Here is a 1,153,433-nt window from a genome sequence, read left to right on the forward strand (position 1 = left end):
GAGCTGCCTTCTTGAACTTTTGCAGTCCAGCTAGTTGAATAGTCAGCCATCATCCACTGTCTAGACTCACACAGGAAGAATGACCACGTGGACAACCAAAGAACTGTACCTCATGGATAGTGCCAACATGCCAACTCCATGCCAACATTCAGCAAGACCTGGACAACATCCAGGATTAGGCTGGTAAGTGGCAAGTAACATTCATGCCAGGCAATGACCAGCTCTGACATGAGAGAGCAGAGACAAATAAAAAAGTAAAAGATGATCCAGATGACTGGCTTTGTATCGTTAAACTGAAAATTAGGTGAGAAAAAAAAACTAACCCGTATGCTGGTCTTAGCCTTTCCGTTTAATTGACCATGCAGGGGTGGTGCCAGAGGACTGGAGAATTGCAAATGTTACACCCTTGTTCAAAAAAGGATGTAAGGATAAACACAGCAACTACAGGCCAGTCAGCTTAACCTTGGTGGTGGAAAAGCTTTTCGAAACGATAATCCGGGATAAAATTTAGTCACTCGGATTAATTAAGGAAAGCCAGCATAAGTTTGTTAAGGGCAAATTGTGTTTAACTAATTTGATTAAGTTTTTTTGATGAGGTTACAGAGATGGTGATGTGGGTAACGGTGATGGGGATAATGTGGTTGCTGTGGTGTACATGAGCTTCCAAAAGTCGTTTGATATAAAGTGCCACATAACAGGCTTGTCAGCAAAATTGAAAAACATGGAATAAAAGGGACAGTGGCAGCATAGATACGAAGTTAGCTGAGTGACAGGAAGCAGAGAGTAGTGGTGAACAGGTATTTTTTGGACTAGAGGAAGGTATATAGTGCGGTTCCCTGGGGTTGGTATCAGAACCGCTGCTTTTCTTGATCTGTATTAATGACCTTGACTTGGGTGTACAGGGCACAATTTCAACATTTGTGGATGGCACAAAATGTTGAAATATTGTGAACTGTGATGAGGATAGTGATAGACTTCAAGAGGACATAGACAGACTGGTGGAATGGGGGAACATGTGGCAGGTGAAATTTAATGTAGAAAAGTGTGAAGTAACACATTTTGGTTGGAAGAACAAGATAATATAAAATAAAGGATGCAATTCTAAAAGGGAGCAGGAGCAGCGTGACCTGTGGGTATATGTACAAAAATCACTGAAGGTGGCAGGGCAGATTGGCAAAGTTAATAATATGGGATCCTGGGCTTTATTGATTGAGGCATAGAGCACAAAAGCAAGGAAATTATGGTGAACCTTTCTTTATAAAACACTGGTTCAGTCTCAACTGGAGTATTGAGTTCAATTCTGGGCACCACACTTTAGGAAGGATTTAAAGGTCTATGAGAGGGGGCAGAAAAGATTTACGAGAATGGTTCCAGGGATGAGGGACTTCAGTGGATAGAGTGAAGAAACTGGGGCTGTTTTCCTTAGAGAAGTTTGAAAGGAGATTTGATGGACGTGGTCAAAATCATGAGGGGTCAGGACAAAATAGATAGGGAGAAACTGCTCCCATTGGGAGAAGGGTCGAGAACCAGAGGACACTGATTTAAGGTGAATGGCAAAAGAACCAGAGGCAACATGAGGAAAAACTTTTTTATGCAGTGAGTGGTTAGGATCTGGAATGCACTGCCTGAGAGTGTGGTGGAGGCAGGTTCAATCTTGACTTTCAAACGGGAATTGGATAATTATCAGAAGAGAAAGGAACGGCAGGGCTACAGGGAAAAGGCAGGGGAGTGGAACTAGTTGAGTTGTTCTTGCAGTGAGCTGGCAAGGACACGACAGGCTGAAAGGCCTACTTCTGTGCTGTAACCATTCCATGATTCTATGACCCAGTTCAGACCCAGAAGGCTTAGGGAGTTCATGGTGGATGTCCTCTGGCAACCCAATGGAGCATTAAGAATGCAGACAATGCCTTCTGAATACCTGAGTCAGGGCTAAGGATACAGATGTTACACTGGATGATCACTCAATACTAGAGTTAGGGGTACAAATGTCATGGTGGATCACTATCAGCAGCCAGGTTATGCAACATTTCCAAATACTGGATGATAAATAATGCAAATCCATTATTGGAATAATCAAAGCAACAAAACCATTGATTCAGCAACAACTGCAAAGCTCTTACATTACAGAGTGTGTACTTATGTGGTCCTACTTGTTCTTGGATGACTGTGCGAGTTGTGTAAAAAAGGTCATGAGTCATTATTTTGTAGCTTATTCTTGATCCGTTGAAAAATAAGTCTTCCAGTTAGTTAACCTAGCCAAGGGTTGAGTCATGTAGTAACCATGTGAATTTTGCTGTCAAGGGGAGCTTCAGGTTATCGGCATTGTACATGACCTGCACATTGAGGGAGCGGAAGCCTTTACTGCTGAGTTACACCATCAGATTGCTTTCATTACCTCCAGGCTCAACTATTCCAATGCTCTCCTGACTGGCTGTTCATCGACCAACCTCCATAAACTTCAGAGCTCCTCCAAAACTCTGCTGCCTTGTATTCTAACTCTCACCAAGTCCCATTCACTCATTACCCCTATGCTCACTGACCTACTCTTTCTGTTCCAACAGCACGATTTTAAAAATCTCATGCTGGTGTTCAAATCCCTGCATGACATACCCCTCCCTATCTCTGTAACCTCCTCCAGCCCTACACCCCTTCCTATCTCTGTAACCTCCACCAGCCCTACACCCCTCCCTATCTCTGTAACCTCCTCCAGCCCTACACCCCTCCCTATCTCTGTAACCTCCTCCAGCCCTACACCCCTCCCTATCTCTGTAACCTCCACCAGCCCTACACCCCTCCCTATCTCTGTAACCTCCTCCAGCCCCACACCCCTCCCTATCTCTGTAACCTCCTCCAGCCCTACACTCCTCCCTATCTCTGTAACCTCCTCCAGCCCTACACCCCTCCCTATCTCTGTAACCTCCTCCAGCCCTACACCCCTTCCTATCTCTGTAACCTCCTCCAGCCCTACACCCCTCCCTATCTCTGTAACCTCCTCCAGCCCTACACCCCTCCCTATCTCTGTAACCTCCTCCAGCCCTACACCCCTCCCTATCTCTGTAACCTCCTCCAGCCCTACACCCCTCCCTATCTCTGTAACCTCCTCCAGCCCTACACCCCTTCCTATCTCTGTAACCTCCTCCAGCCCTACACCCCTCCCTATCTCTGTAACCTCCTCCAGCCCTACACCCCTTCCTATCTCTGTAACCTCCTCCAGCCCTACACCCCTCCCTATCTCTGTAACCTCCACCAGCCCTACACCCCTCCCGATCTCTGTAACCTCCACCAGCCCTACACCCCTCCCTATCTCTGTAACCTCCTCCAGCCCTACACCCCTCCCTATCTCTGTAACCTCCTCCAGCCCTACACCCCTCCCTATCTCTGTAACCTCCTCCAGCCCTACACCCCTCCCTATCTCTGTAACCTCCTCCAGCCCTACACCCCTCCCTATCTCTGTAACCTCCTCCAGCCCTACACCCCTCCCTATCTCTGTAACCTCCACCAGCCCTACACCCCTCCCTATCTCTGTAACCTCCACCAGCCCTACACCCCTCCCTATCTCTGTAACCTCCACCAGCTCTATACCCCTCCCTATCTCTGTAACCTCCTCCAGCCCTACACCCCTCCCTATCTCTGTAACCTCCTCCAGCCCTACACCCCTCCCTATCTCTGTAACCTCCTCCAGCCCTACACCCCTCCCTATCTCTGTAACCTCCTCCAGCCCTACACCCCTCCCTATCTCTGTAACCTCCACCAGCCCTACACCCCTCCCTATCTCTGTAACCTCCTCCAGCCCTACACCCCTCCCTATCTCTGTAACTTCCTCCAGCCCTACACTCCTCCCTCTCTCTGAAACCTCCTCTAGCCCTGCACCCCTCGCTATCTCTGTAACCTCCTCCAGCCCTTCACCTCTCCCTATCTCTGTAACCTCCTCCAGCTCTATAACCTTCCCTAGCTCTATTGCCTCCTCAACCCCAAACCCCTCCCTATCTCTGTAACCTCCTCCAGCTCTATACCCCTCCCTATCTCTGAAACCTCCTCCAGCCCTACAATCCTCCCTATCTCTGTAACCTCGTCCAGCCCTACAATCCTCCCTATCTCTGTAACCTCCTCCAGCCTTACAACCATCCCTATCTCTAACCTCCTCCAGCCGTACAATCCTCCCTATCTCTGTAACCTCCTCCAGCTCTATACCCCTCCCTATCTCTGTAACCTCCTCCAGCCCTACAATCCTCCCTATCTTTGTAACCTCCTACAGCCCTACAACCATCCCTATCTCTGTAACCTCCTCCAGCCCTACACCCCTCCCTATCTCTGTAACCTCCTCCAGCCCTACACCCCTCCCTATCTCTGTAACCTCCTCCAGCCCTACACCCCTCCCTATCTCTGTAACCTCCTCCAGCCCTACACCCCTCCCTATCTCTGTAACCTCCACCAGCCCTACACCCCTCCCTATCTCTGTAACCTCCTCCAGCCCTACACCCCTCCCTATCTCTGTAACCTCCTCCAGCCCTACACCCCTCCCTATCTCTGTAACCTCCTCCAGCCCTACACCCCTCCCTATCTCTGTAACCTCCACCAGCCCTACACCCCTCCCTATCTCTGTAACCTCCACCAGCCCTACACCCCTCCCTATCTCTGTAACCTCCACCAGCTCTATACCCCTCCCTATCTCTGTAACCTCCTCCAGCCCTACACCCCTCCCTATCTCTGTAACCTCCTCCAGCCCTACACCCCTCCCTATCTCTGTAACCTCCACCAGCCCTACACCCCTCCCTATCTCTGTAACCTCCACCAGCTCTATACCCCTCCCTATCTCTGTAACCTCCTCCAGCCCTACACCCCTCCCTATCTCTGTAACCTCCTCCAGCCCTACACCCCTCCCTATCTCTGTAACCTCCTCCAGCCCTACACCCCTCCCTATCTCTGTAACCTCCTCCAGCCCTACACCCCTCCCTATCTCTGTAACCTCCACCAGCCCTACACCCCTCCCTATCTCTGCAACCTCCTCTAGCCCTACACCCCTCCCTATCTCTGTAACTTCCTCCAGCCCTACACTCCTCCCTCTCTCTGAAACCTCCTCTAGCCCTGCACCCCTCGCTATCTCTGTAACCTCCTCCAGCCCTTCACCTCTCCCTATCTCTGTAACCTCCTCCAGCTCTATAACCTTCCCTAGCTCTATTGCCTCCTCAACCCCAAACCCCTCCCTATCTCTGTAACCTCCTCCAGCTCTATACCCCTCCCTATCTCTGAAACCTCCTCCAGCCCTACAATCCTCCCTATCTCTGTAACCTCGTCCAGCCCTACAATCCTCCCTATCTCTGTAACCTCCTCCAGCCTTACAACCATCCCTATCTCTGTAACCTCCTCCAGCCGTACAATCCTCCCTATCTCTGTAACCTCCTCCAGCTCTATACCCCTCCCTATCTCTGTAACCTCCTCCAGCCCTACAATCCTCCCTATCTTTGTAACCTCCTACAGCCCTACAACCATCCCTATCTCTGTAACCTCCTCCAGCCCTACACCCCTCCCTATCTCTGTAACCTCCTCCAGCTCTACACCCCTCCCTATCTCTGTAACCTCCTCCAGCCCTACACCCCTCCCTATCTCTGTAACCTCCTCCAGCCCTACACCCCTCCCTATCTCTGTAACCTCCTCCAGCCCTACAATCCTCCCTATCTCTGTAACCTCCTCCAGCCTTACAACCATCCCTATCTCTGTAACCTCCTCCAGCCCTACAATCCTCCCTATCTGTAACCTCCTCCAGCCTTACAACCATCCCTATCTCTGTAACCTCCTCCAGCCATACAATCCTCCCTATCTCTGTAACCTCCTCCAGCCCTACAATCCTCCCTATCTCTGTAACCTCCTCCAGCTCTATACCCCTCCCTATCTCTGTAACCTCCTCCAGCTCTATAACCTTCCATAGCTCTATAGCCTCCTCCAGACCTACACCCCTCCCTATCTCTGTAACCTCCTACAGCCCTACAATCCTCCCTTTCTCTGTAACCTCCTACAGCCCTACAATCCTCCCTATCTCTGTAACCTCCTACAGCCCGAAAATCCTCCCTATCTCTGTAACCTCCTCCAGCCCTACAATCCTCCCTATCTCTGTAACCTCCTAAAGCCCTGCAATCCTCCCTATCTCTGTAACCTCCTCCAGCCCTACACCCCTCCCTATCTCTGTAACCTCCTACAGCCCTGCAATCCTCCCTATCTCTGTAACCTCCTACAGCCCTACAATCCTCCCTTTCTCTGTAACCTCCTACAGCCCTACAATCCTCCCTATCTCTGTAACCTCCTCCAGCCCGAAAATCCTCCCTATCTCTGTAATCTCCTCCAGCCGTACAATCCTCCCTATCTCTGTAACCTCCTCCAGCTCTATACCCCTCCCTATCTCTGTAACCTCCTCCAGCCCGACAATCCTCCCTATCTCTGTAACCTCCTCCAGCCCGACAATCCTCCCTATCTCTGTAACCTCCTCCAGCTCTATACCCCTCCCTATCTCTGTAACCTCCTCCAGCTCTATACCCCTCCCTATCTCTGTAACCTCCTCCAGCCCTACAATCCTCCCTATCTATGTAACCTCCTCCAGCCCTACAATCATCCCTATCTCTGTAACCTCCTCCAGCCTTACAAACATCCCTATCTCTGTAACCTCCTCCAGCCGTACAATCCTCCCTATCTCTGTAACCTCCTCCAGCTCTATACCCCTCCCTATCTCTGTAACCTCCTCCAGCCCGACAATCCTCCCTATCTCTGTAGCCGCCTCCAGCCCTACAATCCTCCCTATCTCTGTAACCTCCTCCAGCTCTATACCCCTCCCTATCTCTGTAACCTCCTCCAGCTCTATACCCCTCCCTATCTCTGTAACCTCCTCCAGCTCTATACCCCTCCCTATCTCTGTAACCTCCTCCAGCTCTACACCCCTCCCTATCTTTGTAACCTCTTCCAGCCCTACACCCCTCCCTATCTCTGTAACCTCCTCCAGCTCTATACCCCTCCCTATCTCTGAAACCTCCTCCAGCCCTACAATCCTCCCTATCTCTGTAACCTCCTCCAGCCCTACAATCCTCCCTATCTCTGTAACCTCCTCCAGCCTTACAACCATCCCTATCTCTGTAACCTCCTCCAGCTCTATACCCCTCCCTATCTCTGAAACCTCCTCCAGCCCTCCAATCCTCCCTATCTCTGTATCCTCCTCCAGCCTTACAACCATCCCTATCTCTGTAACCTCCTCCAGCCCTACATTCCTCCCTTTCTCTGTAACCTCCTACAGCCCTACAATCCTCCCTATCTCTGTAACCTCCTCCAGCCTTACAACCATCCCTATCTCTGTAACCTCCTCCAGCCCTACAATCCTCCCTTTCTCTGTAACCTCCTCCAGCCCTCCAATCCTCCCTATCTCTGTAACCTCCTCCAGCCCTCCAATCCTCCCTATCTCTGTAACCTCCTCCAGCATAACAACCATCCCTATCTCTATAACCTCCTCCAGCCCTACACCCCTCCCTATCTCTGTAACCTCCTACAGCCCTGCAATCCTCCCTATCTTTGTAACCTCCTCCAGCCCTACAACCGTCCCTATCTCTGTAACCTCCTCCAGCCCGACAACCCTCCAGGACCTCTGCACTTCCCCAATTCTGTTCTCTTTTGCATCACCCACTAGCCATCTGGCTCATAAGCTCTGGAATGCCCTCCCTAAAACTCTTCACCCCTCACTCCTCCATCAAGAGGCTCCTGAAAACCTACTATTTAAACTAAGCTTTGGCCACCTGTCCAAATGGCACCTTCTTTGACTTGCTATCAAATCTCTATCTGATTAGGTTCTTGTGAAATGTCTTGCGAGGTTTTACTATGTTAAAGACACTATGTAAATGCAAGTTGTAACATTTTTATTACCTCTGGAGTTGACTATTCCAATGCACCCCTGGTCGGATCCTCATCTTCCACCCTCCATAAACTCATTCAGAACTCTGCTGCAGGTATCCTAACTCACACAGGTTGTGTTCACCCATGTACTGTGCCGGTCTATCTTTGCACAGGTAAGTGCTTAGAGAGTCACCATGGAAGCCTATCAATAGGATTGTTGTTTTCAAGCAATGCTACAGTAGTCTCACTCAGTATCCTGAAAAAAGCCCCAGATTGACAAAAGTTAACGAAAGCTAATGATAGGTGAACTGATTCACAATTGCTTGTAAGGCAGTGGGAATCATTGAGTTACTCTGGAAATCTGCCACCGGAATATCTGAATGATTGTGAGGATTTTAACGCCAAGAAACAGGTGGGTTTGGGTCTGGTCAGAGGTAAATGTTGGGGTCATTTATCTGCCGGGTCAGCACCAGCCTGTGTACACTACTCCTCAGATAACAGCAGATAATTCAACCTTGAACCATGACCTAAATAAGGTATGTACTACTCCGCCTGAACTGAGTCATAAGGTGCCCATATCAAAATGTTCCCTTCCATTACATTCCTTTAAATGGTTGACACACGGCACATCCATTCACAATAATTCCACATTAAACATCAGCATTTCTTCCCTACAAGCAAGATGCACATTTCCACAGATTGGAATTTACTCAGGTCACTTTCAAAGCTGCAGGAAAATACTGCCAAGATGTGTAACACATTTATTTTTAATGCCTTAATTTCTTGGAAATCTCCGAACATTGCCCACAAAGCTTTACTTTAGGAAGGCCATTTGCAGAAACGTGCTTCACAGCTCATTAACTTCATTCACACACAATGTGTTGCAATGCCTGTCGTCTCTCCTCTCTATTAGGCTCTTATCACCATCCAATGGTTAGAGTCGGAACCCCAACATTAACTCTTCTCCAAACGGAGTTGGACTAGCTGCTCAATGTCACTATTTTCTGCTGATGGTTTTGAAGTCTACACAACTGTATCTATGCAGCTGACTTGTTACTCAAACATATTAAAGAAACACAGCACCAAGTTGGCCATCAGCTACTTCTGTTGACAGGTGGCTCAGTTCCAAATTGCAAATGTCCAGGTATTGCAATTGTTATGAGAGTGCTTCTATTTCTTTAAAAAAAAAATTTAAGGACTCATATTTAAATTGTGGAAATGGATTCATTTGGAAGTTTGAAGAAATGCTGGACTTTGTTTTTTTCACTGAGGTCATTGAAAGGACACTTGACTGTGAAAACAATTACTGGAAGAATCAAGAAATGCTAAAAACAACCTTTACTGGAGATCACCTGCCTTCAGATAAATAAACAACAGGAACCTTGGACTAAGGGGAGATGTTTGCGGAGATGCCACATGTCAAGGTTTATGGAAGTCAGGAGGTTGACTTTCTATTTGGGGTTTGGATGTTACATTCAGTTCAGTTGGGGTGTGAACTGTTTTGAAGACAGTTGAAGATCAGCCCGGAAAAAAGACCCAACTCATCTCTTTCCTCCTGTCGCTGAAAAACCCTACATATTCAGTGTGAAAATCGAAACCCTTGATGCCACATTTCTCCTGAGAAGCTGGATAAAGCCTGCCAAATTAATTTTCGACACCACATGAAAAGAACCACTCTAGAAAAGATCCCAGTGACCTGTCTATGTGTACTCGGATACCAGACCAAAAGGGACAACCGACATCTTTCCGTATCTTTTTTTTTCTTTTCACGAATTAGCAAGTATTTGGCCAAAGTATTCTTTTTTTGTCTTTTTTTTCCTAACAGAGCTCTGCAGAGAGAATTCTTTTCAGTGTGTGTATCTGAGTTTGTGTGTGGGGGATTCAATGTGTGTTAATGCTTTGCTTTGTTACTGGATAATTCTTGTTTTTATAATAAACTGATAGTTTTGATGTTTATTAAAGAAACCTGGTTGGTATATTTTATTCTGGGATAAAGAATAGAGAATATGATTGACCATATCAGTAACGAGGTAAACATTTTAAAATATATGTTGTGACCTTTGGAAAAATGGGACTAGAAAAGACAGTGCACTCCTCCAACCTCGGTCCTAATACAATCTCGTACTTATTTTCCAACAATGACTGAATAATTACCGTATTTAAACCGTGCTTTATCACACTGCAACATCTCATGGCAAGTCACACAACAAAATTACAACAGTACACATAAACTCTGTAGATCAAAGACACAACAAAATCCTACGTAACTCATTTTATTTTTTGGATGCTAGTCTTTTCATAGTTTAAAAAATTTTCCAAACAAAAAATATGATTGAAGAATGAAAACTGATACAAATTAACAGCAACAATCTGGAGATTAAGAAGTGAAATTTCTCATGAAGGGTAAAATTACCCATTTTTCTCTGCAATTTATGACCTGCTAGCAAAATAGTACTCAGAAATTGCAAATTTCAAAGTCACACGCTTTCACAATATTGTCAGTAGGTCTTCATATCAGGAGAATAAAAGGAAATTACACAAGGCAGTCACAAACAGTAAAATGTGTGTCTTCATTTTTAATATATTTTTTCAGCAAAGATATGTGTATTCCCAGTATCTTCTGATTTTTAAAAAGAATTGAAAATGTGATCTTTTCATTAAAAAAAGAATTTCATCCCCTTCTCTAGCCCTGCTGTTCCAACAAGGCAACCATGGCAGAGTGAGCAATCAGTGTGATCTCCATCCTGTGTTTGAGGTAATGACAACTGCTGTGCCTGCCTGTCTGCAAAAGACAACAAACCTTACTGCAATGACCTATAATCGTCCTTGTCCGGGGCATGTCACGTTGCTGTCCTCACAATGCAGTGTCTGCGAGGCTGTGATACTGCAGTATTCTTCAGGCAGGCTTTGAGGAATTGCAAGAGATTTCAGACTGAATTTGTTTCTGCCGAGGTGGAACAGAAAATTTTAGTAAATTGCTGCAGTCACCATTGAGAGGAGGAAGGAGGGTGTAAGGGTCAAAGAAGCTGAGAGTTTGACGTGCTTAACGTTATAGTCATGGAATCAAAAAGTCACAAGAGGTTTGGCTCTGAACCTGTAATATTAAGCTGTCATTTCCTGGTGGACTGTTTATTTTTGCATTTTCTGCTTTTAAATGGAGGGGCTTGGAAGTTTGCCAGTGATCTTTGAACTCATAGTTCTAATCACTTGTCTTTTTAAAATCAAGATTTATTCCTCGTTCATCATAATATTCACAGCATGTTGATTACGCCTTGCAGTATAGGTCATACTTCAGTTTTTCTCCTAGTTTTGTGCCCGCTAGACATGCCTCAAACTTTGCATCCATCTCTTTACTCTGTTCTTCAGTGAACAGGTTTTTCCAGTCTCCAACCACACCTATATAAAAAAATGCAAAGTCAGTAAAACGGATCTATTTTGGCCAATTATGTAGAATCCTCTAAGTAATTCCCTCAAAACAAAGCAAAGAAGATATGAGGTGGTCTTGGAGAGGGAGCATGGGGCATCCCACCCATATGCTTGAGGTCTTCCATGGCTGGTGGGCACTGCAGGACACTGGGAATAACTTTATGATTGTTTTGAACTGGATCCGACTATGTTTGGATCATCTGAAAGTCTTTGCCACAGTTATTTTTCCAGGCATATTATTCCAATTTATATCCTCCCCTGCATGAAGAGGTTCCTTCTGAAATATGTTCTAAATGATTTGAACACTTCACTGTGTATTTTCACTCACTTTTCTATCACCTTGAGAAACAGGAGACATGTCACTAATGGCAGTCAATATAGACCAGCCTTGAGTTCAGTATACAGTTCTTCAGGGTGAAATGAGTCTGTGGCCCTATTGCAAAATGGAGGATAGTGAATCAGCAGCCAGAGGAACAGAGTAAGTTCCTGGAGCTGAAAGGCCTGTCATTCAATTAGATCAGGGCTGATCCGTATCTTAACTCCTTAACCCTCAATACCCTTGCCAGCAAAAATCTAGCAATCTCAGTTTTCAGAGTTTCAATCAACCCTCAGCCCTAACAGTTTTTTTGGGGAGTGGGTTCAAGATTTCTACTATCCTTTGTGTGAAGAAGTGCTTCCTGATATCACCTCTAAATGGCCTACCTCTAATTTTAAGGTTATGGCCCCTTGTTCTGGACTGTCCAACCAGAGGAAATAGTTTTTCTTTATCTACCCTGTCAACTCCTTCAAACATCCCGAAACACCTCAGTCAACATCCATTTTACACCCTATCTGATTTGTTTCCCCCATTGATATAAAGGGATATGGGGATAGCGTGGGAAAAAGGCATTGAAGTGGATGATCAGCCATGATCGTATTGAATGGCAGAACAGGCTTGATGGGCTGAATGGCCTACTCCTGTTCCTATGTCCCGGTGAATGGAAAAAGATGAGGATGCATGTAAAATGGGTTGCCAACTCATTATTGTTAATTTTATGTGACCTTCAATGACCAATTTCAGCCCCCATCAGTTTATATTACTGTGAAAGGCATAGAGGGCTGAAAGTGTGAGGAATGATGATGCCAATCTAGTAGACTTGATGCAACTACATTAAATAATCTTGTGCCTCTTTCTCCCCATCTCATCTTCTGTAGTCACCACTAATCCATTGCCTGCAGTTCCCTCTGGATAAATTACAGGAGAAAAGGGGATTAATTGTCCATCTGCGCTGATGGTTGTTCTCAGCCAGAGCAGGCTAGGGAATGCTACACAATGAGAATGGAATCAGGCTCAGCTTGAAAGTTGTAATGTCCTTGATGGTTTGGCCAACACTTGCTGTCAAGGATCACATGCAGATCATGCAATAAAATGGCTCGTGTTTGGGGAAGCGGGGGAGGGGCATTTTACAAATTTGCTGGTGCGAAAACGTGGCTAGGTAGGTATGCCAACATGTGGCTGATGTTGATATGTTGCCATTTTTATTGCTCATCACTAAAATGGCAGTGGGCAATTGCAGAGGGAGAATATAGCAGATTTTGCCAACTTTCCACCTTTCTATCTGCACAGGAAATCTCATGTTCTTCCATGCACTCTGTAATGTTAGCACATCAAAGCGCTGACCATATCAACTCATAAATAGTGCCATGTGTAATTCCAGCACAAGGTTCCTAATGCTCCACTCACCCAGGATAATCAAGTGTCCTCAACATTTGGGTGGCACACTTTACTGCTTGTATTTATAAATGCTTACAGGAGAAGACTGCATGTAACCAAGGATATCATGCAGCCAGGATTCAGTGTAATCAACCTGCAAACAGCAGTTTATGCCTGTAGAGGTAAATGATACAGAGTGGACAAGGTTGAGGTCACAGGCTTCCTCCAAGCCCATGGCGGGTATCATTTTTTGCATGTCATGCTTTCTCTCATTCATTCACTTATTCCATAACATGGGCATGCATTGCAGCTGAATGCCAAACATACTGCAAAGTCAAGCAGTGCAGAGCTCTGATACAGAATAAGCTCACTGTTCATGTTGTGACATATCTCCTTTCCCTCTACATCTAGTGAACATCATCGCCAGTAAAAAGTATCATCAAATCAAGTGATGAAAAAAGCTTTGACAAACACATGTGGTGAAACAATCCATGTCAAAAAAAAAAGTCAAGACACGGCACAAGATTTGCTTAGAACTTTATAAATGGCTGGTTAGGCCTCAGTTGGAGTATGGTGAACAATTCTGGCCACCCTACTTCAGGAAAGATGTAAAGGCCTTAGGAAGGACACAGAGGAGGTTTACCAGGATGTTACCAGAAATGAGAGGCTTCAGTTATGAGAAAAGATTGGAAAAGTTAGAATGGTTGGAACAAAGGAGGTGACCGAATGGAGGTTTGATAGGGTAGATAGAGAAAAAATATTCCCTCTGGTGAGTGGGATCAATAACTAGAGGTCATAGATTCAAAACCATTGGGGAAAAAATCTAGAGAGAGGAGATAAAGAGAATTTTTTTCACTCGGTTGTTGGGATCTGGAACGCTCTACCTGAAAAAGCGGTAGAAGCCGGTGCCATAATTAATTTTCTCGAGTATTGGACAGGTACTTCAGGATGAGGAACTTACAGGGTGATGGACAAAAAGCTGGGATATGGGACAAAGCATGACTGCTCTTTCAAAGAGCCAGCACAGATGCGATGGACTGAATGGCTATGAACAGCAAGAACAAATCCCATTTCCTGCCTCAAAAATGATCATTTCAAACTCTCGCAAGAGTTTATTTTCACTTACCCTTCCGGAAGATGACTTTGCCGAATGAGGAGTGAGTTTCCTGGGAATTGTCACTCATGGCCTGGAAGGTACCTCTGCCAGTAATCTTCTGAATTTGTTCATCACTCAAACATAAGCCAAAGAACTCTGCTATCTTCTGAACCCCCTTTGGCAAGTTCTATTGGGGGGGGAGAAACAAAACCAAAATATCTTAATAAATCTATGAAAAGGAAAGGCAATAGAAGAAAATAGATGGGTAAATTCAGGTCATCCCGTGCTCCCAGCAACCACCGACACTCAAGGGAGGTGCAGATCACACAGTTCGGGCCACGATATGTTAGGTATCTGTCTGACCTATGCTCACTTCAAGGATAGTGCAAAGCTGGGAGAGCAGGAGAGCTAAATTTACACAAGAATTTTAAAGTAATATAGTCCACATCAATCTTCAGTTTATTTCTCTCCTGTCCTTTTAGTCCCTACACCTTACAACATGCCCTCCTAGAAAGAGAAAGAGCATGTGGCAGGTGCACAAATGTCACCAGGGAATAACTAATTATTTCCTACACTGGTCCACTTGATGCTGTCTCTTGACCCACCAGTAATGGAGGAGGACGATTTCCTCCTGTGCACTAGATGGAGCAAAATAAAATGAATTGCTTTGATTTTTCACACAGAATCTTTCCCAAAGGTATAAAGTCACACTCCACCACCCTGACACAGAACAGCATACTAACTTAAAGCAAGCAAAAGAAAGAAAATAGATTACAGTTCAATTGATTAAAGTAGATCCTCAGTGTAGGCACCCTTCCATCTAAGAAAGATGATGGACACGCAGCAAACAATCCATTTAGGTGGGGTGTCTTCTCTTGGTGCACCTATGCTGATGGCTGTGAAGACCAATCCTTGAGAGGCAAGTTCTGACACTTTGTGTGAAGCTGCCAAGTGAATTTGTCCTGCCAGGATATACCCATGATGTGCCTCAGAAACAAAGATGGAAATTATTGAGCTTCTTTTCCTGGTAGCTGTAAGTTGCCCATATTTCACAGCCATAGAGCAAAATGGTGAGAACACAGGCCTTATAAACCATCAGCTCGGTCCTAAGAGCCAGCTTGGTACGATCACTTCTGCATTTCGCAAGTCGGACAAAAGCAGTAGCTGCTTTCCCTGTGCGTGTATCGAGCTCTGCATCAAGGGACAGATTGTCTGTCACCCGGGACCCAGGGGAGCAGAAAGTACATCCTCAAACATTCCAGACATTAAGAAATATTTTAAGTTCAGCAAATGTTGGACACAAAGCTGATTTCACACCATTTATGCTGTAAATGTGTTTCTTCCCCAACATTTTACTGCTTTTCTCCCCTAAAAAAGGTACAGATTCCTGCAGGGGAAACAGTTTCACAGGCGCTGGCAACACTGCCCCCCTCCACTGCCCTGCCCCCACCCCCCAAGTACCTTATCCAAGTGGCCATTCTGAATGCGTGTGCCTGGACAGCTAGAGTCAGGATGGTATTCATCTGATACAGACTTTCCAACAGGAGTTAAACAGGAATGTGAACTATGGCCAGTTTTCTCTTGCTTAATCCAGGGTCGAAAATGGCATTGACATTACCCAGCCCAAGATGAGCACAGACAGCACAAATCAGGAATGGGACCTGGGTACCTTCCTGGTCCCTGCTGCTCAATTTCACTAGTTACTAGCTGTGATATTGCAGCAGTTCCTTCCCCTGGTTTCAAATAAAGAAAAAATTGTGGCAAATGTTGGACAGCTAAACTGACTCAACATCCGTTATGTTATTGCCACACTGTGGAACAGATTTGATGCGAATCACAAACTATACTCTTTTGATGTCACAATAAAAGTTCCAGTCTTTCCCAACTTCCAAATATTATTGCACAGCGCCTGAAGCATGTTTAATAAAGACTGTCTAAAGTGGTCGTGCAATGCTGAGCTTTAAACTAGACAACGGCAGGGAGTGCACAGGCTCTTGATGCTCCAATGTACTGTGCAAATGAGTGGATGAAATGCAAGTTCATGTTTAATCCCTTTCCTTGCCCGCATACAAAAATCTCCATCACCACCACACCATCAGAGGAGAAATCAAGCAGAAACCTAAGACTTTCTCCCAGAAAGGGGATGGGTGGTGCAGTGGAAAAATAAGAGCACATCATTCTGGGGTCACTGTCCAGGACTACAGATCATAATTCAATTCAGCACTGAATGGAGTGCTGAATGGTCAGAGGTACGGTCCTTCGCATGAAACATTAAACTTACTTAGGCCCCACTGCACACAAAGGTGGGCACTAAAGAGCCCATATTAGTATTTGGAGATCAGCAAAGATTTCTGTAGACCACCACTAACAGCCATTGATCTCACTGTTGTTTGGAGGTACACAAAATGGAAGCTGTGCTTATCCACTTTACAGCCACTGCGTTTCAGAGTAATTGATTAGGCATTCATTGGAGAGGTTTGAGAAACATGGTAAAATGTCATAAATGCAAACCCTTCTTTCATTAGTTTATTTATTTATTTTTAATTATCAGCTATGCTTAATACCTTTTTTGCCATCGGTTTTTTAAAAGGATTAAATTAAATGATTGTGCACTGACATTTGCGTTAACTTGCACCCCAATGAAAAAAATGCTTAGAACAGCTGGCAAATTGACCTTGGTCGCCTGTCACACAGATAGCTACAAATCAAACTATTTACGTATTGATAGGGTTGATATTATTTCGCCTTAGGCTCTTGCAGCAAGAAGAGGTTCATAGAGAACCAGGGGTGGGGATGGAAGTGGTTACAAAAGGAAGGAAATCTCCACTGCACCACTAAACAGCAAAGCAATCACTTCGTATTTTGTGCTGAATATTCAGCAAATGCCAACTTCAGTGTACAATTATTTACAGAGTGTTACTTCAGTCCATCTGCATTCTGGGTGACTTAATGGGCACAATCCCAACAGTATTAAATTGGGAACTAAGTGACTTGGAAGCTGGTGAAAATAAACCAAATAGGAAGGAGGGGAAACTTAATTTATAGTGTATTTAGCATCATTAAAAATGGTGGAGATGCTTATGTTAATAGTCAAGTAATCCTATAAACGAGAAATTTGTAAAGAAATATAGAGGTTGAAGGAGAAGTAGCCGTTCAGCACAATCCTTTCACAGATTTTGTACTATTCACTATCACAGGCCAGGATTTTACAGGCCGGTAGTGGCCCTGTTCACCGGCCAGAAAGTTGGTGGCAGCCCCACCTCGGCCAGTTCTGGGAGCGCTGACCAGAGTTTCTGTGCATCAGGCAATTAACTGTCCAGCGTCATGGCTCCCGTCCCTTTAAGGGATGACATCTCGCCTCCAACAGCTGCTGGCCAATCAGAGGGCCAGCAGCTCTTTGGGCCCAGCAGTGCCACTGGGAGCATGGTGGCCATTGCTGGGACTGCAACCAGGCTGGAGCAGCATCATGGATGCCACCCCAGAAGTCAGGTAAGTGGGGTAAGGGTCACCGAGGCCAGTCAGGCAGGCCCCGGCAAGGGGGGTGGTGGTTGGTGAGGATAGAAGCAGGGTGTTTCCACGGAGGGAGGCCCGATCAGGAGGGTCCGCCCACCCAAGCCATAAGGAAGCTGCCCGGATTTACCTGGCAGTCTCACCACATGGTTGAGGGCTCAGCAGTGGTAGAAAGTGGCAAATGGCCCTTAATTGGCCACATAAGGGCCTCAATAGGCCTCTGGGCAGAAAGGCCGCCGCCGGCTTCCCCAGGGAAGAGGATGGGCAGGTCACCCTCTGCCCTCCCACTCGATTTTTCTCTGCCCGTTCCCCAAGGCCCCATAAAATCCCAGCCAATCCTTTTCATCTCGTGAGGAGAGGATGTAGGATTTTTCTATTCCTGAAGGATAACTTTATTTTATTTTACATTGTTTATTCGAACACAAGAAATTTGGTTGTGGTGGGAGAATGAAATCATCAATACTACAAGCTTCTACACTCAAAGTGAGCTGACTGTGATGCACCAGATGAGGACAACTCATTTGTATCAATTTCTGGCACTCCAGCTGTGTTGCACAATGACTTGTGGCGAGTGCCAGGCCTGCACAATGATTCGGAAAGAATGGGAAAGAAGGCCTTGCATTTATATAGCACCTTTCACAACCTCAAGAGCATCACAAAGTGCTCTGCAGTCAATGAAGAAATCTTCGAAGCATAGTCACTGTTGTAATTTGCAAAACACAGCTGTCAATTTGCACACAGCAAGCTCCCACAAACAACAACATGCTACAGATCAAATAAGCTGTTTTAGTGGTATTGGTTGAGGGATAAATATTGGCTTGGACACGAGGGACACCAACAGTGTAGTACCCCCTCAATACTGCATCAATCCTATATTATGTACTTGTGACCTACTGCCTCATGGCATAACCACATAATTCTAGTTAGTTTCCAGCAGTTTCTAGTTGGGGAGGAACACCAGGCTAGAGTGTCAGGTATATCAGGAGGACAGGAGCCATGGATTTAATCCCCCACTTTACAAATGCAGTTACCCACTCTGTTACTGATTGTTGTGCCTCCTTTCCTACAGTCAACTGCAGCTACCTGCCTTTTCTCTACTGAAACATGACTATTTACATCTGGCACCCATTTATTTTGTTTGCTTCATCAGCCTACCCCGATAATATATTGCGCAATATTATTACCCTTTGGGTTCCACCTGACACCCTTCTTAATCCAATCTTCCTAACTTTTTCATCTTGTGCCTTGCTATTTAAACAGCATGAATTATTAGATCAATTTGTCAATTGTTTTTAATCTTGCAAACTTCTATTCACTTGGAGATGACTCTTTTCCAAGAAAAGCAAACCAAAATTCCCTAGTCTTTCTTTATAATTTCAATTCCCGATACGCACGATCAATGGATAATTTTATGCCAGACACCAGGGACTGTACTTTTAGCCCTATGTGGGCCGGACACGGAGGTGGGTGGACGCAGAATTTCACCCTGCCGGCTGGCATGCCAGTTCCCCAGCTCCACCCCACCCCTGGGCCATTTTTCTGGAAGCAGGAAGCAGGGGCAGCAGGGCTATCTACCCACAAGTTATGGGAGGCCAATTCAGCTAGTTCAGGGCCTACTGAGATCTAATGTCGGAGGCTGAATTTTCCAGTCAGCCTCCAGTTCCCCGGAGGAACAATGGAGCTGCCTGGAGGCTGCCTCCCAGTGGCAGACACCACCCTGAACCACCCCCGCTGCTGCCCCCGCAGCTTCAGCTGCAGCAGCCGGCTTCCCTGTGGAGGGGCATCCCCTTCAGAATGGTGGCCTAACTGCTGAGGCCAATTTTTAATTTAAAGTTCAAAAAAAGTTGGAGAGAGGGCATCTCCATCTTGGGCTGTCCTCTCTCTTTCTCACTTACCTGAAAGGGCAGCCTGCTCCTTCCTCTGAGCTGGAGTTCCTCCTACTGGCCCTGCAGCTTCAAGGGCCCTCTTGCCGTCCTTAATTAAATGGTGAGCCCGCTTTCTGGCCATTATTTGGCCAATTTGGGGAAAATCACAACTGTTCCCCAGACAATGTGGGCTTCTGACAGCCACTTGACCATAATGGCAGAGTTCTGAAGCTCACGGGGAACATCCTGCCCCAGCAGTATTGTGACAATGGGCTAAGAATTCCCATACTCTCTACTTGTGTAGTGATGTAACTCCACTGGTGCATATTAATAACTGTAAAATGCTGAATTTTACTAGAAATACTGTAGAGGAAATTCTCATATGCATTTACCAAGTTGCTACACAACAGGCTGAAGGGTTTCCTCCTAATAAGAGGAAAAAGAAGGTTGGTCATTCCGCCAACTGCCTCAAGTACTCTAGTTAGCAATCTTTAGTCCTAGCAGTAATTCTCTACCAGTAAGGGCAAGCAATTGAGAACATGAAGGGGCGCTGTCGCTGAGCACCCGTGCTATTTCATGCGGGGGCTCATTTAAATGGAAGAGGCGGAGCAGCCGCCCCCTTTACATCATCAGGGCAACGGCATCCGGCGCCAATTTTAAGGGGCTTCAAGTCCTTCAATTGAATTTACATTTTTAAAGAGAAATTGATTTCATATTGATTTTAATATATTAAAAAAAGCTGGACTCGCCTCTACCACTCCCCCCTCCCCCAATGACCACACATTTTAATTTTGGGCCTCTCCCACCAGTAAAAAATGTATTCCCAACTCGACCTTTCCCCCCTGAACTTGGTCACCTTTGCCCTTCAACCCCTTCCCACCATCCCCACAGCCAATAAAAAGGCTTTCCATGCTCCTCCCCCCTCCCGCCCTCATAATTTCAGTCCTCCTCCCTCCCCACCAGTGTCTCGCCTCGGAACTCTGTACGGAGTTCCGAAAGCCTGCGAATTGCGGCCGCAGCCTGTAATATAGGAGTGGGACGGCTGCTGGGACCAGGAAGGTTCATCTGCATTTTTAAAAATTAATTTTAATATTCAAATGAAGGCACCACCGGCCGCACCGAGGCCTTGCTGCTGCCGGTAATATGCGGCTGGACTTCTCGGCGTAGGGGGTCGCAAGTATTTTACTGGCCCCCCCGCAACGAACCCCAACGTCGAGGGGCTAGTAAAATTCAGCCCATGGCGTCAATGATTTCATGTCTCAGTAAGTGTCCATTATAATCCTGCGTGCTAACCTGTACAGTATTGGATTTGCACTGATATAAAGAATCGTTACTTACCTCTTTCAGCTCTTCGTATGTGATGATCATCACATTCTCATCATCAATGTGTTTCTCCCAGATGAGTGCATGATCAAAGTAGGAGCCCCAGCCAACTGGTTTAAAAAAATTAGCAAAATTTAGTGTCAAGAGAAAAATATTAATCAATCAAAAGCACACTTTTGATTTTCAGGCCACACTGGATATTTCTCTCATTCTCATTTCTGCAAGCGAGTTCCTCACTGTCCACAAACAGAAGGGTAACCTCACATACACAATACCTGGTGAGGTAGCATCGGCCACTTTGAACACAACACCCTTGTTAATGTAATTTGCTCCTTGCAAATGGTCCCATTGTGTCTTACTGGAGCAGTTAATTTATCAGATGATGTGCCTTAGATTAAAACCTTTGAATCAGATTTATTAAAGTAACAACCAAACAATAGTAAAATGTAAAAGTGTAATTTTGCCTAGAATTAGTGACTCAAAAAAAAGTGAAGTCCCATATCACTGCATATGGAGAGCCAAGACAACAAGTAGTCAGCAGGTGAAGTAAGTCGGGAGGCTGAGGGATATGAGACTGGGGCATGTAGACATAATGCATTTTAAAGTCATACATTCAGTCCTTACTTTGTATTTTTCCCAATTTAAATCAAAATGGAAACTGCCCATGTAAACATGTCACACTGTAATTGCACCCGGTCAGCAGTGGAGGCGCTGCACACATTTACATATCCATTTTCCATTATAAATGTGGACAGGAATTTAATCACCACTCCAATGGGAGATCAGCAGGATTTCCTGGGAAATTACATATATTTATTTACAGAACAGAAAGAAGCCACTAGGAACCAACAGGTTCATGAACGACACAAACCTCCTCCCACCTTACTTCATCTTACCCTATCAGCAAATCCTTCTATTCCTTTCACCCTCATGGTCATATCTAGCTTCCCTTACAATACACCTATGTTATTCGCCTCAACTACTCTTTGTGGTAGTGAGTTCCATATTCTAACCACTCTCTAGACAAAGATGTTTCTTCTGAATTCCCTATTAGATTTTAGTGTAAATGGTGTAAACAGTTGAAAATGCTCACTTGCACCAATCCCCAGGGGTTTGGGGGGGGGGGGGGGGGGGGCGGGGGGGTTGACAGAGTTACAGTGGGAGACTGGGAGAACACCTGCAGAATTTCAGGGTCAATTTTTTAATTTATTAACAAGGTTAGTACTGAAGTCAGAAACAGCAAAACAAGGGCCTGAAGCCAGGTGGAAGAGATCAGAGAGAATCAAAAGTAAAAATCAAATAAGGAGGGAAAAGGTAATGGTGTCTTTTTGATTGTATTTTTCTTGGTTTGCTCCATTTGATGAAACTGAACCAGCTGCTTCCTCTGCTGAAGGAAGTGAGTTTGCTGGTGGAACACAAATGGCTGCAACAAAGCAGAGGTGAAACAGCAGGACTTGCAATCACACAATGCTACTAATTACAAGAAATGCGGGCATATACACATCAGGAAAAGATGAGCAGGCTGGGTCTCTTTTCTCTTGGAAGAAGGCGGCTGAGGGGTTACCTGATAGAGGTCTTAAAAATTATGAAAGGTTTTGATGGATTGGATACAGGGAGAATGTTTCAACTTGTGGGAAAGAGCATAACCAGAGGCCATCAATATAAAACAGTCACCAAGAAATCCAATAGGAAATTCAGAAGAAACTTCTTTACCCAAAGAGTGGTGAGAATGTGGAACTCGCTACCACAGGGAGTGGTTGAAGTGAACAGTATTGATGCATTTAAAGGGAAGCTAGATAAGCATATGATGGAGAAGGAAATAGAGGGTTACGCTGATAGATTTAGAAGAGGAAAGATGGGAGGAGGCTCGAGTGGAGCATAAACGCCAGCATGGATTGGTTGGGCCGAATGGCCTGTTTCTGTGCTGTATATCCTATGTAAGCTATTGAGAGCATTTCCACAGCTGTCCAGAAACTGTTGGCATATTTTCCCCTCTTCAACTTACCAGACCTAGTCCTGAAGTATGCAATCCCTATCCAAGGGAATCCCACCCTCCATCTTTTAGACTGAATGAAGGTTGCAGAAAATCCTGTGACCCTTCTATTATATCCCTTTAAATTACTGGGGGTGGGGATTGATTTTGTTGGGGTCTGTGGTGGGGTGGATGAGGTCTGAAACAGGAGGCACACCCGGAAATCTGAAACCTCGCATGGCCTGGCCAATTTTAACATGCGGGTTTTATTATACGAATGAAGTCAAGGCAGGCGGGTGGGAACGGGAATTGGGGTGGGAGACAGCTGATGCTGGGGGCCCAAGGAAAGGTTCCCGGCATTAACTAAGTACTTGGGGAGGGTTGGATTTCTAGGAGGGCAGGGGAGGTCCAGGGATTCCTTCTGGGACCTGAGGCTTTGGTGCCTCATTCTCAGCTTTGCATAGCCTGTACACTATAGCTGGGACCCGAGGGTCAGTCTCCCCTTCTACACTCTGCATTAAACTAGGGCAGGTCTCTAGACTTGAGCAATCGAAGACAGAGGGATGTGCTGGGCCACGAGATTGTGGATCTGCCGACAGCCCATCTGGATGATGACCGTGGGTTCTAGTCAAATCGACATAAAACCAACTGAACCCTTACAGACTTCAACAAAAAAATGTAACCAACATGTTCACTGTAGATTCCACAATCCTGGAAAGTGTTCAAAATGAAAATGTCCTGCTGGGGGCAGCTGGAGTGCTCCGGATTCCTTGTTCCTTCTCCTAAATAGTAACGACATAGTAAATGGGCAGGATTTTGAGCCCCTGCTGGGGACATGAATGGAGGTGGGTGGGAGCTAAAAATAGCCTCGCCAGCCGGTGTGCTGGTTTCCCAACTCCATCCTGCCTCTGGGCCATATTCACAGCGGCATGGTGGAGGAGGCAGCGGGATTACCTGCCTGCACGCGGTACAGAGCCAACATGGCTCATTAAGGGCCACTTAAGGCCAATTAAAGGAAGCCAACTGGGATTTTTCCCTCAGTCTCCAGGTTCCTGCAGGCAGTGGGGGGGGGGGGGGGCGCAGGAGGGAGGGGGGGGGGGGTATGCAGTTTTGGTGCCTGGAGGTGGCCTCCTGGTGGCAGACATAGGGAGCAGGGGGCGGAGGGTGGTCTGTGCTCCAGGCAGGCCTCGAGGTCCTCCCTGGATACTGCTGCAGCCAAAGGCTGTCCTGTAGAGGGGCTTCCCCACTACCCCACCTCTTGTTCCCAACAGTGGTGGCCCGGCTGCAAAAGTAATTTTTTAATTTAAATTTTGAAAAGATGGAGAGAGGTCACCACCATCTTGAAGTACCCTCTCCCGGACAGACCTGCCATGGCATCCTGCTGCTGCTTTTAAGCCAGAATGTATCTGATTGGCCCTCCAGCTTCGAGTGCATCTCCACTGTCCTTAATTGGATGACGAACCCATCCTCTGGCCATTTTTTTTCATTCATCCATGGGATGTGGGTGTCGCTGGCTAGACCAGCATTTAGTGCCCATCCCTGATTGCCCTTCAGTAGGTGGTGGTGAGCTGCCTTCTTGAACCACTGCAGTCCATGGGGTGTAGGTACACCAACTGTACTGTTAGGAAGGGAATTGGTTGCTCTGGGGAAAAACACAAAGATTGACTATTTCCCACAAAGTGGGGGTTTCTGACCCACATTTCAGGCTGGTGGCGGGGTTCAGAAGCCCACAGGGAAAATCCTGCCACATGTGTCTTCAAGATTTGTATTCCTCTTCAGACGTCTCTGGGCTTATGTCTTCCTCCCTCCCATGCAAGTGATGTACCACAGCTCAACTTCTGAAGCTCAAATAAATTTGTGCCTTCAGATGACATTACGCTGAAAATCAGGGTAGTTTTTAGTTTCAGCTTTTTTGAAATAGACCGGATCAGCTTTTTGAAGCTGTTGGTTAGCAATGGCTAGTTTAAAAGGTTGGCAATTTATCAATGCAAGCGATGGACCATCAATCAGACAAGCTTTTCCTAGTGTCTGTCTAGATTGCGAGGGAGGCATTTGAAACTCCCCATATACAAGAATAACACTCCGGTCTTGGAGAGACTTGACTGAATGTATATATAGCATTTAAGATTTATTGAGAGGAAAGCAAAATATTTCACATAAGAAGCCCAGGGAACTTGGAAGCAGCTTCAAAAGGAGGTAGAGAGTTCAAGTTGAGGTTACAGAAGACAGCAAGGACAAGAACATTATGAGAGCTAAGGGGGGTTAACACTGTTGCTTTTGGCGGGGTTGCCACAGCTCTTCCACTGAGCTTGCATCAGACCAATAGGAGGACCTAAAGATGGAGCATGTGATTAAAAATATTGGAGTCTCTGCCTTTGATTTTGTGCCAATTAACTATTTATGGGTCAATTTTAGCTTGGGATGGGGGTGGGGGGGGTGCGGTGGGGAGATGCTGACGCAGGTGATGACTCATTCAGCCCCCAGGAGCATAAGGCCCGGGAGATTTTAACCCCCGGTCCTGGATTACGTGCCTGGACACAGACTCATGCCCAAAGCTGGCGGACATTATGACATTGCCAGCAGGCAGGACCCAGATTGATGGGGGTGGGGGTAGGGCAGGTTACAGTCTCCAGAAAGGCTAGTAAGGATGGGGAGGGTTTGGCAGGATCAGGGAGGGGGGAGGGGGAGATCCAGGGTTTCCTTGTAGAGCCAGGAGGTGCACTCTTGCAGTTAGAATGGTGTCATCAGGACACAACACAGCCATTTAAAATTCACAGAAAAAAACTTTAGAAGCACGATGTGTGTACCTTGACATTATTGTCTGCCTTTTCCTTTTCTCAATGAGTTAGCCCATCAGCGTTCTCCTTTCAAAGTCCTTATCCGAAGTCCTCTATAGCAGAACTTGTCTGCGACCTCACCCTCTGGTGAGCTGGCACATGAACCATCCTTTACCCCTGGCCTGGCTGCAGCCCACATGTGCACAGTGACTCTGAGCCTCATAAGGAGATACTGGAGCTTCATTTTAATAGATTTGAAATTGCTCCGCCATTGGAATCTGTACCTTTGGTTGCCTAGGCCCTAATTTCTAGAATTCCTTCCTTAAAGCTCTTTGCCTTTCTACCTCTCGTTCCTCCTTTAAAATGCTCCTTAAAATCTACCTGATTGACCAAGCTTTTGGTCATCTGCCCTAATATCATAATATTGCGGTAGTTCCGCAATGTGTGGCCCGCGCGGGTGGGCCGCCATTGTTTTCGCCCATGGTGGGCGAATAAATGTCAGCCCACTGTGTTTCTAATCCTCAGTGTTTTTTTGAGGATCTCCCTATAGTAGAGAGGGTTTTCATTGCTTTGATAGTCAACTGCATATACTTCTACATCTTGAAGTCAACTTTCCAAAGAGCAGGTTTTCTGCTGATACTGCACAGCCAGCTTGTGATTACAATTCTAAAGGAACTATGCAGTTTGAAAGGTTAACCATGACAGTAATGGTAGCCAAGACGTGTACCTTCTCCAATCATGTACTTTTTGAAGAACTCATCCCAAGATGCAAAGCTGGGCAGTACAGGGTTATTCTGATGGAAGTGATAATAGGACACTGCATTGTCCTTGGGATTGCGAAACACAACCAGCACCTGTGGAGAGGTGACAAGAGAAATTTGAATTTAATCTGTTTCTGCAACAATACTGGGGGGACCAAAGGAATATCATCACAATCTATTCTGCTTTCACCCTGGTAACAGGAATCCCTCCAGTGTAGTTTGCAGACCTGATTCCAATCAGCACTCAACTTAATAAAAGATGAAATAAAAACAAGAAATGCTGGAACCACTCAGCAGGTCTGGCAGCATCTGTGGAAAGAGAAGCAGAGTTAACGTTTCGGGTCAGTGACCCTTCTTCGGAACTAGCAAATATTAGCTGGATAATATTTAACTTTAATAAAAGATGATACTGTTTGCATTACCAAAAGACAATCACGCTGTTTCATTCTACTCCCTAACTACACCTTTTTTAAAATAAATGTTTTTCCCTCCCCAGGTTCAGGCTTTCCTGGCTGAATGGAGTGGTGGGGGGGGGGGGGGGGGCGGGGGGGGGGGGGTGCAGTGGTCATGCCAGCAGCTTGCTCATGACTGTTAATTCCACTCTTGATCTAGTCATTGGGTTCAGCAGTAATTTAGTATGACTCACCCTCCCTCTCAGTGCTTGACCTGTACTCTGCTCCCTCCTGCTGACAGTCAAGTTTGTGAACTCATTTGTTTATGGAAACCCGACTTCAGTTAGCACTTTACCAGCTGAAAAGCTTCACACGCTGAGCACTGACTCCGCCTACTACACACAACATCATGCTTGAGATAACAAATCACTGTTACTTCTTTTCCTCCCTTCTTTCCTTTTTGTCCATTTTCTTTCCTCAATTCCTCAGGTCCAGGTGGCTCTCCAGTACCTCATCCAATTGGCTATCATGGGAGCCCAGAGAGAGAGAGAGAGAGAGCTAGAAAACTACTTGACCCAGTGGTTGGGGAAAGACTGGTTTAATCACAACCATTCCAATCAGTTTCCACTTGGCTTCATGCACACATTTCCAGCACAGATCAATTATTAAACCACTTTTATCCAAAGCAATTCTGTAATTATAAATAGAGTTTAACTTCGCTTGTAGTGACTCATCTCAGTTCTGTCCGGTTTGTATGTGGAAGTCATAACCTCACTGCTTTCTCCTTTTTGTTCTAAATCTCTTGAATTTCATCTTGTATCAATGGCCTCTTCTTCTTGATCACTTAACTTTGGAAACAGTCTGCTTCTACCTACCCTGTCTCATCATTTTACAATTTTAAACACTATCATGCAGCCCCATAACTTATATTGCTCCAAAGAAAGACTCATTTTCCAAGTCTTTCTTTGTATTTATATTTCCTCATACCAGGTAGTATCATGGTGAATTTGTACTGTACCCTCTCTGAAGCCTCAATATCCTTTCTATAATTTGGGGACCCCAATATTGCATCCAGAAAATGACAAGAGAATATTAAAGTTTATATAGGCTAGATTTTATACTCCGTACCTTTATCAACCAGAGATGCTGCCTTTAATGTCTTGAGAAACTGTACCCCAAAATCCCTTTGCTCCCTTTGAACAGCACTGAGCCTAATACCATTCAGAGTACCATTACTGCCGTTATTTATGTGACTCAGAATTGAGCTTATGGGATGCCTCTACAAAACTGCCCTTAACTCCTACTCTATTTTCTGTCCTCCCCCTAATTTCATACCCCTTAATCCTCTGAAATAACCTCCCATATGGTACATTGTCAAAGGCTTTTCTAAAGTCCATGTAATGGATGCAGTGTACATTTCCCTATCTACCACATCTGTTTCCTCCACTAATAGCCTGAGGTTTGTCAAGCATGACTGTACCTTTTGAAATCTGTGCTGCCTACTTCCAACTATTGCCTCTTCATTGAGATAGATGCCATTTTCATCCTCACTGAATGACAAATTTTCCTACAGATATTTGGCTACCTGATCTGTAATTATCCAAATAAGGATTGTCATTCTTTTCAAAAATGAAGTGTTACATTGACCAATCTCTACTCCTCAGGCACTCATCCACACTCAAGAGCCCTAACGTATAAAGGTACCCTGCAATCTCAGGATCCTCGGGTTCTGCAGTGCCCACAATGGGCACTGTGATGTCGCCACAATTTTCTTGGTCTGGCTAGTTTCACCTGAAGATGGCGGGTAATTGCACCTTAATGAAGTGTGAACAGCTTCTTGAACTAACTGAAGCATGTTTAATGCAGTTTAAGCAGCATAATTCACATCCATGATAAGAGCAAATGGTAGTGGCACTTATCCAATACAGGCATCTGTCCAGGGTAGGTGGGACAGTGTAAGTGGTGGAGATTGCATTCCATTTAGTACTGGTGCTTTGACGTCATTTGGCTTAACAAATATCTAAAAATGTTCCTTTCGTCCATTGTAATATCCCTCACCTCATTCTCAACCACTTCACTCCTTCATCCCTTTCACACTTTTGCTTTTTGTACAAAACTTAAAATCTGTAATAGCAACAGCTAAAACCAGTTGTCTGAATCCCTGCAACTTGGCGTCCAGTTTTTTCCGTCCTATTTGTGTTTCTGTGGTCTTAGTTTTCAGATGTTAGCCACGCAGGATCATGACCAGATCGATTAAATCTTAAAAACGAAACAGTTAGGGTGACTAAAATCTTTGTTCAGTCTCACAGTACTGTGCATTGTCATTTAATGTGTAACCTTACCTTTGTTTTCTTCTCAAATACAGATGGCGGTATATTTTCGTAATGATTATGCGTTCCATAAACCCGGGGAGATGGGTCATTTTTCATCATCTTAAATGAATACCAAATATATATGTGTAAGAAATAAGCAGACTGGGAATGGTAATTGCTCACAAATGAAGACAGAAATTAGCCCACATTTACAAAACAATTTTCTACTGACAACATCTCACCTGCTAACACCAACTACGTTCTGACAAAAGATCACCGACCCAAAACGTTAACTCATTTTCTCTCTCAACAGATGCTGTCTGATTTGTTGAGTGTTTCAGGCATTTTCTGTTTTTATAGCAAATACATTGGATAAAGAAATATTCCAGTTGAGGGGGGACCTGATTGAGGTGTACAAAATCATGAGAGGTATAGACAGGGTGGATAGCAAGAAGCTTTTTCCCCAGAGTGGGGGGTTCAATTACTAGGGGTCACGAGTTCAAAGTGAGAGGGGAAAAGTTTAGGGGGGATATGCGTGGAAAGTTCTTTACGCAGAGGGTGGTGGGTGCCTGGAACGCGTTGCCAGCGGAGGTGGTAGACGCGGGCATGATAGCGTCTTTTAAGATGTATCTAGACAGATACATGAATGGGCAGGAAGCAAAGAGATACAGACCCTTAGAAAATAGGTGACATGTTTAGGTAGAGGATCTGGATCGGCGCAGGCTTGGAGGGCCGAAGGGCCTGTTCCTGTGCTGTAATTTTCTTTGTTCTTTGAACACTAATAGGGGCATTAGTACTTGATACTTTGGCCATATCAGGTATAGTACAGCCAATACAGCCAAGCTCCCTCTGCAGTGCCATAACAACATGCTTTAAATGGAATTTTAGGGGTAACAACCAACATTCACACTTCACCAGTGTGGATCTTTTTATTTCCCAAAGAAGATCATTCTTTCGACTTTTGGGGTCCAGCATCAGAACTGAGCCCTCCCAATTCAAGCTGTTGGCACAGGAGGGAAGGATTAAGGCCCAGGTTGCACTGTTTAGATGATGGGCACAGGGATTGTGAAAAAGATGTCATGTAGAAAATATATATAAAGCATTGGTACAGTAGGCAAGATGATGCTCTTGAGATTGACATTAGAGTACATTATTGGGACAGGATGCAAGGAATTTAGGTAAAGAAAGTACAAGACTGGAAAAAAACACTGCAGTCCATCTGGGACGCCCAAAACTAACACTACTTCATCGTTCACTACCTCAAATATCTATCCAATTATCCCTTAAATGTTTCCACACTACCCTCGTTCCTGGGAAGTCCATTACACATGTTCACCCTGTCCCCTCTCCGTGTGAAGAAAATAAACCTAAACAACTCACGCACCTTTCCTTTAAGAAGGCAAAGTAATATCTCCAGAGATAAAAACAAGAAATGCTGGAAATACTCAGCAGGTCTGGCAGCATCTGTGGAGCGAGAAGCAGAGTTAACGTTTCAGGGCAGTGACCCTTCTTCAGAACAATTTCTCCAGAGGCTGTGCTAAAGTCTTTACAATGGGCACTCTTCAGATCACATTTGGCAGTACCATGTTTAATTCTAATCATCACACATAAGCATGAATTGGGGAGTGTGACAAAGACAACTGGCTATCCCTGGTATAATATAGAGGAGTATGAGAAAAGCTAATAGGAACTCCAGTTCTACAGTCTACAAAGAGAAAAACCTCGTCAAGGTACATAACATATTAAATTGTACACAGATAGTGTACATCCGATAGATTACTTCACATTTAGCCAGGGTAGCAGGACCAAAGGGCATAATTGCATATGGAAGTAAATTTAAGAGATATTAAGGCAAAATTCTTTAACTCAAAAGATCTTCTAGGCAGGGTACCTAGAGAAGAAAACATACACGACATTCAAATCCAGCTGGATGTAACAGTTAGGTTCATGTACGGGAAGGGATTGCTTCCATGAGCTAAATGGCCTTCACTCAAGTCCTCATGTAAAACATGGAAACTTAAAAAGGTCTGTAGAAATTTCTAAATGTCATTGACTTTTCCTCATAGTGCTCAGAATTTATTATATGCCAAAAGGTCTTTCACAAAATGTGAACCATTATTTATTCATAAGATATAAATATTCTAGTTACTGCATATTTATACCTCATCTGTACACAAACTAAATGAGATTTTAAAAACAATGAAGTCTAATTCAAGTACACTTAAATATTCTAAATAAAGTTACTGCTGCTGTCAGGCAAACCCCCACCTGCCAAGACTGAGGCACACATTATTTCGACACATGAACATTAAAACTGAAAATTGCAAGCCCTGACCAGAATTACATGGTAACAGATAATGTTGAAACAATGGAGACTCTGCAGTTACTCTCCAATACACAGAAGTGGTCAGACTAGTTTTAGTCACCTGGCTAGCTGGCTGGGGCAGAGAAATTTGAGCCTCCAACAAGGGATGTGAAGAGACTGTTCCATATAAGGAATTAGTTATATGACTAACGTGTTGAGCAACCCGGGAGCTTTTTGAATTTGAACTCCCAAACAGAGGAATTGCCAGGCAGAATACAGTGTGCTCCGGAAACTGAAGCAGGAACACCTCCTGCCTGCCTGCCTGCTCATCTCTCAGGGAACAGAAACCATTGGAGACATGTGAAACTCAAAGAGAGAAAGGTTTGACACGTGAACAAAGTTTTAAGAAGATTACTGGGCCCCAACGAAACGCAAGAATATAACTTCAATCAAGGACTCCAGCAACCCCAAGAAACAGTAACAAGATATTGCCTCAAACTGTTCACTCATCTCTTCTACTCTTTTCTGTCCCTATCTTGCATGTTTATATCGCATGTGCATGCTAGCGTAAGCATGTCATATATCCACAGGCGTGAATCTTATTAGAGTTATGTTTAAGGTTTAATAAATTTCATATTTCTGCTTTAAACCAAAGAAAGCCTGTTTGTGCTCAGTTATTTGCCTGACAATTGGAAACTGTGAACATGGATTCACAAAAAGGGGAGCTCAGAACACATTGTGTTTAAAATTAAACCCTGTTACAATAAGATCAGGAGAAGACATCAAGAGACCCCCTGAGACACATTGTTCACCTGGTCGTAACACTGCATAAATTATGAGACAGTGGAACAGTCCAAGGAACTATTTCACCTTAACATTGAGAACACTGAAATAACTTGTCAATCAGTAATTTGGCTTGCAAGATAGAGGGTTTCGTAATCATAATTCAAGTCTGAATTATGAACTTGTTATTTGGGTAGATGCCTGTTTTTTGAGATAACAGGCTCAAACATTAACTTTTTTTTTTAAAAACATGTAAACTGATAACATATCTCTTTCTTAAAGAAAAGCTGCAATGGCCACTGGATTACAGCCTAATAGAGCACACTTTGCATTAATATTACTAGTTGCTGTTTGATCGTCCCTCCTCAGTACATAGTTCATATTTCAGTGCAGCACATATCAATGCCAAATGCCAAAGTAACAAAAGTAAGACTTGTATTTATATAACACCTTTCACAACTTCTGGACTGCACAAAGCACTTTACAGCCAATGAAGTACTTTTGCAATCCAATCACTGTTGTAATGTAGGAAGGTACTCACGATAAGTAGGTAATTCTATTTAAGTAAATACAATTTGGTGCCCGTGGTAATCCTTAGAAGCTGGTTATTTAGAGTCAACATGCTATGCAGCAAAATTAAATCTCAAGAGTGCTCTGAAACAGCACAATTTGAGGGAAGCATGTTATGAAAATAACGTCAACAACTCTCTCCTATAATCTACAAGATCATTTTTACAAATCAGTATTCCTGAGACAGAGCTTTGAGTTGAGAGCTCTTATCAGCAACTGGGTCACAGAGGCCAGCAGGATGGGAGCACTCGTTGTGAATTCTGATGAAACAGTACTTGGGCTTGTTAACTGGTGACGAGCAGGTTGTGCAAAAGAAGCAAAATAGATGTCACCTTCCTGGTCTTAGAAACAGGTAATACGTTCATTCACATCCACAAGACAATGTGTAAACTTGAATGATATTCTTGGACAAAAATATGTACAAGTGAGATATTTTATAGATTAAGAAAACTGAATGGCTTTCAGAAAGTATTTGGGATACAGTACGTGGGTAAATTGAGACATGACATGTGGTTAGTGCATCTAAGCACCCTCCACCACCTTACCCCTGGGCATTCCTTATATTTGAGGCAAAACAATGAGGGAGGTGGGCAAGATAAATCACAGCCAAACCTACATCACATGGACTGCAGCGGTTCAAGAAAGTTGCTCATCACCACCTTCTCAAGGACAACTAGGGATGGGCAATAAATGTAGGCCTTACCAGAAACGCTCATATCCGATGAAAGAACTGAAAAAATCCAACCTCTACAGATATCCACACACAGATGTAAAATGTATTATCATCATCAACATTGACTTTGACCATTATTTAGAAGTTGGTCTTTGTAATTTATGCTAATTAGTCATTCTTGTAATTAGCATCAATAACACACGTGTATGGTAGCATAGTGGTTATGTTTTTCTGCTACTAATTCAGATGCCTAGACTAATAATGTGGTGACGTGGGTTCAAATCCACCAGGGCAGCTGGGGAACTTAAATTCAGTTTTTTGTTATTCGTTCATGGAATGCGAGCGTCACTGGCCAGGCCAGCATTTATTGCACATCCCTAATTGCCCTTGGGAAGGTGGTGATGATAAATAAATTTGGAATAAAAAGCTAGGTGACCATGAAACTACTGAATTGTCATAAAAACTCAACTGGTTCACAAATGTACTTTAGGAAAGGAAATCGTAGGTTTACAAGAATGCTACCTGGACTACTGGAGTTAAGTTACGAGGAGAGATTACACAAATTAGGCCTGTTTTCGCTGGAATTTAGAAGGTTAAAGGGTGATCTGATCAAAGTCTTCAAAATATTAACAGGAAAAGACAAGCTAGATAAAGATAAACTATTTCCACTGATTAGAGATTCTAAAACTAGTCTAAAAATTAGGGCCAGACCATTCAGGAGAGATGTTAGGAAGCACTTCTTCACACAAAGGGTGGTAGAGGTTTGGAACTCTCCCACAAACAGCAGTTGAAGCTAAAACAGTTGTTGATTTTAAATCTGAGATAGATAGATTTTTGTTAAGCAAAGATGTTAAGGGATATGGGCCAAAGGCAGGTATATGGAATTAGGCCACGGATCAGCCATGAACTCACTGAATGGCAGGACAGACTCAAGGGGCTGAATGGCCTACTCCTGTTCCTATCTTCCTATGTTCCTATCTGCTCTCCATACCCAGACTGGCCTACATGTGACTCCAGACACTCAGCAATGTGGTTGACTTTGAGAAGGTCTAGCAAGTCTCCCAGTTGTCAGCTTCTCGAAGGCAATTAGGGATGTGCAATAAATGCTGGCCTTGTTGGTGACAGCCACATCCCATGAATGAATAAAGGAGGGTTGTCCAATCTTTTTGTGTCGGGGGTGGGGGGGGGGATGGGGGGGGGTCACATTACAATGTTTGTCTTACCTAGGGGGCCAGTGAGACAATTTTGGAAAGAAAAAGGCGTTAAAAATTTATGTTACCATCAAAATAAGAATAAATGTGCATTTTTGTGAAGAAGCTTTAAATGAGAAGATTAATTTATTGGCTTAATTTCTCATCACTATGTTAGACACTGATTTAATGAGATACCTGGCATTTCTTTTGCTTGCACCAGTAGTCAATATCTGCCTGCACACCTGTTGTAGCGATGCAGTGTATTCCGGATTGATGTCCATCTGTCTAGAGTGAGCTTGATCACGCTCTCTCCCTCTTTCCCTCTTTCTCTGACAGTTGCAGAGAGCAGGAACGCTCAGCAGATGGTTGGTCAGTTTTTTAAAAAACTCGCAAGTCAGTTTCACAGCTGACAGCTGCTGACATCGGGAACAGCAATTTCCCAACTTCGGACAGTCCCACTGGGTTTTGAAAAAAAGCCGGAAACACTTGCGATTTCTTTTAAAAGCCAGTCTTCAAGAAGAAGACAATGGAAAATTTCCCATCTCCAGTCACCGACCCCTGGCGAGGATGAGGAACGGTCTGGGTACAGTTTACATCCACGGGCCAGATGGAAACTTTTGGCGGGCTGGATCCTGGCCCGCAGGCCGTATGTTGGACAAGCCTGGAATAAAGAATCAGCTTCATTCCTAAGCTTATGGTGATCAAATCTATAATCTATAATGTTGTGGATGTAACATCTAAAAATAGCAGTTGCTAGGTGACAGTTATATCCCTGAGTTTCCAGGTAACTCTTCACTACCATCATTGCCAGCTGTAACTGCTCCCAGATGTTGTTTGCAGGGATACTGTTGGGCCTGTATAACAAGATTTAATGATCAGTAGCTCCCGAAGTGAGTGGTGGGATGGCATTCAGCTGATGAAAACGGCACCACCATCACCACCTTCAGTACTTGTCTTCCCGCTACTGCAAGTTCGACAAAAATTCACTGTGGGGTGTTTGCCACTGGCTGCATATCTGGAGCCCGTGATTCAAGCATTAAATTAAAAATAAAACATAGAAGCAGATAAACCTTTACCTCTATGGCCCCTGGCCCTGAGCCCATGGAATACTTAGTGTGCTCATTTGAAATTTCTTGCCCATTATTTTAGACGGGGTGCTTCCCCAATTCAAATAGGCTATCATACCTGCTAAATTAGTGGCACGAGGAATTTCAAACAAACATATAAACATCAATATACTCGTATGCCATAGAATGATCCCAGGGCCCCAGTAACTATCCCAGCCCTGCCCCTGCCCCACCTTCCTCTCCCACTCCCACCCACGCCTTGCCACTTGTCAGTATGAAGGATGGCAAAGCCGGTGATGAACTTGTTTCCTTTTTCTCCTACAATCTTTATTGGGTTAAAAGACTCAAACATCATTTCTCATCCACATACCTCACATCGCTCAGGCCCTTCAAATTCCAGTAACTTGATTTTAAGTGCAGGCCTCCCATCTTTAGATTCATTTCGATTGACAGTAGCAATATCCCAAAGTAACTGATTCACCCAATTAAATCCTGTAGTACACAGTAAAAAAGTTAACATAACTGGTTATATGTCATCTGTGTAAGCGGATACTTGCTGCATTAACAGGACCTGTCCTAGGGCAGGACACCAATTTAAGGCATGCACACAATTCCTGAGTCACTTACCAGGGAATATAAGCATATGCCGAACACCCCTCTAAGGCAGCCACTCCAGACACCTGACTAACCTCACGGTTTTACCTTCAGGATTACCTTCTCCTAGGTGTGCTGAAACCAAGGCTTAAGTGCCCCACCTAACATTTATGATTTATGATCAGACACAAGTACTCTCGCCAGTTGTCAATTAAGTATTCAGAGCCGGCACTCTGGTCTCCTGCTTGCCAAGGCTCTCTGACGTGGGGCTCAAACGCAACCCTTCCATCTCCAATACTTGAAACCAGTGTTCACTCCATCGAAGCAAACACACCACTGAATGTCAACATAGTATTTAAAGCATTCAGGATAATCCTACCACTAAGCCAAAGGACTGTTCCTGCAAGAAAGAATAAATATATTTTTTTAAGTGCTGTTAACCTTTAAAGTGCTAGCAGACACTGCATTTGTTCTGCTGTCCTTATGCAGCACGTTGTTCATTGAGTGCCCTGAACATTACAATTGATTAAACCATGTTTACATTATAGATTTCCAGTTACACCAGTAACATTCGATGCAAGAAAAATCAGGTGCTATATGTCTTCCAAAGAGTTTGGCATTAATTTTGGACAGATGATCTCTCTGTCAATGTTATACTTTTAGTTTCACAGATTACCAGATAGGTCAACTTTTCTTTCAGTACAGCACACTACTCAGAAGAAAGCGAATTCCAGGATCCCTCCTTTCCTGATTCTGTTGTGGAGGTACTACAGGAGCAAGTGAGGGACCAGGAGGGAGGTCCTCTTTCCATCTAATGACGGATGGGTGCCAAGGCAAACAAGGTCAGCTGGCTCAGAGAGAGAAGGAGAGACAGAGAGAGAGATTGCAGAGCTTGTCAATGCCTATAGCGTTACAACCAGGTTCTGGCTTCAATGTAGAACGAGGTTCAATTACTTGGCCATGGCAGTGAAGGCATCAACTTTAATCTTCCTGTTTTTATACTTATTGAAGGCTTTCAACACCACACTCTCCTCAAAGCACACCTAATCCTTCCCTCCCCTACCCCCACTACACATGCTTTTCCTCCAAACGCAACCCTGCACGATAGCTACTTTCCTTATAATCGCACAGCAACATCTGTTTCTTGTCTCAGAACTGGCACAAACATTCTACTGGTATCCAGTTACAACTTGGACTGCATTTCACTGTTCTGACAACAGCTTTCACACTTTACACTGGAGATACTTTCTTGCACACAACCACTGCCCCTTCATGTTGCTTTCACACTCTACAAATCTGAACAATCCCTTCATGGTCCACACATCAACTCACTCCCTCTCTTCCTGCAGAAGATGGCGAGCAATATAAGGGAGAGAAACAGAACTGATTGTTATTGCATGGGGGATTATTTCAGCTAAAGCACTCATCAGTTTGCTACTGTCCACTGCTCTGGGTGCAGGCTGAGGCTGATACCCCCTTCCCCCATCTCCATATTATCATCGGAGCCTCCCTCTCATCAGGTGGAAGATCTTCACCCTGTCCTGCCTCCATTTGTTCTCCACATTGAAGAACAAAACTGTTCAGAATGCAACAGGCCACCACGATCAGAGACACTCTTCTCTGTCTGTACTGGAGAAGTCCCCAGACCAGTCCAGGCCTTCGATAGCACCTTACAAAGTCACAACCTCTACCACCTAGAAAGACAAGGGCAGCAGTTGCATGGGAACACCACCACTTGCAAGTTCCCCTCCAAGCTACACACCATCCTGACTTAGAACTATAATCGCCATTCCTGCAGTGCTGCTGGGTCAAAATCCTGGAACGCTACCCCTAGCAGAACTGTAGGTGTACCTTCTGCAGTGGTTCAAGAAGGCAGCTCACCACCACCTTCTCAAGGGCAATTAGGGATGGGCAATAAATGCTGGCCCTGCCAACGACACCCACATGCCATGAATTAATTTTTTAAAAAGCAGCAGAAGCTTGAGCATGCTGGCTCTGGTGTACCCATGGCCCAGGTTGATCGCTGTTCAGACAGTGAGCATGGGCTTCCGAGTGGTGTCATGAACATAGCTCTTGGCCCTAAGCAGCCAGAACAGACTGTACTAGATTAATAAAGGGCAGAGAGGGGACAGGAAATGGGAGAGGAATGTTGCCCAGCAGCTGCACCACACAAGAGACAAGAGAATTACTCCAGACTGCCCGCATTAATCTTAAAGGAAAAGAATGTCAAAAATTTAGCAGCACTTAACTTGCAGTGTAAGGTTACAGCCACTAAGTTAAAGTACAACAAACAGCTACAAAACATTTACGTAACAACTATAAAAATTGTAACAATTAAGCTACAAGATTGCAACAGAATTAAGAAAAATGCTGCAGAGGTAAAAACAAAACTAACAGTGAGACAAACAGGTAATTCCATCAGCATTCTAAAAATTTAAAATAAAATCAATACTAGGAGAGACACCCCGTTCAGGAAGGACTAACATTTAAAACTGATAGTTCCCTTTGCACGTAAGAACTCAAACCTCTTAATATTTAATTTTAATTTTTTTAAAAAACACATCAGAGCTGAGCATCTCACCGCATTTGGGATAAGAGGCGATTAACATGTCTTCGGGACGCGCCTCGAACCTGAGCAGAGCCTGCAGGCTCTCTACTGAGCTCAGGACTGTCGGGTACAGCAACCCTTGGTAGCGGAACATCATCTCCTCCGGCTGCAGCTTCTTCGCTCTCTCCAAGATCTGCTCGAGTCGGTCCTGGAAGGTGTTGGGAGTCCCGACCGCTCCAGCCTGTGCCACCTCGCTCTCCTGACTCGCCATGTCCAGCCCTGAACACGCTCCTACTTCTAACAGAAACAGCAGCGTTGCCGAAAACTTCCTCTTTTTATAGCGAAGCCGGGGTGTGAATTGTTACTATTCAGAGGGCGCGGCTTGGATGAGTTCGCACGCTAGATTTCATGCCATGATTCCAATGCCAATAAAAACAAGCTACTTCCTCTAAATGGTATTGTGCTGATTTGACCTCACACAGCAAGGCTTTGTGCTTCGGTTCGATTGGAACTGTTAAGCATCAAATCTACCAAGTTCTTTCTGATATGCTGCAAAATTAAGTTAGGAAGCATCACAAAGTATATTAAGCCCAGAGAAAGGCTACTCTACTCCATAGATCCATGTCGGTGTTTATGCCCCAAACAATTTCCCTCCGCCCTTTCTTCATCTAACCTTATCAACATATCCTTTCATTTGCTTTCTCCCTCAGGTCCACTAGAACACTATCAGGGCGAGGCTGGATATATCGCACACTAGTTGGTGTTTATCAAGCTTCTTTTTAAATGCAATGGGTGCTATTGGTCTCAGTTATGGCATGTAGTAGCAAGTTCCACATTCTAACCATTCTCAGGGTAAGCTAATGAAGCTACTCCTGAATCCACCATTACATTTATTAGTGACTATCTTATATTTATGGTTTCTAGTTCTGGACTCTCCCATAAGTGGAAACTTTTTAAAAATTTGTTCATGACTGGTGAGCAGTGGTGACTAGGACAGCATTTATTGCCCAACCCTAATTGCCCTTGAGAAGCTGCCGGTGAGCCGCCTCCTTGAACCGCTGCAGTCCATGTCGGGTAGGTACATCAATAGTGCTGCTGTTAGGAAGGGAGTTCCAGGATTTTGACCCAGCGATAGGGAAGGAACGGCGATATAGTTCCAGGTCAGGATGGTGTGTGACTTGGAAGAGAACTTGCAGGTGGTGGTGTCCCCAAGGGTCTGCTGCTCTTGTCCTTCTAGGTGGTAGAGGTCGTGGGTTTGGAAGGTGCTGTCGAAGGAGCGTTGGTGAATTGCTGCAGTGCATCTTGTAGATGGTACACATCGCGACATCTACCCAATCGAACCCTTTCATAACATTAAAGACCTCTATCAGGTTACCTCTCAGGCACTGAACCTTTTTGAACACCACTTACCAACTTCTGCCAGTCTGACTAATTACCTAAAGCCCCTACTCTCTGTGTTCTGTTTTAAAGTCAGCCTGCTATTCATTCTGCTACTTATCCCCTACTCCACATGTTCTGACCTTAGTCATATGGTACCTTATATGGTGCAGAGAGCCAGCACAGGCATGATGGGCTGAATGGCCTCCTTCTATTCTGTAACCATTCTATGATTCTACCCACTGAACACTTCCAGCAATTCCTGCTTTTATCTCCAACACCCAGTGGCATCCTGCTTCGAGCCTTTCCCTGGCTTGTCTGTTACCAGGTATTCTGATGGTCACAAAACCGATATTAGGTTTTAATTCCTGATGTGCAGTAACAAGAATCCTTTCAATGGTTCAGATCAGTCAACTTCAGCGATAACATCAGAGTAAGTGTTCCAGCATCTTAAAGAAGGGAAAGGTGCCTTGACTACCGCTGGTCAGTTGGCAATTGGCCCTTCATTCTCCTCTGATTCCATTTTCCAAAGCATATCTAAAGATTCACAAAGCTGGAGACTGGGTTTTCTGTTTTGGTTCCTTTTGATTTTTCCTGCTCCCAACTGGGAATATTTTCCAAATCCTCATCGCAATCCTCCGCCTTGCATCATGTCCAGGGATGAGGAAATTCCGTAATGTGGAGAAACTATACAGGCCGGGGTTGTTCTTTTTGGAGCAAAGAAGGCTAAGCGGAGATTTAATGGAAGTGTTCAAAATTATAGGGGAGAGCAGGGCAGCTTGATAGAGCAAATAGGGAAAAACTATTTCCACTGACAAAAGGGTCAGTAACCAGAGGACATGCATTTAAGATAATTAGTTAAAAAGAAGCCAGGGAGGGGAGGTGGGCTGAGCAGATTTGGTTTTTACTCCGTGAGTTCTTGCGATCTGCTGGAAAGGGCGGGGAAAGCAGATTCAATAACTTTCAAAAAGGAAGTGTAAAAGAAAAACATTGCAGAGCAATGGGGAAAGAGATGAAAAGTGGGATTATTGGATAGCACTTTCAAAGAGCGAGCACTTTGGGCCGAATTGCCTCCTTCTGTGCTGTGTGATTCTACAATTCTTATCAAAGACATTTTGGAAATCTAAATATATTTACTGTATTATCCTTATTTACCCTTTCTGTTACTTCTTCAAAGAATTCATTCAGGTTGGTAAAGCATGACCTCCAATTTTGGAATCTGTGCTGATGACTCATTATATTTTCAGATTCCAGCTTTTTTTTTATTAACCCCTTTGTATGAAACCTCCCTCTTGATTTGGGCGGATGCTACACCTGCAGCCAAAAACAGTGGTGTTAAAGTCTCCCTGGAGTGATCCACTCCTTTTTAACCCCACTCACATGGTTTCTGCTGGGCTGGGGATGTTAAACCATCACCCTCCCCCTGTCCCCCAAATATCAGACTTAGTATCTCTTCTGTTGTGAACGATCTCCATCTCTCTTTCTCTCTCAACTTCTATCACCCTCTACCATGCTTGAAATTGTATCCCTCCCATGTCTGAACATGTGTCCCTCTCTCTCCATTCTGTACTTGTCTCTCTTGCTCTCCCATGTCTGACCCTGTCTCTCTCTCTCTCTCTCTCTCTTGCTGTGTCTTCTTTTACTGTGTCTACACCTATTTCACCTTCTCTACCTTGTGTCCGATCTTGTTTCTCCTTATCCCGTGTTTCTGAACATTAAAAAATGCAGAAGATAATTATTTGTTAAACACTAATGAATCTCTCCTGATTTTACTCACAGCAAGTCATTGGATACACTATGGGACAGAATTTGCTGGAAAGATAATGTCAGGTTAAAGGCACATACCTTTATTATTGTACAATTAGTTTACAGTTTGACTCCTTTTGTAGCAGACAAGTTAACAGCTTTGATTGCAAATCTATTGAATACATTAAAAGTCTAATTGGTTCAGTCTATTAGTGGAATGCTTATTAATTCTTTGCTTTCACAATAATACCAGTAATTTATATTGCCTCATCCTTCTGCCGCAACGTTGTAGAGTTGGTTGCCTTTCTTTCTTCAGAGCTGACGCAACTAGCTTCCTGTGATGTCAGAATGTTGATTCCCAATCTGTAAATGAAATACTCATTTCCTTCTGGATCCTGAATTCCTGAGTAGATCTGTTTTGGACTCATCTGCTTAAATTTCACTTCCCTTATTCTCATACATCTAAGTGTCAGATTCATCTCCACCTGTATCTAGCTTGTGTAGCCTATAAGTCTCTAAACTTGCACATCTGCTATCCTTTCAGAACAGAGAACTGCTTTTAACCAGGGATACTCTTTCTTGTTTTTTTTATTCTTTCTTGGGATGTGAGCATTATTAGCAATGCACTGATGAGTGTAGTGTGTGAATCCAGTGAAAGTATAGTGTGTGAATCCAGTGAATGTGCAGTGTGTCAATTCAGTGAAAATAGTGTGTGAATCCAGTGAAAGTACAGTGTGTGAATCCAGTGAAAGTACTGTGTGTGAATCTAGTGAAAATAGTGTGTGAATCTAGTGAAAGTACAGTGTGTGAATCCAGTGAAAGTAGTGTGTGAATCCAGTGAAAGTACCATGTGTGAATCCAGTGAAAGCACAGTGTGTGAATCCAGTGAATGTGTAGTGTGTAAATCCAGTGAAAGTAGTGTGTGAATCTAGTGAAAGTACCATGTGTGAATCCAGTGAATGTGCAGTGTGTCAATTCAGTGAAAATAGTGTGTGAATCCAGTGAAAGTACAGTGTGTGAATCCAGTGAAAGTACTGTGTGTGAATCTAGTGAAAATAGTGTGTGAATCTAGTGAAAGTACAGTGTGTGAATCCAGTGAAAGTAGTGTGTGAATCCAGTGAAAGTACCATGTGTGAATCCAGTGAAAGCACAGTGTGTGAATCCAGTGAAAGCACAGTGTGTGAATCCAGTGAATGTGTAGTGTGTAAATCCAGTGAAAGTAGTGTGTGAATCTAGTGAAAGTACCATGTGTGAATCCAGTGAAAGCACAGTGTGTGAATCCAGTGAATGTGTAGTGTGTAAATCCAGTGAAAGTAGTGTGTGAATCCAGTGAAAGTACCATGTGTGAATCCAGTGAAAGCACAGTGTGTGAATCCAGTGAATGTGTAGTGTGTGAATCCAGTGAATGTGTAGTGTGTGAATCCAGTGAAAGTACCATGTGTGAATCCAGTGAAAGCACAGTGTGTGAATCCAGTGAATGTGTAGTGTGTAAATCCAGTGAAAGTAGTGTGTGAATCCAGTGAATGTGTAGTGTGTAAATCCAGTGAAAGTACAGTGTGTGAATCCAGTGAAAGTACTGTGTGTGAATCCAGTGAAAGTGCCGTGTGTGAATCCAGTGAAAACGCAGTGTGTGAATCCAGTGAATGTGTAGTGTGTAAATCCAGTGAAAGCACAGTGTGTGAATCCAGTGAAAGTAGTGTGTAAATCCAGTGATGGTAGCGTGTGAATCTAGTGAAAGTACAGTGTGAATCCAGTTAATGTGTAGTGTGTGATTCCAGTTAATGGGTAGTGTGTGAATCTAGTGAAAGCACAGTGTGTGAATCCAGTGAAAGTACAATGTGTGAATCCAGTTAATGTGTAGTGTGTGAATCCAGTGAAAGTAGCGTGTGAATCCAGTGAAATTACTGTGTGTGAATCCAGTGAAATAATGTACTAACTCACCATGACATCCAGTTCACCAGCAGCAAAAGTTGTGTTTCAAATTATGCACTTAAAAAAAAGAGTAAGCATGATGACAGAAGGTCGTGATTTCAAGCACAAAATAGTATCTTAATTGATTAAAATTTCTTTAAAAAAAATAAGAAAATTGCTGAAATTTATAATATTTTCAATTAGACTATGAAAAGTTAGCCAAAAATAATAAAACTGGTCCCAAAATATTGCAAGACTTTGGCTGTGAACTTCCAATTTCCATAAAGGGAGAAACCCTGACATTACCCAGTGATTCTCTCAGTCTCTTGACATAACTGTGGCAGGAGGCTGGTGGCACCCCTTCAAATAACAGCGGAAATCTGTCATAACCCAGGCATGTTGTGCTTCCGTCAGTCTCACACTAATATATGGCAGAAGACCGAGTGAATCCCTATAGAATTTCAAGGTTCAAGTACCATGAATTCAATATTGAATTCAAAGTTGAGGTTATATTTCATGTAAGCTAAAGTACACAAATTTCTGGCTGCAAAGGTAATCAACTTCCTCCAAAACCCACAGAAAGCGCATGCTGTTTGTTTGATTTACTATGATCAGAAACGGTAGTGAAGTAACACAGGTCCTCATAGGAAAGGAATGATACAATAAAATCTCCCTTGTTCCCCAAAGTGACTGATAAGCTTTTGACAGCAATGACCTCTTGCTCTAAAAAAAAAATCTTAAATTGTGTGTGACTCATACATAAGTAGAGCACAACTGAGGGAGAGGTGAAATCTCAGAGCTGCTGTTAAATTGAAGCGCTGCCTGCATGTTCCAAAGGTCCAGGACACATTAAAGATCTGAAGAACAACAGAGGTTCTCTTCAAGTCCTGATCAAAGCTCATTGCTTAAACAATTCCACCAAAAAGAGAGTAAATATTCATACATTTCATGTCTCTTTGTCGGGTCTCACAGCTGTGTTTAACAAGTAACTGTTAATAGTCGGTGCAGATACGATGGGCTGAATGGCCTCTTTCTGTGCTGTAACCTTTCTATGGTTACATGGTTCTATATTTCAAACTAATTCATCACACACAAAGTCCTTTCTGCTGCTTCTGAGAGGCGTGATAAATTGCTATATAAATGCAGGTTTTTTTTTTACCTGTATTGATTGACAGGTGACTGATCACCTTGGTCACTGCTGAGTTCAGCAAAGTTCAGTTTGGCTCCTTGCTCCAATGTAAAAGGGGTTTCTATTGCTCACTGGCTGTGTAAGGGGCAAGCACAGGACCTGTTGACTAGGCCACACAAGTGAAGAGGACTCAGCGCAACTGTGAGCAGAGGTTGCTGTCTCTCCGCCAACGGCTATCATGGGAGAGGTCAAAGTATATTTGCATGTGGTTAGGTATGGTGGAGCAATGTGACTCAGACATGCTTAGGGAGGCTCCAATGAGGAATCAGTATGTGGTGGCAGCCCTGTCTTAAAGGGGGGATAGATTGCAATGTGGAGCGAATCCTGATGAGGTCCCATTTTGCTGGCAAGGCTTTGAACACAACTGAGAATGTTCTCCTTGAGCTTCAACCTTACCTAACAGTAAAAACACATGGAATTGAAGGCCAATTCCATATTTATTAACGGCTTAGATAATGGAATAGGAAGTCACATATCCATGTTTGCCGATGATACAAAGATAGACAATATTGTCGGCAGTATAAATGGAAGCATAAAATTACAAAGAGATGTTAATAGGTTAAATGAATGGGCCAAACTGTGGCAAATGAATTTCAAGCCAAACATGAGGTCATCCACTTTGGACCTAAAAAGGATAGAACAGAGTACTTTCTAAATGGTGAAAAGCTTGAAACAGTGGTGGCCCGAAGTGGGCGGTGGGGGGAGGGGGAGTGTCCAGCTGCAGAAACCATTAAACTTCAAGCACAGATACTGAAAATAATCAAAAAGGCTAATTTTTTTTTTATTTCTTCATGGGATGTGGGCGTCACTGGCTAGGCCAGCATTTATTGGCCCATCCCTAATTGCTCTTGAGAAGGTGGTGCTGAGCTGCCTTCTTGAACAACTGCAGTCCTTGGGGGTGCAGGTACCCACAGTGCTACACTTTGTAGGGGTTTAATACAACTGTTGCTTGCTAGGCCATTTCAGAGGACATTTAAGAGTCAACCACATTGTTGTGGCTCTGGAGTCACATGTAGGCCAGACCAGGTAAGGACAGCAGATTTCCTTCCCTCAAAGGCATTATTGAACCAGATGGGCTTTTACAACAATCAACAATGGTTTCATGGTCACCATTAGACTAACTTTTTAATTCCTGATTTTTATTAATTGAATTCAAATTTCAACATCTGCCATGGTGGGATTCGAACTCAAGTCCCCAGCGCATTAGCCTAGGCATGTGGATTACTAATCCAATGAATGGAATGCTGGCCTTTATATCCAGAGGACTAGAATGCAAGGAGGTAGAAGTTATACTACAGCTATACAAAGCCCTAGTTAGACCACACCTGGAGTACTGTGAGCCGTTCTGGGCACAATGCCTTAGGAAGGATATATTGGTCTTGAAGGAAGAATGCTACCTGGACTCCAAGGGTTAAATTATGAGGAGTTATTACAGCAACCAAGGTTGTATTCCATGGAATTTAGGTTAAGGGGTGATTTGATCACAGTTTTCAAGATATTAAGGAGATTTGATAGGGTAGATATTTCCATTAGTTGAGGGGACGAGGATTAGAGGGCATAGTCTAAAAATTTGAGGCAAATTTTTCAGGTGTGAAATTAGGAAACATCTACACACAAAGGGTGATAGAAGTTTGGAACACTCTTCCGCAAATGGCAATCGATGCTAGATCAATTGTTAATTTTAAATCTGAGACTAATAGATTTTTGTTAACCAAAGATATTAAGGGATAAGGAGCAAAGGTGGGTAAATGGAGTCAGGTCGCAGATCAGCCCTGATCTCACTGAATAGTGGAACAGGCTCAAGGGGCTGAATGGCCTACTCCTGTTCCTATGCTCCTACATTCCTTAGGGCAGAGAAGGTTGAGGGATGAGTAAACAGTATTTTATTTTGTTTCATGGAGTCATTTACAGCACAGAAGGAGGCCATTCAGCCCATCGTGCCCATGTTTTCAAAATTATGAGCCTTGATAGAATAAACAGGAAGAAGATGTTTCCACTGGCAGGAGGAGACATATTTAATGTACTCTGCAAAAGAACCAGAAGGGAGATGAGGAAAAATGTTTTCATGTGGTGAGTTATTGTGATGGTGACTGCACTGTACGAAAGGGCAGTGGAAGCAGATTCTATAGTAACTTTCAAAAGGGAATTGGATAAATACTTGAAAAGGAAAAATTTGCAGGGCTTTGGGGAAAGAGCAGGAGAGTTGGACGTATTGGATAGCTCTTTCAAAAAAGTCAGCACAGACACAACCAGCTAAATGATCTCCATCTGTGCTGTATGAATCTATGATCCTACGTCTCATAGTTGGGGCTTTTTTTTTCCTTCATGGGATATGAGCATCACTGGCCAGGCCAGCATTTATTGCCTATCCCGAAATGCCCTTGAGTAGATGGTGATGAGCTGCCTTTTGAACTGCTGCAGTCCATGTGGTGTAGGTAGCGGGAGTTCCAGGATTTTGACCCAGCAACAGTGAAGGAACAGTGATATAGTTCCAAGTCAGGATGGTGTGTGGCTTGGAGGGGCTTGTAGGTGGTGGTGTTCTCATGCACCTGCTGCCCTTGGCCTTTCAGGTGGAAGAGATTGTGGGTTTGGAAGGTGCTGTCGAAGGAGTCTTGGTGAGTTGCTGCAGTGTATCTTGTAGATGGTACACACTGTGCGTTGGTGGTGGGGAGAGTGAATGTTTAAGGTAGTGGGTGGTGTGCCAATCAAGCAGGTGGCTTTGTCCTGGATAGTGTTGAGCTTTTTGAGTGTTGTTGGAGCTGCACTCATCCAGGCAAGTGTAGGCAAGTATTCCATCGCACCCCTGGCAGCAAAATAAAGCATTGTGGCTGCTTCCAAGGTAACTTGCATTATTCTGTGGCTGTCATCCAACACCATGTTTACATAGATGAAATGGAAGTCTTCTCCTTTATATTTGACTTGGAGCTGTTGCTATGGGTCTTGCACGCAGCCATTGTATATTGGGTAATCCATTGAAATCAGTTGTCAATGCAAAAGACAAAACTGAAGCATTTGCAACCATCTTTAGCCAGAAGTGAAAGATCCACCTTTGCCTCCTCCTGAGGTCCCCAGCATTAAAGATGCCAGTCTTCAACCAATTCGATTCACCCACATGATATCAAGAAACAGCTGAAGGCACTGGATACAGCAAAGGCTATGGGCCCTGACAACTTCCCAGCTGTAGTACTGAAGACGTGTGCTGCAGAACTAGCCGGGCCCCTAGCCAAGCTGTTTCAGTACAGCCTCAACACTGGCATCTACCTGACAATGTGGAAAATTGCCCTGGTACGTCCTGTACATAAAAAGCAGGACAAATTCAATCCAGCCAATTACCACCCTATCCGCCTACTCTCAATCATCAGCAAAGTGATGGAAGGCATCATTGACAGTGCCGTCAAGCAGTATTTACACAGCAATAACCTGCTTACCAATGCTCACTTTGGGTTTTGCCAGGGCCACTCAGCTCCAGATCTCATTACAGCCTTGGTCTAAACATGGACAAAAGAGCTGAATTCCAGAGGTGAGGTGAGAGTGACTGCCTTTGACACCAAGTCAGCATTTGATCGAGTGTGGCATCAAGGAGCCCTAGCAAAACTGAAGTCAATGGGAATCGGGGGAAAAGTCTTCACTGTTTGGAGTCATACCTGGCACAAAGGAAGATGGTTGTAAAAAACCACACCACATGGACTGCAGCGGTGCAAAAGACGGCTCACCATCACCTTCTCAAGGGCAATTTGGGATGGGGAACAAATGCTTGCCTTACCAGTGACATTCATATCCTGTATATGAATAGAAAATCTGTGGTGCCACCACTATTTGGAAGAATAGGCAGATAGGATAGCTGACTGCTGGAGGACCAAGGCTACCCACTTGGGCCACGGTAACGGCAGTATTGAGAAACCACCAAATAAAGTCTGAATCCAGATACAATGAAGCCTATTACTTACCTGAATTCTGGTGAGACAGACATTTGGCATACTAAAGCACAGGTTTCAAAAATCACCAGTGTCTTGTGTATATTGCCTAATTTTTCTATCCTGAGAGGGGAAAACATTGAGTGTGAGGACCAGGACTAGTCTGACCCCTTGGTGGAAAAGCAGGTATAAGAAAAGGAAGAAGAAATGGCAAAAGAAAAGAAGCATGCAATGACTTGTGCATCACTACTGTGTTTATTACCATTCCTGCCTATAATGTTCTAACAGACATTAATGTCTGATAGAATCATACAGCACAGAGAAAGGCCGTTTGGTTCATTGCGACTGTGCTTGCTCTTTGAAAGAGCTAGTGAAGTAGTCCCACTCCCGTGCGCCTTCTTCCATGCAAATCTTTCCTTTTCAAATTCCCATTGTTGGAGTGATTGAGAACAAGAGGGCACAGATTTAAGGTAATGGGCAAAAAAAACAATAGCGACATGAGGGAAAACTTTTTCGTGCAGCGTTGAATTGTTATCTGAAGAGGAAGAATGTGAAAGGCTATGGGGAGAAGGAGGGGGAATGGCACTAGGCAAATTGCTCGTTCGGAGAGTTGGTGCAGACACGACAGGCCGAATGGCCTCCTTCTGTGCTGTAACGATTCTGTGAAGTATATACATTATCCAATTCTCTTTTGAAATTTGCTACTGAATCTGCTTCTACCATTCATTTTCAGGCAGTGAATTCCAGATCATAACAGCTCACTGTGTAAAAAAAAATTGTCCCCATCTCGCAGAATCACAGACAGAATCACAGAATTGTTGCAGTGCAGAAGGAGGCCATTCGGCCCATTGTGTCTGCACCAGCTCTCCGAAAGAGCACTTCACTCAGTTCCATTCCCCTGCCTTCTCCCCACAACCCTGCACATTATTCCTTTTCATATAACAGTCTAATTCCCTTTTGAATGCTTCAGTTGAACCTGCCTCCACCACACTCCCATCTGTTTCTTTTGCCTTAATAGATTCCATCTGAAAGTAAATCTCCACACTACCTCCTAAGGAAGCCAGTTTATCTCCCTGTTACAGTCCTGTGTATACACTTGTACTGTCCACACCCCAGTGCTTAACCTTAAGTTGTGAGGCTTTTCCTACATAATCTTGTGATCCCATTGGAGGAGTAAATGGGCTGGTAGTCTGCTGATCCTCAGTGTCATGAGATGATCCTGGTATTACTGCCAGAATATCACCCCACACAGTGGTAGACTGCACCTGCCTGCTCCTTCAGCCCTCTGGGGGGTAGCCAGCTGGGTTGGACAGATGTGGCATCATTCTTGTTACCACGTGATAAGCAGTGTGGGCTCTTTCCACTGTTCAACTCCCACCTGACTGCAGCAAGTGTTTTTTGTTATTAGAATTTAACACCTTTGCGTTTTATTTGTCAAATAAAAAGACAGCGACAGGTTTTCTTGTAGGTTTAAAACAGAAGATTCATTATTTATTGAGCAATATGCCTTATCCTGAAATTGTCGCAACTGCACCCACTCTCATTCACACACACACACACACACACACACACACACACACACACACACACGAGAGGAGACAGACTGAGAGAAAAGGGGCAAGTGGTTTTCAAGTGTGGTTGGGTTTCAGGGTTCATGGTAAACCTGTTAAATTCTCTCTGAAGTCAAGTTCTTGTTGGTTGCAGGCCTGAGGTGTTTGCAGGTTTCTCTCTTGGTGAAAAGTTCAGTTTGAAGACAGAGGATCAATTGCAATTCATAGGTTGAAAATGTAGAATTTAGAGTGGGGCACCTTCCCTTCTGGCTTGCTGGATTTTTTCCTAGCTTTTAGCTGGACAAGCTTCTTGGTGTTGCTTCTTTCTGGGTGTCTCTCTCTCTCTGAGGACTGCCTCATTAAGGTAAAAGATGTCAGAAATGCTCCATCCATCAATATCAGCGACCACGCTCTGGAAGTGGTTCAAGAGTTCACCCACCTAGGCTCAACTATCACCAGTAACCTGTCTCTTGATGCAGAAATCAACAAGCGCATGGGAAAGGCTTCCACTGCTATGTCCAGACTGGCCAAGAGAGTGTGGGAAAATGGCGCACTGACACGGAACACAAAAGTCCGAGTGTATCAAGCCTGTGTCCTCAATACCTTGCTCTATGGCAGCGAGGCCTGGACAACGTATGTCAGCCAAGAGCGACGTCTCAATTTATTCCATCTTCGCTGCCTCCGGAGAATACTTGGCATCAGGTGGCAGGACAGTATCTCCAACACAGAAGTCCTCGAGGCGGCCAACATCCCCAGCTTATACACACTACTGAGTCAGCGGCGCTTGAGATGGCTTGGCCATGTGAGCCGCATGGAAGATGGCAGAATCCCCAAGGACACATTGTACAGCGAGCTCGCCACTGGTATCAACCTACCGGCCGTCCATCTCTCCGCTTTAAAGATGTCTGCAAACGCGACATGAAGTCCTGTAACATTGATCACAAGTCGTGGGAGTCAGTTGCCAACGATCGCCAGAGCTGGCGGGCAGCCATAAAGGTGGGGCTAAAGTATGGCGAGTCGAAGAGACTTAGCAGTTGGCAGGAAAAAAGACAGAAGCGCAAGGGGAGAGCCAACTGTGTAACAGCCCCGACAACCAATTTTTTCTGCAGCACCTGTGGAAGAGTCTGTCACTCTAGTATTGGCCTTTATAGCCACTCCAGGCGCTGTTCCACAAACCACTGACCACCTCCAGGCGCTTACCCATTGTCTCCCGAGACAAGGAGGCCAAAGAAGAAGAAGAATATTTGTAGAAGCTTTTACTGCCTATTTTTATATTTCTTTCTAGTTTTCGCTCATACTCTAATTTATCCCTTTCTTTTAGTCATCCTCTGCTAGTTTCCAAAATTTTCTGGCCTACCACTAATCTTCACAGCATTGTACACCTTTTCTTTCAGTTTGATACCATCCTTAACTTCCTTAGTTAGCCACAGATGGTGCATCCTTCTCATAGAGCCTTTCTTTCTCAATAGCATATATCTCTATTGAGAGTTATGAAATATCTCATTAAATGTCTGCCATTGCTTCTCTACTGTCTTATCTTTTTACTTATTTTCCAGTCCACTTTAGCCAAATCTGAGTTCATACACTTGTAATTGCCTTTATTTAAGTTTAAGACACTAGCTTTAGACCCAAACTTCTCACCTCAAACTGAATGCGAAATTCTATCACGTTATGATCACTCTTACCTGGGGGATTCTTTCCTATGAGGTCATTTATTAATCCTGTCTCATTATACATTACCAGGTCTAAAATAGCCTGCTCCCGGGTTGGTTCCTAATACACTCTATGCACTCATCCTGCAGGCTACCTTTGTCAATTTGATTAGTCCAATCAATATGAAGATCAATATCGCCCACAATTATTGCAGTACCTTTCCTAAAGCCCCCATTATTTTTTAATTTATATTCTGTCCTAAAGTGTAGCTACTGTTAGGGGGCCAGTTAACTACTCCTGCCAGTGACTTCTTTCCTTTGCTATTTCTTACCTCCATCCAAACTGATTCTACATCTTGATCTTCCGAGCCAAGATCACTACTGAACTGATCTCATCCTTCATTAACGGAGATAGCTCACCTGCTTTCCTTTCTTCTTATCCTTCTGAAATGTCAAATACCCTTGAATATTTAGTTCTCAGCCTTGGTCACCTACTGGCTTGGGCTCCATGCTTCATTAGGTGATCCATCCTGACTCTCTGATTTTTCCCCATCACGCTTACAAGAAGTGCAGTGATGATAATGCAGAATCAAACTGAAGAGTTCAAAAGTTAAAAGTTAAAAAAAGAGTTTAAAAAATTGACTTTTTCTTTAAAAAATGAAGAATGTGCTGCAAAATGGCCACCGATGGTCAGCTGACTTGGCTTGTATATTCAAACTGTCTCACGGTCTGTTAAGGATAAAAGGATACATTCCAGACCAAGAGGTGCCAATTACACCCATCCTGAAACCATCAAGAGACATTCGTGAATTGAATGAGTTCTTCTGAAACAAAGAATGTATGAAGTCGCCACACCTTGGTCTATTGTGTGGTCACAACGAGGGAGGGGGCCATGTGTCTCCTAACATAGGCTAATGTAAGAGATTTTTACTTTAATAGGTAGCTCTCTGGAGAGAGAGGAGAGAGATCACAGAACATCACAGTAAAACAGTGCAGGCTAGTGCGCTTGTAGAAAAAGCAATAAGAAATTAAAGAGACCATTTGTTTGGTTGGGCTGTCACCAAGCTCTTCCTGGCCCAAACCCTCTATTGCTTCTATTCTCATGATATAAAGGCTGCTTCCTCATGGTGTTTCAATGTTTAGAGTTTGGTAGGCTGTCTGGAGCTCCTATTTTTCTCACTGATTTTGTGCATCCTTCGCCTTTTAAAGCACCGTGCTCAACATTTGGAAATGACTTGGAGTCTGATGATGCAATCAGGACCCGATCTGCAATTTTAGTTGGAGGCTTAAGCAGGGGGAGCAGTGACAGCTTCGCCATTGGACCAGCCCAGTCGGAAGCTGGGTCGTCGGCCAGAACAGGCCCAGTAGGTAACTATTACCAATTTCATCTTAAGTTTCCTTGTTGGCCATGAAGAACAGGAGCAGGAGGTCTCTCGCCTGCAAATCAAAAGGTTCAAGTCCCACTCCTGAAACCGGAGCACAAAATTCAGGCAGTAGTGCATTGTAGACAGTGTCATCTTTTGGATGAGATGTTAAACTGAGACCTTCAGGTGGACATCAAAGATCCCCATGACAACATGATAAAGGAGAACACCTCTCTTGAGTGCAGCTTGTTGCCTATTTTGTTCTACCATCTTTCCTTACCATAGATTTATTTAAAAAAACATTTGTTTTTATCCCTAATAGAGCTTGGCAAAGGGACTGCAAAAGATGGCAGAGTTCTATGACTTCTCTATGAGTGAGGAATAGATTTTAAAAGTTGCTGGTTAAGGTATCTTCTTGGCCATGGGTGACAATTCCCAGGGAAGTCACTCCACGTTTGGTAAAATTATCTTTCGAAAGGGTTGGTGAAAATAAAGTCTTGCAAGAGCCCTAAATGGTCATTTTGAGGCAGGAAGTGGGATATGCTATTGCAATTCTAGGAAATCCTGTGCTATGATGTGACTTCTTTTTTGATATGGATTATTTTACCACATATGTTTGGCAAACCTTTTTCTTACTTGATTTGCTAACATGTTTTACTGGTGATGACGCTCACCAGATGTTTTTTTTTTGTAGAGGAAAAGAGAAGAGACAGAAAGAACATAAAGGAAGGTAATGATTCTACTATTCCCATTTAGCTCTCCTCTAGACCCAGCTTTTGTTCCTTTACTAGCCTGATTACCATCTCCTTTTGCCTTGCACCATCATCCTCTGCTGCCTTCTGCCCTTTCACATACCTTCCCTTTTGTTCTTCCCACCTTTCTGTCTTTCCCTGTGTCTGTACTTGCTTTAGACTTGATACATCTGTAACTTTTTCCAGTTCTGATGAAAGTTCATCAACCTGAATTGTCAGCTCTGTTTCTCTCTCCACCAACTACTGACTGTTTTAAGCATTTTCTGCTTTAATATCACACCTCCAATCCCTTTATGTTTTCTGCTAGGATTTCAGGGAAATTCCAGAATACTCAGATCTAGATGCAGCCAGAAGGTAATACTGGGGGAATTGCACAACTGATTTATTTTAATTCTGCGTCCAAGACAATCAGTTCAGCTGATACAAAGCAAGCCACACAGAAGGATCATGTTCTCTCCTCCAGGAGCAGGAGAACCTCATTGTATCTGTAAGAATATATGTTGCTTAAGGATTTCCATGTTATGTTCTAGAAAAACTGATTTTTTTAAGTAAACCTTGTTATCCTGTCTCAAAGGAGGGATGTTGTGAGAACAAACAGACACTAGAGGGGGAACTAGGCATCTTCCATCAGACCATGTGGTGATTATGGATCAGCTGTAGCAACCAAAGACCATGCCTGCAAAAAAGTAATCTGTGTTTACAAAGAGAAATGCAACACTACCCAGGAAGGACTCAATAGAGAATGAAAGAAGGGGAACAGCAAGTAGTTTGGAGGATAGTGCAGTAGGATTGAGAGATGGTGAGCTGTTGATGAGAGGAGACAAGAAGGAAAGGAGGGAGGACTCTGATGCTGAAAGCAGTGAAGTAGATTTATGTCACAGGTAGCAGTCAAATGGCTTAAGCATGATATAGTTCTTTGAAGTTTGTGAATAGTCCAGGCCCAATTGGCAATCCTGGGTGGTCTTAGAAGGAAGAACAACTGGAGCCTGGCAATGGTTGAAGAAAGACTGGGTGGTCCATTTAGAGAAAGTCTATGGCCTGACAACCATTGCCATTTTTACCAATAATTCTACCTTACAGCTTGGTCTTGGCCTTCACACACAAACAACTATAAACATTGGATATTTATAGCCGAGGAATTGCTCAGCTTTACTAAGTATTATCAGAATTCATGTTTTAGGTTTTAGGCACATTGCTGTGATGTGATGTAGTTATGGATGTTACAAAGGTTAAACAACATCATATTTACTCTGTCCTATGCTGCACCCTGGCCAATATTTATCCCTCAACTGACACCTAATAATATTGTCTGGTTATCATCACGTTGCTGGTTGTGGGATCTTGCTGTGCACAAGTTGGCTGCCATGTTTCCCAGTGACTACAAGTCATTAACAGTGACTACAAAGCAGGAGTGAATACATTTTAAAGCACTTCATTGGCTATAAAGTACTGTTGAGGTCACGAAAGGTACTGTATAAATGCAAGTTTTTTTCTGAGATCTCTGTGGCTTTTCCACCAAAGTTATGGTTGATGAGCGGAAGATCCCTGCGGACATTCACCTCCGCCCCCACCCTCATGTCTTTTACCAGACTGAGCAGCAATAAGGTCCTGAAACACACCTACCTGGCAGCACAGGTCAGCTTTCTAGTTAATCAGTTCACCTCATGGTAAACAGAAAGCAGCAACCCTCCTTGCAGCTGTAGGATGAAGATATTTTAGTCCTCGCTCTCTCTCTCTCATCCACTAAAAAATACTTTGTAGGGCAGCACATGTACCACCAAACCCAGAATGTGACTCTTAATAGGATCATTGATGCCATGGGCCCTCGGAATAAATATCATTCTCTTCTTTTTCATGTGAACTTTACCGTATGTGTTCTGGTCCCAACAATAAGGTGACAGGAACTCAGAGCAATGAGCTTAGTGCTGGGCAAAATGGGCTGCCATGGCAGTTTTCTTTATATGTGTGTGTGTGAGTGAGTGAGTTAGTGACTGAGTGAGTGAGTGAATGGAAGTGAACAAGTGAGTCTGAGTGTATGTGAATGAGTGAAGGTTGACGTGACCAACTCCGTCTGTGTTTTCAGGTGCTCGAAACATGCTGCTTTCCCATGGGGAAAGTGGTGAAATTGTTTGGTGAACAAAGAAAGAGCCTTTAACACAGTTCACCACACCATCCTCTTCCAACGTCTCACCGCCATTGTCCAGCTGGTTGGGACTGCACTGGCCTGATTCCATTCTTATTTATTCAGTTGTGGCCAGAGATTCACCTGTAATCGCTTCTCTTCCTGCTCCCATACCATTAACTCTGGTGTTTCCCAAGGACCTTGGCCTCCTCATATTTCTATCTACATGCTGCCCCTCGACGACATTGTCCAAAAACATAGTGTCAGGTTCCACATGAACCAACAGATGAATGCATATTACTGATGTCTCCTGTTCCACCTTGAAGCCAATGGAATGGAAAAGGATGTAAAGCAGGCTGCTGATACGCTATCAGCCATTTTGCAATACTGAGGAAGACTAATTTTGCCCCTCATGTATTTGATTTTAAGAGTAGTGCACCTAGCACACAGAACAGTGCACCCAGTCTCTCCACCTTATTTATATACAAGATTTACACTAGTCATTTCATCAATATTATTTTTACTTTACTCTCTGTTGTATGATTGCTTTTAAGAGTGATATCCCTTTAAGATCTTAGTATGCTAATGAGCTAAGTACCAGGACGTAGTCATGTGACTACAAGCCTGAGTCGCTCTGTAACTGTAACACCTAGACGCAGGTTCTGTAAATAGTTAGCTCTGTACTGCACATAATAGTTAGCTGTTAATAAACCTTTTTGGGATCTTCAACTACACTAGAGGCCTGCTTTAGGTTGGGAAAAAGAACCCGACACGAACCCGACTGAACCACAGCGGACCCGAGCCTGACCCGGCCCGAGTCCCTCCGATTTTGCCCCAAGCCCGACCCGACCCGACCCGACCCGAACCCGCCACTACTTGACTTAACCCGACCTGAGCCTGATCTGACTATCACTTTACTTACCTTCCCACTGGGAAGCTCCGCGGAGCTGCAACGCATGCGCGATGACATCATTGTGCAGACTCAGTTTCGTCCCGGATTCCCAGCTCAGGTAAGTTTTTTTAATTTCAATACTTACTGGCAGAGCACTTACCCTGTGTGTCCGGCCCGACCCAGACCCGACTTGACCTGGACTCGGCCCGACTCGACCTGGACTCGGCCCGACCCGACCCAGACTCGAAAGCTGGCCCCGGAAGATGGGCCAGACCAGACCCAAACCCGACGAGCAGGCCTCTACTCCACACATCTCATTTATGTTGCATCAGACAACATAAAAAGAACTCATTACACTCTCTTTTCACAATACCTTTGGGCCGAGTCCACTTTGAATCCACCACTAGATGGTGCATTGAGAATGGACAAACCCTGTCCAAAGTCCCTTTCCCTTCTGAGAAGAATTGTTAAAAGCCTTACAATTCGCTCCTGCTTCACCTCAACATCAAAGCATTGAAGAACTTTCTACAGGGTGAAGCTTCCTTCTGCAAACATAAACTCTATTGTGACAGTAGGTTTTGTGCTAATTTATGTTTACTCAAATAGTAAATGCATTTTTGTATTTATTTTGAATATCTTAATACAGTTTGCAGCCACAATGTACAGCTTACCTATATGTTGCATTGGTCTTAGTAAAAAAAGATTTTTAGCTTTACTGTTTACTTTCTTACACCTCTGTCAGAAATGTCTCAATTCCCTCTACAAGTCAACAGCACATCATGCAAAAAGGTAGTGCACAATAAGGACTGAATGGCAGGGGCCCTGACGACAGACCCGAAAGCTGGGTCCAACCCCGTCTGAGCTGTGTCCAGCACCCCAGCCCCAGTTTGTGTCAATCCGGCAACTAATTAGTTGCCGGCGGGGCTCCTGTCCCTTTAAGGGATGAAAGCACCCCTCCAAGAGCTGCCAGCCAATTAGAGGGCTGGCAGCCCTTCAGTCTCAGCAGCACCACTAGGAGCAGTAGCCAGTGCTGGGACTGCGGCCAGTTGAGAGGACACAGCGATGGATGCCACCCTCGCAACAAGGTGAGTGGGGTTGGGGGTCGCCGGGGCCTGTCAGGCAGGCTCCAACGAGGAGGGGGGTTGTTTGGGGGGGGGGGGTTGTTTTTGGTGAGGGCGAGGGGGATGTTGCCATGGGGGCAGCCATTGTCGCTGGGGGGACCCTCCGAGGGCCACAGAGTACCCGATTAGGAGGACCCCCTCCCCCCACCGAGCCCACAAGGAGGGCATGAGGGTGCCAGGGTTTACCAGTTGGTCTCCCCACACAGTGGACGGCCCACCTGCCACTGGTAAAATGCCAACGACAGTGGGAAGAGGCCCTTAATTGGGCACTTAAGTGGCACAATTGGCCCCTGAGTGGGAGGGCTGTCCTCCACCCGCCCCACCACTGTTAACATGCCATGACAGTGGGAAGGCAATGGGCACTCCACCATCCCCCACCCAGTCTTCCCTTGCTATTTTACGGTCCCCTGCCACCTCCCAGCCAGTCCCTAGAGGGCTGGTAAAATCCAGCCCTAAACATGCAAAATGATATCACCATTAAAAAGGTCTAATTTTATATTGGAACAATTAACATGATGGCCAGAATTTTGTTGGAAGGCCCAAGGTGCCGCCACGGGACTGAAAGCAGATCTCGAGCTATGCTGGCGGATGGTGGGACCCCAATTAAGAGGGTGTCACTGGAACAGCCATCAAATTAAGGACAGTGGCCCACCTGTCAGATCTGCCAGTCCAATAAGAGAGCCAACAGCTTGGCAGTGCTACCAATAGAGGTGGTCACTGCTGAGGCTGCACCTCCATATTGAGGTGCCCTCAAAGGACAGGTAAGCATTTTTGATCAATGTGCCACAGCTAGGCAGGCAGCTCCCGTGATTGGAGGGGTGAACCCTTCTGCGGCCATGTTGGAGCCACCAGGTGGCCGTTGCCACTGCGGGGGCCCTCCATGGGCCATGGAATGCCCATCAAGGAAGACCCCCCACTCCCCCCAGAACCTGCTGGGAGGCTGCCTCGATATACCTGGCAGTCTCCCCACTTGGCACAGGCACGTCCTGATGACGGTAAAATGCTAGCAAGGGCGTAAAGTAGCCACTAATTGGCCAATTAATTGGCTGCCCACCTCTGCTGAGTGGGCGGCCACACCACAGCCATTCCCACTTCTGGGAAAATGCCGTGGCAGTGTGAAGATGTCGGGCTTCCCTTCCGATTCTTTCCGCCACCATTTTACTAGCTCTTTCACCTTTCAGCCCAATGTCTTCTCTTGCATTCCTTTGTAAAACCATTTGTACCTTCTACTCGTGTATCTGAGGGCATGACATTGGTCACTTTATATCAGTGACATTGTAAACGTGGCAGGAGGATTTCCTTGAATTGTAGTTTCCAGTAAAACTGTGGATCTATTGGTTTTGAAAGGTAAGAAGGGCATTTTGCTATGAATAGCAAATTGAGGACAGACAGTCTTTCCACCCATTGAGCCTATTATAAAGGATCACAGGCACAGCACAAAGAGGAAACTCAGGTGGACTCTGCTGTGTGGGTATAATTCTCTCCACCTGATGTTCCTCTCGGTACTGCACAAAGGCAGTCCTTTATACCAAAGCAACATGGGGATAGTCTGCCCTGAAACCTCCTCACAATGTTTACACTGCAATGAGCGACAGTGACCAGAGGATATCTCCCCACTATGTTTGCACCACAACCCGTGATTGTGACCAGAGGACATCTAACCGTTATGTTTAGTCTGTACTTCATTGGCTGTAAAGTGCTTTGAGACATCCAGTAGTCATGAAAAGTGCTATATAAATGCAAGTCTTTTTCTTTTCTATAATTAACAGTAGCTTATACAGCAAATCTTCCTGCTGTGCTTACAGTGTAACTAGTGTTTTCTATCTCTGGTAAGTGACCAAAAGGTGCCTGCCACATTCCAGAACTAGCTTCAGCACTGAGCTGTACAATGTCAGTGTAACTTACTCTGATTAGTAATCCAATGAACTCCAATATCTGATATACCTTATTGATAACTGCTTCACGCTGATTAGATGATTTTAGGGTATTATAAATGACCACTACCCAATCCTTTTCTTTTGCTCATGTTACACATGCTATATTCAAGTTATCTGCTTCTATTGGCCTTACTCGATATCTTTCCTCAATGAAATCCACCTGCCATAACTCGGCTCATCTAAATAATTGGTCCAAGTCTCCCCGAAAAGAATCATTCTCCTTCCTACTTGTTACCTGTGCAGGTTCGTGAGGACAGAACGTTGGGCAAGTATCTTTAGCACGGGACAAGATATCAGCAGCTGCACTTTGGATCGGTAGGAGGTAATGGAATGTGACAGCAAGGACAGCACCAGAATAATCAAGTCTGGAGGTCACCAAAGTTTTCAGTAACCACCCCCCCCAAAAAAAAGCCCAGATTCAAATCATAATAAAGCCCCTCACATAAATATCAATTTATATCCTAAAAACAAATCAGCTCAGTACAGTGATCTCACGGCAGTCATCTTATTCTGGATTTAGAAGCCAATATAAACTGCAGGAGCTTTACAGATCTGCTTTATGATGATAGCTACACCTCATGATTAGATTATAATCGAGTAGTTATTCCTGGGTATCTTTTATTTTCCCTGTAATTTATTCCTGTTAATACATTATTTTCAAATGGAAAATCTAATGTACCAGATAACTGAGTATTCCACCTTAACTCCAATGATTAGGGTAGAAACTAGTATTTTCACTGTCTCCAGCACTTGGTGCTCTGGCAGCACTTTGTGTTACATGCGGATAAAGGTAGTCATTCCCAGGATTTATCCAATAGTCCAATTCTAGCCTCTTGTACATCCCCAATTTCTATCTCTCCACCATTGGCAGCCATGCCTTCAGCTGCCTAGATCCTACGATCTGGAATTCCCTCCCTAAATCTCTCCACCTCCCTCTCTTTGAGATACTCCTTAAAACCTATCTCTTTGGCCAAGCTTTTAGTCACCTGTCCTAAAAGCTCCTTATGTGGCTCAGTGTCAAATTTTCTTTGCTAATGCTTCTTTTAAATGTTTTACTGCATTAAAGGCACTATATAAATGCAAGTTTTTGTTGTTAATTTGTTAGAAGTTACCTTGCCTGGTAAATCAGTAGCTATAGTGCCCTTCAGGGTTAAATAAGTCTCGCAACAATTTTTCTTTTGATCTCTTATATTTGAATGCTCATTCCCAATTAAGCAATAGAGAGGAGATGATCAAACACAGTTGATACTGGCACTCTTGAACCCAACAGCGACCAACTAATATGACCAATTGCTCAGTGATAAAAGTTTTGATCTCTTTCTACTGTTTATAGGATTCAACCATAATACCACATATTCCTGTCAATACAGAAGCAGCAGTACAGGCCAGCAATTACAGCTCTTTTTAAATATCTCTATAGGTTTCATGCGGTGGGTTACGGGAACTGGAGTACACTTGAGACCTATTTTATATGCAGTGATCAATATTAACCAGGTATAACTTTTGCATTTATCCATTTGGTTATAAACACTGTAAAGAATGGGGATTAAACCTGCTTTTCGTTCTACATTGGGAATATTTGATTTTTGCTCCTATAGTGGTATTCAGGTTTTTCGAATCTATGGTTATGAAATTTTCTCCAGTGCCCACTCAAGTCGTACTGATTATGTTGAGATTGATTACACTTATATCTACAACACATAATAGTCACTACAGCGAGATTGTGTTGGAAACTATTGTCTTGGAGCATGACACTTAGGTCTGTTTACTGAATTGAGCCAAATTAGTGAAGTACAAACTCACTGGGGAATTTTACCTTGGGGCACTAGTATATAACTAATGACATCGAATTAGTCACACATTAGAGACCCCACTGTTGACTACAATGGAAAAGAAAATCAGGCGGGGTATATAATGGGCAACTAACTCAATATTGCCAGATTTAGTTGAGTGGAATAGCATAAGGGGAAGCTAGGTAAGCACGAGGGAGAAAGGAATAGAAGGAAATGTCGTTAGGGTAATATGAATTAGGGTGGGAGGAGGCCCATGTGGAGCAAAAACACCAGCATAAACCAGTTGAGCCAAACGGCCTGTTTTTATGCTGTAATTCCTATGTCATTCTACGCAATACATCAGCACCCAAAGATAAAATGAATCCCACTGACTGGATAGCTGAGGTTAAACTCACTTAAGGGGTGACTGTACCCAGCAGCATCTTTAATGAATGCATTTTTCTGCTTGTATGAATTGCCTCTGTGCATTATCTTAATATATTTGTCATGCAGACCCCCACCTGCCAAGAATAAGGCACATTAATTTTGTCATATGAACATTGATTTTAAACTGTTGCTGGAGTGAAGAAAGGACTTGTTAAAAAAAATCACCAGACACTTGGCTGGAAAAACATTTGCATACTAACAGACAGTGCTTGGAGAGACGAAGGACTATTCCCTGGTCCACTTAACCCAAAATGGACTTTGATCACCAGACATTGAAGGTGAGGTAGCTCACATTCCAGGATGACTGCTAAGATGGCAGAATCCACAAACAGAAGTGATTAAACCAGCTAGTCACATGACTAACCTGGGGTGTTTGAATTGTGCCACAGAGAAAGGCAGAAGGCAGTTTGAAACTGGAACCTGGAACAAGGAAGCCTCCCTCTCTGTCTCTCACTTTCTCCCAAACCACCGGACCCATGAAAGACACTAAACCTCAAGAGAGAAAAGACTCTGCCCTTGAAACAAGTTGAAGCGTGAACCGGGCCCCAACGAATTGCAAGACTTACCGGCAACCAAGACTCCACATTGAACTTAAGGGACTGTAATTACCAGATATTGCCTCAAACTTTTCCCCTTTATTCTTTCTCTATCTCCATGTTTGTTTATTGTGTATGCATGCTAGCATGGTCACGTCACACATTCATAGTCGGTAACCGGATAAGAGTCTAAGATTAATAAACTTCTACCTTTCTTGTTTAAAATCTAAGAAAACCTGTCCGAATTGATTTATTTGCCTGACAATCAGAAAGCAGTGAACAAGGATTCACTAAGGGGGAGCTAAAACACGGTGTTTTTAAAAAAATTAAACCCTGTTACGGTTAAACCAGGCAAAGGTTGGTCGTAACATACTGGTGAACAGATTTACTGTGAACAGGGTAATCAATACAATTAAAGAAATCACAGAGAAGAATTTCAAGTAAGCACTAAGCCCATCGGTTACAAATATCAAGTGTCAGTAACTTGATCTCAAAACTCACCAACTCTCTGCAGCAAAGTACAGACTGACTGGCTGATTAACTGAGATCTAATTCCTTTACTCACTAGCTGTCTGAGCAGCTCATGGATCCATTAGACTAACATGAAAGCAGGTTGACATTTGAGAATAATTAAATCGGCAGTATCATTTACATGACTGCATTGTGAGGAGACACCATTCTTCATCACAGTGCATGCTGTATATCTTTATAGTTCATCCTGTTTTTTTTAAATTAAACAATCGAAATGCTGTATGCCAACGCTGATTTGTAAGTCCAGGCTGCTTTCTTATTTTTACTATATTCGAGTAAAAGCTGCTTAAAAAAAAGGAAACACTCAAATGTGGCGATTCTGAAATTGAAACAGAAAGTGCCGTAAAAAAAGCACAGCAGGTTGGTCAGTGTCTGACAGAGAAGGAGACGTTAATATTTCTGGTAAGGCCGTTTATCACAACACTCTGATCCTGATTGATGTACTGTGCATTTCTAAAAATTTCTAATTCCAGGTAAATTAATTAAAAGGGGAAAAGACTGCAGAGTTATGGGGAAAGAGCGAGGAATTGGGACTAACTGGATTGCTCTTTGAAAAAGCTGTTGCGAACTGGATGGACTGAATGACCCCCTCCTTCTGTGCTGTATTATTCTATGGTTCTATTCTATGAAAAGCTATCACTTCAGGCATATTCTGTGTATGTCTCAGTATCCGTTCCTGTGGTTTTGCACTATAATTTTCGTGTAAATTGTGTGCCCACTACAGCGCAGGAGTAAAACAGTTCATTAAGACAGCAAAAGGTTGTCAGACAATGCTTCAAACAGCAGTAAGAGCAAGGATGAAAATGAAAGAAATAAACTGGAATGATATGATCTGCTCCACATACTTGTCATATATATTAATGACTTGGATGTGAATGTAAGGGGCATGATTAGTAAGTTTGCAGATGACACCAAAATTGGTGGTATAGTGGACAGTGAAGGAGGTTGTCTAAGGTTACAACAGGATATAGATAAACTGGGAAAGTGGGCAAGGGATTGGCAAATGGAATTTAATGCAGACAAGTGTGAAGTGATGCATTTTGGGAAGTTAAACCAGGGCAGGACATATACAGTGCATGGCAGGGCCCTGGGGAGTGTTCTTGAGCAGTGAGACCTTGGGGTGCAAGTACATAGTTCCCTGAAAGTGGCAACATAGGTAGACAGGCTGGTGAAGAAGGCGTACGGCATGCTTGCCTTCATTGGCCGAGGCATTGAGTACAAGAGTTGGGAGGTCATGTTACAGTTGTACATAACGTTGGTTAGGCCGCATTTGGAGTACTGTGTGCAGTTCTGGTTGCCGCACTACAGGAAAGATGTGACTAAGCTAGAGAGGGTGCAGAAAAGATTCACAAGGATGTTGCCTGGTTTGGAGGGCTTGAGTTATAAAGAGAGATTGGATAGGCTGGGTCTGTTTTCCCTGAAGCGAAGGAGGCTGAGAGGAGACATGATCGAGGTATATAAAATTATGAGAGGCATAGATAGGGCAGTTAGCCAGAGTCTGTTTCCCATGGTAGGGGTGACTAAAACTAGAGGGCATAGATTTAAGGTGAGAGGGAAGAGGTTTAAAGGGGATCAAAGGGGTAAATTTTTCACACAAAGAATAGTGGGTATCTGGAATGAGCTGCCTGAGGAGGTGGTGGAGGCAGGAACAGTAGCGACATTTAAGAGGCATCTGGACAGGTACTTGAATGAGCAAGGCATAGAGGGATATGGAATTAATGCAGGCAGGTGGGATTAGTATAGATAGGCATTATGGTCGGCATGGACGCGGTGGGCCGAAGGGCCTGTTTCTATGCTATACGACTCTGTGACTCTATATTTGAACATTGCCATGTCTGCCACCCAAACCCATTGTTTTACTAGCAACAGCTGCATTGGTGTTGGAGGGATCACTATTGATTTGGCTCCTGCAGCTCAGTTCGAGGCTATACTTGTAGAAGTGAATTAGTTTTCCTATACAATTGGGCTTATAATTCCTGAAGGAGATGCTTGTGACAAGCTTGAGGTGCATCTTTGACACATATACTAATGCCTACTTTGACATGGTGCGAACTAAAGCCAGGCTAGATGTAATCTGATTTGCAAACATTGAAGAATTAGGGAAGGAAGGATGGAGAGAAGGAAAGAAGGAAAACTAAGATGGTAGCCAATTTGTGCACAGCAAGGTCCATTAAACAGCAATATGATAATGATAAATTAATCTTTTTCTTAGTGATGTAGGTTGAGTGGCAAACAGTGGCCAGGACACCAAGGAGGAGTTTCTGCACTCATGCTTCTGATGCCGAACTTTGCCTGCTGAGCGCACTTTTATAGGAAATCACAGGCTCTTGCCTGATGATGTCCCAACATGGGTTCCTGGTGGGCTCAGCTTCACGCTAGGACATGCAATGGGGTCATTGGAACTTAAGCAGTTTCAGCTTTGCATCAACATAGACCATATGGTGTAATTCTCTCATGAGGACTTAGCCAAGGGCCTGAGACCACCCGAAGACTTAGCCTCACATGGTATTGGCTTCACATTGCTGCAGTATAATGGTACTGGTATCGGTCAGCAAAGTTGTTCATGTGCAGGAGTCCGCTTTCCCTGGCCATAGAGCAGTGAGCAGCATTCCTCAGATCTGGTTACTCTGTATCACTCTCAGCAGCCACTGATCTCAGGCCAATACAGAGGATAACGCAGCACTGAAGGAGGCCATTAGGTCACTGGTGCCTATCCTGGTTCTTTGAAACTGGTCTCCTATTCATCCCACTCCTGTTCTTTCCCCAGAGCCCTACAAATCTTTCCTTTTCAAGTATATATCCATTTTTGAAAGTTCATATTGAATCTTCTTCCGCCACCTTTTCAAGCAGTGCATTCCAAATTGTAACAACTTGCTACATTAAAACAATTCTCCTCATTTCCTCTCTGGTCCTTTTGCCAATTTTCTTAACTATGTCCTCTAGTTATCGATCCACCACCAGTAGAAAATTTCTCTTTATTTACTCTATCAAAATCTCTCACTATTTTGATCACCGCCATTAAATCTCCCCTTTATCATCTCTGTTTTAAGCTTTCTTGTCTTTTCACTTAACAGAAGGCCCATTTACAATATTTCTACAACTGAAGAAAAGTCTTCAAAGAATATGAAAAAAAGTAATCTTTGAAAATGATTTTCCTCCCAGTTTGCTCACACCAGTATCCAGGAGATTAAGCTTCAATTCCTGAAAACACCAGGGCAATACTGCAGGGTTGGCTATAGTGTTTGATTGTTCTGCGTTTGATTGTATTATTCTGTCCACTTATCAGTGTTCACTGTGTTTGATTGCTTATGCCTATGGGTGGAGCTTAAGAATTTGAAACCGAAACGAAAAAGAGACAATTGGAATGTTCTCTACTGAAACAGAGACTGTTCTGGGAAGACATTGTACTGAGATTTTGGCAAGCTGAGATATTTTAAAGTACTGTAAATAAACCAGTTGATGATTTAATACAAGTGTGATATCTGCATTGCTCTGAGATAAATCAGATATATGTAATATTTGCAGCAACCCAGTGAAAACATAACAAAAATGTGGCAACAAGGATGGGATTCAACAGTGGCAACACAACTCACTAAATTAGAAATTTGTAACTTTTGCCCCATTTTCTTGCTGGAAAGCAGAGGGGGGGGGCAAAATGCACCAATTTTGGGAGTCCTGCGCCTCAAGGCCACCTGAAATACATTGGATCCCATAGTGTGTCAGGTGATGTTTCAGGCATCTCTGGTGGCCACCTAAAACAGGTGCCTTGAGTTTGTTACAGTGGGGCCAGAGTGGGAAATTGAACTGCTCTACTCAGGTTTACCTGCTGCACATGTGGCCTCACAAGTGGCTACCACTAAAATGGTAGGTAAAAATCTTTTTTATAGCTTGACTGGGAGCCAGGAGGAACAGGAATAGTTGACTGAACACCTGAATGCTGCTACCATCCGACCCAATGGATGTTTCATTTTAGTTTTGGGTTTTTAGGGATCATCATTTCATTGCAGTGACAAAGTATTTATGTTACATAACTTAATGTTGTAATTATATTTTTATATTCCACCCCAGCATCTTCCCCCTGCCCCCACATCCCTGGATTTAACTCGAGGACCCCTGCCAATGAGGCAGGTGGCCCAAAATTGATCCCTTGGAATTGAGCAAGTTGGCACTGAGGGCATGAAACATTCCGCCAGCTCGCCCAAAGTATTCAAATGAGGCCTGAGGACCAATTCAAGGTGAGAGTTGGGCTTTTTGGGTCGGGCACACACAAGGCTGAATTTAATGGGGCCCTCCCCCCAGTGCTAGGAGGAGGGGGGGGGGCCCATGGAATTGCGACGGGAGGTGGGGGCGGAGGGCCCGCCAACCTCCCATCGCAACACGATTAAGTCAGGGGTGGGAAAGGCCGAAGACAGCTTTCCCGCCTAGTGGCTAATTGAGGCCCTTCGAAGGCCTATTATTGGCCACTAAGGCACTATTCCTACTGCCACTGGAATTCAGCCAGCCAGTGGAGGGGGGAAGTCTCCCCCAAATGAGAAGGTTGCCCAGTGAAACAAGGCGACCTCCCTGTGGGCTTGTGGGGGGGGGTGGGAGGGGCTCTCCTCCATGGGCAATCTGTGGCCCACAAAGAGTCCTGGCAGCAAACAACCCACCTCCCCTACCACTTCTCCCCCCACACTCATCACCTACCCTCCTCACCCCCAGCAGTCCTGGCAGACTGACCCAAGACCCCGCCTCACTTACCTGCTGTCTGGGGCTCCAACACTGGGCCTGCGCTCAGCTCTAGTGCAGTACCAGCAATGGCCACCACTCTCGTTGGTGCTGCCGATACTACTGAGCTGCCGGCCCTCTGATTGGCCAGCAGCTCTTGGAGGCAGGGTCCCTGTCCTTAAACGGACAGGGACCCCGGCATTGGGCATTTATGTGCCTGAACGTCATAGAATCGTGGTGGGGAGGACTCTGAAAGGCCGAGGCTGGGTTCCCACTGCCTTTTCAGCCCGGCACCAAGAGCCCGCCGGCACGACTAAATTCAGCCCCGTGTCTGCATGCCATTATGCGCTCGACAACTGTGAGGACATTATCTTACTTGAGGACCAGTTTCAGGAATCTTCCAATAAGCTGCATCAAAGGAGATCTTATCCTGTGAGCTACTGATTTCAATCATGTTGCAGTGTCAGGCTGCTTACTGAGATTTTCACTTGGGCAATGGGCGATGCAATAATACTGTCTACTAATAGCGTATTGTTTGCTCTTACTGAAGCGCAGGAGAGGAGAGGAAGCAATAATATATACTGACTCTGACACAGAGCTTCAGTTGGCTCCATTTGGGTTGAAATGGTGCTGTGTAACATTAGTAACACAGGCTTTAATCCACTTAAAACAAATGCCCCAGTTATAACAACGGACAAAGGAATCCCGTACCAGTATGATAAGCTTTTGCTAACGTTCAGTGAGATCTCAACCCATTTAATTTTGACTGTTACATAACACATGTAGCTTTGTAGCTGCTTCTGTTGGTTACATTATAGAGCAGTGACCCCCACCCCCCACCCCCCAACCTCCCTTGTGACCTCTTTTGAGTTACCTAATCTACTATAGATTCAAGGGTGGAGTTGATACTTGGCCAATGTTAGACTATTGAAAGACTGCTTGTTTTATTAATACTTTGGTTATTTTTAAATTGGATCAGATAAGATGCTTAACCCAAATCTAAAGTGTAAACTTCCAGTACTTCTGATCATGTCAAATCTCTCTCCACACCCGCTGCATCTCAAAACCATGGTACTGCTTCATCCAGATTAAGATGGTTTGTGTTAATATGTTTTAAGTTTCAAGCATTCTGGAAAGGTATTTATTTCTAAATTTCGGGCATATTTGGAATTCCAGTCTCTCTCAAACACCGCTTTTAGCTCCTCGAGAACTGTCGCCTTGCTCTTCCCACTCCTGCTCTGATTGTGCTCAATGATCAGGCTCACACCTGTGTTTTCCACAAAGTCGTCCCCAACCCAGTCAGAGGTACCTGAAAAGTAGCAAAAGAGAAACCTCAATTAATAACCACGTTCGCCAATCCAGTGTTCTCAGCCAAGCCTAAGACTGCGCAGACGGTGGGGCAGTGGGTGCAATCTGGGCTTCATTCTTGCTGAGTTTTTGCAATACTGAAATGTTACTATTTACAATTTGAGCTACTTTTACACTGATCAGAAAAGAAAGCAGTTGCATTTGTATGGCGCCTTTCACTACCTTAGGACGTCCCAAAGTATTCACAGCCAATGAAATACTTTTGAAGCATAGTCACTGTTGTAAACTTATTAGCAAACTCTTCAATGACAAAGGGTTCGACCAGAGAAAGCAGCACTGCAGCTGCCAAACTGAAAGAACTTCCATCTACAATATTTAATTGATGTGAGGACTTATTTAAACCACTTCTCCACAAGGAGTAATTGGGAAATGTTCTCAAAGTGATAAATCAAGTTAGCAAACAAACATCCCACCTGTACTTAGGAGGTACAGTAAATTGTCTGGATGGGGACAGGAAGTTACAAGGAAGCTAGACAACTTAAATATGTGATTTTCCGAAATTCCCTAGGTTCTGGAACAGTCCCAGTGGATTGGAAGTTAGATAAGTAACACCACTATTCAAAAATGGAGGGAGAGAGAAAACTGGGAACTACAAGCCAGTTTGCCAGACATCAGTCTTTGGGAAAATGCTGGAATCCATTATTAAGAAAGTGGTAACAGGGAACTTAGGAAATCATAATATGATTAAGCAGAGTCAACATGGTTTTGTGAAGGGAAATTATGTTTGACAAATCTGTTCTGAGTTTTTCGAAGATATAACCAAAAGGATAGATAAAGGAGAACCAGTGGATGTTGTATTTTCAAAAAGCATTCAAATAGGTGTCACAAGAAAGGTTGTTTCACAATATAAGGGTTCATGCAGTTGGAAGTAATATATTAGCATAGATAGAGGATTGGTTAAAGGACAGAAAACAGAGAGTAGGAATAAACAGGCCATTTTCAGGCTATTACTAGTGAGGTACCACAAGGATCAGTGATAGCACCTCAGCTATTTACAATGACCTAGGTGAAGCGACTGAGTGTAAAGTATGCAAGTGAGGATACTAAGAGCCTGCGTAGGGATATAGATAGGTTAGGTGCGTGGGCAAGAAGTTGGCAGGTGGAGTATAATGTGGGGAAATGTGAGGTTATTCACTTTGGTAGTAAGAATAAAATAACAAGATTTTTTTAAATGGTGAGGAACTATGAAATGTTGGTGTTCAGAGGGATTTGAGTGTTCTTATACACAAATCACAATAGTTAGCATGCAGGTACAGCAAGCAATTAGGAAGGCAAATGGTATGTTGGCCTCCATTGCAAGGCTCTGGTGAAAGGTCACAGACCTGAAATGTTAACTCTGTTTCTCTCTCCACAGATGCTGCTAAGCCTGCTGAATATTTCCATCACTTTCTGTTTATATTTCAGATTTCCAGCATCCAAAGTATTTTGCTTTTTTATTGCAAGGGGGTTGGAGTACAAGAATAAGGAAGTCTTGCTGGTGACACCACACGTGGAGTACTATGTACAGGTTTGGCCTCTGAACCTAAGGAAGGATATACTTGCCTTAGAGAGCAATGAAGGTTCACTCGATTGATTCCTGGGATGAAAGAGTTGTCCTATGAGTAGTGCCCTACCAAATTCACAGCTGTGAAAAATGCATCACGGACCGTGAAATCTCAGGTCCTCCGTGAAATTGGCTATTTTGCGAACTTCACGCATTTTACTGATTAACACAAGGCTGAATTTGCTGATTGGTAGACGAGGGAAGGCTTCCGGTGCAGTTTTGAGAGAAACAGTCTCCAGTAATACTGTTTTGTACAAGCTGAAATGTTTCATTGGATCACACACGCTAGGCAACGGTTCAGCGCCACTGAGCATCCAAAAGCCATTGCAGCGGAAAGACAGCATCCGCCACTGCACTGTTGGAAAACGAACAGGTAAAAAAAAAGCAGCTCAGAGGTTTCAACAACCTACTGCCGCATTCAAGAAAGCTGTGTGTATCTTTGACCCGGCACAAATGCACCTGTTGATGGTGGATTTAAACTCATTTGATGTGATTCCTGGCTTTGACAAGAAATGTAGGCTGGAGATTCCTGCTGATAAAAGAATTGCAAAAGAAGCAGTTTTGAAACTCTGTGGAATGCAGCATCCCCCACCTTGCAAGGCTAGCACGGTGTGGTCTGACAATTCCAAAAAACTCTGTGGACATGGAGAGAGCTGTGTCTAAACACAGACAAGTGTTCACAGTGCAGAGACAGGGAATGAAGAAAGAGACAGCTGCAGGTTGCTCCATGCTCACACTCAACTTCAGTGAATAAAGAATCTGACCTGTTTATAGTCAGCTTTTTACAATAGTTTTTGAGTGTACAATAAATGCCATTTGAAACCAGAAACCTCCTTTGTCCTTTTTTTGTTTTAAATAGATAATTTTTATAGTTTGTTGCATCACTGTGAAACTTATGATTTAAATATGTGAAATTCATGACTCTTAAAATGCCGTGACCATGAAATTTATAAAAGGGCTCTACCTATGAGAAGAGATTGAGTAGATTGGCCTATACACTAAGGAGTTTAGAAGAGAGATGATCTCATTGAAACATTTAAGATTATGAGAGGGCTTGACAAGTTAGATGCTGAGAGATTGTTTCCCCTCGCTGGAGAGCCTAGAACTAGGAAGCATAGTCTCAGGATAAGGGTTGGCCATTTAGAACTGAGATGAGGAGAAACTTTTTCACTCAGAGGGTTGTGAATCTTTGGAATTTTCTACCTCAGACGGCTGTGGATGCTCGGTCATTGAGTATATTCAAGGCTGAGATTGATAGATTTTTGGACTTTAAGGGAATTGAGGGATATGGCGATCGAGTGGGAAAGTGGAGTTGAGGTTAGGGAACGGTCATGATCTTATTAAATGACAGAGCAGGCTCGAGGGGCAGTATGGCCTACCGCTGCTCCTAGTTCTTATGTTCTTATTGGTCTACTTATCAGACTTTGACAGATGGGCTCCAAGTGTCATAAATCTTCAGTGACAGATAACTGACTGAAGGTAGTGCACTGAGAATCTAAGTTTAGTCTGTGTTTCATAGAAAACTAATTATCAGCTGAACCCGACACTACATCAGTAAACTAACTTCACTGCAGAGAAAACAGAACAATCCTTAGAGAGGAGCAGTTTGCTATTTGCTTTGAGTGCTTTCAACCAATTGTGAGGCTGTAGGAGCAATTTTCTCCAAAATAAAGATCAAGATCACAATATTTTTAATGAATGTCCTTGGTACAATTGAATCTTCATGAAGGCCTGGCTTTTAGCTGCAAATTTGCATCACGAATTCTGTCAACTCCACATCCAAATAGGAAATTTCACACAGTTATACCAAAACTCACTTAATTCTTCCTTCACCAACTGCATCTAAACAAAAACTGATCCCACCTAAATGAGATTAGGCCAGTGTTCTGTATTAAATTTGCATCAAGGTCTAGGAGTCCTGTAGCAAGAGGAGAGGTAAAAGTCCCAGCACTGGCGTCATCCAGTCATACAGGGAGAGGCCCAGGGTCACATTGATCAGCAGCTACTCTCCAGAGGCAGAGATACACTCAGTTCATATTAATACCACTGTTTGCTTAAACAACAGCAATACTGTTTACCGACATAACTAAACTCCAAAAGTAAATCAATGTGAAAATCAGGTTGACACATTTCAGAGGCGAGGTTAGGTACAGTACGAGTCCAAATCTTTCTTTCTTTGGACTGGATTAATGTGTTGAAGACACCAGTTGAAACTCAGCTCTGTTTAATACAGGGAACATTGTAAGACTAGGGTTCCAAATTCCATGAACACTCTCAGCCTGGGTTGACCAGGAGACGGGCATAAGGGTAGCAAACTCAGGCAGCACTTGAAAACGACAGGTCCCCACGCTGATGTCTTACTGCTGGCAGATTCTGATGGTGGTGGACAGAACTTCCATCTGCTCCTTTATTGTCCATGGCATGGAAGAAGGTGGAGCTGGAGGGAAAGGTTTTTCACACCAGAATTCCCTGGCTTTTCTTCACGGAAGAACAGGACACTGTACTGGTCAATGTGGGGTCCACCAGGATCTCCAGGCCAAGATCATGAGCTGAAAGAGTCTGGAAATGCTGTAAGGACATGTTTTAGTTGGTGTTTCTATAATGTGGGCCAATTATCTGGGGCCTACATATGTGGGTGAGGATGAACCAGCACACCCGCCCCCCCCACCCTGAGCAGTCATCCAGTACCAAATTTCCTGCCCCCAAAGCAGGCACCCAAGACGTGCCCATTACAGGCACGAGCAATTGTTGAAGCTATAACTAATGAGCTGAGCCCTTCCCTGATCCCAGTACACTGGCAAGGGCAGGAGTGGATTTTCTGGCTCAGGATCATTTTATGCTTTGAATAGGAGCATGTTTACACAGACTGGATTAGGAATTCTGTATATTGGAAGCAAATATGATGCAGTTTGGTTCACTGTAATTCTGCACAATGGGAGTGTGGTTAGGGCTATAGATGAGAGTGAGTGGGAATTGGTTCAGATTGCTGGAATTCTGCAGAATGGAAAGTTTTGTATTTGGAAATGTGAATAATGGCGATGAAAGGGAAACTGTTTAATTCATAGAATTATTGGATCAGAACCACAGTAGGATCAAGAATGCGCCAACATCTTTATAAGTTAACATAGTGCTTATGTTATTGGACTAATTATCCAGAGGCCTGGAGTAATGATCCGGAGATCTGAGTTCAAATCCCAGCACACTCGGTAGGGAATTCAAATTCAATTAATGAATTTTGTTTAAAAAGCTAGCATCAGTAATGGTGACCATGAAACAATTGGACTGTGTAAAAACCCATCTGGTTCACTAATGTCCTTTAGGGAAGGAAATCTGCCATCCTTATCTGGTCTGGCCTATATGTGACTCCAGATCTACAGCAATGTGGCTGTCCCTTATCCGCCCTATGAAATGGCCTAGCAAGCCTCTCAGTTGTACAGGGGTGTGCAATAAATGCCAGATTTGTCAGCGATGCCCACAACCTATGAATGAATAATAAAAAATATATATTTTGGGTTCTGACTCTACTGTGCAAAATATACTGAGAATTATTCTTGCAAGTGCTGGTTGAAGCCAAAAGTGCTTCCAACACATAGAAGGTCACACCTCGAACTCTCTCCATTTAAAAAAATAATTTCACCACCTTTTATAAAATGCTACTTCAAAACCAGTAGAAAAACAATAAGTTAAGGAAGTGTAAAATTTGGAAAAGGGAGTAGGAGGCATTATCAAAAATTTATTCATAACAAAGTTAAAGCTGACCCAAAAGGGGATTTCAGAAAGTTTCCCTTCCTAAATGACCTTGGTGAAATCAGGACAGCAAATGGCTAGGGAGAGGAAAGTAAGTCTCTTGGTGAAGATTAGAAATGCAAAAGAGTATCTGAAATATTAGATATCATCCTGTATTTAATGATCATTGAGGGCTCCATACTCTTTGCTACTGAGACATTTTATCACTTGGTTATTCAAGCATTTGCAATTTCTTGGAGGCGAAAATGCACTTTGCATGTTTCAATGTAGCTAACTCAAATGAGTAATATGAAATGGGTAGCAATATCCATCTATCACTTAAATTATCCTCTGTCAGAACAGTTCTGCAATGCCTTTCAAGAAATAGAATTTTTAACTTGGCAAAATTGAAATATATAATCAACATTTTTGCACTGGCCTTAGTCCAACATATCCACGTGCTGTGGAAAAGTGTCTGATGCTGCTCCATTGCAAAACACTGGCTGCCTTTTAATGAACGTAAAATTTGAGCCAATCAGAAAAGATTGAGCTAGCATAAGTACACACTGTGCACTTCACTATCTCAAAATAAAATCCGATTCAGAAAAACACCTCCTCAAAAATGTGTCAGAAAGCCTTTAGGTGCCATAACCAGTTTTTAATTTCCTCTCATTACACAAGCACTCCAGGTATAAAAATTCTAGTCCCTACCTGCTCCTAATCACTTCAAGGACCTGCCTTTCTCTTACCACTCTCAGCTCAGCATTCTATTTGTTTTTTTGAAGCTGTTATTGCTGGGCTCGAAGGCAGCAGAAAGCACGTGCTTCCTTCCTACAGGGTATCCAATCACACTGGCCAAATGGAATAGGGAGGATGGTGTTTGGCGATTATGGGTTGAATTTTACCACTGGCTTCGGGACCCTGATGTCGAGAGCAAACTGGGACCCTTTTTGGGCCGTGGAGCCTGCCCAGGCTGGTAATGGAAATGCAAGTTTTTAAAATAATTAATTAAAATTTAATTCAATTTCAGGGTCAGTGATTGAGGAAGAAACTATGTCAACATTCAAAATCAGAGTAGATAGATGGATAAAGGGAATAAAGGTTGAAGGGACAATGGAAACAGGGTGAGAAAATGTGATTAGAACTACTTACTCGTGTGGAGGGTAAAAGCCAGCTGAAGGGCCGAGTGGCCTGTTTCCGTGTTGTATGTATTTCTATATATGTATAGGAACCCTTTGCAATCCTCTTTCTAGTCTACAGTTGTGTAATCTAAGAAGATTGCAATTTTGTGACTATTGTCACTTCCTCCTAGTATATTTGACTTATCAATGAACAGAGTAATTGAACAGCAGAAGCAAGATATCAAGTTAAACTGTAAAAAAGAAACAACTTGAGTAAAAGTTAGAAGAACTCGTAATGGATTGTACACTACATTTCATTAATAATTACCTCATTGACAGCTGATTACAAACTAGGCAGAGTAGTGAGGTCATGGGTTGTTATTCCACTTATTACATGTAATGCATTTTGATTCTTGGTTGCACAGGAATTTTACACTGTGATTGTGGAGGGGGTAAGGACTATATTCAGCAGCTTTGGAGGACCCAGCACCACACATTCCTACTGCGCCAGTGCACTTGACTCTGTGCGATAACACCAGTGCCATTGATGAGGTACTGCTGCAGTATAGAGGGACCCGGGTGTCCTTATACATGAATCACACAAGTCAACATGCAGGTACCGTGAGTAATTAGGAATGTAAATGGAATGTTGGCCTTTATTGTAAGGGGGATGGAGTATAAAAGTAGGGAAGTCTTGCTACAACTGTAGAGGGCTTTGGTGAGCCTGCACCTAGAGTACTGTGTGCAGTTTTAGTCCCTTACTTAAGGAGGGTCATACTTGCATTGGAAGCAATTCAGAGGAGGTTCACTAGGCTGATTCCTGGGATGAGGGATTTGCCCAACGATGAAAGGATGAATAAGTTGGGCCTATTCTCATTGAATTTTAGAAGAATGAGAGGTGATCTTATTGAAACATACAGGATTCAGAGGGGCTTTGACAGGGTAGATGCTGAGAGGCTGTTTCCTCTTGTGGGGGAATCTAGAACTAGGGGGCTTGGTTTCAAATTAAGGGGGTCCCCCTTTTAAGATGGAGATGAGGAGCAATTTCTTCTCTCAGAGGGTCATTAGTGTTTGGAAGTAGCCTCACTGGGGAAGGAGTCATTGAATATATCCAAGGCTGAGTTAGACAGATTTTTGATTGACAAGGGAATCGAGGGTTATGGGGGCAGGCAGGAAAATGGAGTTAAGGCCAGAATCAGATCGGCAATGATCTTATTGAATGTGTTGGAGCAGGCTCGAAGGGCTGAATGGTCTACTCCTGCTCCAATTTCTTTTGTTCTTATGTAAGTAGCCAGCAACTATGGAACTGTATCCCAGCAGCGATCAATGCCACAGCCGGAGAAACTGGAGGGAGGGAATGGATACTTTGGCCGGGGTTTTCCCTCGGCGGATGGGAGCTGTCCACCGACTGAAAAGCTGGTGGCGAACCCGCCTCCGCCTGGCCTGGGGGTTCCGGACCACATTTTACAGTCCACAGGCCTTTAATTGGTCTGAGGCAGACTTCCACCTCATTGAGGCAGGGAGTCCTGCCTAATGGAGCTGCCGGCCAGTCAGCTGTTAGTCCCAGGAGCGCCACTGCTGGGACTGCAACCCAACCTTCGGAAAGGAAATGTCAGGGAGCCCCGGAATGAAGGCGAGTTTTTGGTACCTCGCCAGGGTTGATCGGTTGTGGAGGGGGGGGGGGCATGTTGGGTGTTGGAGGTAGTTGGGGCAGCGGGGGCAGCCCTCTGTTGGGCACAGGGTGCCTGACCATATGGCGCCCCCCCCCCCAGGCCGTCAGAAAGCCACCTGCTTTTGTCTGACCAGCCATGGGTAAAATCCCTGTGGCGGCAGGCGGAGGCCCTTAGGTGGCCACTTAAAGGCCTTGATTGGCCTGGGGCGGGTAGGCCATTTTTCACCACCGCCGCCCTGCGTAAAGTGGCAGTGGAGGCCCCGCCACCTTCCTGCTCTTTGGGGGTGCGTAAAATTCTGGCCTTTGTGTCAGGACATACAGGACTGCCTTGTTATAGACTCAATCAAAATAACTTGGTTTTAAAGTGCTTCCAAATAAGAAAATGAGAAACAATCATTTGCTCCCGTATAGCACCAATACCAGTGCGGCACTCCCTCAGTATTGCACTGAAATATCAGCCTAGATTAGATCTTCAAATATCTGATGTCAGCCTTGAACCCACCACCTTCTGAGAGTGTTACCAAAGAGCCAAAGCTAATATTAGTTACCTTTGGCTGGCTGCTTCCCTGGGCCTGCTTCCAGGAGCCCTAAAATTACTGCTTAGATACCCTCGTAACCTTCAATCCCATTCCTAGGGCTGGATTTTGTGGTGGAGGCGGGGCTCCCAGTGGCAGGCCAAAAAGGCAGGGGGAAAGTCACCTCTGACTTTTCGTGCCCCTGCAACCCCCTCCCCACCCTCCCCGAGCAATCCTCTGGTCTTTTTGATGCAAAGTTTTAGGAGGTGGGATCCCCGTCCCTTTAAAGACTTTAAAGGGATGGGGATCCCGCCTCCAAAAGCTGCTGGCCAATCAGAGGACCAGCAGCTCAGCAGTATCGGCAGCACCACCATGAGTGGTGGCCACTACCAGTACTGCAGAGGCCTCGGACCCAGGCCCAGTTCTGGTATCCCGCACCAGAGATAGGTGAGGCAGGGGTAGCCGGAGCCAGTCTGGAAGGCCCAGAGAGGGATGGGGGTGGTTGTTCAGTCCTGGGGGAGGGACATTAGAATTAGAACTTTTTTTTTTAAGAACATCCCGGGGGAGGGGGGTAAAATTGTTCCCCTGTGGACCACGGAAGAGGGACCTCACCCCCAAGCCTACGGGGAGGGCGCCTTGTTTTACAAGGCATTCCCCCCCCCCACTGCTGGTAAGACCCCAGCAGCTGTGGGACCAGGCCCTTAATTGGCCATTAATAGGCTACTTAAGGGTCTCAACTGGCCTCTGGGTGGGAAGGCTGTCGTCGGCCTATCCAATCCCCGGGAAGATCGCTGGACAACGGGCCCTCCGCCCCGCCACACCCTACTATCCATCACGATACTCCGTGACATCACCCCCCCCCCCCCCACCCACCCCCACAACCTCCAATCCCAATTCAGGGGGGCCTGTAAAATCCCAGCCCGACTCTGCCATTTATCCAGCTCATCTTTAGTTCAGTTTAAGAGCATCAACAACCTGACACAGTTGTCAAGGGTTAACTTTACAAAAGTGGAAAACATAAGCAGCATGGAAATAAAATTTATTGTTTTAGCTTTTGTAGCTGAAGTGTTTGTATGATGCAGACAGAATTCAGATGTAATTATCAAGTATATAGAGTGACCTACACCCAACAGTCCTTAAACAACAAGTAACGTTTTTCAAAAATGTGTTTTGAGGGATAGGGAAGAATATTAATGCTCCAACTGGTCCCACAAATATCTGGCCTTCCACTGCAGGTCCCTCTAATCTCCCTCTACGAAATGCTAGCATTCCGCCACCACCCCCCCAAACAAACCCCCAATGTCTACCACCTTCCTTGCTTGACTCTATAGAGGAACTGCTAGAACTGCCCCCTCACCCCTGCCTGCCTCCCCTGCTGTAGCAATTAGTGAACTGCCATCAACGTTGGTTCACCACTGGAAGCTCACTGAGATTATTCAAATAAAGTCCGACTACAAAAATGGTTCCGGCCTCACACGGATTCCACTGGATTTGCAATGTTGGACTTCTGCCTAATGGAAGTGGACACGTGAAAATTCACTCCATAGGAAGTGGACACCTCACCCACTCACCACCTCCCGTCCCCCTGACTAGAACACTGGCTGTTTATTAAATTTAAGTTGCCCTTTGTTGTCTGCTTTTTGCAGGTACTGGGCCCCAATGTACAGGGCCTCAGTATACCTGGTCACTATCTCACAGACAGCAAAGAGCATGGATAAAAGGCTCACTGCCGGATATTCTCTCCAGCTCATCAGAGTACCATCAATAAACCGAAGAGGCGTATTACTTTATAGATACCATTAAAAACTAACCCCAAGTTATCAAGTATTGAACAGGTTCCCCTCTGCAACAGAAGGAAAGAGAAGAAAGAATGGCCATCGGCTGTTAGTTGATGGAGTGATTGAACCACAAGTCCTTAGGCTATTCCCATTGACTTGGTTATGCTTGCATAATGTTATAATAAGGACTTATCCATTTCAAAAGAACGGTTCTCTGGATGCATTTGTTATGTTTTCAACACCAGATCTATGCAGTGGATGTTGGCTGATGGAAGCTGCTGAGGAAGATCAATTAAACAGTATTTTAGCTGTTGGAATTCACCCCCATTAATACATTATGGTGTCAGTTGAATGCTTTAATGGACAAACGATATTTGAAACCCTTCAATGAGACATTGGGAGGTCTTCCTTGGTAAACAGGACTTATTTTATTCAGATGGCATCACAGTTTATGCCAGGAAGCTTTGCTGTGTAATTACAAAGGCTCCAGGAGCCATCTGGCAGTTTGCTTGAAGCAACTGATACTCTATTTATATTGCAGATCCGGTTACAAATGAACATCAAACAAGGTATTGTATCAACATTCAATCACCTCCTTGAATATTTGAGCAGAATACATGATCCGCCCCAAGGAGTATTGAAGATAGAAGACAGATCACTGGGAATTTTAAGAATCTATGATTTTGGCAAACAGAATAATATAGTAAAGATAAAAATGCTGTCAGGCAGATTTTCATCTTCACCATCTGGGTGATGATCTGGCATGGATAGCTCGAATTAAAATCAGGCGGGTTATTCAAGAGGCTCCATCCGAATACAGCCCAGGTGGTGAAGATGAAGACCTATCTCTGTGTCATGCCACAGAGGTCCAGCACAGGCTACAAACACGGCAGAAAGAGCTGTAGGGAAAGAGTAGCCATGAAAAGAATAACAACTCTTCAAATCTGAATGGGATTCATTTGTATTTGCAGAGACGCATCTCTGATAACAGAGTTTCAATTAGAAGCTTTCCATTCAGCTTTGCCAATTTGATGGAGACAGGCTACCCACTGCACAAGGAAGATAAAAATTAAGTGGATACTGTACACTGACTGTAAAGAGAGAGAACTTGCATAGAACTTTCACAGACCTGAAACGTTAACTTTGCTTCTCTCTCCACAGATGCTGCCAGACCTGCTGAGTATTTCCAGCACTTTTTGGTTTTGTTTCAGATTTCCAGCATCTGCAGTATTTTGCTTTTATTTATTCACAAAATTCTTGACTGAAATCCTTGGCTCAAGCAACACCAATATAAAAGTAGCTGCAGTCATACTGTTTTTGACAGATATTGGCTTGATCTACCCAAAGTTAATAAGCATGGGGTGAGTGGGGGGGTAACTGTACCTATAACAGGTAAAGTAAATGGGTGGTGCAGTGGCTAGCGCCGCAGCCTCACAGCTCCAGCGACCCGGGTTTGGTTCTGGGTACTGCCTGTGCGGAGTTCTCCCTGTGACCGCATGGGTTTCCTCCGGGTGCTCTGGTTTCCTCCCACATGCCAAAGACTTGCGGGTTGACAGGTAAATTGGCCATTGTAAATTGCTCCTAGTGTAGGTAGTAGGAGAATTGTGGGGATGAGAGAGGGAATATGGGATTAATGTAGGATTAGTATAAATGGGTGGTTGATGGTTGGCACAGACTCGGTGGGCCGAAGGGCCTGTTTCAGAGCTATATCTCTCCATGACTCTAAAAACCAGGAGAGATGGAAAGTTGGCTACTGATTTGCTATCACCTGGTTTATGCTATTACACGGTCAAAATTGCCTCCAGCCTCTCTGCAATTTGTCTACCCACTGTCCAGAGATCCTGATGACTTTTAATATAAGGACAACATTCAGGATTTTAAAACATTTTCTATTCCCAGTGGTTCCAATCCATAAAGTGGGCTCTAGTGGAAACCCACTCACACTGCAGGAATTTTTTAAGTCTCCTGCAGCTGTTTCAAGAGCCGCAGCAGCTATTTTTAGAGCTTCCAATTAAAATAAACAGAAGAGGGACGGTAGAGGGTTTGGTTGATTGAATCAAATGTTACTGATAGGTAGAATTGGACACTGTTAAATCTGGGATCCTTTCCCTCGCTGGAAGCCTTGCAGATTAAGTTTTCATGGGTCTAAGAGTCTGCTGCTGGAGTAAGAAAGCCGGATTTAGCAGCATCAATTCCAGTAGCTGGCTCACATTTGCTAGTCTTTCGGAATCCAATTAAATGGGTGCCAGTATAAAATTGGTTCACAGTTGCTCCCACCTGTTTCTGAAGAGGAGTTTGGAAACATCGGGTTAATGCTAAACTCAGACAATTCACCAGTTTGGCCACAGTTAGAATATGAGTTGAGATTTTTCTGGGTCTGCACCCAGGTACACCTGGCAGTGGTGATTATTGGAAAATTTGGCAGGTTGGAGCACACGTCTGTAAAGAAAAGCATCCCATTTTCCTCCATTCCTTTAAATAGAAGGAACAATGGTGCTGTTTTCTTTAGTAGTGTGTCCTCCCATCCAATATTTCAATATCCCAGCCTATCCTGTGTGACTGGGTGGAGGCCAAGGAAAATCTCCCCTTATCTATCAGTTTTGGACATCTCCTTTATGGAGAGGGTACAGAAAAGATTTACAAAGATGATCCCAGTCTCTTGGCTTGGTAATCACATATAGACTCCACTGCACCAAAACAAAACGTGGCAGAGAACACTGAAAAAGCTAGTCAGGAGATGGTACTCCTCAAGAATTGGATGCACCTTTTATCATTTGCAACTTCAGTGTTTTGCAAATCTTATGCTCACCCAGTGATCGAATGTTGCAGATATTTTTGACAGCTCATCTCTTACTCTTGGATTAAAGTCCAATCCCATCCCAATTGTACATAATGAGGATGGTCTTCCAGTACCAGATCCCACCCTCTGCAGTTTGACAGAGTTGAGATGAGGCAGGACTGTTAGTCTAGTATCAGAACATGACTAAAATCACAGAAGTGTTCTCAGTGCTTAAGACAACCCTTCTTGTCTGTACCAGAAGCAGAAGAGTTGCTATAGCAGTGCTTCCATGATCTACATCAACCCAGAAATAATGCTAACTGGAAACGTACACAAAAACTTCTCTTTTCTGTGAATACTCAGCAGGTCAGGCAACATCTGGTTGAAACGTTGACTCTGCTTTTCTCTCCACAGATGCTGCCTGACCTGCTGAGTGTTGCCAGCATTTTCTGTTTTTATTTCAGATTTCCAGCATCTGCAGTATTTTACTTTTATTCCCTTTTCTGTGGACTTCTCTCTCCCAGTCAGTCTCTCAAACTCCATCTTTTATGTACAGACATTTAAATGCGTCTTTTATTGATCCTGGGTTGTTGAACTACATATTGTCCATTGGTAGATAATATAATTTTCAGGGCCCCACCAGGGTCAAACCGATACTATTTTAGCCTTGCAATGCTTGGCTCCAGCTGCATTCCCTCATTATGGCACTTAGCACATAAATCTCTTGATTGTGTTTCATCATGTCTTATAGTAGAATAGTAGAAATGTGTTATTGAAAGCACAGTGAGTCTGTTACTATTTCAGCAAAGTTCAACTTTAATCATCTAATCAGTGTTAGTCAGATTCAGTTCACTTTTTTGCCTTACAAAGTCTCTCCTTCCCGTCAGTCTATATTCTGGGTTGTGCATAATTCTGTGGGAACGGTGTACTACAGGAGATCCTGCTGACATTTAATATAAAGACCAAATTCAGGATTTAAATGTTCTCTATTCCCAGTGGGTTCTTATCCATAAAATGAGCAGTGATTGGCAACATATGCACACTGAGCAAGAATTCTTCAGTGTTGCTGCAGTTCTTTCAAGAGTTGCAGCAGCTATTTTAAAGCTTCCAATTAAGTCAACAGAAGAGAATAGGATGATATGGTTGATCGGATCAAAGGCTGCAAAGAGATCAAGGAGGAAAAATGCCCTACACTCTCAGTCATAGAAAAAGACATTTGTGTTCTTGATTAAGTCTGTTTTGGTATCATGGCAGGGGCAAAAACCTGACAGGAGTGATTCATGCAGGAGAGATGGACACGCACTTGGTAAGTAATAACACATTCAAGTACTTTGAAGAAGAAAGGGAATTTAGGACTAAGTATCAACCTTCTTTCTTAGCTAGGAGGATATGAAGCAATTTTATGGGATGAAACAGTAGTTGCAATGACTGAGGGGAGAAGTGTTTTTTTTTTTGAGGAGGGTGTGATGGCAGTGGTTTTAAAAGGGTGTCAGTCATCTGTTGATAAATTTGTGGGCTGCAAATTATCTGTTATTGCAGATGTTAGCCTAGAAGAGGACAATGGGGACCAGACCTTTACGGCTGCTGGTACTCTCATACCTGAGATGGAAGTTGTCTGCAGATCTCCTTGTGTTGCATAAAGCATTGCTAAACCTGAGCCTATAGAGGTAGCTCTTCTCTGTCGTTGCCAGGTAGCTGTGCTTGGTTGTGTGGACACGATTTGCTTTTTAAGCCTAATGTGACCTGTCTCCAGACTCACAGAAAAGATACTGATTGGTTACTTACTGATATATGCTGCCTTGTCTGTCACCATGTATTTGTTGCGATTAACGCTGGAAAACATGACTGTCTCATCCCCTTCAGAAGCAGGAATTACAAAATATTTCTGTAAGGGATAAGCATAGAACAAAACCTTGAGAGGACCATCAACACAACTTTGAATATAAAATTGTTTCCTAACTGCTCAATGAAGAAAGAAAAAGATGTTCAGTCTACCTGAATACAAGTAAAGGACCATCACCAACAAATTGTTTATCAGGTCACTGTTCATGACCTCTTTGAAAAGTTCTTTCATAACATTATTTAAAAAATGCCGTATTACTGCAAGTGACACTGAAGAACAGCTAATAGTTCACGCAAATGTTTATTATTCACTTGAGTGAACTACACCTCAGCCATGCAGTTTATTCTCACAGTCTCAATTAGAACATTTAAATGTTGTTGTACAATGTCCATGTATATGGAAAATTGATTCCACTTTAGAAGGAAAGTCAAGGTCAAAAAAAGCCATTTGATCCATTAAACTTAATTGCTCTAGTACCCTAACTTTCTCATCGCTATCTCTAATGATCCAATTTTCTCTCCTTTGCAAATGACCTGGCAGTCCATTCCTCTGGCTAGAACCTCCACAGGGATTTTCCTGATCATCTGCTGTATCGCCACTGGAGATCATTCCTGAAGAATTGGCGTAAATGGGGAAAAACCTTCCTGCAGGATTCTGCCAAAGTTACAACAGGAGATCAGGATAATCCTGTGGAAATTCTCCCCCTGTTATTTGTCACACTCAAAAGGAACCTTGTTCTCCTGATATTTGCTTCTCACTCATCTCAATTATCAGTTTCTCATGAGCACCTAAGCATTCAATGTGGCAGGCAGGGACCCCGCACTCATTACATGCTGCTATGTTGGTGAAGGCATCCCACATCCATGCCTGAAACAGGCATTAAGTCTCTTCCATTTGCAATTGGGGACTGGGGGAGCTGACACTTGTTGGTGACCCCCTGTGCAAAATTGAGCTGTCCTGAACACAACCGACAGCTGATTTTCTATCCATAATCAATAGCTGATCACCAGGAAATAAAAAGTAGCAGATACTGTAGTTAAATTTGCAAAATGTTATTTCTTAGGCGGGTCCCAGGGTCGATCGCTGGCTTGTTAGCTGATTATTGACAGACAAAGAAGGAGAGCGAAAAGGAAAGACCAACCAACCCTAAAAGTTTAGAGCAAATATATTATACAAATGAAAAAGAAAGTACTCTAGAGCAGACGTCAAGACTGTAATCTCATCTCAGGTTTTAGATGACTTCAATGAAGAAAGAATTCACATTTAGCAGCCTTACATGACCTCAGGATGACCCCCACCAAGCACTTTACAGCCAATGAATACTATTGAAGTGCAGTCATTGCAGTAATGTAAGGAAATGCAACAGCCAATTTGCACAAAGCAAGGTCCCACAAACTGCAATGAGATATTGACTAAATAATCTGTTTTACTTTTTGGTTGAGGGATATGTATTGACCAGGACTTCCCTGCTTTTCTTTGAAAAATGCCATGGATCTTTTACATTCACTTGAGAGGGCAGATGGGATCCCAATTTAACATCTCATGAAAGACAGCATTGCTGACAGTGCAGCACTCCCTTAGTACAGCAATGAAGCTTCAGCCTAGATTTTGTGCTGAAGTCTGGGACTCTAACCTGTAACCTCTGACTCAAAGGCAAGAGTATGTCAAGGCTGACACATTGAGGCTTTCCAAGAGGGTTTATGAGATCATCCAAATCCCTCAATTGCAGCCCTGCAATCACTACGCTGGAGCAATTCAGTTAAAAAAATACATGATGCCATCAATTGTGAGAGTTTATAATAATCAGCTAACCCCTCAACTGAATCATTGCCTTACATTCAATTTCCAGGTGCCTGTTCTACTGGACCTGTAGCAAGGAGCTCAGTGATTTACAGTCCTGACAAAATGTCATTTTTAAACATTCAGTTTGAGCTTTTCAGTTTATTTTGTCATTTCGAATAGCCCACAATATGTACTTAACTTTATCAAAGTTACCAAGTAATAATTGTTTGAAACAAAACACACTGTAATTAAAATGCAGCTTATTATGCCAAATATTAGGGACTGCAGACCACTTGAATTTACCAACTGGGTCAATGGTGAGCAGCCTATAAGCAGCGCCCACGCGTTAAAACTACAGCTGCTTCACGCGTCTGGTTTGAATCGAGACAAAGCGCATTCCAGGGGTTACGTGACTGCAGTGGAACCATAACTAATTGGTCTATGCACATACACAATTGCGTCATGACATTGTCAACAGATGACATCATGGCATGCAAAAATGCCCCAGGCTTTCATGGTGGTGCCACATTAGGAAACTTTCAATATAAACTCACTTCACTCCTAAAATTAGTTTTGCTGTAGGTCTGATGTTGAACATTAAAGCAGGTACGTGCAGTATTAGTGTGTACAGCTCCCATACAAATGGTAAACCCAGAATCCCCTAATAGTAGCAGACACAAGCATAGGGTGGCGTTAATTTTTCTGGCTGCGAAAACTAATCTGGGGAAATATTATTTCAGCAGTCAACCGATGGAACAGGTACTGTAGGGAGATGATGGAAACAGATGGTGTTAATTCATTCAAATGTAAGTTAGATAGATTTCTTTCAGAAAATATTTTGGGGTATGAGTAATTTGACAAATGGCATATTGTAAGAGTAGCATCCTTGGTGTTGTATATTGTTGCTAGCATTTCAGATGCTAGGTTGAGCTTGGTTTATAGAGATCTCAGAGTCGTCGTAAATCTAAACAGTAACTCATTTATTATGTTTACATGGTCTATATACACTTTCCATAAGCCTGTCTAGCTTCTGCAAGACCCTTCTTGCTTCTCCCAAGCCTATTACACATTTGATCTCTTACATCATCCTCACAGTGGGAGGTGTTACTCTCACTATCCCAAACATTAACCCATTCAGACCCTTATACTACACTTGGAAGGAGCAGGTAACTATGGATCCCAAAGTTTTCCACCACTGTGGGTTTCTGCACCTCATATCTGGGTTTACTGAAGACTAATTGATAGAGGTTGAGTGCTATGATTAGTCAACAACTCCATTATTATTGCATCATTCAACTGCTAGGATGGTGGAAGGTGAACTAGATGGACCTTGGGTCTTTTTCCATCTAGAAATTCCAATGTTGCTATGTACATCTCTGCATGACTGAACATCTTAAAACCTCCATGACTGTATAACAGCTCACAATGCATGGAACAGTGCAGCTCCTTCCACGGTCACACTCAGTTTGCACTAGGTCTTCGACACATGCACTTAATCTCCTTCCCACTCATTTAGTGGAGGATTCCCATTATACCTGGTCCCTTGGTGAGCACTTCCCTGATTTGCCACCTCCTTCCCACTCAGAGCCTGTTTAGCCTTCTATCTTTAAGCCCATTCAGGACAATGGTCACTTGGTCCTGCATCCACATTACATGCCATGCTGTAAAGAAATGGGATCTCCTGATCTTTTTAGGCCTCAGTGTGTTATTCATTTCCCCTCTGTTTTACATGTAAATTGCAAGAGGTACAAAACAGGTGGCCAATTCACTATCACCCATTTTCATCAGCTGATGGAAGTTAAAATAGAAACACAGTCAATTACGGCATAGAAGCAGGTCATTTGGCCCATTGAGTCCATGTCAGCTTTCCGAGGAGCTATCCTGTCAGTCCCACTCCCCCACTCGATCCCTGTAGCCCTGCAAGTTTATTCCTTCAAGTGCTCATCCAATTTCCTTTTGAAATCATTGATTGTCTCCGCTTCTACCACCCTCGTGTTCAGCGAGTTTCAGGTCATTACCACACACTGGGTAAAGAAGTTCTTCCTCACATTCCCCTGCATCTCTTGCCCAAAACCTTAAACCTGTGACCGCCCCCCCCCCCAGTCCTTGTACCATCAGTTAATGGGAACAGTTTTTCCTTGTCTAACTTATCTAAGCCTGTCATAATCTTATACTCCTCTATTAAATCTCCCCTCAATCTTCTTTGCTCCAGGGAGAATAACCCCAGCTTTTCCCACCTAACCTTAGAACTAAAATCCCCCATCCCTGGGATCATTCTGGTAAATCTCATAAATGATTACCCCATTGGGGTAGATTTTCATCTGTACCACCTGGGCGTAAAACCTTGCCCGAGTGGTGTGCAGAATGGAAAATCCAGCTGGAGGTGATCATGTACACATAATGAATCCTGCCCGGTTACAACTTGCATTTATATAGCTCATTTAACATTTTTAAAAATGCCCTAAACAAAATTTGGCATCAAGCCACATAAGGAGATATTAAGACGAGTGACCAAAAGCTTGGGCAAAGAGGTAAGCTTTAAAAATCGTCTTAAAGGAGGAGAGAGAGAAGTGGAGAGGTTGAGAGGTTTAGGGAGGGAATTCCAGAGCTTTGGGTCTAGGCAGCTAGAGGTACAGCCGCCAATGGTGGAGCAACAAAAATCAGAGATGCGCAAGAAGCCATGAACTGGCAACCCCGCAACTGCACTCACCACGTCAAAGCTGCAGTTGATGGGCTCACTGCAGAACATTTTGAGGGACCACAGGAAGTTGAACATCGGAGCGTAGGTTCCCTTCCAGCAGCTGACCAACAGACGCACCTTCACGTTCCTCAGAAAGAGAGCTTCCCGCAGCCTGTTATCTATCAGAGGCCAGTACCTGAAACACAACACAATTATTGTTTGCCTTGAGTGGGACAAATGGAAAAAAACAGTCTGTCTATTAACTCTGGTGATCTCTGTCCCCGGCCTCAGTCGGCATCGTGTTTTGTAGACTCTAGGGGAAGAGATAGAAGAGAACCATCTGAAGGTATGCGGTCAACAGGTAAGGGATTGATTTTAATGGGACTCTGAACTGCCATCAGCTCTGCTATTTAAACACTATTTTCTTTGAAACTGGGAAACTAATTCTAATAACAAGTTCTGAACGGCAACAGAGATCAAAATATTCCTTTTTCCAGCTGAAATGGATTCATTCCTTTTCTACTTAACTAGACTCCACCGCACATCAGGATTCAACCAGCACTCAAGGAATCCTCACTAACAAAGTACATTCACTGTACTCACATACAAAGGGGCAACAAATAGGTCAGGTATGCTTACTATGAAGAGTCATGTCCCTTAAAGATGAATTTAAGGATTAGGGAGCACAAGGATGATTGTCCATATTGTTAGTGGTTGTGTTCAGCAATATAGAGGCAGCACAAGCAGCTGTAAAGAACAAACTTGCATTTCTGTCGGGTCTTTCACAAGCTCAGGATGTCCCATAGTGTTTTACAACCAATGAAGTATGTTTTGAAGTGTCGGTGCAGCACCAATTTCACCATGGCTTTCTCACCAAGAATGCTGGCAAATCAAGTTGGTTATTTTTTGACAGCCAGTCTGCAAGACTAACCAAAGAAAAAGGCAACATGCTGCTCTACGCAAGTATGTTCACTTGTTGGTGTATTTTTAATAGTCTAGGAATTGCTGTTTGTGTATTAGTGGATAAACTTAGAATCATAGGAAAATAGCGCAGAGAAGGAGGCCATTCAGCCCACCTTTGAAAGAGCTATTCAATTAGTCCCACGCCCCCAGCTATAGAAACATCTAATAAGTTCATGTGACCTTGCACTATCAACTATTTTAATATAGATAAAGACTCATTTATTTTAACAGGGTTGATGTCTCTGTTAAAATAGCAAAGTAATATTATATGGCAACATCTTTAAGCTCCAATAATTCTCCACTTTACATCTATGCTGAACAGTGAATTGTGATTTTCCTGATCTCAGTGGTAAGACACTCCATTGTTATTGGGCACCATCACCTACTGCCCCAAGTCTCTCGGATGAGATGTTAAACCAAGACCCTGGCTGGAATTTTACCTTAGGCGGACGGGAATTCACCACCAACGTAAAAATTGGTGGTGAACCCGCTTCCACCTAGCCTGGGGATCCGTCCCTCATTTTAAGGGTCCCCAGGCTTTAATTATCCCGGGGCAGGACTTCCACCTGCTTGAGGGAGGAGGTCCCGCCTCAGTGAGCTGCCAGCCAATCATTGGGCCGGCAGCTCTTAGTCCCAGCAGCGCCACCAGGAGCGGTGGCCACTGCTGGGACTGCAGCCCAGCTGACCGAGAAGGACGCCATGGAGGTAGGTTTTGGATGCCTCACCAGAGTGATCAGTCATGCCCCAGTGAGGCAAGGGTGTTAGTTTGGGGGGAGGGGAGGGGGCGTCTTGGGTCCCGGGGGTGGGTTGGGAGGTGGGGGCAGCCCTCAATCGGCACAGTGGCGCAGTGGTTAGCACCGCAGCCTCACAGCTCCAGCGACCCGGGTTCAATTCTGGGTACCGCACTGTGTGGAGTTTGCAAGTTCTCCCTGTGTCTGCGTGGGTTTCCTCCGGGTGCTCCGGTTTCCTCCCACAGCCAAAATACTTGCAGGTTGATAGGTGAATTGGCCATATAAAATTGCCACTAGTATAGGTAGGTGGTAGGGGAATATAGGGACAGGTGGGAATGTGGTAGGAATATGGAATTAGTGTAGGATTAGTATAAATGGGTGGTTAATGGTCGGCACAGACTCGGTGGGCCGAAGGGCCTGTTTCAGTGCTGTATCTCTAAATCTAAATATCAATCGGGCACCCTGTGCCCAATTGTCACTTGCTAGAACTAGAACATTACAGTGCAGTACAGGCCCTTCGGCCCTCGATGTTGCACCGACCTGTGAAACCATCTGACCTACACTATTCCATTTTCATCCATATGTCTATCCAATGACCACTTAAATGCCCTTAAAGTTGGCGAGTCTACTACTGTTGCAGGCAGGGCGTTCCATGCCCCGACTACTCTCTGAGTAAAGAAACTACCTCCAACATCTGTCCTATATCTATCACCCCTCAACTTAAAGCTATGTCCCCTCGTGTTTGCCATCACCATCCGAGGAAAAAGACTCTCACTATCCACCCTATCTAACCCTCTGATTATCTTATATGTCTCTATTAAGTCACCTCTCCTCCTCCTTCTCTCCAACGAAAACAACCTCAAGTCCCTCAGCCTTTCCTCGTAAGACCTTCCCTCCATACCAGGCAACATCCTAGTAAATCTCCTCTGCACCCTTTCCAAAGCTTCCACATCCTTCCTATAATGCGGTGACCAGAACTGCACGCAATACTCCAGGTGCGGTCTCACCAGAGTTTTGTACAGCTGCAGCATGACCTTGTGGCTCCGAAACTCGATTCCCCTACTAATAAAAGCTAACACACCATATGCCTTCTTAACAGCCCTATTAACCTGGGTGGCAACTTTCAGGGATTTATGTACCTGGACACCAAGATCTCTCTGCTCATCTACACTACCAAGAATCTTCCCATCAGCCCAGTACTCTGCATTCCTGTTACTCCTTCCAAAGTGAATCACCTCACACTTTTCCGCATTAAACTCCATTTGCCATCTCTCAGCCCAGCTCTGCAGCCTATCTATGTCCCTCTGTAAAATACAACATCCTTCGGCACTATCCACAACTCCACCGACCTTCGTGTCATCCGCAAATTTACTAACTCACCCTTCTACACCCTCTTCCAGGTCATTTATAAAAATGACAAACAGCAGTGGCCCCAAAACAGATCCTTGCGGTACACCACTAGTAACTAAACTCCAGGATGAACATTTGCCATCAACCACCACCCTCTGCCTTCTTTCAGCTAGCCAATTTCTGATCCAAAGCACTAAATCACCTTCAATCCCATACTTCCGTATTTTCTGCAATAGTCTACCGTGGGGAACCTTATCAAACGCCTTACTGAAATCCATATACACCACATCCACGGCTTTACCCTCATCCACCTGTTTGGTCACCTTCTTGAAAAACTCAATAAGGTTTGTGAGGCATGACCTACCCTTCACAAAACCGTGCTGACTATCTCTAATGAACTTATTCTTTTCAAGATGATTATAAATCCTATCTCTTATAACCTTTTCCAACATTTTACCCACAACCGAAGTAAGGCTCACAGGTCTATAATTACCAGGGCTGTCTCTACTCCCCTTCTTGAACAAGGGGACAACATTTGCTATCCTCCAGTCTTCCGGCATTATTCCTGTCGACAATGACGACATAAAGATCAAGGTCAAAGGCTCTGCAATCTCCTCCCTGGCTTCCCAGAGAATCCTAGGATAAATCCCATCTGGCCCAGGGGACTTATCTATTTTCACACTTTCCAAAATTGCTAACACCTCCTCCTTGTGAACCTCAATCCCATCTAGCCTTAAGGGCCTTGATTGGCCTGGGGCAGGTGGACCATTTCTCCCCACCCACCCCCTTACCCCCCGACTTCCATAAAGTTGGCCGGAGGCGGGAGCGGGTCAGGAAGGCCTCTCTGAGCCTCCTGCTCAATTTTACGCCACCATCCGGCTCGCTGGGCTAAAATACCAGCCCCTGTCCCACAGGTGGGCATAAAAGATTCCATGGCACTATTTCACAGAGGACGACGGAATCCTCTCCTCGTCAATATTTATCCATCAATCAACATCAGAGACTATCTGGCCATGATCACATTGTGCAAATTGACGGCTGTGTTTCCTACATTACAACAGTGACTACACTTCAACAGTAATCAATTGGCTGTAAAGTGCTTTGATGTCCTGAAGTTGTGAAAGCCACTATATAAATGTCAATTCATTCTTTGCAGAACAGACAGGCCATCATTTTACTTGTCCTATTCTCCCGGCACCTTTAGTATCCAGCGTTTAATTCTTCAGCTGTTTAATTTCTTGCACATTTTTCACCCCCAGTGTGTCGTCCTGTCTATGGGCCTTGTTTGCTCACCTAGGTCTCAAACATTCACCAACACATCAGAAGGACTGCCGGATGTCTCTCGGGCCCAGATTTTGATTTGGGGGGGAGGGGGGAAGGTGGGGTTGATGACGAACTGTCAGCAATCACCATCATTACCCCTCTGAAACTGACCGCAACTTCGGGATGTTGGCCACGCGCAGAATAGCGTGGAATCCTGAAGTTGCGTTATGTCACTCCGTGCTCCACCATTGGCTGGGCTGTGGACCGTCCCCAGAGTTGGCAATCATTGAAATCAGTGAGAATTTCCCCCTTTCTGTTCTCACATTGCTGTTAGAAACCCAATAAAAAGATACACCTTGTTCAAGCAGGTTTAACTGGGGTTTTAAGGACGATGCAAGTAATAGCTATTGCTGAACAACAGACGTGACCCTGAAAAAATAATTTTAGATTTGTTAACTCACTCAATCATGATTAATTGTAGATTTTTAAAGCTAATTTCTTTTTAATAATTTTTTAAAGAAGGTTTTTCAGAATAATTTAGCTTCTACCTTCACCCCATGTGTACGTCCCAATCTTTAATTTGCTCTGCGTAAAGGTTTTTCGAACTGATTTTATTATAGTGCTCTTCCTTTCCTGTTTGGATGTCTGTGAAAATCCTTTAACATGATTGGCTGCTTGGACAGCTTGATGACATCACTGTAACTTCACACTGGGATTCCCAGTAAAGAATGTTACAATCAGTTGCAACACCAATGCAGGGTGATCGAGTTAGATTTCTTGCCACAGAGATCACTAGATCTCTCAGCGAGGCTTAGTTCGAGGACAGCGACAAATAGCCTTGCGTTACCACTGACCGCAAACTTCGGGCCAATGTTCTTAATTGGAATTTTAGCCCCAAGAGTGCCCACCACATAAAAACCCAATCAACATTATATACAATCTCATTACACACTAGTCCCTTTCCATATTTTTCTTGATGTGTATTCAAGGTTCCAATATAGGCTTTCATTTTTTTTAATCTAAGGGGGAGGTTGGGGATCAATGGACTGAAATTGTGTTGGATTTTTACCCTTGTGCTATAACTGGCATTTAGAGTGACTGGTTGAACTGCTCAAAAAATGAAGGTGAATCAAGTAATTGCCTGGATTAACCAAACCTTCACTCCAAGCACTTGTGTGGGCTGAAAGGTCATCTGTTATGGCCAATTTATCAAACTGAATTGCCACATTAAACAGTTTGAGCCCTTCCTCACCCACTCCATGGGATTTAAAAATAAATGACCATAACGAAGGTAAAATAGAATAAAATGCAAAAACAAAATAGCAATAAAATGTTCCAGAGATGAAGAATTAAAAGAAAATGTCATCCATTTTATATATATATATGCATACACATACACACACTGTTTAGTCTAAGGGCTGCAACACAGTGCATTTATTAACCAATATTAATTTCTAAATAAATCAAGAAGGAAGACTTGCATTTCCAAAGCGCCGTTCATGATCTCCGGATATCCCATTGCACTTTTCAGTCAATGAGTTCTTTGAAGTGTATTCACTGTTGTAATGTAGGGGCTGTGGCAACCTCTTTGTGCACAGCAAGCTCCCACAAATAGCAATGTGATAAAAATTGATTATCTGTCCACTGTGTTGGTTGAGGAATAAATATTGTCCAGGACAACTTTCCCTGCTCTTCTTCTGATCATTATCACATTGCTGTTTGTGGGAGCTTGCTATTGGGATATTGGCTGCCACGTTTCCTACATTCCAACAGTGACTACACTTCAAAAAGTACGTGACTGGCTGTAGAACACTTTGGGGTTGTTTAAAGATAAAAATGCCAATGGAATCAATGGAGGGTAATATCGGGCAGAGTGTTAAACCAGTGTTCCACCCAATCTGGTGGATTCCCGCTGGGCGGCAACGGTTTAAAGTAATGTCTTCACCGTGGCTTTGGAAGGAGGAACCGGAGGTGATGTGGATGGAAAAGCCATTGGATTTTTCAGCCTGAATCATTTTGAGCACTCGTTTGATTCTGAACAGCTATTCACAGCGACCTAGTGAAGGGCACCTTCTACCCTCTTGGTTATAGAGCAATGAGTGATGGAGGATGGAGCGGAGGAGCCAAATGGAGGGTAAGATAATACTGTGTGACAGTGTAGATACGACAGGAACATTTGCAAACGGGGAGACTTCTGGAATACAACATCTGCAAAGTCAAATCTCATAGTTTGGATGAAAACAAACAGATACTGTTTGCATACACCAAGATTAGGGAATAACAAATATCTTGACCATCGAAGCCTGACTTAATTCTTCTCCATTATTTATTTGCGAACATGGACATTTATATCCCAGAAAGCTACACTTATAACACATTGGGCTGCATTTAGTGTGACATATCTTCCTGTCACACCTAAAAAGCATCTTGTATTTATACCACACCAAAGACAGAAGAGGAGAGCGCACACTCGTCTTTGTATCCATTTACTAAACAAATTGAGCCAAATATCGGAAGAGCCATGGCAGAATGTGTTGACCAATCATGCTGGTCAGAAATGAAAGCGATTCAGAAAAGTGGATTGAATGAAAGTTGAGGGGTGGTTGATTTCAACCTTGATCCTGGCAGATAATGGGCAGTTAAAACTAAGCAGGTTACTGAACAATTCAGAACCCAATCCTTCCCGATTGTTTCTGATATTAAACTGCCGAGTTCAGTGAGCGGATGAGATGACTGCCTATAACAGGCATGAGCCCCATGAGTTTAAGCAAATCGATGTCCTATTAGGTTTTTGGCCCATTTCCAGTCGGGAAGAGGGTGCAGAGCAACTGCTGACAGGGGAAGTGGGATTGCCCATCAGCTTCAGGGTTAGTGAGGGTGTTTTGGGAAGGTCTTCAGGGGCTGGAGAGGAGGATTCAGGGTAGGCTGCAATCTTCCTTCTTGGGGCTCAGGAGCACCCCTGCCTTTTCAGGTGGATGTAAAAGATGCCATGTATTATTTTGAAGAAGAGCAAGGGCGTTCTCCCTGCTGTCCGAGCCAATATTTATTCTTCAACTGCCAGCCTGTCAGGAAAGCCACTCCAGTCCTGGATAAAATTCCACTGAAGTCCAGGAGGTGATCCCACAGGTTTTAAATGAGGCCTGATGGTTAATCGGTCTCCTGCTGCCCCAGATTCTGTCAATACTGAACATCTCTCTGGGATCCAGTATAGAATCATAAAGCACAGAAGGAGGCCATTCAGCCCTTCACCCCTGTGCCAGATCTTTGAAAGAGCTATCCATTTCATTCCACTGCCCTGCTCTTTTCCAATAGCCCTTCGAATTGTTTTTCTTTGGGGAGTTGGTCTACTCTCTTTAAGATCTTCAATACTTCAATGAGATCACATCTAAGCCATTGTTTCTTTCCAATGTAAATATTCCTGTAATTTATCTTCATAGTGCAGGTACCCAAACCTACTTTTCAATTCAATTGCCCTTCTTTGTGTTCCCTCCAGGCTTTAATGTTCCTACCAGTAAGTGGGATGATGTTTACAGTTGTATGCAATACAGGAGGAGAACTGGATCAGTGCTTTGTACAAACTATATAACTTCCTGTGATGTGTAACAATTAGTTTTTTACCATGTCACTGTTAAATGTAAACAAACCTTTATAGATAAACTTACACAAAGAAATAAAATTTGAAAAGGAGCAACCTTTATTGACAGGGGCATTTCCTCAGACCTCAACTGACTCCCAATGGGTAGAAACTGGTCTTGTTTAACAAGTGGAATAACTTCATTCTATCAACTTTCTTATTGACCTTGCTTATGTTTTTTTGACCTCTTAGGCAGATCTTTGTGACTTGATTTAATTGGCATATGCAAATTAAGTTTACTTACCATAATTCATCAATTATAAAGCCTTGCTTATGACAAAAGAACTATACAATATGTGTGCTATGTAGATATAGGATTTCCTTTTTTAAAAAAATTGAACACGGAATGTGTTTTCTAGTTAATCTATTTTGTCTCTACAGGTAAAAATAAGCTTAAGAACACAAGAATGGAATGTAAAAAGGACATTTGGTCCATCAAACCTGTTATTTTCTCTCTAATACCATCAATGTTTTGGTAGAGATTTGTCATAGAAAACAGGAGTAGGCCATTCGGCCCTTCGAGCCTGCTTAAGAACTGGAAGGGAAATCATTCTCAAGACTAAGGGGAAAGAATAGAGCAATGGGCTTCATTTGAAAGCTCTACCAAACAGCCAGCACAGGCACAATGGGCCAGGTGGCCTCCTTCAGTGCTGTATCATTCTATGATTCTGAGAAAAATGGGACAAGATTTACAGCAATGTTAATCAATTTCCCCTCCCTATATGTTCTGGCGACATACAGGCAAATTATAAGTGATAATCAACCTTTATTATGAACGAGAACCAAACCATTCAACAAAGCAATGAAGATGATAGTCTGTGAAATTTGATGAACAACAATTGCTTTCCAACATGAGAGAAGCCTGATTAGAATCAGGTTTTTATGACAGCTGGCTGATTACAGCACCGTGACCTGTGACCATGTGCCAGAAGATACTATATTATCACTGGCACAGCTACGCTGCTACTGGGTCTTAGCATTCACTCAGTGGAGAAATATAAAAACAGACTTTAAAAAAGACTAATATAATAACTAAATACATTAGGGATGTGGACCAGAGATTCCAACCAGAATGTCACAGAAACCTCCACAAGTTAGATAATATCTCTGCAAGTTACTTTCTAAATAAAGTAGTTCTTTTATTCAGCTCTTGGTTTCCTGTGTACTGCCTTCGTAATGAGAATTCATTTGTTTACACTATCCTACAACACCCGCAAGTAACAAAGTCATTTCAGACCTGCAGTGAACAGTAAATTGCATTGATCTGTTGAACCTGTGCTACAAAGTGGATCCAGGATCATGTTGCCAGTTGTTGCATATTAACAAAAAGGGACACTCCAATCTGGACAGTACATTAATATTAGATTCATTGTAGCTAGTTTTGTAAAGTAAATTATATTTATTTCTCGTTCCCCCCCCCCCCCACCCCACTCCATTCCCATCTCCTCACCCCATCCTCTGCTGAATGACTGGTCTGATGCTGGGGTATGGTTACAGGATGTTGGTTGCCCCTTGGATCACCCATCCTTTTATATGTGAGCAGCGACAGGCTATTTAAGTATTGCAATCAAGTCTAACCCCATGTCCAAACAGTTGCACTTTTGAATGAGAGAGATCAGGAGCAGGGAGTCTGGTTGCCTTTTGCTTCCCCTATTCCAGATTGGCAATTGCAGTATTCAATAGTCACCCTTGGCAGCTAATTCAGCACCAACTGGGAATCAAAATTGGAACCTTATGCTTCGTGCTAGCGCAGACAATATATTTACCAACAGTGGCATTTGGAAAGGCAATGTAATCCCATAGAGGACGTGAGATCTCCAAATATAAACTGCACATTTCTAATGGTAAAACATCGCAGATAGCGAGCAATTCCCACTGACCTCTGAACATTAGTGCGGTTGACAAGAGGCAGAAAATCCATGACAGCTACGTATATAAACCTCTGAGCATTGGCAATGACCCCGAGGACAGCATCAGTATCTTTGGTGCGGCCACTGGGGCATAACAGTGGAGGAGAAGTCTATTGAGAAAGAAAATGTGAATTAGCAGGGGTAAAGCAAGGTTACATCAGAATGCCAATCTCCTGTAGCCATTTGCTTCAGGTTCCATTCACTTTCCGCAACACTGGCCAAAGCTAGTTTTGGTAGGCTGACCACATACTAAGTGCACTCCCTAGGCAAAGCAGAGGCTTATCTCTGAATGCTGTCACTTCTAGAGTTCTAATGCACACCTGTGACTCGTGTCCTTTACCTTGAGCTGCAATGTAACATGTACAAAGATGAATGTCGCTAGTGGACTGTGTTCACTATGGCAACATTTACCTTCTCATACACATTCAACATTCCTCCTCATAGGCTATGCTCGCCGACAATTCCTCAAACCCAAGACAGCTACACCCTTTAGGTAGCCAACAGCCATATGGGTAATTATAGTTGTGTGTTATTGCACTGAGCTATACATGAGCAAGAAGGAAGGTCCCAGGTTCAATCACCGGCCTGTGCTGAGTTAGGAGGAGCAGCTGTAAACAGTGCTACAATAGGCCTCATCTTCCCCAAGTTACAGTGAGGAGCAAAGAAGTCAAACCATTATTCCTGACCCTGCCTGTGATCAGTGATCTCTGTTTGAAAGCACACGTGTGTGAACATCTGGTGAGCACAGGAATAAGGTGATGTTACCCAAAGTCACATAGGAACAGGAGTAGGCCATTCAGCCCATTGAGCCTGCCCCGCCATTCAATACGATCATGGCTGATCATCCACTTCAATGCCTTTTTCCCCACACTATCCTCATATCCCTTTAAGTCATTTGTATTTAGAAATCTGTCAATCTCTGCTTGAAACATGCTCAATGACTGAGTTTCCACAGCCCTCTTGGGTAGAGAATTCCAAAGATTCACAATGCTCTGAGTAAAGAAATTTCTCCTCATCTCTGTCCTAAGTGGCTTCACCTTTATTTTGAAATTGTGTCCTCTAGACTCCTCAAGCAAGGGAACATCTTAGCTACATCTACCCCCTCTTATCTCTAAGTATTTTGTAGGTTTCAATGAGCACCTCTCATTCTTCGAAACTCTAGAGAATACAGGCCCAGTTTCCCTAATCTCTCTTCATAGGACAATCCCGCCATCCCGGGAACAAGTCTGGTGAACCTTCGTTGTAATTCCTCTATGGCAATAATAACCTTCCTAAGGTAAGGGGACCAAAACTGCACACAGTACTCCAGGTGTGGTCTAACCAAGGTTCTATACAATTGAAACAAGACTTCACTACTCCTGCACTCAAATCCTCTTGCGATGAAGGCTAACATACCATTAGCCTTCTTAATTGCTTGCTGCACCTGTATGTTAGCTTTCAGTGACTTATTAACAAGGACACCCAGGTCCCTTTGTACATCTACACTTTCTAATCGCTTACCATTTAAGAAATAAACTGCAGATCAATTCCTCCTACCAAAGACACAGCCTGCTGATTCTCATGAGGGAATTTTAACCCCCAAACATGCGGAGGGTTGCATTGGGTGAGGGGTTAAAGTGTTAAAAATCCAAATCCTGACTCCAAACCACCCACATCCAGTTTTAATGGAGGCGAGGCAGGGGACGAGCAGCCAATCCGCTCTCAGGAGATGGCTTGACAATTTAAATACTATAATGAAGTTGCATGCCTCATGCTTATGTACAATTTTAATTTTACTTTGGGAAACCTGACAGCTATAACGAGGAGAGGACTGGTGGATACAGGATCCTGCCTTTCCCCAGGATCGGATTCAACCCGTCCCCTCCCTCCCCACCTCACTGGTCGGGGCTCGGTCCTACCTGCGGTCTCTCCTCCAACGTTCCCCGCACAAGCCTGTCAATCAGGCTGACTTCCAGGTGGGGAACCTGTCAGTTAAAACTCCACAATGTGCAGGGAAATCCTGACTTCTGGATTTTTCTGCCTGCTACCAGCAACCCACACCACCCCCCCCACCCCACCCACCCACCCCACTGCTCCTGAGTAGTCAAAAAGTTAAAACTCCCCCCTCACCATCTGGATTCTCCCATTAATAAGGAAAGGTTGGCAGAGCCTTGGGAACTGGACCTCAGCACCTTGAAAGAGAGAAGGGGAGAAAACTGCACCCAAAAATCCCAGGTGGTTATGACCCAGCATAAATACTAGGGTACACCTGCCCACTGCTAACACCTCTGACCATGCCAAGGTTTGGGAAATCAGGGGAAACTGATGTGGAAAATAACCATTTTCCTTTTCGGGGCACATCTGAAGTTCTGCGACCAGAAGTGGGTGCAGAGTACAGTATAAATGGCTAGCCAGAGGTGGGAGTGCCAGGCCTCCCCGCCCCAAACAGGATCAGTCATCCTTTGTACCCTGTTACTTTTAAAAAACCCTCATATGTGTGGATCTAAATCCCAAGTCCCAGCCTTAAGCTCCTACCTGCAGTAACATGTGATGAGTGCCTAGAGTGCCATCTCTGGTTGCAGGTATTCTGGAGGTTTCATTGCATGGCCTCTCGAACTACCTGCCCCAGTCATGCGGCCTTTTTCTCACTCTCTAATATTTTTATAACTAATGACTGAAAGAGTTCGAAGAATTTTTTTTTTTAAATGTCCCGAAGATCATTAATTCCTGAAGACTCCAGAACAATCGTGGGGAGTTGGCAACCGTACAGTAAGCAGAATGCAGGGGATTATGTTACCCCACCCACCCCCACCCCCCATCTTGCTGAGAGCCAACAATCTTTCTGATCTCCCCCATCATCATTATCATTGCTGATGCTATCAGGAGCCTTTAATCAGCAGCCCTGCAACTGTCTCTCACTCAGAACAGCATCATAGAGTTTCCTTAATGTGCCCTTATAAAATACCCAGACTGTACTTTCCAATGTTAAGAAGCAGAAAAGCCTGTTTAAAAAAAGGTCTTCATGTTGAGAGTAAAGTCAAATTTTACTCATCTCCCTGCACAGGGATTTGCTGATCCAGCTCTCGCGGGTGCATGGACGACACCTAGAAAAAATGAATGGGAGCAGTTGGGATATTTCTCCGATAGCTAGTCCATGTCAGTCCCCAATTGCAATTCCGGACACAGCAGGGATCAAACTTGCGGACTTCATTTGTCTGTACAGTTCAGCACTACGCTACGTGGTGAATATACAGGAGATGATGCCAGCTTGTAGGTACCAACAGGAAAGTCTGAGTACCATCACTAAGCCAGGTGCACTCAGTGCTTAATACTTGCTTCCGGGTTTAATGAGTTGTTTCACAAAGTGTAAATCTGCTCCGTTCTCTGACAAAGTTGCCAATACAAAGAGCATCAAAACGAAACGTTACTCACAGCCAGATAGACTTCAGCCTCAATCCCGTTCAGCTGCAACTTGAGAGGTGAATGCACATTGGAGATACCGAACAGTTTCTTCGACCAGATTTCAGGTGTGGAGTCTCGGTACTCCAGCTGCCAATACACAGAGAAGACTTTGTGCAGGTCCAGGCCAAGGCAGCTGCAGTTATACATGATGATACCCAGCTCTTTCATCTGTGGGAATGAAGTGAATTCTGTTCAAGGCAAAGCAGCAAATGGGAATCGTCAACCTTGTTCTCTCCTACACGTACTACAGCAACTTAAAAAAAAGGCGAGTCTATGCACTTCTACAGATGAATATCTTAAGTGAAATGGAAATATGGTTCTGAGATGGGAGAGCCTCCAGCCTGGACAATGGTGGACCTGGCAGTGCTTCAAAAAAAAGACTTGCATTTATATAGCACCATTTATGACCTCAGGATGTCCCAAAGCATTTTACAGCCAATTAAGTGCTTTTGAAGTGTAGTCACTGCTGTAAAATGGGAAATGCAGCAGCCAATTTTTGCACAGCAAGCTCCCACAAACAGCAATGTGATGATGACCAGATAGTCTGTTTTTGCGATGTTGATTGAGGAATAAATATTGGCCAGGACACTGGAATAATGCGCCTGCTCTTCTTCAAAATAGTGTCACCTTAGAAAGCCACCTTACGCCCCATCTTACTGAGCAGACGGGGCCTCATTTTAACATCTCATCTGAAAGATGGCACCTTTGATAGTTGTGGACTCCCTCAGTACTGCACTGGAGTGTCAACCTAGGTTTTTATGCTCAAGTCTCTGAAGTGGGTCTTGAAACAACCACCTCCTGGCTCAGAGGCAAGAGGGCGACGAACTGAGCCACAGCTGACGCAAGAAAGCACAAGAATACATACCTCCCAAAAATATACTTAAGAAAAAGTGAAATATTTTGCTGGATGACTGGCTTTTTAAAATATATAACACAAGAATATAATGATTAGAAACATGGTATCAGCGCACTTAGAAAATCATAATACGATCAAGAGGAGTTGAAACAAATTTGTGAAAGGGAAACAACGATGTTTGACAAATCTGTTTGAGTTTTTGAAGATGTAACTAGTCGGATGGATAAGGGGGAACCAGCAGATGTAGTGTGTTTGGATTTTCAAAAAGCATTCAATAAGGTGCCACACAAGGCTATTACACAAAATTAGGACTCAAGGGATTGGGGGTAATATATTAGCATGGATTGAGGATTGGTTAATGGACAGAAAACAGAGAATGAATAAATGGGACATTTCTGGGTTGGCAGGTTGTAACCATCGGATACCGCAAGGAGCAGTACTTGGGCCTCAGCTATTTACAATCTATATTAATGACTTAGGTGAGGGGACAGAGTGTAACATACCCAAGTTTTCTGGTGATACAAAGTGAGGTGAGAAAGTAAGCTAAGAGGAGGATGCAAAGAGGCTGCAGCAGAATATAGACAGGTTGGGTGAGTGAGCAAGAACGTGGCAGATGGAATATAATGTGGTGAAGTGTGGTTATCCACTTTGCTAGGAAAAATAAATAAAACAGAATATTTTTTGAATGGCAAGAGACTGGGAAATGTTTGCATTCAGAGGGACCTGGGTGTTCTGGTGCTGAATGGCCTGTGTCTGTGACTTATATCCTATGTAATGTGTTGCAATTCTATGTGATGAATCACAATGTTAACATGCAGGTACATCAAACAATTAGGAAGAGCTGAAATGTTAATTCTGTTTCTCACTCCACAGATGCTGCCAGGCCTGCTGTGTATTTCCAGCACTTGCTGTTTTTATTTTATATAAATGGATTAGAGCCTGAGAGTAAAGAAGTTTTACTATAATTATACAGGGCAGTGGCGAGGCGACACCTGGAGTACCACGTGCAGTTTTGGTCTCCTTACCAAAGGAACAACATACTTGGTTTTGAGGGGACTGCAACGAAGCTTCATTAGACTGGGTCCTAGGATGAGGCGATTGTCCTTTGAGGAGGTATTGAGTAGACTAGGCCAACATTCCCTGGAGTTTAGAAAAATGAGGGGTGATATAATTGAAACATATAAAATGCTTAAGGGGCTTGACAGGGTAGATACTGACAAAATGTTTTCCCTGGTTGGGGAATCTAGAACATCGGGGTCACAGTCTCAGGATAAAGTGTCAGCCATTTAGTACTAAGAAGAGAAGAAATTTCTTCACTCAAGTGGTTGTGAATCTTTGCTGAATCCAAAGAGTTGTGGATACTCGGTTGAGTATATTCAAGACAGAGGTTGATAGATTTTTGGGTACCAAAGGAATTAAGGAATATAGAGATAGGGCAGGAAAGTGGAGGTGAGGTAGATCATTAGCCATGATCTTGTTGAATGGTGGGGCCGGCTCAAGGAGCCAAATGGCCTACTCCTGCACCTATTTCTTAAGTTCTAAGAAAACACAAAGCCATAAATGACAGCACATATTCATGGTAAACATGAACACGTAATTTATCATTTTAATATTGGAACGCAATTGGATACAGGAAAGAAATTCTCTTAAGGCATCAGTGGCTTAAATAAAAATGAAGGATTAAACTTCAATTTCATTTAATTACATTCCCTTTGAATTGTTTCAAATTACTTACAAAAAAAATAAGCTCCTTTCATGTTAATAGGTTAGTCTGAAGTATTGCATTGACTGAAAGGCTGATCTTGCTTAAGGTGCCTGTGACAAATGTAGAATTTTAATTTCAGTAGGCTCAGATATCTAAATATATCTTAAAAGCAATAGTCAAGCATTTTCATAATGAAAGATTAGAGACAATTGGACTACACAGAAAAGCAAATTCTTTCTAATGATAAATTCATTAGATAATGGTGCTGGGATTAGATTGTACATTGTAAGGGTTATAGCAGTAGGGTTGCCAACCCTCCAGGAATGTTCTGGAATCAGCAGCAGTTGAAGATTAATCTCCAGAACAATGCAGGGAGCAACACTGGAGAAAAATTACAGGAGCATTAAAACAAAAATTGTATATAGCTTTAATTTTCTTTGAACACTTAATATTAGAGATGGGATGAAAGGCTGTTTGACTGACTCACCAATCATCCAACTGTGTAATGAAGAGTCTTTCGCATTCCAATCGGCATTGGAAGGCAGCAAGGATGAGCATGTTGGGTTACTGATGGCAGGAGCATCAGGATGGGGCAGTTGCAGGTTGGAGGTCATGTGATGAAACCTCCAGGAATATGTTAAACCAGAGTAACCAACCCCGTAAGGCAGGTGTTGAGACTTTGGATCCAGTCAACGTATGGCAGCCCAGTGGTTATGGTGCTGAACTAGCAACTCAAGGGTAATGGGACTGATCTTCCACTTCCATCATGTTCAAGGATAGTCAGCGAGGCAGCTGCAATGCTCACCCAAAGCATGCATTGCGAAGCCTGAAGGGCTAAACGATTTTCCGTTCAGGCCTCGCTTAAAGGGTGCCTGCAAGTTTTGGACGCCAAGCAAGCACCTGCACAGCACACCAGTTGTAGGAAGGGTGGGAAAATGGCGAAGGGAGGAGCTGATCTGGAGGGAGGGCCTCAACATGGGTCAGCAGTAGGCTGAAGGTTTGCCAAATGTGCCCAGAAGCAGTGAACCTTAAAGGCACCACTTAAGGCTGCTCAACGCCTCGTGCAAATGAGTAGAGTGTACGCAGCACATGCTCCACCCATTTCTACCTGATAATTGCAATATTGGTCCTACAATCAGTGTGGGGATTCAATGTACAAATTTAAGCAGACTCCCACTGGAAACAGGTGGTCAGGCTACTATTCTGTCCGCAGCTCAATCATTTAAGCCTTGGGCATCAATCGGACAGCCATTTCCTCCCCTAATTTTCAACTGTTTGCCACCCAATTTTCAGGAGGCGGTAAGCAGTTAAAAAATCACCTTTTCCCACCCTCATTGTGAGTTTATAATGCCACTGTAGCCTGCTTTGAAATCAAACTAAAAAAAATCTGGTAAATTGTGGCTGACACTAGAAAATATCCATGAAAGCTGCTATTTTGTCATAAAAATCCAAATGGTTTACTAATATCTTGCAGGGGAGGTAATGTGCTACCTCTGGTCTGACTTATGTGCGTCTATGGGATTGTGTCTTAATATCAGGGCAACTAGAGTCATAAACATTGCCCTGCCAGTGTCAATTATATCCCAAGAATAAATATTCTAAATAATTGTAAGGTAATTTTCCCATTCTAGTACTGCATTATTTAATAATTTGGTTATATTCTATTTGCTTCTGAGAATCATTCCTAATTGTAAATAAATCCACTTAGTGGCTAGTCTGGTTTAGAATTGCAATATCTTTTGTTATTTGGATTGATGGGAGATAAACTACATATCCTACACATTCTCTGGTAGGAAATGCACAGTGGCAGCAGTGTGTACCATCTACAAGATGCAATACAGCAACTCACCAAGACTCTGTTGATAGCACCTTCCAAACCTGTGACTTCTACCATTTAGAAGGACAAGGGCAGCAGACGCATGGGAACACCATCGCCTGCAATTCCCCTCCAAGCCACACACCATCCTGATTTAGAAGTATACCGCTGCTTCTTCACTGTTGCTGGATCAAAATCCTGGAACTCGCTCCCTAACAGCACTCTGGATGTACCCAGACCAGATGGATTACAGAAGTTCAAGGTGGCAGCTTTTTCAAGGGCAATTACGGAAAGCTGGCCTTGCCAGCAACGCCCACATCCCACAAAATGAAGAAAGAAAAAACCTCACTGGGGTTCATTGTTAGACCCAAGCTAGTGGTAGAGAATAAAAAACATAGGCTTCAGTTCTTAACAGTCGTGGTCTGCTCACAGACAACTCTGTCAAGCTATTTCCAATTGGAAAAGGTGTTAGACAAAGCCCAAGATGTAACACATTCAACATACTCTTACTTGGCAAAACTTGTCAAATGTGTTTTCTTCCCTTCTAGGTCTCCACACACGATATAAAAAGTGAGAACAAGATGATTTCTCCTTCCATATAGAGGATTAGGAGAACTTCTATATAATAGAACAGTTCAAGTTTCAAAGTCACTTGTTAAGAGGAACTTGCAGTGCAATCTATCCATCAAACCATTCCTGCTACAACAAGGAGGAACTTCCAAAATGCCCAGTGAGCTTACACAGTGATTACTCAGCAGATCAGACATAAACAAGGTTTGATTCCCAGACAGTCAGTTCTGAGTTTACTGATCTCCGTCATGACAGTGTGATATACGGAGGGGAAAAAAGAAAATCAGCTGAGGTTCCCTCTCCTGACTGAATCCGATAACAGCTGCTCAAAGTGCACCTGCGTGGACAGGAACAGACTCAGCTTTGCTGCCCCATCCCCTCATGATGGAATAAATTAGGCTCCCACTTGCATAATGAGTCACTGGAACAGGAGACTGGAGAGCAACCAGCACCTTTGGAATTGTCTCTGTCAAGTGGCCATTGCCTTCGGAGGGAGTGGAACTGGAAGGGGAGAAAATTGGTGAAAAGACGACAAACTCTCTCCAAGAGCAGCTGCTTTTCTTGGCGTGGCATTGTTGAGAAGTCCAGCCACCGCACTGTACCACCTGGATTTCAGAGCTGCAACTCTGAACGTGAAATTATTGCCCGATCGATTCTCCCGAGAGTGCTAGATGTCAGCCTTGGTTCAGTAGAAACACTCTTGTCTCTTAGTCAGAAGGTTGTGGGTTTGAACCCCAATCTAGAGATTTGAGCACACAATCTAGGCTGACAGTTTTGAGAAAACTGCTACACTGTCAGACAGGCTGACAGTGAGATGAGAGCCTGTCTGCTCTCTCAGGTGGGCGTAAAAGATCTCACAGCATTATTCAACGAGCAGGGGAGTTCTCCCCAGTGTCCTGGCCAAATTTATCCCTTAACCAACATCTAAAACAGATGATCTGGTCATTTAATTCATTGCTGCATGTGGTACCTTGCTGTGTGTAAATTGGTTGCCACATTTCCTACCGTACAACAGTGGATATGTTTCAAAAAGTACTTCATTGGCTGTAAAGCAGTTTGGGACATCCTGATGTCATGAAAGGCACGATTGTTACGACCTCAGTAAAGGCCGTTAACTTTAAAACAAGAGATATGAAATCCCCTGACCAATTAAAGTATTGTACAAGATTTCATGTTTTAAGACTTTTACTATAAACTAAAAATCAACATTAACTAAACAGTACATAGTAGGTAGCAAATACACTAAATTACAGAGAAAAGTATTTCCTATTAACTTATTAACCCACTCAAAAACCTCACACCACATTTATACGTTACAGTTTCTGATCAAATCGGTATCTTTGCAGTTAAAAGTCCCAAATTGCTTCCAGTTGCAATGCGTTGGATCCTTCTCTTGGATCAGTGTCCTTCTCAAAACCAATGTCCTCTTCGCTTACTTCTCCCGAGCATATTTGACTGGTCTTCTGTTAATAAAGCCATCAGCCCGTTGGTATTTTCACCCCGCAAACCTCAACTTTTGAATCGGGTTCAAGTCTTAGCAGCCTTTTTTCCAATATCAGTAATCGGAGTGCAGCTCTTTCTCTCTCTCTCTCTTTTGAGGCTGCAGCTGCTGGTATTCATGTCTTCCTTTCAGCCCGCCAAACCTAGGCAAGCCTGTTGAATTTATTCAGAACAAAAGTCAATAGACATTTGCTTTTTACAATTCCCAGAGTCCATAATTCTGACCATAGCAAAACCACCTGGGCCTTCCTGTGTTTCCAAGTGTTAACGATTGCAACTCAAATTTGCACTTTTAGAGCCCCTGGCTCCTTGTTTACGATCTGAGTGTCTGGGAGATCAAAATCCATTGTCCTTTCAAGTGTTATAATCTTGCACCCTGCTTTCAAAAGGGTCTTTGATCTGGGTTCCTTGTTTCTATGGTAACCATAGAACCATGTCTCTGGGAAGAATTGGTGCAAGGTCACATGTCTCCTCCGAATCTATTTTATACTGCATTAAAGATCACAGTTTTTACAACATAATCATACTACAATGTCCAGTGCTTATAACACAATATAAATGTGAGTTCTTTATTTTGCTTTTATGACAGGGTTCTTTCAATTTGTGGCCACTGCCAATGTCTGATGGTATATCTGGTTTTATGGCATTATCTGCCATCCAATCAAACACTGTGATATGAGTTACAGCAGCAATAATTAATCACAGGCTTGATTAATGTGTTCACGTTGTAAAACATGCCTGATACCAATAAAAAACCTTGAAAATGACTGGCTGCCTATGAGCATAATAAGTTTTGATTGATAACATATTTTGTTATTGATCCAATACTGAAGGTGTTCGCAATTCTCTTACCGTGTAGTTTTGCCAGAGATCAGGCTTTTTTGGCTGATCTAAATTGGCTGGGCCTATTTCCAACACTATTTGAAATGTGATCATTGCAGAGTTTTAACCAGTTATCAATGCATGGGTCCAATTTGCATTTGACTTTTACAATCACTTGCATAGAATTCAGACAGTATCAGACCAGATTTTAAAAGAAAATCCAGTCTGTAAAACAGAGGGGCTTGTAAAACACATTCACCATTAAAAGTAGTTTAATGACTTTTACCGATTATGAATAATGAAAGCATTAAACCAATGAATCATGAGGGCACGCTAAAATTTCACAATTTAAATCTCATCAACAATTATATCACAGCGCCACAAAAATGATAATCTTTGGAATAGCTACTTCTGAAAATTAATGGGTATCACAAAGACAGACAGACAGAGACAGATAGTCAGTCAGTCAGGAGTGTGGAGGAATACTCTCCACTTGTCTGTATGAATGTCACTCTAATGTCCCATCCAAGACAAAGCAGCCCCCTTGATTGGCACCCCATTTACCACCTTAAACATTCACTGTCTCCACCTTTGCCACACCATAGATGCACTGCAGCAACTTGTCAAAGTTCCTTCCGACAGCACCTTCCAAACCCACGACAGCTACTGTCAAGAAGGAAATGGCAGCAAGTGCATGGAAACACCACCATCACCAAGTTCCCCTCCAAGTCACACACCATCCTGACTTGGAACCGCATCGCCATTCCTTCATCGTCACTGGGCCAAAATCCTGGTACTCCTTCCCTAACTGCACTGTGTGTGTACCTATACCACACAGACTGCAGTGGTTCAAGAGGCAGCTAAGCACCACCGTCTCAAGGGCAATTAAGGATGGGCAATAAATGCTGTCCTTGCCAACACCCACATCCATGACTGAATATATATGTATTTGCAAAGTGGTAAAATTCCATGAATTAATATCTAAATTAAAACAGAGCCCAAAGTTTAGAGGAGGATCATTCAAGGCAGATGATTCAACGTCACATCAATGCAATTACCGTTCAACTTCTTCCATTACAAATAAATACTGTGGTAAACTAGAGGATCCCAAATACATTGTTAAGTGCAAAAATGTCATAATGTAAACTTTGCCCTTGTAATTACAGCACATGCATTCCTACAAATGAACATCTTTGCCAAATGCACTTCTCAAAGATTTATGGGTATAACCACACTTTATAATTCTATGAAATGAAACGATCTCAATCACATAGTATATGAATATCTAACGGATACACACTACAAAAAAAAACAGACACCCAAGGCATGGGATTCCTGCAGCAGTTCAACAGACATGGGTCCATGGCCAAGTCAGGACTGATATTCAACTATTACATGAAATGGAACTTTGAAAACACATCTGTAATATCAGCTATAAATCCTCTTGTGGATCTTTTTAAGTGCTTCTGAAGTGCTATTGTAAAAATAACAGTGGAACATCAACATTTGTAACTGTGGAACTTAATATTAAGTTCACCATGACTAACAGGGTACAACACAAGTTCCTTTATACAATTAACTCAGAAGTGTCCAAAAGCCAACCTACACTCTCTCCACACTGTGCCACTCCTGGGTACCTACACATGCCTCCCTGTCTTCTATTTTACTGCTTCTCCTCGGGGCAATCTGTGGGCCAGTATTACAAGAGATGGTGGGATGCTCCTATTGGGCTAAAGGCTCAATAAACGGAGGTTAACCTCCCAACAACCTCATGGTAGAGACAGTCTCTGCTTGCTGCCTCTCTAGGGTTCGTCCCTGGGCAGCCTAGTGTTGCTTTCAATGCTTTACATTTGTGGTGCTCTGAAAGGAAAGTCCAGAGGTCTGGCTGGTGCTCCTACGCTGAGAAACAGCAGCAATGTGCAGGTCTCTTCCAGTTATTGCCACCGGGCACTGAATCTGCATTCCTGCTGATCGATGGTCTGGCTGATCCATCTCTGAAAGGACCGAGAGAACAACTATTTACAACTTGATCCCCAGGGTCTGTAAGTTACTACAAAGGGTACCATCTAATCTACCCCCTACTGCCCCTAGAGCTGCAGCCTGTGTTTTCATGGAGAGCATGCCTCTGACTGCTTGTGCAGGTTGTTTGCTGCTTCCAGTGAAGCTGCTACATGCTCTGTTGATCCATGCATCGATATTCCTGCAAATGCAGGTTGCAGAGTCAGAGTTATCATTTGTTTCGCATCCTCAGAGACTGACTTCAGAGCCTGCATGTAACCATGATATTCCTCCAACATCCTTCTTTCCAGGTGAATGATTATGAGATTTAGATCCCACAGTGCCAAAAGCAACAGACTCCTCAGCCTCCACTGCCACATTCTCACCCACTTCTCCAGCTTCCTTCTGGCACTGTGAACAACCTGGTGCTACGTCCTTACTAACTCCATGGAAATTGCCTTGAGTGACCATATATCTGAGCTAATGTGTGGGAGTGAATAGGTATGTGATGCAAAAGGCTGGTTGTTAATTGTATATTACTTGTTTAATTGTATGCATGTGGTGGGCATTAACTGGGGATTCACTTGTGCTCCTATAAATAGGAACAGACTGAAACTGTGGTGGTTACATTAGGAGATACATGTTTCTAATGTGTATCTCTGTAAATAAATGCTTTTAAAGTGTAAAGATTGGCTCCAGTTCTATCCTTCACCACCTGACTTTTTGGAATATAACACTTGTAGCAGAGGATTCTGCGACAGAATCTTGTTCCTGGGACTTCAATGTGACCCTGTCTTCAACATCCTCTTCCTCCACATCATTATAGTTCATGAGGAAGGATTTTCTTCTCTCTTGCTCCTCCTCAACATCATTATCTTCCTCCTCTTCATCATCCTCTGTTTCCACCCCTTCCCATTGTTCTGATAGATAAACGGGAAAGGAGGGTATAAGCCAAGAAAGGTTGGAAATAACACTTTGGAAACAAGGATATGGAGCTTTGGCTGTGGACTGCTTCACAAGCATTCCATGGCTCCTCTGAAGATGTGCACACATTTACCTGCTGCCTGCACGTGTCTCACTAATCTCACCATCTCCCATGGCTACAGCAGAGTGCCTCCCAACAGATGTTTTAAATGCCCTAAAATCCTGTACATCCATTCTTTACATCAGAAAAATACATACTGCTGCAAAAATTGGATTGCACAGTGTGTTTCTAAACCCAAATTGCAGCCTTCCTTCTTGACCCTCTGCAAACCTGAGCTCCTTCAAAATTCTGCTGTCTGCATCCTAACTCACACCAAGTCCTGTTCACCCATTAACCTTGTGCTCGCTCATCTACATTGGCTCCCAGTCTCAATTTTTAAGATTCTCATCCTTGGTTTCAAATTCCTTCAAGGCCTGCAATACCCCCTACCACCACCTCGCCCCCATCCCCCCACTCCCATCTCTGTAACCTCCTTCAGCCCTACATCCCTCCATGATCTTTGCGCTCCACCAATTCTGACCTCTTGCACATCCTCAATTTCCTCAATTTTCATGGCTTCAACATTGGCAGCTGTGCCTTCAATTGTCTAGGCTCCAAGTTCTGGAATTCCATCTCTCCACCTCTCTCCTACTTTAAAATGACCCGTAAAACCTACCTCTTAATACCTCTATTTAATTCGATGTCAAATTTTGTCTGATAACGCTTTTGGGAAGCACCTTGGGACATTGTAACTACATTAAAGGTGCTATATAAATGCAAGTTGTTTTGTTGTTATGATTTACTCCCATTCTAAATGGAAGTAAACAGTGAACTTTTCCTTTCAACCTACTGAGCAAAACTACATGATTCTTAAACCCTTAAATTGGGCAAAATAGATCAAAGCAGCAGGCTTCTCACTCTTCTTACTGGCAGAAGTAGTTATAAATTAAACAGATCAGAACCCTGCCAACTGGCTATTTGAAATATAATATGGCAGTTACCAGAGGAACTATATGATTACTAATTTTGTAGCTGATTGGATTTTACTACTAATGAGATCCTAATACCATCTAAAGAGCATAACCGAGTGCATTGTATTACAGCAACAAAGTCAGCTGAAAACAATAGTTATCCTGGGTACTAATTTCAATGATTTGTGACCAGCAACCTACATCAGACTCTAGTCTTCAGTCAGCCTGTAGAATTGTCAGACTTGATTTCCCCTAGTGCAAGAAAAACTCTGTCCAAGGTTCAATTCAGAGAGTGGCACCCTCACCAAATAGGAGTCTGCGTCCAATTTATGGTACACAAAGCAAAAGATGGTGATCTGGTTTTAATGCTGCAACCTAATTCACATCGTATTGATAATGGCAGCCGTAATGTGGGGAAAATTACATTTTCATTTCCCATGTAATATATTTCAATTGTGTTCATCTCACAAACAGTTCTGGTTGTGTGTAATAGAAAAATACTTCCTCGAATGCATAATCCTTGTAAGGGATAATTCTGTGCTCTGTAATAGTGAACTGCACCATTTCTGCACATCTCTCCATCTTGGTCTTGCCCGTCATTATATTACGTATCGATCCAGTAAATTTCTATGACTCTGATCGATCACAACGCTGTGGCCGTACTGAACCTGACTTAGCAGGAATGGGACTTTTCAAACACAAATGTAATTCATGCCAACATACTTTGTACCTGCTTCTTCAGCTGCAGGAACCAAAGGCCTTATTTCTCCAAAATAATTCAGGTGACTTGAAGCCAGGGGTGATAACACATATTTTCCTTTTCGCCAACGCTTGTCCATTCCTCATTGCTTCAACTTGCATTGTTCATCAAGCACATGTGGGCTTTGTCCAAAGGTTCTCATTTAATACTGACTACACACGCCAGCTTGTGCGTTATTATTTCACAATGGGACATCGAACACGTTCAAAAGACATACAAGTATCAAGCTTTAAACAATTGGCAATTATCTTTATCAGCGTCTATTAGGTATAAATTACCTGAGTCAGAGAGCGCCAGTCCATGTGGGCACTGCCAATGTAAATGTGCTTCTTGTCCACCACCCAAAAAGAAGAATGAAGCTCGCCACCAATAATGGGAGTCATGTTGATGTATTTCACCAGTGCACCTGGGTGTTAAACAGCCAATAACTAGCCATTAGCTGCTACTTATCAATATCTTCACGCTATACAGTGAAACATAGGACACAATATGAAGATCTCTTGCCATGGAGTCAAAAGGTTGTGGGCTTGATGATAAAGTTATCAGTATTATCGCATAAACATTCTTTAAAAATTGTTCATGCATAGAAGTAAAAATTACATCATAAGGGGTTGTGCTCAAATAAAATCTCACATCAGCCCTGTAGGTTTATAGTTAATTATAAACTAGCTCTTTATTGGATGACACATTGTTTGATACAGTCAGGAGCATGATCTAACTAACACACAATTTATTATTTTGCTGTTAAGATGGAGTGTATTTAAGTGGGCCCGTCCCTGTAAGGTCATTAAGTCTAATTGCTGCAATTGAACAAAGCCTGAGGCCAGTCAGAGTTTAACTGTAGTTTACCGAAGGAAGTTTGCAAATTGGAAGATGCTTGTAAAGTTCTGACTCCAAGTTCAGAAAAGAAAGTATGAAATTGTATATATTCTTGACGCTAAACATCACAGCTGAAAAGGTGACATCTGAAGTGTGATGATACTCTCTAAGCTTTTGCATAGACTAACGCAAAATCTGTCACATTATTTAAAGCAGGTGAATGCTATAATGTCAGACACAATGTAGTATCTGGAATTTGTGTCCTTTCAAGGCCACAAATTTCCCAATCACCCCCATCGCTTCTGGTAATTCCCACTGGAGGTGACAGGGGATGCACAATATGGCCGCTCATATATGGGCAGATGCGTGAAATATTATGCAAGTGATCATCCAAAATATTTTCCATTATTTGTGCCATAGCAACACCAGGTGCAAGGGATGCTTTATTCATCCTGTATTGCTATGGGCAGTAAAGGACGCCTTTTAGAATTTAAGTGGAACAATAAAGTCTATGCAAACCAGTGCAGAGTAAATGAGGCATTATTTGGATAAGAAATGTTAAAAGTCATTGGCTGAAATGATTGCTCAAGGGTTAACACCATCTGAGCAAATACAATTCCTAACTGAAACTCAGTACAGAACTATAAATGTAAGCAGAGTGAGTGAATTATGAGCCAGCTGCAGACTTTGGAGACAAAAGGAGAGTGCTATCACTCCTTACCATAATTGGTGATGGTGCTGTAAATGTGTATATCATGTATGGCAGGCAATCGAAAGAAAATGCAGGAAGTCAGAGAATTCTTGTCAATGAGTAAACAGACTGCCCAACTATTTCAGGTGTATGGCTGCTCGAATATGAAAAAAACGAACCAACTTGAATTTATGTAGCACCTATCACGGCCTCAGGATGTTCCAAAGCACTTTACAACCAGAGAAGTACTTTTGCAGTATAGTTACTGTTCTAATGTAGGAAACATGGCAGCCAATTTACAACCAGCAAGGTCCCACAAGCAGCATTGGAATTAATGACCAGGTAATTGTTTTTAAGTCATGTTGTTTGAAGACAAGGGTCTATACCAGTTGTAGGAGCTGGTTTAAAGGACGTGCAATGCATGCTCAGCCTATTTGTACACAGGCACTGAACAGCCTAAGCAACAGTTCATAAGAATGGATTGCAAGTGCTCCGAATAAGAAAGTAACATTACGGCTATTGGCTGTATCATACAGAGTAGGCAGAGTAGGTAGAGGGGAACATCAGGCAGGGAGGATTGCATGTAGGTAGCAAAGGCCGACTAGTTCTCCTTCCATTTAAGTTAATGGAAGGAAATTCTGTCGTGTTCTGTAAGAGGGTGCGATTCACTCTGCTAAGTGGCATGGATGAGAATCTAGCCCCCTACCCCCACCAGTGTCTACATACTGAAGGGCATTGAGTGCTGGTGGAACTGTACCCAAACAAGGTGCCAATACCTCATGGCAGAAGAGGAGTGAAACGTGGATGGAAAGAGGAGGAAGGAATGAAAAAAAGACTGAAAAGATGCTGGCACTAATCCCTATGTACATCTCTAACAGGAAACAAGAGAGACTGACAGCTGACCGTTTAATCAGATTTATCGTAAAGCTTTAACAAAATATATTAAAATAGGAAGCTGACGGTTAATTAACTGACTATGAAATACATGGTGCTTGACTTTATCATACAGTGCGTAAGGTAGGAAATATCAGGAAGAATTTCCAAAAAAAAAAATTGACAGCGGACATCATTGCTCTGTGACAGCATCAGAAAACCAAAGGCAAAATAATTGCAACAATGCAGAATGCAATTACCTACCAATCTAGAGTAATCATAACCTTTAGTTTCAGAACAACATGATTAATTATTTGCCTAGTCAGCATTTGATGACATTATCATTAATGCAACAAAGAAACTGGCTGTCTGCAGGGAAATTACATCTCAGTTATTTCACATTATAGGAATAAATGAGAGCTTGTGTAGGACATAGTCTACTTGCATTTGTCCTTTAGTTCTGACAACAAAAGAACAAATCTATGTGAGGATGAGATGAAAGGGGATTTAATTATGCCTATGAAGGTTCACAATTAAAATGAGTTCTGGTCAGTCTGTTCCCTTGCTCAGTTAGGCTTATGTCAGCTGTGGTTCAGTGGTAACATTATCACCTCTCAATCAGAAGGTTGAGGGTCACCCCCATTGCAGAGACTTGAGCACTAAATCTAGGCTGACACTTCAGAGTAGGACTGAGGGAATGCTGCCCTATCAGAGGTGCTGTCTTTCGAATGAGATATTAAACGTAGGCTCTGTCAACCTGCTCAGGTAGCTGTAAAAACATCCCATGGCACTCTCACAAAGATTATGGCAATGTTCGCTGGTATCCAGTCAATATTTATCCCTCATCTAGCAACACTAAAGCAGATTATCTGGACATTGCCTCATGGTTTTTTGTGGGACCTTGTTGTATGCAAATAAGCTGCATTGTTTCCTATATTAGAACAATAGCCATTATATTCCAGAAAGCTTGTTGTTGAAGGATGATGCTGGAGCCAAATTTTACATTAATTTACAGAGTAAAAGCATTACAAACATGTAGCTCCTCACTCAAAACCTCCATTAGTCTCAGTAAGTGTCTACTTAAATGTGCTCAAGTAAGACCCCAATTAACAGCCTCTACCTGCACATAATTAAATAATTGATACACAATTATCAATGACAACACTTCACAAAGTACTTCATTCAATGTAAAGTGCTTTGGGACATGGTGAGGTCAGAAAGGTGCACTATAAGTGCAAGTTCTTTCTTTCTCTAATAGATTAGAGAATTTACATTCTTCGAGAACTTAATTTAGGAAAATGGATATTGGTTGTAATTGGGCAATATTTTCCACCCACTGACTACATTAACCAATGTTACAAGTTATCAGCTCCAACAGTTTCTGAAACACTTTTTCACTTTGGTAATTATTATTGATAGTCAAAAAATAAGCATTCAAAATATTTTTTTTAAAAAGTTGTGTCAGTTCCATGGAGAATCTATACATAAACTTAACTCTCCATCACTAGTGTCCTTTATACCCACCCTATTCCTATTTGTTCACATGGGGGTGGCAATGGTCCATTCCAGAGACATCTCCTCAGATACGATCAATTCTACTCCTCAGTTAACAATCTATCCCTCCTACCCGCCCTTCCCATCATCCTGCTTTCGACATCACTCATAGCATAAGTTACCGTATTGGGGAAAATTGAAAACAAAATTAGAATTCGACCTCAGACCTCATGGTGGGAAATTTAAGTGTCTTACATGAAAACAACCTGTCAACTAAATTGGAAGCATGAACATTTTCTTGAGACGAGCATTTGAAGATGTTTCTGATTTAGGAGGTCAGTAGGTTTCAACCCTGGAAATTATTTTTGCCGAGTGATGGCCTAGTGGGAAGTTACTGGAGACCAATGACGGTTAATGAGCAGTGACAATTACCAGCTGATGGACCACTTGATTTGCCACAATCTTAAGGTGAAATTTCTACTTACCAATGGCTTTCAGATGTGTCATATCTTGGGACCCAAATTGGAATTTATTAACTGGTACTCTTAGCCCAATGTTGCGAGTTTGCAGCTCCTGCAGCTTCTCAAATACCTTTTCACCCTGGTAAAGGTTATTTATAGACAAAAAAAAGATTTTCCAAACCTTAAGAAACATTTCATTCTCATTTGTCATAGTGCAATTTTCCAGTATTCACCATATTTTCCTCCTTTTGAGCTTGGCCTCTTCCTACTTGTGAGCAGCAGATGGTCTTGAAACTGTCCAGATACATCTGAGTTCCCTCCAATTAGATTGGTGCCTTACGCAGCAGAAGCAGCGCACTGTCTGCACAATGCACATTCTCACAACTGCACAACCGGTTAACAAGCTGCTTATCTGCCAATATCTGCAAACAGGCTAGAAATATCAAAAATAAAAGCAAAATACCGCAGATGCTGGAAATCTGAAATAAAAACAAGAAATGCTGGAAATACTCAGTAGGTCTGGCAGCATCTGTGCAGAGAGAAGCAGAGTTAACGTTTCAGGTCAAAGACCCTTCTTCAGAACTGACAAATAGTAGAAATGCAAAAAGTTTAAAGCAAGTAACGTGGGGGTGGGGCAAGAGATAACAAAGGTGAAGGTGTTGATAGGACAAGGTTACAGAGAATAACTGACCAGAAGGTCATGGAACAAAGGCGAACGGTATGTTAATGGTGTGCTGAAAGACAAAGCATTAGTAAAGAGAGGATGTGAATGACTGTAAAGCACAGAGCACTCCAAGCACATACATAAAAAAAAAATTTTAAATCCAAAACAGTGGGTAAGCACAGTGGAAACAAACTAAACAAACTGAAAAACCTAAAATAAAATAACCAAATAAAAAATGAAAAATAACAAAATAAAAAACGAAGCATAAAAAGGGGGACCCATCATGCTCTGAAATTATTGAACTCAATGTTCAGTCCGGCAGGCTGCAGTGTGCCTATTCGGTAAATGAGGTGCTGTTCCTCGAGCTTGCGTTGATGTTTGTTGGAACACTGCAGCAATCCCAGGACAGAGATGTGAGCACGAGAGCAGGGGATGTGTTGAAATGGCCAGCAACCGGAAGATCGGGGTCATGCTTACGGACTGAGCGGAGGTGTTCCGCAAAGCGGTCACCCAATCTGTGTTTGGCCTCCCCAATGTAGAGCAGACCACATTCTGAGCAGCGAATACAGTATACTAAATTGAAAGAAGTACAAGTAAATCGGTGCTTCACCTGAAAGAAGTGTTTGGGGTCTTGGATAGTGAGGAGAGAGGTAGTAAATGGGCAGGTATTACACCTCCTGCGAATGCAGAGGAAGGCGCCGTGGGAAGGGGACGAGGTGGTGGGGGTAATGGATGAGTGGACGAGGGTGTCCCTCATTTACCGATTAGGCACACTACAGCCTGCCGGACTGAACACTGAGTTCAATAATTTCAGAGCATGACGGGTCCCCCTCTTTATACTTAGTTATTTTTTTTATTTTTCTATTTTTCCTTTTTTATTTGGTTATTTTATTTTAGGTTTTTCCAGTTTGTTTAGTTTGTTTCCACTGTGCTTACCCACTGTTTTGGATTTAAAAATGTTTTTTTATGTATGTGCTTGGAGTGCTCTGTGCTTTACAGTCATTCACACCCTATCTGTACTAATGCTTTGTCTTTCAGCACATCATTAACATACCATTCGCCTTTGTTCCATGACCTTCTGGTCAGTTATTCTCTGTGACCTTGTCCTATCAACACCTTCACCTTTGTTATCTCTTGCCCAACCCCCCGCTTTACTTGCTTAAAACCTTTTACATTTCTACTATTTGTCAGTTCTGAAGAAGGGTCTTTGACCTGAAACGTTAACTCTGCTTCTCTCTGCACAGATGCTGCCAGACCTGCTGAATATTTCCAGCATTTCTTGTTTTTATTACAGGCTAGAAATATCGTCCTTCTTGATAGTGTCTGTGAAAAATATGATGGGTTTTTTGACCGGAAGCAAGCTCACTAGCCATATTTAGATTAAGACTTCATCGAGCTTATTCACACTGCCTCAAAAACCCAACCCATGGAAGGCTTTGGTAAAAGGACCATGACTTGAAGATAGCCATCAAGGTACTGCAGAAATGAAACTACAAATGCTTTTCTACATCATTCTGACAGTTTAAAGGATTGCAAATATTGTCATTGGAACCTACATTAAGTAATGCCACAGATGTAATTCTATAAACCTATCACAGGATCATAGGAAATGTGAGCAGGAGTAGGCCATTCGGCCCATCGAGCCTGCTCCGCCATTCAAACAGATCACGGCTGATCATCTACCTCTACGCCATTTTCCCCCACTATCCCCATATCCCTCTATGTCATTAGTATCCAGAAATCTATCGATTTCTGTCTTGAACATGTTCAATGATTGAGCTTCCACAGCCCTCGACGGTAGAGAATTCCACAGATTCACCACCCTTTGAGTAAAGAAATTCCTCCACATCTCAGACTTAAATATCCTGCCCTTTATTCTGAGACTGTGTCCCCTTGTTCTAGACTCACCAGCCAGAGGAAACATCCTATCCACATCTACCCTGTCACGCCCTGTAAGAATTTTGTAAGTTTCAATTAGATCACTGCCCTTTCTTCGAAACTCTGGAGAATACAGGCTGAGTTTATGCAATCGCTGCTCATAAAACAATTCCCCCATCCCAGGGATTAGTCTGGTGAACCTCCATGGCACTCCCTCTATGGCAAGTATATCCTTCCTTGGATAAGGAGACCAAAACTTTACACAATACTCCAGGTGCGGTCTCACCAAGGTTTTATACAATTGAAGCAATACATCTTTATTCCTGTACTCAAATCCCCTTGCAATGAAGGCCATTTGCCTCCTTAATTGCTTGCTGCACCTGCATACTAACTTTTAGTGAGTCATGAACAAGGACACCCAGGTCTCTTTGGACATCAACACTTCCCAACCTCTCACTATTTAAGAAATACTCTGCCTTTCTGTTTTTTCTACCAAAGTGGATCACTTCATATTTATTCACATTATATTCTATCTGCCATGTTCTTGCCCATTCACTTAGCCTGTCCAAATCCCCTTGAAGCCTCCTTGCATCCTCCTCACAACTTACATTCCCTCCTAGTTCTGTGTCATCCGCAAATTTGGAAATATTACAATTGGTCCCCATATCCAAATCATTTATATAGATTGTAAACAGCTGTGGCCCAAGCACTGATCCTTGCAGTACCCCACTAGTAACAGCCTGCCATCCTGAGAATGACCCATTTATTCCTACTCTCTGCTTTCTGTCTGTTAACCAATTCTCAATCCATTGCAGTATATTACCCCCAATCCCATGTGCTCTAATTTTGCTTATTAACCTCCTTTGTGGGACCTTATAAAAGCCTTCTGAAAATCCAGATACATCACATCCACTGGTCCTCCATTATCTATACTACAAGCAACATCCTCAAAAAACTCTCACAGGTTTGTCAAACATGATTTCCCTTTCATAAATCCTTGTCGACTCTGCCCAATATCACAATGAAGGTTTTTTTTCCAAAAAATATGTATAACAACATCTCCACTTTACACCTTCCAAACCCACGACCTCTACTGCCTGAAAGAACAAGGGCAGTAGGTGCAAGTAGCCCTTCAAGTCAAACACTGTCCTGACATGGAAATAAAATCACCATTCATTCACTATCATTGAGTCAAAATCCTGGAACTCCCTTCCTGACAACACCGTGGGTGTATTTTTGGCACACAGACTGCAGTAGTTCAAGAAGACAGTTCACCACCACCTTCTCGACGACAATTAGGGATGGGCAATAAACCTTGCTCTTGCCAGCGATGCCCACATCCCATGAATTATTTTTTTTTAAATGCCAGAAACTTTTAAAAAACTGCTTGATTTGGCAAATTAGATTTTTTTTTAAACCTTTCTGATCTCTGCATGTAGTGTTTTCTATCTAGGACCATGAGGTAGCCATTTAGCCCCTCCATCCTGGTCTGCCATTCAGCGATCAGCAATCTAAGTCCATATACTCTATCCAAAGTGAGTGTGGAGTAGTCCTGTCCTGTAATCCTGCAGCAATACTGCAGTGGGATGATTGTTCATTCTTCAGTCAATTCTCTCTACAGGGTAGGAAGTGAAAAGATGCATATTTCAGATTTGGAGGGATATGCTTCACTTCTGGAACCTGTCATCAGGGTGTTCAGCTACAAAACAGAGTAAAGGATTGTAACTGCACACTAAGTGGGTAGAGGACAGCTGATGTGGTATTTAATGTGTCATGGTTAATTGACCTTGCCAATAATGCTTCACAGCAAAAAAGGCAGTGTTCAGCAACTGTGCCTGTAGTGATACCACTGGTGGGTGGGGGGGTGGAACAATATAATGAAATCCATTTGGAATAAACATGTTGGCCTACATTAGACAGAAACAACCTGCTGCTGCAGAGCTCCAAGGAGATACACACCAACTTGTACCTTCTTACAAGTAGCTGATTCACTGAGCAGTTAACATGAACAAGTCAATGCTCTTGCACAGAGAACATCAGTTTTCCACATCATTACTTTCGAAGTATTGCCCTAATACACAAGCAAGCCTCTGCGTCAGAAGTCATGGGTTCAATCCTCACTCTAGAGGCTTGAGCACATAATCTAGGCTGACAGTTCAATGCAGTACTAGAGAGGTTCTGCACTGTCAGATGAGACAAGACCTCATCTGGCCCTTGTTTAGAATCTGCTGTATTCAATTTCAAGCTCATAGTGTTAAAATATGAGCTGATAGTCAAGATACCATTTTTTGAAAGGAAAATTAGATCCCAGAAGTAGATTTTTATGTCCCCAGTAGGCCGTATCTGTGAAGGTCACAGCTTGTCAGTTTTGATGCTAAGACTCATCTGTTCTAATATAATGAGAATTTTATTTGCAGGTGCACAGCCTCTCTTAAAAACATCATGTTTTTATATTGTAGCAACCTCAGAGAATTTAGGCTTTGCTGATCGCTATTACATTTTATGGAAATACAATTTGTGCAGGGCTGTTTTTTTTTTAAGCTGCAATTTTCTGCCTCTAACTGCTGGCTGACTTGTGTCACTTACCCAGAGGGATAATGAATGGTTTTGGTCCTGGTTACCGTTTCTTAGAGCCCAATTGGGAGAGACAATATCAACACTGTGTAATGCTGCATCCAGCAAGTCCGTCCAGCCCTGGAACAAGGAGATGTGCTTCATAGCGTTTTCATCATTGTCCAGCCCATCTGGAATGTTTTCAACAAGGTGGACCCTGAAGAGAAATGCAGAATTGCTTCAGGATCTACTTAAAAACCTCAAGGAATGATTTTTAAAAAATATTTACCTTTCACTTGAACTGGAAAAAATACAATTCAACACATTCCCAAGTTCATTTTCAATTAGATATAATCAGAATAGGGTACATCAACCTTTAATTTTAATCAGCCTACCCTGAGTCTCCAACCCATATGCATCTGAAAATATATACACTCATAAATTATTGAGCAAATATTGGGTAAAAAAAAGCCATGTATTGTGCAGAACTGTTCTCGTGAAAAGATGAAGGCTAGGGCTAGAATCATAAATGAGGAAGAAATACAGACAAGAAAAATGCTTGAAGTTACAAAAGTGCCTGTCAACCTTTCTGTTTTAAAGAATAAATGGTGTTGCCATTGGAACAAGAGAAGGAGGGGACGATTGTAACCAGTGGAAAGTCAGCAGGAGGACTTAGAATCGCTCAAGTTACTTACCACAGTGCAGCAGACAGGTTCCTATTTAACCCATTCTTCTGAGCTGGCAGCATGGACACCCGCTCAAAGTTAGTAGGGTCCTTAATAACATATGTGCATCAGGTTCTGATGACGCCATCGGGACCCGGCTGCAATTTTTACAAGGTGTTCTGAGTGGGAAGCAGCAACGAATTCCCCACTCTGATCAACTCAGCAAGGAAGTGGACAGGGGAAAGAAGAGTAAGTTTTACATTTATTTTTAGAAATTCTTGTGCGGCCAGGACGAGCAGGAATTCTCCAATTTCACTCTTTCAAAGAAGAGCCGGTGTCCTGGCCAATATTTTATCCTCAAACAATATCGCTAAAGAACAGACTGGTTATTATCACACTGCTGTTGGTGGGAGCTTGCTGTGCATGAATTGGCTGCCACGTTTTGAACATTACAACAGTGACTACACTTCAAAAGTGCTTCATTGGCTGTAAAGCACCTTGTGAAAGGCGCTACAGAAAGGCAAGCCTGTTTTTAGATCTCCCCAGCTGTAATCTCACCTCTTTGACAGCCCCACCCCCCGCCTTGTGGGGCAGCATGACAGCCGAAGCCAGCACTTACCAACCCGGGGTGGTGGGGGAGGGGGCACGGGGGATGCGGGGGTGGGGGCTGGTGGTGGAAGTAGCCAGCAGATTTAAAATGAGCTTCAGGAGTTAAAATAGCTCAGGTCTCATTTCTGGAGCAGCAGATGAGATTATAATTCAAACAGCTGCTCACCCGGCCACAACGGTCTCTGGGATAAAATTGGGGTCAAGACCTTTGCTTAAACTTTTAAAACAATGGGAAATGATATTGTACTTCTTGTTCTTTAATGGTATGCAAGGATTGCAAGTGATGGGGGAGCTCATAGCCTTGCCTTAGCAAATGACTTTGCAGGTTACACTTAATGTCTGCTTGGATAATTGCATTATACATGTGAATTGCCAGATCAGATTCATTTGTACTGTTTACTCAGCAGCAAGATTCACTTAATAAGGAATAGTTCTGGAACATGAAGACAAGTCTTTTGCAGCCATCAGTCTGCGAATATGAACCTTGATTTTCTAATCCGAGATAATGGATGGTAGAGGATGGCGGGATGGGGGAGAGCAGGCGGGACTTCAACTGATGGACTCACCACTGTCCCCAGTAACCTTTCGGCAATCAGCTCCTTTGGAGTATTTTAGGCAGACCCACAGCAGTGCTGTTGTCTGCAGTTGGGAGTTGGTGAGCCACTAGGGAGCAGAGAAATGGAGGAGAAGCTGCTTAAAGGGCCAGGCATCTCCAGAAGCAACCTTGTTGCATCACAGGTGAAAGCTTGCACAGAATGGCAGGAAGGGTCGTTTGAGCACACAGATCCTTTAAACCTTTGGAACCTCAAATAATGGTTATGCCGGCCCAAATCAGGATGACAATTGAGGCTTTTTGTTTTGGATATTTTGGACGCGGAGTAGGTCAACCAATGGAACAGTCCAGCCCCTACAGAGAGAGAGTCAGAGAGAGAGAGACATACACACAGACAGAGACTGAGACAGAGAGACAGAGATACAGAGGAGAGAGAGAGACATAGAGATAGATAGAGAGAGAGAGAGAGAGAGAGAGAGAGCGGGGGAGACACAGAGAGAGAGAGAGAGAGAGAGAGAGACATACACACAGACAGAGACTGAGACAGAGAGACAGAGATACAGAGGAGAGAGAGAGACATAGAGATAGATAGAGAGAGAGACAGACAGACAGACAGACAGAGAGAGAGAGAGAGACAGACAGAGAGGGAGATAGAGACAGACAGAGAGAGAGAGACACACACACAGAGAGAGAGAGACACAGAGAGAGAGAGAGAGACACAGAGAGAGAGAGAGAGACACAGAGAGAGAGAGAGAGAGAGACAGAGAGACAGCGAGACACAGACACAGAGACAGAGAGAGAGACACACACACACAGGGAGAGAGAGAGACAGGGATCGAGAGAGAGAGAGACACAGAGAGACAGGGAGGGAGAGAGAGAGAGAGAGAGAGAGAGAGAGAGGGGGAGGGCGAGGGCGAGGGCGAAAGAGAAAGAGAGAGGGAGAGAGAGAAAGACAGACAGGGACAGAGAGAGAAAGACAGACAAGGAGAGAGAGAGGGAGGGAGAGGGAGGGAGAGGGAGGGGGAGGGAGGAAGTGGGAGGGGGAGTGGGAGGGGGAGTGGGAGGGGGAGTGGGAGGGGGAGTGGGAGGGGGAGTGGGAGGGGGAGTGGGAGGGGGAGTGGGAGGGGGAGTGGGAGGGGGAGTGGGAGGGGGAGTGGGAGGGGGAGTGGGAGGGGGAATGGGAGGGGGAATGGGAGGGGGAATGGGAGGGGGAATGGGAGGGGGAATGGGAGGGGGAATGGGAGGGGGAATGGGAGGGGGATAGAGAGGGAGGGGGATAGAGAGGGAGGGGGATAGAGAGGGGGGGGGATAGAGAGAGGGGGGGGGATAGAGAGAGGGGGGGGGATAGAGAGAGGGGGGGGGATAGAGAGAGGGGGGGGGATAGAGAGAGGGGGGGGGATAGAGAGAGGGGGGGGGATAGAGAGAGGGGGGGGGATAGAGAGAGGGGGGGGGATAGAGAGAGGGGGGGGGATAGAGAGAGGGGGGGGGATAGAGAGAGGGGGGGGGATAGAGAGAGGGGGGGGATAGAGAGAGGGGGGGGATAGAGAGAGGGGGGGGATAGAGAGAGGGGGGGGATAGAGAGAGGGGGGGGATAGAGAGAGGGGGGGGATAGAGAGAGGGGGGGGATAGAGAGAGGGGGGGGATAGAGAGAGGGGGGGGGGATAGAGAGAGGGGGGGGGATAGAGAGAGGGGGGGGGATAGAGAGAGGGGGGGGGATAGAGAGAGGGGGGGGGATAGAGAGAGGGGGGGGGATAGAGAGAGGGGGGGGGATAGAGAGAGGGGGGGGGATAGAGAGAGGGGGGGGGATAGAGAGAGGGGGGGGATAGAGAGAGGGGGGGGATAGAGAGAGGGGGGGGGATAGAGAGAGGGGGGGGGATAGAGAGAGGGGGGGGGATAGAGAGAGGGGGGGGGATAGAGAGAGGGGGGGGGATAGAGAGAGGGGGGGGGATAGAGAGAGGGGGGGGGATAGAGAGAGGGGGGGGGATAGAGAGAGGGGGGGGGATAGAGAGAGGGGGGGGGATAGAGAGAGGGGGGGGGATAGAGAGAGGGGGGGGGATAGAGAGAGGGGGGGGGATAGAGAGAGGGGGGGGGATAGAGAGAGGGGGGGGGATAGAGAGAGGGGGGGGGATAGAGAGAGGGGGGGGGATAGAGAGAGGGGGGGGGATAGAGAGAGGGGGGGGGATAGAGAGAGGGGGGGGGATAGAGAGAGGGGGGGGGATAGAGAGAGGGGGGGGGATAGAGAGAGGGGGGGGGATAGAGAGAGGGGGGGGGATAGAGAGAGGGGGGGGGATAGAGAGAGGGGGGGGGATAGAGAGAGGGGGGGGGATAGAGAGAGGGGGGGGGATAGAGAGAGGGGGGGGGATAGAGAGAGGGGGGGGGATAGAGAGAGGGGGGGGGATAGAGAGAGGGGGGGGGATAGAGAGAGGGGGGGGGATAGAGAGAGGGGGGGGGATAGAGAGAGGGGGGGGGATAGAGAGAGGGGGGGGGATAGAGAGAGGGGGGGGGATAGAGAGAGGGGGGGGGATAGAGAGAGGGGGGGGGATAGAGAGAGGGGGGGGGATAGAGAGAGGGGGGGGGATAGAGAGAGGGGGGGGGATAGAGAGAGGGGGGGGGATAGAGAGAGGGGGGGGGATAGAGAGAGGGGGGGGGATAGAGAGAGGGGGGGGGATAGAGAGAGGGGGGGGGATAGAGAGAGGGGGGGGGATAGAGAGAGGGGGGGGATAGAGAGAGGGGGGGGGATAGAGAGAGGGGGGGGGATAGAGAGAGGGGGGGGATAGAGAGAGGGGGGGGATAGAGAGAGGGGGGGGGATAGAGAGAGGGGGGGGGATAGAGAGAGGGGGGGGGATAGAGAGAGGGGGGGGGATAGAGAGAGGGGGGGGGATAGAGAGAGGGGGGGGGATAGAGAGAGGGGGGGGATAGAGAGAGGGGGGGGATAGAGAGAGGGGGGGGGATAGAGAGAGGGGGGGGGATAGAGAGAGGGGGGGGGATAGAGAGAGGGGGGGGGATAGAGAGAGGGGGGGGGATAGAGAGAGGGGGGGGGATAGAGAGAGGGGGGGGGATAGAGAGAGGGGGGGGGATAGAGAGAGGGGGGGGGATAGAGAGAGGGGGGGGGATAGAGAGAGGGGGGGGGATAGAGAGAGGGGGGGGATAGAGAGAGGGGGGGGGATAGAGAGAGGGGGGGGGATAGAGAGAGGGGGGGGGATAGAGAGAGGGGGGGGGATAGAGAGAGGGGGGGGGATAGAGAGAGGGGGGGGATAGAGAGAGGGGGGGGGATAGAGAGAGGGGGGGGGATAGAGAGAGGGGGGGGGATAGAGAGAGGGGGGGGGATAGAGAGAGGGGGGGGATAGAGAGAGGGGGGGGGATAGAGAGAGGGGGGGGGATAGAGAGAGGGGGGGGGATAGAGAGAGGGGGGGGGATAGAGAGAGGGGGGGGGATAGAGAGAGGGGGGGGGATAGAGAGAGGGGGGGGATAGAGAGAGGGGGGGGATAGAGAGAGGGGGGGGGATAGAGAGAGGGGGGGGATAGAGAGAGGGGGGGGATAGAGAGAGGGGGGGGGATAGAGAGAGGGGGGGGATAGAGAGAGGGGGGGGATAGAGAGAGGGGGGGGATAGAGAGAGGGGGGGGATAGAGAGAGGGGGGGGATAGAGAGAGGGGGGGGATAGAGAGAGGGGGGGGATAGAGAGAGGGGGGGGATAGAGAGAGGGGGGGGATAGAGAGAGGGGGGGGATAGAGAGAGGGGGGGGATAGAGAGAGGGGGGGGATAGAGAGAGGGGGGGGGATAGAGAGAGGGGGGGGATAGAGAGAGGGGGGGGATAGAGAGAGGGGGGGGATAGAGAGAGGGGGGGGATAGAGAGAGGGGGGGGATAGAGAGAGGGGGGGGATAGAGAGAGGGGGGGGATAGAGAGAGGGGGGGGATAGAGAGAGGGGGGGGGATAGAGAGAGGGGGGGATAGAGAGAGGGGGGGGATAGAGAGAGGGGGGGATAGAGAGAGGGGGGGGATAGAGAGAGGGGGGGGATAGAGAGAGGGGGGGGATAGAGAGAGGGGGGGATAGAGAGAGGGGGGGGATAGAGAGAGGGGGGGATAGAGAGAGGGGGGGGATAGAGAGAGGGGGGGGATAGAGAGAGGGGGGGGATAGAGAGAGGGGGGGGATAGAGAGAGGGGGGGGATAGAGAGAGGGGGGGGATAGAGAGAGGGGGGGGATAGAGAGAGGGGGGGATAGAGAGAGGGGGGGGATAGAGAGAGGGGGGGGATAGAGAGAGGGGGGGGATAGAGAGAGGGGGGGGATAGAGAGAGGGGGGGGATAGAGAGGGGGGGGATAGAGAGAGGGGGGGATAGAGAGAGGGGGGGGATAGAGAGGGGGGGGATAGAGAGGGGGGGGGGATAGAGAGGGGGGGGATAGAGAGGGGGGGGAGGATAGAGAGGGGGGGGATAGAGAGGGGGGGGATAGAGAGGGGGGGATAGAGAGGGGGGGGGATAGAGAGGGGGGGGATAGAGAGGGGGGGATAGAGAGGGGGGGGATAGAGAGGGGGGGGATAGAGAGGGGGGGGGATAGAGAGGGGGGGGGATAGAGAGGGGGGGGGATAGAGAGGGGGGGGATAGAGAGAGGGGGGGGATAGAGAGCGGGGGGATAGAGAGAGGGGGGATAGAGAGAGGGGGGGGATAGAGAGAGGGGGGGGGATAGAGAGAGGGGGGGGGGATAGAGAGAGGGGGGGGATAGAGAGGGGGGGGGATAGAGAGAGGGGGGGGGGGGATAGAGAGAGGGGGGGGGATAGAGAGAGGGGGGGGATAGAGAGGGCGGATAGAGAGAGGATAGAGAATGGCACACCTGAAGGAAACTGCCAACAGTATATTTTACCAGGTACATGCTCCAAGTGAGTATAATACAAAGTATTGGGCGTCAGTATGTCAGCATGTTAAGCCTTTTAAACAACCTCACAACTCTTCCATTGCAATCTATGTATATACATACTCCAGCATGGCACATATTCAGGCTGCAACTTAACATTGAAAATCTTTGCACATGCAGGGTTCTTTCTTTTTTCTTTCTTTCTTTTGGGCCTCCTTATCTCGAGAGACAATGGGTAAGAGCCTGGAGGTGGTCAGTGGTTTGTGAAGCAGCGCCTGGAGTGGCTCTCAAGGCCAATTCTAGAGTGACAGGCTCTTCCACAGGTGCTGCAGAGAAATTTGTTTGTCGGGGCTGTTGCACAGTGGCAAAATTGCCTGGGGCATGGCTACTTGTGTAGCACCTGAGACTAAAATCTTCTGGAGGGAAATTTCTCCCCTTTGTCTAGCAGGCAGACAAATATTTGCTGAACAGTCTTCAACCATGGACAGGATTCATACTGATCTAGTAAAAACTGTTCATGGTGATGGGGAAAGGAACAACAATTGTTTGTCCTTTTAGGAGAGAGATGCGGAGAATATGTTTTCTCTCAGAGGGTTGTGAGACTTTGGAATTCTCTGCTCAGAAGGTGGTGGAGGTGGGATCATTGAATGATTTTAAGGCAGGGGTAGAACGGTTCTTGTTAGGCAAGGGAATCAAAGGTTATCAGGGTAGATGGGTGTGTGGAATTCGAGATACAAACAAATCAGCCATGATCTCATTGAATGGCGGAGCAGGCTAGAGGGGCCGAATGGCCTACTTCTGCTCCTAATTCGTATATTTGTATGTACATATTGCCAAGAAGCACCCATTGGGCCTGGAACTACCCAAGGCTGGTTTGAGGCAAAGATATCCTTGATATTTTAAGTGTGGTTGTAATATCTATCTACACGGAGGCCATTTTTCCAGTTTCTTGGAAACAACAGAGAATTTCATTCATATCAATGGCAGTTCTTGGGTTGTTCCTCCTTTAAGACACTCCTTAAAACCTACCTCTTTGACTAAGCTTTTGGCCATCTGCCCTAAAGTTGCCTTATGTGACTGGGTTTCAAATTTTGCTTTATAACGCTCCTATTAAGCATCTTGGGACAATTTATTATATTAGAGGTGCTATATAAATACAAGTTTTTCATGTTGTGGAAATACACGAGATGGTCTATAGACCTGCAGCATACTCAGAAAGGAACAGACAAGTTCCAGTATCGGGCTTCCATGAGCCTTGAACTCCTCAGCAACTGATAACCAATCTCTCTTTAATGCCTTGGCTATACACTGAGCCCACATCTTTAAGCTGAAAGCATTCTTAAGTAAAAGGTGGTCTTTTTGAAATGATTTATGTTGTAAAGTTCCAGTGACATCTGCCTCTAACTGATGTGAAAGTTATCGAATGGAAGAGTTACAAAATGGATAGTTAAATTTGAAGGTAATTTGACTGTGCAATCGTGAGATAATGAATCAACAACCATTTTACATCTCTCCTTACATTTATTTTCATTGACTTCAATGGAATGGAAAATTGGGAGAGATGTTTAGTGGGTGGCTAAGCTGATATCTCAGGTTTTAGTCTAAAGTCAAAATGACCTCCAAATGTTTGGTGATCTCTTAATGTGTTGTAAGAGCTAGTTTCTGTCACCATCACCCCCACATATACATGTAAATCTTTAACACTTGCTGCTTTGACATTGACTATGTGACATCCACATAGATGTCACTTTGCATTGTTATTCTATTATTAATCCACCAACAGTAGCATCAGACATATGTATGAGATTTTATAAAACAAATGGCAGTCAACAGAAACCTTATAACCATGCTGTTATCGTACTGACAGTTACTTCACAAATGTTACTAAGACACAAAGATAACATATCACATGGGGATTAAATGAGAGAAGTGGGGGGAATAACATAAAATATGAAATGGAAAAAAAAGCAATTCAGCCTATTGAGATCCTTCCTTCCTCAGGCCATGTAAAATGTAACCTGTCATCAATCCTACCCCTGCACAAACCCCCCAAAGCCCCCTTCTCCCCCACCCACCACCTTACAAACCTAATTAATTCTTTGAGGGGAAGATTAGCAGGATCTTTCTTCAAACAGTCTATCTATTCTCAAACTTTGATTCTGTTACAGACCTTTTTTCTTTACGGAATATTTCCAAAATAATCCTGCAGAGGCCTATTAAAATTAAAAAGTCCCTTTAAATTAATGATTACAACTGATTTTGAGGCAGTCCAATGATACGTTCCGTAAAGTGCTACACTCCAAATGCTAACCTGGACAGCATTCACAGTACTCCCCAGATCTTGCCAATAATACTGCTCAGCTCTTGCCAAATATAAAAGGTTAAGGGGTGACTTGATTGAGGTTTTTAGGATTTTTGATGGAGAGAAACTTTTTCTGCTGGTGGGGTGTCTAGGACAAGGGGACATAACCTTGAAATTAGAGGCAGACCATTCAGGACAGAAGTCAGGAAACACATTTTTACACAATGGGTAGCAGAAGTGTGGAACTCTCGCCCACAGAAGTAGTGCACGCTAGCTCCATTAATAATTTTAAATCAGAGATCAACAGATTTTTGCTAGACGAGGACATGAAAGGATATGGAGCCAAAGCAAGTGGATTGAGTTGTAATGCCGATCAGCCATGTTCTCATTGAATGGCGGAACAGGCTTGATGGGCTGAATGGCCTACTCTTGTTCCCATGTCCTAAGTTACAGTTGGATTAGTAATTGGAACCTTGTGTTACACAACAGTGGGAGGGAAGGGGTTAAAAACTGGTAGGATCAGCTCCAGCCCATGAAGACGGAGTGTATCATCTACACAATACACATGAATGGCCTCCTTCTGTGCTATACCTATCCTATTATTTAATCCAATCTTGAATGTTGACAAAGTTTCTACCTCAAACACTAATCCTGGAAGTGAATTCCACAGCCTCACAACTCATTGTGTCTAGAAGTGTGTCCTACTCTCTGTTCAAATCCTTTTACATCTAATTTGTATCTGTGGACCCTTGTTCTTCACCCCTCATCTACTGGAAACAGTAGACTTCCATCTACATGTCCCATTCTTTCATAATTTTAAGTATCTCTAATACTCTATTTGCACCACTGAACCAAGTGTTTCTGGAAGGTCTGGTTTGTATTGATAGGTCGTACTTAAGCAAGTGGTTGCATGTCTTGTGTAAATGTCAACAATAACCAAGTTTAAAAATCAATAGAATCCAAAAAAAATAAGCACGCACAAGGAAACATTTCATCACTAAAATGTCACATCCCAGCTGATCAAATAGGACATGACCTGTTGACAATGGCATAATACAATCCTAACCTGCACCAATAGAAGAGGAGAAAAGCTGGAGCACGCAGTTCCACTGCTGGCTCCGTGGCTGCACGTTTCTACCCAGTGTGGTACTGAGCCATTTGGCTGGGTTTGAACTCCAGCCCATTATCAAATTTTGGTTGCGGCTGCATTAGTGGGGTGACAATCGGTCTCACCATGCATGAGAAATAAACAATGTCCTGTTCCTGATCACTGACCACCATCCTCCCCCCGCCACCAATCCTGAGCTATAGGGGTTAGGGCCAGGCTCCACTGTGATACTTCCGATGAATGAAAGTGAACTCTGCACTTTCAAGGAGAGGTGGGGCGATAAAAGGAGGAAAATTAGGGGCAATATATCAATGCATACGCCTCAAGTAAACTCATCTTACCGGCAATTCCTATTGCAGTTGTCCTCAGTAATGTCTTCTGTGTCACTGCTGCCGCCTGGAATGTCCACAGCTGAAAATATTAGTGCAACAGAGATGGCGAAACAGCACACCAGGGCAAAGCCTACAATGCACTTCTGCTGTGACTAAAGTGGAGAAAACAGAACAGAGGAGTATGGTTCAGTCAGAGAAAAGTGAAGAACAACTTAAGGTTCTTTTTTACTATTATCTTCATTCAGCAGATCACAAGAAAGCAAGGAATGAGAGGCAGCCACTCGGCCCATCAATCCTGCTCCTTATACAAGTCAGGTATAATTTACCCCAGCTATTTAATCTCCCAAGGGAAAGCACTGCATAAATAACCAAAAGTGAATCAAGAATATGATTCTCATATTGCTACTTTTCGGCCCTGGTTGGTTGCTCCCCACAGATCACTTTACCATAATCCCAAAAGCAACAACTTGCTTTTATAAAAACACCTTTAACAAAGGAAAATGGACCAAGACACTTCTTGACGGTCTGTCTTCATTTCTATACTATTGGAGGTTGGAAGAGGCAGTGGGTATTTTATTGAGGTGATTCATGTTCAATAGGAACTTAAAAACCAATTAAATATCAACAAAGATGCCTCTTTCTTTTCTGATGGGGGTTTGCGCTGATTTTGTGAAGAGCCACTTATGGAAGGCTCAGGTCCATGAACCAGGAACTCAACCTCCCACGGCTATTTCAGCCATAAATAGGAGGCTTTTTGCTGCTGCAAAATAGCTGTGTCTGCTACAGAACAAATCTTTGAAGCACAGTCTCTACTTTCCTTCCGTAATAACAAAGCACAATAGTTCAGGGGGTAAATGCCAGACATGGTATTGAAGCACACAGATCATACAGGAAGTCCCAGGTGTAATTGCCAATCCACACTGATGTCAGCCCATGCAGCAGTAGTGACGGTACAACATGCCTTAATGTCTCTAGGGTATGGATGTGGACGGGGGTGGAGGGAAAATCAACCAGAGTTCCTACTCTTTATTAAATATCCTGGAACAACTGCAGACGGTCTAAAGCATCAGGTAACAGGAGAATTAGGCTACGCTGTAATGCTTTCTCCTGTCCCATTCAAATAGCCGGTCATTAATTATCATCTAGGTTCAAGTTTGAGTCTACACTTCCAGTGGGAGGCTAGTGCTCGCAGGTGGAAAACGGCAGGAAATCACAAGCACATAGCTGCTTAATAAAGTTAAAATTTCCCAGCATGGAAGCACCAGTCTACATTGTAGAGTGAGAGTTCTACATTAGGAATGATCACTACGTGAGGTAACAAATGACTGTCAGAATCTATGTCATTGTCTTCAAAAGAGAAGGGTGAAAAGTTTTGGAAAAAAACACCAATCACTTTAAGGGTCCATTCTAATTTCTACATAACAACGTTAAGAACTAAAGTAGGTCATTCAGCTCCTTGGCCAGCTCCACCATTCAATTAGTTCATGGTTGATATGCAATTCAACGCTTTTGCTTACCTTTGCTCCATATTTCTTGATACCCTTACCTAACAAAAATCTAACCCACCTCAATTCTGATAGCTCTAATCGTCATAGACTCTTTGGGTGGGGGGAACGGGTAGGAAAAAAAAAAGTTCAAAATTTCTACTACCCTTAGTGTGGTAGCGATTTTGCTTCTGAATAGCCGAGCTCTAACTTTAAGATCATTGCCCCTGTGGTATTCTAGAACCAATGGGTGTAATTTTAATCTAATTTACTGGGCAAGAAACCCACAGGAATGGGGGAATACCAGTTCTACATCCTGCCTAATGTTGCTGTCCCTTAATTTCAATGGCGAGCAGGGTGTAAAACAAATATTGCACCTGATGCCATTTGTTTCCTGTCAGGGGCAGGTTAGGTTAAAATCACTCCCTATGCATTTGAGGTGTTCATTTGTATCTTCAACTTCCATCTTCATCGATGCTTTCCTGCAAGAACGGGAAAGAGTAACCTGCCCATTGTCACGGGACCTCTAAGAGGATATCCTCACTGACCCACCATAACATCTTTTTATTCCAGACTTTGAACTTTTAAGCATCTGAATTCCGAGCAGATCAATCCAAATTCTTGCCCTTCTGATACAGGCGTTGTGCACCGGAAGCAGGTGAGTAGCACCAGGGGTATGACAAGGCTGCTTTTATTCACCACCTCATATAACTGCAGAACAAGTCAAAGATTCAATAAGCAGGTGAAAGATGTCACATCACAGTCCTTATTTATTGTTTTGTTGCCTGCCTTTGAGCCTCTGCGTTCACCACATTGCTTTAGTCTGAGAACAGCAACTGCAGCAGCCTATCTACCTTCAGCTTTTGGCATGAAAACAAGGAATGTAGTTAGAATGGAAAAACAAACAGAGATCAAGCTGTCCCCTCCCATCAAAATGCATTAAAAGCCATGACAGCACTAATAAAACAGCCATTTAAATGTAGGCTGGTACAATCTTGCACCACTATACCCACAATACACAACAAAATAAAATGGAAAGAACCAACATTAATATTATATGAAACCAGACAAATTCTAAGGTTTCTTAACAGAAAGAACTTGCATTCATACAGCACTTTTCGTGACTTCAGGATGTCATAAAGCTCCTCATGGCCAATGAATTACTGTGTAAACACAGTTTCTATATAAGCAAAATCAATTATATCAACTATATGTCTATGGCATCTAAAAAGTATCAACTCTAGGAATCAGCCAATTAGTCTGTCTGATGAGAAATGATATTCATTAGAAAGCAAAGAGCTAATCCTGACTGAATATGAAGTGAGCAAAACTGATTCATTCATTGCTCTGTAATCACTGACTCACGTACTGTCTTGTGACATACTCTCCTGACAGCTCATCATCTGTCACTGAGCACCACCGTTGATTGCTTTTGGTTTTTTTAAAACCAACCCACACGCAATGCCAGCTAAGAACTTAAAATATTTTTTAAAACTAAAAATGTATAAAAATACTTTGCAGCTCCTAATGATCTTATTTTAAACCCATGTACATATTTGAAGCACTCACATTTCATAATGCTTCTACACACAATAATCAGTATTTTACCATTAAGAACTGAATTTTACTATCGCGTCGATATTTCGCGCGTTGGCTCATTAACATGGAGGGGGTGGAACAACCGCCCCTGATGACGTAGAGGGGGCGGATGCTCCATCCCTGGCAACAGTGTCTGGCACCACCACACAGGCGCCATTTTTAAAAGGCTTCAGGTCCTTTGGACTCATTAGAATTTTTAAAGTGACAGAATGCTGAAAAATATAGACATTTATTCACATTCTCAATTCCCTCTCCCACACCCCCAATGAGTAATAAATATGTAAATTGCCCTCTCTTCCCCCCCCCCACAAAAAAACTTTTTCAGGCCTCGAACTTTCCCCCCTGGACTTCATTACCTTTGACCCGCAATCCCTTCCCAACATCCCGCAACCAACAGGAAGAGTTTTCCCCACTCCCGACCCCCCCCACCCCCCTGAAAACCTCACTCCTTCCTCCTCCCCAGCAGTGTTCCGCCTTGGATCTCCGAATGGAGATCTGAAGGCACGGGACTTCCAACAACCGGCCGGAATATCGGCATGGGACAGCCGTAATTATTCAGTGATTAACATAGATTTTAATTTTGAAATTAAGGTTCCGTCGCCGAGCGGCCGGGTGTGGGGGGAGGGAAGGGGTGGGGGGACCCCAAGGCCTCACTGCCGCCAGTAAAATGGGGCAGGGCCTTCCCGGCGTTGAGGCCTGTGGTGGGCCTCTCCCAGAGGTATCTTCTGGGCCCCCCAGCCACAACCCCCGACTTCGGGGGGCTGGTAAAATTCAGCCCTAAGTCTTTATCAGTGACACATTTAGTTTCCACTTCTTTGAATTCTAATCTTTCTTTCTCGTGCACTCATGAACAAGATTCAGCAGATACTGATCAATGCCCTTATGATTCTCCAAGATTCAGATGTCAACTGCTTAGTCAGAATTTCATCTTCATTTGCAATCCATTAAACTTGTTCCCGTCTAGCAGCTCTGATTTTTGCTGTTATTAAACACTGAAGTGTTTTTGGTCACTTCTGACAACGAGAGTAGAGAAAGATCAAGATAAAAAAAACTCTAGTTTTTTTGTCCCCCAATCAATCGTGTAACCTGCAGTTTACAATATATTCTGATGCCTGTCTTGAACAATGAGTGAGGTCTGTTCAGGGAGTCTTAAGAACAACTTCTCATGAGTAATGGAGTTCAGTGATATCCTTCAATCCACTTTAAATAAAATGTCGCACACTTTGCAACCTTTCAGGTTGGAGTTAAATCCAACCAAAGATTGATATTCTTCCATTGGCAAACAACAAGTCTAAATGGGCGGTTTATGCAACCCCAGAAACTACCTTGTGCCCATTAACTGGAACAAAATGTACAGATATGAAGAGTGCCCTCCTTCCAGGCAAAATAATCCTCAAAACACTGCACGTTACAGGAATCCAGGGGAGTGACCTTCTTGTAAGTGGGGGCGGGGGAAATCAATGTCTTCTTGTCATTTATCACCCACTCCAATCGTTCTTTTAAATCAGGTATACTTCCATCTGCCAAGAACTATCATTAGGTCTTTCTAATAATAGAGCTGGACATTTCAAAATTGTTTCAGATAGCTACATAGAAAACCAATCTGAAAAACAGAAACCATACAGAGAGAAAATTGGCACAGTGTTTTGAGAACTATCATTCAGTGTAACTCCCACAGTACAGAGTGAGGGAAGAGCTCTCTTGTCCACTATTTACAGTTTATAATAATAACTCATTTATCTGTCTGTCCAGATTGTTTTGATTGGTCAGTTTAAGGAGCAGGTCTATTGGTGGGTGGTGCCTGGCTCACACAGAGGTATATGGGGCACATGGTGGACTGCAGCATGTGATGCACAAGCGGCTACCAACGGTTGGTGGGGGCAGCGCCAAGGTGGAGAGACTGTTTCTGTGAGGAATGGGATGGATTTATGGGAGGGATGGAATTAGCACGGGAGGGGTGGATGAGATGATGGAATTGGTTAAGTGTGGCAAAATGGCGGGGACAATTATTTGATACAAATTATTCAAAAGCTATTCTTGAATGAAAAAGTTTTAGAAAAGCTTGTCAAGTGAATTAAAAGAATACATCGGCATTGATTCTATATATGAGAAAATGATAACAGTCTGTACCTTCCAGAGTTTCTACACAGTCTAACACCAATGAGCATGTCACCGGACAAATTCAGACTCAAGGAAGAAGCAGTTATAATGTTGCTATGAAACTTGAATCCTAAACAGGGACTTTGTCATGGATCATGATAGGTAGTTCTCCAATTCCTGCCTTTTCAACCCAGAAGAAAACAGTTCCCAATTAGACTTTTATGTTCTATAACTATAAACAAGTCACAAGGCCAGGCGCTTGACAAAATTTGTATTTATATTCCTATGATTGTTTTTATGCATGGGGGTCAGCTTTTTGTAGCTTTTCCAGAGTGAGAAATGTTGATTCTGTTAAAGTCTTTGGTGAAAGAATAACTAGAAATCTTGTATTTAAAGAAGTACTGTTGCAATAAAGATACTAATTTGACTGCAAATGTTTTGTGGATTTCTGCTAGTAATGAATTATACATGTGCATAACAAATGCATTTATGATTTCCCTATAAATATTAGACAGTGAAAATCTTCCCTTTTAGGAGTTATGTTTCTCCCTGTGATGGGATATTAGCACATTGGTTAATGCACGATTTTACCGCAGTCATGTACCTGCTTATTTTAAATGTGATGTCCCCCTCTGTTAAAATAGCTTGGATAAGAATTTAATGTATGGACCAATGTGCTAAAAATAGCACATAGAGTAAATTAAGCTCAATAAAATAATTTTGCATTGCTCCATGCCGCCACATGGTTTGGCATAGTCATGTACCAAACTTGAAAGTCCCCAGCCTGTGCTCGAGTTTGCTGATTTCACCTGAGGCAGTAATGAAAGTTCAACCATTGATCTTGCAGTTCCTGCACAGTTTTTAAAAAAAAAATCCTTTCTGGGATGTGGGTGTCGCAGGCAAGGCTGCTGTTTATTGCCCATTCCTCTAAGTTGATCAAGCTTTTGGTCATCTCTCCTGATTTCTCCTTCTATCGCTCAGGATCAAAAAATGTCAAGAATGTTTTTTTATTGATAGCGCTCTTGTTATGCGCTTTGAAATGCTTTACTATGTTAAATGCACTATATAGATGTAAGAGGTTATTGTTTTCCCTCATGTTGGTTCTCTCACCACCTGCCACAAGTCCAGTCTGGAAATTATGTCCTTTAGGACTCGGCCAGCTCGGTCAGTAGTGGTGCTACTGATCCACTCTTGGTGATGGACATTGAAGTCTCCCCACCCACCCTGAGTACATTCTGTCCCCTTGCTACTCTCAGAAAAACCCAGGTTGCCAAGAGGTTAGTCATGTGACTAACTGGTCTGACCACGTCATGGATTGTATCACCTTAGCAGTCTCTGGAATGCTCCTCTTACACACAATATCTGGTGATCGAGGTCCAAGGTGGGTTGAATGTGTCAGGAATGGTCCTTTGTCCTTCCAATCACCGTCTGTTAATATGCAAATGTCTTTTCCAGCCATGGCTGATCTGTTTAACAAGTCCTTTCTTCACACCAGTAACAGTTTAAAATCAATATTCATAACAAAATTAACATGCCTCATTCTTGGTAAGTGGGGGCCTAGCATGACACCAGGTAAGGTCAAAACATTAAAATAAAAGCAAAATACTGCGGATTCTGGAAATCTGAAATAAAAACAAGAAATGCTGGAACCGCTCAGCAGGTCTGGCAGCATCTGTGGAAAGAGAAGCAGAGTTAAAGTTTCGGGTCAGTGACCCTTCATCGGAACACACAAAGACCAAAACATTTCCTATCCTAAAAGGACATTATTGAACTTGATGGGTTTTTTTTAAAAAGAAGACTCCGGTAGTTTCAACATTAGTAGCTTTTTATTCCAGATTTTATTTAATTGACCAAATCTAATTTCTCCAGCTGTTATGGCAGGATTTGAACTCCTGTCTGGATCGCTAGCCTCTGGATTACTGGTCCTATAACTTAACCAGTATGCTACTGTACCCACAGTTATCTGAGCATGATCTCATTGTTGTTTGAGAGATATTGTATGCCAATTTGGCTGCACTGCTGCTTCAACTGGTCTGCTCCCAACTCCCAAAAATAAGTGTTCAAGTCAAATATAGTACATAGCAAACACTGGGCAACAAAGGCCAGGGATTTCATCTCAAACTGAGAATGGATGAGGTGCTCCCAGAATATAATCACATTAATGCATCTCATTAAAAATGCCTGTTTAAGTTCAGTTTGGAGTCTCTGACAGTCAAGTAATCTCTTTATTCACGTATATTTGTCAGCTTTTTGTGCCCTGAAACTGCCAGTATATGAAGCTTGTAGATTGGAGCTTCAGGTAGAAATACCAGCTTTTTCTTTGTGTGTTTAAATTTAATTTATCCACTACCAACCACCTCCACTATCCTGTCCACCCTCACATCTAACAACATCTGGAATGAGTTCATGGATTTCTACTTCAGCAAAATAGAGATCATCAATTTATACTTTCACCCTTTCCCTTTACCCACTAATATAACTCTCCCCCCTGCCCCTTAACATTAGGTCTCAACCCCCATCTTTTTCTAGTTTCTCTCTCATCTATGAAACCTACAACCTGTTCTCTCAAATCCATTCCCGCTGAGCTCCTGATCACCCAGCTTCCCTTCTTGGCCCCCATGTGAGCTGTCCCTGTAAATGGTTCTCTCCCCGCAGGTACTGTCCTCCTCCATTTCAAACTGCTATCAGTACCTCACTGCTTAAAAACAAACCCCCTTTGCAAACATCTCCAACTTCTTTATCCTCTCAAAAGCCTTTGAACACGTCACCACCCAAATGCATGCCCATCTCTCCTGAAACATCCCATGTGAATCCCTCTAATCAGTTTCCATCCTTGCAATAGCACAAAACTGTCCTAACTAAAGTTACAAACAACATTTTCTGTGATTATTACCATGTTGTATTATCCCTTCTCAATCCCTTTCCAACCTTTGACATGGTTAACAATGCCTCTCTTCTGTTGTCTAGTGCAGTGGGGCTACCCCTGCTTGGTTACACTCTTACCTTCCTGATTGTAGCCTAAGAGTTTCCAGCATTTACATCTTTACCCTCACCTCAAGACCCTCAATGATCTATTCTTGGTCCCTTCTCTTCCTCATTTACATGCTCTCCTTTAGTGACATCATCTGCAAACATGAGGTCAACTTTTACAGTCATACTGATCCCACCCAGATCGGCTTCCCCAGCACCTCTCAACCACCTCTGTGCTGTTACACTCTTGATCCAACGCTCAGTCTTGGAGGAGCAGCAAGTTTCTCCAGCTAAACAAGAGGAAAACTGAAACCATTACTTCCAGCCCCTGCCATAAACTCCAAACCTTGTCAATGACTCTACCAGTAACTTAGGAGGAACGAGACTGTTCCCAATCCGAGTGCCTCATTCAACCCCAAGCTGAGGTTCCAACCTCATATCCTCTCGGTAACAAAGACCATTTTTATCCACTTGCATAACATTATCCACCTCCTCTTCTACCTCAGCCCATCTGCCTCCAAAACCCTCATCCTTGACATTGGCACCTACAGACTTAACTATTCCAATAGTCTCAGTCGGCACCTCATCCTTCACTTCAATAAACCCAATTCATCCAAAACTCTGCTGCCACCATTTTATTTCATATCAAGTCCCACTCACCCATCAATGCAGTTCTCCCTGACCTCCACTGGCTCCTGGTCTTCCAACGCCTCAAATTTATAATCTCATATTTAAACCTCTCTAAGGCCTTGCCTCACCCTATTTCTGTAACCTCCTCCATCCCTACAACTCCTCCAAACTCTCTATTCCTCTGGACTCTTGCACATCCATCTTCCCTTCGCCCCACCATTTGTGACTGTGCCTTCAACAACCTAGGCACCATACTCGAAACCCCTCCATCCCAAACTCCTCCTTAAAACTTATCTCTTGACCAAGCTTTTGGTCACCTCTCCCAATCTCTCCTTTAGCTCAGTATCCATTCCCCCTATGCCTCTGTAAAGTGCCTTAGAATGCTTTTTTTCCCTTTAAAAAGGAATGAATTATTAACCCATGTTGTCATTTTATTTGCTTCCTCTCTGTAGGTCTCCTCAGACAGACAACCTTCACCAGCACCCAGGGGACACAAGTGACCGAGGGTGACTCAGTCTCTGACTTTCACCCCTCCCTGTAGAAAACATCTGTGCAGAGACTTCCCTTAAATAGGAAGGACAAAAGTGGGAACTGTGTGCATGGGGAAATCACAGGCACAAATCCATGGTCTATCAATGCCTTAATAGGATCCATCCTGTTGAACTGGGGACATTTACAGCTGATGTGCCAAATACAGCAGGATATTCATTCAGTGCAATTGGGCAAAGTACGGAGCTGCTACCTGCCTTGAATTTCATTGAGCCGTAGCCCAGTGAATTCCCCGCCTCGAGTGCAAAATCTTGCTTTTGTATATATATAGGGAAGCCAAGCCTGGAGCTCTCGAGACAAGGAGGCCAAAGAAGAAGAAGCTAGTATCTATCACTTACTAATGTAATTAGTGGACACTTACATTCAGATAAATCACCTAATATGTTACTGGTCAATATTTGTCACCTCACGGATAAATTTGCATGCCACTCACTCCAACTCAGGATGAGCTGACATTTACAAAGTGAAACTTTCAGCTTCAGTTCGTCATCTAAATCACCCCCACTTTACCCCCCCCCCCCCTCCTCACCCAAAATGTCATCAACTACTACACCTTTTTTCCACTTATCCTCGGAATTTGCAGGGATTACACTGGTTGAGGATTGCTGCTCCACATTCAAGCGAGCCTCTGCACCGATTGTACCCAGGGAATTCTTTTTCACTTGACTTACGTGTACTGACTGCTACATTCTCTAAACACATTTTCAGACGCCCAACAGCAACCAGAAATCTACTTCCGCCTTGCTGCAGTTGGAGGCAACTGTTAAAAGTTACATTTCAGAGTTCAGGAGCTTTGTACTATCCTGAATATATTTAGGAGAAAAAAAAGAGAATCTGCAACTTTGTAGCCAATGGAATATGTATTTTGTTACTACAGTAATCTACTGTACATCCATAGCATGCACAATAGCATATCAATTATTTATCAATTGTTTCATGTTTCAAACCCACAGATGCCCGCCCCTATATATTAGCTCTGAAACCCTCCCCATTGCTTTTAAATTTAAAAAAAAACCCCATAAGAAATGGCTTACATGCTCGCTTTTCCCCCTATTATTGAGATACACCGAGACAGCATAATCCTTCTTCTTGGCAGCGCTGTACAAGTTAGCACCCCCTCGAGTAGGGTTCGGAGACGCCTCCTTCGGTCCCGTTTTCACTTTCAGCTGATCACAGGGCTCCTCTGGCAGGCGGTCGTGCTTAACTTCCATGTTTTTTTTTTTAAAACCCCAATCAGTAATTTCCGAGCGTCCACATCTGGGAAAGGGGTTATAGAGAGAGAGAGCGAGGGGGGCAGTGGAAGTGGTTCAGCTGATACCTCAGGTGCTGCTACCACTGCAGCTCATTCTTGTTGAGCAGATGCTGCAACGATCGAACAGCCCAGTGGGAGGGGCACACATTTTCTCTGCGTGTGGTGCAGAGATGCAGAAGGAAGGGGGAAAAAAACACATCACTCAAACAGGCTGTGTTTTAAGGCACAATGTGTTGAAATTAAGGTGTCAAATGAGCAGCTCTCATCATCATGTCATTGGGTACAGCTACCTAACCAGACAAATAACCAGAATGTGTTTATTCATAAGGTGGAACTCAGTTGAAAGCAAAATCCTTACAGTTACTGGGTTATCAATTATTAAGAAAAAGTAAGGACAGATTGGCTGGAATGCAAGGGCATAAAAGTAGGCTCCCGAAATGTTAATAAAGATGTGAGTTGAGGCTAAATGATGATTAAGTTCATGCTCTTTTATTTCCTCGGGATAATATGTCACTGAAGTGCCATGCAGAACATCTTGTAGGAGAGACTGTGCAGTGACCCAACATTGGAGAAACACGGGATTTGACCAGTGACACTAGGGGGGCAGATGAGCAGTCATCAACTCACACATTCATGACATTGTTCAAAGCATTTTTATTTGGGTTTCTTAGGGGTGTTTGGATAAGTTTTTAAATACTTTTTTAAATCCCCCATTTGCATGTTTGGGTGAGAGTGTGGGCAAACTGTCAATGCCACAAATATATTTAACCATAGTCGCAAATGACAAAAACAGAAAATGCTGGAAATACTTAGCAGGTCAGGCAGCATCTGTGGAGAGAGAAACGGAGTCAAAGGGTCTTCATTTCCAACATTTGCTGTATTTATTTCAGATTGCCAGCAGCTACAGTATTTTGCTTTTGTATTAGTCACAAATGACATCCTCTCCAACTGCATTATCCCTCCCTATCCTCCTCAACCTCTCTCAGCCTTTGGCACGGTTGATCACGTCATTCTCCTCCAACATCTCCGCTCTGTTATTCAGCTCAGTGGCCCTGCCCTTATTTAGGTCTACTCATACCTATCTGAGCATCTCCAGCAATAGTTTCTCTTCCTGCTTGCTCGCCATTACCTCTGGGGTTCCACAAGCACCCAATGGCTTCGTCCTCTTCTCATCTACATGCAGGTCTTTGCCATCATCATTTTTACACATGGGGTCAGCTTGCACGTGTACACTGATGACACCCAGTTCTAATCCTCCACTACTTCTCACAATCCATCCACTCAACCTGTGGTGTGAAACTGCTTCTTTGGCATCCAGTCTTCAGTGAGTCACAATTTCAAACTTTGTCACAGACACCTCCGGTCCCTACTTTCAAATTCTATTCCTCTTTGTTGTGAAGCTAATAAAATAATAAGAATTGTATCACTTGAGTGGACACTATATTCTTTTACACATATGCCATCTCAAAGCCTAGATCAGAGTCAAAATTCCTAAACCTCCTCACCCACCTAATCAATTAACATCGGGAAAAATGAATTGCAATGTAATGCAAAACCTCATTTCTGTATTGGATGTAAAAGAAAGAATTGCATTTATATAGCACCTTTCATGACCTCAGGATGTCTCAAAGCACTTTGCAGCCAATTAAGTAACTTTTATAATTTAGGAAATGCAGCAGCCAATTGCACACAGCAAGACCCCACAAACAGCAACAAGATAATGACCAGGTAATCTGACTTTTAGTGATGTTGATTAAGAGGTAAATATTGGTCACAACAAAGGGAGAACTCCCCTGCTCTTCTATGAAACAGTGCCACGGGATCTTTACATCCACCTGAGAGGGCAAACATGCTTCAGTTTAATGTCTCATCTGAAGGACAGCAGCTTCAACAGTGCAGCAAGCCCTCAGTACTGCACTGATTTTGTGCTCAAAATGTTCCTCACAATCTTCTGAGTGATAGGTCAGAGTGCTACTCACTGAGCCATAGCTGACACTATATATTCAATATATGTCATTTCTTTGCTATGTTTGTCCAGCAGTTCAGTATTCATTGTAGAACTGCATTTGCAGGTTTTCTGATTTCTTCAAATTTTCCCTTTTTTATTCAATCATGGGGCATGGTCATTACTGGCAAGGCCAGCATTAATTGGCCATCCCTATTTGCCCTTGAGAAGAGGGGGTGAGCCGACTTCTTGAACCATTTCAGTCTGTGTGGTGAAGGTAATCCTGTTAGGGAGGAAATCCCAGGATTTTTACCCAGTGACGATGAAGGATGACTGTTTCTAGTCAGGACAGTGTGTGACTTGGAGGGCCACTTGCAGGTGGTGTTCCCTTGCACCTTCAGCCCTTGTTCTTCTCGGCGGTAGAGGTTGTGGGCTAGGAAGGTGCTGTCGAAGAAGTTTTGGTGGGTTGCTGCAGTGCATCTTGTAGATGGTGCACACTGCAGCCAGGGTGCACTGAAGGCAGCAATGAATGGTGAAGGGGGTGGATGGGGTGCTAGTCAAGCGGGCTGCTTTGTCCCATATGGTGTTGAGCTTCTTGAGTGTTGTTGGAGCTGTACTTATCCAGGCAAGTGGAGAGTATTCCATTTTGTGCCTTGTAGATGGTGGTAAAGATTTGGGAGTCAGGAGGTGACCAAGGGCTAGATTTTCCATTTGGGGTCAGGACCCAGAAGACCCATTTCCTGGTCCCGACTCCACTCTGAGGGGGAAGCAGTAACTGATCCCGATTTTCCCCGAGGTCAGCCCTAATTGGCTGAAGGGTGGGTAATGTGGCCAACTAACTGCAGCAGGCGCGGGAAGGAGGTGGGGGTTTGAAAGTGCAGGCCTAATTTAAAAGCATGACGGCAGCCATTACTGTGGCCGCCATCTTCCAACTCAATGACAGGCAAAGGTCAGCAGGAGGAGAGGCAGAGGCCAGGCACCCTTGGCAGGGTTGGCCCACAGTTTACCGATGCCGCCCTTGAGGTCATGTTGGAGGCTGTGCATGAATGTCGAGGGGTCTTGTCCCCGGAGGGTGACAGGAGAAGGCCACCCAGCCAAACTAAGCAAGTGGCTGGAGGTGGAGAACATGTCAGCAGCTGCAGTGTCGCCTGGAGGAACTGGGTGCAGTGCCACAAGAGGTTTAATGGCTTCTTCATTCTGGCAAGGTGAAAGCAGCATAAAACCCGGGTGACAGGCCTACAGCTCTGCAGCCGCCGGCAGACACACCAGCTGAGAATCCTGAGGGCCAATTCTGCTTCTAAAAATGGAAACAATGTGTGGCCAGGGTAATCACTGACCCATCAGCAAGGCTCAAAGCCCTAGTGCTATTAATAGATGGCAGCACTGACAAATGCAGCATCGTATGTAAAGGAGCTGCTGGAATTGGTGAGAAAGGCCAATACTGCCTTATCTCACTTTTTTTGTTCTTCCAGAAAAAGAGGATGCAAACTGCAAGGGAGAGGGAATGCAAAGGGGGTTCAGTGAACAGCTCGCCGCCCTGGCTGTAATGGAAGAGGCGACACCTGATGCCTCATGAGGCAGTGGGTGCTGGAGAGATGGAAATACCTGTCAGAGAGAGTGAAAAGGTGTTGAATTCTGGAGATGAAGGAGACGGAGTGCACTCCTTCCTGTCCGACTGCATGTCAAAACTGATGCCTCAGCTCTGTAGAGGCATCTTCTATCCGAGGCGAGTTCTCCTGATTTCCTTCTTCTGCCACCGATAGGGCTAGTTGTAGATGGGACCATCATTATCATTGGCCTCCTGGCATGAAGGCACCCACACCCACACGCCTCCATTCCCTTTCCCATTTGACCACCAAAATCTTGCCCCAAGTCTCTGACCTGCTCTTGTAGCCACAGTATTTGTGTGGCTGGTCCAGTTAGATTTCTGGTCAATGGTAACCCCCCAGGATATTGATGGTGGGGGATTCAGTGATGATAATGCCGTTAAATTTCAAGGGGAGGTGGTTAGATTCTCCCTTATTGGAGATGGTCATTGCCTGGCACTTGTTTGGTGCAAATGTTCCCACTGTGATGGCAATCACACCTGTCAAATGGAAACATATTAATTTTGTCATATGGGACACTACTTGAAACTTTTTTACTGGACATTGCAAAGAACCTGCTTAAAAAAAAGAACAGAGCAGCTGAAAACATGGTTGCACATTTGCATTCTGAGAGACATGAATGGAGAGACAATGAGGGTGCTCCTTGATTCAATTAACAAGATTGGTCTGGACAATAGTGATTATCAAAAAACATTGACAGCTGTTGACTTGGTAAGAGACAAAACTCTATCCTCCACCGAATATGTCTGGGAGGCTCTGAAATCCAACCACCCTCCAAGAAGTGGCTGTTTCAAACAAAGAGATGGTCACATGACCTACCAGCTGCCCAGACTGGGACCTTTTTGGATTGTGCCTCACAGAAAGGGACAGACTGCAATTTAAACACCAAGGAGCAGACTTCTCTCTCTCTCTCTCTTTCCAGTGAAGTGCCAGGAAAACCATAGTGGCAGATTCTACACTTCAAGACTACAGACAAAGCCTCTCTTCGTCCTTCTGGTACCAGAGAAGCAAGCTTGAAATTGTGCACTGAGGCCCAGTGAGGTCTCCAAGACCTTAACTTCAATTGAGGACATTATATCAAGGACATTACCACCCAGTAACTGAATTCCATTTATTACGAACTCTACTTCAACCCCACCCAATCTTACCTCCCCTCTGTATCTATATGTGAGTGTGTTTCTCTCGAATGCATGCAAGCGTGGTTGTGTCACATATTTTAATAATTTTAACTGGGTTAGAGTGATAAAGCTAATAAACTTACATCTTTCTTGTTTAAACCTAAGAAAACCTGTCTGATTAGTTCATTTGCAATTACAATTAGAATGCAGTGAGCAAAGGCTCACTGAGGGGGTAAGCTAAAATCACTGTTTTTAAAAAGATAAACCCTGTTACGGCCAAACCAGGAACAGGGCAAGAGGGGAGCCGGAGACCCCTTCCTCACCCGGTCGTAACACCACATATCAGTTCAAAGGTGAAAGTTCTTGCTGCATGAGGGCATGGGCTGCTTCAGTAATGAGGAATGGCAAATTGAACTGAACGCTGTGCAATCATCAGCGAACATCCCCAATTCTGACCTTATGATTGAAGGAAGGTCATTGATGAAGCAGCTGAAGATGGTTGGGCCTAGGACACTACCCTGAGGAACTACTGCAGTAATGCTCTGGGTCCGAGATTCTAGCTATGACTCCAACCAGTGAAGAGTTTTCTCCTTGATTCCCATTGGCTTCAATTTTACCAGGAATCTTTGGTGCCACACTCGGTCAAATGCTGCCTTGATATCAAGGGCAATCAGTCTCCCCTGAACTCTGGAATTCAGCTCTTTTGTCCGTGTTTGGACCAAGGCTGTAATGAGGGCTGGAGTTGAGTGATTCTGGCTGAACCCAAACTGAGCATCGGTGAGGAGGTGTTGCTGAGTAAGTGCAACTTGACAGCACTGTCAATGACACCTTCCATCATTTTGCTGATGACTGAGAGGAGACTGATTCGGGGATGGGGGTGGAGGTGAGTGAGAGTAATTAGCTGAACTGTGGACAAGACAGACCTGGACAATTTTCCACATTATCGGGTTGATGCTGGTGTGGTAGTTGTCCTGGAACAGTTTGGCTAGAGGTATAGATATTTCTGGAACACAAGTCATCTGTACTACAACAGGAATGTTGTCAGGGCTCATAGCCTTTGCTATGTCCAATGCGCTCAGTCATTTCTTGGTATCATGTGGAGTGAGTCGAATTGGCTAAAGACTGGCTTTTGTTATGAGGGGTCCTCAGGAGGAGGCCGAGATGGATCATCCACTTGACACTTGTGACCGAAGACAGTTGCAAACGCTTTTACATTCATGTGCTGGGCTCTGCCATCATTGAGGATGGGGATGTTCGTGAACCCTTTTCCTTCAGTTAGTTGTTTAGTTTTCTACCACCACGCATGACTGAATCTGGCAGGACTGCAGAGGTTTGGTCTGATCCGTTGGTTGTGGGATCGCTTAGCTCTCTGTATAGCACGCTACTTCCACTGTTTAGCATGCAGGCAGTCAGTGTTGTAGCTTTATCAGGTTGGCACTTTATTTTTAGGCACACCTGATGTTGCTGCTGGCATGCTCTTCTACACTCCTCATTGGACCATGGTTAGTCCTGTGGCATGATTGTAAAGTGAGGGATGTTCTAGGCCATGAGGTTACAGGTTGTGATGTAATACAATTTTCTCACCTTTTTATTTTGGTCGTTCTGTCATTGACATCTCTATTCATACATTCTTTATCTTTTAAATGTCACTTTGCTGTGGCACTGAGGTGATCTTTTCTATAATTGCAACATGCCAGCTATTAGCTGGAACTGAATAGATATCCAAACCTTTCTGTTAATTATCCTTCTTGGGTAGAAACAGGGAAGTTCCCAGATTTATCCAAATTTAAGCCATGTAAATTTACATTTTTAATGTAAATAAATGTACCAGAGGTAGATAAGTGCCCTGTAACATTAATCAGGCCAGGGTGATCTTCTGGACTAATTTTGATCTTCTAAGGGGCTCAGAGAGGAATTCTCCAATCCACCTCCACCCCTTAATTCACCTGGGTTGTTATCTGGTTTCTCATCGGCCCCAGGAGATTGCATGACCCTGCATGGGTAAGGAGTTTCTGTATTGTGATACGTAAGGCATCACAGTGTGTATGAGACAGGCCAATAGGTTTTTTCCTGTTATCGTTTTCCTATGTTCATTTTCATTTGCTTTTTAAATCAGATTGCAGGACATTCACCCATTCTGACCCCTCTGTGACTGAACATTGGAGTAACTGTCAGGGTTGCAGATTATGCTGTTTCAGTTTCATAGTTTCCTACTGTAAGTAGATGACAAAGTACCACATGAATGATTACACTTTAAACTAAAATCCATGGGAATCCAGGGGGAAATGGGATTGGATAGAATTTTGGGTAGAAAATAAAAACGCAAAGCACTATTGAGAAGCACAGTATCAGAACGAAGCAGTATCATTAGGGTCATTGTTCAGACTCTTGTTGATTCTCTACATGTTCCTCAACCAAAATTACTGAAACAGGTTACCTGCTCATTTATCTATTCGGGAGACCTTTCTGTGTTTAAATTGACTTCTACATTTCCTACATTGCAACAGTGACTACACCTCAGGTTCTAAAACATGTTGGGGTGGCCTGAGATTGCAAAAGCTACCATACAAATGCAAGCTCTTTCTTTTCTTTTTTACATAAATGATCTGAATGTAGAAATCATTTGTAACTTGGTAACTTTGCAGATAACACTGAAATGGAAAGTACTAATGGGACAGAGAATGCAGTTAAGGTTTTTGCAGAAAGGTTCAGATCTAATATACAACTGGGCAGACATACTAAATTAAATAGTGAAATACAAAGTATTACACTTCTTCACTTTGCTAATATTCTACCTGGTGTGGAAACCTACGCAAAGTGCAAAACTCAAAGCTACACTGAGGTGCTTGATAATGTCCTCTGATGATTTTCCATGTGGCAGGGAATGAATGCACTTTCCAGCAACTTTGGGTTTAGTGTTTTTAATTTATCCAACAACAAATAACAGGAGTAATGGCAACAGGGATTTCCACCTGGAGTCTTAAGCCTAGTGCTTTTTTGTCTAAGCAACTGCCTCTCCACGTCCAAATTTCTTTTACATTGAAGTCAAATGGAGCAGGTTTGCTGGGTTTAAAGCGAAGGTAAGCAAGCCTTTGGTTATGGGTGCGTGTGTTAAAAAGATTCTCACTTTAAACCTTAATGTTTAAGATTTCATTCATTCAGTTCTTTGTTCCGTCAAAAGGTATTGATAGTAATATGTAAAAAATTAACGATATCGCATCCATTTTATGGGCCTAAAAATAACAATTTAGCAGACCAGGATTGACATGTCAGTACAGTTGTGTGTGGAATATATGTATCTATATATATAATCTGAGAGTGAGTGAGTGTAGTACCAAACAGGAGATTGGAGAAAATACTATAGATCACATCAGACATTATCTCCAGATTCACAGATTTTGAGAAACCACAGGTTGCCAATATTGATTTTCCGATGCAAAGTTGAAAGCATAAATACGTTAGTCCTCATGAGCTCCTTTCATCGTTGCATCCTGTTTTCTTTCTTTTGGGCCTCCTTATCTCGAGAGACAATGGATACGCGCCTGGAGGTGGTCAGTGGTTTGTGAAGCAGCGCCTGGAGTGGCTATAAAGGCCAATTCTGGAGTGACAGGCTCTTCCACAGGTGCTGCAGAGAAATTTGTTTGTTGGGGCTGTTGCACAGTTGGCTCTCCCCTTGCGCCTCTGTCTTTTTTCCTGCCAACTACTAAGTCTCTTCGACTCGCCACAATTTAGCCCTGTCTTTATGGCTGCCCGCCAGCTCTGGCGAATGCTGGCAACTGACTCCCACGACTTGTGATCAATGTCACACGATTTCATGTCGCGTTTGCAGACGTCTTTATAACGGAGACATGGACGGCCGGTGGGTCTGATACCAGTGGCGAGCTCGCTGTACAATGTGTCTTTGGGGATCCTGCCATCTTCCATGCGGCTCACATGGCCAAGCCATCTCAAGCGCCGCTGACTCAGTAGTGTGTATAAGCTGGGGATGTTGGCCGCTTCAAGGACTTCTGTGTTGGAGATATAGTCCTGCCACCTGATGCCAAGTATTCTCCGAAGGCAGCGAAGATGGAATGAATTGAGACGTCGCTCTTGGCTGGCATACGTTGTCCAGGCCTCGCTGCCGTAGAGCAAGGTACTGAGGACACAGGCCTGATACACTCGGACTTTTGTGTTCCGTGTCAGTGCGCCATTTTCCCACACTCTCTTGGCCAGTCTGAACATAGCAGTGGAAGCCTTACCCATGCGCTTGTTGATTTCTGCATCTAGAGACAGGTTACTGGTGATAGTTGAGCCTAGGTAGGTGAACTCTTGAACCACTTCCAGAGCGTGGTCGCCAATATTGATGGATGGAGCATTTCTGACATCCTGCCCCATGATGTTCGTTTTCTTGAGGCTGATGGTTAGGCCAAATTCATTGCAGGCAGACGCAAACCTGTCGATGAGACTCTGCAGGCATTCTTCAGTGTGAGATGTTAAAGCAGCATCGTCAGCAAAGAGGAGTTCTCTGATGAGGACTTTCCGTACTTTGGACTTCGCTCTTAGACGGGCAAGGTTGAACAACCTGCCCCCTGATCTTGTGTGGAGGAAAATTCCTTCTTCAGAGGATTTGAACGCATGTGAAAGCAGCAGGGAGAAGAAAATCCCAAAAAGTGTGGGTGCGAGAACACAGCCCTGTTTCACACCACTCAGGATAGGAAAGGGCTCTGATGAGGAGCCACCATGTTGAATTGTGCCTTCCATATTGTCATGGAATGAGGTGATGATACTTAGTAGCTTTGGTGGACATCCGATCTTTTCTAGTAGTCTGAAGAGACCACGTCTGCTGACGAGGTCAAAGGCTTTGGTGAGATCAATGAAAGCAATGTAGAGGGGCATCTGTTGTTCACGGCATTTCTCCTGTATCTGACGAAGGGAGAACAGCATGTCAATAGTCGATCTCTCTGCACGAAAGCCACACTGTGCCTCAGGGTAGACGCGCTCGGCCAGCTTCTGGAGCCTGTTCAGAGCGACTCGAGCAAAGACTTTCCCCACTATGCTGAGCAGGGAGATTCCACGGTAGTTGTTGCAGTCACCGCGGTCACCTTTGTTTTTATAGAGGGTGATGATGTTGGCATCGCGCATGTCCTGGGGTACTGCTCCCTCGTCCCAGCACAGGCATAGCAGTTCATGTAGTGCTGAGAGTATAGCAGGCTTGGCACTCTTGATTATTTCAGGGGTAATGCTGTCCTTCCCAGGGGCTTTTCCGCTGGCTAGGGAATCAATGGCATCACTGAGTTCCGATTTGGTTGGCTGTATGTCCAGCTCATCCATGACTGGTAGAGGCTGGGCTGTATTGAGGGCAGTCTCAGTGACAGCATTCTCCCTGGAGTACAGTTCTAGGTAGTGCTCAACCCAGCGGTCCATCTGTTTGCGTTGGTCAGTGATTATGTCCCCCGATTTAGATTTGAGGGGGGTGATCTTCTTGATGGTTGGCCCAAGAGCTCTCTTCATGCCATCATACATTCCTCTGATGTTTCCGGTGTCTGAGGCCAGCTGAATATGGCTGCATAGGTGTTGCCAGTAGTCGTTTGCGCAACGCCTAGCTGTTCTTTGTGCAGTACTTCTGGCTGCTTTAAGTGCTGCGGATGTTAAATCGCTGGGGGCTTTCTTGTAGTTCAAAAGTGCAATGCGCTTAGCGGCTATGACAGGTTCCAGCTCTTCATTATGAGATTGAAACCAGTCTGCATTTCTCTTCGCACTTTTGCCGTAGGTGGTCAAAGCTGACTCATAGATGGCGTCTCTGATGTGGGCCCACTTGGTCTCAGCATCCCCTGTGGGAGTGTTTTGAAGGTCTGTTACAAGTGAATTTAGAAATTTTTGTAACAGCTGTGGGTGAGAAATTCTGCTCGTGTTGATGCGCGGGTGGCCCTTCTGCTTGGAATGATGCAACTTCTTTGGTCTGAGTCTAACCTTGCTGCACACCAGGGAGTGGTCGGTGTCGCAGTCCGCACTGTGGAAACTGCGTGTGATTTGAACACTGTTTAAGGCGGCTCGCCTTGTGACAATGAGGTCTAGCTGGTGCCAACGACGTGATCTTGGGTGCCTCCATGAAACCTGGTGACAGGGTTTAGTGTGAAAGAACGAGTTGGTGATGCAGAGGTTATGATAGGTACACAACTCAAGCAGTCTCTGCCCGTTCTCATTCATCCTTCCAACGCCATAGCGCCCAAGGCAGGAGGGCCATGAGTCATGGTCGGCCCCAACCCTGGCATTAAAGTCCCCCAGCAGGAATAGGTGTTCGGTGTTGGGGATGCTGCTAATGATGTTATGGAGTTGTTCATAGAACTGGTCTTTAGCTTCAGGTGCGGAACAGAGTGTTGGAGCATAGATGCTGAGTAGGTGTACTGGACCAGAGGTGGTGAGCAGTCGGATGGACAGTATGCGTTCCGAGCCATTTGAGGGAGGCTCTATCATGCTGAGCAAGGAGTTTCTGATGGCGAAGCCCACTCCATGCTGTCTTGATTCTTCAGGATCCCTGCCCTGCCAGAAGAAGGTGTAGTCTTGCTCTGCTAGAGAGCCACTCGCGGGGAGGCGAGTCTCCTGAAGTGCTGCAATGTCCACATTGAGTCTACTGAGCTCGTTGTTAATGATGGCGGTCTTCCGAGAATCGTTGATTTGTGTAAGGTCTTCCGACAGGCCAGGACACATAGTTCTGACGTTCCAGCTTGCAAAGCGAAGGGCTGGTACCTTCTTTCCTTTTTTCATGTTGTTTGGTGCGGTGTATCAGTCCACCTTTCGGGCAATGACCCTGAGCTCCAAGCACCCATTGAAGCAGGCAGACTGTGGCGGGACAGAACCTTATTGACCGGGGGCTGCCCGGTTTGAGGCGGGCGGTAGCTGTCCAGTGAGGTGCAATGACCTCTCCCACCGACAAAGGCAACCCGTGGCGCCCAGTTTCTACGCCAATTTATCTGGACTTATAACCCGTAACTGCTGCCTTCCGTGTTGTTTCAGTCGCTGTGAGGCAACTATGGAGTGACCTCTCCATGGCGCATGCCTGGGCAAATTTATGGAGGTTGAGAGTTGCCCAGTCGTCAAAACCCCCCTCTCGGCCTTTCTGGTGGGGTCCAAAGGAGTGCAGGACACGACGTTTGGCACCAGTATGGCTGCAGGAACTGCCGGAAACATGCCAAAGGTGACACATGACCGCCTACGGGGTTCCGCTCCGGATTTTCTGTTAGGGTTTACTCCCTTAGCCTTGGTCTCTCCCGAGACGCCCACAAGGCAGTGGGGTTGTTGGGGCCCCTACACAGGTGTAGGATGGTGCCGGTGGGAGGAGGGGATGCAAGGGGGAGGGGTAGAGGGAGGGGGTGGGGTATCCTGTTTTAACCTTTTGAATATTGTAACAGCTTCTCTAAGAATAGAATTCCAGTCAAAATACAGGAGCGTGTGTCTAAGCGTTTGTACTTACTGTAATTGGGTTGTGATATTCAGTACTTTTCTTAATTGATTAAGAAGACTAAGGAGAGGCCAAGAACCATAATGTAGGTCATCACACTGGACTTCAATAACTTGGTGACAGTCAGGGTCAGGGCACAATTTTAACAGTCGATTGCATTTTACAAAACTCTACATCACATAGATTGAGAAAACTAGAGGTGGAAATGAGGTAATTAAATAGTGATTAGATGACACCAAGGTTTTAAAAGCTGCAGATTAAAGGGGAAAAGAAGAGATAATGACATTGGGAATGCCGTACTTTTGACGTTCTAGGATGTCGAATTAATTGTACATCATTGCTTCGGAAGCAACAATCCACTGCGTTAAAATAAAATAGGCCAATTGGTCAGATTATCTGAAAAATGAGCACACAATATTATACTAGACACACATTATTATTGAAGGACTATTCGTCCTTCCTCAGGTTTTACCATCTGTTGTACCCAGCATACAAGGTTTTACACAATTGAAAGAAGATCTTGTTATATAAAGTCAGTGGTATGAGGGGCAAAAAAGGGACAGGAAGTGTATAAAATTAATACGATGCCTTTGTAGAAAATATATTTCCTTAAATACAACAGTGACTGCACCTCATTGGCTGCAAAAAACTTTTGGACATCCTGAGGTTTTGAAAAACACTATGCAATTGCAAGCCTTCTTTTCATATAAAAACCACAGTAAGTATAGTTAGCAATAGTAGATTATTGACAGTCGTTATAAACAGATTGCTGAAAGACACTGCATTTGATCCATATGTTTGTTTAAGCTGATGGGATCCTTTTAGATTGACCATAATACTGTTGTTCTGCCATCCATTATTAATATGAGGAATGTCTCTGTATGTATCTTACAACAATATAACATCATTACTCATGTCTGATGCAATTATGTAGAAATGGGATGTATAAACAGATTATCTTTGTGTGGAGAAGTAAATCGGATTAAACAGTAATAACGAAGTAGCCTTGTGATCATAGTAAAAACAATTCATAATTATTCTCATGATTATGGTTAGAGCCAGTATAGGTCATAATGTAGTCAGTACATTGGGTATAAATACAGGTAATGTAGCTGTTGTCTATTAGAACAGACCCATGAAGACGGGAGCTCTGAAGCCATGGTCATTCTATTTAATGGATTGGGTAACTATACTTTGTCTGTATCTCTAAAATTATTAAATTAACTTGATGTTCTGCTCTGGATCATCTAGTCATAGAGCCATATAGCACAGAAACAGGCCCTTCGACCCATTGTATCCGTGCTGGCCATCAAGCACCTATCTATTCTATCTGGTGTCCAAAACCCTAAGAAGCACCGTTAGAGTCATCGAAATGTGGGAACATAGAAGCAGGAGTATTTCAAACCAACCCCTCGAGACTGTTCTACCATTCAATTAGATCAAGGCTGATCTGTACCTCAATTCCATTTACTAGCCTTTGCTCCATTTGGTCTTGATACTCTTACCTAGCCAAAACCCAGCTGTTTCCATCTTGAAAGCTCCAATTCACCTCCACCACCCACAACCATTATGCTGAACGGTCACTGAACTGAAACGTTAACTCTCTCCATGCTGCCAGACTTGCTGAGTATTTCCAGCACTTTGTTTTTATTTCCGATTTCCAGCATCTGCAGTAATTTGCTTTTATACTCACAACCATTGGTGTAGGAGAATTCCAAGTTTCCACGACCCTTTGAAAAACACCATTTACCAACCTTTGCGAAAACATGCTTTCTGATTTCGCTTCTGATTGGCCTAACTCTAAAAGCCAAAGGGAGTGGTAATGGGACAAGTAAAGAAACAAAGATGTGTCTGGGTGAGGTGTAAATGGCAGGATAGCAGCCATCTGAAAACAAAGTCAAGGGATTAAGGAAGAAATGGTGGTGGGGGGGGGGGCGTGGGGGTGGGGGGGGGGGGGGGGAAATGTTTATGAGATGGGTTTCTGGAGCAGTATGTTGAAGAACCAACGAGGGGTCGGGCTATTTTAGATTTAGTATTACTCAATGAGTAAGGGCTAATTAATAACCTTGCTGTAAAGGAGCAATTAGGAAATAGTAACCACAATATGATAGAATTCTACTTTAAGTTTGAAAGAGATATAGTTCATTCTGAACAAAGGAAACTATTAAGGTATGAGGGGCAAGTTGGCCATGGTGAATTGGGAAAATGCATGAAAAGATTTGACAGGAGACAGGCAACGGCTAGTATTTAAAGAAGTATTACATGGTTTACAACAAACGTACATTCCTCTAAGACACAAAAACCCAACAGGAAAGGTGACTCAACCATGGCTAAACAAAAGAAATTAAGGATTGTATTAGGTCAAAAGAAGTGGCTTATAAGGTCGCCAGAAAAAGTGGTAAGCCTGAGGATTTAGAGCAAGTTAGAGTCCAACAAAGGAGGACCAAGAAACTGATAAAGAAAGGGAAAAGGATTATGAATGTGAGCTAGCTAGAAACATAAAAGCGGACTGTAAAAGCTTCTTTAGGTATGTGAAAAGGAAATGATTAGCAAGGATGAATGTAGGTCCATTGCAGGTGGAAACAGGAGAGTTTGTGGTGGAGAATGAGGAAATGGCAGAGAGACTAAACAATTACTTAGTGTCTATCTTCACGGAGGAAGACACAGAAAATATCCCAGAAATACTAGGGAAACAAGGGACTTGTAAAAATGAGGAACTGAAAGTAATTAGTATCAATAAAGAGGTAGTACTCAAAAAATTAATTGGATTGAAAGCTGATAAATCCCCTGGACCAGATGAGCTACATCCCAGAGTATTGAAGGAGGTGGCTATAGAGATAGTGGATGCATTGGTGGTTATCTTTCAAAATTCTATAGATTCTGGAAGAGTTCCTGCAGACTAGAAAGTAACAAATGTAACCCCACTATTTAAGAAGGGAATGAGAGAGAAAACAGGGAACTACAGACCTGTTAGTTTAATGTCGGTAATAGGGAAAATATTAGAATCTATTATAAAGGATGAGATAACTGGACACTTGGAAAATAATGATATGATTGGGCAGAGTCAACATGGATTTTTGAAAGGGAAATCATGTTTGACAAACCTGTTGGAGTTTTTTGAGGATGTTATATATAGCATGGATACAAAGGATAAAGGAGAACCAGTGGATATGGTGTATTTGGATTTTCAGAAGGCTTTTGATAAGGTCCCACACAGGAAGTTAGTAAACAAAATTAGAGTACATGGGAGTGGGGGTAATATACTGCAATGGATTGAGAATTGGTTAACAGACAGAAAGCAGAGAGTAGGAATAAATGGGTCATTCTCAGGATGGCAGGCTGTAACTAGTGGGGTACCGCAAGGATCAGTGCTTGGGCCACAGCTGTTTACAATCTATATAAATGATTTGGATATGGGGACCAATTGTAATATTTCCAAATTTGCGGATGACACAGAACTAGGAGGGAATGTAAGTTGTGAGGAGGTTGCAAGGAAGCTTCAAGGGGATTTGGACAGGCTAAGTGAATGGGCAAGAACATGGCAGATGAAATATAATGTGAATAAGTGTGAAGTGATCCACTTTGGTAGAAAAAAACAGAAAGGAAGAGTATTTCTTAAATAGTGAGAGGTTGGGAAGTGTTGATGTCCAAAGAGACCTGGGTGTCCTTGTTCATGAGTCACTAAAAGCTAGTATGCAGGTGCAGCAAGCAATTAAGAAGGATAATGGTATGTTGGCCTTCATTGCAAGGGGATTTGAGTACAGGAGTAAAGATGTATTGCTTCAATTGTATAAAGCCTTGGTGAGACCGCACCTGGAATATTGTGTACAGTTTTGGTCTCCTTACCCAAGGAAGGATATACTTTCCATAGAGGGAGTGCAATGGAGGTTCACCAGGCTAATCCCTGGGATGGCGGGATTGTCTTATGAGGAGAGGTTTCAAAAACTGGGCCAGTATTCTCTAGGGTTTCAAAAAATGAGGGGTGATCCCATTGAAACTTACAAATTCTTACAGGGTGTGACAGGGTAGATATGGATAGGATATTTCCTCTTGCTGGTGAGTCTAGAACAAGGGGTCACAATCTCAGAATAAAGGGCAGGCCATTTAAGACTGAGATGAGGAGGAATTTCTTCACTCAGAGAGTGGTGAATCTGTGGAATTCTCTACTTCAGAGGGCTGTGGAAGCTTAATCATTGAGCATGTTCAAGACAGAAATTGATAGATTTCTGATTAATAATGACATCAAGGGATATGGGGATAGTGGGGGAAAATGGTGTAGAGGTAGATGATCAGCCATGATCTGTTTGAATGGCGGAGCAGTCTCGATGTGCCGAATGGCCTACTCCTGCTCATATTTCCTATGAATCTATTATCCTATAAAGACCAGCATTCCATTAGCCTTTTTGATTACTTTTGTACCAATGCACTAGTTTTTCGTGATTTGTCTACGGTGACACCTAAATTGCTTTGCTCCTCTATAGTTTCTAATCTTTCCCCTTTAAGAAAATATTATGACTTGTCTTTCTGAGATCCAGAATGGATGACCTCACTCTTCCCCACATTGAAATCCATCTAGCATCATTTTGGCTATTCACTTAATCTGCCTATGTCCCTTTGCAACTTTCTGCTTCTGTCTGCATAACTTACTATGCCTGGAACTTAGTGTCAGCTATAGACTTGGATATCTAACTCTCTTCTTTCATATACGTCATTTATATATATATGGTGCAAAGCTGAGCTGACAGTTCAGATCCCTGGAAAATAGCACTTGTCACTTCCTGTCAATCAGAAAATCCTCCCTTTATCCCCACTCTCTGATTCAAAATGCTAATCTATTCCCGATCCATGTCACAAGGTTACCTCCAGTTCCCTGCACTTTTGCTTTTGCTAAGTCTATTCATCATAAATCCATGCTCTCTGTCATCGGTTCATACTTGTCCAAGTGCTGAGTCTCTGATGATAGATTCTTTTATCCTGGTACTTTATACGAATTGCATCACATACCCATTTCATTACAAAGGAGAGAAGGCAACTCCCCACAGGATTGAGAGTGGACCGAGCTCGCCATGTTTTGTAACCTGGCAAAACACTGGCAAACTCCACTGTATGAGCTACAGCTGATAAACCTCACTGAGCTCATGGGTCAAAATAATTCATTGTCAGCAGCACATGCCAGGGAGAGTTGAACTCTTATCTCAGTTTGAAAGGGAAGGTACAGATTCAAATTAACATTTTTTTTTTTTATTTCCAAAATATACTTTATTCATAAAAATCTGTAAAAATTACATTGCCAAACATTTTCCAAACAGCACCAAAAAATACAAACATTGCAAGGGAGATCAGTTTCCTTCAATACTGTCATGAGTTCCTTCCCAACCCTTCCTTTTCACAATTGTCATGTCAATTACAGTTTTACATTTACAGCAATTGAGAATATTAACGATACAGTTCGAGGGGTTTCCCATGGATCCAGCCCCTCAGTCCAGCTTGGTGGGGGAACCTTACACTGTGGTCTTTCCCCATTGAGCCTTTGCTGCGGCTGCCCCAAGCTTCAGAGCTTCCCTCAGCACGTAGTCCTGGATCTTGGAATGTGCCAGTCTGCAACATTCGGTGGTGGACAACTCTTTGCGCTGGAAGACCAGCAAGTTTCGGGCAGACCAAAGGGCGTCTTTCACCGAATTGATAGTCCTCCAGCAGCAGTTGATGTTTGTCTCGGTGTGCGTCCCTGGGAACAGCCCGTAGAGCACAGACTCCTGTGTTACAGAGCTGCTTGGGATGAACCTTGACAAAAACCACTGCATCTCTTCCCACACCTGCTTTGCAAAGGCACATTCCAGGAGGAGGTGGGCGACCGTCTCTTCCCCACCACAGCCAACGCGGGGGCACTGTGCGGAGGGGGCGAGACTTCGGGTGTGCATGAAGGATCTGACGGGGAGGGCCCTTCTCACCACCAGCCAAGCTACGTCTTGGTGCTTGTTTGAAAGTTCTGGTGATGAGGCATTCCGCCAAATGACTTTGACGGTCTGCTCGGGGAACCATCCGACAGGATCCACCGTTTCCTTTTCCCGTAGGGCCTTGAGGACATTCCGTGCAGACCACTGCCTGATGGACCGGTGGTCAAAGGTGTTTTCCCGCAGAAACTGCTCCACGAAGGATAAGTGGTACGGCACGTCCCAACTGCACGGAGCATTCCACGGCAATGTGACCAGGCCCATCCTTCGCAACACCGGGGACAGATAGAACCTCAGCACGTAGTGACACTTGGAGTTTGCGTACTGGGGGTCTACACACAGCTTGATGCAGCCACACACGAAGGTGGTCATCAGGATGAGGGCCACGTTGGGTACATTTTTCCCGCCCTTGTCCAGAGATTTGTACATCGTGTCCCTCCGGACCCGGTCCATTTTAGATCCCCAGACGAAGCGGAAAATGGCTCGGGTGACTGCCACGGCGCAGGAGTGGGGTATGGGCCAGACCTGCGCCACGTAGAGCAACAACGTGAGCGCCTCGCACCTGATGACCAGGTTCTTACCCACAATGGAGAGAGATCGCTGCCCCCACATGCCCAACTTTTGTCGTACCTTGGCTACTCGCTCCTCCCATGTTTTGGTGCACGCCCCGGCCCTTCCGAACCATATCCCCAGCACCTTCAGGTAATCTGACCTGACGGTGAAGGGGACAAAGGATCGGTCCGCCCAGTTGCCAAAGAACATGGCCTCGCTCTTGCCGTGGTTAACTTTGGCTCCCGAGGCCAGTTCAAACTTTTCGCAGATGCTCATCAGTCTGCGCACGGACAGCGGATCCGAGCAGAAAACGGCGACGTCATCCATGTACAGGGAGGTTTTGACCTGAGTGCCTCCGCTGCCTGGGATTGTCACCCCTCTTATGCTCGCATCCTTCCTAATAGACTCAGCAAAGGGTTCAATACAGCAAACAAACAAGACCGGGGAGAGAGGACAGCCCTGTCTGACTCCAGATTTGATCGGGAAACTTTCCGATTCCCACCCGTTGATTGAGACTGCGCTACTGATGTTTGTGTAGAGCAGTTGGATCCAATTGCAGATTCCCTCCCCAAACCCCATTTTGGAAAGCACGTCCATCATGTAGGTGTGCGATATCCTGTCAAAAGCCTTCTCCTGGTCCAGGCTGATGAGGCAGGTGTCCACCCTCCTGTCCCGTACGTAGGCGATCGTATCCCTGAGTAGCGCGAGACTATCAGAGATCTTCCTGCCAGGTACAGTACAGGTCTGATCGGGGTGAATCACCAACTCCAGAACAGATTCAAATTAACATATGAATACACAAAGCCAACCACTGATAACCAGCTCTTAGCTCTACACTTGTGAAGACGACTTGTAAATGGAGCAGGGATCATCTTAGTGAGTCTGAATAGAAAAAAGACTGGATTAAGCGGAATGTGAAATTTAGATTACAGTGTCAAGATTATTAGAATATGACCCCAAAAGTTACGGGGAGTAGATTGGGAGGTGGGGCACACGGTTATAGCAGCCAGGAAACCGGAAATGTGGATAATACGATGATCCTGCCGAATTTAATGCCGAACTCATTTGAATTTTGAGGCTGACTGGCTGTCAGGTGAGAAGGCCTGCACGGGAAGGCAGCAGTTAGAAAGCGGAGAGGAGGGATGGAGAGCTCCGGGGGTTGAAACATTGTGGCTGTGGCAGGGAATACAGGGGGAGATCACAGGTGAAGTGGTTGAGGTGATCCTAGAGATTTGAAAACCCTGCGGGGTGGGGGGGGGGGGGGGGACAGAGGGGAAGATTGTGAATTGAGGGAAAATCATGGATTGGGGAGATGGGGGATAATGGGACATCCCGGATTAGGGGAGATCACCGATTGGGGGATCACAAATTGGGTGATTGTGGATTGGGAATCTCAGATTGGGGGACAGATAGTGGATTAGGGGAGATCATGGATTGGGGGGATCGTGGATTGGGGAAAGATAGGGGATAAGGGGAAATCGCAGATTAGTGGAGATTGTAGATTGTGGGTGAGATACGTAATAAGATCACGTATTGGGGGTCACTGATTTAGGGAGATTGCGGACTGGGGATTGTGGAGATTGCAGATTGATGGGATCCCAGACTGGGGCGATCATGGATCAAGCATTTAAAAGAATGGAGGCTGATTGCGGAAGGGAAGCAGGTTAGTTTGGGAGTAGGAAGGTGGACTAGGGGTTGGTGTCATGTGGAAGGACTCCTGGCCCCCTGAAGTGCTGGAAAAGCACTTACCTGCTGGAGCTGGCAGTTCTCGTCTCCTTTATGCTGCCGGGTTTTCCAAGTCCTGGGACATCTGATCTGGCCCTCAGCTGTTAAAACCACATGGCTGTTAAAATCCGAGGCACACAGCCTCATTAACATATTTAAATAACTGTCCTGCCTCTCTAGAGGAAGTTAGTCACCTGTCCCCCTAACCTCCTCCATTAAAACTGGAGGTGGGTGTGTTTGAGTGGGTTGGAGTTGTGTTTCAGACTTTTAAAATTTTAAACCCTCCACCCCTCACCCGTCCTTACCCACCCTTGGGGATGGGGATGGGGCCGGGTTTAATATTAGGCTCTATATTTTAGGTTACTTCCTCAGATTTGCCTGCTCTACCTTGGACTGTCAAAGTAATAAATCTCCATGCCTGTGTAGAGCCTCAGTGTGTTTAATGTGGTGAGGGTGCAGAGGGATGGAGATGACGGGCTGAATTTTATGAACGTGTCGCAAATTACGGCAGCGCGCTCTGACGTCGCCGTTCTTCCTGCGTGAACGCGCTGTCGCTGAGCCCCGAAGATATTTTGCAGGGGTCTCATTTAAATGGATGGGGCGAACGCCCCTGATGACGTAGCGGGGGTGGCCACTTCCTCCCCAGCAACGGCATCCAACGCCATCGCGCAGACGCATTTTTAAAGGACTTCAAGTCCTTAGAACAAATTTTTATTTTCAAAGTTATATAATGTTGCATCATTTTTAAAAATGTAAATAAATGCTGGAGGCCCTTTCCCCGCCACCACCTCCCCAGCAATGTTTGCTTTTGGGCCGATATCACCAAAACGAACTTTATTCCCAACCCAAACTTTCCCTGCCAACCTTGTAACATTTGTACTTCAACCCCTTCCCCCCATCCCCACAGCCAATACAAAGTGTTTTCCCCACTCACCCATCTCACTGCTCCCCCTCCCACCAGCGTCATGCCTCAGAACTCCAAACAGAGTTCTAAAGGCGTAGGAGTTCTGGCCGGTGGCCAGAATATCGGTGTGGGATGGCTGCCGGGACAAGGTAAGTTAATTTGCATCTTTTTAACTAAATTTTAATATTAAAATGAAGGCCCCATCCGCACCGAGGCCACGCTGCCGTGAATAAAATGTGGCGAGGCCTTCTCAGTGTTGGGGTCATGGCGGGCCTCTTCCGGAAGAATTTTCCGGGCCCCCCTCATGCCACAACCCCCAGCGGCGGATGGCTCATAAAATTCAGCCAGATGAGTCAGGAATAGATTCAGCTGCTGGGACAGTAGGTCACAAGGTGGATGATAGAAAACATCAGTATGAACACAGCATGTGAAGCACATATTTTGTAGAAAAGACCTGGAGCACTGGAATGTTGCACTGGTAATTAGATTTTTAATGTCTAGGTCATTTGTCATTTTGCCAACTAGGCATCACATAGTATACTCCCCTTTTAAAAAATCAATCCTCACTCTCTTGAAGATATGGACTCCTACTCAGGTACAGTTGCACAGGTGCAAGCTTCCCCTCTGATAGCTTGTCCATGTGACATTCTCCCTGTTTGAGCCTAGAATGTCAATCTTGGCAGACTCTTCAACCATGAGAGGCATCACATCAATGCCCAACATTGTCTTCACCTAAGCATTTCCCAGCAGGAGCAGGAACCTTGCCTGGCTTTTTCACCTCTTTGTCCAAAGAGCACCGAAGGCAATTGTCCTCACGATCACCTTGGCTGAGGTCTGATAATTTAACAGAGACTGAGGATTCACGCTCGCATCTTCCTGCAGGGCACAGTACAGGACAGAACATCCTTCTATTGAGCTATCTGCAGAGTTCCCACACATTACTCCTCGGTGTGTTATAGTTACATTACAGTACTATGAAACTGTTACAAACCAGATTTTACCAGGGATGCTCCATACTTTGACTGCAGGGACAAGCCATCCCCAGGGGATTAGCATTTGCATCTCAGAAGTTAATATACCCCTCCAAAAACTATTCTTTAGCTGAAGCCAAGTCATGTATTTGCCTGTACATTGCCCAAAATGCCTGGTATTGCATGCTTTGAAAATGTAAAGAGAAGGCATTTTTAGTGCAGAATCATAAAAAACAAACAATACAGTAGGAGACCATTTGGCCCATCATGCCCATAGTGACTCTCTGAAAGAACTGTCCAATTAGTCCCATTCCCCTGCAGTTTCCCCATAGCGCTGCAATTTTCTCCCCAAAAGTGTATATATATTTTTAACATTGTAAACAATGTTCCCTCTAAGCTGCGTGGCAATAGCGCAACCCAAAAGTCCCCGTGCAGGCCGTGCACAACTTGACACCTTTAAATTTGCACGGCCATGCAAAAATATTTAAAGGGGTAGCTCACCTAAATTGCCCACGCACTCCACAAAAAAATTAGAGAACGTTGACTGTAACGGCAAATTACTTATGCCCCCACCAAAGTCCTGAGACACAGCAGAATTCTTGCAACCAACTGATTAATGAATGTTAGAATAGGTTTACAAAGCCTGACTTTAAAATTAGAGTGCACTAATCCTTCAGGTTGTTTCAGTAAATTGGATTTTCCGATTGTAAATGTTTGTTGTCCAATTACAAAGCTGGATGACTGAGTAATTCTTCTTTGTATTAATTATTACTCAACTGCTTGTGTTTTCTGAGATCCCTGACTATTCTGCAATTGTTCAACATTTTGCTCCAGGTCAGATTTATCTTGGACAGAAATCAACTACAAAACAAGTGCAACATGCATGCCCAGAGACAGCTCTGTCCCAGATTTAGGCTGATCTCAGAAAGAACTGTACCATTATTGTGTACAAATATGCCATGAATATGCAGTGTATTGTAACTATATATTAAATGGTACATGCACCATCCCTTACAGTATTGAGAAATTCAGACCTGTAAGGTTTGATTTTCAATTCTCGCTGAGTTAGTTAAAAATACTTTGGGACTACAATGAGTTAGTTGGGTCAAAATCCTGGAACACCCTACCTATGGGAGTACCTTTACCGCACAGTCTGCAGTGGTTCAAGGTGGTTCACCACCACCTTTTTGCAGGCAACTGGGGATGGGCAATAAATGTTAGCCTCACCTGTGACGCCCACATCCCGAGAATGAATAAATATTTTTTGAAATTGTCCTCAGCATCCTATGATATGGAGGGGGAAATCAGTCATACTTCCTGCCCCTGATGCCTATACAATCACCCTTGGGATTATAAACAAAAGCAAAATAATGCGGATACTGGAAATCTGAAATAAAAATAAAAGAAAATGCTGGAAATATTCAGCAGGTCTGGCAGCATCTGTGGAGACAGAAACAGTTACTGCTTCAGGTCTGTCACCCTTCATTAGAACCTTTGGGATTAGACTTGATTTCAGTTGTATAATCTGCCAGCACTTCCGAGTCTAGGCACAGTTGGCGATTAGGATGGGATAGTAGAGATGAGAGAAAAAAAAATCAAATACCTGAACAATGATTTCAAGATAGTTGATGTGATTATCCCTCTAAGAAAAAAAAATCATTTCCAAACACAGAAGTTGAACTTTGACCATAGTGCAAGCAAGGCAATTGCCAATCGGCAGTGCATTTTACACTCGTCCCATGTTTGTTTTTCATTGAAGTTTGTGGGTAAATGCACCATCTTGAGCAGTATTGAGAAACTCAAACCTATAGGATTTACAGCTCCTGCTGAATTAGCTGAAAATATCTGAGGGCTGCCAATGCACTGCGGCCAAAGTCAAATTTCACCCCCAGAATTTCTTTAGATTAAAAAAAAAGTGAACCTCTAATTAAATTTAGACAACTGTGGGTTTCTATAACTGGAGCACGAATTGGCATTTGAAAGCAATTACCTTTTAGCACTGCAGTTATATGCGTCATATAATTCCCTTTTGAAAGGAAGTGAAGGGATATAAAGAGTGAATTCTCCAGAGAGCTGGAACTCAACTGCAAAATGGGACTAATTGGATGTCCAATTCAAGATACCCTGAAGGCACATGGAGAAGGATGGACTATCACCCACTGGAGAAAATTGTCACACTGATACATAAAAGCCATGTGTCAATAGAGTGGTCAAGAAGGCATACGGCATGCTTTCCTTCATCGGACGGGGTATTGAGTACAAGAGTTGGCAGGTCATGTTACAGTTGTATAGGACTTTGGTTCGGCCACATTTGGAATACTGCGTGCAGTTCTGGTCGCCACATTACCAAAAGGATGTAGATGCTTTGGAGAGGGTGCAGAGGAGGTTCACCAGGATGTTGCCTGGTATGGAGGGCGCTAGCTATGAAGAGAGGTTGAGTAGATTAGGATTATTTTCATTAGAAAGACGGAGGTTGAGGGGGGACCTGATTGAGGTGTACAAAATCATGAGAGGTATAGACAGGCTTTTTCCCAGAATGGGGGATTCAATTACTAGGGGTCACGAGTTCAAAGTGAAAGGGGAAAAGTTTAGGGGGGATATGCGTGGTGGGTGGTGGGTGCCTGGAACGCGTTGCCAGCGGAGGTGGTAGATGCGGGCACGATAGCGTCTTTAAAGATGTATCTAGACAGATACATGAATGGGCAGGAAGTAAAGAGATACAGACCCTTAGAAAATAGGCGACAGGTTTAGATAGAGGATCTGGATCGGCGCAGGCTTGGAGGGCCGAAGGGCCTGTTCCTGTGCTGTAATTTTCTTTTCTTTGTTCTTTGTTCTTATGCCTGGTATATTGGATTTCATGTGCTATAACTCCAGTGGAGCTTTCTACTTTCTCTTTATTGGTAATCAGCTTCCTCACGTCCTGAAATTACTAATGCATGGCACTTGGATCTAATTTAAGCTGGTTACTTCCATAGATGAAATTTATTGAATTTCTATGAGAAACAGTCAAGTTCATATTGCAGCGGTCCTGCTTTGAAAGAAAATACAAACTTGCATTTATATAGCAACTTTCATGCCCTCAGCATGTCCCAAAGCACTGTACAGCCAATCTGTACTTTTGAAGTGTAGGCACTGTTGTAATACTTAGAAACATCACAGCCATTTTGTGCACAGTAAGATCCCACAAACAGAACAAAGAACAAAGAACAGTACAGCACAGGAACAGACCATTCGGCCCTCCAAGCCTGCGCCGATCTTGATGCCTGCCGAAACTATCACCTTCTGCACTTCCGGGGCCCATATCCCTCTATTCCCTTCCTATTCATATATTTGTCAAGATGTCTCTTAAATGTCGCTATCGTATCTGCTTCCACCACCTCCCCTGGCAGCAAGTTCCGGGCACTCACCACCCTCTGTGTAAATAACTTGCTTCGCACATCCCCTCTAAACTTTGCCCCTCGCACCTTAAACCTATGTCCCCTAGTAACTGACTCTTCCACCCTGGGAAAAAGCTTCTGACTATCCACTCTGTCCATGCCGCTCATAACTTTGTAAACCTCTATCATGTCGCCCCTCCACCTCCGTCGTTCCAGTGAAAACAATCTGAGTTTTTCCAACCTCTCCTCATAGCTAATGCCCTCCAGACCAGGCAACATCCTGGTAAACCTCCTCTGTACCCTCTCCAAAGCCTCCACGTCCTTCTGGTAGTGTGGCGACCAGAATTGCACGCAATATTCTAAGTGTGGCCTAACTAAGGGTCTGTACAGCTGCAACATGACTTGCCAATTTTTATACTCTACGCCCCGACCGATGAAGGCAAGCATGCCGTATGCCTTCTTGACTACCTTATCCACCTGCGTTGCCACTTTCAGTGACCTGTGGACCTGTACGCCCAGATCTCTCTGCCTGTCAATACTCCTAAGGGTTCTGTCATTTACTGTATACCTCCCACCTGCATTAGACCTTCCAAAATGCATTACCTCATATTTGTCCGGATTAAACTCCATCTGCCATTTCTCCGCCCAAGTCTCCAACCGATCTATATCCTGCTGTATCCTCTGACAATCCTTTTCATTATCCGCAACTCCACCAACCTTTGTGTCGTCCGCAAACTTACTAATCAGACCAGCTACATTTTCCTCCAAATCATTTATATATACTATAAAGAGCAAAGGTCCCAGCACTGATCCCTGCGGAACACCACTAGTCACATCCCTCCATTCAGAAAAACACCCTTCCACTGCTACCCTCTGTCTTCTGTGACAGAGCCAGTTCTGCATCCATCTTGCCAGCTCACCTCTGATCCCGTGTGACTTCACCTTTTGCATCAGTCTGCCATGCGGGATCTTGTCAAAGGCTTTACTAAAGTCCATATAGACAACATCCACCACCCTTCCCTCATCAATCATCTTCGTCACTTCCTCAAAAAACTCAATCAAATTAGTAAGACACGACCTCCCCTTCACAAAACCATGCTGTCTCTCGCTAATAAGTTCGTTTGTTTCCAAATGGGAGTAAATCCTGTCCCGAAGAATCCTCTCTAATAATTTCCCGACCACTGACGTAAGGCTCACCGGCCTATAATTTCCTGGATTATCCTTACCACCTTTCTTAAACAAAGGAACAACATTGGCTATTCTCCAGTCCTCTGGGACCTCACCTGTTGCCAATGAGGATGCAAAGATTTCTGTCAAGGCCCCAGCAATTTCTTCCCTTGCCTCCCTCAGTATTCTAGGGTAGATCCCATCAGGCCCTGGGGACTTATCTACCTTAATGCTTTGCAAGACACCCAACACCTCCTCCTTTTTGATAATGAGATGACTGAGACTATCTGCACTCCCTTCCCTAGGCTCATCATCCACCAAGTCCTTCTCCTTGGTGAATACTGATGCAAAGTACTCATTTAGCACCTCACCCATTTCCTCTGGCTCCACGCATAGATTACCATCTCTGTCCTTGAGTGGGCCAACCCTGTCCCTGGTTACCCTCTTGCTCTTTATATATGTATAAAAAGCCTTGGGATTTTCCTTAATCTTGTTTGCCAATGACCTTTCATGACCGCTTTTAGCCCTCCTGACTCCTTGCTTAAGTTCCTTCCTCTTGTCTTTATATTCCTCAAGTGCTTCATCTGTTCCTAGCCTTCCAGCCCTTACAAATGCTTCCTTTTTCTTTTTGACTAGGCTCACAATATCCCGTGTTATCCAAGCTTCCCGAAACTTGCCAAACTTGTCTTTCTTCCTCACAGGAACATGCTGGTCCTGGATTCTAATCAGCTGACGTTTGAAAGACTCCCACGTCAGATGTTGATTTACCCTCAAACAGCCGCCCCCAATCTAAATTCTTCAGTTCCTGCCTAATATTGTTATAATTAGCCTTCCCCCAATTTAGCACCTTCACCCGAGGACTACTCTTATCCTTATCCACAAGTACCTTAGAACTTATGGAATTATGGTCACTGCTCCCGAAATGCTCCCCCACTGAAACTTCAACCACCTGGCTGGGCTCATTCCCCAATACCAGGTCCAGAATGGCCCCATCCCTAGTTGGACTATCTACATGCTGTTTCAAGAAGCCCTCCTGGATGCTCCTCACAAATTCTGCCCCATCCAAGCCCTTAGCACTAAGTAAGTCCCAGTCAATATTGGGGAAGTTAAAATCACCCACCACTACAACCCTGTTACCTATACATCTTTCCAAAATCTGTCTACATATCGGCTCCTCTACCTCCTGCTGGCTGTTGGGAGGCCTGTAGTAAACCCCCAACATCGTGACTGCACCCTTCCTATTCCTGAGCTCCACCCATATTGCCTCGCTGCATGACCTCTCTGAGGTGTCCTCCCGCAGTACAGCTGTGATATTCTCCTTAACCAGTAATGCAACTCCCCCACCCCTTTCACATCCCCCTCTATCCCGCCTGAAGCTTCTAAAGCCTGGAACATTTAGCTGCCAATCCTGCCCTTCCCTCAACCAAGTCTCTGTAATAGCAACATCATCATATTTCCAAGTACTAATCCAAGCTCTAAGTTCATCTGCCTTACCTGTTTTACTTCTCGCATTGAAACAAATGCACTTCAGACCACCAGTCCTGCTGTGCTCAGCAACATCTCCCTGCCTGCTCTTCCTCTTAGTCCTACTGGCCTTATTTACTATGTCCTCCTCATTTACTTCACTAGCTGTCCTACTGCTCTGGTTCCCACCCCCCTGCCACACTAGTTTAAACCCTCCCGAGTGACACTAGCAAACCTTGCAGCCAGGATATTAGTGCCCTTCCAGTTTAGATGCAAACCGTCCTTCTTGTATAGGTCCCATCTGTCCCTGAAGAGAGCCCAATGGTCCAGATATCTGAAACCCTCCCTTCTACACCAGCTGCTCAGCCACGTGTTTAGCTGCACTATCTTCCTATTTCTACTCTCACTGGCACGTGGCACAGGGAGTAATCCAGAGATTACAACCCTAGAGGTCCTGTTTTTTTTAAACTTACTACCGAACTCCCTAAACTCCCCCTGCAGGACCTCATCACTCTTCCTGCCTATGTCATTGGTACCGATGTGCACCACAACCTCTGGCTGTTCACCCTCCCCCTTCAGAATGCCCTCTGTCCGTTCAGAGACATCCTTGACTCTGGCACCAGGGAGGCAACATACCTTTCTGGAGTCTCTTTCACGTCCACAGAAGCGCCTATCTGTGTCCCTGACTATAGAGTCCCCTATAACTATTGCTCTTCTGCGCTTTGTCCCTCCCTGCTGAACAACAGTGCCAGCCGTGGTGCCACTGCTCTGGCTGCTGCTGCTTTTTTCCCCTGATAGGCCATCCCCCCCAACAGTATCCAAAATGGTATACTTGTTAGAGAGGGGGATTCCTGCACTGACTGCCTGCCCCTTCTAGCGGTCACCCATCTATCTGCCTGCACCTTGGGTGTAACCACTTCTCTAAAACTCCTGTCTATGACGCTTTCCGCCACCTGCATGCTCCTAAGTGCATCCAGTTGCCGCTCCAACCGATCCATGCGGTCTGTGAGGAGCTGCAACTGGGTACACTTCCTGCAGATGTAGTCGCCCGGAACGCTGGAAACGTCACGGACTTCCCACATCTCTCAGGTGAAGCACTTCACCCCTCTGACTGACATTTCTAGCACTAATTAGTTAATTGATATCAAATACTTGTTAGAGAGGGGGATTCCTGGAGGCCTGGACAACGTATGCCAGCCAAGAGCGACGTCTCAATTCATTCCATCTTCGCTGCCTTCGGAGAATACTTGGCATCAGGTGGCAGGACTATATCTCCAACACAGAAGTCCTTGAAGCGGCCAACACCCCCAGCTTATACACACTACTGAGTCAGCGGCGCTTGAGATGGCTTGGCCATGTGAGCCGCATGGAAGATGGCAGGATCCCCAAAGACACATTGTACAGCGAGCTCGCCACTGGTATCAGACCCACCGGCCGTCCATGTCTCCGTTATAAAGACGTCTGCAAACGCGACATGAAATCGTGTGACATTGATCACAAGTCGTGGGAGTCAGTTGCCAGCATTCGCCAGAGCTGGCGGGCAGCCATAAAGACAGGGCTAAATTGTGGCGAGTCGAAGAGACTTAGTAGTTGGCAGGAAAAAAGACAGAGGCGCAAGGGGAGAGCCAACTGTGCAACAGCCCCAACAAACAAATTTCTCTGCAGCACCTGTGGAAGAGCCTGTCACTCCAGAATTGGCCTTTATAGCCACTCCAGGCGCTGCTTCACAAACCACTGACCACCTCCAGGCGCATATCCATTGTCTCTCGAGATAAGGAGGCCCAAAAGAAAGAAGATATCAAATAAATAAATACTTATTAAATCCTTACCAAATTATGATACACTTCACTATGTGGTCCCTAGTGCTAGATTTCTACAATAAGGCGGCACAGTGGTGCAGTGGTTAGCACTGCAGCCTCACAGCTCCAGCGACCCGGGTTCAATTCTGGGTACTGCCTGTGTGGAGTTTGCAAGTTCTCCCTGTGTCTGCGTGGGTTTCCTCTGGGTGCTCCGGTTTCCTCCCACATGCCAAAGACTTGCAGGTTGATAGGTTAATTGGCCATTATAAATTGCCCCTAGTATAGGTAGGGAAATATAGGGACAGGTGGGGATGTGGTAGGAATATGGGATTAGTGTAGGATTAGTATAAATGGGTGGTTGATGGTCGGCACAGACTCGGTGGGCCGAAGGGCCTGTTTCAGTGCTGTATCTCTAAAAACTAAATATTAAATGCTGTCTAAATACAGTAATCTCCTCCCTCTGGTTTAGTTACTCTACTTATTAATTAGTGTTTTAATCAATCTTTATGAGTTTTATTTTCAAATTCGGTAGATTCCCTACCAGCCAATCAGGTCACAGCTTTCCTGTGATGTCACTTTTTCAGTTTTTTTTCCCCACCCGAGCGAACTTACTCTGTCACTCACCGCTCTGGAACTCCGCCCTCCGAATCTGCTCGAAATGTGATAATGACTAGTTAATCTGTTTTTAGTGATGTTGATTGAAGGATATATATTGGCCAGGACACCAGGAATAGCTCCCTTACAAAATACTGCTGTAGGATCTTTTACGTCCACTTGAGAGAACATTCACGGCCTCAGTTTAACATCTTATCCAAAAGACAGCATCACTGACAGTGCAGCACTCCCTCAATACTACTGTCAGCCTAGATTTTTGTGCTCAAGTCTCTAACTTGGGACTTGATCCCACCGCTTTCTGACTGAGGCAAGAGTACGGTTTTGGGAGCTTGCTATGTGCAAATTGGCTATTGCGTTTCCTACATTACAACAGTGACTTCACTTCAAAAGTACTTTGTTGGCTGTAAAGCCCTTTGAGATGTCCAGTGGTTGTTAAGGTGCTATATAAATGCAAGTCTTTACGTATACAAATGATTTCAACTCAGAAATTGAAGGGGTTGTATTGAAATTTGTAGATCATATCCAATTGAGGGTTTGGTTGAATGATGAAGCAATGGTCCTTTAGGTTATAGGTATGATTTTAAAAAAAGAACCATTATATTGACCATTTATGATCATCATTCCATTTATTTGATGTCAGCTTTAGAGTGATGACATTGTGATTTAGTGATGACATTGCAGTGCCCAATATTCAATTCCATTGCAGTCAATGTAATTAAGTATCAAGCAATGCTTGGAACGGGCAGCTGATCCAACACCACCACCACATAAGATAAACTTCTAGTCCACAGATTCTTGAACTAGTAAGTGATGCACTTAACTGCAAAACAGAAAAAAACATTAAAATGGATATTAAAGGAGTTAATTGCCCAATTTGAAATATTGAATTTTAATTGCTTTTTCCATTCCCATTCAGTTGAGTTCAATCCTACTAAAATCCTGTACATCAATTCAACTTTCTAATTATGTTATTTTAGATTATGGGATAAGAATCACTCCAAATTATTCTCTAATTAGTGTCATATTTCAGGATTTTTAACTTTTTAACCCAGGACGAACTTTGGTTGATTTTTAATATCAAGATACTAACAAGTTAAATTCAGCTCAGCAGAGGCTAAATCCACAATATACAGCTTTTAGAAATGCGGATTACAATTCACACAGATGGGATTGACCCAGACAAACCAGTTGCACAAATGGGGTTTGTTGCATACCACATCAGCTTGAAACAGAAGACATTTGTCAAAATTGTTCCAATATACATTCACATTCATGTTAGAATGGTCTCTTCACACCCAGCACAAGAGGCCTTTCTGAACTGGTCACGTAAATTCCACAGGAGGGGAGATTTTCTGATCCAAGTTAGTCAAGTTGATTGGCAGTTCACCTGGCCAATAGCTGGATGTGTAGAGATGGGAGACAGTGGGGGGAGCGGGGGGTGGGGAGTTTTTAGCTTCCTGCCCAGCTAAGAAATTAAGTTGGAAATAGACAATTTCAAGAGATCTAGCACTGATGCCTATCAAAGAAAGTGAGGGCTTCCTGCTTAACTCTAGTGCCATCCAGTTTCAGAGAAATTACTGATCAGAAAAATGTTTTTAGTGCACTAACTGGGTTAGCATGCTTTGTTATCCTTCATGTTAAAGAGCACATTATGAAATAAACTTGCATAGCCATCAACACATTCATAAACGTATTCATTGTCGGTACTGTCACCCCAGAATACGAAGGACACACTACTAAAGTGGAGTGGGGGAAAAAGGACCTGCATTTTATCACCAGGTCACACACTACAGTGTGCAAATCCATCACATACCAGTCAGTGATGGCCTTTTAAGTTTTTTTTAACAAACATTCGCTGTGGCAAAGGTCTGGGAAAAGAACTTTATTTGAAACACATTAGAAATGTAAAAATACAAAAAAACATACATAACCAAATAAAAATAAATAGAGCCAATAGTGTTCGTACAAAATCAGGAGAAAACCATATAACTGCAAAACAAAGACAATATTGCAAATTACAACACAAATGTGTAAACACACGAATTAACACAAGAAAGTGAAGTGCTTAGCTAGCATGTTTAGAAGTTGGAGAATTCACTTCATTGCTATTTACTACAGAAGCTTTGTAGCATACCGTCTCATTACTTTTCCATCTATGGGGTAAAACTGTGCTTTTGCTTTTGTCATAACTTCTAGCCAGAGAGAGAGAGGGAGAAAAAGTACAGGTAACATTTGGTTATCCCTTTCTCAATGTTTGAACAAAAAGCAAGTACTTTTTTCAATCCACACACTATTCAAAAGGCATTTTTCCAACAGTGTGTAAAGTTAGATTGAGAGCGATCCTATATTGCCAGCCTAATGCCTGATTCTAGTTATGAAGGGCTGACATTGGCTTAGTATTGCACAGTGTTTTGCATCACTGAATTCACACCATTAATTGATACGTGGTAAGCTCCTACCTAGCTTGCATCAGCTGGAATTAGAGTCAATTTGCTGATCAAAATTGTGGCATATAGTAATTAAACTTGAGAAATATACATATTCACACCAGCAGAGGCAACCATAATACAACAATGTTGTAAGTGAACAGAAATTTGTGAGAAAAATGATGTGTCAATGCAAACATTCTTCATAAATGTACACCTTGATTATTGCTTAGTTGTTCAACTATGTTTTGAGTAACAGCTTCAGTGTTTGAATTAGTGGATTGGGATAATCTGGACCAATGCTGAGTCTAGTTGAAGCTACAATAACCATGAATTGGAAGGTTTTTCAGAAGTATCATCTTGCTTGTATGTAAGGCTATTGGCAATCAACTTGGAAAAGACTTCTACATTTTGTGAACAACAAAACAGTGGGGGTTATACTTTTTAGTATTAGAATCAGATTAATATAAAAAATGAAATTAGGACTGTAGTTACTACTTTTTAAACACATCTTTGGATTATCCACACTTAGAAAGTTAATACTGTGTGAAACCCAAATGGAATGGGGTTGGTGTTGCTCTCTCTCTTTAACATCCCTTCCTTCTACAGTGTCTCCTGTATCACTGCACAACTGATGCTGGGTCATGCAGCACTTCTTTTTCTCCGAAGCTACATCATAAAGGCAGTTTTTGTAGAAAAGGCAGACAGCTTTAAGACCCTTCAGTAACAAAGCAAGGCAGTATCACCAGTGACATAGGTACATAAAAAGGTCCATTCTTCAAAATATCTCAGGGAGGCTACTCTGTACCATGAAAGAGTGATTTACACCAGAGACCACTCATAACTGCATTATTACCACTACGCAAAACAAGAACCTAGCACCAAAATTGATTTATACAGCATTCAGTCTATAAGTGTAATTTAGAATACAACAATTTAACAGCAAACTTGCTGGGCATACTATGGTTGCAGTGCACTCGGTGCCAAGAATGCATGGCTCGGAGAGGTGTGATGCAGATCTGATTTTCTGCCACTGCCAGGTTCAAATGCAACTAGACTATTAGAGGGGCCAAAAAGTAAGAAGGGAGAAAATGTTAGACTACACTCATACGCTCAAAGGCCTGAAGTGTATTACGCGCCTTTTGAGCACAGTGTATGATTCAGGGAAGCAGCAAGGAACAGGATGGAAGTAGAGAGATTGGTTCTACGAAAACACACATTAATTTAATCTACTCAAGCCAAAACTAAACAGTTGTAAGCTGTTCTGTTATTAAACCTTAAATGGGTGAAAATTACAGTTTCCCTTAAGATAAAATGTGGAGCTTTATTTTGATTTGTGTGATCAATATTAACACTAGTTCTGGAAAATGTAACACACCTTTGGTACTCAGTTTTGACCTCAAATTTTCTCAGGAAATATATTGTACAGATCTCTTTACCATCTCCCAACCATGCACCCTAAACCCAACCTCAAATACACATCCTATTTGCATCATTCTAGTTTCCATTTCCCACAGCAGCCATTTATGCAGCTTATCTGAGTGACATTACAAGTAAAGTTGAGTAACAAATCGTTCTGTATTGTGATTTTGCAATCATTGAGAAATGGATTGATATTGACAAAGCTAATTTTACTTAGGGAGCAGGATGAGAAATTCTTCCTACTGCTTTTTTGGATTGAGGGGAAGGAATGGGGTTACGAAGGAATTTTTTTCTCTTCCAGTTTCAATAATAATTAAGATAAGGGATATCACGATTGGAGAATGGAATACTTTTGTCAGCATCAGCCATTTATAGAGTAAACTTATCTCAAGTATATTGCTGGGTAGCGTAATCAATCTCAGTATGACTTTTTTTTTTTCCTATCCATGCTATATTCTTCTGAGTGGATTCCCCATTATGAGCAGGTTTATCTTGTTGACACACATCCAAAAACGAACTGCATTGGGAATGCCCTACATACATTTCACATCGATGAGGCTCACTCACGAGAGGAGAGACTCCTTCCATCAGTTTACATTTGATGTAAAATGCCAGGGAAGTGAAACAGTGCACTGCCTCACTGTGCCCACTTAATCCATCAACAGTTTGCTTTTAACACTTAATTCACACTGATGCTGTACAACCAGAGTTGAATGACTGAGATTTTGGTCGGAGTGAATCACTTATGGGCCACTGATTTGCGAGTGGCCCTGTCAGGTTGATCAGCTCATTGTAGCACGATGGAAAGCATCCCAATTATTCTTCTGAAGACCTGACAAATCGTGTGTAATTCTTTAGCAAAATTCTATAAATCCAATGCAATTATGTTAATTTTTGCAGATTATTTTAGTGATTGTTTAAATCTGATGGATAAAGAGATTAAAACAAAACTCAATTACCAATGTAATGCTCCCACCCTTTAGCTCACATGTTGCTAATAGTGCAATAATGTATAATGCTAAAAATGTTGCAATCAACTGGACTTTTCAGCATTACAAGTTATCAACCTACTTCTGACCACAGCATAAAGCAAAGATGTTTCCCCCAATATTACAATAATTGCTGAATATGTTTTCTACTTTGTACAGTTAAGCAATATCCTATGCAGAGTCTGTGGTTTACATACGAAACACAGATAAATAACTAACAGCAGTTCTTTGATTCAACAGAACGTTGTTCAACTGACCAATATACTGAGCAGTTTGGCACCGATGTTTTTGTTTTTCGATATTCTTAACTTGTGTAATCTATACATTAGTCCATTTTACACAGTGCTGAAACACAATATTTCAATTCCAGTTTCAATAATAATGCCAATTTGCTTCTTCATTTTGAAGATGACTTATGAAGGCTAGGACAGCTGTCGATGTGGTTCACATTTCACTGCAAGCATCAGAGAATGTGACTTTTCTTCCCTCTAATGTTTCACTATTGGATGGATGCAAAGTTTACAACTGTAGCAAAAGTTACGTGGTGAGGAAAGCACCACAGAAAGCAGGAAAATACCTCAAAGCTAGTTAAATGGCAAGCAAACTTGTTCTCAGTATCACAGCCCAGATCAAAAATGTTGTGCCTGTTGATATGTGCTCTGCCACTTTAAGGAAACTACAAAAAATAGTGTTATTCATGCAAAGAATTATCTTTGTCCTCTCCATTGTGTTTGTACGAGCTGAAATGGTTGCTGTAGTCAGAGTCAGAGGCCGTGATCTGAGGACTTTGGGTTGAACTGGACTTGTGCTTGGCCTGTCCAGGCAAACTGGGACTTGACAATTTCAGGCCGCATGCTGAATCCAATGCACCATCTGGATCAATCATCACGTTGATGGCTAAAAGGAAAAAATGCAGTAACTTAAGTGTGATTTCAATGGATCACAAGTAACAATGATAAATCTGTTTTTTTCTTCGCATTTTTCGTGCAATTTGTATTTCTTGTAAAATTAATGCTTCTCTCATGACTGGGGAGCATTTATTTTCTACAAGCACATTCCAGCGTCATAACATTATTGTTGTAGCGGATCCACTGAAATGCTAGTCTCACTGAAATGTTCAGATAGGCATTTAAGATATTTCTTAGGTCAGGAACATTTGATAGAAACAAGAGGTTATTTCAAAGTCATATGACACAGTAATAACTCAACTACGTCAATCTTTGGAATTAAAGTGCTTGCTATGAGTGGGGAGAGAAAACATTTTGATCTGGCCTGGAACTGGTTTGCAAGCATGTTATAGGCCGAGGAAAATGGGTATATTTTAAATTGGTAAAATGTACAGTTATAATAAAGCACATTAGACATCAAGTACAAGTTCAAATTATATAGAAAGAGATAAAGAAACAGGGAGAATAGAGGTGGTGTGTTTATTCTTTAAATTTTTAAATGCACAGCATATAGTTAACACTACAATAATAAAACTACACCTGAGTAGCCTTATTTCTGTAATATTAGGGTTTGTTCCAGGAATAGCGTATGGCCTGAAAGCCTTAAAAATGACCTGGAAAATTGGAATACCTAGACCAGTCAGCATTTTAACACTTTACTTAGTTATGTATACCATGAGGATTATTTAGCTTGCTATATTGGACCAAGATGACTACAAGAAATATGAAACACAGTCAATAACAGTGATAGCATAATTCTACCATTTCTAAATTGCATTGAAGCAGAATCTGACCATAACTAGTACTATGTAGAATGCCAAAGAAACATCAGATGGCAAGAATTGAAAACTATGTAATGCCACTTACCTTGGAGCTGTTTTTCTACCTTTTTCAACTCCTGCAGGATTGATGAAATCTCCTTAAAAAAAATAAGGAGTGTAATTCATGTATTCCAAACAGTTGAGACTTCAGAAGCAAACTTAATATATTAACCATTTTAATTCTGACCACAATACAGACACTAATTGATCAGTTACAGACTGAACATAGCATTCTTCTGGAAACGACTGCAAAGAGAAAGCCTTAACACAACCGTAAATAAGCAAGGAATGAAATAATAATTTAAAGTATACAGCTTGGGTTTTCAGAAAAGGTCTGAATAAAACTTCAGTGCCAAAATGACTCGGGATTCAGCTGAAGGAATCATTTTCAGATTTTCTAAGTATGGTACTGCTAAGCTCATCTCACCTTAAGCGCTGGGCTGGGCATTACTGTGAAAAGGGCAGGAATGTAACTCTTTAGACTGCATAGTTGTTAAAACAATAAGGTCCAATTCAATACAATACTAGATACATTTTTTCGTTCATGGGATGTGAGTGTAGATGGCAATGCCAGCATTTGTTACCCATCCCTAATTGCAATGGGAAGATGATGAAGAGCCGCCTTCTTCAATCGTTGCAGTCCATGTGGTGTGGGTACACCCAAAGTGCTGTTAGGAAGGAAGTTCCATGTTTTTGACCCAGCGACAGTGAAGGAACAGCGATATAGTTCTAAGTCAGGATGGTGTGTAGCTTGGAGGGGAATTTGCAAGTGGCGATGTTCCCATGCATCTGCTGCCCTTGTCCTTCTAGGTGATAGAGGTTGCGAGTTTGGAAGGGGTTGTCAAAGGAGCTCTAATGCATCTTGTAGAGTGTACACACTACTGTCACTGTGCGTCAGTGGTGGAGGGAGTGAATGTTTAAGGTTGTGGATGGGGTGACAATCAATCAGGATGCTTTGTCCGGATGGTCTCAAGTTGGAGCGACACTCATCCAGGCAAGTGGGGAGTATTTCATCACACTCCTGATTTGTGCCTTGTCGAAGGTGGACAGACTTTGGGGAGTCAGGAAGTGAGTTACTCGCTGCAGAATTCCCAGCCTCTGACCTGTTCTTGCAGCCACAGTATTTATGTAATACAACACATAACTGCCAACTGTATTTATGTGCAAGTGAATGCACTTTATCTTACATTAAAATAATGATTTTATTCCTGCCGTATTGAAAATAATTAAACTTAGATGTTAACCAGAGGCGAAGTGAAGAGAAAAAGAAGACTGGCAAAGAGAAAATGTGAGAGTAGAATGGCAGTTAACTTAAAAGGGAATCCAAAAATCTTCTACCAGCTTGTAAATAGTAAGTGGATGGTAAGAGGCATGTTGGATCCCATTAGGGACAAAGAGGTGCAGGACAAGGCTAGAATACTTTGTATCAGTGTTTACTAAAGAAGAGGATGCTGACAAAATATCAGTAGAAGTGGAGATGGTAGAGGTAACAGAAAAAAAAAAATCAACAGGTACTTGGAGAGGCCTGAGTGAATTAAGAGCCAGCACGGATTTGTAAAAGACAGATCACGCTTGACTAATCTAATTGACTTTGATAAAGAATCTAAGAAGGCTGATGAAGGGAAGCAATGGATGTTGCCCATATAGATTTTAAGAAAGCTTTATAAAAGTACCACATAAAAGGCTGGTTAACAAAATTGAGGCCCATGGAATAGGAGGGTTGGATAAAAAATTAGCTTAACGGCAGAAAACAGCAAGTCGTGGTAAATGGTTGTTCTTCAGACTGGAGGATGGCAGACAGTGGTGTTCCTCATGAGTCAGTGCTTGGACTGTATGATTTGGATATTGGGGTAGAGAATAGAATTGCAAAATTTGCTGATATACCAAACTTTAAGGTATGGCAGACAGTGAGGATGATACCAATCGACTGCAACAGGGCATGGATAGGCTAGCAGAATGGGCAGACGTTAGGCAGATGGGATTTAATATAAGTGTGAGGTAATGCATTCTGGCAGAGGAAATGTAGACTTAATGGCACAGTTCTAAAGTCTGTGCAGGGGCAGAGGTACCTGGGGGTTCACAGAGTCAGAGTTTTACAGCACAGAAACAGGCCCTTCGGCCCAACGCGCCTGAACTGACCATCAAGCACCCGTCCTAACTAATCCCATTTCCCCACACTTGGCCCGTAGCCTTGTATGTTATGGCCTTTCAATTGCTCATCTAAATACTTCTTGAATGTCGTGAGTGTTCCTGCCTCTACCACCTCTTCAGGCAGTGTGTTCCAGATTCCAACCACCCTCTGGGTGAAAAGATTCTTCCTCAACTCCCCTCTAAACCTCCTGCCCCATACCTTAAATCTATGCCCCCTAGTTATTGACCTCTCCGCTGAGGGAAAACGTTTCTTCCTATCTATCCTATCAATGCCCCTCACAATTTTGTATACCTGAATCAGGTCCCCCCTCAGACTTCTCTGCTCCAAGGAAAACAACCCTGGCCTATCCAGTCTGTCTTCATAACTGAAATGCTCCAGCCCAGGCAACATCCTGGTGAATCTCCTCTGCACCCGCTCCACTGCAATCACATCCTTCCTGTAGTGTGGTGACCAGAACTGTACACAGTACTCCAGCTGTGGCCTAACCAGTGTTTTATACAGCTCCATCATAAACTCCCTGCTCTTATATTCTATGCCTGGCTAATAAAGGTAAGTATCCCGTATGCCTTCCTAACCACCTGTGCTGCTGCCTTCAGTGATCTATGGACAAGCATCCCAAGGTCCCTCTCACCCTCTGTACTCCCTAGGGTCCGACCATCCATTGTATATTTCATTGCCTTTTTGACCTCTCAATGTGCATCACCTCATACGTGCATAGATCTCTGAAGGTGGCAGGACCTGTTGAGAGAGTAGTTAGCAAAGCATATGGGAAGCTTGGCCTTCTTAAACAAGTACAAAAGCAGGGAAGTTCTGCTGAATCTTTATAAAGCTCTGTTGTGGCCACAACTAGAGTATTTCATCCAATTCTGGGCACCACACTTTAGGAAGGATGTGAGGATCCGTGAGGGGTTGCTGAACAGATTTACCAGAATGGTTCTGGGGATGAAGGATTTTAGCTACAAGGTTAGATTGGAGAAGCTGGGGTTGTTCTCCTTGGAGCAAAGGAAATTGAGGGGAAATTTGAAAGAGGTGTACGAGATTATCACAGATTTAGATAAGGTACACAAGGCAAATTTGTTTCCATTTACTGATGGTACAAGGACTAGGGACACAGATTTAAGGTTTTGGGCAAGAGATGCAGAGGGACATGAGGAAGAGCTTTTTTTATGCAGCGAGGTAATGACCAGGAACACTCTGCCTACAAAGGTGTTAGAAGCGAATACAAAGAATGACTTCAAAAGGAAATTGGATAGGCTCTCGAGGGAAAGAATCTTCCAGGGTGCTTCTATGACACTGGGCCAATTAACAGCCTGGAACCAGGATCCTCGTCCCTTTAAAGACAGGAATCCTGCCTCCAAGAGCAGCCGGCCAATCACAGGGCCGGTATAGCAGTATCGGCAGCGCCACTGGGAGTGGTGGCCACTGTCAGAACTGCAAGAGGTCTTGGACCCAGGCCCGGCACTGCAGCCCAGATCCAAGGTAAACGAGGCCGGCTCATCGGGGTCAGACTGGCAGGCCCCGGCGAGGGGGAAGCGGGGGTATTTAGTATCGGGGAGGGGGAGGGTGGTTCACAGGTGCCGGATTTCCTGGTGGGAGCACTCTGCAGACCACAGATTGCCCACAGAGGAGGGCCCTCCCTCCCCTAGCTCGCAGGGCGGTTGCCTTGCTTTTCTGGGTGACCTTCCCACGTGGCGGAACCCCCATCCGTTAAAAGGCCACTTAAGGCATCAGGGCAGGAAGGCTGTCTTTGGCCTATCCTGTTCTTGACAAGACTGCGTTGCGACAGGCCCTCCGCTCCTGCCTCCTGTCACAATTCTATGGGCCCCCCCACCCTGTCTCAGAGTGGCCCATAATACTCAGCCCGAAGTCTACATTTGAGTGCAAAGAAATTACACTTTGCTAACACGTAGACCTTTCAGATTTACTGTTACAGAAGCATCCCTCAATCTCAACATGGTCAAAATGATGCAAGTCATTGTATATATAAATTTGAGGAGTTGCAGCCCTCATGTTGGCGAGATGGATAACTGAAATTGTGTAACCAACTGTAGTTTCAACTTCTGAAAAGTATTAGCGCAACTAGCAGATTACTGGGAAAAATGCTTTGGGTATCAGACTATTCATGATACATACAAATATTCATATGGTCACCATAGTAGAGGTTGGGCAGAAAAATTCACTTGAATTCAGATTTTGATCAGTCATCAAGTGCATTAAGACAGTCCTCAGGGCATAAACTTCATGTAAAAAGATGGTTTGATAGACATACAATATCACTCATCACTACCAATGCATTTCTTGTTAAATTATCATTCTAAACATAGTCATTTATGGCATAGGGGATGGTGGCATAATTGCAATGTCACTGGACTAGTGATCCAGAGGTCCAGGCTAATGCCCTGGGGACATGGGTTCCAATCCCACCATGGCAGCTAGTGAAATTTAAATTCAATTAATTAATTTAAAAAATCTGGAATTGAAAGCTAGTCGCAGTAACAGTGCAATGAAACTATCAACTGTTGTAAAAAACCCCATCTAGTTCACTAATGTCCTTTAGGGAAGGAAATCTTCTGTCCTTACCTGGTCTGGTCTACATGTGACTCCAGACCCGCAGCAATGTGGTTGACTCTTAACTGTCCTCTGAAATGGTATGGCAAGCTATTCAGTTCAATGGCAATTAGGGATGGGCAATAAATGCTAACCTTGCCAGTGACGTCCATATCCCATGAAAGAATAAAAAATAGGCCATTTGGCCTATCAAGTCCATGCCTGCTCTCTGCAGAGCAATCCAGTCAGTTCCATTCCCCTGCTCGATTCCCATAGCCCTGCAATTTTATTCCCTTCAAGTGCCCATCCAGTTTCCTTTTGAAAATTATTCATTGTCTCCGCTTTCACCACCCTTGTGGGCAGTGAGTTCCAGATCATTACCACCCGCTGCGTAAAAATGTTCTTCCTCACATTCCCCCTGCATCTCGTGCTGAAAACCTTCAATCTATGTCCCCTAGTCCTTGTACCATTAGTTAATGAGAACAGTTTTTCCTTGTCTAACTTGCCTGTCATAATCCTGTATGCCTATATCAAATCTCCCCTCAATCTCTTTTGCACCAGGGAGAACAGCTTTTCCAAACTAACTTTGTAACTAAAATTCCCCATCCCTGGAACCATTCTGGTAAATCTCCTTGACACGCTCTCAAGGACCCTCATATCCTTCCTAAAGTGTGGTGACCAGAACTGAACGCAATACTCTAGTTGTGGCCTAATCTGAGCTTTATAAAGAGTTCAGAAGAACTTTCCTGCTTTTATACTTAATACTTCTATTTATGAAGCTCAAGATCCTATTATGCTTTGCCAAACACTCTCAATATGTCCTGCCACCTTCAAAAATTGATGCACATGCATCCCCAGGTCCCTCTGTTCCTGCACTATAGAACTCTAGAACTATACTGCTTCACTCTATCCCTTCTGCCAAAATCACCTCACACAGGGCGGCACAGTGGCGCAGTGGTTAGCACCGCAGCCTCACAGCTCCAGCGACCTGGGTTCAATTCTGGGTACTGCCTGTGTGGAGTTTGCAAGTTCTCCCTGTGTCTGCGTGGGTTTCCTCCGGGTGCTCCGGTTTCCTCCCACATGCCAAAGACTTGCGGGTTGATAGGTAAATTGGCCATTATAAATTGTCCCTAGTATAGGTAGGTGGTAGGGAAATATAGGGACAGGTGGGGATGTGGTAGGAATATGGAATTAGTGTAGGATTAGTATATAAATGGGTGGTTGATGGTCGGCACAGACTCGGTGGGCCAAAGGGCCTGTTTCAGTGCTATATCTCTGAAAAAAAACTTCTCTGTCTTAAATTTCATCTGCCACTTGTCTGCCCATTCTGCTCGCCTATCTATGTGTTGTTGCAGGCAGTTCATATTATCCTCACTGTTTGCTACTCCTCAAAGTTTGGTATCAGCAAATTTTGAAATTCTACTCTGTATTCCAAGATCCAATTCATGTATACCAAAAAAAAATCAGTGGTCCTAGCACTGACCCTTGTGGAATACCAGTGTCCACCATCCTCCAGTCTGGAAAACAACCATTTACCATGACTCACTGTTTTCTGTCCTTAAGCCAATTTTAAAAAATCCAATTGGACACTGACCATTCTTTTCCATGAGCCTCAATTTTGTTAACCAGCCTTTTATGTGGTACATCAAATGCTTTCTTAAAATCCCTATAGACTCCACTGCATTCCCTTCATCAACCTTCTCTATTATTTCATCAAAAAATTCAATTAGATTAGTCAAGCATGATCTGCCTTTTATGAATCAGTGCTGGCTATCCTTAATTAACTCAAACCTTTCCAAGTGCCTGTTAATTTTTTCCCTGATTATTTCTAAAACCTTACCCACTGCTGATGCTACATTAACTGGCCTGTAGTTGCTAGGACCATCCTCACATCCTTTCTTGAATAAGGGTGTCACATTTGCCACTCTCCAATCCTCTGGCACCTCTCCAAATCTAGGAGGAATTGGAAGATTATGGCAAGCTTTTTGATATCGCCACCCCCACTTCCTTTAGCAACCTAGGATGCAAGCCATCCGAACCAGGTGACTTACCTAACCTTAGCCTAGCCAGCCTTTTCAGTACCTCCTTCCTCTCAATTTTTACCCTATTAATTGCCTCTACTCTCTCAGCTTCTACCGATATTTTGTCAGCATCCTCTTCCTTTGTAAACACCGATACAAAGTACTCTAAGTATTCCAGCTTTGCTCTGTGCCTTTAAGCATATATCACCCTCTTTGTCCCTAATAGACCCCACTCCACCTCTTACTACAAGCTTACTATTTATATGCAGGTAGAAATTTTTTGGGTTCCCTTTTATGTTAACTGCCATCCTATTCTCTTATTCTCTCTTTGCTAGTGATATTTTCCTCTTCACTTCCCCTCTCAACTTATTGTATTTGACCTTACTTGAAGAATTCACCTGACGTGCATCATATACCTTTTTTTTTAAGTTTCATCATAATCTCCAAGTCCCTCTTCATCCAAGAGCCCTATTTTTGGTTCCCTTACCTTTCGCAATTGTTGGAATGTACCGAGCATTTTTGGTTCCCCTATCTTTCATCCATGGTACTATATCTATTCCAAATGGCCCCAATCAAAACACCTAGAACAGTCTTTATTAAATTGGATAAACAGGCCATCAGATTCCTTTGGACGGCCAAGGAAATTTCAACTACAAGGCACAGAGATAGTTTTTCATGAGATCCCCATATTGTACACTTTATAGTCTTCCAGATGACCATAAGTTTAACATTCCTTTAACCATTCCCATCAGTACAACAAAATTCCCTCAAACATGTATCATTCAACCATATTGTTGTACTGTGGATATCTCAATAGTTTCTCAGTCTGTGTAGTTCTACCTGTGCATTTAATAAAAAATTGCATCATTATTCATTTTCCAGCTGTCCACGATAGAGCTACACTTTTATCTGTTGCTCGCTGCTCCACTGCACAAAATTATTTAACAGAATTTTAGGACAGGTAACCCTGTTAACCAAAATCTAATTTCTTGCCAGTAATTTGTATTCAGATTTGTAGAAGTGGATCGTCTGCTAATAACTTTTATGTTCTACATTGTGGGAAAATAGGGCGGCACAGTGGCGCAGTGGTTAGCACCGCAGCCTCACAGCTCCAGCGACCCGGGTTCAATTTTGTGTGCTGCCTGTGTGGAGTTTGCAAGTTCTCCCTGTGTCTGCGTGGGTTTTCTCCGGGTGCTCCGGTTTCCTCCCACAAGCCAAAAGACTTGCAGGTTGGTAGGTAAATTGGCCATTATAAATTGCCCCTAGTATAGGTAGGTGGTAGGGAAATAGAGGGACAGGTGGGGATGTGGTAGGAATATGGGATTAGTGTAGGATTAGTATAATGGGTGGTTGATGGTCGGCACAGACTCGGTGGGCCGAAGGTCCTGTTTTAGTGCTGTATCTCTAAATCATCAAAATCAAGTCCTTTCTTTTCTTTGCTTGGCACTGTCATTTCCAAAGATATGATTGAGATTGTGAACAAGTCAAGTGGGGAATCAATCATGAACACAAATGCAATGTCTTATCACACTGTTACAAATTTCTGCCCTGAAAGGTGAACAATTGAATGGTGAGCGGTGCATGGCTAGAATTCGGAATCAAGACAGCAAGACAAAGATGTTCATCAATTTTAGAAACGGATATGGTTTACCATCACAACCACTCGACAAAAGTTAATTGATCATACCAATATTTATATAATATATATATTCCCACAATGCAGAACATAAACGTTATTAGCAGACGATCCACTTCTACAAGCCTGAATACAAATTACTGACAAGAAATTAGGTTTTGGTTAACAGGGCTACCTGTCCTAAAATTCTGCTAAATAATTTTGTGCAGTGGAGCAGCAAGCAACAGATAAAAGTGTTGTAGCTCTATAGTGGACAGGTGAAAAATGAGTAATGATGCCTTTTTGAAGTGTCTAATGGCCAGTTTCAAATATAGGAAATTCAATTTGTGGTCACAATTATCCTAGACTACTAAACAACATTCCAGCCCTTGCTTTTGCTGCATTTAATTTCCTTACAAGCTGCCTCTTAGCAAGTGTTCAATCTGTCTTGTCCATTGTGACAATTGACTAATTACCACTGATCCATAATTTATTAAAGTAATTCCAAACACTAAAAGCATACTTTAAAAATCCTGATAAATGTTTAATTCACCTTGTCCAAAAATTTTGTAACGTTAATTATCTTCCTTAAATCTCATTACAAAATTGTGTTCCAGCGTTAAGAATTATGACTGGCACAATTGGCATTAAAGAAAAACTCTGGGATCCTTTTTAGTTTTATTTCTTAACTTGAGTTACTACTTTTTAAGATTGTTTACTTTTCATTTTCATTGCTTTAATGTTTAAAAACTAAACTTTAAATGACCCACACAACAGCATAAATTACTGTCTGTTTTACATCTATGGCTGTTGCAAGTTTACCGATATTACAAGGCTTCAGTCTGACACAACACAGCTGGCTTACTGACCATGAGTTTAACAGCAGTGATTACTCAATGGAATCTATAGCTAAAGCCATTTTGAGAAACTGTACCTCCTCATTAACTACGCTTAAAATATTTAAAATACTAAAATATTTATTCTAGATTACCTCTTTTGTCTAGGATTGTTGCTCTGCACAGGACTTCTAAATTGAAGGAATAGAATGCCGCAAATCCCCAAGATGTGTAGAGAATATGCATGAATATCCACGCATTTTTCCACTTCTAATAGTCTAAAGGAACACTTATATATGCACGGTACAACATTTATAGTACAAGATAAATATTCATTTGGACCTTACCTCAGGAATATGAGGCATACTAAAATGTAATATGACTACACAAAAATAGGATGAAAAAGACTACCAGGCCCATCACGCCCACCTAATGCAGATACAGCATAATCACCCATAGCATCGACTTCATCCCTCCTCAATCTCTTAAAAGAGCAAGCAAACAAGAGGGGAAAATCCAAAAATTGTTAATTATTCAGAACAATTACAGCAGATCTTTAATAATTTAGTTGCTAACATAAAAGTTCTCTATTAGTAAGGATTTTCTTGCAGATTCAGTTTCAAAATTTTGTATAATCTATTTGAGCTCTGTCCTTATTCATCCCATCACATCCCTCCACATTGGAATTTACTTCCTCATGTCACCTCATTTCCTCTAACCCCACCTTCAAAACCTCCTCAAAACTGACCTTCATATGTATGCCTTTGGTCACCCTTGCCTAATCTTTATCCCTTATTTCACTGGTTCAATGTCCTCCCCCCTGCAAAGCACCTATGAATGTTATGTTACATGAAACACGCTGCTCCTAGTCCTTTTTACCTTAGATTTTTCAACTGCTAATATCATACTGTTTACAAAAACTATAGAGCATTTTTAATACAGAACAGTTTAATTTGAAATATATATATTCTTTGATGATTTGCATTCATGTTTTACAGACAAAATTTCTTCTATTGCATCTTGGGAGATTCTTCGGTGCAGCAAGTTGTTACAATCTGGAATGCTCTGCACTAAAAGGTAGGGGAAGCAGACTCAATTAATAACTTTTAAAAGTAAATTGGATATATACTTGAAAAGGAAACATTTGCAGGGCTATGGGGAAAGAGCGGGAGAGTGGGATAGGTCTTTCAAAGAGCCGGCACAGACACGATGGTTGTGTGCCTCCTGTGCTGTAAGATTCCATAATTCTATGAATTCCTCAATTATAACAATTCTAGTTCAATAGCCTTGACTATCCCACCTGCTGTCTAACTTCATTCAAGCGCCTGGTTGTCTTAATGGGGCACAAGTACAGTACTGTGAATAGTTTCTTCATATTAAAGAATAGGAACAGATATACTAGAAACAGTCATAAGAAATCTGACTGACTTGTCATGCATATGGCATTTGTCAATTGTGTTCTAATGTGAAGTGGACAAAGTACAATTGATTTTATAGAGTTTTAAAGTAAAAAAAAAATTCAGCATATTATAATCCATGAGGGCCACTGCAATTGACATATCTTATAAATAATGATATGTTTTCAGTTTACATAATAAAGCAAGTACCTTTAGGTATAGCATTACATTTTAATTGTACTAATTATACAGGCATTTCATTTAAAATTTCATATTTTTAATACAATATTTTATACTACTTTGATGTGATTATATATTGTATCCTGGTAAATTATCATATTTACTAACTGACTTTGAATATTGTGATCAATATGGTTTTACTATATTCCTATTACGCTGTGTTAAAGTAACTGAAGCAAGTCCCTATCCATTTCTGCACAATGTCTCCCTGCACATTTGCTGCTCTCACTGCTTGTTGATCCTAGTTTATGTTAAACCATGAGTATCCCAAGACACAACTGTCAGGAAAATCAATAGAAAAGACAGCAAGAGCAAACTTTGCCTGGAAGGGGGTTGGGGGGGGGGGGGGGCGGGTGGCGGTGTTGGTTGGGGAAAGAGGGGAAGAAATATGATGATTGAGAGAGAAAAATAAAATGAAAGGAAGAGATGGAAAGAAGAGAAGACAAATTAGAGTGGGACAGTGACAGAGAAAAGCAGAGAGCCAAAACACAAAAAGCCTGGGCCATTTTCTTTTCTCATTAATCATTTGCTTTTAAAACCTTGAAACATGTAATTATACTTTTCCGAAAAAATCTTTTATCTGCCTGTTCTCCGGCGAGACCAAAATATCAATTTATTTTTATGTAGGGAATATTCTCAAGAGTAGTTGCCAGGATTTTATTAATCTAAAGAGCACAAGGATCATATGGAATAGTCAGCAAGAATTTAAAAGCAAATCAAATATATTCTTAGATATAATGGAGATCTATCCAATCATTTTTGGGTGGGAAAATGAAAAAACAGGAGTAACTTTCCAGAATGTTTCCTCAGTAGACTAAAGTCTACTTTAGTGGACTTGGATGGAGTCCATTAGGAAAAGGCCTCATAGGGGTGAATAAGTGCTCTTATGTTAACATCACAATGTCATAGAGATATACAGCACAGAAACAGGTTCTTCGGCCCATCGTGTCTGTGCCGGCCATCAAACACCTACCTGTTCTAATCTCATTTTCCAGCACTTGGCCTGTAGCCTTGTATGCTGTGGTGTTTCAAGTGCTCATCTAATTACTTCTTAAATGTTGTGAGGGTTCCTGCCTCTAACAACTCTTCAGGCAGTGCGTTCCAGATTCCAACAACCCTTTGAGTGAAAATTTCTTTCCTCAAATTCCCTCTAAACCTCCTGCCCCTTACCTTAAATCCATGCCCCCTGGTTATTGACCCCTCCGCTAAGGGAAAAAGTTTCTTCCTATCTAACCTATCAATGCCCCTCATGTCATTCCAAGATCAATGACACTCTGCTCCAACTCATCTGGAGTAAATATAAGCTATCAAAACCATGCACCTTCAGTAATCAAAGCAAAAAAGTGCAGATGCCACAAATCTGAAATAAAAACATATTAACGTAATAACAACATATTAACCGATCAGACACTTTAGCCTTATGGACTCAATATTGAGTTCAACAATTTTAGTACATGACTGGCCATTTTTAAATATTTTTATTTTTTAAAAAAATGTATTTAATTTTTTAACCATGTGCCTGTTTATCATGTTGTGCTTTTGGACAGAGCTGCTCATTATTCTGCCATTAATACTCTCTCTGAACTAATGCTTTGTCTTTCACCACAAGCATTAACATATTCTTTGCCTTTGTCCCATGGTATTTGTGTTATTTAATCTCTCCTGCCCTCTGCCCTATCACACACTTTCCGTATTGTTCTCTTCCCCACCATCTGCACACCCCCCTTCATTTGCTTAAAACCTAATACTTTTCTAAACTTTGCCAGGTCTGATAAAAGGTCACAGACCTGAAACGTTGGACTGACGTTTTAAAAAAATGGAGCGGCGCGAGATGTTTGCCAAGGAGCCGATGTGATATTTAGTGCAGTGGCTCATTTAAATGGACAGGGTGTATCGCCGCATCCCCTCCCACCGATGACGTGGAGGGGGTGGGTGCTCGCCCTCGGCAATGGTGCCACCGCGCAGGCGCCATTTTTAAAGGACTTAAAGCCCTTACTAACAGTTTCAATTATTAAAGGGAACTGTGCATATGAACTTGAAAATAATTGCAGAAATATTCCCAGCCCCTCTCCCATACCCCCAAATAGCATTATATATCATTCTTGCCCTCTTCCCCCTCGTCACCCCCAAAATACGTACCTTGAGTATATGACCTTTCCCCCTCCCCAAAGTTTAGAACCTTTTACCATTAACCCTTCCCATCACCTTCTCAAAAAATCAGATCCCATCCTGAAAACTTAACTGCTCCAGCCTCCCAACCAGTGTTCCGCAGGTGCAGGAAGTCCGGCAACCAGCCGGAATATCGCAGCGGGAAGGTCGTCGCGATGACAAGTATTAATTAATTTATTTACATAAATTAAAATATTTTAAAGAGGCTCCTGTCGCCGAGCAGCAAGGGAGCTGCCACGAGGCCTTGCAGCCGCTGGTTAATTGGGACGGGGCCTTCCTGGCGTCAAGGCCACGCCTGCAACGTCGGGGGGCTGGTAAAAGAGGCTGGGCGGCACAGTGGTGCAGTGGTTAGCACCGCAGCCTCACAGCTCCAGCGACCCGGGTTCAGTTCTGGGTACTGTATGTGCGGAGTTTGCAAGTTCTTCCTGTGACTGCGTGGGTTTCCGCCAGGTGCTCCGGTTTCCTCCCACAGCCAAAGACTTGCAGGTTGATAGGTAAATTGGCCATTGTAAATTGCCTCTAGTGTAGGTAGGTAGTAGGAGAATGGCGGGGATGTGGTATGGAATATGGGATTAATGTAGGATTAGGGTGGTTGTTGGTCGGCACAGACTCGGTGGGCCGAAGGGCCTTTTTCAGTGTTGTATCTCTAAATAAATAAATAAAATAAATAAAATCCAGCCCGTTATCTCTGCTTCTCTCTCCACAGATGCTGCCTGACCTGAGTATTTACAGCACTTTGTTTTTATTTCACCTTCTGTAATCTCAATTCTCAAGTGCTGTTCAAGGCATGATACTGGGTTGCTTTAAGGCAGAGTTTAGCAAGAGGTATTTATTAAGAAAGCAGAGAGTTGTTGGCATAGTGGAATGCAGAGCACAGCCATAAACTACTCCAGCTTTGCTCTTATACATCTACTTGTTTGAATTCCGATAATTACTTAACTCATCATTACTCATAGCTAATCACTGAAAATCATAGTTATACCACATGCTTGGAGAAACAGCAGTGGAAACAAAAAATATATTTCTACAAAAACAGAAATACAGTTTCAACTGATTATTCCTTTTTTAAGTTAACTCATTAAAATTCATTTTCCAGTTCAAAACATGCAAGTGTAAGCAGAGCACAGGTGCATGCATTCTTTGATACCTTTATTATGATTAACTTAGGGTAGAAACTGTGGACAATAGCTTTCAAGACCTTGTTAGATGAGTGTAAACTAAAAGGAGTTTTTGTTAGTGTGAGGTTAATGTGTATATTTTATGATCCATGTTAAACAAAGGACATGAAAGAACCCACATAACTATCTTACTATTTAATATGGTTAAAAGAGAAAATATGCCACGACAAGTCACCATATGACAAACACCTCCAAAACTCTGTACAATAATACTGTATCTCAAGATTTTTAAAAAATATAACTCTAAAATCTATTCACCCTTCATGTGCTACCATTTATTTTCCTTCTGCTGGGGATTAGAATGGTCTGTCTTCAGACCACTCCATGACTACTGAGTGGTGTTCTCTGATTCAAGCCTGAACTCGAACATCCTCTTCTCCACATACCAAATAATGGAAACTGTGCTGCAGCTGACAAACTCAACTGACCAAGGCTAAGAAATTAACAGATAGTCATGATTGTCAAAGCCATGATCTTTTAGTTGAGTCAACACAGCCATTACTGAAAAGTTATTTGCTTTCCACCAAGGACTATAATGTGCATTGTACACTTTTCTTTGGCTGCAGCACCTTATTACTGAACTGAAAAATTAAGTTGCACTTGTACAAGAAACCACCTACAGTCAATCATACTGAAAGCTGAAAAAAAGAGAAATAAATGGTTTTGTCTTCTGCAAAGCTGCAAACGTAATGGCCTATTAGTTTGTAAATAAACTTAGAGGCCCAAGGATTGTTGAATGTCAGTTTTCAGGCCTCATAACATACTCAGCACGAGATGCTGGAGCTGGTTGCACCTCCACAAACAGCTTTCTGCAGTGAACACATCAATGCAGGGCCACATGCCTCACTGGCAGTGGCCCTCAGGCAAGTTCTGGGAGAAGGGGGGTGGGGGAGCGAAAGAGACTCCTGCTGCAAAAGAAGCTTAAGTGGGGTATGCATGACCTATACCCAGGTTATCACTAACTAATTTCTCAATGTCAACCTTCAACAGGCATTAAGCCCCTAACTAACATATTTAAGTTTAGCAGCAGGACCAACACTTGCACAAATTGGGCACAAACTGTTTCACTAATAAATTGGAGTACTTCATGCCTGAAAATCCGACATAACACATTTCAATTTCTACCCCAATTGCTAGTATTAAACTTCTTTCACCAACAATAAAGTGCATTCACACACACTATAATAGGTCAACAGGGTGAAAACTAAATCCTCAACCAGAATTTGCTTACAGCAAACATTCAGCAAGCAAGGCGCTGGATACACTTCTCTTTGGCTGCAGCACCTTATTACTGAACTGAAAAATTAAGTTGCACTTGTACAAGAAACCACCTACAGTCAATCATACTGAAAGCTGAAAAAAAGGGAAATAAATGGTTTTGTCTTCTGCAAAGCTGCAAACGTAATGGCCTAGAAATTAGTTTGTAAATAAATTTAGAGGCCCAAGGATCGTTGAAAGTCAGTTTTCAGGCCTCATAACATACTCAGCACAGGAACACCACTCACAGTAGTCATGGAGTGGTCTGAAGTTCTTTACACAGAGGGTGGTGGGTGCCTGGAACGCGTTGCCAGCGGAGGTGGTAGACGCGGGCACGATAGCGTCTTTTAAGATGTATCTAGACAGATACATGAATGGGCAGGAAGTAAAGAGATACAGACCCTTAGAAAATAGGCGACAGTTTTAGATAGAGGATCTGGATCGGCGTAGGCTTGGAGGGCCGAAGGGCCTGTTCCTGTGCTGTAATTTTCTTTGTTCTTTGTTCATTCTAATCCCCAGCAGAATGAAAATAAATGGTAGCACATGAAGCACATTTCAACTGAAGCCCAGCCAGAAAGAAAGCACTATAAAGCACAGATGTACAAATTAACAAAGAAGCAATTATCATGTACACTGAAGTGATGTATCTGCTTTCCCACCTTATTTGATGTTTTCAAAATAGGAACTTCACTCTCAGATCGCATCTTGTTTTCAATTTCTTCCCAGTTTCTGTCTTCATTTTTGAACAAAATCCTACAAACAGAAAGTGTAAAATTTCAGTAGTCACTGCAAGTACAAAGAGTGGAAGAAAAAATTAATATTTCCCTCGTATTCTCATTTACTTACATGATTATAAAAACATTTTTTTTCCCTCTGACCTACCACTTTGTATTTGTAGATCCGCATCAAGTGCCTCATAAATAGTCCTCCTTAACAACACAAAACAACCTCATCTCAAACAGCACTGTTAGCTCAAAATTGTTTAATGGCTTAAACTGTATAAAATAATTTTTGTTTCTCCACCCCTTGCATTTCACCAGTTACGGAGTTATTTTCTGCCTTCTCATGTGACGAGGGTTTTCACAGAACACATCCTATAATAGCTCCAGAGGGTGAAAACTGACCCCGCCACCACCCCCCCCCCCACACCATCCCGCCAACGATTTCCTCACAGCAATTAGAAATATTCAGCAAGGCCCTGGTGACATTTCCAAGCGAAGCCCAGCCAGACAAAAAAATCCTGCAGATATTTTCAACATTAAATGATTAATGTGATGAGAGCATTTAGTAATTTTTTTCTACAATTGCTAACTTAATATGTTGGTTATGTTAAAAATGTTGCTGTCATTTTTATGCACAATTTTGAATGGAGGAGGAAAATACTGGCTGAAATTAGTAACTTGATCGAGTGGTTTAGTGGTGCTTGCTCACTGTTGATTAGAAGTTTTTTTTATCTGTTTCGAATGGAACTGTGTATCTAAGCCATTAACGATTTTTTGTCCTATTCGTGATGCTTCTGAGGCCACATGTTTAGATGTGATATCTTTGAGAGGTATAACACTACAGAACTGTTAATTATATAGATGCTGAGGAGTAAATTGTTCAAAGGGTTTTCATATTGGATATTTTGCTGTAATTGCTTTGCCATGGAGATCATTGTGCAACTTGAGCACCAAATACATGAACAGACTTAAGCACATCCCCTACTGTGGAAATTCCTTTTGGATCTTTCAGTTACACAACATTGATTTTCCAAGGGTCAAATGAAAGATAAGTTCTATTGCAATATATTAGCAACTGCTGAAACTCCTTATCTACCTTGGTCAGTGCAATAGAAATAAATGGAACACCGCTATTTGGCACTCCAGAGACTTTGATGCAAGAGCATTTCACAATACTATGAACAATGGGAGGGTTGACCAGTGAACAGTTGCACATTAGGCCAGGCTGAATGTTCTGTTAAGCTGTAGACTATTCTTGCTCTTGTAATATATTGGTTCAACAGATGTCTTAAGCAGTTATACTATTGCAACATTATAAAATTAATTTCTTGAATATCAAATACAGATATCCAGTTACTTCATTAAATATTCTATACTGAAAGTTACAATGCAAGGTTCAACGGTGACATCTCCGGGGTGCATAATCTTCAAAATATTTGTACAATATCGGTTTATAATTAGAACCATAGATGTTGACAGCATAGAAAGAAACCATACTGCCCATCCCGTCAGTACCAGTTCCTTGCTAGAGCAATCCAAAACTAATCCTGATATGTTAGATCAAAAATTAATTATAGACTAAGGTTTTAAAATGATCAATATTTTTCCATATTGCTCCTGTGAAGGGTCATGGGATGTTTTACTACACTAAAGGCACTATATAAATGCAAGCTATTGTTGTTGTTTGTGAAATGATGCACCTGGTATGCAGCCTCAATTAATAGGAGTGCCATCATCAGCACCATAGCACTTAATCACCAGAAATTTGGAAGCACCATAAATTGTGTGATCTGTTTGATTCGTCAATCAGTGTTCCAGTTGCTTCACAATGCAAAATTTCTTACTTGGTTTTGCCCAAGGCATTGGCTATTGAGAGTCAGATGATATGCCATTTAATAGTTTCTAAAAAAGTAAAAACCACTGATTTACAGTGGATCGAAGTTGCAGGTTCAAGATCAGATCTAAACTACTAAGGAAAACAAAGAGCATGGTAAGATGAGGTCTAAAATAAGGTGGCTAGAAAGAATAAAGGGCAGATTGGGTAGGCAGACTGAGGCCTGAAATCTGGCTGTCCCAAATGGGTGAGGCAGGCAGGAGAGAGGCTTACAACTATAATTACAATATAGCATATCCTAACAATAAAATAAAATTAGTACAGAAAAAAACAATGTTTCTACATTAGAGGTGCTTCTCAGAAAAATCTGGAAAATGTAAACAAGCTACAAACTAAAAGCAAAATACTGCGGATGCTGGAAATCTGAAACAAAAACAAGAAATGCTGGAATCACTCAGCAGGTCTGGCAGCATCTGTGGAAAGAGAAGCAGAGTTAACGTTTCGGGTCAGTGACCCTTCTTCGGAACTGACAAATATTAGAAAAGTCACAGATTATAAGCAAGTGAGGTGGGGGTGGGGCAAGAGATAACAAAGGAGAAGGTGCAGATTGGACCAGGCCACATAGCTGACCAAAAGGTCATGGAGCAAAGGCAAATAATATGTTAATGGTGTGTTGAAAGACAAAGCATTAGTACAGATTAGGTGTGAATACACTGAATATTGAACAGCAGCAAGTGCAAACCTGAAAAAAAAACAGTGGGTAAGCAAACTGAACAAACTAAGATGAAATGAAATAAATGCAAAAAAAGATAGTAAAAAATGTAAAAAAGAATGTAAAAAAAAAAAGGAAGAAAAAATGACTAAAAATGAAAGTAAAATGGGGGGCTGTCATGCTCTTAAATTATTGAACTCAATGTTCAGTCCGGCAGGCTGTAGTGTGCCTAATCGGTAGATGAGATGCTGTTCTTCGAGCTTGCGTTGATGTTCACTGGAACACTGCAGCAATCCCAGGACAGAGATGTGAGCATGAGAGCAGGGGGGAGTGTTGAAATGGCAAGCAACCGGAAGCTCAGGGTCCTGCTTGCGGACTGAGCGGAGATGTTCCACAAAGCGGTCACCCAGTCTGCGCTTGGTCTCCCCAATGTAGAGGAGACCACACTGTGAGCAGCGAATACAGTATACTACATTGAAAGAAGTACAAGTAAATCGCTGCTTCACCTGAAAGGAGTGTTTGGGGCCTGGGATAGTGAGGAGAGGGGAGGTAAATGGGCAGGTATTACACCTCCTGCGATTGCAGGGGAAGGTGCCCTGGGACGGGGACGAGGTGGTGGGGGTAATGGAGGAGTGGACCAGGGTGTCGCGGAGGGAAAGATCCCTTCGGACAGGGGAAGGGAGGGGAAGATGCGACTGGTAGTGGCATCACGCTGGAGGTGGCGAAAATGGCGGAGGATGATCCTTTGGATATGGAGGCTGGTGGGATGAAAAGTGAGGACAAGGGGAACCCTGTCACGGTTCTGAGAGGTGAAGGGAATGGGTCGGACACGGTTGAGGGCCCTGTCAACCACAGTGGGGGGAAATCCTCGGTTGAGAAAAAAGGAGGTCATATCAGAAGCACCGTCACGGTTGCTTGCCATTTCAACACTCCCCCCTGCTCTCATGCTCACATCTCTGTCCTGGGATTGCTGCAGTGTTCCAGTGAACATCAACGCAAGCTTGAAGAACAGCATCTCATCTACCGATTAGGCACACTACAGCCTGCCGGACTGAACATTGAGTTCAATAATTTCAGAGTATGACAGCCCCCCATTTTACTTTCATTTTTAGTTATTTTTTCTTCCTTTTTTTAAACATTCTTTTTTACATTTTTTACTATCTTTTTTTTGCATTTATTTCATTTCATCTTAGTTTGTTCAGTTTGCTTACCCACTGTTTTTTTCAGGTTTGCATTTGCTGCTGTTCAATATTCAGTGCATTCACACCTAATCTGTACTAATGCTTTGTCTTTCAACACACTATTAACATATTGTTTGCCTTTGCTCCGTGACCTTTTGGTCAGCTATGTCCAATCTGCACCTTCTCCTTTGTTATCTCTTGCCCCACCCCCACCTCACTTGCTTATAATCTGTGACTTTTCTAATATTTGTCAGTTCCGAAGAAGGGTCACTGACCCAAAACGTTAACTCTGCTTCTCTTTCCACAGATGCTGCCAGACCTGCTGAGTGATTCCAGCATTTCTTGTTTTTGTTACAAGCTACAAACCGTTGTCTGTAGAAAAATGTTGCTTTGTTCTAACAGATTCTTCTCCCAATGTAGTTGCATTTTACACATACTGGCAAAAGCACTTTGCTGGTTCATATTTCCTTAGTAGATTTACGATTCTGTGCAACTCAAGAAGGTGCAGATCTGCTGGAATTGATGTGGAAATCAATCATACTAATCTGAGCTGCAGCAGCCCTTCAAATCAATAGTGTAAATAAATGGAACATGGCAAACATTTTCTTTCCCTGAAACCCACTTACATTTTAAAAACCAATACATATACGGCATCTACAACATTCACACTGGCCGACAAAATATTACTTGCAGCACTGTGCAAGTTATGCTCTCAGGCTTAATGATCGGAAGGTGGTCGATGGGCAGTAAGTGGCTGGAATAGATTTATTCTGTATATTGTGGTTAGATCACACATTGGCAGTCTTGTTGGGTAGATGTCAGTGTAATACCTGTATCAAAATAGCTTGTCTATAGAGAGCACAGATCTTCAACACCACAGCTGGAATTTTATCACAGCTCATAGCATTTCCAATGTCCAGTGAATTCAACTAAATTTTAATATCATGGAGTGAACCAGATTGGTCAGACGCTTGTATCTATGGTAATGGAAATAAGAGGATGCCAATTAGGATTACCAACTTGGCACTTTTAGCTGAAGGCACTCGGAGACTTCAGCCTTGTCTCTTTTGTTTTATTTGTCTGTGGGATGTGGACATCGCTGGCTAGGCCAGCGTTTATTACCCATCCCTGATTGCACTTGAACTGAACTAGGCCATTTCAGAGGGAATTTAAGAGTCAACCACATTGCTGTGGGTCTGGAGTCACATGTAGGCCAGACTAGTTATGGACAGAAGATTTTCTTCCCTAAAAGGACATTAGTGAGCCAGATGGGTTTTAAAAACAAATCGACAATGGTTTCACGGTCACCATTAGACTCGCTTTTAATTCCATATTTGTTAATTGAATTCAAATTTCACCATCTGCCGTGGTGCGATTCAAACTATGTCCCCAGAGCATTAACCTGGGCTCTGGATTACTAGTCCAGTGAGATTACCACTATGCCACCACCACCTCTCTTGCATTCATGTGGCCGGCTCTGCCACAGTTGAATATGGAGTAGTTCCTGGAGCTTCCTGCTCCTCTTAGTTGCCCATTTGTCCTCCACCATTCTAGATTGAATATGACAGGGTTACAGATCTTTGCTGATTCAGTGATTGTGGGATCACTTAGCTCAGTCTATAGCCTTCTGATTTTCTGTTCAGCATAAAGGTAAGCCTGTGTAATAGCTTTACTAAGTGAAGCTATTTATTAGTTCAGCTCTCCACACGGCCTTCTACACTGTAAACTGCACCAGGGTTGGTCTGTGGGTTTGATAATGATCAAAGAATGAATATTGTCCTAGGGCAGTAGCTTGCAGCTGGTGATGATATCCAATTCTGCTGCTTCTGGTGGTACACAACGCCTCATCAATTGCTTGTTTTGCACTGTTAGATCTGTCCTATTTTGCACAGTACCACCTTACACAATGGAATGTCCTCACTGTGGCGAGAAGACTGCTATTATGAACAGATATGTATGCAACAGATAGGCTGGTGAGGACAAGATCAAGAAGGTTACTTTCTCATGGTGGTTCTTACCCTCTGACACAGGCCTATCTGGGAGCTATGTACTTCAGGTCACGATCAGCTTAGTCAGTGATGGACTTTGATATTCACTATTCATTCTATGCCCTTGCCTCCCTCAGAGCTTCCTCCAAGTGATATTCAACATGGAACCACACTGTTTTGTCAGTTGAGGGTGGCCTTATTTGAACTGAAATCAAGAGACTTCATAGGGTCCAGGGTCAATGTTGAGGACTTGCCATGCCAATCTGAATGGACGCTAGGTGACAGTACCCTCCCTTCTAGTGGATCTATCAGGTCAGTGGGCCAGGAAGTGCCCAGAGATGCAGATGGAGGAGTCTGGAAGTTTGGCTGACAGAGTGATTCTGTGAGGACCACTATTTCATGATATTGCTTGGCAAGTCTATAGGTACAATTGGACTAAGACTGCCTAAGCCTTGCCCTGATGCAATGCTCAAGTCATTGCCAATAGGTCAGTTTATTTTAAACAAATATTTATTTGAAGTTGGCAGTAATGTTTACTAAGCCACTCCAGAGTGTGGGACTGGATGCAGGCCATACCATGTAAGGATGGCAGCTTCCCTTTTCTGAAGAATATTTGTGAACCAATCTGGCCAGCCAACAAATTACCAGATTTGTTGAATTCATACTCCCTATAAATTAGTTCCTCTTTAATATAATGGGGGGAATTTTCCCAGGCCGGTGAAGGCGGGGAGCTGGAAAAATTGCCAAGTAATGCCATCAGGCTGGTATCAGAATGTGCTCCTGCCTCCTTCCATTTTTCCAAGGGACGGGTAGGGAGGGAAGACAGGAACCTCCACATCTGAAATGGGAAGACAATTAAAGTTATTAAGCAAGCAATTATGAGGGATAAGTTCTCTCTTTTCCAACAGGGGAGTCAGTCCCACATTGTGGGCCAAATATTATTTTTGAGACGCTGGTCCCACCGTCAGGATCAGAACTGGGTGCAAGGCACATCGGGGGCAGGAGCGGCCGAGGTGACACCTCGACAGGTGCTGCTATCATCTTTAAAGGGCTGCCAGCCCTGCACTGAGCTCTGCACTATGAAGGCCTGGGAGAGGAGGAGGTGATTGCTGAAACTGAAGAGATGACTGAGAGGAAACTCTGGTTGACCCCACTCTTCCCTGATGCTCCCTCCAGATACTTTTGCAGGATGCAAGAAACAGGAGGGACATACTGTTCAAGAGGGACAGGAGGAGGAGATCTGGGAGCCAAACCAAGCAGGCCTGGCTCCAGATCGCAGAGAAGATCAGCAGCCATGGGGTCACGCCGCGCACATGGATTCAGTGCTGCAAGCGACTTAATGACCTCCTCCAGGCTGCGAAAGAGAGTACTTTTTAATGCATTCATCCTCTTGGACTTTGCAAAGCAGGATGATGCGTTGGGAGGAGAGGGAGCAACCCGTCAGACATGGACAAAGGGTCAGGGGATGCAAGCTGACTGACAGTGGCATAGCGAGGTGGCCCTGAAAGAAGGCCCCCTGTCAAAGCGCAATCTTGCAAGGTCCCTGGAAAGGGGATACATGCAGGAGGTGTCTGTGTTCATGGTAGGTTAATTATATTGTTCAGATACACAGGTGAAGGGCATTGTTTAATTAAGGATTTATAGGGGATATAAAGAGCGCCTGCTGGGACACAGATGGTTGAACAGGAGGGCAGAGATATGTAATGCCGCATTCTGTGAATAGACCGACTATCAAGAAAAGGATCTGTCTATATCTTCATTCTTCACTATTTGGCTTGGATCCTTATAATAATCTGTGTGCCCCCATTAGTGGCAGCTGGACTGACAGCAGCCTATGTACTGGGATTGATGTGGCTTGGGCAATCAACAGCTCCCTTCCCTCTGTCTGCAGGAGAAGATGGCATACAATTGGAGAGTGGGCCAAGACTGGCAGTGGGCTGCCCAATCAGCATGTCTTAATACCGATGGAAGAGGCACCCATGGAGCTGGCTGGACTACAAGATGGCCAGAACATAGCGGACGGAGAGGCAGGAGCACCTTCCCAAGATGGTAAGGTGACCATGGGGCACAAGGCTACATTTGCAGCAATAGAGCCATGCTGCTTATATGGCATCGGATGCTCACAGGGGTCTACATCACAGGGGCGTGTGCTATGGCGGGAGGGGAGGACCTTACCCTTACATGTCTGCTCTCTTATGTAGGTCAAGCGGTGCCAAATCAGACACTCCAAGTCCACGGAGCACCCTGCCACCTCAGGGGGAGGAAGGAGTCTCAGAGGGTCAGTCGGCACCTCATACTCCCGCAGCCTCCACCAGCGCAGATACTTGCACTTTGGTGGGTTTGTGCTCGAGTTTATATCTGGACATAGCACACAACCTAGTGAGCATAGCATACACATGGCCGAGCAGCTGACAAAGGCTATGACAGTCCAGGCCTCTGATAGTCCGAGCTGTGGGAGGCCAGATCCATGCTGAGCCCTAGGCTCATGACGTGCCTCTGATGTCGACAGCATGACAGGAAACGCTGCAGCGAAAGGTCTAGCAACATCTAGCAGATGTTGCCCAAGCGCAGACGATGGAGAATCCATCCAGGCCTTGAACTTGGCATCGTCTCTGACTGGCGCACAAGTGGTGTTCTCCATTGAGAGATTGGCGGCTGTATTGGAGAGCCACATCCAGCAGAGCACTCAGTGCCTGCAGGACATTTGTGCAACCTGCACACCCTCGTCTTGATCATAGGCGCAAGGCAGCAGTGGCAAGGCGAGTGGGGGACAGGGTACCTGGAGTCACCTCCAGGTCCTCTGTACTCTCAGGCCAGCATGGAGGCAGACATCTGCCTGGCTAGGGAAGAAGAGTGGCTGCCTCCCACAGCTGGGGGCTCCTCTCAGGGTGCTCTTGGTTTGGCCAGATGCTCCTTCATCCCTGTTGACAGAGGGTGGTACGGGCTCTATGCAGTAAGCCCTCAATATGCTGGGGCCCTCCAGGCAGTCCAAAGGCATCTAGAGGACGACCGCCAAGGTCATCTTTAGCTAAGGGCAGCAAGGTCAGCTGCCAGCCTCCACCTCAGTTGACTGCGCAGGGGCAGCATTGCGTAGGGGTTCACATAAAAGAATAAAGTGCAGAGAGGATCATGGGGTTATCACAGGTGAGTGTGACTTTCACATACAAAGGGCAGGCTCTATTGTGAATGTTAATAAATTGTTTCTGTTAAGCATAGACTCCCTCCCTTTCACTTCCGTCAAGACTTTGGCCTTTCGCTGCAACCCAGCCTCTATGAAGAGGCTGGAGGCGATGGAACATGCTGAGAGTGGTCAATTCTGGAGCCTCAACAGCTCTGCGCGAATATTCAGTAAATCACTGCATTAAGGAAGGTGACAACATGGCTACATAAAGGTAGGTGTTCAGTTGTTAATCTACAACTGGAAGTGAGGATCAAAGGAAATTAGAATATATAAGGGAATCGTGAGCCTCCCTTGCACATAACTCATCTCATGGCTACTCCCCAGTTTGCCCTTGGGGTCTTTCATTTGGCCTGGCATGCCCATCTTCACCCTTCGCATCCTCATTGTCTGAGGAGGCAGCTTGCTCCTCACTTTCCTTGTTGCTCATTGGCTCCCCCCTCTGCAGAACCAGGTTGTGCAGTGCACAGCAGACCGCAATGATGTGCAAGAGCCTCGCAGGGCATACTGAAGGGCTCCATCGGACTGACCAAGGCACCTAAATCTCATCCTGAACAAAGCAATGGCCTGCTCAATGGTAGCTCGCATTGTCCCATGGCAGGCATTGTACCTAGCCTCTGCATCTGTGTGTGAGCTCCTCACAGGTGTAAGTAGCCATGTCCTCAGTGGGTAGCACTTGTCTCCAAGGATTCATCCCTGAAGGCAGCAGGGAGGCCGGAAAAGTTCTGGCACCCAGGACTGCCTTAAAATGTAGGCATTGTGACAACTTTCTGGGCAGTACGCAGAGACATGCAGAATCCATTTCTGGTGACTGCAATCAAGTTGTACATTGAGGGAGTGGAAGCCCTTCCTGTTGATGAAGGCCGCTGGTGGTGTTCTGGAGCCTTGATGGCCATTTGCGTGCAGTCGATGACACCCTGCACCTGGGGGAAATACAGCAATGGGCCTCTCCACTTGAAAGTTGGGATCTGTGCAGGTGCACAGGTTCAAATGAAGGCCTACCTTTATGTAGCCACGTTGTCACCTTCCTTCATTAAAAATGCAGTGATTTATTGAATATTCTCTGGTCCTGCTGAGAAGGGCACTGGTGACTTTCTAGATGCACTGATGTGCTGGTAACAGAGATGGATCTGTGGACAAATCCAGTGGCATAGTAGTTCAGCGTCACGGTGATCTTCAGGGCCACTGGCATTGGATTCCCAAATTCTCTGGGGCACAGCTCATCCTGCATCATGACGCACAGATCTGTAACGGCATCGCTGGAGAGGCAGAGTCTTCATTTGAACTGCCCCTCAGACATCTACAGGTAGTTGAGTGTCGACCTGTAGACCCTCTCTGGAGAGTACTACCTTCTGTGCAGGGGAGCTTGCTCACGCTCTCTTCTGCATCCTTCTCCATTATCCAGAGGCCGCTGCTGACCCTCCTGTGGCCTCACAGTTCGTTGTGGTACCACTGCAGGTGCCTGGCGCACCACCACCTACCCTGCTACTTCAGCTTCAATGGGGTACCCAAAGCCTGGATGAATGAAGCCCATGATAGCCTCTCCCTGAAAGCAAGGCCTTCCCTACCAGCAGACCTGCTTATGAGCTTTGCTGAAGTGGCATTCGCTCACTGCCCCCCGCTCAAACAACCTTCCCCTCACTCCTCACACAATGTGCATAGCCTTCCCTTTGACATCCTGCCAGGCACTCAATGGTTGTCCTCCCGATGGCCTCACCTACCAGGTAGCCACATTATCCTGCCTCCACCTCTGAAGCCCTGCGAGACAGTGGTCCATTTGAAAAATCCATCCAGACCATAAAACAGCTTTCAACTGGCCTCTTAACTATCTTAATTACCTGCCTGCCACGTTGACCCCCTACATCTGCATTCCCATTCACTTCATTTCCTTACAATTCAGCCATGTGTCTCCCACACAGCAGGTTGAAGGCACTTGAGCACAGCTGGAGGGACTTCCTCAGTGTAACTGAAGAGCTTTGGAGGCGTTTATCAGTTACACTGAAGAGCTGCAGACATTGCCAATTGACATACTGCTTTGCAAACAACGTCTTCCGTCAGAGATTGCTATCACTGTGTGACAAGTGATTTCCAACTCCTTGGGAGGCAAATGACAAGCACCTCACCCACCTTCAGCTGCACAACCCTGCTGCCAGCCTTCAGACTGGCATGGGAGCAACTTATGCAGCTTCACCGTCCACCTATGTTGAGGGTCTAAGGCAGGGGACCTACCACAGCTAAATGCTCCAGCTGCAGCAGGAGCAACACCAGCAGAAGCAAAAGCTGGCTTCTCCTCAGCCACATGCACCTCTACAGGGAAGAATGGATGGCCACAGAGATGCACCTGGAAGGAGGGCGGGAAACCCCAACGAAGGATTTACAGGCAGAGGACCGGCTATTCCAACATGTGTAAGCATGTTCTCAGCACTGTCTGCAGTGCAAAATGAAAATTCCAAGTGGTGCAGGACTTTCTCTTTATGGTGCTATGATACTACTTGCCGAGATTCAATCTGGCCAATCTATACCCCGCCCAAGTCCTAATGCAGTTCGTGTTGATGTGAAGCTAAAACCAGTGTACAGTTTAATTGTCTGTAATTGTCACCCGCTTCACTCTTTCTCCCTCCCATCAACAAAAAAACTAATGTAAAGTTCTCTCATTACCTGATCTTCAGAGCAGTTTTCTCCATTGCATGCCTTATCTTTTGTGACAGCTGGGATACAGAAGTCAGCATCAAACTGTCTAAAACGGCCTAAAATATAAAACATATCAATGAGGGAATATGGTTGTGAAATTATCATAGAAAACCAAAATTATAAATACAACTGGAGCTCTACTGCTTCATTACATTAGATCAAACATTACATTTTTTTATTTGAATAATCACACTTGCCCTGTTGGTGTTCAAAGATGCAAGTAGAAGATCAAGAGGCTACTGCCAAAAAGAGTTGAGATAGATAGGCATTTTCATTTTCTCACTACAATTGTTCAGATCTCCTTTATGGGTTAATAAAAATCAATTGCTTGGATTTTGCAGTCAGCAGTGAAACAATGGCACTTGCTGCTGACCTCAAAGAAAGCTGCCCACAAAGACCCAGCAATCTCTCTGGTGTGGATATCATCTTTCATGACATCAATTTGAATGTGGCACAAGTCAAGGGGATCACCAGGCATCCAGCAAGTGATGTCATCAAGCAGGGATTAAAGAATTTTCACAGACAACAAGTAAGGAAGTTAAAACCACTGATTTATCCTTCATTTTTTAATATAATTTTACTGAGTCAAATAAAGGCTGGGACTTCCATTTGGGATTAAGGTAGAATCTGAAATATCAAACAACTTTAAAAAATGTTTAAAATATGTGGAATTTATCATAATAGGTTTCTGCAGTGAGACCAAGAGTAAATGTGAAAGTTCTCATCAGGTCAATGATTTTTAATTGATTCCCATCTGTATGGACTTCAACAGTGCATCCTATAGAGAAGCGCAGGATCACTAACAGCAACTTCTGGATTTCCAAGTTTAACTGCGCATGTGTGGACTTCAGAAGTTGCTGTCAATCTAACAGGAGTAACAATGATGAATGCTAACAGTTTTGCCGTCATTACTACCAAAAAATCTAGGCCAACGCATAATATTTACCCATAAAACATCAATTTGCATTTATATAGCACCTCAGATTCAAGCTGCTTCATGGAGTGCTAAAATGAAATTCAACTAAAAATGAATACCAAGTTAGAGGAGGAACTGCTAGATGGGGTGCCCTAAAGCTTTAATCAAAGTGGTAGGTTTTAAGTGGGACATTAAAGGATGAGGGGGATCGAGAGGGGGAGCGGTTTAGGGAAGAAATTCCAGAACGTGGTGCCTGGTTACCTTAAGGCACAACTGCCAGTGGTGGGACAAAGGTGGTGGAAAAGACCAGCCAGAAGAATGGCGAGTTTAGGGGCTATAGAGGAGTGTGGTCATGAAGAAATTTAAATGAGGTTGAGAATTTTAAACTAGAGGAGTTGGGATACGGAGGACCAATGTAGGTTAGCAAGAAAAGGGGCGACAGGTGAACGGGACCTGGTGCGGGATAGGGTATGGGCAATAAGAGTTTTGGATGAGCTTAAGTTTCCAGAAGGTGGAGGTTGACTAGAAGAGCATTAGTTGTTGAGTCAGGCGCCAACAAAGGAACATACAAGGTTTTCTGCCATAATTGGGCTGGGAAGGAGCATAGGCAGGTGATGGTATGGGGTGAAAGTTAGCCGTCTTTGTGAAGGAATGTACATGGAGCTGAGCAATAACTTCTTAGTCTATTTCATGTTTAGAAGAATTAGGAAGCATTTTTTTTCCAAACATAGGGTAGAGGAAATTTGGAACTCTCTGCCAAATGCTTGTGGATGCTTTGCCAATTGAAATCTTCAAGACTGAGATCAACAGATTTTTGTTGGGATATTGAAAAAAGGTGGGTAAAAGGAGCTGAGGTACAGTCCAGCTGTGAACTAATACAATGGCAGAACATACTCAAGCACTGAATGGCCTACTCCTGTTTCTATCTCCCTTTGATCCAAACATCATTTTCCTTAATTAAGATCAATTGCTGCAATTCTTACTTCATCCCTACTCCATGTCTTCCTCTTTGTAGCAGCCTGATCAGCAACTTCTAAAATCCGAGATCTGGTATCACTTGGTCTGCCATTTCCAGCTGGTGGTTTTATACATGGCACTGGAGGGATTTTTCTAAAGTTCAAACTTTCATCAAAAACACGATCAACCAACTGATCAGAAAGAAATGGATAAAGGTTATTGCACCTCCTTCTATGTGAAAAAGGTAAAAATTATTTTAGTTTCAAAACACTTTGTACATTTATAATGGGCTTATATTTTGCACTAGAAAAGTCTGAAGGATTTCATACTCACTTTCCCCACTCCTCCAGGGATTAGCTGCTCTGCATTTAGCTAGCAACAATGTCTCACTCTAGGGATAAAGGTGTTACAACACTCCTTGTTCAAGAAGTCCAAATTCTTTTTTTTTTAAAACAATACTTACACCAATTTCTGCTTGTTTTAAGAGGACAGCAGGATTTATGATCCTTCAAACTTTTCCAGTTCACCTTGACAGTGAAACCTGGACTGAGAGTTCATTTAAGGGCTACTGCTAGTTGCATTCAGAATTTTGTTTGCGTCAAAAATGTAATGAAATTAAACCTTCATATTCAAATAGTTCAGCAAACTGAATTGGCATAAATTCAACTAACTACTCATGGAAAACGGTGAATTGACAGTTACGGAAAGATATTTTATTTTGACTAGCTCATCCAATAACTACTCAGCATAAGTTTCACTAATTTAGACAGTCAAATGCACAATTATAGCAACAAACTGAAGGAGGATTGATTTTTGTTACATATGGCTGTACACAATTGCAGTGCTATATGACAGGTTTACAGGGGAAAAAACATTGCTTTAAAAAGCCAATATTTAAAAGTAGTTCTCATTTTCTCCAAATTCCCTTCTGTGGAAAACATTGTTAAAAAAAAATCCCAAAATATATGCAATCTTAATGGTATGTTTTTAAAAAAAACATACATCAAGGAATTTATCCAGCTTATAATCATATTGTTTAGCAGAATTAGTAACCAGACTAGACAGTAGCTTGTGTGAATACCACAATTATTGGTCACAACACTTGTATAAATAAATTTAGCACTTGAGGAATTAAGTCTCTAACAGCCAACCAAGATTATACCTGGAAAACAAATTTTGCTTCGATCAAGTGACCATAAGTACAAACACACCAAGGCACATGCTCCTGTATTTGATTCTGAAATTCTATTCTCAGAAATCCAATTACAATCCACAGAAGGTTAAAGTACTTGGAGGTGCAAAGCATGATTTATAATCAATAATAGTTCAGACCTGAACAAGTTTCGCAATTTTTGTGGTTTTGTATAGAAGTTTTATTTATAGAATAGTTATGTGGAAGACATTCTTCCACATAACTATTCTATAAATAAAACTTCTATAATAAATAAGACATTCTTCCACATAGCCATAAAAAAACCTTTCATTTAGCACTTCACATTAGGTCAAATAACCTAAGACCCCAAATAGGTGCCATCAGGATTGGGAATGTGCAGCATGTAGACAAAAATTCACAGCATGTAAAGCAATTTTTAATTTAAAGTATTAGATTTACAATTTTTTTTTTAAATAGGGAATTTGGCTGCTGTAATTCTGCAATCTGTAGATTAGTGTTTTGTGAAATTTCCAATGTGAAAAGGCACTATATTTTAGCACTATTATAAAAACCAATTTACTGAAATATTACCGAACAGTCACTAACATTTCAACAACTTGATGAGGTCCTATAAGGAGCCAACACTCTTATAAATGGTAAGATGAATAGCTAAGCTAATTAGTGAGGGATAAGACAAAACAGATGTATCTAATGTTCAAATGTTAATGCAAAATACAATAAACACTTTAATTTTGCCATCAATTTTCTAACTTTTCACTTGAGCAGCTATTGAAGTTAGGTTTTAAAAATTTCACGAATAGCAATCACTCAAGAAATTAACATAATTGTAAATCAACGTGTCCATCAAATAATTGAACCAAATAGCCAAGAAAAGCCAAGGAAAATAAAATGTGTTTATAGTACCTAGGATGGAAAGCTAGAACAAAAAGGAAATTAAAAAAAGCAAGAACCTTAGGCATTCCTCCATGAAGGTCTCCTACCTCTTCCCTTGTGTCAATGGTTGAACCAGGGGTGGTGGCAGCAGTGCTTACTGTGGTACTAGGGGCAGTGCCTGATGAACTCACAGAATCAATCTCACCTGCCACGTCATGGATTTCACGTGCAAGGATGGCCAAATCCTTGGCCAGATCTTGACTGATCCTGATCATGAGAAAAGAAGTGCACACCAAATCCTGAAGAATTACCCATTATAAAGATTACCAGCATTAACATTGTAGTAGTTTATTTTTTAAAATCACAAAACAGTTTGATTTTCTAACAGGGAAGCATCAGTTATACTGTTAATTGCCACTTGCTATCCCAACCTTGGATGTCATCATTCTTGCTGCAGATACAAAATAACAGGTTGAATCGATGGTCCTATACCAAGGCTTTGGACAAATGCATAAAATCAGTGTAAACTTTCAGAGAAAAGATTTTCTTTATTGCTAATAACAAATGATTGCTGTAATCTCAGCTGCTTTAATCTGGCACATTCAAGGACCATGCTGTCAACAGAAGTTCAGGATGTTGTGGTGCCACACTACATTATTTCAGGATCAGCAGATATTCCCTTTACAGATTCTTGGTGGGCCACTTAGTGGTGCAGCAACCAGTGTTCCTGGCTAGTGACAGGTGATTAGAAAAGCCAAGCCTGTCTCCTTCCAAATTAGGTGCAAGTCTTTTGTTCTATGAAGGGAAGAACAGGGTTCTCTGTTGCCAGAGTATTGATATACCATAGAGAGCCATAGCTGTAACATTCTAGAATTCAGAGAAAGTCTACAGGAGTCTCTGGTTGTAGAATGGGTAGCCCTAGCTATTAATAGTGGAATTGATGGCGCAAATGGAAACTTCATTGATACAGTTACATTTTTCTCCTAATGCTATTATTGCAACCTCATTTTATTTCCCTGAAAAGTTCTGGACTTCAAGTTCAGACTGCACCAGTATTATGTCTGCAGTGCATTGACCTAATGGATGAAAGAAATGCCAATTGGTCTACACCTTCAGGCACAGTTTAATGCTTGGTCCCTCAAGTAGTCCTTAGTTATCTCAGCTCAAATTTGCTCATTTTCCATAATTATATGGAGGACCCCACACTTCCTATACTCAGTACACTTAATACCCTGAAAGGGAGATGGTCATCAAGGCTACTGGAGTAAAACGCATGTTTTTGCATGATGTCAATTTTGCAGCAAAGGCCAACCAATAAATTAATTTCATATTTTTTTCTTTAGTCTTGCCTTCTGATGATCTTCACAATTAATTTGGGGTAAAATATAACTGGAATGGTTTTCACAGATTGAGAGGGCATAGTAGTGTTACTGGACTTGTAAACGAGAAGCTGAATAATAATCCAGAGTGACTTCAATTCCACCATGGCATTTTGAGAATTTGAATTTAGTTTTTAAAAAAATCTGGAAATAAAAAACCAGCATCAGTAAAAATGACCATGAAGCTGTTGGATTGTTGTAAAAACCCAAATAGGTCCCTAATATCCTTTAGGAAAGGAAACCTGCTGCCCTTATTCGGTCTGGCCTGTATGTGATTCCAGTCCCGCACCAACCTGACTGACTCTTAGAAAACCAACCAGTATCCAAATCGCTGTCATTGGTTCAAGGCGGTGAACCAGTGCCCTCTCAGGGCATCTAGGGTTGGGCAATAAAATGCTCACCTCTTCAGCAACACTCACATTCTCACAACGAATAATAAAACAAAACTGCAATAAACAGGCACGCTTCATTTGAATTTTTTTAAGATACTGGAGGGATTCAGTGATGCAGTAAGATAGAAAATTTACTTTTATTTAATTCATACCAGACTGACGGAATAAAAATCTGAACCTGGTTCTTAGTGGGTGTTGGTTCACAACCGAAAACATGTCACAACTTGGCAGTTCAGATAGGCTATAAAGATGCCTTGTGAAAATAGAAAAATTCAAACAGATATGGGAGGGGCTTTAATGTTCTGAAGTTTAGGTTAAAGCATGCTGAAGGAGAAAAATAAAATCAGTAATGCACACTACTCTAATACAGGCAGTTATAGCACATATTTCAATAACCCATAACTGCTTTATTTTTCTTCCTTGCTTTAAATGACAGTCACCAACATTCCTTAAGAGCCATTAGTGGAACTTTTAAAGTACAAATTTCACAACTGAAAATGTTGCATTATGTCTATATAACCTGGAAAAAATAGCGAGTGATATTCAAATAAATGGGTTAATGTCTCTTTAAATAGTGGAGAGAAGAATTCAATGAGAACACATTGAGCATTCGTATGATAGCATCTTTTGAATTAACCAGACTTAATCACAACAGTCGAACATTTTATGGAAAACTTTGGCAGCTAAATCAAAGGGGCAGAAATTTCTAGGGTAGAATGGCCATATGGGTAATATATTTTCCTATCTTTTTTTTCTTTTACTTTACAAAAGCTAAATTAGAATCCTACTAGAAAATGGACTTCAATTTCACACAACATAGAATCCTGTAGTTTTAAAAGTATGCTTTTATCTAAATATTATGTTACAAAATTTGCAACATAGATCATTTTAGCCTCCAGTTATCTCAATTGCTAACCATCATTCTAAACCGTGCATGCAGCAAAAACATCTCCAAATTTAATCAATGATCTGTGCTCAGTTATCTGATCTCAATCGGCATGGCTGTGGAAATGCTATAACTGGTTTCCGAAAAAAAAAATGCAGCACAGATCAGGGTATTTTTTTTGCAATGGTTGCTATCCAGTGTTCCCTGTTGGAAAAATATGCCTGTAAATGCCAGATAAAGACAAGGTCTGGCTCAGCTGTGACAGTACCCACCATCAATTAGCTCAACTAGAGTAACTGTTCATGCCAACATGTATAAAATAGCTAAGCAGCTAAGGTATCAGTAGGACATCACAATCAAGGAAATCAAACCTAACTTGTAGCTGGAGTTGCTGGAAAATCAGAAAAAAATCGTAATTAAGCCTATTAATTAATGGCTGATAGTTTAAGTAATAAAAATGGAAAAAATAGCAGTTCAAATTAGGAACATTCCAATTTATAATTACATCACAAAAGTTATTAACAAAATTAGAACACAGAACACCTACTTTGATATTGAAAGATACCTGGCAATTTCCTCACTGTGAGCAGTCCAGTCTCTTATGTAGTCATCTTGCTCCTTCATCTTGTTTTTCAGGAGTATGTTGGTTGATGCTACACTACTGCTCTGTAGTTTAGTGCTCCTCAGTGTTGCACCGGTTCGTAAGCGAGTATGTTTTGGTGAACTACGATTCGACCCAAATTCATCTTCAGAAGTCGAAGCGTAATCTGTAGGGAAGCGCCTCCATCTTGGACCTTGCAAAACAACTAAATGTATAAGCAGCAAGGTCAATTTTGGTATACGAGTGTACAAAGAGAAATGAATATTCAAAGAAAATGCAGTTACAAATATCTCTCTACACAGTTTAAACATGGAAACATAAGATTACAAAATATCTCCAAAAATGAATCCAAAATTTAGATAGTATAGCATACAACATAAAATGCAAATTATGTAAAGAAAATTCTCCATGTTACAGTGAAAATACTTAATTAGTAATTCATACAAAATAAAAGTTCTCTACCACTAATTTAAAAAAAAGCAACACTTTTCTGTTTAGAGGAGATAAAAATATAATTTTTGTAATAAGTAGCAAAGACACTTTAGAGACAGTTAACTTACTTTAATATAACACTATGTACAGATTGTTTTTCCTTCATTTGACAAATTACCAAAAGTTCTTATAAGAATTGCACGGAGCTTACCTGATGGAGAACTGTGTCCTGCTATTGCTTTGGTTTTAGAAGAATCAGGCATTCTTGAAATGCTATTAGCACGAAGTCTGGGAGAAATTTTGCTATCCATTGTCGATGTGCCACGCAAGTTACTCCGAACAGATGAGTCTCCACCTCGACTAACATTGCTCCTAGTTATTGTTGCTTCAGAGTCACTGCGAGCAGATATGGAACCCAACCGGTTGCGACGTGGTTGAGCAAGTAGATCTAATCTAGAGGGTGTTTTTCTGCCAGAGGGTGGTTTTGATGTAGTTGAACTGGTTGTCGATACTTCAGATACTACTGAAACTTTATCTACATCTGCCAGTTCATTATCTGATACATCCCCAAGGCGTGCCCTACGCAAAATGGATGCTCTGGTTGGCCGAGGCTTGGGTAAGGTGGTCGATTTGCTAGCTGAGCCAATAGTAGTAGTTTTTACCTTGGATAATTTATTTCCCTCCAGTTTAGAATGTAACAGTTCATCTGTGGATGTAAACGATGTCCGCCCTTGTGATCGGCTGGAATAGGTCTCTTGATCTGAAGATAGAAAATCAGAGATAGTGGACTGAGGAAAACTTGATGTTTGGTCATCATCTGTCAAGTCAAAAGAGGCCTGTCTTGCTCTACCAGTGGCTTGTACAGGTCTGCGAGGTTCTGACCTAATACTAAGGTCAGAAGCACGACCTTTGGTTTTTCTGTCGGCAAGTTTGTCTCTAGCATTGGTTGCAATAGTCTTAGACGAATCTTTAGGAGATTTTGTGAAGCTCTTCTCCTTGTGAAGGTTGCTCAGAGTTCTTCGCTTTTGAAGAGACTTCTTTTCTGCATCTCCACTAACTAAGCTAATTGTACTAGCAGTGTCAACGTCTGATTCAGGGGAAATGGAATCATCCCTGTGGTAACTTGGTGTTTCATCTCCACCATCTAGCTTGCTTTCATCCTTCAGCTTTGCCTCAAGAAAAGCCATCACCGACTCTGTATCCTTCAACAAAATAGTAGTGTCAGTGGTGGAATCTGTCCCATTAGAATTACTTCTTTCTCTGCTCAGTGTAGTTATAGATGCATCGCCAGGTGACCCAGACTGCCTACTAATACGAGGTATAAGCTCTAAAGGTACATTACTACTTGGTTTTTCTATGGTGAAGCTTCCCTGTCTGACCAAAGGCCTGGGAGAATCCTTTTTTTCTGTGTTCCCACCTTTGGAAGTGTGTCTTCTGACAGACTCTTCTGACTTCTTCTGTTTTGCTTCAATTAGAACCTCTGCTTTGTCTAAAATGTCTGTGGCAGTGGCTTGCCTGGATTCCTGTACATCATTAGCTATCTGCAAGGCCACTTGTCCTGGCAACACTTCTCTGCTTTTGTCAGTCTGGTTAGCAATGTTAACTCGGGGCTTACTGGCAGATGTTGTTTTAAAAGAGCTCCGCTGGTATAAACTCTCTTTATGGCCCTGCTGTTGAGTTGTAGGTGAAGACTGCCTTGCTGCTGATATTACCTTCACTCTCTCTGTTTTTGCTTTAGTGGACTGAGTGCTGTTTATTGTTTCATTGCAAATTTCTCCAGCATGGTCAGCTTTGATAGTGGAGCCATCTGCTGACTGGCCTGCCTTCAAAATGCTGCTAGTGTGCTTTTGTTTGTCTTTCTGGTGAGGTGGAGTTGTAGTTTCTTTCTCGGGAAGCTCAGTGTCTTGTTTTTCATCTATTTCACGTCTTGGTTTTGTTAGGTTTAAAGTAAGGGAACCTTTTGATCTTGGGCCCTCAGCTGTTTTATCCTCTGTTGGAAGCTGTGGAAGTGTTCTTCTCTTTCTTTCACCTACATTGGCTGATGTAGTTTCTGATGTGGTTGATGCGCTTTTGGCTGAGATACCAGATTCACTAACGTCTGCATCTAACAAAAAAAAACTCATTTTATACTGCAATGAAATTAACATTTTTCCGAAACCAAGCTAGTCGAAGAAAGGATAACCTTCAATAGACCTTAACTTCCCACCCCACTGACACTAATTTATTGTCTCCCTTCTCAGTAGGATGATGTCGGCAAGTGCATTCTGGAAATCTACAAATTAGCATGTGGTCTAATCCTGGTTACTAATCAGGAGGCATATGAGTCAAGAAAGTTTGTGGTTGTTCAATAAAAAAAAACAGTAGCAGAATTCATTCCCAAATTAACCGGTGGAATAATCAATGTAAAGGACAGAACATTATTTGAATCACTTGTAAAATAAAACTTTTTGCACCTTCATGATTAGTATCTACATTGTGACTGTCAATTTTCTTCTCTCTCATTGGTAGTGCCTTTTCTCTTCCATTGTTTAGTATTATTTATTTTGATTGGCAAGTAGAAAATCATATATCACAAAATCTCTAACCCCAAACTCAATCTACCAATGAAATTCTATACAATCACATTTCAGTAAAAAAATAGAACCCAAATTATATTTACAACACAAAAAACAAAAACATTCCCCCCTAAAATAATTCCCAAATGAATCCACAAACTGCACTAATAAATTCCTCTTCAGAAATAGCAAGGTGCACCCTTCTTAGCCTCTGGTTGTGCCAAACTATATGAGTACTGCTGTTTGGTCAACTGACACTTCATATTTGGAAATGCCCCAAAGCCAACCACCAGATCTGATGCACACTTTGCTGCAAAGTGTGTTCTTTCGCCACCTACTCCAAGACTTCAGTTCCCAGTGTTCATCACAAAATCAAACTGTGTGTCAGATAAAGGTATCAAGGGCCATGGATCAAAGGCAGTCAAATGGAATTGAGGTGTGGATCAGTCACTAAATAATTAAATGGGGGAACAGGTTCAAGGGGCTGTATAGCATAGCATGTTAAAAAAGTATGCAAAAGAACAGGCTTCTTTCTTCATATATAAACTGAAGTGCAATGGTTAATCAGAAATTTCTTAATGGTTAGCTTCATTTCCTGAATGCATCAGTTTTTGAGCTACTTTTGAAATATGCATTTAAAATATTAGAATGGTACATTGAATGAAATTGCATTATATGTATCTCAACTTCAGGAATGTTCACTGAAGCAGCTTGGCTCCATTGTTACGACTGAGGTGGGAGGAGTGCACTGTTTTTCTCTAGTTCCACTTCTCCACAGGTCACAACATATATTTAAATGTTTACCCAGTTACCAATATGGTCAATCATATACTCTACTCTTTACACAGAATAAAATACACCAACCAGGTTTCTTTAATAAACAAAGTTATCAGTTTATTATAAAACAAGACATGGCCAGTAAAGGTGCAAAGCATTAACACACAGTTTGAAATATGACTGTAAATACATATTCCCTTCTAGATACCCAACACACACTGGTTAGATTAAAAAAATTTTTTCTTTGCAGAGATTCACTCTACAAAAAAAAACACTGGCCAAATACTTGTTAATTCTTGAAGGAGAAAATATGGAATGATATCTGTTGTCCCTTTAATCTGGCACCCCAAATATGTGTTGACTGCTGCCACTGGAAACTTTCTGGAGCAGTTCTTTTCAGGCGCGTCGAGAATTAATCTGGCAGACTTGCCAGGAGAAATGCGGTATTAGGGGTTTCAACTATCACTGGATTCGCAGAGCTATTTTCAAGGAGGTGGAGAAAGAGGAGTTGGGTGTTTCAGCAGACTACAAACCCAACTGCCTTCAAAACAGTCCACACCCCAACAGCAAGTCAAAACCTCCTGATCACCATAAATCTCGAAAAGTCACTTCTCTGTAAACAACTCCCCTGTTGTTTATTAAGCGTAAGGCATGTGACATCCAGTAAAGGTTGTTTTTAAATACAAAACTCTTCCCAGTGACCCTTTGAAAAAAAAAACACATCCATGGAATCTTTCCGGTTTTCCAAATGAACCAATGTCTATAATTCTAAAATACGAGTCCTCAAAAATAAAAACAGAAGCATTTTCACAACATCTCCATCCTTGGAGGAATGAAATGCCATTTTTAAATGCATCTCATTACAAAGTGTGGGAAAAAACAAGCTGAAAAATATTAAAACACATTTACACATTCAATTACTCTTTATCTGTAACTAACACAGTTCTGCTTTGTACCATCTTTGTACTTAGATAATTCAAAGCAAAGTTAAATTCTAGACAAAGCAACAGCAATTACATTATTTTTCCCCGCAATGTGGATAATCTTTAAGTGATAGGGTTGCAATAGTAAACTCCATCGAAATAGTCTGGCATTATTGTTTTTGAAATTTTCCACAAAGGCTAGGGGGTTCTTCTTTGGCCTCCTTATCTCGCGAGACAATGGATAAGCGCCTGGAGGTGGTCAGTGGTTTGTGAAGCAGCGCCTGGAGTGGCTATAAAGGCCAATTCTAGAGTGACAGGCTCTTCCACAGGTGCTGCAGAGAAATTTGTTTGTCGGGGCTGTTACACAGTTGGCTCTCCCCTTGCGCCTCTGTCTTTTTTCCTGCCAACTGCTAAGTCTCTTTGACTCGCCACACTTTAGCCCCGCCTTTATGGCTGCCCGCCAGCTCTGGCGGATGCTGGCAACTGACTCCCACGACTTGTGATCAATGTCACAGGATTTCATGTCACGTTTGCAGACGTCTTTAAAGCGGAGACATGGACGGCCGGTGGGTCTGATACCAGTGGCGAGCTCGCTGTACAATGTGTCTTTGGGGATCCTGCCATCTTCCATGCGGCTCACATGGCCAAGCCATCTCAAGCGCTGCTGACTCAGCAGTGTGTATAAGCTGGGGATGTTGGCCGCCTCGAGGACTTCTGTGTTGGAGATACGGTCCTGCCACCTGATGCCAAGTATTCTCCGGAGGCAGCGAAGATGGAATGAATTGAGACGTCGCTCTTGGCTGACATACGTTGTCTAGGCCTCGCTGCCATAGAGCAAGGTACTGAGGACACAGGCCTGATACTTGGACTTTTGCGTTCTGTGTCAGTGCGCCATTTTCCCACACTCTCTTGGCCAGTCTGGACATAGCAGTGGAAGCCTTTCCCATGCGCTTGTTGATTTCTGCATCTAGAGACAGGTTACTGGTGATAGTTGAGCCTAGGTAGGTGGACTCTTGAACCACTTCCAGAGCGTGGTCGCCAATATTGATGGATGGAGCATTTCTGACGTCCTGCCCCATGATGTTCGTTTTGTTGAGGCTGATGGTTAGGCCAAATTCATTGCAGGCAGCCGCAAACCTGTCCCTGAGACTCTGCAGGCACTCTTCAGTGTGAGATGTTAAAGCAGCATTGTCAGCAAAGAGGAGTTCCCTGATGAGGACTTTCCGTACTTTGGACTTCGCTCTTAGACGGGCAAGGTTGAACAACCTGCCCCCTGATCTTGTGTGGAGGAAAATTCCTTCTTCAGAGGACTTGAACGCATGTGAAAGCAGCAGGGAGAAGAAAATCCCGAAAAGTGTGGGTGCGAGAACACAGCCCTGTTTCACGCCACTCAGGATAGGAAAGGGCTCTGATGAGGAGCCACCATGTTGAATTGTGCCTTTCATATTGTCATGGAATGAGGTGATGATACTTAGTAGCGTTGGTGGGCATCCAATCTTTTCTAGTAGTCTGAAGAGACCACGTCTGCTGACGAGGTCAAAGGCTTTGGTGAGATGAATGAAAGCAATGTAGAGGGGCATCTGTTGTTCACGGCATTTCTCCTGTATCTGACGAAGGGAGAACAGCATGTCAACGGTCGATCTCTCTGCACGAAAGCCACACTGTGCCTCAGGGCAGACGCGCTCGGCCAGCTTCTGGAGCCTGTTTAGAGCGACTCGAGCAAAGACTTTCCCCACTATGCTGAGCAGGGAGATTCCATGGTAGTTGTTGCAGTGACCGCGGTCACCTTTGTGTTTATAGAGGGTGATGATATTGGCATCGCGCATGTCCTGGGGTACTGCTCCCTCGTCCCAGCACAGGCATAGCAGTTCATGTAGTGCTGAGAGTATAGCAGGCTTGGCACTCTTGATTATTTCAGGGGTAATGCTGTCCTTCCCAGGGGCTTTTCCGCTGGCTAGAGAATCAATGGCATCACTGAGTTCCGATTTGGTTGGCTGTATGTCCAGCTCATCCATGACTGGTAGAGGCTGGGCTGCATTGAGGGCCGTTTCAGTGATAACATTCTCCCTGGAGTACAGTTCTAGGTAGTGCTCAACCCAGCGGTCCATTTGTTTGCGTTGGTCAGTGATTATGTCCCGATTTAGATTTGAGGGGGGGCGATCTTCTTGATGGTTGGCCCAAGAGCTCTCTTAATGCCATCATACATTCCTTTGATGTTTCCGGGGTCGGAGGCCAGCTGAATATGACTGCATAGGTGTTGCCAGTAGTCGTTTGTGCAGCGCCTGGCTGTTCTTTGTGCAGTGCATCTGGCTGCTTTAAGTGCTGTGGATGTTAAATCGCTGGGGGCTTTCTTGTAGTTCAACAGTACAATGCGCTTAGCGGCTATGACAGGTTCCAGCTCTTCATTATGAGATTGAAACCAGTCTGCATTTCTCTTCGCACTTTTGCCGTAGGTGGTCAAAGCTGACTCATAGATGGCGTCTCTGATGTGGGCCCACTTGGTCTCAGCATTCCCTGTGGGAGTGTTTTGAAGGGCTGTTACAAGTGAATTTAGAAATTTTTGTAACAGCTGTGGGTGAGAAATTCTGCTCGTGTTGATGCGCGGGTGGCCCTTCTGCTTGGAATGATGCAACTTCTTTGGTCTGAGTCTAACCTTGCTGCACACCATGGAGTGGTTGGTGTCGCAGTCCGCACTGTGGAAGCTGCGTGTGATTTGAACACTGTTTAAGGCGGCTCGCCTTGTGACAATGAGGTCTAGCTGGTGCCAACGAACCGATCTTGGGTGTCTCCATGTAACATGATGACAGGGTTTAGTGTGAAAGAACGAGTTGGTGATGCAGAGGTTATGATAGGTACACAACTCAAGCAGTCTCTGCCCGTTCTCATTCATCCTTCCAACGCCATAGCGCCCAAGGCAGGAGGGCCATGAGTCACGGTCGGCCCCAAACCTGGCATTAAAGTCCCCCAGCAGGAATAGGTGTTCGGTGTTGGGGATGCTGCTAATGATGTTATGGAGTACCTCGTAGAACTGATCTTTAGCTTCAGGTGGGGAGCAGAGTGTTGGAGCATAGATGCTGAGTAGGTGTACTGGACCAGAGGTGGTGAGCAATCGGATGGACAGTATGCGTTCTGAGCCATTTGAGGGAGGCTCTATCATGCTGAGCAAGGAGTTTCTGATGGTGAAGCCCACTCCATGCTGTCTTGGTTCTTCAGGATCCCTGCCCTGCCAGAAGAAGGTGTAGTCTTGCTCTGCTAGAGATCCACCCGCGGGGAGGAGAGTCTCCTGAAGTGCTGCAATGTCTACATTGAGTCTACTGAGCTCGTTGTTAATGGTGGCGGTCTTCCGAGAATCGTTGATTTGTGTAAGGTCTTCCGACAGGCCAGGACACACAGTTCTGACATTCCAGCTTGCAAAGCGAAGGGCTGGTACCTTCTTTCCTGTTGTTTGGTGCGGTGTATCAGTCCACCTTTCGGGCAATGACCCTGAGCTCCAAGCACCCATTGAAGCAGGTAGACTGTGGCGGGACAGAACCTTATTGACCGGGGGCTGCCCGGTTTGAGGCGGGCGGTAGCCGTCCAGTGAGGTGCAATGACCTCTCCCACCGACAAAGGCAACCCATGGCGCCCAGTTCCTATGCCAATTTATCTGGACTTATAACTCGTAACTGCTGCCTTCCGTGTTGTTTCAGTCGCTGTGAGGCAACTATGGAGTGACCTCTCCATGGCGCATGCCTGGGCGAATTTATGGAGGTTGAGAGTTGCCCAGTCGTCAAAACCCCCCTCTCGGCCTTTCTGGTGGGGTCCAAAGGAGTGCAGAGGAGGGGATGCGAGGGGGAGGGGTGGAGGGAGGGGGTGCGAGGGGGAGCTGGGGTAAGATGGTGAGAGGGGGGCGCTGGGACGGGATTGTGAGGGGGTGAGCTGAGAGGGTGGAGCAGGGAAGGGGACGGGGGTGGGGGGGGGGGGAAAGGGCGGGGGGGAAAGCGGGTGCAGGTACCAGTGTCTCTCTGTAGTCGTGGCAGATATATACTTCAAAATGCTTAAGAGCTAGTAATAAGCCCAAGGTTTCTTTTTCCACTGTTGACTATCTCTTTTAGTGTCAATGTAGATTTTTTGGAAAATCATCCTACTGGCCTATCTATGCCCGATTCATCGTCTTGTAACAGAACTGCCCCAACCCCTAGGTCACGAGCATCAATTGCTACCTTGAAGTGCTTAGTGAAATTTGGGGCAGCCAACATTGGTTCATTGATAAAAATGGCTTTCAGCCTCTCAAAAAATGCTTGTAACTCTTCTGATCACCCTACCTTAGTTTTTTTTTGGCAGCAAATCTGTCAGTGGAGCAGCTATAGTGCTGAAATTTGGTATAAACTTGCGATAGAAACCACACTTCCCCAAAAACCTCATGATTTCCCGTTTAGTTTTAGGGGCAAGGAACTCCATCAATGCTTGTACTTTTGCTGTTCTTGGCAACATTTGTGCTTGCCCTACTCTATGCCCTAGGTAGGTTATCTGCACTTTTGCGAATTCATTTTTGGCAAGGTTTATCACCAAATCAGCCAACTATAATTTTCTAAACAGAGCTTTTAGTTCTTCCAAGTGGTCCTTTTAAGTGTCACTGTATACCTGGACATCATCTAAGTAAACAACACAGTTAGGAACATTGGCTACCACTTGATTCATTAGCCTCGGGAAAGTTGCTGGGGCATTCGGCATTGGAAAAGATGTCTGGTGTGACAAAGACCGAAATTTCTTTAGCTTGGGGTGTTAAAGGAACTTATCAATATCCCTTTAACAACCCTATTTTGACATTGCCAACTCTGTCAATAGTTTTCCAAGTGAGGAATTGGGTAGGAGTCTGCCTTTGTTACTGCATTAACTTTTCTGTAATCTATATAAAATCTAGTTGAACCGTCGGGTTTAGACTCTAACACCACTGGGGAATGCCAGCTGCTATGACTGGGTCCAATTAGGTGGTTTTCCAACATGTATTGGATTTCTGCTTTACCTGGGCCTGCTTCCCTGGATTTAAGCGATAAGGATGCTGTTTTATAGGAAAGGACTCTCCTACATCCATATCACGTATGGCTAAGGTTGTACAGCCTGTTAAATCCCTACAGATTTCTTTAAATGCTGTGAGTAGCCTTGATAGGTCTTCACATTGTTCTACATCTAAATATGAAAGCACAGTATCTAATCTCCCTAATAATTCTGTGCTGGCTAACCAGATAGTTGGAGGTTCAATTTGAGAATTGTCTCGGCTTCCTTCTGCCCCATCCTCACTATCCCTTTCATCTTTCACTGTCCCTACTACCCAACATACCTGTGTCTGCTTATCCACCTCCCGGCGCTGATATTGTTTCAACATATTGATATGACGCAGCCAATTCTTTTTCTGGCGATCTAGGGTGTCAAATAGTTTATTTTACCAATCCTTTTGACTACTCTATATGGTCCACTGAACCGTGCTTTCAGCAGTTCACACTGTAAAGGCAACAATACTAACTTCATTCTCTGGTTGAAATGTTTGGGTCTTGGCATGCTTGTCTGACCATTTCTTCATGGATGTTTGGGAAGCTGTCAGGTGTTCCAGAGCCACTTTGCAGGCTCTCATGAGCCGCTCCTGGAACACAGATACATAATCGAACATGGATTCGTCCCTCTGTTCTGAAAAGTTTTCTTTGATTACCTTTGGAGGACCACTTATCTCATGTCCATAAACTAATTCAAAAGGACGAAAACCGGTAGACTGGGTACGTGAACCCCGAGTGGCAAACAAAAGAAATTCCAACTCTTTATTGCAATTGTGGGGATATTCATGACAGTATGCCCTGATCATTGTTTTGAGGGTCTGATGGTACCGTTCTAAAGCCCCTTGTGTCTGTGGGTAGTAGGCTGAAGACTTTAACTGTGTTATACCCAGGTTACTCATTACTTCCTGGAAATTTTTAGACATAAAATTGGAACCTTGATCTGACTGAATCTCAATTGGTAATCCATATTTAGTGAAGAACTGGGTTAACTTTTCTACCACTACCTTAGCAGAAATTGTTCTCAAGGGAATGGCCTCTGGGAACCAAGAAGCCATATCCCTGATAGTGAGTATATATTGGTGTCCCACTTTTGTTTTTAGTAAACGTCCAACACAGTCTACCAACACTATACTAAACGGTTCCCCAAAAATTGGTATGGGAATTAGAGGTGCTGGTTTTATGGCAGGTTGCCGTTTTCTCACAATCTGGCACATACGGCACATTTTACAAAACTGCACCATGTCACTAGAAAGACCTGGCCAGGAAAAATGTCGACTTATACGTGATTGCGTTTTCCGGATCCCCATATGTCCGGCCATAGGAATTTCATGGGCTATCCTTAGTATTTCCCAGCAACACTTGGGCGGTACCATGTTCTGGCGAACTACCATCCATTCTTCGTCTGCAGGTCTGTGAGGTAGTCTCCACGTCCTCATCCGAATCCCATTTTTAATATAGTAGCCTTCCGGAACTCCCTTTGCTTCAGCTTCTGTTAGAGCCGATGGTGCCACTTTACTTAACTCTATCAGCTTGCTAAGCCTTCATCAGAGAAGACTTGAACATTTCTTTCGGATTATCCAAATTCCCAAAGGAAATTTCAGATGTTCTGTCTGTGGTGCCAATTTGACCACAGACAATGGAACTTGTTTAGCTGTTGCTCGGGTCTCTGCACATGAAGGCAAAATTCCTGGAACCTTTTCCTGCAATTGTTCTGTCGCTTTGACTTCACTTGATCTTTCCATGACTACTGCAGAAGTTACTACCTTTGCTCCGGCCAAATCATTCCCTAGGAGTAGGTCAACTCTGTCTACAGGCAAACTATGGACAACTCCTAGAGTTACCATTCCAGACATTAGGACACACTCCAGGTGCACCCGATACAAAGGTACAGGTATATAGTCCCTGCCGTTATCATTCACTAAAACTAATTTCCAATTTTGTGTCTAAAATTCAGTGCGCTCTCTGGTGGAAAAGTTATGTCTTTCCCCAGCAAAAGAGTTTGGGTGGCTCCTGTATCCTCAAGTATAACTATAGGTTTACCTGTCTCACTTACAGGAAAAAGGAGTTACCTTCCCTTTCAACAAGAATTCCCTATAATTCTCAGGTATTTGTTCACGTCCCCCTCACTCACAGCGATTTTTGTACTTGGCCTTACAGATGTAGTCAGAGCTAAAGCCCGATCTGTCGTACTCTTGGTCAGGGCCCCCTTTCTCTGCATTGGCCTTGTGCACCCCAACAAGTCCCATGGGTTTACCCCGTAACTTCTAGTTCTCTACATGGGTTCTTACTAACGGAGAAAGTGAAATTTTACATTCTTCCAGGAGAATTATTTCCTTAAGCATCTCATACGTGGCATCTACCTTTAGTGTTCGCATCCAACGATCAAAGTTAATTTGCTTTACCTTCTCAAATTCTGTATAAGCCTGCCCAGGCTGTTTCCAGAGGTTCCGAAACTTATGTCGGTAAGCTTCAGGGACTAACTCATACGCAGCGAGAATAGCCTTTTTTGCCATTTCAATCTGCAGAAGCCTCCTCAGAAAACATGGCATAAACTTCATGAGCTCTGCCCATAAACCTGCTTTGCATGAGCAGTGTCCAGCTTTCCTTCGGCCACTTCATACATCTAGCTATCTTTTCAAAAGAAATCAAAAATGCCTCTATGTCCCTTTCCTCAAACTTTGGGAGGGCTTGCACAAATTTAAACAGCTCTCCATTGGGTCCTGGGATGGAGTCAGATCTTTCCTCACCAGAAGTTTCCTTGGAGTCAAGGCCACCCTTTTGTCTCAATTCCAGCTTTTAAAATTTGAATTCTCTTCCTTCTCTTTCTCTTCCCTGCTGCTCCACTTGTTCCCTTTTATCCTTTCCTCTCTTTCTTCCTTTGTCCTTTCTTTTACTTGCTCCCTTTCTCTGTCCTCAAACTCTAGCTCTAACCTCTTCATGTCTAACTGAATCTGTGCCATTGTTACCGCGTCCCCTTCCGATTCCACTCGTCCTTCTGGCTCTTTCATTTCAATCTTCAGCTGTCTGGGCACTAGTCCCTGAATTTTAGGTCTCATAACTTTTGATCTAATATGTATGTTCAAGTGCTCTACCATGCTTAACAGCTCGCCAATGGACAATGTCTGTAATGAACTATAATCTATTCTAGGCTGCTGCACATACGCACTTGCATCAAAGTAGCTATTCCGGTAGTGTAATCTTTACTCTAATGCACAAGAAAGCTGTTGTTTTCCTTTTCCCCTTTTCAATTACTATTACCCCACTTACAACTGCAGATCGTCAGCTTTGGGTTATCCTGGACAAGCCCCCAGTTATAAGTTCTGACCCAGGTAGGTGGAGTGCAGTCTTTCTCCAGTTCAATTTCTGCACAGGTCACAACATATATTTAAATGTTTACCCAGTTACCAATACGGTCAATCATATATTCTACTCTTTATCCCAGAATAAAATACACCAACCCGGTTTCTTTATTAAACAACAAAATTATCAGATTATAAAACTAGACTTATCCAGTAAAGATGCAAAGCATTAACACAGTTTGAAATATGAATGTAAATAGATATTCCCTTCTAAATACCCAACACACACACACACACACAGTTTAGATATTAAAAAAATTCTCTGCAGTGATTCACTTTATAAAAAGACAAAAAAATAACTTTGGCCAAATACTTGTTAATTCTTGAAAGAGTAGATATGGAATGATATCAGTTGTCCCTTTATTCTGGCACCCCAAATATCGTTTACTGCAGTCACTGGGATCTTTCTGGAGCAGTCCTTTTCAGGCGACGACTAGAATTAATCTGGCAGGCTTTCCAGGAGAAATGTGGTATTAGGCATTTCAACTACCACTCTGGATTCGCAGAGCTTTTTTTCCCAAGCAGGTGGAGAAAGATGAGCTGGGTGTTTCTTTCATCAGGCTACAAACCCAACTGCCTTCAAAACAGTCCACACCCCAACAGCAAGTCAAAACCTCCTGACCACCATAAATCTCGACATACCATTTCTCTGTAAACAACTCTTTTGGCCGCCATGGTTCCTATTGTTTATTTACCTTAAGGCATGTGACATCCAGTAATGGTTGTTTTTAAGCACACAGGTCAACTGTCTTCCCAGTGACCCTTATATAAAAAAAACACATCTATGGAATCTTTTCAGTTTTCCAAATGAATCAATGTCCATAATTGTAAAATGAGTCCTCAAAAAATGTTTTTAAAAAAAAGCACTTTTCTAACACCATGGAGCAGCCCTAATGCTGCTAGGTTTTTTCAATCTTCTGCATGAACAAACACAAATGTCAGCTAGTTGTATTACTTTAAATTGTTGACACACCTATACTAATGATTTCCTGTTGTGTTGTGCTAACATCCACAATGTGCATATAACAGATTAATCTTTTAAGGTCATAGAGTGATACAGCACTGAAACAGGCCCTTCGGCTCACCAAGTCTGTGCCGACCATCAGCCACCCCTTTATACTAATCCTACATGAATCCCATATTCCCTACCACATCCCCACAATTCTCCTACCACCTACCTACACTAGGGGCAATTTGCAATGGCCAATTTACCTATCAACCTGCAAGTCTTTGGCTGTGGGAGGAAACAGGAGCACCCGGCGAAAACCCACGCAGTCACAGGGAGAACTTGCAAACTCCACACAGGCAGTACCCAGAACCGAACCTGGGTCACTGGAGCTGTGAGGCTGCGGTGCTAACCACTGCGCCAGTGTTTGAGGTCATCCAAAATTCTGCCGCCCGTGTCTTAACTCGCACCAAGTCTGTTCACATATCGCCCCTGTACTCACTGACCTACAATGATTCCCAGTTAAGCAACATCTTGATTTTAAAATTCACATCCTTGTTTTTCAAATCCTTCCAATGGCCTCGCCCCTCCCTATCACTGTAATCTCCTTCAGCCGCACAACTCTCCAAGATATCTGTACTCCTCTAATTCTGGCCTGGAGCATCCCTGATTTTAATTGCTCCACCATTGGTGGTCGTGCCTTCAGTTGCCTAGACCCCAAGCTCTGGAATTCCCTCCCTTCGCCTCTCCAACTTGTTTTCCTCCTTTAAGACACTGGTTAAAAAAACTACCTATTTGAACAAGCTTTCGGTCATCTCCCCTAATATCTCATGTGGCTTGGTGTCATTTTACTTTATAATGCTCCTGTAAAGTGCTTTGGGATGTTTTATTCTGTTAAAGGTGCTATATAATTAAGTAGTTGTTGTTGTGCCCTTTTGGCTGAATTGTTTCAAAATTATTTGAATGCATTTTCAACTTGAAGTGTGAACAAATGGTTGAACAATTAGTTGTGCAATTGATGTTGGAGGCGAATGAAGATAAACAGCTGAAATGTTTGAGTCATCATAAAGATGGTTAGTTTTTGCAGCAAGTGGAGATGAGGTGTAGCAAATCATTTACAGTATGGGAAGTGGGAGCAGAGAGGGGAAAAAAAGTCATCAATCACTATTTCTGGAGGGTGAGGAATGCAAGGGAAAAGAAAGAATTTGAGTTACTGCTAGGAAGTAGCTGGTCCATGTCATAAAACAGCATTTGGCGCATAACCATGAGCAGTAACGCCATACGAAATCTAATTATTTTAAATGCGGATACAGTGGTCAAGACTTTCATGTAAATGCTTTATTTGCTATTTTGCTCCTCATTGTCACAAGTAAAATGTAAGGTTCGATAAAACAAATGCTATTATGAAAAGCATTTTTAGATTAAAAGTTAGTGTTTAAATAATGCTTTGTAAACCATTTGAAACACAGATTCAATAATCACAGTACTTAATTCCCTTCCTCCTCTTCTATTTCATCCGTTTTTAAATGAGTGTTTTCTTTGCTGTTTATATTAACAGTCTTGCGCATTTCCCTACAGAACAGGGAAGAAACCGACTATATGCTTGAACCAGTGTTGCTCTTCAGCTCGTAAGATGCACAAATAGATTAAACAGGAGCAATATAAATAATTTGTCCATGGAGTTTCTCTCCCCATTAGTTTGGGGGAGGGAAGATGGAAAACACCTAATCTCTTCAGTGTACACCTTGATGGTACTGTTGAGATTGGGAACTTGCTAAATCGAAATTTGTTGGGCAAACCTATCACACTGAAACTATGTTGCACCAACAATGTACTGCAGAACTGCAAACTGTAACTTTTATTCTGTTATTAAAGTTCATTATACCTAACTTCTAGACTATTAATAAATGGACAGATAGCAAAGGAATTGTCAGGCAAGTAGTTACCTTGGTCATGAGTACCAAAGGTTGTTGGCGTCAGGTCACTGGCAGCTAAATTTGCCCACTGGGACACCCACCTGGGGGTGCTGGATGTAAAGGAGCCTTCAGGATGAGTCTGAAAATTAAATTAAATCAATAAAGTTAACCTTTCTAAGACCATTTTATACTGCACAGCATCCACAGAAATAATTTCTGCAAATTTCTAATTCATTAAACAATTACATTACAAATTGAAAGTTCATTTCACATGTTCACAATACTTCAAAATTCTGGATAAGCCTTTCTGAAATAATGGTTCTTCAATACTTATTAGTTGGTAATGACACAAGGCCAGTTTTCAGTAGAAAAGCTTCACTGAGAATCTCTAAAGATAAAAATTAAGTGGTTTTTCAGAACTCTGTACCTACCTAAACATCACAGTCCACAAATTAGGTTATTAAGTTTTCTCCCCTCTCCTAAATGTATGGACTCCTTTTGCAGCATCTGGTTCCACAGATACCGGTAACATCCTGCTAACCAACTAGTTGTCATTATTTAAGCGTGAGCCTTGACAAAGAATACTCACAGGATATTTGACCATAGAGGGGGTTGGCTGGGCAAGGAAAATAAAAGCACTGCTGAGCCCACCTTTTCCTCACCTGGCATCTGCACATGAAGCAGGCATCACTGGACAGCACTGGAATACCCAGAAAATTTACAACAGCATCCAAAAGAGTAGATAAGAAGGGGTAACCATTTAGCTCCTTGAAGTACTACATAGTGGGCGTGATCAATTTACCATTTCAAAAAATGGTTTGTTCATAATGACAGTCTTTAGACGCCAAGATCTTGAGAAGCAGAACAACTGGCCCTTGAATGCAGTTTTCAGTCAATGGCCAATTTCTTTTCCATCTGGGAGCCAAAGGAAATTAGATAAATGACATCCTGAACTATAAGACTGGCCAATCACAAGTAATTAAGAGCCAAACAAAAACTCTTATGAGAACCATGAATCGAAAGATCAGAACACATTTCAACAAGGGGGATATCACATTTACAGGAATTTGGCCCAATTCAGCTATAAATAGGATCTGCCCTGACTGGGTTGCTTTCTATAATCATTAGACCAAATCAAAGACAATTCTTCTCAACACCAAAGGACTGGGATACCACAACATGCTGCATATGAGGAAGTTACTAAGAAAGCCAAATTAGCAGTTTACGGCGGTTTGTATTTATATAGCACCTTTAATGTAATAAAACATCCCAACACGGTCCACAGGAGTGTTATAAAACAAAATTCAAGGTTGAACCATGTAAGGAGATATTGGGTCAGGTGACCAACAGCTTGGTCAAAAGAGGTAGGTTTTAATAAGCATCTTAGGTAGAGAGATGGAGTGGTTTAGGGAGGGAATTCCAGAGCTTACAGCCTTGGCAGCTAAAGACACTGCCACAAATCGTGAAGCAATTAAAATCAGGGATGCTCAAGAGGCCAGAATTAGAGGTGTGCAGATAGTTTAGAGCTTTGTGGACTGAAGGAGATCACAGAGCGAGGGAGGGGTAAGGCCATAGAGGGATTTGAAAATAAGGATAAAAAATTTTAAATCGAGGCATTGCTTAACCAAGAGTTAATGCAGGTCAGTGAGCACAGCGACATGGATGAATGGGACTTGGTGCGAATAAGGACACAGGCAGAGTTTTGGATGACTTCAAGTTTACATAGGATAGAATGTGGGAGACTGGCCAAGAGTGCATGGGAATAGTCATGTCCAGAGGTGGTAAAGACATGGATGAGGGTTTCAGCAGCCAATGAGGTGAGACAGGGGCGTAGTCGAGTGATGTTACCGAGGTGGAAATCGGCAGTCTTAATGATGGCTTGGATATTTGGTTGGAAGCTCATCTTGGAGTCAAATATGGCACCAAGATTGCGGACAGTCCAATTCAGCCTCAGACAACAGCCAGGGAGAGGGATGGGGTCGGTGGCTAGGGAAGGGAATTTATAGCAGGGAACAATATTTGGTCTTCCCAATATTTAGTCCAGTCTAAAGAAATTTCAACCAGCAGAAACTTCACACAGTGGTGGGTTAGCAGAGATTCTAATACCTGCATAATGGTCTCAATCTCAAGAATAGCCAGAAACATCAAACCTAAGAACATGTTAAAAAGTTGTAGACTCTTCTTTCTTGGTGACAACTAATTTTCTCATTAATCATATACTTTGATATTTTGATCATTGTTAGTTTTTAAAAAATTTAGTCTTGGGTTATAGGCAAAGCTGGCAAAACCACATTTATTGACCATCTTTAGTTGCCCAAAGAATATGATTGGCCTTTCCCTATGGTAGTGATTGTATCTACAACTGTATGTCTTGCTAGGCCACTTCAGAGGACATTAGGAGTTAGCCACACAATGTGGCTGAGAGTTTATATGTTGGCAGACGAGGAGGATGACATCTGTTCTTCTCTGATCAGTAGACCAGTTGCGCTTTTAGAATAATCTGGAAGCTTTAATGGTCAGTTGTTATATTGTTTGTATATTTTATGCATTTTGTTTTATAATGCTCCTGTGAAGCACCTTTGGATGTTTTATTATGCTAAAAGGTACTATATAAATGTAAGTTTCTGTTTTTCCTTTAGGTTTCTACAATAGGACACAGCTTTCTTTTATGGAACATATCAATTTACATAGTAGTCCAGAGCATTGTGAAAAAAAGAAAGCATTGTTAAAGCATTGTTTCTGTTCGTTGTTTCAATCAGCAATTTATTCTGATGTAGACTATGCTTCACAGAGATTTCAATCAAAATGTTTGCGTATTCTCAACTACTAAAATTTTTTAGGAGCAAAACAAATGATCCATTTTTGCAAAATGATCACAGTCTCCACACCCACATTGCCTGCTGGCATTTGTTTTCAGACTTCTTTAAGCAAATATGTCATCTGTCAGGTTATAAAATGAAATAGCAATTAGACCAGTCATGTTGAAATGAATTAAGAATTCCTAATGGGATCTAAAAATTAATGCCAATTTGTAATGGAGATAGCTGTTCTTTAATGGGAACTGACTTAGTTTGCCTTTGTAATGGTCCCCTCCACTCATCAAAAGCACAATTCTTTACCTAAACTAATTGCAGAGCCATAAACTGGGACATGATGATGTATCAAAGTTTTTTGTTTTTATTGGTTACTATCATGAAAATTGACACAAAGTTCTTGTTTGGCTTTTTTAGACTCCTGGAGTGAACAATTCAAGTTGACACCAATAGTGCTTATAAGTGAAACCTGTGCACCGATTTTCAAATTATACTTGTTTTTACCCTTTGACAATATTTCAGGTACCCACTGTAACTAGAATTATGCCTTATTGTATTAAACTAATAAAAAATAGCTATACAGGTAGTAAGTCATTCTTACAAAATTTTGAGGATTGATTGGACAGATAAATACATTGTTTATTTTGAGCCCCCTTTAATCGTTTACGAGTAATAGGGATGCTCCCTGGCCTAACCATCTTCAGCTGCTACATCAATGCCCTTTCCTTGAACATAAGGTCAGCAGTCACTGACTCCACATTATTTAGCTTCATTCACAACTCCTCCAATAATGAAACACCCTATGCCAGCCTGTTCAATATTTGGAGCATCATTCAGGCTTTGACTGACAGTGGCAGGTAACATTTGCATTAAATAAGTGCCAGCAAGAAAAGTCCAGCCATCTAACCCTAACTTTCAACAGCATCACCAATGCCATATTCAGCACCAAGAACATCTTTGGGAGAAGATAGATGGCAGATGGGGAAAGCTGGCAAAGGGATCAGACATCAAAATGAAAATTAGTTTGAGTCAGAGTCATTCAGCACAGAAACAGGCCCTTCGGCCCATCGTGTCTGTGCTGGCCATCAAGCACCTACCTATTCTAATCCCATTTTCCAGCACTTGGCCCGTAGCCTTTTATGCTCTGGTGTTTCAAGTGCTCATTTAAATACTTCTTAAATGTTGTGATGGTTCCTGCCTCAACCATCTCTTCAGGCAGTGCGTTCCAGATTCCAACCACCCTCTGTGTGAAAATTTTTTTTCCCTCAAATCGCCTCTCAAGTTCCTGCCCCTTCACCTTAAATCTATGCCCCCTGGTTATTGAACCCACCGCTAAGGGAAAAAGTTTCTTCCTATCTAAATGCCCCTCATAATTTTGTCTACCTCAATCATGTCCCCCCTCAGCCTTCTCTGCTCCAAGGAAAACAACCCTAGCCTTTTCAGTCTCTCTTCACAGCTGAAACACTCCAGCCCAGGCAACATCCTGGTGAATCTCCTCTGCACCCTATCCAGTGCAATCACATCCTTCCTATAGTGTGGTGCCCAGAACTGTACACAGTACTCCAGCTGTGGCCTAGTGTTTTATACAGCTCCATCATAACCTCCCTGCTCTTATATTCTATGCTTCGGCTAATAAAGGCAAGTAGCCCATAAGCCTTCCTAACCACCTTATCTACCTGTGCTGTTGCCTTCAGTGATCTATGGACAAGTACACCAAGGTCCCTCTGACCTTCTGTACTCCCTAGGGACCTATCATCCATTGTATATTCCCTTGCCTTGTTAGTCCTCTCAAAATGCATCACCTCACACTTCTACATAAATTATTAAAAATGAATTAGCATATTAGTATTATTGCTCACTGTTTCATGCCTGTCTACTGGGAAAAATCATTTGTTGAACTTGCACTAGATTTTCAAGCATTACACTTAACATAAAGGCAAAAATTATTGATCACTAAAAAGTAAAATACTGTAAAACTGAAGTCTTTATGAAGTTGGCAGTGAAGTACATCCGGAAGTCAAGAGGCTGCCTTTTCTTTTTAAAAAACCAATCACTCATTCTTCCATATCTGCTACACAAATGTATGTAATGTGCTTTAACCAATTCCCATGACATATAACAGAATACTTAAAGTATCCATTAAGAGATCCATTACCTACCATTCCATTTATCAGAGAGAGAAAAAAAATCAAACTCATCTACTTAAATCAGAATTGTATACTTTCAAGTCTGCATGTATATTTTAATTGCATGCAAAAAATAGTTAGCAAAGTAAATGAAGAGGTTGCTTTAGGTGCAAGATACTTTCTGGCAAAACTTTTCTAATAAACAATTAGGAGTACAAATTTTGATCTTCAGATAGTAATAACCTGGTACAAGAATTTGGTCATTGCCTCTGCTCAAAGATAACCTTTTCCTTCAGTGATGTGCATGGGAAATAATTCCTCTTAGCTCCAGGCAACAGTATTTACAGTACGTCATTAGCATGAATTTCAATTTCCAATATTCATACTTTATGAAAAATAATTTTTACTCTACAAAGGTCACAATAGTAGCTGTAGTCAAATAAGTATCACATTTATTAAAATATCTTCTGACTGAATGATGGTGCATGGTGAAACAGATTCCTAGCAAGCAACAGCCACATTTAAATTCCTGCAGCACCATCTTCTCCATAGTGATCCAAAAAGATCATGAATTCAGTAGCAACTGCAAGAAATGGGGAATATTTCATAAAATTGCAGACATCTGAGTTTTATTTACTTTAATTATATTGATCAGTGATAATTGTGCACAATAGGATATAATATTCATCTCCCTATCAAGAGTCAGATTTGGTCTCAGATGCAAAATAATTCTTGTATTTAAAAGAAAATGAAAGTGATGCACTTCAACCTAGAACCTGAAACTCTCTGTAGTTTATTTCCTTCTAATTAATCTGAGGAATTCACAAGCATCTACAATTATCTAACATTCTGACAGACTGCAAGTGTAACCTCAAAGGACAGACCAGGTTAACAGTTAAAGGTTACAATCATGCTCCAGCAACCAGGCAACCATTCAATGACGCCACAGGAGATACACAAAATTCTTCCATCCACCACACATTACAATCACATCCCAGCTACTAGGTAAATATTTACAGGTTATTGACTTAAATTGCTAATTCACAAGCAGCAAATCACAAGTGAAGAGGTAGGGAACAAAAAGATCAATTATGTGGGAAATGGGTCGAAAAGCTACAAATAAAACTAATAGCACCATACGAAAGCAACAAATGAAAATTAAGCTGTCAGCAAAGTTACAAGAACCTATGACAGAGACCTGGCTCAAAGAAGGGCAGGACTGGGTATTAAATATTTCTGATATAAGGTGTTCAGGAAAGGGAGAGGCGTGGCAGTATTGATTAAGGAGAATATTGCAATGCTGGAGAGAGAGGATGTCCCAAGAGGGTTAAGGACGGAATCTATTTGGCTAGAATTAAGGAACAAAAAAATGAGCAATTATATTGCTTGGTGTAGTCTATAGGCAACCAACTGGTGGGAAAGATTTCGAGGAAAAAATTTGCAAGGAAGTTATAGAGAGATGCAAGAATTAGAGTAGTTATAATGGGGGACTTTAATTATCCGAATATAGACTGGGATAGTAGCAGTGTAATGGGCAGAGAGGGGCAAAAGTTCTTAGAGTGTGTTCAGGAACATTTTCTACAGCAGTATGTTTCAAGTCCAATGAGAAATGAGGCACTACTAGACCTGGTTCTTGGGAATGAGGTGGGCCAAGTGTCAGTAGGGGAACATTTAGGGGAAAGTGATCATTGTATCATTTTTAGATTTAGATTGGCTATGGAAAAGGACAAGGAACAATTGACAGTAAGAATAATTAACTGGGGGAAACCCAACTTCAATGGATTAAGACTAGATCTGACCCAGATAAATTGGAATCAAAAGTTGGCAGGCAAAACTGTAATTGAACAATGGGCTGCCTCTAAAGAAGAGAGAGGCCAGGCACAGTCAAGGTATATTCCCATTAAGGGGGAAAGGTAGGGCAAACAAATCCAGAGCTCCCAATGATGAAAGAGATAGAGATTAAGATGAAGAAGAAAAAGTGTGCTTATGACAGATGTCAGGTAGATAATATAACTGAGAACCAGGCTGAATATAGAAGGTTTAGAGAGGAAGTGAAAAAGAAAATAAGAGAAGCAAAGAGAGAGTATGAAGAGAGACTGGCAGATAACAGAAAAGTTAACCCAAAAGTCTTCTATAGGCATATAAATAGTAAAAGGGTGGTAAAAGAGTGAATGGGACCGATTAGGGACCAAAAACGGGATTTATGTATGGAGACAGGGGGCATGGTTAAAGGGTGGCGCAGTGGTTAGCATCGCAGCCTCACAGCTCCAGTGACCCGGGTTCGGTTCTGGGTACTGCCTGTGCGGAGTTTGCAAGTTCTCCCTGTGACCGCGTGGGTTTCCGCCGGGTGCTCCGGTGTCCTCCCCAGCTAAAGACTTGCAGGTTGATAGGTAAATTGGCCATTGTAAATTGCCCCTAGTGTAGGTAGGTGGTAGGAGAATGGTAGGGAATATGAGATTAATGTAGGGTTAGTATAAATGGGTGGTTGTTGGTCGGCACAGACTCGGTGGGCCGAAGGGCCTGTTTCAGTGCTGTATCTCTAAACTAAACTAAACTAAACCTGATTAAGTATACTTTAGGCTGAAAATTGGTTGGTTGGTAATATTTGTGCCATATAAGTGCCAGGTAATGACCATCCTGAAAAAGAGAAAGTCCAGCCATCTCCCCATGTCCTTCAACAGCACCTCCATTACCAAATTCCCATTATCAAAATCTGAAGGACCACTGCTGACCAGAAGCTTGATCCATATCAACATTATGGCTACAAATGCAGGGCACAGGCTGGGTACTCTGCAACAGATGGCTTGTTTTCTGACCCTGCCACATCCACCCCCCTCCCCGCCCACCCCCCACAAAGCATCTTCATCTATCTGGCTCAATTCATGAAAGTGATGGAACACTCACTCAGATAGATACATCAGCAACAACATTCAAGAAAAAAGAACAGTGCAGGCTGCACTTCCAGAAAGCTCGACTCCATTCGGGACAGGTTACTTAATTTGACTGTTGGACCTTGGACTCGATAACCATCACTTCATCACACATGTATTGACTAAAGTATGGATGACAGGATGCACTAACAATTCATCAAATTTACTATGACATCACCTCCTTCTCTTAGAACCTCAACAGGCAAAAGTATCAATGTCATTGGTCATCACCTCCAATTCAGATATTATTCTGACTTAGGTAGAAATATCAGCATTTCTTCATTACTGGGTCAAGATACTGGAATTCCCTACCTAACACCACTGAAGAGTTAGTCCCCTGATAACCAAGTCTGCTCTACCCTTCTTGCCATCTTTACTAGTAAGTAACCGCAAACACAATGTTAAAGGCACTACTCCAGAGTGAGCGTACGTAGTGATCATGAATTGCTGGTGGTCATCAGGTGAAGACAACTGAAGAGCTTTTGAGATAATGAAGTGTATAATAAAAGAGAACTATGAAAACAAACATCTGGCATATATCCTCTGCATGAATAGAACGCATCTACAGCTCCACTAAGGAAATCAGTCTTTCATTTTCAAAAGTTCTATCCAGTTGCCAATTGATAAAAGGTTAATTCATCAATGCTTTACCTTTCTCATTAGTTAGCAACTGAAATTGAAAATGTGCTTCACTTCCATATAATAGATTTATAGGAGTCAACCATGTAGATCAATAGAATCATTGAAGAATGTATTGATCTCAGCTTATTTTAAAGAACAAAGATAATTACAGCACAGGAACAGGCCCTTCGGCCCTCCAAGCCTGCGCCGATCCAGATCCAGATTTTGAGATCTAATTTTCAGGATGTGCATTATAGCATTGTTTCTTTTGTTGCTACAAGCAATATTTGGCATCAGTGAAAAAGTTTATATTTGAAGAAAAACATGAAAAGTGTACACTTTTGTTTTTCGTCAAACAAAAATATATTTCTAATCAACAAAAAAAATGGACATTGACCACACATGCACAGTAGATTCCTGATAATCCTGCAAGATCTGTCCAGAAACGTGTTTATTCAAATCTCTCGTAGTTCCTAAAGCTCACAGTGCCCCCTGTTGGGAAGTACCATACAATGCAAACAACATTAAAAATCAAAGCAGAGAAAACATCTCTAAGTAGCTTTTACATCACTATTCCACAGTGGTATGGTGAGAATGTACTTAGATTAATAAATGCTATTAATGGTTATCTAATAGTTTATATATCAGCTGCTAAAGAACCCATACCAAAAAACAATATAAAATTATATTAATGTAAGTTAACTCTTCTCTCCCAAGTTATAATGCAGTATGTTAGAAAGTTTATAGTTCTTTTATTCTTAGATTGCCAAAGTAGTACTAGGAGATTAATATGGCAATCAAAATCAAATTAGGTTTGAGCAATGTATAAAAGGATCTTGCAGAATGACTTAGAACATAATTAATCATAAACTTGAATTGAATCACAATCAGGTTTTTGGTGTTTTAGAATAAATTTCTATTTGACTAAGAACAAAATAAGTGTGGATTTGAAGGAATAACTCAAGTGTTCATGTGAAAAGCAATCAAAATTACAGAGTGATCATTTACTCCAGCAGCCTGTTTCAAACCTGAAGTACAATTTTAATCCAATGCAAATTGTTCACACCTAGCTTTGCATTAGGAGCACCATTAACAAAAGCAGACTTATTTCCATGTCCCTAGTGGTGTTTTCTTGAACTGAGGGGTGAAGGATCTTTCTACCTCAATGGGACTCTTAAATGTCTCCAGTATGAGTTACTATTCATTTTAACAACTAGCTGAACCATTTTTCAAGATAAGTTTTTAAGGTTCCGGAGGAGTCCGTTAAAACTTCCAGGATTTTCTCAATTCCCACCACCACCCTGGAACTTCTTTGTTTAAAATGATCTCAAGAAGCTCAGCTGTAGGCCAACAAGAAAACACAAAATTCTTAGCTGGCTTGTCTGTACAGCTAAAATACAAAACAAGAAACAGGCCATGCAGCCCATTAAGTCCAAGCTGGCATTTATACTCCACTCAAGCCTCTTCCTATTGTTTCTCATCTACATATCAGTGTCGCCTCCTATTCCCTTCTCCCTCATATGCTTAGCTAGCTTCCCCCAGGTGCATCTGTACCATTTGCCTCAGGTACTCTGGTGGAGAGTTCCACATTTTCACCACTCTCTGGGTAAAGAAGTTTCTTCTGAATTCCCTATTTGATTTCTTGGTGACTATCTTATATTGATGGCCTCTAGTTTTGCTCTTCCCCACAAGTGGAACACATTGTTAAATCTATCAAAACCTTTCATAATTTTAAAGACCTTTAATAGATCACTCCTTCGCCTTCTCTTTTCAAGAGGAGACCCAGCCTTTTCATCCTTTCCTGATAGGTATAACCTATGTCATATTTGCTGTCCTAAACAAGTTTATTGCTCGGACCAAAGAATGTATGCATCTGATTATTACATTTACAAACTGACTGCTTGGGAGATTTTCTGGAACTATCAACCGAAAATACACAAGGAAGATATAAATATTAAAAATAATGTGACTTTTCAGCTTCTGCACAAATTTTGAGTGTGGGTTGGGGGGATGGGGTGGTGACAACTTCCAGTTCAACAATTAGATTAGTCTTAAAAATACAATACAATTTATAATATGATGTTCTGTTTGTGCCCAATTCTAATCCAATTCAGATTGGCCAGACCTGAGCTTTGCATCAGAAGTACCAACAGCAAAAGTAGACTTATTTCCATGTTCCTAGAGCTGTCTCCTTGAACTGAGGGGTGAAGGATCTTTCTACCTCGATGGGATTCCTAATTGTCTCTAGTATGAGTTACTATTGACATTAACAACTAGCTAAACCGTTTTTCAAGATAGATTTTAGTGTTCCGTCTGTTGAAACTTCCAGGGTTTTCACAATTCCCACCATCACCCTGAAATTTCTTTGTTTAAAATGGATCTCAAGCTGCGCAGCTGTAGGCCAACAAGAAAACACAAAGTTCTTAGCTGGTTTGCCTGCAGGGCATAAATACCATGGGTAACAAAACGTTAGTGTGTAATGTTTTACAGGTGATTCTCTCTCTTCTCTGTAAATCTTGTGCTTTTTTAAACTTTAACTGTGAAATGGACTGAGGATTCACTTGTGGAAGATTTAAAAAAAATCAACACCTTCTAGGATTACAACATGGCATGCTTGAAAGTTTGGCGGGGGGGTGCTAAAAAATACTCAGTGACAAGATGTAAAAGATTTCAAACCAGTGGAAGTAGTGCAGTATACCAGTGTCAATAGCACACAATGGTCATGTGGAGATTTGGTATTCTCTGCTAAGTCTCAGACCGTAAGCAAGCTACAGGTGCAAGTGGAATAAAAACAAGAAATGCTGGAACCACTCAGCAGGTCTGGCAGCATCTGTGGAAAGAGAAGCAGAGTTAACGTTTCGGGTCAGTGACCCTTCTTCGGAACTGACAAATATTAGAAAAGTCACAGGTTATAAACAAGTGAGGTGGGGGTGGGGCAAGAGATAACAAAGGAGAAGGTGCAGATTGGACCAGGCCACATAGCTGACCAAAAGGTCACGGAGCAAAGGCAAACAATATGTTAATGGTGTGTTGAAAGACAAAGCATTAGTACAGATTAGGTGTGAATACACTGAATATTGAACAGCAGCAAGTGCAAACCTGAAAAAAAAACAGTGGGTAAGCAAACTGAACAGACTAAGATGAAATGAAATAAATGCAAAAAAAAAGATAGTAAAAAATGTAAAAAAGAATGTAAAAAAAAAAGAAAAAATGACTAAAAATGAAAGTAAAATGGGGGGCTGTCATGCTCTGAAATTATTGAACTCAATGTTCAGTCCGGCAGGCTGTAGTGTGCCTAATCGGTAAATGAGATGCTGTTCCTCGAGCTTGCGTTGATGTTCACTGGAACACTGCAGCAATCCCAGGACAGAGATGTGAGCATGAGAGCAGGGGGGAGTGTTGAAATGGCAAGCAACCGGAAGCTCAGGGTCCTGCTTGCGGACTGGGCGGAGATGTTCCGCAAAGCGGTCACCCAGTCTGCGCTTGGTCTCCCAAATGTAGAGGAGACCACACTGTGAGCAGCGAATACAGTATACTACATTGAAAGAAGTACAAGTAAATCGTTGCTTCACCTGAAAGGAGTGTTTGGGGCCTGGGATAGGGAGGAGAGAGAAGGTAAATGGGCAGGTATTACACCTCCTGCGATTGCAGGGGAAGGTGCCATGGGACGGGGACGAGGTGGTGGGGGTAATGGAGGAGTGGACCAGGGTGTCGCGGAGGGAACGATCCCTTCGGAATGCTGACAGGGGAAGGGAGGGGAAGATGCTGGTATCACGCTGGAGGTGGCGGAAATGGCGGAGGATGATCCTTTGGATATGGAGGCTGATGGGGTGAAAAGCGAGGACAAGGGGAACCCTGTCACGGTTCTGGGAGGGAGGGGAAGGGGTGAGGGTAGAGGTGCGGGGAATGGGCTGGACACGGTTGAGGGCCCTGTCAACCACAGTGGGGGGAAATCCTCGGTTGAGGAAAAAGGAGGTCATATCAGAAGCACCGTCATGGAAGGTAGCATCATCAGAGCAGATGCGTCGGAGACGGAGAAACTGGGAGAATGGAATGGAGTCCTTACAGGAGGTAGGGTGTGAAGAAGTGTAGTCGAGGTAGCTGTGGGAGTCGGTGGGCTTATAATGGATATTAGTAGACAACCTATCCCCAGAGATGGAGACAGAGAAGTCGAGGAAGGGAAGGGAAGTGTCAGAGATGGACCATGTAAAGGTGAGAGAAGGGTGGAAATTGGAAGCAAAGTTGATAAAGTTTTCCAGTTCGGGGCGGGAGCAGGAAATGGCACCGATACAGTCATCAATGTACCGGAAAAAGAGTTGGGGAAGGGGGCCTGAGTAGGACTGGAACAAAGAATGCTCGACATATCCCACAAAAAGACAGACATAACTAGGACCCATGCGGGTACCCATAGCGGCACCTTTTAGGTGCAAGTGGAAACCTGAAACAATGAGTCTTCTCAGCAAAGAAAATTAATTCATTGATTTAGATTAGCTCTTTTGTGTAATATAGAGAAGTGGAGCATTGGAGGAGGAAGGTGAAGTATGCAGTTTGTGTGGTAAATATTTAAAATATCCAGATATGCTTTAATCTTTTTGGGTTTTATTTTTCATTTGACACATTACAGTTTAATAATTTATTTTTTGCTTTTGAATCTTTGACTAAACAGATGAAAGTTCACCAGAGAGCACCTGCACAGCATGTACTATTAAAGAATTGCACTGCAGCATTGTTTTATATAAAAACAGAAAATGTTGATAACAGTCAAGGTGGTCAAGTGGCATCTGTGGAGAGAAGAAGCTAGGATTAAGTCTCAGGTTGATTTTTTTAAAATATCAGTACCCACTACTTTGCATGCCTATGAATATGCAGCAAAATAGACTTAACAGATTAAAAATAGCCTTGCTGAATATGATTAAATATCCAACAATGTATAGTAGCAAACTGTTGATTGCTGTAAAAAAGGGATTAAGTTGTAGTGTGCCAAAATAGAATTATAGCGGAATCTGAAATGGAGGAGACCCTCTTGGCAGAAAATGGAAATTAGCAGATAATCAAGAGTCACCAAACTTTGGTTTTACACTCATCAACATCCTAGGTACACGAATGAAGTCAAGTATAAGTAAATTCAGTGAAATAAATATGTAATTTAGAAAGTATGAATGACAAAAAGAAATATTAGAAGGCTGTGCAATCAGCTGACATTTCACACAAGGCTATGCAAACTCTGACACATGGTCAGGTAAGCAGGTAATAGAAGGGTGAATAAAGAGACCAGTGTGTCTATATGGAATGCTGCCTACAATTGGAAAAAATAAATTAACCACGATCAGCAAAAATACTAGTGGCGAAGGGCTGCTATTTAATCCATATGGTATATGGACTGCAGCTTACAACTGTGTTGCACCACACATGAAAATGGAATTTCATAGATTTTTAATAACATGGGCCGGAATTTTATGCCACCCCAACTTGCCGGATGGTGGCGGTGGGGAGTGGGGGGGCGGAAATGGTGTAAAATAAAGCGGGAGGCTTTTCCAACCCGGGGGGAGGGTGGGGGGGCAAAATCGACCTGCCCACCCCAGGCCAATCAAGGCCCTTAAGTGGCCACTTAACGGCCATCACCCACCTTCATGCGAATTTTACGCGTGGCAATCAGACATCCTGGAGTCGGGAAAAGCCGCCTGGGGAAAAGCAGGCGGTTTCCAATCGTCTTGTGGGGGGGTTGGAAGGCTGGCCCCACTACCCCCAAGACCCAACACGCTACTCCCCCCCACCACCCCCTTGCATCGCCGGGCACCAACCAATTATCCTCGGCGAAGCAACTAAAACTTACCTGCCTTTCTGGCTTCCAGGCATCTTCTGCGCATGCTGGGCTGCAGTCCCAGCAGTGGCCACCGCTCCTGGTGGCGCTGCTGGGACTAAGAGCCACAAGCCAGCTGATTGGCCGGCAGCTCAATGAGGCAGGACTTTCTCCCTCAAGCGGGAGAAAGTCCTGCCTCAGAACAATTAAAGCCTGGGGACCCGTAAAATACAGAACGGATCCCCAGTCGAGGAGGGGATCGCCACTGACTTTTACGTCGGAGGCCGGCTCCCGTTCACCCACCGTAAAATTCCAGCCATGGTTGCAGACTGCATTATGCACCTTTACATCATAAATGGGTAAACAAAATCCTCTAAAGTAATCTTTGGAAGTTGCAAGGTTAAAAAAGAACTTGTTGGGAAACATTCCTCACTAAGCAATTTTTATGGATTCTATTTGCTCTGTACAACATCTCAAAGTTAGAATGCTTTATGATGGTTAAAGGCAAAGAAATGTGAATGCACCTCTTCGAAGCATTTGTGACATTCTTCAGCCTTGGATAAAAATTATTTCAAATTCCACTTATAAGTAGTGCAAATTTGTAAGGATGTCATGAACAAAAGAGGTTAGTGAATGTGCCAGCAGCTAACAGGAGTCACAGTAAAGCTTACAGCCATACCAAAATAACAAACATCAAACGGATGGAATTTAAAAAAAAATAGTTTGAGTTGCCTCATGGCTCAATTGATTAAGCAAGTACTTCAACCACACAGGCAAGGATGCCCCAGGTTTAAACCCTGGTCTATACCAGTCTCAGTCTGGACAGCTTAAGGACACCAGAACCTTCAAATTTGGACCTCAGTACCATTGCGTTAGGGAAGAAAAAAAAGTCATAGTTCCTGTCTCTAATTGCCAAAGATATCTTCTTCAGTTTATGGATAGGATTGGGCTTAACTGCGATGCTTCCTAAGCTTGGACAGCCTGCTGACATGATGTCTTTGCAAATAAAGCGCAGGCACAAGCTCCTAGAGGAACCTGGAAAGAAATCAACAGCTTCAGGAAAAGAGTATTTGGGAAAAACAGAAATATGGAAAGGGTAGGGACAAAAGTAGGATCCACAAGATTATTGCTAATTGTTCAATGTGAAATGTACTGGTTTAGTGAACCTGAGCTAATTTACAACCCTTGGAATTCTAATAGAGTCAATAAGAAACTATTTCCACTGGTAGGATGGTCGATAACCAGAGGACAAAGATTCAAGATAATTGATGCAAGAACCAGAGGAAATGGGAGAATTTTTTTTTTTATAAACACTGAGTTATGATCAGGAATGCACTGCCTGAAAGGGTGACGGCAGTGAATTCAGTAGTAACTTATTTCAAAACATAATTAGGTATATACTTAAAATCAACTAGAGAAGATTAGAGAGATAGAGGTGGGTGAACATCTTCTAGGGAGAAAGACCACGACTCAGAGGCAGTTAAGGAAAGTAATGCAGTCTGAAACTTCCCAGTAAGAATACAGTTCTGAATACATATTACACAGTTAAGAACAGCAGCTCTGGTGAGAGTAATTATGAAGAAAACCACAGCACTGTGGGCATACTGACTCGGGGGGGAGAGAAGAAAGAGAGTGAGAGAGAGGGAGGGGGGAAGAGAAAGAGAAACGTAGGCCCAGAATGATGGGAGGTTGAACAGCAAGAGTAGGCAGTCATTTCTGTAACCATAAAGAGGAGTGCCAAATGGCATGTTACTTCCTAGGTGCCAGGATAAGAAAGACCAAAGTGAGTCCAAAAACTCTTGAAAAGAAAGGAGAATCAGCTGGAAGTTGTCAAGTCTAAACCAATGACTTAGGGAAGAACAGATTTTAAGTCCAGAGGGGAAATTTCCTGGGGTTAGGTGGTGTATTAAGTAGGACATAAAAAGTAGTAATTCCTGGACTACTAGTGCTACATGCTAGACAGTATGGGAACAGCCAGATTAGGAAGATAAGTAAATGCGTGGCTTGCAGAGTAGCATAGGAAGGAGGAGTTCTGATTCCTGGAGCACTGAGCCCAGTTGTACCATAGGATAACAAACAGATGAATAGAACCTGGACCAAGAAACTTGCAAGGAGATAAACTTGAGCTGTGGGTCAGGACAAAAGAGCAGTCAGTAGCTTGAAAGGAAAAGTAAACTCTAAATATACAGGTAATAAGTAGAGAGGTTAAACAAAGGAAGTTAAGCATGACAAGACAGTAAATAAAAAGGAAAAATTGCCAAACCAGAGGTATCCAGGCTAAATTGCAAGTCCATCAATGCACAGAATACAACAAACAAAATTGGGTAACTAACGTGATTAATGAAAATTGAAAAAACATAATAACAAATATGACTGCAGTTTGCTCAGGGTTAAAATCAAATGCAGTGTATAATACTTTCAGAAAAGAGAGGGAAGAAAGGGATAAAGGGGTTATACCTGTAGAACTTTGCATGCGTGACACAAATTTTGCACGCGTGACAGGCATTTCTTCAACTTCTGGGCATGTGTTAGATGCAAGATTTTCATCTAGTCTAACATCACTAGCTCTACTGCTGACATATTACAGCTTGAGTACTGCACGATTATTTGTTTCAGTGTCAGTCCCGTTTTTGAAGAGAATGCCATTACTTGAGTTGAGTTAACAATAAAACAGTTTCATAAAATGAGTTAATAGCCTATTTAAAATGTTAATTAAGCTATAATTGTTGACAGTTATCTTTATTAATCTGATGTAACAAGTAATTTAAATGCTCAAAATTTATGAAATGTAACTTGAAACCTGAGACAAACAGGAGTATTATACAACCACTTCCTCCTATATTACAGTCCAACTTTTACACAGGAACTAAGATAAATGTAGCAAAGTAAGAGTCCTTCGATACCAATGTACTACAGTTAAAAGGGGAGCATCAAACCCATCATGTCTGTGCTAAGTCTTTGAAAGAACTATCCAATTTGTCCCACTCTGCTGCTCTTTCCTCATAGACTGGCTATGGGGAAATGTATGTAGGAAGCAGTCTGGCCTTAGTCAATGAGTTGAAAATAATCCAGTCAAAATCCACACCATCATGCAAGCATCATCTTTTTGAGGTTGCATCATTAAGTCTTTTTAAAATAACAGCACACCAGTGCATCTCAACACTTGGAACAATGTCAACAGACTGTTAAAAGCGTTGGCACCAGCATTATAGCTGACTCAGTTTGAGGACCCAGCCAACAATTAAGTCCCTCCCAGCAAACACTGTGATGCTGTCCAGCCTGTAGAAAACATGAGCGGTTACAGCTGAACTTTAAAATGTAAGTTTCTGACTAGTTTTTAAAACACCATGCTGATATATTAGGATACAAAAGTCACACTAATTTTTCAGGACCATCTTTTACAATGGTTTGTGTAGGTTGCTAATATCTGCTCCTACATGCTCAAAAGATCCCTCCTAAAAGATGAAGCTGGACATTCCTAATTTTTTTCTTAAAAACCTGTCAATTGCCAGTTGTGTGACTGATTTCTCACTGCATGTCCATGGGTTTGTTAGTGGTGGTGGAGGGAGTGAACGTTTAAAGTGGTGGATGGAGTGCCAATCAAGTGGGCTGCTTTGTCCTGGATGGTGTTGAGCTTGAGTGTTGTTGGAGTCACACTCATCCAGGCAAGTGGAGAGTATTCCATCACACTCCTGACTTGTGCCTTGTAGGCAGTGGACAGGCTTTAGGGAGTCAGGAGGTGGGTTACTCGCAACAGAATTCCCAGCCTCTGACCAGCTCTTGTAGCCACAGTATTTATGTGGCTGCTCCAGTTCAGTTTCTGGTCAATGGTAAACCCCAGGATGTTGATAGTGGGGGATTCAGCGATGGTTATGCCATTGAAGGTCAAGCGGAGTTGGTTAGAGTCTCTCTTATTGGAGATCGTCACTGCCTGGCACTTGTGTGGCATGAATGCTACTTGCCACTTATCAGCCCAATCCTGAAAGTTGTCCAGCTCTTGCTGCATAAGGACAAGGACTGCTTCAGTATCTGAGAAGTTGCAAATGGTACAGAACATCACATCATCAGTGAACATTCCCACTTCTGACCATATGAAGGAGGAAAGGTCATTGATGAAGCAGCTGAAGATGGTTGGGCCGAGGATACCTCATCCTCACCAATCTATCTGCCGTAGATGCATCTATCCATGGTAGGAGTGACCATTGCATATTCCTTGTGGAGATAAAGTCCTGTCTTCACACAGAGGACATCCTCCAATGTATGTGTGGCACTAACACTGTGCTAAATGGGAAAGATTCAGAACAGACCTAGCAGCTTAAAATTGGGCAACCATGAGGCACTATGGGCCATCAACAGCAGCAGAATCGTATTCAACTACTATTTGTAACCTCAAGGCCTGGCATATCCTTCACTGTACCATTACCATCAAGGCAGAGGATCACCCTGATTCAATGTCAAGTGTAGGAGAGCATGCCCGAAGCAGTAATAGGGATACCTAAAAGAAGGTGCCAACCTGATGAAGCTACAACACAGGACTACAAGCACGCTTTGTTTTTTATTCATTCATGGGATGTGGGAATTGCTGGCCAGGCCAGCATTTATTGCCCATCCCTAATTGCCCTTGAGAAGGTGGTGGTGAGCTGCCTTCTTGAACCGCTGCAGTCCATGTGGGGTAGGTACACCCACAGTGCTGTTAGGAAGGGAGTTCCAGGATTTTGACCCAGCGACAGTGAAGGAACGGCGATATAGTCCCAAGTCAGGATGGTGTGACTTGGAGGGGAAGTTGCAGGTGGTGGTGTTCCCATGCATTTGCTGCCCTTGTCCTTCTAGTTGGTAGAGGTCGCGGGTTTGGAAGGTGCTGTCTAAGGAGCCTTGGTGCGTTGCTGCAGTGCAACTTGCAGATGGTACACACTGCTGCCACTGTGCGGTGGTGGTGGAGGGAGTGAATGTTTGTAGATGGGGTGCCAATCAAGCGGGTTGCTTTGTCCTGGATGGTGTCAAGCTTCTTGAGTTTTGTAGGAGCTACACCCATCCAGGCAAGTGGAGAGTATTCCATCACACTCCTGACTTGTGCCTTGTAGATGGTGGACAGACTTTGGGGAGTCAGGAGGTGAGTTACTCGCCGCAAGACGAGGACAGGGCGATGGACGTTGTCTACGTGGACTTTAGCAAGGCCTTTGACAAGGTCCCGCATGGTAGGCTGGTCCAGAAGGTTCGAACATATGGGATCCAGGGTGAGCTAGCAAATTGGATACAAAATTAGCTTGGTGATAGGAGGCAGAAGGTGGTAGTGGAGGGTTGTTTTTCAGGTTGGAGGCCGGTGATCAGCGGTGTGCCGCAGGGATCAGTGCTGGGCCCTCTGTTGTTTGTCATATATATTAATGACTTGGATGTGAATGTAAGGGGCATGATTAGTAAGTTTGCAGATGACACCAAAATTGGTGGTACAGTGGACAGTGAAGAAGGTTGTCTAAGGTTACAACAGGATATAGATCAACTGGGAAAGTGGGTAAGGGATTGGCAAATGGAATTTAACACAGCCAAGTGTGAAGTGATGCATTTTGGGAAGTTAAACCAGGGCAGGACATATACAGTGAATGGCAGGGCCCTGGGGAGTGCTGTTGAGCAGAGAGACCTTGGGGTGCAAGTACATGGTTCCCTGACAGTGGCAACACAGGTAGACAGGGTGGTGAAGGCAGCGTATGGCGTGCTTGCCTTCATTGGCCGAGGCATTGAGTACAAGAGTTGTGCCGTCATGTTACGGTTGTACATGACGTTGGTTAGGCCACATTTGGAGTACTGTGTGCAGTTCTGGTCACCGCACTACAGGAAAGATGTGATTAAGCTAGAGAGGGTGCAGAAAAGATTCACAAGGATGTTGCCTGGTTTGGAGGGCTTGAGGTATAAAGAGAGATTGGATAGGCTGGGTCTGTTTTCCCTGCAGCGAAGGAGACTGAGAGGGGACTTGATAGAAGTATATAAAATTATGAGGCGCATTGATAGGGTAGATAGCCAGAGTCTGTTTCCCATGGTAGGGGTGACTAAAACTAGACGGCATAGATTTAAGGTGAGAGGGAGGAAGTTTAAAGGGGATTAAAGGGGTAAATTTTTCACACAAAGAATAGTGGGTATGTGGAATGAGCTGCCTGAGGTGGTGGTGAAGGCAGGAACAGTAGCGACATTTAAGAAGCATCTGGACAGGTACTTGAATGAGCAAGGCACAGAGGGATACGGAATTAATGCAGACAGATGGGATTAGTATAGATAGGCATTATGGTCGGCATGGACGCGGTGGACCGAAGGGCCTGTTTCTATGCTGTATGACTATGAATCTATCAGGATTCCTAGCCTCTGATCTTCTCTTGTAGCCACAGTATTTATATGGCTACTCCAGTTCAGTTTCTGGTCAATGGTAGACCCGAGGATGTTGGGAGAGGAGGAATTCAGCGATGGTAATACCATTGAATGTCAAGGGGAGATGGTTAGATTCTCTTGTTGGAGATGGTCATTGCCTGGCGCAAATGAAGAGCAGAAGCAGCATGCTATAGACAGAACTAAGAACTACCATAATCAATGGATCAGATCAAAGCTCTGCATTCCTGTCATATCCAGTCATGAATTGTGGTGGACAATTAAACTAACAAGAGGAGGCGGCTCCAAAAACAACCCATCCTTAATGTTGGCAGAGCATAGTACATCAGTGTAAAAGACAAGAACACAAGAAACATGGCCCATCGAGCCTGCTCCACCATTCAATACAATCATGGCTGATCTTGGGCTTCAATTCCACTTTCCTGCCCGCTCCCTATATTCCTTGATTCCCTGCGAGACCAAAAATCTGTCTACCTCAGCCTTAAATGTATTCAATGATTGAGTATCCACAACCCTCTGGAGTAGATAATTCCAAAGATTCACAACCCTCTGAGTGAAGTAATTTCTCCTCATCTCAGTCCTGAATGATTGACCCCTTATCCTGAGACCGTGTCCCTGTGTTCTGGATTCCCTGACCAGTGGGAAAAATCTCTCAGCTTCTACCCTATCAATTCCTTTCAAAATCTTGTATGCTTCTCATTCTTCTAAACTCCAGAGAATACAGGCCCAATTTACTCAGCCTCTCATCATAGGACAACCCCCTCAACCCAGGGAACAACTTAGTGAATCTTTGCTGCACTGCCTCTAGTGCAAGCATATCCTTTTTTCAATGTGGAGACCAAAACTGCACACAGTATTCCAGGTGCGGTTTCACCAAAGCTCTGTACAATTTTAGTAAGACTTCTTTATTCCTGTACTCCAATCCCCCCTTGCAATAAAGGCCAATATGCCATTTGCCTTCCTAATAGTCTGCTGCACCTGCATGTTAACTTTGTGCATTCCTTGTACGAGTACCCAAGCGTCTGTGATCAACAATTACCAGTTTCACACCTTTTAAAAAATATTCTGCTTTTCTATTGTTACGACCAAAGTGAACAACTTCACTCTTCCCTAAATTATGCTCCATGTGCCAACTCGTTGCCCACTCACTTAACCTGTCTATATCTCTTTGCAGCCTCTCTACATCCTCCCTGCAGCTTACCTTTCCACCGAGCTTTGTATCATCAGCAAACTTAGATACATTATTAATGACTTGGATGAAGAAACAGAGTAGAGTGTAAATAGCTGAGGCGCCAGCACTGATCCTTGCAGCACCCCACTATTCACTGCCTTCTAACTTGAAAATACCCCATTTATGCTCATTCTCTGCTTCCTGTCTGTTAACCAATTCTCTATCCACGCTAATATTAGCCCCAACACCATGAACCCTTATCTTGTCTATTAATCTTTTATGTGGCACCTTATCGAACGCCTTTTGAAAATCCAGGTATACTACATCTACTGGTTCCCCTTTATCTACCCTACTAGTTAAATCTTCAAAAAACTCAAATAAATTTGTCAAACAGGCTCTCCCTTTAGTAAAACTATGCTGATTTGTTCTAATCATACTATGCTTTTCCAAGTGCCATGTTAAGACTTCCTTCATAGTTTCCAGCTTCTTCCCAATGACTGATGTTCGGCCAACTGGCCTGTAGTTGCCGGTTTTCTCACTACCTCCTTTCTTGAAAAGCAGTCTAACATTTGCCAACTTCCAATCTGATGGGACCATTCCTGATTCTAAAGGAATTCTGGAAAATCAGCCAGTGCATCCACTATCTCTGCAGCTCTCTCTTTTAGAACCCTAGGATGTAGGCCAGATTTTAGTCCCTCAAGTTTCTCCAATACTTTTTCTCGACTGATATCAATATCTTGAATTTCCTCACTCATTTTAGCCCCTAGGTTACTGCCTATTTCTGGTATGGAACTTGTGTCTTCTACTGTGACGACAGACAAAATATTTGTTCAATGCCTCTGCCATTTCCTCATTCCCCATGATTTCTCCTGTCTCTGCCTCTAAGGGACCAACATCTACTTTAGCTACTTTCTTCCTTTTTATGTACTTATAAAAGCTCTTACAATCAAGGTTGAAGCAACCATCTTCAGCACAACATGCCAAGTGGATTACCCATCTCAGCCTCCTCCTGAGGCCCCCAGCATTACAGATGCCAGGCTTCAACCAATTCAATTCACTCCATGTGATATTAAGAAACAGTTGAAGGCGCAGGATACAGCAAAGGCTACAGGCCCTGACAACATCCCGGCTGTAGTACTGAAGACTTGTGCTCCAGAACTAGCCGCATTCCTAGCCAAGCTGTTCCAGTACAGCTACAAAAATGTGGAAAATTGCCCAGGTATGTCCTTGCCACAAAAAGCAGGACAAATCCAATTTGGCCAATTACCACCTTGCCAGTCTACTCTCCATCATCAGCAAAGTGATGGAAGGTGTCATCAAGTGCTATCAAGTAGATCCAGGGAAATGCAGCAAGGTGGATATAAAATTGGCTCAGTGGCAGGAAACAAAGGGTAGTTGATGACGGCTGTTTTAGCGACTGGAGGGCTGTTTCCAGTGGCATTTCGCAGGGTTCAGTACCGGGTCCCCTGCTTTATGTAGCGTATATTAACGATTTGGACGTAAATGTAGGGAGCGTGCTCAAGAAGTTTGCAGACTACACAAAAGTTGGCCATGTGGTAGATAGTGAGGAGGATAGCTGTAGGCTGCAGGAAGATATTGATGGTCTGGTCAGATGGGCAGAAAAGTGGCAAATGGAATTCAACTTGGAGAAGTGAGAGGTAATGCATTCGGGGAGGTCAAACAAGGCAAAGGAATACAGGATTAATGGGAAAATACTGAGAGGTGTAGAGGAAGTGAAGGACCTTGGAGTGAATGTCCACAGATCCATGAAGGTAGCAAGATCGATAAGGTGGTTAAGGCTGCATATGGAATCCTTTCCTTTATTAGCCAAGGTATAGATTATAAGAGCAGGGAGGTTAGGCTGGAACTGTATAACTCATTGGTTAAGCCACAACTGGAGTCGCGTGTGCAGTTCTGATCACCTCATTACAGAAAGAATGTAATTGCACTAGAGTGAGTACAAAGTTTAGTTTAGTTTAGAGATACAGCACTGAAACAGGCCCTTCGGCCCACCGAGTCTGTGCCGACCATCAACCACCCATTTATACTAATCCTACACTAATCCCATATTCCTATCACATCCCCACCTGTCCCTATATATTTCCCTACCACCTACCTATACTAGGGGCAATTTATAATGGCCAATTAACCTATCAACCTACAAGTCTTTGGCATGTGGGAGGAAACCGGAGCACCCGGAGGAAACCCACGCAGACACAGGGAGAACTTGCAAACTCCGAACAGGCAGTACCCAGAATCGAACCCGGGTCCCTGGAGCTGTGAGGCTGCGGTGCTAACCACTGTGCCGCCCCTCAGGATGTTGCCAGGACTGGAAAAATGCAGTTATGAGGAAAGATTGGATAGGCTGGGGTTGTTCTCCTTGGAACAGAGAAGGCTCAGGGGAAATCTGATTGGAATGTATGAAATTTTGAGGGGCCTGGATAGAGTGGAGGTGAAGGGTCTATTCACCTTAGCAGAGAGGTCAGTAATGAGGGGGCATAGATTTAAAGTGATTGGTAGAAAAATTAGAGGGGAGATGAGGAAAAGCTTTTTCACCCAGAGGGTGGTGGGGGTGTGGAACCCACTGCCTGAAAGGGTAGTTGAGGCAGAAACCCTCGACTCATTCAAGAGGAGTCTGGATATGCACCTCAAGCGCTCGAATATGCAGGGCTACGGACTGAATGCTGGAAGGTGGGATTCGAATAGGTGGATTGTTTATTGGCCAGCATAGACACGATGGGCCAAGTGGCCTCTTTCTGTGCCTTAAACTTTCTGTGATTCTATAAGTGGCACAGAGTCAGCAACAACCTGCTCACCGATGTTCAGTTTGGATTCTTTCAGGGCCACTTAGCTCCAGACATCAGCACAGCCTCAGTGCAAACGTGGACAGAAGAGCTGAATTCCAGAGGTGATGTGAGAATGACTGCCTTTGATATCAAGGCTGTATTTGACCAACTGTGGTATTTAGGAGCCCTAGTAAAATTGAAATCAATGGGAATCAGGGGGAAACTCTCCACTGATTGGAGTTATACCTAGCACAAAGGAAGGAAGCTGTGATTGTTGGAAGCCAATCATTTCAACCCCAGGGCATCCCTGCAAGAGTTCCTTAGGGCAGTGTCCTCAGCCCTACCATCTTCAGCTGCTTCATCATAAGTCCCTTCTTCATAAGGTCAGAACTGGGGATGTTCATTGATGATTGCACAGTGTCCAATAAAATTTGCAACTCCTCAGATACTGAAGCAGTCTGTGCCCACGTGCAAGACTGAGACAACATTCAGGTTTGGGCTGACAAGTGACAAGTAACATTTGTGCCACACAAGTCCCAGGCAATGACCATCTCCAACAAAAGGGAATCTAACCATATCTCCATGACACTCAATGGCATTGCTGTCACTGAATCTCCCATCAACATCTTGGGAGGATGTTACCACTGACCAAAAACTTAACTAAACCAGCCACATAAATACCGTGCCTACTAGAGCAGGTCAGAGGCTGGGAATTCTGCAGTGAGTAACTCACCACCTGACTCCCGAAAACTTGTCCACCATCTACAAGGCACAAGTCAGGAGTGTGATGAAATACTCTCCACTTTCCTGGATGAGTGCAGCTCCAACATCACTCAAGAAGCTCGACACCCAGGACAAAGCAGCCCGCTTGATCGGCACCCCATCCATCACCTTAAACACTCATTCCCTCCACCACCAGCACACCATAGCTGCAGTGTGCACCATCTACAAGATGTACTGCAGCCACTTGCTAAAGCTCCTTCAACAGCACCTTCCAACCCGCGACCTTGGGAACACCCCCAACTGATGTCCCCTTCCAAGTCACACACCATCTTGACTTGGAACTTGCTGTTCTTTCACTGTGGCTGGGTCAAAATGCTGGAACTCCCACCCTAACAGCATCATGGATATACCTACACCACATGGACTGCAGCAGTTCAAGAAGGCAGCTCACAACCACCTTCACAAGGGCAACTAGGAATGGGCAATAAATGCTGGAATAAAAACAAGAAATGCTGGAACCACTCAGCAGGTCTGGCAGCATCTGTGGAAAGAGAAGCAGAGTTAACGTTTCGGGTCAGTGACCCTTCTTCGGAACCAGAATAAATGCTGGCCTTGCCTGTGACACAATCATCCCATGAATGAATAAAAAAGAAAAAAAAAGGAAGAGATTTGGATGAGTTCACATTTATGGAGAGTGGCAATGGAAGTCCAGTCAGGAAAGCATTGGAATACGCAAGTCGAGATAACAAAGGTTGTTTAAGAGGGTGTTAGCAGTAGATGAGCTGAGGCAGGGGCGGGGTTGAGTGATTTTAGAGATGGAAGTAGGTTGGCTTGGTGATTGAGCTGATGTGTGGTCGGAAGCTCATGTTTGGGTCAAATATGACACCAAGGTTGTGAATCAAGGTTTGGTTTAGCGTCGGACAGCTGCCAGGGAGAGCGGTGAGTCAGTGACTAGAGAATGAAGTTGATGACATGGACTGAAGAGGAGATTTTTTGCTCATCCAATACGGGATGTTGTATAAGCAGCATGACAGATCAGACAGTGGAGGGGCCAAGAGTGGTGGTGTTGAAACAGAGCTTGGTGGTACAGTTGAGTGTAATTCAGTCCTCAATGTCTATAGATGCACACTTCTAGCATGGGTCACTGAATAGCTATCAGGAGAAGGGCAATTTTCTTCTCTTACAATGGATCTTTACTTTTAAAAACATGCCTCATTGATAACAGCTAACTTAACACACTTCAGAAATAAAACCTGGGACCATCCTGGACTATATAGCTTAGCTGCTTATTGAATAAATTCTCAGCATTCAGGAAAACAGAAAGACTTGCTTTTAACTGGCATAGAACATACTAATGGAAAGTATCTTGTATTTAAAAACTCTCCTGGTGTTTGAAAATTGAGAGACAAATGTATTCTTGCAAATGCCATAAATTTTGTCAATGTTTCTCCAGATGACTCACCTCTGAGTTATTCAAAAGTTCTTTACTAAGTTCTCCATTTCTTGCATCAGTTGCTTGTTCAGTAGAATTTGGTTTCCATTTGATCTTTTGTTCAGCAATGACTGGCCTTGTTATACCACAACCAGAGTAATTGGGGGAATCTACTACTCCAAAAACCTATTGTAAGAATAAGTAAAATTTATTAGAAACAAACTACACAAACAAAACTGATCAACAAATAAGGGCGGACAAGTTGTTCCTTGTCCAAGTGGTTTATAATACAAAATAAATTAAATTAAACTTAGCACAGTACTATATGCTACTAAAATCTTACTTATGCAAAATTAAACAGGATACAGATAATGTTTGTATGCATTTTCGCATACAATTCAACAGAATATAAATAGGAAGAATGGAAAATTCCATGGAATTGTAAAGCTTCCTGCCATTACAAAATTTAAAGTGCCACACAAAACTCCAACAATGATTTAATTTCTCTTCACCATATTTTCCTAATAATGACAGGACAGGATTGGATATAATCAATCAGTCTTTTGGAAAATTTCCAACAGGAATCTAATCCTCACACTGCTCTCAACTTCAATCAATTAGGGATCAATCTGATGGGTGCAGCTGCCTGCCTGAACCTGTATCAGGTGTTAAGGCAACCAACACAATAAAATAACCTTTTCCTCACCAACCTCTGTCGCAGAACCATCTGATCACAATAGCTTTGGTATGAAGGAATGATCAGCTCCATCCAGAGGATGCCTAACCACACTCCTGATCTTCAACAGAACCCTCACTACGAAGTCCTCCAAGTGGAGTTCACCACTGACCAGAAGTTTAACTAGGCCAACCATATCAACATGGCTACGGGAGTAGAAGAGGCCAGGTACTCTATTTTAAGTGGATACCTTTCTCATGCTTTAATGGCTCCATCAGCCACAAAGCTCATATGCAAAATTCAGCTGTCAAGGTAACCTGCTGTAAATGCCATGTTGTGAAGGTATACGAGTACAATATCAATGTAAAATCACTGATTTTTCTCTTCAAAAAAATGTGCAGAGAGCTAGATAGTTAAGCATAAAGGGAGAAGAATTTTGTTGCATAGCGGTGCTTCAAGCAGCACTGCACAGACTGCATTGATTCCCTGTGAGCTGCTACCTTAGTAGCCCACGCCGGTTTCCTCAATGATATCAATGATGAAACCGGGACGCATAGGTAGTGGCTTGCGACACTACGCAGTCTGCACCCAGGAAATCAACGCTCAAGTCTGCTTAGCGTCTCTTGAAGTGGCACATGAACAAACTCCACCCCGCCCCCCTACAAAATTTGACAATTTTCTCATCTCAATGTGTCAACTTACAAAGTTACAACATATTTACAGCACAGAAACACGTCCTTCAGTCCGACAGATCCATGTTGGTGTTTATGCACCACAGGAGCCTCCTCCAACTGTTCCTCATCCAACCCCATCAACATTTTCCTTCTGTTCCTTTCTCCTTCATGTGCTTATCGAGGTTCCTCTTAAATGCACATTTGCTATCCCCCTCAACTACTCCTTGGGTAGCAAGTTCCACATTCTAATCATTTTCTGGATAAAGAGGTTTCAGCCATGATCTTACTGGCCTTCTACTGCTCCTATTTCTTATGTTCTTATTGGATTTATTAGTGACTATTTATGGCCTCTGGTCTTAATAGGAGGTGGAAACATATTCTCTATGTTGAACCCTTCCACAGTCTTAAGACCTCTATCAGGTCACCCTTCAATCTTCCCTTCTCTAGAGAAAAAGAGCCCCAGCATGTTCAATCTTTTTTGATGGTTATAACTCCTCAGTGTCTACCCTGAGGCACAATGTGGCTTTCGTGCAGAGAGATCGACCGTTGACATGCTTTCTCCCTTCGTCAGATACAGGAGAAATGCCGCTAACAACAGATGCCCCTCTACATTGCTTTCGTTGACCTCACCAAAGCCTTTGACCTCGTCAGCAGACGTGGTCTCTTCAGACTACTAGAAAAGATTGGATGCCCACCAAAGCTACTAAGTATCATCACCTCATTCCATGACAATATGAAAGGCACAATTCAACATGGTGGCTCCTCATCAGAGCCCTTTCCTATCCTGAGTGGTGTGAAACAGGGCTGTGTTCTCGCACCCACACTTTTTGGGATTTTCTTCTCCCTGCTGCTTTCACATGCGTTCAAATCCTCTGAAGAAGGAATTTTCCTCCACACAAGATCAGGGGGCAGGTTGTTCAACCTTGCCTGTCTAAGAGCGAAGTCCAAAGTACGGAAAGTCCTCATCAGGGAACTCCTCTTTGCTGACAATGCTGCTTTAACATCTCACACTGAAGAGTGCCTGCAGAGTCTCAGGGACAGGTTTGCGGCTGCCTGCAATGAATTTGGCCTAACCATCAGCCTCAACAAAACGAACATCATGGGGCAGGACGTCAGAAATGCTCCATCCATCAATATTGGCGACCACGCTCTGGAAGTGGTTCAAGAGTTCACCTACCGAGGCTCAACTCTCACCAGTAACCTGTCTCTAGATGCAGAAATCAACAAGCGCATGGGAAAGGCTTCCACTGCTATGTCCAGACTGACATAGAGAGTGTGGGAAAATGGCGCACTGACACGGAACACTAAAGTCCGAGTGTATCAGGCCTGTGTCCTCAGTACCTTACTCTATGGCAGCGAGGCCTGGACAACGTATGTCAGCCAAGAGCGACGTCTCAATTCATTCCATCTTCGCTGCCTCCGGAGAATACTTGGCATCAGGTGGCAGGACCGTATCTCCAACACAGAAGTCCTCGAGGCTTATACACACTACTGAGTCAGCGGCGCTTGAGATGGCTTGGCCATGTGAGCCGCATGGAAGATGGCAGGATCCCCAAAGACACATTGTACAGCGAGCTCGTCACTGGTATCAGACCCACCGGCCGTCCATGTCTCCGCTTTAAAGACGTCTGCAAACGCGACATGAAATCCTGTGACATTGATCACAAGTCGTGGGAGTCAGTTGCCAGCATCCGCCAAAGCTGGCGGGCAGCCATAAAGGCGGGACTAAAGTGTGGCGAGTCGAAGAGACTTAGTAGTTGGCAGGAAAAAAAGACAGAGGCGCAAGGGGAGAGCCAACTGTGTAACAGCCCCGACAAACAAATTTCTCTGCAGCACCTGTGGAAGAGCCTGTCACTCTAGAATTGGCCTTTATAGCCACTCCAGGCGCTGCTTCACAAACCACTGACCACCTCCAGGCGCTTATCCATTGTCTCTCGAGATAAGGAGGCCAAAGAAAGAGAACCCCTCAGTTCCATTAACATTCCAAAAAATCTTTTTTTGCAGCTTCTCCAGTGCCTCCATGTTTCTTCTATAATTTCATAAAATTCTTTCATGGGATGTGGGCATCGTTGGCAAGGCCAGCATTTCTTACCCATCCCCAGTGGAGTGGTGAGCTGCCTTCTTGAACTGCTACAGTCCATCTGGTGTGGATACACCCACAGTGCTGTTAGGGAGGGAGTTCCAAGACTTTGGTCCAGCGACAGTGAAGGAACGGCAATATATTTCCAAGTTAGGATAGTGTGTGGCTTGCAGTGGAACTTGAAGATGGTGGTGTTCCCACGAATCTGCTGCCCTTGCCCTTCTTGGTGAAAGAGGTCAAGGATTTGGAAGGTGCTGTTGAACATGGAGACCAGAACTGTTCACAGTACTGTGTGTGGTCTAACCAAGGCTCTATGCAAGTTTAACATAACTTCTCTGCTTTTCAATTCTCTCTAGAAATGAATCCCAGTATTTTGTCTGCTTTTTAAGGCTTTATTAATCTGTTAATTTGTAATGCTTAATTTCTTGGAGAAAAAAATTCATCGTCATTTCTGCATCAGGAGAAAAAACATGACTATTACAAAACAGAGGCAGACAGGTAATGTAGCAAATTACAACATGTCAAGCCAAAGAATGGTAGGCTAAAGAGAGAGAGATTTCACCAACTCAACACAGTAGGTTTCTGATTGAAATCTGAATTGGCAAGAGCCCAACAGGAAAAATTAGTTAAAGTGATTGCTTGCAAAATTGTAGAAAAAGTCCTTTGAATATAGGATGTAAGCGTTTGTGAAAATTGATATATGTGTTATTGTTTGGTGGATGAAAGAAAAAGGGAAGAAGGGCAATGGGAGCAAGGCGATAAATTTGATCAGGACCATACGCTTACATGGACCGGGTGGAGTGTTGCCATGTTGTAACTTCTATGCATGTATTTCTGCTCTCCAACATAACAAGAAATGCAAAAAAACTACCGGCATTTATTTCAGTGATCAAAATTAATTTAATTAAAGTAAATGAAATAACCAGGACCACAGATGAGCATGCAGGAAAATGGGGTGCTCTGAAATCTAAAAACTTAAATTAAGAATTGTATTTGCAAAAAGTCAAAGAAATTTCAAATGGGACGTTAGTTAAATCTATCAATATTGGACAAGTCAAAAAGAAAATTAAGAGCCAGTCTAAAAAAAGGGAATCCAAATCAAAATACAATTTCAGCTTTGCCAAATATATCAAGGCCACTGATTTTCAACTTTCACAAAAGAAATTCATGGAATTTCAGGATATGATCCGAAAGCATCCGTAAAAATCTTGGCAGCAAGACCACTGTTTTTTTTTGTTTTTGTGGAAACTAGGAATCCCGAAATCCAATGCAATAAAAATGGAATTAAACTTACTAGGTGTAAATCAGTGACCCCGATTATTAACTATTGAACATTATGAAGAAAAAAAATGTCACGATAAATATGGGTTTTACACTACAGAAACTTTTCCATTCATTTGCACCTGATAAACACAATTTATAATAACTGGTACAAAATCCTTTAAGTAAATTCCAACTTCCAGAGAGATAGGCTGTCACCTGAATTGAGGCGGGGGGTGCTGGTGAAGAGCAAGGGTGGTGATTGGGGGAGACAAGACACAGTATCTTAAAGATTTGTTCACCATACAGAAGCAGTTTTAAACAAATGGTCCAACCCTACTGTACAGAACTCTCAACCTTGCTCTGGAAGCATATTTAATTCTTTTGAAGGAAATGCCAAAGAGAAACTGAGTTGAGTCTATGCAGTGGCCAAAGGCAACAAACAAGCAGCTTCAAATGCAACCAGTCAGAAAACCAAGGGTAGATAGGAAGTTAACATGTACCATTGAAAAATGAGGAAGCCAATATCAGAGGTAATCTAACATTTAGCCTCCACTTAGAAGTGAATGGCAAGATAAAGGATTGATGAGGGTAGTGCAGTGATCTACATGGATTTTAGTAAGGCATTTGACAAGATCCCGCATGGCAGACTGGTCAGTAAAATGAAAGCCCATGGAATACAGGGGAATGGGGCAGGTTGGATCCAGAATTGGCTCAGGGACAAGAAACAAAGGGTAATAGTCGATGGATGTTTTTGTGAATAGAAAGCTGTTTCTAGTGGCATTCCACAGGGCTCAGTGTTGGGCTCCTTGCTGTTTGTGGTATCTATTAATGATTTGGACTTAAATGTGGGAGGCGTGACTGGGAAATTTTCTGATGACACAAATACTGGCCGTGTAGTTGATAGTGAAGAGGATAGCCGTAGACTCCAGAATGATATCCATGGTTTGTTTGAGTGGGCGGGAAAGTGGTAAATGGAATTCAGTCCAGAAAAGTATGAGGTAAAGCATTTGGGGAGGGCAAACAAAGCAAGGGAATACACAATAAACGGGAGGATATTGAGAGGGGTAGAAGAAGTGAGAGACCTTTGAGTGCACATCCACAGGTCCCTGAAAGTGGCAGGACAGGTAGATAGAGTGAAGAAGGCATATGGATTGCTTTCGTTTATTGGTTGAGATATAGAATATAAAAGCAGGGGTGTGATGCTGGAACTGTATAAAACGTTGGTTAGGCCACAGCTGGAGTATTGCGTACAGTTCTGGTCACCACATTACAGAAAGGACATAATTGCTCTGGAGAGAGTACAGAAGAGATTTACAAGAATGTTGCCAGGCTTGAAAGTTGCAGCTATGAGGAAAGATTGGATAGACTAGGGTTGTTTTCCCTGGAATGGAGGAGGCTGAGGGGAGACTTAATTGAGGTGTACATAATTATGAGGGGCCTAGATAGAAAGGACCTGTTTTCCCTGGCAGGGAGGTCAGTTACCAGGGGACACAGATTTAAGGTGACTGGTAGAAGGATTAGAGGGGACATGAGGAATAACTTTTTCACTCAGAGGGTGGTGGGTGTCTGGAATTTGCTGCCAGGATTGGTGGTGGAGGCAGAAACCCCCAATTCTTTTAAAAGGTACCTGAACATTTAGCTGAAGTGCTGTAACCTGCAAGGCTATGGACCAGGTGCTGGAAGGTGGAATTAGATCAGGCGGCTAGTTTTTTCAGCTGGCACAGACACGATGTGCTGAATGGCCTCCTTCTGTGCCGTAATTGTTCTATGGTTCTATGTAGTCGGGGTAATATATTCGCATGGATAGATGATTGGTTAACAGACAGGAAGCAACGAGTGGGCATAAATGGGGCAATTTCAAGTTGGCAGGCAGTAAATAGTGGAGTGCCGCAAGGATCAGTGCTGGGGCCTCAGCTACTTACACTCTATATTAATGACTTAGACGAGGAGACAGAGAGTAATGTATCTAAGTTTGCTGATGATACAAAGCTTGGGGGAAAGGTAAGCTGTGGGGAGGGCAGAGAGGCTGTGAAGAGATATAGACAGGTTAAATGAATAGGCAACAGGATGGCAGATGGAGTATAATGTAGGAAAGTAAAGTTATGCACTTTGGTCATAAGAATAGAAAAGCAGAATATTTTTTAAAAGCTGTGAAACTTGTAAGTATCGATGTTCAAAGAGACTTGGGCACACTTGTACAAAGAAAGCAGAAAATTAGCATGCAAGCAATTTGGAAAGCAAATAGCATGTTGGCCTTTATTGCAAGGAGATTGGAATACATGAATAAGGAAGTATTGCAACTATTGTACAGGACTTTGGCGAGATCACATCTGGAATACTGTGTGCAGTGTTGGTCTCCACATTTAATAAAGGATGTACTTGCATTGAAGGCAGTGCAGTGAAGGTTCACTAGATTGGTCCCTAGGATGAGGGGGTTGGGCTCTGATGAGAAACTAAGTAAATTGGGCCTCTAGTCTCTGGAGTTTAGAAGAATGAGAGGCGATCTCATTGAAACATATAAGATTCTAAAGGGGCTGGTTAGGGTAGACACCGAGAGATTATTTCCACTGGTTGGGGAATCTAAAACACAGAGACAGAGTCTCAGGATAAGGGGCCAATCATTTAGGACTGAGATGAGGAGAAATTACTTCACTTAAAGGGTTGAGAATCTTTGGAATTCTCTACCCCAGAGGGTTGTGGATGTTCCAGTGTTGAATACATTTAAGGCTGGGATAGACATATTTTTTGTCTCTCAGGGAATCGAGGGGTATGGCGAGTAGGCAGGAAGGTAGAGTTGAATCTGAAGATCAGCCAGGATAATTTTGAATGGCGGAGCAGGCTCAATGGGCCATATGGTCTACTCCTGCTCCTATTTCTTGTGTTGTGCTCTTGTGAATAATGTCCAATTATTAGAGGAAGGCCATCTTGTGCACTGCAGTACCATTAGAATTGACAAACCAAGACAAAGATGCTTTTCAGATGCATGAAAATTGCACCATGCAGCAGTTTTGTATCAAAGTAACTTTTGTTCAGAGAATATGCATGGAGTAGCAGGTAAAATTTCAGCAATGCTCTTCCAAGACAAATGAAGTTGTGATCTAAACTGCAAATGAAAATATTAAGAAAAACACATTACAATACCATAAGCTGGCAACAATAATTATCTACCAGTTGAAAAAAAATCAACTAAAAAACTTTTGAAGTTTTTTTTTTACATACCATGCAAAAGGTTTTGAAAAACAGGCAACACTAAAACAGAAGTCAGCAAAAAGACTAAGCTGAATTATAAAGAAGCAGCCTTTTCTGAATTCCTTGCAACAGGACAATTTTGTGCTGATAACAAGAGTGAAGGAACTTGGGTACACTCTCAGAATGATGCCCTATTAACACAAGTAGAGAAAGAACATTTGATTTGCATAACTACAATTTTGTGTCCAACAAGTGACCACTGTACCTGTGGTAAACCAGAGAGCAGGGACATGTAGAAGTTAAATTAATAAGGAAGATTCAGCAATAACACTGTTGGGCATTGCACAGCAATCTATTGCAGTATTTATTAAGTGGTCCCCAGGTTTAGAGGATGGTGAAGCAGTACACATGCTAATCCCATTTTATTCATGCCATACATGACTGTATGATCTGGGATAAGGCTGTAACTATAATTGCTCATTATCTACAAAAGGAAGCAAGGTTTCAAAATGTAACTTCCAATGGTATCAAAGGAACATTGGAAGCCTCTTCCTCCACTCAATGAAATCATGGCTGACCTGCGATCTAAGTCCATGTACCTGCCTTTGCCCCATATCCCCAATACCTTTGGATAGCAAAAATCTATCAATCTCAGATTTAAAATTAACAATTGATCTAGCATCAACTGCAGTTTGCAGAAGACAGTTCCACACTTCTACCACTCTTTACATGCAGAAGTGTTTCCAAATTTCAGTCCTGAAAGGTCTGGCTCTAATTTTTTGACTATGCCCTCTAGTCCTAGACTCCCCATCCAGCGGAAATAATTTCTCTCTATCTATCCTATCTATTACTTAATATCTTGAAAACTTCAAACAAATCACTCCTCAACCTTCTAAATTCCAAGTAATACAACCCTAGTTTGTGTAATCTCTCCTGATAATTTGACCTTTGGAGGCCAGGTTATCATTCTGGTAACTCTACACTGCACTCCCTCCAAGGCCAGTATATCCTTCCTAAGGTGAGGTGCCAAAACTACTCACATTACTGTATGTGTGGTCTAACCAGGGATTTGTATAACTGAAGCATCACTTTTACCCCCTTGTATTCTAGTCCTCTAGATATGAAGGTTAGCATTCCATTAGCCTTTTTGATTATTTTCTGTACCTGCTCAAAACATTTTAATGATCTACGTACATAGATCCCAAAGTCTCTTTGGCCCTCTAATGTTTCTTGCTTTTCACCATTTAGAAAGTACCCTCTTCTATCTTTTTTAGGTCCAAAGTAGATGATCTCACCTTTGCCTATATTAAAATCCATTTGTCACATTTTCCCATTCACTTAACCTATCAAAATACTACTGTTTAAATCTTATTACTGGGATGTGCTAGAATAATTGCATAGTCTGCAAAGAATAAACTCAAGTTTTCTTCATGCTCATATCGCATGAATGAATTAAAAAAACAGAAAAATGTGTCACTCAGAAAATCATTCACAGGACGCAATATGCTTTCTTTAATCTTACCGTGTCAATCATTCTACGAGCTTCCTCTTCTTCTGTATTGGAATTTTCAAGTTCAATAGTGTATGTTCCTTTATCACTTTGATCATCATCATTTTCCTTTGCGGCAGACGGTGAAATTGTTTGTTGTTCCAGCTGTTGACTTTGGTTCTGTCTGTGTCCAGTGCTACCAGAACTTCTCAGCTGTGCTGTTTGGGCAGATACTAAAGGAACTGCTGGTTCAGCAGCTTTTTGTTTTTGTAAATGTTTAGTTTGATAAAGTTCATGTACATTATGTGATGATTTAGTATGAGGAGGACTTGGCTGATGTGTTAAAGACGTTGCCTTTGACTCTGCTGTGTTACTTTTTGACCTGTCTGGCTTTGCGGGTGGACATGGATGAGGACCTTCTTGAGGCATAGCTGCTGCAATTTGTGTGAAAGAATAGGATCGTCGCTTGCGTGGATTATCTTCATCAAAGAACTCAATCATAAAGGCAGTCCTACTCATTGAAGGAACCTCATGGGCCTTTTCTGAAGTTGCAGTCTTCTGATGAAGCCTCTGCTGTTCTGCACGATACATTCTCAATTGATCTTCAAGTGCAGCATGTTTGTGAGCACGCCTTTGTCCATTTCCATTTTCTGTATCACTTTGCGTTCCATCGTCATGCTTACTTCCTAAACAAGAAACCAAGCATAGAGAATATAATTTCTGAAAGCCCATAGAAATATCTGCTTGGGTTTATACATTAGGTGAAAGATGACTATGGCAAGTCAACATTTAGCAATTACTCACAAATATGCAATGTCAGACCCTGTGCACTGCAGTGATGGTCACAAACAATACGTAATACAGTCCAAACAATAAATCTTTAAGTAAGTGAACAATGACTCAGGCAGAACTGAGTTGCTATTATTCTCCAAACTCTCGCTTTTGTTCAAGTAACAAACTGAGTTGCCATTACAGCAATAGATGAGCTATGAAGTACAGCTGTGCCATTCTTGCTTTGTTTACGTGCTCACCAAGACAAAGCTAATTTATTACTTTCTTTTGGGGGTGGGGTGGGGTGGGGGGGGTGGGGGCGGGATGGAGGTGAAAGGAGAAAGAGTGGCATAGAACCATAGAAAGATTATGGTGCAGAAGGAGGCGATTCTGTCCATCATGTCCATGCCGGCCGAAAAAACTAGCCGCCCAATCTAATCCCATCTTTCAGCACCTGGTCCAGAGCCTTGCGGGTTACAGCATTCAGACAATTTCAACACAAATGAAAACAAAGTCTACCAAATGCTTTTTTTGCCCATGATGACCATACTCCTTTAAAAAAAACACTAATTACTTAAAATGCTCCCCTCTGTCCATCACAGTCATATTTTCTTGACTCTCCCTAAAAATGCCACCATCCAACACATCTTCCCTTCTCCTCCCACGTCAGCATTCCGAAGGGACTGTTCCCTCCGCAACACTCTGGTCCATCCTTCAATTCAGTATACTGTATTCACTGCTCACAATGCAGTCGCCTCTACATTATGGAGACCAAATGCAGACTGGGTGACCGCTTTGCAGAACACCTCCACTCATCCCAAAAGCAGGACTCCGAGCTCCAGTTGCTTGCCATTTCAACATACACTCCTGCTCTCATGCCCACATTTCTGTCCTTGACCTGTTGCAGTGTTCCAGCGAACATCAACGCAAACTCGAGGAGCAGCACCTGATCTTTCAATTAGGCACTCTACAGCCTTGCAGACTCAACCTTGAGTTCAACAATTTCAGAGCATGACTGGCCTTTCTTATATTTTTCTATATTATTTTATTTTATTTTATTTTTTTAACCATGTGCCCATTTTTTCATGTGGACAGAGCTATTCATTATTCTGCCATTAACGCTCTCTGAACCAATGCTTTGACTTTCACACAAGCATTAAAACACTCTTTGCCTTTGTCTCATGACTGTTATTTAATCTCTCCTGCCCTCTGCCCTATCACATAACTTCCATATTGTTCTCTTCCCCACCAACCGCAACACCCCCTCCCCCACTCCCACCACTTGTTTAAAACCCAATTCTTTTCTAACCTTTGCCAGTTCTGATGAAAGATCACTGACCTGAAACGTTAACTCTGCTTCTCTCTCCACAGATGTTGCCTGACCTGGGTATTTCCAGCACTTTCTGTTAAGTCTAACTGTTCAGTAAAAGACTAAATTCTCAAAGAATGGTCAGATTTTAGCAATTCAAAAATAAAGTCTTCCAGATTTTAATAGAAGATATTTGGAGTTGCTATTAATTAATAAATAAATAATGCAATTTATCATGCATTAAAGAACTCCGACATCTTAAACTTACCATTCAACTTACCAGCACTGTGACTGCAGCTTTGGAAAGGAAAGGAAGATCGAGACAACTAAATGGATGGTGTCAATATTAGTGAAAAAGAAGTTCACAAGCTTTATATTTGTGGTTTGAGGTGAGCGAGGAGGGGACAGGAAAAAGTGGTTTAATGCAACAGTTGATGGTGGAGAGCGAAGTCGGGATTAAATTTGCTCTCCATGATGATCGGTAGTCGGCAGTTTTAGAAGAGGGTAGTAAGGCCTGATAGCACTTGATGTGGCCCAGCCAGATATGGTGATGGGTGGCTAAAACAGGGATCAAAACTGACTTGCAGCCTTTTGAAAAGCTTATGCAACAGATTTTTGATAACTACCAAGAATTTTACCTTTTAACCGTCTCATCTGAACGGTAATGTCACTCTTTATGCTTTTGCAATCATCATTCATTGATTCCCGTCTCATTCTAGGTGGATCATTTTGTGCCAACCAGTCAGCCACTTTGCTTTCTGCTGCTATCATTGCAGCCTGGAGTCCAGACAGTTCTTTGGGGGCTGGAGGAGATTTTTTCTGCTTGTGGCGCAGGTCGGGAGTGCATTTGTTGACGTGATCTTTGATTGTCACTTTGCCTGGAGTATGGTCATCAAATTCAATAGTAAACGAAGCATGCCCTTGAACAACTGCACGAGAGGCTTCCGTATCCTTTGTGGGGATTTCGTGAATTGGACTTTCCACTGATAGAGCAGACTGATGAAATTCTTTAGTAGGGATTTCAAAATAGCTTGGTTCTCTACAGAACGGGTAAATTACTTCCTCTCGTAAGGCTTTGCTGTCATCTTCCTTGGCATCTCCTGAAAAAAGATTAGGACAGGTGAAATTCACTACTAAAGGGCTAAAGTCAAAAAATTCAGAAGATTTAAATCTTGCCTAGAATAGCTGTCAAAAGCATTTCTTTAAAAGCTGGATCTGAATCAGAAGTGACATTAATACTGTTCAAGGTTTCATTGAAGCATGACTGCTGATGTACAATTTGCAAACAAAAGTCTAAAGCTTTTCTACTTTTCAGTGGAATCGTGCCCATGCAACTTTCTCCAGATTTTATTGAAGAAAGTGCTTGAAAATTGTTTAAATACAAAACCATGAATTAAAGACATTTATTTTAAAATCAATTCTCTTGCATGAATTAGAAGCTAGCGCAATAACGTAGCAAACTAATCTGGTGACACGATGTATTACATGTTGACACTAGTAATTCCCCACATTAGTCCCTTACCTCAAATGGAAGGGGTGCCAATAGAAACCCAGCACTTGTGGGAGAGAAACAAAACAAATACCGAGCTGGCCGAGTCCTAAAGGACATAGCTGCTAGACTGGGTCTGTGGCAGATGGTCAGAGAGCCAAGACAAAAAAAAACTTGACCTCGTCCTCACCAATCTATCTGTTGCAGATGTATCTTTCCATGACAGTATTGATAGGAGTCACCACCTCACAGTCTTTGTGGAGACAAAGTGCTGTCTTCACACTGAGGATACCCTCAATTGCGTTGCGTGGCAGTACCACCGTGCTAAATGGGATAGATTTCGAACAGACCTGGTAGCTCAAAACTGTGCATCCATGAGATGCTGTGGGCCATCAGCAACAAAAGAAGTATACTCAACCACAATCTGTAACCTCACGGCCCAGCATATCCCCCACTCTACCATTACCATCAAGCCCGGGATCAAAATTGGTTCAATGAAGAGTGCAGGAGGGCATGTCAGGTGCAGCACCAGGGATACCTAAAAATAAGGTGTCAACCTGTTGAAGCTGCAATACAGGACTACATGCATACCGATCAGCGGAAGGAGCATGCAATAGACAGAACTAAGCAATCCCACAACCAACGGATCAGATCTAAGCTCTGCAGTCCTGCCACATCCAGTTGTAAATGGCGGTGGACAATTAAACAGGAGGAGGAGGCTCCACAAATATCCCCATACTCAATGATGGGGGAGTCCAGCACATCAGTGCAAAAGACAACGCTGAAGCATTTGCAACCATCTTCAGCCAGAAGTGCCAAGTGGATGATCCATCTTGGCCTCCTCCTGAGGTGCCTAGCATCACAGATGCCAGTCTTCAGCCAATTCAATTTACTCCACCTGATATCAAGAAATAGCTGAAGGCACTGAATACTGCAAAGGCTATGGGCCCTGATAAAAATTCCGGCAATAGTACTGAAGACTTGTGCTCAAGAACTGGCAGCGCCCCAGCCACACTGTTCCAGTACAGCTACAACACTGGCATCTATCTACCTGAAAATATGGAAAATTGCCCAGCTATGTCCTGCAAGCAAAAAGCAGAACAAATCTAGCCCGATCAATTACCGCCCCATCACTCTACTCTTGATCATCAGCAAAGTGCTGGAAGGCGTCATCGACAGTGCTATCAAGCGGCACTTACTCAGCAATAACCAGCTCACTGACACGCAGTTTGGGTTCTGCCAGGACCACTTGACCCCTGACCTCATTATAGCCTTGGTCCAAACATGGACAAAAGAGCTGATCTCCAGAGGTGAGGTGAGAGTGACTGCCCTTGACATCAAGGCTGCATTTGATCGAGTGTGGCACCAAGGAGCCCCAGCAAAACTGCAGTCAATGGGAATCGGGGAAAACTCTCCACTGGTTGGAGTCTTACCTCGCATAAAGGGAGATGTTGTGGTTGCTGGAGATCAATCATCTCAGTCAAGTGAACTGGCAAATTAGGTTAAGGGAGAGTTCAATAGAGATGCAGTGGGAGACATTTAAGGGGATATTTCAGAATACACAGAATAGATATATTCCAACAAGAAAGAACACTTCCAAGGGGAGGACCCACCATCTGTGGTTAATTAAAAACATTAAAGATAGTATCAAACTTAAAAGAAAAAGCATAGAATTGCACAAAGATGGGTGGCAGGTCAGAAGATTGACTAATTAAAGAATGATTAAGAGATTAATAAGGAGGGAAAAATTAGAGTACAAGAGAAAGCCAGTTAGAAATATAAAAACAGATAGTAAGATTTTCTATTGAAATTTTAAATAAAGCGTCAACAAAGTGACCAATGGTCCTATAGAAAGTGAGTCTACAGAATTAATAATGGAAATAAGGAGATGACAGATGAATTGAACAGCTATTTTGCATCGGTCTTCACTATAGAGGGTACAAGCAATACCCCAGAAATAGCTGTAAATCAGGAAATGGAAGGTCGAAGGAACCCAAGAAAAATACAAACACCAGGGAAATGGTTGGCATCCTTTTATCGACAAAAGATGACGGACACGCAGCAAGCAATCCATTTAAATGGGGTGTCTTCTCATGGTGCACATTTGTTGATGGCTGTGAAGGCCAATCCTTCAGACAGGTTCTGCCACAAGTGCTGCGCATGAAGCTGCCAAGTGACAGTGAGCTGCTTTTGAGGTTGGCACCTGTTGCCAAGCTGCTGTAGCTGGTCATCATGGTAGTGCACACCAGTCCACAGGATGTGGCACCATTTCCCTCTTTCACCAGCTAGTGACTCCTAAGTGCGATAATTGACATTTAGGGCCTTCATGTCACGCTTGCAGGCATCCTTGACATGGAGCTTTGGCGCCCCACTGGTCATCTGGCCCTGGCTACCTCACCATACAGAAGGTCCTTGGGTGCACGACCGTCTTCCATCCTGTGGACGTGTCCGATCCACCGAAGCAACCTCTGTCTGACTAGTGTCAACACACTTGGGAGCTCGGCCTTTGAGCGGACTGCTACATTTGTGATTTTGACCTGCCAGGATATACCTATAATGCGGCACAGACAGCGAAGATGGAAATTATTGAGCTTCTTTTCCTGGTAGCTCTAAGTCACCCATGTTTCACAGCCATACAGCAATACAATGAGAACCCAGGCCTTATAAACCATGAGCTCGTTCCTAAGGGTCAGTTTGGTGTTAGTCCACGTGCATTTCGCACGTCAGCCAAAGGTGGTAGCTGCTTTCCCTATGTGTGTATCGAGCTCTGCATCGAGGGCCAGATTGCCCGTCAACGTGGACCCAAGATAGCTGAATTTGCTAAACACTTCCAGTGGGGTGTTATTTACTGTGATCAGGGGAGGAGATGCAACACCTTGTCCCATGACCACAGTTTTCTTGATACTTCTCTTCAAGGAGTAGTAGTTACAGGCATGGGAGAGACAGTCCATGAGTCTTTGTAGTTGAGTTTCCGTGCTACTGGCGCAGCATCATCAGTGTAGAGGAGTTCTCTAATCAGGACATGATGTGTTTTTGTCTTTGATTTCAGCCTTGATAGATTGTAGAGCTTGCCATCTGACCTAGTGTGCAAGCAGACTCCTTCCATATCTACAGGGAAGGCGAGGGTCAAGAGCATGGAGATGATAATGCCAGAGTGGGGAGCGAGGACACAACCTGTTTCACTCCATTCTTCATTCCGAAACTGTTGGAAGTGGACTCATCAAATTGTATAATGCAGTGCATGTTATCATGGAATGATTGGATGAGACTGAGGAGCTTTGGTGGACAGCCAATTTTTCCCAAAATCTTGTAGCACCCTGCTCTGCTGACAGTGTCGAATGCCTTCGTGAGATCTACAAAAGTAAAATAAAGGAGTTTGCTCTGTTCTCTATACTTCTCTTGTAGCTGGCATATGGAGAAGATCATATCCACAGTAGATCTGCAGGCATAGAAACCGCACTGCGTTTCCAGGTACACTCAGTCTACAAGTAAATGGAGTCTTTTAAGTAGGACCTTAGGCTTTCCCTATGACGCTTAGGAGTAAAATGCTCCTATATTTGTTGCAGTCTCCTCTGTTGCCTTTGTTTTTGTATAGTGAGATGATTTTTGGCATCACGCATCTAAACATAGAAACATAGAAAATAGGAGTAGGCCATTCGGCCCTTCGAGCCTGCTCCACCATTCATTATGTTCATGGGTGATCATCCAACTCAGTAGCCTGTTCCGGCTTTCGCCCCATACCCTTTGATCCCTTTAGACCCAAGAGCTATATCTAACTCCTTTTTGAAAACATACAATATTTTGGCCTCAACTGCTTTCTGTGGTAGTGAATTCCACAGGTTCACCACGCTCTGGGTGAGGAAACTTCTCAACTCAGTCCTGAAAGGTTTACCCTGTATCCTTAGACTAAGACCCCTGGTTCTGGACTCCCCCACCATCGGGAACATCCATCCTGCATCTACCTTGTCAAGCCCTGTTAGAATTTTATAGGTTTCTAGGAGATCCCCCCTCACTCTTCTGAACTCCAGCGAATATAATCCTAACCGACTCAATCTCTCCTCATACGTCAGTCCCGCCATCCCAGGAATCAGTCTGGTAAACCTTCACTGCACTCCCTCTATAGCAAGAACATCCTTCCTCAGGTAAGGAGACCAAAACTGCACACAATATTCCAGGTGTGGCCTCACCAAGGCCCTGTATAATTGCAGCAAAACATCCCTGCTTCTGTACTCGAATCCTCTCGCTAAGGCGGCCAACATACCATTTGCCTTTTTTCACTGCCTGCTTACCTTCAGCCACTGTTTTACGAGAACACCCAGGTCTTGCTGCATATTCCCCTCTCAGTTTATAGCCCTTCAGATAATGTGCTTTCCAGTTTTTGCTACCAAAGTGGATAACCTCACATTTATCCACATTATACTGCATCTGCCATGCATTAGCCCACTCACTCAACTTGCCCAAATCACCCTGAAGCCTCTCTGCATCCTCCTCACAACTCACCCTCCCACCCAGTTTTGTGTTGTCTGCAAATTTGGAAATATTACATTTAGTTCCCTCATCTAAATCATTAATGTATATTGTGAATAGCTGGGGTCCTGGCACCAATCGCTGCGGTACCCCACTAGTCACTGCCTGCCATTCGGAAAAAGACCCATTATTCCCTACTCTTTGTTTCCTGTCCGCCAACCAATTTTCTATCCATCGCAATACACTACCCCCAATCCCATGCGCTTTAATTTTACATGCTAATCTCTTATGTGGGACTTTGTCGAAAGCCTTCAGAAAGTCCAAATAAACCACATCCACTGGCTCCCCCTCATCAACTCTACTAGTTACATCCTCGAAGAATTCTAGTAGATTTGTCAAGCATGATTTCCCCTTCATAAATCCATGCTGACTCTGCCCGATTCTACCACTGTTCTCTGAGTGCTCTGCTATAAAATCTTTGATAATGAACTCTAGAATTTTCCCCACTACAGACATCAAGCTGACTGGTCTATAATTCCCTGCTTTCTCTCTACCTCCCTTTTTAAATAGTGGGGTTACATTAGCTACCCTCCAATCTGCAGGAACTGTTCCAGAGTCTATAGAATCTTGGAAGATGACCACCAATGCATCCACTATTTCTAGGGCCACTGCCTTAAGTACTCTGGGATGCATACCATTAGGCCCTGGGGATTTATTGGCCTTCAATCCCATCAATTTCCCCAACACCATTTCTCTACTAATATTGATTTCTTTCAGTTCCTCCCTCTCACTAAACCCTGGGTTCCCCAACATTTCTGGTCTGATATTTGTGTCCTCCCTTGTGAAGACAGAACCAAAGTATGCATTTAGTTGGTCAGCCATTTCTTTATTCCCCATAATAAATTCCCCTGTTTCTGACTGTAAGGGACCTACATTTGTCTCCACCAATCTTTTTCTCTTCACATACCTATAGTAACTTTTACAGTCAGTTTTTATATTCCCCGCAAGCTTGCTCTTGTATTCTACTTTCCCCTTCTTAATCCCTTGGTCCTCTTTTGCTGAATTCTAAACTGCTTTCAATCCTCAGGTCTGTTATTTTTCCTGACAAATTTATATGCCTCTTCCTTGGATCTAATGCTATCTCTAATTTCCCTTGTAAGCCAATGGTTTGGCTACCTTTCCCGTTTTACTTTTGCGCCAGACAGGGATAAACAATTGTTGCAGTTCATCCATGCGCTCTTTAAATGTTTGTCATTGCCTATCCACCGTCATCCCTTTAAGTAACGTTTCCCAATCAGTCATGGCCAACTCGCGTCTCATACCTTCGTAGCTTCCTTTACTAAGATTCAGGACCCTTGTATCAGAATCAACGACACTCTCCATCTTGATGAAGAATTTTATCATATTATGGTCCCTCCTCCCTAAGGGGTCCCGCACCACTAGATTGTCAATTATTCTTCTCTCGTTACACAATATCCAATCTAGGATGGCCTGTTCTCTAGTTGGTTCCTCAAAGTATTGGTCCAGAAAACCATCCCGTATATACTCCAAGAATTCCTCCTCTACGGTATTGTGAATAATTTGATTTGCCCAATCTATATGCAGATTAAAGTAACCCATAATTACAGATGTTCCTTTATCGCATGCGGCTCTAATTTTCTGTTTAATGCCATTCCCAACATCACCACTACAGTTTGGGGGTCTATATACAACCCCCACTAATGTTTTTTGCCCCTTAGTGTTCCTCAGCTCTACCCATACCGATTCCACATCGTCAGAGCTAATATCTTTCCTCACTATTGTGTTAATTTCCTCTTTAACCAGCAATGCAACTCCAACACCTTTTGCTTTTTGTCTGTCCTTCCGAAATACTGAATACCCCTGGATGTTCATTTCCCATCCCTGGTCACCGTGCAGCCATGTCTCCGTAATCCCGACTATATCGTACCCGTTTACATCTCTTTACACAATTAATTTATCCACTTTATTGTGAATGCTCCACGCATTAAGGTACAAAGCTTTAAGACTTGTCTTTTTAACATTACTTGTCCTCTTCCCACTATTTTTCACTGTGGCCATGTTTGATTCTGGCCCTTGATTTCTCTGCTTTCACTTTTCTTATTCCCCTTACTGTCTTTTGTTCTCGTCTTTGATCCCCCCCTCCTTGAACTCCTTGCAAAAGTTCCCATCCCCCTGCCATTTTACTTTAAACTCTCCCCCCAACCACTCTAACAAATACTACCCCCAGGTCATCAGTCCTGGTCTTGCCCAGGTGTAACCCGTCCAGTTCGTACTGGTCCCACTTCCCCAGAACCGGTCCCAATGCCCCAGGAATCTAAAATCCTCCCCCTCACACCATCTCTTCAGCCACGTATTCATTTGATATATTCTGCTATTTCTACTCTGACCAGCACGTGGCACAAGTAGTAATCCTGAGATCACTACCTTTGAGGTCCTACTTTTCAACTTACTTCCTAGCTCCCTACATTCTGCTTTTCGGACCTCATCCTTACACCTATCTATTCCCCTTACATTTGAATCCCCTATAACTATTGCATTCCCACACTTTTTACTCCTCCTCTGTGCAGCAGAGCCAACCATGGTGCAACGAATCTCCTGTGGAACAAAGCCTACTTTCCAGCAGAGGAGAAGGTCATAAAGGTGTGGCAATAGATGGGACTTTCCATGCTTGAGCAGTTCAGCTGGGAATCCATACTTGCCCGGTGCCCTTCTGTTCGCTTGGCGTCTATGGCCTTTTTGAGCTCCTGTGATGAGGGTTCTTCATCTAACTCATCCATGATAGGAAGTTGCGGGACAGCATCGAGTGCAGACTGGGAGATGTCTGATTCACAGGTGTACAGCTCACAGTGGTGTTCAGCCTAGCGGGACATCGGTTTACTTTTGTTGGTGAGTACTTCACATCTGCTGACTTCAGGGGAGCAACTTTGGTGATGGTAGGGCCAAGAACCCTCTTGATTCCTTCATACACAGTTTGTAGGTTTCCTTTGTCACATGGGGCGGCACAGTGGCGCAGTGGTTAGCACCGCAGCCTCACAGCTCCAGCAACCCGGATTCAGTTCTGGGTACTGCCTGCGCGGAGTTCTCCGTGACCGCGTGGGTTTCCGCCGGGTGTTCCCACAGCCAAAGACTTACAGGTTGATAGGTAAATTGCCCTAGTGTAGGTAGGTGGTAGGAGAATTGAGGGAAGGTGGGGATGTAAGGGATATGGGATTAATGTAGGATTAGTATAAATGGTGGTTGCTGGTCAGCACAGACTCAGTGGGCCGATGGGCCTGTTTCAGTGCTGTATCTCTCTATGACTATGACCTGCAGTTTGGATTTCTTGACATAAGCTGATCCAGTGTTTGTGGTACTGAGCAAACTGTTGGAGCTGTGGGCTGACAAGTCCCCGGGTCCTGATGGATTTCATCCTAGGGTCTTAAAAGTAGCTAATGAGATAGTCGATGCATTGGTTTTAGTTTTCCAAAATTTCCTTGATTCGGGTAAGGTTCCATTAGATTGGAAAATAACGAATGTAACTCCTTTATTCAAAAAGGGAGGGAGACAGAAAACAGGAAACTACAGGCCAGTTAGCTTAACATCTGTCATAGGGAAAATGTTATAGCAGGGCACTTAGAAAAATTCAAGGTAATCAGGGAGAGTCAACATTGTTTTGTGAAAGGGCTATCATGTTTAACCAATTTATTGGAGTTCTTTGAAGTAACATACCGTGGATAAAGGGAAACCGGTGGATGTACTGTACTTAGATTTCCAGAAGGCATTTGATAAGGTGCCACATCAAAGGTTATTGCGGAAAATAAAAACTCATTTTGGCACGGACAGAAGATTGGCTAGCTAACAGGAAACAGAGTAGGTTGAAATGGGTCTTTTTCTGGTTGGCAAGATGTGCTGTGCCACAGGGATCAGTGCTGGGGCCTCAACTTTTTACAATTTATAGAAATGACTTGGATAAAGAGACCAAAGGTATGTTTGCCAAATTTGCTGATGACACAAAGATAGGTAGGAAAGTAACTTGTGAAGAGGACGCAAGGGGGCTACAAAGGTTAAGTGAATGGGCAAAGATCTAGCAAATGGAGTATAATGTGGAAAAATATGAAATTGTCCATTTTGGCAGGAAGAATGAAAAAGCACATTATCTAAATGGTGAGAGATTACAGAGCTCTGAGATGCAGAGGAATCTGGGTGTCCTAGTGAATAAATTGCAAAAGGTTAGTATGCAGGTACAGCAAGTAATTAGGAAAGCTAATAGAATGCTATCGTTTATTGCAAGGGGAATTGAATAGAAAAGTAGGGAGATTATGCTACAGTTATACATGGCATTGGTGGGGCCACATCTGGAGTACTGTGTACAATATTGGTCTTATTTAAGGAAGGATGTAAATGCGTTGGAAACAGCTCAGAGAAGGTTTACTAGAGAAATACCTGGAATGGGCGCTTTGTCTTATGAGTAACGGTTGGACAGGCTAGGCTTGTATCTGCTGGAGTTTAGAAGAGTAAGAGGCGACTTGACTGAAGCATAAATCCTGAGGGGTCTGACAGGGTGGATGCGGAAAGGATATTTCCTCTTGTGGGAGAATCTAGAACTAGGGGTCACCTATTTAAGACAGAGATGAGGAGAAATTTTTTCTCAGAGAGGGTCGTGAGTCTTTGGAACACTCTTCCTCAAAAGGTGACAGAAGCAGAGTCTTTGAATATTTTTAAGGCAGAGGTAGATAGATTCTTGATGAGCAAGGGTGTGAAAGGTTATCAGGGGTAGGTGGGAATGTGGAGTTGAGGTTATAATCAGATCAGCCATGATGTTGTTGAATGGCGGAGCAGGCTCAAGGGGCTGAGTGGCCTACTCCTGTTCCTAATGTGTATGTTTGTATGTCCCAGGTCATCACTACAGGAGTTTCTCAGGATAGTGTCCTAGGCCCAACCATCTTCAGCTGCTTCAATGACCTTCTCTCAAACCAGAAGTGGGGATGTTCGCTGATGATTGTACAATGCGGGGGGAGACGGTGCGTAGTGGTAGTGTCACTGAACTAGTAATCCAGAGGTTCATACCAATACCTTCGGGACATGGGTTCAAATCCCACCAGGGCAGCTGGTGGAATTTAAATTCAATTAATTGCTAGATGCAGGGAGGCTGTTCCCGATGGCTGGGGACTCCAGAACCAGGGGTCACAGTCTCAGAATATGGGGTATGCCATTTAGAACCGAGATGAGGGAGAAATTTCTTCATAGAGTCACAGAGTTGTACAGCATAGAAAAAGGCCCTTCGGCCCACCGTGCCCATGCCAACCATAATGCCTATCTATACTAATCCCACCTGCCTGTATTAATTCCATATCCCCCTATGCCTTGCTCATTCAAGTACCTGTCCAGATGCCTATTAAGTGTCGCTACTGTTCCTGCCTCAACCACCTCCTCAGGCAGCTCATTCCAGATACCCACGACTGTGTGTTAAAAATTTACCCCTTTGATCCCCTGTAAACCTCCTCCCTCTCACCTTAAATCTTTGCCCTCTAGTTTTAGTCACCCCTACCATGGGAAACAGACTCTGGCCATCTACCCTATCTATGCCTCTCATAATTTTATATACCTCTATCATGTCCCCTCTCAGCCTCCTTCGCTCCAGGGAAAACAGACCCAGCCTATCCAATCTCTCTTTATAACTCAAGCCCTCCAAACCAGGCAACATCCTTGTGAATCTTTTCTGCACCCTCTCTAGCGTAGTCACATCTTTCCTGTAGTGCGGCGACCAGAACTGCACACAGTACTCCAAATGCAGTCTAACCAACGTTATGTACAACTGTAACATGACGTCCCAACTCAATGCCTTGGCCGATGAAGGCAAGCACGCCAAACGCCTTCTTCACCACCCTGTCTACCTCTGTTGCCACTTTCAGGGAACCATGTACTTGCACCCCAAGGTTTCTCTGCTCAAGACCACTCCCCAGGGCCCTGCCATTCACGGTATATGTCCTGCCCTGGTTTAACTTCCCAAAATGCATCACTGCACACTTGTCTGTGTTAAATTCCATTTGCCAATCCCTTGCCCACTTTCCCAGTTGATCTATATCCTGTTGTAACCTTAGACAACCTTCTTCACTGTCCACTATACCACCAATTTTGCTGTCATCTACAAACTTACTAATCATGCCCCTTACATTTACATCCAAGTCATTAATATATATGACAAACAACAGAGGGCCCAGCACTGGTCACCGGCCTCCAATCTGAAAAACAACCCTCCACTACCACCCTCTGCTGCCCATCACCAAGCCAATTTTGTATCCAATTTGCTAGCTCACCCTGGATCCCATATGTTCAAACCTTCTGGACCAGCCTACCATGCGGGACCTTGTCAAAGGCCTTGCTAAAGTCCATGTGGACAACGTCCATCGCCCTGCCCTCGTCAATCCTCTTGGTCACCTCCTCGAAAAACTCAATCAAATTTGTGAGGCGTGATTTCCCACGCACAAAGCCATGCTGACTATCCCTAATCAGCCCTGCCTTTCCAAATGCATATAAATCCTGTCTCTCAGAATCCCTTCCAATAACTTTCCCACCACTGATGTAAGGCTCACCGGCCTGTACTTCCCTGGCTTATCCCTGATGCCCTTCTTAAATAAAGGCACAACATTAGCTATCCTCCTGTCTTCCGGTGCCTCACTCGTGGCTAACGATGATACAAAAATCTCTGCCAGGGCCCCAGCAATCTCCTCCCTTGCTTCCCATAGCATCCTAGGATACACCTGGTCAGGCCCTGGGGATTTATCCACCTTAATGAGCTTCAAAACCTCCAACACCTCTTTGCAATGTTGATATGTTCCAGAATATTGCTGTTCCCTCCCTTGAACTCATTAGCTTCCATGACCTTCTTCCCGGTAAATATGGACGGGAAATATTCATTTAAGACCTCGCCCATTTCCCGTGGCTCCACACATAGATTACCACACTGATCCTTAAGGGGACCTACTCTCTCCCTAGCTACCCTTTTACTCTTTCACTCAGAGGGTGGCAAACCTGTGGAATTCTTTACCACAGAAGGCAGTGGAGGCCAAGTCATTAAATATATTCAAGAAGGAGATAGATATATTTCTTAATGCCAAAGGGATTAAGGGATATGGGGAGAAAGTGGGAACAGGGTACTGAATTAGACGATCAGCCATGATCTTTTTTGAATGGCGGAGCAGACCCGAAGGGCCTACTCCTGCTCCTATTTTCTATGTTTCAGCAATATTCGCGACTCCTCAGATACTGAAGCAGTCAGTTTCCATATGCAGCAAGACCTGCACAACATTCAGGCTTGGGCTGACAAGTGGCAAGTAACATTCACGCCACACAAATGCCAGGCAACGACCATCTCCAACAAGAGAGAATCCAACCATCTCCACTTGACATTGTTACATTACCATCACTGAATTCCCCCACTATCAACATCCTGGAGGTTAGCTTTGAACAGAAACTGAACTGGACCAGCCATATAAGTACCGTGGCTACAAGAGCAGGTCAGAGACTGGGAATTCTGCAGCAAGTAACTCACCATCTGACTCCGCAAAGCCTGTCCACCAACTACAAGGCACAAGTCAGGAGTGTGATGGAATACTCTCCACTTGCCTGGATGAGTGTAGCTCCTGCAACACTCAAGAAGCTCAACACCATCCAGGGCAAAGCAGCCCGCTTGATTGGCACCCCATCCACTACCTTCAACATTCACACCCTCCACCACCGACACACAGTGTGTACCATCTACAAGATGCACTGCAGCGTCTCACCAAGGCTCCTTCAACATCAGCTTCCAAACCCGTGACTTCTACCACCTAGAAGGACAAGGGCAATAGATGCATGGGAACACCACCACTTGCAAATTCCCCATCAAGCCACACCATCCTGACTTAGAACTATATCGCTGTTTCTTCACTGGTTCCAAATCCTGGAACTCCCTTCCTAACAGCACTGTGGGTGTACCTACCGCATACAGACTGCAGCGGTTCAAGAAGGCAGCTCACCACCACCTTCTCTAGAGCAATTAGGGACGGGTAATAAATGCTGGCCTAGCTAGCGACGCTCACATCCCATGAATGAATTTTTCTTAAAAAGCACTGCGCGTGTAACTACACCACATGGACTACAGCTTTCAAGGCGGCAGCTCATCATCACCTTCTCAAGAGCAATTAGGGAATGGGCAATAAATGCTGGTGGTGTAGCCAGCGGCACCTCCACCCATGAAAGAATAATAAAAAAAAACCTGTTTCATTTTTTTGTCTCGATGGTACAAGTCTGAGGGAAAAATACATATAGTAGTGGAGAAGAAACCAATAGCACAACAGTAGTTGAGTATTCTCACACAAAATTTCTTTCCTTGAACTGTTGTTGGCTGATGAACAACATCTGTGACTTCATTACAATTCCTGAACATCCTTTAGAAAGTCTATAGATAATGGTTCAGGTGCCAACCATTTTACCAGCAGCATATCTCTCGTTAAAAAGTAACTGAATCTAAGTTCCATCACTGTTACTCTGTAAATAGCTGCTAACAAGTTAATACTGCAAAGACTCACTACTTTGGTTCCTACCTCCTGTAGCACTGCTTTCCATCTTCACACTCACAGGCTTGGGATCTTGCTTGCTTGAATTTTCATCATCTGCATCATCTTCACCCCACCAAGCAGGCTGCCCATACAGAGGGGTACCACGGGCTATAGGCAGAGAAGAAATATCTACTGGATGGTAAGGAACAAAAGAACCCATGGAGTATTAGTCGTCATGAACCATTTCTGCCAGTAAAAAAAAAAAAGAGTTGTGTGAATCCAAATCTAACAATTTAATGAATTTTCAGAGAAACAATTTAAGAACTTAATTGCAGGAACACTGTTCAGTTTGAACCACAAAAAGCACACTTCCCTTTCGTGAAGACACTCTTTGTAAATAAGTTCACCAAAATCTTATAACTATACTTATTAAATTTGTATTCCCTTGCTGATCACTTGGGCCTGTCTTATACTTACTACAGAGATACAGTAATCTTCTAAGACCCATAAAAACACAATATCCTATCACAAAGGCAAATATTTGAGCTTTTCCTTGATATATTTAGAACAGTTTAACACTGACTAAAGGTTTGCTCACACATGCATTGGCTTCCTTGTGCAAATTGAGAATCATTACATCATGCAGCATGCTGCTTACAGCCAATTAGCTGAAAAAGCATTAGGCAGCTGACCCATTATGAAACCCTAGCTCACATCTGCTGCAGCAGTTTTAGACTACCAAGTGTGTCATTATTATTGTAAACATTCTGCTCGTTAAAATTTGGACCTTTTGCTGAATATACAATTAAGCACTGTTTGAATGAGTAAAGGATAAAATAGACGAAAAGCTTAAATGCTGAAAAAAAGGAAAAGAAAAGTAAGAAAAAATTAGGTAGATGCTCATTAAAAGAATAGAAAATTTAAAAAGAATTGATGAAAAACAGAATTTAAAAAGTAATTGCAGTGCATCTCAATTCTAAAAAAATACCATACTACAGAACGTAAAGGTACCAGCTGCAAATTATTACATAAAATATGCTGGAGAAGCTGGAATTGTTGTCCTTAGAACATAGAACGCAGAGAGATGATTTGATAGGGGTGTGTAAGATCTGAAGAGTTTGCATAGAGTAAATAAAGGGAAACTCTTTCCAATGGCAGAAGGGTTGATAACCAGAGGCCACGGATTTGAGGTGATTGGTAAAACAACCAGAGGCGACATGGGGAAAAACCTCTTCACTCAATGAGTAGTCAGGCTTTGGACAGCACTGTCTAAAACTGTGCTGGATACGGATTCAACAGTATCCTTCAAAAGACAATTGGATAAATACACGAAGGAAAACAAATTGTAAGGATATGGGGAAAGAGTAGAGCAGTGAGACCAACTGGATTGCTCTTCGAAAGATCTGGAACAGACTTGATAATCTGAATGGCTTCCCTTCTGTGCTGTACTATACTATGATTTGATGAAAATCGTAATTCTCAGTTCTACTGTGTGAATGTTACGATGCAGAGTTTGTGCACCGGTGGCACGGGTGCAGAGAATAATCAGCAGCAGCTGCTTGAAAATGCACTAGATAAAATAGATACACTTTTGCGACTGCATTTTAATGTTTCATTTTTTTTTAAATCTCAGGAAGTGATTTCAAAGAAATAATCCAGTCTCAGGATTCAGGTAATGTTTTAAGCCACTCCAGATCCGCTCGTGCTATTCTCAACTAGATTGCTATGTTGGAATGTGTATGAGACAATCCAGTTGACATTTCTCTATGGTGCTGAAACCGAGAAAACATAGAAGAGGTGGCATATTTTTGGTATGTGCTCTGCATGGTTGAAGTTGATTTGAGATATATAACTGTATTCTATATTGTGTTTTACATCACCCAATATTTTATATTGCGTAATGTACTCATTTTATATTTTCAGAATATATTAGTTAAAACTACTTGTGAAATACAAAATTCTATGAACCTGGCAACCCTAGTAACGAGTAACAAAACTAGCAACCTTAAATGAAACAAAAGCTTTTAGCTATGGTCTTCAATCCCCCACCCACCCCTCCGCTCTCCACAAATAAATTTCATACCCTCCCATCATTTCCATTCCCCTCTCTGACCAGTACCTAAAGCTAAACGTACTGTTCACAACCTCAATCTCACTTCTGATTAAACCAATGCTTATTGTGAAATTCTCTGTTTATGAACTAGTGAAACATAAGAAATAGGAGAAGTAGGTCTTTTGACCCTCAAGCCTGCTCCACCATTCAGTAAAATCACAGCTGATCTGATTGTGGCCTTAACTCCAGTTTTCCTGCCTTCCCTCCATAACCCTTTACTCCCTTGTAGATCAAAAATCTGTCTAATTCAGCCTTGAATATATTCAATGACTCAGCCTCCACTGCTTGCTGGGGAAGAGAATTCCAAACACTAATAACCCCGAGAGAAGAAATTTCTCCTCATCTCCATCTTAAATGGGAGACTCCTTAATTTGAAACTGTGCCCCCTAGATCTAGATTCCCCACGACGGAAACAACCTCTCAGCATCTAACCTGTCAAGCCCCCTCAGAAAATTTTATGTTTTAATAAGATCACCAAGAACTCCAATGAGTAAAAGCCCAACCTACTCATCCTTTCCTCATAATACATAATAACTAGCTTTTACATAGAGCCTTTAAAATAGTAAAAATATCCCAAGCCACTTCACAGCAGTATGAGAAAACAAAATTTGACACCTTCTGCTTACTCATGTGACATCACATGCACAAGTATCAAAAAAGTTTGAACAACTTTACAGGTACGAGGATATCAATGATTTTTATATACCATTTTCGCCAAGCTCTGAGAGTTCAATACATAGAACAGAATACTTTTGTTATTGAATAAGAAATAAAATCTTTAGTGTTGCAGTAGACACTGTAATTTTAAAAAAAAATTAACTTCATACACCAGAAATTCCAACACTTGGACAATACAGCATCTGAGCATACTGAATTCTGTAATCTTAATTTGGCTGAAGTTACATTCAGCTACATGTATCTGGTTTATTCAGAACCTTTATTAACCTATTTAGTTATAGAACCTGCTAGAGCACTTTGTAATGGATGGTTGAGGTAATTATAAAGAAATACACAGCCCTAAGTTGGAATGAGTTCAAAACTAGCACTGAATTAAACTTACTCCCTTAATATTCAGTACTTTGATATGCTATTTACAAAGTACTTTCTTATTCTGCTGTTCCTGGTTCCTGAAAAATGGGTGGTAATGCAGCAGAGTGAACTGACTGCGTAAGCAGAGTCCTTCAATAACGAACAGACGCAACACATCAGGCAGCTAACTGAAAGTTACGAGACCAAAGACACATTTTAATACAGCAATGTTGAGGCATCCAAGGATATGTAGTTAAAATTATAAAAATAAAACTCATTCAGTATTAAAAAAGAAACATTTAGCAAATTACCTGAAGCTTTATGCATCTCTACTACATGAGTAATCACTTCAGCTTTGCCCTCTACAGAGTTCTCTAGTGCTTCCTTTGATCTTTCAGCCTCTGGAGGTTTCTGTGGTAACTGCAACTGGCTTGTAAACTTTTCATGCTAAAAAGAAGATTCAATAATTTCTGAAAATTCTGCTTTGAGTGCACAGACATTGTGATTTCTAAGAAATACATATCATCCCAAGACCAAACAATGGATGCAAAATATATTATACCATGTGACTCAGGCAGTTTTTCGGCAACCTTTGCTAACCTTACCTTAAGTGCTTCCTCTGGGACTCGCAGTTCCCCTCTCGCCACAGTAAACAAATTGGTATGTAAGGCATGTTAAGGATAGGTAGGGGAAAAAAAAAAAATCAGCATTGCAAACTAAAATACTTTTAACTGCTGAAACGCAACTGTCAAATTTTCCGATTGTTGCTGGAGAAGTTGTGGCAGGGAAATCAGCTGATAGTATTAAAGTTCGTTGCTTGACATTCAGTATATGTGCCTAGTATTCTAAATGATTTGCAGACATCCTCCAATCGTCTGCCAGGTACAACGTATTCTTTTAATAAGTGGACTGATTGAATAACACACAATGATGACGCACAAGGCAACAGTGAGGGTCTTAAAGGTGAGAGGGTGCTTAGAAAAGGGAGAAAGAAATCAAGTCAGATTTCTATTGCTGTTCATTATCAAATGATCCTTGCTAGTAAGTATGTACATGAGGGCAGGATCAGACTCAGCTGTGATGGCTTCCATCGTCAAACAGCCTCTTCAAACATGAAGAATAGCAACATCTAGTATTAACAGTGGCACCCAATGAATCACAATGCAGCAAGATTCACCACCTTCAAGAGAGGAGGGGAGAAAATTGGAAGCAAAAATAAAATCAAAGCAGTAATTCTTGCATACATTTCAAACATATATTCACAAATTTACAAGTAGTAATTGATGCCAATAGCATTTAAGGGAAGCTAGATAAACACATCAGGAAGAAAAGGTTAGGAAGATGTGCCGATAGGGTTTGGCGTATGAGGCGTGTTTTGTGGAGCATAAATGCCAGCATAGACGTTGGACCAAATGACCTATTTCTGTGCTGTTGACCCTAGAAACTGTATTTGCAACATTTTGTTTACTAACGAGACAGCTATTTTTGGAAAGGATATCATATCCAAATCGAAGTTTATCATCAATCTTCAGAGTGATGTAGGTTTGCTCTGGTATTCGGGCTTCATTAACAAATGTCTGAAAACACAGGCACCCTGGTTAGGAATCAGTGACAGGTTCCGATTTCATCAACCTGAAAATTTATCTATGTTTCTGTGTACATAAATATTATTTAGTATGGTTCTCTGAATCTATTAAAGAGTAAGCATTAGAAATTACGGTATTTTCCAAGTGTTACATATGCGCATCTGGATAGTGTTAAAACATGTAATAATTAAAAAGGTTCAAAACTAAGCACAAACCAGAATTTTTTCAAAGTCACTGACCAATAAGCAATGACTTGTCACATACCCCATTTAGACTGCCAAGGTCCTTTACTTTATGCTCATCTTCAGCAGAGTTATAGTTGATAACAGCATGTTGCTTGTCAACGCTGCGGGACTGTAAAAGAAAAATATTTCTCCACTTTTATTTTACTCAGAGGGCAAATAAAAAACACAACTGAAAAAACACATTAAAAATTCATCCAACTGCCACCGACCACGTGGAATCTCCTTTTTCTCATTTAATGTGTATTTGAAGATTGCTCAACACAGGATTGACTCCAAGTTACAGAATCTTTTATTACATTTATTTTACAGCTCCTGATTTAGATTATCTTCATTTGAAATACGATTAGTTTGGTATGGGGATTACACTAATAATTATTAATGATTCATCAACTGCATTTATATCCACCTTGCCTCCTCCCTGGATTATTTTAAAAAGACATTTTCAAAACCCTCCTCTTCGATTGTACCACTCTCTTCACTTTACTTTTCCTTTCCAGCTTGGCATCTTATTTGAGATGTCTTCTTGCACATGATGAGCATTACAGAGGAGCATCTGCATACACCAGGCCACTCATCTGGTCTGTAGGCTAGGATCTTGACCAATATTGTATAGTCAATATTGAGAAGGAATAAGAGTTTCTATGACGTACATACAGTGCAACCCTGCCGGTATATTAAAGTAATTGGGACGACCTCTAAGGTATCTGGGAAGATCCTTGCCTCCTGCACATATTGTAAAATTCAGCAACTATTTCCAGCCTTGATGCTTCTAGAGATTGGAAGTTTTTTTACAGCCTGCAAATTAAAACTGGGGCATCAAAGGCCTGTGCAATTAGTGTTTCAGAGTTGGAAGACAAGGTTGGATAGGTATTGTGAAGCTTTTCATTGCAAAGTCTTGAGGGACAAAGCCAAGCAGCTATTTAACCTAGCGGACAACTGTAATAGCCGGCCCCGATACTACTCCAGATTTTTCTTGGAGGCTTGCTCAGTGCAAACTGCTCCTTTCCCTCAACCACAACAATACACCCACAGACTGTGAAGGACAACTCCATACAACTTGACCACGAGTAAGCAGGGACTTTTCACTCCATTCCCGTTCTGCCCCAAAACTAATTAATTCACAAAACCAAGGCCATTTTCAACGTCCTGAACACAAGCAAATCATGCCAGTAATAATGTAAAAAAAGGATTTCTACACTACTGCTGTTAGACAAGTGATCTACAGTTTCCCAGGTAACACGTTACTCTAACTTTTACTTAACATATCAATGTAATCCCAGGCAGCGCTCAGTTATAGTGGTGGCTGATTGGCTGGGCTCACAGACCTAAGTTAAGAAAGGTAGAGTGCAGAGCACCATGGAAGAGGCCAAAGGAGATTTAAACAAAGGTGCAGCAGAATCAGCAGAGCATCAGAGAGAAAGGTTAAAAAAAATGAAAGTGACTTCATCCAAACCTAGAGTCCTCTGGATGTTAAGGAAATACAAGGCAAAAAAGGGAAGCTTATGCCTCGGACCCTACCAAATTCAGAGTCAAATTTTACATTCATGGCATTTTAAGAATCGTGAATTTCACGTATTTAAATCGTAAACATACGAACACACGAATTAGGAGCAGGAGTAGGCCACTCGGCGCCTCAAGTCTGCTCCGCCATTCAACATCATCATGGCTGATCTGATTGAAACCTCAACTCCACATTTCCGTCTACCCCCGATAACCTTTCACTCCCTTGCTTATCAAGAATCTATCTACCTCTGCCTTAAAAATATTCAAAGACTCTGCTTCTGTCACCTTTTGAGGAAGAGAATTCCAAAGACTCTCGACCCTCGGAGAAAAGATTTCTCGTCATCTGTCTTAAATGGGTGACCCCTTATTTTTAAATAGAGACCATTAGTTCTAGATTCTCCCACAAGAGGAAATATCCTTTCCACATCCACCCTGTCAAGACCCCTCAGGATCTTATGTTTCAATCAAGTCGTCTCTTACTCTTCTAAACTCCAGCAGATTCAAGCCTAGCCTGTCCAACCTTTCCTCATAAGACAACGTGCCCATTCCAGGTACTCGTCCAGTAAACTTTCTCTGAACTGCTTCCATTGCATTTACATCCTTCCTTAAATAAGGAGACCAATATTGTACACAATACTCCAGATGTGGCCTCACCAATGCCCTGTATAACTGAAGTATAACCTCCCTACCTTTCTATTCAATTCCCCCGCAATAAACAATAACATTCTGTTAGCTTTCCTAATTACATGCTGTACCTGCATACCAACCTTTTGCAATTTATGCACTAGGACACCCAGATCCCTCTGCATTTCAGAGCTCGGTAATCTCTCACCATCTAGATAATATGCTTCTTTTTTATTCTTCCTGCCAAAGTGGACAATTTCACATTTTCCCACATTTTACTCCATTTGCTAGATCTTTGCCTTTTCATTTAACCTATCTATATTCCTTTGTAGCTTCATGTCCTCTTCATAACTTACTTTCCTACCTATCTTTGTCATCAGCAAATTTAGCAACCATAAACTTTGATCCCTTCATTCAAGTCATTTATATAAACTGTAAAAAGTTGAGTTCCCAACACATCTTTCCAACCAGAAAATGACCTATTTATGCCTACTTTCTGTTAGCTAGCCAATTTTCTTTCAATGCCAATGTTACCCGCTGCACAATGAGCTTTTATTTTGCACAATAACCTTTGACATGGCACCTTATCAAATACCTTCTGGAAATCTAAGTACAGTACATTCACCAGTTTCCCTTTATCCACAACACGTTACTTCTTCAAAGAACTCCAATACATGGGTTAAACATGATTTGCCTTTCACAAAACCATGTCGACTCTGCCTGATTACCTTGATTTTTTCTAAGTGCCCTGCTATAACGTCTTTAGTAATAGCTTCTAAAATTTTCCCTATGACAGATGTTAAGCTAACTGGCCTGTAGTTTTCTGCTTTGTTTCCCTCCATTTTTGAATAAGGGAGTTACACTCATGGTGTCGCAACAAACCATGCAAATTATCTATTTGAAATGAAAAAAAGGTATGGGTGGTTTCTGGTTTCAAATGGTATTGATTATATATTCAAAAACTAATTATAAAAAGCTGAGTATAAACAGCTCATATTCTTTATTCTCTGTAGTCAGTGGTTGCATGTGAGCATGGAGACTCACATGCCTTAGATAATCTGAGACTTCATCTCCTCGCAATGTCTAGCAAAAACCTCCTGTCGTAGATTATTTGCACCAGGCAAGCAACCACAATTTTGTACATTACTTTGAATGTATATCCACAGCTTTGGGTGATCAAGTTTTTCCAATGGTATGTTGCCCCTTGCAAAAGTATTCACTTTTCCATTGTAACCAACTGATGATTTTCTGTCGACTTCTTAAAAGATGAAATCATTGCTTTTTTTTTTTGCGTGTTCGTTTTCCAGTGCAGCGCTGGATGCTCCCTTTCTGCTGTGATGGCTTTGGGACTAAGTGGTGTTGAACTGTTGCCTGCTGTGTGTGATCCAGTGAAACATGGCAGCTTGTACAAAACGGTATTCCACCATCAGCATGCAGAATCTAGCTTCCAAATTCTTTCACTCAATGTGCTGCAGTAATGGTTGCGGCCATTTTTGATTTGCTCTTTCTGGCATTCTCACTTGTCTGCTAATACTCGAGACTGCTTCTCTCAAAACTCCTCTGGAAGCTCTGCCTCATCTACCAATGAGTTGAGCATTGTGTCAATCACTAAAACGCACAATGTTCACAACAAGACCAGCAATCAGCGAGATGAGCCTTGTATCAATGAATAAAATGCACAAAGTTTGCAAAATAGCTTATTTCACAGAGGACCCGAAATTTCACGGTCCATGATGCATTTTTCACAGCCATGAATTTGGTAGGGCCCTATTTATGTCATATATGGAGAACTAAAGAGTGTTGAAAGCCGAGAGGAATATATAAAGTGTAGGGGTGAAGTTAAAAAGGGGGTCACAATATTAGTTAAAGAAATAATTACAGCTGTGAAGAGAGAGATGGTATACTAGAATGATTATTATATGAGACCAACATCAACTCCTTCTCTCTCCACAGCTGCTGCCAGACCTAAAGGTTCACAAAGGAAATCCGACCGAGCCTGAATGCTGGGCCTTGAAGTGCGACCCGACACGGCCCATGTCATCGGGTCCCGTTGGAGTCAGGTCAGGTAGCAGGCCTTTACATCAGTACATGGGTAAAGGCCTGCTACCCAACCTGGGCGGGACCCGACGACGTGTTGGGTTCGGGTCGGGAATTTCCCATATAAGGCTATCCAACAGGGCACTGCAGTGCTTTAGCCATACCTGCTGAATATTTCCATTATTTCTGTTTTTAGATCAAATGAGGCTATATAGTTTGAACTGAAGAACAATACAAAAATGTTTTATAAATAAACAGCAAGAGGAAAACCAAAGAAATATTGAAGACCAAATAGGAAAAGAGTGTGTGGAAGAGGATGTGAACCTTGTTCTTAATACTTTGTATCTGTTTTCACAACAGAGAAGGGTGATGCAGACCTTGTCGTTAAGGAAGTGGGATGTGAAATATTGGATGGGATAAAGTGAGAAGGGAAATATTTAGGGGTTTAGCATCTTTACAAGTAGATAAGTCACCAAGCCCAGATACATGTATCCCAGGTTGTTTAAAGAAAGGGAGGAAATAGCGAGGCTCTGACCATCATTTTCCAACCCTCTTTGGCTACAAGCAAGATGCCAGAGGATTGAAACACTGCTAACGTTGCACAGTTGTCAAAAAAGGGAGAAAGTGATAGACCAAGTAGTTACAGGCCAGTCAGCCTAACCTCAGTGGTGGGCGAATTATTGCAAAAAATTCTGAGGGACAGTATTAATCATCATTTAGAAAGACACGGATTAGTCAAGGACAGTCGGCATGGATATAGGGGAAGGCCATGTTTGACCAACTTGATTGAATTTTTGAGGAGGTAACAAGAGAGTCAATGAGGGCAGTGTATTTAATGTAGTCTACATGGATCTTAGCAAGGCTTTTTGACAAGGTCCCACATGGTAGACTGGCCAGAAAAACAAAACTCCATTGGACCCAAGGGAAAATGGCAAGTTGGATCCAAAACTGACTTCAGTGGCTGGAAGCAAAGGGTAGTGGTCGAAAGGTGTTTTTGTGACAGGAAGCCTGTTTTCAGTTGGGTTCTGCAGGGATCAGTACTAGATCCCTTGCTTTTTGTGGTATATGTCACTAATTTAGACTTAAATGTTGGGGGCATGATCAAGAAGTTTGCAGATGATACAAAACTAGGTTGTGTGGTCAAGAGTGAGGAAGAAAGCTGTAAACTGCAGGAAAACATATTAGGTGGACAGAAAAGTGGCAAATGGAATTCAGTCCCAAGAAGTGTGAAGGAATGCTTTTTGGGGAGGAAAGCAAGGCAAGAGAATACACAATAAATGGTACGGCACTGGGAAATGTACAGAAACAGAGGGATCTTGAAGTGCATGTCCACAGATCCCTAAAGGTAGCAGAGCAGGTAGATAAGGTTGCTAAGATACTTTCCCTTATTAGCCAAGGCATAGAATACAACAGCAGAAAGGTTATGCTAGAACTGTATAAACTACATAAAGTACTACTTAGGTTGCAGCTAGATTACTGTGAACGGTTAGGGTCAACGCATTACAGGAAGAATGTGATCGCACGAGAGAGAGAGTACAGAGGAGATTTACAAGGATTTTGTCAGGACTGGAGAATTTTAGCTATGGGGAAAAATTGGATAGGCTGAGGTTATTCTCTTTAGAACAGAGGAGGCTGAGGGGAGTTAATTGAGATATATAAAATTTTGAGGGGCTTAGATAGAGTGGATAGGATAGACCTATTTCTCAGAGCAGAGAGATCAATAACCAGGGGCATAGATTTAAAGTAATAGGTAGAAGAATTAGAGAGGAAGTGAGGAGATTTTATTTTCCACCCAGGGGTAGTGGGTGTCTGGAATTAAATGCCTAAAAGGGTGGTAAAGGCAGAAACCCACATTGCATTTAAAAAGTACTTGGATATGCATTTGAAGTGCCACAACCTACACAGCTATAGTCCAAGAGCTGGAAAGCAAGATTATGCTGAATAGCTCTTTTTCGGCCAGCACAGACACAATGGGCCAAATGGCCTCCTTCTGCGCCGTAAATTTCTACGAGGATGGGTACTGTTAATCAGATTTATCAATTCACCGAAATATTTGTTTGAATATTAACTATCTGTCCCATTTTTATTTCTGCTAGTTTTACATTATGCCCAGGTGGCTTTCACTATTGTTTCTGCGAATCAGTAGTGTAAGCAGAACGGTTTTCCTGAAATTGTGATTTTGTGTCAGGAGCCAAAGAATGTATTCACACAGAGATCCTCACAAGATCACGCCCTCCCATGTTTCCTGACCCTCACATAATGCATGGAGATTCGAGAAATACTTATTCAATACATCACATGGTTTTGGGTGGGATGAGACGTGTATATATTGTAATACACAAAGTAGCGCAATGGTGCGGGACAGGCTGGATGAACCAGAACGCCTTTCCCCGTTCATCACCTTCATATGTTTATACATCCCCAACAACTTAGTATGAACTGCAGCTCACTGTTCCACCCATTCCTCCAGTATTTCTACTATTTTTTAATATTAATCATTGTCCAAAGTTCCATAAAGTATTCAGTAGTTTGGCATCTAATTCTGGTAAAACAAAATTGGACATGGTTCAAAAAGATTTGTTGCTCAATTAAAATAAGTTATAACATGACTATAAAAGGAGTCAGGATTTACAGAAAAAGTGTACATTTTACACTAAAAATATACTATAAAAGACTACTGATTAACGATAGTGAAGGAAAAAGCATTTTTAAAAGAAATATTAAGTGATTAAAAGCTCATGTGGAGCATGATCCTGTTGGACTAAATGCCCCGTTTCTGTGCTGTAAACTTCTATCTTCTATGCATGTTCAACTGTACTGAAAAGTCTGGGGTACATTCAAGTAAATTAGCACAATGACAGAATCTGCCTTTGTGATAAGTATTTCATACATATTTTGGTATAAAAAGGATGAGTACAGAATACTCTTACACAGACTGATTTATATCGGAAAGTAAAAAAATATCTAGGTGATCGTTAGTCTTCACTATCATTTGTGCACGGCAGGAATCAAGTCCAAATGTAAGGCATTATTGTCTTTTGAATCCTTGAAGCAATTAGTCAGTTGCATATAGCATTGAGGTAAATGGACAGTTAAAGCATTCATTAGTAAAACAGATTAAGATTGATGTAATGCACTAGGAAAGTAAAGCTGCATACAGGAGGTGGATTAGGGAAAAACCTGGCCAGGGTGTCTTCCCTATACTGCTGAAGCAAGCCTCCCACTGAATCTATGCATGAACAAAGTTCTGAAGCCGGGAATTTGGTGAGTGTGGGAATTGGGCGCAGTGTGGGAACAGGTGCTGTTCTGGTCTTTTACAGAACTAGGAGTGGTCAGAGTGCAAGCGGGACACAGCGAGACCCGAGAGCTGAAGTCCAGAGACATTAATTAGGTAAGATAAGATGTAGAATCAATTTGGTTGGAGATAATAAATAGCAAGGGAAAGGAGTCACTGGAGGGAATAGTTTATAGGCCCTCTAAGAGTAGCCACATTGTAGGAGAGAGTATAAATCAAGAAATAATAGGGGCTTGTAGGAAAGGTACAGCAATAACTGTGGCAATTTTAATCTTCATATCGATTGGACTAATCAAATTGGCAAAGGCAGCCTAGAGGATGGGTGCATAAAGTGTATAAGGGCCAGTTTCTTAGAACAATACGTTCTGGAACCAACCCAGGAGCAGGCTATTTTAGAGTTGGTCATGTGTAATAAGGCAGAATTAATAAATAACCTCATAGTAAAGTATCCGCTAGGCAAAAGTGATCACAACATGATAGAATTTCACATTCAGTTTGAGGGCAAGGGGTTTGGATCGGAAATGAGTGTCTTAAACTTAAATAAAGGCAATTACAAGGGTATGAAGAATTGGCTAAAGTGGACTGGGAAAATAAATTAAAAGAAAGACAGTAGAGAAGCAGGGGCAGACATATAAGGAGATATTTCATAATGCTCAAAGATATTGAGAAAGAAAGACTCTGAGAAGGATACACCATCTGTGACTAACTAAGGAAGTTAAGGATACTATCAAATTGAAAGAAAAGGCGTGCAATGCTGCAAAGATTATTGGTAGGACAGAAGATTGGGAAAATTTTAGCAACCAGCAGAGGAGGACTTAAAAAAAAAGAGAAATTAGAGTGAGAGAGTAAACTAGCAAGAAATATAAAAAAGACAGTAAATGCTTCTACAAATACACATAAAGGAAGAGTGTAGCTGAAGTAAGTGTTGGTCCCTTAGAGGATGAGACCAGGGAATTAATAATGGGAAAGGAAATGGTAGAGACTTTGAACAAGATTTTTGTATCTGTCTTCACAGTATAAGACACAAAAAGCATCCCAAGAATAGCAGAAAATCAAAAGGCTAAAGGGAGGGAGAAACTTAAAACAATCACTATGAGAGAAAAAGCACTAGGAAAACGAATAGGACTAAAGGCTGACAAATTCCCTAGACCTGATGGCCTGCATCCTAGTATTTCCAAAAAAGCATTCGCTAATGTGCCACATAAAAGGTTACTACACAAGATGGTGTTTCGGGTATATTAGCATGGATAGAGGATTGGCTAACAGGAAACAAAGTCAAGATAAATGGGGCATTTTCAGGTTAGCAAACTGTAACTCGTGGGGCACCACAGGCATCAGTGTGGGGCCTCAACTATTTACGATCTATATTAATGACTTGGATGAATGGACCAAAAGTATCATAGCCAAATTTGCTGATGATATAAAGATAGGTAGGAAAGCAAGTTGTGAGGAGACCAAGAGTCTGCAAACGGGTATAGCTAGGTTGAGAAAAGACTGAGCAGGTTGGGTCTATACTAATGAGAGTTTAGAAGAATGAGAGGTGATCTTATTGAAACATGTGAGATTCTAAGGAGACCTGACCGGGTAGATGCTGAGAGGATTTTTCTCCTTGTGGGGGAATCTAGAATTAGGGGGCTGTTTCATTAATCTTTGGAATGCTCTTCTCCAGACAGCTGTGGAGGCTGGGCTAGACAAAGTTTTGATCTACAAGGGAGAAAAGGTTTATTGGGGGCAGGCAGGAAAGTGGAGTTAAGGCCACAATCATATCATGATCTTATTGAATGGTGGAGCATGCTTGAGGGGCCGAATGGTCTACGCCTGCTCCAATGTTCTTATGTAACAGGGAAAATGGTATCTGTGGAGCTATTTCCTGACATATTGAGATCATATAGGTACAGAAGAGAATTTTTTTGTTGCTGAAAACACCCACACATATAAAACCAATGAGCAATATACTGGTAACACTGACATTAGACAGAGCTTGTTAGCAATGAGTATCCCCGCTTTGACTTTGCAAATGCTTTTGCTTACATTTAGACAATGAGCAGGAAAATTATGTTAAAATAAAAACACAATGCTGAACCATTCAAAACACATGTTGATATTCTCTAAAAGTCAACACAGCGGCGCAGTGGTTAGCACCGCAGCCTCACAGCTCCAGGGACCCAGGTTTGATTCTGGGTACTGCCTGTGCGGAGTTTGCAAGTTCTCCCTGTGACCGCATGGGTTTTCGCCGGGTGCTCCGGTTTCCTCCCACAGCCAAAGACTTGTAGGTGGATAGGTAAATCGGCCATTGTAAATTGTCCCTAGTGTAGGTAGGTGGTAGGGAATATGGGATTACTGTAGGGTTAGTATAAATGGGTGGTTGTTGGTCGGCACAGACTCGGTGGGCCGAAGGGCCTGTTTCAGTGCTGTACCTCTAAATAAACAAATAAAGAAAGAAAGATCCATCTTCCGATGTGCTATACTGGCATATCTATTACAGTTTATAAATCATGGTATTAAAATTATTCAGCAAAAGACATTAATAGTTCCGAAGTTGTTTTAATTGGACATCCAGGTGTTTTTATACTAGTATACACAGTGGCCAAACCAGATCAAGTGCAGAAGTTTTAGATATTTTAGGTACAAAGTACATAAGCATGGCGGACAGCCATAAAGGCGGGGCTAAAGTGTGGCGAGTCGAAGAGACTTAGCAGTTGGCAGGAAAAAAGAGAGAGGGGCAAGGGAAGAGCCAACTGTGTAACAGCCCCGACAATCAATTTTTTCTGCAGCACCTGTGGAAGAACCTGTCACTCTAGAATTGGCCTTTATAGCCACTCCAGGCACTGCTCCACACACCACTGACCACCTCCAGGCGCTTACCCATTGTCTCTCGAGATAAGGAGGCCAAAGATAACATAAGCACAGTAGAAATTCTACAACAACAGCAATCAATAATGTTAAATCAGCATTTAAACTGGACAGCTACTCAGCGGAAAAGCTAAACATCTAGGTTAGATCACTTCTAGTCATCGAAGAAAACCACACAACGTTCTGCAAGGCTCAAATTCCAGCCACATTCACACTACATCCTAATAACATGCATTACGGTTTAATGCATTCATATCTGTTCAGCACTGCAGAGTGTAAATAAACAATGAGTTTGGAGACCTTTATAGTCCACATCTATTAATTCCAAGTCACCGATAATTTGAATATGCTTTATTGTAATTGCTTACTTTGAATCACTGGATTTAAGAACAACTGAATTAAGAGTAGACTGCATTTTGTTTATACAACTTTCAAAGTTACAATAAAGACTTACCAGAAGCTGGTAAGAGAATCAAAGATGTTTGGGTAGGCTGGGCACCCAGATATTTGAAATTTTTTTAACTGCATTATTTTCATCCCTTTTTCTGGCAACTATTTTTTCAACAAGCAACGGATTACTGTGAAAAACACAATGCTATCCACCAAACACTTCCAGCAGGTATAGCACCAACAGTCACAAAGTAAAGCTCTCCTTTAATTAATTCAAGAATGCACCTAGAAGAGCACTGCATTCTGCAACAGTGCAACAGTTCCACCTTTCACACCAAGTTTCTTTATGGTTTTTCTGAGCAAGACTGCCAATGTAATGCCAAATAAGGATCAAATCGAGCGACAGATCTATGTTCACTAGAAACTGGGTTGAGACTTCTCAAACTCTTTTTACTTAAAATCCTTAAAGCTAAGAGACAGAATGGATATTTATCCCAACTGAGTGCGACTGAAATCCAGGACGATTGGTGCAAGACACACTATGCCACCTAATTCCTCCTTTAGCAGAGATATTTCAGACAAACTTGAATACAATGGGCCACAAAGATTTCAAAAATGATCCTTCTTACGTTGCAAAAATAATGCATTAAGAAGTGATGCACAATAAAGAGAACATGCAACCTTACAAAGGTTGGGTACTCATTTCTACTCTTCATCCATTTTAAACTAAAAGGGTTCATGTCTGCACATATTTGTTGCTCAGGGAGGAGAAGGGATACGAGAAAAGTGCAAGTGCTGATTCACACTGCACTAAATCCATGTGACAACTTTTTTTTTAAAGTTCTATTTCACTAAAATGTGACACACAACTTTAGGAAACAAACTCCAATCCTAAAAAAAACTTGTTCATATATTCTTCCTACTCACTCGTATCTGCAGGACTTTGCACACTTTGGCCATCTGGAAAAAATTTAAACATGAAGTTATCCAAAATAAACGTGCATAAAGAGGAGGGGAGAGAAAACAAAAGCTTTAAAAAATGCTGGAAAACACTAGGGTTAACTCTTTTGGCAAATCATAAAAACAGAAATGAACTTGTGTGTGACATATGCAAAGATGGTAATGAATCCATGTTGAAAAAAACACTACACCACTAGCCTGATTAAATTTGAAGTCAATAATGTTGGATTTGAGACAAATATTAGATGTGGCAGTAATGAAGCATTTCATTTTGGATTCATTCAAACTGCTACTTTCTTCTTCCAAGCCGAATATATACAAAGAGGAAAAATATTCACAGGATCAAGTTGATGTCTCAAGAGTTTTAATTTCTTACTGGCTGATACGGTTTACTGTAAATACTATAAATTATTTTAATAAATGCCTTCAAGAGATTGAAACAAAAAGAAAATCTTGAATTATCTTGCTGGCAGTTTGAGTTCAGATGTGTATATAGCATAAGACTGCATCTATAGCCTTGCTATATTTCTTGAGTCAGTTACCTGCAACATCAATTCACAGTCATCCCGGCCTACAAAGATCATCTCACGTGGCAGCCGGTGACGTGTACCTCCGCTGCTCACCAAAAACCAGGATGTTAAGCTCATTTTCTGCAGTTACCAAATGCTGTTTCAAGGCTACGTCATCCTGTAGAGAGAGAAAAAAATATTTTTAGGTTCACTTATTTTTCCACAGTATTGCTAGAAGCATACTATGCATCCTCCCATAAACGTTGGTGGATTCTGTGTGCAGATTAAAGCCAGATGTCAGAAGCCATCACAGGAAATGACAGAATCTGCTGGATTTGAAGATGGCTGGAAATTTATACACAAGTCACCAGCTGTTATAATGTGCAGCTGCTTGATACTTGCAGCTTCTGAAAATTAACAGCCAATGGAAAAAAACAACAGCAAAAGCAATTAAATGTAATTTCTTTTTACATTGCTCTGATTTCCTATGGAGTTATGTTATGTATGTTGCAAAGCTCTTCCCACATAGCATCAAAAGCCTTTTGTAAACTGAATCATTGCATCACAACAGATGCATAGCTTTCAACCACTTAAATAGTGGCGTTATTGTTTGACATTTGTGAATGTGCTGTATGACAGACTTTGAATGGCTACGATGTGAATACGTTATCGCTCCAGAAGTAACTGCCTCCAAGGGAACTGATTTCATGTCTTGTCGAAGAGTAGAAGTATTTGCAATATTTGGCATTCTTTAACAAAAAATTAAACCTCCAGCTTTACTTTGCAAGAATTTTTCCTTTAAAAAAAATGAAGATTATAGTACAGTAGTTTATAGTATATATAGTATATATGTGTGCAACATATATCCAACTACTGGTAAGCTTAAACATTTTTCCTAATTTCTGTACAAAGAAAAATGGAACCCGTAAATTGCCACTGATTTCCTTCTATAACAAGGAGTCTATTAAAAAAAAATCTCAAGTACCAGAACAACTTGCACCCACTGCTACCAGTTTACAGATATGAATAGGAAGCATGCTTATATTGACACTGATCAGTTCAACTTGATGTCATTTTTCCCTAGACTGTGTTTAATAAATTTATCACACTCTTAAAACTCAGTATAGTGGAACCTTACTACTGATAACTTGGAGGCCAAATAAAAAGAAACGAGACTGACAAATTCAGTTTTATTAAAGCACTGTCAACTAAAATCACTATGGAAAAGTTACAGCTTACAAACAGTGTTACAATACTTCAGTTATTGAGATTTAAGTTCAAACAGCCAGGTCATCATACTGGATCAGACAGTGCACATAAATTTTCTTTATCCATCCAACAGAAGCCCATACCACAAAGTTTAATGTGCAAAAGAACTTTTAGCTTACATGAAAAGCTGAAGGACATATACACAAGTTTATGAACCTCAATAGAAATTGATAAATATGAAAATTGCATTTGAAATTTCAGTAAATTGGAAATTGATTGTCCTGTGTATAATTCGATTTACTGTACATATATTACAATATCAAATTGGCACAAGGAATGATAAAGTGGTTGTATATACCAAATTGGGAGGCATGAATAACTGCAAGGAAGAGTTAAGGAGATTGTAGGAGCATAGCCAACTTAGCTAATAGGCAGATAGCTAGCACACCACTTCAATGAAGTGAAATGAAGAAAAATAACAGTGAAAGGAATTATACCCTATTCAGTAAGATTGTTAGCAAGGTGGAGGAATACATATCTAGGAATGCATATTCAGGATTCTTTAAAAATGCAAGCGCAGCAAAAAAAGCCATTTAAAGACAAATGGGATTCTGGGTTTTATTGGTTAGACCAATGGAGTATTGCATCCAGTTCTAGGAACCCCACTGCAGAAGGGATATGAGACCCATCAAAAGGATACAGTAAAGAGTCATTAAAATATCACAGGAAGATAAGAATGCACTGGAATTAAGGGGAAGCTAGATAAGTACATGAAAAAGGAATAACGGGATATGTTGATAGGGCAAGATGAAGTAAACAGAGTGGGAGGAGACTTGTGTGGAGCACAAAGACTGGCCAAATGGACTACTTCTATGCTGTAGTTTCTGTGTATTCTATGCAATGCCTTACATAGAATTCTATGTAAGGACTAGAATAGGCCACTTTGGTTCATCTAGTGAGCTGCAGATCTCTACAGAAGACATGTCATTAATAAGGGGTTACAGATGAGAAGAAAAGCTTGAAGAAAAGTAAGGCTTCTCTCTACTGGAGCAGTTAAGATTAAGGGGAAATCTAATAGAGGTTTTCAAAATTATAAAAGGTCTTGAGAAGGTACTGAATGATTGCTTCCACTGTTTGATAAATTGGCACCAAGGCATAAATTTAGTGTTATCACTAGAAGAATGAAAGGGGAAAATAATTTTTTTTGCACCAAGTGTGTTACTGGAACAGGGAATGCTTTTCCACAATGGCTAGTGAGGTGGAGAATATAGCATTATTTAAAAGAAAATTAGATAAGCATTTGAAAGAACACATAAAAAAAGGAAAGAACATATGAAAAAGGGGAAAAAAGCAGGAAAATGGGATTAGTAGATAACTCCAGTTGAAGAGCTGATATGAATACAAAGAACATATGACCTCCTTCTAACTTACAGAATTATGGGGCCATACTATATGTTAATGAAGTTTTAACTTAAAAAAAAAATGCAGAAATACCACATAGTGTGCTTTACATTTCCTCCATCCAAAAGTACTTGATTGGCTGTAAAGAGTTTTAGGACATCCTGGGGTCATGAAAGGCGCTATATAAATGTGAATCTCTTTTTCTTTAATGCACAGAAGTGTGTTCATTTGTCTGACAGAGTTCAGCAAATTCAAATTCCAAGTAGTAACAGGAAAATGAATTGGATTAGACTTCCATACCCCTTTTATGAAAACAAGCTATAAAGATGAGTTTTGGATAAATTCATTAAGAAATGATGGTCAAGATTAAAGCCCAAATCTATTTGTGAGCTAATTCTAATAACATCCATCAGAAAACAAAACTGCAAAAAAGTCATGTCATGGAATTGAAAGATTTTATGAAGAACTCAAGGCCGGGTTTTCAAACTTGTAATCTGAGAAGGAGGATCCCTCTTTAGTTACAGAGCTGTCCTCATCTTTCACCCTAAGCATTCATCCCAACATTCAATGCGAAAGTAATATAGATCTGGAGTTTTAAAGCTCTGTTTGGATTGTTGAGCTGTTGCTTCACTAAACGTTGATATTCATGTGGTTGTCCACTTACTTGTCTATCACACTACAAATGAAAATAGCCTGCCTTCTCATTCGCTACATATATATCTTTATGGTCAAGCAGCATAAGCCACTTGAGAGATTTTGCAATAATTTTGTCAAGACTCACACTGACTGTCTTGATGTAGCAGAAGTCTATGGCATCATATCCACAAACCTGCAGAACAAGGTCACAGACCTGAAACGTGAATTCTGTTTCTCTCTCCACAGATGCAGCCAGACCCGCTGAGTATTTCCAGCACTTTCTGTTCTCATTTTGGAACTGTAACTACTGACCAACGTGTTCTGAAAAGAACCTGAGTCAGTAACCTCACCTTTAATTATCTGGCACTCGCTAATTTTCCAAATCACTGTTTTGGTATTGAAATAATGTGGAGTCCAGAACAATGTTCAGTCCATATTTCGGCTTTAATCTTGATGAAATCCAAGTCAGATTTTCAGCATCAAGAACAACTTGAAATACAGATGAGCAAACAGCTGGCAAAACACCAAACACCATGTGTACTTACTGAAATTTGACAGGAACACAAAGTCAAAACCTTAGATTTTAACTTTCTGCCATTCAGAAGCTGGAAAGTGTTGCTGCTTTCCAAAAAGCTGCCACATTGGGAGCTAAGACAATTCAGTATAATCTGTCTGAAAAGCTCAAGATCACATTCTATATCTGAGGAAAACAACGTCATAGAGATGAATGTCTACTCTGTTAAGTGTTACGTGAATGAGCTTCCAACAGAAATCAGGAGCAGAGTTACTAGGGCTGTTATTAACCTAAAAGATGAATTGCAGCAAAAATTCTTCAAATCTAAGGATAGCAGAGGTGCATCTCAGCACCAAAAAGAGTAATCCCAAACAGTTCAGCAGAGATGCGTTTACATTGCATTGGAAGGGAAAGTCTTCGGGTCCAAATGTAGGTTATTCCTGCAGTTTGCGATCTAATGAAGTTGATCTGAAAAGACAGTGTTTAAAAAGAATTCCATTCTTCAAGGGCAAAAAAAACTCATTTTTCAAGGGCTACAAGAGTAAAAGATGAATTCTTCCTACGTGACCTTGTGCTTTTTTTTTTAATACTGCTAGTTCTCATGAGTAATAAATTATTCTTTAGCATTCTATTGTTTTGCCCACCCTCATTTAGACAGTCCTAAAAACTGTGGCAAAGCAAGATCATTTGTCATTTAATGATAATACTGCCTGTTGAAACTGATCAAATGGCTTTCACGATGATAAAAATGAAGTCATCCAAGACCCCCCTCTTGACTTCAGATCACAGATAATTTTTAAAACAGAAATGCATGATACTCCGAGAATTTCAGTTCCTCTTAAATGGCCAAGGACAAAGACCGTCTTGTTTCTGTGGTCGAAAGCAGTGTAACCCACATTAAAGAACTGCATCAGCTGAATGCTGTAGCTCGCAACCAATCTGAAAAGCTGATAATCTTCATGCTATTTTCTGAATAAAAGCCATTTCCTTCTTCCACGTATAGGAATACAATTTTTTCTGTGTCACCATTGTTTAATCAAAAAAGTTGCAGTTCTTTGATGCTTATCTGGTTAATTTACTGAAAATCTGGGAGCCTCAGCAAGCCTGTATGTATTAATTTTGTACGATAAATTTACATTGTCACTATAATTGCACAACTGTAACAAAATAGCAAATGAGAATGTCCAAAGTAAAACTAAAGCTTTCTGCAACAGTTGTTTTACCTTCATAGAATGAGGGGAAATGGAGAAAACATTAATAGCAATATCTTCAGATAAAATTTTACAGTAGTTGGATGATGCAACAGCTTGCAACAGGCCAACATAATCATGACTTCATCGCTTGCCCTAAGACAGTGCATTGCACTATTTGCAGCAGTATTCAGGCAGAATTTGAGGAACAATGTTGCTGCAGGACTGTGCAATTCACCTGTGTTACAATTGACTAAGAAATGCTTCATAAGGATAATGGACAGTCCAAAGATTGGAAATGTGCCTTTGGTAGCAAGTATTTATGAGATTGATAATCAAATAAAAAGGGTGTGGAAAAAAAAACTATTCTTACACACCTCCAAGCAACTACAGAAGCACACTGGTAGGGCCTTGTCTGCAACTTGCCAGCCTACCATCTTGACCAAAGAACGATAGATCAGGAAAAATGAAATGCTGTCACAAAATTAAGTAATGAACAATTTCAAATATTTAGCACAAACATTTTATAATTTGTATATTTAAAATTATGATTAATTCACAATTATCTGCCTTACCAAAGTACGAAAATTCCCAAAAATATACATTACCAAAATTTTGGGGGATATATCTGATGTAAGCAAATCACTTCCATCTGGGTTACACCAAAATGAATTATAACTCATGACAGCCACAAGTGTTCATTTTTATGGAAATATACATGTATGGAGGTATAGCATGAAGCTCACCAACTTGTAGCAGAAGACAGTTTGACAAGAGAAACCTCATCAATGTTATCTACTTTGACAAGTTAGTGTTCAAATACTAAATATTGATAATCCAATACTATTTTGAACAACATCAAGAGGAGGAAATCAGTTACTGTTAGAATCTAAAATCTGGTTATAAAGATGGCATGGCTTTTCCAAAGTATACAAACTTATCATGTACCAATTCATAAGAATTCACTTTCAAGAAGAACTCATGATTTGATGAAGAAAGATACTTCTGATGCTTGCACAGAATCATATAAATTCACAGCACAGGAGGTGGCCATTCGGCCCATAGTGTCCGTGCAGGCTGACAAAGAGCCATATAGCCTAAACCCACTTTACAGCTCTTGGTCCATAGCCCTGTAGGTTACAGCACTTCAAGTGCTTATCCAAGTACTTTTTAAATGTTATGAGAGTTTTTGCTTCGACCACCCTTTCAGGCAGCAAAAAATCTCTCCTCGTATCCCCTCTAAACTTCTTACCCCAAATCTATGCCCCCGGTTATGGACCCCTCAACCAATAGGTCATTCCTATCCACTTTATCTAGACCCCTCATAATTTTATACACTTCAATTAAGTCTTTCCTCAGCCTCCTCTATTTCAAAGAAAACAACCCTAGCACAAATAGAGGATTGGCTAAGGAGACCAAAACTCTAGGTACTCCAAGTAAGGTCTCACCAGTGCCCTGTATTGTTGTAGCAAGACTTCCCTACTTTTATTCTCCATCTCCCTTGCAATAGATGCCAACATCATTTGACTTCCTAATTACTTGCAGTACCTGCATGCTAACCTTTTGCGATTCATGCACAAGGACACCAGATCCCTCTGTACTGCAGCATTCCGCAGTTTCACTGTGTAAATAATATTCTGCTTTTCCATTCTTCCTGCCAAAGGGAACAACCTCACATTTTCCCACATTATACTCCATCTGCCAAATTTTTGCCTACTCACTTAACCTATCTATAGACACTTGGTGTTCTCCTCACAACTTGCATTCTGACCTATCTTTGTATCGTCTACAAATTTGGCTACAATACACACGGTCCCTTCATCCAGGTCATTATTATAGATCATAAATAATTGAGGCCCCAGCACTGATCCCTGTGGCACTCCACTAGTTACAGTTTGCCAACCTGAAAATGCCCCATTTATCCTCTATTCATGCTAATATATTATCCACAACACCATGAGTTCTTATCTTGTGCAGTAACCTTTTATGCGGCATCTTATCGAATGCCTTTTGAAAATCTAAATACGCTACATCTGATGGGTTCCACTTTTTCAACCCTGCTTGTTACATTCTCTAAGAACTCTAATAATTTTGTCAATACAATCTCCCTTTCATAAAACCATGCTGATTCTGCCTGATTACATTATGATTTTCTAATGACCTGCTACTACTTCCTTAATAATGGATTCTAGCATTTTTCCAATGACAAATATTAGGCTAACTGACCTATAGTTTCCTGCTTTCTGTGGCCCCACTTTATTGAATAAAGGTGTTACTTTGCAGTTTTCCAATCTGCTGGGACCTTTTCAGAATCCAGGGAATTTTGGAAGATTACATCCACTATCTCTGTAACCACTTCTTTTAAGACCCTAGGATGCAGGCCATCAGATCCAGGGGACTTGTCAGCCTTTAGCCCTGTTAGTTTTCTTTGTACGTTTTCTCTTGTGATAGTGATTGTACCTCTTTTTGCCTCTTGATTTTCTGCTTTTTTTGGGATGCTTTTTGTGTCCTCTATTGTAAAAAGATACAACATACTTGCTCAAAGTCTCTGCCAATTCCTTTTTTCCCATTAATAATTCCACAGTCACATCTGCAAAGGGACCAACACTTACTTTAGCTACTCTCTTCCTTTTTATACATTTGTTCAAGCATTTACTGTTTTTATATTGCTTGCTATCTTCTCACATTCTAATTTCTCTGTTTAAAAAAAAAGTCAACCTCTGTTGGTTTCTGAAATTTTCCCAATCTCCTGGCCTAACAATAATCTTTGCAGCATTATATGCCTTTTCTTTCAATTTGATACCATCCTTAACTTCATTAGTTAGCCATGGATGGTGCATCCTTCTCAGAGTCTGTCTTTCTCAATGGAATATATCTCTGTGGAATGTTATGAAATATTTCCTTAAATGTCTGCAACAACTTCCCTACTATCCTACCTTTTATTTTCCCAGTCCACTTTAGCCAGCTCTGTCTTCATACCCTTGTAATTGCCTTTAATTTAAGTTCAAGACACTCACCTCAGATCCAAACGTTTCGCCCTCCAACAGAATGCGAAATTCTATCATGTTATGATCACTCTTGCCTAGAGGATTCCTTCACATAAGGTCATTTATTAATCTTGTCTCATCACACATTACCAAGTCTAAAATAGTCTGCTCCCAGGTTGGTTCCAGAATGTATTAAGAAACCACCCCTAATACACTCTACGAACACATCCTCCAGGCCACCTTTACCAATTTGATTAGTTCACTGCATATGAATATTAAAATTACCCACAATTATTGCAGTACCTTTCCTACAAGCTGGCATTATTTCTTGATTTATATTCTGTTCTATTAGGGTGCCTATAAACATACCAGTGACTTATTTCCTTTGCCATTTCTTATCTCCACCCAAACTGATTCTACATCTTGATCTTCTGCGCCAAGATCATTTTTCACTACTGTACTCACCTCATTCTTTATCAAGAGCTACCCCACCTCCTTCTCCTTTCTTACTGTCCTTCCGAAATATCAAATACCTTTGAATACACAGTGGCGCAGTGGTTAGCACCGCAGCCTCACAGCTCCAGCAGTTCGATTCTGGGTACTGCTTGTGCGGAGTTTGCAAGTTCTCCCTGTGACCGCGTGAGTTTTCTGGCCGGGTGCTCCGGTTTCCTCCCACAGCCAAAGATTTGCAGGTTGATGGGTAAATTGGCCATTGTAAATTGCCCCTAGTATAGGTAGGTGGTAGGAGAATTGAGGGAAGGTGGGGATGTGGTAGGAATATGGGATTAATGTAGGATTAGTATAAATGGGTGGTTGATGGTCAGCACAGACTCGGTGGGCCGAAGGGCCTGTTTCAGTGCTGTATCTATAAAAAATATTTAGTTCTCAGCCTTGGTCACCTTGCAAACAAGTTTCTGTAATGGCTATCATATTGTACCCATTTATTTTTATTTGAGCTATCAGTTCATCTATCTTGTTAACCACACAATCTTCCTCTCCATCCATGGTCTACATCTGCAACACCAGCTTATCCAGGTTCCATTTCTATCTCTCCAAATGCAATCAGTACACCTCCATCAAACATGTCCCCTAACATGTCAACCCAGGGTTTCCCCAAAGCTTTACTGTGACATGCTGCATTTTCTCTCCTCATCCTCTCTACAGCCTGACAGTCAACTACACCACCCTCCTTGAACACCTCTCTTACTTTGTTCCAGCTCAGTGGGATTGTACTGTTAGAAAGCAGGAAATGGTGTAAAAGATGACAATACTTGGCAAGAGTCGAGGAGTAATATGAAAGGAACAGTAGCTCTATTGGTGTTGCATTTTAAACCACTGAACAAAAGGAAGGAGACAGATGAAGAGACACGTAGACAACTCAGATATACATGCAGAAATAACAAATAATAACGGGTGACCTTACCCAAGGATTAAGTTGGGGAAAATAAAGTAACAACTTGCATTTACATGGCATCTTCAATGTCGTCAAATGTCCAAAGACAATTCACATGGACAGTGTGGCAGAAAACCCACATGCCAAATGGAAAATATTAATTTAGTCGTAAGGAACTTTGCCCAAGACCCCTTGCTCACCCGGTTGCAACAGAAATTTGGGGGCTCTAGTCCGGCATTGTACCCACAAACGAGAAATTGATAGTGGGAAATCAAATTGATCCCCATCAAAAAAAAGGCTTCAATACAGGTTTTCTTCTGGTCTGTGTTGCTAGAATACGAATATGCTTGCATCCTAAGCCAGTACCTCCCCAAGCCAGGGTGAAGTACCTTGGGATAAGTTCAAGGCCATAGGACCATACAAATTAGGAGCAGGAGTAGGCCACTCGACCCCTCACGCCTGCTCCGCCATTCAATAAGTTCATGGCTGAACTGATTACTCCACATTTCCACCTACCTCCGATAAACCTTTCAGCCCCTTGCTTATCAAGAATTTATCTACCTCTGCCTTAAACATATGCAAAGACTCTGCTTCCACTGCCTTTTGATTAAGAGAATTCCAAAGACTCACGACCCTTTGGGGCGGCGCAGTGGTTAGCACCGCAGCCTCAGAGCTCCAGCGACCCGGGTTCAATTCTGGGTACTGCCTGTGTGGAGTTTGCAAGTTCTCCCTGTGTCTGCGTGGGTTTCCTCCGGGTGCTCCGGTTTCCTCCCACAAGCCATAAGAATTGCAGGTTGATAGATTAATTGGCCATTATAAATTGCCCCTAGTATAGGTAGGTGGTAGGGGAATATAGGGACAGGTGAGGATGTAGTAGGAATATGGGATTAGTGTAGGATTAGTATAAATGGGTGGTTAATGGTCGGCACAGACTCGGTGGGCCGAAGGGCCTGTTTCAGTGCTGTATCTCTAAGTCTAAATCTAAAAGATTTCTCAGCTCTGTCTGAAATGGGCGACCACTTATTTTTAAACAGTGACCCCTAGTTCGAGATTCTCCCTCAAAGAGAAACATCCTTTCCACATCCACCCTGTCAAGACCCCTCAGGATCTTGTACGTTTCAATCAAGTCGCCTCTCACTCTTCTAAATTCCAGCGGATACCAGCCTAGCTTGTCCAATCTTTCCTCGTAAGACAGGCCACCCATTCCAGGTATTAGTCTAGCTAACCTTCTCTGTACTGCCTCCAACGGATTTACATCCTTCCTCAAATAAAAGGAGACCAGTACTGTACACAGTACTCCAGATGTGTTCTCACCAATGCCCTGGATAGCTGAAGCATAACCTCCCTACTTTTGTATTCAATTCCCTTCGCGATAAATGATAACATTCTATTAGCTTTCCTAATTACATGCTATACCTGCAAACTAACCTTTTGTGAATCATGCACGAGGACACCCAGATCCCTCTGCATCTCAGAGCTCTGCAATCTCTCACCATTTAGATAATATGCTTCTTTTTTATTCTTCCTGCCAAAGTGGACAATTTCATATTTTCCAACATTATACTCCATTTGCCAGGTCTCTGCCCACTCACTTAACCTATCTACATCCCTTTGTAGCCTCATGTTCTCTTCACAAGTTACTTTCCTACCTATCTTTGTGTCATCAGCAAATTTAGCAACCATACCTTCGGTCCCTTCATCGAAGTCATTTATATAAATTGAAAAAAGTTCAGGCACCAGCACAGATCCCTGTGGCCCACCACTCGTTACATCTTGCCAACCAGAAAATGACCCATTCATGCCGACTGTTTCCTGTTCGCTAACCAATCTTCTATCCATGCCAATATGTTACCCCCTACACCATGAGCTTTTATTTTCTGCAATAACCTTTGATGTGGCACCTCATCAAATGCCTTCTGAAAATCTAAGTACAATACATCCACTTGTTCCCCTTTATCCACAGAACATGTAACTCAAAGAGCAAAAGAACAAAGAAAATTACAGCACAGGAACAGGCCCTTCGGCCCTCCAAGCCTGCGCCGATCCAGATCCTCTATCTAAACATGTTTCCCATTTTCTAAGGATCTGTATCTCTTTGCTTCCTGCCCATTCATGTATCTGTTCAGATACATCTTAAAAGACGCTATCGTGCCCGCGTCTACCACCTCCGCTGGCAACGCGTTCCAGGCACCCACCACCCTCCGCGTAAAGAACTTTCCACGCATATCCCCCCTAAACTTTTCCCCTCTCACTTTGAACTCGTGACCCCGAGTAATTGAATCCCCCACTCTGGGAAAAAGCTTCTTGCTATCCACCCTGTCTATACCTCTCATGATTTCGTACACCTCAATCAGGTCCCCCCTCAACCTCCGTCTTTCTAATGAAAATAATCCTAATCTACTCAACCTCTCTTCATAGCTAGCGCCCTCCATACCAGGCAACATCCTGGTGAACCTCCTCTGCACCCTCTCCAAAGCATCTACATCCTTTTGGTAATGTGGCAACCAGAACTGCACGCAGTATTCCAAATGTGGCCGAACCAAAGTCTTATACATGACCTGCCAACTCTTGTACTCAATACCCCGTCCGATGAAGGAAAGCATGCCGTATGCCTTCTTGACCACTCTATTGACCTGCGTTGCCACCTTCAGGGAACAATGGACCTGAACACCCAAATCTCTCTGTACATCAATTTTCCCCAGGACTTTTCCATTTACTGTATAGTTCACTCTTGAATTGGATCTTCCAAAATGCATCACCTCGCATTTGCCCTGATTGAACGCCATCTGCCATTTCTCTGCCCAACTCTCCAATCTATCTATATTCTGCTGTATTCTCTGACAGTCCCCTTCACTATCTGCTACTCCACCAATCTTAGTGTCGTATGCAAACTTGCTAATCAGACCACCTATACATTCCTCCAAATCATTTATGTATATCACAAACAACAGTGGTCCCAGCACGGATCACACGTCTCCATTTTGAGAAACTCCCTTCCACTGCTACTCTCTGTCTCCTGTTGCCCAGCCAGTTCTTTATCCATCCAGCTAGTACACCCTGGACCCCATGCGACTTCACTTTCTCCATCAACCTACCATGGGGAACCTTATCAAACGCCTTACTGAAGTCCATGTATATGACATCTACAGCCCTTCCCTCATCAATCAACTTTGTCACTTCCTCAAAGAATTCTATTAAGTTGGTAAGACATGACCTTCCCTGCACAAAACCATGTTGCCTATCACTGATAAGCCCATTTTCTTCCAAATGGGAATAGATCCTATCCCTCAGTATCTTCTCCTGCAGCTTCCCTACCAGTGACGTCAGGCTCACCGGTCTATAATTACCTGGATTATCCCTGCTACCCTTCTTAAACAAGGGGACATTAGCAATTCTCCAGTCCTCCGGGACCTCACCCGTGTTTAAGGATGCTGCAAAGGTATCTGTTAAGGCCCCAGCTATTTCCTCTCTCGCTTCCCTCAGTAACCTGGGATAGATCCCATCCGGACCTGAGGACTTGTCCACCTTAATGCCTTTTAGAATACCCAACACTTCCTCCCTCCTTATGCCGACTTGACCTAGAGTAATCAAACATCTGCCCCTAACCTCAACATCCGTCATGTCCCTCTCCTCGGTGAATACCGATGCAAAGTACTCGTTTGGAATCTCACCCATTTTCTCTGACTCCACGCATAACTGTCCTCCTTTATCCTTGAGTGGGCCAATCCTTTCTCTAGTTACCCTCTTACGCCTTATATATGAATAAAAGGCTTTGGGATTTTCCTTAACCCTGTTTGCTAAAGATATTTCATGACCCCTTTTAGCCCTCTTAATTCCTCGTTTCAGATTGGTCCTACATTCCCGATATTCTTTCAAAGCTTCGTCTTTCTTCAGCCTCCTAAACCTTATGTATGCTTCCTTTTTCCTCAGCTAGTCTCACAATTTCACCTGTCATCCATGGTTCCCTAATCTTGCCATTTCTATCCCTTATTTTTACAGGAACATGTCTCTCCTGCACGCTAATCAACCTCTCTTTAAAAGCCTCCCACATATCAAATGTGGATTTACCTTCAAACAGCTGCTCCCAATCTACATTCCCCAGCTCCTGCCGAATTTTGGTATAGTTGGCCTTCCCCCAATTTAGCACTCTTCCTTTAGGACCACTCTCGTCTTTGTCCATGAGTATTCTAAAACTTACGGAATTGTGATCACTATTCCCAAAGTAGTCCCCTACTGAAACTTCAACCACCTGGCCGGGCTCATTCCCCAACACCAGGTCCAGTATGGCCCCTTCCAGAGTTGGACAATTTACATACTGCTCGAGAAAACCCTCCTGGATGCTCCTTACAAATTCTGCTCCTTCTAGACCTCTAACACTAAGTGAATCCCAGTCAATGTTGGGAAAATTAAAATCTCCTATCACCACCACCCTGTTGCTCCTACATCTTTCCATAATCTGTTTACATATTTGTACCTCTATCTCACGCTCGCTGTTGGGAGGCCTGTAGTACAGCCCCAACATTGTTACCGCACCCTTCCTATTTGAGTTCTGCCCATATTGCCTCACTGCTTGAGTCCTCCATCGTGCCCTCCTTCAGCACAGCTGTGATATCCTCTTTGACCAGTAATGCAACTCCTCCACCCCTTTTACCTTCCTCTCTAACCCGCCTGAAGCATCGATATTCTGGGATATTTAGTTGCCAATCATGCCCTTCCCTCAACCAAGTCTCAGTAATAGCAATAACATACGCCCAGGTACTAATCCAAGCCCTAAGTTCATCTGCCTTACCTACTACACTTCTTGCATTAAAACAAATGAACCTCAGACCACCAGTCCCTTTGCATTCATCATCTGCTCCCTGTCTACTCTTTCCCTTAGTCATGCTGACTTCATTATCTAGTTCCTTACAGGCTTTAGTTACTACTTCCTTACTGTCCACTGACCTCCTCATTTGGTTCCCATCCCCCTGCCACATTAGTTTAAACCCTCCCCAACAGAGTTAGCAAACGCACCCCCAAGGACATTGGTTCCAGTCCGGCCAATTTGTAATAGTCCCACCTCCCCCAGAACCGGTCCCAATGTCCCAAAAATCTGAACCCCTCCCTCCTGCACCATCTCTCAAGCCACGCATTCATCCTGACTATTCTTTCATTTCTACTCTGACTATCACGTGGCACTGGTAGCAATCCTGAGATTACTACCTCTGAGGTCCTACTTTTTAACTTGGCTCCTAACTCCCTAAATTCTGCTTGTAGGACCTCATCTCGTTTTTTACCTATATCATTGGTGCCTATGTGCACAACGACAACTGGCTGTTCACCCTCCCCTTTCAGAATGTTCTGCAGCCGATCTGAGACATCCCTGACCCGTGCACCTGGGAGGCAACATACCATTCGGGAGTCTCGTTTTCGACCACAGAAACGCCTATCTACTCCCCTTACAATCGAATCCCCTATGACTATAGCCCTTCCACTCTTTTTCCTGCCCTTCCGAACAGCAGAGCCAGCCACAGTGCCATGAACCTGGCTACTGCTGCATTCCCCTGGTGAGCCATCTCCCTCAACAGTATCCAAAACGGTATACCTGTTTTGGAGGGAGATGACCGCAGGAGACACCTGCACTTGCTCTGCCTTTTGGTCACCCATTCCCTTTCTCCCTCAGCAATCCTAATCTGCGGTGTGACCAATTCGCTAAACGTGCTATCCACGACCTCCTCAGCATCGCGGATGCTCCAAAGTGAGTCCATCCGCAGCTCCAGAGCCCTCATGTGGTCTAACAAGTGTTGCAGCTGGACACACTTCCAGCACGTGAAGGAGTCAGGGACATCAGCCGTGTCCCTGAACTCCCTCAAAGAAAGCCAATAAATTGTTTAAACGCGATTTCCCTTTCACAAAACCGTGTTGACTCTGCCTGATTAACCTGAATTTTTCTAAATACCCTGCTACAACGTCTTTAGCTTCTAACATTTTCCTTAAGACAGATGTTAAGCTAACTGGCCTGTAGTTTCCTGCTTTCTGTCTCCATCCCTTTTTGAATAAAGGGAATTTGTGATTTTCCAATCTAAAAGAAACCTTCCCTGAATCTAGGGAATTTTGGAAAATTAGAACTAACGCATCAACTATCTCACTAGCCACTTCTTTTAACACCCTAGAATGAAGTCCATCGGGATCCAGGGACTTGCCAGCCTGCAGCTCCAATAATTTGTTCAGTACCACTTCCCTAGTGATTGTAATTTTCTTGCCTTTCTCCCTCTCTTCCATTTTCTGGCACTATCTATAAAAGAGTTGAGGAATATGGCTGGGCAGTGTGGGATTACCTTCCGTGCCAAAGCTAAGAAATCTGAAATTCTAAGACTTGTGGCCAACCATTTTTCCCTCGAAAGAGTCAGAGGCAGGGTTGGAATTAGATTCAGCCAGGGTAATGTTCGCTAACATACAATTGGAACAAAGGAAATTTGAATTGGAAGATAGGGAGAAAGAGAGAATGTTCCAGAAGGAGCAGGAGGGAAGGGAGTTACGGCGGCTTGAATTAACTAGGGGGCGATAGAGTAACCCCAGTGAAAGCATGGCCAATATGGAGGCTACACTTAACTCAAGGCCGTGTGCGGAGCTCTTAAAATTCTCCCAAATGATCCCAAAGCTCAATGAGGGAAACGTGGAAGCATTTTTTGTAACTTTTGAAAAGCTTGCTAGACAGTTAAAATGGCTGGCCGATAGCTGGACACTACTGCTACAAAGCAAGCTAACAGGAAAAGTCCATGAGGTTTATTCCCTGTTGCCAGATGAAAGTTCATCAAATTACAAATTGACTGAAAATGCCATCCTCAGGGCATATGAGCTAGCACCGGAAGCCTACTGCCAGAAATTCCAAACCCTCCGTAAATAAACTGATAAAACCTAACTGGAGTTTGAGAGGAGCAAGCAGCTAGCTTTTGACCAGCGTTTAAGGGCCTTTAAAGTACAGCCCACGTATGAAAACCTCAAAGCGGTGATTCTACTTGAGAAATTTAAAAATTCTCTCCCACTCTCTATAAAGACCCATGTGGAGGAACAAAAAGTGCACAGAGCAAGGCAAGCCGCAGTTCTGGCTGATGAGTTCACTCTCATATACAAGTCCATATTCCAAGGAAAAACCTTTCCTAGTCACCTCCACAGCCCCGAAAAGGAAAAGAGGTGGGAGGGCGATAGGAGCCCAAACAGTCTTGGGAGAGAAAGAAAAGCGGAACACACAGGCAGCCCTCCTCAAACAAAAGAAGATCGTGCTGAAAGCAGGAGTGAGACACATGGAGCTGTGTGCTTCCAATGTAATAAGGAAGGTCACCTCTACGGGTTCCCGTCCAGTGCAGGCGAAGGGACCCAAATGGAAAGCACAGCAGAGCAGGCTGTGGCTTTAACTGCAACAGCAGTAAGACCCAGAAAAAATACTACTGTGGGTGCAGGAAAATTTAATGAGATCCCTAAAGGCTATCAGGATTTTGTGTCCAAAGGGAGAGCAACCCCATACCCCTTGAGTGGGGCCAGCAAGCCCATCATCATACTCAGGGATACAGGGGCCACCAGATCCCTTTTGCTGGGAAAAGGAATGATCTTTCCCCCAGAGAGTGCAGTAAATGCGAGGATGATAGTGAATGGTATCGGAGGGCAGTGTACGTCCATACCTTTACATTGGGTGCACTTGGAGTGTGACCTAATTTCAGGACCGTAGGAATTATCCCTAGTTTGCCTGCGGCCAGGGTTGACCTGCTCCTAGGTAATGATCTGGCGGGGGTGAAGGTGGTAGCTTCCCCAGTCATGGTAGAGACACCAAAGGAGGTCACAGAGACAGGGCAGTGGCAGGGAGATGGTCCCCTGCATTTCCCCTGATTGTGTAGTGATTCGAGCCATGGCCAAACCAGCTCCCTCAGATGAGACTGAACTGGCACTACAGATAGATGGCCAGGCTGTCTGAAACTTTCTTTGGGGAGTTAGAGGACCCAGGGAGTGCGTCAAACAAATCTTCCCTAGTTGAGGCTCAGCAAACCGACACAGTATTAAGGAAGTTAGCACAGGCTACCCAAACTGAAACTAAAGCACAGGGAGGCCCTGATTGCTACTATGTAAAGAATGAGGTGATGAAGAAGTGGAGCTCTTCCCACAGACCTAAGGACAAAGAGTGGACAGTGGTTCACCAGTTAGTGATGCCACCGAGGTACCGTAGAGAAACATTAAGAATGGACCATGAATTTACAATGGCTGTACATGTCAGTATACGAAAAACCAAAGCCCGCATTAGACAGCAGTTTGACTGGCCAAATCTCCACAAAGATGTAGTGGAGTTCTGTTGGAGTTGCCACATGTTGAGGGGAAGCCCCAACCTGCAGTGATATCTGCAACCCTAATTCCTGTACCAACTTTTGGGGAACCCTCCAGCAGAGGGCTGGTGAATTGTGAGGGACCCCTGCCGAGAACAAAAGGGGACAGACAGGCACAGTGCTGGCAAAAAGTTCGAGAGGAAAGGGGAAAAAGGGACAAAGAGGACAAGTTAAACGAGGTCCGGGAGGATTCCCAAATAAAAACTCCTACTGTCCAACCAACCCTGAAATGTTGGGAAAATTAGACCTCACACCCTCCTATGGAAATGCAGACAAACGGAGCACCCTACCAGGGCTAACAACAATTACAGAAACCTGCAGGAGCAGAGAAAGTCCCCAAAAGGGCAAACCAACAGTGAGGACAATGCCTCACCTAGTCGAAATGCTGCAAGGGAGTGCAGTAGAATCTGGACAAATACCTGTGAGCAGGAATGTCCCAGAGGACATGGGGGAGATTAGCAGAGACCCTCCCCACAGTCAGGAGAAAAGGGAAACAAAAATGCCCTAAAGCGAGTGGCAGTTGTATGGCTCACCAGAACACAAAGTGAGGTCAGAGTGGATCCACCCACGGCAGACTCCCATGGATCAGAGCTCAAGCTTAGAACCACATGTTGCTGAAACAGCAGCTAAGGGGTTAAAACTTGTGCACAAGAACTCACCCTAGACAATTATGGAAATTTGCACATACCAAGCTCCCCCAACAACCACATGTTTGAGATGCCCATCCCCAGGTTATTGCAAACTGATACTAAAGAAATTTTAAACCCTACCCATCTCAGACTCACCTCAAGGGAAAAGGGCAGTTTAAATCTGCACTGCTGCAGAGAGAAAAAGACAAGCTGCAACACATTTTGTAAGATTTCTGAATGGATGAATGTGAATGAGGGAAATATGTGTGTTTTCCTGTGTTTTTTCTTTTTAAACTTATAATGAAATGCTCCCCATTGTTGCATTTCATTCGGAGTGGTACGGTGGTGTGATGGAAAACCCACAAGCCAAACTGAAAATATTAATTTCGTTTGTATGGAACTTTGACTGAGACCCCTTCCTCACCTGGTTCTAACAACAGTATGAAACAAAAATTTGACACTGTGCCACATAAGGAGAAAACTGGGCAGATGACCAAAAGTTTAGTCAAAGAGGAAGGTTTTAAGGAGCATCTTAAAAGGAAGAAAGAAAGGAAGAGAGGCAGAGAGTTTTGGGGAGGGAATTCCAGAGCTTATCCAAAGCATAAGTACTTCACTGGCTGTAAATTGCTTTTGGACATCCTGAGGTGCTGAAAGGAGAGTTGTAGTAAATGGTTGTTTTTCAGACTGGAGGATGGTAAACAGCAGTGCTCCCCAAGGGTCAGTGCTAGGCACACTGCCTTTTTGCTATATATAAATGACTTGGATATTGGAATACAGAGTACAATCTCAAAATTTGCCCATGACACCAAATTTTGGAGGTGTGGCAAACAGCAAGGATGACATGAACTGCTCGCAACAAGACATAGATAGGCGAGCAAAATGAGCAGACAGGAGGCAGATGGAATTTAATACACGTGTGAGATGATGCATTTTGGCAGATGGAATAGGGAGAGGCAATATATACTTAATGGCACAGTTCTAGAGTGTGCATGAACAGACACACCTGGGGTGCACATGCATTGATCTCTGAAGGTGACAGGATGTATTGAGAGAGTGGTTTATAAAGCACATGGGATCTTGGGCTTCATAAATAGTGGCATTGAGTACAAAAGCAGGGAAGTAATGCTGAACCTTTATAAAGCTCTGGTTAGACCCCAACTGGAGTACTGCATTCAGTTCTAGTCACCACACTTTAGGAAGTGATGCCAGGGTCCTTGAAAAGGTACAGAGGAGATTTACCAGAATGGCTCTGGACTTTAGTTACAAGGTTAGGTTGGAAAAGCTGAGGTTATTTTCCTTAGAACAAAGGGGAGATTTAATAGAGGTGTACAAGATTATGACAGGCAGTTAGATAAGGAAAAGTTGTTACATTTGATTAATGATACAAGGACTATGAGGCACAGATTGAAGGTTTTGGGCAAGAGATGCAGGGGAAATATAAGGAAGCACAGTAGTTATGACCTGGAACTCGCTACCCACAAAGGTGGTGGAAGCGGAGACAATCAATAAATTCAAAAGGAAAGTGGATGGCCACTTGAAGGAAATAAAGTTGCAGGACTATGGGGATTGAGCAGGGGAGTGGGACTGACTGGATAGCTCCATGGAGAGCCAGCATGGACCTGGTGGGCCAAATGGCCTCTTTCTGTGCTGTAAATAAATAAATGGCTCCAAGGAGCAAATCTGCAGGGAAATGACAGAGATGTGCAAGAACTATAGACTGGTGTTATTGGGGGACTTGAATTACCCAAATATCTACTGGGATAATGTTAGGGTAAAGGGAAAGAAGGGGGAGGAATTTCTGTACTGTGTTCAGAAGAACTTCCTTGACCAGTATGTTCTCAGTCCAAGTAGGAAGGAGGCATTGCTGGATCAGGTGCTGCAGAATGAGCTGGGCCAAATGGATCAAATTATCTGTGGGGGAAATGCTTGGGTAACAGTGATCATCGTATCATTAGGTTTAGATTAGCAATGTAGAAGAGCAAGGAACAATCTGAAGTACAACTTCTATATTGGAAGAGGGCTAACTTCAGTGGGATGAGAGGGGAGCTAGCCAGGGTAAAATAGAACCCAAGATTGACAGGAAAAATTGTAAAGCAGCAATGGGTGATCCTTAAGGAAAAGATGTTTCAGGTACAGGCTAGTGTTACGACCGACCGCTCCTGTCAAAGTTCTCAATCAAAATATACGATTCTGATTGTGGTGGGACCAACGCATTGTTAATTCAATCCCGTCGTTCCACAGATCGACTAACATATCATTTAAAAGCTTTCCAAATTAAAGACCCACCAGATTATACCATCTATTAAGCCCCGAATGAGGCTAACCAAACCAGGTGCCTTTGAATCAACAAATTAACTCTTCAATTAAAAGAACTAAATTCTTAAACACTATGAACATTAAAAACAGAAAAAAATTTAGAGTCCTTGCAAATTTACAGTCCAATGTTGTTCGAAGTCCAGCGAATTTCAACAATTAACGACTTGCAAACACTTTCAATGGAATCAATCTGACTTGAGATTTTTTTTTAAGGGATAAAAGACTGTCACAGTCCAACTTCCCTTTCTTCAATTTAAATTACCAGAGATCTCTGTCTTTGCTTGAAGTTTTTAGAATTTTGAGAGATAATAATCAGACTAAAATCCTCTTCCTTCCGTTTAAATGGGAGAGCTCTTTTTCAGGTGTGCTCATCACAGCTGTGTCTTCTGTCTGTGTGTTCAAACTGTCTTACTAACTGCCAGTTCAAACTGAATTGTAACAAATGTAACGCATCAGGCTCATTCCCAGTGGCTGTTTTCATGGTATCGAGAATGCACCCTTTGAATCGCAGTCTCCAAATGGCTGTTTCTAAGGCAACAAAAATGCACCTTCCTTTAACTCCTAAGGCTTGCCGGCTCTTAAAGGCAAACCGCATATTCCAAAAAAAAAACTACAGGACCATGACACTAGGTACATTCCAACAAAGGTGAAAGGTAAGGGAATCAAAGCCAGGGTTCCTTGGATGACGAGGTAGATACAGAAAATATCATGAAACAAAAAAGATGGTGTATGATGCATGTCAGGTAAATTCTTCAAGCAAGAATCAGGGCAAATACAGCAAATTGAGAGGGGAAGTGAAGAGTAAAATAGGACTGGCAAAAATTGCAGGGCAAGGTGAGAACACTTAATGAGTACTTTGTATCAGTGTTTACTAAAGTAGAGGATGCTGACAAAATATCAGTAGAAGCGAAGTTGGTAATGGATGAGGTGAAAATTGATAGGCAGGATGGACTGGAAAGGCTAGCTATGCTTAGAGTGAATAAGTCACCTGGTCCAGGTGGCCAGAAGGAGTGGGAGTGGGAGTGAAGATAGCTGAAAGGTTTGCCATAATCTTCCAATGTTCCCTAAATACGGGGGAAGTGCCGGAGGATTGGAGAGTGGCAAATGTAACACCATTATTCAAAAAAAAAGGTGCAAGGATATTCCTATTAACTACAGGCTAGTCAGTTTAATATCTGTGGTGGTAAGGTTTTAGAAAAAGGGAGAAAAAAATCAACAGGCACTTGGAGAAGTTTGAATTAATTAGGTAGAGCCAACACTGATTTGCAAAAGGCAGATCGTACTTGACTAATCTAATTAATTTTTTGATGAAGTAACAGAGGAGGTTGATGAAGGGAATGCAATGGATGCTGTTTATATGGATGTTAAGAAATCCTTTGACAAAGTACCACATAAAAGGCTTGTTAACAAAATTGGGGCTCATGGAATAGGAGGGTCAGTGTCAGCTTGGAAAAAAAAATTGGCTTAAAGGCAGAAAACAGCAAGTCATGGTAAATGGTTGTTTCTCAGACTGGAGGATGGTAGACAGTGGTGTTCTCCAAGGTTCAGTGCCAGGACCATTGCCTTTTTGGATATCCATAAATGACTTGGCTATTGGAATATAGAGTAAATTTTCAAAATTTTCTGCCAATACCAAACTTGGAGGTGTGGCAGTGAGAACAGCTATCAGCTGCATCAGGACACAGATAGACTAGCAGAATGGGCACCAAGTGGAAGATGGAATTTAATAGAGAAATGTGAGTTGATGCATTTTGGCAAAAGGAATAGGGACAGACAATATTGACTAAATGGTACAGTTCTAAAGAGTGTACAGGGCAGCGGGACCTGGGGTTTCATGTGCATCGATCTTTAAAAAGGTGGCAGGACAGCAGGACCTATTGAGCGAGTAGTTAGCAAAGCATTTGTGATCTTGGGGCTTCATAAATAGAGGCACTGAGTAAAAATGCAGGCAAGTTATGCTGAACCTTTACAAAGCTCTGTTTTGGCCACTACTAGAGTATAGTGTCCAGTTCTGGTCACCACACTTTAGGAAGGATGTGAAGGTCCTTGAGAGGGTGCAGAGGTGATTTACCAGAATGGTTCCAGGGATGAGGGATTTTAGCTACAAAGTTAGATTGGAGAAGCTGGGGTTGTTTTCCTTGGAGCAAAGGAGATTGAGGGGAGATTTGATAGAGTCATACAGGATTATGACAGGTTTGGATAAAGTAGACAAAGAAAAGCTGCTCTCATTAGCTGATGGTACAAGGACTAGGAGACACAGATTTAGGGTTTTTGGCAAGAGATGCAGGGGATGTGAAGAACAACTTTAAAAAAAAAACTCAGTGAATGGTAATGACCTGGAACTCGCTGCCTGCGAGGGTCGTGGAAGTGGAGACGATGAATGATTTCAAAAAGTGGGCACTTGAGGGAAATAAACTTACAGGGCTATGGGGATAGAGCCAGGGAATGGGCCAGATAGGATTGCTCTGCAGAACCAGCATGGACCCAATGGGCTGAATGGCCTCCTTCCATGCTGTTATCACTGACACAGACACACACAAAGACTCCTGATTAATAAATATAAAATACTGCAGATGCTGGAAATCTGAAAAACAAAAAATGCTGGAAATGCTCAGCAGGTCTGGCAGCATCTGTGGAGAGAGAAGCAATGTTAACATTTCAGTTCTGTGACCTTTCATCAGAACTGGCAAAGGTGAGAAAAGAATTAGGTTTTCAGCAAGTGAAGGGGAGGGGGGCTTTTATATCCATGCTGCCAGCACCCCTTTTATCCCGTGGGCTTCAATTTTGCCAACAAGCCTATTATATAGTACTTTATAAAACACCTTTTGAAAGTTCCTCTATACATATACTTAGCTGCTGTACATCTTACAACATAAAAATCTCCACTAGTATTTTCAAGATTCTGATAATTGCACAAACCACTTCATCTTTATTCTCAGTGTCATGATGGCAAACAGTGTGTTGCTTTTTTCCCCCTCTCCTTCCCTGACCCTGAGCCCTCCCCCATTCAATTTTCTTTCCTCTTCCCTTGAAGAGTTTGGTTGACTCATGCTGTGCTCCCTGGCCACTCTCTGACAGCTTTGACTGTAAGTCTGAAGAATCTATTCCAGGATGATAAGACCAATTGTTATATCACAGCAACAATTGATTTTATCAAGTGCATGAAAACTGCATTTTTTCCTTCCATAGCCCAGGAGTGCTCAGGCCAATTGTAGCACCCAGACTGGTTCCTTAGCCAAGACCAGCCAACAAAATACACAGCACAGATCAAACAGTTTGGTTCAGTTTTATAAGGATTTATCAAATGAGCACATTCGTGATGCTTTCTCAACCATTTGTCTATAACTTAACTTAATCAGTAGTAAATATCAAGCCAGAAAGAATGGTCATGATCGCCATTGGTAAATAGCAATATCTATTGTGTTCTTTTTCTCATTAAAACAAACTGAAATATCAGTAACAGATTCTATCTCTACATGTTCTTTAAACTTCCACAACATGCATTTGTATGAAATTACTATTTTAGCACCATATCTTCAAAAGCCCAAGCTTTATCATAATGCCAATTACTTACAAAAGATCCAGCTGAAAATTCAATTTTCACCAGTATTGTAAAATACAAGAGACAAAAGAACTCTGATTTTGATTTATGACATGACTATGCAAACATTTAAGTTATATACAAAACCAGTTCTGCCACATGCAAGAGTCCCAGGAGTGGCTTAATTTAAAGCATGGTATTTTACAATCTACAACAAATGACATCTTCATGGTTGAATAGGAGTTAGATCTATTACGGAAACTACTAAATAATTATTGAATTCTACTGGTCAATTACTCTGTTTCAAAATGTGTTGTTCACATACTGAAGCTGAAAAAGTTGAAAAGTCTCCACAGCAGTTATTGTAAGGCACATCAGTTCCAAAACTCCATTATGCATCCAACTAAACAGGTTTTCTGCCTCAAGATTATGCATCATTTTCATTATTCACTGCCATTAAAATTATTTCTAGTCCTCATGCTACAGAATTTCTTTACCTAATCTAATGTACACTTCTACTGCTTGCATTGCTTTACTTTCAGATCTTGCTTTCTTACCAGCCGGTCTCCGCTTCCGCCTTTTTGTCTACCTGACATTAATGTCATATGTATTTCAAACTAGAACTCAGTCTCTCACCCATGACATCTTCACCTCCACAACCTACTGGCAAGGCCAAAATGCATCTGGTGACAAGTACTTCTCTGGACATCAAACCTATACTGGACTGTGAAGAAAAACTAAATTAGAACACTTTCTCATTTTAATAAATTTAAATCTGTGGTACTTTTAAACAGAAAGTTTGCGCTGTGTTTTAAAACACCACATTTATATAGCATCTTTAACATAATAAAATGGCCCATGGCGCTTCACAGAGGCACTATGAAACAAAATATGACACCGGGCACATGAGGAGATATTAGGGCAGATGTCCAAAAAGCTTGGTCAAATATATGGGTTTTATGGAGTGTCTTAAAGGAGGAAAGTGAGATAGAGTGTCAGACAGGTTTAAGGAAGGAATTCCCGAGATTAGGGCCTAGGCAGCTGAAGGCACCACCGCCACCGATGGCAGTGATTAAAATCAGGGATGTTCAAAAGGCCGGATTTAGAAGAGAGTTGTAGCACTGGAGGAGCTTACAGCGATAGGAAGGGACGAGGCCATGAAGGAATTTCAAAACAAGGATGAGAATTTTAAAATCGAGGCACTGGAAACCAGTGTAGCTCAGTGAGCACAGGACTGAAGGATGAACAGGATTTGGTACAAGTTAGGACATGGGCAGTAGAGTTTTGGATGACCTCAAATGTGGGAGGCTAGCCAACAGTGCTTTAGACTAGTCAAGTCCGAAAAGTATTAGATTAGGTACATGGCTACTGTGTGCTCACGTAACACAGCTCTGCACTGCACAAAGGAAGCATTAATATGAAGATGGAAAAATATAACTAGAGTTGTTCAGGGATACAGTCTTGCCCTACAGGGAATGTTATTAAGCTCAACAAGTCAATTTCTGTTAACATATAGAAAATAATCTGTATAATAAAACAAATGTACTCCACTATTTCAAGAGCACCTTGATCTTGGCTCATGTTTTCTATTCATTTTATACTGAATGATCTAAATTCAACAAAACTATCGATTCCTAAGTGGTAGGTTATAACAGTGGAGCACATAAGAAAATTAACTTGCAACAATATTGCCTTTATTCTGCTGTGTTATTGGCTCTTAACACAAACGCACCAAAACTAACAATGATCGGTAAACCAAACTAAGGGTTCTTTATTGAAGAATTACAGGATTCTCTGATAGCACTTCAATACACACACTACCTGCTAACTAACATGGCTACTGTACTGCATATTAACTTGCATCACTTCCTGTGCTGATGTATTCCAAAGTATTTACATATTCAATAGTATGTTAATCAGTATTAAAGTAATATCACAACATCCCCCTTCTGTAAATAGAAAAATTATGTAAGTTTTCAGCTATGTACATAATGAAATAGGATAATTGTGAATAGTATTTGCACATGCATGGACTCTCACATTAATCATTCAAGTGTCTCTGAAACGTCAGGTGGTCTGCTGACTTGACCTGGTCTGTTAACAGTGAAACTTTGCTGAGATTTGAAATTGTCAATTCTTTTCTCTTAATTCACAGGTCCAGACTGATAATTATCTTGCACCCGAGTGTTATGTGTCATCATCCTTCATTCCACTTTCAGAACTTGAATGTTTTTTCCCCCAAAATACACTTTATTCATAAAAATATGTTAAAAAAATACATTACAAAGCAGCTCCAACTTGACATTCCAAAAAGTGCAAAAGAAATTGGTTTTCTTCAATACAGAGGTGAGCTGCCTCACAACCCTTCCATTCCATTTTACATGCAATGTACATTTTACAACAAACTCATATTTTGGTGCATACAGCCCAAGGAGTTTTCCATGATTTCCAGCCCCTCGGTTCAGTAGGGCAGGGAGGACCTTATATAGTGGTCTTTCCCCACTGAGCCTACCCCAAGCTTTAGTGCGTCCCTCAGCACGTAGTCTTGGACCTTAGAATGTGCCAGTCTGCAACACTCGGTCGTGAACAACTCCTTGCGCTGGAAGACCGGCAAGTTTCAGGCAGACCAAAGAGCGTCTTTCGCCGAATTGATGGTCCTCAAGCAGCAGTCGATGTTTATCTCGGTGTGCATCCCTGGGAACAGCCCGTAGTGCACAGACTCCTGTGTTACCGAGCTGCTCAGGATGAACCTCAACAAAAACTACTGCCTCTCTTTCCACACCTGCTTTGCAAAGGCACATTTCAGAAGGAGGTGGGCAACAGTCTCTTCCCAATCACAGCCACCTCGAGGGCAGCGTGCGGAGGTGGAGAGAATCCGGGCGTGCAGGAAGGATCTGACAGGGAGGGCCCTTCTTACCACCAGCCAAGCTATGTCTTGGTGCTTGTTTGAAAGTTCTGGTGATGAGGCATTCTGCCAAATGACTTTGGCAGGATCATCCACCTGCTTTTCCCGTAGGGCCTTGAGGACATTCCGTGCAGACCACTGCCTGATGGATTGGTGGTCAAAGGTATTTTTCTGCAGAAACATTTCGCAAAGGATAGGTGGTACGATACGGTCCAACTGAATGGAGCGTTCCATGGCAATGTGACCAGACCCATCCTTCGCAACACTGGGGACAGATAGAACATCAGCATGTAGTGACACTTGGTGTTTGCGTACTGGGGCCCTATGCAGAGTTTGATGCAGCCGCACACGAAGGTGGTCATCAGGATGAAGGCGACTTGTGTTCGTTTTTTCTGCCTTTATCCAGAGGTTTGAACATCGTGTCCCTCCAGACCCGGTCCATTTTGGATCTCCAGATAAAGTGGAAAATGGCTCAGGTGACCACCACGGCACAGGAGTGGGATATGGGCCAGACCTGCACCGCATACAGCAACAACGCGAGCACCTCGCACCTGATGACCAGGTTTTTACTCACAATAGAGGGAGAACGCAGCTCCCACACGCTCAGTTTATAGTTTACCATGGCTGCTTGCTCCTTCCAGGTTTTGGCACATGCCCCAGCCCTTCTGAACCATATCCCCAGCACCTTCGGGTAGTCTGACCTGACGGCAAAGGAGACAAAGGATTGGTCAGCCCAGTTCCCAAAGAACATGGCCTCGCTCTTGCCGCGATTTACTTTGGCTCCCGAGGCCAGCTCGAACTGGTCACAGATGCTCATCAGTCTCAGAACGAACGGCGGATCCGAGCAGAAGACAGCAACGTTGTCCATGTAAAGGGAGGTTTTGACCAGAGTACCTCCGGTGCCTGGGACTGTCGCTCCTCTTATGCCCTCATCCTTCCGAATGGACTCAGCAAAAGGTTCGATATAGCAAACAAAGACGACAGGGGAGAGAGAGGACAGCCCTGTCTGACTCCAGATTTGATCAGGAAACGTCCTGATTCCCACCCATTAATTGAGACTGTGCTACTGATGTTTGTGTACAGCAGTTTGATCCAAGTGCAGATTCCTTCCCCAAACCCTATTTTGGAGAGCACGTCCACAATGTATGTGTGCGATATCCTATCAAAAGCCTTCTCCTGGTCCAAGCTGATGAGACAGGTGTCCACCCCGCCTTCCCGTACATAGGCAATTGTATCCCTGAGTAGTGCCAAACTATCAGAGGTCTTCCTGCCCCCCTGCCAACCTGCTGGTTGTCCTGTAAGTGACAATGTTCAGAGAAAAATATCGGCTTGATATCGGTGGATCTGACCGTGAAAGCACGGGACACAAACAGGTGGTCAATCCTGGAATGGGCTGACCCGTCCAGTCTTGACCAGGTGTATCTATGCCGCGCTCCATCTGCAGGTTTGCTAAAGACATTATGCAGCTTGGCATCTTTTACCATTTCCATTAGGAATCTGGACGTAGCGTCCAGTTTGCTGTCGGCACTGCCAGATCGTCCAGCTGCATTAACAATGCAGTTGAAGACACTGCCAAGAATGACCGGCCTGGATGTCACCAGCAGCAGTGGGAACTGCTGGAGGACGGTTAGCCGCTCACTGCATTGAACCGGGGCGTACATGTCGATTAACCAGAGTGGAGCATTGTTGTACATTACATCTGCTACGAGGAGGCGACAGCCCACCACCTCCTTAACTTTGGAGATGGTGAAGTTGCCTCCCTGCAGCAGAATGCCCAGGCTAGAGGAACAGGAATGATTTCCCCCTGACCAGATCGACAGCCAATGGGATCATCGCGATCATTGCCTGTAGGTGCTGAGGTGCGGAATTCCACACTCCTGCAGAAACAGGTCAGCTTTGGCCTTGGTGAGGTTGTCCAAGATCGAAACACATCGCATAGTGGATTTAACGCTACACACATTAATCGAATCAATCTTTATACCCATTTTAAAGTTGGGAGTTGCTTACCACGCCAGGTGTCCTTGCTACTTCCAGTCCTTGGGTATGTTCCTGCATACCCATAATGTACACAAGCTGTTTCACATGCGTTGGGCTCAGAAACCCCTCTTGGTTACTCATGAGGGGTTTGTTCCGCTGGGGTGGTTGGGGGGGGTGGAAGAGGAGAGGGGGGTCTTGTAGGCAGCAAGGCTTGGGCTGTCCTCTGCTGATGGCGTCTTTCCCCTCTGTTCCTCCTCGAAGACATCACTGTTCCTGGCTTCCCAGAGCTGGAGTGCGCCAGACAATTCGCTGCTCTCGGCCTCCCAGAGCTTTGCTGCTCTCGGTCTCCCGGAGCTGGGTTTGGCACTTCGGGGTTGGGGTGCGCCGGGCCCATTAGCGCTTCCAGTGCCCCGAGCTGGGGGGACTTTCTCCTCCAGCTCCTTTGAGTTCTGCTGCTTCTTTGCAGGTGCCGTCTTTCTGACCCTTCCTCGTCCAATGAAGAGGAGCTGCCATAGTCTGTCTCAGACAGTAGCTCCTCTTGCCACTGGTTTGGATGGTGACCTGTTCCTTTTTTGGAGGCTTCTTCTTCGTGATTTTCCTTTTTACCACTTGCCACTGACCAGTTTGTCCATCTGCTGCCTCCTCCTCCATTGATTCTGTCTGTAGAGGCGGAGTTTCCTGGCACGGGGTAGGTGTCAGGTCGCTGTTTGTGGCTGCCTCCCCTTTCTCCGCCTTCTCAGATGAACTTTCCTTGCTTTGGGAAGGATTGCTTGTCTCCTTCCCAGCACCAGACCCATTCACCGTTCCTTCTCCCAGCCTTTCCTTGGACCTTGCCGCCTGTGCATGACTGAGGCAGGTTTTATAGAGGTGGCTTGCCCCACCACACAGGTTGCAGCACTGAGCTCTGTTTACAGTCCTTTGTGTGATGGCCTTCCATCTTGCAGATGAATATGCTGCAGTTGGCCGCCACATGACCAGATTTGTCACAGGTATGACAAACCCTGGGCTGCCCTGCATAGACTCCCCCCGATAGCGAAGCTAGAGGGACGATGGATGATAGCTCCGTTGGTATCAACCTTCAAGGTCACCTTGACCTGTTGCTTGCTGGTCCAAATCCCAAACAGGTTCTTGACATCAGTACTGCGCGCGGCCACCTCGACGTACCTGGCGAGGAAGGAGAGTACATCCACAACAGGAATATGGGGTTTGTAGAGGTGAATTGTCACCACCCGGTCGCATTGCGATGGCAGCATGAAGAGTGGTTCCACTGTGAGGATCAACAGCAGTGCCTGGTTTCCCCTCTACTTGAACACCATCAGGAAATTGATGCATACTGCCACATTCTTGAACGTCATGTCGATATATCCACTGCTGGGAAAATCCTGCAGGCAGAAGATGCCTGTAGCATGGAATCCACAGCAATCAATAAGGATTTTCTTAATGAAGAAGGTACGGTTAACAGTTGCACCTCCTTCATTATCCTTCATCACCACCCGAACGGTGTTAGGCATTCCCTGGCCTGAAGTTCCGGAATTGGTTACAGCCATTTTGCTCAGAACTTACCTGGAACAGGATCAAAGGCCACTGATCATGGTGTCTCCCCTGCCAGGTAATGTGAACATGCTCTTGACACTACAAGAGTGTTAGGTATGATGCTGTTGGATACTGTCTCAGCTGAGATCTATTCTTCCTCAACATCACTGCATTCAGGGTGGTTACCTTGTATGAACATGGCTCATAACAGATCTTTGACACTTCTGCAGGAACCATGTCGGCTCTTGCGGGTGGATCTGTCTGACCTTCTGTCCTACATGCAGAGAAGACAACTCCATGCCTGCATGTTTGTCATGTGTGATTATCATTTTCTCTTGTCTTATCAATAATAATCTTGGAAGAGTTGTCCTGCCTTGCCTTCTGAACATGATCTCTGTTGGGGATGGTAATCCCGTATCTAGTGGTGTTGCTCATAGGTGCAGAATTGCTATTTCAATGTCTTGATTGGTCTCCTTACATTTCAGGATTAGTAACTTTACCAACCACACCATCCTTTCTGTTGGTCCATTTGACCTCAGATAGTGTGGAGATGACATAACATGATTTACAGCCCACTTTGCACACGTCTTGGAATGGTTGACCAGCGTACTGTGGACTGTTATCCAATACTCTCTCCTTCGGGGAACCAAAAAGACTGAAAACTGCACTCATTGTGTTTGCTACCGATGCATTTGACGTATCCCTCAGTTGGTGAATGACAGAAAATTTGGAGAGGTAATCAGTAATAATTAAGAAGTCATCACCTCCAACGGTAAATAAAATCAGTCGTTATTCTTGACCATGGATGTGGTGGAACATCACGAGGATGGAGTGCTCTCTATGTTGATTTGGCTGATGCTCCTGACATTCAACGTACATCCTTACTGCTCATTCTATGCCGTTACTGATCCCTGACCAATAAATTATCTCGTACAAGTCGTCTTGATCTTTCAATGCCCGTATGACCTTGATGCAATTGGGTCAGGATATCTTGATGAAGTGCTTTTGGTATCAATACAGTCTGCCTTTGAAAACGACTCTACTCGATATCCCTAATTCGTCACAATATGGCCAAAAAGTTCTGAGGTCTGTGGGAACCTCTTGCATTGTATCTGGCCGTTCATTGCCATAATGCCCTGAGGACAGGATCTCTAGAAGTCTCTTTCTGGAGCTCTGTGTTTGATATGTCCAAAATGCATTAGGTCAATTTTATACATATCTTCTAGTTCCACATCCAATTCGTCCACTTGGACATCCCACAGTATATCTTCCGTCTTCGTAGGGTTGGGTAGCCTACTCAATGTGTCAGACAGAACCATGAGCTTTCCAGGTTTGTACTGGATCTCGCAATCGTACCCCTGTACTTTGATTAGAAATCTTCGGCGTCGAGGTGGCGCACCGGTGAGTGACTTTTGCCAAATCATTTCCAGAGGCTTGCAATCAGTCTCAACAATAAAGCGGTTGACAAATATTTAGGTATGGAATCTGGTGATATTAAACACTAAGGCCAATGTTTCTCATTCTATGTTTGAATAGTTCGCCTGAGTGGGTGACGAATGTTTAGAACCGAATTCAATTGATCTGCCTTCCTGTAATAGACATGCTCTGAGACCCTTTAATGAAGCATCAACTACTAGTGTAGTTTCTTTCCTTGGGTTGTAGTATTGTAAGCATGCTTCAGCAGAAAGTGACTGTTTTAACGAATCAAGTGCGTGATGATCTTCATGCCACAAGAATGGCACATTTTTCCTGAGAGGCTCACACAGAGATGATGCTTCCTCAAAGAAATTCAAATATGGTACTAAGAAGTCAAACAGGCCCAAACACCTCTGTAAATCTTCTTTATCTTGAGTAGGCACTGATTGTACATCCTCAACTTTACTGGGATCTGGTCGTATTCCTGTGTCAGAAGAGATTGAACTGAAGAAATGAATATGGCTCACATTGTTAGCACATTTTTTGCGATTAAACATGAGACCTTCTCTTCTAGCCATTTCCATTGGAATGTGAAGATTCTAGTCATACTCTTCCTTAGTATTTCCCATGACTGCTATGTCATCCGCACTGCAAACACAGCCAGCAACACTCTCGGTAATACGATCAGTGTGTTGGAGCAGGTCAGGCAGACCGAATGGTAACCCGTAGAAAGCAATACCTCCCAAATGGCATTCTGAATGTTGTTACTTCCTGTGAATCCTCGAAAAGGTGTACTAACCAATATGCATGCTCCGCATCCAACTTTAAAAACTTGGCTCCAGCAAACGTTGGGTTGAGCTCTAGTGTAGGCACCTTGGGAGGACATATTTTGAGTGCTCGGTTTAATCTTCTGGGATCCAAGCATACTCTAATGGTACCATCTTTCTTAATTACAGCGGTTATAGAGCTACACCAATCTGGGTGTTGCTGAATATGGCAAATAGTCCCTCGTCATTCCATCATGTCAAGCTTGGCTTTTAACTTGTCCTTTAGATGGACACTATACTTCCGTGGTGGGTGGCTCTATGGAGGGAACTGCGTCGTCTTTCTGGTGAAGACTAGCGTCTCCAATAAAACTGCTCATGGTGTCAAATCTATCTGGGTATTTCTGTTGCAGATCTTGAATAGACTCAAGAGGGTCACACTTGCTTTGATTATCTGGCATTACTGATCTTGTGAATCAGCATGATCCGGAGTTCACGGTATGCTGGCAGTCCTGCTACCACTGGACCATTAGTGTCAACAACATAGAAGACCTGCGACGACTATGCAGAACTTCCATACCTGCACTTCAACATCAATGTTCCCATGCAGTCGACTGGTAATGCGTTATATGCGGTGAGTTTAGCTATGGCTGGCTGTAACATAGACTCTCACTTTGCTAGGTACATGTCTTTGATTATCTGCAGTGGTAAAATGTTGGTGCTTGGCCTAGTATCTATCTTCAGTCATAGCTTGTGTTTGCTATTTATGTTAGGACACATAATTTCAACTGTGGTGAAAGCTTCCAGTTGTGTGATTACATCCATATGCTGTGTGGTTGTCACTATGGAAAGCCTGCTCACTTTCTACTGAGTTTGCCTCCTTTTTAAAAATTCTTTCACGGGATGTGAATGTCGCTGGCTAGGCCAGCATTTATTGCCCATCCCCAATTTCCCTTGAGAAGGTGGTGAGCCGCTTTCTTGAACCGCTGCAGTCCATGTGGCACAGGTACACCCACAGTGCTGTTAGGAAGGGAGGTCCAGGATTTTGATCCAGAGACAGCAAAGGAATGGCGATATAGTTCCAAATCAGGATGGTGTGTGGCTTGGAGGGGAACTTGCAGGTGGTGGTGCTCCCATGCATCTGCTGCCCTTGTACTTCTAGGTGATAGAGATCGCAGGTTTGGAAGGTGCTGTCGAAGGAGGCCTTGGGTGAGTTGCTGCAGTGTATCTTGTAGATGGTACACACTGCTGCCACTGTGCTTCGGTGGTGGAGAGAATGAATGTTGAAGGTGGTGGATGGAGTGCAAATCAAGCAGGCTGCTTTTGTCCTGGATGGTGTCAAGCTTCTTGAATGTTGTGGGAGCTGCATTCATCCAGGCAAGTGGAGAGTATTCCATCACACTCCTGACTTGTGCCCTGTAGATAACGGACAGGCTTTGGGGAGACAGTGAGTTACTCGCCGCAGAATTCCCAGCCTCTAACTTGCTCTTGTAACCACAATACTTATATGGCTGGTCTAGTTGAATGATAACCCCCAGGATGTTGACAGTAGGGGATTCAGTGAATGTCAAAAGGGAGGTGGCTGGATTCTCTTTTTTTGGAGATGGTCATTGTCTGTCACTTGGGTGCCGCAAATGTAACTTGCCACTTATCAGCCCAAGGCTGAATCTTGTCCAGGTTTGTTGTATATGGACATGGACTGCTTCATATCTGAGGAGTCACAAAATGTGCTGAGCATTGTGCCATCATCAGCAAACATCCCCACTTCTGACCTTATGATGGAGGGAAGGTCATTGATGAAGCAGCTGAAGATGGTTGGGCCTAGGACACTACCCTGAGGAATTCCTGCAGTCATGTCCTGGGACTGAGATGATCGACCTCCAGCAACCACAACCATTTTCCTTTGTGCTAGGTATGACGCCAACCAGTGGAGTCCTCGATTCCCAATGACTCCAGTTTTGCTGGGGCTCCATGTAGCCACACTCGGTCAAATGCAGTCACTCTCACCTCACCTCGAGTTCAGCTCTTTTGTCCATGTTTGGACAAAGGCTGTAATGAGGTCAGCAGCTGAGTGGCCCTCGTGGAACCCAAACTGAGCATCTGTGAGCAGGTTATTGCTGAGTAATGGCTGCTTGATGAAGGTATCATTGACACCTTCTATCACTTTGCTGATGATTGAGAGTAAACGGATAGGGTGGATTTGTCCTGCTTTTTGTGTACAGGACATGACAATGTAGAAAATTGCACATTGTCAGGTCGATGCCAGTGTTGTAGCTGTACTGGAACAACTTGGCTAGGGGCGCAGTCAGTTCTGGACTACAAGTCTTCAATACTATTGCTGGAATGTTGCCAGAGCCCATAGCCTTTGCTGTATCCAGTGCTTTCTTTGCTGTCCAGGTCTCTGCCTACTTCGTGGACGTACCTGTGCTTGAAATGGTACTTGGTAAACTTCTGGTTAGTGCCACTAGGCAGTATCTATTTTTGTTGAGCTGTGGCTTCTGGCCACTTCTGCGCTGCCAGATTTTCTAGTCTTGTTCGGTGTCCCTTTAGACCACACCCCTTGCGGGTATCTCTGAATGCAGTTACGTGGCTGATGCATCAGACCACACTTGCTGCACACCTTGCCCTGTTGAGGTGCCTTGGCTGCGGCTGCTCCAAGCACTTGTATATATTGGCTGTTCGCAGCTATGGCTTTGTATTTTCTGCCAACTTTGAGTTGACTGTCGATGTCTTATCCTTTTTTCTTATCAAGCAGATCCTTTTGGATGCCTCTAGTGGAGTCAATGTGTTTACCAGCTCCATTATTCTTTGAGAGTTCTGCATCCGAGAAATCGTAATCTTCGCCTTTGCCCCAACATCTACTTACGAACTAGTCAATAGCTTCTTTGGGCTGTCATCTAATCGGCCATTAGTCTCAAATGAAGTAAATTGAATAAGATTTGCTCCTGTGAGGATTACAAACTAATGACCACTTGGAAAACCTGCCTGAAAACATATGCAGTCGCTTCACTGTAAAACACTTTGAAAACAATCTACCAGCAGTAAGCTATGCTTTAAGAGACTGAACTTTTATTTCATTTTATCAGGAGTCATTCTTTTGGGCCTCCTTATCTCGAGAGACAATGGATACGCGCCTGGAGGTGGTCAGTGGTTTGTGAAGCAGCGCCTGGAGTGGCTATAAAGGCCAATTCTGGAGTGACAGGCTCTTCCACAGGTGCTGCAGAGAAATTTGTTTGTTGGGGCTGTTGCACAGTTGGCTCTCCCCTTGCGCCTCTGTCTTTTTTCCTGCCAACTACTAAGTCTCTTCGACTCGCCACAATTTAGCCCTGTCTTTATGGCTGCCCGCCAGCTCTGGCGAATGCTGGCAACTGACTCCCACGACTTGTGATCAATGTCACACGATTTCATGTCGCGTTTGCAGACGTCTTTATAACGGAGACATGGACGGCCGGTGGGTCTGATACCAGTGGCGAGCTCGCTGTACAATGTGTCTTTGGGGATCCTGCCATCTTCCATGCGGCTCACATGGCCAAGCCATCTCAAGCGCCGCTGACTCAGTAGTGTGTATAAGCTGGGGATGTTGGCCGCTTCAAGGACTTCTGTGTTGGAGATATAGTCCTGCCACCTGATGCCAAGTATTCTCCGAAGGCAGCGAAGATGGAATGAACTGAGACGTCGCTCTTGGCTGGCATACGTTGTCCAGGCCTCGCTGCCGTAGAGCAAGGTACTGAGGACACAGGCCTGATACACTCGGACTTTTGTGTTCCGTGTCAGTGCGCCATTTTCCCACACTCTCTTGGCCAGTCTGAACATAGCAGTGGAAGCCTTACCCATGCGCTTGTTGATTTCTGCATCTAGAGACAGGTTACTGGTGATAGTTGAGCCTAGGTAGGTGAACTCTTGAACCACTTCCAGAGCGTGGTCGCCAATATTGATGGATGGAGCATTTCTGACATCCTGCCCCATGATGTTCGTTTTCTTGAGGCTGATGGTTAGGCCAAATTCATTGCAGGCAGACGCAAACCTGTCGATGAGACTCTGCAGGCATTCTTCAGTGTGAGATGTTAAAGCAGCATCGTCAGCAAAGAGGAGTTCTCTGATGAGGACTTTCCGTACTTTGGACTTCGCTCTTAGACGGGCAAGGTTGAACAACCTGCCCCCTGATCTTGTGTGGAGGAAAATTCCTTCTTCAGAGGATTTGAACGCATGTGAAAGCAGCAGGGAGAAGAAAATCCCAAAAAGTGTGGGTGCGAGAACACAGCCCTGTTTCACACCACTCAGGATAGGAAAGGGCTCTGATGAGGAGCCACCATGTTGAATTGTGCCTTTCATATTGTCATGGAATGAGGTGATGATACTTAGTAGCTTTGGTGGACATCCGATCTTTTCTAGTAGTCTGAAGAGACCACGTCTGCTGACGAGGTCAAAGGCTTTGGTGAGATCAATGAAAGCAATGTAGAGGGGCATCTGTTGTTCACGGCATTTCTCCTGTATCTGACGAAGGGAGAACAGCATGTCAATAGTCGATCTCTCTGCACGAAAGCCACACTGTGCCTCAGGGTAGACGCGCTCGGCCAGCTTCTGGAGCCTGTTCAGAGCGACTCGAGCAAAGACTTTCCCCACTATGCTGAGCAGGGAGATTCCATAGATTCAAACAATACGCATCCGGAAGTAAATCGCTGATCTAGTTTATTATACCAACTACATAAATGGTACATTAAGGTACAGAGCCATAAAATCCATGATACTCATTCACCATCCACTAAGCTTGAATCCAGCAGAGATCTCAGAGAACACCAACAAAAGCAGTATCAAAACAGCATACCAAATGTGATAACATTCAGAATCTTCCACATTTTAATAGGTTAATGTTACCAACACATTGACAATTTTTTTACCCAGCTATAAGTAAAATATATTGCTATATGCAACATTACAGCCGTTAGTAACACAGCATGTTAGTGTATCATATGGGTTGTGCCCACAATTCAACAGCTATCACTTGTATACCATATTTAACCTAGAAAAATGCACCAAGATGCTTCATAGAAGCATAATCAGATATCAATCGACTCTGAGCCAAAGGAGATATTAGGAGGTGAGACATAGTCAAAGAGATGGGTTCCAAGGAGAGTCTTAAAGGAGGAGAGGGAGGTGGAAAGGCAGACAGGTTTAGTAAGGAGATGCCAGAGCTTAGGAAATGACAGCAACAAATGGTGAAGCAAAAGGAGTAGAGGATGCAGAGCTTCCAAAGGACAGCAGAGTTGGAGAAAGTTTCAGAGATCAGGAGGGGCAATGTCTTGATGGAATTTAAACTTGATTTAAATTTTAAATCTGAGGAAATGCTGAGTGTGAAATAATTCAGATCAGTGGTAATGTGTGAGCAGGACTTGGTGCAGGATAAGATAATTCACCATATTAAAAGTTCCCAATTTCCAATTAATAGCATGGAGTCCATGTAAAGTCCAATTTGTTGCTTTCCCTTACATTGGTATTCTTGCGATTTGCCCTGATGAGTGTAAGACAAAAAGCTTCGACAAAATGTTTCTGTTTTCAGCAATTCTCAAGGAAGCAAATTTACAATAAGCTACAGCTTTATCATCCAACTCTTTTCCATGGGCTCTGATGCTACAATGGTTCCATTATACGGAGGCCTGACGTCCGATATCCGGTAAGCCTCAGGCCTCACTATTCAAGCACAAGGAAAGTTCCCTGAACCCGAATTTCTGCTATACAGTTCAGAAAATGAGGTGGTCTAGCTCTATCGATCATGAGCAATTGGGCGACTCGAAGTTGATCTTGTCTGAAGTAGAAAACTATATGGCAAACTATTCTTATTGGAAGTTTTAATGTGAAAGAAAGAAATATAAAATTAGGGACTTGCTATGTATGGACTAGTGAGTCAGAATAAGGAAGAGAGTTTACTCTGGGAAGAGCGAAATCAGGAAACATACCTTAATAGGGAATTTCAATTGTCCAAATATAAAAATTGGAATGGCAAAGTTGTTCAGCGTCTGAGTTAGAAATCAAGTACATGACTGATTCATTACCCAGTGTGCAAGGAAATGTGATACTGTGCACACCTTCATTTCATGGTAAGTGAACCAAATAACATACAGGGAAAAGTTATTTCATCTCTGAGCGACCACTAGAATAATCAAGTTCAAACTTTCGTTAAACTTTAAAGTACCTAGGGTCCACAGCAAGTTATTAATTTTAAAGCTGGCAACTTCAATCAAGAGAGAGAAGAGCTTAAGAAAATTGGCAATTATTTAACAGTACGTCAACATAGGGAAAACAGAGTAACTTTATAGGTATACCTGATCATGCAGGATAAATACAAACGGAACAATTATGACCCAAAATGGATCAAAACAATCAGAAATAAACGAAAACAACTCCTTCAGGAAGAAAGGTGAGGTGAAACCAAGAGATGAAGATAACATGCAGAAACATGTTAAAAAGGTAGTCAAAGGGCAAAAGAAAAACTTGAAAAAGTATAACTGCAGGCACAAAACAGAATAGTGAAAAATTCTTTGAATAGTATAAGGACAAGGCACATCCACAGAAAAGGGGAGAGCACTAAAATATGCCAATTGGCCAAAACAGATGAACCATAATACAATCAAGTACTACGTAACATTCCATTCAAACATGCATTTGTAAGACATGAGCAATGTGCCACCTATAATCAGTGATAATTGAAGAAGGATTAAAGACTGATAAAGGTCATTGACCTGAAATGTTCACTCTGTTTCTCTGTCCAAAGATGCTGCCTGATCTGCTGTGTATTCCCGTCAATTTCAGTTTCTATTTCAGGATTAAAGACTTGCAATGTTAACCAAGGTGGATTTTCCAGAAGAGTTAAAAGAGCTGGATGATATTTATTCAATGGAACTGTTACAGAATTCTGTGTGTTGAATTTTGAATTGGTATATTTTATTACTGGAAGCAGCATTAGAGGTTAAAAACAATTCATACAGGAGTAAGATTGGCCACCATTAGTTGTTTTCTGCAAGATTGGAGTCTGCCAAGTAAAAGGATCAATTCAAAGATGAAATAAAAACAGAAAATGCTGGAAATATTCAGCAGATCAGACAGCACTTGTGGAAGAGAAATAGAGTTAATGTTTTAGGTCAATGTCCTTTCATCAGAACTTCGCTTCAGAGATGCATTGTTCTTAAGAAGCACTTTGACACATCCCGTGGTTAAGACATCCTTCACAGAATGATATGGCAAAGGAGAAGGCCCTTCAGCCCATTGTCTTTGAAAAATCTATACTATCATTCCCATTCCCCAGCTCTTTCTTCATAATCCTGAAAAATGTTTCCTCCAAATATTTATCCAATTTCCTTTAGAAATTATTGAATTCATTTTCACCATCCCTTCAGACAGTGCATTCCAGATCACAACAACTCAGTGCAGATTTTTTTTTTCCTCATGTCCCCTCTTGTTCTTATACCACTTACAGTGTCACAGTGTCAGTTGTGGTTCAGCTGGTAGCACTCTCGCCTCTGAGTCACAAAATTCCAGGTTTTGAGTCCCAGGACTTGAGCACAATAATCAAGGCTGACAGTCCAGTGCAGTACTGAGGGAGTGCTGCACTGTGGGAGATGCCATCTTTCGGATGAGACATTAAACAAAGGCCCAATCTGCCTGCTCGGGCGGATGAAAAAGATCCCATAGCACAATGTCGAAGAGGAGCAGGGGGGTTATCCCCAGTGTCCTAGTCAATATCTATCCCTCAATCAACTTCACAAAAACAGATTATGGTCATTATCACATTGCTGTTTGTGGGAGTTTGCTGTACACACACTGGCTGCCGTATTTCCTGCATTACAACAGCAACTGAACTTCAAAAAGTACTTCATTGGCTGCAAAGCACTTTGAAACGTCCGGTGGTTCTGAAAGGCGTTATATAAATGCAAGTCTTTCCTTTAGCTTACTCAGTCTCCTCTAGTTAGCAATCCTTCTGCCAATGGAAACAGTTTATCCATATTTACTCAAACACCTCTATCAAATATTCCCTTAACCTTCTCTGATTTATTCTATTCACTTAACACATTGCTTGCAGTTAGGCTGCAAAATATCTCCATTGTTCCCTGAAAATTGCAATTCCTTTTGGGTGGACATGTATCTGATAGCCTGTGAATGACTGTTAACCTCATGCAACTATGAAAGATGCTGCTGTTTATTGCCTTTCGTTAAAAATATAACTTTAAAAGAGGGTTTAGATTGTATTTCTGAGTTTGGATGACATATAATGAACTTGAATGCAGTGGACCTATGCAAAATGTGTAAGGACAGCACAGGAGAGACAGGTGGCAATCCATGGCAGTCAACTTTGAGAAGATGACGACACCAACAAATGAACAAGATTGTATTTCTGATAGCCTGTTTACCCATTTACAGTGTTCAACATTCTAGTCAGTAGAAAGCTTCTTTTACAGTGAAGGAGTTTCTATTTTGAAACTCATTTGAGATTGGTAGCTTTATTATTTTAATACATCCAGGAAACTAGTAATGCACTGTTTTATAGTGCTCATTTAATGGTTTCATTTGAATAAAATGATTTGCTGGTCCCATGTTTTGAATGCGTCAATGGTTTTGTACTGGGTTTTCAATTACTATGATGAAAAGATTGAGCCTGTTGCCTTCACTTCAAAACAGGCTTAGCTGCCTGGTTTAAAAGAATGGGATATTATAGAAGTGTAAAATCACATGTCCTGCAACATCCACCAAATGGATTTGCTTGGGACTTTATTTACAAAAATACTCGAGACAGGAGTGCACTTTCCAATTGCTATCATAAGTTAAAAGTGACTTGCTGGTACGCAGGAAAGACCTATTGGGGAGTTGTGATTGCACAGCAAAAGTCTCTGCATTATATCAGAGAGTAATATTGTTACAAGGATGTGTTTTTATATTAAACTGTTTTCTTTCATATATTTTCCCTCTTTCTGTTGAATTTGGATAAAGATCACTCCTTTCTGTGGTTCTCCAGTTTTACTGAACTTCTGAAAGTTGTGCAGAGAAGGCCATGAGTTTCAGCTCATCAGTTTCACCTGAAACTCTATAATGCATAACTGCCTTTACTTTTAAAGGTGCTATGAGCAGTGAACTTTCAGCCTTGGTTCTGTGGTAACACTCTCACCTGTAAACAAGGCAGCAGTGCATTCAAGCCCCATTCCAGAGAATTGAGCAAAAAATGTCTAGGCTGATGCTTTAGTGCAGTACTGAGGAAGAGCCGAACTGTCAGAAGGCCACGTCTGCCCTCTCAAGTGGACGTAAAAGATGATCCCATAGCACTCTTCAAAGAGGAGCAGGGGAGTAAGGTGCCAATAGCGGTCGATAAATGATTGATTCAGGCTGACAGAAACACTACATTAGTATTTGGTTGTGTATTAAATTTACAAGACAGGGGTAACACAGGCACTGACTGGAAAACAATTTCCCCTCCCTTTCACCTTTTTAACATTTTCTTGCAAACTGAGTAAAATTGCTAAACTTCTTTGCTTTCTTTCATCTTTACTGCCACTACCAATAATGTATCAGATTGATAGCAGCCAAGAATTATTCACTTATGATAATCTATGAAAAGTACAATTTTTCAAACCTACATACAATCTAGATCCTTGGTAACTAATTATTCTAACAATTAAATGGAATACATAAAGTTAATAAAAAATTATATAATTTTTAGTTAAATATGAATTCATGATATAGTATGTCAATCAACTACCATACTGTTGCATGAAACCCTGCTGATCCCTGGGACCCAAAGTAGTAGTCTCTCAGGTGAGATAGTTGAGGCAAATGTAGAGGTTAAAGCAAGTCCAGTAGGCAGGCCGGGCAGGGGCAGGACAGGGAGCATGGTAGGTCTGGTAGGCTAACCTGCATTTAATTTAATGCAAGAAGCCTTACAGGTAAGGCAGATGAACTCAGAGCATGGATCGGTACATGGGATTGTAATATTATAGCTATTACGGAAACGTGGTTGAGGGATGGGCAGGACTGGCAGCTCAATGTTCCGGGGTATCAATCTTTCCGGCGTGACAGAGGTGGAAGTGAGAGAGGAGGGGGAGTTGCACTATTGATTAGGGAGGACATCACGGCAGTACTTAAAGAGGATATCCCGGGGGGAATGTCCAGCGAGGCCATAAGGGCAGAACCTAGAAATAAGAAAGGGGTGATCACTTTGATGGGATTATACTATAGGCCCCCCAATAGTCAGAGGGAAGTGTAGCAGCATATATGTAAGGAAATCACAGGTAGGTGTAGGAATTATAGGGTTGTAATAGTAGGTGATTTTAACTTCCCTAACATTGACTGGGACTGCCTTAGTGCGAAGGGATCAGATGGGGAAGAATTTGTTAAGTGTGCCCAGGATAGTTTTCTTAAGCAGTATGTGGATGGCCCTACTAGAGAAGGGCCTACACTCGACCTCCTCTTAGGAAATGAGGATGGGCAGGTGGTTGATGTCTCAGTGGGGGAGCACTTTGGGACCAGTGACCATAACTCTACTGGCTTCAAGATAGTTATGGAAAAGGATAGGACTGGTCCTCAGGTTGAAGTCCTAAATTGGGGGAAGGCTAATTTCGATGGCATCAGACAGGAACTCTCAAAAGTTGAATGGGAGAGGCTGTTTACAGGTAAAGGGACGTCTGGCAAGTGGGAGGCTTTTAAAAGTGAGATAGCAAGAGTTCAGGGTCGGCATGTTCCTGTTAGATGGAAGGGCAAGGCTGGCAAGTTTACCGAACCTTGGTTGACGAGGGATATTGAGGGTCTGGTCAGGACAAAGAAGGAGGCATATGTCAGGTACAGGCAGCTGGGATCGAGTGAGTCCCTCGAGTATAGGGGATGTAAGAGTACACTTGAGGAAATTAGGAGGGCGAAAAGGGGCCATGAGATTTCCCTGGCAGATAAGATAAAGGAGAATCCTAAAAGATTCTATAAGTATATTAAGAGTAAAAGGGTAGCTAGGGAGAGAGTAGGTCCCCTTAAGGATCAGTGTGGCAATCTATGTGTGGAGCCACGGGAAATGAGCGAGGTCTTAAATTAATACTTCTCGTCCATATTTTACCGTGGAGAAGGTCATGGAAGCTAGTGAGTTCAAGGGAGGGAACACCGATATCCTGGAGCATATCGACATTACAAAGGCGGAGGTGCTGGAGGTTTTGAAGCTTATCAAGATGGATAAATCCCCAGGTCCTGACCAGGTGTATCCTAGGATGCTATGGGAAGCAAGGGAGGAGATTGCTGGGGCCCTGGCAGAGATTTTTGTACCATCGTTAGCCACGGGTGAGGTACCGGAAGACTGGAGGATAGCTAATGTTGTGCCTTTATTTAAGAAGGGCATCAAGGATAAACCAGGGAACTACAAGCCGGTGAGCCTTACATCACTGGTGGGAAAGTTATTGGAAGGGATTCTGAGACACAGGATTTATATGCATCTGGAAAGGCATGGTCTGATTAGGGATAGTCAGCATGGCTTTGTGCGTGGGAAATCATGTCTCACGATTTGTTTGAGTTTTTCAAGGAGGTGACCATGTACGTTGTCTACATGGACTTTAGCAAGGCCTTTGACAAGGTCCCGCATGGTAGGCTGGTCCAGAAGGTTCGAACACATGGGATCCAGGGTGAGCTAGCAAATTGGATATAAAATTGGCTTGGTGATAGGAGGTAGAGGGCGATAGTGGAGGGTTGTTTTTCAGATTGGAGGCCGGTGACCAGTGGTGTGCCGCAGAGATCAGTGCTGGGCCCTCTGTTGTTTGTCATATATATTAATGACTTGGATGTGAATGTAAGGGGCATGATTAGTAAGTTTGCAGATGACACCAAAATTGGTGGTATAGTGGACAGTGAAGAAGGTTGCCTAAGGTTACAACAGAATATAGATAAACTAGGAAAGTGGGCAAGGGAGCAGCAAATGGAATTTAACGCAGACAAGTGTGAAGTGATGCATTTTGGGAAGTTAAATCAGGGCAGGACATATACAGTGAACGGCAGGGCCCTGGGGAGTGTTCTTGAGCAGGGAGCCCTTGGGGTGCAAGTACATAGTGCCCTGAAAGTGGCAACACAGGTAGACAGGGTGGTGAAGAAGGCGTATGGCATGCTTGCCTTCATCAGCCGAGGCATTGAGTACAAGAGTTGGGACGTCACGTTACAGTTGTACATAACGTTGGTTAGACCGCATTTGGAGTACTGTGTGCAGTTCTAGTCGCCGCACTGCAGGAATGATGTGATTAAGCTAGAGAGGGCGCAGAAAAGATTCACAAGAATGTTGTTTGGTTTGGAGGGTTTGAGTTATAAAGAGAGATTGGATAGGCTGGGTCTGTTTTCCCTGGAGGGAAGGAGGCTGAGAGGGGACATGATAGAGGTATATAAAATTATGAGAGGCATTGATAGGGTAGATAGCCAGAGTCTGTTTCCCATGGTAGGGGTGACTAAAACTAGAGGGCATAGGTTTAAGGTGAGAGGGAGGAGGTTTAAAAGGGAACAAAGGGGTAAATTTTTCACACAAAGAATACTGGGTATCTGGAATGAGCTGCCTGAGGTGGTGGTTGAGGCAGGAACAGTAGCGACATTTAAGAGGCATCTGGACAGGTACTTGAATGAGCAAGGCATAGAGGGATATGGAATTAATGCAGGCAGGTGGGATTAGTATACATAGGCATTAAGGTCGGCATGGGCACGGTGGGCCGAAGGGCCTGTTTCTATGCTGTATGACTATGACTAATAATAATTTTCCCACATGAATACGAAAAATTGCAAATTATATACTCCTTGCCTATAGGAACCTATTAGAAACAGTCCGCTACAGCGCATTCCCTAAGAACTGTGGCATCAACAAAAGTCTGCAATAAGTCTGCATGTCCCTTTGAGCAAGGGACCTTTAAAATCAGTTATTACCACTAATAAATCCCTCTTTTTGGGGTAGTGTACCCAGAAAAATTGATTTATTTCCATAGTTGAGAGAAGGAATTCAAATATTTTCCATTATTTTCTGACCAATAATCACACCTGAAGACACAGTCACATCACATGCATAATGCTCAAATAGATGTTGAAGAGCCTTCATAATGGTTACAGCTATGTGAAAATGGAGATATTACATACAGTCTCAGTCCATTCCTCACTTAAATCTCGACCAAGCTTTTGTCATGTCAACAATTTCAATGCTCTCCTGCTGGGTTCATATCCTGCACCCTTCATAAAGATCAGCTCATCCAAAACTCTGCCCCTCATAACCTATTTCACTCCAGAACCCAGTCAAAAAGAAAGTCTTTTATATCGTGCCTTTGAGAACCACAGGACATTCCAAGTTCTTCAGAGTTCATGTCGTACTTATGAAGTGTAATCACTATTGTAAGGTAGGAAACGTGGCAGCTAATTTACACACAGCAAGCTCCCACAAACAGAAATGTGGTAATGACCAGAGAATCTGTTTATGTTGCTTGAGGGATAATTATTGGCCAGGACTGCAAGGATAACTCCCTTGCTTTTCTTGCAAATAGTGCCATGGGATCTTTTGCACCCACCCGAGCGGGCAGATATGGAGCCTTGGTTTAACGTCTCATCTGAAAGACGGTCACCCATTGATTCTTGGTCCCCCAATTTAAAATTCTCATCCTCTTATTTCTCGTCCTTTCTTTCCGCTGATTCTGGTCTTTCATGCGTCACCCTTCTGCTGGTTTTTGATGTTAAAAATAAAAACTGAAAGTAAAATTAGAAACTCAGGCTTAAAAATGGACAATAGAGACTTTGAAAAGTCTTATGAGCTAAGGATGAATTATTTGTATTTGAAGTACAAATCAAGTTGAAAAGAATAAGAGCAAGAAAGAAATAAAATGGTACTAGATCTTATTCTATCATGCAAAGGATATTAAATATGTACGATATTGTCTGATTTAGCATGGAGGTGCCCTAGCTTCTTATCTTCTTTGACCACACAGGTGATACAGCAACAGTCTCAAGTTCTATCACCTTTCAAACAATGTTACTATTAATCTGTACATATTTCAAGTTACTGATACTGTTACAATAATCTAATTCATGGTTTGTACTAATATTTCAGAAGTCACTTTTAGTTTGGGGGAGCTAAACATGTAGCTGTAAGAATTTCAAAGGCTGCAGACTACCCATGATTTAAATTTCAAAGATGTCTCCATGAGTGCTTACAGAGACAGTAAGAGTGGTGAGACAGCCATAAAACAGCAGGTGGGCTTGTTTAGTTAGCATTTGGAACCAGAACATCTAAATGATATTGTTAACAACGACGCAATCTCTATTATTCATGTGGGCATCAGGAACCAAAGATGTGTTTTGGGAGTTGAAGGTAACAGAATGGACAATAGACATTTTAAAATAGAATTGTCCTGAGTTTGCTATCTGGACATCCCACATGTACCACTAAGCTATGGCAGCAGATGGTGTAGGGGGGCACCTTTTGATCTTTTTTAAAATCTGGGTGCTTGCTGACAACCAGTCAGCTGGCTTTGGGAGCAGCTAGGCCAGGAGCAAAGAGGCCACCAGGAACCAAGAGTGTTTCTGTTTTGAGTAAGGGCCGTACTCAAGCTGGGAGTCCAGAGTCGCGAGGTCTTGGAAGAGAACGGGAAGATTTACCTAACTGAAGCTGGGAGAATACCCAGGGGATCTCAAACCTCGGAAGACAGATGAGAGATTAAGGAAAATCAAAGTGAATTCCTAAGAGCTGTGGTACACTTTGGATTGGTCCAGGAGAAGTAAACAAACTGCCAAGACCCTGTATTGTATAGGGGAGCTCTTGGGGTGGGAGTAAAAGTCAAATGGGAGTGTTCTAAGATTTGAAATTTAAATAAGTGTTTCCAAATTGTTGTGTTAGGTTAGTAGTGTTCTGCTTTAACTCATGTAAAGTTATGCCACATTGTGGCATAATTCTCAGTAAAAATTAAGAATACAACTTTTTCTTTTTAAAGTTAACAGTCGCCAACGAGATCGTAACAATACAAACAGATCTTGGCATTTTGATTTAGGATTTAACAGCTTTTTCTAAGCCTCCAGACTCTCAAAATTCAAACAGGACCAACCAGCAGGTTAAGACTCAATTGTCTGGACTTAATTGGCTAGATGACCATAGCTCGGGGCCACATGCATGTTGATAAGTCCATATTGTTTCCAGTTGCCACTGCCTATGAATGGTTGTTCCATCCAACTACTTATGCTCCAGATAGAAATCTTTTGTAACCTTCCAAGTAATATGTTCACAAAAAATTCAACACTAAAATAAGTCCCATCATAACTATTAACTTTTCTTCCATTTTATGATTGAAGGGTTTTTTTCCTTGCCCCTTCCTTTGATAAACACCACACAATAATCCATTGTTTCACTGTCAAAAATACTGAAAACACATCTGACTGAAAGGAATGGGACCCAACCTCCTTGAAAAGTGGCTCGAGAGAAGACACACAGGAAAGGAACACATTGCTGAAATGAAAGCCAAAAAGGAAACACTTCAGCCAGTTTCTTATGACCCTATTCCTTAGCGGGAAAGAGAATGCACAGGAAGGGGAAACATTTCCTGTGAAACGTTTCTGAAGAATTTTATAAATGTACGTTGCTCCTCGTGTAGTTACAATACTTGTAGATTTTTTAAAGGACACCAATTCAATACAATATAATCTAATTACAGTGTTTCAAAAAGATAACTGGGAAAAAAATCTGTTCCACAAGATTTGCCATGCCCCTACTATTGCTGGCAGTCTGCCAGAAATGTGCTAATAGTCGCTACCCAGCAATGCTATCATTGTTTGACAGTATTTTTCGAACAATCCGAATGAATTCAGTTAAAGGATCACCGATTAGGACGCATCTGCTTAAAACAAAAACTGGGAGTTGCTATAGATATCCAATGTCCCGAAAAGGAGACAAAAAAAAACTGATGCAGATCTTCAGATGGAATTCCGTGGAATAACCCAAATCTTCCTTTGTTCGGGATTTTAAAAAAAAGAAAAATGTAATGCAATGATAATTTACTGGGTCCGTGCTGTGCATTTGAATCTCCTGACATGCATATGGAGAAACTACGCAAATTTACAAAAATCTTGATTTGAAAACTACGTGACCGTGAAATTAAGCCAAGGGAGGAGGGAAATACAAAAAAAAATTGAAACCTCGGCTTAGCTTTTAGACAGATTCATTGCACACAGCTTACAAAAAGGAACTCATATATTGAGGGCGAAGGTAAGGTAGCAGCCCTGCCATTACCAAAATAAAGTAACGGAACCATAACCGCTTACTCCCATTTCAATGGGAAGCGGTGGGAAAGTCTACAATCCAAACAGAAAAAAATATAAAATTCAACGGACCGCAACCTGTCAGCAGAGAGTGCGGGGCCGCTGCTTCCATATTAAACACCCCTCCACCCGGCCGGCGGCATTTTATAGGCAATTCTTAGGCGTCAGTATCGCTACTTCACGTCATTTTCAAATTATTATAATCCAGTCTAACACTTAGCCTTTGCTTTATTGTCCCTGTAAATCTGTGAGGCAGACTCACCCTAGCACTGCAGCCACCCAGCCCAGGCTCTGACAAACATCACCAGCCCTCCCGTTGCTCGGCAATAACGTTATTCCACATAGCGGCCGCGCGAGCAGAATGGGGGCTGGGAGGTTGATTAACGCATGCGCACAGCACGAGGAGTCGGTCACCAGAGGAAACCACAGTGTAGTGGGCGTGACAACAGCTCTTGATTGACGTGGCGCCCGACTAATAACGAACGCCGACATGACGTCATCAGCACCAACGGCGACAGTCGGCAGGAGTGGGCGGGACTGAGTCGGCGATGGGAGAACGGTTGGGAGGGGAAAGAAATGGCGCCGGCCGGCCTCTCCTCCGCAAGCATTTCTGGGAGTTGTATTTCTTCTCGCCGGCAGTCGCTACTTTATTAAATGGGTGTGGTCCGTTTTACTGAACTACAGCTCCCAGTATGCATTGCGGCGACGCCTCTATCCGATGAACTTGATGTCTCTATGGTGAAAGGAAGCCGCAGGTTTAATTTGAAATCGGTGCTGATTGGTCTAGGGGCGGTGTTCTGTCAGCGGCGCTGGAGTTTAATCAAAGCCGGACGGAGCGTTTCAAATTATTTTCCCTTTTTATTGTAAACATTGTTCTTTTGGTCCTAAGGTGTTTTTAAACTGTCGTTGTAAAATTCGACCACATGAAGGCCTCATGTGAGTCCGACATCGAGGAGGATTTGGATATATATTTGAAAGATTTAAGAGGTGAGTGACGATGCGGGAGGCTCGTTTGTAAGAGACAGCTACCGGTTAAAAGGCTCGGCTAGCAAGGCCGAGGTTAGTCTCCAAGGAGTGTTGTGAACATCTCTACTTGCTCACCAGTTGTACATTGAATTTAATAACTGTGTATTTGCACTACATCAAAATGCCGAGTTGAAAGTTTGAAAGTAGTGTATTAAAAATGCTGTGTTCATAAACGTTTTGGGACTTTTCCATTTGTTTATAAATATATAGCAGGAGGAAACCCAACAAAGATTTGTCAACCACTTTCAGTGCTCCTTTTAGATTCACCTTGTTTCTTTTCTTTTGGGCCTCCTTATCTCGAGAGACAATGGATACGCGCCTGGAGGTGGTCAGTGGTTTGTGAAGCAGCGCCTGGAGTGGCTATAAAGGCCAATTCTGGAGTGACAGGCTCTTCCACAGGTGCTGCAGAGAAATTTGTTTGTTGGGGCTGTTGCACAGTTGGCTCTCCCCTTGCGCCTCTGTCTTTTTTCCTGCCAACTACTAAGTCTCTTCGACTCGCCACAATTTAGCCCTGTCTTTATGGCTGCCCGCCAGCTCTGGCGAATGCTGGCAACTGACTCCCACGACTTGTGATCAATGTCACACGATTTCATGTCGCGTTTGCAGACGTCTTTATAACGGAGACATGGACGGCCGGTGGGTCTGATACCAGTGGCGAGCTCGCTGTACAATGTGTCTTTGGGGATCCTGCCATCTTCCATGCGGCTCACATGGCCTTGTAAGTACACAAAAATGTGGATTGCGTCATTGCAGAGAAAAATATGTCGTTGTTTTCATTTGAGCTGGGTTATTTTACAGTGACAATAATGGAGTGAAGAAAAAGTAAAAATGTACATTTGGAAAGTGTCTTAACTTAGAACAACTTGCATTTTTATGACACTAACCGCATATCAAGCTATTGGCATCTACCCAGGAATGTGTTATCCATAATACTCTCGAACCCTCATTCACGGTTCCCCTTTTGATGTTGCCGGCTCTGTGGCCTTGTGTCCCTCACCGGCCGTGTCCCCTTCCCTCTTCCAATCCCAATTCCTTCTACATCTGTTCCTGGAAAAACTTTAGTTCAATTCTCTTGCAACGACATTTTCGAGATCCCAGCTGTCTAGCCTTTGGTCCTCTATTCATCACTATGTTTCCATAGCCACTGATTTGCTTAACCTGTACCTCACGCCTGCCTTAGAGCTCTTATGCAAAACCTTTGCTCCATCCCATCTCAGTTCACTTCCCAGCATAGTCCCATTTTTGTTCTTTCAAGTCCAAGGGTGCAGATCTTATAGAATCAGCTAATACAGAAGAACACCATTCAGCCCATTATGCTTGTGCAAGATCTTTGAAACAGCTATTCAGTTCGTTCTGTTCCTATGCACATTTTTCCTTTTTAAATATATATTGTCAGGAAAACACAATAGGCCCAATGGGAAATATCAATTCATTGGTTGGAAACTTTCATTAGACTTTTTAATGGAGAAAATCCTACAGTTAACTTTTTAAAAAAACTGGCAGCCAAGATGGCCTCTGCAGTTTGCATCTAAACACCTTTGAACATTAAAAGGCCCCAACCAGAGCCAGAAGTCTAACAAGAAGCCCAGCCAGAACAATGCTTTGGCTAACTTGAGTAGATTATCTAGATCATCCTCATAAGCGGAATATTCAAAGTCATCCTGAAGCACTGAGAAGTGGAGATGTGCTTCCAGGGGCTAAACACTGACAACACCACCTGAGAGAGGTTTTGGGTTTTAGACTTTGGACCTCATTAAAAACAAGGGATTGAGAGAACCACGTGACCGTCTGTTCATCGCTGGGAAAACTGGGAGTTTTGTTACACAGACAAGAGACCGGCCGTAATTCAGACTGTGCAGCAGCAACAGCCTGCGTGCCTATCACTCTCGCTCCCCCCCTCCCCCACGACTACAGTAAAGGGAAAAGGTAAAATACTCAGATGGCAAGCACAACCACTGTTTAAAAGGAACAAACCCTGTTGTGGTCAAAAAAAAGGGCAAGAGGGGCGACTGTGACCCCCTCCTCACATGGCCATAACAATATTCATTCCATTTTGAAAATTACTATTGAATCTCTTTTGTTATGCTTTCAGGCTTTACATTCCAGGTCGTAACATCTCGCTGAGTAAAAATTAATTCTTCTCGTCTGCCATCTGGTTCTTTTATCTGGCAACCAGCACCAGTTCTGGACCACATCAGGTGCTTTCAGATCTCTGTCAAAACTAGCCACTACTCTATGATCATCCTTGAGAGTAAAGAGCCCTCAGCTTCTTTTCTCCACAACCATCCATCTTCATAAACTCCTCGCCCTGCCTCCTCCGCCCTCCCCTCCGAAAGCATTTGTGAGGAGCCTATTCAGCTGTGTCTGCTGTTTCCCTAGCTCTACCTTTACACCACCTCTCAACCTCGACACTGCTGTGCATTGTCAGACTGCTTGACAATATCTAGTCTTGGGTGAGTCACAATTTTTCAGCAGTTTAGTATTGGGTAGATTGAGATAGTAACACAGGAGTAGGCCATTCAGATCCTCAACCCTGTTCTGCCATTCATTCATACAGCTGATCTGTAGTTCAGCTCCATTTACCCACCTTTTATTTGTACCCATTAATACCATACCAACAAATATCTATTGATTTCAGTCTTGAAAATTTCCATTGTGCCAGCATTCACAACCTTTTGGGGGAGAGCATTCCAGATTTTGATGTCCAGGAGCTTAGAGTAAGAAAAGGCAGAAAAGGAAAGCTTCTGTCTGACACCAAGAACTCAATACTACAGAAAGCCGAGAGGAGTATAGAAAGTTGTGGGGCGGGAGTGGTGTGGTGGTGGTGGTGAAATCAAAAAGGAAATTCGGAAAGCAAAGAAAGGGGCTAAAAGATTATTGGCAAGCAAAATCAAGGTGAACCCAAAGATGTTTTATCAATGCATTAAGAGGATAACAAAGGAAAGAATAGGGCCCATAAAAGACCAAAAAGGTAACCTATGTGTAGGGGTGGAAGATGTTGGTATGGTTCTCAGTGAATACTTTGTGTCTGTCTTCCAAAAGAGGGGGACAATGCAGATATTGTAGTTAAGGAAGAGGGATGTGAAGTATTGGATGTGATAAACCTACAAATGGCTTGGAACGCTTACTGTCCATCCAACTGTTCACCACCTCTGGTCCAGTATACCTACTCAGCATCTATGCTCCAACACTTTGCTCCCCACCTGAAGTTAAAGACTAGTTCTACGAGGAACTCCATAATATCATTAATAGCATTCCTAATACTGAACATTTGTTCCTGCTGGGGGACTTTAATGCCAGGGTTGGGACCGAACATGACTCATAGCCCTCCTGCCTCGGATGCTATGGCATCGGAAGGATGAATGAGAATGAATAGAGTGTGCTGGAGTTGTGTATCTACCACAACCTCTGCATCACCAACTCATACTTTCAAACTACACCCTGTCACCAGGTTTCATGGAGACACCGAAGATCACATCGTTGGCACCAGCTGGACCTCATCGTCACAAGGCGAGCCTCCATAAACAGTGTTTAAATCACATGCAGCTTCCACAGTGTGGACTGCAACACCAACCACTCCCTGGTGTGCAGCAAAGTGAGACTCAAACCAAAGAAGTTACATCACTCCAAGCAGAATGGCTCAACACTACCAGAATTTCTTACCCACAGCTGTCACAAAAGTTTCTCAATTCACTTGAAAAAGCCCTTCAAAACACTCCTGCAGGAGATGCAGAGACCCAGTGGGCCCACATCAGAGATGCCATCTATGACTCACCAATGACCACCTTTGGCAAACATGAGAAGCAGAATGCAGACTGGTTTCAATCTCACTTTGAAGAGATGGAACCAGACATAGCTGCCAAGTGCACTGCACTGCTGAGCTACAAGAAAGCCCCCAGAGAGTTAACTTCCTTAGCACTTAAAGCTGCCAGAAGCACCGCGCAAAGAACAGCCAAGTGCTGTGGAAACGACTACTGGTAACACCTATGCAGTTGTATTCAGCTGGCCTCCGACACTGGAAACATGAGAGGAATGTATGACGGCATTAAGAGAGCTTTTGGGCCAACCATCAAGAAGATCACCAACCCCGCGCCCCCCCCCACTCAAGTCTAAATCAGGGGAAACGATCACTGACCCAAGCAAGCAAATGGACTGCTGGGTGAAGCACTACTTGGAACTGTACTCCAGGGAAAATGATGTCACTGATACCGCCCTCAATGCAGCCCAGTCTCTGCCAGTCATGGACGAGCTGGATGAACAGCCAACAAAATCGGAGCTCAGTAACACCATCGATTCTCGAGCCAGTGGAAAAGTCCCTGGAAAGGACAGCATTACCCCTGAAATTATCAAGAGTGCCAAGCCTGCTATACTCTCAGCACTCCATGAACTGCTTTGCCTGTGCTGGGATGAGGGAGCAGTACCAAAGGACATGCGCGATGCCAATATCATCACCCTCTATAATAACAAGGATGACTGCGGTGACTGCAACAACTACTGTGGAATCTCCCTGCTCAGCACAGTGGGGAAAGCCTTCGCTCGAGTTGTTTTAAACAGACTCCAGAAGCTGGCTGAGCGTGTCTACCCTGAGGCACAGTGCGGCTTTCGAGCAAAGAGATCCACTATTGATATGCTGTCCTCCCTTCACCAGCTACAGGAGAAATGCCGCGAACAACGAATGCCCCTCTACACTGACTTCATAGATCTCACCAAAGCCTTTGACCTTGTCAGCAGATGTGGTTTCTTCAGAATACTAGCAAAGATCGGATGTCCACCAAAGCTACTAAGCATCATCATCTCGTTCCATGATAATATGAAAGGCACAATTCAGCATAACTCCTTTCCATTCCTGAGTGGTGTGAAACAGGGCTGCATTCTCGCACTCACACTGTTTGGGATCTTCTTCTCACTGCTGCTCTCACATGCATTCAAGTCTTCAGAAGAAGGAATTTTCCTCCACACAAGATCAGGTGGCAGGTTGTTCAACCTTGCCCGTCTAAGAGCGAAGACCAAAGTATGGAAAGTCCTCATCAGGGAACTCCTCTTTGCTGACGATGCTACATTAACATCCCACACGGAAGAGTGTCTACAGAGACTCGTCGACAGGCTTGCGGCTGCCTGCAACGAATTTGGCCTAACCATCAGCCTCAAGAAAACGAACGTCATGGGACAGGTTGTCAGATCTTATTGAAATGTGCAAAATTGCGAAGGGCCTGGATAGAGTGGAGGTGAAGGGCCTATTTACCTTCGCAGAGAGGTTAGTGACTAGGGGGCATAGTTTTAAAGTGATTGGTAGAAAGATTAGAGGGGAGGGATGAGGAAAAACCTTTTCACCCAAAGCGGGTGGCGGTCTGGAACTCACTGCCTGAAAGGGTAATAGAGGCAGAAACCCTCAACTCATTTCAAAGGTGTCTGGGTATGCACCTCAAGTGTTGTAACCTGCAGGGCTACAGATGAAATGCTGGAAGGTGGGATGAGGCTGGGTGGCGCGTTTTTCGGCTGGCACTGACATAATTGGCCAAGTGACCTTTTTCTGTGCTGTAGACTTTCTATGATTCTATGATTTTCATTGTGTGAAAAAGTGTTCCCTTATTTCACTTCTGAATGGCCTAGCCCTAATAAGACTATGCCTCCTTGTTCTGCACTTCCCTACATTTGCTTCAGTTTTGGACACTCACTTAATTTGTCTATGCCTCATTGTAACTTCCTACTTGATGGATTTATAACTGTTCCTTCATTCACAATATGGTGAAAAGATGAGGGCATTGCCTTTGTTACCAACTCTAGCAATTGTTTCACGCTGAACCAGATTGTTTGCAACCAAGGCATCCTGTTTGACCTGATATCTGCTCCATCACAAAGACCACGTTCGTACCATTGCCGGCCTCCACTCCTACCTTAGCCCATCTATAGATGAAACTCTCCGTGCTTTTGTCATTTCCAATCTTGACTATTCCAAAACACCTCCCGTTGGCCTCCCATTCTCCACCTTGTGTAAATTTCAGCTTATTAAAAACTCTGATACATGTATCCTCTCCTACACCAAGTCCCGTTTCTGTTCTTGCTGGTCTTCGTCATACCTTGTTTCACAATACCTTAGATTTGATATTTTCATCCTCTTTGTTGAAATCCCTCATGGCCTTGCCTTATACCTTCTTACCTCTAACTTCCTCTAGCCCTACAACCTCTGACACCTGATACCACCCCCCCCCCCCCCCCTCCACCCCCCCACTTTACAACTCTGTATTCCTCTAAATCTGGCCTTTTGTGCACCTCTCTCTCTTTGTCCCACCATTCGCTAGCATTCTAATAGCAGCTAGATCCTGCTGGGGGAAATGGGCCTAGAGCATGCTGATGTTTGTCAGCAAACTGACCTTGCCCCCAAAATGGATTGTTGGTATGCAATGCGAACAGTTGGCACCAAGTCTCTCTATTGTCAGACTGTTTGCCCAACATCCGTTCTGTATGAACAGAAACTACCTCCAATTAAATATTGGGAAGCCTGAAGCCATTGTCTTTGGACCCTGCCACAAACTCCTCTCCCTCTCGCTGGCAACTGTTAGCAACCTTAGTGCCATATTTGACCTCAAAATGAGCTGCTAACCACATGTCTGCGCCATCACTAAGACCACCTATTTCCATCTCCATTAAATCACCTGATTCCGCCTGTGCCTCAGGACATCCGCTGCTGAAACCCTCATCCATGCTTTTGTTACCTGCAAACTTGACTATTCTGACGCACTCGTGACCGGCCTCCCATGTTCTACCCTCCATAAACTTGAGATTATCTAAAACTCTGCTGCCGTGTCCTAGCTCACAGCTAATACTGTTCACCCATCACCCCTGTACTTGCTGACCTACATTGGCTCCCAGTTAAGCAATACCTCAATGTTAAAATTCTCATCTTTGCTTTGACATCTGTACATGGCCTCGCCCCACCCTATCTCCGTAATCTCCTCCAGCCCTACAACCCTCTGAGATATCTGTGCTTCTCTAATTCTGGCCTCTTGAACATCTCTAATTTTAATTGCTCCACCATTGGTGGCAGTGCCTTCATCTGCCAGAGTCCTAAGCTCTGGAATTCTCTCCCTAAACCGCTCCACCTGCCTACCTTGCTTTCCTCCTTTAAGACACTTGCAAACTTACCTATTTGACCAATTTTGGTCATCTGCCTTGTATCTCCTAATGCCCCTGTGAAGCACCATGGGACGTTTTATTACTTTAGAGGTGCTATATAAATGTAAGTTGTTGTTGATTGATGTTGGAATGAAAACTAGAATCTGACTGTCTTGTTCTCCTCAGTGTCTTGAAAATGTGATGATTACAAATGCAAATTGTTGTCAACTGCTATTATGCTGAGTGGGCAGTTCCAGTCTGGCACATGGGTCATTAAACTAATGTTTGTATTCCATCTCTCACCTTTTGTTGAATTTACATGCTTACCATGGTATGATGAATAATGGTGACAAAAGAGCAAAGTCCTGTCGCACTGTTCAAACACATTTTCTTTATCTGTAAATGGAACTATTCATAAAGATGTTTTGTGTTACGGATCATGTCTCTTTGCCTTTCTTAAATTACCATTTTACTACCACTGCTTGCAGAAAGGGCGAACAAAAGCATCCAGAAACTAAAATGTACTCTGGAAGGAAAACCTCAGGCAGAATCATCTGAGCCATCTCCAGTGGATGACATTGTCGAGCCAAATGCAGTAAGTCCCCCAGGGAGGAAAGAAAATCACAGTGAAGTGGCATGGGAAGAGCTACAACACAGTCATGCAGGTGACCACTGCTCAAAATTTATTGCTGAATTTGTTTCTCTTGTTTGAAAGCAGAGTTTTAGCATTGAGCTTGAAAGTTTGCTCTTTTTGAAATTATTGCCTACCTTTTTATAACTTGTTTCTGTAGACGGAAATGGGGAGATTTGTAGCCACTGCCTGTAACAGTGTGCTTTGCCTCGCAGCAGCAGTTATGCTTCTATGTGTGCTAGTGTTACAAGAGTCTATTGCTCGGACTTTTCCACTGATATTTTTGTTTGTTTTAAAAAGTTTTACTTTTTTTAATTTGTTCGAGGGATGTGAACATTGCTGGCAAGACCAGAATTTTTTGCCCATTCCTAATTGCCCTTGACAAAGTGGTGTTGAGCTACTATTTTGAGCCGCTGCAATCCAAGTGGTATACAGTGTGCTGTTAGGAAAGGAGTTCCAGGTTTTTGACTCAGTGAAGGCATGGCGATACAGTTCCAAGTCTTGAACCTGGAGGGGAACTTGTAGATGATGTTGCTCCCATGCATCTGCTGTCCATGTCCTAGGTGATAGAGATCGTAGGTTTGGAAGATGCTAAGGTGCTAACGAAGGAGTCTTGGTGAGTTGCTGCACTGCACCGTGTAGTTGGTACACACTGTTGCCACTGTGAACCAGTGGTGAAGAGAGTAAATGTTTAAGGTGGTGGATGGGGTGCTGATCAAGGCTGCTTTGTCCTGGATGGTGTCGAGCCTCTTGAGTGTTGTTGGAGCTGCACTCAACCAGGCAAGCAGAGAGTATTCCATCACGCTCCTGACTTGTGCCTTGTAGATGGTGGACAGGCATTGGGGAGTCAGGAGGTGAGTTCCTCATCGCAGACTTTCCAGCCTCTGACTTGCTCTTGCAGCCACAGTATTTATATGGCTGGTCCAGTTCAGTTTCTAGTCAATGGTAACTCCCCCCAGAATGTTATATTTTTAGCGTACTTTGAAATTCATTTAAGTTATTGAATCATAGAATGGTTACAGTATGGAAGGAGGTCATTTGGCCCATCATGTCTGTGCAGATCTCTGTAAGAGCAACTGAGCTAGACCTGCTCCCTTGCCTTTCAGATTTTTTTCTCTTCAATTTCCTTTTGAAAAACTCTCAGGCAGTGTATTCCAGACCCTAACCACACGCTGCATAAAAAAGGTTTTTTCTTATATCACGATGGGTTCTTTTGCTAATCGCCACCTTAAATTGGTGTCCCCTGGTTCTGAAACCCACTAATGGCAACAACTTCTCTCTTATCTACTCCGTCTGACCCATCATCTCTGTCAAATCTCCTCTCAACCTTCTCTCCTCTAAGGTGAACAACCCCAGCTTGTCCAATGTATCCACTTAACTGAAATCGCTCAACCCTGGAACCATTCTCATAAATCTATTCTGCACCCTCTCGAATGCCTTCACATCCTTCTGAAAGTGTAATGCCCAGAATTGGACACAATACTCCAGTTGAGGCTGAACCAGCATTTTATACATGATTATCATAATTTCCTTGCTTTTGTACTCTGGGCCTCTATTTGTAAAGGCCAGGACCCCATTAGCCTTTTTAAACACTTTCTCAACCTGCCTTGCCATCTTCAATGATTTGTGCACATATATAAGTCATATAGCATTTGGTATGGTTACGGTAAAGTTTCAGAAATTTCCTAGAAGGTAATAGACTGTTCAATATTTTAATACCAGTTTGAGGGGATGGTTGGAGGAGGAGGAGAGAAGGCAAGTCATATTTTTGCTTCTCAGAATAGTTTTGTATTGGGTAGTTTTGGAAGAGGAGAATGAACAGGACATGGTGGAGCCAAATCTGACAATTGACAACCAAGCTAGTTTTGGACCGGGTGTGCTCATTTGTACCCCCTCTGGTCTAAGGGAGCAAAGATGGATGTGTTTGAGCAAATGATGAGTGGGAGACATTGCTTTATTTTCTATGAGCAAAGGTGTTAGAATTTGGAGATGTAGGAATGCTTTAGTGGGTTGACAGCAGTAGTAATGAGTGGAGGGCTAAAGGCCGGAGAATTGGGAATTGGTAAAGGAAGTAGGGGAAAGATTTTTCCAAAAGTGAATTTTGAGGATCATGGAATTGGAGGGTGATAGCCAGGACAGGCAAATGATCAAGACCTTGCATCAGAGAGACAGGATACAAGATATAGCTGTTATGAGGATTGAGATGGGATTAAATGAGATATAGGATGGCAGTGATGAGCAGGCTAGGAGAGTTCAGGTGTAAGTTAAGGAGTCACTTGATGTCAAGGCAAAAGGAGGATATCTCCGTGGAGAATTCAGCATGGGACGTGGAGGGATACCCAACAGATTTTGAATGCGAGGTGGGAAGGATCGAACAGGGTGTAATGTTCGAAGGCAAAGCAGAAGTGTGACATGGAGGATAAAGAGTCCATGTCACTCGAGTGTTTACATTGCATTTATCAGGTAATAGATATGCTAGCCTGACATGCATTACAGTGTAATAAAAACAGAAAATGGTGGAAATGCTCACCAAGTCTGGCAGCATCTGTGAGAGAGAAACAGAGTTAATGTTCAGGCCTGTGACCTTTCATCAGAGCTGTCTGATGAAAGGTCACAGACCTGAAACATTAACTCTCCTCTCTCCATAGATGCTGTCAGGTCTGCTGAATATTTCCAGCATTTCTGTTTTTATTTCAGATTACCAGAATCCACAATATTTTGCTTCTGCATTACCTTGTTTTTGGTGCTCAGTTTTTCTTTTGAGATTTGCTGCTTTCTGAATGTTGCAAATCATTGCTTTGCAGCAAAGTTGTGTGAAATGATTCAATTATTCTCCTGTTATTGGAAATTATAATTGAATTAAAATTAGAACTGTGAGGTGATTCATTTTGGTAGGAAGAACATGGAGAGACATTATAAAATAAACTCTAAAGGAGGTGAAGGAGCAGAGGGACCTGGGTGCCTATGTGCATTAGTCATTGAAGGTGGCAGGACAGATTGAGAGAGTCGTTAATAAAGCATACAGTATCCTAGGCTTTATTAATAGAGGCATAGAGTACAAGAGCAGGGAGATTATAGTAAACTTGTATAAAATACTAGTTCGGCCTCAACTGGAGTAGTGTGTCCATTTGAGGAAAGATATGAAGGCATTGGGAAGAGAGTGCTGCAAAGATTCACGAGAATGTTTCTAGGGATGAGGAACTTCATTTACGAAGATAGATTGGAGAAGTTAGGACTGTTTTCCTTGGAGAAGTGATGGCTGAGGGGAGATTTGATAGAGGAATTCAAAAATCATGAGGTGCCTGGACAGAGTAGATAGGGAAAAGCTGTTCTGACTCGTGAAAGGATCAAGAATGAGAGGGCACAGATTTAAGGTAATTGGCAAAAGAAGCAATGGCAAGATGAGGAAAAACATTTTCACACAGCGAGTGGTTAGGATCTGGAATGCACTGTTAGAGAATGTGGTGGAGACAGGTTCAATTGAGGCATTCAAGTGGAAATTATGTAGTTATCTGAAAAGGAAGAATGTGAAGGCTTATGGGGATTGCTCCCTCAGAGAGCTGGTGCAGACACGGTTGACTGAATGGCCTCCTTCTGTGCTGTATCGATTCTGTAATTGTTAGCCATTCTATTTCAAAGTTTCCAGAGTAAACTTTTAAGCAGGATACTTCATAGCTGCTCTCGTATTTATTTGTATAATAGCAAACATAAAATCATAATAAAAACAGAAAATGTTGGAAATAATCAGGTCTGGCAGCATCCCTGAAGAGAGAAGCAGAATTAATGTTTCTGGTCAGTGACCTTTCATCAGAATTGGGAAATGTTAGAAATGTAATAGGTTTTGAGCAAGTGAAAGGGGGAAGGGTGGGAAAAAGAACATAAGGAAAGGTGCCTAGAGGAGGTGTGAATGGCTGCCGTCCAAAAGCAAGAGAGTAAAATGAAAACCAGCAAAGTAAAAGGAAACAAGATAGGGACACCTTCTCCAGACAAATCTTTTTGTTTCTTTATTTGTCCTATTACCACTCCCTTTGGCTTTGCAGCACCAACCCTTTTGTAATTTTATTCTCTCCCACCTTCCACCCTATCACAGACATTCCCTTTTTGTTCTTTTTCCCACCAAACCCCTCGCCCACTTCACTTGCTTAAAACCTACTGTATCTCTATCATTTCCCAGTTCTGATGAAAGATCATTGACCTGAAATGTTAACTCTGTTTCTCTCTCCACAGATGAGATGCTGCCTGACCTGCTGTATTTCCAGCATTTTCTGTTTTTATTTCAAATTTCCAGAATCCACAGTATTTTGCTTTTTATAAAATCATAATACCCTGCCATCTACACAAGTGACAGACATTTGCATAAGAGTATTTTCCTGCTAACTAGAAAGGTACTGTAGGATTATTTTAGCAATGGGTCAGATGTTACCTTTGTCCTTAATTGCGCTGCAACTGAAAATCACCCAAGTTATGGCATGGTTGTATAAAAGGCAAAAGCCCTGTTACATAATCAATTCCGTGCTTTCCATTATTCAAGTCGGTGTTGTTTTTACGTGATCAGGTGAGAGTATATGTACACTTGCTTACTTTTAGCCTGCAAAGTACATTTTGTGTTCAATGAGCATTGCTATGAAAATAGACCATAATTAGGTAATATTTTCTTTTTGATACAGTTAATGAGCTCAGAGCCCTGTTGCGACAGCAGGAAAAGGAAGAAAGGACAAGTTCAGCATCTGCTACTGGGATATGTCTCATGGTAATATGCAAGTAAATTAGAACATTGATGTTTAAGTAAACAAGTACAATTTTTATACTAGTTTCATTTGGGTTTTAGGCTGAGGGTTTTCTGTATCTTGCAGGTGTAATTTGGCATGTGGCAGAAAAGCATAAAATTAATTCAGTGCTGACCCACTTGCTTTGGTCGCAGAATACTGGATTTTCAATCAAGAAGCACATGAGCACACTCTTAGCTATCATTCAAACTGGCACATTGCATTGGTGGTCCATTAGTTCTAAAGTGAGTCAACGAATAATGTGCAGCAAAAGAGCACTCCATGTTGGGACAAAGAAAGGAAAATCTAGCAGATCTACTTTCCGTCAAGAGTTTTTTTAGTCAGTTCATCACTGAGTATCAGTGATGCCACCTGCATCGCTTCCTTACTAAAGAGAGAATATGGGAGTGAAAGGGGAGCCAAGATTTTTCACTATATCTTAAGTAGACTACTATGCAGAATTTCTCACATTTAAAAGAAAAAAAGTTATCCCATACATACACATTTTATAGTGTTGCCAATAAAGTCTCGTGCTGATTGATCATGGACCACCATCAACAATGATCATAGCAAATTTGTATTCTTCTATATCCTTGCTGGCATGAGACCTGTAAGGGAAGAGAGTCGGAAGAAGATAAACAACAGAGATCAAGCCTGATGCAGGCAAGAATGTTGAAACAGAGGGGGATAATTAGGAGCAACAGCATGTGCACTAGGACTGTGTCCCTTTATAAATCAATAGAAATGATGTTGAAATTGAAAGTGGCCTATGATACTACATCTGCAGTTATAGCCTTTGTATCACAGAGAGGACGGAGTTGTTGGAGGGAATCCAGAAGAGAGCTGTAAAGCTGATTCCTATGTTAAAGGAAAATAAGATGTTTGGGCATTGTTTAATTAGAAGGTAATAGAATTATGGAATAGATTGCCAGAAAGGGTGATGGAAGCAGAAAACTATGACACTCTCGTACGTAAGCAAACACGGCAGTTAACTTATAGACAGCAAGACCCAAGAAACAAAAAATGAATGACTGAGCAAATAATCTGTTTTTGGTAATGTTGGTTGAGTGGAGAAATGATGGCCAGAATTCCCTTATCTTTGATTAATGCCATGGAGTCTTTAAAATCCAACTGAGCTGGCCAACAGGACCGTGGTTAATGTTTCACCCGATAATGCAGCACTCTTTGACTTGTTAGCTTTGATTATTTGTTCAAGTCCACAGATGTCTTTGAACCCAGAACCTTCAGAATAAGATGTGAGAGTGCTACCAAATAGCACTAGCTATCAATGTATTACTACCAATATTATATACATATGAATTAGGAGCCGGAGTAGGCCACTCAGCCCTTTGAGCCTGCTCCGCCATTCAGTAAGTTCATGGCTGAACTGATTACTCCACATTTCCACCTACCCCCGATAACCTTCCACCCCCTTGCTTTTCAAGAATCTATCTACCTCTGTCTTAAAAATATTCAAAGACTCTGCTTCCACCACCTTTTGAGGAAGAGAATTCCAAAGATGACCCTCTGAGAGAAAAAACTTCTCTTCTCTGTCTTAAATGGGTGACCCCTTATTTTTAAACAGTGACCCCTAGTTCGAGATTCTCCCACAAGGGGAAATATCCTTTCCACGTCCACCCTGTCAAGACCCCTCAGGATCTTATCTGTTTCAATCAAGTCACCTCTTACTCTTCTAAATTCCAGCGGATACAAGCCTAGCATGCCCAATTTTTCCTCGTAAAACAGCCCACCCATTCCAGGTATTAGCCGAGCAAACCTCTGTACTGCCTCCAATGCATTTACATCCTTCCTTAAATAAGGAGACCAGTACTGTACACAGTACTCCAGATGTGGTCTCACCAATGCCCTGGATAGCTGAAGCATAACCTCCCTACATTTGTATTCATTACCCGCATGATAAACAATAACATTCTATTAGCTTTCCTAATGACGTGCTGTACCTGCATACTAGCCTTTTGCGATTCATGCACTAGGACACCCAAGTCTTTCTGCATCTCCAAGCTCTGCAATCTCTCACCATTTAGAAAATATGCTTCTTTTTTATTCTTCCTGCCAAAGTGGACAATTTCACATTTTCCAACATTAAACTCCATTTGTCAGGTCTTTGTCCACTTACTTAACCAATCTATATCCCTTCGTAGCCCCCTTATGTCCTCTTCAGAAGTTACTTTCCTACCTATCTTTGTGTCATCAGCAAATTTAGCAACCATACCTTTGGTCCCTTCATATGAGTCATTTATATAAATTGTAAAAAGTTGAGTCCCCAGCACATATCCCTGTGGCACACCACTCGTTACATCTTGCCAACCAGAAATGACCCATTTATGCCTACTTTCTGTTTCCTGTTGGCTAGCCAATTTTCTATCCATACCAATGTGTTACCCCTTACACCATGAGCTTTTATTTTCTGCAGTAACCTTTGATGTGGCACCTTATCAACTGCCTTCTGGAAATCTAAGTACAATATATCCACCGGTTCCCCTTTATCCACAGCACATGCAACTTCCTCAAAGAACTCCAATATTTTGGTTAAACATGATTTCCCTTTCACAAAACCATGTTGATTCTGCCTGATTACCTTGAATTTTTCTAAATGTCCTGCTCTAACATCTTTGATAATAACTTCTAACATTTTCCCTAAGACAGATGTTAAGCTAACTGGCCTGTAGTTTACGGCTTTCTGTCGCCCTCATTTTTTGAATAATGGAGTTACATTCGCTATTCCCTGAATCTAGGGAATTTTGGTAAATGAAAACTAACGCATTAACTATCTCACTAGCCACTTCTTTTAACACCCTAGGATGAAGTCCATCAGGACCCAGGGACTTGTCAGCCCATAACTCCAACGATTTGTTCAGTACCACTTGCTTGAGTTCCTCCCTCCCATTTCCTGACTTGCAGCTAATACTGGGATGTTACTTGTACTAATAGTGAAAACCGATGCAAAATATCTGTTCAATTCATCTGCCATCTCATTATCCATAATTAATTCCCCAGACTCACTTTGTTTACTTTTCTTTTTAAAATATCTATAGAAACTCTTACTATCTGTCTTTATATTTCTAGCTAACTTTTTCTTGTACTCTGATTTTTACCTTCCTTATCAATCTTTTAGTCATTCTTTGCTGTTTTTCATATGCTGTCAAATCTTCTGACCTGCCTCCCATCTTTGTGCAATTATAGGCTTTTTCTTTATGTTTGATACTATCTTTAACTGTTTTAGTTAACCATGGATGGCTGGTCTCCCCCTTGGAATTTTTCTTTCTCTTTGAAATGTATCTATTCTATGTATTCTGAAATATCCCTTAAATGTCTGCCATTGCATCTCTATTGACCTATCCCTTAACCTGATGCCAGTTCACTTTGCTTTCATGCCCTCATAATTGCCCTTACTTAAGTTTAAAATAATAGTCTTGGACCCGCTCTTCCCTCCCTCAAACTGAATGTAAAATTCAATCATATTATGATCGCTGCTACCTAGGGGCGCTTTAGCTATGAGGTCATTAATTAATCCTATCTCGTTGCATAATACCAGGTCTAGTATGCCTGCTCTCTGGTTGGCTCCAGAACGTATTGTTCCAAGAAATTATGCCGAAAACATTCTATATACTCCTAATCTAGGCTACCTCTGCCCATCTGATTTTTCCCGTCTATATGTAGGTTAAAATCCCCCATAATTGTCGCTGTACCTTTCTGACAAGCAGCCATTATTTCTTCCTTTTATACCCCATCCTACAGTGTGGTTAATGTTAGGTGGCCTGTACACCACTTCGACAAGTGACTTCTTGCCTTTATGATTTCTCATCTCGACCCAAACTGCTTCTACATCCTGGTCTCCTGAACTTAGGTCATCCCTCTTTGTTGCACTAATACCATCATTAATTAACAGAGGGGTAGCTCTACCTTTTCCTAGCTTCCTGTCCTTCCTAAATGCCATGTACCCTTCAATATTCAGGTCCGAATCTATGTCGTCCTGCAGCCATATCTCTGTAATGGCTTTAGATCATACTTATTTATTTCTATTTGCGCTCTCAGTTCAACTGTTTTATTTCAAATGCTACATGCATTCAGATACAGAGCCTTTAGTTGTGTCCTTTTATTATTTTTGTAACCTCTAGCCTTATCTGTTGATTTACTCTTAGATTTGTACGCTCTGTCCCTTCCTGTCACAGTCTATCATTTCCTATGTTAATACCTTTCTCTCTTGCCTTGTGTCTACTCCTTGATTTACCATATCTTCCCAAATTTGATTCCTTGCCCCCACTATTCAGTTTAAAACCCTCTCTACTTCCCTAGTTATGCGGCTCGCTAGAACACCAGCCCCAGCACGGTTCAGGTGTAGACCGTCCCAACGGCACAGCCACCACTTTCCCCAGTACTGGTGCCAGTGCCCCACGAACCAGGACCCACTTCTACCACACCAGTCTTTGAGCCACGCATTAATTTCTCTAATCTTATTTGCCCTATGCCAATTTGCACATGGCTCAGGTAATCCAGAGATTATTACCTTTTGAGGTTCTGCTTCTTAATTTGGTGCCTAGTTCCTCATGTGGGGCGGCACAGTGGCGCAGTGGTTAGCACTGCAGCCTCACAGCTCCAGGGACCTGGGTTCGATTCTGGGTACTGCCTGTGCGGAGTTTGCAAGTTCTCCCTGTGACCACGTGGGTTTTCGCTGGGTGCTCCGGTTTCTTCCCACAGCCAAAGACTTGCAGGCGATAGGTAAATTGGCCGTTGTAAATTGCCCCTAGTGGTAGGGAATATGGGATTACTGTAGGGTTAGTATAAGTGGGTGGTTGTTGGTCGGCACAAACTCGGTAGGCCTGTTTCAGTGTTGTATCTCTAAATAAAAATAAAATAAATAAATACTGACTATGCAGAACCTCTTTCCTTGTCCTGCCTATGTCGTTGGTACCTACATGGACCACAATGACTGGATGCTCCCCCTCCCACTGTAAGTCCCTCTCCAGCCCTGAGCAGATGTCCGAAACCCTGGCACCGGGCAGGCAACACAGCCGTCTGGACTCTCGCTCTTTGTTGCAGAAAAAAATGTCAATCCCCGTAACTATACTGTCCCCTACTATCACTACATTCCTTTTTTTTCTCCCTCCACTTGAATGGCTTCCTGTACCATGGTGCCATCTGTGATATCCTGTACCTTTTTTAATATCAGTCAAGTGTATATTTTTAATCTTCAGTTCATCAAATGGTATTTCTATTTTGGTTCATCCAGCATTGCATTGAGGCCGTAGTGGTTGTATATTTTCTGCTTGGAAGTGTTTTCGCAACAATTTACCACACCAGTAATTTTCCCTATAAAACCATCTTCTGCAAATAACAAATCCATTAGATTATTTATGTAAGCTAAATCTATAAATAAGATTTTAAAATGTTTCTGCATTCACTTAAGAGCATTTAACATATTACCACTACCTCTGCACAGAGCTATAGTTCAACTGAATTTCAGTACCTCTTGGGTCCCTGCACTGTCCCTATACCCACTGAAAACAGACCCTCAGATCACTGAAGTTCTTCTTAGTTGCAGTCACTTTAGCAAACAATACTTTCAGCAATTGAAAGGGATTATACCACTGTAAAATATAATACCTGAGATTAATATATTAGCATAGTCAGTAATGTGTTACCTATTACAGCATATAACTGTCAATAGCAAAATATATGCTTATTTTTAAGATGTATAATACTTTTTAGCTACATAATTTTGTTTTATCATATAGTTAGCAACAGTGCTGTTGAGGGGTCCCTCGTGTGGTTAGCAATAGTATTGATTTCAAGTTGTGTTGGGATATTATTATTTTATGAGTTATTGGAGGAAAATACAGATCCATAATAAAACAAATCCAGTCATAAATGAATAATAACTTGGTTACCCCAGGTAATCGAGCACCTGTGGTTTCTAAGTGATCATTCATAATTGACTGAATTTATGATTACCAGGAATTAATTCCTGCTTCCAGTCTCTTCTTTTTCCTCTGGGGTCAGCTCTCCACTCCTGACCCTTTACCTTCTGACTGGCTGTTATTTGATTCCTGATGTGTGTTTGTAAATAGAGCAATGCACATTAATGCTGCATTAATGATATTTAATGGACTTTTTTCATACTACCATTATAAGAATACTGGTGACTAAAAGTGTCAGTTAGTTATAGTCAAAACTGCTGATTTGCAGCTTCCTTGGAAAAATGTGCAGAATTATTGGACGGCTTGAGTTATAAAGAGAGATTGGATAGGCTGGGTCTGTTTTCCCTGGAGCGAAGGAGGCTGAGAGGGGACATGATAGAGGTATATAAAATTATGAGAGGCATAGATAGGGTAGATAGCCAGAGTCTGTTTCCCATGGTAGGGGTGACTAAAACTAGAGGGCATAGATTTAAGGTGAGAGGGAGGAGGTTTAAAGGGGATCAAAGGGGTAAATTTTTCACACAAAGAATAGTGGCTATGTGGAATGAGCTGCCAGAGGAGGTGGTGGAGGCAGGAACAGTATCAACATTTAAGAGGCATCTGGACAGGTACTTAAATGAGCAAGGCATAGAGGGATATGGAATTAATGCAGGCAGATGGGATTAGTATAGATAGGCATTATGGTCGGCATGGACGCGGTGGGCCGAAGGGCCTGTTTCTGTGCTGTACGACTCTATGACTAATTATAAAATATGGCCCCACAACACAAGTAAAAATCCTGTAATGCCAAGTCACCGCAGAGCAGTGATCCTGCCTGTAACATTGTAATATCATTGCTTCCAGGCTATTTGGGTTATCGCATCTGCTTTTTTTAATGTCAACATTTGGAAACAATTTTTAGTGTTCTGAAAGTGTCGTCAGTTTGATAAAACTTGGAAGTCATAGAATTAAGAATCTTTATCTCGGATCATCTGTAGTTATCAAATTTGTGACAATTGCAGTTGATGGTGGATCAGAACATTTTACTGTGTCTACAGTGAAAACTTAGGCTTTTCTAATATAGCACAATGACAAAACTCTATGTGCTAAGTTAGCTGAGTTCATTACATTGCCATAAAGAGTAATGACCACCCTCAGTTTATTGTGCAGTAATAGAACTGTATACATCAGGGTTGTATTAGCTTTTTAAAAGCCAAAGTTTCCCCTCTTTTTCATTTTCGTAGCTGCCTCTTCCCATTCTCTCTCCCATTCTATAGTCTCCCTTTTTAATTGCCAGTCTAGACTCCAGTACATTAGTTGAATAAATATCTTAATCTAAACAACTGAACAGTCTTAAAGTCATGTCATGTATATCTACTTGATTTAGGTCGGTAACTCTGTTCATAAAATTTGGTTTAAAAAATTGGATCTTTAATGGGAGTGCATGTGATTTTTACATGCCACAGTTAGTACCATGTCAAAATACTTTTATAAACTTGCACTTTTTGTTCTGTGTTGGAGATGATCTGCTTACCTGTTAGCAGTGACTGGCTATGATGAGACATTATGACTTAATTCAAGCTGGAAGAGGGTACAGATGAGAATGAATAGAATAATAATCAACTGTTTTTGTACTGAAAACTGTTTACTGAGTTTGGGAGTTGAGAGTGGCAAAATGATACATTTTATACAGAAGTATTGTTACAGAGTTACTCAGTACCTCTGTTGTGACCTTGAGAAGGGGACCTGTTTATGATGTAAAATGAAAATTAGTTAGTAATTTTTTATTGATGGATTCTTGGGCTGAACAAATTTAGGACAACACCAGGTCCTGTAAGAACTGAGGAAATAAATGATCTGAATCATGAAGTATGCTAAATCAAGGAAGTGTTTACAAAGATTTGGCCCTTTCTCCTCTTGTATAGAGATCAAGAAATGATTCAAATCGCTCCCCATCTATTGAAGAGCTTGTACCTATTATTAACGACCAGTCCGAATATATCCAACATTTGGAGGCAGAAGTCAAGCTTTTCAAGGTTGGTTGCATACATTCTTTTTTCAATGAGTTATTCCTTGAGGTTGGGGGAGGGGTAGCACATTCATCAAAAAGCAAAGGTTAACAATTATCCTATTTTGGGCTTCTTTTCTATACTGCAAACCATTTTCTTAAACTCCTCTCCCCTGTTCCCTCCACCCTCACCTCCAACATTAAGTGCGAGGAGCTCATGGGCTTCTTTGTCACTATCCAAATTGAGACTATCCAAACAGCCATGTCCCTCCATTCCACTAGCCCACCTAGCCAAACTTCCTATGATGCTCCCCCCTGCCCTAAATCTGAACTCGTATCTTTCTCTAGTTTCTCTCCCATCTCCCCTTATGTCCTCTCTGAGCACACCTTTTCTGAGACCTACCTCCTGCTCCTTTTGATTCTATTCCTACTAAACTTTCTGACGACCTACCTTCATCTCCTGGTCCCCATGTTAGCCGATATTGTTAATGGTTCTCTCTCTTCAGGTGTTGTCCCTCTCTCCTTTTTAAATCAGCCATCATCACCCCTCTCCTCAAAATACCAACCTTGGCCCACCATCTTTGCAAACTACCAACCTCCAACCGCCCTTTCCTCCCCAAAGTCCTTGAATGTGTTGTTGCCTCTCAAATCTGTTCCCATCTTTCCCAGAAATCCATGTTTGAATCTCTCCAATCAGGTTTCCTTCCCTGCTACAGTACTTAAACAACTTTGATAAAAGTCACAAATGACATCATATTTATTTATTTATTTATTTAGAGATACAGCACTAAAACAGGCCCTTCGGCCCACCGAGTCTGTGCCGACCAACAGCCACCCATTTATACTAACCCTACATGAATCCCATATTCCCTACCACCTACCTACACTAGGGGCAATTTACAATGGCCAATTTACTTATCAACCTGCAAGTCTTTGGCTGTGGGAGGAAACCGGAGCACCCGGCGAAAACCCACGCGGTCACAGGGAGAACTTGCAAACTCCGCACAGGCAGTACCCAGAATCGAACCCAGGTCCCTGGAGCTGTGAGGCTGCGGTGCTAGCCACTGTGCCGCCCCGAATCATCTGACGTGACTGTAAAAAAAAAAAAGGTAAACTTTCCCTCCTCATCCTTCTCGACCTGTCTGCAGCCTTTGACATGATTGACCACACCATCCTCCTCCAAAGCCTCTCCACTGATGTCCAGCTGGGTGGGAGTGCTCTCACTTGGTTCCATTCTTATCTATCTAATTGTAATCAGAGAATTACTTGCAATGGCTTCTCTTACTGCTCGCACACCGTAACCTCTGGTTTCCCCCAAAGAACTATCCTCGGCCCCTCCTATTTCCCACTTACATGCTGCCCCTTGGCGACATCATGCAAAAGCCCAGCATTAGTTTTCACATGTATGTTGACAACACCCAGCTCTACCTCAACACCACCTTTCTGACTCCTCCACTGTTGCTAGATTATCAGACTGTTTATCCAACATCCTGTACTGGATAAGCAGAAATTGCCTCCAATTAAATATTGGGAAGGCTGACGCCATTGTTTTCGGTCCCTTTTCCAAACTCTGTTCCCTAGCTACCGACTCCATCCCTCTCCCAAGCAACGTTCTAAGATTAAGCCATTCTATTTGCAACCTTGGTGCCACATTTGACCCCGAGATGAGCTTCCGATCTCCTATTCATGCCATCACTAAGACCTCCCATTTCCACCTCTGTAACATCCTGCAACTTTTCCCGTGTCCCAGTTCATCTGCTGTTGAAACTGTTATTCATGCCTTTGTTACCTCTGGACTTGATTATTCCATTGCATACTTGGCTGGTCTCCGAAATTCTACACTTCACAAAGTTGAGATCATCTAAAACTCTGCTGCCTGTATCTTAACTCGTACCAAATTCCATTCTCACCCCTGTGTTTGCTGATCTACATTTGCTCCTGGTCAAGCAATGTCTTGATTTTAAAATTCTCATTCAAATATATCCATGGCCTTGCCCCTCCATATCTCTGTAATCTCCCACAACCCTCCAAGATATCTGCACTTCTCTAATTCTGGCCTCTTTGTTATCTTTACACCAGAGTGCTGGATATATTAATTTATACGATTTATCTCAGAGCAATGCAGATATCACACTTGTATTAAGTCACCAACTGATTTATTTACAGCACTTTAAAATATCTCAGGACTTACTAGATTTCAATACAATGCTTTCACAGAACAGTCTTTGTTTAGTCGAACATCCTAGCTGTCTTTTTTTGTAGTTTTAATTTCAAACTCTTAAGCTCCACCATAGGCTTAAGCAATCAAGCATAGTGAACATTGATCAATGGACAGACTTGTACAATCAAATCCAGATCAATCAAACATTGCACTCTTGTGTATCCCTGATTTTAATTGCTCCATCATTGGTGGCCGTTCCTACACCTTTCTGCCTCTCTACCTCGCTTTCCTCCTTGATGATGCTCCTTGAAACCTATCTCATCTGACCTAATATCTTCTTTTGTGGCTTGGCATAATTTTATAATGCCTATGTGAAGCACCTTGGGATGTTTTATTATTTTGAAGGCGCTATATAAATATTTGGGTTTTTTTTCTAGATCATGTACTCCGGGAATAGCTTGTGGCCAATACCCTGAATGTCTGTTTTCATTTTGTGACTGGAAAGTACCACCAAATATTTATTTATTTATGAGGGGTTAACATTCATTGAGAAAGTAAGAGAAAAGGCTATCAGGAGTAGAAAAAGACTGTTGGGGCCCAAAAACCGGAAAAGGATCATACCACAACTAAAATGGCAACTTGTAATTATATTAAATCTCTAAACAGAAAACATTTCAAGGTGCTTTGCAGAGGGGGAGGGAGCAGTATAAAGTGATTAATGAACCATGGTGCACAAGTTAGGACCAAAAGTTTGGTCAGAAAGTTAGGGAAAAAAATTGTTTTGGAAAAATAGACTAATGAAGTAAGCAACCTTGTAAATAACAATTATGACAAAATTAAGATTTTTTTTGTCTTAATTAGGTCATCAATTTGCTTTCTTTATTGTTGGCTACAGTAAAGCCAGGATTAATACTGGTTATTGTTAGCTGTTCATGTAAGGTATTGCTTAGTACTTTTAATTTAGAGTTGCTTAATTCTAATTATTGGATAATTCATTCTTTTTAAGTGGGTAAATGGCATTGAATTATCAGGTACAAAAAGTATATTCTAATCTTGAAGACTTCAGTCAATTAATATTTATTATAGCTTTGGATTCTGTCAAACAAAAGGGAGTTCAGTATGCTAATGTCTGTTGAAGTCCTCAGTTCCATTTATTGTTTTCTCACCTTTAGGGAAGGTAAAAGCACACAACAGTTTGCAGGGGACAGGAGATATGCTTAGGAAATGATCAGTGATGCTGAATCTGAACACAATGTCTATTGTGATGCGGCAAAAAAAAGTAACTTGAGTAATCAGGTGACACATTGCTTGAACAGAATCATGATCCTGCTTCAGAAATGAACCCAACACATTGAGAATCATTTCCATTGTATCCTAGAAACAGAAACATCTCCAAATAAGCCTGTTTAATTTGAGTGAGTATGCACAGCATGACCTATTCCACTGCAGAAACCACTAAGGTGTCTCCCTTCTATGCAGATGAATATTTGAAAATCAACATTTTTGTTTCAGTAATTTCTTGAGAATTAAAAAGGTCAAGACAAATGGGGATGGAATGTGCTTCCTTGTCTGAATATTCGATAGAAATATTTATACTCCCCAGCACTTAGTTGTCTTGAGTACTGTGGTGAAACTGTGTTTGGCTAAATATATTTTGACTTACCATGTTTAATGTTTAACTCTCTGTTTTGGGAATCATTGACATTTTAGGTCAAATCTACTTGATTCCATTTGTCAATATTTTGCAATTCATCTACTAAGGCTGTTTAGATCATTTTTAATTCTGAGCTTTTCTTCTGAACCTCCTACTTTCCTAGGAAACTGTATATAAATGTAGACATATTTTTGGTATCGTGTGTTCATAGAAGAGATTCCAGAATAACTATTTTTAAGCAATTTGCTTATTTATTGCATGTACAGATTATCTTAGTAACAGGGCATGGGTGTTTACTATTTTAAATTCTTGAGGTTAGACTACAAGAGCTTCAATGTGACTGAAGAAAGCCCTTGGTTAATTGAAAAAGGTGGTCTAGCTTTTATCCCTTTTACAGAAGCAATGTGGCGGTGGGAAGATGTACGCAAATGTCTTTATTTGTCAGGAGAGATTGTGACAAACAAAGAACAGTACAGCACAGTAACAGGCCATTCGGCCCTCCAAGCCTGTGCCAATCATGATGCCTGTCTAAACTAAAACCTTCTGCACTTCCAGGGTCCGTATCCCTCTATTCCCATCCTATTCATATGTTTGTCAAGATGCCTCTTAAACGTTGCTATTGTACCTGCTTCCACCACCTCCCCCGGCAGCAAGTTCCAGGCACTCACCACCCTCTGTGTAAAAAAAAAACTTGCCTCGCACATCCCCTCCAAACTTTGCCCCTCGCACCAAATCATTGACGTAGTGACTTTCAGGGTATTTGCTAAGTTCCAATTCTGAATGCTCCAGCATCATTGAGTCCACTTCAGGCTGATTTCTTGCTTCCCTTCTACATGTAGATGGAAAAAATAATAGTTTGAAAACCTGTAATCTAGCTTGATCTTTGTTTTTTTTGTCTTCCCATTACAGAAATGTTTAGTTTATATGTTTAGTTTTTTGCAAGTCAGATTTTAATCTGGTTGTGTTAAATGTGTTATCTGATTATATGCTGTGCTTATGTTATATATAACGGAGACATGGACGGCCGTCCATGTCTCCGTTATAAAGACGTCTGCAAACGCGACATGAAATCGTGTGACATTGATCACAAGTCGTGGGAGTCAGTTGCCAGCATTCGCCAGAGCTGGCGGGCAGCCATAAAGACAGGGCTAAATTGTGGCGAGTCGAAGAGACTTAGTAGTTGGCAGGAAAAAAGACAGAGGCGCAAGGGGAGAGCCAACTGTGCAACAGCCCCAACAAACAAATTTCTCTGCAGCACCTGTGGAAGAGCCTGTCACTCCAGAATTGGCCTTTATAGCCACTCCAGGCGCTGCTTCACAAACCACTGACCACCTCCAGGCGCGTATCCATTGTCTCTCGAGATAAGGAGGCCCAAAAGAGATGTTATATACTTCATTCTCAAAAAAATTACATGCAAGTTAGGGTCCTGTCAGATATGACATTTTTTCACTCCGGAAATATGTCCAAAAATGAACAAAGTTTTAACTACAATGTGATGCAGTTCTGTCCTGTTTCCTGTATCCAGTGAGACTATTATCATGCATCCATTATTTTACAATATATGAAAATATAATATTAGTACATGTTCACCAGTCATGGCTCCTGGGTACGACAGTAACCCGCTAAAACCTCTGCTTTGCTACTGTTGTAAGGGGAAAAGGTAACTATGCTAGTAAGTTGAGCGGGAGGCCCCGCTCGGGCCAAAAAGTCGGGGACGAGCCCTCCTCTGCTGGGCCTGGGGAGCTACGCCAGGATTTTAAGCCCCCAGGTCCTTAATTGGCCTTGGGCAGCCTTCCGCCCTACTGAGACATACTTGCATTGGAAGCAGTTCAGAGAGATGATTCACTTGGCTGATTCCTGAAATGAGGAGTTTGTCTTAGGAAAGCTTGAGCAGGTTGGTCCTATACTCATTGGAGTTTGGAAGGAGAGGTGATCTTGAAACGTTTAAGATTCTGAGGGGGTTGACAGCGTAGATGCTGAGAGGATGATTCCCCTCGGGGAGTCTAGAACTCCGGATACAGTTTCAAATTAAGAGGTCTCCCATTTAAGACTGAAATGAGGAGGAATTTCTTCTCTGAGGGTCGTTAGTGTTTGGAATTCTCTTCCTCAGAGAGCAGTGGAGCCTGGGTCATTGTCAAACTCAGCCTTGAATATATTCAGATTTTTGATGGACAAAGAAGTTAAGAGTTATGGGGTCAGGCAGGAAAGTGGAGTTAAGGCCAGAATCAAATCAGCCATGATCTTATTGAATGGTGGAGCAGGCTTGAGATGGCCTACTCCTGCTCTTAGTTCTTTATGTTCTCATTCTTGAAAATGATTAATAAGCTAGGCAACTCCTAATGTAAATGTATTGGCTTTTTGCTTGGTCACTCCCTTGACACAAGGGAAAAGAGTGTTATATCTTCTGGTTCCCATAAGTTAGAAATAATCACATTTTACACTTGGAAAAGCTGGAGCTCTTTGTGTTTAATACAGCTCACCATGCTGCCTGGTAAGACCTGCTTAGTTTTTTTTTGTTTGGTGTGTTACACATCATAGGACTCCAGTGCAGCAGTGAATGTGGTCCCCCGGAACACCCTTGCCCATAGCAATTAGTTCCTATCTAATTAGTTCCTAGCTCTCTGAAAATAATGTAACTATATATAACAGAGAGAGCCTTTTAACGAAACAGCAATCCAGAACAATTTATCAATTCACACTACTCTATTGAAAGTTTATATTTTTTTAAAAACCCCCATTTGACAGCAGATGAAAAATCTGCATGCAGCACATTTGTCGTAGCATTTACCTAATAGTTTACCTCCTTTATAAGTGGTGTATTAGTTTATTTCCTAGGGAATTACTTCACCAACTTCTGCTAGTGTCGCTAACTATTGTTCTGTGATTGTCATTGTTGTACTAGAGGATGTGCCCTTTATAATACACTGGGCTCAAGTGACTCACCAAGGACGTTGACATTGTTTTTAAATGCTACATAAAGAATCAGAATCCTGCTGGTTATTTACTGCAGTGTAGTAAGACCAAATCATGTTAAAATATAAATAGCACAGCATTGCAGCTTTGTTTGTGTTTTCATGGCAGTGCCATTATTGTTCTTTATACTTTGATACCTGTTTTTTTTTTTTATTATTTTGGCGTTCCATGATGAGAGTTAACCCGACTATTTCCAGTTCTTAAGACAGGTCAAGCTCAACTCTGACCCTAAGGTGAACTAACATGGCTGAGACAGAGGGCATGATCAAGGCTCAAATGGAGGAGACTGAAGCAAGTGCAATGCTCAGCAGCAGGCAAAGGCTGAACACTCGACTGGAGGATAGCCATAACTGTATTCATAATGAGCAGAAGTTATTGGGGAAGTTAGGTGATTATGGCATTACTTGACTGTATGGATTCCAGTGATACATAGGTCCTTTGTTAATCTAATGTCTAATATGTAGTCATCAGAAAGATAATACATTTCATTGTTCCTCGTGATATAGGCAACTCTATATGTAAATTTTCCTATCCTCAACTGTCATGCTAGGCCCCCACCTCCCAAGAATGAGGCACATTAATTTTGTCATGAACATTGATTTAAAATTGTTACTGGAGTAAATAAAGGACCTGTTAAACAGATCAGTCGTGGCTGGAAAAGATATTAGCATATTAACAGACAGTGTTTGGAAGGAAAGAGCAGCCATTCCCTGACACATTCAACCCGTAATGGACTTTTGATCACCAGACGTTGAAGGTGGGGGAGCTCGCATTCCAGGTTGACTGCCAAGATGGCCGAACACACAAATGGACATGGTCAAACCAGCTAGTCATATGACTAACCTGCTTGGCAACCTGAGTTTTTTTGAATTTGTACAAACAGTTTGGGCAGAAATGTTTTCTCCTGGACTGAGGAGATCTCTCCTGTCTGCTCCCATCTCTTTCTCACATGCCTCTAAATCCACTGAAGACACATAACCCCAAGAGAGAAAAATCTCCTACAGCGAACAAGGTTTAAGAAGAATACTGGGCCCTAACAAAAAGCAAGATCTACCTGCAATGAAGGACTCTACAGTGAGCTCGAAGATCCATAACGAAAACCCTCTTCAGAGATTGCTTCAAACTTTTCCACTTTATCTTTTCTTCTCTTTTCTGTCTCTATTTGCACGTGTGTATCGCATATGCATGCTAGCGTGGGCGCATCATGTATCCGTAGGCATCAACAGAATTAGAGTTTAAGTTTAATCAATTTCAACTTTTCTTCTTTAAGCCTAAGAAAGCCTGTTTGTGCTGGTTTCTTTGCCTTATAATTGGAAAGCGGTGAACAAGGATTCACCAAGGGGGAGCTAAAAACATAGCATATTTAAAATTAAACTCTGTAATTATAAGACCAGGTGAAGGCTGAAAGGAACCCTTGACCTCTTTCTCACTTGGTTGTAACATCAACCATCTCTGAACACTTTTTTGCAGATATACAAAAAAAAATACTTTCTGGACATTCTTTCTTCTCTATAGAAGAGCAATCTTAAATATGCCTGATAGTACACATATAGCACAGCATTCAAGAATAAGCCCTTTTTGAAATAGGCATTGTGAGATGTTGAGGGAGGTCTGTAGGTTCCTGTAGAAAGCAATGTAATATATTTTTAACCTCCATTCCATTGTGAATTATCAGTTGAGCTTTGTGACTTCAAAATTGCCATATAAGAAAAGATTTCCTCTCCACAATGATATTGTAATTTTGTTTATAACTTTCCTATTTTTGCTGCTGTAGTCATTTGTTAAATTACATGATCAGTAATGCCTCATGGCCTTTCTACCTAAAAATTCCTCTTTAATATTTCTTCAGCAAAGAGCTATAAGTCTGGAAAATACCAGCAAAAGAGGATTGTAAGTCTAATTATAACATTCCCTTCAATGTTAATTGTAATTTTTCCTTTAACATCCTTCTGTTTCACAGCAGGTTTTATGAAATAATGGACCAGAATTTGTTGTCAAAAAAGGTGATGCTAATGGTGTTTGCCATTATTTATGCACAAATGGTACTTCTGAAAAGGTGCAGATACGCAGTTAAATTTGAATATTAAGTTGTCCGAATTGCGCAGTTCCACCAATAGGTGTGCAAAAGTGGCATATCGCTGCCTGCCTCACTATTAACATGCATTAAGTATTGTGGAGTTGCTGTACACGCCCAGATGTGAGGGGCGTATTGGCCTCCTTCTGTGCTGTAACCATTCTAAGATTTGCACAGTGAAAATTAACTAAACCCGGTGAAAAGATTTAGGGCAAAGAATTAGTAAATATCCTTTTCTTGACGTGATGGTTATTAATTACTGCCAATTACCCTTTCTGATATGGAAAATTAACAATTTACAAGTGTGGAATCTCACTCCTTCAGTTTTTGAATTTTTTGGGAGATTCTAAAAATGTAATTTTTTTTTTCTTACATTTCCTTTTGTCTTTTTTTTCTCTTTGTACAATCTTTCAATCCCTCTGTTTATTTCTCTTTTTGTGCCTGATTTGACATTGAATCACACTCCTTTCACTCTTCATTTCCCAATATTTAAAACTCATTGGTTAAGGAAATGCCCTGGTGCCTGCTCGCTCACTTGGGTCCCAGATGTTCTGTTTCCCTCAGCTTGCACTTTCAGCAACTTTGTGGCCTTTTGACCTGAAGGGTATAGGGACAAGTCTGACTGTCAGCAGACACTGATAAGTGCCCTGCTACAGCAAAATCTGGACCATTATATTTCAAGCTAGAAATTATATTGAGTTCAAAAATTATTGTTCAGTTGAATTTGAATGTGCATGGAATAAAACATTTTTCAGAAATTCTAACTGTAGCAGTGTTTCATGATTTTAAAAATGGTTTACACTATTTAGTTATAATAACTTTATGCAGTAACTACCCCTTAGACTCAAGATTTGCGTTTCCAAGTGTATCCCATATACTGAATGCTACAATTTCACAAATCACTTGGAATATTGAATTTATCCATCAAGATGAGAACTAAATGAACAATCTTGCTCAGGTCATGCCCTTTGCTAAGAAATTTAAAAGCCTTGTTCTCTATTTAGGCCCATTGCCTTAATCCATCAAATTACAGATTAGTGGCAAAAGACTTTCTTTTGAGTTTTCACTGCTCTACAATATTCAGTCATCAGTGACTGCAGCAATTACTGAATTGGGGGAAAATAGCACTGGAATTCTAACCCTGTTGCTGTTGAGAAGCAACTTGGAAGTTAGCACTTATGACTCAGTCATATATGAAAAAAATTATAAGTCAATGCTGATGGGAGCAATAGATTGAAAATTTTAATATAATGAATTGTTCAAGGTTTCTGAATTAGAAACTTGGCCATTTTGAACAACTTTTGTTCAGATTTATTTATTAACACAGATGTGTTTCTGCACAAAAATATTTATTTGCATATAGAAAATATGTTGAATTATTCTCATCTTTAAGCTAATTTCTTAGTGTGATCTCAACTAGACTGAAGCATATGAAAATATTATGCAAATTAAATTTAGATATAATTAAGTGTCATCCTTAGAACAGTAAGTGTGTGTAAATAATTGTATTACTAATCACATCATATGGTAATTGCATATGATGTGATAAATCACTTTACATATTGGTTTATTTGTCCAATAAATAGTTTTAATGTATTACTATGTAAAATAAGTATTGATGTATTGCAGAATTTTTTTTTTAATTGCCATAAAGACATCTTTTATATTTTCCTCTATTCTACTGATATTAATTAGGGTTCCTGGGTGGTTTATGACAGTCTAATATTCTACTACATTCAGTTATGATGGCATATTAAGACCAAAGTTTGATTTCAAATTATATGGCAATTGTGAACAAGTTACACAATTTTGACTGAATAATCTTCAAAAGATTCTGATTTTATAAATGTACTGATGAATAATCACTTTAAAGCAGAGTGGGAGAAAGATGATCATTTTAAATTCCTATACATGGTATTATGCCTATTTCAGTTTTTTTAATAAATTGGTAAACTTTCTTACACACTGTTTTGTAATTGATCAATTCAGGAGGAGCTCTCAAGTGTGAAACAGCGAGTACAAGTTGTTGTGATTGAAAATGAAAAACTTCACGACGAACTGAGATCAAGAGTTCAGGTTATTATGAAAGAACCATCCGTGTGCCCTTTCTCAGTAAGTCTGAATTTCCCAGCAGGATGCAGAAGTTGAACAGCATTTGTTTTGTACTACTTAAAGTTACCTTTATTCTTTGGTAAACCATGATAGATTATAGTGCAAATGAGAGTTTCATGCAACAAGGTTTGTAGTACGAGATATTTATGTCGCTTATGCTCTGTATATAGAAAATGGCAGTTGTTATGACTGAGGCAGGCAGAGTGCACTGTTTATTCTAGTCCCACTTTTCCACAGGTCACACCATATATTAAAAATTTTCCCACTTACTGATATGGTCACTCATATACTCCTATTTTTCCCAGAATAAAAAACACACCAAGCAGGTTTCTTTAATAAGCAACAAAATTATCAGTTTCTTATAAGACAAGTCTTAACCAATAATGAAGTAAAACATACACACACAAATTGAAATATTAAAACCCCTTATTTATCTTAGCCCCTCACACGCACACACACATATAGATACACCGGTTAACCAGGAAAAGTAAAAGGGATTTTTGTTTATAGCACTCTTACAAAGAAAACAGAAAAAAGACACTTGGGCAGAATACTGGTCCTTGGTTTTGGTTTGGTGTCCCAAATGAGTATAGATGGCTGTTACTGGGATCATCCAAGAACAGTTCTGTCCAGGCCATGCTGAAGATCTTCAGATAGGTCTTACAGCAGAAATGCAGCAACGAGGTCACAGTTCCCACCCATTCAATATGCAGGGTTTCTTCAAATACAGTTGGAAATAGGAAACTGGCACACTGTATGCAGGATTTCTTTGAGATAGCGCTAGAATTTTTTTGGCAGGCAAAAACCAACTGTCTTTTCTAACAGTCAAGCTGAACTAAAAACAGTCCAGAAGTCAAGCCTCCTGACCTATCACTTCTTGGTAAACATCTTCCCAAGTCAAAACCAGGTGATTATCCATAGACAGGTGCATTCCAGTAAGACTGGTTTACAAGCCAAATCCAGGAACCTTCTGGTGACTTCTTAAAAAAACCCAAGTTCAGCATCTCTGAGATTGATTCATCTGCAATGTCTATAATTCAACTATAAGCCCTTAAAACATATTTTACGAAAAAAGCAATCTCGTAACACAGTACTAAAACACTGGTCATTGTCCCCAGCATAGTTCACATAAATACTTCCATACTCTTCTAAGAAATTAATTTCTGAGTCCAATAGTTGACTGACAAATTGCATTGTACTGAAACTTTCTTACATAATGAATTTCTGAACACAACCAGGTCATCTGAGATGGGCTACTCTGTCACTCAGACTTCTTATGGGGTTAGTTTAAAAGCTGCAGGACTTGAGTTGTTTGTATGCTGGGCTGACGGTACTATAATGCATGATACACTAGGATCTCAGGAAGCAGAAACAAAAATCAAATGGAAAGAACTGCAACAGTGGTGAAAGCTTCTTATCAGAAGGTAGATTATTGTGTGCTGCTATAATGAGGTGGGAGTGACTTCATCTATGCCATATTTACTAATATTTGTAGGAATGCAAAGGGAATTACATGCAAAATTAGATTGGTCATCTGGTCTATCTTAATATTACAACCATAAGTGTACTTATTTTCTGTAACCTAATCCCAAATGCATCTGCAGGTTGGTTCGTAATGGAATATTTCCAACAAAAATAAATAGTGTTTGCAAGTTAACTTAGTTGTAATTTGATATTTAGGAACATAAATAGGGAATACTCATGCTTTATTGCATCTAGAAAAGGAGATTAGGGCTAAGCAGTGCTTTCTTTTTCAAGACAAAAAGAGTGTTGGATGACTGACAACATTGGATGGGCACTTGAGAAAAATAAACTCAGGGCTACAGGGATAGAGCGGAGCAATGAAACCACCTGGATTGTTCTACAGAGAGCTGGCATGGACTCAGTGGGCTGGCTTGCTTCCTTCTGTGCTGTAATGACTATGCGCTAGCAGGTCTGGCAGCATCTGTGGAGAGAGAAGTAGAGTTAACGTTTCAGGTCAGTGACCCTTCTTCAGAACTAGCAAATATTAGAAATGTAAAAGGTTATAAGCAAGTAAAGCGGGGGTGGGGCAAGAGATAACAAAGGAGAAGGTGTAAATAGGACAAGGTCACAGAATAGCTGCCCAGAAGGTCGTGGAGCAAAGGCAAACAATATGTTAATGGTGTGTTGAAAGACAAAGCATTAGTACAGATAGGGTGTTAATAGACCGAAAATTGAACAGCAGCAAGTACAAACATGAAAAAAAAAGTGGGTAAGCAAACTGAACAAACTATGAAACAACAAAAAAAAAAAGGAAAAAGGGAAAAAAAAACTGAAAATAAAAGTAAAATGGAGCCCATCATGCTCTGAAATTATTGAACAGTGTTCAGTCCGGCAGGCTGTAGTGTGCCTAATCGGTAAAGGAGATGCTGTTCCTCAAGCTTGCGTTGATGTTCACAGGACAGAGATGTGAGCATGAGAGCAGGGGGGAGTGTTGAAATGGCAAGCAACCAGAAGCTTGGGGTCCTGCTTGTTCGCGATTCTCCCACAAGGGGAAACATCCTTTCCAAATCCGCCCTGTCAAGACCCCTCAGGATCTTGTATGTTACAATCAAGTCGCCTCTTACTCTTCTAAATTCCAGCAGGTGCATACCTAGCCTGTCCAATCTTTCCTCATAAGACAGCCCACCCATTCCAGGTATCAGTCTAGTAAACCTTCTCTGTACTGCCTCCAATGCATTTACATCCTTCCTCAAATAAAAGGAGACCAGTACTGTACATAGTACTCCAGATGTGGTCTCACCAATGCCCTGTATAGCTGAAGCATAACCTCCCTACTTTTGTATTCAATTCCCCTCGTGATAAACATTCTGTTAGCTTTCCTAATTATGTGCTGTAGCTGCATACTGACCTTTTGCGGTTCATGCACTAGGACACCCAGATCCCTCTGCATCTTGGGGCTCTGCAATCTCTCGCCATTTAGATATGCTTTTTTATTCTTCCTGCCATAATGGACAATTTCACACTTTCCCACATTATACTCCATTTGCCAGGTCTTTGCCCACTCAGTTAACCTATCTACATCCCTTTGTAGCCTCCTTATGTCCTCGTCACAAGTTACTTTCCTACCTATCTTTGTGTCATCGGCAAATTTAGCAACCATACCTTTGGTCCCTTCGTCTGAGTCATTTATATAAACTGTAACAAATTGAGGCTGCAGCACATTTCCCTGTGGCACACCACTTGTTACATCTTGCTAACCAGAAAATGACCCATTTATGCCTACTGTTTCCCGTTAGCTAACCAATCTTCTATCCATGCCAATATGTTACCCCTACACCATGAGCTTTTATTTTCTGCAATAACCTTTGATGTGGCACCTTTATCAAATGCATTCTGGAAATCCCTTTATCCCTTTATCCACAGCACATATAATTCCCTCAAAGAACTTTAATAAATTGGTTAAACATGATTTCCCTATCACAAAACCATGTTGACTCTGCCTGATTACCTTGAATTTTTCTAAATGCCCTGCTATAGTGTCTTTAATAATAGCTTCTAACATTTTCCCCAAGACAGATGTTAAGCTTTATTAGCCTGTAGTTTCCTGCTTTCTCCCTCCCTTTTTTAATAAAGGAGTCACATTTTCTATTTTCCAATCTAATGGAACCTTCCCCGAATCTAGGAAATTTTGGAAAATTAAAACTAACGCATCAGCTATCTCACTAGCCCCGTTTAACATCCCAGGATGAAGTCCATCAGGACCTGGGGATTTGTCAGCCCGCAGCTCCAACAATTTGTTCAGTACCACTTCCGCAGTGATTGTAATTTTCTTGAGTTCCTCCCTCCCTTCCATTTCCTGACTTATAGCTAATACTGGGAGAAGGAGGCCATTTGGCCCATTGCACCTGTGCTGGCTCTTTGAAAAGCTGTCTAATTGGTCCGAATTCCCTTTCTCCATAGCCCCGCTTTTTTTTTCTCCATTTTTTAATCTATCCAATTCCCAATTTGAAAGTTACTAATGAATCTGCTTCCATCACCTTTTTAGGCAGTGCATTCCAGATCATAAAAACAAGCTGCATTTAAAAAACAACTCCTCATCTCCCCTCTGGTCCTTTTGCCAATTACCTTAAATTGGTGTCCTCTAGTTGCCAACCCTCCTGCTGGTGGAAACAGTTTTTTATTTACTCTATCAAAACCCTTCATAATTTTGAACACCTCTACTAAACTTCCTCTTAACCATCTCCGCTCGACAGTGATCATTTCCAGCTTTACTAACCTCTCCACATAACTGAAGTCCTGCACCCCTGGTACCATTCTGGTAAATCTCCTCTGTACCCTCTCCAAGTCCTTGGCTTCCTTCCTAAAGCCTTTTATATCCAACATATATATTAATTTTTATTTTAAAGTTTTATCATTTCCACATTGAATGCCTTTTCCCAAACTTTCCCAGCCAACATCACAAGCCACTTGCCTGGTGGACCAAAATGCCGTGAGAACACAGGAGGTGCAGGAGTCAGCCTCACCAGTGAAACATCAACATCAGTCATGTTTTACTCCAACACAACCAGAGAGCAAAACTGTTACAGAAGAAATCAAAAAGTTACAGCTAGAAGTGGTGAGTACATTGTTTTGTTTGTGTGTGTGCTCGTATAAAACCTATTTAAAAAGAATAAACGTTAAATGCTGTCTAAAATAATAGAAAATATGGAAATATGCATTAGTCAGTCAGCATCTGAAAGGAGAAAAAGCAAGTTAATTGGAATCGGAGAAATGGAGACCCTTTCTAATATAGGGTCAAATACCCAAAACATTAACTCATTTTCTCATTTTGAAACAAAGGTTTGATGGATTGAGTCCTGGATGAGAGGATTGTTCTATAAAAGAAACATTTGAGTAGAATGGCCCAATACTGTCCTGGTGTTTAGAAGAATGAGAGGTGATCTCATTGAAATATGTAAGATTCTGAGAGGGTCTGAGGGTAGATGTAGCAAGACTGTTCCCTTGGCTGGAGAGTCTAGAGCTAGAGGACATAGTCTCAAGATGAGCGTTCAGCCATTTAGTACTGAGATGAGGAGAAATTTCTTCACTCAGAGGTCTGTGAATCATTGGAATTATCTACACCAGAGGGATGTGGATGCTCAGTTGTTGAGTATATTCAGGGCTGAGATTGATAGACTTTTGGACTCTTAAGGGAATCAAAGGATATACAGATTGGACAGGAAAGTGGAGTTGAGTTCAAAGGTTAGCCATGATCTTATTGAATGTTGAGCAGACTCCTGCTCCTGTTTATGTTCTTATGTCTACAGTTGCTGACTAACGTGCTGTGTATTACCACTATTTTCTGTTTTTGTTTCATACTATACAATTACGGGTTTAAAAAGTATATCAAATAAAATAGTATGTGTAATGTTCTGATGTAGTTGAATTTAATTAATATGTTTTGTTACACTTGGACCAAGTGAGGTCTTAAACAGAGATTTAACAAAACCAGTACTGGAAGTCTGATATGAAAAATAGGAACTACTGGACATGAATAGCAGGCCAGTAAGCATCTTTAAAAAAAGTCTAGAGTTTTGGGGAAATCCATCATCAGAACTGGTATTCCCTGGTATTCACCATTTTGTATATTTATTTGAGGCCTTGATTATATTGTACCATTTCAGAATGTAAGAAGATCAGTCTCAAGTCTAATAACTCTAATGCACTAATGTCAAGGAATTGTGATTTCAGGTTTTAAAATTTCTCATGGGGGAGGAGGGGGTGGGGGGGTGGATTTCATGGTTGCTCAGTTGATAAAGGCGAAGTGAAACTGAACCATTTGACAGGAGGTCTCCAGTTTGATTCCTGCTCCATGCTAAGTGAGCTTATTTCAACTAGAGTGGCAGCAAGGACACTATTTTTAGCCTTAATGCCCCTGTGCTAGTGAGGGGGGAATAAAATCGGCAAGGTTCTTGCTCCTGATTTCTAGCTATTCTGCTATGGCCTTTGTTTGAAAGTGCATGTTTATGAACAGCTGGTGAGGATTGGGTTGAGCTAAACTATAGGAACCTCTGTGGTTGTATACCTGCTAACACTCACTGCATAGACTAAGTGCATGACTTGGGAAAAGAATGAGAAGATGCTCAGTGCCTATGGAATTGATCTCAGCACCAATTGGCCTCCTGAGAAGGGAGAAAATGGGCAAAAAATAAAATCTTCGGAGCTATTCTCCCTTCCTCTTCAACTACAGCAGAGAATTTAGGATTATTTTATGCCAAAGAGTAATTTGAGGGAAAACCTGTTTCCATAACTTCCTCATTTTAATTTTCAGGAAAATCTGAACATTTTTTCCCAAGGGAAGACTGAAACCCTAGAGGCTTGGGTTTCATTATTAAGGTAATAATATCCAGGATAGGAATTAATTGAAATAATATACTCATTACTTAAGTTCTATGTTATGTGGCCACCACAGGCTTTTATTAAAACTTATCAGGCATAAACACATATTGCTAAAAATGCTTATTGATTAGAGGTATTTTAAGGTTATGGCCCTTGTTCTGGACTTCTCTACCAGGAAAAAGGGTAGATAGAGAGAAACTATCAAATCTTTTAATCATCTTAAACACTTCAATTAGAATCTTCTATGTTTGAATCTATGCAACCTGTCCTCAATTTAACCATTTAAGCTCAGGTTCAATCGAGGCATTCAAAAGGGAATTAAATAGTTACCTGAAAAGGAAGAATGTACAAGGTTATGGGAAGAAGGTGGGGGAATGGCACTAAGTGAAATACTCACTCAGAGAGCTGGTGCAGACACGATGGGCCGAATAGCCGCCTCCTGTGCTGTAACAATTCTGGTGAATTTGCACTGCACCTGCTCTAAGGTCAGTATATCCTTACTGAAGTGCGTTGCCTGAAACTGAATGCAGTACTCCAGATGCAGTCTAACCAGAGCTGTACACAACTGTAGTATAATTTCCACCCATTTGTACTCCAGTCCCCTTCAGACAACAGCTAAGATTCCATTCGGCTTCTTTTTGTAGCTGTCCACTCATTTTTAGTGATTCCTGTGCAAGGACCTCTAAATCTCTCTTCTCCACAGCTTCTCCATTCAAAAAGTAATTTGATTTCTCTTTCTGGGGTCCAATGTGAATAGCCTTGCACTTTCCCACATTGAACTCTATCTGCCATAATGTGACTGGTTGATTGATGTCTGGAACTGTAACTGTGTTTTTGAAATGAATTCCAGAGCAGAATGAACAAAAATGTGGTTTTCACTTGAATTTTATTGTTCCATTCACATTGATAGAAAAAAAGGCAGAAGGGTAAGGTTATGGTGTGAAAAGTAAGTGGTGCGTGCTTACACCACCTGCAGCTTGTAAATCAGAAGTGAATGTGAAATGAGGGGCAAGTGGGATGTGAGAAGAAGGATTAGTTATAAAGATACAGTCATCTTCAATAGTTTCAGCCCTGTTGCTGGTAATATGGCTGTCAAGGTTGAAAATCTGGCAGTGTGTGCAACCTGCATTTTGTGGGTGTGAGTTCTGCAGGAGTGTATGAGGGTGAGGTGAAGCATTTGAATGATAGGTATAAGGTCTGAGATTGTTGGTAGGTAAGTGATAGGGATTTGGTGATTTGAGGCTACCAGTGCAGTTGTAGGATATGGTGTTTGAAGATGCAATCACTGACCTTGACCACATAGGTGAGGTTATTGAAATTCTTGTGTCACTGCATCCAGGTCCTCGATCTCCACGGCTATCTGCTCCCACTGCCTTTTGGCCGTGTTTCTGGAGGACCACCCTCTGCTCCTGCAGATACAAGACATCTCTTCCTCTCCACCTCCCCCCACCAAGACCTCCAGTGTAGCATTTGAAAATCTTGGAACCCACTTTCTTTTCTGATGTGTCATTCCTCACTCTTTCCCACATCAGATTCTCTACAAGCATGACTTCAACTATGATGCATCTCCCCTTTATGACATGCAGGCTAACTATGTAAATTGTACTGGCCACTCTCAATATTGGTTCCCACTGAGGTGTCCAGCCAATGAACAGCACAGTTAGTGTTGGCTGTACACTGAAATCATTCAAATGAGCAGGCAGCATGAAGTTGACCTGCTGCCTGCATTGCAGTCAATGGGTGTGGGCTAATTGCGCTTCATGAGCTCTGTGCTTGTTTTCAGGGGCTATCCAATTTAGCCCCCGAAATCTGATTATTTCATCATGGACTTCCCTTTCCCACCACCCGTTGATCCCTACTTAGAAACATTAATTACTTGTCCTGAAAAAAACAGGCCCACCCTTCCATAAACGATATTACTCCAGTTCCAGTTTAATGGTTTCAATTGGCCTCAAATCAACTAAATCCTGTGGGAATCTGTTCTGCATGGCCACTATCTTGGGGAAAAGCTTTTCTTCTAAACTCTAATTTTGCTGAAAACTTGTGATTTTTGCACTTGTGTTCTTTAGTTCTACGATCATTGTCAAAGTTAAGAAGCTAGCTTGCTTCAAACTTAGCTATACCACTTATGAGCTTAAAGTTCTGTATCATTCTCCTTCTTGGTTTTTATTCTCAGTACAAATAACTTTAGTCACACAAGGCTTTCTGCATAACTTAGTTCCCTTTCAGGAGCCTTTCATGTTATGGACATGTTTGCTGCTCTTATCCACATAAAAACCTTTATATAACAAACTGTGTTTACAATAGATAGCCAGTCTCTTTTTTTTTAATGCTCATTCCTTAATGTTACCACCAGGTGAGAAAGGTGTCTAGGGGTCCCTCTCAGCCTTCATCTGGTCTTACCGTAACAGGATTTTATTTTTAAATACACTGGGCTGCATTTTACCGGCCCTTCGATACCGCAGGTCGCAGTGCGGGGGCTGGTAAAATTCTGCGGGGAGAGGCCCGCCTCGATCTGCAATGTCGAGAAGGGCCTGCTGCAAATTACCAGTGGCAGGGGGACCTGGGTGCAGCCCCCCCACCCAACCCCAATTAGAATATGTTAAACCATACTTATCCCTGCAGATTATGCAGCCCGCTGCCTCTCTCTGGACAATTCCGGATTTTTCGCTGAACGTGCAGCTGCCATGTGCCGTCCCGTTCACGATTTGAAAAGCCGGCGGGTCCTTAGAGGCAGAAGTTGTCACCAACGAAGGTAAGTTCTGCTACTCGGGTCTCACTCTGCATTCCTAAAGGGAGAGGGAAATATTCAGGGGTCTCACTCTGCATTCCTAAAGGGAGGAGGGAAGGGGGGTTTTCAGGGGTTTCACTCTGCATTACCGAATGGAACCACTGCGATTCCGCCCTTTGTAATGGTTGGCAGCTGTCTGCCATTGACTGCCTCTGTCATTGAAGGAGCAATGGCACTCAAGGCACCCTGTATGTGGGGAGAGTGCGAGAAACGGTAGGCGTGTGAAGCTTATATGTCTTTTGGGCCAATCGATGCAGCTTGTTCAATCTTTGTGGTTATGCGGTGCCACTCTTAGTGGGAGTGAAGATGGGCAATGTTATGCCATACCACACAGCTGCTGCATGAAAGCACCTGATGTACCACTCAACATCAATCTCTGCCTAGTCGGGAACCTTCGAAGAATTGAAGGAAACGAGTTGAATTGCAACTTGAAGATGGGGATGGTTCACCCTATATTCATTGATGTGCTCCTTGAGAGCATCCATATGTACCGCAGGCAAAACCAATAGGCAGTTGCAGCGCACACAGAGGCCCCTGGTTGGGAGCAGCAGCACCCAAGGAGAGCTCACCACTATAGATCACCGCGCATCTACAGGTCCCGCATGACATACCTGCAGATGTCAGAGCGCCAGTGTCAGAGGCGACTGCGGCTGTCTAGAGAGGCGGTGACACTTCTCTGTGCCCTGTTAAATGATTACCTGCAGCCCAGGGGCTTCGGGGGACATCCTATGCCTATGGCCCTCAAAGTGATAGCAGCTCTCAATTTTTACGCCTCTGCATCATTTCAGGGGCCCACCTTTGTGGTGTCACACAGTCAGCAGTGCACCGCTGCAGCATGGAGGTCACCGATGCCCTGTTCTGGAGGGCTGGTGACTATATTCGCTTACAACGGACCCTGAAAGTCAGACGACCAGCTGAATACGTAAACTGTAAGGCTTCCACTCAATCAATGTGCAGCTTGTATGTGATCACCAGAAGCGATTCATGCAAATCTGTGCCCGCTTTCCAGGCAGCTGCAATGACTCCTTCATCCTGCGCCAGTTGCCATTGCTGTTCACTGAAATGGCTCAGATGAAGGGGTGGCTTCTTGGAGACAAGGGCTACCCCTTGCATACATGGTTCCTGACACTGGCAAGACACCCCAGCACTGCTGCAGAAGAGCAATACAATGCCAGCCACGGAGCTACAAGAGCCACCATTGAACAGACGATTGGCATGCTGAAAATGCGATTCCGCTGCCTGGATAGATCGGGTGGTGCCCTGCAGTACAGGCTAGAATTGGTAGCTCACATCGTTGCTGTTTGCTGTGCTCTGCACAACTACACAGTCAATGGTGTGGGGGTGGGGGCCTTGCAGGATGAGGAGAGACATGAGCAGGACTCATGCTCGGACGATGAGGACACTGAGGTCTTACAGCAGGGAAGGCACATAGGAGGACCGAGAACATCCAGGCACTGCATGTAGGGCGAGCAGCGAGCTAGGGGTGCACGGCAGCGCCTCATTGATTAAAGGTTCTCCACGCCATAGGAGCCACCGTGGGCTCTGCACACCACACAGCACCCTCATTCACCTGTTGTGCAGCAGTCCACATCTGCAACATCTTTGCATCCACCATTACTGGCAGCAGAATACTGAGCCGTTGTGCATCTCCACGGATGCAGTAATATGGACATGAGTGATACTGGCATGGCAATGATGTTATTCCATACATTTGCGATTCTGGAAGGACAATGATGTAATGGGAGGAGCCATGATCAGTAGATGCTGACACACTTCATTCACACAGTAAAAGCAATGCAATGTTATTGAAGATGATTTTGTTTCCGGCCTTTCTACAGTGTTGTGTCACCCATGCAGACCCATCTGTGTGAGATGCTTTTTGGAAATGTTTGCAGATTCTCCTACTCGGTGCCACTTCTGCGGTAGCAGCCTGGCTGTAGGAAGGCTGCTGCTATGATAACCCTTTGGCTGTGGATGACTTTGGCAGTCGTACCCTGTGTGCATGAGGCCTAGCGAGGACATGAGGCTGGCTGAGAGAGTGATCGATCATCCCCTTCCAGCATTGGACCCTTTGACGCCAGATGGCCCCATGGCCACTGACCACCTCTGCCTCCTCAAGCCAGACTGCCTTGTTCAGGTGGGAGGGCCTCTTCTTACCATCACTGGTGAAAAGGACCTCCTGCTTTGCCCACACAGCCTGAAGGAGAGTGAGCAGGGAGGCTTCGCTACACTGTGGGGACATGCTAGAGCACCCTTCTGCCATCCTTGGCTTTTGGTGTGGTCCTTTTAAATGCAAAGGTGACTGCACCGTGTAACTGCTCTGACTTCTGGCTGCAAGGTTTGTCTTGCACATGTTTTAAGACCTATGCAGGACTAGTGAGGAAATCTGTGCTGTTGTCATGGTTTTTCAGCTATTACACATCGACGCGTGTTCACCAACACTTTGCTTCTGCAGCAGATGATCATATTTATTGGTGTAATATTTCTACTTGGCAATGCAGCTAGAATATGAACATATTTTCCTTTTTTTTTTAACAGATTATTTAATCGCAGTTACATGTATTATCACATAACAGTTGGCAGTGAAATGAATAAAGATTCCAAATGCATATTAGTCTGTGGCTTTTCAGAGTCAGATGATTAGAAGTATGTAAATATTCTTATGGTTTTATTTCTGTTGTGTATTTGAATTTTATGGTACATTTAAGTCTCACGTCCTGGAATGTGCAAAATTAAGATTATTCACCCAGGTGCGGCATCCCTACAAGAAGCAATGTAACACTTGAGTGGAAGAAGAGGATCGCAACTTCACAGGACAATGGGACACAGCAGGGTAAGTATGTGGCAGCAAAGCAGAAAGTGCTGGGTAACTCAGCAAGTCAGGCAGCATCTGTGGAGAGAGAAGCAGAGTTAATTTTCAGGTCTATGAACCTGGTCAAGTTAACTCTGCTTCTCTCTCCACAGATGCTGCCTGACCTGCTGGGTTTCTCCCGCACTTTCTGCTTTGCTGCCAAATTGACAGCAGCCCCATTCTTCAGCCGTCAGGTAAGTATTCTTTGACAGCTGTCAGTAAGCAGGTGCTGGGGCGCTTTAAATCGCGGGGGCTCTGCAGCGGCCTCTAAATGTGGGCACCCCACTGAGTTTAAAGGACACGCCGCGGAGTGCTGCGCCCGGATAAAATATCGACCATTGTGTTTTTAGCTCCTCCTTGGTGAATCCTTGTTCACTGCTTTTCAATTATAATGGCAAGGAAACCAGCACAAACAGGTTTTCTTAGGTTTAAAGAAGAAAAATTGAAATTGATTAAACTTAAACTCTAAAATAAAAGCAAAATACTGCAGATGCTGGAAATCTGAAATAAAAACAAGAAATGCTGGAACCACTCAGCAGGTCTGGCAGCATCTGTGAAAAGAGAAGCAGAGTTAACGTTTCGGGTCAGTGACCCTTCATCGGAACTGACAAATATTAGAAAAGTCACAGGTTATAAGCAAGTGAGGTGGGGATGGGGCAAGAGATAACAAAGGAGGTCTAGATTGGACCAGGCCACATAGCTGACCAAAAGGTTGTGGAGCAAAGGCAAACAATATGTTAATATGTTTCAACACACCATTAACTTATTGTTTGCCTTTGCTCCATGACCTTTTGATCAGCTATGTGGCCTGGTCCAATCTACACCTCCTTTGTTATCTCTTGCCCCACCCCCACCTCACTTGCTTATAACCTGTGACTTTTCTAATATTTGTCAGTTCTGAAGAAGGGTCACTGACCCGAAACGTTAACTCTGCTTCTCTTTTCACAGATGCTGCCAGACCTGCTGAGTGGTTCCAGCATTTCTTGTTTTTAAACTTAAACTCTAGTTCGGTTGACGTCTACAGATACACAACGCACCCACTCTAGCATTCATACGTGATACACATATGCAGATAGAGGCAGAACAAAGCGGAAGAAATAAAGTGGAAATGTTTGAGGCAATCTCTGAAGGGGGTTTTTGTTACGGATCTTCGAGCTCACTGTAGAGTCCTTGATTGTAGGTTGATCTTGTTTTTTGTTAGGTCCATGTATTCTTCATAAACCTTGTTTGCTGTAGGAGACTTTTCTCTCTTGGGGTTCATGTGTCTTCAGTGGATTTGGAGTTCTGTGAGAAAGAGATGGGAGCAGACAGGAGAGATCTTCTTAGTCCAGGAGCAAACAGTCTTTTTTTTAGTTCAAACTCTCTGGCTAGTTCAAAAGACCCTGGAACTACCAGTCATGTGACTAGATGGTCCAACCATTTCTGGCCCCTGTGGATTGCATCACCCCAGCAGGCCCTGGAATGCACTTCCCCTCACTGTCCGGTGATCAACATCCATTGTGGGTTGAATGTGTCAGGGAATGGTCCTTTGTCTACACAAGCACCGTCTGTTAGTATGCATATTTTTTTTTCCAGCCATGGTTGATCTATTCAACAAGTCATTTCCTCACCCCATTTAAGTTAAAAATCAATGTTCATATAAAAAAACCAATGTGCCTCATTCTTGGTAGGTGGGGGGCCTGCATGACACTATATATAGCTTCATGTCATCAGCCAATTTAATATATCATGGAAACCCTGTTCCATGCCATTCTCAAAACATTGTCAACACTAGTGCCAGAATAAATCTATGTAGAATGGCATTGGTTACTTTTTTTCCAAAGAAAGTGTTTTCCATTTATCACTGTCCTGAGGCGATTCTCGATCCATCGAGACAATTTTTCCTCTATTCCATATTCTTCCTTATTGGTCTTGCTTGAGAACTTTGTCAAATGCCTTTTGAAAATCCAAGTCAGCTTCATATATAGAGTTACTCTCTTCCATCAGCTTAATTACCTCCTCAAAGATTTCCAGTATGTTTGTAAGGCACAACCAATTACTTATGAAACCATGCTGACTGGTCTCCATATTGCCTGTGCTATTCAGACCTTAATTTATAGCATCTGTAAGATCCCCTGGAGTGTTCTTCCAACTACAGATGTTAGGTTAACTGACCTGCAATTACCAGGTTGGTATTTTACTATTTGCTGAATATTGGCATTACATTAGCTATCTTCTGACTCTCAAAATATTTATGGAGTTCTTTTTTTAAAAAAAACAAAGCATTATTAATTTTCCTCCTTTAATTTCTTGCAGATTTATCCCATTTGGCCTTCTGCATATTTAATCCTTTCACTATCTTCATAACACATTTGTTACTAACCTTTTTGTGTCATTTATTCCACCTATGTAAATGGAGATCTATCCATTGTTCTTCAGTGGAAATTTGTGTGAAGGATCCACTAGATATATCCACTTTAATCTGATTTTTATTAGCTTTGCCTTTAATTGATTTACCTTTCATCTAATATTAATGTACTGTAGTTATACACATTTTTGGACCATTCTTGTTGCCATCTGTGATTTGCCTTTATACTTTTCTAATTTTCCTAATACTCTCTGTAACTAGCCTCAGTTGTCTTTTTCTATGAATTCAATTCACCCTATGTTTTGTTCAATTTTATATTTTTAAATTATTTATTTATTGAATAGAGGCAAAAGCCATGTAGACTAGATGACATCCTGATTGGCAGAGTTCATCTGCTCCAAAGAGTTGTGAAATAGGCTTGCCATTGCCGTAAACTTGTCTCATTGTGAGAACACCATTGCGGGAACCTTGTAACCACAAGAACTGCAGTGATTCAAAGAAAAGGTACATCACCATGAAGAGAAACTAAATATGGGCAATAAATTTGACTCTGCCAGTGCCATCCACAACCTGTGAGGGACAGAGTAGTAGCAATGAAGAGAGAGGGAGCTGGCATTTGAAATACTCAACTGGGAAAGGGGTTTTTAAATGGAAGCAATCTGGGAAGATCAGTTGTGTGAACTAGGTATGTGGGTTAATGTCAACTGTTGAAAATTATCAATGGCACCATGTATATACCATGCCATAGCTGTGTGGAGAGACTGGTTGAGTGGACCATTAAGTTCCTGCTCCCAACTGCATTCGCATGGGGAGGTGCTGAATGGATGTTCCACCTAGCAGCCAATTGAGAACTGCATTGACCAAGGACTAGGATTGGGTCAGATGCCCATGGTCTGACAGTTATGGGCTATAGAGTTAATAGTTAATGAAATGAGCCAGTAGATTATTTTTAAAAAGACTAGTTGTCCATCATGTAGACTATTCAATGGAGTTCTTCACTACAGCATTTCTGTGTTTGATCGCTTAAGCTTCATATTTATGCAGTTTTTGTGAGGTGATAATTTAAGATGTTTTTCCTCCTAGTTTTATTCCTATTCATCTGTGAATGTCATTGTTAAAACATTCTTTCTTATTTGTGAAATTTTAGAAAAGAGCTGTCAGAATCTCAAAAGGAATGTCAAGAGCTGAAAGAACGATTAAAGCATCAAGAATCTTTGCTTGCTATCGACAGTTCAGAATGCGTTGCTGGCTTATGTTTGAAATGTGCTCAGCATGAGGCCGTTCTGGCCCGGACTCATAGTGATGTACAGTTGAAGGCTGTTGATAGATTAAGAAAGTAAGTATATTTTAAATTATGTGATGCAGGAAAAAATTTTCCATTAACATTTAAAGACGAGTTAGTATCTGTTGCTTCATACCTTAGTCAGGAAGAAATATGTGGAATCACCACACACCATCCTGACTTGGAATTATATCGCTGTTCCATCACTGTCGCTGGGTCAAAATCCTAACAGCACTGTGGGTGTACCTGCCCCACATGGACTGCAGCGGTTCAAGAAGGCAGCTCACCAACACCTTCTCAAGGGCAATTAGGGATGGGCAATAAATGCTGTCCTAGCCAGCGATGCCCACATCCCATGAACATGTTTTTTTAAAAATCAAGTGCAGGGGGACATGCTCTAAAAATTAGATTCAGGAGCCAAATCAGAAAGCATGATTTGGCACGAAGGGTGGTAGAAATATGGAACTCTGCCCCCCAAAAGAGTGTGAATGCTGGAACAATTGGAATTCTCAAGACTGATTTGGATAGGTTTTTCTTGTTAAAGATATCAAGGGACAGGGAGCAAAGGTGAGAAAATGGATTTTAGGTGCAGATTTATGAGATCTAATTGGTAATGCATAAGCCCGAGAGGTTGAATCGCCTACTTCTGTCCTGAATATTATTATGTTCCTAGAATAACAATAATTTCTCCAGGTTTTGCTTTGATGAAATACTGTATACATGGGTAAACTCAATCCGAGCTCTGCAGCCTGCATTCTTTTGTACACCAAACCCCGTACACTGATTACCCCTGTCTTCATGAATTCAACTGGTTTGTTCCCCAGGCTGTCCACTTCATAATCACCTTCCTTGTCTTCAGATTCTCCAAAACCTTGGTCTACTCTACCGCAACAATTTTCTCCATCCCAAGTCCGAGCTTGTACCCTCTACATTTCTGGCTTAAGTATGCTGTGTGTTCCCTCCCTGCATCAATATTCCAGCATCCACGAATCATGCCTCTGCACTCTGGAATTCTGCTGCTGTTCTTCTCGGCTTTGCTTGCTTTTCTCATCTCAAACGCCTCCTCAAATCTTAGCTCTTTGACTGTGCCTTTAGCCACCTCATCTAACAGGCTGAATTTTCTTTTCCCACCACCGCACCCAGCGGCGGGCAAAAAAAAAGCCAGCCCGCATGCACAGGCCACACGCTGTCATGCCATTGAGCTCTAGCGGCAGTGGCTCATTTAAATATGCGGGGCAGGTCGCCTCCCCCAATCACATGGCAGGGACGGCATCAGCTACCTCTGCACTGGCACTGGCACCATTTTTAAAGGACTGCCAGACCTGCACAGACGCTGCAGATTTGAACTCCATATCCGCGCCCCACCCCATTGCACTAGAAATAAATGTCTGACCCACTTTCCCCTCCCCCCCCCTCCCCCCAATACACTGCAAATTAATGGTAACCCCATTTCCACCCACCCCAAAACACTTAAATTGCAGAGTTGACTTCCCCACCCCACCCACCCCACCAACTGCACAAAGTGCAGAGGTCACTCCTTCCTGCCCACCACCCCCCCCCCCCCCCCGCCCCACACTAGAAATGCAGAGTTGACATCCCCCCACCGCATCTATATTAAAAATCCTAAGTTCCCCCCTTCCCACCTCGGTGGCGCATCTTTCCCTGGAGAGGAAAGGGAAGACGCAGGAGTGCCGCCTGTCGCACAGAAAATCCTGGACAGCCAGTAAGATTGCGATGATTTGTAGGTAAATGTATTCATGAGGTTTATTTAAAAAATTTAAAGTTGGGTCCTGTCACCAGATGGCGAGAAGGCTGCCTTGGAGCCTCGCCGCCGCTGGGATGATCGGGCCCCGCAATCCCGGCATCTGGTTCTGTGGCGGGCTGCTGCCACTGTGATCCTCCAGCTCCATCTGCCATGGAGCCCGGCAATGGGAGCTCAACAGAATTTAGCCTAACGTCGTCTTCTCAGTTTTCAGTATCTACTACCGCTTCCATGAAGTACCTTGGGATGCTTCACTGTATGAAGGTATATTGGTGCAAGTTGTTGCACAGATTATCATCTTTGAAATTCAGAGAAATGACTCTTGAAGGGATTCTTCAGGGAAGGATTACAAAAATTATATTTCGGAGCCTTCCCCATGTATTTGGCAATTACCAAAATTGGAGAAAAATGTTCAATTATTTTGCTTTATAATCTGTAAATAGTTCTGTAAATTTTGATGATTTTAGCTATTACAGCCTTCCCACAGTCTGTTTTAAAATTACAATATTTATAACTGGCTCAGTGTCGCAAAGGAGGAACCTAAGTAAAGAAAAGACTGCTGCTGAGGGATTAGTTTTGTGCACAGCTAAGTCCTGAAGTTGGGGAGTGCTGCCTTTGATCACTGTCTGTTAATCTTAAAATGATTGACTGATAACTGAGACAAGTGCTTTGTCCCTAAAAGAATATATAAAATAATGCTCTTGTTTTATTTAACTAACTGCATATGTGTGGAGAAAGGGTCAAAGGTATTATTTCTGTGAGGTTTGCCTTTAAAGAATTGACATCAGACTTTTTTCAGTCTAATGGTAGCTGGCATGCTGTGATGAAGTGTAAGAATATAGACAGCACATGCATGTTCTCATTGCTCCTGTAGTACAGTAACTATAGGTCTTAGATTCTGTTATTTGTCATGCAGCATTAGATTCGAGTTTTCTAAACCTAAAACAAAGTGACAACAAGTAATGAATGACCACAAGATATAGTAACCACTTCCAAGGCTAATATTGGTCCGAAATTTTCCATTACTTCAGAAACTAAAGTAAATTTAACCAAGTTATTTTTATAAGCTGGATGGATATATAAATGCGAAATTCTTCATGATGAAAGTTGGGCACTTTTTATGTAAATGTTGTCGAACTTGGGAAGTCTCATCAGATCTGAGTATTTTGGTTCATCGTCACAACATTTTCATACAAATGAAACAATCTCTTCCTTTTTTAAAAGAAATAAAGTACCTTCCTTGAATCATTAGTTATACATCTTGCATTTTCAACGTCTTTAATTTGGTTTGCGAATGGCTTAGATGGAGGTTTAATCCGATGATTGAATTCCTTACAGCAACTCTGATATTGGGAGAGTGTTTACACTTGTCAGCATTTCCTAATTTTAAGGATCGTTAACAATTGCAGACAAGATGAATTTTCATAAAACCCCTAAGAAGGATGTTGTGTATTTTAGATAAATGGTTTGTTAAAATTGCACATGACAGAACGTGCTTACATATCCCCAGTCACTGTATTTTAATGCAATACACTGTATGTGAAGCATTTTAAGACATCTCTGAGAAACATGGTAAATCTAAGCCTTACTGCCATCCTTCCTATTTAGTCTTAAAATTAATAGCAGAAATTTCTTCTAAAGCATGATAAATGTTTGTCAGTCAGTTGTTAATGACTGAAATGCTAACAGTTATCACAGTTTGGGTAAATAATGAAGTTAAAATTCCATAGTGAGACAGTTTGTTTAATCTAGATTAGTTTTAACTGTTACAATAATTACACAACCATAACCAGAGTTAACATGATCTATTATGTTGGCTAAATTACAATTGTTGAACAGAAGCATTTGACCAGAGTCATGACAAAGTTTTTGGTCTGGCAAATGCATAATTTAAAAACATGAACTATTATTTGCTGTTTGATTTAATACTTTGTCTTTTACTGGGGAACAGAAACATTTGTCCAGAGTCCAACACTTACTGGTTACTTCTTCAGCATAAGATTGCCACTGCACACATTGCTAATCAGTGTTAAATTGGTAATCATCGCTCAAAAAACTACACAGTTGGCTGATGTGGAAAATGGTGCAGTGGGGGTGGTCATTTGGGGATATGATTAATGTACATTGTTGAACTAGAATAGGCATGACTTTACTGTCAGGCATCTTGCCTATGTTATATCTGATCAAGTAGTGCTTGATGCTAATGCTGGGTGCCTAAAGTAGAAAAGTATGTTCCCCAATGTCAGCACTGATTTAAGAGAAGCGGGGATATTAATACTTGGGGACATAGCTGGCTTATTGATGTTAAACCTGAAGGTCAGTAGCCCACTTGTCTACATTTCCAATTTGATTAAGTCAGCAGATCTCCCATGTTCAAGGAACTAACATCAGTTATCATAACTCGCCAGAGTGCAGGAAATTTAAATCTGATAAGTCCTATGTCTCACCCATGTCACTCAAAGTTTTGTACAGTTTGTCATTCCTCAGTTTGACCACAGAAATGTTGGGTTTGGCTGCTGAATGGGATAGACTGGCCTCTGGGAACACCTTACAAACACTGATTCTATGAACCTTCCATGCAGAAATTCTGTAACTACAAGTGTCTTTCTAAATCCCAGTTGTTTATGTAGATCAGTAACAGAAGTGATTCCAAAACCAGTCCCTGGGCGCTTCATTCTCCATAGCCTGACATCAGTCTGCTGATCAGTTTCAGCTGATTCCTTTTGCACATCCAAGTTTTACCTTTTACATGTGACGATCCAGGGGATTCCCTTTTGAAAGTTCCCTTAAATGGGCATGGAGCCTTCTGACTTTGTGTACTTCACTGGCTGCTTTTCTAAAGGATGCACATCTTCCTTATTTCAGGGAGTAATATTTACTGCTGCTTTGCATTTTAAAAAATTAATTTGTCTCTGAACCATGAAAAATTCTGTGTCCTCTTAACAGTGTTTTTACATTTTTAAAAAAATGTATCCGAGCAACTTACAATAATTCAGTAATAAGGATAGAATTTGTTTGCTTTGTGTAGAGAAAGAGATGACTTGACAACTATGCTGGCAACTTTGAGAAGCAATGTAAATGAAGTACAAGCAAGGGAAGACTCTGCATATCGACAAGTGAAACAAGCTATGGAGGTAGCAGAAGAAGCCAACTTGGAGAAAATGCAGGTAACAAAAAGACAAAGCAGGCATGACCCAGTAGCTGTAATACCCAGTGTTGTAAAAATAGTAAATGCAGGTTTGGCAGCATCTGTGGAGAGAGAAACAGAATTAACGCTTCAGGCTGTTGACCTTACATCAGAACCGTTATACCTTGATCTGAGAGTGCTTCACGGACAGTGTAGAGAAAGAAAGATTTGCATTTATATAGTTCCTTACACAACCTCAGACTCAACCAACATCACTAAAACAGATTATCTGGTCATTATCTCATTGCTTTTTTGTGGGACCTTGTGCAAATTGACTGCCGCATTTCCTACTTTTACAACAGTGACTATACTTCAGTCACGGCTTGAAACATTAACTCTATTTCGCTCTCCACAGATGCTGCCTGATCTGCAGAGTATTTCCAGCATTTTCTGTTTTTGTATCTCACTTCAGTAGTACTTTATTTGGCTGTCAAGTGCTTTGAGAAGATAAAGCATTCCCAGCACTAAAACCCCTCACCTTGATCAGCACAAAAATATCCACTGACAGAAATCGTAAATGTTCAGAATGATTTCAGGTTTCTGCACAAGTGCTGTTGTGTGCCCTGCATGAGTAAAATGATCCTGAACAGGAAAGCAAAAATTTCAAAAATATTATTTTAATTTCTATTTTTTTAAATCTGCAACTTTAATTTTCTTAGAGAATGAGACTCCACTATTGCAAAATTAAATTTTCAGGGCCAGAGAGGTTGTTCAGCAGATTTTTCACATATTACATCATTAAAACCTTAGTTACTCCTTATTATACAGGTTCTAACTTTTTCTCTCTTTGGAGTGACAAAAGTGGCAATTAGCCAAAGTTCATGCCATGACATTAATTTCTGTACAGATTCCATTGGCGAAGACTGCAACAGTGCAGCCTGTGGAGGAGCAGGGTATCACTAACAGCAACTTCTAGATTTCTCTGTTTAACTCTGCATGTGTATTTGCCAGAAATTGCTCTCCGTTTTGCATAATGATAATGGTGAGTTCTGACAGCCACCCTGTTATTAGTACAGCAAAATCCAATTCATTGAAAGGCAATAAAAAGGCTTTTAATGCCTACATTTGTAATCAAGGTAGGAATAGGGTTGTTAACAATGAAGGACAAAAACTTGTAGTGGAGAGTGAGAGAAAGGCAGAAGTATTAAATAAAGACATTTTTTCTCAGATTGCACCAAGAGGTGGATATTAGGATTGTAGAATCGCTAGAGCTGGGTGGAGTACATTTAATGGACATTCTTTCTTTTTTCTTTTGGGCCTCCTTATCTCGAGAGACAATGGATACGCGCCTGGAGGTGGTCAGTGGTTTGTGAAGCAGCGCCTGGAGTGGCTATAAAGGCCAATTCTGGAGTAACAGGCTCTTCCACAGGTGCTGCAGAGAAATTTGTTTGTTGGGGCTGTTGCACAGTTGGCTCTCCGCTTGCGCCTCTGTCTTTTTTCCTGCCAACTACTAAGTCTCTTCGACTCGCCACAATTTAGCCCTGTCTTTATGGCTGCCCGCCATAATAATGGACATTATTATCCAAAGAAAATTGGTACTAAAGTTACTTGAGGTGGAAAGGTCATTGGGACTAATTTGATGGTTTACATTAGAGGATCCTGATAAAAATTATAGGCCAGTTGGCTATTTCAGTCATAGGTAGGCTGGCAGAGTTTATAATACAGATGAAGTTGGGTTGATTGTTTGGTCAAAGTCAAGTAGTTGGATTGTGTACAAAATGAAGATTATGGGCTGGATTTTATTGGCCCCCCCCCTGAAGCAGGGTTGGAAGCGGGGGTCCCATAGAATTGTAGTGGGAGGCGGGGGACAGAGGGCATGTCACCTCCCTGCACTGGCCACTTAAGTGCCAGAACAACACAAGATTGCACCCAGGGTGGGGTTCAGAAAGGCCATAGTGGGGTTCCCCCCTGCCTTTTTGGCCTGGTGCCAGGAACCTCGCTGGTGCCACAAAATCCAGCCCTAAGGCTAGGCCCAGTGCTAGTATTGGTAACAGCGAGAAGTGACTAGACAGAGAGTGGCTGCTGATAACTGATGAGTTTCTAAAGTTTTGTTGTATAAATATTGTTTGCTAAACTTTTTTTTTTCTTTTCAAAGCAAACTTGCAATTTGCTAGTGTGTCAGACTACTAATGGGAGCATCAGGTTTTGGTTAATGATTCAGGGGCAGGCCAGAGAGTTGTTTGCTGCAGAATGGAGACAGGATGGATTGGCCTCATTCTGTTATGGCCACTTTGAAGTCTTAAAGGAAAGAATGGCTCTTGTATAGTAACTGAGATGTGTATATTTTACAGTTCTGTTGGAGAGGGAGGGACAAAAACAAGCATTGTGGATTGTTCTAGAAATAGAAATTGCTGAACATCATAAGGGGGAAATGTTAAAATATTTGGTTTATTTCTGTACTGCCCCGAACCTCCCTCACCCACAGCTACATCCAGTTCATTGACATTTCTGTCATCGTTACTAGCTGCTTTGAGTCAAATTTACTGCTCTGAAGTTTCTGTGAACAGTTATCAGATTCACAGCAGCTCCACTGATATCTTCCCCTTTACTACAGCAAAGGGAACTCACAAGTAATAGTAGTAGTAGCCATCTGTTTGTCTCAAGATGATGGACTGCGCCTGGGGTGTATGTCATTTCTGAGTTGAACGTCGCCTGTTGTGGCTTTAGAGGCTGACTTGTAAGTGGCAATCTTTCCACAGATGAACACAGATGGGCCCGAGGTTAACTGATGTTTTTTCCTTCTGCTGGGCTTTCTTTTCCACCATCTGGTCAATTCTTTTGACCTCTGCTTTTTCCATGCCCTTCCTAACTGCCATTCTCCAGGAACTCCGGTCAGCAGGCTTCCCATGCATCGACTCTGATCCCCATCAGCTTGAGGTCTCGCTTACAGACATCCTTGTATCGCAGATGTGGGCGACATGTTGGTCTCATGCCAATTGCAAGCTTGCCATAGTGCATGTATCTGGAGATGCGGCCTTCCTCCATTCGGCGCACATGACCCAGCCAACAGAGTCACTTCTCACTCGAAGGCAAACATGCTGGGGATTCCTGCACGCTGGTTTACTTAGGTATTCGGCACTCTGTCCTGCCAGGAGATGCCTCATATCCATCTGAGGCAGCAGAGATGGAAGATGTTCAGATGCTTTTCTTGGCTTACATAAATTGTCCATACTTTGCTACGATAAAGGAGGGTGCTGAGAATATAGGCTTGGTACAAGCAAAGCTTTGTATTCTCGCTTAGTTTGCCATTGGTGCGCACTCGTCGTCTTGACTTTGTTGCAACCAGGTGAGAAAGGTGTCTTGGGGTCTCTTTCAGCCTTCACCTGGTCTTGTGACAGTGTTTTGTTTAAACACACTGTGTTTTGAGCTCCCCCTTTGATGAATCCTTGTTTACCACTTTCCAATTATAAGGCAAAGAAATGAGCATAAACAGGCTTTCTTAGGTTTAAAGAAGAAAAGTGAAATTTATTAAAGCTTAAACTCTAATTTGGTTAACGCCTATGGATACACGTCCTGCCCCTCGCTAGCTTACATGCATGATACGCACATGCAAATAGAGACAGAAAAGAGCAGAAGAAAAATAAAATGGAGAGGTTTGAGGCAATATCAGAAGAGTTTCTTGTTACTGTGCTTCAAGATCACTGTAGTCCTTTTGTAGGTCATCTTGCTTTCATTGGGGCCCAGTATTCTTCTTAAACCTTGTTCACTGTCGGAGACTTTTCTCTCTTGGGGTTCATGTGTCTTCAATGGGTCTTCAGTTCAGTGAGAAAGAGATGGGAGCAGACAGGAGAGAGATGTTTTCAGTCCAGGAGCAAAGAGCTTTCTGAGTTCCAAAACTCTCTGGCAAGTTCAAATTCAAAAATCTTCAACAGTCAGTTAGTCATGTAACTAAACTGGTCTGACCACTTCTGTTTGTGTATTCGGCCATCTTAGCAGGTAACCTGGAATGCTAGCCTTTCTACCTTCAACGTCTGGTAATCAAAGGTCCATAGTGGATTAAATTGGAGCAGGGAGTGGCCACTTTGTCAGTTCCAAGTACTGCCTGTTACTATGCAAATGTCTTTCCATTCGGGCTTGGCAACCCCTTGTAATAGGTCTTCTTTTCTTCCCAGCAGCAATTTTAAGTTTTAATGTTCATGTGGCAAAATAATGTGTGCCTCATTCTTGGCAGGTGGGGGCCTGCATGACAACTTTGACATGACAGCTGTGGCCTTGGCAATCCTGGTGCTGATTTAGCATCAAGGGACAGATTGCTGGTGATTGTTGATCCAGGGTATGTGAAGCTATCAACAATTTTCAAAGTGAGGTTGACGATGTTGATGGAAGGTGTAGTCACTACGTCCTGGCCCATAACTTTGGTCTTTCTGACACTGATTGTCAGTCCAAACTCCTTGCAGGCCCGCAAGAACCGATCTACCAGCTGCTGCAAGTGAACTTCATTATGGGCTGTCAGCACAGCGTCATCAGCAAACAGCAATTCACGGACGAGGTCTTTTCGCACTTTGGTCTTTGCGTGCTGTCTTGCCAAGTTGAACAGCTTGCCATCAGCTCTGGTATGCAGGTGGCCACACCCATTTGAGTCGCCGAAAGCGCACAACAGCAGCATGAAGAAGAAAATGCTAAAGAGAGTTGGCGCCAAACACTGCCTTGCTTTACCTCACTGCTGATCTTGAAAGCGTCTGATGTTGCTCCATTGTAATTGACGGAACTGTGCATCTTCTTGTGGAAAGAAGAGATGGCACCCAGGAGGGCAGCCTGTTTTCCGTAGCAATTTCAAGAGTCTGTGGCTGCTGACAAGATCAAAGGCTTTAGTGAGGTCTATGAAGGCAACGCAGAGTGGTCTGTGCTGTTTGTGGCACTGCTGTAACTGCCGATCAAGTGAGAAGATCATGTTGACTGTCAACCTGCCAGCTCTGAAGCCACACACAGACTCAGCATAGATGCGTGACACCAGGGTCTGCAATCTGGTCAGAGCAACGCAAGCAAAGACCTTCACCACAATACTTAACATAGAAAATAGGAGCAGGAGTAGGCTGTTTGGCCCATCGAGCCTGCTCCGCTGTTCAAACAGATCATGGCTTTAGAACATACACTACCTAACCCAAGCTGTTGTATTTATACTACTGGGTCAGCCTACATTCAAACAAGAAATTACATCACCAATAATGGTAATCAGTCAGGAATCTTGGATGTCGTCAGGACACCTTGTGGCATGGCTTGACCTGGAAGTAGCTGTTGGTCTCACAGCGTCCATGGTGACAGCATGGCTGCAGCAACCTCGATCCATTTTCGTTCATCTTGCCAATCCCCTGGTGCCCTATGCACGTTGGCTAAGCTGTGTCATCGATACCCACCCTTGCATTGAATCTCTCTAGAAGGTAGAGTCCCATCGTGCTGGTAATTCTGCTGATGACTGTGTCTCATAGAACTGATCCTTGACATCGTTAAAGCTGAGAAGGTTAAGAGGTTTTCAAGATTATGAAGGTTTCCTGTAAGGTAAAGAGTGATGATGTGTTTTCATTGTTTGACAAGACAGCAACAAAAGAGCACAAGTTTAAGGTAACCACAAAAACAATTCAAGCAGAAGTTAGAAAAGTTTCTTTACATGGAAGGTGGTAGGAATGTTGAATTATTAGACACAATCCATTGCTGAAGCAGCATCCATAATTTTTTTCAGAAAGTGTTAGATAATTGCTCGAAAAGCAGGACTATTAAAGGGCTTGGGAAAGAACAGAAGTGTGGGAATAGACCAGGCTGCTTGTGTGGAGAAAAAGAATGACATTAACGTAGACTTAATGGCCTGAAAGGCCTGTTTTTATGCTGCATCACTCTACAAAGTCCTGGAGTATGGGCTGATTTTGCTACCTTCTGATGGTGAGGTGAGCATGCTGTCAGCTGAGTCAAACTTAAATATGAAGGCAACACAGCTTCAAGAGTTCAACATTTCAATTCTTTAATAATGTTTTGTCTCTGTTAACCTGTGATTTCACAATACTAGGTGTGTCTTTAAGAGAATAGTTTCTGTCTAGTTACAGCAATTATTTTCTCTTTTTCTGACCAGTCTGACAATTTATTATGTGGTACAAACCAGCTACTGCTGTAGGATTACAAAATAAAGTACACTGATCTGTATATGAAACAGGACAGGTGAAAAAGAAACCCTTTTTAAAATAAATTCTCCAATGTGCCTTTATTGGCAAATAATGAGAACATATCGGGCAGATAAAGTGCTTCTTCCCCTCGGTAGAATGGTCTTTAATGTGATGTGCTGCCATCGTTGATGTCGAGAACAGAAAGTACCATCATATGCCACCTCACTAACTTCACTCCACAAACACACTTTTCTTTTTACATTGACTACATTAATATTGGTATGTAAAAATAAACACAGCAATGTGATTCAAATAAAAACTTATCTGTGTAATGTTTTGGGAACTCAGACAGTTTACGGATTGGACCTCACATGAAACCACAATCTGGCTCCATTCCCAAACCATAGTACAATGCGATTAATCTATTAGCCTGTCATGTTCTGCTTAGTTTCAAAGAACAGTTTGATTTTTCTTTTCTCTAGGCTCTGGTCCATTGTGAACAGCTGAAGAATGAGATGTTGCGTCAGAAAGAGCGGCTAGAAAGGGAGCTAGCTTCTCAGCAGGAAAAGATTGGAAATGCTAAGAAAGCTATGCATGAAGAAATGAGGAAAGAAAGAGAAGAGTTGGCATCAAAGGTACGACAGGAAAGTGTTGGCTGTTACACATTTTTAAAAAAATTAGCACTTCCTCAATGCACAATGATGCTGCTTTCAGAAAATTGCACTAATATTCTTAACCACTCTTTTAAAAACTGGAAATCCATCCAAACATAAACCAAATTTGTTTCAATAATGCATCTGCTATCAGAAATTTAAGTCAGGATATAAAAAAGAATCTTGCATATCAGCTTGTCACTTGAAATATTGCTGATGTTTCTGTTATGGCCAATAGGTGGGGCTGGTGGGTGGTAAGGTGGAATTCAGTTCTTCAGGGCAATTTTCTTGGTACATTCTACAGTTGCACCAAGTAAAGTTGTGTTGGAGGTAGGCATAACTAATTTTGTCGCAACAAAATCCTGCAGCTTTGAGGCAATGTGATATATTTATATATGATCCATATCTGTACATGTATTACTTTCCTAACCAAATTACAGATCTAAAATGCTAGGACATTTTTTTGTCTTTCTCAAGCTTGTTGATTTGCTTTTGATCAGGCCTGAGCAGTTTAGGCCGATTCTCAAGCAGGTATCCATATTTCAGCTGCATTTTAAACATCCATTAATAGAATGGATTCTGTACTGTCTGTCCACTTTAATGCTGTATTACCCTGTGATATCTTCCCACTCACAGTATAATGTTCTGAACTATATCTTCCCCACCCCCGATCACTCTAATACTGCCCAGTCTTGTATTGTGTTGTTCTGAGAGTAAGTAGATATAATAGATATAGCTATCTAAGACTATGCTGGCTGCCTCCTTTGTGGATTACAGATAGTAATAAAACTGTAACAACTTCTTGGGTTTGTAGTCACAGAAGCTATCTGAAGAAAGATGCTAAATGTAGAGTGAAAAGCACTGCTTATAGCAGAACACCTCATTTTAGAGGAAAGAATCACTCAAGGTGGAGTGAGTTACTATCACTAATCACACCCATGGAGTTAGGCTGGTTTATGTATAGAGGTGAATTAAGGCAATATGAAGAAAATAATTCCAGTATATCAGAACAAAATTGGGGGTCATTTACCAAAAAGAAAAGAATTCAAGTAAAATAATTTTGATAGAACCTGCAAATGGCATTCTGTACTTTTTAAGGGCTGAAATAAAGAGAACTATTGAGATTGATAGCTTGTAGTCCACGTTCTATGCTATTGATTGTAAATTTATGTCAAAGCAACTTTAAAAAAAAAAAATTAATGACTAAAGGAATACAAACTTCAGGGCTCAACGCCTATTTACCTTCTGGTTCAAAACCTATACCTATATTACAGTTCTTTCCCTCCCTCACACACAAATGCATATGCGGTATTGGTGACTTGATTACTGAACGAACTGAAGGTAAATTTGTGTAGGTGTTAAATCATTGAAAGTTCAAATTAGTTTCATTTTAATATAATGCTGAGAACAGTATGAAAAGAAACCTGGAAAATGGTGGCATAAAGTACCTGCTATTGGAAGCTGAATAAATCGATGAAGTACTGGAGAACAGGGCCTCAATAGATTCTAATGCAAATTAGTTATTCAGACTAGACTTTATGCCAGTCTGGAATCATTGAACCTGGGGAAAGAAGCATCACCAGCTACCTATAAAGTGGTAATTTAATCCATGAAATAACTGCATTTACTTTGCACATTATAAATGTAATGTTAAATTGTGCAGCTTTCAAGCAGCTTATTCCAAAGGCCTTTTTTTGACAAACCTACAATTTTTATTGCAACAATTCATTCTGATGGCATCCGGCTGATCTTCTGAAATTAGGTATAAATGTCCTCTGTAGCCATCTGCTGGAAAAGTAAGATACTTATTGTACTAGATAATCTTAGAGCTGCTTTTTATTGTTCAGTTTACAAGATGAATTGAAGTTAAATACCTCCTCAAATTAAACAACAATTATTACTCTTAAAGCATTGATATGACGCTCTTATTCTTGAGATTACACTGTGGATAATAAAACAAATAGGTTAATGTCTCTATTAAAATAATTAAGCCTTTACTGGTATTCAAGGGCCGCAACTAATGTATTTCACCAAAGTGAACAATACCTGTCTAATTCACAAGTTTTTATTCTTAAGTAACAGAGCCATCTGCTTTGCTCTTTGGATTAAACATTTTATCTGAACCTTGTCACTATAGATTTGATTTCTCCAATGCATTCCTTGCTGGCCTCCTGAGTGCCGCCCTCCACAACCAAATTTTCCAAATCTTGAAACGTCCGTACCCTGTCCTATAATAAACATACTGTGCCCATCGGCTCTCCTCCCAAACCAATTTCAGAGATTTTTTCCATTCTTCCTGCTCTGTTGAGGATCCAAGGTGATCACTGCATCATTGAGGGCATCATGCCACTCTTGCCCCATAGGAAAACACTTAAAAAGACTTTTGTTTGCCAGCTCTACAGTGCAACATAGTCAATTCAATCAAGAATTTCTACTTTCCTTCTCCCTGTTCTATTTATTATGCCATAAATCTGGCTCTAATTGTCTGCAGGGCTGCTTGCCAGCTTTTGATTGCTATTGATGTATGAGCAAGTTGCTGGAGAGTTCACAACGGGAGTCTCCACTTATTTTGATTCTTCTTTTTTCCCAGGGGATGTTTAATGGTAGGTCATGTCTGCAGAGTAATTATATCACTGTAGTATTTACTAGGAGAAGTGTAGCAGCCTGGGCTTCCCAGGTAGACAATTTTCAGACACCAGTTGAGTGTTTGTTTTAGAACTGTTATGGTACTTCACATTAGGGATTTGGTTGTACTTGAGGTGGACTTGCTTTGTAACAAAGGTGAAAATAGGATGTTTATTTTTGTTTCAGTCAGTGATATTCATTAGGCACTTACGATTATTCTGGTTACATTTATAATTGATGAAGATTGTGGTGAGGCTTCTGAATATCTAAAAGGAGGGAAGAAATGTAATTTTTTATCTAGAGTGCAGACAACTTAAATAGTGGGCATAGTTTTTGAAGTAGAAGGTTATGCTTCATAAACATTTTAGGATTATTTGAAGATTCAAGTAGAGTAATGGTTGAGCTATATAGGGTCTTTGCTCCCCTTCTGAACTTTTTCAAGGATATGTGTTTACAGAAGTAGTCTGCATGTATTGAAGAGTGCCTCAATAGATTTTATGCCAGTCTGGAATCATTGAACCTGGGGAAAGAAGCATCACCAGCTACCTATATCTTGATAACTGAAGGAGAGCCCATAAAAGATGAACAATTCTGATTCCCATTCTGAAAGTTCTAGGTTTATGCTTCCTTGTAGATGTGACCTTATTTTCATTCAATATGTGGGTCAAAAAACACTTAAATGCTCTGCTGTTCATCTTCTTGTTTTAGCAACAAACTTATAACGTGGTTAAAGTTTACATGCATTTGACGTGCAAATATTAACTAATGAGATCACATGCTCATTGAAGACTGCTTGTCTGACATCCAATACTGGACGAGCACAAATTTCCTCCAGTTAAATATTGGGAAGACCAAAGCCATTGTCTTCAGTCCCTGCTACAAATCCCTTACCCTAGACACCAACTCCATCCCTCTCCCTGGCAACTATCTGGGGCTGAATCCCTAAACCTTTCCACCTGTCTACCACTCTTTCCTCCTTTTTAAGATGCTCCTTAAAACCTACCTCTTTTATCAAGCTTTCATCATCTACCCTAATATCTCTTTATGTGGCTCGGTATCAAATTTTACTTATGCTCTTGTAAAGCGCTTTGGGATGCTTTACTATGTTGAAGGTGCTATATAAATACAAGTTGTTGGTGTGTACTACTCATGTTTTATTTACCAAAGGGAAGTACCATTAGCCAAATCTAGAATTCCAATTAACCATGTATGGCTATCATATTGGATAACACTGCTGTAGGATAACTACAATTAATGATGATTGAATTCTGATGAAGGGTCATTGACCTGAAATGTTAACTGTTTCTCTATCCACAAACACTGCTATACCTGCTGAGTATTTCCAACATTTCTATTTTAGTTTAAAATTCATGATGTTCTGTTTATTTATAGGTGACCTGTTTGTCAGAGAATGTTGCCTGTCTTGAAGGTCAATTGCAGAAGCTGGTGAGAGAAAGGGATTCAGCATGCAACCAATTGGAAGAAGTTCAGAACAAGCTAATAAATAATGAGAAGGAAATCAATAAGGTACAAAATCAATAATTCTGCAACCTGGGCACACAATAATCTTGTGATGTTAGACTGTGATTAATATATGTGTTCATACATAAATTTATGCTGTAGAAATTATGGGGTCAGTCCCTTTCACAACCATTTACCCTTAGGGAACAGACTCATGGAATGTAACTGAGTGAAATGGATTGGCTGCAGTTTCTCTTCTGTAAAGCACCAGATCCAACATGTATTTTACTACATATGCATTCACGTAAAGAAACATGTTTTCAAATGGACTCTTTCAAATTTAGGAATGAGTTGAAGCTAGTTAATAGGCTCCACTTTGCCTTCCCATTGAGGTCAGATGGGGCACATCTTAATATATCATGTTCCTTGACAGCTTTTGGAATGTGTTTTGGGATTGCTTCTATTTCTTTTGTAAACTATGCTTTAAGAATTTATATTTGTATTATGAACACTGATTCATCTGGAATTTTAAAGCGATTGCTGAACGTTGTGATTTTAAAAAAAAAAGATGCTACTAGAAGGTTCCTGGTTTTTGCTAGTAAACAAATCTTACTGGAAGGCACATGTTTTCAAATAAAAGCTCAGTAGGGGTAGCTTTGACTTGGAGAGATGTTTACAAAGAAGTGACGAGCCAAGATTTATGGAGATCATGAGACTTGACTTCTGGACTTTTTTCAGTTTCAATTTGAACTGTTAAAAAAGCCAGTTTGCTTCTTGACCTGCAGGAGACTACTAGCCCATCTGTCTCTTGAAAAGAAATCCTGCATCTTTGAAGAAATCTTGCATCGAATGCATGAGAACTAAAACCTTGTTGCTGTTCCTGCTGTAAGATCTAATTTGGAGCTTCCATAGCTGCATCTCTTGGAAAGCCTACCCAAACTGATGACCAACATCACATAAAAAGAACTGTTCTAGAAAGATCCTATTGACAGCAGTCGACGCTTTTGGGACACCTCACTGAAACAAATGAGTTCTTTCCATATCTTCTTTTCAGCCCAAGTGTTTTTTTATTCTTTCTATTTCTTTGTAACAGCCTTAAACAAAAATCCCTTTTTTCCCGATTAACCGGTTGTGTGTGTGTGTGTGATGGCTAGGATAACTAAGGGGCTTTAATATTTCAATTTGTGTGTGTTTATTTCTTTATTTGTTAAAACTTGGTTTATAATTAACTGATAATTTTGTTGTTTGTTGAAGAAACCTGGTTGGTGTGCTTTATTCTGGGGGGAAATTGGAGAATGTGATTGACTGTTTCAGTAAGTGGAAAAATTGAAATATACGTTGTGACTTGTGGAGAAGTGGGACTGAAGTAACAGTGCACTCCTCCCGCCTTGGTCATAACAAATGTGGTACTATTGGTGTATGTTTTTTGTATGCCAGTACTTTGTAGTCAGGAAATGCAGATCATGATGCAAGGAGAAAGAATGAGTAGATTTTAATTATAGAAAGTCAAAGGTAGGAATGGGGAGAAACTGGGAGAGCAGTTATCTATAATTAGATGCCCGAAAAATGGCACATAGCAGTAGCCTAATCAGTGTTTTGTAAAAATTCATTACTTTTCCACTTTTGTATTCAGTGACCTATTTATAAAATCCAAAATTCTATTTTACCTTCCTTTATTGCTTTGTCCACCTATACACTACCATTTTTTGTTTATTCGCTCAAATTCTATTATCTCGTACTTATCCTCATTAAATTGCAACTGCCATTGGTCAGCTCATTTTGCTAACTTTTGTGTTCCATGTACACAAGTCCAAATAATTTATATATAATGACAACAAAGTCTCTCTGGACGTCACCACTTCCAATTCAAGCAACTCCCATTTATTCCAACTGTTTCCTGTTAATCAGCCAACGTTTTAATCCATGGTGTCACATTTCCTCTTAAACTACATATTATAGCCATGCCCAATCCAGTCCTGACCCATGCTCTTCAGCAGGGGTTGCTGGATAGCAATTAGCAGGAACCATGTCTGATTTTCTCTAACCCAGAAGAAATAAGGCTATTTCTAGTACCTCTGTTGGCATGCCAGCTGAAAGCTGACTAAGATGCTCATTGGATAAGCTCAGTGAGCTATAATTGGGAGAAAACGAGTGGTGATGATAGAGTTGATAGGGAAGAGAAACACTGTGGGGTTCTTTTAAAACAAAACCAGTAAGCTAAGACCTTGCTGAACTCCAAAGTGTATTGGCTTTACCACATGGGTACTTGAATTTTCTCCTAATCTTCCAATTTACTACCTCTCTTCAAATGCTCAGTTCATGCCAATAATTAGGCTGGAAACCATGCTTTCACTTTGTGCATGGAAACAATAACTGGCCATCTTAAGTATTTTGCAGTGCTGCTGACCACACATACACCAATCCAAGCATTGAATAACATACTTCTGTGAGTTAAAACTGTCACCAAAGTTTAAAAATGTAGTGTCGATTTAAAATATTCCAGATCACTTTTGAAATATTCCTCCTCCAAATAACCTCTCCCTTCCTCGATTTGATTTTCATTGTTCCTGCTTTGTAGTTAGCACATTGTAATTATGTACTTCACAGTTTCCCTCTGAACTGACAATTGCCATTTGAGAAATGATGGGCAAAGATGATCTCTTTTGTGTTTTCTGATGCTATCCATGCTATGCCTTTTGTCTTTGGTGTATTCTGGGCCGCATTCATGACTGATGCGTCTTTGTTTGTCTGAGTAAACACATCCTCGAAGTGGCTGAGCATGCTGCAAAGCCTGAAGGATGAATAATGTGTACCATTTCTCCTACAGTTCTGAATCCTCCAGGTTATAGATGGAAATGGTTAAGCCCTTTTCACTGACAATCTGGCCCTGTAGAGTTGACTGTGTTGGAAGCAAGAAATTAAATGTTAATATGCTGAGCCTGTAGGTTTAAAAATTCAAAATAGTCTATTCCTTTTTTTGTAGTTATAAATATCTCAAAGTCTTCCAATTTTTCCAATAAACTGCATGGCAAAGTAGATGGAGCTATCACATCACAAATAAGACATTATAACTATGCTAAGCTGTGTAGAAATCCAACTCATACTGCCTTTATATTTCAGTGAATGCCATGTTATGCCACCACTGATTAATGACCTTGTGTCTTCATTTGCTGTGAAGTAAATTTTTCGCCAGTAATGAAAGCTTTCATGCTTATTTATTAATTTTACTATATTACCTGACAAATAAATGGAAATGTGTTAGAAATATTACAAGTCTCTTTATTATGACTAACAACTTGCCACTGAAATGATTTTAATACCATTTGGATGTTTGATGTTTGATCTGTGAGCAACCACTAGAGGGCAATACATTACAGCCCACAGAGAAGGCAAAAGATACTTTACTGCACTTCAAACAAGTACTGTTGGCTCATATGCCTGCTACTTGACCTTTCTTTTCTTTTTATTTGCATGCTGCATTGTGGGCCCAAAATGTTTATCTAGCCAATACATTTGACATTTATTAATATTTTCAAAAATCTGTTATCTGCTGATCAAATCCACTGGCAGTATCCTTTGATCATTCTCATGTACTTGCATTTCTCAGCAGGATCATCTTGATAGAAATGTCACAGTGCAAAGCAAATGCTGTACTAATCCATTAGTTCCTTTATCTAGTCATTAACATTAACAATTTGCAATGTGTTGAGGGGGGGACATGGCTGAGTTAATGTTTCTTACTTAAGTAAGCACTATTATATGCAGGTGATGGCTAACTGGATGATACTATATCATAGTAAATAGAACTGGTGTAATTGTTTTCATTGTCCATATTTGTTTTACATGAGTTACTGGTCCTTTCAGTCATGTGCTTTAGTTGTGGACTTTCATTGCACATGTTACATCTCTACTTCCTGTCATGTGACCAAATAATAGGAGCATTTTCAGAAGAATTCAAAGTTGTGTAAAAACTTAAAATTACTTGGGTTCTGTGAGTTGTACAACGGTTGTCTTGAAGGGATCCACAGTCTGGTTTTGCTCTTGTGATCATTGGAATCCTTACAATTTTATAATTCAAGCAAAAATTTTTGAAATCATTTTCATTTGTTATAAGTTTAATTTTGTTGTGACTTTTAGTTCAGTTCATGTGATAGATGCCAAACAGTTAAATGGTTTTCTAGGTCTGACACAGACCCTTTCTACTAGGAGAATTTTTATAGCTGTCATTTTACCTTGTCACTGTTCCAGAAATGCTTAAAATATAGTTTAGTTTAGTTTAGAGATACAGCATAGAAACAGGCCCTTTGGCCCACCGAGTCTGTGCCGACCATCAACCACGCATTTATACTAATCCTACACTAATCCCATATTGCTACCACATCCCCACCTGTCCCTATATTTCCCTACCACCTACCTATACTAGGGGCAATTTATAATGGCCAATTTACCTATCAACCTGCAAGTCTTTTGGCTTGTGGGAGGAAACCGGAGCACCCGGAGAAAACCCATGCAGACACGGAGAACTTGCAAACTCCACACAGGCAGTACCCAGAATTGAACCCGGGTCGCTGGAGCTGTGAGGCTGCAGTGCTAACATATTGGAAGAGGATACATCTATTTTGAAACAAATCTCTGTATAAAACAATGTGTAGAATGATCACATTTTCCTGGGAAATAACATTGTTTAATTCTTGTAACACTTAATTTTGATAGTGATAATACACTTTCTTTCACCTTGGTATGCACACATGTTGTGCGCCTTTTGTTCTGTCTAAAAAACATGCATTTATACTCATTCATGGTTCATTTTAAGCAACCTCCGGGAATGCAAGGGAGATTGGGTTGGATCTACTTTAATTGGATCTACAACACCTGAAAGAAATGTACAATGTTAAAGGAAAAGGAGAAATAAATATGTTCTTTACACTTACGGTACTGTACAATATGGTGATTTCTGGAGAGAGATAAAGACATTTTATGAAGTTAAAAATGATGTAGTAATTAGCAAAATAGATCTCTAATGGCATCATCCAATAATAATCTGGAAAAATTGATTGTTTTCTTGTAATCCTATCAGTGTCAACTTAAGGTCAACATAAGGAAGTGATCGCCATTCTAAAAGCTGTTGCAAATATAGTGCATTGTTTTGACGATGCTTCTATATTTTTAAGTTTTTTGAGGACGCGTATTTTAGAATTATGGACATTGTTTTATTTGGGAAAACTGAAAAGGATTCCATGGATGTTTTTTGGGGGTCATTGAAAGGGCACTGCAAGGTCTTGTTTGAAAACAACATTTACTGGAAGTCACCTGTCTTCAGATAAATGCCCAGCAGGGGCTTTTTGACTTGGAGACGTTTACAGAGAAGTGACGGGTCAAGATTTATAGGGCTCAGGAGGCTTGAATCTTGAGATATTGTTTTTGGTTTGGACAGTGTGTTGGGGTGTGAACTGTTTTGAAGACAGTTGGAGAAAACCAGCCAAGAGAGCAGTCACCATCAGCACCCTCTTCCATCTCCTTGAGAACTTCCTAAGAATCAAGTGTAAAAAAATATAGAAACTGATGCTGCATTTCTCCTGAAAAGCCTGCCAAGCTGATCGTCAACGTCACTTGAAAAGAACTGTTCTAGAAAGATTCAGTGACAGCTGTCTACGTGTATTTGGGACACCAAACCAAAAATGGACAACTGGCATCTTTCCATAACTTTTTTCTTCAAGAACTCGCAAGTATTTGGCCAAAGTATTCTTTTGTCTTTTTTTTTGTAACAGAGCTCTAAAGAGAAAATCTCTATTTTTCGCTTAACCTGTGTGTGTGTATTTATTTATTTATTTAGAGATACAGCACTGAAACAGGCCCTTCGGCCCACTAAGTCTGTGCCGACCAACCACCACCCATTTATACTAAACCTACAGTAATCCCATATTCCCTATCACCTCCCTACACTAGGGGCAATTTACAACGGCCAATTTACCTATCACCTGCAAGTCTTTTGGATGTGGGAGGAAACCGGAGCACCCGGCGAAAACCCACGCAGACACAGGGAGAACTTGCAAACTCCGCACAGGCAGTACCCAGAATCGAACCCGGGTCCCTGGAGCTGTGGGGCTGCAGTGCTAACCACTGTGCGCCACTGTGCCGTTGTATATGTGTATGTGTATGTTGTGACCTGCGGAGAAGTGGAACTAGAAAAACAGTGCACTTCTTCTGCCTTGGTCATAACATGTATAACTGGTGTGAATACATAAAACAAGAGAAGAAATTCAAACTCATTTTGTCTTTCTATTGGGTTAAAAATGTAGTTTGTGGGGGCATGCATTTCAGGTTGTGATTTTTCATGCCTGATCTTGTGCTGCTGGCGCCAGAAAGCCCCTGTAATTGTTGCCAGAATCAAATTAATGTGAGGAAAGGTGAAATTCATGCTACAGATCTATGTGGACAGCTTTCTTTGAGGTCAGCAACAAGTGCCATAATTTCACTGCTGACCAAAAAATCTGAGCCCTTGCAATTGAGCCAGAAAGGAGCAGGAGTGCTCTTCCTGGCTCCACAATTTATTACGGGCTGCTGCGAGCCTAGGTTTGCATTGTCCAATTTCTAATGGGCTTTGTGTCTTCGGGCGCACCTTCAGATTGCGCCCACCATTTTGTCCCAACTCCCAGTGTGAGTTGAACTGCTTACCCTGTGACTTCTGAGTTATCATTTTGATATCCTGTTTTATTTTTTCAAAAACTTTTTTTTCCCCCCATTTGGATACTGCATATTATATGCCTGCTATGCAGCCAGTTGATTTTTGTACACACAATTATATTTGCATTTATCAGCTTCATTGACAAATTCCTTCATTGTCAAATCATGCAACCCCCTCACTGTGAGCATAACCGTTTGGAAGAAAGCGTAGTTCTACACGCAGGGCATTACTGTGGGTAGCACATTGTATGAGACCATTGGCCATGCATCTACTAAACCTGCTGAATCTTATTCAAATGGGTGGTCAGATAGGCACCCCTCTATGACCAGCTGGCAAAGGTTTTGTTCTTTATCAGTTCTTTTTGTTCTTTAATCTTCACAACTGTTAAGGAAACTCATTTTGTGTAGTCAGTCTAGTGAGGATGAACAAGACTATTGCAAGAGGATATGGTTTGCTGGAAAAGGATTAAGATGATTGATGTGCATTATGCTGCCTATAAGCTGCTCCAAGATCTTTGCTCTCATGCCAGAATAAAATCATAAGGCTGCCAGTGAATATTGGCATTGAGGCAGGCAAGATCTCCAAGATGTGGCTCCCCTCATTTTTACTTTGCACTAGCTGCAGCACAACTGCCACTGGTACAAAGCACACATTTTAACTTGCCCCTTTAAAACTCTGTTGGCAAGTGAGTAGCATCTCAAAGTTTAAATGATTGATTTGAAGAAGCTAACTGCCCTATCACCACTTGTTAGACAGAAAAAACTGATCTGCATCAGTTGAAGCCTAGTGAGTAGTACTCTTTCAATTCAGATAAGTGTACATAAGCACAGCCTGCCTTCTTCCCCCAGCACACAGCCATGAGAGTGGCCAGGGTAACTATGACTCCATGCTCATGTTATTGTTGTCAGTAACATGACAAACTGCATCCGAATTCACTTTATTTAAAGCCCAATAAGAACAGATGTTATCAATAAGGAAAAAATCTGTTTTTGTTCATACTGAAGTAACTTGCACACTTTTGTTCTCCATTGTATTAGTTTGGATCTGGACTACCACTTTTACTTCACAAAATCTTCAGTTAATCTTGTGGTTATCTTCTTCCTAGTCAGAAGGTCGTGCTTTTAAGCCCAATTCCAAAACTTGGGTACAGTGTCTAGGCTGACGCTTGTGTGCTGCATTGAGAAAGTGCTGAATTTAGACTGCTTTATTTTAGACAGCACATCCTACAATGCACTACTTTCTCAGTACTGTGTAAAACAGGCCCAGTCTGCCTCTTTAGTTGGATGTTAAAAAAGCCACAATATTTCTTTAAAGAGCAGGGAGTTTTCCTGCAGTTCTGGCCAACATTGATCCATCAACCCCAACACGCCCAAAAAGAGATTAGCTGATATCTAATTTCTGTTTGTGGAATTTTGTGATGCGTATATTTGCTACCCCATATACCTGCAAAACAATGGTGACTACTCCTCAAAAATAACGGATTGGCTATGAAGCGCTTTGAGGTGTCCTAAAAACAATAAAAGGTTCTATATAAATGCAAGTTTGTTTTATTTGCCCTCTAGGATGACTAATTCATTTTTAATATTCAGAGTGTGCAGGCAGGAGCATTAGTTATCTATTGACATTAAATACATTGAAAGCTAATAGTTTAATACTTAATAGTCCCCTATGTATATGGTTCCCAAACTGGGAGCCTGTTGCAACTTTACGCGAACTAAACTGCCTCCATCACGAGCTTCATATAACACATTATTGAAGTGAAAAAATTTCTAACTGATGACCCTTTCACGAATGGTAAAGTAAATGTTATTAACGCTAATAATAGCCTTCCGTCACTCACCACCAACCTCGATAAGCGCCACCCCTCTGTGCACCCATTGGTTGTAAAGCTTGACTGGAACAGTGATTCACCATTTATGGATTCTTCGATTAGATCAATTATATGACACACTAATGTCCAGTTTGTGGAGAGGAATAGATAGAATCATACTTTTAAAAACTAGGCTTAAGTTTCATCGAATGGAAACCACTCTGCAGTGTGTTTATAATTAATTTTTAGCTATAGCAATATACAAACTCGCCTGCACATATACACAGAATCATTCATATAAGCTTTTTTAAAAAACACAAGATTGTTCACCCCGTTTTCTGATTGGTGAGAGACCAATCATTGGAGGACATTGATTGGATAAAGTAGCCGTTAATCATTTACAAGTGTCATTGTCAAGCACCACACCAAAGATAGGCAGACTGCAGTGAGAAGGAGGCACATCCATCTCACTATCTGTAAGTAAATACCTGTTCTCTTGAAGCATTATTAAAATGCTGTTTACATGCAGCAGTTTCACGTTATGAGTATTATATGGAATAATTTAGATTGGGGGGGTGGGGTTCCATGATTATGAATCCATTTGGAAAGAGGTCATTCAACCATGAAAGTTTGAGAACTACTGCCCTACATGCAAATTCCAAGAGACATAAGACTACCTCCAAGAAATGTTTTTTCTTCACTTGCTTTAGTGAACTTAGGAGTCCAGTTGTTGGCCTGACTCTTGAGTGATGTTTCTTTTGTGCTGATGTGCACCTGTAAAAAGTTTGCATTAATGTGCAAGTGTTATTACAAATTCATCTTTAAATTGTGCCACCAAATGCTGTATGATAATTCAATTATAGTTTTAATTGTCCATCATCAGAAACCTCATTTCAAGAATAAGTAAATTACATTTCAGTTTTTTCATGCTCCTTGTCAAAATAAAAACTGTTAGACCCATCTCCAGATACTTGTATTGGTATTACTGTGAACTTTAAAACAATGTCTAATTTGCAATCCCTCTGAACTATTAGAATCAGAATCCTTCACGTAGTTTGATCAATTTCTCCCTCTTTTCTTATCCAGTCCAGCTATTGATGGGGTTAGAAAGCTAATTAGAAGCCTTGTACTGAATAAATATTTAATATTTCTGAAACAGAAGACATACTGTTGAAGCTTTTCATCTTGCACTCATTAGGACAGATGCAAGAATGCCAAATTTCAAAGAGAGCAACTGCATAAGAAAAGGGTGCTGATTGGTTGGCAAGTCAACTTTGATTTGGTCAAGGCTTTGCCATGGAGAATGCACCAGGGAATTATCATCCCCCCCCCACTTTTGTTTAATTCAAAAAAAGGCGCAATGACTGGAAATGTTCCTTTTGCCTGCAGAGGACAGGTTCCTGCATATGAATGTATGTATCTTCTAGCAAGCACAAATGAGCCACATTGCAAGCCCGACTGATGATCTTAAATTGGTTGTTAGTGTCATTCTGAGCACCCTCGAGATTGTACAGCACTTACTGAACAATCGCGGAATCACATCTAACATTATGCATCGTGTTCTGAGTTTTGCAAGTACGGGCTGGTTGAGTGCAGTCAGTACTCTACCTATTGCAAATAGCCGAAGGGACGTGCTGCTTGATACGATCCGCCAGTCTTTGGAATGTACTGCCTACACACCTGGCATTGCACCAACACTGACTACTGCTACTGTTTACCGCAAGCCTACCTTCACTGGTCAATATACATGTAGGGATTCCAACAGTTCCATGCACTGTAATATTGGCCTTATCAGCAATCTTGTAAATGGGGTCTGAGCCATTTGCTCACTGCAAGCTTGATGGAGAAATAGGATGCATCAAAGCTATCCTGCAGGATAACGGCTACCCTGATCAGATCATTGCTCACTGTGTATTGTGCATACTCACAAATGGGCCTAAGGCTGCCACTTTTTTATTCGTTTATGGGATGTAGGCATCGCTGGCTAGGCCAGCATTTATTGCCCATCCATAATTGCCCTTGAGAAGGTAGTGATGAGCAGCCTTATTGAACCGCTGTCATCCATGTGGGGTAGGTACACCCACAGTGCTGTTGGGAAGGAAGTTCCAGGATTTTGATCCAGTAACAGCGAAGGAATGGCGATATAGTTCCAAGTCAGGATGGTGTGTGGCTTGGAGGGGAACTTGCAGGTGGTGGTGTTCCAATGCATCTGCTGCCCTTATCCTTCCAGGTGGTAAAACCCTTCTAGGGTTTGGAAGGTACTGACTAAGGAGCCTTGGTGCGTTGCTGCAGTGCATCTTGTAGATGGTACACACTGCTGCCACTGTGCGTCAATGGTGGAGGGAATGAATGGCACTCCATCCACAAACAATCAAGTGGGCTGCTTTGTTCTGGATGATGTCGAGCTTCTTGAGTGTTGTTGGAGCTGCACCCATCCAGGCACGTGGTGTATTCCATCATACTCCTGACTTGTGCCTTGTAGATGGTGGACAGACTTTGGGGAGTCAGGAGGTGAGTTACTCAGCACAGGATTCCTAGCCTCTGACCTGCTCTTGTAGCCACAGTATTTATATGGCTACTCCAGTTCAGATTCTGGTTAATGGTAACTCCAGGATGTTGATAGTAGAGGATTCAGCGATGGTAATGCCATTGAATGTCAAGGAGAGATAGTTAGATTCTCTCTTGTTTGAGATAGTCATTGCTCGGCACTTGTGTGGCGTGAATGTTACTTGCCATTTATCAGCCCAAGCCTGGATGTTGTCCAGGTCTTGCTGCACAGGGACACGGACTGCTTCAGTATCTGAGGATTCTTGAATGGTGCTGAATATTGTGCCATCATCAGCGAACATCTTATGACTGAAGGAAGGTCATTATTAAAGCAGCTGAAGATGGTTGGGCCTAGGACACTATCCTGAAGAACTCATGCAGTGATGTCCTGGAGCTGAGATGGTTGACCTCCAACAACCACAACCATCTTCCTTTCCGGACCTGAAAAGTGCCCAGTCTACCTCAAATTACCCTGGAAGGGTAAGGTATCTCAAAAATTTGCGCAACAGGTGAAAGTAGCCATTTCACACCCCTACTATGCAGTAGCAACACGAGTGGTATTTGTCACTAACAGGATGCTGCTGTCGAGCCAAAAAGACGTCTGCCTACCACACAAATGAGTAATGTGGTATACGAATTTCAGTGCTGGTGCAATGCCAGGTATGTAGGCCATACATCCCAACGACAGGTGGATCGTATCAAACAGCACATCCCTTTGGCTGTATGCTTTCCCTGTATGCCTCAGAAACCTCGACAAGAACTAAAGATCTAGAAAAAAAGAGGCCTTTGAAATGTGGATGCTAAGACACATGCTTAAAATTTCTTATACAGACCATAAGACAAATGAAGCAGTGCTGGAAATTGCAAAAGCAAAAAGAACTCTTAAAAAGTGACATCCAGAAAAGAAAATGTCAGTATTTCGGCCATTTGATCAGAGCTGAAAAGCTGCAGCGATCTCTTCTAGCAGGCAGACTGGAGGGCAGCAGAAAGAGGCGTTGACCTAGGTGTAGCTGGATGATGGACTGACTCTATAGCCCTAAAATTAATTTGCATTACTATTAACTGTTTTTCTGAGGAGTACAATAGACAAGGTATTTTTCACCTTGTCACTTGCTATTTTTCTCTTGGGATGTCACTCCAATTTTGTTTTTGAATTCTTTATACTGAGGCTGTTATTTTCTCAACGGTTTGAGCTTGACATAACGCCCATTAATGTAAGAGTGAGAAACCTCAAACCCAGATCTCTATCTTAATAAACATTAAAAGTTCACATTTCTTAAAATCATGGAGGCATTGTTTTCTTGGCTTTCAAGTCAGACACTTTCAAACTTAATTATGTACTAAGATTGCTCAGGGTAAGTTGGCCAATATAGAACAGGTATAGGAACAGAGGCATTCTACCATGGAACACAATAATGTATTATTCTGTTGCTAATATGCCTCCATGGGCAAATTGCCACACCCCTTTAAGGTCATAAGTCTATCTGCTGTGGTTTCCTGAGGTCAACTAATTGCTCTGACGGAGTCTCTGGAATCAATTTGATCTCAAGAAATAGGAAGTGACCCATTTTATTTAATCATAACAAAGAAATTTCCATGTGAGACAAAATTTGACAACCAGGACATATCTCAAGCTTGTATGTATATATTCAGAGTGTTTCTCAGTGAGTCAGGGAGACACTACCTTATAAAACAAAATCAGAAAATGCTGGAAATGCTCAGCAGGTTAGGCAGTATCTGTGCAGAGAAGCAGACAAGAATAACTCATTCTAAAGTATGTTTTGTGGCTGTTGTGTATTTTGGGGTTGAAATGAGATTCATGAACTGTTCAAGCTTTGTTCTTATCTTATCTCACCTTCATCTTTCTTGTACCACGGCTCAAGACTAAACTTATTAATTTCAGTGTTCACAATGTATCCTATCTGTAGCCATTCTAAACTATTGAAATTCTCATACTACAGGGTTGAATGAAGATTTCCTGGATTTGATGTATAGTTTTAAAAGGGCTTGTATTAGTAGAATGGTTCAGGTATTTGGAATCATTTTATGCAAAAGTATACTTTAAGCAATATAAACTAAATGATACAATTTTAATAGGGTCCAGGAACAGAAAGATCTGTGGGTTCATGTACACAAATCTTTGAAGGTAGCAGAATAATTTGAAAGGGATGTTTTTTTTTAAAAAAAGCATTTGGGATCCTTGGCTTTATACACAGGCATAGATTACAAAAGCAAGTAAGTTATGCTCGACCTTTATAAAACGCTGATGAGACCTAGCTGGAGTATTGTCTAATTCTGGACACCATACTTTAGGAAGGATGTGAAAGCCTTTAGAAAGGGTGCAGAGATTTACTAGAATGGTAGCAGGGATGTGGGACTTCAGTTACATGGAGAGATTAAAGAAACTGTGGTTGTTCTCCTTAGAGCAGAAATAGAGGTGTTCAAAATCATGAAGTGTATTGATAAAGTAGATAAGGAGAAACTGTTTCCACCGACAGAAGAATCAGTAACCAGAGGACACAGATTGAAGATAGTTGGCAAAGAGGCGAAATGAAAAGAATATTTTTATGCAGTGAGTTGTTATAGTCTGGAATGCACTGTCTGAAAGTGTTGTGAAAGCAGATTCAATATTAACTTGCAAAAGAGAATTTGATAAATACTTGAAGGGGAAAATGTTGCAGGCTATGGGGAAATGGCAGATGAGTCGGCCTAACTGGATATCTCTTTCAAAGTGCCAGCAAAGCATGATGGGCCAGATGTCCCCCTTCTGTGCTGTGATTCTCTGAATTTAGGAAGCCTTCAAAATACTACAATGTAATTTAGAAATGAGATATTCTGGATGAAAGCAGTACTAGTACATCAGCTAGTAATCATTTACGTTTTTAAAAAATAATTTCATGGAATGTGAGTGTCACTTTGTTGCCCATCCCTAATTGTCCTTGAGAAGGTGGTGTTGAGCTGCCTTCTTGAACTGTTACAGTCCATCTTGTGTCGGTACACCCACAGTGCTGTTAAGAAGGGAGTTCCAGGATTTTGACCCTGCACAATGAAGAAACGACAATATAGTTCCAAGTCTGAATGGTGTGTGGCTTGGAGGGGAACTTGCAGGTGGTGGTGTTCCCATGTGTTTGCTGCCCTTGTCCTTCTAGGTGGTAGAGGTCATAGGTTTGGAAGGTGCTGTTGAAGGAGGTTTGGTGAGTTTCTGCAGTGCATCTTATAGATGGTACACACTCCTGCCACTGTGCGCCATTGGTCGAGGGAGTAAATTTTTAAGATGGTGGATGGGGTGCCAGTTAAGCAGGCTAGTTTATCTTAGATGGTGGCGAGCTTCTTGAGTGTTGTTGGAGCTCCCACCATCAACGTCCTGGGGATTACCAGCGACATTAATGATGTTGAATGTCAAGGGGAGATGGTTAGATTCCTTCTTGTTGGAGATGGTCGTTGCCTGGCATTTGTGTGGCAACACAACACTTGTGTGATACTTGCCACTATCAGCCCAAGCCTGAATGTTGTCCAGGTCTTGCTGCATGTGGACATGGACTGCTTCATTATCTGAGGAGTTGCAAATGATACTGCATACTGTGCAATCATCAGCGAACATCCCCACTTTTCATCTTATGATAGAGGGAAGGTAGTTGATGAAGCAGCTGAAGATTGTTGGGCCTGAGACACTACCCTGAAGAATCCTGCAGCGATGACCAGGAACTTAAATGTTTGGCCTCCAACAACCATAACTACCTTCCTTTGTGCTAAGTATGACTCCAACTAGTGGAAATTTTTCCCCCCCGATTCCCATTGAGTTAAAGTTCGCTAGGCCTCCTTGATGCCACACTCGGTCAAATGCTATCTTGTTATCAATGGCAGTGCCTCTCACTTTGGGGACAGCGGTATAGTGATAGTGGTACTGGACTAGTAATCCAGAGGCCCCAACTAATGCTCTGGGGGCACAAGTTCAAATCCCACCATGGCAGGTGGTGGAATTTAAATTCAATTAATTAATAAATCTGGAATTAAAAGCTCTTCTCAATTATGGTGATCATGAAACTACTGGATTGTTGTGAAAACCCATCTGGTTCACTAATATCCTTTAGGGAAGGAAATCTGCCTTCCTTACCTGGTCTGGTCTACATGTGACTCTAGACCCACAGCAATGTGGTTGACTCTTAATTGCTCTTTGAAATGGTCTGGCAAGCCACTCAGTTGTACCAAAGCGCTACCGTATGACAAACTAATGTAGTGTTTAAGAATTACAACAAGAAATAAAAATTGAGAATTAAATGCAAAATATTCTCTCTGTTCAATTTAAACCAATTTTTAGATAATATGGAGGAACCTATACTTGAAACACATAGAGAGAAAAGACAGAGAAACTTTTTGGGCAGGGCTAATTCTGTGTGCTACAGGCAGTCCTTTCTTTACACAGATATTGACTTGACCTGCTTTGTGTTTCCATTTTTTTTTAATAAATGAGTTTCCCAGCATCTGCAGTTTTTTTTGCTTTTTCTTTATATTTAAGAACAGAGTTCCACATTTTTGTCATATTAAAAGCAATAAAGGGAAGGCCACAGGTCAATAAGAGGCATAGATTTAAAGTAATAGGCAGAAGGATTAGAGTGAAGTTGAGAATAATTTTCATGCAGAGGGTGGTGAGGGATTGCAACTCACTGACTGAAAGAATGGCAGAGGCAGAAACCCTCATCACATTAAAAAAAACACTTGGATGTGCACTTGAAGTGACATAACCAACAGGGCTATGGTCCAAGAGCTGGAAAGTGTGATTAGGCTGGCACAGACACAATGGGCCAAATAGCTTCCTTCTGTGCTGTACCTTTTCTATGTTTCTATATCAGAAAATATAGCCCCAAAAAGAGATAATGACATCAGCAGTACATAGCATGTATTATGTATCTATATGCATTCGGGAATACGATGCCTTTACAGATGCAGCAGATAAGTGCAATGTTATATGAACACCTGGTGAAAAGGGTAGAAAACATAACCTGAAGTGATTGGATATTCGTTCTGCAAAATAGTGAGCATAGCAAACATCATTAATGACTAACTCCACACTTGATGTGGAACAGTTGTGACTTTAAAAACTGTAAGCCGAACCCCATCTCCTTAATATCATAGTCATAAAACAAGAATTTGTGTGGTACTTTTGTTTTATTTAGAAATTATTAGTCAAAGTCCTACTTGAATTACGCACACATGAAATATTGATGGATTGCACAAAGTGGGGTTTAAAAAAAAGCCACCCATTTGATAACCCCAGACAGGCAGAAATGTGGAAAACATCAGGCCAGTGTTAATTTCCAATAGGATCTGATCACAAGGAACATTTGTATCACAATTACCATAGTGGCCACATTTTTTTTTTATTGCTTTGGAGAAGGACAATTTGCAAGCTTTTCAGCTTGTGTAAAACTAACATCAGGAACTGTTGAAATTTAATAACTTTTCCCCTACTTCAGGGACAACAGTGCTTTTTAAAATAAACCCTTTGGGATTCTGATGAAAGGTCATCGACCTGAAATGTTAATACTGTTTCTTGCTCCTCAGATGCTGCCTGACCTGCTGAGTCGCTACCACAGAAAGCAGTTGAGGCCAAAACATTGTATGTTTTCAAGAAGGAGTTAGATATAACCCTTGGGCCGAAAGGGATCAAAGGGAATGGGGCGAAAGTGGGAACAGGCTACTGAGTTGGATGATCAGCCATGATCATAACGAATGGTGGAGCAGGCTCGAAGGGCCGAATGGCCTACTCCTCCTATTTTCTATGTTTGTATGAGTGTTTCCAGCCCTTTCTGTTTTTGTTTCAGATTTCTAGCATCTGGGGTATTTTGCTTTTGCAACCCCTTTGTAATACAAGATTATCTTGGAAAAGTAATAATATTTATAAAATTTCTGATAATTATAAGAATGGTATTTAGAAAGAAGTGAACATGTTGGTTCAACTGTCCTGCCTGACTTGAATTTACCAGAGTTGGAAAGATTGAACGACATGCTGGTTCCCTCATCCAGAAGACTCGTTTTCTACAGTGCTGTACATTCCAAACCATTTTGGAAACTTTATTTACCTTTAGATGTTTCCCCATGGCATTGTTTACATGGTCATGCACAGTTTTGAACATGATTTTAATGTTTAGGAGTAAGCCTTGCCGCACCTTTTAAGAGGTGTTCCCTGTGGAGAAACAGTCTGAGTGTGTGTGCGTGCGCGCGTGTGTGTGTGCTAACAGCGTGGCACTGGTGCCATAGGTGCATTACATGCACTATGATACACACAGCCGGTAACCGGTGTGAGCAGACTTCCTCTGGCATTAACATAAGTTGAGGGATGTGTTGTTTTTTAACTATCGGAATACTATCAAGAGAATATGACAGGGAAAGTCTAATGGGATATAAACATGATAGAAAATTTGCACTATATACGTGTATGCACAGAGTGGGTGGGTGTGTATATATACATACATACAGTAAAAGCTTTGTTGTCTAGCATGTGCTGGACCTGAGAGGTGCCAAATAATCAACACTTCCGGCTAATCAAGTTGTATGTGGAACTCCACAGCAAAATGCATCTGACAGCAGGGACCAAGGATCCCATTATAGAGAATGGGGAACCAGTCACCCAAGGTAGCATTTTCACCTGCAGATGGCAACCTTAATTCCCCTGGTTTTTGGTGGTCCAACCCGATAGGTTCAGAGGTCTCCCAACTGGCTTCCCAACGTCCAATTGGGTTGGTTCTGGTACCATTGGATGTCCCTTGAGCCCCACAATCATCAACCGATGCACGAAGAAGGTCAGCCTCGCCCTCCACATTCAAGAGACGGAAAATGGTTTCTGTCACTCAACCGGGTAGAAGTGCAGCCATGGGGCACTAGTACCACCTGCTGGGCCTCACCGTACCCAATCACCTGCCGTTGTCTGTACGGAAATTGTACCTTCCGTCCCGAAGCAATTGCCAGAGGGCCAAAGGGTACCCAGGGCCTAGCATTGGGAAAGCCGATTTTTAATTTTCCTTTTAATCTGATTATACCTGTAGTATGCGCGAGAGTGCACTTGGGAAAACTTGGCCCAGGAGAGCTTTGGGAGATTTTGGAAATTCCAGATAATAGCGTTTGCTGGTAGGAAAAGTGCTGGATAACAAAGTTTTTACTGTATATGGTTGTGGATGTGAACATATATATGTATAATGTTTGTATTCATTATATTACTGAACCAGAAACAATTCTGTCTCATTGAAACACATTATGCCTTGTCTTTTACAAAAGCAAAATACTGCTGGAAATTTGAAATAAAAACACAAAATGCTGGAAATACTCAGCAGGTCTGGCAGCATCTGTGGAGACAAAAACAGTTAACATTGACCTTTCATCAGTTCTGATCTTCCTGCAACAGTGACTACACTTCAAAAGTACCTCATTGGTTGCTAAGTTCTGTGGGACATCCCGTAGTCATGAAAAGTGGTACATAAATGCAAGTCTTTTTTTGTTTCTAACTAAACGTCATCAACCTGTAACATGAACTCTGTTTCTGTCTCCACAGATACTGTCTGACCTACTGAGTATTTCTATCATTTTCTGTATTTATATGCCTTATCTTTTAAAATTTTCTGTTTTATAATGCCAGAGCACTATATTTATTTGCACAAGTCAAGTGTTTGTTTCTAATTGTTAGCCTTTGAATAATCTTCCTGTTAGATGGCTCAATTTACAAACTAGGTTGGATTAAGATCCAATAGATCCCAAAGCCGGGTGGTAACTGAATGCTTTGACTGCTAAATTAATCCCGAAAATGCTATTATGCCTGCGAGTCATGGATACCTCATTACATAAGGCTGAGGAAGTTTCTGTTGTTTTCCTCTGGGTGGCGCTATGCAGCCATTTTGTTCATGTAAAGATTGTAATGAATATTGAGAAATGAATGGCATTCACAGATGAACAATTGACTGTTTAACCTTTAGGAATCTGGTGAATTGCGCTATCAGCTGAATCAAGTCAAAATGAAGAAAGAAGAGGTTGAGAAGGAATTCAGGGACTACAAAACAAAAGTGTTACGAGAATTTGAACTCCGAGAACAGGTAGGAGCCTCCATAAGTTGCAAATGTGGGGAACTGTTTCCTGAAAGGTTAAAAGGATTCAGAAAGTTGGTGGGGGGGAAGAACTAAGAACATTACACTAAGCGAAACACTGGCTTTGTGCCATTATAGTTGCAGTTTGAAATTCTAGTCGTATAAGGCCTTTGCAGAAATATTGTGTTCGGCTTGATCTTAAAAGGACCTCACTTTGCTTGTGTTTCTGAAACATCAGTATTATTGGTGAAAGTGTTTGTTATTTGATTTCCTTTAGCCAATAGTCTGCAGCATTCCAATCCAAGAATGTGGTAACATCTGCTGGAATTCATGTGACTATGGATAGCTTTGAGGTCTCTGCATCTAACATTACAAAAGATTTGAATATCCGAAAATATCTTAATGCTGCTCGTAGTTTTAGACATGGTGTTACATTTCTTAAGATTCATTTTTCAATTAGAATGAATGGGCCATAAATCTCTGCTGCTATACTTTTAATTGGTTTGATAGGCTGGGTTAAGGCCCATTTTGGCTTGGTTTAGGCCTGGATCAGCTTCAGTTGTCTTTAAAATGTTGAAATGTGTGACTTTTAGGTTGTTGACAATTGTGGTAGCAATAATAAGTGTACCAAAATTATCACAGTGTGCCACTGCTGCATAGCATCAGTTCGTGACCTGCAGAGCTTAATGTGATTGAGATTTTATTATTTGATGGTCTTTATTGAAAGAGCATCATTTTCACTGTTCTGACCTATCTAAAGTAAATTCATGATCAAATTTACGACATCAATAATTTTTAATTTCATTGCCAATAGTAGGTAATAAACATGTCTCTTTAGACCATGTGGCATTATACACAGATGACACAGAAGATTATTTTCCTTCAACACAATGTTGCAAAAATGACCACTGATATGTGTAGCTGACTTCATATGTAAGTACTGTATTGTAAGGTTTGGCTTATAGTTGCCAATATATGTGTTTATCTGTAATGAACTTTGGCTACTGAGGGCAGAGGGGGAAGAGAGTAGTCGAAGTCTGTGCAACCAGGATTGATGGAGCCAAGAAAGGGAAAGCAACACTGATGCCACAAGCAAACAAGGCTGTCTGTGCTATTGGTTGCTTTCCTGTTTTTTACAAGGATTTTAATACTAGTTTAGTTGGGGAACAGTATGTAACATGGGAGAATAAACCATGAGAAAAATAGGAAAAGGAAAGTAAGCAAAACAAAGATGCAGGTGCAGAGCTAAGCAAATAAAATATGTAAAACAAAAGTAAGGACAGAAAGAATAAGCTAAAAAGGGAGCTATGGTTAAATCAATAGCAAATATAGTTAAGAATATTGTACTGATACTGCCTAGTTTATTGATGTGTACCTGGAGCACACTTTTTTTTTAAAAAAAGCTGCTTATAAATATTCTGTGGCATAAGATTCAGTTAATTTAGGAAATATATTGCACTGCAGTTTTAGACTACTTCCAAAGCTTAGGACACTGCACATATTGAGATGTTAAACTGATGCTTTCATGATTACAGTTACATTGGAAAAGGTGAAACTGTTAACTTCTTTGGTGTGCAAAGTTTGTGAGGTTTGCATAATTACTCATTCATTGAACCTTGTGATGCTTGTGCAAACGAGGAAGATTAGAGTATGGATGGGTAAGGGTGGAAAAATCTGTGACACGGTTACAGATACCACTGCCTTTTCTAATTTACCATTTTATGCCATATAAAATCATTATTCCTTAGGAATTTTTGATAATTTGTGAAGTTCTTTTATAAAATTCACCTGTCGCTCTTTCTCACGTTGATGTTGCACCCATAAACTTCAAGCTCTCCCTGGCCTCCAGATTCCTCTTCATGTTTCACAGCAGTACAATATCATCAATTTACTTACTCCTTAATCACACTTATAACTAGTATAGATGTTGCATACACAACAGGTGCAAGTAAGGAAAAGTTCCAACAGGCATGTGTCTGTCAGTCAGTCATTCAAGCTAGAAGGAGCTTCCTCATAAGTGAAATAAATTTGGAATCCCAGTGCTCTTCATTATACATTATAGTCCTAATATTTCAAAAATCTAGATTTATACTTAATCAAAAAGAATACAAATTACAAAAATAAGAGTGTTGCCATATATATGGCTTGATTTGTAGTAACTATGAAGTGTGGTTTACTCTCCTGAAATCTCTGATCCCTGAAATGGACTCTTTTTACTTAATACAGCAACACTAATTTAAGATCTCTTCAATATTTAAAATATGTATTCATTTTTATCTTTTGTGCATGTGAGTCTTCAGTGATCCCTGCAGTGATACATATTTGATTCATATTCATTATCTCTAGTTTTCTTTGCATTTAGTCTACTGTATTCTTGTTCATACTTTTGTTGCTGCACATTATTTTTTTCTTTTTCATGCTGTTTCTGCGCATTTTCTTTTGCTGTCTCGTGCATCCAACAACAACTTAGTTTTATACAGTGCCTTTTGCATAATGAAACATCCCAGAGTGCTTTACAGAGGGGTGTCAAGGATCCCAAGAAGGAACAGAGAGAATAGTTAGGAAGGTGACTGAAGGAAAAGCCAAGATAGTAGGTTTTGAAGGGCGATGAGAAGTTAAGCTGCTGGAATAGTTTAAGGAGAGAATTCTAGTGTGCAGAGGCTTGGTGGCTAGAGGTTGTGCCACTGCTGGTGGAGCAGGTAGAGGCAGGTTACACAAAAGATCAGAATAGGAAGAGCAAAGGGTATGTACTGTGTCTAATGTTGGTAAAGATTGCATTCGTAGGAAGGAGCTATGCTATGAAGGGATTTAAAAATGAGGATGGGGATTTCAAAGTTAATTCACTAAGGATTGAGAGCTAATGAAAATGGGTGAGGACTGTGGTGGTAGGAGCATAGGGTCAAATATGAGTGGCGGAGTTTTGGGCAAGCTGGAGTTTATGCAAGGTGGAGCTTGGGAGACAGATGAGGAGTGTATTGGAGATCTTAAGCCTGGAAGTGATGTCGACATCGTCATTGGCTGTCCCTCAATTCAAGGATGACGTCTACTCAGGGTCGCGGATTTCTGCCATGGGTCTTTGTGTGACTGAACAGGCCAATTCTTGACCCGCAGAACTTTTGGCACATGAGGTAGTGAGATCCAGAGTATATGATTTGCTTCCTTTTCTTTCCTTCTCTGCTGCTGCTCTGCCTCATCATTAAGGCGTTTGGACTCAAAACGTGATGCAGGTTGATGGACAAGTTGTTGCCATTTTGAACAGTTGGTAACAAGCCCTTCCCAGTCATCAATTTCAATGCTGCCGTGCTTCAGAGAGAGCTTTAGAGTATCTTCAAAGCATTTTCTTTGTCCCCTCCTGAAACGCTGACCATTTGAGAGTTGTGAAAACAGGACCTGGCAGGAGAGACAGTATTCAGCTATCCGGACACATTGTTCAGTCCATCAAAGTTGATTTTGCAGGAGTTTTGCCTGAATGCTTGTGGGTTTGGCTTCAAGAAGGACACTAGCATTTGTTCGATGGTCCTCCCATTGAATCTGGAGGATGCGGTGGAGGCACTGCTGATAGAATTTCTCTAGCACTCTTATGTGTCACTGATTCACAGTCTAGATCTCGCTGCAGTACAGGAGCATGGTGACATATATGAGAGATGTGGTGGCAGTAGGGGTGGGCTAGGTGGTATATGCTATCTTAATGTGGATATTGCATTTGAAGTTCCGTTTGGAATTGAGCAGGACATTGAGATTTTGCATTGTTTGTTTCAGCTGAGTGAGCAGCTAAGAAAGGATATGAAATTAAAGCTTGAAATGTGCAGATTCTAGCTTCAGCTGAACAGGATGACTTCACTCGTCAATCTTCAACTGAAGAAAGGTTTGGCTGATCCATTTATTTAAAGCCAAACAGGCGATCAAACAGTACATCAGCAACCATGGAGCCAAGGAAGCTAACTCTCTGCTTTATGGTGTTACGAAAGTGCTTCTATATTTTTTGTTAAGTATATGTTTTTGAGGACTTTTATTTAAATTGTGGAGATGGATTTATTGGAAGGCTGAAGATTTAATAGAAGCTGGACCTTGCTTTGTTGTTGACAGTTCATTGAAAGAACACTGAGATGTTGTTTAAAAACAAGCTTGCTGGAAGTCATGTGCTTTTTAAAGCAATAAACAACAGAAGCCTTGGTGACAAAGAACAGTACAGCACAGGAACAGGCCATTCGGCCCTCCAAGCCTGCGCCGATCTTGATGTCTGCCTAAACTAAAACCTTCTGCACTTCCGGGGACCGTATCCCTCTATTCCCATCCTATTCATGTATTTGTCAAGATGCCTCTTAAACGTCTCTATGGTACCTGCTTCCACCACCTCCCCCGGCAGCAAGTTCCAGGCACTCACCACCCTCTGTGTAAAGAACTTGCTTCGCACATCCCCTCTAAACTTTGCCCCTCTCACCTTAAACCTATGTCCCCTAGTAACTGACTCTTCCACCCTGGGAAAAAGCTTCTGACTATCCAAACCTGGGGACCTGGGGAAGATGTCTGCAGAGAAATGACAGGGCAAGATTTATAGGGGTCAAAGGTTTGACTCTTGAGATATTGTTTTTGTTTTCACTTTGGACAGTGTGTTGGGGGTGAACTGTTTTGAAGACAGTTGGAGAAAACCAGCCAAGCGAGCAGCCACCATCAGTTCACCCTCTTCCATCTCTTTGAGAGCTTCCTAAGAATCAAGTGTAAGAAATTGAGAAACTGATGCTGCATTTCTCCTGGAAAGCCTGCCAAACTGATCCTCAATGTTGCCTGAAATGAACTGCTCTAGAAAGATCCAAGTGACAGCCATCTATGTGCATGGGATGCCAGACCAAAAAGGGACAGCTTACATCTTTCCATATCTTCTCTTCCCTTTTTTTGTTCTTCAAGAATTAGCAAGTATTTGGCCAAATTATTCTTTTTTTGTCTTTTTTTTGTAACAGATCACTGCAGAGAAAATTTCTGTTTTTTTCCCCAGTTTGTGTGTGGGGAATTTAAAAAGGGGAACTTTCATATTTCAATCTGTTTAATGCTTCGTTTCATTACTGGATAAGTCTTGTTTTATAATAAATTGATAATTTTGTTTATTGAAGAAATCTGGTTGGTGTATTTTATTCGCAGATTGACTGACTGTATCAGTAACATATTAAAAAATATATATTGTGACCTGTGGAGAAGTGGAACTACACAAGACAGTGCACTCCTCCCACCTTGGTTTTAACAATGGACACTGTCACTGTGTGCAAAGTGGGAGAACAATGGAGCTTTGGAGCACGCCATGCATTGACTATGCAGTATGAGAAGGAAAGCCATTGGAGATTTACTGATTGTATTGGAACAGCAGCAAGTGCCGCCATGTTGGGGAAGTGCCATGGAAGTAGATCACAGAGAAGAGGTGATGGTAGAGGATAGAGTGATGAATTATATTGAAAATGACAAAGAAGGACAAAAAAGGATAGCATGCTGCAGTCGATATATCACTGATGGTTTTTACCTGAGTGTTCTTAGTGCTATGGAAACTAGACTGTAAGAACATTGAGTGGTCAGAGTTAGCATCTTCTTGTTCAAGGTCCTTCTCTCTTTCTTGTGCATGTGTGCACAAATGACAGTGGTTTCTTTCTCATTAAAATGAGTATATTGCGTCTTCCACGTAAGGATAATTCTCACATCTGCCTCATGACATTATTGTTCATGAGGTAAGATGCCACCATTTCTGGTGAATTTCAGAATGTCCCAGTACCTCCCTTCAGGGGCATACCCTGGAACTTAAGTAAAACTCGCAAAGTTGCACGGAGAATGTGCTGCCTGCCAACATAATGATTGATGTACTTTCCATTTCTTCCCACCTGTCTGATTTCTGATGATTACACTCATTATATCTACAGATGCCAAAGTTTCCCATGCAATCAGGCCACCTCACGTCTTCCCCTCAGGGGATCTTCATTGCCAGATCTTGGTGTGGGGGGGGTGCTACTTCTGTGGCTGTGGTGGAGCCAGTCAGATTTTTGATCTCTGGGAGTAAAGATTTAAAGAATAAATTTAACTTCTATATCTTTTAGGGGTTTGCAAGTGTCTGCTTATGCCATATTTATGTTCTTCATATGCAGGGACAGTCTCAATGAAAATTAAGCACAGCCATAACAACGCTGCTTCTAAAACTCTTTCAGTACTATTTGAGCAGCCACTCATGATTATGCTGCGAACGCTCCTAAAATTCTGTTGCTACCTCTGAATTTTACTGAATGCAAATCATCAATAGGTGACCAGAAAAATCACCTCTACTGCTGCTGATTCCACTAAGTCTCCCACCATTTTCATCACTGATTCTTTGATATTACCACAAGAATCACATCCCTAGTTGTTAACGCAATTCAAACCAGCATTGTGAAATTCTTCACTGGGAACATGGGTCTTTCGCCAGTTTTCAAAGCAACATCTGTTGTCTGGAATTGTTTCACCATACATCCTGGTGACGAATTAAAAACATTGCATTCACACTATAAGAGAAGTATTATTGAGGCAGACAGAAGGCTCATTTGGGAACAATCACATTAATCACAACACCTGCAATAGTTTGTTTTTGTGGCACTGTGTCAGAATGGTGTTGACAAGGATGTTTGACGCAATGAAAGTGAGGAACGAGGAGTTACGGTGCCAGTGGCAGTCAAGACAGTGGACAGGGGGCCCTAAGGTGGCAACTAAGTTTTTTGCAGTCTTTACAGGGTAAGTGGTTCCATTTCAGTAATTTGACAGCAGAGATAATTGCTACAGACGGTAGATATGCAGGAAGGTGATTATAGTAATGTATGCTGTTTTGCACATGCACTAAATCTTGTTTTGCATAATATGTAAATGAACCCTCCAAGAAAGAGATCAAGAGATTCTCATTCAGTGTGACAGGATCCTGCTGGTTGCTGATTTCTGTTGCTTTGAGCCCCAGAAATTCCATGAACCTGGTGCACATCCCTCTTACTCGGAGTCTTTGGGGCCATTAGTATATAATTGTTTTTTTAAAAAAACTATGTGCAACCAGAAATACATCTCTGCCATGGTCATCATTGTTCAAGTACAATTAGCAGCAAGCCCATAACTGGTAACTTATCCCATCAGTACCACTCAACAATGAGATTAGCTGTTTGTTGCACTCTAAAATTTACCTTGCAGCTGTAATAGTGATGCTATTTTTGGAGACAATTTATAAGATGCTAGTAATCAGGACTTTTTATAGCTCCTATAGTACTGAAGGTTGTAAGTGCAGGAATGTTGATGATAATAGAAGACAAATAGATTCCCCTTTTTTCCACTTCCCTGTGCCACACACTATTAACTGTTAGAACAGTGGATTGATCCACCCACCAGGATACGGAGATGAATGTCCAGTTAACATCTTTTATGGTGTTATATGTTGAGCGAGCCAGGTTGGCCAAGACACTGTGGGAGACTCTGCTGCTCTGTGAATGATGCTGTGGAATTTTCAATATCCACCTGAGCTACCAGAAAGACAGACAGTTTAATGTGTCTGTCACTGTAAACATGGTGCATTATACTCCCTTAACTCTGTGCAGCTTTTGACATGGTCAATCACGCCATCCTTTGATGCCTCATCTGCATTGTCCAGCATGCTTGATGATTTCCCTCGCTTTGTTCCTCTCTTAGCTATCTGTTGGTAGTCTGTACATCTCTACCAATGACATCATCTCTATACACTAATCAAGCTCGCTTGATGGCACCCCATCCACCATCTTCAACATTCACTCCCTCCACCACCAACACAGTGACAATACTGTGTACCATCTACACCATGCACTGCAGCAACTCACCATGGCTCCTTCAACAGCACCTCCCAAACCAGTGACTTCTATCACCTAGAAGGACAAGGTGAGCAGATGCATGGGAGCACCACCACCTGCAAGTTCTTCTCCGAGCCACACACCATCCTGACTTGGAAATATATCGCCGTTTCTTCACTGTCGCTGGGTCAAGATCCTGGATTTCCCTTCCTAACAGCACTGTGGGTGTACCTATACCATATGGACTGCAGTGGTTCATGAAGGCAGCTCACCACCACCTTCTCCTGGGCAATTAGGGATGGGCAATAAATGCTGGACTAGCCAGCGACACCCACATCCCATGAAAGAATTAAAAAAAACACCTGTAGCCAGTGTCCCAAAACCATTGGCCAGTGCCACCACATGTATAGCTAGTCATTGTCACCCAAGCTGTGGCCAGTGTTATCACACCTGTAGCCAGTGTCATGACTGAACAGCAAATTACAGGTTTCATCACTACTCTGCACTGGGTAGGGAAACTCAGCTGGGGCAAAAGTAGGGGCACTAGAATAGCACCAGAGGAAAATCAGCTTGACCATCTACTTCTGATTTCAATACAGTGACCTCTGCTGAAACTGAGTGTTTGTGTGAGAAGACTGAGCTCAACAATGATGATTCATTCAGTTGAAGAGCCGCCAATGCTCTCTTAAGGCTCACACATGAACAGTGATCACAATTTTGGCAGATGTCGGAGGAAGATCGATGCATGCAAATCACTGAGAGACATTAGAAAAAGGCTGTAGAGCATTGTTCCAGGGAGCCATAAAGCTCAAGAACCAGACTAGAGATTCCTAAAATTCAGAAGGATTGCAAACTGTTCTGGACATAAAGTTATTAACGCCACAGAAAACAGTTCTCAAAAAATGAAATAATGTCTGAAAGTTATTTGACTATGATGGACATCAAAACTGAACATGGTTCTGTTTTCACAATATTTGCACATATGCACTTTTTCAACTGGAACCACTGCATTGTAATTAAAAATGAGAACCCTACTGACTTCGTAACCCATTTTCATTAAGACCAAGTGTAGCTCCTTGATTAAGTTCAGCTAACTTAGATAAAACCAAGACTAGCACCTATGACCTTCCTAGTTTATATAGTTCAATATCATACAAGCTGAAGTACTTACCACCGACCTAGTCATCACTGAAAATTGCAGCAACATGATTGAAAGAAGAGCAGCTGCAAAAAAATGCTGCTGGCAGCCCAACTGCTTCCACTCGCTTCAAGCACACCTCTCTGTGCCATTGACCACTTACAACTCTTCAACATAATAGCATGCAAATGGCCAAGTTAAAAGAGAATAGGAGAAGGTTTAAGGAAATGACAGTGACCTGCATTTGCTTTTTAACTTTATTTGTCTTGGCCAATTTAATAAACTGTAAGCCTAGTAGCATTGTGGTTTTAATATTACTGTCATTGGCCAGTTTAACAGTATTGTAGGCACTTGTGGCAGAACCTGCCTCTCAAAGATTGGCCTTCACAGCCATGAGCAAAGGTGCACCAGGAAAATACACTCCACCTAAATGGATTATTTTCTGCGTGTCCGTCAGCTTTCATAGATGGAAGGATGCTGACCAGATTTAGTAGTACTGTAACTTGGTTTGTATAATAATATTGTAGAATTAAAGGTAATATAACTTGGTTAGACTAATGGTATTGACCATTATACTAGTATTGTAGCTTGACCAGTACGATATTACATAGGTGAGGATTCCGCTAAATTAAAGGAAAATACTGTGGATGCTGGAAATAGAGTCAGAGTCATTTCTGGCATAGAATGAGACTATTCGGCCCATCGAGTCCATGCCAGCTCTCCACGGAACTATGTTGTCAGTCTCACTCCCTAGCTCGATCCCCGTAGTCCTGCAAGCCTATTTCTCTCAGGTGACCATCCAATTTCCTCTTGAAGTCATTGATCGTCTTTGCTTCCACCGCCTTTGTGGACAGCGTGTTCCATGTCGTTGCCATCTACTGTGTAAAAAAAAGTGCTTCCTCGAATTCCTCCTGCATCTTTTGCCCAAAACTTTCAATCTGTGTGCCAATCTGAAATAAAAACAAAGTTCTAGAAGTACTCAGCAGGTCTGACAGCATCTGTGGAGAAAGAAACTGAGTTAACATTTCAGACTGATGATCTTTCAACAGAACAGGTAAAGGTTAGAAATGTAATAGATTTTGAGCAAGTGAAAGGGGGGCGGGGGTGGAAGTTGAGGGAAGAAGAACAAAAGGGAAGTTCTGTGATGAGGAGAAGGCGGGAGAGATTAAATGACAAAGATGTTATGCAAAAAAAGGAAAAGGGAGTGCTAATAGTTACAGTAAAAGTTAAAGCATTAGTCCAGAGAGTGTGCTAATGGCAGAACAACAAACAGCTCTGTCTGAAAGCAAGAACATGAAAAACAAGTTTAAGACCAGTACATGGTTTTAAAAAAAGACAATCAAAATGAGGTTCATAGTCTTAAATTGTTGACCTCAATGTTGAGTCCAGAAGGCTGTAAAGTACCTAATTAGAAGATGAGGTGCTATTCCTGGAGCTTGCGTTGAGCTTCACTGGAACACTGCAGCAGGCCGAGGACAGAAATGTGGACGTGAGTGTAAGGTGGTGAATTAAAATGGCAAGCAACCGGAAGCTCGGGATCATGCTCGCTGTCTGAGTGGAAGTGTTCTGCAAAACGGTCACCTAATCTGCGTTTGGTCTCCCCAGTGTAGAGGAGACCACATTGTGAGCAGCGAATACAGTATACTAAATTGAAAGAAGTACAAGTAAATAGCTGCTTCATCTGGAAGGAGTATTTGGAGCCTTGGATGCTGAGGAAAGAGGAGGTAAAAGGGCAGGTGTTATACTTCCTGTAGTTGCATGGGAAGGGGATGAGGTGTCGCTGGTGATGGAGGAGTGGACCAAGGTGTCACAGAGGGAACGGTCCTTCGGAATGCTGACGGGAGGGGAGGGGAGAGAAGATGTGTTTGGTGGTAGCATCATGCTGGAGGTGGCAGAAATGGCGAAGGATGAGCCTTTGGATATGGAGGCTGGTGTGATGGAAAGTGAGGACAAGGGAAATGCTATCATGGTTCTGGGAGGGAAGTGAAGGGGTGAGAGCAGAAGTGTGGGAAATGAGTCAGACACAGTCGAGGGCCCTGTCAGCCACAGTAGGGAGGAATCCTCTGTTGAGGAAAAAGGAAGACACATCAGAAGCGCTGCTTTGGAAGATTGCATCATCAAAACTGATGCGACGGAGACAGAGAAACTGGGAGAATGGAAAGGCCTCCTTACAAGAGGCAGGGTGTGAGGAAGTGTAGTTGAGGTATCTATGGGAGTCGGTGGGCTTATAATGAACATTAGTAGACAGCCTATCCCCAGAAATGGAGACAAAGAAGTCGAGGAAGGGAAGGGAAATGTCAGAGATGGACCATGTAAAGGTAAGAGAAGGGTGGAAATTGGAATCAAATTTGTTTTCTAGTTCCGGGCGAGAGCAGGAAACGGCACTGATACCGTCATCAATGTACTGGAAAAAGAGTTGGAGGAGGGGGTCTGAGTACGACTGGAACAAGGATTGTTTGACAAACTCCACAAAAAGACAGGCATGACTAGGACCCATGCAAGTACCCATAGCAACACCTTTTATTTGGATCAAGTGAGTGGGAGTTGAAGGAGAAGTTGTTCAATGTGAGAACAAGTTCAGCCAGGCGGAGGAGGGTGGTGGTGGATGGGGACTGGTTGGGCCTCTGCTCAACCTCAGACTGGAGAGTCCTCAGACTGTCCTGGTGGGGAATGGAGGTATAGAGAGATTGGACATCCATAGTGAAGAGGAGGCGGTTAGGGCCAGGAAACTGGTAAGTTTTGAAATTACTTAGGGCACCAGAAGAGTCACGGATATAGGTGGGAAGAGACTAAACAAGGGGAGAAAAAATAGAGTCAAGATAGGAAGAAACAAGTTCAGTGGGGCAGGAGCAGGCTGAAACGATGGGTCTACCAGGTCAGTCCAGGATTTTGGTTGGTGCTCCAAAATGGAATTACCAAATGAGCAGGAGCTGAGTACAACTTTTTAGTTCCTTCCCCAAATAATGGCCCAGGTTTTGCAGTAATAATGACAATGACCTGTCAGCGTTCACCACCACTAATCTTCTGAAACTGACAGCAACTTCTGGAGTCCCGCACATGTGCAGTTAAAAACAGAAATCTACGAGTTATTGGTGATTCTATGCTTCTCCTGAAGGTGTAGTGTTGAGGTCCCCCCAAACTGCATTCAATCAGAACTCATTGTACTGATGAGAATTTCCACTCTTATATTTGTTCACTGTCAAATGTTTTCCATTCTAAGAAATTCCCATTTTAAAATTTTTTAAAAGTTTGTTTGATATTTTTGCTTCAATTTTAATCTCATGTATGTTCCAATTATTTATTTCACTATCTGTCATAAAAAGTTGCAAGTGAAGAAATTGATTGGTTTTTACTTCCTAGTTTGCTGTCTGTGAGAATACTTCAATATGATTTTCTGTTTACCCTGTATAATTGACATTACTTTTGCTGAATGTCTGGAGGTCTCTTTGACTTGGCGCCAGATTCAATCTGATGTCAACTAAGTGAAGGTCATGCCACAGAGATTGCAAGATCTTTGTGGGCAGCTTTCTCTGTGGTCAGCAGCGAACTCAGCTGTTTCACCACCGACTGCAAAATCCAACCCAATGTTTAGTGTTGCTGTCAAATGCTTTTTAAGGGATAACCATAATATGTGTCATTAAGCAAGAGAAAATTAATATTTTAAAAATTACAGATTAGGATGCCCAATTTTGCTCCACTTTTGCTAAAAATTGGGGTGTTAAAGTTATTTGCATGTTTTGTGAAATACTGTGAACATTTATTTCAGTTACTTTCTTGAATTAGTCTAAAATATTTTTCAGACAAAGCTTAGCAACTTTACATACAATTAATATAGTTTAGCATATCTCCACAAATACCATAGACCAGACATCATGTTGTCCAATATTATTATGTCTTGTCCATATTCCATCTAAACAGTATGTATAGGACTGTTTCACAACAGGCATGGGTTTTATAATTAAATAAACCACTGACTACCTCCAGGCGCTTACCCATTGTCTCTCGAGACAAGGAGGCCAAAGAAGAAGACGTTTTTAAACACACAAGACCTCACTAAGCTGCATCTGCATACACAGCCAAACAAGATGCCCTGATACCTGATCTGTGAATGAGTTTCAGTAAGCCTTCAGGTAGAATACTGAAAACTTAATTGGGTGTGGCAAGTTTTTTATTTTACTTTTTTTTTAAGTCAATATATTTTTAAGCCATTTTAGCTAGTATTATGGCTCCTACTCAGTTTTCCCTTTAGTATTTAATTCCTATTTTATTGTGGCAAAAATATATATTTGTCTATTTAAGATTATTGATGTGAATTCCTTATTACCCATAATGCTGTACATAGGGTTAATTTTAGTTCCTGTAGCCTGCTGAAGGCTGATTACTATGTATCTGATTCTTTTCTGTGAAACAAAAGTTTTTTTAAAAAGTGAAGGCAGAGACGTTGGGGCGTTCTTGTTCCATGGAATCTTTGATGGTGGAGTTGGATGATGTTAAGTTCCAATTATCACAGATATATTAACTAGGGCTATTGTCCAAGAATGACTAGCCATCTATTATAATCATGAGAAATGTCATTCTTTGTAAATGAACTCTGTTCAGTACACCTTCAAAGGAATTGGGATGAAACTTCTGGAGGTAAGTTTGCTCAGAAATTGGTCTACAGTCAGTTCCTAACCAGCTTTTATTAGAGGAATCACTTGACTGATTCCTGGGATGAAGGGGTTATCTTGTGAGGAAAGGTTGGACAGATTGGGTCTGTATCCATTAGAGTTTAGAAGAATGAGAGGTGATGTTATCAAAACATATAAGATCTTGAGGGGACTTGACAGGGTGGTTGCTGTGAGGATGTTTTTCCTCTTACGAGAGAGAGTAGAACTAGGGGACATAGTTTACGAATACGGGGTCTTCCATTTATGATGGAAATTAGGAGTTTTTTTCCTTTCAGAGGGTTGTTAGGCTATGGAACTCTCTTTCCCAGAGAGCAGTAGAGGCAGGGTCATTTGGATATTTTTAAGGCTGAGTTAGATAGATTCTTGATTGACAAGGAAGTCAAAGGGTATAGGGGATAGACAAGAAAGTAGAGTTGAGGCCACAATCAGATTGGCCATGATCTTACCAAATAGTGGAGCAGCCTAGAGGGGCTGAATGGCCTACTCCTACTCCTAATTTGTATGTTCGTTTGTTTTTCAGGGTCTCTGTTGGTTTGGCCCTGTGACAGTGGCTCAGTATGTAAAAGGTGAACATCTGTGTTTATAGTTTATTGTAGGTAGATATTTTAAGACACTTCTTTTCCCCTGATGTTTACAACTGATGTTTAGGAGGCACAATACCAGTTGAAATGGGGGAAAGAATCTGGTGATTTAAAATTGAAAATAATACTTGACACACCCAATTGCATTTTCAGCATTCTACTTGAAGGCTCACTGAAGCTCATTCACAGACCAAGTACCAGGACATCTTGCCACATAACATGTTTGGCTGCATCCCCAGATGCAGCATATAGTGAGGTCTTCCGTATTCAAAATATTGTTTAACTGTAAAACCCATGCCTATCGTAAAACAGTATTACATGTGCAGTTTTAATATATCCTGAAGGATGTTTCTAATACACTGATTTATGTTGATTGCTGTTCATTTAGTTGTATTATTTGTTATCTGCCAAGTTTCACCGAGATATCTTCACTGCTTTCCTCTTTCAGTCTCTGCAGCAAGCAAGTTTTCATCGTTGTTATGACCGAGGCTGGAGGAGTGCACTTTTTGTTCTAGTCCCACTTCTCCACAGGCCACAACATATATTTAAATTTTACCACTTACCGAAACAATCATATACCCTATTTTGCCAAAAAATATAGCACACCAACCAGGTTTTTTTAATGAACAACAACATTATCAGTGTTATCGGTGTTAACCAAGTTTTACTCAATAATGAAATAAAACATACGCAAATTGAAATATTAAAGCCTGTTATTTATCCTGGCCCTCATTCATACATGCATACACACAAACACACAACCAGTCAACCGGGAAAAAATAAAAGGGATTTTTATTTACAGCTGTTACAAAGAAATAGAAGGAATAAAAAAAAAACACTTAAGCTTAACAGAAGTTGTGGAAAGATGTCCTTTGGGTTGGTTAGGCATCCCAAATGTGTATAGGTGGCCATCACTAGGATCTTCCTAGAACAGATCTTTCCAGGCAGTGTTGTTGATCAGTTTGGGTAGACGTTCCATGAGATGCAACTACTGAGGCTCCACATAGGTCTCAGCAGGAGTGCAGCAACAAGCTTTCAGTTCCATATATTCGACATGCAAAGGCTTCTGCAAACATGCAGGATTTTTTCAAATGCAGGAGGAAATACAAATCTGAAGCACTGGAGATACAGGATTGGTTGTCAAGAGAGAGATGATCAGGGTCTTCTGTTTCAGGCCAAACACCAAATGTCTGTTGTAATAGTTCAAAATGAAGCCAAAACTTTCCAGAAGCCCAATCTCATGACATTTATAAATCTTGGCTTGTCACTTCTTTGTAAACATCTCTCCAAGTCAAAACAGCCCCTGCTGGGTTTTTATTTGAAAACGTGTGCCTTCCAGTAACTGTTTACAGTTCAACTCAGTCCAAACCTTCTAGTAACCTTTAAAAATAACACCCAAAGTTCCAGCATCTAAGGAATGAATCCCCTTTCAGTTTTCAAATATAAATTCTCAACTTTTAACAAAAAAAGGAAACACTCATAACATCAATTTCAACATCCATCTCAACCCGTCATGCCCTCTCTCCCCTGAATTCACTTACTCCTACCGTCCCTTAATCTCTCCCTCCATATAAGCTCGCCAATCCATATTCATGGCTACCCCCTGTACCTTGCCATCTTATGTGGCCTTTCTACTCTCATGTCGATCACAGTTATGACCATTTCTGATCCCTTTCTTTGCACACTCAATTTCTCACCCCCTCCTCCCCAAACTCCACCTTCTGTGCCCTCCTCTGGAAAATTCTTTCCCCCAAATCACGTGCAACAGCATTTTTCACATTTCCAATTGTCTAGCTGTTGGCCCTTCATTCACCATAATATTTCTGCAGATAGTGATCTGCTGCCCAAGTGATATCCCGTGGTGATGCCTTTCCCGGAAATTGACATAGTCTACATAGCACCACTACACAAACAAATTTTTAGCCCTAGCTGTCCTAGTCTCCATTAAAATGATTGTTCTTCCTCACTCTGGTCATTCCCCATGGTACGACCCTCATCTCTGCTCCCTTAATTCCAAGGAACGGAGACTTGAACATTTATGGTGGACAACTCGTTTAACTATTAATCTGGGTGGACCACATAAAACATTATCAGGTTCTGCTTGCCTCTGCCAAAATTGCTCACTATTTCAGGATAATTTTCTGGAATAAAAATAAAAAAAACCTCTCCTCCACTACAAACTGTATTCTTAAACTCCTCTTGCCTGCCTCCTGCCCAAGAAAGGAAACAAAAAGCTCCAACAACAAATGTGAGGAGCTCATGGACCTCCGTCACCAAGGTGGAGACCATCTCACAAACTACCTCTGCCACAATCCTCCCTTTCCCCTAGCTTACCAGGCTAAACTTACTCTAAAGTCCACCCTGCCCTAGTCCTGAACTTGCCTCTTTATCTACATTCTCTCCTATCTCCCCTCATGCCCTCTCTGAGCTTGTCTATGAGCTCCATTTCCTGCTCCCTCGATGCTATGCCTACCAAACTGCTGACCACCGAACTTCGTTTCCTGGCACCCATGTTAGCTGGTATTTGTAATGATTCCCTCTCCTTCAGTACTGTCTGCCTCTATTCAAATCTTGTTGTCATCACCCTCTTCTTGGGGGGAAAAAGACGCCCTTGACCCCAATGACCTTTTAAACTAAGGCCCCCATCTCCAGCCTCCCTTTCCTCTCCAGAGTCCTTGAACTTAATGTCACCTCCCAATTCCTGCCCATCTTTCCCGCAACTCCTTGTTTGAATCCCTGCAGTCAGGTTTTTATACTTAGCACTGTGTTGGCCCTTTCCAAATCACAAATGACATCCTATGTTACTATGACCATGGAAAACTATCCTTCTTCGTCCTTCTTGGCATCCATCGACACTGTTGACCACGCCATCCTCCTCCAGTGCTTCTCCTCTGTCATACAGCTGGGTGGGGACTGTCGCATGATTTCATTGCTGTCTATCCATTTGTGGTCAGAGAATCACCTTACAATGGCTTCCTTCCTGCTCCCACACCATTGCTTCTGAAGTGCCCAAGAATCTAACCTTGACCTCCTCCTATTCCTCATCAATATGCCGCCCTTTGATGACATCATCTGAAAGCACAATGTCAGGTTCCAAATGTACGCTGATGATGCCAAGCTCTACCTCACCACCACACGTCTTGATCCCTCCACTGTCTCTGATTTGTCAGGCTGCTAGTCTGACATTCAGTCCTGATTGAGGAGAAATTTCCTGCAACTAAATATTGGGACGACAGAAGCCATTGTCTTAGTCCCCGCCACAATCTCCATTGTCTAGTTGCCAACACCATCCCTCTCCCTGGTTACCTGAGGCTGAACCAGACTATTTGCACCCTTGGCATCCTATTTGCCATTTAGCCACTCCATCATCAAGGCACTAGTTTGACCTCCGTAACCTCTCCTGACTTTGCCCCTGCCTCAACTCACCCACTGTTGAAACACTCATCCATGCCTTTATTATCTGTGGACTTGGTGATTCCAATGCTTTCCTGGCTGGTCTTCCATCTTCCATCCTGCCTAAACTTAAACTCATCCAAAACTTGGTTACCCATATCTTAACTTGCATCACCTGCTGTTCACCCACCATCCTTGTGCTCCTTTACCTACATTGGCTCCTGGTGCAGCTATGCCTCAAGTTTTATAATTCTCACCCTTGTTTTCAAATCACTCCAAGGCATTGCCCCTCCCTATCTCTGTAACACCTTTCTGAGAGCTCTTGCTCTCTAATTCTGCTCTCTTGCACACCCCCAATTTTAATTGCTCCCCCATTGGTGGCCATGCCTCCAGCTGCCTGGGCCCTAAGCTCTGGAATTTCCTCCTCAAGCCTCTCTACCTGCCATATCCTTTAAGATGTTCCTTAAAACCTAACTCTTGGTTCCAAACTTTTTGGTGACCCAATCTAATAGTTCCTTTTGTGGCTCAGTCTCAAGTTTTGTTTGATAATGCTCCTGTGAAATGCCTTGGGATGTTTTATTATGTAGGTTTTTATTGATTTGTAGCCTAAGTGTCTGATGGCTTGTATCTACCTATCAAAGTTGAAGAGAATCATGTGGCACCATAAGATATATTCCAGTAATCCATCTTACATTGGCAGTTGTTCTTTGATCTTGGTCTTGCTCCCGTTTACTCAAATATTGGATGGGTAAAAGGTACACTCCAGTTCAGAGGGAATAGGAGTAGTCCATGACCTTGAAACAGAGTGCAACATCTAGTATAAGACCCAAGAGCATGAAGGTACCAATGAAACATTATAAATCATAGCAGCAGCAATATCCAGGGTCTTGAACCTATTAAATTTTATTTGTTTAAAATGAATTCTGATGCTGTGCCAATTTTTTGTTTTTACAGCAATGCTACTCCAGTGGTTTGATAAATTCTGCTGTGGAGTTCATTTAAAAAAGATTAACTACAGCTGTTACATCAAGGATTTTAGTTAATGCTGATGCCCAGATGATTTTGGCCACTAACACTATTTCAACAGGCTTTGAAGCATAGATTTTCTGAGTGTTTAAACATCTACAATTAGAATAGTAAGCAATATGGTAGTGGCAGTAGCTTATATGCTAAAACTTTAAATTTCTTTGAATAAGAAGAGGCTGCTTACGAATCTTTCTGAAATTAATAGAATTTTTTTCTAAAGTTTGATTTATTTTTATTGCAGGGCGCAGAAAATGACATCCAGCTTATGGACGCTTAGCATATTTGACTAAAATTCTTGTCTCTGCTCTTTTAGAGATGTGCTAAGCCACTTGGTTTAAGTAGGTTAAAGCCAGTATGAAAATAATGCAGGATAAGATCTCATTTGTGTACTGATACCCCAGGGCATAATTTCAAGCCGTAGTCTGCCTGTAAGAGAAATCCTAGAGCACGCACTACCTAGGGTTTGTGTGGCAACCTTTTCATGTGCAACCTTATTGAAGGTTTTCTGGAACTCTAGGTGTACTATTTTACACTTTCTTTGCTGAATGGAAGGGTTTTATGTCACTTGATTTTAATAGAACAGCAACTTATATTGTGCCTATAAAATAATAAAATGTCCCAAGTCGTTTGTCATGCTTACGAGAAGTGCGACAATGAAAAATATACAGACTAAAACTGAGGAGTTATATAAATTGACTTAACATTTTTTTTAAATGGACAATGTTCCAAAAGATGGCTGCATGTGTTTTCGAACATTGCCATACTGTCTGTTTGGAACAAAGGACGCCTATCTAGGTTGGGAGATGTCAATTACACCCATCCTGAAGCATTCATGAATTGAATGGATTCTACTGAAACAAAGAAGGTATGAAGTGGAAACATCATAACCAGATTATTCTCATCCTGGGCCGTTGTGTGATTACAATGGGGGGAGACCAAAGCATCTCCAACCAGAATATGATGTGACAAACATTTACCTTAAAAAGGCAGCAGGAGAGAGAGTAGACACCCAAAAAGAAGCATCATCAAGCAGCTTGTCCAGCTAAGAGCTAGGGAGAAAATCCAGCAAGCTAGAAGGGAGACACCCTGCTGTGAATTCTATATTTCCAACTTGTGCAGCGGTGAATTGAAAGTGATCCTCTGTCTTCAAACTGAACTTTTCACCAAGAGAGAAACCTACAGACACCTGGGCCTGAAACCAATAAGAACTTGACTTCCAAGAGAATTCAACAGGTTTACCGTGAACCCCAAAACCCTACCTCACTTGAAAACCACTTGCCCCTTTTCCTCTCAATATGCCTTGTGTGTGTGTCTATGTGCTCATGTGAATACGTGAGTGGATGCGGTTGCAACAATTTCGGGATAAGGTATATTGCTCAATAAATAATTACTCTTTTGTTTTAAACCTGGAAGAAAACCTGTTGCTGTCTGTGCTTTATTTGTTACATAAACAAAGGGGTTAAACCCTAACAATAAAAAACATTTGCTGCAGTCAGATGGGAGTTGAACAGGGGGAACCACCCATACCCCGCACCACGTGGCCATAACATTGCTTCACAGGTGCTTTATAAAACAAACTATGACATGGAGCCACATAAGGAGCCATTAGGTCATATGACCAAAAACCTGGTCAAAGACATGGGTTTTAAGGAATGTCTTTAACGAGGGCAGCAAAGGAGAGAGTTGAAGAGGAATCGGGAGGAATTCCAGAGCTTAGGGCCCAGCTAACTGAAGGCATGGCCGCCGATGGTGGTGTGATGAAAATCAGGGATGCTCGAGGCCAGAATTAGATAATGTTACGACCAGGTGAGAGGGGTCTAGGGGTTCCCTTTCAGCCTTTGCCTGGTTTAACTGTAACAGGGTTTAATTTTGAAAAAAACATTGTGTTTTAGCTCCCCCTTAATGAGTCCTTGTTCACCGCTTTCCAATTGTAAGGCAAAGAAATCAATTCAGACAGGTTTTCTTAGATTTTAAACAAGAAAGGTAGAAGTTTACTAATCTTAAACTCTAATCCAGTTACCCAACTACGAATGTGCGACGCGACCACGCGAGCATGCATACGTGGTAAATACACGTGGAGATAGAGACAGAAAAGTAGAAAAGAATAAAGGGGAAAAGTTTGAGGCAATATCTGGTAATTACAGTCCTTTAAGTTCAATGTGGAGTCTTGGTTGCCGGTAAGTGTTGCAATTCGTTGGGGCCCGGTTCACGCTTCAACTTGTTTCAAGGGCAGAGTCTTTTCTCTCTTGAGGTTTAGTGTCTTTCATGGGTCCGGTGGTTTGGGAGAAAGTGAGAGACAGAGAGGGAGGCTTCCTTGTTCCAGGTTCCAGTTTCAAACTGCCTTCTGCCTTTCTCTGTGGCACAATTCAAACACCCCAGGTTAGTCATGTGACTAGCTGGTTTTATCATTTCTGTTTGTGGATTCTGCCATCTTAGCAGTCATCCTGGAATGTGAGCTACCTCACCTTCAAGGTCTGGTGATCAAAGTCCATTTTGGGTTAAGTGGACCAGGGAATAGTCCTTTGTCTCTCCAAACACTGTCTGTTAGTATGCAAATGTTTTTCCAGCCAAGTGTCTGGTGATTTTTTTTTTAACAAGTCCTTTCTGCACGCCAGCAACAGTTTAAAATCAATGTTCATATGACAAAATTAATGTGCCACATTCTTGGCAGGTGAGGGTCTGTATGATAATAAGCTCATATATCTCAGGGGATTGTGGGACTGGAGGAGATTACAGAGATAGGGAGGGGGGCGCGAAGTTATGGAGGGATTTGAAAACCAGGATGAAAATTTTAAAATCAAGTCATTGCTTGACCAGGAGCGATGTAGGTCAGCGAGCACAGGAGTTATAGGTGAATGGGAGTTGATGCAAGTTAAGACAGGGGTAGCAGCGTTTCAGATGACCTCAAGTTTACAGAGGGTAGAATGTGGGAAATCAGCCAGGAATGTGTTGGACTAGTCAAGTCTAGAGGTAACAAAGGCAAGAATGAATGCAGTTAGTATTATATGAGCAGTAAGTGAAGAGGCAGCAAGTGTTCCTTTATTTTAAACAACTATTGTAGAGCTATCAAGCTCTGTCCTAATAAATCCTTCATGGTTCTATCAGTAAACGGCTATGAGAGTGCTACAAACTCGAGGTGTAGTTCTTATTGAATGCAGGAAGGATAGAGTCACGTGTTTTGCATCTGATCATTTCCTCTTTCTGGTACCCCAGGTGATATGTGAAGATTGATTTTTTTTTTTAAATAATTGCCAGTTTTTTGCCCTTCACATAAGCATGACCTTTTGGTTGCAGTGCAGTTCCCACAAATTATGCCAGCCTCCTGTGTCCTAGTCCAAGTAGCCATTATTGATGAATGGGCCTGGAAAGAGTTTGGTCAGGGATCACAACAGAGTCCATTCCTGTTCAGTCATTATGTAGCAAATAGAGGTTGGAACAATTACTAAATGTTTCCCTCCTTCAGACTTGGGGCACTGAGGCCAGTTGTAGAACCCAAACTGCTGAGCCAGCTGAGATCAGCTAACTTAAATTACTTCCAGCATTTTCTGGTTTTATCAGCAGGTCGGGCAGTATTTGTGGAGTTAATTTTTCAGGTCAATGGCCTTTCGTCAGACCTGGCAAAAGTTAAAGATGTAGCAGGTTTTAAGCAAGTACATCAGCAGTGAAAGAGGAAAGAACAAAAGAGAAGATCAGTGAAGGGTTTGAAAGTAGGAGATAATAAATGACAAAAAGGAATGATGGTGCAAAGCCAAGAGAGATGATAATGGGACAAGTAAAGAAGCAAAAGATGGGTATAGAGGAGTTATAAACAGGAATAGCAGAATCCTTTCCAACAGCTGCTATCTGGAAAAAATGGAGGCAGCGGTCATGATCTAAAATTATTTACTAAGGACGTTCAATTCCCTCTATGCCATCCCCCACCGGGACTGCCTGGGTGTCCCTCTGCTTATTCCTTAAACGAGGCCCAACCAGTCCCCATCCTCCACCACCCTCCCTGCCTGGCTGAACTTGTTCTCACATTGCTGGGCTCCTCCAGAGCAGTCCATGCCTGTGTCAGCATGGTTCTAATTATATGCATGTTGGCCATGTGTGGTTGGGTTGCACAGCGGAGTCATGAGACAGGTGGTAAGCAGATAGCCCTTGTCGCCCAGCAGTCAGGTTTGACATAGTGGCTCAAATACTGAGGAAAGAGTGACTGGTGTGGAATAAATGCATTATGTTTGCTGCCAGGATAGCAGCCATTCACCTGCATGGTACGGTGAACATGGTTGCACACCAACTGCACATTCAATGAGTGGAGTCCTTGTCGCTTGCTGTACATCTCAGCATTTAGATGCAGCTCTCGCAAATCCACATGCTTGCAGTTGATGGCATCCTGCACTACAGGAATGTCGGCTTTTCTGGCAAAGCCACATGCAAGCTCTGCTTTTTTTCGCTCTGGTCAGAGAGAAGACAATGAACTCCCTTCTGCAGGTATAAAGAGCCTCTGTTACCTCCCTCATGCAGCAGTGCATGGCGAACGGAGAGCTGTTACAGATACCATCTAATCCAGTCTGGAAAGCTCCCGACGCAAAGAGATTCAGCGCCATGGTCACCTTCACGGCCACTGGCAGTGCTGTCCTTATCCTGCTTTGAGCTTGCAGGTCTGCCTGCAAGACGTGGTAGATTTATGGGAGCAACTGCTTAGTAAAACAGAATCGACGCACAGATTGCTGCTCACATAAGAGGAGATTTGAAAAATACTTCTGGAAGACGTTCGGTGGATAAGGCCTCCTCCCCTCCCTCTTCCACCTTCTGCAAGCAGCTCATCCTTTTCTGTGCTGCCTCTGCACCATCTCCCACTCATGCTGCAGGCCAAGGAGGATGGTAACTATGGCACCCATGACTGGGAGCAAGGAGCCTGGGTACTGCCTGTGTGGAGTTTGCAAATTCTCCCTGTGTCTGCGTGGGTTTCCTCCGGGTGCTCCAGTTTCCTCCCACATGCCAAAGACTTGCAGGCTGATAGGTAAATTGGCCACTATAAATTGCCCCTAGTATAGGTGGGTGGTAGGGAAATATAGGGACAGGTGGGGATGTGGTAGGAATATGGAATTAGTGTAGGATTAGTATAAATGGGTGGTTGATGGTCGGCACAGACTCGGTGGGCCGAAGGGCCTGTTTCAGTGCTGTATCTCTAAATAAATAAATAAGAACCCTGGAAGTCAAAACCAAGGACTTCTTCATATGCAGCACCACTCCCTGTTGACTTCACTAACATTAAACAACTCTGCAAACCACCAAGCATTTCTACAAACTCAGAAAGCTAGTAGGATTAATCAGCAACTAACCTTAAAGTGGCTGATGATCCCTTTAAATGCAGTAGGGGGATCCTTCCTGCTGCTGAATGCATGTTTAGCTGTGCATGTTTAAGAAAAGATGTTATCTGGAGTGCCATATTCGAAAATGGCAGGGCTGGTGTCAAATCAGTCTTACACATTAACTTACTGCCTACTCTGCACACTTGTGGTGGACGCTTTTAATGCCCATGCTGCTGGCTTCCCCAAAATGGTGGCAGCATGGGATGTGCTGGAAGTGTGCACATGCAGTGGGCTTGCCACTTTGAGACCAAAACTATGGGCATTTTGGAGCCAAATTTTGTGGCCTGTATGTTAGTCATTCTGTATTTCTAGAAACCATGGCTAGAATTTTACAGTGGGCGGATGGGAGCCGGACTCTGACGTAAATGTTGGTGCCAAACCCTCTTCTGCCCAGCCTGGGGATCTGTCCTGTATTTTACGGATTCCCAGGCTTTAATTGACCCGAGGCGGAACATCCATCCACTTGAGGGAGGAGATCCCGCCTCAGTGAGCTGCCGACCAGTCAGCGGGTTAGCAGCTCTTAGTCTCAGCAGCGCCACCCAGAGCGGTGGCCACTGCTGGGACTGCAGCCCAGCCGACCAAGGAGGATACCAAGGAGCCGGGACTGAAGGTAAGTTTGGATTGCCTCACCAGGGGAATCAGTCGTGCCCTGGTGAGGCTAGAGTGGTCGCTTGGGGGGAGGGGGGGGCGTCTTGGATCCTGGGGTTGGGTTGGGAGGCGGGGGCGGCCCTCAATTGGGCACCTTGTGCCCGATTGCCAGGCCCCCCACCCCCCGGGGTGCGGAAAGGCCGGCAGCTATAGCTGGGCGGCCTTTCAGCTGATAAGTGGCCACTTAAGGACCTTGATTGGCCTCAGGCGGGTGGTCCACTTCTCACCCCCCCCCCCCCCCCCCCCCCCCCCCCAAGGGGGGGATACATTAGATCAGATGAGCCAAAGATAGGTCAGAGGTAGGTTCATAGGAGCATCTTAAAGGAGGAAAGTGAGGTAGAGTGGCGGGGAGATTTAGGGAGAAAATTCCAAATCTCAGGGTCTTGACAGCTGAAGGCTGCAATGGTGGATTAAATAAAATCCAGAATGCTCAAGAGACCATAATTGGCAGAGTGCAGCGATCTCGAGGGGTTGTAAGGCTGGAGGAGGTTACAGAGATAAGGAGGGGGCTAGGCCATGGAGGGGTTTGAGAGCAAGGATGAAATTTTTTTTAAAGTTGCTTAACCAGGACCAGGAGTAGGTCAGTGAGCATGGATGATGGGTGAGCAGGACTTGATGCAAGTCAGGACATGAGCAGCAGATTTCTGAATGGCCTCAAGTTTCTGGAGGGTAGAGCTAGGGAGGCTGGCCAGGAGTGTGTTAAATTAGTCAAGTCTGGAGGTAACTAAGGCATAGATGAATATCAACATCATATCAATGTATTAGCTCAAATAATAATTCCACTACAAAAAATTTACATTGAGATTATTTGAAAATCTTTGGCACAATGCATACAAGAATAAACCAACAATGATTTTTAGGAACCATGTCTGATTTTTATGTTTGCATATTGAGAGGTGTATGCATCATCTATCTGTATGAACAGCCTGACCATCTGTTCTGGACAATGTTGTGTAAAGGCCAATGACAATATCTAAGATAGATGTCCCGTTATCTATCGGTAGGATGATTTTTTTATATGCTTTAGCAGCAGGGAAAGGATTTACAGTGTCTAATTATTTCCAAGATATCACAGTCAGTACTTGCAATGCCCTCTATTAATGATCTTCGTCTTCATTCCCTGGTTATCTCAACGTTCTGTCTTGTATGGTCTCCCAGAAATAGATGTGTGTCTCTCGTATGTAATTTGAACTACAGAGCAGCCTTTTGAAAGCAACACTGCACATTCATGGTACTGCCCTCCAGCTGTTATACCTTCTCCATTTATACTGTAGGCTACTTTCCCAGCTGGAAGGTAAAAACAACAATCAAATATGATAAAAGCAAAATACTGTGGATGCTGGAAATCTGAAATAAAAACAAGAAATGCTGGAAATACTCAGCAGGTCTGGCAGCATCTGTGGAGAGAAGCAGAGTTAACATTTCAGGTCAGTGTCCCTTCTTCTGATGAAGGGTCACTGACCTGAAATGTTAACTCTGCTTCTCTCTCCACAGATGCTGCCAGACCTGCTGAATATTTCCAGCATTTCTTGTTTTTATTTAATCAAATATGATGCCTGAAGTCCTACTGTTCTCTTTCCACCCCCCAACCCAATGCAATTGTGAGTGCAGGAGTCTTATTAGCCATTTATTGTAGCATGCTCACATGTGCAGCGAATTGGTGTAAGTAGTTTTTTTCCTTTTAAATGTTTGCCCCAGCTCCCACAAACAATGTACCACAATTAAGCAGAAATGATTACAAGAGGATTGCCAATGCAGTGAAGAGTGTAGGAGGATGGGGTCAAGTGATAGTCATGTTCATGTTTACTGCTAACCACTTTTGCTGTTGTCCTGTTTGCAGTGTGAAGAAAGCAATGTTTAAGCCTTGTCCTGGCAACTCTGAATTTCAGACTAGAAAAATCCATTTTGTTTTGAAAATTGTGCCCTAATACTGGCAATCAAGACCCAAATGAATTGGTTGCCAGTATAAGTAGGTCTTTATGTATTCAGCCCATTCTTCAGATTTTCAGTATTTAAACACTGGATTAGAATGAGGCATATTGTTGGGGCACAGTACAGAGAGGTTTACTCTGCAGTTAGCTGTGCTGTACCAACCTGTGTGATAATAGCAACGGTGGGTGCTTTAACATAGGAAGATTTTCCATTTCCCATGCTGTATTCTCACATATGAGATCAGTATTAACTATTCATATCAGTAAAAAGTTGTGGGTACAAAATTATTGTGCTTCTACTTTGGTTCTTGCATTATGAAAGAGAAATCCTGTGGCTGATTGTTTGAGCATCTGTAGCATGTACCATGGAATATAAGAAAGACTTGCATTTATATAGTGCTTTTCACGACCACTAGAAATCTCAAAGCACTTTACAGCCAATGAAGTAGTTTTGAAGCATAGTCACTGTTGCAATGTAGGAAAAACAGCACCCAATTTGTGCACAGCAGGCTCACACAAAACAGCAATGTGATAATGACCAGATAATTTTGTTTTACTGGTGGTGACTGAGGGAGAAATATTGGCCAAGGCACCATGGATAATTCCCCTGCTCTTCTTTGAAATGTCTCATCTGAATGACAACACCTCCCTCAGTAATGCAGTGGAGGGTCAGCCTTGATTTTTATGCTCAAGTCCTGGAGTGGGACTTGAACCCAGAACCTTATGACTCCGGCAAAAGTGCTACCAACTGAGCCACAGCTGACACAAACATGCTCAGACCTATGTCCAGGTCAATTTAGTGGTGTGGGATAGGGGGTTAACAGTTTAAGAATAGGAGCAAGAGTAGGCCATATGGCCTCTTGAGCCTGCTGCATCATTTAATAAGATCAAGGCTGATCCCTCGTCCTCAATTCCACTATCCCCTGCCCGCTCCCCATATCCATCAATTCCCTTTGAGTCCCAATGACTGAGCATCCATAGCCTTCGGGGGTAGAGAATTCCAAAAATTCACAACCCTCTAATTGAAAACGTTTTTCATCTTGATCTAAAATGGCCATCCTGTTTGTAGGTGTCTCTCAGCATTTACCCTATTAAGCCCCTCAGAATCTTGAAGGTTTCAACGAGATTGCCTCTCATTCTTCTAAACTCTAGAGTGTGCAGGCCCATTCTACTCAATCTCTCCTCATAGGACAGCCCTCTCATCCCAAAAATCAATGTAGTGAACCTTTGGTGCACCCCCACTAAGGCAAATGCATCCTTCCTTTGGTATGGAGACCAAAACTGTACACAGTATTCCAGGCGCGTTCTCACCAAAGCTCAGTTGCAGCATGACGTCATTATTCTTATATTCCAACCCCCTTGCAATAAAGGCCAATATACCATTTGCGTTCCTAATTGCTTGCTGTACCTGCATGTTAACTTTGTGTTTCTTGTACAGGGACACCCAAATCTCTCTCAACACTGTCACGCCCACCGGAAGTGTGATGATACAAATTATGGACTAACTCTGAAGAGTTATGAAAAACTGACTCAGTCTTTTAAAAAATTAGCCTTTTATTTTAGAAAGTGAACAATGGTCCAAAATGGCCACCGAAGAAAAAGGGATTTGGCCCTTTGTGTATTTAAACTGTCTGACAAAGACCAAGGACAAATCTTCAAAGCTAAGAGGTGTCAATTGCCCCCATCCTAAAAATATTCCAGAATTGAATGTCATCTTCTGAAACAAAGGCATGAAGTAGCCACGTCCTGGGCCATTGTGCAATTACCATGGAGAAGGAGGTGAGAGGTGACACAGTTTAACCTTATTAAAAAAAGATAGCCAGAGAGAGAGATAGAGAAGCAACATGCTAACAGCTTGTGTTCCAGCCAAGCCAGAAGGCACGTGCCCTGCTGCAGAATCCTATATCTATTTTATACAGCAGTGAGAGCTAGAAGTGACCCACCGTCTTCAACTGAGCCTTCAATTAAGAGAGAAATCTACTATCACCTCATGCCTGTACCCATTGAGAACTCGATTTCCAAGAGAATTCAACAGGTTTATCGTGGCCTCACCCACTAAAAATCACCTTTTTTCCCTTCTCTACCTGTCGCTTTATATTTATTTGAAAATTAAAACACCAAAGGACTAACCCCTAATAAAAATACACGCTGCGATCAAGTGGGGAGCTAAACTGTATAAACCACCCAGGTTGCACCACGTGGCTATAACACCGCCAATATTTAATAGTTTCTCACCATGTTTTAAAAAATCAGTATTTCCTTTCTTCCAAGTGAACTGAATATGCTCACATTTCCCTACATTATGCTTCATCTGCCACTGTCTTGCCCATTTACTTAACTTATGTCATAGAATCTCTATTTCTAAAGGCCAAGGTGCCATATGCTTTCCTAATTACTCTGTCAATATGTCCCATCACTTTTAAAGGTCTATGCACTTCAACCCCCCAGGTCCTTCTGTCCCTGTACACTCTTCAGAACTGTATCATTTAGTCTGTATTGCCTCTCCCTATCCCTTTTGCCAAAATGCATTACCTCACACTTACTTGTATTAAATTCCATTTGCCACTTGTCTGCCAGACTGCTACCCTATCAATATCCTATTGCAGTCAATTGGTATCATCTTCACTGTTTGCCATACTCCATTGGTATCAATTGGTATCATCGGCAAATGTTGAAATTGTACTCTATATAAATGATTTGAATATTGGAATATATATCAAAAGAAGCAGTGGTCCTAGCACTGAACCTTGAGGAACACCAATGTCTACAATCCTCCAGACTGAAAAATAACCATTTACCACGACTCGCTGTTTTCTGTCCTTAAGCCAATTTTTTAATCCAAGCTGACACTGACCCTCCTATTCCATGAGCCTCAATTTTGTTAACCAGTCTTTTATGTGGTACTTTGCCGAACACTTTCTTAAAATCCGTGTAGACAGCATTCATGCTTTCCCTTCATTAAGCTTCTCTCTTCATCAAAGGTGATTGCGGGGATATTTAATAGAGGTGTACATGATTATGACAGCTTTGGACAAGATAGGCAAAGAAAAACTGTTTCCATTAATTGATAGGACTAAGGGACACAAATTTAATATTTTGGACAAGGGATGCAGGGAGATGTGAGGAAGAACTTTTTTATGCAGCAAATGGTAATACCTGGAATTTGCTCCCTATGAGGAAGGTGGAAGCAGAGCCAATGATTTCAAAAAGGAAATCTTTGGACACTTGAAAGAAATAAATTTACAGGGCTATGTGGATAGAGCAGGGTATTGTGACTGACTGGATTGCGCTACAGAAATCCAGTATAGACTTGATGGGCTAAATGACCTTCTCCTGTGCTGTAAATAAATGACTCTAAGTGTCCACCCTCCCTGATGCCTCGCAATGTCTGCACTTTGTATTCCTGTTTAACAACTCTGAGTTGAAGTTCCTCGAGATGCAGACACTTACTGTAGATATGGTTGACCAGGATCACACTGCTCTCTGCAAATTCCCACATGCTGCAGTTGCGGCACACCGCTTGCACTGCCATGCCTATAAAACTTTGTTTTATATAATTAATTAGTCTATATATTTAATCAAATTAGCTTATAGTTTTTAGACTTTTAACTAATTACTTGATCTGGTTTAAGTTATAGGCCAATTAAATTAAATATGTACCTGCAGCATGAACTACAGGTATTGGCGGCAAAAAAAGCAGCACCTATTACCCACTCTGCATCAAATTTCCACTTGCACCAAATTCCCAACTTCTGTACTCTGTTTGCGATGCACTCTGTTTGCGATGCACTCTGTTTGACTACTCTGTGCTAATATGATCAACCAAGGGTGAAGGGAATCTAAAATTACTTGTCTCTATCTTTTCTTCCTCGAACTCAAAATTTTTCTTACTTTGATTTTTCTTTTTGATAAGTTTCCGCTCTTATACAAAGTTGCTATTTTTTGAAATGTTGCTATTCATTTGAGTCAGCTAATAATGCTGGTAGGTGCGATGCATTTCCAGGAACAAAACTCTATGGGTGCGAAATTTGGATCCATAGCACCATCTCCACTGTCGCCACGAAAGCCTAACGCTCTCCTAGTGGGGGGCGCTGCACCTCCAGCTGCTTCTGGCATAGCCAGTGTGGGAGCCCATGCTGGGAAGGGCGCTCAGGCAGGTGCCTCCTGCGTATGCCGGAAGCATCTAAATTGGTACTGTCATTGCATCACTTAGCCCGACCAGCTGATGTGACACTCTGCGGCAAACTTGGACCACAAAGGTCCTTTGTACTTATTGGTTTGTCATTCACCAAAGAACAAGGATTCAGTTACAAGATGGGTGCAGCACTAGCATTATTTAAAAGGCTAGGCACCCAACTTGCAGGTGTTGTAATTTGGAATAAGTGCTGCTGTTGCAAAGTCTCTGAAAGTACTATGGAGTGTTTTTGGACATGTTTGGTGAGTTCCTGGATTAGGCAGGGAGTGTTGATGCATCCTCACAGGGAGAGCATAGGATTAGGTGGCCTGTCCACACAAAGGCTAAAACAGGCACGAGTGGACTGCAGCTGCAGTGCCTCTAGGTCTCCAGGGCAACAGGGAGATGGACCAAAGGCTGCAGAGAGTGGAAGCTCTGTGCGGTGCCCCCTGCCAAGTTGGAGCTCGACTCCTCCAGCTCCTTGACAGTGATAGGAGGCTGTCTGGCAAGCCAGCCAATACACCCAGCATCTCAGTGTGCTAGCCCACCAGTACCAGTAGCCCCATTGAGGTCCTTTTCTGATTCCCCTGTAGGAAAACTCATCTGCGACCTCGCCCTCCAATGAGCTGGCACACAAATTATCTATTTCCCCTAGCGTGGCTACAATTCACTTATGCTCACTGACTCACTGCGTGCGGATCCCAACTCTATACTAGCCTTTAAGCTAGGTGTAGTGCCAGTATCTTAGCTGGTGGCTGCAAGTGTCATATAAGGTGATGGGGCCTTTTCATCTGTGCTGTGCTTTTGCTGTCCTCCTTCTGGGGCTGCTGTGGCTGGGCAGGTGACAGTTCTTGGGTGTCTGAAAGCAGGAAATCAGAAAGGGGAAAGGTGAGGGTGGTGGGTTGGCAAGCAAGCAAGCAGCCATACCATCTGCAGCTTGCTCATCGTGCCAGCTATCAGGATGGGGGTGAGCTGGGAGTTGAGAAGGGGCATAAAATAGGAGCATACTGTTATCTTCAATGTTTTCATTGATGCCGGATGCCATGGGCACTGCCATGGATGGCCCATGATGAGAACCACCCTTGTCCCCTGCAGGTTTTGCTCTGGTCTCTTCTATTTTGTGCCACCTTGTCATGCAAGAGAGGGAAATTTGTTGGTCATTGAGTTGCACTGTGGTTGGGTGATGTGCCTGCCACAGCTAAATAGTTGGAGGTTTGCAGAAGCAGTGATAGCTGGTGTGAGGCTGGTATAATTGATATGTGAGTGTGAAGTGAAGTATTTTGTTGTTAGGCTTGAGTTCTGAGTGCCAGGGACTGCTTAAAGTGAGTGATGGGAATGTGGCACATTGAACAGCATGAGAGGTTGGTGGAGTTGTGTGTAGGCGATGACACATGAAGATGCATTCACTGACCTTGACCACCCTTGTGAAGTCATTAGACTTCTCACAGCATTGCTACCAGGAACCTTGGGGGCAGATGCTGGGATTTGACCTTCCAGGCCACCTGCTCCCAATCCCTTCTGAGGGTGTTCCTTGAGGAACTCCTGGACCCCCATGCAACTATGGTGTATCTCCTCCTGTCCACCTCCACTATTAAGGCTCCAGTGCTACATCTATGAACCTGTTGTCCTCTGTCTGTCCTGGTGTTCCTTCTTTGGAATTGCAGCAATAGCATTCACCAGCAGCCTTCTGTATTTCAATACAGCTTTCCTTTAAGAGGGACAGTCTGCCTTTAAGAAGAGAAAGCTGGCTGTACCACATGCTATTGACACAAGCTGCTCTTTCCCCCTGCTGAGTGCTCAGGCAGCCAGCAATGTGGGCCCTGCTCGGCCCAACATCGCAATCAGGTAAATGAGACAGCACCAAATTTGCGAGCTGTCTGCGTCCATCACAACAGGTGCAGGCAGATTGCAAATCATGACCCTAGCCCTAAAAATGGTGCCGATCATTTTCTAGTCCTATGGCCTAGATCTTGCAGTAAGAATATTGGTGATGTTATTAGCCCTCACTCTTAGTAAGGAGTAAATGAGATAGCAATTTCAATCAGGAAGTTTCTGTCCAAGTTGGCCTGCAGCTCCAGAAGTTGCACTTTACTAATATCTTGATGCCGGACTCAGCATTCAAACACACAAAGGGTATGAAGTTGTCGTAGTTGCGCATTAGATAATCACTAAATACACCAGAAAAATTTAGATCTGTGCATGCAAGTGCAAGTGAATTTTTAAAGGCACGCAAAGTCTTAATTACTGCCAGACAACGTCCCTCACTGAAAATTTACTTTTAAAAGAGTAGTCTCATTCCTTCATACATTAATTATTGTTAAAGATTTTTTTTAAATTAAGAAATACTTTTTCTTTCTGTCTCTTATCTTTCTCTTTCTCTCTCTCTCTCTCTCTTAATCCCATCTTTATTTCACTCTGTTTTGTTTTCTGTACATGATTTGGCATTGACTTAAATATTCCATCTTACACTGCTTGGTTCAACCTTTGTGTACCTCAGTAAGGATTCTTCATCTGATTTTTTTTTAAACCTTTTATGGAATGTGGAGTCGATGGCAAGGTCAGTGTTTGTTGCCCATCCCTAATTGCCCTTGAACTGAGTGACTTACTAGGCCATTTCAGAGGGCAGTTAAGAGTCAACCACATTGCTGTGGGTCTGGAGTCACATATAGGCCAGACCAGGTAAGGATGGCAGGTTTCCTTCCCTAAAGGACATTCATGAACCAGACGGGTTTTTACAGCAATCAGTGATAGTTTCATGGCACCGTTACTGAGACTAGCTTTCAGTTCCAGATTTTTATAAATGTATTGAATTATCAATCAATTGAATTTAAATTCCATCAGCTGCTGTGGTGGGATTTGAACCCAAGTCCCAGAGCATTAGCCGGGGCCTCTGGATTACTAGTCCAGTGACATGACCACCACGCCACCATCTCGCCTAAGATGGTTGAGAAGACACAGCATTACTTGTCCTGTTTACCCATTCACACAGGTCTGAGATCCCCTGCAGACTGTGCTGGGCTGTTTTGGCTCCCTAATTACCACAAGTCACAGTCCAAAAGCTCACTGAAAGTCAGTGGGAAAGCGCAAGTGTAATTAAGGGCAAGCAAGCAAGCACCAGTTATTCATTCACTGCTGAATCATAGAATCAGCAAATCTTAGAATGGTTACAGCACAGAAGGAGGCCATTTGGCACATCATGTCCATGCCAGCTCGCTGCGAGATCAACTCAAATAGTCCCACTACCCTGCCTTTTCCCCATAGCCCTGCAAATCTTTTCACTTCAGATAATTATCCAATTCCCTTCCGAAACCAACGACAGAATCTGCCTCTCAGGCAGTTCATTTCCAGATCTTAACAACTCTGCATTTAAAAAAAAAAAGTTTTTCCTCATGTCACCTCTGGTTCTTCTGCCAGTCACTTTAAATCGGTGTCCTCTGGTTCTTGACCCTATCACCAATGGGAACAGTTTCTCCCTATCTGCTCTGTCCAGATCCCTCATGGTTTTGAACACCTCTATCAAATCTCCTCTTAACCTTCTCGAAGGAGAACAAACCCAATTTCTCCAATCTATCCTTGTAACTTAAGTCCCTCATCCCTGGAACCATTCTCATAAATCCTTTCTGCACCTCTCCAATGCCTTCACATCCTTCCTAAAGTTGGTGCCCAGAATTTGACACAATACTCCAGTTGAGGCCGAACCAGTGTCTTATAAAGGTTCACCATAACTTTCCTGCTTTTGTACTCTATGCCTCTATTTATAAAGCGCAGGGTGCCAATGCGTTTTTCGCACTTTCTCAACCTGCCCTGACACCATCAAAGATTTGTGCACATATACCCCTAGGTCCCTCTGTTCCTCACCCCCTTTAGAATTGTATCCTTTTATTTTCTATTGCCTTTCCTCATTCTTTCTACCAAAATATATCACTTCACACTTTTCAGAATTAAATTTCATCTGCCACTTGTCTGCCCATACCACCAGCCTGTCTATGTCCTCTTAAAATCTATCACTTTCCTCCTCACAGTTCACAATACTTCTAAGTTTTGTGTCATCTGCAAGTTATGGATTTGTGCCCTGTGCACCCAAGTCTAGGTCATTAATACAGATCAAGAAAAGCAGCGGTCCTAATACCGACCCCTGGGGAACCCCACTATATACTGACCTCCAGTCCAAAAAACAACTGTTCACCGCGCTGTTTCCTGGATCGCAGCCAACTTCGTATCCATGCTGTCACTGGCCCTTTTATTCCATGGGCTTCAACTTTGCTGACAAGCCTATGTGGCACTTTATCAAATGCCTTTTGGAAGTCCATCTACAACACACCAACTGCATTACACTCATCAACCCTCTTTGTTACCTCATCAAAAAACTTAATCAAGTTAGTTAAACATGATTTTTGCCCTTAAGAAATCCATGCTGGCTTTCTTTAAATTAATCCACATTTGTCCAAGTGATTGTTATTTTTGTCCCAGATTATCACTTCTAAAAGCTTTCTCATCACCGCGGTTAAGCTAACTGGCCTGTAATTGCTGGGCTTATCCTTACACCATTTCTTGAACAAGGGTGTAACATTTGCAATTCCCCAGTCCTCTAGCACCACCCCTGTATCTAAGGAGGAAGAGGAAGATGATGGCTAGTGCCTCTGCAATTTCAACCCTTGTTTCTCTCAGTATCCTTGGACCTCAAAGGTTGTAATCTCTGGATTACTCCTGGTGCCACGTGCTCGTGAGTATAGGAATAGGAGGATAGAGCAGATGAATGCATAGCTGAAGAGATGGTGCAGGAGGGAGGGCTTTAGTTTCCTGGATCACTGGGTCTGTTTCTGGCGAAGGTGGGACCTGTACAAGTTGGACAGGTTGCACCTGAACCGGAATTGGACCAAGCAGGGATGTTTGTTAGAGCTGTTGGGGGGGGCGGGGGTGTGTGGTTTAAACTAATTTGGCAGGGGGATGGGATACAGATTGGAGGTACAGTAGGGGATGATGCACAGCCAAATATAGAAGAGAAACTAAGTCAGTCTGGAAGGCAGAGCAAATATAGACCTGTTAAGGCACAAGTAAATAATGCAAGGCTGGATTGCATCTATTTTAACGCAAGGAGTCTTAGAAGTAAGGCAGATGAATTGAGGGTGTTGATTAACAAATGAGAATATGATATTATTGCTATCACAATGGTTAAGGGAAGGGCAGGACTGGCAGCTCAATATTCCAGGGTATAGAATCTTCAGGCGTGACGGTGGGGGGGGGGTGGGTGTAAAAGAGGAAGTGGCATTGTACTATTGATCAAGGAGTCAATTACTGCAGTAAGGAGGGATGATATCTTAGAAGGTTCCTCAAATGAGGCCATATTGGTAATACTTCAAAACAAAAAGGGTGCAATCATTTTGCTTGGAGTGTACTACAGGACTCCAAACAGTCAGGGAGAGATAGAGGAGCAGATATGCAGGCAAATCTCAAAGAGGTGTAAAAATAATAGGGTAATAATAGTAGGGATTTCAACTTCCCCAATATTAACTGGGATAGTCATAGTGCAAAAGGCTTAAAGGGGGCGGAATTCTTAAAGTGCTTCCAGGAGAGCTTTTTGAGTCAGCACGTGGAAAGTCCTACAAGAGAAGGGGTGATACTGGACCTAATCTTAGGGATTGAAGCTGGACAAATGGTAGAAGTGTCAGTGGGGGAGCATTTTGGGGATAGTGACCATAACTCTGTACGATTTAAGGTAGTTGTGGAAAAGGACAAAGATGGACCAGAAATAAAGGTACTGAATTGGGGGGGTGGGGGAAGGCCGATTTCAATTAGATAAAACAGGATCTGGCCAAAGTGAACTGGGAGCAGCTACTTGTAGGAAAGTCTACATCAGACCAGTGGGAGTCATTCAAAAAGGAAATAGTGAGACTTCAGAGCCAACATGTTCCCATAAAGATGAAGGGTAGGACCAACAAGTCCAAAGAACCCTGGATGTCAAGGGATATAGAGGATTGGATAAGGAAAAAAAAGGAGGCTTATGGCAGATTCAGAGGGCTGAAAACAGCGGAGGCCCTTGAGGAGTACAGAAAGTATAGGGGGGGTACTTAAAAAAGTAATTAGGAGAACAAAGAGGGGGCATGAAAAAACACTGGCGGACAAGATAAAGGAAAATCCCAAAGCATTTTATAAGTATATTAAGGGCAAAAGGATAACCAGGGAAAGAGTAGGGCCCATTAGGGACCACAGTGGCAATCTGTGTGTGGAGCCGGAGGACGTAGATGAGGTTTTAAATGATTAATGTTCATCGGTGTTCACTATGGAGAAGGACGATGCAGGTGTAGAGATCAGGGAGGGGGATTGTGATATACTTGAACAAATTAGCATTGAAAGAGAGGCGGTATTAGCTTTTTTTAGCAGCTTAAAAGTGGATAAATCCTCAGGCCCAGATGAGATGTATCCCAGGCTGCTATGTGAGGCAAGGGAGGAGATTGCAGGGGCTCTGATACAAATTTTCAAATACTCTCTGGCCACAGGAGAGGTGCCAGAAGATTGGAGGACAGTGAATGTGGTACCATTGTTCAAGAAGGGTAGCAGGGATAAACCAGGTAATTACAGGCCAGTGTCTAACATCAGTGGTAGGGAGACTATTGGAAAAAAGTTTGAGGGACAGGATTAATCTCCACTTGGAGAAGCAGCGATTAATCAGGGACAGTCAGCATGGCTTTGTCAGGGGAAAATTGTGTCTCACAAATTTGATTGAATATTTCGAGGAGGTGACTAGGTGTGTAGATAAGGGTGAAGCAATTGTAGTCTACATGGACTTCAGTAAGGCTTTTGATAAGGTCCCGCATGGAAGATTGGTCAAGAAGGTAAGAGCCCATGGGATCTAGGGCAATTTGGCAAATTGGATCCAAAATTTGCTTAGTGGCAGGAAGCAGAAGATGATGGTGGATGGTGGTTTTTGTGATTGGAAGCCTGTGACCAGTGGTATACTGCAGGGATCGGTGCTGGGACCCTTGCTGTTTGTAATGTACATTAATGATTTAGATGTGACGATAGGAGGTATGATCAGTAAGTTCATAGATGACAGGAAAATTGGTGGTGTGGTAAATAGTGAGGAGGAAAGCCTTAGATTACAAGATGATATAGATGGTCTGGTAAGAGGGGCAGAGCAGTGGCAAATGGAATTTAATCCTGAGAAGTGTGAGGTGATGCACTTTGGGAGGACTAACAAGGCAAGGGAATATGCGGTGGATGGTAGGACCCTAGGAAGTACAGAGTGTCAGAGGGACCTTGGTGTACTTGTACATAGATCATTGAAGGCAGCAATATAAAATGCTAGTTAGGCCACAGCTAGAGTACTGTGTGCAGTTCTGGTTGCCACATTATAGGAAGGATATGATTGCACTGGAGAGGGTGCAGAGGAGATTCACCAGATGTTGCCTGGGCTGGAGCATTTCAGCTATGAAGAGAGACTGGATAGGCTAGGGTTGTTTTCCTTAGAGCAGAGAAGGCTGAGGGGGACCTGACTGAGCTATACAAAATTATGAGGGGCATAGATAGGTTAGATAGGAAGAAACCTTTTCCCTTAGCGGAGGTGTCACTATGCAGGGGGCATAGATATGAGGTAAGGGGCAGGAGGTTGAGAGGGGATTTGAGGAAACATTTTTTCACCCAGAGGGTGGTTGGAATCTGGAACACACTTCCTGAAGGGTGGTAGAGGCAGGAACCCTCACAACATTTAAGAAATATTTAGGTGAGCACTTGAAACTCCATAGCATACCAGACTACAGTCCAAGTGCTGGAAAACGGGATTAGAATAGATCGGTGCTTGATGGCCGGCACAGACACTGTGGGCCGAAGGGCCTGTTTCTGTACTGTATGACTCTATGACTCTATCCGTCCCTGCTGACATATCAACTTTAAGTACAGCCAGCCTTTCTAATACCTCCTCTTTATCCATTTCTAACTTATCTAGTATCTTAACGGCCTCATCTTTCACTATGACTTTGGCAGCATCTTCTTCCTTGGTAAAGACAGATGCAAAGTCATATTTGAGAACCTCAGTCATGTCCTCTGCCTCCATGTGTAAATTCCCTTTTTGGTCCCTAATCAGCAAAACTCCTTTTAGCATCCTTTAGCTATTTATATGCCTACAGAAGACTTTTGAATACCCTTTTTATGTTGGCTGCTAGTGTCTGCTCATTCTCTCTCTTTGCTGCTCTTATTTCTTTTTTCACTTCCTGTCTGAATTTTCTGTATTTAGCCTTGTTCTTACTTGTATTATCAACTTGACATCTGTCATTTGCACACTTTTTCTGCTTTATCTTACTCTCCATCTGTTTCGTCATCCAGGGAGCTCTGGCTTTGTTTGTCCTACTATTCCTCCTTGTGGAAATGTACCTCGACTGTATCCAAACTATCTCTTTAAAGACAGCCCATGAAATGAATTGATCTGTTAAAGTTTTGCCTGAAAGTCTTAGATTCCAATTTACCTGGGCCAGATCCGTTCTCGCCCCATTGAAATTGGCCCTCACCTAATTAATTATTTTTACTCTGGATTGCTCCTTATTCTATTCCATAACTAACCTAAACCTTATGATAGTGCAATCACTGTCCCCTAAATATTCCCTACTGACACGGGATCCAATCGTCCCACCTCATTCCCTAGAACCAGATCCAGCAATACCTTGTTCCTCGTTGAGCCAGCAACATATTACCTAGAAATTCTCCCGAACACACTTCAGAAACTCTTCCCCTTCTCTGCCTTTTGCATTATTACTATCTCAGTCTATATTAGGATAATTCAAGTCCCCCATTATAAATTCTTTTTATTCATTTCATGGGATGTGGGTGTCGCTGACAAGGCTAGCATTTGTTGCCCACCCCTAATTGCCCTTGAGAAGGTGGTGGTGAGCTGCCTTCTTGAACTGCTGCAAACCATCTGGTGCGGGTACACCCACAGTGCTGTTAGGTGAGAGTTCCAAGATTTTGATCCAGTGACAGTGAAGGAACGACGATATAGTTCCAAGTCAGGATGGTGTGTAGCTTGGAGGGGAACTTGCAGATGATGGTGTTCCCACGCATCTGCTGCCCTAGGTGGAAGAGGTTGTGGGTTTGGATGGTGCTGTCGAAGGAGGTGTGCATCTTGCTGCAGTGCATCTTGTAGATGGTACACACTGCTGCCACTGTGCGTCGGTGGTGGAGGGAGTGTATGTTTAAGATGGTGGATGAGGTGCCGATCATGCGGGCTAGATGGTGCCAAGCTTCCTGAGTGTTATTGGAACTGCAGGTAGAGAGTATTCTGTTACACTCCTGACTTGTGTCTTGTAGATGGTGGACAGGCTTTGGGGAGTCAAGAGGCGGGTTACTCGCTGCAGAGTTCCCAGCCTCTGATCTGCTCTTGTAGCCACAGTATTTACATGGCTGGTCCAGTTCAGTTTCTGGTCAATGGTAACCCCCAAAATGTTGATAGTGGGGGATTCAGCGATGGCCAAGCTGTTGAATGTCAAGGGAAGATGGTTAAATTCTGTCTTGTTGGAGATCGTCATTGCTGGTACTTGTGTGGTGTGAATGTTACTTGTCACCTATCAGCCCAAGCCTGAATGTTGTACAGGTCTTGATGCATGTGAACATTGACAACTTCAGTACCATAGGAGTTGCGACTGTACGATGTTCAGTACCAATCATCAGCAAACATCCCCATGTCTGACATTATGATGGAGGGAAGGCCATTGATGAAGCAGCTGAAGATGGCTGGCCCGAGGGCACTACTCTGAGGAGCTCCTGAAGCAATGCCTTGGGGCTGAGATGATAGGCCTCCAATAACCACAACCATCTTCCTTTGTGCTAGGTATGACTCCAACCAGTGGCGAGTTCCCCAGATTCCCATTGACTTCATTTGGCTCAGGCTCCGTAATGTCACACACTGTCAAATGCTGCCATGATATCAAGGGCAATCACTCTTGCCTCACCTCTTGAGTTCAGCTGTTTTGTCTAAGTTTTGAATAAGGCTGTAATGAAGTCAGGAGCCGTGTGGCCCTGGCGAAACCCAAACAGCATCGGTGAGCAGGTTGTTGCTCTTTAAGTCACACTTGATATGACTGTTGACGACACCTTCCATCACTTTGCTGATGATCAAGAGTAGAGTGATGAGGCAGTAGTTGGCCGGATTGAATTTGTCAGACTTTTTGTGGACAGCACATACCTGGGCAACTTTCCACATAGTCGGTTAGATTCTAGTGTTGTAGCTGTACTTGAACAGCTTGGCTAGGGGCATGGCTAGTTCTGCAACACAAGTCTTCAGTACTACAGCTGGGATGTTGTCAGGGCTAATAGCCTTTTCAGTATCCAGTGCCTTCAGCCAATTCTTCATATCACGTGGAGCAAATCAAATTGGCTGAAGACTGGCACCTGTGATGCTGGGGACCATAGGAGAATGGATGATCCACTCAACACTTCTGGCTGATGATCGTAAATGCTTCAGCCTTTTCTTTTACACTGATGTGTTGGGCTCCTCCATCTTTGAGGATGGGGATATTTATGGAAGCTCCTCCTCCGGTTAGTTGTATAATTGTTCGCCACCATTCATGACTGGATGTGGCAGGAGTGAAGAGTTTTGATCTGATCCGTTGGTTGTGGGATTGCTTAGCTCTGTCTATTGCATGTTGCTTCCACTGTTTGGCATGCATGTAGTCCTGTGTTTTTTTAGGTATGCCTGGTGCTGCTCCTGGCATGCTCTCCTGCACTCTTCATTTGAACCAGGAATGATGCCTTGGCTTGACAGTAATGGTAGAGTGAAGGATATGACGGTCAAGAGGTTACAGATTGTAGTTGAATACAATCTTATGCTCCATAGTGCCTCATGGATGCCCAGTTTTGAGCTGCCAAATCTGTTCTGAATCTAAAAGCAAAATACTGCAGATGCTGGAAATCTGAAATGAAATACTCAGCAGGTCTGGCAGCATCTGTGGAGAGGGAAACAGAGTTAACATTTCAGGTTTGTGACCTTTCACAGTCCTGAAATGTTAACTCTGTTTCTCTCTCCACAGATGCTGCCAGACCTGCTGAATATTTCCAGCACTTTCTGTATTTGTTCTGAATCTATCCAATTTAGAAGGGTGATAATGCCACACAGCACGATGGAGGGTATCCTCAATGTGAAGACAGGATTTAGTTTTCACAAGGATTCTGTGGTGGTCACTCTTGCCAGTGCTGTCATGGACAGATGCATCTGCCACAGGCAGATTGGTGAGGAAAAGGTCTAGTAGTTTTTTTCCACGTGTTGGTTCCTCACCACCTGCTGCAGGACCAGTCTGGCAGATATGTCCTTCAGCCAGCTTGGTCAGTAGTGGTACCACTGAGTAACTCTTAGTGATGGGCATTGAGGTCCCCCACCCAGAGTACATTCTGTGGCCTTGCCACCCTCAGTGCTTCTTCCAAGTGATGTTCAATGTGGAGGAGTACTGATTCATCAGCTGAAGGAGAGCAGTAGGTGGTAATCAACAGGAGGTTTTCTTCCCCGTATTTGATCTGATGCCATGAGACTTCATGGGGTCTGGAGTCAATGTTGAGCACTCCCAGGCTAACTCCCTCCCGATTGTATGCCACTGTGCTGCCACCTCTGATGGGTCTGTCCTGCTGATGGGACAGAACATACCCGGGGATGGTGATGGTGGTGTCTGGCACATTGGGTATAAGGTATGTTTCCATCAGTATGACTATATCAGGCTGTTGCTTGACTAGTCTGTGGGACAGCTCTCCCAATTTTGGCACAAGTCCCCAGATGTTAGTCAGGAGGACTAATTGGGTTTGCTGTTGTTTCCGATGCTTAGGCTGGGTGTTCCGTCCAGTTATATTTCTTTTCAGTCTTTGTGTAGCAGTTTTATACAACTGAATGCCTTGCTAGGCCATGTCAGAATGCAGTTCAGAGTGAACCACTTGCTCTGGATCTGGAGTCACATGTAGGCCAGACCCATTAAGGATGGCAGATTTCCTTCCCTAAAGAACATTAGCGAACCAGATTTTTTTAAATGATAATTGATGGTAGTTTCATGGTCACCATTACTGAGACTAGCTTTCAATTCCAGATTTTTATTAATTAATTGAATTTTATTTACCACTCCATAGTTTTTGCACCTCTCTGTAATTTCCTTGCAAACTTATTCCTACTAGTTTGTGGCCTATAGAATACCAGCAGTGTAATGGCATGTCTATTGTTTCTCAGCTGTAGCAAAATAGATTCCTTCCTTGACCCCTTTTGGACATCCTCTCTCTCCAGCACTGTAATATTATCCTTAATCAATACTTCCACCCCTCCTCCTTTCTTTCCTTTCCCTATCTTTCCTGAACGCCTTGTATCCAGGAATATTTAGTACCCAGTCCTGACCTTTTTTGATCCATGTCTCTGTTATTGCCACAACATCATATTACCAAGTGGCTACCCGTGCCTGCAGCTCACCAACATTACTTACCACGCTTGGTGCATTCACATACATGCACAGTAAACCCAATTTGGGTCTTATTGCATTTCCTCAGACTTTGACCCCACCTAATACCTTACTATTTCTTACTCTAGTGCAATCTGTCTCTCCCAATTCTTTGTGCACCTTGTTTATCCTCTCTCTAATGTTGCCTCCTGGTTCCCACACCCTCCGCCAGGTTCGTTTGAACCCTACCCAATAGCACAAGCAAACTGCCCTGCAAGGACATTGGTCCTGGCTCTGTTGCGGTGCAAACTGACAGACTTGTACAGGTCCCATCTCCCCCAGTACTGATCCCAATGTCCCAGGAATCTTTCCTGCACCATCTCTCCAGCCTCGCATTCATTTGCTGTAACGGCCTGCTCAGGTCAGGGAAAAAAACCCGACCCGAACCCAACAGAATCACATCGGACCCGAGCCTGACCCAGCCCGAGTCCCTCCATTTTTTTCCGACCTGAACCCGAGCCCGGCCCAACCCAACCATTGGAATGTTCCCTTTACCTACCTTGCGACTCCAAATCTGCAGGAAGCTGCAGCATGAGCGTGATGACGTCATAGAGACTCTCACTCGCTCACTGCGCAGACTCAGAGTTTCCCTCCTTGACGTCCCGGACTCCAAGCTCAGGTAGGCTTTTCAACTTTTAACAGTTACCGGCAGAGCAAAATGCGGTACTTACTTTGTGTGTCTGACCCGGATACGGCCCGACCTAGCTCCCTTAAATCTGCCTGAAGGACCTCATCCTTCTTTCTACCCATGTTGTTGGTACTGTAGACCACGACTGTAGGCTGTTTACCCCCTGCAACTCAAGAGTGCTCAGCAGCCCCTCAGTGACATCCTTGACCCTGGCACCAGGGACACAACATACCATTCTTGCTTCACGTCTGCGCCTCCTGAAATGTCTGTCTGTTCCCCTCGCTATAGAATCCCCTAACACAATTGCTTTCCCAATCGTCCTCCTGCAGCCTGTGCAGCTGAGCCAGCCGTGCACTTGGCTCTGGCTGGAGAGGAGCCATCACTCTCACTGGCATTCAGAACTGACTGCTGTTTGGAGAGTGAGATGCACTCAGAGGACTCCTGCACTACCTGTTTGGTCCTCCTCGACTGTCTGGGGGTCACCCATTCCCCCTCTGCATGCAAACCCTTAAGCTGTGGGGAGACCACATCCAGAGCATGCTATTCATGAAACTGTCAGCCTCGCAGATGCACTTCAATGATCCCAACTGCTGCTGAAACTCTGAAATCCAGAGCTTACCTCCTCCAGCTGATGATATCAAGGTATCAAGGGATATCGGGATAGTGCGGGAAAATGGAGTTGAGGTAGACGATCAGCCATGATCTAGTTGTATGGCGGAGTAGGTTAAAGGGGCCGAATGACCTATTCTTGCAGCTATTTCCTATGTTCCTGTGACACTTCCTGCACATGTGGTTGTACAGGACATGAGAAGCGTATCCTCAAAACCCGAACCATTCTTTTTTTATATTGCAGCAAAACTACAGGTCAGGTCTACAAGTGCAGAGCCAGGTTCTCAGCACAGTAATATTTGCTTTATAAGCATCTTGATTTCCGATCACACTGTCTGCTGATTTTCAAGAAAAAATAGGACCATGGGCTACTCTTGTAACACGTGTACAATCTGCTGAGGGTGTAGTGTAGTATTAAGAACTTATGAATAGGTTGTCTCTTTGACAATGAAACAGTAGCATTTGGATACAAATTACTGGCTGTCCTTACTCTATTCTAATAACGGTTCTAACCTATAAAACTCATATGTTTTGTAATTGATTCCTTATGGCCTCACCTATGTGTTCTCTTAGCTACGTATATTGAAATACTTGTTCTTCAGGACCATAATGACTCTTCAGTTGCTTAACTGAAACATAAAGCAGAATTAATGTGCAATTTGATGACCCAAATGCTCTGTGATGGGATCATCCTGTCATGCTGTTTCTGAACTTGTATTTGCTTACTAGATTCAAACAAAAGGACAGCATATGGCCTTCAACAGACTTGAGATGTGTATGTGGCTTCTTGGCTGGCAGCTTTTAAGACCCCATTCAGCTGTCTTCACAGAATAATATGATCTACAGTAGTCATAACTCCAAATGCTATAGGCATAAAACAGTATGCTATAAGGATCTAAATCTGGTTTAAGTGATATTTTATATTTCAAAATGACAAATACATAGTAGAGTCACCCGCTTAGGTGTGCTGACTTCTAAATGTCAGCCTCATCTAGCCCCTGTACATTGATATGAAAGTATACCATTGTAACAAATGGTTATGAAAATACATCTTTCTCCATTCTGCAATAATATCAGTAATATTAAACATCTTCAAGAATATGCATCCTGTCCTCTCCTTCAGTTTCATACTAATTGACCTACTTACATTTGGAGACAGCACATGAAGTATGTCAGATTTCCTGATTGAGAATAATTTCCTTGAGGGAAAATTATCAGATACAGCACCTGTGCCACAGTTTCTTCAGGAAAACGTTTTCTAGCACCAGAAATTGCGGCCTACTACCTACCATGTGTACTTTGGGCTGTTCTCCATTCAGCTATCAGCACTGGGTACTTGCAGTTTAAATTAATTATAAACTGACACCAAGCATAGAAGAGTAAATGCAGACAAGAGGAAGTTTAAAGGAACCATAGAGAAAAAAGGCTAAAAGATTTTTGAAGTGACTGAAAATTAGAAGCAGGAGAAACAGCCAAGATTAACAGAGTAAATAAAATGCAAATGTGGGAAAATTTATAAACTAGCAAGAATGGAAAGAAAGAATAAAAAATGAAGAACTGAGGAATAGAAAAAAGATTATCTGAAGATTAAAAGTGTACAAATAAATATAAGCTCTATAAAAATTAAAATGTTTTGGAAGATATATTGAAGTTAAACAGTAAAATAATTGGTTTAAAATATTTAACATCTCTAATTGAGCTTAATTATATAACTTTGAATGCATTTAGAGACAAAGTCATTTACAGCACAGAAAGAGGCCATTCAGCCCATCGAGTCTGTGCCAGCTCTCCATGGAGCAATCCAGTCAGCCCCATTCCCCTGCTCGATCCCCGTGGGCCTGCAACTTTATTTCTTTCAAGTGCCCATCCAATTTCCTTTTGAAATCATTGATTGTCACTGCTTCCACCCCCTTCATAGGCAGCGTGTTCCATGTCATTAGCACTTATTGCGTTTTTTAAAAAAAAAGTTCTTGCTCACAACTCCTCTGCATCTCTTTCCCAAAACCTTAAATCTGTGTTCCCTAGTCCTTGTACCATCAGCTAATGGAACAGTTTTTCTTTGTCTACCCTGTCCAAACCTGTCATAATCTTGTACACCTCTATCTAATCTCCCTGCAATTTCCTTTACTCCAAGGAGAACAACCCCAGTTTCTCCAACCTAACCTTGTAGCTAAAATCACTTATCCCTGGAAACATTCTAGTAAATCTCCTCTGCACCCTCCCAAGGATGCTCACATCCCTTCTAAAGTGTGGTGACCAAAACTAGACGCAATGCTCCAGTTATGGCCGAGCCAGAGTTTTGTGAAGGTTCAGGATAACTTCCCTGCTTTTGTACTCAGTGCTTCTATTTTTGAAACCCAAGATCCCATATGCTTTGCTAACCATTCTCTCAATATGTCCTGCAACCTTCAAAGATCGATGCACATGAACCCCAAGTCCCTCTGTTCCTGCACACTCTTTGAAATGGTGCCATTATGTCTATTTGGCTACTCCCCATCCCTTTTGTCAAAATGCATCACCTCACAGTTCTCTGTATTAAATTACATTTGCTATTTATCTACCCATTCTGCTAGCCTATCTATGTCCTGTTGCAGTCGATTTGCATCATCCTCAATGTCTTCCACTGCTCCAAGTTTGGTATCATCAGCCAATTTTGAAATGTTACTCTCTCTTCCAATATCTAAGTCATATATAAATCTCACAAAAGCAGCGGTCCTAGCACTGATCCTTGGGGAACACCACTGTCTACCATCCTCCAGTCTGAACAATAACCATTTACCACAACTCACTGTTTTCTGTCCTTAAGCTATTTTTTTATCCAAGCTGACACTGACCCTCCTATTTTATGAGCCTCAATTTTGTTAACCAGCCTTTTATGTGGTACTTTGTCAAACTCTTCCTTAAAATCTAAATAGACAACATCCATTGCATACCTTTCATCAACCTTCTTTGTTACTTCATCAAAAAGTTCAACTTGATTTGTTAAGCATGATCTGCCTTTCACAAATCCATGCTGGCTATCTTGAATTAACTCAAACTTCTGCAAGTGCCTGTTGATTTTCTTCCCCTGATTATTGTTTCCAAAACCTTACCCCCTACTGATGTTAAACTAATTAGCCTGTAGTTGCTAGGACTGTCCTTACAACCTTTCTTGAATAAGGGTATCACATTTGCCACTGTCCAATTCTCAGGCACCTCCCCTGTATCTAGGGAAGATTAGAAGATTACGTTAAGCCCTTCGTCTGTCTCCACCCCACTTCCTTTAGCAACCTTGGTTGCAAGCCATCCGAACCAGGTAACTTATCCACTCTAAATGTAGCTTAGCATTTATAAGATTTTTTTTTCATTTTGCCCAATTAGTTACTGATATTTCTGTAGAGGTTTCATTAATGAATATGGGGGCCAATTTATAACAATCTAGACAAGTCAACATAGTGAGCCTACTCTAAAATAGTATTTTCAAATACTCTGCACTACATTTGTGACACTGTATGACAAAACCATAGCTAGCTAAGTTTAATCTTATCAAAACTTTAGCAGATGATACTTCATTTAATTCTGGCACCCTGCTTCCTCGTGGAGTCATAGAATGTTACAGCACAGAAATAAGTCATTTAGCACACAGGTCCACAGCAGTATTTGTCTCAATGTGAACCACTTAATCTGTTCCCACTTTTTCTCTTTTTTTAAGAGATACAGCACTTAAACAGGCCCTTCGGCCCACCGAGTCTGTGCCGACCAACAACCACCCATTTATACTAATCCTACATTAATCCCATATTCCCTACCACATCCCCACCATTCTCCTACCACCTACCTACACTAGGGGAAATTTACAATGGCCAATTTACCTATCAACCTGCAAGTCTTTGGCTGGAAAGGAAACCGGAGCACCCGGCGGAAACCCACGCGATCACAGGGAGAACTTGCAAACTTCGCACAGGCAGTACCCAGAACTGAACCTGGGTTGCTGGAGCTGTGAGGCTGCGGTGCTAACTGCTGCGCCACTGTCATATCCTTTAATATTCCTCTCATTCAAGCAACTATCTAATTCCATTTTGAAGTAATTTATGGATTTTACTCCATCAATAGATTGTGGCAGAGAATTGCACATTCAAACCATCCTCTTTTTAAAAAAAAGTTTTCTAACATTTTTTAATTCTTTTTGTGATTATCTTACATCGGTGCTCTAATGTTGCCATCTTGCTGGCCTGTGCAAACAAGCTATTGCTATTTACTTATCATAACCCTTTGCAATCTTGAGGACCTCTATCAACTTGCTGCTTAAACTTCTCCATTCTAGTGCAAGAACCCCTAATTTCTCGAGTTTCCTCTTCATAATTGAAGCCCTTGTTCCCTGGTACTGTTCTATTGAATCTACACTGCATCTTTTCTACTGCTTTTGCATCCTTCCGATAATGAAGTGCCCAAAGCCATACACATTACTCCATCAGCAGTTTAAATAAGTGTTTGCATAAATAGAACATTATATCCTTGCATTTTGTTTTCTATGCCTTTAAGTCTGAAGGTTAAGGATTTGGTTTGGCTTTTTATGACCTTGTCTATTTGGATTACTGTCTTTGGTTATCTGTGTACTTGCAGTCCAAGATGTCTTTGTTCCTCTAAAATCTTATCATTTAACATGTGTTTCCTTTCTCCATTCTTGCTTTCAAATCTATACTAATGTTTTCCTACATTGATCTATGGCAACTCATTCTGAAAATCTATCTACATTCTGTCAATCTTCTATAATCTTCATCACAATTCGCTATTCCCCCGATTTGGTATCAGAAGCAAATTTTGATCATGTTTTCTCAATTCCTAATTCCAAATAATTTATTTATTTATAACCCCAACAGCAGCCACTGTGGATCATCAGTCTCTACATTTTTTGATTCTAAAAAAATTCCATTTACTCTTACCTTTTCCTCTGTGCTCTTTAATCATCTGTCTCTCTCCCTCCGGCCACATTCTCCATAATTCTGTGCACCATTATCTTTGCCACAATCGTATCTGGTGGAAATCCATGTAAATCACATCTACTGCATTTCCTTTATCTATCTTTGCTACTGTTTATTCAAATCATGTTTTAAGGTTAGTCAAGCACAGCTTGCTTTTTTTTTAAGAAGTGCACACTTCCAAGGGTTTAGTGTTAAAAGTAGCCTTGCCTGATTTGTCACATCCCAAACACTAAAGAAAATGCAAGCAAAACACTGCAGATGCTGGAAATCTGAAACAAAATCAAGAAATGCTGGAAATACTCAGCAGGTCTGGCAGCATCTGTAGAGAGAGAAGCAGAATTCAAGTTTCAGGTCTGATGACGGGTCACTAACCTGAAATGTTAACTGTGCTTCTCTCTCCACAGATGCTGCCAGACCTGCTGAGTATTTCCAGTATTTCTTGTTTTTGTTACTAAGAAAATGCACATGCTATGTCTTTTGTGCACATACTCTTCAATTCCCATTTTTCTGTCAGATTCCAGATCTCGATACTACTGAACAGTGGCTTGTTTTCACATTTTAAAGTTGATCTTGTTAACATTAAAAATTGTGAATAAAGCTCATCAGCCTTGCTGCTGTCCCATGGCTTGCTCTCTCCTTCTGTAAGCCGAGGCTACATTGTTCCTGCTCTGTCCCATTGGCGTGTTCCTGTTCCTGCTGCTGTTTCATTAGCCTCACTACTGCAACTGCCAGCTCACACCTGTCGACCTCAGCACTTCCAGGTGGCCATATTACTCACATTACTGGTTTCCTCCTGGAAGTCTTTCCAATACAGAGGTGACTGATTTTAGCTGAATGAACAAAATAAGGATACATGGGAACAAATGCAGAAAGAAGCAAATGATTTTTTAAAAACACTTTTCAATGAAAAAAATTCAAAATATATTAAATGCTTCATGACTCAACCAGAAAAATGAATGTATTGAAACATCTTTAAATACATCAAATGCTGGAAATCTGAAATAAAAACAGAAAATGCAAGAAATATTCAGCCATTATGTAGCATCTGTGGGGAAAAGAAATAAGATTAGTTTAATGTTTCAGGTCTATGACCATTCATCAGAACCAGAAATTAAAGCAAGTTTAATTTGTTTATTGAAGAATCTAGAGCACAGCAGAATTCAGAAAGAATGACAGGAATCATGAAGAACTAATCCTGAGCATCTGATACCTCATTGACCTGGGCAGACCCATATCATGCTAAGTCTAACCTCCAGCTGACAGAGTCAACTTACTGATCGCTGTCCTCTAAATAGGTTCTGGCACAAAATGATTTGTAGGTGTAAGGTAGATTTCATACCAGGGCATATTTAGAGGAGGTCAAGTACCCAGACTGTTCCTATATCTGGTCAATTCTGTTTTGGATGTTATATTAATAAATGCATTTTTCTTTGATTTTGCACTTTTTCAACATTTCATGTTACTTAAAAATTCCCATTTCAACAATGAGATTAGTTTTTTGCAAACCAGAAACGCACACTGTCCTATTCCACTCAGTCCACCAAATGTAGAGTTGCACACTCTGACCTAATTAAGAGAAAATTTTGATGATTGCAATTCTTCAAGAAAGATTTCATGATTAATTTCAGCTACCTGTACAAAATATCCACAGTGGCATTTGGAAAAATGTCCTTTAGAATTAGAATTAGAACATTACAGCGCAGTACAGGCCCTTCGGCCCTTGATGTTGCGCCGACCTGTGAAACCATCTGACCTACACTATTCCATTTTCATCCATATGTCTATCCAATGACCACTTAAATGCCCTTAAAGTTGGCGAGTCTACTACTGCTGCAGGCAGGGCGTTCCACGCCCCTACGACTCTCTGAGTAAAGAAACTACCTCTGACATCTGTCCTATATCTATCACCCCTCAACTTAAAGCTATGTCCCCTCGTGTTTGCCATCACCATCCGAGGAAAAAGACTCTCACTATCCACCCTATCTAACCCTCTGATTATCTTATATGTCTCTATTAAGTCACCTCTCCTCCTCCTTCTCTCCAACGAAAACAACCTCAAGTCCCTCAGCCTTTCCTCGTAAGACCTTCCCTCCATACCAGGCAACATCCTAGTAAATCTCCTCTGCACCCTTTCCAAAGCTTCCACATCCTTCCTATAATGCGGTGACCAGAACTGCACGCAATACTCCAGGTGCGGTCTCACCAGAGTTTTGTACAGCTGCAGCATGACCTCGTGGCTCCGAAACTCGATTCCCCTACTAATAAAAGCTAACACACCATATGCCTTCTCAACAGCCCTATTAACTTGGGTAGCAACCTTCAGGGATTTATGTACCTGGACACCAAGATCTCTCTGTTCATCTACACTACCAAGAATCTTCCCATTAGCCCAGTACTCTGCATTCCTGTTACTCCTTCCAAAGTGAATCACCTCGCACTTTTCCGCATTAAACTCCATTTGCCATCTCTCAGCCCAGCTCTGCTGCCTATCTATGTCCCTCTGTACCCTACAACATCCTTCGGCACTATCCACAACTCCATCGACCTTAGTGTCATCCGCAAATGTACTAACCCACCCTTCTACACCCTCTTCCAGGTCATTTATAAAAATGACAAACAGCAGTGGCCCCAAAACAGATCCTTGCGGTACACCACTAGTAACTAAACTCCAGGATGAACATTTGCCATCAACCACCACCCTCTGTCGTCTTTCAGCTAGCCAATTTCTGATCCAAAGCTCTAAATCACCTTCAACCCCATACTTCCATATTTTCTGCAATAGCCTACCGTGGGGAACCTTATCAAACGCCTTACTGAAATCCATATACACCACATCCACTGCTTTACCCTCATCCATCTGTTTGGTCACCTTCTCGAAAAACTCAATAAGGTTTGTGAGGCACGACCTACCCTTCACAAAACCGTGCTGACTATCGCTAATGAACTTATTCTTTTCTAGATGATTATAAATCCTGTCTCTTATAACCTTTTCCAACATTTTACCCACAACCGAAGTAAGGCTCACAGGTCTATAATTACCAGGGCTGTCTCTACTCCCCTTCTTGAACAAGGGGACAACATTTGCTATCCTCCAGTCTTCCGGCACTATTCCTGTCGACAATGACGACATAAAGATCAAGGACAAAGGCTCTGCAATCTCCTCCCTAGCTTCCCAGAGAATCCTAGGATAAATCCCATCTGGCCCAGGGGACTTATCTATTTTCACACTTTCCAAAATTGCTAACACCTCCTCCTTGTGAACCTCAATCCCATCTAGCCTAGTAGCCTGAATCTCAGTATTCTCCTCGACAACATTTTCTTTCTCTACTGTAAATACTGACGCAAAATATTCATTTAACGCTTCCCCTATCTCCTCTGATTCCACACACAACTTCCCACTACTATCCTTGATTGGCCCTAATCTAACTCTAGTCATTCTTTTATTCCTGATATACCGATAGAAAGCCTTGGGGTTTTCCCTGATCCTATCCGCCAATGACTTCTCGTGTCCTCTCCTTGCTCTTCTTAGCTCTCCCTTTAGATCCTTCCTGGCTAGCTTGTAACTCTCAAGCGCCCTAACTGAGTCCTATTTAAATAAGGTAAGTATTTCTACAAGGGTGGTGTTGTGGTCTAATGAGGAGGAGTTGAAGGGCTTCCCTCTTTCCCCTCTCCTTGTTTGACCACAACAGATTTAATTATTTCTTAAAGTGGGTGTAATGGTCAATTCAGTAGGTTTTTTATTACTTACTTGCTAAGCTCATAACAAGAACCAATGGGTCAGGTTTTTTGGAGTTAACATTATTGTACCTAACCCGAACTAATAAAATAATAAACAACGTGCTAACTTGCACTCACACACATACTCTGGAGGTTTACACAAACACACAAATAGGTTACAGAGTGGGGAAAGGTGGATTGGTTGAGTTAGTGTCCATAGAATAAAAGGGTATACAGTCTGTGGCATTGAGTGATTTGGCTGGCTTCTAGCTGAATTTGGTAGTCCTGAGTCTTTTTACTTGAAGAGATAGATGACTGGTTCAGTGAGTGTTTTGGAGACCGTGATGCAAATGATTTCCTCCAACAGGCGTTCTGATTGTAGCCGGAGTATGCAAAGGTGGTCAGTCAACAGGCAGGATTTGAAAGCTTTCAAGCTGGAATGGAGAGAGAGAGAGAGAGGGATCCCCCACTTAGGGTCAGTACATGTCAGAGTCCAAAAGCTTCTTCGCTGCAGAGAAAACACCAGCTTAAAACCACAGATGGGGGAGGGCTTGTTACATGACAGTCACTCAGTGATTCAAACCTAGCAGTTAGCAGTATTTCTTCTTGGAAAAAAAAGAGAACAAACAATTCCCTTAAACTTCCTGGGTCTTGGTTCTTGCTGGGGAATTAGCAGACATGTTGTCTCCCTCCTCAAAGTCCTTGCATTTAGATACAGTGTTGCAAATTAGATGACCATCCTAAGCTGCTAGAAAAGTCATATTTTTTAATGTCTTTTTTAAAAAAAGAATTCAGATCTCCAGTCAATGAATTAAAGAAAATTATCATTTAACAAAGCACATTGGCTTAACAGTGGTCAAATGTTGCACAGGGCTGTAGTCGTGAGTGACTCATAGCTGCAATGAAGAGTTCCCCTTCCTCCCCGTTTTCCTCTTTAATTGCTTCGGTCAACTTTCTCTTTATCTCAGGAACACTAAGCCCTATTGTGGCACAAGCTCAAATAAGATCAACTAACTCAATGCACACTGGGTCATAGAGTCATAGAGTTATACAGCACAGAAACAGGCCCTTCGGCCCATCATGTCCATGCTGGCCATCAAGAACCTATCTATTCTAATCTAATTTTCCAGTACTTGGCCCGTAGCCTTGTATGCTATGGCATTTCAAGTGCTCATCTAAATACTTCTTAAATGTTGTAAGGGTACCTGCCTCTACCACCCCTTCAGGCAGTGTGTTCCAAATTCGAACCATCCTCTGGGTGAAAAAAAATTTCCTCAAATCCCCTCTAAACCCCCTGCCCCTTACCTTAAATCTATGCCCCCTGGTTATTGACACCTCTGCTAAGGGAAAAAGTTTCTTCCTATCTATGCCCCTCATAATTTTGTATACCTCGCTCAGGTCTCCCCTCAGCCTTTTCTGTTCTAAGGAAAACAACCCTATCCTATCCAGTCTTTCTTCATAGCTGAACTGCTCCAGCCCAGGCAACATCCTGGTGAATCTCCTCTGCATCCTCTCCAGTGCTATCACATCCTTCCTATAGTGTGGCGACCAAAACTGTACACAGTACTCTAGCTGTGGCCTAACTAGCATTTTATACAGCTCCATCATAACCTCCCTGCTCTATATTGTATGCCTTGGCTAATAAAGACAAGTATCCCATATGCCTTCCTAACCACCTTATCTACCTGTGCTGCTGCCTTCAGTGATCTATGGACAAGTACACAAAGGTCCCTCTGACCCTCTGTACTTCCTCTGGTCCTACCGTCCACTATATTCCCTTGCCTTGTTAGTCCTGCCAAAATGGCCCCAAATGGGTCAGTATAGCTTGGCTAATTGTTGGATAAACCTGTAAGTCAATTGAGGCCCCCTTAAAATATTTTGAAAAAGCAGCAGACTAGCATATATTATAACACAAACATTAAAACTTGTTGATCTTTCTATGTTACAAACTGACAAATACATAAGTATAAATAATAAGTCTGTTATTGATGCTCTTGACATGATAGCAGTATTTTCATATTGCTAACATACCTAGTCTGAGCACTAATCTTGTTCAAGCTTCAATCTGTATTGGAAGACCACTTGAAAGAAATATGAAGGATGATGGGGGTGGACAGATTAACATAATAATGTAACTATTTTGATTAGATGACACTGGTCAAATATATATATAAAATTAGACTGAAAAACATGTTCACAACTCAAATGCTCATAGAATGCTGAGTTGCAAACTACTGTGGCATTGCCTGAAAGTATCTGGCTTATGGTCGAATTACGTTCTTCATCATTAAGTTTATTCCCTTTGGCAGACTCTTGTGTTCTTCAACATCTTTATATATTCTTCATTGTACTTGCACTTTTGTTGTAGGCATTATAATGATCTAAATGCCAAGTGTCAGCGTACGCCAACTAGAATATGGGAACAAATGGAGTGACATTATTTCAGCTGTTTGCGTGGCATTTGGCAGCCGAAGGTAAGAGGCTGGAGGGCTGTTTGGATCCCAAAAGGCTACAGATCTTCTGATTTGCCCCCTCAATAACATCTTGACTTGAAGTACAGAGATCACTGTATAGGCATGCCTACAGCCAGGGAATGACTGCATTGGAGGAATATAAATCTTTGCTTTGGGAATTCAGTTTGTCAGATGTCTGAATCTGAAGTATGAATTCAGATTTCATCAAGTAATAGTTTTTATTGACAACAGAGCTGTCCTCTGCTGAGTTATATCAAGGTGGTAAAATAGAACAGAATTAATGGCAAACTGCTGTAATTGGAATTACAATTTAAAATCAACTTCCCATAAACAATGGCTTAATTTCCAGTCAGCTAACATCAAAGTGACTGAGGATCTGGGTCGGTCTTGGTCTTCCAATGTAAATTCTGGCACAAGGACACCACAGAAAAGTTCAGTGGCAGCCTTAGTTCAGGCTGGTCTGGATCGCTGGGCTGGAAAATATCCATTTACTTGACAAGCCCCAACCTATACTTAACTTCCTAATTGTATTGCTGTGTCGGGATTGTTATTCAGGATTGGGAAGATAGCCAGTCACCGGCCATTATAATGAAAGCTGGCCAGAGGAATAGCCTGCCAGATATGCCATACTGTTGGGTCTTTTCCAGCCAGGTTAAGCCTTTTGAGTACTGAAAGTCTTTTGGAAATAGCATGTTTGTTAACTGTCAAAAATGATTTTTCTGACATAGCAGGTGTCCAGCAGATTCCCCTTTTGACGAGCTGGGGGGGCAGGAGGCATTTGATGTTAATTGTGTTATGCTGTATGTAGGTAACGGGCATTAACCGGGGATTCACTTGTGCCCCTAGAAATAGACACAGACTGAAACTGTGGTGGTTGGGTTAGGATGTGCATGTTTGTAATGTGTATTGTAAATAAATGCTTATAAAAGTGTATAAAGATAAGCTCCAGTTCTATCCTTCACCAGTTGGCTTTCTGGAAGATAACATGTTAGCACAGGACAGTTGTTTGAAGGTGATGGTTGGAAACTCTGAAATTTTTCAATTCGAGTGGCCATTGTGGAAAAAGGCAGAAAGCAAGTGCGAATTGTCAGATTTGTAAGGAAAAATAGCCTTTTGACATAATTTATAAGCTTGACATTCAGCCAGCATGCCTTGGGAAGCTGGGAACAGTGCTGATGGGAGAATTACTTATTTCTCAGTCTTTTAGAATTAAACTTGCTAAGATAAAGCAAAACAGCGAAACCAGACCTTGAAAAGTTCTTCTGAGGTGAGATAACACAGAACGCAATAATCTGTTGACCTCTTCTGCAAGCATCTTCATCTGGAAGTTGGCCAACTTTATTTAAAGTTTGAAGAAAATGAACAGTACCAGGGTGGGTTTTCTCAAACAAAGAGCTCAGCATGTAATTGAACACTTTGGCCTAAGTCAAATACCGGTTGGACCATAAGCCACTGTCAGTATGATATCTAGTCCCTCCTTAGAATAAAGGGTATAAAAGAGACTGGTATGGTAACCTTGTTACTGTGGTCGAGGAACAATGAGCCTGACTGGTCATCAGGAGAAGAATCTACGCAATCAAAGAAGCTGGCCACTTTGGGGTGATTGTATATTTGAGCATTCTGTTGCCGTTTAGAGCATTGTATTTATCTTGCACCATATTTTGAACAGATCCTGGACACAAGTGTTAATAGAATGGAAGGATTGAAGATGGGCAGAATGAGGATGAAAGCCCCTTCAGCAGATCTGGTTATTACAGCAGAAGACAGAATTGGAACAGCAACAATAAGCAAATGAATCCCAGGAATGCACAAGGAACGGTTAATAGGTGCTTCAGGTGTAACTCAAAGTATCATTATGTGATGAACTGCCCAAAGTGGAGGGGCAGAGTCATCAAAATGACACATGACAGAGAATTCTGAGGAAGAGGATAAAGATAATGATGCAGCCGAACAAATTATACTGGTCACAAGGAGTTTCAGTCTTGTGATGAATGTGTCAGTCCAGGCTCCTTTAACTGTGCAGTACTTGATAGTGCTTGCACTTCAATAGTATGTGGAGCAGATTTGTTGAAATGTTATCTTGATTGAAGTTGTGAGAACTGATGCAAGGTTGAGGAATATAAAAGTACTACTTGCTTTACGTTTGATGATGACAACACATTGAGGTCACCAAAGAGAATTATAATTCCATGTAAAACAACTGGAGTAAGCCATCTTATCAGTCCTGATGTAGTCTCTGCTGGGATACCTATGCTGTTGAATAAACCTTCTATAGAAAAAAAACACAAATAAAACTTGATGTGATAAGGCAATTATTTTTGGAAAGTTAGTGGATCTGCAGTTCCCCATTCAGGACATTAATGTATCCCCTTAACAAAACATGATATTTCTCATCAGAGTGTTAGACAGGTATTAGTGGCATCAGGTGCTAAGAATCAAAGAGTAAAAAGACAAATTGTCTTAAAGTTTGCTCACCCAACTTGTCAAAGGTTAACAATTCTGCTAAAAGTTACTTGTGTGGTTGATGAGTATATGAGGCTAATGGAAGAGATTAGTGAGAAGTGTGAAATCTGTTTTTTTTAAAAAAAAAAGTATCAGAGTAAGCTGCCGCGTCCTATTTTAAGCTTTCCTTTGGCACATGACTTAAATGAGTTAGTTTCCATGGATCTAAAGATATGGGGCAAAGGCAGAAATATTTCCTTCCTACATTTTATAGACCTGGTGACCAGGTTTAGTCTTTCTGCCAGAATACTTAGTAAGGATAAAGGGTTATTGTAGACAAAATCACAGAGAAATGGATAGGGATCAGACTTGGTGCACCAGTAAAGTTTCTGACTGATCATGAAAAGGAATTTGCCAATGACGAGTCCAGAGACGGTGTGAATGTGTGAAAACATGAACATTATGGTCATGAATGCCACAGCTGAAAGTCCTATCAGCAATGGACTGTGAAAGGAATCATGTGGTGATCGATGAATCATAGAATGGTTACAGCATAGAAGGAGGCGTTTGGCCCGTTGTGTCCATGTCACCTCTCTGCAAGAGCAGCTCACCCAGTCCCACTCCCTGGCCGTTTCCCCATTGTCCTGCAAATGTTTTCTCTTCAGATAATTATCCCATTTGCTTTTGAAGACATCTTTTGAATCTGCCTCCACCACACTCAGGCAGTGCATTCCCGATCCTAACCACTCACTCTGTTTAAAAAAAAAAGTTTTTACTTATGTCTGTTAATCTGTTAATTGTGTATCAGTTGTTTGATTATATATAGGTGGAGGGTGTTAATTGAGGTCTGTCTTGAGCACTTATAAGCAGACACTTACTGAGACAGGTGAAGGGTTTGAGTGAGGAGCTACATGTCTGTAGTCCTTTTACTCTGTACAATGAATGTGAAACTGAGTAAAGATAGGCTCCAGCATTCTCCTTCCAAAACAAGCTATCTGGAATTTATCATGGAAGCAGAGGATGGTTGCCTAAAGCTGAAGGTTGGAAACTATAATTTTCTTTTTACACAGAAAACTAAAATCTCATGGACTGTTGTGGAAAATATGGTAGAAAGCAATTGTAAATTGTCAGGGTATGATTAACCTCCAATGTTCTCTGAGTCCAAACCATATGACCAGTGGAAGAATTAAGTGACTATGTGGACATGGGTTACATCTCTACCAAAGAGGAAACAAGGTGTGACCTTAGCGTCGTCACTCGCTACCAAAAGTAAAATTAGAAGTAAAGTGTTTTGTGAACTGAATGCTCGTCAGTTGGATACTGATGAAGGGTTGGATCTTCTGTTAGAACTCTTGAATGAAATTTGCAAGGAAGATGACCTATTGAATGCATGTGAGGCATGGTCAGACTTTGATAGATTTCAGAAAACAGATGGTTTTTCAAAGGAGGAATATATCATGGACTTTAACAGACTGTATAGAAGATTGAGGAAATTCAGTTTGGAGATCCCTGGTTTAATGCCAGCATCTAAATTGATAGATTGTGCTAGGGTGTCGCATATGGACACCTCCTGGTTCTAACTGGAGTTCGGTTCTTGGACAAAGACTCCCTGTTGGATGAAAAGTCTTCAGCTGTAAAGAAATTCCTGGGGAAACAGTAATTTCCGGCAGCCCTGGTAGAACAAACAGGGCATTCTGCGGTGACACAAAGAATGGAGGACGCAATGTTTACTGGATTTCGAAATGGTCCAGATACTGGAAGTAGGCACAAGTACAATTGAAGAGTTAAAGACAGGAGGAATGAGGATGATAGCCTCTTTAACAGGTTTAACTATTACTGTAGAAGACAGAATTGGAACAGTAATCATAGGCGAATGAATACCAGGAGCAGTTAGTAGGTACTTCAGATGTGACTCCAAGTATCATTATGCAATGAGCTGCCCTAAGAGAAGGGGCAGAGTCCTCGAAATAACACACGATGTGGAGCATTCTGAGGCAGATACTGATGAATGTGAACGAATTGTACTAGTCACAAGGAGTTTTAGTCTTGTGATGAATGTGTTAGCTGTGGATTCATTCAGCTGTGCTGTATTGGATAGTACTTGCACATCAACAGTATGTGGAACTGATTGGTTACAATGTTATCTGGATTCATTTAGTAGTGAGGATCGACGCAAGGTTAAGGAGTATAAAAATACTACCAGCTTTAGGTTTGGTGATGATAAGTCACTGAAGAGAATAGTAATTCCATGTAAAAGAGCTGGAGTAAGCCATTTTAGCAGTACTGATGTAGTCTCTAGTGAGATAACTTTATTGTTGAGTAAGCCTTCAATGAAAAAGGCACAAATGAAACTTGATATGGAGCATGATAAGGCAATGGTTTTTGGAAAGTCAGTGAATTTGCAGTTTACCCAGTCAGGCCATTATTGTATCCCCTTAACAAAACCTGATGTTTCTAGTCAGAGTGTTAGAGAAGTATTAATGGCATCAGGTGTTAAGAATCAGAGAGATAACAAGCAAATTGTCTTAAAGTTACACAGACCATTTGCTCACCCTTCTTGTCAGAGATTAAAAACCCTGCTAAAGGATGCAGGTGTGATTGATAAAGGGTACACAAGGATAATAGAAGAGATTAGTGAAAAGTGTGGAATCTGTAAAAAGTATCTGAGGAGACCATCATGTTCTACTGTCAGCCTTCCATTGTGACTTTAATGGGGTAGTTGCCATGGATTTAAAGGATGAAGACAAGAATGTTTTAATTCTACATTTTTTTTTAGAGATACAGCACTGAAACAGGCCATTCGGCCCACCGAGTCTGTGCCGATCATCAACCACCCATTTATACAAATCCTACACTAATTCCATATTCCTACCACATCCTCACCTGTCCCTATATTTCCCTACCACCTACCTATACTAGGGGCAATTTATAATGGCCAATTAACCTATCAACCACCAAGTCTTTGGCATGTGGGAGGAAACCGGAGCACCCGGAGGAAACCCACGCAGACACAGGGAGAACTTGCAAACTCCACATTTTATAGACCTAGCAACTAGATTTAGTCTTTCTACAGTAACAAATAGCAAGGACAAAAGGGTGATTATGGACAAAATTATGGAGAAATGAATAGAGACGGTCTTGGGGCACCAGCTAAGCTTCTGACTGATAATGGAGGGCAGTTTGCCAATGATGAGGTCAGAAACATATGTGAAAACATGAACGTTACGGTTATGAATACTGCAGCTTAAAGTCCTTTAAGCAATGGGCTCTGTGAAAGGAATCATGCAGTGGTTGATGAAATGCTGCATAAAATCTTAGCTGACCAGCCAAAGTGCAAGCTGACAACTGCCCTGACGTGGGCGGTTCATGCAAAGAATTAGCTTCAGATGGTTGGAGAATATAGTTCCTTTCAATTGGTCTAAGGGCAGAATCCCAAATTGCCTTCTGTACTGTGCGACAGTCCACCTGCTCTAGAAGCTGCCACAATTAGTTCCATTTTTTCTGCACATTTGAATGCTTTACATGCAGGAAGACGGGCTTTCTTCAAGGCTGAGATCGCTGAGAAAAATCGGAGCTCTGAGGCACCGTATAAGGCCATATGAGGTGGAATTTTATTGAGAAGATTTGGCGCATTATAAAAGAGAATGTATAGGGAATGGAAGGTCCCTGGTAAGGTCGTGATGGTACGATAGTAGTTATCAAGCATGGAAAATCAAGCTGTTAAGGTTCATTTCTCACGATTGATCAGGGTTGATTACAAAATCTCAGAAACTGAGCAGTTGATAGAGGGAAACAATGCACCTTGTACTTCAAATACTCATGTGTTTTGTGATGAAGGACCTGAGGAACAGAATGAGGTAGATCAAGGGTTGGATGGTAATGTGAGGATCATGACACTCAAGAAAGCAATCACATCCAAAGGACAATTGCCCCGAATAGGTACTCGGGTAACATATATTCCAGAGTGGTCTAATAGATGGGAGGGATGCAACAGTTGCGGGACATGCAGCAAAATCTACAGGCAAGTTTAAATATTGGATTAATGTTCAAGATGATGGCCAAGATGCAAGGTCCATGGACTGGCAGAATGTGGTGAAAGAGTGGAGGGTAAGAAAGTAAGTAGTTCCGAAAGATATCTGCTAATAGAGGCCACAGTTTGAGCAGATTGCACAATGCAACAAAGGCTAGAGAGCAGTTTCAGAATAGAACTAGAAACAGAAATCCTCATGGCCGTGGCGTTTTAGTGGCCGCCAATAAACTTGAGGATAAACTAATAAGAGAAGCAAAACATAAGGAATTAGAGAGTTTGAAGTTTATTCTGAGGTACCAGATTGATGTATTTGTACTGAAAAAGTCCTTCCCGATGGAACTTACAAGGCTAAAGCGAGGCGAGTTGCAAGGAGTTTTGAAGAGTGACTAGGTGATACTGATATAGTGGAATCTCCTACAGCTGGAAAAGTAATCTTGAAAAGCTTTTTAGCGCTTTTGGTCGCATATTCGTGGGCATGTAGATCCATTGACACAAAAGCCACATTTCTGCAGGGTAAAGGCAAAATACTGCGGGTGCTGGAAATCTGAAATAAAAACAAGAAATGCTGGAAATACTCAGCAAGTCTGGCAGCATCTGTGGAGAGAGAAGCAGAGTTAACATTTCAGGTCAGTGACCCTTCTTCAGAACTGGCAAATATTAGAAATGTGAAAGGTTATAAGCAAGTAAAGCAGGGGCGGGGCAAGAGATAACAAAGGAGAAGGTGTAGATAGGACTAGCTCACAGAATAGCTGACCAGAAGGTCGTGGAGCAAAGGTAAACAATATGTTAATGCCGTGTTGAAAGACAAAGCATTAGTACAGATAGAGTGTTAACGGACTGAAAATTGAACAGCCGCAAGTACAAACATGAAAAAAAACAGTGGGTAAGCAAACTGAACAAACTAAGATGAAATAAAATAAAATAAACGCAAAAAAAAATTGTTTTTAAAGAAAAAATTAACTAAAAATAAAAGTAAAATGGGGCCTGTCATGCTCTGAAATTATTGAAATCAATGTTCAGCCCGGCAGGCCGTAGTGTGCCTAATCGGTAAATGAGATGCTGTTCCTCAAGCTTGCGCTGATGTTCACTGGAACACTGCAGCAAGCTCAGGACAGAGATGAGAGCAGCGGGGAGTGTTGAAATGGCAAGCAACCGGGGTCCTGCTTGCGGACTAAGCGGAGGTGTTCCACAAAGCGGTCACCCAGTCTGCGTTTGGTCTCCCCAATATAGAGGAGACCACATTGTGAGCAGCAAATACAGTATAATACATTGAAAGAAGGACAAGTAAATCGCTGCTTAACCTGAAAGGAGTGTTTGGGGCCTGGGAATGGAGTCCTTACAGGAGGCAGGGTGTGTTCAGGGTGTAATACCTGCCCAATTACCTCCTCTCTCCTCACTCTGTCCTGGGATTGCTGCAGTGTTCCAGTGAACGTCAACGCAAGCTCGAGGAACAGCATCTCATTTACCGATTAGGCACACTACAGCCTGCCGGACTGAACATTGAGTTCAATAATTTCAGAGCATGACGGGCCCCCCATTTTACTTTTATTTTTAGTTATTTTTTTCTTTTTTTTTATATTTTTGTGTTTATTTTATTTTATTTCATCTTAGTTTGTTCAGTTTGCTTACCCACTGTTTTTTTTCATGTTTGTACTTGCAGCTGTTCAATTTTCAGTCCATTAACACTCTATCTGTACTAATGCTTTGTCTTCAACACACCATTAACATATTGTTGTATTGATATATCGAAAGCAGAGACTGAGCAATTGCGAAGCTTGATTGGTCAATTAAACTGCTTGTGTTCTCAGACTAGGCCTGATGCTAGTTTTGATGTGCTGGACTTAAGCACGATGATGAAACATCCAAAAGTTGAGAATATTTTAAGGGCAAATAAAACATTTAAAAAAATAAATCTGGAGAAATGTGTACTGACGTCCCCATCCTTAGGTGACCCAAAGAACAAGAAGCTAATAATTTTTAGTGATGCTTCACATGCTAACCTTGCTGATGGGTATTTGAGTGCAGCTGATTTCATAATATTTCTGATTGGTGTAAATGGGAAATGTTGACTTTTAGCTTGGGAGGCTAAGAAAATAAAACAGGTCATCAAAAGCACTTTAGCTGCAGAAACACTGGGTCTTGTGGAGGCAGTGGATATGGGGTTCTAGTTATCAAATATTTTGGATGAAATGCTGAACAAGGGACTACTGAAGATAGGATACCCATTGAATGACATGTGGATAATCGTTCTTTGTGGGGCTATGTGCACTCTCAAAAAGTGTGAGTGAGAAAAGACTATGTACTGACCTTGCTGGATTGAAACAAATGCTGGAGAGAAAGGAAATGTGCAAACTTAAATGGGTAGATGCAAGTCATCAGCTATCCAATTGTTTCACAAAAATCATGCTCTTACAAAGAAATTGTTAGGGGTGCTAGAGGAGGGGCGCATCACAATGTAATACTTTATACCCAGTATGGAATTTATTTTGAAATGTTCTTTGAGCACATTAATAATGTGTACATAATATGGAATTTATTTTGAAATGTTGTTTGACTATGTTACTCCACGTTGTATTATAAAAGAAAGAAGGGAATCTGTTGATTGTATATCAGTTGTTTGATTATATGCAGGTGGAGGGTGTTAATTGGGGTCTAACTTGAGCTGTTATTAGCGGACACTTACTGAGATTGGTGGAGGGCTTGAGTGAGGAGCTGCATGTCTGTAATAAATGTGAAACTGAGTAAAGATAGGCTTCAGCATTATCCTTCCATAACAAGCTATCTGGAATTTATCAATGTCACCATTGCTTCTTTTGCCAGTCACCTTAAATCCGTTCTGGTTCTGGATCTTTCTGCAAATGAGAACAGTTTCTCCCTATCTACTGTGTCCAGACGCCTCATGATTTTGGACCACCTCTATCAAATCTCCTCTTAGTCTTCTCTTCTCCAAGGAGAACAGCTTCACCATCTCCAATCTATTCACGTAACTGTAGTTCCTCATCCCTGGAACCATTCTCGTAAATCTTTTCTGCACCTTCATTAATGCCTTCACATCTTTCCTAAAGTGTGGTGCCCAGAACTGGACACGGTACTCCAGTTGAGGTGTTTTATACAAGTTTATCATAACTTCCATGCTTTTTGTACTCTTTACCCCTATTTATAAAGCCCAGGATCCTGTATGCTTTATTAACCACTTTCTCAACCTGTCCTGCCACCTTCAATGATTTATGCATATGTACCCTCAAGTCCCTCTGCTCCTGCACTCCCTTTAGAATTGTACACTTTAATTTATATTGGTTCTCCTTGTTCTTCCTACCAAAATGAATCACTTTATGCTTCTCTGCATTAAATTTCATCTGCCACTTGTCTGCCCATTCCACAATCCTGTCTATGCCCTCTTGAAGTTTATCACTGTCCTACTCACACTTCACAAGATTTCCAAGGTTTGCGTCATCTGCAAATTTTGGATTTGGGTCCTGTGCACCCAAGTCTGGGTCATTAGGGTTTATCAAGAAAAGCAGTGGCCCTAACACTGACACCTGGGGAACCCCAGTATATGCTTTCTTCTCTGTTTCCTGTCACTCAGCCAATTTCATATTCATGCTGCTTCTGTCCCTTTTATTCCATGGGCTCTAACTTTGCTGATGAGCCTGTTTATGGCACTTACACCACATCAGCCATATTACCTCATGAAAAACTCAAGCAAGTTAGTTAACCGCAAATTACACTTAACAAATCCAAGCTAGCTTTCCTTAATTAATCCACATCTGTCCAAGTGATAATTTTGTCTCGAATTATTGTTTTTAAAAGCTTTCCCTCCACCAAGGTTAAACTGACTAGCCTGTCGTTGCCGCGCTCATCCTTAAACCCTTCCTTTGAGCAAGGTGGGGGGGGGGGGGGGTGGGGGGTAACATTTGCAATTGAAATGTTGCATAAAATTTTAGCTGATCAACCAGACTGCAAGTTGACAACTGCCCTGGCATGGGCGGGTCATGGGAGAATTCACTCCAGATGGTTGATTGGTATAGTCCCTATTAGTCTATGGCTGAAATTCCAAATTGCCTTCTGAGCTGTGTGATAGATCTCCTGCTGTGGAAGGTAATACAATTAGTTGCAATTTTTCTGCATTTTTGAATGCTTTTCATGCAGGGAGATGGACTTTCATCAAGGCTGAGGTCTCAGAGAAAACTCGGAGAGCATTGAGGCATTGTATTAGACCTTCTGAGACAGAATTTAATTCAGAAGACTTGGTGTATTATCAAAGAGAGGGTCATAGGGAATAGAAAGGCCCTGGTAAGATAATAGGGTGTGATGGTAACACAGTACTTATCAAACATAGTAATCGAACTGTTAAGGTTCATTCCTTGCGATTAATTGGAATTAATTACAAAATCTCAAACTCTGGGCTGCTGACAAAAGCAAACGAGGCACCTTGTACCTCAAATGCTCATGTGTAATGTGATAAAAGTCCTGAGGAACAGAATATGGTAGATTAAGGGCTGGTTAGTGGTAATGTGAGTTTTGAAGAGTGACTAGTTGATACAGATGCTCGAGTAGGCTGTCCCACAGCTGGAAAAGTAATCTTGAAAAACTCTTTTCACCACATATTCATGGGAGTGTAGATCAACCAACATAAAAGCTGCATTTCTGCAGGGCGATACTTTTCAGAAAGATGTGTTTCTGAAGCCGCCCAAAGAGACAGCAGATGCAGAAGAAAAACTATGGAAACTGAAGAAATGCATCTATGGCCTGAATGATGCTTCCAGGATGTGATATTTTTCAGTGAGATCTGCTTTGCTAAGAATTGGTTGTGTTCAACCAAAAACAGATTCCGCAATGTTTTATTGGTATCATTAAAGAAAACTTTCAAGCATCTTCATGATGCATGATTTCTTTTAGGGTGGTACTGCAGAATTTGAGAAATGCATTACTAATAAGATTAGAGTAGAATTAAAAATTGGGAGTCAAGCTTGTGGGACTTTTAAATATATTGGTTTAGATAGTAAGCAGAGTAGATCTGGAATAACTTTAAATCAACAATACAAAAGCAAAATATTGCAGATGCTGGAAATCTGAAATAAAAACAGAATGCTGGAAATGGATCCTGCCATTCACAGCTCCTCTAGACACATCTTTTGTTTCTTTACTTGCCCCATTACTACTCCCTTTGGCCTTGCACCATGAAACTTCTTGTCATTTAATCTCTCCTGCCCTCCACCCTATCACAGACCTTCCCTTTTGTTCTTCTTCCCACCCTCCCCATTTCACTTGCTCAAAACCTATTACATTTCTAACTTTTGCCGATTCTGATGAAAGGTCACAGACCTGAAGCATTGACTCTGTTTCTGTCTCCACAGATGCTGACAGACCTTCTGAGTATTTCCAGCATTTTCTGTTTTTATTTTCAATCAACAATCCTATTTAGATAGTGTTACTCCCAACCCAGTTTATTGTGCTAAGTCCTCACAGACCTTGTATCTAAAGAAAAGACAGAGAATTACGAAGCTTCATTACATTATGAAGCTTAATTGGTCAGTTGAACTGGTTGGCACTCAGACTAGATCAGATGCTAGTTCTGATGTGTTCAAGTTAAGTACTGTGATGAAACATCCTAAAGTAGAGAATATTTTCAGGGCAAATGAAACATGAAAAAATTAAATCTGGAGAAATGCGTACTAAAGTTCCCATCCTTAGGTGACCCAAAGAACACGAACCTAGACATTTTTTAATGATACTTCACTTGCTGATGTTCCTGATGAGTATTCTTGTGCAGTTGGTTTCATAATATTTCTTATAGGTGAAAATAGGAGTTGTTGCTGTTTAGCTTGGGAAAGTAAGGAAATAAAATGTGCTGTTAAAAGTACTTTGGCAGCTGAAGCACTGACTCTTGTGAAGGCAGTGAATATGAGATTCTATTTGTCAAAATAAAATTGAGATTCTGTACAATGGGCATACTGAAGATAGTGTGTGTGTGTGTCTATTATATATATACACTCATTGAATGTTTTTAGACAATCATTCATTGTGAGATATTGTACACCCTATGAAAAGTGTGAGTCAGAAAAGAATATGGATTGACCGTGCTGGTTTGAAACAAATGCTGGAGAGAACGGAAATTTCTAGAACTAAATGGGTAGATGCAAGTCATCAACTGTCTGATTGTTTTACAAACGGAAATGCATATAAAAAGACATTGTTCGGGGTCCTTCAGGAAGGATGTCTTGCAAAGTAATGCTTTCTATAGAATATGAAGGCTTTTGATTTAATTTGTTTTGAAATTTTGGTTGTTCATATAAAATCTAATTTTTATTTAAAGAGGGAGAAGGGAATCTGTTAATTGTACATTAATTGTGTTTAATTGTATGCAGGTGGTAGGCATTCACTGAGGTTTCACTTGTGCCCCTATAAATTGACACAGACTGAAACCATGGTTGGTGGGTTTGGAGGTGCATGTTGTGATGTGTATCACTGTAAATAAATGCTTATAAAAGCGTGCAAAGATTGGCTCCAGTTCTATCCTTCACCAACTGGCTTTCTGGAATATAACATTTGACATTTTTAAAGAAAACCTTTTCTGGGGCATTACTTCTTTTTCTCCATCCTGCTTTGCAGAGTGACATTCTCCTCTTAATATAACAAATGGAATTTATACAATCTGGCTCAGTTTTGATCGATTCACAAAACTGCTTTGCATCTTATTCCTGACAATGGCACCTGGGCTGTACATCTCCTTTTATCTTTTGATTATCAAGTGCAAAATGAGGAAAATTTGAGTCCAGTAAAAGGGACTGAAATGTAACAAAGACTTTAATACTGATTGAAATGTACAAAAAAAGTTGAAGGCTCCTTATTCTTTGTGTAACTGTCAAAAATCACAAGAGCCTTTATGCACAAAACCGATGATTTTTGACATCTTAAAAAATATTTATTTTAGCGCAGTCAAGCAGCTTAAAAAAGCAGTAAACAAAGGCAGACAGCACCAGATGGAACATGAGCTGTTAGTTAGTGAGGCACAGTGCGGGATGGAGCATAAGCCAGCAGTCAATAGGAAAATGAAGAAATGTGGAGGAAGATGCTACACCCTGGTCCAACTGGGATCAGATGTTCCTCTCCCTCCCCAGTTTAACCAGTATAAAGCCTGTGATTAATCTCTTGTTATATTAAAGAAGCCAGCATGAGTGAGGCACATTAAGCAGTATCATCTCACTTGCTCCAGTTGGGTTTTTCGTGCTGCAGTCAATAGCACTGTGGTTCCTTCTGAAACTTGGACCAGTAATGTATATGTACTTACGTGCGATTCATGATGGTACATGTATGTAAATGAGTGTACATAGTCGAACTGCCAGGTTTTGGAGGAAACTGGAGCACCCAGTGTGTGCACTCGACTTCAACTGGCTGTATACCTCTAAAGCTATTGATCAGCATGATTGCTGCATAGGGGAGGGGAAGATTTGCACGAGTAAGTAGAGAGGAGAGTTTCACTTTCATAACACACGTTGGTTTCTGTAGGACTGTGCCAGTTCCAGTTCCGATCATGGAGCTGGCATAGTGCTGCTGCAGTGTCAAGCCACCTATTTGTGTTTCAGTGTAGGCAGGCCAGCCAAATGAGAATGCAGTTCCGGTGTTCGAAACTAGGAGTTTCATGCTGAATCCATGCTGCTGCATAAATTAAATATGAAAATATTATTATAACATAGTGACTAACATATTCTGTGTTTTGAAATAATGTGTTTCTCAACATTTAAGGGAAAATTGAACACTTGAAGAAAAATATACGTGAAAAGAGTAGGAAATGAATTGACGTAGATAGTTTTGATGTGGAATCAATGCAGTCATAGTGGACCAAATGACCAATGACAAACTTGATGCATTTTTTTTAGCAGAACAAGACCCACAGCCAGGCAGTCTAATAGGGCCTTGCTATTCAGTCACCATTTAATTTCTTTTAAAGCATGTATTTTTCCAATTTTCATTGCTCTTTTGACTCTTGTTGGGTAATAGTTCCATGGATGCTGGCAGAATTCCAGTAGTGCATCCTAGTGACCACTGATAAGGTGTGAGCCGAGACAAGGGAATGTAATAAGGCTATTTTACCAAGGAGCACAGCACAACCTGTTAGAGTTTTTGAGAGTGTAACTAGAAGGGTTGATAAGGGGGAATCAGTGGTAGTTGTATATTTGGATATTTAAAAGGAATTTCAGTAAGTGCCACACTTGGCAGTTGTTACACAAGATTAGGGCTCACGGTAATTAGAATTAGAATTAGAATATTACAGCGCAGTACAGGCCCTTCGGCCCTCGATGTTGCGCCGATCATCTGACCTACACTATTCCATTTACATCCATATGTCTATCCAATGACCACTTAAATGCCCTTAAAGTTGGCGAGTCTACTACTGTTGCAGGCAGGGCGTTCCACGCCCCTACTACTCTCTGCGTAAAGAAACTACCTCTGACATCTGTCCTATATCTTTCACCCCTCAACTTAAAGCTATGTCCTCTCGTGTTTGCCATCCTCATCCGAGGAAAAAGACTCTCACTATCCACCCTATCTAACCCTCTGATTATCTTGTATGTCTCTATTAAGTCACCTCTCCTCCTCCTTCTCTCTAACGAAAACAACCCCAAGTCCCTCAGCCTTTCCTCGTAAGACCTTCCTTCCATACCAGGCAACATCCTAGTAAATCTCCTCTGCACCCTTTCCAAAGCTTCCACATCCTTCCTATAATGCGGTGACCAGAACTGCACGCAATACTCAAGGTGCGGCCTCACCAGAGCTTTGTACAGCTGCATCATGACCTCGTGGCTCCGAAACTCGATCCCCCTACTAATAAAGGCTAACACACCATATGCCTTCTTAACAGCCCTATTAACCTGGGTAGCAACTTTCAGGGATTTATGTACCTGGATACCAAGATCTCTCTGCTCATCTACACTACCAAGAATCTTCCCATTAGCCCAGTACTCTGCATTGCTGTTACTCCTTCCAAAGTGAATCACCTCACACTTCTCCGCATTAAACTCCATTTGCCATCTCTCAGCCCAGCTCTGCAGCCTATCTATGTCCCTCTGTACCCTACAACACCCTTCGACACTATCCACAACTCCACCGACCTTTGTGTCATCCGCAAATTTACTAACCCACCCTTCTACACCCTCATCCAGGTCGTTTATAAAAATGACAAACAGCAGTGGCCCCAAAACAGAACCTTGCGGTACACCACTAGTAACTAAACTCCAGGATGAACATTTGCCATCAACCACCGCCCTCTGTCTTCTTTCAGCTAGCCAATTTCTGATCCAAAGCTCTAAATCACCTTCAACCCCATACTTCCGTATTTTCTGCAATAGCCTACCGTGGGGAACCTTATCAAAAGCCTTACTGAAATCCATATACACCACATCCACGGCTTTACCCTCATCCACCTGTTTGGTCACCTTCTCGAAAAACTCAATAAGGTTTGTGAGGCACGACCTACCTTTCACAAAACCGTGCTGACTATCGCAAATGAACTTATTCTTTTCAAGATGATTATAAATCCTGTCTCTTATAACCTTTTCCAACATTTTACCCACAACCGAAGTAAGGCTCACAGGTCTATAATTACCAGGGCTGTCTCTACTCCCCTTCTTGAACAAGGGGACAACATTTGCTATCCTCCAGTCCTCCGGCACTACTCCTGTCGACAATGACGACATAAAGATCAACAACAACGGCTCTGCAATCTCCTCCCTGGCTTCCCAGAGAATCCTAGGATAAATCCCATCTGGCCCAGGGGACTTATCTATTTTCACACTTTCCAAAATTGCTAACACCTCCTCCTTGTGAATCTCAATCCCATCTAGCCTAGTAGGCTGTATCTCAGTAATCTCCTCGACAACATTTTCTTTTTCTACTGTAAATACTGATGAAAAATATTCATTTAACGCTTCCCCTATCTCCTCTGATTCCGCACACAACTTCCCACTACTATCCTTGATTGGCCCTGTTCTAACTCTTATCATTCTTTTATTCCTGATATACCTATAGAAAGCCTTAGGGTTTTCTTTGATCCTATCCGCCAATGACTTCTCGTGTCCTCTCCTTGCTCTTCTTAGCCCTCCCTTTAGATCCTTCCTGGCTAGCTTGTAACTCTCAAGCGCCCTAGCTGAGCCTTCACGTCTCATCCTAACATAAGCCGCCCTCTTCCTCTTGACAAGCGCTTCAACTTCTTGAGTAAACCACGGCTCCCTCGCTCGACAACTTCCTCCCTGCCTGACAGGTACATACTTATCAAGGACACGCATTAGCTGCTCCTTGAATAAGCTCCACATTTCGTTTGTGCCCATCCCCTGCAGTTTCCTTCCCCATCCTACACATCCTAAATCTTGCCTAATCGTGTCATAATTTCCTTTCCCCCAGCTATAATTCTTGCCCTGCGGTATATACCTGTCCCTGCCCATCGCTAAGGTAAACCTAACCAAATTGTGATCACTATCGCCAAAGTGCTCACCTACATCTAAATCGAACACCTGGCCGGGTTCATTACCCAGTACCAAATCCAATGTGGCATCGCCCCTGGTTGGCCTGTCCACATACTGTGTCAGAAAACCCTCCTGCACACACTGGACAAAAACAGACCCATCTAAAGTACTCGAACTATAGTATTTCCAGTCAATATTTGGAAAGTTAAAGTCCCCCATAACCACTACCCTGTTACTCTCGCTCCTGTCGAGAATCATCTTCGCTATCCTTTCCTCTACATCTCTGGAACTATTCGGAGGTCTATAGAAAACTCCCAACAGGGTGACCTCTCCTCTCCTGTTTCTAACCTCGGCCCATACTACCTCAGTAGACGAGTCCTCAAACGTCCTTTCTGCCGCTGTAATACTTTCCTTGATTAACAATGCCACACCCCCCCCCTCTTTTACCCTCTTCTCTGTTCTTACTGAAACATCTAAATCCCGGAACCTGCAACATCCATTCCTGCCCCTGCTCTACCCATGTCTCTGAAATGGCCACAACATCAGGATCCCAGGTACCAACCCATGCTGCAAGCTCACCCACCTTATTCCGGATGCTCCTGGCGTTGAAGTAGACACACTTTAAACCAAGTTCTTGCTTGCCAGTGCCCTCTTGCGTCCCTGTAACCTTATCCCCTACCTCACTACTCTCAACAGCCTGTACACTGGAACTACAATTTAGGTTCCCATTCCCCTGCTGATTTAGTTTAATATATTAGGTAATATATTAGCTTGGATTGAGGATTGGCTAACGTTCAGAAAACAGAGAGTAGGATTAACCGAATCATTTTGGTGTTGGCAGATTATAACTGTTGGGAGTGTCACAAGGATCAGTTCTTGGGCCTCAGCAATTTACAATCTATATCAGTGACTTAGATGAGGGGTCCGAATGTAATTGACCCAAGTTTGCTGGCAATACAAAGCTAGGTGGGAAAGTAAGCTGTGAGAAAGGCACAAAGAGACTGCAAAGTGTTAGCCAGGTTAAGTGAGTGGGTAAGAGGGTGACACATGGAGTATGATGTAAGGAAATGTTGAAAGAATGGAAAAGCAGGATATTTTTTTAAAAGGTGCGAGACTGGGAAATATTAGTATGCAGAGGGGTTTGGGTGTCCTACATGAATCATGGAAAGTTAGCGTGAAAGTACAAGCAATTAGAAAGACAAGTGGGTTGTTATCCTTGCAAGGGATTGGAGTATAAGAGTGAGGAAGTCTTGTTGCAATTACATAGGGCTTTGATGAGACCACATTTGGAGCACTGTGTGAAATTTTGGTCTCCTTACTTAAGGAAGGATATATGTGCCTTTAGAAGGGGTTCAAAAATCTTCACTAGATTGATTTCCTGGGTTAAGAGAGTTGTCCTATGTGGAGCTGCAGGCTGACAAGCCCCTGGGTCCTGATGAACTTCATTCTAGGGTCTTAAAAGAGGTAGCTAATGAGGTAGTAGATGCATTGGTGTTGGTTTTTCAAAATTCGCTAGATTCTGGAAAGGTTCCATCAGACTGGAAAGTAGCAAACATAACAAGAAGGGGGGAGACAGAAAACAGGTAACTATAGACCAGTTAGCCTGACACCTGTCGTGGAGAAGGTGTTAGAATCGATCATTAAGGAGGTTATAGCTGGGCACTTAGAAAAACCCAAGGCAATCGGGAATAATCAGCATGGTTTTGTGAAAGGGAAATCATGTTTAACCTATTTATTGGCGTTCGTTGAAGGAGTAACATGTACCGTAGATAAAGGGGAACCCGTTGATGTACTGTACTTGGATTTCCAGAAGGCATTTGACAAGGTGCCACGTAAAAGGTTATTGTGCAAAGTAGGAGCTCATGGTGTAAGGGGGTAACATATTAGCATGGATAGATGATTGGCTGGCTGGCAGAAAACAGAGTATGCATAAATGGGTCCTTTTCTGAGTGGCAGGATGTGACGTGTGGAGTTCCGCAGAGGTCTGTGCTGGGGTGACAGGATTTATGATTATTTGGGAAAGCATGGTTTGATTAGAGACAGTCAGCATGGCTTTGTGAGTGGCAGATCATGCCTCACAAGCTTATTGAAGTCTTTGAAGATGTGACAAAACACATTGATGAAGGAAGAGCAGTGGATGTGGTGTATATGGATTTTAGCAAGGCGTTTGATAAGGTTCCCCGTGATAGGCTCATTCAGAAAGTAAGGAGGCATGGGATTCAGGGAAAGTTGGCTGTCTGGATACAAAATTGGCTGGCCCATAGAAGTCAGAGGGTGGTAGTAGATGGAAAGTATTCAGCATGGAGCTCGGTGACCAGTGGTGTTCCACAAGGATCTGTTCTGGGACCTCTGCTCTTTGTGATTTTTATAAATGACTTGGATGAGGAAGTGGAAGTCTGGGTTAGCAAGTTTGCCGATGACACGAAGGTTGCTGGAGTTGTGGATAGTGTGGAAGGCTGTTGTAGGTTGCAACGGGACATTGACAGGATGCAGAGCTGGGCTGAGAAGTGGCAGATGGAGTTCAACCTGGAAAAGTGTGAAGTGATTCATTTTGGAAGGTCGAATTTGAATGCGGAATACAGGCTTAAAGACAGGATTCTTGGTAGTGTGGAGGAACAGAGGGATCTTGGGGTCCATGTCCATAGATCGCTCAAAGTTGCCACCCAAGTTGATAGGGTTGTTTAGAAAGCGTATGGTGTGTTGGCTTTCATTAACAGGGGGATTGAGTTTAAGAGCCGCGAGGTTATGCTGCAGCTCTATAAGGCCCTGGTTCGACCAGACTTGGAATATTGTGTTCAGTTCTGGTCGCCTCATTATAGGAAGGATGTGGAAGCTTTAGAGAGGGTGCAGAGGAGATTTACCAGGATGCTGCCTGGACTGGAGGGCATGTCCTACGAAGAAAGATTGAGGGAGCTAGGACTTTTCTCATTGGAGCGAAGAAGGATGAGAGGTGACTTGATAGAGGGGTACAAGATGATGAGAGGCATAGATAGAGTGGATAGTCAGAGACTTTTTCCCAGGATGGAAAGGGCTATCACCAGGGGGCATAATTTTAAGGTGATTGGAGGAAAGTTTCAGGGAGATGTCAGAGGTAGGTTCTTTACACAGAGAGTGGTGGGTGCGTGGAATGCGCTGCCAGCGGTGGTAGTAGAAGCAGATACATTAGGGACATTTAAGCGACTCTTGGATAGGTACATCAAGGGTAGGTAGTTAGTTTGATCTTTGAGTAGGTTAATGGTTCGGCACAACATCGTGGGCCGAAGGGCCTGTACTGTGCTGTACTGTTCTATGTTCTATATCAATAACTTAGATGAGGGGAGCGATGGCATGGTAGCTAAATTTGCAAATGACACAAAGATAGGTAGGAAAGTATGTTGTGAAGAGGACATATGGAGGTTGTAGACCGCTATAGATAGAATCATAGAAAGTGTAAGACACAGAAAGAGACCACTTGGCCCATCATGTCTGTGCCAGCTGAAAAACGATCCACCTATTCTAATCCCACCTTCCAGCATTTGGTTCATTGCCCTGCAGATTACAGCACTTGAGCTGCATATCCAGACTCCTTTTGAATTAGTTGAGGATTTCTTCCTCAATTACCCTTTCAGGCGGTGAGTTCCAAACCCCCACCACCCTCTGGGTGAAAAGGTTTTTCTTCATCTCCCTTCTAATATTTCTGCCAATCACTTTAAATCTATGCCGCCTTGTCACTGACCCCTCTGCTAAGGTGAATAGACCCTTCACCTCCACTGTATCCAGGCTCCTCAAAATTTTGTACATTTCAGTCAGATTTCCACTCAGTCTTCTCTGTTCCAAGGAGAACAACCCCAGCCTATCCAATCTTTCCTCATAGCTGCATTTTTCCAGTCTTGGCAACATCATCATAAATCTCCTCTGTACCCTCTCTAGTGCAATTACATCCTTTCTGTAATGAGGTGATCAGAACTGCACACAGTACTCAAATTGTGGCTGAACCAATGAGTTATACAGTTCCAGCATAACCTCCCGCCTCTTATATTCTATACCTCAGCTAATAAAGGAAAGGATTCCATATGCCTTCTTAACCACCTTATCAACCTGTCCTGCTACCTTCAGGGATCTGTGGACATTCACCCCAAAGTCCCTCACTTCTTCTGCACTTCTTAGTATTTTCCCATTATCCATGTATCCTTTGCCTTGTTTGACCTCCCCAAATTCATCACCTCACACTTCTCCAGGTTGAATTCCATTTGCCACTATTCTGCCCATCTGACCAGGCCATCAATATCTTCCTGCAGCCTACAGCTATCCTCCTCGCTATCTACCACACGGCCAATCTTTGTGTCGTCTGCAAACTTCTTGATAATGCCCCCTACATTTACGTCCAAATCGTTACTATACACCACAAAAAGCAGGGGCCCAGTACTGATCCCTGCAGAACACCACTGGAAATGGCCCTCCAGTCTCTAAAACACCCGTCAACGATTACCCTTTGTTTCCTGCCACTGAGCCAATTTTGTATCCATCTTGCTGCATTTCCCTGGATCCCATGGGATTTTATTTTTTAACCAGTCTGCCGTGTGCGACCTTGTCAAAAGCCTTGCTAAAATCCATGTAGACCACATCAACTGCACTACAATCATCTAACTTCCTTGTTATTTCTTCAAAAAATGTGATCAAGTTGGTCAAACAAGATCTTCCCTTACAAATCCATGCTGACTATCCTTGATTAATCTGTGCCTTTCTAAGTGACAGTTTATCCTGTCTCTCTGAATAAATTCCAATAATTTTCCCACTACTGAGGTTAGGCACACTGTCCTGTAATTATTAAGTCTATCCCTCGCTCCCTTTTTAAACAGAGGTACAATGTTAGCAGTTCTCCGATTCTCTGGCACCACACCTGTGTCCAGAGAGGACTGGAAAATGATGGTCAGACCTTCTGCTATTTCCTCTCTTGCTTCTTTTAACAGCCCAGGGTACATTAGTACGGCCCTGGTGATTTATCAAATTTCAAGGATGCTAATCCCATTAATACTTAACGCTCTTCCTATGTTGATCACATCCAATACTTCACACCCCTCCTCCTTAACTACAATATCTGCATCGTTCCCCTCTTTTGTGAAGACAGACGCAAAGTATTCATTAAGAACCATACCAACATCTTCCGCCCCTACACATAGGTTACTTTTTTGGACTTTTATGGGTCCTACTTTCTCCTTAGTTATCCTCTTACTCATAATATATTGATAAAACATCTTTGGGTTCACCTTGATTTTGCTTGCCAATATTCTTTCATGCCCTCTCTTTGCTTTCCTAATTTCCTTTTTGATTTCACCCCTCCACTTTCTATATTCCTGTCAGTTTTCTGTAGTATTGAGTTCTCAGTGTCTGACATAAGCTTTTCTTTTCTGCCTTATCTTGCCCTGTAGGCTCCTTGACATCCATGGGGCTCTAGATTTTGCCTTCTCACCCTTTTTCTTTGTGGTAACATGTTTACTCTGAACCACTTGAATCTCCCCTTTGAATGCCTCCCACTGCTGTGACACTGATTTACCTTCAAGTTGCTGTTTCCAGTCCACTTCTGCTAAATCACTCCTCAGTTTAGTAAAATTGGCCTTATCCTAATTGAGAATTCTAACGTCTGCTCCATCGCTGTCTTTTTCCATAATTATGTTAAAACTGACTGAATTATGATCACTACCACCAAAATGCTTTCCCAGTGCCACTGCTTCCACCTGCCTATCATCATTTCCTGAAACTAAGTCTAAAACTGCACCCTCTCTTGTTGCACTTGCTACATACTGGGCAAAAAAGGTCTCCTGAATGCACCTCAAGAATTCTGCTCCCTCGATTCCTTTCACACTAAAACTATCTCATTTAATATTGGGGTAGTTAAGTGAGTTAGGTTGAGATAGGTTGAGTGAGTTAGCAAAAATCTGGCAGATGGAGTATAATGTGGGAAAATGTGAAGTTTTTCACTTTCACAGGAAGAATAAAAAAGCAGAATATTACTTAAATGGAGAACGACAGCAGAATTCTGGGGTGCAGAGGAATCTAGGTGTTCTAGTTGCATGAGATAAATTGAAAATAAAAGAAATGATATCCTTCAGTTATACAGGGCATTGGTGAGACCACATCTCGAATACTGTGTGCAGTTTTGGTCTCCTTATTTAAGGAAGGATGTAAATGCATTGGAAGCGGTTCAGAGGAGGTTTACTAGATTGATGCCTGGAATGAGCGGGTTGTCTTATGAGGGAAGGTTGGACAGAGTGGGCTTGTTTTCACTGGAGTTTAGAAGAGTGAGGGGAGACTTGATTGAAGTATATAAGATCCTGAACGGTCTTTTCAAGGTGAATGTGGAAAGGATGTTTCCTCTTGTGGGTCAGTCCAGAACTAGGGGGCACTGTTTTAAAATTAGGGGTCGCACTTTTAGGACAGAGATGAGGAGAAATATTTTCTCTGAGGGTTGTGTGACTTTGGAACTCTGCCTCAGAAGGTGGTGGAGGCGGGGTCATTGAATATCTTTAAGGCGGAGGTAGTTAGATTCTTGTTAGGCAAGGGAATCAAAGGTTATCGAGGATAGATGGGAGTGTGGAATTCAAAACACAAACAGATCAGCCATGATCTTACTGAATGGCAGAGCAGGCTCAAGAGACTGGCCTACTTCTGCTCCTAATTTGTATGTTCGTATGATTGAATAGAATGGGCGTATATGCTCTGGAACTTAGAAAAACAGAGAGGTGATCTCATTGAAATATATAAAATTCTCAGAGGGCTTAACAGGGTAGATGCTGAGAGGCTGTTTCCCCTAGCTGAGAATCTAGAGCTAGGGGTCATAGTCTCAGTGTAAGGGGTAGGCGATTCAGAACTGAGATGAGAAGAAATTTCTTCACTCGGGGCGTTATGAATCTGTAGAATTCTCTAACCCAAAGGGCTTTGGATGCTCAGTCGATAAGTATATTCAAGGCTGAGATGGATAGATTTTTGGATGCTGAGAATCAAGAGATATGGGGATCAGGCAAGAAAGTGGAGTTTGAAGTTGAAGATCAGCCATGATCTTATTGCATGGTGCAGCAGGCACAAGGGGCCATCTGGCCTACTGCTGTTCATATTATGTTTACAGACAAGTCCGATCCTGTCTATAACCGCATTCACACACATATACATTTCACAGTATGGGTCACTGGATGCTGATGAAAGCTGGAAAATTAGCTGATTTTTTAGTCATGGTTCTCAGAAGCAATGAGACCAATTACAACCAGGTGAGGAAGGGGCCTCAGGCTCCCTTTTCACCCCTTCTCTGGTTTGACTGCAACAGGGTTTATCCTTTTAACACAGTGATTGAACATGCCACCTCAGTGAGCACTTGCTCCTGTTCCTCTAATATAATTGCAAATGAACCAATCAGACAGGTTTTTTTGAATTTAAACAAGAATGATGTAAGTTTATTATCCTTATCACTCTAAACTGGTTAAAATTACTAAAATATGCTATGCATTCACACCCACATTCACACAACAGCCGCACGCACGCATGCACACACACACATAGATTACAGAGGGAATACCCGAGTTCGGAAGTTGGAGTATAGTCTGTAATAAATGGAATTGAAATACAGTTCAGTAGTCTCAGAGTCTTTAGTTGAAATTGTAGTCCTGAAGTCCTCGCTGGGCCACTTGCACGGTTCCAGTCTTGCTTGTCTCCTAGTTGTTGGTTGTAAGGGTCTGTAGACTTGGTCTTACCAGCTGCCGCTTGAGGCTTCTCTGGATCTCTACTGGAGTGAGAGAGAGAGAGCGCTGTTCCCTTGCTCGCTTCCCGTTACAGTCTGCCTTCTGTGTCACAACTCTCAATCTCCCAGAGTTACACAGGCAGTCACATGACATGACCACCACTTTGTGTTTTAATGAGGTTCTTCTGGGATTTTCTCTGAAATTTAAGGCTCTCCCCTCAAGCTCTCCAGACATACTTGGTGGCAGGGGGAGGTGATCAGCTCTTTCAAAGTCAATGGGTGTCGATGGCGCTTGACATAGAAACATAGACAATAGGAGCAGGAGTAGGCCATTTGGCCCTTTGAGCCTGCTACGCCATTCATTATGATCATGGCTGATCATCCAACTCAGTAACCTGTTCCCACTTTCCCCCAATATCCTTTGATCCCTTTCGCCCCAAGAGCTATATCTAACTCTTTCTTGAAAACATGCAATGTTTTGGCCTTAACTGCTTTCTGTGGTAGCTAATTCCACAGGCTTACCACTCTCTGGGTGAAGTAATTTCTCCTCATCTCAATCCTGAAAGGTTTACCCTGTATCCTTCGACTATGACCCCTGGTTCTGGACTCCCCCACCATCGGGAACATCCTTCTTGCATCTACCCTGCCAAGTCCTGTTAGAATTTTATAGGTTTCTATGAGATTTCCCCCCCTCACTCTTCTGAACTCCAGTGAATATAATCCTAACAGATTCAATCTCTCCTCATACGTAAGTCCCGTCATCCCAGGAATCAGTCTGGTGACAACCACATTGACTAGGTTATTTCAGGTAATTGAATTAGAGAGTAGTCCATTGTTCTGGCTAGGCTGTGTCAATCATGTTTGTCTCCAGTTTAAACCTTCTGTGTTTCAAATGCAAATGTTCATGGCCATCTTGGCTGCGAGCTGTTCTTTTTAAAATGTTGTAACAATTTCCAGTAAAAGTCTCAAGCAAAGTTTCAATCGGTGAAATTAATATTTCCCATTTGGCATGTGGGGTTTTCATCACACCCCTGTACAATGCAGAATGAAATGCAATCATGGGAGCATTTCATGATGGGAGTTAAAAAGAAAACACAGGAAAACACGCATGCATTTTGCATTCACTCAGAAATCTTAAAATTGTTGCAGCTTGTCTTTTTTTCTCGGCAGCAGCAGTGTTGATTTTTAACTGCTCTTTTCCCTTGAAGTTTGTCTGGGAGGGTTATGTATTGTCCAGTGGGTTGAAAGTTTCTTTAGTATCAGTTTGTAATAATCTGGGGATGGGCATCTTAATAAACATGTGCTTGTTGGGCAAGGGTAGGGCCAACAATTCCAAGGAACCCTGGATGTCAAGGGATATAGAGGATTGGATAAGGAAAAAAAAGGAGGCTTATGGCAGATTCAGGGGGCTGAAAACAGCGAAGGCCCTACAGGAGTATAGAAAATGTAGGGGGGTACTTAAAAAAAGTAATTAGGAGAGCGAAGAGGGGGCATGAAAAAACATTGGCAGGCAAGATAAAGGAAAATCCCAAGGCGTTTTATAAGTATATTAAGGGCAAGAGGATAATCAGGGAAAGAGTAGGGCCTATTAGGGACCAAAGTGGCAATCTGTGTGGAGCCGGAGGACGTAGGTGAGCTTTTAAATGATCACTTTTAATCTGTGTTCACTATGGAGAAGGACAATGTGTAGAGATCAGGGAGGGGGATTGTGATATACTCGAACAAATTAGCATTGAAAGGCAGGAGATATTAGCGGTTTTAGTGGGCTTAAAAGTGGATAAATCCCCAGGGCCAGATGAGATGTATCCCAGGCTGTTAAGTGAGGCAAGGGAGGAGATTGCAGGGACTCTGACACAAACTTTCAAATCCTCTCTGGCCAGAGGACAGGTACCAGAGGACTGGAGGACAGCAAATGTGGTACCATTATTGAAGAAGGGCAGCAGGGAGAAACCAAATAAATACAGGCCAGTGAGTCTAACATCAGTGGTAGGGAAACTATTGGAAAAAGTTCTGAGGGACAGGATTAATCTCCACTTGGAGAAGCAGGGATTAATCAAGGATAGTCAGCATGGCTTTGTCAGGGGGAGATCATGTCTAATAAATTTGATTGAATTTTTCGAGGAGGTGACTAGCCTTGCACATGAGGGTAAAGCAGTTGATGTAGTCTACATGGACTTCAGTAAGGCTTTTGATAAGGTCCTTTATGGGAGATTGGTTAAGAAGGTAAGAGTCCATGGGATCCTGGGCAATTTGGCAAAGTGAATCCCAAATTAGCTTAGTGGCAGGAACAGAGGGTGATGGTCGAGGATTGTTTTTGTGATTGGAAACCTGTGACCAGTGGTGTACCGCAGGGATCAGTGCTGGGACCCTTGCTGTTTCTAATGTACATTAATGATTTGGACGTGAATATAGGAGGTACAATCAGTAAGTTCGCTGATGAAACAAAAATTAGTGGTGTCGTAAATAGTGAGGAGGAAAGTCTTAGATTACAGGACGATATAGATGGGCTGGTAAGATGGGCAGAGCAGTAGCAAATGGAATTTAATCCTGAGAAGTGTGAGGTGATGTATTTTGAGAGGAGTAACAAGACAAGGGAATATACAATGGGTGGTAGGACCCTAGGAAGTACAGAAGGTCAGAGGGACCTTTGTGTACTTGTCCATAGATCACTGAAGGCAGCAGCACAGGTAGATAAGGTGGTTAGGAAGGCATATGGGATTCTTGCCTTTATTAGCCGAGGCATAGAATATAAGAGTAGGGAGGTTATGATGGAGCTGTATAAAACGCTAGCTGGGCCTCAGCTGGTGTACTGTGTACATTCTGGTCGCCACACTATAGGAAGGATCTGATTGCACTGGAGAGGGTACAGAGGAGATTCACCAGGATGTTGCCTGGGTTGAAGCATTTCAGCTATGACGAGAGACTGGATAGGCTAGAGTTGTATTCTTTAGAACAGAGAAGGCTGAGGGGAGACCTGATTGAGGTATACAACATTGTGAGGGGCATTGATAGGTTAGATAGGAAGAAACTTTTTCCCTTAGCGGAGGGGTCAGTAACCGGGGGCATAGATTTAAGGTTCGGGGCAGGGAGTTCAGAGGGGATTTGAGGAAAAATATTTTCACCCAGAGGGTGGTTGGAATCTGGAACACAATCAGACTTAACTTTATAAATGTGTTTTACACTTAAAAGATTATTGATTAAATTTGTGCAGTAACTGTTTTTGCCTTTTTGGGTTAAATTGGGTTTACGTGGCATTTGTTTTTTGTAGGTAACATTCCATTTTGTGATTGATCATCTGTGATGGTTCTTTTATGGTACCTTGTACCATCTCTTTAAGTCAGTCTGTCCATATCATTAACATTTATCAACTAATTAGGATTACAGTTATCAGTAAGGAGCACATATAGCCTGTCTCGGTATGTTTCCAATGTAGCAGAAGCCTTGGAGTGGATTTTTTAACTCGGCCCTTAAAGGGGATTTCAGTGAGTTTTGAAAACTGACCATTTATTTAATCTTTAATTCTAAAAGGTATAATGTATTAATTATATCTAAATTCTACCTATTTAAGCCTATTATACCTATATTCCATCACAACAGCAGGGTCATCTGTCTGCAGCGACAGTTCAGTCTCCTCTGAGGGAACTGGTTTGGCCATGGCCCGAGTCACTGCATAATCAGGGGAAATGCAGGGGACCATCTCCTGCACTGCCCTGACTCTATGACCTCCCTACCACTGCTGAGGAAGCTACCACCTTCGCCCCCGCCAGATCATTACCTCGGAGCAGGTCAACCCTGTCCACAGGCAAACTAGGGACAATCCCTACTGTCACCAGTCCCGAAACAAGGTCACACTCGAAATGCACCCCATGTAAAAGTGCAGGCGTACACCACCCTCCGATACCATTCACTATCATTCTTGTATTTACTGCACTCTCTGGGGGGAAAGGTCATGCCTTTTCCCAGCAAAAGGGATCTGGTGGCCCCTGTATCCCTCAGTATCCCTGGGCTTCCTTGCCCCACTCTAGGGGCATGGGGTCACTCTCCCTTCAGTGATCTTGTTAAATTTTCCTGCATCCACAGCAGTATGCTTCCCAGGTCTTACTGCTGTTGCAGTTAAAGTCACAGCCTGCTCTACTATGCTTTCCATCAGGGACCTGTCATGCAGGCCTCCACCTCCCAAGCATGATGCATATTAATTTCGCCACATGGACATTAAATTTCAAACTGTTGTTGAAGTGAAGAAAGGACTTGCTTTAAAAAAAAAATTGCCAGATCTTGGCTGGAAAGACATTTGCATATTAACAGATAGTGCTTGGAAAGGACAAAGGACCATTCCCTGACACATTCAACCCACAATGGACTTTTGATTACCAGACATTAAAGGTGGGGGAGCTTGCATTCCAGGTTGACTGCTAAGATGGCCGAATACACAAACAGACATAGTCAAATCAGCTAGTTACATGACTAACCTGCTGGGCAACCCGAGTTTTTTGAATTTGTACAAACAGTTTGGGCAGAAAGCTGTTTGCTCCTGGACTGAGAAGATCTCTCCTGTCTTCTCTGATCTCTTTCTCACAAGTCTCTGAATCCACTGAGGACACATGAATCCCAAGAGAAAAAAGTCTCCTACAGAAACAAGGTTTAAGAAGAATACTGGGCCCCAACGAAAAGCAAGATCTACCTACAATCAAGAACTGTACAGTGAGCTCTAAGAACGATAACAGCAACTCTTCAGATATTGCCTCAAACTTTTCCACTTTATTTTTCTTCTCTTTTCTGTCTCTATTTGCATGTGTGTATCGCCTATGCATGCTTGTGTGGGCGCATCGTGTATCCATAGGCGTCAATCGAATTAGAGTTTAAATTTAATAAATTTCAACTTTTCTTCTTTAAACCTAAGAAAGTCTGTTTGTGCTAGTTTCTTTACCTTATAATTGGAAAGCGGTGAACAAGGATTCATCAAGGGGGAGCTAAAAACAATGTGTTTAAAAAATAAAACCCCATTACAGTAAGACCAGGTGAAGGCTGAAAGGGAACCCTAGACCTCTTTCTCACCTGGTCGTAACAGTCTCTTCTGAACTGGTTGGGTGTGCCCTGATTAATCCTACAGGCTTTCCTCATAGTTTCCAGCAGTCAGCTCTGAGGTCACCTACCTTGTTACATTGGAAACGCACAGGTCTCTGGGTCTCTCTTCTGCTCTCAGCACCATCTTTTTTGGCTTGAGGAGGGACCCCTGTGTGTCCCGCTTTCCTTTCTCTCCCAGGACTGTTTCGGCTCCTGTCACCCTCCCATCTCTTATCCTTTTTAGAGTTGTGGGGGTAACTAGGGAAGGTTTTCCCTTGAGGTATGGACTTGTATATGAGAGCAAACTCATCAGCCAGAACTGCGGCTTGTCTCGCCCTTTGAACTTTCTGTTCCTCCACATGGGTTTTTATAGAAATGTTTTAAATTCCTCGAAGAATCACCTTGCTGAGGTTTTCATACGTGGGCTGTACTTTAAGGGCCCTTAACAACAGGTCAAAAGCAACTTGTTTACTTCTTTCAAACTTGAGGTAAGTTTGATCAGTCTGTTTTCGGAGGGTTCAGAATTTTTGGCGGTACACTTCCGGTACTAGCTCATATGCCCCGAGGATAGCATTTTTAGTCAATTCATAGTCTGATGAGCTTTCATTTGGCAACAGTGAATAAACCTTATGGGCTTTTCCTGTTGGCTTGCTTTGTAGCAGGAGGGTCCAGCTCCCTGCCGGCCATCTCATCTGTCTTGTAAGCTTTTCAAAAGTGACAGAAAATGCTTCCACATCTCCCTCATTGAGCTTTGGGATCAATTGGGAGAAATTTAAGAGCTCAGCACACAGTTCTGAGTAAAGTGTAGCTTCCATACTGGCCATGCTTTCACTGGGGTTACCATGTCGCCTTCTCGTTAGTTCAAGCTGCCTTAGCTTCCTTTCCTCCTGCTCCTTCTGGAAAGTTCTCTCTCTTTCCCTCTCCTTTCTCTCTTTTTCTCTCTCTTCTCTCTCTCTTTCTCAGTTTCCTCTGCTCTAATTGTATTTTTGCTAACATTACTCTGTCTGAGTCTGACTCCAGCCTTGTTTCTGATTTTTCAGGTTCGAGTGAAAAATAGTTGGCCACAAGTCTTAAAGAGTTCAGATTTCTTAGCTTTTGCATGGAAAGTGATCCTACACTGCTTAGCTACATTCCTCAACTCTTCCATAGATAGGGCCTTTAACTTATCCCAAGTTACTTCACCCTGGCTTGGGAAGGTACTGGCCTCAGATGTGGACATGTTAGTATTTTAGCAACAAAAACCACGAGAAAACCTGTATTGAATTGTTTTCTGATTGGGATTAATTTGGTTTCCCACTTCCAATTTCTCGTTTGTCTGCGGGTACAATGCTGGACTAGAGCCCCCAAATTTCTGTTACAACCAGGTGAAGAAGGGATCTCGGCTCCCCTTTTGCCTCTTCTCTGGTTTGACTGCAACAGGGTTTATCCTTTTTTACACAGTGACTGAACATACCACCTCAGTGAGGACTTGCTCCTGTTCCTCTAATATAATTGCAAATGAACAAATCAGACAGGTTTTCTTGAGTTTAAACAAGAAAGATGTAAGTTTATTATCCTTATCACTCTAAACTGGTTAAAACTACTAAAATACGCTACGCATCCACGCCCACATTATCTCTCTCTCACTCTCTCTCTCACTCACACACACACACAAATAGATTACAGAGGGCAAAACCGAGTTGGGAGGTTCGAGTAGAGTCCGTAATAAACGGAATTGAAAAACAGTTCAGTAGTCTCAGAGTCTTTAGTTGAAATTGTAGTTCTGAAATCCTCGCTGGGTCACGTGCATGGTTGCAGACTTGCTTGTATCCTAGTTGTTGGTTGTAAGGGTCTGTAGACTTGGTTTTACCAGCTGCCGCTTCAGGTTTCTCTGGATCTCTACTGGAGAGAGACGGAGAGAGAGAGAGCGCTGATCCCTTGCTCACTTCCAGTTACAGTCTGCCTTCTGCGTCACAACTGACAATCTCCCAGAGTTGCACAGGCAGTCATATGGCATGACCACCTCTTTGTGTTTTAGTGAAGTTCTTCTGGGATTTTCTCTGAATTTGAAGGCTCTCCCCTCAAGCTCTCCGGTTCTTTCAAAGTCAAAGGATTTCAGTTGCTCTTGCCGATCACATTGACAAGGTTATCTCAGGTAATTGAATCAGAGAGCACCCCATTGTTCTGCCTAGGCTGAGTCAATCATGTTTGTCTCCAGTCTAATCCTTTGGTGTTTCAAATGCAAATGGTCATGGCCATCTTGGCTGCTAGCTGTTCCTTTTAAAAAAAGTTATTTGTAACAATTTCCAGTAAAAGTCTCAAGCAAAGTTCCAATCGATGAAATTAATATTTCCCATTTGGTATGTGGGGTTTTCATAACATAGAAACAGGCTGGTAAAGAAACAAAGTTATTGGTTCCTGTGCTTTCCTGTGTTTTTTTCATGATACTATTGAATGCAGAGTAGTTTGAGAAGCTTGTGCTGACTTTGTAAGTAGCAATAAATACATGTATAACATAAAAATAGCAGTATTAGATGATTGGAAATATTTCTACTCATTAAGTTATTCCATCAGCTTTGTGGAATTAAAATCCTGTTTCATGAGACACAAGAAGTCACATTCATCACCCTGCTCCCTTGCCCACATTTCTGTCCTTGGCCTGCTGCAGTGTTCCAGTGAACATCAACCAAGCTCGAGGAACACAACCTCATTTTCCGATTAGGCTCTCTGCAGCCTCCCGGAGTGAACATTGAGTTCAATAATTTCAGAGCGTGACTGACCCAGAGCTATTCATTATTCTGTCATTAACATTCTCTCTGCACTAATGCTTTGTCTTTCACCACACCATCAACATACACCCTTTGCCTTTGCTCCATGACCTCTTTGTCAGTTAATTTCTCCTGCCCTCTGCCCTGTCACACACCTTTCCTTTTCCTTTTGTCCTCTTTCCCCCCCACCCCCTCTTCACTTGCTTAAAACCTATTACCTTTCTAACCTTTGCCAGTTCTGATGAAAGGTCACAGACCTGAAATGTTAACTCTGCTTCTCTCTCCACAGATGCTGTGCCAGACCTGCTGAGTATTTCCAGCACTTTCTGTTCTTATTTCAGCTTTCCAGCATCTGCAGTCTTTTGCTTTTATTTACATGATATATATGTTTCAATACACCTCTGTTCCTCAAGTTATAGTTTCTGTTTATTGCTTCTAGATTTGAGTTTAGTTGGTTCCAGTTGAGTTGGCATATACAGTGCAGATGTTAATATTTTGATTGAGTTATGTGTATTTTTCTTCCTGCTCAAAAATCTTTGGAAGTTATCTTTGATGTTTTGAACTTCTGCATAGTGTGTAATTGAAGGACAGTGATCCGTTCTGAGGGGAGCAAGAAGAGGGTTCAAAAAGGCAAGATACAAGTAACGAAATCTAAATGCAGCTAAGAAAAAGTGAAGAATTTTTTAGCTAAACTAGTCGTCTAAAAAGCCACGAAGGTTTGTTACAGTTTTAATTCTCACTCTTCCACCTTTTCCAGAACTGAAGCTGCAACATCCCCTTACTGACTGACTTGTCACATTAATACATTTAAAATGAGCCAGCTGGCATTGTCTGTGTACTTGGGCAAAGTTTGCTTTGGGGCTCTGTCAGTAAGAAGATTATTGAAATAATTATATGTTAAAAATTGATGAGGATGAAACATGAATTCAAATGGGTTAGCATGTACTGTTAACTTATTAATCATTGTAGTACCAGATGTATAACGAGGTTTTTTTTACATTTCTGTGGGGAATACTAATCAATCTGTGATTTAAAAAAAAAATCTATATATATCTCTTATTCTAATCTTTTGAATGTTTTAAATTTACTGATTATTTTTGATTGAAAAATTCAGGTGTGTTTTAAAAGTCTTTTGAAAATTAATACCCTTTGTTTTACAAAAAACTTAGCTGGAAAGCAGACCCTCCAACATTAATTATCAAATGATTCATAGAATTTGAAGAATATTTTATCAATTCGAAACTAAAGGAGAATATTTATTTGGAAAGTTGTTGATGTAGCTATTAGTGAAATATCATACCAGGAGCTGCTGTGCAAGCAAGAATTATTGAAAACATTTTGTGTGGATCAGATAACCATTTCAGGTTTTCACAGTAATTGTCAATAGTGAAGAGTCACTAGAAAAGTCAATAGAATATTGAGAAGCTTAGGAAAACCAAATAAAATCAGAGTCCATTGGAAAAGTTGATAAGAATTATAATAATTTTAATATTGTTTCTTGCAATTGAGCAGCAAAGATCCCGATCATTCTGTCATGGCTTTTTCCCCCTCACACATGTTGGGATTAAGCAGCCTGAACTGCTGTGCTGCAAAAATTAATAACTAATAGCTTATAAAAACATACAGGCTTTTGCACATTATTTCTGTATATTTTCTGCATTATCAATGTATGGCAAGATGAATATTTAAGAGTGACCAGAAGATGTTCCAAGTTAACTGCATTGCAATAAAATAGAATAGAATACAGTGCAGCGTGAAGTGATCCTAGAAAACAATGTCTTGTTAAAGTATATTTAAAGACTGTTTATTCTTAAATTACATTCACTTTTTCAATCCCCAAGAAATTAAGAATTATGAAGCACTTTATTATTAAAGGATGGAATAACTCTATTGAATTTGTGATTTTACTGGTAACGTTTAACTCTTCACTCATGTTCAGTGTATTCGCCAGCCACTGTACGTAGTGCAGATACACATTGGTCTGCACAGACTAGAGAGAGCTGGAGTGAGGAATGTCACATAATTGCTGGTAAGATCACAGTCTCCAGTGATCAGTATTCATTATATTTAAGGCTGAGAAGTTTTCCCTTGGCTAGGTAGGCAATTCACTTCAATTACTACTAAATTAAATAGAAAATTGAAGAACATTGTTAAAATATAATTACTTTGTAAATAGCATTTATTAATCAAGCTTTTATAAATATATCCACCAGTGAGGATGACCATAACCCACTTTGGACTTTTGTCACACATAAGCCAACCATTCCTATTTTTCATATCTTTCTGATGTTTGCGCTCATTTCTTCAATGCATATTATTCTCTCCTCATAGGTAGTAAGATACCCACTTATTTTCCCCAACGTACTTCTACCTTCTGGTGTTAACTGGACCCCTTTTCATTGCAGTCTCACTCATTCTTTCACTGTAGTTGAACCAACACATACAAATCTCCTACCCTCCTCATTTGGCTTTCTGAGTTGGAGACAGTGTGACTAAAATCCCCTCTCTGCTGCGATGACAGCAGATTTTTGCTGGGGCAGGACTTGTTTCCTGTGCCCCTGGTGCTGGCCAATTTCCTGGCTTCTGCTTGGGTGCTGGTCTCTGGTTTGGGGGTATGGTGATGGCGAGGGGAGAAATTTCTGCTTCACTTTGTCACAGCTTAGCATGGTTGGCAGTGCCAGCTGAAGACCTGTTCTGAATTTGCAGCTTCAGGTAATACAACTGATCACTCTGCAGCACTGGACGCCAGGAAAGAGCTGGTGGGTACCTGGCATTATTAAGGTATGTTGTATAATATTATCCACTATTTGAGCAGACATATTTATGTGCCGATGTACCTACTGGTTTAGAATTCCAGAGTGTGTAAGGGAGCTGGCAGAACAGCTCCCCTACTGTTTTTCCAATCCTGTTCCCCTAGGATACACAGATTTATGGTATAATTGAAGAGGAAAACCTGTCCCTCTGTTCTTTTAATGAGTATTCCCATTTAATCAATTCAATCTCTCTGCTGCCTGTAGTTTTAAATAAACTTGTAGGGTTCCAGATTCAGGCAACGCAATGTGATAATTAAAATGTTAGAGTACAGCCTCCCATGATTTTCCACTGTGTGGTAGACAGTCTATTTGTCAATCGAGGTTGAAACACATGAAAAAATATGAACCACCACTGGAAAGGTATCTCTGAATGACCTGTAAAAACACTAAATTCACATGTAAAGTTTAAAAAAAAAAACCCAAACAAATATTATGGGTTAAGTATAGACAGATACTTTTTGAAATTTTGTGCCATTGTTTCATGTTCCCAGATTCTATTGTGGAGGGCGAGGGGTCTCTTAAGCTTGTGGCTCATACTTGTAGGTGTCAGTGGCTAGATAAAGGATGTATTCAGATGATCTTTTACTGGCTTGTTGAAACATGATGTTGATGATGATGGCTAGCTGGTGTTCCATGAAGGTGGCCAGAAGGAAACAGTATGGTGGGACAGGAGGCCTAACAAGTACTATAGTATAACTGGAATTGAGGCCACGTTGAAAAATGTCCAGTTTCTTTTGGATGGATACATCATTCAGATGCTGATGATGATAGAATTGCTAAAGAGGTGAGCAGATGAAATGTTATAACAGCATACTAAAGACCACCTTGAAATCTTGCGATACTAACTTCCTCACCTGCGTAAAGACAGCCATTGACGATGATAGCATATCTGCTGGGTTGGTTTGAATAAGGTTGCAAAATCGGTTCACCAAGCACATCCATATAAGGCAACCCGTCTATCTCCCTCATCTAACTTTCAGTGCAGTATGTGTATTGGTCTCCTCCCATCAGCACACCCGGAACAACTGAGGCTCATCCATCGATTTGATGCGAGACTCCATCCTATACAGATATATCCTATGCTTTTCATTTATGTTAGTGAGGAAATTTACCATCCAACACAGTATAGATAGCCTCAAATTTCCCTTCTTAGTCACATGCCTCTTATGTCATATTAATGCTGTTCTTTGGTTGGCTACGAGCAGGTGCACAACAGAAACCAGAATGGATGCATCCAAGTTTCCCTTCTTGAGTCAGCTTGGGAGTTGAGCAGAGTTGAATATCAAGCCTCTGTTCTTCGAGACTTGCAAGTATTTGATGAGATTGCATTTAATTGTCAAACTGTTTCTTGCCAGACCTGCCTCCTACTCTATGGATTAATGGGGCCGATACCTGTGCTAAATATAGTCACTCTTGCCCATATTGACTTTTTACTGCCATATCTGCTTCCTTCAAATCTGAATTATCTCCATCTTTTAAGTCTAGCAATCCATTTCCCAACCAGTTCTACTATTGGTTACTTATTTGGGATCAAAGACCCTTGGTCCTCACTAACATCTGTCTTGTTTAGCTCCTGAACAGTAATTATCACTCATCACTTTTGGACAGATTCTTACCACTGGTAATAATTCAAAATTCGGTAACTGTAAGTGGGGCATGATCTGTTCAATTGTACAGGATTCCTGCAGTTATCCTGTTTGAATTGCTATTTCCAATAATCTAATAATAGTACCAGGTATTTTGAAAGTTTTAAGGGGAATTTAAAAAAAAAAGTGTATTCTTGCGATTGAATCAGATTGTATCAATCAAAAAAAATTGGTTATTTAAGAAATGTTTTGTGACTACTAAAATATTGTAAAGGTAAGATCAGGTGTCCAATTTTTTGAGAGCAGTAAGCAGATGATTGAACCATATATGTCATCCATATGTATGTGAGTCTGTTGGGCTCAGGCAGCAAGTTTGTCAGATTGTGGACTGCAAATCACTGCCAAACGAGACTGCTAAAGATTTTTTCTCGAAAGTGTTGTGAGCTGCTATGGGTTGGGAGAGGTCCCAATATATCACTCCAATGCTACTTCTGTTTATCAGTATTGCTGTTCAGATGTCACTGCCAAATATGCTGAAACATCTGTCAGTTTCACTGAACTGCAGTCTGGAATTTTAGTGTTTGCGAAGCTGCATTTTTTGCGGCAACTATCCAAAAATAGGGGCAACTGTATTAACTGTTCTGACCAAATCCAGTTAAATCATTCAGCTTCCTTGCATAAAAGAAAAATAAGCTGAAATGTTATTTTGTAATATTGTTAACATTTCAATTTGTAATTGAGTGAAAAAATAAAACATTTTAGCAACATCAGTAAACCTTATAACCAAAACATTTTTTTAAAATACTACCAGAATTCTAGGCTGGAGATCTCTCATCAGCAGGGGCTATGAATTCCATTCCATTACTGCTTAATTGACTATATTTTCTAACCACATAGTCTTATACAGTAGAAATAAGGAATTTGAAAAAATATAACTTAGTTAATGAGCAAAGGAATATAATGTGATTCCTTTGTGGCAAGGGGGGACGAGGGAAATGAGTGAGAAACAAATTAAAGTGTCAGATTGTGTAAGTGCTGCAAATAATTCAACCCAACCATAAATGAGCACAATGTCAAAAGCCGACAAGAGATGTCTGCCTCTGCATAGTCACAATAATAGTTGATCTGCGAATATTATCAATGCATGAGAAATTCAGTACTTTTGGAGCATAGGTTTTCAAACTGGGGTCTGCAAATGCCGGAGGATCCATGATGGGAGCCCAGTACATCTGCACGGTCATTCTATTTGTTTGTTGCATGGTACTTCTGTATTAAGAATGTTTTCTATAATTACAGTGCTATTTACCTTTGAGGAACTGACACTCTTTTTCATGTTAGGATACCAGAACCCCAGATGTGTTAATAATTGCAGTGCATTCCTCTCAGAAATGTTTGAAAGCCAGTGTATTAAAACAGTCATTTCAATATGGACGAAAGTATGACCATAGCAACATTTTGTTCTCTATAGAGGGGTGACACAGTAAAGGCCTTCAAGATTATGAAAGGGTTTGATAGGGTAGACTTGGAGAAAATGTTTCCACTTATGGAGGTACTGTAAATTAGGGTATATAAATGTAAGCTGGTCACCAATAAATCCAATTTTGGGTTTCATAAATAGAGGAATTGAGTACAAAAGCAGGGAAGATATGCTGAACCTTTATAAAGCTCTGGTTAGGCCCCAACTGGAGTATTGCATCCAGTTCTGGTCACCACACTTCAGAAAGAATGTGAGAGTCCTTGAGCGGTTGTCGAGGAGATTTACCAGAATGGTTTCAGGGATGGAGGATGTTAGTTACATGGCTAGGTTGGAAAAGCTGGGTTTGTTCTTTTGAGAACAAAGGAGATTGAGGGGAGATTTAATATGTGCACAAGATTATGACAGGCTTAGATAGGTTAGACAAGGAAAACTGTTCCTGTTAACTAATGGTACAAGGACTAGGGGACACAGATTAAGGTTTTGGGCAAGAGATGCAGGGGGAATAGGAGGAAGAACTTTTTTTATGCAGTGGGTGGTAATGATCTGGAACTTGCTGCCCACAAGGGTGGTGGAAGCAGAGACAATTAATGATTTCAAGAGGAAGTTAGATGACCACTTGAGAGAAATCGACTTGCAGGGCTACGCGGTTCGAGCCAGGGGAGTGGGACAGACTGGAAAGCTCCGTGGAGAGCTGGCAGGGACTCGATGGGCTGAATGGCCTCCATTCTGTGCCATAAATGACAGTATGGCTCTATGATAATAGGAAATTCAGGAGGAAATACTTTACCCAGAGAGTGGTTAAAATGTGGAACTTGCTACCACAAGGAGTAGTTGAAGTGAATAGCATAGGTGCATATAAGGGGAAACTAGATAAACATATGATGGGGAAAGGAATAGGTTATGCTGATAGAATTAGATGAAGAAGGGTGGGTGGAAGCTCTTGTAGAGCATAAACGCCGGCATGGACCAATTGGGCTGAATGGCGCGTTTCTTTACTGTAAATTCTATGGGCAGGATTTTGTGGTAGTAATGTCAGCATTCATCCTCATTACTCCTCTGAAACTGACAGCAACTTCTGGAGTCCGAAGCTGCGCAGTTAAACATAGAAACCCAGAAGTTGCTGTCACATTCTATGTTTTGCCCTAGGGTGTGCTGGTGTCCTCCCCAAACTGCAGTCAAGTTGAATCACTGAACTGATAAGAACTTGCCCTTTTATGCCATTTAATCTCACTATAAAAACTTTGAAAAAAAATTACACATTGTTGAATGAGGTGTAACTGGGTTTTTCACAGTGTACAAAGCTGATCAGCCTCATTGGCCATGAAGCACTAATTTTATATTTGTTGAATGTCAAATTTTTCCATTGATTTAAAAAAAACTTGAATTTCTTTTTAAAAGTTTGTTTATGCTATTTCAGCATCTACCTTAATCTCGTGTATGTCCCATTCATTTATTTCACTCTCTGTAAAATTTTAATTGAAAGTGAAAAATTCAGTACATTTTACTTCCTGGTTTGCTGTCTGTGACAATACTTCAATGTCTTTGGCTGCTTACTTTACTTGATGACATCACTTTTGCTGGACATTTGGAGATCCCTTTGATGTGGTGGCAAATTCAAACTGACATCAGGAAAGGAGAAATCCAGACCCCAGAGATCGCTAAATTTGCTGCTGATTGTGAAATCCAGGTCTATATAATTCTACATAATTATGTATTAGTAAGTAGAAACTAGAGTGGAAATCTAGATGTAGAATCGTAGATCGGTTACAGCACAGAAGGAGGCCATTTGGCTCGTTGTGTCCATGTGGCTCTCTGCAAGACCAACTCAACTAGTCCCACTCCCTTGCCCTTTCCATAGCCCTCCAAATCTTTCCTCTTTAGGTGCTTATCCAATTCCCTTTGAAAGCCCTGATTGTATCTGCCTCCATCATGCTCCCAGGTAGCACATTCCAGATCCTAACCACTCACTTCATATAAAATATTTTCCTCATGTCACCATTGCTTCTTTCACCAATAACTGTAGCTATTCTCCTCACAGATCCCAATACGTCTAAGTTTTGAGTCATCTGCAAATTTTGAAATTGTGCCCTGCATGCCCAAGTCTAGGTCATTAATATACATCAAGAAAAGCAATGGTCCCAGTACTGACCCCTGGGGAATATATGACACTTAATGATATGTCTTATGGAAGTCTATATTCATCACATGAACTGTTACCTCATCGAAAAACTCAGTCAAGCTCTTTAAACATGATTTGTTTTTAACAAATCCATATAGGCTTTCCCTAATTAATCTACATTTGAATAAGTGACTGTTAACTTTGTCCCGGATTATCGTCTCTAAAATCTTTCCCAACACTGTAGTTGCTGGGTGTATCCTTACACCCTTTTTTCCAACATTTGTAATTCTCCAGTCCTCTGACACCATTCCTGCATCTAAGGAGGATTGGAAGATTATGGTCCGTGCCTCCACAATTTTCACCTTTACTTCCCTCAGCATCCTCAAATGCATCCCATCCAGTCCTGGTGAATTATCAACTTGACGTACAGCCAGCCTTTCTATTACCTAGTCTTTATCAATTTTTAGACCATTCGACATCTCAACTACCTCTTCATTCACTGTGACTTTGTTGGCATCTTCCCTGGTAATTACAGATACAAAGTACTCATTTAGTACCTCAGCCATGCAATGCAGTCTCCATGCGCAGATTCCCTTTTTGGTCCCTATCAGACCCACCCCTCCTTTTACTACACTTTTACCATTTATCTGCTTATAGTACACTTTTGGATTCCCATTTTTGTTGGCTGCCAATCTCTTTTCATACTTCTTTTTGCTTCTCATATTTCCTTTTTCACTTCCCCTCTGAATTTTCTATATTCACAAAATAAACAATGCAAATATTCTACAGAAAATTATGTGTTGATTTGTAGGGCAGGAGGCTGTGTGTTGATGTAACTGTTAGACTTTCAAGCGCTAGGATGTATTGCAAATAGATTTTTAGAAATATATATTTTCATATAACCTCCCACACTACCCCCTCCCATTCTTCTTTCCTGGTTGCTCCAGGTTTTGCACCAGCTGTAGCCAAGAGGCTGACTAACCTGCTTGCAATGTACCATTGGCGCTTTCTGTAACTAGCTGCCAAAAAATGCATGTGAGAAAACCAGGGAAGCTTTACCACCAATTTCTACTCCCCGCATGCAAAAAGTGCCTAACCTCTGTTTAATACTTTGTTACAGCCAGGTAAGGAGTGGGTCTTAGACTCCTCTCTTGCCCCTTCCTCTTATTTGACCACAACAGGGTTTCTTCCTTTTACCACCTCCGTGTTTTACCTTTACTGTGATTGCGAAAGAACCCATCGGACAGGTTTTCTTGAGTTTAAACAAGAAAGAGTTAAGTTTATTATACTTAACACTCTAACCTGATTTAAAAATAGACTAACATTCACGCACATTCACACGAGAATCACACACACACAAATAGATTACAGGAGGAAAAATAGATTTGGTGTTTGGATTAAAGTCCAGAATAAATGGAACTTAAATACAGTCTGTAAATACAGTGGTCCTCAACTGAAGCTGTATTCTTGAAGTTCTGGGTTGGTCAAAGTGTATTTTGAGTGGCTTGCTGTGCTCAGGGTTTTCCTGAAAGCAGAATTTGTAGTTGGTTCTCTTCCCCTGATTGCTGGGTTTGGAGGGTACCCCAGACGCAGTAGGTTTTCACTTGATATTTTCTGAGGAGAGAGAAAGAAGAGAGAAAGACAGGGGAAGCAGCAGCCTTCTCTGCTGCTGTGCACTCAATTACTGCTTGTCTGTGTGACAACTCCCAGTTTCTTCCGAGTTGGACAGACGGTTTTCTCAATCCCCTTTGTTTTTAATGAGATGCAAGGTTCAGAATTGGCTCCACAGGCTGCAGGATGTCAGTTCACACTTGGAAAGGATTGGCTTTTTCTCAAAGTCAGTGTGTGAGGATGGCCTTGACTATAGTGCTAGTGAAGCCATTTTCGGTAATTCAATCACTTAGAGCAAGCCATTGTCCTGGCTGGGCTTCTTGTAGATTTTCTGTCACTAGTTCAATGTCATGGTATTGTAAATGTAAATTGCAGTGACCATCTTGGCTGCTAATTTTTTAAAAGTTGACTTGTAGAATTTTTTTCCATTAAGAGTCTGAGGTAAGTATCCAACTGATGAAATTAAATATTTCTCATTTGGTATCTAGGGTTTTTCCTGACAACTGATTCCTACCAATATGGTTGAAATTGGGGACTCGGTACAGAGAGGGATAGAACCTGCATCCCACCACTGCCTGCTGCCACTTGGTGCTTTTCAGTGCACTGTGCAACAGTTCTGTCCCTCAGGTGAATTATTTTTTGAGGTCTGTGCATTTAAATAGTATGATAAAGCCTTGTAGGATTTATTGTGGTATTGAATAGTGAAAACTATTTCCATAAACAACCTTCCAAAGAGATCCAAGTGTTACATATTCTTGAAGAATCATGAAAGCCTGGAATTGTAGAAATGGACAACAGATTTATGAGGCTGATGGACGATTATCTTTTTTTTAATGAAATCAGGACTCTTGGGTGTTAAATTTGTTGACATAAGCATGTAAAGGAACTATGTCAGAATGTTGAAGTGCTGTCTTCAATGTGAAATGGCTACATTAAACCTTTACTTAACTGACTTTTATAGAAAAATAGGTGTGGTTCTCCAATGTGAGTGTTATATGGTGATGTTTTAAAAAACTTAATCCGCAAATTTATATCTAAGCCAGCAATGGCCACGTGGTGAGATGTGGGTGGTTTCCTCTGTAAATTCCCACCTGACCACAGCACGGATTTAATCCCTTGGTGTTTTATTTGTCAAATAAACAGACAGTGACAGGTTTTCTTGTAGGTTTAAAACAGAAAATTAATTATTTATTGATCAATAAGCCTTAACCCAAAATTGTCACAACCACATCCACTCACGCATTAACACACACACACACACACACACACACACAAAAGAGACAGAGGGAAAAAAAGGGGTAAGCATTATAGGTGGGGGGTAGGTTTCAGGGGAGGTCACAGTAAACCTGTTGAATTCTCTTGGAAGTCAAGTTCTCATTGGTTGCAGACCTGAGGTGTTTGTAGATATCTCTCTTGGTTGAAAGTTCAGTTGAAGACAGTGGATCACTTCTAGTTCACTGCTGTATAATGTGTAGATGTAAAATTCTACAGCAGGACATTGCCCTTCTGGTTTGCTGAAAAAAAATTTCTTGGATGCTGCTTTCTGGGTGTCTCTCTCCAGACTGCATTTTTAAGGTAAAACTGTGTTACATCTCATCTCCAGGTAGGAGACGCTTTGGTCTCTTCCCTCATAGTGATCGCCCAATAGCCATGGCTACTTCACACTTTCTTTGTTTCAGAAGAACCCATTCAATTCTGGAATACTCTAGGATGGTTGTAGGATGGGTGCAACTGACACCTCTTAGCTTTGAATATTTTCCTTTGTCCATGTCAGACAGTTGGAATATACAAAGGCCAAGACCCCTTTCCGTTTGTGGCCATTTTGGAGGATTGTTCACTTTTTAAAGGACCACTTTTTAAAAGATAACATCAGTTTTTATAACTCTTCAGATTTTGTCCATAATTTTTTTGTTTACACTTCTTGTGTGTGTGACACTTAATTTTGTTTCTAAATTTTCTCAGCTGAATTAAGTTGTTCTTTATCTTTTTGAATTAACTTAGTAATCAAACATCCTTTTGTTAAATAGCTAACACCATTAGCAATCTATGTGAGTCAGTGAGTGTACTTATTGCTGAACCATCCCAGTAACTGATATTCATAAAGAGTATGCTCATAAATACGAACATGGATGCGACCTTCTGAATTATGATTCTGATCTGAAGGTTATGTGATATTTGTGTAATTTATTTAAAAGAAAATGCTTGACGGGGGTGAGGAAAACAGAATAAATTGAACAATGTCAGAGAAGGTTAGTTTGCTTTTTCTGCGGGATTCCACCACTGGGCCTGTGTCTGAGGCCTCTGCAGTACCGGCAGTGGACACCGCTCCCGGTGATGCTGCTGATACTGCTGAGCTGCCAGTCCTGTGATTGGCTGGCAGCTGTTGGAGACGGGATCCCCGCCCCTACTGTATGAGCTGGATTTTGTTAAGAAGGCGGGGGCTCCCACTGCTAGGCTGAAAAGACGGGGAGAACCCAGCCTCTGCATTTTTTCGACCTCCTGGAGCAATCCTCCAGTCTTTTGGGATCAAGGTTTCAGGAGGTAGGATCCCCATCACTTTAAATACTTTAGAGGGATGGGGATTCCATCTCCAAGAGCTTCTGGCCAATCACAGGGCCGGCAGCTCAGCAGTATCGGCAGCGCCACCAGAAGCAGTGGCTACCGCTGATGCTGCAGAGCCAGGCCCAGCAGTAGAAACACAGAATCCAGGTAGGTGAGGCGGGGTCGCTGGGGCCAGTCTGGAGGCCCCAGGAGGGGGGTGTGGGGGGTGCTCGTTTGGTTCAGAGCGAGGGGCGTCCCAGGGGGTACAGTTGTTCCCTGGGGAGGGGTGTCCTCCGTGGGCCACAAATTGCCCACAAAGGAGGGAAACCCCCACAAGCCCGCAGGGAGGGTGCCTCCTTTTACAAGGCGGAAGCCCCCCCCCCACTGCTGGTAAGATCCCAGCGGGGGCGGGAAGAGGCCCTTAATTGGCTGTTAATAGGCCACTTAAGGGCCGCAATTGGCTTTTGGGTGGGAAGGTTGTAGTCGGCCTATCTTGCCTCCGGGAAGATTGGATCTGGGAATCCCGGCATCAAGTGCTGTGGCGGAAGGTTCTGCTCCAATTCTCCAGCCCCCAGCAGCAACCCCCACCCCCCGCCACGAAACCCACCTTCTGGATGAGTGCAAGATCCCGCCCTATTTTTAATAAAATTACACGAGACTAGCAAAAATAACTTGCAATCCCAAGCAATTTATAAGCACAAAACAACAACAATAACTAGAATTTTATAGCCCCTTAACAAAGTAAAATTTTCCAAGGCATTATAGATCAAAATTTGACACCAAACCACATAAGGTGCTATTAGGGCAGATGGCCGAAAGCTTGGTCAAAAAGGTATGTTTTAAGGAGAATCTTAAAGGAAGAAAGAGAGGTGGAGAGATTTAGGAAGGGAATTTCAGAGCTTGGGGCCTAAGCAGCTGAAGGCAGAGCCACCAATGGTGGAGCAATTGAAATCAAGGACGCTTAAGAGGCCGGAATTAGTTGAGCACAGATAATTCGGAGGGATGTGGGTTTGAAGGAGATTACCGAGATAGAGAGGAGCAAGGCCAGGAAGGGATTTGAAAACAAGGATAAGAATTTTAAAATTGAATCTTCATGTATTTCACAGTGTTATGGCCAGGTAGGTGATGGTGTGGTTGTTTTCCACTGTTCACCTCCTAACTGACCACAGACAGTGGACTGAATTCTATAAACCCTCTGCCGAAATCGGCAGCAGGCGATAAAAATATGACAAAGAGCCACTGCAATTCCAAGCGGGGCAGTCATTTAAATAGCCGGGTTGGGCCACCCTCAATCACGTGGAGGGGGCAGCCTGTCCCTGTTCCCGGAAATGGCATCAGCTACCTGTGCACAGGCGCTGACTTCATTCCTATGGGATATTTAAAGTGATATTGAATTTAAATAAATAAATATATTTTTTCTGCCCCTCTCACACCTCTCCAATATCAGTTAAATTAATTATTTGCCAATTTCCCCCCCCAAACCACTTACCTTCACAATCTGCTTCGCCCCCCCCCCAACTAAACCAACATTGAACTATAACCCTTCCCACCATTCCCTACACGCATGACGTTCACTTGACCCCATTTTCCCTACCACCTCCACACCCCCACCCCTGCACTGAGAACCTTCTCCCGCCTCCCCACCAGTGTTGTGTCTCATTTCCCAGGACAGGGATCCAAAAGCGTGGCAATGCCAGCCGCTAGGGTGAAGATCACGGCGGGACTTCAGGAGGTGACGGGAGACTCATTAATTCTGGTAATTGCATTTATTTAAATATTTAAATGGCGGACCCGTCGCCAAGCAGTGGGAAGGTCGCCACAAGGCCTCGCCACCACCAGCAATATTGGGTCGGGTCCTGCTGGCGTCGAGGTCCGGGCCCATCTTTATGCCCCCATCACGGATCCTGACGTACAGGCCCCTATAAAATCCAGCCCAGTGTTTTTGTGTTACTTGTATTTCAACCCCTGTGTTTTACTTGCCAAATAAACAGACAAGAGAATTTTTTTGTAGGTTTAAAACAGAAGATTAACTATTAAACAATGTTCATTCCCCAAAATGTTCGCAACAGCATTCACACATGCATTCACTCTCACATTCACTCTCAAGAGAAGAGAGATCACAGAACCAGTGAATTGTTACAGCGCAGAAGGAAGCCATTCGGCCCATCGTGTCCACACTGGCTCTCTGAAAGAGCAGCTATCTCAGTTCCATTCCCCTTCCTTCTCCCCATAACCCTGAACATTCTTCCTTTTCCTATAACTGTCTGATTCCCCTTTGAATGCTTCAATTGAACCTGCCTCCACCACGTTCTCAGGCAGTGCATTCCAGACCTTAACCGCTCGCTGCGTGAAAAAGTTTTTCCTCATGTCACTTTTGCTTCTCTTACCAAATACTTTAAATCTGTGCCCTGTCATTCTCGACCCTTTCACAAGTGGGAACAGTTTCTCTCTATCTACTCTGTCCAGACACCCCATGATTTTGAATACTTCTATCAAATCACCTCGCAGCCTTCTCTTCAAGGAGAACAGTCTTAACTTCTCCAATCTGTCTTCATAACTGAAGTTCCTCAGCCCTGGAACCATTCTCGTGAATCTTTTCTGTACTCTCTCCAATGCCCTCCCATCTTTCCTCATGTGCAGCACCCAGAATCGGACGCAATACTCCAGCTGAGGCCAAATCAGTGTCTTATACAAGTTCAACATAGCTTTCTTGCTCTTGTACTCTATTAATGAAGCCCAGGATACTGTATGCTTTCTTAACCACTCTCTCAACCTGCCCTGCCGCCTTCAATGACTTATGCACATATACACCTAGGTCCCTCTGCTCCTGCACCCCCTTTAGAATTGTACCCTTTATTCCATATTGGGAGAGGTAAAGGGTAAGAATTCAAGCTGTAAAAGTCTGTTGTTTCAGGGAAAACCTGTGGGTTTCTCTCGGAGGGTGAATTTTACAGTTGCAGGCCTGGTTGCTGGTTGTCTTGTAATTGCTGGGCTATTGCAGCCTTCTAGCACTCCATTTTGGGTTGAAGATGGTGCTGATGGCATAGTTTAATTCTCACAGATGGAAAAGTAGTTCCAGTCAAAAGCTCAAACATGAAAAATCCAGTTTAAGGCAGGAACATGGTTTAAAAAAAGATAAAACAAAATAAAATAAAATAATAAAAAAAGAGCCAGTCATGCTCTGAAATTATTGAACTCAATGTTCAGTCTGGAAGTAGTAGATTGCTAAATCGGAAAATGAGGTGCTGTTCCTCGAGCTTACGTTGATGTTCACTGGAACACTGCAGCAGGCCAAAGACCTGTGGGCATGACAGCAGGAGAGTGTGTTGAAATGACAAGCAACCGGAAGCTCAGGGTGATGCTTTCAGACTGAGTGGAGGTGTTATCCAAAGTGGTCTCCCCAATGTAGAGGAGACTGCATTGTGAGCGGCGAAGACAATATACTAAATTGGAGGAAATACAAGTAAATTGCTGCTTCACCCAGAAGGAGTGTTTGGGCCTTGGATGATGAGGAGAGAGGAGGTAAAAGGGCAGATATTACACCTCCTGTGATTGCATGGGTAGGTGGCGTGGGAAGGGGAGGTGTGGACCAGGGTGTCGCAGGAGGGAACAATCCCTTCAGAATGCTAACGGGGCAGGGGAGGGGAAGATGGTGACCATGTGCCTGCCTTAAATTGAGTTTTTCATGTTTGTGCTTTTGGTTAGGCTATTCATTATTCTTTCATTAACACTCTCTCTGCAATAATGCTTTGTCTTTCACCACACCGCTCATGCACTCTCTTTGCCTTTGTCCCATGGCCTCCTTGTCGGTTAATCTTTCCGGTCCTCTGTCCTATCGCACACCTTCCCTTTTGTTCTCTTCCCCCCACAACCCCCCCCACCCCCACCCCTGCTTCACTTGCTTAAAACCTATTACATTTCTAACCTTTGCAAGGTCAGAGACCTAAAACGTTACTTTGCTTCTCTCTCTTCACAGATGCTGCCAGACTTGCTGAATATTTCTAGCACTTTGTTTTTATTTCAGATTTCCAGCATCTGCAGTATTTTGCTTTTATTTATGGGAAAATCCTTTGAGTTTCTCATGAATATCTGCACACACATGACTTAAGTGTGTGTCAATTGGCATAACATCAATGTCCCTCCTCACCCTAATATTTTCCTTCCCCCTAATCTTTCCTTCTTCACTCAACAGTGTTGATTCTTGCTTGGGCAGTTTTCATTGGCAGTAGAAGCCTTTTGCTACCATATCCAAATGTTCATCAGTTTAGACAGCAAGTGCCAGTCAGAGCCTATCAGTTATCGAAAGGCATCAAGGCCGAGCGCAGCTTTCCCCAACGCAGAAATGTACAAGACTAGAAAAGACTGCAGTGATCCATCTAGACACCGTGGAGAACTCCCCTGCTCTTTGAATACCCCTTTGAATACTCTCACCCCTTAGGATAGCATCTTCTGATTTGGTCAGTGGTTAGGGACAGGAGGGTGTGAATGCGAGTGAGGCAGGTAAGGGGATTGAGAATGACAAAGTAGAGGAGCTTCAGTACTTGCAATTGTCCAACAGGTTTAAGGTTCTTTCAGCTTGTATGGATGAGAGCGAGAGCTGTAGAGTGGATGAACAATCTGACCATCGTACTATGTTACAGGAAGCCATTCAAGTTGGGGTAGTAAATAGGAATGTAGTGGTAATAGGAGATAGTATAGTCAGGGGGATAGACACCATCCTGTGCGACCACGAACAAGAGTCCAGAAGGCAGTGTTGCCTGACCAGTGCCAGGGTTCGGGATATCTGCCCAGGGCTGGAGAGGGGATGCTTGCAGTGAGAGCGGAAGGATCCATTTGCTGTGGTTCATGTGGGGACCATCAACATTGATAGGACTAGGAAAGAGGTTCTACATAGGGAGTAGGAGGGGCTAAGTTAAAAAGCAGAACCTCAAAGGTAATAATCTCTGGATTACCTGAGCCAATAGCAAATTGGCATAGGGTAAATAAGATTAGAGAGTTAAATGCGTGGCTCAAAGATTGTTTGTGGGAGAAATGGATTTCAATTCATGGGGCACTGGCACCAGTATTGGGCAAAGTGGGAGCTGTATTGTTGGGATGATCTTCACCTGAACTGTGTTGGAGCCAGTGTTCTGGCAAGTCGTATAACCAGGATGGTAGAGACGGCTTTAAACTAAAAGCTGGGGTTGAGGGATCAAATGAGGGAAGATGTGATAATTTAGAGAGCAAGGTAGCATAGAACCATAGAAAAATTATGGCACAGAAGGAGGCCATTCAGCCTGTCGTGTCCGTGCCTGCCGGAAAAACTGGCTGCCCAATCAAATCCCACCTTCCAGCACCTGGTCCGCAGCCTTGCTGGTTACAGCACTTCAGGTGCATGTCCAGGTACCTTTTAAAAGAATTGAAGGGTTCTGCCTCCACCATCATTCCTGGCAGTGAATTCCAGACACTCACCACCCTCTGGGTGAAAACGTGGTAATGTCACTGAACTAGTAACCACAAGCCCAGTCTAATGGCCTGGGGACATGGGTTCAAATCCCACCGCGGCAGCTGGTGGAATTAAATTCAATTAATAAATGGCAATAAGGGAATTGATAATCGGAGTGTGGCACAAAGGGACAGAGCGTACAAACCTAAGAGAGAATCAGCAGATCAGGCCAGAGGTTGTGAAAATAATACAAGTGCAGAATTAAAGGCACTCTATCTGAATACATGCAGAATTCGCAACAAGGTAGTTGAATTGACAGCAAAAATAGAAGTAAACAAGTATGATCTAATTGCCATTACGGGGACGTGACTGCAGGGTGACCAAGGCTGGGAACTGAATGTTCAAGGGTATTCGACATTTAGGAAGGATATGCAAAAAGGAAAAGGAGGTGGGGTAGTGCTGTTAATAAAGGATGAGATCAGTACTTTAGTGAGAGAGGATCTTTGATTGAAGGATCAAGATGTAGAATCAGTTTGGGTAGAGCTAAGAAACAGCAAGGGGCAGCAAGCATTGGTAGGAGCTGTTTATAGGCCACCAAACAGTAGTGGAAATGTAGAATAGATACAAATCAGGAAATTAGAGGTGCATATAACAAGAATAATACAGTAATCATGGGGGACTTCAATCTACATATAGTCTGGGTAAACCTAATTAGCACTAATGCTGTGGAGGACAAATTCCTGGAATGTATACGAGATGCTTTTCAAGCCTTGGTGAGACCACACCTAGCGTACTGTGTACAGTTTTGGTTTCCTTACCTAAGGAAGGGTATACTTGTCAGAGAGGGAGTGCAACGAAGGTTCACCAGACTGATTCCTGTGATGGCGGCATTGTCCTATGAGGGGAGATTTAGGAGACTAGGCCTATATTCTCTAGAGTTTAGAAGCATGAGAGGTGATCTCATTGAAGCACACACTATTCTTAAAGGATTTGACAAGGTTGCTACAGGAAAGATGTTTCCCCTGGCTGGGTGTCTAGAACCAGGGAACAGCCTCAGAATAAGAGGTAGGCCATTTAGGACTGAAATTAGGAGGAATTTCTTCACTCAGAAGGTGGTGAGTTCTCTACCCCAGAGGGCTGTGGAGGCTCAGTCATTGAATATGTTCAAGACAGAGTTCAATAGCTTTCTAGATATTAAAGATATCAAGGGTTATGGGGATAGTGGGGAAAATGGTGTTGAGGTAGAAGATCAGCCATGATCTAGTTGAATGGTGGAGCAGGCTCGGGGGGCCAAATGGTCTATTCCTGCTCCTATTTCCGATGTTCCTAGTGCCGTAGCATCTTCTATATCCACCTGATAGGGCAGACAGGGTGTCGCTTTAATGTCACATCCAAAAACAACACCTCGAATAGTGCAGCGTTTCTTCAGTACTGTACTGAAACATCAGCCTAGATTATGTGTTGAAATCTCTGGAGTGGAACTTGAACCCACAGCTTCCTGACTCAAGAGGTGCTACCAACTGAGCCAAAGCTGGCATCTTAAGTTTACTGGTATCCTTCTGTGCCATGAAATGTGTTTGGTTCCCTTGACTTTCATAACCAGAAGGATTTATTTGGTGATGTTGTTCCTCAGTCTGTTTGTATGTAAAGAATAAGTTGCCACCTTAGTCATTTTTTTAAGAAACATGAGGAAACCAATTACAAAGTTATGAGAATTTGACAATGTGACTGGTTTCTCACATCATACAGTAATAGTTCTGCCTATTTTTCTGTAAATCCTCAGTGCTGAAGAGTAGTTTGTCATCTCAATATCTGAAATGCATGCTTAACTTTCACCAGCCTTCAACTGGGTGTCTTGCCTGGCATTCTTTTGAAAATAGGCTTGTTTGCATCTAAATGTGCTTGATACATTGCTGCTACAGTATCTCAAAACATTTCACCACATCTTCAGCATATGTCAGAACTGATTTCCTCTTATCGCACTTAGAATTTAACACCATTTTCAATGGTTTGTGTTATGTTTTTGGTGAAGATTGCTAATTTTACAACTGTGAGATAAAGTTTAGAAAGATATTTGCATGACCTTTTATCCTGCTATAGTTTCCTTTTGGAAGCTGTACAAGTAGTCTGTTGAAACATTCATCAACATCTGCTAAGTTATACACTCTGATTGTGTAACAAAAAAAATGTGAAGTCCTACTATTTGCGAATCCTAATTAAATAGATGCACAGGGTCTATTCAACATGGCAAAAAAGGTAGAGGAACATTAACTGAACACAGGAGTATGCAACAATGTTTGAAAGGAGGCAAAAAGCAGGCTACATTCTAAAGCTTCATATTGCAAAACTCATCTACTTAGCATTTATGAATGTGGAAGTCCTAGACATGTCAGTTTCACTGACAGGCAAACAATAAGCTTTTCAACTGTCATGAAAGCAAGATAAAATGACTAGTTTAGGTGAAAGATCTTTTTTTGGTTCTGTTGATATAAAAGAAAAAAGATGCTCTCTTGTTGAGGCTGCATAAAATTTAATGTCTTAGTAAACTAAAAATGTTAGGGATATGTAAGGGCTGTTCAGGGGAATTAATACCAGTTTATTTTGTAATGATGTGGAAGATGAACAAGTGAAAGAATAGAACTGGACCACAAGAATTTCTTAAAATTCTGACACCAATCTGCAGGGTAAAGATGTCATCCATATAGGGAGAAAGCATTTCCTTTTCGAGGAAGTTATCAGAACATTGTTCTTCCTCTGTAACATGGGTGAGCACCATGGCCGTCCAATCTGAATAACTCAACCAAAGAAGATAATGTTTCTCAATCTTGTTCTGTGGGAATGTGTTCCTTCCTGTTTAGGCACTGGAGCCCTTTGGTTTTGTCTGGTTATTAATATTTAAGTTGTTATAAGCTGCTAATTAATCTTACACCCAGGTAAATTGAATGGATAAATACAAGTCAGCTTTTAATGGAATTAAGGATAGGAGCTTTGTGTTTTTATTTTCATTTTTTGAAGGGACATAAGAATAGAGCTTATCTACAAATGAAGGGAAACAAAAAAGCTTGGGCTGAGGAGAAAACTATTGAGCTAAGAACTAAAATAAAGTTATTCGGATGTCGAAGAGAGACTATAACTGAATGCTGTGCTAAGGCACAACAGATGTAAGACCCTTCTGGTTTGAACTCATTAAGCAGGATTGAAGAGGCACACTGTACAGTACATACACTTCAACCTAACCTCCTCAGGCAAATCTCATTCTTCATCTGTTGGAAATCTAGCTGCTGTAAACATCATGCTTTACAAGAATATGAGGCGAGATCTTTCAAAATGGAAAATAAGGGTGAGGGAAGGTTTGAATAAGCACTTAATTTCTGAGGCCGATATGTCTGCTTCAGAACTGATTAACCAGTCATCAAGATACATGTAGAATCATGGATGCCCAAGAATCAAAGATGAGCTACAACTGCTGCAAAAATGCACCTTTAATTGCCTGATGGTCTGAAGCTAGACCAGATGGTAGAGCTTGTAGGGATAAAATATCCTAGTCCGCAAAACCTGAGAAAGCCTGTTGTTTTCTTTGCCGGAATGTGAAATAAGTATCCTTCGGGTCCATAGCACAGAGATAGTTGTCTGGTTGGATGACTTTCCTAATTATGCCTAGGGAAGCAATATTAAAATACTGTGCGAAGATGCTTGTTTGAATTTATGAGGTCAAGCATAGGGCAATATAATTCTGATATCTAGCAAATTAAGAAATACCTAAAATAAAAGCTTTAATTCGAAGATTCAGCTCACACATGCTCCAAATGTAGTTATTCATTTCTGTGCAACATTTGCTGGTCTCTTCATTTAGTAACTATGACTGTTACTCAACTTATCAATATTTCTCTATTCAAGACACTTTGCGTATGCTTATTTATTCCTGACATTTTACTTTTAGGTCAGAATTGTGGATAACTGATATATCTGTGGGATTGCAGTTCAAGCATAAGACCTCCCTTTATGGCATTCTGACAAAAGTGATGAGACTCAAATGGAACAGGAACTATCATGCTGCAATTTCAATATTTATCCGTAATCCTATTTTATATGAATTTTGACTTCATCAGGATGAGAGATGTTGAGGCTGGGAATGGAGCTACGATCACAAATGCAGGAGAACTGACCGCTTAATTTTGGGCTTGAGTATTGCTTTGATGATCGCATTCATCCGCAGAAATATAGTTCTTACTGTTAGATGATTACTTGTCTGACTTGTGCACAATTGGCAATAATAAAGGGCAGAAACGAGTCATTTGAGGGTGCGTGCGTGCGTGTGTGTGTGTGTTGTCTCATTATGTTTCTCTTTCGCCGGTCAGTTGAGACGGTGTGCTGGAGTGTGGCGGTTGGAGCCAGCAGTGGGGGCTGGGTGTGGATGAGGACCAGTGATTCCAGTCCATCCTATAAATTAGATGCAGCTGACTGAAAATACAAGGGTATTACCTCTATATGAACACCCCATACAACTCCCCCTCTCCTGTCATTACAGGACTTACTTGTTCAGTTGTAGTTGGGGTGGATTTCCTTCCTGCCTGCGTGGTGGTGCTTTAAGGTGGAGTGCAGTTTGTGGTGACCCCATCCTTTAACCCTGGCTCTCATCTGTCGTGGCCCAGTGAACTGAGACAGCGGCGGCGAGGTCTCCAAACCATAGGTTTGAATTCAGAGTTTCCGTCTCCTAGGTGGTTTGCCGACCAAGGCTTGAACGGACCCTCCTTCTCTTGCTATTTTATCCATAGCTGGTATACCAACAATCGTAGTCCACGCAATATGGTGTGGCATGCCTTTGGTGCAAAACATAATGGACATTTAAGCCGTTTAAATACGTAGTGAGGGGAGACAGTCTTGCTCTGTTAGAGATCCGCTCGCAGGGAGGCGTGTCTCCTGAAGTGCTGCAATATCCACATTGAGTCTACTGAGCTCGTTGTTAATGATGGCGGTCTTCCGAGAATCATTGATTTGTGTAAGATCTTCCGACAGGCCAGGACACATAGTTCTGACGTTCCAGCTTGCAAAATGAAGGGCTGGTTCCTTCTTTCCTCTTTTCGTGCTGTTTGGTGCGGTGTTGCAGTCCGCTTTTCGGGCAATGACCCTTAGCTCCAAGCACCCATTGAAGCAGGTGGACTGTGGCGGGACAGAATCCTTTTGACCGGGGGCTAAGAAAACAAACATCATGGGACAGGACGTCAGAAATGCTCCATCCATCAATATTGGCGACCACGCTCTGGAAGTGGTTCAAGAGTACACCTACCTAGGCTCAACTATCACCAGTAACCTGTCTCTCGATGCAGAAATCAACAAGCGCATGGGAAAGGCTTCCACTGCTATGTCCAGACTGGCCAAGAGAGTGTGGGAAAATGGCACACTGACACGGAACACAAAAGTTCGAGTGTATCAAGCCTGTGTCCTCAGTACCTTGCTCTACGGCAGTGAGGCCTGGACAACGTATGTCAGCCAAGAGCGACGTCTCAATTCATTCCATCTTCTCTGCCTCGGGAGAATCCTTGGCATCAGGTGGCAGGACCGCATCTCCAACACAGTAGTCCTTGAGGCGGCCAGCATCCCCAGCTTATACACACTACTGAGTCAGCGGCGCTTGAGATGGCTTGGCCATGTGAGCCGCATGGAAGATGGCAGGATCCCCAAGGACACATTGTACAGCGAGCTTGCCACTGGTATCAGACCCACCGGCCATCCATGTCTCCGCTTTAAAGACGTCTGCAAACGCGACATGAAGTCCTGTAACATTGATCACAAGTCGTGGGAGTCAGTTGCCAGCGATCGCCAGAGCTGGCGGGCAGCCATAAAGGCGGGGCTAAAGTGTGGCGAGTCGAAGAGACTTCGCAGTTTGCAGGAAAAAAGACAGAAGCGCAAGGGGAGAGCCAACTGTGTAACAGCCCCGACAACCAATTTTTTCTGCAGCACCTGTGGAAGAGCCTGTCACTCTAGTATTGGCCTTTATAGCCACTCCAAGCGCTGCTCCACAAACCACTGACCACCTCCAGGCGTTGTCTCATTGTCTCCTGAGACAAGGAGGCCAAAGAAGAAGAATAGGGGAGAAATGATGAACATGACACCACCTGGGCGGATGTCTTTCTTGATAAAGGTAACAGCCAGGGCGGAAGGATTCCAAGCGGCTCAAGTGACCATCGTGTTCTGGACCAAAGGCATGCCACACCATATTGCGTAGACTACGGTTGTTGGTATACCAGCTATGGATAAAATAGCAGGGGAAGGAGGCTCCCTTCAAGCTTTGGTCGGCAATCCACCTAGGAGAGGGAAACTCTGAATCCAAACCTACGGCTTGGAGACCTCGTTGCCGCCATTCCAATTCACCGGGCCATGCCCGCTGAGTTCCAGGCTTAAAGGGTGGGGTCAGTCAGCACAAACTGTACTGCACCTTAAAGCACCAGGAAGGAAGTCCACCCCAACTACAGCTCAACAAGCAAGTCCTGTAGCGACAGGAAAGGGGTGAAAATGGCAGGTGCAAGATGGCACTGGCAGCCGCAGTTCCAGTCCTGCGTGCAGTCGGCTCAGGATATTGTTTGTTTTGATGATGACATGGAGATGACATCATCACCCGGTAGCATCCTGAGTGATCAACCAGCCTTTTAGAAGGACAGCACTGCTTGCTCCTGAATTGGAGAGGGGCCTAGAATAGGTGGCCTAAACAAATGCTCATCTCCCTACCACCCATTTAGCTTGCCACGGTCAATGGGCATCTCTTAATGTGGTCAAACTAAGACAGAGAAGGAAACGCGGCCTTCTTTTCCTCGCTTCAAAAGGTGGGAAAAGAAGAAAAATTCTGAAACTTGCCTGCTGCAACTTGAGAATGATGCTTGTCTCTGGTGACAACAGCCTCCCCCAACAATGCTCAGCCCTGGTGGCCCATGAGCTAGCCAGACTAGACACTGATATAGCGGCCCTGAGTGAGGTCCGCTTCTCGGAGCAAGGCAGCCTAACAGAACACAACGCTGGCTACACCCTCTATTGGTCAGGTAGACCTCAAGGTGAACAGCGCTTCATCGGTGTCGGCGTCATGGTTAAGAAGACTATTGCCACTAAACTTTCAAGCCTATCAGTCGACCATTCCAAACACATCATGTCCCTGCTCCTGCCCCTCCAAGACCAGCAGCATACAATTCTCATCAGCATTTATGCTCCGACCCTGAAGTCTAACCCAGCTGACAAAGATTTCTACACCGATCTCTGTGAACTCATCAGAATGCCCCTCCCAAGGACAAAATTGTCATCCTTGGCGATTCCAACACCAGAGTGGGCCGTGACAGCCTGGCATGGAAGGGAATGCTTGGAAACCATGGAGTTGGAAACTAATGAAAAAGGACGTTTACTATTGGAATTCAGTGCAGAAAAGCAGCTGTCCATAACCACACCTTCTTTCAACAAAAAGATCACTTCAAGACCACATGGATGCATCCCTGCTCTAAACACTCGCAACTGATAGATTACATCTCGATTCACCAGTGTGACCTAAAGGACATCCAGCACATTAGAGACATGCCCTGTGCTAAATGTCATACAGACCACTGACTCGTTCTTTCAAAGCTGAACTTCCACTTCAAGCTTAAGCCCAAGAACAGGCCTAGAGACAACCCATCCAAGAAATTTAGAGTCAGCAACCTGCAAACCTCGTCTTGCAGTGATAGATATCAAGCAACCTCACAGACTGCACTGGAACATCTTGATCTCACTGCTGATTCCACTCCAGAAGAACACATCAAAGTTGCAGTACTGGATACTTCGAACGAGGTCATTGGACCCAGCACCAAGAAAAATAGGGACTGGTTTGATGCAAATGACAAGGAAATTTAAGATCTGCTAAAAATAAAAAGGTCAGCTCATCAGGCTCACTTGGCTCAGCCGGCCAGCCAAGAGAAAAAGACAGTCTACTGTCAAGCATGCAGCACCCTTCGATGTAAACTGAGGAACATGCAAAATGACTGGTGGATCGCACTTGCAGAAAAAACTCAACTGTACGCTGACACTGGAGACATAAGTTTCTATGAAGCACTAAAATCTGTCTATGGACCAGCACATCAAACCCAAAACCCCTTGAGGAGCGCCAGTGGCAAGATCCTACACACCAACAAGGCATCAGTCCTGGTTTCCTGGTGGGAGCACTTTGAAACTCTCTTCAGCGCCAAGTGCACAGTGCATGATACTGCCATCAATCGCATTCAACCACAGCCCGTCAAAGAAGAACTTGATGAGAGCCCAACTGTGGAGGAAATTGTGACCGCCATCAACCAGATGAACAGCAGCAAAGCCCTGGAGACGATGGAATTCCCCCCGATGCCTTGAAGCATGGTGGCCCTGCCCTATACACCAAACTCCATGATTTTTTTCATGACCTGCTGGGAACAGAGCAGGATTCCACAGGATCTTTGTGATGCCGTTATCATCACATTGTACAAAAAAAAGGAGAAAAATCAGACAAGTTCAACTGCTGTGGGATCATCCTCCGTTCTCTTGCTGGGAAGATCCTGGCTAGAATACTTCTGAACAGGTTGGTGCTTACCATTGCGGAAGAAAACCTCCCAGAGAGCCAGTGTGGTTTCAGAGCAAACAGAGGCACCACAGACATGGTATTTGCACTCAGACAATTACAAGAAAAGTGTCATGAGGAAAAACAAAGGCCTGTACGTCATGTTTGTAGACCTTACCAAGGCATTCGACACTGTGAGCAGAGATGGACTTTGGAAAATCCTTGTAAAACATGGATGCCCACCCAGGTTCCTGGCCATGGTGAAGCAGTTTGATGAAAATCAGTAAGGACAAGTCAAGCAAAACAGTGACCTCTCTAGTCCCTTCCGAATCTCCAATGGCATGAAGCTGGCCCCGGCTTTATTCACCATCTTTTTCAGCACGATGCTGATGGGTTGGTGGGATAGGCAGAGCAGTGGCAAATGGAATTTAATCCTGAAAAGTGTGAGGTGATGCATTTTGGGAGGACTAACAAGGCAAGGGAAAATACAATGGGTGGTAGGAAGTACAGAGGGTCAGAGGGACCTTGGTGTACTTGTCCATAGATCACTGAAAGCAGCAGCACAGGTAGATAAGGTGGTTAGGAAGGCATATGGGATACTTGCCTTTATTAGCCGAGGCATAGAATATAAGAGCAGGGAGGTTATGATGGAGCTGTATAAAATGCTAGTTAGGCCACAGCTGAAGCACTGTGTACAGTTCTGGGCACCACACTATAGGAAGGATGTAATTGCACTGGAGAGGTGCAGAGGAGATTCACCAGGATATTGCCTGAGCTGGAGCGTTTCAGCTATGAAGAAAGACTGAAAAGGCTAGGGTTGATTTCCTTGGAGCAGAGAAGGCTGAGGGGAGAACTGATTGAGGTATACAAAATTATGAGGGGCATAGATAGGTTAGATAGGAAGAAACATTTTCCCTTAGCAGAGGTGTCATTTACCAGGGGGCATAGATTTAAGGTCAGGGGCAGGAGGTTTAGAGGGGATTTGAGGAAAACAATTTTCACCCAGACGGTGGTTGGAATCTGGAACACATTGCCTGAAGGGGTGGTAGAGGCAGGAACCGTCACAACATTTAAGAAGTATTTAGATGAGCACTTGAAATGCCATAGCATACAATGCTACGGGCCAAGTGCTGGAAAGTGGGATTAGAATAGATAGGTGCTTGATGGCCGGCACGGACATGATGGGCCGAAGGACCTATTTCTGTGCTGTATAACTCTATGAGCAGGCAACAGAAGACCTTACAGAGGGAGTTTACGTATGCTTCTGGACTGATAGGCCTTTTCAACCTCAGGCATCTTCAGGTTCATACAAAGACACAAAAAAACCTCATCCGTGAACTTCTTTTCGCCAATGCCTGTGCTCTCCTGGCCCACAGTCAGTCAGACCTTCAACGTATAACAACACCTTTGTCCGAGGTGGCACAACTCTTAGGACTAAAAATCAGTTTTAAAAACAACTGATATCATGCATCAGCCTGCACCCCAAGAAGAGTATAGACCACCAAGCATTTTCATCGAGGGAACCGAGCTGAATGCCGTCAAGCAATTTATTTATTTGGGGAGCGTCATCTCGTCTGATGCCACCATAGACAAGGAAGTGGACAATAGGCTCTCAAAAGCAAACAGTACATTTGGCAGACTCTACAAATGAGTGTGGAGCAACCACAGCCTCAGAGCACAGACCAAACTCAAAGTGTACAAACCCATAGTCCTCACCACCCCTCTATATGGTGCCGAGTCATGGGTCCTATACTGCCATCATGTACGCCTTCTAGAGCTCTTCCATCACCGCTACCTCCGCAGCATCCTCAGGATCTGCTGGCAGGACTGCATCACAAACATTGAAGTCCTGGAAACGGCCAACATCACCAGCATCGAGGCCATCCTCCTGCAAAGACAACTGCGTTGGGCAGGTCACGTTGCCCGGATGGACGACAGTCGCCTGCCCAAGATTTTGTTGTATGGAGAGCTGACCACTGGTAAAAGGAACAGAGGGGCCCCATGCAAATGTTTCAAGGACTCCCTGAAGAAGTCCCTCTCTGTGTGCCACATTGACCATCGCCAGTGGGAAGTGCAGGCCATAGATCGTGATGCCTGGAGATGCTACATCAGGAGGGCTACAGACACCTTTGAGACCCAGCGAAGAACCAACATGAAAGCGAAAAGGAGGAGAAGGATAGATACAATTGCCCCCAGCAGCAACTACACCTTCACTTGTACCCGCTGTGGTAGAATCTGCCGGTCACGGATAGGCCAGACTAGCCACCAGTGGGCCTGCAACCGATGAGTACAACCTGCCCAAAATCTTCGTCCGCAAAGTGATGCCAAGTGATGTTTCTCTTTATATGGTCATTTGAGAATTTTCTATTTTTGATTGGATAACTTCTAACTAGCATTTTGACTGTCAAAATATATTGTGGTGTTTTGGCTTTCTGAGGGAAGGGTGAAGTGTTGCTTTATTCTCCATTTAAAAATGTTGTCCAAGAAGAGTTACTTGTCCTGCTCCACCTCCCTATTTCAATTTTTCATCGATCCTTTTCACAAATAATGCTGTATAATTGTGTGATAACCACTTGCAAATTGCAGGTTATCAATCCAATAAAAGGCAATTTTTGCTTGCCTCAAGAAGCATGTAGTTTTCCTCTGTGAAACTCATCTTAGGGGGGCTGAACCGCTGAAACTTTGAAAGGACTGGCCTCTGTTTTGGTGAGTTGACTTCAACAGTTTAACTCATCCACTGTTTTTTAGTCTTTCATGGGATGTGAGCGTCACTGGCAAGACCAGTATTTGTTGCCCATTCCTAATTGCCCTTGCAAAGGTGGTGGTGAGCCACCTTCTTGAACAACTGCAGTTCATCTGATGTAGGTACACCCGCAGTGCTGTTAGGAAAGGAGTTTCAGGTTTTTGACCCAGTGACAGTGAAGGAACGGCAATATAGTTGCTAGTCAGGATGACGTGACCTGGAGGGGAACTTGCAGGTGGTGGTGTTCCAATGCGCCTGCTATCTTGTCCTTGTCCTTCTAGGTGGTAGAGGTCATGGGTTTGGAAGGTGCTGTCGAAGGAGCCTTGGTGAGTTGCTGCAGTGCATCTTGTAGATGTTGCACACTGCTGCCACTGTGCACTGGCGGTGAAGGGAGTGAATGTTTAAGGTGGTAGATGGAGTGCCGATCAAGTGGGCTGCTTTGTCCTGGATGATGTCAAGCTTCTCAAGTCTTGTTGGAGCTGCACTCATCCAGGAAAGTGTAAAGTATTCCATCACACTACTGACTTGTGCCTTGTAGATGGTGGATAAGCTTTAGGGAGTCAGGAGGTGAGTTACTCGCTACAGCCTCTAACCTGCTCTTGTAGCCACAGTGTTTATATGGCGAGTTCAGTTAAGTTCTGGTCAATGGTGACCCCTAGGATTTTGATGATGGGGGATTCAGCGATGGTAATTCCGTTGAATGTCATGGGGAGATGGTTAGATTCTCTCTTGTTGGCGATGGTCATTGTCTGACACTTGTGTGGCATGAATATTACTTGCCACTTGTCAGCCCAGGCCTGAATCTTGTCCAGATCTTGCTGCATATGGACACACAGACTGCTTCAGTATCTGAGGAGTCAGGAATGGTACAGAACACTGTGCAGTCGTTAGTGAACTTCCTTACTTCAGACCTTATGATGGGGGAAAGGTCATCGATGAAACAGCTGAAAATGGTTGGGCCTAGGACACGACCCTGAGGAACACCTGCAGTGATGTCCTGGGTCTTAGATGTTTGGCCTCCAACAACCATAACTATTTTCCTTTGTACTAGGTCTGACTCCAGCTTGTGGAGAATTTTCCCTTGATTCTCATTATCTTCCATTTTACTGGGACTCCTTGATGCCGTACTTAGTCAAATGATGCCTTGATATCAAGGTAGTCACTCTCATGTCACCTCACCTCACGTCTTGAATTTGGCTCCATTGTCCATGTTTGGACCAAGGCTGTAATGAGGTCTAAAGCCGAGTGGCCCTGGCAGAACCCAAACTGAGCATTGGTGAACAGATTATTGCTATGTAAGTGCAGCTTGATAGCACTGTCATTGACACCTTCCATCATTTTGCTGCTGATTGAGAGTAGACTGATGGGGTGATAATTGTTCAAATTGGATTTGTCCTGCTTTTTGTGGACAGGACATAACTGTGTAATTGTCCACATTGTCAGGTAGGTGCCAGTGTTGTAGCTGTACTGGAACAGCTTGACTAGGATGCTGCTAATTCTGGAGCACAAGTCCTCCGTACTACTGCCAGGAAGTTGTCAGGGCCGATTGTCTTAGCCGAGTCCAGTGCCTTCAGCCGTTTCTTGATATCACATAAGAGTGAATCGAATTGGCTGAAGGCTGGCATCTATGATGCTGGGGAGCTCAGCAGGAAGCTGAGATGTTTGCAAATGCTTCAACTTTGACTTTTGAATGAACATGCCGGGCTCCTTCATCATTGAGGATGGGGATGCTTGTGGAACCTCCTCCTGATTAGTTGTTTATTGTCCACCACAATTCACAACTGGATGTGTCAGGACTGCAGAGCTTAGATCTGATCTGTTGGTTGTGGGATCACTTAGGTCTGTCTAAGTCTAGGTCCAACAAAGCTTGCTGATGGATTCTTTTATGTTCACCTGAGAGGACATGTGTCTCATCCAAAACATCCAATAGTGCAGTACTCTCAGTGCTCCACTGATGTGTCAGCCTAAATTATGGGCTCTAGAGTGGGGCTTGAACTTTCAAACTTCTGATTCAGAGGCAAGAGTGCTGCACTAAGCCATGGGTAACAACAGATAATCTTTGACATTTAGAATTGTTTCAGAGGCCAAATTTGTGCACTTAAATTTGTAAAATAATTCATTCTTTTCTTGATATGTCTTTTTTTAGTCAGTGTAAAGCTGTCCAAACAAAGGGAAGGAAGTCAAATGCTAAATTGAGCCATACTGCTAAAATGTTAAATCATTCTAATATTTACTAAACTCAGCAATAAGGCTAGAAAATTGTTGGCCTATTAGTTAAAGCAGCAGAGCGCCATTGTCATAGAGAGATACAGCACCGAAACAGGCCCTTCGGCCCACCAAGTCCGTGCAGCCAGCAATCACCCATTTTATGCTAATCCTATATTAATCCCATTTTTCCCTCTCACATCCCCACCTTCCCCCAATTCTCCTACCACCTACCTACACTAGGTGCAATTTTTAACAATGGCCAATTTACCTATCAACCCGCAAGTCTTTGTCATAAGTGAAAAGTTGCCAGTATATTAATAGTGCTGGTCAAATATGTGGTAAATGTAATTATTACCTCTAAACAGTTAAATAGTAATGGACCTTATGGGGAGAAGAACTTTCAAAGTATTCTCCCCTCTCTCCCACCTCCCATATATATTGATATATTCATATATGCTGGTGTTAAAACAGTCCTGCCATGTTGAATCTCTTGAACGAAAAAGACTAACTTGTATGATGCACCTGGTGGGACACTCTTTGGCCAGCTGCAGTTGAAAGGAACAGATACCAGCATTCTCCCCATTCTTTGGATGCTGTTCTTGCAGCTAAGATATAGATTAAGGGCTTAAGCAACAGTTTAGGCGGTTATAACTACATTGGCTAGTGATGTTTTAATTTTTTTTTAATGAATTCTGTTTTAACAAACTGTAAAAATGTATATATCATATATAGTTATAAAAAGCACTTCCCAGATATGTCTACATCCCATCATTTTTAAAACCAAAATATTAAGAGCACTGTAAATTTTCCAAATATTTCTGTTGTGTCCCATTTCTTCAATCTGAGCTAATTTTTATCTCCCCAAAATACTTAGTGCAGTCTGACAATTTCTGCCCTTATCAGCATAATGCTTCACTAGATGAGAGCAGGAGATTCAGAATTGAGGCTACAGCGTTTTAGTTCCATCTCCAACCTGCGATCGCCTGTCAGTTTAGATATAGATGCCCAGATGGTAGTATGATGCAGATTACACAACTTCTTTAAGAGTTATGTCCTAGCATTTTTATTCTAACTTCTGCAACTTAATTAATACTCTCTTTTTTCCATAAATTCAGCATTTTATTAATTCAACCTTTAGTAGTGAAGATTTGGCTTCGAGCACAGGCCTGTCCTTTTTCTACCTCTTGATTTCTATCGCTGTTGGGAGTTGACTTGAACTCATTTTGTGGGATGTCATCTGGCTCTGAGCCCATCCAGCTTCGCATAATACCTTTATACACCTTATTCACTATACTTCTATTATTCTTAATAGAAATGTCTCAAAATACTTCCCATTATATAGGATATCGCAATCTTTCCCATCCCACACGTTTTGGCACTGTGAGAAGCTATGTTCTTTCTGGATACACATCCATGATACAATCTGGAGTATCCTAAATCTGCAAGCACAACTGACCTTTTGTTTTTATTTGGGATAGTACCCCAGTGCTCTTCTAAAAGCTTGGCAAGATCCTAATTTGACTTGAAAGGGATTTAGGGATAATGCTGCTGAATAAAACAACATATGCAGTTGAGGCCTGACTTTTTTTAAGATCATAAATTATCGCGTTCACTTTAAAAGGCAAGTGACAAAAATAACCTAAGTTCTCAACGTTAACACGATTCAAATGTTAAGGAACATAATTTCAGCGGGAATTGGGATATAATTTTTTTGCACAAAGGTTGGCAGAGTTGGAAAAGAAATTACTGGGAAAAGTCATCGAAATTAATGAGTTCAAGAGCCAACTGTAGTTAGTTCTGGAGAGATAAAGGATCAAGGGAAATGGTGGGAAGATGAGTTTCAGATCAATCAAAGATATGGGTTAAGTAACCTTTTTCTGTTCCTGAATAATATTCATTGGTGGCAAGTCATTACTGCAGTGTGGGTACATGGGATAAGAGGGAGGGGCTTTGTAACACCTTCAACACACCAAGTGGTATTTATACTGCAATCCCCCTCAGTTGTTTTTCAGAGGTAATGTTGAGTGGATTTATACTGTTTACTGTGCAGTACTATGAATTGGATTACATAGGAGAACTCATTTCAAGTTACACTGGACTGGAGAATTAAATCCAATAAAAAGAATTTGAGGGGTCATCTCATTGAAACATATAAAATTCTGAAAGGACTTGAAAGAGTCAATGCTGGAAGGATGTTTCCTCTGGCCAGGGAGTCTGGAACTAGGGGTCACAGTCTCGGAATAAGTGGTCAGCTATTTAAGACTGAGGTGAGGAGAAATTTCTTCACTCAAAGTGTTGTGGATATTTGGAATTCTCCACTACAGATGTCTGTGGATGCTCAGTTGTTGAACATATTCAAGACAGAGATTGATCGGTTTTTGGATACTAAGGGAATTTATGGATATGGCGATAGTGCAGGAAGATGGAAGGTAGAAGAATAGCCATGATCGTATTGAATGGCTGTGCAGGCCTAAAGAGCTGAATGGCCTAGTTCTGCTCCTGTTCCTTTCAAATGTCAGTTGATTAGAATCCAGGACCAGCATGTTCCTGTGAGGAAGAAGGATAAGTTTGGCAAGTTTCGGGAACCTTGGATAACGCGGGATATTGTGAGCCTAGTCAAAAAGAAAAAGGAAGCACTCGTAAGGGCTGGAAGGCTAGGAACAGACGAATCCCTTGAGGAATATAAAGACAGTAGAAAGGAACTTAAGCAAGGAGTCAGGAGGGCTAAAAGGGGTCATGAAAAGTCATTGGCAAACAGGATTAAGGATAATCCCAAGGCTTTTTACACATATATAAAGAGCAAGAGGGTAACTAGGGAAAGGGTTGGCCCGCTCAAGGACAGAGAAGGGAATCTATGTGTGGAGCCAGAGGAAATGGGCGAGGTACTAAATGAGTACTTTGCATCAGTATTCATCAAAGAGAAGGACTTGGTGGATGATGAGCCTAGGGAAGGGAGTGTAGATAGTCTCAGTCATCTCATTATCAAAAAGGAGGAGGTGTCGGGTGTCTTGCAAAGCATTAAAGTAGATAAGTCCCCAGGGCCTGATGGGATCTACCCCAGAATACTGAGGGAGGCAAGGGAAGAAATTACTGGGGCCTTGACAGAAATCTTTGCATCCTCATTGGCAACAGGTGAGGTCCCAGAGGACTGGAGAATAGCCAATGTTGTTCCTTTGTTTAAGAAGGGTAGCAAGGATAATCCAGGAAATTATAGGCCGGTGAGCCTTACATCAGTGGTAGGGAAATTATTAGAGAGGATTCTTCGGGACAGGATTTACTCCCATTTGGAAACAAACAAACTTATTAGCGAGAGGCAGCATGGTTTTGTGAAGGGGAGGTCGTGTCTCACTAATTTGATTGAGTTTTTTGAGGAAGTGACGAAGATGATTGATGAAGGAAGGGCAGTGGATGTTGTCTATATGGACTTCAGTAAAGCCTTTGATAAGGTCCCTTATGGCAGACTGGTACAAAAGGTGAAGTCACACAGGATCAGAGGTGAGCTGGCAAGATGGATACAGAACTGGCTCAGTCATAGAAGACAGAGGGTAGCAGTGGAAGGGTGCTTTTCTGAATGGAGGGATGTGACTAGTGGTGTTCCGCAGGGATCAGTGCTGGGACATTTGCTCTTTGTAGTATATATAAATGATTTGGAGGAAAATGTAGCTGGTCTGATTAGTAAGTTTGCGGACGACACAAAGGTTGGTGGAGTTGTGGATAGTGATGAGGATTGTCAGAGGATACAGCAGGATATAGATCGGTTGGAGACTTGGGCGGAGAAATGGCAGATGGAGTTTAATCCGGACAAATGTGAGGTAATGCATTTTGGAAGATCTAATGCAGGTGGGAAGTTTTCAGTAAATGGCAGAACCCTTAGGAGTATTGACAGGCAGAGAGATCTGGGCTTACAGGTCCACAGGTCACTGAAAGTGGCAATGCAGCTGGATAAGGTAGTCAAGAAGGCATATGGCATGCTTGCCTTCATTGGTCGGGGCATAGAGTATAAAAATTGGCAAGTCATGCTGCAGTTGTACAGAACTTTAGTTAGGCCACACTTAGAATATTGCGTGCAATTCTGGTTGCCATACTACCAGAAGGACGTGGAGGCTTTGGAGAGGGTACAGAAGAGGTTTACTAGGATGTTGCCTGGTCTGGAGGGCATTAGCTATGAGGAGAGGTTGGATAAACTCGGATTGTTTTCACTGGAATGATGGAGGTGGAGGGGCGACATGATAGAGGCTTACAAAGTTATGAGCGGCATGGACAGAGTGGATAGTCAGAAGCTTTTTCCCAGGGTGGAAGAGTCAGTTACTAGGGGACATAGGTTTAAGGTGAGGGGGGCAAAGTTTAGAGGGGATGTGCAGGGCAAGCTCTTTACGCAGAGGATGGTGAGTGGCTGGAATTTGCTGCCGGGGGAGATGGTGGAAGCAGGTACGATAGCGACGTTTAAGAGGCATCTTGACAAATACATGAATAGGATGGGAATAGAGGGATACGGTCCCCGGAAGTGCAGAAGGTTTTAGTTTAGGCAGGCATCAAGATCGGCGCAGGCTTGGAGGGCTGAATGGCCTGTTCCTGTGCTGTACTGTTCTTTGTTCTTATGTTCCAAGCTGGTGATGTTGCTTTGCCTGGGAAATTGGAGAACAAAAGTGTATCTACCTCGTTGGTTGGTGAGCTAAGGTGCTGTTGTTTGTGGTAGTTTATTTCACTAACATGCAGTACGTTCAACCCTGATAAATACGTAACCAGTTTGCCAAAAAAAATCCATGCCGAGATCATATTATATTTGAATCAGGATTTCTGTAAACTGCAGATTAAAAAAAATCAATTTGCAAATCTTTGTACCACAGCAATTTAAATGATTCATTCAGGAATTTAATTTAATTTAAACAAGCACAGCAGAAACGCTTAACAAAACCATATATTTTACACTGAAATGATTAGACTTGTAAAATATGCCTTCTGTAGATACATTTGGCAGCAGATTGACTATGCTTAGTGCATTGCTGATAATTAAGGACTGCTTGGGTCAGGAACTCCATATAGTAGGAGAGAAGGGAAACAATTTGGTACATTGGAATTTTGGATCAGTACTTTTTTCTTAAATGTTTCATTCAGTTGCATATATTTGTACTCTTAACCTGGTACTGTAAAACAGAAAAAACAAGACTGAAGAGAAAGTTGACCAACTAAGACGGAAGAGCACAAAATCATTACTTTTCAAGCATTTTTGCACAGGGGATCCTCTGCAAATATTGACATACTGCCACAGATTTCCAGGGTGGAAGAGTCAGTTACTAGGGGACATAGGTTTAAGGTGCGAGGGGCAAAGTTTAGAGGGGATGTGCGAGGCAAGTTTTTTTTACACAGAGGGTGGTGAGTGCCTGGAACTTGCTGCCAGGGGAGGTGGTGGAAGCAGATACGATAGTGACGTTTAAGAGACATCTTGACAAATATATGATTAGGAAGGGAATAGAGGGATATGGGCCCCGGAAGTGCAGAAGGTGTTAGTTTCGGCAGGCATCAAGATTGGCGCAGGCTTGGAGGGCCGAATGGCCTGTTCCTGTGCTGTACTGTTCTTTGTTCTTTGTTTGTTGTTCTATTCCCATGCAAAAATGAACATCCAGGGGATGCCTTCTCCAAATTTTTGGTCAGTCCCAGAAGAAAGTAGCGCTATGTTGCAGAAAATGTGTCATATTAATGTACAGTAATGGAAACTGTATAAGTCAACAGATAGAGAAAAAAACAGAATTCTCAATCTTCTGTATTCACAGCATTTGGTATGCCCAGCCCCAGAAGGACATAAATCTGACGCTGTGTAGACTGGGTCATTTAATATATTCAAGGCTGAGCTAGAGAGAGATTTTTGATCTACAAGGGAGTCAAAGGTTATGGTAGGCAGGCAGGAAAGTGGAGTTGAGGCCACAATCAGATCAGCCGTGATTTTATTGAATGGCAGAGCAGGCTCAAGGGGCCGACTGGCTTACTCCTGCTCCTATTTCTTATGTTCTTAAACTTCCTAGGGTTCACATCCTAGTTTGTAAGCTTGTGCATTGGAGGAATTTCCCAGATATCTTTTCTCCCATATTGGCCTTAGTTTTTTAAAAAAATTTTTGCCTGTCCCAGGAGATCAGAGGGTGGGTGGTGAGTATATAAGGTTAATATAAGCCATTAATGGTGATGCTTGCTCTGGTTACCCTCCAAGGCTGAAGCAGTGTTTGCTCTGGTTATGCTGTTTTATTTATACTTTGCGATGCAAAGCCCCATGATCCAACAGATCTATTGCTTGCAAAGACGAGCTCAACCTGGTTTGTTGATTAAAACAAAATTGGCTGGTGTATTTCAGAAAACTTTATGCATCCAATTATACAAAAGTTTAACATCTGCCATATTTTGTCTGTCATATTATTGTGTCCATGCAAAATTCTGTGACACACTTGCAACTCACTATCTGAAGTATTGTGTTCATGAAACAATGACAAATCAAGCGAGAATGAAAGAAGTACCAATCAACAATATCAAAAAACTTCCAAATACAAATTGGCAGTCAGCAAAATAATAGTGAGGAAAAGTCAGTGAATCAATGCTCTAAATGCCTTTTAAGAATATTGTTGACAGTCATCTTAGTTTCTCCACTAAGGTGATGACACTAGAATGCAGTTTGTAGCAAAATAATGGCATAAAAATACAGAATTTAACATATCTGTATGATAGCATAGTCTGTATTTGAGAATCCTCAATGATTTCCATCAGTGGCCTATGCTTTCCTAACAACCTGAAACTGTAGTTTAAAGTGTTTTTAAGAATCATCATTGTCAGTTGAAAATACTCAACAAAGAGCAGGGAAATATTTCTAGCAAGCAATTCTTAGAATCCTTTTTCTGATTGACAACAAACTGGCAAATTAGGGTTACTGCCAGGACTTGCTGCTTGAAAGTTTTATCCCTCTTACATATCCTATATTTCACTGGAAAGTTCAGGACAGAATCTCCGACGGAAGCCACTTTTAGGAGCAGTGAAAGTAAATGTTTTTTTCTGCATGCAACATCCAAATTAAGAAATACATGAACTGTCAATTTTTTTGGAAGGTTTCCCCCCCCCCACCCCCCAAGGAAAGTTATGCATCAATGATGGCGTTGAATTAGTAATGAAGTGTGTTTGAATGATGACATGCTAGATGAAAATTTTATATTGAAATAAAATGCTCATAGTGAGTTAGAGGCTTTGCTGTTGCAAGGGAATGTAGCTAGGGCAGGAAGTGGTGGATGGTATGTCCATCTCTACTGCAGATATTTAGAAGACAGTTGTCCAAGATTAGCATGTCCAAGAAGAACAGAATGGCTCAAGCTTTATTTTGTATATTGGCCATACTGCATTTAACCCGTTAATGTTTAATGCTGACAACAGATGGAAAAATATGGTAAAGCATTCTAATTTCCATCTTGAGTTGCACAAAAAAATTCCCAAATAATATAAATTAAATCGTTTGTCACTGGAAATCTGTTTGGTCCATGTTACCTATAAATGTGGCCAGCAAATAATTCCACTAAACAAATGGTAATCAGCATTTCTTTTTGGTCCCTGGATATCAGTTTGAAACATTAATTGATAGTTGTTGCATAGTGAATTACAAAATAATTGTTATGCACTTTCCTTTGACTTTTTAGGTTATTCTTTCTTCCAGTCCTCGGTCAAGTATCAGCTCTAGCCTCACCCCAAAGCGCTATCCTTAACAAAATTGGACTTAACAAAATTTTGCCCATCACTCCATTAGTTTCGAATAGGTTGACTGTAATATGAGCATATTCTTGACTTGTGCAAGAGGGGGAAATGAAACATTGTGGGTGAGATTTTAACTCATTCAACACCCATCCACTTGCACAGAGTTAAAATCAGGCCTGTGTATCAGAGTAAACAATAAAGTAGATTGGCTTACAGACAGTGACAAAGTCATTGCATGCTAATTAAAGGCCGGCTCGGGTCTGCAAATGAAACCCAACCCGAGCCCGACAAAACCACATCTGACCCCGACCCGGCCCAAGTCCTTTCATTTTCTCTCGTGTCCAACCCAACCCGACCATCAGCTAACCTAGGTTCTGTTTTTCACTTTGTTGCTTATCTGCACAAGCTTAAAAAAACTGCAACTAAACAACCTTTCAAGTCCAAAAAGTACATTAACATTGTAGCCACATATCGGACGTGTTGATATAGCGTGTCCCACCCGGCCCGACCCAACCCGAGCCAGAATGCCAGACCCGGAAGTGCGATCCGACCCGAATCCAACACATGTCGTCGGGTCGTGTCGGGTTCGGGTTGGATAGCCATGCTTTAATGCTAATCATCACAATTAAATCTATGGTGTAAAATACTGTTTGTCAAAGCTAAATTATAACTTGAATGCCTCAATTTGGCTAAGGTGTAAGGTAACTAGATTATACATTGTCAGGGCCTTAGACTGATTAAGTTCTGAGTCCAACATGCCACTTGAAGGGTGCGTAAAGATAGGAGTTCTCAAGAGTAATAAGTTCTTTTCACTGAATAAGCTAGAAGGACACCATTATAGTGCACTTGGAAAGCAAGTTGTGAATATCCACTGGTCTGCGATTTTTGCCCTGTACATGTAATTGGTGAAAACAAAAATGGTTATGTTTTAAAATTTCTATTCTCAGTTGGTGCAGGATCATTGCTACAGTCCTGAAAGTTAATGTAATTTTAAAAAAATTGACTGCTATTTCTTGAAAGTTATTACATTTTTTCTAGTGCTCCCAACATGGTAAACACTTTGGTTCTGAAGACTTAACTGAGATTTGGAATTTGTTTCAGATCTGTGTTTCTTCTTTAGGAGCAACAGAAACTTGAACTGAAACTGAATGAAACTAAGTGCCATTTGGAGCATATCCAGCAGGATGCAGCAAGATCGAAGGATGAATGTCTAAAGCTGATGGAACTACTGAGCAAATCTGAGCACCAACTGCACCTCACCAGGTACAAATAATCCTGTTATCTGCCAGTGGCACTTCATAACGCCAGCATCAAGCTGCCTGTCTCTACCGCAGGCAATAAAACATTTTACAGATATTTTTGGTGCTTTGCAATACCAACTGTTCACATTTTTGCCTACTAATTGCTGCAGTATTAACAGGTGAAGCTATTAAAATACCAAACTGCAGGTATGTAATTATAGAAAACCAAATGTGATGATTTTTCTAATCTGTCTTAAGGGAAAAGCAGCATGATGTTTGTAACATATGGACGGGTGATGGGATTACCAGATGTTCTGAGGTTTTTGTTTTTTTTTATGCTCTAAGATCTCTTGTATTCTGTCAGTTTGAGTTGTAATGATGTGGGGAACAGCACAATGTACAATATTGTATCATGATAAATGGTCTTAATAAGAGGTTGTTATAACAGGATGAGTAATTCATTTGTATAATCATTTTTGTTTGTTGTTTGTTAACTTGTAAACCTTTGTTTATTTTTCCTGTTGTAACAACAGTTACAATACCTACTTAAATTAACTACTACATCCCAATCCGTGATTAACATAGTCACAGTGAGTTATGTCACACTTCAATAATCAAACATCCCATATTGAGCCACATTTTCAGCGATTAGAGACTCTTTATAGTTCTCCTTCACTATGGTAGGCAATTTCAAGTTCAGTCAGATGACATAGAATCCTCAGCCTTGAATTTTCTTTCCATTTGTTTTGTTTTCTCTCTGATTTTTTCTCTTATTTTCACCATACCCCTCTTCCTGAACACAGTAACTCATGCTGGGGTATTGTTCTCCAGCATTTTGCTCAAGTGATTATTCTTGGTCAATGTGAGATCATCACAGCCAAATACAATCCTGCCTTTGTCTGACATCCATGCAGGAGTAGTTGTAACAGAAAGCATTGGATAGAACTCAGGCAAGAAAGAGTGAGCTTGAATTGAACACTAGCTATGTTTTTTCTTCTTTAGTATAGGTGGTGAGGGTAATTGCAGTATTCTTACTGCTGCTCCAGCTAAGTCAGCATACAGTTGATGTGACTTTCGTAGAGTAGTACATTTAACTCCTGAGTTGCATGCTTTTTTTAGGATATATTCTGCCCTTTTATCCAATCAAAACTTCAACAATCTATAGATGAGTTAGATGTGTTCAGGAGTATTTTCTACATCAGTATGTTTCCAGTCCAACAAGGAAGAGAGCATTGCTGAATTTGGTTCTGGGAAAGGAGGTGGGTCAAGTATCAGTAGGGTAAAATTTAGGGGACAGTGATCATAATATTATAAGGTTTAGGTTGGTTATGGAAAAGGACAAGGCGCAATCCAGAGTAAAAATAATCAATTGAGGGAGGGCCAACTTCAGTGGGGTGAGAACAGATCTGCCCATGGTAAATTGGAATTAAAGACTGGCAGGCAAAACTCTTAACATATTTTGAACACCAAAGTACAGTCAAGGTACATTTCCACGAGGGGGAAAGGTAGGGCAAACAAAGCCAGAGCTTCCTGGATGACAAAAGAGATAGAGAGTAAGATGAAGCTGAAAAAGGGTGTACGTGACAAATGTCGGGTGAATAATACAAGTGAGAACCAGGTTTAATATAGAAGGTTCAGACGGGAAGTAAAAAAACAAATAAGGGAAGCAAAGAGACAGTATAAGAAGAGACTGGCAACTAATGTAAAAGGGAATCTAAAAGTCTTCTTTAGAGATATAACTAGTAAAAGGATGGTAAAATGAGTGGGCGGATTAGGGACAGGGAGGCAGGGGGCATGGCTGAGGTTCTAAATGAGTACTTTGCATCTGTCTTTACCAAGGAAGAAGATGCTGCCAAAGTCATAGTGAAAGAGGAGGTAGTTTTTTGTTTTTTTTTAGAGATACAGCACTAAAACAGGCCTTTCAGCCCACCAAGTCTGTGCCAACCATCAACCACCCATTTATACTAATCCTCCATTAATCCCATATTCCTACCACATCCCCACCTTCCCTAAATTCCCCTACCACCTACCTATACTAGGGGCAATTTACCTATCAACATGCAAGTCTTTGGCTGTGGGAGGAAACCGGAGCACCCGGCGAAAACCCACGCGGTCACAGGGAGAACTTGCAAACTCCGCATAGGTAGTACCCAGAATCGAACCCGGGTCACTGGAGCTGTGAGGCTGCGGTGCTAACCACTGCCGCCCATAGTTGAGACACTGGATGGGCTAAAAGGATGTATTAGATAGGCTGGCTGTACTTAAAGTTGATGAATCACCAGGATCAGATGAGTTGCATCCAAAGATACTGAGGGAAGTAAGGGTAGAAATTGCAGAGGCACTGGCCATAATCTTCCAATCCTCCTTAGATACAGGAGTGGTGCCAGAAGATTGGAGAATTGCAATGTTACACCCCTGTTCAAAAAAGGGTGTGAGGATCAGCCCAACCACTACAGGTCAGTCAGCTTAACCTCAACGGTGGGAAAGCTTTTAGAAACGATAATTCAGGACAAAATTAACAGTTACTTGGGAAAATGTGGATTAATTAAGGAAAGCCAGCATAGATTTGTAATGGGCAAATTGTGTTTAACTAAGTTGCTAGAATTTTTGATGAGGTAACAGAGAGGATTGACAAGAGTAATGCAGTTGATGTGGTGTTCATGAACTTCCAAAAGGCATTTGATAAAGTGCCACATAACAGGCTTGTCAGCAAAGGTGAAGCCCATGGAATAAAAGGGACAGTGGCAGAATGGATACAAAATTAGCTGAGTGACAGGAAGCAGAGAGTAGTGATGAATTGTTGTTTCTTGGACTGGAGGAGGATATATCCCTAGGGGTCGATGTTAGGATCACTGCTTTTCTTGATATTTATTAATGACCTAGACTTGAGTATACAGGGCACAATTTCAAACTTGGAAGGATAGTGTACTGTTAGGAGGATAGTAATAGATGTCAAGAGGACTTAGACAGGCTAGTGGAATAAGCAGACAAGTGGCAGGTGAAATTTAATGCAAAGACGTGTGAAATGATTCATTTTGGTAGGCAGAACAAGGGGAGGCAATATAAAATAAAGGATACAATTCTAAATGGGGTGCAGGAGCAGAGGGACTGGGGGTATGTGTGCACAAATTATTGAAGGTGGCAGGGCAGATTGAGAAAGTGGTTAATAAAGCATATGATATCCTGGACTTTATAAATAGAGGCACTGGGGACAGAAACAAGGAAGTTATGATAAACATGTATAAAACTTTGGTTCGGCCTCAACTAAACTATTGTGTTCAACTCTGGGCATTATACTTTAGGAAGGATGTGAAGGCATTGGAGAGGGTGCGGAAAAGATTTACGAGAATGGTTCCAGGGATGAGGGACTTCAGTTACATAGATCAATTGCAGAAGCTGGGGCTTTTCTCCTTGGAGAAAAGAAGATTAGAGGAGATTTGATAGAGGTGTTCAACATCAGGAGGGGTCTGCACAGTAGATAGGGAGAAATTGCTCCCATTGGCGGAAGGATCAAGAACCAGAGGACACTGATTTAAAGTGATTGGCAAAAGGAGCAACAGCAATATGAGCAGCCAGCGGTTAGGATCTGGAATGCACTGCTGAGAGTGTGATGGAGATAGATCCAATCGTGGCTTTCAAAAGGGAATTAGATAATTATCTGAAGCACAAAATCTTGCAGGGCTACGGGGAAAAGGCCAGTGAGTGGACTAGGTGAGTTGTTCTAGCAGCGAGCTAGCACAAACGCGATGCGCTGAATGGGCTCCTTCTGTGCTGTAACCATTCTATGATTCTATCTGTTTCCTGACCAATCTGCTCTTTAACTGCTACCTGGCTGTGCTTGGGAGTGTTTCATGGGTGATTCTTCTTCAGATTTTTTCTTTGTCTGCATTAAGAAGCCATACATCTACATATTCCACGCCGCAGCTAGGTGGCCACAATTGAGAACTTAATAGTGTGGGGATTTATGGTGAAAATCTGAGTCCAAAAACCTATTGGCATTTTAAGATTTTGGCTGTCTTTCCTAATATTTCTAGCATTATGATAACTATCCAAATAATATTGCAGCAATAAATGATTCACGTTTATTGGCAAAATCAGTTACAAAATATATATGGTATGACTTTGATTATTCAAGCATTCCATCATCCATTGCTCAATTATCTGTGAAAATGTTCATAGTAATTGGTGTTGGGTCAGGAGAGCAGTAGTAGTTGGCATCAGGCCTGACAAGGTCAGAATCTTTATCGTATTCTATACATAATAACCTTGCATTAATTTTGCCACAAAAGTAAATCCACTGATGATAAATGCTTCCTCTAGTCACCCCTATTCTGAGCCATTCATTCTTCTAAAGTTGTCGCTGTACACAAGTATTGTCCACAAGCACCAACAGGAATCCAGGCAGCCAGCGATCAGACAAATTATTTTTTTTAAATGGGAAAACATGAGACACTAAATTATCTGCCATTTTCAATTATTCACTAGGTGTCCCCTTCATTATGATGGTCAATTGAGGGCATAGAAAATAGTTCGTCTGAGAAACTGTACAAAAAAAGGATCTCATTCCAACTCCAAAAATAATTATCTATCATCATTCTGCAGATGAGGTTACTCATACAGTCTTAGATACAGTCTTAGTCTGAGAGTTTCTGATGAGCATGCTCATCTGCAGAGACCAACACAACATTTAAGAATAGGTTAGATCAGTGGTTGAAGGAAAGAGGAATAAAGGAATACAGGAGCAAGGTGAGCATATGGGTTTGAACTACTGCTTGTGTGGAGGATGAATACCAAAAAGACTGGTTGGGCTGAATGGCCAACTTCCCTGTGAAAACTTTTATGTAATGCCATGTTTTTGAGTTGCCAGATTTTTTGGGGGCTGTATCAGTATTTGTTAAACTGTTGGTCATCTTTTGGATGACAAATATAGTTCTTCTTCCTACAGAATTCTTCCTTAGACATTTTATTATCTGCAAATCTGTCTTTATATGCAGAAATTTAAATGCAGGGTTAATCAGTTGCTGAATTAGGATTATTGGTGTATTCAACAAGAAAGACTAGGGCTTGTTGTTGACCTATGTTCTCCAGGTGTTTGTACATTCATAGAAAAGGAAAGTGGGTAACATAAGGGCGGCACAGTGGCGCAGTGGTTAGCACCGCAGCCTCACAGCTCCAGCGACCCGGGTTCGATTCTGGGTACTGTGCGGAGTTTGCAAGTTCTCCCTGTGACTGCGTGGGTTTTCTCCGGGTGCTCCGGTTTCCTCCCACAGCCAAAGACTTGCAGGTTGATAGGTAAATTGCCCATTATAAATTGCCCCTAGTATAGGTAGGTGGTAGGGGAATTGAGGGAAGGTGGGGATGTGGTAGGAATGTGGGATTAATGTAGGATTAGTATAAATGGGTGGTTGATGGTCGGCACAGACTTGGTGGGCCGAAGGGCCTGTTTCAGTGCTGTATCTCTAAATAAATAAAAAAATAAAAAAATACCCCATGAATAGCTAAGAATTAAATTGAATAACTTGGGATCTTAGTAGGCTTCACAGTTGACAAGCAGAGCAGCAACTAACAAATTAAAAAGAACACAACTATATAGCCAATATAAGTACAAGTCAGAAGAAGTTATGTGTTAATATTTACGCCATACTTTGCCCAGTTCTGGTCACGAAGCATAAGGGAGACACTGAAGCACTGGAGACAGTTCGAGAAGAGCAATGAGGCTCATTACTACTGCCAGAGATCTGAATTATAAGGAAGGATTGGAGAAGCCTGAATATTTCAGTCTTGAAAGGAAGAGAGTGGAAGATTTGTAATGTAGTAAGCTGTATGGGAAATGTGTATCCAGAATAGTACATAAAACTAAGTTGCAAGAATTGGACAAGTAGACAAGGGTTCAAACTAGTTTAAGGCAAATTTAGGACTGATATGAAAAAGTGCTTATTCATACAATGGGTTGAATTTTATTCTTCTGCTGCTGGGAGTGCTGGCAGGTGAAAAAAATGGACATGCGGGCTGCACGCCGCCATGCTGCCGCGATCTAGTGTGTGGCAGGTCATCTACATATGCAGGGCAGTGGTGGGCTCTGCGACGCCGGCAACGGCGTTAGCTGCCCGCAGGCGCTGGTGCCATTTTAAAAAGGCTGCCAGACCTGCACAGTTGAAGCCTGTACCCCCCTCCCCCAATTCACTGTAAATTGATTCCTGGCCCGTACCACCACCCCCCGCACCCCTGATACAAAGAAAATAAATGGCTGCCCTGTTTCCCACCCAAAACACTTACATTTAATATCTGACCACCTCCCCCCCACCACTCCCCTGTCGCCAACTACACAAAGTACAGAGGTCACCCCTTCCTCCCCCCAACACTAGAAATGCAAAGTTGACCCCATTTCCACCCCACTTCCCCCAATTCACTAAAAATCCTTAGGTTCCCCTCTTCCCCAGCTCGGTGGTGCCAACTTTCCCTGAATAGGAAAGTGAAGGCTGTCACGTGAAAGGTATGTAAATGTATTCCTATTCTTTATTTAAAGTTGGGTCCCATCGCTGAGCGGCAGGGGGGCCACCACAGAGCCTTGCCGCTGCCGGGATGATCGGGCCCCCAATCCCAGCATCAGGCTCCGTGGTGGGGAGCTGCTGATGTGATCTTCCTGCCCCCAGCACCCCCCCCCCCCCCCCCCCCACCACCACCATGGAGCCCAACATTGGGAGCTCAATAAAATCCAGCCCAATGAGTGCTCAATACGTGGCTTGGTCTTCAGGGTAGAAAAGTGGAGACAAAACCTTGGGATCAAGACAAAAGTACCATGCTGCAATAGTGAGTTTCTGAATGGATGTCCTTCCTAATCCATTTTTATCTTGTGAAGAGTTATAGAATCTAATGCTTTCTTCCTGCTCAATATTGTAGAATCTTGGTGTTAACATTCTGGATTGCTTCGTATGTTGAGAATAATACTACAGGCTACATGATTTAACATAAGTTTTTGGGACATAAACCATTGCTTAAGCTAAGTATTTAACAGTGATATGTATAAAATTTTGTAGACTGCTGTCTTTATTTTTCTACATAGTTCCTGCAATTATTTTTTGAAATATTTGCATGCAAAGAAACTATTATATTTACTACGGATGATATATTCTTGTTAAAACATGGTTTAACTGGAGTCCAGGGCCATGTTTACATTGCAGGGTAATTTCCAGTGGCAGTAATGCTGAAGCAACTATGTAATCTGATTGTAAGATTCCGAGATACAGGATTAGGAAGGACTTTTATTTGTAAATGTGTAAGTAATAGTAAGGATCAGTGCTTGGACCACAGTTGTTTACATTCTGTATAAATGATTTGGATATAGGGACCAATTGTAATATTTCCAAATTTGCAGATGACACAAAACTAGGAGGGAATGTAAGTTGTGAGGAGAATGCAAGGAGGCTTCAAGGGGATTTGGACAGGCTAAGTGAATGGGCAAGAACATGGCAGATGGAGTATAATGTGAATAAGAGGTGATCCACTTTGGTAGAAAAAACAGAAAGGCAGAGTATTTCTTAAATGGTGAGAAGTTGGGAAATGTTGATGTCCAAAGAGACCTGGGTGTCCTTGTTCATGAGTCACTAAAAGCTAGTATGCAGGTGCAGCAAGCAATTAAGAAGGCAAATGTGTGTTGGCCTTCATTGCAAGAGGATTTAGTACAGGAGTAAAGATGTATTGCTTCAATTGTATAAAGCCTTGGTGAGACCACACCTGGAGTATTGTGTACAGTTTTGGTCCCCTTATCTAAGGAAGAATACTTGCCATAGAGGGAGTGCAATGGAGGTTCACCAGATTAATCTCTGGGATGGCGGGATTGTCTTATGAGGAGAGATTGCAGAAACTGGGCCTATATTTTCTAGAGTTTCGAAGAATGAGAAGTGATTTCATTGAATTCTTACAGGGCATGACAGGGTAGATGTGGATAGGATGTTTTCTCTGGCTAGCAAGTCTAGAACCAGGGGACACAGTCTCAAAATAAGGGCAGGACATTTAAGACTAAGATGAGGAGGAATTTCTTTACTCAGAGGGTGGTGAATCTGTGGAATTCTGTACCCCAGAGGGCTGTGGAAGCTTAATCATTAGCATGTTCAAGACAGAAATCAATAGATTTCTGAGTACTGATGACATCAAGGGATATGGGGATAGTGGTGAAAAATGGCGTAGAGGTAGATGAATGGTGGAGCAGGCTCGATGGGCTGAATGGCCTATTCCTGCTTTTTCCTATGATCCTATATATGACCCTGCCAGAAAAAAAATCTAGCAATTAAAAGCAGTTTCCACTGTCACTTTTTCAGGACTACTTGGTGACACAAAACTGCAGCTATCTTGAGTGGCTATTGGTCGCTCCATTGCTGCTCCATGTATACCATTGCTGGAGGGTATCTTTTCATGCTGTCTGCCCACTGATCTATGTGAAACACAGAACATTGAGCACCTATAAAGTTTTTGAATCCCTCCTTCATAATTTTCTGTTGTGTCAATGAGTTGAAACCTGTCATGACTGCTTCTTAGAGTCTGAACCCTAAAACCTTCAAAGCAAAATGGGATTTTCATGAGAGGTGCTCCAACAGTGTCTGTGGCCAGGGTTGCCTGGATTTTGCACTGCAGATATTACTGGTAAGTGGCAGACAACTGTGGATCCAGTCTAACCACACCACATTCCACAGACATGCATGGGCTAAAGAAATGTTTAATATGACCATGTATTCGAATGTTAAAAAGCAAGTCCAATAAAGTCTTCAGCTGTACCTTCTGATTCCTCATCACTTTTACCCCTTCATCACCAATGCTCCATGTACTTCCTCAAACTGCAAAACTACTTAATTCTTGTAAAATGTCTGTATGCGTATTCTTTATTCAAATGTCAGTGGTTTGTGCCTATAGCTTTGAGTATGTATGCCTTGCAGACCTTTGGGTTCTTTTTGCTCTGTGAAGAGAGCAGGTTGAATATTATGAGAATATAAGCATACTTATCTATTTGAGTTTTGTGTTATTATATGCACTATTATATGCGTTTGCACATTGTGTATAGGCACATTGGTATAACATATCATGCATGTATGATTTATAGGGTATATATCCATTAGCCTATGTTACACTCTAACTTCTAAAGTCTCAATGCTATGCATAGCATCCTTCCCAATTAAATTGGGAGTCAACATTTTGCACAGGAATTTAAATAAGTTAACCATATGGACAGGCAAATAAAATGTAAAATTTAATGTTGACAATGTAAAGTGTTTTATATATTTTATATGTTTTCTATATTTTATAAGTGTTTTATATATTTGGTATTGTCACTGGACTAGTAAACCAGAGACCTAGGGTATTGCTTAGGGGACATGGATTTGAATCCCACCACGGCAGAAGGTGGAATTTGAATTCAATTAATAAATCTAGAACTAAAAACCTATCTAATGATGGCCATTAAACTATTGTCAATTGTTGTAAAAACCCATCTGGTGCACTAATTTCCTTTAGGGAAGAAAATCCGCTGTCCTTACCTGGTCTGGTCTACATGTGACTCCAGACCCACAGCAATGTGGTTGACTCTCAAATGCCCTCAGAAATGGCCATCAAGCCACTCAGTTGTATCTAACCGCTACTAAGTCAACAAGTAATGAAATCAGACGGACCACCCGGCATTGACATAGGCACTGGAAATGACAACGGCACACCCAGCCCTGTTGACCCTGCAATGTCCTCCTGACTAACGTCTGGGGTCTTGTGCCAAAGTTGGGAGAGCTGTCCCACAGACTAGTCAAGCAACAGCTTGATATAGTCATACTCACGGAATTATACCTGAGAGACAATGTCCCAGACACTGCCATCACCATCCCCGGGTATGTCCTGTCCCACTGGCAGGACAGACCCAGCAGAGGTGGTGGCACAGTGGTATACAGTCAGGAAGGAGTTGCCCTGGGAGTCCTCAAGATCGACTCCAGATCCCATGAAATCTCATGGCATCAGGTCAAACATGGGCAAGGGAACCTCCTGCTGATTACAACCTACCACCCTCCCTCAGCTGATGAACCAATACTCCTCCATGTTGAACAGCACTTGGAGGAAGCACTGAGGGTGGCAAGGGTGCACAATGTACTCTCGGTGGGGGATTTCAATGTCTATCACCAAGAGTGGCCCGGTAGCACCACGACTGAGTGAGCTGGCCGAGTCCTAAAGGACATAGCTGCTACACTGGGTCTGCGACAGGTGGTGAGGGAACCAACAAGAGGGAAAAATATACTTGACCTCGCCCTCACCAATCTGCCTGCCGCTGATGCATCTGTCCATGGCAGTATTGGTAGGAGTGACAAAGTCACATCTTCATATGGAGGATACCCTCCATTGTGTCATGTGGTACTACCACAGTGCTAAATGGGATAGATTTTGAACAGATCTAGCAATGCAAAACTGGGCATCCATGAGGCGCTGTAGGCCATCAGCAGCAGCAGAATTGTACTCAACCACAATCTGTAACCTCATTGCCTGGCATATCTGCCACTCTTAACATTACTGTCAAGCTGGGGGACCAACTCTGGTTCAGTGAAGTGTGCAGGAGGGCTTCTAGGAGCAGCACCAGACCCCCATACCTCAAAATGAGATGTCAACCTGGTGAAGCTATAACCCAGGACTACTTGCATGCCAAACAGCGTAAGCAACATGCAATAGACAGAGCTAAGAGATCCCATAACCAACGGATCAGATCTAGGCTCTGCAGTCCTGCCATATCCAGTGGTGAATGGTGATGGGCACTTAAACAACTAACTGGAGGAGGTGGCTCCACAAATATCCCCATCCTCAATGATGGGGGAGCCCAGCATATCAGTGCAAAAGACAAGACTGAAGCATTTGCAACAATCTTCAGCCAGAACTGCTGAGTTGATGATCCATCTCGGTCTCCTCCTGAAGTCCCCAGCATCGCAGATGCCAGTCTTCAGCTAATTTAATTCACTCCGTGTGATATCAAGCAACGACTGAAGGCACTGGATACAGTAAAGGCTATGGGGCCCTGACAACATTCCGGCAATAGTACTGAAGACCTGTGCTCCAGAACTTGTCGCGTCCCTAGCCAAGCTGTTCCAGTACAGCAACAACACTGGCATCCACCCTGCAATGTGGAAAATTGCCCAAGTATGTCCTGTACACAAAAATCAGGACAAATCCAACCCAGCCAATTACTGCCCCATCAGTCTACTCTCAATCATCAGTAAAGTGATGGAAGGTGTCGTCAACAGTGCTATCAAGTGGCACTTGTTTAGCAATAACCTGCTCACTAACGCTCAGTTTGGGTTGCGCCAGGGCCACTCAGCTCCTGACCTCATTACAGCCTTGGTTCAAACTTGGACAAAAGAGCTGAATTCCAGAGATGAGGTGAGAGTGACTGCCCTTGATATCAAGGCAGCATTTGACCAAGTATGGCATCAAGGAGCCCCAGCAAAACTGGAGCCAGTGGGAATCGGGTGAAAACTCTCCGCTGGTTGGAGTTGTACCTAGCGCAAAGGAAGATGGTTGTGCTTTTTGGAGGTCAGTCATCTGAGCTCCAGGACATCACTGCAGGAGTTCCTCAGGATAGTGTCCTAGGCCCAACTATTTTCAGCTGCTTCATCAATGACCTTCCTTCAGTCATAAGGTCAGAAGTGGGGACGTTCGCTGATGATTGCACAATGTTCAGCACCATTTGCGACTCCTCAGATACTGAAGCAGTCTGTGTCGAAATGCAGCACGACCTGGACAATATCCAGGCTTGGGCTGATAAGTGGCAAGTAACATTTGCGCCACACAGGTACCAAGCAATGACCATCTCCAACAAGAGAGAATCTAACCATTTTCCCTTGACATTCAATGGCATTACCATTGCTGAATCCCCCACTATCAACATCCTGGGGGTCACCATTGACCAGACACCTTCGGGGAATGTTCCGTTAGATTGGAAAATAGTGAATGTGACTCCTTTATTCAAAAAGGGAAGCAGACAGAAAGCAGGAAACTACAGGCCAGTTAGCTTAACATCTGTCTTAGGGAAAATGTTAAAAGCTATTATTAAAGACGTTATAGCAGGGCATTTAGAAAAAAATCAAGGTAATCAGGCAGAGACAAACATGGATTTGTGAAAGGGAAATCATGTCTAACCAATTTATTGGAGCTCTTTGAGGGAGTTACATTTGCTGTGGATAAAGGGGAACCGGTGGATGTATTGTACTTGGATTTTGAGAAGGCATTTGATAAGGTGTCACATCAAAGGTTATTACAGAAAATAACAGCTCATGGTGTAGGAGGTAACATATTGGCATGGATAGAAGATTGGCTCGCTAACAGGAAACAGACAGTAGGCATAAATGGGTCATTTTCTAGTTGGCAAGATGTAATGAGTGGTGTGCCACAGGGATCTGTGCTGGGTCTCAACATTTTACAATTTACATAAATTCTTCGATGAAGGGACCGAAGGTATGGTTGCTAAATTTGCTGATGACACAAAGATAGGTAGGAAAGTAACTTGTGAAGAGGATGTAAGGGGGCTACAAAGGGATATAGATAGATTAAGTGAGCGGACAAAGACTGGCAAATGGAGTATAATGTGGGAAAGTGTGAAATTGTCCACTTTGACAGGAAGAATAAAAAAGAAGCATATTATCTAAATGGTGAAAAATTGCAGAGCTCTGAGATGCAGAGGGATCTGGATGTCCTAGTGCATGAATCGCAAAAGGTTAGTATGCAGGTACAGCACGTAATTAGCAAAGCTAATAGAATGTTATCGTTTATCACGAGGGGAATTGAATACCAAAATAGGGAGTAAAAACAAGAAATGCTGGAACCACTCAGCAGGTCTGGCAGCATCTGTGGAAAGAGAAGCAGAGTTAACGTTTTGGGTCAGTGACCCTTCTTCGGAACTAACGATGAACTCACCTCCTGACTCCCCAAAGCCTGTCCACCATCTAAAGACACAAGTCAGGGGTGTGATGAAATACTCTCCACTTGTCTGGATGGGTGCAGCTCCCAACAACACTCAAGAAGCTCAACACCATTCAGGACAAAGCGGCCAGCTTGATTGGGACCCCATCCACAAACACTGACGCATGGTGGCAGCAGTGTGTACCATCTACAAGACACACTGCAGCAATGCACCAAGGCTCCTTCGACAGCACCTTCCAAATCTGCGACCTCTATCACCTAGAAGAACAAGCAGCAGATGCATGGGAACACCACCACCTGCAAGTTCCCCTCCAAGCCACACACCAACCAACTTGGAACTATATCGCCATTCCCTCACTGTCGTTGGGTCAAAATCCTGAAGCTCCCTTCCTAACAGCACCTACCCGACATGGACTGCAGCGGTGCAAGAAGGCAGCTCACCACCACCTTCTCAAGGGCATTTAGGGATGGGCAATAAATGCTGGCCTAGCCAGCGACGCCCACATCCCGTGAACGAATAAAAAAAATTGGGACAAAGAATGAGTATACAACTTATCGCCTTCATGCTGAAAAATTTGGCGCTGTAGCACCACTGGAGCCAGCTGATTTGATGCACATATTGCAAACTTGGACCACACAGATCCAGTGAATGCATTCACTTGTCACTCAAAGCTGAACATGTGTTCAGCTGCAAGAGGAACTTGCCCCCTGGCTCTATTTAAACTTCCAGGTGAGGTGACCTTGAATAACTTATGCGATTGGAATGTTTTCTAAGTACTGCAGAGTGTTTTTAGAGGTGTTGCAGTGAGTTGCTGGATTCGGCAGAATGTGTTGCTGCATCTTCATGGGGAGGGCAGAGTATTTGTTGACCTGCCCACACAAAGGCTGCTACAGGCTGTAGTTCCAGATCCTCTAGGTCTGCCACATGACAGGGAGATGGAGCAGAGACTGTAGAGAGGGAAATCTCTGTGTGAAAGGAGGAGATATCCGGAATGCCTTTGCTCCGTACAGGCCGTGACTGGAGTGACAGTGCTGGTAGCACAAATCCTGTCATCCTGAGAGAGGACAGCAGATTCCTACTTCACGGGGGCCACTACCACTCCCCCAGGGTGGGGTCTCAGCAGTCCGAGTAATCTGTTGGAGGACAAATTGCTGTGCAAGCCTTCACGCCCTTTTGAGCACTGAGAATGGCAGCCATGATGGCACCAGTTTGAGCCTACAAGGCAGCAAGCATGGAACTATGACCTTCGTCTAAGCTTCCACTGCAGCACTGAGAACCTGGCTGGTTTCTGTCTGTGCTGCAGCTACCAAATGCTGCATCACAGGTGGGTCCACAAGTGCTGTCAAGGAGTTGGCTGTCACTTCCATGCTGGAAAGGATGGGCTCCAACTTCTGCGCAATGCCCTGTGCCATGTTAGAGCCAGACCTTGATAATGCTCCTTGACAGTGACAACAGGATGTCTGGCAGGCCTGCCAATGTCTCAAGTATTTTGGTGTGCATGCATGTTCTTCAGCTTTCTCCTGTATGCTGCCCCATCCAAGTCCTCATCTGAGTCCCCTGAAGCAGAATGTTTCTTGTCCTTTGGCAAGTTGGCACAAGAACTATCCTTTCCTCGGGTTTGTCTGAAGCCCACTCGTGCCCCATAACTCGCCATGTGCAGATCCAGATTCTAACATTACTCTCTGAAGGTTACAGAGAGATAGTATTTATTTGAGCTGGTGGCTGTGAGTGTCAAGTCAATTGACTGTGCTTCTGTTTCAATGCTACGGTGCCGCACGTTCCCTTCCTCCTGAGGCTGCAGTGGATGGGCAGGCAGCACTTCTTCGATGTCTGAAAGCTGAAAAGTCAGAAAGGGAAGGTTGGGGTGAGGGAAGGGGGTTGGGTTGGAAAGCAAAAGGTGCATGGTCATGCCATCAGCAGCTTGCATGTCATGCCATGTAGCAGGATGAGGGTAAGGTGGGAGTTGAGAAGGGCCATGATGCAGGAATATACCATAATCCTCAATGTTCTCAGTGACACCAGTTGCCGTGGGCTCTATGATGCAGAGAACCATCTCTTACGTAAGGCTTAGGAGATGCAGGCGTCCTTGTCCCCCACTGGTTCTTCTCTGCTCCTGGTGGATATGGGCCACCACCTACTGCAAGAGAGAGGGAAGAATGCCAGTGACTGTGTTGCATTGTCATTAGTTGATGTGCCTGCCACAGCTGAGTAGCTGAACATAATTGGAAGCATTGAGAGGTCGGGGTGAGACTGGCAGCATTGGTAAGTGTGTGACGGTGAGGTGAGTATCTGGATGTTAAGCCTGACTTCAGAGAGTTAGGGACTGCTTCTGGCTGAGTGATGAGGGTGTGGTGCCTTGAGCACCATGAGAGGCTGGTGGTGCGCTGGGCGGGAGATGTTATGTGAAGATTCATTCACCTACCGTGACCACCTGCGTGAAGTCATTGCACTCTTGCAGCACTGCTGCCAGTTCCTCGGGGCCAGACTCCAGGCATTGACCTCCCCAACCATCTGCTCACATTCCCTTCGGCGGGTGTTCCCTCTGCAGAAACATGACATCTGTCCTCCTGTCAGCTTCCACCACTTAGGCCTCCAGCACCGCATCTGTGAACTTTGTGCAGTTTCTACTTACAGCCAGTGTCAAAACAGCCAATCAGCTCCCTTCCACTGAGTGCAACTCCCCTTTAAGAAGACCAGACTACCATTAAGATGAGCAGGCTGGGTTGCAACATTTGATATCAGTGCATACTGCTCATCCCCCTGCTGAGCACTCAGGCAGACAGCAGCATGGCCGCGCTTGGGTGAACACTGTAATCATTTAAATCTGTGTATGCTACTTGGCTGCTGCCTACCTCAATGGAAACGGGCATGGGCAGATAGCGAATGCGACTCTGTGCCTGAAAACAAGCCTTAACTCATTTTAGCCCTTAGTATTGATATAATGTGAAGAGGCAATTAAGAAAACAAATGGAGCATTGTGATAGCCAGAACAATAGAGTACGAGCCTACAAGATTATTCTGAGGCTTTATAATGCACTGGTCAGGCGTGGCTTGGAATAGTGGGCTAGATTTTGTTGAGCTCCCGATGTCGAGCTGCTTGGCAGGGGGCCGAAAAATCACAGCGGCAGCGGCCCACCACGGAGCTTGACGCCAGGAATGCCGGGTCTGATCTTCTCAGCAGCGGGGAAGCTCCTTGGTGGCACATCTGCCACTCCACAGCAGACTCAGATTTTAATATTCAAATCAGCTATTTAAATACATTTAAACGGAAGCCGAGTGATCTTACTGGCAGTTCCTGATCTTCCGAGTGACATGTGGCACTCCCACGCCTTCACTTTCTCATCCAGGGAAACCTGCTGCCACTGAGGTGGGGAAGGGGGAACTTCTGCATTTGAGGTGAAGTGGGGGGGAGGGTGAAAGGGGTCAACTCTGCACTAAATGTAGTTGGCATGGAAAAGGTTTTTCTGGTGTAATTGGCGGGTGGGTGGATCAACTTTGATCTGTCAAAGCAGGCCTGGCAACCCTTCAAAAGTAGCACCAGCGCCTGTGCAGAAAGAGGCGATGCCGTTGACTGTGTCGCTGAGGCCGCCCCCGCCGTGTGATTGGGGGGGGGGGGCCACCCGGCATATTATAATGAGCCGCTGGGCTGAAGATTGCGGCGGTGTGTGGCCCGTGCATGCGGGCTGCCATTTATTCTGCCCTTTCTGCCCAGCGCTGCAAAGACAGAACTTAGCCCAGTGTTTGCAAATCTGGTCATCATTGGAATATTGGGATAATAACAACAACTTATATTTATATAGTGACTTTAATGTAATAAGATATCCCACAGGAGCATTATAAAACAAAATATGATACTAAGCCACATAAGGAGATATTAGGTCAGATGAGCAAAGAGGTAGGTTTCAAGGAGTGTCTTAAAGGAGGAAAGCAAGGGAGAGAGGCAGAGAGGTGTAGGGAGGGAATTCCAGAGCTTAGAGCCTGGGTAACTGAAGGCAGAGTCACCAATAGTGGAGCGATTAAATTCGGGAATGCTGAAGAGGCCAGAATTAGATGAGCACATCTATCTTGGAGGGTTATGGAGCTGGAGGAGATTACAGAGATAGGGAGGGGTGAGGCCATGGAGGGATTTTAAAATGAGGATAATAATTTTAAATTTTAAAAGAGTCAAGACATAGCAGCATAGTTTTGGATGAACTCAAGTTTAAGGAGGGTAGAATATAGGTGGGTGTTGGAATAACCAAGACTAGAGGTAACAAAGGCATGTACGAGGAATTCAGCTGAGACAGGGTGAAGTTAGGCAGTGTTACGAAGGTGGAAATAAGGGGTCCTAGTGAAGCTGCAAATATGTCGTGGGAAGCTAATTTCTGGGTCAAATATGTCACCAAGGTTGCGAACACACTGGTTTAATCTCCGGGAAAGAGATGGAGCCTGTAGATTGTTTGTAGCGGGGACCAAAAACAATCACTTCAGTCTTCCCAATATTTAATTGGAGGAGATTTCTGCTCATCCATTGGATGTCGGATGAGTGATCTGATAATTGTGGAGGTGTCGAGCGAGGTAGTGGTGTTATCAGTGTACATATAAAAACTATGTTCTTTCAGATATCATTGCTAAAGGACAGCATGTAGATAAGAAATAGGAGGGGGCAAGGAGGACACCAGAGGTAATGGTGCAGGAAGAGAAATCATTGCAAGTGATGCTCTGGCTACGATTAGATAGATAAGAATGGAACTAGGGAGCAGTCCCACCCAGCTGGACAACAGAGGAGAGGTGTTGGAAGAGGTTGATGTAGTCAACCGTGTCAAAAGCTACAGGTCAAGAAGAACAAGGAGGGAAAGTGTACCTTCGTCATAGTCACATAGAATGTCATTTGAGACTTTGATTAGAGCTGTGGCAAGGGCAGAAACCTGATTGGAGGGATTCAAACATGAAGTTCCAGTAAAGATGGACATGGATTTGGGAGGCAACAACATGTTCGAGGACTTTAGGGAGGAAAGGGAGGTTGGAGCTGGGAAGGTAGTTTTCATGGACGGTAGGATCAAGGGTTGTTTTTTTGAGAAGGGTGATGATGGCAGATTTAAAGGAGTGAGGGACAACATCTGAAGGGAGAGAACGTTAACAATATTGGCTAACATGGGAACCAGGAGGGCAAGTTGGGTGGTCAGCTGTTTTGTAGGAATAGGAGCTGGCCATTTAGACCCTCAAGCTGCTTCCACCATTCAGTGAGATCGTGGCTGATCTGTGACCTAACTCCATATACTGCTTTTACTCCATATCCCTTAATAGAATTAGTTAACAACGATAGGGAGGGTAGATAGCAAAGTAGTAGAAATGATCTTGTGTAAAGGGCATGGATTTTGAGGAAAGCTTGAACACTGCAGTCTGGAGAGAAGAGTAACAGGAGAGGAGCAAGCTGTATAAAGATATAAAATTTGAGACCAGAATATAATGAAGTGAGCAAAGATGAGAGGACATAAATTTCAACTGTTGAAAAATAAATTTCTAATAGATTTTTTATCCAAAGAGATGTGATTTGGAGTAATATACCATAGTAAGGTCTAAAAATATAGTTGGTTGGAAGGCTGGCTGAGTAGGAACATTAGAAGGATGAGATGATTGGCTGAATGGCCTTTATGGTTAATTTTCTCTTTATATTGTAGGATATTTTAGTTGAGAAGGTCCACTACCCCTTTTTTAGCATGTGAATTATTCTCTTAAACACAAGAATAAGGTGATTTGGACCACAGAACTAGGAGTATTCATGGTATGGAAATGCATGCAAAGCTGTAATCTGCCACCATGCAGGGGGAGCCCCAGACTGCTGCAAACACACCGCTGACTTAATTGCGATACTAAAACCCGCCGTGGGAAATCCAGAAAAAACAGCTCATGCCTAATTAAATCACCCCACATGCCACCACAGGACCCACAAAATTCCTCCCGTGGTGTGACTGAACTGTCGTGGTAAGTTTGTGCGGACACAAAGTACTGGGCCTGATATTACAACCAGATTACAGAGCATGGGTTGAATTATCTACTGCCCAATTTGGGAGAGGGACACAGTTAAGTCACTTTCCCAAAACCCAACTTCAATAAAAAAAAAGAAGCCGAAGATGAGCTTTGAGTCCTCCCTCTGCCCCAAAAGATCCCGTTTTTCTTGCATTGTACAATTCAGAACCATTCGCACGGCCTTATGAGAAAAAAGCAATCTTTGCAAAATTGCCACTCAGCCATTTCATACAAATGTTAAGCACTCTACAGGATTATTTAACCTTGCATAATTTTTGTTCATTAAGTTGCTCATTAGGTACTTGAGCACATTGTGTGATCATTATTACTAATGCTTTGAGATAATATTTTTCTTTTGCCTTTTCTAAAAGACAGTGAAGTTTTAAGTCTCAAAATGGAGTGCTCCTGCCATTTTGTTAGGTTGTAAGTTACAGACAAAAAAAGAAGGGAAAATAGTTACAAATGTTCCCTGCTGCATCTGGGAAGTCTGTAGAATTAACCATGTAAAATGTTACTTAAAAAAAATTGGTAGACACATCTGTGTAATGAACTCACTATCCTAGCTGAATCAGATAGCAGCTATGAATCTGAAGGACAGTAAAATTAGAAAAGTGTGTAACTCAGAGTGCTCTATTAAAAAAAAATTACTCAGTTTTGAAAATGTGCAGATTTATATCACTTAAATAATTTTAATATTCTATTTGGTAATTTCTTTTGTTAATTTACTTGGGGTGTAGATTAATGTAGTGAAATATCAATCAAGTAAAACATTTTCCAATTTCAATTTTTTTTATCAAATATTTCCTGTATTTTATTTAAATGTATACTTAAAAGGCACAGAAATATTCTGTGGGCCTGGAACAAAGATATGCTAGCATCATTGGCATGCTTTTTAACTGAAATAACAAACATTTCTTTGATTGCAATATACACAACAGATTAGTGCATAGGTTTGATTATGATGTGTTCGAATCTAGTAGAAGGCAATGCCTTTTTAAAAAAACTATAGTTATTTCATTCAATAAATTGATGTGACTTTTTTTATTTAATTCTGTGGATTAGGTAATAATTTATGAATTGCAATCATTTGAACATGGAAACGGAATGAAGTGTATCTCCTTTGCTGAAAAAGGGTGGGAATTTGAAAATTAATAAAAAAAAAGTGAACAGATGCAGTAATATGCCAGAGGGAGATTAATGTGGAGAGTAAAATCTGTGTGCAACAAAACTGCAGCAAACATAGTCAGTGGGAGGTGGTTGTACAATCAGAACGGGGATAAAAGAGAAATTACAAACAACCCTGCACTTGTCAAAGTAGTAGTAATGAAATCCTGTTTGTGCCAGCAGCAAGAACCTGTGTTAGCTCTTTAGGGTAAGGCAAGTAGCTGGATGCCAGGTAGGAGGGCAGCATGCATTGCTGGGCAATAGCCATGTTGTCTATAACAGATGGCAGGCAAAGATGGCAGGGGAGGGGCTGCTTAGCAGAACTAATCAGACAGTAACAGATAGGGCAGCTGGGAGGACTGACCACAGAGATGGGATCTGCTGGGTGACTGTGAAGTGCTGTGATGTTTACAGTGGTGCTCCTAGTGGCCTTGGGTGAGACCTTGCATTGTCTTTACTGATCTTTATTTCCAGTCCAAACTGCATACAGAAAATGCCTCATCAGTGACCCACTGTTCAGTTATTCCCACATGAAACTTTTAAAATCACCAGTAACCGTTAATTACAGAGCTAACCCTTTGAGTATTCACACATTTGTAGCAACATGTTTCTGTGGCAAAACTCTTTCTTATTTTTAATTAATTTTCCAAAGATGAGATGGGTAATGAAGAAGAATATTGTATTCTAAATATTTAAAATATGTAAATGGGGAAAGGTAAGAAGGAAGCAAAATGTGTTGATTTTGACCTATCTTTGCTGTAAATAAGCTAGGAAAGATATAGTTAGGGGTGTGTGTGTGCAGGGGGTGGGTGGGGTGGAAGTGGGGGAAGGGTGTGGAGAGATATTATCTATTGCTGTGTGAGTTAATGAAGAATCTGATTCTTTACCCTGAAGGCAAAATTAAGTTTGGATGTATTAAACCGGCATTAACCAACCCTTATTAATTATAAAAGAGCTAAGAATATAAATAAATGTTGAAAACATTTTTATTCATTTTTCAATGTAAAATGTCTAGTATTACCATTTTACAGAATATTCTTCTTAAAAGTAAAACAAAAGGGATATTTATTCTGCTACATGCTGCAAAAGAAATTCTTCAATCAAATGGTTAGTGAAAACTGCTCTTGCTTTGGACAAGATCAAATGCTAAGCTTGATGCTGTTTTTACTAGAACAAGATAGATCAATGCATTCTTTCTCCATTTATAGATAATGTCACCAAGTTGCTTTCTAAAATTCTCTTAATTGATAAGCCATGAATTTGCAATGTGGGGTCTGACAGATCAGTCTGAATAAAACAGCAAGCCAACATGCTCCTACAACCACCACGAACAATTGTTAATCCTGTTTGTAAAATTGTAACAGAATGATGCAGAAAAAAACTGGTTCATGATAACTCACAGACAGATCTAGTTCATCAAAAAGAAATCCAAAAAAAACCTGCATCTACGTCCTGTCAAATGCATTCTTCCCACAGCAGCGTCAGAACAATAGTAATCACTTTACACTTAAAGAATAATTGAAAAGCATTCTTCTGGAGGTGTTGCAATGGGTTATCACATCATTCTTTCATCTCCGAAGCCTAGGTTTGAATCAAGTCTCAACCGCTGAGATGCTATTCTCTTTCCTGTGATAGTATGTACTCTGTGAAATTTAACAGGGCTGCCTTAACCTTGTTCCCCATGTGTGTCATCTCACAGCATAAAACAGCCCACAGTTCTGCACAAATTTGTAATGTTGCTGAGAGAGGACAGTTGATGTGAGAAATGGAAAAATTTTCATTGATGTAGTTGGGAATACTCTGCTAAAGTTCATGTTTAGGCATAATGTTAGCCAAAGTGAGGGACTTTTATTTCATATCTGGTCATGCTACATCTGACATGGAATTGTTTGATGCTGACATGTAAACTGACCAAAGATTTGCTTCATGATAGCTCAAACGCTGACCAAAGTGAAAAGTGTTCCTTTGCACCATGCAATATATTCAGTGTCATTACCCTGCCTGTAACACAAAGCTAGCATTCATGATGACATCCTACTCCCATTGCAGGACCACAACAGCAACGTACAATTGCAGGTTCCAGTGCAGACCCACTTATCAGTCTAATTTTTAAAGCATCCATACATCAATTTTAAAAAATTGAAGCAGTTCTTGAGTCCATGCACTGCAGCAGTTGAATCATTTAAACAGGTTCTGTATCAACTAACTTGTCTTGCAAGCCGATTTTCTTCAGAACTTGCAAAACCCAATTGAACTTAAAATTGACAATCCTAAAATGTTGTTCTGAAAAATGAAATTAAGTAAAACGTGATCTAAACAGAATGATGTAAATATGATATCCAGCTGGTAAACCAGACTACTGTAACACACTCATAACTACTTCACTCTTGTGCTCGGCAGTCATGATAACTCATATAAATAACAGATCACGCCAAGAGCCATGGGGTTATGTTCTGCGCAAATTGCACATCAAACTTGTACTGCAGATGTTCAACACACAGCAACCTTTATGCATCTTTACATTTCTGGTCTGTAAAGTCTATATCTGTCAGATGGCTTAATTGTTGCCTAAAGCCATTCCTTGTAAATGACAGCTCTGAATAAGATACAATCAGTACATGGTAAAGTTATCATGCGTTGTTGACATACTGTATTGCAAGATAAAATTTGTTTCCAATAATCTACGGAATATTTTGAGTGCTGAATTACCTTTGTATCACACAGCATTCATCTGTAATTTTATAACAGCAAAATCAACATTGTTCGGCTTGTTAAAAATAAAGAAAATGTTTGCTTTGGATAATCTAAGAAATTATCTGTTTTCTGTCTACCTAATACTTAAGCTTCAAAGGATTAATGTTACTGAGTTAATTTTGCAAATATGTCTACCTTTATTTTGTTCTACTTTGTTCTATTTAGCTACCAGTGGTGAATGTAGATAGACTAAAGACAGTGCATTTTCCAGTGACCTTGAGGAGCTGTATTACTTCAAGAAGCAAGAAGTAGCTTGTGGTAAACAAAGTTCACTTCTGACAGATGGATTGAATGACAAAAAGATTCTGTGTGCCAGAATAGCCCTGGCAGAGGAGGAAATCTTTAGTGGAATCCAACAGGAGAGGAGGTGTGAACAGGTGCGGGACTGCTGACGGAAGGGGAACCAGATGGAGGGAGCCAGAGCCAGTTTAGTTAGAGGAAGGGAAAGAAGGAAAGGCTATGGGATAGATGGCTAAATATATGCACAGAGGAGGGTAAATAACACAACAATCAAAGCCACCCGTGGGGGAGGAGGTTTGAGTGCTTAGTATAACAGAAACATATAGTAAGGTTTAGTTTGATTAATGTTGTTTCTGCATAAGAAGCAGATGATTAATGTGTTATGTGCAATACACAAAATGCAGACAAATTAACAAAACTAAAATTGTTTAAATTAGGTCTTTGAACTATTCAGTGCTGTAGCAAGTTCTGCCTGCTGTCATTTGGATTTTTGTTCATTAATGCGTAGGATAGGATAATGTACTGGATAGGATGTTGTTTTGCACTCCACTTGCAAAGAAGACCTATTTAACAGAAGTGACAAAGTAAGATACATGCCATATTTGATGACTTTCTGTGCAATATCTGATTTCTAAAATATATTGTTTTGTAGTGTTTTATAGATATCGTTGTATACTTTAAAAAGCTTATTTTTTTGTATTAGAAATTTGGTTTACTAGTGTCTATTCTTGTTTGGTTGCTGGGAGGGGGTTGGGGATGTGAAAAGAAGCTGAAATGTTTAGGAATAATCGCCATTGTAGTGCACGTCCTACTGTCAGTTGCCATTGGTAGTCAGGTCTGTATGGAGAACCCCCTTGCAAATATTGACAAACTGTTGGAAATCAACTGCAAATGCTGACATACTCACAGCATCTCTCTGTCCTAACTTCTGAAAACCAGTGTATGTAACCAATAGGAAATAATGTTAGCACTGCAGCAAACCTATTTAAAAAAAAATAATATACAACAGAGATACAAAACTAATAAGTCAACAAATAAAGGAATCTGACAACAGCAAACTAATTATGAGGATCTCGGTACCATAGTTTGAAAAATTGAGTGATAGTGTGTGTATGTGCGCCAGGAATTTGAGCATATTCCTGTTGGGCAGAATAAGGGTACTACCTCCCTAGGAAAAAGGGACGGTGGAGAATGAGTTACTTCACAGAGCTCTCTTGTGCACCCACTACTGATCAATTTAAAAGTGTCATTGTAAGAGACAGCTCACTACCATGTGTTCAAGGGCAGTTACGGATGGGCAACAAATTCTGGCCTTGCCAGTGATGCTCACTACCTATGAAAGAATTTTTAAAAAAGATACGCTGGTAGGTTGCTTGCCTATCCTTAGCTGAGGAATGGTAGTGCACAGAGAGCTAAAAAGGGACGAAAAATTAACAATACAAAATCAAAATTGCCTCTTAGGTTACACAGTGGCCTCAAACATGCCAGCTAGATTTGTGCACAGCAAGTTTCCAAAGGCGATAATAAGGACCATTTAATTTGTTTTAGTGATGTTGGTTGAGGAATAAATACTGGCCAGGCCACGAGGGAGAACTCCCAGGTTCTTCTTTGAAAAGTCCCATGGGATCGTTCACATCTACCTGAGAGGGCAGACAAGACCTCATCTTAAAATCTCATCCAAAAGACACCTCCAACAGTGCAGCACTCCCTCAGTACTACAGTGAAGTATTAGCCCAAAATATGTGCTTTGGAATGGGATTTGAATCCACAACTTTCCTGACTCAGAGGCGAGAATGCTATTACTAAGCCACGCCTGACACTTTATAATACACTGTTAATCACTTCTACAGTCAACCCTTAGGGCTATGGGTTATTGCAGTTGTCCTCAGTAACCAACACAATTTGTATTTTAACTGCAACATTTAATAGCTTCCGCATAAAAACATTATCGGATTTTATTAAGTGTCAACCACAGTTCCTAAATTAATCACAAAATACAAGCATCTCGTGTAAGAACATGCTGTTTTCTCTTTGAAATAAATTGAATTCATATGATGGTGTTTATAATCACGCAATTGTTTTCACAGATTTAAATGTAGCTAATATTTAAACAGTGATCATGGGAAAAGCACGTTATTGTTGCCATCTGAAGGCACTACTGATTTAAAAAACAATTTTTTGTTGCCCTATACTTTTGACCTTATTTCCTCTTTCAGGATGGAAAAGGACAGTTTCCTCCGCAGTCACAGTGATGATGTCAAGACCCTGGCCTTTCAATCCCAACACCGTGAGCAAGAGCTAACAGAAAAGATACAGCAAATGGAGGCCCAGCATGATAAAACTGGTAGGTGGTAGGCATAGATTAGAGCCAGGACACCTCTCTTGCAGGCCAGGCCCACACCTCACTGTGAAATGACATCAGGAACACCTGTAACCTTTGGCTGGCCAAAGGGAGCAGATGCTAACTTCACCGGAGATCCCGAATTACATATCAGTTAGCGTTTAAAAGGGAAATGAAAACCATTGCCCACTGTCTGTTGATTTCACAGTGCTGCTCTCACATCTGTTGCACCATCTGGATTATGAGTTTATTTACCTGTGTTAAGAAACTTAAAGCAGAGTGTTGCCAGCATAAAGTACAAAACAAGGGGCTTCTCTTGGCTTGATTTTAGGGCACACATGTTACTTGAGGAAAATTGCATCAGAAGCTCAGCGGGAAATGCTGCAGGCTTATGTTTAAAACTCTGTTTGAATACCATCTTGCTGTTGCCACATAAATTTGGAATAACTATTCTTAACAGGCTGACAACTTGGAATCGATTTCTGAATTGGAATTACTCTTTAGGTTTTAGTCATTAGCTATGATGTCAGTTCTATGAAGTAAAATAAATACAAGTTTTAAAAAAGTTCAGCAACCTGCCAGACTGCAACTCTAAAGCTTTATTCTTCCCATCTCTAAATGTTATTTTCGTCATCATTTGCACATTACGCATGAAGCTGTTCTCATTATTTTTCTGCAAAGGCTAACTGTACAATTGACAAGCTGGTGCACTGAGTGAACATGTAATGCTTCCTTTGGATTTCATAATCCCACATTATAACTATGTTGAACTACCAGAGGGAAACTGGAGGTGGCCACCTCACAGCTTAAAAATGTGCAAGCAGAGAGGGAATAGCTGACCGCCAGAAGGACAAGCAGGACCAGGCAGGCAGAGCAAGGATCCCATGAGTGCCTCTCGTTCTCCAAACAGTTCTGAATATTGGTGAGAATGATGGTTCCTCTGGGGAGTGCAGGCAGAGTCAAGTCCACAGCACCATGGGTGGGTCAGCTACACAGTGGGGAGGAAGAACAGTGGAAGAGCAATCTTCTTCTTTGGCCTCCTTATCTCGAGAGACAATGGATAAGCGCCTGGAGGTGGTCAGTGGTTTGTGAAGCAGTGCCTGGAGTGGCTATAAAGGCCAATTCTAGAGTGACAGCCTCTTCCACAGGTGCTGCAGAGAAATTTGTTTGTCGGGGCAGTTACACAGTTGGCTCTCCCCTTGCGCCTCTCTTTTTTCCTGCCAACTACTAAGTCTTTTCGACTTGCCACACTTTAGCCCCATCTTTATGGCTGCCCGCCAGCTCTGGCGAACGCTGGCAACTGACTCCCACAACTTATGATCAATGTCACAGGATTTCATGTCGCGTTTGCAGACGTCTTTAAAGGGGATTTGATAGTGAGGGGAACAGACAGGCGCTTCTGTGGCTGCAAACATGATTCCAGGATGGTATGTTGCCTCCCTGGTGCCAAGTTCAAAGATGTCACTGAGTTGCTGCAGGACACTCTGAGCGGAAGGGTGAACAGCCAGAGGTCGTGGTCCATGTTGGCACCAATGACATAGGCAGAAAGAGGGATATCGTCTGAAGGCAGAGTTTAGGGAGCTAGGAGAGAACTTGAAAAGCAGAACCTCAAAGGTAGTAATATCTGGATTACTTCCAATGTCATGTGCTAGTGAGTACAGAAATAGGAAGATAGAGCTGATGAATACGTGGCTGGAGAGATGGTGCAGAAGGGAGAGCTTTAGATTCCTGAGGCATTGGGACTGCTTCTGGGGGCGGTAGGACCTGTACAAGCTGAACGGGTTGCAACTTGACAGGGCCAGGATCAATTTTCTCGCGGGGATTTTGCTAGTGTTGTCGGGGAGGGTTTAAACTAGCCTGGCAGGAGAATGGAAACCTGAGAGTAGATTCAGAAGGGAGAGAAGAAAAGTTGGAAATGGAAGGCATAAAATTAGTGCATGTGTTTGGAAGGCATAGGAAACAAAGGCCAGAAAATAGAAAACAAGGGAGTTTGGCAGTGCTACCATAATTAACATGTGGAAGTATGATCTGATAGCTATTTCTGAGATATGGTTAAAAGAAGGAAAAACTGTTCCCATTAACAAAGGTCTAGGGGACACCGATTGAAAGTTTTGGGCAAAAGATGCAGGAGGAATATGAGGAAGCACTTTTTTAAGCAGCAGATGGTAATGACCTGGAACTCGCTGCCCACAAGGGTGGTGGAAGCAGATATCATCAATAACTTCAAGAGGAAGTTGGTTAGCCACCTAATAGAAATAGACTTGCAGGACTACAGGGATTGAGCCGGAGAGTGGGTCTAACTGCATAGCTCCGTGGAGAGTCGGTATGGACTCGATGGGCTGAATGGCCTCCTTCTGTGCTGTAAATGACTCTGACTCTAAGGGCAGGAATGGCAGCTCAACATTCCTGGATACAGGGTTTTCAGACAAATAGAGAGGGGGATTAAAAAAGGAGGGGGTTCGCAATATTGGTTAAAGAATTGGTTAATTATGTGAGGCGGAATGATGTGGTAGAAGGATCATCAAATAAGGCCATATGGATTGCACTGAAGAACAAAAAAAGGGACCATCACACTATTGGGAATGTAAGTGTAGGCCCCTGAACAGTCAGAGGGAGACAGAAGAGCAAATATGTAGGCAAATCTCTGAAGAGTGCAAAAACAATAGGTCAGAGATAGCGGGGGATTTCAACTACCCTAATATTAACTGGGACAGAATTAGTGTGAAAGGCACAGAGGAAGAAGAATTCTTAAAATACATTCAGGAGAACTTTTTTTTGAGCCAGTACGTAGCAAGCCCAAGAGAAGGGGCGGTTCTGGACTTAGTTTTAGGGAATGAAGCTGGGCAGGAGGTAAGGGTATCAGTTGGGTAGTTCTTTGTTGGAAGTGATCACAATTCAGTTAGATTTGGGGTAGTTATAAAAAAGGACAAAGATAGGCCAGAAGTGAAAGTTCTCAACTGGGGAAAAGCTAATTTTACTAAGCTGAGATGAGATTTAGCTAAAGTGGACGGAAAACAGTGATTTAAAGGTAAATCAATGCCCGATCAGCAGGTGGCATACAAGGAAGAGGTAGTGAGGCTACAGATCAAGTATAAAAGCAAAATACTGCGGATGCTGGAAATCTGAAACAAAAACAAGAAATGCTGGAATCACTCAGCAGGTCTGGCAGCATCTGTGGAAAGAGAAGCAGAGTTAACGTTTCGGGTCAGTGACCCTTCTTCGGAAGTTCCGAAGAAGGGTCACTGACCCGAAATGTTAACTCTGCTTCTCTTTCCACAGATGCTGCCAGACCTGCTGAGTGATTCCAGCATTTCTTGTTTTTGTTACAGATCAAGTATGTTCGCTTAAAGGAAAAGTGTGGAACTAACAAATACAGAGTCCCCTGGATGTCAAGGGGTTTAATGGAGAGTATAAAGAAAAAAGAAAAGCTTATGACAGGTACTAGGGCTCAATACTGCAGAATATCTAAAAAATGTAGGGGTGAAATTAAAAAGTAAATTAAGAAAGCGAAGGGAGAGCATGAGAAAATGTTAGTAAGTAAAATCAAGGAAAACTCAAAACTAGTATTTTTCATAAATACATAAAGAGCAAGAGGATAACTAAAGAAAGAGTAGGGACTATTTTGGGACCATAAAGGTAACCTGTGTATGGAGGCAGAGGACATTGGTTGGTTCTTAATAAATACTTTGCATCTGTTTTTGCAATAGAGAAGGACCATATAGGCATTACAATCAGGGAGGAGGAGTGTGAAATATTAGATGAAATTAAGATAGTGAGAGAGCAAGTTTTAAGGGGTTTAACATCTGTCACTGGGTCAAAATCCTGGAACTCCCTTCCTCACAGCACTGTGGGTGTACCTACCCCACGTGGACTGCAGTGGTTCAAGAAGGCAGCTCACCAACACCTTCTCAAGGGCAATTAGGGATGGGCAATAAATGTTGGCCTAGCCAGCGATGCTCACATCCCATGAACCAATAAAAAAAGTGGAAAATCCCTGGGCCCAGATGAAATGTATCCTAGGCTGTTAAGGGCAGCAAGAGAAGAAATAGTGGAGGCTCTGACCATTATTTTCCAATCCTGTCTGGCTACAGGCATGGTGTCAGAGGACTGGAGGACAGTTAACATTGTACCATTTTTTAAAAAGGGAGAAGGGGATAGGTGAGTAATTACAGGCCAGTCAACCTATTCTGGTGGCGGAAAAGAGGGACAGACTAAATCTTCGTTAGAAAGACATGATTTAATCAAAGTCATTGAGCATGGATTTGTTCAGGGAAGGTCATGTCTGAGTAACATGATTGAATTTTTTGAGAAGATAACAAGGAGGGTCATGCATTTTACGTAGTCTATAGGGATTTTAGCAAGGCTTTTGATAGCATCCCACATGACAATCTGGTCACAAAAGTAAAATCCCATGAGATCCAAGGCAACGTGGCAAGTTGGATCCAGAATTGGCCCATAGACAGGAAGCAAAGGGTAATGGTCGATGGGTGTTCTGTGACTGGCGTGCTATTTCCTGTGGGCTTCTGCAGGGCTCAGTACTCGGTCCCTTGCTTTTTGTGTTATATATCAATGATTTGGACTTGAATGTAGGGGCTATGATTAAGAATTTAGCAGACATATCTAAAATTGGCCATGTGATTGATGATGAAGAATAAAGCTGAAGACAGCAGGAAGATATCAATGGACTTGTCAGGTGGGTAGGTGAAACAGTGGCAAATGGAGTTCAATGCGGAGAAGTGTGAGGCCATGCATTTTGGGAAGGCTGACAAGGCAAGGGAATATACAATAAATGGTAGGATACTGAAAAGTGTAGAGGAATAGAGGGAGCTTGGAATGCATGTCCACAGATCCCGGAAGGTGGCTGGACAGGTAGATAAGGTGGTCAAGAAGGCATATGGGATACTTGCCTTTATTAGCCGAGGTACAGAATGAAAGAGCTGGGAGGTAGTGCTGGAACTGTATAAAACACTAGTTGGACCCACAGCTGGAGTACTGTGTGCAGTTCTGGTTACTGCACTATAGGTTGGATGTGATTATACCAGAGAGAATACAGAGGAGATTTACGAGAATGTTGTCTGGACTGGAGAATTTAGTTATGAGGAAAGATTGGATAAGCTCGGGTTGTTTTCTTTGGAACAGAGGAGGCTGAGGGAAGACCTAACTGAGGTGTATAAAATTATGAGGGGTCCAGATAGAGTGGATAGGAAGGCCTTAGTCCCTATGTTTGAGGGGTCCATAAAAAGGTGGCATAGATTTAGGGTAAGAGGTAGAAGGTTTAGAGGGGAAATTATTTCATCCAGAGAATGGTGGGGATCTAGAACTCTCTAGGGTGATAGAGACAGAAACCCTCATAACATTTAAAAAGTACTTGGATATGCACTTGAAGTGCTTTAACTTAGGAGGCTACGGACCAAGAGGTAGAAAGTGGGTTTAGGCTGGGTGGCTACTTGATGACTGGCGTCGACACGATTGATCGAATGGCCTCCACCTATGCTGTAAAATTCTATGAATACCAGTATAAATATCTAAAAAAATATATATGATCTTGTGGATATGAATGTTCAGAGTAAAACTGATCGGTGTTCTGTCATGAGTCAGAATGCATTCATTTGGTGATTTTTTTTTCTCTAAGCAGTGATCCCACATACAGACCTGAAAGATAGTCTTCAAATATGCAGGTTTTTGTTTTTCTTGCACTGATGAGTAAAAAAATTCTGATTTTGGAGGACATTCTGTGATGCAGAATTAAAAAACAAAGGTGTAACTTTGTTCCCATTAAACTGCAAATTTCTGCAAATTAATGAAATGATGAGTTTTGTAAATCTATACAGCAGCGAAAATGGCAATTAAAATTCCTCATCTTCATGATGGGACTTGTATTACAGAGGTGGGAATTGTGAGGCTGTTATTGAGGTAGGAACCTTTGGCTAAAGTAAGAGCAAAATACTGCGGATGCTGGAACTCTGACATGAGAACAGAAAGTGCTGGAAATACTCAGCAGGTCCAGCAGCACCTGCGGAGAGAGAAACAGAGCCAACGTCCCAGGTTTCTCTCTCTGCAGGTGCTGCCGGATCTGCTGAGTATTTCCAGCACTTTCTTCTCATTTCATGGACCTTTGGCTGTTGTGATGAAGTTTTTTTATATATCATATTTGAATGAAATCTAACTTTAACATATTTTCAAGAGCACCCCAAAGGCTCAGTTATTGAATGCATGGCTAATTATAGAAGTGTGCTGTGCAGGACAGAAAATGCCAGATACAATCTCCATTGCCAGGGTATGGGGAGTGGAGGGAAGGTGGTAGGGCAGGGGGTGGGGGGGAGCAAAGGTGGTGGTTTCTGAAAATTAGTTTTCAGCATCCCTAGGCTAGAGTGTAGTTTTTAAAAAATCAGTCTTGGTTCCCACTCCTGATGGGTATCCTTTGACTTCTGCTGGAAAGTGTATGTGGGTGGACATCAGGTGAGGGCAGCATTCTGCTTAACTGTGATGCTAGCCATGGGTGAGTAGCTTCCAGCATTCGATGTTTAGGTTCACTCATGATAATTGGCAATTTGGGTCAGATATTGAAGGTTGCTCATTTTACACGTTATCATACACCAGTCAGTGCCTTCAGGAGAGGAGGCAAGAAATATAGATAAATTATAATCTGATGTGAAATATATCTTGGTGTATCACTGGTGTTCAAATGGCAGAAGTGATCACAGACCCTAGGCGTGTATCTATTTCCTCATCTTGCTATGACATGCAGCCAGCAAAAGGAATAACAACAGTATTTAATTTGACATAACTTTACAGAATACTGAGGGATGTGTTCCAAGGTACTAACATCTGAGGGTTTATCTGTTGTTTCCTTATATGCTACAGAATATGCATTATATCTAATGTTATATACTCCCAGGAATCATATAACCATATTATACATTCAAAGTACCACAGTAGCCTCGGTCTATAATTAATGCAGTGCTTTCTCTGATACCTTCATTGGGCCGTCAAACCACAAGGTATATAGGTACTAGCTTTTAGAACCAATGCGGGAGTAGTCCATTAGCAATTTACTGCCAATAAAGGTGCTAAAGAACCACAATAATATCTTACCAGTGGACTAACATGACTCAAGCTTGCATTCTTCGTTGAATGCAATTTCATTTTATTGAGATAATTAAAAATCATGTTTATCAAATCATAGATGGTGACAAGTCATTGTGAGACTTCTCTGTCCTAACTTTTAATGGCATCCAAACTGTGGGAAAAGAAAATCATTAGTAATTCTGTATATTATTAGATGATCTTCTGTGGTATTGTTCAAAGTTAGCCTGGGTCTGCACTACAGTTATAATAATTGCTGCTAAGAACATGCTGTGCTAATGTAAACTGTTCCTTTAAGGCCACTGCTCAGGCACTCCCTGTTAAGAGATGTTCTAGATAGGTACACCCTGAGATTAATTGTTGAGGTATGTGTCTAGATTGGTAGCTACTTGAGGAGAGGATTAATAATCAAAGTCGTAAAAGCAGTAGAAAATGATTGGCTTTCTTCAGCATATTAGACATAAACTAGACACAAGAATTTTCTATATATAAATGATTATGGTAATTAATTTGTTGCCACTTAGATCTGCTTAGAAATCAGTTCTTTTCACAACAATACAGTTTTTGGGAAGCAAATCACAGTAAGTGTAAAAATTTGTGAGGTTTGTTGTGTGGTGTTGTACTGTGCCAATCACTTGCCTAATTGTGGTGGGAATAAACTTATCCTTCCCCCTCCCCTCCACCCCCAGCCCTGCTCCGTATTACAAGACATACAATATTTAATTTATCCCTTTACGCCATTTCAGTGTTGCCAAGGTTACAGAATGTTTGAAGGATTCTAATCTGGGTACATGAAGATTCTTTCCACCGCATAATCTTTTGTAATGTCATCTACCATCACGACCATTGCTTCCTGATCATTTGATTGTGACCTTGTGCTTTTAAAAAACTTTGGCAATTCCAAATTTGGCAATTAATTGCAGTGCCATTCATAAAGTTAATGAATACACTTGGAATAAATTTCTGTATAAAATGGCCGTTATTTCTCAGAAGCAACTTTGATGTATTATGAGAGAATTGATAATATGTAGATTAGTTAAGTAACTAGCTGATCTCCATGGCATTACTTATGGCCCGTGGACACAGTGGAGCCTATGAAATTAGTGTCACCGGTCAATGGCAGTGAAGGATGTACATGTGCATGTCAAAGGAAGTAAGGTCAAAGAGACCCAATTAGCAGGGAGGTGACTATCATACAAGGAGTTAATAGTAGGAATAAAGGAGAATGCTGGGACAGGAGGGACATGCAGAGAGGCATTGGTGTAGTGGTAATGTCACTGAACTAGTAATCCAAAGGTCCAGGCTAATGTCCTGGGGACATGGGTTCAAATCCCACCACGGCAGCTGGGGGAATTACAATTCAATTAATTAATAAATTCAATTAATAAAAATCTGGAAAACCTAGTCTCCTTACTGGTCTGGCCTACATGTCACTCCAGACCCATAGCAATATGGTTGACTCTTAACTGTCCTCTGAAATGGCCAAGCAAGCCACTCAATTGTCAAAGGCAACAGATACTGGCCTTGCCAGTGTTGCTCACATCCCATGAAAGAGTTAAAAAAAAAAGGTTTCTGCATGTATGGTAAGAGGTTTTGGCTAACTGTTGCTAAGTTTTGTATTTCTTCTTTCAAGGTCTTTAAGTACATCTTCATTATACTATAAAATAAAAACAGAAAATGCTGGAAATACTCAGGTCTGACAGCATCTGTGAAGAGAGAAACTGAATTAATGTTTCAAGTCAGAACAGAAAAGTTTTAATTGAAAAGTTAACTATTTCTCTGTAGACAGTGAGTATTTCCAGCATTTTCTGTTTTTATTTCAGATTTCCAGCATCTGCAGTATTTTGCTTTTTCATTATAATATAATTTATTCTTACTTTATTATAGAGTTGGTGCGGAAATAATTCACCCACTGGTAGCTTTTGGTATTTTATTACCTTTTTATGACTTTTTCTTTGTTAAAATGTGCAAGTTGAATGAATGAAAGGGACATCATGTTAATAAAAAAGTGATTGGTGAACCTATTGTTTTGGCTGTTGAGGGAGAAAATCATGAAGTGCTCTGGTTTCCTTTTGTTCTGATTATTCTGTGTATGAATGTAATATGTTTCAGCTCTATTTATATTAGCCCACCATCACATACTTGCAAACAAAATAAAAACAGGTACAGTAGTGTAGTGATTATGGTACTGGACTAGCAATTTTAAATACCACTATAGCAAATCGCTATGACTATTGGTCGCCTACTCCATCAGTGGGAGTGTAGCTCTGTGTAAGCGACAATTCCAGCCTTTTCTGTTTTCGTGCAGTGTGGAAGCCTAAGTTGAACTGTCTTGGGTCCTGCGTGGATCCAAGTGTTTCTTGATGGGCCTCAAAATCTGACAATCTGCAGGTAAATTGGGCTGTAGGGCTCTCTTCATGTCAAAGTGCTCCATATGGCCAGGTGATATATCTGATTAGTTGCACTCATTGGAGACAGATTCAACCTATGGCTAGCTGAGAAATTGAATTTAATAAACCTGCCATTTTTGAAATTTTCTATCTATTACTTGAAAAACTTTTTTTAACTAAAATTTGAATAAAGAGGAACAGCAACAGTGAGAAACCATGTCATGTGGTGCAGCTTGCAGTGTTGAAGGTAATTCTGTGAAAAGGCGGTATCCCACTGCTGTTGGCAGTGTATAAATACACTTCAGAGTTGGCTTTTCAATAAACCACTGATCTAGAGAATTGTTTTCCTTACAGGGATCATTTGGTCTCTTTCCACCCCACCTTCCTAAATTTCTTTCTTCCTGTTGAATGTCTGCTTATTCCCCTTGCAAATTGCTCCAAGATTTTTTTTACATGAGGCCTGCTATATAAATGTAAGAAGTTGTTGTTGTTGAATAAACTGTGCATCAGTCAACACTGAACCTGATTTCTGTTTGCACATGTATTTATAGATTTTTTTTAAAAAACGCTATACATGTTCACGCCTATACAATAATCTGTGAATAAGCTGCAAAGATGCAAGACAGCTACTCTAAATTGTGCATGTACTCTTGTTTCTATTTAAAGTGCTATGAGTGGTTTTTTTTGTTAAATTATGAGGATTTGGGTTTTAAAACTGAAAAAAATTCCATAGATGCTGGAACTTTGTGTTTTTTTTAAAAAGATGCTATCAGAAGGTCTTTTGGACTGAGCTTGTAAACAACTAGTTACTGGAAGACACCTGTTTTCAGATAAATACCCAGCAGAGGGCTTTTTTGACTTGGGGAAGATGTTTACAGAGAAGTGATGGGTCAGGAGGTTTGACTCCTGAGATGTTTTTGGTTTCACTTTGAACAAGCAGTTGGGATATGGACGATGATTTGAAAAGGGGTTAAAGAATCAACCTGCCAAGGACAAACCCCAACTCAGCCTGTTCCAGCTCTTTGAAAAGCCTGCCAGTTTTCCACCTTTTTGAGAAGCTCTGAGAAGCAAGTGTAAAAAAACAGACTGAAACTGTTGCTGCATTTGTCCTGGAAAGCCTGCCCAAACTGATCTTCAACGTCGCCAGACAAGAACTTTCTATGAAGATCCCAGTGACAGCCGTCTATGCATACTTGGGATGCCAAACCAAAACAAAGAACATCTGACATCTTTCCATATCTTTCTTCAAGAATTAGCAAGCGTCTGGCCAAAGTATTCTTTTTGTCTGTTTTTTTTTGTAATAGAGCTCTAAAGAGTAAATCTCTTTATATGTGTGTGTGTGTGTGTAAGGTGAAAAGGGAACTTTTATATTTCAGTCTGTGTGTTTATGCTTTGCTTCATTACTGGTTAAGACTTGTTTTATAATAAACTGATAATTTTGTTGTTTATTGAAGGAACTTGGTTGGTGTATTTTATTCTGGTATTGATCGTATCGTTAACTGGGAAAAAATTTAAATATGTGTTATGACCTGTGGAGAAGTGATACTAGAAAAACAGTGCACTCCCGTTTGGGTCATAACAAAAGTTAAATAAGAAGGTCAAGGAATTATAAATTAAAATTAATAAGTTATTAAAATAAATGCTGGTTAGGGTAGTGCCTGTCTATTAATTTAAATGTTGACTTTCAAAGACACTTTCAAGATGATGGCCAGTATCGTCTGAAGTGAGCTGAAAGCTGATTCACATTAATACATGAGAGGTACTCAAGTGCTTTCCTTTTTTACAGTAACCCACATTGAAGTAAAATTGATTCAGTAAGTACTTTCTACTGTTTTCATATTTTATGCAAATAATTGAAAGTAAACCAATGACTATGAAACTGATTGCAGTATTGAATTGACTCAGAATACATTCCTTACAAATAAATTCCACATTAAGCAGTGTGCCTTTGAATGTCCTTAATATATTGCTGTAAATGTTAGAGTTTACTAAGCCCCCATTTCATATTTAGATTGATTATATGCAAGCACAAACAGCTTACTTTTTGAAAATAATTGGACAAAATGTTGAGATGAAATAATTCAAGGATGTTGCATTGTTTGGTAACTTTTATTTTAGTAACTTGTTACTTATTAGTGTGAGTATTATTTGTAGATATTTACACTGCCGACATTTTGCAGCAAAAGTTATCTTTCAAAGTGTAGTGGCTGTAAGAACTAGCTGTGATGCAGTCTGCAACCCGATGTGCTGGTCAGTTGTCATCCTGCAGACTCTCTGTGTATGCCACTTAGTTCTGATTATTGTGAGGTCATCTGACTTTTTTTTGTTTACTTCATCTGAGTTTCTAATTATTTTATAATTTTCCTGACTTTTCTGTTTTTCAGATTATCATGCAAATGTGAAAATTTATTTTTTTAAAACACTTTTTAGCAAAAATTATACCTGCATGAAATTTGGCTTAGAGGTTGTAAGGCTAGCACAATTTGTTCAATCACAAAGTTAACTTAGTTTACATGGCTTTCCTTTTTTAAAGGTGTATCTCCCAGTGCTTTACAGGTTGGGTGGGTAAAGGGTGGGGAGGAGGCGACCACGCCTAAGGGATCCCTAAGGGATTTTGGGGAAGATCAAGCACACAGTTGAGGAAGTTTTTAAGTGGATTTGAAAGCAGGGATAAACTGTATTTACCATGAAAAGAAATAATTTAAGTATAGGAATTTACAGCAACCACGTCCGTTAGTCAAGTGAACACTACATGGAGAGCAGTCTAACACAGAGAAAATACAGGTGACAAATACCATTTCTTTAGTCTGTACAGATGATGGGAAGGCATTTGTTGCATGAGTGTATGGTTAGCAATTCTAAATAAGCTTAATGTATAACCATTTAATAAGAGTATGCAATAAATGCTCTCCAGGGCATCGACATTATGCAATGGAATAAATCACCTCACTGTTATGCAGAAATGAATTCTCATTTATCTTTTATGTTGTTTTTATTCCAATGCAGTAAATACTGGATTTCAGTATAATGTCCCCCTAATTGCTGTGAACTATTTAGTTGTCTTCCAAACACCAGGCTCGAATAAAAGGCAACTGTATTTCAGTGCTGTGTGTTGTGTTTTTCATTAATGGGTAAATCTGAAGGGTCAAAGAGATTTTTGATCATTATATCCCAAGTGGATTGAGTCTGGCTCACCCCGTATTCTGTTTGGCTTTTATTTTTAAACAATTGCTAACAGTCGCTGACATAAACTCGCAGACTGTGAGAGGACACATTGATGCGATTGATGTTCACACTGGAACCAGAAGGTTGGCACTTTAAATAAATAGCGTATTAGTAATGTATTAGTGCTTTTGTTTGAGATTGTGAGAGTTATGTTCCATCTTTACAGTTTAAAACATGAGACACAGCTTCTCAGAGATCAGCAAATCAATTATTTATTTTTTCGGGCGATACATTTTGAACACGCATGTCTTTAGTCTGGTTTTGTTGAGCACATTTTATTTTTGCCTTTTGATTTGGCACCAGAATTATGCAGCTTCATTACAGATAGTTACAAAATGAGTATTTAAACACATCTGAAACTCAATGTGTGGAACTTTGCATTTAATTTGAAACTGGAGATTGGGAGGAGGGCGAGCGGTGACATGCAGCGATCTACAGTTTTAATATGAGGTTTCGAGTTCAGGTTTTTTTTATGAGCTTTTGCCAGCAGCCTCTAGCTGTCCCTTTAAAGGCTGCACATAGACCACATTTTCCTGAAGGCAGCCAGCCTGGCATTGCCTGCATTTAGGACAACTGGATTTTGCATGGGGGTCTCAGTTAGGCGCCTGCCCTGGATGCCCTTTTTACCCTATACCAATATGGAGGGTGTCACACTTCCCACTGATAATGATTGTGCACTTTTTAACCACCATTGGTTGCAATCTTCCAAAATTTCTAGATTCTGGAAATGTCCCAGTGGATTGGAAAACTGCAAATGTAATGACCCTATTCAAGAAAGGAGGGAGACAGAAAGCAGGAAACAATAATTCAGTTAGTCTAGCATCTGTCACTGGGAAAATGTTGGACTCCATCATTAAGGAAGTAGTGGCAGGACATTTAGAAAATCATAATACAATCAGAGTCAGTATGGTTTTATAAAAGGGAAATCATGTTTGACAAATTTATTAGAGTTTAATTTATTTTATTTAGAGATACAGCACTGAAACAGGCCCTTTCGGCCCACCGAGTCTGTGCCGACCAACAACCATCCATTTATACTAACCCTACAGTTATCCCATATTCCCTACCACCTACCTACACTAGGGCAATTTACAATGGCCAATTTACCTATCACCTGCAAGTCTTTGGCTGTGGGAGGAAACAGGAGCACCCAGTGAAAACCCACGCGGTCACAGGGAGAACTTGCAAACTCCACACAGGCAGTACGCAGAATTGAACCCGGGTCCCTGGAGCTGTGAGGCTGCGGTGCTAACCACTGCGCCGCCCTAATATTCTTTGAGAATGTAACTAGTAAGGTGGATAAAGGGGAACCAGTAGATGTAATGTATTTGGTTTTCCAAAAGGCATTCGAACGTACGAGTTAGGAGCAGGATCAGGCCCCAAGGCCCTTCAAACCTGTTCCGCCATTCAATAAGTTCATGGCTGAACTGATTACTCCACATTTCCACCTACCCCCAATAACCTTCCACCCCTTTGCTTATCAAGAATCTGTCTACCTCTGCCTTAAAAATATTCAAAGATTCTGCTTCTACCGCCTTTTGAGGAAAAGAATTCCAAAGACTCTCGACCCTCAGAGAAAAAATTTCTCCTCATCTCCGTCTTAAATGGGTGACCCCCTTATTTTTAAACAGTGACCCCTAGTTCGAGATTCTCCCACAAGGGGAAACATCCTTTCCACATCCACCCTGTCTAGACCCCTCAAGATCTTATATGTTTCAATCAAGTCGCCTCTTACTCTTCTAAATTCCAGCGGATACATGCCTAGCTATTTAACCTTTCCTCGTAAGACAGCCTGCCCATTACAGATATTAGTCCAGTAAACCTTCTCTGTACTGCCTCCAACGCATTTATATCCTTCCTTAAATAAGGAGACGAGTACTGTACACAGTACTCCAGATGTAGTCTCACCAATGCCCTGGATAGCTGAAGCATAACCTCCTTACTTTTGTATTCAATTCCCCTCGCGATAAACGATAACATTCTATTAGCTTTCCTAATTACGTGCTGCACCTGCATACTAACCTTCTGCGATTCATGCACTAGAACACCCAGATCTATCTGCATCTCAGAGCTCTGCAATCTCTCACCATTTAGATAATATGCTTCTTTTTTATTCTTCCTGCCAAAGTGGACAATTTCCCACTTTCCCACATTATACTCCATTTGCCAGTCTTTGTCCACTCACTTAATCTATCTATATCTCTTTGTAGCCCCCTTATGTCCTCTTCACAAGTTACTTTCCTACCTATCTTTGTGTCATCAGCAAATTTAGCAACCATACCTTCGGTCCCTTCATCGAAGTCATTTATGTAAATTGTAAAAAGTTGAGGCCCCAGCACAGATCCCTGTGGCACACCACTCATAACATCTTGCCAACTAGAAAATGACCCATTTATGCCTACTGTTTCCTGTTAGTTAGCCAATCTTCTGTCCATGCCAATATGTTACCCCCTACGCCATGAGCTTTTATTTTCTGCAATAACCTTTGATGTGGCACCTTATCAAATGCCTTCTCGAAATCCAAGTACAATACATCCACTGGTTCCCCTTTATCCACAGCACATATAACTCCCTGAAAGGACTCCAGTAAATTGTTTAAACATGATTTCCCTTTCACAAAACCATGTTGATGCTGCCTGACTACCTTGAATTTTTCTAAATGCCCTGCTACAACGTCTTTACTAATAGCTTCTAACATTTTCCCTAAGACAGATGTTAAGCTAACGGACCTGTACTTTCCTGCTTTTTGTCTCCCTCCCTTTTTGAATAAAGGAGTTACCTTCGTTATTTTCCAATTTAACGGAACCTTCCCTGAATCTAGGAAATTTTGGAAAATGAAAACTAACGCATCAACTATCTCACTAGCCACTTCTTTTAACACCCTAGGATGAAGTCCATCAGGACCCGGGGACTTGTCGGCCCGCAGCTCCACCAATTTGTTCAGTACCACTTCCCTGGTGATTGTAATTTTCTTGAGTTCCTCCCTCCCTTCCATTTCCTGACTTACAGCTAATACTGGGATGTTACTTGTATCCTCAATAGTGAAGACCGATGCAAAATATCTGTTCAATTCATTTGCCATCTCCTTATTATCGATTATTAATTCCCCTGACTCACTTTCTATAGGACCAATGCTCACTTTGTTAATTCTTTTTAAAATATCTATAGAAACTCTTACTATCTGTCTTTATGTTTCTAGCTAGCTTTCTCTTGTACTCTAATTTTACCTTCCTTATCGATCTTTTAGTCATTCTTTGCTGTTTTTATATGCTGTCCAATCTTCTGACCTGCCTCCCACCTTTGCGCAACTATAGAATTTTTCTTCAAGTTTGAGGTATTTGATAAGGTGCCACATGAAAGGGTACTACACAAGGTAAGAGCTCATGGTGTCAGGTGTAATATATTAGCATGGATAGAGATTGTCTAACTAACAGGAAACAGAGAGTCAGGCTAAATGGGGCATTTTCAGATTGGCATCAGTGCTGGGGCGACAACTATTTACGGTCTATATCAATGTCTTGGATGAAGGGGCCGAGTGTATTTGTAGTCAAATTTGCTGATGATACAAAGAAAGGTAGGAAAGCAAGTTGTGAGAAGGACGCAAAGAGGGCCCACATGCATGGGTTGCGGGCCACCAAGTGGCCGTGATTTAGTGTGCAGCGGCTCATTTAAATATGCCGGGTGGGCCGCACCCCAAAATCACATGGCAGGGGCAGCCTCAGCGACGCTGTGACCGGTGTCAGCTGCCTCTGCGCAGGCGTGGTGCCATTTTTAAAGATCTGCCTGACCTGCCACAAAAACTGCAGTTGAATCCCGTACCACCGCCCCCCCCCCCCCCCGACTATACAGCAAATAAATTCTCGCCCTGTACCCCCTCCGAAAAGACTTAAATTGTAAAGTTGCCCTCTACCCCTCCCCAAAACACTTAAATTGCTGAGTTGATTTCCCCCCTCCCCCAACTGTACAAAGTGGAGAGGCACCCCTTCCCACCCCCCCATCCCCATACTAGAAGTGCAGAGTTAATCCCATCCCCCCCATACCCCCACTACACTAAAAATCCTAAATTTCCCCTTTCCCCACCTCAGCACTAGCTTTCCGTGGACGAAAGATCCCAGACAGCTGGTAAGATCGTGGGGAATTGTATGTAAATTTATTCATGAGGTTTAAATATTTAAAGTCAGATCCTGTCGCCGAGTGATGGGGGTGTCATCATGGAGCCTCGCTGCCGCCGGGAAGATCGGGCCTGGCAATCCCGGCATCGGGCTCTGTGGTGGGCCACTGCAATCTTCTGGGCATCTCAACTGCCCCCTCCCCCCACCGTCATGGAGCCTGACGTCGGGAGCTCAGCAAAATTCAGCCCAGAGCCTGAAAAGGGATAAAGATAGGTTAAGTGAGTGGGCAAAAATTTGGCAGATGGAAAATGTGAGATGGTCCACTTTGGCAGGAAGAATAGAAAAGCAGAATATTATTTAAATGGAGAGAGATTGCAGAATGCTGCGGTGTAGAGGGATTTGGGTGTCCTTGTACATGAACCACAAAATATTACCATGTAGGTACGGCAAGTAATTAGGAAGGCAAATGGAATGTTGGCCTTTATTGCAAGGGAGTTGGAGTATAAAAGTAGAAAAGTGTTACTACAAATGTACAGGGCATTGGTGAGACCGCACCTAGCGTACAGTTTTGTTCTCCTTACTTAAGGAGGGATATATTTGCATTGGAAACAGTTCAGAGAAGGTTCACTCGGCTGAGTCCTGGGATGAAGGAGTTGTTTTCTGAGGAAGGGTTGAGCAGCTTGGTCCTATACTCATTGGAATTTAGAAGAATTGGAGGTGATCTTATTAAAACATAGATTCTGAGGGGGCTTAACAGGGTAGATGCTAAGAGAATGTTAGGGAATCTAAAACTAGGGGGCACAGTTTCAAAATAAAGGGTCTCCCATTTAAGATGGAGGTGGGAGGAATTTCTTCTCAGAGGGACGTAAATCTTTGGAATGCTCTTCCCCAGAGAGCAGTGGAGGCTGGGTCGTTGAATTTATTCAGGGCTGAGTTAGGCAGATTTTTGATCAACAAGGGAGTTAGTGGTTATGGGGGGGCAGGCAGGAAAGTGGAGTTCATGGTGGTGGGAGTGCCACCAGTGCTGGAAAGCGAAAGGACTGTGTCCTGGCAACACTGAGGTGGATTTGACTGTGGCAGCACTTGGGGAAGGGAGCTGGGACCACAATCAGATCAGCCATGATTTTATTGAATGACAGAGCAGGCTCGAGGACAAATGACCTACTCCTGCTTCTATTTCTTATGATTTTTATTGGAGACTGAGGCACTTAGCGTCCAAGGAGTGGCATAGCACCAAGTTTAAATTCCTGCTCCCATTAACTTGTATATATCTTAATTTACAGATGTTAATATCCATTAATGAAGCAATAGTGCAAAAAGCAACACTTTCTAGACCTACAATCCCATAAAATTCAACTAGGACAAGCTATCAAAAAAAGCAAATAGGACTGAGTTACCTGGGTTTTGAGGAATGATTGTTTGGATTTGGGGAGTTCTTTGTGGCACTGGGGCTACAGATTTCAACCTTGCTGTGAATGAATACAAGAACACAAGAAATAGAAGCAGGAGTAGACCATATGGCCCATCAAGCTTGCTCTGTCATTCAATACGATCATGGCTGATCTTAGGCTTCAACTCCACTTTTCCACCCGCTTGCCATATCCTTCGATTCCCTGAGAGACCAAAAATCTGTCTATCCCAGCCTTAAATATGTTCGGCGACGGGGCATCCACAGCCCTCTGGGGTAGAGAATTCCAAAGATTCGCAACCCTTTGAGTGAAGTAATTTCTCCTCATCTCAGTCCTAAATGATCGGCCCCTTATCCTGAGACTGTGCCCCCCACCCCCCCTTGTTTTAGGTTCCCCGACCAGCGGAAACAACCTCTCACTGTATAACCTATCCAGACCCTTCAGAGTCTTATATGTTTCAGTGAGAATCTTATACAGATGTAGAATACATTTTACAGGAGGAAGAAAGTTGACTATAAATGTTTAAAATGTAAATTTATAACCAACATAAAAAACAAATCCTCAATGAAATCACTAAACCTTGCCAATAACCTACTTATTTTACTGTAGGGCCCACTCTGTCAACTTTAATCTGCATCGGCCTGTCACTTTTTCTGGGCCTGCACTCCAATTAGATTTCCAGTGCTTGTAACAATTACCTGGGCTTTCCTGCTAATATTTCCTGGGCTTTGAGTATTCTCCAGCTCAGTTCACGCTTGTGATAATTAGGGAACTGCCATTCTTGTGTCTGGCAAATTCTCACTCCCCGTAGCTGCAATGAATAGATGAAGTCAGGTATTTCTATGTACTGACTATTTATTTTGGCAATAGATATTTCATAAATAAAGATTGAAGTTCATGCAGTACAACTTTACTTATTTGCAACATCTACTCCACTAACTTGAAGTCAGGAGCCACAAACTGGAAGTAGTGCTCTTGCTCAGCCAGCACATTATAGAATGGGCAATAGGTGTCACAGGATCTCCCCATCTCAAATCATAATAGACTCCCAGTCCTGGCCCCAGCTCCCTTCCCCAAGTGCTGCCACAGTCCAATCCTCTTCAGTGCTGCCAGATCACAGCCCTTTCACTTGCCAGCACTGCTGGCACTCCCACCATCATGAATTGAAACCTTTGTTACTGCACACCTGATATAAGACCTATGTGAAGTCTTCTGTAGCTGCATCTCTTGAAAGCCTACCCAGACTGTTCATCAATATCGGCGGGAAGGAACTGTTCTAAATTCCAGAGGCAGCCACCTATTTGCCTTTGGGACACCTCGCCAAAACAAAGAAATTCCATACCTTCTCTTCAGTCTAAGTTTTTTTTATTCCTTCAATTTCTTTGTAACAGCTGTAAACAAAATCCCTTTTTTTCCCATTTATCATGTGTGTGTGTGTGTGTGTGTGTGTGTGAGAGAGAGCGCGCTAGGATAAAGATGAGGGGCTTTAATATTTCAATTCGTGTGTATGTTTACTTCATTAATAGTTCCGACTTGGTTTATAATAAATGGATAATTTTTTTTGTTTATTAAAGAAACCTGGTTGGTGTGTTTATTCTGGGGAAAAATACAGTGTAAGATTGACTGTTCAGTAAGTGGGAAAATTTAAATATGTATTGTGAACTGTGGAGAAGTGGGACTGAATTAACAGTGCACTCCTCCGCCTCGGTCGTAACAGCATCATAAGATCTTGTCTGTGTGTGAGGTCTGAGAGTGTCGTGTGTGCTCGCAGGAGACTTACTGCATCATGAGTGCTAACTCGCATGAGAAGTGGATGTGGCATTGGACTCTGGATAGGGGCCATTATATATAATCTGGATGTCTGGCTTAGATGATTCCATTGGAGGATCTGCCGTCCTCAGCTGCCAGCAGACTGACTTCTTCATTATCTACAGAGATGCAAATGGAAATGAACACTGTGCAATCATCAGAGGACATTCCTACTTCTGACTATTTTGTGGAAGGGAGATCATTGAGGAAGCAGCCAAAGGTGTTTGAGCCTAGGTCACTACCCTGAGGAACTCCGGTATCGATGTCCTAGGGCTGAGATGAGTGATCTTCATCAACCACAACCGTCTTCCTTTGTGCTAGGTTTGACTTTAGCCAGCGGAGAGTTTTCTCACTAATTCTTACTGATTTCAAATTTAAGGCCCCTTGAAGTCACACTTGGTCAAATGTTGCCTTGATGTCAAGGGCAATCACTCTCATCTCACCTCTGCAATTCACCTCGTTTGTCTGTGTTTGGACCAAGGCTGTAATAAGGTCTGGAGCCGAGTGGTCCTGGCACAGCCCAAACTGAGCATCAGTGAGCAGGTTATTGGTGAGTAAGTGCTGCTTGAAGGCGCTGTTGACAACACCTTCCATTACTTTGCTGATGATTGAGAGTAGACTGGTGGGGAGTGATTGGCCAAAATTGATTTGTCCTGTTTTTGTGGACAGGACATACCTGAGCAATTTTCCACATTGTCAGTAGATACCAGTAGTGTTGTAGCTGTAGTGGAATAGCTTGGCTAGAGGCATGGTGCAGCTAATTCTAGAGCACAAGTCTACAGCACTACAGCCAGGATGTTGTTGGACCCCATAGCCTTTGTTGTATTCAGTGCGCGCAGCCATTTTTTGATATCATGTGGAGTGAATCGAAATTGGCTGAAGACTGGCATCTGTGATGGTGGCATCTCAGGAGGAGGCTGAGATGGATCATCCATGCAACACTTTTTGCTGCAAAAGCTTCCGACTTGTCTTTTGAACTCACAAGGGGGGTTCCATTATCATTGAGGATGGCAATGTTCATTGGAACCTTCTCCTCCTGTTAGTTGTTTAATTGTCCACCATTATTCACAACTGGATGTGCAGGACTCCAGAGCTTTGATCTGATCCATTGGTTGTGGAATTGCATGCTGCTTCTGCTGTTTAGCATGCATGTAGGCCAGTGTTGTAGCTTCTTCAGGTTGGTACCTAATTTGTAGGTACACCTGGTGCTGCTACTGGCATACTCTTCTACACTTCACGTTGAACCAAGGTTGGCTAGAGCTGAGGAATAAAAAAGGTGCAATTACATTGCTTGGTGTAGTCTATAGGCCACCAACTAGTGGGAAAACTGGAGAGGAACAAACTTGCAAGGAAATTACAGAGAGGTGCAAGAGTTGTAGAGTGGTTTTAATGGAGAACTTTAATTGTTCGAATATAGACAGGGATAGTAGTAGTGTAAAGGACAGAGAGGGGCAAGAGTTCCTAGAGTGTGTTCAGGAGAATTTTCTAGAGCAGTATGTTCCCAGTCCAACGAGAAAGAAGGCACTGCTAAACCTGGCTCTTTAGAATGAGGTGCACCAGGTGGATCAAGTGGCAGTAGGGAAACATTTAGGAGACAGTGATCATTGTATCATAAGGTTTAGGTTGGCTATGGAAAAGGACAAGGTACAATCCAGAGTAAGAATAATTAACTGGGGGAAAGCCAACTTCAGTGGGGTAAGAATGGATCTGCCCCAAATAAATTGCAATCAAAGGTTGGCAGGCACAATGGTAACTGAACAATGGGCTGCCTTTAAAGAAGAGGAGGTAGTTTGGGCAGAGTTAAGGTATAATTCCCACGAAGGGGAAAGGTGTAGGGCAAGCAAATCCAGAGCTCCCTGGATGACAAAAGAGATAGAGATTAAGATGAAGAAGAAAAAGTGTGCTTATAACAGATGCAAGGTGGATAATAAAATTGAGAACCAGGCGGAATATAAAAGGTTCAGAGGGGAAATGATAAAGCAAATAAGAGAAGCAAAGCAAGAGTATGAAAAGAAACTAAAATAAAAGCAAAATACTGCGGATGCTGGAAATCTGAAATAAAAACAAGAAACGCTGGTTCAGGTCACTGACCTGAAATGTCAACTCTGCTTCTCTCTCCACAGATGCTGCCAGACCTGCTGAGTATTTCCAGCATTTCTTGTTTTTATTTTATGAAAGGAAACCGGCAGCTAATGTATAAGGGAATCCAAAAGTCTTCTATAGATGTAAGAATAGTAAAAGGGTGGTATAAAAAGGAGTGGGGCCAATTAGGGACCAAAAACGGAATTTACGCATGGAGGCAGAGGGCATGGCTGAGGTATTAAATGAAAACTTTGCATCTTCTTTACCGAGGAAGAAGATGCTGCACAGGCCATGGCGAAACAGGAAGTAATTCAGACAGTTGAAGTTTTTAAAATTGATAAGGAGGAGGTATTGGATAGGTTGGCTGTACTTAAAGTTAATAAGGCACCAGGACTGGATGAGACACATCCAAGGATGCTGAGGGAAGTGAGAGTGGAAATTGTGGAGGCACTGGCCATAATTTTCCAGTCTTCTTTAGATTCAGGGATGGTGCCAGAGGACTGGAGAATTGCAAATGTTACACCCTTATTCAAAAAAGGGTGTAAAGATAAGCCCAGCAACCACAGGCTAGTCAGTTTAACCTCGGTGGTGGGAAACCTTCTAGAAATCATAATTCGGATATAAATAATAGTCACTTGGGCAAATGCTGGTTAATTAGGTAAAGCCAGCATGGATTTGTAAAGAACAAATTGTGTTTAACTAACTTGCTGGAGTTTTTTGATGAGGTAACAGAGAAGGTTGATCAGGGTCATGCTGTTGATGGGTGTACAGAGACTTCCAAAAAGCATTTGATAAAGTGCCACACAACAGAATTATGAGCAAAGATATAGCTCATGGAATAAAAGGGACAGCAGCAACATGGATACGAAATTGGCTGAGTGACAGGAAACAGATAGTAGTTAATGGATATTTTTCAGACTGGAAGACGGTTTTATTTTTATTTTATTTATTTATATTTTATTTAGACAGCACTGAAACAGGCCCTTCGGCCCACCGAGTCTGTGCCGCCCATCAACCACCCATTTATACTAATCCTACACTAATTCCATATATTTCCCTATCACCTACCTATACTAGGGGCAATTTATAATGGCCAATTTACCTATCAACCTGCAAGCCTTTGGCATGTGGGAGGAAACCGGAGCGCCCGGAGGAAACCCACGCAGACACAGGGAGAACTTGCAAACTCCACACAGGCAGTACCCAGAATTGAACCCGGGTCGCTGGAGCTGTGAGGCTTCAGTGCTAACCACTGCGCCACTGTGCCCCAAGGGTCGGTGTTAGGACCCTTGCTGTTCCTGATATATATTAATGATCTAGACCTTGGTGTACATAGCACAATTTCAAAATTTGCGGATGATGCAAAACTTGGAAACATTGTGAACTGTGAGATGGATAGTGTAGAACTTCAAAAGGACACAGGTTGGTGGAATGGGCGGACAAGTGGCAGATGAAATTTAATGCAGAGAAGTTTGAAGTGATTCATTTTGCTAGGCAGAATGTGGAGAGACAATATAAAATAAAGGGTGCAATTCGAAAGGGTGTGCAGAACCTGGGTGTGTATGTGCATAAATCATTGAAGGTGGCAGGATAGATTGAAAGAGTAGTTAATGGAACATGCAGCTTCCTAGGCTTCATTTAATAAGGGGTGTAGAGCATAAAAGCAAGGAAGTTATTGTTAAACTTGTATAGGACACTGGTTCGACCTCAACTGGAGTATTGTGTCCAGTTCTTGGTGCCACACTTTAGGAAAGATGTGAAGGCATTAGAGAGAGTGCAGAAAAAATTCATGAGGATGGTTCTGGGGATGAGGAAATTCAGTTACGTGGTTAGATTGGAGAAGTTGGGACTGTTTTCCTTAGAGAACCAAAGGTTGAGAGGAGATTTGATAGAGATATTCAAAATCATGAGGGGTCTGGACAGAGTAGATAGGGAAAATCTGTTCCCATTGGTGGGAGGATTGAGAACAAGAGGGCACAGATTTAAGGTAATTAGCAAAGGAAGTGATAGTGGCATGAGGAAAAACATTTTTAGGCAGCGATCTGGAATGCACTACCTGAGTGTCTGGTGGATGCAGGTTCAATTGAGGGATTCAAGAGGGAATTGTATTTTTATCTGAAAAGGAAATCTGTGCAGGGCTACGGGGAGAAGGCAGGGGAGTGGCAATAGGCAAATTGCTCTTTTGGAGAGCCAGTGCAAACATGTTGAGTCAAATAGCCTCTTTCTGTGCTGTAACAATGCTATGATTGTGATCCCTTGGCTTGATGGTAATGAGAGAGTAAGGGATATTGCAGACCGTGGCACTACAGATTGAAGTGGAATACATTTCTGCTGCTGCTGCTGCTGATGCCCCACAGTGCCTTGAGGATGGCGAGGTGTGAAATGCTAGATCTGTTCTGAATCTATCCTTTTTAGCATGATGGTCGTGCCACACAACACAATGGAGGGTGTCCTCAGTATTAAGACAGGACTTTGTCTCTACACAGACCGTGCAGTGGTCTCTCCTACCAATACTTTCATGGCTAGATACATTTGCAACAAGTAGTTGGTGAGGATGACATCAAGTAGTCTTATCCCTCATACTGGTTCTCTCACCACCTACTGCAGACCCAGTTTGGCAGCTATATTCTTCAGGATTCAACCAGCTCAGTCAGTTGTGGTGCTACAAAGCCATTCTTTGTGATGGACATTAAAATTCTGCACCCAGAGTATGTTATGTTCCCTTTTTAAAGATATAGGCTCTGAAAATCAATTGTTGCTTGTGTTGCATCTAGTTTCAGTGTTGGGACCTGCACCCCCCCGCCCCCCCCCCCTCCCCCCCCCCCGCCCCTGCAACAGTGACCTTGTCAAAGTTCCCTGGGTCAGAGAGCATGGCGGGCGGCCACACCAATGGTACCTGCCATGTTACACAGCCACAAAAGTCCGGCTTTGATGTATCAGGTCAGTAGGGGCAGGGGTGCTGTATGTCCCTCTGTCTCTGCTAACCATCACGCACTTCCCTCCATTTCTTCCTGTTTCTTTCTCTCATTTTTTTCTTAAGTACCAGAGAGCTTCCGAGCTGTGATAGTCCTAGAATTGATCTTATCTGGCTCCCTGGGAATAAAGCAGGGGCGGCGTCATGTCATAGTGGAATTTTATGCTGGCAGCGGGGGTCTCAACGTCGGGGGAAATCGACGCCAAGATCCCCGCTTCGGCTCCTGTACGGAAAGCCCACCAAATTTAGTGTCAATCAGGCACTTAACTGGACAGTGGCAGATCTTCCATACGATTTAGGACCCCGCCGCTTCTAGTCCACCACTCTGCCCATTCTGCTAGCCTATCTATGTCCTGTGCAGGCAGTTCATATTATGCTCATTGTTTGCCTCACCTCCAAGTTTGGTGTCATCATCAAATTTTGAGGTTCTGTTCTTTATTCCAAGATCCAAGTCATTTACAGATGGCTAAAAGAGCAATGGTCCCAGCACTGACTCTTGGGGAACACATATGTCCACCATCCTCCAGTCTGAAAAGCAACTATGGGGATGGTTGTGCCCACATATGGAGACAACTGGTGGCTGGATCTGCTTCTTCCTGTCACTCTGCCAGGCACAGAGACCTAGACTCAGCGAGTCCAAGTGCATCCAGCAGCTGCTGCAACGTGGTTGGTTGGAAGAGACATTTTGGGCAAGGAACCCAGGCTAGAAGGCAATGGGAGGCCTGGAATCTGAGCTACCTCTGATGCTTAATCATAGGCCTGGGCATGTAAAGCGATGGTATCCCAGTTAATGTTTTGACATTTCTCGGGAAGAAAAATATCCTCCTGGTATTGATGCAACCAAAGTAAAATTGCTTCATTGCCTGACAGCTAACACTTGGTATTTTGCACAAAAATAATTAAGTTTTTGTTTTATTTAGAAGCTATTAATAAGGACTGATTTTTTTTGACACTAAGAGTCCAGAAGCAAAGACCTTAGCTGTTAATGAGCCAGATCCAGACTTGGTATTGGGACCACAGTAGACATTGGGATTGTTCTACTTTTTTTAAGCTGGGTGCATTGCTGGAAGCTACTGTGCTGGAACAGGAAGGCAGTACAGTCCAAGCCTGAGCAGGGATGGAGTGAAGAGAGAATGGAATCTAACTGGCACACTCAGGCCAGTCCTACTGAAAGGGAGGGAGCAGAAGTGAAGCGATCAGGGTGGGTTTAGGAGGGAGGGAATGTAGGCAGAGCTTTAGTGTAAGCAGGACCAGGAGTTGTTGATGTCTCATTAAAGCCAGAAGCTTGTGAAGATCTAGACGTGCCTACATCAGAATCCTGTAAATGCCATGGCAGATTTGTTCAAATAATCTCCCTAACATTTTATTTGTAGGCTATATGGTGATCCACTGACCTCAAAATTCACACTATTTAAAGCAATCTGTTAGGAATCGCAATCTGATTCTGAGTGCGAAGTGTCATATCAGCTATAGCTTGGAGGATTTTTTTTTAGCTTATGTTGAAAACCAAATCTTGTGTTTATATTTCTGTGCATAATAAAGTAGAAGAGAACTCATTAGAAAAGAAAAAAACACTGAGTCTTGAACTCTTAACCCATGCAGAAGAAGAAAATTAACTGGCAACTTCACAGTCAGGATGCAAACAACAAAAGTTTTGCTATATTTATAAGATAGCAGTGCATGCCACAAGAAAGTATGGCAATGGAATTGGTTTTAAATGCTCTGACAAAGAGCTGGAACAGATAAGATGGGCCAAACAGCTTCTCTCTCCAGGTCTATGATCTAATATCTAAATGTAAAACAACATTTGAGGCAACTCTGCAACTTACACAATGAACTTTGGAAAAAAATTGATCACAAGCTATTCAAATCATTTTTGCTTAAATTATCTTTCTGTCATATGTACATGATATACATGCATACATGTGTTATGGGATAACCAGCTACTAAAACAAGTTTGGTTGGCAATACAAATTTCAAGTATAGCAAACATTTGCGAACATCCAATATCAAAGCTAAATTTCATACTGCCTCTCATGTTAAACACGGTGGCCAGGTACAGCTAGCGGCAGGAAGTTGGAATCCAAAATTGACTGAAAAGCGGAAGCTAATTCTCAAATGGAATTCAGATTTGCTTAAGTTTCTCAAATGATTTTACTTGAATTATCAATATGTTACAAAACAAAATACTGCAGATGCCAGAAATCTGGAAAAAAACAGAAAATACTGGAAATACTCAGTGGTTCAGGCAGCATCTCTGGAGAGAGAAAGAGTTAACCCCTCGTCCGAAATCATAATCTATATGGTTGTCAGAATATAAGCATTTAAATCAGAGATTGCATATTAATGCTAATTCTTTTAAAACATGAATAGAGTGATAGTATTGCAGTCAGATTAGCATTTTAGAAGCCAGCTCACAATGCTAAAATGAGTGGTTTTCCATTGGCATTACAGTTGGAAAACATATGCCATTATCTGTAACAAATTTATCTCGCTTATTTTACTTCGTATCCTCAAGAAGTAGGAGGATTGAGAAAGAAGAGAATCAATTCAGAGGGAAAGGTCATAATCACAAAGTCTAATCTCTGCTTAATTGACCAATGTAATATAAACTCTTCTGCTTTTATTCTAGTTAATGAACTGGAGGCCCTACTTAGTTCACAGAATACACTCATAAACAAATTGAAAGCAGAGTGTCACACTTTAAACCAAAAGCTGCAAAAGATCACAGAGAAAAACAGGTAGGAATCATTTCTGAATTTATCCCAGGTTATGAGTTTATAATTATTGCTGTAAAGTTAAGTAATTTCTAACTGTCCCAGTAGTGTTTTCTTTGTAGGATATGATTATTCTGATCTCAACTATCAAAACTTAAGGTGCCTAGAAATTGTTTTTGTATTAACAGTCTTATTTATTATGTTGTCTTCTATGATTTTACATCTACTGACTTGCAAGTAATATCCTACAATATATACACAATATAGATTGTAGTCCCCACTGGATTTTTCACTTGATGGGCAGGGGTTCTGTCATTGCAAGATATTTGAAATTTGCTGGTAGCATAATGCTACTGCAAGGATCAGAACAAAATTCCTCTTGTATTCATCAACATTAGCAGTGATTTTTTTTGCTGTTTTAAAAAAAAAAGACACAGTCATCCAAAAAGAGACGGAGGTAGGTTTACTCCAGGAATTAGAGAATTTTCTCCCAAACACTCAATGTAATCCATAACTCAGAAGGAAACAAATAGTTAAGTCCAAACAAGGCTTAGGTTAGGCCTCAGTGTGTTAAGACAGGAGCCAATATAGGCAACAGCACTTTATAGGAAAATGCATGCATCTAGTTACTACAATGCCATGCAAAGGAAAACAAAGTGTCTATACTGGTTTCCTGACCCTATTCCTGGCGCTGGCTATTTTTTGCTGAGGCGGTTTTGGAGCCGGCAGGGCTACCCACCCCCATGCAGGTTGCCAATTGGGCTTATTAAGAGCCTTGTTAACCTCAGTTAAAGGAGGCCAACTGGTTTTTCCAGTCAGCCTCCAGTTTCCCCACGTGATGAGTAGTTTAACTGCCTGGAGGCGGGCACCCAGTTGCAGGCTGGGGGGCCAGTGCTCCAGGCAGGCCTGCAGGCCCCCTCTGCCTACCTGGGTGCGGATGCAGTCAAAAGCCGCCGTGTGGTGGCCTGGCTGCTTTTTCTGTTTTTATTATTGTTTTTAAAAAGTTAGTGAGAGGACACCTCTATGTTGAACCGCCCTCTCAGTTACTTACCCTCTTCTACAGGCTGTTGCTCCTCTGAAGCTGGAAGGCCTCTGATTTGCCTTTGGCTTCGAGAGCCCACTGTCATCCTTAATTGGACAGGGCACCTGCCTCCATGCCAATTGAGGGGCGTTTCCTTGAAAATCCAAAAGAGTGACTGTTTTCCCCATCCCCATCCCCAGGGGCAGGTTCAGGACCTGGAAACAGTCCCGACTCCTGATTCCTGCCCATGGAGGGAAAATCCAGCCCAGTGTTTTAGGCATTCTTACAATACTGGACAAAATATTGAGGTTAATAGGAAAACTGAGGGAATTGGCAACTGGTTAGATACACGAGTACATCAACACCTGGGATTCTTTTCCAGATAAAGGGTAATGTGTTTTGCCTAAATAGGACAGGCTATTGAACTGCCTCACATTACTAATGAGAATTATCTAAACTAGAAGGGAGGAGGAAGGTTCAGATCGTGCACAAGAACATTAAGACCATGCAATTTTGTCAGGGGAATAAGGAGGCGAAGAGCACAATTCAAGCAGAAAATGCTTAGAGTACAGGCTGTACATATTCCCAAAAGAAGCTAAGGGTCTGCAACAAAAGCTGTACTTCCTAAGGTGAGTACAGAAGTTTCAAATAAAATTAGCCTTAAGAAGAGATTCACGGCTAATCATAAAGGAAAAACAGATGGAGTATAAAAATATAGAGGGGATTCCAATATTCTTTTGGGCCTCCTTATCTCGAGAGACAATGGATACGCGCCTGGAGGTGGTCAGTGGTTTGTGAAGCAGCGCCTGGAGTGGCTATAAAGGCCAATTCTGGAGTGACAGGCTCTTCCACAGGTGCTGCAGAGAAATTTGTTTGTTGGGGCTGTTGCACAGTTGGCTCTCCCCTTGCGCCTCTGTCTTTTTTCCTGCCAACTACTAAGTCTCTTCGACTCGCCACAATTTAGCCCTGTCTTTATGGCTGCCCGCCAGCTCTGGCGAATGCTGGCAACTGACTCCCACGACTTGTGATCAATGTCACACGATTTCATGTCGCGTTTGCAGACGTCTTTATAACGGAGACATGGACGGCCGGTGGGTCTGATACCAGTGGCGAGCTCGCTGTACAATGTGTCTTTGGGGATCCTGCCATCTTCCATGCGGCTCACATGGCCAAGCCATCTCAAGCGCCGCTGACTCAGTAGTGTGTATAAGCTGGGGATGTTGGCCGCTTCAAGGACTTCTGTGTTGGAGATATAGTCCTGCCACCTGATGCCAAGTATTCTCCGAAGGCAGCGAAGATGGAATGAATTGAGACGTCGCTCTTGGCTGGCATACGTTGTCCAGGCCTCGCTGCCGTAGAGCAAGGTACTGAGGACACAGGCCTGATACACTCGGACTTTTGTGTTCCGTGTCAGTGCGCCATTTTCCCACACTCTCTTGGCCAGTCTGAACATAGCAGTGGAAGCCTTACCCATGCGCTTGTTGATTTCTGCATCTAGAGACAGGTTACTGGTGATAGTTGAGCCTAGGTAGGTGAACTCTTGAACCACTTCCAGAGCGTGGTCGCCAATATTGATGGATGGAGCATTTCTGACATCCTGCCCCATGATGTTCGTTTTCTTGAGGCTGATGGTTAGGCCAAATTCATTGCAGGCAGACGCAAACCTGTCGATGAGACTCTGCAGGCATTCTTCAGTGTGAGATGTTAAAGCAGCATCGTCAGCAAAGAGGAGTTCTCTGATGAGGACTTTCCGTACTTTGGACTTCGCTCTTAGACGGGCAAGGTTGAACAACCTGCCCCCTGATCTTGTGTGGAGGAAAATTCCTTCTTCAGAGGATTTGAACGCATGTGAAAGCAGCAGGGAGAAGAAAATCCCAAAAAGTGTGGGTGCGAGAACACAGCCCTGTTTCACACCACTCAGGATAGGAAAGGGCTCTGATGAGGAGCCACCATGTTGAATTGTGCCTTTCATATTGTCATGGAATGAGGTGATGATACTTAGTAGCTTTGGTGGACATCCGATCTTTTCTAGTAGTCTGAAGAGACCACGTCTGCTGACGAGGTCAAAGGCTTTGGTGAGATCAATGAAAGCAATGTAGAGGGGCATCTGTTGTTCACGGCATTTCTCCTGTATCTGACGAAGGGAGAACAGCATGTCAATAGTCGATCTCTCTGCACGAAAGCCACACTGTGCCTCAGGGTAGACGCGCTCGGCCAGCTTCTGAAGCCTGTTCAGAGCGACTCGAGCAAAGACTTTCCCCACTATGCTGAGCAGGGAGATTCCACGGTAGTTGTTGCAGTCACCGCGGTCACCTTTGTTTTTATAGAGGGTGATGATGTTGGCATCGCGCATGTCCTGGGGTACTGCTCCCTCGTCCCAGCACAGGCATAGCAGTTCATGTAGTGCTGAGAGTATAGCAGGCTTGGCACTCTTGATTATTTCAGGGGTAATGCTGTCCTTCCCAGGGGCTTTTCCGCTGGCTAGGGAATCAATGGCATCACTGAGTTCCGATTTGGTTGGCTGTATGTCCAGCTCATCCATGACTGGTAGAGGCTGGGCTGCATTGAGGGCAGTCTCAGTGACAGCATTCTCCCTGGAGTACAGTTCTAGGTAGTGCTCAACCCAGCGGTCCATCTGTTTGCGTTGGTCAGTGATTATGTCCCCCGATTTAGATTTGAGGGGGGTGATCTTCTTGATGGTTGGCCCAAGAGCTCTCTTCATGCCATCATACATTCCTCTGATGTTTCCGGTGTCTGAGGCCAGCTGAATATGGCTGCATAGGTGTTGCCAGTAGTCGTTTGCGCAACGCCTAGCTGTTCTTTGTGCAGTACTTCTGGCTGCTTTAAGTGCTGCGGATGTTAAATCGCTGGGGGCTTTCTTGTAGTTCAAAAGTGCAATGCGCTTAGCGGCTATGACAGGTTCCAGCTCTTCATTATGAGATTGAAACCAGTCTGCATTTCTCTTCGCACTTTTGCCGTAGGTGGTCAAAGCTGACTCATAGATGGCGTCTCTGATGTGGGCCCACTTGGTCTCAGCATCCCCTGTGGGAGTGTTTTGAAGGGCTGTTACAAGTGAATTTAGAAATTTTTGTAACAGCTGTGGGTGAGAAATTCTGCTCGTGTTGATGCGCGGGTGGCCCTTCTGCTTGGAATGATGCAACTTCTTTGGTCTGAGTCTAACCTTGCTGCACACCAGGGAGTGGTCGGTGTCGCAGTCCGCACTGTGGAAGCTGCGTGTGATTTGAACACTGTTTAAGGCGGCTCGCCTTGTGACAATGAGGTCTAGCTGGTGCCAACGACGTGATCTTGGGTGCCTCCATGAAACCTGGTGACAGGGTTTAGTGTGAAAGAACGAGTTGGTGATGCAGAGGTTATGATAGGTACACAACTCAAGCAGTCTCTGCCCGTTCTCATTCATCCTTCCAACGCCATAGCGCCCAAGGCAGGAGGGCCATGAGTCATGGTCGGCCCCAACCCTGGCATTAAAGCAAGATAGTTAAAGGATATGGATGATTAGAAATGAAACGACAAATATTATGGAGTATGAAGCAATGGCAGAGATGCTAAATGAATACTTTGCCTTGGCTTTCACAGTAAGTTTCATAAAAGGAGGTGACCCAATTAGATAGGATATCATAGGTAAGGAAGTAGTACCGCAAAAAAAAGATAGAAGTCAAAGTGTACAAATACACTGGGCCCTGATGGCATGAATCCTAGAATGCTGAGTGAGTCAAAAGGAAAATAGCAGAGACTGAACATAATGTTTCAAATATGCTTGAACATGATATAACCTGGGACCTGCATCATCTGAAATAAAAACAGAAAATGCTGGAAATACTCAGCAGATCAGGCAGCATCTGTGGAGAGAGAAACAGAGCTAATGGGCTGAACATCGGCTCCCAAAAATGGGTGGATCGAGGTCATGTCAGATGTTAAAATGAAAAAATCTGATACAGGAGCCCAACCCGCCTCAAATTTGTCCACTTCTGATTTTAACAGAGATGAGATGAGGGGTTGGTCATTTAAATATTTTAATGAGGCTGTATTTCTTCATTTTAATAGTTATTTTAACCCAGATGGCCCAGTTTCCCAGACTTCAGAAAATTTGTCAGCTTAAAGAGCTGAATCCGTAAGCACTGCTTTTGGCCAAGAGGAGCAGGAATGTTTCCTCCAGGTCAAACAAGCTAACAGTAAACACCCCCGCCACCTCCATGATCTGTCTGCTCTCCACCCTGACCTCAATTTCAGACCACACCCATGCCCCATACCCCCCTCACTCCTCACACCACAGTAATCTAGACCTCTGCTCCACACACATGCATCCATCATTTTGAGAGAGGCCATGATAATTGTGAGCATTTGACAGACTTAACATAGAAACATAGAAAATAGGAGCAGGAGTAGGCCATTCGGCCCTTTGAGCCTGCTCCGCCAATTCATTATGATCATGGTTGATCATCCAACTCCCTGTTCCCGCTTTTGCCCCATACCCTTTGATCCCTTTAGACCCAAGAGCTATATCTAACTCCTTCTTGAAAACATAGTGTTTTGGCCTCAACTGCTTTGTGTGGTAGCGAATTCCACAGGCTCACCACTCTCTGGGTGAAGAAATTTCTCCTCATTTCAGTCTTGAAAGGTTTACCCCATATCCTTAGACTATGACCCCTGGTTCTGGACTCCCACCATCGGGAACATCCTTCCTGCATCTACCCTGTCAAGTCCTGTTAGAATTTTATTGGTTTCTATGAGATCCCCCCTCACTCTTCTGAACTCCAGCGAATATAATCCTAACCGACTCAATCTCTCCTCATACGTCAGTCCCACCATCCCAGGCATCAGTCTGGTAAACCTTCGCTGCACTCCCTCCATAGCAAGAACATCCTTCCTCAGATAAGGAGACCAAAACTGCACACAATATTCCAGGTGTGGCCTCACCAAGGCCCTGTATAATTGCAGCAAGACATCCCTGCTCCTGTAATCGAATCCTCTTGCAATGAAGGCCAACATACCATTTGCCTTTTTTACCACCTGTTGCACCTGCATGCTTACCTTCAGTGACTGGTCTACGAAAACACCCAGGTCTCGCTGCATATTCCCCTCTCTCAGCTTATAGCCGTTCAGATAATAATCTGCCTTCCTGTTTTTGCTACCAAAGTGGATAACCTCACATTTATCCACATTATACTGCATCTGCCATGCATTAGCCCACTCACTCAACTTGCCCAAATCACCCTGAAGCCTCTCTGCATCCTCCTCACAACTCACCCTCCCACCCAGTTTTGTGTCATCTGCAAATTTGGAGATATTAGATTTAGTTCCCTCATCTAAATCATTAATATATATTGTGAATAGCTGGGGGCCTAGCACCAACTAGTCACTGCCTGCCATTCGGAAAAAGACCCATTTATCCCTGCTCTTTGTTTCCTGTCCGCCAACCAATTTTCTATCCATCGCAATACATTACCCCCAATCCCATGCGCTTTAATTTTACATGCTAATCTCTTATGTGGGACTTTGTCGAAAGCTTTCAGAAAGTGCAAATAAACCACATCCACTGGCTCCCCCTCATCAACTCTACTAGTTACATCCTCGAAGAATTCTAGTAGATTTGTCAAGCATGATTTCCCTTTCGTAAATCCATGCTGACTCTGCCTGATTCTACCACTGTTCTCTGAGTGCTCTGCTATAAAATCTTTGATAATGGACTCTAGAATTTTCCCCACTACGACGTCATGTTAACTGGTCTATAATTCCCTGCTTTCTCTGTACCTTAGTTAACAAACTAAGTTTAGTAATTTTGAGAATAAGACATGGATGTGAAATAGTAATTAGCTATAGCAAGGGAGAGCAAGATTGAAATGGGGAAATATTAAATGATGTGCCCCACGGATTAGTGCTGAGATCCATCTTGTTCCTAGTATACATGAGTGACCTAGATTTGCAGTTTCAGTGCAAAGCAGTTAAATCACAGATGACACAAGCTCAGAGAAGGCAGCCAAAATCCTACAAAGAGAGCTCAATGAGGTCTGCAGCTGGGCTGATCAGTTGTAGATCAATCCAGACAAATTGGAAGTAAAAATAGCAGGCAAATGTAGTTCATGGGTGGGTTAGATTTTACCAAGGGTTGAGTTGAAAGAGTCCTAGGGGTATAAATTTACTTGCCCTAAACAGTGTGAGGCAGTAAAATGAACAGGATGCTGGAGTTACATTACCAAATCAGTTGAGTTCAAACCCCTAAAGGTCATAATGAAGTTCGCACAGTCCCCTGATCAGGCTGCACCTGGAATACTGCATATAATAACGCAACATAAGTGGTTCATCCTACCTTCAGAAGCAGCGCACAACGAAATAGCAAGGCTGATGCCTGTTACCAGAGTGATGAACTATGAAAAATGATTAGATAACTGGTGCTGTTCAGCCTCAAAGATGTATCTCAAAGGGTTGCTTATGAACTCATTATTTAACAGAATAGAGAAATGAAACAAAGAACAATGATTTCAGATACACAGGTAATCTGCAGGTATGCAGGTAGGGCAAGAGAACATAGGACCAGCATTGTGAAAGGCAAGTTTAGGACATACAACACAAAGTGTTTCCTTAAATAAAGATCAACAGATGGAGCAGGTTGCCAGAAAGCGTAGGTAAGACCACAACATTGGATTCAAATTTAAAAATAGCTGAATACTGTAATTGTAAAATGCTGGGGTTAATATTCTAGAAAAATGAGCTCAGGTAAGCTGAAGGGCCATCTTCATCCACATATATTTTATGATGCGATCAGGCCAGTCATGGTTTCTGTCTTGTAGTGATTTCAGCAGCTCAGTCTCTGTCTCAGTTTTGAATCCTTGTCAGAGTACTTCATTAGGTCCTTCGTCAAGAGCTTGTACACAGGTAGGTGGTTCTTTTCAATAGCAGTGAAAGTACACATTTTAAGGCCCAAAGATTTTATTTCAGAATTCTTAGTCAATCAGTTGATGGATGACTTTGCTCCATCCTCTTCTAAGACTGTCCCTCATTCCACTAATTCTTCAAAGATATTGAGAGGAACAGGATAAGGACTGATCCCTATGAAGACCCCCCTGCCCTATGTGACTCTGACGGCCATAATTCTCATCTGGTCTCCTTCATAAAGAGCGAATCATTTTACCTTCCCGACAGGCAAGAGCTTCTCCCTGAGAGTTTGGCACCATAAAACATTCAGCCTCCAGCTGCTGGCTTGGCTGTTGAACAGGAATGGTTAAAAAGCCCAGGGCTTATGAAAAGAAGTGATAGAGATCATCATAGCTGCAAGGAAATCTTCCACACAGTCTGTTTGCAACAGTAAGTGGAAAAGGTTTGCCATCTGGTGCCAAGATCATGGACAGGATCCCGTGCTGTGTAGGATCCTTGTGATTCTCGACTATTTGGGTATTCTGGTAGAATCTGGACTGAAGCCCAGTTTGATCAGAGTACATGCAGCAGCTTTCCTAGTGTCAGTATAAAAGAGCCAGGTGGGTGTTCATACTATGCTGTCACAGTTTACAAAAGGAGTTTGGAAAGTCAGAACTCCACATTAGTCCTTTGCTCCTTGTATGAGCTAAATCTGATTTTTTTTTTTATAATTGTTTTGATTTTATCCTCCTTTTCCCTTTGTGGACTTTCACCTACATCATGCATATTTCCTGAATGGGAGGACAGGATGAGTATTTGCTCCTAGATCTTCCCTAACTCCCCTCTGTTGCCAGCCACCAGGGGGTGTGCTAGTGTGACTCAAGGTGACAGGTCTGCTTATTTTCCTTTCTTCCCTGTGGAGAAGCACCTGTCCTTCACTCAGTGGTTTCTCATTGTGGCCCCACTTAGGAACAGATCAGAAACTCAGCCTGGGGGAAGAACTGCTCTAATGTGTTTGCAGTTTTGCTGCACATAGTAATTGCTGCAATTTTCTTCCCCCCCCCCCCCCATCACCTTTCCCTTCACTTATGGGGAATCATTTGATATAAATTCATTTCATACTGCTTTGCAGAGTAGAACATCGGCGTGCCAATCCACTGCGCAGCTCCAAAAACTTGGGAGCTCTTGTAACCTCTTTTAGGGCCCATGTAAAATGTACACTCCGGGTTAGTGAGTAACAAAAGTTAGTAATAGACCTTCATTGTGTCCAGATGGGGAGTTGGTGGCGTTGTTTTAATGTCACTGAGCTAGTAATCCAGAGGCCCAGACCAATGCCCTGGGGACCCAGGTTCAAATCCCACCACGGCAGCTAGTGGAATTTAAATTCAATTAATTAGTAAAAATTTCGAATTAAAGCTAGTCTCAGTCATGGTGCCATGAAATTCTCATCGATTGTCGTAAAGACCCATCTGGTTCACTAATGTCTTTTAGGGAAGGAAATCTACTGTTCTTACCTGGTCTGGCCTAAGTGTGACTCCAGGCCCACAGCAATGTGGTTGACTCTTAACTGCCCTTTGAAATGGCCTAGCAAGCCACTCAGTTGTCAAGGGTAATCAGGGATGGGCAACAAATGCTGCCCTTGCCAGTGATGCCCACATCCCATAAAAGAAAAAAAAATAATAGAGAGCGCAGTAACACTCTACCTTTTTTCCCAATCTCTACAACTTTCCTTCTTTCTTGCCTCTCACTGGTCAGTGATTATGATATCTGTAAAAGCATGCTGTTCTTACTTGAATAGAACAAAATCTCTGAGAATACACAGTCAAGGGGGTAGTACAGTGGGACGAATTTTCCTGGCCCCGTAGCGGTGGGCTTGGAGACGGCAGTGGGTTGAGAAAATAGGGCGGAGCCTTGTCTGGACAGCTCCATGGAGGCAGGCAGCCAATTAAAATAGTTAAGGCCTCAATTAGAAACCATTTTGCTACCTCGTTGGAATTTTGCTGCGGGTGGAGTGGCCCTCCCGCCCATTGCATGCGGAGGCTGCCAGTGCAATGGAGGTGGCCTCCTGCAGCAGGTCAGGGGACCATTGGAACCAGAGGCTCCATGTGCCAAGGGACCACCTCCACGGAAAAAAAATTCCTCCGAAGGTGTTTCTTCTCTGCTCCGAGTGGCCTACCAGTTTTAGCCCTCATAAATTTTGATTTGGATCCACGCCTCCAAGGGTGCCTCCATGTTGAGGTGGCCTTGTGGTCTCCTACCTGTCCTAGCAGCGCCCATCTCTCCCGATGGGGTTACTGAGGCTGCAGAGCTGCTGGCCCTCTGATTGAACCTGCGGCATCAGGAGTCTGTCAGCCATCCTTAATAGGACAGCAAGTCCAGGGGCGGCCAATTAGGAGGCAACTGCAGGTCTTGCTGCCAGCAGGTGCAGACTTGGGACTCCCATTTGATCACGATGTCAGGGTTCTGAAACCCGCAGGAAAATCCAACCCATTAGACTAGAGTATCACCTGTTCAGCTTAAGTTTCAAGTCCAGCTCAGAATGAATGGATGAAAGCATTTTTTCTAATCACTTTGAATAATTAGTGAAATAAGTTTCAGTGGGCTGAATTCAATTGATGGTGGGGAATGAATCCACAGAATAATCTGTCCATAATTTGCAACAAATTAGCTGTCTCTCTCAGGTTAACAAAGAGTTTGCGATAAAACACATTGATAAAACAGTTTAGGAGGCATTTTTACCATTTTTGACTTCGGCTTTAGTTAACTTGACAGACATTTATGCTGATGCTGGCTGTAAAGTTTGGGGGGGAAATCTCCATTTTTTTGTAATGACACCCTTAATCATCTAATTTTTTTTACATTTTCATTTTTATGTAATTTTTATTCTTTTTAAATTCTCAGCATATTTTGTACTCTTTCCTTTGGTTGTTTTACCTTTACCTTCCTACTTTTAATTTTGTTTTTCTGATGATCTCTCGTTGTCAATGTCATTCCTGTTTTTATATTGTAATCTCTTTTTTTAATTTGATAATTTTTCTTTTTTCCTTATTTGTCCTTTGTTCACTTTGTACCTTTTGCTTCCCTTGTTCTCCAGATCTCAAAGGTCTGACTACAAAACAAGGTGCCCTACTTCTTGTCCTCCCTCCCCATAATTGGTGTCTCTTTGCTTCCTACCACATCTCCTGCTTCTACTTCCTACTTATTGCATATTCTTGCCCACTGTTCATTCTCTTCCCACATCAGCAGCCTATTCTTCTGTCATCAGACTTTGATCAGCTCCCTTTCCCTGCTTGTGATAGAGAGCTTCATTGAATCTGTGGGAGGTGAAGTTTAAGTAGACTCTATTATGTCACAGAGTTGCTGCATAAATATATTGCCACACTGGGTGTACACACCTATGATGGTTTCAAATTCGGGCAACAAATTTGATAAAATGGCTTACATGAGAATTTGTGGCCAATACATTAAACCATGTGCTAAAAACAGCCTACAGAGAAAATTAAATTTCAAAAAATCTTGGTAAGCTGTGCCTTCTAAAATAGCAATGCTTTTAGGGACAGCAATCAATTCAGGGGCAGAGAAAAAGAGAGCAGCAAATAACAAATAAAGTCATGGATGTATAAAGGCTGTCTGCAAAGTGTTGCTATTGCTTAAAGAAAGAAAGAATTGGCATTTATATAGTGCCTTTCAAAAAGGTAAGAAAGTCCCAAGGCATTTTAACAGGCAATGAAGCACTTTTGAAATGTAGTCACTGATGTAATGTAGGAAACACAGCAGCACATCTGCGTGACAAATTGCGTAAGAAGCATGCGATAGAGTGAGCTAAGCGATTCCATAACTAACAGATCATATCTAAGCTCTGCAGTCCTGCCACATCCAGACATGAATGGTGGTGGACGATTAAACAACTAACTGGACGAGGTGGCTCCACAAGTATCCCCACCCTCAATGATGGGGGAGCCCAGCACATCAGTGCAAAAGATAAGGCTGAAGCATTTGCAACAATCTTCAGCCAGAAGTGCCGAGTTGATGATCCATCTCGGCCTCCTCCTGAAGTCCCCAGCATCACAGATGCCAGACTTCAGCCAATTCGATTCACTCCATGTGATATCAAGAAACAACAGAAGGCATTGGATACTGCAAAAGCTATGGGCCCTGACGGTATTCCAGCAATCATACTGAAGACCTGTGCTCCAGAACTTGTCGCGCCCCAAGCCAAGCTATTCCAATACAGCTGCAACACTGGCATCTACCCTGCAATGTGGAAAATTGCCCAGATATGTCCTTTACACAAAAAGCAGGACAAGTCCAACCCAGCCAATTACTGCCCCATCACCCTACTCTCAATCATCAGTAAAGTGATGGAAGGTGTCATCGACAATACTATCAAGCGGCACTTGCTTAGCAATAACCTGCTCAGTGACGCTCAGTTTGGGTTCCTCCAGGGCCACTCAGCCCCTGCCCTCATTACAGCCTTGGTTCAAACATGGACAAAAGAGCTAAATTCAAGAGGTGAGGTGAGAGTGACTGCCCTTGACATCAAGGCAGCATTTGAACCAGTATGGTATCAAGGAGCCCTAGCAAACTGAAGTCAATGGGAATCAGGGGGGAAACTCTCCGCTAGTTGGAGTCATACCTAGCGCAAAAGAAGATGGTTGTTGGAGGTCAATCATCTGAGCTCCAGGACATCACTGCAGGAGTTCCTCAGGGTAGTGTCCTAGGTCCAAAGATCTTCAGCTGCTTCATCAATGACCTTCCTTCAATCATAAGGTCAGAAGTGGGGATGTTTGCTGATGATTGCACAATGTTCAGCACCATTCGCAACTCCTCAGATACTGAAGCAGTCTGTGTAGAAATGCAGCAAGACTTGGACAATATCCAGGCTTGGGCTGATAAGTGGCAAGTAACATTCGCACCACGCAAGTGCCAGGCAATGACCATCTCCAACAAGAGAGAATCTAACCATCGCCCCATGACATTCAGTGGCATTACCATCGCTGAATCCCCTCACTATCAACATCCTAGGGGCTACCATTGACCAGAAACTGAACTGGAATAGCCATATAAATACCGTGGCTACAAGAGCAGATCAGAATCCTGCAGCGAGTAACTCACCTCCTGACTCCCCAAAGCCTGTCCACCATCTACAAGGCACGTCAGGAGAGTGATGGAATACTCTCCACTTGCCTGGATGGGTGCAGCTTCAACAACACTCAAGAAGCTCGACACCATCCAGGACAAAGCAGCCCGCTTGATTGACACCCCATCCACAAACATTCACTCCCTCCACCACCAACACACAGTGGCAACAATGTGTACCATCTACAAGATGCACTGCAGCAACGCACCAAGGCTCGTTAGACAGCACCTTCCAAACCCGTGACCTCTACCAACTAGGAGGACAAGGACAGCAAATGCATGGGAATACCCCCCACCAGCAAGTTTCCCTCCAAGTCACACACCATCCTGACTTGGAACTATATCGCCGTTCCTTCAATGTTGCTGGGTCAAAATCCTGGAACTCCCTTCCTAACACACTGTGGATGTACCTACCCCACATGGACTGCAGCGGTTCAAGAAGGCAGCTCACCACCACCTTCTCGAGGGCAATTAGGGATGGGCAATAAATGCTGGCCTGGCCAGCGACGCCCACATCCCATGAATGAATTTTGAAAAAAGCCAATTTGTGCACAACAATGTCCCACAGCAATGAGATAATGACCAGATCATCTGTTTTCATGATATTGATTGAAGAATAAATATTGGCCAGGGCATGGGGGTAAAGCTCCCCTGCTCCTCTTCAAAATAGTGCCATGGGATCTTTTACATCCACCTGAGAGACATAAAATCACTTGGGTCAAAATTCTTTGTTTAAACAAGGAACACAACGATGACAACAACTTGTATTTTTCTAGCACCTCTAATGTAACAAAACATCTCAAGGCACTTCACAGGAGCATTATAAAACAAAATTTTAGCCACAACACTTGCTGCAACTGTATTGACGTGTTCTGTATCATTTCATTTTTGTATGATTATGCCTCTGTGAAGCACCTTGGGAGGTTTTCCTACATTAAAATGCTATATATATGCAGGCTGTTGTTCCGTATCATTCTAAAATATCTGTTCAGGTTCTTGTGACTAAAGATTTACACACCACTTCTTCTGCCTGTGGAACTTTTTTCCAGGTAGTATTATTGTCTAGAACTCTGTCAAGGATACAATACAGACTTAACCATCACTTGCTAAACCAGGATTAGACCATACATTAGGCTGTGAGAAATATGTGGTTTCCTTCTTGACATTTCCTAATATCCTTTAGAAATTCGAGCTCTGCAATAGCCTTCTGGAACTTTTTTTCTTGTTATAGGTGTCGACAGCTGCACTTAAATAAACAAAGCAAGAATTTTTTGATTTACCACTTTATTGTGTTGCGATGCAAGGAGTTAATTTGAATTGCAATCACTGTTGTTCTCCATGTAAACATAGCAGCTGTTTTGCATGTAGCAACATTCCCACAAAAAGCAATGAAATGAATCTGTTCTTACTGGTGGTGGTTTAGGCAAGAACATTGGCTATGCCACTGGGAGCACCAGATCTTTGAATAATGATCTTTAATATCCACCCGATGATAGGAACCTCAATTTAAAATCTCTGCCACAAAATGGATGTCGAAATTTTTAAAAAGCTGTACAGTTGGAGAATATGTGTAATACTGTCACTTGGTGAAGTGCTATGAATTTATTAAGCATCACTATTTTTGACTAAATCTATCCTCCATTAATTTTGAATTTGGCAATATAGTTTTATTTTCATTTGATAGTTCTAAAATTACTTAATATAGACGAGTCAGATGTTCCAGGTTTTGCACTTATCCTGTTGTGGTGCAGTGAATCATTGTTTTAAGAACAGATGATTTTTAAAAATTTACTGTCCTGTACATACCCGAGAGAACACTCAGAAATTCAACCAGCCAATTGGACACTGAACTGTTAAAATTTTTAGATGCTGTGATCTTCATATGTTACAAATACACCTGTTCCTAGACTGATCATTTTATTCTCTTGTTATCTGTGTCAGCAGTTGACTTATGTATTTTGTAAAATTCTGGTTGTAGAGAATTTCCAAACTACTCTTTAGTCATTTAATTGCTCCACTGTTGATAGTTCTTAACGAGTGATATTCTATGTCTCTTTCTGAAAAACATCAGAAGGGTCAGTAATCAGATTTCAAATAATTGGCAAAAAAGCCAGGGGTGAGATTAAAGGAATTTTTTTTTACGCAGTGAATTGCTATGTTCTGGAATGAATTGTCTGAGGGGTGGTGAAAGGTAGTGGTAACTTTCAAAAGGAATTGGATCTTTATTTGAAAAGGCTATGGGGAAAAAGCAAGGGAGTGAAACTAATTGCTAGTTCTTTCAGAGAGCTGACACAGGTATGATGGGCTGAATGGTCTCCTTTTGTGCAGTGTGATTCTATATAAATTTTTGTCCTCAGCAAAGTGAGGAATGTCAGTGGTGGCGAACGCAAATTTTTTCCAATTTTTAGCAGCAAGTGTCAATATCAGGTATAGTACAGGCGGATCCAGATTAAAGATTTTTTTTTATTTGTCCCTGGAATGTGAGTGTTGTTAGCTAGGCCAGCATTTATTGCCCATCCCTACTTGCCCTTGAGAAGGTGCTGGTGAGCTGCCCTCTTGAACTGCTGCAGTCCATATGGGGTAGGTACACCCACTGTGCTGTTAGGAAGGGGGTTCCAGGATTTTGACCCAGTGACAGTGAAGGAACGACGATATAGTTCCAAGTCAGGATGGTGTGTGGCTTGGAGGGAAACTTGCAGATGGTGGTGTTCCCATGCATCTGCTGTCCTTGTCCTTATAGGTGGCAGAGGTCGTGGGTTTAGAAGGTGCTGTCTAAGGAGCCTTGGTGTGTTGCTGCAGTGCATCTTGTAGATGGTACACACTGCTGCCACTGTGTGTTGGTGGTGAAGGGAGTGAATGTTTGTGGATGGGGTACCAGTCAAGCAGGCTCCTTTGTCCTGGATGGTGTCGAGCTTCTTGAGTGTTGTTGGATCTGCTCCCATTCAGGCAAGTGGAGAATATTCCATCACACTCCTGACTTGTGCCTTGTAGATGGTGGACAGGCTTTGGGGAGTCAGGAGGTGAGTTATTCGCTGCAGGATTCCTAGCCCCTGCCCTGCTCTTGTAGTCACAGTATTTATATGGCTATTCCAGTTCAGTTTCTGGTCAATGGTAACTCCCAGGATGTTGATAGTGGGGGATTCAGTGATTGTAATGCCATTGAATCTTATGGGGAGATTGTTAGATTCTCTCTTGTTGGAGATGGTCATTGCCTGGCACTTGTGTAGCGTGAATGTTACTTGCCACTTATTAGCCCAAGCCTGGATATTGTCCGGGTCTTGCTGCATTTCTACACAGACTGCTTCAGTATCTGAGGAGTCGCCTCTGCTTTCCGAATAAAATAGCTTCAACTCACCCCAGGATGAGCAAACCCCTACTACACAAGTGCAGATTTATCTATTTTCTGAAGCAATGATCTGTGTGATCTCTGAGTGGAATTTCTAACTTAAAGGCAATTTGTGGCATATTAATTCCCCATGCTATGCTCTGGACCAATGCCCACTAGGAATTTGGTTAAAATTGGCCAGCCGGCAGAGAATGGACATTCACCCCATCTGTCTGCACTGAATTTGGTCTCCAAGGTTAAAAGTAGTGTGCTACCAGTCTGCACTGTTTTCTGTATTCTTTTGCAAAGGCACACAATTTATTCCTGGTGAAATAGTCTGCATCATACTTTTCCTTTACTCATCACCTTTCTTTTTGAGAAGATTGCTACAAACCCAGTTCACTGAGGCAAATTGCTTACACCCACTAATTAGAGCAGAAAATGGAATTATTTTAAGTAACTTCCTAGAGGGTGATTTAAATTGTCACTGGCAGTAAATTACAAAGCAGTGGGTCTGACAAGTTTCTGTTTGCAGGTCAGCAGCAGTAACTGCATGTGGTTAATGCCCAGTCACAACACAAAGACTCTTTAGGGGTGATTTTAATCACACCTGCCTGGCAAGAATTGGGGTGGATGGGTGGTAAAATCGCTGTAGAATATTTAACCTGCCAGTGGTTATTTTGACCACATTTTTGTTAGGAAGCTGAGCTGCCCGCCTTATAAATAAGTGCAAATTGAGATTCTATGATTTAATAGGACCCTGACACTATTTTAAGGTGCAAATCATCGAAATGTCATCTGGTACCCAAACTACTAATAAATCCTTGCTGGATTGGTCATTTGGAGCCACTAAATCAGTATTTGAAGGAGCAGTCAATTGCAACTAATTGAATGATAGGATCTGTGTACTATTGTGCTGTTTGGAATGCCAGGAGAGTTTCCAGCTTCCTGCTTTTTATCACAAATTCTTTCTTGCCTACTTGCAGTCTGCAGTATACAGCTGTATTAAGCAGGTCACCAATGCAAGCAGACTGCTCCATACTTTCAAACATCATACTGAAACTCCTTGACACACCTTCCATTACCTGATGTAACTTCCAATTTTCTATGAGTCATGTATGATGCTAGCAGAATATTCTGTGTCCTGCTACTGAGATGCTTTATGGTGTCTTAGTGCTCACCTAGAGCTGAGAAGATTATTTCTGAATATCATAATGGCTATTCATGCATACTCCAGAATAATGGTTAAAGTTAATGATATTAACTCTCAGAAAAAACAAGTACACTCAAAGACAATAAACAAGGGTATTATGTAACCCATCCTACCCTTTGCCTTAATCATTAAGGCATTAATTACAGCAGTATAAGTAAGTGTGAGTATCCAAGTAAACTGCTGCTCCTCCACATCCACATGTTAAAATACAATCCTTGTCGTGAATTGTTTAGCTGCACTAAAAGAACAGCTCTGGTTTTGGCCATGAGAGTGAAGGAACTTGAGTCCTCAATCCCTGTGCTTCCTACCTCTGATTTGATGGCATGACATGAGAAGATTGGGAAAGCAATAGTGTTGGGGAACAGATAGTGTTATGAAGGTGCTTTAAAAAAATTTTTTTTTGAGGATTCGTGTGTTAGAATAGTGGTGATGGATTCATTGGAGAACAGAAGTAATTTCATAAATATTGGACTGTGTTTTTTAAAAGAGGTCGCCGGAAGGACACTTGAGGTCTTGTTTGAAAAAAACCTTTACTCTTAAGTCACATGCCTTAAACTCAATAAACAACAGAAACCTTGGTGACTTGGGGGAGATGTTTACAGAGAAGTGAAATGTCACGATTTATGAGGGTCAGGCAGTTCTGACTTGCTGTTTGGTTTCGCTTATGAGATATTGTTTTGGTTCAGTTGGGGTGTTCAAAATAGGGTGTAAGGATAAATCCAGCAACTACAGGCCAGTGAGCTTAACTCAGGTGGTGGGAAAGCTTTTTGAAACGATACTCTGGGATAAAATTAACAGTCACTTGGGCAACCGTGGATTAATTAAGAAAAGCCAGCACAGATTTGTTAAGGGCAAATTGTGTTTAACTAATTTGTTTGAGTTTTTTGATGAGGTAACAGAGAGGGTTGATGCGGGTAATACGATTAATGTTGTATATGTGCACTTCCAAAAGGCGTTTGATAAAGTACCACTTAATAGGCTTGTCAGCGAAGTTGAAGCCGATGGAATAAAAGGGATAGTGGCAGCATAGATACGAAGTTGGCTGAGTGACAGGAAACAGAGTAGTGGTAAACATTTGTTTTTCGGACTAGAGGAAGGTATATAGTGCGGTTCCCGGGGTCAGCATTAGGACCACTGCTTTTCTTGATCTATATTGATGACCTAGACTTGGGTGTGCAGGGGCACAATTTCAAAATTTGCAGATGACATTGAGGAGGATAGTGATAGACTTCAAGAGAACTTAGACTGGTGAAATGGGTGGACAGGTGGCAGATGAAATTTAATGCAAAGTGTGAAGTTTTACATTTTGGTAGGAAGAATGAGGAAATGCAATATAAAATAAAGGATAGATTTCTAAAGGGTGCAGGAGCAGAGGGACCTGTGGGTATTTGTGCACAAATTGTTGGAGGCGGCAGGGCAGATTGGAAAAATGGTTAATAAGGCAGACAGGATCCTGGGTTTAATAAATAGAGGCATAGAATGCAAAAGCAAGAAAGTTATGGTGAACCTTTATAAAACATTGGTTTGGTCACAACTGGAGTATTGTGTTCGATTCTGGGCACCACACTTTAGGAAGGATGTGAAGGAATTGGAGAGGGTGCAGAAAGGATTTACGAGAATGGTTCCCAGGATGAGAGACTTCAGTTATGAGGATAGACTGGTGAAGTTGGGGCTTTTTTCTATGAAAAAGAGAAAGTTGAGAGAAGATTTGACAGATATGTTCAAAATCATGAGGGGCCTGGGCAGAGTAGATAGCGAGAAACTGTTCCCATTGGTAGAAGGGTTGAGAACCAGAGAACACCGATTTAAGGTGATTGACAAAGGAACCAGAGGTGACCAAGGAAAGACCTTTTTATGCAGCGAGTGGTTAGCATCTGGAATGCACTGCCTGAGAGTGTAGTGGAGGCAGATTCAATCATGGCTTTCCAAAGGGGAAGAATTTGCAGGGCTATGGTGAAAAGGCTCATTCTACATTAAATAGAATTTTACCAGAATAGTAACCAATTCATGGCAAAATCTGAACAATTATAGGACATCTGCAATTTAGCCATGAGAAATAACCCATTCACCTCAAGGTACATACAGCCTTGACCTTGTGCTAAGGCAGGCATCCAATTTAGCAAAATTGCTCTAACTTCAGTTTGTAATATGCACCTTATTGTTCTTCCCACAAACTAATATTGATATTGTGCCATATATCTATAGAATGGATTATCCCTAAATATAGAAAATAACAGGTAGTTTCATTACCCTCAAACATTTCAACCATCATTCTTCACATGATTACGTGTTCCAAATGCCATAGTTTCCACCCTTTTGGACTTGTGTAAGTTTATCTCCTAAGGGCTTGTTAGTTTGTGAGTGCTTCATCCAAAAGTTTCCTTTACCTGCTTGGGTATGTAGATGTTTTGAAGAATAATTGCCTTCAGGGCTGACAAATTTTGCAAAGGCGTCCTCAAACAGTTGTTAGGCCCTTTATTTGCATAAACAAAGCGTAATGCCTTGTTCAGGCACAAACCCTGGGGGACTTCTTTTTCTGCCTTTACCAATATAACAACAGCACAATTCCAGCATGGAATTTGCACGCGTGTGCCGTCTATCCAATTGGATGCATTGTCACCTGTCTTACACCTGTAAAGTGGAGGGGGAGATCTAAAAAAATGGACATAACTGTTTCAAACTATGATGTCTAGTCTCTGCTGCCAAAAATAATCCACTACTATGGGCTGAATTTTATCACAATTGAAGAAGTCCCACTGCTGTATCCGTAAGTGGGAGCTGACCTGACTCCGGCAGGTGGCGAGACCCTGGGGTGACATTTTACCAGTGGTGCTTAGTTAACAGGCTGCCACTGTCTGACTAAGGAAGGCCCAATCAGAGGGCTGGCAGCACGACCGCCTTGGCAGTGCCACTATTAGAGGCTGCAAGATCAAGGAGAGGGTACCTCCATGGCAAGGCGTCCTTGAAGACAAGGTAAGATTATTTAAGAGCCAGGGCCAGGCAGGCAGGCCTCGGCGAATGGGGGAGGGGGGGGGGTGGGGGCCACCTTCAAATGACGACACTGTAGCCGTGGGCCATGGAGCAACTATAAATGAGGCCCCCCCCTCAACTGAAACCCATTAGGATTTACCTGGCAGTCGCCCCACGCAGCGGCGACCCCTCCCAACGCTGACAAAATGCTGATGGGGGTGGGAGGCGGCCCTTAATTGGCCGCTGAAGTGTCTCAGTTGGCTGCCTGATGGGCAGCCACGCCACTGAGGTTCTTGCCACAGGTAACATGCCATGTTGGTGGAAAGATGTCAGACTCCCCTCTTGATGCATTCCACTGCCATTTTACCAGCCCTCCTGCCTCCAAAGGGCTGGAAAATTCAGCCCTGTATGTCTGAATTGTCTGCAGCTTTGATCTATCTTGTACATAGTACCTGGGGATTGTTATTTCTTTTTTGCATTCGATTCATTCTGGTTATAGTCCTTAGTAGTATAGCCACTGTGCTATATTGAATTTGGCAATCTAATAATTTTAAACCAGACAGCTAAAGTCTGGTTTTCCAATGTTGGACTTTCTCACATCACCTGGTGGCTGTATGCTTATGTGTAGTTTGTTTGTTTGTTTGATTATTGACCAAGGGGAAGGATTTGAGATTCATGATGTGGGACATCACCAAAGTTGAAAGTGTAAAAAAAGGTGAGGTAAATAAGGAAGTAGTGATTGGGTGATGTTAAACTTAATTTTTTAAAGCCTGAAGATTATAGGGGGAAGGAGGGAATGAATCTAACAGATTTGAGATCCTGTGGAAGAATGAGTTAGAGTAGTAATCTATAAAATGACAGCATTGCTAGCATTTGTAATGTTTAAAAAGAGGCCTGTCCCAACCTTCAAGCAGGAGTCTTAAGATTCCACTACCTCTAGACTCCTGTCTGGATGCTAGAGTCCATTTCAGAATTGCAAATGTTGCCAACACTGGATGAGTCTTGATTTCAACAGATTGGCAATATAAAGAAGAGGAAGAATGTGGCAGATGGTGAATCTGCAGCTTTGGAGGAACCAGAGAGGAAATTTCAGAAGAGTACTCAGAATACTAATGATGAAATAAAGAAACAGTTGTGATGGGGTGAAGGAGGATCTGTCTACCAGATTACTAGCCTGTTCTTGTATTCTATTCTGGAATTTAAGAGGGATTAAAAGAACCTCTCTAGATGTAGGAGTGGTACTCAAATCTTGGGCTGAGGCTTCATAAAGAATTAAGAGTTTTTGAAGGAAAAATGTATGTTTGACATGAAAGAGGAAATAGAGCTGCTTAGAGGAAGCTTCAACGATGGGTGAGATATGGGAGATCCATTTGAGGTATCTGGATAAATTGAGACCAAGAACAAAGAATGAGGAAGAGCAGGATTTTCCCTCCGGTTGGGTGGGAAACAAAGGCCAGGACTGTTTCTGAGTCCCAAAGCCGCTCCCAGGGGGAAACAGTTACTCAATGTGGTTTTCCCCAGAGCAGCTAATTAATGGCAAGAGAGCAGGCTGTCTATCCAATTAAGGATGGCAGATGGGCTCTTAAAGCTGGAGGCCCGATCAGAGGCCTTCCAGCTTGAAAGGAGCAGCAGACCGCAATAGAGGGTAAGTAAGGGAGAGGGTACTTCAAAATGGTGGTGTCCTCAAACTTTTTTAAACCAATTAAAAAATGGATCCTGCAGCAAGGCCACCACTGTGAAGGGTGGGGTGTGGGAGTAGCCCCTCTGCAGGCTGGCCTGCTGTTGTGAGGCTGTCGGCAGGCACTTAAACTAGCCCATGCTGCCTGCAGGAACCTGGAGGCTGACTGGAAAATCCCAGTAGGTGTCCTTTAATTGGCTGTGTCGGCTACCCGCCACGTGCAGGCAGATAGCCCTGTTGCCCTCCCACTCCGCCTCCAGGAAAATGGCCCGGAGGCAGGATGGAGCCCGGGGTGCCAGTGGAGCTCATTTTGGCTCCCGCCCGCCTCCCTTCCTGGCTCCCCCGGGAGCTCAAAATCCTGCCTTAAGATTTGAGACTATTGTTGAGTGGTGCCTATTGTTGGATTGGCAAAAGATGACTAAACACTGTTCAGTAAAGAATTGAAAGAAACAAGGAATTAATTGGTTCATTGAAGAAGTGAAGGAAATCAAGGAACAGCCATTGCAATTAAAGAGGAATAAGCCTTCTAATGTGCTGAGCAAGTGCAATCTAAAGTAAGTTGATAAATGTAGAGCAGAATCATCAACAGAATTGGGCATAGATTGAAAGATTAGAGGAGGAGATCATCAATACAAAGAAGGAGCAGAGTGGAAGGGCTGAATTTTCCTGGCCCCATGGTGGTGGGATTGGAGGTAGGGAGGCCAGGAAAATAGGGGAGAGCTAGATCGGGACGGCTCCCTGATGCATTATCACTGCGGGGGAGCTTTCCCAGGGAGGAGCTGGGAGTATGATCAGCTACCCGCAGAGACAGGTAATTAGGGGCGATTTAGCTGGATCACCAGCATTTTGCTGCCATTGGAGTGGCCGGCTGCGGTGTACGGAGGCAGCCATCTCAATGGAAGTGGCCTGCCTGTGGCAGGCCGGGGAGCCATCGGAGCCAGAGGCTCCATGCTGCAAAGAGGGATTCGCTAGCAGGAAAGGCCACACCTAGAGAGGTTTCCCTTCTGTTCCAATGACTTGGCCCCTATTCATTTTTACTGTAAATGCACACCTTCGAGGGCCCCTCCATGTTGATTGCTTTCTGATTGGGCTTGCAGCATTGGGAGCATGCCTGCCATCTTTAATAGGATGGCAAGTGCAGAGACTGCCAATTAGGAGGCTGCTTTGGGGAAGATTGCGCCAGAGGGCATGCTGCTGGCAAGTGTGGGCTCGGGATCCCCATTTGCCTCAACGTCGGGGTTTCTAAGGCTGTGGTAAAATCTAGCACAAAGAGAGGACCCAGCCCTGGGGAATCCCTGAATTAATGGAAACAAGTCATAGAATGAACTATCAGTAACAGCACAAGTTAAACTGTGTGTGTGGAAACCAGACAGTCATGAGTATAACTTGGTGGGAGGATAAATAATGGCAACCCCTTTAGAAGTACAAGCACCAGACCGGGTCAGAGGCTTTGGAGATGTCTGTTACAGTAACAAATTATTTATCATTCCGTTCAATGACAGGGTTACTGACGTGTACAACAAAGGTCATGTAGATCATTAGTGGAATGGCCACCAATGGAATGGGCATGCGGATAAGCCCAACTGGATTTGTTTTGAGCTGGACTTTTACAGTGATGGATAATGCAAAAATTAATTTGAAATCTAGCCAGATTTCCCTATACAGACCAGTAAGACTCCAGATTTAATTACTCACCATTATGCATTAGTTGCTCTTAGCTGTTGTAGTATGAAACTATAATTTGCCTTAGTCGTTCTTGGTTAGAGAGGGCAAAACTGGCCAAGGTTTCCACTCCTAGACATTATACAGTGGTATCCCTGCTGCTAATGCTTATATGTGATCTTGGTCATGGTGAAAGCTGCAGTTGAGCATGAAGACCGGCTACATGAGAACAACCAGCCCCCATGGAGGACTTGGAAAGGAATTGGTCAAAAACACATGCCTAGCTCATTTATCATTTTGTATTGTGACTTTGGAGCCAGAGTTAAATTCCATTGATGCCTTTTATTTGAAGAACATGCAGCTTAAATGCTAATCTTATAAAGATGTATGCAAAAAAGAGATAACTAAACTACTGGGTGATGTTTATATGCATGGGATATGGGGATAGTGCGGGAAAATGGCATTGAGGTACAGATCAGCCATGATCTGGTTGAATGGCGGAGCAGGCTCCAGGGGCCAAATTGCCTACTCCTATTTCCTGTGTTTAATAGTGTCAATCATAAATTTAGCCAGTTCACCTTCTTGTATTGTGTATTGTAAGTAGATTTTGAAATTCCATGCATAGCTGTCCTGCAAATGTGAAATGTCATGCATTCCTGTGCTGCAGGTGTGAAATGCTATGCATGTCTGTGATCTATGGTAAAATGAAACCTGATCACTTAAAAGAGTGTGACTAACCCATTGCAGTTCTGCACAAGTCAATTATATATTTTTTGAAAGAGGTAGCATTTGAAGTTCTATTAAGTATAACATAATGTATGAAGCTGAAAACCAAATCAAGCTCCCCACTTGAAATGACACAAGTTAAGTCAATTATGTGGGTTGCTGCAAAAGAGAAGCATTAAATCGTTGCTCACCTTCCCCAGAGCTACATCATGGTTGGGGAGCTTGGTCTAATCAGTCACAGGAAACAATGGATTTTAAAAGTGATATTGTCAGTTACTCCCAGATTGAGAATTAGCTTCCATCTCTAAACTGCTAGTTGATGTTTGTTTGATGTTGGTTTGACTGGTGTTAATAATCTAGGCAGATACCTCAGTGCAGTGCAGTGCTGAGGGAGTGATGCAGTCTTTCCAATGAGATGTCAAGCCACTCTGTTCTCTTAATATCCTGGCCAAGATTTATCCTCAAGCAACACTACTAAAACAGATTATTTGGTCATTCATCTCATTATTGTTCATGGGACCTTGCTGTGCATACATTGGCTGCTGTATTTGGCTACATTACAACCATGACTACCCTGAAAATGTACTTAATTGGTTGTGAGGTGCTTTGAGATGTCCTGCGGACATGAAAGATACTATATGTATGCAAGTTCTTTCCTCCTTTCTTTCAAATCTCACCATGTCCAGTTTTGCACTGGTCAAAAAGTTGTCTCCCTACTGTATCATAATATTAAATGATATGTAGCTTTGCTTTAAGCCTATCTTGGGGAATTTTAGTTATTAAAATAAATATATATGTTGTAAATAAAGTAAAATATTGCAATATGCAAATCAGATGGAAACAATTTTGATCCAAATTGGAAATGCATGCTGAATTTTTCTGTTTGAAAATTTGAAATGCTTTTTTTTTCTTTTTGAAATGCTCCACTTGCTTTATACTTCTCCTTTTGTCTAATTCCAGATTATTTGGCACTTTTCCTTTTCTCTAATAGACTGCTTAGTATTTGATGGGAGAAACTTGCCTTTACAGTCATACCTGTATGGCAATTTAAAAAAACGTATGCAGGTATTAACCAAATAGCCTGGTTCATAACAAATGTTATTGTATTCTGCGATGAAGAAGTGTATTGTAACTGAGAATTTGGATAATAGCATGTTTTTGTTACGCCAGAGTACATCCAGAAAACAGCCTATCAAATCTATCCAGAAAAAAGGGCACATAATGATCTGTTTGGATTTTTTTCCCTTTTCAACCACTATTGTTTGATATTTCTAGGCAAGTAAATTTCTTCACTCATTAGTAAATTAAATTTTTTTTTGCAAGTAGATTTTAATGTGAGAATGTGTTTTGGACAGTTTTCTTGGAGTTGGTATCCTCTTTAAGTGTTGCAGCCAGATATGGTTACTCTGTAGATGAGGCATCTGTTAACTAAATAGCAGCAGGAGTCAATCCTGAGTTAAATAATTCTGAATTGATTACAGGACGGTTTTTCTTAATGTTATTGCCCATATAACAGATGTGCAGATTTCTGCACATGTGGCATTGCAAATGATATGTAGCCTATTGCACACAAGCTTACCATAATTTGTTTCATCATGAGTGTTGCCAGCTGTCTTTAGGACATGAAAGAAATAGATTCTTTTCACAGAAGAATTAATTTTGTTACACCGACCATATCAGATTCGCAGAACCACAATATTTGCAATCTTGACTTCACAGTAATAGCATAGATACTTTTGGCAGCAGTATTTTCTTAAATCTAACCCATTTAACTCTTTCCTTAAACCTTTCTCCCCTGCTTCCTCCCCACCCTCACCTCCAACAAATGTGAAGAGCATGTGGACTTCTCTGTCAGTAGGATTAAGACCATTCAGCTGCCTCTGCTGCGACCCCCCCCCCACTTCCCTTTTCTCATCAAATCAAACCTACTTGTCCCTTTTGTTGTCCCTTTTGTAGCCTTGAGCCCATATCTTTCTCTGTTTTTTCTCTTATCTCCCCTCATGCCTTCCATAATCTCATCTTGCCCATGACACCCATCTTCTTTCTCGACCTATTCCACTAAACTTCTAACCGTCCAACTTTCCATCTTGTCACTGCCTCACTTTAACCACTCCATTGCCTCTATGTTGTCAGCCTACTTGTCTGGCATCCAGTGCTTGATGAGCCACAATTTCTTCCAATTAAATATTGGGAAGATCAAAGTCGTTGCCTTCAACTTTTCAACAATTGCCATTCCCTTGCTACCCTTGCCACCGATTTCATTTACCTCTTTGGCCACTGATCAGCGGCATGCTGATTGGTCGGCAGCTCCAATAGGCAGGACTTCCTGCCTCAGAGAGGTGGGAGTCCCGCCCAAGGCCAATTCAGGGCCTTGGGAGTGAAAAATCCCGGTGTGGCTCCCCAGACCCGGCGGAGGCAGGCTCCCCCACCACCCCCCCCCCCCCCCCCCCCACCCGACGTTTCGGTTTGTGGGTGGGGCCTCCCACCCAACATTAAATTCTGGCCATTAAGTGAACTATGGCAGGAGTTAATACTCATATCTCTATTATTTTCTCTTTGCACAAATAATCAGGATGCAGAATCCATTTGTAAGCTTGTGAACTTTTCAGAAAACACTAAAATAAGGATGGAAAATGCAGTTAACAATTTGCAAAAGAATTTACACCATTTATGCAATTAAGCAGATAACTGGCAAAAGGAATTTAATACTGGCGAATAAAATATACTGCATATTGGGCAAAAAAAGATGTGACATAAATATAAAATGAAAAGAATTGAAATAACACAGCAATACTTAGAAAGTGAGTGGGCAGTAAAATGTTCACTCACAATGTGCAGAACCATTTAAAATCAAATAAAATGTTGAATACATAGCCAGAACAGTGGGGAAAAGTCTATAAAGGTTGTGATGACGTATTATAATGCATCCTTCAGCCCACATTAGGAGAACTGTGTACAATTGCATCTGCTTAAAAAGAGCAATTTGCCCATTGTAAATGATGCAAGGAAGATGAAAAAGGATTATTCCAAGTGTAAATGAGATGAGCCATAAGGGGTAATAGGAAAAACCTAGTCTGTATGGACCTGAAAGGAGAACATTAAGGGTGGACATCATCAAAGTATACAAAATGGTATGCATAAGAGATCCCAGAATATTATTTCAAGGTAAATCAGGTCAACAGGTTCAAAGAAGATAAATTTAAACTAGTGGGAATTAAATTTAAAGTAAATATATCAGAAGGAAGAGATCTTAAATCAAAGTGATAAGCATTTAAAATAACCCACTAGGTAAAGTAGTGCATGGTCGCATCAAGGAACCTGTGCAAAATTGAAGTCAGTGGAAATCAGGAGGAAAGCTCTCAGCTGGTCTGAGTCATACCTAGTACAAAGGAAGTTGGTTGTAGTTGTTGCAGGCCAATCATCTCAACCCCAACGCATCGCTGCAGGAGTTTCTCAGGGCAGTATCCGAGGCGCAACCATCTTCAGCTGCTTCATCAATGGGCTTCCCTCCATCATGAGGTCGAAGTGGGGCTGATCACTCATGATTGCACATTGTTCGGTACCATTCGCAACTCCTTAGATGCTGAAGCAGTCCATGCTCGTGTACAGCAAGACCTGGACAACATTCAGGTTTGGGCTGATGTGGCAAGTAACATTCACACCACACAAGTGCCAAACAATGACCCTCTCAAACAAGAGAGAATCTAACCACCTTCCTTTGACGTTCGATGGCATTACCATTGCTGAATCCCCTACCGTCAACATCCCGGGGTTACCATTGACCAGAAACTTAACTGAACCAGCTATATAAATACTGTGCTACAAAAGCAGGTCAGAGGCTGGGAAGTCTGCAGTGAGTAACTCACTTCCTGACTTCCCAAAGCCTGCCTCCATCTCCAAGGCACAAGTCAGGAGTGTGATGGAATACTGTCGACTTGCCTGGATGAGTGCAGCTCCAACAACACTTGAGCAACTCAACACCATCCAAGACAAAGCAGCCTTACCAGTGGCGCCCACTAACATGAATGGATAAAAAAAAAGTCAGGATATTGAAAGCATTGCAGTTGAATGTTTGGCTGGGTGAATTAGACTATTAGAAATACTGATGGCTCACAGTTTCTTTTTTTCTTCCTTGACTCTTGCATTCCAACATCTTAAACATGTGTTGGGAACTGGTAACTTCAGTCTGTAATGGCCACCTGACTTGATGTGCATACCATCAGACATATTACAGACACCAGGAAATTCATTTCATTTGCACTCATTTCTCACTTCTATTCAGCAACATGCTGAATCTTCGTCAGTGCTGTGTCTGTAGTGGAATTTCTATCATTTTTACTCATAAGAAACAAGAACATAAGAAATAGGAGCAGGAGTAGGTCATTCAACCCCTCAAGCCTGCCCCGCCATTCAATAAGATCATGGCTTATCTGTCCCAGGCCTCAACTCCTCTTTCGGGCCTGCTCCGCCTAACCCTCGACTCCCCAAGATTTCAAAAATCTATCTACCTCCTCCTTAAGTACATTTAGTGACCTAGCCTCCACAACTCTCTGAGGCAGAGAATTCCAGGGATTCACTAGCCTTTGAGAGAAGAAATTCCTTCGCATCTCAGTTTTAAATGTGTGCCCCGTTATTCTGTACTATGTCCCCTAGTTCGAGATTCCCCCACTAGTGGAAACATCTTCTCAACATCTACCCTGTCAAGCCCCCTTAAAATCTTATATGTTTCTATATGATCACCTCTCATTCTTCTAAACTCCAATGAATAAAGGCCTAACCTGTTTAGCTGTTCTTGATACGACAGCCCCTTCATCCCAGGAATCAGCCTAGTGTACCTTTTCTGAACTGCCTCCAATGCTAGTATATCCTTCTTTAAATACGGGGACCAAATCTGTACGCAGTACTCCAGGTGCAGCCTCACCAACACCCTGTACAGTTGTAACAAGACTTCCCTATTTTTAAACTCTAACCTCCTAGCAATAAAGGCCAAAATTCCATTTACCTTCCTAATTACTTGCTGCACCTGCATGCTAACCTTTTGTGTTTCATGCACAAGAACACCCAGATCCTTCTGTACTGCAGTATTTTGTAGTCTTTCTCCATCAAAATAATAATCTGCCTTTTTATTCTTCCTACCAAAGTGGATTACCTCACACTTTCCCACATTGAACACCATCTGCCGAGTTTTTGCCCACTCACTTAACCTATCTATATCCCTTTGCAGATTCTGTGTCTTCATCACAACATGCCTTCCCACCTAATTTTGTATCGTCAGCAAATTTGGATACACTACACTCTGTCCCTTCTTCTAAGTCATTAATATAGATAGTAAATAGTTGAGGCCCTAGGACCGATCCTTGTGGCACCCCAATAGTTACGGCTTTCCAACCTGAAAAAGTTTTGTGTGCGTTGAAAGGTTGGATGACTATAATGCAGAACTGATTTTACACCTGGTAAAAGTGGGGACATTCAAGTTTGATTCTACACTTGTGTCATGCAGGCCCCCACCTGCCAAGAATGAGGAATATTAATTTCGCCACATGAACATTAATTTTAAACTGTTACTGGAGTAAAGAAAGAACTGGTTAAAAAACCCACAATGGATCCTTAGCTGGAGAGACATTTTTGCATATTAACAGACAGTACTTGGAAAGGACAAAGGGGTTACTCCTTGCTCCAATTTAATCCACAATGAACTTTTGATTACCAGACATTGAGGGTGGAGGATGCTCGCATTCCAGGTTAACTGCTGAGATGGCCGAATGCACAAACAGACGTGGTCGGACCTGTTTAGTCACATGACTAACTGTCTGTTGCTGAATTTTGAACTGAGAGTTTTAAATTAGAGAAAACTGTGTTTGAAGACAGAAAGCTCTTTGCTCCTGGACTGAAAAGACCTCTCATGGCTGGCTCACCGCATCCTCTCCTGTCTGCTCCATCTCTTTCTCACGGAATTCCAAGATCCATTGAAGACACATGAACCCCAAGAGAGAAAAGTCTCCTACAGTGAACAAGGTTTGAGAAGAATACTGGGCCCCAGCGAGAAGCAAGATCCACCTACAAACAAGGACTGTACAGTGAGCTTGAAGACCCATAACAAACAAACTCTTCAGATATTGCCTCAAATTTTTCCACTTTATCTTTTCTTCTGCTGTTTTCTGTCCCTATCTGCATGTGTGTACCGCATATGCATCCTGGCGCGGGCGCGTCGTGTATCCGTAGGCATTAACCGAATTAGAGTTTAAGTTTAATAAATTTCACTTTTCTTCTTTAAACCTAAGAAAGCCTGTTTGTGCTCATTTCTTTGACTTATCATTGGAAAGCGGTGAACAAGGATTCACCAAGGGGCAGCTCAAAATACGGTGTGTTTAAAATCAAACCCTGTTACAGTAAGACCAGGTGACGGCTGAAAGGGACCCCTAGACACCTTTCTCACCTGGGCGTAACACTTGGCTAAATTTCCAGTTTCACTCTTGTATCTATAGAGAACTGCCAAGCAAAAGTTATATTTTTATCTGCAGATGTGAGGGGAAAAAAATCCAATGCAGAGTTTTCACTCGGACACGGTCTTGTACCTCCTGTTGTCCAGTTAAGAAGGTTGTATTTGAGGTGGCTTTTTAGACACAGTAGGTGAAAGCACAGATTGGGGATCAAAATCCAAGGGGGTTAGGGAGAGATGTTCAGAAACACTTCATTGGCTGTAGAGCAGTTTGTGATGTCCTGAAGTTGTGGAAGGTGCTATATAATAGCAAGTCTTTTTCTTTCTTTAGCTTGGTAATGGCTCCTTTAATTCTGTCACAATAAAGAAATAAATAAAAACCAGCTGCACTTGGAGGTATCATGTCCCAGTGTTGCTAGGACTTATCAGTTATTGCAGTGAAGGAACAATAGGATCAATACCCTAACAGGAATACTTATCAAGGGCACCAGACAAGTCCTTAGTCTGTCATCTTAACTCTTCATCTAGGAACAATCAGTGGTTTACTGCCCAGTTTATGCCTAGAAGCTGCTGATGTATAAACTTGGTTCACCAAATTCTCATCATCCAGTTTGAGTTATATTAGTGTTTACATTGCCAACCTCCCATCAGGATTCACGCAAGCTACTGAATGAACAAGTTAATCCTTTCTTATCAAAGAAGTTAGACAGCAAAGTCATAAACTAACAATTGTTTATTAACCTTAAAATCATTTGTAGTACTTGAACAGAAACATTGAGTATGCAAATAATTACTAGATGGGGATAATTAATAAGTTACAAAAGCAGTTTGGTTCTATTGGAATAATTCAGCAGTAACTATTTTCTGCACATAAATTTGCAATTGAGATTAGTTTTAGAGATTGATATAAATTGATGAGATTAATTTAGGATCTCACTCCTTTAGCTATCTGACAAATTACCAGCATTCGATAGCTTGTCTATTGATTAGATTAAAGTCTATAAGATTGTAGTTAGTAATGTTTTGAGAACTTATAAAACCTCAGGAGCTGCCGTGGATGAACTGGTTTCCTCATCTTCCTCTGGAAGAATGGTGTTAGTCTTCTGAGACGTCAGAGTAATGAACCTCCATCTGTAGAGGTGCTATTCGTTCCTTCTGGATCCTCTGTTCCTGGGTAAATTTCCCTTCCCTGCTGGTAGCTGTAACTGGACTATCTGGTTTAATTCTCACCTTCTGTAATCTCAGGGAAATTTTTATATCTAAATTGCACACTTGTATAGGCTGGTATAATTGCATAATTTGAACTTTTATAAATTTTCTCACTTTCTAGTCTTTCCTATCTAATAATTCAGACTGATTACTGATTTTATTTTGACGACAGATAAGGCAATCCTTATGGCATTACTCCTACAGCAGTTTGTAGAGGGAGAAGTTAAGTCACACAATTCAAACTCAAACGTGCTTAATGATTAGTTCAAATATGTCCATGATTGGCAGCTTTTTCAATTGAACCTATAGTTATGTAAAATTCTGGTGATTGTACCATTGAAGATCAGGAGAATTGGTTAGGTCTCCTCTTGTTGGAAATTTTTATTGGCTGCCACTCATGCGACACTAATGTCAGCTGCAATTATCAGCCCAAGCCTGGATGCTATCCAGGTCCTGCTGTAGGCTGGCATGGGCTGATACACAATTGCAGGAGATGTGAGTGGAACTTATCACTGTAGAATCATCAGCAAACAGACCCACTCCTAACATTATGATGGAGGAAAGGCCATTAATGTAGCAGCTGAAGATTATTGGGCCTAGGACACTGTCCTTAAGGAGTCTTACACTGATGGCCTCCAACAACCACGGTACGATTCTAGCCACTAGAGATTTTCCATATACACCCATTGACTTCAGCTTTGCAAGAGCTCCTTAATTACATACTTAGTGAAATGCTGCCTTGAGGTTGAGGGAAGCTATTGTCATTTCAGGATAGTGCGGCCAAACATGTCAAAGGCCGTAGAGAGGTCGACGACAATTAATGAACTATCATCACAGTCATGGAGGATTTTATTTGTGACTTTGGTTAGGGCTGTTTGGAGGGACATTTTGTCATAAATAATTAATATTTTACCACCTCCTTCCTCTTCCTTACCCCTTCCCATGACAATACATTTGCACATGGACAGGCTTTATTGTTTTTTTTGTTCTGTGCTTCGTTATTGTATTTGGTCTTTCCTGATTTTCTCTCAGCTATTATCATCTGTAACATTACATATTCCAGATCGGAGGTTGGCCAACTTTGCCAAGAAAAAGAGTATTTACAGGAAAGATTGGAGAAACTGCAAGCAAGAAATGATGAAATGGAAAACCAATGTATCCAGCATGGAACGATGCATGAGAGAATGAAACAGAGGTATGCAGCATTCCCACACTATCTGTTGAGTGTTCTTATCCTGAATTTTTTTACCAGCATTTTCTCGATTTTGAATTGGACATAAACAATGAATTCTTAAAGCAGAGTAAAAATCTTGTACAATGGAACAGAACACAATTATGTTCAGTGTAGTTATGTTCAGATAAATTTTATTTTGAAACTACAAAGAGAAACATCCTAAATTGACTTCCAGATATATGAATACCTGATCAAAGTATGGAAGTCTATTACACTTAATCACTGATAATGTATAATTCCTGGTCAAGACATAACCCTTAAATGTACAATCCTATCACATTAATAAATAATCTCCAATTATCTGTTTTTTAAAAATCTGTCGTCATGAAAAATAAAATCTGAAAACTACAGTCATCAAAATGCCATAGGCATTACATATTGGTGGTGACTACAGTTCATGCTTCCAATCAGTTACCATTGGAAATATTGGAACGGGAGGGGCTGAATTTTTCTGGTATGTGTTCTGTTTCTTTTAAATGGTTTTACTCAAGAAGAAAGATATAGTTAGAGAAATTAATTGCTTCTCAATGTACTTTTGTTGATTTTGGGCCTCCTTCATTTAGCATCAAGCTGTTCCTGTACAGCCTCACACTACAACTATAGTAGTAAGTCTACCTAGAATTGGTGAATCGCTAAAAATGTTATTTAACTCAATCCTGTTGCATAACCTGAACATGCATCAGGGACCTACAAAAATAACCCTTCCACTTCTGTCATGCCAGGCATAATGCACTTGCTCCGTGACACTTATGTGGTCAGACACAACTCAATTTTTCTTAAGCCAATGATCGTTGACATACATTGATCACCCAGTTAGCAGTCTTTTCTGAGCAAATCTAATTTTTGTGAATTTTCTGTTACTGAACACTGAATGTTATCATTCTCACAGATTTAAGTCACCTTTTCATTACTGGAAATCTGCTGCAGAAAGGCGTATTATAGGCAAATTATTTTCATTCAAATTCAGGAGTAGCATAAGTTGGATAAGATTCAAGTATTATGAGCTGGTTGTTTTCTTTACAAACAGTCTATAGAGATCTTTGCATATAATTCTGATCCAAATGTAACATTTTTTTGGCCAGCTTGTGATTCATTAATCAGGATTCAACTGCAGCCCAATTAGCGTTATGATAATCTACTCCATCATAAGCATTCTGTTCAGATTGATTAAAATACACCCACACTTTTCAAATCTGATATGAATTATTTAAAAACTTAAAAACTTTCATATAGAAATTAACAGTGAGAAAATAATAAATGTGTGGTCAAGTTTACTTAAGTTATTTGCTGCAAGCTGTCCACTCTTCACATCAGCAATAAATATAATATCTGCTACCTTACTGGGTCCAGAGTCTTTAATGGGAATAGTGCAAGATGGTGTATCTGTGCTGAGGTAACCACTTCACTATTAAAGCAATTATTATTTGAATTTGTGTTTAGTACAGTCCCCACTTTGAATTATTTTATTTTACTGATCATTTGTTCTATTACTTGTTAATAGTTTGATATATTTTCTTCAGGCCAAATTGTGTTAATCTTAATACAAATCAGACCTGTCACAGCTAGAACAACAACAGCTTATATTTATATGGCACCTTTAACGTAATAAAATGTCCCAAGGCATTTCACAGGAGCATTATAATATAAAGTATGACACCGAGCTGCAAAAGGAGATATTAGGTCAGATATCCAAAAGCATGGTCAAAGTAGTAGGTAGGCTTTAAGGAGTGTCTTAAAAGGAGGAAAACGAGGTGGTGAGGCGTAGGGAGGGTATTCCAGAGCTTGTGGCCTTGGCAACTGAAGGCACGGCCACAAATAGTGGAGCAATTAAAATCAGGAATGCACAAGTGGCCAGAGTTAGACGAGCGCAGATATCTTGGAGGGTTGTGGGGCTGGAGGAGATTAGAGATAGGGAGGGGCAAGGCCAAGGATGAGAATTTTAAAATCAAGACATTGCTTGACCGGAAGCCAATGTAGGTCAGCGAGCACAGGGGTGATAGGGGAACGGGACATGGTGTGAGTTTAGACATGGGCAGTAGAGTTTTGGATGACAAGCTTACAAAGGGTAGAATGAGGGGCATCAGCCAGTGTGTTGGAATAGTCAAATTTCGAGGTAAAGAAGGCATGAATGAGGTTTCAGCAGCAGATGAACTGAGACAGGGGTGAAGTTGGGCGATGTTATGGAGGTGCAAATAGGCGGTCTTAATGGTGGCGTAAGTATGAGGTTGGGAGCTCATCTCGGGGTCAAATGTATCACCAAGGTTTTGAACAGACTTGCTTAATCTCATACTGTTGCCAGGGAGAGGAATGGAGTCAGTAGCTAGGGAATGGAGTTTGGAGCAGGGACTGAAAACAATGGTCTTCCCAATATTTAATTGGAGGAAATTTCTGTTCATCTAGTACTGGATGTTGGGTAAGCAGTCTAATAATTTAGCAACAGTGGAAAAGTCGAGAGAAGTGGTGGTGAAGTAGAGCTGAGTGTCATCAGCATAAATGTGAAAACTATTGCTTGCTTTCAGATGATGTTGCCGAGGGGCAGCATGTAGATGAGAAATAGGAGTGGGCCAAGGATAGATCCCCGGGGGAAATCAGAGGTAACAGTGCCGGAACAGGAAGAGAGTCATTGCAGCTGATTCTATGGCTACAATTAGATAGATAAGAATGGAACCAGGTGAGCGCAGTCCCACCCAGCTGGATGACATGGAGAAGCACTGGAGGAGGATGATGTGGTTAACTGCGTCGAAGGCTGCAGAATTGAATGAAGTATAATTAAATCCCACTTGCCAAAATTGTCACAGATCAAGTTTGATACAAAGGTGCATTAACTAATGCTACTTTTTAAAACTAATATCTTTGATAACGCAACCAAGCATCAGAAGGGTAAACATTGAGAATTACATTAAGTACTTGATCATATATTTTCATTCAATTGTCTACGGTGCAACCGTAAGAAAGAAAAAGGTAGAATTTGCATTTGTAAAGCACCTTTGATGACCTCGGGACACCCCAAAGTGCTTTACAGCCAGTGAAGTATTTTTGAAGTGTATTCACTGCTGTAATGTAGGAAACTGAAGTGTATTACAATATCTCAGCTTTAACTGGGTTTTCCATAATAACGGCATCACGGTGCTGTGCTCAATTACGAAGATTAAAAAGCAACAAGGCAAGGTTAAGTTTGCAGTTTGTCCTCAATGTGTCACTCTAAGTTTCCAGCATTTAGCTATAATATGAGTCTAATACATGTCTTTCAGTCGGGTTGGTTGCTGTAGCAGTTTTGCTTTCCTTTGGGATGCTTAGCTACACTTGTCCTTTTTTTTAAACCTGTGCCCAGATTACGAGCCTTGACCTTATTGTTTTCCAATGCTTTTGCTTGCTTTTCACTTTTTTTTTTGCACATTACTCTGTCCATTGGCCTACAACTTTGAGAATTCTTATTCTGATCCCACTGAGCAGTTAAATTGAGAACTTTGATAACATTGGATGTAAAAGTCCTCCGTTGAGTTTCAGATTTGCAGAATTCGAGGATTAGTGCAATTTCTTTTAACAATGTTTGTAATGTGTATGGTCTGTTCTCCCACAGCAATGTCTTGCTGTTACTTAAACTCGTCCAGTGCTCTAGATTCACCTATTTCAGCTGTTGATCACCCTCTTGTGTAAAGGAAAAATAATTATATTAAATCTACTAAGTACCTCCTTCTGACTAATTTTTCATCCTCTTCCTAGTAAAATAGATTCAAAGTACACATTGGACAAGTCTTTTTCAAAACTGGGGAAAATCAGCAGCTCTTGAAACTTATTGATAATTTTTCACACCTCAGTGATTTAAAATATTAATTCAAAGAATGGTTTGTCATAACAGAGATTAAATATGTGTAATTTTGTGGTGATCTTTTACTCCTTTACATACACACACTATGTGTACGTGTGTGCCTGAAGGAGTGGGTAAAATTGTGGCGAAAAGTATTGTATTTTGGATTGATTACAGCCAATTGCTTTTTTCGAGTTTGCTAAATAGATTGTAAAAGAATAATTGATCCTAGTTGGATCAGGCAGAATATCTTTGTATTATTGATCTCAAATGTATTGGTATAGATTCTCCACTTGGAGAGGCAGGGATTAATCAGGGATAGTCAGCATGGCTTTGTCAGGGGGAGATCGTGTCTAACTAACTTGATTGAATTTTTCGAGGCGGTGACAAGATGTGTAGATGAGGGTAAAGCAGTTGATGTAGTCTACATGGACTTCAGTAAGGCTTTTGATAAGGTCCTGCATGGGAGATTGGTTAAGAAGGTAAGAGCCCATGGGATCCAGGGCAATTTGGCAAAGTGGATCCAAAATTGGCTTAGTGGCAGGAGGCAGAGGTTGATGGTCGAGGGTTGTTGTTGCGATTGGAAGCCTGTGACCAGTGGTGTACCGCAGGGATCGGTGTTGGGACCCTTGCTACTTGTAGTGTACATTAATGATTTAGACGTGAATATAGGAGGCATGATAAATAGGTTCGCAGAATACACGAAAATTGGTGGTGTCGTAAATAATGAGGAGGAAAGCCTTAGATTACAGGATGATATAGATGGGCAGGTAAGAAGGGCGGAGCAGTGGCAAATGGAATTTAATCCTGAGATGTGTGAGTTGATGCATTTTGGGAGGACTAACAAGGTGAGGGAATATACAATGGATGGTAGGACCCTAGGAAGTACACAGGGTCAGAGGGACCTTGGTGTACTTGTTCATAGATCACTGAAGGCAGCAGCACAGGTAGATAAGGTGGTTAGGAAGTCATATGGAATACTTGCCTTTAAAAGCCGAGGCATAGAATATAAGAGCAGGGAGGTTATGATGGAGCTGTATAAAACGCTGGTTAGGTCACAGCTGGAGTACTGTGTACAGTTCTGGGCACCACACTATAGGAAGGATGTGATTGCACTGCAGAGGATGCAGAGGAGATTCACCAGGATGTTGCCTGGGCTGAAGCATTTCAGCTATGAAGAGAGACTGGATAGGCCAGGGTTGTTTTCCTTGGAGCAGAGAAGGCTGAGGGGGGACATGATTGAGGTATACAAAATTATGAGGGGCATTGATAGGTTAGATAGGAAGAAACTTTTTTCCTTAGCGAGGGGTGAATAACCAAGGAGCATAGATTTAAGGTAAGGGGCAGGAGGTTTAGCGGGGATTTGAGGAAAAAAAATTTCACCCAGAGGGTGGTTGGAATCTGGAATGCACTGCCTGAAGAGGTGGTAGAAGCAGGAACCCTCACAACATTTAAGAAGTATTTAGATGAGCACTTGAAATGCCATAGCATACAAGGCTACGGGCCAATTGCTGGAAAATTGAATTAGAATAGTTTGGTGCTTGGTAGCTGGCACGGACACGGTGGGGGAAGGGCCTGCTTCTGTGCTGTATAACTCAATGACTCTATGAGTAAAACCTATCCCACCATAAACAGTTTACTTTTTATTACATTTTATTTATTTAATTCCTTTGGAATTATTTTATTCCATGATTCTTAGTTCCCATCAAGTGATGCCAGCCTTACAACACTCTGAGAACTTTGCATTCCTCCAATTTTGGCCTCTTGTGCATCTCCCACTTCCTTCGCCCCACCAGTGGTGGCTGTTGCTTCGATGAATTAGGGCCTAATATCCGGAATTCTCTCCCCAGACATCTGCGCCTCTCCACCTCTCTCTCCTCCTTTAAGAGGCTGTTTAAAAACTACTACTTTGGCCAAGTATTTGTTCATTTGTCCTAATGCCTCATTCTTTGGCTTGGTGTCAATTTTTAGTTTGATTACACTCCTGTGAAGCACCTTGAGATATTTTACCATGTTAAAATTGCTATATAAGTGCAAGTTGATGTTGTACTCGACATTCACTGATTGAGGGGGCTTGGGAGATGGTTTGCCTCTAGGCCGCTACCACTGTCCCTTTTTAGTATTTTTTGTTTGTTCGTGAGATTTGTTGCTCGTAAGGCCAGCATTTATTGCCCATCCCTAATTGCCCTTGAGAAGGTGATGGTGGTGTTGGTAGTGAGCTGCCTTGTTGATTGGTCATTATCTGATGCCTGAGAACTACTTGTGTGACTTCTAGTTTTCCTCTACCTTCTTGTGGAGAAGCGCTTAGACTGAAGGTCCAGTGAAAATTAGGAAATTTGTGTGTGGAGCAGTGCTTGACATGGTTGACCACACCATCCTCCTCCAATGCCTCTCCACTGTCATCCAGTTAAGTGGGACTGCTCTCACTTGGTTCCATTTTATCTAACTAATCGTAACCAGAGAATCACCTGCAATGACTTCTCTTCCTGCTCCCACACCATTACCTCCGGTGACTCCCAAGGATCTATCCTTGGCTCCCTCCTATTTCTCATCTACGGCTGCCCCTCGGTGACATCATCTGAAACCACAGTGTTAGTTGTCACATGTATCCTGACGATATTCAGCTCCACCTCGCCACCATTTCTCTCGACTCCTCCACTGGTGCTAAATGATCAGACTGCTTACCTGACATCCAGTACGGATGAGCAGAAATTTCCTCCAATTAAATATTGGGAAGACTGAAGCTATTGTTTTCAGACCCACTCCAAACTCTGTTCCCTAGCTACCGACTCCATCCCTCCCCCTGGCAACAGTATGAGATTAAGCTCGTCTGTTCGCAACTTTGGTGTCACATTTGACCCCGAGATGAGCTTCTGACCTCATACTCATGCCGTCACTAAGACCGCCCATTTGCACCTCCATAACATTGTACAACGTCGCCCCTGTCTTAGCTCATCTGCTGCTGAAACCCTCATTCATGCCTTCTTTACCTCCACATTCCTCATGTGGAATGTCTCCCACATTCTACTCTATGTAAACATGAGGTCATCAAAAAGTCTGCTGCCTGTGCCGTAACTCTCACCAAGTCCCGTTCCCCTATCACCCCTGTGCTCTCTGACCTATATTGGCTCCCGGTCAAGCAATGTCTTGAATTTTAAACTCTCATCCTTGTTTTCAAGTCCCTCTTTGGCCTCACCCCTCCCCATCTCTCCAGCCCCACAACCCGCCAAGATAATCTGTGCTCCTCTAACTCTGGCCTCTTGTGTAACCCTGGTATCCGCCCCTTCAAATGCCCTGCCCCCAAGCTGTGGGGCGGTACAGTGGCGCAGTGGTTAGCACCGCAGCCTCACAGCTCCAGCGACCCGGGTTCAATCCTGGGTACTGCCTGTGTGGAGTTTGCAAGTTCTCCCTGTGTCTGCGTGGGTTTCCTCCGGGTGCTCCGGTTTCCTCCCACATGCCAAAGACTTGCAGGTTGATAGGTAAATTGAGCATTAGCAATTGCCCCTAGTATAGGTAGGTGGTAGGGAAGTATAGGGACAGGTGGGGATGTGGTAGGAATATGGGATTAGTGTAGGATTAGTATAAATGGGTGGTTGATGGTCGGCACAGACTCGGTGGGCCGAAGGGCCTATTTCAGTGCTGTATCTCTAAACTAAAAACTAAACTAAAACCTCTCTGCCTCTCCAACTCTCTTTCCTCCTTTTGAGACATTCCTTAAAATCTACCTCCTTGATCAAGTTTTTGGTCATCTGACCTAGTGGCCGGAATTTTATGCCACCCCAATGAGCTGGATGGTGGCTGGGGGGTGGGGTGGGGTGACGTAAATTAGAGTGGGAGGCTCCAGGAGGCTTTTTCAACCCGCTGCCCCCTCTGCCCCCCTTTACGTAGGGCGATGAGAAACAGCCCGCCAGTCCCAGGACAATCAGTGCCCTTAAGTGGCCACTGAACAGCTACTTAAGGGCCTTTGTCCCCTCCATGCGGATTTTACGCGAGACGACCGAGCATCCTGGAGCTGGGAAAAGCCACCTGGGAAAAGCAGCCAGCTTCTGATCATCTCGTGAGGTGGGGAGCCCTTTGTGCATAGGGTGCATGATGGAGGGCCGCCCCTGCTACCACAATCACTCCCAAGACCCAACACTACCACCCCCCCCCCCCAACCCCCGCCCTTCCTCCCAAACTGATTACCCCTGGCAAGGCAACCAAAACTTAACCTGGACTCTCGGCTCCATGTCTTTCTCGGCGGTCGGCTGGGCTGCAGTCCCAGTAGTGGTCACTGCTCCTGGTGGCGCTGCTGAAACTAAGAGCTGCTGGCCCACTGATTGGTTGGCAGCTCAATGAGGCGGGACTTCCTCCCTCAAGTGGGTGGAAGACCTGCCTCGGAACAATTAAAGCCTGGGGACCCGTAAAATGTGGGTCGGATCCCCAGGCGTGGCGAAACCTGGTCCGCTACAAACTTTTCAGTCGGTGGCCGGCTCCTGTCTGCCCAATGTGAAATCCCGGCCAGTATCTCCTTTTGTGGCTCAGTGTCATATTTTGTTTTATAATGCTCCTGTGTAGCATTTTTGGCTGTTTCATTAAATTAAAGGCACTATATAAATAAAAGTTGTTTTTCTGGTTACTTATAAAGCTACGTCCCATTAGCAGTAGGGTCTGTACGCTGTGGCCGTCTGTTTCTTTCTTTCTGTCAACATTAATGTTATGCGTGGTGGAAGCACTTCAGAAGTCTTATATTATGTACCATTGTGCTAAAGAACATGGTTAAGGTCTGGCTTTTAGACTTATCCAGTGTGATCCTTTACAACTGAGACACAAGGGTAAGTGGGAGGGGAACAGAGAGCGAGAGGGGAACAGAGACAGAGGGCTGAATTTACCTGAGGCGGAGTAAGCGGCGGGCTGGAGACACAGCCAAAAAAAATGCGGCGCGGGACAAAGAGAGATGGGGGGGACAGAGAGAGTGGGCAGAGAGAGAAAGGGGGGACAGAGAGAGGGGGCAGAGAGAGGGGAACAGAGAGGGGGGTCAGAAAGAGTGAGAGAGAGAGGGCAGGGAGAGAATGTGAGAAAAACATAGAGAGAGAGACAGAAGGGACAGAGCCAGAGAGAGAGAGACAAAGGGACAAAGAGGGAGAGAGAGGGGGGACAGAGAGATGGAGGGGAACAGAGACAGAGAGGGAGGGGAACAGAGAGTGGCGGGAACAGAGTGAGAGAGGGGAACAGAGACACAGGGCTGAATTCACCTTAAGCAGACGGGGCTTCACCACTTACATAAAAGTTGGTGGCGAACCCACTTCTGCCTAGCCTTGGGTCCAACCCGCATTTTACGGGTCCCCGGGCTTTAATTGTTCCGAGGCGGGAGGGCCACCCGCTTGAAGGAAGAAGTTCAGCCTCAGTAAGCTGCCGGCCAATCATCAGGCCAGCAGCTCTTAGTCCCAGCGGCGCAACTGGGAGCCGTGGCCACTGCTGGGACTGCAGCCCAGCTGACGAAGGAAGATGCCATGGAGCCAGGACTGCAGGTAAGTTGGGGTTGCCTCGCCGGGTGGGGGGGGGGGGTGATCAGTCGTGCCGGCGAGGCGTGTGGTCGTTTGGGAAGGTGGGGGCGTCTTGGGTTCTGAGGGTGGGTTGGGAGGAGGGGGCGGCCCTCAATCGGGCACCCTATGTCTGACTGCCATGGCACCCCTGGGGCACGGAAAGACCGGCAGCTATCGCTGGGCGGCCTTTCACGTCCCCAGCATGCCTGCTTGCCATGGGTAAAATACCCGTGGAGGCGGGCAAAGGCCATGTAAGGGCCTCGATTGGCCTGGGGTGGGCAGGCGGGCCGTTCCCCACCACCTCCCAGGGCGCCATAAAGTTGGCCGGATTCAGGAGTGGTGTGGGAAGACCTCCCGCTCGATTTTACGCCACCCCCATGCCACAATTGGCCCGCCAGGGCAGCGTAAAATTCAGCCCAGAGAGAGTGAGTGGGGTGAGCAGAGAGAGAGAGAGATGGCACAGCGAGAGAAAGCGAGGGAAGCAGAGAGAGAGGGGAGCAGAGAGAGAGAGAGATGAACAGATGGGGGGTGGGGGGAGACAGAGCCAGAGAGAGGGGGGGTGCAGAGAAAGATGGGGAGGCAGGGAGGGGGGGACAGAGAGAGGGAGGGGAACAGAGAGCGAGAGGAAGGGGAACAGAGAGGGGGGGTCAGAAAGAGAGAGAGAGAGGGCAAAGAGAGAATGAGAGGGGAACAGAGAGAGAGAGAGAGGCAGGAGGGACAGAGCCAGAGAGAGGGGGGTGGAACAGAGAGAGGGAGGGACAGAGAAAGAGTGGGGCAGAGAGAGAAAGGGAGGGCAGAGTAAAAGGGGGGCAGAGAAAGACGGGCGACAGAGAGAGAAAGAGGGGGACACAGAGGAAAGGGGAACAACACAGAGAGGGGGAACATAGGGAGAGAGCGTCAGAGAGGGAGAGAGAGTGATCAACTTCACTCCTGACAGATGGACATCTATCTGGAATACTCCGAATCGCTACAAGTAGTGTGCGGGAAAACATTGACTACTTGTGTAAGCAGAAAATGCCAGGTATCTCACTAAATCAGTGTCCAACATAGTGATGAGAAATTAAGTCAATAAATTAATCTTTTCATTTAAAGCTTCTTTCCAAAAATGCACATTTGTTGTTGTTTTGATTAAAAGTAAGATAAAATTTTAATGCCTTTATCTTTCCAAAATTGTCTCACCGGCCCCCCCACACGATAAAGGTTGGACAACCCTGGTCTAGGGGACTAATACACACTTTATTTATTCCTTTCCTTTTTAAATACCTGTAGAAACTCTTACTATCTGTTTTTATATTTTTAGCTCGCTTTCTCTCGCACTCTAATTTCTCCCTCCTTCTTAACCTTTTAGTCATTCTTTGCTGTTCTTTATATTCTGCCCAATCTTCTGACCTGCCACTCATCTTTGTGGAATTATATGCTTTTTCTTATAAGCTGCAGATATAATACATGCTCTTGTTTTTAAAGCAATTTAAAACAACTTTCTTCTATGAAATTTGCATAGATAGCAGATCTACTTTAGCTCATTTTACAGAGTTTTCCCAAATAATTAAATTTTATCACACATCAAACTTCACACATCAACTGCGCTAGTTAGCGAGGAAATTCTTGGAGCTCCAATAGCAACGGTGTCAAATACAGAAAACATCGAGTCTACTAAGATTACTAGGTCTCTTTCAGTTCTTTAGCTATTTCAACATTATTCATGAAATAGATGTCGCATCTATTTTCCCTGATGTGTTGTACATGTCTGCATTAAATTTTAGTTGTGTTTGTTCTGCCATTCATATACAGCAAAAGCTTTGTTATCCGGCACTTTACCAATCGGCAAACTCTATTATCGGGAATTTCCAAAATCTCCCTAAACAAATCTCGATTGACCATTTGGCAGCTGTCGCAGACCAAGTTTTCCTGGGTGCAGTCAATTGTTCTCGCCATTAGTTAATGATGCTGCCGATTATGATATTAGTGGCACTGCATTTGTACATCTTCTTGTACTTTGTATGTAATCATTTCTCTTAAAATTATAACTATTGTATTGTCTTGCTAAGTACAACTCTTGATTAGCCAGAATTTTTGATTATCCAGCACCTCTCAGATTTGGATAACAAAGCTTTTACTGTAATAAAAACAAGAAATGCTGGAAATATTCAGCAGGTCTGGCAGCATCTGTGGAGAGAGAAGCAGAGTTAACGTTTCAGGTCAGTGACCCTTCTTCAGAACTATTAGAAATGTAAAAGATTTTAAGCAAGTAAAGTGGGGGATGGGGCAAGAGATAACAAAAGAGAAGGTGTTGATAGGACAAGGTCACAGAGAATAACTGACCAGAAGGTCATGGAACAAAGGCAAACGGTATGTTAATAGTGTGCTGAAAGACAAAGCGTTAGTACAGAGAGGGTGTGAATAGACTAAAGCACAAAGCAGTTCATGCACAAACATTTAAAAAATTTTAAAAAACAGTGGGTAAGCACAGTAGAAACAAACTAAACACACAAAAAAATCTAAAATAAAATAACCAAATAAAAAAAGAAAAATAAAAAATTTAAAAATAACTAAACATAAAAATGGGGGGCCCGTCATGCTCTGAAATTATTGAATTCAACGTTCAGTCCGGCAGGCTGTAACGTGCCTAATCGGTAAATGAGATGCTGTTCCTCGAGCTTGCGTTGATGTTCGCTGGAACACTACAGCAATCCCAGGACAGAGATGTGAGCATGAGAGCGGGGGCCGGGGGGAGGTGTTGAAATGGCCAGCAACCGGAAGCTCAGGGTCATGCTTACGGACTTAGCGGAGGTGTTCCTCAAAGCGGTCACCCAATCTGCGTTTAGTCTCCCCCAATGTAGAGGAGTACTTCTTTCAATTTAGTATACTGTATTCGCTGCTCACAATGTGGTCTCCTGTACATTGGGTGACTGCTTGAAAAATTGAAAGCTAGTCTCAGTAATGGTGCTGTGAAACTATCATCGATTGTTGTAAAACCCATATGGTTCACTAATATCCTTTAGGGAAGGAAATCTGCTGCCCTTACCTGGTCTGGCCTACATGTGATCCAGACCCAGAGCAATGTGGTTGACTCTTAACTGCCACATGAAATGGCTTAACAAGCCACTCAGTTGTCAAGGTCAATTACGGATGGGCAACAAATGCTGGCCTTGCCAGCGATGCTCACGTCCTATGAAAGAATAAAAAAAATGGTGACCTGGGGTTGGGGGAGCCACTGGCAATGTGCTCACCTGCTCCACTGGGAAGGTGGTCTTGTCCCAGGAGGCTGCAGATGTCAGCAGCAACCTGCTGTGAGAGCCTGAGCCTCTTGAGGCTCTGGTGTTCAGACATTTTGAGAGCATTGATCTTCTGCCGATAGACCCTGTGTTGGGGATCTCACCTCCTTCCAGCTGGATTTTGACGTCCATCACCTGTGCCCTGTGGAGGGGCGTGCAGCTGAGGAGAAGGCAGCTTGAGAAGGTGCAGCTGTTGGTCCTATTAGCAGTGATGTTGTTTCTTCTCTTGCAGCTCATTAGAGGTGCAAGGTGCAGCTGCATAAGCAGTCCCCATGCCATGGTGGAGGTTGGCATCAGAGAAGTAAAGCTGAAGGTGAGTGAAGTTCTAGACAAGTGAAGTGCCTTCCAAGAAGTTGGCAGTCATACTTCAAGCATTGATGGCACTCTCTGAAAGAAGTTCTTTGAATAGCAATCTCTCAATGGCCATGGCTGGAGCTCCAGTATAGCTGATCAAAACCTTCCCAGCTTGTCAATTTCACTGAAGAAGCTCTTCTCACTGTGCACTCGCATTGGTGACCCTAGCAAGTTGTTGACAGGTCAGAAAACAGGAGTCCTGGCTGTTAAATCCATAATTGAGGGTTAAAACAGTTCTTAATTGGCTTTTTAAATACCTTAATTACTTACCAGACAGATCCAATGGAGTTCACTGCTCGCCTTCAATACCATCGCAATGAAACCCAGAAGAGGGTGGGATGATATCGGGATTCCGGCCTGACATCAATTTCAAGGGGTTTAATCCCCACCCGAACCTGCCTCCTCTCTTAGCAGTTAAAATTCTGCCCATTGTGTCCCAAAGAACTACACGTAGATGCACAGGGATCCTCATCACTGGTGGTATTATTAGAGCTACCTAGCAGAGAATCCCTGTGTTGATAGCAAAACTGTTGTTTTCCTTAACATCCAAAGCAAATTCTGGCCATTAAAATTGTTGCTGGTGGTATTGGTGGATCAACCTTTTAAGGATTGTGTTTTCGCAGGTAAAGGAATGGCATATGAATGTGTGAAACACTCATTGGCTAATATTGGCTAAAATACTTTGAACAAAAAGTACTGGTATATTTTCCTTTGATTTGAATTAATTCAAATAGCTTTAAAATGAAAAACAGCTATTTGCAGGCAGCAATAGTTACACCATTGCCACCTCACTAGATTACAATGTACAGTACCAAGAAAGCACTTGGTGAAGTCCACCCTGACACAGAACAACCTACTAGTATAAAGCAAGCAAAAGAAAGAAAATAGATTACAGTTCAATTGATTAAAGTACATCCTCAGTGTAGGCACCCTTCCATCTAAGAAAGAAGATGGACATGCAGCAAACAATCCATTTAGGTGGGGTTTCTTCTCTTGGTGCACCTATGCTGATGGCTGTGAAGGCCAATCGTTGGGAGGCAAGTTCTACCACAAGTGCTGCACATGAAGCTGCCAAGTGATGCTGTGGATTGTTGTTTTTGATGTTCGCGCCTGTTGCCTAGCTGCTGTAACAACTGGTCATCGTGGTAGTACACACCAGTCCACAGGATGTGTCGCCATTTCCCTCTTTCGCTAGCTAGTGACTCCCAGGTGCGATATTCGACATTTAAGGCCTTCATGTCACGCTTCCAAGCATCCTTGAAGCAGAGCTTTGGGCGCACCACGGGTCATCTGGCCCCAGCTACCTCACCATACAGAAGGTCCTTGGGTATGTGACCGTCTTCCATCCTGCGGACATGTCCGATCCACCGAAGCCGCCTCTGTTTGATTAGTGCCAACATACTTGGGAGCTCTGCCTTTGAGAAGACTGCTGTATTTGTGATTTTGTCCTGCCAAGATATACCCATAATTTGCAGCAGACAGCAAAGATAGAAATTATTGAGCTTCTTTTCCTGGAAGCTGTAAGTTGTCCATGTTTCACAGCCATTGAGCAAGGTGCAGAGAACACAGGCCTTATAAACCATCAGTTTTGTCATAAGGGTCAGCTTGGAGTTTCCCCAGTCGGCCAAAGCTGTTTTCCCTATGCGTGTATCGAGCTCTGCATCAAGGGACATGTATTTAATTTTCGAATTTCTCCTGTATGAGAGCCACTGCAGTTGCAAAGGAAGAAGCCATAATTTATAGCAGAAACAATTAATCCCCAAAAGATATGACTTATTACATAGTGAGTCAACAAGTGATATGCTCTCTGTCATTTATTTGGAGAGCCATTGTTCGTTAATTAGGTGACCTACTTTTCTGCATGGAAGAAACAATGAATATTGAGTAGATTTAGCCAAATCAACATAGATTCAAAGAGTCCTAACACGTGCAAATTGAATAATTGTTCTCCAGATTAGATTTGGCTGGGTGTGAATAAAAATGCCAAAAGATCATGAACTGATCTGAGATGAAAACTGAAAACCATTTTCAGTTTAGGATGAACAACAGCCTTGTCATTGAATTTTTGTAATGAGCCTTATAGTTCGTTCAGGCCCCTGACTGATGTAATGACCAGAAACAGTAGTGTTTTCCAGGATAGCTCATGTTGCTGCTATTCCAAAAGACTGTTCTGTGAGCTTGGACAGCAGCAGGTCAGAATCCCAACCTGTTAGGATAGGATAATGATCATGATCTAAAGGTTCCCTCTGTAAATTTCATTGGTAGGGTGCACACTTGATAGAACTTTTATCAAATCTGACACACTGATACCCTAACAGGCAAGTAATTAGATCATAAACAAGTGTCCTGCAATCTCTAGATACAAAGGATGCCATGTGACCAGATTCTTTAGTGCTGAGCTTTTTCTTGTTGTACATAGGCATAGTGGAAGGTTGAAGAGAAGCTGGAATCACACTAAATTTGGTGCAGGAGGCCATTTAGCCTCTTGTGCCTGTTCTGATGCCTCCAGCAAAGCTATCTACACCAATCACATTTCTAGTTCTGTCATGGAGGTGACAGATTAGAAAGCATCAATTCATTAAATGGGCATTGCCTTCATGAAAGAATGCTTGGCAAATCATGCTTCTGTTTGCCTACATTCACATGACTGAATGATACATCAAAGTGCATCAACATGTAACTTGTGTATGATAGTATCATGATAAAAATGGCATATATCCCCTGCCATCCCGCTCCAAAAAAGATTAGCCAGTTTTTAAAAATTAAAAAAGCGGCTCAATTGGAAATACAAAGTAAACTCCAACCAAAAAACAAAATACTGGAAAAGTACATCTCAATGTGACGAAACAAATACAGCATCTGCTGTCATATGAATTTAACTGTTCAAGTGAGCCATTCCAGTAAGTGATCCAGCTCAAAGCTCACCAGTGCAGTGATAATAACAGCTAATGCCGGGGAAAAAACCTTCATAAATAAATTGGGCTCATTTTGACCATTTTGAAAGAAACTAGGATTGAGTGGATACGATTTCAGTATGATGTAGAGCATAAGGTTGCAAGTATTATAAAGAGCGGTAGCATATTTTTCTGAAATAGTAAAAAAAACATTTTAATTGCAATCTGTTCAGTAAAATGTGCTATGTCTGAGGCAAAGAGTGTGACGGTGTAACAAGTACTGTTTTATTTAAACTGAATAAAGACAAAATTAAATCTTTATTTCCTAAAAAAACTTGATTTGACTAAAACTGAAAATTGAATTTTCTTTACACGCAGTTGCTGGTTTAAAAATAAAATCAAGTTTCTTATGAATAAGGGTAACTGGAATTTAAGGCTTGCATGGGCTTTCCAAATGTTCACATAATTAGAGGAAGTATAAATAGTAAGCCAAAAGACTTGCAGGTTGATAGGTAAATTGGCCATTATAAATTGTCACTAGTATAGGTAGGTGGTAGGGAAATATAGGGATAGGTGGGGATGTTTGGTAGGAATATGGGATTAGTGTAGGATTAGTATAAATGGGTGGTTGATGTTCGGCACAGACTCGGTGGGCCGAAGGGCCTGTTTCAGTGCTGTATCTCTAATCTAATCTATAGGATGGGTCAACTCCATGCAGGTCACAATCAATGCATTTGCATACAACCTCTGAGACAGGATTCTGTTCGGTATGTGTATGCAGGTGCCAGTTCACAGTAGCTCAGTAATTACCTCTGTTCAAACTAGGAGCATAGCAAAAGGGAAACTGAAATATCTGTGACTGAGATTTAATAATAAAACATTAAGAGATGAGGAGAAATTATTTCTCTGAGGGTCGTGAGTCTTTGGAATTCTCTTCCTCAAAAGGCGATGGAAACCGAGTCTTCGAATATTTTTATGGCAGAGGTAGATAGATTCTTGATGAGCAAGGGGGTGAAAGGTTATCGGGTGTAGGTGGAAATGTGGAGTAATCAGTTCAGCCATGAACTTATTGAATGGCAGAGCAGGCTTGAGGGGCCGAGTGGCCTACTCCTGCTCCTAATTCGTATAATACTACAAACTCATCATTTTATTTCGGCATATGTACAGATCAACAGACGACTAACAATTTTTGACATTGATTACAGGCTTTTCAGTAACTGCATTTCTGTTCCTTTATCTCTCTCTTTCTCTGTCCCCCCCCCCCCCCCCCTTTCTCTGTCTCCCCTCTGTCTCTCTGGACCCCCCTCTCTTTCTGTTCCCCTCTCTCTCTCTCTCTCTCTCTATCTGACAGTTGCAGGGAGCAGGAGAGCTCAGCTGAGCAGCTTTGTGGTGGGTCAGTTTTTTTTTAAAGATAGTGCTGTGTTTCACAGCTGACAACTGCTGCATGAGTGCGGTAACAGCGGTTTCCCAACTTCAGACAGATTCGGGGTTTTCCAGCGACCTTTTAAAAGAAAGTCAGAAAACTCCGAATCTTTCCGAAGTTGGGAAACCACTGTTACTGCACTCATGCAGCAGCTGTCAACTGTGAAATTGACTTGCGATTTTTTTTTAAAAGCCACTCTGGAAGAAGAAGACAATCGGCAATTTCTTATCTCTGAAATACACCCGCAGGCCAAATGGAAACCTTTGGCGAGCCAGATCCTGGCCCGCGGGCTGTATGTTGGACAATCCTGCTCTAGAGAGTGAGTCTGGGGAATTAATAATGGAAAATAAGGAGATAGTGGATGAATTGAACAGGTATTTTGCATCTGTCTTCACTGTAAAGGATACAAATAACATCCCAGACATAATTGTGAATCAGAAGGTGAAAGGGAGGGAGGAACTTAAAATAATTATAATCACCAGGGAAAGGGTACTGAAAAAGTTATTGGAACCAAAAGCTGATACGTTCCCAGGTCCTGATGGACTTCATCCTAGGGTCTTAAAAGAAGTGGCTGCTGAGAAGCTAGATGCATAGGTTTTAATTTTCCAAAATTCCCTAGATTCTGGAAAGGTCGCATTGATTGGAAAATAGCGAATGTGACTCCTCGATTCAAGAAAGGAGGGAGACAGCCTAACTTCTGTCATTGGGAAAATGACAGAATCTATTATTATGGAGGTTATAGCAGGGCACTTAAAAAATCTTAATGCAATCAGGCAGAGTCAACATGGTTTTGTGAAAAGGAAATTATGTTTGACTAACTTATTGGAGTTATTTGACAAAGTAACAAACAATGTGGATAACAAACAAAGGAGAACCTGTGGATATGGTGTACTTGGATTTCCAAAAGGCATTTGACAAGGTGCCACATCAAAGGTTACGAAGCAAAATAAGAGATCATGGTGTAGGGGGTGACATATAAGATAAAGGACTGGTTGGCTAACCAGAAGCAGACAGTAAAGATAAATGGGTCTTTTTTGGGTTGGCAAGCTGTAACTCGTGGAGTACCACAGGGATCAGTGCTGGGGCCTCAACTATTTATAATTTATATCAATTACTGTATGAATGAACCGAATGTATGGTTGCTAATTTGCTGATGACACAAAGATACGTAGGAAAGTTGTGAAGAGGACATAAGGAAGCTACAAAGAGATATAGATAGGTTAAGTGAGTGGACAAAAATTTGGCAAATGGGAGTATAATGTGGGAAAATGTGAAGTTATCCACTTTGGCGGGAAGAATAGTAATGCAGCATGTTATTTAAATGGAGAGAGATTGCAGAACTCTGAGGTACAGAGGGATCTGGGTGTCCTAGTACATAAATCACAAAAGTTTGATATGCAGATACAGCAAGTGATTAGAAGGCAAATGGAATGTTGTCATTTATTGCAAGGGGAATGGAATATAAAAGTAGGGATGTTTTGCTACAGTTGTATAGGGTATTGGTGAGACTACATCTGGAGTACTGTGTACAGTTTTGGTCTCCTTATTTGCGAAAGGATATAGATGCGTTGGAGGCAGTGCAGAGAGGGTTCACTCAACTGATACCTGGGATGGGGGGTTTATCTTATGAGGAAAGGTTGGATACGTTGGGTCTGTATCCATTGGAGTTTAAAAGAATGAGGTGATCTTATTGAAACATATAAGATCCTGAGGGGACTTGACAGGGTGGATGCTGAATGGCTGTTTCCCCTTGTGGGAGAGACTAGAACTAGGGGACACAGTTTAAAAATAAGGGGTCGCCCATTTAAGACAGAGATGAGGAGAAATTTTTTTCTCTCAGAGGGTTGTGGGCCTTCAGAACTCTCTTCCCCAGAGAACGGTGGAGGCAGGTTCATTGAATATTTTTAAGGCAGAGGCAGATAAATTCTTGACTAACAAGGGAGTCAAAGAATATTGGGGGTAGGTAGGAAAGTGGAGTTGAGGCCACAATCAGATCAGCCATGATCTTATGAAATGGAACAGGCATGAAGGGGACGAATGGCCTATTCATGCCCCTAATTTGTATGTTCGTATGAATGGCTAAGTTGCTCAGACTGCTACATTAAGCCAAATCCTCAGGTTTGCAAATTGTTAAAAATCTATTTCAAGGTAAAACTTGTATTGCCAATTTTGTCAACTTTCTACTAATAAGATACCAACATGAAACCAGAGACAGAAAATGCTGTTCAAAAAAGTCCCATTCCTCCCCTCTGTGTCTATTTCCCAACTGCTTAAGTAAGATGTCAATCTGCCAGGGTTTTACAGAATAGCTTTTTGGATGAAAATTATTGTTGTAATGTTTTTCCTTAACCAAATCTATGGAAGATGTAAAGGCAGTGCTCCTAGACTGCTTGGATAAGTGCAGCTCCAACAACACTCAAGAAGCTCATCACCATTCAAGCCAAAGCAGCCCACTTGATCGGCACCACATTCACTACTTTAAAGGTTCACTCCCTCCACCATCGATGCACAGTGGCAGCAGTGTGTACCGCCTACAAGATGCACTGCAGCAACTCGCCAAGCCTCCTTTGACAGCATCTTCCAAAACCATGACCTCTGCCACCTAGAAGAACAAGGCAGCAGATACATGGGAACCACCACCTGCAAGTTCCCCTCCAAGCCACATCATCCTGAATTGAACTATATCATTCCTTTATTGTCACTGGGTCAAAATTCTGGAACTCCTTCCTTAACATCACTGTTAATGTACCTACACTACATGGACTGCAGTGGTTTGAGAAGGTGGCTCACCATCACCTTCTCCTGGTCTTGCCAGTGACACTCACATCCCAAGATCAGATTTTAAAAAAGACATTTCAGCTACTTCACTATTAATTTTGTCTTTAAGATAAAAACACCTTGGTTGAACTAGTCCGAATGTTAATGTTTTCCAACCTTACAAAACTTTGAGATCTCTGCGTTCCTTCAGTTCTGGCCATCTGCACATAGAAACATAGAAAATAGGAGCAGGAGTAGGCCATTTGGCCCTTTGAGCCTGCACTGCCATTCAATACGATCATGGCTGATCGTCCAAACTCAGTACCCTGTTCCCGTTTTCTCCCCGTATTCCTTGATACCTTTAGCCCCAAGAACTATATCTAACTCTTGAATATATTTAATGATTTGGTCTCAACTGCTTTCTGTGGTAGAGAATTCCACAGGTTCACTATTCTCTGGGTGAAGAAATCCCTCCTCATCTGAGTCCTAAATGACTTATCCCTTATCCTTAGATTGTGACCCCTCGTCCTGGACTTGCCCGCCATCAGGAACATCCTTCCTGCATCTAGTCTGTTCAGTCCCGTTAGAATTTTGTAGGTTTCTGTGAGATCCCCTCTCATTCTTCTAAACTCTAGCAGATACAAGCCTAATTGACCCAATCTCTCTCCATACGTCAGTCATGCCATCCCAGGAATCAGTCTGGTGAATCTTCGCTGCACTCCCTCCATAGCAAGAACATCCTTCCTCAGATAAGGAGACCAAAACTGCACACAATATGCCAGATATGGTCTCACCAAGGCCTTGTATAATTGCAGCAAGACATCCTTGCTCCTGTACCCGAATCCCCTCGCTTTGAAGGCCAACATACCATTTGCCTTCTTAACTGCCTGCTGCACCTGCATGCTTACTTTCAGCGACTGGTGCACAAGGACAACACCCAGGTCTCACTGCACTTCCCCCTTTCCCAATCTATCCCAATCTATCACCGTTCAGATAATTTGCCGTTCTGTTTTTGCCACCAAAGTGGATAACCTCACATTTATCCGCATTATACTGCATCTGCCATGTATTTGCCCACTCACTCAACCTGTCCAAATCACACTGGAGCTTCTCTGCATCCTCCTCACAGCTCACACTCCCACCCAGCTTTGTGTCATCTGCAAACTTGGATATATTACATTTAATTCCCTCATCTATATCATTAATATATATTGTGAATAGCTGGGGTCCGAGCACCGATCCCTGCAGCACCCCACTAGTCACTACCTGCCACTTGGAAAAAGACCCGTTTATTCCTGTCTGCCAACCAGTTCTCTATCCATTTCAGTGCCTTACCCCCAGTCCTATGTGGTTTAATTTTGCACGCTAATCTCTTATGTGGGACCTTATCGAAAGCCTTCTGAAAGTCCAAATACTGGTTCTCCCTTATCTATTCTACCAGTTACATCCTCAAAAAATTCCAGTAGATTTGTCAAGCATGATTTCCCTTTCGTAAGCCCATGTTGACTTTGTCCGATCATGTCATTGTTTTCCAAGTGCTCTGTTATTACATCTTTTATAATGGACTCTAGCATTTTCCCTACTGATATCAGGCTAATTCCCTGTTTTCTCTCTGCCTCCTTTTTTAAATAGTTGGGTTACATTAGCTACTGTCCAATCTGTTGGAACTGTTCCAGGGTCTACAGAATTTTGAAAAATGACCAGCAATGCATCAACTATTTCAAGGGCCACTTCCTTAAGTAGTCTGGGATGTAGATTATCAGGCCCTGGGGATTTATCGGCCTTCAATTTCATCAATTTCCCTAACGCCATTTCCTCGACTTTAATCACTCCACCATTGGCCCTGTGCCTTCAGTCTAGATGCTCAGCTTTGGAATTCCTTCCCTAAACCTCTCCACCTGCATCTACTTCTCTTTCCTCCTTAAAACTACCTCTTTGTCCAAGCTTTCATCATCTGTCCTGATATCTCCTTATGTGTCTCAGTGTCAAATTCTATTTATTAACGCTCCTGTGAGGCCCTTTGGGATTTTTAACGATGTTAAATAAATGCAATTTGTTTTTGTTGATTTCTTAGTTTAGATTGCACTTATTTTAGCTTAAACATTAATCTTCATTGGAAGTAGCTGCTAATGCATCGATGGCATTTCATTTTGATTAAATCAGCAGTGTGATGTTTTTTAAAGGTACGCTGTCTTCCGCTATATTAAAAAAAATTCTTAGTAGTTGATTAGAGCAGAATAACTTGCTAGCAGCATACCCTGCAAGGATTTTATTTTTTTGTGATAATTTGATTTAGCAAGGTGTGAAGATATTCCTGATGATTGCAGTGTAGGAGACATGCCATATGGTCTTGTGACCAGACAGCCTATCTGTTCCTTTCAGTGCATCAATACCCCCATTCATGTTAATGGCTTATAAGTAGAGTCACTTTGATTACTTTATTTAAAAAGAGTAATGTGAAGAGAAAAGACAATATATCTTTTTATACACAGAAATTTCTTGGTACTACAGGATTAAATTAGCTAAAAGAAGTGGACATTTTTGTAGGGTTGAAAGTATTGAGAAAAATATCTTATTGTTTTATACCTGTCCAGATTTGTTAAGAAAATCATAGGAGTATAATCTAGACATGAGGTAAAAAGGGCTTCGCTTTTAAATTGGCCGGTTAACTTTTGTTTGATCTTGTGTGGCATTAATATTTAAAACTTACCAAAGTACGGATTGTGATTTTATTTATTTACTTTAAATCTATTTAAATCCATGTGATTCCTAGTGAACTGTGTAACTTGCAGGAAAAAATTGATGTGCTAACTTGAATGCCATAATTTTATATGGGTGTACTATATATATATATATAAAGGCTGTAGGTTGTCATCCTTCCATCGACGAAAGATAATGGACACGCAGCAAACAATCTATTTATTTGGGGTGTCTTCTCTTGGTGCACCTTTGCTGATGGCTGTGAAGGCCAATCCTTGATGGACAGGTTCTACCACAAGTGCCACACATGAAGCTGCCAAGTGATGCTATGAGTTGTTGTTTTTGACGTTGGCACCTGTTTCCAAGCTGTTGGTCATGGTGGTAGTGCATACCAGTCCACAGGATGTCACCATTTCCCTCTTTCACCAGCTAGTGACTCCCAGGTGTGATAGTCGACATTTAGGGCCTTCATGTCATGTTTCCAAGCATCCTTCTGTGTGTGTCTCCTGTAGCACTGCTCACAATGTTAAATTATTTTTTTTTATAAGGACTGGAACTTTAGACCCTGTAAAACACAATTTAGTTTTCTTCTGCTAAATATGTTTATGTGGATGTATGTCCCTTTAAGGCTTCAAAATCTAATTGTTAAGTGAATATTGCATGAATTCATAGTTAAGAAGGCGTAGACTTTCTGGCTGTGGTGTTTTGAGTTGTTTAGTACTTTTTTGAGGTACGACACAGAAATTTGAGAGAGACAAAATTTGACAAGAGAGATGTGCACCAGACATACAGGGCTGGGTTAGTTAAAAGAGGAATGATTTTTTTTTTGTATGGTTGAAAGTATCCAATGAGGAAAAAATATAATATTTTGTTAAGTTGTCCAGATTTGTTTAAAAAAAAAATATTGTGGCATATGCTGCATACTTGAGGTCAGAAGTGACCCAGTTCATTGAAATGCTATAACGGTAATGATAATATCTGCTATTCTTACTTTCTCCAGGAGTAGTGTTGTTACCTTTCTTGTCCTGTGAAGATGAAAACAGCTCAAAGATGCCCTGGCCTAAACTTTCCTACCCCACTGCCCCCATAACTGATAATTTTTTTTCGCAGAATGTTGTTCAGGGATTTGGCGCTTCATGTCCTCGTTCTGATGTGATCCTACTGCACCCTCTTTCCCTCCCCTCCACAGTTTTCCAGGGCCCAGTTCTGTTGAGGCACAAAATTCTTGCTTGTCTATAGGATGGTGTGTTAGAATATCCGTGAGGGAAACACAGCCTCCGCTATATCTTCTGTTTAAATTTAAATACTGTATGCAAGGGTTTGCTCTTTTAGTCCAGGTGTCCAGTGTTTCATGGTATTCAGAAGGGAGGGGCCAGGACTCTTTGAGCATTGAAGGATCATCCAAGCACTTAAGGAACTCTGCTTAGCACATGCTGAACTAAGAAAAAACATCAGAACATAAGAAATAGGAGCAGGTGTTGGCCATTCGGCCCCTCAAGCCTGCCCCGCCATTCAATAAGATCATGGCTGATCTGCCCCAGACCTCAACTCCTCTTTCGTGCCAGCTCCTCATAGCCCTCAACTCCCCGATAGTTCAAAAATCTATCTACCTCCTCTTTAAATACTTTCAGTGATCTATCCTTCACAACTCTGTGCATAGAGAATTCCAGACATTCACTACCCTCTGAGAGAAGAAATTCCTTCGAATCTCAGTTTTAAATGTATGTCCTCTTATTCTGTAACTATGTCCCTTAGTTCGAGATTCCTCACTAGTGGAAACATCTTCTCAAAATCTTGTACATTTCAATAAGATCACCCCTCATTCTTCTAAACTCTCATGAATAAAGGCCTAACCTCTTTAGCCGTTCTTGATAAGTCAACCCCTTCATCTCAGGAATCAGTCCAATGAACCTCTTTTGAACTGCCTCCAATGCCAGTATATCCTTTCTTAAATTCGGGGACCAAAACTGTACACAGTACTCCAGGTGCAGCCTCACCAGCACCCTGTACAGTTGTAACAAGACTTCCCTATTTTTAAACTCCAACCCCCTAGCAATAAAGGCCAAAATTTCATTTGCCTTCTTAATTACTTGCTGCACCTGCATGCTAACTTTTTGTGTTCATGCACCAGAACACCCAGATCCCTCTGTGCTGCACTCTTTTGGAGTCTCTCTCCATTTAAATAATAGTCTGAAAGGGATTGATAGTCTTTTGGTAGGGGAAAATAAAGTTGCCAATTTGCAGGAAGAATGGAGCTTGTCATGTCCAAACTTTTTTGCTTTTCAGTAAGGCTCCTTGGTAGAGGCTAGGTAGGCTACCTCCAATATAATTACTTCAGTTCCAGGATCAGTGGAGCATCTCTGTAGCAGGCAGAAATCACATGCCACTGTATATGTGAACTATTCAAAGGGGACAGAAAGCTGAGGCCACCATTTCTTCTGACTAATTGTGAGCAATGCCACAGGAGATTGACCATGAGATTTGCAGACAGAATTTGCAGGTGGCTTTGTATTACGATGGGCAGTGAGAGTCGGTAGGTTGTCATGATAGAATGAAACGATTTGTTGGCAGTGATAGCAGCATTAATTTCACAGCCTGTCAGAGGAGAAAAACATAACCTGTGTGAACTATAAGAACTTTTTGTTCTTGTTGTTGGAACAATTCCTAGATCTCTAATCCTTGGTCGAAAGAGTGGGTGGAAAACCTGCTGCTGGACAGTGAATGAGTTAACAACAATAACTCATATAGTGCCTTTAATGTAGCCTATAAGGAATCATCATTTTCACATCAAAATTTAGGTCTGATTTGAGAACATTTTAAAATAGGTTTCAAATGGCTTTAATTGTCAAAATTATCGTTATCAAAACAAATATCAGTTTAAAAACTAATTAACCACCCTTTTCACAGCACTGCAACTGCAAGGAACTTATGGATCTCATGAGCCATAAATAACAGTGCTTATAAATGATCAGATCTGCAATGTAAAACGATTAATGGAGTGAAATATTGTTAATTCTACATGGATATTCACCTTGAACTTTTATGATTACGGGGTCTATAGTTTATTTTGTTCAAAAACAGGTGAAATGCCTGTTTTTTCCATCATTATTTGTGACTTGCTGACAAAATGGTGGGTTCACATAACTTTGACATAGGTATTTTTCAGGAATGAAATGATGTTAACAGTACAGTGGGTGGGGTAGATACAATTATGAAGCAGGACATTCTGCTCTGCTCCGCTTCGCTTGTGTCGGCATCACAGACTAACATCTGTATCCTGGCATTGATGATCTTTAAGTAGCTAATGAATCATATAGCTAGTATAATCAAGTTAGCAAATGTAAGATGGAATTTTTTTCATTTGTTCGTGGGATGTGAACATCGCTGGTAAGGCTGGCAGTCATTGCCCATCCCTAATTGCCCTTGAGAAGGTGGTGCTGAGCTGCCTCTTGAACCGCGGTGGTAGAGGTTGCGGGTTTGGAAGCTGGTGTCGAAGGAGCCTTGGTGAGTTGCTGCAGTGCATCTTGTAGATGGTACACACTGCTGCTGCTGGTGGTGGAGGAGTGAATGTTTAAGATGGTGGTTGGGGTGGCAATCCAGTGGGCTGCTTTGCCCTGGATGGTATCGAACTTCTTGAGTGTTGTTGGATCTGTACTCATCCAGGCAAGAGGGAAGTATTCCATCACACTCCTGACTTGTGCCTTGTAAATGGTGGACAGGCTTTAAGGAGTCAGGAGGTGAGTTACTCACTAGAGATTTCCCAGCCTCTGACCTGCTCTAGTGCCACTGTTTTTATATTGCTGGTTCAGTTAAGTTTCTGGCAAATGGTAACCCAGAACATGCTGATGGTGAGGATTCATAAGAACATAAGAAACATAAAAACATAAGAAATAGGTGCAGGAGTAGACCATTTGGCCCCTCGAGCCTGCTCCGCCATTCAGATGATCATGGCTGATCAATCTCAACTTCACCTTCCTGCTCCATCCCCATATTTCTTGATTCCCCGTGAGATCAAAAATCTATCGATCTCAGTCGTGAATATACTCAATGATGGAGCATCCACAACCCTATGGGATAGACAATTTGAAAGATTCAGAGTTAGAAATGTTCTCCACATCTCAGTCCTAAATGATTGAACCCTTATCCTGAGGCTGTGCCCCTATGTTCTAGATTCACCAGCCAGGGGAAACAACCTCTCAATGTCAAGCCCCTTCAGAATCGTGTATGTTTCAATGAGATCACCTCTCACTCTTCTAAACTCCAGAGAGTAAAGGCGCAATTTTCTCAGCCTCTCATCTCAGGACAAACCTCTCATCCCAAAAACCAATCGAGTGAACCTTCGCTGTACTGCCTCCAAGCAATTATATCCTTCCTTGGATATGGAGACCAAAACTGCACACACTACTCCAGCCCTCACCAAAGTCCTATACAATTGTAGCAAGACTTCCTTATTCTTGTATTCCAAACACCTTGCAATAAAGGCCAACATGCCATTTGCCTTCCTAATTACTTCCTGTACCTGCATGCTAACTTTGTTTTCCTTGTACAAGTACATCCAAGTTTCTCTGAACATCAACATTTAAAAGTTCCAAGCCTTTTAAAAAAATATTCTGCTTTTCTATTCTTACTACCAAAGTCTCACCATTCCCCACATTATACTCCATCTGCCACCTTGCTGCCCGCTCACTTAATCTGTCTATATCTCTTTGCAGCCTCTTTGTGTCCTCCTCACAGCTTACATTCCCAACTAACTTTGTATCATCAGCAAACTTTTGCCGTTTTGCCACTCTTGCCGTCTTTATCTATGTCATTAATATAGATTGTAAACAGCTGAGGTGCAAGCACTGAATTTTGCGGCACTCCACCATTTATAGCCTGCCAACTTGAAAATGCCCCATTTATCCCTACTGTCATGCAGGCCCCCACCTGCCAAGACTGAGGCACATTGGTTTGGGCGGCACAGTGGCGCAGTGGTTAGCACCGCAGCCTCACAGCTCCAGGGACCCGTGTTCGATTCTGGGTACTGCCTGTGTGGAGTTTGCAAGTTCTCCCTGTGATCGCGTGGGTTTTCGCCAGGTGCTCCGGTTTCCTCCCACAGCCAAAGATTTGCAGGTGATAGGTAAATTGGCCATTGTAAATTGCCCCTAGTGTAGGTAGGTGGTAGGGAATATGGGATTACTGTAGGGTTAGTATAAATGGGTGGTTGTCGGTCGGCACAGACTCGGTGGGCCGAAGGGCCTGTTTCAGTGCTGTATCTCTAAATAAATAAATAAAAATATGAACATTGATTTTTAACTGTTGCTGGAGCGAGGAAATGACTTGTTAAGCAGATTAGCTGTGGCTGAAAAAAACATTTGCATACTAACAGATGGTGCTTGTGTAGACAAAGGTCCATTCCCTGACACATTCAACCCACAATGCATGTTGATTACCGGACAATGAAGGGGTGGGGAAGCGCATTCCAGAGCCTGCTGGGGTGATGCAATCCACAGGGGCTAGGACTGGTTGGTCCAGCGGGTCACATGTTTAACTGGCTGTTCCAGGTCTTTTGAACTAGCCACAGAGAGTTTGAACTAAAAAAAGGACTGTCTGCTCCTGGACTGAGAAGATCTCTCCTGTCTGCTCCCATCGCCTTCTCACAAGCCTCTGAATCCACTGAAGACACATGAACCCCAAGAGAGAAAGGTCTCCTACAACGAACAAAGTTTAAGAAGAATACTGGCCCCCACTGAAAAGCAAGAACTACCTACAATCAAGGACTCTACAGTGAGTTTGAAGAACCGTGACAAAAACTCTTCAGATATTGCCTGAAACATTTTCCACTTTACTTTTCTTCTCTTTTCTGTCTCTACTTACATTTGTGTATCGCATATGCATGCTAGCGTGGGCGTGTCGTGTATCCGTAGGCGTCAACTGAATTAGAGTTTAAGTTTAATAAGTTTCAACCTTTCTTCTTCAAATCTAAGAAAACCTGTTTGTGCTGGTTCCTTTGCCTTATAACTGGAAGTTAGTGAACAAGGATTCACCAAGGGGGAGCTTTAAACACTGTGTTTAAAATTAAACCTTGTTATGGTAAGACCGGATGAAGACTGAGAGGGACCCCTAGACACCTTTCTCACCTGGTTGTAACACTACTCTCTGCTTCCTGTCCATTAACCAATCCTCCATCCATGCTAACATATTACCCCCAATTCCATGAGGGTCCTTATCTTGTGTACTAGCCCTTTGCATGGCACCTTACCGAATGCCTTTTGGAAATTCAAGTGTACCACATCTACTGGTTCCCCTTTATTTACCCTATTATTTACATCCTCAAAAAACTGTAATAAATTTGTGAAACACAATTTCTCTTTCGTAAAACCATGTTGACTTTGTGTGATCATGCTATGATTTTCTAAGTGCATTGTTAAGACTTCCTTAATAATAGATTCTAGCATTTTTCTGACAACTGACTGGCCTGTAGTTCCCTGTTTTCTCTCTCCCTCCATTCTTGAATAGCAGAGTTACCTTTGCTAACTTCCAATCCACTGGGCCTGTTCTAGAATCTAGGGAATTTTGGAAAATCATAACCAATGAGTGCATCCACGACTTCTGCAGCTACCTCTTTTAGAATCCTTGAACATAGGCAATCAGGTCCTGGGGATTTGTCAGCTTTTAGTCCCTTAAGATTTTTCAATACCTTTTCTCTGCTAATATTAATTATCTTAATATCCTCACTCTTATTAGCCACTTGGTTAACCTCTATTTCTGATATGTAATTTGTGTCTTCTACTGTGAAGAATATTGTTCAACGTCTCTGCCATTTCCACATTCCCCTTAGTAATTTCTCCTGTCTCTGCCTCTAAGGGACCAATGTTTTACTTTAGGTACTCTCCTTTTTATATACTTGTACAAGCTCAGACAATCTGTTTTTATATTCCTGGTTAGTTTACTCTTCTATATCATATTATATTCAGCAATGGTAATGCCATTGAATGTCAAAGGTAGATGGTCAGATTCTTTTTTGTTGAAGATCATCATTTCCTGGCACTTCTAGGGCATGAATGTTACTTGCCACTTGTCAGCCCAAGCCTGAATGTTGTCCAGGTCTTGCTGCACATGGGCTCGGACTGCTTCAGTATCTGAGGAGTTGCGAATGATACTGAACATTGTGCAATCATCAGTGAACATCCCCACTTCTGACCTTATGTTGGAGGGAAGGTCATTGATGAAGCAGTTGAAGGTGGTTGGGCCTAGGATACTACCCTGAGAAACTCCTGCAGTGATGTTCTGGTGCTGAGATGATTGGCCAATGTGCATATCTTTTTTAAAAATGTATCAGTGATCGCAAAGGAAAGCTAGATTCGTGGATTGCCTCCTGATGTGCTTTTGACCTCTTTAATGAACAAATGAAATAATTCCAGGGCAGCTCTCAAATTTCCTATGGAGGGAAAAAGATGCCTGGCGCTGTATCACAATGTGAACTCCATGTGCAATCCTGAGGACTTGGCAGAAGGTCCAGAAAACCTTGCACAACTAAAAGAATAATGAAAAGATAAGGCAACAGTATTATTGTATGATCAGGTAAATTTAGGACTGATGTAAGGAAACCTGGCTTCACACAGAGTGATCAGTACATGGAGTAGGTTTCCAGATAGAGTATTGGAGGCAACCCCACCCTGCCACCACGCCACTAAAATGAACAAGCAGTGGATACTGAATTAGGAGATCCCTATGGTCTTTCTAGATTGATAAATTAATATTGTGATGAATTATCTTGCCATCTAGATTATATCAGTGCAGGATCTATATCGATTTGAAGAAAAGTTGTAATTGTTGACGATATTAACAAGCATTGTACTACGTCTCAAATGTTAAAAAGTTTTAGCAAGTAAGGATCTGGGAAGTGAACATAGCAGGATTATGCAAATGACACTATACATATCATAGTGGGGAGGAGAATGTTCCGCAGGCAGGAATTTCCATGGGCTAGATCATGCCTCAAACCGCACTGATATGTTTAAGCAACACTAACCTATATGTCAGGACGTGGAGTGGAACAAGCGGTGGACTGTACACACACAAAAATGCATTGCATAAAAGGACAAAATAATACCTTGCGGCACAGTGGCGCAGTGATTAGCACCACAGCCTCACAGCTCCAGGGACCCGGGTTCGATTCTGGGTACTGCCTGTTTGCAAGTTCTCCCTGTGACTGCGTGGGTTTTCGCCGGGTGCTCCGGTTTCCTCCCACAGCCAAAGACTTGCAGGTTGATAGGTAAATTGGCCATTGTAAATTGCCCCTAGTATCGGTAGGTGGTAGGGAATATGGGATTACTGTAGGGTTAGTATAAATGGGTGGTTGTTGGTCAGCATAGACTCGGTGGGCCGAAGGACCTGTTTCAGTGCTGTATCTCTAAATAGTTATTGGGGAGCGATACCGTGGAATATTAATCATATATATTCAGTGATGTGTACAATATTTTACATTACTGTGCCCATGTACACGGTGCATGTAATAATGATACCGTACGCAAATGGATAAGTTCTTTGTGTCCTCACCCACACTTTAATTAGACACCTGCACTGATGCACACATTCAGGTTGAGGAAGAAGCATTCGGTAAGACATAGAGTACGGGTGATGAAGCAATAGCAGTGGGTGGGCAGGTGAAGAAATACTAGCAGGAGCAGGGCAGAGGTCAAGCATGCTGAGTTATCTGAGGATACAGAACTTCATGGAAATATTTTACATTCTGCTAAGGTAAAACATGAGCTTTGGGTAGAGCAGTCACTTGGCTCCATACACACTACAGTGCAAGGTGGCAGGATTAGATTGGACTAATAGTGTATATGCACACTGTGATTGGAACAACAGTTGTCTGCACTGCAGTCTACCATTGCCATGTAATAACACAGTGATATCTGTAGCAAAAACCCCAATGACACAGCTATCACCAAACCCCAGAAGAGGAGAGATAGAGACATGCAGTTTGTAGAATTGTTCTAAGCAATCAAGAAAGATGGATTCAAAGACCTCATACATGCCCAGTATTCTTGCTCTGAAGCAAACAGCAGCCAGTTGATACTCCAGTCAGCAGCAGTTCTATGCCATCATGTAACCCTGTCTAGGTGACAGTAGGCAGCAACTCTGAAAGCATTGAACCCACAGCAATTCTATTAAAGGAGACCCTGGCATTAGTGCAGGTGCATTAGTGTTAGCTGCAGATTTACAAGGGGTAGATTTTATGCCTCCCATGCAGCCAGCCAGTGCTACTCCCTCATTTAGTGTAACACTTAGTTGGGCACATCAACTACCAGCGTGACACACGAGGTAAACATGCCACCAAAACATATTAAACCCATGCACAACATCACTGATGCCAATCTTTGTGCATAGTAGCATGCTTCACATACGGGAAGAAAATGAGCATGAGATTTCTTGGATGAGGCTGAAGGATAGAAAAGGAACAGGAAAGCGGTGTGGTGGAACTGATTGGAGTACAAATTCATATATGCAAACAAGCTTGTTCTCAACTGACTTGCAATTAGTTGGGATAGCTTCTATTTCAGAGAATGGTTCATTGGTTGGGAAGAGGTAGAGCAGTATCTTGTATTTGCACCCCACTCCCCAACCTGGATTTTTGTGTTTTAAGGAACACAGGGAACAAATGAAGTTCTTGCTTAAAAACATTTGTAATTTAGTTTTGTAATCAATAGAAACAAAAACCTTAAAATCTATAAGAATCAGAGCTGGTCTGGTGCCATAAGAACCATGCATCAGTATCTGATATGTTTTATATGTGTCCTATTATTGTCCACAAAGCAAAACAGAGAAGTTGGGCGGAATCTCTGCCCTTTGTCTTACTGCAGTTATACAGGACCTTGGTGAGACCACATCTGGAGTATTGTGTGCAGTTTTGGTCTCCTTATCTGAGGAAGGATGTTCTTGCCGTGGAGAAAGTGCAAAGGCGATTTACTAGGCTGATTCCTGGGATGGCAGGATTGACATATGAGGAGAGATTGGGTCGACTGGGTCTATATTCACTAGAGTTTAGGAGAATGAGGGGGGATCTCATAGAAACCTATAAAATTCTAACAGGACTATACTGGCTAGATGCAGGGAGGATGTTCCCGATGGCTGGGGAGTCCAGAACCAGGGGTCACAGTCTCAGGATACGGGGTATGCCATTTAGAACCGAGATGAGGAGAAATTTCTTCACTCAGAGGGTGGTAAACCTGTGGCATTTTCTACCACAGAAGGCAGTGGAAGCCAAGTCATTAAATATATTCAAGGACATAGATATATTAATGCCAAAGTGATCAAGGGATATGGGGTAAAAAGTGGGAACAGGGTACTGAATTAGGCGATCAGCCATGATCTTTTTTGAATGGCGGAGCAGGCCCGAAGGGCCGAATGGCCTACCGCTCCTATTTTTCTATGTTTGAAAAATTTCAGACATCAGGACCATTTCAGGGTCCTGACCCTGCACAGGTCAGAGGTTCGCTGACAGCTAGAAGCCTGCGGCAGGCAATCAATTGGCAGGCTGCCTTCGCGTTCATCATCCAATTAAGGAGAGTAGGCGGATTCCCGAGGCGGGACGCTCAATCAGAAGGCCCCCGGCACTGGACGGCTGGCAGCCCCATTGGGAGAGATGGGCACTGCTTGCGGTCGCCTCAAATGGAGGCGCTCTCCGAAGCATGATGTAAATTTAAAAATAAAAAATGCCCCCAGCTGTTCGGGCCATCAACGTGGAGGAGGATCCTCTCCACAGGATTGTATCTGGCCGCGGCTGTGGCCTTCTCATCCCAGCAGTTCCATGATTGAGAAATCTGGGAGGCTGCCTCCAGGTAGCTGCTGGTGGGGTGAGTGGGGGGTGCAGGGTCCTTCTGACTTCAGGAAGATGCCAACGGTTCTGGAAATGGCACCTAAGTGAGGCTTTACTTGCCCTAATTGGCTGCCCGCCTGCGTGGAGCGGGTTGCCAGTTCCCGTGGCAGCCCGCCTCCAGCAGGATTGAATGGAGGTGCGAATGCGTCGGGGAACTGACCCGAAGCACAAGTTTCAAATTTTGGTCCTGGATCTGCTTCCAAGCCCACCTCCACAGGGCCGGGAAGATTCTAACCACTGAGTCTCCTACCATTCCTATGCAACCTGTTTTATTTCTCTTGATGGATGCTGATGGACATGCGGGGCTGAATATTACCGGCCCCTCGCGCCGTGAGTCATGGCGCTGGGACTGGTAAAATTGTGCGGGGAGAGGCCCGCCTCGACCCGCGACGTCGAGAAGGGCCCGCTGCATATCACCTGGTGGCAGGCCCTTCATCTGCATATTCAAATGAACCTAAATTAGATGCTAATAAACTTTCCTGCAGGCAGCAGACGTCCCACGCCGATTTTATTAACTCCGAACACAGCTTGTGCGCCTTCGGAACTCCGTACGGAGTTCTGAGGTGAGAACCTGGTGGGGGGGAGGAATAAAATTCTCAGGGCGAGAGGGCAGGAGGGGTGGAGGAGCGGGGAAAAACCTTTTCATTGGCTTTGGGGATGGTGGGAAGGGGTTGAAGGGCAAAGAGTGCAAAGTTTGGGGTTTAAAGTTCGGGACTGTCAAGAATTTTTTTTGGGGGGGAAAGGGAAATAAATTTATTGTGTGATCATTGAGGGGGGTTGGAAGTGGCACTTTGATGTAAAATTTACTGTTTTTATTAAAAGTTAAAGTCCTGGTCCCTTTAAAAATTAAAATCTCTGCTAAGGGCTTAAAGCCCTTTAAAAATGGAGCTGGCTCCTGCATAGTGGCGCCCGATGCCATCGCCAGGGATGCGGCGGCCTCCCCCTACACATCAGGGGCGGCCACTCTGCACCCACTATTTAAATAAGCCCCCGTGCGTAATATCGCAGGGGCTTCTCGGCGGCCCTTCCGTGTCGGAAGGCCGCTGAGGATGAAAGTGCGCGTCCAAGGAGCACGGTGCACAAATAAAATTCAGGCCACTGTGTGTTTTCAGCATAGTATGCTTTTGTTTCTGCACAGTTCATCTTTACAAGTTATTCATAGTTCTATGCTATGCTTTTTTAAATCTTGGTTTTACACAAGCCTTCTTTGGCTAACTATTACAGTATTTTAAATCCCTCCCCCCTCCCCATTTCCATACATCTCCATGTGGGACATCCCAACACCTCATCCAGCTGTAATCTTCCCTGTTGGTTCTGTTTTCTCTATGTTCCCCCACCCCCCCACCCCACTCCACCCCCAACCCTCCACCCATCAATAAGGCTTGAGACAGATGCTGAGGTTCAAGTGAAAACATTTGTACTCTCAGCCTGTTTTGTTCAGCAAGAAAAAGAAGGTAAGAAATGAGCAAGGAATGAAAAAAACTGAGCATAATTTTATGAAAATAACCCATTCATGTACATCTAAAAGATAAAAATAAAAACTGAACAGAGGAGGGCATACTTTTAATTTTAAAATAATCTTAACTCTGATTTCTTTCTGATTATTTTGCAACTTAATTTTTCTGCAAGTGCTAGGTTTTTATATCAGTGACACTTGAACCCTGTGAAGTCAATAGGAATAGGAAATGCACAGTGAAATAAGCGAAAGCTGACTGGAAAGGGCTCTGTTTAAACTGGTTTCCATTTGGATGTCAGATTTTATATTAGTATTCAACCTTCCAGAGTGCTGGAGGATAACAGTAATTTTCAGAAATCTGCACTCCAGCCATTTTAAGAGTTGTGCGCTGAGTCGTGGCATGGTCTCTCTTTCATTACCCTAAGCAGATTCTGTTCATAGCCTAAGGAGGGGGAGATGATCAACCTGAAACAAGACAGTTCCCAGAGGGTAAGGGATAAATGTGGCCCAGTCCATCCTCAGTGCTCTCATAAATGCTACATCTGAGGCATAGAAATACTGAGGGAGTGCTGCACTGTCAGAGGTGCCATCTTTCAGATAATGTGTTAAACTGAGGTTCCCTCTGCCCTGTCAGATGAACATAAAAGATCCCACTGCACAATTTCGAAGAAGAGGAGGGGAGTTATCCCCAGCATCTTGGCCAACGTTTATCCCTTGTTCAACATCACAAATACAAATTATCTGGTCATTATCACATTACTATGTGGGACCTGGCTATGTGCAAATTGGCTGTTGCATTTCCTTCATTGCAACAGTGACTACACTTCAAAAAGTACTTCATTGGCTATAAAGTGTATTAGGATGTGCTGAGGTTGTGAAAGACGCTTTGCAAATGCACGTCTTTTTCTCCAGTTGTAGGTTGCAACAATGAGCACAGCAATATATTTCTTATACTGTAGTATATTCTGAAAAAGTATTTAAGACATTGAACTATTCCAAATTTGATATAAAGCCTTACTGCAGTCCTTAAATAGTTAATTGGGTGCAGTTATTAAAAAGTTCAGTCAACATTCCAGATTTTAATATTTTGTGGCGTATATGTACTGAGGTTTATTATTAAACCACGGCTACTTCAACATCAGCAGCATTACCATCCCATCATTTTAATTATTCTGAGTAGAGCTCAAACATAAATGCAATATGTTCAATGTTTTTCTTCCATTTGATTTTTGACCTGCAATTGGGAAAATTTCAAAGTATATAAATATTTACAATTAATGTGAACTGTTAGAAATTTTTCCTCACAAAATCCCAAGTTTGCAATTTGCAAAGATGTGATTTTACCAAGATTCTGCTGAATAGGATTTTCAAATTTTTCTAAATCTAAAATGTACTTTTTGATATTAGCATACAAATGCTTAATATGTTGTTAGCCCTGTTAACTTAAGTGTTAAATCTTTAAAGCCTCTATTGAAAGGGAAGACAGAGGAATGTTGAGCAAGTACACTGAGCAGCTGCAGTTTAAAACTGCAGTCGTTTCTAGTCTGTAAATATGAGTGATGCGTATTGTGCATGAGGTGAAATTCCTCTTACAAAATTAAGTTGATATTTTTCAAAATGAAAGCCAGTTGCTGAGTGCCGTCATAAATTCCATACTCATACAAGCTTATTTGCATAGCACAATTTATCCCTATGCCATTTTATCTTTTACAAATTGTGAACCAGAATGTTATTGTGCAATGAAATTGAACAGGACTAATCAGCCTCTTATCATATCCTTTTTTTTCAATTTTTTTTGTTAAATGGTTTCTTTTAATTTGTGCTTTTGCGGTAAGGTTTCTTCAGTATTTTTCTGTCAAAATATTTTCAGTAACACACTCTCACCTTCATTGTTCACACATTTAAAAAAAAAAGCTGTGGTCCTTTAAGGAAAAAGTAATCTACAAGCAGATGTGCTGCTAAATCTACAGGCTTCTGTCAACCATATGGCAACTTAAAGAAAGATGGTTAGAGCGTCTGGATTAGCAAAGAGTCAGAATGGAGAGCCATGTGTCGTTTTGGTGCAGGCAGTTGTTTTAGCTCTCCGCAAAAGGCTTCAGGAGATTGTGTAATGGAACAAATGGCATTCGTAGCTATAACAGCCTTACCGCTGCTGGAGAGGCAACCAGCCCGAGGCGGGTACTGCTTCATCTGGTTCTGTTTTTTTTTACCTAAAAGAAAGCTACAGGGAAACTTTGAAATGTTCAAGAATTTGGATCCAAACTTTTGTCTGCTTACCCAAATGCTGCTGAACAGAAACATTGCAGCAAGAGGAATTCTTCTGTATAAAGTTATAGTCACATTTTGTGCCTAGCTAGATTCAGTGACCAAACCTGAAATCACCACACATTTTATTGTTGAAGAGCTTTAATGCTTAAATTATTAGGGTAGTGTGGTAAAATATTTCCATTTTTTGGATTCCATTTTATTTTCATGATATCCTAGGTTTTAATGTATTTATGTGATGCTGACATATTCATGAGGATTTTAATTTTATGGATTTCATTTTTCTCCCATGAAATTATAGGTCCACAAATATAGAGAGCTTTGCAGTAGCTTTGTACCTCTCCTATTAATTTGAGCCTTTATGTAATGGTCTTTATTATTAGTAAAGCCTTATTGGTTTATTTGAATTTCTACTGTGATTTCAAAATGTCATAAGTGAAGAACATGAAAGCTATGTTCCCAGCCTCCCCTCTACTTCTTTTGTGCCTTTCGTGCTCCACTTCCAGCAGATGCAGTTTGTCCATATAAAAGATAGAAATCGGTCAAATTCTATCTGCTCAAAAACCAGTATATTAAAAGTTACTTTAAACTGGACATGATTATTGGTCTGGCTGGACACACCAGTAACACGTGCATTGCTTTTCTGTACAAAAATCAATAATTATCCCTGGACTTCGACTCTTCCCCACTCTACTCAACTCATTCGCCCACCCACATAGTTCCCTAGCTATCCCCTGCTGCTCCTCCCAATTTTGACCACTTCCCCCACACCCCCACCATCCTTGAATAGGCAGTTTGGTTTCCTCGCAACTCTGACTCTTCCTGATTCCCCGTCCCTGAATCTCCACGACTCTACATTGGTAGAAGATAGTGTTAAAGGACGGCCATTTATAGCAGGCATAATAGTGCTGCGCCAGTTAGTCTGTTAATGGTTTGCAGTGTACATGTTTGGATGTTTGAGTATGTCTGTATGGCCAAACTGTTAAATGTTTCTGATCAAGGTAACAGTCTCACCAAGTTCTGGAAGTATTTCTGGTGATTGTATTAATATGTCCGCCTATACCACGCACATACAGTTGTTTTCTTTCAAATTAGGCAGAAGGTAACATATTTGTGAAACAATACTTCAAATAGTTTGACTGAATTAGATCAAATAACTAGTATTTTTTTTGTAATGTTTTAAGAATGTTTTTCTAACCTTTTATTTCCAGATATTTTGTGAAGCTAATTCCATCCAAGTAAAATTTTGTAGAAGAAGATTTTATTTTTGAGAAACTTTTCACACACTCTTGGTGTTAACCCTTAGCAGACTGCCGTGAAAATGGAATGTTTTTTCCCTGATCATTCAGTGGCTAAATGCACCACCTGGTGTGACACTGAGCCAAACACGTTAGAAGATCCCAGGTTCAATCCCTGGAATGAAATGGTTTGCCAATTTTAGCTGGGGAGCCTTTACGTTTGGCCTCGTATAATCGCTTAACTAGGGAAGGCAGAAACTGGCCAAGGCTCCTACTCCTGATCTCAGTCCAACTCAGCTGTACTCTGGTGGAGAACAGGATGGGTCTCGGCTGACTCGAACCGCCCCCTACAGTTCAACAGGCTGCTGACACTCACATGAAGTGTGACTGCATAAGACACCTGTCCAGCATCAGTCACCACATTCAGAAGATAGAGAAGGAAATTGAAGGGCAATGTAAAGCAAAAAAATCATGGCTTTCTTTGGGAGCAGCTCAATTGATAATATTTATCGACCATGTTACACAACTGTATAAAACGTAATTTCCGGAAACAATGGGCTGGTTTTCAAAGGGCTGTGGAGGCGGGAGGGCCTGAAATTTCCCACTACCAGCCCGCCTGCCAGTTTGCCAGTATTTTCCTGCCTTTGGGCCATTTTTGAACATGCTGGATCGGGGCGGGGTGGTGATGACTATGCCCAAGCAAGCAGTGAGTAGCCAATTAGGCAGTCTAAAGGGCCTATTAAAGCCACTCTACTGGAATTTTTCAGTAGGTATGCAGGCCCCCCGCTGAAGCTGAAACCCGGCCCAGGGATGGCCTCCTGGCAGCAGACTGGGGGCCTGCACTCCATCCTAAATGTAACTCCGCCCTCATCCCCCCACCCTTCCGCAGTCACAATTTGCAGACGGCCACAGTTGTGGCAGTTGGCCGTCCTGTAAAGGGATCCCCCTCCATGATGGCAGCTGTGGCATCTTTTTAATTTTATTTCCTTTAAGTGCCCATCCAATTTCCTTCTGCATACAAAATTAAATATCAAAGAAACAAAAGACTTCTTTCAAAATGGATAACAAAGAACAACACTAAGATCACATTTTCAGGGTTATACATTATTCAGGTGCTTATCGTCTGATGTGTTGCATTTTCTTCCTACATTATCTTCAAGGAAAAGGGTTGTTAGCAAATGCATTCAACAATAGTAGATATTATAACGGGTGTGTTATGGTGCTGATTCACGAGCTTACTGTGCCGTGGAGTGATAACACACAGGTTTCTAGCTGTGATTTCCCTGCCCAGTAAGTTCCTGATCTCAGCTGAGCTGTGACATCAGAGGCCAGGTGCCTCCCTGCAAGCAGGGAGAAGGCAAAGGGTCCAAGTTTACTTGGGCTGCTCGTTACACAACTTCTGGTAGCTGGAATAGTCAGTGGTAGTCAGAAGCCTGTGACCTTTCCCCTGACCCCTCTACACCCACTTCCCAGATTTCACTGATCAGGGAATGGGGAGCCTAGGGTACTCCCAAGCGAGGCAGGAAGTAATTTGCAAAAATGAAGGGTGAAGTATGTCTTATTGTTTATGACATATGTAACAACATGGATAACAAAGCAAGGAATTGCAAGTACGGAAAGCTGAGCTAAAAACAGAAAATGCTGATGATGCACCACAGGATCACTAGCATCTAAAAAGAGAAGGTACCTTTTCAGGGTAGAGCATTTTCTCTTTTGAGATGCTGGCAGATTTGCTGTATACTTCTAATATTATCTGTTTATGTGCAGCTGTATGGCTGTATTTGGTTATGTTGTAGTGACAGAAATTACTTGAGTGTTGAGAGACCTGAGATTACACTGGGGACACCAGTGTACTAAGACTTAACACTTTCATCTCGCGTTCCTTTCTTCAATTTCAGCAAAGATGTTAACCTGTTTTAGAATACATGGTTCACTGCCTCCATTAAAATAGCAGAGCAAGGGATTTTCAGCAAAAGTGTTTAGCTCTCACACCCTAGTATTAAATGAGAGGCTGAGGTTTTTCACTTTAGCCGTTATTTTCAATGTTCAGAGATTTTTGATGCTGAAGTGCAAGGAATTAGTCTGAGGAAATGTATTTTTATAAAAATCAGTACAAGCTGGACTTGATAAACCTAATTATGAATGCTGTTGAAATCTCAGATAAAAATATAGAGCTCCATCTGTTTCGGTAGAGATTTTTGAACAGCATGAAACATAGCAAAAACAGCATTTTTAGCAGATGCAGGTCAGAATTCAGTGTTCAAGTAAGTAAGTCGTCTATTATAATACAATAGCAGCAACTAGGAGGATTTGAAAAAAAATCTCTGAGCCAGGAAAATTTGGTTATACTTTTTGTTGAGAAAGCTCATACAACACATAGAAATGTAGCTGAAAGGAAAGGACCATTATAGTCCACCAGATCTGGAAAATATCATATCCTATCACTCATTTCCCTCAATCGTCTCCCTCACTAAGCCTCCATATGAAGGACTGTGTCTCTTGTTAAAACCCCACTATAAAAAATCCACAAAAGCAATTATGGAATGAACATAACTTTTATGCAATTTAAGATTGGAGATTAATGTTTACTTACCCAATTCATGACCCTCGAGGTAACTCTTAAGAAAAATGACAGAGAAATATTTTTATCTGATTACAAATCTATGGTGACCACTGCTGTGACTATAGGGGGAGCTGAATCCAATAGGCCGAACCACATTATAAAAGAGTTTGCAACAACAGTTTTCTTGTACAGGGAAATAATAAATATCTGACATACAACAGTATATTGGCAGAGAAAGTCAGGGTACCAGTGCACTTTGGAGATGGTGCGATAGGGGTTTGCATCTGCGGTTTACCACGTTGTCATTTCCAATTTTACCCATCCCTCTGAGAGCTTCAGAGTGAAGGCAGAACTACCCAAGGCTGTTTCTGACGTATTTTAGTGACCTGCGGAGTGGGACATTAGCAGAAAGCTAGGCGACTAGGTAGCTGGTCTGCCTTGTCAACCAGCAGTCAGTGCATAGACTGGGACAGGGACCTGAAAACAGAAGAACAGTTGAAATTGAGAAATGGCTTGTATATAGGGAGTGTGGAGGATGTAGAGGAAAATTTGGACCAGAGCACTGACAAACACAACAGATATTTTCTTCTCTAAAGAAATAAAAGAGTGAAAGGTTGCAGATTATTATCTCCCTCTTCAAAATGTATAGCCTGTAATTGTTTGTTTAAAACATTGTAAAGCTGTAAATATATAATTTTGGTCTGAACCATATGAGCAAGGAAGGTGTGGGGTGTAATGCCTAATGAGTATTGAGTTATCTGATCTCAGGATAGCACACCTCTGTTAAGGAGTGTAAAATCACCATGGCTTCCAGTCTGATTGCTGCACAGCAGTCCCTACTGGAAATGCACATGTGTGGACAATAGGTGATGATCGGGCTCGTCTCTGATGACCTCCATAGTCTAGAAGCATGCCATCATTCAACATTCACATAAATAATTTCCATTTGGACAACTTAGGGTGACCATGGAATCAATGAGGAATTCAATCCCTTCAGGAGGAGGGGAAATTTATACACCTGGAAAAAAAAGCATTTACAAAAAACAATTCTGCTAACATTTTAGAACACATTAAATTTCAAGGAAATTTAATCCATACTCCTCCCTTAAAAAGACAAAAATGCACAAAAGTGAAGCGTAAGCTGCAAGACATCAATCAGAAGCAGGGCCCACATCTCCATAATTGAACTGACCTGAGTACATCATTGCACAGGAGCGTAATTGAAGGAATGTATTTTTTAGTATTTATGCATTTAAGCTCCACCAAATGGTTGGAAGTCTCAAAGTTCCTGATTCACAACTATACCAAAAGGAATAAAATTGGGAGAGAAATGGTGAAAGCAGTTTGTGTCTCTATTGAGACAGAAGCAAATCCCATCACATTCCAGGGCAGCACTACAAGCACTTGCTTTGTGCATCCCTTGTTCACCCTAGAGCCTTTCAGTAATTTTTCTACCATGAGGAGTCATGAGTGCATAGTTCCCACGATTAATGTAGAAACGATGTCACTTTACATAACATTACACTGGCACTCGGAGCTCAGCTGTCGCACTCTAACTTCCTCCAGGTAGCAGTGTAAGTGTCTAAAGCGGTGTGATATTTAACAAGAATTATATGGGTGGAAGTACTTCTGATTTATAAGTGTTTTCTAAGCATTCTTTAAAAACACAAAAATAAGGGGATTATTTCTCCAACCTGGAAGAACAATTTCCATCTTTTATACGAGGACAAAGCCCACTTATGTGTGTCGTGATGTGTGTCTTGGGTCTGCCGTCTGCACTCTTCGTTATGTCAAACAGGAATCCACAACTTTGCTGCTCTTGGATGTCAACTAAAAAACTTAAAACTAAAGTTTTAAAGAAACAGTAGCAACTGAGGCTTAAGTTGAAGTTTCTCCTCTTGGGGAGGGAATATTGGATTTTTTTTCCCCCTGGGGAACAGCTCAAAGAAATTTCAGGTCTCCCAGAAATTCTGATAACACAGACATTTCTGTGTGCAGGAGAAAAATCTCCTTAATTCTTTTCTGCACAAGGATAACTATCCAACCTCTACTATTGGCTTACATCAGTCCTTTTTGTAGAGATGTGAGAAATTCAGAGCTGTGTGGTCCAGAAAAACAATATTCAATATTCAACCCAATGCCATATTTGGAAACTAAAGGGATGGGCTAAATGCCTTTGATACTTGATTTTTCTTATGTTTTTCTTTCCTTACTAAGCCATTGCTAGTGCAGTATTCTCCTTACAAAAGATAACCCTAGGACTGGCCAGATGGGTTGTTGTGATCTCTTCCAGCCCTGTGTATTCCTATGTAATGCTACGCCAATCCCCATCCACCCCCACCCTCTTCCGCCTGGCTGAACATGTCACATTGAGCAACTTCTCCTTCAACTCCACTTACTTCCTCCAAATAAAAGGTGTTGCTATGGGTCCTAACTATGCTTGCCTTTTGTGGAATATGTGGAACATTCTTTATTCAAGTCCTACTCGGGCTCCCTCCCTCGCCTCTTTTTCTGGTACGTTGATAACTGTATCAGTGCCATTTCCTGTTGTCGCCCTGAACTGGAAAATTTCATTGACTTTGCTTCCAATTTCCACCTTTCTCTAGCCTTCAGATGGTCTATCTCTGATTCTTCCCTTCCCTTCCTCACTTCTCTATCTCCATTTCTGGTGATAGGCTATCACCAATATTCAATATTCAATGACTCCCACAGCTACCTTGACGACACTTCCTCACACCCAGCTTCCTGTAAGGACTTTATTCCATTCTTCCATCTCTGACGCATCTGTTCAGACGATGCATTCTTCCATATAAGCGCTTCCTTTTTCTTGAACCGAGGATTCCACCTCACCATGGTTGATGGGGCCTTTGAGCATGTCCATTCTATTCCATGCACTTCAGCTATCGCCCCTTTTCCCTCCCTCCAAGAACCATGATAGGGTTCCCCTTGTCCTCAGCTTCCATCAGATCATCCTCCATCATTTCCGCCACATCCAGCATGATGCCACCACCAAATACATCTTCCCTGTTACGTCTTCTTGTTATTTTCTGGTTCCCAGATGTTGGAAATAATCACACTTTAAACTTGGAAAGGCTTGAGCTTTTCATTTATTTGTTCAACCACCATGCTGCCTGCTGTAGGACTGGTGAAACTGGTTTTGTGTTACATATCCCATGCCGTGAATGTGGCTCTACTGGAACACTTACACATAACAACTAGTTCCTAGTACTTTACAGATACTTTAACAATCTATAACATCCCTCTTTTTTTAAAACATAGTGCCCCTATATCAATATAACTGTCAATATAACTAAAGAAGATTATCAACTGACTTTTGGAAATAATCTGAACCCCTTTTTAGAGTATTTTATAGCGTGTATTCTTTTTCTAAACAATAATGTTCACGGTATTAGTTGGGTGGTAAGATGTTGTGCCTCCATCTTGTAGATTTGACATTTGTTTCTCTCAGTGGTGAGTTGGCACGCTATACAGGCGCTGTTGTGTCACTTGCTGGTCATGTTGTTAATGTTGTCTCGCTGGATAGTGATGTTTCCGGTGTTGTTGATGGTCTTTTCTGTTGTTCCAACTCAGCAGTAGGTCGAATATGGATTCTGTTCCTTCTCATTTGGTTTCAGTCTCAGTAATACATGACCTTGGGGTCTCAGCTTCACCAACAACTTTTGCTGGGCTCCAGGCTTTCATGATTGAATCCTGTACATGTACAGTTTGTCCTTTCAACAGCTCGGGTAGGGATTTAGCATACTTATTGAAGTGTTGCTCTCCTCTTACCTGCGCTTCAGTGAGTTGTTGTCTCACTTCCTCCTGGTCACTTGAAGGATGTATTTTGCTTGGCAGAGTTGTCTTATATTTTCTTCCATTCAACAGCTCTGCAGGTGATTTCATGTCAGCCTTGAGAGGTGTGGATCGGAGTGACAATAAGGCCAGGTTTGGGTCTTCCTTCGTCTCTTGTCATTTCACAAGTGTTCTTTTGACCTTCTGGATGTGTCTTTCAATAAATCCGTGTCCCTGTGGGTAGTGTGGTGATGAGGTGATGGTGTTGAACCTACACTGGTCAGCGAATTCCTTAAATTCTCTGGATGTAAATTGGGTGCCATTGTCACATAGTAACCTGTCTTTCGATGCAGAAATTAACAAGCGCATGGGAAAGACTTCCACTGCTATGTCCAGACTGGCCAAGAAAGTGTGCGAAAATGGCGCACTGACACGGATCACAAAAGTTCGAGTGTTTCAAGCCTGGGTCCTCAGTACCTTGCTCTACGGCAGCGAGGCCTGGACAACGTATGTCAGCCAAGAGCGATGTCTCAATTCATTCCATCTTCGCTGCCTCCGGAGAATCCTTGGCATCAGGTGGCAGGACTGTATCTCCAACACAGAAGTCCTCGAGGCAGCCAACATCCCCAGCTTATACACCCTACTGAGTCAGCGGCGCTTGAGATGGCTTGGCCATGTGAGCCGCATGGAAGATGGCAGGATCCCCAAGGACACATTGTACAGCGAGCTCGCCACTGGTAACAGACCCACCGGCCGTCCATGTCTCCGCTTTAAAGATGTCTGCAAACGCGACATGAAGTCCTGTGTCATTGATCACAAGTCGTGGGAGTCAGTTGCCAGCGATCGCCAGAGCTGGCGGGCAGCCATAAAGGCGGGGCTAAAGTGTGGTGAGTCGAAGAGACTTAGCAGATGGCAGGAAAAAAGACAGAAGCGCAAGGGGAGAGCCAACTGTGTAACAGCCCCGACAAACAATTTTATCTGCAGCACCTGTGGAAGAGTCTGTCACTCCAGTATTGGCCTTTATAGCCACTCCAGGCGCTGCTCCACAAACCACTGACCACCTCCAGGCACTTGCCCATTGTCTCCCGAGCCAAGGAGGCCAAAAAAGAAGAACCTTTCAGGAATCCCTTGCCTAGTGAACAGAACTCGTACTGCTGAGATAATTGTGGCTCTCAAGTCTTTCACCTTCCGGATAAAAGGGAACTTTGAGTCATAGTCTGTGACTATGAGATACCATTCTTGATTGTGCATGAATAAATCGACTCCTAGAGTATGCCATGGTCTGGGTGGTACTTCAGTAGCTATCAGCTCTTCTTTTTGCTGTGTGTTTCTGTACTTCTGGCATACATTGCATATAGACACCATATTATCGATATCTTTGTATATGCCTATCCAGTACACAGCTGATCTGGCTCTGAGCTTACATTTCACCATTCCCATGTGGCCTTCGTGTATCCTTTGGAGAAGTTTTTCCTGCATTGTTTTGGGTATGATTATTCTGGATCCGGCCAGCAGAACACCACCTTCTAGTGAGATGTCATCTCTGAAAGACCAGTACTGCCGTATTGCTGGCTGTGTGTGCTGTATCCTATCAGGCCATCCCTGGATCACTTGCTGAGATAGCATCTGTAACTCCTCATATTTGCTGGTCTCATCTCTAATTTGACTCCGTTTCGGTGGTGTTACATTCACTAGGTGATGAATCTTTCTACCTAGGGATCTTCTGTCTCGTGTTTCTCCTGGTGACAACCAAGATAGGGTGTTTGCCAGCACCATTTCTCTTCCTGGCTTATATTTCAGAGTGAAATCGTAACTCTGAAGCCTCGAGAGTTACCTCTGCTGTCTTGCAGGTGCTTTACATAGATTTTTCATGTAAATCTGCTTCAGTGGATGATGATCACTCTCCACTATGGAACTTTCTCCCATAGAGATATGTGTGGAACTTCTCACATCCATACACGACTGCCAAAAGCTCTCTCTCTATGTTGGCGTATCTTGTCTCAGCTGATGTTAGAGCTTTGGATGCAAATGCTATTGGCTTTCCCTCTTGTACTCGGGCTGCTCCCAGTCCTTTTGTGGAAGCATCTACCTGCAAAGTGACTAGTTTCTTTCTGCTGTAGTATGACAGACTTGTCTCCTTGTGTACTACCTTTTTGAGTTTGTTGAAACTCCTGTCATGTGACTCTGATCTGTACTCTACATCTTCTTTCATTGGCTCCCGCAGGTTTGCTGTGTGTTCCGACGTGCGGAATAAAGGAACTCATGTATTGTATCAAACCAAGGAAACTTCTCAACTCTCTCTTATCTCTTCGGGCTTCCATCCCAGAGATGGCTGAGATTCTTTCAGGACTTGGCTTGACTCCGTCAGGTGTGTATACCATTTGGAAGAACTCGCATTCTGTCACTTTCACAATGCATTTGTCTGCGTTTAGCTTAATCCCAGCTTTCCTGGTTCTCTCCATGGCTTCATGTAGATGGCTGTCATGATTTTTTCCATCTACACCATATACAAAGAACAACGAACAAAGAAAATTACAGCACAGGAACAACCCCTTCGGCCCTCCAAGCCTGCGCCGATCCAGATCCTCTATCTAAACCTGTCGCCCATTTTCTAAGGGTCTGTATCTCTTTGCTTCCTGTTCATGTATCTGTCTAGATACATCTTAAAAGACGCTATCGTGCCCGCGTCTACCACCTCCGCTGGCAACGCGTTCCAGGCACCCACCACCCTCTGCGTAAAGAACTTTCCGCGCATATCCCCCCTAAACTTTTCCCCTCTCACTTTGAACTCGTGACCCCGAGTAATTGAATCCCCCACTCTGAGGAAAAAGCTTCTTGCTATCCACCCTGTCTATACCTCTCATGATTTTGTACACCTCATTCAGGTCCCCCCTCAACCTCCCGTCTTTCTAATGAAAATAATCCTAATCTACTCAACCTCTCTTCATAGCTAGCGCCCTCCATACCAGGCAACATCCTGGTGAACCTCCTCTGCACCCTCTCCAAAGCATCTACATCCTCTTGGTAATGTGGCGACCAGAACTGCACGCAGTATTCCAAATGTGGCCGAACCAAAGTCCTATACAACTGTAACATGACCTGCCAACTCTTGTACTCAATACCCCGTCCGATGAAGGAAAGCATGCCGTATGCCTTCTTGACCACTCTGTTGACCTGCATTGCCACCTTCAGGGAACAATGGACCTGAACACCCAAATCTCTCTGTACATCAATTTTCCCCAGGACTTTTCCATTTATTGTATAGTTCACTCTTGAATTGGATCTTCCAAAATGCATCACCTCGCATTTGCCCGGATTGAACTCCATCTGCCATTTCTCTGCCCAACTCTCCAATCTATCTATATTCTGCTGTATTCTCTGACAGTCCCCTTCACTATCTGCTACTCTACCAATCTTAGTGTCGTCTGCAAACTTGCTAATCAGACCACCTATACTTTCCTCCAAATCATTTATGTATATCACAAACAACAGTGGTCCCAGCATGGATCCCTGTGGAACACCACTGGTCACATGTCTCCATTTTGAGAAACTCCCTTCCACTGCTACTCTCTGTCTCCTGTTGCCCAGCCAGTTCTTTATCCATCTAGCTAGTACACCCTGGACCCCATGCGACTTCACTTTCTCCATCAGCCTACCATGGGGAACCTTATCAAACACCTTACTGAAGTCCATGTATATGACATCTACAGCCCTTCCCTCATCAATCAACTTTGTCACTTCCTCAAAGAATTCTATTAAGTTGGTAAGACATGACCTTCCCTGCACAAAACCATGTTGCCTATCACTGATAAGCCCATTTTCTTCCAAATGGGAATAGATCCTATCCCTCAGTATCTTCTCCAGCAGCTTCCCTACCAGTGACGTCAGGCTCACCGGTCTATAATTACCTGGATTATCCCTGCTACCCTTCTTAAACAAGGGGACAACATTAGCAATTCTCCAGTCCTCCGGGACCTCACCCGTGTTTAAGGATGCTGCAAAGATATCTGTTAAGGCCCCAGCTATTTCCTGTCTCGCTTCCCTTAGTAACCTGGGATAGATCCCATCCGGACCTGGGGACTTGTCCACCTTAATGCCTTTTAGAATACCCAACACTTCCTCCCTCCTTATGCCGACTTGACCTAGAATAATCAAACATCTATCCCTAACCTCAACATCCGTCATGTCCCTCTCCTCGGTGAATACCGATGCAAAGTACTCGTTTAGAATCTCACCCATTTTCTCTGACTCCACGCATAATTTTCCTCCTTTGTCCTTGAATGGGCCAATCCTTTCCCTAGTTACCCTCTTGCTCCTTATATATGAATAAAAGGCTTTGGGGTTTTCCTTAACCCTGTTTGCTAAAGATATTTCATGACCCCTTTTAGCCCTCTTAATTCCTCGTTTCAGATTGGTCCTACATTCCTGATATTCTTCCAAAGCTTTGTCTTTCTTCAGCCGTCTAGACCTTATGTATGCTTCCTTTTTCCTCTTAGCTAGTTTCACAATTTCACCTGTCATCCATGGTTCCCTAATCTTGCCATTTCTATCCTTCATTTTCACAGGAACATGTCTCTCCTGCACGCTAATCAACCTCTCTTTAAAAGCCTCCCACATATCACATGTGGATTTACCTTCAAACAGCTGCTCCCAATCTACATTCCCCAGCTCCTGCTGAATTTTGGTATAGTTGGCCTTCCCCCAATTTAGCACTCTTCCTTTAGGACCACTCTCGTCTTTGTCCATGAGTATTCTAAAACTTACGGAATTGTGATCACTATTCCCAAAGTAGTCCCCTACTGAAACTTCAACCACCTGGCCGGGCTCATTCCCCAACACCAGGTCCAGTATGGCCCCTTCCCGAGTTGGACTATTTACATACTGCTCGAGAAAACCCTCCTGGATGTTCCTTACAAATTCTGCTCCATCTAGACCTCTAACACTAAGGGAAACCCAGTCAATGTTGGGAAAATTAAAATCTCCTATCACCACCACCCTGTTGCTCCTACATCTTTCCATAATCTGTTTACATATTTGTACCTCTATCTCACGCTCGCTGTTGGGAGGCCTGTAGTACAGCCCCAACATTGTTACCGCACCCTTCCTATTTCTGAGTTCTGCCCATATTGCCTCACTGCTCGAGTCCTCCATAGTGCCCTCCTTCAGCACAGCTGTGATATCCTCTTTGACCAGTAATGCAACTCCTCCACCCCTTTTACCTCCCTCTCTATCCCGCCTGAAGCATCGATATCCTGGGATATTTAGTTGCCAATGGTGCCCTTCCCTCAACCAAGTCTCAGTAATAGCAATAACATCATACTCCCAGGTACTAATCCAAGCCCTAAGTTCATCTGCCTTACCTACTACACTTCTTGCATTAAAACAAATGCACCTCAGTCCCTTTGCGTTCATCATCTGCTCCCTGCCTACTCTTCCCCTTAGTTACGCTGACTTCATTATCTAGTTCCTTACAGGCTTTAGTTACTACCTCCTTACTGTCCACTGACCTCCTCATTTGGTTCCCATCCCCCTGCCACATTAGTTTAAACCCTCCCCAACAGCGTTAGCAAAAGCGCCCCCAAGGACATTGGTTCCAGTCCGGCCCAGGTGTAGACCCTCCAATTTGTAATACTCCCACCTCCCTCAGAACCGATCCCAATGTCCCAAAAATCTGAACCCCTCCCTCCTGCACCATCTCTCAAGCCACGCATTCATCCTGACTATTCTTTCATTTCTACTCTGACTAGCACGTGGCACTGGTAGCAATCCTGAGATTACTACCTCTGAGGTCCTACTTTTTTAACTTGGCTCCTAACTCCCTAAATTCTGCTTGTAGGACCTCATCCCATTTTTTACCTATATCATTGGTGCCTATGTGCACAACGACAACTGGCTTTCACCCTCCCCCTTCAGAATGTTCTGCAGCCGATCTGAGACATCCCTGACCCGTGCACCTGGGAGGCAACATACCATTCGGGAGCCTCGTTTTCGACCACAGAACCGCCTATCTACTCCCCTTACAATCGAATCCCCTATGACTATAGCCCTTCCACTCTTATTCCCGCCCTTCTGAACAGCAGAGCCAGCCACAGTGCCATGAACCTGGCTACTGCTGCCTTCCCCTGGTGAGCCATCTCCCTCAACAGTATCCAAAACGGCATACCTGTTTTGGAGGGAGATGACCGCAGGGGACACCTTTCTCTGCCTTTTGGTCACCCATTTCCTTTCTCCTTCAGCAATCCTAATCTGCGGTGTGACCAATTCGCTAAACGTGCTATCCACGACCTCCTCAGCATCGCGGATGCTCCAAAGTGAGTCCATCCGCAGCTCCAGAGCCATCATGCAGTCTAACAAGAGCTGCAGCTGGACACACTTCCAGCACGTGAAGGAGTCAGGGACATCAGCCGTGTCCCTGAGCTCCCACATTGAGCAAGAGGAGCATAACACGGGTCTGAGATCTCCTGCCATTTTTAATCTTAAGCTTAACTTAGTCTTAACTTAGATAAATGAAAAAGGAACAAAAAGTTTTTACCAATCACACGGAAAAAAAAAAACAAATAGAAAAAGCCTTACCTTATCTACACACCACCGAGTCCTTTTTTTTTGGTTAGAGGAGGAGGGCGGGTGGGAGACACTACAGGTGTAGTGTCTCGGGTTCAGCCCAAATATATAGGACTTACCTACCCAGCTGCCACCTCGCTCTCCCTGTCGCCGCTGCAAAAAGAAACTGCCGAAACAAAAAGGTAAGTTTATATAAGTTGTAAACTCACTTACCCAGCTGCCACCTCGCTCTCCCTGTCGCCGCTGCAAAAAGAAACTGCCGAAACAAAAAGGTAAGTTTATATAAGTTGTAAACTCACTTACCCAGCTGCCACCTCGCTCTCCCTGTCGCCGCTGCAAAAAGAAACTTATCAACACACCAGAGTCCTTTTTTTTTTGGTTAGAGGAGGAGGATGGGTGGGAGACACTACACTTGTAGTGTTTCGGGTTTAGCCACTGCCCAAATATATAGGATTTACTTACCCAGCAGTCCCCTGGTCCGCCGAAACAACGGCAATTCATTTAAGATGAAACTGACCTTCCCAGCTGCTAACTCGCTCGCACTATCCTGCTTCAGTACAAGCTGCTGCAACAAAAAGGTAAGTTATTTTAAACTGCCCAAATATATAGGATTTACTTACCCAGCAGTAGTCAAATATATCTGGATATCATCTGCTGTGCCGATTGCTCCGTTGCAACCCCTGTATGTCTTGTCTACTTTCTGTTGGAACACATCCTGGCTCACTTTGAGGCCAAAAGGTAGAGACAGGAATTTGTACCATCAAAAGCGTGTGTTGAATGTTGTCAACAATGAGGATTTTGGGACTGGCTTCACATTCCAGTAGCCATTTGTGGCATCAACCGTGCTGAAAACTTTTGCCCCTGCCAGTGGTGGTGTGATTTCTTCCAGTGTGGAAATAGGTAGTTGTCCCTCTTTATTGCTTGGTTAAGATCTTTGGGATCTAGTCAAATTCTTAGCCGTCCATTTGGCGCTTCTCGCACCACAGTAGAATTTACTCAATTTGTAAGTTCTGTGACTCTGGCAATCGCCATATTTTCTTCCATTTCTTGGAGCTCTCTTTCAAGCTTTCCTTTTAGTTCTAATGGTCCTTTACATGGGGGATGAATCACTGGTTTCATTGCTGGGTCAATAATGATGTGATGCTCAAAATCTTCAAAGCATCCAACCATCTCATCAAAACACATTTGTACCAAATCTTCTTTGCTTATGATCGGAGGGTGCTTTTCAATGGGTGTACTGTCTTCAACCCTCAGTGTCGCCTCCTTCACCTCATGGTTTACTGAGATAATCTGCAGCCCTTTGTAACTGATAACTCCAGGATAGCAGGACCATCTGTTTCAGTGAGGTAGAACATACAGTTAACATCTTTTCCTTTGTGTGTCCCTTTGATTTGGGTTGTTCCTAGCTGTCAAATCTCAGTTTTCCCCATTTGCTGTTAGCATGACATTGTTTGGTTTCAGAGCATCTTTCCTTGGACAACCATTTTCCTCCAAATTTTCCGGAAAGAGCTTCTGGTATAGTCTGAGCGAGATGATACTCTGCGCTCCAGTATCAATCTTCACCTTCAAATTTATTGTTGTGGGCTTGTTTCTCACCCTCTTCCTGATCTGAATGGTTGTGTGAATTTTCTCTGGGAACTGTCACATCCAGACACCCATAGTCATCTTCCAGGGTATGGATGTTTTGGTATCTTTCACTACTCATTTGCCCTGTTACTGTGGCTCTGGTGACTCATCCACCACCTTCTTGCCTTGTTCTGTACATCTTTTCCCAGTGATTGGTCTTTCTGCAAGCTCTGCAGATTGATCCATATGCGGGACATTTCCTTCTATCTGTCAATTAATGTGGTCGTCCACAGCTCCTGCACGTCTTTCTGTCTGTCTGGTATACAATTCTTTTGTTGTTGTTTCACTGCATCAACCCTGCTGTCTTTCTCTTGGCTTAACTGAAGGCTAGCCATTTGGGTAGTCAGTGTCTTCATCTGTCTGCACGTGGCTTCATGTGTTCTGGCAGTGTATACAGCCTGCGATATTGTGAGCTTGTCCTTTCCGATTAAAGCTTTTTGTACTTCATGATGTGCAGAACCCCAATCAGCCTTTCATCTGTGTCCTTAAATTTTCATTTTTTGGCTGCATTTTTCAATCTTGTTGCAAAATTGTCAATAGGCTCACCAATTCCTGTCTGAGGCCTTGAAATTCATATCGGTATATCCGATGATTTGATTTTGGTTGGAGGTGGGCGCTGAATTTTTCAAAAATTCTGTCTACGTTTCTGCTGTCCTCTTCACTTAGGTCTCAGCTGTTAAATAAATTTAATCCTTTATCTCCAGCCCACAAGAGGATATAGCCGACCTTCTCTTTACTAGTGCCTTGTAGGAAACTACTGAATGTCAATCTGCACTTTTGTTTAAACTTCTCAAATGCCTCTATGACATCATCAGCTTCCCAGTTCATTATGGGCTGTAGCTGTGCATGCATTCCTGTCCTGGCTGACATTTCGTTTTTGTTTTCGCATGAGTCACTCAGTTTTTCTTTCTCTCTCTCTGGCACTAATTTGGGTCATTTTTCCCTATCTAATTCTTTTATAATGTTCTAGGTTTACTCACAGACACACAATGCCACTATGTTACATCTTCCTGTTGTTTTCTAGTTCCCAGATGTTGGAAATAATCACACTTTAAAATTGGAAAGGCTTGAGCTTTTAATTTATTTGTTCAGCCATCATGCTGCTTGCTGTAGGACTGGTGAAACTGGTTTTGTGTTACATGTCCCATGACTCTCCAGTGCAGTCGTGAATGTGGTCCTACTGGAACACTTACACATAACAACTAGTTCCTAGCTAATTAGTTCCTAGCACTTTATAGATAGTATAATAACATTTCCCTCCCTTTCAGCATTCCAAAAGGGCCATTCCCCCTGCGATACCCTTGTCCTCAGTTACCCCCAACACCCTCTCCCTTTCCTACGGCACCTTTCCATACAGGTGTAGGAGATGCAACACCTGCCCTTTTACCTCCAAGGCTTCAAACACTCATTCTAGGTGAAATAGTAATTTATTTGTACTTCTTTCAATTTAGTATACGATATTTGCTGCTCACAATGTGGCCTCCTCTACATTGGAGAGACCAAACGCAGACTGGGTGTCCACTTTGTGGAACATCTTTGTTCAGTCCGCAAGCGTGACCCCGAGCTTTCAGTCACCTGACATCTTAATTCTCCACCTTACTCCCACTCTGACCATTCTGTCCGGCCTGCTGCAGTGTTCCAATGAAGCTCAACACAAGCTCGAGGAATAGCTCCTCATCTCTCGACTGGGCAACTTACAGCCTTTTGGACTCAACATTGAGTTCCACAATTTTAGATCATCGCATCTACCCCCATTTTGTTTTTGTTTTCTTTTCTAGTTTTTTCTTCTCTCTTGCTCCTCTCTTATTTCCTTTGCTTTCAGTTGGCAGCTATTCAGGATCCTGCCATTCACACCTCCTCTAGACACATCTTTTATTTCTTTACTTGTCCCATTACCAGTCCCTTTGGCCTTGCACCATGAAACCTTTTGTTATTTAATCTCTCCTGCCCTCCACCCTATTACAGACCTTCCCTTTTCTTTTTCCCACCCTCCTCCCTTTCATTTGCTCTAAACTGATTACATTTCTAACAGAATTCACAGAATTGTTACAGCACAGAAGGAGGCCATTCGGCCCATCGTGTCTGCGCTGACTCTCCGAAGGAGCAATTTACCTAGTCCCATTCCCCCGCTTTCTCCCCGTAGCCCTACATATTCTTCCTTTTCAGATAAAAATCCAATTCCCTCTAGAATGCCTCGATTGAACTTGCCTCCACCACATTTTCAGGCAGTGCATTCTAGATCTCAACCTCTTGATGCATGAAAAAGTTTTTCCCCGTGTCCCCATTGCTTTTTTTGCCAATTACCTTAAAGCTGTGCCCTCATGATCTCGATCCTTCCGCCAATCGGAACAGTTATTCCCTATCTACTCTGTCCAGACCCCGCATGATTTTGAATACCTCTATCATATCTCCTTTCAACCTTCTCTTCGAAGAAAACAGTCCCAACTTCTCCCATCCATCTACATAACTGAATTTCCTCATCCCTGGAATCATTTTTGTGCATCTTTTCTGTACTCTCCCTAATGCCTTCACACCTTTCCTAAAATGTGGTGGCCAGAACAGGACACTGTATTCGAGTGGAGGCTGAACTAGTGTTTTATAGAAGTTTAACATAACTTCCTTGCTTTTGTACTCTATGCCCTTATTAATAAAGCCTACGATGCTGTATGCTTTATTAACTGCTCTCTCCACCTGTCCTTCCACCTTCAATGTTTTGTGCACATATACATTCAGCCCCCCCCCCTTTAGAATTGTACCCTTTATTTTATATTGTCTTTCCACATTCCTCCTACCAAAATAAATCACTTCACGCTTCTATGCATTAAATTTCATCTGCCATTTGTCCGCCCATTCCACTAACCTATCTATGTCCTTTTGAAGTTTAACACTATCCTCCTCGCAGTTCACAATACTTCCAAGTTTCGTATCATCTGCAAATTTTGAAATTGTGCTCTGTACACCAAGGTCTAAGTCATTAATATATATCAGGAAGAGCAAGGATCCTAACACCGATCCACTACAAACCTTCATCCAGTTCGAAAACATCCATTAACCACCACTCTGTGTTTCCGGTCCCTCACCCGATTTCGTATCCATCTTGTTGCTGTGCCTTTTATTCCATGAGCTATAATTTTGCTCACAAGTCTGTTGTGCGGCACTTTATCAAATGCCTTTTGGAAGTCCATGTAACTTTTCCCAGTTCTAATAGTCACAGACCCTGAGATGTTAACTCAGTTTCTCTCTCCAGAGATGCTGCCAGACCTACTGAGTATTTCTATTTTTGTTTCAGATTTCCATTATCCGCAGTATTTTGCTTTTGTAATTCTGTTCTGCCCGGTCAATGGATAGAGTAATGTGGCTAGGGAGTTAATTGCCAAGAGTACATAGCCCTTGTTTACCAAATTACCACATAGCGAATTACATCATGTTACATTGGTCCAACTTTACCATCTTTAGTCTCCTTGCTGGATTCTGGATGTAAAACAAGTGGGTTCGATACTTGTTTTGTACTCGGGTGCTGTTTAATCGGGAGAATGTAGTGATCCAAAGCATCCTGTGTAAATGAGACTAGAGAAACATTTCAGCTCGGGAATCTTGTAGACTGACTGCCCACCAGTTCATTCAAATGAAAACTGATCACAATTTCCAGGATAAATCTGTATATGGGGCTACTATTCAAAATCTGGGGCTGAATTTTACAGAACCCCCGATGTCGGGCTGGAAAATGCCTCCGAGTGAGGGCCGCCATGCACCCCAACGCCGTGAGGGCCCGGCCCGATATTGCCAGCGGTGGTGAGGCCTCGTGGTGGTAAATAAATTTAATCACTGAATTAATTACCGTTAAGTTTCTGCCATCTGTCCTGGTGCGATATTTGTGCCGGTGGCTAGTACTCCTGTACCTTCAGATTCCCATCCTGGGAACTGAGGTGGAACACTGGTGGGGAGGTGGGAGGAAGTAAGTTTCTCAGTGTGGGAAGGGGGCAAGCGGGGTCAAAGTCATATTATTGGTGTAGGGGATGGTGGGAAAGGTTATAGTGTGAAGTTTATGTACTTGGGTGGGGGGGGGGGGGGGAAGGTCAGGTGGGCAAGGGAAGTGTTTGGTGGGAGGAAGAGGCAAGTAATTAATTTTATGTTTATTGGGGGTGGTGTGAGAGGGGCAATTTAAATGGATAACCTGTTCCTTTAAATATTTAAATTGAATGGTAGAGCTCGAAGTCCTTTAAAATTGGCATCATGCCTGTGCACAGGCAGCTGACAGCATTGCCTCTGCAAAATCGGGGGCGGGCGGTCTGCCCCGGCTATTTAAATGAGCCGCCGCACTGAATATTGCAGCAGCTCTGCGATGTGCAGCCCGTCCGCCATTGTTCGGGAGTATAAATTTCAGCCCCTGGTGTTTACAGGGGTTATTTTGGCCTCCTGCACCTGCACTAGTAAGTCATGCATACAGGGAGCACAGATCAAAATATTAGGAGTACTCTAGCCAATCTCCAATCTGCACTCCCTCCTTCTGAGCATGGTTCCCCTGCTGGGAATGTGGAATTACCCATTATCAGTTATCCTGATCTGACAATTAACTGTTCTTGCTTTTACTTAAAAATGCTTACGGCTACAGTATATGGAATTGATCAGTTTATTATGTCTCATCAGAGGAGGACCAATGAGAAAATATTTCCATTCAGTAAATGCTAACTAAGCACATTTATAAGCTTTAGGTGAAGTTTATGTGAAGCATTACCCATTCCAAGTTGGAAGAAAAATAAGAGTACTTGCATGCATATGGGTAGCAACTTCTCAGTGTCATCAAATGTCTCAAAGCACATCACACAAATTACTTCTCTTAATTGAAATGCAATGATTATCCTTATCTGGGCAAACTCAGCAACTCTTGTGCTCTCCTTTGGTGGAAGGGAGTGAGGAAGTTGGCCAGGAATTTCACTCTGGACCGGAAATGAATGTTGCGAAGTGAAATTTGCATTTAAAAGTTTCAGAATGAGAATGCTGCAGTAATCACCAAAATTTTGAGGAAAGCGAGTAATTATGGGCTGGATTTTACCTTGGGCGGATGGGAATTCGCCACCGACGTAAAAGTCAGTGGCAAACCCGCTTCCGCCTAGCCCGGAGATCCATCCCATATTTTACGGGTCCCCGGGTTTTAATTGTCCTGAGGTGGGACCTCCACCCACTTGAGGGAGGAGGTCCCGCCTCAATGAACTGCTGGCCAATCAGTGGACTGGCAGCTCTTAGTCCCAGCAGCGTCACCGGGAGCGGTGGCCACTACTGGGACTGCAGCCCAGCCAACGCCATGGAGTCTGGAGATGAGGTAAGTTGGGTTGTCTCACCAGGGAGAATCTGTCCTTCCCTGGTGAGGCTGGAGTGGTCGTTTGGTGGGGGTGGGGGGGTGGTGTCTTGGGCCCTGGGGGTGGGTTGGGAGGGGGGGGCCCTCAATTGGGCACCCTGTGCCCGACAGCCCCCACCCAGGGCGCTGAAAGGCCGGCAGCTATGGCTGGGGGGCCATTCACATCCCCAGCACGCCCACTTGCCCCGCCCGACCGCCATAAAGTTCACTGGGGGCGGGAGCAGGGCGGGTAGGCCTCCCAAAGCCTCCCGCTCAATTTTACGCTGCCCCCACACCACCATCCAACCCGCTGGGGCGGCATAAAATTCAGCCCAATAAGTTAGAAATAATGTAGTATCTCTGCCTGTCTCTGGTATCTGTACATTACACACATTTTGGTATTGATAGATTTGTGTTCTGTTTTATTTAATAGTGTGGGTTTCCTTGTTGATCTACTCCTTGATGTTCTGTCACTGTGACTTAATTACCCAGTTTATTATAGAATTAAAAAATCTTTGATTCTCAGCAGTTTTTTCTTTCTGCTCTATGTGGAACCTGACTTAAAGCCTTCAGTTAGCATGGGAACCACCAGATGGGGTCCTTTGACAAGGGTCAGGAGGGAAGCTGCCATTGCTGCATATAGAGGGTGGAGCTCAGGACTGTGCTTTCAGGAATAACAATACTGCTTTGTTTGACCAAGGCTAGTTATCAGCTTTTCTGTATTAAAGCCTAATTAAGATATGTGCCAGTAAAAGAAGGGCAGTTATTGTATTTGTTAGTTTAGCTGTTGGACATTGATATAATTTAATCAACCTCCTATAGTGAACTCTGCCTTGCAGAATGTCGAAATTAGGTTCTCTTCAGAAATTAAGGATGTTTAAATTATAGCTTTAACCTGTAACATTTGTGACAGTGAGTGACAACCAGAGGATATTAAAGAGCGCGACTAACCCCTTGAGTACCCAGCACGACACTGATGTGCTGCTTTATTGTCACAAAATATGTAGGAGAATGAGGTCCAGCAACTCTAGACTGCTTAAACAAATGTGAGACCAAGATGTCTGTTAGTGATATTTTCCAGAGGTGGTGAAAAGAAATTTCTTAAATCTTTGAAAATTGACAAAACATTTAGAAGGTTAAATTGTTGGCTTTTAAACAAATGGGTATTTGAAATACTATCAGGAGGACCTGCTATTCTGACATCACCTTGTACTCTTGGTCTTTACGATTATTAAAAGACTCGGTAGTGAAATATTAAATCCCAGTTTGTTTCCCTCTTAGGTCAGAAGCACGTGTCAGGTTGGTTCACTGAAATACCTTAGGGCTGAATCTTAACTCCCAAAAACATTTCAGAGGTTAAAATGCAAAAGATCTGGAACACGACGCGAGGTGGGGTGAAGGCGGGTGACTAACCCACTTGCAGGAAGCCAGTTAGTCATTTAAGTATTACAATGAGGCTGTCAGAGAGAGCACTGAAACAGGCCCTACGGCCCACCAAGTCTGTGCTGACCATCAACCACCCATTTATACTAATCCTACATTAATCCCATATCCCCTACCACCTACCTACACTAGGGGCAATTTACAATGGCCAATTTATCTATCAGCCTGCAAATCTTTAGCTGTGGGAGGAAACCGAAGCACCCGGGGCGGTCACAGGGAGAACTTGCAAGCTCCACACAGGCAGTACCCAGAACCGAACCCGGGTAGCTGGAGCTGTGAGGCTGCGGTGCTAACCACTGCACCACTGTGCCACCTTGTGTGCCTTTATTTTTAACCACAAGCGGCCAGGTTTCTTGAACAATGAGAAACCCAGCAACTTAAAGGTGGTGAGAAGGGCTGAATCCATGAGTTCAGTACCTTTATAGCACTGCTAGTGGACCAGGAGGAGTACGATTGTTTCCCTGAGGACCAATAAGCTGATCCTGTAAACCTTCATTACTTCCCACGATCTGTCTGTTCCCTCCAACCACCATGGGACCCCCACTACTGCGCTTTGACCCCTCCTTCCCCCTCCCCATCAATCAGGACCCCTCCCCCATGATCTCTCTCACTTCCCCCAATGCACCTACCTGCTTTTGTAGGCTTTGGCCTGTAAAGCAGGTTTCCTACCTGAAGTGCCTCCAGCAAGTCAACCTCACCTAAAGAACCCTGCAAAAGGGTATTTGGGAAACTTGTTCTGCTGGGTTCCTGATCTTACAACAGCCCCCCACCTCACCCGCTCAGAACTTGTTTCCAGGCTAAAATCCATGCCTTCGTCTCTTGAATCGAAAGTTTGTATTTTCAAGCTGCACCCCAGGACTTGACTGTATACTCAAGACTGACACTTGTGCAGTATTGAGGGAACAATGCTCTGTTTTCATTGCTGTCATTAGGATGAAACATTAAACCGAGACTCTGTGTGCTTTGATTGCTGCCTGTTTGTTCTGATGGACTTTCAAATAAATGCTAAACCAAGACACTATCTAAAGAATTACAGGTAATTCTCCAGGGCAACGTTCCTCCCACAACCAAAACCATCAAAGTTTGTTTATTGTGGGATCCTACTGTGTGCATAATGCCTGCCTCATTTGCCTACATGCCAAACATTTCAGAGTAATTCTTTGAATGTGAGCACTTTGAGACTTTTTTGAGAGATATAATGAGGTTTTATATGTGTAAATCTTTGTTGCCAACACAATACTAAATTATTTCAGTCCTTTCCTCCCATCCTTCACCCTCCATAAACTTTAACACATCCATATCCTAGCACGCACTAATTACCATCTATCACCCTGTCCTTGCTGATCCACACTAGCTCCTGGTCTCCCAACCCCATAAATACAAAACATGTGTTTAAATCCCTGTATGGCCTTGCCCCTCCCTATCTCTATAACATCCTTGTCCCAGACTCTCCATTTCTCTAACTCTGCTCTCCTGTTCATCTCCCCTTCCTTTCCTCTCTCCCTAAGCAGCCATGCCTTGAGCTACCTAGGTCCCGTGCTCTGGAATTTCTTCCCTAAACCCCTTGACTGGTCCTCCTTTAAGATCATTCTTCAAACTCATCTCTTTGACCAAGCTTTTGTCCACTCCTTTTAAATATCTCCTTTTTTTGGCTCGGCATCCAGTTATTTTCATTCTTCCTTAGTAAAGTACCGTGGGACATTTTCCTATGTTAAGTGCTCTATAGAAATTAAAATTATTGTTTTTTTTCCATATTTATAAATAAAGTCATAATGTGATAGAACCTGTATTATTTGGTCACTGTCAAGAAGCTTTATGTGGTAAAAATTTAAAAATTCATAATATTTTGGGATTCGTTCATTAAAATTTAGATAGGCTTTGCATCATTGCTGCTTCCTATCATTTCAGGTCTATCTAGGTATTTGATATGGTTCTGGTCAGGATTTTTAGATAGGGTTCATTCATTGTTGTGCACATATTCTATACAACATTATTTTTTGACATAAGAACTCTCCTTAAAAGACCTGAAATAGTGATAGCCGTTTCCTAGCTAACTTCCAGCAGGTTGCCAGCTGATCTACAGTCATTCCTGAGCACATTCCTGTGCACATTGCTGTGGAGTTACAGAGGGAGCAGCCAAATCCCATCACTCCTGCTGAGTTAATCAACCCTTTGCGGAAGACTGACTCAGGCACGGCACAGCACGAAAAGCCTTTTGACAGCAGGTAGGGGTGTTTGCAGGTAGCATGATGTGCATATAACAAATAGTGTCTTACAGAGAGTGTTGGGAGGTCTGGATACTATTACACATTTATGAATAAGGCACGCAGGACTGTTGACAGGAGTATACTCTTGACATAACAGGATGTCTTCCACATGGAGTGTGTGCTTGTGATTTATTTCATGTAAGGAGGAATGTTGCTTGTATTCAATTCATATCAGATTTCACATTTAGAGGAGGTCAGGACCTTCAACATTTTTCCTCTGCATCATGCACAAATGTTCATTTTGTTCTACTAAATGTACCTAATATGATAGTAAAGAAAAGGCACCTCAAAGCAATAGAGACCTCTGTAATGTATCAGTAGATAAAGTTGAGGGCCATTTTTGAATGTTTACTTGAACTTTCCATTCTTTCAGTCCTGCTACATTTAAAAAAAAATTTGAAGGTAAATTACTTGGTGTTTTTCTCCTTGTTTCTGCTGATGTGCTTCCTAGATCAGGAGTTCTCAACCAGGGTTCCTTGGCTCCCTAGGGGTCCACGAGATGGTTTCAAGGGTCCGCCAAAAATGATTTTTTTCCTGAAACTAGGCCTAATGGCCTGGCTCCAGATTTACCTGAACAGCGGCACATTGAAATACACAAAGTGAGAGAGAGAGAGGGAAAAAGCGCATTAAAATAAAAAGTAACAAGCCTCGGCGCTAGGATTCAGGGGGCAGCAGCAATAGAAGCCGCCAAATACACCAGGCTCTGAGCCCCTGCAGCCCCTCTTCCCACATATGGAAATACGGCTGGTTACTGCAAACCTCAGGCATATGCCAACAAAACTCAAGAGCAAAAAGACTGTTAGCTTTCAGCTAGAGAAGCATGGGGCTGTCTGGCCACGCGTTACGTACTGAGGCGGCCATACTTGGAGAGGTGGGGTGGGTGGAGGTGGTGTTGGTGAGACACACCTCAAAGCCAGTTCATACTAAGTGGAGAGTTGGTGTGAGAGTGCAGTTGGAACCGCTGCCGATGGTGGACATTGTACACTCAATCACAAGTTTCGCACCAAATAAATATAACACATAATTAAGAAAAAATATTTGTGTTGGTTTACAGGGGTCTGTGGAATTTTTATAATATGGGGGGGGTCCTCAGATGTAAAAAGGTTGAAAACCCCTGACCTAAGTGACCTGCTTGTATTCTCTTAATGCAGTTTGGAAGTGATCACTAAAAGGTGCACAAGAGGGGTCAAGTGTCCCTAACTCTCTGTGTGAAAGCATTATACCCAGTACGTTGTTGGAGCGATAAGAAATTCTACAGATAGTGGATGTTTGAACCTATGTCCTAAGAGCACAAATAGTGTTGCCTTCAGTGCTAACACTTTATATTTCTCATAAAAATTCTTCACATGTGTTCAAACAATCCCACAGCTTGTATATCTATATACGTTTGTATCCAGCATATAGAATTTAGGTGGTGAAGACGTATCATCCTCACAAGAAAGGATGTAGAAAATATACATGTTTGAGTTGGGAAACATGCTGGAAGAACCATGTGTCAGTTTTGTCACACAGACATGTGACCACCTCTTTGACCAGGCTTTTAGTCACCCCTCATAATCTCTCCCTCTTTGATTCAACATCCATTTTCCTCATACCTCTGTGAAGAACCTTGGTACATTTTTCTACATTAAAGATGTTGATGAATATGAGTTGTTGTTGTCCACTTGAGCTACATGCTCAGATGCCTGATGGCATGTTTACATTGAACAGCTTCCAGTGACAGTGTGGTGGAGCAGCTGTTGCTCTGAATTTACCCCATTTACATGGAGAAGAAAATTCAAAACACAAGTCACGACGCTGAAGTAACCATGCACTTGCAAAGTCACTGGTATACAGTTTTATTTTCAATTATCCCTTGATATGTGGAACACAGAAAAAAGGCTCCCTCCAGATTCCAGCACCAATGGTGCTTGCCACTGGAAATTCATTTTGTTTACTCTATGTAAATACAGGATTTAAATTGGTAGCTAAAAGCCTATTAGTACTCAAGTTTGCATTTGTTTGAAGAGCCCCATCCATGTGCCTCAGGAAAATGCTGCTGACTCCAGATAATAAGCTGCTAACTGGTGTCACCAAGGAGTTATGCACAGATAACCACAGGAGAACAGTTGTCCTACAAGGACTAATAGTGTTCAGTGATGAAGAAGTGGTAATAAATGAACTGCTGTGAGAATTGTCCTAAACATTAACTACACACCTTATTTATATTAATGCAAAGTAAATTGCTGCAATAAATGAATGTAATAAATTTTAAAAACAGCAGGACTGTGTATTAGTTATCCCCACAGACAGGCATGGGATGGCACTGCATGGGTCTGATTACTTGTATAAGAGAAAAGGTCGAGCACTGACTTGACACTTCCTTAGAATGAAGGAAGATACAAGAGTGAAGAGTTTAATGCATTCGTGCCATTGGTACCTCATTTATTGGCCAAGTAATAAGTTTGTAAGCCTGCCTAAGAAAGGTATTTGCAAAGGTACTGGCTTCCAGGAGCTCACTCAAGTTATCATTCTTCATGTGAATACAATTCTGTCCTTAAACCTGACATGTACTTTCCAGCAGGGGTCACTGGATAGCTATCAGAAGTAGGAACTGAATTTTTTTACATTCTGTAACAATTCAACTGCTGCTGCAGCCTGAACCAGCCGAAGTAATGTCCTGGGTAGTGCCTTTAACCATTAGAAAATTGAGGTAGCCTAAATAATGATGCAAAGCACAAAGTCACTTTAAAAGAAGAGAAATATAAAACGGAGGCACATTTTTAAAATAATCCTGCTGTCTTTAAAAAGTAATAATTGGTATTTTTTTCTATTCTGTTTGTGCTGTGTTGATTTCAGCATTAACAACAATTCTGGGCGGGCACAGCATCAAAAGCATGTCCGTTAATTCCTTTTTTTAGAAGACGTGATAATTGCCAGACACTTGATTGCATATATTTGTGGCTTTTGGTTTTAAAAAAAAGATTGAAAGATCTTCTATCAAAAAATTCTTAAATATCAAAGGCTTTTTTTTTATCCTCCTTCCCTGCATGATTGCTATGTACTTTTAAACAGTATGTTTTAAACTCATAATCATTCAGTTGCAATTTACTTAATACAAAGCTAAACATAACTAAATTGAAGGTGTCTAACTGATTAATCCTCGATGACGCGTGTTAATAACTTTAAGATGTATACACACACACCTTCCTGTTTTTGCTGTGGCTAAAGATCGGAAGGGAATAACACACATTCCTCTGGTTTGCAAAACAAATTGATTTGATTTGGTAATTAAGTTTGAAACAGTTGTTTCAATTAGTTGATTAATAAAATTAATAAAATAAAATGAGCTGCTAGTTGGAGAAGTAGGGAGTCTCCTTCTAGCAGTGAAGTAAATTCAGCAAATGCCACAGCATGAGGCTTTAACTGTTATATCCTTTACCTCTTCTTTCAACTCAGTTTACCTTTATGAAGCGTGAGAAAGGTTTGCTATTGGAAATTTGGAAAAGAGAAAACATCTTTTTGAGGTGAAACAGATTTGCTCGGTTGCTTAGCACCAAGCCCATTTTGATTTATTTTTTTAAGCATGTGTTTGTTTTTTGTTGCTTTACCACATACTCGGTTTTACACTGCGGGGGGAGAAACAAAGTTAACAGAAATTGCACTATAGACATAATTTTACGACTAACTCCAGTATCATTTACGCTTGAAAAGTCAAATTTACTATCTATGCTATGACAATAGTGTTTGCCTTTTTCTTGTCTGGCTTCTCCTGTATCCTCCTGATGCCAATGGCTCCTTGCTGGGTGGATGGGAGTTACAGGGCAAGGGATGCCAGGCACCCCTTAGTACTCTACCCCAGTGGTCATTATTTCTTAGTCAGTCTGGACAGTGAGCGCTAGCAGACTGTTCAACCACATGGGACATCACAATGAGGGTTCCTCTGCTGCCTCAGCCAGTTTAGAAAGTGAATAGTTGAGGTCCCAGTTTTCTTCCCCGGTCTGTGCTAATTTAGCTGATCTCGTTGCAATGGTGGTACAACTGGTTTTAGGAAAGGGAAGCTGGCCAAGGTTCCCACTCCCGTAACTAATCCACTAAATAAACAATAGATTCATACAGGATGTTGGTCAAATATTATTCCTGGATGAAATTCTACTCTCAGTTCCTACATCTGTGTGAGAATTCTGTCTAAATGGAAGTGGTTTTAGTAAATTGAAATTAAAACAACAAAAATTTCCACTTGTATAGCAAGGTTAACGTAGTAAAGTAAAAACAGAAAGTGCTGGAAAAACTTAGCAGGTCTGGCAGCATCTGTGGAGAGAGAAACAGAGTTAATGTTTCAGGTCTATGACCTTTCATCAGAACTGGCAAAAGTTACATAAGTAATAGGCTTTGAGCAGGTGAGGGTGGGGGGGGGGGGGACTAAGAAGAACAAAAGGGAAGGTGTGTGATAGAGCAGAGGGCTTTAAATTTTGTTGTTCTTCCCCCCCACCCCCATCTTTCATTTGCGCAAAACCTATTAAATTTCTAACTTTTGCCAGTTCTGATGAAGGGTCACTGACCTGAAAGGTTAACTCTGCTTCTCTCTCCACAGGCTGCCAGACCTGCTGAGTATTTCCAGCACTTTCTGTTCTTATTTCAGATTTCCAGCATTTGCAGTATTTTGCTTTTATTTTAATGTAGTAAAGCATCCCAGGGTGCTTCACAGAGCTGTGGAAGGAGGGATATCACTGCTTTTCTTGGTCTATATTAATGACCTAGACGGGTGTACAGGGGCACAATTTCAAGATCTGATGACACCAAATTTCGAAGTATCGTGAACCATGTGAAGGATAGAGATGAACTTCAACTGATAGTGATAGGTTGATGGTATGGGCAGACATATGGCAGATGAAATTTAATGCAGAGAAGTGTGAAGTGATACATTTTGGTAGGAAGAAAGAGGAGAGTCAATATAAAATAAAAGATACAATTCTAAAGGGGGTGCAGGAGCAGAGGGACCTGCGGGTATATGTGCACAAATCATTGAAGGTGGCAGGGGAGGTTGAGAAAGTGGTTAAATAGAGTACAAAAGTAAGGAAGTCATGGTGAGCCTTTAGAAAACACTGGTTCAGCCACAACTGGAGTATTGTGTCCAATTCTGGGCAACACACTTTAGGAAGGATGTGAAGGCATTGGAGAGGGTGCAGAAAAGATTCACAAGAATGGTTCCAGGGATGAGGGACTTCAGTTATGTGGATAGATTGGAGAAGTTGGGGCTGTTCTCCTTAGTGAGGAGAAGGTTAAGAGGAGATTTGATAGATATTCAAAATAATGAGGGGTCTGGACAGCATAGATAGAGAGAAACTGTTCCCATTGAGGAAAGTGTCGAAAACCAGAGGACTTCAATTTAAGGTGAATGGTAAAAGAACCAAAGGTGACTTGAGGAAAAGCTTTTGAACGCAGCAAGTGGTTAGGATCTGGAATGAACTGGCTGAGAGTGTGGTGGAGGCAGATTTAATCATGGCTTTTAAAAGGGAGTTGGTTAATTATCTGAAGTGAAAAAATTTGCAGGGCTGTGGGGAAAGGCCAGGAAGTGGGACTAGCTGAGTTGCTCTTGCAGTGAGCTTGCATGGACATGAAGGGCCAAATGGCCTCCTCTTTCTGTCCTGTAACCATTCTAAGATTCTATGGTTAGCAAGGGTGACCAAATGCTTGGTCAAAGAGGTAGACTTAAGGAGGTTTTTAAAGAGGAGATAGAAGCACAGAGGTGGGTTGGTCAAGAAGTGTATCTCAGATTAGATGGAATTCAAGAGGGATTGAGAGGTGTGAACCTAAGAAAGATGCAGGATCATGACTGGGGCACAGGGGAGCCAGTGGGGAGGTTTGTCTTGCTTAACAAAGAGAAGGGAAAAAGCTGTATAAAGCAGTTGAATAGATGGTCTCAATCTTTTGAGAACCAAGTTGCTGAGCTTCTTGCACTTGTTGAAGATGAGGGTAAAGGGAGCAGGGGAAGAGGGTTTAACGAGATGGTTGACAGCAAAGAAAAGGAGAATGGAGTTATCTTTGGTCTCCAGGATAATCCTGGAGGAGTGGGTGGTTTTGACAGATGGGAGGGAGGCCTGACAGTACTTGATGTGGTCCAGCCAGATCTAGTGCTGAATGGTGAAACCAGATACACTCAAATCTGTGCCTTCGACACAAGGGAGTGAAAATGGAGGCTACACTGTTAATCTGTTAATTGTATATCAATTGTTTGATTATATGCAGGTGGAGGGTGTTAATTGGAGTCTTACTTGAGCACTTATAAGCAGACACTTACTGAGACTGGGGGAGGGTTTGAGTGAGGAGCTATATGTTTGTAATCCTTTTACTCTGTACAATGAATGTGAAACTGAGTAAAGATCGGCTCCAGCATTATCCTTCCATAACAAGCTTTCTGGAGTTTAACATGGTAGCAGAGGATGGTTGCCTCAAGCTGAAGGTTGGAAACTAGAATTTTTTTTTACATAGAAAACTAAAATCTCACAGGCTATATATGACAATCTAGTGGTCTGAGACCCCTTGGGGATGAGTGACCATAATATGATAGAATTCTTCATCAAGATGGAGAGTGACGTAGTTGATTCTGAGACTAGGGTCCTGAATCTTAGTAAAGGAAACTACGAAGGTATAAGGCGCGAGTTGGCCATGACGGATTGGGAAACGTTACTTATAGGGATGACAGTGGATAGGCAATGGCAAACATTTAAAGAGCGCATGGCACAGAAGTAAAACAGGAAAGGTAGCCAAACCATGGCTTACAAGGGAAGTTAGAGATAGCATTAGATCCAAGGAAGAGGCATATAAATTTGCCAGGAGAAACAACAGACCTGAGGATTAGGAGCAGTTTAGAATTCAGCAAAGGAGCACCAAGGGATTAAGAAGGGGAAAATAGAGTACGAGAGCAAGCTTGCGGGAACATAAAAACTGACTGTAAAAGTTTCTATAGGTATGTGAAGAGAAAAAGATTGGTGAAGACAAATGTAGGTCCCTTACAGTCAGAAACAGGGGAATTTATTATGGGGAATAAAGAAATGGCTGACCAACTAAATGCATACTTTGGTTCTGTCGTCACAAAGGAGGACACAAATATCATACCAGAAATGTTGGGGAACATAGGGCTTAGTGAGAGAGAGGAACTGAAAGAAATCAGTATTAGTAGAGAAATGATGTTGGGGAAATTGATGGGATTGAAGGCCGATAAATTCCCAGGGCCTGATGGTATGCATCCCAGAGTACTTAAGGAAGTGGCCCTAGAAATAGTGGATGCATTGGTGGTCATCTTCCAAGATTCTATAGACTCTGGAACAGTTCCTACAGATTGGAGGGTAGCTAATGTAACCCCACTATTTAAAAAGGGAGGTCGAGAGAAAGCAGTGAATTATAGACCAGTCAGCCTGACGTCGGTAGTGGGGAAAATTCTAGAGTCCATTATCAAAGATTTTATAGCAGAGCACTCAGAGAACAGTGGTAGAATCGGGCAGAATCAGCATGGATTTACGAAAGGGAAATCATGCTTGACAAATCTACGAGAATTCTTCGAGTATGTAACTAGTAGCGTTGATGAGGGGGAGCCAGTGGATGTGGTTTATTTGGACTTTCAAAAGGATTTCGACAAAGTCCCACATCAGAGGTTAGCGTGTAAAATTAAAGCGCATGGGATTGGGGGTAGTGTATTGCGATGGATAGAAAATTGGTTGGCGGACAGGAAACAAAGAGTAGGGATAAATGTTTTTTTTTCCGAATGGCAAGCAGTGACGAGTGGGGTACCGCAGGGATTGGTGCTAAGACCCCAGCTATTCACAATATATATTAATGATTTAGATGAGGGAACTAAATGTAATATTTCCAAATTTGCAGATGACACAAAACTGGGTGGGAGGGTGAGTTGTGAGGAGGATGCAGAGAGGCTTCAGGGTGATTTGGACAAGTTGAGTGAGTGGGCTAATGCATGGCAGATGCCGTGTAATGTGGATAACTGTGAGGTTATCCACTTCGGTAGCAAAAACAGGAAGGCAGATTATTATCTGAACGACTATAAACTGAGAGAGGGGAATATGCAGCGAGACCTGGGTGTTCTCGTACACCAGTCGCTGAAGGTAAGCATGCAGGTGCAACAGGCGGTAAAAAAGGCAAATGGTATGTTGGCCTTCATAGTGAGAGGATTCGAGTACAGGAGCAGGGATGTCTTGCTGCAATTATACTGGGCCTTGTTGAGGCCACACCTGGAATATTGTGTGCAGTTTTGGTCTCCTTATCTGAGGAAGGATGTTCTTGCTATAGAGGGAGTGCAGCGAAGGTTTACCAGACTGATTGCTGGGATGGTGGGACTGACGTATGAGGAGAGATTGAATCGGTTAGGATTATATTCGCTGGAGTTCAGAAGAGTGAGGGGGGATCTCATAGAAACCTATAAAATTCTAACAGGACTTGACAGCGTAGATGCAAGAAGGATGTTCCCGATGGTGTGGAAGTCCAGAACCAGGGGTCATAGTCTAAGGATACGGGGTAAACCTTTCAGGACTGAAATGAGGAGAAATTTCTTCACCCAGAGAGTGGTGAGCCTGTGGAATTCGCTACCACAGAAAGCAGTTGAGGCCAAAACATTGTATGTTTTCAAAAGGAGTTAGGTATAGCTCTTGGGTTTAAAGGGATCAAAGGGTATGGGGCGAAAGTGGGAACAGGCTGCTGAGTTGGATGATCAGCCATGATCATAATGAATGGCAGAGCAGGCTCGAAGGGCCGAATAGCCTACTCCTGCTCCTATTTTCTATGTTTCTATGTTTATTGTGGAAAATACGGCAGAAAGCAATTGTAAATTGTCAGGGTATGATTACCCTTCGATGTTCTCTGAGTCTGAACTATATGACCAGTGGAAGAATGAAGTGGATATGTGGACACGGGTTACATCCCTACCAAAGAGAAAACAAGGTATGTCCTTGGCGTTGTCACTTCCTACCGAAAGTGAAGTGTTTTGTGAACTGAATGCTTGTCAGTTGGATCCTGATGAAGGGTTGGATCTTCTGTTAGAATTCTTGAATGAAATTTACAAGAAAGATGACCTATTGAATGCGTATGAGTCATGGCAAGACTTTTGATAGATTTCAGAAAACAGATGGGTTTTTTTCAATGGAGGAATATATCATGGACTTTAACAGACTGTATAGAAGATTGAGGAAATTCAATTTGGAGATCCCTGGTTCAGTAATAGCATTTAAATTGCTAGATTGTGCTAGGTTGTCGCATATGGATTGGCTTCTGGTTCTAACTGGAGTTCAGTTTTTGGACAAAGACTCCCTGTTGGATCAAATGTCTTCAGCTGTAAAGAAATTCCTGGGGAAACCAGTAATTTCTGGCAGCCCTGGTAGAACAAACTGGGCATTCTGCGGTGACACAAAGAATGGAGAACTCAATGTTTACTAGATTTTGAAAAGGTCCAGGTACTGGAAGCAGGCATAAGTACAATGGAAGAGTTGAAGGCAGGAGGAATGAGGATGAAAGCACCTTTCGCAGGTTTGACTATTGCAGTGGAAGACTGAATTGGAACAGCAATCATAGGCGAATGAATCCCAGGAATGCCCAAGGAACAGTTATGAGGTGCTTCAGATGTGACTCAAAGTATCATTATGCATAGCACTGCCCTAAGCGGAGGGGCAGAGTCCTTGAAATAACTCATGATGCAGAGAATTCTGAGGCAGAAGAGGAAGATACTGATGAATCTGAACAAATTGTGCTAGGGATTAGGCTTGATGGCTGGCACAGATACAGTGGGCCGAAGCACCTGTTTTTGTGCTGTATAACTCGCACTCTAGTCCTGTGATGAACGTGTTGTTGCGGATTCGTTCAACTGTGCTGTTTTGTATAATGTTTGCCGTCAACAGTAAGTGAAACAGATTTGGTTACAATGTTATCTGGATTCACTCAGTAGTAAGGACCGACGCAAGGTTAAGGAGTATAAAAGTACTACCAGCTTTAGGTTTGGTGATGACAACACATTGAAGTTACTGAAGAGAATAGTAATTCCATGTAAAATAGCTGGAGTAAGCCACTTTAGCAGTACTGATGTAGTCTAGTGAGATACCTTTACTGTTGAGTAAGCCTTCAATGAAAAAGGCACAAATGAAACTTGATATGGAGCATGATTAGGCAGTTGGTTTTGGAAAGTCAATGAATTTACAGTTTACCTAGTTAGGGCATTATTGTATCCTCTTAACAAAACCTGATGTTTCCAGTCAGTGTGTTAGAGAAGTATTAATGGCATCAGGTGTTAAAAATCAGGGATAAAAAACAAATTGTCTTAAAATTACACAATTTGCTCACCCTTCTTGTCAGAGATTAAAAACCCTGCTAAATGATGCAGGTGTGATTGAAGAGTATACAAGGATAATAGAAGAGATTAGTGAAAAGTGTGAAATCTGTAAAAAGTATCAGAGGATACCATCACGTCCTATTGTCAGCCTTCCATTGGCACATGACTTTAATGAGGTAGCTGCCATGATTTAAAGGTGTGGGACGAAAACAAGAATAATTTCATTCTACATTCTATAGACCTAGCAACTAGATCTAGTCTTTCTACGATAATAAATAGCAAGACAAAAGAGTAATTATTGACAAAATTATAGGAAAATGGATAGAAACTGGACTTGGGGCACCAGCTAAGTTTCTGACTGAACTTCTTGTTCTTTGGCCTCCTTGTCTCGAGAGACAATGGGTAAGCGCCTAGAGGTGGTCAGTGGTTTGTGAAACAGTGCCTGGAGTGGCTATAAAGGCCAATTCTAGAGTGACAAACTCTTCCACAAATGCTGCAGATAAAATTGGTTGTCGGGGCTGTACACAGTTGGCTCTCTCCCTGCACTTCTGTCTTTTTTCCTGCCAACTGCTAAGTCTCTTCAACTCGCCACTCTTTAGCCCCGCCTTTATGGCTGTCTGCCAGCTCTGGCGATCACTGGCAACTGACTCCCACGACTTGTGGTCAATGTCACAGGACTTCATGTCGCGTTTACAGACATCTTTAAAGCGGAGACGTGGACGGCCAGTGGGTCTGAAACCAGTGACGAGCTCGCTGTACAATGTGTCCTTGGGGATCCTGCCATCTTCCATGCAGCTCACATGGCCAAGCCATCTCAAGCGCCGTTGGCTCAGTAGCCTCGAGGACTTCTGCGTTGGAGATACGGTCCTGACATCTGATGCCAAGGATTCCCTGGAGGCAGTGACGATGGAATGAGTTGAGACATCGCTCTTGGCTGACATACATTGTCCAGGCCTCGCTGCTGTAGAGCAAGGTACTGAGGACACAGGCTTGAAGCACTCGGACTTTTGGGTTCCGTGTCAGTGTGCCATTTTCCCGCACCCTCTTAGCCAGTCTGGACATAGCAGCGGACGCCTTTCCCATGCGCTTATTGATTTCTGCATCGAGAGACTGGTTACTGGTGAGAGATGAGCCCAGGTAGGTGAACCCTTGAACCACTTCCAGAGCATGGTCGCTGATATTGATGGATGGAGCATTTCTGACGTCCTGTCCCATGATGTTTGTTTTCTTGAGGCTGATGGTTAGGCCAAATTCGTTGCAGGCAGCCGCAATCCTGTCGATGAGTCTCTGCAGACACTCTTCAGTGTGAGATGTTACTGCAGCATCGTCAGCAAAGAGGAGTTCCCTGATGAGGACCTTACGTACTTTGGTCTTCGCTCTTAGACGGGCAAGGTTGAACAACCTGCCATCTGATCTTGTGTGGAGGAAAATTCCTTCTTCTGTAGACTTGAACGCATGTGAGAGCAGCAGTGAGAAGAAGATCCCAAACAGTGTAGGTGCGAGAACACTGCCTTGTTTCACGCCACTCAGGATAGGAAAGGGGTCTGATGAGGCACCGCTATGCTGAATTGTGCTTTTCATATTGTCATAGAATGAGGTGATGATACTTAGTAGCTTTGGTGGACATCCGATCTTTTCTAGTAGTCTGAAGAGACCACGTTTGCTGACGAGGTCAAAGGCTTTGGTGAGATCTATGAAAGCAATGTAGAGGGACATCTGTTGTTGTGGCATTTCTCCTGTAGCTGGCGAAGGGAGAACAGCATGTCAACGGTGGATTTCTCTGCTCGAAAGCCGCACTGTGCCTCAGGGTAGACACGCTCAGCCAGCTTCTGGAGGCTGTTTAAAACGACTCGAGTGAAGACTTTCCCCACTTTGCTGAGCAGGGAGATTCCATTGTAGTTGTTGCAGTCACCGCGGTCACCCTTGTTCTTATAGAGGGTGATGATATTGGCATCACACATGTCCTGTGGTACTGCTCCCTCATCCCAGCACAGGCAAAGCAGTTCATGGACTGCTGAGAGTATAGCAGGCTTGGCACTCTTGATTATTTCAGGAGTAATGCCGTCCTTTCCAGGGGCTTTTCCACTGGCTAGAGAATCAATGGCATCACTGAGTTCTGATTTTGTTGGCTTTTTGTCCGGCTCATCCATGACTGGCAGAGACTGGGCTGCATTAAGGGTGGTATCAGTGACAACATTTTCTCTGACTGATAATGGAGGGGAATTTGCCAATAACAAGTTCAAAGACATGTGAAGGCATGGGGTCCAAGGTGTACTAGCTAGATGGATAAAGAACTGGCTGGGCAACAGGAGACAGAGAGTAGCAGTGGAAGGGAGTTTCTCAAAATGGAGACGTGTGACCAGTGGTGTTCCACAGGGATCCGTGCTGGGACCACTGTTGTTTGTGATATACATAAATGATTTGGAGGAAAGTATAGGTGGTCTGATTAGCAAGTTTGCAGACAACACTAAGATTGGTGGAGTAGCAGATAGTGAGGGGGACTGTCAGAGAATACAGCAGAATATAGATAGACTGGAGAGTTGGACAGAGAAATGGCAGATGGAGTTCAATCAGGGCAAATGCGAGGTGATGCATTTTGGAAGATTCAATTCAAGAGTGAACTATACAGTAAATGGAAAAGTCCTGGGGAAAATTGATGTACAGAGAGATTTGGGTGTTCAGGTCCATTGTTCCCTGAAGGTGGCAACGCAGGTCAATAGAGTGGTCAAGAAGGCATACGGCATGCTTTCCTTCATCGGACGGGGTATTGAGTACAAGAGTTGGCAGGTCATGTTACAGTTGTATAGGACTTTGGTTTGGCCACATTTGGAATACTGCGTGCAGTTCTGGTCGCCACATTACCAAAAGGATGTGGATGCTTTGGAGAGGGTGCAGAGGAGGTTCACCAGGATGTTGCCTGGTATGGAGGGCGCTAGCTATGAAGAGAGGTTGAGTAGATTAGGATTATTTTCATTAGAAAGACGGAGGTTGAGGGGGGACCTGATTGAGGTGTACAAAATCATGAGAGGTATAGACAGGGTGGATAGCAAGAAGCTTTTTCCCAGAGTGGGGGATTCAATTACAAGGGGACACGAGTTCAAAGTGAAAGGGGAAAAGTTTAGGGGGGATATGCGTGGAAAGTTCTTTACGTAGAGGGTGGTGGGTGCATGGAACGCATTGCCAGCGGAGGTGGTAGACGCGGGCACGATAGCGTCTTTTAAGATGTATCTAGACAGATACATGAATGGGCAGGAAGTAAAGAGATACAGACCCTTAGAAAATAGGCGACAGGTTTAGAGGGAGGATTTGGAGCGGCGTAGGCTTGGAGGGCCGAAGGGCCTGTTCCTGTGCTCTAATTTTCTTTGTTCTTTGTTCTTTGTGTGAACATTATGGTTTTGAATACTGCAGCTGAAAGTCCGTTCAGCAATGGGCTCTGTGAAAGGAATCATGTGGTGGTTGATGAAATGCTGCATAACATCTTAGCTGACCAGACAAGCTGCAAGTTGACAACTGCCCTGGCATGGGTGGTTCGTGCGAAGAATTCGCTTCAGATGGTTGGAGCATATAGTCCCTATCAATTGGTATATGGGTGGAATCCCAAATTGCCTTCTGTGCTGTGGGACAGTCCTCCTGCTCTAGAAGGTACTACAATTAGTTCCATTTTTTCCTGCACATTTGAATGCTTTACTTGCAGGGAGATGGGCTTTCATCAAGGCTGATGTCTCTGAGAAACTTTGGAGAGCTCTGATGCATAAAAGAGAGGGTCATAGGGAATGGTGGGGCTCTGGTAAGGTAATCGGTCGTAATGGTAAGACAGTAGTTATCAAGCATGGAAATCAAACAGTTAAGGTTCATTCCTCGCAATTGATCGGGGTTGATTACAAAATCTCAGAATCTGAGCAGTTGATAGAGGGAAACGATGCACCTTGTACCTCAAATACTCATGTGTTTTGTGATGAAGGTCCTGAGAAACAGAATGAGGTAGATCAAGGGTTGGATAGTAATGTGAGGGATCATAACACTCAAGAAAGAGCTATCGCATCCAAACCACAATTGCTCCAACTAGGTACTCGGGTAACACATATTCCAGAGTGGTCTAATCGATAGAGGGATGCAAAAATTGTGGGATGTGCAGGAAAATCTACAGGCAAGTTTAAATATTGGTTAAATGTTCAAGATGTGGCCAAGCAGCAAGGTCCATGGACTGGCAGAATGGGGTGAAAGAGTGGAGGGTAAGAAAGTATAGTGCAACTTTAGTAATGGATCTAGAAGTGACTGTTGCATAAGGAAATGTTCTGGAGAAAGAGTGTGCGAGGGAGATCTTCTAGCAGTAGTCCCGAAAGAGATCAAAGTGCTAAAAGAGGCCGTAGTTTGAGCAGATTCCACAGTGAAACGAAGGCTAAAGAGCTGTCTCAGAATAGAACTGGAAGCAGAAGTCTTCATGACTGTGAAGTTTTAATGGCTGCCAACTAATAAGAGAAGCAAAACATAAGGAATTAGAGAGTTGGAGAGAGTTTGGAGTTTATTCTGAGGTACCAGATAGGGGACAGGCAGCCTTGTCACATAGATGGATTTGTACTGAACAAGTCCTTTCCAACGGAACTTATAATGCTAGTTGTGAGGGGTTTTGAAGAGCGACTGGGTGATACCGATGTTCGAATGGACTCTCCTACAGCTGGAAATGTAATCTTGAAAATCTTTTTAGCTCTTTTTGATGACATATTCATGGGAGTGTAGATCCACTGACATAAAAGCCAAGCCGCATTTGTGCGGCTTCAGAGAGAAGTGTTTCTAAAACCACCCAAAGAGGCAGCAGATGCAGAAGGAAAACTATAGAAACTGAACAAATGCATCTATGGCCTTAATGATGCTTCCGGGGTGTGGTATTTCTCAGTGAGATTTGTTTTGTTGAAAATTGGGTGTGTTCAACTAAAAGCAGATCCTGCAATGTTTGTTGATATAAAGAGAAACTTTCAGGCACCTTCATGATGCGCGTTGATGATTTCTTGTGGGGTGGTACTGTGGATTTTGAGAAATATGTTATTAATAAGATTAGGGCAGAATTTAAGATTGGGAGTCAGGCTTGTGGGACCTTTAAATATATTAGTTTAGATATTAAGCAGACTAAATTTGGAATAACTTTAAATCAACAATCCTATTTAGAGAGTGTTACTCCCATCCCGGTTAATCGTGCTAAGTCATCACAGAAAGATGATGATATATCGAAAGCTGAGACTGAGCAATTGCGAAGCTTGGTTGGTCAATTAAATTGATTGTGCTCTCAGACTAGGCCTGATAGTTTTGATGTGCTGGAGGTAAGCACGATGATGAAACATCTGAAAGTTCAAAATGTTTTAAGGGTAAATAAAACATTAAAAGAACTAAATCTGGAGAAATGTGTACTGAAGTTCCCATCCTTAGGTGATCCAAAGAACATGAAACTAATAATTTTTAGTGATGCGTCACATGCTAACCTTGCTGGTGGGTATTCAAGTGCAGCTGGTTTCATAATATTTCTGATGGGTGAAAATGGGAAATGTTGTCCTTATAGCTTGGGAGGCTAAGAAAATAAAATAGCACTTTAGCTGCGGAAACACTGGGTCTTGTGGAGGCCGTGGATATGGGGTTCTATTTGTCAAATCTTTGTGGGACAATGTACATTCTACAGAAGGTGTGAGTGAGAAAAGACTAAGTATTAACTTTTCTGGATTAAAACAAATGCTGGAGAGAAAGGAAATCTCCAAACATAAATGGGTAGATGCAAGTCATCAGCTATCATGTTGTGTCACAAAAAGAAATGCTTGTACAAAGAAATTGTTCGGGGTGCTAGAGGAGGGACGCCTTGCAAAGTAATACGTTGTACCCAATATGGAATTTATTTTGAAATGTTTTTTGAGCATGTTAATCCACGTTGTATTCTAAAAGAAGGGAATCTGTTAATTGTATATCAAATGTTTGATTATATGCAGGTGGAGGGTGTTAATTGGGGTCTTACTTGAGCACCTATAAGCAGACACTTACTGAGACTGGTGGAGGGTTTGACTGAGGAGCTACATGTTTGTAATCCTTTTATCTGTACAATAAATGTGAAAGTGAGTAAAGATAGGCTTCAGCATTATCCTTCCACAACAGGCTTTCTGGAGTTTAACATACAGCGGGGGAAATGATGAGTGTGGAAGAGAGTTAAAGATTTTACTGGAGACAAGGACATCAAAGGCAGAGGTGAGGAAATGGTTGAGCAGATCTATAGCTTGTGACGAATAGAGGGTCATAGGCTAGCCAGTCAGGATTTAGAAAGAGCTTGTATCTGACTTGGAGGAGCCTTTCTTTTCCAGGGATGGACAGAGAGGGAAGTGGGGCTGGAAGCGGGTAGTGGGGTCTGCGTGGTGAAGGAAACAGGTCGGAGAGGGCCTTGTCTGTGACGGGGACCATGGGATACGGCAAGCCCAATTCTGTCCTGACCCAGTGTCCACATACATACAGTTCCAGCAGGGTTCCTTGGATTGTAATCAGGATTGGGAATACTAGCCAGTTTCCCCACCCTGAAGTCTGCTGTTGTACTCCCACCACCATCTCAGCTGGTACAGCTTAGAGATCAAAATTGGGACCATCCAGTTCTATGCGAATCAGCTATTCAATTTCTAAGCTCTCTGTGGCGTCAAGGGGCTGAATGTCCTCCTCCTGTTCCTACCTTCATTGTCATTGCCTTTTCAAATTGAATTCACAATGTATAACAATCTTGTAAGCATGATTGTACTGGGTGCTTTGGCAAGAAACCTTGAGTCTCTAAGTGTGGCTATTAAAGAGCCTCGGCAAAATGGTCGTCTGGTTCCAGCGATGACAGAACTTTAGAAAAAAACTTTGAAGGACAATTTGAGAATAGTTGTACACTTAACTCCTGTGACTAGTCCACTGAATAAATAATAGACTCATAAAGGACTGTGCTTGTGTTCTTTTAATAGTCAAAAAGAAACACATCCAGATAGCAGAACTCAGCCAGCTGAGTCCTAATAAATGTGTCAGTAATTTGCCAAGAAATGTTATGCTTTAATTAGGATTTCTTACTGATTGCTTGTGCAAAATAACCAATTTGTACTGAAATCCATCTAATGACTCTTTCTGCAAGTGAAGCTAAATTAAACAACACAAACACTAGTTTTCTAACATATTCCTGCCTTGATGTGAAACTGGAAAATGGATTGAGGATAATTAGAGTGAATGTTGAAAGCATGAATAAGGAAGCAAAGCATTATTCCTGGATGACGTTCCACTCTTTGCTGCTACATCTGGAATAGAATTCGATCAAAAGGAGCAAATAGTAAGCATTTTTAGTAAATTGGAATTGCAAGTTCAGACAGGCACTTGTTTAGCACATGCCAACTGAGCTGCTAATGAAAATTATGGTCTTCAGTCCTGGAATCATCCACACACTCTTGAATTAACCCCAGGCTCATTGGGTAAATCATGAGAACAGGAGTGTTCCTTTAAAATGTTTTGATGTTTCTGACAACATGGCATGCCCATGTAGCCATCTCACCAGTCGTAGCACCAAGAAGAGTTAAGATATTAAACAAAAGAAAAGGAATAGGAAACAGTAGGGGCTTCTACCAAAGTTCAGCCGACATACAGCAGCATCCACCTACTGATGTAATCTTCTTCTTCTTTGGCCTCCTTGTCTCAAGAGACAATGGGTAAGAGAAGGAGGTGGTCAGTGGTTTGTGAAACAGTGCCTGGAGTGGCTATGAAGGCCAATTCTAGAGTGACAGACTCTTCCACAGGCGCTGCAGATAAAATTGGTTGTTGGGGCTGTTACACAGTTGGCTCTCTCCTTGCGCGTCTGTCTTTTTTCCTGCCAACTGCTAAGTCTCTTCGACTAGCCACTCTTTAGCCCCGCCTTTATGGCTGTCCGCCAGCTCTGCCGATCACTGGCACTTGACTCCCACGACTTGTGGTCAATGTCACAGGACTTCATGTCGCATTTGCAGGCATCTTTAAAGCGGAGGCGTGGACGGCCGGTGGGTCTGGTACCGGTGACGAGCTCGCTGTACAATGCATCCTTGGGGATCCTGCCATCTTCCATGCGGCTCACATGGCCAAGCCATCTCAAGCGCCGTTGGCTCAGTAGGATGTATATGCTGGGGATGTTGGCCGCCTTGAGGACTACTGCTTTGGAGATATGGTCCTGTCGCCTGATGCCAAGGATTCTCCGGAGGCAGCGAAGATGGAATGAGTTGAGACGTCGCTGTTGGCTGACATACGTTGTCCAGGCCTCACTGCTGTAGAGCAAGGTACTGAGGACACAGGCTTGAAACACTCGGACTTGTGTTCCGTGTCAGTGCGCCATTTTCCCGCACCCTCTTGGCCAGGCTGGACATAGCAGCGGACACCTTTGCCATGAGCTTGTTGATTTCTGCATCGAGGGACAGGTTGCTGGTGATAGTTGAGCCTAGGTAGGTGAACTCTTGAACCACTTCCAGAGTGTGATCACCGATATTGATGGATGGGGCATTTCTGATGTCCTGTCCCATTATGTTTGTTTCCTTGAGGCTGATGGTTAGGCCAAATTTGTTGCAGGCAGCCGCAATCCTGTCAACGAGTCTCTGTAGACACTCTTCTGTGTAGGATGTTAATGCAGCATCGTCAGCAAAGAGGAGTTCCCTGATGAGGACCTTCCATAATTTAGTCTTCGCTCTAAGACGGGCAAGGTTGAACAACCATCTGATCTTGTGTGGAGGAAAATTCCGTCTTCTGAAGACTTGAACACATGTGAGAGTAATACAGAGCATGAAAAGTCACTGAGATAACTCAATGAAGTTACCCATCCATCTCGGTCATCCCAAGGAGAAATGGATGTAAAAAAAATTTAAGTATTGTCCATGTTCAGATTTCACTTGGATAGTATTCTATTCAATTTAGTATATTGTATTCACTGCTCACAATGCGGTCGCCTCTACAGTGGGGAGACCAAAGGCAAATTTGGTGATTGCTTTGCGGAACACCTCCGCTCACTCTGAAACATGACCCCCAGCTTCCAGTTACTTGCCATTTCAATTCACCACTGCGCTCTCATGCCTACATTTCTGTCCTTGGCCTGCTGCAGTGTTCCAGTGAACATCAACGCAAGGTTTGAGGAGCAGCATCTCTTCTTTCAGTTAGGCACACTACAACCTTCTAGACTCAACATTGCGTTCAACAATTTCAGAGCATGACAGGCCTTTTTTAAAATTATTTTATTTTATTCTTTAACCATGTGCCTGCCTTAAACAGCCCCCCATTTTACTTTCATTTTTAGTTATTTTTTCTTCCTTTTTTTTTACATTCTTTTTTACATTTTTTACAATCTTTTTTTTGCATTTATTTCATTTCATCTTAGTTTGTTCAGTTTGCTTACCCACTGCTTTTTTTTCAATTCACTTGCTGCTGTTTAATATTCAGTGTATTAACACCTAATCTGTACTAATGCTTTGTCTTTCAACACACCATTAACATATTGTTTGCCTTTGCTCCGTGACCTTTTGGTCAGCTATGTGGCCTGGTCCAATCTAGACCTCCTTTGTTATCTCTTGCCCCACCCCCACCTCACTTGCTTATAACCTGTGACTTTTCAAATATTTGTCAGTTCCGAAGAAGGGTCACTGACCCGAAACGTTAACTCTGCTTCTCTTTTCACAGATGCTGCCAGACCTGCTGAGTGGTTCCAGCATTTCTTGTTTTTATTACTTGGTTTTTCATGTTGTGCTTTTGAATAGAGCTGCTCATTATTCTGCCATTAACACTCTCTCTGGACTAATGCTTTGTCTTTCACCACAACCATTAACACATCCTTTTGCCTTTGTCCCGTAACATATTTGTCATTTAATCTCTCCTGCCCTCTGCCCTATCTCACACCTTTCCTTTTGTTCTCTTCCCCTGAAACTCTCCCCCCTCCACCTGCTTAAAACCCATTACATTTCTAACCTTTGCCAGTTCTGATGAAAGGTCAGACATGAAACATTAACTCTGCTTCTCTCTCCACAGATGCTGCCTGACCTGCTGAGTATTTCCAGCACTTTCTGTTTTTATTTCAGATTTCCAGCAACTGCAGCATTTTGCTTTTATTTTAGTATTCTAACCAAGTTGAGTTTAGCCAAACCTAAATATTTCTGCCATTACATATACACAAAGCATTGCAAGCCAGTATAGTAACTGAGTTACTTTATTTCTGCACACCACACAGTAAAAGTTCCATGTACCTGATAGGGGGAAACTCCACCAGAAAAGTATATAATCCAGAGACAGCAAGCAGCAGATTCTACCCTCCTGTGCTGATTTTAATATAAACATGATACCTGAGTGTAAGTTACTCTCCTCTTGAAAGGAGGTCTTAAGTTTTCATCTGTCACTAGCACATACAGAAAGATGGACTTAACTTACCACAACTAAAACAGCAACAAATTGTACATTAATTAGCTCCCTAATCTGTTGGCTTGAAACATAGCCAAGATCAGATGAGATTTAAATGAATACACAAAGGGGACCTGGCCAATTTAAATTGATATTGAACTCATTTAAGTTATAAAATTGTGTTAGCTCCACTTACTGGTTGCAGTGGCTCGGTAACCTCATCTGCCTCGCCATGCTGCTGTTCACTGGTTATCAATGAACAGCTACAATCAAATTGGTTTGTCAGCAAAACTTCAGCTAAAAAAACTGCTTAGTAATAAATGAAAAAAAGAGCAGAATTGCGCATTTTTGAATGGAAAGCACAAAAGTAGGACGTGCAGGTTTGGGGAAAGTGGGTCAGGTATCTGAACCTTTAGAGGCTGTAACTATCTCTAAAAGGAAATCAAAGAACATTGTCTGAATCTCTAACTACAGATATTCCTGCTCAATATGCTTTGTAGCTACTGGCTAGACATCTTCATATTGATATTTACAAGCTGAAGTGAAGAGCTCTCTATACTAACCTGTTCAAAGCCTCTTTGATACTTGACTCTGCCATATTCAGTTAACTGCTCTAAAGAGTGGTATGCCTGGATCAGATGCACAATCTAAGAACACTTGCAGATCTGAGCACCACTTTAATCGATGCTGTACATGCCTGTAGTATGGTGCACTTGGAGTGCCCCTGCTAAATTCTTGTAGTCAATGTCTGTTTCTCCCTCTTTTTTGAATAGGTACTATCACGCGCAACGTTTTATCTAGTGAGCTGAGGCATCAGAAATCCTGTGAGGCAGTAGCCCTTAAAGGGTTGCAGCTTATCATTATAAGTGAAGTTATGGTGTTGCTAGAAAAGTGAACCATTGCCACAGAACAGTGGAGTGGCCACAGGAACCTCATTGGCTATGATGTCGCTGATTTCGAATAGTTCTCTTACACCCGATGTCAAGGCTCACAACCCTTAGTTTTGCTTGTGACTGTTGATTAGATATGAAAATCCAAAACTACTACGAAAAGAGACCAGGTTTACCACCAGTTTGCAATGTAACAGGGCAGAGAATTTATCCTATGTGTCATCTGTGGTTGTTTTGTCTTTGCAGACTACATCAGTTGGACCAGCACAGTCAGGCCAGTGCACAGCAGGTGGTGGAGCTACTGCAAAGGCAGAATGAGCTGATAAAGGAGAGACAATCCCTGTTGGAAAAGGTGCAGTGCCTGAAATCATCAGGAAATGTCACAGGCAAAGTAGGATTCGTCTGTTATCTATACCAGATTAATTTAGTAAACAAATGACATCAGACACAGCCAAACCCAGTGTTGCATTTTTGATTATCCTTCACCTTTATGTGGATTTGACTGTGTAAGTAATGTACGTAAGGCTGCTGTCATAGAGTTATACAGCACAGAAACAGGCCCTGCGGACATAGTAGGCCGAAGGGCCTGTTTCTGTGCTGTCTGACTCTATGACAGCAGTCTTGACAGCAGCCTCATGTACATTACTTACAGTCAAATCCATGTAAAGGTGAAGGATAATTGAGGGTAGAGGCTTTTTATTATTCAAAGTGCTCCAACACTTCATATTGGAGAAACATACTGCCAGAAAAATAATGGCACTGATATTGATGGGAAGGTCGGAACCCCAATTTCAGGCTGGGGGTGGTCTTTGGGAGGATGTCTGGTGACAAGGAAGAAGGTAGCCTGGTGGGCTGGATGGAAGCACTCATGCTCTTCCTGGTTCACAAGCAGTGCTGTAACTCACTTACCTTTCTCCCCAAAACTGTCAGGTTTCTTGAGGCCAGGGTAGAAAGGCCAGCCAAGATTAAGGTTAAATGTCAGGCTCCCAGCCTCATTATAATATTTAAATGGCCAGCCTGTTTCCTGGGAATGGGTTGGCTGCCCGACCCCTGCTCCACTTCAGTTAAACCTGGGTGTAGGTGGATTAGGGTCGGGGATGCGATTTTAAATATTTTTATCTCTCATCCGACTCTTAACACCTTTTTTGTTGGGGGGATAAAATTACCCCCAATATTCTGTTAAAGTTTTCTCACCAGTACAGAATCTCACCAGGTTCCTCGTCCTCACACTGACCCGCCGGGTTCTGAAGCTGAATGTCTTCAGAAATCATGCTACAGCTGGGTATGGAGAGTAGCTACTGAATAAGTCTCTCAGGATGCGCTGAGATGGTGTGAGTAGATCCTCTTACTTTGTCCCACTCTCTACTCGATGCCGCTGTTAGGATTCAGGCATGTTCCAGATACTTTCTATCATCCCCAGGGAAAAAGTCACCTTCCACAATCAACTCTCTGCTCTCAAATCTGACTGCATGTGCAATCTGGTATAGCAAACCACAGGACAAACAATGAACCCCTTTACTACTGAGGTACATACGGAGCATATGCAGCTTGCCACTATTATGCTCTTCACCTCTGACTGACAGCTAACATTCTGAAAGTCCATATACCTCAGATAACATGTACAAGCACTTTAATAATAAGAGACAAAGTTATAGGGAGTTATTTTGGTGAAAGGGTGAAATCAGTCATTAAATTTGAAAGTTTGATTTTAGAATATAGTTTTGGTCCTAATTGCTTATTACCATAATTTGAACTTGCCTGGAGGTGCTAAACAGATCTCAACAGATACTTTCTGTCATCCGCAGGGAAAAAGTCACCTCCCACAATCAAATCTCCACTCCCAAATCTGACTGCTTGTGTGGATGTAATTTCCGTGGAGCAGTATATGTGTGCTCCATTCACCCAGTTCCACTGAAGGTATGGAGTGTGCTGGCTGACATACAGTGGCACGTTGCAGAATGGCTCAGGGACCGAGTGAGAGGGCGCAGTTTCTCTAACACAGCTCTGGCGGTCCTGTTGCAGGAGTTCCAGAGCAGGAGGAATCCCCCTTCCTCTCCTGTCCTCCTCTCCTGCAGCAGTTGCCAGGCCTCACCTCCTCTTCCCATTCCTCCTGCAGCTCAATGAGGACCCTAGCAAAATGCTGATGACCAAGCACTCCCTTTTTCCTGGTGACTCCTATGAAGTGACCAATAATGTAGAGAAGCACAGGACTTAATCTTTTTAGGTGAAGTCTTCTGAGAATTTCTGGAATAAATGTTGGTGAAGTCTTGACCAGGTGTTCCAGAAAATCTCCTGATGTGTTTCAAAAGTCCTCAACATTTGACAGCATTTGACAGAGTATGGCATCAAGGAACCCTGGCAAAACTGCAGTCAATGGGAATTGGGGGAAAACTCTCCTCTGGTTGGAGTCATACCTAGCACAAAAGAAGATGGTTGTGGTTCTTGGAGGTTAATCATCTCAGTCCCAGGACATCACTGCAGGACTTCCTCAGGGTAGTGTCCTAGGCCCAACCATCTTCAACTGCTTCATCAATGGCCTTCCCTCCATCATGAGGTCAGAAGTGGGGATGTCCACTGATTGCACAGTGTTCAGCACCATTTGCGATTCCTCAGATACTGAAGCAGCCCATGTCTATAGGCAGCAAGACCTGAACAGCATCCCGTTTTAGGCTGATAAGTGGCAAGTAACATTAGCGCCACACAAGTGCCAGGCAATGACCATCTCAAACAAGAGAGAATCTAACCGTCTGCCTTTGACATTCAATGGCATTACCATCGCTGAATCCCCCACTATCAACATCCTGGGGATCACCATTGACCAGAAACTGAACTGGACCAGCTACATAAATGCTGTGACTACAAGAGCAGTCAGAGGTTGGGAATTCTGTAGTGAGTAACTCACCTCCTGTCTCCCCAGTGCCTGTCTACCATCTACAAGGCACAAGCCAGGAGTGTGATGGAATACTTTCCATTTGCCTGAATGAGTGCAGCTGCAACAACACTCAAGAAGCTCGACACCATCCAGGACAAAGCAGCCCACTTGATTGGCACCCCATCCACCACTGACGCACAGTGGCGGTAGTTTGTACTATATACAAAATGCACTGCAGCAACTCACCAAGGCTCCTTCGACAGCACCTTCCAAACCCACGACCTCTACACCTAGAGGGACAAGGGCAGCAGATGCATGGGAACATTATTACCTGCAAGTTCCCCTTCAAGCCACACACCATCCTGACTTCGAACTATATCGCCGTTCCTTCAAAGGCGCTGGATCAAAATCCTGGAACTCCCTTCCTAACAGCACTGTTGGGTACCTACACCCCAAGGACTGCAGCAGTTTAAAAAGGCATCTCCCCACCACCTTCTCAAGGGAAATTAATGATGGCCAATAAATGCTGGCCTAGCCAGTGGTGCCCACATCCCACGAACAAAAGAAAACCTCCAGCAGCAAGTGAACAGTAAAGGATAATGTATCCTTAAGTAAGGCTCAAAATCCTCTGCAACAGTTTCTTTGCTCCCAATCAGCTGGTCACTATTAGGAGAAGTGCTACTGAACAAAATGCAGTGCAATCTCATTAAGGAGCGCTAGCAGGAAATTTAAGTGGCAGTCAATCCTTTAATGATCCTCTGGGCAGCCATTCCTAGTGCAAGCTTCAGCTCCTTTACCAAGGTGGAGTCTTGCATTAAACATGGGCTAAACCAGCATCTCAGCTTAAGACCCCATCTTGGCCACCATGGAGCTCTTTAGGGTTTAAAGTATCACGAGAAAATCATCCCCTTAGCGTCTTAGATCTGTAGCAAGTCTTGGAAGTAGCAAGCATTCATGATTAAGAGATTTTGAATGAGACTGGCCACTCACAGAGTGCGCTAATCGCCCTGACTCCTTAGCTGCTCGACAAAGTGGAAATACTTTGGAAAAACAAGAGGCACTGCCCTGGCTTAGAAAGATCAAAAAATATTCTTCACAATCACTCAAAGCTGTCAATCAAAACGAGCGGTAAAGGCACAAAGTGCAGGTTTCCAGATCCAATTTTTAATATCTGTAGAATAAAGCAACACTGTCACAATGGGTCATTCTCACCTGTCCCAATGGAACGGCAATGTAGATGATGCTTGGCATTTGGAATACTTGTTAAGTAATCTGCATAAATGGGGTCAGTAACTTACTTTGAAGTGTGCGGATTTGCTCCCTCTCACAGAAGCAGACTGCTCCCAGCTATCACAGAAAACTAATTTTTCGTTAGATACAGAATTGACATTGCCACACATTTCCATCAAAATATATAACCTGCAGATTCTTAAGATCTGAAATAGGACAGACCCTGATCAGATACAGCTGCTTCTGGTGGGAGTTCTCAATCTAGGGAAATCTTTGGTGTAACAGTCAGCAGAAGATGGAATTGAGATTCGAGTTTCCTGCTCCTTGACACAGCTGCATAAATACTCTGCAGTGCCAGGCATATAGCAGTACAGTCACTGGCCTCCTGCCTTCAGATCAACTGCACATTTCTTCCACACTTGGTTGAAGGAATAGTATGACATGCCTTGACTTGCCCACTTGCCATCCCCCCGGTTTAATATTAGAGAAGTCCAAGTGTCACATTGCATTCATCACTATGTCAGCATAATAAGTAATTAATTTGGGGCCAAAAATATAACTTAATTTTCTTTGATTTAATTATTGACCCCAGTTACTGCAATATTTTGGAGCAATATTTATGTACTTGGGACTGTGCATGTTTTTTTTCCAACACTCGCCATTCATATTAGCTCTAATAGTTTACTGGTTTGGACATAGAGCTGCCGTACAGTGCAAGTAAAACAACCTTCCTTCAATAGCATTGAAAAATTCTGGATTTACATCAATGTGTATTTGTCATTCTAGAGATAATTTGATAAACAAGAATGAAGTATAAAAGGATAGGAGTGAAAGTATTTAAAAACTAACATTTTACAACGCTGTAATTGGGGTATCACAATGGTTTTTGGTTTGCACTAAACTTACCTGAGAACTATTACTGTGAAAGTATGTTCTTTCACCTATGCCCTTCAAACCTTTCTTTTAACCTATATATAGATCAATATTTTAACGGAACAGGAGCGCACCCCCACTATGTGTGCACATTGTGGTGTCAAAAGTGGCGCAGTGGTTAGCACCGCAGCCTCAGCTCCAGGGACCCAGGTTCGATTCTGGGTACTGCCTGTGCGGAGTTTGCAAGTTCTCCCTGTGTCTGCGTGGGTTTTCGCCGGGTGCTCCGGTTTCCTCCCACACCCAAAGACTTGCAGGTGATAGGTAAATTGGCCGTTGTAAATTGCCCCTAGTGTAGGGAGGTGATAGGGAATATGGGATTACTGTAGGGTTAGTATATGTTGGTCGGCACAGACTTGGTGCCGAAGGGCCTGTTTCAGTGCTGTATCTCTAAATAAAATTAAAATAAAATAAATATCAGGCTTAGTTTTAGAGAGGGGCAATCAGTGCTTTTCATTCTGTAGAATATAGTGCCAGTGTAAATAAGAAGGCTGTCATTAGACCAGCCAATTCTGAGTGGGCAAGCCAGATTCTTAAAAAACAAAGAACAAAGATAATTACAGCACAGGAACAGGCCCTTCGGCCCTCCAAGCCTGCGCCGATCCAGATCCTCTCTCTAAACATGTCGCCTATTTTCTAAGGTTCTGTATCTCTTTTCTTCCTGCCCATTCATGTATCTGTCTAGATACATCTTAAAAGACTCCATCGTGCCCGCATCTACCACCTCCGCTGGCAATGCATTCCAGGCGCCCACCACCCTCTGCGTAAAGAACTTTCCACGCATATCCCCCCTAAACATTTCCCCTTTCACTTTGAACTCGTGTCCTCTAGTAATTGAAACCCCCACTCTGGGAAAAAGCCTCTTGCTATCCACCCTGTCTATACCTCTCATGATTTTGTACACCTCAATCAGGTCCCCCCTCAACCTCCGTCTTTCTAATGAAAATAATCCTAATCTACTCAACCTCTCTTCATAGCTAGCGCCCTCCATACCAGGCAACATCCTGGTGAACCTCCTCTGCACCCTCTCCAAAGCATCCACATCCTTTTGATAATGTGGCGACCAGAACTGTACGCAGTATTCCAAATGTGGCCGAACCAAAGTCCTATACAACTGTAACATGACCTGCCAACTCTTCTACTCAATGCCCCGTCTGATGAAGGAAAGCATGCCGTATGCCTTCTTGATCACTCTATTTACCTGCGTTGCCACCTTCAGGGAACAGTGGACCTGAACACCCAAATCTCTCTGGACATCAATTTTCCCCAGGACTTTTCCATTTACTGTATAGTTCACTCTTGAATTGGATCTTCCAAAATGCATCACCTCGCATTTGCCCTGATTGAACTCCATCTGCCATTTCTCTGCCCAACTCTCCAGTCTATCTATATTCTGCTGTATTCTCTGACAGTCCCCCTCACTATCTGCTACTCCACCAATCTTAGTGTCGTCTGCAAACTTGCTAATCAGTCCACCTATACTTTCCTCCAAATCGTTAATGTATATCACAAACAACAGTGGTCCCAGCACGGATCCCTGTGGAACACCACTGGTCACACGTCTCCATTTTGAGAAACTCCCTTCTACTGCTACTCTCTGTCTCCTGTTGCCCAGCCAGTTCTTTATCCATCTAGCTAGTACACCTTGGACCCCAAGCGCCTTCACTTTCTCCATCAGCCTGCCATGGGGAACCTTATCAAACGCCTTACTGAAGTCCATGTATATGAACTTTGTCACTTCCTCAAAGAATTCTATTAAGTTGGTAAGACATGACCTTCCCTGCACAAAACCATGTTGCCTATCACTGATAAGCCCATTTTCTTCCAAATGGGAATAGATCCTATCCCTCAGTATCTTCTCCAGCAGCTTCCCTACCACTGACGTCAGGCTCACCGGTCTATAATTACCTGGATTATCCCTGCTACCCTTCTTAAACAAGGGGACAACATTAGCAATTCTCCAGTCCTCCGGGACCTCACCCGTGTTTAAGGATGCTGCAAAGATATCTGTTAAGGCCCCAGCTATTTCCTCTCTCGCTTCCCTCAGTAACCTGGGATAGATCCCATCCGGACCTGGGGACTTGTCCACCTTAATGCCTTTTAGAATACCCAACACTTCCTCCCTCCTTATGCCGACTTGACCTAGAGTAATCAAACATCTGTTCCTAACCTCAACATCCGTCATGTCCCTCTCCTCGGTGAATACCGATGCAAAGTACTCGTTTAGAATCTCACCCATTTTCTCTGAGTCCAAGCATAACATTCCTCCTTTGTCCTTTAGTGGGCCAATCCTTTCTCTAGTTACCCTCTTTCTCCTTATATATGAATAAAAGGCTTTGGGATTTTCCTTAACCCTGTTTGCTAAAGATATTTCATGACCCCTTTTAGCCCTCTTAATTCCTCGTTTCAGATTGGTCCTACATTCCCGATATTCTTTCAAAGCTTCGTCTTTCATCAGCCGCCTAGACCTTATGTATGCTTCCTTTTTCCTCTTGGCTAGTCTCACAATTTCACCTGTCATCCATGGTTCCCTAATCTTGCCATTTCTATCCCTCATTTTCACAGGAACATGTCTCTCCTGAACGCTAATCAACCTCTCTATAAAAGCCTCCCACATATCACATGTGGATTTACCTTCAAACAGCTGCTCCCAATCTACATTTCCCAGCTCCTGCCGAATTTTGGTATAGTTGGCCTTCCCCCAATTTAGCACTCTTCCTTTAGGACCACTCTCGTCTTTGTCCATGAGTATTTTAAAGCTTACGGAATTGTGATCACTATTCCCAAAGTAGTCCCCTACTGAAACTTCAACAACCTGGCCGGGCTCATTCCCCAACACCAGGTCCAGTATGGCCCCTTCCCGAGTTGGACTATTTACATACTGCTCTAGAAAACCTTCCTGGATGCTCCTAACAAATTCTGCTCCATCTGGACCTCTAACACTAAGCGAATCCCAGTCAATGTTGGGAAAATTAAAATCTCCTATCACCACCACCCTGTTGCTCCTACATCTTTCCATAATCTGTTTACATATTTGTACCTCTATCTCACGCTCGCTGTTGGGAGGCCTGTAGTACAGCCCCAACATTGTTACCGCACCCTTCCTATTTCTGAGTTCTGTCCATATTGCCTCACTGCTCGAGTCCTCCATAGTGCCCTCCTTCAGCACAGCTGTGATATCCTCTTTGACCAGTAATGCAACTCCTCCACCCCTTTTACCTCCCTCTCTATCCCGCCTGAAGCATCGATATCCTGGGATATTTAGTTGCCAATCATGCCCTTCCCTCAACCAAGTCTCAGTAATAGCAATAACATCATACTCCCAGGTACTAATCCAAGCCCTAAGTTCATCTGCCTTACCTACTACACTTCTTGCATTAAAACAAATGCACCTCAGACCACCAGTCCCTATATATTCATCATCTGCTCCCTGCCTGCTTTTCCCCTTAGTCACACTGACTTCATTATCTAGTTCCTTACAGGCTTTTGTTACTACCTCCTTACTGTCAACTGACCTCAATTGGTTCCCATCCCCCTGCCACATTAGTTTAAACCCTCCCCAACAGCGTTAGCAAAAGCACTTCCAAGGACATTGATTCCAGTCCGGCCCAGGTGTAGACCGTCCAATTTGTAATAGTCCCACCTCCCCCAGAACCTGTCCCAAAAATCTGAACCCCTCCTTCCTGCACCATCTCTCAAGCCACGCATTCATCCTGACTATTCTTTCATTTTTACTCTGACTATCACGTGGCACTGGTAGTAATCCTGAGATTACTACCTCTGAGGTCCTACTTTTTAACTTGGCTCCTAACTCCCTAAACTCTGCTTGTAGGACCTCATCCCGTTTTTTACCTATATCATTAGTGTCTATGTGCACAATGACAACTGGCTGTTCACCCTCCCCCTTTAGAATGTTCTGCAGCCGATCTGAGACATCCCTGACCCGTGCACCTGGGAGGCAACATACCATTCGGGAGCCTCGTTTTCGACCACAGAACCGCCTATCTACTCCCCTTACAATCGAATCCCCTACGACTATAGCCCTTCCACTCTTTTTCCCGCCCTTCTGAACAGCAGAGCCAGCCACGGTGCCATGGGCCTGGCTACTGCTGCCTTCCCCTGGTGAGCCATCTCCCCCAACAGTATCCAAAACGGTATACTTGTTTTGGAGGGAGATGACCGCAGGGGACTCCTGCGCTGCCTTCCTTCTGTCTGCCTGACTGATGTAATATTAAACAAGTATTGTATCAGCACTTTCATTTTGGAGCATGTTTGTCCTCTGCCTACTTGACGTTTTGACAGCAGCATGTTTGAGAGGTCAGGCACTGTGTCATTTTGTCTCTCTCAATTGTAAATGTATGCAGTCTACTCTCACTTGAAATCATTTAATTCAAATTATTTAATAATTAAGTGGTTTCAGTACTTAATTCAGACTTTTTTCAAAAATCAGTAGACTATAGTTGTATAAAAGCTGCTTTGAGATTTTTATAAATGTGTCATTTACTCAACACAGTTTTTGTGAGACCAACCTGTGAAGGTCAGAATGTGAGTGTGAATATTGATTTTTGTGTTCCTGTTAGGAAGTCATTAACAACATAGGTTAGGTACAGGAGGGCTGTGGTTCCTACAGAGGCAGGTTTCTGGTCAGGGTGGAAATAATCTGATTTGAAAATATCATAAAAGTGACCAAAAATGGAAAAACCATTAGATTTAGGTCTTTAAAAAAGCAGCTAATAGAAAAATAAATGGGAGATTGTGTGTCAAGCTGTAAGTTTAACTCTTCTGTTACTGTCTGTACTCTTAAACTTAGATATTAACTGAAAGCTGACTGTGGCAGCATCTATTTCACAGAATGGGGAAGTAAATGTGACTTTCTTTTCTTTCCTTCATTTCTTTCTCTCTCTCTCATCTTTTTGGAAGGAATCCAAACTTTGAAATGAAACCAGACATGCCAGAAATACACAGCAAGTCAGTCAGCATCCACACAAGAGGAGACAGGTTAATGTTCTGCTTTTATTTCATACTTCTCAACAGTCACTTAAAATTTGTTGCATTAAACTTAAAGGTCCTTTCTCAAAAATCTTGATCTTGCAGACAAGAATGTATTGTTTTTGTCCAAACATCCACTGCATAGGACAAAATGTTGATAGAGCTTATATGAAGATTTTACCAGAATATTCTTTATTGTAAAAAGCTGTCTTGAACTTGACAGCTGCATCATCTTTGTTATTCCTCTCGTCGTGTGAATACAAACTATAGCTTCTAATCAACAAATTCCTGATGATATCTGTGGTTTGATTTTTCCCAACAAAATTACACCTCTGCCTGTCAGTGTAACTGTAGAAAACCAGCCCAATTTTCCTCAGGGCACGATCATTACCCATTCATGATAAACTTCTGCCTCTATTAGTGCCCTTTAATGGACAGTTTGTTTTGGTGGGGTGGGTGCAATATACTGCAAGATACAATGTGGCATTTCTTCAGGACACCGAGCCCCTAAATTTAAAGAATCTTCAGCTTAGATGTTGCTGTCTGTAATCTGGCAAAGGAAACCCATATTATCAGCCCAAGGGAAGGAGGCCCATGAAGGACATGATCTAGGAAGAAGGCTTTGGCAGTGAATGCTACCTCACCCCATTAAGGAGTATCTCTGAAATGTGGGTTGCATATTCTATATGATTGCATTTTCAGTGCCTTCACACTTTCTACTTTCTTCTTAAAAGGGAAACAGCCCACAACCAAAGATAAGGAAGCACGGTCCCCCAAGACACCTTCTCTAAATCTTCAGGCAACATCTTAGAACCTTCTGTGGCTCTAGGAAAAGTAGGAGACTGATTGAAAGAGTGCACAAATATAAGCAGCATAAGGAGACATGATGCCCTTAAATAGTAGGAAAGTTGTCATAAAAGCAGAAAATGCTGGAAATACTCAGTATGTGGAGAGAGAAACACAGTTAACCTTTCTGATGACCTTTCATCAGAACTGGGAAAGGTCAGGAAAAGATCAAGAAAGTTGTCAGATTTGTTGACACTGAGATGTTTTTGATGCTAACGGGATATGTACAGAATGGGTTGTGGTAAGTAGGAGAAGGTCTAAAATTATCTCCAAATGTAAACCTTGCTAGTTGAGGAGGAAAAGTAATGCCAGCAAATGAGTGAGCTATTTTATTGCTAATAATGGTAAAATTCAAGACCATAACCATCAGGCAGGCTTAACTTTGGACCTTGACAACTCATGCTGGAGCACAAAGGTTAGGCATATTCCTGTTCTGATCTCTAAGATTACCTAGCCTGTAACCTCTTCCAACTCTAGTCTACTGTATGTTCCCCATCCTTGTGCTCTACCAAAGGTGGCACACCCGCAGTCTTTTTATCCCCACTGCCTTGTTTCATACACCTTCAAAAAACTTTTTAAAACCTACATCTTTAACAACACCTTCGATCATCAGATTGCCTCCAACTCCAAAACGTGAAGTACCTTCACATCTTTTTCTACTTAAAGGTGCTGTATAAATATTAGTTATGTTGGCTGACCACCCAACCATATAGTTAGAAAATGTTAGAGTGGCCCGTGGATTCCAAATAAATTAATCTTACAAAACTGGAAGAAGTTTAAAATATTATTTTGAATACAATGTATTTCCCATATCATTAGAAGTTACAAAGAACCATATTATATCTTACATTTCTAAGTGTATTTTGGCTCCATAGGAAACCTCCACTTCTATAAAGATCCTAAATATTGAAGATTATAGGGGACACCACACCTATGTACTGGCCTCACTCATTTTCTCCAACTGTAACCCTTTAGCTAAATCCGCTTTCATCTCTGAGCTTCGAGTACGATATGGCTCCTAGGTCTGTGTTCAACTCCCTCTTGAAATCCCTTCAGTCCAATTTCTGCACTGGTTCCAGCACCAGGCTGGCATTGGTCAAAGTCTCTAACAATACTTTCAGTGACTACAGCCAGGGCAAAATATCCTCTCTAATCTGTCTATGGTGTTTAACATCCCGACCTCACTCACACCACCACTGAAATTATTATCCACATAAGTATCACCTCAACACTCCGTGTTCCTTGCCACTTTCCATAACCTCAAAATTATCCAAAACATCTTGCCCTATTCATAAGCAATAGGAACAGGAGTAGCCGATTTGGTCCCTCGAGACCACCTTGCCCTGCCATTTATTAAGATCATGGCTGATCTGATTGTGGCCTCAACTCCACTTTCCTGCCTTCCCCCCCCCCATATCCCTTTACTCCCTTGTAGATCAAAAATCTGTCTAGCTCAGCCTCTGGGGGAGAGAATTCCAAAGATTAATGACCCTCTGGGAGAAGAAATTCCTCCTCATCTCCATCTTAAATGGGAGACCCCTTATTTTGAAACCGTGCCCCCTAGTTCTTGATTCCTCCACAAAGGGGGAACATCCTCTCAGCATGTACCCTGTCTACCATGTTTCAATAAGATCATCTCTCATTCTTCTAAACTCCAATGAGTATAGGCCTACGCTGCTCAACCTGTCCTCATAAGACAACCCCTTCATCCCAGGAATCATCCCAGTAAACCTTCTCTGAACTTCCTCCAATGCAAGTATATTCTTCCTTAAATAAGGAGACCACAACTGTAAGCAGTATTCTCGCGATCTTGCCAATGCATTGTACATTTGTAGCAAGACTTCACTACTTTTAAACTCCTTCTCCCTTGGAATAAAGGTCAACATTCCATTTGCCTTCCTAATTACTTGCTAACTTTTTGTGGTTCATGTATGAGGACACCCAGATCCCTCTGTACTGCAGCATTCTGCAGTCTCTCTCCATTTAAATAATATTTTGCTTTTCTATTCTTCCTGCCAAAGTGGAATACCTCACATTTTCCCACTTTATACTCCATCTGCCAAATTTTTGCCCACTCACTGAACCTATCTATACCTCTTAACAGACACTTTGTGTCCTCCTCATAATTTGCTTTCCCATTTATCTTTGTACTGTCTGCAAATTTGGCTACAATATACTCTGTCCCTTCATCTAACTCATTTAATATAGATTGTAAATAGTTCATGGCTCAGCATTGATCGCTGTGGTACTCCACTAGTTAGTTTGCCAACCTGAAAATTACCCATTTAACCCATCTCTCGGTTTCCTGTTAGCATGGATAGAGGATTGACTAACTAATAGATTACCTCCAACACCATGAGCTCTTATCTTGTATAATAACCTTTTATATGGCACCTTGTTGAATACCTTTTGGAAATCCAAATACATCTACTGGTTCCCCTTTATCCACCCTGCTTGTTACATCCTCAAAGTACTCTAATAAATTAGTCAAACATGATTTTCCTTCCACAAAACCATGTTGACTGCCTGATTGCATGTCCTGCTACTACTACCTGTCATGCAGGCTCCCACCTGCCAAGAATGAGGCATATTAATTTCACAACATGGACATTAAATTTCAAATTGTTGCTGGAAGAAGAGAAGGCCTAATATTGTCAAGCCCCTGGCTGGAAGGACATTTTTGCAAATTAACAGACACTGCTTGGAACAAAGGACCATTCCCTGACCCACCCAATACACAAAGCCAGAAGTGATTATACCAGTCACGTGACTACCCTGCTGGCCAACTTGGGGAGTTTTAAATTGTAGAGACAGTGTTTGAATTGGCAGAAAGCTCTTGGCTCCCGGACTGAAGCAGACCTCCTCTCTGCCTGTCTGCTCCCATCTCTTTCTCAGGGAACTCCAAAAGCCACGTGAACCCCAAGAGAGAGAAAAGTCTCCTAAGGTGAACAAGGTTTAAGAATAATACTGGGCCCCAACGAAAATCAAGACCATATCTTCAATCAAGGACTCTACAGTGAGCTTGAAGAACTGTAACAAACTCTTCAGATATTGCCTCAAACCTTTCCAATGTATCTTTCTTTGCTCTTTTCTGTCTCTATTTGCATGTGCGTATCGCGTATCCATGCTAGCGTGGGCGCGTCGTGTATCCATAGGCGTCAACCGATTTAGAGTTTAATAAAATTTTACCTTCTTTAAACCTAAGAAAGCCTGTTTGTGCTGGTTTCTTTCCCTTAAGATTGGAAAGCGGTGAACAAGGATTCACCAAGGGCGAGCTAAAAAAAAGTGTTTAAAAAATAAAACCCTGCTACAGTAAGACCAAGTGGAGGCTGAAAGGGAAGCCTAGATCTCTTTCTCACCTGATTGTAACATACCTTAATAATGGATTCCAACATTTTCCCAATGACAGATGTTAGGCTAACTGGCTTAGAGTTACCTGCTTTCTGTCTCCTTCCTTTCTTGTTACATTTGCGATTTCCAATCTGCTGGGACCTTTCTAGCGTCTGGGGAAATTTGGAAGATTACAACCAATGCATCCCCAGATTTAAAATGGTGGGTAAGAGAAGCGAAAGCGACATGAGGAAAGACTTTTTCACACATCACGTGGTTAAGGTCTGGAATCTGCTGCCTGAGAATGTGGTGGAGGCAGGTTCAATTGAAGCATTCAAAAGGGAATTAGACTGTTATATGAAAAGGAAGAATGTGCAGGGTTATGGAGAGAAGGTGGGGGAATGGCACTAAGTGAATTGCTCTTTCGGAGAGCTGGTGCAGATGTGATGGGCTGAATGGCCTCCTTCTGCACTGTAACAATTCTATCTCTGCAGCCACTTCTTTTAAGACCATCAGGTCCAGGGACTTGTCAACCTTTAGTCCCATTAGTTTTCCTAGTACTTTTTCTCTAGAGATGGTGATTGTTTTAAGTTCCTCCCTCCCTTTTGCCCCTTTATTTTCTACTATTCGCGGGTTTTTTTGTGTCTTCTGTGAAGACAGACACAAAATACTTTTTCAAAGTCTCTGCCATTTCCTTGTTTCCATTATTAATTCTCCAGTCTAAACTTCTAAGGGACCAATGCTTACTTTAGCTACTCTAGTAATGTGGTAGGCAGAACGTCTTTTTGGATTGATGGCAGCATCCTGTAGTGGAAAATGCTACTCATATTGTTATTGCATAGTAGCAATAGAAAAACCACACAAATGAGTAATGTGGTATATCAATTTCATCACCGATGCGATGCCAGGTACGTAGGCCGTATATCCCAACAACTGGCAGATCGTATCAAACGGCACGTCCCTTCAGCTGTTTGCAAGAGGCAGAGTACTAACTGTACTCACCCAGCCTGTACTTTCAAAACTCAGAATGCAATGTCTAATGTTAAGTGTGATTCTGCGATTGGACAGCACTTGAACAATCCTGAGTGTGCTAAGAATTAAACTAACCACCAAGTTAAGCTTATCAGTCGGGCACGCAATGTGGCTCACTTACACTTACTAGAAGCTACATATATTCTCATGCAGGGACCTGTCCTCTGCATGCAAAAGGAACATGTCCAGGCTTTGTGCCTTTTTTGAATTAAACAAAAGTACGGGGGACAATAGTTCCCTGGTGCAGTGGTCGAGACGTTGCCATGGGGAATCAGAGTCGACTTGCCAACCAATCAGCACCTTTTCTCATGCAGTATAAATTGTTGCTTCCTTTGAAATTTGGTATTCTTGCATCTGTCCTCATGAGTGCAAGGCAAAAAGCTTCAACAGCATGTCTCTTGTTTCAGCAGTACTCAAGTTTGTACTACAAAGCAACTATTTAGCTACTTTCTTCCTTTTTATATACTTGTAGAAGCTCTACTGTCTGTTTATATATTTCTTGCTAGTTTACTCTTGTATTTATTTTTGCGATTCTTTGCTGGTTTCTAAAATGTTCCCAATCTTCTGGCCTACCAGTGAACTTCACAGCATTGTATGCCTTTTCTTTCAATTTGATACCATCCTTAGTTAGCCACATCCTTCTTGTAGGGGTTTTCTTTCTCGATGGAATATATCTTTGTTGAGAGTTATGAAACATCTCCTTAAATGTCTACCACTGCATATCTACCATGTTACCTTTTAACTTATTTTCCCAGTCCACTGTAGCCAACTCTGTCTTCATACCTTTGTAATTGCCTTTATTTAAGTTTAAGACACTAGTTATAGACCCACATTTCTCACCCTCAAACTGAATGTGAAATTCTACCATGTTATGATTGCTCTTGCCTAAAGGATCCTTTACTATGAAATCGTTAATTAATCCTGGTCTAAAATAGCCTGTTCCCTGGTTGGTTCCATAACATATTGTTCTAAGAAACTGTCCCGAATACACTCTATGAACTCATCCTCAAGGCTACTTTTACCAATTTGATTTGTCTAATCAATATGAAGGTTAAAATCACCCACGATTATTGCAGTAACTTTCTTACAAGCCCTCATTATTTCTTGATTTATACTCTGTTTCATAGTGTGGCTACTGTTTGGTGGGAGTAGTTTATAGGCTACCTGTGACTTCTTTCCCATGCTATTTCTTGTCTCCACCCAAACTGATTCTATATCTTGATCTTCTGAGCCAAGATCATTTCTCACTACTGTTCTGATCTCATCCTTTATTAACAGAGTTACCCCATGTCCTTTTCCTTTCTTCCTATCCTACTGAAATGTCAAATACCCTTGAATATTCAGTTCCCAGTCTTGGTCACTGTGCACCCACGTCTCTGAAATGGCTATCATACCATTTATTTCTATTTGTGCTATCAATTCATCCATCTTCTTATGAATGCTGCATGCATTCAGATAAAGAGCCTTTAATTCTGTCCTTTTACCATTTTTCCTGAGTCTGACCCTATTTGCTGGTGCACTGTTAGGTTTGTATGCCCTGACCCTGCCTGTCACACTCATATCATTATTACTCGTATCGCTACCCTACACTATTGCCTTGTCCTTTCTCATTAACTTTCTAAATCTCCCCTCACATGAATGCGCCTCCCCCCCAACTATTTAGTTTAAAGCCCTCTCTACTGCCCTAGTTATATGATTTGTCAGGGCACTGGTATCAGCGCGGTTCAAGCAAAGCCATTCCAATTGCACAGCTCTCGTTTCCCCAGTACTGGTGCCTGTGCCCCATGAATCGAAACCCATTCTCCCACACCAATCTTTGAGCCACGCATTCAACTCTGATCTTATTTACCTTATGCCAATTTGCTTACGGCTCAGATAGTAATCCAGAGATTATTACTTTTGTAGTTCCAGTTTTTTTTAAATTTAGCCCCTAGCTGCTCATACTCCCTTAGCAGAACCACTTTCTTAGTACCTATGTCAGTGGCAGCCATGTGGACCATGACAACTAGATCCTTCCCATCCCACTCCAAGTTCCTCTCCGTCCCCATGGAGATGTCCTTGCCCTGATTCTGGGCAACGAACCCTTCGGGACTCTCACTCTCAGCTGCACAGAACAGTATCTATCCCCCTGACGATGCTGTCCCCTACTACTGCGACATTCCTTTCTTTTTTTTTACTCCCTCCCCCCACTTGAATGCCCCCCCCCCCCCATACAACGGTACTGTGGTCAATTTGCTCATACTGCACTTGTAGTCACAGCCCGCCATCCCTAACAACGATCCAAATCTGATGTACCTCACCTATAGGGTATGACTGCCTCCTGCAACTTTCTGTCCAGGTAACTTTCTGGCTTCCAGATACATCACACTGACCGCAGTTCTGACTCCAGCTCATCAACTCTGAGACGAAGTTCCTCAAGCTGCAGACACTTCTCCAGCTCTCACACAGGTGTCCACCAACTCCCACGTGCTACAGCTGTCTTCGCTCATTGATACTGGCTCCATCCCATAATACATCAAATTTATAATCTGTGACCTCAGCTACAATTCAATTTCTTGCCTCCCCTTACCTTTGCTACCTTCTACCCCTCTATCCTTTTGCCTTTGTGCATCTCTGCCCCACTTCAGTCTCATCTGCAACTTCCCAAATTATTCTGCTTCTCCATGACACTCCTCAAATTTAAAAATGAGTCACAGTGAACAGATAAGGAAGAGTGGTGGTGGCAGAGGTAGAGCAGGAATGTAAGGATCGTTTTTTTCAAAGTAAACTGCTCAGCCCCTCAGGAGACACTGCTAAGAGCTTTACGGGAGTGCTGGGAGGCTAGGACAGATAGCAGCTTGCCTGCACCAGCTCGATCCTACAATCCAACTTTTGAACTGCCGTAGCTTTAATATACACTATTGGAACTGGAATTAGGACAATTTCTGGTGCCGGGCCTACAGTTATCTATAAGCATCCTTACAGTAGAAGATACAGTTCCATGAGAGACTCCCTGCTGACCCAGGCCCTGCTGAGACAGTTGTTTTCCGTCATTGGCAGGTGTCTGCAAGAGCCTGCAGAAGTACATGGTAGCATAATGGTGAGTGTGGGCAGTCTGTCTCAGATATCTGCTTATCTTCCCATCCTACCTGTTTTTAACTTGTACCATTTCAACCATATATTTGAAATGCTTTGAAAGTAACCCTCATCATTAATTCTAAGCTGACTTGGTGACCACCCTGTGGCTCTGCAGTTTGTACTTGGATGCCTTCACCCTCTTGTGTATGTTTGTATTTAAATGTACCCTTTTTAAATTTCATGATATGCTCTAATTCTGTAAATATTTCAATTACAGTCTGCTTTCTGCTCATGTTGCAGATTTTTTTTGTCTCCATATGAACATTCCTTACGTTTAGTGTGTGAGGGGAAACAAAACAAGGAATTAAATAAATTTAAAAATAATTTTGAAGAGCACTAAAAAGGCACTAGAAAAATGAAAACATAGCATCTGGCCCTTTTGAGAACTCCATCATGTAGCTGTCCTTTTTGCTCACCATAGTTGGCCAGACAAAATACACACAGCATGATCCAAATCAGCTGTGCTTTATTAACACACTTTAATTGATTATAATTTTCCAATTAAGCATTTGCACATTTTGCATTAGAGAACCTTAGGTTGATTGGAAGATAGTATGCTTTGCGAATCAGGTGGTGAACCTGCAAAAAAAAAATTCCCTGCCTGATTTTCCAATACGCAGTTGGGCCCAAGCCAACAGATGGAAAATATACCCTATCCTATATGTAGCCTGTTAAATAGGGCTATAATACTTCTTCAATAGACACAGATAGGCTATATCACTTAGCTGTGACAATTTACGCCGCGTTTTCTTGAGGATTCTTGCGCATCTGTCAGCTTTTCCAGCTATCTTCACCTTGCTTATTTTGACATAGACCAGATTTAATTAAAATATTTAGCTCATTATCTTAGTAAAGAAGTGTTTCCAGTCTTTCTGAAGAGGTGAGGAGTGAGCGCAAACATGTCATGGCTACCTGTCTCAAGATTGACAGACCTTTCTCAGCACATACATGTTCCATGTCTCAGTTGATTTACTCACTGTGCAATTCTTTCTTTATCCACCTGCAGATACAAACTATCTATAAGGGTCATTTTAGATTGGGATTTCACTAAGCTATAGGGGTGGTGGTGTGACAGAGGAAATCAGCTTCACATTCAATCATACATTCCACCAAGTTTTATAGAATTATTTCTGAAATGGTTAGATGTCGTTGATTTTACAAACCAGTTAGATGCAATATTTGTCCCTTACACAACAATGAAAAACTCACATCCAAAGTATTTATACAGTATGTAACTACATTGCTTAAAGTACACTTGTATGTATGTGTGTATATATGTTATATATACTTTGATTTAAAGCTAAATTGATGTAGAATGAGTTTAGTTATGGGAGATTCATGTCCCTCCATTATCTGCAACTTGCAACTACAGACAACTATTTAGAATTAAATACTTCCTAGGTTCAGCAACTTTAAAAAAAAAATTGAGGTGACTGATGTTGCCACAGGATCAATGTTTTGATTAATGAAAAGGAATGAAATCACCACTTTGCATAACACATAATTTGGGGGGTTTTAGTAGTATTTAAAATTTATAGTAACTTGACTGTTAATGCATCTAGAACATGTAGCTGTGTTGCAGACAGCAATTTCAGCCTGCATCACTTTGTATACCCATCCCTGTAGAGTGCTAGAACTGTAAGAGTTAAATATTTTACAGCATCAAAAAGGAAAAAGCACTCATTTTAATTGTTAAAATGTCAGCAGCACCAAGAAACTTCATTGTTGCTCTTGTACAGTTCCACCTGTGTTGTCTTGACACTTCATCTGAAGTGCACACACATGCACTTTCCGATAGGGGTCACTCCATATTGATCAAAAGCAGGAACCCTGATTAACCCGTGGGTATTGTGGAACCTGGGACCCGTAGTCATTGGGGCTGACCTAGTTGAAATCTTTAATTACATGAAGTCTGCAGCCCCAACACCTTCCTAACTAAATGATCCACTCATTTACGACTTCTACCCTGACACACAAATATTTTTTATTCTTTGCTTGGTCTTTACAAACTACCTTTTATGCATTGAACAATTTAGTTCGTTTTTCAGGACATTCTATTAAATTATTAGTCTTTACCATTATGTATTACTAGACTATTTCCTTAAATAATATGGATTGGCACAATTCAATGAAGTGAATGAAATGTGACAGTTTTCTCATATTATACGCCTCATCAAACAGAGTCCACTTCCTGTTTCGCACAGCTGTACAGCCCGATGCAAACCAAACTGGTCACAGTAAACAAAATGTGGTACTAAACTGGTTTCTTTTTTCCTAGAAACAGGAAGTTCAACAAAGTGCGCCTGAAAGCAACTTTTGTCACTATGTGATTTCACTACTTCGAACACATTCAATCATTTATCCAACGAAACTCATTTTCAAATGCAAAAGTTACTTATGCGCTACATATTTACTCAAGTAAAAATGAAAATCACTGGCATGACAGTCTGTTTTTCAGAGGGAAGCTTGCGAGAAACGAAAATGTGAGGCTTTCATGAAGCACTTGTTTACTGGAGCAGCAATTCTAACCACTGGTGAAATTCTAAGAATCCAGCAGATGTGGGAAGTGGTGCAGTAAATAAGGGCCTATTTGCTGTAAACCAGACTTAAAATATCCATTTTCTGTCTCCCTTTTTAGCCTTCTGTTATGTCATAAGACCAGAGAACCAACAGATGATCAACTGGATGTCAGCCTGCAGCAATAAGAAATTTTACATTTGTAATTGATTAGTTTTGTACATATTTTTGACATTAAATGACTAAATACAGGTGTACTGTGAAGATATTAAGTGTTAAGTGTGGCCATCTAGTGATTCTCATGTACAAACAGATGTCTGAGTGCTTGACTTCAGTTGCAGGTAAATATGTTCTCATCTTGGTCAGACTCACCTAGTGTTTCTTGAAGTGATGTACATGATTTAAAAGAAAAATCTTTGCTTCTGTCTCACATCACTTCAGTTGACAATAGTCAATGATCCACCCAGTTAATTGGAAATTTTGCTGCTCACATAGCAGCAAATATTGACAGCAACTTTGTTACAAAAATGGTAGCAGACCTGTGCACACCCAAACCTTTTATATCTTTACCAGTTGTGTAACATTTAACATAGATTTCACAACTTGCTATCAGCCTTCTTCAGTATTTTGATACTGTACTGAAAAGATATTTGTACGAATACCTGTGTAAATTATTTTTATCTCGAGATGCTATCAATTCAAAATGTACGCAAAAACTGATGACTATTTTGATGTTTACATTAAAATGTATTTTCCTACAAGCCCTAGAAATGTGTGAATAAGTAGCCTCATTCTTTTGTGTAACCTGATGTAAAATGTTGTACTCTGATCTAGATTAGCACTTATCATTTTGCCTTTCGAGTGGGAATACGTCTTGAAGAGCACATTAGCAGGCATTATTAAAAATGTTTGTTATTCCAGTTCCCCTATTTTGCATGGACATTTCCCAAATTATTTTACTGTATCTGGGTATGTATGAAAGCTCCACTTCTGTAAAAATAATGAAACTCGTTCCATTGTTGTAATCTCAGTTGCATGCAGAAATTATAGTAAGTAGCATTTTTATTACCTAATTTTTCCTTGCACAATCAACTTTTGGCTCAGACTACAAATTTTTTCAAAATTCTGAAGTAAGAAAATTATGCCAGATTAACTGAAGAGTGACAAATGTGACACCCATCTTCAAAGGAGGAGACCAGGATCACCTGCAACATTTTAGGGCTACTTAGCTTTGGTAAACTACTTGAATAATGCAGGATGAAACTACAAAAGCAAAAGAATCTAAAAGACATGCTTGACAAACTGTACAGAATTATTTGAAAAAATAACAAGTGGATGAAAGAAATGTAGTGGAGATGGTTTCTTTTGGATTTTCAAAAGTATTGGAATTAGGGGAATGTGGCTAGATGGATATTTGAAGGGCAGAAGTGTAGGGCTGAAATGAAGCTTCTTGGGCAGTAAAGATGTGGTGAGTGAATGGAGGTGTTCCGTAAGGCAGCCATCCAATCTAGAAGAGACTGCTTCGTGAGCAGCAACTACAGTACACTAAATTGAAAAGCGTACAAATAAATCACTTTTACCTAGAAGTAGTGTTTGGGCCCTTGGACATTGAGGAGGAAAGTAGAAAAGGGCAGGTGTGTTTCAGATTTCCACTTTTACAAGCCCATGACCCGCTTGAATTGGAGTACTGTTTCAGGTGCATTATAGGAAGTAGATAACAGCAACGGCAAAGGTACAGTGGGTTTTAAAACCAGAGATGAAGGGTCAGGTTATGAGAAGAGACTTGAGAAGTTGCAGCTTTTTATTTTAACAAGAATGGAGAAGGTTAGGGGAATTACCTGATAGATTTCTTCCAGGATTATAAAATGTTGTAAGGTAACTAATGATGCATTGTTGTCACTTGTTAGCAAGATGACCACAACAAATGAATCAAGCAGAGGTTGGGAAAAATCTCTTTACACAGAGGATGGTTAGAATGTGCAGCTCTTTGCCACAAACCAATCTTGAAACAAAGTCCAAGGGAATTATATAGCTGTTTAAAAAAAATCATGATTACAATGTAGGAGGAGCAAGTAAAAGAGTAAGATGAGCCTAGGTGGCTTGTGGAAAAAAACTTACCACCGGCCTAAAGGGCCAAAGACCTGTTTCTATGCAGTAATGATTTAAAGTATCATAACTGAGAACTGACTTGTTAAGAGAGACTAATTTAACTTTTGAATCTCTTACATTTAGTGAAATCTTTATGGCTAAAATGTTTAAAATCCTTTAAAACATTAGGGTTAATATTCTAGCTCCTGTTTACAAACCTTGGTAGAGGATTGAGTGAATATGTATTTTGCAAATAGAATGGAATTAAAAAGCTGAAATAGCTGCTAAATGTACACGACTGAAGGAAAGTTTAAAATCTGGTTAAATGGCAGAATTTTTTTCCATGGGTCATAAAATTACTCTTAAAAATGTCATTATGTGTGTTTAAAGTAGAAGATTGTTTAGATACACACTACTAAAGGTAGATTATCTTAACCTTTCCTTCAAGTGGAATCATCCATGGTAGTTCCTAAGACATGTTACTTAAAAATATTTCCTCTAGTCTTTGCTTCTCTTATAATTCTAATCAATGATTAAAATTATAAATAGATTCAAGTGATTAAAAATGCACATATACTGCATAATGTTTCAGGTAAAATACTACTGGTTCTCGGAATCTCAATTCAAGACAATGAGCTCGAGAAGTGGAACAGCACGTGATGTTGCTGGCAGTCTTGAAAATCAGAAAGGACTGCTAATTTCCGTTTAGTTTTAAAGCCCACAACCTTCTAGTATAATCCTATTTTTGCAATTTACTGCAATAATATCTTTCTTTCTTTGGCCTCCTTATCTCGAGAGACAATGGGTAAGCGCCTGGAGTGGCTATAAAGGACAATTCTAGAGTGACAGGCTCTTCCACAAGTGCTGCAGAAAAATTTGTTTATATATTATTGACAAAATTAACTAAGAGTGAATCTCATTAGTTTACACCATAATTTCAGTCTGGAATAATTCAAGCTAATATTTCTTTTTATTGTGCAATGACATTGTGGACACCATCTACCTGAATGGAGATAAAAGCTAATGAATTATTCTTCTGCTGCCACTAGAGGCCCCTACTTAATACATTACAAAGCAGCATGGAAGAAAAAGAGGGTCTGTGACTCATCCACACATCATTACCTCTGGAGTCCTCCAAGTATCCTCCCATTTCTCATCCATATGCTGCCCCTTGACATCAAAGAAAGATATGTATGCTGACGATACCCAGCTCTATCTCACCACCACTACCTTTGCGTTGTCAGACTGCTAGTCCAACATCCAGTCCTGGAGCAGCTGACATTTCCATCATTAAACATTGGGAAGAATGAAGCCATTGTCTTTGCACCTCTTGACAAACTTTGTTCCATGGTCACTTGATTCCATCCCTCTCTCTGGCCATTGGTTCAAGCTGAATCAGATGGTTCACCTCCTCGGCATCCTATTTGACCCCATATCTGCTTCATCACAAAGATTGCCTATATCCATTATCGCCCATCTGCTGCTGTAAACCTCATCCGTGCTTTGATTACCTTCAGACGTGACTAATCCACTGCTTTCCTAGCTGGCCTCCCATCTTCCACCCTCCATACATTTGATCACATAAAAAACTCTGCTGACTGCATCAAGTCCCGTTCATCCATCACCCCTATGTTCACTGACCAAAATGTTTCCCACTCTGGCAAGATTGATTTTTAAAATTCTCATCTTTAGTTTCAAATGTTCATCTTTGGTTGCAAATTCCTCCATGGCTTTATCTTTGTAACCTCCTCCAGCCCTGCACCTTGAAAGAACTCTGCATTCCTCCAACTTTGGTCTCTTGTGTATTCCCCACTGCCATCATGCCAACATTGGTGGCTGTGCCTTCAATTGTCTAACCCCTAAACTCGAATTCCCCGTCCAAAGGTTTGTCTCATTTTAAATCTGCTTAAAACCAATCATGCGGTCTCCAGTCCTAATATCACCTTTATATCTGAATCAGTTTCATCTAATACCACTCCTGCGCAGTGCCCTGGGAGGTTTTACTATGTTAAAGGAACTGTATAAAGGAAAATTGCTGTTGTTGATTCAGATTTTAAAAATGTCAATGTAAGCAGGTTATTTAAAAATAGAAAGTGCTGGAAATATTCAGTAGGTCTGGCAGCATCTGTGGAGAGAGAAACTGGGTTAACGTTTCAGGTCTGTGACCTTTCATCAGAACTCAGAATTTGAATTCTGATGAAGGGTCACAAACTTGAAATGTTAAATCTGTTTCTCTCTCCACAGATGCTGCCAGACCTACTGAGTATTTCCAGCACTTTGTTTTTATTTCAGATTTCCAGCATCCGCAGTATTTTGCTTTTACTTAAGCATGTTATTTGATTTGGCAGAAATAAGATAAATATTTGCAAGCTCCCCACCACCCAGGCAGAAATCATAACGTCCTTTTTTCTCCCTTCTCTGCATCCTTTTTCCTTCCACCCCCCACCCCCCAACATAATGCATATTTGAAGTTGAAACCCAGTAACAAGAGTTATGGTACAATTAACTGCTTTGAAAACAGTGGGGTATATAGCTGTTCCGAAGAAGGGTCACTGACCCGAAACGTTAACTCTACTTCTCTTTTCACAGTCAACGTTCTGTGGCATTGCACACGAGTCAACGCCACATGTTGTCTAGGTAAGGCAGTTAGAGAAATAATTAGGTCCCCATTTTAAAGTCATACATCTCCTTAATTCAATGCATTTTTATTTGATACCTATTTAAGGAAAATAACTTGCATTTATATACAGCCTTTCACAACCTCAGCACATCATAAAATGCTTCACAGCCAATGTAGTCCTTAAGTGTAATCATTTTTGTAATGCAGGAAGCAAATGTTACAGCTCTTCAGGAAGCTGAGAAGTACAACATTGGCTGGAGTATAGGAGATTATCTACAAAGGTGGCTGTGGAGCTGGCAGACACAAAACTGAGGAGCTAGTGCCACCACTGGCAGGTGCGTGTAGTTACAGCATAGGATTACACAGGCAATTTCCATTATAAACGTGGACATAGAAATTTATAGTGGCAAGTTTACAAAGGAAGTTTTTGCAGATGTAAGATTTTAATATATAGATTAATGACAGTTTATCAAGACATATTGAACAACTCTGCAGATGATACCAGAGGAAAGGCAAATAATAAAGCAATCAAATTCAAAAGGAATAGTCCCTTTTCACACGATTCCCTACCTGAGCTCGTGCTGTGCCTACCATGACCCAATACCCGTCTCTGTGCCTGGAGGAATGCAGCTTGGATAACCTCTGGTAAAGATGAGCCTCATTTTGCTGAGTTTGCTTAAGGAGTTTATATTTGCAAAAGTTATCTGGCACTGGAAACAGTATAAACAGGTATATTGGGACTGGTCCTAAAAAGAATTCATGATCATCTGTGAATTTTTAAACTGGTTCTGCCATCTTCAACAGAATGACCCAAGATAATTTAACTGAATTAAATCAAGGCCTTGGTGGGTCAGTACAAAAGTGTAGTAAGTATTGGCATTGGTACAGTAGTGTCAATTACCACAAAAAACTAAACTCTAATGTTTGAATGAAAACCTTTTGTAAAGTTATTACACAAATATTGCTAAATTACAGCAAAATAAATGATAAATGGCTACGCTTAAACTTCTATTGTGTATGGATACTAGATCAAGATGGCTATCAGTGACTGGAGAAAAAGAAACGATGGATGCAGTTTAAAACAGCCTTGTATACAGCACAGGGATGGGCAGGAAGAGAACATATTGCTAATGGTAATGCAATGGCACAAAGTTCTTAAGGAGACAATTTTCCAAAATGGCTTCTCCCTCTCCCTTGCAGAGTAATTGGTGCATGGAAATAGAACAAATAAGGGAGAAATATAATTTTCATTACACATTTAATGGTTGAAGCAGTGAGTATGAGGAGGGGGAACAGTGTATACTCAATTATGCAGAGCTCCTGTTTAACAAAATATCAATTATACCAGGAAAGATGGCTTAGTGAATTTGGCACCAACTAGACCTACACTAAGTCAATAGAACAAAGCGCACCAGGTACAATTCCTGGTTTGTACTGAACTAGCTGTTTTCAGCGAGAAGAGCTAGGATGCTACCATCAACTTTAGTACCATGGGTCAGGGAGGAAAGAAAAAAGTGGCGTCAGGGTATTCCCACTTCTAAATCATAAAATCAACATTTTAGTCTGCAAAATTCACTGTATAAGTTCACATCTGAAGAAAAGCCAGCTGGCACCCACAGAAAGATAAGGAAGAGTCAATGCCTTCAGGAAAGGGGGGGGGGGAATTGTGGAAAATGTTATGTGACAAAAATTAAGGAACTTCAAATACATCAGAACTGAAAGCAGTATTTGCAAGATTAGCATCTACAATATCTTTACAAAAGACATGATTAATGTTCAGATCTTCAGTACAATTGAGATTTTCAAAATCCAAAGAAATAGGGAAAACTTCAATAAGTCAAACAGACCTCCACATGGTAAAAAAAAACCTACAGGTCTGCACAGCTAGTAAAACACCAAGTATGTGAACATTTACATAGAAACATTTTCTGCTTTTATGTCTGATTGGAATATATGAATAGCTGTCACCCCAACCTCATTCAGCTATTTACAAAGACACTCCAGTGCTAACACTGCAATGACATTCATTGAATATTTTAATGAACTGAAGAAATTACATGGTTATGACCTAAAATGCTATTGCATTAACCTAGATAATTACAACAGTTAAATGCTTGATTTAGAGATTTAATATAGTAAAAGCTACAAGTATAGCTGAATAAAGTGAATAGCATCTGTTTTTTCTTGACAAACTGCTAAAACAGAGAAAATGCAAATCTAATTTGCAATATTTAAAATAAGCAATTTATAAAAAACTTACATTTCTAAAAGTTGAACTTGGAATCATAAAAATAAACTTTGGTTTAAATATCTGAAAATTAGCAGCCCTAGAAATGTTATAGTATTTAATAGATCAGTGTTCAGTCCATGACTTTGAAAAGCTTTTCCCACTGGTCAGAGTCACATTTCATACACTACTGCCAAATAGATAGACACAAGTTAAATAATCAAAATTAGTAAAGTAGTAAGACTACACAACCCGAGTGGATTGACGTAGTGCTTTATTTAAGCAGTCTGTACGAAGGAAAATAATGTGCATCCCTATCATATACATTTATGTGTAAAAATACTAAGGATGTACAGTGTACAAAAACATTTGTTGTAGTTTTTCACATCCTTGTGGGTCATATACTTAAGGAAATAAACAGTTAAATTTTACCAACAGTAATACAGTTCACTAAGGTTCTTAGTCCCTTCTGCTTACAATCCTTAACCATATGACTAGATCTTTATGGATTTAATGATAGAACTAGCAAGGTCAAGAACGTTCACAAATCCTAGGCTACAGAGAGGCAAAATTAATGACCAATTTAAGAATTTAAAATAAATACTTTACATCTTTTCATGCTCATCTGTAATACACTACTAGTAGCAGACAGGAAGTTCTATTTAGACAGTACAAATAGTAGCAGCAAAGTGTGTACATTGAGGTGTAATATATAGACCCTGCAGTTAGTAGAGGACCCCACCTTGTCACCTTGCCAGTATACTGTAGTAGCAATGCATTGCCTCAACAAGGAGTGGTAAACCTTGTGAAGCTGCGAATAAGGTGAATACATGTGTTATAGTTATAAAAGCATTTAGATTCAAAATGCCACAGGAATGTGACAACCAATGGGTTAGTGTTAAAGCAAAGCTATGGAATCTTCACAAACAAACAGGAAAGGCCTGTTTGCTCAAAGATGGCTGCAGTACAAGAGGGCATACTCAGTCAGGAAAGGTAATTTCAAACTGAATCTTTGAAGATCTAGACTTTTCAGAGTAAATATATGAAAGCCAGTAAACTAAGCAAAGTACAAACCTTATGGATTGACAGTTTGAAAAACCTTGTACAAAAAAGACTAGCACTGTAAAGATGGTCAACCACCATCATCTATAAACGTCCAGTAATAACTGTTCACTGATGGTGGAACTTATCTGACACAAACAAACAATCATTACTACTAAAAATAAATACTACATCTGTTTAGCATGTGTACATTCAAAATTAACACCAGAAAAAAATAGCTAGTCCACACGTTTACAGGCAAACATTACTGTTTACCAACCAAGGCTGGGTTGGACAAATTCTCTACCCACATAAATTTGGTGAAAATCATAAATCTCAACATCTGAACAATGCCTGACTACATTCTTCAGCCATCATAAAACATATACAGGCAGAGGTGCGGAGTATCCAAAGTTGTAAAAAAAAAAATCGGCGATTGCACTTGATAAGTCTATAACAAGTCTGCTGGGCTGCTTAAAGTTGAGCCTTCAGATACATGGGTTGGTACTAACATTAACATTGACAGGGATTGAGTCCTGGCAACTGCTCAAAAATACCCAATTTCAGCCAGCTGTTAATGACACCAGCTCATTTCGTCAGTGATATGTCTAACAAAAACCTTGCATACTTGCCATACATCACAAACAAATGCTTGCTATGAAAAGCAAAAATGAATATAACAAAAGGTACACAAGTCGCATCAGGTGCTTAAATTTCATTTTTTTGTCATCATTGTGAAATGTTGACAAATGCCTTCTTCAGCCCCTATTAAAACTCTGTTCAATTTATAGGCTGAAATGCATAAATGCTGCATCATGTACAATACATCCTATTAGGACTTCATATGTTTAAAAATACTCTTTGCAGGACATTGTGTCAAAATAGTAGGAGGTAACAGCTTGAATCTTCAGACTGACATTTAGATTCATGCAAAAAACATTCAACTCGAAATGATTCCTGAAGATGTCCTGCCTCTGAAATCAAGTATAGCTCAAACTCATATTGTTCAGGAATGATTTCCAGTGATACACCATGAAGACAGCTGAGCAGCAAAATAAACCCCCAAAAAATCATTATATCCTATTCTCTTCCACTGGCAGAGTATGAAAACTGGGGGAAATGTGGCCGCCTTTCATTGTCCATGCAGTCCATACCATCCTCATCATCTATGAGCAAACAAAAATAGAACTCTTTCAGACATTTACTTTACAATAGATATTAGTAAGCTTACATTAATTCACAATCTTCATACCTTGTAGCTTTTTAAGCACTTTTTGAAACTGAATTGTTTAGCAATCTGTTCCCTTTATGGTTACATATCCCATAGGGCATATTAAAAATTATTCCAGCAAGCTGCACCACTTAGCCAATACGACTGCTAGTTTTAGTTATACATTCTAACAATTCAATAACAATTAGAACTAGAATATATTTCCTGAATCATATCAGAAATACTTAGAACCAATATGTTTTCATGAATTGAAAATTCTCATTACATCCAATATACATTCAATTTGCTAAGGCACAATATAACATATGAGTTTGTTCTTACAGCTAATAAAAAAGATAAAAAGTGCATAATTATATATACAGAAACAGACTTTCAAGCTTCGAATGACTGTAACAAGAGGTAAAAAAAACTATAAAATTAAATCATTTTATATCCATCTTTATTTAAGCAATTTCAAAATCTGTTAATACAAAAGCAAAATACTGTGGAAGCTGGAAAACAAATAAAAACAGAAAATGCTACAAATCTGAAACAAAAACAGAAAATGTTGGAAATGCTCAGCAGGTCAGGCAGAATCTGTGCAGAGAAAAACAGTTAATGTTTCAAGTCCATGTGACCTTTCATCAGAACTGGCTAGTGAAAATGAAATAGATTTTGAGCAAGCGAAGGGTGGGGGGGTGGGGGCGGTGGAGAGAATAACAAAAGGGAAGGTCTGCGATAGGGTGGAGGCCGGGACAGATTAAATGTCAAATGGTGATGATGATTCTGGATGAGGTGCAAATGGCAGGATTGCAACGGCCCAAACACGTAGAAAAGGATTAAGAAAGAAAAGGTGGGGGGGGGGGGGGGGGGCGGGGGGAGGGAAGGGAACGAGCCAGCAAAAAAAACTCCACGAAAATAGAAAAAAATGGGGGCAAAGGTTATGATCTAAAATTATTGAACTCAATGTCGAGTCCCAGAATCGTAGAATTGTTATTGTGCCGAAGGAGGCCAATCGACCCACCGTGTCCGCACCAGCTTTCTGAAAGAGCAATTCGCTCAGCTCCATTCCCCCGCCTTCTCCCCGTAACCCTGCACATTCTTCCTTTTCATATAACTGTCTAATTCCCTTTTGAATGCTTCAATTGATCCTGCCTCCACCACACTCTCAGGCAGCGCATTCCAAACCTTAACCACTCGCTGCGTGAAAAAGGTTTTTGTGGGGACAGAATAATATGGGGACATTTAAGGTGAAATAATTAATTAATTATGTACTACCAACAAACTAACCTCGGAACTGCAGAGACAGCTTATCAGAATTGACTTCATAGCTTCAGGGCTGCACAGACAGCTTATCAGTAGAAGTAGACTAACAAGCAAAAACTAACAGGACAGCTGCAAGCTGCTTCATAGTAGCCTATTGTATAGCAATCAGCCTAACGGTCCAAGGAGATAGGGGGGATGAGAAACTGCTAGAGGGGAAGGTGACAAGGCAGTACCCCAATCAGGCCATGACACCAAGAAACTGCAAAGTTTGTAAACCAATTGGGAACATAAAGGGGGTGTCACTGATGTGTATGAAGAACTATAAGAAAAGGCTTGATTTCCCTGCTCAGGAAGGAGAGAGAGGAGAGAAGAGCCCAGGTGTTGTTGTTGTTTGCTTTGCTGATGATGTAACCAAGAAGTACTGCAATAAAGTTTCTTAAAGCTACAGTCGGACTTCGTCTCTCTTTGTGTAACTAATGGGATCCAACAACTTGGTGTAGTCAGCAGGATCGCTGGAGGATTAAGACCGAAGCCACAGACATCGGACCAATATCGGCGCCCCAGAGGTAAGGACTCCTCTTTATGTTAAAAGTCCTTGGTCGTTGTCTAAATTTCGGTTCCCTGCCACGCGATCCCGACCTTGGCGGTATTTGACGGAAATACCCTTTCTTGTGTGGCTCGAGACCCCCTTTATAGACGTCTAACTTGGCGGTATTTGACGAAATACCTATTTGGCCGAAAAGCCTGACGGCTCGAGACCTACTTCCCTATCTGAATGGATAAAATGACAGACGAAGGCAACCGACAGTTACCAACTACCGTCAAAGGTGGGCGGGCCCCACCTGACGTTCCCGAAGATGAAATACTTCGGCAGTTGAAAGAATATGTAGAGCAACAGTTTAATCTGGCTAAAGCGTACACCAAAATTGGGCAAAAATATGGCACCTCCACAGGACAGTGGTTCCTAGAAGATATAAAGAGAGTCTGGGGAAAAACAACCCGTTTAAAGGATAAAGAACGGACCCAGTGGTCCCTCGCCATAATGGGCCAGATTTGGCAGCGCAATGAGATTATGCGACAAGCCCAATGTGATCGCGACCTAACGAGTGCACAGGATCAAGTGAAGGCGGTCTGCGAACAACTGAAAATTGAAAAGCTTGCACAGGAAAAGCTAGAGGCTGAAAAACAATCTGTAAAGGAAAGGCAACAGATTGAAATTAAAGAGCTTAAAAAACAACTACAAGACCAGCAGACGACCCAACCGAAGGAACCGGGACAGCTGTGCGAACCTCGCCGACCACCTCCAATTAACTGGTATCCGAGTTTGAAGTCGTTACAAACGGAACAACGGAAGATGCAACTGCGTGAAGCAGGTCTAGCCGAGTCTTCCAGTGAAGAAAGTGACAATGATGATGGGTTACCGTTTTCGCGACTAGCTCCCCTTAAACAGAAACGCGTTAAGGTCAAGATGGAAAAGAAGACTGTGAACGGTAGCGAGGTCACCACGGCCGAGCACAACACGTACTGGAGACACGTCCCGGCTTCCCCCGAGAAAATCGACAAGTGGTCCACAAGATTGCCCGACCCGAAGAAAGGGAAAACGTGGGAGCAGCTGGAACAATTGAAGGGAATTTACGATTTCCATCCATGGGACGGGGTACAGATTCTGACGGTAATGGTGCCCGGACGAGCGAGCTGAAAGCTAAGGAGAGAGGTCCAAATTGCTTTGGGTGAAGATGGTCAGCTACTAGACGCCGGATGGACTGCGATTAACAAGTGGTTACGAAAGTTTTGTCCTGCAAAAACGGACTGGGGCAAAGTTGCAGCCTGTCAGCAGAAGAACTCGGAGGAAGTGCGGGAGTATGAAGAGAGGTTTAGGTCCACCTGGGTGGATTACTCAGGGATAGTACACCCTACTCCAGAGGAGCTGGACGACACCAGTTTTGGACCCTTAAAAACCACTTTTGTTGATGGACTAAAGCCAGAACTGTCTAAAATACTGAAGGCCACCCTACCGGAGTGGAACACAATAAGAGTGAAATACTCAGAGTGAATTGACAGATGCGCTCAGCTGGACAGGGATATGGGAGTCAAGCTTCGAACCATGCAGACGGATCCAGTACTGAAAAAGCCTGACAAACAGAAAGTTAGGCAACCCAGCCCCTGTTACTACTGCGGGAAGTAAGGCCATTGGGCTAAGGCGTGTAGAGCGAGAGGACGAGGCAGAGGACGCCAAGGACACAACCCGGCACCCAAACCAGCTCCCTCCCCTGATGCCAACGACCTCTTTGAGAAGTTCAAACGGTTGACGCCCCAGCAACAGAAGGAGATGTCCTCCTTACTCGATGGGACAAAAAACTAGAGGAGCCCTCCCTCGCCTTTTTGGCGCCTCTCCTAGCGCTAGTAGAAAATAGAAAAGATGGATTGTATGTAACTGCGAGGGTGGGCGACCAAGACATTGACTTCTTATTGGACACCGGAGCCGAATTAACGTGTCTACCTCAACAATACGGAAACTCCCTACCGATGGACGGTAAGACTAAAAGAGCTTATGCTGCTGGGGGCAATGGGTTGGTAATTAAGAGGACCCAGTCCGTTCGCATCGGTGTTGGTCCGCACGAATTGATAACACCGGTCTGGGTAGGTCCGGTGGACCAAGCACTCCTCGGTATGGACGTTCTCACTCAGCTGAACTCCTCGTTGCATTTCGAAGGTGGCCAGGTAACTTGGTCTATCAGAAGTTTGAAGAAAGAGCAGCTGAGGGAGCACCCAATATGGGCCCAGGATAAGAACGATTGTGGGCTACTTCAGAAGGAACCAGCAACGTTTACGGGATCCGCTCCACCCTGTACTAAACAATACGCCATTAGTCCAACATCTATTGCAGGAATCCTACCCGTAATTAGACAGCTAGAGGAGCGAGGCGTGCTGGTTAAAACACACAGTACCTCAAACAACCCTGTGTGGCCAGTATGGAAGCCAAACGGGACCTGGCGGCTTACTGTCGACTATAGAAAGGCTAACCAGTGTATTGATCAAAAGGCCCCTCTGGTAGCTGACCCCTCTACGGTATTTAATGCCCTGAAGCCGGAACACGAATGGTTCTCTGTTATCGATATGGCCAACGGATTTTGGTTGGTGTCACTGGCACCCGAAGTTCAACTGTGGTTCGCCTTTACTGTACAACAACAACAACAGTACACCTGGACTCGCCTGCCGCAGGGTTTCCACAACAGCCCCACGGTATTTCATTATGGCCCTGCAAAACCATTTGAGGGAGTTACCTTCCATGTACTCCACGGTCATTCAGTACGTGGACGACATTCTGTTAGCCTCTGAGACAGAAGAACAGCATGACCACCTTCATCAGAGGATAGTATTGACAAAGCACAGATAGCAGAAGGAGAGGTCGTGTACCTGGGACAAAAGATTTCGAAAGGAAAAAGGGAACTCACCCAGGATAGGACCGCCGCCAATCGAGCTGCCAAACTGCCCACCACTATCCAGGAGCTTAGGTCCTTTTTGGGTTTGTGTAACTTCAACAGAAACTGGATCGACTCCTACACACAGCTGGCTCAACCATTAACCGATCTCTTGAAGGGAAAGCAGGCCTCTAAAGAATCAGTTAACCTAACCAAAGAACAAGAAGAAGCTTTCGAAAACTTAACGAGGGCTTTGTGCTGAGCGCCAGGGAATCCCCGACAACGGGAAACCGTTTACCCTGTTCGTACACGAAAAAGAGGGATATATGACTGCCATACTGACACAGGAGCACGGGGACAAACAGAGACCTATTGGATACTATTCGAAAAGACTGGACACCGTCGCCCTAGGATGGGGCAGTTATGGAACAGCTATGGAAGCTACATGCCAAGCAGTGATGGCTACTGCAGGTCTGGTGTTAGATCAAAAGTTAACCGTTAAGTGTCCGCACACAGTCCACACTTTGCTATCCATGAACAGAGTATCCCAAGTGACAGCAGCCAGATGGACCCGATGGACAACAGTCCTAGAGGCTCCCAATCTCCACATCGTCCGGGACAGCCCGGTATATCCGGCGACTATGCTCCCGTTGCCTGAAGAGATTGAGGAAGAAGAACATGATTGTGTGGAGATTATGGAAGAAACAGAGGAGGTAACCCTAGTGGCACAGGAAGCATTGCTCAACCCAGATTTAATCCTTTTTACAGAGGGCTCATCCTTTGTTGACAACGGTACACGGAAAGCAGGATGGGCAGTTACAACCCTACATGAAGTTGTGGAAGTGGAATGCCTGCCTTCAGGGACATCGGCCGAACAAGCCGAACTGCGAGCCCTGTCGGAAGCATGTCTAATAGCAGAGGGGAAGACAGCTAATGTTTACACAGATTCACGGTATGCTTTTGGAATCGCTCACGACTTTGGTCAGTTGTGGCGCAAAAGAGGATTTCTCACTGCTGCTGGTACACCTATTCGAAATGGGAAAGAGGTCCGAGACCTACTGGAGGCGATGCAATTGCAACAAAAAGTATCCATTTTGAAATGTAAAGCCCATATGAAAGACAACACCATAGAGGCAAAGGGGAATGCCCTAGCCGACAAGGCAGCCAAGGAAGCCGCCTCGCAAGGTGATCCCCCAGACGCACGGACGCAAATATGTAAACTGAATGCGTCCCATCTGACACAAAACCTACAAGTGATGCAGAGTGAATGTTCCAAAGAGGAAAAATGGACTTGGATAGAAGCAGGGATGAAGATATGTGACGACGGCATATGGACGCAAAGGGACACCGAGAAACCCGTCGCATCACAGCTATCGGCAGCTTGGGGTAAAGCACCAGAAGGAGGGCACAACATCGTCCCGGGAGTCTGGGTCTAAGTGAAGAAAATACACAAAGAACCTTTGGGCGCCAAGTGGCAGGGACCTTTCCAAGTGCTACTGACCACCCAGTCAGCTGTTAAAGTCGAAGGAAAGAAAGCCTGGATACACGCCTCTCACGTAAAACGAGCGACCCGTGATTGAACACCAAATTCTTTTTAGTGATCATTGTAATTCTGTATTTGACGTTTTTGCTTATTAAGTGTTGTTGTAAACAAGTAACTGAAGCCCCTGCAAAACTTATGCCTTTACAGAGCTCCCGCGGGCCCCTCCTGTGGCACAAGCAGGCAACGTATTGAGTGTGACCCCTCCGGGTGTTGAAGGCTGTTTCTAGACAAGTAGAGACCATTAAAGGCACCTAGGTGGGATCAAAGGAATGATCAAAGGAATGATTCTTAAAAGTGTTTGAAGAATCAAAGGGGGGACTCTGGGGACAGAATAATGTGGGGACATTTAAGGTGAAATAATTAATCAATTATGTACTACTAACTAACCTCGGAGCTGCAGAGACAGCTTATCAGAATTGACTTCATAGCTTCATGGCTGCACAGACAGCTTATCAGTAGAAGTAGACTAACAAGCAAAAACTAACAGGACAGCTGCAAGCTGCTTCATAGTAGCCTATTGTATAGCAATCAGCCTAACGGTCCAAGGAGATAGGGGGGATGAGAAACTGCTAGAGGGGAAGGTGACAAGGCAGTACCCCAATCAGGCCATGAACACCAAGAAACTGCAAAGTTTGTAAACCAATTGGGAACATAAAGGGGGTGTCACTGATGTGTATGAAGAACTATAAGAAAAGGCTTGATTTCCCTGCTCAGGAAGGAGAGAGGAGAGGAGAGAAAAGCCCAGGTGTTGTTGTTGTTTGCTTTGCTGATGATGTAACCAAGAAGTACTGCAATAAAGTTTCTTAAAGCTACAGTCGGACTTCGTCTCTCTTTGTGTAACTAATGGGATCCAACAGTTTTCCTCATATCACTTTTGCTTCTCTTACCAAACTGTGCCGTCTCATTCTTGATCCTTTCACAAGTGTGAACAGTTTCTCTCTGTCTATCCAGACCCATCATGATTTTGAATACCTCTGTCAAATCACCTCTCAGCCTTCTCTTCTCCAATCTATCTTCATAACTGAAGTTCTTCATCCCTGGAACCATTCTCGTGAATCTTTTCTGTACTCTCTCCAATGTCCTCACGTCTTTCCTAAAGTGCGGCATCCAGAACTGGATTCAATACTTGCACAAGTTCAACATAACGTCCTTGCTCTTGTACTCTATGCCCCTATTAATAAAGCCCAGGATACTGTATACTTTATTAACCACTATCTCAACCTGTCCTGCCACCTTCAATGACCTATGCACATATACATCCAGGTCCCTCGGCTCCTGCACCCACTTTAGAATTGTACCCTTTATTATATATTGTCTCTCCATGTGCTTCCTGCTAAAATGAATCACTTCACATTTCTCTGCATTGAATTTCATCTGCCACCTGTCTGCCCATTCCACCAATTTGTCTATGTCCTTTTGGAGTTCTACACTATCCTCCTCACAGTTCACAATATTTCCAAGTTTCGTATTATCTGCAAACTTTGAAACTGTGCCCTATCCACCAAGATCTCGGTCATTAAAATATATCAGGAAAAGCCAGGGTCCCAACACTGACCCCTGGGGAACTCCACTACAAACCTACCACCAGATCAAAAAACATACTCTTTGTTTCCTGTCGCTCAGCCAATTTCATACCCATGTTACGACTGTCCCTTTTATTCCATGAGCTATAAGTTTGCTCACAAGTCTGTTGTGTGGCACTGTATCAAATGCCTTTTGAAAGTCCATGTACACCACATCAACAGCATTGTCCTCATCAACCCTCTCTGTTACCTCCTCAAAAAACTCCAGCAAGTTAGTTAAACATGATTTTCCCTTAAGAAATCCATGCTGGCTTTCCTTAATTAACTCACAATTGTGTCCTGAATTATTTTTACTAGAAGTTTCCCACCACCAAAATTTAATTGACTGACCTGTAGTTGCTGGGCTTATGTTTGCACCCTTTTTTGAACAAGGGTGTAACGTTTGCAATTCTCCACTCCTCTGGCACTACCCCCGAATCTAAGGAAGACTGAAAAATTATGGCCTGTGCCTCCGCGATTTCCACCCTCACTTCCCTCAGTATCCTTGGATGCATCTCATCCGCTCCTGGTGCCTTATCCACTTTAAGTACAAACAGCCTATCTAATACGTCCTCTTTATCAATTTTAACCCCTTCTAGTGTCTGAATTACCTCCTCTTTCACCATTGCTTGGCTTGCATCTTCTTCCTTGGTAAAGATAGATGCAAAGTATTCATTTAATACCTCAGCAATGCCCTCTGCCTCCATGTGTAAATCCCCTTTATAGTCCCTAATCAGCCCCACTCCCTCCTTTTACCACCCTTTTACTACTTGTATGTCTATCGAAAACTTTGGGATTCCCTAAGGCTGTAAAGTGCCCAGTCGAAAGATGAGGTGCTGTTCCTCAAGCTGTCCCTTTCCTTTGTGTTTGGCCGGCTGCTAACCTATCCAGGCACATCTTTTACTTCTTCACTTGTCCCATTATGACTCCCCTTGGCTTTGTACCATGAAACCTTCTGTCATTTAATCTGTCCTGACCCTATCACAGACCTTCCCTTTTGTTCTTCTTCCTCCCCCCCACCCCACCCCCCTCACTTGCTGAAAACCTAGCACAATTCAAATTTTTGCCAGTTCTGATGAAAGGTCACATAGACCTGAAACATTAACTCTCTTTTTCTCTCCACAGATGCTGCCTGACCAGCTAAGTATTTTCTGTTTTTACTTCAAAAACTGCATTAATTTGCTAGTATTTAAAATTTAGCACACATTGGAGATTTGTTTAAAACTGTAAAAATAATTTGTGTTAACTGAGGTAGCCTGTTTCTTACTTAACAGCACATTAGATGTATTTTAAGGGAAAGGTTTTATATAGTAAGTTTTGACACAATTCTTCAAAAGAAAGCTGAGACAATGGGTGATGGGAATAAAAATAACAGGTGCCCTTTCTTTGACTCCTTGCATTACAAATACAGCACTGTTACTGTACTCAACCTTTGCTCTCAATAGTTTGAACCTCATCAGTGAAGTGTTGCTCTTAGAAGATTGTTGCATATAGTACAGGGAGCTATTCTGCTTCTCTCTGAAAAGGAAGTAAGTGATTACCTGGAAATAAAACAATTACAATACTTGAAGATAAGTTCAAGTACAAGTACCTGTATTGGCAAATGTATTTCTAAAAATTCAGAATAGTTTTATCTTTTCCTAAACTTCTAGGTCACTGAAGTAGACAGACAAATATATTCGCCCACTCCCTTTGATGTTCTTAGTTTGCATCAATATCATGCAAAAAATTGATATATAAAACATGATAAAAATAGACAATAGTAACACTATATGGAATTAACATATGCATTACTTGATCTTCTGTTTGTTCCTCCAATGTGCTGATTCTAATATTAATTGTTGTCTTGTCATCACTGCAGACACACTTTCATTCAAATGCTGTCTGATGTATACTTTCATTGTGTTGGGTCAGCAGCCGGTACAATTCCTTAAGGTGCAGAAATTAACCATGTAGAAATGAAATCCTGTTTTTGGAGATACTGCATCAATCAGACAACTTTTTTTTTCCTGTTAGGTGCTGCAATGGGAGAAGTCTGCAGGCACATTTTGTGGCAAACAGAACAGTCAACATCTTTTCCATTACTACAAAATAAATTGGTACATGCTGCCTGACAAAATCAGAAAAAGGGAATTTTAACACCGAGATGAGTGTACTATCTGAAATGCAGTCTCCATTAGCATAACAGTGGCACTTTATCTTACCAAGATGGAAAATATGCAAACTGAAGTTTTACTACCAGCTGATCAACTAGCAGACAGTCATGGCCCACGTTGTTGGCATTTTGATCCTGAAGAGACAGAAACTAATTTAAAACCTGAAACAAGCACTGGCTTCCCCAAGTGAAGCACTGGATTGAATGGATCAATATAAATCACTTACAATTTTTTCAGTAGACCAAATCATAGTCAAAAGAAAAATGTTGCCCTTTACTCATGACAAGCAAATCTGCAATTACTTGGGTACCCACTAAACTGACCACTTCCTGTTAATTCTATTTCTACTAATGAATTAAGTAACATAAGTCATTTGTTCTTGTGGGTACACAAGATTAATTTGAGTATTGCTGAAAACAGAGACATTTTGACGAAGCTTTTCGTCTTGCATTCATCAGGACAATTCGCAAGAATACCAATGTAAAAGACAGTGCTGATTAGTTGGCAAGTGGACTGATTGGTAGAGGCATTGCCATGGAAAATGCACCAGTTTATGGTGACTGAGAGTTAACTGCCAAGCTTTGTCTAAAATTTAAACCAGGCAGCTTGACTCTGATTGGTCAAGGCTTTGCCCTGAGGAATGAACCAGCGAATGGCTGTCACTTATTTTGTTTAGCTGGAACAGGCACAATGTGTGGACATGTTCTTTCTGTCTGCAAATAGAGCCCCGTGTATTAATATATGTAGCTTCCAGTATGCGCAAATGCACCACACTGCAAGCCCGAATGACAATCTTAAATTGGTTGTTGGCATAATTCTTAGCACACTGAGGATTATTCAGCAAATGTTGTCCAATCGTGGAATCACATCAAATGTTGGACACTGTGTTTCAAGTTTTGCAAGTACAAGCTGGTTGGGTACGGTCTATACCTTGCCCATTGCGAACGGCAGAAAGGACGCTATTTGATATGATCTACCAGTCTTTGGGACGTACAGCCCATATACCTAGCATCACACTGGCATTGAAATTCAGGCGTACAATTCATGATTGTAAGCACAAATATTCTGTGATTCATCCTTGAAATTGTTCAGTAGTCAGATTACCAACATGACTCCAATATTATACTACCGTTTTCTTGTTGGTGCGAAGAAATTTTGGATGCATATTTGACATAGAAATGGCAGTATGATGCATACCACCAACTTATAGATCTTAGTGGGTAACTTGCTGCTATGTTGAGATCCGTGATTTAGTAATTTTTTTTGTTTTACTACTTTATGAAGCTCTACTATTTTGGATTTGGGGGTGAAAGCAACCAAAGAAAATCAGCTCTGAGGAACCTGCCAATTGCGTAGGAACAGGAGTAGGCCATTCAGCCTGTTGAACCTGCTCTGCCATTCAATTAGATTATGGCTGATCATCTACCTCTATGCCACTTTCCTGTGCTTTCTCCATATCCCTTGATGCCATTTGTCTCCAGAAATCTATCAATTTCTGTCTTGAACATGCTCAGTGATTGAGCCTCTGGGGTAGGGAATTCCAAAGATTCACCACCGTCTGAGTGAAGAAATTCCTCCTCATCTCAGTCTTAAATGGCCTGACCCCTTATTCTGAGATTATGTCCCCTAGTTCTAGACTCACCAGCCAGGGGAAACATCCTATCCACATCCACCCTGTCACACCCTGTAAGAGTTTTATAAGTTTCAATGAGATCACCTCTCATTCTTCGAAACTCAAGAGAATACAGGCCCAGTTTTCTCAATCTCTCCTCATAAGACATCCAGGGATTAGTTTGGTGAAACTCTGTTGCACTCCCTTTATGACAAGTATATCCTTCTTTAGATAAGGAGACTAAAACTGGACACAATACTGGACGCAAGACATTTTTATTTCTGTATCAACTCCCCTTGCAATGAAGGCCAACATACCATTTGCCTTCCTAATTGCTTACTGCAACTGCATGCTAGCTTTTAGCGACTCATGAACAAGGATACCCAGGTCCCTTTGGAGACCAACACTTCCCAATCTCTCACCATTTAAGAAATACTCTTTCTGTTTTTTTCTACCAAAGTGGATCGCTTCACACTTATTCACTCTACAACCAGGCAGTAAGAAGTGCATAAGAACATTCTAAGGCAACTGGCCCTCTGATTTCTGCTCCCTCCCGGTTAGGAAGCAACTTGCTTGCCACTTAGGTTGATATTAGAAAATTGCTATATAAAACGAGTGTAAACTCACATCCTACCACTCTGTAGCATATTGCATAATTCCACTAAGAGCTGTCACTTTTGTTTCTTTTCCATCTCCAGAAAGCACCCAGCCTCTATTCTACACCTTAAACTTTGAATATGAACCTAAACCTAATGATCACTTAATGATTTCAGTGCATGCAACCCTAACATACTGTGCCACCATGCCACCCTCCAATGAACCAGTTTTTTTTTTGTATTTTAATTGTGATAATATAGGAACTGGATATTGCAATGCTCTGGATAGTCTTTTTTCATTCCTCTATTCTTACCATATTATGCCGAGTATCTATGCCTTAGTACTGTATGAGTGGCAGGAAATATCTCAGGAAAAACAGACAGCAGGTTTAAGTCAGATGCTGATTATAGATTTGATTGTCTTATATCAACGAAGTCTTTGATCTGAGCTTGCGATCAGGATATACATACCAGTACAACCTCTATTCAAATATTCAATGTCTACTGTGGTGCTGAATACCTAAGGGACTGAATTGGCATAGTAATCTTAATGTCCGTGATCTTGATGTCACATGTAGTTCTTCAGGTCATCAACCTCAGATAGTCTGAATTCAGCACAGTAATCAGAAAGGAATGGTTTATATTTTGCTCCAATGATGAATAGGTTGAGCAGCTGAGATTTTCTTTACACAAGACTCAGAGAAAACTTAATAAAAATATTTTCTTTATATATATTAATGACCTAGACTTGGGTGTACAGGGCACAATTTCAAAATTTGCAGATGACAAAACTTAGAAGTATTGTGAACTGTGAGGAGGATAATGATAGACTTCAGTAGGACACAGACAGGCTGGAGGAATGGGAAGACACATAGATGAAATTTAACGCAGAAAAGTGTGAAGTGATGTCTTGGTAGGAAGAATGAGAAGTGACAATATAAAACAAAATGGCACAACTCTAAAGGGGGTGCAGGAACAGAGACCTGGGGATATATGTACAAATCACCGAAGGTGGCAGGGCAGGTTAAGAAAGTCGTTAAAAAGGCATATGGGATTCTGGGTTTTATAAATAGAGGCAACATGTACAAAAGCAAGAAATTTATGATGAACCTATACACAACTTTGGTTCCGCCTCGAATGGAGTATTGTGTCCAATTCTGGGCGCTGCACTTAAGGAAGGATGTGAAGGCTTTAGAAAGGGTGCAGAAAAGATTTACGAGAATGGTTCCAGGGATGAGGGTCTTCAGTTACATGGATAGATTGGAGCAGATGGAGTTCATCTCCTTAGAGAAGAGAAGAATTTTTTATTCTTTCATGGGATGTGGGCATCACTGCAAGGCCAGCATTTGCTGCCCATCCCTAATTGCCCTTGACTAGTGAGTGGCTTGCTAGGCAATTTCAGAGGGCAGTTAAGAGGCAAACACATTGCTTTGGGTCTGGAGTCATATGTAGGCCAGACCAGGTAAGGACGGCAGATTTCCTTCCTTAAAGGACATTAGTGATCCAGATGGGTTTTTATGACGATTGTTTGTTTCATGACACCATTACAGAGACTAGCTTTCAATTCCAGATTTTTAATAATTAATTGAATTGAAATTCTACCAGCTTCCAAGGTGGGATTTGAACCAGCGTCCCCAGGCCATTAACCTGGGCCTCTGAATTACTAGTTCAGTGACATTACCACTGTCACAAGATTGAGAGGAGATTTGATAGAAGTGTTCAAAATCATGAGGGGTCGTGACAGAATAGATAGGGAGAAGCTGCACCCATTGGTAGAAGGGTCGAGAACCAGAGGACACCAATTTAAGGTGATTGGCAAAAGAACTAACAGCAACATTAGGAAAACCTTTTTTATGCAGTGAGTGATTTGAATCTGGAATGCACTACGTGAGAGTGTGGTGGAGGCAGATACAATCAGGGCTTTCAGAAAGGGAATTGGGTAAGAACCTGAAGAGAAAAAATTTGCAGAGCTACAGGGAAAAGGCCGGGGCGTGCGACAGAATTGCTCTTGCAGAGACCCACATGGACATGACAGGCTGAATAGCCTCCTTCTCTGCTGTAACCATTCTATGGTTCAATTTCTACTATCGTAAGGCTTTTGACCTTTTGCCTCATGAAAAAGTCTTCATGAAGATTAAGAAACTGACCATATTTTGAATTTATTCCAGGATGTGTGATGAAGTTGTAGTCAGGAGAATGGTGGAAATTCACTCACATCATGTCTAGTTTTGCAAATCACCATAGCTCACCATAATATCTATTATCTTTTTAGTGAGTACTCATATTCACACTTGTCAGTTGTTTAAAAGCCATCTAGTTTCAACTCTCCTTCACAGGTGGGCTGGCAAGGGAGCTTGAGTCAGTTCCAGGATGGCACACCTGGTGACAGCAAATCGGAACAGAGACAACCCTCAGAGAAATTCAGCAATTTGATGCCTGATATTTCAGCAACTTTATGAGAACTGAATGCCCCTGCAGTATTAGTTCTTTAATTCAGCTCCCCACATGACTGTGCAAGCCAATAGAAAAAAAGAACAAACTTGCATTTATATATCGCCTTTCACAATCTCAGAAGTCCCAAAGTGCTTTTGAAGTACTTTCCAACTGTAGTCATTGTTGTGATCTAGGAAACACAGCAACCAATCTTCCCACAGCAAGGTCTCACAAACAGCAATGAGACAACAACTAGATAATCAGTTAGCTACTGTTTCAGCTTAAGAATGCAGCTGAGTTCAGACATTTGCATGCAATTCCTGGTACTTTATGCCATGCTATTCACCTAATAAAGCGCTTAGTACCATTAATCCAAAAATACCCAGGCTTTGTAGAGTGATGAAAGAAGAAAAGTTAATCTAACCTGAACGGATTAAAGTGCATATATAGTGAATCTATAATGTGCAGTTTTTGTCTGCCCAGACTGTTTTGATTGGCTAGTTTTAAGGAGTGTGTCAAACTCTGCTGTTCTGCACCTGTGGGATGATAGTTGGTTAATTAGATATCTTAAAATGTTATTATAACATTTGGGTACTGAGTGTACTAAGTGTAACAATTTTTTGATCATCTGATACAAGGCACCTGGAGTAAGGTCCTCTGTTTACAACTGGATGTGGCTCTTCTAATTTCTACCACGCAAGTAGTTTTAGGGAAGTAAATGCTAACTGCAATTTTTAAAACTCTTCACAGTAGTTTGTGGATCCTTGCTGTGCACAAAACAATTGCCACTTTGATCTCGTGGGCGAAGCCTAAAGCATGCAGAGGCACATGAGATACGTGGAGGACTGGTGCACGTGACACACATGCGGCTGCCAATGGTTGGTGTGTCACTGTCTCCATGCAAAGATGGAGTCTAGGTGCGAGTGTGAAGCGGTGTGGATTCTCCCTGATAGTTATGAAGGGTTTTTTCTTTAAGGCTGGGGTGGAAATCAGCAAGAAGCATCAAGAATTGTCCTTTATCCTCCAGTGGTGTTAACATACAATAGCTAGGAGATGAGTATGTGCGAGCGTTACCTAGAATCACTTCAGTAACAACTGCCAGCTTGGCCAGAAGCCAGACATTAGCTGTGGCCAGCAGTCAGGATTGCAGCGGGACTGACCCGGCGTTAAGGAGTGAAGCTAAGATCCTGTTCCACTTTGTGAGTCAACGCGGCCTTGTGTTTAGTTCGGGCATAACTGATCCTGCTGAATTTTAATGAGATGATTTTCAAGATGTCAGCTGAGGAACTGCTTTGTGCTGGGGAGTGGTGAGGGGTGGGGAGAGTTCAGGGTCAATATGGAAATTTCTTGGGATGGGGAGGGCATGGGAGGGAGGGGTGGCAAGGAAACGATGGAATTACATGCAATGGGGATGCTATGGGAGGAGTGGGAGGGAGGGGATGGCATCAGAGGGGTAGCTTGGGAAGGATAGAATGGGAGGAGGGGGAGGGTGGAGATGGCATTGGACAGGTGGTATGGGAAGGATGGAATGGCTTGGGATGGGGATGGCATGGGAGGAGTGAGAGGGAAGAGATGGGATGGCATTGGAGTGGTGGCATTGTCAGGATGGCATGGCATGGGAGGGGTGGATGAGATGATGGAATTGGTTAAGTATACTAATTTGACTACAGATGTTTTGAATACGGTAGTTACAGCATTAAAATTAGATATAGATGACATTCTTGCTTATGAAACAAGAGTTAATTCATTGTGGGATATTCTGTATATTTCAAGACATATTTAGAAATTTGGCATTCTTTCCTACAATTTAAGCTTAATCATTAGTGATTGAACACGGATCTACGGATCTGCGTAATTTGGGTTCCATAGGATGTATTTACACAACTTCACAATCAATTGCAAAATGTAGACAAGAGTTAACTTTGCCACAATTTAAGAATGCTCACTTCATAAAATGCAATTACTCTAAAAATATGTTATACAAACATAAAATCATGTGCTTTTGCCGCAAGAACATTAATACATCTTTACATTTCAGATTATTTACTTTGATACGAAGTTTGTGGTAATAAAAATAAATTAATTTCCCCAAACAAAAGCTGATTGTAACTATAAATATGGCAACTGTAGTAGATTCAGAGTAAATTAAAAACATATTTTTAAATATAGTTTCTATTTATTCTAAATGTGATGTCCCCACTAGTACAGACCCTAGCAAATTCACAAATAAAAAAAAGCTTGTTTTTGTCAGCTCAGTTCCTGCTCTTCCTGTAAGCTTTAACCAACACATGGTTGGTTGGCGTCCTTCCATCTACGAAAGGTGATGGTCACACAGATGGGGTGTCTTCTCTTGGTGCATCTTTGCTGATGCTATGAAAACCAATCCTTGAGAGGCAGGTTCTATCACAAGTGCTGCACCTGAAGTTGCCAAGTGATGCTGAGAGTTGTTGTTTTTGACATTGGAGCCTGTTGCTAAGCTGTAATATTGTACACCAGTCCACAGGACGTGCCTCCATTTTCCTCTTGCGCCAGCTTGTGATTCTCAGATGTGATAGTCGACACTTAGGGCCTTCATGTCATGCTTGCAAGCATCCTTGAAGGGGAGCTTTGGGTGCCCCACTGGTCATCTGACCCCGACTACCTCACCATACAGAAGGCCCTTGGGCACGCGACCGTCTTCCATCCTGTGGATGTGTTCAATCCACTAAAGCCCCTTCTGTTTGGTTAGTGCCAACACACTTGGGAGCTCTGCCTTTGAAAGGACTGCTGCATCTGTGATTTTGTCCTGCCAGGATATACACATAATGCATCGCAGACAACAAAGGCAGAAATTATTGAGCTTCTTTTCCTGGTAGCTGTAAGTTGCCCATGTTTCAGAGCCATACAGCAAGGTACTGAGAACGCAGGCTTTATAAACCATCAGCTTGGTCCTAAGGGTCAGCTTGGTGTTATCGCATGTGCATTTTGCAAGTCGGCCAAAAGCAGTAGCTGCTTTCCCTATGCATGTATCAAGCTCTGCATCAAGGGATGAATTGTCTGTCACCGACGACCCAAGGTAGAATTTGCTAATCAGGTCCAATGGGGTGTTATTTAGTGTGATCAGGGTTGGAGATGCAACACCTTCTCCCATGAGCACAGTTTTCTTGACACTTTTGGTCAAGAACAAATTATAGGCACGGGAGAGATAGTCCATGAATCTTTGTAGCTGAGTTTCCGTGTGCGACTAGTGCAGAATCATTAGCGTAGAGGAGTTTTCTGATCAGGACGTAATGCATTTTTGCCTTCGCTTTCACCCTTGATAGATTGTAGAGTTTGCTGTCAGACCTAGTGTGCAAGTAGACTACTTCCATCTCTCTGCAGGGAAGGTGAAGGTCAGGAGCATGGAGAAGAAGATGCCAAGCAAAGTGGAGGCTAAGACACAACCCTGTTTCACTCCATTCTTCACTCCAAAACTGTCGGAAGTCGAGCCAAGAAACTATACAGTGCAATGCATGTTGTCATGAAAGGAGCAGATGAGACTCAGCAGCTTCGGTGAACAGCAAATTTTCCCCAGAATCTCGTAGAGCCCTGCTCTGCTAATGGTATTGAATGCCTTAGTGAGATCGATGAAAGTAAGGTAAAGGGATATACTCTGTTCCCTACACTTCTCTTGTAGCTAGCGTATGGAGAAGATCATATCCACAGTAGATCTGCCGACATGGAAACCGTACTGTGCTTTCGCGTACAGTCGGCCTGCAAGTAAATACTTACGTGCATTTGCACTGTCCTTATCACAGTAGAATGAAGCTGAAGGTGGGAAATATCATTTACAATCTAATACTGTGAACTGAAAAATACTGTTACACACAGTGCAGAAAGTAGTACTAAGTTATTTTGCATTGTTACTTACATTTTTCAGGAGGAGTTATTGTAATGGTCTGAGCTGTGAACTCTTCATCAAAATACCTTGTATCTGTTTCAGATGAAACCTGAGGTTTGAAAGGGGGTAAAAGCTGTAAAATGGGAAGGAGCAAATAAAAAGGCTATGGTTATTGACAAGGCCAAACACTTCTCTCCTACTCAAATGATAATGGTTACTCAAATAATTAATATTCATATACCAAGGCATTTAAAATCTAATAATGAACCACATTTGATCAGCTATCACACACACATGACCTTTGAATGCCTATGCACTAACCAAATGACAATTTTCAAACCTCTGCACAAACAGCACACATTACTGCCTGGATTACTGAGCCAAAATGACAAAGACCTTTGTTAAAAGCACATGATTTTCAGATGAAGCAGATTCTGCGGTTTTAATACAGTTAAAATAGCGCATTAAACACAAGTACAAAACAGTAGGCTTCTATAACTAATTTCGGAATCTTGATTAGGTAAAGGGAGATTCTACCACATAAAATTCCTTCTTTTAATCACTTCCAAGACTGCAACCCTCAACTGATATCCATAGAAATTAAACAGAGCTCAGATCAGTTACTTTGCTTTTACTGCAAGACCTTCAATAATCTATTTGAAGCCTAATAACTGCAACTGAAAATTCTCCCAAGTACATTTTTGAAACATGTATAGTTGACAGCAACCTTCCATCACCATCCTCCAAATAGATGAAACTTTTTTTCCCATTAGTTGATTTTCTTTCCTTTCTAATCCAGGAAACAAAGACCAGCATTCAGAAAATGAAATCAGTGTTGCCAATTAACATAAGCAGCAAAGATAGGGAAGTAAAGTACATTTTGCCTCAGTTACCAGTGGTGCTTCTACACAATACCAGTCCTGATTTGACTATTTCCAGGTGCCTATGAAAAATCTAAGTATAGAGTTTTTAAAAATTCTGCAGAAAGTATTATAATTCTTGAAAACTAAAGCTAAAACACTTATATCAGCAACCCCCTAACAAAAAACTCTTATCTGGCTATTTATTTGACAGCAAACTCCATGTGCTTATGCTTCTATATTAATTAAGCCAAACGTCTATCAAAACTAAGCAGTTTTTAAAAAAACGAATGCTGATCTGTTGCACATAGATTTTGGTGTTGACATTAGGAGACTTCACATCACATCAGCATTGGACCTTCTCATTGGCTTGTCTCACAAGCAACAAATCTGATTTTTTTTAAATTACAGAACATTTCCCTGTCCTTCTTGCCTTTGTCACTGTCTTTTACTTTGCAATTATTCTGTTGCACATTCTGAGATATTGTGAATTGAGAGAGAAGATAATATACCACACACATCTACTTAATTAAATCAACTTATCTAAAAAGTCTTATAGCAACATTTTAAACTCAATGCAACTTCTGCAACTCTACAACTTCTGCAACTCTACACACTTGTTCATAGAACATAAAGGTAAAATTGAACTTCAATTCCAGGTTCTTATGTTCAAAAGCCTAAGCATAAAACCCAGAATATCACTTTAAGGACTTTTCGACCTGCACATCCACCTTTAAAGATCTTTGTATCTACATCCTTAAGTCTCTCTTTTCCTCCACTCTGGCAAGATTTTTTTAAACCACTTTGTATATACTTCAATGAATATATTATTCATTTCTCTGTATTGATTTGTATCTAACAATCTGCCCACTCTAATAACCACTCTATGTCCTGCAATTTTGCTCAATTTACTGCAAGAAAAAAACTGGCATTTATATATTTTTCATGACTTTAGGAAGTCCCAAAATGTTTTGTAGCCAATTAATTACTTTTGAAATGCAGAAACTAATTACACATAGGAAGGTCACACAACAGCAATGAGATAAAGTTACAAGATAATCTGTTTTAAGTTTAATTGGCTAGGATATGGGGAAAACCTTAACACCCTTCTCCTGGACCTTGATTTTACTTCTCATCTGAAAAGTTCCGCAATAGTGCACTGAAATGTCAGTCTAGATTATGTGTGGACCTGATCGAAATCGAGAGTGCGAGGGGGAGAGAGAGGGGTGAGGGCGGAAAGGGGGAGAAAGAAAGAAGTGACATCAGAGGATAGCAGGTAGGTGACTGGTTGATGAACATTAGTTTATTAAAACTAGGGCAATGGCTTAAACTAAGACCGGGAAACTATAAAGTATTGTATTACTTTTATAGCTTAACTAATTAAACTAATTAATAAAACTTCAATTGGAGCAAGTATAACAGTAAGGGAATGAGCATTAAAAGCATTAGGACAAAGCAGGTCCAGAGGCATTAATTAAAATTAATGGTTTAGACAAGCTAATAACTAGATTCTAAAAGAGGGAATAGAGATTTTTTTCTTTGATCATGAATGGGCAGCTGAGACCTGTTGCTTGCAATGCCTGCACCATGTGGGAACATCAGGACGCTTCATGTGTCTTGGGGGACCATGTGTGTAAAAGTGCCGAGTTGATGATCCATCTCAGCCTCCTCCTGAAGTCACCAGCATCACAGATGCCAGTCTTCAGCCAATCTGATTCACTCCATGTGATATGAAGAAACGACTGAAGGCACTGGATACTGCAAAGGCTAAGGGCCCTGATAACATTCCGGCAACAATACTGTAACTGGACCTGTGCTCCAGAATGTGCTGCGCCCCTAGCCAAGTACAGCCACAACACTGGCATTTATTCGGCAATGTGGAAAATTGCCCAGGTACATCCTGTACACAAAAAGCAGGACAAGTCCAACCCGGCCAATTACTGCCCCATCAGTCTAATCTCAATCATCGGTAAAGTGATGGAACGTGTCGTCAACGGTGCTATCAAGCGGCACTTACTTAGCAATAACCTGCTCACTGATGCTCAGTTTGGGTTCCTCCAGGGCCACTCAGTTCCAGACCTCATTACAGCCTTGGACAGGGTAGGAATCCTGCAGTGAGTAACTCACTTCCTGACTCCACAAAGCCTGTCCACCATCTACAAGGCTCAATTCAGGAGTGTGATGGAATACTTTCCACTTGCCTGGATGGGTGCAGCTCCAACACTCAAGAAGCTCAACACCATCCAGGACAAAGCAGCCTGCTTGATTGGCAACCCATTCACAAACATACACTCTCTCCACCATCGACACACAGTGGCAGCAGTGTGTACTATCTACAAGATGCACTGCAGCAATGCACCAAGGCTCCTTAGACAGCACCTTCCAAACATGTGACCTCTACCACCTAGAAGGACAACGGGAGCAGATGCACGGGAACACCACCATCTGCACGTTCCACTCCAAGCCACACACCACCCCGACTTGGAAATATATCGCTGTTCCTTCACTGTCACTGGGTCAAAGTCCCGGAACTCCCTTCAAACAGCACTGTGGGTGTACCTATCCCACACGGACTGCAGTGGTTCAAGAGGCAACTCACCACCACCTTCGCAAGGGCAATTAGGGATAGGCAATAAATGCTGGCCTAGTCAGCGATGCCCACATCCCAGAAACGAATAAAAAATTGCCTCCAGATGCTTGAGCTTGAGCTCAGGATTTCCAACCTTGAAGGGCAGCTGGAGTCACTGTGGAATATCAGGGAGGATGAGAGTTTTCTGGATCATATGGTCCAGGAGGTGGTCACCCCATATGCAGTGATACCCCAGGATAGTAGATGGGTGGCTATCTGGGAGAGCAGGAAGAGGCAGGTGTGCAGAAGTCTTTGGGGTGTGTACTATTCTCAAACTGGTACGTAGCATTGGAGACTGCTGGGAATGATAATACTTTGAAGGAATGCATTCCAGACCATGGCACCAATGGGTAACACCTTGCACAGAATAGAACAGCAAAGAATAGAAATGCAGTCATTATAGGAGATTACATAGTTAGGGGTACAGATAGGCATTTCTGTAACCATCATCATAAGGGGGAGGCAGTGGCATAGTGGCAATGTCACTAGACTAGTAACCCAGAGCCCCAGGCTAATGCCCTGGGGACATAGGTTCGAATGCGATCACAGCAGATGGTGGAATTTGAATTCAATTAATAAATCTGGAATTAAAAAGTTAGTCTAGTGGTGATCATGAATCATTTTCGATTTTTGTAAAACCCATGTCGTTCACTAATGTCCTTTAGGGAAGGAAATCTGCTGTCCTTACCTGGTCTGGCATACATGTGACTCCAGACTCTTAGCAAAGTGGTTGACTCTTAAATGCCCTCTGAAATGGCCTAGCAAGCCACTCAGTTGTATTAAACCGTTACAAAGTCAAGAGTAGGAATGAAACCAGACAGACAACCTGGCACCGACCTCGGCACCGGAAAAGACAACGGCAAACCCAGCCCTGTCAACCCTGCAAAGTTATCCGAACTAACACCTGAGGGCTTGTGCCAAAATTGAGAGAGCTGTCCCACAGACTAGTCAAGCAATAGCCTGCCTGACATAGGCACACGCATGGAATCAGACCTTCCAGTCAATGTCCCAGACACCACTATTACCATCCTGGGTATGTCCTGTCCCATTGGTAGGACAGAGCCACCAGAGATAGTGGCACAGTGGTATACAGTTGGGAGGGAGTTGCCCTGGGAGTCCTCAACATTTACTCTGGACCCCATGAAGTCTCAAGGCATTAGGTTAAACATGGGCAAAGAAGCCGCCTGCTGACTACCACCTATTGATTACCACCCTCCCTCCCTTGGCTGATGAATCAGTGCTTCTCCATGTTGAACACCAATTTGAAGAAGCACTGAGGGTAACAAAAAATGTACTCTGAGTGGGGAACTTCAATGTCCATTACCAAGAGTGGCTTGGTAGCAGTACTACTGACCGAGCTGGCCGAATCCTAAAGGACAAAGCTGCGAGACTGGGTCTGCCGCAGGTGGTGAGGAAATCAGGAGAGAAGAATCTACTTGACCTCGTCTTCACCAATCTACCTGTCGCAGATGCATCTGTCCATGACAGTATTGGTCGGAGTGACCACCACACAGTCCTTGTGGAGATGTAGTCCCGTCTTCACACTGAAAGTACCCACAATCATGTTGTGTGGCACTACCACCATGTTAAATGGGATAGATTTCGAACAGATCTAGCAACTCAAAACTGGGCATCCATTAAGGGCTATGGGCCATCAGCAGCAGCAGAATTGTATTCAACCACAATCTGTAACTTCATGGCCCGACATATCCCCCACTCTACCATTACCATCAAGCCAGGAGACCAATCTTGGTTCAATAAAGTGTGCAGGAGGGCATGCCAGGAGCAGCACCAGGCACACCTAAAAATGAGGTGTCAGCCCGGTAAAGCGACAACACAGAACTACTGGCATGTCAAGCAGCAGAGGCAGCATGCAATAGGGTAGGCGGTGGCGTAGTGGTATTATCACTGGACTAGTAACCCAGAGACCCAGGATATTTCTCTGGGGACATGGGTTCAAATCCCATCACAGCAGAAGGTGGAATTTGAATTTAATTAATAAATCTGGAATTAAAAGCTAGTCTAATGAATGGCCATGAAACCACTGTCGATTGTTGTAAAAACCCATCTGGTTCATTAATGTCCTTACCTGGTCTGGCCTACATGTGACTCCAGACCCACAGCAATGTGGTTAACTCTTACATGCCCTCTGAAATGGCCTAACAAGTCACTCAGTTGTGCCTAACCGCTACAAAGCCAATAAAAAGGAATGAAACCGGACGGACCACCCGGCATCGACCTAGGCACTGGAAACGACAACGGCAAACCCAGCCCTGTCGACCCTGCAAAGTCCTCCTTACTGACATCTGGGGGCTTGTGCCAAAGTTGGGAGAGCTGTCCCACAGACTAGTCAAGCAACAGCCTGACATAGTCATACTCACGGAATCATACCTTACAGACAATGTCCCAGACACTGCCATCACCATCCCCGGGTATGTCCTGTCCCACCAACAGGACAGACCCACCAGAAGTGGTGGGACAGTGGTATACAGTAGGGAGGGAGTTGCCCTGGGAGTCCTCAACATCGACTCCGGACCCCATGAAGTCTCATGGCATCAGGTCAAACAAGGGCAAGGTAACCTCCTACTGATTACCACCTACCGCCCTCCCAAAACTGATGACTCAGTACTTCACCATGTTGAACACCACTTGGAGGAAGCACTGAGGGTGGCAAGGACACAAAATGTACTCTGGGTGGAGGACTTCAATGTCCATCACCAAGAGTGGCTCGGTAGCACCACGACTGACCGAGCTGGCCGAATCCGAAAGGACATTGTTGCTAGACTGGGTCTGCGGCAGGTGGTGGGGGAACCAACACGAGGGAAAAACATACTTGACCTCGCCCTCACCAATCTGCTTCTGTCCATGACAGTATTGGTAGGAGTGATCACCGCACAGTCCTTGTGGAGATGCAGTCCTGCCTTCACATTGAGAATACCATCCGTCGTGCTGTGTGGCACTATCACCGTGCTAAATGGGATAGATTTCGAACAGATCTAGCAATGCAAAACTGGGCATCCATGAGGCGCTGTGGGCCATCAGCAGCAGCAGAATTGTACTCAACCATAATCTGTAACCTCATGGCCCGGCATATCCCCCACACTACCATTACCATCAAGCCAGGAGACCAACCCTGGTTCAATGAAGAGTGCAGGAGGGCATGCCAGAAGCAGCACCAGGCATACCTCAAGATGAGGTGTCAACCTGGTGAAGCTACAACACAGGACTATCTGTGTGCCAAACTGCGTAAGCAGCATGCGATAGAGCTAAGCGATCCCATAACCAACGGATCAGATCAAAGCTCTGCAGTCCTGCCACATCCAGCCGTGAATGGTGGTGGACAATTAAACAACTAACTGGAGGCGGTGGCTCCACAAATATTCCCATCCTAAGTGATGGGGGAACCCAGCACATCAGTGCGAAAGATAAGGCTGAAGCATTTTCAACAATCTTCAGCCAGAAGTGCCGAGTTGATGATCCATCTCGGCCTCCCCCTGAAGTCCCCAGCATCACAGATGTCAGACTTCAGCCAATTCGATTCACTCCGCGTGATATGAAGAAACGACTGAAGGCACTGGATACTGCAAAAGCTATGGGCCCTGACAATATTCCGGCAATAGTACTGAAGACCTGTGCTCCAGAACTTGCCGCGCCCCTAGACAAGCTGTTCCAGAACAGCTACAACACTGGCATCTACCCTGCAATGTGGAAAATTGCCCAGGTATGTCCTGGGCACAAAAAGCAGGACAAGTCCAACCCGGCCAATTACCGCCCCATCAGCCTACTCTCAATCATCAGTAAAGTGATGGAAGGTGTCATCACCAGTGCCATCAAGCGGCACTTGCTTAGCAATAACCTGCTCAGTGACGCTCAGTTTGGGTTCCGCCAGGGCCACTCAGCTCCTGACCTCATTACAGCCTTGGTTCAAACATGGACAAAAGAGCTGAACTCAAGAGGTGAGGTGAGAGTGACTGCCCTTGACATCAAGGAAGCATTTGATCGAGTATGGCATCAAGGAGCCCTAGCAAAACTGAAGTCAATGGGAATCAGGGGGAAAACCCTCCGCTGGCTGGAGTCATACCTAGCGCAAAGGAAGATGGTTGTGGTTGTTGGAGGTCAATCATCTGAGCTCCAGGACATCACTGCAGGAGTTCCTCAGGGTAGTGTCCTGGGCCCAACCATCTTCAGCTGCTTCATCAATGACCTTCCTTCAATCTTAAGGTCAGAAGTGGGGATGTTCGCTCATGATTGCACAATGTTCAGCACCATTCGTGACTCCTCAGATACTGAAGCAGTCCATGTAGAAATGCAGCAAGACCTGGACAATATCCAGGCTTGGGCTGTTAAGTGGCAAGTAACATTCGCGCCACACAAGTGCCAGGCAATGACCATCTCCAACAGGAGAGAATCTAACCATCTTCCCTTGACATTCAACAGCAGTGCCATCGCTGAATCCCCCACAATCAACATCCTAGGGGCTACCATTGACCAGAAACTGAACTGGAGTAGCCATATAAATACCGTGGCTACAAGAGCAGGTCAGAGGCTAGGAATCCTGAGGCGAGTAACTCTCCTCCTGACTCCCCAAAGCCTGTCACCATCTACAAGGTACAAGTAAGGAGTGTGATGGAAAACTTTCCACTTGCCTGGATGGGTGCAGCTCCAACAACACTCAAGAAGCTCGACACCATCCAGGACAAAGCAGCCCGCTTGATTGGCACCCCATCTACGAACATTCACTCCCTCCACCACCGACGCACAGTGGCAGCAGTGTGTACCATCTACAAGATGCACTGCAGCAATACACCAAGGCTCCTTCGACAGCACCTTCCAAACCTGCGACCTCTACCAACTAGAAGGACAAGGGCAGCAAATACATGGGAACACCACCACCTGCAAGTTCCCCTCCAAGTCACACACTATCCTGACTTGGAACTATATCGCCGTTCCTTCACTGTCGCTGGGTCAAAATCCTGGAACTCCCTTCCTAACAGTACTGTGGGCATACCTACCCCAAATGGACTGCAGCGGTTCAAGAAGGCAGCTCACCACCACCTTCTCAAGAGGAATTAGGGATGGGCAATAAATGCTGGCCTGGCCAGCATCGCCCACATCCCATGAATGAATAAAAAAAAAATAGACAGGGCTAAGCGATCCCACAACCAACGGATCACATCTAAGCTGTGCAGCCCTGCCACATCCAGTGATGAATGGTGGTGGGCAAATAAACAACTGACAGGAGGAGCTGGCTCCACAAATATCCCCATCTTCAATGATGGGGCAGCCCAGCACATCAGTGTAAAAGAGAAGGCTGAAGCATTTGCATCCAGCTTCAGCCCGAAGTGCTGAGCGGATGATCCATCTCAGCCTCCTCCTGAGGTCCCCAGCATCATAGACGCCAGTCTTCAGCTAATCCGATTCAATCCACACGATATCAAGAAACGGCTGAAGGCACTGGATACAGCAAAGGCTATGGGCCCTGACAACATTCCGGCAATAGTACTGAAGATGTGCTCCAGAACTAGCCACGCCCCTAGCCAAGCTGTTCCAGTACAGCTACAACAATGGCATCTACCTGGCAATGTGGAGAATTCCCGAGTATGTCCTGTACACAAAAAGCAGGACAAATCCAAACCGGCCAATTACCGCCCTACCAGTCTACTCCCGATCATCAGCAAAGTGAAGAAAGGGGTTATCGACAGTGCTATCAATCAGCACTTGCTCAGCAATAACCTGTTCACTGGTGCTCAGTTTGGGTTCGGCCAGGGTCACTCAGCTACTGACCTCATTACAGCCTTGGTCCAAACATGGACAAAGGAGCTGAACTCCAGAGGTGAGGTGAGAGTGACTGCCCTTGACATCAAGGCAGCATTTGACCCAGTGTGGCATCAAGAAGCCCTAACAAAACTAAAGTCAATGGGAATCGGGGAAACTCTCCACTGGTTGGAGTCATGCCTAGCACAATGGAAGATGGTTGTTGTTGTTGGAGGTCAATCATCTCAGTCCCAGGACATCACTGCAGGAGTTCCTCAGGGTAGTATCCTAGGCCCAACCATCTTCAGCTGCTTCATCAATGACCTTCCCTCCATAAGAGATGAGGAATGTTCACTGATGATTGCACAATGTTCAGTAACATTTGCGATTCCCCAGATACTGAAGCAATATGCAGCAAGACCTAAACAACATCCAGGCTTGGGTTGATCAGTGGCAAGTAACATTCGCGCCACACAAGTGCCAGGCAATGACCATCTCAAGCAAGAGAGAATCAAACCATCTCCCCTTGACGTTGAATGGTGTCATGGTCCTGTAGTATTTTTTTCTGGGGAATATGCGGTTTGCCTTTAAGGCTTGCAAAGTATCAGTACTGCTTTAAGAACCAGCAAGCCTCAGGAGAAAATGCATTTTCAGTTGCCATTGGATACAACCATTTGGAGACTGCGATTTAAAGGATGCACTCTTGTTATCATGGATACAGCCACTTGGAATGAGTATCAAGCGATACATTTGTTACAATTCAATTTTGAACTGGGTTTTTAGTTGAAGTTCTAACAGAGGACACAGACAGACAGCTGTGGTGTTAGCACCTGAAAAAAGAGCTCTCAGCCATGTAAACTGAAGGAAGAGAATTTTAGTCTGTTTCATTATTATCTCTCAAAATTCAAGCCAAAATGGAGATCTCTGATAATTTGAACTGAAGGAAGTGAAGTTAGAGTGTGACAATCTTTTATCCCTCAAAAACTTTAAAGTCAGATTGTTTCTATTGAAAGTGTTTGCAAGTTGTTAATTGTTGAAATCCATCGCTGAAGAAGGAAGCATCACCTACTGCTGGAGCTGACTATGGATTGCTCTACTGTGGAAGAACCTTTTCTCCCCCATTGGACGGCTATGAAGACTTCAAGCAATACTGGACTGTAAATTTGCAAGGACTCTAATTTCTTCTATTTTAAATGTTGTTTATATCTTCATAGTGTTTAATAATTTAGTTTTTCTAATTAAACTGTTAATTTGTTGATTTAAAGACACCTGGTTTGGTTAGCCTCATTCGGTGGGGGAGGTGGGGGGTAATAGATGGTACAATTTGGCAGGGTCTTTCTTTAATTTGGAAAGTTTAAAAATGATATTTTAGGCGATCTGTGGAGGGATGGGATTGAATTATCAGTGTGTTTCTTCCACCACAATCAGAATCGTATATTTTGATGGGCGGCTTGATCTGTGGCGAGGTCGGTAAAGGCCTGCTACCCGACCCGAACCCAACGGGACCAGACGACCTAGGTCGGGGTCGGGTCACTCTTCCAGGTCTGGCTTTCAGGCTCGGGTTGGTAGGGCCAGACACACACATTATTAATTGGACTTGAAAGGTTGTTTAAAAAGATGAAGATTGGAGCCACAAAGTCAGTGAAATAGAAACCCATGGAGTTGTGCCACACTGTACCAATATCTGTATTACTGTAATACAGTACTGTATGTGTGCAGACTTGAGTCCTGACAGTGATCATTTTATATTTTTATATTATTAGTGTATATTTTATAATAATTAATCACTCAGGACCTTCCCAGTCTCTGCATCTCAGTTGCTCACTGGATTAACTTGCAGCAAGTATTTCAACCTGTAAAGCAGGAATCTAGATAATGTATAATTATATTTTCTGAGCCTTCGGGCAATTGCTGTGTTTATTTTAAGCAATACAGAATGCCCATTGATCCATTAATGTTTCCTTTTGATTGGTTCAATAGTTAGATATCAGCATCAACATAATTACCATATTTGATATGGAGAGCAAGTCATCAGATTTATCAACAAATTCTCTTGGATCGACCACCTATTCAGCTTGGTTCAAATCCATTTCAACACTTGGTCTGAGATCAAGGACAATTTGAAGATGTGTGGAGTGAACAGGTAATCCCCAGTCCACTGCAGAATCTCACCCACAATGACCTTTCACTCTTCTTGCTGGGTCACAACAGGAAAAAGTTGAGCTGCCTTGTGTGTGGCTGAGCCAACTGAGGGATAATGGGAATACACATGATCTCTGTGGCCACATCTCCTCCTCCTACTGCTGATATCTGATGCTAAGGGCTTGGTTTCATATAGGAAGCCAAATCAATCTAACATCTGCTTTCTGCATTAGACGAGGTGAAGGAATGTGATTCATGTGGGGCTCCATACTGTTACAGTGTGGTACAACCTGTCGGAGCACAACTCCATGGGTTTTTGTTTAACTCGTGACCAAACAACCACTGACTTTGTGGCTCCAATCTTCATCTTTTTAAAACAACCTTTCAAGTCCCATTAAAGTTTTTGTTGCTTATCTGCACAAACTGAAAAAGTGAAAAATGGATTCGGAATTGGAAGGTAGGTAAAGTGAATATTCCGGTGGTCGGGTCGGGCTTGGGTCCGATGTGGCTCTGTCGGGTTCGGGTCAGGTTTTTTTTCCTGACTTGAGCATGCCTTTAGCGTTCGGTCGTAACATATTTATTGGGGGCTGGTCCGGGATTTGAATCACATATTAATTGGGTTTCTGAATTTGAATCATATCTTAATTGGGGGCTCGCTCACAGTTGAATCATATTTAATTCGGTGGCTCGCATCTGGTATCAGAATCAGCCTAATTTGGAGGGCTCACATTTGGAATCATAGTTACTACTCATCTCTGGGATGACATTTAAATTGGGGTCCTGCGTTTGGCATCATATTAATTGCTCTTGCATCTGGGATCATACCAACTGGAAACTCTATTGTTGGGATCTAAATCTAACAGCAATTTCTTCTTTGGCCTCCTTATCTCGAGAGACAATGGATAAGCGCCTGGAGGTGGTCAGTGGTTTGTGAAGCAGCGCCTGGAGTGGTTATAAAGGCCAATTCTAGAGTGAAGGCTCTTCTACAGGTGCTGCAGAGAATTTGTTTGTCGGGGCTGTTACACAGTTGGCTCTCCCCTTGCACCTCTGTCTTTTTTCCTGCCAACTACTAAGTCTCTTCGACTCGCCACACTTTAGCCCCGTCTTTATGGCTGCCCGCCAGCAATTACAAATAAATTAAAAGAACCAGGTCTCTTGTATAATAAAGGTACAGGCTATACCATTGTTTTGGCATTAGCGGTTGTAGCAGAGATTTTGGGAAAGCAGAGTGTTTCCCTGAGTGACTTGATAGCTTTAACTAAGAACAAATTAAAAGAATTGGCAGCGAAATTGGGGTTAGAATTGAAATCAGGTGCCAAAAAAACAGAGATAATTGACATAATAGCCAAACATCTGGAATTCATAAAAGATGATGATGATGATGATGATGATACCGATGAAGGGCAATACGAGGAACAAGAGAGGGAATACGAGAGACATGAAGGTAATAGGTCCGAGAGTGATGCAGCGGTATTGGCTAGGGTACAGTTAGAAACGATAAAACTTCAGGCAGAAAAAGAATCAAGAAAACTTGAACTTCAGAGAGAGAGTGAAAGAGAAGAGAGAGAATTTAGGCTAAAAGAGATGCAACTAAGACAAAGGGGTAGTCTTAAATCCAGGGAAAATTTGGGTCAGGAAGAATCTGAATTTAGATCAGGACCCAGCGAGAAGTTGTTTAAATTTATACAGTTCGAGGAAAGGGATGTAGAGGCATTTTTCATATCTTTTGAAAAAGTAGCCAAACAGATGAAATGGCCAAAAGAAAGCTGGACATTGCTCATTCAGGGCAGGCTGGTATGCAGAACTCATGAAGCTTATGCCATGCTTCCTGAAGAGGGTTCTGCAGATTATGAGATGGCAGAAAAGGCTATTTTTGCTAGTATGAGTTATTCCCTGAAGCTTACCGTCAGACGTTTAGGAACTTACGGAAATTGACTGGGCAGACATATTTAGAATTTGAGAGGGTGAAGCAAATGAATTTTGACCGTTGGATATGGGCATTAAAGATAGAAACTACATACGAGAACCTTCGAGAATTGATTCTCTTAGAAGAGTTTAAAAACGCCATTCCTTCAATAGTGAGAACTCATATAGATAACCTGAAAGTTTTGAAAGCTCGGAAAGCAGCAGAGATCGCTGCTTTGATTTTGAACTTGTGAATAAGCCAACCTATTTTGTCCGTTACCCCCATAAATCCGAGAAGGACAGAAAGTGGGAGAGTGAAAGGAAGGCAAGTAGCTGGGGACAAGAAGGAATAGCTGGGAATGCCTCAGGATCGCCTCCTCAGGTCAGAAAGGAAGGTGCTGAGGGTAGAAGTGAGGTACGCAAGCCAAATTGTTATCATTGCAACAAAACGGGTCATCTTCGTTCAGAGTGCTGGAAATTGTGTGGTAAACCCACAGGACTTGTTGGGGTATGCCAAGTTAGTGCAGAGGAAGTGAGTGAGTATCAAGCGATACATTTGTTACAATTCAATTTTGAACTTTTTTTTAATTGAAGACAGTCTGTTCTAACAGAGAACACAGACAGACAGCTGTGGTGTTAGCACCTGAAAAAAAGAGCTCTCAGCCATTTAAACTGAAGGAAGAGAATTTTAGTCTGTTTAATTATTATCTCAAAACTAAAAACAGTCAAGCCAAAATGGAGATCTCTGATAATTTGAACTGAAGGAAGGGAAGTTAGAGTGTGACAATCTTTTATCCCTCAAAAACTCTAAAGTCAGATTGATTCTATTGAAAGTGTTTGCAAGTTGTTAACTGTTGAAATCCATCACTGAAGGAGGAAGCATCACTTACTGCTGGAATTAGACTACGGACTGTACTACTGTGGAAGAACCTTTTTTCCCCATCAGACAACTGTGAGGACTTGAAGCAACACTGGACTGTAAATTTGCAAGGACTCTATTTTTTTCTATTTTAAATGTTGTTTATATCTTCATAGTGTTTAATAATTTAGTTTTTCTAATTAAACCGTTAATTTGTTGATTTAAAGATAGCTGGTTTGGTTAGCCTCATTTGGGGGTGGGGGGTGGAGTGGGGTGGTTAGTAGATGGTACAATTTGGCTGGGTCTTTCTTTAATTTGGAAAGTTTAAAAATGATATGCTAGGCAATCTGTGAAGGGACGGGATTGAATTATTTTTGAACTCCCCCTTTGGTGAATCCTTGTTCACCGCTTTCTAATTATAAGGCAAAGAAACCAGCACACCAGGTTTTCTCAGGTTTAATGAAGAAAAGAGAAAGTTTTAAAAAAATTAACCTGAATCTCTAATTTGGTTAATGCCTATGGATACACGCCGCACCCCACGCTATCATGCATACGTGATACGCAGATGCAAAGAGAGACAGAAAAGAGAAGAAAAATAGTGGAGAGGTTTGAGGCAATATCAGAAGAGTTTCTTGTTACTGTGCTTCGAGCTCACTGTAGTCCTTTTGTAGGTAGTTCTTGCTTGTATAATTCTTGCTTTTCATTGGGGGCCAGTATTCTTCTTAAACCTTGTTCACTGTAGGAGACTTTTCTCTCTTGGGGTTCATGGGTCTTCAATGTGTCTTCAGTTCCATGAGAAAGAGATGGGAGCAGAGAGAGAGAGAGATGTTCTCAGTCCAGGAGCAAAGAGCTTTCTGTCTCAGTTCTAAACTCTGTGGAAAGTTCAAATTCAAAAAACTCCAACAGCCAGTTAGTCATTTGACTAAACTGGTCTGACCATGTGTTTGTGTATTCAGCTATCTTAGCAGTTAACCTGGAAGGCTAGCCTCTCCTCCTTCAACGTCTGGTAATCAAAAGTCCATTGTGGATTAAATTGGAGCAGGGAGTGGCCCCTTTGTCCTTTCCAAGTACTGTCTGTTACTATGCAAATGCATTCCCAGTCAAGGGTTTTTGTTTTTAAAAAACAAGTTCTTTCTTTACTCCAGTAACAGTTTATGGGCGGCACAGTGGCTAGCACCGCAGCCTCACAGCTCCAGCGACCCGGGTTCAATTCTGGGTACTGCCTGTGTGGAGTTTGCAAGTTCTCCCTGTGTCTGCGTGGGTTTCCTCCGGGTGCTCCGGTTTCCTCCCACATGCCAAAGACTTGCAGGTTGATAGGTAAATTGGCCATTATAAATTGCCCCTAGTATAGGTAGGTGGTAGGGAAATATAGAGACAGGTGGGGATGTGGTAGGAATATGGAATTAGTGTAGGATTAGTATAAATGGGTGGCTGATGGTCGGCACAGACTCGGTGGGCCGAAGGGCCTGTTTCAGTGCTGTATCTCTAAACTAAACTAAACTAAAAACCAATGTTCATGTGGCGAAATTAAGGTGTCTTATTCTTTGCAGGTGGCAGCCTGCATGACACTAACAACATCCTGGGGGTCACCATTGACCAGAAACTGAACTGGACCAGCCACATAAATGCTGTGGCTACAAGAGCAGGTCAGAGGCTCGGAATTCTGCAACGAGTAACTCACCTCCTGTCTCCCCAATGCCTGTCCACCATCTACAAGGCACAAGTCAGGACTGTGATGGAATACTCTCCACTTGCCTAGATGGGTGCAGCTCCAACACCACTCAAGAAACTCGACACCAAGCAGGACAAAGCAGCCTGCTTGGTTAGCACCCCATCCACCACCCTCAGCATTAACTCCCTTCACCACCGATGCACAGTGGCAGCAATGTGTACCATCTACAAGATGCACTGCAGCAATGCACCAAGGCTCCATCGGCAGCACCTTTGAAACCCACAACCTCTACCATCTAGAAGGATCAGGGCAGCAGATGCATGAGAACACCGCCACCTGCAGGTTCCCCTCCAAGCCACACATCGTCCTGATATGGAACTATATCGCCATTCCTTCACTGTCGCTGGGTCAAAATCTTGGAACTCCCTTCCTAACTGCACTGTGTATACCTACAGCCCAAGGACTGCAGCCGTTCAAGAAGACAGCTCACCACCACCTTCTTGAGAGCAATTAAGGTTGGGAAATAAATGCTAGCCTAGCCAGTGATGCTCACATCCCCCAAATGAATTTTAAAAAAGTCCCGCATGGTGTGTTGCCTCCCTAGTGCCAGGGTAAAGGACATCACAGTGAGTGTGCAGAATATTCTGCAGGGATAGGGAGTGAGCCAGATGTTGTGGTACATGTCAGTATCCATGATATACAAACAACATGTATTGAGGCCCTATGGTCAGATTTTCAGGAGCTAGGGTGGAAATGAAGAAGTAGGACCTCAAAGATAGCAATCTCTAGATACGCCCAGTGCCACACACTAGTGAGAGTAGAAATAGGAAAATAGGGAGGGTCAATGCGTAGCTTGAGGCATGGTGCAGGAGGGAGGACCTTAGATTCTTGGGACATTAGGACCAGTTCTGGGGCAAGAGGCTCCTAATCAAAAGGGACAGATTGCACCTCAACAGGACTGGGACCAATGTCCTCCAGTGTGGTTGGGGAGGGTTTAAACTAAATTGGCAGGGCAATGAGCACCAGTTTATAGAAGCAGAAAAGAGGAATAAGGCGCATAAAGGATTAAGAATGTTTGATAGTGCTAGAGAAGGAAGCAGTACCATATTAGATAGGAGCAAACTAAGAAGGGCTATGAGGAATACAAGGACAGGTTTACAATGCATGTAATGTAAACATACAAAGTGTGTGAATAAGGCTGGTGAACTACAAGCACAAATAGTCGTGTGGGAATATGATGTAGTGGCAGTAACTGAAACATGGCTTAAAAATGGTAGCTGAATATTCAAAGATACAAAATGTTCATAAAAGATAGGGAAGGTAAAAGGTAGGTGGGGTGGCAGTACTGATTAGGAAAGGCATTGTACTGTTGGGAACGGAGGATGTCCTTGAGGGGGAAAAGACAGAATCCATTTGGTTTGAATTGAGAAGCAAAAGGGGTATGATGATACTACTGGGGATATTCTATGGGCTTCCAATAGTGAGAGCGCACGAGATAGAGGAACAAATCTGCAGGGAAATCATGAGATGTGCAAGAACTATAGAGTGGTGATAGTGGGGGGGGGGGGGCGAGGAGGGCTTTAATTATCTAAATATCGATTGGGATAATTTATTTTTATTTTATTTATTTATTTTTATTTAGAGATACAGCACTGAAACAGGCCCTTTGGCCCACCAAGTCTGTGCCGACCATCAACCACCCATTTATACTAATCTTACATTAATCCCATATTCCTACCACATCCCCACCTTCCCTCCATTCCCCTACCACCTACTTATACTAGGGGCAATTTATAATGGCCAATTTACCTATCAAACTGCAAGTCTTTGGCTGTGGGAGGAAACCGGAGCACCTGGCGAAAACCCACACGGTCACAGAGAGAAGGGTGCTGGGAATGAGGTGGACCAAATGTCTGTGGGGGAACACTTGGGTAAAAGTGATCATTGTATCATAAGGTTTAGGTGAGTAATGGAGACGAGCAAGGAACAATCTAAAGTAGAACTTCTAAATTGGAAGAGGGCTGGGATGAGAAGGGATCTAGCCAGGGTAAAATGGAACCAAAAGCAGATAGGAAAACTGTAACAGAACAATGGGTCATCTTTGAGGAGGAGATGTTTTCAGGTACAGGCTAGGTACATTCCAACAAGGGCGAAAAGTAAGGTAACCAAAGCCAGGGTCCCGTTGGATGACAAAGGAGATAGAGAATATGATGAAACAAAAAAAAGGGTGTATGATCCATGCCAGGTGAATTCTTCAAGTGAGAACCAGGCAAAATACAGTCAGTTGAGACGGGAAGAGAAGAGGAAAATAAGACTGGCATAATGAGAATATGCATATAGAATGGCAGTTAACATAAAAGTGAATCCAAAAATCTTCCACCAGCATGTAAATAGTAAGCAGGTCATAACAGGTGGGTGGGACCTATTAGGGACAAATTAGGGACTGCTGGGTAAGTAAAAACTATATATTTGGGTGGTTTAAAATCACTTTCTTTTAGTTTTGGTGGCAGCAGCTTTGACAGAAGCGGAGGTGCGGAGCAAACTTGCAGCTGAGAGGTCAATTTCAGTGTAAGTTAATTCCCTTTTGTTTTCGGAGGACCAGGGGACTGCTGGGTAAGTAAAAACTATATATTTGGGTGGTGGCTGTACCCGAGACACTACACGTGTAGTGTCTCCCACCCACCCTCCTCCTTTAACCAAAAAAAAGGACTCTGGTGTGTTGATAAGGTAAGCTTTTTATTTAAAAAGTTCTGTCCGTTGGATTGCTAACCTAACAAGTTTTGACTTTTTTTTTTGGTTTTTCAGCAGATTTGTTGGGAATTTAGAATAGTGGGAATGGAGGTTAAGGCAGTTGTATGTTCCTCCTGCAGAATGTGGGAGGTAAGGGTCGCTAAGAGTGTCCCTGCTGACTGCATCTGCGGGAAGTGCACCCAACTCCAGCTCCTCGAGAACCGCGTTAGGGAACTGGAGCTGGAGCTGGATGAACTTCGGATCATTCGGGAGGCGGAGAGGGTTATTGAGAGGAGTTATGGGGAGGTAGTCACACCTCAGGTAAAAGAAGTAGGTAGATGGGTTACCGTCAGGGGAAGGACAGGGAACCAGCAGGCAGTGCAGGGATCCCCTGTGGCCGTTTTCCTCAACAACAGGTATACCGTTTTGGATACTGTTGCGGGGGACGATTTACCAGGGGTAAGCAATGGGGTACAGGTATCTGGCACAGAGTCTGTCCCTGTTGCTCAGAAGGGAAGGGGGAAGAGGAGCAGAGCATTAGTCATTGGGGACTCCATAGTTAGGGGAACAGATAGGAGGTTCTGTGGGAACGAGAGAGACTCACGGTTGGTGTGTTGCCTCCCAGGTGCCAGGGTTCGTGATGTCTCGGATCGTGTTTTTGGGATCCTTAAGGGGGAGGGGGAGCAGCCCCAAGTCGTGGTCCACATAGGCACCAACGACATAGGTAGGAACGGTTGGTGTGTTGCCTCCCAGGTGCCAGGGTTCGTGATGTCTCGGATCGTGTTTTTGGGATCCTTAAGGGGGAGGGGGAGCAGCCCCAAGTCGTGGTCCACATAGGCACCAACGACATAGGTAGGAAGAGAGATGGGGATTTAAGGCAGAAATTCAGGGAGCTATGGTGGAAGCTGAGAGCGAGAACAAACAGAGTTGTTATCTCTGGGTTGTTGCCCATGCCACGTGATAGCGAAGCGAGGAATAGGGAGAGAGAGAAGTTGAACACGTGGCTGCAGGGATAGTGTAGGAAGGAGGGTTTTGGTTTCCTGGATAATTGGGGCTCTTTCTGGGGTAGGTGGGACCTCTACAAACAGGATGGTCTTCACCTGAACCAGAGGGGTACCAATATCCTGGGGGGGAGATTTGCTAGTGCTCTTCGGGGGGGTTTAAACTAATTCAGCAGGGGAATGGGAACCTAAATTGTAGTTCCAGTGTACAGGATGTTGAGAGTAGTGAGGTCAGGGATAAGGTTACAAGGACGCAAGAGGGCACTGGCAAGCAAAAACTTGGTTTAAAGTGTGTCTACTTCAACGCCAGGAGCATCCGGAATAAGGTGGGTGAGCTTGCAGCATGGGTTGGTACCTGGGATCTCGATGTAGTGGCCATTTCGGAGACATGGGTAGAGCAGGGGCAGGAATGGATGTTGCAGGTTCCGGGATTTAGATGTTTCAGTAAGAACAGAGAAGATGGTAAAAGAGGAGGGGGTGTGGCATTGTTAATCAAGCAGAGTATTATAGCGACAGAAAGGACGTTTGAGGACTCGTCTACTGAGGTAGTACGGGCCGAGGTTAGAAACAGGAGAGGAGAGGTCACCCTGTTGGGAGTCTTCTATAGACCTCCGAATAGTTCCAGAGATGTAGAGGAAAGGATAGCGAAGATGATTCTCGACAGCAGCGAGAGTAACAAGGTAGTTGTTATGGGGGACTTTAACTTTCCAAATATTGACTGGAAATACTATAGTTCGAGTACTTTAGATGGGTCAGTTTTTGTCCAGTGTGTGCAGGAGGGTTTTCTGACACAGTATGTAGACAGGCCAACCAGGGGCAATGCCACATTGGATTTGGTACTGGGTAATGAACCCGGCCAGGTGTTAGATTTAGATGTAGGTGAGCACTTTGGTGATAGTGATCACAATTCGGTTAGGTTTACCTTAGCGATGGGCAGGGACAGGTATATACCGCAGGGCAAGAATTATAGCTGGGGGAAAGGAAATTATGATGCGATTAGGCAAGATTTAGGATGCGTAGGATGGGGAAGGAAACTGCAGAGGATGGGAACAATTGAAATGTGGAGCTTATTCAAGGAGCAGCTACTGCGTGTCCTTGATAAGTATGTAATTGTGAGACAGGGAGGAAGTTGTCGAGCGAGGGAGCCGTGGTTTACTAAAGAAGTTGAAGCGCTTGTCAAGAGGAAGAAGAAGGCTTATGTTAGGATGAGACGTGAAGGCTCAGTTAGGGCGCTTGAGAGTTACAAGCTAGCCAGGAAGGATCTAAAGGGAGAACTAAGAAGAGCAAGGAGAGGACACGAGAAGTCATTGGCGGATAGGATCAGGGAAAACCCTAAGGCTTTCTATAGGTATATCAGAAATAAAAGAATGACTAGAGTTAGATTAGGGCCAATCAAGGATAGTAGTGGGAAGTTGTGTGTGGAATCAGAGGAGATAGGGGAAGCGTTAAATGAATATTTTTCGTCAGTATTTACAGTAGAGAAAGAAAATGTTGTCGAGGAGAATACTGAGATTCAGACTACTAGGCTAGATGGGATTGAGGTTCACAAGGAGGAGGTGTTAGCAATTTTGGAAAGTGTGAAAATAGATAAGTCCCCTGGGCCAGATGGGATTTATCCTAGGATTCTCTGGGAAGCTGGGGAGGAGATTGCAGAGCCTTTGTCCTTGATCTTTATGTCGTCATTGTCGACAGGAATAGTGCCGTAAGACTGGAGGATAGCAAATGTTGTCCCCTTGTTCAAGAAGGGGAGTAGAGACAGCCCTGGTAATTATAGACCTGTGAGCCTTACTTCGGTTGTGGGTAAAATGTTGGAAAAGGTTATCAGAGACAGGATTTATAATCATCTTGAAAAGAATAAGTTCATTAGCGATAGTCAGCACGGTTTTGTGAAGGGTAGGTCGTGCCTCACAAACCTTATTGAGTTTTTCGAGAAGGTGACCAAACAGGTGGATGAGGGTAAAGCCGTGGATGTGGTGTATATGGATTTCAGTAAGGCGTTTGATAAGGTTCCCCACGGTAGGCTATTGCAGAAAATACGCAAGTATGGGGTTGAAGGTGATTTAGAGCTTTGGATCAGAAATTGGCTAGCTGAAAGAAGACAGAGGGTGGTGGTTGATGGCAAATGTTCATCCTGGAGTTTAGTTACTAGTGGTGTACCGCAAGGATCTGTTTTGGGGCCACTGCTGTTTGTCATTTTTATAAATGACCTGGAAGAGGGTGTAGAAGGGTGGGTTAGTAAATTTGCGGATGACACTAAGGTCGGTGGACTTGTGGATAGTGCCGAAGGATGTTGTAGGGTACAGAGGGACATAGATAAGCTGCAGAGCTGGGCTGAGAGATGGAGGGAAGGTCTTACGAGGAAAGGCTGAGGGACTTGAGGTTGTTTTCGTTGGAGAGAAGGAGGAGAGGTAACTTAATAGAGACATATAAGATAATCAGAGGGTTAGATAGGGTGGATAGTGAGAATCTTTTTCCTCGGATGGTGATGGCAAACACGAGGGGACATAGCTTTAAGTTGAGGGGTGATAGATATAGGACAGATGTTAGAGGTAGTTTCTTTACTCAGAGAGTAGTAGGGGCGTGGAACGCCCTGCCTGCAACAGTAGTAGACTCGCCAACTTTAAGGGCATTTAAGTGGTCATTGGATAGACATATGGATGAAAATGGAATAGTGTAGGTCAGATGGTTTCACAGTTCGGCGCAACATCGAGGGCCGAAGGGCCTGTACTGCGCTGTAATGTTCTAATGTTCTAAGGGCAATATATGCTTAGAATTGGAGGGCAAGGCTAGAATATTTATTGAGTACTTTGTATCGAAAAAGTAGTTAGTAAAGTATTTGGGATCTTGGGTTTCATAAATAGAACTATTGAGTACAAAAGCAGGGAAGTTATGCTGAACCTTTATAAAGCTCTGGTTAGACCACAACTAGAGTATTGCGTCCAGTTCTGGTCACCATACTTTAGGAAGGATATGAGGGTCCTTGAGAGGGTGGAGAGATGATTTACCAGAATGGTTCTGGGGTTGAGGGATTTTAACTAGGTTCGATTGGAGAAACTGGGGTTATTCTCCTTAGAGCAAAGGGATTTGAGGGGAGATTTGAGAGGTACGTACATGATTATGAGAGGTTTAGATAAGGTGGGCAAAGAAAAGCTGTTCCCATTAGCTGATGATGCAAGGATTAGGGGACACAGATTTAAGGTTTTGGGCAAGAAAAGCAGCTGGGACTGAGGGGGAAGAACTTTTTTTTCTGCAGCAAGTGGTAATGTCCTAGAACTCAATGCCTATGAGGGTGGTGCTAGCTGAGACGATGAACAATTGCAAAAGAAAATTGGGTGGGCACTCTAGAGAAATAAACATGCAGGGCTATGGAGATAGAGCGGGGGGGAATGGGACAGATTGGCTTGCTCTACGGAGAATTGCCATGGACTCAATAGGCCGAATGGCCTCCTTCTGTGACTCTAGAGTGGGACTTGAACCAATAAATTTGTGACATAGAGGTAAGTGCTCCACTGAGCCAAGGTTGACAACACGGACCCTAATTTGGTATGAAGAAAATTCCATTACCACTCCTCCTGTGCTTATATTGAAATCATTAGTATAATGAAATAGAAGTGCCCAACACAGATCAGAGCCAATGTGCCGCATCCCTTCAATTTGAAAAACATCCTGCTTTCTGCTTCCAAGCCAACTTTATACACACAGCTATATTTCCTTGTATTATGCACCTTTTCCTAACACATCTCTTACACAGAACCTTATGAAAATCTGTGTGTACAATATCCACAGCAGATCCTTTATCTCAGCATACATTGCGATTTCCTAAAAGAAAATCAGTTAAATTAATCAATTCTGATCTACTCTTTACATATCCCTGTTGCATCTCCCAATTACCAATGCCTTTCTGTAGTCATTAATTCCATCCTATATTGTGAGCACCCTGATTTTTGCCAAAAAACAGAGAGCCTGTTTTGGATCTTCAAACTGATCAGGAAGCCACTTTACTATCCATAGTTATAAAGTTGGTCAGCAAATAGGTTCAGTGTCCAACACTTTTTAATCCTGGATAAAATCAGTATTCTACATCAAATTAAGACACCAGAAGTTATATATAGTAATTCTGTGGATGCTAAAGAATCTTTCTAAGTTCAACTCCATTTGATTTGTGAAGTTTTGGATGATGAAAAATGCCCTATAATGTACAAAGTGTGGTTTCTCATAAATTACATAGCATCTGTAAAAATTACCATTTAAAATTATCCATTACAGTCGTCAGCAACTAAGATTGAACGCAACCAGTAGTGGGATATGGTGGTAGAGTGGTTATGGTACTGGACTAGCAACCAAAAGGTTGAGAGTTTAAACACCATGTTCAAAAAATGTCGTTGACTCTTAATGGTCTGTAAAGTGGCCTCACAAGCCACTCAGTTGTACAAACAATTGTTACTCTCAAGGTAAAAAGGGATTTGCAATAAATAAAGTCTTGCCAATTTCACACGTATCTAGAGAGCAAAAATCAAGATTACAACTGATCACTGAGGTTTCCAAAATCAGCTAACCCAGTGATGATTTTTGATACATTTGCATACAATACTAACGTCACACAACATATCTCACCACACAAAAAAAGTTGATCATAACCTTATTGATTTTATTCTTAATAAAAAATTGGATCACCACTGATGAAACTGGCCTCTTCATATATGTTGAATCTGTTTAAAGGTTTTAAATACTGCAAATAAGAGACTAGGCGCATGAAGCTAAGTATTTGGGAACTAGTGGCACAAGTTTCCATTCATATGAGACATATTCCACTACTATTTAACCTTCAACTTATATTGCAAGCAGGTAATTTCATTATGTGAAGTCTCACACAATACAAATTTTATTTACTGCAGCACTGTCAACTGAGCTACAACAAAAGAAGATTACTGCTGTTGGCTATTTTTAGCCAAATGCTAAATACATATTTTAGACGTTTAAATAGTGAAGAATGGAAATCTTCTGAAGGATGATGAAGAATAACTGACAAATCAGAAATCAGTGCTTACACCTTTCTAACCAGACCAGGCAGGTGGATTATTCCTGAGTAGCGCTATGCCGTTTAAAATATAATGGCTGAAACCAAAATAGCTTGCTGGAAATCAAAGTGCCTCATGACATCACAATGACTCTATTTTAAAATTTTCATCCTGGTTTTCAAATTCCTCCATGGCCTCACCCTTCCCCATCTCTAAAATCCTACAGCCCTCCAAGATATCTGTGCTCCTCCAGTTCTAGCCTATTGATCATCCCAGATTTTAACCGCTCTAATATGGGCAGCCATTTCCACATATCCACTTCATTCTTCCACTGGTCATATGGTTCAGACTCAGAGAACATTGAAGGGTAATCATACCCTGACAATTTACAATTGCTTTCTGCCATATTTTCCACAATAGCCCATGAGATTTTAGTTTTCTATGTAAAAAAAAATTCCTAGTTTCCAACCTTCAGCTTTAGGGAACCATTCTCTGCTACCATGTTAAACTCCAGAAAGCTGTCATCGAAGGATAATGCTGGAGCCTATCTTGACTCAGTTTCATATTTATTGTACAGAGTAAAAGGATTACAAACATGTAGCTCCTCACTCAAAGCCTCCACCAGTCTCATTAAGTGTCTGCTTATAAGTGCTCAAGTAAGACCGCAATTAATACCCTCCACCTACATATAATCAAACAATTGATACATAATTAACAGATAAACAATCTCTGCCTCTCTACCTCTCTTTCCTTCTTTAAGATGCTTCTTAAAAATTATCTCTTTGATCAAGCTTTTGGTCGTCTGTCCTAATAACTCCTTAAGTTGACTCTGTGACAATTTTGTTTGACTACGCTCCTGTGAAGCGGCTTGGGACATTTTATTATGTTAAAGGTACTACATAAACACTTGTTGAAACTGCTCAATCTACTTTTTGGATTGAATCAGTTCCCTACTCCCTTGGACCAGTAGACTGAATGTGTGTGGGCAATTTAAATAGGACACTGGATATTTCAGTTTGTTCTGAAACTCTGACTACCATTGCACATGTCCAAGCACATACATGTGATCATAGTGCCAAGCATGAGGCTCCACTCAGCTCTCAGCATTGTTATGAAAGTGATTCTGTTTTTGTTAAAAATATTTTTGAAGGACTTTATAGTTGAACTGAATAAATGTTGGACCAGTTTTTTTTTTAAAAGAGAGCCATCAAGAGGGCACTGAAGGAACTGGTGGCAACAATGTTACTGGTTGTCACATGACTCAAGTTATAGAAACCCTGGTAACATGGGCAGAGAAGTGACAAGTGCCCCTTTGATTGGACAAGCCCAGTAGCAGCAGAGCACCTGGAAGGGCAGAAAACTGACAAGGTTTTTGCTTGTTGGGTCACTGTGTGTGTTTTACCTTCTGGAGTAAGATAAAGTCAAGTTTGCTGAAGAAGTATCCAGAAACTCCATAAAAGACCCTGTGACGTGCACTGTATTGATTCATTTCGTTTCCTGCTTTTAGCCTGCTAAAATTAATTCTCAACGCCGCCTGAAAAGAACTGTTCTGAAAGATTTCAGTGCCCTGCCTACGTCTACTCAGAAGTTAGACTGTATGCTAGTTTTGGAACAACATATCTAATCTGCTGTTTATTTCAAAAATGAGCAAATAGTCTGCCCTGGTTTTTTTGTCTCCAGCAGAGCTCTGAATTTATAAAAATTCCTTTTATCTTTTTTTGGTGAGTGTGAAGGGACTAAGGTAAAAAGGGACTTTAAAAAATGTAATGTTGGAACTTTAAAATTTAAAATCGGTGTGTTTATCTTTTACTTCATTACTAGTTAAGACTTGTTTTATAATAAACTGATAATTTTGTTGTTCATTAAAGAAATTTGGTTACTGTGTTCTATTCTGGGAAAAAGAGAGTATATGATTGACCTTATCAATAAGTGAGAAAATTTAAAATAATATGTTGTGACCCATGGAGAAGTGGGACTAGAATAAACAGTGCACAAGATATACTTGTCATTGGTTTAACACTAGCAAAATAATCCTCGTAGTAAACAGAGCTACACCAATTAATGCATGATAACTTCATGAAACTGCAGTTTCTTCCTGTTGGAAAGGACATCCTTTTCCAGTAATATTTCACCTGTCTCTGACAAAATACTGGGGTAGCGAAAGGAAGTGAAGTAGAAAGATCAATACTTAACTTGCCCCTTGGCATGTCAATCAACAAGCAGAATTTATCTTCCTTTTTATAAAGAGCATGGATGCACTGGGCTAACGGGCACACTGAGAAAATAAAATGAAACAAAACTCTGCTTTGTACAAAATGCCTTTTGCTTGCTTTCTTTTTACATTGCCTGTTTGACTCATTGTCTCATTTCGATGCGACCTTTTAACTGGGAAAACGTACACTAAATTTCCTTTATTCAACTCCTACACTGCTCTGTATTCATCCATCAAGATCCACTCTTTTTGTAAGATCATGTCAAATTTTATACTTGAAGTTCATTGTTCTGCCATCACAGTCCAATCTATTTTTGTGAACAGCTAGAAAAGCAAGTAAATTTGTGTACAGTTTATGAAATTCAGTGTCGGAAAGATTTCTTTTTATTCTTAACAGGCTTGAAATTAAATCAATAGCTACACTTTCTTTACAAAAGCTATAGAAAAAGATAGATGTTCTAAGATATATATTGTCAAGCTTAGAATTCAAATTTCAGTGCCATGGGGAGGTAAATGAAAGAACACACTAATATTCAATATTAAGTAACACTGCTCTTCAGCGATTGCCTCTGTACAATACACAAGTACAAAACAATTTTCCAATCCACTCAGTTATTATGGCCAAAATGTCCTCAAAATGTCCTTTAAATCTGCCACCGGCCTCTCTAGTTGGAGATACAGTCAGGTTTCCTGGGTATAATCTTTTACATATGCATTGCTTGAATCATTGGTGTAAAACTGGTGCAAGCAACTGAAAAAGCAGGAAACTTTTGTGCAGCCTTTTAATTGCACTGTCCAGCCTGCGCTATCCAGAACACCGAAGGACAAACAATAAAGAGAGAACACTGCTTGGCTTTCATTTCTCTCAAATTACTTCACTCCATGTCTTACCAATACTTTTATTACTCTTAGGCAGCATTATGAATAATTAAATACCGTCTGTGTCCAGTAGGGAATGGCACCAAGAATGCACCTTCTTCTGTCTTTAGACCTACAACACCAACTGCCAACTCCCTCACCCCAGGACTGCAGAACAGTGCTGCAAGAAGTTCCATATCCTCAGTAGTGCAGGCAAGGCAACACACTGTACACAATGCTATTTCCTTCCTTGTCCAACTGAGTACCAGGACACACTCAACCCTCTTAAAGCAACACTTCCAGAACTAACTCTTCACTATGCTCTCTGGTTGAGGTGCCTCGAACACTATTCTGTACCACAGCTACCCAGCTCCCCAAAACCTTTTCTCCACTTTAACAGCCTAATCATCCCCACTGTTACGACCGACCGCTCCTGTCAAAGCCCCCAATCAAAATATATGATTCTGTTTGTGGTGGGAGAAATGCACTATTAATTCAATCCCGTTGCTCCACAGATCGGCTAACATATCATTTAAAACTTTCCAAATTAAAGAAAGACCCAGCCAAATTGTACCATCTTTTAACCCCCGGATGAGGCTAACCAAACCAGGTGTCAAAATCAATAAATTAACTCTTTAATTAGAAGAACTAAATTCTTAAACACTATGAAGATATAAACAACATTTAAAATAGAAAAAATTAGAGTCCTTGCAAATTTACAGTCCAATGTTGCTTGAAATCGTCACAGAATGTTGCTTGAAGTTCTCACAGCCATCCGAGTTGGAAAAAAGATTCTTCCACAGTAGAACAGTTGGTAGACTAACTCCAGCAGTAAGTGGTGCTTTCCTTCTCCAGCGAATTTCGATAATTAACGACTTGCAAACACTTTCAATAGAATCAATCTGACTTTAGAGTTTTTGCGGGATAAAAGATTGTAACAGTCTAACTTCCCTTCCTTCAGTTTAAATTACCAGAGATCTCTGTTTTGGCTTGACTTTTTAGAATTTTGAGAGATAATAATAAACAGACTAAAAATCCTCTTCCTTCAGTTTAAATGGTTGAGAGCTCTTTTTTCAGGTGCTGTCATCACAGCTGACTGTGTCTGTGTTCTGTTAGAACAAACTGTCTTCAACTAAAAAGCCAGTTCAAAATTGAATTGTAACAAATGTATCGCTTAATACTCCCAGTGGCTGTATCTATGGTAACGAGAATGCACCTTTTGAATCGCAGTCTCCAAATGGTTGTTTCTAAGGTAATGAAAATGCACCTTCCTATAACTCCTGAGGCTTGCTGGTTCTTAAAGCAATACTGATCTTTTGCAAGCCTTAAAGGCAAACCGCATCCTCCCAGAAAAAAACTACAGGACCATGACACCACATATACTATTTCATCTCTCCCATGCTGTTTGCCACATATTCAACTGTCAGCTTTACCTTCATTTACTTAGCTCTTTGCAGGAGAAATTGGTACATTATACCCAAAGGCAGGCAATCAAAGGGAGCTTTCCCACCTCAATCCCTTTAAGGACATGGGTTGCTTGTGGACAACCACCCAGATTTTGCTGCACGAAATGCCAAGGTCAGGGTATCATTCTGGTACCTGGTTGCCGACTGTGCACCTGCACTATCGGCCTGTTACTCCTTCTCTATCCCTTTTACCCCAAGAGGGTGATGCTCACCCATTCTTTCCTGCTACCATCCCTTCCTGCAAATTTAGCATTGCAACAGGTGGTACAGCTGTTGATTAGGACCATGCTACCAAGAGTTACAGCTGCAGATTTATGCTGTTTCTCAGGACAGTAAAATTTTCCAAGTCCCAAGCCAAACATCTCAGAGCATGCTCAAACCATAAGGACAGCAGCTCTATGCCAGGTGCCATGAGGCTAAGGTTCCTTCAGTATGGCAACACTTTTGCGCAGTATTAGGACTCATTCACTCCCTGCAATTATGGTTCTGAAGTGGCATCTAAGAAAGAAGGGAATAGATGCCCATCAGGGCTGCCATACTAGCACCTAAGTTCCCCTAAAACTGGGTGGGGTGAGGGGTGGAAATTTGCTGTTGGTTAGAATTTGAAAAGCAGTCAACAAGAATTGCAGGTATCTTTTGGCAATTCACAAAATACACCAGAAAATGTTTCCTACTTTTATGAACGCTGGACTTTGTACCATTACTTTGTTTTAAAAACTTATTTTTTTAAAGGTTAAGATGGAGTCAGAGAAGTCAGGTGACTTTACATCAACTCTGCTTAAAGACAGGACAGAAATCTTGGTTAGTAGGCTAACAAAAATTCCAGATCAGACTTTTTTTGAAAAGCATAGACTGCAGGGGTATAACACCTGAAGAACAATGGGTTTCACCCTCCCAGACTTTTGGATGGTAAACAAGGAGTCAGTGATTCTGAGAATGCAAATTTGCTAACACCTGGAAATAACAGACAGCCTGGGTGGCTCTGCTGAAGCCAGACTTGTGGCCTTTGCATATTGGAAAAGGACAATGGGCTACTGACTTTTGATTTCAGATAAATTTAATAGACTTTCTGAAGGCAAACAGGCTGTAAGAAAGGAAACCAGTTGTTACAGCCTTGGAGCAGGCGATCAGGAGGATGACCAGCAGTGGCAGCCGCAAGGGACAGAGGGAACACCATCTCTCAGAGAAGACTGATACAGCGAAAGGCTGCGAAGATGTGAACATGTTTTGAAAGTTGGTGTTCGTAGAGAAGAAAAAAAAATGATCACCAGGGATTGCCTTATTCACAGATGTCAAGGTCGAAAGTGCTTGGAAATGTAAGCAAAGAAGCCAGTGACTTTGAGAAAGAGCTGGGAGATCCAACCTACTGCAACTGGAAAGGGTTTGGGACTTTTAACCACAAAGATTTTTGCCATCAAGGAGGACTGTGTAATGTATAAGTATAATGTGAGGTTTTCAAGTGTTTTAATAAGCGAAGAAAATACCTTTCTCTACAATTTGGGGGTATCAGCTACTTACAAAGTACTATTTAGTTAATGGGGAGTTCTTTCAGCTTAGTTATTATAATAGAAGTCTTAAAATGTGACATCTTATCTGGGGATTCATATCTCATATTTTAACGTTAGCTGTCTCAGAGGCTGTAACAAATTGGGGGCTGGGGTCCAGGATATGTAAAACGGTACACTGTTTAAATTCTAGCAAATTCTAAACAAGATTTCTCAATTACTTTTGCTATACTCAAAGAAAAGTCAGCATGTCTACTTTTAATACTCAAGCTTTTACAGAGAGAGAGGATTTGACACTCAACGATTTAACACATTTAACAGTGGCTACGTTAACAGTTGTAGCAGAGCAAGTGCGGGTTAGTCTGAAATCAAAAGCTAAAAAGGCAACAACTGTTGAAGTGTTGGATCGACATTTTAACCTTGAGGTAGCCCTCCAATTGAGTTAGCTAGAATTCAGTTACAAATGAGGCAACTGGAATTTGCAAAAAAAAAAGGAAAGAGAACGGGACAGACAATTTCAACCTGAAATGAGAAAACTTGAATTCAAAAGAGAAAAGGAAGAGAAAGTAAATTACAGAAAGAAAAAGCCAGGACAAGGAAAAGCTTAGATTATGCAGAGTGGCAGGAAGATTTGAAGAGGAATACAATTTAACTCCTGATTTTGATTTGGAAAGGAATATTTGCTTAGTGCCTAAATTCAGCAAGGAAGGAGTTGAAATGTACTTTGTGTCCTTTGAAAAAATTCTTACGACGTTGAAATGGCCGAAAGAAAACTGGACAATTTTATTTCAAAAAGTGCGTTAGTGGGAAAAGCGCTAGAGATATATTCAACACTTTTGAAGGAACAGTCATGTAATTATGAAGTGGTTAAAACTGCAGTTCTCAATGCTTAAGAGTTGGTACCTGAGGCTTACAGGCAAACATTCAAGAACATTCACCAAAGAGAAGGACTTGGTGGATGATGAGCCTAGGGAAGGGAGTGTAGATAGTCTCAGTCATCTCATTATCAAAAATGAGGAGGTGTTGGGTGTCTAAGGTAGATAAGTCCCCAGGGCCTGATGGGATCTACCCCAGAATACTGAGGGAGGCAAGGGAAGAAATTGCTGGGGCCTTGACAGGAATCTTTGCATCCTCATTGGCTACAGGTGAGGTCCCAGAGGACTGGAGAATAGCCAATGTTGTTCCTTTGTTTAAGAAGGGTAGCAAAGATAATCCAGGAAATTATAGGCCGGTGAGCCTTACGTCAGTGGTAGGGAAATTATTAGAGAGGATTCTTCGGGACAGGATTTACTCCCATTTGGAAACAAACAAACTTATTAGCAAGAGGCAGCATGGTTTTGTGAAGGGGAGGTCGTGTCTCACTAATTTGATTGAGTTTTTTGAAGAAGTGACCAAGATGATTGATGAAGGAAGGGCAGTGGATGTGATCTATATGGACTTCAGTAAAGCCTTTGACAAGGTCCCTCATGGCAGACTGGTACAAAAGGTGAAGTCACACGGGATCAGAGGTGAGCTGGCAAGATGGATACAGAACTGGCTCAGTCATAGAAAACAGAGGGTAGCAGTGGAAGGGTGTTTTTCTGAATGGAGGGATGTGACTAGTGGTGTTCCGCAGAGATCTGTGCTGGGACCTTTGCTGTTTGTAGTATATATAAATGATTTGGAGGAAAATGTAGCTGGTCTGATTAGTAAGTTTGCGGACGACACAAAGGTTGGTGGATTTGCGGATAGTGATGAGGATTGTCAGAGGATATAGCAGGATATAGATCGGTTGGAGACGTGGGCGGAGAAATGGCAGATGGAGTTTAATCCGGACAAATGTGAGGTAATGCATTTTGGAAGGTCTAATGCAGGTGGGAAGTATACAGTAAATGGCAGAACTCTTAGGAGTATTGACAGGCAGAGAGATCTGGGCGTACAGGTCCACAGGTCACTGAAAGTGGCAACGCAGGTGGATAAGGTAGTCAAGAAGGCACACGGCATGCTTGCCTTCATCGGTCGGGGCATAGAGTATAAAAATTGGTAAGTCATGCTGCAGCTGTACAGAACTTTAGTTAGGCCACACTTAGAATATTGCGTGCAATTCTGGTCGCCACACTACCAGAAGGACGTGGAGGCTTTGGAGAGGGTACAGAAGAGGTTTACCAGGATGTTGCCTGGTCTGGAGGACATTAGCTATGAGGAGAGGTTGGATAAACTCGGATTGTTTTCACTGGAACGACGGAGGTGGAGGGGCGACAAGATGGAGGTTTACGAAGTTATGAGCGGCATGGACAGAGTGGATAGTCAGAAGCTTTTTCCCAGGGTGGAAGAGTCAGTTACTAGGGGACATACGTTTAAGGTGAGAGGGGCAAAGTTTAGAGGGGATGTGCGAGGCAAGTTCTTTACACAGAGGGTGGTGAGTGCCTGGAACTTGCTGCCGGGGCAGGTGGTGGAAGCAGGTACGATAGCGACGTTTAAGAGGCATCTTGACAATTACATGAATAGGATGGGAATAGAGGGATACGGTCCCCGGAAGTGCAGAAGGTTTTAGTTTAGGCAGGCATCAAGATCAGCGCAGGTTTGGAGGGCCGAATGGCTTGTTCCTGCGCTATCCTGTTCTTTGTTGAAAAAAGAAACAGGGACAGACATTTATGGTATTTGCTAGAGAGAAGGAAATGGTATTTGATTGTTGGTATCGATCCATGAAGATTGAGTAAGACTTTGAAAGCCTTAGGAAAGTAATCCTAATGGAGGAATTTAAAAATAGTATCCCTTAAAGAATAAGATACTGCCTGGAAAAACATAAAGTTGGTGTAAGGAATGCCGCAGAAATGGCAGATGATTATGAATTGACTCACAAAAGCAGAAGTTGGAAAGGTAGGAGGGTGGATAATGTGACGATATTTGGTTTTAGTGAAAGGGTAAAAGGGAGGATATAGGCGACTCTCAGAGTGGTAAAAAAAAGATAGTCAGGAGACTAGGGTGAAGTCAAAAGGACCAACCTGTTAATTTTGTAATAAAAGAGGGCATATAACATCAGAATGCTGGAAAGACATGGCGATAGCTATAGCAGGTTTACTGAAAGCCTGTCCTGAAAAGGCTGCCCCATTGGGGGCACTGTTGACGAGTCAGTGGCTTTGCCGATGTTGGATAGTGAGCGAAAATGTGCTCCCCTGTGTGCTAATGAATTAAGTAAGGTCCCTGAAGGTTATAGAAGTTTTATGTTCAGGGGTAAGGTGTCCCCATATTTGTCAGATGAGGCAGGTAAGCCAAATGTGCTGCCTCGAGATACAGGGACAACCCAGTCATTAATGGTAGTCAAGGATGGAGACTTTCCCCCAAGTAGCGCGATGAATGCGAAAGACATAGTGTGGGTCATTGAGGGGTTTATGTATGCATTCCATTGCATAATGTGAACTTCAATGTGATTTAGTCACTGGTCCAGTAACAGTGGGAATCGTCCCAGATTTGCATATTGAAGGGATGGATTTGTTGTTAGGGAATGATTTAGCTGGGGATAGGGTATTGGCATCTCCAGTAGTTTAAGAAAAGCCAGTTGAGGTTGCTGAAACTGAAGTTTTGCAGGAGGAATTTCCTGGAATAATCCCAGATTGGGTAGTGACAAGATCCCAGACTCATAAGACTAAAGATGATGAGAAAGATTCAATTGTTGTGGATGATAATTTGGGTGTTTTGTTGGCTGAAACTTTTTTCAAGGGTTTGGATGAGGATGTTGTTGGAAAAGGCTCCAAAGCTAGCAATGGTGAATTGTTTAGTAGATCATCTTTAATTGAGGCACAACAGGCAGACCCTGACTTTAGACATTTGTCTCAGAAGGCTTGTTCTGGGGCAGAAGCTGAAAATGTCCCTGACTGCTATTATATTAAGAATGACATTGTATTGACAAAGTGGAGACCACCCCAGAGGCCCGATGATGAGGATTCTCAGGTCTTGCTCCCCCGGGTTACCATAGTGAAATTATGAGAATTGCCCATGAGATCCCAGTGGCAAGTCATGTGGATATTTGAAAGCCAGGATAAGACAGCATTTTTATTGGCCAGGCTTGCATAAAGATGTGGTTGAATTTTGCAGAACTTGCCATTCATGGCAGGTGGTTGGGAAGCCACAGCCTTCAATTAAGCCAGCCCCATTGATACCGATACCTGTTTTTTGACGAACCATTTGGTAGGGTTCTTGTGGATTGTGTCAGGCCCTTACCCAGAACTAAGTCAGGTCACAAGTTTCTCCTAACCATCATGGATTTGTCCTACATTTCCAGAGGCAATAACTTTGAGAAAGATCGCAGCGAAAGTTGTGATTGAGAGGTTAATTCAGTTTTTCATGAGATATGGATTGCCGAAAGAAATTCAGTCAGACCAGGGATTAAATTTCACGCCAGGGGTATTTCAATAGGCCATGAGTAACTTGGGAGCGAGACAGCTCAAATTGTCCGCTTATCACCCGCAGTCACAAGGTGCTTTGGAAAAGTTCAGTGAACCCTAAAAAGTATGATAAAGGCTTACTGCTTTGAGTATCCTCATGATTGGGATAAGGGAATATAATTTTTATCATTTGACACCAGGGACACACCAAATATGTCCACTGGTTTCAATACATTTGAATTAGTCCACGGGCAAACAGATTTTGGGACTTGGGGTTGTCCATCGCTGCTCTGGTGGATGGGCTCCCCGAACACAGCCATGTGGTCTTCCTGTCCTTTGACGATACCGATGCCGGATTTATTGGTGAACGCCTGAAAGATGAAGGAGCGACGTCGCTGCTCCCGAGCCAGCGGGAAACTCAGTTGTCCGACCAGAGTGTCGAGCGTGAAGGGCGGCGTGGCCATGCCGGGCTTCAGGGAGGAGGCCGCTCTGAGTGAGTGAGGATCACTAGTGGACAATAGTGGGAGCTGATGAAATGTTTTATTACCTGCACCGCATTCCCCCACCCCCTCCTCCGCCTGCTCCCCACTCCCAGCTCACCCCCCCGCACCCCCTTCCCCCCACCCCCTCGCATCCCCTTCCCAGCTCCCCCCGGCACCATCCTCCCCTCGCACCCCCTTCCCCTAACCCCCTGCAGCCCCCTTCTCAGCGCCCCCTCGCACCCCCTTCCCTCCACCCCTTCCCACCGCATACCTCCCCCTCGCACCCCCTCCCCTGCTTCCCCCACCGGCATCCACCTACCCTTGAGCAGGGGCCCTAACAACCCCACTGCCTTATAGGTGTCTCAGGACAGACCAAGGCTAAGGGAGTAAACCCCAACAGAAAATCCGGAGCGGAACCACAAAGGTGGTCATGTGTCACCTTTGGCATGTTTCCGACAGTTCCTGCAGCCATACCGGTGCCAAACGTCATGCTCTGCACTCCTTTGGACCCCACCAGGAAGACAGAGAGGGGGGTTTTGATGCTTGGGCAACTCACAACCTCCATACCTCCACCCAGGCATGCGCCATGGAGAGGTCACTCCATAGTTGCCTCAGGCGACCAAAACAACACGGAAGGCAGCAGTTATGGGTTATAAGTCCAGCTCAATTGGCGTAGAGATTGGGCGCCATGGGTTGCCTTTGTCGGTGGGAGAGGTCATCGCATTTCACTGGATAGCTACCGCCCGCCTCAAACCAGGCAGCCTCCTGTCAGTAAGGTTCTGACCCGCCACAGTCCACCTGCTTCAATGGGTGCTTGGAGCTCAGGGTCATTGCCCAACACGTGGACTGTAACACCGCACCAAACAGCGCAACAAAAAAAGGAAAGAAGGTACCAGCTCTTCATTTTGCAAGCTGGAACGTCAGAACTATGTGTCCTGGCCTGTCGGAAGACCTTAGACAAATCAATGCTTCTCGGAAGACCGCCATCATTGACAACGAGCTCAGTAGACTCAATGTGGACATTGCAGCACTTCAGGAGACACGCCTCCCTGCGAGCGGATCTCTAAGAGAGCAAGACTACACCTTCTTCTGGCAAGGTAGGGATTCTGAAGAACCAAGACAGCATGGAGTGGACTTCGCCATCAGAAACTCTTTGCTCAGCATGATAGAGCCACCCTCAAATGGCTCAGAACACATACTGTCCATCCGACTGTTCACTGCCTCTGGTCCAGTAGACCTACTCAGCATCTATGCTCCAACACTCTGCTCTCCACCTGAAGCTAAAGACCAGCTCTACGAGGAACTCCATAATAATATTAGTAGCATCCCCAATACCGAACATCTGTTCCTGCTGGGGGACTTTGATGCCAGGGTTGGGGCCGACCTTGACTCATGGCCCTCCTGCCTTGGGTGCTATAGCATTGGAAGGATGAATGAGAATGGACAGAGACTGCTTGAGTTGTGTACCTATCATAACCGCTCCATCACCAACTCGTTCTTTCACACTAAACCCTGTCACCAGGTTTCTTGGAGGCACCCAAGATCAGGTCGTTGGCACCAGCTGGACCTCATCGTCACAAGGCGAACCTCTTTAAACAGCGTTCAAATCACACGCAGCTTCCACAGTGCGGACTGCGACACCGACCACTCCATGGTGTGCAGCAAGGTTAGACTCAAACCAAAGAAGCTGCATCACTCCAAGCAGAAGGGCCGCCCGCGCATCAACACTAGCAGAGTTTCTCATCCACAAATGTTACATAAGTTTCTAAACTCACTTAAAAAAGCCCTTCAAAACACTCCTATAGGGGATGCAGAGACCAAGTGGGCCCACATCAGAGATGCTAGCTATGACTCAGCAATGACCACCTATGGCAAACGTGTGAAGCGGAATGCAGACTGGTTTCAATCTCACTTTGATAGCCTGTCACCTGTCATAGCCGCTAAGCGCATTGCACTACTGAATTACAAGAAAGCCCCCAGCGAGTTAACATTCGTAGCACTTAAAGAAGCCAGAAGCGCTGCACAAAATACAGCCAGGTGCTGCGCAAATGACTACTGGCAACACCTATGCAGTCGCATTCAGCTGGCCTCAGACACCGGAAACATCAGAGGAATGTATGATGGCATTAACAGAGCTTTTGGACCAACCATCAAGAAGATCGCCCCCCTCAAATCTAAATCAGGGGACACAATCACTGACCAACGCAAGCAAATGGACCGCTGGGTGGAGCACTACTTAGAACTGTACTCCAGGGAAAATGTTGTCACTGAGACCGCCCTCAATGCAGCCCAGTCTCTGCCAGTCATGGATGAGCTGGACGTACAGCCAACAAAATCAGAACTCAGTGATGCCACTGATTCTCTATCCAGCGGAAAAGCCCCTGGGAAGGACAGCATTACCCCTGAAATAATCAAGAGTGCCAAGTCTGCTATACTTTCAGCACTGTACGATCTGCTTTCCCTGTGCTGGGACGAGGGAGCAGTACCACAGGACATGCGCGATGCCAATATCATCACTCTCTATAAGAACGAGGGTGACCGCGGTGACTGCAACAACTACCGTGGAATCTCCGTGCTCAGCATGGTGGGGAAAGTCTTTGCTCGAGTCGCTTTAAACAGGCTCCAGAAGCTGGCTGAGCGTGTCTACTCTGAGGCACTATGTGGCTTTCGAGCAGAGAGATCCACCATTGACATGCTGTTCTCCCTTCGCCAGCTACAGGAGAAATGCCGTGAACAACAGGTGCCCCTTTACTTGCTTTCATTGATCTTACCAAAGCCTTTGGCCTCGTCAGCAGACGTGGTCTCTGCAGACTACTAGAAAAGACCGGATGTTCACCAAAGCTATTAAGTATCACCACCTCATTCTATGACAATATGAAAGGCACAATTCAGCATAGCGGCGCCTCATCAGACCCCTTTCCTATCCTGAGTGGTGTGAAACAGGGCTGTGTTCTCGCACCCACACTGTTTGGGATCTTCTTCTCCCTGCTGCTCTCGCATGCTTTCAAATCTTCAGAAGAAGGAATTTTCCTCCACACAAGATCAGGTGGCACGTTGTTCAACCTTGCCCATCTAAGAGCGAACACCAAAGTATGGAAAGTCCTCATCAGGGAACTCCTCTTTGCTGACGATGCTGCATTAACATCTCACACTGAAGAGTGTCTGCAGAGACTCATCGACAGGTTTGCGGCTGCCTGCAACGAATTTGGCCTAACTATCAGCCTCAAGAAAGCGAACATCATGGGACAGGACGTCAGAAATGCTCCATCCATCAATATCAGCGACCACGCTCTGGAAGTGGTTCAAGAGTTCACCTACCTAGGCTCAACTATCACCAGTAACCTGTCTCTCGATGCAGAAATCAACAAGCGCATGGGAAAGGCTTCCACTGCTACGTCCAGACTGGCCAAGAGAGTGTGGGAAAATGGCGCACTGACACGAACACAAAAGTCCAAGTGTATCAAGCCTGTGTCCTCAGTACCTTGCTCTATGGCAGTGAGGCCCGGACAATGTATGTCAGCCAAGAGCGACATCTCGATTCATTCCATCTTCGCTGCCTCCAGAGAATCCTTGGCATCAGGTGGCACGACCATATCTCCAACACAGAAGTCCTCGAGGCGGCCAACATCCCCAGCATATACACCCTACTGAGTCAGCGGCGCTTGAGATGGCTTGGCCATGTGAGCCGCAGGGAAGATGGCAGGATCCCCAAGGACACATTGTACAGTGAGCTCGTCACTGGTATCAGACCCACCGGCCATCCATGTCTCCGCTTTAAAGACGTCTGCAAACGCGGCATGAAGTCCTGTGACATTGATCACAAGTCATGGAGTCAAAGAACATGAACAAAGAACAAAGAAAATTACAGCACAGGAACAGGCCCTTCGGCCCTCCAAGTCTGCGCCGATCCAGATCCACTCTCTAAACATGTCGCCTATTTTCTAAGGGTCTGTATCTCTTTGCTTCCTGCCCATTCATGTATCTGTCTAGATACATCTTAAAAGACGCTATCGTGTTCGCATCTACCACCTCCGCTGGCAACACGTTCCAGGCACCCACCACCCTCCGCGTAAAGAACTTTCCACGCATATCCCCCCTAAACTTTTCCCCTCTCACTTTGAACTCGTGACCCCTAGTATTTGAATCCCCCACTCTGGGGAAAAAGCTTCTTGCTATCCACACTGTCTATACCTCTCATGATTTTGTACACCTCAATCAGGTCCCCCCTCAACCTCCGCCTTTCTAATGAAAATAATCCTAATCTACTCAACCTCTCTTCATAGCTAGCACCCTCCATACCAGGCAACATCCTGGTCAACTTCCTCTGCACCCTCTCCAAAGCATCCACATCCTTTTGGTAATGTGGCGACCAGAACTGCATGCAGTATTCCAAATGTGGCCAAACCAAAGTCCTATGCAACTGTAACATGACCTGTCAACTCTTGTACTCAATACCCCGTCCGATGAAGGAAAGCATGCCTTATGCCTTCTTGACCACTCTATTGACCTGCGTTGCCACCTTCAGGGAATAATGGACCTGAACACCCAAATCTCTCTGTACATCAATTTTCCCCAGGACTTTTCCATTTATTGTATAGTTCACTCTTGAATTGGATCTTCCAAAATGCATCACCTCGCATTTGCCCTGATTGAACTCCATCTGCCATTTCTCTGCCCAACTCTCCAATCTATCTATATTCTGCTGTATTCTCTGACAGTCCCCTTCACTATCTGCTACTCCATCAATCTTAGTGTCGTCTGCAAACTTGCTAATCAGACCACCTATACTTTCCTCCAAATCATTTATGTATATCACAAACAACAGTGGTCCCAGCACGGATCCCTGTGGAACACCACTGGTCACACGTCTCCATTTTAAGAAACTCCCTTCCACTGCTACTCTCTGTCTCCTGTTGCCCAGCCAGTTCTTTATCCATCTAGCTATTACACCCTGGATCCCATGCGACTTCACTTTCTCCATCAGCCTACCATGGGGATCCTTATCAAACGCCTTACTGAAGTCCATGTATATGACATCTACAGCCCTTCCCTCATCAATCAACTTTGTCACTTCCTCAAAGAATTCTATTAAGTTGGTAAGACATGACCTTCCCTGCACAAAACCATGTTGCCTATCACTGATAAGCCCATTTTCTTCCAAATGGGAATAGATCCTATCCCTGAGTATCTTCTCCAGCAGCTTCCCTACCACTGACGTCAGGCTCACCGGTCTATAATCAGTTGCCAGCGATCGCCAGAGCTGGCGGGCAGCCATAAAGGCGGGGCTAAAGTGTGGCGAGTCGAAGAGACTTAGCAGTTGGCAGGGAAAAAGACAGAAGCGCAAGGGGAGAGCCAACTGTGTAACAGCCCCGACAACCAATTTTATCTGTAGCACCTGCGGAAGAGTCGGTCACTCTAGAATTGGCCTTCATAGCCACTCCAGGTGCTGCTTCACAAACCACTGACCACCTCCAGGCACTTGCCCATTGTCTTTCGAGACAAGGAGGCCAAAGAAGAAGAGGAGTCGTCGTCTATGGGCATCAGGTTAAGAGTCCCCTTAAACTCATTAAGGAGGGACTTTTAGCACAGGAAGTGGAAACAACCCTCTTAGATTATGTGTCAGAGTTTCGAGAGGGAATCACAAAAGCTGGAGAGATGGTCAGAAAACATCTCAAGATTTCTCAGCAACTGATGAAAACCCAAACAGATGGAACAGCTAAGGCACACAGTTAGCAGCCTGGTGAAAAGGGGCTAATTTTGTTGCCTTTGCCTGGGGAACCATTGAAAGCTAGGTTACTTCATTAAGGTGAACTATTTGGTTAGTACCTGGACAGAAACGGCAAAGGGCGTGTCACGTGAATATTTTGAAAAGATACTGTGACCATGAACCTTTTCAGCCAGTAAATTTATGACAAATAACAGAAGAGGAGGTTAAGGATAGTGTTACTTTTAATGAATTGGGTGAAGGGGCAGAGACTGAGAACTCTCAGATTGAATCACCTGCGATAAAATTGACAAACAAAGAAGTGTAAGAAAGTTTAGATACAGCTCTACAGTATCTCTCTGAACAGCATAGAAGAAACATAACTGAGCTTCTAAAAGGGTTTAAAGCCATATGTGCAGATAGGCCAGGTCGAACTCCTCTGGCTACTCATGGTGTTGATGTAGGGACAACTACACCCATTAAACAATCCTAATAAATTGGCTCAAGTCAGAGAGGAAGTTCAATATGTGCTAAAGAATTATCTAACTGAACCTCGCCAAAGTAACTGGAGTTCACCAGTGGTGCTGGAACCAAAACCAGATTTATCCAAAAGATTTTGTATTGATTATCGGAAAGTCAATGCTGTAACTAAACTACGCTCTTATCCAGCTCCACGACTTGAGGATTGTATTGAATGAGAGGGGAATTCAGTTTTTATCAACATGATTGACTTGAAAGTTATTGGCAAGTCCTCTTGACCAACCAAGCTAAAGAAATTTCTGCCTTTGTGACTCCAGATGGCCTATTTCAGTGTACGGTCATGCCGTTTGGTATGAAAAATGCACCAGCCACATTTCAAAGGTTGACTAACTAGGTGACTACTGGACTAAGCAATTGTGTTGTGTATGTGGATGATCCATTGGTATACAGTGACACTTGGGAGGATCATGTTGAACCCTTAAATGCTCTGTTCGACAGGCTACAGAAAGCCAATTTGGCAGTGAACCTAGCGAAGAGCGAGTCTGCCAAGGCTAAGGTCACCTATTTAGGGCACGTTATGGGTCAAGGTCAAGTATTGCCTAGAGAAGCTAAGGTTCAGGCAATAATAGACTTTCCAGTCCCCAAGACAAAAAAGATACTACGATTCCTAGGGATGTGCGGGCTCTACCAGAAGCTTTTTCCTAACTTCAGTACAGTAATAATTCTACTGACAAATTTATTTAAAAAGGGTATTAGGATCCAGTGAACAGAATCCTGTCAAATAGCATTTGAAAAGTTAAAGGTCATTTGAAAAAATAAACCCGTTCTAGCAGCACCAACCTTTGGCAAGCCCTTTAAAGTAGCTATTGATGTCAGTGATGTGAGAGTAGGAACAGTGTTATTTCAGCATGATGATGCTGGTATTGAACAACCAGTCAATTATTTTTCTAGAAAATTCAATATTTTTAAAAAATTCATTCATGGGATTTGGGCGTTGCTGGCCAGGCCAGCATTTATTGCCCATCCCGAATTGCCCTCAAGAAGGTGGTGGTGAGCTGCCTTCTTGAACCGCTGCAGTCCATTTGGGGTAGGTACACCCACAGTGCTGTTAGGAAGGGAGTTCCAGGATTTTGACCCAGCGACAGTGAAGGAACGGCAATATAGTTCCAAGTCAGGATGGTGTGTGACTTGGAGGGGAAGTTGCAGGTGGTGGTGTTCCCATGCATTCGCTGTCCTTGTCTTTCTAGTTGGTAGAGGTCGCGGGTTTGGAAGGTGCTGTCTAAGGAGCCTTGGTGTATTGCTGCAGTGCATCTTGTAGATGGTACACACTGCTGCCACTGTGCGTCGGTGGTGGAGGGAGTGAATGTTTGTCGATGAGGTGCCAATCAAGCGGGCTGCTTTGTCCTGGATGGTGTCGAGCTTGAGTGTTGTTGGAGCTGCACCCATCCAGGCAAGTGGAGAGTATTCCATCACACTCCGGACTTTATTTATTTATTTTTATTTAGAGATACAGCACTGAAACAGGCCCTTCGGCCCACCGAGTCTGTGCCGACCATCAACCACCCATTTATACTAATCCTATATTCCTACCACATCCCCACCTGTCCCTACATTCCCCTACCACCTACCTATACTAGGGGCAATTTCTAATGGCCAATTTACCTATCAACCTGCAAGTGGGAGGAAACTGGAGCACCTGGCGAAAACCCGCAGCCACAGGGAGAACTTGCAAACTCCACACAGGCAGCAGCCAGAATTGAACCCGGGTTGCTGGAGCTGTGAGCCTGCGGTGCTAACCATTTGTGCCTTGTAGATGGCAGACAGGCTTTTGGGAGTCAGGAGGCGAGTTACTCGCCTCAGGATTCCTAGCCTCTGACCTGCTCTTGTAGCCACGGTATTTATATGGCTACTCCAGTTCAGTTTTTGGTCAATGGCAACCCCTAGAATACTGATAGTGGGGGATTCAGCGATCGTAATGCCATTGAATGTCATGGGGAGATAGTTAGATTCTCTCTTGTTGGAGATGGTCATTGCCTGGCACTTGTGTGGCGCAAATGTTACTTGCCACTTATCAGCCCAAGCCTGGATATTGTCCAGGTCTTGCTGCATTTCTACACGAACTGCTTCAGTATCTGAGGAGTAACGAATGGTGCTGAACATTGTGCAATCATCAGCGAACATCCCCACTTCTGACCTTATGATTGAAGGAAGGTCATTGATGAAGCAGCTGAAGATGGTTGGGCCTAGGACACTACCCTGAGGAACAAGAAGAAGTACTCCACTATAGAAAAGGAGGCTTTAAGTCTTGTATTGGCTCCAACATTTTGAAGTATACGCTAATAACGGCCTATGGGAAATTACACTGATCATAATCCATTAATGATTTTTAAAAAGTTCAAAACCAAGAACGCCAGATTACTTTGGTGGAGTTTAACGTTACAACCATTTACCCTAACGATGGTACATGTTGCAGGAAAAAGCAATGCAATCGCCAATGCTCTATCCAGAATTTAAAAAAAGGGTCGAATGGAGGAAAACAACTCAGATATAAAATATTGTTGTTACCTGTGCAAAGTGTAAAATGTTAATAACGGAAAAGTTTACAATATTATGTGTGGTTACGCTGTAAGAACAATCATAACTATGGTAATGAATTTTCTATTTTTAGGGGGGAGGTGTTATGAACACTGGACTTTGTACCTTGATGGCTTTCAAAACTGTGATTTTTTTTAAAAAAAGCTTAAGATGGTGTTAGAGAAGTCAGCTGACCTCACATCAACTCTGTTTAAAGACAAGGCAGAAATCTTGGTTACCAGGACAACAAAGATTCCAGATCAAAGACTTTTTTGAAAAGCAGAGACTGCAGGGATATAACACTTGAACAATAGGTTTCACCCTCCTAGATTTTCAGTGGAAGCCTCAAGGGAGAGAGAGAAAAACTGGATCACCTTACTCACCGACGCCCAGGTTGAAAGTGCTCAGAGGAGTGAGTGAAGAGGACATTGACTTTGAGAAAGGTCAGGGAGCTACAACCCATTGCAACCAGGAGTAGTTTTGGACTTTTAACCATGAAGATTTCACCATGAAGGAGGACTGTGCAATGTATAAGTGTGGTGTGAGGTTTTCAAGTGTTTTGATAAGTGAAGAAAATACTTTTCTCTGTAATTTGGGGTACCAGCTAATTACAAAGTACTATTTAGTTATTGGGGATTTATTTTAGTTTAACTGTCATTATCAGTCTTAAAATGTGAAATCTTGTCGTGTTATTCTTTAAAATGGTCAGGGAGTTCATATCTTGTATTTTAACGCTAACGGTCGAATTGAGGTTGTAACTCCAACCTTCAATGATCTTGTGTTAGGAATATCTCACTTCCATCTTTAACAGCTGATTCGGACAGCTGCTGCACCTAATAGAAACAGGTGTAACTTACCAGAGTATATTAGCAGGATAAGTACAGGAAACATCCATCCACACCCATTGGCTGCCTGGCAGCCACAGGCAACTGATGGGCAGATCATGCAGCAGTTCCAGTGTTCTGAGGAAATTTGGGGCAAGCTATTTAAAAGTACAAAAGTGCCTGAAACAGCTCATTAAAAGTTTCACCATTGGAAAAACTGCCACACCATTCCGGTGCTGCTCAAGCCCTGAAAACAGTGAGGAAATTCAGCCTGCATATCAACCAGCTGATCTTCTGTAGCTTTACTCAGACTTTAAAAAAAAATCAAGTTTTCTCCCTGTGACCATCTGTTTGTCTCTCTCACTTTCTTTTATTGACTCATTACATCTTAGTTTGTCTGAATCTATCTACTGCATATTTCCTGCTCTATGCCTATTACACTTGCATTCTCTCATATATACACCTCCTACTCTACGCATTTCACACACTTTACATATTTCTCTGTATAGTTCTCTCTCATTTTCCTTTTACCTGTCAGAGATTTTGAACCAGACTAGGGACCCTATGATAGCCACTGAAATAACCTCATCTCTCTCGTTGGGTACAATGCAAATACTCTGATCCTCAATCTCCTTTTGGAAGATTCTGCTTGCCACAGAAACACTTCAATCAAATTATAAACCAGGAAATAGCTTCCATCAGCATCAGTCTTCCAATTTCATTTCTGGTCTCATCTGCTTGGCTTGTTGATTTTTTTTTCATGAGAAGTTGGAAGAATGAAGAAGCTATTGTCTACTCCAATACTCCTTTGCTGAAATGCTGCACGGAAGCTTGAAACACCAGATTGGAAGCAAGCAGCCAACAAATAAACAATGTAAGATATTCAAATCTTAAATGATTAAATCTTCATTTGCTTTCACAAAACATATCCTTTAATGAGTAAAACCACGGTATACAGTAAGATGGCAACTAGCATGAATGGGTACTAGAGCCAGGTGAGAAAAGGCTACCGAGGAGCTCCTGCAAGATGTGTGCAGGAAAAAAAGAACACTTTGGGGCTGGGAGAAAAGGACCTGTACTGCAGGTGTAGTCTTTCTTTTGTTGCCATACTGACGTGGAGTTGTAGCTCTGATCAGTACTGACATTTCTCTGAGGAGCTACAATATGTATAGGTGAGAGAGAAGTTGGGAGACAAGGGGAAGCGGGGGAGGGTGGTGAGGAATAGGATTCAGGCTAGGGACCAGGAGGCTTGTTGATGCGTCTGGCCAATTAACCTCGTGAATGATAATACATTAATAAGTTAGCAAGGATCAATCAGAAATAATGGATACAAATATATATACTTGCACCCATACATCCAGACACAAGATTAATACAGATGATGAAGGCCATTTGCCCCAGCTTAAATCATCCAGTGAGAGGAACCCAGCCAAAAGACTTGCAGGTTGGTAGGTAAATTAGCCATTATAAATTGCCCCTAGTATAGGTAGGTGGTAGGGAAATATAGGGACAGGTGGGGATGTGGTAGGAATATGGGATTAGTGTAGGATTAGTATAAATGGGTGGTTGATGGTCAGCACAGACTCAGTGGGCCGAAGGGCCTGTTTCAGTGCTGTATCGCTAAAAACTAAAAAAAAAACATTTACGCATTCAATTGTTCCTTTAAAGATTCTATGATATTTTCTTCCATTACTCTTCCTGGAAGTTTCTTTTGTATGCTGACTATTCTTTTATTTGAAGAATTTCCTGATGTCAATCCTAAATTTATCTTTTACCAGCTTGAATCTAGAATAAGGAATGAGAAACATAGTAACAAGGTAGTGAGTGATGGGTGCAGAGATTGAAGGGAACAATGAAAGAGAAGGCTGTTGGAATCAGGACAGTACAGTGGGGAAGAAATGGCAGGAATCAGTGGTATTTGGGAGATGAGACTGACATAAAAGTGGGGAAGACAGGGGAAACATTGGGAAGGGTCCTGGCGAGGCCCACCATCTACATTTTCCTGACACCCGCCATTGGAAAAAGCAAACTACAGCAATTAAATATTTTTCTTAGCCACAAATTTTAATCACCAGGGATCTAAATTAAATTAATCCCTGTGGTATTTTTACAACTTAGTTTTATTCTTTTTTCCATCAACTTTGCTGTGCTTATACACAACATTAGAAAATTTCAGGTGTGATTCCATGCTCTGGTGATACCTATAGGGAGGGGCAGGAGCAGGGAGCACAGTTTAAAAACAGGGCTACAATACTGTAGCCTTGATTCTTCAACCTGTGCCTTCTGCAAGCTCAGCTTCCCATGGCATCACAGAATCATTATAAAATAATTTTCTTCATTCAAATTTTCTCCACTCCTCTCAAAGGCACTGATTCATTCTGGGGTGTGTTCCAAGTGCAACAATTGTCTTCTGATAACTCGCTTAAGTGGCTATTTTACCTAAGTGTTTGCTGGTTATTTAGCCATGGGGAGTATCAGAGCTAACATGATCCTGTCTACTCTCCAAGTCTCTCTCTCACACTGTCTAGCAAAAGTCATTGAATAACAAGCTTGCATTCTTAATTTTTTATTTTCTTCAGTCTAGGGGGTTTGAGGTCAGTTGAAGTATCCCTACTGCTGTCCTGGCTGAGATCAAATAATGCAACCTAGGCTAGAGATTAAAGCTGGAAATTTCTGGTTTGCATGGTTCAGTTGTATACTGTGCAGCTGTATACTAACTGGGCCAGTGGCAGAGCTTCATAAGATTTTAATAGTTTACAGATGATACAAAAATTCCAAAAGTGAATCTCACACTCTGGTTTTGATTAATATTCTCGTCAAACAGAAAAATAGTGACAATCAAGTTGTAAGTGATAAACAAAAATACAATACTAAATGTAAATGGGCTAATAAAAACCTGGCGTTTAAAAGTAAAAAAAAAACCTTAAGTTCACATATTAGCAAAATTCAGTTTCCTAGTTTCCAGCTGAAATGTTCCAGGATCAAACAGACTCCGTCTTGCCACAATCAGAGGAGTAATCCAAGGGAGACAATATACATGATATTTAAGATTTCCAACAGATAAACACCATAATTTGAATTCAGTGACTTACTAACTGCAAGAAATTTTTAAATGTTCACAGTTATTTCAGGTGGTGAACTACTTTCATCATTTTATTTTCCCAATTGATGCTCAACGAAACCATTATCTGGTTGGTACTGAACTGGCATGACAAGAATGGATGAATGAAGTACACCAACCTTTTTGTCATAGACATCTTGCCAATTGATTCCACTAAAAAAGCTATGCTGCATGATGTCTTTTGCATCTTCTGGGCCTCCACCAAGCCTGAATGGCAAAAAAAAAATAACAGTACATATCCAATTAGTCAAAACAATTCTCCTTCACTCTTTAGTGATTCTGTTGTAGAGACATTAGGTACTTGCTGCCACAATGTGACTAGATTGTGTTACTTATTTGAAATTCATAATTACCTGATAAGACTGAAAATTAAAACTGAACTAGTTATGTCTGTTTTTAAAAATATATATATTTTTGAGAGTCTATTCTCAAGCTACAGACCAACTGGTTCTGAGATGAGGGTGCAGCAGTGTGCTCCCAAACCACCATGAATGCTGGTCAACTCTGGATGCTGAAAGATACAAAACTGCAAAGCCTGGATGAGATTTCCTCCAATAAATATGTTCCCTCCTACCAAAAATTAATATGGGCAAGCTAAAAAACTGCTTTTAAAATATATATGAGCAGTACAATGAAGCAGCATTCTGGCACACTGGGCCATCAGAAACAGAGCCAGAAAAGCTGTGGTCCTCGACTGTACTGCCTGGTAGTTGGTTACAGAAAGGTGTTGGTTAGAGACGAGGTCATCAGCTAATCGTCATTTTGATTAAGGAGACAGAAATTTAAAATGGGGGAGAAAGTCACTGTGTTGACAGTACAACCCCATTAGCCATAAAATAAAAGCAAAATACTGCGGATGCTGGAAATCTGAAATAAAAACAAGAAATGCTGGAACCACTCAGCAGGTCTGGCAGCATCTGTGGAAAGAGAAGCAGAGTTAACGTTTCGGGTCAGTGACCCTTCTTTGGAACTGACAAATATTAGAAACGTCACAGGTTATAAGCAAGTGAGGTGGGGGTGGGGCAAGAGATAACAAAGGAGGTGTAGATTGGACAAAGCCACATAGCTGACCAAAAGGTCATGGAGCAAAGGCAAACAATATGTTAATGATGTGTTGAAAGACAAAGCATTAGTACAGATTAGGTGTTAACGAACTGAAGATTGAACAGCAGCAAGTGCAAACATGAAAAAAAAACAGTGGGTAAGCAAACTGAACAAACTAAGATGAAATGAAATAAATGCAAAAAAAAAGAAAGATTGTAAAAAATGTAAAAAAGAAAAAATAACTAAAAATGAAAGTAAAATGGGGGGCTGTCATGCTCTGAAATTATTGAACTCAATGTTCACTCCCACAGGCTGTAGTGTGCCTAATCGGTAGATGAGATACTGTTCCTCGAGCTTGCGTTGATGTTCACTGGAACACTGCAGCAATCCCGGGACCCACAGGATCTTGATTCAGTTCCATTTCAGACAGATGAGATAAAAATTTGCTTTCTCTCTATCAGCTGCAAAAGATGTTCTTATACAGTAACTGCAAGTGCTGCCTCTGGTAGAAGGGAACAATCCCTTCTGGAGTTGTTTTCTCTGCCTCTAGGTCCTACAAAGTAACGAAGAGGTAAACAGCTGTTGTTGCATCTCTAGTTACTGGGACTGTCTTTTTTGTCCTGCTTGTGTCTGTATAACAATACATTCAAAATTGTTGTCTCATATAGACTTTCTCAATATCAGGGGAGGTCCACAACCAGCATGGTAGCTTTGCAGATAGATTCTTTGGCACTGCCACCAGCAGAAGCCATTCTGCAATATAAATGACTTACTAGTAAAGCGAGTTCAAGCAATTTCAAGCCAACACCTAGCAGGCATGCATCCATACCAAAGGACTCTCTGTAATTTAACACTAATTGTCAGTCTCTCTCAGAAGCCATAGGATAACAGGTGTAGGAAATGAACGTGAGTTTGAAGTGTTGGGAGGAATCCCATATTATAATAAGAGACACAAAGAGGTAGTTGTAGATTGGTTATTCTGGGACCAGGGATACAAGGCAAAAAGGGTCAAGGAATATTTTGGCATAAATCACAGCATTACACTATCTGGACTATGAAGTATTTAAAATCACTAAAATCCTAAAATTATATCAGGAGGTATTTGCACAGAAAGGTACAAAAGTTTAACTAGGCATTTCATCTGTCCTACACCTGACATGGAATCACTGATGTGGATATGGATTATGGAACTGAAAAAACACTCAAGTTCTCCTACCTTGAACAAGACAAATAAAAATCAAAAAATGTAAGGAGGAATGAATAATGACCAGTATAGAATACAAAAACACATGAACACAAGAAATAGGAGGAGTAGACAATATGGCCGATAGAGCCTGCTCCACCATTCAAAACAATCATGGCTGATCTTAGGATTCAACTCCACTTCCCCACCCGCTCGCCATACCTCTTGATTCCCTGAGGGACTCTAACGACCAGGTGAGAAAGGTGTCTCGGGGTCCCTCTCAGCCTTCACCTGGTCTTACCGTAACAGGGTTTAATTTTAAACACACCGTGTTTTTAGCTCTCCCTTGGTGAATCCTTGTTCACTGCTTTCCAATTATAAGGCAAATAAACCAGCACAAACAGGCTCTCTTAGGTTTAAAGAAGAAAAGCTGAAATTTATTAAACTTAAACTCGAATTCGGTTAAATCCTACGGATACACGCGCACCCACGCTAGCATGCAGACGCGATACACTCATGCAAATAGAGACAGAAAAGAGAAGAAAACATAAAGTGGAAAAGTTTGAGGCAATATCTGAAGAGTTTTTGTTATGGTTCTTCAAGCTCACTGTAGAGTCCTTGATTGTAGGTAGATTTTGCTTTTCGTTGGGGTCCAGTATTCATCTTAAACCTTGTTCACTGTAGGAGACTTTTCTCTCTTGGGGTTCAAGTATCTTTAGTGGATTCAGAGGCTTGTGAGAAAGAGATGGGAGCAGACGGGAGAGATCTTCTCAATCCAGGAGCAAAGAGTCTTTCTCAGTTCAAACTGTACAATTCAGAAAAACCCAGGTTGCCAAGCAAGTTAGTCATGTGACTAACTGGTCTGACCATGTCTTGGATTACAGCAGTCTCTGGAATGCTCCTCTTACACACAACACCTGGGGATCAAGGTCCATTATGGGTTGAATATGTCAGGGAATGGTCCTTTGTGCTTCCAATCACTGCCTGTTAATATGCAAATATCCTTTCCAGCTACGGCTGATCTGTTTAACAAGTCCTTTCTTCACTCCAGTAACAGTTTAAAATCAATGTTCATGACAAAGTTCATGTGCCTCATTCTTGGCAGGTGGGGGCCTAGCATGACAGGAACCAAAAATCTGACTATCCCATCCTTAAATGTATTCAATGATACAGCATCCACAACCCTCTGCGGTCGAGAATTCCAAAGATTCACAACCCTTCGAGTAATTTTTCTTCATCTCAGTCCTAAATGATCAGCCCCTTATCCTGACACTGTGCCCGTGTTTTAGATTCCCGGACCATCGGAAATAATCTCTCTGTGTCTATCCTATCCAGCCCATTTAGAATCTTACATTTCAATGAGATCACCTCTCATTCTTCTGAACTCCAGAGAATACAGGCCCAATTTACTTAGTCTCTCATCATAGGACAACCCCCCCATCCCAATCTAGTCTTCACTGTACTACATCCAATGCAAGTATATCCTTTCTTAAAAGTGGAGACCAAAACTGCACACAGTATTCCAGATGTGGTCTCGCCAAATCCTGTACAACTGTAGCAATATTTCCTTATTCCTGTACTCCAATCCCCTTGCAATAAAGGCCAATATGCCATTTGCCTTCCTAATTGCTTGCTGTACCTGCATGTTAACTTTCTGCATTCCTTGTACAAACACACCCAAGTCTCTTTGAACATCGACACTTACAAGTTGCACATCTTTTAAAAACTATTCTGCTTTTCTATTCTTATGACCAAAGTGCATAACTTCACACTTCCCTAAATTATACTCCATCCGCCATCTTGTTTTCCACTCACTTAACCTGTCTATATCTCTTTGCAGCCTCCGTGTCCTCCACATAGCTTACCTTTCCACCTAACTTTGTATCATCAGCAAACCTAGATACATTGCTCTCTGTCTCTTCATCTAAGTCATTAATATAGATTGTAAATAGCCGAGGCCCCAGCACTGATCCTTGTGGCACTCCGCTATTTACTGCCTGTCAACTTGAAAATGCCCTGTTTATGCCCACTCATTGCTTCCTGTCTGTTAACCAATCATCTATCTGTGCTAATATATTACCCCCAACTCCATCAGCCCTTATCTTGCCTATTAATCTTTTGTGTGGCATCTTAACGAATGCCTTTTGGAAATCCAGGTATACTACATCTACGAATTCTCCTTCATCTACCCTACTAGTCACATCCTCAAAAAAACTAATAAATTTGTCAAACAGGATTTCCCTTTAGTGAAACCATGTTGACTTGTTCTAATCATACTATGCTTTTCTAAGTGCATTGTTAAGACTTCCTTAATAGTAGATTCCAGCATTTTTCCAACAACTAATGTTAGACTAACTGGCCTGTAGTTCCCTGTTTTCTCTCTCCCTCCTTTCTTGAAAAGCGATGTCACATTTGTCAACTTCCAATCTGATGGGACCGTTCCCAAATCTAAGGAATTTCGGAAAATCATAGCTAGCAACTCCATTATCTCTGCAGCTATATATTTTAGAACCCTGGGATGTAGGCCATCAGGTCCTGGAAATGTCAGATCTTAGTCCCTTAAGTTTATCCAATACTTTTTCTTTGCTGATATGAATTTCTTCACTCTTTTAGCCTCTAGGGTACTGCCTATTTCTGGTATGGAACTTGTGTCTTCAATTGTGAAGACAGGCACAAAATATTTGTTTAATGCCTCTGCCACTTCCTCATTCACCATGATAATTTCTCCTGTCTCCACTTCCACGGGACCAACGTTTACTTCAGCTACTCTCTTCTTTTTGATATATCTATAAAAGCTCTTACAATCTGTTTTTGTGTTACTGGCTAATTTACTCATTCTATTTTTTCCTTTTTTTAAATCAACTTTTTGGCAGCCCTTTGCTGGGTTCTAAAACACTCCCAATCCTCAGTCTTGCTACTCTTTTTATGCAACAGTGCAAGCGTTTGATTTTAATCTAATACTATCCTTAACTTCCCGAGTGAGCCACAGATGGGACTTTCTGGCTGAGTTTTTCTTCTTCAACGAAATGTATTTTTGTTGAACATTTTGAATTGTTTCTTTAAAGGTTTCCCACTGTTCATTTAGCGCCATACCTTTTACCCAATTTACCTTAGCCAGTTCTCCCCTCATGGCTACATAACCACTGTTTCTCAGTGGATCTTTTATGATGACATTCCTTATTGACCCTGCTTCATTCCACAATACTAGACCTAAGATAGCCTTAACCCTAGTTGGCTCCACAACGTATTGCTCCAAGAAACTGTCCCCAAAACATTCTACAAACTCATCTTCTAGACCATTCCTGCCAATTTCATTGTCCCAGTCTATATGAAGATTAACGTCTCCCACAAATATTACATTGCCTTTGTTACAAGCTCCAATAATTTCTTGTTTAATGCTCTGTCCAACGGTATAACTACTGTCAGGGGGCCTATATACTACTCCCAGCAGTGTTTTCTGATTCTTGTTATTCCTTATTTCCACCCATACTGATTCTACGTCTTGATATTCTGAGGCAAATCCTTCCTCATTAATGCCCTTATGTCATACTTTACCACCAGTGCCACCCCTCCTCCTTTGCTATTCTGTCTTTCCAAAATATTGTATACTGGCATGGACGTGTAGTTTTATTTCCTCCTTTGTTTAAAAACTAAGGGGGCTATGTGCCTTTAAGGCAAAGAGAGGCTTTTGGATTCTCCGGGCACAATGTGCCAGCAGCAAGCCTGTTTCCTAGGCAACAGCAGGAGAGAGGCAGCCATCTGCTGTATTGCATCAGTTAACTGACTGTGTAAATACTCGCTAAAACCAGTCTGACCTGGAGACCAGCAAAATGTGCTCTGAAGAAAGGGTCCTTCTCTCATAGCAGAAAAATCTACAGGCTGTGTATTGCCTAAGGAGAGGAAAAAACCATGGAAAAGAACATTTGCATTGTTGGAGTTAGTAAATTCCTTTTTACTTCCAATCTTTAAGTAGCTTTTGCATCAGCAGTGACTCTCTGTTGCCTGTTTGTGTTTTCTGGAATTCTCAGTAAAATTTCTACTACCAATTTTAAAATCCAAATAGACCTGTTGCTATACTCCTTGTTGAAAGAACTGTGTGTCACCAGCTGCAACCGAAGTGCTTTGAACACCTATCCATTAAAGGCTGTTCGTCGAATTTGCCTGCAGACTTCAAGTGGCATCTGTCTGTCCGGCTCTGGGACACCTCACCGCACCGGGAATGTAACCCACAAAGACGTACAACCCAGTTATTTATTTATTCCTAGGAAACAAATATAATTTTATTTCAACCGGTTAACCGTTGGTTTTTGAATGCGTGTGTGTGTGCATGTAAGTTAGAATAAATAAGAGGTTGTAAGGTTTTTGGACATAGATTTATCTCAATATTGTTTAAGATTTAGTTTATGAATAAATAGTTAATTTGTTATTGTTTAAAAACACCTGGTTTGGTCTGTTTTATTCTGGGGGGTTAATAAAGTATTTAATTTGGCTAATTTCTAGTAGGTGGGAAAACTTTAATAATATGCTACGACCTGTGGAGTAATGGGACTAAATTGACAGTATATTGCTCCCACCTCGGTCATATCAATACCCTGGAATATTTATTTCCCAACCTTGATCACCATGTAACCATGTCTCTGTGATGGTGATTAGCTCTAAATCATGTACCTCTATTTGTGCCACTAGTTCATCTATCTTATTGCAGATGCTTCGCACATTCTGATAGAGAACCTTTAATTTCATTTTTTTGCTTCTATTCCCTTCAATCACCTTATTTGCTGATGCACAATTTTTGTTAAACTCTCTGTCCCTTCTGGTCCCATTCTGCTTGTCTTTACCCACAAGACTATACTGTTTTGATGCCTCGGCCTTTCTCTTTGGATTTCTAAATCTCACTTCTCCTGAACCTTCCCCCCACTTTCTTAGTTCACAACCTCTAGTCTTATAATTTCTTATTTATTCTAACCTTCATGCGCACACACACATACATTCAAAACCAATGGTTAACCAGTTTAAGTAAAATTAGAGTTGTTTTCTAGGAATAAATAAATAACTGGGTTGCAAGTCTTTGTGGGTTATGTTCCCAGTGCGGTAAGGTGTCCCAGAGCTGAACGGTGTGATGCCACTCCACATTTCCAGGCGAATTTGACAAATAGTCTTTAATGGATAGGCATTCAAAGCACTTCTTGAGTTTGTACACACTGGCCTTTCCTGTCACACCCTGATTATTACCCTTATTATTATCTTGCTCTCTTGCCTTCACTTCTCTCTTTAAAGGATCACATCTTCCCTCACCTGATCCCTTGCCCTCACTATTTACTTTAAAGCCCTCTCTACTGCCTTGGTTATACGACTCGCCAGAACATTGGTCCCAGCACAGTTCAGGTGTAGACCGTCCCAACGGTACAGTTCCCACTTTCCCCAGTACGGTGCCAATGCCCCATGAATTGAAACCCATTTCCCCCACACCAATCTTTGAGCCACGCATTTAACTGTCTAATCTAATTTACCCAATGCCAATTTGCCCGTGGCTCAGGTAATAACCCAGAGAATATTACCTTTGAGGTTCTGTTTTTTTAAGTTAGCCCCTAGCTGCTCAAACCCCCCATGCAGAACTTCTTTCCTAGTCCTATCTATGTCACTGGTACCCACATGGGCCACGACAACTGGATACACCCCCATCCACTGCATGTTCCTCTCCAGCCCTGAGCAAATGTCCTGAACCCTAGCACCAGGCAGGCAACACAGCCTTCTGGACTCTGGCTCTTGGCTGCAGAGAACGGGTCTATCCCCCTGACTAGACTGTCCCCTACTACCACTACATTATTCTTTACTCCCCTCGCTTAAATGGCTTCCTGTACCATGGTGCCATGGTCAGTTTGCTCATCCATCCTGCAGCCCTCGCTCTCATCCATACAAGCTGAAAGAACCTCAAACCTGTTTGCAAGGGCTGAGTCTGCTCCACTTCTGCCTAGACTGGCTAGTTCTTTTACACTGCTCACTGGTTTCGCTCTCTCTCTGCTTCCTGCCGCCGCTCTTTTAAACTGCTTGCTCGTCCTGCTCTCCCTCTATCTCCTTCCCGCTGCCGTTCTTTTGAACTGCTTGCACATCCCGCTCTCCCTCTCTCTCCTCCCCGTTGCCGCTCTTTTGAAGTACCTTCTGGTCCCGCTCGCTCTCTCTCTCTCTCTCTCTCTCTCAATTTAATTAAATTGATTTTTCTTAATTAATTTATAGCTCCCCTCCCTCACTTACCAAACTCCCTTCTTCATGGCTCTGTGTGCTCAAGCAGCACTCAGTGCAGACCAACAGACAAATTTATGGATAAAAAGGATATCAGTTTAAAACTTTAAACTGGCGAGACTGGGTCTCAAGCTAATGACTCAGAAGACACCAGGCTAAAATTTTCATTTACGGTGTGCTGGGAGCACATGTTGGGAAAATACACATGCAGCTACTATTCTCCACCGATTCATTCTAAGAGATGGAAAATCATGGGCGGCATGCATGCAACTTCCTGGTGGGCAAGGTTCCATGTCACCAAGTTCAAAGCAGAAAATCTACATTACCATTTCAGAGCCACTCAGATCAGGATGTAGGTGTTCTTGAGTGTGACACGAACGGGGTGGTACTACTTTTTACAGACCCCATGGGTTAGGGAAGGGAAATCAGTCTTGGTCCCAGCTCCTGATCTTCACACATTGATTCCCTCTACTGGAAGGGCACATTTCTGGATTAGCACTTTTTTCTCTTTTTTTGGACAGTAACTGTTCATGATTCTGCCATTCACACCTCCTCTAGGCATCCTGTTTCTTTACTTGTCCCATTACCATTTCCTTTGGCCATGCAACACCAAATATTTGTCATTTATTCTATCCTTCCTTCCACTCTATCAGACCTTCCCTTTTGTTCTTTCCCCCACACCCACCCCCACCCTTTTCATTTGCTTAAAACCCATTGCATCTCTAATTTTACGCAGTTTTGATGAAAAAAAATTGACCTGAAACGTTAATCCTGTTTCTCTCTCCACAGATGCTGCCAGGCCTGCTGAGCATTGCCAGCATTTTCTGTTTTGATTTCTGGAAGTCAGGTTAGGCTCAGCTAAAATATCCTTCACGTTATTAATTAGTTTCACTGCACTCAGCAAGGTCAGGTGGGGGGGTGGTGCTGGGGGTTGGGGTCCAAACAGGGGCTAGCCAGGCAGATATACTGGATCCAGCAGGTAAGTGGAAAGGCACTTATCTCCTGGACACTGCAGTACTCGCCTGCTTTTAGTTACTGGGTTTCCCGAGTCCTGGGAAACCCGGCCAGCCAGTGTTAAATTTGAAACAGCGCATCTTTAAAGTGCCAACCCACCTCCTGGAAGTGGGTTGGATGCCTACCCCACCTTCATTAAAAACAGAAGTGGGTGGGTTGATGGCCGGTTGGGGTCAGGATTCAGATTAACATGCTACCTGACCTTAGTCCGCCTTTTTGGAGGGGTTAAAATTACACCCATTATACTTAAAATGTTACAGCATATAATATTACTGTTCAAAGTCATGTAATACTAATTCATCATACTAATTGTTGTACCCATTGTCATATATTTAATATTGTCTAATATACAGGGCCTATTAATAAAACTGAAAAATAATTCAAATTGTTCTTATTTCAACTCTATCAGCCTCTTAAATGCATTTTATTAAGGGGTGTATGCGTGTGCAAGGAGAACAAATTAAAATATAGTAAATATCTAAATGCAACAAAATTAGTGTTTAGAAAATTCCACACCATTAAACTAACAACCTTTTACAATGAAGATTTCATAGGGCATCTAATATCTTAGCATAGTAAAACTAAATGTATAACATCTGGAGTTGTATTAAGTGTTTAGCATGCTGGCACTAAAATCTTATAAGGCACTTAAAAGCTCTATCATAATGGGTCTACTCCTGTTTAAACTGTCAGCCAAATAACCATGAGCCATCCGCATTGTATTTTCTTTCCATTTTATTTGAACGCCCAAATTAAAGAACCCAAGAATTAATAAATATGTGGCACTTCACCCAAAAAGCCTAGAACACTTAAATAATAGAATAAAAATTTCTCGTCAACTGAAATCTTAAAGCAGGAGCACAGTGAAAAACTCTCCATATGAAGATAGTACAACTTATTCATTTTATCCTGAATGGGGTAGATATTTGTTTATAGCAGACAAATGAAGTCCTAATGTGGTGGGAAAACTGGTAAAAAAAAAAGTGCTCAGATGGCAAGTCCATCTCAGGCACTTATACAATCGGTCTTGGATTTCCCTTCACATTGCATATGGTATATCAGAGATTACTCTTTCATTGGGATAGGAGGATTATAGCATGAAACGCACAATGCATTATTGGGTAGGTATGTGTAATTAGGTGCATCCCTTTAAGGCTACGAGGCAGAATTGCAAGTCAATTAGTGGTTGATTGCTCTCAGCAGATCCTCAAGTTATTTACAGGTTTTGGCTGGTTTTCCTTCAATTTTTTTTAGGGCAACAAATTATATTTATATAGTGCCTTTAATGTAATAAAATGACTCAAGGTGTTTCTCAGAAACATTATAAAAGAAAATATGACACCAAAACACATAAGATATTAGGTCTGATGACCAAAGGTTTTTTTATTTATTTGTTTCATGGGATGAGGGCATCGCTGGCAAGGCTAGCATTGGTTGCCCATCCCTAACTGCCTTTGAGAAGATGGTGGTGAGCTACCTTCTTGAACTGCTGCAGTTCATTTGGTGCAGATACACCCAGAGTGCTGTTTGGGAGGGAGTTCCAGGATTTTGATCCAGCGACATTAAAGGAACGGTGATATATTTCCAAGTCAGGATGGTGTATGGCTTGGAAGGGGACTTGCAGATGGTGGTATCCCCACGCGTCTGCTGCTCTTGCCCTTCTCGGTGGAAGAGGTTGCAGGTTTGGAAGGTACTGTTGAAGAAGGTGTGGTTGAGTTGCTGCAGTGCATCTTGTATATGGTGCACACTGCTGCCACTATGTGTCAGTGGTGGAGGGAGTGAATGTTTAAGGTGGTGGATGGGGTGCCGATCAAGCGGGCTGCTTGTCCTAAATGGTGTTGAGCTTCCTGAGTGTTGTCATGCAGGCCCCCACCTGCCAAGCATGAGGCATATAAATTTTGCCACATGGACATTAAATTTCAAACTGTTGTTGAAGTGAAGAAAGGACTTGCTTTCACCAGACCTTGTAGGTGGGGGAGCTTGCATTTCAGGTTGACTGCTAAGATGGTCGAATACACAAACGGACATGTTCAAACCAGCTAGCTGGCTCGCCACCGCCCCTCCTCTCTGCCTGCTCCCATCTCTTTCTCATGGGACTCCAAATCCACTGAAGACACAGGAACCCCAAAAGAGAAAAGTCTCCTATAGCTAACAAGGTTTAAGACGACTACTGGGCCCCAACGAAAAGCAAGATCTACCTACATTAAAGGACACTACAGTGCGCTCGAAGAACCGTAACACAAAAAACCTCCTCAGATATTGCCTCAAATATTTCCACTTTATTTCTTCTGTTTTCTTTCTGTCTCTATCTGCACGTATCACGTATGCATGTTAGCGTGGGTGAGACATGAATCTGTAGGCATTAACCGAACAAGAGTTTAAGTTTAAGTTTAATAAATTTCAACTTTTCTTCTTTAAACCTAAGAAAGCCTGTTTGTGCTGGTTTCTTTGCCTTATAGTTGGAAATTGGTGAAAAAGGATTCACCTAGGAGGAGCTGAAATCATGGTGCGTTTAAAATTAAACCCTGTTACGGTAAGACCAGGGGAAGGCTGAGAAGGACCCCTAGACACCTTTCTCACCTGGTTGTAACAGTGTTGTTGGAGCCGGATTCCTCCAGGCAAGTGGAGAGTACTCCATCACACTCCTGACTTCAGGAGTGAGGAAGGCTAATTTCAATGGGGTAAGAATGGAGCAGGGACGAATAAATTGGAGTCAAAAGCTGGCAGAAAAACTGGTAGATGAACAATGGGCTACCTTCAAAGAAGACAGCAACTACAGGCCAGTCAGTTTAACTTCAGTGGTGGGAAAAATTTTAGAAAAAATAATTAGGGGCAAAATCAATAGTCACATGGATAAATGTGAGTTCATTAACGAAAGCCAGCATGGATTTCTTAAGGGAAAATCATGTTTAACTCCCTTGCTGGCATTTTTTGAGGAGGTAACAGGCAGGATTGATGAGGGCAATGCTGATGTGGTGTACATGGACTTTCCAAAGGCATTTGTATCAAATATTTGTAGCTCACAGACTTGTGAGCAAACTTGTAGCTCATGGAATAAAAGGGACAGTAGCAACATGGATGGAAATTGGCTGAGTGACAGGAAACAGAGTAGTGGTTAATGGATGTTTTTCAGGCTGGAGGAAGGTTTGTAGTGGAGTTCCCCAGGGATCAGTGTTGGGACCTTTGATTTCCTGTTATATATTAATGACCTAGATCTTGGTGTACAGGGCACAATTTCAAAGTTTGCAGATGATACGAAACTTGGAAGCATTATGAACTGTGAGGAGGATAGTGTAAAACTTCAAAAGGACAAAGACAAGCTGGTGGAATGGGTAGACAAGTGGCAGATGAAGTTCAATGCAGAGAAATGTGAAGTGATTCATTTTGGTAGGAAAAACATGGAGAGACAATATAGAATAAAGGGTACAATTCTAAAGTGGGTGCAGGAGCAGAGGGACCTAGGTGTATATGTGCATAAGTCTTTGAAGGTGGCAGGACAGGTTGAGAGAGCGGCTAATAAAGCATACAGTATCCTGGGCTTTATTAATAGGGGCAATAGAGTACAAGAGCAAGGCAGTTATGTATAAGACACTAATGAACTTGTATAAGACACTAGTTCGGCCTCAGCTGGAGTACTGCATCCGATTCTGGGCGCCGCACTTAAGGAAAGACGTGAGGGCATTGGAGACTGTACAGAAAAGATTCATGAGAATGGCTCCAGGGATGAGGAATTTCAGCTATGAAGATAGACTGGAGAAGTTAGGACTGGTTTCCTTGGAGAAGAGAAGGCTGAGAGGTGATTTGATAGAGGTATTCAAAATCATGAGAGGTTTGGACAGAGTAGATAGAAAGAAAGAAACTGTTCCCACTTGTGAAAGAATTGAGAACGAGAGGGTACAGATTTAAAGTATTTGGTAAGAGAAGCAAAAGTGACATGAGGAAAAACTTTTTCACGCAGCGAGTGGTTAAGGTCTGGAATGCACTGCCTGAGAACGTGGTGGAGGCAGGTTCAATTGAAGCATTTGAAAGGGAATTAGACAGTAATATGAAAAGGAAGAATGTGCAGGGTTATGAGAGAAGGCAGGGAATGGAACCGAGGGCATTGCTCTTTCAGAGAGCTGGTCCGGACACGATGGACCAATTGGCCTCCTTCTGCGCTGGAACTATTCTGTGATTCTGTGACTTGTACCTTGTAGATTTTGGACAGGCTTTGGGGAGTCAGGAGGTGGGTTACTCGCCACAGAATTCTTAGCCTCTGACCTGCTCTTGTAGCCACAGTATTTGTGGCTGCTCCAGTACAGTTACGGGTCAATAGTAACCCCCAGGATGTTGATAATGGGGCATTCAGCGATGGTAATGCCACTGTCATGGGGAAAAGGTTAGATTCTTTCTTGTTGGAAATGGTCATTTCCTGGCACTTGTGTGGTGCGAATGTAACTTGCCACATATCAGCCCAAGCTCGAATGCTGTCCAGGTCTTGCTACATATGGATGCGGCCTGCTTCAGTCTCTGAGGAGTTGCAAATGGTACTGAATATCATACAATCATCAGCAAGCATCCGCACTTCTGACCGAATGATGGAGGGACAGTCATTGATGAAGCAGCTGAAGATGGTTAAGCCTAGGACGCTATCCTGAGGAACTCCTGCAGCAATGTCCTAGGGCTGAGATGATTGGCCTCCAACAACCACAACCATCGTCCTTTGTGCTAGGTATGACTCCAACCAGTGGAGAGTTTTCCTTCTGATTCCCATTGACTTCAATTTGGCTAGGGCTCCTTGATGTTTAAGTGCCGCATGATAGCACTGTCAACGACAATGATCAAGAGTAGATTGATGGGGCGGTAACTGGCCGGGTTGAATTTGTCCTGCTTTTTGTGGACAGGCCACACCTTGGTAATTTTTCACATTGTTGGGCAGATGCTAGTGTTGTAGCTGTACTGTAGCTAGGGGGCGCGGCTAGTTCTGCAGTACAAGTCTTCAGTACTACAGCCAGGATGTTGTCAAGACCCATAGCCTTTGCAGTATCCAGTGCCTTCAGCCATTTCTAGATGTCACGTGGAGTGAATCGGATTGGTTGAAGACTGTCATCTGTGATGTTGGGGACCTCAGGAGGAGGCTGAGATGGACCATCCACTCAGTTTTAAGGAGTGTCTGAAAAGAGGAAAGCAAGGTAGAGAGGCAGAGAGGTGGAGGGAGAGAATTCCAGAGCTTAGATCCTAGACTACTGAAGACATTACCACCAATGGAGGAGCAATTAAAATCGGAGATGCTCAGAAGGCAGAATTACATGAGCGCAGAGATATCGGAGGGTTGTGGGGGCGGAGGAGATGCGAGAGATAGGGAGGGGCAAGGTCATGGAAGGATTTGCAAAGAAGGATGAGAATTTTGAAATTAAGATGTTGCTTGACCAGGAGCCAATGTAGGTCAGGTGTGACAGGTGAAGAGGATTTGGTGCAAATTAAGACATGGGCAGCAGAGTTTGATATGACCTCAGGATTACGGAGAGTAGAAAGTAGAAGACCAGCCAGGACTGCGTTGGAACAGTCAAGTCTCGAGATAACAAAGACACAAATGAGGGTTTCAGCAGCAGAAGCGCTGAGACATGGGAGAAGTCAGGCGATGTTATGGAGGTGGCAATAGGCGGTCTTAACAATGCTGCAAATATCTGGTCGGAAGCTCATCTCGGGGTCAAATATGACACCAAGGTTGCCTTTAGACTGGTTTAGTCTCAGATTGTTGCCAGGGAGCGGGATGGAGCCGGTAGCTAGGGGATTGAGTTTGCAGTAGGCACCAAAAACAATGGTATCAGCCGTCCCAATATTTAATTGGAGGAAATTTCTGCTCATCCAGTACTGGATGTCGGATAAGCAGTCTGATAATTTTGCAACAGTGGAGGAGTTGAGAGAAGTGGTGATGAGATAGAGCTGGATGTCGTCAGCATACATGTAAAAACTAATGCTGTGCTTTTGAACGATGTCACCGAAGGGCAGCATGTTGATGGGAAATAGGAAGGGGGTCAAGGATTGATCCTTGGTGGACAACAGAGCTAACAGTGTAGGAGCAGGACGAGAAGCCATTGCAAGTGATACTCTGGCTATGATTAGATAAGGATGGAACCAGGTGAGAGCAGACCTACACAGCCGGACGACATTGGAGAGGTGTTAGAGGATGGTATGGTCAAGCATTTCAAAGGCTTCAGATAGGTCGAGATGGGAAGTTGGGTGGTCAGCAGTTTAATGGGAATAGGGTCAACAGAGCAGGAGGTTGGTCTTATGGACAAGATGAGCACAGAGTGAGACAGAGGGGAGATAGGAGAGAAACTAGAAATGTGCAGTGAACAAACCTCATATTTTCTACATCCACTAGCAGATCAGATTGACCTGAGCTTCTGATTTAAAAATTAGATTATGTGATCTTAAAGGAACAAATGTTCAAAGTGATGGAACAAACATTATGCATTAGGTGGTATAATATTCCTGCCGTTATAAAATAGCACATCATCTAACTTACCATAAGTAATGCCACATGTAAGGCAGTAAATATTAAAAACAGCATGTCTGTTCACACACACATCACATTTCATGACAGATGCAAAGCAGTCTTAAAATACTGTATGCTTCTCAGCTGCAACTTGAAACTGACAAAACACATTTCAATCACCACAATATCTTTGACCAGTTAAACTCTGGGCTTGTGAATACTTACCAATTAGCTTTGTGACCTTACATGACGAAGCTCCATCTTAACAGAATAATCATTACATAGCATGACAGTCCAGTTCTTATAAAGCAGTACATCATCTAACTCAACATGAGCAACACATTTGTAAATCATTTTTAAATACATAAATTTAAAGTACTGTCCCCAGTGCATGTCCATCACACTCCTAACATCTCACTATGATGCAGGTGCAAAACAATCGTAAAGGAAAGGTCAGACATTTCGTGTTCTTCTGAGCCTGAATTTACTAACAATGCACTGTGTTCTAACTAACCTCACCAATTTACAAAATTGCAATTACCAGGACTCCCACTAGGAGTACTTAAGCAATGGTCCCCATCTGCTAGGTTAGCAGACAATCATCACTGTTGTGCTCCAAACCACCCGAGTAATGATGTAGGAGTCTTTTAGTAACTTATTAATTTTAAATTTGCACTGAAAAGTGTATTCAGAGTCTTTCATGAAAAATTCAATCAGATTGTACTTCAGCCCCAATTTTAACCAAATTTGCCCAACAGGAATGTGACAGGTTCAGGACGGACACCCATTTTACACTCCGTAAAATCGGATGGGATATAAAACGGGCTTCCTCCCTGAAACACCCCCCATTCCTGCCAGATGGGTTAGGTTAAAATCAGAGCATTGGTTACATACACAATAAAGAAATTACAACATGGAAATTGGCCATTCTATTCAAGCGGTCCATGCTGGCTGTATTTTCAGTGATTGGATTCTGGCATGCACAATGCTTCTTACCCAAACCTGATCAAAGCAAGACTTTCAAGTCACATTTCTAGCACTGACTTTAGAATGTTCACCTAATGATACAAAGATTAATATTGATAGATGGATATGGAACTTATCCTACACTGCAAGCACATAATTCGTGCATTAAGTCCCAGATGAACTGTTCAGAGAAAACTAGACACCTCAGGTTTCAGTAGCTTTCTTCACACATTCAGTCAATACCCTGAACTCAAATAGATCAGGTTTGTGGATCTGGAAATAGCATAGTTCCACAAAATACCCAAGAAACTGCACATATAGCAGATTGGAATCAGACCACAATATGGAATAAAAATTCAACACTGAAGGAAGTTTTAACAGAGGTATCACATAGTTACCTTTTGTTTGGATCTTTTATAAGCAATCCGGAGAGTAATGATTTTGCATCAGATGAAAGAGTTCTGGGAAATTTAATGTCCTCCATTAGGATCAATTCAAAAAGCTTCTCATGGTCCTGGTTGTAAAAAGGTAGCCGGCCACACATCATCTCGTACATAACAACACCCAAACCCCACCAGTCAACAGCACGACCATAGTCGTTGTCTTCTAAAACCTAACAAAGTAAACAAAGGACATGTTTGCCATAGCTTGAATACCAATTTTACGTTTGTCTCCCCAAAGTATTAAAAGTAAATTTTCAGACAGCTTTTGAGTTAAATTTCACCAAAATCACGTATTAAAATGGGCACTGTCATAAAGTAAAGAATTCACATTAGATGCTCTCATTCTCCTTAGAATGCATAATGTTTTATGCACAAGTGAGATGTTAGCCCTTTTTTGTAAACTGCCTGAATTTTCCCCTGTATAAAGTTCAGAATTATCCAGGTTCATACAAAACATTTTGTACAGACATCACTCCTTGATCATGAGCTCAGCAAGAACCCAACAAAATTTTCACATTATTTCTAATATGACTGAAACTGTCTTATAAGTTTCTCTTAGCAGGATACATTCAAACTACAGCTCTACGCTGAAACATTCTGCTTGTACTTCAATGTAATGGAGGGAGGACCAGATTGTGCCAAAATTTAGACTGATATAGCAGGATTTTATAGAGACTGAGTGAGAGATATCACAGGAACAATGAAAGCTTGCAGAGGACAGAGTTGCCAGAAGTTAGTTTGCCAGCAACATGTCTAGACAATTGATGTTGTTTGGCATGTTGTCTCAGATTAGAATTTTTTTTTTAAAGTAAAGCCATTTTAATATAATTTTGACATTTACCACCCTTGTATTTCAGCAGCACTCCAAATAATAGCCCACTTTCAGGAAACAATATTTATCACAGTTCCAATTTAAATTGATATTTTTTGCTTTAAAATACAGTCTATATGCAAGTTAATGTGTTAAATAGCCTCCTTTTCAGTTATTGAAAACTTCATATGATATTCCAACAGTGTATCAAACAACACACCAACTGTTTTCATTTCCCCCACCCCATTTTTTTGGATAGGAGTAGAAAGTAACAGTGGCCACTATATGTTTGAAATGAGTGACATAATCCATAAAAATATCATTTAGTCGTTTAGTAGTACAAAACTTGAGTACTGCTGAAAATAGAGACATGTTGTCGAAGCTTTTCGCCTTACACTCATCAGGACAATTGTAAGAATAACCAATGTAAGGGAAAACAACAACTTATACTGCATGCAAAGAGAGTGCTGATTGGTTGGCAAGTGGACTCTGGTTGGTAGAGGCGCTGCCATGGCAAATGCACCAGTTTACGGTGCAGGACAAGAACAGGACCCTGTGTACCCAACCAGTCCGTGCTTGCAAAACTCAAAACACAGTGTCCAACATTAGATGTGATTCCGTGCTTGGACAATATTTGCTAAATAATTCACTGTGTGCTAAGAATTACGCTGACAACCAATTTAAGATTGTCAATAGGGCTCGCAGTGTGGCACATTTGCACGTACAGGAAGCTACATATATTAATACACAGAGCCCTGTTCTTTGCTGACAGAAAGAATATGTACAAACATTGCGCCTGTTTCAGCTGAACAAAATAAGTGACAGCCATTCACTGGTTAACTTCTCAGGGAAATGCCTTGACCAATCAGAGTGAAGCTGCCTGGTTTAAATTTTAAATAAAGCTTGGCAGTTAACTGTCAGTCACCATAAACTGGTGCATTCGCCGTGGCAAAACCTCCACCATTCAGAGTTCATTTGCCAACCAATGAGCACTCTCTTCGCATGCAGTATAAGTTGTTGTTTTCCCTTACATTGGTTATTCTGGAACATTCTAAAGTCAGTGCTAGAAATATGACTTGAAGCTTCTTGCTTTGATCAGGTTTGGGTAAGAAGCATTGTCCTGATGAGTGCAAGACGGAAAGCATCGACAACATGTCTCTATTTTCAGCAATAAAGATTAAAAAGAAGTTAATTATACATTGTGCATGATTTGATGAACAACATTTAAGTGACAAAACCATTTCAACTATGTCTTTAACCTACATTTCAAGTAGCTATCGTATAAACATTGCCCAGATTATAACTTTTTGATCCTACTTTGGCCAATTGTGTTCATAACATATGAAACACATTTTGTGTCGCATCAGGAACGCAAGCAGAAGATAAATCATCATTCTGGGCTATGCTAGGATTCCTGATTAAAGACTATAGTTAAACCAAACAGTTACTTTACAAATACAATTGCAATTCTTTTAATAGTAGAAATGTCCAAAGCATTTGTTAAACAAATGAATAGCATTTGAAAATTGCCCAGAGTACAATCAAAATATAACATAGCAGACAAACAATGACAACTTGTACTTTTATAGTGACTTGAACGTAATAAAACAGCCACTTCACAGGAGCATTATAGAAAAAAATCTGACACCAAGCCACAAAGAGATATTAGAACAAAAACAAAATACTGCGGGGTGCTGGCTATCTGAAATAAAATCAGAAAATGTTGGAAATACTCTGCAGGTCTAGTCGCATCTGTGGAAACAGAAACAGAGTTAATGTTTCAGGTTGATGACCTGAGAGTTTCAGCAGCAGATGAGATGAGGCAGGGCCAGAGTCATACGATGTTAATGAGGTGGGAACAGGCGATCTTAGTGATGCCAAGGATGTGGTCAAAAGTTCATCTTGGAGGTCAAATATGACATCTGGGGGGTGGGGCATAAAAACAGGGTTTGAGTCTCATTGGTTGGGTTGAAGTCCTAAAAATCAGAATCCCGATCCAAACCAGCCACTAATCTGTTCATTTTCAGCTTTAGTTAAAGCAGGAGGGTGGGCGGATGACCAATTCGCTCCAAGGAGTTGGCATTTTAAATATGATCATGAGGCTGAGAACCTTATTGCTTTTCAACTTTTCAACGTTAACCATGGATGATCAGGATTCTTCTGCAGATCCAGATGCAGAATGCCTTTAACCTTCTGGGACCCCAGTGATCAAGCACTTCTGCTAGTCTTCCCCACGAGGCCTCAGACCATTCCCATTGCCACTTCCCCCAGCCCCTTCCCAAGGCCTCCCAATCCCATACCCCCCACCTCTGCTCTGGGATCCCAGGATAGGCGGATCCCAGGATAGGCATATCCCTGGTATCAGACCCCCCACCACACAATTGACATCCATCCCATTCCAACCCCCACCACCCCCCAACCAGCATCCCCCCACCACAGATCTGCCTTGTCCTGCGGTCTCCACCGACCTGCTCCCCAGCCAAATGGAAGCCAAGGGTGTAATCAGGCTAGTTGCCGGGTGGGGAACTGATCAGCGTCATCACGTGTGTGCTATGGAATTAAAATTTCACAGCACGTGCTGGGGGGCAGCGGGGAATCCTGACTTCTGGGTTACCCGCTCCTTTCCAACCCCTCTACTGCTAGCTGGTCAGGTAAGTAAAAAAAAAATTGCGAGCACTGTGGTTCAGCCTTACAGAATTGCCAGTGGGAGGGATGGAGTTGGTGGCTAGGGAACGGAATTTGTGGCAGAGGCCAGTCGTTCCACTATTTAGTTGTAGGAAATTTCTGCTCATCCAGTACTGGATTTCAGACAAGCAGTTCGACAAGTTAGAGACAGCGGAGGGGTTGAAAGAGATGATGGTGAGGTAGAAGTGGGTGTCATCAGATGTGGAAACTGACACTGCATTTTTGGCTGACGCCTCCGAGGGGTAGCATGTAGATGAGCGACATGGGGGGGGGGGGCCAAAGATAAATCCTCATGGGACACCAGAGGTAATTGTGTGGGAGTGGGATGAGAAGCCAATGCAGGTGGTTCTCTAATTACTATTAAACAGATAGGATTGGAACCAGGTGGGTACAGTCCCAAGTCAGATGATGGCGGCCAGGCATTGGAGGAGAATGGTGAGGTCAACTCTCTCAAAGGCTGCAGACAGGTTGAGAAGGATGAGAAAGGATAGTTTACCATGGTAACAGTCACATATGATGTAATTTGTGATTTTGATGAGGGCCATTTCTGTACTGTCGCAGGGGTGGAAACTGAATGAAGGGATTCAAACATGGAGCTCAGGGAAAGATGGGCACAGATTTAGGAGGTGACAACATGTTCAAGGTCTGTGGAGAGGAAAGGGAGGTTGGAGATGATTGTCACTAGACAGAGACATGTATATATTCAAATTATGAGTCAAACTTTAGCCAGGACATAATTGTTTTCCTGCTGTCAATCTAACTTTCAGTTTCAACTGAAATACATATACAGCAAAGAAAATGTGTTTGACAAGTTATACATTTGAAACATCATGTCATTCACAGCTACAGGCAAAAAATCTCTCTCCAATTTTGTCAAATATTTCTATACCTACCAATTGTCACCTGAGACAATTTTGTTTATATTTATCAAAGTAGAAAAAAATGAAGAAACATATACTGCACTACCTTTTTAAATGAAATGGATATTTAGCTGCTTTTTTTCAACCTATGGAACAAATCCTGAAAATCTTGGGGTGGAGAGGTGAGCAAAGAGGGAACGGTTTAGAAAACTAATTTAAAGAAATTAAAAAAAAATTATTATACATCATTGAAATATATATGTAAGTAGGTGTATCATAGTACAAAATATTGGAACTCCAACATGCTTTGCTATGAAGTGGTAAAGCCTCTGGTTTATTTTTTTACAGAATGCCCCCAACCTTTGTTGAATGGGAAGGCAGTACAGAAGAGGAATGGGGACAGAAGATGGGAGGAGAAAGGGAAAGCAAAGAAGAGGGAAAGTGTATGGAAAGCAAGAATATATTAGAACTGCAACTGAAGATTTTTTGGCAAGAATGACTGTCATGTTTCCCCTGCATCCTGCCCTCCCAACTCACCCCGAGAAATGTAATAATGAGTCATCTTTTTGTACAAGAAAATCACAATTTAATTCAAATTTTAAGTGACCTAACAGCTGACTGGTCAAATAGAGAGAAGCAATAGCAGAGTGGTCAAGGACCGGAGGGCATGTGAGTACAACAGAAGCAGCAACTGCAGGAATAGGAGTAGCAGGGCAACAAGATTGGAAGATTGACATGCGCAGACAAGTGGCAGCAGCTAGCAAGAATGGCATAATGGCTGAACAATAGAGCAATGACAGCAGAGAGCAGTTGTACCAGGGAGCTGCTGATTAAAGAGCACTAGCAGGAAGGAGCCAGCAGAAGGCCCCAGTCAGTGCCTCCAGACTGAGCGGTATTCACCTCAAATAGTTTCAACTTCAAAAACGTACGGCAAGGGAGATTTTAAAACAAAATTAAAAGATGAGAAGCATCAATTTTAAAAGTTTACTACATGAAAAGTTACTTGAGGGAGAAATCTCAACATGGTATGACAGAACAGAACTTTGCTCTACAGCATCCAAATTGTGCAATTACACTGTGACAAGTTTACAAAGGCAAAACCAATTATAAATGTGAACACCAGAATTTATAATAATAAGCCATAGAAAATGTCAAATATGAGAATAGGATTGTTAACAAGTTATAGAAGTCTTCAACAAATATATTGAAATACCATATCCAGTATGTTAAAAATCTTACATTTGCGTGTATTTCTGGCCTTCAAAGCTTACATCCTCATGTCATACTGTCAGACTGTTTTATCAACTTTTACCATCATAAACTCCTATGTCCATTTATAATGGAAACTGTGTATGTAAACTTATTAAGCTGCAATTACACTGTACTACTAGTGGTGGCGCTGCTTTGCTCCAACTCTCCAGCCCCTCAGTTTGCACGATAGAGAAAATCCTTTACTCCAATCAACACTTCCTTGGTTCCCAAACTGCTGTAATTTTGCCAAATAACTGAATACTAATATACAACCAAAGCATATTGCAATTAAAAGAATGAAGGGGGACTTTTTAAAACCTATCCCAGGTGTAGGTATTGCTGGTAAGGCTGGCCTTTATTGCCCCAGTTGTCTGAAAAGATGGCGGTGGGCCTTCTTGCTGCAATTATTCTGTTTAGCAGTTTGATACAACTGAGTGGCTTGCTGAGGACAGTTAGGAGTCAACTACATTTGCGTGGGACGAGAGGCACATATAGGACAGACTGCATAAGGATGGCAGGTTTCCTTCCTTAAAAGGGCATTAATGAACCAGTTGGATTTTTACCATAATCCGACAGCTGCAGTCATTTTTACTAGTCCAATAATCGAACTACTAGACTAACATACCGATTTTACGTCTGTGCACCCTGTTCCAATTATTCCCTTCCCTCTCTCTTTCTGAAGACTAAAACACAATTAGTAGATCCATTTTTGCATTGTCACTGTGTTATCAGGGGAGGGATGCTGAGGTGTATAGATGTGGGATAGGAAATCTCCACTGAAAGGGTTGAGAGAGATTTGCATGGGATCTCCACTGGGATAAAAAAAACTGTATCTTCCTTATGCAAGTACATTAGTAAATACATTTATTTCTCTCATTATATAACTACATAAATAAACAAATTGCTGGATCTAGTATGACAGAGTAGCTCATTGCTTGTTAGTTTTTTTAAAGTGAATTTTTAAAGATATTAAACCAAGAAAAATGTAAACTAATTTGTATATTTACTATTTATACAATTTCTACAACTGGTGTTACTGTAATATTTCTCCAAAATTTTTTTTTAAAATTCAGGGCTTTTGTTCAGAAACCCTCTCCAAATTTTTTTAAAATTCATTCATGGGATGTGGGTGTCGCTGGCCAGGCCAGCATTTATTGCCCATCCCTAATTGCCCTTGAGAAGGAAGTGGTGAGCCTCCTTCTTGAACCGCTGCAGTCCATGTGGGGTAGATACACCAACAGTGCTGTTAGGAAGGGAGTTCCAGGATTTTGACCCAGCGACAGTGAAGGAACGGCGATATAGTTCCAAATCAGGATGTTGTGTGACTTGGAGGGGAACTTGCAGGTAGTGGTGTTCCCATGCATTTGCTGCCCTTGTCCTTCTAGTTGGTAGAGGTCGCAGATTTGGAAGGTGCTGTCTAAGGAGTCTTGGTGCGTTGCTGCAATGCATCTTGTAGATGGTACACACTGCTGCCACTGTGTGTCGGTGGTGGAGGGAGTGAATATTTGTAGATGGGGTGGCAATCAAGCGGGCTGCTTTGTCCTGGATGGTGTCGCGCTTCTTGAGTGTTGTTGGAACTGCACCCATCCAGGCAAGTGGAGAGTATTCCATCACACTCCTGACTTGTGCCTTATAGATGGCAGACAGGCTTTGGGGAGTCAGGAGGCGAGTTACTCGCCGCAGGACTCCTAGCCTCTGACCTGCTCTTGTAGCCATGATATTTATATGGCTACTCCAGTTCAGTTTCTGGTCAATGGTAGCCCTTACGATGTTGATAGTGGGGGATTCAGCAATGGTAATGTCAGTGAATGTCAAGGGGAGATGGTTAGATTCTCTCTTGTTGGAGATGGTCATTGCCTGGCACTTGTGTGGCGCAAATGTTACTTGCCACTTATCAGCCCAAGCCTGGATATTGTCCAAGTCTTGCTGCATTTCTACACGGACTGCATCAGTATCTGAGGAGTCATGAATGGTGCTGAACATTGTGCAATCATCAGCGAACATCCCCACCTGACCTTATGATTGAAGGAAGGTCATTGATGAAGCAGCTGAAGATGGTTGGGCCTGGGACACTACCCTGAGGAACTCCTGCAGTGATGTCCTGGAGCTCAGATGATTGACCTCCAACAACCACAACCATCTTCCTTTGCGCTAGGTATGACTCCAACCATTGGAGGGCTTTCCCCCTGATTCCCATTGACCTCAGTTTTGCTAGGGCTCCTTGATGCCATACTCGGTCAAATACTGCCTTGATGTCAAGGGTAGTCACTCTCACCTCACCTCTCCAAATATGCATTAAACTCCAATACTTTCTGTACTTGTCACTGCTTACATGAAGCATTTTGCTTTCCTGGTTGTTTGAGCTCTGAAGTACAAGAAATGCAACTGGTGTAATCATTTGGAATATATTTCAAAATATGACCTGCTCCAAGTTATTCCAAACCAAGTCTTTTTTAGCATGTGAATTTTCTTCTTACTGTACTTGCCAACTGTATTTGTGGGATGTAAAATCATATATAGTATAAGCAATATTTAACTTCAAAGTTAGCTCAGAAAAGGTCACATCATGCTTTGCTTGCAATACAAAGAAAATCTTCTTACTTCCAATGTTGCTAATAAATGGTGTTCCTGGAGATTTTCAACAGGAGTGAAATAGGAAGTGGGGTTTACAATCTAAAAGCTCTGAATGGTTAGTCTTTCTGCAAATCAGAAAAAAGCTATTCTGGAGTTGTGGGCTGCTACTCTGCTGAATCTCTTCAGCTGAGAGTGACATTTCTGGGAACTATGATCTCAAGTATAGGTTTCCTGGTGGAAAATGGTAGTGGTATTACAAACTTGGAAAATGCTACTGTACAGGCGAACCTAATCATTTTCTTGTATATTTTTCTATTTATATATTTTTATTATGTAACATATAGTCATCAAAATCTTTCAGAAACAACTATTTGGGCCAATTTTATTGTCTTACTTTCTACTGTTTGCTACTGGTAGGCGATTTCAGCCCGCCAAGTGTTTTCTTGAAAGAAAATTGCTGATTGGAGTCGTTATTCCCACTTGCTACACATTGGTACATTTTTGACCTGTTCAGCTGTCTTTTGGCCCCTTCCTACATCTGCTCACTCCCATTGCTATCCCTACTGAAATCACGAACATAACCCCTGCTAAAGCTCTCCGCCACGGTCATCAACTCGATCCCTTCGTCTGGTTGTTTGCTTACGTTGAAACAAACTACACAATCTCCATGCTCTGCTCGATCCAGAGCTGAACTTTAAGCCATAAATCCTATCCACCTCAGAAGTTGCTTACCTCCAATTTCACATTGCTTAGGTCCACCCTACCTCATCCCCTGTGACAGCCGCAACCTTTACACATACATTCATCACCCCTAGATTCAACTTTCCTAAATTCCTCCTTGCTGGCTTTCTGATCACCATAAACTCTCCCACACTGTTTGCTACTGTTTATGCTGCCCATATCCTCTCCCACACTAAGCCTGTGAATTTTGCTGGAGCAAAATTAAAATCCTCATCCTTGTCCACAAATCCCTCCATGATCTTGTCCCAGTCCCTGTCTGTAACATTCTCTAGCCTTATGCTTTATGGTCTCTTCCCCTCCCCCCACTCCAAGTCATCCAGTTTGCTTGCCATGTATGCCTCCACCCTTCCTTCCAGCTGCAGTGGCATAGCCTTCAGCTACATCACCCTTAAACTTTCAAACTCCCTCCTCAAACCCTGTCACCTCTTTACCTTTCTCACCATATCACAATATCTTTGAAAGTTTTGTCAAAGAGACATGATTTTAATCACCTAACTCTTCTGCAGGGGCCTAGGCCTCCCTATTCCTTTATGAAGTAACTTGGGACATATCTCTACATTAAAAAGTACTATCCAATTGCAGGTTATAACTTTGGCATGCTTTTCCAATATTCAAACAGGGAACTCAGGATAATTTGGAGTTTTGGCAATTAAGACAGAAAGGGAAATAGTGATGTTAGAAGTTTAAAAAAAATAATATCCATCTCACAGAATCTAGTCAAGCTTCAACATGTTGATCCACTTTACAGCATGGTAAAGTTGAATAGATTTGTGATGGTGCCAAAGAAGTTTGTACTGATCTTTCAGGGCTTTGATACCATGGAATGTTCTTGCTTAAAACAGATTCCCTATCATACCTGGAACGAGAGGTTTGTATATCTTGGAAAACAGTACAACAGTTACATATGCACCTAAAGGAACTGAGTATAGGGACAGGTGGGGATGTGGCAGGGATATGGAATTAGTGTAGGATTAGTATAAATGGGTGGTTGATGGTCGGCACAGACTCGGTGGGCCGAAGGGCCTGTTTCAGTGTTGTATCTCTAAATCTAAAAAATCTTCATCACGTTTGCTTTCCAGGGAACAAAATGGTCATGTTGAAATCTTTTCCTGAGTTTTCTAAAATTCATGCAAACTGTGAACAGATACAGCAGGTATCTGCATATTCTACATGACTTTTAAAACTAAAAGACAATAACAACCTCAACATATCAATCTAGAGATAAGTTGACTGGAGTTAAATTGACCAAGGTGCATCTTTGTGGGCTAATGTCAAACTGCTGAAATGTATCTGGCCAAGGTAATTGCATCTGAGTATGTAGATGTGAAACCTGAGCAAAACTTGTTTTTTTACAATTACTAGAACTATCTATGTCATAATATCTTATTTACAGTGAAGAAACATTGACTTTTTCAGGTGATTACATACTTGTAACCAGAGAAAAAGAGCAGAAGGTAACGGCTCAGAATAGGAGAGAATAATGGAGGATCACACAAACCAAATGGCAGGTTTGATTTTCCCCTGCTTGGTAAAGAATAATTCTTACTTAAGAGAATTTTCTTTTTAGAAAATATGCATACTTTTTTTCTAAATCGCTATTGTTAAAAAAGTATCAAAACTCTGTATTTTTAACAAAACATTTTAAAAGTGTCCAGATTTTTTTTGTTACACATAACAAAAAAACTCCCTCAAGTTCATTTGGACCTGTGTTAGAATGCAACTGAAAACGCCAATTGTTATTTTAACTTTTACAGAGCCATGTCTGAAGGCCATATAACACATGATATTCCAGACTGATTGGAATGACCTTCATTTCATGTTCACAATCTTCCTCAATACTCAGTTCCTGACCTCAGCTGCATCAGCATTGCTTACTACCAAGTGGAAGTCTGGTACTTTTCCACAGGGGAAAAGAGAAAAAAAATGCCGGAGTCACTTCCAGGTCATTTGCATGCGCATTCTTGTGGCCTGTTTCTAAGGAGGGGCCTGGGAATGGGTTACCTGACAACTCCTCCCTTAGCCATAAATAGTGCAGGGACATCCAAGTGAGGAAAAAGCTGAAAATACATTTAAAGTAGAAAAGATAGAGAGAGAGATAGATAGTTGAAAACAATTAAGATAACAAAAAAAGTCACGAAACTTCCCCCCTAACATAGACTCATCTTGGTGTTTTGTTGTTTCAAGAAGTAGCTAAATACCAATGTCTGGAAGGAACTGGAGAAACACATCACAGTTGTGAATATGGCTATAAAGAATCTAAGGAATATAATACAACTGAAGGACAGAAAGATTAAGCTGTCAGAAGAAAAACACTTAATAGAGAAACCAAGTGATAAACCTAGAAACAAGACACACTTGACAGAACAAAACTAGGTAGCAAAAATGAGAGAGAGATTTTTTAAAAAAGGCCATAAAGCTAACCAATAAAAAACAAAAAGGAAGTTTCAGAACAAGACAGAAAGGGAGGAATTAGGGCAGGTCATTAGACAATTGAGTTTAATATTTCATTTTTAATTAAATCTCTATATTTGACAAAAATAATTTAGGTTACTCATAATATCTGAAGATGACCATCACTTTTATGATCAAAACTGATTTTAGTGAACAAAAATAACTGACTTTATTATATATATTTTATTACATGCTGAAATGAAATGAAATAAAATCTTGTTGACAGAATAATTTAATGTTTTTTCATAATGAATGAAAACACCTAGAATATTTTACTCTAATGAAGTGCTGATTTTAAGTAAACAGAACACTTTATAATGCCATGTGATTCTGTTAGCTTAATGCAATATACATAGTCAAGATGACTCAGCACTTCAGGCATAACAACATCTTTTATCCTTTGTTTAGTAGCTTGGGCAATAAATGTTAATTAAATTTGTTCTAATATGTTTAACATATGGTTATCTGATCAGCATCTTACTCTGTTGTACTGCATTACAAAATATTAGGTAAATCAAAAACAGGACATTTCTGGGGCTAAATTGCTCACTGATTTTGCTGTTTTACCAATTACTCTGCCATCTTTCAGAAGTCAACTGATCCACATGCTCATCAATGGGTCCATGCCCATATTATTATAATCACACACTGAGGCAGTCTGGCCTCTCAGGTGGACATAAAAATCCCACAGCACTACTTCAAAGAACAGGGGAGGTGTCCGCAATGTCTCGTCCAGTATTTATACCTCAGCTAACATAACCAAAACAGATTATCCAATCTTGTAGGACCTAGTTGTGCTCAAACTGGCTGCCGTGTTTCCTACATTACAACAATGGCTACACTTAAAGCTCTTGGTTGACTGTAAACATTTTGGAAGAAAGAGATAATGGAAAGTACCCAAAAAAAATGCAAGTCAACCCTTCTTTTAAGTCTATAAACATGGGCTCATATTAATTGTCAAAGCTTTAAAAGACAGGCTACAAGACAACACAGATCACCCTGTGTTTGAGGGAGGAGTATTGGACAGAAAATGGAGAAAACAATGCGTTTGGAACAGTCCCTCCAAAGTCTGAGGTGAGGGGGCTCAGTCTACTAGCTGTCAATCCCAGTTACAAACCTGAGGTTATGTCCACCTTTTGATGAGCTAGCAGGAGGCTCCCAAGTTTTTTTTTATTTCCAAAATATACTTTATTCATAAAAATCTGTAAAAAAAAATACATGACAAAACAGTTCCAAACAGCACCAAGTCAAAAAAAAACAAAGTGCAAAGGAGGTCAGTTTCCTTCAATACAGGAGTGAGTTGCCACACAACCCTTCCATTTCATTTTTCATGCCATATACATTTTACAGCAAACAAAAATTTTCCCGATGCAGTTCGAGGGGTTTTCCATGGATCCATCCCCTCCGTTCAGCTTGGTGAGGGGACCTTACACAGTGGTCTTTCCCCATTGAGCTTTTGCTGCGACTGCCCCAAGCTTTAGTGCGTCCCTCAGCACGTAGTCCTGGACCTTGGAATGTGCCAGTCTGCAACATTCGGTCGTGGACAACTCTTTGTGCTGGAAGACCAGCAGGTTTCGGGCAGACCAAAGGGCGCCTTTCACCGAACTGATAGTCCTTCAGCAGCAGTTGATGTTTATCTCGGTGTGTGTCCCTGGGAACAGCCCATAGAGCACAGACTCCTGTGTTACAGAGCTGCTTGGGATGAACCTCGACAAAAACCACTGCATCTCTTTCCACACCTGTTTTGCAAAGACACATTCCAGAAGGATGTGGGTAACCATCTCTTCCCCACCACAGCCACCACGAGGGCATTGTGCGGAGGGGGTGAGACTTTGGGCATGCAGGAAGGATCTGATGGGGAGGGCTCTTCTCACCACCAGCCAAGCTACATCTTGGTGCTTGTTTGAAAGTTCTGGTGATGAGGCATTCCGCCAAATAACTTTGGCGGTCTCCTTGGGGAACCATCCAACAGGATCCACCATCTCCTTTTCCTGTAGGGCCTTGAGGACATTCTGTGCAGACCACTGCCTGATGGATTGGTGGTCAAAGGTGTTTTTCTGCAGAAACTGCTCCACGAAGGATAGGCAGTACGGCACAGTCCAACTGGATGGAGCGTTCCGCGGCAATGTGACCATCCTTCGCAACACCGGAGTCAGACAGAACCTCAGCATGTAGTGACACTTGGAGTTTGCGTACTGGAGATCTACACACAGCTTGATGCAGCCGCACACGAAGGTAGTCATCAGGATGAGGGTGATGTTGGGTACATTTTTCCCACCCTTATCCAGAGGTTTGAACATCGTGTCCCTCCAGACCCGGTCCATTTTGGATCCCCAGATGAAGCGGAAAATGGCTTGGGTGACCGCCACAGCGCAGGAGTGGGGTATGGGCCAGACCTGCGCCACGTACAGCAACAATGTGAGCGCCTCGCACCAGATGACCAGTTTCTTACCCACAATGAAGAGAGATCGCTGCTCCCACATGCTCAGCTTGTGTTGTACCCTGACTACTCGCTCCTCCCAGGTTTTGGTGCACGCCCCGGCCCTTCCGAACCATATCCTCAACACCTTCAGGTAGGCTGACCTGACAGTGAAGGGGACAAAGGATCGGTCAGCCCAGTTCCCAAAGAACATGGCCTCGCTCTTTTTTTTTTTACAGATACAGCACTGAAACAGGCCCTTCGGCCCACCAAGTCTGTGCCGACCATCAACCACCCATTTATGCTAATCCTACACTAATCCCATATCCCTACCACATCCCCACCTGTCCCTATATTTCCCTACCACCTACCTATACTAGGGGCAATTGCTAATGGCCAATTAACCTATCAACCTGCAAGTCTTTGGCATGTGGGAGGAAACCCACGCAGACACAGGGAGAACTTGCAAACTCCACACAGGCAGTACCCAGAATTGAACCCGGGTCGCTGGAGCTGTGAGTCTGTGGTGCTAACCACTGCGCCACTGTGCCGCCTTGCCGTAGTTAACTTTGGCTCCCGAGGCCGGTTCGAACTGGTCGCAGATGCTCATCAGTCTGCGCACAGACAGCGGGTCAGAGCAGAAGACGGCGATGTCATCCATGTACAGGGAGGTTTTAACCTCAGTGCCTCCACTGCCTGGGATTGTCACCTCTCTTATGCTCGCAACCTTCCTAATAGACTCAGCAAAGGGTTCAATACAGCAAACAAACAAGACAGGGGAGAGAGGACAGCCCTGTCTGACTCCAGATTGGATCGGGAAACTTTCTGATTCCCATCCATTGATTGAGACTGCGCTACTGATGTTTGTGTAGAGCAATTTGATCCAATTGCAGATTCCCTCCCCAAACCCCATTTTGGAAAGCACGTCCATCATGTAGGTGCGCGATATCCTGTCAAAAGCCTTCTCCTGGTCCAGGCTGGTGAGGCAGGTCCACCCTCCTGTCCCATACACAGGCGATCGTATCCCTGAGTAGCGCGAGACTATCGGAGATCTTCCTGCCGGGTACAGTACAGGTCTGATCAGGGTAGATCACCAACTCCAGAGCAGACATGACTCTACTGGCTATGACTTTGGACAGAATCTTGTAATCAACATTAAGCAGAGATGGGCCTCCAATTTCTGATTTCTGCCCTCTCCCCCTTCCGCTTGTAGAAGAGGGTGATGATGCATTTCCTCATGGATTCTGACATGCTGCCAGCCAGAAGCCTACTTCCAGCAGGTCCGGGCCGGCCCAGTCCCACAGGCCGAATACAACTCAACCGGTAAGCCATCGCTTCCGGGAGTTTTACTCGTCTCAACGGACTTGACGGCCTTTGTCAGCTCATCCAGAGTTAGCGGCTTGTCCAGTCTCTCCCTTGTGCTGTCATCTAAGACCTCTGTGATAGTTGACAGGAAGGACTGGGAGGCTCTGCTGTCTGTGGGCTTCGCGTCATACAGCCCAGCATAAAAGGATTTGCTGATCCTTAGTATGTCGGACTGCGAAGACGTTACCGAGCCATCCTCTTCCTTCAGGCTGCTGATAACAGAGCTCTCTCTGTGTACCTTTTGGAAGAAGTAACCCGAGCACGTCTCATCCTGCTCGATGGAGCGGACTCTGGACCGGAAGATGATCTTGGAGGCCTCCATGGCAAACAGCGAGGCCTGCTGGCTCTTCACCTCTTGGAGATCCTCCTTGACCTCGACCCCCATCGACTGCAGCCGGAGCAGATTTTGCATACTTTTCTGGAGTCGGGACATTTCCCTCTGTCTCTCTCTCACCCTCTGAACACCTTTGAGGATAAAGAACCTCTTGATGTTCTCCTTGACCGCTTCCCACCAGTGAACTGGAGACTTAAAGAGGGGTTTCACGGTTCTCCAACCTTTGTAATCCCTTTTGAGTTCCTCAACGTTCTCTGGGGTTAACAGTGTAGCATTGAGCTTCCATATCCCCCTGCCAACCCGCTGGTCGTCCTGTAAGCGACAGTCGGCCAGTAAGAGGCAATGGTCGGAGAATAACACCGACTTGACGTCGGTGGATCTGACCGTGACAGCACGGGACACAAACAGGAAGTCAATCCAGGAACGGGCAGATCCGCCCGATCTTGACCAGGTGTATCTACGCTGCGCTCCGTCTGCAGGTTTGCTGAAGACGTCGTGCAGTTTGGCATCTTTTACTGTTTCTATTAGGAATCTGGACGTAGCGTCCAGTTTGCTGTCATCTCTGCCGGATCGTCCAGCTGCATCGATGATGCAGTTGAAGTCACCGCCTAGGATGACCGGCCTGGAGTGTCTGACTTGATTAAGAAGTCAGAACATTGCACACTTGAGGGCACAGACAAAGAGCTAGCTCTATATATCCAATTAACACCTTTAAACAAATGTGACCTAAATGAACTTTCACATTGCTATTCTTTTGTTGAGATGCAACCTTCAGAGTTAAGCCTTTATAAGCTAACTCCAATATTACAGAAATACAAGTTAATAATAACTAGCTAATGCAACCCAGACAAAATCCAATTCATCACAGTGGATAAGATTTTGGCTCAGATTTTCTGTTTACCCCTCTGAAACTTACCTCAACTTCAGAATTGAGCGCACGTGCAGATTAATGCAGAAATCCTGAAGTTGTGGTCTGTCACTCACTGCTCCACCACAGGCTGTGCTGTGGACTCCCCCACCACCACCCCCCCAACCCCACCGCCCCAGAGCAAGCAACCAGTGAAAATCAGCTGATGTGGCAAGAACGTCCCCTTTTCTGCTCTAATATTGCTGTTGGAAACTCCATAAAAAATAAAACTTGCTCAATCAGGTGTTACTGAGTTTTTAACAGCGATCTAAATAATAACAATTGCTGAACAGATCTGGCCCTGAAAAAAAAAACTTTATATATGTGGAGTGCTGTTAAATGTCTCCATTATGTTTAGTGGCTAAATTTTCTAAAATAAAATGTTAAAAAATTCATGATATTTTACCGTTTACTTTATCCCTATGTGTACGTCCTAATCTTTATCGTGCTATATGTAAAATTCTTAAAAAGTGATTTGATTTTAGGGGTTTAAGTTACCTGGTTGGCTGTCTAAGAGAATTCTTTAATCTGATTGGCTGCTTGGACAGCTTGATGACATCAATACAGCTCCATGCTGGGTGTCCCCATTAACCACTAGAAACAGTTCTAACCACAGAGATCACTAGATCTCTCAGCGAGGCTTTCACTGAGGTCAGCAGTGAGTGCTCTTGCTTTACTGCAAACTTTGGGCCATTATTTTTTCAGTTTTTTCCTAATTTTTCAGACATTTGTCTTTGAAAAAAAATAAAGAAAGCTCATCAACACTAACAGCTAAAGGGGTGATACAGATTTAACTGGTCATTTATACCCTGCTCTTTACAATGACACATTGGGCACTATCTAGGAGCTTTGGAATCCAAGTAATAATTTTCTGGTATATGCCATACTACCAAGAATTCCCTATTAATGAATGATCAACCAAATCAAAGTCAGCTTTGAAGTCCAAATAAAATCATATACTGGTATAAGGACAACATTCAGTGAGCAGTTGCAGTAGAGTTACAATACCTTGCAACAACCCTCAACAATGTTCAAAACACCAGTTTCTCTTTTCACATTAAAAAACAAGGAATTAAAAAAAAGCAATTTTAGCAATAATAGTTATTTGCATTCTTACTGAGTTGACATGCTTCGAACTGAGCCATTAGATTCAGATATCAAATTACAGTTTTTGGAAAACCTTTACGCTTTATCTTTAACAATGTTGGGTAACTACAACAAATAATATTTTTATACAATTATGTCTTAATTATTATTCTTTGTGAATATTTTCTGAAATAAGGTTTCTTGAAACTTAAATCACTCGATACATTTTGTTTTAAAAAGTGGCATAATGATGAGCCAGTGATGTCCTGAATTACTGTGGGAAGGAGTTGAGCAAAGACCACACAATTCTCCACTAGACAGTGAAAAAAATTAATGATGATCACCATCCCCGGACTACTCTTCTAGACCATCTATCAATTCGCTGAAGTCTGCCCCAGCCATGTATTATTTACTGACCTACTTCCAGTTCTCCACCAATGTCACTTTGCAACCAGCCATTAGAAGGTGTGAAAGGATAGACTTGATTAGCCCTGTGTACTGTTTTCCACCCCCGACTTCTTGTGGGTTATCTGTCCATTTACTTGGCACAGCTTAGATATGAATTCACCACACTGATATTTTCAGGTATGAACCTGCATCTTGCTTCTTTTTTAGTCAATCACTGATATTGTGTCAAAGGACTAGTTTAAATATGCAACTTCTAAAATTTTATGTTATCATTTACATCATTAAGGAAGAGCACTTGTAAGACTATGTAAAAAAGGAGCTACAGCTATGCTGCTTTTGTTAATGTTATTGTACTGCCGTGAACAACAGATGCCCCTCTACATTGCTTTCATTGATCTCACCAAAGCCTTTGACCTCGTCAGCAGACGTGGTCTCTTCAGACTACTAGAAAAGATCGGATGTCCACCAAAGCTACTAAGTATCATCACCTCATTCCATGACAATATGAAAGGCACAATTCAACATGGTGACTCCTCATCAGAGCCCTTTCCTATCCTGAGTGGTGTGAAACAGGGCTGTGTTCTCGCACCCACACTTTTTGGGATTTTCTTCTCCCTGCTGCTTTCACATGCGTTCAAATCCTCTGAAGAAGGAATTTTCCTCCACACAAGATCAGGGGGCAGGTTGTTCAACCTTGCCCGTCTAAGAGCGAAGTCCAAAGTACGGAAAGTCCTCATCAGAGAACTCCTCTTTGCTGACGATGCTGCTTTAACATCTCACACTGAAGAATGCCTGCAGAGTCTCATCGACAGGTTTGCGTCTGCCTGCAATGAATTTGGCCTAACCATCAGCCTCAAGAAAACGAACATCATGGGGCAGGATGTCAGAAATGCTCCATCCATCAATATTGGCGACCACGCTCTGGAAGTGGTTCAAGAGTTCACCTACCTAGGCTCAACTATCACCAGTAACCTGTCTCTAGATGCAGAAATCAACAAGCGCATGGGTAAGGCTTCCACTGCTATGTCCAGACTGGCCAAGAGAGTGTGGGAAAATGGCGCACTGACACGGAACACAAAAGTCCGAGTGTATCAGGCCTGTGTCCTCAGTACCTTGCTCTACGGCAGCGAGGCCTGGACAACGTATGCCAGCCAAGAGCGACGTCTCAATTCATTCCATCTTCGCTGCCTTCGGAGAATACTTGGCATCAGGTGGCAGGACTATATCTCCAACACAGAAGTCCTTGAAGCGGCCAACACCCCCAGCTTATACACACTACTGAGTCAGCGGCGCTTGAGATGGCTTGGCCATGTGAGCCGCATGGAAGATGGCAGGATCCCCAAAGACACATTGTACAGCGAGCTCGCCACTGGTATCAGACCCACCGGCCGTCCATGTCTCCGTTATAAAGACGTCTGCAAACGTGACATGAAATCGTGTGACATTGATCACAAGTCGTGGGAGTCAGTTGCCAGCATTCGCCAGAGCTGGCGGGCAGCCATAAAGACAGGGCTAAATTGTGGCGAGTCGAAGAGACTTAGTAGTTGGCAGGAAAAAAGACAGAGGCGCAAGGGGAGAGCCAACTGTGCAACAGCCCCAACAAACAAATTTCTCTGCAGCACCTGTGGAAGAGCCTGTCACTCCAGAATTGGCCTTTATAGCCACTCCAGGCGCTGCTTCACAAACCACTGACCACCTCCAGGCGCGTATCCATTGTCTCTCGAGATAAGGAGGCCCAAAAGAAAAAAGAAACTAGCATCAATAAAAAGGCTCACCTGTGAAACAAATACATGATTAAAAGAAATAATCCCTCAAGATTATCACAAAACAAATGAAACTTACTTTGACTTTTATGGCAATGCAAAAATAAAAATTAGCTATCTTTTTAGCTAGATTTCAACTGAACCGAGATAAACATCGAAAGCAATGTCTTCCCAAGACACAACCCTTTGTATCTGCTAACTAATTAAACTCTAGGGGCTGGATTTTAAAGCCCCTCTGCCGTCAGGAACAGTGACAGGGGAACAACAAAGATCGGTGAAGCGTAAGCCTGCCACCGACCCCAATGGCGGCAGGCCCGTGGTGATCTCGGCGGCAAGGCCGCGTGGCAGCGATGGGACCCCCATTTCAATATGTAAACTTATTTACATACCTGATTTAATGAGGGTCCCGTCACCTCCTTAATCGCCACACCGATCTTCATTCGGGCGGCCGACAATGCCGTGCATTCGAATCCCCGTTCGGGGAAACATGACGCGAAACTTGTGGGGGGGCGGGGAGGAGGATTTTTCTCTGTGCGGTGCGGGGGGAGTGGGGTAACAATGCAGATTGGTCGGGGGGTGTGGTGATGGGAAGCGGTAAACGGCAAAGTTGCCGAACCTTTGGGGGGGGGGCGGGGAGGGTCAAATTCACAATATTGTAATTCTGGGGGGACAAGGGCATGGATGTCTGGAAATGCCATGGGGGGGGGGGGGTGGGGTGGGGTGGCGGGGGGCGAGAAATGCATCTGAAAGTCATTTAATTCTGTTTTGTGTAAATTTAACTTACCTGGTCCTTTAATTTTTAAATGTCCTTTGAGGGCTGTAAGCTCATAAAAATGGCGCCGGCACCTGCGCATTGGTGCCAGACGCCGTTGCTGGTGATGGCTCGTCTGCCCCCTCCACATCATTGCAGGGGGCGGGCGCTGCGGTCATGCAAATGAGCCGCTGTGTTTGAAATCACACCAGCTCCATGACATAGTGCCCGTGCAGGCAGTCCACATTTTTTTACGTCCGCTGCCTACTTCGGCGGCGGATTCTTAAAATGTCGCCCACGGTATGACTTTTTTTTGAACGTGCTCTGCTCACTCACATGCTTGTCTCCCCTCTTACCTGCTAACACTCTTACAAATGAAAAACCTGAATGAACAACGACAATGAATAGTCAGCTGCAGAAACTGGCACAGGTAAAACACAATTACGTGGTGTCTATAGTTAGCTTGGTTATGACCAACTGCATGAACGACTATACAGATAGTTACAAACTGTTTCACTCCCACCACATTTGGCCAGGTTATATACCTGCTTTTGAACAAATTAGAGATAAATATTTCATAAATTGTAGATACTGTAGAATTTCTAACCTCTAGATTCTGCTTGGAGTGTTGCAGCTTCTTTGGTTTGAGTCTAACCTTGCTGCACACCAGGGAGTGGTCGGAGTAGGCTTCGCCATCAGAAACTCTTTGCTCAGCATTATAGAGCCACCTTCAAATGGCATACTGTCCCTCCGACTGAGAGTAACAGGGTAGTTGTTATGGGGGACTTTAACTTTCCAAATATCGACTGGAAATACTATAGTTCGAGTACTTTAGATGGGTCAGTTTTTGTCCAGTGTGTGCAGGAGGGTTTTCTGACACAGTATGTAGACAGGCCAACCAGGGGCGATGCCACATTGGATTTGGTACTGGGAAATGAACCCGGCCAGGTGTTAGATTTAGATGTAGGTGAGCACTTTGGTGATAGTGATCACAATTCGGTTAGGTTTACCTTAGCGATGGGCAGGGACAGGTATATACCGCAGGGCAAGAATTATAACTGGGGGAAAGGAAATTATGATGTGATTAGGCAAGATTTAGGATGCGTAGGATGGGGAAGGAAACTGCAGGGGATGGGAACAATCGAAATGTGGAGCTTATTCAAGGAGCAGCTACTGCGTGTCCTTGATAAGTATGTACCTGTGAGGCAGGGAGGAAGTTGTCGTGCGAGGGAGCCGTGGTTTACTAAAGAAGTTGAAGCGCTTGTCAAGAGGAAGAAGAAGGCTTATGTTAGGATGAGACGTGAAGGCTCAGTTAGGGCGCTTGAGAGTTACAAGCTAGCCAGGAAGGATCTAAAGGGAGAGCTAAGAAGAGCAAGGAGAGGACACGAGAAGTCATTGGTGGATCGGATCAGGGAAAACCCTAAGGCTTTCTATAGGTATATCAGGAATAAAAGAATGACTAGAGTTAGATTAGGGCCAATCAAGGATAGTAGTGGGAAGTTGTGTGTGGAATCAGAGGAGATAGGGGAAGTGTTAAATGAATATTTTGCGTCAGTATTTACTGTAGAGAAAGAAAATGTTGTTGAGAATACTGAGATTCAGGCTACGAGGCTAGATGGAATTGAGGTTCACAAGGAGGAGGTGTTAGCAATTTTGGAAAGTGTGAAAATAGATAAGTCCCCTGGGCCAGATGGGATTTATCCTAGGATTCTCTGGGAAGCTAGGGAGGAGATTGCAGAGCCTTTGTCCTTGATCTTTATGTCGTCATTGTCGACAGGAATAGTGCCGGAAGACTGGAGGATTGCAAATGTTGTCCCCTTGTTCAAGAAGGGGAGTAGAGACAGCCCTGGTAATTATAGACCTGTGAGCCTTACTTCGGTTGCGGGTAAAATGTTGGAAAAGGTTATAAGAGACAGGATTTATAATCATCTTGAAAAGAATAAGTACATTAGAGATAGTCAGCACGGTTTTGTGACGGGTAGGTCGTGCCTCACAAACCTTATTGAGTTTTTCAAGAAGGTGACCAAACAGGTGGATGAGGGTAAAGCAGTGGATGTGGTGTATATGGATTTCAGTAAGGCGTTTGATAAGGTTCCCCACGGTAGGCTATTGCAGAAAATACGCAAGTATGGGGTTGAAGGTGATTTAGAGCTTTGGATCAGAAATTGGCTAGCTGAAAGAAGACAGAGGGTGGTGGTTGATGGCAAATGTTCATCCTGGAGTTTAGTTACTAGTGGTGTACCGCAAGGATCTGTTTTGGGGCCACTGCTGTTTGTCATTTTTATAAATGACCTGGAAGAGGGTGTAGAAGGGTGGGTTAGTAAATTTGCGGATGACACTAAGGTCGGTGGAGTTGTGGATAGTGCCGAAGGATGTTGTCGGGTCGAGAGAGACATAGATAGGCTGCAGAGCTGGGCTGAGAGATGGCAAATGGAGTTTAATGCGGAAAAGTGTGAGGTGATTCACTTTGGAAGGAGTAACAGGAATGCAGAGTACTGGGCTAATGGGAGGATTCTTGGTACTGTAGATGAACAGAGAGATCTTGGTGTCCAGGTGCATAAATCCCTGAAGGTTGCTAACCAGGTTAATAGGGCTGTTAAGAAGGCATATGGTGTGTTAGCTTTTATTAGTAGGGGGGTCGAGTTTCGGAGCCACGAGGTCATGCTGCAGCTGTACAAAACTCTGGTGAGACCGCACCTGGAGTATTGCGTGCAGTTCTGGTCACCGCATTATAGGAAGGATGTGGAAGCTATGGAAAGGGTGCAGAGGAGATTTACTAGGATGTTGCCTGGTATGGAGGGAAGGTCTTACGAGGAAAGGCTGAGGGACTTGAGGTTGTTTTCGTTGGAGAGAAGGAGGAGGAGAGGTGACTTAATAGAGACATATAAGATAATCAGAGGGTTAGATAGGGTGGATAGTGAGCGTCCTTTTCCTCGGATGGTGATGGCAAACACGAGGGGACATAGCTTCAAGTTGAGGGGTGATAGATATAGGACAGATGTGAGAGGTAGTTTCTTTACTCAGAGAGTAGTAAGGGCGTGGAACGCCCTGCCTGCAGCAGTAGTAGATTCGCCAACTTTAAGGGCATTTAAGTGGACATTGGATAGACACATGGATGAAAATGGAATAGTGTAGGTCAGATGGTTTCACAGGTCGGCGCAACATCGAGGGCCGAAGGGCCTGTACTGCGCTGTAATGTTCTAATTCTAATTCACTGCCTCTGGTCCAGTGCACCTAACTCAGCATCTATACTCCAACACTCTGCTCCCCACCTGAAGTTAAAGACCAGTTCTCCGAGGAACTCCATAATATCATTAGTAGCATCCCCAATACTGATCACTTGTTCCTGCTGGGGGACTTTAATGCCAGGGTTGGGGCCGACCATGACTCATGGCCCTCCTGCCTTGGGCGCTATGGCATTGGAAGGAAGAATGAGAATGGACAGAGACTGCTGGGGTTGTGTACCTATCACAACCTCTGCATCACCAACTCGTTCTTTCATACTAAACCCTGTCACCAAGTTTCATGGAGGCACCCAAGATCATGTTGTTGGCACCAGCTGGACCTCATCATCACAAGGCAAGCCTCTTTAAACAGCGTTCAAACCACACACAGATTCTACAGTGCTGACTGTGACACCAACCACTCCCTGGTGTGCAGCAAGGTTAGACTCAAACTAAAGAAGCTGCATCACTCCAAGCAGAAGGGCCGCCTGCACATCAACACGAACAGAATTTCTTATCCACAGCTGTTACATAAGTTTCTAAATTCACTTGAAAAAGCCCTTCAAAACACTCCTACAGGGGATGCAGAGACCACGTGGGTCCACATCAGAGACACCATCTATGACTCAGCAATGACCACCTATGACAAACGTGAGAAGCAGAATGCAGACTGGTTTCAATCTCACTTTGAAGAGCTGGAACCTGTCATAGCCGCTAAGAGCATTGCACTGTTGAACTACAAGAAAGCCCCCAGCAAGTTAACATCCGTAGCACTTTAAGTAGCCAGAAGCGCTGCACAAAGAACAGCCAGGCACTGCGCAAATGACTACTGGCAACACCTATGCAGTCGTATTCAGCTGGCCTCTGACACTGGAAACATCAGAGGAATGTATGATGGCATTAAGAGAGCTTTTGGGCCAACCATCAGGAAGATCGCTCCCTTCAAGTCTAAATCCGGGGAAACGATCACTGACCAATGCCAGCAAATGGACCGCTGTGTGGAGCACTACTTAGAACTGTACTCCACGAAAAATGTTGCCACTGAGACTGCCCTCAATGCAGCCCAGTCTCTGCCAGTCATGGATGAGCTGGACGAACAGCCAACAAAATCAGAACTCGGTGATGCTATTGATTCTCTAGCCCCTGGGAGGGACGGCATTACCCCTGAAACAATCAAGAGTGCCAAGCCTGCTATACTCTCAGCACTCCACGAACTGCTTTGCCTGTGCTGGGATGAGGGAGCAGTACCACAGGACATGCCAATATCATCACCCTCGATAAGAACAAGGGCGATCGCGGTGACTGCAACAACTACCGTGGAATCTCCCTGCTCAGCATAGTGGGGAAAGTCTTCGCCCGAGTAGTTTTAAACAGACTCCAGAAGCTGGCTGAGCGTGTCTATCCCGAGGCACAGTGTGGCTTTTGAGCAGAGAGATCCACCATTAACATGCGGTTCTCCCTTCACCAGCTACAGGAGAAATGCCGTGAACAACAGATGCTCCTCTACGTTGCTTTCATAGATCTCACCAAAGCCTTTGAGCTGTCAGCAGACGTGGTCTCTTCAGACTATTAGCAAAGATCGGATGTCCACCAAAGCTACTAAGTATCATCACCTCATTCCATGACAATATGAAAGGCACAATTCAGCATAGCGGTGCCTCATCAGACCCCTTTTCTATCCTGAGTGGTGTGAAACAGGGCTGCATTCTAGCACATACACTGTTTGGGATCTTCTTCTCCCTGCTGCTCTCACAAGCGTTCAAGTCTTCAGAAGAAGGAATTTTCCTCCACACAAGATCAGATGGCAGGTTGTTCAACCTTGCCCATCTAAGAGCGAAGACCAAAGTATGGAAGGTCCTCATCAGGGAACTCCTCTTTGCTGACGATGCTGCATTAACATCCCACACTGAAGAGTGTCTGCAGAGACTCAGCAACAGGATTGCGGCTGCCTGCAACGAATTTGGCCTAACCATCAGCCTCAAGAAAACGAACATCATGGGACAGGAGGTCAAAAATGCTCCATCCATCAATATCGGTGACCACGCTCTGGAAGTGGTTCAAGAGTTCACCTACTTAGGCTCAACTATCACCAGTAACCTGTCTCTCGATGCAGAAATCAACAAGTGCATGGGGAAGGCATCGCTGCCATGTCCAGACTGGGCAAGAGAGTGTGGGAAAATGGTGCACTGACACGGAATACAAAAGTCCAAGTGTATCAAGCCTGTGTCCTCAGTAGCTTGCTCTCCGGCAACGAGGCCTGGACAACGTAAGTCAGCCAAGAGCGACGTCTCAATTCATTCCATCTTCGCTGCCTCCGGAGACTCCTTAGCATCAGGTGGCAAGACCGTATCTCCAACGCAGAAGTCCTCGAGGCAGCCAACATCCCCAGCATATACACACTACTGAGCCAGCAGCGCTTGAGATGGCTTGGCCATGTGTGCCGCATGGAAGATGGCAGGATCCCCACGGACACATTGTACAGCGAGTTCGTCACTGGTATCAGACCCACCAGCCATCCATGTCTCCACTTTAAAGACGTCTGTAAACGTGACATGAAGTCCTGTGACACTGATCACAAGTCGTGGGAGTCAGTTGCCAGTGATCGCCAGAGCTGGCGGACAGCCATAAAGGCGGGGCTAAAGAGCGGCAAGTCGAAGAGACTTAGCTGTTGGCAGGAAAAAAAACAGAAGCGCAAGGGGAGAGCCAACTGTGTAACAGCCCTGACAACCAATTTTATCTGCAAGTCTGTGGAAGAGTCTGTCTCTCTAGAATTGGCCTTTATAGCCACTCCTGGCGCTGCTTCACAAACCACTGACCACCTCCAGGCGCTTACCCATTGTCTCTCAAGACAAGGAGGCCAAAGAAGAAGAGATTCTAAACATTTTTCTTCTCTCCCCTCTTTTTCCTGTGAAAACTGTAAATGATTAGGATTGTTTTGTTACTTTCATTGGATAAAAGGAAGAAGAGTGCAATAGTGATGATTGTTGGAGCAAATCTGGACATTTAATTTTAACCTCATTTTTAGACATGGTAGAAAATAGTGAAGGATAAAGTTAATTGCTTGGCTCACCATCAGGGCATTCCTTCCAAAGAGCCATTGATAAACATTTCACAATTTACAGTCTTTGGTGCATCCTGCTTTCAATCAAAATAGAATATATGCTGGCAACAAGAGGGTTTTTACTATTTTACAACAGCTCTGTAGAGCATTTTACTGGGTTTCACAACTACCTGTACCACCCTTCCCATCTGTTACCATCTGCCATTATTTAGCATCCACTTTTTGTGAGAACACATCATGATGCAAATACAACCCAGCACTTAAGTTATTTGTTGGCATCATTGAGTGTTAGGCATCTTTAAACTTATTTTCACATGTTTGAAGTTTTTTTAAAAAAAACACAAAATGCACTCTCTACTTTGAATTAGTAAAAAGCAGTTTTTAGTTTTTTAAGCCTCTCATATGTAATTGGAATGTACAGAATGAAAATTACTCACCTCAGTTTACACTGTAAAAAAAAATCTATCTCAAAACTATTCATGATTTAAACAATATTCTACACTAGTTGTTACTTCAGTATCACTGATGCCTGACTCAAATTTAATGTCTTATACCACGGACCGTTTTGACATACTACACATAAAGGTAGCATTAGTTTCATAGGTTTAGACTGTGAATTAATTGGAATTTCATAAAATCTGTAAAACATTTATCACAGATGCACTGAACTAAATGCAAGCAAGTCTGTTTGTATTTTCTCCATTTTGCTTTTCTTTAGAAGTCTGTCCCAGCCATGCATCATGTACTGACCATGAACGCAACTTGCTTCCAGTCCTCTGCCACTGGCACTTTGCAACCAGCCATTAGAAGGTGTGAAAGAGTAAACTTGATTAGCCCTGAGTACTGTTTACCACCCCCGATCTCTTGTGGGTATCTGTCCTTTTACTCAGTACAGCCTAGATCTAAATTTACCACATTGATATTTTCAGATATGAACCTGTGTCTCAATTCTTTTTAGCAAATCACTGATAATGTTTCAAAGGACTACCTTTAATATGCAATTTCTAAAACTTTATGTTATCATTTACATCAGACAACAAACTTTGCGACCACTAGCTTTTGTTAATCAGAACACATATAATAACCTGTAACAAAATCAAAATGTGCCAGGAGAGTTATTTCTGGATTTTACTATTCCTTAAAGGAAACTAGGTATGTACATTGCATAAATCTACTCCAATTCCATATATAAACAACTAGTAACCAAAAAGGGCGAATTAATTTTTGAAAATAGGGGATAGAAAATGCTCATTTTATTAGTGTTAATGGAAAGACTCAAAAAGATAAAAATTAAATATATCAAAATTAGGGCTACTTGATTCCTTTTCTCAATAGTTAAAGCAAACCACTCTAAATGCTAAAGCAAAATGTAATTTAGTAAGTGTTCCTAAAAGCCCCTCAGAACTGATTTCAGAATGCAGCTCTGACTGCAATTCGAAGCAAGTAGTAGATGTCTGAAGCAGCCATAATTATTATTTTCATCTCTAAAGGGTCATTCACATCTCTAACAAGAAACATCTTATTGTGAAAACCAGTATTTCACTGTTCCCTCTTAATGGGACAACTTTCTTCAGTTCTGTATTTGGAAAATTGAGAATTAAAAATTAGCTTAATCAAAAACAATAATTACAGCAAAGTTACTTTGTAAATGCATAGTTTTAAAAGGGATTTTGTCACTGTGTAGAGTTTTAGATCATTTTCTTCAATATAATGTCACAAGTAAGTGAGGTAATGACACTACAATAAGATTTATGCCACTGTGTCATATGTTTGGCAAACAAAAGATAATAGATTAGCCAAACATCTTTTCATGACGTTAATATTCATAAAATTTAACATTCTGAAATCATTTTAGCAGTCTTCCTTCAGTATTTCATCTCTGGCCTCTGCTAGGATATCAGCATGAAAACATAATGCAGCAGAACTCCACAAATCAGGATGGGAAGATCTAGTGACTTTAATTATAATGATCCTACCTCTGGAGCCAAGTATTCTGGTGTACCACAAAATGTCTTCATGGTAGCAGCATCTGTAATTCCTTCTTTGCAAAGTCCAAAATCTGTGATTTTGATGTGACCATCTTTGTCTAACATTAAATTCTCCAGCTACAAAAAAGATTCATTTGAAAACTAATTTTCAATAATAAGCAATACCAAATGCAGTCAGAACCTAGAACAATGGGAGATGGGATCTAGGAGGAGTACATTTTATTCTGAACACTGCATCTTATAGAAGAAAGTAACAGTTGCATAAAAATATTGATAACTCTTTTAAAAATATCAATTTTCTTATTGCATGAATGGAGAACCTAAAGTTGTGTTTTCTTCTTTGCATTACTATTTTGGTGGCGAAACCAATGGAAAGTGCCCTGCAACTTAGAAAAGCAGGCAGTGTGACTTTAAACTGGCCTAAGAGTTGTAAAACCCCAAGAAGTCACACTACAGGAAAGGGACGCGGTTTGCACAGACTCTAACATGACTTCCTGGCGTTGGACAGCTCTCAGGCTGTTTTGAAGTTGTGCCCCTCCTGCATCTAAAGGAGCTGCACAGGGATATTTTCTGTCAATTACATAATTGAAGCAGCCTAACACAGAAGGAGACCATGCCTGAGAATTCATGTGAGCAAGGGAACAAAGATAATTATTTCTTGAGCTAATATTTTCTTCTATAAAATGGAGGAGTACGTTGAACAAAAAATACTAACATAAAGCGTTATTTTTTGCAGTTTCATTGCCCTCCCCTCCCCAAGGACAAATGGCAAAAATTACATTTTAATAGACTCTAAAATGTCCATGTGACCAAGTTTCATCAATGACAGATTATTTAATCATCTAATAGGTTTGAAATCCCATTTCCCAACTGGCTCTTATTCTGGTCACCTAGAGACAGTTAGAAGAGTCAGAATACAACAGCAGCTTCCATTTGCAGAGCACCTTTAACACAGAAAAACATCCAAAGACACTTCACAAGCAGTGTAATCAGACAAAAATGGGTACCGAGCCAATGAAAAAGATATTAGGAGGGGTGACTAAAAGTTCGGTTAAACATGTTGGTTTTAAGGAGGGAGAAAGAAAGGGGGAGAATTAGAAAGGCACAGAGGTTTAGGGAGATAATTCCTGAGCATACAGCGAAAGGCACAGCTGACAATGTTGGGGCGATGGGAGTAAGAGAAGCATAAGAGGTCAGAGTTGGAGGAACACAAGAAGGGACATGGTTTGCACAGGCTCTAACATGACTTCCTGGCATTGTACAACTCTTAAGCTGTTTTGAAGTTGTGCCCCTGCTGTATCTAAAGGAGCTGCACAGGGATGTTTTCTGTCAATTATATAATTGAAGCAGCATAACATAGAGGGAGACCATGCCCTCTTGAAGGGTTATAGGAAAAACTACATGTTTTCTTCAGGATGGGCAAGGACTTCATTTCTGAGTGCAACAATCCATAAGAAATTACATTTCATAAATAAATAATATTCCTTTCTTTTGTTTAAAGAAGTTTAGACTGATGTCATAAAATTCTAATTTGAGATTCCTCAATTTTCAATACACTACACAAATTGAAATGTGGTCATATCTAATAAATCATTATATGTTATGATTTTCTCTTGACAACCAGAAAACCACTTCAACCCATCCCATTAGAAAATATGCATTTAAACATTAGTTAGCACTGAACAACGAATTTTAAAGTGCAGTGAAGGAGACAAATATGAAAGTCAATCCCTGCACTGATATTTTGATAATTTACAGAATTTTATCTCAAACGTGTTAAACCTCCCTTTTTACCCACCTTTTTTTTTCAAATTTACACACCATTCCTCTTTCTAAAAGAATTATGCAAACTAATCATGGCTGTGACAAACTTCTGTGACAACCAATTGAAACTATCCTATAACCATAAAAATTTAGAGTCGTAACTGTGCAAGCTTTTAGTTAGAGCAATCTAAAACTAACCAACTGTCCAAATCTCTCCCCAAAGCCGTAGGTCTTCCTCTGCTTCAAATATATATTCAATTGCCCCTTAAAAGAAGCCATGGTCACTGCCTCAACCATCCCCTGTGTCAAAGCATTCCATGCTAACAAATTTCTGAAGGAATTCTTCATAGCTTATCTCCTCACTCTTTGTGAGGATTTTAAACAGATGACCCACCACTGACATCTGCAGCAAAGGCCCCATACTCTGGAACTAACTCCCAAAACCTCTTTGCCTCTCCAGTTCCCTATCCTCCTTTAAAACCCTCCTCAAAACCCACCTTTTTGACTAAACTTTTTATCAACCCTAAAGTCGTCTTCTTTAGCTTAGCATCCATTTTTTTTAAATTACATCTCTGAGAGGCCATTTGGGACAAGTATTTATACAGCACCTTTACATACCAAACAAGTGGATTTAGCTGAACTATGAGTTACAATTTTGATGCATATATTAAGTACGGCATGCACATTGTATTTATTTAAATAACTATTAGATAGGTTAAGAATAAAATTATAACAATACCTCAGCCAATTAGTATATCATGCTCAAGTCTGCATCCAAGATTTGTCATATAGGCAAGCTCCTTGTTTCAACCAGTACTGGCTGGGGAATTAATAAGATCACCAAAACTCTTTTTCAAAAGCAAAAGGATAGGAAATGAGAAGGAACAAACAACTTGTTTTGTTTGTCTATACTCAGTAGTGACCGTTTATAAAGAAATGTTGGTAGAATGTGAAAGTAGCCCATTGCCTGCCAGCACAGTTGAAGATAAATGTATGGGAATTGAAATAAAATTTAAGAGATAAATTACAAAAATGTGGATAAAAAAGTTTTTTTTAAAAAAAAGTTAACATTTTAAAACGCCTTTCAAATTCTAAAAAGAAACCAACTGTTCCCATTATTACAATAATCTGTGGTGGGAACAGCAGGTTCAGCTGTTGCAAATAGGTTATGAATAATTTCAAGTATGTTCCTAGTGTGAAAAAAAGGAAAAAAAGAATAAATTCTGATTACATTGTTACCTTGAGATCTCGGTACACAATCTTCTCGGAATGCAAATAATCTAGAGCCGAGACAATTTCTGCACCATAGAAGCGTGTGCGGTCCTCTGAGAACACTCGTTCTCTCGACAAATGGAAAAACAGCTGCAGGGTAAACAGCGGGGACAGTATTGTAATAATTACTGATTTAGTGGGTAAAATTAACACAAACATAAAACACCTCTCATCACCATATTGTGATGATAGATAGTGTACCCTTGGTAGATACTGATGGCTCCTAGACGGCAGCTGGCTTATCTTTCAAAGTTTCCAAGGGGAAATGAGAGCTGCTAAATCAGCTTTTTAATCAATATACCAATCTTGTTCCAGACATTCTGTGCACTGCCTATTTAACCTCCTACTTACTCCTGAAAAAAGTGCAGCAGTGCGATCTAATTATCCTTTTCATATTGTCAGATGTTGAGCTGCATTGTCAAATACCTGTATGTTCACACTGTCACAGGCATTGATACAAATTACCACTGTTACCTTCAAACAGTCCCGTATTAATTGACCTGCCATCAAAATTTGCATAAGAAAGACCTGAATGTGTCAAACAGGGATTAGTCATCCTAACTAATACACCGCTGTAGCTAACAAATTTCACATATTGAAACTAAAGGGTCCACTGAGTCAATCTAAGTCTTTTCCGAGTTAATTAGTAAGATTTTGTGAACATTCTGTGAAGGAAAAATGCTGCATTATGCATTTTTCTGTGATTAACACTAGAAGAATGAAATAGCTCAAAATGCATTTTATATTAAAAAATTAATGCAGACTGATTCTTTTAATAGATTTACACATAGGAATACAAAAACAACCTGAAACTATTTTTAAATTGTAACCACTTACAACTTTATTTTAAGAAAAATGTATATAAGTGTAATTGCTTTATATAAAAGGCATGGAAAAACAAACTAGGGTTATTTTGTGGCCAAGTTTTAAAAAAAAACTTATTTTGGATTATTGCTCCTTGATGAGATGCAAAAACATGCTAAGTGGTCATTATCTCATAACCTTAACTGCATAGGCATATCAAAATCTCATTGCTTTGGAATATTAAGGCAAGGTACAAACTTAAAATTAGTCAAAGTATTAAATAAAATATAAAGTAATTGGTTAAAAATGTAATTGACTGACTCAAAAAGTTCTTAACTACTAAAAATGTACTTAAATACCTTTAAATCCCAGTAGTAACTTTTATATAAATTTTATATAGCTCTATTCACCCTACTTGTAATATCAAATGTAAGATGCTAATTATCAATCATAGTCAACTGCTGAATTTCTTTGATTCAAAGATCTTTCAACATTTCATTACTATGGTACCCCTCACCAATCTGCTGTTTTTCCTGCATTCAATCATTTCTCAGTACAAAATATTACGAGATTACTACAGATGAGAAAGGCCATTTGTCCCATATTGGTTCATTTATCCAAGAAGCCACATAAGCCCCATCATTTTAGCATCATATTGCTTGTTAAATTATTCTATGGTTTTTACTCTACTGTTTTACCACTCTTTAAAATGTTAGCTATCAGTCCCAAAACCAGGACTCATGAACATTTCCAGAAAAAAAAATTCTGCGTAGATATGCAGACCAGAAGACAAAGAAATTTTTCTTTAACTGAAAGAAATGCATTTGATTGGAGGAGTATTGAAATTACCTGTAAACTGGAACTGGATGCCTGAGTTTTAGATAATGCCCAGGTCAGGAATCACCACGAATTAAGGTGAGTGCTCCAGCTCCACAAATGGTAAAATTACATATTGCAGGTATTACCTGCTCGTGAATTATTAGGGTCCTCCTTATGCCCCCCACACCCACCCCTAGCTATTAGAAACATTTGTTCTTTACTTTCTTAGGTCTAGCAGATCACTTCGCAAATCCATTCTTTCAATATTTAAAAGCTCAACTTTCTTTGGTCTTGCCTCTTAACACATCTTTGCATTATTAGTCATTAATCATACAATAGTCAGCATAGTCAAAGATAGTAGGTGAGTCACAACATTCTATTTTAAAATGCATGGTATATCCATCCCTACGTCAACTGTCTTTATGAGATGTATCTATTAGATTTGCCTGTAGGTGGTGTTGTGACAGTGGTTTTTAATGTTATAACACCCTAATTGCTAATACCTGTTAATTTATATAGCGTTAATAAGGGAAAATAAGGAGATGGCAGATGAACAGGTATTTTGCATCAGTCTTCACCATAGAGGATACAAGTAACATCCCAGAAATAGCTGTAACTCAGGAAATGGAAGTGAGGAAGGGAGGAACTCAAGAAAATTACAATCAGCAGGGAAGTAGTACTGAGCAAATTGTTGGAGCTGCAGGCTGACAAGTCCCGGGTCCTGATGGACTTCATCTAGGGTCTTAAAAGAAGTGGCTAATGAGATAGTTGATGCGTTGGTTTTAATTTTCCAGAATTCCCAAGATTCTGGGAAGGTTCCAGTAGATTGGAAAATAGCCAATGTAACTCCTTTATTCAAAAAGGGAGGGAGACAGAAAGCGGGAAACTGCAGTCCAGTTAGCTTAACATCTGTCAAAAGGAAAATGTTAGAAGCTATTACTAAAGACTTTATAGCAGGGCACTTAGAAAAAATCAAGGTAATCAGGCAGAGTCAACATGGTTTTGTGAAAGGGAAATCATGTTTAAACAATTTATTGGAGCTCTTTGAAGAAGTAACATGTGCTGTGGAATAAAGGGGAACCGGTGGAGGTACTGTAGATTTCCAGAAGGCATTTGATAAGGTGCCACATCAAAGGATATTGTGGAAAATAAAAGTTCATGTTGTAGGGGGTAACATATTGGCATGGATTGAAGATTGGCTAGCTAACAGGAAACAGAGAGTAGGCATAAATGGGCCATTTTCTGGTTGGCAAGATGTAATGAGTGGTGTGCCACAGGGATCAGTGTTGGGACCTCAACTTTTGACAATTTATAGAAATGACTTGGATAAAGGGACCGAAGGTATGGTTGTTAAATTTGCTGATGATACAAACATAGGTAGGAAAGTAAGTTGTGAAGAGGACATAAGGAGGCTAAAAGGAATATAGATAGATTAAGTGAGTGGGCAAAAATCTGGCAAATGGAGTATAACATGGGAAAATGTGAAATTGTCTTTTGGCAGGAAGAATAAAAAAGCATATTATCTAAATGGTGAGAGATTGCAGAGCTCTGAGATGCAGAGGGATCTGAGTGTCCAAGTGCATGAATTGCAAAAGGTTAATGTGCAGATACAGCAAGTAATTAGCAAAGCTAATAGAAAGTTCTTGTTTATTGCTAGGGGAATTTAATACAAAAGTAGGGATTTATGCTTCAGTTATACAGGGCATTGGTGAGACCACATCTGGATTACTGTATTGGTCTCTTTATTTAAGGAAGGATGTGAATGCGTTGGAAGCAGTTCAGAGAAGCTTTACTAGAAGAATACCTGGAATGGGAGGGTTATCTTATGAGGAAAGGTTGGACAGGCTAGGCTTGTATCTGCTGGAATTCTGAAGAGTAAGAGGTGACTTGATTGAAACATACAAGATTCTGAGGGGTCTTGACAGGGTGGATGTGGAAAGGATGTTTCCTCTTGTGGGAAAATCTAGAACTAGTATTTAAAAATAAGGGGTCACTCTTTAAGACAGAGGTGAGGAGAATTTTTGCTCTCAGAGCGTTGAGAGTCTTTGGAATTTTCTTCCTCAAAAGGCGGTGGAAGTAGAGTCTTTGAATATTTTTAAGGCAGCGGTAGATCAATCTTGATAAGCAAGGGGGTGAAAGGTTATTGGGGTAGGTGGGAATGCGGAGTTGAGGTTACAATCAGATTAGCCATGATCTTGTTGAATGCTGAAGCAGACTCGAGGGGCCAAGTTGCCTACTCCTGCTCCTAATTCATATGTTCGTATGTAGTTAATAACCCCGATATTTATGGGGATATGAGAAAGTTGGGTGGGAGGCTGAAAAACCTAGTAAGATCGGGGCGGGAGAGGTCCTGCAGAACTTAAGACCAATGCTTCTCCTGTGTGGGGCAGGGTTAATATTGAGCCCAATATGTCTGCATGTAGTTGCAAACATTGGCCATCAGGTGCTGTTGTGGAGCAACCCAAGTTTGAGAGTCTCCAATAGCATTAGCCACATTTGTAAAGCACAGGTAAGCTAAAAAAACAAGTAAGCAGGAAATTTTAAATATAAATTTAAATAATGTTTTAAAGATTTTGCATATACAGATTGCCTGAACCCTCCCTTTTGGACCATCTGCCTGCAAAATCTCCATGACTCCTTGGGTTATTTATTCTCCCAGGCCTATGACTCGCCCTGAGCTTCCAGACACAAGAAAGTTTGAAGTACCTAGCCTTACCCCACCCCACAAGGTGGAATTCCCATCAATTCTGCTAGCTGTTCTTCCCATTCAGCTTTCCTGTCACTTCCCCTTTCCCACGTATGGCATTTGTGGTACTTTGGATGTTGCAGCAATTCTCTGATCCTAAAGGGCACTCGTTTGTTACCTGATGATACTGCTTAATCTTAACTAGTCTTGACTGTAACTTTACATCACTGCCTGAATGCCACAAGTTGGCAGAAATCAGGTAAACAACTACAATTGTTGCCTAGCCATTGTATTTAGATGGATCTGAGAAGGGAAATATCAAATACTGAGTGTACATGCAAACATTTGGGATCTAAAGTCAGTCTTACTTGACACAAGAGTGTTTTTTTATATACATAAAGAAATCAAATCACAAATTAAATACATTGAAACATTTGGTGTGCTGCTTTATACCCATGCAAATCATATGAAAATACATTTTTAAAATGTTTTATTTATATATGCTAGCAATATATGAACCCCATCTGACTTCTTACCAATGGCAAATTATGATAGAAATCTTAAAATAAAGAAAATTAATACACCAAAGATGTCAGTTTACAACAGATGTGGTTTGCACTTGAATCAAATTATAATTCATTTATAAACGATAGTGCAGAATATTTTCAAGAGCAGAAAAACTGCTTTGTGATTTTCCTATTTTGTCTTGAATCGGTATTAAAGTTCCCATGACACATCACCACTTATTTTAATAGAATGCTACACTATATACCGTTTCCTAGTAGTTTAAATGAGCTGGAACAGGATATAGCCTGTTCCCACAGCCTCCCGCCCAGCCACTGTTTCTCTTCTCTTCAGATTTCAAATTCTCTCTCCTAATGCAGTCTCCTTCGCTCCCAGTTGGGTGTCATTGCCCACCACTCTAGGGCAAGTTGTTGCATTTGTGAATTAAATGAAGCAGGATAATGATACGCAGTATAAAACCAAAAGCTGATCGAAACAGCAATCAGAATATCTGAAGGAGTTACTCCAAGCAAGCTACTTGAAATGAATGGGTTGATCCATTAAAAACATGTAGGTGAGATGTTATTGAGGAAGAAAGACGGGAATGTTTTAGTCTTCATGATTTAATGCCAGAAATAATTCCAAAAGGCAAAACTGTAGTGCCACAGGGTGTAATAAAACTCCAGTAGAGCACAAGAACTTTCTCAGCATGGTAACTTGAATTTGGAATGAGCAAATTGCATTGCCATTTCAATTAATTTCTTTACAGTTTGATGCCTTGGATTAAGTACAACATTGGACTGGCTCAAATACCCAAGTTAAATCTGCACACAATTCTTTGGATACATTTAGCAACTATAACCTGCTATTGTCATAGGTTTTTCCTCTAAATATTCACAAACATTTTTTTTCTGTTTAGTACTTTTGTTTTAAGCTTAGTGTGTATTAGGGAAGCTCTTTCAATTAAGTTGTTTTAAAATTTTTCAAAATGCTAAAAATAATTAGCAAAAAAAGGAAAGGAATGAGTATAAAATCAGAAATAGCAGAAATAAAGGGGAAACATATAAAATACAGCATGTCATTTCAACTGAAAACTCCACATAAATCGGGTCTCTCGCTGCTTCCCTGCTCTACTCTACACCAGAGTCCAAAAGCCCCTCTGAGCTTTGCCCCTTAACTGTCCCTTTCCATCTATAGAAAAAATCAGAACGGTTAATGGAGGGCTGAAAAAATTCCTCAAGTCAATATGATAACACGATTTAGAAAAAAAAAGCTGAAATCTTTTCAGAAATGTCTCAACTGCAGCACTAGGGCAAGGTTATTTCATTTTATTTTTAAACATTCCAATTGACAGAGAAGGGATTTGGACTTGGATTTTAGGAGTATATGCAGTTCATTTTTCAACTTCCGAGGATTTTTTTTTAAAGCAGGACTTCTTTCTACTGCAGCAAGACTGGCAGCAGGAGACCTCTAAATTATGGAGGGGACTGCAGATTCTGAACATAGGGGAAAGTGGTAGCGCAGCTAAGACATAGGCTGAGAATAACATTCTTTTCAGGGCTTATAGCTCAATGCTGGAACTATCTTTAATTTGAGCAAGTTTCTTTAAATGTACATTTATGTCTGATGGCCATAATAAGCAGGGGATTCCTGCAGTCTGACTTTCTTTCATTTGATGTGATTTGGTGCGGCACAGTGGCGCAGTGGTTAGCACCGCAGCCTCACAGCTCCAGCGACCCAGGTCCAATTCTGGGTACTGCCTGTGCAGTACCTGTGACCGCGTGGGTTTTCGCCGGGTGCTCTGGTTTCCTCCCACAGCCAAAGACTTGTAGGTTGATAGGTAAATTGGCCATTATAAATTGCCCCAAGTATAGGTAGGTGGTAGGGGAATATAGGGACAGGTGGGGATGTGGTAGGAATATGGGATTAGTATAAATGGGTGGTTGATGGTCGGCACAGACTTGGTGGGCCGAAGGGCCTGTTTCAGTTCTGTATCTCTAAAAAAAAAACATGCTTTACTAATATTACAGCATTCATCAAGTACACTAAAGACACTGAGGAACAGTAAAACACATTGGACCCGTTAGGCTAAGCCTACAGAAGGAATTATATATATTACATACCATAATTCCAGTTTTCTCAAACCACCTTGTAGATTAATTTGGGTATACATCAGTATTTTTCACACTTCATCTATACCTTTTCACAAGACCTCCTGTATACTGTGCATAGATCCTCATTTACATTCACCAGTATAACAGTACTTTCAACTTGTCTAAAAGTGTGCAATAAACAAAATTGTACACATGTAGGGTGTACATTACATAACTAAATGCACGTATGTAAGAGGTGAATGACTTTCTTTTTGATAACAGTAATTACTGCAGCAAGGAATGTTAGTTTGCTTGCTATTGGTATAGTTTTCCTTATTCTTTGAAATAAGTTCAACTTCCATATAAAAATACATTGCTGTCATCTCACAGAGAGATGAATCCCTTGAAACTCTGTCCATTTAAGAGGGATTTTTCTGGGCCAATCCCTTGTTCTTTGCATGCAAGAAACAACAGTGAAACAGCAAAAGGCTGCAGCAACATTACAACATTAATAAATCAGTACCATGCCTAGCAGGACCAGAACAAGGGAAAAAAGCCAAGTAAAGCGTGATTTATATGCAGGGACTTAACTTTTCAAAAGAACGAAGAAGATGATAACAGTATATAATGTATCATTCTTCCCTATTCATTCAACCTTTTACATACAAATTGTGGAACACCAAAATAATGTAAAGCATAGCAGTAGGATTTTGAGCACTCATATCTTCAGGATAGCTTGGAGCACTGCAGCACCAACACACTCAAAACGCATTTTTAAAAAAACTCCAGATGCCAGAAATCTGAAACAAACAGAAAACACTAACTCTGATGAAAGTTCTATATCCAAAACATTAATTTATTTGCTCTCTCCACAGATGCTGACTCACCTGCTTAGTGTTTCCAACAATTTCTATTTAACACCAATACACCACTTTGGGTTTAATTTAATGTAAATATATTGACTGTGCCTTAACTGTGTCAACTTCTCTCTTTTAAAAATGCATTTGCAGGAAAGCAAAGATTTACTCATGGAGCATGGAAGTGTAACATAATCACTAAACAACCAAAGCAGAACAGTTTAATAATAGCACTGAATTATTTGATAATCCCTTTAATGAGCATGTAAGTGCTAGAAATAGAGTTCAATACTTCAATCCAGCTTTAGTGTGTTCAAATTAGAGCATTACTGGAGGAAACAAGGCATCAAAAGGACTGCTATACAGATGAGGTGCTGCAAATCTTTGAGGATGGTGTGTGGGGGAATGATAAAACTCTCCAGAGTTCAGAAGGGCAATTCAGTACAAAAGAGGCTCAAGCAGGTTGGGAAGCAATCATGGAGGAGGATAATGCAGTGTCGACACATGGTGCTTGAAAGGTGGTTGATGTGAGGAAAATGCCAAATTAAGCCATGAGGATCAGTCATTCTATTACACATAAGCATGACAGACATTTCTATCAATGTAAAGTAATTGACAATCTAAAAGTTGCCATTGATAGTTATGTTTACCGGAATAGTTTCACACAAAAGCAATAGTTTGCCTGAATGTATCCAGTAACCTGCTTAAAGTGTGATGCAAAAGAGAATGGGGATATTTCAGAAGTAATATAATAGGCTAGAAGAGCCATTTATCTATACAAGCAATTGAAAAAGATTGTTAGCTTATTATCCTTTTACACAGATAAACCAGACTCAGCCCATATTACCAATATCAACTAAGAGATAATCTGAAATTTCATTCTGCGAGACCTAGCAACACATACTATTCTACTGCCATTACTTTACAAGGAGGATACCAGAACTGTGAGGTTATATCCATCAGGAACAGATGAACAGGCTCGGTCTCATTACTCAGGAAAAGGGAAGGCTGGAGGGGTGACCTAATATAGGTCTTTAAAATTATGAAAGGTTTTGAAAGCATTGACACAGTGGGCTGCATTTTAAAAGCCTGCCACCGAAGTAGGTGGGGGCGTAAAAATTTGCGACCCACACGCATGGGGCCCACGCTGCAGACAATTGCAATTCGAAATGCTGCGACTCATTACCATGTCCGGCGCGGCCACCCTCCCATGACGTGGAGGGGGTGTGCGAGCAATCGCCGACAACAGCGTGCAGCGCCAATGCAGAAGCGCCATCTTTAAAGGGTTTCGAGCCCTAACTGAGCATTTACATTTTAACGGGACAGTTATGTTAAAGATTATTAAAATGAATAAAATAACCTTTACATGCACTCGCCCACCGCCTCAATGGTATTACACATCATTCCTGTCCTTTTCCCCCCAGAATACCTACCTTGAAAATTTGAGCTCCCCCCGCCACCTCAAGTTCAGAACGTTTGTCCTTTACCCCTTCCCATCAACACCCCTGCCCCCACACAACCAATAGGAAGTGTTGCAACCCCGTTTCCCCCCACCCCACACAGGGAAAATCACCTCCTCCCCCTTCCCCACAAGTGTTGTGCCTCGTTTCCCCGAACAGGCACCAGTATGAAGATACCAACCTGCTGGCAGAATCGCGCTTGGCCTGCATGGTAAATAGCAATTTACATATTTAAATGCGGGTCCTGTCGCCGAGTGGCAGGACGGTCGCCACGAGGCCTCGCCGCTGCCGCCGAGATCGGTACAAGGCCTGCCGGCCCCGCCGCCACCGTTCCCGACGTCGGAGAGGGTTTAAAATCCATCTGTGTGTTTCTGCTTGTGGAATACAAGACAGTCACCAAGAAATCGAATAGGGAATTCAGAAGAAAATTTTTTGCTCAGAGTGTGGTGAGAATGTGGAACTTTCTACCACAAGGAGTAGTTGACCTAAATAATATAGATGTATTTAAGGGGAAACTAGAAAAGCATGAGGGAGAATGGAATAGACAGTTATGCTGCTAAGAGTTAGATTAGGAAGGATGGGACGAGGCACAAGTGGAGCATAAACACTGGCATGGACTGATTGGGCCAAATGGCCTGTTTCTGTGCTGTAAATTTTGCAAACTTCTCTGTGCAAAATTACATCTCAAGCAATTTTTTTTTATTCGTTCATGGGATGTGGGCATTGCTGGCTAGGCCAGCATTTATTGCCCATCCATAATTGCCCTTGAGAAAGTGGTGGTGAGCCACCTTCTTGAACCACTGCAGTCCTTGGGGTGTAGGTACACCTACAGTGCTGTTAGGAAGGGAGTTCCAGAATTTTGACACAACGACAGTGAAGGAACGGCGCTATAGCTCCAAGTCAGGATGGTGTGTGGCTTGGAGGGGAACTTGCAGATGGTGGTGTTCCCATGCATCTGATGCCCTTTGTCCTTCTAGGTGGTAGAGGTCGCAGGTTTGGAAGGTGCTGTCGAAGGAACCTTGGTGAATTGCTGCAGTGCACTTTGTAGATGATACACAGTGCTGCCACTGTGAGTCGGTGGTGGATGGGGTGCCAATCAAGCAGGCTGCTTTGTCCTGGATGGCATTAAGCTTCTCGAATGTTGTTGGAGCTGCACCCATCCTGGCAAGTGGAGAGTATTCCATCACGCTCCTGACCTGTGCCTTGTAGATGGTGGACAGGCATTGGCGAGACAGGAGATGAATTACTCTCCAGAGAATTCCTAGCCTCTGACCTGCTCTTGTAGCCACAGCATGCATGTGGCTCGTCCAGTTTAGATTCTGGTCAATGGTAACCCCTAGGTGGAGATGGTTAGATCCCCTCTTGTTTGAGATGGTCATTGCCTGGCACTTGTGTGGCGTGAATGTTACTTGCCACTTATCAGCCCAAGCCCGGATGTTGTCCAGGTCTTGCTGCATATGGGCACGGGCTGCTTCAGTATTTGAGGAGTCGTGAAAGGTGAACATTGTGCAATCATCAGCAAACATCCCCACTTCTGACCTTATGATGGAAGGAAGGTCATTGATGAAGCAGCTGAAGATAGTTGGGTCTAAGACACTACCCTGAGGAACTCCTGCAGTGATGTACTGGCATTGAGATGATTGACCTCCAACAACCACAACCATCTTCCTTTGTGCTAGGTATGACTCCAACCAACAAAGAGTTCTCTCCCAAATCCCACTGACTCCAGTTTTGCTAGGGCTCCTTGATGCTATACTCGGTTAAATGCTGCCTTGATGTCAAGGACAGTCACTCTCATCCCACCTCTGGGGTTCAGCTCTTTTGCCCATGTATGGACCAAGGCTGTAGTGAGGTCAGGAGTTGAGTGGCCCTGGCGGAACCCAAACTGAGTGTCGGTGAGCAGGTTATTGCTGAGCAAGTGCCGTTTGATCGCACTGTCGACAACACCTTCCATCACTTTTGCTGATGATGGTGAGTAGACTGATAAGGCGGTAATTGGCTGGGTTGGATTTGTCCTGCTTTTTGTGGACAGGACATACCTGGGCAATTTTCCACATTGTCGGGTAGATGCCAGTGTTGTAGCTGTACTGGAACAGCCTGGCTAGGGGCGCAGCAAGTTCTGGAGCACAAATCTTCAGTACTATTGCCAGAATGTTGTCAAGACCCATAGCCTTTGCAGTATCCAGTGCTTTCAGCCATTTCTTGATATCACGTGGAGTGAATCAGATTGGCTGAAGACTGGCATCTATGATGCTGGGGACCTCAGGAGGAGGCTGAGATGGATCATCCACTTGGCAGTTCTGGCTGCAGATGGATGCAAATGCTTCAGCCTTGTCTTCTGCACTGATGTGCTGGGCTCCCCCATCTTTGAGGATGGGAATATTTGTGGAGCCACCTCCTGTTCATTGTTTAATTGTCCACTGCCAACCACGACTGGATGTGGCAGGACTGCAGAGCTTAGATCTGATCCATTGGTTCTGGGATCAATTAGCCCTGTCTATTGCATGCTGCTTCTGCTGTTTGGCATGAAAGTAGCCCTGTGCTGTAGCTTCACTAGGCTGACACCTCATTTGTAGGTATGTTTGGTGCTGCTCCTGGCATGCCCTCCTGCACTCTTCATTGAACCAGGGTTGGTCCCCCGGCTTGATGGTAATGCTAATGCGTGATATGCCGGGCCATAAGGTTACAGATTGTACACTGATCTTATCTTTGCCGATGATGGCCTGCAACAGTCATCATGCCAAGACTGTGGTGGTGTGTAGAAAATAAATATCCTTGCCCAATATGAAGAGGTCATCATGGATTGGGAGGTGCATTGCTTGGGGTTTTTTAAGTTTGTGGAGACAATACTCTTGGTTTGTGCAATGTTAATCACCTAAAGCAATTGTGTAATGATTTTTTTCTCATGGATTTCAATGAGGCACAAAGCTGTGTTGCATTCTGGCACAAGATGTAGGCTGTACGGTCATTGGAAAACATGTTAATGTCCATGTTGTGCCATTTGCATTTTACCACAATTTAAAAAAAAAAGTATTGTCAAAAGCTCAAAATCAGCAATGCAGAACCATCATGCTCACCTTAACACCTGCATTATCAACATCACTTAAAACAAGTGTCATCATACCACACGTAATTTAGAGGGTATTAGTGAGATTTGGGAAGGAACACAGTTTGACTCCATGACCATAGATGAAGAAGGGGAGAAATGAAAATCAAAGGTAGCTAGCTCTTGCTGTGCAGTGTGCAGCACAGACACATCTTGTTGAGTCGAGTTGCAATTCCAACAGGCAGAGGCATGAAAAGCCATATGGCTGTTTTCTGTGTGTTGTCATCAGCATCAACCACCACCCCAGACTTCAAATGAAACACAGGACAAGTATGAAATGGTAAACAAGTTACTTGCCTTATTTTGCAAGACATTAAAGTGTTCTGAACAAACAATTGTTTGCTCTGCAGAATGCTATTAAGGAGCACACATCAGTGGCATCTACAGAGATGATGTCATGTAACAAGAAGCAAGGGAATGCCCCAACGATGATTTTATGGCGTTCACATCCAAGAAGTGATATGGAAATTAGAAAAGTCACTTTCGACATGCTTGGCGGGGCTGATCACCAGGGAGGGATTCAAAGACCTGGCAAGTCTCAGAACAGAAAGCAGTGGGCATCACAAGAATAGGTGAATAATAACTCTCAAGTTGGTGCTAACTTCTTGCCAACACCTGCCTTTGGATAAAGGAAGCACATCCTTCCCACTCACTCAACACACAGGAACAAAGAAACTTCCTATTAGAGAGACAAGCTCGAGATTTTTTTTGTATTTCTTGATTTTATTTTTAATATTAATAAAAGACAGCAGCAATAGCACTAGCTATCTTTGGATCATGACAAGGCCTTTCAGAAGTTTTATCGCAGGGGATTTGCAGAAGTATGCCTATATTTCCAGAGGAATCCCCAACGAGGAAAGTTTGAAATCACTGTTTTAAAAAACATGCTTGGAATGGTTTAGGCTTTTAGGTGTTTTTAAAGCTTTCTGAGCTTACGCTGACTCAACAAGATATTTCCTAAAAGCAGCAGCCCTGTCAAATCTTAACCATGCCAAATGGCATAGGACAAGATATTTGGAAGATGTCCTGGCGCCTGTGTCCATTATGAACAGCAGACTGCCATTGCAGCTTCACTGTCTGGCTAATTTACAAGACAGATACAGATTGGGAAGGCTATTCCAACCATTTTAAACCTTCCATCCAGAAAGGCCTACTGTTTCCCCTTCTCCTTCATCTAGTTGCTTCTTGAATAATTCCAAAGTTTTTGACTCCATTTAGAGGTATATTCCATGTGAACAAGAACTTCCTTCTTGAAATTGACAAGAAATTTGCCTTCAATGCATTTGAACCGGTTGACCCTTATCTTACTATTGTACTTTAGTTTGAAGTAACTATCTGGATCTACATTTTATGTACCGTTCACCATTTCATATTTCTAATGTCATTGCACAGTTGCTTCCTTCCAAGAATAAAAGGTCCAAGTTTCTCCAAGTCTTTGCTCATACTGCACTCCTCTGCCTTTTCTATCCATCATTCTAATTCTTATTCATTCCCAAGAACTAGCAGAGGATCCAAGTATTTTTTGATGGGTGGCTCACTTCTTGATTGCACAAAGCACCTCAACTGTCTGTAAGGTTCAAATCAGGAGCATGATGCATACCTCACCACCCGCCTAGATGGGTGCGGCCGCTATAACACTTTGAGGGGTGAAGAGAGGGGAAAGACGGGGAGGAGGAAGGAGAGGGGAGGGTAAGAGAGCGGGGGGGGGCATGGGTCGTGAGAGAGAGAGAGGGGGAAGAGAGAGAGAGAGGGGGAAGAGAGAGAGAGAGGGGGAAGAGAGAGAGAGAGGGGGAAGAGAGAGAGAGAGGGGGGAAGAGAGAGAGAGGGGGGAAAGATAGAGAGGGGGGAAAGATAGAGAGGGGGGAAAGATAGAGAGGGGGGAAAGATAGAGAGGGGGGGAAAGATAGAGAGAGAGGGGGAAAGAGGGAGAGGGGGAAAGAGGGAGAGGGGGAAAGAGGGAGAGGGGGAAAGAGGGAGAGGGGGAAAGAGAGAGAGGGAGGGGGGGAAGAGGGGGGTAAGAGAGGGGGGATGGGGGGGAAGAGAGAGGGAGGGAGGAAGCTAGAGGGAGGGGGAAGCTAGAGGGAGGGGAGAAGAGAGAGGGAAGGGGGGAAGAGAGAGGGAAGGGGGGAAGAGAGAGGGAAGGGGGGAAGAGAGAGGGAAGGGGGGAAGAGAGAGGGAAGGGGGGAAGAGAGAGGGAAGGGGGGAAGAGAGAGGGAAGGGGGGAAGAGAGAGGGAAGGGGGGAAGAGAGAGGGAGGGGGGGAAGAGAGAGGGAGGGGGGGAAGAGAGAGGGAGGGGGAAGAGAGAGGGAGGGGGGAAGAGATGGAGGGGGGAAGAGAGAGAGAGGGGGGAAGAGAGAGAGAGGGGGGAAGAGAGAGGGAGGGGGGAAAGAGAGAGGGAGGGGGGAAAGAGAGAGGGAGGGGGAAGAGAGAGGGAGGGGGGAAGAGAGAGGGAGGGGGAAGAGAGAGGGAGGGGGAAGAGAGAGGGAGGGGGAAGAGAGAGGGAGGGGGAAGAGAGAGGGAGGGGGAAGAGAGAGGGAGGGGGAAGAGAGAGGGAGGGGGAAGAGAGAGGGAGGGGGGGAAGAGAGAGGGAGGGGGGGAAGAGAGAGGGAGGGGAGAAGAGAGAGGGAGGGGGGAGAGGGAGGGGGGGAGAGGGAGGGGGGGAGAGGGAGGGGGAAAGAGAGAGGGAGAGGGGAAGAGAGAGGGAGAGGGGAAGAGAGAGGGGAAGAGAGAGAGGGGAAGAGAGAGAGAGAGAGGAAGAGAGAGAGAGAGGGGAAGAGAGAGAGAGAAGGGGAAGAGAGAGAGAGGGGAAGAGAGAGAGAGAAGGGGAAAGAGAGAGAGAGAAGGGGAAAGAGAGAGAGAGAAGGGGAAAGAGAGAGAGAGAAGGGGGAAGAGAGAGAGAGAGAGAGAGAGAGAAGGGGGAAGAGAGAGAGAGAGAGAGAGAGAGAGAGGGGAAGAGAGAGAGAGGGGGAAAGAGAGAGAGGGGGGAAGAGAGAGAGGGGGGAAGAGAGAGAGAGAGAGGGGGAAGAGAGAGAGAGAGGGGGGAAGAGAGAGAGAGAGGGGGGAAGAGAGAGAGAGAGAGGGGGAAGAGAGAGAGAAAAAAGTGAGGGAGAGCGAGAGAGCAAGAAAGAGAGAGCAAGAGAGAGAGCGAGTGACAGCGAGAGCACACGAGGTGGACTCCTTCCCCATTGAGGGTGCATGACGCCCCACCTCCCCCACCAGGACCTCCGGTGCCATATCCAAAAACGCGTGCCCTCTCACTCAATCCCTGAGCTATCCTGAAACGTGCCGCTCTGCATCAGTCAGCACAGACCACACTTTCAGTGGAAGTGGGTGCACGGATCCATGAAAAATGTACCTTCAGCACTTGGGTGCTAAACCTGAAAGTGTCTGCTTTAGAATTTCCAGGAATGTTTAATTTATGGTAATCTGTAATTAGACCATAATTGCTTGCTGAAAGCAGACTTTCAAACAGGCGTGTGTGAGTAGCACAGCATCTATTTAGTGCCTCTTTTCACCCTTTCACCAAAATAACCCACTTGAAGTTCAACACCATTCAGGAAAAAGCAGTCTTGATCTGTGCCCCTGTCACTGGATTCAATATCCAACCCCCAACCACTAGTGCACTGGCTGCAATATTTACAAAATGCAAGATGCACCTCAGGAACTCACTGAGCTTTCATCAACAGCAGCTCCAAACCTCACAATCTCTACCAACAAGAAGAATAAGAGCAACCATATCATAGGCACACTGTTGTCTTCAAGTTCCCCATCCAAGTTGCACACCATCATGACTTGGACATGTATATCACTATTCCTCATCGTGGCTAGGTCATAACCCTAGATAGAATTCCCTAAAGCTATTGTGAGAGCACCACTGCCACAAGAAATGCTGCAGACAATGAAGTGGCCTACCAGCACTATCTCGGCGCAACTAGGGATAGACAATAAATGGTGTCTTAGAACAAAGAACATTGCCCATATCCCGTGAACAAGAAAAAAATTACCCTGAAACCATATGCAGAGCTTAGCAGTCTTTCTTGCAGAATTTTGTCAAATATTTTTTTGAAATCTTCATACATTAGTTACAACAGGCTGTTCAGAGTCCAACTGGCAATTCGCCTCTTCAAAAAGTCAAGGAGGTTGGTTAAGCAGGATCTTCCCTTTCAGAATTCACACTGAGTGCACTTTACTTGTTCTATCCACATTAACCCCTCTTTCATTCCTGGCAGTAGCAAGAGTTCAAGTATTTCCCATGTCATCCCAGGTAGACTATTCATGTACAAACATGATCCAGTGTGCTTGGTAAGACACCACACATTTGTAGAACCATGAGAACGTTAACACCCTTCTCAATAGGAACCTTTGGAAGGCGGGGGCGGGGACAGGGGGGGGTGGTGGATGCCGTGGTGGTGGTGGGCACAGACATCATAAATCGCATCTGGAATGGCTGTTGCCTGGACTGTTTTCCTATTTTTTCCAAGTTCACAAATGAAATTCTCTACATTTAAATACCAGCAACATCTATTAAGCTAATACTAGCATCCATGCTTGTTTCAGGAAGTAAAATTGTCATTCTGTAGAGTAGCTACTTACCTCAGCTGATTGCATATGAAACAAAATCATCAGGAATATAAGGTCAGCCACCAAATGAGTAAGGTTGTGGTGGTATTCCTTATTTCGCTGATCCATGGTATATTCCATAAATTTTACCATGAGGTCAAGCATGACAGACAATAGGCAACACCACCCTCAGGGAATGGGATTATAGAAAAATGGTTCTCAATCCTTTAGTTCAGAGAAGCACTCTATCTTGTGCTTAAAGGGTAAGCTAAATTAGTGCCAAATGATGAAGATTATTTAATGGGGCAAGTACACTACAACTGATGAAGAATGTACTGAAATATCTAATAACTGGCATTATAGGATTAGAGGGGAATTGAGAATTCTTTTTCACCCAGATGGTGGTGGGGGTCTGGAACTCACTGCTTGAAAGGGTGGTAGAGGTAGGAATTCTCATCGCATTGAAAAAGCACTTGCAGTGCATTAACCTACAGGGCTCAGACTGAGAGCTGGAAGGTGGAATTAGACAGGATATTTCTTTTCAGCTGGCATGGACATGATGGGCTGAATGCCTACCTTCTGTGCCGTAAATCTTTCTATGTTTCTAAAAAGATATTCAGCCTGATCACTCCAAGCCAATAGATGAACAAGTCTTTAAAGTCCATATAAGCTAAGTCGAGAACAGAAACTTTGGAGGCAAGTATAATGTCAAAGACACAAGTATTAACAGTAGGAGGCCTTAACTTTCCAAGATGGGGACCTTGTGCTGGTGGAAATGTTGCTGTACAGTATATAAAAGGAACCAAGTGAGGTTTCGTGGCCCTGATGACACCATGATGTTTAACAGTGACAGGGGAAAGGAAGATAACAGTTGACTTCAAGAGAGGTATCAAAATCTGTGAGTGCCTCGACATGTTGGAAACTGGTGCCAGAATGCAACTCTGCTTGAAAGAACAGAAGGAAACTATATAAAGGATTCAGCGTGGCAGGTGAATCTTTAGTTATTAATTAGTTATTATGACTGATTCTCGACTCATGCAGAGGCTAAGGTAAACTACGAATTTTTGAATTTTAGCTGTACAAATCTCTAAGATTTCAATTAAATCTGCCTAGAATCCAGATTGATCCTGAAGCCCTGAGGAGGGAGACTTCATCTCTGATCCTAATGCCATAATCGCTATCAAGATGAAAACCATCCTCTCCCAATTCAAAGCGAAAACCATCCCTGGAATAGATGTAAAATTAACATACATGCTACTGTTCTTTTTGAAGAGGAAAAACAAAAACTGACATCAGCAAAGAGCTTAAGGGCTTGAAGTTGATAAGCCCAGGCCTTTGAGGTACGAAAGCACCTAAAGATAAGGTACTACAATTATGCTTCAGGCAAAACTTTAAACCATCTTTTTAAACCACTGTTGGAAACCAGTTGCTACATCAGTCTGGCTGGGAGAAAACAGCAAGAAAAAAAAGCTTTTTTGTAAATAAAATGCTAAGAAATTGCAATGAACTTAAAGCATATATTAAAAAAGGAGAAAGTGCCAGAACTAAATTAAATGCTCCAGGACAATACAAGGGATATCAACTTTTGGTTATGGCATATAAAAGGAGAGATCAATATTCGTGGCACAGGGCTCTTGTAGATTAAAAAGTCTTTAAAAATTTGATCAGTATATCAAGTGAGCAAAGAGAGTGTGTGTTTTCACCTAAATGTAACAAGCATTGTGCTAAACGATATGTTAGCAGTTATGTTAAAGGCTCAATGGAAAATTACTGATAATTCATTGATTTATGGAAAGGATGTCATGGAAGATAGTTTATTTTAATAAGTGTACGCTGAAGGTAATACTTTCCAGTGTGAATATGTTACTTATTTTATTTAAAATGTGAAATTATTAATACATAATTAGTTTGATTAAATTCTATGCTTTATGAATAATTTTCTTTCAAAAAATCAGTTCAGAAAAACATTTTAAGGTTTAACATTGTAACCTCTTAAAAATTCAAACATTTGTGATTTACATTCTTCTGTTTTGTGCTGTTTACATGAAAAATATTTTTGTTTAAATGGTGGACATCATTGGATGTACTGGCTTACTGTCCTGATCATGTGAAAGAGATGAATTAATATACAGCTGATGCTGAATTATCTGGGCTTATGACTGTATCTGCACTAAGGTTAACTCATTTCTCCTGTAGTCAGACTGACTCCTTGGTATCAGAACTGCTTAAAATGTCTTACCCAATGGCATCCCATTGCTGCTACAAGGCTTTGCCATCTGTTGTCAGCCGAGAGTGGGACATGCATTAGATGATAGATAAGGAAGGTGGGGTTTTTTTCTTCATCAATGTTACCCAGATATTCATTATTTTGATCATTACAAACTGATTCAAGTTTAAAGGAAAATAAAACGACCCCAGTTTTGTTTCTTAAAACAAAGCCAAGAAAAAGTAGAATCAGTATAGTTAACCATTGCAAAATTAATCTGGAACTGTTCACTATAGTTCTCTTTTTAAAAAATAAAGCTTACCTCTCCACCATTCACATACTCCATGACAAAACATAAACGATCTTTAGTTTGGAAAGAATACTTCAAAGACTGTAATGAAAAGAATCATAAGTATACAGAGAATTAATGGGGTTATTTAGCTTTGATAGCTTTCACATCGCTGTATAGAACAAAATAACTCAAGATTTTAATACGACAAAAGCTGTTTAATAGTTATTAAAAAGTTGCATTTAACTTTAAACTCTCAAAACAGCTCTAATAATCCTAAATGGTGGTGAAAGGTTCCAAATTCTGCTACCAAATAGCAAATGGGGAACAGCTGATGGTTCTCTCAGTTCAACTTTTATTTGCCCGCCATTTAGTGAGATTTCACTCTAACAGATCTTCATAAGTTTGTAATCAAATAAGGGTGAAAATAAAAACAAGTTTCACAAAGGATATCTTCTACAACCAGATATTGTTAGTTCACTTCACAGTGTAAATTAGAGCATTTTCAAAACTTGTTAGAAAGATCAGAATTATTGTCATTCATGAAAGGGAACAGAGAATATGGCATTAAATGGGAACTGAAGTACCTAAACACAATTAATACCATGTGTGTTTACAAAGGTTTGCTAAACACTTTTTAATGAAATTTATATTTCTTTAATTGACCACAAAACTGACTGTTTTTTTCAAAAAAAGAATGAAATTTGATCTCACAGAATGAATTACAACCATGATATTTTACATTGCAAATGGAATGATTGCACATGAACTTTAAAAAAAATAGGCTCGAAGGTAAAACGTCTCAAGAAATTAAGTATTTTTTTGGTACGACTTCATTTTAACCTGATGTATTTTGCCTTTGGCTATGTTCTGCAACTGGTTCCTGCTACAAAAATTACAGGTAGCCTTCTCACACTACATTAATTTTACTTTGTACAAGTATCAGTTAATACATTTTCAAATTGAGGATTGCATGTTCAGTGCCCATTTTAATGTATTAATTTCAATACAGAAGAGATATTGATATGTAATTGTGTAGGTAAGATATAACCAAGTCATTGTAAGCACCAATTATTCGCTGTAGATCTGGTTAAGTATTGAAATATTTTATAAATTTGATAGAGAACCAACATAACACTTAAATCTTATATCCATTAATATCTGAACAGTAAAAAAAAATTACTATACGGTTTTATAGTACTTACCGTTAAAAATGGATGCCTAGTGTTTTTTAATACTCTGCTTTCTGTAAGTGTGTGTGCTACCTCATCCTAATAAAAAGGGAAAACAATTTTTAAGTGCAAGTTATGTATAGATAGCTGAGCTTCAGCATTAATTTTAAAATAAACTTTCTTCATCTTAGCTTTGTTACAGGTTCACGTAATTTAAACAAGATATGTGGATCAAAAATATTGCAAGTCATAAAATAATCAGAACTTTTGTAATTAAAAAAATCTAATGGGATATCAACAGGAACTGAAAAAGATATGCTAAGATTTTTCTTAAGGTTGCTCTCAATTTCCTGTCCAAAACTTAAGTTGACGATTCAATTTGAAGACACTTTTCCTTAAACACCCGCTTTCACAAGAATACACAAGCACTGGATTTCTCAGGATTAAAAACAGAAGAAATTAGAGAGGTTCAGTGAAAGTCCCATATTTCTGGTACAGGTAATGGCATACATGTAAAATTGGTAGTGTTATATATACAATTCTGTATAACATAACAAAGAATATTGCTGAAAACACAGACATTTTGTCGAAGCTTTGCATCTTGCACTCATCAGGACAATTCGCAAGAATGCCAATGTAAGGGAAAGCAACAAATTTATACTGTAAGAGAAGACACAAAACACAGTGTCCAACATTAGATGTGATTCTGCGATTGGACAAAATTTGCTAAATAATCCTCAGTGTGCTAAGAATTACACTGACAACCAATTTAAGATAGTCAGTCGGGCTTGTAGTCTGGTGCATTTGTGCATATTGGAAGCTACATATATTAATACACAGGGCCCTGTTCATTGCAGACAGAAAGAACATGTACACACAGTGCACCTGTTTCAGCTGAACAAAATAAGTGACAATCATTCGTTGGTTCATTCCTTAGGGCAATACCTTGACCTGAGTCAAGCTGCTTGGTTTAAATTTCAAACCAAGCTTGGCAGTTAACTATCAGTCACCATAAACTGGTGCTTTCTCCATGGCAACATCTCTACCAGAGTCCACCTGCCAACCAATCAGCACTCTCTTCTCATACAGTATAAATTTGTTTCTTTCCCTTACATTGGTATTCTTGCAAATTGTCCTAATGAATGCAAGACGAAAAGCTGTGAAAAAATGTCTCTGTTTTCAGCAATATTCAAGTTCTGTACTACCAAATGACTATAACAAAGAATGTTAAAAAGGCAAATAATTCGAAAATAAAAATTACAGAATGTCATAAATATACCACAGTTATCACAGATCAATGATCTTTATCCTAAATTTTCCCAAGACAATACATTCAAATAATGAGCTAGATGGATATTAGTAAACCACAAAATGAGATTAATCTACATAAGTGCATCATTAATTAGTTTAAAATTAAAAACAAACACCCAATTTAGTAAGACCAGCACTTAACATTATAACCAAGACAGTAGACTACAAATGGCTTTGTTTTGTTTTATTTAAATGTAAATATTATAAATTTAAAATTATAAGCCTGTGTTTCCTGCCTAAAAAGTTATGAATGGTCAGTAATTAGTATGACATTTGCTTGAGGGCAATAATGTCCCACCCTCATTGCAGCATTGCCATTTGGTTGGGGTCCCTCTGCATCCCCACACAGCCTTTACCCTCCCCACCCCATTCATTAAATCACCAATGTGTAGTAAAATGTAAGAAGAAATAGGCCTGTAGAACATTTATACACTGCAGTAATAACAATGCAATATTTTTAAATGCCAGAATATTTTAATCCAAAGGTTGTATGCAGTTTTACTGCATTAAGGTGAGTTTTTTCTGAGTGGGGGGTGCGGCGGGGAGAGAGCAGATGAGCTAACAACGTATTTGCACAGGGCTCCTGCTGAAGGTCCCTGGGGCCTCCAGGCATGGGCTCTGTAGGTGTGTTCATTAATTTATCCTTGTCATCAATGAAAGCACACATGCATGAAGCTAATGCAAATAAAATAAATATGTCACATCCTATACCTAAATCTTTATTGATTATGTGCATTATGCCACTACATAATTACGTAATCACATTTAAAATAAATCTTGCAAACTTAGTAAAGGTCTGTCTATGGGAGAGAGATAGAGGGAAACTAAACCGATTCCTTAAATGCTTTACTTTTCTCTGGTCTCTTCCCACCGCACACTTTCAATGAGTACGCAAATATAAACTTTCTGTTAATACAGGCTGCTACTAATCTAATCCCACTCCATAGCCAATTATTAGGAGGAGTATGCAAGTGCCATAGACTGATCGAATGTTAATTTAGTAACAGGTGCTTGGCCACTGCTTGGCAGCTTCTCACAATGCGGTAACTGAAATCGAGAATGCGCCATGTAGGAACAGTAAATACAGAAAACTCTGTCCCATTATTCAGTGGTAGAGCACATTGGAGAATTCATGAAATTGGCTTCGTATTGCCGTCAATGAAAAGTTACCAAGTAAGGCTATTCTGTGTTGAGGTGGCCAACTCTGATTAAGTGTAAAGATGCAGTAATCCAATTTTGCCTACAGAACAACTTTCTCAAGGCCCTTAATTTATTTAAAATGTTTTGCAGGAGCCATATCAAGATTAGTTGCATGTTTATATATTATTCTGTCAATAATATTGTTAATTGCATTATACTGTTATAATGAGGTGTATGTTGCGGGAGAGTGGCACAAAGCAAGTTGTTCTTGCAGAGAGCTGGCACAGACACAATGGGCTGAATAGTTACAGCACAGAAGGAGGCCATTTTATGATTCAACGTTGGCACAGTTGAGAGCAATAGTGGAATATGGTTAATGTTGGCAGTTATGAAAGTTATCTGGCTATTTTGCACACCTTTAGATGATATAGATTCAAATTGGTATAGCTTTCAACAGAATGCTATACATTTGATAAATTAATTTTGGTCTGCGTGTTTAGAATGCCAGCAGGGAGGCGTTATGCCGTAGAATTCTACACATCTAACTTCATTGTGTAAGGCTGGAGTTGGTTCAGTTTGTTGCCCTTTTCATAACCCTTTCACAAAATGTGAGTCTCTCCACCTTGGCTGTGAAAATTGCTTTCTGATTGTGAGAGCGCCTCACTGGTTTGTTGGGAGTGATTACTTTATGTGTTGCTGTGCAAGGGCATGTATTCTGCTCTCCACTGTGTTTTGGGTACAGAATTGCAAAATTTATGTCACCACCTCGAGCACTGCTATAACACTTCTCCATAGGATAGTGCAAGATAACCATCAGAAGTGGAGGACGAAGTACAGTCAGAGTTGGATTTAGCAAAAGGTAAAAGTAGTTGTTTTTCCCCATGCACCTCTGGTATTGTCTTTAAAGCTTTTTCCCTTTTGATTGGAAGCAAATGCTTGATAGTAAAATAAAATTCATCTGATGAGTCCAGTGGCAAAAACTATGGTACATAAAATAGTCACTGAACAATTAACTAACAGAAATTCTACATTTGTGTTCAATAAGTGGTTTACAACCTAGGAGGCAAAAAAACACAGCAACAAACATTTTACTGTATTTGACACCTTAATGGTGTTGATCAATATATTTCAACAAAATATTGATAAAGCAATTCAAAATTCTACCAAGGTAGGCAAGTGAAATTTTTACCTTTGTTGCTTGTATTTTTCAACTTCACTTGAAAGCATAATCATACTTTACAATTCCAACTACAATATTAACATCTTCAACTTTTAATGTTGCTTCTAAAAGGTAAACCATTTGTGCCTACCTTTGCAATAATAATTTCTTTCTTCAGAATCTTCATTGCATAATATTTCCCAGTTGCCTTTTCCTTGACTAAAATTACTTTTCCAAAAGTGCCTTTTCCCAGTAGTTTTAAATAATCAAAGTCATTCATAGTCTGTAAATAAAATGAAGGGTGAAAAAAAGTCAACAAAATAGACCTGTAGCACAGATAGGCATTTGGAACTTAATAAAAAGAACCAGTTGCCACATATACTGCAATACTGGGAAAAATGTCTAATACAATAATAAAACTCCTCAAACAGCAAGTGTAGTTTTATTGTACAGAAAAACAAAAACTAAAAACGCAGAGTGGGGTAGTGGGGCATAAGAGGCCAGAGTTAGAGGTGTAGACAGTACTAGGGATTGGAGACAGAGCTTAGAATACGGGAGGGGAAAAGGCCATGAGGAATTTAAATACTAAATCCCTCGTTCACCCCACTAATGGTGGCCGGGGCTTCAGCCATCTAGGTGCTGTGGATGCTCAGTTATTGAGTATATTCAGGTCAGAGATCGATAGATTTTTGAATACTAAGGAATCAAGGGATTTGGGGATAGTGCAGGAAGATCTAGCTGAGGTAGATGATCAGCCATCATCTTATTGAATGATGGAGCAGGCTCAAGGGATAAATGGCCTACTCCTGCTCCTATTTATGTTAAGTAAAATCCATATTTGAGAATCAAATTTATGCCTTAATCTCAGATTTCAGGTTGCATAAACTACTCTTGAATTACCTTCACTATATAAAAACTGAGGGGTGATCTAATCCAGATGTTAAAATGATCAAGGGATTTGATAGGGTAGATAAAGAAAAACTATTTCCTCTGGTGGGGGAAATCCAGAACAGGGGGGCACAATCTTAAAACTAGAGCGAGACCATTCAGCAGTAAAATCAGAAGGCGTATTCTCACAAAGGGTAGCAGAAACATGGAATTTTCTCCCCCAGAAAACCGTGGATGCTGGGTAAATCAAAACTTTCAAGACTGAGGTAGATAGAATTTGCTAAATAAGGGTATCAAGGGATATGAATCAAAAGCAGGTAAATAGGTGTGAGGTACAGATCAGCAGTGATCTAACTGAATGGTGGTACAAGCTCAAGGAGCTGAATGACCTATTCCTATGTTCACTCGTGTTTAAGTGTCTATCTGGTGGCATGGAATGGCTGAGACAAGGTCTCCATTTTACCTTGAATTTTCTGCGTCTGCCAGAGGTTTACTGTTTTATTCCATTGCTATAGACATTATCCCAGTTTTTAAAAATGACCATTAAAATTTAGATTTAGAAGTTACTTTTTTTCAGTGTAGCAAATTTCAGAATAATTCTTTGCTCCCAAGATCCAAACCTCATTTCATATTTGCACCAATAAACAGATACATCAGGCCTATACCATGTTATGGAATAAAATGATTACATAACAAAGAAATAAGCAAAGTAAAAATTAAAATTTTATATGACAGATTATTGGAGCCTCAGAAGTGCCCAGCTCTTTACTCCATTTATTATACCTTCAGTGAACCAGTAAGCTTTCTTTGAAAGTCACTAACACTGCCCTTCCCCAATAAAATCATCAGTTACACAGAAGGAACCCAGGTTCTCTGATAAAACATGCAGATGGAGGAGGTAAAGATACTCTCGACATTAAGCTAATGGATTAGCAACTCCGAGATCATGGGGGAGGAATTCATTTGCATAGTGCCACTTCTAGCATTCTCCATTGATACTGAAAAACACCACATGGGCCACACAGGTAGAAGCCCCCAGCACTGCTTGCCTCTGAGGAATCGTTGTAAGTTTGCATTGCACTGCTTGCGAATGAATTTCTCCCCATGAGTTCAAATTCCACAGTAGCAAATTGCCAAATCAATAAATCTGGTAATTTCTGGGCTGGTAACAGAAAAATAACCACAAACCAGATAGTTGTAAAAACAGAGCTAATATAAAATAAAGACAAGAAATGCTGGAACCACTCAGCAGGTCTGGCAGCATCTGTGAAAAGAGAAGCAGAGTTAACGTTTCGGGTCAGTGACCCTTCTTTCCGAAGAAGGGGCACTGACCCGAAACGTTAACTCTGCTTCTCTTTTCACAGATGCTGCCAGACCTGCTGAGTGGTTCCAGCATTTCTTGTTTTTATTTCAGATTTCCAGCATCCGCAGTATTTTGCTTTTAGTAAAAACAGAGCTAGTTCATTAATATCCTACTGGGAAGGGACTTGTCACCCCAACCTGGTCTAGTTTACATATGACTCCTGTCCCATGTTATATTGTTCACTCTTACGTGGCCTAGTAACTAGCACAACAAAGTTTCATAAGAGCAAGAAAATTGGACAGAATTATCAAGCATTGTACAAGCATATGGCTATCTCCACCCTGCAAAGTCCTCTTCAATAACATCTGGAGGCTGAACGAATAATCTAGAGAACATGAGTTCAAATCCTACCATGGAAATTACACTTCAGAAATAAAGAGCTGGTCCTAGTTTAGAAAAGTGACCATGAAACTATCAAATTATTGTAAATCACAGAATTTTCCAGCACAGAAGGAGGCCGTTCGGCCAATTGTGTCTGCACCGGCTCTCTGAACAAGCAATTCACTTAGTGCCATTCCCTCATCTTCTCCCCATAACCCTGCACGTTCTTCTTTTTCATATAACAGTCTAATTGCTTTTTGAATGCTTCAATTGAAACTGCCTCCACTGCACTCTCAGGCAGCGCATTCCAGACCTTAACCACTCGATGCGTGAAAAAGTTCTCTCTCATGTCGCTTTTGCTTCTCTTACCAAATACTTTAAATCTGTGCCCTCTCATTCTCAATCCTATCACGAGTGGGAACAGTTTCTCTCTATCTACTCTGTCCAGACCCTTCATGATTTTGAATACCTCTATCAAATCACCTCTCAGCCTTCTCTTTTCCAAAGAAAATAGTCCCAACTTCTCCAATCTATCTTCATAACTGAAGTTATTCATCCCTGGAACCATTCTTGCGAATCTTTTCTGCACTCTCTCCAATGCCCTCACATCTTTCCTCAAGTGCAGCGCCCAGAACTGGATGCAATACTCCAGCTGAGGCCAAACTAGTGTCTTATTTAAGTTCAACATAACTTCCTTGCTCTTGCACTCTATGCCCCTATTAATAAAGCCCCAACTTGATTCGCTAATGTCCTTCAGGGAAGGAAACTTTATTTATTTAGAGATACAGCACTGAAACAGGCCCTTCAGCCCACCGAGTCTGTGCCGACCAACAACCACCCATTTATACTAATCCTACATTAATCTCATATTTCCTACCACATCCTCACCATTCTCCTACCACCTACCTACACTAGGGGCAATTTACAATGGCCAATTTATCTATCAACCTGCAAGTCTTTGGCTGCGGGAGGAAACCGGAGCACCCGCAGTCACAGGGAGAACTTGCAAACTCTGCACAGGCAGTACCCAGAACTGAACCCGGGTCGCTGGAGCTGTGAGGCTGTGGCGCTAACCACTGCGCCACCCAGTTCATAACTTCAGTTATGAAGATAGATTGGAGAAGTTGGGACTATTTCCTTTGGAGAAGAGAAGGCTGACAGGTGATTTGATAGAGGTATTCAAAATCATGAAGGGTCTGGACAGAGTAGATAGGGAGAAACTTGCTGTCCTTATCTAGTTTGGCCGACTCCTAACTGCCTTCTTAACTGAGTGGCTTGCTGGGTCAATTAAGTGTAACTAGGGATAGCAAAAAATGCCAGCTTTGTTCCGAATGAATTTAACATCTTTTCCCCAAATATTTAGCATCCAATAACCCGGACTCTTCCGTCACCACCAATAGGTGTGTCCTGTCCCACTGGCAGATGGGTCCATCAGAAGTGGGACACAATGATATACCGTCAATGAGATTGGCTCTTGGAGTTCTCAACATTGAATCTGAACCTCATGAAGTCTTGTGGTTTCAAGTCAACAAAAGTCAAGAAAACCTCTTGCTGATCACCACCTACTGCCCCTGTCCACCCTCACCTGCTGAGCTGTTACTCTTCAACATTGAATATCACATGGAAGAAGCTCTGAGGAAGAAAGGACACGAACATACTGTGAATGGAGGACCTCAATGTACACCACCAAGAGTGACTGGGTAGCACCATCACTAACCATACCGGCTGAGTCTTGAGGACAGTTATCAGACTTGGCCTGCATCAGGTGGTGAGGCAGCCAACTTAAGTCAACAGCCTACTGGATGTCATCCTTGCCAACTTACAAAAACATATTTGGCTATGGCAGCATTGGCAGAAGTGACTACCTCTCAGTTTTTGTGAAGACAAGTCTTGTCTCCAAAGTGTATTATGACACTGCTATAGTGCTAAGTGCGACAGATAAAAGACATATCTAGAATCTCGTGATTCCGTGAGGAGCTGAGAGTCATCAGGAACAGCAGAATTGTATACTGCCACAATCTGTAGCTTCATGGCCCTGCAAATCCCTCACTCTTGATTACCATCAAACCAGGAGATCAACCTTGGTGCAATGTAAAGTACAGAAGTACCAGGAGCCGTACCAGGCATACCTTAGAATTAGCGACTAGCCTACTGAAACTCCAACACAGGGCTACCTGCATGCTAAATACCAAAAGCAGCAGTCTGTAGGTAGAGCTAAGGAATTAGAGCAACAGATAAAAGCAGCGCTCTGTAGTGCTATATATCTAATTGAGAATGGTGGTGGATACCAAGTAATTAACAAGAGGAGGAGGTTACATGAACATCATTATCTTCAGGGCAATAATTGGCCAGATTAGATTTGTCCTGTCAGCATCCTCCCAATTATTATCAAAGGCGCTTTGGGACATTTTATTACATTAAAGGCATTATATAAATATGTGGTTGTTGTTGGCAGAAGAGATCAACAATGCCATCAAAGAACAACCACCTACCAATAACCTAATCACTGATGCTCAGCTCAGATTTTGCCAGAACGACTTGGCTCTAGAGTTCATCCCAAACTTTAGCCAGAAATGGGTGCAAGAGCTAAATGCCAAAGGAGAGGTGGGACTGAGCAGCAGTCAACCTGGTATGGCACCATCAAACCCTGGAAACATTGAAGCTAATAGGGATCAAAAGGAATACCCTCCTTTGACTGGATTCATACCTGATACAAAGGAAAATGGTTGTGAATGTTGAAAGTCAGTCAATAAAATTCTAGGACATTACTGTAATAGTTCCTTAGGGAAGCATCCTCAGCCAAAACGTCTCCAGCTGTTTCATTAATGATTTTTCCTCCACCATAAAGTCAGCAATGGGGTTGTTTGGTGATGATTCTAGTTTTCAGCTTCATTCACGATTCCTCTGATGAAACAGTCCATGGCAACTACAACAGAAGCTGGATAACAGCTGGGCTGATAATTAAACACCCCAAAGGTCGTAAGGATCATAATAGAATTCTGTGCCCTGCACAATTTTGCACTGAAGGAGGCCACAATTCAGCTTAGATGCTAAGGAACCAGTGTTGCCCAAGGAAAGGAAGCTGCACACCCCAGGGATTCAGGAGATGAATATTTGGAGGGATCGTCCCTGGCTGCTAAAAGGGCGATCTGAAATCAGACTGTCTAAGAAATATTCAAACACTGATCGAATGTAGTGGCATACTGCACTGTCCCTTCCTTCAGGGCCGGTTACCAAGAAAGTGATCTTCCTTAAAACCAAGCTTAACACATGATTGTTGAGCAATGCTCGATGTCTCTACAGCACTGTGCCAATATTCATGACTCAAGAATAAATGCCCATGCCAGCAGTATGCCTTTCAAATATTACTTTAATATCTATGAACAAAAAAGATCAGTGCAAAATGTAGAGTAATAAAAATGACATTTTCTGAGTGAAACTAACAACTGCTCTGTATTTGCACTGATTCCCCTCGATTAGATGGTACATCCTTGCTCTTCCTCTGTTGCTACTTCTGACAGCCATTGAGCATGTCATCATTGGTGGCTTTAACATGCTGTACAGTCATTGGATTTAGTTATCCTTCTGTTCATGGCAACTGGCACTTAACGAGCTGCTACTGGCTGCATCTCTGGAGAGCAGCCCGGTCTCACCCGCCACCATCTGCAGGCATTGTGCTCTGAGGGAGACCGTGGGAGTCCTGCCATGTGTTCATGTCCTGAGAAGTAGTCTGTACTTCCATGGAGACAGAAGCCCTGATTGGTCCCTGGCTGCCTCTTACCTGCTGCTCTGTTGCAGCTGCCACTTGCTGCATTGTTGCCTGCAAGGAAGACAAATCTTGAATTGCAACAAAAAAGAAAAGTAAAGTCAACCGTCACACCTGATAAGTGCTGTACATCCTGTGAGATTATGAAAGAGCCTACACATATGAAATATGTTGCTCAAATATTCTTTTTTCCCCCCCAGATGAGACCTCACGATGCCAAAGCCATTGGAAGCCTCCGCAATCTTCGTCCACCTCCATGATGGAAGATTCTACCCGTAATACTTCATGAATCTCAGTACGTACATTTCCCTGGGTCGAACTCAGAGCCAGTGCCTTGGAGAGAGGAAGCAACTCCCACAAGTGAAAAACTGGGCAGGGTTGAGAATGAGATAGCTGGGGCAGCACAGGCTGTGGGCTCTGCATTGTGGCCTGCTTTTTGCTCTCTTCCTCCTCTAGAACTACCACTTTTCCATCCATTCCAAAGAATGGGCTCTGGTTCACCTCCCCTTCCTCCCCAATCCTTTTCTGCCACCGGAGGCCCCTGTTTGCACGGTGCATCTTCAGGGTATGATGGCAGGAGGTGACAATATTCTCCCCTTAGGATAGAGGAGGAATGAGGAAGATTGAGTGTATGTGGTAATGCTGTGGGCTGCCATGGCAAGGATAAAAGTGTTGAGGTGTTCACTTGACTCTGAGAATCTTGCAGTAGCCTCAATATCACCTGTAGTGATAGGACCACGCATTCCCTGGATGTCCTAGGCTTTCTACACTTGGAAAAAGTGGAGGTCAGAATTCTTCAGGTGGGAATGCTCCTGTTGGTGATGAGCTTCTTCTGAATATTCTGTGCCAACATCTCCTGCAACAAGATAATCAAATGAAAACTAGGTTTGCAGTTAAGGAGTGTGTGGAAAGAGTAATGGAGGAGGTGAGATGAGAGGGGGTTCAATTTGGGCATGTCCTAGTAGAAGGGAATGTTTTAAGGTGGTGCAAAGCACTTGTTCTGTGTTGGGAAAGTATAGGGCCATATTGTGGGTTAAGGAGTCGTTGGTGCCCTCAAGCAGAGGACAGTGTAACGAATTGGTAGTATTAGGGTTGCTTTAAAATGTTTGTAAGTGTGGTGGTGCTCAAGGAAGAAAAGGACAATGCGCTTTGGACCTTACCTTGTCGGCCCTGGTCAAGCTGTTGAACTTCTTTCAGTATTGCCATGCAGTCCTCAGTGTGAGGGAATAGACATTGAGTGCCTAGGCTATCTACTTCCATGGGGCTTGCCGCCTGGCATATCTAGGAGCATGTCCCCGTCTTCCACCTCTTCCAAAAGGGAGCTTGCAGGTCTTCTTGTGAAAATGTACAGCCCTTTAGTTTAGTACAGCTGGCCTGTGGTTGGTCATGGCAAGAGCATTTCAGATGAAAATGGAAGATTCCTGAGTGTATAAAATGCCAAGAAGTCAAGGAAAGAATCTCCAGCTTTCCCTTGCTGACCTGAGGTGCCCTGATGAAGAATGCAGTCTTTCGTGGCCTGAATGCTTCTGCATTAAAATTACCCTGGGCCTATGCTGGTCAGTGTCTTTACAATGCTATTATGCCACTTCATATGCAAATTAACTTACCCAGGAAATTTCCATGCTCCTGCTCATACTAGCAAATGGTGTTATTTTCTGGCACTATAACGGCGCAATGGACATCAATGAAATTCAGGGCCTATTTTTGACAAAAGGCATAGCACAATTTCAATAAAGTGCTTAGAGTTCTTGAAAGATTACTTGTTTCACCCTTTCATCCAGCTGGAGCTGGATGAACTTCGGATCATTCGGGAGGCGGAGGGGGTTATTGAGAGGAGTTATGGGGAGGTAGTCACACCTCAGGTAAAAGAAGTAGGTAGATGGGTTACCGTCAGGGGAAGGAGAGGGAACCAGCAGGCAGTGCAGGGATCCCCTGTGGCCGTTTCCCTCAACAACAGGTATACCGTTTTGGATACTGTTGCGGGGGACGACTTACCAGGGGTAAGCAATGGGGTACAGGTATCTGGCACAGAGTCTGTCCCTGTTGCTCAGAAGGGAAGGGGGAAGAGGAGCAGAGCATTAGTCATTGGGGACTCCATAGTTAAGGGAACAGACAGGAGGTTCTGTGGGAACGAGACAGACTCACGGTTGGTGTGTTGCCTCCCAGGTGCCAGGGTTCGTGATGTCTCGGATCGTGTTTTTGGGATCCTTAAGGGGGACGGGGAGCAGCCCCAAGTTGTGGTCCACATAGGCACCAACGACATAGGTAGGAAGAGAGATGGGGATTTAAGACAGAAATTCAGGGAGCTAGGGTGGAAGCTTAGAGCGAGAACAAACAGAGTTGTTATCTCTGGGTTGTTGCCCGTGCCACGTGATAGCGAAGCGAGGAATAGGGAGAGAGAGGAGTTGAACACGTGGCTGCAGGGCTGGTGGAGGAGGGAGGGTTTTGGTTTCCTGGATAATTGGGGCTCTTTCTGGGGTAGGTGGGACCTCTACAAACAGGATGGTCTTCACCTGAACCAGAGGGGTACCAATATCCTGGGGGGGAGATTTGCTAGTGCTCTTCGGGGGGGTTTAAACTAATTCAGCAGGGGAATGGGAACCTAAATTGTAGTTCCAGTGTACAGGATGTTGAGAGTAGTGAGGTCAGGGATAAGGTTACAAGGACGCAAGAGGGCACTGGCAAGCAAGAACTTGGTTTAAAGTGTGTCTACTTCAACGCCAGGAGCATCCGGAATAAGGTGGGTGAGCTTGCAGCATGGGTTGGTACCTGGGATCTCGATGTTGTGGCCATTTCGGAGACATGGGTAGAGCAGGGGCAGGAATGGATGTTGCAGGTTCCGGGATTTAGATGTTTCAGTAAGAACAGAGAAGGTGGTAAAAGAGTTGGGGGTGTGGCATTGTTAATCAAGGAGAGTATTACAGCGACAGAAAGGACGTTTGAGGACTCGTCTACTGAGGTAGTATGGGCCGAGGTTAGAAACAGGAGAGGTGAGGTCACCCTGTTGGGAGTCTTCTATAGACCTCCGAATAGTTCCAGAGATGTAGAGGAAAGGATAGTGAAGATGATTCTCGACAGGGGCGAGAGTAACAGGGTAGTTGTTATGGGGGACCTTAACTTTCCAAATATCGACTGGAAATACTATAGTTCGAGTACTTTAGATGGGTCAGTTTTTGTCCAGTGTGTGCAGGAGGGTTTTCTGACACAGTATGTAGACAGGCCAACCAGGGGCAATGCCACATTGGATTTGGTACTGGGTAATGAACCCGGCCAGGTGTTAGATTTAGATGTAGGTGAGCACTTTGGTGATAGTGATCACAATTCGGTTAGGTTTACCTTAGCGATGGGCAGGGACAGGTATATACCGCAGGGCAAAAATTATAGCTGGGGGAAAGGAAATTATGATGCGATTAGGCAAGATTTAGGATGCGTAGGATGGGGAAGGAAACTGCAGGGGATGGGAACAATCAAAATGTGGAGCTTATTCAAGGAGCAGCTACTGCGTGTCCTTGATAAGTATGTACCTGTGAGGCAGGGAGGAAGTTGTCGAGCGAGGGAGCCGTGGTTTACTAAAGAAGTTGAAGCGCTTGTCAAGAGGAAGAAGGCGGCTTATGTTAGGATGAGACGTGAAGGCTCAGTTAGGGCACTTAGTTTAGTTTAGTTTAGTTTAGAGATACAGCACTGAAACAGGCCCTTCGGCCCAGCGAGTCTGTGCCGACCATCAACCACCCATTTATACTAATCCTACACTAATCCCATATTCCTACCACATCCCCACCTGTCCCTATATATTTTCCCTACCACCTACCTATACTAGGGGCAATTTATAATGGCCAATTAACCTATCAACCTGCAAGTCTTTGGCATGTGGGAGGAAACCGGAGCACCCGGAGAAAACCCACGCAGACACAGGGAGAACTTGCAAACTCCGCACAGGCAGTACCCAGAATCGAACCCAGGTCCCTGGAGCTGTGAGGCTGCGGTGCTAACCACTGCGCCACTGTGCCGCCCCAAGTTGACAGTTACAAGCTAGCCAGGAAGGATCTAAAGGGAGAGCTAAGAAGAGCAAGGAGAGGACACGAGAAGTCATTGGCGGATCGGATCAGGGAAAACTCTAAGGCTTTCTATAGGTATATCAGGAATAAAAGAATGACTAGAGTTAGATTAGGGCCAATCAAGGATAGTAGTGGGAAGTTGTGTGTGGAATCAGAGGAGATAGGGGAAGTGTTAAATGAATATTTTGCGTCAGTATTTACAGTAGAGAAAGAAAATGTTGTCGAGGAGAATACTGAGATTCAGGCTACTAGGCTAGATGGGATTGAGGTTCACAAGGAGGAGGTGTTATCAATTTTGGAAAGTGTGAAAATAGATAAGTCCCCTGGGCCAGATGGGATTTATCCTAGGATTCTCTGGGAAGCCAGGGTGAGATTGCAGAGCCTTTGTCCTTGATCTTTATGTCGTCATTGTCGACAGGAATAGTGCCGGAAGACTGGAGGATAGCAAATGTTGTCCCCTTGTTCAAGAAGGGGAGTAGAAACAGCCCTGGTAATTATAGACCTGTGAGCCTTACTTCGGTTGTGGGTAAAATGTTGGAAAAGGTTATAAGAGACAGGATTTATAATAATCTTGAAAAGAATAAGTTCATTAGCGATAGTCAGCATGGTTTTGTGAAGGGTAGGTCGTGCCTCACAAACCTTATTGAGTTTTTCGAGAAGGTGACCAAACAGGTGGATGAGGGTAAAGCAGTGGATGTGGTGTATATGGATTTCAGTAAGGCGTTTGATAAGGTTCCCCACGGTAGGCTATTGCAGAAAATACGGAAGTATGGGGTTGAAGGTGATTTAGAGCTTTGGATCAGAAATTGGCTAGCTGAAAGAAGACAGAGGGTGGTGGTTGATGGCAAATGTTCATCCTGGAGTTTAGTTACTAGTGGTGTACCGCAAGGATCTGTTTTGGGGCCACTGCTGTTTGTCATTTTTATAAATGACCTGGAAGAGGGTGTAGAAGGGTGGGTTAGTAAATTTGTGGATGACACTAAGGTCGGTGGAGTTGTGGATAGTGCCGAAGGATGTTGTAGGGTACAGAGGGACATAGATAGGCTGCAGAGCTGGGCTGAGAGATGGCGAATGGAGTTTAATGTGGAAAAGTGTGAGGTGATTCACTTTGGAAGGAGTAACAGGAATGCAGAGTACTGGGCTAATGGGAAGATTCTTGGTAGTGTAGATGAACAGAGAGATCTTGGTGTCCAGGTACATAAATCTCTGAAGGTTGCTACCCAGGTTAATAGGGCTGTTAAGAAGGCATATGGTGTGTTAGCTTTTATTAGTAGGGGGATCGAGTTTCGGAGCCACGAGGTCATGCTGCAGCTGTACAAAACTCTGGTGAGACCGCACCTGGAGTATTGCGTGCAGTTCTGGTCACCGCATTATAGGAAGGATGTGGAAGCTTTGGAAAGGGTGCAGAGGAGATTTACTAGGATGTTGCCTGGTATGGAGGGAAGGTCTTACGAGGAAAGGCTGAGGGACTTGAGGTTGTTTTCATTAGAGAGGAGGAGGAGGAGAGGTGACTTAATAGAGACATATAAGATAATCAGAGGGTTAGATAGGGTGGATAGTGAGAGTCTTTTTCCTCGGATGGTGATGGCAAACACGAGGGGACATAGCTTTAAGTTGAGGGGTGATAGATATAGGACAGATGTCAGAGGTAGTTTCTTTACTCAGAGAGTAGTAGGGGCGTGGAACGCCCTGCCTGCAGCAGTAGTAGACTCGCCAACTTTAAGGGCATTTAAGTGGTCATTGGATAGACATATGGATGAAAATGGAATAGTGTAGGTCAGATGGTTTCACAGGTCGGCGCAACATCGAGGGCCGAAGGGCCTGTACTGCGCTGTAATGTTCTAATTCTAATTCATAAGTTCGCCCAAAAGGACCTAAATGATAACAGAGATCTATACAGTGCTTTATAGGTACTTCATTCATTTAATGCTATTCAATTTTTTATCTGGGTAAACTAAGGCTCATGTCATAAGAACATAAGAACTAGGAGCAGGAGTAGGCAATTCAGCCCCTCGAGCTTGCTACGCCATGCAATACGATCACGGCTGATCTCATCTCGGCTTAAACTCCACTTTCCTGCCCGTTTTCCATAACCTACAACCCATTACTAATTAAAAATCTGTCTATGTCCTCCTTAAATTTACGCAATGTCCCGGCATCCACTGCACTCTGGGGTAGTGAATTGGAGGGATTTAATAATCAATCCAATTGGATCAAGAATATGAAATGAGCAGTGAGGATTATAATCCCCAAAGGAACAAATGAAAATGACAGACTGGAAAAGACCCACTAGTCTATCTAACCTGTCCCACTAGTCTATCTAACCTGTCCCACACGGTCATTGTGCTTTATGCATCACAATACAGGACTTCCTATCCACCTGAAGACATGTAATCTCCTGGGAGAGGCAAAAAAAAGAAAAACCCAGGTCAATAAGAGGGGGAGAAAAAAAGTCTAGCAAGTTTCTGACAATCAAAGGTAGTTGAGACCACTATGTTGACCCTAATTTATATTACAGAGTACTTACCTCTTAGTACTAGTGTACAGAGCAGTTGCTGTCACCACACATCTGTACTGCAGCGAGACCTGGACTGTGCATCAGTAACACATAAGAGCACTAAATAAATTCCATCAGCAATGCCTGTGTCACATCCTCCAGATTCAATGGGAGGACTGTCGAACAAACGCCTGTGTCCTTCTTTAAGCCAGCTCCACAAGCATTCAGACAAAACTCCAGCAAAACCAACTTCAATGGACTGGACACTGTGCCCGGATGGCTGAAAACCGTCTCCCCGCCAGGTCCTGGTTTCTCAACTCTCTAATGGCCAGTGTTCCAGGGGAGGACAAAGAAAACGCTTCAAAGACACTCTGAAGCTCTCTTTGAAGTGCAGCAAAAGTGACATTGATGACTGGGAGGAGCTTGCTACCAATTCAAAATGCCGACAACTTGTCCATCAAGCTGCATCATGCTTTGAGTCTAAAAGCTTTAATGAAGAGGCAGAGCAGCAGCAGAGAAGCAAATCCTGCTCTCCAGATCCCACTAATCACATGGGATGTCCTGCCCCATATGTCTAAAGATCTGCGGGTCAAGAATCGGCCTGTTCAGTCACATGAAGACCCACGGCAGAAACTAGCGACCTTGAGTAGACGTCCTCCTTGAATCGAGGGACAGCTGACAATTTAACTCTCAGACGAGGTGATCACTGCAGCAATCAGAAACACGTCCAGCTCTCTTTTGAAGGAATACAGTGCATCAATATTCACCGCATGAGCCGGCAACTTGTTTCATTGGGTAACGAAGCACCTGACAAACAACCTACTTCTGCATTTACATAAATTTTAAGCATGATCCCTGGTCCTCCAACCTATCCAGTTAAAATTATTGTTTACATAAACACAATCTTCATTATTTTATAAGCAGCTATCAAATCACCCAAAAGTCTACATTTTTCTCAAGTATACAGCCACAGTATTTAGGCCTACCTGGATAACAGGCATTTTAAAATGTAAAACTGTAGCCCTCTTTTGCACCCTTTTCAAAGCCTCAATTCTCCATCATGTGAAGAGAACAAAACTGAGGGGCCAGAAGGTTTCTGGACAGGGTACATAGGTAAAAACTGTTCCCACTGGTGGAAGGACCCAGAATCAGAGGACACCGATTTAAGGTGATTTGCAAAAGAAGAAACAGTGTCATGAGGAGAAAAATTTTTAAGCAGCCAGTGGTTGGGATCTGGAATGAATTGCTTGAAAGTGTGGTGGAGGCAGATTCAATGGAGGCCTTCAAAAGAGAACTGAATAATTATCTGAAGATAAAGTATTTGCAGGGCTACAGGGGAAAGGTGGGTGAGTGGTACTAGGTAAGTTCCTCTTGCAGAGAGCTAGCATGGATGTGATGGGCCAAATGGCCTTCTTCTGCACAGTAACCATTCTATGATTCTATGAGCACAGTACTCTAACTGAGGCCTAACTAAGGTCTTGTAAAAGGACAAACCAGTACATTTTGTTTTATAGCAAATTGTCCTGAGTACAACCTGTGTGCTTTAGCTATGGCTTCACAGCATTGGTCAATAACTTCTGAGTTATTAGTCTAGTACCATAACCACTATTATATTGCCTAGAGTTATTGACTTGTGCATTAAATTATTGAAAACATGAGAATTGCTTGTTAGTACTTCACTACCATTTCTCAGGATATCCGTCTACAGCATTATGAAAGACTTGTTGACCAAGCTTCTGCACTCCCCACCCCCCCCCCCCCCCCCCCCACTGCCCCCACAACACCCCTGGATTAGAAAGAAGCTAACAACCTCATATTCATATTTTAAAAACAGACCCCCATTAATCAATAACTGGCAAAATAATTAGAATAATTATTAGAAACAAACTTGAAATACAATGATAGCACAGTAAACAGCAGCCAACTTCAGAAAATGAAGGTCTATTTGACAAGTCTCAACTTTTCTAAGGAAGTGGTTAGTGGAAAACATTACAATGTGATGTAGCTCAACCATCTGAAGGTTGCTGACAAAATTCTACATAAGTTTCTAACAATGGGAGTTCAAGCCAAAATCTTGATATTGGTAAGAAATTTGATCAATGAAAAGATGCAGCTTGATAGGCTCGGGAAGACAATATGTAGTATCCCAGAGACAAGTGCTACAATACCTACTATTTTAACTTGAATCTATGACTTGGATTCAGAAGCTAAATACAAATTGGGAGGGGAGGGACAAAGACAGGAGAGTATAAATACCGCAGATAAATTCTGCAAATGAAATGCAATATTGTTACTTCTATGGTATAGTCCATTGGAAGAAAAAATGAATGGCATAGCTCTTCTATGAATTACTTCGAACTAGCCAAGGGTGAAGTGAAAAGAAATGCATGTCGTTTTTAGATTTCAGCCCAAATCAGCAAACTAGGTTAGCTGCTCTCCCATATTTAGATAAGTGCTATGCAGCAGTCTTCCTATATATTGGCCATACTAAAGAGGTTCAACATTCTACAGATGCGTTTGGCTGGCTAACAGCTTGCATCTGCAATGACACCATGACGTATCATGATATCTCATCAAAGATAATGAGAAATGTTTGTGGACAATTATGGCACAATGCAATGCCATGTCAATCTACTGGAGCATTTAAAAAACTAACTCAATGGAAGTCAGGAAGACCCTGTCTCTGCAAGTATAAAATGAGGCCACTGGTTGCAGGAAACCCCTGCTATAGCATCCAGCAGCCAAAGAATATAAAAGTGGCTCTGCAGGAATTTAACATGCAAAATTATTGCAGAGCAGAAATGAATTTGCTTGGCTTGAAAGCAAACAGCATGTTATACTGTTTAATCAGTAACAGACAGAAGTTGGAGGATATCCAGCTGAAACTGTATAGTGCTCTGATCAGGTCGTACAATCACTACTATGTCCAGTTTCAATCAACACCACGCAAAAAACCATTCAAGCTCTGCAGCAGTGTCCACAAGCTCTTCCTCAAAGAATGGAATTATGATTGGATTAATGGGGTACTACAGACAAAAATCTGCACATAATTTAACAGACAAATGGATGTTGTAGGAACTGCAGATTTTTATAGATAGATGAGCTGAACATCTTTCCTCATGGCATTTATTTTGTGATCTTGAAATTACTACTTCCTCTGGCTACATCGAATTATCCCACCTAATATAGCCTTAGGTTCCTAGGAAATGCTGCATATCTTCCAACATTTAGCACTCATTTGCATCTTCTCCAAAGCGTTTGGCATGGCAAATAAACAAATGGCTCAAGTGAAATGACACGTTTAGTGGTGGGGGTGGGGTGGTGGTGTGAGGGGGGGTGGTTCAGAGACATCACAAAACACTGTGAAAAAAAGGCTTGAGCAGAAGTGGATTGGAAAAGAAGAAAATTTGCTGTCAACCTAAGTTTACAAACCCAGTATTGGTGATCACTAAACTATTTGCTGCAAATGATGTGCTTCATCCGCTTCAAACTTTAAAAGCTCGAACAGAATTAATTCAAGATAGTTGTATCCATTTAGAAGGAAACAGACACACAATTACAGGACAGGTGTTTGCAGTGGATACAGATTTGGAATTTAACATTGTTATGAATCAAATGTTTACCTTAAAAGAGTAGAAGTTCAAAAACTTGTCAAAATTAAGCTAATATACTGAGCACAGAGTGTTGCAAAAATATTCTGCTCCTTTACTGGAAGAAGCATAGGTAACCAAAGGACACAGATTTAAGGCAAAAGAGCCAGAGGTGAGAGGAGGAAATAAACAATAATTTATTATGATCGGGAATGCAATGCCTGAAAGGGTAATGGAAGCAGTTTCAATAGTAACTCTATTAGCAGCGAGGCTGGACGACTGCACTGTTTATTCTAGTTCCACTTCTCCACAGGCAGCAACATATATTTAAATTGTTTCTCAATTATCAATATGGTCAATCATACACTTTATTTTTCCCAGAATAAAACACACCAACCAGGTTTCTTTAATAAACAACAAAATTATCGGTTTATTATAACACAAGTCTTAACACGTAATGAAATAAAGCATAAACACACAGATTGAAGTATAATAGTTCCCGTTTTACCTTAGCCCCTCACACACACACATACATACATCAGTTAACTGGAAAAATGAAAGGGATTTTGGTTTTAGAGCTCTGTTACAAAAAAAAGACAAACAAAAAAACCCACTTAGGCTGAAAACTTGCTCATTCTTGAAGAAAAAAAGAGAAGATATGGAAAGATGTCCTTTGTTTTGGTTTGGCATCCCAAAGGCGTATAGATAGCAGTCGCTGGGATCTTTCTAGAACAGTTCTTTCTAGGTGTTGAAGATCATTTTGGGTAGACTTTCCAAGAAATGCAGCTACAGAGACTTCAAACAGGCCTTACAGCAGAAATGCAGCAAAAGGGGTTTCAGTTCCCACACATTCAATAAGCAGGGTTTCTTCAAATACAGGAGGGAAGTGGAGACTGACACACTGGATGTGCAGGGTTTCTTTCAAAGGGAGAGAAATGAGCTGGGTTTTTCTAGGCAGGCAAAAACCAACTATCTTTTGTAACAATTCAAAGTGAAACCAAAAACATTCCAGAAGTCAAGCCTCTTGACCGCCATAAATCTTGACCTGGCACTTCTTAGTAAACATCTCCCCAATCAAAATAGCAAGTTCCCTACTTGTATTTTGTCTGAAAACATGTGCCTTCCAGTAAGGGCTTGTTTACAATCCAAGTCCAAGAATCCTTCTAGTGACTTCTTTTTTTAAAAAAAAACACCAAGGTAAGCATCTCTTCAAGCTTCTAGATGAATCAATATCCGTAATTCAACTATAAGTCTTTGAAAACATATTTTACAAAAAATAGAAGCACTATCATAATACTTCCACTCTTGGAGAAATGAAATGCCATTTTTAAAAATGCTTTTCATTACAAAGTACAAAAAAACAAGATGGAAACATTTTTAAAACACATCTTCACACTGACTGATTCACTCTTTATCTGTTGTTAATACAATTCTGCTTTATACCATCTTTGCATTCAGATAACTCAAAACAAAGTTAGATTCTCAATAAAGCATCTGCAATAACATTATTTTTGCCAGCAGTGTGGATAATCTTTAAGTGATAGGGCTGTAAAAGTAATAGTAAACTCCTTCGGAATAGTCTGGCATTCTGGTTTTTGAATTTTTCCACAAAGTTTATCACCAAATCAGCTAACTGCAACCTTCCAAACAGAGCCCCTTCCCCCCTCCAATTTTTCTAAGTGGTCCTTCCAAGTGCTACAATGGATCAGCACATCAAGGTAAACCACACAGTTAGGAACACTGGCTACCACTTGGTTCACTGGTCTCTGAAAAGTGGATGGGGCATCCCCTAGCCTGAATGGCATCACTCGGCACTGGAAAAGACTGTCCAGTGTGACAAAGGCCGATATTTCTTTAGCCCGGGTGTTAAAGGAACTTGCCAGTATCCCTTTAACAAATCTATTTTTGTAAGAAACATGGCACTGCCCACTCTGTCAATACAGTCTTCCAATCGAGGTACTGGGTAGGCGTCTGCCTTTGTTACTGCATTAACTTTCCTGTAGTCTATGCAAAGTCTAGTTGAACCATCAGGTTTAGGCACTAATACCACAAGTGAACTCCAGCTGCTTTGACTGGGTTCAATTAGATGGTTTTCCAGCATGTATTGGATTTCTGCTTTTACCTGGGCCTGTTTCTCCGGACTTAAGTGGTAAGGATGCTGTTTTATAGGAAAGGATTCTCTGACATCACATCTTGTGTGGCTAAGGTTGCACATACTGGCTTATCCTTACGGACTCTTAAATGCTGTGAATAGCCTTGTTAGGTCTTCTCATTGTTCTGCATTTAAACATGAAATGCATAATGTCCAATCTCCCTAACAATTCAGTATTAACTAATCGGATCTGGGGTGTCAATCAAATAATTTACCGTACCAATTTTCTTGACCACTTTATATGGACCACTAAACCGTGCTTTCAATGGTTCACCCTATAAAGGTAGTAATACTAACACTTCATCCCCTGGTTGAAATGTTTGGGTCTTAGCATACTTGTCTGTCCATTTTTTCATAGTTGTTTAGGAAGCTTTGTGTTCCTGAGCCACTTTGCAAGCACTCGTGAGCCATTCCCAGAACACAGATACATAATCTAGCACAGAACATTCGTCCCTCATGGGGATATTCATGACAGTATGCCCTGAGCATCGTTTTGAGGGTCTGATGGTACCTTTCTAAAGCTCCTTATGTATGTGGGTGGTATGCTGAAGACTTTAACTTTGTTATACCCAAATTACCCATAACTTCCTGAAAAATGTGAGACATAAAATTTGAACAGCAATCCGACTGAATCTCAATCAGTAATCCATATCTAGTGAAAAACTGGGTTAACTTCTTTACCACTATCTTAGGAGAAATTGTTCTCAACAGAATGGTCTCGGGGAACTGAGTAGCCATATCCATGATAGTGAGTATACATTGGTATCCCCCCTTTGTTTTCGGTAAGAGTCCTACATAATCTATCATCTCCCTAATAAAGGGTTCCCTAATAACTGGTATGGGAATTAGAGGTGCCAGATTTTGTGGCAGGTTGTGGTTTTCCCACAATATGGCATGTATGGCACATTTTACAAAATTGCACCACGTCCTTGGAGAGACCTGGCCAGTAAAAATGTCGACTTGTATGTGATTTGGTCTTCCGGATTCCCACATGTCCCGCTATAGGAATTTCATGTGCTATCCTTAGTAGTTCCTGGCGATACTTTGGCAGTATCACTATCTGATGAACTAACGTCCATTCTTCATCCGCAGGTCTATGAGGTCTCCACTTCCTCATCAAAATCCCATCTTTAACATATCGCCTTCTGGAATTCCTTTTTGCTTAAGCTTCTGTTAGAGCTGATTGTGCTACCTTCTTCAACTCTGGATCAGCTTGCTGAGCCGTGATCAGAGAAGACTTGTTAAAGATTTCCTCCAGATTATACAAATCCCCAAAGAATGTTTCAGATATTCGTCTATCTGACTGTGGTTCCAATTTTACCTGACAATGGAACTTGTTTAACCATTGCTCAGGTTATGACACATGAAGGAAAAATTCCTGGAGCCTTTTCCTGCAATTGTTCTGTTTCTTTAACTTCACTTGGTTTTTCCGTGACTGCTGGAGAAACTACTACTTTCGCCCCAGCCAAATCATTCCCCAAGAGTAAGTCAACTCCGTCTGCTGGCGAACTATGGACAACTCCTACAGTTACCGTTCCAGACATTAGGTCACACTCTAGGCGCACCCAATACAAAGCTACAGGTATATACCCCCGCCAATACCATTCACTGAAACTTTAGCATTCAATGTACTCTCTGGTGGAAATGTTATGCCTTTCCCCAGCAAAAGAGTTTGGGTGGCTCATGTATCCCTAAGTATAACTGTAGGTTTGCGTGCCTCACTTGAGGAATACAGTTACTTTTCCTTTAGACAAGAATTCCCTATAACTCTCAGGTATCATATTCACAATCCCTACACTCACTGTCTTTTTTTAATTGGCCTCACAGCTGCAGTCAGAGCTATAGCCTGATCTGCTGTACTCTCGGTCAGGGCCCCTTTCTCTGCATTGGCTTTGTGTACCACAATAAGTCTCATGGGTTTACCCCGCAACTTCCAGCATTCTGCATAAAGATGTCCCATCTTGTGACAATGGTAACACTTAGGCTTGCGGACCTCACTTCCACCCTCAGCATCTTCCTTTCTGGCCTGAGGAGATGATTCCAAGCTATCCCTTCTTGTCCCCGGCTACATGCCTTCCTTTCACCCTCCCACCTTCTACCCTTCTTGGGTTTGTGGGGGTGACGGACAAAGGGTTTGGGCTTATACACAAGCCCATAATCATCAGCAATTTCTGCTGCCTGTCTGGCCGTTGAAGCCTTCTGGTTCTCTATATGGGTTCTTACTAACGGAGGGGGTGAATTTTTAAATTCTTCCAGGAGAATTAGTTCCCCAAGGTTCTCGTACGTGGCTTCCATCTTTAGTGCCTGTATCCAACGATCAAAATTAATTTGCTTTACCCTCTCAAATTCTATACTAGTCTGCCAGACAATCTCGGAGGTTCCGGAATTTCTGTCAATAAGCTTCAGGGTCTAACTCATAGGCAGCGAGAATGGCCTTTCTAACCATCTCATAATCTGCAGATTCCTCCTCAGAAAGCATGGCATTAACTTCATGAGCTCTACCTTGCAACCTACTTTGCATAAGCAGTGTCCAGCTTTCCTTTGGTCACTTCATCTGTTTGGTTATCTTTTCAAAAGCAATGAAAATTGCCTCTACGTCCCTTTCCTCAAACTCAGGGAAGGCTTGTACAAATTTAAACAGCTCTCCACTGGGTCCTGGTCTGGAATCAGATCTTTCCTCACCCGAATTTTCCTTGAAATCATGGCCACCTTGTTGTCTTAGTTCCAGCTTTCTAACTACAAATTCCCTTCTTTCTCTTTGAAATTCTAGTTCAAATTTTTTCATTGACAATTCTTTTTCAAGCTCAAGTTTTTCAATTCTTTTTCCTGCTCAAGTTTTCTCATTTCTATTTCTTATTCTTTGTCAAGTTCAAGCTGCCTCAAAAACAGAATTTTAGCTAATTCAACTGCACTACCCTCTACAGCATCTCTTCAAGCTTCCAGATGAGTCAATGTCCATAATTCAACTATAAGTCCTTAAAAACATATTTTACAAAGGAGCACTCTCGTAAAACTCTCAAAAAGGGAATTCGATAAATACTTGCAAGAGGAGAAAGTTGCAGGGCTATGGGAAAGGAGCAGTTGAGGGGTACTAATGTCATAGCTCTTTCAAAGAGTCACACAGGCACAATGGGCTAAATGCCATCCTTTTGTGCTGCAAGATTCTATGATATAGGTGAATGCTGAAGTGCTGATGCCAAATGGAAGCACTCTCAAAATACAGGACAAAGAATAGTGGGTATCTGGAATGAGCTGCCTGACAAGGTGGTGGAGGCAGGAACAGTAGCGACATTTAAGAGGCATCTGGACAGGTACTTGAATGAGCAAGGCATAGAGGGATATGGAATTAATGCAGGCAGGTGAGATTAGTATAGACATGCATTATGGTCGGCATTGACGCGGTGGGCCGAAGGGCCTGTTTCTATGCTGTACGAATCTATGACTCTAATAACTGCCAGATATTTTTCAGCAGCACTGCTTACTGTATAGCATGTCAAAGATAATTGAACAGGTTTTTTTCCTGAGGAATTGCTTGCAGAGAAGGTAAGAGACAGGGAATAAAAAAAATCTAATTCTGTGTGTGAAGCTGCTGCTGCTACAAAATGAACAATGGAAAATGTATATAACATTTGGGCAGGTTAAAAGAAAACATGCAAATTGAGATTTAGAGCAGAAGCTTTGTGGGATGTGATGCCAAGGATGACAGGACATGTAAATGTGATCTTAAAGATAAACCAGTTACTGGACATTCTGTAGCTGGAAATTGTCAAAACATTGTTAAACCATTATGAATAAAGTTTGAGTTGCAGAAATAGATTTTAGAGACTGAATAGGTTTTCTCCTTTAAGTCTTTTTGTTCTTAGATGATCCAGAGACTGATATGTCACTTAATAAATATCATACGAATCAGGAGCAGGAGTAGGCCACTCGGCCCTTTGGTCTGCTCCACCATTCAATAAGTTCATGGCTGAACTGATTACTCCACATTTCTGCCACCCCCAATAATTCCACCCCCTTGCTTATCAAGAATCTATCTACCTCTGCCTTAAAAATATTCAAAAACTCTGCTTCCACTGCCTTTTGAGGAAGAGAATTCCAAAGGCTTACGACCCTTTGAGAGAAAAAATTTCTCCTCATCTCTGTCTTAAATGGACAACCCCTTATTTTTCAACAGTGACCCCTAGTTCTAGATTCTCCCACAAGGGGAAACATCCTTTCCACATCCACCCTGTCAAGACCCCTCAGGATCTTATATGTTTCAATTAAGTCGCCTCTTACTCTTTTAAATTCTAGCGGATACAAGCCTAGCCTGTCCAATCTTTCCTCATAAGACAGACCGCCCATTACAGGTGTTAGTCTGGTAAACCTTCTCTGTACTGCCTCCAACGCAGTTACATCCTTCCTTAAATAAGGAGACCAGTACTGTACACAGTACTCCAGATGCGGTCTCACCAATGTCCTGTATAGCTGAAGCATAACCTCCCTACTTTTGGATTCAATTCCCCTCGTGATAAAAGACAACATTCTATTAGCTTTCCTAATTAAGTGCTATATCTGCAGACTAACCTTTTGCGATTCATGCACTAGGACACCCAGATCCCTCTGCATCTCAGAGCGCTGCAATCTCTCACCATTTAGATAATATGCTTCTTTTTTATTCTTTCTGCCAAAGTGGACAATTTCCTACTTTCCCACATTATACCCCATTTGTCAGGTCTTTGCCCACTCACTTAACCTATCTATATCCCTTTGTAGCCTCCTTATGTCCTCTTCACAACTTACTTTCCTACCTATCTTTGTGTCATCAGCAAATGTAGTAACCATACCTTTGGTCCCTTCATCTAAGTCATGTATGTAAATTGTAAAAAAAAGTTGAGGCCTCGGCACTGATCCCTGTGGCACACCACTCGTTACAACTTGCCAACCAGAAAATGACCCATTTATGCCTACTCTCTGTTTCCTGTTAGCTAGCCAATCTTCAATCCATGCCAATATGTTACCCCCTCCAACATGAGCTTTTATTTTCTGCAATAACCTTTGATGTGGCACCTTATCAAATACCTTCTGGAAATCTAAGTACAATACATTCACCGGTTCCCCTTTATCCACAGCACATGTAATTCCCTCAAAGAACTCCAATAAATTATTTAAACATGAATTCCCTTTCACAAAACCATGTTGACTCTGCCTGATTACCTTGAATTTTTCTAAATGCCCTGCTATAACGTCTTTAATAATAGCTTCTAACATTTTTCCTAAGACAGATGTTAAGCTAATTGGCCTGTAGTTTCCTGTTTTCTGTCTCCCTCCCTTTTTGATTAAAGGAGTTACACTGGCTATTTTCCAATTTAATGGAACATTCCCCGAATCTAACCACTTCTTTTAACACCCTAGGATGAAGTCCATCAGGACCTGCGGACTTGTCAGCCTGCAGCTCCAACAATTTGTTTAGTACCACTCCCCTGGTGATTGTAATTTTCTTGAGTTCCTCCCTCCCTTCCATTTCCTGACTTACAGCTAATACTGGGATGTTACTTGTATCCTCAGTAGTGAAGACCGATGCAAAATATCTGTTCAATTCATCTGCCATCTTCTTATTATCCATTATTAATTCCGCAGACTCACTTTCTACAGGACCACGCTCACTTTAACTCTTTTATTTTTAAAATATGAACAGAAACTCTTACTATCTGTCTTTATATTTCTAGCTAGCTTTCTCTTATACTCTAATTTTACCTTCCTTATCAATCTTTTAGTCATTCTTTGCTGTTTTTGATATTCTGTCCAATCTTCTGACCTGCCTCCCATCTTTGCGCAATTATAGGCTTTTTCTTTAAGTTTGATACCATCTTTAACTGTTTTAGTTAACCACGGATGGCGGGTTCCACCCTTGGAATTTTTCTTTCTCGTTGAAATGTATCTATACTGTGTATTCTGAAATATCCCCTTAAATGTCTGCCATTTCTGTTGGCCTATCCCTTAACCTGATCTGCCAGTTCACTTTAGCTGGCTTTGCTTTCATGCCCTCATAATTACCCTTATTTAAGTGTAAAATACTAGTCTTGGACCCAACTCTTCTCTCCCTCAAACTGAATGTAAAATTCAATCATATTATGATTGCTGCTACCTAGGGGCGCCTTAACTATGAGATCATTAATTAATCCTATCTTGTTGCACAATACCAGGTCTAGTATAGCCTGCTCTCTGGTTGGCTCCAGAACATATTGTTCCAAGAAATTATCCCAAAAACATTCTATGTACTCCTCATCTAGGCTACCTCTGCCCATCTGATTTTTCCAGTCTATATGTAGGTTAAAATCCCCCATAATTAACACTGTACCTTTCTGACAAGCTGCCATTATTTTTTCCTTTATACCCCATCCTACAGTGTGGTTAATGTTAGGTGGCCTGTATACCACTCCTACAAGTGACTTCTTGCCTTTATGATTTCTCATCTCTACCCAAACTGCTTCGACATCCTGGTCTCCTGAAATTAGGTCAAGAAAACCTAAAATAATTTGATAGCAAATTAACCAACATTTGTAATATATACATATACTGGACAGAAATTCAGGCCCAGTCAATTTTCAAAGAAACCCCCAATTTGTCTGATGACAACATCACACTTAATAAGCCTGAATAAAAAATGACACTGCATTTTTGAAGTTAGATTTGGTAATTATATTGGTGCTGGATTGATAAAAAGTTTATTATAGCATTGCCTAACTTTCTAATTCCAAATTATATCACTACGTGGGGAAACAAAGGGTAAAAGTTGTATTATTTTAACCAGATAAAAGCAAATGTTTATCATTTGTAACATGGTTGAAATTTCTTCAAGCATCAGTTCTTTCCAACTTTTTTAGTTAATCATTTTGAAATTATCTCATGTTCAAAATCATTTCAGTCCCTCTATAGTGACTAATTATGCCATTAACTTCCATTCAGCCTCTGGTCAAGTCACATGATCAGGGTAAATGTAGCAATAGTGCTAACAGCTCTGACAGGAAAGCAGGACTGTTTGCTTCACTTAGCAGCTGACAGTAGGTCCAAACCAAAGCAGTGCCAAAACAATTTGCAGTGGAGACTAGGTACTGGACAATATTGTGCCAAAGCAATTTACACACTACTTTTTGTCACTTCAGATGTCAAAGCAATGACAGAGCTTCCCCAGACAACACACAAGGTAGCTTAACAGCTGCCTGAAGCTACCTGCAAACCATTTAGAATAGGCAACTAATTATACCCAACAGATTGCATCATCACTCTTAATCAGAGTTGATCAATAGAATAAAAGAAAAACATGTCACCTCAGAGAGACAAGTGAGATGCACTAACAAAAGAGATTTAAGGAAAATTCTTTAGCAACCAAGCTTGATACATCCTTATCATTTTGGTTCAGTAATGTACATGAACTTCATGTTAAGCAATTTAGCATTGGTTTCACAAAAATATATTTTCTCAGTTTAATCGTGAAATGGCTACTCTTCAAATATCTTTAACTTACTTCCGTGAAGTCATTTTGTTTTAGTTTGTGAGTGAGTTTTTATTTTACACTCAAGATGACAAATGTAAGAAAGATCTTGTAATATGCTTTTAAAGTTATTTTCTTGCTTTTTCCTCTAACTCTCAAATTATAGTGCACCATTTTCACCTTAAGGACGATTTTGTAGGAATATATTAAGCTCTAAGCACAGAACCTGGTGGAAGTTGGGTGAATCTGCTAAGCGGAGTGGCTTGCTAAACAGAGTGATGACAGGAATCTGGTGAGAGTAGGAATTCGGTGCAGAGGGGAAAGAAAGTGCTAAGTAATTTAACCAAGAGGCAACAGTAAATAAATATATAAACAATGAGAGTAATTCATTAGATCTAAGGGGATAAAATTTTAAATGAACAAACAACTTCCAACTTTCCAGGGAGAGGGATGGAGTCAGTGGCTAGGCAACAGTGGCTATGCAACGAGCGGTTAGGATTTGGAATGCACTGCCTGATTGGATGGTGGAAACAGAGTCAACAGCAGCTTTCAAAAGGTAATTGGATAAGTACTTGGAGGAAAAAAATGCAGGGATATGGGAAAAGAGTCAGGGAGCAAAACCAATGGAATTGCTCTTCCAAAGGGCAGTCACAGGCCTGATATATATGGTCAAGAAAAAATGAGGTTCACAGAAACAGCAAATGATAGAGCAAGATTGCAAAATGACCTAGTATGGTGATTATAAATAGCTTTGGTAAGGGAACAGCATTCTGCATGGTTTTGTTCTCGGTCCCCTACTGGTTACAACATGCATAAGTCATACAAGTTATACAATTTGCTGCTGGTGAACAGACTGATAGAATATTAAGAAATCTGGAGTAATTAAGTTGATCAGATAAGAAATGACAGACAGATGTTGAAAAATGTAAAGATGTGCATGCTGGAAGAGGAAATAAATTCTGTTCACAATCAATGGACATTAATTAACTGATGTTAATAGATCACTTAAGGGCCTCAATTAGCATTTGTGCAGGAAGGTGGTCATTGGCCTATGCCACCCCCGGAAAGATCGCTTGGCGATGGGCCCCACGCCCCCCCATCGCAAGACGCCGTGCCACGCTCCCCCCCCAGGGGTACACATAAAATCCCAGCCAATCTCTTGTTTTGAAATGTCCATTATCGAAGGTTGGAGAAAAATGATTATTAATTTTAAATGAATAGAATGGGAATAGAGGGATATGGTCCCCGGAAGTGCAGAAGGTTTTAGTTTAGACAGGCATCAAGATCGGTGCAGGCTTGGAGGGCCGAATGGCCTGTTCCTGTGCTGTACTGTTCTTTGTAATCCAGCAACAGTACATGATCACTGCAAAGCTGTTACCCACAAAGCATTTCATGTACTGAGGTTAAACAGCATTCAACTTGAAGTTGAAACAAACTACCTTGTCCTTACACCGATCATTGGTGAAGACACATTTGGTATACTGTGAGAAACTGGGGTACCTAGCCTTCAACAGAACAGACACAGAAGAGGGTTAACAGAAAAGTCATGAGGAACATTCAAGCACTAAGGGCTCATAGTTATGAAGAGAGACTCACAAACCTGAATTTGTTTTCATTAGATAAAAGAAAGCGAGTAGACATGATGGGCTGAATTTTGTGTTGGAGATGGGGTTCTGATACCAGGCCAAAAAGGCAGTGGAAAGCTTGCCCCTGTCTTTTCGTGTCCCTCTGGACCAATTCTCTGGTGTTTTCAAGGCTAACTATCCCAGCGCCAGGATCCACGTCCCTTTGAAGACGGGGATCCCGCCTCCAAAAGCTGCCAACCAGAGGGCTGGCAGCTCAGCAGTATCAGCACTGCCACCAGGAGCGGTGGCCACTATCGGTACTGCAGAGGCCTCGGACCCAAGCCCAGCGCTGCAACTCAACCTCAGGTATGTGAGGTGAGGTTGCCGGGGCCAGTGCCAATGGCCCCAGCAAGGGGGGGGGGGGGGGGTGGGGGGGGCCGGTCATGCAGTCCGGGCAGGAGGGGGTCGGCGGGGCGGGGGTGTAAACTGGTTCTCGGAAGGGGTTCTCTGTGGGTCACAGATTGCCCACGGAGGAGGGACACCCCCCCATTCTCTCAGGAAAGGCACCTCATATTACAAGGCATCCTCCTCATGGCAGAGGCCTGCCACGTCGCTGGCCAGATCCCAGCGGCAGTGGGAAGAGGCCCTTAATTGATGTTAATAGGCCATTTAAGGGCCTCAATTGGTCTCTGGGCAGGAAGGCCTATCCCACCCCTGGAAAGATCACTTAGCGATGGGCCCCCTGCCTCAATATCCGTGCCACTGCCTTGGGGGCCACATAAAATCCCAGTCAATCTCTTTTTGAAGGCTGAAAGGAATGGATACTCTCGGCACAAGCAGCTCATTTAGCTTGTACTGAAAGTGCAGAACTGGAGGGAAGATGGAGAAATCAACAAGCGCATGGGTAAGGCTTCCACTGCTATGTCCAGACTGGCCAAGAGAGTGTGGGAAAATGGCGCACTGACACAGAACACAAAAGTCCGAGTGTATCAGGCCTGTGTCCTCAGTACCTTGCTCTATGGCAGCGAGGCCTGGACATCGTATGCCAGCCAAGAGCGACATCTCAATTCATTCCATCTTCGCTGCCTCCGGAGAATACTTGGCATCAGGTGGCAGGACCGTATCTCCAACACAGAAGTCCTCGAGGCGGCCAACATCCCCAGCTTATACACAGTACTGAGTCAGCGGCGCTTGAGATGGCTTGGCCATGTGAGCCGCATGGAAGATGGCAGGATCCCCAAAGACACATTGTACAGCGAGCTCGCCACTGGTATCAGACCCACCGGCCGTCCACGTCTCTGCTTTAAAGATGTCTGCAAACGCGACATGAAATCCTGTGACACTGATCACAAGTCGCGGGAGTCAGTTGCCAGCGTTCGCCAGAGCTGGCGGGCAGCCATAAAGACGGGGCTAAAATGTGGCGAGTCGAAGAGACTTAGTAGTTGGCAGGAAAAAAGACTGAAGCGCAAGGGGAGAGCCAACTGTGTAACAGCCCCGACAAACAAATTTCTCTGCAGCACCTGTGGAAGAGCCTGTCACTCTAGAAGTGGCCTTTATAGCCACTCCAGGCGCTGCTTCACAAACCACTGACCACCTCCAGGTGCGTTATCCATTGTCTCTCGAGATAAGGAGGCCCAAAAGAAAAAAAGAAAGGAGGGAATATTGAACTTATGAAATTAACAAAGCACAACGACATAGATTTCCCAATAAACCACAGAATCACAGAATAATACAGTGCAGAAGAGGCCCTTCAGCCCATCGAGTCTGCATCGATGCATTAAAACACCTGACCTGTCTACCTAATCCCATTTGCCAGCACTTGGCCCATAGCCTTGAATGTTATGATGTGCCAAGTGCTCATCCAGGTACTTTTTAAAGGATGTGAGGCAACCTGCATCTACCACCCTCCCAGGCAGGGCATTCCAGACCGTCACCACCCTCTGGGTAAAAAAGTTCTTCCTCAAGTCCCCCTTAAATCTCCTGCCCCTCACCTTAAACTTGTGACCCCTCGTAATTGACCCTGCAACTAAGGGGAACAGCTGCTCTCTATCCACCCTGTCCATGCCCCTCATAATCTTGTACACCTCGATCAGGTCACCCCTCAGTCTTCTCCGCTCCAGCGAAAACAACCCAAGCCTATCCAACCTCTCGTCATAGCTTAAATGTTCCATCCCAGGCAACATCCTGGTGAAACGCCTCTGCACCCCCGCCAATGCAATCACATCCTTCCTATAATGTGGCGACCAGAATTGCACACAGTACTCCAGCTGTGGCCTTACCAAAGTTCTGTACAACTCCAATATGACCTCCCTGCTTTTGTAATCTATGCCTCGATTGATAAAGGCAAGTGTCCCATATGCCTTTTTCACCACCCTATTAACCTGCCCTTCTGCCTTCAGAGATCTATGGACAAAAACGCCAAGGTCCCTTTGTTCCTCAGAACTTCCCAGTGTCAGGACATTCATTGAATACTTCCGTGTCACATTACTCCTTCCAAAGTGTATCGCCTCACACTTTTCAGGGTTAAATTCCATCTGCCACTTTTCTGCCCATTTGACCATCCCGTCTATATCTTCCTGTAACCCAAGACACTCAACCTCACTGTTAACCACTCGGCCAATCTTTGTGTCATCCACAAACCTACTGATCCTACCCCCCCACATAGTCATCTATGTCGTTTATATAAATGACAAACAATAGGGGACCCAGCACAGATCCCTGTGGTACGCCACTGGACACTGGCTTCCAGTCACTAAAACAGCCGTCTGTCATCACTGTCTCCTACAGCTAAGCCAATTTTGAACCCACCTTATCAAGTTACCTTGTATCCCAAGTGCATTTGCTTTCTTGATAAGTCTCCCATGTGGGACCTTGTCAAAGGCTTTGCTGAAATCCATGTAAACTACATCAACTGCACTACCCTCATCTACACACCTGGTCACATGCTCAAAAAATTCAATCAAATTTGTTAGGCATGACCTCCCTCTGACAAAGCCATGCTGACTATTCCTAATCAAATTTTGCCTCTCCAAGTGGAGATAGATTCTCTCCTTCAGAATTTTCTCCAATAGTTTCCCTACCACTGACATGAGGCTCACTGGTCTGTGGTTCCCTGGCTTATTTCTACAACCTTTCTTAAATAGTGGGACCACATTAGCTGTTCTCCAGTCCTCTGGCACCTTCCCCGTGGCCACAGAGAGGAATTAAAAATTAGGGTCAGAGCACCTGCAATCTCCACCCTCGCCTCCCACAGCATCCTGCGACACAAATTGTCCGGACCTGGAGATTTGTCCACTTTTAAGCCTTCCAAAACCTCCAATACCTTGTCACTCCCTCTGACAATTTGCTCAAGAACCTCACAGTCTCTCTCTCCAAGTTAACTCTCTCCAAGTTAATGCTGAGTCAATTAACCCATTTTTAAAGAAAGTTGTATATCAGTTTAGAAATTAGTTTGAAAGTTAAGGGAAGGCAGTCGTTGGCCTATCCCGCCCCGGAAAGATCACTTGGCGATGGACCCCCGCCCACCCCCCCCTTCACAATACGACGTGCCATCCCCCTGCCTCAGGAGGCCACATAAAATCTCAGCCTATCTCTTTTAGAAGGTGTTACAGGGTTTCCATTTTTGGTTAAAATTTGAGAATCTATATTTTAAAAACTAAAAAGGGTTTCATGGATATTGAATCATCTGGAGATTGCTGAACTATGTCAGTTTTTTTTTCAAAGGAAGGTCAACAAAAGGTTGACCAGTAAACAAAACAAGTTTCTACTGGAAGGCATATGATTTCAAGTAAACATAGCAGGGGGTGTTGTGACAAGACAGGATTTACGAACATAGGACTTGGCTGGAAAAAGCTGGTTTCAATTTGAACTGTTAAAAGCCAGCTGGGTTTTGGATAAAAAGAGGCAGTTGGAGTTTGTTTATGGACCTGGCAGGAGATTAGAAGAAAATCTAGACAACTGTTACCTCTCTTTGAAGAATCCCTGCTCTGGAAAAGAAAAATCCTGTATGAAGTTGTACTGTTACCTCCTGTATTTTGAAGAAATCCAGAATGTTTGCAGAAACCTTGCATCTTTAAAAGAACTGTGCATAAAATGTGTGAGAAATGAAACCTTTGTTGCTGCAAACCTGTTGTAAGACCTATGTGAAGCCGTCTATAGTTGAATTTCTTTGAACACCTACCCAATAGACTATTCATAAACATCTGCTGGAAAGATTCCTAGTGGCAGCCACCTACTTGACTTTGGGACACCTCACCAAAACAAGGGACTTCCATTTCTTCTCTTCAGTATAAGTTTTTTTTATTCTTTCTATTTCTTTGTAACGGCTGGAAACAAAAATCCCATTTTTTTCCCCCCCAGTTAACCAGATATGTATGTGAGTGTGCTTGGGCTAGGATAAAAATGAGGGGCTTTAATATTTCAATTCACATATATATTTACTTCATTATTGGTTAAGACTTGGTCTTAAATAAATGGATAATTTTGTTGTTTATTGAAGAAACCTGGTTGGTGTGCTTTATTCTAGGGACAAGTAGAGTATCTAATTGACTGTTTCGGTAAGTGGGAAAATTTATTGATATGTTGTGACCTGTGGAGAAGTGGGACTGAATTAACAATGCACTCCTCCTGCCTCAGTCATAACAAAGGCTGAAAGGAATGGATACAAGCAGCTCATTTAGCTTGTACTGGAAGTGCAGAACTGGAGGGAATATTTAACTTATGAAATTAACAAAGCTCAACTGCATAGATTTCCCAATAAGCCTGTTAATGCTGAGTCAATTAACCCATTTAAAAAAAAGAACAGTTGTACATCTGGTTAGAAATGTGTTTGAAATTTAAGGGGTTAAGTACAGATAAAAATCACTGACTGCTGTGTGGAACCTGGGCTTATCAAATGCTGGAACTGTGAAGGTTTCTTGCAAAAGGTGGCAAATGGCCTAGCGTGTATAATGCAGAATGCAAACTTAAATAGGCATGATATGCATTCTAGAATTTTGCTCATTTTATCTTGGGAGAGGGAAGGAAGAAAATTTGCAAGATTTTTGACTAGTCGTTTAGTCGTACAGAACTTGAGTATTGCTGAAAATAGAGACATGCTGTTGAAGCTTTTCATCTTGCACTCATCAGGACATCCGCAAGAATAACCAATGTAAGGGAAAACAACAAATTATACTGCATGAGAAGAGAGTGCTGATTGGTTGGCAAGTGAACTCTGATTGGTAGAGGCGTTGCCATGGAGAATGCACCAGTTTATGGTGACTGACAGTTAACTGCCAAGCTTGGTTTGAAATTTAAACCAGGTAGCTTGACTCTTGATTGGTCATGGCATTGCCCTGAGGAATGAACCAGCGAACAGCTGTCATTTACTTTGTTCAGCTGAAACAGGCGCAATGTTTGCACATATTCTTTCTGTCTGCATAGAGCAGGGCTCTGTGTATTAATATATGTAGCTTCCAGTATGCGCAAATGCGCCACACTGCGAGCCCTACTGACAATCCTAAATTGGTTAAATTCTTAGCAAACAGTTGATTATTTAGCAAATGTTATCCAATCGCAGAATCACACCTAATGTTGGACACTGTGTTTTGAGTTTTGCTGTTCGGGTACTGCCTGTACCTTGCCTGTTGCGAACAGCAGAAGGGATATGTTGTTTGATAGGATCCAGTCTTTGGGACGTACAGCCTATAGTAGCAGCGTGAAACAGCTAGCTTTACCTGTTGCTCAAAGTTTCAGGATACATTACTCTTCCAGGGTAATTTGAGGTACGCTTGACACTTTTCAGGACCGAAAAAGACGGCCTTAGGTCCATTCATAAGTTTGTGCGATATACAGCGAGAAATGATCTGATCAGGGTAGCCATAGTCATGCTGGATATCTTTGATTTACCCTATTTCAGCATCAAGCCTGCATGGTGAGCAAATGGCTTGGGCCCTATTTACGAGGTTGCCTATAAAGCCAATCTTACAGCGCATGGAACTGTAAGAATCCCAACACGTGTATTGACCACTGAAGGTAGGTTTGCGGTAGACTGTGGTAGAGAACATTTTGATTAAATGGGGTAGGTTAGCATAATGAAATGTGTTATATATGTTTTGTTTCCTTACTCCACACCTCCCTGTGGTAAACAATGTTTTATAAAAGGCATCATCAATACTGAAACTGAGTGAAAAATAGTTGAAACTTCCATTATAGTGAAGCAGTACCTCTAACTTTTCCCATCTCCTCTCCCACAAAACAGCGACTCTTTTGGTAGCTGCTTTCTGATACCTCCTAATAATTGGCCAATTTTCTCTTTCCAACCTTGATAGAGCTTGATTGTAAATATGATCAAATTATCAATTATCACATGATGTTCATCTTCCAGAAGTTGCTGGATAGTCATCAGGGTCCAGTCAATTTTTCTCATCCCTAGGCCAGGGTTAGAGTCTAATTGTACCATCTCTTGTCTTTCAGCTGAGATTACCTAACCAGTAGTCCAACCAGCATGCACTAGTTTTAAAATATTTCAAAAACCTCTCAATAGAAATATAACTTAAAAGCAAGCCTTTTGCAGAATCTTGTGTTTTTAATTTTGGATGGCGGTGTGTGCGTGTGTGCACCCGCACGTGTTTTTATGTGCCGGCATGCATACATTTTTAAAAATGTTTTAAAGTATCTGATTTGCTTCCATAATTCCAAGAATCATTTCTGATGAGAAGTATGTTCTAAAGTTCCTGGTCTCATTAGATCATCACACCATGCTACTCTTTCCATTTCTAAATCAACTGGCAGCCAATGTTATTTAATGAGGGAGGGAGAAAGATGATTGATTGCGAGCTCGCTTTTGTCCTTATGCTCAGCTTCTGTAAGACCCAATTTAAGACAATGATCACCTGAGTGACCCATGAGTCAAAGTACTATGCATATAAAAACGTCAGAAAACAAATTAGTAATACTGAACTTGGGTTAAATTACTGAACATGTTACTGTGACTTCCTTTTCAAGCAATAAATTTAATGTAAATTGCAATATTGAAGTACCGTCATCCTAAAATGCATAGCAGTAACTTCACGAGACCCCTTTTTGATGATAGTAATTTAGTGCAGATTTTTTTTTCAGAAAAGCTCGATTTTCTTCAGGTCTTGTACAAATCAATTGATGGGAGCCATTGCTAACAATCGTGTCTCATGTTCCAGTTGTCACTGCACTTACTTTAGTTAGGAAAAGTTTTGTCAGCTCCTGGATAAAGTATTTTTTAATGATGGGGTATGAGAAAAATGGGAAGTTAAAAAGAAACTGATCTGCATAAAACGCTAGTTAGGCCACAGCTGGAGTATTGTGTACAGTTCCGGTCGCCACACTACAGGAAGGATGTGATTGCACTGAAGAGGGTGCAGAGGAGATTCACCAGTATGTTGGCTGGGCTGGAGCATTTCAGCTATGAAGAGAGGCTGGATAGGCTGGGATTGTTTTCCTTAGAGCAGAGGAGGCTGAGGGGAGACCTGATTGAGGTATGCAAAATTATGAGGGGGTAGATAGGAAGAAACTTTTTCCCTTAGTGGAGGGGTCAATAACCAGGGGGCATAGATTCAAGGTAAGAGGCAGGAGGTTTAGAGGGGATTTGAGGAAATATTTTTTCATCCAGAGAGTTGGAATCTGGAACACACTGCCTGAAGAGGTGGTAGAGGCAGGAACCCTCACGACATTTAAGTAGTATTTAGATGAGCACTTGAAAGGCCATAGCATACAAGGCTATGGGCCAAGTGCTGGAAAATGGGATTAGATTAGATAGGTTCTTGATGGTCGGCACGGACACAATGGGCTGAAGGGCCTGTTTCTGTGCTGTATAACTCTATGACTGTATGGGCCCGCTCTCCCCTGTTTAAATATATAGTTTTTTTCTAGCTGATTAGTGCTGTTTAAAATGTATAATTCTTTCTGTTGTAGGTTAGTGTAAAGCAGCATTGCCATGCCATTATCAGAACATAGTTACTGCAGGTTTTTATTTGGGAGATGCAAATAGAGTGGGGTTATTGAAATAACATTCCTTCGTAATTAATAACAATCCTAAAGAATTGATGATTGGGAAGCAAAGGAAGAAAATAAATCATGTAATAAATCCATATTTCACTATTGTGCCTGATAGTATCATGCACAGGAGAGCTATTCGGATTGTCCATCTCACGCGTACATCATGTTAGATTTAAACCATAGATTAGTTTGCAAATGATGCTAAAATATGTATTTTTGCCTGCAGTCACTTTTTGCTACAGATAACAAAGAGTATTTCTTGCAGATAGCAGCAAGGGATTTTCAAATGGTGTCACTGGTTAAACTCCTGCCATAGTTCAGTTAGTGCATGTTTGTAACTGATCAGATTTTAAAACCCACATGTTGCATGAAAGTTTTAACGGTAAAATAAAACCCCAACATTGTGCCTTGAAGCATTACATTTTGTATTAAGTTAGTTGATCTTCTATGGCATGGACAAATGTGAGTTAATTAAGGAAAGCCAGCATGGATTTCTTAAGGGAAAATCATGTTTAACTAACTTGCTGGAGTTTTTTTGAGGAGGTAACAGAGAGGGCAATGCTGTTGATGTGGTGTACATGGACTTTCAAAAGGCATTTGATACAGTGCCACACAACAGACGTGAACAAACTTGTAGCTCACGGAATAAAAGGGACGGTAGCAACAAGGATAGGAAATTGGCTGAGTGACAGGATCAAAGAGTAGTGGTTAATGGATGTTTTTCGGGCTGGAGGAAGGTTTGTAGTGGAGTTCCCCAGGGATCAGTGTTGGGACTCGCACTTTTCCTGATATATGTTAATAACCTAGGTGTACAGGGCACAATTTCAAAGTTTGCAGATGATACAAAACTTGGAAGCATTGTGAACTGTGAGGAGGAATGTGTAGAATTTCAATGCAGAGAAATGTGAAGTGATTCATTTTGGTAGGAAGAACATGGAGAGACAATATAAAGGGTACAATTCTAAAGGGTACAATTCTAAAGGGGGTGCAGGAGCAGAGGGACATAGGTGTATATATGCATAAGTCACTAAAGGTGGCAGGACAGATTGAGAGCACAGTTAATAAAGCATACAGTATCCTGGGCTTTATTAATAGGGGAATAGAGTACAAGGAAATTATGTTGAACTTGTCTAAGACACTAGCTCGGCCTCAGCTGGGGTACTGCGTCCAGTGGCGCAGTGGTTATCCCCGCAGCATCACAGCTCCAGGGACCAGGGTTCAATTCTGGGTACTGCCTGTGCGGAGTTTGCAAGTTCTCCCTGTGACCGTGTGGGTTTTCGCCGGGTGCTCCGGTTTCCTCCCACAGCCAAAGACTTGCAGGCGATAGGTAAATTGGCCATTGTAAATTGCCCCTAGTGTAGGTAGGTGGTAGTGAATATGGGATTACTGTAAGGTTAGTATAAATGGGTGGTTGTTTGTCGGCACAGACTCGGTGGGCCGAAGGGCCTGTTTCAGTGCTCTATCTCTAAATAAAATAAATAAAAATAAAATAAAATTCCGGGTGCCGCACTTAAGAAAAGACATGAGGGCACTGGAGAGAGTACAGAAAAGATTCATGAGAATGGCTCCAAGAATGAGGAATTTCAGTTATGAAGACAGATTGGAGAAGTTAGGACTGTTTTCCTTGGAGAAGAGAAGGCTGAGAGGTGATTTGACAGAGATATTCAAAATCACGAGGGGTCTGGAGAGAGTAGATAGAGAGAAAACGCTCCAACTTGTGAAAGGATCGAGAACGAGAGGGCGCAGATTTAAAGTATTTGGTAAGAGAAGCAAAAGTGACATGAGGAAAATCTTTTTCACACAGCGAGCATTTAAGATCTGAAATGCTCTGCCTGAGAACGTGGTGGAGGCAGGTTCAATTGAAGCATTCAAAAGGGAATTAGACAGTTATATGAAAGGGAAGAATTGCAAGATTACGGGGAGAAGGCAGGGGAATGGAACTGAGGGAGTTACTCTTTCAGAGAGCCGGTGTGGACATGATGGGCAGAATGGCCTCCTTCTACACTGTAACAATTCTGTGATTGTTCACAACAGGTCAGCGGGTTAAGTTATAAGCAAGTGGAAGTGGATGTGATGAGGCATTAATTATGACAGTTGAGAGAAGGTTATTTGATGTGTAAGGTTTTCAAAGGGCTATTGAAGTAATTAAGTGAGCATTGGTAAGGAATCCATTAGCTATCTTTGTAAAGGGCAGTTGGTACTTGAGGAAAGTAGTGAAATGGGAAGGAAAAATGGTTGGTAGTTGCAGAGGTAGAGGATGTAATAGTGAGGAGATACCCTGTAACCCTGGAGATTTTGGGTGCGTGGCTGCAGGGATAAAAAGGGACAGTAAGGAATAGGAATTGAAAAAAAATGACAGGGAAAAGGAATTCCAAAAGAAACAGAGTGGGACCCAAAACTTGGGATAGTGGTGAACAGCTGTCAATAAAAAAGCTTGGAGAAAACATAAAACATACTGCAATGAAGGTAATGAAAGTAGAGCTGAGAAAGAAAAAAAACAATAGGAGTATATGAGAAGCACGATGCATTAGGTTTTTAAAAGGAGAGCAGAAAAATAAAAAAACGTACACCAAGGATATTGGGGAAAAAAGTATTTGGAAAACACAAAGCAGGCAACAGGCCTTGGAAAAAGAGTTAAAAAAAAAAGATAATGTGGATTTTTAAAAAAGCATGTCTCTTGCCAATGCAGCCATTGCATGCGCAAGCTCCGTGCCCTCCGTCACATGGGCGCATCTGCAAATTTGCCAGGATCAACTCGTGCATGTGTACATTGACCTCAGAATTGACGTTACGGTGCGTTGAGAGTGAGCGAGCAAGCGACCGACTGACTGACCAGGGGCAAAGAGCAGTGAGGAATGAGTGGCTGGGGCAACAAGGCGGGGGGACAAGGGATGGGAGTGGGAGGAGGAACGAGCTGCGGTGCGGTGGGGGAGAAGGAATGAGTGGCAAGCGGGGGAGGAGAGGGAAAGCGGCGAGCAGTTGGCCAGGAAGCAACAGGGAAGAGCCGCGAAGATTGAAATGGTGAACAGTGGATAGGAGGGAGTAGGTAGGAGAAATTGCAATTGAAGCTGCGAGTGGTTGTGCGGGAGGGAGTGGCGATTGAGGCTGCGAGTGGTTAGGCGGGAAGGTGCAGGGAGGAGAAGCGGCGATTGAAGTAACGGGCAGTTGGGCGGAAGGAGCAGCGATTGAAGTAACGAGCAGTTGGGCGGGAAGGAGCAGCGATTGAAGTAGCGAGCAGTTGGGCGGGAAGGAGCAGCGACTGAAGTAACGAGCAGTTGGGCGGGAAGGAGCAGCGATTGAAGTAGCGAGCAGTTGGGCGGGAAGGAGCAGCGATTGAAGTAACGAGCAGTTGGGCGGAAGGAGCAGCGATTGAAGTAGCGAGCGGTTGGGCGGAAGGAGCAGCGATTGAAGTAACGAGCAGTTGGGCGGGAAGGAGCAGCGATTGAAGTAACGAGCAGTTAGGCGGGAAGGAGCAGCGATTGAAGTAGCGAGCAGTTGGGCGGGAAGGAGCAGCGATTGAAGTAGCGAGCGGTTGGGCGGGAAGGAGCAGCGATTGAAGTAGCGAGCGGTTGGGCGGGAAGGAGCGGCGATTAAAGTAGCGAGCAGTTGGGCGGGAGGCAGCAGCGATTAAATTAGCGAACGGTTGGGCGGGAGGGTTCCGGGAGGAGAAGCGGCGATTGAAGTAGCAAGCGGTTGGGCGGGAGGGAGCGGCAACTAATGTAGCGAGCGGTTGGGCGGGAGGGTTCCGGGAGGAGAAGCGGCGATTAAAGTAGCGAGCGGCGACTGAAGTAGCAAGCGGTTGGGCGGGAGGGTTCCGGGAGGAGAATCGGCGATTGAAGTAGCGAGCGGTTGGGCGGGAGGAAGCGGCTATTAAAGTAGCGAGCGGTTGGGCGGGAGGGTTCCGGGAGGAGAATCGGCGATTGAAGTAGCGAGCGGTTGGGCGGGAGGGAGCGGCGCTTAAAGCTACGAGCGGTTGGGCGGGAGGGAGCAGTGATTGAAGTAGTGAGCGGTTGTGCGGGAGGGAGCGGCGATTGAAGTAGCGAGCGGTTGTGCGGGAGGGAGCGGCGATTGAAGTAGCGAGCGGTTGGGCGGGAGGGAGCGGCGATTGAAGTAGCGAGCGGTTGGGCGGGAGGGAGCGGCGATTGAAGTAGCGAGCGGTTGGGCGGGAGGGAGCGGCGATTGAAGTAGCGAGCGGTTGGGCGGGAGGGAGCGGCGATTGAAGTAGCGAGCGGTTGGGCGGGAGGGAGCGGCGATTGAAGTAGTGAGCGGTTGTGCGGGAGGGAGCGGCGATTGAAGTAGCGAGCGGTTGGGCGGGAGGGAGCGGCGATTGAAGTAGCGAGCGGTTGGGCGGGAGGGAGCGGCGATTGAAGTAGCGAGCGGTTGGGCGGGAGGGAGCGGCGATTGAAGTAGCGAGCGGTTGGGTGGGAGGGAGCGGCGATTAAAGCAGCGAGCGGTTGGGTGGCAGGAAGGGAGGACAAGAATTGGTGATTCAAACGGTGAGCTGTAGGGCGGGAGGGAAGGGGGAGGAGTGGTGATTGAAGAGGTGAGCAGTTGGAGGGAAGGGATGCGTGGGGACGAGAAGTGGTGATTCAAACGGCGAGCAGTTGGACAGGAGGGAGCGTGAGGAGGAGCGGTGATTGAAGAGGCGAGCGATTGGGTGGGGGAGAGCGGGAACAAAAAGCAGCAATTGAAGCAACAAGCAGCTTGGCAGGAAGGAGCGAGCGGAGATAGAAGCGGCCATTGGGAGGGTGGGGCATTTGCACTTTTTCGAGTGACTTTAATGGGCAATGCAGAGTTTATTTGCTTTTCTGTGCAAGATTGAGCAGCGCTATCTTTATTACAGGCAGCTGCCTGAGATGTCGCTGACAGTGATATTTCAGTCAACGATACTGCATTTGCGCATGTGTGAGTAGTGCGCCATCTAGTGGTTACGTTGTCAACAAATGCAGCCATAAAAAACGACAGGAAGATACCAATGCTGGGAAATGTACCGACAGAGAGCTGTTGCTGCAGTTAAGCATACTGGTCGCAAGGAACTGAAAGGATCAAAGCTGGTGGATCACATTATCCACTCAGCCAATCATAATGAATTAGATTCCACCAGAGCACCAACTTACAGACTTAGCTCGCAGAACTAAATCACAGATCAGTGTAAATGAAAAGCGTGACAGAAAAATAGAATGGAAAAAACGTTACATGACTCTCAAGAACTAAGTGAAAGGGAAGTTTTAATCTATAAGATAGGGATCAGTGATCTAAAATAACATAATATTCTGAGGTCCTGCTGCATTCATCTAATTAATGGCATCTATAGTATAAATATTAAAAAATACTGGACATCTAGCAGATCATGGCCAACTTTACTCTTGCAATTTATATTATCTAAATCTTCTAATTAGATTACAGCCTTGTAATCTGTTGCAACCCATCCAAGAACCTCCAGGAATATTTCAAAGACATTATCAGTATAATAGAAGATTAAATAATCTACTAAAAAGAGAAAAGTGTAGACTATCTGGACTTCAGCAGAAAGTATTTTACAGAATAATGATTTAGGATTAAAATTGATTTCCAAAAATCATATCTCAGCCCATAAAAAGTAACTTACTACTTTAAATATTTTCAACTGAAAGGCCAGCTCAGCTGTTATTTTTCAGTTGTTAGCTACATGTCACATAATATCATGGTCCCATCACAGCCTCTCCATTCTCCTTCCCTTCCACAAAGGCAACTGTCCAGAGTGTCTCTTTCATCCTTATAGTGAAGTGCTCACAGATTTCTTTCTGCATATGGTGCTATATAAATGAAAGTTGTCTTGGTAAAATTACTGCAAGACTTAAATGTTACACCAGTGATACAGCTTACTTATTTTATGAGCAGCAGTAATTGCTCTTACCACTCTGCGTTTGGGAAGACTAAGAGAGGTGTCCATTTCATCCTCCCCTGTAATATCTAGATTGGGACTGGAGCTGCAGTTCATTCGATCTTCCTCTTGCCTTTGAAGTCTATCTGCTACTGCTTGGATAGCTTCTGTCCATTCTTCCCTGAATATATAAAACAAAAGCAGCCTTTGGTATTAATGCAAATTCATACTCAGTGGTCGATCTGTAGAAGTTGTAAAGTATAGCCATGGAGATTTGTGTACTCTCATGGCTTTCATTTCTTGAGGCTACTGATCTAAATAGAAATCGAAAATAATGGACCGAGTGGTGAGTTGTTACTCAGGCGTAAATCTATCTTCCAAAGTTTAATTGCTACTAGAATCCTTGCAAGGTCAGTTTTTCCACAACACTGCACAGCTTAACTTAAATCTAACTGGATTTTGAGAACAGATCTTACGTTCAGATATTCTACCATTATTAATGAAGTGATTAGTTGTACAGGTAGAATTTACTTTCACTGGCTTAACACAAGTATAAAAAAAAGACTGAAAGTAACTTTGGAAGGGTTTCTCTTATATTAGGCTGTGAATTACTTACTGTTAACTAATGCAATCTGAGATAATTTATTTGGTAAAAGCAAAATACTGCGGATGCTGGAAATCTGAAATAAAAACAAGAAATGCTGGAAATACTCAACAGGTCTGGCAGCATCTGTGGAGAGAGAAGCAGAGTTAATGTTTTGGGTCAGTAACCCTTCTTCGGGTCAGTGACCCGAAACGTTAACTCTGCTTCTCTCTCCACAGATGCTGCCAGACCTGCTGAGTATTTCCAGCATTTCTTGTTTTTATAATTTATTTGGTGTTTTTTTTTAAGTTCATCACAAAAGTTACACGGAGACCAACTGGGTGTCACCTGTAGCTTGCAGTACAACAGTGATTTCTGTATAAGTTCATGCACTCTCAGCCATTATGTCCTTCTGAGCATGTGAGCAAATACTAGAGTGACAGTAGTGCAAGTGCAGCAGTGTTGGTGTTGTTCAGCATACAGCCTGAGGCCAGCTACAGGCATTCTTCTCCTGGGCCTAAGGAGGTCTACAACTCCATGCATCCACAATCATGATCTGCAGAGTTGCGTGTTGCCTTGATTAAAACCAAGATTTTAACATTAAAAACTTTAAATCACAAGATCCTCTCAATTAATTGCTTGACGGCCCCAATATAAATGGATGTCCTCTTTGTAGGCAATATGCTCCATTAAAATTGCTATGCAAATATTTGCAATGGGAATTCCAATGTTAAAATGTCAACAGCACTGTTGGTGTACCTACACCCCAAGGACTGCAGCAGTTCAACAAGGCAGCTCACCACTAACCTTCTCAAGGGCAATGGGGATGGGCAATAAATGCTGGCCTGGCCAGCAACGTCTACATCCCATGAACAAATAAAAGAACACCAACACTGTTAACTATTATGTATCATGTCACAAAATATTCTCAGTAATTGAAATTTGTCACATTGTATTTGGTGTCCTTAATATTTTCATTTGAAGGACTCAGCCTAACCTAAATGCCTAGGCTTAGACTTCATAGCTTGCTTAGAGCAGCACCTCTACTAATTGAATGCAGATTATGTAATATGAGTTGTCCAATTTTGAAGAATGCATTGGTATCTTTCAGTCAGTTGAACTATTGAGATATTTTTCTTCAGCATCTAGCAGTTTCTGCTCAATTGTTTTCAAAAATATTTACAGAAAAACTGGAGGAAAAACTTCTAAAAATTGCTTTAAAAAAAGATTAACTGTATGCGAGAGGCGAGAGGGAAATAAATGATAGACTGTATTATTTTTCTCTCCGTAAACTCCAAAATCCTAAGCAGAGAAAGATAGATTGCCATTCTCCTAATTTGAGTTCATTGAAAAAAAACCTTAAAACATTGGAGAGATCATCTAATTATCACCAGTGATTAGTTCACAGAAAATACTTCAATTACTGACACCTGTGAGAAACAGACATAGAGGTAGACAGCCACAGTATTCTTCAACCTAAAACAAATTGAATTTTGAAAGCAAACAAAACCGTTGAGGAAAACTGATGAGTTAGGATGGAGAGAAAAGTGAAACAAGCAGGTGGTGAGGAATTGTCTGGTTTCTGGTCATCTACGACATAATCAGTGCTGATTGTCATGATAACCTCACTTTCCATTTCCTTCTCCATTTACACTTCTGAGCCCCATCATTTCTTCTACTCCTTTGCATTATCATTATGCATTTCACTTCCCAACTCCTCCTTATCATCACTATCAATGGGAGGGTGGGGGGTGGTGAAGACTAGGAAGGGCAGGATGGTGAATGGAATAGGTTGGATGGCAGTGGGAAAGGACCAATGTTCCTCTCAGTGGAAGGAGGAAAGTCACTGGACCAAGGCATAATTCTATCTCCATGGGAGACGTATTTATTCTTCCTTGTCTCTTCTGTCAGCACTTCAAAAATTCCATCCCAACATGAAATGAAAGTGATTCAGGCCAGTAAACTGTTCTCAACAACTGCTCGACAATTAGTTGCAGTGCTTCTACCAGCAGCTTCATGCAGATATCAAACTCAAATCAGTACTTCTCCATAGTTCACATCTCCAGTGCAATTTCTTCAGGGAAAAATATATCAGGTTGCAGGAGGATTCTTGTAGCACCATTCTTGGGAAAAAAAGCAGCTGCTGAAACAGTAGAAATATTGCTCTAGTGAGATGAACATAGGAGCAGGAGTAGACCATTCAGCCCATCAAGCATGCTCCACCATTCAATATTATCATGGCTGATGGTCTACTTCAATTCCTTTTATCCCCATCCCTTATCTCTTTATGTCATTGGTATTTAGAAATCTGTCAATCTCTACTTTAAACATACTCAATAACTGAGCTTCCACAGCCCTCTGGGGTAGAGAATTCCAAAGATTCACAACCCTCTGAGTAAAGAAATTACTCCTCATCTCTGTCCTAAGTGTCTTCCCCCTTATTTTGAAATTGTCTCCCCTGGTTCTAGACTCCCCAACCAGGGGAAACATCTTACCTGCATCTACCCTGTCTATCCCTTTAACTATTTTGTAGGCTTCAATGAGATAAAGCTCTGATATGAAGCTATGATATCATGAACATTTCAGATTTCTGAAGTAGCCAGCCTAATCTTTCTATTTCTTTAGACTCCTTAACCTCAACAATAACTTAACAGACCAACATCCAAACAGAGGAAACGACTATAATAAACATCTTGCTGAATTTGACATCACATAGTAGGCTCACAAATATGCAGATTTTTCCCAGCCTCATTTCATGAAAAGTCTTGCTTTCTCTCACTTTAGTTCCTTTGAATGAGAAAATAGCAAATCAGTGCAAATTCCTTTGAACGACAACATAAGCAAAAAACACAAGCTTCAAGCATATCAGAGCATTGAGAGGGACAGCAAGACATAAAGCGAGTTTCTATATGATATTGAAGTTCATTCAAAGAGCATAAAAGATAGGAGCAGGAACATGCCATTTGGTCCCTCGAGCCTGCTCTGCTATTCAATAAAATCATGGCTGACCTGATCGTGGCCTCAACTCCACTTTTCTGCCTGCCCCCCGTAACCCTGGACTCCCTTGTAGATCAAAAATCTGTCCAACTCAGCCTTGAATATATTCAATGACCAAGCCTTCACTGTTCTCTGGAGCAGAGAATTCCAAAGTTTAACAACCCTTTGAGAGGAGCAATTCAACCTAATTTCCGTCCTAAATTGCAGACCCCTTATTCTGAAACTGTGTCTCCTAGTTCTAGATACCCCCACGAGGGGAAACATACTCTCAGCACATACCCTGTCAAGCCCCTCAGAATCTTATATGTTTCAACAAGATCACCTCTCATTCTTCTAAACGCCAATGAGTATAGGCCCAACCTGCTCAACCTTTCCTCTAAAGAGAACCCTTCCATCCCAGGAATCATCCAAGTGAACCTACTCTAAACTGCCTCCAATGCAAGTATATCCCTTCTTAAGTAAGGAGACCACAACTATATGCAGTACTCTAGGTGTGGTCTCACCAAGGCTCACCAAAGCTCCTCAGTCTCATCCGCTCCTTCCATGACAACATGCATTGCACTGTACAGTTTGATGACTGCACTTCCAACAGTTTCGAGTGAAGAATGGAGTGAAACAGGGTTGTGTCTTAGCCCCCACTCCGTTTGCCATCACTCCATGCTCCTGACCCTTGCCTTCCCTGCAGATATGGAAGGAGTCTACTTGCACACTAAGTCAGACGGCAAGCTTTACAATCTATTATGGCTGAAAGCAAAGACAAAAACACATCACGTCCTGATCAGAGAACTCCGCTGGTCAGTCACGCAGAAACTCAGCAACAAAGACTCATGGATTGTTTCTCCCATGCCTGTAACTCGTTCTCCTTGACTGTAAGTGTCAACAAAACCGTGGTCATGGGACAAGGTGTGGCATCTCTCCCCCTAATCACACTAAACACCACCCCACTGGAAGTGGTTGGCAAATTCTGCTCCCATGGGTCGACAGTGATAGACAATCCATCACTTGATGCAGAACTCGATACACGCATCGGGAAAGCAGCTACTGCCTTTGGCCGACTTGCAAAACACACATGGAATAACACCAAGCTGACCCTTAGGACCAAGCTCATGGTTTATAAGGCCTGTGTTCTCAGCACCTTGCTGAATGGCTGTGAAACATGGGTGACTTACAGCTACCAGGAAAAGGAGCTCAATAATTTCCATCTTGCTGTCTGCTGCGCATTATAGGTATATCCTGACAGGACAAAATCACAAATATGGCAGCCACTCAAAGGCAGAGCTCCCAAGTGCTTTGGCACTCATCAAACAGAGGCAGCTTTGGTGGATTGGACACATCCACAGGATGGAAGACGGTCACATACCCATGGACCTTCTGTATGGTGAGGTAGCCGGGGCCAGATGACCCGTGGTGCGCCCAAAGTTCCACTTCAAGGATGCTTGCAAGTGTGACATGAAGGCCCTAAATGTTGACTATTGCACCTGGGAGTCACTAGCTGGCGAAAGAGGGAAATGGCGACACATCCTGTGGACTGGTGTGCGCTACCACAATGACCAGTTGCTACAGCAGCTTGGCAACAGGCGCCAACATCAAAAACAACAACTCACAGCATCACTTGGCATCTTCATGTGCAGCACCTGTGGCAGAACCTGCCTCTCAAGGATTGGTCTTCTTAGCCGTCACCAAAGGTGCACCAAGAGAAGACACTCCACTTAAAGCAATTGTTTGCTGCGTGTCCATCATCTTTCGTAGATGGACGGATGCCAACAAACAGGTGTGGTCTCACCAACGTTCTGTACAGTTGTAGCAAGGCTTCCCTATTTATAAACTCCATCCCCCTTGAATTAAACAACAACATTCTATTTGCCTTTCTAATTACTTGCTGTACCTGCATGCTAACCTTTTGTAATTCATGTCCGAAGATACCCAGATCCCTCTGTACCGCAGCATTCTTTAGTCTCTCTCCATTTAAATATTATTTTGCTTTTCTATTCTTCTGCAAACGTGGATAACCTCACATTTTCCCACATTATACTCTATCTTCCAGATTTTTGCCTATTCACTTAACCTATTTATATCTCTTTGCAGACTCTGTCCTCCTCACAACTTGCTTTCCCAGCTATCTTTGTATTGTCAGCACAATTGCCTAAAATACATCCTAGTCATTAATATAGATTATAAATAGTTGAGACCCCACCACTGATCCCTGTGGCACCCCACTAGTTACACTTTGCCAACCTAAAAATGACCATTTATCCCGACTCTGTTTCCTGTTAGCCAATCCTCTATCCATGCTAATACATTACCCCTAACAACATGAGCGCATCTTATGGAGTAACCTTTGATGTGGCACCTTATTGAATGCCTTTTGAAAATCCAAATATACGACATTTACTGGCTCCCCTTTATCCACCCTGTTTGTTACAGCTTCAGAGAACTCTAAATTTGTCAAACACGATTTCCCTTTCACAAAACCATGCTGACTCTGCTAAATGTCCTGCTATTACTTCCTTAATGATGGATTCCAGGATTTTCCAAATGACAGATGTTAGCCTAACTGGCCTATGGTTTCCTGCTTTCCGTCTCCCTCCTTTCTTGAATAGGGGCTTTAAATTTGCAGTTTTCCAATCCACTGGGAGCTTTCCAGAGTCAAGGGAATTTTGGAGGATTACAACCAATGCATCCACTACCTCTGCAGCCAGTTCTTTTAAGACCCTAGGACGCAGGCCATCAGGTAAGGGGACTTGTCAGCCTTTAGTCCCATTAGTTCTCAGAAAACGTTTTCTCTAGCAATAGTGATGGTTTTAAGTTTCTCCTTACCTTATCCTCTTGATTTTCTACTATTATTGGGATGCTTTTAGTGTCTTCTACTGTGAAGACCGATACAAAATATTTGTTCAAAGTCTCTGCCATTTCCTTGTTTCCCATTATTAATTCCCCAGTCTCATCTAAGGGACAAACCATGTAGCTAATCTTTTCATTTTGATATACTTTTAGAAGGTCTTACTGACTGTTTTTATATTTCTTGCTAGTTTACTCTCATTCTAATTTGTTCCTCTTTATTAAGTCATCCTTTGCTGGTTTCTAAAATGTTCCCAAACTTCTGACCTTCCACTAATCTTTGCAGAATTGTATACCTTTTCTTTCAATTTGATACCATCCTTAACTTCCTTAGTTAGTCATGGAAGGTTCATCCTTCTTGTACAGTCTTTATTTCTCAATGGAATATATCTTTGTTGAGGGTTGTAAAATATCTCTTTCAACACTGCTTGTCTACTGTCTTACCTTGTAACCTATTTTCCCATCCCACTTTAGCCAACTCTGCCTTCATACCTTTATAATTGCCTTTATTTAAGTTTAAGACACTAGTTCCAAACTATCATACCCATTCATTTCTATTTGCGCCATCAATTCACCTACCTTTATTTATTTATTTAGAGATACAGCACTGAAACAGGCCCTTCGGCCCACCGAGTCTGCGCCGACCAAGAATCACCCATTTATACTAACCCTACAGTAATCCCATATTCCCTACCACCTACCTACACTAGGAGCAAGTTACAATGGCCAATTTACCTATCACCTGCAAGTCTTTGGCGGTGGAAGGAAACCGGAGCACCCGGCGAAAACCCACACGGTCACAGGGAGAACTTGCAAACTCCGCACAGGCAGTACCCAGAATTGAACCCAGGTCCCTGGAGCTGTGAGGCTGCGGTGCTAACCACTGCGCCACCTTATTACAAATGTTGTGTGCATTCAGATAAGGAGCCTTTAATTCTGTCTATTTACCATTTTTCCCTACTTTAACTCTATTCCCTGATGCACTCTCACACTTGTAAACTCTGTCCCTTCCTGTCACACTCTGGTTATCATCATTACACACATCACTACCCTGTACTATTGCCTTGTCCTTTCTCGTAAAACTTTCCAAAATTTCCCCTCACCTGAACTCTCCCTACCAACTATTCAGTTTGAAGCCCGCTCTAAAGCCCTACTTATTCAATTCGGCAGGACACTGGCCCCAGCTCGGTTTTGAGTGAAGCCCATCCCAACGGGACAGCTCCCTCTTTCCCCAGTACTGGTGCCATTGCCCCATGAATCAAAACCCATTTCTCCCACATCAGTCTTTAAGCCACGCATTCAACTTACTGATCTTAGTTACCCTCTGCCAATTTGCTTGTGGTTCAGGTCATAATTCAGAGATTATTACCTTTGTGTTCAGCTTTTTAATTTAGCCCCTAGCTGCTCATACTCCCTTAGCAGAGCCTCTTTCTTAGTCCTGCCTATGTCGTTGGTACCCATGTGGACCATGACAACTGGATCCTTCCCCTTCCACTCCGGTCCCTCTCCAGCCCCGAGGAGGTGTCAACTCTGGCAACACAGCCTTCGGGACACACACTCGGTTGCAGATAACAGTATCTATCCCCCTAACTATACTTTCCCCTACTACAACATTTTTTTTTACTCCCACAACTTGAATGGTCCACTGCCCCACTGTACTGTGGTCAGTTTTCTCATCCTCCCTGCAGACCCTGCTCTCGTCCACACAAGCAGCAAGAACCTCGTACCTGTTGGATAATTGCAAGGGCTGAGACTCCTCCAATGCTACCTTCTGGATCCCCATACCTGGCTCACTTGTGGTCACACCCTCCTGTCCCTGACCACTGACCAAATCTGAAGTACTTAACCTGACTGTTTTCTGTGTCCAGGTAATTTTCTCTCTTCCTGATGTCAGTTCATCTGAAATTTTCCCTCATTGTTCAATCTTACACATAAAAAAAAGTGCCAAACTAGGATTGAAAACAGAGCTAGGACTTACCTTTGTGGCCAATTTACATGAGGAAACAAATTGTATTTATTTATATAGCACCTTTAACATAATAAAATGTCCCAAGGCACTTCACAGGAGGGTTATAATGCAAAATTTGACATCAAGCTGCATAAGGATTATTAGGGCAGCTGAAACATGAAGAAGAGCTATCAGATCAAGAGAATATTACTTCATAAAAGCATGCAAGTCAATCCATGAAACCACACTGCAATTAAGCAACCCTTTGAACACTGGGCTGAGAAATGGTAATTGTAAAAGTAGCATATGGTTTTGACCAGCTAACAAGTAACAAATATATTAAACTACCCTTTTAGTTAAACATGTCTTAGATTTACCCAACATTTTAGTGCCAAATAAAACAATACATGCAAACACAACTTGCAACTATATAGCACTTCAATTTAGAAAAATGTCCCAATGTACTTCAGAGGTATAAAATTTAGTTAAAGCAGCAGCTATTAGGAGGGGTGACCAAAAGCTTAGTCAAAGCTGTAAGTTTTCAGGTTGTTAAACAAGGAGGGGAATGTGGCAAAGCAGAGGGCTTTGGGAGAGAATTGCAGAGTGTGTGGCCTAGGTAGCTGAAGGCCACCAATGGTGGGGTGAAGGGAGGGGAAATACGACATTAGAGTAGGGGGAACAAAGAGTTCGGGTGGGGCATGGGAGGGTAGTGTTGAAACAGCTTAGAAAATTGATCCAAATTTGAAGCAGTGGGAGCTAGTTCTGCTTCAGCAAGTGCAGGGTGAAGGGTGAACAGGCCATAGCACAGGTTGAATCCAAGTAGAGGAGATTTGGATAAATTGAAGTTTAACGAGAGTGGAGAATGGGCAGGCCTGCCAGGAAAGCATTGGAATAGTCGAGTCTGAAGGTGATGAAAGCACGGATGAGCGTTACTGTTGCAAACAGATTGGAGAAGCTAGGGCTGTTCTCCTTGGAGAGGAGATTGAGAGGAAATTTGAGAGAGATGTTCAAGATCATGAGAGGTCTAGACAGAGCAGTTAGAGAGAAACTGTTCCCATTGATGGAAGGGTCAAGAACCAGAGGACATCAATTTAAGGTGATTGGTAATAAAAAAAATGGTGACAAGAGGAAACATTTATTTTTTCCACACAAAAGGCAGATTCAATCATGGCTTTCAAAAGGAGAGAAAATATTTGCAGAACTACACGGAAAGGACAGGGAGGGGACTAGCTAAATTGGTCCTGAACAGGCCGAATGGCCTCCTTCTGTACTGTAACCATTCTATGATTCTATAAATGTGCTGAGAAACTACATAGAAAATTAAGGCCATTTTGAAGACCTGTCCTCTTGTTAATACTGACCAGTGGTTTCAGGATTGGGAGTCAATCAAGGATGGTCAGGTGTTAATGGTAGGTTAGTTTTGTTGTTAAAGATATACAGGTGAAGGACATTGTTTAATTAAGAACTTAGAGTGGATATAAAGAGAGCCTGCTGGACACAGGTGTGAAAGCAGGAGGCAGAGATATGTAATGCCGCATTTTGTGAATAAACCAACCATCAAGAAAAGGATCTGTGTCCAGCTTCATTCTTCACCTACTCCTGCTCCCATTTCATATGTTTTTATGTTCATAATTTGGCTTGGATCCGTTTAACAAGACTGTCACTCATCGAAGACTGAATAGCACTTAAACAATTTCCAGTCTAAAATGCAACTGAAACTGGATATCCAAAGCTCCGATAAACTTCCCACTCTACACATCCAGTGAGTGAAAGGCCTACTCCTGCTCCTATTTCTTATGTTGTGATATAATGATTGCAAGTGTACACATTAAATGCCAGGACTATGAAGTGCTTTAATTACCAATGATACATAAGTATTTTCATACATTTACAAAAGCAACAATCTTTACACAAAGCACGTTGTTTACAGCATAATTTAATAACATGCACTTCAATATTTAGAAACAAAATTTTTCACCAGAACATATATTTCCCAGCCGTTTACAATAAGTGAGTGAGATTAGAAATATCCAGTAAGTTTAGGTTGGTCCTGTGGGTGTAATTTTCTCATTCTTTGAACTGTATACACATAACTGAACAAGAGAAAATCATCTTGCAAATCCATCACTTTAAATTTTTTGTATGTTTAACATTCCATTCAGCTATACTGTTACCCTCATTCTGGAACACACTCTCAATTTCTCCTGACTGGAACAGGCAGCAAAGTCTTGAGCTTTTTACTTTTTGAATTCTAAGCCCCAGTAGTTCCACACAAAAAGGTCAGATGGAACATAAAAGGGCTAGGCAAGAAGGGAATTTTTCACATGGCGACTATGCTGCATAAAAAATTAGAACTCCGCCTATAATGGACAATCTCCTCCTCTTTAGTTGATTCCATTTGGAAAAAGAGAGTATACCAAAGTAGTTCAACAAAATGGAAGGTGGATCTTAAGTGATCTGACCATTGTAATCTAAACAAAAAAGCCAATATAAGCTTTACTGGGTTGCAGCAATCTCATCTCTAGATCCGCGATGGTGAGTTTGATCTCAATTTGAGCCTACACTGCAAAACACCTGTCTGACCAAAACAAAAGTCCAGAGAAAGCAACATTGCATTGAGTTGTAAAATTTATGCATGCTCCTCACCAAACCAAAAGAACTTCGACCTCGTAAACTATACTGAAACTCAAACAGAAAATGAACGAATGGCCAAACAACCTGATTTAGTTTTTTTTGTTCGTTTCATGAGATGTGGCCATCACTGGCAAGGCCAGCATTTGTTGCTCATTCCTAATTGCCCTCGAGAAGATGGTAGTGAGCTGCCTTCTCGAACTGCTGCAGTCCGTCTGGTGTGGGTACACCCATAGTGCTGTTCGGGAGGGAGTTCCAGGATTTTGATCCAGCGACAGTGAAGGAACGGCAATATATTTCCAAGTCAGGATGGTGTGTGGCCTGGAGAGGAACTTGCAGGTGGTGGTGTTCCCATGTGTCTGCTGCCCTTGTCCTTCTAGGTGAAAGAGATTACAGGTTTGGAAGGTGCTGTTGAAGGAGGTATGGTGAGTTACTGCAGTGCATCTTCTATATGGTACATGCTGTTGCCACTGTACATCAGTGGTGCAGGGAGTGAATGTTTAAGGTGGTGGATGGGGTGCCGACCAAGCAGGCTGCTGTGTTCTGAATGGCGACGAACTTCCTGAATGTAGTTGGAATTGCACTCATCCAGAGAAGTGCAGAGTATTCCATCACACTTTTGACTTGCGCCTTGTAGATGGTGAATACACTTTGGGGAGTCAAGAGGCAGGTTACCCGCCATAGAATTCCCAGCCTCTGACCTGCTATTGTAGCCACAGTATTTATGTGGCTGATCCAGTTCAGTTTCTGATCAATGGTAACCTCCAGGGTGTTGATAGTGGAGGATTCCGTGATGGTAATACTGTTGAATGTCAAGGGAAGATGGTTAGACTCTCTCTTGTTGGAGATAGTCATTACCTGGCACTTATCAGCCCAAGCCTGAATGTTGTCCAGGTCTTGCTGCACATGGACACAGACTGCTTCAGTATCTGAGGAGTCGCGAATGGTATTGAACATTGTGCAATCCTCAGCGAGTATTCCTCACCTCTGACCTTATGATAGAGGGAAGGTCATTGATGAAGCAGCTGAGGATGGTTGGGCCTAGGACACTACCCTGAGGAACTCCTACAGCAATGTCTAGGAGCTGAGATGATTGGCCTCCAACACACCCATCTTCCTTTGTGCTGGGTATTACCCCAACTAGTGCAGAGTTTTCCCCAATTCCCATTGACTTCAATTGGCTAGGGCTCCTTGATGCCACACTCGGTCAAATGCTGATAGAAAGGGCAATCACTCTCACCTCACATCGTGTTCAGCTCTTTTGTCCATGCTTGGACCAAGGTTGTAACGAGATCAAGAGCTGAGTACCCCTGGCGGAACCCAAGCTGAGCAGTGAGCAGGCTGTTGCCATTTAAGTGGCGTTTGATAGCACTGTCGATGACACCTTCCATCACTTTGCCGATGATTGACAGTAGACTGATGGGGTGGTAATTGATCAGATTGGATTTGTCCTGCTTTTGTGGACAGGACATACTTGGGCAATTTTTCACATTGTCAGGTAGATGCCAGTGCTGTAGCTGTACTGGTATAGCTTGGTTAGGGGCGCGGCTAGTTCTGCAGCACAAATCATCAGTTCTACAGCCGGGATATTGTCAGGACCCATTGCCTTTGCAGTATCCAATGCCTTCAGTGGTGTTAGTTGAGGGACAGATAGTGCCCAGGACTCCATGGGAGTTCTTTGCTCTTCTCCGAAGGCCATAGCATAATTTTAAGTCCACTAAGAGTGACGAACAGAGTCTCAGTTGGCATCTTATCCGAAATACAGCTCCTCCAAAGAATCTATTTAATACTGCACAGAAGTGTCAGCCGAGATTCTAATCACAAATTCATAATGGGTCTTGAGCCCAAAACCTCTAATCAAAGGCAAGAATGCTACTAAGTGAACATCTTGTTGAACTGATTCTTCACAGAACTGAAAATCATGCATTTAGAATCATGCCACTTTCAAATATCCCCTAACAAATAGTGAGGGCTTTGTCAGGCTGTTTCAGTGGCGCAGAGCAATAGATATCACAAAATATGAGAATCTGGGTGCATGCCATACCAGACCCGCATGCCTACAATCAAAATAGGACAAGTCTTAATCACAGTTGAAATTCAAGAGTTCCTCCTCTCCTGCCCTTATGTTCATTATAGCACTTCATTCAAACTGCTGCACATCCCAAAAATAACAGTGTGTTGTGGAGGATTAATTGAGCTGGATCAATTGGGCGATACAAAATGTGAAAGATTGCTAAATAACAGAGGGCAACACTTTACCCTGGGTGATGTTAGATTTCAAATATTCCAGAATATAAAAAAAAGGAAGCTGGAGATATGATAAGAAACACAGGGGGGTTGAATTGGATAGCCCCTGAAAACGGGCACGGCGATCCCGATGCTCAATTGACCCACATCTGTTGATTGCAAGACAGACAGTATGGCAACTTTGTGCTACTTGCTCATTTGAGTGATCCCTTCATCCAGCCAGTGCTAACTATGTTAGTTTGTTGGGGGGTGGTGGGGGGGGGTGGCTAATATTGTGAGTGGCTCGCACCACTTAAAGCTAGCCTGCATCTCCGAAAGGAGAGGTGCACTGTGGCTGGAGCAGGAGCTGGGAGTCATGGTTGAAGAAAATCTGACCTGGGAAACAGTAAGAAATGGCACAAAAAGGGCAAGAACATGCTCCAAGGTTTTCAGAGGCTGAACTGGAAGTCTTGGTAAAAGAGATGGAAAGGAGGAGAGATTTCTGTATCTGCAGGAGGAGGGAGGTCCTCCAGACACAGGGCTGAAAGGCAGTGGGAGCAGGTAGCCGTGGAGATCAATGCCAGGAGTTGAGCCCCTAGCACCTAGATGCAGTGCTGCAAGAAGTTCAATGACCTCACACAAGTGGTCAAGATCACTGAATGCATCTTCAAATGTCATATCCCACCAAATGTACCAGTAGTCTCATCCACTTCTCAGATCACCATACCTACATCGTTCACCTATAATCTCCTATAATTACCAATAATCTCTACCAATCAGGCCTCATACATAACATTCATATGCTTCACTAAACCTCATGCGCTTAGCACTGATGCATTAACTGCCTCAGATACACATCTCAGCCTGCAAACACTGCCAGCTATTCAACTGGGACAGCCACATCTGCCAAACATTGCACAACACTCATTGGCACATTTCCCTCTCTGCTGTAGGACAAGGTGGTGCAGATCTGGAAGCAGCAGAAGCAAACTGGAACAGGGTCAGGCATGTTTGGAGGAGATGGTGCTGACCATTAATGAGATGGCCATTGCTGAAGCCATGATCAGCTGTGGCGCTGCAACCAAAGACAACGGTATCCTCATACCTTATACTCAGCTGATGAGTCAGTACTCCTCCATGTTGAACACCACTTGGAGGAAGCACTGAGGGTGGCAAGGACACAAAATGTACTCTGGGTTGGGGATTTCAATGTCCATCACCAAGAGTGGCTCGGTAGCACCACTACTGACCGAGCTGGCCGAGTACTAAAGGACCTAGCTGCTAGACTGGGTCTGCGGCAGGTGGTGGGGGAACCAACACGAGGGAAAAACATACTTGACCTTGTCCTTACCAATCTGCCTGCCGCAGATGCTTCTGTCCATGACAGTATTGGTAGGAGTGACCACCGCACAGTCCTTGTGGAGACGAAGTCCCGCCTTCACATTGAGGATCCCATACATCGTGTTGTGTGGCACTATCACCGTGCTAAATGGGATATATTTCGAACAGATCTAGCAATGCAAAACTGGGCATCCATGAGGCGCTGTGGGCCATCAGCAGCAGCAGAATTGTACTCAACCACAATCTGTAACCTCATGGCCCGGCATATCCCCCACTCTACCATTACCATCAAGCCAGGAGACCAACCCTGGTTCAATGAAGAGTGCAGGATGGCATGCCAAGAGCAGCACCAGGCATACCTCAAAATGAGGTGTCAACCTGGTGAAGCTACAACCCAGGATCACTTGCATGCTAAACTGCATAAGCAGCATGCAATAGACAGAGCCAAGCGATCCCATAACCAACGGATCAGATCTAAGCTCTGCAGTCCTGCCACATCCAGTCGTGAATGGTGGTGAACAATTAAACAACTAACTGGAGGAGGTGGCTCCACAAATATCCCCATTCTCAATGATGGGGGAGCCCAGCACATCAGTGCAAAAGATAAGGCTGAAGCATTTGCAACAACCTTCAGCCAGAAGTGCCGAGTTGATGATCCATCTCGGTCCCCTCCTGAAGTCCCCAGCATTACAGATGCCAGACTTCAGCCAATTCGATTCACTCCACGTGGTATCAAGAAACAACTGAAGGCACTGGATACTGCAAAGGCTATGGGTTCTGACAATATTCCGGCAATAGTACTGAAGACCTGTGCTCCAGAACTTGCCGCACCCTCAGCCAAGCTGTTCCAGTGCAGCGACAACACTGGCATCTACCCGGCAATGTGGAAAATTGCCCAGGTATGTCCTGTACACAAAAAGCAGGACAAGTGCAACCCCGCCAATTACCGCTCCATCAGTCTGCTCTCAATCATCAGTAAAGTGATGGAAGGTGTCATCAACAGTGCCATCAAACAGCACTTGCTTAGCAATAACGTGCTCAGTGATGCTCAGTTTGGGTTCCACCAGTGCCACTCAGCTCCTGACCTCATTACAGGCTTGGTTCAAACATGGACAAAAGAGCTGAACTCCAGAGGTGAGGTGAGAGTGACTGCCCTTGACATCAAGGCATTATTTGAACGAGTATGGCATCAAGGAGCCCTAGCAAAACTGGAATCAATAGGAATCAGGGGGAAAACTCTCTGCTGGTTGGAGTCATACCTAGCGCAAAGGAAGATGGCTGTGGTTGTTGGAGGTCAATCATCTGAGCTCCAGGACATTACTGTAGGAGTTCCTCAGGGTAGTGTACTAGGCCCAACCATCTTCAGCTGCTTCATCAATGACCTTCCTTCAATCATAAGGTCAGAAGTGGGGATGTTCTATATTGCCGTTCCTTCACTGTCGCTGGGTCAAAATCCTGGAACTCCCTTCCTAACAGCACTGTGGGTGTACCTACCTCACATGGACTGCAGTGGTTCAAGAAGGCAGCTCACCACCACCTTCTCAAGGGCAATTAGGGATGGGCAATAAATGCTGGCATAACCAGTGACGCCCACATCCCATAAATGAATAAAAAAAATACTCCTTCTCACATCCCACTTCCCCTTCACTACATTTACTTCTGATTTACAAGCTGCAGTTGGTGTAAGCATGCATCTTTTACTTTCCCCACCTCCATGCACTACAACCTTACCTTTGTGTCTTTTTCCTTTCAAAATATCAAGAGGTCCAACCTGGCCAGGCAGTGGGGGAACACCGAGGATACTAATAAAGACACAGCACCATCAACTTGATCTCACTCACAGATACGAAGGTTATTGGTATTGCACTCGAATGAGTTCTTTACAGACAGCCCTGGAAAAAAGGGACAGACTAGGTTGCCTCCTTCCTTATTCTTCCTCCTCAACTGCATGCCATATAGCTGTTGGCAAGGGCTGTGCCTTCAAGCTTCCGGGGTTGTGCAGAATGCTGTGGACGACCATGAATCTTGACACCTGCTCTGCCAAGTACTGTAGGATCCCACCAGAGCGATCCAGGCAGTGGAAGAGTTGTTTCAGTATGCCAATGGTGCGCGCTATGACATTTTGTGTGGCAGAGTGGCTTACACTGTTTGCATACTACACATGTGTTCAGCTGTTTGAGGTTAAGGGAGGGCAATGGCTGCAGTGTTGAGCTCAAAATGGCATCGCTGGCTTCAAATCAGTGTTGCATGCTGATGGACATCATGATCTTCCTGCTCGTCATGCTTCCAGCGGACGTTACTGCGCACATGTTAACACCTTCTTGGTGTCTGACACTATTTTCCCCACAAGTGTGTGCGCACAAAAGCTAGCTGCTAATGAGCCTAATTGCTCACCCATAGACTATAAAAAGGGATATTTTATGCTCTTAATGTACCTCTCCAACCACCCAATTATGGATCGGCACATATGCCTGTAGTCAGTAATTTAGAAGTCAATGCAAAAGTTATATCAACAGAGGCCTGCCAGCTGCCTTGGATCAACTGAAAACAAAAAAGCATCATCAAGCAAGACAACTGATCAATGAGGCTGGAGTATAACAAGGAGATTCACCAGGCATCTCTTCAAATCCCATGGCTCGAGTATATCTTCTATTCTGCGCTATCATAGGTCTATTATTATCTAAAATGAGGACTAGGCTAGATTTATCTCAGCTATAAAATGTATGATATCGAGAAGCTGCCAGACATTGTCAGAGTTATTCTCAAAAATTAATTCTGGTTCATCAAATTATTCAGATGAGTTTCAAGAATTTCCATAAACATTTTGAAATAATGGAAAAAAGAAATGGGCCAGTATCAGGTGTACTCAGGATTTTTGTCCTTTTTCAGGGTCAGAAGTGTCTTTCTACATTATGGGTCAGAGCAAGCATTAGCAATTTTAAAACACTTTCAGGAGTAAAAATGCATGTGCTAAGGAAACCATCTATGTAAAGAGCTTTATTAAAGAGAAGGGAGTTTAAACTTGGAATACGTCATTTATATTGATATGGTGATATTTATAGTGATACGCTGCAAATGCGACATGAAGTCCTGTGACATTGATCACAAGTCGTGGGAGTCAGTTGCCAGCGATCGCCAGAGCTGGCGGGCAGCCATAAAGGCGGGGCTAAAGTGTGGCGAGTTGAAGAGACTTAGCAGTTGGCAGGAAAAAAAGACTGAAGCGCAAGGGGAGAGCCAACTGCGAAACAGCCCTGACTACCAATTTTATCTGCAGCACCTGTAGAAGAGTCTGTCACTCTAGTATTGGCCTTTATATCCACTCCAGGCGCTGCTCCACAAACCACTGACCACCTGCAGGCGCTTACTCATTGTCTCCCGAGACAAGGAGGCCAAAGAAAGAAAGAAGAGAAAGATCAGTCTATATGGCCTTTCATCTAGGCATAGAGGCAGAATGAGCAAGTATTCCCGATCATTTGGGCTGCGTTGGCTTTTGATTTATACAGGTCTGAATTAATTCAAACGCACAGTGGATATCCGTAGGACCGATAGCAACTTAGACACTTCCACCTGCCCTGCGTCCTTCAAGCACATTATCAAGGGTCCAGTTCATCGCCAAGCTGACAGAAATGTGCACTGCTAAGTCACAGCCAAGTAATAATTTTGACATAACCTCCCAGCTCTTGCATACTATGTTTTGGCTAATAAAGGCAAGTATCCCGTATGCCTTCTTGACTACCTTACCTATCTGTCCAGGCACCTTCAAGGATCTGTGGATATACACTCCAAGGTCCCTCTGTTCCTCTACACTCATCAGTATCCTATCATTTACTGAGTATTCCCTTGCCTTGTTAGCTTTCCCCAAATGCATTACCTCACACTTCTCCAGATTGAACTCCATTTGCCTTAAAGTGTTCATTACAGTGAAGCTTCACACAACATTAGGATTCAAAATGGAACAATCCCTGAGCTTGAATGGGTACTGCTGAGGCACACCCAAAATTGGGTCCCAGGCCTCACTTAAACGAGACTGGCGAACTGCAGACCCCTGCTCAGCGTCCAGACAGCTCGCCAGCAAAAAGACTTCGCAAGTCGGATCATTGCATCTCTGATATCTACCCTCAGATAAGAACTTAAAGGGGGAGCAAAGGCAATCAGACATGGGCAACCAGGAAAGGGAGGACGACAAATCGGTATATTGGATGAAGATGTAAACTTTTCTTGTGGGTTTCAGAGGAACATAAGATCAGAAATTTATAGCATGGGAGGTCGTCATTCGGCCCATCGTGCCCATGCTGGCCATCAAGTAGCCATCCAGTCTAATTCCACTTTTCAGCTACTTGTTCTGTAGCCTTGTAGGTTACAGCACTTCAAATGCATATTCAAGTACTTTTTAAAATGTTATGAGGGTTTCTGCCTCTACCATCCTTTCAGGCGGTGAGTTCCAGATACCCATCATCCTCTTGGTGAAAACATTTCCCCTCTAATCCCCACTAAACCTCCTGCCTCTTACCCTAATTCTATGTCCTCTGGTTATGGACACCTCAACCAAGGGATATATGGCCTTCCTATCCATCTATCGAGACCCCTCAATTTCATTTACTTCAATTAGGACTCCCCTCAGGCTGCTCTGTTCCAAAGATGACAACTCTACCCACACAATCTTTCCTCAAACAAAATTTTCCAGTCCAGTCAACAAACTCATGAATCCCCTCTGTACCCTCTCTAGTGGAACCAAACTTTTGCTATCGTGCGGTGACGAGAACTACATGCAATACTCCAGCTGTGACCCAACTAGTGTTTTATATAGCTCCAACATAACCTCCCAACTCTAATATTCTATGTCTTGGCTAATAAAGGCAAGTATCCCATATGCCTTTTGGACTACCTTATCCACCTGTCCAGACAACTTCAAGTATCTGTGGACATACACTCCAAGGTCCCTCTGTTCCTCTACACTTATCAGTATCCTACCAGTTATTGAACATTCCCTTGCCTTGTTACCCTTCCCCAAATGCATTACCTCATACTTCTCCGGATTGAACTCCATTTGCTACTGCCCAGCCAACTGACTAGTCTATCGATCTCTTCCTGCAGTCTACAGCTTTCTTCTTCATTATCAACCACACAGCAAATTTTTGTATCAGCTACAGACTTCTTAATTAAACCCTCTACATTCAAGTCCAAATCATTGGTATATACCGCAAAAAGCAAGGGACCTAGTACTGAGCCCTGCAGGACCCCACTGGGAACAGCCTTCCAATCACAAAAAACACCCATCGACCATTAGCCTTTGCTTCCTGCCTCTGAGCCAATTTTGGATCCAACTTGCCACTTTGCCTTGCATCCCATGGGATTTTAGTGGCCAGTCTGCTATTGGAACCTCATCAAACGTCTTGCTAAAATCCCTATAGGCTACATCAAATGCACTACCCTCATCGACCCTACTTGTTACCACCTCAAAAAAATTCAATGTCAGACACAACCTTCCCTTAACAAATCCGTGCTGACTGTCTTTGATTAATTAGTGTCTTTCTAAATGAAGATTTATCCTGTCCCTCAGAACTTTTTCCCAATAATTTTCCTACCACTGACTGGCCTGTAATTGCTCAGTCTATCCCTTTTTCCCCTTTTAAACAATGGTACATTAGCTGTCCTCCAATTCTCTGGCACCACTCCTGTAGCCAGAGAGGATTGGAAAATGATGGTCGGAGCCTCCGCTATTTTTTCTCTTGCTCTCCTCAACAGCCTAGGATACATTTAGTCCTAGCCTGTGAATTTATCTACTTCAAAGATGTTAAACCACTTAATACTTCCTCTCTCTCTATCTTAATTTCTTTGAGTATTTTACACTGCTCCTCCTTGATTACAATGTCAGTATCATCCCTCTCTTTTGAAAAAAACAGACACCATGTATTCATAAAAGGACCATACAAATGTCCTCTGCCTCCATACACAGACTAACCTTATCATCCCTAACAGGCCTTACTCTTTCTTTAGTTATCCTCTTGTTCTTTCTGTACTAACAAAAAATCTTTGGGTTTTCCTTGATTTTACTTGCCAATATTTTTCATGCCTCCTCTTTGCTTTCCCAATTTCCTTTTAATTTCACCCCCAGACTTTTTATACTCCTCTAGGTTTTCTGCAGTACTAAGCCCTTGGTATCGTCATAAGCTTCCCTTCCCCTCCCCCGCCCCCCACACTTCTCTCCTTTAAGCCACTCTTTTTGTTTGAGGGAACATACTTGCTCTGAACCCTCACTATCTCTTCCTTGAATGCCGCCTGCTGATCTGGCATGGATTGATCTTCATGCAGCAGTTTCTCGTCCACTTTAGCTAAATCTCATCTCAGCTTAGTAAAATTAGCTTTTCCACCAAATCAAGAAATTTTATTCCTGGTCTATCTTTGCCTTTGTCCTTTTCCGGGATCTAACTGAATTATGATCACTTCCAAAGTGCTCCCCAACTGATATCCCTTCCACCTGTCCAGCTTCATTCCCTAAAAGCAAGTCCAGAACTGCCCCCTCTGTCATTGGGCTTTCTACTGTTGAGAAAATGCTTCTATATTTTTTGTTAAGTTTTTTTTTTGAGGACTCCTATATAAATTGTGGAGATGGATTCATTAGAAAGCTGAAGATTTCATAGAAGCAGGACTTTGCTTTGTTGTTGACAGTTCACTGAAAGGACACAAAGATGTTGTTTAACAACAACCTTGCTGGAAGTCATGTGCTTTAAGCTTAATAAACAACAGAAACCTTCATGACCTGAGGAAGATGTTTACAGAGAAGCCACATGTCAAGGTTTATGGAGGTCAAGAGGTTGACTTTCTGTTTTGGGGTTTTGGATATTGTTTTCAAGTCAGTTGGGGTGTGAACTGTTTTGAAGACAGTTGGTGTTTTGCCTGCCAAAGAGAAAGAAACCCTCCAGCTCATCTTCCCTGCACCTCTCTAAGAAATCCTGAGAAGTCCAGTGTGGCAACTCATCTTTCCTCCTGTCTTTGGGAAAACCCTGCAATTCAAGTGTGCTGGCTGAAACCCCTGATGCCACATGTCTCCTGGAAAGTCTATCAGATGATTTCTCAACATTTCCAGAATGAATTGCTTCTGAAAAGATCCCAGTGACCCGTCTCCGTATACCTGGACCCCAGACAAAAAAGGACAACTGGCATCCTTCCATAGCTTCCCTTTTTTCCTTCAAGAATGAGCAAGTATTTGGCCAAAGTTTTTTTTTTGTAACAGATCTCTGCAGAGAGAATTTCTGTATTTTTTTTCCCAGCGTGTGTGTGTGAGTGTTTATGGAATTTAAAAAGGGAACGTTCATATCTCAATCTGTGTGTTAATGCTTTGCTTCGTTACTGGATAAGTCTTGTTTGATAATAAACTGATTGTGTTGTTTATCGAAGAAACCTGATTGGTATATTTTATTCTGGGATAAAGAGTAGCATATATGATTGACCGAATTGGTAACTGGGTAAACATTTTTAAAATATATGTTGTGAACTGTGGAGAAGCAGGACTAGAAGAGACAGTACACTTCTCCCAACTCGGCCATAACATTATGTATTGGCTAAAACAGGTTCTCCTGCATGCATTTGAAGAATTATGCTCCCTCTGTGCCTTTCATACTAATTCTATCCTTGTTAATATTAGGGGAGTTGAAATCCCCCAGTTTTACTGCCGTATTGCTTTTGCACTTCTCAGATTTGCCTACATATTTCCCTCTAACCCCTGCTGACTTTGGGTGTCTATATTATACACCCATTAGTGTGATTGCCCCTCTTATGTTCTTCAGTTCAACCCATATGGCCTCATATAATGATCCTTCTACCATATCATCCCTCCTCACAACCATAATTGTTTCTTTAATCAACATTGTAACTGCCCCCCCTTTTTATCCCCTCTCTATCTCGCCTGAAAACCTTATAAACCCTTCTTTCAGTAATAATGTTTCAGTAATAGCTACATCATATTTCTATGTCAATTTGTGCGCTGCCCTGTTCCCTAGAATTCTCGCACTGAAGTACATTTAACACTGCCAAACTCCTAGCCTTTCTAGCCTTTGTTTTCTCTGCCTTCCAAACATGCTTACTAATTTTCTGCCTTCCATTTCCAACCTTTCTTCTCTCCCTTCTGAATCTACTCTCAGGTTCCCATCCCCTGCCAAGTTAGTTTAAACCAACAGCACTTGCAAACCTCAGAGGATATTGGTCCCGGGCCTGTTGAGGTGCAACTCGTCCGGCTTGTACAGGTCCCACCTCCCCCAGAAGCAGTCCCAATGCCTCAGGAATCTAAAGCCCTTCCTCCTGCACCATCTCTCCAGCCATGTATTCATCAGCTCAATCTTCCTATTTCTGTACTCCCTAGCATGTGGCACTGGGAGTAATCTGAAGATTAATACCTTTGAGGTCCTGCTTTTCAATCTCTCTCCCAGCTGCCTAAACTCTGCTTTCAGGACCTCATCCCTCTTTCTACTTATGTCATTAGTGCAGACATGGACCACGACCTCTGTTCGCCCTCCCCCCTCAATGTCCTGCAGCTGATCAGTGACATCCTTGACCCTGGCGTCGGCAGCTGTCCCTCAATTCGAGGAAGTCGTCTACTCAAGATTGCTAGTTTCAGCCATGGGTCTTCAGGTGACTGAACAGGCTGATTCTCGACCCGCAGATCTTTGGGTACATGGGGCAAAACTTCCCACGAGGTAATGGGATCCAGAGTGCAGGATTTGCTTCCTTTTCTTTCCTTCTCTGCCACCGCTCTGCCTCATCATTAAGGTGTATGGACTCAAAGCCTGATGCAGCTTGATGGACAAGCTGTCACCATTTTGAACGATTCTGTCAATGCTGCCACGCTTCAAAGAGAGCTTCAGAGTGTCTTTGAAGTGTTTTCTTAGTCCTCCCCGGAACGCTGGCCAATAGAGATAGTTTTCGGCCATCCGGACACAGTGTCCAGTCCATGGAAGTTGGTTTTGCAGGAGTGTTGCTTGAATGCTTGTGGAGCTGGCTTCAAGAAGTAGACTAGTATTTGTTTGACGGTCCTCCCATTAAAGCCAGAGGATGCGGCGGAGGCACTGCTGATGGAATTTCTCTAGCGCTCTTATGTGTCACTGATACACAGTCTAGGTCGCACTGCAGCACAGGAGTGTGGTGACAACAACTGCTTTGTACACTAAGACTTTTGTTGACTTGCGGCGGTCTTTGTTGTCAAACACTCGCTGCCGTAGTTTGTAGAAGGCTGAGCTAGCAGAGCTGATCAGGTGCCGGTGGCCTTTTGAGAGAGGTGGCTGCCATGGTACGGGAAGTGCTCAACATATTCCAAAGTCTCTCCTTCAACATATACGGGAGGTGGAATATTTGGCTGACCAGGTGTGGGTTGATATATGAGTTTTGTTTTGGCAACGTTCAAGGACAGGCTGAATTTCTCGTATGCAGAATAGAAGAGATGGAGAGCGGTTGCAAATCTGGTGCAGAGTGGGCAACAACACTGCAGTCATGTATGTCTATGGTGGTCAGTTTAGTTTTGGCATGGAGGCAACTGAGGTTAAAAAGTTTTCCATCTAGGCTGTATTTAATACTCACACCAGAGGACAGCTGATCTTTCATGAGGTGAATAGCCACTGTCAGATAAATTGTAAATAGTATGGGGACTATCACACAGCCTTGCTTGACTCCAGTCTGTATTTTGAAGGCATCTGTTTCAGATCTCCAACTCAAGACAGTGCAGTCATATCATCATGGAGCAATTGCAGGACTGTGATGAAGTTTCTTGGACATCCAAATCGTTGGAGCACAATCCACAGAGCCTCGTGATTTACTGAGTCAAATGCTTTGGTCAGGTCGATGAATGCAAAGAAGAGTTCCTTGTGTTGTTCTCGACATCTTCCTGGATTTGTCGGGCAACAAAGACCATGTCGGAGGGTCCTCTGGAAGGTCTAAAGCCACTCTGTGTCTCTGGGAGGATTTCCTCAGCCACTGGAAGTAGGCGATTCAGGAGAATGCATATCAGTATTTTCCCTGCTATGGACAAGACGGAAATACCTCGATAGTTTCCAAAGCATGATTTAGCTCCCTTCTTGAAGATAGTTACAATTGTCGCATTCCTGAAGTCGGGGGAGGGGTGGGGTGGGGGAGAAAGAGTTCTTCTTCCTCCCATCCTACAAGTCTGTAGGATGAGTGCATGGAGTGTCAAAGTGAGCAAAAGTCCACCAGCTTTGAAGACCTCAGCTGGAACACCATCGGGGCCGCAGGCTTCGTTGTTTTCATCCGTTTGAATGCTTGTTGTAACTCTCACATCAAAGGTGGTTCATCCATGGATTCTACCACAGGATACTGCAGGATAGCCTGAAGAACATCAGCTGCCACTGTGGATTCACAGTTGAGGAGTTGTTGAAAAAGTCATTCCAGCGTTGACAGATGGCATTGTCATCCTTAAGAAGAGAGACACCGTCCTGTGAGCAAAGGGCACTTTGTCCATTTGACCTTGGTCTATAGATGGTCCTGGTGGCTTCAAAAAAGTTTTGCAGGTCATGATGGTCGGCATATTGTTGGATCTCTCGGGCTTTCTCTTCCCACTACTTGTCCTTTATCTTCTGGATTTGTCTTTGGGTGTCAGCCTTAAGCTGTTGGAATGCTGCTTTCTTGACTTGCAACCTTGGGTTCTGTCAGGCAATGAAGGCTGCTCGTTTTTGTTCCAGGAACGCACATATTTCAGCGATCCAGTCCTGGTGACGACGATGCTCAAACCCAATGGTCTGGACACAGGAGTCTAGTACAGCTGACTTTATTGGTTCTGAAATTGAGTTGGATATGTGAAGATTTTCCAAATTGGTTGTGAGCTGCACTTGGAATTCCTCTCTTCAGTTGGGCTGCTTTAGGGCTGAGACCTTATCTTCTTCCTCTTGGACTTTTGGGGTCTTGCAATGCTTTGGTACTAGTTGAATGTTCATCACTGATCGAACAAGTCAATGATCTGTCCAGCAGGCATCAGTTCCCTGCATGGATCGAGTGATACAGACATCACTTCGATCTTTGACTCGAACAATGACATAATTCAGGAGGTGCCAGTGCTTTGAGCTGGGATGCCTCCATGTGGTTTTGCATTTGCCCTTCTGGCAGAAGAGAGTATTTGTTATAATGAGACCATGCTGAGTACACTTTGTCAGCAGGAAGACACCATTTGCATTGGCTTTTTTCCAATTCCGTTTTTCCCAATGGTTCCTCTCCAGACATCGGAGTCACGGCCATGCCTGGCATTAAAGTCCCCCAGAAGGATGATGATTTATTCTTTTGGGGTGGCTGTGAGGACTTCATCAAGGTCAGAATAGAACTTTTGCTTAACATCTTCATTGGAGTTAAGGGTTGGGGCATGAGCACTGATCACATCTGAGCTGTAGGTCTTTCATTTATGCAGTTGGGGAGTTCTGGGCAGTGCATCCAAGATCCTATACCGGACGGCAAAACCAACTCCATGAACACGAGGGTCGCTGTCAGCCTTTCCTTTCTAGCGATGTCAACTTGGAGTCTTGATAGCTCACAAATGCAGTTTTTCTTTCTGGACTCGAGTTTATCCATGAGTGTTCTGATGTTCCAAGTTGCAAAATTTAAAGTTTTCTTTCTTTGACTACGAAGATTGTGATCTCGCAGGGTGTGGTTCCCCAGCCAGAAGAAAGTGGGACAGTTTATTTTTAGAGCGTCATTTCTAGCCCGCTACCCATTTGGGGTGAGCAGAGGGTATCCTGAAGAGGACTGCTCAGTCACAGATACTGCTGCCCAAAGACTTCCTTGTGTTGGACACAGGTGTCCAACAATCTTCATGCATCTGTCGCCTATGTGCAGATTCTTGACTAGGGACTCCCAGGTTCACAGCCCTGTCCCTGATGCCCTTTCTCCAGCACCACAAGACTTGGAAAATGGACCCTGGTAGAAGCCTGCGCGTGACTTTGTTTAATGTGAGGACTTGGGGCAGCGTCACTGTCCACTCGATCTTGACGGATTGGTGGTCAAATTTTGGTGATGTGTCGAACCACAATGACAGGGACCACCTTGGCACTGCAGCCTTCTTCTGCCTTCGTAGCCAGTGAGAGCACAGCCTTCCTTCACCTGTTCTGCCGTTGAGGACTTTTTGAACCGCACATTGTCTGGCAAATCCCCCCGACCTTGCCGCCATGGGTGGCCATACCAGGAGCAAGGAGCTCCCGACAGCATTGCTCAAGGAATCGTCTGAGCGCACAAGCCTGTCCACCATGTCAAGGTGGCGATCCATGGAGGGGAGGCAACATACCATCCTGGAGTCACATCTACAGCCACAGAAGTGCCTGTCTGTTCCCCTCAGTATCAAATCCTCTACTGCAATTGCTCTTCCACTCTTCTTCCCTCCCCCGCCCATGCAGCTGAGCCACCCATGGTGCCATAGACTTGGGTCTGCCTGCATTCCCCAGAGGAACCATCACTCTCACCGGTATTCAGAACTGAATACCGAATGGAGAACGAGATGCTCTCATTGAATCCAAACCCTGCCTGTCTGGTCCTCCTCGTACATCTAGCGGTCACCCATACCCTCTCTGCCTGCACATTAAACTCTGGGATGACCACTTCCAGAGACGTGCTATCCACAAAGCTCTCAGCCTCGCAGATGCCCTGTAGTGACTCCAGATGCTGCTCAAACTCCGAAACCCTGAGCACGAGCTGCTCTAGCTGGCGACACTTCCTGCACATATAGTCATCCAGGCCACAAGAAGTGCCCAGGATTTCCCACATGGCACAGCATGTGCATTCCATGGGGCTGAGGTTTCCTGCCATGCCTTTACTTTCTAGATTATCTAGAAACACTTACTGGCTACTCACCAATCGGCTCTTTCCTGGTTAGGGCATCACTATAGCAGTTTTGCAGATGTTGTTTTTGTTGTCAAACATTTTGCTGAAGCTCTCTCCCCTGCTTTAACTCCTCAGTCACTGTGCTCAGTCCCGACACAGATCCGCCACTGCCATTGTGTCTCTCTGTAATATAGATAAATGTCTCCCTGCTCACCTAATTAATACTTCTAGACTTCAGCTCTCAGGCCTCGCTGTCTCCTGCTCCCTTGCTCAGACGCAGTTTGTAGGAGACCAGAGCAGCACCACTTCCCTCACTGCGCTGAATTCTCTTACTCACTAAATTCCTCAACTTAAGTGCTCTGTTGAAGCAGTACCCCGTCGTGCCAAACTCTGTGCTACTTACTCATCCTCCATCTGCCCCCACAATGGGGAGTTAAAAAAACTTACTTTGAACAACCTCTTCAGCATCCGATCCTCTTCATACTTAACTTTAACTGGCAGGAAAGCAGCAGTGGCTTAACCTACTAGTGTGTCTGATCAGCCAAATCATCAAGGGATTTTGCAGAAACCTACCCCAAACACATAGAAACCTTATACACCAGTAAATTACGGTTACAGCCCAAGGACATCATCAGAGCATGACCTGCATATTTGAGTAACAACCTTGCCAGTTTCAGGGATGCCGATGCTACCTGTTCAGAAGAGCAAGTTAAACACTGAATATAGTGGGATCACAGGACATCGGCCGTCACCCAGTTGATTTCAAATGCCTAATCATTCAAGGTTCGCTGGGCAGGTAGGGTTAAAAGAACACCTTTTGTTTCAGCAAGAATTACTGTCTTCAGAAAAGACGACTAAATCATTGATCTCTTGCAGAAAATGGAAATGAATAGATATTCAATGCTTAACAGCTGGAAAATCTAAATCTTCAAACTACTGTTAGAAATGCTTTTGTCCCAGTGAACTCATCTAACTAGCCTCATTCTACAGTGGGAGGGGATTGGGCAATTGGTAATAAGTTTGGTCTACTGAAACAAACATATCAAACTTCTTTTTGTGGACCATGTAGAATTTGGCCCACCTCACCTCTGCCGATATTGGTAAGCAGTTGCAGGGGTTAGCTGTTGCTCTAATTTCTTAATTGCATTATAAAATGGCTTAATGCTTGCAAGCGGTATTTGGATTTGTAACGGCCAGTGTCAGATAACTTAAAGTGGCTGAGGTTAGTCTGAATCTCTGCATACTTTAGCAACGCTGTTCTCCAAAGATTTAAAAAAAAATACAATAGCTAGGTCTCCCTTGAGCTTGTTTCCAGTTTTCACAAGCCTCCTTTTCTTGTCTGATTTTAAACTGCTACAACAATCAGAAGGCCAGCTCTGAAAATGCAGTGTGAATCCTAGTGTCATTTTTCTACAAAGCCCAGACACAAAAGGGAGAACTTAATCAATTTAACAACAAAATGCAACTATATACAGCTCTTTCAGAAAAAGTATCCAATTCACAGACCACGTTCAAACCTTTGATCATTATTCCCAAAACTATTCCTGAGCATGTCAAAATCTCACCAGAAACAAATACTGTTAATCCATAGTCTGCAGACTCCATATGTAAATACTTAAAACCAAACTGCCAGCATTCTGGGCACATTTCATGCTATAGCATTTCTCCATTAATCTACAAATACAACTTGGGTCGTGATTCTTTTTGGTTCTTATTTGTATTTTTTTTTAATTAGTTGTTTTTTTAAAACTTTTGTTCAATTATCCTTAGAATGAACTACCATATAGAACCTGACAGGACATAAAATACTTGCAACCTTGTTGCTTGTGTTTGACAGTAGATTCAAGCATATCAAAAATATTTCCCTATTCTCCTACCATCTCTTGACAAAAACAGCTTCCACTGGTAGCAAATATTATGAAAGGCTTTGATTCTCTGAATAGCACCCATAATATTTTGAACAAAATTGTCTGGTTTCAGAGCTGACATTTTAACAGTTTTGACCCAGATGACCTTCCATCCTCCAACTTTTGTAAACGTCAACACATGTACAGCTGCCTGCTTCTATTCTACACCAAGTCCCATTCACCTATCATCCCTGTCCTTGCTCATCCCAATGATTCATTTAAAAATCTCATCTTTCCATTTACATTTCTCAATGGCCTCACCCATCCCGATCATCTTCTACAGCCGTAGAATGCACCAATGAACTCGATTCTGGCTTTTTGTGAGTACTCCCACTCTCTTCATTCCACCATTGGCAATCATATCTTCAGTCACTTAGGTCTCAAGCTTTGGAATTCCTTGCCAAAACCCCTGCGTCTTTTCATCTGCCTTTACTACTTTTAAGATCCTCCTTAAAATTTACCTCTTTCCCCTTCTTTGACTCAACGTTCATTTATTTTGAGGATACCTCCGTGAAGTACATGTGCAAAAATCACTGAAGGTGGCAGGGCAAGTTGAGAAAGCTGTTAAAAAGGCACATGGGATCCAGGGTTTTATAAACGGAGGTATAGATTACAAAAGCAAGTACGTTATGATGAACCTTTAGAAAACACTGGTTTGGCCTCAACTGGAGTACAGTGTCCAATTCTGGGCAGCACACTTTAAGAAGGGCGTAAAGGCTTTAGCAAGGGTGCTGAAAAGATTTATGATGATCACTCCATGGATGAGGAACTTTAGTTATGTGGATAGACTGGAGAAACTGGGGCTGTGCTCCTTGGAAAAGAGAAGGTTGAGAAGGGATTTGACAGAGGTTTTCAAAATTATGAGGGGTCTGGATACAGCAGATAGGGAGAAACTGTTCCCATTGGCAGAAGAGTCGAGAACCAGAGGACACCAATATTGTGTGAATGACAAAAGAACCAATGGCAATACAAGGAAATATATTTTTATGCAGCGAGTGATTAGGATCTGGAATGCATTGCCTGAGAGAGTGGTGGAGGCAAATTCAATCATGGCTTTCAAAAAGGAATTGGATAAGCACCTGACAAGAAAAAAATTTGCAGGCCTGCAGGAAAGGGCCAGTCATGCTCTTTTATTTTTATTTTATTTTATTTCATCATTTTTTTACCATGTGCCTGCCTACTGGTTTTTTCATGTTTGTGCTTTTGGTTAGGGCTGTTCATTATTCTCCACTAATGCTTTGTCTTTCACCACACCATTAGCACACTCTCTTTGCCCTTTGCTCCATGACCACCTTGTCAGTTAATCTCTCCAGCCCTCTGTCCTATCACACACCTTCTCTTTTGTTCTCTTTACCCTTTACCCCAGCTTTACCTGTTTAAAATCTATTCTATTTCTAACCTTTTCCAGTTCTGATGAAAGGTCACAGACCTGAAACGTCAACTCTGCTTCTGTTTCCACAGATGCTGCCAGACCTGCTGAGTATTTCCAGCACTTTCTGCTTTTATTTCAGATTTCCAACATCCGCAGTATTTTGCTTTTATTTTAACTAGAATAATACCTAGAATGGGCGGGTTGTCTTATGAGGAAAGGTTGGACAGGCTAGGCTTGTATCTGCTGGAGCTTAGAAGAGTAAGAGGTGACTTGATTGAAACATATACGATTTTGAGGGGTCTTGTCAGGGTGGATGTGGAAAGGATGTTTCCTCTTATGGGAGAATCTAGAATTAGGGGTCAACTGTTTAAAAATAAGGAGTTGCCCATTTAAGACAGAGTTGAGGAGAATTTTTTTCTCTCAGAGGGTCCTAAGTCTTGGTAATTCTCTTCCTCAAAAGGCTGTGGAAGCAGAGTCTTTGAATATTTTTAAGGCAGAGCTTGATAGATTCTTGATAAGCAAGGGGGTGAAAGGTTATTGGGGGTAGGTGGGAATGTAGAGTTGAGGTTACAATCAGATCAGCCATGATTTTGTTGAATGGCAGACCAGGCTCGAGGGGCTGAGTGGCCTAATCTTTCTCTTAATTCATATATTTTGATCTCTTGCATTTGACCGCTTGGTCCAGTGGTGCACTTGAAATGTTCTACAATTGGTGGGCATGTAGGACATGAACTGTTTAATTAGCAAATTGTTATTTAAGCTTGCCAGCATGCTATGCTCAATGATATCTGGGCAAGAAAGGATAAAACTGTTGAATTGTCAGGCAAGGATAAATTTCTTGACAACCTATCGATACTTGGAACACCTTAAATTTCATTTGGCTCGGATATAGCAAATTTTTAAAAAATACTTCAACAGATTTTGCTCAATGAACATTATTTTTGCTTTGTTCAGGATTAAAACCACAGCATTTTGAGGGTGAGGCTTCCCCTTCTGGAGCTCCTATGTGTAGAAATGTAGTAAACAGATCAATTTTTGGAAAAGAATCCCAGGATAATGTTAGTTGACTATCTCTGAAGTCTGTCAAATCTGGCAAAAATATCATGCGATCAACAAGATGGAAAGGATCCTGATTGAAAATGTGTGTTCTCTGGTGGATGCTTGTAACACCAATGATTTGAGTAGAATCCCATTACTTTTGGAGCTAGAATGATACTCCATACATGTGAAACAGAAAAAAAAACCAACAAAAAGGCTATATAAAGAGAACAATCCTTTCCTACTGCAGAAAAAAGAGTTTTTATTGAAAAGATGTCGAGGAAGATTGAAGACTTCTCAGTGATTTTTCAAGAAATAACAGCAAGGCAGAGGAAAGAAAGGACAATGTTGAGGTTTATATATAAAAGCATCCACGGGGGTGGGTGGGAAGCACATATAGTAAGTGGCACATAAAATATACAATCTTCTGATTAGGTGTGTAAACTCAGATTTAAACCTGCAAAGAACAACAGGGAAACATGATCTCAAGCTTCTGGTTGTCTGCTATTTTAATTCTCCGTCCTTGGCCTCTTACACTTTTCCAATGGAGCTCAACATAAGCTCAAGGAAGAACATCTTGCATTTAGGCATTAGGGAAGGTATGTGGCAGGCATGAAAGATTAAATAACAAAAAGGAATGATGGTGCAAGGCAAAAGGAAGAGGTTCTCGGACAACTGAAGCCAGGTCAAGAAGAGATGTAAATGGGAATTGAATCATCAACAGCTGCCATCCAAAAAAAAGGGGCAGATATTATGATCTGAAATTGTTGAACCCCATGTTGAGTCCAGAAAGCTAACTGAAAAATGAGGTGCTGTCCCTTGAGCTTACATTCAGCTTCATTAGAGCAGTGTAGGAAGCCAAGGAGAGAGAGCTCAGAATGGAAATGGGACAGAGAATTAAAAAGGCAGGCAACCAGAAGCTCAGGGTCATGCTTCTAGACTAAATGGAGGCATTCCACAAAGTGGTCACCCAATCTGCATTTGGTCTCCTCGATGTAGAGTAGACGACCTTGCGAGCAGTGAATACAGTATACTAAATTGACAGTACTAGTAAACTTCAGTTTCACCTGGAAGCAGTTTTTGGGGTCCTTGACGGTGGGACGAAAGGAGGTAAAGGGGCAGGTGTTGCATCACCTGTGCTTGCAAGGGAAGGTGCCCTGGGAAGGGGAAGGGAAGACATGTTTGGTGATAGCATCACATTGGAATGGCAAAAATGGCAAAGGTTTGATCTGTTGAATATGGAGGCTGGTGGGGTGGAAAGTGGAGACAAGGAGAACCCTATTGTGGTTCTGGAAGAGAGTAAAGGGTGACAGCAGAGAATGAGTGCAGGAAGTGGAACAGATATGGTTGTTGGCCCTGTCAATCTTCAGTTGAGGAAAAAGTAAAACATATCTGATGGGAGTTATCCCTGGCATCCAGCAACAATACTTATTTCTCAATTGACATCACTAAAGAGAGAGATTACCTGGTCATCATCATATTGCTGTTTGTGGGACCTTGCTGTGGCTGCCGCATTTCCTACATTACCATTGTGACTATAGTGCAAAAGTACTTCATTTGCTGTAATGTGCATTGGGACATCCTGAAGTCATGAAAGGTGCTATGTAAATGCAAGTTTTTCATTTTCTTTCAGATGAATAGGAGAAAAGCTGACTCTGCTGGAGGGGATCTCAGATTAACAATAAAGAAATTGTCGAGAGTATTATTTTCGAATACAGAAAGGGAGTTATACTTCATTTCTCGATTAAATAATGTAAAAACAGTAAATAATAAAAAAAAATTCATCTTTTCTTAGAGATGATGCTTTCCTTTGTTACTAATCTGAGTGGCTGGCCTTTATTTTTCCTTATCCATTACTGCAACAAAATCTCTGCTTCCAATTTTTTTTGTCTCCCTCATAGAACTGCATGAAGTATGTCAGCTGGTGCAGGTCTGTGAAGACATACATGGAGACCTGGAACAATCACTGAGATACAAAGGGAGTTGGAACCTCATGTGGCCTTTAATTATATATGAGCTGTTCAGGAATTGGAGAACTTTTTCTCCTCTATTCCAGGACAGTGGATGAGTTGTGGTGGCCTGTAAGAGGCAGTGTTGTATATAACCTACAAATTAGAGTAAGTGCTTCAAATAAATGAAGGCATCAAGGATAGATTCAATAAAGGAAATGAGGAGAACTTTTGCAATTGATGTGGTAATTTAAATGTGATCAAGGCACTAATTTAGAGAAATAATACTGTTTTAGTTTAAACAGCGACCATTGCAAATATTTTAAAATTAATTTAGTTGTTCCATTTGTTGGAAACATACATGAAGGCTACAAAATAGTGTTCAATGACAGACTAAAAAACATTTTGAAAATACTGTCAAAATATATGTTCCAAATATCAGCATTTTGTTTCATCCTTGAATGACAGCAGCACATATTTATATCCTGGAAAAGGTCAAACCTATAAAGCATACAAAGAGTTTTCACTTGATGCAAGGTAAACAGGGCAAGAATTACCAATTTGTCTTTCCAGTAGTGATTCATTACACACCTTTCTCATTTTCCCTAAATTACTTACATGAATAGTAGTTTTAAAAATTCCACATTTTATTACAAATCTCTCTTAGGTCTTTATTTGTAATGGATAAAAACCTACCCAAAGATTCTTCAAGCTAGCATAGATTTCAAGGAAATGTTTACACTATTGTAATGAATGCTTCCATTGTTGATTTTTTTTTTGAGGACTTGTGTGCAAAAGCCAGTGGACCTGAGGAGATAGAGTTATAGTTATACAGCACAGAAACAGGCCCTTCGGCCCACCGTGTCCGTGCTGGCCATCAAGACTATTTGTTCTAATCCCATTTTCCAGCACTTGGCCCGCAGCCTTGAATGCTATGGCGTTTCAAGAGCTCATCTAAATACTACTTAAATGTTGTGAGGGTTCCTGCCTCCACCACCCTTTCAAGCAATGTGTTCCAGATTCCAACCACCCTCTGGGTGAAAAGAAATTTCCTCAAATCCCCTCTAAACCTCTGCCCTTTACCTTAAATCAATGCCCCCAGGTTATTGACACCTCTGCTAAGGGAAAAGGTTTCTTCCTATCTACCCTATCTATGCCCCTCATATAATTTTGTATACCTCATTCAGGTCCCCCATCAGACCTCTCGCTCCAAGGAAAACAACCCTAGCATATCCAGTCTCTCTTCATAGCTGAAATGCTCCAGCCAAGGCAACGTCCTGGTGACTCTCCTCTGCACCCTCTCCAGTGCAATCACATCCTTCCTATAGTGTGGCGACCAGAACTGTACACAGTACTCCACCTGTGGCCTAACTAGCATTTTATACAGCTCCATCATAACCTCCCTGTTCTTGTATTCTATGCCTCGGCTAACAAAGGCAAGTATCCCATATGCCTTCTTTACCACCTTATCTACCTGTGCTGCTGCCTTCAGTGATCTATGGACAAGTACACCAAGGTCCCTTTGACCCTCTGTACTTCCTAGGGTCCTACCATCCATTGTATATTCTCTTGCCTTGTTAGTCCTCACAAAATGCATCACCTCATACTTCTCAGGATTAAATTCCATTTGCCACTGCCCCGCCCATCTTACCAGCCCATCTATATCGTCCTGTAATCTAAGGCTATCCTCCTCACTGTTTACGACACCACCAATTTTCATGTCATCTGAGAACTTACTTATCATACCTCCCATTTTCATGTCTAAATCACTAATGTACACTACAAACAGCAAGGGTCCCAGCACCGATCCCTGTGGTACACCACTGGTCACAGGCTTCCACTCGTAAAAACAATCCTCGACCATCACACTCTACCTCCTGCCACTAAGCCAATTTTGGATCCAATTTGCCCTGGATCCCATGGGCTCTTACCTTCTTAACCAATCTCCCATGCGGGAACTTATCAAAAGCCTTACTGAAGTCCATGTAGGCTACATCAATTGCTTTACCCTCATCTACACACCTGATCACCTCCTCGAAAATTTCAATCAAATTTGTTAGACATGATCTCCCCCTGATAAAGCCATGCTGACTATCCTCGATTAATCCCTGCCTCTCCAAGTGGAGAGTAATCCTGTCCCTCAGAATTTTTTCCAATAGTTTCCCTACCACTGATGTTAGACTCACTGTAATTACCTGGTTTATCCCTACTACCCTTCTTGAATAATGGTACCACATTTGCTGTCCTCCAGTCCTCTGGCACCTCTCCTGTGGCCAGAGAGAATTTGAAAATTTGTGTCAGAGCCCCTGCAATCTCCTCCCTTGCCTCACATAGCAGCCTGGGATACATCTCATCTGGGCCTGGGGATTTATCCACTTTTAAGCCCGCTAAAACCTCCTCTCTTTCAATGCTAATTTGTTCAAGTATATCACAATTCCCCTCCCTGGTCTCTACACCTGTATCGTCCTTCTCCATAGTGAACAAAAATGAAAAGTAATCATTTAAAACCTCACCTACGTCTTCCGGCTCCACACACAGATTGCCACTTTGGTCCCTAACTTTCCCTGGTTATCCTCTTGCCCTTAATATACTTTATCTTGCCCGCCAGTGTTTTTTCATGCCCCTTCTTCACTCTCCTAATTACTTTTTTTTAAGTATCCCTCTACACTTGCTATACTCCTCTAGGGCTTCCGCTGTTTTCAGCCCTCTGAATCTGCCATAAGCCTCCTTTTTCTTCCTTATCCAATCCTCTATATCCCTTGACATCCAGGGTTCCCTGGACTTGTTGGTCCTACCCTTCACCTTTATGGGAACATGTTGGCCCTGAGCTCTCACTATTTCCTTTTTGAATGACTCCTTTCCTACAAGTAGCTGCTCCCAGTCCACTTTGGCCAGATCCTGTTTTATCATATTGAAATTGGCCTTCTCCCAACTCAGTACCTTTATTTCCAGTTCATCTTTGTCCTTTCCCATAACTACCTTAAATCCTAGAGTTATGATCACTATCCCCGATATGCTTCCCCACTGACACTTCTACCACTTGTTTGGCTTCATTCCCTGAGATTAGGTCCAGTACCACTACTGTTGTTGGACTTTCTATGTGCTGGCTCAAAAAGCTCTCCTGGATGCACTTGAAGAATTCTGCCCCCTTTAAGCCTTTTGCACTGACTATCCCAGTTAATTTTGGGGAAGTTGAAATTCCCTATTATTACCCTATTATTTTTACTCCTCTCTGAGATTTGCCTACATATCTGCTCCTCTATCCCTCCCTGACTGCTTGGAGACCTGTAGTACATTCCCAGCAAAGTGACTGCCCCCTTTTTATTTTGAAGTTCTACCCATGTGGCCTCATTTGAGGAACCTACTAAGATATCATTCCCTCCTTACTGCAGTAATTGACTCCTTGATCAATAGTGCAATGCCACCTCCTCTTTTGCACCCCCATATCACGCCTGAAGTTTCTATACCCTGGAATATTAAGCTGCCAGTCCTGCCCTTCCCTCAACCATGTCTTGGTGATGGCTACGTGGAAGGGGAAGATCAGCGGATGAGCAGTGGCAGACATTTTAGCAATTTCATAATGCTCAGCAAAGATTTATCCTGGTCAAAAAGAAGGACTCGATGAGAAGGATGAACCACCTGTGGCTAACAAAGATGGTCAAGGAGAGCATCCAATCAAAAACTAAGGCATACAAAGCAGCAAAAACTAGTGGTAGGCAAGAGGATTGGGAATTTTTTTAGAAACCAGCAGCGGATGACTAAAAAGCTAATAAAGAGGGAGAATATTGATTATGAAATTAAACTGGCAAGAAATATAAAAACAAACAGCAAGAGCTTCTACGGGTACATAAAAAGAGAGTAGCTAAAGTGAGCGTTGAACCCTTGGAGGATGCGACTGGAGAATTGAGAACAGGGAAATGGCAAATAATTTAAACCAATATTTTGCATTGGTCTTTACGTGGAGGACACTATAAACATCCCACAGATATCAGATAAGCAAGGAGCTAATGGGAGGAAAGATTTTGTAACAGTCTCTACCACGAGGGACGAAGTATTTGACAAACTAATGGGACTAAAGGCAGACAGATCACCAGAACCTGATGGCCTACATCCAAGGGTTTTAAAGGAAGTGGCTGCAAAGATAGTGGGGGCATTGGTCGAAATATTCCAGAAATCACTGGATTCCAGGAGGGTCCCAGCAGATTGGAAAATCGCTAATGTGACGTCCCTGTTCAAGAAGGGAGGGAGACAAAAAGCAGGAAACTATAGGCTAGTCAGCCTAACATCGGTCGTTGGGAAAATGCTAGAGGGCATTATTGAGGAAGAAATAGCGGGACATTTAGGAAAGCTTAACGCAATCAAACAGAGTCAACATGGTTTTGTGAAAGGGAAATTATGTTTGACAAATTTGCTAGAGTTCTTTGAGGATATAACAAGCAAAGTTGATAAACAGGAACCGGTAGATGTAGTGTATTTGGATTTCCAGAAGGCATTCGATAAGATGCCACATAAAAAATTATTGTACAAGATAGGAGCGCATGGTATTGGGGGCAACGTATTAGCATGGACTGAGGATTGGTTAACTCACAGAAGACAGACAGTCGGGATTAATGGGTGTTTTTCAGGTTGGAAAGACGTAACTAGTGGAGTTCCACAAGGATCAGTCCTAGGGCCTCAATTATTTACTATCTATATTCATGACTTGGATGAGGGGGCAGAGTGCAATATATCCAAATTTGCTGACAATACAAAAATAGGCGGGAGGGCATGTTCTGATGAGGACATAAGGACTCTGCAAGGGGATATCGATAGATTGAGTGAGTGGGCAAAAACTTGGCAGATGAAGTTTAATGTAGGAAGGTGTGAGGTCATGCACTTTGGTAGGAAGAATCAAAAGGCAGACTATTACTTAAATGGAGAGAGACTCCAAAAAAGTGTAGCACAGAGGGATCTGGGTGTTCTTGTGCATGAAATACAAAAAGTTAACATGCAGTTGCAGCAAGAAATTAAGAAGGCAAATGGAATTTTGGCCTTTACTGCTAGTGGGGTTGGAGTTTAAAAATAGGGAAGTCTTGTTCCAACTGTACAGGATGTTGGTGAGGCCGCACCTGGAGTACTGTGTACAGTTTTGGTCACCGTATTTAAGAAAGGATATACTGGCATTGCAGGACATTCAAAAGAGATTCATTAGGCTGATTCCTGGGATGAAGGGGTTGACTTATCAAGAATGGCTGACAGGTTAGGCCTTTATTCAGTAGAGTTTAGAAGAATGAGGGCTGATCTTATTGAAACGCACAAGATTCTGAGGGGGCTTGACAGGGTAGATGTTGAGAAGATGTTTACAGTAGTGGAATCTTGAACTAGGGGACATAGTTACAGAATAAGGGGACACTCCTTTAAAACTGAGATGGGAAGGAATTTCTTCTCTCAGAGGGTAGTGAATGTCTGTAATTCTCTACCCCAGAGAGTTGTGGAGGCTAGATCACTGAAATTATTTAAAGAGGAGGTAGATAGATTTTTGAAATATCGGGGAGTTGAGGACTATGAGGAGCTGGCACGAAAGAGGAGTTGAGGTCTGGGGCAGATCAGCCATGATCTTGTTGAATGGCGGGGCAGGCTTGAGGGGCCGAATGGCCTACTCCTGCTCCTATTTCTTATGTTCTTATAATCCCATGTGTTAATCAACGCTCTCAATTCATCTCCCTTACTTGTAAGATTCATTGCATTAAAATAGATGCAATCCAGCCTTGCATTATTCGCTTGTGCCTTAACAGGTCTATACTTGCTCTGCCTTCCAGACTGACTTAGTTTCTCTTCTATGTTTGGCTGTGCATCACCCTCTACTGTACCTCCACTCTGTATCCCATCCCCCTGTTACATTATATTAAACCCCGCCCCCAACAGCACTAGCAAACCTCCCTGCAAGGATGTTGGTCTTATTCTGGTTCAGGTGCAACCCGCCAACTTGTACAGGTCTCACCTTCGCCAGAAACAGACCTATTGATCCAGGAAACTAAAGCCCTCCCTCCTGCACCATCTCTTCAGCCACGCATTCATCAGCTTTATCCTCCTATTCCTATACTCACTAGCACATGGCACCGAGAGTAATCCAGAAATTATAACCTTTGAAGTCCTGCTTTTTAATCTGCTACCTAGCTCCCTAAATTCTTGTTGCAGGACCTCATCCCTCTTGCTAGCTATGTTGTTGGAACCACGACCTCTGACTGTTCACCCTCCCCCTTCAGAATGTCGTGCAGCTGCTCAGTGACATCTTTGACCCTAGCACCAGGGAGGCAACATACCATCCTGGAGTCACGTTCGCTGCCACAGAAACGCCTATCTGTACCCCTTACGATAGAATCCCCTATCATTACAGCTCTCCCACTTTTTTTCCTCCCCTCCTATGCAGCTGAGCCACCCGTGGTGCCACAGTTGTGGCTCTTGCTGCATTCCCCTGAGAAGCTATCTCCCCCAACAGTATTCAAAGGGGAAAATCTGTTAGAGAGGGTGATGGACCCAGGGGACTCCTGCACAGCCTGCCTAGTTCTTCTACTCTGCCTGGCGGTCACCCATTCCCTTTCTGCCTGAGCAGTCTTTAACTGCAATGTGACCACCTCCCTGTACGTGCTATCCACGATGATTTCAGCCTCGCGGATGCTCCACAGTGTCCCCAGCCGCTGCTCTAGATCTGAAACCCGGATTTCGAGTAGCTGCAACTGAAGACTTCCTACACACGTGTTCGCCCTGGACACTGGAAGTGTCCCTGACTTCCCACATTGCACAGGAGGCGTACTCCACACTGCCAAGCTTCCCTGCCATGGCTTACTCTTAACTTACTTGCTTAAATTACTCAAAATGAGTATGATGGACTTTTTTTTTTTAAAAAGAGTCACTGGAAGGACACTTGGGGCTTTGTTTAAAAACAAACACTTAATGGAAGTCACATGCCTTCTGCTAAACAAACAGTGGGAGCCTTGCTGACTATTGGAGTTGTTTACAGAGAAGTCACATGTCTAGATATATATGGTGGTCAGGAGTTGATTTCACTTTTGAATTGTTTGAATGGGCAGTTGGGGTATAAGCCTGCTGAGAGAGAGAGGCAACCAGCTCATCCTGTTCCACCTCTTTGACAAACCCAGAGAATCCAGCATGAGAACTGGAGATGCAGCATTTCTCCCAAGAAAATTCTGCAAGACTTTCTCTGGACATCTCCAGAATGAACAGTTTCAAAAGATCCCGCCACATGTGTCTCGTGACACCCAGTGAAAGTCTACATGTACCTGGATGCCAGACCAAAGAACCATCTGGAAAATTCCATACCTTATCCTTTTTCTTCAAGAATTGACAAGTATTTGGCCAAAGTATTTTTGTTTTTGTAAAGTTTCTCTCTGCAGAGAAAGCTATTTTTTCTTTAACCAGTGTGGGTGTGTGTTGGGTTATTTAGAAGGGAATATATTTATACTTTCATATTTCAACCAGTGTGTTAAAAAGCTTTGCATCTTTATTGAATAAGTCTTGTTTTATAATAAATTAATAATTTTGTTGTTTATTAAAGAAACCTGGTTGGCAGATTTTATTCTGAAACAAAACTAGATAAAGTATATAATTGGCCGTATTGGTAACTGGGTAAAACATTTAAATATATGTTGTGACACGTGGAGAAGTGGAACTAGAGAAAGATAGTGCACTCCTCCATCATCCTCAGTCATAACACTATTTGACACATTGGTTGAAAAGTCGAGTTACAGTACAGTTGTGAGGACCTTTTCAAAGAATAAGCATTGTTGGGAAAAGTGCATCAACAATTCAAAATCCATATAGGTATCGCTGATGGGTAACAGCAGAATGTAATGAGAATCATCATAGAATCATACAGCACAGAAGGCCATATGGGCCATTGTGCCAGTGCTGACTCTTTGAAAGAGCTATTGAATTTGTTCCACATCCCTGAAAGTGAGTTCCTTTTCAAGTATAGATCAAATTCAGTTTAGAAAGTTACTATTGAATGCGCTTCCACGACCTTTTCAGGCAGCACATACCAGATCATACCAACATTTAATTTGTAATCACATATGCTGCAAAGTATACACTGAAACCCTTGTATTCTATTTAAACATGGAATATAAAGAGCTTCTACAAGTAAGACGGTATTCACTTCAGGCTCCCATAATTCTGGCACTAAATCAGCCCCAAGATGTCCTACTCAACCTGTGACACACAAGAGACTTGCACTGCATTTAACTAGTAATAAAAATGTATGCATGGATATATTTACCATGAAAACTTAAACAAAAATGTTGACAGAATATTTTTAAAACATTTCAGCTGCACCTGCAGTCATCAGTAAATTAAGATTTATTTTTATCAGGCAAAGAGTAACTGGAATGCAAGCACCATCATATTTTTTCAATCACTGTCACATGTTAGATGTGCAACAATTATGAAGACAACTGCAGCAGATTTAAGTATCACTCACACCTTTCTTCAGGAGTGTCCACATGGAAGGTCCTCTCTATGACAGTGGTCCATTGCAAACATCTGATAATAAAGGTGTTCGGCCTTGGTCGTTCTGTTTTCATTAGTTGGCATTCTATAGGAAACAACAGTAAGATTAACAGTTACCTTCAATTCCATTACCTTCAACTTCAGATTACTTTATTAATGCTTTTTAGTTTATTGACTATCAGTATCATTACAAAGAAGCTTGAATAGTGATCAGTGACCCATACTTTGGTCTTCTGCGTTCAATAAACGAGCCCATTCCTGAGATAACTGACACAGACGACTTAAAATTAATAAAACTTCATAACAAGTACCAATGGTTCAATTTGTTGGAAATCTGCTCAAAATAGTGTTTAATGACATATCAAAAATGATCAAAGTATTGTCAAAATACATTTGTTCCAAAAAGAAAACAGCATTTTCCTTCATCCTTTAATGACACTAGCACATATTCATTTTCTGGAACAGGTCATATTCATATATTCATATTCTAGAATATCAAATTAGCAAAACTTCATGACAACTACCCAAGAGGCAAATCAAAAACGAGAAGTGACGTCACAATCAACAGAGAGCGCGGGGAAACAGAAAGCAGGCCGGGGTGAGTTTACCGCTAAGCTTTTAATTTAATCAAATATAAAATAAGATTTGATTGATTCATTAGTATAAAAACTAAAACTGAGGTGGATTTTATAATTTACCATATGAGAGAGAGGGGGGGGGGGGGGGGGGGGGGAACCAGCAGGGAGGATATTGGTTCAAATTAGGAGCTGGGTGATTAAAAAATTTTCAATCGTGGTAGTGTAACAGTTAAGTGTGATAATAAGTGTATAAACACAGAGCAGGACGAGACGTATTAGTTACAATTCATTGTTTAAACAGGTACTTTTAATTTAAGTTAATTCAAATCAAACATAGCATCAAACATCCAAATATTTAACATCCAAATTAATTAATTAAGTGGAATAGAGATGGCTGGACAGGCGATGTGTTGCAGCTGTAGTATGTGGGAGCTGGTGGACGCCGGTGCGATCCACGGTGGCCACATCTGCAGCAAGTGTTGGCTGCTCGAGGACCTTCGGCTCAGAGTTGATGAGCTGGAGTCCAAGCTGCGGACACTGCGGCACATCAGGGAGGGAGAGAGTTATCTGGACACTGTTTCAGGACAGAGTCACACCCCTTAGATTAATTACAACAAATTTGGACTGTGGTCAGGGATAGGAGGGTCTGACTGCGAGTGAGGCAGGTATGGGGATCCAGAATTTAGCTCTGGAGGAGCCTCAGCCAGTGCCCTTATCCAATAGGTACGAGGTTCTTGCTCCCTGTGTGGACGGGGGCACAGACTGCAGTGAGGACAAGTGAACTGACCACAGCACCGTGGTTCAGAATGCCATTCAAGTGGGGGGAGAAAAGAGAAATGTAGTAGTAATAGGGGATAGCATAGTTAGGGAAATGGATGCTGTTCTCTGCAGCAAAGACAGGGAATTTTTTTTTTAGGAACCAGCAGCGGATGACTAAAAAGCTAATAAAGAGGGAGAAAATTGAGAATGAAAGTAAATTGGCAAGAAATATAAAAACAAACAGTAAGAGTTTCTACGGGTATATAAAGAGAGTAGCAAAAGTGAGTGTGTTGGAGGATGCGACTGGAGAATTGATAACAGGGAGCAGGGAATGGCAGATAATTTAAACCAATATTTTGCATCGGTCTTCACGGTGGAGGACACTATAAACATCTCACAGACATCAGACAAGCAAGGAGCTAATGGGAGGAAAGATCTTGTCACAGTCTTTATCACGAGGGACAAACTTTTTCACAAACTAATGGGACTAAAGACAGACAAGTCACCAGGACCTGATGGCCTGCATCCAAGGGTTTTAAAGGAAGTGGCAGCAGAGATAGTGGAGACATTGGTCGAAATATTCCAGAACTCACTGGATTCTGGGAGGATCCCAGCGGATTGGAAAACCCTTAATATGACGCCCCTGTTCAAGAAGGGAGGGAGACAAAAAGCAGAAAACTATAGGCTAGTCAGCCTAACATCAGTCATTGGGAAAATGCTAGAGGGCATTATTAAGGAAGAAATAGCAAAACATTTAGAAAAGCTTACGCAATCAAACAGAGTCAACATGGTTTTGTGAAAGGGAAATAATGTTTGAAAAATTTGCAAGAGTTCTTTGAGGATATAACAAGCAGAGCTGATAAAGGGGAACAGGCAGATGTAGTGTATTTGGATTTCCAGAAGGCATTCGATAAGGTACCACATAAAAGATTATTGCACAAGATTGGAGATCATGGTATTGGGGGTAATTTATTAGCATGAATTGAGGATTGGTTAACTCACAGAAGACAGACAGTCGGGATTAATGGGTGTTTTTCAGGTTGGAAAGACGTAACTAGTGGAGTTCCACAAGGATCAGTCCTAGGGCCTCAATTATTTACTATCTACATTAATGACTTGGAGGAGGGGGGCAGAGTGCAATATATCCAAATTTGCTGACAATACAAAAATAGGTGGGAGGGCATGTTCTGATGAGGACATGAGGAATCTGCAAGGGGATATCGATAGGTTGAGTGAGTGGGCAAAACTTGGCAAGTGGAGTTTAATGTAGGAAGGTGTGAGGTTATGCACTTTGGTAGGAAGAATCAAAAGGCAGACTATTATTTAAATTTATTTATTTATTTATTTAGAGATACAGCACTGAAACAGGCCCTTCGGCCCACCGAGTCTGTGCCGACCATCAACCACCCATTTATACTAATCCTACACTAATCCCATATTCTTACTACGTCCCCACCTGTCCCTATATTCCCCTACCACCTACCTATACTAGGGACAATTTATAATGGCCAATTTACCTATCAACCTGCAAGTCTTTGGCTCTGTGTGAGGAAACCGGAGCACTCGACGAAAACCCACGCAGACACAGGGAGAACTTGCAAACTCCACACAGGCAGTACCCAGAATTGAACCCGGGTTGCTGGAGCTGTGAGGCTGCGGTGCTAACCACTGCGCCACTGTGCAGTGTGTGAGAGAGACTCCAAAAAAGTGTAGCACAGAGGGATCCGGGTGTTCTTGTGCATGAAATACGAAATGTTAGCATGCAGTTGCAGCAAGAAATTAAGAAGGCAAATGGAATTTTGGCCTTTACTGCTAGGGGGGTTGGAGTTTAAAAATAGGGAAGTCTTGTTACAACTGTACAGGGTGTTGGTGAGGCCGCACCTGGAGTACTTTGTACAGTTTTGGTCCCCGCATTTAAGAAAGGATATACTGGCATTGGAGGAAATTCAAAAGAGATTCACTAGGCTGATTCCTGGGTTGAAGGGGTTGACTTATCAAGAACGGCTAAACAGGTTAGGCCTTTATTCAGTAGAGTTTAGAAGAATGAGGGCTGATCTTATTGAAACGTACAAGATTGAGGGGGCTTGACAGGGTAGATGTTGAGAAGATGTTTCCAGTAGTGGAATCTTGAACTAGGGAAAATTGTTACAGAATAAGGGGACACTCCTTTAAAACTGAGATGGGAAGGAACTTCTTCTCTGAGGGTAGTGAATGTCTGTAATTCTCTACCCCAGAGAGTTGTGGAGGCTGGATCACTGAAAGTACTTAAAGAGGAGGTAGACATATTTTTGAAATGTTGGGGACTATGAGGAGCTGGCATGAAAGAGCAGTTGAGTTCTGGGGCAGATCAACCATGATCTTATTGAATGGGGGGCAGGCTTGAGGGGCCGAATGGCTTACTCCTGCATCCATTTCTTATGTTCTAAGTACCAGTAATTGAGAGTAATCATAGCTGCCTTAGAACAATTGAAAGGTCATGGCACAGAATGAGGCCATTCAGCCCATCGTGTTTACGCCAGCTGAAAAAACTAGCCTCCCAATCTAATCCCACCTTCCAGCACCTGGTCTGTAGCCTAGCAGGTTACAGCACTTCAGGTGCATGTCCAGGTACCTTTCAAAAGAATTCAGGGTTTCTGCCTCCACCACCAAACCGGGCAGTGAATTCCAGACACCCACCACCCTCTGGATGAAAAATATTTTCCTCATATTCCCCTCTAATCCTTCTACCAATCACCTTAAATCTGTGCCCCCTGGTAATTGACCTCTCCACTAGGGGAAACAGGTCCTTCCTGTCTACTCTATCTAGGCCCCTCATAATTTTGTACACCTCAATTAAGTCACCCCTTAGCCTCCACTGTTCTAAGGAAAACAACCCTAGCTGATCCAATCTTTCCTCATAGATTAAACTTTCAAGCCTAGCAACATTCTTGTAAATTTCCTCTGTACTCTTTCCAGAGCAATTATGTCCTTCCTGTAATAAGAACTGTACGCAATACTCCAGCTGTGGCCTAACCAGTGTTTTATACAGTTCCAGAATTACATCCCTGCTTTTGTATTCTATACCTCGGCCAATAAAGGAAATAATTCCATATGCCTTCTGCACCACTCTATCTACCTGTCCTGCCACCTTCAGGGACCTGTGGACATGCACTCCAACGTGTCTCACTTCTTCTACCCCTCTCAATATCCTCCCATTTATTGTGTATTCCCTTGCTTTGTTTGCCCTCCCCAAATGCATTCACTCTTCTCCGGATTGAATTCCATTTGCCACTTTTCCACCCACTCAATCAAACTATTGATATCGTTCTGGAGTCTGCAGCTGGCCTCTTCACTATCAACTACATGACCAATTTTTGTGTCATATGCAAATTTACCAATCATGCCTCCCATATTAAAGTCTAAATCATTAATATATACCACAAACAGCAAGGGACCCAGCACTGAGCCATGTGGAACACCACTGGAAACAGCTTTTCATTCGCAAAAACATCTGTCAACCACTATGCTTTGTTTCCTGTCACTAAGCAATTTTTGGATCTACCTTGCCACATTTCCCTGTATCCCATTGGCTTTAATTTTTCTGACCAGTCAGCCATGTGGGATCGTGTCAAATGCCTTACTAAAATCCATGTAGACCACATCCACTGCACTACCCTCATCAATCCTCCTTGTTACTTCCTCAAAAAATTCGATCAAGTTAGTAAGACATGACCTTCCCTTAACAAATCCATGCCAACTATTCCTGATCAATCTGTGCCTAAGTGTCAGTTTATCTGGTCTCTCAGAATTGATTCTAATAATTTACCCACCATTGGAGGTCAGACTGACCAGCCTATAATTATTTGGCCTATCCCTCACACCTTTGTTAAACAATGGTACAACATTCGCAGACCTCCAATCCTCTGGTACCTCATCTGTATCTAGTGAGGACTTGAAGATGATCCTCTGAGTATCCGCTATTTCCTCCCTGGCTTCCTTTTTCAGCCTGCAATACAATCCATCTGGCCCTGGCAACTTATCTACTTTCAAGGATATACGTCCTCTCTCATTATGCTCATCGTATCTAATATTTCACACTCCTCCTCTTTTACTACAACGTCTGCATCATCCCTCTCCTTTGTGAAGACAGAGACAAAAAACACATTAAGAACCCTACCCACATCTTCAACATCCTTGCACAACTTCCCTGTACATCTCTGATGGGCCCTACCCTTTCCTTAGTTATCCTCTTGCTCTGACTGTACTGATAAAACATCTTTGGGTTTTCCTTGATTTTACCTGCCAATAATTTTTCACGTCCTCTCTTTGCTTTCCTAATTTCCTTTTTTACTTCACTCCTGCACTTTCTATACTCCTCTAGGCTTTCTACAGTATTAAGTTTTTTATGACCATCATAAGCTTTCTTCTTCTGCTTAATCTTACCCTGTATGCTTCTAGATAACCAGGGGGCTCTAGATTTGGACGTACCACCCTTTATCTTTGTGGTGACATGTCGACACTGTGCCTGTAGAATCTCGCTTTTGAATGCCTCCCACTGGTTTGCCACTGATTTTCCTTTAAGTCGCTGTAACTAGTCCACTTTCGTCAGGTCACCTCTCAGCTTTGGAAAATTTGCCTTCCCCCAATTTAGAACTTTTACTCCTATTTTATCTTTGTCCTTTTCCATGATTATACTAAAACTAACTGTATTATGGTCACTATCTCCAAAACGGTCACCCACTGCTACTTCATCCACTTGCCCATCTTCATTACCGATGACTAAATCTAGAATTGCGCCCCCTCTCGTTGGGCCTGTTATGTGCTGGCTAAAAAGTTCTCTTGAATGCAGTTCAAGATTTTTGTACCCTCCGTGCCCTTCACACTGTTTGTATCCCAGTTGATATTAGGGTAGTTGAAATCCCCATTATTGCCTTATAGTTTTTGCACTCAGAAATTTGCCTATATATTTGTTCTTCTATCTCCCTCTCAATATTTGGGGTCTATAGTACACTCCTAGTAGTGTGGCTGCCCTTTTCTTATTTCTGAGCTTAACCCATATCGCCTCACTGGATGATTCATTTTGCAAATCATCCCTCCTCCGGATGTCTCCTACAAAACTGAAGCCTCAGATACAGTAAGATGAGACCAATATTCTGAATTTTGCTACATTTTTGAAGAGAGGGCAAAATGGAAAAGAAGGTTTCCTCTAAAATTTAACTGGATTAAACACAATCCATGACCGAGTGGACGTAACAATGTATATAGAACGAATGGGCTTTTCAGATCATAATTTACATAACTATTTCCAACAACATGAAACACTGTAAATGCAGTTACATTTTAAACTAACTTAGCCATACCTAGTCATTCATTGGTGTATTCTAGTCAAATTGCAGATCTTCAAAATGCAGGCACTAATTTCAATACCAGCATTTAAGATATCTCTATTTTATTTGAAAAGAAATGAACACTGTAAATAATGAACACAGGTTGCATCAGATGATTAAATCATTTGTAGTTGGCTCCCAAAATTAGTGTTACCACGAAGATCTATTGTATTTGTTTTTATAGTTCGGCACTAGAACATGCTTACAGCTAATAAGGTAGGTTGCTTTTCCTGTTTGCATACCATGCTGCAGCTGGAGACAACTATGAGAAAGAAAAATGCCTCACAAAATTCACCTTGGTGGATGCTGTGAGAACAGAGCACTTGGACAAAGTGTAGTTTAGAAACAGGCAAGTTCTATATTTCCCCAACATCTTGGGCAGGCCCAACCAAAATAGGAAAGCACAGTTAACTCTTCATTTCAATTTCTGCATATAATGAAAGAGCAGTTTCAGGCAACAAATTGGTTTATAAAATCTGGGGCTGCAAGAACTAGTTCTTTTACTAAAATGGCCTTTATCTTCCCAAATGCAGTTTGGCATGAATCTGACCATTCAAACTTCATGTTCAACAGATTTGTCAATGGGGTGACTGCTGTGAAGTTAGGAACAAATTTTCTGTAGAACCCACAAATACCCAGAAATCGTAACACTTCTTCCTTTGTCTTGGGTACGGGAAAATCTATTATCGCCTGAACTTGGCCTCTCATGGTAATACTTCACCTTGATCCATGATCTGTCCTAACTAAGTGACTGTGGCCTTGGCAAACTTGCTGTTTGCCAAGTCTATGACAAGGTTAGCTTTGGCCAGCTTGTCAAACAGAGCTCTTAAATGTCGGACATGATTACTTCATGTGTCACTGTACACCAAAAGGTCAATGTACACAACACAATTACTCAATTCGGCAATCACTTGATATTCAATCTTTGAAATGTCGCAGGTGCATTCTTCCTACCAAATGCCATGACTTGACATTGGAACAAACCATCTGGTGTCACAAAAACAGATACTTGGCTTGATCAGATAAAGGAACGTGCCAGTATCCTTTAAGTAAATCAATCTTGCTAACACCCTATCAATAAAATCCACAAGCCTTGGGATTGGATAGGTATAGGTTAGTTACTGCATTAACTTCTCAGTAATCTTTACAGAACCTTTGAGAAGCATCTGGTTTTTGTACCAAAACAACAGGAGAACTTCAACTACTTCGACTAGGCTCAATGATATCATTACTTAACAAGTACTGAACCTCCTCCCTGACTTTAGCCAATTTACTAGGATTAAGTCTGTAGGTTTTTGTTTAATTGGTTCAGCTTCTCCTCCATCAACCTCATGAATAGCCAGAAAAATATGACCTGGCTTATCTGGTTAAACCTCACCTGGGGTACTGTGTACAGTTTTGTCCCCTTACCTTCAGAAGGACATTATTGCCATAGAGGGAGTGCAACAAAGGTTCACCAGACTTGTTCCCGCGATGGCAGGACTGTCCTATGAAGAGAGATTAGAGAAACTGGGCCTGTATCCTCTAGAGTTTCAAAGAATGAGAGGTGATCTCATTGAAACCCACAAAATACTTAAAGGGATAGACAGGGTAAATGCAGTCAAGAGGTTTCCCCTGGTTGGGGAGTCTAGAACCAGGGGAGACAATTTCAAAATAAGGGGAAAGTCACTTAGGACAGAGATGAGGAGTAATTTCTTTACTCAGAGGGTTGTGAATCTTTGGAATTCTCTACCCCAGAGGGCTGTAGAAGCTCAGTCATTGAGTATGTTTAAAGTAGAGATTGACCAATTTCCAAATACCAATGACATAAAGGGATATGGGGATAGTGTGGGAAAAAGGCATTGAAGTGGATGATCAGCCATGATCATACTGAATGGCAGAGCATGCTTGATGAGCTAAATGGCCTACCCCTGCTCCTATGCACATACTGGTTTTTACTCCCTTAATAGGTCAGCCAGGTCTTTCCTCTGGTGCTCATGTAAATGTTGTAGTACCTCGTCCAAACCATCTAAAACGTCTGTGTGCAGGAGGCCCAAACTGGGAACACTCAGTCTAAGGCTCATCCTCTGGTTTATCACGTGCACCAGTATTACCATCTACATTCTCTGCCATCTGTGTTACACCTACACAATCCAACAGTACCCTCAAAACAGTTAGTCAAATGCAGGTATCAGTATTAATAGGGCTATCTTAATTGAAAGCTGTGGCTTCCTAATCATCTGACATCTGTGACATGTCTTACAGAAGTCAACCACATCACTGGGCTGTTTCGGTCAGTAAAAATTCATTATTACCATAGCCTGAGTCTTCTGAATATCCAAATGACCTGCAACTGGAATCTCATGAGCATTCTCAAAATTTCACTGCGGTAGCAAGGGACAACAATTTGATGAACTACAGCCCAATTCTCATCAGTAGGCATCTTGGAAGATCTCCTCTTTCTATTTAAAATGTCATTCTTGATATAACACCTTTACAGCCTCTGCCTCAGAACAGACTGTCTGAGACAAGCTTCCTAAGTTAGGGTCTGCCTGTTGTGGCTCAACCAAGGAAGATCTGCTAAACAATTCACCATCATTAGCCTTGGAGCTTTTTATCAACATCCCCATCCAAATCCTTGAAAAAGGTTTCAGCCAACCAACACCCGAATTGTCCTCCACAACCACTGAATCCTTCTCATCTTGTTGAATCCTATTAGCCTGGGATCTAATTTAGGAATATTCCAGGAACTTTCTTTTCTGTAAAACTTCAGTTTCAGTAGCCTCAGCTGGCTTTTCTGAAACTACTGGAGACATCAATACCTTATCCCAAGTCGTCATTTCCTAGCAGAAAATCTACCCCCTCAATAGGCAAAATAGGAACAACACAAAGGTAACATAACCAGTGACCAAGTCGCATTTTAAATCAACTCCATGTAAGGGATCGGATAAATGGGTTCCATCAATACCTTGGATTAACACCTTCAAATTCAGCGAACTACCAGGGAATAGGTTTAGGTCATCCGCCAACATGAGTGACTGTGCTGTCCCTGTATCCCTAAGGATAACAACTGACTTGCCTGCTTTACCAGACGACTGTGAGGATACTTCACCCTCCAACACAAGACATCTACAGTTCTCTGCAAACTAATTCACTCTTCGTGATCCTGGGAAAAACTACCTACTTGACGTAAACACTGCCCACTAGGACAGTATCTCCTGGGGAAACATCCTTTGACTGTACACATGCAACAGGCTGGTTTTTCTACTTCCAACACTCAGCCTTCATATGTCCTTTTCTATGAAAGAAACAGCATGTCAGTCCCTTCGAAGCAAACTTTTACTCATGGCTTTTTCTTTTACTAACCTGAGGTGTGTCTGTCTCTTTACTTTTGCCAGCTTTCTCAATAGATATCAGATGTCTTCATAGCAACCTTCCTATCTCTCCAACTTCTCAAAGTTTCCAAACTGAAGCCTATGAATACTGCTTTTGTGGGTCAATGTGTAATCATTTGCCATTGCTGCTGCATCCCTTATTTTGACAATTTTATGTTCTGCCTGAAGCGACACTACTTTGAATTCTTCGATCAGAATTACTTTCCTAAGGCTCTCAAAATCTTGCACAGCCTTCATCGATCAAACACCGCTTCCTTTTCTCTAGCAAATTCCATTTATTTCTGACTCTGTTTCTTTTTCAACTTTCTAAACTTTTATCTGTAGGCCTCTGGTACCAACTCATTGGCATTGAGGACAACAGTCTTCATCCGGTCATAGTCTCATGAGTGTTCATCTGAAAGACAGGATTACGCGTGCAAAGCTTTCCCTACTAAAACACTCTGTAGAAGCTTTGACCAAGATGATTTAGGCCACTCCAAATTCATGGCAATTTCCTCAAATGATACAAAGTACATACAAAGTACATTTCTACTCCCTCTTCACTAAATTTAGGTATCAAGTGCATATTCCTTGCCAAATCAAAACTACAAGGAGATTTATTTGGGTCACCCTCAATTTCACCCCTGATGCACGCACACTGGCTGAACTTTTCCGTTCTCACTGTATTCTAATGCCAATTTTTGCATTTCCTGTTCTCTTCCCTTTCCCTTTCAAATTCAAGTTTTCTCATTTCAAATTGTCTTTGTCTTTCCCTTTCTTGTCTCTTTCTTTTTCCTTTTCCTCTCCTCTTTCTCTTTCCAATCTTAGCTTCTCTAACTCAATTTTGGCTAGTTCCACTTGAACACTAGCAGAAAACATCATCATCATCTTTCATCAGCTTCAGGCAAGGAACCAATTCTTGGCTTATCTCCACTCTCCTAGCCCCTGGGCTTACACTAACCCCCATATGTGCTGATATCGTGACCAATTCGACCTTTTCAACTGCTGCAATATACTGAGTCAATTCTTCCCTTTTAATTTCTTGTACATTAATGCTACAGATGTTGATTTCCCACTGAACCCAGCCAAAAGTAACTGTGAAATCCTGTTTGTCTTGGAAAATTCAGATGAACCCATTTAACAGCCGAATCGAGAACAGATCCCAGCCGAACCCCAAATTTTGTTATGATCCCCGTGGAGACCATAACAAATGAAAAGAATCTAATCCACTGTTTAACCCCAATTTAGGAAACCAAAAGAACAAGATTTCACTTTTATAAATTTTACTTAACACTCAAACCAAAACCATAATAACAGTTAAATACCAGTCAATATATGTATCTCATACGTTACACATTAATTAGCAGATGCATCAAGGAAACTCCTTACAGATCCTCTGGACAGTCTCATCAGCCAGGTGGCATCAGACACTCCCACAGTACAACAAAATCAGGATCTTCCTCAGGTAGTTTTTCAAGTTCTGTCCTCCAGGATGCGGAAAAAGTAGTAATGAGGTCCCGTCAACAGCAAGCGACGCAATCCTCCTCTTAACAGTTCAGTCTGGTCACCTCTCGAACCACCTCGGCATTCACACTATTGTCCTGATGGCATGTTAGACTGGATAACCAATGGTCTGCCCTAAGCCCAGGCTTCTTTACCTGTAGCCAAACAGTTGCCTTGTAGTTCGCTTCAGCTCAAAGCAGAAACTCACAACTCTGAAAGCCTTCTTTTAAAAACACACTGAGATCTTTGTGGTGGTTTAACACTCAGAATGTTACAGCACAGGAGGTCGTCATTTGGCCCATCATGTCTGCACCAGCTCTTCGAGTGAGCAATTCACTTAGTTCCATTCCCCCACCTTCTTCCCAATACCCTGTACATTCTTCCTTTTCAGGTAACTATCTAATCCCTTTTGAATGCCTCGATTGAACCTGCCTCCACTACCCAGTAGAGTTTTCTTGACAAAACCAAAAACTTCCAGTCATACACCCCTGTTTGTACTAATCTTGTCTAGTACTAATCTTGAGTTTGTGAACCCTTCAACTAAATTCCTATTCTCTTTTTCTCAGGATGTACTTCACATGCATTTATTTTGAACTGTCATTGCCACATAAACTCTTCTAACCTGTCTGCGTCCTCCTCTATCCTTCCAAAAGCTTTCCCCATGGCTCCAACATCCTCATAATTGGATGCAAACCTTATGCAGTATTCCAATTGTGACCTAAACAATATGGTTCACTCTCATCTCCTCGCATTTGTATTCCGTGCTCCTAGAGGCACAGAATTTAAAAGTACTTAAACATGTATAGTATCCTGGTCAGGCCAGCTTGGAGTACTGTGCACAGTTCCAGTCTCCATACTATAAAAAGGACAGAGAAACACCGGAGAAACTGCACAGAAATTAGAACAATGGTACCAGAACTGAGAGTTTAAAGCTACTGGGAAATACTGAACAGACTAGGACTTTTTTCTTTAGAAAAAAAAGCTGTTTGTGTTATGAATCACAAGACTGTTTGTTTGTCCAACCTAGATTTGACTTTCAACCTGGAAAACACCAGGCTCAAATCAGGGACCATCCCAACTAGTATTTGTTGCCCATCCTTAATTGTCTTCGAGAAGGTGGTGGTGTTTGCCAACTTCAGCCAGAAGTGCCGAGTGGATGATCCATCTCGGCCTCCTTCTGAGGTCCCCAGCATCACAGATGCCAGTCTTCAGCCAATCCGATTTACTCCACGTGATATCAAGAAACGGCTGAAGGGACTGGATACTGCAAAGGCTACGGGCCCTGACAACATTCCGGCAATAGTACTGAAGACTTGTGCTTCAGAACTAGCCCTGTCCATTGCCAACCTGTTTCAGTACAACTACAACACTGGCAACTACCCGGCAATGTGGAAAATTGCCACGGTATGTCTTTTTTCTTTAGAAAAGAGATTTATGTGAGACCTCATGGAGATCTTTAAAATTATGAATGGGTTGAAAAGGATAGATCTGAACAGAATGTTTCCACTTGTGGGACAATCCAAAACTTGCGGTCAAAAATACAAGATAGTTATTAATAAATGCAATAAGGAAATAAGGAGAAATTTCTTTACTCAGAGTGGTTAGAATCACAGAATTGTTACAGCACAGGAGGCCATTTGGCCCATCATGTTTGCAGCAGCTCTCTGAGTGAGCAATTCACAATGCCATTCCCCCACCCTCTCCCCATTATCCTGTACATTCTTCCTTTTCAGGTAACTATCTAATTCTCTTTTGAATGCCTCGATTGAACCTGGCTCCACCACTCTGTAGGGGTTTCTTGACAAAACCAAAAACTACCAGTCACACGGCGTGACATCGGCCATCTTAATTTCTCTGCTCCCCTCACTCACTACAACCTGCCTCCCCCTGAACCTGCTACACTCTGTTCTCTCAAGTCTAACCCTGACATTGTGATCAAACCTCATGACAAGGGTGGTGCTGCTGTTGTCTATCCAGGTCTACCTTGCAGAGGCTGAGCAGCAACTCTCAGACACTTCCTTACCTCCCCGGACCATGACCCCACCGGTTCTGATGAAAGGTCACAGACCTAAAACATTAAATCTGTTTCTCTCTCCACAGATGCTGCCGGACTTACTGAGTATTTCCAGCACTGTAGTAGAGGCCACCTTGCACTTGTGAAACTATTCCACAGCAAGGAGTCAGCACCTTCAATGGAGGTGATAAGGAGGCGGGGTGGGGGGGGAGGTGGAAATCAGAGACAGAATGAAAATAAAGTATATTACATGCGTAATACTATCATTTCACAATTTAGAGTCATAGAGAGATACAGCACTGAAACAGGCCCTTCGGCCCATCAAGTCTGTGCCGACAAACAACCACCCATTTACACTAATCCTACATTAATCCCATATTCCCTACCACATCCCCACCTTCCCTCAATTCTCCTACCATATTCCCTACCACCTACCTACAGTAGGGGCAATTTACCATGGCCAATTTACCTATCATCCTGCAAGTCTTTGGCTGTGGGAGGAAACCCACGCGGTCACAGGGAGAACTTGCAAACTCTGCACAGGCAGGACCCAGAACTGAACCCGGGTCACTGAAGCTGTGAGGCTGTGGTGCTAACCACTGCGCCACTGTGCCGTCCATGTGCCGCCCAAATCAGAGCCAGGCATATCAGTCGTTTCACTTCTCTATGCAAAGGTAGAAGATTAGAACTCTATTCAGCAAACAGCAGGTGATACTGGGGCAATTATTGATTTTTCCTGAACAAACTGGAATTCTAAGTTGAGAAGCAAATTGATACAACTTTGATGTATATTTTATTTGGCCAAGATGTTTATGAAACCAACTGAAGAGAGATGCCAAGGACACTACTTAATAGTTAACATGACAACTATTTTAATTTAAGTTTTAAGGTACTTGTGGATAAGGATAAGAGTAGTCCTCGGGTGAAGGTGCTAAATTGGGGGAAGGCTAATTATAACAATATTAGGCACGAACTGAAGAATTTAGATTGGGGGCGGCTGTTTGAGGGTAAATCAACATCTGACATGTGGGAGTCTTTCAAACGTCAGTTGATTAGAATCCAGGACCAGCACGTTCCTGTGAGGAAGAAGGATAAGTTTGGCAAGTTTCGGGAACCTTGGATAACGCGGGATATTGTGAGCCTAGTCAAAAAGAAAAAGGAAGCATTCGTAAGGGCTGGAAGGCTAGGAACAGACGAATCCCTTGAGGAATATAAAGACAGTAGGAAGGAACTTAAGCAAGGAGTCAGGAGGGCTAAAAGGGGTCATGAAAAGTCATTGGCAAACAGGATTAAGGAAAATCCCAAGGCTTTTTATACATATATAAAGAGCAAGAGGGTAACTAGGGAAAGGGTTGGCCCACTCAAGGACGGAGAAGGGAATATATGGGTGGAGCCAGAGGAAATGGGCGAGGTACGAAATGAGTACTTTGCATCAGTATTCACCAAAGAGAAGGACTTGGTGGATGATGAGTCTAGGGAAGGGAGTGTAGATAGTCTCAGTCATCTCATTATCAAAAAGGAAGAGGTGTTGGGTGTCTTGCAAAGCATTAAAGTAGATAAGTCCCCAGGGCCTGATGGGATCTACCCCAGAATACTGAGGGAGGCATGGGAAGAAATTGCTGGGGCCTTGACAGAAATTTTTGCATCCTCATTGGCTGCAGGTGAGGTCCCAGAGGACTGGAGAATAGCCAATGTTGTTCCTTTGTTTAAGAAGGGTAGCAAGGATAATTCAGGAAAATATAGGCCGGTGAGCCTTACATCAGTGGTAGGGAAATTATTAGAGAGGATTCTTCGGGACAGAATTTACTCCCATTTGGAAACAAACGAACTTATTAGCGAGAGGCAGCATGGTTTTGTGAAGGGGAGGTCGTGTCTCACTAATTTGATTGAGTTTTTTGAGAAAGTGACAAAGATGATTGATGAAGGAAGGGCAGTGGATGTTATCTATATGGACTTCAGTAAAGCCTTTGACAAGGTCCCTCATGGCAGACTGGTACAAAAGGTGAAGTCACACGGGATCAGAGGTGAGCTGGCAAGATGGATATAGAACTGGTTCAGTCATAGAAAACAGAGGGTAGCAGTGGAAGGGTGCTTTTCTGAATGGAGGGATGTGACTAGTGGTGTTCCGCAGGGATCAGTGCTGGGACCTTTGCTGTTTGTAGTATATATAAATGATTTGGAGGAAAATGTAGCTGGTCTGATTAGTAAGTTTGCGGACGACACAAAGGTTGGTGGAGTTGCGGATAGTGATGAGGATTGTCAGAGGATACAGCAGGATATAGATCGGTTGGAGACTTGGGCGGAGAAATGGCAGGTGGAGTTTAATCCGGACAAATGTGAGGTAATGCATTTTGGAAGGTCTAATGCAGGTGGGAAGTATACAGTAAATGGCAGAACCCTTAGGAGCATTGACAGGCAGAGAGATCTGGGCGTACAGATCACTGAAAGTGGCAACGCAGGTGGATAAGGTAGTCAAGAAGGCATACGGCATAGAGTATAAAAATTGGCAAGTCATGCTGCAGCTGTACAGAACTTGAGTTAGGCCACACTTAGAATATTGCGTGCAATTCTGGTCGCCACACTACCAGAAGGACGTGGAGGCTTTGGAGAGGGTATAGAAGAGGTTAACCAGGATGTTGCCTGGTCTGGAGGGTATTAGCTATGAGGAGAGGTTGGATAAACTCGGATTGTTTTCACTGGAACGACGGAGGTGGAGGGGCGACATGATAGAGATTTACAAAGTTATAAGCGGCACGGACAGAGTGGATAGTCAGAAGCTTTTTCCCAGGGTGGAAGAGTCAATTACTAGGGGGCATAGGTTTAAGGTGCGAGGGGCAAAGTTTAGAGGGGATGTGCGAGGCAAGTTCTTTACACAGAGGGTGGTGAGTGCCTGGAACTTGCTGCAAGGGTAGGTGGTGGAAGCAGGTTCGATAGCGACGTTTAAGAGGCATCTTGACAAATACATGAATAGGATGGGAATAGAGGGCTATGGTCCCCGGAATTGCAGAAGGTTTTAGTTTAGGCAGGCATCAAGATGGCAGGCTTGGAGGGCCGAATGGCCTGTTCCTGTGCTGTACTGTTCTTTGTTCTTTATTCCACTGGTGCTGGAGATCATATAACATGCCAATGACAAACACAGCATTAGAAAAACCTCCCACATGAGCGAAACAACATGTTATTACTACCAGGTAAAAGCCAAACCCTCAATTTATACTGTAAGTTTTACGAGATAAATTAATTTATTTAAAAATATAGAAGAAATTGATGGTTTGGTAGGTTTGAGCACAGTTGTTGCACCTCTGGTTCAGTGAAAGTTTGGGTTGTCTCAACCCACTTCCTAATGTGCACATATCCATATCACAGAAACTACCCTTAACCTGGCACTGATTAGCACTGAACGTCAGTCACTCTCAGAGAGGTAACAAATACACAGTGTAGGAAAAGGAAACAATGACATGAATGGTGCTTTTCTAAGGTTTAAGTTAGGCAACAGTTATCTGGTTGGGGAATCTATGACAGTGGGACAGAGCTTAAAATTCAGAGCCAGGCATATCAGTCGTTTCACTTCTCTATGCAAAGGTGGACGATTAGAACCCTATTCTGCAAACAGCAGTTGATGCTGGGGCAATTATTAATTTTCCCTTTCTCTTTGGCTTTGCATTGTTGCCAATGATTGGCATCTACTGCTCATCTGTTGAGAATGTTCAGGTGAGAGAATAGTTCAATTCGAGCAAGGCATTACTGGTTGCAATAAGGACATCATAGGTTGTCATATGCTGATGCAGGGGCTACTGCAGCATGCTTTTTCCTGCAATGGCGCTATTCTGTGGCAATCTAAAGACATAGTTCTTCAAATTTTTGTGCTTCAGTCCGGAGGCTTTAGCGCCAAGTGCTTCGGACATGTGCAGACTTTTCCCAGCTGTTTAAGTCAATCTGGCATGAAATTATGTCTTGCTTGCACAAGTCCTTGCATTTTAGCTTTGGCCATCTACCAGGTCTACTGGCAGCAGGCAGCTCTCTATACAGTGCAACTTTCGGTAGGCGGCTGTCACCCATTCTAACGATGTGGCCTAGCATCATACTCGATGTCGCTTGAGCAGTACCGTGATAATTTTTGAATTAGAAAGCTGCAGTATTTCTGGGTTGGAGACTCTATGCTGCCAATGGATCCCATGGATCTTTCTCAAGCAAAACATATGAAATGAATTCAATCTGTGTTCCTGCTTCTGATATGTAAAGTTTTAGCACCATACAGCAGCCTACCTAATATGCAGACATTATAGATTCTTAGTCATGTAGCAATTGAGTTTGGGGTTTTTCCAGACTCTAAACTGAAGCTTTCTAAATTCTGCAGCAGCACTACCAATACAAGCTGATATCTCATCAAGCTTCATTTCATTTGAGACAGTAGACCCTAGGTAGCAGAACTTGTCAACATTGTTCAATTCAAGGTTTTTTTTTATTTGCAATTCTGTTTCAGTCTGACCACCTTCAGTCAGTCACTGTCTTTTGTAGGCTGATTTTGCCTTCAAATTCCTCTGCAACAGTTGAGAAGGCACTTAGAATTGACAGCAGGTCCTCAGCTGAATGCGCCACAAAAGCTGCATCGGGAGCAAACAGGAGTTCATGTATCAGAACATGTCTCACTTTCGTCTTTGCTCTAAATCTAGATAGGTTGAATAATCTTCCATCTGATCTTGTGCGTAGTAACACTCCTTCTCTAAAATCTTTATCCCGAAAAGCATACAAAAGTAGGCAGGAGATGATGCCAAACAGCACTGGTGCAAGAACACAACTTTACTCTCCACTGGGTACTGGGAATGAATCAGTGGTCATTCCATTATAGATGATTCTTCCTTTCATTCCACAGTGAAAGATTTCACAATCTGGAGTAGTTTTGGTGGACAACCGAATTTTTGAAGGTGGCTGCTGGGTGACCAAGACTGGGAACTGAATATTCAAGGATATTCAACATTTAGGAGGGACAGGCAAGAATGAAAAGGAGGTGCTGTTGCACTGATAATAAGGGATGGGATCAGTACATTAGTAAGGGAGTATCTCAGATCGGAAGAAGAAAATGTGCAATCTGTTTGGGTGGAGCTAAGAAACAGCAAGGGGCAGCAAACATTGGTAGGAGTTGTTGAGAGGCCACCAAACAATAGTGCTAGTGTGGGGCATGATATTAATCAGGAGATTAGAGAAGCATGGAGTATGTGTAATACAGTAATCAAGAGTGACTTCTATCTGCACATAGACTGGGTAAACCTAATGAGCACTAATGCTGTGGAGGACGAGTTTCTGAAGTGTGTTAGGGATGGTTTTCTAGAGCAGTATGTTGAGGAACCGGTTAGAGAACAGGCTATTTTAGATCTAGTATTATGTAATGAGAAAAAGCTAATTAATAATCTTGTTGTAAAAGAACCTTTAGGGATGAGTCATCATAATATGATTTTACATTATGTTTGAAAGTGCGGTCGTTCAATCTGAAGCCAGAGTGTTAAATTTGAACAAAGGAAATTATCAAGATACGAGTGTATAATGGCTGAGGTGGATTGGGAAAATACATTGAAAGGTATGACAGTACATAGACAATGGATACTCTTTAAAGAAATATTACATAGTTTACAGCAACTAACAGAGGTTGGATAGGCTTGGGTTGTTTTCGCTGGAGCAGAGAAGACTGAGGGGTGACCTGATCAAGGTGTACAAGCTTATGAGGGGCATGGACAGGGTGGATAGGGAGCAGCTGTTCCCCTTAGTTGAAGGGTCAGTTACGAGGGGTCAGATGTTTAAGGTGAGGGGCGGGTGGTTTAAGGGGGATTTGAGGAAGAACTTTTTTACCCAGAGGGTGGTGACGGTCTGGAATGCCCAGCCTAGGAGGGTGATAGAGGTAGGTTGCCTCACATCCTTTAAAAAGTACCTGGATGAGCACTTGGCACGTCATAACATTCAAGGCTATGGGCCAAGTGATGGTAAATGGGATTAGGTAGACAGGTCAGGTTTTTTAATGCATTGGTGCAGACTCGATGGGCCGAAGGGCCTCTTCTGCACTGTATTATTCTGTGATTCTGTGAACTATACATTCCTTCAAGGCACAAAAACCCCAAAGGTAAAGGCAGTCAACAAAGGAAGTTAAGGATTGTATAAGATTAAAAGGAAAGGCTTATAAAGTTGCCAGAAATAGCAGTAAACCTGAGGATTGGGAGGATTTTAGAATATAGCAAAGGAGGACCAAGAAACTGATAGAGAACAGAATATGAATGTAAACTAGCAAAAAATATAAAAACAGACTATAAAAGCTTCTATAGGTACGTAAAAAGGAAACATTTGGCTAAGACAAATGTGGGTCCATTACAGGCAGAGTCAGGAGAATTTATAATGGGGAATAGAGAAATGGCTGAGAAGCTAAATGATTACTTTGTGTCGGTCTTTCCTGAGGAAAATACAAGAAATCTCCCACAATTAGAGATCCAAGGGACTAGGGATAATGAGGAACTGAAGGAAATTAGTATTAGTAAGAAGGTTGTATTGGAGAAATTAATGGGGCTGAAGGCTGATAAGTCCCCAGAGTGTTGAAAGAGATAACTATGGAGTTAGTGTCTGCACTGGTAATCATCTTCCAAAATTCTATTGATTCTGCAATGGTTCCTGCATATTAGAAGGTTGCAAATGTCACCTCACTATTTAAGAAGGGAGAGAGAGAGAAAACAGGGAACTACAGACCTGTTAGCCTTACATCAATAATAGGGAAAAGGCTAGAATCTATTCTAAAGGATGTGATAAATGAACACTTGGATAATAATGATCTGATTGGGCATAGTCAACATGTATTTATGAATGTGAAATCGTATTTAATGAACCTGTTGGAGTTTTTTGAGGATGTTACTAACAGAATTGATAAAGGGGTGTCGGTGGATGTAGTATACTTGGATTTTCAGAAGGCTTTTGATAAAGTCCCCCACAAGAGGTTGGTTGGTAAAATTAAAGGACATGGAACAGAAGGTTCTATACAATTGAAGCAAGGTTCACCAGACTTGTTCCCATGATGGCAGGGCTGTCCTATGGAGAAAGACTGGGGAAACTGGGACTGTATTCGCTAGAGTTTCAAAGAATGAGAGGTGATCTCATTGAAACCTACAAAATACTTAAAGGGATAGACAGGGTAGATGCAGCTAAGATGTTTCCCCTGGCTGGGGAGTCTCAAACCAGGGGCAACAATTTGAAAATAAGGAGGAAGCCACTTTATTTTTTTAGGTACACACTGCTGCCACTATGCATCGGTGGTAGAGGGAGTGAATGTTTGTGCATGAGGTGCCAATCAAGTGGGCTGCTTTGTCCTGGATGGTGTCGAGTTTCTTGAGTGTTGTTGCAGCTGCACCCATCCAGGCAAGTGGAGAGTATTCCATCACACTCTTGACTTGTGCCTTGTAGATGGTGGACAGGCTTTGGGGAGTCAGGAGGTGAGTTACTCGCTGCAGTGGTGGACAGGCTTTGGGGAGTCAGGAGGTGAGTTACTCACTGCAGGATCCCTAGCCTCTGACCTGCTCTTGTAGCCACGGTAAAGCTGTGTCGGTTTCGGGTCGGGTTGGGTCTCTCTTCCAAGTCTAGCATTCGGGCTCGGTTTAGGTCGGCCTGGATGTGGACAGTGCTGCCTTGCTCCGGGAAGTATTCTTCAATTGAACATTCAGGTCAAGACGGGAAATGCGCAGTCCGGACTCCGCACTCTGTAGTGAGCAAGTGAGTGTCTCTATGACATCATCGTGCTCATGCTGTAGCTTCCATGCATCCAAAAGTGATTCTACACTACAGTACACTATGAATGCTTGTGTGTGAAAGTTGCGGGGGGGTGGGGGCATGTCGTTGGTTCCTGGTGACGAGATTCAGCTCAGATTCCCAACTCCATCTGCACGATTCTGCAGGAATAGCCTGCTGCCGGAACGGATGAACAGGATCACAACATTTGGACAAAGTAGAGCACAATAACCTGTTTGATATCATTAACTTTATTACGGTAGTCGGGTCGGGTCCGGTGCAGAAAAAAATTAAAGGACTCAGGCCCAGGTCGAGTTCGGGTTGGATGTGGTCGGGTTGGCCCCCGGGTCAGGTTTCAATTTTTTTACCAGAGCAGGCCTTTAAGCCACGGTATTTATATGGCTACTCCAGTTCAGTTTCTGGTCAACGGTAACCTCCAGGATGTTGATAGTGGGGATTCAGAGATCGTAATGCCATTGAATGTCATGGGGATATAGTTGGAGATGGAGATGGTCATTGCCTGGCACTTGTGTGGCGTAAATATTACTTGCCACTTATCAGTCCAAGTCTAGATATTGTCCAGGTCTTGCTGCATTTCCACATGGACTTAGGACAGAGAGGAGGAGCAATATCTTTACTCAGGGGATTGTGAATCTTTGGAATTCTCTACCTCAGAGGGCTGTGGAAGCTCACTGACAGATTTCTAAATATCAATGACATAAAGGGATATAGGGATAGTGTAGGAAAAAGGCACTGAAGTGGATGATCAGCCATCAACATATTGAATGGCGGGTCAGGCCAAGGGGCTGAATGGACCACTCCTGCTCCTATGTAAGGGAGAACACACCATCTCTGCTAACCATATCAAAGGCTTTGGTCAGGTCTACAAAAGCAACATGTAATGGCTTCTGCTGTTCTCAGCACTTTACTTGAACTTGTCTCAAGGTAAAGATCATGTCCATGGTTGAATGACCAGCTCTGAACCCACATTGGCTTTCTGGATAGACATTAGAAAGTTTTTGTTGGTGACTGAGTACTATCCGGGCAAAGATCTTTCCAACTACATCAATGGTGAAATGTTGCCGTAGTTGTTGCAATCTGACTTGTTACCTTTGTTCTTCTACATGGTTATGATTTGGCTTCTCTCATTTCCTAGGGAACTCCTTTTTCCCCCACATGCTGATAAGCAAGAACAGTTCATGAAACAGGCCTCCCAGCTTATAGAGCTCTGCTGGCAATCCGTTAGCGCCAACTGCAGATAACTTTTTTTTAGCGCTTCTGTAACATCTTCCATGGTGGGGGTGGGTGGGGGGGGGGGGGTTGTGCATCTAGTTCATTTTTAACTGGTTAGTCAAAAAAGCACAGTGCTTCTTCACTTACTACATTTTGTCTATCGTACAGATCCAGATAATGCTCCACCCAACAATAATTCTCTCTTTGGAAGTGTTCATTTCTCCTATTGTAGTGCGCAGCAGAGCAGATCTGGTGACAACAAGGTCCATCGCCTTTAAGTCCAACAAACATTCCATGTGCATCAGCATTTTTAGCACACGTTTGCAAATGCTGACAGATCAAAGCAGTATTCTCTCATACTACTACAACATTATCGCTGGACGTTTAGGGATTCTTTCCTCATTTGCAATTTACTTACGTTGCTTGGGGTGTGCAAGAACTGCACTCTTGCCTTCCTCTTTGCTTTCATCATCAGAGCTAAATCAGCTTCATGAGCTTTGAACCACTCAGCATAATTTCTTTTCCTTACACCAGGAACTCTTGCTGTTGCATACATAGTATCTCAAAAGGACATCTACTCCTCTTCTGGACTCTGAGGTTCACCTGGAATGGGTTTTTCAGCAAAGGTGTCAGCTATTGCTTGCTGAAATTCCTCTCTTTTGGCTATCCTTGAGGAGCTGCACATTTGTCCATGGATGAGCTTAATGTTCATACTTTCTTATATTTTTGAATATAACGAAACACTTAAAACGAACAAGAGCACGATCCATTCCACAATCAGCACTATGCATAGGTCTGGAGATCTGGACATCCGTCACATCCCAACATCAGACAATAATGAAATCAAGTTCAGTCCAGTGGGTGGAATGGGGGTATTGCCATGTCATTTTCCATCTGGCTTTCATAGGAAACAACAAGTTGGTGATGACTAAGCTGTGATTGCTGCAGAATTTTAACAGCTGGCCATTTGAATTCATAGCTCCAATACCATGGCGCCCAAGTACAAATGGCCATGAATCAAAGTCTTTTCCAACACGTGCAATAAAGTCTCCTAAAAGAAATATTTTGTCACTTTTTGGTACATTTGTCAATGGTTGGTCAAGTTCATCATAAAATCTCTCCCTTTTCTCTAACTCGTAGGACATCATTGGAGCATAAGCACCGACGAAGGTACCAAAACCTGTTGCATTTATTGGGATATGTACAGACAGGAGTCTTTCTCTGAGTGACACTCAGGTTCTTCAATTGTCTCAACCAATTAGTTTCTGGCGAAACCTACTCCATGCTTACGCTTTGTCCTATTAAGCTTCCCAGACCAGCAGAAGATGTAGTCATTTTCACGTAATGAACCAGTTCCTGTGAACCGTGTTTCACTCAGTGCTGCAACATTGACTTTCATACGGGACAGCTCATAGTTGATATATGCCATCTTACAAGGGAGTGAAGTATCTGTAATATTGTCCGTTAGGGTTCAGACATTCCAACATGCGAAATGTCCGTCTCAGGAAATGTAGGGGGTGCATCAAGGCATTTTTAGGGTTCCTTTTATTGGAACATCCCTTGAAAGGGGCAAGCAGGAGCTGCTAGGTTGCCTAGGGCAGCCGCACAGTTCCTCCTTCTACACACAAACAGCCACCACAGCCTGGCCACCTGAGCTAACAGAACTTCAGTTTACAAATCACAGGCAGATGAGGCCAGCAAGACGTTTGCCTACACAGGTGAGATACGAGCAACAAGATTAGTGCACAAGTCAAATTGTTTTCTTTTGGCTAATGTACCTTATCCAATGGCAAGGACTAGCCAAGACGACTGGCAGTACACATCAGCTGCATCACGATACTGATGAAGATGACACGTGCTCCACTGCGGGTCATAAAGCTTCACCCTAAGAGGAGAAGTAAAGATGATGAATGTCCTCTTCTTGTGGTGCTCAATGGAGGGTATAGCCACAAGGATCTATCAAAGATAATTTCTAGGATGTTTGCAGCTCGCCCATAGCCAGAAGTCCCTTTTGCAAAAACTAGCAGTGACATGAGGAGCCAAGCACTGGACTTGCAATTTGAGATTATTAGCTTTGGTTAACAGATATCTATCAAAGGGCTATGGGGTAAAGGAAAATGCATATGGAGTTAGGTCACAGATCATCCATGATCTCACCGAATGGCAGAACAGACTTGATGGAGTTAAATGGTCTACGCCTGTATTCCTACTTTCCTAAAAGCATTAGTCAGCTTTAATGACCTGCTTTAACATAATTAGCTGGATTTTGCTGTCAGCGAGGAAGCAACAGCGCTTGTCGCTGAACTCAAATAAATCTGCCCACTAAGATCTAGCAATCTCCATGGTGTAGGTTTCGCCTTTCTTGATGGCAGTTTAAATCTGGCACCAAGTCAAGGGTATGTTTCTGCATGCAGCAACAGTGCTTTTGTCAAGCAGGTAGCAGCCAATCACAATGAGGTATACACACACAGCAAACCAGAAATTGTAAGTACTTAATATACTTCAGTTTTAATTTAAATTTTCAGATCACAAAATAAATGATGGTTGGATCAGAACTGTTACAGCGCAGGAGACCATTCAGTCCATCCTGTCTGCATTGGCTCTCCGAATGAGCAATTCACCTCATGCCATTCCCCTGCCTTCTCCCCGTAACATTGCATGCTTCCTTTTCAGATAACAGTCTAATTCCCTTTTGAATTCCTCAAATGAACCTGCCTCCACCACACTCTCAGACAGTGCATTCCAGATCCGAACCACTCGCTGCGTGAAGAAGTTTTTCCTCATGTCGCTTTTGCTTCTTTTGCCAATCACCTTAAATCTGTCCCCTCTCTTTTTTTATCACTCCTTCCAGCTGAAGCAGCGATTTACTTGTACTTCCTTCAAGTTAGTATGCTGTATTCGCTGCTCACATTGTGGTCGCTTCTATACTGGGGAGATCAAATGCAGATTGGGTGACTGCTTTGCGGAACATCTCTGCTCAGTTCGAAAGCATGACCCCGAACTTCTGGCGGCTTACCATTTCAACACCGCCCCACTCCCTCCTCTCCCCACTCTCCGCCACCCCCCACCCCGCCCCTGCTCTCATGCCAACATTTCTGTCTTTGGCCGACTCGAGTGTTCCAGTGAACATCAACGCAAGCTCGAGGAGCAGCACCTGATCTGTCGATTCGGCACTCACCTTGCGGACTGAACATTGAGTTCAATAACTTCAGAGCATGACTGGTCTTTTGTTATACTTTCATATTTTTTATTTTATTTATTAACCATGTGCCTGTTTTTCATGTAGACAGAGCTGCTCAGTATTCTGCTATTAACACTTCTCTGGACTAATGCTTTGTCATTCACCACAAGCATCAACATACTCTTTGCCTTTGTCCTAGGACAGCTTTGTTATTTAATCTCTCCTGCCCTCTGCCCTATCACACACCTTCCCTTTTGTTCTCTTCCCCACCAACCACCCCACCCACACTTGCTTAAAACCCAATTCTTTTCTAACCTTTGCCAGTTCTGATGAATGGTCACAGACCTGAAACATTAATTCTCTCCACAGATGCAGCCTGACCTGCTGAGTATTTCCAGCACTTTCTGTTTTTATTGAACATAACTGGGCCGAAGGGCCTGTTTCTGTGCTGTATAACTCTATGACTCTATTCTCCTATTAATAAAGCTCAGGATACTGTATCCTTTATTGACTGGTCTCTCAACCTGTCCTGCCACCTTCAATGCACATATACCCCCCCAGGTCGCTCTGCTTTTGCACCCCCTTTAGAATTGTACCCTTTATGTTATATTGCCTCTCCATGTTCTTCCTACCAAAATGAATCACTTCACATTTCTCCGCATTGAACTTCATCTACCACTTTTCCGCCCATTCCACCAACTTGTCTATGTCCTTTTGAAGTTCTACACTATCCTCCTCACAGTTCACAGTGCTTCCAAGTTTCGTTATCATCTGCAAATTTTTAAATTGTGCCCTGTACACCAAGGTCGAGGTCATTAATACATATCAGGAAGAGAAAAGGTCCCAACACTGACCCCTGGGGAATTCCACTATAGACCTTCCTCCAGTCTGAAGAACATCCATTAACCACTCCTCTCTGTTTCCTGTCACTCTGCCAATATTGTATCCATGTTGCTACTGTCCCTTTTATTCCATGAGCTATAATTTTGCTTTGTATCAAATGCCTTTTGGAAGCCCATGTACACCACATCAATAACACTGCCCCTCATCAACCCTCTGTGTTACCTCTTCAAAAAAATCTAGCAGGTTAGTTAAACATGATTTTCCCTGAAGAAATCAATGCTGGCTTTCCTTAATTAACCCGCATTTGTCCACGTGACTATTGAGTTGGTCCCGAGTTCTTGTTTCTAGAAGTTTCCCAACCACCGACGTTAAACTGACTGGCCTCTTTACATACTTTTTTGAACAAGGGTGTAACATTTGCAAATTCTCCAGTCCTCTGGCACCACCCAAGTCTAAGGAAGACTGGAAAATTGTGGCTCTGCAATTTCCACTTTCACTTCCCTCAGTATCCTTGGATGCATCTCATTCGGCCCTGGTGCTTTTTCAACTTTAAGTATAGACAGCCTACCTCCTCCTCACCAATTTTAAATCCTTCTAGTGTATTAATTACTTTGCCTTTAACTGTGGCCTGTGTAGCAGCTTCTTCCTTGGTAAAGACAGATGCAAAGTATTCATTTAATACCTCAGCTATTCCCCCTGACTCCATGCATAAATCCCCCTTTTGGTTCTTAATCGGCCCTATTCACCTTTTACCACCCTTTTACTATTTCTAAGCCTATAGAAGATTTTGAGATTCCCTTTTATGTTAGCTGCCAGTCTCTTTTCATACTCTCTCTTTGCGTCTCTTATTTGCTTTTTCACTTCCCCTCTGAACCTTCTATATTCAGCCTGGTTCTCTATTGCATTATCTACCTGACATCTGTCAAAGGCACACTTTTTCTTCAACTTTATCTCTAGCTCTTGTCATCCAGGCAGCTCTGGATTTATTTGCCCTACATTTCACCTTCAAGGGAACATACCGTGACTGTGCCCAAACTATCTCTTCTTTGAAGGTAGCCCATTGTTCAGCTACTATTTTTCCTTCCAACCTTTGATTCCACTTCAGATTTTCATGCAGAACAAAACAGCTCTCAGGAATAGCAAATGCCTTTCATTCCATTTATTCCATTTAGAGAACCCTGGTAACCTAGCCTGTAAGTGAAGTGGTCACTAAAATGGAATGCAATAGGCTCAGTAAGTTTACTGCTCAAGACCATACTTTAAGGGACCAGCCACCTCGTGATCAATCTTGTATTTCCATTTCAGGCCACTGCTCAGAACTATTGTGCAGAGGATTTAATTGTAAGGATCTCTAAGACACTTCCATTTAATACCATGCTTATGGCTGCCGTTAATCTCAAAAGCTACACAATCTAGAAGCTTCCAATGGTAGAAAGCTCACTTAAAATGGGCTCTATGATAGGCAGAAACTGCACTGTCTGTAACTGGCAGTCTTGACTTATGAGGAAAACTAGTCTCTTATATGGTCTGCTGAATCGTCACTTGCTTGATGTCTTAAGGAGGAAGTATGAGGAGATAATCAATGAAATAAGAGGTAATGTGTATACTGCAGACTAAAGGAATTTGCCATTACAGACCACACTTTGTAAACACTTAAGTGCTGAAAGAACAGCAAACAGAACAACGTGCACTGATTACGAGTCCCTAATGTTATGCCTCATTTACTTTGTGTGGCTTTATGTCGATGCCAAATATGAATCCTTAGGATTCACGTTATCCATTAAGTCCCCAAGCCATACTTGTTGAATTACTTGCCGTTACCCTGAAAAGTCTGAACTTCTCAGGATGCAGGAGTTCAATGCCACAATGATCTAAACCCTCCTCAAATCCTCTTAGGAACAACAAAGTATCAAAGAAACAACATTGATTTATCCTGACCTAAACCAAAAGATTTTTTTCTTTATGGCCTGAAATTCAAACAAGCTTTTGGCTTTGTTCTAACAAATGGACTTCCATAACCTTGGGAGAGATCTTATTAAACTGAAGCATCCAGCTTCCTGACCCATCCTTCTCATTCAATAAATCCAACAGAACAAGGTAATAAACTGATGGGCTGAACAACAACTTGCATTGATAGAGCACTTTCAACATAGAAAAACATTCCAAGTCACTGAGCAGCACTGGATGTGGAAGTGAGGGTGAGATATTGCTGAGGTGTAAAATCAGAAATAGCAACCAGGATATCTTTTTTTGACTAAGTCTTTTGAATCTTGATAGAAGGCTTCCTCTGGCACCAAATCACTACCCTCCACCCAAAAGGCAATGCATCAAGTCAAGTGTACGAAAAATTGTTCTGGGAACAATGCCAGGAATAGTTTCTCAGCTTTGTTGATGCTTTTTGATAAATAAATAACAAAACAGATCAAAAATGAAAGTGCACAGAATTGGAGGTAACCTTGTGACATGGGTTGGTAAGAAACAGTGATAAAGAAAACATTATCTGATTGGCAGGATGTGACAAGAGGTGTTCCTCAAGAATCTGAACTGGGGTCTCAACTGTTCACCACATATATTAGTGACTTTTTTAAAAAATTCATTCATGTGGGTGTCGCTGGCTAGGCCAGCGTTTATTGCCCATCTCTAATTGCCCTTGAGAAAGTAGTGGCCTTCTTGAACTGCTGCAGTCCATGTGAGGTAGGTACACCCACAGTGCTGTTAGGAAGGGAGTTCCAGGATTTTGACCCAGCGACAGTGAAGGAACAGCAATATAGTTCCAAGTCAGGACGGTGTGAGACTTGGAGCGGAATTTGCAGGTGGTGGTGCTCCCATGCATTTGCTGCCCTTGTCCTTCTAGTTGGTAGAGGTCGCAGGTTTGGAAGGTGCTGTCGAAGGAGCCTTGGTGAGTTGCTGCAGTGCATCTTGTAGATGGTACACACTGCTGCCACTATGCATCGGTGGTGTAGGGATGAATGTTTGTGCATGAGGTGCCAATCAAGCGGGCTGCTTTGACCTGGATGGTGTCGACCTTCCCGAGTGTTGTTGGAGCTGCACCCATCCGGGCAAGTGGAGAGTATTCCATCACACTCCTGACTTGTGCCTTGTAGATGGTGGACAGGCTTTGGGGAGTCAGGAGATGAGTTACTCTCCGCAGAATTCCTAGCCTCTGGCCTGCTCTCGTAGCCATGGTATTTATATGGCTACTCCAGTTCAGTTTCTGGTCAATGGATGAAAGAATAGGAGTTTTATCTCCAAGTTTACAGAAGACACAAAGTTAGGAGGCATAGTAAGTCGCGTAGATAGGAGCAGTAAATTACAAAGGCATATAGACAAACCAAGTGAGTGGGCAGAACTATGACAGATGAATCAATGTGAGGAAGTGCAAGGTCATTCAATTTAGATCCAGGAAAGAAAAATCAGAATATTTTCTTAATGGCAAGAGACTAAGAACTGCGGAGGAACAAAAGAGTTTAGATGTCCATGTACGCAAGTCACTAAAAACAATTAAAAAGACTAAATTGGCCTTACCTCAAAGCTGTTGAAATTCAAAAGTGAGGAAAGGATGCTCCATTTGTACAGAGCCTTGCTCAGGCTCCATCTGGAGCACTACATTCAGATTTGGGCACAAGTTAGGAAAAATATATTGGAAAGAAAGATTTGCATTTATATGGTGCCTTTCACAACTACCAGATGTCCCAAAGTACTTTACAAACAATGAAGTACTTCTGAAGCGGCAAAAGGTGACTATCCATATAGGCAACAGTCCCTATTCTCTTGGCTGCTGAACTCAATTGTGAGGTAGGAAGCCAATTTGCACGCAAAATCCCACAAACAACAATGTGATAATGACCAAATAATTTGTTTTTATGATTTTGATTGAGGGATAACTACTGACCAAGCGATCAGGGCTAACTCCCCTGCTTTTCTTCAAGACAGTGCCATGGGATCGTTTACTTCCGAACAGGCAGATGGGGCCTTGGCTTACATCTCATCTGAAAGATGGCACCTCTGACAGTGTAGCACTCCCTCAGTACTACACTGGAGTTCAGCCTAGATTGTGGTGCTCACGTCCTTGAACCCACAGCCTTCTGACTCAGAATCGAGAGTGCTACCAACTGAGTCACAACTGATTCACATTGGCCTTGGAGGGAGTGTACTGCAGATTCACCAGAATTATATCGGGGATTAAATTATGAGAAGCAGTTACATTGATTTGTATTTCCTTGAGTTTAGAAGTGTGATCTAATCAAGCTTTTTAAAACGATAAAGGGATTCAATAAGGTAGATAAAGAGAAACTATTTCCTCTGGTAAAGGAATCGAAAACAATGAGGCACAATTTTAAAATTAGAGCCAGGCCAGTCGGAAGCAAAATCAGGGAGCACTACTTCACACAAATGGCAGCAGAAATCTGGAGCACTCTTCCCCAAAAGGCTATGCTGAGTCTATTTAAATTTAAGATTGAGAGCAATAGATTTTTGTTAGTCAAGGGTATTGAGGGATATGGAAAACACTGGGTAATGGAGTTGAGGTACCGATCAGCCGTGATCAAACAGAATGACGGAACTGGCTCGGGATTGGGAAGAATGGCCTACTACTGTTTTGGTATTTCCTAATTCTCAGCAGGAATTCTGCCAAGATTGGCCCAATTGAAATAAACAACAGTGGGGCAACACTCAAAAATAGCTGAGCTAAAAGAGACCTGAACCACAAAAATTCAATTTGATACATTGTGAAGCAGTTTCCTTACAAGCCCAAAGACTACATACAACTGGAGGAGAGAGCAGAGATCACCCCAACAACCCGTATGCAATAGTTCCAATCAACTCAGTCACCTTTTCTCATGATTTAAATATTTAAACATGCTGATGGCGAAACATTTGAATATTTTAAACTTGGTCTAGTCTAATTGACTTGGCATTACTAAGAAAGAAACAACAGTAGATGAGCTTTTTCTACCAAGCTCTTGGAGTTAGACTGATCTTACAATGAATTTCAAGCCTTGGGGGTTAAACTGGATAGCCCACAAAACAGACACAGGAATCATGATGTGCGATTAACCCATACCTGTTGATTGCATTACAGGCAGCACATCAACTTCATGCTGCCTGTTCATTTGAATGATCTCTGCATGGTCACATTGTCACGGAACGCTCCATCCAGTTGGACTGTGCTGTACCACCTATCCTTTGTGGAGCAGTTTCTGCGGAAAAACACCTTTGACCACCGATCCACCAGGCAGTGGTCTGCACGGAATGTCCTCAAGGCCCTATGGGAAAGACAGATGGTGGATCCTGTCGGATGGTTCTCCGAGCAGACCGCCAAAGTCATTTGGCGGAATGCCTCATCACCAGAACTTTCAAACAAGCACCAAGATGTAGCTTGGCTGGTGGTGAGAAGAGTCCTCCCCATCAGATCCTTCCTGCACACCCGAAGTCTCACCCCCTCCACACAATGCCTGCGTGGTGGCTGTGGTGGGGAAGAGACGGTTGCCCACCTCCTTCTGGAAAATGTCTTTGCAAAGCACGTGTGGAAAGAGATTAGATTAGAGATACAGCACTGAAACAGGCCCTTCGGCCCACCGAGTCTGTGCCGAACATCAACCACCCATTTATACTCATCCTACACTAATCCCATATTCCTACCAAACATCCCCACCTGTCCCTATATTTTCCCTACCACCTACCTATACTAGTGACAATTTATAATGGCCAATTTACCTATCAACCTGCAAGTCTTTTGGCTTGTGGGAGGAAACCGGAGCACCCGGAGAAAACCCACGCAGACACAGGGAGAACTTGCAAACTCCACACAGGCAGTACCCAGAATTGAACCCGGGTCGCTGGAGCTGTGATGCAGCAGTTTTTGTCGAGGTTCATCCCAAGCAGCTCTGTAACACAGGAGTCTGTGCTCTATGGGCTGTTCCCAGGGACGCACACCGAGATAAACATCAACTGCTTCTGGAGGACTATCAATTCTGTGAAAGATGCCCTTTGGTCTACCCGAAACGTGCTGGTCTTCCAGCGCAAAGAGTTGTCCACGACCGAATGTTGCAAACTGGCACATTCCAAGGTCCAGGACTACGTGCTGTGGGACGCACTAAAGCTTGGGACAGCCACAGCAAAGGCTCAATGGGGAAAGACCACTGTGTAAGGTCCCCCTACCAAGCTGAACGGAGGAGCTGGATCCTTGGAAAACCCCTCGAACTGTATCGGGAAAATTTTCGTTTGCTGTAAAATGTATATGGCATGAAAAATGAAATGGAAGGGTTGTGAGGCAACTCACTCCTGTATTGAAGGAAACTGACCTCCTTTGCACTGTTTGTTTTTTTTTTGACTTGGTGTTGTTTGGAACTGTTTTGTCATGTATTTTTTTTTTTTTTTTACAGATTTTTATGAATAAAGTATATTTTGGAAATAAAAAAAAAATACAACCAGCACAAACCATGCTGTTTGTCGACTGGATGCACCAGCAGGAGGCCAATATCATGAGTGGCAAGCACCACAAGGCTAGCCTGTACCCCTCAAAGGTGAGGTGTATTCTGGTTGGAGCAGGCACTCAAGTCATGCAGAAAGTGAATCTGCCCTGGGAAAGTGAAGAATGCCATAACAAGGTTTTCAGATGCAATACTGGAAATCTTGACGAATGAGGTGAAAAGGAGGACAGATGTCCCGTATCTGGATGAGGTCAGGAGACCTTCCAGACACAGTCAAAAGGCAATGAGAGCAGATAATCGTTCAGTAGTCAAACCTAGAGGACCTGGAGGCAGTGCTGCCAGAAGTTCAATTACGTCACAAGTGGTCAAGTGAAAATGCCACATCCTATCAGCTAGCCTCAGCACTGCTCAAAGCACCACACCATCACTCACCCACCAATTACCTGCATCAATCTGGCCTCATAACTAACATTCATTTGTTTCACTTCATCCTCATGCACTTGGCACTGTTGCAAGGCCCACACTCACATCTTGCACATACTGCCAGCTATTCAACTATGACAGCCACATCAGCCAAACAGATTGCATGACACTCATTGACGCACTTCCCTCTCTTGCAGGACAAGGTGGTGCATAAGCAGAGGCAGCTGGAGATAACCAGAGTGCGACAGGTGCACTTGCATGGCCCAACCTCAAAACTGAGACGGTGCTGACCATGGTTGCCGTCACGACCAACAGCAGGGCTGACGCTATCAAAGATGATGGTATCCTCGTACCTGATCCTCCTCCTCACATCCTGCTTCCCCCTCATTCCATACACACTTCTCATTTACAAGCCAGATGGTGTAAGCATGGACCTTTTACTTTCCCCGTTCCCCACACAACTTACCCTTGTATCTTCTTCCTTAGAGACACAAAAAAGACCAGGCAGTGGAGGAACACCAAGAAGAGAGTGAAGACGACACTTGATTTCGCACTTGAAGCCACCAGCTCAGACACTGAATTTGCATGTTAGTTAGAGGATAGATTAGAGGTGGGATCTGCAAATGGTAAGACATCAAGCACGAGTGGGCTGCAGTTAGGGTACGGGCAAGGATAGCACAGATGCCAGCTCGCCGGAGGGCTAAGTCACACACAGGTTTTGCTGCAGAGGACTCAGCTGAGGACTTTGAAGGGGCAGTCAACAGAAGAATAGGTATGTACAACAAAATGCATGGTGCATTGGGAAGTCTGCCAGAGAGTCTGCCTTAGCATCAAGGAGTGTGGAGGAGTCCAACACCAGCTTGGCACAGGGCTTTGTGCAGTGACTGAAGCTCAACCTTTCCAGAAATAGAAATGGTGGCCAACTCTGTTCACACTCTTGCACACCCAACTATGATGCAGTCAGATTGCCAATCGTCACCCCGGGTGAGTGGCATGGAGCACGAATCTGCTGTCCTCCCTCAGGAAGACAGCATTAGTCCTCCCAACCCTGTCACTCCACCAGTGTCAGTGACCTTGTTGATGACAGTTAGCCAGCCACCCAAGACTGGTGTTGCAGAAATGGCACAGCTTGTGAGCTGCTCAAGGTTGTTCTGCAAGGCCATCTGCAGTCTCCGCCACTGAAAGTCAGCAGTTTTTCACAGCCATGCTGGGTAGCACTGCATAGAGCACTAGGATAGGTAAATGAGGGAATGCGCAAGGGTGATTAGTTGACTGTTGTAAGCAATATAGCAACATTTCATTTATAAATTTGATTTAGGAGGTTTATTTTGTGGCGGCTTTTATTTTTGCATTGCGGCCAAGGGGACACTGTGATGGTCAATGAGAGGAAAGGTAAGGCAAGGCCTGGGACTGTTGGTGAATGGGGAATTGAGGTTGTATTCACTGATACCAGTGTTGCTGATATTGCACTCGGATGAGTTCTTCATGGACAGCCCAGGCAGAAAATGATTGCCTGGGCAGTCTGTTTGTGCAGAAATCTTGAAGTCAGCAAAAACTGTCAGCACCTGCCACCCTACTCCCTGCAGACTTTTGTAACTTGAAACAAGTACAGGAAGCACCAAGCACCTGTAGAATCGTTGTAACATACAAAACACAGAAACAGGAGTAGATCATTTAGCCCCTCGAGCACTGAGAAATTATCCATCAAAAGAAAGTGTCCAGAAGTTGCCAATGAGATGAACTGTCCAATGGCAAGTTACAGCAAAATAATTGTGGGGTTTAAAAAATTACTAACATGTCTCAGGAGGTTTAATTTTTTTTATTAAAGCCTTTTTGTAGAATCTTCAATATTCTATTACAACAAAGAATGGTCTCTCAATAGTTCAATACTCCTATTGATTATTTATCTAATCGTACAGCAATTAATTACTTTGTTAATATCATTCAAACTTCAGGAGCAAAGCTGGGCTTAGTTTACTTTGCATCCATCTTCCTTTTAGCCTAGGTTTAAAATGATTTGTCCCTTTTATGGATCCAAATCAGAATCTCAAGAAATTAAACCTCTTGGTAACATTTTAGGTCATGACCTTTCAGCAGAACCAGCAAAAGTCAGAAATGTAATAGGCTTTAAGCAAGTGGAAGAGGGTGGGAGGGGGAAGAATAATAAAATGGAAGGTCTGTGATAGGGTGGAGGACAGGAGGAATTAAGTCACAAAAAGGTTTTACGGTACAAAGTCAAGAGAAGAAACAAAAGAAATGTCTAGATGAGGTGTAAGTGGCCGAATAGCAGCCGTCCAAAGACAAAGAAACAAACAAAGTAGGCAGGGGGTGGCAGGGGAGAAAGCAAACCAGCGAAAAGAAACATGAAGTAAGAAAAACATGGTGGCAGAGGTTATGATCTAAAACTATTGAACTTTATGTTGGGTCCTAAAGGTTATAAAGTGCCCAGTCGAAAGATGAAGCGCTGTTCCTCGAGCTTACACTGAGCTTCATTAGAACACTGTAGCAAGCAAAGGACAGAATGGTCAGAATGGGAGCAAGGTGGAGAATTGAAATGGCAAGCAACAGGAAGCTCGGGGTCACGCTTGCAGACTGAATGGAGGTGTTACGCAAAGCGGTTACCCAGTCTACGTTTAGTCTCCCCAATGTAGAAGAGACCACATTTTGAGCAGTGAATACAATATACTAAATTGAAAGAAGTACAAGTAAATCGCTGTTTCACTTGGAAGGAGTGTTTGGGGCCCTGGATAGTGGAAATGGAGGTAAAAAGGGTAAGCATGGCATCTTCTGCACCTACATGAAAAGGAGCCGTAGGAAAGAGGGGATGTATTGGGGATGACTGAGGAGTGGACCAGGGTGTCGCAAAGGGAACCGACCCTTCGGAACACTGAAAGGGAGGAGATGATGTGTTTGGTGGTGGCATCACGCTGGAGGTGGCAGAAAATGATCCATTGAATACGGAGGCTGGTGGGGTGGTAGGTGAGGACAAAGGGAACCCTATCATGGTTTTGGGAGGGAGGGGAATGGGTGAAAGCAGAAGCATGTGAAATAGATCGGACACGGTTGAGGGCCTTGTCAACTATAGTGGGGGGGGGGGGGGGGGAAATCTTCAGTTGAAGAGAAAGGAAGGTATATCGGAAGCGCTAGTATGGAAGGTTGCATCGTCCAAACAGATGCAACAGAGACAGAGAAGCTGGGAGAATGGAATTGAATCCTTGCAGGAAGTGGGGCATGAGCAAGTGTAGTCCAGATAGCTGTGGCAGTCCATAGGCTTATGGAGAATATAGGTTGATTGTCTCCATTTCTGGGGATAAGCTGAGAGGTTAAGGAAGGGAAGAGAAGAGTTGGAAATGAAGGTGAGAGAAGGGTAGGAATTGGAAACAAAGTCAATGAAATTTTCCAGTTCGGGGCGAGAGCAGGAAGCAGCAATAATACAATCATCAATGTACCAGAAGAGGAGGCTCCCATTCTGGCCTTGGCCTGCTACAGTATTCCAATGAACCTCCACGTAAGCTCAAGGAACAGCACCTCATCTTTCAACTGGGCACTTTACAGCCTTCAGGACTCAACGTGGAGTTCAATAATTTTAGATCATAACCTCTGCCTCCATTTTTTTTAATTTTATTTTTTTGTTTGCTGGATTGCTCTCCCCACCCTCGTCTCTTATGTTTGCACGGCTGCTAGTCGGCCATTTACACCTCATCCAGACATACCTTCTGTTTCTTCTCTTGGCTTGGTACCATGAAACCTTTGGTCAATTAATTTTCTCTGGCCCTCCATCCTTTCACAGACCTCTTTTGTTTTTCTTACCCACGACCCACCCCTCCCAGCCCCGCCCTTCACTTGCTTAAAACCTATTACATTTCTAACTTTTGCCAGTTCTGATGAAAGGTCATGACCTGAAATGTTAACTGTTTCTCTCTCTCTCCACAGATGCTGCCTGAATATTTCCAGCATTTTCTGTTGCTGTTTCAGATTTCCAGAATCCACAGTATTTTGCTTTTGTAATTAAAACTCTAACCTTCTATAATCCAAATCCTGTTCATTATCAATTAGTCACAGCTTTCAGGCAACTAAGGGGAAGTGGAACTCAACTTTGATTCCTAATAATATATGCTAAATATTGAAATAACTAGCTTAGAGATTAAATTCCGTTTTAACTAACAGCATAAACTATGGTGATTCAAAGCGATTGGTGGAAGCGGACCTAACATTAGGAAGAATTGTGGTTCGCTCTGCAGCGATTATTTTGGTTTCAAAAATGCCCCAAAGTCAGAAGCACAAATTCAGTTAAAAGGGTATGATAAACTAATATACTAGTCTTTACAGAGGCTTGGCTACAACCAGAAAATGATATGTAGCTAAATATTCCAAACTACAGGATCTTTAAAAAGAACAGGAGAATTGGGCATGGAAGAGGAGTAACATTATTGATAGAAGACACAATTATCACAGTAGAAAGGGATTTCAGTAAGGGTGCTCGGGGAGTGTAAACAGTATAGAGTTCAGGAACAGCAAAGGATGCAAGATTCCACTGAGTTGTCTATTAACCTCCTGATAGTAGTGATGTAGTGGGGGGGAAATGGGGATCTGGAAAGCACATAGCAAAAACCAAGTGATTATGATGGCAATTTTAACATTCAGAGATAGGGAGAAGTAGACCAGCTCAAGTAGTAAGGGCAATGAATTTCTAGAATGTATTCAGGATTGTTTCTAGAACAATATATTTTAGAACCAACAGGGGAAAAAGCCATACTGGATTTAGTGATGAGCACAAAGCAGAGTTAGTATATAATTTGCTGGTGGGGAAGGATCTAGCAAAAACTGATGATATGAATGCATTTGAATTTACATTTGAGAGGGAGCAGGAAGTGAAAAAAACAATTTTTTAACTTAATATAACTAAGGCAAACTTTGATGAAAAATAAAAGTAAGGTGAGTTGACCTGTTAATGGGTAAGCAAACAGCAAGTATTTGGAATGATACAAAACCAGTACATACTCCTAAAAGGCAGTGTCTCTACTTGGGCAGTGAAGCAGCCATGGTCAACCAATGAGGTAAGAGACTTTATCAAGCTAAAAGAAAAGGCTTACACAAATGCAAAAAAAAATCTAGTGGACTGGGAGAGCTATAAAAAGCAACAAAAGGATACAAAGAAAGTAATATGAGCTGCAAAACAGAATTGGGAAAATACTTGCTAGGGATATCAAAACCGCAAATGTTTTTATAAATATTGAGTGGTAAAGGGAAGCATAGGATCAAAGACAAATGTAAACAAGACAATAATAGGTGCATACAAAATTGACAGGCAGAAAAAGATCAGCTTGTCCATCAAGTCTGCTCCATACTTCATGATGGTTAACAAGAAAATGATAGATGTTAAAATAGTACTTCGTATCCATTTCCACGGTGGAGAAAGAGGACAAAATAGCAGTGGTACAAGGGAGCTGAAAAATAAGTCATAGGGAGGTACTTCGTAGATTTAATACAAGTTCTTAAAAACTGATAATGGAGAAAATAATGGGATTCAAGAAGAACAAATCTCTGGGTCCTGATGGTTTCCAGTCCCAAACAGTAAAAGGAATAGGTGAGGAAATTCTAGGTGCGTTTACTCAATTTTCCCAAGCTCTCTAAATGCAGGAATTGTGCTTTTGGATAGTAAAATTTCAAACATCTCTCCATTATCTAAGGCAGGAGGGGAGGGAAAAGTGAGGTAACTAGACTTGCCAGTTCAACATTATTATCCTAATATAGACTGGGATAATATTAGTGTAAAGGGCAAAGAAGGGGAAAGAGTTTCTAAACTGTGTTCAGGATAATTTTCAAATTCAGTATGTTTCCAGTCCAATGAGGAAGGAGGCATTGCTGGAGGGATGAGGTGGATCAAGCGTCATTAAGGGAACATTTAGGGGACAGTGATTATATAGTATCATACGGTTTAAATTAGCTATGGAAAAGGACAAGGAGCAATCCAGAGTAAAAATTAATTAATTGAGGGAGGGCCAATTTCAATGGAGTGAGAATGGATCTGGCACAGATAAACTGAAACCAAAGAGTGGCAGACAAAATTATAATACGACAATGGGTTGTCTTTAATTAGGAGATAGATCGGGTACTGTCAAGGTATAGTCCCACAAGAGAGAAAAGGTAAGTCAAACAAATCCAGAGCTCTCTAGATGACAAAACAGATAGAGTAAGATGAAGCAGGAAAAGGGTGCATATGAGAGATGTCAGGTTGATAATACAAGTGAGAACCAGACTGAATATAAAAAGTTCAGAGGGGAAGTGAAAAAAGAAATTAGAGAAGCAGAGAGAGAACAAGAAGAGGCTGGCAGCTAACATAAAAGGGAATCCAAAAATCTTCCATAGGCATATAAATAGCAAAACAGTGATAAAAGGAGTGGGACCAATAGGGACCAAAAAGGGGATTTACAAATGGAGGCAGAGGGTATGGCTGAGGTACTAAATGATGACTTTGTATGTGTGTTTACCAAGGAGGAAGATGCTGCCCAGGTCATAGTGAAAGAGGTAGTTGAGACACTGGACGGGCTAAAAATAAAGCGGAGGTATTAGAAAGACTGGCTGTATTTAAAGTTGATAAGTCACCAGGACTAGATCAGATGCATCCAAGGCTACGGAGAGAATTAAGAAAGAATGGAAATTGCAGAGGCACTGGCCATAATCTTCCTATCCTACTTAGATACAGGGATGGTGCCAAAGGGCTGGAGAATTGCAAATGTTATACCCTTTTTTGAACAAGGGTGTAAGGATAAGCCTAGTAACTACAGACTTGTCAGTTTAACCTCTGTGATGGGAAAGCTTTTAGAAATGATAATCTGGGACAAAATTAAGTCACTTGGACAACCGTGGATTAATTAAGGAAAGCCAGCATGGATTTATTAAGGGTAAATCATGTTCAACTAATTTGATTGAGTTTTTTGATGGGGTAACAGAGGCCTTTGATAAAGTGTCACACAACAGGCTTGTCAGCAAAGTTGAAGCCCATGGAATAAAAAAGGGACTGTGGTAGCATGGATATGAAGTTGGCTGAGTGACAAGAAACAAGAGTAGTGGTGAACAGTTGTTTGTTGGACTGCAGGATGATATATAGTGGGGTTCCCCAAGGGTCAGTATTAGGCCTTTTCTGGATCTATATTAATGACCTTGACTTTGGCGTGCAGGGCACAATTTCAGGATTTGCAGATGACACAAAATCTGGAAGGATCATGAACTGTGAGGAGGATAGTGATAGACTTCATGAGGATAGACAGGCTGGTGGAATGGGCAGACATGTGGCAGATCAAATGTAATGCAAAGAAGTATGAAATGATACATTTTGGTAGGAAGAATAAAGAGAGGCAATATAAAATAAAAGGATACACTTCTAGAGGAGGTGCTTGAACAGAAGGGCCTAGGGATATATGTGCAAAATCGTTAAAGGTGGCAGGGCAGGTTGAGAAATTAGTTAATAAGGCATATGGGATCCTGGGCTTTATAAATAGAGGCACAGAGTACAAAAGCAAAGAAATTTATGATACGCCTTTAAAAAGTAATGGTTCAGCCTCAACTGGAGTATTATGTCCAATTCTGGACATTTCAGGAAAGATGTGAAGAGGGTGCGAAAAAGATTTATGAGAGTGGCTCCAGGGATGAAGGGCTTCAGTTACATGGATAGATTGGAGAAGCTGAGGTTATTCCCCTTGAAGAGAAGGATGAGAGGGATTTGATAGAAGTTTTCAAAAGCATGAGGGATCCAGACAGATTAGATAAGCAGAAACAGTTATCATTGGTGGAAGAGTCCAGAACCAGAGGACAGCGATTTAAGGTGAATGGCAAAAGAACTAATGACAACATGAGAAAAAAGTTTTTTTTACCTAAAGCAAGTGGTTACGATCTTGAATGCACTGCTTGACAGTGTGGTGGAAACAGATTCAATCTTGGATTTCAGAAGGAAATTAAGTAACTACCTGAAGAGAAAAAATTTGCAGAACTACAGGGAAAAGGAGGGGGAGTGGGACTAGTTGAGTTGATCTTGCAGAGAGCCAGCATGGACATAATGGACCAAATGGCCTCTGTGCCGTTACGAGTCTATGATTTAATTGCAGAGAAGTTGCTAGAACCTATCATCATGGACAGAGTGACTGAGCATTTGTACAAATATGAGCATGGATTAATGATGGGTAGGTCATTTCTGACTAATTAGTTTCTTTTTAGCATAGCCGATAGGGGATTGTAAATGAACACCATCTACACGGACTTCCAGAAGGCAATTGGTAAAGTTCTGTTCAAGATTATTAGCAAAAAATGAGCACACATTTTGTGACATGGCTTGGTTGGTTGGGAGGTAGGAGACAGGGCAAAGGTAAAACTTGGTTCTCTGATTAGTCGGTTGTAACATGTGGTATCCCACAGAGATCTGTACTGGGACCTCAGCTTTTCACCATACATATTTTTGGCATGAGTGTATGAATTAAATAAATAAAAATGACAAATGAAGGAGAGTTTTATATCCAAGTTGGTAGGTGATGCCAAGTTAGAAGACACAGTAAGTTACAAAGGAACATAGGCAGAATAAATGAGTGGGTAAAACTATGGCCAGATGAAGTTCAATAAAGGGAAATGTGAGATAATCCACTTTAGATCTCACAGACAATTTGGAATGATGAATGTGCTGCCACATGGAATGGTTGAAACTAACAGCATCAATGCATTCAAGGAGAGGCTTGATACGTACATGAGCTAGAAAGGAACAGAAGGACACAGAGGCGGTGTGGTGGAAAGAAGTAATTAGATTAGGAAGAGGCTTGTTTCAAGAATAAACACCGGCATAGATCAGCTGAGCCAAATTTAATGTTTCTGTGCATGTAGATGAGATTTAATTTTGTGTAAATGGAACGGGCTGGATTTTGCAGTCAGCAGAGAAGCAATGGTGCTTGAGGCTGATCTTGAAGAAAGCTACCCACAAAGATCTAGCAATGCCTGTGGTGCACATTTCACAACAGCGGTATGGTTCCAGCATCAAGTCAAGAGGATCTCCAGGCGTCCAGCAGCAAGGATGTCATCAAGAAGGATAAGCAGCCAATCACATTATAGTATTTTCAAATGCAAACCGGGAAGTAAAAAACACTTAATTCCTTCATTTTTAATTTGAAAATTTTTACAGATAGCAAAATAAATGATTGGGACAGAGATATGGAATTACGGTAGAAGATAAAATATAATGAACATTTTTTTAAAAATTAAAACCATGGAATTTATCATAATGGAAAAATTTGACATTGAACAAATATAAAAGGGTCAATGAGACTGTTTAGCAGTAATTATGAAGTTAAAAACCCAGTTACACCTCGTTCAACAAAATGCAATGTTTAACGGTTTTTACAGTGAGACCAAGAGTGGAAGTCATTGTCAATTCATAGATTTCCAGTTGATTGCGGTCTGGAGGGATCTCAACTGTGCACCCTCTGAAGTGTAAAATCACTGGCAGCTCTTCTGGATTTCCGAGTTTAGCTGCACATATGCGGACTCCAGAAGCTGTCGTCCGTTTCAGAGGAGTAACGATGGTGAATGCTGACAGTTTTGCCATCATGACTGCGCCAAAGTCCGGACCAATTACTTTTATGGCACCCTGCTAAGCATGCAGGACAAACAGATATATGGGTTAGCAAAAGAAACTTAATTAAGCATGACCCTGCAATGGATCAACAAGAAAATGGATCATGGCGGGGGAGATGGTGGTGTTGTGGTAATGTCACTGAACTAGTAATCCAGAGGCCCAGGCTAGTACCTGGGACCACATGTTCAAATCCAACCACAGCAGCTGGTGGAATTTAAATTCAAATAATAATGCCAATTAATTAATATAAAAAATCTGGAATTGAACACTAGTCTCAGTAATGGTGCCATGAAATAATCAATTGTTGTAAAAACCTATATGTTTCACTAATGTCCTTTAGGGAAGGAAATTTGCCATCCTTACCTGGTCTGGCCAACATGCGACTCCAGACCCACAGCAATGTTGTTGACTGAAATGGCAAGCCACTCAAGGGCAATTAGGGATGGGCAACAAATACTGGCCTTGCCAGCAACACCCATTTCCCATGAAAAAATTTTAAAAAATTAAAAGTGAAATTAGGGAGAAAAACTTCAAAAGATGAAATAAATAGAAGAACATTCAGAAATAGAAAGTGGTTAATGAGGAATCTAGAAATGAGCACAACTGTCTATACCAGTATGAGAGTAAGAAATTCTTTCTGAAGAATGTTAATGGTTCAAAACCAAGGATAAACATAAAATAATTCATACTAAATGATTATTTCTTCCAATAGGGACTAAGGAATAGACAAACAATGAGCTCCTCATTGTGGTAACTATGATTTATGTTTAAAATAAATGAAAAGGAGATGTTAAACACATTAAGCAACATATCAACCACAGTAATAAATCCTGAAGGATGGCTACTTTTTAGCCCGAGGTATTAACAGAGATGGGAAAAGGTTTGTGAGGTGTTAATGATCCTTACGAAGGATTAGGCGAGCATGAGACGTTTAATATACTGCAAAGCTAACTGTGCCAATTTTCAAAAAAAAAAAGGGACCAGGTCCACAAGACAGAGATAAAATGAAAGGGTGAGACTAGGAAGGAAAAATAAAGGGAGGACAATTAAGGAGTTAAAGAACATGTTACATTTGTATAGCACCCTATCAAATTTTTCAAAGGTCAAATAGCTGCTAACAGATTCAGAAGATTACAGATCTGACCTAAGCAAACGCTGTAACCTATTATTTTTTGGAAGTGACAATACATAAACCCAGGTATGTGTTCATACTGGGTGTTTAGTAGTTTGCTTTTAAACGTACCCATTTGTCCACTACTGACACCAACCTGAGCACTAGAATACTTAATCTATCAACATGGTGTAGTTGAGATTTCCAAAAGTCCCTGACAAAATTACACACAGGAAAGGTTGCTACTCAAGTTTAAATTGGCATGATGTGTTAAACGCAAGAACTTAAATAGGATCAGGAGAAGAACATATGGCCCCTTAAGCCTGCTCAGCCATTCAATACGATCATGGCTGATCCTCTGCCTCAATTCCACTTTCCCGCTCGCCCCCCCATTTCCCTTGATTCCCTGAGAAACTAAAAATCTATCTCAGCCTCGAATATACTCAGCGATGGAGCACCCACAACTCTCTGGGGTAGACAATTCCAAAGATTCACAACCCTCAGTGAAGAAATTTCACCTCACTTCAGTACTAAATCATCAACCCCCTATCCTGAGGCTGTACCTCCATGTTCTAGATTCCCCAACCGGGGGAAACAGCCTCAGGTGACTACCCTGTCAAGCCTTGCAGAATCTTGTTTGTTTCAATGAGATCACCTCTCATCCTTCTAAACTCCAGAGAGAGTATTTGAAAGAGGAAGAAAGGAAATGGAGGTAGGGTAGCTCTGTCAATCAAGAATAAGATCAGTACAGTAGTGAAAAATGATCTTGGCTCGACAAATCAAGATGTAGGATAAGTTTGGGCGGAGATAAGAAATAGCAAGGGAAGGAAGTCACTGGTGGGAGTAATTTATAGGCCACCTAACAGTAACTACACTGTAGGGCAGAGTACAAAACAAGAAATAATGGGGACTTGTAAGAAAGGTACTGAAATAATTGTGGATAAATTTAATCTTTATATAGATTGGACAAACCAAATTGGTAAAAGTAGCCTTGAGAACAAGTTCATATTTGGGACAGTTTCTTACAACAATATGTTCTGGAATCATCCAGGGAACAGGCTATTTTGGACTTGCTAATGTGTAATGAGACAGGATTAATGATCTTATAGGATCAGAAAGAGATAATCTTCTTATTCATTCATGGGATGTGGGCGTCGCAGGCCAGGGCAGCATTTATTGCCCATCCCTAATTGCCCTTGAACTGAGTGGCTTGCTGGGCCACTCTGTGGGTCTGGAGTCACATGTAGGGCAGACCAGGTAAGGACAGCAGATTTCCTTCCCTAAAGGACATTAGTGAACCAGATGGGTTTTTACAACAATCGACAATGGTTTCATGGCCATCATTAGACTAGCTTTAAATTCCAGATTTTTTTTATTAATTGAATTCAAATTCCACCTTCTGCTGTGGTGGGATTCGAACCCATGTCCCCAGAGCAATACCTGGGTTTCAGAACGATGAATTTCATATTCAATTTGAAGGTGAGAAACATGTGTCTGAAACTTAAACTTAAAGGCAATTACAAAGGTTTGAAGACAGAGATGGCTAAAGCGGACTGGGGAACTAGGTTAAAAGGATAAGACAGTAGCTAAGTCATGGCTGGCAATTAAAGAGCTATTTCATAACCTTCAACAAAGATATATTCTGTTGAGAAAGAAATACCCTACGAGAAGGATGAACCATCCATGACTAACTAAGGAAGTTAAGGATGGCATCAAATTAAAATAAAAGGCATACAATTTTGTGAAGTTTAGTGGTAGATCAGAAGATTGGAAAATTTTAGAAACAAGCAAAGGGTGACTTAAAAAAAGAGGGAGAAATTAGAATAGGAGAGTAAACTAGCACGAAACATAAACAGATAGTAAGACCTTCTACTAATATATCAAAAGGAAGAGTGCAACTAAAGTAAAGGTTGGTCCCTTAAAGGATGAGACTGGATAAGGATAACACACTAAAAGCAGCCCAAGAATAGTAGAAAATCAAGGGCAGTCACTATCACGAGAGAAAAAGTACTAGGAAACTAATGGGACTATCGGCTGACAAGTGCCCAGCCTGAGGGCCTGCATCCTAGGCTCTTAAAAGAAGATGACACAAAAATTGATGGTGTCATAAATAGTGAGGAGGAAAGCCTTAGATTACAGGATGACATAAATGGGCTGGGAAGATGGACGGAGCAGTAGCAAATGGAATTTAATCTTTTGGGAGGACTAACAAGGCAAGGGAATACACAATGGATGGTGGGACCCTAGGAAGTACAGAGGGCCAGAGGGACCTTGGTATACTTGTCCACAGATCACTGAAGGCAGCATTACAGGTAGATATGGTGGTTAGGAAGGCATATGGGATTCTTGCCTTTATTAGCCGAGGCATAGAATATAAGAGCAGGAAGGTTATGATGGAGCTGTATAAAACGCTAATTAGGCCACAGTTGGAGTACTGTGTACAGTTCTGGTCGCCACACTATAGGAAGGATGTGATTGCACTGGAGAGGGTGCAGAGGAGATTCACCAGGATGTTGCCTGGACTGCAGCATTTCAGCTATGAAGAGAGACTGAAAAGGCTAGGGTTGTTTTCCATAGAGCAGAGAAGGCTGAGGGGGGACCTGTTTGAGGTATACAAAATTATGAGGGGCATTGATAGGATAGAGAGGAAGAAACTTTTTCCCTTAGCGGAGGTGTCAATAACCAGAGGGCATAGATTTAAGGTAAGGGGTAGGAGGTTTAGAGGGGATTTGAGGAAAACCTTTTTCAGCCAGAGGGTGGTTGGAATCTGGAACACACTGCCTGAAGGGGTGGTAGAGGCAAGAACCCTCACAACTTTTAATAAGTATTTAGATGAGCACTTGAAATGCCATAGCATACAAGGCTATGGATCAAGTGCTGGAAAATGGGATTAAAATAGATAGGTGCTTGATGGCTGGCACAGACACGAAGGGCCTGTTTCTGTGCTGTATAACTATGGCTCGATGACTCTAAGCAGCTGCAGAGATAATGGATGCATCGGTTATAATCCTCCAAAATTCCTGGGATTCTGGAACACTCCCAGCGGACTGGAGAACCACAAATGCGCCTATTCAAGAAAGGAGGGTGACAGAAAGCAGGAAACCATAGGCCAGCTAGCCTAACATGTGTCATTGGAAAAATGCTGGAATCCATCATTAAGGAAGTACAGCAGGACATTTAGAAAATTATAATACAACTATGTTGACTCTGTTTGATTGTATGAAAGGCAAATAGTGTTTGACAAATTTATTAGTGTTCTTTGAGGATGTAACAAGCAAGATGGATAAAGGGGAACCAGTAGATGTACTGTATTTGGATTTCCAAAAGGCATTTGAGAAGGTGCCACATAAAAGGTTACTACACAAGATAAGAGCTCATGGGGGTAATATATTAGCATCGATAAAGCAGGTCACTGAAATAGTAATCCAGAGGACCAGGCTAATTGCCTGGGGACACAGGTTCAAATCCCAACCATGGCAGCTGGTGGGATTTAAATTCAATTAATTAATCAAGTCAATGAATTAATAAAAATCTGGAACTGAATGCTAGTCTCAGTAATGGTGCCATGAAATTATCGAATGTCATAAAAACTCACCTGGTTCACTAATATCCTTTAGGGAAGGAAATCTGCCATCCTTACCTGGTCTGGCCTACATGTGACTCCAGACCCACAGCAATGTGGGTAACTCTTAAGTGCCCTCTGAAATAGCCTAGCAAGCCACTCACTTGTCAAGGGCAATTCGGGATGGGCAACAAATGCTGTCCTTGCCAGCATTCCCACATCACATGAAATAATGAAAAAAAGGATTGGCTAACTAACAGGAAACAGAGCCTGGGATTTTGTGCAGGTGGCGGGGCAATCAATGTGGGGGAGAGGTTCCCGGGAGGTACATTTGTTCCTGGTGGAGGTCCTCTGTGGGCCACAAATTGACCACAAAGGAGAGACCTGCTCAACACCACTGCCCCCGCCCTCCTCCCCTCACCACCAAGCCCACATGGAGGGTGTTTTGTTTTCCAAGGCATCCTCCCCATGCAGTGGAGGGCCCCTCCGCCACTCGTAAGATCCCAGCGGGGCAGCAAGAGGCCCTTATTTGGCTTCTGGGAGGGAAGGCCGTCGTCAACCTATCCCGCCCCCGAGATAATCGCAACTAGGATTCCTGGCATTGGTTCCATGGCAAGATTCTGCCCCGAGTCTCCGGTGCCCTCCCCGACACCCCCATCACAAACCCGCGTCAGGTTGCGCACACAAAATCCAGCCCAGAGAGTCGAGATAAATGGGTCATTTTCAGATTGGCAAACTGAAACTAGTGGGGTGCCACAGGGATCATTGTTGGGGTCACAACTATTTCCAAGCTATATTAATAATTTGGATGAAGGGACAGAGTACATTGCAGTCAAATTTGCTGACGATACAAAGAAAGGTGGGAAAGCAAGTTGAGTTGCGAGGAGGATATAAAGAGTCTGCAAAGGGATATAGATAGGTTAAGTGAGTAGACAAAAATTTGGCAGATGGAGTATAATGTGAGAAAATGTGAGGTTATCCACTATGCTAGAGGAATAGAAAAGCAGAATATTTAAATGCGGTACAGAGGGATCTGGGTGTCCACGGACATGATTCACAAGAAGTTTGCATGCAGGTACAGCATGTAATTAGGATTGCAAATGGAATGTTGTCAAACACGGTTAAGAAGAATCTCAAGGCTTTTTATACGTATATAAAGAGCAAGAGTGTAGCCAGGGAAAGGGTTGGCCCACTCAAGGACAGAGGAAGCAATCTCTGCGTGGAGCCAGAGGAAATGGGTGAGGTACTAAATGAGTACTTTGCATCAGTATTCACCAAAGAGAAGGACTTGGTGGATGATGAGCCTAGGGAAAGGTGTGTAAATAGTCTGGGTCATGTTGATATCAAAAAGGTGGTGGTGTTGGGCGTCTTGAAAAACATTTAGATAAATTCCCAGGGCCTGATGGGATCTACCCCAGAATACTGAGGGAGGCAAGGGAGGAAACTGCTGGGGCCTTGACAGAAACCTTTGTATCCTCATTGGCTACAGGTGAGGTCCCAGAGGACTGGACAATAGCCAATGTTGTTCCTTTGTTTAAGAAGGGTAGCAAGGATAATCCAGGAAATTATAGGCCGGTGAGCCTTACGTCAGTGGTAGGGAAATTATTGAAGAGGATTCTTTGAGACAGGATTGACTCCCATTTGGAAACAAATGAACTTATTAACGAGAGGCAGCATGGTTTTTGTGAAGGGGAGGTCGTGTCCGACTAACTTGATCGAGTTTTTTGAGGAAGTGACGAAGATGATTGATGAAGGAAGGACAGTTGTCTATATAGACTTCAGTAAAACCTTTGACAAGGTCCCTCATGGCAGACTGGTACAAAAGGTGAAGTCACACGGGATCAGAGGTGAGCTGGCAAGATGGATACAGAACTGGCTCGGTCAAATAAGACAGAGGGTAGCAATGGAAGGGTGCTTTTCTGAATGGAGGGCTGTGACCAGTGGTGTTCCGCAGGGATCAGTGCTGGGACCTTTGCTCTTTGTAGTATATATAAATGATTTGGAGGAAAATGTAGCTGGTCTGATTAGTAAGTTTGCGGACGACACAAAGGTTGGTGGAGTTGCGGATAGTGATGAGGATTGTCAGAGGATACAGCAGGATATAGATCGGTTGGAGACTTAGGTGGAGAAATGGCAGATGGAGTTTAATCCGGACAAATGTGAGGTAATGCATTTGGAAGGTCTAATACAGGTGGGAAGTATACAGTAAATGACAGAAACCTTTGGAGTATGAACAGGCAGAGAGATCTGGGTGTACAAGGTCCACAGATCACTGAAAGTGGCAACGAAAGTGAATAAGGTAGTCAAGAAGGCGTACGGCATGCTTGCCTTCATCGGTCTGGGCATTGAGTATAAAAATTGGCAAGTCATGCTGCAGCTGTACAGAACCTTAGTTAGGCCACACTTAGCATATTGCGTACAATTCTGGTCGCCACACTACCAGAAGATGTGGAGGCTTTGAAGAGGGTATAGAAGAGGTTTACCAGGATGTTGACTGGTCTGGAGGGTATTAGCTATGAGGAGAGGTTGGATAAACTCAGATTGTTTTCACTGGAACGACGGAGGTGGTGGGGCGACATGATAGAGGTTTCCAAAGTTATGAGCGGCATGGACAGAGTGGATAGTCAGAAGCTTTTTCCCCAGTGTGGAAGAGTCAGTTACTAGAGGACATAGGTTTAAGGTGCGAGGGGCAAAGTTTAGAGGGGATGTGCGAGGCAAGTTTTTTTACACAGAGGGTGGTGAGTGCCTGGAACTTGCTGCCAGGGCAGGTGGTGGAAGCAGTTACGATAGCGACGTTTAAGAGGCATCTTGACAAATACATGAATAGGGTGGGAATAGAGGGATACGGAACCCGGAAGTGCAGAAGTTTTTAGTTTAGACAGGCATCATGATCGGCGCAGGCTTTTGGTCTCCTTACTTAAGGAGGGATATACTTGCATTGGAGGCAGTTCAGAGAAGGTTCACTAGGTTGATTCCTGGGATGTAGGCGTTGTTTTAGGAGTAAAGGTTAAGCAGCTTGGGCCTATACTCATTGGAGTTTAGAAGAGTGAGCAGTGATCTTATTGAAACATACAGGATTCTGTGGGGGCCTGAGAGAATGGTTCACATTGTGGAGGAATCAAGAACAAGGGGGCACAGTTTCAGAATAAGGGATCTCCCATTTGGGATGGAAATATGGAGGAATTTCTTCTCTGAGGGTCATTAATCTTTGGAATTCTCTACCCCAGAGAGCAGTGGAGGTTAGGTCATTGAATATATTCAAGGTCGAGTTGGACAATTTTTTGCTCTACAAGGGAGTCAAGGGTTATGGGAAGCAGGCAGGAAAGTGAAACTGAAGCCACGATCAGATCAGCCATGACTTTACTGAATGGCAGATCAGGCTCGAGGGGCCAAATGGCCTACTGCTGTTTCTATCTTATGTTCTTAGAGTATAAGCTAATTTACTCAGCCTCTCACTATAGGGAAACCCTCTCATCCCAGGAACCAATCTAGTGAAGCTTTGTTTTCTCACCTGCAAGCAAGTATATGCTCCCTTAGATAGCAATCAAAACTACACAAAATACTCCAGGTATAATCTCACCAAAGCCCCATACAACTGCAAAAAGACTTCCTTATTCTTGTACTCCAATCCCCTTGCAATAAAAATTAACTTAAAGATAAGCAGGAGGTCCAGCGGGAGGGGGGGGTTGGGTTTGAGGGGGTCAAAGGACCTGTCATGCACGGAAGAAGCCGTGATGTAATAAACAACGAAATGCAAGAATTTGTGAATTTAAAAAGTCAACTGTTAAACAAAACCACAAGAGCATGGACACTTGTACCACAGTCAAAATGGACCTCTCCTGTACTGAAAATCAACAAACCTACCTACAAAGATGGAACTTGTTAACCTTGTCTGAAATGGCTCTGGGGAGAACCACTTTGAAATTGAAAAAGCACTACTGCATATTAATGACTCTTAATGACATGAATAAACTAAAGGATTCGGGAGACAAACGGACTCACAGCTCAAACCAATATAGAATTGGTGTGAAATAGCACCATGTTAAGAGAATGATCCCCATTCAGACATCACTCATAAAGTCATAGAATTATACAGCACAGAAACAGGCTCTTCAGCCCATCATGTTTGTGCTGGCCATCAAGCACCTATCTATTCTAATCCCATTTTCCAACACTTGGCCCGTAGCCTTGAATGCTTTTCAAATGCTCATCTAAATATTTCTTAAATGTTGTGAGGGTTCCTGCCTCTACCACCCCTCTGGGTGAAAAAATATTTTCTCAAATCCCCTCTAAACCTCCTGCCTCTTACCTTAAATCTATGCCCCCTGGTTCTTGACCCCTCCGCTAAGGGAAAAAGTTTCTTCCTATCTAACCTATCACTGCCGCTCATAATTTTGTATACTTCAATCAGGTCTCCCCCTCAGCCTTCTCGGCTCTAAGGAAAACAACCCTGGCCTATCCAGTCTCTCTTCGTAGCTGAAATGCTCCAGCCCAGGCAACATCCTGGTGAATCTCCTCTGCACCCTCTCCAGTGCAATCACATCCTTCCTATAGTGTGGCGACCAGAACTGTACACAGTACTCCAGCTGTGGCCTAACCAGCGTTTTATACAGCCCCATCATAATCTCCCTGCTCTTATATTCTATGCCTCGGCTAATAAAGGCAAGTATCCATATGCCTTCCTAACCACCTTATCTCCCTGTGCTGCTGCGTTCAGTGAACTATGGACAAGTACACCAAGAACCCTCTGACACTCTGTACTTCCTAGGGTCCTACCATCCATTGTATATTCTCTTGCCTTGTTAGTCCTCCCAAAATGCATCACCTCACACTTCTCAGGATTAAATTCCATTTGCCACTGCTTCGCCCATCTTACCAGCCCATCTATATCGTCCTGTAATATAAGACTTTCCTCCTCACTATTTACGACACCACCAATTTTCGTGTCATCTGAGAACTTACTGATCATACCTCCTATATTCACGTCTAAATCATTAATGTACACTACAAACAGCAAGGGTCCCAGCACCGATCCCTGCGGTACACCACTGGTCACAGGCTTCCAATCGCAAAAACAACCCTCATCCATCATCCTCTGCCTCCTGCCACCAAGCCAATTTTGGATCCAATTTGCCAAATTGCCCTGGATCCCATGGGCTCTTACCTTCTTAACCAATCTCCCATGTGGGACCTTATCAAAAGCTACGGGACCTTATCAAAAATCGATAGCCACGGTCTCCACATCCTGATCCCCTGTGTGGTCACACCAGGGGAACAGACCATGTGGCTCCTAACCAAAACTCTAATGTGATGAATTTTTACCTTAAAAAGGTTATCTTCTGGAGAGGGGGAAATCAAGCTAACTCCTTCAGAAAGCAGTCCAGCAAGCGGCTGTCCAAAAGATTCAGCTAAGCAAGAACCCTGCTGAACAATAACTGAACAGCCACTACAGCAGAGACATCACAAAGTGACTTGAAGACTTTCCACCTGCGAAAGTAACAACATCCACACCACCAGCTTTGTGCTAAGTTGTAACCACTAGAACACTACAGCATCTCAACAAGTTCAAGACTGCATACACCTAGGCTTGCACCTTTAAAAAGACTTTCCTCCCAAGAAGATTCAACAGGTCTACTGCAAACTGACCTCACTTTGGACTTCAAACTACCTATCATTTTCTTTCTATCTATTCTTGTATACGTTTATGTGTGAATGTGTGTGTGGGTGAGTTTGCAACCATTTCGGGAATTGTGTAAAAATAGTCATCTTTTTTAACCTACGATGAAACCTATCATTCGACTGCTTATTTTATCTGAAAGACACTTGGGAGCTAAAGCATTATTTTTAACAAAACACGATTGCAGTCAGTTGGGAGGTGAGCAGTAGGAACCACCCACACCCCTTTCTACCTGTCTGTAACAGTCCTGCGTGGGGTGGCCCAAAAACTGGTGTAATGGATTACACACAGAAAGAAAAAAAAAGTGACATACATAGAATCATAGAATGGTTAGTGGACAGAAGGGGGCCATTTGGCCTGTCAACTCCATGCCGTCTCTCTGCAACAGCAACTCAGCTTGTCCCACACTCCCATCTTTTTCCTGTAGTCCTGAAAATTCTCTCTTCGGGTAATTATCCAATATCGTTTTGAAAGCCATGATTGAATCTGCCTCCACCACACTCAGGCAGTGCATTCCAGATCCTAACCACTTGCTGCGTAAAAAAGTTTTTCCTCAGTCGTTGTTGGTTCTTTAGCCATTCGCCTCAAATTGGTGTCCTCTGGTTCTGGAGCCTTCCACAATTGAGAACAGTTTTGCTCCATCTACTGTCTAGACCTCTCGTAATTTTGTATACTTCTATCAAATCTGCTCTCAACCTTCTCTTCGCCAAGGAGAACAACCTTAGCTTCTCCAATCTATCCACATAAGTCCCTGAATTTGGAACCACTCTCGTAAATTTTTTTTTGGCCTGCACCCTCTCGAATGCCTTCACATCCTTCCGAAAGTGTGGTGCTCAGAATGGGACACAATAACTCCAGTTGAGATCGAATCTGTATTTTTTTTTTGAAAGGTTCATGATAACTTCCTTGCTTTTGTACTCTATACCTCTATTTCTAAAGCCCAGGATCATGTATGCTGTTTTAACCACTTTCTCAACCTGCTCTGCCACCTTCAACGATTTGTGCACATATACCTCCAGGTCTCTCTGCTCCTGCAATCCCTCTAGAATTGTATCCTTTATTTTATTTGCCTCCTCAAATAAGAAAACAGTCTGCTGGCTGGAATCATATCTAGCTCAAAGGAAGATGGTTGTGGTTGTTGGAGGTCAATCATCTGAGCTCCAGGACATCACTGCAGGAGTTCCTCAGGGCAGTGTCCTAGGCCCAACCATCTTCAGCTGCTTCATCAATGACCTTCCTTCAATCATAAGGTCAGAAGTGGGGACGTTCGCTGATGATTGCACTATGTTCAGCACCATTCGTGACTCCTCAGATACTGAAGCAGTCCGTGTAGAAATGCAGCAAGACCTGGACAATATCCAGGCTTGGGCTGATAAGTGGCAAGTAACATTCGCACCACACAAGTGCCAGGCAATGACCATCTCCAACAAGAGAGAATCTAACCATCTCCCTTTGACATCCAACGGCATTACCATCGCTGAATCCTCCACTATCAACATCCTAGGGGCTACCATTGACCAGAAACTGAACTGGAGTAGCCATATAAATACCATGGCTACAACAGCAGGCCAGAGGCTAGGAATCCTGCAGCGAATAACTCACCTCCTGACTCCCCAAAGCCTGTCCACCATCTACAAGGCACAAGTCAGGAGTGTGATGGAATACTCTCCACTTGCCTGGATGGGTGCAGCTCCAACAACACTCAAGAAGCTCAACACCATCCAGGACAAAGCAGCCCGCTTGATTGGCACCCCATCTACAAACTTTCACTCCCTCCACCACCGACGCACAGTGGCAGCAGTTTGTACCATCTACAAGATGCACTGCAGCAATGCACCAAGGCTCCTTAGACAGCACCTTCCAAACCCTTGACCTCTACCAACTAGAAGGACAAGGGCAGCAAATACATGGGAACACCACTACCTGCAAGTTCCCCTCCAAATCACACACCATCCTGACTTGGAACTATATCGCCATTCCTTCACTGTCGCTGGGTCAAAATCCTGGAACTCCCTTCCTAACAGCACTGTGGGTATACCTACCCTAAATGGACTGCAGCGGTTCAAGAAGGCAGCTCACCTTCTCAAGAGCAATTAGGGATGGGCAATAAATGCTGGCCTGGCCAGTGACGCCCACATCCCATGAATGAATTTAAAAAAACCATGAATGATGTAGACATAGCCACAGGTAAATTAAGGTAGTGCCTCTCACAAAGCTTAATTCTAATTACTTAGATCTAATTACTGCAAAAGAATAAAAAAACAAACTGGTTATTTAAATAAAAGCTTACTCGTTAGACCACATTTTCAGTAGTACATCCAATTCCGATCACTGAGATACAAAGAAGATATTCAAAACCTGGAAGCACTGCGAAGAAAAGCACACGCTCTAATATTGGAGACAGAGTTACAAGAGATGGGAGAAAGTGGAGTTCTCTATTAAACAGGCAGATGCCCATTCTCCAAAATGAGGAAGCCGATGACAGTCTCTGATCCAAAACTGTTTTATTGGCAATTCATAGTTCAGTCCAAATATCAGTTCCCACTCTTCCCTTCTGGACTAACTCTCTGTCCAGAGGCAACTTCCCCACTGGGCAAAAAACCAGCCCTTAAATGCAAAATTATAATGAGCATCACTTGCTCTCTATTAACACTGAAATAAAACTGTTAAATTAAAGGGACCAGCATTTTCAATATTGTCATTCTCAACTTCAAAAAGTAAAAGTATTACAACACTGTAAATAGTATATAAAAGGTAAATCTGAAGAACTACTTCAAAGTAAGTAATGACAATATGACAAGGGGCACAAGGTGAATCTGGCAAAAGGCAAACTTAGCATTGAGAATGAGTGATCAAATACATGGAATGGATGAGGTAACAAAAGTAAAGATCTTTGAAAGCATATTTTTAAAAAAGCTAGATACTGTGAAGCCTAATAGAGGCTGAAATGATGAATTGATGAGATTGTATCCAGTCAGATAGGTTATGTGAGATGGATAAGGATGGTAGGTCTTGGGACATCCATATAAAATCCTCAGGCAAAGGAATAGGTTGGATGTCATGATGTATTCAACCCCCCAACCCCCAACAGTGATCCTCCTCAAAAGATTATAAAAGCATGGGGTAAGCATGGATCCCCTTTCAAAGGGAGCAGGACAAGTTCCTGAGAGGGGGTTAAAGGGTAAAGTACAAGTTAAATGATTAGAATAATTGATGGATCCTCTGACCTTTGACAGCTTTTAGTATTTGGAGAGGAATTTTTCAGACATTTTTCTCAGGACTATACACTCCTGCAAAGAGAGTGTATGTTTAGGAATTGTAGATGCCTGCACTATTTCTGGATGGGATGAATTTGATGGACAAATGGTCTCTCCCAGCTGTCTTTTTCTATGCTCGTACATCATAATTACATAATTTGTACAATGATCAGATCATCACATAAAATGGAACCCATTTAAATCACATCAAATGGAATCCATTAAAAAAAATCCTAAGCATAATGTCAATCAAAATATGACAATTTCTATTTCATCCTATTCAATCAAGTCTACAATGGCACGGTGGTCAATATGCAAAATAATTTACTGCTTTTATGGTTTTACTCATTATAGACAATCAAATATCTGATTAAACAGAATATACAACACTAAATAAATACAGGCTTGAAAAGTGACATGAGTTTTGAAAAACTGCATAAAAAGTTTCAAATTTACTATTTATTTTACTGAAATTTTAGTGAAAACACTGACAAAGTGTACATATTTATAAAGGAAAAAAGTGGGTCTGCCTTTTGACATAGGTAGGAGATTTGCTGCTTGGAATTTGAGTCATTTATTTACCAAGATGTGTGTGACTGTGTTCAAACTTTCTGCATTCATGCTGCTGGAAGATGTCTCATTATGTGGGATAAACACTCAGGGACACGTTTTGGCAGCAGACCTTATAATTGTAATTTGCTCTATATATTTGTCTCAAGACCATCTTTTCAGAGCAATAGCTGACACTTGAATGGTCTTAATTTATGACAGAATGCGCTTTGGATGACATTAAAAAAAAGTGATTTCTTCAGTTATCAGCCTATGGAGCCATACGAGATACTGCCTCCCTTTGGAGTAGTTAAACTGTATGGCCCTGAAGTAGTCACAATTCCCAACCTAGTCTAAAACTGGAGATGCTTTATCAATATCTATGGTGCAACAAGAGCTGGCAGGCAACCATAAAGGCGGGGCTAAAGTGTGGCGAGTCAAAGAGACTTAGCAGTTGGCAGGAAAAAAGACAGAAGTGCAAGGGGAGGACCAACTGCGAAACAGCCCTGACAACCAATTTTATCTGCAGCACCTGTGGAAGAGTCTGTTACTCTAGAATTGGCCTTTATAGCCACTCCAGGCACTGCTCCACAAACCACTGACCACCTCCAGGCGCTAACCCATTGTCTCCCGAGACAAGGAGGCCAAAGAAGAAGAAAAGAAGATCTATGGTGCTACAAGTTACCTACTCCTGATAAATCAACCATCTTATTTGCAGCTATGTTTTGAGAAAATGATTCTAACTAGACTATTTCTTTGAATGGCTCTAATGTGCATTGAAATTTCTCCTTTACCTTTCTCTCTCCTTCAACAAGCGGTACTAGAGTTAACAAAACTATATGCAATTGAAGGATATCCTTCCAGCAATCTGATGCTTACTACTGGCCCTATGAACACAGCACAAGCTGTCCAATTCAGGAAATGATGTATTGTTGATATACAACGGAAGCATTTCTTGGGTTGCCAGTGACTGTTAAAAATCCATGACAATATAGGTCTTGAAACCAGGTGTCAACATGGACGAGACAGGCAAATGAACATTAACGTTTGATGAAGGCTGTGTTCCCAGGCCCCATTACTCCAATAGTGCTAAAGAGGGGAACAAAAAATTAACTTTTGTGTGTCTTTGTTTTTGTTTGGGAAATAAATTCAATTCAATTCAAAAGACCAACAGCTGCTTTGATTAGAGACTTCGAGCAGACAATATCAGACTGTGACTTTATAAAGGGCAATTGTACTTCATGAACTATACCCTTTGTAGTTTCTTCCATGTGTTAAGTTTCATCAGAAGGCTGCTGGATTTGTTCCTATATTTCCAGTGAAATAGAAATTAGGCTTTTCTGAAAAATAACCCCGACAACTATAAGAAAAAAAATGATCCTTTTATTTTCATAAATAAGAAAATATTGTGTCAATGTAATTGATAAGCTAAACTAATACAATTAATTTGAAGCAGAGCATCCATCCTATCCTTCAGTAGAACAACATGCTGAACATTAAGTGTATAACAAAAATAAACTACAGGTGTTCAGATCAGAAGAAATATCCAAGAATGGATAGGTAGCTGTACCCACTCTTTCACAAGGCTAACCTACTATGTTCAAGAACTAAAATACTATGCTTCCACACAATTTAAGCTGCAGTTATATCTGTTTCATCACATTTCGTAGGAGAAAAACATAATCAGGATCTGTTATTTTCATGGAAAAACAGAATAATGGAATGCGATCCTTAATTAACCAATAAAAATCCAGAAATCCTATGTAATAAAAATGGATTTGACTTACTTTGTAACCTTATACCAGGGCCTTCATTATAATGTTTAAAACAGTATGTTAATCCCTGTGCAGTAAAGCCCAATATTGATTCACTTCAAAAGCACTTCAATTCAGATCACATTTGTTGTGTTTGTGTAACAAAATAAACAAAAATAAAATATCACCATTCCCACCTGCACAAATTACATAGAACATATCTCACATTCAGGTGTTGGCAACTACTCCAATATCACTCCTATAGCAAGCAAATGTTATCCGAGCCCCTAGCCACCTTCCACATATGTGCTGTTCAGTAACAAACTCCAAACTACTGCTTCTCTTAAATTAGTGTTATTCACTGAGCCATTGAGGTGCTAAGTGCAACACATTGTATAGTAACAAATCATACAGACCAGAAAGATACCTGATCCAGTTCTGATAAGTACTCAGTTAGCTAATCAGACTTACGGTATGAATGCTTCTGTTGCTCTGAGTGTTAAGGGTGCTGAAACAGCCAGAGTTCCAGCTATCCATGTGAAAGTTGGAAGGGGACAAAATTAGGCACTACCGTGGTACAGCTTCACAATTAAATAGACATCAACACTCACCTGTTTAAAAAAAAATCAATTGGGGGAAGATACTGGAGAAGAGTTGAACCATACCTAAAGCATACAGCACTGCTTTCAGGAAGAAAGAGAGAGGGAGAGTAAGGAGAAAAAGTAGAATGTGGAAGGTGCAAATGTCTGGAAGTATCTTTGGAAAATTGTCTTGGCATTTACACGCTGTTCAGATGTACAGAATAAAATGTTCTTTTTCAAAATACCAGAAGAACTAAATGCATTCAATTTAGTTTGATGACCTTAATTGGTTTGAAACAGAAATGCTGATGTTTTGATGCTACCTAAACTGAAAATTAGTAAATAGAAGAAACCCAACAAACCCAGCTGCCCAATAATAAAATTTGTGATGCGTACAATCTATGAAGAGAAGCCAAATGTCTATAATCTAGCGAATTCAATACAATGTACATCAATTTCATTTATGCAAATTAAATTTAACTTTCTGGGGTCAGTGGCTTAACTGAATCAAAATAATTTTGGAAATATTACCCCACCCCCAAAAGATCTTTATCCCAATAAACTTTTTCTATGACACAGTGCTTTAGAACAATCAGTTCCAATCATTTGTACATCAAACTCTGCTTCTGGTTCATGCTATTTCTTTTTTGTAGGAATTTCTGTAGTGTTCCTAGAATCAATACCAAAATTCTTGGGAATGCCATGTTCATAGTACAGCTTTGTATAAATATTAAATCTGTAATTTGGTTGAAGGATTTTAACAATTGCTCCTACTTTTTGGTGCTTACATTAGATCATACGTTTAAACTATATCTACCTCTATTATTCATGAGATATATATATATATATACATACATGAGCTGGACAAACAGCCAACCAAATCGGAACTCAGTGATGCCATTGATTCTCTAGCCAGCGGAAAAGCCCCTGGGAAGGACAGCATTACCCCTGAAATAATCAAGAGTGCCAAGCCTGCTATACTCTCAGCACTACATGAACTGCTATGCCTGTGCTGGGACGAGGGAGCAGTACCCCAGGACATGCGCGATGCCAATATCATCACCCTCTATAAAAACAAAGGTGACCGCGGTGACTGCAACAACTACCGTGGAATCTCCCTGCTCAGCATAGTGGGGAAAGTCTTTGCTCGAGTCGCTCTGAACAGGCTCCAGAAGCTGGCCGAGCGCGTCTACCCTGAGGCACAGTGTGGCTTTCGTGCAGAGAGATCGACCATTGACATGCTGCTCTCCCTTCGTCAGATACAGGAGAAATGCCGTGAACAACAGATGCCCCTCTACATTGCTTTCATTGATCTCACCAAAGCCTTTGACCTCGTCAGCAGACGTGGTCTCTTCAGACTACTAGAAAAGATCAGATGTCCACCAAAGCTACTAAGTATCATCACCTCATTCCATGACAATATGAAAGGCACAATTCAACATGGTGGCTCCTCATCAGAGCCCTTTCCTATCCTGAGTGGTGTGAAACAGGGCTGTGTTCTCGCACCCACACTTTTTGGGATTTTCTTCTCCCTGCTGCTCTCACATGCGTTCAAATCCTCTGAAGAAGGAATTTTCCTCCACACAAGATCAGGGGGCAGGTTGTGCAACCTTGCCCGTCTAAGAGCGAAGTCGAAAGTACGGAAAGTCCTCATCAGAGAACTCCTCTTTGCTGACGATGCTGCTTTAACATCTCACACTGAAGAGTGCCTGCAGAGTCTCATCGACAGGTTTGCGGCTGCCTGCAATGAATTTGGCCTAACCATCAGCCTCAAGAAAACGAACATCATGGGGCAGGACGTCAGGAATGCTCCATCCATCAATATTGGCGACCACGCTCTGGAAGTGGTTCAAGAGTTCACCTACCTAGGCTCAACTATCACCAGTAACCTGTCTCTAGATGCAGAAATCAACAAGCGCATGGGTAAGGCTTCCACTGCTATGTCCAGACTGGCCAAGAGAGTGTGGGAAAATGGCGCACTGACACGGAACACAAAAGTCCGAGTGTATCAGGCCTGTGTCCTCAGTACCTTGCTCTACGGCAGTGAGGCCTGGACAACGTATGCCAGCCAAGAGCGACGTCTCAATTCATTCCATCTTCGCTGCCTTCGGAGAATACTTGGCATCAGGTGGCAGGACTATATCTCCAACACAGAAGTCCTTGAAGCGGCCAACACCCCCAGCTTATACACACTACTGAGTCAGCGGCGCTTGAGATGGCTTGGCCATGTGAGCCGCATGGAAGATGGCAGGATCCCCAAAGACACATTGTACAGCGAGCTCGCCACTGGTATCAGACCCACCGGCCGTCCAGGTCTCCGCTATAAAGACGTCTGCAAACGCGACATGAAATCGTGTGACAGTGATCACAAGTCGTGGGAGTCAGTTGCCAGCATTCGCCAGAGCTGGCGGGCAGCCATAAAGACAGGGCTAAATTGTGGCGTTTTGAAGAGACTTAGTAGTTGGCAGGAAAAAAGACAGAGGCGCAAGGGGAGAGCCAACTATGCAACAGCCCCGACAAACAAATTTCTCTGCTGCACCTGTGGAAGAGCCTGTCACTCCAGAATTGGCCTTTATAGCCACTCCAGGCGCTGCTTCACAAAAACCACTGACCACCTCCAGGCTCGTATCCATTGTCTCTCGAGATAAGGAGGCCCAAAAGAAAATAAAGAAAAAAAGAATACATACACACACATTCTAAATGACTGGAGTTTAAGATCTAGTCAAAGCAATTGCAATAACAAGACATGGTTATTCACATAACCAGACTTCAGCATTCATTTTGGAGGATAACACTAGGCTTTGTATTGCAAGAGCATATTTATTGATTTAGTATTGTAAAGCTACCGATAGTTCCAGTGAAGATTTTTGACAATTCCCACGCTGTAATAATCAAAATATTACAGATACGGTGCATACACACACACATGCAAATCAAAAACTAGCTTGAGGCAGAAGAAACTCTCCTGTAAATATTTTACATCATTATTTATTCCTGTTCACCTTTTGGAAAATAGATTTGCTTAACAACAAACTTAAAATGAGGTCCAAAGTTGAGATACCCTATCGCTTACCTGCAGCGGAGATCACAATTCTTGAAGCTAAGCATAATCTAAGGATAGGCCATTCAGTTTGATCTGCTGGGCATGTTACTAAAAGCTTAATCAATATCAAGGCTACTGAAAACATGCTCAAAAGCATGTGGGGTTTTGACTCATCTAAGAGAGATCTAAAAATTGGAAGCCAAAATTATCCAGTGTAAGGTTAGAAGTGAACCAACATAAGAAAACAAAGTCAAGTCAACCTATATTTTTAAAACATAATCATGGCAATTCCTCTCCAGATATTCTCTGCGGTTGTACAAGAATTGTGTGCTTGTACTCGCTCCCATGCTAAACTTCCCTTCTGCCCACAGATCAGACTTCATTCCTCCCCCTCCCAGACAGAAGCAAACTGCCTCTTAGGTTATGGTCATATAATTAAGGAAGCATTTCCCAATTAACTAAGAAAATCCAAACTACATGAGAAGAATTACAAAGAATATACTGGAGACAAGTTATCTTGCTTTCTTACTTATCTTCCATACATCTCCGTATTATCCCAAAATTGCAAAGTGGAATCTATAACTAAGGTTTGGCACATAGTTCATGAACTTTGTATGCCTAAACTCAAGCTAACAATATTGTTTTCCATGCAAGAAACTTTAAGATCACAAAGAGGCTTGAACAGAATTAACTCATAAAAGAAATGCACTAAGATCCTAATGTGAAACAAGATATTGGATTTGTAGTTTTTAAGACACTAAAGAAGCAAATGGATCAAGAACCACCCCAAGAGTAGTAATCTATAAACAAATGGAAATCAGCTTTAATTCCAATTCAAACAAATATTGCAAATAGTTTAAATATGATTGTATTTTTTGAGGAGGTAACAAGGAGAGTTGATGAGGTCAGTGCATTTTAGGCAGTCTATAGGGATTTTAGCAAGGCTTTTGCTAAGGTCCCTAAAATAAAAGCAAAATACTGCAGATGCTGGAAATCGGAAATAAAAACTGAAAGTGCGAGAAATACTCAGCAGGTCAGGCAGCATCTGTGAAGAAACAAGCAGAATTAATGTTTCAGGTAGATGACCTTCCATCAGAACTGGCAAAGGTAAGAAAAGTATTAGGTTTTAAGCGAGTTGAGGGGTGGTGGGGTGGGGGGTGTGGTGGTGGGGAAGAGAACAAAAGGGAAGGTGTGTGATTGGGCATAGGGCAGGAGAGATTAAATCACAAAGATATCATGGGACAAAGGCAAAGAGCGTGTTAATGGTTGTGGTGAAAGACAAAGCATTAGTCCAGAGAGTGTTAATGGCAGAATAATGAGCAGCTCTGGTCCAAAAGCACAACATGAAAAACTGGGGCATGATTAAAAAACAAAATAATTTTAAAAAATAAATAAAAATATAAAAAAGGCCAGTCATGCTCTTAAATTGTTGAACTCAAGACTGTAGCGTGCTTAATGCAAAGATGAGATGCTACTCCTTGAGCTTGCATTGATGTTCACTGGAACACTGCAGCAGGCCACCCAAAAATGCCGGCGCGAGAGCAGGGTGGTGTGTTGAAATGTCAAGCAACCGGAAGCTTGGAGTCATGCTTTCGGAGTGAGCGGCGAGTACAGTATACTAAATTGAAGGAAGTACAAGTAAATCACTGCTTCATCTGGAAGGAGTGCTTGGGGCCTTGGATGGTGAGGAAAGGAGATAGAAGGGTAGGTATTACACCTTCTGCAATCACATGGGAAGGTGCTGTGGGAAGGGGACAAGGTGTCGGGGTGATGGAGGACTGGAGCAGGGTGTCACGGAGGAAACAATCCCTTCAGAATGCTGACAGGGGAGGGGAAGGGAAGATGTGTTTGGCGGTGCCATCATGCTGGAGGTGACGGAAATGGCTGAAGATGATCCTTTGGATGTGGAGGCTAGTGGGGTGGAAAGTGAGGACAAGGGGAACCCTGCCGCGGTTCTGGGAGGGAGGGGAAGGGATGAGGGCATAAGTCCGGGGAATGGGTCGGAAATGGTTGTGGGCCCTGTCAATCACAGTGGCGGGGATCCTCAGTTGAGGAAAAAGGAAGACATGTCAGGAGCACTGTTGTGGAAGGTTGCACCATCAGAACAGATGCATCGGAGATGGAGAAACTGGGATCATGAGATGGAGTCCTTGCAAGAAAGAGGGTGTGAGGAAGTGTAGTCAAAGTAACTGTGGGAGTCGGGGGGGCTCATAATGAATATTACTGGACAGCCTATCACTGCAGATGGAGACAGAGAAGTCAAGGAAGGGAAGTGTCAGAGATAGAACATGTAAAGGTGAGAGAAGGGTGGAAATTGGAAGCAAAGTTGATGATGTTTTCCAGTTCGGGGTAAGAGCATGAAGCTGCACCGATACAGTCATCAATGTACCGGAAAAAGAGGTGAGGAAGGGGGCCCTGAGTAGGTCTGGTACAGGGAATATTCGACATATCCCACAAAAAGACAGGCATAACTAGGACCCATGCGGGTACTCAAAGCAACACCTTTTATTTGAATGACGCGAGTGGAGTTGAAGGAGAAGTTGTTCAATGTAAGAACAAGTTCATACAGGCAGAGGAGAGTGGTGGTGGATGGGGACTGGTTGGGCCTCTGTTCAAGGTAAAAGCAGAGAGCCCTCAGACCGTCCTGGTGGGGGATGGAGGTGTAGAGAGACTGGATGTTCACAGTGAAGAGGCAGCGGTTAGGGCCAGGAAACGGGAAATTGTCGAAATGATGTAGGGTGTCAGAAGAGTCATGGATGTAGGTGGGGAGGGACTGGATCAAGGGAGAAAACCATGCGCTTGTTTTTCATGTTGTGCTTTTGGACACAGCTGCTCATTATTCTGCCATTAACACTCTCTCTGGACTAATGCTTTGTCTTTCACCACAACCATTAACACGCTCTTTGCCCCATGACATCTTTGTTATTTAATCACTCCTGCCCTCTGCCCTATCACACACGTTCCCTTTTGTTTCTTCCCCACCACCAACCCCCTTTCACTTGCTTAAAACCTAATACTTTGCTTACCTTTGCCAGTTCTGATGAAAGGTCACAGACCTGAAATGTTAACTCTGCATCTCTCTTCACATATGTGGCCTGACCCGCTGAGTATTTCCAGCACTTGTTTTTATTTTGCTAAGGTCCCACATGGCAATCTGGTCACAAAAGTAAAAGCCCATGAGATCCAAGGCAAAGTGGCAAGTTGCATCCAAAATTGGCTCAGAGGCAGGAAGCAAAGCTAATAATGGGCAATGGGCGTTTGTGACTGGAAGACTGTTTCCAGTGGGGTTCCGCAGGGCTCACTACTAGGTCCCTTGCTTGTTGTGGTACTTATCAATGATTTGGACTTAAATGTAGGGGGGATAATTAAGAAGTTTGCAGCCGATACAAACATTGGTCGTATGGTTGATAATGAAGAAGAAAGCTGTAGACCGCAAGAAGATATCAATACATTTAAAGTTTGGATAGAGAGATTTTTGGTCTCTCAGGGAACCAAGAGATATGGCGAGTGGGTGGGAAAGTGGAGTTAAAATCTAAGATCAGCCATGATCATACTGAATGGTGGAGCAGGCTCAATGATCCATATGGTCTACTCCTGCTATTTCTTGTGTTCTTGTTCTTGTGACTAGTCAGGTGGGTGGAACAGTAGCAAATGGAGTTCAATCCCAGAGAAGTGTGAGGTAATGCATTTGGGGAAGGCTAACAGGGTGACGGAATACACAATAAATGGTAGGATAATGGGGAGTGTAGAGGAACAGAGGAGTACATGTCCACAGATCCCTGAAGGTGGCTGGATAGGTAGATAAGGTGGTCAAGGCAGCATACAGGATACTTGCCTTCATTAGCCAAGGCATAGAGTTGGGAGCTTATGCTGCAACTATATAAAACACTAATTTAGGCCACAGCTGGAGTACTGTGTGAAGTTCTGGTCACTGCACTATAGCAAAGATGTGATTGCAAAAGAGAGGGTACAGAGGAGCTTAACAAGAATGTTGCCTCTGCAGGAACATTTTCAGTTCTGAGGAAAGATTGGATTGGCTAGGGTTGTTTCCTTTGGAACAGAGGAGGCTGAGGGGATTCCTAATTGGAATGCATAAAATTATGAGAGGTCTAGATAGAGTGGATAGGAAGGCCCTATTCCCCTTGAGGAGTCCATAACCAGGGGACATTGATTTAGCGGAAGAGGATTTGAGGATTTTTCTTTTCAACCAGAGGGTAGTGGGGATCTGGAATTCACTGCCTGAAAGGATGGTAGAGACAGAAGCCTCATAATATTGAAAAAGTGCTTGGATATGCACTTAAAATGCTGTAACCTACAAAGCTATGGACCAAGAGCCAGAAAGTGGGATTAGGCTGGATGGTTCCTTGTCAGCTGGTGCAGACTCGATCAGGCGAATGGTCTTTTTCTGCGCTGTAAATTTCAATGATTCTGATGCATCTCTCTCACTGGAAGGCAAACCAAGCTTTCAACAACTTTTTCCACTTTACGTAACATGTCCTCATTATGTTTCAGGATCTTATGGCCATTTTTCCCCACAAGAAAGATTTGGAAAAAATATAAAAATTATTTATGTTAGACTTTTTAAAAGCATTGAGTATTCAAAAAGAGGCTGAAACAATAGATAATTAAGATGCTGATGTAATAGCTTTAATATGAGTTCCTTATCAAGTGTGAATGGTTGGCATCCTTCTATCTACGCAAGATGATGGACACGCAGAAAACAATCCATTTAGGTGGGGTGTCTCCTCTGGGTGCACCTTTGTTGATGGCTGTGAAGGCCAATCCTCGAGAGGCAAGTTCTGCCACAAGTGCCTCACGTGAAGCTGCCAAGTGACGCTGTAAGTTGTTTTTGGCATTGGCACCTGTTGTCAAGCTGTTGTAGCAACTGGTCGCCGTGGTAGTGCACACCAGTCCACAGGATGTGTCGCCGTTTCCATTCGAGTGTAAATAATATGCCATATATTAGCATGCCTTGGTAATCGAAAAACACATCTTTGTATTCTAAAGTGTTTCATGCTATTCTGTGGCCATGAGCAGCAAGAGATGAAACTAAGAAACAGATACAAGCAATCAGTTTTTGCTTGAACCCAGATGCCATGCAGGTAGTTAGGTTTTTAAAAAGGAAAAGCTCTCCAGGTTTTCATGGAGAAAAAAGGCCAGATTTATTGGAGACATCTTAAACACCAAGATATGTTTTGGAATGGCAGCCTAATGGTTATCTATGGGCTAGTGATGGATAGTTTTTAGACTGGAATGGAAATCGAAGCAGCTGCAGAGACCTTGCTGTCAATTTGACTAGTTGTTTGGAAGTTGCTTGTCTAGTACCACTATGCAGGTTGAGGGGTGGGGTGGGATTTTGAGCACATGACCTCTTTATGGGAAAAGGATAACAAAGCAAAATATGTAGGAATAGGCAAGACAATGTCAAAAATTGTGTTAAATCCTGAGAGGGTCTGCACAGTTCATATTTGCGAGATTCCCGATGAATAGTAATCAGAGATGGAAAGAATGTTCTGGGTGATAAGGTAGCTAGTATTTACTAATTATAAAAACATATTTATGGAAAAGGACAGAGATAGAATAGGAGTTAGAGTTTTCAATTGGAGCAAGGCCAATTTTACTAAACTGAGGAGTGATTTAGCAAAAGTGGGCAGGAAACAGCTACTTGAAGGTAAATCAGTGTCAGAGCAGTGGGAGGCATGCAAAGGGGAGATTCAAGGAGTTCACAGTAAACTTGGCCCCACAAAGAAAAAGGGTGAGACGGCCAAATCTAGAACCCCATGGATGTCAAGGAGCCTACAGGGTAAGATAAGGCAGAAAAGGAAACCTTATGTCCGACACCAAGAAGTCAATACTACAGAAAGCCGAGAGGAGTACAGAAAGTGGAGGGGTGAAATCAAAAAGGAAATTAGGAAAGCAAAGAGAGGGCATGAAAGAATATTGGTAAGGAAAATCAAGGTGAACCCAAAGATGTTTTATCAATACATTAAGAGTAAGAGGATAACTAAGGAGAGAGTAGGGCCCATAAAAGACCATGCGTAGGGGCAGAAGTTGTTGGTATGGTTCTTAATGAATACTTTGCCTCTGTCTTCATAAAAGAATGGGACGATGCAGATATTGTAGTTAAGGAGGAGGAGTGTGAAGTATTGGATGTGATAAACATAGGGAGAGAGGAAGTATTAATGGGATTAGCATCCTTGAAAGTTGATAACCGCCATATGAAATGTACCCCAGGTTGTTAAAAGCAGCAAGAGAGGAAATAGCAAAAGGTCTGGCCATCATTTTCCAGTCCTCACTGGAGACAGGTGTGGTGCCAGAGGATTGGAGAACTGCTAACGTTGTACTTCTGTTTAAAAAGGGAGCGAAGGATAAACCGAATAATTACAGGCCAGTCAGTCTAACCTCATTAGTGGGAAAATTATTGGAATCTATTCTGAGAGACAGGATAAACTGTCACTTAGGAAGACACAGGTTAATCAAGGATAGTCAGCATGGATTTGTTAAGGGAAGATCTTGTTTGACCAACTTGATCGAACTTTTTGAAGTAACAAGGAAGATAGATGAGGGCAGTGCAGTTGATGTGGTCTCCATGGATTTTAGCAAAACTTTTGACAAGGTCCCACATGGCAGACTGGTTAAAAAAATAAAATCCCATGGGATTCAAGGAAATGCAGTAAGGTGGATACAAAATTGGCTCAGTGGCAGGAAACAAAGGCTAATTGTTGACTGGTGTTTTAGCAATTGGAGGGCTGTTTCCAGTGGCATTCCGCAGGGCTCAGTACTGGGTCCCCTGCTTTTTGTGGTATATATTAACGATTTGGATGCAAGTATAGGGGGCGTGATCAAGAAGTTTGCAGATGACACAAAGATTGGCCGTGTGGTAGATACGAAGGAGGTTAGGTATAAGCTGTAGGACAATATTGATGGTCTGGTCAGGTGGGCAGAAAAGTGGCAAATGGAATTCAACCTGGAGAAGTGTGAGATCAAACATTTGGGGAGGTCAAACAAGGCAAAGGAATACATGGATAATGGGAAAATACTGACAATGTAGAGGAAGTGAAGGACCTTGGAGTAAATGTCCACAGGCCCCTGAAGGTAGCAGGACAGGTCGATAAGGTGGTTCAGAAGGCATAGGGAATCCTTTCCTTTATTAGCCGAGGTGTAGAATATAAGAACAGGGAGGTTATGCTAGAACTGTATAACTCATTGGTTAGGCCACAACTTGAGTGCTGTGTGCAGTTCTGTAATTGCACTACAGAGGGTACAAAGTAGATTTCCGGGGATGTTCCAGGACTGGAAAAATGCAGCTATGAGGAAAGATTGGATAGGCTGGGGTTGTTCTCCTTGGAACAGAGAAGGCTGAGGGGAGAGTTGATTGAGATGTACAAAATTGTGAGGGGCCTGGATAGAGTGGAGGTGAAGGGTCTATTCACCTTAGCAGAGAGGTCAGTGACGAGGGGGCACAGATTTAAAGTGATTGGTAGAAAAATAGAAGGGAGATGAGGAAAAACTTTTTCACCCAGAGGGTGGTGGGGGTCTGGAACTCACTGCCTGAAAGGATGGTTGAGGCAGAGACTCATTCAAAAGGAGTCTGGATAAGCACCTCCAGTGCCATAATCTGCAGGGCTACAGACCAAATGCTGGAAGGTGGGATTAGAATAGGTGGATCGTTTTTTGGCCAGCACAGACATGATGGGCCAAGTGGCCTCTTCCTGTGCCTTAAACCTTCGATGATTCTATAATTCCAATAGCAAGGACACTAGTGTGTTAATTCCATGGAAGGCTGCTACTTGCTCAGACAAAAGTAATAAAGTTTAAATACAGTCTGGGAAATAAAGGGCAGTCACAGACAGAGATGTCATGCAGCAGTGTAACAAAGGGTATATAGAGAAAGGGTCTGCACCTAGGTGCGAAAGTGCACTGAATCCTCCACAGAGAGAAAGACACAATTGCTTAGAGTTTAAAGTCAGCAGCAAAGTAAGCTGCCTTCAAAGTAAGCCTCGCTGAGAGATCTAACAAACTCTGTGGCAAGAAATTTATCTCTATCACCCTGCATTGATGTTACCACTGACTGTAATGTTCTTTACCGGAGATTCCTAGTGTGGAGCTGCAGTCCATGTTAAAAGATTTTCACAAACATTCAACCAGGAAAGGAAAAGCACTAAAATAAAAGCACTTTTTTGTTTCCTTTTTACTTAGAACAAATTAAAGATTGGGGCATACACATGGGATGAAGGTGGAACCTGAAATATGCAGAATTTTTAAAAATTAAAATTTAGTTTTTAAACCTAATTAATCAAATAGAGACAATTAACAACATTCCCCAAATATAGTTATTGCTCACATGCCCTTAAAAAACACAGCTACACTTGACTGAACAAGGTGTAACATTTTATGGGGTTGCTAACAGCAACATGAGAGCGGAAAGGGCAAGTTCTTGCTGATTTCAATGATTGCCGGCTCTTGGTTCGGGGCTGGAGGGGGGCGTCCACAGTGCAGCCAATGGCAGAGCACTATGTGACAGACTGCAACTTCAGGATTTCTGCACAAATCATGAGCTACATCCTGAAGTTTCAATCAGTTTCAGAGGGGTAATGATGGCGAGTACTGATATTTTGTCATCAACACACTCCCCACAAAATCCAAGCCAATGCCTAACTGTGCTCCCAGGATAGTTAACTACTATATCCTGTAAATTAAGACTGCCCCAGAATGGCATGCTCCCATATAGTTATGGTCAATGTTGCACGTTTTATTGGCATACACAGAGTTTCTACTAAATAAAATGTAAATTGTATATACATATCTAATTTGAAAGGCCTGAACCCAGATTGCATTAAAAGACAAGACATTACATTGATTAACATTAGCAATCCAGAAGTCATGGCTTCATACCATGGCAAGCTGTGAAATTAAATTGAAGTGTCAGCCTTAGCTCACTGGTAGCACTCACTCACTGACTCAGAAGGTCGTGGGTCCAAGTAAACTGAGCCTGCCCTTTCAGGTAGGCATAAAAGATCCCATGGCACTATTCAAAGAAGAGTAGGAGAGTTCTTCCCAATGTTCTGACCAATATTTATGTCTCAAACAACTTCACTGAAACAGTCTGCCTGATCATAACACTGCCATATGCAAATTTGCTTTTATGTTTCTGACATTTCAATAAAGACGACACTCCAAAAGTGCTTCATTGGCTGTAATGTGCTTTGTGATATACTGAAGTTGTGAAAGGCACTATATGAATGAAAGTTCTTTCTTTCTAAATAAACTTTAGTAATATGTGGGCTAGCAACAGAGAAATAACCATGAAAGTCTTACAAGGAAGGGAAATGCCTATCCTTACCTAGCCTACATGGGACTCCAATCCCATACTTTATGGTTAATTCTCAATGCAGTCAGGGAATCACAGCTGAAAAATCTAGTCTTACTAGTATCCCACACATCCAAAGAAAAAATTAAAAAAGGATCCAGTGATGTTGGGAAGTGTTGCATGTTCATTAATTTACATCAATGCATGAAAATAAATGGCACTTTTTGTTTAAAATTAAATGAGTCCAATGTTGATTACATAAAGAAAGCAGTCTATTGATTTCTATTGAGCCTCAGCTAACCAAGTGTTTGCTCAAATTCATTCAGATAGTGAAAAAGGGTTTATGTCAAAAACACAAATATGCAGTCCAGATCAGTGAGTATTGGTACATTCATATCACTGGATTACACCAATGTGCAAGGGGATATAGGACAGGGTGAGTAAAATCCCCTAAAAGCAAGCCACACAGATCACTTACAAGAGCAAGTGATGACATTGAACCCAAGAAGGTATCAACAGCAAATCCAAATTTGTAACAGCTCAATTAGTGGATGTTTTACAAGAACAAAAGTATAAAATTACCACCTACTGTCATCAGTGGCATTTTTTTAACAGTAACGCTATTAATTAGAAGTACTTTGATTCCTGGGGTAGAAGCTGACTTATGAGTTGGAACCTTCCCTCTTGGGCACGGTGATGCTGGCCTTGCTTGTATCCAATATATCAAAAACCACTGCTGGAATGGCTAGTACGCAATTATTGGAATTACCTGTCTGGTGTGGACATGGTTTCTGCAGCATTTGTGGGTTTCAAAGGGAGGAGAAAAAGACATGCAGACACATCATCCAACAAAGGAGAAGCTTCTAATTCCAAGTAAATGCACTGCCTGTCCTGTAAGAAAGACAGGGGTGCTGATAGCTATATGCAAATAGCTACAAAGTCAAATTTCAATCAATCTAATCTCAAAGATAATTCACAGAATCTATCATCCATGATGATAAACAGTCCTATGATTGAAAGTATCTGCTGTTTTATTGTTCATTCCACCTAGAGGCTGTGCACCAATGTGTCAGTTGCACAACGTCCTGATGAAACTTGAGAATAAGTACTGCCTGATCGTTGACATGGCCTAGATGATTTGGGGTACCTGTCTGGTCCAATGCACACTGTTGGGTAAAAGTACATTGACTTAAGAGCTGGCGAGGCTGATCTGGATTTTTATTTTACCTGGCCTGTACTTTTAGGGCTGCTGGGTGTGGCTGAACCAAAAGCTGAATTCCTAGGATTGCGGTGGCTAGGCTGTTGAATAGATACACCTTGAAGCAAAGTGACTGACTAATTTCTGTTGCCTGCCATTACTTATCAAGAAAAAACCAAGGAAGATAATAAGAGCTCCTCCTTCTTTGACTAGATAGACAGGAAGGACCTGTTTCCCCTAGCGGCGAGGTCAATTACCAGGGAGCACAGATTTAAGGTGATTGGTAGAAGGATTAGAGGAGACATGAGGAAAAAAAATTTCACCCAGAGGGTGGTGGGTGTCTGGAATTCGCTGCCCAGATCGGTGGTGGAAGCAGAAACCCTCAACTCATTTAAAAAGGTAACTGGACCTGCACCTGAAGTGTTGTAACCTAAAGGATTAGAGTCGTGCTGGAAGGTGGAGTTAAAATGGGTGGCTAGTTTTTTCAGCACAGACACAATGGGCTCAATGGCCTCTTTCTGTGCCATAACTTTTCTATAGTTCTATGGTTGACTAATAGTGAATAACAACTTGCATTTATAAAGCACCATTAAAGCAGTAAAGCGTTCCAAAGCACAGCACGGAGTGTTATCGAACAAAATTTGACTCCGGACCACATAAGGAGGTATTAGGGCATGCGCTTGGTCAAAGATATAGGTTTTAAGGACCATCTTAAAAGGAGGAGAGAGGGGCAGAGAGGATTAGAGTAGGAATTCCAGATCTTAGGGCCCAGGCAGCTGAAGACATGGCAGCCAACGGCTGAACAATTAAAATCTGAGGTGTGCAAGGGATCACAATTGCAGGGGCACAGATATCTTGGAGGGTCATAGAGCTGAAAGAGATAATGGAAATAGGCAGGGGCAAGGCCATGGAAGGGCTTGAAAACAAGGATGGGTTGGCATCCTTGCATCTATGAAAGACGATGGACACGCAGCAAACAATCCATCTAAGTGGGGTGTCTTCTCTTGCTGCGCCTTTGTTGATGGTTGTGAAGGCCAATCCTTGAGAGGCAGGTTCTGTCACGTGCTGCACGTGAAGCTGCCAAGTGACACTGTGAGTTGCTTCCGAGTTTGGCACCTGTTGCCAAGCTGCTGCAGCAACTGATCATCGTGGTAGTACACAGGATGTGTCACCATTTCCCTCTTTCGCCAGCCAGTGATTCCTAGGTGCAATAGTTGACATTTAGGACCTTCATGTCACGCTTGCAAGCATCCTTGAAGCGGAGCTTTGGGCGCCCCACTCGTCGCCTGGCCCTGGCTACCTCACCACACAGAAGATCCTTGGATATGCAACCATCTTCCATCCTGCAGATGTGTCCGATCCGCCAAAGCCGCCTCTGTTTGATTAATGCCGTCACAATTGGGAGCTCTGCCTTTGAGGACTGCCACATTTGTGATTTTGTCCTGCCAGGATATACCCCTAATGCGCCACAGACAGTGAAGATGGAAATTAATGAACTTCTTTTCCTGGAAGCTGTAAGTCTCCCATGTTTCACAGCCATACAGCAAGGTGCTGAGAACACGAGCCTTACAAATTATCAACTTGGTCCTAAGGGTCAGCTTGGTGTTATACCATGCACGTTTCGCAAGTCAGCGAAAGGTAGTCGCTGCTTTCTCTGTGCATGTATCGAGTTCTGCATCAAGTGACAGATTGTCTGTCACTGTGGACCCAAGGTAGCAGAATTTGCTAACCTATTTAGTGTGATCGGGGCAGAGATGCAACACCTTGTTAAAACAAGGATGAGAATTTTAAAGTTGAGGCTTTGCTGGACTGGGAGCCAGTCAGCGAACACAGGGGTGATGGGTAAATGGGACTTCGTGTGCGTTGGGATACGGGCAGCAGAGTTTTGGATGAGCTCAAGTTTATGTGGAGTGGAAGATTGGAGGCGGTCAGGAGAGCAGTCAGTCTATGCCACTCTTTGTGCGGTGAATTGATGGTTACCTGTAGGTCCTCAGCTTTTTCCCATTGGGAAGAGGTCAGGTGCATCATGGTCAGTAGAACCCTGCAAGGAATGATTGATTTATTAGGTGTTTGGAGTTTCTAATTTTATATCTACCATTTTTCTAGTTTTATGCTAGTGTGTCTGGCTTGGTAAATTTGACAAGATGTTTGAATAACTTAAACACATGGTAGCCAATTTTCAAATTCATCTGCAACAGTGTAGACTGGTGCACATTTTAGAATGTTTGGCCATGGATGTAGTAACAAGTTTTCCCTATACTTTCCTGTAACTACAGATCCAGGATCATTAAATACCAAAATCAGTCTTTTTTTTTTAATATATAAACTGTGACATTGCTTATAGGGAGCCAGTCAAAACAGTTTTATATAGAAGAGCTGGGAGAGACATTTTTTGTGTGCTACATAACAGAAAATATATCAGGTTGACTCACTGATAGTGACTAAGGATGTCACATTGCATTCTTATTGCAGGAGCGCTTGTGATATTTCCTGGCTCCATCTCTTGGATTATTGCATGTTTGTGTGAAAACTAAATAAGTGGCCCTGATCACTATTAAAGGTTTCTTTAACCATGTAGCTAATTATATCTCCCACCTATTTCTGAAGGCCCAAATACAAAAAAAATGGTAAAGATGATGTGCCAAATTGCAGGTAGGCAAGACGGTAAGGGGCTAGATGCATGTTGGGATGCTGGAAGGGCTGAGAGTGCGCTTTTGGGTTATAAGGACAAGAGTCAGGGTGTGGGACAGCAGGTGGGGAGAGCGGGGGTAAGGTTCTAGAACAACCAAATGATGTGGCTATCATGTGGAAGCATTGGGAACAGAAACAGGGTCGTATCGGCATGAAATCTTTAAAAAGGTTTCCCTTGCAGTGACCGAGAAAGGCTGCATGATTTGAAATAAATACTGTTGAGAATTTATTTAAATAATATATAGTTCCCCGGGAAAACGCTTTCACCCACACTGCAGCCCTAAGATGATGGAAATTGTATTCTTGCAGGAAAAAGATGAACAAACAGGGAAGAACGTAGCTGATATGCCAGAAATGCAATGACTGGAAGCTGAAGGAAGTTACAGTCATCAAACAGCGAAAATATCATACAGTATAGAATTTTAGAGAGAAAATTCAGCAAGTGAACAATGATGTTGGATAGCAGATCTCTCAATACCACCGTAGCTTTATATATTCCTTCTGGAAAAGGATGACAGTTTATCAAACAATTCAAATAGACCTAGATGCGAAATTGCGATTTTAACAATTGCACCAAATAAAGTTAGGCCATAACGAATCACAGCTTACAGCTAGGTACTGAATATCCCATTATAAAACATTATAGGTACCATGACTACCCATTACTGAAGGCAGAGTTGCAGAAAGCGGCAGTTCCCCTGTGGAAGATTATTCCAAAACAGAAGATCTAATCATTACAATGTAGGAAGAGGAGATTTTTTTTTTCGAAAGAACGATAAGATCAAGAGTTTTGTAGAGGTTTGCGTCCTACAAAGTTGTCTGAATAAAGTGTGGAAAAGAATCTTGTCCTTGTAAATTTTCAAACAAAACCCAGGGCTTGTTATTTGGTTAAAAAACTTGACCCATGCTTTCCAGATCAGTCCAGCTGGAAGTCAAATACGCTAGAAGCAACAGACATTCAGTATCTGATAACTGTTTGAAATCACGATCACAGTTATAACAGAACTCTAATATAAGGGAGAGTATAGCAAATGAAAGACTGCTGCTGAGAGATTGAGCCCCCAAAAACTGATTACAGGTCTTTTAAAAGGTAGGTATTTCAGTCTTGATTTAGCTTAGTTGAATTAAAGGAAATTCTGGGACAAAAAGAAATTATTTAAAACAGCCTCCAGCCTAAATCAATACAAATGCTACAAGGAGAGTTTAGTCTGATCCTCCTGAAACAAACCAGCTGATGAGACAGTTTAGTCTCTTCTCTAATGGACTGCATCTCCAATAAGCAGTAAAGATGCTTCAGTTTTCCCTCCAGATGAAGGCTTCTCTAAAGAGAATGGGAAACAAGAGGCCATTCAAGGTAAGTGTTTGTTTTTATTTTCCTTTGTGAAACCCAGGGGACCCCAGCCTAAGTCAATACAAATGTTGCAAGGAGAGTCAGTTCTGACATCGCCACTCCCCGCCCCCCAAAATAGAACAGGTAAATGAGACATCAGTTTAATATATTCTCTAAAGGAAGAGTGTCAGAACCATAAGATGACATTCAATGCAAAATTTTTTTTTAAACTTTCCTTTGTGAAGCACAGACAAGTGCTTCTCCGTGCCCCACAAGGAAAGCTTAGGCCTCAATACCAGTCCCTTCTCTATCATGTTATGCTGGAAGGAATCACCATCCCCATATTTAAAAGTGCTGACGAGTGACCAGGGGCCACCTGCTTGTCCACAGGCCAGCAGTCACTTTCAACTCATCTCCTACCCATTCAGGGCAAGATGTCAGCCAGTGGCATGTGAATGAGGTCCAGTAGTTTAAATCACCGTCGCATCATTCTGTCACACAAAGGCTGAAAATTAACATGTCATGTGCAGTCTCCAGTGTTTCTGTAAAAAAAAACGGCATAGTACAGAAGTACACAGATCTTAAGTCTATACCAACACAACGTTTACATGACAGCATCTGTGGAGAGAGAAACAGAGTTAATGTTTCAGGTCTATGACCTGAAAGGTCTGATGAAAGATCACAGACCTGAAACGTTAACTCTGTTTCTCTCTCCATGCTGCCAGGCCTGCTGAGCATTTCCAGCACTCTGTTTTTATTTCAGATTTCCAGCATCTGCAGTATTTTGCTTTTACTAAATGTTTGCATTGCAGAAATACTTCAAGTACTAGACTGGAGTTTCCGCTTTGTGCGCAATTAGCAATCAGGGTTCAAACTGCATCCAAAATTACACTAGTTTTGAAAAAAGTTTTTTTTTACATTCCAAGTTTCCACTCAAACTCATTTCCATATTTTTTTTAATTCATTCATGAAATGTGGGCGTCGCTGGCTAGGCCAGCATTTATTGCCCATCCCCAATTGCCCTTGAGAAGGTGGTGAGCTGCCTTCTTGCACTGCTGCAGTCCATGTGGGGTAGGTACACCCACAGTGTTGTTAGAAAGGGAGTTCCAGGATTTTGACCCACCGACAGTGAAGGAACAATGAAAGTTCCAAGTCAGGATGGTGTGCGACTTGAATGGGAACTTTCAGATGGTGGTGTTCCCATGCAATTCCTGCCCTTGTCCTTCTAGTTGGTAGAGATCGCGGGATTGGAAGGTGCTGTCTCAGGAGCCTTGGTGAGTTGCTGCCACTGTGCGTCGATGGTGAAGGGAGTGAATGTTTGTGGGGATGGGGTGCCAATCAAGAGGGCTGCTTTGTCTTGGACGGTGTTGAGCTTCTTGATTGTTGTTGGAGCGTCACCCATCCAGACAAGTGGAGAGTATTCCATCACACTCCAGACTTGCGCCTTGTAGATGGTGGACAGGCTTTGGGGAGTCAGGAGGTGAGTTATTTGCTGCAGGATTCCTAGCATCTGACCTGCTCTTGTAGCCACAGTATTTATATGGCTACTCCAGTTCAGTTTCTGGTCAATGGTAACCCCCCCAGGATGTTGATAGTGAGGGATTCAGCAACCGTAATGCCATTGAATGTCAAGGGGAGATGGTTAGATTCTCTCTTGTTAGAGATGGTCATTGCCTGGCACTTGTGTGGCACGAATGTAACTTGCCACTTATCAGCCCAAGCCTGGATTTTGTCCAGGGGTCTTGCTGCATTTCTACACAGTATTTGAGGAATCACGAATGATGCTGAACATTGTGCAATCATCAGCGAATATCCACACTTCTGACCTTATGATTGAAGGAAGGTCATTGATGAAGCAGCTGAAGATGGTTGAGCCTAGGACACTACCCTGAGGAACTCCTGCAGTGATGTCCTGGAGCTCAGATGATTGACCTCGAACAACCACTACCATCTTCCTTTGTGCCAGGTATGACTCCAACCAGCAGAGAGTTTTCCCCATGATTCCCATTGACCTCAGTTTTGCTCAGGCTCCTTGATGCCAAACTCGGTCAAATGATGCCTTGATGTCAAGGGCAGTTACTCTCACCTCACCTCTGAAGTTCAGCTCTTTTGTCCATGTTTGGACCAAGGCTGTAATGAAGTCAGGAGATGAGTGGCCCTGGCGGAACCCAAACTGAGCATCACTGAGCAGGTTATTGCTAAGCAAGTGTCGCTTGATTGCACTATCAACGACACCTTCCATCACTTTACTGATGACCGAGAGTAGACTCAGGGCGGTAATCAGCCGGGTCGGACCTGTCCTGTTTTTTTGTACAGGACATACATGGGCAATTTTCCATATTTCTGGGCAGATGCCAGTGTTGTAGCTGCACTGGAACAGCTCGGCTAGGGGCGTGGTTAGTTTGGGAGCACAGGTCTTCAATACTATTGCCGGAATGTTGTCAGGGCCCATAGCTGTTGCAGTATCAAGTGCCTTCAGTCGTTTCTTGATATCACGCAGAGTGAATCAAATTGGCTGTAGACTGGCATCTGTGATGCTGGTGACTTCAGGTGGAGGCCAAGACAGACCATCAACTCAGTACTTCTGGCTGAAGATTGTTCATATCACCAAATATAAAATCTGCCATAAACCAGGACCATCAGGCAGCATTTTAGAATGTAATTTTTGTTGAAAAATAATTTCTTGATATCCGGGTGAATTACGCTGAAAAAACAGAGCAACCTGGTAGAACTATCAGGTCAACATTTGACACAACTTTAATGCAAATAGTGTAGAAATAATTTGATTAGGATTTGTAAATTAGAGCAAGGAGGAACAAAAGAACTGGAGATATTTTCACAGCTGAGGTTAAAAATATCCATTTATACCTAGAGTACAGATGGAAAAGTAGCTTCTATTGGATAGAATCTTATTTTGATAGCAACCCCAAAGTTATGTTAAATGTTACAAACAATTCTACACTCTTAAATGCACAAGATCTTTCAAATGACTATCTGCGGCCATTTGGAGTTCAAAACTGAACTGCACCTTCAATAACAAAGTTTCATGAACTACACCATTAAAAACAAAAAAGAAACACTAATAGCTTTTACAGCAGAGGATAGGGTGGAGTAGTCAGTTAGAACAATGCCACTCCACCTCTGGGACCAAGATTAAATATAGTCCAAGTGGGGTTTGGGCATTTGGCTCAAATATGAATTATTTTGTAATTTTAACTGCAATTACGACAAAGGTAAAAGATGAGAGCCCCAGCTACAAGTTACTTGTCTTGCAAAGTGTTGACGCCTCGCCATAAAAAAATCCCATTCAACGTCATGTCTTGTGCAGTAGCTCAACTCGCCCTCATAACATTATTCTTCGCCATATAAAGCAAGAAAACCTTTTCTCCCTATCAATAACATCGCAACAGGAAATTTGAAAAGCTAAAAATGCATTTGAAAACAAAGCAATTGTTTATTCTGTCATTATTTGATGATTTTATTTACTAAGATGGGGCGAACGCTTTTTCAACTTAACGTCAGGCCAGAGATAAAACTGATATTTTTTTAAACAAAGTGACTCCTGACAACGCAGAGCATGTGCAGAGTGATCGCAGACGTCATCAGTGCATGCAAACATTTGCCAGCTTGCCAGTATGAATGCGCACATGACGTCACCGCCTCTCAATTGCTATCTTCATTCACCTGAACAGTACCCTGTTTCCTCTCACCATCCCTGCTTCATCTTGCTCGATTCCGCTGCATCCCCTCAGTCAGTCGTTCCCCCTGCCCACCAGTTACTCGCTCCCACCCGACTGGCCACTCTCCCCCCTCGGCCACTCGCTCGCTGCCTCACCCCTCTCAGCCATTTGCTCCCACCCTCAATGCCTTTGATCCCCGCACCCCCTTCTCCCCCCAACTCACCACTGCTTCCCCTCAGCCGATCATTCCCCACTCCTCACTTCCACCCCCACCCAGCCCCCGCTCTCTGCTTCCCCCAACCTCCAGCCACTAGCTCCAGGCTGTTCTGTTTCCCTCCTCTCGGCCACTCACTCCCACATCATCCCGTCACTCCTCGCAGTCCGCCTTGCTTCTTCAGGCGGCGCGGAGGGGGGAACGATCGAATGTGGGAGTGAGTGGCTGACAAGAGGGAAGTAGCATGGCCTGGAGGCGAACGACTGGATTGGGGGGGGGGGTGGGGGGAGGAGGGAGGGTGGGTAACGAAAGGCCAGAGAGTTGGGAGGCGGGGGGAAGCAATCAAGCGGCCGGAGGTTTGGGGGGGGGGGGAAGGAAAGAGTGGTGAGGCCAGAGCAAGTGACTAAGGGAAGGCAGCAGGGAGCGAGCAGCGAGAAGATGGGCATAGGAGGGAGTAGCAAAGAGAAGCACAATGGCAGGAGGGAACGGGGAACTGTTGGGGGTGGGATTGAGGCAGCGATGGCAGCCATTAATGGGATTTTCGGTCTGAATTTCTTTTTTGTGATAAATCAAGCAGTGCCATATTTAATCCTGGCAGCTGCCTGAGACATCGCAGACAGTGAGATTTCAGTGAATGAGGCTGTATTTGCGCCTGTGCTGGTACTACGCCACCCAGTGGTTGGGTTGTCATTGAACCCAGCCTTTTTTTTAATGACAGCAAATTTTTTCAAAGTGGCTTCAAATTGCCAAGTCTGTTTCAACCTTAAATTAAATTCAAGCTCTCAACACTGAATACAATATGTTACATATCAAAAGCTTTGGAGTAAGTCCAGGCAATTTAATTTAACCTGTAGTAGAGTAAAAACATTCATTTGTTTCTCTTCTCTCTGTACCTTTTGTGCATAGACGTTTTTTTCCAATAGTTTTCAAAACCCTGTTCTACCCTCAAAGAATTCCAAAGAAGCAGTGCTCAGAGCAGCACACAACTCTTTCCAGTTGAGTCCTATTGGAGGCCAGAAGCCTGTGCTTCCCTAATTAAACTTCCACTCACACACAAGGGTAAAGAAATCAGAGGAGAGGGGACAAGAGGAATTCAGACAATGTATCCATTCATGATTTCAAGACATGCCAAAGCAGTTTTTAGCTAAGATCTTTTTGAAGTGTAGTCACTGTTGTCGGAAATAAAACAGCCAATTTTCACACAGCAAAATGTGAATGACTATATAATTTATTCGTGATGTTGGCTGAGGGAGTGGGCTGCAGCACTAGCCCAGATTTTGTGTTCAAGTGTCTGGAGTGGAACTTGATCCCACAACCTTTTGATTCAAGGAAGAAGAGGAAGTGAGGGCAAGATGCTCTAAAGAGAATGCACTACGGGAGTAGGGCGAAAAACTGAGATTTGACCTGGTATTAAGAACCACAAAAGGTACCACAGCAATTTTGGCGGAAAATGTACTGGAACATGTAGCCAAAGCAGCTTTGGTGAGGGGTTTCGATGATGCAGGTTTTGGGCAGGTTCAGTATGTCAACAGACTCATCCAAAACTGTTGTACATTAGTGTTATGTAGAGGAAAACCTATCAGCTAATTAACCAACCTGTAGGGAAAGTTTATGCACTTAAAACATATGTTCATTGAACAGCTGTGAGCTCTAGTAGGCATTTATTGAAATGCTTATTAAAACACACAAACTGCATTATAAGCAACATGCAGATTCACTGTTTTGAGAAAGGAAACAGCTTTTAAAAAAGTGAACCAATATTATACTCATTTAAGAGTGATGAGATAAATTCGGAGATCACTGTACATTTTTCTTGCTCGACATCAATATGGTACTGCACTAAGATTTTAGACTAAATGGAATGATCAGTAAGCCCTAGGAAATGCATTTTAAAACAAACACATATTGCAATTAAAGTTCAATCCAAATAATTCTGTACGTATATTTCAAAACTTGCAATCATATAACAGCTCACTGTTGACGTGTCAAAATACTGCACACCAAGATACTAGTGACAAAAATCTATGAGGCCAGCCATGAGATATCTCAATCTCCTGCTCTCCAACCCAATTCCATTATTGTGGAACAAAAACAAGAAATGCTGGATTCACTCAGCAGGTCTGGCAGCATCTGTGGAAAGAGAAGCAGAGTTAACGTTTCGGGTCAGTGACCCTTCTTGTGGCACAGCTTTCACCCACCATGTCTTTGCACTTTGGCATTCAAACCCAAAGAACAGATGAGAGATTCTGAGACTATTTCCTCTAGAGTACAAAAAGACAGATTTATTAGAGCTTTTTAAAATTATGAAGTTATTTCTGAAGTCACCAAGTTTGTATATTGAACACCCTCCCCCTCTTCATCTACATGTTGGCCCATGGCAAAATCATCCAACATGGGGTCAGTTTCCACATGCTGAAAGCACCCAGCTCTACCTCTCCACCATCTCTTTTGACCCCACTACTACACGTGTTAATCAAATGCCCGCCCAATATCCAACTGCGCACGAGCCACAATTACTAGTTACAGATTAGGAATTTGAAGCCTTCATTTGCAGTTCCTGCCACAAACTTAATGCCCTCGCCACCGATCCATCCCCTCCACCACAGCCATGGTCGTAAGCTGTTTGCAATCTCAGCTTCCAATACGACCCCAAGCTGAGCTGCTGACTCCATATATTCTCCATCGCAGTAACTACCTACTTCCACCTCTGCAACTTAATTTGCCTCCACCCCTTGCATCAGCCCATGCGCCACTGAAATCCCCATTCTTGCTTTTGTCACCTTCAATTTGTCATGGTCCTGTAGTTGTTTTTTCAGAATATGTGGTTTGCCTTTAAAGGTTTGCAAGGGATCAGTATTGCTTTAAGAGCCAGCAAGCCTTAGGAGTTATAGGAAGGTGCATTTTCGTTGCCTTAGAAACAGCCATTTTGAGACTGCGATTCAAAGGGTGCATTTTCGTTACCATAGATATAGCCACTGGGAGTGAGCCTGATGCGATACATTTGTTACTAACTGCCAGTTCAAACTGAATTGTAAGACAGTTTGAACACACAGACAGAAGACACAGAGGACACAGCTGTGATGAGCACACCTGAAAAAAGAGCTCTCTACCATTTAAATTGAAGGAAGAGGATTTTAGTCTGATTATCTCTCAAAATTCTAAAATCAAGCAAAGACAGAGATCTCTGGTAATTAAATTGAAGAAAGGGAAGTTAGACTGTGACAATCTTTTATCCCTTAAAAAGCTCTAAAGTCAGATTGATTCTATTGAAAGTGTTCACAAGTTGTTAATTATTGAAATTCATCGCCGGAGAAGGAAAGCATCACCTGCTGAAGTTAGACTACGGACTGTTCTACTGTGGAAGAACCTTTTTTCCCGCATCGGACGACTGTGAGGACTTGAAGCAACATTGGGCTGTGAATTTGCAAGGACTCTAATTTATATCTATTTTAAATGTTGTTTATATCTTCATAGTGTTTAAGAATTTAGTTCTTTTATATATAGAGTGTTAATTTAAAGACACCTGGTTTGGTTAGCCTCATTCGGGGTTAATAGATGGTACAATTTGGTTGGGTCTTTCTTTAATTTGGAAAGTTTTAAATGATATGTTAGCCGATCTGTGGAACGGCGGGATTGAATTAACAGTGCGTTGGTCCCACCACAATCAGAATTGTGCATTTTGATTGGGGGCTTTGACAGGAGCGGTCGGTTGTAACACACTCAACTATAGCAATACTCTCCCAGCCAGATTCCCACCATCTACCCTGTCACCTTCAACTCCTCCAAAATTCTACTGCCTATATATTATCATGCACCAAGCCCATTTGCCCATCTTATTTCCTCTAAGTTTAAAATTCTCATCCTTATGTTTAAATCCCTTGCCCCTTCCTACCTGTAACCTCCTACTCCCCGTAACAACCTAGTCTCCGAACTCTGGCCTTCTGTACATCATTCAGCCCACCAATGACAGCAGTGCCTTCAGCCGCCTCGGTCTTATGCTCTGCAACTTCCTCCCTAAACCACTTCACATCACTCTCCTCCATAAGGTCTTCCTTTAGTTCTACTTTTTTGACCAAGATTTTTTTTTTAATCACCCCTCTTTCTATATCCTGTGTCTCAACATCCATTTTTGTCTCAAGCTGACATTTTTGCACAAAGGTGTTGTAAAAATTCAAGTAGCTGTTATTAAGTTAGGGTCCATAGGGAAAGATTATTGCCTCTAGTTGGGGAGTCAGTGACAAGGGTTCATCAACTTGAAATAGTCAGTAAGAGAATGAGGAGAGGTTGGGAGAAATTTCAACAGAGAGTTGATACAGCCTGGAAGAAAGTACAGAAAAGGTTCATGAGAACGGTTCCAGGGATGAGGAACTTCAGGTATGACGATAAATTGGAGAAGATAGGACTGTTTCCTTGGGGAAGGCTGAGAGGTGATCTGATAGAGGCATTCAAAATCACGAGGGGTCTGGACAGCGTTAGATAGGGAGAAATCGTTCCCACTTGTGAAAGGATCGATAATGAGAGGGCACAGATTTAAAGTAATGGGTAAGAGAAGCAAAAGCGACAAGAAAAAAAACTTTTTCTCACAGCGAATGGTTAAGGTCTGGAATGCACTGCCTGACAATGTGGCAGAGGCAGATTCAATTGAAGCATTCAAAAGGGAATTAGACTATTATATGAAAAGGAAGAATGTGCAGGGTTACGGGGAGAAGGCGGGGGGATGGCACTAAGTGAATTGCTCTTTCAGAGAGCCAGTACAGACATGATGGGCTGAACGGCCTCCTTCTCCACTGAAACAATTCTGTGATACACATTTTAAGCGAAGAGCAGTTAAACATTCAAGGCAGAGCAAGATACGGACAGTGCAGGATAGTAATTAGTTTGGGATTGATCTCACAAAGGGCTGGCAGACAGAATGGACTAAATTAATGGCCTTCAGTGCTGTAAATTTTTATGGTGTTATGGCCAGGTGAGGAGGGGGACACAGTCTCCCCTTCTTGCCCTTCCTCTTTGACCGCAACAGGGTTAATTCCTTTTTAAACAGTGGTTGTACTTACCACCTCTGTGTGTTTTACCTTTAATGTGATCGTGAAAGAACCAGACAGGTTTTCTTGAATTTAAACAATCAAGCGGTAAGTTTATTACACTCAACAAAATAAACCCAATCTAAAAATAATAAATATGCTACACATTCACACGAGGATCACATGCAGACAAATAGATTACAAAGTGGAAACATGTTTTTTGATTGGATTAAAGTCCAGAATAAAAAAAAGTTAAATACATTGAGGTTGGATGATTCAGTGGTCTTCTGGCTGGAGTTGTATTCTTGAAGTCTTTGGCTGGTCAAAGTACACTTTGTGGCTGGCCCCCTTGGCTCAGGGTTTTCTTGGAGGCTGTCTTGCAGGTGGCTGTCTTCCACTAGCAATTGTTACGACCAAGGCAGGAGGACTGCACTGTCTGTCTCTTGTTTCACTTCTCCATAGGTCACAACATATCTTTAAATGTGTACCCAGTTACCGATGCAGCCAATTATATACTCTATTTTAGTTTCAGAATAAAAGCCACCAACCAGGTTTCTTTAATAAACAAAAATATTAATTTATTATAAAACAAGACATAGTCAATAAAGATGCAAAGCTTAAATAAAAGCAAAATACTGCAGATGCTGGAAATCTGATAAAAACAAGAAATGCTTGAAATACTCAGCAGGTCTGGCAGCATCTGTGCAGCAAGAAGCAGAATTAACGTTTCAGGTCAGAGACCCTTCTTCAGAACTGACAGATATTAGAAATGTAAACGGCTTTAAGCAAGAAAAGTAGGGGTGGGGCAAGAGATAACAAAGGTGAAGGTGTTGATAGGACAGGGCCACAGAGAATAATTAAACAGAGAATAGATGGTCATGGAACAAAGGGGAATGGCATGTTAATGGTGTGCTGAAAGACAAAGTGTTAGTAAAGAGAGGGTGTGAATGACTGTAAAGCACAGAGCACTCCAAGCACAAACATAAAAAAACACATTAAAAAAAAAGTGGGTAAGCACTGTGGAAACAAACTAAACAAACTGAAAAACCGAAAATAAAATAACCAAATAAAAAAGGAAAAAGAAAAAAATAACTAAGCATAAAAAGGGGGGACCCATCATCCTCTGAAATTATTGAACTCAATATTCAGTCCGGCAGGCTGCAGTGTGCCTATTCGGTAAATGAGGTGCTGTTCCTCAAGCTTGCGTTGATGTTGGAACACTGCAGCAATCCCAGGACAGAGATGTGAGCACGAGAGCAGGGGATGTGCTGAAATGGCCAGCAACTGGAAGCTCGGGGTCATGCTTATGGACTGAGTGGAGGTGTTCCGCAAAGCGGTCACCCAATCTGCGTTTGGCCTCCCCAGTGTACAGGAGACCACATTGTGAGCAGCAAATACAGTATACTAAATTGAAAGTACAAGTAAATCGCTGCTTCATCTGAAAGGAGTGTTTGGAGCCTTGGATAGTGAGGAGAGAGGAGGTAAATGGGCTGGTATTACACCTCCTGCGATTGCTGGGGAAGGTGCCATCGGAAGGGGACAAGGTGGTGGGGGTAATGGAGGAATGGACGAGGGTGTCGTGGAGGGAACGATCCCTTCAGAATGCTGACAGGACAAGGGAGGGGAAGATGCGTTTGGTCGTGGAGGTGGCGGAGGATGATCCTTTGGATCTGGAGGTGGGGAACCCTGTCGCGGTTCTGGGAGGGAGGGGAAAGGGTGAGGGTAGAGGTGCGGGAAATGGGCCGGACACGGTTGCAGGGTGTGAAGAAGTGTAGTCGAGGTAGCTGTGGGAGTCGATAGGCTTATAATGAATATTGGTAGACAGCCTATCCCCAGAGGTGGATACAGAGAAGTCGAGGAAGGGAAGTGTCGGAGATGGACCATGTGAAGGTGAGAGAAGGGTGGAAATTAGAGGCAAAGTTTTCTAGTTCGGGGTGGGAGCAGAAAACGGCACCAATGCAGTCATCAATGTACTGGAAAAAGAGTTGGGAAAGGGGGCCTGAGTAGGACTGGAACAAGGAATGTTCGACATATCCTACAAAAGGACAGGCATAACTGGGATCCATGCGGGTACCCATAGCAACACCTTTTACTTGGAGGAGGTGAGTGTTGAAGGAGAAGTTGCTCAATAGAGTCATAGAGAGATATAGCACTGAAACAGACCCTTCGGCCCACCGAGTCTGTGCTGACCATCAACCACCCATTTATACTACTCCTGCATTAATCCCATATTCCCTACCACATCCCCACCATTCTCCTACCACCTACCTACACAAGGGGCAATTTACAATGGCCAATTTACCCATCAACCTGTAAGTCTTTGGTTGTGGGAGGGAACTGGAGCACCCGGCGAAAACCCACACGGTCACAGGGAGAACTTGCAAACTCCGCACAGGTAGTACCCAGAATCGAACCCGGGTCGCTGGAGCTGTGAGGCTTCGGTGCTAACCACTGCGCCGCCCAATGTGAGAACAAGTTCAGGCAGGCAGAGGAGGGTGGTGGTGGATGGGGACTAGTTGGGCCTCTGTTCAAGAAAGAAGCAGAGAGCCCTCAAACTGTCCTGGTGGGGGATGGAGGTGTAGAGAGATTGGACGTCCATAGTGAAGAAGAGGTGGTTAGGGCCAGGAAACTGGAAATTGTCAAAATGACGTAGGGCGTCAGAAGAGTCACGGATGTAGGTGGGAAAAGACTGGACCAGGGAGAAAAGATAGAGTCAAGATAGGAAGAAATAAGTTCAGTGGGGCAGGAACAGGCTGAAACAATGGGTCTGCCAGGACAGTCCTATTTGTGGATTTTGGGAAGAAGCTTTAACACAGTTTGAAATATGACAGCAAATATACAAATTTTTATATATTCCCTTCTAAATACCCAACACACACACAGGTTAAAAGGAAAAATAAAGATGCTTTGGCCAAAGTACTTATTAATTCTTGAAGAAAAGGGATAAGATAGGTTATGTTCCAGATGGCATACAGTCTGGCATCCAAGTACATGTAGATGGGTCACTGGGATCTTTTCAGAAGCAGTTTGTTCAGGAGATGTTGAGAGGAAGTCTTCCGAAAGCTTCGCAGGAGACATGCGACATCAGGCGTTACAGCTATCACACACTGGATTTTTTTCAGGGTTTCTCAGAGGTGAAGAAAAGGTAAGCTGGTTGTTTCTTTTAGCAGGCTACAAACCCAACTGTCTCAAAACAGTATTCAAAAAATTAAACCCACTCGAGTACCATAAATCTTAACATGTCACTTCTCTTGTAAACAACTCCCATAGTCAGAAGGCACCCGTTATTTACTTAGGTGAAGACATGTGACATCCAGTAAATGTTTTTAAACAGAGTCCTTCCTGTGACCCTTTACAAAAAAAAAAGTCCAGCATCTATGGAATCACTTCAGTCCTCCACAAAATATTTTTAAAAAAGAACTTTCACAACACAATAGGTGGACTTGGAGGGTCCACAGTCGCAGACGGTTTTTAAAATTGATGTTTCCTGGAGAAAGAGAGAGAGAGAGAGAGAGAGAAAAGGAGGCACACAGCCTTTTTTGCTGCTGCACAGTTACTGTGTGTCTTTTGTGTGCACCAAAACTCCCAGTTTTACACAGCCTGGGGAGATGGTCACATGGTTCACTCAATCCCCTTTATTTTTAATGAGGTCCAAAGTCTAAAACCCAAAACCTCTCTCAGGTGGCAATGTCAATGTTTACACTCTGGAGGGATGTCTCCACTCATGAATGCCTCAAAATGGCTTTGAATGTCCCGCTAACGAGGGTGATCTGGATAATCTACTCAGTTAGCCAAAGCTTTGTCCTGGCTGGGCTTCCTGTTAGATGTGCGTCTCCAATTGGATCTTTTGGTATTTCAGATGCAAATTGCGGTGGCCATCTTTGTTGTCAGTTTTTTTTTAAGTTAACTGTCGTATTTTTTCCAACAAAAGTTTAATGTAAGTTTCCAACCGATGAATTAATATTTCTCATTTGACATATTGCGTTTTCTTGACAATGGCTTATTGTAAAGTGCACAGAACAACTTCCTTAATGAGTGAAGAGCTATACAAATCTCCATTTTGCTCTCTCAGACTGAATCTACTGATATGCAACCTTCGTACTCTGATTGACTCCAAGCTGGTTTTCAGATGCCATATTTCATCCATTCTGGCCAATATTTATCCCTCAATCAACATTACTAAAGAGACATTATCTGGTCATTATCACATTGCTGTTTGTGGGAGTTTGCTGTCTGCAAATTGGCCACTGCATTTCCTGCATTTAAACAGTGACTACACTTCAAAGTATTTCATTGGCTGTAAAGCGCTTTGAGACATCAAGTTTGCACATGACACCAAAATTGGTGGTATAGTGGACAGTGAAGAAGGTTGTCTAAGGTTACAACAGGATATAGATCAACTGGGAAAGCGGGTAAGGGATTGGCAAATGGAATTTAACGCAGAAAAGTGCGAAGTGATGCATTTTGGGAAGTTAAACCAGGGCAGGACATATACAGTGAATGGCAGTGTACTGGGGAGTGGTCTTGAGCAGAGAGACCTTGGGGTGCAAGTACATAGTTCCCAGAAAGTGGCAACACAGGTGGATAGGGTGGTGAAGAATGTATATGGCATGCTTGCCTTCATTGGCTGAGGCACTAAATACAAGAGTTGGGACGTCATGTTACAGTTGTACATAACGTTGGTTAGGCCATACTTGGAGTACTGTGTGCAGTTCTGGTCGCCGCACTACAGGAAAGATGTGATTAAGCTAGAGAGAGTGCAGAAAAGATTCACAAGGATGTTGCCTGGTTTGGAGGGCTTGAGTTATAAAGAGAGATTGGATAGGCTGGGTCTGTTTTCCCTGGAGCGAAGGAGGCTGAGAGAGGACATGATAGAGGTATATAAAATTATGAGAGGCATAGATAGGGTAGATAGCCAGAGTCTATTTCCCATGTTAGGGGTGACTAAAACTAGAGGGCATAGATTTAAGGTGAGAGGGAGGAGGTTTAAAGGGGATCAAAGGGGTAAATTTTTCACACAAAGAATAGTGGGTCTCTGGAATGAGCTGCCTGAGGAGGTGGTGGAGGCAGGAACAGTAGCAACATTTAAGAGGCGTCTGTACAGGTACTTGAATGAGTAAGGCATAGGGGGATATGGAATTAATGCAGGCAGGTGGGATTAGTATAGATAGGTATTATGGTTGGCATGGATGCAGTGGGCTGAAGGGCGTGTTTCTATGCTATATGACTCTATGACTCTATAAATGCAAGCCTTTCATTCTTTCAAGACCACCCACTTCTATGTCCAGAATAATTCTTGCTTACTCTCCTACCTTGTCAAAATAGTGATTGTAATCTTTATCAACAGCCTAGCTAGCTTGGGTGCAACCTACACAATTCCAACAAAGCCTGTACCCCATCCCAAGTGAAGAAGCAAATATTTATTACCCAGTGTTCGTAGCCCTCACAGTTTCTCCAAAAAAATTTTCATCCTCGTCTTTAAATTCCTTCATGGTTTTGCTCCAGCCTAACTTGCAATCTCCTTTGGCTCTACAGCATCTTCTCCTGACACTAGTTAATTACAATTTCTGTTCCTCATTCCAGTTCCACCTATTGCAAATGTTACACCCTTGTTTAAAAAAGGGTGTAAGGACAAGCCCAGCAACTACAGACCAGTCACTTTAACCTTGGTGATGAGAAAGCTTTTAGAAATGCTAATTTGGGACAAAATGAACAGTTACTTTGACAAATATGAATTAATTAAGGAAAGTCAGCACGGATTTGTTAAGGGCAAATAGTGTTTAACTAACTTGGGAGTTTTTTTGATGAGGTAACAGAGAAGGTTGACGAGGATAATGCAGTTGATGTGGTACACATGGACTTTCAAAAGGCATTGGGTAAACGGCCACATAACAGGCTGGTCAGTAAAGTTACAGCCCATAGAATAAACGGGACAGTCGCAGCATGGATACGAAATTGACAGGAAACAGAGAGTAGTTGTGAATGATTGTTTTTCGGACAGTAAGTACATAGTGGGGTTCCCCAGGTGTCGGTGTTAGGATCCCTGCTTTTCTTGATATATATTAATGACACAGACTTGGGTGTACAGGTCACAATTTCAAAATATGTTGAAGACACAAAACTTGGAAACATTGTGAAGTGTGAGGAGGATAGCGATAAACTTCAAGAGGACATAGATAGGCTGGTGGAATGGGTGGACAAGTGGCAGATTAAATTTGATGCAGAAAAGTGTGAAGCGATTCATTTTGGTAGGAAGAACAAGGAGAGGCAACATAAATTAAAGAATATAATTCTAAATGGGGTGCAGGAACAGAGGGACCTGGGGTTATATACGCACAAATCATTGAAGATGGCATGGCAGGTTGAGAAAGCAGTTAATAAAGCACATGGGATCCTGGGCTTCATAAACAGGGGCATAGAGTACAAAAACAGGAAGTCAAGTATAAAACACTGGTTCGGCCTCAACTGGAGCACTGTGTCCAGTTCTGGACACTACACTTTAGGAAGGATGTTAAGGCATTAGAGAAGGTGCAGAAAAGATTCACGAGAATGGCTCCAGGGATGAGGAATTTCAGTTATGTGGATAGATTGGAGAAGCTGGGTCTGCTCTCCTTGGAGAAGGGAAGATTGAGAAGAAATTTGATAGAGGTGTTCAAAATTGTGAGGGGTCTGGACAGAGTAGATAAGGAGAAACTGTTCCCATTGGCAGAAGGAGCAACAGCGACATGAGGAAAACTTTTTTTTTGATGCAGTGAGTGGTCAGGATCTGGAATGCAGTGTCTGAGTGTATGGTGGAAGCAGATTCAATTGAGGCCTTCAAAAGGGAACTAGACAATATCTGAAGCAAAAAAAAATTGCAGGACTACAGGAAAAAGGCTGGTGAGTGGAACTACGTGAGCTGCTCTCGCAGAGAACTGGCACAGGCACGGCGGGCCAAATGGCCTCTCTCTGTGCTATGTCCCACCGCGTCCTTATTCTAGAATTCATAGATTCACTGAATCATACAACACTGAAGTAGCCATTATTCATTGCGACTGTGTCGACTACTTGGAAGAACTATCTAATTAGTCCCACTCCCCTGCTCTTTGCGCATAGCTCTGCATTTATTTCCTTTTCAAGTTTAAAAACAATTCCCTTTTGAAAGTTACTATTGCATTCCAGATCATAATTCATTGTGTAAAAAAAAAATCCTCCTATTCTCACTGGTTCTTTTGCCAATTATCTAAATCTGTCTCTTCTGGTTACTGACCTTCCTATCAGTGCAAACAGTTTCTTATTTACTCTATCAAAACCTCTGAATTTTGAGCACCTCTATTAGATCTCCATTTAACCTTCGGTGCTTTGAGAACAATCCCAGCTTCTCCACGAAACAGAAGCCCTGCATTCCTAGTTCCCTTCTGGTAAATCTCCTCTGTGCCCTCTCCAAGGCCTTGACATCCTTCCTAAAGTGAGGTGCCCAGACTTGGACAGAATACTCCAGCTGAGGCCTAACCTGTGATTTACAAAGGTTTAGAATATCTTCCTTGCTTTTGTTCTGTATGCTCAATTTATAAAGTCCAGGATGATACTTTCTTTAAAAAAAAACAGCTTCAACAATTTGGTTTGTGTGAACAAAAGCCTGGCTCGGGTATAAAATTAAAACCCGACCCAGGCCCAACCCAACCCAACAACAACTGACCCTAACCCAACCCGGGCCTCGAGTCCTTTAATTTTTTAAATGCCCGACCTGACAATAACAAACATATTATTGAAACAGAAAAATTCATGGATTAAAATGAAAACAATATGAAACAAAACAGTACAGTCCAGCCCGACCCGACCAGAGCCCAAATGCTGGACGCAGAATCCAAACCCGACCAGTAGTCGAGTTTGGTCGGGTAGCCGGGCTTTAATGCGAACCCCCAGATGTCTCTGTTCCTGCACCCCTTTTATATACCATTTAATTTATATTACCCCTCATTTTAACTTCCAAAATGTATCACTTCACACTTGACTGCAATTAATTTAATCTGCCATTTGTTTGCTTATTTCACCATTCTATGCCCTCCTGAAGTCTGTTACTATCCTCCTACTACAACATTTCTAAGTTTTATGTGTCCTCAATTCCAACCTTAAAACCCTCGTCTCAGCTTAAAAAGGCTGCTCAATAGTTACATTTTTGATTGGGTTTAGAACCACCTGCTCCAACTGTTCTCCTAGTTACAGCCAATGACCATTATTCCTTCTGTAATGCGCCTTGGAACATTTTTGAAAGGCCCTGTATAAATGTATTTGTTCTTTCTTCTAAAAAAAGCTGAAAAATGGGTAGTTCCAATCAGATTTCCTCCCCTGTTGCAGCACTGGAACTGCTCAAGGTCACAAATAATACCTTTTGTGACTGCAACTGTGGTGCAATATCCCTCTTCATTCTTTGCGACCTTATTTCAGCCTTTGACAGTTGAACACACCACGACACCTTCCTTCTCCGACATCTCTCCTCCATTGTCCAGATAAATGGGATTGACCTAGCCTGGTTCCACTCTTATCTATCCATGTCATAGCAAAAGATCTATTCCTGACTTAACATCATTACATTTGGAGTCCCCCAAGGATCTTTCCTTGTCCCCCTCCCATTTCCCATCTACATGCGGCCCCTCATCATCCCAAAAAACCAGGTCAGGTTCCACACCTAAGCTGACAATACCCTGCTCCAACTCACTACCACCAAATCCATTCCCTAACCACCAATTCCAGACCCCCCTACCCATTCCTGGTCACTCAAATTGAATCAGACCATTCAGAATCTCAATGTCCTATTTGCCAACGAATTTGCTTATATCCTCTCCATCACAATGGCCTCCTAGTTCCACCTCTATGTGCGCTTATCTCCATAACTGCTTCAGCCCATCTGCTGCCCAAATACTCATCCATGCTTTTTCAAAAAAAAAAATCTGCAAACGTGATAATTCCAATGCTCTTCTGGTGAGCCTCACATCTTCCCTCCTCCATAAACTTAAGTTCGTAAAAAATCTCTGCTGCATATATTCTAACTTGCACCAAGTCCCATTCATCTCCTGGTCCAACGACACCTCAATTTTAAACTTCTCATACTCACGTTCAAGCGCCTCTTGGACCAAGCTTTTGGTCACTTGGCCTAAGGTCTCCTTTGGCTCGGTATCAATTTTCGTCTGATTACGCTCCTGTAAAGTGCCTTGGGTCATTTTACTAAGTTAAAGGCTTGATATAAATGCAAGTTGTTTTTGTTGTTGCAGTACCAGCCTAAATTACATGCTCAAGTACAGATTAGGGTTTCAACCCAAATCAAGTTACAGATTAAGAGACATAGCCAAAGACAGTCACAGGTGGAATTATGGGAAATGTGACCACAGGGGCATAGAGTTCGCTAGATGAGGTAAAAGGTAAGGGTAAAATGAAGTTCCCTGAAAAGGAGAGATGTAGCATGTAAAGTATAACAGGATCAGTGGTGGGATCCCTCTACCTTACATATATATCTGGACTTAAGAATTAAGGAAACAATTTGATATGTGCTGACGATAGCACATGATGACCAATAGTGATAAATTTTAAAAGTTGCAGGGGGCCATGGGTAGGCTAGCAGAAATGCAGGTGGGTAGTATAAGCGGTGCAATAAAAATAAAAGTGGTATATTTTTAGAGAGTGAGCAGAGAATGGAAATAAATTCTTAATGTGGTAAAGGAAATGATCTGGGGCTGCAGATACACAGATCGTTAAAAGCAGGTAAGTGGAACAGGGAATCTGGATTTTATATACAATGGCATTGAATACAAAACAAGGACGTGAAGAAGAATCTATGCTAGACATTGGTTAGGTCATAGTAGAAGGATGATGTGAAGTTTTGGACATTATTTTATTTATATTTGTTTTTAAATCCTTCCATGGTCACCCCACCTCTGTAACCTCCCCCAACCTTACAACCCTCTGAGCTCTCTGCGCTCCCCCAATTCTAGCCTCTTGCACATCCTCGATTTTAACTGCTCCACCACTGGTACCCATGCCTTCAGCTGTCTAGGCCCCAAGCTCTGGAATTCCCTTCCTAAAGAGCACAAGAAATAGTAGACCATACAGCCCCTTTAGCCTGCGCCGCCATTCAATATGATCATGACTGATCTTCTGCCTCAACTCCCCATATCCCTTGATTCCCAAGACCCCAAAATTCTAACATAAATCTCAACACTTCTCTCATGCCCTTCTGACAATCTTTAAAACCTACCTCCTTCCTGCCCTGATGGCATCTTATGTGGCTCAGTCACATTTTATTTAATAGTGCTCCTGTGAAGCATCTTGGGACCTTTTACTACGTTAAAAGTTCTATATAAATGCTAGCTGCTGTTGCAGGAGGAGGAGGCTTGTATAGTGTATAAACACCTGTGCAGACCATTTCAGTTAAATAGTCTGTTTCTGTGCCATCCATTACCTCTATATTTCAAATATTGTGTCAGTGACCCCAGTATTTCGATTCAATATGCAGGTACAGGAAAAGATTGTACAAAAAATGTATTGTGCTTCAGACATTGGAAAATGTATGCTTGTAGCAGAACAACAGCTACTGCAGAAATTACAGGAAAAACTATTTCAAGTCTGTTACCTTTGCTGGATTTAAACAAGACAACTAATGGTCACAATAAGCCATTACAACAGTGACAAATAAAACCTCTTCAGATAACTAGTATGAGCAAGCAATACAAAGTCTCAAACTTACACAACCCTTCCATTATGTTATACAGCCTGAGCCTTTTGCATAAGGGAAGCTTGATAACCTATTCAGAAGACTTACTGGAGTGTGAGCTCTACGTTTACAGTAATAGAGCATGTTTTAGTTGGAGGTCAAGTTCAATTTCCACTTTCTTTTGTCTGTTAATGGTACCAGCTGCTCATACATAATGAAATTATCCATAGTAAACCTTTTGTTTCTAACAATCACATCACACAAACAGTGGGGCTTGCTCTGACTGACTACCACCACAATGGGTAGAAATAAAAAAAAATTTTGGCTAATGAACTGATCTTTAAATTGCAAGACAGGATAACAATCCTCTTTAATAGTTTAGACAGAGCTAAGCAATCCCACAACAAACTGATCAGATCAAAGCTCTGCACTCCTACCACAGTCATGAATGGTGGTCGCAATTAAACAACTAACTAGAGGAGGCGGCTCCAAAAACATTTCCATCCTCAATGCTGGGGGAACCTAGCACATCAGTGCAAAAGACAAGGCTGAAAAATTTGCAACTATTTTCAGCCGAAATTACCGAGTGGATGATCCATCTTGGCCTCCTTCTGAGGTCCCCACCATCGTAGAAGTCAGTCTTCAACAATTCAATTCACTCCACAGGCAATGAATCAGATAAACGCTCTGCAGTCCTACCATATCCAGTTGTGAATGATGAACAATTAAACAACTACACAGAGGAGGAGGAGGCTCCACAAAAATTCCCATCCTCAATGCAGGAGCCCAGCACATCGGTGCACAAAGGCAAGGCTGCAACCATCTTCAGCCAGAAGTGCCGAGTGGATGATCCATCTCAGCCTCCACTTGAGGTTGCCAGTCTTCAGACAATTCGATTCATTCTATGTGCTATTAAGAAACTGCTGAAAACACTGGATGCAGCAAAGGCTATGGGCCCTGACAACATCCCAGCTGTAATACTGAAGACTTGTGCTCTCGAACTAGATGCACCCTTAGCCAAGCTGTTCCAGTACAGCTACAACACAGGCAAATACCCAACAATGAGGAAAATTGTCCAGGTAAGTCCTTTCCACAAAAAAACAGGACCAATCCAATCTGGCCATTTGTCACCCATCAGTCTACTCTCGATCAGCAAAGTGATGGAAGATGTCATCATCGACAGTGCTATCAAGCTGCACTTACTCAGCAACAACCTGCTCATCAATGCTCAATTTGGGTTCCGCCAGGGTGACAGCTCCAGACCGCATTACAGTCTTGGTCTAAACAAATAAGAAAAAAGAGCTGAGTTTCAATGGTGAGGTGAGAGTGAGTGCCCTGGACATCAAGGCAGCATTTGACAGAATGAGGCATCAAGGAGCCCTAGAAAAATTGAAATCAATGGGAACTGGGTGAAAACTCTCCACTGGTTGGAGTTATGCCTAGCACAAAAGAATGATGATTGTGGTTGTTGGGGGCCAATCATCTAAGCTCTAGGACATCGCTGCAGGATTTCCTCAGAATAGTGTCCAAGGCCAACCATCTTCAGCTGCTTGATCAATGACCTTCCCTCCATCATAAAGTCAGAGGTGGGGATGCTCATTGATGATTGCACAGAGTTCAGTACCATTTGCAACTCCTCAGATCATGAAGCAGTCCTTGCCCAAATGCAGCAAGACCTGGACAACATTCAGGGGACTGGTGCTTAATATACAGGGAAAGGTGTTCAGAAGAGATAGAGAAGGAAATAGGGAGGTGGGTGGCAGTACTGATTAGGAAAGACATTGCAGTGTTGGAAGCAGAGGATGTCCTTAAAGATGCAAGGATAGGCTCTATTTGATTAGAGTTGAGGAGCAAAAAGGATATGATCAGGTTACTATGGGTGGAGGCGCGGGGGGTGGCGAGGCGAGGCGCGGGGGGTGGCGAGGCGAGGCGCGGGGGGTGGCGAGGCGAGGCGCGGGGGGTGGCGAGGCGAGGCGCGGGGGGTGGCGAGGCGAGGCGCGGGGGGTGGCGAGGCGAGGCGCGGGGGGTGGCGAGGCGAGGCGCGGGGGGGTGGCGAGGCGAGGCGCGGGGGGTGGCGAGGCGAGGCGCGGGGGGGTGGCGAGGCGAGGCGCGGGGGGTGGCGAGGCGAGGCGCGGGGGGGTGGCGAGGCGAGGCGCGGGGGTGGCGAGGCGAGGCGCGGGGGTGGCGAGGCGAGGCGCGGGGGGTGGCGAGGCGAGGCGAGGCGGGTGGCGAGGCGAGGCGCGGGGGTGGCGAGGCGAGGCGCGGGGGTGGCGAGGCGAGGCGCGGGGGGTGGCGAGGCGAGGCGCGGGGGGTGGCGAGGCGAGGCGCGGGGGGTGGCGAGGCGAGGCGCGGGGGGGTGGCGAGGCGAGGCGCGGGGGGTGGCGAGGCGAGGCGCGGGGGGTGGCGAGGCGAGGCGCGGGGGGTGGCGAGGCGAGGCGCGGGGGGTGGCGAGGCGAGGCGCGGGGGTGGCGAGGCGAGGCGCGGGGGGTGGCGAGGCGAGGCGCGGGGGGTGGCGAGGCGAGGCGCGGGGGGTGGCGAGGCGAGGCGCGGGGGGTGGCGAGGCGAGGCGCGGGGGGTGGCGAGGCGAGGCGCGGGGGTGGCAAGGCGAGGCGCGGGGGTGGCAAGGCGAGGCGCGGGGGGTGGCGAGGCGAGGCGCGGGGGGTGGCGAGGCGAGGCGCGGGGGGTGGCGAGGCGAGGCGCGGGGGGTGGCGAGGCGAGGCGCGGGGGGTGGCGAGGCGAGGCGCGGGGGGTGGCGAGGCGAGGCGCGGGGGGTGGCGAGGCGAGGCGCGGGGGGTGGCGAGGCGAGGCGCGGGGGGTGGCGAGGCGAGGCGCGGGGGGGTGGCGAGGCGAGGCGCGGGGGGTGGCGAGGCGAGGCGCGGGGGGTGGCGAGGCGAGGCGCGGGGGGTGGCGAGGCGAGGCGCGGGGGGTGGCGAGGCGAGGCGCGGGGGGTGGCGAGGCGAGGCGCGGGGGGTGGCGAGGCGAGGCGCGGGGGGTGGCGAGGCGAGGCGCGGGGGGTGGCGAGGCGAGGCGCGGGGGGTGGCGAGGCGAGGCGCGGGGGGTGGCGAGGCGAGGCGCGGGGGGTGGCGAGGCGAGGCGCGGGGGGTGGCGAGGCGAGGCGCGGGGGGTGGCGAGGCGAGGCGCGGGGGGTGGCGAGGCGAGGCGCGGGGGGTGGCGAGGCGAGGCGCGGGGGGTGGCGAGGCGAGGCGCGGTGGGTGGCGAGGCGAGGCGCGGGAGGGGGGGAAGCAAATCTGCAGGGAAATCAGAGATGTGCAGGAACTACAGAGTGGTGAAATTGGGCGACTTTAATTACCCAAATATATAGATTGCGTTACGACCAAGGCTGGAGGAGTGCACTGTCCTTCTCGAGTTCCACTTCTTCACGGGTCACAACATGTATTTAAATGTTTACCCAGTTACCAATACGGCCAATTTATACTCTTTTTATTTCAGAATAAAATCCACCAACCATGTTTCTTTAATAAACAAAATTATCGATTTATTATAAAACACTTATTCAGTAAAGATGCAAAGCATTAATACACAGATTGAAATCTGAAATTTCCCTTCTAACTTAGCCCAACACACACCCCAGTTAAAGAAAAAATAAACAAGTTTTGGCTGTAGTGATCTCTTTAGAAAAGACAAAAAAAACTTTGGCCAAATACTTGTTAATTCTTGAAGGAATAGGAGAAGATATGGAATGATATCAGTTGTCCCTTTATTCTGGCGTCCCAAATGGCTGTCACTGGGATCTTTTTGTTGCCTGAAGAGAACTGCTCCATCGAGCATTAGTCTGGCAGGCTTTCCAGGAGAAATGCGGCATCAGGAGTTTCAGCTAAATTCTGGAGAAAGGATGAGTTGGTGTCTTCTCTCTTAGCAGGCTGACCTCCAACTGACTCAAAACAATATCCAAAACGAAACCAACTCTTGACCACCATAAATCCTGACATGTCACTTCTCTGTAAACAACGCCCCCTAGTCACCAAGGCTCCTGTTGTTTATTTAGCTTAAGACATGTGACATCCAGTAAAAGTTGTTTTTAAACAGAAAGCTTAAGTCTTTCCAGTGACCTTTTTAAAAAAAAAAGTCCAGCATCTATGTCATCTCTTCAGTCCTCCAAAGGAATCCATTTCCACAATTTTAAAACAAGAGTCCTCACAAAATATTAAAAAATGGAAGCACCTCAACTGGGACAATTTTAGAGTAAAGGGGAGGAATTTCTGAAATGTGTTCAGGAAAACTTCCTTAATCAGTATTTTCTCTGCCCAACTAGAAAGGAGGCATTGCTGGATCTGGTGCTAGAAAACGAGGTGAGCCAAGTGCACCAAGTGTCTGTCAGGGAGCATTTGGGCAAGAGTGATCATCATATCATAAGATTTGAACTAGGAATACAAAAGAACAAGGAAGCAAATAAGGTAGAATGTTTAGATTGGAGGAGGGCTAATTTCAATACGATGAGAAGGGATCTAGCTAGGTTAGAATAGAACCAAAGACTGACAGGAAGAGATGTACCAGAAGAATCTTTAAAGGAAGAGATGCTTCAGGTACAGGCTAGGTACATTCCAACAAGGGAAAAAGGCAGGGGAACCAAGAACAGGGCTCCTTTGATGATGGAGATAGAGATTATGATGAAATAAAAAAGAGGGTGTATGGTGCATGTCAGGTGAACACCAAGTGAGAACCAGACCATACACAATAAGTTGAGAAGGGTGGTGAAGAGGAAAATAAGACTGGCAAAAGAGAATGAGAACAGAATGGCAGTCAACATAAAAAGGACCACAAATATCTTCTACCGGCATATAAATAGTAAGTGGGTAATAAGAGGTGGAGTGGAGCCTATTATTAGGGACAAAGAGGTAATATCTGCTTAGAGGCACAGGGCAAGGCTAATATACGAAATGAGTACTTTGTGCCAGTGTTCACAAAGGAAATGGAATCTGACCAGATATCAGCAGAAGCAGAGACAATGGATAGTATAAAAATTGAGAGGGAGGAGGTACTAAAAAGGTTGGCTATGCTTTGGGTAGCTAAGTCACCTGGTCTGAATGGCTTGCATCCCAGGTTGCTAAAGGAAGTGGGGATGGAAATAGGAGAAGGGCTTGCCATAATCTTCCGATCTTCCTGGGATACAGGGGAGGTGCCAGAGGATTGGAGAGTGGCAAATATAACACCCTTACTCAAGAAAGGGTGTAAGGACCTAGCAATCAAAGGCTAGTTAGTTTAACATCAGGGTGGGTAAGGTTTTAGAAACAATAAATCAGGAAAAATAACATTGAGAGAGGTTTCAGTTAATTAAGGATAGCCAGCATGGACTTGTAAAAGGGAGATCATGCTTGACTAACCTAATTGAATTTTTTTCTGAAGTAACAGAGAAGGTTGATGAAGGGAATGCAGTAGATATGGTTTATATGGATTTTAGGAAAGTGCTTGATAAGGTACCATATAGAAGGCTGGTTAACAAAATTGAGGCTCGTGGAATAGGAGGGTCAGTGTCGAACTGGATAAAAAAAATTGTTTTAAGGGCAGAAAACAGTGAATCATAGTAAATGGTTATTCTTCAGATTGGTGGATGGTAGATAATGATGATCCCCAAGGGTCAGTGCTGGGACCACTGCTTTTTTTGCTGTATATAAATGACGTGGATCTTTGATTATGGAGTACAATTTCAAAATTTGCCAATGATACCAAACAATCAGGATGATATGAACCACCTGTAACAGGACATAGATAGACTAGCAGAGTAGGGAGATGGAATTTAATACTGACAAGTGTGGGGTGATGCATTTTGGCAGAATGAATAGGGTGTGGCAATATATACTTAATGGCACACTTCTGAAGCGTATGCAGGAACCGAGGGACCTGGGGGTGCATGTGCATCAATCTTTGAAGGTGGCAGGACATATTGTTAGAGTGGTTAGTAAAGCATATGAGATCTTGGGCTTCATCAATAGAGGCATTGAGTACAAAAAGCAGAGAAGTTATTCTGAACCTTTATAAAGCTCTGGTTAGGCCCCAACTGTAGTACTGCACCCAGTTCTGGTCACCATACTTCAGAAAAGGATGTGAGGGTCCTTGAGAGGGTACAGAGGAGATTTACCAAAATGGTTCTAGGGATAGAGGATTTTAGTTACAAGGTTAGGTTGGAAAAGTTGGGTTTGTTCTCAGTAGGACAAAGGAAATTTAGGGGAGATTTAATACCAAGTGTATAAAATTATGACAGGCTTAGGTAAGTTAGACAAGGTAAAATTATTCCCATTAACTAATGGTACAAGGACTAAAGGAACACAGATAGAAAGTATTGGGCAAAAGATGCAAGGGGAATATGAGGAAACAGTTTTACGCAGCGGGTGGTAATGACCTGGAACTTGCTGCCCACAAGGGTGGTGGAAGTAGACACAATCAACGACTTCAAGAAGAAGTTGGATGGCCACTTGAGAGAAATAGACTTGGAGAGCTATGGGGCTCGAGCAGGGGAGTGGGACTGATTGGATAGCTCCGTGGAGAGCCAGCATGGACTCCACTGGCTGAATGGCCTCCTTCTGTGCCACAAATAACTAAGTATAAATGCTGTGGCTACAAAAACTGGTCAAAGGCTGGGAAATTCTATGACGAGTAACTCACCTCCCAACTCCCCAAAGCCTGTCCACCATCTACAAGGCACAAGTCAGGAGTGCGATGGAATACTCCCCACTAGCCTGGATGAGAACAGTTCCAACAACACTCAAGAGGCTTGCCGCCATCCAAGAAAAAGTAGACCAGTTGATCGGCACCCTATCCACTACCTTAAAGAAAAAGTAGACCAGTTGATCGGCACCCTATCCACTACCTTAAACATTCATTCCCTCCACCACCAGTGCGCCATTTACAAGATGCGCTGCAGCAACTCGCTAAGGTTCCATCAACAGTACCTTCCAAACTCATAACCTCTACCACCTAGAAGGACAAGGGCAGCAAATGCATGGGAAAACCACCACCTGCAAGTTCCCCTCCAAACCACACACCATCCTGACTTGGAACGATATCGCCATTCCTTTACTGTTGCTGGGTCAAAATCATGGAACTCCCACCCTTACAGCACTGGGGGTGCACCTACACCACATGAACTGCAACTGTATTGTTTAGTAACTGAGACAAATACTAGAGAACTCATTATAAGTCTTTTATTCTATATCCATGTTCAGCAAAGGCAAACCACAAAAACTTTGCAATGTCAGAATTTCACTTTAGTAATGTAAACACTGGAGCTCTGGGAACAGCACTGCTTCAGTAAAATGGTCTCTTTCTGTAAATGGCAATGTCAAAGAATACTTTCTAATCAAATGAAGCAGAAGCACATTAAAAACCCAAAAGCATAATAAACCCAAATTGAGATAGTGCAAGTTATGAATTAAAGTTATAAAACTCAGACATATGTGCTCTGGTATAATCAACATTTGTAAACAAAACATAGTAATATGGAATAAAAAGCTAACATGTTGCCAGCATCTTACTTCCAGGTATTTTAACAAGTGTATTTCCTTGCCACAAGGTGATGAGAACACCAGATAAGTTCTTGCAAAGTTTATGTAAGCATAACATAGATCAAACACACTATGTAAATTGGGAGGCTCATCCTGAAACAAATATTGTATTAAGGCAACAGTATTACAAAGTATATTTTCCTGTTTTCTCTACGTTATAAATGAACACAATAAATACATATCACAAATCAGAGCGGGTCACAACATACCATTTCAAATGCATTAAAACATTTACGATCTTATTAATCTCCAAAAAAATGAAGTACTGTATAAAAATGTCAGCATTCATTTGCAGTACCAGTTCCTGTACATGGTGCTATAAATGGAAGGAAGGACTTACGTTTATAATTGGTTAATTTCCATCATACATTTTTCACTTAACATTGAGTTTTACCCTCCAACACCATTGCAAAGCCATTAGATTCAAGCCCAGAATCTGTATGTCTTGATAACAGACTCTGGGCCAAAGGCAAGTGTTTTTGAAGTGCAGCTACTGGCTTATTGCCAAAGATCAGTTTTGATTCCCTTCCAACCCAGTCTCTACCCTGCTGCTTCCTGCTACTGGACATCCTACTATACGCACACCCACCTTGCTCTCTCATTCCAAAAAACCTAATTGCTTCTCCTCAATTAAACCAGCCTTGTGGGTCACCTCCATCTCTCTGCCACTTCTGCTCCCTACCCACCATTGATAGGAACATAGGAAGATAGGAGTTGCTCATTCAGCCAGATCATGGCTGATCATCTACCTCAACTCCACTTTTCTGCGCTATCCCCATATCCCTTGATTTCAATAGTATCCAGATATCTATCTATCTATTTCTGTCTTAAACATGCTCAATGATTGAGCTTCCACAACCCTCTGGGGTAGAGAATTCCAAAGATTCACCAACCTCTGAGTGAAGAAATTCTTCCTCATCTCAGTCTTAAATAGCCTAACCCTTATTCTGAGACTATGCCCCCTGGTTCTAGACTCACCAGCCAGGGAAAACATCCTATTTACATCCACCCTGTCACACCCTGTAAGAATGCCTGCCCAAACCCATCACAGTCTCTCTGCTATTGCTCTCAGATCGTTAATTGCTAGTTCTTATCCAGCTCTGCTCCAATGCTGTTGTTGGACTTCCCAGCCCACCCCCGCACCACTACTTGCTGCACTGCCAGCTGAATGGATTGATTCCTCTATCACTCCTAATTGGCCTGCCTAATAATTGCCAGGACTATTGCATGTGGCATTTCTTGGAATTTCAGTGTTTTGAAGTGTAACAAACTAAAAAGGAGTCTGGACCATCAGGAGGAGGAAAAAACATTTGCAACTAGAGCTGGGGACTAAGCACAATGTCCAAAAGCAAACAGCAACCTTTGATGAATAACCGCTTTGTTCAGAATTCCATGAAATTCTCCACACTCACTATCCTTCCTGGTACAACAGCAAGGCTTTTGGACTTCAACTGGCAGCTGACTATCCCTGTTGTCCACTACCAGATCTCACCTAACTACCTTGAGCAGTTCTTTCACTCTACTTATGTAACTATTCTCATGCTGGAAGGAAACAGCAATCCCAAACTCTTGCTCTACTGCCTACTACCTCTTTTATACAACTTTCCCTTGATCCTATATATTCAGCTAAGTAATGTTGCTGGTTGATTTAAATACATAGGCTAGAAGAACAGTGTCCGGCACATATCTGTAGGCTTTTCAAAACACAACCAGTTCACATTTATATATGGAGCTTAAGAAAGCAATTAGGAGAGCAAAGAGGGGATATGAGAAAGCTCTGGCTGGTAAAAGTAGGGAAAATCCCAAGATATTCTATAAGTATGTCAATGGGAAGAGGATAACCAGGGAAAGAGTAGGACCCATTAGGGACCAAGGGGGAAATCTGTGGGTGGAGCCAGAGGACATTGGTAGGGTGTTGAATGAATACTTCACATCTGTCTTCACCCAAGAGAATGAGGATGTAGATATGGAACTCAGAGAGAGAGACTGTGAGATTCTTGAGCAAATTGTCATAGGGAGTGACAAGGTATTGGAGGTTTTGTCAGGCTTAAAAGTGGACAAATCTCCAGGTCCGGACAATTTGTGTCCCAGGATGCTGTGGGAGGCGAGGGTGGAGATTGCAGAGGCTCTGACCCTAATTTTTAATTCCTCTATGGCCACGAGGGAGGTGCCAGAGGACTGGAGAACAGCTAATGTGGTCCCACTATTTAAGAAAGGTTGTAGAGATAAGCCAGGGAACTATAGACCAGTGAGTCTCACGTCAGTGGTAGGGAAACTATTGAGAAAATTCTGAAGGAGAGAATCTATCTCCACTTGAAGAGGCAAAATTTGATTAGGAATAGTCAGCATGGCTTTGTCAGTGGGAGGTCATGCCTAACAAATTTGATTGAATTTTTTGAGCATGTGACCAGGTGTGTAGATGAGGGTAGTGCAGTTGATGTAGTTTACATGGATTTCAGCAAAGCCTTTGACAAGGTCCCACATGGGAGACTTATCAAGAAAGCAAATGCACATGGGATACAGGGTAACTTGATAAGGTGGATTCAAAATTGGCTTAGCTGTAGGAGACAGAGAGTGATGACAGACGGTTGTTTTAGTGACTGGAAGCCAGTGTCCAGTGGCGTACCACAGGGATTTGTGCTGGGTTCCCTATTGTTTGTCATTTATATAAACGACATAGATGACTATGTGGGGGGTAGGATCAGTAAGTTCGCGGATGACAAAAAGATTGGCCGAGTGGTTAACAGCGATGTTGAGTGTCTTGGGTTACAGGAAGATATAGACGGGACGGTCAAATGGGCAGAAAAGTGGCAGATGGAATTTAACCCTGAAAAGTGTGAGGTGATACACTTTGAAAGGAGTAATGTGACATGAAAGTATTCAATGAATGGCCTGACACTGGGAAGGTCTGAGGAACAAAGGGACCTTGGCGTGTTTGTCCATAGATCTCTGAAGGCAGAAGGGCAGGTTAATAGGGTGGTGAAAAAGGCATATGGGACACTTGCCTTTATCAATCCAGGCATAGATTACAAAAACAGGGAGGTCATGTTGGAGTTGTATAGAACTTTGGTAAGGCCACAGTTGAAGTAGTGTGCAATTCTGGTCGCCACATTATAGGAAGGATGTGATTGCACTGGAGGGGGTGCAGAGGCGATTCACCAGGATGGTGCCTGGGATCGAACATTTAAGCTATGACGAGAGGTTGGATAGGCTTGGGTTGTTTTCACTGGAGCAGAGAAGACTGAGGGGTGACCTGATTGAGGTGTACAAGATTATGAGGGGCATGGACAGGGTGGATAGGGAGCAGCTGTTCCCCTTAGTTGAAGGGTCAGTTACGAGGGGACACAAGTTTAAGGTGAGGGGCAGGAGGTTTAAGGGGGTTTGGGGAAGAACATTTTTACCCAGAGGGTGGTAACGGTCTGGAATGCACTGCCTGGGAGGGTGGTAGAGGCGGGTTGCCTCCCATCCTTTAAAAAGTACCTGGATGAGCACTTGGCACATCATAACATTCAAGGATATGGGCCAAGTGCTGGCAAATGGGATTAGGTAGACAGGTCAGGTCTTTAATGCATCGGTGCAGACTCGATGGGCAAAAGGACTCTTCTGCACTGTATTATTCTGTGATTATATAGTGCCTTTAAAATAACAAAATATCCCAATGTGCTTCAGACTTCCAGGTCTGATTCAAGCAGACGGAGGCAAAATTAGGTAACATGGCCAAAGAAGTAGTATTAAAGGAAGCCTTTAAAAGGTCAATGTGCTGACGGTTGAAAAGACAACTGAGATCAGCAAACAGTAATTTATGCAGGATGGGATGTAGGCAACAGCATTTTGTATGTTGCTTAGGGAGGATGGAGCTTGGGAGACCAAGGAGGAAACTAGAAGAATTAAGTCTGGAAGTGACAAAGATTGTAGCATTGGAATAAGGAAGGGAAGGGAGATGGAAGTGAAAAGTTTAGCATCTTGTGGATGAACTGGATGTGAGGTTTAAACTAGGGCTCAGAAGAGAGCCAAACAAACAGTCAGATTGAGCCTGAGCAGGAAACTAGAAACTGAATGGAATGAATAGCTAAACTATGGAGTTTCTAGTGGGTATAAATAGGATTGCTTTGGTGTTGCTAACGCTGAGCTGCATTAAGTTCTGATACATGAATAAGTGAGAAAAGACAGATAACATAGCAATATGGGGACGGTAGCACAATGGTAACATCACTGGTCCAGTGATCCAGAGGCCTGGTCTAATGCTGTGGAGACTCCGGTTCAAATCACAACATGGCAGTTGGAGGAATATAAATTCAATTAATTAATAAATTTGGAAAGTTAATCTCAGTAATAATGACCATGAAACTACCAAATTATCATTAGAAACCCATCTAGTTCACCAATGTCCTTCAAGGAAGGAAATCTGCTGTTCTTACCTGTCTGGTCTACACGATTCCAGACCCACAGCAACGTGATTGACTCGTAACCACAAGCCACTATGTTGTATCAAAGTGCTACAGAAAAGACATTTAAGAATACAACTGGATGGACCACCTGGCATCAACCTAGGCACCTGAAACAACAAAAGCACACCTTACCCAGCTGACCCTGCAAAGTCCTCCTCACCAACAGCTGCAGACTTGTGACAAAATTGAGAGAGCTGTCCCACAGACTATTCAAGCAACAGCCTGACACAGTCAACTTATTGAATCCTACTTGAAAGCCATTGTCCCAGACTCCTCCATCATCATCCCTGGGTATGGCCTGTCCCATTGGCAGCGCAGACCCACCAGAGGTGGCAGCACAGTAGTATAGTCAGGAGGGAGTTGCTCTGGGAGCCCTCTACATTGACTCCAGACCCCATGAAGTCTCATGGCATCAGGTCAAATATGGGGAAGGAAACTTCCTGCTGATTACCATCTACCACTCTCCCTCACCTGATCAATCAGTGCTCCTCCATGTCGAACACCATCTGGAAGACACAAGAGGGTAGCAAGGACACAGAATGTACTCTGGGTGGGGAACTGCAATGCTCACCACCAAGAGTGGCTCAGTAGCACCAATACTGACAGAGCTGACCTGAAGGACAGAGCTGCCAGACTGGGCCAGCGGCAGTTGGTGACAGAACCAAGAGGGAAAAATCGACTCAACCTCATCCTCGTCAATCTACCTGTTGCAGATGCATCTATCCACAACAGTATTGGTAGGAGTGACCACCGCACAGTCCTTGTGTTGACAAAGTCCTGTCTTCACAATGAGGATAACCGTCACCGTGTAATTTGGCTCTACCACCATGCTAAATAGGATAGGCCATCAGGTGTTGTGGGCCATCAGCTGCAGAACTGTATTCAACCACAATCTGTGAGCTCATGGCCTGGCATATCCCTCACTCTACAATTACAAGCAAGCCAGGGGTTCAAACCTGGTTCAATGAGTGCAAGAAAGCATGACAGGAACAACACCAGACATACCTAAAAACATGGTGCCAACCTGGTGACGCCACAACACAGGGCTATATGTATAGCAAGTAGCAGAAGAAGCATGCTATAGATAGAGCTAAGTGATCCCACAGGCAATGGATCATATCAACACTCTGCAGTCCTGCCATATCCAATTGTAAATGATCAATTAAACAACTAACCAGAGGAAGAGGAGGCTCCACAAACATTCCCATCCTCAATGCAGGAGCTAAGCACATCTGCGCAAAAAGGCAAGGCTGCAACCACCTTCAGCCAGAAGTGCCGAGTGGATGATCCATCTCAGCCTCCTCCTGAGGATGTCAGTCTTCATACAATTCGATTCATTCTATGTGACATCAAGGAACAGCTGAAAGCACTGGATGCAGCAAAGGAATTGGGCCCTAACAACATCCAGCTGTAGTAGAGTCATACAGCACAGAAACAGGCCCTTTGGCCCATCGTGTCCGTGCCGGCCGTTAAACACCTATCTATTCTAATCCCATTTTTCAGCAACTGGCCCATAGCCTTGTATGCTATGGCGTTTCAAGTGCTCATCTAAATACTTCTTAAATGTTGGGAGGGTTCCTGCCTCCACCACCCCTTCAGGCAGTGTGTTCCAGATTCCAACCACCCTCTGGATGAAAGATATTTGACTCAAATCACCTCTAAACCTCCTGCCCCTTACCTTAAATCTATGCCCCCTGGTTACTGACACCTCTGCTAAGGGGAAAGGTTTCTTTCTATCTACCCCATCAATGCCCCTCATAATTTTGTATACCTCAATCAGGTCCCTCCCTCAGCCTTCTCTGCTCTAAGGAAAACAACTCTGGCCTATCCAGTCTCTCTTCGTAGCTGAAATGCTCCAGCCCAGGCAACAACCTGGTGAATCTCCTCTGCACCCTCTCCAGTGCAATCACATCCTTCCTATAGTGCGGTGACCAGAACTGTACACAGTACTCCAGCTGTGGCCTAACTAGCGTTTTATACAGCTCCATCATAACCTCCCTGCTCTTGTATTCTATGCCTTGGCCAGTAAAGGCAAGTATCCCATATGCCTTCCTAACCACCTTATCTACCTGTGCTGGTGCCTTCAGTGATCTATGGACAAGTACACCAAGGTCCCTCTGTACTTCCTAGGGTCCTACCATCCATTGTATATTCCCTTGCCTTGTTAGTCCTCACAAAATGATGACCTCACACTTCTCAGGATTAAATTCCATTTGCCACTACTCCGCCCATTTTTACAGCCCATCTATATCGTCCTGTAATTTAAGGCTTTCCTCCTCACTATTTAAAACACCACCAATTTTCGTGTCATCTGCGAACTTACTGATCATACCTCCTATATTCACGTCTAAATCATTAATGTACAATACAAACAGCAAGGGTCCCAGCACCAATCCCTGCGGTACACCACTGGTCACAGGCTTCCAATCGCAACAACAACCCTCCACCATCACCCTCTGCATCCTACCACTAAGCCAATTTTGGATCCAATCTGCCAAATTGCCCTGGATCCCATGGGCTCTTACCTTCTTGACCAATCACCCATGCGGGACCTTATCAAAAGCCTTACTGAGGTCCATGTAGACTACATCAACTGCTTTACCCTCATCTACAAACCTAGTCAGCTCCTCGAAAAATTCAATCAAATTTGTTAGACATGATCTCCCCCTGATAAAGCCATGCTGACTATCCTTGATTAATCCCTGCCCCTCAGAATTTTTTCCAATAGTTTCCCTACCACTAATGTTAGACTCACAGGCCTGTAATTACCTGGTTTATCCCTGCGACCCTTCTTGAATAATAGTACCACATTCGCTGTCCTCCAGTCCTCTGGTACCTCTCCTGTGGCCAGAGAGGATTTGAAAATTTGTGTCAGAGCCCCTGCTATCTCCTCCCTTGCCTCACGTAACAGCCTGGGATACATCTCATCTGGGCTTGGGGATTTATCCACTTTTAAGCCAGCTAAAACCTCCTCCCTTTCAATGATAATTTGTTCAAGTATATCACAATACCTCTCCCTGATCTCTACACCTTCCTCATCCTTCTCATAGTGAACACAGATGAAAAGTAATCATTTAAAACCTCACCTACGACTTCTGGCTCCAAACACAGATTGCAACTTTGGTCCCTAATAGGTCCTACTTTTTCCCTGGTTATCCTCTTGACCTAAATATACTTATAAAACACCTTGGGATTTTCCTTTATCTTGCCCGCCAGTGTTATTTTATGCCCCTTCTTCACTCTCCTAATTACTTATTTTTTTTAAGTACCCCCCCCCCCCCACACTTTCTATACTCCTCTCGGGCTTCCGCTGTTTTCAGCCCTCTGAATCTGTCATAAGCCTCCTTTTACTTCCTTATCCAATCCTCTATATCTCTTGACAACCAGGGTTCCCTGGACTTGTTGGTCCTACTCTTCACCTTTACAGGAACATGGTGGCCCTGAACTCTCAAAATTTCCTTTTTGAATGACTCCCAGTGGTCTGTTGTAGACTTTCCCACAAGTAGCTGATCTCAGTCCACTTTGGCCAGATCCTGTTTTATCATATTGAAACCAGCCTTCCCCCCAATTCAGTACGTTTATTTCTGGTTCATCTTTGTCCTTTTCCATAACTACCTTAAATCTTAGAGTTATGGTCACTATCCCCGAAATGCTCCCCCACTGACACTTCTACCACTTGTCCGGCTTCATTCCCTAAGATTAGGTCCAGTACTGCCCCTTCTCTTGTAGGACTTTCTACATGCTGGCTCAAAAAGCTCTCCTGGATGCACTTTAAGAATTCCGTCCCCTTTAAGCCTTTTGTACCAAGATTATCCCAGTTAATATTGGGGAAGTTGAAATCTCCGACTATTACTACCCTACTATTTTTACACATCTCTGAGATTTGCCAACATATCTGCTCTTCTATCTCTCCCTGACTGTTTGGAGGCCTGTAGTACACTCCCAGCAAAGTGATTGCCCCCTTGTTTTTACTGAAGATTTGTGCTCCAGAACCAGCTGCACCCCTAGCCAAGCTGTTCCAGTACAGCTACAACACAGGCATCTACACAACAATGTGGAAAATTGCCCAGGTATGTCCTGTCCATAAAAAGGGAAAACCCAATCCGACCAATTACCACCCCATCAGTCTACACTCGATCAGCAGCAAAGTGATGGAAGATGTCGTTAACAGTGCTACCAAGCTGCACTTACTCAGCAATAGGGACAGGTGGGGATGTGGTAGGAATATGGAATTAGGGTAGGATTAGTATAAATAGGTGGTTGATGGTTGGCACAGACTCGGTGGGCCAGAGGGCCTGTTTCAGTGCTGTATCTCTAAACTAAACTAAATAAACTGCGCACCAATGCTCAGTTTAGGTTCACCAGGGCGACTAGGTTCCAGACCTCATTACAGCCTTGGGTCCAAAGATGGACAAAAGAACTGAATTCCAGACGTGAAGGGAGAGTGATTGCCCTCGACATCAAGACAGTATTTGACCAAGTGTAGCATCAAGGAGCCCTTGCAAAACTGAAGTCAATGGGAATTGTAGGATGGGGGTGGGGGTGGAGGGGGGACGGGGGGGAACTCTCCACTGGTTGGAGTCATACCTAGCACCTGGGAAGATGGTTGTGCATGCTGGAGGCCAATCATCTAAGCCCCAGGACATGGTTGCATGAGTTTCTCAGGATAGTGTCCTAGGTCCAATCATCTTCAGCTGCTTCATCAATGACCTTCCTTCCAATATAAGGTCAGAAGTAGGGATGTTTTCTAACGATTGTGCAGCATTCAGTACCATTCACAATTCCTCAGATATTGAAACAGTCCATTCCCGCATGCAGCAAGACCTGGACAACATTCAGGCTTGGGCTGACAAGTGGCAAGTAACATTCACACCACACAATTGCCAGGCAATGGCCCTCTCCAACAAGAGATAATCTCATCATCTCCCTTTGATATTTAATGGCATTACCATCACTGAATCCCCACCAACAACCTGGGGGCAACCATTGACCAGAAACTTAACTGGACCAGCCATATAAATACTGTGGCTACAAGAGCAGGTCAGAGGCTGGGAATTCTGTGGCAAGTAACTCATTTCCTGACTCCCCAAAGCCTGTCCACCATCCACAAGGCACAAGTCAGGAGTGTGATGGAATACTCTCCACTTGCCTGGCTGAGTGCAGCTCCAACACTCAAGCTCGACACCATGCAAGACAAAGCAGCCTGCTTGAACGGCATCCCATTAAACATCTTCAACATTCAGTCCCTCCACCACAGACACAGTGGCAACAGTGTGTGCCATCTACAAGATACACTGCAGAAACTCACCAACACTCCTTTTACAGCACCTTCCAAACCCGCGATCTCTAACCCCTCGAAAGACCAGGGCAGCAGATGCATGAGACCACCACCAAGCTCCCCTCCAAGTCACACACCATCCTGACTTGGAAGTATATTGCCGTTCCTTCACTGTCGCTGGGTCAAAATCCTGGAACTCCTTCCCTTACAGCACTGTGGGTGTATCTTCACCGCTAGGACTACAGCGGTTCAAAGTGGCGGCTCACTACCACCTTCTCAAGGACAATTCGGGATGGGCAATAAATGCTGGCCTCGTCAGTGATGCTCACATCCCAAGAACAAATAAGAATAAAGTTGACCACCATTTGGCGCAAACACTGTGGGTATAGCAAGAGCACAGAATGTACTCTGGTTGGGAGACTTCGCTGCTCACCAGCAAGAGCGGCTCAGTAGCGCCACTACTGACCAAGCTGGCCAAGAAAGGACATACCTGTCAGACTGGGTTTGTGTAGATGGCAAGAATACCAACATGAGGAAGAAACCTACTTGCCCTACTTCTCACCATCTAACTATCCTAGATGCAACTGACTATGACAGCACTGGTAGGAGTGACCACAGCACAGTCCTTGCGGAAAAAAGTCCTGTCTTCACACTGAGGACACTCTCCACCATTCTAAATGGGATAAATTCAAAAACGGGTCTAGCAGCTCAGAACTGGGCATTCATGGGGCACAGTGGGCCATTAGCAGCAGTATTGTAATCCACCGCATCATGGCCTGGCATACCCCTCACTCTACCCAATCATCAACTAGCCGGACAACTAACAATGGTTCAACAAGGATTGTTGAACAGCATGTCAGAGCAGCACCAGGTGTAGCTGAAAATGAAGTGCCAACCTGGTGAAGCTACAACATGCGTGCTAAACAGCAGAAATAGTATGTTATAGACAGAGATAAGCAATCCCACAACCCACAGATAAGATCAAAGCTCTGCAGTCCTGCCACATCCAGTTGTGAATGGTGGTGGAGAGCTAAACAACTGAAGGGAGGAGAAGGCTCCATGAACCTCCCCATTCTCAAATATGGCAGCAAAGTGATGGAAGGTGTTGTCGAAGATGCTATCATTGCTTACTTACAAATAACTTGCTCACCAATGCTCAGTTTGGGTTCTGCCAGGCCCAAAAGGCTCCAGACCACATTCCAGCCTTGGTCCAAACATGGACAAGAGTTGAATTCCAGACAAGGACAGAGTCACTGCCCTTGACATCAAGGCAACATTTAACCAAATGTGGCACCAGGGAGCCCAAATAAAATTGAAGTCAATGGGGATAAGGAGAAAACTCTTCATTAGCTGCAGTAATACCTAGCACAAAGAAAGATGGTTGTTGGATGCCAATCGTCTCAGACCTAGGACACTGCTGCTGGAGTTCCTCAGAGCAGTGTCCTAGACTCAACCATCTTCAGCTGCTTCATCAACGACCCTCTCTCCATCATAAGGTCAGAAATGGGGACAATCAAATGATGACCAAACGGCATTCATTTCCAATTTCAATTCCTCAGATAATGAAGCAACAAATGCCTGCATGCAGCCAGACCTAGTCAACATGCCAGCTTAGGCTGATAAGTGGCAAATAACATTTGTACCATATACATGCCTGGCCATGACCATCTCCAAGAGAAAGTCTAACCACCTCCCCTTGACCTTTAATAGAATTACCATCAAATTCCCCATCAACATCCTGGGGTCACCACTGACCAGAAACTTCACTGGAATAGTCATAAATACTGTGGCTACAAGAGTCAGTCAGAGGCTGGGTATTCCGCAGCAAGTGACTCACCTCATCACTCTTCAAAGCATTTCAACCATCTACAGGGTACCAGTCAAGAGTGTGATGGAATACTCTGCACTTGCCTGGATGAGCGCAGCTCCAACAACACTCAAGAAGCTGGACACCATCCAGGACAAAGCAGCCTGCTTTATCAGCCCCCCACCCAACACCTTAAAACATTCATTCCCTCCACCACTGATGCAACATGACTGCAGTGTACACCATCTATAAGATGCACTGCAGCAACATGCCAAGGCTTCAACAGCACCTCTCAAATCTGTAATTTCTACCATCTAGAAGGACAATGGCAGCAGATGCATGGGAATACCACCACCTCCAAGTCACACACCATGTTGACTTGGAAATATACTGCTGTTCCTTCAGCACTGAATTAAAATCTTGGAGCTCCCGATTTAACAGCAGTGTGGGAGCATCTTCACCACACAGATGGCAGCAGTTCAAAGCAGTGGATTGCCACCTTCTCAAGTCTAATTAGGGTGGGCAATAAATGCCGGTGTTGCCAGCACCACCCACATCCCACGAATGAATAAGATTTTAAAAAATTGTGGAATCCAGGAAAATGGAGGCAAAGTGAAGTCAAGTATCAGCAAATGTTTACCTCATGCTTCCCAATTATGTTGCTAAGGGGCAATGCATGGATCAGAAACGCAACTAGCACAAGGAGAGAATTTTTAAATACACCAGAGGTGAATTATGGGCATTGGAGCAGATGGCATTACAGGAGGTGTAGTGGCTGCAGCAAGGGAAGTAAGAAAGGGACCAAGTGAGGGCAGCACCATGAAGGATCAAGGACGAGACATTCTGGAGGAAGATAGCAGTTATTCTTGTCAAATTTCAGACAGATAGAGTTTTAATAGCAACACAATCTCACTTACATAGACCATTAATAGTGACTTGATAGAACAAAAAGAGGAAAAAAAAGATTGGAACAAGGAGTGGTGGATAGGAGATATTTAGTGGTGGCATGTTTCAGTACCTTGGACAGAAAGGTGAAGTTGAAGATGGGGCAGTTGTTAAAAGAGCAAGGGTAGCCTCCTTAGGCAGTTCAGGCCTTTACTCTCGAGCTCAGAAGAATGAGAGGAGATCTAATCGAGGTATATAAGATGATTAAGGGGATTGACAAAGTAGATGTAGAGAGGATGTTTCCTCTTGTGGGACAATCTAGAATGAGAGGTCATAGTTTCTGGATAAGGGGTAGCAGATTTAAAACAGAGATGAGGAGAAATTACTTCTCTCAAAAGGGTCGCGAGTCTGTGGAATTCACTACCCCAGAGTGCGGTGGATGCTGGGACATTGAGTAAATTTGAGGAGATGGACAGATTTTTAATTAGTAAGGAGTTGAAGGGTTATGGAGAATGGGCAAGAAAGTGGAGTTGAGGCCAAGATGAGATCAGCCATGATCGTATTGAATGGCAGAGCAGGCTCAAGGGGCTGAACTGCTTACTCCTGCTCCTAATTCTTATGTTATGTTCTTACGTTTATAAATAAATATGCACATACATACACACACGAATTTATATATAGCATGGGTGATTCCAACCCTGTTCCAAGGAAACAGTATCTGAAGGAAGGGAGCTCTGAGCCAATAAGAGATAGTAGTCATGAGCAGAATAAAGGAGGCCAAATGGACATAAAATTGAATTTCACATGAAATGAGTTTGGTAACGACTGGGATAGAGATATGCTGAAATTGAAGAAAGTTGTGGCACTGCAACAGGGGCAGGGGGTGATCTGCACCAGCTTATGTATCTGGTTAAAGTGAAAGAAGTGTCTTGGGGTAGTAATTTTCGTTCATATTACTGTAGAAAAAAATGATAGCCCCAATTACAATTTTTAAAAAAATCAATTCTATTGCCAAATGGAGACACAGTCACACATTTCTTCTATAAAGATATGAAACCTTTGAACGAAGATATTCGCACTCAAAGCCTTCCTCCCCCTTTAATGCATGTGGCTTTCATGCAGAGAGATCGACCGTTGACATGCTGTTCTCCCTTCGCCAGATACAGGAGAAATGCCGCGAACAACAGATGCCCCTCTACATTGCTTTCATTGATCTCACCAAAGCCTTTGACCTCGTCAGCAGACGTGGTCTCTTCAGACTACTAGAAAAGATTGGATGCCCACCAAAGCTATTAAGTATCATCACCTCATTCCATGACAATATGAAAGGCACAATTCAACATGGTGGCTCCTCATCAGACCCCTTTCCTATCCCGAGTAGCATGAAACAGGGCTGTGTTCTCGCACCCACATGTTTTGGAATTTTCTTCTCCCTGCTGCTTTCACATGCGTTCAAGTCCTCTGAAGAAGGAATTTTCCTCCACACAAGATCAGGGGGCAGGTTGTTCAACCTTGCCCATCTAAGAGCGAAGTCCAAAGTACGGAAAGTCCTCATCAGGGAACTCCTCTTTGCTGACGATGCTGCTTTAACACCTCACACTGAAGAGTGCCTGCAGAGTCTCATCGACAGGTTTGCGGCTGCCTGCAATGAATTTGGCCTAACCATCAGCCTCAAGAAAACGACCATCATGGGGCAGGACGTCAGAAATGCTCCATCCATCAATATTGACGACCACGCTCTGAAAGTGGTTCAAGAGTTCACCTACCTAGGCTCAACTATCACCAGTAACCTGTCTCTAGATGCAGAAATCAACAAGCGCATGAGAAAGGCTTCCACTGCAATGTCCAGACTGGCCAAGAGAGTGTGGGAAAATGGCGCACTGACACGGAACACAAAAGTCCGAGTGTATCAAGCCTGTGTCCTCAGTACCTTGCTCTATGGCAGCGAGGCCTGCACAACGTATGTCAGCCAAGGGCGACGTCTCAATTCATTCCATCTTCGCTGCGTCCGGAGAATACTTGGCATCAGGTGGCAGGACCGTATCTCCAACGCAGAAGTCCTCGAGGCGGCCAACATTCCCAGCTTATACACACTACTCAGTCAGCGGCGCTTGAGATGGCTTGGCATTGTGAGCCGCATGGAAGATGGCAGGATCCCCAAGGACACATTGTACAGCGAGCTCGCCACTGGTATCAGACCCACCGGCCGTCCATGTCTCCGCTTTAAAGACGTCTGCAAACGCGACATGAAGTCCTGTGACATTGATCACAAGTCGTGGGAGTCAGTTGCCAGCGTTCACCAGAGCTGGTGGGCAGCTATAAAGGCGGGGCTAAAGTGTGGCGAGTCGAAGAGACTTAGCAGTTGGCAGGAAAAAAGACAGAGGCGCAAGGGGAGAGCCAACTGTGTAACAGCCCCGACAAACAAATTTTTCTGCAGCACCTGTGGAAGAGCCTGTCACTCTAGAATTGGCCTTTATAGCCACTCCAGGCGCTGCTCCACACACCACTGACCACCTCCAGGCGTTTACCCATTGTCTCTCGAGATAAGGAGGCCAAAGAAGCTGCACGGAGGACAATAGTGGAGTTCTCTGTCCAATAAAAGCAACTTTTTTTTTAATTCTTTCATGGGATGTGACCCTTCCTGGCAAGGCCAACAATTGTTGTCCATTCTTAACTGCCCGAGGTGGTGGTGGTGAGCCGCCTTCTTAAACTGCTGCAGTCCATCTGGTGTAGGTACACACACAGTGTTAGGAAGAGTTTTCCAAGTTTTTAAACCCAGCAACAGTGAAGGAACAGAGATATAGTTCCAGGTCAGGATGGTGCGTGGCTTAGAGGGGAATTTGCAGGTGGTGGTGTTCCCAGGCATCTGTGCTGCCACCTCTGGTGGGTCTGTCCTGCCGGTGGGACAGAACATACCCAGGGATGGTGATGGAGGAGTCTGGGACATTGGCTGCAAGGTATGATTTCATCAGTATGACTAGATCAGGATGTTGCTTGACTAGTCTGTGGGGCAACTCTCCCAATTTTTGCACAAGTCCCAAGGGTCAACTGGGCAGGGTTTGCCATCGTCATTTCGGGTGTCCAGGTCAATGCCAGGTGGTCGCCCGGTTTTCTTTTCTCAACTTTTCTGCAGCAGTTTGGTACGACTGACTGGCTTGGTAGGCCATTTTAGAGGGTAGTTAAGAGTTAACCACATTGCTGTGGGTCTGGAGTCACATGTCGGCCAGACCAGGTAAGGACAGATTTCCTTTAAACCAGAGTTTTTTTTTAAAATATAAATCTGGTAGTTTCATGGTCACCATTACTGAGAATAACTCTTAATTCCATATTTATTAATTAATAGCATTTAAATTCCACCAGCTGTCATGGTGGGATTTGAATTCGTGCCCCCAGAGCATTAGTCGGGGCCTCTGGATTACTAGCCCAGTAACATTACCACAATGCCACCGCCCCCACTAAATTATCGAGTAATTTGAATAAAACAAACCTATTAATTAACAAATCCCGAATTTGTATTTAAACACAAGAGCTCATTTGACTGTCATTTAAAATCACACAGATAATATTACACACATCTGGAAAATGAAATATGATTGCGCAAAGACTTACTTGCCACTGAGAAGTTATTTAAAGGGTATGGTAGATCTGCATCTTGAGGCTTCTCCTTATATCCTATGAAGGATCCATCTGTCTTCAATAGAAAGTACCTTGGTCTCCAGTTTTTGATATATTCTCCTACCAGGAAAAGAAGTAAAAGATATTAAGCAACTTTTCTGAATCAACTATTTTACTAGAAGTAGAATAAGTCCTCAGTCCCATTCCGAAAATAAAATTTGCAAAGACAATCTTGCTTTGAAATAGGAATTTTAATAAAGGAAGAGAACGTAGATAGATGTTCAAGCTGGGCTGGCTTATTATTAACATAGAAAACTTGTAGCACAGAAGGCTACTTCTGTATTGAGTACATTGTGTCTGTGCCAACCGAAAAAGAGCTATCCAGTTAATCCACTTTCCAGCTCTTGGTCTGTAGTCCTGCAGATTACAGCGCTTCAAGTGTATATCCAAGTATTTTTTTAAATGCAATGAGGATTTCTGCCTCTACCATCCCTTCAGCCAGTGAGTTTCAGAATTATTACCACCCTCCGAGTGATAAAAATTCACTTCAACTCCCTTCCAATCCTTCTGCCAATTACTTTAAATCTTTGCCCCTTGGTTATTGACCTCTCTATTAAGGGAAATAGGTCCTTCCTGTCCACTCTATCTTGGCCCCTCATAATATTATGAGAAATTGAAACCGGTTTCAACAATGTAAACTTTTACAGCACGTACTTAAAATGCTATAAAGAGGTAAAATTTTTGGCCTCCCTAGTCTAAGTAAATAAACACCGTGGTACTAATGACTGCTCGACTCCCAACACGTCCTAAGTCAGCTGATCTAAGCCAGTGGCAGCCTCAAAACCGACTTGGACTAATGAAAAGGGAACCAAACAGCCACGGTCCCATCCTCTCACAGTTCATCGGCCCTACTGAAAAATGCATGGCAGGTGAAGACAGAATTGGGCTTGGCTGTCATGTGCCCCTCCCCCTATCTACTTGCTTGGCAGCACTCTTGTCAATTTGCACATTCATGGTAAAAATCACTACAACCAAGTGGGGGGGGGGAAAATTGCAGGAAGATAATGGATAGTCAGAGTTCCAACAGTATGCATTTATAAATTAGGTTAGTTAGAAAGCAATCTAGCTCAAAACCTACATCAGTGTTGTCCAATCGAAATCATTTACAGCGACACCATTTTAGTCCCATTTTAGTGGAAAATACCTTACTCAATACAGGCAATTGCACTTTAAGTGTATATCTAAAACATCTACCATTCAGCATAAAATTTCAGTCTTTCACCAAATTTTGGAATAGAATGAATTTATCTGACACAACACATCTTTGTGCAGTTTCTGGGTTTTGTTGAATCGTTAGGACTCTGACTTTATCAGATTGATGAGATTGTTGACTCGTACAACGAGATGCTCCAGACCAACCCCAGCTCTCCATCTTGAACACAGTTGGATGTTGCTTGCCCTTTGCCATGACATGTCTTGTTGGGGCTGCTAATTATTGCTTGGGCTGGCCTCCTTTTTTCTACCGGCTTGCAACAGTTACTGGATGAGTTGACCAGTATAACAGCTAACCTCTTCACACAATATTGCTGGTTTTCCATGGTGCTGAAATCTTACATTTTCATCAGTGTTACACAGATGACCAAAAAGTCGTAACCAAGGAAGTAGAGCACACACAATGATCAAAAAAATGTGCATATTTGACTTTGCATTTTACCAAAAATGGTTAAATTACTATGCATATGCTATGCAAATAAGACCAAATGCTCAATGATAATGCCTATTCCTCATTTTTTATTGCATCAGAAATTTAATTCTTCACATCTGAATTCCCAATTACCCACGTGGCCAACATATTGAACAATACTCTTCTACATGGTTGGAACTTTTGCCCATATAGTATGGTTACTTTTCAAGTTGCCTTTAGCAATATAACACGGAAAAAATTCAGCCATACATACATAGGTTTTTAAATAAGTCAATTAGACATTCTATCAAGTAGCAAGAATACAAGTTCAACTAACTGAAAACTAACATTTCTTCAATATAACACCACTGTGCATTATGTTAGAATATTGAGATCTCGTTGCATATCAGTCACTTCCAAATCAATAAAAGATTGATAATGTTAAATGCTACACTACATAACAATTAGTTTTTTTTTAAACTTTTAGAGTATTCAACATAAAGAAATCCCAGGCTGCCATGTTAGTTGAGTTCTTGGGCAGTATAAATCTCGATCTGCTGACATATTACATGAATCAAAGTCACAAATTTAAAACCAGGTGGAAAAGACAATATACAAGTTTACTTGGATGGAAAATATTGGCACTGTTACTGTTCTGATAACTAACAATGATGTTACACCATAGAATATTAGGCTTTAAAAAGTACATTTGAAAATAAACATTTTCAAGGGCAACATAAATCTAATTCATTGGGGTAGCAAGGGCAACAGTGAGAGTAAAACTGGTTTAATTTGAAGGCTACATTGCAACCATGTTAGACTGACTGGTATACTGCCAGGAAACATCAGGACTAGTTTGATGAAAATGATCAGGATATCAACGAACTGATTGATTTCAAGCGCAAGACTTTCTGTGCTTGGCAGAATGACCCAAACTCAAAGCAAAAGAAACTGGCTTACCAACAAGCAAAGGCAGAGATACAAAGGAGTACCCGCAACATTAAGAACAGGTGGTGGGCAGACAAGGCAAAGGAGATTCAGCATCTCACAGACATGAACGATATCTGTGGCTTCTTCACTGCCAAAGACCATTTATGGCCCAAGTACTCAAGGACCAGCTCCTTTGAGGCCTAAGGATGGGGGAGATCTGATCAAGGAAGGGGAAGCTGTCAACGCCTGTTGGAAGGAGCATTTTGAAGACCTTTTCAATCAAGAATCCATTGTTGATGAGAGTGTTTTTAACTCTATCCCACAACATCCAGTTAGAGATGAGTTTGGAACTCCACCAAAGCCTATGGAGGTAATGAAAGCTATCACACAAACGAAGAACAACAAAGCAGCAGGAGGTGATGGAATCCCTGCTGCAAACTTTAAGCACAAGAGGAGAGGAACTAACATTACACCTCCATGCCCTCATCCTACAGATCTGGAATGAGGATCACGTCCCGAATGATCTCAAGGATGCTATGATTGTGACAATCCAACTGTGGAAATTACAGAGGCATCTCCCTGTTCTCCATTGCAGGAAAGATCATTACAAGAACCCTTCTGAACCGACTCATTACACTTGCTGAAGAGCTACTCCCCGAATCTGTGTGTGGGTTTAGGCTATCAAGAGGCCCTGCTGACATGATTTTAACTGCTTGCCAACTACAAGAAAAATGTCGCAAACATTAGCCTCTCAACATAGCATTTTTTAACTTGACAAAAGGCCTTTGACTCTAAATCGTGATGCACTCTGCCACATTCTGTTGAAGTATGGATGTCCTCCAAAATTCACCACCATCCTTTGCCTGTTTCATGATGATATGCGAGCAGTGATCCTCAACAATGGATCCATTACAGAACACTGAGATTATGACAGGAGTTGAACAAGGTTGTGTCATCACCCCAACTCTTTGGTCGATCTTCCCAACAGTCATGCTCCGTCTGACTAGAGACCAGCTCCCTGCTGGAGTGCAGCTTATTTATCAAATGGACAGTAAACTATTTAATCTTAGATGAGTCCAATCAAAAACCTAGACCCCCCCCAACATCAGTCATTGAGCTCCAATACACTGATGACGCTGCAGTAAGTGTCAGCAATGGATCTTCAGAGAATCAGCGATGTATTTACTGAGGCATATGAGAAGATGGGACTTGCACTGAACTTTCAGAAGACCAAAGTCCTCAATCAGCAAGCTCCAAATGCACACGCCCCAGCCCCACTGATTAGGATTCATGATGAGTGCCTGGAAAATGTGGAACACGTCCCAATATCTTGGAGATTAGCTTTCACAGAAGTTTGACAATGACAAAGAAATCCAACATCGCCTGAAAGCTGCTGGTGCAGCCTTTGGCCATCTGAGAAAGCGAGTGTTTGAAGATCACAACATCAAAACTGAAACCAAGCTCATGGGCTACCCATGCAGTCATGATCCCTACCTTACAATACGGGGCTGAAATATGGACAACATGGGCGGCACAGTGGCGCAGCGGTTAGCACCGCAGCCTCACAGCTCCAGCGACCCGGGTTCAGCTCTGGGTACTGCCTGTGCGGAGTTTGCAAGTTCTCCCTGTGACTGCATGGGTTTCCGCCGGGTGCTCCGGTTTCCTCCCACAGCCAAAGACTTGCAGGTTGATAGGTAAATTGGCCATTGTAAATTGCCCCTAGTGTAGGTAGGTGGTAGGAGAATGGCGGGGATGTGGTAGGAGAATGGCGGGGATGTGGTAGGAGAATGGCGGGGATGTGGTAGGAGAATGGCGGGGATGTGGTAGGAGAATGGCGGGGATGTGGTAGGAGAATGGCGGGGATGTGGTAGGAGAATGGCGGGGATGTGGTAGGAGAATGGCGGGGATGTGGTAGGAGAATGGCGGGGATGTGGTAGGAGAATGGCGGGGATGTGGTAGGAGAATGGCGGGGATGTGGTAGGAGAATGGCGGGGATGTGGTAGGAGAATGGCGGGGATGTGGTAGGAGAATGGCGGGGATGTGGTAGGAGAATGGCGGGGATGTGGTAGGAGAATGGCGGGGATGTGGTAGGAGAATGGCGGGGATGTGGTAGGAGAATGGCGGGGATGTGGTAGGGAATATGGGATTAATGTAGGATTAGTATAAATGGGTAGTTGTTGGTCAGCACAGACTCGGTGGGCCGAAGGGCCTGTTTCAGTGCTGTATCTCTAAATAAAATAAATACAGGAGGCACCTCAAAGCAGTGGAGTCATTTCATCAAAGCTGCCTGTGGAAGATCCTACATATCAAGTGAGAGTACAGGTGCAGCAACAGTGTCCTCTCACAGTTTGAATCTTGCACCAAGTCAAGGGGATCTTCAGGCGCCCAATGATGTCATCAAGAAGGTTAAACAGCCAATCACACTAAAGTAATGTCAGACAGCAAACGCAGAAGTAAAACAGTGAATTTTTCCCTCTTGATTAAAATTTTTAGAGATTGAGATAAGAACACAAGAAATAGGAGTAGACCATATGCCCCATCGAGCCTGTTCCGCCATTCATTACTTTCATGGCTAATCTTGGGCTTCAATTCCACTTTCCTGCCCGCTCCCCATATCCCTCAATTCCCTGAGACACCAAAAATCTATCTATCCCAGTCTTAAATGTATTTAACAATATAGAATCCACAACCCTCTGGGGTAGAGAATTCGAAAGATTCACAAGCCTTTGAGTGTAGTAATTTCTCCTCATCTCAGTCCTGAATGATCGGCCCCTTACCCTGAGATTGCGCCCCCGTGTTCTAGATTCCCCGACCAGTAGAAGCAATCTCAGCTTCTACCCTATCAAGCCCTTTCAGAATCTTGTATGTCTCAATTAGATCGCCTCTCATTCTTCTAAACTCCAGAGAATATAGGCCCAATTTACTCAGCCTCTCATCATAGGACAACCCCCTCATCCCAGGGACCAATTTAGTAAATTTTCGCTGCACTGCCTCCAGTGCAAGTATATCCTTTCTTAAATGTGGAGACCAAAACTGCACACAATATTCCAGGTGCGGTTTCACCAAAGCCCTGTACAATTTTAGTTAGACTTCTTTATTCCTGTACTCCAATCCCCCCTTGCAATAAAGGCCAACATGCCATTTGCCTTCCTAATGGCCTGCTACATCTTCATGTTAACATTATGCGTTCCTTGTACGCATATACCCAAGTCTCTCTGAAAATCAACACTTACCAGTTTCACACCTTCTGCTTTTCTATTTTTACGACCAAAATGAACAACTTCACACTTCCCTCACTCACTTAACCTGTCTATATCTCTTTGCAGCCCCTCTATGTCCTCCCTACAGCTGACCTTTTCACCGAGCTTTGCATCATCAGCAAACTTAGATACATTGTCTCTTCATTCAAGTCATTAATGTAGAGTGTAAATAGCTGAGGCCCCAGCATTGATCCTTGTGGCACCTCACTATTCACTGCCTGCCAACTTGAAACCGCCCCATTTATGCCCACTCTCTGCTTCCTGTCTGTTAACCAATCCTCTATCCATGCTAATATATCACCCCCAACACCATGAGTCCTTATGCTGCCTATTAATCTTTTATATGGCACCTTATCGAATGCCTTTTGGAAATCCAGGTATACTACATCCACTGGCTCCCCTTTATCTACCCTACTATTTACATCCTTAAACCATTCTAATAAATTTGTCAAACAGGATCTCCCTTCAGTAAAACCATGCTGACTTGTTCTAATCATACTATGCTTTTCCAAAGTGCATTGTTAAGACTTCTTTAATAATGTTTCCAGCATCTTCTCAACGACCGATGTTAGGCTAACTGGCCTGTAGTTCCCTGTTTTCTCTCTCCCTCCTTTCTTGAAAAGCAGTGTAACATTTGCCAACTTCCAATCTGATGGGACCATTCCTGAATCTAAGGAATTTTGGAAAAGCATAGCTAGCACGTCCACTATCTCTGTAGTTCTCTCTTTTAGAGCCCTAGGGTGCAGGCCAACTGGTCCTGAGGACTTGTCAGATTTTAGTCCCACAAGTTTCTCCAATACTTTTTCTCAGCTTACATCAATTTCCTTAATTTCCTCACTCTTTTAGCCATAGGTTACTGTCTATTTCTTGGTTTGGAACTTGAGTCTTCTACTGTGAAGACAGACAAAATATTTGTTCAATGCCTCTGCCATTTCCTCATTCCCCATGATGATTTCTCCTGTCTCTGCCTCTAAAGGACCAACGTCTACTTTAGCTATTCTCTTCCTTTTTATGTACTTATAAAAGCTCTCACAATCTCTTTTTATATTGCTGCCTAGTTTGCTCGCATTCTATTTTATCCTTTTTTTAATCAACTTTTTGGTGACCCTTTGCTGGTTTCTAAAATACTCCCACACCTCAGACTCACTACTCTTTTTCGCAACACTGTAAGCCTTTTCTATTAGTCTAATACTCTCCCGAACTTGCTTAAAGAGACACGGATGAATCTTTCTTGGAGTTTTTGTTTTTGAACGGAATGTACTTTTGTTGAACCCTTTGAATTGTTTCTTTAAATATTTCCTACTGTTCATTTACCACCTTACCCTTGAGTATATTTACCCAATCAACCTTAGCCAGTTCTCCCCACATACCTACGTAATTGGCTTTAAGTTTAAGATTCTTGTTTGCGATTGAAATGTGCCACTTTCGAACTTAACATGAAATTCAATGGTATTATGATCACTATTTCCCAGTGGATCCTTTACTATGACATTGCTAATTAACCCGGTTTCATTACACAATATGAGATCTAAGATTGCTTTATCCCTAGTCAGTTCTACAACGTAATGCTCCAAGAATCTGTCATGAAAACATTCTACAAATTAATCTTCTAGACCACTGTTGCCAATTTGATTGTCCCAGTCGATACAAAGATTAAAGTCCTCCACAATTAATACATTACAAAGAACAATACAGCACAGGAACAGGCCATTCGTCCCTCCAAGCCTGCGTCGATCTTGATGCCTGCCTAAACTAAAACCTTCTGCACTTCCAGGGACTGTATCCCTCTATTCCCATCCTATTCATGTATTTGTCAAGATGCCTCTTAAATGTCATTATAAAACCTGCTTCCACCACCTCCCCCGGTAGCAAGTTCCAGGCACTCACCACCCTCTGTGTAAAGAACTTGCCTCGCACATCCCCTCTAAACTTTGCCCCTCTCAACTTAAACCTATGTCCCCTAGTAACTGACTCTTCCACCCTGGGAAAAAGCTTCTGACTATCCACTCTGTCCATGCCGCTCATAACTTTGTAAACCTCTATCATGTCACCCCTCCACCTCCGTCGTTCCAGTGAAAACAATCCGAGTTTATCCAACCTCTCCTACTAGCTAATGCCCTCCGGACCAGGCAACATCCTGGTAAACCTCTTCTGTGCCCTCTCCAAAGCCTCCACGTCCTTCTGGTAGTGTGGCGACCAGAATTGCATGCAATATTCGAAGTGTGGCCTAACTAAAGTTCTGTACAGCTGCAGCAAGACTTGCCAATTTTTATACTCTATGCCCCAACCGATGAAGGCAAGCATGCCGTATGCCTTCTTGACTACCTTATCCACCTGCGTTGCCACTTTCAGTGACCTGTGGACCTGTACGCCCAGATCTCTCTGCCTGTCAATACTCCCAAGGGTTCTGCCATTTACTGTATACTTCCCACATGCATTAGATCTTCCAAAATGCATTACCTCACATTTGTCCGGATTAAACTCCATCTGCCATTTCTCCGCCCAAGTCTCCAACCGATCTATATCCTGCTGTATCCTCTGACAACCCTCATCACTATCCGCAAATCCACCAACCTTTGTGTCGTCCGCAAACTTACTAATCAGACCAGCTACATTTTCCTCCAAATCATTTATATATACTACAAAGAGCAAAGGTCCCAGCACTGATCCCTGCGGAACACCACTAGTCACATCCCTCCATTCAGAAAAGCACCCTTCCACTGCTACCCTCTGTCTTCTATGACAGAGCCAGTTCTGTATCAATCTTGCCAGCTCCCCTCTGATCCCGTGTGACTTCACCTTTTGTACCAGTCTGCCATGAGGGACCTTGTCAAAGGCCATTTCCTCTGGCTCCACACATAGATTCCCTTCTCCGTCCTTGAGCGGGCCAACCCTTTCCCTAGTTACCCTCTTGCTCTTTATATATGTATAAAAAGCCTTGGGATTATCCTTAATTCTGTTTGCCAATGTCTTTTCATGATCCCTTTTAGCCCTCCTGACTCCTTGCTTAAGTTCCTTTCTACTGTCTTTATATTCCTCAAGGGATTCGTCTGTTCCTAGCCTTCCAGCCCTTACGAATGCTTCCTTTTTCTTTTTGACTAGGCTCACAATATCCCGCGTTATCCAAGGTTCCCGAAACTTGCCAAACTTATCCTTCTTCCTCACAGGAATATGCTGATCCTGGATTCTAATCAACTGACATTTGAAAGACTCCCACATGTCAGATGTTGATTTACCCTCAAACAGCCGCCCCCAATCTAAATTCTTCAGTTCCTGCCTAATATTGTTATAATTAGCCTTCCCCCAATTTAGCACCTTCACCAGAGGACTACTCTTATCCTTATCCACAAGTACCTTAAAACTTATGGAATTATGGTCACTGCTCCCGAAATGCTCCCCTACTGAAACTTCGACCACCTGGCCGCACTCATTCCCCAATACCAGGTCCAGTACGGCCCGATCCCTCGTTGGACTATCTACATATTGTTTCAAGAAGCGCTCCTTTGTTACAAGCTCCAATATTTCCCATTTAATATTCTCTCCAATAGTATAACTACTAATAGTCGTTTGGTAGAACAGAATTTGAGTATTGCTGAAAAGAGAGACATTTTGTCAAAGTTTTTCGTCTTGCACTCATCAGGATAAATCATGAGTATTGCTGAAAAGAGAGACATTTTGTCAAAGTTTTTCGTCTTGCACTCATCAGGATAAATCACAAGAATACCAATGTAACAAATTTAAGATTGTCAGTCAGGCTCGCAGTGTGGCGCATTTGCATGTACTAGAAGCTACATTAATACACAGGACCCTGTTCTTTGCAGACAAAGAATGTACACACATTGCGCCTGTTTCAGCTAAACAAAATAAGTGACGGCCACTTTTTTGAGGATTCGTACTTTAGAATCATGGACATTGGTTATTTGGAAAAACTGGAAAGACTCCATAGATGCCTTTTTTTTTATAAACAAGGGTCACTGATAGGACTTGTTTGAAAACAGACCTTGACTGGCTGTCACATGCCTTAGGCTCAATAAACAACAGAAACCCTGGTGACTTGGAGGAGATGTTTATAGAGAAGTGACATGTCGATTTATGAGGGTCATGAATTGATTTTGCTTCTGAGATATTGTTTTGGTTCAGTTTGGGTGTGGACTGTGTTTGAGGGCAGTTGGAGATCAGCCTGCCATGGGAGAAACACCCAGCTCATCTTTCCTGCACCTCTGTGAGACCCTGAGAAATCCAGTGCGTCAGCTCCTCTTTCTCTACCTTTTTGAAAAACTTGCGAATCCAGAATGGGATAACTGAAACCCGATGCCACATTTCTCCTGGAAAGTCTACCAGACTACCTTGACATCTCCAGAACGAACTGCTCCAGAAAAGATCCCACTGATCAGTCTCCATATACCCAGATGCCAGACCAAAAGGGATTCTATAATCTTCTCTCATTTTCTTCAAGAATTAACAAGTATTTGGCCAAAGTATTCCTTTTTTTTTTGTAAAAGAGCTCCGCAGAGAAAATCTTTACTTTTCAGTTAACCTGTGTGTGTGTATGAGGGGCTACAGTAAAAAGGGAACTTTCATATTTCAATCTGTGTGTTAATGTTTGCTTGGTTACTGGATAAGTCTTGTTTTCTAATAAACTGATAATTTGATTGTTTATTAAAGAAATCTGGTTGGTGTAATTTATTCTGGGATCAAAAGTACAGTCTATGATTGACCGTATTGGTAACTGGGTAAACATTTTAATATATAGCGACCCGTGGAGAAGTGAAACTAGAAAAGACAGTGCACTCTTCCCACCTCGGTTGCAAAAGTGTTCATCACTATGTTGTCTAACGAAAAGTTTTACCTCATGATGCAGTCACCCACAATCAAATTCTTCTTTGCTTTCTTGACACTGCAGACTAACATAGTACATTATCCATCCATACACAAAAAAATGCAACTGTATGGTGTGGGAACATTCTACAACTAATGCTGCCATCCTCAATCCCTACTGGTTGAAATGCCATCATCCATCTATCCCAAACTCCTAGAGATTGACATCTTTCCTGGCCACATGCAGAGCTGCAGCCACTACCACCATAATCCCCTGTAGAATATCCCACTGTAGTGGCTGCTGCCATGTAAGCTCCAGAGCTGATGTTTGGTCAATCTTTATCAGCTAGGAGGTGCTCCAGAACAACACCATTGGTTTAGCATGTTCAGCTCAACCAGCCTCGTGCACACAGTTGCGTGCTTTGAACCACAACAATGACTGCTGCCATCAGGCTGAGTAGCTGTAGATAGCTTTTGTTGGTATCCATACCCGTCCTACAATAAATCAGTCCACAGGTAGAAATACTTACGACCGAGTCAAAATGTTTTGTTTGATTTTTCGTAACTGGATTCGCCGAATTACTGGATTAGATCATACATCAATTGTATAAAGATCCCAGTAGACCATAAAAAACACTGCACCTTGGAGATGAGATGTAGTATTTTAATGAATATGTATTTTAACAATTCTGGCTGGCAATGAAAAGCCTTGAAATTGAACCAGAAACACACACCAGTCCTTTGTAGCAATATGAAAAGTAGACATCGTTTAAGTCTATGGCTGTAGAATATACCACCAGCATAATCTGAGGCAAGAACTAGGAGTAGCAATATACTATATGGCCCTTCAGCCTGCTCTGGCATTCAGTAAGAACTTCTACATCAATTCCACTTTCCCATCTGACCCCCATATTCCTCGATTCCCTTAATGACCAACAATCTATCGATCTCAGCCCCAAATATACTCAACAACCAAGCATCCACAACCCTCTGAGGTACACGAGACCAAAGATTTGCAACCTCTGAGCAATGAAATCTCTCATCTCAGTCTTAAATGACTGACCCCTTATTCAGCGATCATAACCCCTCCTTCGTGACTTTCCAGCCAGGGAATCAAGCTCAGGACCTACTTCGTCAAGCCCTCTAAAACATTTTGTATGTTTCAATGAGATCATTTCTCATTCTTCTAAACTCCCCAAAATATAGGCCCATTCTATTCAATCTCTCTTCATAGGACAGCCCTCTCATCCCAGGAATCAACCGAGTGAATCTCTTTTCCACACCACCACCCCTCCCCCACCCCACCCCCCACAAGGCAAATATATCCTTCCTTAGGAAAGGAGACCAAAACTGTACACAGTATTCCAGGTGTGACCTCACCAAAGCCCTATATAATTGCAGCAAGACTTCCTTACTCTGACATCCTTGCAATAAAGGCGAACAAACCATTTGTCTACCTAATTGTTTGCTGTACCTGCATGTTAATTTTTTCATTCGTGTTCAAGGACACCTAAATCCCTCTGATAACATTTACTCGCATCACCTTTTTAATAAAGTGGTCATATTATAATTTTTCCTGTTTAGAATTCTCATCTTGTTTTCAAAATCCTTCATGGCCTCGCCCTGCTCTCTAGCCCTACAACCCTCCGAGATACCTGTGCTCCTCCAATTCTGGCCTCTTCAGCATCCCCAATGTTAATTGTCCCACCACCGGAGGCCACGCACTCAGCTCCCAAGGCCCTATGTTCTGGAATTCCCTCCCTAAATCTCTCCATCTCTCTACCCTCCTTTCAGATGCTCCTTAAAACTACCACATTGACAAAGCTTTTGGTCATTTGCCCTAATAACTCCTTGTGGCTCAGTGTCACATTTTGTTTGATAACATTCCTGTGAAGGACATTTTACTAGGTTAAAAAGCGCTATATAAATACAAGCTGTTGTTTGATTAACCAGTTTAATACTCCAAAATCCAGAACGGGATAGAGACCTCTTTCCTGGAATTATAAAATATCTGGAGCAGAGCCTATTCTGCTTACGAAATTGGCTGAATGGCAGGAGATAGCATGTAGGGATAATGGGCAGGTACTCTAATAGGCAAAATGTGACTAATGGAATCCCACAGGATCAGTGTTGGGGCCTCAACTATTCACTGTATTTATTAACAACTTAGATGATGGGATAAAAAGCTACATATTAAAATTTGCCAATGACACAAAAATGGGAAGCATTGTCAGCAATGTAGATGAATGCATAAAATATTGATAGATTAAGTGACTAGGCAAAACTGTGGCAAATGGATTTCAATGTCGGTAAATATGAGATCATCCACTATGGACCTAAAAAAGATTGAACAGGGTACTTTCTAATTATTGAAAAGCTAGAAAGAGTAGAGGTCCAAAGAGACTCGGGGGTCCAGGCACACAGACCATTAAAATGCTAATGGAATGCCAGCCTTTATATCTAGAGAACTAGAACACAAGGGGGTAAAAGCTATGCAAAGCCCTGGTTAGACAACATCTGGGAGTACTGTAAGTAGTTCTGGGCATCACACCTTAGGAAAGATATGTTGGTCTTGGAGGGAGTGCTGTATAGATTTACCAGAATGATGCCTGGACTCCAAGGGTTAAATTGAGAGATTACCCAATCTAGGATTGTATTCCCAGGAATTTAGAAGGTTAAGGGGTGATATAATCAAAGTTTTCAAGATATTGAGGGGAACAGATATTTAAATAGAAACTATTTCTGCTGGTTGGGGATCTAGGACTAGGGAGCATAATCTCAAAATTAGAGCCAGACCTTTCAGGTTAGGACGGCACAGTGGCGTAATGGGTGGCACAGTGGCGAGCACCGCAGCCTCACAGCTCCAGCGACCCGGGTTCAATTCTGGGTACTGCCTGTGTGGAGTTTGCAAGTTCTCCCTGTGTCTGCGTGGGTTTCCTCCGGGTGCTCCGGTTTCCTCCCACATGCCAAAGACTTGCAGGGTGATAGGTTAATTGGCCATTATAAATTGCCCCTAGTATAGGTAGGTGGTAGGGAAATAGGTGGGGATGTGGTAAGAATATGGAATTAGGGTAGGATTAGTATAAATGGGGGGTTGATGGTCGGCACAGACTCGGTGGGCCGAAGGGCCTGTTTCAGTGCTGTATCTCTAAACTAAACTAAGACACACAAAGGGTGGTAGAAGTTTGGAGCTCTCTTCCACAAATGGCAATTGATGCTAGATCAATTGTTAATTTTAAATCCGAGACGGATAGATTTTTGTTAATTAAAGGTATTAAGAAATATGGGACAAAGGCGGGTAAATGGAGTTAGGTTGCAGATCAGCCATGATCTCACTGTATGGAGGAAGGGGTTCAAGGGGCTAAATGGCCTACTCCTGTTCCTATATTCATTTTTTGTTTGATAGCAATCTATTAATCTCAGTGGACATCATTACAAGGAATCCTCATTAAGTAATCTGAAAAAGTGATCCATTGGTTCTAAAGCACTTTGGGATGCCCTGAAGATATAAAAGGCACTATATAAACACAATTTCTTTCATCCTTAAATCTGCAAACTCCTCCAGCCCTTCTACTATAAAAAGCCTTTCCAAAGTGTAGTTGCAATTGCAACTGGGATGAGTGTAACACGAAACATAACCACATCATTTCACTCTTTTAAATTCCTCCTTTTCAACTACTTATCAAACTTTCTTGCACCCGGACACTAGAAGGAATATGGTTGCATGTGGAAATACCAAAGAAGCACTCAACTTTCTCCTAAATGCATCGACTAACAGAATATTTAAAAGTAAAGGGTATCCAATCAAAATGGTTTATTCAATCTTCTTCACATTAAAGATCTTCTTCAAAAACTGGTCTGTGCAAGAGCCATGATCTGGTGGAAGGGTCCCTCACCTTTTCAAGCATCAACAGCTTGGAACATTGGATGCTCCATTAGCTATTGCTGGACAAAGGCTTCTGCAATTTTGTCTCCAGAGATCTAGCTGTTCTTCCTTATACTTCAATCCTACAAACACAGAGCAACGTTTATGTATTCACTTTGTGCAACCCAAGCTTCTCTTTGAACTTGAATACTTTACAATAGCAATAGAAAACATCAATGGGAATTCATACCACCATACATGGAGAGAGACTTCTGATGCAATCACTAGATGACTGAGGAAAAGGGAAAATTCATCAGTATATCCCACTTATTTGCCCACTTGTAATACACTTGATCGAGAAATAGGAAGGAAAACCTAATTAATTCAGCCACAAGGAGTAGATGCTCCCCACTACAAGATCAGCATTGTAACTTTCTCCAAATCACCAAGGAGTGAAAATTTGAAGAAAGTGACAAAGTACGATCTTCTACCCCAACACCGGAACAGTACCTTTTTCTTTAGCTTTATACAGCTTCAAAGGTAGTTTCTTTAAGAGATTTGTATATTTTAACCACAGCTTCTAGGCAGGTTGATATCACTGAGTGACACTGCTGCCACTACCTCTATCGAATTGCCAAGGTGACTAATATGGTAGTTAATCTCAACATAGTTTACTTCAACTTCAATCTTCTTCCCTTTAGGTACAGACTAAAGGTTTCACAAACATAAACCAAACCCCACCTCCACCAATACTTTGCCCACTGTTTTTCCATGAGGGATCCGGGTGAAAAATTGGATGCAGGAAGGATTTGAGCCCAAGGGAACAGGCCAGCATCAAGTACAACATATGAAGACCCACATGCTAGATTGTTATAAAACCACTGGAATTGGAAGTCATGTATATGAAGGCCATCAAAAAGACTGCTTGAATTTCCATAATTAATGCTAATATGTTGGGAGGAGGTCTTGAGATTTGCTGCCTTGATAATAGTTATCACTATGGTGACATTCCAAATGAGACAAAACAAAAAATTAAAAGGTTCATCATGACTGAGCCATTCTGGTTCAACTCTTGGTGGCTGACTTCTGAATATCATTGTGTCAGGTTGGGAGCAAATTGCCCAACAGCTCACCCTCTTGGCTTCTAATGGTATGTGTCATGTGGATTGTGAACTGGAGAGGTAGTGTTGCCCTCCAATAAATTGTTCCATTACTGATAGCCTTCCATACTGTGAAAACAAACTTTGCATGCATCCAAGCTTCTTAAAACATTTTTAAAGTCATCACATTAGCACTTCATCAAAAATGAATTGCCACCAATCACTTGATATAAAGTAATCATGCCAAAAGACGAAGCTTCAATATGGGATGCAAAAAGCATTCACCAGTTTTTTTTTCCCATAACCTGCTTCATGGCATAAGTAAAATAATTGGGCTGTTATCAGTGCCCCAAATGGAAGGGACATATGGTATGCAGTGATTCAGTTCCTGAACCCTGTGGTTATTGTTAGTTTGAGCATGACTCTGAGCTAAATGAGACTCTGGGATTCTAACATGGTGTTAAAAACCCTGCAGCTGGGAGCCTTATAGTTATCGTTGCTTTTGAACAGATCTCCAGGTCAATCTGATTGAAGTAACATTTTTTTTTGCCATTAAAATGTAAGCAAACTGACAAAGCTCAAGACGTGCAGAAAAACATTAATTTGATGTGAATTTTGTTTATAACTGCTTAGAATAAGGGAGATCGAAAAATACAGACCTACACACACACACAAAACACAGGTGAATTGCCCATGTAAAGGATCTGATAGGGTAAATAGAGAGGAACTATTTTATCTGGTGGAGAGTTGAAAACCTGGGACATAACCTTAAAATTAGAGCAAGGCCATTCAGGAGTGATGTCGTCAGCATTTCTTCTCACAAAAGGTAGTGGAAGACTTGTACTTATGTAGCACCTCTGTCACAACTTCAAGACACCTCAAACTGCTTTACAGTCAATGAAGTACATCTGAAGCATAGTCACCATTGTAATATAAGAACCTCGACAGCCAATTTGCACAAAGCTCCCATAAACAGCAATGTGATAATGACCAGAAAATCGGTTTATGTTGATTGAGATATAAATGTTGGCCAGGACAATGAAGAATAATTCTTCGAAATAGTGCCACAGGATCTTTTACGTCCACCTGAGTGCGCAGACGGGGCAACGTCTTATCCCTCAGTACTGCAATGGACAGACAGCCTAGAATTTGGTGCTCAAATCTCTGGAGTGGGGCTTGAACCCACACCCTTTTGACTCAGAGGTGAGAGTGCTACTTACTGAGCCACAGTTGACACCCAATTCAAGTCTTTTTTGCCCCAAAAGGTAGTAGAAATTTGTAACTCTGTTGAGGCTGTCAATTAAAAATTCAAAGTCATTCCTGACAACGCAGCCGGCCACTGACGTCATCAGGCTGTGCTATGGTGCGCACATGCGCTGACTGTCTCCTGCTCTCTGCGTGTGCGCTGCATTCCGACTTGCCAGGACTGGTTAGCGCATGCGCGATGATGTCATCGCATGACGTGTCTATTTTCGGGCAATGCGCTTAGTCGGCCTCTGCGCATGCACTTTACGCGTACATCTAACCGATGCGCCAAGCTCCACTCCCACCACCCCCGCTGCTCTCTCCGGCCACTCCCCCCCTTGCTGCTCTCTCCAGCCACCCCGCTCCCCACCCCCCTCGCTGCTCTCTCCGGCCCCTCCGCTCCCCCCCACCGCTGCTCTCTCTGCCCGCTCCACGCCACCACCCCGTCTCTGGCCCGCTCCCCCCGCACCGGCCCCGGCCCGCTCGCGCTCTCCCTCCTGCCATTGTGTGCTGCCATGTGTTTAGGTTAGGTTGCCTTCATGTGATTATTTGAGAAGTGCCATCTTTAGTCCTGGCAGCTGCCTGAAGTCGCAGACTGACTTTTAGTGGCACATGCTGCATTTGCGCATGTGCCACTGCAGCATCACCTAGTGATATCGTTGTCAGCAAATGCAGCCTTAAAAATTTCAAATCCAAGACTGACAGATTACTAGGCAAGATTTATTTTTATTTAGCGATACAGCACTGAAACAGGTCCTTCGGCCCACCGAGTCTGTTCCAACCATCAACCACCCATTTATACTAATCCTACATTCATCCTACAGTTGCCAGCGATTGCCAGAGCTGGCGGGCAGCCATAAAGGCGGGGCTAAAGTGTGGCGAGTCGAAGAGACTTAGCGGTTGGCAGGAAAAAAAAGACAGAAGCGCAAGAGGAGAGCCAACTGTGTAACAGCCCCGACAACCAATTTTTTCTGCAGCACCTGTGGAAGAGTCTGTCACTCTAGTATTGGCCTTTATAGCCACTCCTGGCGCTGCTCCACTGACCACCTCCAGGCGCTTACCCATTGTCTCTCGAGACAAGAAGGCCAAAGAGAGAAGAAACAAACATTAATCCCAGTACCCTCTCACATCCCCACCTTCCCTCAATTCCCCTACCACCTACCTATACTAGGGGCAATTTATAATGGCCAATTTACCTATCAACCTGCAAGTCTTTGGCTATGGGAGGAAACTGGAGCACCCGGCAAAAACCCACACGGTCACAGGGAGAACTTGCAAACTCCGCACAGGCAGTACCCAGAATCGAACCCGGGTCGCTGGAGCTGTGAGGCTGCGGTGCTAACCACTGCGCCACTGTGTTTTATTAAGGGTTATGGAACTAAGGCTGGTATGACCTTATGATACAGATCAGCCATGATCTTATTGAATCGTCAACTACTATGGCTATAGCAGCACTGTTTTAGCCACATGCTAATTAGCTAATTTTAGTGAAAAACACTTGATACACAATACAGGTAAATGTACTTCCTGTGCATATTTACTTAACCACCATTTATTCAGTCTCTCTTTCACTAGAGTCTGAAATTGTGTTATGAATTTCAGACACAGCATATCTTAGCACAGTTTAGATTTTTTTTCGGCAGTCGTGAACAGTACTTTGATTTCATCAGAGCGGTTGCTGAGAATGTTGACTTGCACAAGGAATGCAAGAACTGCCCTTGCTCTCCAACCAGAATGTTGGTGGATGCTCCTTATCCTTTTCCATGACATGCCCTGTTGGAGCTGCTTTGTTATTCGTTGGGCTTGATTTCTGCTGTTGGCCGAGAACAATTATTGGTAGAGCTAACCGATGATATCACAATGTTGCAGGTGTTTCCATGGTGAAGTTTTTACCCGTGTAACACATACTTTAAGCAGATAACCAATAAGCAGTAGTGAAAGAAGTAAAGCAAGCAAACAATGATCAAAAACACAATCTCTATTTCATTTTTCCAACAAATAAACAAAAATATTTAAGTATACAACCTGGAATTTCTGCTCAATTGTGTTTTTTTTTAAAACACAATTCACGATAATCAGCGTAACCACACAAAAGATCGGGGAATTTTAAGCGCAAATTGAGTTTCCGCAATCTTTTGCATTAGTTTTTAAAACATCGTGCTGGATCCTGCCCAAAAACACTGCGCACCCTCCAGAGTATATTAACCACCATTAGGAGTTTCCGTTAATTATAGTCATCTACAGACCTTCAAGGAAGCTCCAAAAATTAAACTGGAACTTTTGAGGATGCTAACAGGTATCTTTTAAAAGGCTTTGAATAAATTTTCTCTTAAGTAGGGAACTCACTACTGTACCCCAATCTAGCTAAAAATAGCATTGTATTTTATTTTTAAAAAGTAGTTTTCAGTAACTTAAGATTGCTTTACTCAGATGGTAGATCGACGGATTTTAAATGTTTTTTTATTCATTCATGGGATGTGGGCGTAGCTGGCTAGGACAGCATTTATTACCCATTCCTAATTGCCCTCGAGAAGGTGGTGGTGAGCTGCCTTCTTGAACTGCTGCAGTCCATGTGGGGTAGGTACACCCACAGTGCTGTTAGGAAAGGAGTTCCAGGATTTTGACCCAACGACAATGAAGGAACAGCGATATAGTTCCAATGTTTATTTTTTCTGACCAACCCATTTTTAGCTACTTTTATCAAACTTTACCAAGTTACCATACTTAAATAAATCAAGAAATATTTTCTGAAGAAAAATTTGAAAAGAACTACTTTTTAAAAACGCTGCCCAATTGCACTAGTTCATGGAAGATTTTGCAATAGGCAAAGTGCAAATTAGTTTCAGCAGAAACGCAGGGGAAAAATACACTTTTCAAAACAGGCACAATTTATGCTGAAATGACCAATTGCACCCAAGGCAGAAACTATACCCAATACTATGTATATGCCATGGGAACACAAGCATTGAGATCACGTGCCCAACGATGGGTGTCGATTACTTAATTTTTTTTATTGAATCATAAATGCAATTCTTCACATCTGGATTCCCGATTAGTCACAAGTGGCTAATGGCTAATGTATTGAACACTAAATTAGATATCAATAAAAAATATTCTTTGAAAAATATAGTATTTATTTAAAATACCTACCAGTCTCCTGTCTCATGAGCAAATCTCAGTTAAAAAGGTTTTAAGGAGGAAAAGTTTGAAATCAGAGAGATAGATGAAATGCTAACGGTTAGTCTTCTTTCATCCTATGGACCAAACTACCCTGCAGTATAAACAAAGCAGTACGGGGAAATCCTCAATCTGTAGCATAAACAAATAGCCTTCTCAAACCTCATATCTGCACTCCCTCCTGCAACATGCATCACTTCAATCTTGATCAAGTGACTTCATCAAGTCATACAAATAGTTGTCTGCTGTTCATTTGGAGTCCATTTGAGACTAGCCTAACTTCATTCCACTTAAGACTAGCAGAACTGGAAAGAAGAATCTGATCCTATGTTTTAACTTGGCATAAGATACAAGTATAGTATTATAAAAAGGTACAATTACACAAACAAAAATAAAGCCAAATACATGTTTTCCTTCATCCGCTGCACATCATAGTGGAAGCATGAATATTTGAGTCATAGAGCCATACAACATAGAAACAGGCCCTTCGGCCCACCACGTCCATGCCAACCATTATGCCTATCTATACTAATCCCACCTGCCTGCATTAATTCCATGTTCCTCTATGCCTTGCTCATTCAAGTACCTGTCCAGATGCCTCTTAAATGTTGCTACTGTTCCTGCCTCCACCACCTCCTCAGGCAGCTCATTCCAGATACCCACTATTATTTGTGTGAAAAATTTACCCCTTTGATCCCCTTTAAATCTCCTCCCTCTCACCTTAAATCTATGCCCTCTAGTTTTAATCACCCCTACCATGGGAAACATACACTGACTATCTACCCTATCTATGCCTCTCATAATTTTATATACCTCCATCATGTCCTCTCTCAGCCTCCTTCGCTCCAGGGAAAACAAACCCTGCCTATCCAATCTCTCTTTATAACTCAAGCCCTCCAAACCAGGCAACATCCTTGTGAATCTTTTCGGCACCCTCTCTAGCTTAATCACATCTTTCCTGTAGTGCGGCGACTAGAACCGCACACAGTACTCCAAGTGCGGCCAAACCAACATTATGTACCACTGCAACATGACGTCCCAACTCTTGTACTCAATGCCTCGGCCGATGAAGGCAAGCATGCCATATGTCTTTTTCACCACCCTGTCTACCTGTGTTGCCACTTTCAGGGAACTATGTACTTGCACCCCAAGGTCTCTCTGCTCAAGACCACTCCCCAGGGCCCTGTCATTCACTGTATATGTCCTGCCCTGGTTTAATTTCCCAAAAAGCATCACTTTGCACTTGTCTGCGTTAAATTGTATTTGCCAATCCCTTGCCCACTTTCCCAGTTGATCTATGTCCTGCTGTAACCTTAGACAACCTTCTTCGCTGTCCACTCTTCTTTCTTCGTTGGCCTCCTTATCTCGAGAGACAATGGGTAAGCGCCTGGAGGTGGTCAGTGGTTTGTGCAGCGACGCCAGGAGTGGCTATAAAAGGCCAATTCTAGAGTGACAGACTCTTCCACAGGTGCTGCAGATAAGATTGCTTGTTAGGGCTGTTACACAGTTGGCTCTCTCCTTGCGCTTTTGTCTTTTTTCCTGCCAACTGCTAAGTCTCTTCGACTCGCCGCGCTTTAGCCCCTCCTTTATGGTTGCCCGCCAGCTCTGGCGATCACTGGCAACTGACTCCCACGACTTGTGATCAATGTCACAGGACGTCATGTCGCGTTTGCAGACGTCTTTAAAGCGGAGCCATGGACGGCCGGTGGGTCTGGTACCAGCGACAAGCTTGCTGTACAATGTGTCCTTGGGGATCCTGCCATCTTCCATGCGGCTCACATGGCCAAGCCATCTCAGGCGCCGCTGGCTTAGTCGGGTGCATATGCTGAGATATTGCCCGCCTCGAGGACTTCTGTGTTGGAGATACGGTCCTGCCACCTGATGCCAAGGATTCTCCGGACGCAGCGAAGATGGAGTGAATTGAGACGTCGCTCTTCGTGTACGTCGTCCAGGCCTCGCTGCCGTAGAGCAAGGTACTGAGGACACAGGCTTGATACATTTAGACTTTTGTGTTCTGTGTCAGTGTGCCATTTTCCCACACTCTCTTGGCCAGTCTGGACATAGCAGAGGAAGCCTTTCCCATGCGCTTGTTGATTTCTGCATCTAGAGACAGGATACTGGTGATAGTTGAGCCTAGGTAGGTGAACTCTTGAACCACTCCCAGAGCGCGGTCGCCGATATTGATAGATGGGGCATTTCTGACGTCCTGTCCCTTGATGTTCGTTTTCTTGAGGCTGATGGTTAGGCCAAATTCATTGCAGGCAGCCACAAACCTGTCGATGAGTCTCTGCAGACACTCTTCAGTGTGAGATGTTAATGCAGCATCGCCAGCAAAGAGGAGTTCCCTGATGAGGACTTTCCGTACTTTGGACTTCGCTTTTAGACGGGCAAGGTTGAACAACCTGCCACCTGATCTTGTGTGGAGGAAAATTCCTTCTTTTGAGGACTTGAATGCATGTGAGAGCAGCAGGGAGAAGAAGATCTCAAACAGTGTAGGTGCGAGAACACACCCCTGTTTTATGCCACTCAGGATAGGAAAGGGGTCTGATGAGGTGCCGCTATGCTGAATTGTGCCTTTCATATTGTCATGGAATGAGGTGATGATACTTAGTAGCTTTGGTGGGCATCCAATCTTTTCTAGTAGTCTGAAGAGACAACTTCTGCTGACGAGGTCAAAGGCTTTGGTGAGATCAATGAAAGCAACATAGAGGGGCATCTGTTGTTCACAGCATTTCCCCTGTAGCTGACGAAGGGAGAACTGCATATCAATGGTGGATCTCTCTGCTCGAAAGCCACACTGTGCCTCAGGTTAGACACGCTCAGCCAGCTTCTGGAGCGAAGACTTTCCCCACTGTGCTGAGCAGGGAGATTCCACGGTAGTTGTTGCAGTCACCGTGGTCACCATTGTTCTTATAGAGGGTGATGATATTGGCATCGCGCATGTCCTGTGGTACTGCTCCCTCATCCCAGCACAGGCAAAGCAGTTTGTGCAGAGCTGAGAGTATAGCAGGCTTGGCACTCTTGATGATTTCAGGGGTAATGCCGTCCTTCCCAGGGGCTTTTCCGCTGGCTAGAGAATCAATGGCATCACTGAGTTCTGATTTTGTTGGCTGTACGTCCAGCTCATCCATGACTGGCAGAGACAGGGCTGCATTGAGGGCGGTCTCAGTGACATTTTCCCTGGAGTACAGTTCTAGGTAGTGTTCCACCCAGCAGTCCATTTGCTTGCATTGGTCAGTGATTGTGTCTCCTGATTTAGACTTGAGGGGGGGCAATCTTCTTGACAGGGTTTAGTGTAAAAGAATGAGTTGGTGATGCAGAGGTTATGATGGGTACACAACTCCAGCAGTCTCATTCATCCTTCCAATGCCATAGCGCCCAAGGCAGGAAGGCCATGAGTCATGGTCGGCCCCAACCCTGGCATTAAAGTCCCCCAGCAGGAATAGGTGTTCGGTGTTGGGGATGCTACTAATGATATTATGGAGTTCCGCATAGAACTGGTCCTTAGCTTCAGGTGGGGAGCAGAGTGTTGGAGCATAGATGCTGAGTAGGTGTACTAGACCAGAGGTGGTGAACAGTCAGATGGACAGTATGCATTCCGAGCCATTTGAGGGTGGCTCTATCATGCTGAGCAAAGAGTTTCTGATGGTGAAGCCCACTCCGTGCTGTCTTGGTTCTTCAGAATCCCTACCCTGCCAGAAGAAGGTGTAGTCTTGCTCTCTTAGAGATCCGCTCACAGGGAGGCGTGTCTCCTGAAGTGCTGCAATGTCCACATTGAGTCTACTGAGCTCGTTGGCAATGATGGCGGTCTTCCGAGAATCGTTGATTTGTGTAAAGTCTTCCGACAGGCCAGGACACATAGTTCTGACGTTCCAGCTTGCAAAACGAAGGGCTGGTACCTTCTTTCCTTTTTTGGTTGTGCTGTTTGGTGCGGTGTTACAGTCCACTTGTCAGGCATGACGCTGAGCTCCAAGCACCCATTGAAGCAGGTGGACTGTGGTGGGACAGAACCTTACTGACTGGGGGCTGCCCGGTTTGAGGCGGGCAGTAGCTGTCCAGTGAGATGCAATGACCTCTCCCACCGACAAAGGCAACCCGTGGCGCCCAATCTCTACGTCAATTGAGCTGGACTTATAACCCGTAACTGCTGCCTTCCGTGTTGATTTGGTCGCTGTGAGGCGACTATGGAGTGACCTCTCCATGGCGCATGCCTGGGCGGATGTATGGAGGTTGTGAGTTGCCCAAGCGTCAAAACCCCCCTCTCGGTCTTCCTGGTGGGGTCCAAAGGAGTGCAGAGCACGACGTCTGGCACCAGTATGGCTGCAGGAACTGCCGGAAACATGCCAAAGGTGACACATGATCGCCTTCGGGATTCTGCTCCGGATTTTCTGTTAGGATTTACTTCCTTAGCCTTGGTCTCTCCCGAGACGCCCACAAGACAGTGGGGTTGTTGGGGCCCCTACACAGGGGTAGGTGGATGCCGGTGGAGGGTTGGGGGGTGGAAGGGGGTGAGGGGGGGGGGGGGGTGCAAGGAGGAGGAGTGCAGTGGGAAGGGGTGGAGGGAAGGGGGTGCGGGGGGAGCTGGGATGCAGGGGGTAGGGGAGAGGGGTGCAGGGGAAGGGGGTGCAGGGGGAGCTGGGTTGCAGGGGGTAGGGGTGCAGGGGAAGGGGGTGCGAGTGGAAGATGGTGCAAAGGGGTATGAGGGGGGGTGGGGGGGGTGAGCTGGGAGCGGGGAGGGGAGGGGTGCGAGGAGGGGTGGGGGGGAAGGGGGTGCGAGGGAATGAGCTGGGAGCGGGGGGTGGGGGTGGGGTGTGCAGGTAATAAAACATTGCATCAGCTCCCATCATTGTCCCTTTTACAATGGTGTACTACTACTGGTATCGGGATCGGGATCGGGGAGCCGAGCCAGAGTTGTGGGGAAAGTTTGTGTGGAAACAGCGCAGAGTCGCCGAGTGAGCGGCAGCCGCTGCCGGGACCATGTGGCCGCTCTTCCTCCTGATCGTCGCCATGGACGGGCTCCCCGAACACAGCCAAGTGGCGTTCAAAGCTTGGCCACAACTGGCAGGGTCTTCATCAGCAGTCCTTTCCCAGATTGCCACCAATTTTGGTGTCATCTGCAAACTTACTAATCATGCCCCCTACATTGACATCCAAGTCATTAATATATATGACCAACAGAGGGCCTAGCACCGATCCCTGTGGCACACCACTGGTCACCGGCCTCCAATCTGAAAAAAACCCTCCACTACCACCCTCTACCTCCTATCACCAAGCCAATTTTGTATCCAACTGGCTAGCTCACCCTGGATCCCATGTGTTCGAATCTTCCGGACCAGCCTACCATGCGGGACATTGTCAAAGGCCTTGCTAAAGTCCACGTAGACAACGTCGTGCCCTCGTCAATCCTCTTGGTCTATATGCTACCGTAAGGATAAGGGAACTGATTTTATTTAGATAAACACAAGGAGCCAGTAAACTCTCGCTTTTTGTTTGTGAGGCTCCATATAAAAACCAAACATAGCACGCCTATGGAAACCAATCTTCGGCTCCGAATGAAAAAAAGAGGGAAAGTGGTGAGTGAAAACCGTCCCAAAACTGCATCCACTCATGCATGCAGATTAAAAGCACCTTAAAAGTTAGCGCAGGACACATTCCCAATTAGCATTAAGTTTTAGGTTGGCATTTATCAAGCTTCTCCATTCAGCTTTGTTGGATGAGCTTTGCAATTATTCTTAAATCAGAACAATAATTCATTAAATAACAATTAATGGCCTGTTATAATGGTACAATTGTTGCCAGTCAGCACCACTGACTTCACAGAAACCAGGAGTTTGGCGTTGACAACAAGACCGTTTGGAAGAGATGGTCTCAATATGACCCCAATATTTTGGGAAGGACAAGTACATTTTTCAAGATCATGTTTAAAAATTAGGCATTCCGAATGAACGTCATTGTGTATGTTTATACATGCTTCTGAGCTCTGCTTTCCTTGACTAACAATAAATACAAATAGGCAATGAAAATTACAGCTGCCTGCTTGCACCATACTTAATGTTCCCATTATCCAACCTCAGTGCTATATAACTAGGACTTCAGTTTGAAACTTGCAGTTAACCTTCAGCTCAATTTTCTTTTAAGTTAATCAACATTAGGAGAAAAAATACAATAGAACGATTGCATGCAATAAATATTTCTCAAAAACAGGGGAGCAATTTATGTATTAATTCAAAAAAATGCAGAACCACCTTTGCTTTCTGGCACACACACATTGCAATCTGGTAACTTTGCTGTAATTAAATTTTCGTAGGCAGGGGATGCCTTTACAAAAAAGGGCCAAATGGTTAAGTTCTATAGCACCTACACAGAGACAGTGACGGAAAATAAAAAACAATGAAGGGGGGGGGGGGCATAAGTCGAAAATGCATGGATTAATCTTAAAAATAATTCAAATGTATTTTGAAGAAACAACTCAGTATTAAAATAACAAATTGTAATTTTGACTACCAAATAATTTTGGCAAAATTGCCATTGATGTACCTTCTACAGAGCACCTTGAAACAGTACTTAATGCTCAATGTAAAAGAATTATGGCACAAATACTTAAAAAACTTTGTTGGATGAACTAGATAACATATTGCCAGAAGCCACAGCATTACAGAGCATTTTGAACTCGTCAGTATGCTGTTTGACATCTGCACATGTTTATGCGTCTCTCCAATAAGCTCTTGAACACCCTACTGAAGCTGTCATTTTTTTATTCTTCCTATCTGGCAGATGGCAAGTCAACAATCGACATCAACAGCAGCAATGCCTCACCGCAGAATTGCCTGCTCCTTGCGTCACAGACACAATAATAAACTCTTTGTTGTTGTCCCACAATACAGCTGCTTAAACCACTTTGGTATGAAGCCGGTCTGTTGAAAACACAAACTCCCTTCTGTCAGGGGTTTGTTAAAAAAAAACGGCAAAATGTTAAACAACCAAAGCCACAACACAGCTGCAAACAACCAGATACTTCAAAAGCTCCTCCCTAACAAAGAACCTGAAAAGGGACTTGTCTGTGGCTTATGGAGCAATTAAAAAGTATGTCAGCTTGTTTTGTGCATACAACAACTGGACAGACAAATTAACTGCAGAAGGTAAAATATGAATCAGTTATTTCCAGATTTGATAGCTTTTTAAAAATCTGTTATGTACAATTTCTAGTGAGTATAGCAAATACAATATAAACAGAAACAATTAAGAAACACGTTCTAATAAAACAGAAATATCAAAATTCCATGTTCAAACTTAACAGTTTGTTAACAGATTTTTCAACCACTAGGCAATTGCAATACTACTTCAAGTAGTTATTTCTGGCTGTGGCTTCAGGTTCAGTCAGCTGGAGAAAAATTAATTTGGCTCACTAACTGCATCCATCCTATCCCTTCATAATGCTTGGGGAAAAAAACATATAAACAGTAATGATTAGAAACTGTACATCAAACTACAGAAACTATTACAAATAAGGTATTTATACCAACTGTTAGATGCATCCTCAATCAGTATTGCACTGAAAGCAATAACTTAATCTGTGACCTGTTTATCCACTTCCCCAGCTAGAGAAGGATTACATGGAGGTCAGTAGCTGTGAAAAGGAAGACAGAATCAGTTAAATAAGCTAGGCAGCCATAGTGAGACTTGTCTCTTAAGCACACTTACATTTTGTCTCTGATTGCCTCAATGTCTAATTCCACTGGGCTAGTTATTTGCTTTATTATTGTATGCATGTAATATTCATTATGCTCCTTACGGGCCAAAAACAAAATTACTTTAGAATCAACATTACTTGACCTCCCAAGGTGGTGCTAAAAATATAGTACCTTAGCTCGGGTTTGTAAAGAAAAGGGTGCCGGCCTGGCCAAGCTCAGTGTGTAAACAAAGAGGCCCTGGCCAAGCCAATATCAGTTTAACTCAGAAATAGCACTTTCATTTCATATCCAAGGTCCAAGCCACACTACAAGAACTGACACCATATCTAGGTTAACACTCCTGTACAATACTGAGGGAGTGCTACATTGTTGTAGGTGCTATCTTTCAGAGGAGGGCTAAACCATGGGATCTTGTTTCAGAAGGGATCCCATAGCCCTATGAATAAAAACATGTGTTGGCCAATATATTAACTGCATGGTAAATTGGGAACGCAGATGTAAGCTTCCCTCTTTCTGATTAGGAAATAAAGTAATAGACAACATGGTCATGTGATATCAGTATTTATTCACATGACATATGCATGTGTGCTTTAACCAGTGTGTGTATGTTTGTTCGCAAAATCATAAGAAGCAGAAGGGATTTTTTTTTTGATGATTGAGAATTTCACTGGTTACTGACTGGTGGTAAATGGTTAAGTAAATAGACACATTAAGTACATTTGCCTGTATTGTGTAGAGAGGTATGCAAGGTGTTTTCAGCTAAAACTAGTGATATGGTTTAAACAGTGTTGCCATAGCTACACTGGTGACTAGTCAGCAATATCTATTGGACAGCAATGAATAGAGTAAGGAATTGCCCTGGCCAACATGAGGGTCCTTTTTACAAATTAACAGCAGCAAAAAAAGGAAATGCAGGAGCAACTTTTTTTTTAAACTGAACATTTTTAAAAACTAAAGAGAAGTGTCAAGTGTGGGGGCTGGGGTAGAAAAGCAAGCTTTAATAGGTTTCAAGAATGAACTAGGCAGGTTGCTGCCAACAGATGGGATTCAGAGTTATTGCTGGACAGATTAACTGTTTTCTTCTGTCTGAAACAGTTACTATATTATATTTCTCCATTAATCAACATCAAAACAAATTAACTGTTTATTCAGCTCATTTACTGTTTATAGGGTCTTACTGTGCACAAATTAACTGTCATTTTTGACTATTTAAGTGACTACAGGCTGGATTTTGGAACATGGTGGCCGTCCCTCATGGGACCCAACATGCCAACACAATTACACGGTGGGCAGCCACTTTACATATTCGTGGCGCACGCGCCCCCCCACCCCCAATCACATGGCGGGAGCAATATCGGCAACACCGTTCACGACATCACCTGTTGAAGGAGCAGGTGCTTGTGCCATTTTCAAAAAGGCTGCCAGCCCTGCAAACAGTACACCATAACACAGAGTTCATCCCTTCTTCCCTCTACCCAGAGTGCAGAGTTCACCCCTACTGCCCACACCCATGAGTGCACAGTTGAACACCGCCCCCACCCCCCCTCCCACCCACCAGAATGCAGAGTTCACCCCTTCCCCACCTCGGTGGCGCCAGCTTTCCCTAGACAGGAAAGTGAAGGCGCACAAGTGCCGCTCGTCACGCTGAGGTTCAGGAACTGAAGGGAAGATTGCTGCAGTTTATATTTTAATTCATGCAAATATGTTATTTCAATATGCTAAGTCGGGTCCCGTCGCAGAGCAGCGGAGGGACTACCACAGAAAGATCAGGCCCAACAATCCCAGCACCGGGCTCCGTGACAGCTGCTGCTGCTGCTCCGGTTTTCACCCTCACTGCCCCCTTAAAATCGGACGTCAGGCTGGGAACAAAATCCAAACCTATATTTCAAAAATACAATTCACTGGAAGTAAAATACAAAAGTTTCTTTATTTCAAAAAACACATTTCTGCTCATCCACCATTCTTCAATTCTAAGTCTCCCAATTTGTATCTTTTTGATTGTTCAGTGTCACACACACACACACCACCCCCACCTCATAACTATTTGTCTCCACCTATCTCCTTCTCCCTTTTCAGTAAGTTCTGCCTATGTTATTGCACTTCAATGTAATTCATGGCATTTTCATATGTTTCAGATGCGACAAATATAAAGGGTGTGCGTTTTTGTCTCCTCATCTTGAAATACTACTCAAGCAAGTCCCTTTAAAATGGACCTGTTAGAGGTGCGGTCTTTCTATGAGACATTAAACCAAGACATCTGTCACCTCAGAATCATGTAAAAGATTCCATGGCATCGTTTGAAGAACAAGGAGTTCGCCTGGTGACCAGTCCAACATTTATCATCCAATCAGCATCACTAAATCAGATTATTTGGTCATTTATTTCATTACAGTTTGTGACACTTAGATGCATGCAAATTGCCTGTCATGTTTACCTATATTACGACAATGATTACATTCCATTGTAGAATTTCATTAGAGTGCTTTGGGATATCATGTGATGAAAGGTGGGACATAAATGCAAATTGTTTACTAGATCTGCAACTATGGGCCTGATTATTATGGTATAATTTATTTTTTATTCTTTCACAGGATGTGAGTGTCGCTTGGCTAGGCCAACATTTATTTCCCATAATAACTGCCCTGAGGTGGTGGTGATGAGCTGCCTTCTTGAACCACTGCAGTCCGTGTGGTGTAGATACACCCACAGTGCTGATGGGAAGTTCCAGGATTTCGATCCAGTGCCAAAGAAGCAACAGCAATATAGCTCCAAATCAGGATGGTGTGTGGCTTGGAGGGGAACTTGCAAGTGATGGTGTACCCATCCATCTGCTGCCCTTGTCCTTCTAAGTGGTAGAGGTCACTGGTTTGGAAGGTGCTATTGAAGGAGCCTATAGTGCATCTTGGGGGTGTTGTGTACTTTGTAGATGGTACACACTGCTGCCACTGTGCGTGGTGGAGGGAGTGAATGTTGAAGAAGGTGAATGGGGTGCCAATCAAGCGGGCTACTTTGTCCTGGATAGCGTCGAGCTTCTTGAGTATTGTTTGAGCTGCACTCATCCAGGCAAGTGGAGAGTATTCCATCACATTCCTGACTTGTGCCTTGTAGATGGTGGACAGGCTTTGGGGAGTCAGAGGAGTTACTCGCTGCAGAATTCCCAGTCTCTGACCTGCTTTTGTAGTCACAATACTTACATGGCAGGTCCAGTTCCGTTTCTGGTCAATGGTGTTGATAGTGGGTGGATTCAGCGATGGTAATGCCATTGAATGTCATGGGAGATGGTTAGATTCTCTCTTGTTGGAGATGGTCATTGCCTGGCATTTGTGTGGCACGAATGTAACTTGCCACCTTTCAGCCCAAGCCTGAATGTTGTCCAGATCTTGCTATATGTGAACACGGACTGCTTCCGTATCTGAGGAGTCACGAATGGTACTGAACATCAGCAAACATCCCCACTTCTGACCTTATGATGGAGGGAAGATCGTTGATGAAGCAGCTGAAGATGGTTGGGCCTAGGACACTACCCTGAGGAACACCTGCATAGATGTCCTGGGACTGAGACCATTGACCTCCAACAACCACACCCATCTTCCTTTGTGCAAGTTATGACTCCAACCAGTGGAGTTTCCCCCTCACCCCCCCCCCCCCCCCCGATTCCCATGGACTCCAGCTTTGTTAGGGCTCCTTGGTGCCACTCTGTCAAATGCTGCCTTGATGTCAAGGGCAGGCACTCTCATCTCACCAAGTTCAGCTCTTTTGTCCATGTTTGGACCAAGGCTGTAATGAGGTCAAGAGCTGAGTGGCCCTGACAGAAGCCAAACTGAGCAATTGTGAGCAGGTTATCGCTGAGTAAGTGCCACTTGATAGCACTGTCGATGACACCTTCCATCACTTTGTTGATGATCAAGAGTAGACTGATGGGGTGGCAATTGGCTGGGTTGGATTTGTCCTGCTTTTTGCGTACAGGACATGCCTGGGCAATTTTCTACATTGTCGAGAAGATGCCAGTGTTGTAGCTGTACTGGAACAGCTTGGCTAGGGGCACAGCCAGCTCTGGAGCACAAGTCTTCAGTACTGTTGCCGGAATGTTGTCAGGGCTTATAGCCTTTGCAGTATCCAGTGCTTGCAGCCATTTCTGGATACCGCATGGAGAGATTCAAATTGGCTGAAGACTGGCATCTGTGATGTTGGGGACCTCAGGAGGAGGCAGAGATGGATCATCCACTTGGCACTTCTGGCTGAAGATAGTTGCAAATGCTTCAGCTTTATCTTTTACACTATGTGCTGGGTTCCCCCATCATTGAGGATGGGGATAGTTGTGGAGCCTCCTCCTCCTGTCAGTTGTTTAATTGTCCATCGCCATTCACGGCTGGATGTGGCGGACTGCAAAGCTTAGATCTGACCCGTTGGTTGTGGGATTGCTTAGCTTTGTCCATTGCATGCTGCTTTCATTGTTTGGCATGCACGTAGCCCTGTGTTGTAGCTTCACCAGGCTGACACCTAATTTTTAGGTGCTGCTCCTGGCATGTCCACCTGCATTCTTCATTGAACAAAAGTTGATCCCTCAGCTTGATGGTAATGGTAGAGTGGGGGATATGCCGGGCCATGACGTTACAGATTGTGATTGAGTACAATTCTGCTGCTGATGGCCCACAGCACCTCATGAATGCCCAGTTTTGAGTTGCAAGATCAGTTCGAGATCCATCCCATTTAGCACAGTGGTCAAGCCACACAACACAATGGAGGGTATCCTCAAATGTGAAGACGACAGGACTTAGTCTCCGCAAGGACTGTGCGGTGGTCACTCCTACCATGGACAGATGCATCTGCGACAGGTAGTTTGGCGAGAACGAGGTCAAGTAGGTTCTTCCCTCGTTGGCTCCCTCACCACCTGCCGCAGACCCAGTCTAGCAGCTATGTCCTTTAGGACTCGGCAAACTCGGTCAGTAGTGGTGCTACCAAGCCACTCTTGGTGATAGACATTGAAGACTTCCATCCAGTGCACATTCTGCGCGCTTGCCACCCTCAATGCTTCTTCCAAATGGTGTTCAACATGGAGGAGTATTGATTCATCAACTGAGGTGGGTGTGGGGGGGGGGGGGGGGGGGGTGTGCAGGGTAAGTGGTAATCAGCAGGAGTTTTCCTTGTCCTTGTTTGACCTGATGCCATGAGACTTCATGGGGTCCAGAGTCAATGTGGAGGACTCCCAGGGCAACACCTTCCTGACTGCATACCACTGTGCCGCCACCTCTGGTGGGTCTGTCCTGTCAGTGGAACAGAACATACCCAGGAATGGTGATCGTGGTGTCTGAGACATTGTGTATAAGGTATGATTCAATGAGTATGACTATGTCCGACTGTTGGAACAGCTCTCCCAATTTTAGCACAAGCCCCCAGATATTAGCAAGGAGGACTTTTCAGGGTCGACAGGGCTGGGCATGCAGTTGTCGTTTCCGGTGCCTAGGTCGATGCCGGGTGGTCCTTCCGGTTTAATTTCTATTAGACTTTTCTGTTGTGGTTTGATGCAACTGAGTGGCTTGCTAGGTCATTTTAGAGGGCATTTAAGAGTCAACTGCATTGCTCAGGATCTGCAGCCACATGTAGGTCAGACCAGGTAACGATGGCAGACTTCCTTTCCTAAAAGGACATTAGTGAACGAGATGGGTTTTTACAACAATTGACAATGGTTTCATGGTCACCATTAATCAGACTAGCTTTTTAATTCCAGATTTATTAACTGAATTTAAATTCCAACAGCTGCCATTTGAAGCAGTGTCCACAGAGCATTAGCCTATGTCTCTGGATTGCTAGCCCAGTGATATTACCACTCTGCCACCACCTCCCCTTGCAACCCTGCAATGTGTGTGGGTGGCAGTGTAGAAAATGAGAGAGCAAGGGACTAAAGCAAAGAGGTCAGTGGAGTACAAAACTTGTTCAGAAAGCACAACGGGGCCCCTGGAGGGAAGAAGTAGGACTACCAGAAGTAGACCCGAAGCGAAAGAGGGTGCTGCTGCACATCCAGGTAGGATGACCGCCCAAGTGCTGATCATGTGGTAGTTAAGTGGCTCAGGACACCATTTGCACAACTTTTTTTGGCCCATCTCCTCCTTCAGCAGGATCTCTCAACTAAATCTTCTTCCCCATACCCCCAACAGGAGATTCTCTCTCTCTCTCTCATTCCCCTCCAATCAATAAACCTCTCTTTCCTACAAACAGAATACCTTTCTTCCTCTTCAGGATACCTCTCTGTGCTGCCTCCCATACCACCCCCACCCTTACGATTATAATGCATCTCTCGCCCTCTTCCTTCACCACTCTCAAATGGAATCGCTCATGTTTTCTCCCCCAGTAGAGTTTCTTTTACTCCATAATGGTAACTCTCATTCTCATCCATCCCTCGCCCTTCAGCATGTTCTCTCCTTATCCTTGTATCGCCCTTACCATTCAACATGATCTCGTTACATATATACGCTCAACAGGACATATCTTTCTCCTGCCACCCTCTGATCCAAACATGACATCTTTATCCTTCCTTTAACAGAATATGCATCACCCACTCTCTTCACATCCCTCCCAGAGTTTTCTTCACTGATCCAAAAAGAACTCTACATGGGAACAGAAGGCCACTTAGCCTTGGGCCTGTTCCTCCAGATCATGGCTGATCTGCTACCCAACTCCACATACCTAACTTTGCCCCATATTCCTTAAGACCTTTGGCTAACAAAAATTTATCAAACTCAGATTTAATATTAATCGATCTAGCATCAATTGCCATTTGTGGAAGAGAGTTCCCAAACTTCTATCACCCTTTGTGTTTCCTAATTTCACTCCTGAAAGATGTGTCTAATTTTCAGACTGTGCCCCCTAGACCTAGACTCCCCAGCCAGCAGAAATAGTTTCACTGCATCTGCCCTCTGTTCCCCTTAATATCTTGAAGACTTTGATCAAATCATACCTTAAACTTCCAAATTCTAGGAAATACAACTTCTCCTCCTAATGTAACTCTTGCAGTCCATTCTGGTAAATTTCCCATTCTCATAAATCTACACTGCACTGCCTCCAAAGCCGATATATCCTTCCTAATGTTATGACCAAGGCTGGAGGAGTGCACTGTTGATTCAGTTCCACTTCTCCATAAGTCACAACATATTTTTTAAATTTTCCCACGAACTGAAACAGTCAGATACACTATGTTTTTCCAGAATAGAACACACTAACCAGGATTCTTTACTGAACAAAATTAACAGTTTATTATAAAACAAGTCTTAACTAGTAATGAAGTAAAACAATATCACAGATCAAATTTTTTAAAAATCCAACCTCTGAGCACACGCAGACAGGTCACTAGAATCTTCCAGAATAGTTGTCTTCAGGCAGCGTTGAAAAGTAATTTAGCAGTCCTTTCTCAAATACAGGAAACAAGATAAATCGACACAGTGAACTTCACAGAATCTGTTAGGGAATTGCAGGAAAGCAACTGGTTTGTAGTCTTCGGTTCTTGCTTGGAATTCTCTCCTTCTTCTGTCCTTTTTATACACTTCAGCAGCATTTGACTCTTGTCTCCTTCCAGAAAGTAAAACCACACACACACACACAACCGGAAAGCTTGACAAGTTTTTTTTTCTGCCCATCCAGGTGCTCTCTATTCCTACTGGGTTTGTCCAATCAAAGCAGTGCTTGTCACTTTTCTGGCCCTGTTACCAGGGTTTCCACTCTAAGTCTAACCTGAGCCATGTGACAACCAGCAACACTGTTGCCAATCCGGCTGTGTCTCTTGATTTTAAAAAACTGATCCAACATTTAATCAGCTTGACCATACATTCCTTTAAAAATATTTAACAAAAAGAATCACTTTCATAACACTCGTGTAGTGCCCAGAACAGGCTAGCTATGGTCTAACCAGGGCTTTGTATAGCTTTAGCATAACGTCTACCCTCTTGTATTCTTGGCCTCTAGATATAAAGGCCAGCATTCAATTAGCCTTTTTGATTATATTCTGCACCTGTTCATGATTAATTATCGATGTACCTGGATGCCCCAAATCTCATTGGACCTCGAATGCTTCTAGCTTTTCACCACTTAGAAATTACCCTCTTCGATCCTTTGTATATCCAAAGTGGATGACCTCATATTTGTCAAAGTTTTTCCCCATTTACTTAATCCATTAATGTCTCTTTGTAACTTTATGCTTCCATCTACACTGCTTAAGTCACCTATCTTTGTATCATTGGCAAATTTGGATATGTGACTTTCTATCCCATCATCTAACGTGATCCTCTTCCTCTACTGTAAATACTGATGCAAGGTAATTATTCAACATGTCCACCATTTTCTTACTTTCATTCACAATACCACCACCATCAGTTTTCACAGAGCCCACCATTGCACCTGACCACTGTTGTTTTTCTAATGTAATTGTAAAAATATATGTTGATTTTGATATCCCTTGCAAGTTTCCTATCATGCTCCCTTTTTGCAGCTCTTACCATCTGTTTTGGCCCTCTTCAATGTTTCTGTCTCCCTCCCATTTTTCAGGATCTGGACTATTTTTCACATTTTGTATGCTTATTCTTTTAGTTTTATGTTTTGTCAGAGTCATATCCAGCACAGGAGGCCATTCATCCCACTGAATCTATGCCAGCTCTCCATGGAGCAATCCTGTCAGTCCCACTCCTCCACTCGATCCCTGTAGCCCTGCCACTTTATGTCCTTCAAGCACCCATCCAATTTCCTCTTGAAATGATTGATCGTTTCCACTTCCACCAATCCCATGGGCTGCGAGTTCCATGACATTATCACTCTCTTCATAAAAAAGTTCTTCCTCACATTCCCCCTGCACTCTTGCCCAAAACCTTCAATCTATATCCCCGAGTTCTTGTACCATTAGTTAATGGGAATAGCTTTGCCTTATCTACGACTGTCATAATCTGTACACCTCTATCAAACCTGCCCTCAATCTCCTTTACTCCAAGGAGAACCACCCCAGTTTTTCCAACCTAACCTTGTAACTAAAATCTCCCATCCCTGGAACCATTCTGGTGCATCTCCTCTGTACTCTCTCAAGGACCCTCACATTCTTCCTGAAGGGTGGTGCCCAGAACTGGACACAATACTCCAGTTGGGGTCTAACCAGAGCTTTATAAAAAGTTCAGCATTACTTCCCTGCTTTTGTACTCAATGTCTCCATTTATGCTTTGGAAACCACTCTCTCAATATGTCCTTCCACTTTCAATGATTGATGCACAGGCACCCCCCAGGTCCCTTTTGTTCCTGCACATTCTTTACAACTGTGCCATTAAATCTATATTGCCTCACCTGACCCTTGGGGAACATCACTGTCCACCATCCTTCAGTCTGAAAAATAACCATTTGCCACGACTCACTGTTTTCTGTTCTTAAGCAAATTTTTTAAAATCCATTTGGACACTGACCCTCCTATTCCATGAGCTTCAATTTTGTTAACCAGCCTTTTGTGTGCTACCTTATCAAATGTTTTCTTAAAATCCATATAAACATCTACCACATTCCTTTCATCAACCTCCTCTGTTACTTCAGAAAAAATGCAATTAGATTAGTCAAGCATGATCTGCCTTTTACGAATCCATGTTGGTTATCCTTAACTCAAATCTTTCTAAAACCATACCCAGCACTGACGTTACTAGGATTGTCCTTGCACCCTTTTTTGAATAAGGGTGTAACATTTGTCACTTTTCAATCCCTCTGGCACCTCACCTCCCCTATATCTAGGGAAGACTGGAAGATAATGGCAAGCCCTTCTGCTATCTCCATCCTCACTTCTTTTAGTAATGCAAGATGCGAACCATCCAGACCAAGTCACTTGTCTACCCTAAACATAGACAGCCTTTCCAGTACCTCCTCTCTAAATTTTTACCCTATCTATTGCCTCTACTCTCTCCATTTTTATCCTTGTATATTAATCGCCCTGTCCTCATCATTTTAAAGCCACGTTTCCGCTATTGCCACATCATATTCCCATACTGCTATTCATGCTTTCAGCTCAACCATATTCACCACACTTTGCGCGTTTACATACATGCACTGTAATTCTGTCTTTGCATTCCTCGAAGTCCTCCACAGTCCGCTCCTATCCAATATGGAACTACTCCCTTCTCGAGTGCTGTTCATCACACACATTATATATCTTATTCCTCTTTTCTACTTCTATATGCTGGTGCCCACATCCCTGCCAATTTAGTTTAAACCCTTCCAACCACACTCGTGAACCTCCCTGCAACTACATTGGTCCCAGTCCCTTTGAAGTGCAACCTGTCCTTTTTGAACAGGTGCCTTCTGCCCCAGAACTAATCCCAATGCCCCAAGAACCTGAAGCCTTCCCTCATACACCATGCTCCAAGTCACACATTGATCCTCCCTACCTTCCTATTTCTACTCTCACTAGCGTGTGGCACTGGGAGTAATCCAGGGATTAATACCTTTGAGGTCCTACTCGAACTTCCTTCCTAGCTTCTGAAAATCTGACCGTAGGACCTCCCTCTATGTCACTGGTTCCAATGGAGACCACAGCTTCTGGCTCACTCCCATCCCCCTGCAGAATATTTTGCACTCTATGATGTCCTTTACTCCGGCACCAGGGAGGCAACACACCATTTCACCTTTTTAGTCATCCATGGCTGTCTTTTTTTGGCAATTAGAGTTTTTGTCCCTTCGGGGTATAAATGAGTTCTGTTTCACAAATTCTTTAAGCACCTCCCACTGATCATCCGGCATATTACCCATTAACATATTTGTCCAATTTACCGTGGACAGTGTGTCTCATAGCATTGAAGTCAACCTTACCCAAATCTAGAAACAGTAGCTGTCCCACATTTCTCCCTTTCAAACATCAAGTTGAACTCTATCGTATTATCTTTGGCCTCATCTCGAGAGACAATGGGTAAGCGCCTGGAGGTGGTCAGTGGTGTGTGGAGCAGCGCCTGGAGTGGCTATAAAGGCCAATTCTAGAGTGACAGGCTCTTCCACAGGTGCTGCAGAAAAATTTGTTTGTCGGGGCTGTTACACAGTTGGCTCTCCCCTTGCGCCTGTCTTTTTTCCTGCCAACTGCTAAGTCTCTTCGACTCGCCACACTTTAGCCCCGCCTTTATGGCAGCCCGCCATCTATCGTATTATGATCGCTATAAGATGAATGTTCACACGCCGTTAGACTGTTAACTAAATCTGGCTGGCTCATTACACATTACTAAATCTAATAGCATGCTCCTTTGTTGATTCTAGGTCATACTGTTGCAGAAAACTACTCTGAACACACAAGAAATTCACTAGCTTTCTGACATGAGCTAGGCTGCTTATCACAATAGAATCCTCCATTAAAACTGCTACAAAGAGGCCTATATACCGCTCCCTTACAATGTTAATTTTTGTTCGTATTTCTTAGTTCGACTGATAAAGTCCCCACTGCCTGCTTACCTCTCATTATAGCCTCTCAAGAATGAAATCACTTCAGTGATCAAGGTTACTCTCCGTCTCTACCATTTTCCCGATCTTTCTTGTAGACTTTATAACATGGAATGTTTAGTTCTCAGTCCTGATTGTCTTGCAACCAATAGTGGCTACCATGTTATACGTTCCAAGTTGAACGTGCACCTGTAATTCATTCAATTTGTTCCATATACTCCATGACCTTGTATAAAAGGACACTTATTTGGGCCACACACCCTACCCTTCTGCTTTAAGTGTTTCACATTTCTTATTTCTCTATCCTGGTTTAAACACTTTATATCTTTAGTTTTCCCTTTATCTCGACTGTCTAAAGTACAATTTCTGACTGTTATTCTACTCTCTTCCCTTTACTTGTCAAACGTTTATATCTTTTCCACATGAGCCCTTCCCGCAAAGTCTCATTCATCTCCCACCTCCCATTGTCTCGCAATTGTCTGTTCACCCAAAAGATATCTTTCCTCTCTCGCTGATCATCACTTTCCCCTCAGCTGAATTTCTTTCTCGTCCCTTTCCCTGAACAGAAACCTTCTCAACCCACTCCTAAAACAGGTTCTCTCAATTCCCTCCAACATTTATCTTTCCCTTCAACAGGATCTCTCTCTCTCTCTCTCCTCCCTCCCTGATCTCATTTTCTCTCTTTCCCCAAACTGAATCTGTCGCTCCGGTAAGAGTCTCTCTCACTCAGGCACACATAAAAAGATCACTTTCTTCCTTTCCCTGCAACAGGATCTCTCTGCACAAATCTCTCTCATGCACCCATATTGCCCCCTCCCCCGCCTCACAAGGGCGCATCTCTCCTCCCCCAACACATGGTTTCACTTGCGCCATACCACTAAAATGTTTTTCTCCCCCTCTTGAAACAGGATAACTGTCCCCCCCCCCTCCAATCGCAGGACTGCCCTCCTCTCCTGAAGATGACCATCTCTGCTTATCCCAAATGGAATCACGTACCCCACCCCACGAACAAAATCTCTTTTGCTCTCTTAGCTCCAACATATAGTACCTTTAATGTAATAAAAACATTCCAAGGCACTTCACAAGAGCATTATGAAACAAAATATGACACCAAGCCATATAAGGAGATATTAGGTCAGACGACCAAAAGCTTGTTCAAATAGGTAGGTTCTAAGGAGTGTTATTTTTTGAAGAGGAAACCAAGAGGGTTGATGAGGGCAATGCTGTGTTGATGTGGAGTACATGGACTTCCAGAAGGCATTTGATACAGTACCACACAATAGACTTGTGAGCCAAGTTATAGCTCATGGAATAAAAGGGACGGTAGCAACATGGATACAAAATTGGCTGAGTGACAGGAAACAGAGTAGTAATTAATGGATGTTTTCCGGGCTGGAGGAAGGTTTGTAGTGGAGTTCCCCAGGGGTCAGTGTTGGGACCCTTGTTCTTCATGATATATATTGGTGATCTTGGAATACAAGACATAATTGCAAAATTTGCAGATGATACGAAACTTGGAAGCATTGTGAACTGTGAGGACAGTGTAGAACTTCAAAAGGACAGACAAGTTGGTGGAATGGACAGAAAAGTGGCAGATGAACTTCAATATGGAGAAATGTGAAGTGATTCATTTTGGTAGGAAGAACATAGAGAGACAATATAACAAAGGGTACAACTCTAAACGGGGTGCAGGGGCAGACAGACCTGGGTCAGTCTGTGCATAAGTAATTGAAAGTGGCAGGACAGGTTGAGAGTGATATTAATAAAGCATACAGTATCCTAGGCTTTATTAATTAGGGGCATAGAGTACAAGAGCATGGAGGTTATGTTGAACTTGTATAAGACACTAGTTTGGCCTCAGCTAGAGTACTGTATCCAGTTCTGGGAACCTTACTTTAGGAAAGATGTGCAAGCATTGGAAAGAGTACAGAAAAGATTCACGAGAATCGCTCTAAGGATGAGGAACTTCAGTTGTGAAGATAGATTGGAGAAGTTGGGACTGTTTTCCTTAAAGAGAGGTGATTTGATAGAGGTATTCAAAATCATGAGTGCTCCAGAGTAAATAGGGAGAAACTGTTCCCACTTGTGAAAGGATCGAGAACAAGAGGGCACAGATTTAAAGTAATTGGCAAAAGAAGCAAAAGTGACAGGAGGAAAAACTTTTTCACGCAGCGAGTGATTAAGGTCTGCAATGCACTGCCTGAGTATGTGGTGCAGGCAGGTTCAATTGAGGCATTCAAAAGAAAATTGGACATTTATCGGAAAAGGAAGAAAGTGCAGGGTTATGGGGAGAAGGTGGGGGAATGGCTCTAAATGAATTGCTCAGACAGCAAGTGAAAACAAGATGGGCCAAATGGCCTCTTTCTGCACTATAACAATTCTGTGATTCTGAGGAGGAAGGCGAGGTAGAGGGGTGGAGAGGTGTAGGGAGGGAATTCCAGAGCTCAGGGCCTGGGCAACTGAAGGTGCAGCCATCAATGGTGGAGTGATTAAAATCAGGGATGCTCAAGAGGCCAGAATTAGTTGAGTGCAGATATCGGAGGGTTGTGGGGCTGGAGGAGGTTACAGAGATACAGAGGGGAAAAGCCATGAAGGGATTTGAAAACAAGGATTTGCCAGACTGAGATATGTAGGTCAGTGAGCACTGAGGTAATAGGGGAGCGTGACTTGTTGCAAGTTAAGACATGGGCAGCAGAGTTTTGAGTGACCTCAAGTTTACGGAGGGTAGAGTGTAGGAGACCAGCCAAGAGTGCATTGGAATAGTCAAGTCTGGAGGTAATGAAGGCATGAATGAGGGTTTCATCAGCAGCCTAACTGAGACCGGGTGAGGTTACGGAGGTGGAGAAAGGCGGTCTTAGTGATGGCACAAATATGCAGTCGGAAGCTCATCTTGGGGTCAAATGTGACACCAAGGTTGTATACAGACTGATTTAATCTCAGACTGTTGCCAGAGAGAGGGATGGAGTCGGTAGCTATGGAACAGTGTTTGAAACAGGGACCAAAAACAATGGTTTCAGTCTTCCAATACTTAATTGGAGGAAATCCCCAACACCAAACATGGTCTCCCTCTCTCTCCAACTGTCCCTCTCTCTCTCCCACCCCCCACCACCCAACCACTGAAAAGACCTCTCATTCCTTGCAAACAATTTCTCTCTCCTTCCCACAAAATGTCTCTCTCCCCTTTGTCCCTCACCTTCAATAGAATCTCTCTCTCTCTCTCTTCCACACAAGCCCACCGCCCAACCACCACCATGAACAGGATTTGCTCCTCTCAGCTTGCATCAACATGATTATTTCTATTTCTTTGTCAGCCTGAACAGGATCAATCTCTCCCTCCCTCTGGCTTTCACTCCCCCACCGCTGGTTACCTCTTCACCACCCCACAGGATATTGCTGTCTTACTCTCCACCCAACCCCCAAAGGAGCTCGGCCCCATAAAGGCCCTCGCACTCTACAAAAGCAGAACAACTCCCTCCATTGCCTTTCTTTTTACCCCTCCCCCCAAATAATAGCTCTCACATCTCATCCCTTCAAATAGAACATCTCGGTCTTTCTTAATCCCATTGGGATACCTCTATCTGCCCCATCTCGTCAGTACAGCTCACTCTCTTGCCCCTAATAGATAGCACTTCCTCTCCAATAACCTTTCCCAAAAAGGTTCTCAGTCACTCTCTTTCCTCCCAGAATTCCCTCATTCTCAGCCCTTTAATAATATCTTTCTTTTCTCTCAGCAGTCTCTCAGATATCCAAACTTCAATCCAAAGCTAGTTCTGTCTTCAGTTGAACATAAAAGATCCCATGGCACTCAAAGAGGAGAGTTTTCCTGATTTCCTGGCCAATATTTACCCCTCAACGAACATCTCAGACCGATAATCAGATCGTCACATTCTTGCTTGTGGGACCTTGCTGTGCGCAAATTGGCTGGCATGTTTTCTACATTACAACAGTCATAGATTCATTGAGTCAAAGAGAGATACAGCACCGAAACAGGCCCTTCGGCCCAACGAGTCCGTGCCGACCATCAACCACACATTTATACTAATCCTACATTAATCCCATTTTTTTCCCTCTCACATCCCCACCCTCCCTGAATTCTCCTATCACTACCTACACTAGGGGCAATTTTTACAATGGCCAATTTACCTATCAACCCGCAAGTCTTTGGCATGTGGGAGGAAACCGGAGCACCTGGAGGAAACCCACGCGGTCACAGGGAGAACTTGCAAACTCCGCACAGGCAGTACCCAGAACCGAACTCGGGTTGCCAGAGCTGTGAGGCTGCGGTGCTCGCCACTGCGCCACTGTGACTACCCTTAAAAATACTTCATTGGCTGTAAAGCACTTGGGACATTGAGGTCGTGAAAGGCACTATATAGATACAAGTTCTCTCCCAGACAAGATCTCCCTTTCTCTCACACACACACTCCTCTTCCCAACAGCACCTTCCTTCAAGAACTCACTCTCATCCACATCTCTTCAATGCAATTTGCCCATTTTTTTCTCCTCCCAACAAAATTTCTCTCCCCACTACCGCACCCCCCCCCCCCCAACTTTCTCATCCAAGAGAATCTCTTTCTCGCTCTGTTCACAACAGTGGATTCCCAATGAGATAAGCTCCCCCCCAACCACCCCGAACAATATTTCTCATTACCAGCCTACCCCTCCACCCCCAAAAAATGTTCTCATACCCACTTCTCCCCTCAACATGAGTCTCATTTGCTCACCATTTTACCCCTTCTGAACTTTACTTCCTCACCCATTTTACAGGCATTTTTGCTCTCTCCCTCAAAAAGATCTCCATCACTTCTTCTTAACCTAACTCTTGGTCCTGCATTTCTTCTGAATCGCGTATCACTGCTTGAAATAGAACACCTTGCTGTTTTCATACCTTCGAAATGGGGAGTAGCTCCTAAAACCAAACTCCAATTCTTCTCAATAGAAATGAACAAATTCCATCGAGGTCTGGTTCACTCACGTCCTTCAGGGAAGGAAATCTGCCATCCTTACCCAGTCTGGCCTACCCGAGACTCCAGACCCAAAGCAATGCGGTTAATGCTTAACTACCCTCAAATGGCCTAGCAAGCCACTCAATTGTACCAAACCACTACAGAAAAGCCCAAAAAACAACCAGATCGACAACCCAGCATCAACTTAGGCACCAGAAAATGCCCAGTTGACCCTGCAAACTCCTCCTCACTAACGTCTGGGGACTTGTGCCAAAATTGGGAGAGCTGTCCCACAGACTAGTCAAGCAGCAATCTGACAGTCATTTTGACCAAGTCATACCTTACAGCTAATGGCCCAGACTCTATCACCATACCTGGGTATGTCCTGTCCCACCAGCTAGACAGACGCACCAGAGGTGTGGCACAGTGGTTATGCAGTTGAGACAGTGTTGCCCTGGGAGTCCTCAACATTGACTCTGGACCCCATGAAGTCTCTTGGCATTAGGTTAAACACAGGCAAGGAAACGTCCTGCTGATTACCACCTACCGCCCTCCCTCAGCTGATGAATCAGTATGGCATGTTGAACATCACTTCAAAGAAGCACTGCAGGTAGCAAGGCACAGAATGTACTGTGAGTGGGAGACATCAACGCTCATTACCAGAGTGGCTTGGTAGCATTACAAGAAGGACACAGCTGTCAGACTGAGCCTCTGGCAGGTGGTGAGGGAATAAACAAGAGAAACTACTTGACCTCACCTTCACCAATCTATTTGTCAGCGATACATTAATGTATTGGTAGGAGTGAGCACCGCACAATCCTTTTCCCAGATGAAGTCCCTCCATGGTGTTGTGTGGCACTACCACCATGCTAAATAGGATAGATTCAGAACAGATCTAGCAACTCAAAACTGGGCATGCATGAGGCACTGTGGGCCATCAGCAGCAGCAGAATTGTACTCAACCACAATCTGTAACCTCATGGGCCCAGTATATCCCCCACTCTACCATTACCATCAAGCCAGGGGATCGACCCTGATTCAACGAGGAGTGCAGGAGAACATGCCAGAAGCAGCACAAGGCATATCTAAAAATGAGGCGTCAACTGGTGAAGCTACAACAAAGGACTACATCGTGCATGCTAAACAGCGGAGGCAGCACACAGTAAACAAAGCTAAGTGATCCCACAACCAACAGATTAGATCAAAGATCTGCAGTCCTGCCACACCAGTCGTGAATGATGGTGGACAATTAAACAACTAACCAGAGGAGAAGGCTCCACAAACATCTCCATCCTCAATGATGGGGAGCCCAGCACGTCATTGCAAAAGACAAGGCTAAAACATTTGCAACCATCTTCAGCCAGAAGTACCGAGTCGATAATTCAACGCTGCCTCCTCCTGAGATCCCCAGCATCACAGATGCCAGTCTTCAGCCAATTCAAATCACTTGTGATATCAAGAAACTGAAGGGACTGCATACGGAAAAGACAAAGGGCCCCAACAACAACCCAGCAGTAATACTGAAAATAATAAATAAAAACAAGAAACGCTGGAAATACTCAGCAGGTCTGGCAGCATCTGTGCAGAGAGAAGCAGAGTTAACATTTCAGGTCAGAGACCCTTCTTCAGAACTGACAAATATTAGAAATGCAAAATACTGTAAAATACTGAAGACTTGTGCTCCAGAACTAGCCGCGCACCTAGCTAAACAGTTCCAATACAGCTACAACACTGGTATTTACCTGACAATCTTAAAAACTGGCCAAGTATGCCCTGCCCACAAAAAGCCAGACAAATCCAATCCGGCTAATTACCACCCCATCAATCTACTCTTGAGCATTAACAAAGTGATGGAAGGAATCATCGACAGTACTATCAAGTAGCACTTGCACAGCAATAACTTGCTCAACGATGCTCAGTTTGGGTTTTTCCAGGGTCACTCGGCTCCTGACCTCATTACAGCCTTGGTCCAAACATAGACAAAAGAGCTAAATTCAAGAGGTGAGTTGAGGGTGACACAAGATCACGAAATGGGGGTGTTCGCTGATAATTGCATAGTATTCAGTACCATTCACAACTCCTCAGATACAAACACACGAATTAGAAGTAGGCCATTCGGCCCTTCTAGCCTGCTCCGCCATTCAATAAGACCATGGCTGATGGGAGTGTGGAATTCGAGACACAAACCAATCTACCCTCGATAACTTTGATTCCCTTGTCTAACAAAAATCTATCTACCTCCGCCTAAAAATCAAACAT

General features: G+C 42.8%; 5 protein-coding genes across 38 annotated transcripts in view; 1 reads left to right on the forward strand and 4 right to left on the reverse strand.

Annotated features, from left to right (window-relative positions):
* Positions 1-10,123: 10,123 nt before the first annotated feature.
* sult6b1 (sulfotransferase family, cytosolic, 6b, member 1) lies at positions 10,124-39,081 on the reverse strand. Its single transcript, XM_068045365.1, has 7 exons — positions 38,760-39,081; positions 35,955-36,076; positions 29,024-29,113; positions 26,256-26,382; positions 20,795-20,889; positions 14,112-14,268; positions 10,124-11,262 (listed from the first exon to the last, which is right to left on the reverse strand). Exons 1-7 carry the CDS (start codon positions 38,995-38,997, stop codon positions 11,132-11,134), a joined length of 960 nt encoding a protein of 319 aa, XP_067901466.1. The 5' UTR covers positions 38,998-39,081; the 3' UTR covers positions 10,124-11,131.
* Positions 39,082-69,093: 30,012 nt separating this feature from the next.
* Positions 69,094-145,025, reverse strand: LOC137376572 (inactive phospholipase D5-like). Its single transcript, XM_068045366.1, has 10 exons — positions 144,522-145,025; positions 134,165-134,307; positions 123,774-123,957; positions 118,670-118,784; positions 114,586-114,713; positions 102,316-102,513; positions 98,875-99,014; positions 89,084-89,249; positions 84,534-84,633; positions 69,094-69,555 (listed from the first exon to the last, which is right to left on the reverse strand). The coding sequence occupies exons 1-10, from the start codon at positions 144,696-144,698 to the stop codon at positions 69,350-69,352; spliced, it is 1,557 nt and encodes a 518-aa protein (XP_067901467.1). The 5' UTR covers positions 144,699-145,025; the 3' UTR covers positions 69,094-69,349.
* A 32,647-nt stretch (positions 145,026-177,672) lies between these two features.
* cep170aa (centrosomal protein 170Aa) lies at positions 177,673-352,070 on the reverse strand. Of its 17 annotated transcripts, XM_068045368.1 has the most exons (21): positions 351,976-352,070; positions 327,480-327,567; positions 302,710-302,854; positions 302,135-302,167; positions 290,525-290,614; positions 290,170-290,251; positions 289,280-289,335; positions 288,986-289,121; positions 285,578-285,724; positions 271,675-272,136; positions 268,990-269,642; positions 259,616-259,771; positions 232,842-232,950; positions 217,517-219,409; positions 216,820-217,078; positions 213,693-213,882; positions 211,595-211,759; positions 209,663-209,751; positions 198,049-198,142; positions 182,024-182,075; positions 177,673-181,106 (listed from the first exon to the last, which is right to left on the reverse strand). In XM_068045368.1, the coding sequence occupies exons 3-21, from the start codon at positions 302,812-302,814 to the stop codon at positions 180,901-180,903; spliced, it is 4,977 nt and encodes a 1,658-aa protein (XP_067901469.1). In that variant the 5' UTR covers positions 302,815-302,854; positions 327,480-327,567; positions 351,976-352,070; the 3' UTR covers positions 177,673-180,900. The 17 variants fall into 17 exon arrangements, with proteins under 17 accessions (XP_067901469.1, XP_067901471.1, XP_067901476.1 ...); XM_068045370.1 differs by lacking the exon at positions 327,480-327,567 and having other exon boundaries at positions 285,578-285,721; XM_068045375.1 differs by lacking the exon at positions 327,480-327,567 and having other exon boundaries at positions 216,838-217,066.
* A 280-nt stretch (positions 352,071-352,350) lies between these two features.
* sdccag8 (SHH signaling and ciliogenesis regulator sdccag8) lies at positions 352,351-754,784 on the forward strand. 12 transcript variants are annotated; one of them, XR_010976277.1, is made up of 19 exons: positions 352,352-352,700; positions 360,341-360,517; positions 365,151-365,233; positions 373,093-373,203; positions 384,027-384,149; positions 388,564-388,728; positions 390,424-390,488; positions 399,628-399,816; positions 404,553-404,691; positions 411,286-411,438; positions 415,474-415,608; positions 434,549-434,665; positions 562,579-562,721; positions 588,017-588,144; positions 615,861-615,969; positions 649,261-649,392; positions 733,409-733,553; positions 753,787-754,042; positions 754,147-754,191. XR_010976277.1 is itself a non-coding variant. In XM_068045386.1 (18 exons), the coding sequence occupies exons 1-18, from the start codon at positions 352,637-352,639 to the stop codon at positions 753,928-753,930; spliced, it is 2,322 nt and encodes a 773-aa protein (XP_067901487.1). In that variant the 5' UTR covers positions 352,352-352,636; the 3' UTR covers positions 753,931-754,219. The 12 variants fall into 12 exon arrangements, 6 of the variants coding, with proteins under 6 accessions (XP_067901489.1, XP_067901487.1, XP_067901488.1 ...); XR_010976278.1 differs by lacking the exon at positions 753,787-754,042 and adding an exon at positions 743,115-743,192 and having other exon boundaries at positions 352,354-352,700; positions 754,147-754,221; XR_010976279.1 differs by lacking the exon at positions 754,147-754,191 and adding an exon at positions 743,115-743,192 and having other exon boundaries at positions 352,354-352,700; positions 753,787-753,871.
* A 6,406-nt stretch (positions 754,785-761,190) lies between these two features.
* akt3a (v-akt murine thymoma viral oncogene homolog 3a) overlaps positions 761,191-1,153,433 on the reverse strand; it is a 538,604-nt gene continuing 146,361 nt past the window's right edge. The window contains exons 3-15 of one of the 7 annotated variants that reach the window (XM_068045395.1): positions 1,134,624-1,134,731; positions 1,107,020-1,107,145; positions 986,729-986,840; positions 944,650-944,797; positions 903,224-903,355; positions 899,496-899,561; positions 898,324-898,392; positions 878,874-878,996; positions 875,859-875,987; positions 847,147-847,361; positions 829,940-830,027; positions 781,691-781,793; positions 761,191-763,167 (exon numbers count right to left, since the gene is read on the reverse strand). In XM_068045395.1, coding sequence (XP_067901496.1) covers positions 763,082-763,167; positions 781,691-781,793; positions 829,940-830,027; positions 847,147-847,361; positions 875,859-875,987; positions 878,874-878,996; positions 898,324-898,392; positions 899,496-899,561; positions 903,224-903,355; positions 944,650-944,797; positions 986,729-986,840; positions 1,107,020-1,107,145; positions 1,134,624-1,134,639 — 1,413 coding nt within the window. In that variant the 5' untranslated portion in view covers positions 1,134,640-1,134,731 and the 3' untranslated portion in view covers positions 761,191-763,081. Of the gene's footprint in view, positions 763,168-772,798; positions 772,934-781,690; positions 781,794-829,939; positions 830,028-847,146; positions 847,362-875,858; positions 875,988-878,873; positions 878,997-898,323; positions 898,393-899,495; positions 899,562-903,223; positions 903,356-944,649; positions 944,798-986,728; positions 986,841-1,095,410; positions 1,095,548-1,107,019; positions 1,107,146-1,134,623; positions 1,134,732-1,153,433 lie in introns of those variants that run through there. The other 6 variants (XM_068045397.1, XR_010976283.1, XM_068045394.1 and 3 more) reach the window with 6 other exon arrangements.

The sequence above is a fragment of the Heterodontus francisci genome, chromosome 13, assembly GCF_036365525.1.
Source record: "Heterodontus francisci isolate sHetFra1 chromosome 13, sHetFra1.hap1, whole genome shotgun sequence".
In the NCBI taxonomy this organism is placed as follows: Eukaryota; Metazoa; Chordata; class Chondrichthyes; order Heterodontiformes; family Heterodontidae; genus Heterodontus; species Heterodontus francisci.

Excerpts from the sequence above, each read along its gene's own strand:
- sult6b1 (XM_068045365.1), bottom strand. The coding sequence starts at position 38,997 with ATGGCGAGTCAGGAGAGCGAGGTGGCACAGGCTGGAGCGGTCGGGACT. Across the intron at positions 29,114-35,954 it reads AAGGGCCTGAGCGATGTGAG|ATGATGAAAAATGACCCATC; the intron begins GTATGTGGATGA and ends TATTCATTTAAG. Across the intron at positions 26,383-29,023 it reads TATTTGAGAAGAAAACAAAG|GTGCTGGTTGTGTTTCGCAA; the intron begins GTAAGGTTACAC and ends ACCTCTCCACAG.
- LOC137376572 (XM_068045366.1), bottom strand. The coding sequence starts at position 144,698 with ATGGAAGTTAAGCACGACCGCCTGCCAGAGGAGCCCTGTGATCAGCTG. Across the intron at positions 123,958-134,164 it reads AACTGCAATAGGAATTGCCG|GGTCCACCTTGTTGAAAACA; the intron begins GTAAGATGAGTT and ends ATTTCTCTTCAG. Across the intron at positions 89,250-98,874 it reads AACCGCACTAATGTTCAGAG|GTACTGGCCTCTGATAGATA; the intron begins GTCAGTGGGAAT and ends GTTGTGTTTCAG.
- cep170aa (XM_068045367.1), bottom strand. The coding sequence starts at position 302,814 with ATGAGCTTAACATCCTGGTTTTTGGTGAGCAGCGGAGGTACACGTCAC. Across the intron at positions 213,883-216,819 it reads AGGTATCTTTCAATATCAAA|GATCAGTCAAGATCTGGCCA; the intron begins GTAGGTGTTCTG and ends TCTCATGATCAG. Across the intron at positions 211,760-213,692 it reads TTCATGGAGGAATGCCTAAG|TTGGTTGATCGTGTTTTTGA; the intron begins GTTCTTGCTTTT and ends CTTTCTGATCAG.
- sdccag8 (XM_068045386.1), top strand. The coding sequence starts at position 352,637 with ATGAAGGCCTCATGTGAGTCCGACATCGAGGAGGATTTGGATATATAT. Across the intron at positions 404,692-411,285 it reads CCAACTTGGAGAAAATGCAG|GCTCTGGTCCATTGTGAACA; the intron begins GTAACAAAAAGA and ends TCTTTTCTCTAG. Across the intron at positions 615,970-649,260 it reads AAGATCACAGAGAAAAACAG|ATCGGAGGTTGGCCAACTTT; the intron begins GTAGGAATCATT and ends TACATATTCCAG.